The sequence below is a fragment of the Canis lupus genome, chromosome 10 (genome assembly GCF_048164855.1).
Source record: "Canis lupus baileyi chromosome 10, mCanLup2.hap1, whole genome shotgun sequence".
Classification (NCBI taxonomy): Eukaryota; Metazoa; Chordata; class Mammalia; order Carnivora; family Canidae; genus Canis; species Canis lupus.
In genome coordinates, this window is record NC_132847.1 from 62,546,492 (window position 1) to 63,699,924 (window position 1,153,433).

The following is a 1,153,433-nucleotide window of genomic DNA, read 5'->3' on the forward strand; positions in this document are numbered from 1 at the left end:
CTCGCGCCCTCGCCGTCCGCGCACGCGCTCCGAGGAGCCGCGGCAGGTGCGCGCACACGAGGCCCGACGCCACGACGCCACGACGCCACGCGCGCAGCCGCCGGCGCGGGAGCCCCCGCCGCGTTCGGACCGTCCCCTCGGCCCCGCTGACACGCGGGGACAGCGGCGGGGCCCCGGGCACGTGCCGCCCGGACGCGCCGGGCCCGCAGGACGCCAGCCTCCGGGGCGGGGCCGCCGCGCCTCCCGCCAGCGGAGCGGAGCGGAGCGGAGGCGGAGCCCGCGGCCCCGAGGCCCGCCCCTGCCGCCTTCGGCCCGCAGCGCCGTCGCCGCTCTTCTCCAGGCGGGTCCGCCGCAACCCGGGGGCTCCGGAGTCCCGGCCGGCTGCCCTTCCCGGCGCTCCAAGCCACGCCATGCTCGTCCTCCGAAGCCGCCTGGCTGCGGCTCTGGCTGCGCGGACGCTCGCGCCTCAGGTACCGGCGGCGGAGACGAGCCCAGGCCGGGCCCCGGGGGCGGGGAGGGGCGTCCGCCGGGAGCTCGCCGTCCCGCGCATGCGCCACCGGGCCTGGGCGCCTGGGCCTGCGGAGCCGCGCATGCGCGCACGGTTCTGGCTCCGAAGTCCGCGCCGGGCGAGCTGCGGGGCGCGGGTGGAACAGGGTCCCCGGCCGCTGCCGCCTCCCGGCCAATTCGCGAGCAACCGCGGGCGGGACTTTTCTGGCCTGGGTGCCAGGCGGCCCTGAGGATAGCCCTGAAGCTCCAGCTGCTGCTTTCACCACGTTGGGGCCGGAGCCTGGCGCTTGCAGGTCAAGCGGTTCCCACTGAACTGTTTGACGAGCTACCGCCCCCTCGTCCGAGGAGACTTAGGTCAGCCAGCCGGCCTCCGCCGTGTAAACGAAACGTGCACAACCTGCAAGGGTTTTGCAGAGAACCCTGGAGAGGCGGCCGGGCGGGGTGCGGGTGCGGGCGCAGGTGTGGAGCGACCTGCCCTCCCTGCCCCCTGCCCCCTGCCCCCCTGCCCTCGCCTCGCGCGGGCGTGGCCAAGCCAGGGGGCCCGGAACCTCCTGGCAAACCTGATTGCAACAGCCGCACTTAACCTTTGGTGAGAAGAGCACACAATAGATTTTTGTGATTTCAGCCTTAACTGTCGATACTTGGCCTGTTCTGTGAAACTACACATTTTTTTCCTTTTGATATTTAGACTTGTATTTCTTTCTCAAAGGGTTGGATCAGAAGGGGATTAACCGATTCTAGAGACTAACTTTCTGGTTAAGACTGAAGAAAAACCAATAACGGCCCATTCACCCAAGATTAGCAATACAGTCTGTCCTGATTCTCTACTGGGGCAGGACCAAGAATTATTATAACTTTATTGCGAACTGCAATTTTATTAGATGTTGACCGGTTGTTCTAAGTGAACTGGAAGTCAGTGCTGCCAAAAATGAGCCCTTCTTTGGAGACAAGGGAGCCTGAAGCACTCCTGTTTCCTTTCCTAGCATGCTGGTCCTGCGTTGTGGTTGCACAGTTCTACTGTCGCTCAACAAAAATCACCTCCCCTCCTTCCCACACACATACATGCCTCATTGCTTCATTGCTGTTAACTTCTCCCTGAGCTTTCTTACTGTATTCTTCTGCAAAGGATAATAAAAATGTGTGCCTGTGATCACTTATTTTGTTCTCCAAATACAAATTCCCTGAAAAACAACTTAAAAGCAATTATCACAACTACCCCGTTGGTCTATTTTTGATATGTTTTATTTACAATATTTTTAAGCTATAAATATTAGGCAGTTCTCATTTGCATAGCATTTTGTTATTAGAGTGGTAAAATGGCACACACACACACACACAAAAAAAAAATCTGCCAAATGTAGGGGCAGCTGCAATTGTTTTTGATGGCAAATGTCAACCAGCCAGTAAGAATATAACTCATCATAGACATGAATGGGATTAGCTTAAAATAGATTATTATAATTCCGCTTTATACAAGTAAAATACAGACACTATTGTGCTCTGTGAAACAACATGTATGTCAGAGCAAGAAGCCTATTGCTTTTAAAAGATTGTTGTACCAGGTAGTCAAGGATAAGCCCAAAATTCATCCATAGCTTTATAGGTATGAAAACTTTGTAACAGATTATTCTGGTGTAGTCAGCTGTAGGAAATGTGCACAGGCTAACCAAACTTACATAAGATGGATTTGTACACTAGAATACCATGTAAATATCTGTGTTTATATACATATATTTCTTTATATAAACACATAGAAGATAATTTCTGGCAAAGCATTTTCCACTGAAAGTTAAGTTCACTCAGAGAACCAAATTAGAAATTTACATGGTAAGTATATGGCTATTACAAAAGGAATTTATGGTTCTTATAAAGGTATTTCCATCAACATGGTATATCTGGGTGGATTAAATGCACTTCTTCAGACTGTATCTGTAATTAAAAACATAATGACTCAGGAGCACCTCGGTGGCTCCATCAGTTAAAGTGTCCAATTCTTGGTTTCAGCTCAGGTCATGATCTCAGGGTCCTGGAATGGAGCCCTGCCTCCAGCTCAGGCTCTGGCATTTAGCACAGAGTCTGCTTGTCCCTCTCCCTCTGTTCCTCACCACCCACCCCTCCACCACCGCTCACATATATGCTCACCCTCTCAAATAAATGGATAAATAAAATATTTTTTAAATTTTGATTTTTTTTAATTAAAAAAATGACTTAGACAATTAATTGACTTAACATTTTTTCTTTTTCTAGCTTTACCCATTCTGACTATATTACAATGCAATAGGATAGGTCATAGTTTTCTATTACATTAAATTCCTATCCTTTTTTTTTTTTTTTTTTTTTTTTTTAAGAGAGAGCATGGTGGAGAGGGGCAGGGAGAGAGAGAGAATGAGAATCAAGCAGGCTCCACCCTCAGTGCAGAGTTGGAGGCAGGAATCTCACAACCCTGAAACCATGACATCGACGGAAATCAAGAGTCCGTGGCTTAACCAACTGAGCTACCCAAGTGCCCCTCTATTCTATTTTTTGACCAGTGGTCTACTTCATTGCATTTAGGAAGTATTTTGACCAGACCAGCAATTTCCATTGTTTTAAGAACCTAAAAAATAAAAATTTAAAAATTTTTCTGCTAGTAAACATTTCCATTGTGCTAGCCAAAATACTGTATATTTTATAAAATTGTTTTAAATGCTTAACTCTAACACATACATATATTATTAAGGATGGAAAGTTTACTAAATAAGGGATAATTATTTGCAAAATTTATTAAGATCCTAACTGTAGTTTTTGGGTAAAGAAATTATCCCAGTGGCTTCTTAGGAGAAACTTCTCATGAAAAAGCAACTAGAGGTAGACCACCTACAATGACATAGTAGGTATATATTTGGGATACTTAAAAGTAGTCTTCTTTACTGTTACCTCTCTAAGCAAGTATCTGTGGAGAGAAGACCATGGAAGTACAAACAGATTGTGAGTCTACTGTGTGTCCCTTGTTTCCAGACTCAGATTTGGTTGTAACATAATATTATAAACCCTACCTTCCCAAATATTTAAATTTGCCTTATCTTTCTTCAGGTTTGCTCATCTTTTGCTACAGGCCCCAGACAATATGATGGAACATTCTATGAATTCCGTACTTACTATCTTAAGCCCTCAAAAATGAATGAGTTCCTGGAAAATACTAAGAAAAACATTCATCTTCGGACAGCTCACTCTGAATTGGTTGGATACTGGAGTGTAGAATTTGGAGGCAGAATGAATAAAGTGTTTCATATTTGGAAGTATGGTATGAGCATTCAGCTTAAGTATTCAGTACAGATTTTCATTCTGTTAGATGTTACCTGAGACTTAGCAACTTAGTTCTTGGATCTATATTATTATTATTTTTTGGATCTATATTATTATAAATACATACAGGTGACATAAAACTTTTAGTGATACCAAAAAATAAATCCAGTAATTGTGCCTACCAGTGGTATACCTATTGCAACCTATTGCTGAACCTTTTATTAGCATATTGGAATGTGATATTGAGAACATGGCATCTCAGATGTCACATCATAAAATTATGAACCACACTTTAATTCTTAGGAGAAGTTAAGGATAGCTTGTTGTAAAGATGGTTTTTGAAAAAAAAAAAAAAAAAAAACAGTGATTGCAAGAACCCAAGTGAGCTAAGATCATGAAAGGAAAGTAGAATTTTTTTTAAGTGAAGCTATAGCTGGCTATCAATGTTTTAACAGAAATCATTGAAATGTCTAGGGACTTTAGGGAAATAGAAGTTAATAAGGGATGATAGTAAACTTTGAAGCCCTCACCTTTCTGTAAGATATCATAAATCTGTTAGGTTTCGGACCACTTTTATTTTTGTACCTCACAGTTTTAAGGAAGTCACTGTCATTTACCAGTCTAGAGAGGTAAAGGAAAAGGAATTAAGAGTTCTTCCCATATTGAAGCTGATCTATCCCTGGTTTAGTAGAAAAAGGATTATGGTTACTAGAATCTTCAAAATGTTTGTTACAACTGTGTCTAATCTTTCTGAAGTCCACAGTAGTATATCATGATATCCAAAAACTTAATAATTTCATTTAGTATTTGGTCATCAGTATCCAAAGTTAATAGTCATAACATGCTTTAACATGAAAAGTGTTCATTCTATATTTAGCATGTCCATAGTTTAGAGGTTTTCCCAATTGTAGTAGAACAAACCCCATTAAAACACAATTTATGCTTTAATGTACTACCAGATGAATGTATCCCAGGAAAAACAAAAAAGTGCTAGTACCATTCTGATTAAAACTTAAGCTCTAAGATAGATGTTATTCCTTATCTGTAGCATAAACCGTAGAAAACTATGTCATCATTAGTCTTATGAGGCCCTAATAGTTAAATATGGTACTAGGACCTTATGTTAGCAAATATGTGTTCTTGTTTGGGAAACAAAGACAAGAGAAATAGTACTGAGTAAAAGAATGGATGACAGTAAAAGAATCAGCACTGTTTCTTTGAAAGCTATTGGTTCAAAGCAGCAGTTGTCAAAGTGCATCTTAATTTTGTTTATGATAAATGTAATTCAAGGTGTATCTTGACCTGATCACCTATGACCACCACCATCACCACCACTACCACCACAACCAAAAAATACTCTTTTTCTAAACTGCCAATATAATTTAAATGCCTCAATTAAATTAATAACAATAGTTCATGTATGTTGAGTTCTAACTACGTGCCAAACACTGTTGTAAGCAACTTTTGTATACTAATTTAATCTTAACAACGCTAGAGGGAGATACTCTATCATTATCCCCATTTTACAAAGTAAGAAACAGGCATAGAAAGATGAACAGTTGGCAAATTGGATGAAACCTAGAAAAAATATATGTGATTTTAAAACCATAATTTTTGGTTTTCTTACTCCTTTTCCCATAGATAATTTTGCTCATCGAACTGAAGTTCGGAAAGCATTGGCCAAAGATAAAGAATGGCAAGAACAATACCTGATTCCAAATTTGGCTCTAATTGATAAACAAGAGAGTGAGATTACTTATCTGGTGCCATGGAGCAAATTAGAAGAGCCTCCAAAAGAAGGTAAGTCCTCCCCTCTTAGTCACTTTGAATTTTGATGGAGAAAATGTTAAAGATTTTAAGCTATAAAAACTCAAGTTCTTTTGGAAAAAATCTTTGTTTAATATAGGAATATATCTTGATCAGGCAAAAATAAATGGTCTTAGCTCATCTTTTCAAAAAATGACCATTAAATAATGAAGTGTTTTTCCATATTAGTATCTCATTGATTCTGAAAGCTTATCTATATTATAGAAAAAGTTGGCATAGTCATTGAACGTTGAGAAGTTGGGCCTTGGGAACAGAGAACACATTTGTGGGTAGGTGAGGGATAATATGTGATACTTGTCATAATTTTAAAATAATATAAACTTTTAAATATAAAAGCATTTTTCCATAAATTACAACTAATCTTAAATTTTAAGTGTATATTTGCTTATAAAATTGACTAGGGGAATGAGTTAACTGGAACTGCCAAGCTGCATTACTGTAGTCTAACTTTTGTGTCTTCCTCTTTCTTATTTCTCAGTTTGAAAGTAATTCCTAAAGATTTGTCTTCTTGCTGATTTCACTTCTTGCTGACTTAAGAAATTATTACCTCAATCCAGTTTTAAACAAAGGTCAGATTAGCAAAAGCATAAACTAATCTAAATGTTACTTTATTTCCCTCCTTATTCCCAACTTTATAGTACATTTTAGATTACAAGAGATTTGGGCAGCCTGGGTGTCTCAGTTTAGCACCGCCTTCAGCCCAGGGTGTGATCCTGGAGACCCGGGATCAAGTCCCACATCAGGTTCCCTGCATGGAGCCTGCTTCTGCCTGTGTCTGTGCCTCTGTGTGTGCGTGTGTGTGTGTGTGTGTGTGTGTCTGTCTCATGAATTAATAAAATCTTAAAAAAAAAAAAAAAAAGATTACAAGAGATTTGAAAAATCTTATTTAGAAACTTACCCTCTTAGCTCTCTCTCAAATTTCAGTACTAACTAAATGAACTAGTTGCCTTTTCATAAAGTACCAAATCTTGGTTCTTTTCTTCTATGTTATTCATGATTCTTCAGTAATTTTTGCATGCTTTTCTTTTACTTTCCAAATCCACTTGGCTTCCTTGTCTTCACCCAGTCTATACTTCCATCCAGGAAGTAAAATGCTTTTCAAGTATTTACCTGGATATTTAGTAATAATGAAACCATCTCCTTTAGAATTCTTTTTTTCCTCAGAACTTGGAGACAGTCACTTCAGGTTCATTATTTGCTTGCTGTTCCTGTTAGAAATGGTATCCTATAGGGAAAATTATATAAACAGAAAAGTTAGTGGAAGTTGGAAAGAAGAATGGAGCTATAAGAGACTGGCAACTGCCTCTTACACTAAGATGAGGACTTTCTAAACATAAAAGCAAAAAAAAAAAAATATGCAAATTATTAGTAAATAGATCTACATAAATATGTACGTGGGTATATGGGTATGATCCTCAAATTCTATATATACAGTTAGCTTTCCACTGGAACCAAATTAAACATGATTAGAAATTGCTTGAATGTGTTCTATAGAATAATTATTTTTCTCCCTATTCTAGGAATCTATGAACTAGCTACTTTTCAGATGAAACCTGGTGGGCCAGCTCTGTGGGGTGACCCGTTTAAAAGAGCAGTTCATACTCATGTCAATCGAGGCTATACAAAACTAGTTGGAGTGTTCCATGCAGAATATGGAGTGCTCAACAGAGGTATAGTTGTCTATTTCTTCTAGGAAATTGCAAAATATTTTGGTGATCCACATTAATTTCCTTTGGCCAGTTTGTCTCTATTCTCATTATGGAGTATATTTTATTATTTATTGCCCAATTTTTAGCTTTGTAATTTTAAGGGTTGAGCAAACCTGTTTTACATCTTATTTAGAATGTTATTCACCTTCTAAATTTTTTTTTCAAATACTGAACTGTTCTTTTCTCTGATACATCAAAATGATAAAATTTTAAAAACTGGAAAGAAAGAACCTGGAAAAGTCACCTGTTTCTTTCATCACCCTATTTTCCTCTATATGTACATTTAATGATTTTTTCCTTTGTTCCCAGTGTTATTGATATAATTGACATATGAGTTTACAGACAACATAATGACTTGATATATATATATTGTGAAATGATCACAATAAATTTAGATAACATCCACCACCTCACACATTGTTTCTTCTTATGATAAGAACTTTTGGGATCCCTGGGTGGCGCAGCGGTTTGGCGCATGCCTTTGGCCTAGGGCGCGATCCTGGAGACCCAGGATCGATTCCCACGTCGGGCTCCCGGTGCATGGAGCCTGCTTCTCTCTGCCTGTGTCTCTGCCTCTCTTTCTCTCTCTGTGACTATCATAAATAAATAAAAAAATTAAAAAAAAAATAAAAATAAAAGAACTTTTAAGATCTACTCTTTTATCAGCTTTCAAATGTACAGTACAGAATTGTTAACTGTAGTCATCATGTTGTGTATTACATCTCCAAAGCTTATTTATCTTATAATTGGAAGTTTGTACTCTTTGTGATTTTTTTAAAAGATTTATTTTTAATGAGAGAGAGAGAGCACGGTTGTGAGAGAGTGGTGGAGAGGGCAGAGGGAGAGAGAGTCTTAGGCAGACCCATGCTGAGCTTGAAGCCTGAATACAGGGCTCAGTCTCAAGATCATGAGATCATGACCTGAACTGAAACCAAGAGTTAGACGCTTAACCAACTGTGCTACCCCAGGTGCCCCTGTAGTTTTGTTTTTTTTTTAATAACATTACTTGGGAAAGAAAGATGTTTATGGGTGAAAAAGTAATGTGTAGTTATTATAAATATTAATTAAAAACATGGACAAGCCCAAAGAAGAAAAATTATCTATTTTCTACTACTTAGATATATTATGATAGATATATAAGAGCATACGGTTTATTAATTTATTTAATAAAATACTACTTTATTTTTTAAATAAAAAATATTTAATAAAATAAAGTTAACTTCTAATATATATGTTATAGATCTATATTCAAGTTGAAAAATATATGAAGAGGGGGAAAAAATATAAGATGCCTATCTAATACTGTATGCTAAAATAAAATCAAGGTGGATTATGGATTCCAATTAACAAATTGGATTCATACAATTACTAAAACAAAGTATAGATGAACTTATTTAATAATATGTATGGAAACAATATTTCAATACAGAAACAATAAAGAAACTATGAAGGGAAAAGGGAACAAACTGAGGATTTTATTATACAAAGCTCAGACTTTATGCCTCCCAAAGTACCTTAAACGAAATCAAAAAGCAAAAAAATAAATACTTCTACAAAGGTAGACAGATTACTACTAAAAATATCTTAAAGAAGATGTAGATTAAAATAATAATGAGATGCCTGTTTTTACCTAATAAGGATACATTATATAGGTACAGTACTAGATAGGTCAGAGAAAAATGAGTTATACTTGTAGGGCTCATATCTGCTTCATCTTCCTTCAAAAAAACTGGCAATATAAATAAAAAAGATTTGTTTGTATTTGACATTTTTTAATTTTTTATTTATTCCTTTAATTTCAATGTAAGTAACATACAGTGTTATATTAGTTTCAGGTGTATATTATAGGGTTCAGCAATTATTTCTATATATTACTCAGTACTCATCATTATAAGTGTATTCTTTGTTTTTTAAGGATTTTATTTATTCATGAGAGACAGAGAGAGAGGCAGAGACACAGGCAGAGGGAGAAGCAGGCTCCATGCAGGGAGCCTGAGGTGGGGATGGGGACTCAATCCCAGGAATCCAGGATCACGCCCTGTGCTGAAGGCAGGCACTAAACCACTGAGCCACTCAGGCATCCCTATAAGTATATTCTAAATTCCCTTCACCTATTTCACCCATCCTTCCACCCACTTCCCCTCTGGCAACCAAGACTTCTCTATATTTAAGAGTTGGTTTTTTGGTCTTTCTTCATTGATCATTTGTTTTGTTTCTTAAATTCCACTATGAGTAAATCATGTGGTATTTGTCTTTCTCTGACTGACCTATTTTACTTAGCATTATATCCATCCATATGTTGCAGTGGCACAATTTCATTCTTTTTTATGGCTGAGTAATATTCCAGTGTGTGTGTGTGTGGGGGGTATATACACACTATAACTTCTTTATCCATTCATCTATCAGTGGAATTTGGGTTACTTCCATATTTTGACTACCGATTAATGCTGCAGTAAACAGAGGGCTGTACATATCTTTTCAAATTCATGTTTTCATATTTTTTGGGTAAATTCCAGTAGCAGAATTACTGGATCCTATGGTAGTTCTATTTTTTCTTGTTGAATTTTTCCATTCATGATTATGTAGTGTCCTTCTTTATGTCTCATTACAGTGTTTGTTTCAAATTCCATTTTGTCTGATATAAGTATTTCTATTCCAGCTCTCTTTTCGCTTGCATGATAATTGTTTTCCCATCCCTTTACTTTCAATCTGCCATGTGTATTTAGGTCTGAAATAACTCCCTTGTAGGCAGCATATAGATGTCTTTTATCCATTAAGTCACCTTGGTTGGCGTATTTAGTCCATTTACATTCAAAGTAATTATTGATAGGTATGTACTTATTGCCATTTTGTTACTTGTTCTGGTGTTATTGTTGTTATTCTTGCTCTCTTCACTTATGGTTGGATGGTTTTATTTAGTGATATACTTAGATTATTTTGTCTATATTTTTTGTATATCTATTACCAGTTTTGAATTTGTGGTCACCGTTAGGTTTATATACATATCTTATGAATGTAGCAGTCTTTATTAGGTTGACAGTCACTTCAGTTGGAACCCATTATAAAAGCACTAAACTCTTACTCCCCTCCTCTCTACGTGTTGGTATATGAGGTCATACTTTATACCCTTTTGTGAATCCCTGGCCTGATTTTTGTAGATATACTTGATTTTACTGCTTTGTCTGTAACGTCCCTACTAGTTTTATAAGTGATTAATCTACTACTTTTATTAAGTTTATATGTACCTGTTTCTTCAAATTTCATCAAATAAATTTGCTGCCCCTTTTCTTTCTCTTTTCTGGGATCCCTATAATATGAATGTTATTACACTTGATGGTGTCACTGAGTTCCCTTAACCTATTCTCAGTTTTTTAATTTATCTTTTCTGTTTCTCCCCTTCAGCTTCATTGCTTTTCATTACTGTCTTCCAGCTCACTGGTCCATTCTTCTGCTTCCTCTAATCTATTATATATTCCCTTTAGTGTCTTTTTTTAATTTCACTTACAAAGTTCTCCATCTCTCACTGGTTCTTTTTGTATTTTGTCTTTTTTTAGGGTCTCACTGAGGTCCTCCCTTGTTTTCTCAAGTCTAATGAGAATATTTATGATCATTACTTTAAATTCTCTATCAGGCATATTGCTTATCTCTGTTTCATTTAGGTTTTTTTGCTGGATTTTTATCCTGTTCATTCATTTGGCACATATCTTTCTGTGTCTTCATTTTGTCTAACTCTGTCTGTTTCTGTGTGTTAGGAAAGTAAGCTATATCTCCTGCTCTTGAAAGTAGTGGCATTATGAAGAAGAGGTCATGTAGTACTTTGCAGTGCAATGTCCCTGTTCACCAGAACCTGGCCCTTCCAGGGTGTCTCCTGTGTGTGTTGCATACACTTTACTCTTGTGGCTGAGCCATATTTGCCTTCATTCCAGGTGTCTGCAATGGCAATATTTTGCATGTTGTGGGCAGGATTTGGTCCTGTGTTAAGAGGCCAGTCTGGGGCTGCCTTGGGCAAAAAGCCTGAATTTTTAAATTATTTTTGCCAATATTAAGGAAGTATGCATGGATATGTAGGTGTGTTTAGGAAATGTGAAATGACATAAAATACATAGCCAAATTTAAATGATGAGATTAAAGATTTTTTAAGCTTCTAATTTATTATAATGGACATGTATAACTTTTCCAAGAAAAAAATGATTGAAAATATGGTGCACACATTCTTTTTAATCTTGAGGCACCTGGGCTCCTCAGTTGGGTAGGTATCCAATTCATGATTTCAGCTCAGGTTATAATCTCATGGGTCCTGAAATCAGCCCTGCATTGAGTTTCACACTCAGTGGGGAGTCTGCTTAAGATTCTCTCTTTTGCCCTCTGCCCCTCCCCCGACTCATGCATATATGTGCGTGCTCTCTCTCCAAAGTAAATAAATCTTAAAAAAAAAAAAAAAAGAAAATGTGTGCACACACTCTTTTTAATCTCAAATTCATTCTTAGTGTATTAGGAGAATGGTAATATACTGATTATAAGTCAGTACTTTGTTTCTGGAGGACAGTATAATATATACACTGTATATTTGTAAGTGTGTGTGTGTGTATATATATATATACACACACACACATATATATATATATATGATACACTCTTTGGTTCTCTCAATTTAAATTTTAGGAGTTTATATTAAGAAAATATTCAGATCCAGACTGCCTGGATTTGAATCCCAGCTTCACCACTTATAACTTTGTGACCCTGGGTAAGTTACTTAACCATATTATGCCTTAGTTTCCTCATCCATAAAATGATGATACTAATAATCCACCACCTAAAATTATTATGAAGGCTAAATGAGTTAATACATGCAAAATGATTAAAACCAGGTCTGGCACATAGTCAACACCCAATAAATATTAGTTAGTAATAGTTGTACTCAGCTTTGCTGGTATAGATACACATGTAGATGCTGTTCTAATGAAGTTTATGTCAGTGTTGTTTACAATATACATTTCTTATGTAATATGCGTATAATCCAGAAAATATATTGTCTACATCATTTATATAACTATAAACATATGTTTATGTGTATAAATATATATTCATAAAAATACATATATATACATAAGTATGGAAAGAGATACAGCAAATATAAAAGTGAGTTTTTTTCTAGGTGGTGTAGAAATGACTCCTCTTTTCTCTTTTTATCTGCATTTTCCTATACAGCTAATAAGTTTTATTTTGTAATTATTAAAATTTAAGAAAATATGCATAAAACGTTTATTCCATATTTCAAAAAATATTCAAATATTAATCTAATTGATCAGGGGCTTGGATAAAAAGTTGTTGTATCTATAGGGAGGAATTCACATAGGCATTAAAAATTAAGGTTGCCATGGAAAGTATGCATTGTTGATTTTTAAAAATCCATAATTAAGTGTAACATATAGTATGACCTTAATTTGATTTTAATCATTTGTTCAGAGGAACTGCACTAAATTTGAGTAGAGTTGCTCTCTAGGTGGTTAAAATTATGCTGCTGTTAATTTTCTTCTTTGTATTACCTAAATTTTCAATAGTAAAGACAATTCTTTTATAATCTTGCTTTTTAAATAAACTAAAATGTATTAGGAAGTCATGAAGCCTTGTTCCAGACTCGTGTTTGGTGTGTTATTTACTTTCCCTTTCCTTCATCTATAAAAGCAGTCTGATTAATTTATAAATTTCTATCCCAAATCTCTGACCCCCTCTGAAATCTTATTACTAACATACTTAATTTTATCTTTTTGATATTCACTATTTTGATTTAAAGAATAAAACTTCATGTTTCTGATTAATTTTTCTGTATTTCTTATTTGTAGTAATACCATAGTCTTTAGAATCTGTTTTTGGTTTATTTCTGCAGTTCATGTTCTTTGGTGGAATGAGAGTGCAGACAGTCGTGCAGCTGGGAGACATCAGTCTCATGAGGATCCCAGGGTTGTGGCAGCCGGTAAGCTATTTCACTAGGCATGAATTATTCTTACAACAAAGTTGATTCAGTTTTTAACTTTATATGCCTTCTTATGAAATGTTTTTTTCCAGTTCGAGAAAGTGTTCACTTCCTCGAGTCTCAGCAGAATATGCTTCTGATTCCTACATCATTTTCACCTTTGAAATAGTTTTCCACTGAAATACAAAGCATTACATTAACTGCTCTAAGACATGTCTGCTAAGCAGGTGCTTACATTCTCCCAAGAGATCTTCATTTTTATTTGAAGGAGGTGGTAAGTTAATTTGCTATGTCCTTTGCATTTTAAAATGCTACCTCTGTCCATTGTCACCACGACTTGTGGAAATAGTTCTGTTCATTTTCCCTTTTGCATTTCAATACCTATCGTGCATTAAAAATTGTCATTCCTACAAGATCCGATTTTTCTTTTTTCAAAAGATCTCTTATTCTCCATTTTGATAACCCTCTGCTTTTTTAGCATTTCCTTATGTTGAAATTATGTTACATTTCCATGCTTATATTTTAAAATTATTTATATATTGTCAACCTTTTCATGTCTATTTTTCTGAAATTTTAAAAGTTTTTGTCCAGTAAAGTTTATTTTGTAATACCAAATTGGATTCATAAAAATATTAAACATGTTTTTTATGGAAAAGTACAATATCATCTGTATCATCTCTATTAATTATAGTTTTTACATTAATAATTACTTATTATATGGAAAATAATGTTATTAGGTCCTCATATTAAAAACTGTTGAAGACTCATTGTTTCATATGCCAAAATGTCTTCAATTACAATTTATTTTACCGACTTTAACTTCACTTTGGATTACTATTCAACAAAGATACTTGGGATAATCTATCTGTGATAATGAGATATTTATGGTTATGGAAATGTTTGCCCTAATAAAAGCCTACAGATACATTCTGATTCTTTTTATTGTGTTTCATATCTGTATCCTCTTACCTGGAACTATTGTTTTGCTATAAGGTGATGAGATAGTAATAAATACGTTGTCTTTATTGTTAAGTTACCTCAAGTAAATAGCATGCTAATAATCCCACAAAGAATTTCTTTAGTACTGTCACAGGTATACTAGGATTTTCCTATTAAGAACTTTTTTTATTTTAGTTGAGTACCTTAGCCTTCTTAAACTAGATCTGGTATTTCCAAGCTCTCATGGTAGTCTGTATTTATAGCTATGTGATTTTATGTTTCTAATATATATTGCAAATACAGCAGAGTAAATTATTAGCTGTCTGAGGGAAAACTGAAAAACAGCAAGCATACTTACCTCTCTTACTTATCTAGTCCTCAAGAATTCAAAGGACAGATAAGTTTACTAGTAAGGCAATGAACACCCTAATTCTGGAGGTAAAAAACCTATCAGAGAAGTTAGGCATTGGTTTTGAGTTTTGACTAAGAGTCTTCTACCTCAGTGTTTCTTTGAAAAGTTGTCACTTAGCAAATTAGGTGATAGTAGTAGTATTTGCCATCAGTGTACAGATTTTCTCTCAGGCATAAGATCAGCTCTGTGTCATGAAAACATACAGCTGCTTCTGCCTTTCCCCTTTTAATTCATCTTTAGATTAGCTAGAACACTTTTAGAAGAGACAAGGGCTCTTTCATCCAGTCCATAGCCCTGATGGAGATTTAGAAAGCAGCAGCAGATGGGTGTTCGTAACATATCCCACACAAAACTGGAGAGCCAGTACATGACAGGCTACCCTCTGCTGATGAACTAACTGCAGGTGCTTTGCTTGACTGACCCACTCCTGGATCACAAACACAACAAAGCTTGCTGAGACAAAGAATGTTTTAAAAGATAACAGATGGACACAAGGATGCCCACTGTCATGCTCTTCCTGAAGGGATAAAGTCAGCGAGGATCTAAGGAATCACTGATGCTAGCTGAGAACATAATCAAGGAGGACACATACATACAAACATACACACAAATATCCGATGAATAGCCCAGGGAAAAACATCTGTTCAATAAATAAGATACATTTATTTTTAAAGATTTCATTTATTCATGAAAGGCAGAGACATAGGCAGAGGGAAAAGAAGGCTCCCTGCAGGGAGCCTGAAGTGGGACTCCATCCCAGGATCCTGGGATCACGCCCTGAGCCAAAGGCAGATACTCAACCACTCAGCCACCCAGGCATCCCAAAGTACATTTTTAGGAGTTTAAACATGATAATTTTCAAGTAAAAAATCTGAAAAACAAATGGATAGTATCTCATTGAACTAAGAGAGTCCAGTACCATAATGAAACTACCGAAAGAGGTGAAAATGTCCTAATGGCATTCACTTCGGTCCACTGTTCCTGACCTTGAAAGAGGAGCAGATTGTAATTCTCACAAGGGTATGTGGCTTGAAAACTTAGTAGGTATGGAAATATTAACGTGAAACTACTCAAGTTAAATTCTTCCAGCTGTAAATAAATTTAAAAACAATAGTATATAGCATATCAATCTAATAGATATAGAAATTCTAAAGAAAGAAAGAAAAATTCTAAGATTCTGGTTATAAAAATGGTCCTATCAGCCCATTATACAGAGTATTATATAAAATTCCTAATGACCTATATTGATACTGTGTAGGAGATAAGATTGCCACGTTCCATATACATGATAAACACTTTCAAATATTAAATATACAGAGTAGTTCAGTCTTGGCTGGTGCACAATCACTAAATACTAGTGATGGCTTTGCAAAAGTCCTAAACAATAAGCAGCTAGGTGATCTGATTGACCTACCAATGACTCCCACCAGCAACGCTGGGCCCACTTTTCTGACAGATTTTGGGATAGATAAAATAGCCTAGCTAGCTTCAAGTGTTTCTTCACTTGCTTAATGGAATCCTTTGGGTTTTTATGGTTTTGCTTTGTTTTTAAACATTTTATTTATTCATTAGAGACCCACAGAGAGAGGCAGAGACATATGCAGAAGGAGAAGCAGGATCCCCACAGGGAGCCTGGTGGACTCAATCCCAGGACCCAGGATCATGACCAGAGCCAAAGGCAGATGCCCAACCACTGAGCCACCCAGACATCCCTAATGGAATCCTTTGAGTCAGAGGAAGTGATTGAGAATCTTCCTGAAATTGTTCTCAGTAAAAAGGCTCAGAACTGTTCCCCAACACTCACAATTTCAGAATGTCAGTTTTAAGACCCACAGAAGTTTTATGGGCCAGCCTCCCTAATTCGGAGGCAAGGAAACAGGCCCGGGGAACTGAGTGGCCTGTCCCACATCACCAGCTCCTCTGTGGCAGAACCACGGATGACGCCGGGCCTGTCACAGTGTGTTCTGTTGCATCACCTCAGTGGGAGAGGCCAGACTGTGTCTTCCACTGCGTCTGGCCCACTGAGCAGAGTGTCGTGTTCTGGTTTTAACTCAAACAAGTAAGTAAGCTCAGCTCACCTCTCAAAATAGAGAAACAAGCTAAGACCTAGGAACTGTAGACCAAGTCCCTCCCCCTCAGAACTCACATGCTTTTCTCTGTGATAAGAATTAAGATCAAGACTGAAAGACAACACCCTGACATGACAGGTCAGCCATTCCTTCTTCCCAAGCAGAAGCTTCCCAGCCTGCCCTGCACCACTACCTGCTCAGTCACACAGAGAGCGACTCACCTGTGGGGGAGGCAGGCCCCCTGCCCCCAGGGGACACATGGACAGATCTTGATTTTGTCACTGCTACATGGCAGGTGGGTGAGGGATTCTCCCATCATCCAGTTCCCATTTTGGAAGAGGTCCGTGATGGTCTGGGGAACTGGGGCGGTGGTCCACTCCTCCTCCCCCACTGAGCAGGGCACGTCTCTGCAAAGGGAAGACATCAAAGTAGCATCACCCGAGAGGATCTGGCCTTTCCCGTTGGCTCAGAAGCACAGATCAATCAATAACAACCACAAACATGCACCTATCCCCTCACTGTTCGTTAATCTGTAAGCTGCAGACTTACTTTACAGTTAAGGATGAAAGAATACAAAGAGGTCCTAAATGTTCATATACCAAACTCCAGTCAACCCAACCCACTGGCATCAGGTCTCTTGCCCCTGTGTTCATTCATCGAATATTCACTGAGCATCAACTATGTGTCAGACATTGTTCTGCATATTTGAGAGTCTGGGGTAAACAAGACAAAGTCCCTGCCTTCATAGAGCTTGCATTCCTCTAGAGGAATATGGCAATAAACAAATGTCACTTAGCCAGAAAAAAAACTAAGAAGACAGTGAATCAAGGGAAGAGAGACTACTGCCTTCTTCCAAGGCATACACAATCAGAAGTCAGGAAAAGATTTGAGGAGAAATACATTATAAGCCAGGGCAATAGAAAGTATTAGTACAAAGCCCCCCAAAAGAAATGAACTTCCCATGTTTGAGGAACAGCAGGAAGGCAGTGGGCTGGGATGGGATGACATAGGAGAGAGAATACTGGGAGATGAGGGTGGAGGATGGCCAGATGACCCAGGCCTGGGAAGGAGTCTGCATGTTATGTCCAATGTGCTATAAATCTGGTGGGGAGTGGCAAGATTCACTTTATGTTTTAAAATGAGTACAGAATTGGGGTTTGGAGGAGATGTGGGGAGGGTGCTCAGTACATGAAGAGCTAGGTTGTTTGCAAGCATCACAAGGCCTTTATGCCTGACTTGAGCTCTGAATCACTGCGAACCACCAGACTCTTGCCCTTCTCCACCAGTAAAATAAAAGTACGAAATGACATGTTGAAACAGGGCATTTCTAGTATCCCTTCCTGTTGCAAAATTCTACAAAGCACGGCCACACTCTTTATGTCATTCTTGTATGTACTAAAAATATCAAAAGAACAGATTTGTGGATTGCTCTCTAGTTCTCTCTAAAGTACTACAACTTGATGGAAAAGTCAAGACACGGTGCCCTCCTGAAGTTCATACTCTAAAACCTCCAGAAGATGATGGACTAAGATAAAGTTAAATGCCACTACTAAGTGTCCCAGTCAAATTTCCCTCAGTTATACCACTTTTTAAGGAGCTTAAAACCTGAATTTCAGAAAGCGTTGTCAGTACAGAGATCTTGCCTTCAGACTGCCTCCAATACACATCAATGGTACTCTTCATCAAAGCCGAAGCATTTATGTCTCTTTTGTCTTTCTAGCCTAGAAAATTGAACCCACCTCTCCCAGCCCTGGCTCTCAAAAGCTCCTCACCTCTCTTCATTGTCTTTACTCAGTGATCCTTTGATGTACCTTTGCCCTCCCCACCCAGACACTTAGAGCCTTATGGGCATTCATGAATTTGTTTACACAGTGCCTTAAAAAGGATTTTGAAGACAAGTGTCATAAAAAATACATGTTTAAAAGAAAACTATGAATAATCATAAAAAGTAAGTATATTATGTTTTCAGGTTGTCAAAGTGAAAAAGCTGATTAGCAAAACCAAAAATTATATATAATGGAGCAGCCCATTACAAAACTTCAGTACAGGAGTGGATGGGAGAGGGAGACTTACTGATCTGACCATTAAGTATGAAGTGCTATTAAATTAAATATTAATATGCTATAGCAGTAAAAAGAAAAAAACTATAATGATTTGCTTTGCAAGATGTTAGAATGTTCTCCAAATGTTCGCTTCTAGATATTCCAATTAAGTCAGCATATTAGCTTTTTTAAGATAAAAAATGATTCAAAGTGCAAATGATGGTAGTCACAGTGTGGCATGCAGCTGATAAATGCAATGTTAAGAGAGGAGATCAGGTGACAACCACAAGAAACCAGTCAAGGAGAGTCTAAAACAGCACTCTGAGGATTGGTTTTCCTTCCATATGTTGGATCTTAAAGCTAGCATCTTCGATGAGGGCATTCAAGAGTTCCTGAGTACCCATGTTCTCAGGAGTGTCATCACTGTGGGTACATGAGATGAGAAGCAGCCAGTTCAGTAGTTCATTAAATAACAGGAATTGGGAGGTAAAAAGGTTTTTCAAAGTAAATGCTTTATTAAACACTTCCTGAGTGCTAGGTTCTTTTTTTTTTTTTTTTTTTTTTTTTGAGTGCTAGGTTCTTAACACAAAAATAAATAAAACACAGACCTTAGACACTAGCCATATATTATTTGATATGATAGATGATAAACAGGACTCCAGAATAGAAACTGTATAAATATATATAAAGTATGTGTGAGCATACATATATATAAACACACACATACATAATATATATTTGCATATGTATTTTAATGTGAAGTAAAGAAACTTATTAAGGATCTGTATTTCAAAAGTACTTTCAGGGTTGCCTAAGTGGCTCAATCAGTTAAGCACCTGACTCTTGATCTCAGCTCAGGTCTTGATCTCAGGGGTTATGAGTTCAAGGCCCACTCTGGGCATGGAGACTACTTTAAAAAAAAAAAAAAGCACTTTCACAAACTTAGTAAGGATCAGTATTTCAAAAGTACTTTTCACAATTATCCATTAGGCACTAACAACCAGGATTTTCTACAAAGGTCAGGGAGACTTTATTGGCTGAATATTTGCATGGATAACTGAAAAATATAAACAATAATGAGCACAAATTATAAATAAGCCCATGTTCTGCAGCCATGAGCAATACAAGCTAAGCCTGGAAAATAAAGAATAAAGTAAACCTGAGATATGTGTGTATATATATGGACATACATACATACACATACACATACCATATATACAATGTATATATACACACACTAGTATGTACAGTATACATACTATATGTGTATATATACCATGCATATTATAGTATATACTATATATACTATGTGTATAAAATGTGTACATATAGCATATATATATATATATATATACCATATGTGTGTGCATATATAACTTTTTTTTTAAAAAGCTTCCCTTTTTTTTTTTTTTAAAGATTTATTTATCTTAGAGAGAAATAGAGACAGAGAGAGCACAAGTGCCAGGGGGAGGAGCAAAGGGAGAGGGACAGAGAATCTCAAGCAGACCACTAAGCTCTGAGCCAATGCAGTGCTAAATATCATGACCCTGAGATCATGATCTAAGCTCAAGTCAAGAGTCAAAAGCTTAACTCACTGAGCCACCCAGGTGCTCCAACATCCCTTGTTTTTTATATCACTGATATTTCTCCCCCATCTAAAGATCTATAAATCTTACAGAATGAAGAAAATTTTTGCCTAACAAGATTAAGAAATTCCTTTAACCTTTTGTTTGAAGTACTGGATTGTTTGTTAGAAAATGAGGGGTACTTTTGTCTAAAGAATAAATACTAGCTAGTATCTACAACTTAAGAGATAAAAATTCAAGAATTGCATTGTGGTAAAAAAAAGTATTGACTTCCTAGAGGTACAGTGTATACAAACACTTTGATTCAACTATAAAATTAACATAGCTGTAAACATCCAAATATTTTTACAACTTAATCATAGAAGTTAGAAGGGCAGCTTATTTTGTTAAAATACATATTGTAGATGGCAATACTAGTATAAAGAGGAGAAAAGTTCAAATATGACAACAGAAGACTGGTCTATTATCTGAGGTTCAATTTGCTGCTGTTCTCTGCATCCAACATCAGTCTGTGGAGGAGCTTTCAAGGGCTGATCAAGGCCACTCCACTGAGTGATCCCGGGGTCCACCTCCCCTTGGCCCTCAGTAGCACAAACACCCTTGGTCAGCCTGAGCTCTCTTCTCTCCCAGGGTGCAGGAGGCAGACACATACCTGACAAATGTGTACTGTTCGTTGTACATCCAGGGCTGAAGTTCCAGGCTGGGGTACTTGCCAAAGGGGCACAATCAGGCTGAACACCAGAGCAATGCAGACAAACACAGCTGGCAGGACGATCTATGACCAGGGCACAGAGGGGAAAGGAAATTACAAACCAAGGGCAAATGTTAGGAAACAAGGCATGGGGCAAACCCCTACGTGTCCAGCTAGCCTCCCGGACCAGCCAGCACGCAAACAAGCATTACAGGGCCCCAGACAAAGCTCCACTCATGGAGCTGTGCCACAAAGGCACTCATGGCAGGTGGGAAACAGCGATGCTGAAAATGAAACCCCTTCCCTCTGGGGCATTTCTGGAGGCTGACAGCACGAGGCCCAAGGCCGTGGCCACCTAGCAGAGGCAACAAGCTAAAAACCCTACGGAGTGCACAGGGGTCACATGTCAGGGTGACATAGAACACAGGGTCCTGCCCTCTTTCCTCTGAAGACCTGAGGAAGACCCCACCAAGGGCTGTGAGCCCAGCTCAGCTCAGAGAAAGGCTAAAACAACCAGCCCTGCACCAGAAGCCTGAAGACCTGAAGCCTGGCTGTGTCTCTACTACGATCTCTACCCATGTGAAGTCACTCCCTCTGTGGCCTCAGTAGTTCACTTGGAATCTGCAGACCAAGATTAAATGACCCAGTCAGATCCCATGCTCTGAAAGGAACAGCAGCCACTGTCACCAGGTAATGGCCTCAAAAAGCATAATTACCTTAGTCCTTCTTTGGGAAAATACTAGGTGACAATTACCTCATTTCATTATCGTTACAACCCTAACTAGGAGTAACATTATCACCAATCAACAAACAAGGGAATTGAGCTCAGAGAGACTAAGGAACTTGCCCAAGGTCACACAGCCAATAAGTAGCAGCACCAGAATTCCAAACCAGGTCTGTGTGCTCCAAACTCAGACTCTCTGCATTACCCACTTGGTCTGTGGGGAAGACTCTCTGCACGTGCTTGCTCTGTACTTCTTGATTTTAGAGAGTGGGATCATTTTATCCCTTCTGATCAAGCCACTGAGCTTGCAAACACTGACAGGCGGGCAACACTGTAATGAGTCTTCTCTGTCCATTTTTTTCTGACCTCTCTGGCTACCTTTTTGTCAATTTGCAGCTAAGCATCAATTTAGAGAAAAATCACGTTTCCAATAAGTTTATATATCAAGTGCATCTGGATGTATCATTTCTCAGCTTATGATAGCTGAATTTGCCCAGCCAATTTTTCTAAACTCAGTCCTTGTTAGGCTATCCTCTGCAATAAAACTCACACATGTGTGCACACATACACACACACACACACACACACAGCAATCCTTAACGACAGGCCCCTTCTAAGCACTTATCATTTCAATCCTCATAACAACCCTATGTCATAGGTACATCATCTTCATTCTAAAGATGAGGACAGGGATCCCTGGGTGGCGCAGCGGTTTGGCGCCTGCCTTTGGCCCAGGGCGCAATCCTGGAGACCCGGGATCAAATCCCACGTCAGGCTCCCGGTGCATGGAGCCTGCTTCTCCCTCTGCCTATGTCTCTGCCTCTCTCTCTCTCTCTTTCTCTCTGTGTGACTAAATAAATAAAAATTAAAAAAAATAAAATAAAATAAAGATGAGGACATGGAGGCACAGAGAAATCACTTGCCTGCAGATGTGTGAGTGGCAGGAAGCAGGACTGGGATTGCTGTCCATCCCACTGAGCAGGTCTGTTTCTCTGGATTATGCAAGAAGCCAACACTGAAGGTCACCTACTATCTTTTTTTTTTTTTAAGGTCACCTACTATCTTAGGCAGTTTTGACATCGCCTTGATCTTCTTTTTCATGCTTTTCCAGCAAGACTTGAAATCAGTAAGATAAAAATGAACAATACAACAGAAAATTAAGCAACGGTAATAAGGTAAGACCTCGAAAAATGAAAACAATATGGCCTACAAAATTATGAAAAGATGCTGAATTCACAAGAATTCAGAAAAATGTAAATTAAATTATTTCTCACATAAAAAAATTAAACGGCAGGCCAGGTGGCTCAGCGGTTTAGCGCCGCCTTTGGCCCAGGGCATGATCCTGGAGACCCTGGATCGAGTCCCATGTCAGCCTCCCTGGCTGGAGCCTGTTTCTCCCTCTGCCTGTGTCTTTGCCTCTCTCTGTCTCTCATAAATAAATAAATAAAAATAAATAAATAAATAAATATTTTTTAAAAATGCTGCAGGAACAATGATTGGCGAGTAAAGCTAAAATACATTAAAAAGTGAAGTAATTACTCATTCAGTAGGTGTCTATGACAGGTTAAAATAATTATACTGGAGAGCACTGGATAATGGATCTTCATTTGTAAAAAGAACTTAGTGAAAAACTATATCAAAACTAAGTGAGTGTTTTAAGCTAAAAAGTATCTCAATTCATATGAGGGAGAAAGCCAACATATTTAGTAACAATCTAAAACAAGTAGCTAAAGTTCTGGAAATACTCTTCCCATAACATCTCTCCACAGCTCACTGGGAGGCACAAAAATTACTCAAAGCAATAGACTTGCCAAGCCCTTTTCGAGAAATAATTATATTTATTAATGAGAAGTTTTAAAATGCTACTAGCACTATAATTCACTTTTAAATGCAAAACATAAAGAAAGCCAATAATACCTTTAAGAAAAAAAAAACATAGTGCGTTTATTTAAACTGTTGCTTTTCATAATTCATTGAATCTTATCCCAGGTCAATATCTTCATTCTATTACCTTACTGAATACATTCATTAGTGTTACATAAAACTTCACATAAAATTACATACGAATTAAAAGCACAGCTAAGAACATAGTCATGATCTGTGTGAAAGGATTCACCTTTACGGCACCCTAGTCCCTGATGGGAGTACTTTTTCTGTTTCGTGGGCTTCACAGCCTTAGATTCTCTTCTGTTTTAAAGAAAATAAAGCAGCTCCTCTGAGCTCTGTCCCATGCAGAGGTGCCCAGCCACTGCATTATCGGTTTGTGTTCACCCAGTGGTACCTGCTAACCACCTGTACCCGGTGGTTAGCAGCAGGCCTCTGACCTTTAGGATGTTTATGCAATGCATGAGAAGTGTTCCCTAGGAGGCCCATATGGCCATGTGTCATATTCTTTTTGTGGGAGACATGGAACCAAGATTGAAAGGGCTGTTTTAAGTTTTCAACCTGATATATACTCTTCGGATTACTGACTTTAGGAATGATCTGAGGTTCTTTGTTACAACTTTCTTCAACAGAGGAAATGCCTGAGGTGTGGTCTAAAGTGGCTCTATTAACAGCAAAGCTGATCTGCTGGGTAAGCTCCCATTCCTCCCCCCTGCCTTTTAAAAGAAGCAATTGTAAATGGATGATTTTTCTCACCATACCTACACCACACTTCAAAGGGATCTACCCATACGGTCATCTCCTTTGGAAGTCCCAGGTGAGAAAAATCCATGTTACTTTCAGCACAAACCCTTTCTAGAATGGGATCTTTATTGATTATTATTTATCCTGATACACCTGAAGGCTTGCCCTTTGGAAGGGCAGAGTACCAGTGACTTCTGTAGGTTTCAAACAAGATGGCCATCAGCTTTTCTGCAAAGTCTTCTATTTGCTGTTTACTTAATTTATCATGTTTTTTCACCAATCTTGTGACAAAGAAAACTGCAGTTGCAATTTCATCCCTCATGACTCAAGGGAAAGAAGGAGGTATCAATATAGGATATCTATAAAGGGATATAATAATATACATTAAACATGTTCATGTGTTTTAGTAATAAAAACAATTTAAATAGAAACAACTTCAAAGAAATTCATACTATATTTAATACTGAGTTGCTCACAAATCTTTACTGCTAGTAATTCCAAAAGGACTAACAAGAAGGAGGCTGATACAGAAATATCAAGACATGCTGACAAGCTGAAAAAGTGTGCAGTCTATTTTCCTTCCCTCACAGCTTTTAATTCAAAGTGCAACATTCAACAGGTGCTTAACAAAAATATTCACTGATATGAGTAGAAAACTTTTTAAGAAACACTGAATGAAAAATTGGAATTATTTTTTATTTCCAATTCCTTTTATAAATAATTATAAAAATGAAGAAAAGAAACTCATAAACATTAATAGTAATTCGCCTTGTTAGGAAAGAAACAACAGACCCAGAATGGAGTCATTTGCACCCATAACAGCAAACCAAGACTTAACTGCAGCTTCCATCTTTCCCAGTAGTGCGACCTTGAACAGTCAAACTGAAATTTCCTGATCAGCACTAGTAATCTTCATAAGATCCCTGCCATTCCCTTCATTTCTTTCCCCTTAAAAGATGACCAGACATGAAATAATCCTTTCTCTTTTGCTAATAACTTCCTTTTTGCTAATAACCTCCTTCTGCCTCTAAAACTATTCCAGTTTGCACAACTCTTCCAAGTACCTGTCTATTTACTCAAAGAGATGCTGACCAATTCATGAATTTTTGAATAAAGCCAATTACATCTTCACATCTTCAAATTTCAAACTTGAACTTTTGTTCTTTAACAGTCTTTACTGAAAATCTTCTCCTCCAATACATAATCCTGTATCATGCACACAAAAAAGAGAACTGGGAGGTAACTCCACACTAACTATAGCTTCAATGACAGGAACTCAGAAATTACAACAAAAATAGCACACAGGCCACACTTTAATGAAGAAAAGGTGGTCTATACCACCATCTAGTGGCCTAAGAATACATCAGTTAAGGTACTTACCCAGAGATGTCACCAATTACAGGTAGGTACTGCCCTCCTTCGTACTCAGTTGGGACAGCACTGGATCCACCTCTCCTGCTTCCTTCTGCAGATCTGCATGAGCTGGACGTTTGGACAAAAACATGCAGAAACACCATCAGGTGGATTGTTGCCTTTGCTACCTCCTGTAATTTCCTCCACCCTTTAACTTGATACCTATTTGTTATGTAAGGTGTAAAAATGCATCAGACTACTCATCAAAACAAATGGACAGTATAAAAAATTGGTCATAAAAACCCCATACACTGTGATTAGGGTATAAATTTATAAAATAGTCTGACACTGTTTAGTGTCAGATGAATATGGTACATGTGTCACTGTTTAGTGTCAAGATGAATATGGTACATATCTTATGACTCAGCAATTCCATTCCTAGGTATATAGTCAACACAGTTGTTTCTAACCTCTGATACACAGATCCCCAATGTATCTATGGAAGAAATCGGAGGACCTGGTAAATTAGATGGGAAAAAATAATATCTTTATTATGTTAAAAAAAAAAAAAAAAAAAAAGGGATCCCTGGGTGGCGCAGCGGTTTGGCGCCTGCCTTTGGCCCAGGGCGCGATCCTGGAGACCCGGGATCGAATCCCACATCAGGCTCCCGGTGCATGGAGCCTGCTTCTCCCTCTGCCTGTGTCTCTGCCTCTCTCTCTCTCTCTGTGACTATCATAAATAAATAAAAATTTAAAAAAAAAAAAAACAAAAAAAAACAGAAACACTGGCCCAAAGTGGCATCACTTGGGTTAGGGCCCCAAATCAGTAAACCAGGGCTTAATAACCAATCTAATTGTGGTATCAACCTTTCCCAGAAATGTAATCTTAACTGCTCAGCCAGGAATCTTCTCATAGGTACCACTGAGTCAGTACATGGCCCTTTCCATCCCCCCAGCAAAAGGAAGATGAGGTAATCTGCATGATAAGAACTCCTGCTCTTGGGATGCCTAGGTGGCTCAATGGCTGAGCATCTGCCTTTGTCTCAGACCCTGATCCAAGGGTCCGGGGGTCAAGTCCTACATCCGGCTCCCCACAGGGAGTCTGCTGCTCCCTCTGCCTGTGTCTCTGTCTCTTTGTGTGTCTCTCATGAATAAATAAAGTCTTTAGAAAAAAAAAAAGAACTCCTGCTCTTCCCCTTCACCACCACCAAGGGAAAGTGACCTTGCCTAGAACAATCCTCTTTTCTTTCCTTTTGCTCGTAACTTTCTTGCATCCTCCTTCCTACAAAAACCTTCCATTTTGTACAACTCCTCAGAGTATCTCTCCACTTGCTAGATTGCAATGTTGTCCAATTCATGAATCATTTTTAAAAATTTATTTATTTGAGAGAGAGAACTCAAGAGCAGAAGGAGGGGCAGAGGGAAAGGGAGAAAGAGAATCCTCAAGCAGGCACCCCGCTGAACACAAAGCCCAACTTGGGGCTTGATCCCAGGACCCTGAGATCATGACCTGAGCCACCCAGGTGCCCTATCATGAATCATTTAATAAAAGCAATTACATCTTCAAAATTTACTCAGTTGTATTTTGCTTTTTAACAATTGTCACCAACTTCTAACTGAAAATAAGTATTATTTTTTATGAGTGCCCTCACCCCCTATAGTTCCACAGGCCTACAAGATTTCCAAAGGGTTCTAAAGGTTAAAAACTCTTGCTCTAGAGAAATTCTTCATGTGGAAACAGGAATTATCTATTTAAAAATTCAAAACATCTTTGTTCATAATATCAAATGGACAAATAATATCCATACAGTGGAAAAGCATATTGCAGAGAAATGTATCAATTACTCTGACAGCATCGAAATACATGATTTCTGAAAACCTCATTTCAAAGCTAAGAATCAACTAACAGAATGACAAAATAGTCTGATTCCATTTATAGAAAGTTCTAAAATAGGCAAACCAATGCAATATATTGTTTAGAGATATAGACAAATGTAGTTGAACTTCAACGAAAATGAATGTGATGATGAACACAAAATTCTGGGACCATGGTTGCTTGAGGCAAGGAGGTCGGGGAAGGTGTTGTAGGAAGGAGAATGTGACCTCAAAGGAACATGTAGTGGGCTTCTAAATTACTGACAATATTTGATTTCTTTCTTAGTGGCAGGGTAATAGGCTTTCAATGTATTATTTTTTAAAGTGTACTGACACATCGACTTTTGTATATATAATATGTTTCATATTACCTCTTAAGAAAGGCAACCTTAGTCCCCCTAGTCTAAAATAACCACCCAATTGCTCTATATCACATTAGCCTATTTTAATATTCCAGGTTTATTTGGTTTTGGACTGCTTGCCAGAAATTTAGTATATACAACAGTAGTTTTCAATATGCTTTATGTTCTATGCAGTTCAGGGATTATTTCAAAACAAAATGTCACATAAGAACATTTATTTCATGTTTTTTAATGATGTTTAGCGGCTATTTTCTATCACACATCTTAAAAAATATGTGGTGAAATGAACTGGTTTTCAATCTGGCTTTAAACCCTGGATGTGCCACTTAGCAGCAGTGAACCTAAGAAACTTAATTCTCTCAGAACTTCACCTTCCTCACTTGGAAGTAAAGTTGAACTCATAAAGTTTTGAGGATGACTGAAACCTGTGAGTGGGGCAGCCCAGGTGGCTCAGTGGTTTAGTGCTGCCTTTGGCCCAGGACATGATCCTGGAGACCTGGGATTGAGTCCCACATCGGGCTCCCTGCATGAAGCCTGCTTCTCCCTCTGCCTGTGTCTCTGTCTCTCTGTCTCTCTCTCTGTGTGTGTGTGTGTGTGTGTGTGTGTGTGTCTCATGGATAAATAAATAAAATCTTAAAAAAAAAAAAAAAAGAAAGAAAGAAAGAAAGAAACCTGTGAGTGAACAAGAGATTGTCTTAGGCACCTAGTAGCACTTACCAATGTTTTCCCTAAGTTATAGCCATAAATTTTATAGTGATAGTGAATTACAGAGAGTGAGTCACAGATAGTAATCTGTTAAATATTTTCATCTTGGAAATTCTCTCTACCTTTCTGCTGGCTAGATGAAGTTGGTGATGGGGTTTCTATGGATGGCAAAACCACTGGGTAGAAGTCTGGATTCACTATGTATAGAAGAGCTGCCTGCCAACTAGGAAAACCTATTTTAGATTCTTAAGGAACAAGAAATAAAATCTTGTTGTGTCTGAGACATTATCTATTTGGTGTCTATTTGTTACAGTTTAGCTTGTCCTATTTAATATATTCTTGAAAATGTGAATCACATTCAGAAGTACCAGATACAACTAAAGGGGCCAGTACCAGTCCTAAACAAAGTAAGTGAATGACTACTTACCAAATAATGAGATATCCAGCCTCCTTCCCTCCTCAGTCACAGAAAACTTGCAGTAAGGCTTATAACTCACAGGTGGGAATCTGGAAGTTTCCTCACAGGGTAACTGACTAGGCTTAAGAGAAATTACTTATGGATGATAATAAATGGGTTTTTTTTCCCCTCAGTGAAATAAAAGAAAACCCTACAGTGAAACTATGTGACAGGCCACACCCATACTCAAAGAGCTTTCAAAAAAAATTTTTTTGTTTCACTGCAAATGCAAAAATAGTTGGGGAAAAACACTAGTACCATGGCAGAAAACAAATCAAATGATAAAAACACAACAAAACTTGAAACAATTCAAGAAGAAGCCCACAACAATAACTAAAAAATAAACTACTGTGATTAATGTCCTCCGAGATAAAAATTATGAACCCAGGAAACAAAAAGAGAATATTATTTCTGATTTTTAAAAAAGGGGAGGGGAAGAGAAATAAATATTGCTTTGTTTTGTCTTACTTGGTTAAAAAGGATGTCCATCACCCAGAAAACCTTAATCACTCCCTCTGGAATTACAATTTTAAAAAAGACTCCCTCCTCTGAGCAGATAATTTGAGTCCTTGAAGAAGACACAACCAACCAACCACTGGTGGTATCCCTGTAAAAATTTCCTATTCTTGATATGCAGTACTATTTCAACGTGTGCAATAATGTAACTATTGGGGGCACTTGGGTGGCTCAGGTCATGATCTCAGGGTCCTGGGATCCAATCCCAAGGTGGGCTCCCTGTTCACTGGGGAGCCTATTTCTCCCTCTCCCTCTGCTGCTTCCCTTGCTGGTGCTGTTGATCAAATAAATAAATAAAATCTTTTAAAAAGTAATAATGTGACTATTGCGTAACTGTGACTCTGCTTATGTATTGTGTGATTATGTAATGTACTTTGTAATAGAAATGTAAACATTAATATACTATAAATTAATGTGACAATTAACTATTTTTAATATACTGTGATAAATAACTATTTTTAATACACCTATTATCAATGTGGAAGGAAAGGTTATTTTGGGGAGTAGTCTGTAAGAGACTTAAACCCTCATTTTCCAAGCAACAGATACTATCTATAACTGAGGATATCAAGACACACTAGAAAAAGCCTGTAATGTAGAAAGAGAGAAAAAAAGCATTGGAAAAAACAACTGGAAAATGTTGAAAATAGTCATTCTGGGGACTGATAACCAGGCATAGGGAGGATAAGATCTGAGGTCTGCTGGTATGCTTTTTAAGGCTTACAAAGCTATTTGACTTTTTAATACTTAGTTCTGTACCCTGATTCCAATGAGCTCCTGAAGAAACACCATTTCAATCACATCAGGAGCCTTATGAGGTCATGGGGGGTGCAATTAGGGACAGGGAGTCCCCACTGAGTTTACATAAGGAAAACCCCATTATTTAAGAGTTTGACGTTTTAAAGAATTACTGAAATGGGATGAGCTTTTTAAATCTCTTACCAACATGTTTTAAAGGTGAGTAGAACTTACGTATTGGGAGAACAGTGGCTGAACTCTAATTTTGACATCCCAGAATATTATGGAATTCTTTAAATTTCAATATACACCCTAAAGTAACAGGCTGGGTGGGCTTCACCGTTTCAGACCATACCTTCCTATAAACTGGCATTGTACTTAAGAATATGCTCTGTATTTAATGTTTGATATGAATGTAAATAGAAAACTATTAAGAAAATAGGGTTGTCATTGATGTATAAATGAAGAAAACTAAGTGATCTTGCCTTTGAAATGATTACGGTCTTATTTAAAAATGGTATTGTTGGGGATCCCTGGCTGGCTCAGCGGTTCAGCGCCTGCCCCCTTCCACCCAGGGCGTGATCCTGGGGTCCGGGGATCGAGTCCCACGTCGGGCTCCCTGCATGGGGCCTGTTTCTCCCTCTGCCTGTGTCTCTGCTTCTCTCTCTCTCTGCGTTTCTCATGAATAAATAAATAAAATCTCTAAAAAAAACACAAATGGCATTGTTGGGGCACCTTGCTGGCTCAGCCGATGGAGCATTCGAGTCTTGATCTCAAAGTTGGGAGTTCGAGCCCCGTGTTGGGTGTAGAGATTACTTAAAATAAAATATTAAAATAAAAATGGTCCTTCTAAAAAACAAACAAACAAAAAAACAAGGAATCCACTCCAGGAGGAAGAGCGAGGCCCCGGCTTTACACACTCCCCCGCCCCCCCCAAGACGACCCGGGCGCGCACTGCGAGCCTCCCCGCGCAGCAGCCTCCCCCCCCCCGCCCCCCCCCCGCGCAGCAGCCCCGCGCCCTCGCCGTCCGCGCACGCGCTCCGAGGAGCCGCGGCAGGTGCGCGCACACGAGGCCCGACGCCACGACGCCACGACGCCACGCGCGCAGCCGCCGGCGCGGGAGCCCCCGCCGCGTTCGGACCGTCCCCTCGGCCCCGCTGACACGCGGGGACAGCGGCGGGGCCCCGGGCACGTGCCGCCCGGACGCGCCGGGCCCGCAGGACGCCAGCCTCCGGGGCGGGGCCGCCGCGCCTCCCGCCAGCGGAGCGGAGCGGAGCGGAGCGGAGGCGGAGCCCGCGGCCCCGAGGCCCGCCCCTGCCGCCTTCGGCCCGCAGCGCCGTCGCCGCTCTTCTCCAGGCGGGTCCGCCGCAACCCGGGGGCTCCGGAGTCCCGGCCGGCTGCCCTTCCCGGCGCTCCAAGCCACGCCATGCTCGTCCTCCGAAGCCGCCTGGCTGCGGCTCTGGCTGCGCGGACGCTCGCGCCTCAGGTACCGGCGGCGGAGACGAGCCCAGGCCGGGCCCCGGGGGCGGGGAGGGGCGTCCGCGGGGAGCTCGCCGTCCCGCGCATGCGCCACCCGGCCTGGGCGCCCGGGCCTGCGGAGCCGCGCATGCGCGCACGGTTCTGGCTCCGAAGTCCGCTCCGGACCCCCCGCGCCGGGCGCGCTGCGGGGCGCGGGTGGAACAGGGTCGCCGGCCGCTGCCGCCTCCCGGCCAATTCGCGAGCAACCGCGGGCAGGACTTTTCTGGCCTGGGTGCCAGGCGGCCCTGAGGACACTTGCTAAGCTCTGGCGGCTGCGTATTTGCCTCGAGGCCCGCTGAGTTCCCCACGTTGTGGCCGGTGCCCGGTACTTGCTGGTCGAGCCTTTAGTATTGATTTGTCCTTAGGCCGCCGCTCCCTCCAGACCGAAGGTGGAGGAGACACAGGTCAGCCAGCCGCTGGCCGCAGAACCGGCCTCCCCCGTGTAAACGAAACGTGCACAACTTACAAGGGTTTTGCAGAGAACCCCGGAGAGGCGGCCGGGCCGGGCGGGGTGCGGGTGCGGAGCGTCCTGCCCTCCCTGCCCACCGCCTCGCGCGGGCGTGACCAAGCCAGCGGGGCCTGGAACCTCCTGGCAAACCTGATTGCAACAGCCGCACTTAACCTTTGGTGAGAAACGTGCATAAAGGATTTTTGTGATTCAACCTTAACTGCCGGAACCTGACCTATTCTGTAAATCTACAGATTTTTTTTTTTTTTTTTTTTTAATATTTAGGCTTGCACTTCTTTCTGATCACCAGGGGTTAGCCTACTCTAGAGACTAAGTTTCTGGTGAAGACTAGAGAACCGATGATGGCCCATTCACGCAGGAGGAGCAAAACATTTTGTCAGTCTACTGGGGCAGGGCCAAGAGTTATTCCTTACAAATATACTCAGCACTGACTTTATTAAATGTCAGCCAGATGTTCCGTTATAAGTGAATTGAAAGTCCGTGCTGTGGAAAATGAGCCCTTATTTGGATATCAGGGAGCCTAGAACACTCATGAAACCTTCTCCAGAATAATTGTAGTTTCTGCCCTTAACAAAAATCACCTCCCCCTAAACACACACACTTATCTCACTGCTGTTAACTTTTCCATGAACTTTTCCTCATACTGTTTTTTCTTTGAAAGATAATAAAACTACATGCCTGTGACCACAAATTTGTTTCCAAATACCAACACCCTGAAAAACGACTTAAAAGCAATTGTTAGAAATACTAGGCTGTTCCGTTTTCAGATCTATTTTGTTTATAATACTTTTTAAACTGTAATACTAGGCAGTTGTTTATTTGCATAACATTCTCTTGTTAAAATTTGGTTAAAGTGACGCAAAAAGCAGGTCCAGCAAAAATAGAAATATCCGCAATAGTTTTTGGAGGGAATACTTGCTTTCCAAATAAGCTTAGACTCTTGGGCAATAGGAATATAACTCAGTGGACATGAATGGAATGAACTCAAATATATAATTGTGAAATTATACACAAATGAAATACATAGACAAATTGTGTGTTTTGACCTAAATTATGTATAAGGAAGCCTACTGGTTTCATTTCATGTACCACGTAGTCATATAAGCCCAAAATTTGTTCATAGCTTTGTATCAAGACTTTTAATAAATAATTCTGATTAATAAATCTCATGAAACTTAAATAAATAAGCTTCATGAAACGGGCACATGGTAACCAAACCTACAGTAAGAAGAATTTGTAAGTGAAAATGCCATAGGACTGTGTGGGTGTGAATGTATACACATGCACACATACATATACATACACAGAGGATAATTTCTGGCAAGACATTTCCTACCTAAAGGTAAATTCATTCAGACTTGGGGGACTAAATTAGAAGAAAAATTTATATAGGTAGCATACAACAAAAACAAATGGTTCTTAAGGGGTATTTTCATCAATCCGGTATAATTGGATGGATTAAATGCCCTACTTCACGCTGCATCTGTAATTAAGCCTAATAATGATCTGTAATTAAGCCTAATAATGATTCAGACAATTGTAACTTGATTTTTCCTTTATAGCATTCATACAGTCCACTACTATGTTATATTGCAGTTGGATGAGATTATAGCTTTCTTTAGCGTAAGTTACACTCCATTCCTATTTTTTACCAGTGATCTACTTCATTGGATTTGGGAAATAACTTTGACCTGAACAGACATTTTTATTTTTAGGAAAAACCTAAAAAGTTTTTTGCTAGTAAACACATTTCCATTCTGCTAGCCAAAACACTTGCATATTTTATAGAGTTCCCTTAAATGCATAACTGTAACAGAGATAGTACTGACTAAAAATAGAATATTGGCTAAATAAGGGAAGACTCTGCAAGTTTACTAGAATCCTAATTATAGTTCTTGTGTAAAGAACTCTTATTAACACCCCAGTCTCTTCTTATGATTAAATTTCATGAAAAAGTGGCTAACAATGGATCCCTGCTAAGAAACAGTAACCATATATTCAGCATACTTAATATTAGTTATCTTTGTTGACATTTTCTCTAAATGAATGTCTAAGGAGAGATCACAAAAAAAGTACAAACATGGATTATGATTCTAATGTGTCCCTTATTTCTAGATTCAGATTTGGTTGTAACAGTATAATAAACCCTACCTTCCCAAAATATTTAAATTCGCCTTCTCTCTCTTCAGTTGTGCTCATCTTTTGCTACGGGCCCCAGACAATATGATGGAACATTCTATGAATTTCGTACTTATTGCCTTAAGCCCTCAAAGATGAATGAGTTTCTGGAAAACGTTAAGAAGAACATCCATCTTCGGACAGCTCAATCTGAACTGGTTGGATTCTGGAGTGTAGAATTTGGAGGCCAAATGAATAAAGTATTTCATATTTGGAAGTATGGTATGATTTTTCCAGCTTAAGGGTGATTTTCATTGTGTTAAATGTTACTTAATGCTTAGCTCCTGGATCTAGATTTGTATAAATACTCACAGGTTAAATTAAACTTTTAAAAAGGGGAATAACAACAAAAACTGAATTCACTGATTCCTCCTCCCAGTAGTACACCTTTAACAACCCTTTGCCTAAATCTTTATGTTACCATAAATGGGAAAGTGTAGCATCTCATCTCTCAAATCATAAAATTGTGAGCTAGACTTTAATTCTCAGAAAAATTATACAATGGCTTGTCATAAAGCTGATTTATGAAAAACTTAAAGCAGAGATTGCAAGAGCCCAAGTAGGTTAAGATCATAAAGGAAGGGAGAGTTATTGTTTCTTATTGTTGAAGCTATGGCTGTATATCAGGATTTTAGTAGAAAGAATTCAAATATGTAGGCGCTTTAGAATAACGGAGGTTGGTGGGGATGATAGTTAACTTCTAGGCCTCACCCAATTCTGAGTTTTAATAATTTGTAATGTTGAGAAAGCCATTTTTGTGTCATTTGTGCATTCCAGGGTTTCAGGGAATTCACTGACATTGTGCTATTCTGGGGAAGTAAAGGCAGTCAGAATGTTCCCCATATGGAAGTTGATTTACCCCTGGTTTAATAGTCAAAGAAGAACAGGCTACAGGAATCCCCAGGGTGTTTGTTACTCCAATGTCTAATCTTTGTGAGGTCCACATCAGGACTTGATGAAATCCAAAGAATTTTGATACCTTTGTTTAGTGTTTGATCATCATTGTCCAAAGTAATAGTCATAAAGTACTTTAATATGAAAAGTGTTCATTCTGTATTTAACATGGCCCTAGTTTAGGGGTTTTCCCTATTGTGATAGAATAAAACCCCGTTAAAACACAATTTATGCTTTAATGTGCTACCAGTGGACTCATTCCCATTAAAAAAAAAATTGCTGGTAAAGTCCTGATATAACTCACTTAAGCTCTAAGATCCCTAACATAAACCACAGAAAACTCCTTTACCTTTAGTCTTAATGAGACCCTAAGACTAAATACAGTACTAGGCCTAAATGTTTAGTAAATGTTTGAGTAACAAATATAAGAGAAATAAATACTGGGAAAAAGAATGGTGATAGTAAGAAAGAGAATCACTATTTCTTTGGAAGCTGTTCAAAGAAGAGGCTTAAAAAGCACATCTTCCTTTCATTTATGTTAAGTTTAATTCAGTGTGTGCCATGACCTGATCACTCACCACCACCACCACCAAAGAAAAATAGTCTTTCTCTAAATGGGCACTATAATTTAAATTCCCCAAATAATAAGAATAATTAATACATATTAAGTGCTAATCAGGTGCCAAACACTGTTCAAAGCTCCTATCATATACTAATTCATTTCATCTTCACAACAACCCTGGAGGGAGATACTATCACTATCCCCATTTCACAGAGTAAGAAACAGGCACAGAAAAATTAAATAACACACTAAGTCACACAACTACCTACTAAGTGGTAGAGCCTATAAACCCCACTACATGACGTTATCATTAGTTCTTTAAATTTCTACTCCCCTTTTAGACCATGGAAAGCTTAAGGACAAATGTCACATCTATATTGATATCTTCAGTGATATAACACCACCTTTATGTAGCCTCACTGGACATTTGCTGAATCAAATGAAATCCAAAAAAGGTATAGACGATTTTAATTAAGTTTTTATTTTTCTTACTCCTTTTCTTCCCATAGATAATTTTGCTCATCGGACTGAAGTTCGGAAAGCAGTGGCCAAAAATAAGGAATGGCAACAACAATGTGTCATTCCAAATCTGGCTCTCATAGATGAACAAGAGACTGAGATTACTTACTTGGTGCCATGGTGCAAGTTAGAAAAGCCTACAAAAGAAGGTAGTCCTTCCTTCTTTGAATTTTGTTGGAGAAAATACTAAAGATTTCAAGCTATAAAAACTTAACTTCCAGGGGTGCCTAAGTGGCTTAGTCAGCTGAGTGTCCAACTCTGGATCTCACTTCAGGTCTTGATCCCAGGTTGTGAGATTGGGCGCATGTTGGGCTCCACCCTGGGGATAGCACCTACTTAAAAAACTGAACTTCCCTAGGGAAAAATAGTCCTGTGTCTTATGTAGGAATATATTATCAATGGATTTTAGATTTTTGCTTATTAAAACAATGAGCATTGAATGATGACATTTTATTTCCAATTTGGGAAAGCTCTGAAAATTGAGGCATATATATAAAAAGTTGATATAAGGAGTAAAGATTGAAAAGTTGGGGGTTGGAACAGAGAAACAAGTATAGCTGTGTGAAAGATAATGTATGAAATTTTGTCATAGTTTGGTATTTTTCAGACACAAATTACAGTTAATTTTAACACATTACGGATATTTTTGCCTGTAAAACTGTTTAAGGGGAATGCATTAAACTGTTAAGCTGTATTACTATAGTTTAACATTTTTTTTTCCTTTTATTTCTTATTTTGAAAATGATTACTAAAGAGTTGTCTTCTTCCTGATTTTATTTTCTTGCTCATTTAAGGAAACATTTACCTTAACATAGTTTTAAACAAAAGTCAGATTTTTTTAGAAGTATTAACTAATTTAAATGTTCTTTTATTTCCCCCATTTTCCTAAGTTTGTAGTGTATCTTAGAGTACAAGGGATTTTAAAGTCTTGTTTGGGTCCTTACCCACCTAGACCTCTCCATAGTCCTGGGATAGATCCCTGCAATACCTGCATCAGGCTCTGCTCTGTGGGGAGTGTACTTCTCCCTCTCCCTCTGCTACTTCCCCTCCACCCCCACAGGGTGGTGCTGTCTCAAATAAAATCTTAAGATGATAGATTAGATATAAGATAGATAGATAGATAGATAGATAGATAGATAGATAGATAGATAGATAGATAGATAGATAGATGTGCAGATTCAGGCAGCTCAAAAACCCTAGTCCTACTATAAATCCTCTATTTGTTTTGTTGACAGATTTATAGATGAAAGATATTTCAGATAATAGCTTAATATATCTTCCCTTTTTTTTTGTTCTGTATAAGCTTAACAGCTGATCCTTAAACTTGGACTTCCTAAATGTGAAAGTGAGGAAGACTAATACTATAATCCATAAGTATGTCCACATAAACATATACATGTGTATGATCCTCCAGATTTGTGTATGTGGATTAGCCTTCTAGTGGAACCAGACTAACCTGATTAGAAATTTCTTGAATATCTTTTGTAAAATAATTATTTTTCTTCCCACTCTAGGAGTCTATGAACTGGTTATTTTTCAGTTGAAGCCAGGTGGGCCAGCTCTGTGGGGTGATGCATTTAAAAGGGCAATTAATGCCCACGTGGATCTAGGCTACTCAAAACTGGTTGGAGTGTTCCACACAGAATATGGAGCACTCAACAGAGGTATAGTTGTCCATTTCTTCTATGAAATTGCAAAGTATATTGCTGATCTCTTAAGTTTCTTGGGTCAGTTTTTCTCTTTTTTTCATTATGGCATATATTTAAAATTTTATTGCCAAATTTTTAGGGTTTCTTTTTCTTTTGTATTGTAAGGGTTGAAAAAACTTGTTTTAAATATTATTTGTTTGGAATGTTAACACCTCATGAAGTCTTTTTCAAATGTTGAAATGTCATGTCTTCTATGATACATCAAAGTGATAAAAAACTGCAAAGAGCTTCAAGAAAATATCTGTTCTTTCATCTTTTATTTCTTCTAAATATACCTTTATCAACCTTTTAAAATAAGTTCTTGGAATAGAGAGATTGTCTTGAATAAAAAAGTAGTACATGTTTTTACACATACTAAATAGATGGACATGCCCTAAGAGAGGGAAACATTTCTCTCTACTTAGAGGTAGTACTGTTAACATTTTGGTCTTCATATGTCATTCATATATACTTGTGTATGCACATACATACTCATATATGTATGAGTGACATAGGAATAAGAAGACTAAAATGTTATTTGATATATATACATGCTAGAAATAATGCATATACATGATTAATAATGACCTCCTAACACTTCAGTGTGGGCATACACAGCATACAGGTAAATATATGTACCTGAATTTATTTATTTATTTACCTTTAAAGTTTATTTATTTAAGTAATCTCTACACCCAATGTGGGGCTTAAATTCATGATCCTGAAATCAAGAGTTGCATGCTCCACCAGCTGGGCTAGGCAGGTGCCCCTTGATTTTATTTTTAAAACATCTATTTAAGGCATTTAACTTTTTTTTTTTTTTAATTTATTTATTTACCATACTCACAGAGAGAGAGAGAGAGAGGCAGAGACACAGGCAGAGGGAGAAGCAGGCTCCATGCACCGGGAGCCCGACGTGGGATTCGATCCCGGGTCTCCAGGATCGCGCCCTGGGCCAGAGGCAGGCGCCAAACCGCTGCGCCACCCAGCGATCCCGGCATTTAACTTTTTTTTTTTTTTCTTTTTTTTTTTTTAATTTTTATTTATGATAGTCACAGAGAGAGAGAGGCAGAGACACAGGCAGAGGGAGAAGCAGGCTCCATGCACTGGGAGCCTGACGTGGGATTCGATCCCGGGTCTCCAGGATCACGCCCTGGGCCAAAGGCAGGCGCTAAACCACTGCGCCACCCAGGGATCCCCCGGCATTTAACTTTTAAAGTTGAAAGTTAGTGCAGTCAGAATTTTAGGGAGTTTTTTATGGCAAACTCTTAAAAAATGTATGTAAAGTTCATCTAGAAAGATAAATGACTAAGAATAGCTAATAAAATACTTGGAAGACTCATTATATCCATTTGCCTCCTTAACTTCCTTATTCAATGTCCAAAGGACATCTCAGACTTAATACATTGAAAGCTGAGTTTCTGATCTTTACCCAGAAACTTAACTTCTAGCACTATATCCTAGGAAAATGATCAGAATATATAGAAGATGATATTTTAAAAGTTGGAAAATATATGAAGAGATTATGAAAATTATTAGATATCTATCTCCCACTATATACTAAACTAGAATTCAAATGGATTATAGATTTCAGTGTAGAAAAAAAGAAATCATAGAATTACTAAAACATAAATGTATTTAATACTATGGATGAGAACTATATTTCTAAGCCAAAAAACAAATGAAGAAATAATCAAGGGGAAAAAAAAATCAATTGATGATTTTACTTTAAAAGGCTCAATCTATTTGTATGCCCTAAAACACCATAAATGAAATTCAAAAGCAAAAAGAAAAATGAAGGCTTTTGCAAAAGTTGATATACAAGGGCAGCCTGGGTGGCTCAGCAGTTTGGCGCTGCCTTCGGCCCAGGGTGTGATCCTGGAGACCCAGGATCAAGTCCTGCATCGGGCTCCCTGCATGGAGCCTGCTTCTCCCTCTGCCTATGTCTCTGCCTCTCTCTCTCTCTCTCTCTCTCTCTCTCTCGTCTCTCATGAATAAATAAAATCTTTTTTAAAAAAGTTGATATACAAATGATTACTAAATATATATATTAAAGAAGATACACATATTTTTAAAAGATTTTATTAATTTATTCATGAGAGAGAGAGAGAGAGAGAGGCAGGGACACAGGCAGAGGGAGAGGGAGAAGCAGGCTCCATGCGGGAAGCCTGATGTGGGACTCCATCCAGGACTCCAGGATCACGCCCTGGGCCAAAAGCAGGCGCCAAACTGCTGAGCCACCCAGGGATCCCCAAGAAGATACATGTTAAGACAATAATGAGATACCATTTTTACTTAATAAAGACATACCTATATAGATATCGTATTTGATAGGTTGGAAAAAATAAGTACTCATATACTGTTGTATAGGGTTCATACTGTCTTAATCTTTTCCCTCCATAAAATTTGACAATAGAATAAAGTAACCTTTAATTTTTTAATTATTTTTGCCAATATTCTAGGAAATACGCATAGGTATGTCATGTGTTAGATTACATAGGAAAGAAGTTTGAAAGGATGTAAATGATATTATTGATATTAGTGTTTATTACGTGTATTTTTTATAATGGATGTCTATAACTTTTATAAGAAAACTGCTGAAAACGTGTGCACATTTTTTAATCTTAAATTAATTTCCAGCATAGAAGGAGAATAGTAATATGCTGAGTAATTAGGACCTAATTTCTGGAGGTCAGTGTATAATATGTACACTTATATATAGAAGTAGAATCAAATACTTTTTTCTCTCAGTATAAATTTTAGGAGTTCATATTGAGGAAATAAACATATCCAAACTGCCTGGACTTAAATCCCAACTCCACAACTATCTTTGTGATTTCACATGAGTTAGTTCACCTTATGGTGCCTTACTCATTGATAAAATAGTGATATAATACCCTAAGATTATTATAAAAATTAAAAGACTTAATATAAGCAAAACTCTTAGAACCAGGCCTAGCATATAGTAAATGCCCAAAAAAGGTTAGTAGTTGTTGTCTTGGGCACTGTTGTTATTATTATAGCTACACATGTAGCTGTGATTCTAAGGAGGTTTATGTCAGCATTGTTTACAGTAAGGGAACATTGGAAACAATGTGGTATGATCCTATGTATATATGTATTTAATATACTTATAATACACAAATATACATACATGCCATATAGGTCCTGTACCTTATATAGAATATGTAGTATGTGTATATAAATATATAAACATATAAAAATACACATGTATGTACATAAATATGGAAAGAGATACACCAAAATAGTAGAAAAGTGGTTATTTTAGAGCAGTAAGATTAGAAATGATTTCTGCTTTATTTTTGTTCATCTGCATTTTCCAAAATTTATACAGCTAACGTATATTACATTTAATTATAAAAAAATTATTTCAGTACTTTGTAGAAATACTGAAATACTTTGAATATAAGTAATCAACAATAAAGGATGAGAATAAAAAGTTGTCACAGGAGGAATTCACATAGTCATTAAAATTAAGGTTACTGCCATGGAAAATACGCATTGTTGATTTTTAAAAATACTAAGCATAATAGTAAAACCCTCATCTGATTTTAGTCATTTTTTTAAAGGAAATGCCCTAAATATGAATAGAGATTTTCTCTGGGTGGTTAAAACTATGCTACTTTTAACTTTCTTCTCCTTTTTATCACCCACATTTTCAGTAGTGAACCTTTTTTTAATAATTTTGCTTTTTTAAAAATAAAGTAAAACATAGTAGGAAGTCATAAAACTTGGATCTAGCCTCAATCTTGTCTTTAGCGGTGTTATTTACTTTTTCTTTCCAGCCTTCTGTTTCTTCATCTATAAACCAGTTTAATTTATAAATTTCTTTCTCAAATCTCTTGACCCCCTCTGAAATCTTGTTATTAATATACTTAATTTTACCTTTTTGACACTCACTATTTTGATTTAAAGAATAAGACATAATATTTCTGATTAATTTTTCTGTGTTTCTTACTTGTAGTAATGCCATAGTCTTTAGAATCTATTTTTGGTTTATTTCTGCAGTTCATGTTCTTTGGTGGAATGAGAGTGCAGATAGTCGTGCAGCTGGGAGACATCAGTCTCATGAGGATCCCAGGGTTGTGGCAGCCGGTAAGCTATTTCCCTGGGCATGAAGTATTTGTACAACAAATTTGATGCTGTCAATAACTTTATATGCCTTCTTATGAAATGTGTTTTTTCCAGTTCGAGAGAGTGTCAATTACCTCGTGTCTCAGCAGAATATGCTTCTGATTCCTACATCATTTTCACCTTTGAAATAGTTTTCCACTGAAATATGAAGCATTACATTAACTGCTTTAAGATGTGCCTGGTACTGGTGCTTAAATTCTCCTAAGAGATTCTCACTTGTATTTGAAGAAGGTGGTAAGTTAATTTGCTGTGTCTCTGCACTTCTAAAGCCACCTCTATTCTTCCTTCCTCTGCTCCTTTCCACCTCAGGAGATAGTTCTATTCATTTTCCCCTTGGCATTGCAGTGTCTGTTACACATCAGCAATAGTTGCTTCTGCTTGATGATCTTAATTTTTCATTTTTTCAGAATATTTCTTGTACTGTTTGACAACCCTCTGCTTTTTATAGCATTTTCTTATAGTCAAATGATCATTTTAGATTTTGTACCTGATGTTTTAAAAATCATTTGTATATAATGTCTATCCTGAGATGTAAATTTTTTTTTTTTTTTTTTTTTTTTTTTTTTTGCCCAGTAAAGTTAATTTTGTGATCACATGGGATTCCTAAGAATCTAAGTTCAAATATATTTCTTTGGCAAAGTACAGTGTCACCTGTGTCTGTATTAATTATGGTTTTCACATTACTTATGAGTCACGCTAACTTGGAAAATAATGTAATTAGGTCTCAGTGTTAAAAACTTCAGAAGACTTGTTTTATGTGCTGAAATGCGTTCATATATAGTTAATTTTTGTTCATTTTGGATCACTAACAAAAATACTTGAAATAGCTATTTGTTTTAAAGAGATCTTTATGGTTACCAGGATGGTTGCCTGAATAAAAGCCTACATACCTGTTCTGCAGGGGGTTTTTATTTGTACTTTATAATTGAACTATCTTCTCTAGAGCTTTTACTGTGTTGCTATTGGGGAGTAATACAGTAGCAATTTAACAGCTTTATTGTAAATGTAAGTTAGATCAAGAAGATAATGTAATAATAATCCCAGAAAGAAAGTTTTCAGTACCACCACACACAGGCTAGGGTTTCTCTTCGCCTTTAATTTCCATTTTAGTTGAGTCAGTCTGTCTTCTAAAGCTAGGTTTGGTACTTCCAAGCTCTCTTGATAGTCTATATTTAGAGCTATATTATTTTGTTTTTAAAACATATTGTGAGTATAAAATAATAAATCATGAATTAGCTGTCTTAAAGGAAACTTGGAAAACAAAGTACAGTGTAAGACTCCGGACAGAACAATCAGAGAAGGACAAACATTATATGGTCTCATTCATTTGGGGAATATAAAAAATAGTGAAAGGGAATAAAGGGGAAAGGAGAAAAAATGAGTGGGAAATATCAGAAAGGGAGACCAGAACATGAGAGGCTCCTAACTCTGGGAAATGAATTAGGGGTGGTGGAAGAGGAGGTGGGCGGGGGGTGGGGGTGACTGGGTGACGGGCACTGAGGGGGGCACTTGATGGGATGAGCACTAGGTGTTATTCTATATGTTGGCAAATTGATCACCAATAAAAAATAAATTTATAAATTTATATAAAAAAAAAAAGACTCCAGACAGAAGAAATGTCTAAAGGATTAAAAAAAAAAACCTGAAAGGTGAGGTGGTATTCAGGTGCAGCCTATGCTATTAACAAATAAGAATCCAAATTAAAACTTTGTGATTGCAGCTATTTTCATGTTTTCTGCTTCGCTTTAAAGCAGAGCTCTCAGTAGAGTTAACGTATATTCTCCATCTTGACCTGTTACTCTTCCCTCAACCTGATCCTTGTCCGTCTACTGAAATGACTCTTTTCAAGGTCACCAAGGACCTCTCTTATGAAACTCAGTCATTTTCTCTGCCTTTACCTTGCTTATCTTCTCAGCAGTGTTGGACACAACTGACCACATTTGCCTTCCTGAAACACTTGATTCTGAGCTTCAGTATGTGGCATCATATTCAGATTTTTCTTCTCACTGACCCGTTCCTCTCTTCCCTTTCCTGGCTTCTGTTCTAAATGTGGGTCAGCTCTCAGGGCTCAGGAATATTCTGTCTTCATTCTCTCTAGGTCAGGGCCATTTAGTCCCAAGGCCTAAGTTCCATATTTGTGCTGATGACTCATACGTTCTTCTTTCCTGTCATTGTTCCTGAGCACCAGACTGAGATATCAGCAGCCCTTTTAATACAATCATCTGCCTAGTTTGGGTCACAGACTAGAAGTCACCTTGATGGCTCTCTTCCCTCAACCCCTACATGGAGCAGTGCCCATTAGCTGTCTCTAACAGAGATCCTGAACGTTACTGTTTTGCTATGTCTTGCTACACCATTGCCCAATCCACTAACATCTCTTAACCTTCCTACTGTCCCTTTCCCCATACAGCCAGCATTCCCTTATTTTTTAGATTTGAGAGACCATGAGCTCTCAGAGGGAGGGGCAGAAGTAGAAGCAGACTGCCCATTGAACAGGACGCCCACACACACAACATGGGGCTCCATCCCAGGACCCTGAGATCATGACCTAAGCCGAAGGCAGACGCTTAACTGACTGCACCACCCAGGTGCCCCGCCAGCATTCTTTCTGAAACAGTGATTACATCAAACCACTACCTTGTTTAAAACTTTCCAGTGGCTCCTCATTGCACTAACAATAAAATCCAGACACCTTAACATGGTCTGTGAGACCCTACAGGTGCTGGCACCTGTCCCTTCTGCCACTCCAGACACACTAGAATTCTCTCTCCTTCCCCAACCTAAGCTTTTTCCCACTTGAAGCTTTTGCACTAGGTGTTCTTTCTTCCAGGAATGTTCTGTCCACCTTTAAATGTTGTTTCCTGCTTATTTTATCAGATCTGAGCTCAAATGTCTGTCTCTGACTCATCTCCATCATTATGTCATTTCCATGGTTCATTTTCTTCCTAGTGCTTATTGTGGTCTGTATTATATTTGTCTACACATCCATCGTGAATGCAAATGTGATTTCTCTATTGAAATTTAAGTTCATTAGAGCAGCAATTTGGTCTTCAACACTGCATCCCCAGAACCTAGAAAAGTAGGTGGCATACAATATAGTTCAATAAATATTTGTTATATTATTGTATGATGATGCCAGATGGATTTTACGAGAGCAATTGTACCTGATAATCAACTTCACCAGAAAGAACCCTCTGCCACCCTAATAGTAGCTTAACTTTAAATTTTCCTCTGTCCACTGAGCCCCAATTTACACACCAAATGCTACTGCTTACCTCATAGGGCAGATAGTTAATTGGGGATTAAATGAAGTGCCCGACAACACAGTGAAACACTTGAAACAGGTATCTAGTTTTCCCTTCTACTTTTTCATATTCAATATATGTTGTTGACATTTCAAAGGTCCCAAGGTTTTTTTTGGACCTACAAATGTTTATATAGGCTCTTCATTCTGTCTTCATTCTCTCTAGGTCAGGCCATTTAGTCCCAAGGCCTAAGTTCTAGATAGAAGAATGTTTTTCTCCAGACTCACAGGTGACTTGCATGGTTCTCTGAATTACTTGCCTTTTCATTTCTCAGTAGCTCGCTTTTTCTCGATTGTCATTTTCCACAAATAAATACGGTTTTCTATCATTTCATTGAAGTCGCTGTAATATGAACTTTAAGTGGGAAGACAGCTATGATGATGATCCAAGTGGTCAAGAAAGCTTCCTCATAAGCTGAGATCCTTCCTTCGCATGCGGGCTGGTGCGCACCTTAGCAGAGGGCCGCTCACGACCTGTCATCTGGGGTTGGGGGCTGCTGTTAGAGGACAGAGCACGACTTGGCTGCTGCGCTGCCTACCAGGGGGTGTTTGGTGGAAGTTCAAGTTCTGAGATAAGCAGACAACTTTGAGACTTTTGCTAGTGAGCTACGAAAATTACATCCACATGTGTCATCACAGCCCTACCTAAACCTGGCTTTCAATTACACAGCACTTTTTCCAGAAGGGGAAGGCAGCCCTCATGATCCTCTACTTTTTTCCACTTTTCTTGCACACTCGCCCAGGCCTCAACACCTGGCATACCTTGCCAGGATACTTGCCACACTCTGTCCTTGTGTTTTCAGTCGAATAAACAAAAGACACCTGAAGGTAGCTTCTGTAGCTTCAAATCCAAATAAAGCAGTGAGGTTTTTATCAAACAGGTTGAGCTACAGAGTATTTTCAGAGATCTCTAAAGTTTCAAAATCAGTAAGCTTGAATACATTTTACTTAAAAACTTCTTAATATTATTTACTCTCTTTAAAGGAATTATGAAAGTGTAAACACCATTTATTTCCAAGTAGCCCCTTTAGTCCTCTTGGGTAACAGGACATTTAACCTTTTCTAAAATTTCTACTCTTGAGTCAAATAGCTACACCAATAAAAAATAAATTTAAAAAAATAATAATAAAAAAAAAAAAAAAAAAAGCTTCCCCACAGTAAGTGGATATTTCTTTCTCTCCTAAAGGCTTTACAAGTTTTAACAGTAGGTGGTGCTATGAATGCACAGAAATAAATTTGCATAGACCAGCAGAACTGTCACAGCTTTATTTCGTGACTCATTACAACATAGAAATATGCCTTTTTTTAATACTTCATATAAAGTTATTGACATACAAAATTTTTTTTTCTTTTTTTCCTTTTAATGAAAATGATTTAACTTAGAAATCTATTGTGAAACTTGTCTAGTTTTGCAATTCTCAGATATTCCAGTGCAAAAATAGATCCCATTAGAGACAGCATAAAGTGCTTGGAATGAAGAGCCAATGATAAAGAAAAAGCACAAAAACATAGCTTCATCCTAGGGTATAAGAAGAGAGAATACTTAATTCTTATGGAAATAGAAACATTCTATAAAAGGGATGCAACAATTTTGAAGAGAATTAGAGCTATGTTACTCTAGTACTATATTTTACTAGTAAATAGTAACAAGGGTACAAATTAATATCCCAGTATCAAAGTGGTTCAATATTATATATGACACATGGCTCTTTGGAAAAAAATTTACCTGATATATACAACCACAAGAAGAAAACAGACAAATCCCTTTTGTCGATGATTATTATACAGTGAATGAAAGACGTGAAACATTTCATTGCCACAATGCACACGCTTTCAGTACAGATATTGAAATACAGTAGTCTGAGGTTTGGCTGTTCTTTAACAATGAGCTGTGCTGGATGTTAACGTATAAAGGGTTTTGTGATTGTTTTCTTTTGTATCTTTTATATTCACAGTTGTTAATAAAGTTTCCAAAGTATCCAAAAGAAGCAAAAGCAGCAACCTTTGGACACAATTTTTTTTTTTTTTTGAGAATTTTTGAGACTCACATATTTATATTTCCACAGGGAATATATAGAAATTTTACTTGAATAGAGAGTTGGTAAAAATTTCTACTATAATTAGGTTTACACAGGAAAATGTAAAAGATTTCTATTTGGATAGTCTAAAAGGTTAACATTGAAGTCAATGTGTAGCTATAGATTGTTTCTAGCTTCAGAGGAGAGCTTTGTAAATCTATATTGAAACTCATTTCTTTTTTTTTTTTTTTTTTTTTTCAAAACAGTTCACAGTGTCTTTTGATTTTTTAAATTATGGCCTTGAAGTCAGGCTAATTAAAGCCAGGAGCTTCTCACTGATTTAATAAAATAGAGAATTAGAACATGATTCTAGTAAAATGGGAAAACTAACAAAAGTTTGATTTTGAAAAATATTAAACAAGGAGAAACTAAATTACTCTATGATTTTTATATAATTAAAGATATAGCACAAAATATGACTTCATCATTCTACTCATTATTGGAAAGGGGCCTTCATTACTTGTTTACCATTTTAGAAAATATTGGCATTAATTTTTAAGTGATTTTCTTTTTCCAAACAATGTCTGTGATAACATTCTGTAAATTTTTAAAAATACAGATTTGAAATCTGAAATATTATACCTTTAGAGTTACTTTTTAGAAAAAGAAATTAGTAATGATATTGAAAGATGGCTTGAATATCACCCAACAGTACTTCCCTCATATTTTTGTTGTCTCAAGACAGATCACATTAAGCATAAGTGAAATAATATTTTTTAAAAGTGTTTACTGACTTAAAAAAAGACTGGATCAGAGAAGTCAGATATATATCATGTGGGGGCATTTGCTGTTATTTTTTTCATGATAAATTCAGGAATGAAAAGATGCAAAGTTTGAGATTGTCAGAATGGGGTATATCTAAGATCTTCAAAGCCAATTATTTGACAGTACTAAATGTTACTCAAGTTGTGTTACTCAACAAGTTTTGAAGCTAGTGATCGTTTTTGTGAAAGTATTCATTGTTTAGTCTCGTGACCCTTATGACAGTTAAACTTTTTTGGCTTTTGCACTGTTCTTATTTAAAAAAAAAAAAAAGAAAGAAAGGAAGAAAAAAGGCAGCCCAGTATTTCTTCACTGGGAATCCCACACCACCATACCAAAATAACCTATATTGTAAACCTGTTAGCTGAATAACATGGCACAGGGTATCTAATGAGACTTAATTTCTCCCCACCCAATCCATATGCAGATGTTTAATTCAGCTATAACATACACTCAAAAAATACTTGACTTACAAACTGAGATTAAGAGTATTTTAAATGATCTTAAAGAAACTCAAATATAATGTCATGAGATCTTGACCACCATGTTGTTTTTTAGTCATTAGGCACTAGTCAGATGATCCATCTGCAAGCTTACATGAGAAATTAAGCTAGTGCGGCCATACTCCTCTTCTATGCCACAGGATTCTACAAAGAGGCCATTCCAAGGATTCACAAGTCACTGACAGAAAATTCCAAACAACGTTAAAAGTACAAAGATTTTTTGTCAAAATACAACTACATCTCTTTTTATATTCTAGATTAATTTAAAAAGCCAGAAATAATACTATACTTGTGTCAAACAGGAAGATCTTGAGATGCAATGTACCGTGTTAGCAGACAACCAGGACAAACAGACACAGGCCTCCCTAGGTTTGAATAAGCCATCTCTTTAATCCCATGATCTGGCCTCAGCAGCTTGCAGCCTCAACAATTTGGCTGCTCTTTGCTTCTTACCAGGTTCTAAGTATATTTATAGAGTCCCAGAAGAATGACTCTGGAGACCTCCAAGCAAGGGACAACATAAGAATGGAACCAAGTCTCACCTGTCTGGAGCCACCCATAACTTGGATGTTACCGCCAACCACCAGAACAGCTCATCAAAGAGGGAAACAATGCAGGACTTTCCCATACATGGCACCATTTTGTCACCTGATAACAATGTTGATAGACTCTGAAGCAGAACAGCTTTTGTAAAAGTGTACATGACACACCATGGTCCTTCAGGCTTTCTGAGCAACTTGGCACTAGTAATTCTGGCACACTCATTGCCAGCAATGGATGTGTCACCGGGAAACCAGTCTCCTGGCATGGCACGGCTTAATGAAGGAAGATGTACATGCCTTTTGATTTTGATAAATAATCACTGGCCATGATTACTTGATTAATTATTGTTGCAACCCCAGTGAGAATACAAAGGAACAAAAAAAGTGTGATTTCAAACCCATATGTCCGCTGGGTTCCATACTAGAGTTTCACATAGGTATAAGGTAATAAACTAAATTCAAGTCTTTTTCGCTTGAGAGCCATACAAGACATAGGCTACAAAGGCACTGCCCCTGTAATGGAATTTTGTTTTCATTGCATTGAATTGCATTGCATTGAATAGTATCAGTACAGTATCCAGTTTACTTCTTCCCACTTTCCAGCTCTTTCTTTTGGAGCACTTCACATGGCGCAAAGGAAGGGCCAGTTCCTTCTTTCTTTTAGTCATTATGTATAAACAGTATTCTTCATACGTAACTTTCTTTCACTTTCTCATCCTGGAGGAAAGATGTGAGAACTGCGACATCTACTACTGTCTGGTTCTTGTGTAATGACAAGTCCTTTAAGTGGTCATCATCACTTTGGTCCTTGGCGAAGTTTACAAATACCTGTCAAAAGAAAGATGAACCTTTATAAATACCTCTCTACTTGCTCTTTCTTTATTCTGTTGCATTTTTCACCATGTGGAAATTAAGTCAGGTAGGAGAATGCAAGAGTGCATAAGTAGATTACATAGAAAACTATGTGTGAGGGAGAGGAGAAAAAAAAAGTATTAACCATTTAAAAACGAGCTTCTCTATTGCCCTTCAAATCACCAATTGCCCGATCACCTATTTTGATCCATACAGGACTGATTAAAAGGGAAGGGAGACAAAAACTAACATTTACTGAAGAGCTAAGCTACGAAGTGACAAAATCTGTTTGGTACTCAACGTTATCTCATTTAAATGGGACAAGGCCACCTGGCAAAATGTCTGGCACATGGTAGGTACTCAAAAAATGATCATTACTGTGATTATTACAACCTATTCATTCTCACAATAACCCTCTAAAGGAGATAGAATCATCTCCCTTTACACATTCAGAGTGTTTTACTAAAAAGCATAGCTAGTGGTAAATCAAATTCAAGCTCAGGCAGTCAAAACTGCCATAATGGGAGTCGGAGAAAGGGATCGGGAATCTTCACCCTGAAAAGTAGATCTGTTTTTGACATTCAAAGCTTACTTGGTCAAGTGTTGTCTGAGAAACAGAATAGTCTTCTATGTGGAGTCTCTTTTTGCTCTGGGAAAGGATGCTGAATATCCTGGCCAGAGAAGATAATGAAGATGGAAGCTGGTACTGTAGCATGTTCCGGTGCTTCTCTTTTAGAACACTTCCTGGAAAGGCAAGTCCAAAGAACTCCTGGACAGGCTTCAGATCAGGGCTGGATCCTGCTATTCGTACAACAATTGTATAACCATCTCCAAACCTAAAAGCACAACAATTGTATAACCATCTCCAAACCTGAAAGCAGGAAAACACACACACACACACACACACACACGGAATATCCTCAGGAAACTTCTCAAAATAATATTTAGCCCTACCCAAGTGGTGCGATGAAAAAGGAAGATTCCCAACAGACCCAGAAATAGGTATCTGAGAGAAGGAACTAGTTACCATTTACTGAATATCTTTTCTATGTGAGGTGCCATGCTGAGTGCCTTAGACGCAGGATTTCACTGAAGCCTCACCTGGACATATAAAGTCTGAGAGATATTACAGAGAAACTGAAGCCCAGGGAGTTAGTCACTTGGCTATGGTACAGAGCTCCCAAGTGGTAGGGCCAGGATGCAGACTCTATGCTCTATGCTCTAAGCCTATGCCCTAACCATACTGACATGTGTAAGATTTTCCATTTCATTTGTTCAGCAAGGCCAGAAAGCAGCTATTCCTAGGACACAGACTCAGAAAAGTTACGTAATTTGTCCAAGGGCACACACCAGTAAAAGGTAAAGACAGAATTCAAATGTAGCTCTGTGTGACTTCAATGCCCTCATGTTTTCTACTATACCATTTTCTTCAGTTTATTTCCCTTTACTTTTAGAGCCACCATTTACATGCTCACAAAAAGAATACACACAAGTTTTCTCAGTAGATATAATCCCAAAGAAATTATCTGTTACCTATTTTTCAGATGTTGGACGCTGCCAAGGCACCTGAACCTCCCATTGACCATAATTGCCATCCTAGTGCAAAGAGCTTCACATTCTTCCATACTGTGGGAAAACAGAGATTTTTGTTTTAGAAAGATGCTCCTCTAGCCATCCAAACATCATATGACATCTGGAATTTCAAAGAAACAGTTTCCAGCTTCTTAGGGCATAACTGCATCCTATTACAAATACATAAAGATGTAGGGATAATGCTATTTACTGCCATGCTGTTTACGCTTGTTAAAAAAAAAAAAGTTGGATATAGTCCAAATATCTACAAAAAGGAGCAGTTAAATAAATGGCTATATCCTATTGGAATACTGTCTTCTCAAAGCTATCAGAAATGACGACACATCTAAATGTACTGACTTGAAATAATGTTCACAAAATATTAAGTGAAAAGGAATGGTATATGTACAAAGCTTGCATTTTTTCTAATAAAAACACACAGACACACGTGTGTGTATAGATTTGCATAGGAAAACTGCAAAGACATATACCCCAATGACAGTGGTTGTCTCCTAGTGATGCCATTTCAGGTGTTTATCACTTTTTGCCTTTCTATAATTTTTATACAATGTTCACATTACTACTTGGAAAATCTTAAATATACATGACACACATGCCAAGCCAAGGCTTCACTACTGACCTATGAGATGTAAGCACTACTGATCTCCCTTCCTTAACAATACTTAAGGCACAATTCCACAAGAATCGTCGGGCTTTAGGATCCATGCCTGTGGTAGGTTCATCCTGTAATTAGAGTAAAATAAGTCCTATTATTTGTGGAAAACACGTCAAAGATAGATTTGTTTTTAAATGCAGAAACATCTTTGAAATAGCCTGAATTTTAACTTACCACTCTAGTTATTTCCTGATAGAACAGAGAACCAGACCTCACATACAGGAATAAACTGCATACTTGTTTGTAACCAGTTCATTCCTACCAATGTGTCATTCAAATAGGAAACTCAATTTTTTTTATAAAATTAAATTTCTCCAAATTAGTAGAAAGGGAAAGGAAAAAGCTATTTAGTTTCAATAATCTTTTCATGACTGACAAGTATACACTGAAAATTCTTTTTGTCTGAAATCTCTATTAAAGTCCATATAAGGTTTGGGTAAAATTACTTTTCTTCTTTTTTTATTCTAGCTCATTACAGCTTAGTCTGTTAGATTATACTTGCTAGTCTTAGAGAAACAAATTGCAGATCCAAATGGTCCACATAACATTAAAGCCTTAACCCAAGGCTTCTTCCGGTAATAACCTCAAAGCAGAAGAAAATGGGTTTTCTAACTACGTAAGGACTATGACCCAGGTGCCACCCTGGGGATTCTGAAGCTGTGTCTACTATCTCCATCTTTAGGGAATGAACACAGATGGTCCGAAAGAATGTTCCAGAGAAAGGTCAAATCACATATCCAAGACTCAGCCACACTTGCCAGGGTTCCTCAACACCAGAGAAATAGGACCCTGGAGCATCTCTCCTTTGGAGCATCTGAGGGGATAGCATCTGAGGGGATGGCAAAGCCACCTACATGTGTATCAAGGAGAACAACAGAGGAACTTCCCTCTGGTTTCTAAGGCTGCTCTTCTATTCCTGGTCGGAGGAAGGACGACCCGCCATTAGCCAAGTCAGCCAGGCAATACCCCTGGACATAGAAGACTTCATGAAAGTGATGTTTTCCATTCAGGCCAAAACAACAGTTGCCCCTTCATAGTCATACTCACCAGAAAGACTACGGGAGGCCCACCAATCAGAGCCATGGCTGTCGAGAGCTTGCGCTTATTGCCTCCACTATAGTTACCAGCATATTTTTCTCCATACTTTACGAGGCCCAGTTTCCGAATTGCCCATTCACCAACCTAGAGTAATAAAAAGCACCTTGACTTTTGTCTGGCTTGCTAATTGTATCATGCTTTCATACACTTACATATGATTCTCTACAGAGTAGGACTCGGAAAGTTCTTTCACTGAGTAGATTCTATCATCACAACCCAGCAAATGCAAAGGAACCAAAAAGCAGGAGGAAAGGACTCGTGGGGATGGGAACAGCACTTCCTCTCTGCTCTCGAGCATCTGTTAGTCCACGCACCCTGTCCCACCCCACCACCATGGATTCCCACCCTGTAAAGTAGGTACAAAGAGCCAGCATCTCATATTGCAGCATCCATGCGTAAGAAGAGCCTGAAGCCAGTTGTCATTTGTGAAAGTCAAGGCCATGAGGCATACTGTCAGCATGCCAAAGGGGTGCAAGCTGGCTTGCTGGTGCCCACAGTACCTTGCCAACTTCCTTCTCTGGGACTCCTCTCAAGAGGGCAAAGAACTCCACGTGCTCTCTTCCGGTCAGTAACTCCGTGATGGCATCAAACTGAGGGCAATAGCCCATGTTCTGATGCACTTCATGGATATCTGATAAGATACTGCAAAGGAAAAACTGGTCAGGTTTTAAGCATTTAGAGATACTCTGATCAATCTTGTCTAATGTTCCTATAAAGTATGCTTGTGACCCAGAGGTGGCCCAGCAAATCCAGGTGTGACTCCCTCCCTCTTTTTGCTGCCCATACATTGACTTGGACCCAACATGGTCCAGAGCCCCTGGTCCCACTACTGACCCAATCTAGGCACCCTCCTGGTTTTTAAAGGGTTTGTTTTGGGGATTTTTGTTTTGCTTTTTGTTTTTGATCACAGGCTATCTGAAAATATGGTGACAAAAAATATATATATATCTACAGACACAGCCTTAAAGATATTGGTGGAAGCAGCTCTTGGGTTCTATGATGCCAATTTCAGGTAAAGAACCCTTGATATGGGAGTAGCTCAGCATCCCATCCAGTCTTACGGCTGCACATCAGCCACCTCTGGATAGCATTTGGCCTTTGAGCAGTATTCATTCCCCACTGCCTATCTGTTTAATACTCCCAGGTCCAGCTTTTTCCAGAGTTATGATTGAGGTGCCCACAGACACTGTGCCTGGCCCTCACAGCAACACTGCCCAAGCCAGCTCTCACAACCAGTCGCTGTGAGTAACCTTAATTTTATTGGCTAGTTGCCCCCTATCATTTCTAAATTGTGAGTCATCACCCATGAATGAGTTACAAAATTAAAAAAACTGATCATGACCCACTAAATTTAAGATATGCCTGTTTATGTGATTTTTGTGTATTTACTATATTGAGAGGTAAAATGTATTTGCTACTATGGGTCATGGCCAGAAAAGTTCAAAAGCCACTGTCTTGAACCACCTCTCCATATAAAAAGCCCAGAGAAGCCCCTCATACTCGAGTACTCAAGGGTAACGTTGCCCAGTGTCTCTAAAGTGGAGATGGACACCCTCTAATGATCATACTGCTTAGTGATCTGTGTATTCTCAGGTAATGGCCTAATGTGGCCTCAAAAACTGAGAGACCCCCTTGAGGCAGGGCAATTTGGCAAGTACACAGCCTTTCACCTTGTAGGAATTTTCCCTGAGGAAAGAAAAGATGATACAAGGACATATTTACATAGTGAAAAGTGGAAACTAACAAATGTCCAGCAATGAGGAGCAGATTAAACTGCAGATAAATGTACATAGGGAGAGTAAAGTCAACATCTTAGAATATGTAACCCATTGAGAAATATGCATACTATACCCATTAACAATAAACTAATTTTAAAAATCTAGGTACAGTATCATTTCAATTTTATAATACATTTATATGTGTAAAATAGATTTGGGGGTAGTGAGAATGTTCTAAAACTGTGGTGATAAGTACACAGCCTTGTAAGTTGGTTAGAAATCACTGAATTGGAATCTTAAGACAAGTAAACTACATGCTATGTAAAATTATACCTGAATACAGCTGTTAAAAAAATAGAGACTGAAGAAAAAAATGTAAACAGCAGTTATCTCTAGGTAGTGGGATTATGGATGATTTTTATTTTTGTCCTTACATTTTGTGTCAACATTTTTATAAACTATATACTACTATTATAATCAGAAAAAAATCAGAAAAATACAAATATATTTATTTAGAGTAAAAAAAAAGTCTTTGAGGTAAATATAGTTCATGTCTTTTCTCACCTGTTTTTGTTAAGGAAAGCATCTCCTCTGGTAACAGTGGTATCTCCAGTTAACATCTTGAAAGTTGATGATTTCCCAGCCCCATTAACTCCTAGAAGTCCAAAGCACTGAAAAAGATTGCGTAAGCTGTATAAGCAAACTACTAAAAATCTGAATATAAATGACTCTTATAAAATAGTGACCTCACTTAGTTTTTAGATAACATGATTCTAAAACATTATCTTTTTTTGGTTTTAAGAAATTATATAGATATTTATTTAAACATTTTATAATGAAACATACTGAACAAATTTGTAAATATTATTGGAGTTGTCAGGCTGAAGCCAAAGTTAATGTGCAAAAAACAGTAATGAAAGCCAACTAGTCACATTTCAATCTAATTTGGCTAAAAGGCATAAAAGAACACAAACATGAACAAGAAAATTTTTAAAACCCTACTTAAAAATATTTGAATTTCATCATCATCCTGAATGGATCACAAAGACACATTTTGGATCTACATTCTTTTCTTAAGTTGCCTGAGATTATCCAAAATTGTTGCTTTTTAACATATGGAATCCCAATCTTCTCAATGACTAATCGCTCCATGTAGACATAAAGAGAGAAGGCTCTAAAAACTACTTTTAACCATTATAAACGTCATTTGATGGGGTAGATAATCTGAATGAACGGAGACAAGTAGATTATAGACAGTGCCTTTACCTCGCCAGGAGGAATGCCAACGCATATCCTGTCAACAGCAGGCTTCCTCTTTCTTCTATATATCTGCAACCAACAAAATGTAAAAATTCAAGAACTGTAGTGAATCATAGCTATCCCAAGCAACTGTGGAAGAGTTTGGAATTATAACCCAAACACACAAAGTAAGGCTCAAAACTACAACTAAGTCGTATTTGAGATGCTAAGAGTCTTGGTCTGTCTCTGTGCAACTAGCTTCTGAATGACTCTAAAGCTTAAAATTTGATTATTTTTAATCTAATATCAACCATTTTAAGGGATCCCTGGGTGGTGCAGCGGTTTGGCGCCTGCCTTTGGCCCAAGGCGCGATCCTGGAGACCCGGGATCGAATCCCACGTCGGGCTCCCAGTGTATGGAGCCTGCTTCTCCCTCTGCCTGTGTCTCTGCCTCTCTCTTTCTCTCTCTGTGTGACTATCATAAATAAATAAAAAAATTAAAAAAAAAAAAACCATTTTAACAAACATATTGGACATTAATATCTACATAATTTTTCATTTACTTAATATTGTAATTTTTTTAAATTAAATTCTAGGGACACCTGGGTGGCTCAGTCAGGTTAAGCGTCTGTCTAACTCTTGATCTCAGCTCAGGTCTTGATCTCTGGGTCATGAGTTCTGCTGGGCATGGAGCTTACATTAAAAAAAAAAATTCTACAGGGTCAAAATATATAATCAAAACATTGCAAATACTGCATGTATTATAAAAAAGTGAACTGTTGGGAATCTGGCACAGAGAGTGGGCTGAAACAAACCCTCTTCCTAAGCAACAGAGACTTTAGCTTTTTAAACTATGATATTCAAACATCAATCATTTATTCTTCCTACCTTAGCTTTGACTGGATATATAATTCTAATATGTTTTAAAAAACACATAAGTGAAAAACAAATATAGCTGAGAACCAGACTTCATGTTACAAAAGTATTCTCAGTAGGATTTCTTTAATTAAGAAGGCTCCCTGGTATATTTTAAATAAAACTAAATTGACAGAAGTTTGGTATAGATGCACATATTTCAGGAAGTATGGTCTTTTCATTAATCACATCAGTAAAAATGCTCATTTCCAATACATAAAGCTGAAAAAAACTGAAGACAAGTAGTGAGAGCCTGAACTCACTGTCCCACCTTAGTCAGCTCCTTGATTTCCAAGATGTCATTCTGTCCTCCACCATCAAGAATTCTCTGTCTTTCCCGCTTCACATCTTCATCCTCATCATTCAAAGGGGGAAACTTTGCTTTGATAGGCCTTAGGGAACAAATTTTAAGAAAATCAATCTTTCAAGATATTTTTCAAGACAAAGGTCCAATTTCTAAGGAAGCCCTTTAAATCTACTGTCTCAAAAAAAAAAAAAAAAATCTACTCTCTCCAGTTTTTTTTTAGGATCAACAGTGTCATGGGCTAGAGGATGCCCACATTAGGAAAATCAGCCGCATTGTCTGGAGCTCAATGCAATGCAATGCAACCACCACTGACCACCACTGTTTCCCTGTTTTCCTCAAACCCTGTGACCCTCAACCAGATGTTCCACCAGTACTGAGAAAAAGCTCACCTGGGCCTGATGAAGAATCTGTACTGGATTAGAACAGTGATGAGGAAGAAAACCACCCCTTCCACGGCCATGGCGAAGAGGTTTCGTCCCACTAAGTCCCAAGACAGTGGTGAAACAAAACGGTTCTCCCCTGGTAGACACAATGCAGAGATCCAGTTAGAATGGAGCCACCAAAGACCATGGCCCTTCCTCAAATTCAGGCTCGAATTCACCTATGTTCCTAGAAACACCAATGGTTATTGCCTCTGACAAGCAGAAAAATTAAAGGAGTGATGACTTTCCAAGTCTGATTTAGGGTAGGGTCTTGGGAAAATATGCTGTGACCCATTGTCAGTCAGAGTTACAAGTATTACAACAAGTATGAGATCTATAATTTCATATCTTATGTTTCCTTTTAATAAGACATGCCAAAAATCCTTTTTAAAAAGACAAACAATCCAGGGTAATTTCTAGGGTATCTTAGCAAACTCTAAGTTTCACTAAAGGAAGATTAGAGAGCACTTTAAAAAGATGCTCCTTTCAGTAGGATATAATGTAACCTAGCAAACCAATCACCTGGCTTACATTCCTTACACATCTCCTTTGTACCTGCTAGTTGAGGTGGGGGGAAAGTCCATCTTCTATGTCCATTAAATAATATGGCCCATCTAGATATATAAGCCAGTAGATAAAGAATAGTAATATGGCCATAGGAGAAATATTTTTAAAGACTCTAAAGATAGAAAAGAGCTGCAGTAAATTACCTTTTTATAGACTGTGTAAAAGGTAATAGATGGCCACCTCTGCAAGCCCTTGATTTTCTTAGTAGTCAGAGCCAAAGTTTGTACCCCTCCCTTCTGATTCTCTGGCCTGTATCCAATTCGCATACTGTGGTTTGACTTTTCCAACGACTAACAAATGCAAACCATGGGCATCATGCCTTGGATTCAGGATAAAGCCAGTATTTTCCTTACCTCTAAAACCTCAGTGCATTCAGACAGTTTTCTCAGTGCTATCAGAGACAGAAATGAATGTTGTACCAAAAGACCTGTGCCACGTCCAGGTTCATTGTATGAACCTTTCCTCAGTGGTGAGAAGTCGTCTGCTCAGTCACCAGCCTCTTTCCAAAACAAAGTCCAGAGTACCCAGGCTCATGAAAACTGCCATGAAAGCACCCATGGACCACAGCTGTCACTCACCAAACCTTTCCAAGGCATCAGCCATTGCCTGGTTTTTCACCATGTCAATGAGCCCCCGTCCCAGGCAAAAATGTGGAAAGATCAAGAAGACAGACTTCAGGATATCATTGATGTTATTCAGCTTCTAAAAAAAAAAATAAGACAGAGAGAAACTGAATGTCATTTGTGGTTTAGGCTTAAAATATATCAAGGTCTGAAATATGAGAGAGAAGAAAAATTTGATTCCCTGGGGTGAAACTGAACCTTTGAATTCAGACACCAATTAATAGCAGCAGCCACGGTTGATGACATATAACATAATAAAATTTCTTCTTTAGAAGATTTGGACTAATGCTATGAATATGGAGAAATATGAGCAAAGTTTAGAAGCACAGTTATGTTTAATCAGAAGCAAATCCATAATAAAATATTGGCTTAGCATTTCAAAATCAAATTGCTCATGTCTGGGTCAACATTTCAGCTTCAGGATTTTGTTGGAATTTTAAAAATTCTTCTTGTATACATCAAGCCAGTGGCCAAACACCCAACAATTAAGTTGCTGCGTGCTGGATGCCTTGTTCCAGAGTACTAGGGGAGGCAAAGGTTAAGAAACAGTCTGTACTCTGAGGAAATGAGCACATAATTGGATAGGTGTCACACTGGAGGCATGAACTGAGGGCTTCGGGAGCAACGGGAATAGAGTACCTCCCAAAGGGCTGGAAAGGAAACCTTCACCTCGAGCACAGTCTTGAAGGGTTAGTAAGATAAAGGACGTTAAGACCTACAGGAGGATGGAGGGTCAAGGAGCAACCACATCCGGTGAAGTTACAGCGCCCTGGGGAAGGGTGTGGTGGATCTGGCCAGGAAGGGCTGTACATCGCCCAAGGCCTTGCATGCTAAGTTAAAGTGTCTGCACAAAGACAATGACAACAGGAATGGGCAGAGACCCTTTGAGAGATCTGTAATCAGAAGAACTGACAGGGTAAACAGCTGAATGTGGGCAATAACCAAAAGCAAAGCATCTACGAGGACCATGCTATCGCCAGCTGGGGGCACTCGGTGGGTGGTAATGACATCCAGTGTGACAGGAATAGCAAGAGAAATACTAGGTTCTGAGGGAGAAGATGATCAGGACAGGTCAAGTCTGGGGTATCTGGAAATAATCTAAATGGAGCCACTGGCTAGGCAAGTGAAAAATGTGAGACTAGAGTTCAAAGGAACAATCAGGGTCAAAGGCCTAGATCCAGGAGATAACAACATAAGACACGGAGAGGGCAGCTGGTCAAAGCCTCTGGGAAGAATGGCATCCCACAGAGACAGCATCTAAAGTGGAAAGCAAAGATGCCAGAGGACCGAATACTGGGAAGAGCAACACTTGAACAGAAGGGAGTACAGAAGACCCCGTCAAAGGAAACCGAAGCGTTTGATCGCTCAGAGAGATATAAAGAAAAGGAGGAGAAAGAGGTGCTATGCAAACCCAGGGAGGAGACAATCTGAAAAAGGACAGAGCCGCACAGGTACGTAGTACGAGATCATGATTCAAGGCTGCCCTCTGGCTCGCAGAGCCACTCGTCCCAGCAGGAGGTCATCTTTCTGCAGGACTCACATTGTTGGTAAAGAGCTCCAGCACAAAAGTGGCCACACTGCCGTTGATGCCGATGAAGAGGTTCACGCTGGTGAGGACCACGTAGGCTGTGCTGGGGATCTTGAACACGAAGGAGGCTGGGTACATGAGAGGTGTGATGGACCACCTGGTGAGGCACAAAGACAAATGTCCACCGGTGTCCCCTGCCTTCCCTCTGCCTCCGGCGCCGTGTGCCCTACAGCCATCCAGAGGTTCCTTACCCGTACAGCAGCAGTAGAAGAGCTAGGACAGGCAGGTTGGTAGAGGACACGTAGGACTTCTGCTGGAAGCAGATGAAGATGATAATGACCAGCGTGGCAGGAACCACATAGTTGCACTAAAAGGGAAGCAAGGAAATAAAGTTCACCCCTAAGTCGGAGACCCAACACACCTCAAGTCTTCACCATCATAGGACAAGAAAGGGCAGATAAACATAGTGGAGAATAACTTTGAATTAATGAAGCTACATGAACTATTAATCAAAACACCGGACAATACATTTGGACAAGCATTTTCCCCTTGGCTGATTTTATAAACTGCATATGCCCTTTCTGTCTTTCTACCAGCTAAGCCAAGGTGTCACGCTCAGTAAACTTACTGAACGATGGATTCCCCATCAGAGTAATTACAATTTCACAGGCAGCAAATAAGCTTCCATTATTCTCCCTGAAGATGACTTTGTGTTTCATCATTAAAGCTATATTATATCTGCCCAAGTTCAATCTCACATGGAATCTACTTATAAGCGCTCACCTCATACATGAATGTCAGAATTGTTTCATCACCCTGAGAAGAATTTTAAAGTCTGTCCTGACAGTGTATCAAGCATTAAAATGCAGGTATAAAGACCTGACTACAGGACAATTATGAGAATTCATAGCTGGTGGAGCAAAGCACAAGCAGGGAAGGGAGAGCTTCAGACAGCAGGGCTCCGCCTCAATCCTGTCCTTCCCCACGTTTATCACAACTTAGATGAAGACCTGCTTTTAGCAAATTTCAGAGTCTCTAAAGCAGGAAGGGACAGATAATACAGAGATAGAGAAGTGACATCTCTGAGTCCACAGACTCGATCTTTCATCTCTGAATCTCCCGCGGCTGCCACAGACAGATACACAGTGAGCGCTCAGGATGTGTTTACAGAATGAAGTAATTACCAGATCATCAAGATAACAACAAAACAAATGGATACTAAACAAGATGCAGTGTAACAGGGATAAATATAAAGTTTAGGTTCAAAAAGTCAATTGCATTAGCGTAAAATGAAAGAGTCCATTCAACCAATCATTCTGTGAAATGGACATTTCAGTTCACTACCAAGTTGCTAACAAGACAGCGCTTCTTCCCCATGTGATACCCGTGGGCTGAGTAATGAAAGTATGGGATAGAGGTCAACTCTCTCTAGACTTGGAACCCTTCAGACCACAGCCTGAACACAAAGTTAGTTTTGAGCTTGGCTTTTCAAAAGGAACATTAACAATGTGCAGCATGGCCACAGAAAGGCAGCATATCAGGACGGTGACAAGTCTGAGAGGCTTGGTATAATCAGCACAGACATCATCCTCAACATCATCACTCGTGCTTCTACAGTGCTTTAGAGATTACGAAGTGTGTTCTCATATATCATCTTCTATGGGGAAGACTTAGGTTAAATGAAAGTTGTCTTCAAATACCCGAGGGGCTGTGCAGTGGGAGAAGGATTAAATCTGTTCTGTGGGGCTTAAAATGAGTAGAAGTCAAGGGAGACATATTTCAACTCCACTTTACAAAAATTAGAACTTTGGAATTCCTTGAAATCCTCCATAGTGGTCTGAACAGAAGCAATATATTAAAGCTGGCACAAAAAAACATATTTGAAATGGATGAATAAGCTTCTGGGTCAAATGGATAGAGTTTTCAAATGAAAGATGGATTTCCTAAGGCAAAGAACACCTTGATTCTGGAGGTGAAAACCTACCAGACAAGGTAGAGGAATTGGAGTTTTAACTAAGAATCTTCCAGGTCGATGCTACTTTGAAAAGTGGTCACTTAGGAAATCAGTGGTAGTGATGATAGTGGTATTAATGGCTGTATAGACAGATTTTGTGTGATATTGGCTCTGTATTTGATACCATGCTTAGTGTCATGAGAGTATACAACTGCCTCTGCCTTTTCCTTTTTCATTCATTTTGACCACCTAAAACACTTTTAGAAAAGGCAGGGGCCCTCTCATCCAATACACAGCCCTGATGATTTATAAAACAGCAGTAGATTAGGTTCTTACCATATCCCACACAAAATTGGAGAGCCAGTAGATGACAGGCTTCACGCCACTGATGAACTGCAGGTGCTTTGCTTTGCTGACCCGCTCTTGGATCAGGAACACAACGAAGCTGGCCGGGACGAAGGACATTGCAAAGATGACACAGATGGACACCAGGACATCCACGGATGTGGTCATCCTGAAAAAGAAAGGCAGTGAGGATATGAGGGGCCACTGATGCAACTGAGAACTCAATCAAGCGAGATACATGCATGTACGTGTGTGTGCGCACACACACGCACCCACACACACAGATATCTGAGATAAGGCATAGCCCATGGGGCAAAAAAAATCCATTCACCCACTGTATTTTATTCAGGGTTAAAGATGATTATTTTCAATTAAAAAAAAACCCTGATAATTAAAATGCAAAATTGATTTCAATGAAAGAATCCAGCAAAAAAGAATCCATTGTCATAATGAAATTATTAAAAAAAGTCTAAGGGGACGCCTGGGTGGCTCAGCAGTTGAGCATCTGCCTTTCGCTCAGGGCATGATCCCGGGATCCAGGATTGAGTCCCACATCGGGCTCCCTGCATGGAGCCTGCTTCTCCCTCTGCCTGGGTCTCTACCTCTCTCTGTGTGTGTCTCTCATAAATAAATAAATAAATAAATAAATAAATAATCTTTTTTTTTTTTTTTTTTTTTTTAAAGGAAGTCTTAGAATGGCCAAATGGCATTCGCTTTGGTCCTCTGTTCTTGAACTTTAAGAGCATTAACTGGTAAGTTTTCACACATATAGGTCTAATGCATCTTGAAAATAAAATAAAGAAGTGTGAGTGTGTAACTATTCAAATAATTTCTGGATATAAACAAATTTGAAAGCAATAGTGTGTAGCATATCAATCTAACACATAACAAAAATTCTATCAAATTCTATTATAAGAATAGTTACAAGCCTGTTAAACAAGGCATAGCAAACTATTTTTATATTTATTAATTTTATGTGAACTTGGTCTAAAGATCCTAGTGATATATATTGATATTCTATATGAGTCACGCAGAAATAGCTGTGCCATGCTCTGTACACAGGAAAGAATTTAACATGTGTTGAATATCAACAATGTGCTGAGTGCTGGACTCGGCAATTTACATGAATTGCCTCATTTAACATCATACATCTAGAAATTTAGAAACCATAGTCAAACATAGAGCTCTATGATTCCAAAGGTTATGCACTTTTTTTTTTTTAATTTTATTTTATTATTATTTTTTTAATTTTTATTTATTTATGATAGTCACAGAGAGAGAGAGAGAGAGAGAGGCAGAGACATAGGCAGAGGGAGAAGCAGGCTCCATGCACTGGGAGCCCGATGTGGGATTTGATCCCGGGTCTCCAGGATCGCGCCCTGGGCCAAAGGCAGGCGCCAAACCGCTGCGCCACCCAGGGATCCCCAAAGGTTACGCACTTTAAACTGTATCATACTGGCTTTAAACTTCACACACACACACACACACACACACAAGCTTGACTCAGGAATTAAAAAGACAAGCTGATAAAAGCGTGCTTCGCTAAGTTTAGAAACAGTGGTTTCAAAACTAATAAAACTGGTTTTTTATTAACCACTGTGTTAATGATGAGCTAAAAATATTTTAGGATTTTATTGACAATTTCACTAAATTGTAATGTAAATTCACTAAATGTAATGGTTTTTAATCCATCAGAATCATTGATCTTCTGCAGTTTAATCCCTGCCAGCCAATTCGTAAAGTGGTCGTGTTCTGCCCAGAACCTGAATTAGCCCAGACATTCCATGACTGTAACTATGTCCTCAGCTGGTACTCTACAACCGGCTTCATATTTCCTTCCCCTATGCCATGAGTCTGCCAACAACGCCCTGTCCTCTCCTTACCCTACCCATTCAGACACAGCCACACTTACAGAGCCACTTCCGAGAGCTGCTGCTTGGTGAGATTCAGGGGGTGATTGAAAGCAGTAATCCCATACTGGCTGGGGTTCTCTCCCTTCTGCAGGTTGGCCCGGAGAATGGCATTGTTGATGACATTCAAGAAAGAGCTGATGGCATGCCAGCCCTTGTTGTTGAACCACACCTAAAATAAAATACACCAGGTACAAAGTAATGCTTCCAAATCCTGCTCTGGGATACAATGCCGCATACAATACATAGGCACACATTTTAAGAATTCTGGTCATACACCAAGATAAAACATTATAGTCAGAGAACACGGCAAAGTAGTAACAGCCTCCAGGTATGGAAAGTGCTGACCGTACACCCATTTACACCCAACAACATCATGAGCCGAGGGATCCCTGGGTGGCTCAGTGGTTTAGCACCTGCCTTCGGCCCAGGGCCTGATCCTGGAGACCCAGGATCGAATCCCACATCGGGCTCCCTGCATGGAGCCTGCTTCTCCCTCCCTGTGTCTCTGCCTCTCTATGTGTGTCTCATGAATAAATACAATCTTTAAAAAATAAAAAAATAAAAAAATAAAAACTTCATGAGCCGAAAGTACTTAAGTATTATTCATCAAGAAGCTACTAGAACAGAGGGCCTCACCTTGACGTTATTTTTCGTGTCCAGTCCTGTCATGAACCTCCCCAAGTTACTGAGAAATCGATCTGCAGAACTGTCCTGTGAACAACAGAAACCTGCCTCAGTTGGGATGGTTCACAAGCGAAGGACAATAGGACAGCTCCCTGAAGGGCAACGCAATAACGCTCTGTTCACTGAGGTGAGATTTGAAGCCACTGCATAACTGGCACCCAAGAAACAAGTGACCAGAAATCAAAAGCATTCATAATGCCATGAACCACAAGCTTTGAAAGAATCACAGGGACATTCTGTGACTCAAAGTCCCAAGATGCGGATGTCTGCTTAACCGGGTGGTAAGCATTCTTCAAAGTGGTCCTTTGGCATCCTCCTAAGACCCGGAACTACATTCAGAATGTGCAGGTGCATTGGACACGTGGGGCCTGTGCCTCAAAAGTGGAGATACAGACTCTAGGACTATCACGGATGTCTGTGACCCTGAAACCCATGCCATCTGAGCCCTCATTTTCATTTAATAATAGGAAACCCAAAATACTGAGAAACAAAGTGAGAGCCTACGAGGTCCTACTGCCAGTGTAAAGGAAATAATTCATTTCCTGTTTAACCAGTGATTGTTTTAGATAAGTAGGTGTGAAGCCCAGTTTATTTACCTACTGGTTACATTCATGAAGTGAAATTATTCTGAGAGCTTTTAAGCCTCTGAATTTTATTTTTTGATCTATGTTTTCAGATATTAAATATATACTGAGTAGCTCGGTCTTGGCTGGCACAAGATCTCAGTAAATGCCAATTCAGCTTTGTACTAAAAACGTGTTAAAAACTGTAAGAGGCTAGGTGATTAGATTTACCTGCCAACTATTCCCACAGAGTGGCAACTTTGGGCCTATTTCTCTGACATGTTCTAGGATGGATACCATACCTTGGCCAGCTTCAAGTGCTTCTTCACTTGCTTGATGGCATTATTAACTTCTTGACTTGAAGGAAGTGAATGAGAATTACTGGCACCCAGGGAAAATCCTCCATACCTAAAAGAACAGTGTGACATTAAAATACAGTGGGGCACACAGTACCATTCAGGAGGCCTCACATGAAAGTGCGCGTGCTTCAGGTAGGTGAACTGCTTATTCGAAGCAGGACCGAAGTTAGACTCGGACGAAGCTGCATCTTGGCCTCCTCTAGTGAATCCTGGCAATCTCTTAACTCCTTATGCTTATGGCCGAAGTGGGAAGGACCAGCCTGTGACTACACAGTGTGAGATGTCTGAGACATTGAGGGAAGAACGGTCTTTTGTCTCACAGGTGCTCCTCCCACCCTGGATGCCCAGGCCTGCACCTGCGTGTGGGTCTCTGGGTGTCAGGGCAAGCAGATGAGGCGTTAAGGGTGGGACAGTGACCAGAGTAGCCTGGGGAGGGCTTAAAGACAGGACATGGCTCTTTCCTAGCGTGAAGGCCACGTAGGGGCCCCCAGCCTGCATCTGCTCTGTGCAGAGTTCTGTGGGTCCTGGTCCTTTGGAAAAAGGCAAAGAAGGAAGGTGGGAAGCGGTGGCAGAGCTAAGTTTTGATGCAGCCATATAAGGCATCTCAGTTTCTGGGAGGTATGAATGGGCTTCCAGGATGGTTCCTTCTTTTCTTCCCTAGTGTCACCTATCCCTTCAAAACCCAGAGAGACAAAGGAGTTCAAACACTGTGAAAACAGACAGCTTTGATGCCTCTTCCTTCATTTGAGACCTTCTTGGCTTCATTCTAAAGGCCTGAAAAATTGTCCTGGAGGCCCCAGGACACCCCCTCCCCTGGGAATCTGATTTCGGGGCGGGGGGTATAAACAGAATAAGGTATTTCCCTCACAACACTGTGCTTCCCTGTTAAATCCCTAGAGACCCTCCAAGAAACTGCTGAATTTCCCGAGGGGATCGGAATGCCAAAGATTTCAAAGGTGTCTGAGGCAGCAGCTGAGCACTGAGCAGGAGCACTGAGGTCTAAACAATCCCCACACCCCCACTTCCTGAGATCCCATATACCTAGATCAAAGTCATCCTTCTGAACTACAGGAGTCCAGACAAAATCTGAGCGAGCACAGAAAGAGATCGGCTTACCTAAACTCATTCACCCAGATCTTGTTCTTTAAACTGCAGAGGACAAAGAAAGAGAAAGCAAAAATCAGTTCAAAGAAACATTGATCCTATTCCTGATGATACAAAAGAAGTTACTCTCTACCCAAGGAGACAAGCCAGGACAGAAAGAATCCCATGATCAGGCTGGTGTAGGGAGGTGGTACCCATGGAAGGACACCCCAGTCACTATGTATTTTCTTCACCCCATCTTAAAACCTTGTTATCTAAAAACCTTATTTCATTTATATGTAATATATGAATAACATGTTGTTTATGTGAAAATTATGCCTTGGATGAAACCAATTAAATAACCACCTTTCAGACCTAAGATGGGACTAAACGTTTTTTTTTTTTTAATTCTTTTTAAGTAGGCTCTATGCCCATTGTGAGGCTCGAACTCATGACCCTGAGATCAAGAGTCACATGCTCTACCAACTGAGCCAGCCAGACACCCCAAAACTTTTTATATTCGAGGTAATATGTCAACTATAGAAGACATGGCAAGGTTATGCACCTTTCTTGGAAACTCACAGTAATTACCGTTCAAGCAAACCCTTGCCATTTAAAGTCACTGAGAACACCTAACAGAGAAGCCCCACAAACCAAAAAGGAAGCCAGAACAAACATTTTCTGGGCATTGAGCAAGTTTTCAATGCTGTGCCCCGATAGCCCTGGAACCTTCATGGCTCTTCCAAGGCTCCACAGCCATGTCAAGCCACTGGGCTGGCCCAGGGCTCGCTTCATAATGCCACATATCGACCATATTATCACACCTTCCATTCATGAGAGGCACTTTCATACGCCAGTGTTATTTAATCTTCACAATGAAATAATAAGAGCACAATATTATCACGTATTCTACAAATGAAGGCTTTTTAAAGGATAACTAGTTGATCCTGGTAAAGCAGATATGAAGTAGAATTCAAATTTGAATCCAGATTTATTTTTCATTGACATATAACTGATATAGAACATCTTTAAGGTGTAGAACAGTTTGATTTGATATATTTATATATTGTAATATGATTACCATGGTACCTCCATCATGTCCTATAATCAACTCTTGTTTTCTGGTAAGCATATTTGAGATCTAGTTTCTTCACAACTTTGAAGTATATAATACAGTATAATCACAATACTGTCCATTTGATCTCCAGAATTTTTCTAATGCACAGCCCTGTGTTTATGCCAGGCAGCCTTAACCTTGATGCGGACAACTAAAACTTCGTAATACTTATCTTTTCTAGATTTGGAGAATATCCTAAACTTCCAAAAGCCAACATCAGGCCAAAATCAGATATTTTTCCCCATCACTGCTATTTTTAGATCTTTAATTCTCCTAATCAGGATTGACACAAGCAAGGGCCAAGTTTAGTAAATAATGACCTTTTGGCTATGATCTGCACATAGGTCTTCACCAGATAGTCCGAAATGTTTCTTCCCGTCAGGTTCTGAAGGATGTCTGCAGTGTTCTGTTTTCTCTGTCATCATAGAAAAACCAAGCACAAGTGTCTTTATGGACCATAATTGAAACAGAAAAAAAAAAAAAAATCAAGAACTACAGTGACACACGTCCCTTAAACATGGAACACAGTGTGACCCGACTCTGCCCGCAGGGCCCAGGCACTGCCATCAGCCAAACACAGGGGCCTGGTCCCTTCTGCTCTCAGCATTGGCCACGCACTTATACCAAGCCAAGATGTCCCCTAGGAAATTATTCAGAACTACTAAACAACAGACGGTGGACTATGATTCTTTATAGTCACAAAGGTTTTTAGGGAGCAGAATCATGGACTATGCACGGTGAATTCTTTTGTTCACTGGAGTTAGACTGATGAATAGATTAGCTGTTATCTTAAGGAGAAGTAACCACACATCTTTACATTCTTACACCCATTTAAAATTGTCCTTACCCTGCAACCTACATGCTGATAAAGCAGCAGAGGTGGGTCACGAGCAAGCCTGTTCCTGAAATTTTTCTCAATCAAAAATTTCAGAACTATTCCCCAACACTCACAATCTTAGAGAATGTCAGTTTTAAGACCCACAGAAGTTTTATGGGCCAGCCTCCCTAATTCGGAGGCAAGGAAACAGGCCCGGTGAACTGAGTGGCCTGTCCCACCTCACCAGCTCCTCTGTGGCAGAACCACGGATGACGCCGGGCCTGTCACAGTGTGTTCTGTTGCATCACCTCAGTGGGAGAGGCCAGACTGTGTCTTCCACTGCGTCTGGCCCACTGAGCAGAGTGTTGTGTTCTGGTTTTGACTCAAACAAGTAAGTAAGCTCAGCTCACCTCTCAAAACAGAGAAACAAGCTAAGACCTAGGAACTGTAGACCAAGTCCCTCCCCCTCAGAACTCACATGCTTTTCTCTGTGATAAGAATTAAGATCAAGACTGAAAGACAACACCCTGACATGACAGGTCAGCCATTCCTTCTTCCCAAGCAGAAGCTCCCCAGCCTGCCCTGCACCACTACCTGCTCAGTCACACAGAGAGCGACTCACCTGTGGGGGAGGCAGGCCCCCTGCCCCCAGGGGACACACGGGCAGCATCTTCTTGATTTTGTCACTGCTACACTGGCACGTGGGTGAGGGATTCTCCATCGTCCAGTTCCCATTTTGGAAGAGGTCTGTGATGGTCTGGGGAACTGGGGCGGTGGTCCACTCCTCCTCCCCCACGGAGCAGGGCACGTCTCTGCAAAGGGAAGATGTCAAGGTAGCATCACTCAAGAGGAGGATCTGGCCTTTCCTGTTGGCTCAGGAGCACAGATCAATTGATAACAAACATGCATCTGTCCCCTCACCGTTTTGTTTGATCTCCACACAGACCCATATACCAGTAACTCATTTTACTCGTTTTACAGTTAAGAACAAAGGAACACAAAGGGATCCTAAATGCCCATATACCAAACTCTGGTCAACCCAATCCACTGGCATCAGGTCTCTTGCCCTTGTGTTCATTCAACGAATATTCACTGAGCATCTACTATGTGCCAGACATTGTTCTCCATATTTGAGAGTCCGGGGTGAACAAGATAAAGTCCCTGCTCTTCATGGAGCTTGCATTCCTCTAGAGGAATATGGCAATTAACAAATGTTAGCCAAAAACAAAGTAAGAGGACAGTGAATTGGGGGAAGAGGGACTACTGGCTTCTTCCAAGGCATAAACGATTAGAAAGAAGTCAGGAAAGGGCTTGGGGAGAAATAACACTATAAGTAAAGGAAATAGAGTTACAAAGCCCCAAAAAGAAATGAACTTTCCATGTTTGAGGAACAGCGGGAAGGCAGTGGGCTGGGACGGGATGACATAGGATGGAGAATGTTGGGAGATGAGGGTGGAGGATGGCCAGATGACCCAGGCCTGGGAAGGAGTCTGCATGTTATGTCCAATGTGCTGTAAATCAGTGGGGAATGGCAAGACTCACTTTATGTTTTAAAATGAGTACAGAATTGGGGTTTGGAGGAGATGTGGGGAGGGTGCTCAGTACACGAAGAGCTAGGTTGTTTGCAAGCATCACAAGGCCTTTATGCCTGACTTGAGCTCCAAATCACTGCGAACCACCAACAAGACCCTTGTCCTCTCAGGTCTTATCTTCTCTACCCATAAAACAAAAGTACAAAATGACATGTTGAAATAAGGCATTTCTAATATCCCATCGAGTTGCAAAATTCTACAATGCACAGCCACACTCTTTATGTTATTCTCGTATGTACTAAAAATATCAAAAGAACAGATTTGTGGTTTGTGCTCTAGTTTTCTCTAAGGCACCATGACTTGATGGAAAAGTCAACATAAGATATGGGGTTTACACTCTAAAAACTTCACAAAATGACTGGCTGTGACAAAGCTCAATGCCACAATCGATGTCCCAGTCAAACTTCCCTCAGTTCTATTCTTTTTGGTAAAAGTTAGAATGTGAATTCAGTAGAAGTCACCAGAATGGGGCCCCTCTGTCACACCACCCCTAACACACACTCAGTGGGGCTCTGTCCCAACGCTGGGGGTCCTCTGATAGTGGGGACCGGACCTCTTTTTTGTCTCTGGAGGCTTGCCCTGAGCCCATGTTGGCACTTATCTAAGTCCAGACTGCCCAGTGGGCATATAATGACTCCACATCATCTCATTCTTCTACCTCGCCTACAAAATTTACAGATTATGTCCAAAGTCAAAAGTCTTCTGACTCCAGAGAGGATGTCTCCATGTCCTTTTTCATCATGGTCATCTTATTCTTTAGGAATGGACATAGGCTGATAGAGCTTCCACCCATTAAACAGTAAGTACCGGCAAATATTTCGCAAATATCCAATAATAAGAGCTAGCAGGTACATGGTGGCTATCTACCTAAATATCTGCTCTGAAACCTTGCATGCCCGGGTACCAGGCTCACTGGTCTGTCCACTGACAAAGTGAGAACCTTCCCCTTAAAACCTGGAATTCGGGCAGCCTGGGTGGCTCAGTGGTTTAGCGCTGCCTTCAGCCCAGGGCATGACCCTGGAGACCCGGGATCGAGTCCCACGTGGGGCTCCCTGCATGGAGCCTGCTTCTCCCTCTGCCTGTGTCTCTGCCTCTCTCTCTCTCTCTCTCTCTCTCTGTCTGTCTCTCATGAATAAATAAATAAAACCTTTAAAAAATAAATAAATAAAATCTAGAATTCAAGTTATTCCTCCTCCAATCTCCCTATACTTTCCCACACTCTCTGTAATTCCTCAGAGTCTATGGTGTAGCTGAGCTAGAACCTCATCCTACCTGAGCCTGAAGTGTCAAATCTGCATAGGCCATGGTTCAGCTCCCTTGGAAACTCAGTCTTGATGCACAAAGATCTACACACACACACACACACACACACACACACACACGCCATGGCCACTTAGAGACGCATGGGTATTTTACTGCATTTATTCATACTCTGCCTACTTCCTTAAAAAGGATTTTGAAGGAAAATACAAAAATGTGCAACTCCCAAAGAAGAAAATGTCCATTTTTATATACAATAATACAACATCTTCTCAGGCTGGTAAAGTGAAGAAGCTGATAAGCAAAATTGCAAATTATCTATAATGGCAGCCTATCTCTGCTTTTAGGTACAGGAGCCAGCAGAAGGGAAGAAGGAAAAAGCATTTGATCAGTATAAAGTGCTATTTAAATTAAATACTAATCTCTAAAGCAGTAAATAAATGCCTGTAGTGGTTTACTCTGCAGGATCCTAGAAAACTTTCCTAGTCGGCTACAATTGTTCCTAGATGGTCTGGTTAGATTACTAGATCAGCTTTTTAAAAATTAAAAAAAAAAAAAAAGTTCAAAGGACAAATGATACTAGTCACAATATGGCATCTATCACAACTGATAAAGGAAATACAGCAGACATCAAACCAGGTGACCAGCATAACACAAGGCAGCTGTTGAAGTGGCACTCACGGGATTGGATTTCCTTCCATACATCGGGTCCCGAAGCCAGGGTCTCTGGTGAGGGCATTCAAGAGTTCCTGGGTGCTCATGTCCTCAGGAGCGTCGTTACTGTGGGTGCATGAGAGGTGGCCAGCTCAGCAATTCATTAAAACCAGGAATTGGGAGGTACAACTGTTTTTCTGAACTGAACACTTCATTAGGCACTTCCTGTGTGCCAAGCTTTCATAACAGAAATGAGTACAATACAAGACCTACCCAAAAGGAGCTGACACTGACTGCATATTTAGGGTCAAGGTAACAGCCCTCTCAAGTGCAGCTTGTGTAAGTAGTAATGAATGGAGTTGTGTAAACATGTGTGCACATGTATATAAACACACATGTACCTTTCTATTTCTTTTTAATTGAAGAAATTCATTAAGGATCAGTTTTCCAAAAGTGCTTTCACAGTTATCCATGAAATATGAACTAAACAGGAAAGGAACATGGGGCTAGAGAAAGAGGAATCGATTCACATATTTATGCATTTTGTTTTGTTTTCATTGTTTGTTTTAAAGCTTCCCTTTCACGTCACTGACAGGCTTCCCCATCTAAAGATCTAAAATACTACAAGACTCAAGAAAGCTTCTGCAGAAGGAAGTAGAGAAATTCCTTTGTCCTTTTGTCTGAAAAGAACTGGAGTGTTAAGAGTAGCTGGCATTTGTGTCTAAAGAGCAAATGCTAGTTAGTATCTGTAGCTGCAATGAACACATGCATTGTCCTGTGCACGCAAACAGGCTGGAGGTGGCTGTGACAGTGCCCTGAAGCCTTGGGATTAAACGACAAAATTAAAACCTAGCTACGAAAAGCCAAATACTATATAGCTTCATCACAGACGTTTTACAAGAGTAGATTATTTACATAACATGCAGATGATGGTTCCGATGGCAGCAGTACAGAAGGAAAGGAGCTCAAAGTGGGAACAGAGGACTGGTCTATTATCTGAGGTTCAATTTGCTGTTGTTCTCTGCATCCAACATCAGTCTGTGGGGGAGCTTTCAAGGGCTGATCAAGGCCACTCCACTGAGCGATCCCGGGGTCCACCTCCCCTTGGCCCTCAGTAGCACAAACACCCTTGGTCAGCCTGAGCTCTCTTCTCTCCCAGGGCGCAGGAGGCAGACACATACCTGACAAATGTGTACTGTTCGTTGTACATCCAGGGCTGAAGTTCCAGGCTGGGGTACTTGCCAAAGGGGGGCACAATCAGGCTGAACACCAGAGCAATGCAGACAAACACAGCTGGCAGGACGATCTATGACCAGGGCACAGAGGGGAAAGGAAATTACAAACCAAGGGCAAATGTTAGAAAACAAGGCATGGGGCAAGCCCCTACGTGTCCAGCCAGCTAGCCTCCCGGACCAGCCAGCACGCAAACGAGCATTACAGGGCCCCAGACAAAGCTCCACCAAGGCACTCATGGAAGCTGGGAAGCAGCAGATGCTGAAAATGAAACCCCTTCCCTCTGGGGCATTTCTGGAGGCTGACAGCACGAGGCCCGAGGCCGTGGCCACCTAGCAGAGGCACCAAGCTAAAAACCCTACGGAGTGCACAGGGGTCACATGTCAGGGTGACTCAGAACACGGGGTCCTGCCCCCTTCCCTCTGGAGACCTGAGGAAGACCCCACCAAGGGCTGTGAGCCCAGCTCAGCTCAGAGAAAGGCCGAGACAACCAGCCCTGCACCAGGAGCCAGAAGACCTGAAGCCTGGCTCCGTCTCTACTACAAGTCTCTACCCATGTGAAGTCACTCCCTCTGTGGCCTCAGCAGTCTCACTTGGAATCTGCAGACCAAGATTAAATGACCCAGTCAGATCCCATGCTCTGAAAGGAACAGCAGCCACTGTCACCAGGTAATGGCCTCAAAAAGCATAATTACCTTAGTCCTTCTTTATGGGAAAATACTAGGTGACAATTACCTCATTTCATTATCGTTACAACCCTAACTAGGAGTAACATTATCACCAATCAACAAACAAGGGAATTGAGCTCAGAGAGACTAAGGAACTTGCCCACGGTCACACAGCCAATAAGTAGCAGCACCAGAATTCCAAACCAGGTCTGTGTGCTCCAAACTCAGACTCTCTGCATTACCCACTTGGTCTGTGGGGAAGACTCTCTGCACGTGCTTGCTCTGTACTTCTTGATTTTAGAGTGGGATCATTTTATCCCTTCTGATCAAGCCACTGAGCTTGCAAACACTGACAGGCGGGCAACACTGTAATGAGTCTTCTCTGTCCATTTTTTTCTGACCTCTCTGGCTACCTTTTTGTCAATTTGCAGCTAAGCATCAATTTAGAGAAAAATCACGTTTCCAATAAGTTTATATATCAAGTGCATCTGGATGTATCATTTCTCAGCTTATGATAGCTGAATTTGCCCAGCCAATTTTTCTAAACTCAGTCCTTGTTAGGCTATCCTCTGCAATAAAACTCACACATGTGCGCACACATACACACACACACACACACAGAGCAATCCTTAACGACAGGCCCCTTCTAAGCACTTATCATTTCAATCCTCATAACAACCCTATGTCATAGGTACATCATCTTCATTCTAAAGATGAGGACATGGAGGCATAGAGAAGTCACTTGCCCACAGATGCGTGAGTGGCAAGAAGCAGGACTGGGATTGAAATACAGAGAGTCGGGCGGGCTCCAGCCTCCACCTCGTCACCATGACCCTCTCCTGCCTTTGCTGGTCAGGAGCCCGCAGCCCACCCCTGAAGCCAGAGGCACCGGCCCAGAGCAGCACTTCACCTGAGCAAAGAATCCCTTCCGACTCCGTCTGGCAATCAGCAGCCTCTTCCACAGAAGTGCCACAAACTGCTGCTGTGTGAGTTTCCAGCCCTTGACCTGGTAGGAGCCTTTGCCGTCCATCCCGCTGAGCAGGTCTGTTTCTCTGGATTCTGCAAGAAGCCAACACTGAAGGTCACCTACTATCTTAGGCAGTTTAGACATCACCACACTCCTCCTTCCAGCATCCTCAGCAACCATCTTGCACGCTTGTGTTTGAAAGTAACAGTCTCAGGCACCTGGGTGGCTTAGTCAGTTGAGCATCTGCCTTTGGCTCAGGTCATGATCCTAGGGTCCTGGGATCAAGTCCCACATTGGGCTCCCTGCTCAGTGGAGAGTCTGCTTCTCCCTCTGCCCTTCCTCACTGCTCATGATCTCTCAATTATTCTCTTTTTCTCAAATAAATAAAGTCTTAAAAAAATAAATTAAGTCTCTCAGAAGTAAAGGCTTTCAGGACAAATCAATGTCCAAGGAAATGTTAGGACTGCAGATGTCCAACAGTAGCAGTTTCTGCCTTCCAGCTCTATCTGATGAGTGTGGAAAATGAAGGTGCCTTAAGACAACTGAAGAGAAATGTTCACACATAACTGTTGTATATCAAGTCATTCAGATGAACCAAGTCATCCTCAATTTCTTATAGAATATTCTATGAAACAGGCCATGCATTTAGGCTGACATGATTGAGAAAATACAATGCTGATTTGTCTACCATCTATTATTTTGGTAAAAGGTAGACACATTGAAATGATCCAGGTACTGACAATGTCTGAAATCCGGGAAAACAGGAGGGCCACACGCTCATACGAACTGGAAGAATGGGAGAGCCAAAAAGGTTTCTGTTCCTCAAAATTGTATAAAAATCCTTGTCTTAAACTAATAATTCCTAACTGAGGTGCTTTAACATCTTACTAATATTTGCTTGACTTCCTGCCTCCCCTTCTCCATCCCAGTCAAACGTACAGGGACACACTCATCCAGAATATCTAAGTCTAAGGTACAGTTAACCCTAAAAGCTGACTTCATTCAAAATCATTCATCCATTCAAAGAATATTTACTTAACAAACACCTAATGTATGCAAGAAAGTCGGTCTCCACAGAAGAGGTAATAGATGGATTCAGAGGATTGAGGGACCATCCTTTATTATGTGTCTCAAGTGAGAGATCTCAACTCAATGAAGAAAGTGATGAGGATGGGCTCTTTCAGGTTTGATGGTCTGCCTAATGCTGGAAAAGAGAAGGCAGCTTTTCTCATCTTCCCACTTCCCTTTGGGCCCTGTAGGCATCTATCATCCTGGGCTCAAGGGCCTCCAAAGGAAACACAGGAGTACCCAAGACAGAAATTCATTTTCAAAGAACGGAACACAGATCTTGGCCGAACAGACCTGGATCTACATCAGAATCATTAGGATCAATGGCATCATCTTCAGTGAATGGGCGAAGACAGCTCTGCTTGTCCCCAAAGGCTCGTCTGTTTCGTCTTGCTGGCAAGGTGCCGTCTGAAGGCAAAAGGAAAGAATTCCACATTTTCTTTTACTTGTAACAAAACAAGCCCTTCTCATCTGTCACAAATGTATACACTAAAAATAAGAATGGGATAAAACAAGTGAAAGGGAAACGCAGAACTCTGGTGAGCTAAGGCGGCCTACAGGGGGGCACTGCCCAGAGGGTGTGCAGCTCCCCCGGAGGGTTACCTGAGGTCTCAGCATCCACCCCACTCTCTTCAGCCACTTTGAGAAATATCTGAAAAACAGGAGTGAGAATATTATAAGCACCACGTTATGAGAGCAACCATCACCGCCATGATTATTACATTACTGAGTGGCTTGTTAGCCCCTAAAGACAAAAAGTAAAAGCTTCATTTATTTGTAACACTTTGCCAGTCACTTGGGAGTGAAGGCATTTTTAACCAGAGAGCATTTCCTCGGTAGTGAGAACTATCAATCCGGACAATCATTTTCAAATTAAAGGTATGACATTCGAACACCACAGAAGTAATTTGTTCTGAACCTACAGGGAGCAGGTTACGTGGCTTCTTCTAGGTCTACGGCTGCAAATCTTTGAGAAGCCTAGCACCATGATAAGTCATCCAAGACAGAATGAATCAAAAGATGATGGGTTCCTCATTGCTAGAAATATTATGTCAGGGATTCAAACATCGTAAGAGAATGTGAACTAGCCGATGATTTCTAAACCCTGAACTATACTCCACGGCCTGGAAACTGTGTAATAAAAGCACAGGCATTAAGGCCTTACCTCCAGAAATTCTGATTCAAAGACCCTGATGCTGACTGAGGCTTGGAATTTTTATTGTCGGCAATATCCCCAGATGCTTTTTTGGCATGGTCAAGCTTGGGGACCACTGGGCCAGACAACTTTTGTATCCTTCCCAGCCCTCCAGGTCTGTGGTGTTGTGATCTCTAAAGGGAAGTGCTGCTACACAGTAAAGGAAGCGTGGGCTTTTTAGCCCAAACCCCTGATTCTGAATCCTAGCTTGGCATCCCTGAGTGCCCAGTTTTTCATCTTATTATGGGGATTAACTTACAACTTTGTTTTTTTTTAAGATTTTATTTAAAGAGACAGAGTGTGCATGAATCAGGGAAGGGGCAGAGGGAGAGAGAAAGAGAGAGAGAGAGAGAGAGAGACAGAGAATCCCAAGCAGACTTTGTGCTGAGCATGGAGCCTGACACAGGGCTCAATGTCACGACCCTGAGATCATGACCTGAGCCAATATCAAGAGTTGGATGCTTACCTGGCTGAGCCACCCAGGAGCCCCCACAATAATTAAAACAAACAAAAAAAAAAAACAGCAAAAAAAACCTCACACACCCAGTTCAGCGCTAGGCACACATAGATTTTCCATAAATGCTGGCTATTTCCTATGTATGGCCATGACACAGCCACATCAGGGAGCAATCCTTTTTTTTTTTTTTTTAAGATTTATTTATTTATGATAGACATAGAGAGAGAGAGAGGCAGAGACACAGGAGGAGGGAGAAGCAGGCTCCATGCAGGGAGCCCAACGCGGGACTCGATCCCGGGACTCCAGGATCACGCCCTGGGCCAAAGGCAGGCGCTAAACGGCTGAGCCACCCAGGGATCCCTCAGGGAGCAATCCTAATAGAGCTCTCCTGTTGTCTCCGACAACTGTAAAGGGTTAACTGTGACCAATAATACCCCAATATCAATGACCTAAGGATAAAATGACCAGCTCCATGGTAATCCTATTCCCATGAGGGAAAAGCAGGCTGCCCGTCTAGCCTTGGGACTGGGGGACCTGCTACACCCTGAAGTCACGTAACTTACTTCTTCCAGGGTCGTCTCCGAGATGCCGTAACTAGAGATGCCCAGGTCTGAGAGCCGGTCATCAATCTCATGGAAAAGTTCTACGAAGGCCCCCTCTTTGGCAGCTTCGTAGGGCAGCACGTAAGTCAGCTCATGCCCAATGTCTTCCACCAGCCGGGCCTCAGCCACATGCTTCCTGATGAGGTTGGAGATAGCAGAGACATCTGTAGGGACCAAAGCACAAAGACGGTTCAGCCAGCTCAGAGGCCCCCCACTCAGGACCAGCCATGCCTCACCTTCTCCCTTTGCCTACTCCTCAGAAGCCAGCTGCCCACACAGGATACCTGTCCCAGATACTTGTGTATCTCTGGCCTCAGAGTTCCTGGGGGCAAGGGCTAGGTCTTATTGACCTTTGTATCACCAAAGTCAGGAACACTGTAGGTTCTCAGTATATCGTGGGTGGCTGGGTGGGTGGAAAGAAGGATGGAGGGCAGATGGGGGAGTGAAAGGACGGAAGACTCTGAGGTTGAAAGTCTTGTGTCTATGGCCTAAACTCTAGGATTCTTCAACAGAGAACCTGAGTGGAAGGAATGTTAAAGGAGTCTTCACCCTTCCCTAACCTTCTAAAGGAGGCTCCTGCTATTTACGTCAATAAAAGGTTAATCAAATAGTTCATGGAAGGAGACATCTCCCTGGAAAAAGCCAGTGGTTGGAACTGGGCCTAGGTGGACACAGTAAAGGCTTCTGCTCCATACGTGTTACTGGGGACACTGGTGTCCTATATATACCTCCAAAGGAAGACCCAGGATGCTGCTCTCCATCTCCCAGGCTCTCACTCTCCCTAGCTACTGAGATCCAATCCCTCCCATGGCTGGGTCCTCAGCTCCTCATCCCTGGTCTCCAGCGTCTGGCCAGATCCACTCCCCAGGAGATCCCCCACCCCCAATCACGTCAGCCTCTCGGGGACACTGCCCTGCCAGCTCCCAGCCCAAGCCCCAGGCTCCCCAGCAAGCGGTAAGCCAATCTGCCACCAAGCGGCACCCTCTCCCAGCCCCCCCGGCCCCAGCCCAGCAGCAAACCTTGAGTCAGCGCCACCAGCCTCTGCACCTGTCCTCCTCTGCCTCCACTCTGCCCAGCTGGGGGAAGCTCAGGCACCACCTGAATAAGAAACCCCAGAGTCCTTACCGATGGTCAGCGTGTCACTTTCATGGTCGCTGCCCAGGCCAGCATCAGAACTGCTCTGAGAAACACTGTCCTCCTGATGGCAAAGAAGGAGGTGAGAATGGGTCAGGGACCGAGCAAGGTACAGCCGCCAGCACCTTCGCCAGGGAGGGCTTCCATGAGGCTCTACGGTGTGAGAACTGCAAAGGCTCCTCCTGGGAGCCAACTGTGGGCAGCCATGGCTTCTGAAGCCACTGTCTGACACGTGTGTGCCGTGTGGACGGGAGGTCAGCGAGCAGAGCTGTCAACGGGAACGGGGCCGGCCAGGAATGCTGTCACCAGGCACTGGCTGACCTTCCTAGGCATGGGATTTGCCTATTTTTTTTTAATTTTTTTATTTTCTTTTATTCATTATTTATTTATTTATTTATTTATTTATTTATTTATTTAGTCTGGCTCAGTGCTTCTCAGGCCTTGATTTATCTTGATCCACCAGGGGACCTTGTTAAAATGCAGATTCTGACTTAGTGAGTCTGAGTTGGGCCCCCATTTCTGCATTTCTAAAAAGCTCCCAAGTAATCCCAGTGCTGCTGGCCCTCAGACCACACCTTGAGTAGCCAGGCACTGGTTAAAAGGTAAACAAGCAGATGGGAATTGAAGGTTGGGATGTAAATGTTTTAGGGGCCACTGGTTTCAGCCGATGAATCTTCGGCATGTGCTGCGGGACGTAGGAAAACCTACCTGGCTATTGGGCTCTGGTCCCACCTCTGTTATTTACCTGCTGCTCAGTGACCTACAAGTCTCACTTCCCTAATCTGGGATAACAAACACAATACCAGCCTCCCACTATAGCCCTGCACTTTGAAATGATGAAAGTCAAAAAAAAAAAAGTTTATAAATGATAACAATGCTAAGAAAAATTAACTATTACTGCTTATTTTCTTTTATGCCCAGAATCTGCCTGGCATGAAATCAGTGTTCAATGAATATTTGTTGTTTTGTAGTTTAAAAGTTAAGTTCAATGAGATTTAAAGATAACGAGCAGGAGTTGGCAGGGCATTTTGCAGCTACGGCTCCTCACTGCTGGCAAGTCTTTTTTCTTCGTTATTATAAAGTCCTCTAAGGACCTTCTCTATCCACTGTGCCTCCCCAGGACGAAGGAAGCGGGATTCAACCAAACTCGCACTGCGGGAACAAAAGTGTCCTGAGCTTTCCACATAGGAAGTGTGATGGGATTCCCAAGGGACCATAGTGCAGGGAGAGTGGGGTGGAGGTGGACAAGCCACTCACAGCCACCAAGTCCTGACTCCCTGGACCCAGCACCAGCCCAGCACTGAAAGTACAGCTCACCTTTTTCAGATATGACACAGTGCTACTGCTGTTTCTGCAGGAACTGAGGGAGGATTCCACATCCTTCTTGACCAGGGTCAGGTAGTAGCCTGTTCCCAGCTGGTTCTTCAGAAACAGGGAGGAGCCCACGCAGCACAGCTTCCCATGGGAGATGATGGCAATCCTGTCCCCCAGGATGTCTGCTTCATCCATGTGGTGTGTGGAGAGAATAATGGTGCGACCTGCCAGGCACAAACGCAAGGACACGGGACAAGTGAGGCCTACTGATTCTCGTTGATTAAAGCAGCTGGAACTACCAAGCTATAGAACCAAGGCAGAAAACCCTGGAAGCCTGTGTGGGAACGCTATCCTCGCAGAAATCAGAACAGGAACATTTATTTGGGAATTTGCTACATGCCAGGCAGTGTGCTAGGTGGTCTGCAAGCATTCTCACTTGACTTAATTTTCTATGAGGCAGGCACTACTGTTATAAGGAAAGGAACTGAGATAAGTTAAATGACTTTTCCAAGGTCTCGGGGCCAGCTGGAACTGGCTCTGAAGTCCATGCCCCTCATTTGCTCATCTACTCTTTCAACAAACACATATAATGTCCCATGTTGGGAGGGAGTTGAACAAAGACACAGCCTCTGCTCTCAGCAGTTGGTCTAGAGCGGAACACAGTTACAATAGAGATGTCCAAGTTCTATGCTAGAGGCAGCTCTGGGGACCATGCCCCTTCTCCCCATTTCTCTTCTTGCCCACCCCTAGATAATGAGGCATGATGTTAATTGAGTGTCTTGTAAAGCAGGCCTTCCTTCCACATCTGCACCATGGGTGAGCACAGAGCTTTAAGAAAAGGAGTCCCACATTTTCCTTGAGAAGCAATTCTGCTGCTGTCAAGAACAGCCATGAGCCACCGCCACAGCCATACTGCTCAAGAGCCTCTCCATCCCTCCCTCCCTCGAAGTAAGCACACATCAGCCACCTTGTCGATATTTGAGCAGTAGCTCCCATATTCCCCTACGGGAGTAAGGGTCCACGCCGGCTGTGGGCTCATCCAGAATGACAACCTTGGATCCCCCAACAAAGGCCAAAGCCACAGACAGCTTTCTCTTCATTCCACCTGTGAGGGAGAGAGAGTGAGAGAGAGGTTCCAGGACCGGCCCCAGACAGCAAAGGCAGAGGCATTGAGAGACAAATAGAGGCACCCTCCTAGGGACAAGCTAGGGACACGTTTCTGACCTACCCACTCACCCCCACACTGGAACACTGGACCAGCTATTGTTTTTTGCCCTGTGTGGGGCAGGGGGGTTGAGGGGGAGTGTTGAGGGAAGAGGGGGAACACACCTGACAGCTGACTTGTTTTGCTTTTCAGTTTACTGGGTGGCAAACCAACATCCAAGGCCATTTGCTCCATCTCTGCTTTCACGTGCTTCTCTGAGAGCCCCTTTAGACGTGCATAGAACCAGATGTGTTCTTCCACAGTCAGCCTGGGGACAGAAGGGCAGGTCAACTCTGCACCCCACGGGTCGCATCAGAACACAGTGCTTCCTGACCCAGAAGAGAAGAAAATAGGCACGTGTCCACTGCCCCCCCTTCCTGACCTCTTCTAACTTTATTAACTTCTGAAAAATAAGAGGAAGAATCAAGATAGAACAACATTAAGCAACCACCTGAGCTGCTCAAGAAGTCAAAGCTGAAATGTGACAGGTCCCTTCCAGCCCCTTCCACCTGGGACCAGCTGCCATACGTCAGGCAGTTGCAACTTTGAATCTCAGGTCCTCAGAGGGCCCACCCCGCAGCCCCATTGACCAAGAAGCTGGCTCGGCATTCACCTGGAGCAGCCCCCTCCAGGACCTCAGAGGTGCCAGCAGGGAGGTCCCTGTGGAGGACAAGAGCCTGGGCTGCTCGCTTTAGGTAAGAGGAAATGGGAGCCCAGAAGGGGAGAAGTCCTTGCCCAAGGTCACAGAGCTCAGGTCTTTCTCTGCTCCACCACGAAGGCTCCCTGGGGACCTGAGCTGCTGACAGGCCAACCTGAATGGAAGCAGGAAATGCGGGGCCATGGAGACAAGGGCCCCGAGGCACCGCCAGGTCTGGGCATCAAGGAGGAGTGTGGTGGGAGAGGGGACGGGCTCACCGGCCCTCTACAATGCCAGGAATGGAGAGCACTATCTCCCAAGCCCTCATCCACCAGCTGGACTGACGTGACACCTCTCGCCCAATAATCACCTCTTACTTTCCCTAAAATGGAAAGGCAACCAGGTCTCACTGTGCAGGGAGGGGAGGCCCGCCACCCCTGAAGAAGGCAAAACGCTTGAGTCCCCCCGCCCCTACCCGTGATTCAGGACACGCACATCCAGAGAGGGTCTGCTTCTCAAAGCACTGCTCGTACTCACATGTCAAACAGCACATTATGCTGGGGGCAGACTCCCAGGTTCTGCCGGATGGTGTTCATCTCAAAGCGAATGTCTTTCCCCAGGATGTAGGCAGTGCCCGAGGTGGGAGGGAACAACCCAGTCAGGATTGACCTGAGGACAACAATTTTGAGGTACAAGAGTCAGTGTTATCCCCCCTCCCCTGGAAATGCCCCATGCTGGGCTGCAGAGCCAGGGCAGCTACATCACAGGCACCAACCACCCCCCCATCCCTATTCCTTCCTAACAGACCCAAACTGACCTCCCTACAAAGCAAAGAAGTCTTTGCTTTACTGGATAACTAGGAGTGGGCCTATGTGCTGGAAATGGCAATATCAAAACAAGCACTTTTAAATGATTCCAATTTACAACAGAAAGTACACTTTGAAATGTACATTTTCTAAGTCTAAAATCATGTCCGTGAAAAATGGACAAACCAAAAAAAGTTATTCAAAGATAAAAATAATTTTCATGTTAGGCAGTAGGATTTTTTGTGTGACTTTAAAAAATTATTTTGCAATGTTCACGTGTTGATTTTGCATTAACAAATAAAGAAAAGAGGAAAGGAAAGGAAAGAAAAAATAGGAAAAGGTCATCATCCCCAAAGATCTACCCTTAGCAATGGTTGAGACACACTGGAAGTCACGGAGGCTGACTCTGGTGCTTATGGCCCATGCTCCCTTGTGACGCTGCCCACTTTAAGGTCTTTATAGGTCCCTGTAAGTCCCAGAAAGGGCAGTCATATGGCCAGCTATTGCTCACACCTCCTTAGTGACAGAGCGCCTGGAAATCATCACTTCCCTCCAACATATCAAATCTTTCCACACTCTTGCTTCATAGTTCTAACCAAACCGGCTCAAAAGGAGATCCTTGTGGGGCACCTGAGTAGCTCAGTTGGTTAAGCATCTGCCTTCGGCTCAGGTCATGATCCCAGGGTCCTGGGATCGAGCGAGCCCCGAGTCAGGCTCCCCACTCAGTGGGGACCCATCTTTCCCTCTCCCTCTGCAGCTCCCTCTGCTTGTGTGCTCTAACAAATAAATAAAATCTTTAAAAAGAAAAAAAAAAAAAAAAAAAGGAGACCATTTCTCAGAGCTGTCACAGCCTTAGGGTTCCAGGAATAGTGCAGAATTCTGAGAAACTAAATGGGAAAGGTCATCAAGAGGGTTCTCCGTCTGCTTCAGGCCAAGGAGAGATCTAGCCAAAACCAGCAGTGGGAAAGGACTCCTGTGAGGAGATGATATCTTACATCCGTCAATTCCTCATGTGCTCTGCCCTTGCCCTGGGAGACCAGAACTGCTTTCTAACTGCACTACAGAACCTTCCTGCGGCGGATTCTGACAGCCGCACCCTCTTCTTACATGGTGGTGGTCTTTCCAGCTCCATTGTGGCCCAGGAAGGAGGTAATCTGGCCCTCATAGAAATTCAAGGCCAGGCCATCCACAGCCACCTTCATGCCATCCCGGTAAACCTTCATCAGGTTCTGAATGGACACGCCCAGCTTCAGGTGTGTGGGTTCCTCCTCCATGCAGACTAGCAGAAGACAGAAGACAGAGGATGGGAATGAACTCACGGCAAATACCGACAGGGGAGCATGAAGACGGGGGGCTGTGCCTGTCCCGTCACAACTGTCCTCTCCCCATGGATACTTCTGGTTTCTCAGGCAAACATTTATTCAGGGCCTAGTCGGGCAGTAGTGTTGGTGATGGGAATTCACTGATAAAGGAACATTCACAGTCCATTGGGGGAAAAAAGACTTGACAAGCAATTAAAATACAGGAGGCGAAAAGCTGTTTAAAAAACACATCTAAACATGCCTTGAAACTATGGAATATCCAGCCCATGGAACACGACTCAGCAATGAAAAGGAACGCACTGTTGATGGACATCACAACTCCGATGGATCTCAAGGGGAATTTTGCTGAGTGGCAAAAAGCCGACCTCAAAATGTTACATATACTATATGGTCTCATTTAGATCACATTCTGGAAATAAGATGTGGAGAGCAGAGTAGTGGTTGGTAGGTGTCGGGGACTGGGGAGGAACGGCGGTGGCTGTGGCTTTGCAGGGGCAGAAGGAAGGCATTTGTGTGGATGGAACAGTTCTTCATCTTGACAGAGCTAGTGATTATGTGACTCTCCATGTGACAAAGGGCATGGACCTAAATACACACACGAATGAGTACATGTAAAACTGGTACAATCCGAAGATCTACACGTTGTAGCAACGTCAACGTCACAGTTCTGATATCATGCTGGAGTTATGCAAAGTGTTATCTTTGGGGGAAACTGAATGACGGGCACAAGGGAAACCCCTCGATACTATTTTTTGCGACTCCCATGAGTCTGTAACAATTTTAAACAGAACGACCTTTTGTTTGTTGTTCAACACCACACAATCTTAGAGTAGGAACTGACTTGGGAATCTGGAAGGACTACGGTGGGGGGGGGGGGGGGCGCGGATAGAACTAGATCCTGAGGGAGGAGGAGGAAGGCAGGCAAGTCAGAGAAAAGGTTCTCCCGCGAGAGGACACAGTACGTACAAAGGCAGGGTTCTGGCGCCTGTGAGAATTCTAGGAGCCTGAGACACAGAACCTTGGTGGAAAGAGGAGACTGGGCAAGAAGAGCAGCAACAGCAGGAGGAGAGGCTGAGACAGGGGGAAGGGCCAGTGGTAAGTCATCCAGTATGCCAGCTCAGGAACACCAGACTTTTCCACTGGCAACTAGAGGGGAAGGCACAGAAGAGCTCAGCAGAAAGGGACTCATTACTATTCGGAAGCCACACTGAACAGAGACAGTTTGTGTCCAAGACCTTGAACAAACAGCCCAGGAGGCAGAGCCTTTGCTCAACTATGGGTACCTCCACCTCCAGTCTGGAGCCAGGAGGGGATGAGGGCTCTGAGTAATGAAGGAGGAGAATCCCCAAAGCACAGGCTGAGCCCTGGCAGCCACTTGGGATCAGTCTACATGGACTCACATAGCTATCACTCTGATGAAGCAGACAGCGACGTTATGGTGCTACAACTACAATCCCTGTTGTCCTGAACTCCTCTTCCTAGCTGTTAGCTTATCACGAAGAGTGTGTGGTGGGGGTGGGGGGTGGGGGCGGGTGTGAAAGTACAGATATCAAGGGCCTCTTTCCTAGAAGCCAAGAAAACAAAGGCAATGTCCCTAAGAGCCCCAGAGAGTGAGCCCCTGATAGGTCAACAACAGCACCGGACACGAACAGCATGGGGGAATTTGGAAAGATGCACTGTATGGGATTCCTTGGCTCCTAGAGTGGTTTTAGACTGTCTCAAGGGCAAAAGCCATCCTTTGTCCTGACAGTCAGTGGGGGCAACAGCACTGAGCCTAAGGGGAGGGCAGGTCAGCAGCACTTACTTTCCGATACTCCCTTCTGGCTGGAACCAGGGTGGCTCTTCTCATCACTTTCCTCACCAAACCAGTAGGATTTGGTGCAAGGAAAATACCAGGGTCTGGGGATTCCATACTGGCCTGCAAGCAAAAATAAAAACCAGGATGTAAGCCAAGCTCACCAACCTCCCAGCAATCCCGAGGTATCCCAGCCAGAACTACTCCCTCTTTGACACAGCCTCTGGAGACGGAGCACCCTGGAATGGAGGTGGGGGCACTGGGAGCGCCCAGCTGCCAAGACCTACTATGTATAACGTACATTCTATACCTCTCTGAACCCTTCAGACAACCCCACGAGGCAGGTTATCAGCCCCATTTTACAGATGAGGAAACTGAGGGATAAGTAGCTTACAGAGGTCACTCGGCCAGTTAAATGAAGGACTCAGAATCTGAACCCAGATCCGTAGGATACAAAATTGCATATTCAATGCAGGAAGCTCAAGGAGAGGCAATAAACATTCCGCATACACTCCCTTAGAGGAAAACCAGGGAAACCAGAAAAAGTTAAACCTCACTCTCTTAGAATTTGATCTATACTATAAAAACGTATCCAAGGCAGGTCTTGGTCAAGGAGATCTATCAAGGGAGGTATTAAAATGAATTTTTATGAATGTTAATTTGATTAAATCACAAGTAAGGGGCTTAGAGCCAACATATCTTATTAGCCACAGGCTGTACTCAGGAAACAGAACCTCTGCTGGTGGTTAATTCTGGGAATACAGAATTAAGAGAACTGGGCCAGCACTGGAAGGAAGACCCGCCTGGACTAGCAGACCCAGTGTGACCCAGCTGGGTTCACCTCCAAGCACCAACACTTAGCAGCTGTGTGTGTCCCCAGGCGAGTTACTCCTTTGAGTCCTAGTTCTCTCATTTGCAAAAGGTGCCTGTAAGAGCAAGTCCCAAAGTATACATGACACTTGGCGTAGCGCCTGGCACGCAGTGCTCAAGAAATGAGAGCTACAGCAGTGGTAAGAGTTGTACTTTTACCATGCTCCTCCTCGGATCGTTTGCTTGCCATGGGTCTAAGATCCTTACCACTTTCCAGGGAGCCCCCAGGCCCTGCAGAAATTCCAACACAGACAGGGGAGAGCTCTGCAGCTACAAATCACATTTCCATAGCCGATGGCTAAAGCAGCGTGGAAGCTCCACGTACCTGGAAAGACAGCCTCGATGTACCACGTCATCACTCCATAGAGAAAGGCATCGAACAGCATCATGGAGACTGACGTGGTGAGGTTGAAGCCATCTTCCTCCATAGGGCTCTCAAACAGGTTGTCCCACTGCACCCCAATGCCCTGCTCCTCAAAAAGGGCAAAGTACTCACAGCCAAACCCAAAGGCCACAGGAGATAGCAGGCTCTGTGAGAAAGAGGCAAGAGTCACTTATCCATCTCCTTGTCTCTCATTTTCTAGCACTTCTAATATAAATTCCACCTAGAGAAATTTGAATTTGCAGAATGGATCAATTACAAGATATGGAAGTATTCACCTACAGATCCCTTGAGGGGAGTGGGCTCACTAGCAGCATACCAAAGGATTCTATTTATAACCCTTCATTCTGCACACACATTTCAGAAATGCATGCATGACAGAGCGTAAAACTTTTAGAATTTTATGCTTCCAAAGATGCCCCAAAGGCCCAGTAATCCTGCACCCACCCACCTACACACACACACTCTCATCTTCGGTTCTCAGCTTGGACTGCAAAGGGGAGGTGAAGCCCCAGGGGCTGCTGGATGCACAGCTACTACCCAAGGGTGGTTGCTCACCACAAAGAGCTTGAGTGTGAAGCCCACATAGTCTTGCCACGCCACGCACAGCACGTAGGGCAGGTATAGGATGAAGTAGATGATGCCCCCACAGGCTGCCGCCAGGTTGGCCCTGGAGAAGAGTGTGCTGATGAGGAAGCACTGCAGGATGGTCACCACGGCGAACACAGACAGGAAGACAAACACCACGCTGGGGTCGCTGTAGGGCAGCAGGTTTCCTAACTGGGAAGGAAGAGACCTATTAAAAGTGCTGCCTCAAAATAATTAATTAATTAATTAATTAATTAAAATTAAATTAAATTAAAAAGTGCTGCCTCAACAAGCAAGCCCACCCTTGCATGATCTATGGGAAGAAGGGTTTATTCATACTCATCTGAGAGCCAATAGAGAGGAGCAGCGCTGCTCATCATTCTGATCGGGACGCCTAAGTAAGGAGAATAACTAACCCAGGACCACACGGCAAAATAAGAATGGAGGCAGGAATAGAAGAGTCCAGGGCTGAGATTCATCAAGGTTCATCTCAATGGACAATTTTGTTCTTTGGTTCTCCAAGAAATCCAATTACCTGACGTCTCCTTTTATAAGGACCGGGGCTCTGGGCACCAAGAAAGGGTTGTGGGGACAGCATTCTATGTGACTTCTCCTCTACCCCAAAAGCCATGGAAAATGGCCGGGAAATCTTACCCTCCACCTTGATAACCTGCCACGGATTCTGTATTCCCACAATCAGCCAAATGCTGTGGACCTTTCAAGTCTCTCTCTAGCTGTTCATCTGGGTGTATCTGAGCAGGACCAGCCAGCATGTGGTCCCAGATCAGCTCTCAGCCACCAGCCACAGGACCACCACCCTTGCCACGGGCCTCCACAGTTGTAATCAGATATTAGAGCATGAGCAGAGGTTGTTTTTAGCAAGAACCGCTCTGTCATAATGCTGGGTGACCTCAGTGAAGTCCTTAACCTTCCTTGGCCTCATTTCCTTATATGTTAAATGGGTTAGTGAGGCTATAATCAGAGAGCACAGGTGGATGTGCTCTAAACAGTGCCTGGCAATCAGTTGGGGCTCATTAGTATTAACAATAGCTAGCATTAACCTAAATATTAGTTCCTCACCTTTTGCACTCCTCTCTCTTTGAAAAAAAAAACATTTATTTTTACATGATACATCCTTAAAACAAATCATTATAAGGAAAGAAGAGTAGCATATAAACCTATTAATACATGGGGTGGCACAGAACAGCAGTGCCCAGAGTCCCCTTGTTGTCTGGCTGCACACAGCCTCTAGGTGTCAACTCCTCTGGTTTTGTCTCAGCCACAGAAAGCTGCCTGGCCCTGGGGTTCAGGATTATGATTGGGTGAGGGACCCCAGGGTCTCAGGTATCAGGGAGGGAGGCTTTGGGGCTGGATATCTCAGCTCAGTGAGGGAGAGCTCACTGGAAAGCTGTATATGATCCCAAGAGCCCATGGGGTTAGTCCCACACTGCCGCTCACAATACCTTCTCCTGCTCAATCCTGCAAATTGCCCGCCCCTTCCATAGATATTGATCCCTAATAAATACCCATGCGCCAAACTCTCTCAGCCTCTGCTTCCAGAAAAACCCAACTTGCAACCATATGTATCCCTCTGATTATGGTTTTTAGAAATTCTGGCAGTATCACCAGCCAGTACATCTAAGGAAATGAACAGCTCTCAGATGCTGCCACAGACCACTGCCAAGCAGATGTCATGGCATAGGTAAGTGTGCGCCTACCTGGGAAGCAAGAGCCCTGGGTTCTAGGTTCTAGTCCTGTTCAGCCGCTAACCAGCTGGGCTGACCCTGGGCAAGTCACTCTCACCTTGCCCAAATACTGAATGAGGAAACTGCAGGAGATGACGCATCTGACCTCTTGCCTCCCAATAATCTTTGCTTCTCTCCTCACAGCCTGTGGGGGCTTGTTTAGGAGTTCCCTGGCAGCCGGGAACCAGTGTGGCAGCCTTACTTTCAAGATGACCACCAGCAGGCCGGCGCTCACGAGCAGCGGGATGAGGCTACTGATGAACCAGCTGAACCAGAGGATACCGCTGTCCAGACCCATGATGCGCATGGTCTCCTTCAGCCGTGCCTCCTTCTCGTACACGATGCCCTTGATGATCACGGCCACGGAGTAGATCCAGGCCAGCGTCATGAACAGAGGCATGGACCGGCTCATCACCCGCAGGAAGCTGGAGGCCCCAGAGAAGGGTGGGGGAGAATGAGAGGGAGTGAGAATCAGGCTCAGAGGCCAGTGCCCCCCGGACCCGCATGCCAGCAGAAGCCCCAAGACTGAGACTGAGTGAACAAGGGGCAGGCTCTCCAAGCTCCAAAACATACAGGTCATCACATGCTTCATGAGGAGCACAACGTGGTGGTGACCGTTAGACCTACCAGGTGCTGCCAAGCACCATTACTCTGGGACTTGCTTAAATCACTAGGTAACTACGTAACTTTTAAAGCACTAAAACAAAGAAACAAAAAAAACAACCCCTTCTTTCTCAAGAGTTCAACACCTTCAAGGGTCATCTCACTACTGACTTGCCCAACTTTTATCACAGATAATGCAAAAAAAAGACTCCAGGCAGCTCTTGTAATAATTCAGATTCCAAACCAAAATAGGAAATGGAGCACCGTGAAGTAAAAGGGACACAGAATTTGGACCCTGGAATGCCAGGCCCAAGTCTCAGCTTTACTACTTATGCACTTCCCAGCAATGTGACAACAGGCAAAGGCCCTTAATGCCACTAAGCTCCCATCCTGTCCTGCTCTTAAGACATCCTTTCTAGAGTAAATCTGGGCTGAGTGGGTAGTGGGGGGGTGGGAGGGAGGCAGGTTTCTTTTGGAAAAGTCTGACTAATTTTTCTGAAGGTAAAAAACAAGATAATTCCAAGGGTGACTTGGAAGAGCTAGAGTGAGCCACACAAGGAAACGGTTGCTCAGTGCAAAGCAGAGGGCAAATGTTTAGAAGAGGAGCTCTGCTCCTTCTGTACTCTGATCTCTACACATATATATCACAACAGAGAATAAGAGAATTTCCAGAATTTGGAAGAGACGTTACATATCTCAGATGCTTGTAATAACTACACCTTGGCCCATGCTCTCCTACAAGAAATCTTTAGAGGGGGTGCTGAGGTGGCTCAGTGGGTTCAGCGTCCAACTCTTGGTTTTGGCTCAGGTCATGATCTCGGGGTCATGAGAAGGGGCCCCCACACCCGTGTAGAGCCTGCTTAAGATTCTCTCTCTCCCTCTGACCCTTCCTCAAACCCCTGCCCTGCTCCTCTCTCTCTTTTTTTCTCTCTCTCTAAAAAACTAAAAAGAAATCATTAGATCCAAAGGCACAGTTCCCACAAGATCTTGGCAGCTTAGTAACTAAGCACAGAAAGATTATCTAAAGTCTAAGATAAAAAGGCCTTGTTCAAAAAAAAAAAAAAAAAAGGCCTTGTTCAGTTTTATTTGGATTGCTTCAAAATGTGGTTTACCACTTATAAAGAGTAAGCGGATGAACTGACATGGAGTCAGCTTTTATAGGTCTAGATCAATGTTTCTGTGTTTGAGGGATCTATGTATGTGTGTATGTGCTTGCAGGTGTTTGTCACGCCACATGTTGAATTTGCAGATTGAGGGCACCTGGGTGGCTCAGCGGTTGAGTGTGTCTGCCTTTGGCTCAGGTCCTCATCCCAGGTCCTGGGATCGAGTCCCACATCGGGCTCCCCACAGGGAGCCTACTTCTCCCTCTGCCTGTGTCTCTGCCTCTCTCTGTGTGTCTCTCATGGACAAATAAATAAAATCTTAAAAAAAAAAAATTGCAGATTGAGCAAAACTTTGACCAAAAGGGTAGGGTATGTAAACAATATAACTGCTGGTAACCACAGATGAAAAAAGAGGGAGGATTACCAGGATGTGCACATGTGTGTCAGTGATGTGGCTGGAACTACCTACATATGGCATCTTGTTTTCTAAAGTTATTCACTGAATTTCAGAAAAGACTTTTTTTTTTTGTGACAACACATATGAAATCATTAAAATCAAAGCATCCTACCTCCTTTGGGTATATGCACATGCATATGTGTGTGTGTAGGTACTCTCTCTAAGGACAGTGTTAACCTGTTACGTGAAGATGGTGGCTTGGTGGTAACTTACATGTCATCGACGTAACAGGGGTAGGGCATCTGTTGCACATAGACGCCAGTTTTCCTCTCGGTGCCCGTCAGCACCCTGATGATCGCCTGCTCCACCACATCTTGCAAGTAGGCAAAGCCCCCCCAGACGTACCGCATATCCTCAAAGGGGTCAGCCCGAGGACCCGGGTCCCAGTACCTAAAATCACATCACAGGTGATCAAATATTCCTTAGAACCATACATTTTAAAGAGCCAATCACCCACAATCCACCATCTTTACCGAGTCACTGTTCTCATCTAACATATTTGTGTCTTACTTTCTGCTCTCAGTCCTGTGCATATATTGAAACTGATACAGTCAGAGTGAGCATACCACCACCAGAAGGTTGGTTTAGTTTTAAACTCTTCCTTGGCTACCTAACGTTGCAGCAAGTGGACATGCCAAAATCTGTTTAATCATTCCCTTTTACGTTGGTTGCTCACTCCTTTTTATAAAAAATAGGATAATGCTAGCACAGGAATCCTAAAGCCATTTCTTCTTTTTTTCCTGTTGATTTAATGCTGTGGGATTAATTCTCTTGAGCGAAAATGCTGAATCAAAAGATGATTATTTTAGGACCTTTGAAAAAACTGTCTCTGGCAACGGGATGTACCACTTTCACCAAAATCATGCCACCAATTGGAGTTATTTTTTGGTGACATTTCTACCAAATTAGTACTTAAAACAAAGTGCCTCTAGTCATATTAGCTGCTCTTGACTTCCCCCAAACTGGCTGGTGTGGTGGGCTTGAACTCACCCATCCTTGATTTTATTTGTCCTCTCCACATTGTCAATGTCCATTCGGATCTTGTACTTGACGTGACGGGGCAGCTCAATACTGCCCGGAGTGATTCCGGTGAACACGATACCAGCCCAGAACTTCCTCTCATCCAGCAACTCCATAGACTTGTTGATAAGCCGGACTTCTGTTGCTACTGGTTCCAGCTTGTTCAGGTTGACACACTGATGGAAAAACGGCCTTCATGAGAAACTCCAGCCTCCAGGAAAACAAGCAGTGCCCAAGGCAGACTCTGTCCCAAGAGGGACGTGCTAACTGCGTGACATTTTTGTCCTCACTCTCTCCTCCTCTCCAAAGTCATTTTCCAAGATTCGATTGAGAATGGACCCTTTTGTTTTTTAACAGCAATTTAAGAGAAATGCTAGAAGTATTTAGAGATAAGTTATTTATATTGATTTTTGTGGAGGGAAAGAGGTTGAAACAATTGATCAGACCTCATTTTCCTGTTTTTCTGGCAATTTTGAATCATAAAGAACCAAATAAGCATAACAAAAAATAAAGAACAAAACAAAAACAAAAACACACCCAGGCCCTTATCTGTCCCTATTAAGTCACATAATTTTTAAGAAGAGATTTTTAAAATATAATGTATCCTATTAGTTCTTAGAGAAATTTCATAAATAATGCCTTTTTAAGGGCATGCTTTCTTGCCATTAGGTATTGAGCTGTGAAACCTTGGGAAAACCTAGGAGACCGTGGACAGAAACACTTTTGAGTCAGAAAGAATAAAGCTAGAGTTAGGTCTATTTATCCATTCAGTCATTCAACTAACATTTATGAGTGCCTTCCGTACACCAAGCCCTATATTAGGTTTGGGGAATCTGGAAATAAAACTAGACACTATTTCTAAACTTTCCTCCAATCCACACCTTATTGTACCATCTCAGAGAAAGAAGCCAAAGACTTTTCAAAATGATCCACAGAACAGATCCTCACCTCCATGAATCGAGAGATGGTCTGAATTGCCTGGTCGGTCTCATTGAAGGCTTCTCTCCAGGTGTACACAGATCCATTAGCAGACTGGACATCCTCTGGGTGCTTGGCCAGAAATGCCAGGATATCTTTGGCAGTCCAGTCTAAGCCATCTAATCGCTGTTCCCAAAAGTGGTCATTGCTTCTGCTGTCCAACAGTGTCTGGCATTCCAGTGAGAAAGTATAATCAATAAACACCAACTAAGCCTAGATACTAACACTTACATGATTTACAAAACCTAACCTTTTTACAGATATCGTCTTTTTTTAATCTTCACAGAAAATTGTGAGGTAGATAACAGTGTTCCCATTTTATAGGGGAGAATACTAAGGTTGAAAAAATGTATGATTTTAACTAAGGCTGAGTCATAACGTTATCAGGCATGGAGCTAAGACTCAAAGTCAGAGTAGTCTGCATCCAGAGTTCATGTTTCCAGCCTAGCTTAATAGTATCGACCACAATAACAACAGTGATGATACTTACTCTGTACAATCTTTATATTAGATCATTGATATGTTTTATCTCACTCAGCTCCCTAAGCAAGATCTGTCTAAAAATTCCCATTTTACAGATGAGAAAACAGGTTCAGAAAGCTCAAGCCCCTAACACAAGGTCACACAGCTAATAAGTAGCAAAGCCAGAGTATGAAACACGGACTCTGATTCTAGTGTACCTTCCCCTTGCATTGTATCATCTTCCTCTATTGAGATTCAAGCTGATGACTCCTCATAAACACCTTATGTCTAGGCTGAATTAAGACAAACCCACTTGTGCTGTTTAGCTTGAGGGAATGCCACTGCTATAAAACCAACTAAAATTGTAGGATGTATGGTTTATGATGCAAAAGAGGCCTGTCTTCCAAGACTTGTTCCCTAGCTGGTTGGTTCCCCATGTGAGTCCACACAGAAGAGAAGGACAAACTAATCTGATGTTCATCGAGTAGATCCAGAGACCTGGGGCAGAAGCCTGCACAGGTACTGCCAGAAAGACGGGTTAAGCTCAGCTCACGGAATAGGAGAAGCAGGTATAGCTCCTGTCACAACTTCGAGGGGGGGGAAGATGAAATTCTGGCTCTACTGAAATGGAATCTCTAAGGAGCAAAACACTGCTACTTATTAAATCAGTCTTATTTCCACTAACAATTTAAGTTTCCCCCCCATGTGGCTTCATATTTATTATTTTAATGGGAGCATAATAGTTTTATGGAGTATATATACTATAATTTCATGAACTATTCCCATACTGCTAAGAATTTAGCCTATTTCTAATTTCTCACAATAACAATTATTACAGCAATAACATTTCCACTCATACAGTGACTTCTTTAAAATTATTTCTGTAGGATACATCCCTGAGGGTGTACAGAATAGAGATACACAGGATAGCACTTTATTTTTTTAATGGCTCTTGCAATTTTCATTCCAAATTGCTTTCCTATAGGGAGCAACAATCTATACTATCCTCAATAAGACACATTAAGTATTTTTGTTAACAGATACAAATTTTTACCTCACAAAAGTTCACAGGGGTATGGGTTAGCAATTCTGAAATGGCTTTCTCTGGAGACTTGAACAAGAAAGAGCTGAATGAAGACACACGGCATTTGGGGCGAGGCTGGTCCTGTCCAATGTGACTTCTGAGCAATATGGTTAGGGAAGGCAGCAAGACCAGAAAGATGTGACCAGTGAGACTGCTGATCACACAGCCATTCTGGAGTACTTGAGGGGGTTAAGGGACCTACAATCACCCTTAGGAGTGGTAGCCAGGGAGGAAGCAGGGCCTTGAGATGAAGGAGGCCCAGAGCAGCTCAGAAAAGAGAACAGCTGAGAGTCTGTGGGTTTCATGACTCAACAGAGAAGTGCTTCTCAACTGGGGGGCGGGGGGGGGGGGGTGATGCAGTACATGTAGACAGGGTTGGAAACAGCAGAAAGATAAGAACTACCACAAGGGAGAATGGTGGTTGCCAGGGGCTAGGAGTGAGGGAAGTGGGTAGGTCAAAGGGTACAAAGTTTCAGTTACGCAATATGAGTAAGTTCTGGAGATCTAATGCACAGCAGAATGACCATAGTTAACAATACGGGTACTGCTGGGGCACCTGGGTGGCTCAGTCAGTCAGTTGAGTGTCTGACTCTTGGTTTCGGGTCGGGTCATGGTCTCAGGGTCATGGGATTGAGCCCAATGTCAGGCTCTGCAATCAGCATGGAGTCTGCTTGTCTCTGTCCCCTCCCCCTCCCCTCCTGCTCCCCTCCCTACTCACATACTCTCTCTCTCTCTAATAAGTAAATCTTAAAACAAAAACAAAAATATGACTGTATTATATACTTGAAATGTGCAATGAGGCTACTTTGTGAGGTGATGGATATGCTATTTAGCTTCACTGTGATGATCACTTCACAATGTATACTAACTCAAAACATGGTGTACAGCTTAGACAATTTTTATTTGTTAATTACACTTCAATAAAGCTGAAAAAAGAAAGAAAACCGAGAGCTACGGCCAAAAGAAGCCACAAGCCTCAGGCATAACCTCACATAACAGACACGAGGCTGTAGGAGGTGCAGAGGACTGAGCAGCACAAGCTTGTGGAGTAAGAGAAACACTCCTTAAGAGAGAAAAGAAAGCAGGTGAATAGGCCCCTTTAACTTCCACCCACAGACTGATGCATCCGGAATCAGTGTCTCCAGGTTAACCGCCTCCCCGCACTCCAGGCCTCAGTATCCCCTGGCATATCAGAAATCTCCACCATCCACCTGCTAGAAACCTTTTCCCCTCCACAACGAAGCAGCCACCAGGCTTCACCTCCTGCTGAAGTCTTGGCCACCCACTTAGCTAGTCTCCACTCTGGCCTCTGCCTTCCATCTTTCCACACTTCAATCCACCTGACATACCAGATTAATGCATCTACCCATCTCTCCTTGCTTCAAACTTGTTAATGGTCCCCCACAGCTTAAAGTAAAAGTTCTTGGTATTACACACAAGGCCCTCCAAACTACATGCCATGCCTTCCTCCCCAGCCACAGTTTCTACATTTCCTATTGCACATCTTGGACTCTCCCAGCAGAATTACTAACGAATGCCATGGCCACGTTTACAAGGGCTTTGTCCCCTAAGCACCGCGAGCTAGTCGTTGCTGGAACATCCAAGCCAAACTCTCCACTTAAAAGTAGGGGAAGCAATTAATATTATAGGTCAACTATACTTCAATTAAAAATTTTAAAATAAGGGGTACCTGGCTGAATCAGTTGGTGGAGCATGCGACATGAGCTTGGGGTTGTGAGTTCAAGCCCCAGAGTAGGTCGAGATTAAATAAATAAAATCTTATTTTTAAATCAATCAGTAGAGGAAGGAAAGCCTCTATCTGCCTACAGATCGAAATTCATGGAATCCCGTCAATAGGGCCCCTTATAATCTCCTGAGACACATAAGGAGAGACATCCAAAAAGTAAAAATCTGGATTCCAAGGACAGAACCAGGAAGAACAGGCCCAAGACTACACCTAAGGTCAATGGAGCTCTGTGTGGCTGGATCACGTGACTTCCTTCTCAAGGAGAGACTGGAGCCCAGTGGAGACCCATACTTGAAAGGCATGAATTGTTATTATTACTAGTCAGGAATTATTCCATATATCCATGCAAATCATTGTTGATGTTTTTCTCACCAAAGTCCCTTACGAATTCCGCATATGTAACAGGACTAGAGCAACAAAGATGACTCCAGCTTTCCCATCCCGGGAAGGCCCCATCGCACCCCCTACCCAGGGCATCAAGGGGGAATCCTAAGCCTGCAAAAGTACCTTCCAGGTAGGCACTGCCGCTAAAACCTGGCTATCCCTCTGATCAATGAGGTGTCAAGACAAGAAACCTGGTAAAATCCATTCTTGCTTCTTAATGGCAGCAGAAACAAAAGAAAGAGGCCTCCCTCGCCATGGAGATAGGAAATAGTCTAATGATTCTCTGACTCAGCCCAAGGCAGGGATGATGTGATTAAATGGCACTCAAGTTCAAACAAAGGAAACATTCTGTTCTTGCTCAGACTCCTCCGCTTTTGAATCCAATTGTCTCTAAAGCACTTATCCCTTTCAAGTGGCTCTGAAGCACTCAGTGCAATTCCCCTCCACACCTTAATGGTGGCTGGGCACTCACACAGTGCCTTGGAAGAGAGCATCTCAGCTCAATCTAGAGGTCAGACCCGGCCTTTGTCCCCACCCCTGTGTAGAGACCTACCAGGACATAGGAAACCTAAATAAGATGCCGTGGTTGGCTTTTGGACCAGAAATGACAATAGGCAGGGTCTTACAGTCACTAAATTTCTTGGCAAACTGACTTCTGACCACCAGATACATGGATGCTGGTGTGCATGAAACAGTGTTACCTGTGTACTCTCACCTGCAGCTGGAGCTGAGCTTGACACACCTACCCTGGTTAAATGTAAGAATTCTCATCCCATCCCAGTCATCTCCATGAAAGTGACCAGAAACTCACCACTATAGCATCAAGCAGGCACACAGTAATCGTAGGGACACTCACCCGAACAAGGTCCATTTCTGGGTTACTCTCCATGAAGGTCCAGATCTTGGGGCTGAGCTCTTCCCACATGCCTTGCATATCATGAAACACAGCCAGCTCCTGAAAGGTCTTATTCACCTGGAGTCAGGTGGGGAGCCAGGGGCAGCAGGAAAAATGAAGGAGAGGCAGAGCCATGAGACATTCAGCTGCCCCCTGCCAAGATGCCCCATCACTGTTTCCAATCTTTCCCATCCCCAAGAAGTGTCTGCCTGCAGCTATAATTCCAATACCCAAGGCTGGAGAGCTGGCCCTACAGGGTCAGCTCTCTGGCCTGGGTCATGCTTGAGGTTCTCCCTCTTTGGAAACTCTGGAAGAGCCATGAACATAGTCGATACAATCCATTTGAAGCCACAACTTCACTTTTTTGCCCATAATTTCTAGGAGGATTCTAAAGAGGGATTTCTGGGCCTGGGCAGCTTACCTCGGCCATAACCTGCCTTGTGGCTGGCGTGTCAGGTGTATACAGGATCTTCCCAACAAGCAGAGGCTTGAGAGCTTTCCAGATGATGCGGGAAAGAGGACTAGACTCCAAATTCTTCATCAGATCATTGCAATAAGGAGCTACGAAGAAGACAAAAGGCAGATATTCATATGCATGGTCATATACTTGTAGGAGCTCACAAGGGCTTGGGAGATAACCAAACAGTCCTGGGTTCAAATCCCAGCTCCAAGGATCCCTGGGTGGCGCAGTGGTTTGGCGCCTGCCTTTGGCCCAGGGCGTGATCCTGGAGACCTGGGATCGAATCCCACATCAGGCTCCCGGTGCATGGAGCCTGCTTCTCCCTCTGCCTGTGTCTCTGCCTCTCTCTCTCTCTGTGACTATCATAAATAAATAAAATTAAAAAAAAAAAAAAAAATCCCAGCTCCACCACCTAATAGCTATGTAACAAGTAACTTGACCTCAAGAGGAGGCCAACTGAGGAGCCTCAGTTTGCTCCTCTGTATAAATAAAGTTATTAGGTACTTGACAGAGATGTGGTGAGGAAACATAGATGTTATCAGTAAAGCTCCTACAACAATTCTTGACAAATAACCAGAGCTCATTATAACACTGTTGATGGATGGCTCATAACTGAGAGAATCTAGAAAAAATGTTTTACTATGCACATGCCTGCATAACTCTCGATTCATACTCGTAAGTCAGCCCTTGCCAACTCGTTTTCATTGAAAAGCTGAATTTAGACCTCAGTCTTAAGTTTTCAAGCAAAAATAAAACATTTCCCTTTAACAGGTCTCATCCCAGGCATATCGGATAAATGTAATAAAAATTCCTAACGGAAAAATCCAAAGTTATAATAGCCAATAAGGTGTGGTTACCCAGAATTCCTGAATTCTTTAAAAAATGTCATTCTGGGTTCTTTTAGATATCAAGTATCCTCTATACGCTGCAAGGAGGATATATTAAAAAAAAAAAAAAAAAGGATTTGCTCATAGTTGTATCTGCTTTGCAAATGAAGGTTCCCTTGGGCTGACTTGCAAGTGAGGCAGTAGAGCGGATGGCATTTCAGAAAACTGCCTATAATGCCATCCCCTTCAGGCTTGCAAAGCAACCTGCTATGTCTGGAGTGCTTTACTCCAGAGAAGAATAAAAGGTTCTTGTGTTACAGTAACACACAAAAAGCTGCCTCACTGGTGTCTGAAAGAGACACCTGTGGTTGGAAATGGAGAAAGGCTCGCTTGCATCATGTTTTCAAGGAAAAGGATGGCATTGTCTAAAACTGTAACATTGGCTCCTTGCTGCCACCAGACACAGAACACACAACCCCACAAAACCACCCAAGTGCGAGAAGCAGATATGGAGTTACGAGGTTCTCTAACACCGCCTTGCAGCTAAGAACCAAAAACAAACAGCAGATCAAATGCGTGAGTCTGATGATACACACATACACCACATTAGCAGCTATTTCAGAGGCCATGTGGTTTACCAGAAATAAAGCACAGGGGGCAGGCAGGTCAGGGCTTAACCCTGGCTCTTATGGATTAGCTATGATGTGGCTCTGATCAAGTCACTTAACCTCACTGAGCCTATAAAATGTGGAACCTTCCTTGCAGGGTTCCCGTAAGGGTGAAATGCCCAGTACACAGGAAATATTCCCTAAATGTTAGCTTTTATTGCTGTCATCATTGTAACTGTTATTTTAAAGGTTTTACTATAAAGCATGCCCAGGGAGGAGAAGAAGAAGATCCTTGATTTCTCTGGGAACTCCCCTCCCACAACCCCCAGGAGACTGGGGAGGTCGGCTTTCAATCACTCATGCATTTGATAAACACACTGTGTGCCTGATATGTGCCAGGCTTCCTTCAGAGCAGTGGGGACACTTAGCTGATAAGGAAAGGACTCCTCTAGGAGCTCAGCGTGGTGGGCAAACAGACCTGAAACACCCAATGCTGCTACAGGGGAGAAGGGTAAATATGGGGCAGGAGGGACATGGACCGGACCAAGGCTAACACTAACAGGGGCTGGGGCCGCCGGGGCTTCCATCTGCGCAGACACTCACTCGTAGAATTGTCATAGAAGCTGCCAGCATCTTCGTCCGTGCCGTTGCCACCAAAGAGGGCTTTGTAGTTGTTGTCCTCGTACCAGTTGAGGGACTTGATCTTGAGGCCCCCCCCCTCGGGGTGGCCACAGACGATGCGGGACACAGCTTGGTAGATCTGGGTGGAGGAGCTGGAGCTGTTCACGTTGGTCAGGAACATGACCTCCTGGCGCATGTCGCTCCAGCTGTTCATGCTGAACAGCTGGCACCATGGATTGGGAGGAGAAAGAGGGAGGAGGGAAGGGGAGATGAGGGTAGGGCAAGGGTAGAGGAGAGAGAAAGAAACATCTTATTTTCTTGACCTCTCCAGGGCCACACCCAGAACATTCCGTGTCACGTCCTTTTAGCCTTGCCATAGGGTTGTCAGAACCTTGCTACCCCACGGGTGGCCCTGGGATGAGCAGAGGCATTATGTGAGAGGTGGTCTGGAATGCAGGTTAGGTCCACAACTAGGTCCAACCACAATTCGAATCTGCATGTTCATCAGATGCCCCAGTGATTCTTATGCAAATTGAAGACTGAGAAGCATAAACGAGAAGTCAGTGGAGCCCCAGTGATGGGCTTTATTTCATTTGGATTATCTTCTGGCTTATGGAAGAGAATGCTTTCTCCGAATAGCCATGTGTTCCCAGACACCCATCAGGAGCTGCTCCCACCCGAGAGCACGTACTCCTTTCTGAAGAGCCTTAAGCCTCCCTGTGGAAAGTGAGGAGGCCCTGGGAGGAAAGGTAGAGTGTGTGTGTGTGTGTGTGTGTGTGTGCGCGCGTGTGTGTGTGTGCAGCCCCATCCTGATCTCAGTTAAGTGCTAGGCAAAGTGTTGAGGGGGAGACCCGAGGCTGAATCCCCGCTACGTGTCTCACGGGCTTACAGCCTTACACAGGTCACTCCTCCGAGGGTCCGACTCCTCACTGAGACCCCGAAGTGTCAATCGCACAAAACAGAAGAGAAGGCCTGGCACAGAACAGCCCTGCTCCCGCCCCAGCGGCCACGGGCTGTATCCGCGACCCACACCCCACAAGCACTTTGTCTCCTATACAAATGTGCTCCTGCACCTTGTAGAGTTCTGGGCCCAACTGTCCTTGTAAGTAAGTATTTATCAAGCACTTTGCATTTCTACCCATCTCACGATAAATGAGTTATAAACCTCTACATTCCCTGAAATGTCACCGCGTGTGCTCGGCGCCCGGAAGACTGAGCCCCGGAGGGCAGAGGGAAGACACTAGGCGGTCCTGCCCACGCCCTGTGGAAGGCCTAGATCCCGACACCACGTGCCCAGTTTTCTATCTCAGAGCCTCCTGGTTCGTGAGGGTAACGTGGACCTCGACACTGTAGATCCTGTCTTTGCCTCCTGCCTCCGGAGGGACACCAGGCACTCCAGGGGAGGTCAGAGGTCATAAGCATCTCTCCCTCCAAACCGGGAGCATCTGACATATACTACAAGGACACAGCTAGTGGCCAGCCTTTCCTTACTTTATCTTTTCATAAACTAGATGAGGTATTCAGGACAGGGAGGGCAGAGGTCGCCAGGCCACCTTTCCTTTTGTTGGTGGCGGAGCAGCCCCGGAGATGTTTTAATGACAGTAAGTGAAAGCCACTCACTTCTCTCGCCACAGGCTGCCTCGCCACCACCTGCCCACCAGCCCCCAACCGCAAGCACAAACTTCTTCCCCCGTGAAACCAGGACATCCTTGGATGGAGGCACCAGAGTCATTCCAAACCGCTGGCTCTTCCTGGCACCTGTCTAGGGGCGAACTCCTACTCATCCTTCTACACCTCAGCTCATGCTCCACACTTATCTGTGAAGCGCCCCTACTCACAGCGAAGGGTGGCCACTTGTCCCCCAGCCCCCGAAAGACGGTGTTCGATAATCATCTGTGGCGTGAATGAATGAATGGCTGGCTACTTTCTCAAGACGCTGCAAAGGCCCCTTTCTTCCCTTGCCCCCACCTTAGTCTCTTCTAATTTCACAGCCAGAATGTATGATGTAAGCAGTCTCATTCTCTAGGCAACGTCATACACCCTCTGCTCCAAACCCTCCACTGGCTTCCTGTCTCGCTCAGCGTAAATCCGGCCTTACCGGGTCCGCACGGTGCTTGCCTCCTTCCTGGACCTCAGCTCCGAGCACCCTCTCACTTGCCCCCTCTGTTCTGGCCACACCACCGGTCTTCCTGGGTCTTTAAATACATTCCTTAATCATACCCTACATCAATGTCTTTGTATCTGTTCCTGCTTAGAGTGGACAATATATGGTCATTTCGTAAGGTCCAACTGTCACCTTGCCAGAGAGGACTTCTCTAATCACCCCTTTAAGAACACTTCATCACCCTCTATCCTTCTTACTCTGCTTTCTTTTTCTTCATTGAGGTATCTTGCTGTCATGTTATTTGCTGACCTCTCTATTTCTACCTCCCACCATGCGAGCCCCACGAGAACAGGAGAGCTAGCGTGCTCGCTGCCAAGACCCCACCATCTAGCAATGTCAGGCACCTGGTAGGGACTGAATGGACAAGCGGGAGGCTCCCTGTCCTGCCTTCCCCATCTCATCACGCACACCTTCCCTGTCACCTAGATGTGGAACTCATGCCAGCGCTCACTCATTGAGTTCCTAAAGTCCCCATTTCTATCCAATTTGCCAGGCTCTGTTAATCCGTATTTCCTTCTTTGAAGAATGTCCTTTCTATTCTAGTCCAGGTTCCATCGGAGTTCATCACACAAAAAGGAGGCTATGGCAGCAAGAATATGGGGTTTGTAGTCCAACAGTCCTGGGTTCAAACCCTAGCGTTTGCCAATTAACTAACTAGATGACTGTGAGCCCCAACTTTCTGAGCCTCGGTGCCATCTATAAAATGGGCACAGTGAAGACCCACTCTCATCTGTCATGTGAACGATACGGGGAAATTCGGCGATACTGCATGAATCAAGTGATGTCCTGAGAAGTTGTTGGCTCCCTTTTCCTTTCAAGGGTTCTGCTTTGATCAGAACATATACTTCCTTTCAAACACTGAACAGATACATGCGTGCATTTATTTATTTCCCTTCTCCCGTGTGTCTCAGGGAAATAACAAGGTAGACAATATGTAACCCATGGTCACCGGGACTTGAAGGTGTTCCACTGCGAGGAGTGGGTGACCCTTGCTAGCCCCGGACCAGGGAGCAAGCAGGACAGAAGGAAGCAGCTGCCAAGAAAAATGGTGTGTTATTGCTTAGTGGAGAGTTTCAGCCTCATCAGCAATGGAAACATCACAGGCTTTCCATTATTTTTCTTACCCCAGACAAAAGGCAGGTGTAAGAGAAAACCCTGAACCCAGATCCTAAATTTAGAGACACCCTCCCACGTTACGGTCTCTGTTCCGCTTGCTCTTAGGCTCGGAGGGAAGCTGGGAGCGCACAGGGTGCACCAGTGCCTGCTAACAGAGCCCCAGAGACATGGCCATGGACTTGCAGGTCAGCTTCTGCTTTTCCTCCTGCCTCCTGGAAGAACCCCAGGTGACCCAGCTTCTGTGCCTACATAAAGGCCACCAGCATTCACAAGCAGAATAACAAATGGCAGGCCAGAAAGCCCTTCTCCTGAGAGGGACCCAAAACCCAAGCCTCTTCAGTCAGACACCCATAAGCAAAATTCAAAGAAAAAAAGAAAACTGAACTAAAAGCAACACGCCAAATTGTCAACGGCGTTCGATCTCCGTGTTTTCCAAACGTTCTGCTCTTTCCATCATGAACATACCGTACTTTTATTCTCGGAAACCTCAATTTCGATATTTGAGAAACACAAAACAAATACCAAAAAAAAAAAAAAATGATTTAGAGAAGCAACTCAAAATAAGACTGGACCAAGTCTGAGAACATTATTCCTATGCACTGTCCTGGACATTGAGGCCTGATTGTTTCTGGCTGCCCCCTGGCTCGGCTCCGTACGCACTGGGCATCAGACAGCCCCTCCTGTCCATGTCTAACCTGAAACAAGGTTGGGCGTCACCAATGTGACACACCCACTGGCTGACAGGCAGACAAAAGGGTAACTGCTTTTGCAAGTACCCACAGGCCCCCCTGATCTTGCAAATATAAGATTATTCTGATATGTCTGTCATCATGCAGACTCAGCTTGATGTTTGTCAAGAAAAGACAATCCCAAAGGTGAACCTCAGAGGCCAGGGGCTTACAGGGGCAGGTGTGAATTAGGGGAACACACTATTCCCTTTAGTTAGCAAACAAATGTTTTGGTAAAAGGACTAACCTTGCTGCTGAAGAAGAAATACGGAGAAGTGGCTGTAAGGCAAATGCAGTGCATGGAGGAGGACAAGGAATCACCCTCTTTACAAATGAGTCATTAACTAGGGATACAGAGTAACACTGGGAGAAAGTTCTAGACCAGGCATCGGGCATTCAGCCACAAACTAATTAGCTCTGAGACATCTCTGCATCTTGGTTTCCATCTCTCAAGGAAGGAGCTCAAACCAAATCATTTTTAAGATCACTAATGCTTCTAAAATTTATTGTACATTTCATGTAATATTCAAATCAAAAGGACCCTCTAAGCCAAACTCAGGATAGGCAAAAGCCATAGTGAATGGTCTGCCTCCTGAAGCTAGAAAGACACAACAAGGCCCTGGATGGCTCAGTTACGTGTCTGCCTTCAGCTCAGGTCATTATCCCAGGGTCCTGGGATCGAGGCCCGCATGGGGCTCCCTGCTCGGCGGGGAGTCTGCTTCACTCTCTCCCACCTTCCCTGTTTGTGCGTGCAAGCTTGCTCTGTCAAATAAATAAAATCTTTAATTTAAAGAAAGACAGAAAGACAGACAGACAGACACAACTTACCTCTTGGGCCAGAGTCCCGAGACTATCCAACAAAGTTTTTGTGGCTTTAGCCAATTGGTTGCTCAGGAAGGGAGATGTAGAGTTTAGTTCTGTCTGGAATAAGGAAAAAAAAAAAAAAAAACTTTGTTTCTAAACTCGAATGTAAACCTGAAATCTCTACTGAAAATAAACAAGTTAATTAAAACCATCCACAATCCTGAGTTTAAAAAACAAGAAACCCACTCCTGACCAAAATAAGACACTAAAATTATTCGAACTCCACATCTGCAGGTTATTTCAGATAAGACTTACTAATCCTCTGATGAATGCTTTTAAACAGTGTAGAAATATATATTTGAAACTCTTTGATATGCAACAGATAAAATCATCTCATGTTGGGGTGTGTGTGTGTGTGTGTGTGTGTGTGTCCAATGCAACTCTGACCACAAATTCCCAACACTGTCTGCAAGATGGGCAATAGAGGAATGACCTTGAGAAACAAGTTGGTAACGGCTCACAAGAAAGGAAGAACATGTAAAGTTGAAAGCTGCCAAAAGCGCAGAAAGGAGAATTTTTCTCTCTCATGCTGGTCAAACCAGCACTGCTTCTAACACCGGAAATTTAATATAGAATGTTTATTTTTATATCTACTTTTAGTCAGATCTTTGTATTTGCTCATGGGTATACTTAATTGCTGTTATGTGCCACCTAGTGTCATAGTAAATACAAGAAAATAATTGGGCCCAAGGAAAAGACAAAGTTAGGGCAGAAAGCCTAAGCTAGAAAAGAGAAAGAACAGTGATGCACAGGCTCTCAGGTCAGAATTACAATAGCTGAGGAGCCTCAAATTTGAGTTTTCAGGCTTCCAAAAAACAAAAAGATACAGAGTCAGTTTCATCATTTTTATTTGTTAAATAGGAAAACAAAAGTTTCTGGGAAAACTCATCTTTCCTTGGCACTTCTGTGGGTTTCATTTTATTTATTATCAGATACCTCTATAATCTAGAAAGGGCTGGGCTATTTATTTTTTTAAGATTGATTTATTTACTTGAGAGAGAGAGCATGAGCAGGCGGAGGGGTAGAGGGAGAGAAACTCAAGCCGACTCCATGCTGAGCCTGGAGCCCGATGTAAGGCTTGATGCCATGACCCAGAAATTATGACATGAACTGAAATCAAGAGTCAGACACTTAAATGCCTGAGCCACCCAGGCACCCCAAGGCTGGGCTATTATGCTACTTTTCTTGTATCAGGAATTGTTGTGAAATCAATACAAATTGCATGGAAAATAGCTGGAGGTGGACAGCGATCATCATTATCTCAAAAAGAGCAGCCTGGGAGATTTTCCTTTAAAAAGAACTCCAGGTTGGTGGCAGGGAGGGGGTGTGCCCTAAGTGGCTCAGTTAGTTAAGGGACTGACCCTTAATCTCAGCTCAGGTCCTGATCTCAGGGTTGTGAGTTTAAAGCCCCTGTTGGGCTCCATGCTGGGTGTAGAACCTAATTTATAAATAAATAAATAAATAAATAAATAAATAAATAAATAAATAAATAAATAAATAAATAAATAAATAAAATGAAATAAAATAAAATAAAATAAAATAAAATAAAATAAAATAAAATAAAATAAAATAAAATAAACTCTAAATACAGACGATTAAGCTAGTATCACCATGATCATCATAATATCCAAGCCAAATTCTGAATGTAGATTTCTGATAAAATCTGTCTAAAGGTACTTATGAAAGAATCTCTCCAGCCTGACTCATGAGCTTTCCTAGAAAGGCTTAGTCACTAGGGTCCACCTTTCCCACACTCTGCATCCTCAGATGGGCCTCTTAACCACTATACTCAGGTAGTTCTCCATGATGCAACTCAAAGATTATGTTAATGGTCCTTCCTTCCACTAAGTGATCATGAGCAAAAACAAGTGGGAGGTTTTTGGCTTTTTACTTTCTTTCTCTAGGTTCACATCACAACTAAAGGTTACCCATTAAAAGCTGGCCCTATATATAGACCCTACCATGAGGAAAACTTTTCCAAACTGCGAGGTCTTAACTGGAAGGCATGGGGAAGTAAAGTGTTCCTGTGCTTACCATCAGGCCCACGAGATGACGCACACTCAGGATTGTGCAGCAAAACAAAAAAATGCCAAATTAACTCAATGCCCATTTTCACAACTTAAAATATGACAGTTATCCCTTTTTTTTTTAGAAAGTCTGAATGGAAATAAGAATCTGATGATTCTTGTCACGGTCTCCTCTTCTCTGGTTATGGGGACCTGGAGTGGCTACAGAACTCTGGGCAAATGGCTCAAACTCCCCATGGCCCGATTTCCACAACTACCCACAAAGTTCATGGTGGGCATGTAACCCAGCATTGTCAAGAACACTAAATGAGAGGACACGTGCTGAGCACCTCACACAGCGCCTGGTACATAGTGAGCCCTAACGGTTCTCAGAAAGGTGACCCCTGCCTTTCTCTTCCCTTCCTTAAAAGTTTACTACCAAAACTGAAGGGTTTTCTAGTTCTTGAAAAGACATCCATCCATGCTCCCCTCCCCCCTCTGTTTCCTGGCTAACGCTGGAAGAACTGTTTCTCCTGTCAAGGGGCCCTCCGTCCACTACGCAGAGAGCCAGAGTTGTCATCGCAAAGCACATCAGCCACACCCAATGTGCTATTTCTAACATTACAAATCCTCTTCAGCGCAAAACCGAGACCTAATTCCCGAAGGCTTGGGTTGAATGCTTCTCTCCTCCCTAAAGCCCCTTTTTCCTCAGTGTTTGCAAAACTGTGAAACGAAAAATGTTAGCAGCTAAAATATATACTTACATTATGTAATATTCAGTGTATGAAATACAAATACAAATGTATATTTAAATCACACATGCACAGATATAAATTTGCCCTAAGGTTGACATTTAAACTGAAAAACTTGGGGGCGGCCCCAGTGGCTTAGCGGTTTAGCGCCACCTTCAGCCCAGGGCGTGATCCTGGAGACCCAGAATCGAGTCCCACATCAGGCTCTCTGCATGGAGCCTCCTTCTCCCTCTGCCTGTGTCTCTGCCTCTCTCTGTGTGTCTCTCATGAATGAATAAATAAAATCTTTTAATTAATTAATTAATAAACAAACAAACAAACTGAAAAACTTGAAGGAAAAATCATAACCTACATTTAGGTATATATGTAATCTATACCTACCTACGTATATACGCATATAAGCACATACATAAATTTTATCCTGATGCATATGTACGTGTACCTTCTGTTTCTAGTAAGTGATATTGATTTTACCTTTACAGTAGAGATATAATGTCTAACTTTCTTAAGCAAGTGAATCTACAAAAAGGAAATATTAAATTTAAATGGTACCAGTGGCCCTTGAACTACAACCAAAGTCATGACAGAGAATTGTGAATGAGCAGGTTCCACGGACATAATGTAGTCTCAGAGAGCTCTGGCACCAGAACCCCCTGCAGTGCCCGGTAAGCATGCAACCTCCCAGCCCTCAAAGACCTCCTGATTCAGAAGGTAGGCATGTGAGCCAGGAAACTTCAGGATTTTTTTGCGCATAGAAGTTTGAGAACCACTAAGCCATAGCCCCTGGACAATGTTCATTCCTCTTTTTTGAGCATGTTCTCCACAAAGGTGGTTGTTTGTGCATTCCACATCTGGTTGGCATGATGCAGTCTGCTTTGATAGTGAAGCACTGAAGAGAAGCCAATCAGTTCACCCCACCCTGATTGGGATCAGAGATGATACAAAATGCATGTGAGGCCAGAACGTCATACCAATTGAGTTCACAGCCACCAAGTGCAAAAGGCCAAGTCTCTGAAACCATAGATATACCGCCCGTTGTCACTATTAGCAGTCATCTCTCCCCTGAAGGGAACAAATCAATCAGCAGTTCATGTTCTTAGACTACGTCTTCCTCATCTGAATGAATTTAAACTTTCATAGGTAATGATTTTCCCTTCAGGTTTTTCAACTTAAATGTCTTACTTAACCTTTGAGGCAGGCTTATTCTTTTTGTTTTAAAAGCTACACAATTCAGCAAAACTCCATGCACGTACTGCTTACCCCATGAACACCACCGTTGGCCACAGACATAAACATAAGGGTTTCATTATATTTACCGTGGATATCAGACCTTTATGTATTCAGACACAAATGCCATACCACATCCTAGGGCTGTTGTCAATAGTCTGAGCTCTGGTTTGCTTAGAAACTGATTAATTTAGGTTTTGGTTGATAAAAGAAACATTGGCTAAACCCATCCATAAGTAATAGGACGATCAATGTCATTATCAGGATCCCTTTTTATGCTAATTGTTGTTTGAGATTAAATGCTTGGCATTCATTAACCTAAGTATTGGCAACCTATCGTCAATACAAATTTCCATCTTCAAAGATGTGTTGGAGTTACACACGGATATGGGTTGACATGACAGGCTTTAAAAAAAAATTTCAAATTCAGCGCCATTTAAAGCTCTGGCTATCCAGATATTTTGCTCAAGACTTGATTTTACTTTTCTGTGCCTGAATGTTACGAAATACAGAGAAGAGACTGATGAGAATCTGCAAACTAAAGATTACAAAATTGTAGGGAAAAGATGGGCTATTCAATTACTGTTGCCAGGACTAGTTGTTCATGTAAGAAAAATCAGTAAGTTTTCCATCTCATACCACTACACAAAACTAAGTTCTTGGCAGATTATAGAGCTAAAAGTAAAAAATGAAAATTGCCAATATATAGGAGAAAATGTCTTTATGAACTTGGGATAGGGAAAGCCTCTTGATATATAAAAAGTCCAAACCAAGGGAAAAAAAATGACTCCAACTTTCAAAAGTAGAAACTAGGGCAGCCTGGGTGGCTCAGCAGTTTAGCATCGCCTTCAGCACAGGGCATGATCCTGGAGACCGGGGATCAAGTCCCACATTGGGCTCCCTGCATGGAGCCTGCTTCTCCCTCTGCCTGTGTCTCTGCCTCTCTGTGTGTGTCTCTCATAAATAAATAAATAAAATCTTAAAAAAAAAAAAAAAAAAACAAAGGTAGAAACTATGCAGGACACCTGCAGGGGAGAAGGGGGGGATCACTGGCTCAGTGGTTGAGTGTCTGCTTTGGCTCAGGTTGTGATCCCAGGGTCCTGGGATTGAGTCCCAAATTGGGTTCCCTACAGGGAGCCTGCTTCTCCCTCTGCCTATGTCTCTGCCTCTCTCATTAATAAATTAAATCTTGAAAGAAAGAAAGGAAGAAAAGAAACTAACTATGCACCAAAAGACACCATAAACGATGTGAAAATGTGAGCCAAAGACTAGAAGAATGAGTTCTTAAAATTTCAGAATAAAAAGGAAATACCATAGAGCAGTTAAAATGAATCAGATGCCACATGTATCAATCTGATAAATCAACAATATAATGTGGAGGTAAAAAGACAAGTTAAAGATCAATATGCACATTCATACAATGTGGACACCTACAAACCAATATGGTAAGCTACCATTAACAGAATGCAAATACATATATATGGCATAAAAGCATGCATCTCCAGGATAGTGACGGTCTTGGAGGAAAGAAGAGGGGATACACAGGTGGCACTGACTATAAGTGCAACGTTTTATTTCTTGAAAAGAATCAGAAGCAAGCAAGGTGAATGATGGGTGATAGTACAGGGGTGTTCTTTCCATTATTCTCTACGCCTGTTTGTAAGTTTTAACTATTTCATACGTTTTAATTAAAGATAAAAGAAGTGAGGAGGAAAGGAAGCAGAGCAGGCAGGAGTGGAAGAAAGGCTCAAGAATGTAAGCTGGCTTGACCATATACCCAATCTGAAAAGTGTCTACGTTCCTTGAGTACAATTAACTTTGAGAACCATGCCCTGAAACTAGGCCACAAAATAATGTCTGAGAACCATATGCCTGCACCTACTATTAACTGTGGTCTCCTGCTAATATCTCACAAAGGCAGGCAAAGCTTGCCAACTAGTATTTCCAAAGAGTTCCAGTAAACAATTTACAGTTTGGAATTCCTACTATTATTTTTCCTAAACAAAAACATTCCCTTTGCTATGAACTCATAGAGGTCCCCATTGACCACAGGAGGCAAGTGATTTTCTTGTGTGAAGAAAGAGAGGAAAAAAAGTGAAGATAAAACCTTTAGTGGGGGACTACATGACCTATTGTAAGCTAACTGGAATTCGTGTATTATTCGATATTTTTATATCATAACTAAATACTGTAATATCATTACAGGAAGAATAGACAAGTACATATTGTATTACCCAAAAGGCTCCCACCCATTTCTGCAAAGTGTGTCAATCACCACATGGCAACATTGCCGAAAAGCATGACATTCTGGAGCGCTGGCCCTAGCACAACAAAGACCATTATTATACCCCATCTTTCAGGGGGTCTAACAAACGATTTCATTATAGTCTTTCTATCCTAGTAGCTTAACTAAATTGTAAAATACTGGCAATTAAAAAGGCAGTAACCTAGCCAAGTCAATTTGACTTTAATTTCTGAGCTGGTGTTTATTTCAATTGAGCATCCAGCATAGTTCCTGGCATAGAATAATTAGGCACCCAGTAAATGTCTGTGGAAGAAAAACTAAAAGCAAGAGAGAAGCACATTAGGAGGACGAGATGGTATGTGTCCTGCTTCAAAGGTCATTCAACTTCACCTCATCAAGTCACCACCTTCTGGAGCCTTTCAGTGGCTTCCTTTGCTCTAAAGGATGAGGCCCAATGGCCTCACATGGCTCTTGAAAGTTTGCCTCAGCTGATCTGTAGTCACCTCCACAGCATTCGGTCTTACTGTTCCTTCTACCATCAAATTCCCCGTAGCTACATCTGCTCCTCTCTGAACCAATCAATCATGTACAGTTCCCCTAAATACCACCTTCATTCCTTTCCCCACTCTGGACACCATACATAAGCCAGGTCCTCTGCCTGGAACATTCTTCTCCCTGTTCTTTACCTGACTAACCTTTATTCTTTAGGTCCCAACTTAACAGATGCCTCCTTCCTGATCCTCAAAGAGAGGATTAGAAGGACTGCATCAGAGCCTGCACAACACCCAGCAGAGGATGCAACTGCTCCTCCCCTGGTCTGTCCCACTCATTGCCCACCACCAGGGAAAGACATCGGTTGCTTGCTCAATATTGTCTGCCACCCGCCCCCCCGCCCCCAAGCCCAGTGCATGACACAGATCAGGGCTCAATATTTGCTGAATGAATGAATTTAAGTATTTGTTTACAGATAATCACTCTACAAAATAAAGACTGGGAGAGATAGATTATCAACGCATTAAGAAGCCACTGCCAAGTAGAAATAGAAGATAGAACATTGTGAAATTAAATGTAATTAAGGGCATTTTAAACTTCCTTTACTCTCAGAGTAGGCTAAAAATCTCTACTTCACTTTGCCCATATTCAGAAAATCCAACTCAAGGCTAGGATTTTATGTCTTAGCTTAAATTGAAAATAAGGAAGCCAGATACTAGGTACAAAGACTACTGCCACCCAGAAGACATCCTACCTCTTTCCAGTGATTTACTTGATAATGAAGTTTTCCTTTGAGGAACAATTTAATATTTCTTATCAAAGTAGAGAACTACAAAACTCATGTCTGAGGGAGGTACTAATCTTTTAAAAAAACAACTCAACAATTTAAATATTAACTTGTAAATTTGGGGCACCTGGGTGGCTCAGTCGGTTGAGCATCTGCCTTGGGAAGAGGTCATGATCTCCCTGTCCTGGGATCAAGCCCCACATCGAGCTCCCTGCTCAGTGGGGAGCCTGCTTCTCCCTCTCTCTCTGCCCCACCCCCCCTCCCCATGCACACACTCTCTAATAAATAAAAATCTTTTTGTAAGATTTTATTTTTATTTACTCATGAGAAACACACACAGAGAGAGGCAGAGACACAGGCAGAGGGAGAAGCAGACTCCCTACAGGGAGCCTGATGTGGGACTCCAACCTGGGACTCCGGGATCATGCCCTGAGCCTAAGGCAGATGCTCAACCACTGAGCCACCAGGCGTCCCAATAAAAATCTTTTTCAAAAAACTTTTAAATTTGTTGTGTTTAATGCATTAAAATATTTTTTTTGTTTCTTTTTTTTCTTTAAAGATTTATTTATCTTATTTTAGAGAGAGAGAACAAGTAGGGGACAGGGGCAGAAGGAGAGAGATAGAGGGAGAGAGACAGAGAGAGAAAACCCTACACAATCTCTGTGCTGAGTGTGGAGCCTGATGTGGGACTCAATCTCATGACCCTGAGATCGTGGCCTGAGCTGAAAAACCAAAAGTCAGAGACTTAACCAATGAGTCACACAGGTACCCTCACTTTTTTGCTGTTTCTAAGCACATTTCAATACACCTACTACCACATAATTCAGGACAAAAATCAAACCTAAACCTTTATTCAAAATATGGCAGCATTGGATGGCTCAGTCGGATGGGTGTCTGCCTATAGTTCAGGTCATGATCTTAGGGTCCTGGGATCGAGCTGCACATCAGGCTCCCTGCTCAGCAGGAAGCCTGCTTCTCCGTCTCCCTCTGCTGCTCCCCCTGCTTGTACTCTCTCTCTCTCTCTCTCTCAAATAAATAGATAAAATCTTTAAAAAAAAAAAAAGAAATTACAGTATTTTTGGAGGAAGAAGTACTATAACTAAGGCAGAAATGTCTGTACAGATGGAGTTGAGCAAGTAATATTAACACTCTGCTTAATTCACCAATTTATTTCCAAATGTGTGCTCCCCTTTTCCTATAGGAATTAAGTGAACACAGTCTTAAGAGTAAATCCATGAGGTGTGTCATTCTACCACCTACCAAATGTTAAGGATTGCAATGGACTGCCAGATGAATGCCTGTGCTGTAAACAGGTGGACAGTACAGTCAAACAACGCCAGACAAAATCTGATACTTCACACAAATGTCTGATTTTTATATAGGAAGAGAAAAGCAACTGTTTTCTCCTGCAAAAAAAAAAAAAAAAAAAAAAAACCTCACACAAATGCTTTAAGGGCTGCCTGGGATAAGCTGAAGTATGTTGCCCTGAAAAGGAATGAGCCAAGCCACTCTGTATTCCAAGCCTTTGTCTAAGGATCAAGACAACACTAAACAAAGAGCTTGCAAGACAAGAATGACTTTGTTTCCTCCTTCTCCATCTGTTCCTTCAATCTATACACAGCCCAGCTGTGAGGTCACTGGTCTTCTAGGGACCTCAGGGCACTGCTCACTTTACCTCCTTTGTCCCATGAACGGAGTTCTCCCTTTGCAAGAATATGCTGCATGCATCAGAAGACATGTGAACGGAACTCTTTGTTCCACAGAAACCGAACTTTCCCTTTTAGGGTAAAGGTATCATCAGAGGTCGAGACAATCTAGCCACATGGTTATGCAGAACCCAAACTGTCATTAAGATGAAGATAAGTCCGTATGCCTGTCCTTCCTAACTCAAGAATCTGACAGCATTTTCCCCGCCTCAAGGATCAGACACCACTTTCACATCATTGGGACAACGGTGAGCCAAGACTAGAATCCAAACCTACCTAACAGTGTCCCGTGCTGGTAAAGACTGGGGGTCAGGGAGCTGCAGGGGAGTCATCAGTGAAACTGGGATGGGAGGACAGCCCTCACTCTACAGACCCAGAACCTGTGAAGAATTCTTCAAATTCCCAATCTCAGCCTAAGAGCTGGTTCTCGATGCCCACTAGAATGAAAGCTCTGTGTGCACTGGTCTGCCCTGATCATGACTGAAGCTCCGGCACCTTAGAACAGTTCCTGGTGCAAAGCAGACATACAGTAAACCTTTGATGGTTTGTTGATCAATGTCTCGCATCTTGTCCTGAGATGTTCTACTTCCCAAAGTCACTGCTGTCTTTGGTTAGTGCATTAAGAACCCTAACGGGTAGCGTTTATTATGCGTTGGAGTCACTCTCAGAATATGGCAAGAACATGTACAGAGTTGAAGAGGGACTAATAAACAGCCAAGAGCACTGAGGAAACACTTTAAAGACATAATGAAATTTATTTTACCTCTCAGTTAAAAGACATTTGTGGCAGGGTGAGGGCCCTCCCCAAAGCAGTCCACATTCCCAGTCCCTGGCACCTGAATATGTTATATCACATGGTAAAATGTACTTTATAGATACATTATGTACATTATAGATACTTTATACTTTACAGATATAATTAAATTTATAGACTTTCAAATAGGGCAATGATCCTAGATTATCTAGGTGAGTCCAATTTAATCACAAGTCCATAAAGGCAGAGAACTTTCTCTGGCTAGAAGCAGAGAGAGATGGCAGACAGAAAAGACAGAGAAATTTAAAGCATGAGAGGGTCTCAACCAGTGTGGCTGGAGAGGGGTCACATGAAAATCATGAGAAGAAAGGTTGGCAGCCTCTAGGAGCAAAGACTGGCCTCCAGCTGACGTTCAGATAGGAAACAGGGACCTCAGTCCTACAACTTTAAGGAATTGAATTCAGCTAACAATCTGAATCAGCTCAGAAGCAAGAGGATAGTATCCTCAGAGCCTCTAAAAAGGAATACAGTACTGCAAACCCTCTGATTTCAATCTTCTGAGACTCCAAGGAGTAGACCCAGGGGAACCACACTGTGCCCAGACTTCTGGCCTACAGGATTATGAAATAAAAACTTTATGTTGTTCTAAGCTGCCAAGTGTGTGGTTATTTGTTACAGCAGCAATAAAAAAGCTACCACAATCAGCAAGGACCTTGATAATAGAAGCAAATAAATCCCTCCAGCCAAAATTTGCTGGTCCACTGTTATGGCTCCTTCTTGCAGTACAAAACACATCAGAGGTTATTGGAGGACAGCAGAGAGAGGCCCCCATAAAGACTTCTCTATCTGAGAAAGACAGGTGCCGCTTCAGGAAGGACCCACAAGATAGGCAAAGGAAGTTCACCTGCCCAGTCAACTGCAACAGCCAAATCCACTTTGCCGAGCAGTGAGACAAAAGAAATCACTGGTAGATGGCCACAATCCCCTCCTAGAGGTTGTTAGGTCAGCAGTACAAGTACTATGAACACAAGTCTCTCTTCATAAATGCATTTAACCTAGAGATAGTATTTCATAGATCAACATATCCCTGTACTCATCAGAAGCCATCTTTGTGAGGATCTTGGGTGAATCCAGCTCCCAGAACATACCTGACACATAATGAACTTAACATAGTTGAATAAATGAATACGCTTTTAAATTAAAAGGAGAATGTCTATAGGTAACCACTATTAATCCCAGAGAACTTTATGGAAGCAACAGCATTCTGATATCCAGTATTAACTTTCATGCAAGGTATAAATAATTGAGGTATATACACGAATAGAATCTACAGGGTAAGAAGCCTTGACAACATCTAGGCAAAGAATAAAATCTTTTCACTGAACTATCATCCTCCAGGTCTACTTTGCTTGGCATGACTGATTCCTAACACAGTCGAAAATTTCCATGTTGCCAGCAATTGCTTTCAGCATGAAAATATTTCTATTGATGATTAACTTCTATTTATTGACCACCCCCTGCCATGCTCCTCATATGTATAAGCAACAGTCACAAAAGGTAAACTATATTATCTGTATGTAAAAGAAGAAGAAACCGAGGCTGACCGACACTAAACTTATCCAAGGTCACACAGCTGGTAAAACTGCTGATGAAATGTTTGAATCCAGATGCAGGTGACCCTGAGCCCATGGCCCTTCCCCTCTGCCACACTTCCCCCCCATGCTGTCAAAACACTGCTGTCCAGAGGTCATCAGAAAGAAAAGGTGGCTCAGGAGAAAGAGAATACTCTTGGCTGAAAAACAGAAAAACATCCACACTAACCAAATTAAAAAAAAAAAAAAAAAAAAAGGAGAGACACAGAGAAATGTTTCAAAATATGTCTCTCCTGAAAATCCACTTCTGGTACAGAAACACACACTGACACCCCAATTTATCTTCCCATGACGCTGGGCTTGGCACCTGGCTGCTGTTCCTGTTGTGTTTCTCGGTGTGATTAACCGCCCATTGCCAATGATGTCGCATGTCACATTCATCTACCATCGAAAATGTTGAAATGTCAACCAAGTGGCAGGAGTAAAGGGCTGCCTAATGTAAATCAAATATCAATCCCAGTGCTCCAATTAAGGCCCTGTTTAACTCGATAAATAAAAGTCACATTTCAAAATGTTTGGAAATTATTTCCTCCCAAAGGTATCCTTCAAAATCACCTTTACACAGAACAATTTTGACCACTCACTACATTCTAATTCAAGAGCCTCATTTTCTGGCTTTATGAAAAGAGAGCTCTCAGCAACAGCAGATAGGCAGGAGCAGAACCTGAGATGCTTTCTGTGCCCAAGAAGTGTGCAAAAAGCATTTGGTAGCCACCTTAATACCCAGTCATGAACCAAGTGATTTCCAAGGCACAACCACAACAGGATGGGCTGAGATGCAGCTGACAGTCTTACTGGTATATTTCCATGTATCCTATCATGCTAACCCTCCCAAGCACGGAGGGATTATTAGATTGAAACCTAAGCTGCTGATTGTCAGATCATGAAGGCTATATTGTCATTCTACTTGGAGTGCAATTCAGACATTACGGAGTGGAGGGATTTTCTGGGATGTGCACACAATACATGTTTATTAAACAGAAATGAAATAATGAATGGCCACCAATATAAATTACTGTGTCTTCTAAAAGCACCCATATTTCAAAAATAAAAAATAAAAAAGCACCCATATTTCTAAAATTTGCATCTATCCGGCTGAAAGGGTGAAAATTTCAGTCTTGTAGTGAAATACAGCAAAACAGCTAAAACTGTACCAGGAAATGGTCTACTATTTCTAATAACCTTTGGCCCTTTATGTCACACAACCCAAAAAGTGCCAATAGGCTGCATATGTCTACACAAATGAGCTTATGTAGCCACTTGGACCAGTTTTCTGGAACTATAAACATCATCCCCATTCAGAAACATATATCTTACTTGAACTTATACTATAGAAACATTAACCAATATAATCACAGGCCACTGAACAAAGCAATTCAGTATTTTTTTTTTAAACTGAAACAGAAGATACTACTTCTGGAATAACACAAAAATAGATCTTAAGCATTAGGCCTAGGCCCTTCACATTGACTGGTTCACCATCAACCCTGCCTTGGAAAATCCCATGAACTCACACAGTTTTCCTACTACCTTCATCTCAGGCAGAAGCTGCAACGTCATAAAGTCAAGTGAGATAAAAGAACTTCCTGATGGTCACTAGTGTGTAAACCTCAGAAGATGTTTCTAAGATCACTTTCTAGGCTGTGATCCAGGCCCAGGATCTAGAAACTAAACATTGTTAGTATCCCTGGGATAATCATAACTCTCTATAAAGAAATCAAGCTGCACCAAATCCCAGAGGATTCTGATTCCTTTTTATTATAATGAGGAACATCTCTTTCGAGGCACATCCTTCTTCCAAGGCTCTTTCCCTGGTTTTAAGAGAATCTACTGACAAATCAGAGTTGCTATCTGCTAAGTGGGAAACCAGAACATCAGATGCTAAGTGATGTTGTTGGAGAGGCATGTCACCAGAGCTCTCAGAAAATCCAAAGAAATACACCTATTTGGAACTATACCGAACCCTCCAATGACCACATTGCTCAGGTTCATCCATATTCTTTAAGAATGAATGTGTATAACTCTGGGACCACTTCTCTAAACTCTTGATTCCTAAGCCAATCAGACTTTGTTGCAATTTTTTTTCTGTAACTGCAATTTTGTCATTGATTAATTATCGTTGTGTGTTCCCATCCAATTCTGAGGTTTCCCCACTGTGACAGCTTAGAGTGTCTCCTCGCAGAAATGCTCTTAAGAACAGATATCTATCTTCCCATCAATGATGTTGAGACTTTTTTTTAGTCTGGGAAACTCCTCAAATGAACTCTAATAATCTCAAATGACAATATCTTTAAAAACATACAAAACAGGTCTTCTCGAAATAGGCACAAAGGACCCTAGGCTTAGACTCAGAGCCATGCCCAACTCATTCCCCGCCCCGCCCCCCCCACCCCTCGGGGGGGAAAAAGCCCTAAAGTTTGAAAGAACAGAATACCACGGAGCTAAATTACCTCTCAAACTCCCAGCCAGCCCTATGTTCCTTCAAAAACAAAGTTATGTTGTCCAGGGAAAATGTTCGCATTCCCAAAGCATTAGTGCTTACAGCTTCTCCACACGGCAAGCCTACTCACCAGGATTGGCTTCAGGATGTCCATGCTGGAACGAAGCACTTGCTCTGCTGCATCCAGCTTCTCCTTTGGCAAGCTGCAAAGTGTGGAAACTTCTTGTTCACCAAGTTGAATCACCTCTTCTAACTTCGATCCACTGCACAGATTCGTCAAATGTAACTGGTAGCCTTGCAGAAATACCTGGAAGCATTTCATGCAGAGAGACAAAGCAAAACCAGATTACAAAGATGGGAAGCTGGGCCAATATAGCTTTGAAGAATGGACACCATCGCCAATAGTTCAATCAGATCTTTTTACTGAACTTTGGGATGCATCAAGGCACAATCTGACAGGAAACTTAAAATCTGGGGCACCTGGGTAGCTCAGTGGTTGAGCATTTGCCTTTGGCTCAGGTTTGATCTGAGGATCAAGTCCTGCATCGGGCTCCCCTCAGGGAGCTTCTCTCTCTGCTGTGTAAAATGTCTTTGTGTGTCTTTCATGAATAAATAAATAAAATCTTTTTTAAAAAATAAAAATACCTAAAGGAAACTTAAAATCTGAATGTTGTGTTTGACTCATCATCTCCCACACTCCTGTCCTTGTAAAGGGAAATCCTGAGTCCAACTCTTTTTCTCAAAAGTGGGGCACATGATTCAGGAAATAGGAATTGAAAATCTAAACGCCTGAAACCATTTTTATTATTTTATTTTATGAGGCAAAAACATTTTTATTATTTTGGAACTTACAACATCTTAAGCTGGGGTTGGGCTGAATAATTTTTTTAAAAAAGGCATTCATACTATTTATTTGTAGGTATAGGTATTTCACTGATGCACAAAATTATGTTGAAGCAATTTCAGAATTTGGAACTCTTCATTTTATTTGCCCCAGAGCAGAGTACCAGAAAGGCAGGCTTCTTAGGAAAAGTCCTCATGGAAGGCCAATTCTAAGTCATTCTTTTGCATTCATTAAAGCAGACCCCCGAGAGAGCCTTTCCCTGGCTGTATTTTGTTTACCTAATTAGCTTGGCTGGGCCTCAATAAACAGCACTTCTTCATTACATGGTCCTTACTGACCTAGACAGCAAATTCAGTAAGAGGAAGGGCTGGCTTTTCTTGCTCACTTTGTGTCCAGAATGCTGAAATACTATCGACAGTAAATATTTGTGGAATGCATGGATGATGCAGATTCTGTAACAGTCCATTACTACCTCCCCTTGGTAGTTTAAATTAGCGCAGCTTGATCTGCTTGTAGGACAACCAAGTGTGAGTGACAGCCCAAAACCCTCTCCAGGTTTTCAATATAGCTTTCTATCGCTGCAGAGCACTGGGCCTGCCACAGTTTCCGTGAAGGTTTCCCCCACCACCAGGCACGGAAGCATGCTTCCGTTTTGCTCCTAATTCTAAGTAGTCTTTGTGGTCAGCCTACCTTGGGTGTCTGTGTTTGAGAGCACTGACTACAGAGAGACCCTAATACCGTGCAAGAACGACCTCGCCCTTTATTTTAAACTGATCTGATGCGACAGATACGAAATTGGCAGGGGGGAATGGAAATTGTGCTAAATGCAACTGTTTTCATAAGCTCGCTGCCTTTGGCCCATCTCCCAACCATACAACTGGTAAACACAAGGCATATTTTCCTAGTTTCATAAGGGCAAGCAGTAAGCACATTTTTCTAATTTTAAAAATTCTACATTATGTAAAGCAAAGACCTTATTTTCGGGCATAAACATTTCCACTACTTTTGCTTATTGTAAAGATAAGCTGGTGTGTAGACAGGAGACAGAGGAAAGAAGCAGTGCCCCTTTCTGCCAAAGAATACACTTGGGAAGCTTCTCTGAAAATCGATAACCATGCAACCTGGGTCTGCTACTCACTGCACAGGGGCTGTGTGATAACTAATTATACCAAAGGAAGTTTTCTAAGAATCTAAGAATAAAATTCTATGTAAACACTAATACTACTTCCTGGTTTTACAAATTAAGGAAAAATCATTTTTCCTTATACATTTTTCTTATACATCTTTAAAGGATGTATTAAGTTTTTTAAATCTTCTATCTTAAATTTTATAGACAGCTGCTCTGATCAGTAATCCTCAACTCTGGCTACAGTCTCAGAATGGTGAGAAATTTTTAAAAAACGTTTAATTCATTTTAACTTAAATTTATTCCCCCCCTTTGGGGGAAGTTATCAACAAATGCCAGCTGACAGGCAGGAAATCAGTTTTATTTCAACCAGATGGCCCATGACACCAAGTTGCACACTCCACTCCCGGGATGGTTTGGCAATGCCAGGCTGAGCAGAGAGGTAAAAACAGTGAAGTTGAGCTTGAGCTAATAATCTCCTTCAGCACCAAATCCAAGACAGCGGTTTAGGGCAGCCCTGGTGGCTCAGTGGTTTAGCGCTGCCTGCAGCCTGGGGTGTGATCCTGGGGACCCTGGATCGAGTCCCACATCGGGCTCCCTGCATAGAACCTGCTTCTCCCTCTACCTGTTCCTCTGCCCCTCTCTCTCTCTCTGTGTCTCTATGAATAAATAAAATATTTAAAAAAAAAAAAAAAGACAAGGGTTTATTCATTTCTTTCCAGGCACTCTTAAAGAATCTAACTGCCACCAGCCCCACCAAGGAAGGAACCTGAACATCGCAGCTTACCTTGTGGAGGCTGACATTAGCCTCCAGCATTTTGTCCACAGTGAGCCTTGGCAGAGAAAGGTTGTGTATCAAGAATCCAGAGAAGGTTTCATTGTCCACTAGGAAATCCTGAAGTTTCAAGCCTGCTGAGAAATAGTATTTCACTTTCATTTAATATGTTAAAAAAAAAAAAAAACATGATGGGGCAGGTGGAGAAAAACATCTTAATATTGATGACTTCATTCTAAACCAATTGATAACCACAGGTCTCTGGCTTCAGCATACAGAGAAATGACATTCAGGGAGCTTTGCCTTACAGGAGAGATGAAAAGAATACTTTCTGAAAACACGTAGAGCTAAACTACGAGTGTGCTCCTGGATTCAAACAGTGTGACAGCACCCTACATGCTCACACAGCCTTTTCTCGTTTTCGAGGAAAAAGCCAAACCTTTTAAGTGAGCTTGTCCAGCCCATCTGTGATTTGTGAACCTAACCCCATGCCACCTCAGCTAAAAATCAGAGATATTTAAAGCCTTCGTCCCACAAGCCCCCTAGAAGGCTGATCTCCTCTTGATGCAGAATAGCGGTTCTCAAACTTCAGTGCACAAAGGAATCATTTGACAGCTTGTCAAAAACAGATTACCAGTCTGCACCCCCAGAGTTTCTGATTCAGCCAGCCTGGGGTTAGGGCAGAGAATTCACATTTCCAATGAGCTCCCAGGTGATGCAGATGCTGGTGATCTGGGCCCCGCACTTTGAGAACCACTGGTGTAGAGCATTACACATATCAAAGCACTTTCATAGATGTGATCTCATTTTAATTCCAACTGTGGAACACCTGATACAGAACTCCAAAACCCAGGTCTGCTAGACTTAAAACACAAGCATAAAAAAAAAAAAAAAAAAAAAAAAAAAAAAAAACACAAGCATAAACTTAAAAGTCAACCCAACTAAATGACTGGATTACTGTTGTGTTTCACGAAGAATCCCTTTAATAATAAACCCTGCAGGTACATTCCAGTGTAGTGAAGCAGAAAAAGCACTGGCCAGAAATCCAAAATTTTAGTCTTCAGAGTTGGAGACTGTGCCTGGTGGTGTCATTTGGGCATTTCATATCATCTCTCTGAACCTCAGCTTTTTTATCTCCAAAACAAGAAGTTTCTGCCCAGATGTTGGGTGGGGGGCCCCTGACTCTGAAATGTTGCTGTTTCACCTGCCCTATTTCATCTGACCACCTGCTTCTCCTTCAGCCCCACCCTCTTAATAACCCAACTTTTTTTTTTAATTTATTTTTTATTGGTGTTCAATTTACTAACATACAGAATAACCCCCAGTGCCCGTCACCCATTCACTCCCACCCCCCGCCCTTCTCCCCTTCCACCACCCCTAGTTCGTTTCCCAGAGTTAGCAGTCTTTATGTTCTGTCTCCGTTTCTGATATTTCCCACACATTTCTTCTCCCTTCCCTTATATTCCCTTTCACTATTATTTATATTCCCCAAATGAATGAGAACATATAATGTTTGTCCTTCACCGACTGACTTACTTCACTCAGCATAATACCCTCCAGTTCCATCCACGTTGAAGCAAATGGTGGGTATTTGTCATTTCTAATAGCTGAGTAATATTCCATTGTATACATAAACCACATCTTCTTTATCCATTCATCTTTCGTTGGACACCGAGGCTCCTTCCACAGTTTGGCTATCGTGGCCATTGCTGCTATAAACATCGGGGTGCAGGTGTCCCGGCGTTTCACTGCATCTGTATCTTTGGGGTAAATCCCCAACAGTGCAATTGCTGGGTCGTAGGGCAGGTCTATTTTTAACTGTTTGAGGAACCTCCACACAGTTTTCCAGAGTGGCTGCACCAGTTCACATTCCCACCAACAGTGTAAGAGAATAACCCAACTTCTTATAATAAAGAGAAAACCAGCTCATCATGACCACGTGACTGGCAATGCTCATTCCCAGCCTGCAGCCCACAGGCCCCAGCATCTTTATTTAACCCCTTATTTTTACAAAGTAAGGCAGGGGAGCCACAGCATGGATGAAATGTCCTGGCAAATAAAGATGTCTCCAAGCCTCAGGAAGTATACACACAGGGTGACCCTCCTTGACCACAAATTCCTCCCAAGTAGTGAAAAACCCGAGTAGTACGTGGACACTGCGCAAGGGACTTCATAACAGCCTCCTTGCTCCAGAGCAGGATTGCTGAAGTGTGGGAGGCTGACCCAGGCTAAACCTGCAATGGGTCTAGGTCATAAGCAACACCCTTGAGACCAGCAAGTACTCTCAGTGTGTTTATAAGGCTCTTCTGTAATGTCAATGGGCTCCGAGGATGAGAACAGCTGGACATGATCAAATTCAAACCGCCCATCAGTGAATCCCCTGGATGAGACAGAAAAACCAAGAGGCCGATTCAACAGTCAACAACCCTTGGCAGTGCACGTGCGCTGGGTGGTGAGGTCGCTGGGTGGGGAAGCAGCAGGGCGGGCCAAAGACCCTTGGCGACAAAGAACTCCCACTCTGATCACATGCATGCCACACATGAGGACTTAGATTCATACACCACCACCAACAGCCACAGCCTGTGTGCACAAAGGAAGGCAGTGTGGTGTGGTGCGGTGCCTGGTTCCCGACCTTGGCTCTGATTACGCTCAGATAGGTAATGTTACAAGAACCCCAATGCCCAGGCTACAAGCCCCAACGTCTAATCAGAGCTTTTGGAGCTGACACCCAGGTGTCAGAATTTTATACAGCTCCCCAGGCAATTGTAGCTGAGTTTGAGAAATGGTAGAGTGGCACAAAGATCAGGAATCTGGGACCAGAAAAACCTAACTTTGGTGCTGGACTCTACTGTTCACTGAGAAATGCATTTTGCCTTCCCGAGACCAATTTTTCCCACCTAAAAGGTAAAGGATAAGAGTATCAGCACCTTTGCAAGATATGAAGATTGGAGATATTCATGGGTAAAGCATGAATGGTGAATAACTGGCTCATAGTATATGCTCAATAAATGGTAATAATTTTGTGATTGCTGGAAAGGGTTTTCTTTCATCTAACTTTACCAATGTACCTAAGTGAAGTGTAACGAGAAGGTAAGGACTCGGTTCTTGCCCTCAAAGAACTCTTAAGGCTGATAAGGGAGATGAAGAGACATGTCAATAAAGTAGAAGGAATGAGGAAGACAGTTCATGCAAGTGCTTAGGCGGAATGGGAAGAGTCAGGCCGACGCCTAATTCTGGAAAAAGGCAAGAGGGCCAAAAATCTCCTGAGGTTGTGGCTGGGGAGATCCCTCATCATGGCAGGGCCAGGACACTCTGTAGTCATAGTGCTGTGTACACAGTAGCTTCTATAAATGTTTTTCAGTGGAAAAAAATAAGTCAACAAGCAGATAAACATAGAGGAGATTCCTCAAAACTTAAGATTTGGGGAGTGGAATGGGAGGAGGAGAAAGGAGTGTAGCAGGAGACCAGAGTGGGGTGGCTTTGTACCTCTGGTCTCCATTTTCTCCATTATGTAGCTGGCAGGAGAATGAGTAAAGAAGCCAAGAATATGGAGAAAGCCAGATGTCTGAACAGTCCTTCTTCTCTTTGGCCTAGCTAACCTCTACTCTTTTTTTCTTGGCCCGTGAACCATCTCCTCCAGGAAGCCTGCCCTGACTTTCTCACACTCAAGCTGGGGTTAAGTGGCTGTCCTCTGTGCTCTAATAGCTTCCTGTGTTTCCTTCAAACAGCACATAGATGGAGCTCCCATTGTCTGGGCACACATCTTTCTCATCAGAAGAACAGAAATGCCTTGAGGGGGGCATGGGTGCCTCAGTCAGTTAAGAGTCTGACTCTTGGTTTTGGCTCAGGTCATGATCTCAGGGTCATGAGAAGGAGCCCCATATCACAGTCCATTCTCAGCGTGGAGTCTGCTTGAGATTCTCTTTATCCCTCTGCTCCCCCTACTCACTCTCTCTTGCTCTCTCTTTCTAAAATAAATAAATCTAAAAAAAAAAAAAGTGTCTTGAGGGCCAGGACTTTGTAATTTCAAAGCACAGCAGTGCCCAGCATAGAAGAGGCACCAGAAGATCTGAATCCAAGTCCTAGCTTTGCTCTTTCCTAAGTGTGGAGCCATGAACCTCGCTTCTCCCCTTTTAATCTCTCTGGGCCTCAGTTTCCTCAGCTGCACAATGGAGCTAATAACAATCACAAGATGTCATAAAAACCAAGATCAAGAATGTAAAAGCACTCTTTCAGAAGCAAAGAGTTGATGAGCCTCAACAGGTGATGCAGGGAACTGAGAGGGGGTGCATGCTTGTCACAGAACAGTCACCACGGAGCTGGGATGCTCGCTAAATTCAACATGAGGCCCTGCTGCCCACGGAGAAGACTCAGAGTCACTACCCAGCAGAAGGCGGAGAGAGCTTTCCCGCTACAATCTCTCCAATATGGACCGAAGGGTGGCCTGTCCATTTCCCAAGAGCTTTGCTTTGGATGTACAAAGGTAGGGCAAAGGAAAGGAGAAAAAGAAAACAAAAACAAAAACCCAATTCAGGATCTTAGAGTCTGAAGAACAAAACAAGTGAAATATGTGTCTGTGGGCTGAGGAAGAACAGGGCCGATGCCTCCGTTTCTTGCCAATCCTCAGGGCCCGGCCTCACTGACCAGGCCGAGGAAACACTTCCACAGCAGACAGCGGGGAGGCCCTGCACCCGGCAACATGTTTTCATGGTCACTTAGAGCTGCTTCTGCTTCTCCCCAGCCTGGCTGAGCACAGCTGAGGACCAGGAAGGGCGGGGAGGGCCTGTGGGAAAGGGGGGGCTGGTGGGGAGGAGGGGGAGGGCTGGCGGGGAGGAGGGAGGGCGGGCAGGAAGGCGGAGGAGGGAAGCCCTCGGCACAGGCAGGGGTTACTCTCGGTCAGTACCCTCCAGTCCCCAGCTCGAGTTTCAAGATCCCTGTAGTCTCTTTTGTTCAACATGAAAAGGAACCACAGCAATCAGTGGCTTGAGAAGTGGGTGGAGGAGGAAAATGAGAAAAAGCAGAGAAAGAGATCACGTCAGCATCCAAGGGCCCAGAAACTCTTCTTAAAATGACCCCAGGAGGGTCTCCCAGCCTTTGCCCTGTCAAATGGGCAATGACCTGGAGGGGACCAGGCCAGATTCTAACTTGTCTGGCCATATACACAAAACCTTAAGACACTTCTCTGCTAGATAGGGCTGGTAAGTTAGGGCTTTCCTTTTTTTCCTGATGTTAGGGCTCTACTTTCTTCTCCAGGGATAGCTACTGCCAGCTTCCTTGAGATGGCTGGACCCTCCTCTCTGGGAAGACCAGGGCCTCTCTGGGAATTTCGGGGCTCTGGGCAGCAGAGTGAGACAGGGAGAGTGGCTGCTCCCTGGGTGACCCCTTAGGGCTGGGTGAGAAGAGGTCAGGAGCTTGGGATGGGTACAGCTTCAGAATTTGTCCACTGTGCATCTGCGCTTGGGCTTCCCAACCCGAGAGATTTCTTCACCACAGTGAGGGCTTGCTGAGGGGATACCAAGACATAACGAAACAGTCTCAGGTTCTGGAGACTGGCTAACCTGGTTCAAACCTCAGTTCCAGAATTTTCCAGTCATTTTCCAGACCCCCTTGGAGGAGTCACTTGAGCTCTCTGAGCCTCCACTTTTCTAGAAATGGAGGTTTACCTTTACTAGGAGTGCGGGTTTGTTTAAACAAGTTCAAAACAAATGTTGATAAAGTCATAGATGATAATTACGTGAAAGGGTCCCAAGAGAAACCAGAATATTTAGGGTCACGCTCGCTGAACCCTTTGTAGCAAGTACCAGGGAAGCCAGAGTCTTCTCCTGAGACCAACAGAAGTATTCTAAAGCTTACAAAACACCTATTCCTTAAAGTATTTTACACACAGGTTAACTTGCATTAATTCAACAAGCTACAAAATGGCTACTAAACCCGAAGCACTAGTAGTGTGGTTCAAAGGAGCAATATTTCCCAGTGCTCTGTGAAGGCAGGAGCCTGTAACAAAAGAGATGCTATATGAAGACATGATCCTTGTCTTAGCCGTGAGGAGATGGAGAAAGGATCAGGTGGGCAGACCTGTGAGCCTCCAGCCCTATCTGCTACTCCACAGTCACCATTAAAAGCAGGAGGTCGAGAGAGACATCTTCTAAGGCAGTAGCATACCCACTGTCTTACTGAGAAGTAGGCAAGGTGCTGTCAGTACCCCCCTGGAATGAGGACTGACGTCAGCTGAGAACCCTAATGGCAACCAGGTCCCCAAGGAACCAGTGGAGACTGTGGCCCCAGGGGGAAAGGGTGATGTGCCAGCATGGGCCAAGGGCACTCCTGATGCCATGAGGGTGACCGTCTGGCTGTGGAAGCCCAGCAGGAAATGGAGGTAACAGAAGATGCAAGGTACCAGATGTCATGTTGACCCACATGAACTCTGGACCTGAAGAGAAAGAGGGAGAAGCCAGTATTGGGCAAAGCAAGAGGAGAGCTGAGAGCACTGTGCATGGAGAGTGCTTAGTGAAGGCCAGGGAGGCCTTTGTAGGAAGGTGAGAGAAGATGCTCAGAAAAGGCAAAGAACAAAGAGAAGGAAAGAGGCCAAAAGCATGAAGAAGCACAGGATCCAAGAACAGGAAAGACTGAATCTAAGAGAAAGGGCAGAGGGGAAGAGATGGGAAGAAAGAAAAGAGTTTGAGGCATTCAATCCTCACTGAGAAGCTGGTCTCCACTGAAAATGAGACCAGACGCTCCTAACACCAGGCGGCGTGGGATCAGAATTAGCCCCAGGACCCCGAGATCTCAGGAACACAGGAAAGGAAGAGGAGTTTAAGATGAGGTAGGGGCTGAGATTCTTTCCAGGGCAGAACTAAGGAATAACTGTTCATATATATAATGTATAAATAACTTAGCTTTCCCCTTCAAAAGGAATAAACTGTATCAAGATAGGGACACAGTAGTGATTTGTGAGCAGAGGAAGGTAATTAGCATTTACAGAGCATCAGATTCCTTATATGTATTGCTTTTCTAGAACGCCTAAAACAAGCTTACGAGAAATGTTGTAATCCCATTTTTCAAACATGGAAATAGACCCAGAGACGTTAACACCCCGCTCAAGGTCACAGAGCAAGCAAGTGACATATTTGAATTCAATCAGCTCTGGCTAAAAAGCTTTGGCTCTTTCTACCTGATGGGGAATTCAATGAATCACTATACTCTTTAAAATCGCTTCATCACATTTTTGGCATCGAAAGATGGATAATGCCACCCAAGATTCCTGGTATTGGAATAAGGCAACAGGGCAGCATGGTGTGGTGGAAAGATGCTATTAAGCCTAAGTCAAACAGACCCAGATTCAACTTACAGCTTTATTCTGTGACCTTAGGCAATAGACACATATCCCTTTTAAGCCTGTTTCCTCCTCAAAAAAATTGAGACAACACCAACCTGCTAATGGTGCTGTAAGCCTTCAATGTACCCATGTATCAAAATGTAAAACAGCATCAGTACTTGCTGCAACTTCATCTGTTGGACCGTGTGTCATTCCAAGATTGTCTTTTGTGACTCAAAGCAACAGTGATGAGAGGGCAAGAAATGGGAAGCTTTCAACTAGAAACACACTGGGCTCCCGAGTTCCTCTTTGCCACCCATGGGGTACATAAATCTTGCACTGGAAAAGCAAGACACATGAAACACTGTTCTTGACACAATCCAATGTTTTAAAGGCAGTCTGATGTTGTGGGGTACATGCTGTCCTGTAATTGAGTGCAATTGTGTTTTCTATTCTTGTCTGGGTAAAGCTGACCTTTGATTCAATTTAGTTCAAGTAATATTTCAACATAGCACTGCAGCACTGCATCCACCTGATTACAGCCTAGCTGGGGTTAGACCCTACCCTGGATGCAAACCAGCGGCCTGGGCTCTCTCGGACATAGCCCAGCCCTCACAGGTCTGGGAAAACTTTCTCATAGTAGGTTGGAAAGGTTTCAAATGTGAAACCCCAGGCCCTCGATCAGAACTTTCAACAAGTGCATGCAGAACGTGAATTGCAATCACGCAAAGATTTCAAAGAATTTCCAGTCTGATGACATATTGTTGACACATGTATCATCAGATCTCCCAAAAAGATGACTCATAGGGGACCCACAAGGACAGAAGACAAAGTTTGGGGCTGCAGCCTCAACTTCGGTGGCTGTGCAAATGGAATGAAGGGGTTCAGGCAGGGAAGGAGGAATGGCTATGAGTCACAGGATGTTCTCTCTAGATGGGCCTTGGGGAACGTTCCACCCATGTCTGTTCCCCCTTGAAGCCGGGAAGTGGAGGAAGTCTGCTATTTCTCTCAGAAGCCCTCTTGTCTCCTTGCTGATGCCAGCCATCCGTGTCCTGTATCCTGTGACCTTGGGGAAGTTTCTGGCTACCCCGGGCTGCTCTCTTTAGAGGACATAGTAACAGCAGAGTATGAAAGACTGAAGTTGTAGTCCTTTTTCTCCCTTTGCCAACTATGATGCTTTAGGCAAGTTACTTAGCCTCTCTGAGCTTCAGCTCTTTTCTTGAGCATAGAAAGAAACAAAATTCCCTATCTTGCATGATATGCAGTGACCTGAAGTACAAGCCTGGTGTCTCTTATGTGCCCAGCACTGCACTAGATGCTTTACCCGTATCAGCTCATTGGTGTCTCCATTTTGAGGAAACTGAGACAGAGATGTTATGGAATTATCTAAGGTCACATAGCTGATAAGCAGAAAAGCCAGAATGTGAACCAAGGCAGTCTGGCTGCCAAATGTTTTCTTGGTACTAAATTGTACTGCGTGGTGGATGTTTGCAAGATAACAGTTTTATATCCTCTTCCCTCAACTCCCTTTCAACAGCCAACTACCTTGCCATGTCACCAAAGGCTGCCTGCCCTACCCTCGGGGGGATCGTGTCTGCTGGACTCTCAAAGATCAAAGCAGAATCAAAGGTCCACAGAGTGAGTTTGCAGTATTACCAGTAAATCCAACAGTCAGAAAGTTATGACCCTCTTCCCTAAGTAAAATCCAGCGTAACCCTCAGGACTTATTTCACGAAAGTCTTACAGAGCCACATCAGAAAGGACAAACAAAGCAGATTTGTACCATGAATATATAGAAAATGGCAGCTATGCCACTGACCTAACAAAACCTAGCTGAAGGGACGGACAAGCTCAAGACCCAAGTCAGGATGTGGGGAAGCATGCAGGGTGGCCCTGGATCTCCCATCCCCCCCCTCCTTCCAATTTCCAACCCTTGATCCCAATGATGTGGCATGTCTTCCAAAGTGATATCTCCAGCCCAGTAACAAAATGCCCAAAGGATCTTCCTTGTTCTTTCCTAGAAAAGCTCTCGTAAGCTTCAGAGGACTCTCTACACCCCGGACAGAAGGCATTTCAGAAGCCCCCAGGTTGGGCACTGTAGGAGGCCAGTTGTAACCCTAGTCCTCACTGGCAGGTACTGACATAGGTACTCCAGGCCAGAGCAAAGAGCCATGCAGGCCGTGCGCTATCCAACTTCAGGGAGCATCATTCTCAGGGGGAGCGCTGTGCACGTGGACTGTGGTGTACATGGCATCCACAGAAATGTGTCCCTTGCCAGCCCTACAGAGTGCATGAAAGCCATCCCTCAACTGTCCCACCTACCTAGCCTGGCCTGATTCAGCAGATCCAGAGAATGATCTTCTGATGTCCCACAGAATACCTACTCAGCTTCTCTTAAAAAGCAGTAGGGTGGCTGTACTCTGGGGGACAGCGTCTGACACCTGGAGACCTAAGATCTTGGCAGAGGATGGAAGTTGCTGAGTCCCTTACACAGGGAGGGGGCACTGGGGATCTGGCATCCAGCCACATCACAGAACCCACACGTAATCCTATCCAGTCGGGTCAGAGCTGATAGAGAACTTCCACAGCACCTCCTCAAGCACCAGAGTTGTTCTGGAGCAACAGTGAGGCTGAGGGAGCAGCCGTGGGATACAGTGGTGGGCAAGAGCCTAACTAACCACGAAAATGAGGGACAGTGGGGGAGCTGGGAACTACTTACAGCGGATGTGAGGGTGGCCGGCCCAGGACAGCAAGAAGCCTCAGCCCCAGGATGTGCATTTCCCAACTTCCAGCCAAGGAGGAAGCGCTGACCCCTATACACGCGTAAACTCGTGAGGAGCCTGGGCCCACCATGCCAGTTAGAGAAGAAGAGGAGTCTGGGGCATCAGGGTAGAGCGGGTGTATGAGCAGAAACGTTCAGCAGGGGGCCCACCAAAGAGCCTGGTGGGTACCGCTACGCAATGCATTTAAATAGCTGAAAAGGAAATGAGTAGAAAAGACAGAGTAGAAAGCAAAAGGACATCTTCTCCAGCCGAGTCCTGATCTGAGCAACACCAGCCCCACTGGGGAGGCCTTGGCTCTGGCCAGTCTGCTAGTCACCCCATCCGAACATGCCAGATTCCCAGAGACGGGCTGGTGGACTGGTGTGGTGACAGAGCCTGAGGGGAAGGGCCGAGGAGGAGGCTAAGGAAGATGGCAGTTCTTCCTGTCTCTGCAGGGCCTCTGGCAAGAGCAGATGCAGGTTTGTGAGGCCTGAGGCGGACACAGCTTGGGAGGCTCTCTTTATGAAAGAGTATTTTTTAAAAATCCTACATTGACACTTTTTGATAGCTAAGATCTCAACCAGGGCTTTCAGAGGAGCCTGGGAAAGTGAAACTTCTTTAGCTGCTCAGTAAATCTACTTCTGGTGTTCAGGTTCGTGGCAGCACTTCCTATAAAGTTCTGGAAGGTAAACCTTGTGGAAGAAAGCAAGCCAGGGCTGTCTTAAGAACTTTTGTCATTATTTAGCCTGGTTGACTTGGGTTCACATGAGCGAATCAACTAGAAAATTATATGTGCCAGGGTTTTATAGCTTTCCAAGTACTTTGTTGTTGTTGTTGTTGCTGTTAAAGATTTTATTTATTTGAGAGAGAGGGTGAGAGAGTGCACAAGTGCATGCAAGAGAGAGAGCACAAGTGGTGGAGAGGGAGAAGCAGGGAGTCCGATGCGGGGCTCAATCCCAAGACCCTGAGCTGAAGGCAGAAGCTCAACAGACTGACCCACCCAGGTGCCCTCTTCCAGCACTTTCACCTGACCCTTAAAACACTCTGTAAAGGAGAAAGGGGTGGTATTTTCTCTCCACAAAGGTATTTTATGCCACCAAGATCCCCCAATTGCTTACCAAGTGCCTGCTACTATGCTAATGCTTGAGGTAGAACCATGAACGAGACCCCGTCCTGCCTTCAAGAACCACAGTCTAGGGCATAGCCCACATCAATGCTTAGTCCCAGATGATCCCCCCCATCCAAGTACTGACCAAGGTTCCGAGATGAAACATTTTCAGGTTGTTTTGCCAAAGTCCCAATTTCAAGACAAGGATAGTCGAGGCCCAAAGAGATCGAACAAATTGGTTAAAAACCAGTCAGCCAGGAACAGAAGGGGAGATGAGCCAACTCAGACTTATTGTGTGTCGACTATGTGCCATGCTCCCGGGATGTCATCTGATCTAATGCTCAATGACCCTTGGGGCAGCTAATCTCTAGTTTCTAGGTAAACTGAGGGTCAGAGATAATCTAAACATGCCCATGGTTCACAGATGATGAGAGGTCAAGCCTGAATTTGTTCCCAAAATAAATTTTAACACAAAGCCCCAAATTCTTTCTCTTATATCAGCATTTTCCAATTTTCTATCATTTACAAACCGCTCTCACAAGTTCCACCACATGCACATAAAACAGTATACTCTTGAACTTCTTGTTTAACATCCTCCTAAGCAACAACGCCCATGAAGGTGCAATTTGATATGAGTTAAAACTAAAAGCTGTCATCTGTATACTGCTTGAAATAACAATCTCAGATACTACATCAAACTCAGTCAGAGACTCACTCATCCTTGCCAGTCTGCATCTCAGAAACAGAATCTAAACCTGTCACTTCTTCTATGGTTCCTGAGAATTCGTCCAATTTTTACATTTCCACTGTTGCAGTCATGATAGGAACTTAGGAAGAATGAACGCTCCTCACATGGACTCCCAAACTTTAACTTAACCACTGCTCATCCTGTATAGGTAAAGGTTTAAGAAGAAAATAATTAAATGTCCCCAAAAGTTTCAGTGATGAGAAAACAGGGTAATGCTCCTCTGTAAGGCTTCCTACATGGGTTTCTCATTAGGATAGTTTCAAGAATAATTAGACTTATCTGTGATTTAGTTCTTAAAACTAGAGATCTTCTCAATTGAAAGATTACTTAGGACAGCCTAAGATAGCACTATAGAAAGAGAATTTCATGGAGCAGCAGACATTTAGCTGTATTCCATTCCTAGAACAACCTATGGTGGCTGTGCAAATTTGGAAAAGTCATTCCCCCTTCTGGATCAGATTATTTCCTAAAGTAGAAGTTACATATGAACAGGGGCCTTTTGTGGTGTACAGCTCTGTGTCCCAGCACCTAGAATAATAAGTATTGGCTAATGACTAAATTAGTCAACCCCTTCATCTATAAGTGAACAAAAAGACCTCTAAGGTCTCATCCAATAAGTAGAAATAAAACGATGCTCAGGCCCCGGAAACCATGGGATTAGAAGATAGTACCTGAGTAGAGATCCCCACATCCACAAATTATTCTGTGGACAGTCCAGTGAATCTAGCAGATTCGAGCTGAAGGAAATCACAAATCCTCCAAGTAGATCACAGGGCAGGGGCCCAGCACTGATGACATCATAGGCTGGTGAATCTGTAAGAGTCTGAGTGGTAGTGTCCAAAGGCATGATTAGTCTCCAGTGGACTGATCCAAACCTCAAGCCTTGGTTCGCAATAATTAATGACTTGGATGAGAACAAAGAGAGCTATTTATCAAATTCCTTCATGACAGGAAACAATAAACAGCAGCAAATATACACATGGCAAAATCAGAATCGAAAATGGTTTGGGTAGGACAGAAATGACACAGGGAATTTAAAAATGTAAAACAGAAAGGAAACAGATTGTTTTCCCTTTGGGTTTAAATGGCCAACAGCATGATTAAGAAATGGAGAACAAGTAACTTGCAATACTGTGCATTTAAAAGACTGTAATGTTGGTTGACTGCAGACAGAATAGGCGTCAACAGTGTGACGTGGATGCCAAAAAGTCTAATGCAATCTCATATTGCATTAACAGAAATATGGTGCTCAGAACGGGGCAAGCAAAAAAAATCCCTTTCTAATCTGTGCTGGAATACTGTTGTAATTTCTGATAAACTACAAAGAAGACATAAACACAGTAAAACACAACCAGAGGAGGGGCAGAAACCAGGGAGGAAAAAACATTCCGGAAGAGGAATGGAGGATGTTTAGCCTAGAAAAAAATCAAAGACTTCATGAAGAAAAGGGAAAAAAAACACAAGAGCTGTCTTTAAATATTTCAAGGGAAATTGAATTAGCCTTATGGTATAGCAGGGTAGTGAATATTTTGTGCTGATCAGAGCTATTAATATCCAAAATGAGCTGCCATGTGAGAGGTTAAGTCCCACTGCAGGAAGTGGGTGTGTCGTAGAGAAGGTTGATGAGGGCAAGACTCCAGGCCACAGATGCTTCCAATTCTGACAGTGACCATGTAGGAGGGCTAAGCCCATCATTATACTGTGAGTAGGGCTGTCAGTGCAGATAAACACAGGTCTCCAGGTCGAGATCTACACTGACAGAACCCAGCCTTGGATTCTCTCTGAAATCTAGAGTGCTATTCAAATTTGGCAAAAAGCTACTGATTTCACCAAAGAAGAAGCAACATTTCTGTGCATTTCCCTCCAGTCCAAGGCCTGGCTCAGTGATGCAAGCCAGGCAAAGAAAGGTAGGAGCTATTTAGGAAGTAGCTGCAGGGCAGGGAAGGGAATGGGCTGGGTGTGTTGATATGATACCATCAAATTCACAAGAGATCCTCTCTTCAGAGATTCCCAGAGAAAGTTTTTTGGACACACGTTTGTCTTCTCTTCTCCACCCTAGCTCATGTCTCCGGTTGCTCAAAGAAGAAAACTGTTTCTGTGTCCAACGAAGCCCCCACTAGGATCTGAAACTCTAACAACTTAGCCCCATCAGTTAGTCTGTGTCTCTAGCCATGAAGAGGCAGAGGAGCAAGGCCAGGCGCTCAGATACGCCTCACTGACATCTAAGAAGAAGAGTGGCTCCCATTTATTGAACATCTGTTATGTGACAGACACTGTGTCAGGTTTGACATTTTACATTGCAAGTTACCTATTATTTTATAGATGAAGAAATGAAGGCTCAGAGGAGTCAAATGGTTTGGCCAAGGGACGCCTAGGTAGCTCAGTGGTTGAGCATCTGCCTTTGGCTCAGGGCATGATCCCAGGGTCCAGAGATTGAGTCCCACATGAGGCTCCTCACAGGGAACCTGCTTCTCCTTCTGCCTATGTCTCTGCCTCATTCTCTCTCTCATGAGTAAATAAATCTCAAAAAAAAAGGTTTGGCCAAGACATCACCACTGCGATTCAAAATAATCGCAGCTCATATTCACTAAGTGCTTCCTACGTGCCCGGTGCTGTTTTTAAGCAATTATTTAATGCATTATCTCATTTATTCCTCACAACAATCCTGAGATAGGTTCTCCTACTGTCCTCTTCTACAGATGAGAAGAGTAGCCTAAAAGGGCCTAGATGACTTAGTCACAAGGTCACAAAGCTACAAAGTAATATACCCTGGCACTCTTTCCTACGGGCCACACTGTCTCTCGGTAGTAGGAGAGGTAACCCCAGTTCTGCCGCTGGTCTGCCAGGCAGGGGTCCCTCCAGGAGATCAGAAAGGACAGAGACTTTGATTGGTGTCTAACCCTGGGTCCTATGCTGGGACAGAGACATGGTGCAAGGTTAGGGGCCTACTGGACGAGCAAAGAGCACCCAGATGGCCAAGCCGCGCAGCCCAGAGTGGTCCAGCCAGGAGCTCCTCGCAGCTGACCCAGGAGGCCAAGCACAGCCACACCTTTCTCCGAGGTGAAGGACACGACTCCCTGCCACCCACACACAACCCCCCCCTGTGCTATCAGGTCCCACACTGCTCAGGGCCTCTTCTCTTGCCCAGGGAAAGCACAGTTCTGTCTTCCCAAGAAAATGCTCCAAGCCTGGTTGAAACTCTAGCACTTTACACACTTCTTTTTTTTGCCAAGTGGATCACAAACTGGGAGGTTTTTCAGCAGAGGCTGACCCTCCCTATCCCTCCTGAAACACCAAACTGAGTAAAAAGTACTTTCCTGGATGGACCAGTGGCAATGGCTGGCCCATGATGGGGAGTAATTTATGACTGACATTGCTTAGAACCATGGGCACATAGTAATGACAGAAAGACCAACTCTTCGTCGGCTTCGCTACTGCTTTTAAATTCTCTACCACGCACGCCGTGACCGCCTGCACCCAGGGGACTGCTCCCACCGCCCCCCATCCCCTGGGTAGGCCACCGCCTGGCAGGCTGCTCCACGACTCCTGCAGCCACTGCCCCGGGGCAATAAACCATCTGTTCCTCCAACCCTTCCTCAGTGGTGGGCAGGAAGCAACCTGCGCACCTATCGGATCAGAGATGAAGACTTCACTTCTAGAAGATGAGACTTCCAGTGCCCATCAGACAAAAAAATCAAATGACGAGGTGGAAGATGAGCTGCATTTCCCTTCTAGAAATAAGGGCTTCACTTTCACATATCCATATCAAGCTGCAACTTTAATTGCTCTTACGTGCACTTCACTACCCCCTGTCTATAAAACTGCCCATTCACTGCAACCAACTGGGCAACTCCAAAAAAAATGAAGTTGGCAGCAACTTTTGTCCTCATGGCAGGCCTGTGCCATTCCTGTCTGATGATTTTTCTCCTGTCTGCCCAAGGAGGCTGGCACATGCATTGTCTTCCTAGTTTCTTCTCAAATGCCTCCTGCAGGGAGGCCGTACAGCCCAGCCACCGGGGAAGAAAGCTCCCCAGGGAAGAGCTAACGGCGCAAGTGCCAGGCCACCCGGGCTGCCGTCTCACCCCCGTGTAGGTCAGCTTCCAATTATGAGCCCGTACACAGAAGGCTTGTGCTTACTTGAACTGAAACTCTCAACCTGCTGTAACGTCATCAGAACCTCGTGTATGTCCTTCATGCTGGTGTCTTTCTGGCTATATAAAAGGAGCCGCTGAGCATCTGAGAACAGGCGAGACACACTGCAGGGGGTGCAAGAAAAGAAGAAAAGCCCTGGTTAGACCAGCTGCCTCTCTAGCTTGAAGAAAGTACCTGCCAGGAAAACATGTCCCAGCCTGGCTAGCCAGGTCTTCTTCCATGGGCCAGCGCTGGGCACTCCTACTGCTCCCCACGCCCAGCTTCACTAATACCTGACGTTCCTGCCCTCCCACCCACCATCCCTGCCCCAAATGCTCTTCCCAGGTGTCCACACAACCAAATCTTATGATCCTTCAAGGCCCAGCAGCTCCCCCATCACACACACACACACACACATATCCAGAGCCAGCTTATCCATGAGACACAGTAGGCACAGTGCCCAGGGCCCAGGATGCTCTTGGGGATCCCCCCAAATTTTTAATGTCTTTTAAAATCAGAATTAAAAATGAAATTCAGAATGAATATATATGATTAAAAAAACCCAACCTGGATTATATCCATCTTGGTACCAACACAGTTATAAAATAAAATTCTTAATATTTTTGTGTTCAAGAAGGGGGTCCCTGAAAGCGACATAGCCTAAGGTCTGTGAATATTACAACGTGGCCCTGTCTGGCCTGGCTGCAGCTTCCTCGGAACTGTCCTGATACCTCCCCCACAGTCCTCTGTCCACTCTAACTCATGCCAGGGTTCTGTGTGTTCCAAGAATCTTCCATGGCTCGTGCAGCAAACACTTATTAAGTCCATCTTTACGTCCAGTGTTGAAGCCAGGAGCCACGAATACAAAAGCATAGGAAGCAAGCTCCTGGCCCTCAGGGAACTCACACCTGGGGAAGAGGAACACCTGCAGGCGTTGGGACACTGCGGCATGACAGGGCAGTGACAGAGTAAGAGCCAATCTGGAATAAAGTAACAGGCTCTCCCAGCCTTGGCCGTGGGCCCCTCCTGTGCACATCTGTGTACCACCTCCCCCAGCTGTTGACCAGCCACTTCAGATGCCCAGGAAATGTGGCTACGTGAGTAGGCTAATTACCGGACAGAGCTGCAGTGTCGTGTCTCCCCCTTCCCTCGTTACCGACCAGTTTGGGGAAGAATGCCCCCAACCACACAACTCTTATTGTCATTAAAGCTACTCATCGTTACCCCTAAAATGCGCCAAAGGAAGATCCCACAGTCTTAAATCCTGGCGGCCACTCTCCCTGCCCTCATTCTTCAAATCTTTACAAAAGCAACTTCACTCAAATTCAACCACTCAAAATCCTCCAGAGGTTGAGAAGGGAAGGAAACGTATTAACTGACAAGTTTGGAGAGAAAACCTGATACGGTACTTACATGGATTTGTTAAAGTTTCCAACCACCCCAGGGGCCTCACCAGGAGTCGGATAGCGGAAGCAGGGGTTATTGGCATTACAGATAATCCCCTGAATCCAAGGAAGCGTTCCTGCAGAGGGCATGGCTTTGTTTGGAAAGTGGCCTATGAAATTGAGAAGAAAAACACAAAAAGAAACATTAGTTCTTTGAAGCGGTCTCATGGAACCTTCATCTCTTTTGGTTCCACCCATACACTGCTCCATCCCAAATCTGTCCCCTTCCTCACATCCCAGAGAGACTGGCCACCTCTGAGCTGACCCCAGCCTGAGTTGGAAACCTGGCATCAGATAGTAGTTCTTAATCTACTTGCATCATCTGGAGAATGGGCTCCATGACCTCAGCCTTGGGGAAATGATGAGAGGGGCAGAGCTGGCCATGCACGGAAGGGCCTGGCATGCAGAAAGTTCCCAACTACCCATACTTCACCTTCCACCACCTGCCTCACCTGCCTGAGACATGGAGGAGCCCTGAGAATGACCTGATCCAATTCCTTCATGCTCTAAGGAAACCACAGCAAGATGAAGTGGCAGGTGAAGAGTGCTCAGGCAGTCAGTGGGCAGGACTGGGAGTGGACCCCACATTTCTGTGATCCCAGTCCATGCTCCTTCCCTTAGACCTTAGGCTTCCCCTGTACTCCAGCCGTCCTCAGTCCCCTCTGACGGTCCTCCATTGGCCAAACATATTAGTTTCTCCTCCTCTGCCACTCACAGGCTCTTCAAGGACACCTGATAAACATGCTAACTTGGGGTCAGATGTCATCTGTGAAGCTACATTTGTTGTCAGTGCTGTTATGTTCTTCATCAAAACAATGGGCCCCACCCAGCCCATTGGTCACCTCCTCACTCTCCTTTCCCCTCATTATGCAAGAGCACCTTACAAACAGCATGTTTGGCAGTACTTGGGTGGGTCCTAGGTGTCAAAGGTACATTTGGGTTTGTGGTAGTTGCCACAGGTGCCACTTAGGAGGATCAAGATAAATGTGCCCTGGAACCAAGCGCTCTATAACCTAAGGACCAAGCATGTGTGAATTCCTTTGGACATAAAGGCCATGGCTCCAGCTTTCATCATATTCTCAGGGTTACCTATGACCCTAAAAGAGTTAACAACCATCAAAAAAAAAAAAAAAAAAAAGGCTCTAAGTGACGAAGAGCTGTGTTGCTGTAGGGGTCTGAGGGGGGTCAGACCTATGGGATTCATATCCAGTGCCTGCAACTTGCTAAGTAGCAACTTTGGCCAAGTTACTCAGTTTCCCCATCTGTAAAGTGGTGATAAAAATACAATCTACTTCACAGAGCTGCAGTGAGTATGGCATGAGTTCTTACAGCAAAGCATGTAACAGAGTGCCAGCACAGGGCAAAGGCTCAGTGAGGGAGCCCGCCAGGATTGTTGCGGCACTCTGGTTGGGAGTACTCACTCTGCTACTGTCCCACTGGGACCACTCCTTCCACCTCACAGTGACCACCTTCCTCCAAAGCAGGAATCCTGTTTTATTTATCTTACTCTTTTCGTGCAGATGGGCTAACAGAGTCTCCCCCAGAAGATAAGCTAGAGCCAGCTACCCTTTGCATTTCCAACATTGGGGTCGTTTTTTCTTTTTCTTCTATCATAGTCCAACCGGAGAGGCCACATCCAAAGCAAGGATGTAACAGGATCTGATCCCTGTGGCCATCCTCTGCAGGGACTCTGGCCTGTTGAACATTTACTCAGTCAACCTCCTTATCTCCCTGTTAATAGTTCAAGGAAAACCAAACAAGGTCCCTTGCCTAGGTCAGCTGCTCCTCATACAGGGAAAAGTTTATGTAATCCAACCAAATACTCGAAGAATCAAGGGATTCTCTTTAACCTCCTGAAGATACTGACACCAAAGATAGGGTGGTGTTGGTCCAGGCAGCACAGGGCAATGGAGGTGAAGTTATTGTGGGCTGATCTTTGGGGAGTACAACAAAGACCCTTCCCTATAGGTTGGGTCCCACCAGATTTGCAAAAAAAACAAAAAACAAAAAACAAAAAAAAAAGCAGTATGGGACTTGGCAGGATGACAATCAGATAGCATAATGGACTCCCAGGGCCCAGGGAAGTGATTAGGAACTTCATGGCTCTTGATCAAACTAGGGAAGATTTCTGGAGAAGAAATTATACATCAATCCTTCATTCCCAAACACCAGACACCTCTGCAAGCCTCACCTTAGCTCTCTGCCCTTCTAGCTAGGTCCCTGGAAGGGGGTGAGAATAGGAGGTAAGGATGCAAGAAGTGCACAGCTGAGGGGCAAAAATCTCATCTGCCTTCTCTAAGTATAAGAATTTGATGTTTCTGAGAATCTATCATCTAGATCGCGAGGGATCTGGGTTAAAATTCAACTTGCCCAAGATCACGACCTCAGCAAGTAGTGTAGCAAGGATCCAAACAAACCCCCATTTGTCTGATGCCAATGTCTGCACTATTTCCACTACACCATCTTGCCTGCTTGCAATCATTCCTGAGAGCACGGCCTAGCGGATAAAAAGGCTGAGTCTTCCCTAACACGGGTACTTCAGTGAAGCTTAGGGTAATGCTAAAGTACAATCAAATGTGCATTTGTTCATTAATCTCTAGCGCACCCAAAGAGAAAGCAGAATTACCTCCCAGGCCTACAAATTGAGTGTGTATTTCATTTTATGCTCTTTTCCTTTCTGGGGAAATCAGAAAAATCACATCTGGCAGGATGTTCTTGAGGTTTTGTGAATTTCAGAGGCCTTTTTTTTTTAACTTGAATATGTATAATATGCACTGGCAAATTAGCGGGTAAATAACTGCCCCTATGTGTTTTGAGAGAGATGGGACCGGACTAGGAACACTATTAAAAGGTGACCCTAACCCCCCTCTTCCCTGAAAAACCATACCATGCAAAAAAGCCTGTGCCGCTGGCAGGGTGTGAGTGGAGCTGGCTACTGGTCGGAAAAGTCACTGAAGCAATGGAACAGAGATCCCAATTACACCTCTCATGTTAGGGACCCCGGGTGGCTCAGTGGTTGAGCATCTGCCTTTGGCTCAGGGCGTGATCCTAGGGTTCTGGGATTGCATCCTGTATTGGGATCCCTCTCTGTGGGGATCCTGCCTCTCCCTCTGCCTATGTCTCTGCCTCGCTCTCTGTGTCTCTCATGAGTAAATAAAATCTTAAAAATTAATCAATTAAAAAATTTTTTAAATAAAAATAAACCTCCCACATAAACGTTGACCCTTTGCACTGGGACATTTCTGCAGACAGTCCATCTAGTGAGTCTAGCCAGAAGACAAAGACGGTGATTACAGAATAATACTCGGGACAACCACAGGGGGTAGGTGCCATCATCCCCCTTTGACAGAGTTGAGGACACTCAGGTACAGAGAAGTTAGGTCACTTGCCCAACCTGATATACCTGGGAAGTGTCAAAGCCAGGATTCAAACCCAGGGAACCTGCCATCTAGGGCTCTCAGGCTCTTAGCCTCTACTGTATTTTCTACCCTCACTGTAGAGGCAACTCCTGACATCACCGAGAGTCAGATGGTCGGAGCTCGATTTCACCTGTGTCACTTATTAGCTGTGTGACCTCAGGAACGTCCCTGTGCTTTTTGGAGTCCCAATTTACTCATCAAGAAATTAGGGACAAAAAAAAAAATTAAAAAAAAAAAAAAAGAAATTAGGGACACCTGGGTGGCTCAGCGGTTGAGCACCTGCCTTCGGCCCAGGGCATGATCCTGGAGTCCCTGGATCGAGTTCCACATTGGGCTCCCTGCATTAGAGCCTGCTTCTCCCTCTGCCTGTGTCTCTGTGCCTCTCATGAATTAATAAATAAAATCTTAAAAAAAAAAAAAAAGAAATTAAAGCCTATGTTCACAACGAGGGTCTATTATATGAGGTTGTTGTGACAGTCAAGTGAAATGATAGTAGTCAATCCGAGCAGTTCTATACAAATGCTGCTTCAAATGCTTTGGTCCCTGACTTACAACTGTGCATATGAAAAAAGACAAAGCATATGAAAAAGCCCTGGCAGCGTCCAGATGACAGCTGAGGTCCGGCCGAGCCTCAGGCGGCTTGCCGAACCCCCACTCTCTGACTTGGCGGTAGGTAAAGCTTATTTTACTTTCATGATCTAAAATGTACGAAACAGATGCTGGCTATTATTATCATTACTGTTATCACCGTTCTCTAGGACCGTAAATGGTTTCCGGAGTTCACGCCTTATCAAAAACTTAGGAGCTTTTCGGTTCCAACCCAGGTGCAGTGTTTCCCGGAGACCGTGCCCTGGGGCGGGCGCGCGGATACTCACACTCATGTTGCTCATAGGGCGGGTAGCTCAGCCGCACGGAGATCAGGATCAGGAAGATAAACAGAGGCCAGGCCACTTCCAGCAACAGCTGACACTGCGGGGGAGCAAGACAGAGAGCACTGTGAATCTACGACTCGGAGGCCGGACTCCACTGGACTCCGGGAAACCTAGGGCCGCTCATCGAACAACTGACCAGCTCCCGGCCTCTCCCAGCACCCTCCGGGCTTTAGCAATGCCAAGTTGTTGGCGGCCCTCATGTTATGACATACTCCTTCCGTGCCTCTGTGTTCTCCTTAAGAAAGGGAAGACCCGGGGATCCCCGGGTGGCTCAGTGGTTAGAGGCCTGCCTTCGGCCCAGGGTGTGATCCTGGAGGCCCAGGATCGAATCCCACATCAGGCTCCCTGCATGGAGCCTGCTTGTGTCCCCGCGCCGCCGCCGCCCCCCCGCCCCGCCGTGTCTCATGAATAAATAAAAAAAATCTTAAAGAAAGAAAGAGAAAACCCTCCTACCCTGCATCCTCTGGCTCTCTACTTAATCTTCGTTCCTCAAGACCCTCTGATCTCTCAGGCTGCGGAGAAGCCCTTCCCCTGTAACAGCATCGCATGCATAGTCCTCCCAGGGCCTTCTCCGCCAGCCTGTCCTCATCTGTCACTGGCTTCCTGGTCACTGGCTTCCTGGGGCAGTTTGAGGAAGCTGAGGGCAAGCAGGGAGTCAGCTTTGCACTCCCAGCCCGAGGGCAGTGTCAGGTAGGGAAGGACCCTCTGTGGAAAGGAAAGGGTGGAGCAGCCTGCGGGGCTCAACGCGGCGCCCCCACCTTGGCTCCTTGAAACGCACACAACTTGCCTCCCCGCGGGGCTGAGGAGAAGGCTCCAGAGGACAACGGAAATGGACACAGGGCTCCACATTGACCTGTGCGTCTCCACGACTGGAAAGAGCTGGGAAAAGTGCAAAGTTCTTCTGCTGCATCTACTAAGGCCTCAGTGGGTTAGATCTTCTCAAGTGGGTTAGATCATTAAACTCCTAAGCAAGCACGATCCACTGGGTAAAACAATGCAGTGTCTCTAAAGGAAAACCTTGCCTCAGTGAGTTACCAGGGGATAAACAAGCTCAGGGACAGGATGGAAATCATTAGACATAATTTAATTGAACCAAGGGTGTTCAGACAACTAGGTACACTGCCCAAAGACTCTCACCGCTTTCATTCCCTTTGTTGCTAGACTCTGAGGTTCCAATTAGGATGAACACCAAAGAGCCCAGAAGAGTCATGGGGCCTTGTGGTTAAGAGTAATTACAACTGTGGCTGCAGAGTCAGAAAGCCAAGAACTCTGGCCCAAAATCCTCCCCTTTTATTCAAACAGAATTCTTTTTTCTTGGTCTTTAAGTCCATACATTTTTATTGTGGAAAATTCGAAATTAAAAAAAAAATCTAGAAAAGTAGAAACAAGTACAGAGGAATCACCCTTAATCCTACTTTCCAAAGATAATCCCTAGTAAACTGAGCTAACAAAAACCTCTATTAATATTTTTCTTTTTTCTATTCCTACATGAATACTTTTCTCTACAAAACTGACATTATAGAGCATATATAATTTTGTATTTTGCTTTTTTCAGTTAACATTATGATGGGAATGTTTTCCAGGACATAAAATATTCTCTTTAATAAATGGATTTTAATGGCCATTTTGATATTCCATCCCGTGAATAGATCATAATTAATTAAACTTCTCTGCTCTTGCTGGTGTTTCAAATTGTTTTTACTTTTTTATTTATCATTTGTGTTGAATTTTGTTATTTTAAATAACCCATTTTTAATTTCCAAAAACCTTTGATATGATTACCCATTAAACTCTTTCTTAAATCTTCTTTTTGGAAGGAAAAACAAAGATGATAATAGTAGATGTACTGAGGTGACAAGAACACAGGTGATTTTTTCAAAATACTTTCCTGTGTTTCCTAAATTTTCCATAATGAGCATGTATTACTTCTCGAATGGAACAAAAATCCACGTTAGCATATAACCATGAAGAAGAGTTTATATTATTTGATAGCACACGGTGGCGAAGGGGCGGGGGGGGGGGGGGACAGGTCCCTCTTTGGAAGAAAGCGTACTGCCAATGGAGTCTCCAAGACCAAAGACGTGGCTGGTCTTCCTAATATTTCTGCAAATAGTCCCAAAGAGGTAACACACACCGAAATTTCCAAGCTTTCAAATGATATTTGGTCTCCCCTACCAGCAGAGTTGGAAATCCCTCCTTGGTATCTCCCAGGTACTGGGTGCCTTCACCAGCACTTGGCACAGCAGGGCCCTATTTAGAAAGGACTTCCCCCCCACCCCAGCCTGTCACTTTCTTCTCACTAAGTCTGCCACATATAAAAGCTTAAAAACCATTCACTGAGTAAGAGAATGAACTAAAGTTTATAAAATAATAAATATAGAAATATAAATCAGTTGAGCCCTCTGGGAAAGCAACTTGGCCATACATATTCAAAAGACATGCTTATCCTCTTTGACCAAGTAATATGCACAGGAATTCATCCTACAGCACTAAATTTATAATATCAAAAAGCTATATACGTGAAGTTATTCATCCACTGAAACACTGTAATTGCAAAATATTGGAAACAACTTAGTTGCACAGCACTGGGGAAATGATTAAATTACAGTACATCTATTGGACGATATATTATGCTGCCATTACATCTATGAAACACAGACACTATTAACCATATAATATTAAGTGAAAAAAAGCAGAACACAAAAGTGAAGGCATTACAAGCTTACAGCTAAATAAAATCACTTCCAAATATTAACAAACAGGAATGAAGCTTTTTAAAAATGGCATAACTGAACGAACTCAGAAAAGAATAATGAATTCAGGAAAAAAAACAAGAACTAAACTAAACAAAGAGTATAAAGAAGATAAACAGTCATCAACCGTGGCATGATGAAGCTACCATTTGTACACTTAGGATAACAGAAGCTACCATTTATTTAGAGTCCAATATGTAGTAGGCACATTACATACGGAGTATTTCAATTAACCTTCCAAACAACCTTTGATGTAGGAACCAGTACTGTCCCCATTTTATATGTGGCAGGGCTAAAGCTCAAGAAGGGGCAAGTCATGGAGACAGAGGCAGAGTTAACATTAACAGCTAGTTGTGCCCAATTCCAGAGGCCACATGGCAGTGACACAGCAGGTGGCCAAGGTGGGAAGGTCAAAAAACACCAAATGGTCCCAAAGAGATAAAACCAACACATGGCCTATAGATTTATAACAGTTACAGCTGATACTGAGCACCTACTAATAATATACCAGAGATTTTTTATACATCTCATCTCTAATATTTAATTCTCATAAGTTGAACTGTTACCATGAAGCTAAGATTTAAAGAACCTATTACCCATAACCTGGTAAAAGAGTGCACCAGCACTTGATCCCAGCTCTACTGACCCCCATGTGCTTTTGCATCCATTTTACAGATGAGGACCCTGAGGCCCAGAGAGGTGATAAATAAACATCCAAATGTTGGCAATAGGATATAAACTTATCGAATAAAAACTGCATTGATGAATTGCTATAAAACTAGCAGGAGTGTCACTGGCATCCTGCCATGGTAGATTTGGGGCCAAAAGATCCTTCTCTTACTAACTTCCAAATTTATGACACTTTTTTTTACCTGTGAAACAGAAATTTTAACGCATACCTCTCAGAACTGCTTTGAAATTTAAGAAGATAATAGATATATTTCAAAACTACAAGAGGCAGTCTACACATCAAGAATCATTATTATTAACTATGAAGATTATTTGGAAATACAGGAACATACATACCAAATAATGTCAAATGAAAGAAGAAAACAGAACATAAAATGATACATATGTGATGATTTCAATAGTCTCCTTGTGCTATTGTCACTCAAGTCCTCTCAAGTGGCAAGAACCACACAATCTGATCATCATGACCCATCCACCTCAGAGACTTCTTTTGCATATAAAATAAAATTCAACTGCCCTTTCCCAGCTCCGAGGCCAGGCATGATCTGGCCCTGCCAATCCCCAACTCATCCCCGGCCAGTCTTCATTCACTACACCAGCGTCCACCGGCTTTTCTGTTTTTGACTCAGGAACATGCATTAGGCCCCATGGCCCTCACATCTTCTAGCTCTCTACCTGGAATACGGTGCTTCTCATCTCTGAGCTCCTGATCTTCGGCTTGAACTTCAGGGCTCTCAGCTTAAATGTCATAACTTTCCATTCTAAATTAAGACCCTATCCATAGCCTGGTGGTATCTAACACAGTGCCACAGAGTTTGTCTGATTTATTTTCTTCCTAACACCTATCACAGTTTGTTATTTTATTTTTACTCCTGTGATCACGTGTTTCATCTCTGCTTCCCCCACTGAAAGGTATGCTCTGTGAGGCAAGGATCGTGTCTACATGCCTGCTTCTCCACTGTACACCCAGCACACTGTCCCACATGCAGGAGACGCTCAATAAATATTTATCCAAATGAAACATAAGTGGCTATGTGTTCTAACTTTCTCCATGCCACAGGAGATGAAACTAAAACTCAAGAGAAATGAGTTTCCTTTAGCCATTGAGGCATATGATGGCCAAGCTGGAATCAGAACTGAATTAGAATTAAATAACAATGAGAATTACTATCTGAATTTGAACTGTCACTACCAGGCCAGGAACAAGGACAAGGGAGAAATGTGTACATTGAAACTGGAAGTGGGGAGGGAATGTGGAAATTCTTCATCTACCCTGGAAAATTCTCTAATGGCTCTTCAATGAGGAATTCTAATTTTTACTTATTTGATAGTTTATTCCTTACCATTAACCAATGTCCAAATATTGATCCCCTATGCAAAAATTAGAGTTACCTGAGAAAACCAACCACATGGTTAATCAGTTCTACTGGAGAAAATTAAAAGCAAAGGCAAAAAAGAGAGGCTATATGGCCACACTGTCCCATCTGTTCCATGGGACCTTGGCCTCTGGCTTAGCCTGAAACCAGATGAGGATCCTGAGAACTCTGAAGCCCCTCACCCTTCCTGTCCCAAGCCCTGTTTGGCTGAATGACTGCCACCCACACAAGTTAACCGTTACTTTGGACCCAAACTGACCTTTGCACCGATTTTCAACTTTCGCAACTCAGTGTATTCTTTGCCCAACAGAAACAACGGAAGCTAGCCCTGGTAGATGGTCCCCATGAGGGGACAGTGGGGGCACAAGAGAGGTTCCCCAGGATTCGTCAGCAAACAAGGACACAGAGAGAAAGGGCAAATGCTGCCTTTCAACCGGGTTATTCTGGGGTATACTGTTCAGCTCCCAGCTTTAACACATGCTTCCTGGCAGCAGCTCCCAAGGTCCCTACAACAAGGGAGCCTGCTTGAGACCTGCAAATGAATGGCCCATTTGACACATTTACCACATGTTCAGCAAATACTTTTTAAGCATATCCTGGGTGCTGGGTGCTGGGCTCTGGGCCCAAGTGCGTATACTCTAGGATCTGAGAAAATGGGAAATGAGCAATGATTTTCCACACATTGTGGGCAAGAACTATCATGGAGCTTTTTCCCCTGCCTAGTGGGCAGGGCTGGTTCTGACTGTGTGAGCTAACAAAGTGGGACCAAAACCCTTAACAGGTCCCACTGTCTCAACAATATAATCTAGAAAGCCAAGCCAGGTGGATTGGGAAGTAGCTACCAGTAAGCATTTCAGATCCATGGGCATTAAACCTTCAGTGCAGACAAAGCGAAGGAAGGAAGGAAGGAAGGAAGGAAGGAAGGAAGGAAGGAAGGAAGGGAGGGAGGGAGGGAGGGAGGGAGGGAGGGAGGGAGGGAGGGAGGGAGGGAGGGAGGGAGGGAGGGAGGGAGGGAGGGAGGGAGGGAGGAAGGGCAAGCCTGCAGGGCCACCAAGAAACTGGTTCTGGTGCCACTTCCATGACTAACCCACCCTGGACCCCCCTGCCCACCCTCCACCCCCACCTGGAATCCCAGTTCTATCAACTGTATAAGGCTCAGGCCAGGTCTTTCCAACTCTAACAATCTAAGCATCTGTAACCTGAAATAAACCACCACTTTTTTTGGTTCAGCAAAATACATTTCATATCAGGAAGTGAAGAAGCACATGCTAATAGGCTTGTGGTGTATCATCCAGAAAAGCCCTTTTGGGTCAGGATGCTGTATCTTTACTTCCGCCAACAACTTCCATAAGGCTACCAGTTGCTTTTGACTAAGCCTGCCTATCTCTCTAATCTTAACTCTTTTTAAACTCACAAGCAATACTAAACTAGAAGCAACAAGCTCAAGACCCGTGGAAGCTGGCCCAGTCTGGATGGCCCAACCCCACCTCCTATTCCAGTACCCTGAGCTCCTGATTCCTTGGTGGACTTTGGGGAAATCTCTCCTCTGCTCTGTGTCTCAGTGTTCTCATCCATGAAATGAGAGCTCTGGGCTGGACTGCCCCTGGGCCCTGCTTTCATTGTTAAGATGATACAATGCTTTCCACCACTCGGTGGCTAATAGACACACTACGGCAGAGATGGTTTCCCATCATGTGAGCTGTTGCCACCAGGATGAGACAACGCAGAGGACCTGGACCACATGAAGTTAAGAAGTGAGGGCAGGTGATGAATACATAGGATTTGGAAACACCCAGGACGTGGGAACAGCCGTGAGAAACAGGAGCAAAGGCAAGCAAAAGCTCAGAAACATCAAGATTTTGAGGCTGAAATAGAAAAAATAATGATACTACTGAAAAGCAATTTGACATAGTGATTTAGAGTACCAATGTTAGAGTCGGGTTATCTAAATGTGAATCCTGTGTGTGCTTCCTGACTAGCAGTGTGGACATCACGTGGATTACTTAAACTCTCTCTGTACTTCAAGTATCCCAGCTATAACATAAGGAAATAATAGTACTTCGTGGGGTCCTAAAGAATGAATCCAATTAATAACCCACTTAAGGGCCTAGCACATGGAAGCTCATTCTATTTGCTTTCATTATATTATATAATATTATATTTCACTATTACTGTCATCACCAAGACAGATACAATACATAGATTCTAGTCTCTGACTAGTGATTTTAAGATATAGGTCCACACTTGTAACATAAGGGGCTAAAAAAAAAAAAATCATCATCGTTTCTCAGACTGGAAAACCTATATTTCAATGAGGGGTTAAATATGAGGTCTCTGAGGATTTTAAACATTTTGTGTTTTCATTTCAATGGTCATCTAAACAAATTCAAATAAACATAACCGAATTTTCTGAATGCCTACTTTGTAACTACTTCTGGCATAAAATTTGAAAGCCTAAGTTTATATTTGTGTCTGTGATTGTGTTGGCACCAATATAATTGTAGCCAACTAATGAGAAAGGAACAGATGCAGATGCAATTTATAAATGAGGAGACTGGAGCAAATGAAAGCCAAATGACATCAAAGGAAGGTCACTGGAAAAGTGGTTGAAGAATGGAATCGTTGTTAGCACATAGTAACAGAGACTGTCCAAACTCAGAAGAATCAGCATTACAGCATTTGCTACCATATTCACATTACCACTTACACTTTGGGTTTCAGCTGAACATTGGCAGCTGTCTTACTCCATTAACAATGTTAATTTGAATTGTATTGGCTTTGCAATTTTGTTTGCATTTAATTTGTAAGTATGCAGGGGTCATTTGGTTGTATAACAGCCTATAAGAGCAGAGGCTTATATCTAGTTTCACATATGTACACATCTAAGAAACGTTACAATAAAAAAGAAATCTCGTGAACACAAGGGGACCTTGACATTTTTGTTTTCTTCTAAAGAAGGTCCAAGTGTTATTCTAGTTTAAGAAACACTTAAGTCTCTCAGAGGTCTCTTATAGCTCTTCGTGCCTAAGAAAGACGATCATTTTGGTTATAGACATGTTAAGCTTAGTTAAGATAGCCCAGTGGGGACACAGGCTTAGAACTCAGAAAAAAAAAAAAAAAGCAGGGCAGGAAACGGGTTTAACAGCCAACTACAGGGGCGCCTGGGTGGCCCGGTCAGTGGGGCGGCCGACTCTTGATTTCGGCTCAGGTCAAGATGTCAGGGTCGTGAGATCGAGCCCCACAGCAGGCTCTGTGCTGAGTGAGCGTGGGGTCTGCTTGAGACTCTCTCTCCCTCTGTCCTCCAACGCCCCCCGGCCTCCACACTCCCTCTCTCTAAAATAAACAAATAGATCTTAAAAAGAATAAAAAAATAAGAAGAAGAAGCAGGCAGCTACAGAGCCGTGCAGACCAGATGGGATGTCTACGAGTGTTCGGAGACAAGCCAAGCGCTGATGTCCGAGCTTCAGGGACGTCGGCAGGCCTCACAGCCTTGCCCCTTCCTCGGTGTACCGCCCCCATTCACCCGAGCATTAAAGGTGATCGTCTCAGGATTGCGCACAGGATTCTGCGTCCCATCCAGGAGGTGAATGACTTAGAACCCTCCAGAGAAACCAAACAAATCTCAGTTTCGTATTCCTCCTGGCTTGCCGGCAGAGCTGCCTGCGTGAGTCCACACGGACGCTCAGGAGACCCAGGCCCTCCGTCAACTCACTTCGCTCTCACCTCCCAGCAGTCCAGGGGCCCTTCGGGTGCTCTTGGAGAGCCCCCAGGTGGCCCCCAGGGCTGCAGCAAACGGACAGAGTGGGCTGCTCAGGGACAACGGTCTGCCAGACGCCGGAGGCCAGAGCTCCCGCCTGGGCACCCGCACAAGCTCCAGCTCCCTCTCGGCCTGGCTGCTCATCTGCCGCGTCCGATGAGCAACAGGGCGACTGCGTCAGGCCCACGCGGACCTGCGCCCCCGAGGGCCACGTTCACTCCATCCCTTTGAGAAAACCAAGGAGATTCCCTGTCCTCCCCCCTCCAGCCCCCAACTCAAAACCACGAGGAAAAGCAGAGGAGAACCGCCTCCCCTACACCCGAGAGACCCCCGCTTACGGTCTGCCTTCTTCTGAAGGTGAGGTTCTTCCACAGCAGCAGGCGCAGCTGAGGCCAGGAGGCCATGTCGGCTCAGCGGGCGGCGCCAGCACCGTGCGTGTGGCTCGGGGGCCCGTGGAGGCGGCCGCCGTGGCTGGTCATTAACTGAAAGATAAAGCAGGAGGGGAGCAGCCATCAGTCACCGCGGCGAAGCCAAACGCCAGCCCCCTCACCTGAGACCTCAGCCCCCGGATCGGGGGCCTAATGCTCTCCGGAGGTCCCGAGGCCCCAGCTGCTGGCCCCAGGGTTCTCCCTGCACAGGGATGCTTGCTGGAGGTTTCCTGGCGGCGGCCTGCAAGCCAGTCATTATAATCCTAATCATTTTAGCTCCGTTGGTGTGATCGTCTGGGAATGAAAAATGCACTTAAGAAAACAGACTTAAGGGCAGCCCGGGTGGCTCAGCGGTTTAGCGCCGCCTTCAGCCCAGGGCGTGATCCTGGAGACCCGGGATCGAGTCCCACGTCGGGCTCCCTGCATGGAGCCTGCTTCTCCCTCTGCCTGTGTCTCTGCCTCTCTCTCTCTCTCTCTACCTGTGTCTTTCATGAATAAATAAATAAAATTTTAAAAAAAAGAAAAGAAAACAGACTTAAGTGGCTGGTCCGAACGCTGAGGTTGGAAATGGCATCCTGGCATCCTGCAATCCCAGACACCTGCCTCACCTCTCTAAGAAAATGCCTCCCTTCACGTAAAATGTCAGCGGCATTTACAAATCTGGCCTCGAATCTGGAGTAATTTATGCTATTCCTTGAAATCTGCCGCGGACGACATTTTCATCTGGCTGCACAGTTGTTGTCCTTCAAATGATAAACAGCACCACCCATAAAGCAGTTTCCCAATCCGGAAAGCCACAGCGTGTCTTGGGAGACGGTGCGTAAACACCGAGGAAGTGGCCCCGACACCTGGCTCCCAGGTGAGGACGACAATCCCAGCGCTGTGTGTCGGTGGAAGGAAAACAATACCCCGTGGAGAAACAAGTCAGCTAAGGCAGGTGGAGAGCATCGCCTGGGAGACCAACAAGCTCCCACTGTCCAGACATCTGTACACCCTGGCTCCGCGCCACCCGCACCTGCAGCCCGCACCTGCGCAGAGGGCCCGGCTACTCCTTGTCAGGTGCCGCAGGTGCCTCCTTGGGGGCTGTTTCACCATGCTGGCGGAAGGGATGGTTCTCCTAAACAGGGGATACAACATTCTGTGTGTCCCAGCTGCCCACCCGACAACTGTGTTATTACAGGCTGGAATAACCCCAAGCATCCATACTACAATTAAAGCTGGGGAAGGGGCAGAAAGTGAGAAGTGGGAGGAGAAGGGAGGAGCACACAGGTCAGAGGTAGGCCCTGCGGGCACTTGGGAGTCACGAACTCCTGGCAGAAACCAGAAACCAGCTTTGCTTCTAAAGAGCTCAGTTCAGCACTGTGGCCTCCAGTGGAGCAGAGGTGGGAGTGGGAGACGAGGCATGAGGGATAAACAGCAAACGGAACTGATGCAGTGACCACTTGTGGACACCAAACCAGGTACTGGGCCAAAACTCTGTGAGTCCAAATGCAATGCAAAGGTCGGCCTTTAGCAGGATTTTATTCCTTTGTTGCCCACCCCTCAAGGACTTGCACTTAAAACCTCTAGAGAAGAAAAGAGATTGGGGGGAGTTTTCAGTGTCTGAGAAGGACCCTACTACTATATTATGTATTTTAATTCATTCATTGACAATCCAGCAAATCAGGAATTCCTCTGAAATATTCAAGCTTTAGGACCGATTTGTTTTATCATTTGCTCAGCAAACCTCTAGGACACAGGCCCCCAAAATTACTCACCCCCAAAAAGAAGAATTAAACCAGCAATGCATTGGTTCGCAATCTGTCGTTTAAAGATGTCAACTGACCTCCCAGGCACTGAGAGCCAGAATGCGACTGAGACATGTTTGCAATCCCAAATTGTTTTGTAAGCGGCCTAGGGTAGGGCCTGCATTCCAGAAATACTGAAATAAATAATTAGCTAGATTTTTTCTCATGCAGATCTGCTCTCCAGGAATCACTTAGTTGATTTAGAAGCTACATGCATCTTTTCAGATGCCCAAGGTAACAATGAGGAGGTTGGAAGACAGTTTATAATTTTAAAAGGAAAATTAAAGAAAGAAAAAATTAAAAAAATAAATAAAAAATGAAAGGAAAAGTAACGCAGCAGAAAAGAGCCCCAGTAGGAATTAGTCCCAATTCTGTGCCCTTGGCCAGGCCTTTATACTCTCTGGGCATCGATCTCCTCATCAAAAAATGCAGATGACAACACCTACCTTGTGCGAAGTTCGAAGAACTCAATGAGGTAATATAAGTAAGTTCCTGACACAGCACACGGCACGCCAGAAGTGCCAAAGAAACGAGTTCCCTTCTCCCCACTTCTCTTTCTCTGTCCTATCGGTATCTTCTAACAGAGAAATGGTTCTATCCTGTCCAAACATTCTTTTCTATTCTGTTATTCCTAGCGAACCCATCATGGGTTTCTGGAAAGGTAGTAGGGGCCAAATAGGAAGGATGAAATCTGAAGAGCCCAGGTGTTTGGAGACCCCCGTGGCCAAACCAGAGCACAGAATCCCCCAAGTCTGAGTGGAAAATCTCAGAGGAAAAGACAACACACACCTTAAAAGAGTGTCCGTGATGAGAAAGGCCAGGAAGAGGTTTTTTGGAGACTGTTTTCCTGAAAGTAGAGTCTCTGGGTCTCCAGACAGGGGTTCTGAGCCCAGGGACCCTCTAAGAGACATTCAGAGAAGGTTGTTAGGAATAAGGACCCCAGGGCAGCGCTGAAGACTCTGCTCCGGCTTTGCTGACTACAGGCAGGCAGGCTTCTTTCCCCAAATCCCCCACGCACCTTGGCTGGGCCTGGCCCCCTGCATTATTTCCCTCCTCCCACTTTAGAACACGGTGATCACTGCTGGAGCAATTCTGTCCACAAAGGACGGTTTGGCAATGCCCAAACCCCTCTGCTCAGGTAACTGAAGCCAAAGGGACATTTCTACATCAGTTTTCCAAGGAAGTGAACAAACAAACCAAAACCAAAAAGAATTCAGTACTATGTACTAGATTTCTCAATGTTTCAAAGTTAGTGGCACACTTGCTTCTGCCCTTATGCACATTTCCAGTTACTGGCTGGAAAGGGTCCTACTTCACAATCACCGCCAGTCAATAGGCCACTCTCATCCCACTCCTGGGTGAGCACAGCAGCCACTTCACTGGTCTCCCTGCCTCCGGTCTTGTCCCCCTCCCATCCGTGTATCACAGAGCAGCTGCAGTTTGTCCACGAAACCGGACATCCACCTATGGTATCCCCCCTCTTAGAACGCTTTGCTGGCTCCCCACTGCCCTGAGGATGAGGCCCAATCTGGGTCGTGGTTTAGCTAGTTGCCCTGATGACTCCCACCCCTCTCACACTGCTCCCCGCCTCCTAAACCACGCCCAGAAGAAACTACTTACAGGCTCCGAATGGGCCACACTCTCTCCTACCCCGGGACCCCTTGATGTCTGGGCGACCCCTCCTCCCAGCACTGTCAGCCTGGCTAACTCTTCCTCAGACTGAGATCTCAACCCAACTACCTGCCACTTGCCCAGAATCCTGTCCCGATTAGGCCCCCTACCCTGACACCTAGGTTCAAGCCCCTCCGGGGCTCCCAGGACTGCCTTTGTTTTCCCATGAAGCACCTTCTCTCACATTCTGAGTCTGCGGGGACCACTCCTGTTTTCTTTATCCCTATTTCCCTAGTACCTGGCAAGTGCTAAGCAGTCAGGGAATATTTGCTTAATTAACTAAGAGATAGACAAAAGAAATAGGGTTTCGGGATGTAGGGGTGGTGGCATTCCTGGGACTGTGGTAACTGATTTCTCAAGCTTGATTAACTGATTCCCACAAATTGTCCCCAGAGAGGGAGCTCAAGGTTCAGCAGGCTTCTATCACACACTCTGAGGCCACAAAGGGCTACTGAGCTTTCCCAGGCGACTCCTGGGGCATCCGGGAAAATGTAATTAAATCTAGGTCTACTTCCTACAAACATCAGGTTTAGCAAGGCCTGGGCAAGCCATCCTAAGGCCAGCAGAACCGTGAAATCTACTTTCTGCCAATCCCCACGCTAGAGACCTAGCTGTCCTCTCTCCCTGGGTCACGTCATCCGTCACTCAGGTGACCATCCTTTGCCCAAAGGTAGCATAGTTTCCACACCCTTTTGTAAAAAGACCTAATGGAAGTGATTTTTCAAATCTTTTTGTTTTTAAGTGAGCTCCACACTTGGGAGTGCAATGCGGGGCTCAAATTCATGACCCTGAGATCAAGACCTGAGCTGAGATCAAGAGTCAGACGCTTAACCAACTGACCCACCCAGGTGCCCCATGACTTTTCAAATCTTTAACCAACTTTTTTTAAAGAAATGTTCACTTCCAATGCCACTGATACTATAAAATTATTAGTATCTACAGAATACAACAGACTGCTAAAATATAATCTTCTGAAATAAGCAAAGGTGCTCAACATCGTTAGTTGCAGAGAACTGCAAATTAAGACCACAATAAATACCTACAACACATCTGCTGGAAGTATTAAAAGTTTTTTTAAAGTGCTAGCCAGTATGTGAAGCACCTGGAACTCTCATATACTGCCTGTAGGGATGTAAAATGGAGCAGATTACTTTGTACAACAGTTGAGCAACTTCTTGTAAAGTTATACCCTGACTGATGATACAGCCCAGCCATCTCATGCCAGGTATTTACCCAAAAGATATGAGGGCATACGTTCACAAAAGACTTGTGTGTGAATGTTTAAAGAAGTCATGTATGAAATAGCCAAAATTAAAAACAACCCAAATGTCCATCAACTAAGGGATAAATCCAAATGGAATATTACTCAGCAAAAAACAAAGAACAAACTACTGATACCTAAAACAGCACAGATGAATCTCAGAAGCCTTATGCGAAGGAAAATAAGCAAGACACAGAGAATGCCTACTATAGGACCCCAACTACAGGACATTCTGAAAAGGAAAAACAATGAGGACAGAAACTGGATTAGTGGTAACAGGTGGAGGCAAAAACAGATTGCAGAAGCAGCACTGAGCGCTGGAAATATTCTATACCATGATTGTGGCATGACCATGATTGTTTCTTTTTAATTTTATTTATTTTTTTTAATTTACTCATGATAGACATAGAGAGAGAGAGAGAGAGAGAGGCAGAGACACAGGCAGAGGGAGAAGCAGGCTCCATGCCACGAACCCGACGCAGGACTCGATCCCGGGACTCCAGGATCCAAAGGCAGGCGCTAAACCGCTGAGCCACCCAGGGATTCTCCCTGACCATGATTGTTATACAACTACATATACTTATCAGAACTCATCAAATTGTACACTTTAAAAGGGTAAATTAAACTGTATGTAAATTGTGTATCAGTAACCCGACCCTCTGCCTCCGAAACATCACTTGCGTTCTTTATTAATAGTTAATATACTCCACAAGTCCAATCATGCCTTAGAGAACCTGAGAACTATATAGTATAAAGATTGCTTATTGTGTGATTCATTAGCAAGGTGAAGAGTAGATAAAATATTCACTGAATAGTCATTCAACAAATAGGCCGCCTTAACTCTGCAAGGGTCCCATTAGCACAACAAATATTTACTGAGTGCCTGTTAGGTGCCAGGTGCTTTCTAGACACTGGAGATCCTGAGGTGAACAAAAGAGGCAAAGTTCTTGCTCTTGTAGAACTTCTCTTCGAGGTGGAAGATAGACCATTGTGGGTTGTTAAGGCAGCGAGTGGTAGTAGTAATGAAGAAAAATAAAGCAGAGTAAGGGGACAGAAAGCATGGGGGAAGGGGTGGCTCCTTTCTGAGAAGAGCCTGTAGGACAGTGAAATGACACTGGGCTGGGCTACTGGCAAAAGGCTCACCAAATGACAGCTGGGATTGCGAATTCTTTCAACTTTTCCCTAAACCCAAACCTGGAATGTCAGATAGACTCGGTGATGCTGGCCAAAGAAAAAACTGTAACTATAGGTTTGCAGGAAGCTTGGTGTGAGGAGGAAAGTCTAGGACTCCCGTCAGCACCCACCACACTGCTCCCCCATCCCCCTTCCTCACCAAAACATGCAGCTCTTTGGAATTTCACAAAGAGAGATAGGAGGGGCCCCTGGGTGGCTCAATGGATTAAGCATCTGCCTTGAGCTCAGGTCATGATCCCCTGGTCCTGGGGCTGAGCCCCATGCAGGGCTCCCTGCTCAAGGGGAGTCCGCTTCTCCCTCTGCCCCTCCCACTGCTTGTGCACACACACCCATGCCCACACTCTCTGTCAAATAAATAAATAAATAAAATATTTAAAAAAAAAAAAAACAGAGATAGAAGAAAGGAGGGGAGAGAAAGAGGGAAGTCCTGCTAAAAAGACAAGGTAAGAGGGTTTTTTTCCCACTTGGCAAAGCCAAAAGAAAAACAGGAACTACTTCCCGTGACTGCCATCTACCCTTCTAAAGCATTAAATCTGTCTGCGGAAATGTCATAGGGGGAAAAAATGCACATGTTTGCACTGCTGCCAGGAACTCTTAGTCTCCGCAGTAACCAAGGGGTTGGCTGGTCATTTTCCTGTGGGCAAGAACACTGGGAGCGCAGGAAGCCAGGCCTTCCTCGCCACCATGGGGCTGCGCTGCCATCGAAGGCCGGGGCAGTCGAGCCCTCAGCAGGGCATGTGCCAGAGGAGGGCCGCCTTCAAGCGGGGAGCACGCCGTCACCACTGCTCACTGGGGCCGACACGTTGGCCCCTCTGAGCAGAAGAGAACAAGCCCTCCCAAGGCCCTACTCCGGTCAACGGCCATAGTAGCCAATAGAACGAGCTCCAGGTGGTGCTGGAGACCCGTTCCCACCACATCCCTGCCCCAACCTTATAGAGAAGCTGAAGCCTCCAAAAAGCAAGGGACTTGCCCAGACTTAACCCCTAGAGTTTGAGCTACCCTATTTCCCAAGAAGCATTTGTTTCAACAACTGTCATATGCTCTCTCCCACTATCCTATTTCTCCTACAAGGTTCTGTTTCTTCTCCTGAACACATTTTTCTTATGAGTTCTACCCGAACGGTTCATATACCCAGAACATGCAGTCAGCAAAGAGCTTTCACTTTTCCAAAACAGGGGAATATGACAGTTCTCTAAAGTCTAACTAGTTGACAGACAGATGGATAAAGTAGATGTTCTACTTCATTGACAAATGTCTACATAGTTACCAGGAGTGAGACAGAAGTTGAAATCTGTGACAACAGCTTAGCATCCCTCCTGATGACACGCATCTAGGTGTCTTATGTCAATAAGCGGCTGGCCAGTAACCTACAGAGCGGCAGGGAGATTTTCAGGCAGGATTTAACCATATCACACATGAATGGAAAATGAGTTGGCACTAAAGCTTAGCTGATTGCCTATTCATGAGATGTTGATACAAGAGCAAGAACCACAGATGTTTACGCCACCTCATCTCCAGAGAGATGTGGAGGGTCCTGTAAACTTAGGATATGAAACCTGTAAGCCCAGCAGAGCATGCTTGCTTTGGGAAAGGTCTTTAATTGCATCTCTGAGCTTCTGTCTCTGGTCAGTAGCCACATTCAGAGAAAAGGCTAATGACATTACTGACAGTCAGAAAACCAGGCTGCCACGGGCTCACTGCACCCATGACTGAAGACAGGATGGGGCTGCTGCGAGGGAAGGAGGGGATGTGGACTGTGACTTCTCTCCCCTGCTGAGTGTTAGTAAGCCTAAAGTTCATCTGACTGCCTCAGTTTCACTTTTCTGGTCTCCAGATGCCACCAAGCTCTCTACCCTTAAGGCTATCCTTGCCAACCAGCTAACGTACACCCCCTTCCACTTCCCAACCATCCTGTAGACCCACAAACTTAGTGAGACTGCCCTTCATTGTCATTAGACCCTTAGAGGCCTGTAGAAAGGGCACGTGCGGGTACTCGGCCACCCCTGAGGGTGTGTTCCTACTTAAACCGTCATATATTAATACTCAAATATGAGGGGAAAAAAGACGTAAGAAACTCTCCAAGGTAAAAAGCCAAAGATAAACGGAAGCCATTCTATCATTCTAGATTTTGATCATTCTGGAAAAGGTCTGCTATCACAATACCTATTTTTAAAATATAGATCCAATGAATTTTATCAATTCTAACAATCTGTGATTCGGGCATGTGGGGAGGGTTTAAAGTGCCAAATGCATCATCCTCGATTATTACTAACAATTAGTTTATAGAGAAATACATATTCAATTTCCTGGACAAAAGGATCTGCTAATAGCTAATTTTCAAAATGAAGGCTATGAAATGAACACACAAAAACTGAAAGAGATCCACGAATACTGTCAAATCTGTAACTAGCCTCGGAGAAGCATTATTTCTCCTGCTGTCAACAATTCTCTTTCAAAGGAGACTCACAAGGTTTAAATCTATTTCTATCATGTCACCGATATTTGGACGACCAAAGATCCTATTTATCACTCTCGACATTGCAGTTGCTACTGGCTAAAACAATCTCAGGACATCTAAAACTGTTAAGAGCCCCGGTTCCCAAAAACAAATCCATCCTGTACCCAAGTTCTTATTTCATTGTTATAGATTTACGGAGAAATTCTAACAAAATGTTAGAGAGAGGCTTTCTCCCCCTGCTGATTTCCATTAAACAAACACAGGGCAACCTTTCAAAGGAAGACTTCAGCAAACAATACAACTATTTGCTTTCTCTCTGGTGGGGGGGTGCCCAGGACAGAGGAAAAAGAACCTTTCCTGTTGAAAAGAAATCAACTTATCAACATTATAGATCACAGAAAACCGTTTTTTTTTTTTTATCCACTATCGTGATGCCAAAATCAGAAGGACCTGCAGAGAAGGAACTATTGAAGTCATAAACACCCTGAGCTGTAGAAACACAAGCAAGCAAGTCTCCATGAGCAATCAATCCTTTATTTGCAGAAAATCTGGACTATCGTGTTCCTTCCCTATCATTGGTGCAGGAGGGTTTTCTAAGAGAATTTTAGGATAAAAGGCTTAGTGACTGTATCAGCAAAAACCGTTTTGTTTGGCTTACATCTCTGAAGGGTCAGCATCTTCAGATGTCCAAACTTCTCCTAGCCTAAAGGGTTTATTTTTACAAAAGTGCTCAAAGGACTTAGGGACAGATGAACTCAAACCCCCCTCACTGCCTTCCCCTTCCTTTAGGCCTATGCTGCTATACAGCAAACTCCCCCCCCGCCCCCCCAACATCCTTAACTCTTTCATTTTCTTGAATTGACTGGCCTAGTAGAAAGAAGGGAGGCTTTGGAGTCAGAGAAAACAAGGTTGGATTCCTGACTCTGCTACTCACCAGTGCTGGGACCCTAGGGACTCCGAGCCCCTGTGTCCTCTCCATAAAAAAGAACTAATAATGTATACAAAACATTCAGTCAGTTCCTGGAACAAAGTAAGTGTCCAGTAAATGGGAGCTATTATACTGATTAGTGCTGCTGACTTCACAGGGCGAAGCATTCATCAAGGGTGGGGCACAAGGTAGGCAGTTTATTTATTAAAGGAATCTCTCTTCTCTCTTCTTTGTCCACAGAAGGTACTACTTCCTCCCAAAGGCCCTTCCAGAAAGAACTGGAGCTCTTTCCAGTGCCCAGCTCAGTAGAAGATGTAAAAGCATGACCCTGAAATCCTGGTGTCGCTTCAGGCATTGTTTTACCACAAAACCCCCTGGTGGAGGCCCCCACCCCTTACTTACACTATATCCTCAGGGCTCTTGGCAATCGGCTCCTCTGCTCCGTGCAAGCACACTGCTGCCTTCCTCCAAGTCCTCAGCGCCTGGCTTCTGTTCCCCTCTCCACCCCACCTTCCTCCAGCGTCTACATCAGCTACCTATTTGCAACCTGGGCCTTCTGCTTCCTCCGTCTTTTCAGCTCTCCCTACAATCTTCTCCTGGGTACTGGCTTACCAGGCCGTCCTTGCCAAATTGCACACCACCTGCTGCAAGCTCCGGGTCCCAACATCTTCTTCTCTGCCACACTGAGCCCTGGGGCCCAGGATGACTCCATGCCCCTCAAATATTTGCAGAACAAAGGCTTCTGAAGTCTAGACCTCAGGAATGAGAGAGAATTAAAGCAGGTTCGCTACAGTAAGAAATCAGAAACTTCACTGAGAGTGAAGGTTCAGGTGGCCCAAAAGCAAGACAAAATTTCCAGCTGTGCTCATAGAAACTCAGGTTCAAGCTGGAGTGCATTTAATTTGGTCGTCCTCGAAGCTGCTCTAATTTGTTGGGAAGGACATTCATTTTCATTGACTTCATGTGAGCAAAGGAGAATCTAATTTGCCAGGCACAGGCTCTACAACCCCTGTAAGCACACCAGTTACAAGAACACCTCCCCTCAGGGCTCACCCTAAGCATAAGACTGTCAGCACTTGTCAGGGCTCTTGAACCCTAAACCCCAAGGCTCAAGTTGAAACCTCACTCAGTAAAGCCTAGCAACACCTGCATACGATTTTTCCACCTCAATACTTATTCCCTTTACTTTTGCCAAAACGAGTTACCTAATCTTCAGGCTCTCATCCAGTTCTAGCTGAGTATGTGACCAAACCCAGCAATCCTGTCCAGAACACCTTCTCTCAGCTCTTAAGGCAGTGCCAGCTTGTGTCACGTGCCTGCGATACTTCTGTTTCTGCAGCCCATCAGGGACCAGGTAACTAGGTAAGTGAGAATTCAGTTTGGGTTCAGAGCAGCCACAGGTGCAGGGGGTCTAAGCTCTGCCCTCCCAACGCTACCACTGAACTCCTTCTCTATAATAACCAAAACAAACCATGCTGCTGGCTGCTTTGCTAAGTGAAAAGAAGAAAGAGGAATAAGATCACAAGTTTAAATCCACATACTTGTGATTCTGAAATAACAAAAACCCAAGGATGTTAGCCTTTTTTTCTTTTTTTTCTTTTTTTTTTTAAATACTGGCAACATGAACTCCATTATTGAGGTTTGGGAGGCTCTTCTCAGAGGAAACAGATTTGTATTATTGCAATATCATTATGATTCTGAGTATACCTTCTAGAAAATGTTGTCATTAAGATTTTCACAAATCAAACATTTTATGTGCCAGATAAAAAAAGTGCTCGAGGAAAAAATGACACTAATCTATTGGGTGGAACTCCTGCTAGCCTACTTTTCTTGACAGTGGTTTTATAGTGGCATGCAAATGCACAATCCCATTAGCCAGACTGCCATGTGCTAAGTGTCTACTTCAGGTGAGCACCAGAGTCCCCAAGTGGAAGTCTGCCTAAAGGACAGAGGGCCTTGCTGGTCTGTGCAGCCCCCGGGGCACAAGCATGCGCCTTAATGAAGGCCACTGGGAACCAAGTGTCAGACAACCCTCCATTTGCTCAGCGGAGGAGAAAGCCACGCTGTGATCATGTGAAATGTGACCGGGATTGAAAACTGGGAAATGGCACTAATTCCACTAAATTTGCAAATCCTGCAACAGGACTGACAACTGAATAAACACAACTTGACCAAAGGCTTTCTTTCTCTTGAACTCAAGGTCCTTATTACAATGAACACAATCATTAAAGTTAAAAACAAACAAAAAAAAAAAAAAAAAAAAAAAAAAAACAAGAAAAACCACTCTGCTTTGAATCCCAATTAATCTTAACCGGCCAAAATTAGCACAGAGTTTTTATACTTTTGCATAATGGAAACAGACCCCGGCAAAGACTCTACCTTCAGGACAGCTGTGGGGATTTCCTTCCGATTCAAACTTACAACCAAGGAACAACTTGTATTGAAGAGAGAGAGGAAAAAAAATACAGTTGAACAACCCCTTAAGATTTAAATTGGATCAACAGACAATAAATAACTGAGGCCAGTCCAATTTTCAAGATTCGGTGTCCGTTTTAAGCTGAAAAGGGCACACTTTTATAGACACAATTTCTTTTTTCTCTCCTGAAAGGACCCTGTAAATATTACCCGAAATTAGGGGGCAGTAGCAAGAACCCTGGATTAAAGACACAAGGGGCCGAGTTTTTAATTTCCAGTTAATGACCAGCTGGGCTGGGAATCTAGGCAAGTCACTCCAGCACTCTGAGCCACAGAACAGAAGACAAGTCTTGGTGATGAAGAGGTTGGAGTAGATCTTCTGAATCTAAGAAAACTGCCTAGAGCTCAGGTATCAGACTTGAGTTTGAAACCCGGGCACTGCCATTAGCAAAACAGGTGAACTATGAACAAGTCCCTTAACTACTACTCTCTGTCTCAGGTGCACCATCTGAAAAATGAGGCAACCTCAATGTTCCCCCAAACGTGGGAAGAGTGACACCAGAAGGATTTAAGAACTGCTCAAATTCCACTCAGAGGATTTTAGAGGGACAGGCACAGTGGTAAACTCTGACTCACACCATGAGAAAAAAATCTTTCTTTTCAGCATTTTTTTGGCTTTTTTTTTTTTTTAAGATTTTATTTATTCATGAGAGACAGAGAGAGAGAGAGGCAGAGACACAGGCAGAGGGAGAAGCAGGCTCCATGCCGGGAGCCCGACGTGGGACTCGATCCCAGGTCTCCAGGATCACGCCCTGGACTGAAGGCAGTGCTAAACCGCTGAGCCAGCCAGCCTGCCCCATTTTTTTGGCCTTTAAAAAATTTTAATTACATTAAGGAAAAAGTTTTTGCTTGGCCTTCTCTTCAGCACCTCTTTAATATAGGCTAGTCCCCCCCACCGCCTTTTTTTTTTTTAACAAGGTAAGAAGTGTCAGAGTCCACTAGCATGTGTCGTCAAAAGCAAGTTTTATAGACTGTTGACCAAAATAACTTGTTTTCATTCTAGTTTGTGAGTTATCTTTTATCTGAGACAACTCTAATCAGTTTTCAATTTAGAGGGCCCACATAAGGTTAATTTTTAAAAATTCATTGATGATTACAAAAAACGGAGTCAACCGAAATAACCTGAGTGGCTGATGTGCCGCCTATCCAATAGAGGGTGACAACGACAGGAGGTGATGAGGTGGAAAGCCTAGCCCTAGCCGCGCTCTCATCTACCCACGGCCAATGGGTAAAATCTCAGCCCCTGAGGAATAGGAGCAGAGGGCACTGTGCAAATACAAGCAACCACAGAGAATATAAGACTCCAGAACAATGAGAAGCCAAAAACCAGCAGAAAGGGGTTCCTAAAGTCCAAGTCAGAGACCTGAGGAAAACCTGTGGAAGGAGATTCACCAAGCTGAGTTCAAGTATGCCTCTTAGAATCGAGGATAAAACTGTCAAAATAGGTCACAGTCTTATTTCAAAGAGCCCTGAATGCCAAGCCAAACATCATTATGATGGCAGATCCTCAGTCTTCTGACATTTGCTCAGCACCTAGTACTTCACCTGATATTTGAAAAAAATATTTGCTGAAGAAATGAATTTCAGTCTCATGGTATTTTCCGTACATTCCACTTTTTCACAGTAACACATTTTGTACATTAATACATTTTTGAATCATCTATCTTCCTCTCCCCTCCCTCTTCAAATACCGCAGACCACACCTCGCCCCAGCTAAGATAAACAGCCACCACCATCTCAAAGCCCCGCACCCGGGAGTAGAAGAGGGTCCTCAGGTCAATACAAACTCATTATTCTGGGTCTTCACTTTCTCTCTGCCTTTCCAAGGAAAGCTGTTGCCTCCATCAGCGTTGCTTTATGTCAAACTTGGATCATCTAAACACCAGATGCAGTTGATTTCAAACTGCCACCCCCTTGGGGAGTTGCTTCTTCAAGAAAACAAGCTTGGCTTGACCCTTGGCAAAACCAATGATTCCCAACCCGGCATCCTAGAGGGATTTTGCAAAGCAAATATAAATAGGGATATGAAACCCGAACAACTTCTTTGCGGCTTTCCTCCTCTCATGCCCATCCCTCCTGCTCCAATCCTGAAACCCCTTGTTCCCTTTTCTCATCTTCTTCCTTCTGGTCCCAATCTGTTGTGATCTCTGAAACAACAAACTCAGGACAATGCTTCAGAAAGCTCTGTGTCTTGCCCAGCCACCCCCAGTGAGTGTCTTCCGCTCTATCTAGGAATATCCTTATCACCTTAGCCCGATTCTCATCCTCTGAGGGGCAGTGGCACGCCTTTCCAGATAATGGCTTCACAAGACTACCAGTTGAGTATAAGAAGCAAAACCTATACCCATAATGGAGACGTCCAAGATTGGGAATCCAATTTTATTGGATTTATTTATTTTATTTCAAAGAGATTCTCCAAATGGTGAATTGGAGCCGAGAACAGTGTCTCACTAAACCATTTTTGCACTACTGAAATTTACTGAGAAGAATCCACTCCCCCTTCCTTTGGTTCTATGATTCAGGTCTTTCTCCATTAACACCGATAAGCAGGCCATTTCAACAGCTTTCTTGCCCCCTCTTTCCTCTCCTCCCATCCCCTGTCCTGTACGACCTTCACTCTCATCTGGAATACTCCTAGGAATTCCCTGGGCGTCCCCCCTCTCCCTCTGGAAACCCACATGATCTGTTATACTAAAGCTGAGAGCGCCCTGCAGGATATATCTCTAAGCAGCTCTAAATGAAGAATCATACTTTTCCTAAATACAAACCTAGAACTGGATGATGTAAACACAGAAGGGCTCTTTAAAAGTCATGTGTGTCATCCTCTTTCATTTTATAAACCAAGAACCTAAATCTTGTAAAAGTAAAATGACTTGCCAAGGTCACATGGCTCTTGAGTGGATTTCTGAAATTATATGTAAAATATATGTAATTACATGTAAAATTTGGAGTGTACATGCCTATGTATATTTTTTCTGAAGAGAATCTATTGTTTTCATCATATGCTCAAAATCATTATAAATCCTCTCCCAATAAATGATAACCACTGACTGGTGATATATGCAAAATTCTTTCTGGGAAATGTCCCACACTAAATACCAGTTATGATAAAACATCTGGACTTCAAGGCTAGCCAGATAAAATGCTTTGGCTTCCAAATGCTTCTTGGAAGTTGGATTTGGCATAGGAAACGCTATAGACTTTTAAACAAATACACACAGGATGAATAAAAGAACAGACCCTATGCATAAAAGGTTATTCTGGGTTTTAAGTATTTAAACTGTACATCACTTAGTGAATTATCTCATTCTTATTTTAAAAAATTAATTAATGTGCAAATCAAAGTACTTGAAAGTGAAATGTCACAGATAATAGCATTTTCTCAAATCACAGCTGCCTCAAAAAAGAGAAATGAAACTGAATGGAATCAGAATTGTTTGTTCTACAAAAAGTGAGCTGGTCTAAATTGACTGCATACTAAAATTCCTCAATCTCTACCATAAGCCCAACCGTAACTATGGTTATTTCTCATATAATTTTATTTCTAATGCTTGTCTGTGATTTGCCACCATTCTATCAATCTTTTAGAATACAGCAAACAAACATCAGTTTCCCATTCTCTTTGTCTGATTCGCTCAAGTCAGCGTTTATTGAACCCCTTTCGTACCAAGGGGGTTGAGTTAAGGACTGAGGAGAATGAATCAAAGACCTTCTTGAGGAGAAGCATACACTCAAGAGGAATACAAATAATGTTAACTATAACAAAAGAATGCAATTAAATACATGGCATGAACAGTGCAGGAATCCAATCTTAGAGGAGTAAAAAAGAAGGGGATAATTTTCACTCAGTGTTGGCAGGGACAAGTGAATCCAGCAGTTTAAGAGAGGGATGGCATTCAAATGAGGTCTTACAGTAAGTTCTCAAAATGGAAAAAGAGAAGATTTCAAACTTTATTTTGTTCTAGGAACCATGTGTGATGCACCTGCAATTTGTTCTTCTCATAAATGCTCTCTGCTTTAATAGAGCTTATTATCTCAACACAACGCGGGGTCACTGAAAGCTCTATCTGAAAGCAATTTTACATATGAGATTTTTATTCTCTTGCTTCAAATATTTCTAAAATGTACCTCTCGAACAACATCTAGGCTGGTTACCTGTCCAGGGAGCTATTTTTAGGTGAAAATATCCAAATGAAAAGGAGAATCACTCTTCGCCTTTTGCTAGAATTTCTTTCCTCAAAATTCTGATATTTTGACAATGTCCTTACCCCGATACTGGTAAATTCATGGAAACTAAGCTGCCCCGAGATGCAACCTCAGCTTCACTACTTAGCAAACTCCCATGATCAGGCTCATTAATCTGTCTATACCTCAGTCTCCCCACTTGTAAAATGAAGAGAACAGTACCCACATCACATGATTCTCATGAGAATGAACTGAATTATCAAGTAAAATGCTTAAAACTATATCCAGCACCCAGTAAATCAACAATAAATGAAACTTTTCCTAACCAAGCAGAAATATCTTCTAAGAGTTGATTTCTAATTTACTGTAACATTTTAATTCACTTTTATAAAGCAGACTTCGGAAATGTATTTACTTTCAAAGAACGATGCCTTAAGAAATAGCTAAATTTTCCTAGACAGTGATGGCAGTCACAGAGAAATGGCTTATTTCAAAAGGTCCGTAACATAATTAAGGATAGAACAAGCAGAAATTATATTGTATTATAACCAATAGAAAAAATAATTCACCGAAGTTAGGATTGACAGCTAAACTAATAGTTCTCTTTGTCTTTTGTCCCTTACACTTTTCCAGCCAAACACTCTCCCGTTCCATTTTATGTGCATTACACAGGAAAACATTTCGAATCATAGACCCCCTCACAAATATCTGACTGGAGCAGCAGTAAAATTTTTATTTTAAACCAAGAAAAGAATTAGAGTTGAGTAAACTTTATTGTCTGTTCTTTCCACAGTGTTGCAATCCCCTATGCAATCTATGTCCCAAGCTGAAGAGAATTTGGTTGGCCCAATGCCAGCAGTAAGGAAATACGATACAGGCTGTAGAGTCTGATAAGGTCTCTAGCAGATGAAATACCATAAACATAACAAGCATCCTCAGAAAGTCCTCTGCTTACAGCAGCTGAAATTGTACCAATGCTTAGTGTGGGTGTTAAAGTACTCTGGGGCTCATGGGCTGGGTTCAAATCTTGGTTTTGCAACTTGCAAGATGTGTGACCAGGGGCAAGTTAGTTAACCTCTCAGTTTTTAAATTTGCAAATTAGGAACAGTAAATAAGTTTGTTATAGAAATTAAATTGGTTAGGATTTGAAAAGCATTTGGAATAGTGCTTGGCACACAGTGCTGTATAGCGACTACTAAATAAACATTGCAATAACTGTGGCACTTATGATTATTTCCACATGCAGATATGAAGAGGGTTTCAGTTTTTCATGTAGGCCCTCTCCCAGAACCATTAAATAAATTTCCAGAAAGATTATTTAAAATTTGATGCTGCAATATCAGCCATAAGGAGCATTTTACTTGCATTATTTCTTTAACATCCAGACAGTGTAAAAAAAAAAAAAAATTTGGATCTGAGAGTATTTTAGAAGTACAAAACCACATGTCTACTGGTAATTTCTAGATACCCAAAATGTTCATAATTAAAGCATCTAAGGTAATGTCTACTATTACTTTAGGAGCTAGAAATTGAAATAGCAAAAATATTAACAATTCTCAATCACTATGAACATAGCCTAAGTCACTTGGTTTATGGGAGAATTGATCCCTAAAAAATTGATGGAAAAATATTTCAACTTCTCTCCATATAAGGGAAATACTACAGAGGGTAATAAAAAGCTGTGTTGCTGAGTCTCATTCATTTTTAATAATGTTAGCATTGAGACTTCCAAGAGCAGAGGTTGAAAACAACCAAGCCCTAACCACCCTTTTTGAACCCTAGACTGACCATTGTCTCATATGAACTGTAAATATGCCGTAAGTAAAAAAAAAAAAAAAAAAAAAAAAAAAAAATGTGTCCATTACAGGCCTCCATTTAGATGTAGATTGAAATATTTATGAAGGTTGAGATTTCAGATGCTCATGAGGAGGAGACACACATATCACAGGTGGCCCCTTCACAATCAGATATGTCATTGTGGAACATGAGGCTTGTCCTTGCAAGGGAATTACTCTGGCTAGAACAGCAATTCTCATCCCTTAAATCATTAAGCCTGGCCAATCTGATTCTACTACTGTTGGGGTTTTTTATTTTTTGTTTTTCAAGTAGATACCAATTTGCTCTGCGTATCCAAAATTTCTTTAAACTGTCATGAATTATTTGCTGTATAGGAGCATTTGGGGAACAGGCTGACAATGAACACTCTGCACCTGAAAATTATTTTATTATCTGAAGAGGTCCTACTCCAGAACATTCTCCGTGCTTTCACACTTTGGTTTAGGAGAAGTGTCTCAAGGGAATGATTCAAACAACAGGAAACCTCCATTATTTTTGTGGCAGGTATGAGAAAAATGGGCTGAAATAAAAGGCAAGATGAGAAAGGAAGCCCTTTTTTAAAGTTAGGATTTAAGTTCTGTCTGAAAAGAAGTTCAAAACCTAGGTTGGGTCCCAAACGATTGTTTAAAAACAACAAACAAACAAACAAACAAACAAACAAAACAGTAAAACTGCTTTTGAACTTGGAAAATTTTGTAAGGTGTTCTTGGTTGGGGGGGGAGGGGGGCTGGGGCCCTTAAAAAGTGACTTGCTGATTTTCATCACCAAGGAAATGTTTCATAATATCAAATATGTCCTCTTACATGGATGTATATATACCACCCACTCTCTGTGCGAGGTGTCACTGAATAATAGTTTGGGGTTTTAAAAGCTGACGGTATCAATGCTGCAAAAGATAGGGGCCAACTGCTTCCAGGGCCAGAGGCTTCTCTCTCTCTCTCACTCTCTCTCTCTGTCTCTCACACATGCATCTTGTTCATATCCTTCTATAAGATAAGTGCTGGTAAAGCCACTACACACAGCCTCGGCTCTGGCCCGCGCCAGGACCCTTCTCCTGTAACATGGATCTGGGAATCGAAGCATCCTGATAAGGAACCACCGGACGGCCTCCTCGCCCGGGCTTCCTCCCCGTCTCCAGCCACCCGTCTCCACCGGATCTCAGTCGGAACCCCAGAGCGACAGCCCCTCCCGGAGCCCGGGCCCCCCCTCCGGCCACAGGGTCGATTCCCAGGCCCTCCGGCCAGGAGGCGCTGCGGACCGGTTCCCCGAAGCCACCGGCAGCCCGAACCCGGCCCCCCTGCATCCCCCGCCCCCCCTGCATCCCCCTCCCTCCTTGCATCCCCCCCCGCATCCCCCGCCCCCCTGCATCCCCCACTCCCCCTAGCATCCCCCTCCCTCCTTGCATCCCCCACTCCCCCCGCATCCCCCGCACCCCCCGCCCCCCTGCATCCCCTCCCTCCTTGCATCCCCCTCCCTCCTTGCATCCCCGCCCCCCTGCATCCCCCGCCTCCTCCTCCATCCCCGCCCCCCCTCCCCCCGCCCAGCCCCGCGGCGGAGCTCCGAGTTCCGCGCCGCCCGCCGGGGTTACTCCCGGTCACTCCGCGGCACCGTCTCGCCGCGGCCTCCGCACCCGTGCCCGGCCTCAGGCTGCCCCAAGAGACCAGGCGGCAAAGGGCAGGAAGGATGGGGGGCGGGGGGCCGCGCACCTCAGCTCCAGGTTTCCGCAGCCTCTTCTTCTAAGTCTTTTGTCTTTAAAAGGAACGGACCGCGACCCCAGCGGGGCGGGCGCCCCGGGGCCCCCCAAGTGGCCCGCAGCGCCGGCAGAGCCCGCTCGGGACGGCGCCCGGTCGAGTTCTCGGGGCGCAGGAAGCGCGCTGCGGGCGGTCCGGGGGCGCACGGGGCGAGCCCCAGGTCAGAGCCCGGCCAGGCCGGCCCCGGGAAGAACGGCCCGAGGCTGCGCCCCCCGCCCCCCCCCGGCCCGAGGGGTTCGCGGCCGGCTCGGGCTCTCCGCAACGAAGGGGAGCGCGGGGTGCCGGTGCGGCTCTCGGGGAGCAGCGCCCCGGTCCCACCAGGGCCCCCGCCGCGCGGCGCCCGCGCCCGGGGATGCTTCCCGGCGGAGCCCCGAGCGCGGCAGCTCCCGCGGGTCCCGGGCGCCCTCCCCACCTACGCCGCCCCCGCCCCACCCGCTGCAGGGGGTCGGGCTGCCGCCCCCAGCCCCGCGCCTCCCCAGCCTCGGCGGCCCGGAAGCAAGATCCCTAACGCCCGGGTCGCTGGAGAGCCTCTTACCTGCTTTCCACTGTTCTGTGCGCGTCTTTGCCCCCACCCCTGGAAAACCCTTCCGGAGAAGGGGGGACACGGGGGGGGCGAGGGGCAGAGCACCCCGAGAAACGGGCTGTGGGTGCGCCGGTCCCACCTGCCCCGGGGACGGAGGTGCCGGCCGCGCCCGCTCCCGCTCCCGCTCGGAATTACCGGGGTTTCGCCGCGACTAGTTCCTTTTATAGATTCGGCTGCGCCGGGCGCCGGGGTTACTACCGGTCAAAGCCCGCTCGCTCCCTCCTCCCCGCCCCCTCCCCGGCCTCTGTTTATGTAGTTCAGTCACTCAGCAGAAAGCACGTGGAGCCGCGCCCCGCCCCTTAAACGGGCGACGTCCCGCTGCTCCGGGCAGGGCGCGGGGGGCGCGGGGCGGGGGGCAGGGGCGCGGGGGGCCCCGGGAGCCCCCTGCCCCGCCCGAGCCCGCCTGCCCGGGGAGAGCGCGCAGCCCGGGGCTTGGGGCCGAGCCAGGGACTGTCTCCTTGCACGTTCCCTTGGGCCAATAGCACGGGTGGAAGCCGCTTCCTCCAAACTCGTGCTTTCAGCAGTTTTCCCCCCTTTGTTACTTCCCCCCCGGTCGGAGGGATTGAGCGGCTGAAACCCCTCCGGACACCAACCCTTTAGCCTTTCCTTTCAAATGCCCAGGGTGTGGGGGAAGACGGACAGTCCTCCGGATAATTAGCAGTTTTTGTTTTCCACCACAAACCCTGACTTTGGTATTCAATAGGGGACTTATTTATTGCCTTTGGGATTCCCAGCCTGGGCCTCCCAGGTCCCTGCGAGGGCCAGTGAAAAGCCTCTTGCTCCTTCTTTTTGCAAAACGAGGGGGAGGTGGGAGGCCACAAAAAAAAAAAAAAAAAAAAAGGAACAATGTGAATGAGTGTCCCCCTTTTTATGCTCATTATATTGGTGGGAGTCTCAGTGATAAATACACAGAGCTCGTGTTTTGGCTTCTGTAGATTTGCAAAGTGCAGCTAGAGGATCACGGTTGTGAAATTATAGAACCATTCCAGTTCTCCAGCTTCTTCCTCTGGCTTAGCCATGACACTCAGAAGCACACAGCCCATAACATTTGAGGGACAGAAGCCCAAGTGCGAATGGAGGCCCACAAACCTTGTCTAAATATTTAAATCATACAGCCAGCCAACAAAATGTAAAATAAAGGTCTCCTGCCTTGACAAAGATGTCTTTGAAGCAACCTGGAAGGGCAGGCTCACATAAAGACTCTTCAGGGTCTGACCTGAGTTTTGACAAGAATGTGGTGGAGGGGGGGGTGTCAAACCCCTTGTCTTCCCACCCCCAGCTCCATTATACTCCAGAAGAACCTTCACTGAGTACCCGTGGGCTTCAGCTGTACAAGCCCCCACCCCTCCACACCCCACCACACCCCACCACACCCCACCACACTGTACTCACTAGTCAGGACCACGACTTGGAGAGAGAGGTACACACATCAGTGCTTCTGTCGGTGCTCAGGACAGATCCAGTGAGGAGGCCCATGCAGGCTCTGAAAGTGCACTTAGGGGCCTCAGGGCAAGGAATTCTGGGGTCCCTGGTCGGGTACTCCTAACTCCGGTGGCATGGCTCTGTGGCCCTGGGAGTGCTCACCCTTATGAGGAGGGCCAGAGCCAAGCCTTCTGAAGCCCAGGGCCCAGCAGCGTCTTGCCTTGGTTCAAAGGATAACTCTGGCCAAGACACTGGGTTCTGGGTCAAATGTGGCTGAACCACATGATGTGCAACTTTCTGCCTCCATTTCTCCATCTGTAAAATAGACTGTGTATACTCTCTCTCTCTCTCTCTCTGCCTCACAGGGATTTTCTGAAAGTGAATTTTGTTCATTTGACCTCCTTGGAAGAAGAATACTATAAACAAAGAGGGTGTTACTAGCTGACTGTTAATGTCATTTTCAGATACCAGCCATGGCCTATGAGGTTTTTCCCCTGCCGAACCATCAAACTCCAGGCCTTGCAAAGAGTTAAAAGTAATCTCTCTGACCCTCTAGATATCAAGGAAAGCTTTCCTTGTATGATCAGGGGAATGATTAGCTCTCCTGGACTCCTCACTCCCTGCCTTACCCCCCATCTTACACTCACCTATCAATGTGCTTAAAATCCCACCATCAAAATCATTAAAGGCTATGGTTCCCTCCAAAAAACCCCTATTAAAGTAATCACTTTGTGCTACTGGGGAATGAGTGACAGTAAATTCTGTACAAGAAAGACAAAGGTAGGATGGTGAATAAAAGAGGTGAGCCCAAGAAGAAAAGCCCCAGAGAGAGGATAGCCATTGATTTTAAATTAAATACATAAGTCTACGGTTCTAACACCAAACATGATCACTTTTTTTTTTTTTTTTTGAGAGGGAAGTAAGGAGGTATGGGGGGTGGGGCAGAGGGAGCAGGAGAGAGAGAGAGAGAATCTCAAGCAGGCTCCACACCCAGTGCAGAGCCTGACCTAGGCTCACAACTCTGAGATCATGACCAGAGACGAAATCAAGTCAGACGCTTAAAAACTGAGCCACTCAGGCAGCCCTGTGATCATTTTTAACAAGAACAATCTGTGGTGTCAAGAATCTGCTCACCCCTGCAAAGAATACATGAACACGCCACAATGGTGGAAACATGTTTATTAGTCTTGTTGATTTCTACCAAAAAAGAGCCCAAGTCCCCAAAGAACCCAAGTGATTTAGCCAAGTGACACAAGGACAGACATAAATGTCTGCTGATACTGAGCCCATATTTTGCAAGTGTGACAGGTTCGTATGACAAAAATACTGAATTCCAAAAGTTAGGGTGTAAGAGAATGTGTCCCTTGAGAAAGTTTGTAAACACGAATGCTCTCCCTTAAATATCATAGGCTGATTTATTCCTGAGTATGCTTCAATGAGCTTTCCTCCGACTCCTGATTCCTGCTAACACCCATATGAAAACCCCAAGTCCCCACCCTAGGTGATCTTTTCCAAATATTAAGTAGGAAGGCCCTTCTTTGTTGCTGTTACTCTAGAGAAGCTGATTCTGTAAATGTAGCCCAGGTGGCTTGAAGTTCTATTCTGAGATCACCCTGGTGTCTTCTAATTACAGACTCGCCCTTCAGCCAGCTGTGGCCTTGGAGACCCTGCTAGAGGTCATGGAACTTCAGAGAAACTCAAAAAAATCATTCCATTGAGACTTTTAAGTTAGGTGTTACCGAAAAGGCTTTGCTTGGATGTTGCTTTGATATGTAGTATCTATTAACTGGCCTACGCAAGTGTACACATGCACGTGGTTTAAAACATAAATGATTTTCACGACACGTGTTTTTGGTTGGTATGTACAGTCTTTGGCTTCCTTTGGAAACTGAAAAAGTAGAGTATCACAGGAAGTCGATGAAGAATAAAAAAAGAAAGTATTCTAAAAATAACTTTTCAAGATGCATGTGTTACAATTAAGAACTAATAGCTGGATTTTTTGAGAATTGTTGGAGAATGTGAGGTGCCTAAAAGTTAAGGAGAAAAATAGGTAATTCTTTTTTCACGTAAGGAGGACTAAAAGGACCTACAGTTCATATTTGAGTCAGTTTAATTCCAATACATGGTTAGACACAAATCATTAAGCAATCAATATTCAAATGTTTAAAATACAAGAAATACCACTATCTACGGAGTCAACCATGAATCACACAGGCCCTGAATACTTACAAATTCCATTTAATTGGACCAATGCAATCAATTGCCTTCTGTATTAATGTGACTCCTACTGAGACATAAGCAACATTCAAAATCATTACTGCTTCTGGACTCAAGTAAAATGTTTGTTCTGCTTGTCATTTGGGATCAGCAAGTTAGCCTGGATTGTAGACAAAATATTCCCCTGAATTACTAGTTGATCAGTGACTTACAATTCTTTTGAAAACCCAACCTTCAATATGCCACCCTGGGAGCTCTCCCCTTCACAGCCAAACTGCTGGAACGATTTCATCTCTACTCCTTCCCTTTTACTCAAACCCTCCAGCCCATTTCAGGCAAACTCTTGCTTCCCCTGCTGAGTGTGTTCTGTCCAAATTAATTAATGAGCTCCTTAAAAAGAAAGAGAGGCATATGTGTTTCCTTTTTGTACCATTAGAAAATACTTTTCATGTTGAAAAATAGAAAAATGTCTCCAACCCAGAAAGACTGCGTCACTGGTAATGCCGATGACCTCGTTTAAGTCTCCTTCAGCTACCTGAGCTCTGGTACTTGACACTATTAACCACACCTTCCTTCCTGAAACTAGTTCTTCTCTTGTATTTCATGAATCTGGTTCGCCTTTGACTCTCTTGCCTCTTTAACTGCTCTTTTTCTAACTTGTCTTTCCTTATATAGATGCCTCCTATTACTACTTTTCTCTTTTTATTTCTACGTGCTCCACTCCCTTGGCTTCACTTGAACCCCCCTCTCTGCAGCTCTCATCTCCTTCCTGAGCTCCTGGACTCCGCTTCCTGATGCACAACAGAGTGTCCAGCAAGACCAGCAGCGCGCTTGAGTCAGCTCCGTCCAGCTCAGAAGAGCTGACTGTGGATTTCTTCCCAGCTCCAGCTCCGCGGTGTGTGACTTCCACGGGGCTAGCTTAAAATCGGCCAACGGGGGACCAATTTTACACCATTGGAGATCCGAGATAATCGGGGCTTTTTTTTCCTTTCCCCTTCTGTTTTTGGAAAGCAAGTTGTTTTATTTTTTAAATTAAATTTTATTTACTTATTTATGAGAGATACAGAGGCAGAGACATGGGTAGAGGGAGAAGCAGAACTCCCTGGGGGGAGCCCCATGTGGGACTTGATCCCTGGCCCCCCAGATTAGACCTGAGCCGAAGGCAGACGCTCAACCACTGAGCCACCCGGGTGCCCCTGGGAAGCAAGTTCTAACACTTACCAGCACAAACACTGTACAGGACATTCTGCGAGTAAACCTCCAAAGTAGTTTTCTTATCTTCCCTTTAACTCATCCTTTCTCCACCTGCATTTTATGTTTTATGCCGCTTGATGACATCATTATCCACTCACTGACTATGGGAAATCATAGTCATACTTGCTTAACTTTTCATCATTCTGTCTCCCTCTTTCTCTTATCATTCTAAAAGGCACCAGAGTCAGGTCAGCTGAACTCCTCAAGTATCTCTTAAATCTGTCCTTTCCTCTCCATCGCCCTGCCTGAGCAAGCCAAAGCCTGGGCTTCTGTGTTGTAGTAACCTCCAAACTGCTATTCTTGCCTTGAGTTTCTTCCCCTTCCTATTTATCTTCCCTACCACAATGGAGTTATTTTTGCTTGAGGAGAAAAAAAGCATAAAAATCAGCATAAAAGCAAAAACTGTCTAATCCTATCTCCCCTCCACCCAAAGTTTCCTAGGGTTCTCCACTGCTTACAAAGACAAAAATGCCCTCCAAGTTCCTTGAGGAAGCCTCCAAAGACCTTTGCAAACCCTACATTTGAAAGCCTTTGAGGCCCAATTGCAGGTCCTGCATCCTCCTCCATCCCCCAACCCTAGCTCATCTCTACTCATCTCCCATTCCATAAACTTCCCCCGTCTCTGCTTCTGTAGCTTCCCATTGTGGGGAAACCCTTCTGGTCTGCACCCCTATCCTCCCAGGTACGCGTACCTATTGGAGGAGATGGATAGGGTTAAATAACTAACTCTGCTGTGCTATGATTCTAGAAGCAGGAGGCCAAAGGGACAGAGAAGAGAGAGGGTATAGAAACCACTTCCTTCATTAGATGGAAAGGTGTGGGACACAAGGTAGACGAAAGGGAAGGAAGGAGAATTATTAAAGACAGATATTTTTTAAGTACCCAAATTAGTAGGCAAATAATACCATCAGCTCAGATTCATTTGTAAGTGTAACAACAGAATCAGAGGGTAGACAGTGCCCTTAAGCTCGGAAAGAAAATAATTAGACTCTGGGGATTAAAAGAAATCAAGCATTTCTTACAACAGAAGTGACGTGTGTGCATTCTTCTCTCCTGATCCAGTGTGCTTTTTTGACACTTGTTAAAAATTCATATTCCTGGCCGTGATTTCTGGGATGGAGGACAGGTTCCATGTCTTTGCCAGGAAATTTCCTTCTCTCTGATATATTAGTAAGAGAATAAGTCATTAAAAACAAAGAAATCCTAGAAAATGTTCCAGATTTCCCTTCTCTCTTAATCACCTAGGGAGGCGAGCCTCTCTCTCTTTTTCCCCTTTAGCACTTTGAGGATGATTCCTTAAGGAATAGGTTTTCCCTTTGTTGACTGCTCGGTGGCCTTGTATTGGTTTGACCTGTCCTTGCACCAGTGCCCTTCAGAGCTTCTGAAATTACCTAGACGGAACAAATACTGTTGTCTCCTTAAAGACTAACTGTCCAGGACACCTGGATGGGTCAGTGGTTGAGCGTCTGCCTTTGGCTTAGAGCATGATCCCAGGATCCTGGGATCAAGTCCCACATAGGGCTCCCCAGAGGGAGCCTGCTTTTCCTTCTGCCTATGTCTCTGCCTCTCTCTCTCTTTCACTGTCTCATGAATAAATAAATTAAAAATCTTTTTAAAAAAAGAAAAGACTAACTGTCCAGATGTTGTGCTGTGACCATGCCATGGGAGCAGGGCTTTACATCTCTTCCTTGTTGCCATGCTTCTGGTAACTGATGACCAGTGAAATCCGGGCAGTTTCTTAGCTGGCTACCTGCCCCAGAAACCTACATGTGCAGAATCACCCACAAGTTGTAAAGTAGTGGGAAATGGGCTTCATTTCCAGAGGCTTCCCACAGAGCGGACCCTAAAGCTGGTTTCCTCTTGATTGACTCCATTAGCCAGCAGAGCTCAGCAGGAAGCTCCCACATCTGTCTACTTCCTGCTGGGCCTGGGCAGCCCTAGACACAGACTAGAAGGAGAAAAGAAAGCTAAACTGACGGTCTAGTCCAAAGATATCTAAAGATTCAAAATCAGAGGTTAAGGTAAGAGAGAAATGGTGTAGAAATGAAGATCCTAAAAACTGGGGGTGTTAGTGGCATGGGAATTGGCCCAACCTTCTGACAGGCAACTTAGAAACGTGTATGTACAGGCTTTGACCCACTGATTTTACTGGAAGGAATTTATTCTGAGGAAATATCAACAAATATGATCAAAGACGTACGTTCAAACCGTCCCTCCGTTATCTGCAAGAATGAACATTTTAAAAATATTTAATCATCCGACGGCATGAAAATTCTAAAATCAACTCTGGTAATTGTACCTCATATGATACAATTCTACATAGTCATTAAAAATAAAAATAATGTTTTCAAAGGGAGTGACACGGGAAACCACTCATGATGAACATTAACTGAAAAAAGGCAAAGCTATAGTTACGTGTATGTATGATTTATATTTGATAAAAAATAATTAGCATATTTATGGCCTTTTTAGTCAAATGTATGTACACAGAAGAGAATGGAAAGAATCCCACATGAAGCATTTTTCTGCAGTTGATGGTTTTAGGAGCAATTTTTTCATATATGTCTGTATTTTTTACAAAATTTCTAGGAAAAACATATGCTATTTTTTTGGCTGAGAAAAATAGCATTAAGAGGCGAGTTTGTAGATAAGTAGCAAGAGGAGAAAGTTTACGACCACAAAAAGGCAAACCATAAATTACCACATGGAAACAGTAAACCCTTACATATTTTAGAATAACGCATGCACAGTAATAAGGAACAGAAAGGAATATGGAGAGATGAAAATGGTTAGGCCAGCTAGAACTTTTTGGTGAGTACGTTTATAAACTGTTTTAAAAAAAAAAAAGTGAGAGGGTTTTAAACCAATCCCAGGGATCCTTTGCAAAGTGAACATTCTCTATTTGTATGACCTATCTGTGTATCCTTGGGCATGTCACCTCACCTCTCTGTGCCTCAGTGTCCCCAACTAGCAAATGGAGGTAATAGTAGAACCTACTGTGCGAGGTTGGTGTTGGAAGAGTTCGTGCGTGTGAAGTACTTACACTGTGCCTGGCGTAGAGTGAGTGCTGGCTACATGACAGATGCTGGATTCTTATTACCATTTGTTATTATTACTATTTTATTATCATCCCCAACAACAGTATAATTGGGCTTCATAATAACTTCATAAATAGGACCCCTTTCCAAAATTCTAATTTGTGGATTTTTTTTTTCAATTGATGTGTCCAGTTAGATTAACCAGTATAAACCACTTCACCAGGCTGAGGTTCCACTATGGTCCCATCTCCTTTTTATCTTTAATTACTCAAATCCCCGCTTGCCTATTAGCAGGATGTCTCATGTCTCCATCTTGAGATTTCCTTCCCAAGAATTACCTAAGAGCCCTGGGGGCTTCCAAAAAGATCTAGAGAGGCTAATTTTTAGCAACCAATTGCTCTGTCGCTGGCACACAGCAGCAGGACCACCGAAGACTGGTTCCTCCAAGTCCCAGGTACCCTGCCTGCTGCTGGAATTATGTCCATGCTGGTCCTGACCTTGAAAGAGCCTTCAGCAGCACCCAGCTTTCAGGACTCCCAAAGTTCACGGGTTAGTTTTTATCAGAAGGTGCACACTGGTGGCTCCTGGCCACAGATGGCCCTTTGACACACAGTTTGGACTAACGTGTGTTGGTGTTCTATTTGAAGTGGTTGACAAGACTGAAAATGTCACACAAAAATCTTTATTTCTTGCTTCTGCTGAAACAGTGGAAGATCTGACCACACGCGGCCTGTTCCCACAAAGCAACAATTGGCTGATGCCAAAAAAAGGTTCCCTCTAGAAGAAATATGCTGTTTTCACTTTGCTCAAATCTCCACTAATCCCTGTCTTCTTCAATAGCCGGACTTATTACTCTGCACCACTTGCCCAGCCCCAGGCTTCTGAGTTTGCGGCCTGTTGGTCTGAAAGTTCCCAGGGGAGTGTGGCGGCAAGGGAGACACTGGGAGGGGCTTGGGAGAGGCGGCTGAGGCTGAGCACCAAGGGCGGGGTAGGGGTGGAGGGTGGGGGTGGAGGAGGGTAGGCAGTGAATTATCTAAATCTTGGTGAAATCAAACCTAGCCGCAAGTTCTTTTACCAGGTAGCTCTCGTTTTCTGCATCAATAATCAGAAACACATCTTTCCTTCAGGATGGTAACCTTGACCTTCTACTTTTGCTAGTTCGAATTTGATGTTTTAAGGCACACTTTTACAACTATAAAGGAACACAACTCGAGACCCAAAGCAATGAAAGGCTTTACCACCCCTAACAAAAGCAACACCACCACCTCAAAAAATCTCACCCTGGACTAATATCAAAGTCCTAGTAAAATCAGCAGGGGGAAGAGTCAGAGAGGTCAGAAACAACCCTCTCCTTTGGTAACAAAAAGTGAGACCAAAGCACACGTCCACACCCCAAGGGCCCAAAGTTTGGTCCGAGCCACTCTGTTTATTGAATTAAATCCCTAGAGATAAACAGAGGAAGCAAGATGAAAAACAGTCAGCACTCCACTGGGGGTGGTCAGTAAAACAAAGTTGGAGAAGAGAGAGATGAATCAGAAAAACATGTGGGCAGCTGGAGAGACAAAAGCATTCCCAAATGAAATCTTCAGTGTGTGGGAGAGAGTCTTGAATGAGCTAAGATTCAATGAGATAATGACAATTATTTCTTTGGCAATTTGTCTGTCACCCTATATTTCTATGAGATAACCAGTGTGTCATATAAACCATGACACAATGAAAACCAAAGTCGCAGCTTCACCCTCTTCATTTTCTTAAAACCAGGCAAAGGCCAATAGAAATGTGAGACAGTGAGACTTCAAGGAAACTGTGGAGTCATAGTAATCTGATTCTGAAAACAGAGCCTTGACAAGAAGTTATATTTAAATCGACCATCAATCTATCAGGACATAAGTTCTAAATTTAGTAATAGATAACCTTTCCATTTTATCCTCCCAATCACCATATGCATCGAATCATACTCTTTACTAAACAAGGTGCGTTATTTGGTTTTTAACCATCTAAACACCTTGACGGTATGTTCCTTCAGCCCAAGAATTACAACTTCTAAAAAATGAGGAAGAGTGTTGGTAACCCATACATATTGAAGGCTGAAAAGTTAAATGGTGGGAATAACATTGTTGGTCTCAGCAGTCCTCGAAAGATGCACTAGAAGCTCTTTTTTCTAGTTTATGTGGTACGGACAGTATAAACTTTTGTGTAGCCCATGATATTTGAACACATCTGTTTGACTTGGGAAGATTTTATCATGGTCTAAAACTCACACCTTCAAATTTTGCATGGGTTGTCGTAAAAATAAAAACGAATTTTTAAAATACATAAGTTAATACATGCTTATAGGTCAAATGTTCAGACAATAGGAAAGATATAAAGATAAAAAGACTATGGAAGGTACAAAAAGGAAAATGAGGATCACTAGAAGTCCGCAACCCAGAGATGACTTCTGTCGATATGCCTGGTGTACACCCTTCCAGAATTTTTTTTTCTATGAATACATATTTGGACAAAACAAGTTCATGACATAGATGCTATTTGTAAACTATTATTTTCACTACATAATAAATTATGGACATTTCCCTATGTAAACAAACGTAGATTTACATATTTTAAATGGAGGTATGATTCCCACTGTACATAGGTATCATAACTTGAAATTAAATCCCCACAGACAGATGTATAGTTTGTATCTTCTTTTTACAATTATAAAAAAATCCAGCAATGAACATCCCTGTGCTATCTTTGCACACATGCCGAAGATTCCTTACTTTTTAGCAAAAGTGAGATTGCTAATAGAATAGACAATACTTTGCATTTTGATACAAATGGCTAAATCATCCTCCATAAAGTTGGCACCAATGTACACGCTCATGATTTTTTTTTTATTTTTTTTTTAATATCATAGAGTGAAATGTGCTTTTTTTTTCTGGGTATACAGTTTTATGAATCCTAACACACATATAGATTTGTGCTACCACTACCATAATCAGAACAATTTCATCTCCCCTAAATCTCCCCTATTCTATTTTTTTGTAAGCATACTTCCCAGCATCTAAGCCCTTGGCAACCACTAATCTATTCTCTGTCCCTATAATTTTTTGTCTTTTCAAAAATATCATAAAGTTAGAGTCTGAAAGTATGAAACCTTTTGAAATTGGCTTCTTTCACTCACCATAATGCTTTGAGATTTGTCCAAACTGGTACATGTACTGCATGTACCAATAGTTCTGGTTTTTTGTTTTTGTTTTGCTAAGTATTTCATTATATGGCTATACCACAGTTTATTGATCCATTGAAGGACAGTTCTTCCCAGTTTTTTCAGTTATGAATAAAGCTGGAATAAACATTCACATTTATGTATATGTGTGTATGAATACAAGTTTTCATTTCTCTAGAATAAATATCCAGGAGTGGAATTGCTAGGTCATGTGGTATGTTTAAGTTTAGGAAAAACTGGGACACCTGAGTGGCTCAGCGGTTGAGCTTCTGCCTTTGGCTCAGGGTGTGATCCCGAGTCAGAGGATCGAGTCCCACGTCAGGCTCCCTGCATGGAGCCTGCTTCTCCCTCTGCCTGTGTCTCTGCTTCTCTCTCTCTCTCTCTCTCTCTCTCTCTCTGTGTGTGTTTGTGTGTGTCTTTCATGAATAAATAAATAAAATCTTAAAAAAAAAAAAGTTTAGGAAAAACTGCCACACTGTTTTCCAGAGTGACTGTTCCATGTTGCATTCTCACAAATGGAATGTATGAGAGTTCCAACCACTCCACATCCTGTCAGCAGTGGGTACAGTCAGTATTTACTTTAGCCTTTCCAATAGGTGTATATTGGTATGACTACATCTAATTTTTCACCCTCTTATCAACATTCCTATCAGACTTTAAACTGTGTCCAATCTAACTTATTGTTTTGATTTATATTTTCTTTACTAATAAAATGGAACCTCTTTAGTATGTTCATTGAATTTTTTATTCCAAATGTTTATCTTTTTCTAATTTATTTGTTAGACTTTGCTAAACCAAGCATTTTAACTTGACTATTACATGTGTCATAAATATTTTTCCCAGATCGCCATCTCTTTTTTTTTTCACTGTGTTAAATCTATATATCTTTCCCTTTAGGGTTTCTGGCTTTGATGTTTACAGATTCCTTCCCCATTTCAAGACTGTTCAATCAAATTTCCTCAAGCACTTGTATAAATTGGTAAACATCCAATTTTGTTATTACCAGCCACCTGCAGCCCAGCCCAACGAGGAGAGGCTCAGAAATGAGGTAAGGGTCAGGGCGGTCAGCTTATACTCATTGTTTGAAAATTAGAACTTTTTTCGAGAAGTGTTTCTTTATCAGCAGGGATCCGTTTTATACAACCACATCAAAACATTATGTAAAATGTTCTGCTGAGCTTTAAAGTGAAAAGGCCAAGCTATTCCATGGATAGGGAGGTTGTTCTGATTCTGGAGGGAGGATAGATGTGAGGATGGAGACAGATTCTCCATGGTTGAACATTGCTAATAGTTCTCCCCTTCCCCACAAAGGGCAAGAAGATGACCTTTCTAAAAACCAAGAGCTCACTACAAGGTCCTGATTTAACCTCCATACACCCCAAAACAGTTTCAGTGAGTAAACAGGATTAACGAACGCTGAGCTAAGCAGAGGTGGCCATAAAGGTGATAACGAAGGGTAGAGGGAGAGGCTGAGGGTTCCAAGACTGGGGGTCAAGTGTTGGGGAGAACCAAAGAAACAAACCACAGAAGAGGGGGAAAAAACTCCACATGCAAGAGAATAGACTGCACGAGGGAGAAGGACGTAGTAAAGAAAAACTGGGAGAAAGGAGTCTGTAAGAGACTGTGCAGAGCAAATCCTAGGGTAGGAACGCATTGTAGAGGGAGAAGGTAAGCCCCATGACAAAGGAGCAGAAGACAAAGTTGAGGCACGCAGTCACACTGGGCCAGGTATACGGACAGGCCAGCAATCATTCTGGGAAAAGGCAGAGCTACACTTGCGCAAAGGCAGATTTTGGAATCGGTTTCAATTTTCCCTCCTTTGTAAAATCAATGAATGTTTTATCTCCATTTTGTGAGTGAACTATTCTCAAATGAATCCCATGTTTAAAGACTGTAAGAACCTCTGATGCTCATTACTCAAAAATTCTTTTTTTTAATTTATTTTTTATTGGTGTTCAATTTGCCAACATATAGAATAACACCCAGTGCTCATCCCGTCAAGTGCCCCCCCTCAGTGCCCGTCACCCAGTCACCCTCACCCCCCCTCACCTCTGTTTCTACCACCCCTTGTTCATTTCCCAGAGTTAGGAGTCTCTCATGTTCTGTCTCCCTTTCTGATATTTCCCACTCATTTTTTCTCTTTTCCCCTTTATTTCCTTTCACTATTTTTTATATTCCCCAAATGAATGTTTGTCCTATAATGTTTGTCCTTCTCCGATTGTCATTAGTCAAAAATTCTAAACTCCCATGTGTCCAGGATAGAAACAACATATCCTCCTATAGTTCATCCTGCACAGCTGCCTACCCCGTAGAATGAAAAGGGAAGGTTTCACGACTCGCCCAGAAAATAAGGATGAGACTTGTATCTACGCTGTATGGTCAACGTCATTGTTAGAGTGGTTGTTTAATTCATATGTAACATCACAGCGTCAAATTGTCAAATATTCATGAAGCGTTAACAATTTACACAAACAAGGGGCAGCCCAGGTGGCTCAGCAGTTTAGTGCTGCCTTCGGCCCAGGGCCTGATCCTGGAGACCCAGGATCAAGTCCCACATCGGGCTCCCTGCATGGAGCCTGCTTCTCCCTCTGCCTGTGTCTCTGCCTCTCTGTCTCTCTGTTTCTAGTGAATAAAAAAATAAAATCTTAAAAAAAAAAAAACAATTTACACAAACAAGTCAAAATATGTGAAAGGATAGAGAAAATTATCAGGATGATTAGAGCCCCAAATAAAGTCCTTTACATTAGCTTCAAGACAGATCCTCTGAACGCCCATAATTTATCTAATGATGATAACACTTTAGATAATAATATTAGGCTTTTTTTTTTTTTTTCAGGAAACACTTAGGGAGCACCAGCTATGTGCCACGCAGTGTGCCAGATGCTACCCCGCTTTGAAAAAGCTCGCAGCTTAGTGAGGAGAGAGAGAAAGCAATTACAAGATCACCAGAAACAAGCTATGGTGAAGGGATGAGCCAGGTGGGAAGCAAATGAGCAACAACCCAGCCAGAAATGCCTGAGAAGGTCGCAAGGGTGAGTTGACATTTGAGCTGAGTCCAAAGAACTGAGGATTTCTCCAAACTTAGATGGAAGAACTTTCCAGGAAGGGTATGTAAAGGTATATAAAAGCGCAGGGAGTTGAGCAAATCAAGTTGGGTATAGACAAAGTTGCCTATTGGATTCCAGGAAATTCGTTCCACGGGCAGAGGCAGCATTTGGGGTAGGAAGGCTCACCAAAGAGGCTCAGGAAGGCCTGAGAAGCCATGCCAGAGGGCTTGGATTCACTGTGGCCTCTCTACTTTTTTTTTCCTCTGGGTTGTATTGAGATATAGTTGACACACTTCACTATATAAATTAAGGTGTCCCCTCCACTTCTAATTTGACCCGACATATGCTTCTAGGTAATGACTTTCCTTTCTTCATTTGCCATGTGGATAGACACATCCTTGCTCTTGAAGCTGTAGACTGATTAAGTGTGGACGCTCTGAAACCAAATGGTCTGGTTTCAAATCCCAGACTTGACCCTTTGGTAGCTGAGTGACCTCGGCCAAGTTATTTGCCATCTCTGTGCTGTGGTTTTCTCGTCTATAAAGTAAGGATAACAATACCTGCCCCATAGGGTGGCGGTAAGGATCAGTGGGTTAATATATAGAGAAGTGCTCAGAACACAGCTGATAAATAATCGGTATTCAAAAAATTAGATATTCTTGTTATTAGATTATACTGGCATATTCAGATATTAATAATTTGCTTCTAAACATTTTTCATCATGTGTTTTCCCCCTGACCCTCTGATTGGATCACATGTGATTTTTGTTTTCTTTCAACAGTCTTGCCCGGTTGGGACCCTTGGGACAATACCCTTCCTTAAATATCACTTCTGAAGCAGAGTGGCATTTTCTTATTGTCAGACTTGTCTCGTGTGATCACTGACCAGCTCGGCTGCTAATCAGAAATGAAGGAACAGTTCACAGCCAGTTCTGCTGTGCCACCGAGAGCACAGTTTTGGCCAGGAGAAGCCACTAACTCAGAGAAATCTCGGCCCTCGGCTCCCAGATTATGACACCATGAAGATGGGCTTTCCACTCTTGAAAGCAGGGATACCATGATATCACACCTCCACTGGAGGCTTTCCATTTAACTTTCTGAAACAGCAATCAGCCAGCTCTGCGGGGAGTAAAAATAATAGAAAGGTGTCAGTTATAAAGCATGGGAGAGAAATCAGAGGCTCGGCAGAGAATAAGCAGACAGCTGCAAGAGGCACTTTCAGGTTCGTTCCAAACTAACCACAAATAGGTACAGTTAGTTGCCAGTTTGGCAAACTGTTTCATGCTCACATTTGTGATCTGTGATGAACTCAGCAAAGGAATGGGGGCTCAAGGACAATAAAATATCAATTTAGGAGTTATCTCTCAAACATTTAAGATAAAGCCTCGAAGTGGAAATTCAGGCAAAAGCTGTGGCTGACGGTCCTCTTCAGTGCCACAGGGTCTGTCCATAACCTGGCACTTTTTCCAAGAGGTCTGCAGGAGAAAGAGGATCCCAGGCCGCAGACCACTTCTGAACTCCAAGGCAGGAGGGGTATCCCACCATGATGGGACATTCTCTAGGTCTCTGTAGGTCCAACAACGCTTTCTGGAGAAAGAACTCTGGTTAGCTTAAAATTAAAAAGAACCTCCAGGGCGCCTGGGTGGCTCAGTCGGTTAGGCTTCTAACTCAGGTCACGATCTTGGGGTGGTCGGAGGGAAACCTGCGTCAGGCTCCGTGCTCAGCGTGGGAGTCTGCTTCAGATTCTCTCTCCCTCCCCCTCCCGCTCTCTCTCTCTCTTTCAAATAAATGAATGGATAAAATCATTAAAAAATAATAAAAATTAAAAATACTTTATATAAAGAATTTTCAGCTTTCATCTTGCCAAGGAGGTCATTATACAATGAAGGAAACTGAGGCGCAGAGAAATCAGAAACGTGACTTGCCCCATGGTGTTGTTAGTGACAGAGCTAGAATGTGGGATAATTGACTCCCAAGCTTTTTGTCCACAGGTTGTTGAAATCATGTGGCTGCCGGCGAGCTCACAGCAAAAGCACACAGCCGAGGAGCCTGTGAGTCGGAAGGAGGCCACAGGAGCAAAGTCTCCCAAACTTGGTCAGCTCTGCGCCTCTACCTGTCCATGTAGGAGTTTATCCTCCTCCTCGAAGTTGCCCTGCCCAAGGCCTTTTGCTCTGTCCTGCTCAGGGACAGCCTGCAGCCCACTAGCCCCTGACAGAGAACGCAGCCTCTGTTGGCCCAGCCTCCACGCCCTGCCTTGGGTCTTTCCTGATTCTCCACCAAGTTCTGGACATTTCTACAGACCCAGCTCTGAGGCAGAAGCAGCCCGCCCTCTGCGTGCTGGGGCTGGGGCAGAGGGCGGGAGGAGGGTGCAGGGCATGTGTTGCTCATTGTGTGCTGCCTTTGGCCACTTTGGTCCCAAAGCAGGACTGTGTGTACCCCAAGCCTTCCCAGTGTCTCACAAAATACAGACTCTGTTACTTGCCCTGGCACTGTTCCCGCAGAGGCTCCCAACCAGGCCCTCAGCCGTGAGGACACAGTAAGGGAAGAGTGTGAGGCAACTATCCAGACAATTTTTGCCTTCCTAGCCTTGTATGGTCTTTATCTCCCCTCACACCTCCAAGTGTCTCTCCACTAACACACACACACACACACACACACACACACACACAGAAAAAAAACAAAAAACAAAACAAAACAAAAGCACACACAGGAGCAACATCTGGCACCTCTTTCCTCAATCACCTAAAAAACAAAAGTGCCCACACATATGTGTTTGAACTTGTACAAAGAGGTCTTTGGAAGACAGTAATTGCCTAATCTTGAGCACCTGAAGCATCTGAGTTCCAGCTCTGTCTCAGAGAAGATAACCTTTATAATTATTGGAATCATATCATAAACTGATCATGTGCTTAAATAAATCACTGCCGGGCGGCAGTGGGGGAGAAAACATCATTCCTAAGCAATGCCTACCTTGAGTTTACCTTCCCTTGGGAGTAGAAGCCAAGAAGGAGATGGGTATTGGTACTATATCTGAAATAAGACCCCAGCACACACCAGTGAGAAAAGAGGGACAAGAAAGTGAGACAAGGGACGCCTGGGTAGCTCAATGGTTAAGCATCTGCTTTCGGCTCAGGTTGTGATCCCGGGGTCCTGGGATCAAGTCCTGCATCAGGCTCCCGGCAGGGAACCTGCTTCTCTCTCTGCCTATGTCTCTGCCTCTGTGTGTCTCTTATAAATAAATAAATAAATAAATAAATAAATAAATAAATAAATAAATAAATAAACTTAAAGAAGAAAGAAAGAAGAAAGAAAGAAAGAAAGAAAGAAAGAAAGAAAGAAAGAAAGAAAGAAAGAAAGAAAGAAAAAAGAAAGAATAACAGGAGGAGAAATATCAGTAAAGGCTTTGTGAATAAGGAAGCCATTAACTACGAGCTACTGGGGCTCAGTCCTGCTGGGAACCCTCTCAGAAACTGAGGAACTTGCTTTAGAATCAGGACAAAAGTGGGGAGAAGAGGGTGCGAACTGCAAGGAAGCATGTGCTCTCAAGGTCAGCCAAGTCCAGTCATGCAAAATAGAGTCACCCCTGCTCTGAATTATTCTACTGTGAAGACTGCAGCATTTACCCCTTGATTTCCATCTCATAGTGGTTGTGAGTGACCCCCCACCCCCATGCCAGGGGTCCTGATGTCCCTGCACTTCTGGGCTGAATCTGTCTGAGGCTCTCTCTTCAAGCTTCTCGGGATGCCAAGAAAGCCCCTAGGCAGGGCACCTGGGTGGCTCAGCGGTTGAGCGTCTGCCTTCAGCTCAGGGCGTGATCCTGGAGACCCGAGATCGAGTCCCACATTGGGCTCCCTGTGTGGAGCCTGCTTCTCCTCTGCCTATATCTCTGCCTCTCTCTCTCTCTCTCTGTGTCTCTCATGAATAAATAAATAAAATCTTAAAAAAAAAAGGAAGAAAGAAGAAAGAAAGAAAGAAAGAAAGAAAGAAAGAAAGAAAGAAAGAAAGAAAGAAAGCCCGCCCCTAGGCAGAGACAAAGCAAAGCAGGTGCTGGGGTGGGAAGCTGTCCATGCTCTGGAAACCGTCTACAGCAGCTGCCAGTGAGCATGGGTAGGCAAAGGGGACAGGAGCAGGGCATTGACTGCATCTGTGACATGCTCAGCATATACCAACAGTATCTTGAATCCACATCAAAATTACGGAACTTGTGTGCAGACCTCAGTATTGGTAAATATGTGGGCTTCCCATAACTCAACCAACATCTCAAAACTCAAGGCAAGTTGAAGGCAAAAGCATTCTGCACTTCGAGGTACAGAATTTAAATGCTAAAGTTCACATCATCATGTAGTGAAGAACTGGAAAGACTGGACAGATAGGCCACACGTAGGTGTTGTGGCCACAGCCCCAGCTATCAGCCTACAGCCAGTCGACCTCCTGATAGATTAATGAGCAAGCCTTCAGGTGATCCCAGCCTGCAGCCTTTGAACTTCTCCAGAAGACATGCAACAGAGAGGAGTTGGTGTTCTGAACCCTGCCAAAATTAGAGATTTGTGAGCAAAATCAATTATTGGTTTTGTTCTCAGTGTTATCTTTGGTTGGCTTTTTTGGTTGTGACACATACTGGAAACAGTTGTCCATTTTCCCAGGATACTCCTGAAGATAAGGACAGTGGCTAATTAACTAATGAAGGTGCAGAACCTGGCATATAGTAGGTGCTCCACAGGTACTGAATGTGGGTGAAAGAATGAAATATGGTTCCAGCTTTTTTTTTTTATGATTTATGTATTTATTTTAGAGAGAGAGTGAGAGTGTCGGGGAGGGGGGCGCAGAAGGAGAGGGAGAGAGAGAGAATCTCAAGTGCAATCCCCACCAAGCCATGTGCCCAACTAGGGGCTCGATCTTATGACCCTGAGATCATGACCTGAGCTGAAGTCAAGAGTCGGACGCTTAACCTACTGAGCCATCCAGGCGTCCCAAATATGGAATGCTTCATGAATCTGTATATCATCCTCGCGTAGAGACTATGCTAATCTTCTCTGTATCATTCCAATTTTAGTATATGTGCTGCCAAAGTAAGCACTCCAGCTTTTGAAAAGCCAGTTCACAGGAAGAATGAGCATCCCTGAAAAAAAAAAAATGGAGCCACGGTTTTTGGGGTTTTTTGTTTTTTGTGTTTTGGATTTTTTTTTAGTAAAGTTGACATACAATGTTACATTACTTTCAGGTGTACAAGTTAGTGATTTGACACATTTATATACTGCACTGTGTTCACCACAAGTATAGCTACCATCTGTCCCATTACATCCTACCAGAATATCACTGACTATTCCTTATGCTCTTCTTTTTATTCCCATGACTTACTCATTCTGTGACTGGAGGCCTGTATCTCCCTCTCTCCACTCATTTTGCCCAACTCCCACCTCCAAAATGGAGCCATCTTTGAGATTTGGGACTTGCTTTGAGGAAAAGTTACTATTGATAAGTCCCCTAGCTAAAAGCAGGTCTCTGCTTCCTGACAAAAGGTCTGTCTCTGTGTCCTTAGCTATAGAATTCAGTTGCTCAGAATGAAGAAAATTATACCCACCTATAAAGTTGTGGTCTTAGAATGTACAGATAAGAGTCTGAGGAACAATTTTTAAAATATTCCGTTTACTCTAGATAAAGGCGACAGCCCAAAAAAGCATAAAATTTAAGACTTATGAATTGCTAATCAAAAGCAGGATCCTTCCTATTCCCGTAGTTTTTCAGGGCCTTTCTTTGCTTTCTTGGTCTAACCTACAGCAATTGCCTGTCAACTCCCTTCTTTTTTATATATATAAATTTATCTATTATTGGTGTTCAATTTGCCAACATATAGAATAACACCCAGTGCTCATCCCGTCAAGTGCCCCCCTCAGTGCCCATCACCCAGTCACCCCCACCCCCCCGCCCACCTCCCCTTCCACCACCCCTAGTTCGTTTCCTAGAGTTAGGAGTCTCTCATGTTCTGTCTCCCTTTCTGATATTTCCCACTCATTTTTTCTTGTCAACTCCCTTCTAAGAACACTATCCCTGCCCTTTTTGGTCTATATATAAAATCTTGGCTTCCACTCTTTACTAAAGCCTCTTTCCATGAATACATCAGTGGCTGAGAGCGTGTGTATGTGTGTGCATGTACCAGGAGCAGCTTTATAGGTTAACCCCTTTGGTAAAACTGGGAAAAGCACCCTTTCCAGACACTATCTAGTTATGTTGTTCTAGTTATGTTATGTCTTCTCACGCCCAAAAGGCACCTTCTCAGTGGAGAACCACAATAGATAGTTTCAGTCTGGTCAAGCCCAAGTCAGACAGTCATGGGTCGGTTGGTCACTGAGCACCTCCATGGGTGTCTGAGTGCTTCCAGCCCACACTCAGAAGTGGCTAAAGGGATCCTGGAGATGTTAGATTTGCCTATAAGTCTGACCAGAAAGAACAAGAACTCCTGTTAATTGGAATCCACAAGGGTAGCTGTTCAGTGAGTCAGTGCATCACAAGGAAAGAAGCTACATAGCCCTCCTCTGAGCAATACAAATTTGGCAGGATTCTGTCAATATTTGTGACTTAGATTCCAGGATTCACTAAGAAGGGACAGGAGACGGGGTGTTCACAGATGGAAGAAATGACACCGCTTCAGAGCCAAATGTTCAGCTCTTCTCTGACACCAATCAATATCTAATTTGATTGCTATAGTTACAGCTAATACAGGATAACGAAGATATGTATATTCCGCATGTCAGGTTACTGAGAATTGAATAAGGTTCCAGCATTTTATTTTGTGTCCCATAATCAGTCAGAAGACCTGTTCTGAATCCAATGAATCCATTATTTTCCATTGTTTCTTCATATAGTCACCAAAAATTGGATTAATGCTCACAGCATTACTCACTTGAGAAACAAAAATGACAAGTGAAATTCTTGCCCTCGGGGGGTTTGAAGTCTTATGAGAGAGCTAACCTTTTGAGGGAAAAATCTTAGAATGATTTTAGAAGCACAGAAGATCTTTGCTTATTTGGTATTTCAGCAAATCCCTGAATGAAGAGATTTCATAGTCTTTATGGGCACATGACCAGAAACATTTCTTTCATCACCTCAAGCAAACCACAATACCTGTTGGCCACAAAAGGTTCGCTACATTCCTGCATGGATGTGGGGCATGGCTAAACACTTAGCAATAGCGGTACCCCTTCCTCAACTTCATTTGGATGTGGATGATGAACAGACAAAACAGAAGTGAAGCAGCTCTGCTTGAAGTGTGAGGAAGGAGGACCCCAGACATCTTGTGATTGAATCTTCCCTCTCACACACGTCAACCCCTCAGAAATATTTGCAAAGGCCCTAGGATGCCACAAGGCGCGGTCTGAACACCATGCACTGAGCAGATGTCCAAAATTCCCTGCAGCTCTGAAAGTCTGTACAGTTGACACTTCACTGATAACAGAGTGACTCTAGACTCTCCGCTGCACTTCTCAGGCTCTCAGTGAGAGTTGTTGCAGGCACAACGCCCATTGGCCCCCTCGAGACTATGCTCCCTTTATGTACAAACTGAATTTATTCAACCTTTCATCTCCAATTTCTACCACAAGGCCTGGCACTAAATAAGTGACAAGAGTGAATACGGAATGACGAACAAATGTGGCTGAGGACAAATAGGATTCCCCCGGAGAGAGCCACGGGGAAAGAAGGGGGAGCAGAAATGTATACTGCTAGGGACTAGATGTCTGTGTCCCCCCTCGGAATTCCTCTGTTGAAAACCAAACCCTTAATATGACAGCACTGGGAGGTGGGAGTTGGGGGAGGTTAATTAGGTCATGAGGGGGAAGCCCTCTTGAGTGGGATTAGTGCCCTCACCAAACAGACATCAGACGGCTCTCTCACTCCCCTTCTGCCTTGTGAGGCACAAGAAAACAGCAGTCTGCAACTCAGAAGAGGACTCTGGCAGAATCCAACCATGCTGGCACCATGATCACAGACTTCTAGCCTCCAGAACTGTGAGGTAGACATTTCTGTTGTTTATAAGCTACATAGTCCGTGGTGTTCTGTGAAAGCAGCCAAACCGATGAAGATAATAGACTCTGATTGCTTCCTAGTTACTTATTTACCTGGACGTATATACAGACACACACAACGTGCACATGCGCACACACGCAGGCACATGTGCCTTAGCCTTACTCACACAAAGAAAGCAACAGCTATAGAATGCCTTACTCAAAAAAAAAAAAAAAAAAAAAAAAAAAGCCTTACTCTCTCCCTATTCTGGATAACGTCTGCTCTGGGGCTACTTCCTACACATTTACTTATTCTTTAAAACCCTAGGAAACTAACCAATTCTTATTCCATCCTCCTCTTTGCTTCCAGCCTTTTCTCCTTCTCTCTTACGCTCAGAGTAGACAGACATTCAGTACATGTGGGTGCTTTCCCCCAAGCCCTTCCGTGAAAGGATCTTCATTTTCCAACTGACTTGGTCAGATCCTCTGGATCCGCTCCAGTTTGTTTATGTTTTTCCCAAAATCAGACACATGATCTTAGAAATGGTACTACTGGTGAGCGTGACCATTAGAAAGTAGAACGTGATGGGCATTTCCATCTGATACGGATACTACTCAATTACTCAGCAAACCATTTTATGCGGTTGACTCACATTACATTTGAAATTGACTAAAATATCCATGTCTTCTTTTCATGAACTAACAAGAAGTCAATTCTCCTCCATCATATACTTGTGCATTTTTTAAGACACAGACTTAAGACTTTACATTGCCTTTATTAAAAATCATCCATTAGTTTGGGGTGTTGTTTCGGTTGGGTTTATTTTCCTTCTTAAAAAAAAATATTGATTTTTATATTCATTGTACTATCTCTAAAATGTTGTGCTAGGGTTTATGCAAATTTCATTCAACTTACTGAAAAAATTGGGAAACAATTAAAAGTCCTATGACGTGCCTCCATATACCTTCATCAAGGCTGCCACAGGCCCATTGACCACGTGTTTCAGTAGCAACAAATCGACCACGTTACCATTCAGGTGACTTTTCTCCATCTTGTCCTCAAGAAACCACTTTAAGGGGATCCCTGGGTGGCTCAGCGGTTTAGCGCCTGCCTTTGGCCCAGGGCGCGATCCTGGAGTCCCGGGATCGAGTCCCGCGTCGGGCTCCTGGTGTGGAACCTGCTTCTCCCTCCTCCTATGTCTCTGCCTCTCTCTCTCTCTCTCTATGTCTATCATAAATAAATAAGTAAATAAATCTTAAAAAAAAAAAAAGAAACCACTTTAACCTTACTGAAACTGACATATACTGATTTTAAGGAATCTCTCTTTTTTATCCATGTCAACCCTCTCATAAAGGGGAACAAGGTTAGTTTAGCATGGCTTGCTCTTAGTAAACTCACGCTGTTTTCTTTGCTTCTGTGCTTACAAACCATCTGTTTCACCATCTGACACCAGGGATTGCACATCAAACCCATTAGTTTAATGAATTTACTTTTCCCTGTCTTAAAACTTGGGCGTATTGCATGCAGAACTGGGTTTTGTTTTATTTTTTATTAGTGAAGCATTAGCAGATTTAGGTAAGAGTTTGTATACACAAATGCATTCACAAATAAAAATATAAATTAATGCCTTGCTGGGGCCCAGATTTTACCACAACATAAGAGTTGAGAAAATACCAGGATCTGAGGCATATGTTGCCCCTGTGGGTCTCCATGCCTCCTCCCCATCACCGTGTTTGTACAGGGCTTCCCTCGGTGCCTCGCGCTGCTCTGGGGTCCAGTGTTGGTGATGAGCATGATGGTGGAGCCCAGGCCATCAGACACACACGGGGGTTTGATACAAATGATTTGATAATTGGTAGGGAAAGCAAGGTGAAGTGACATAATAGAAAGAAGGTAACTGCACTGAGATAGCACCAGCCAACCATCCTAGGCGAGTAGAGATGCACAGCAAACACCACCAGTGAAGGCGGAGAAGGCAGGAAACAACCTACACGTTACCCCACACTTATTTCCCCATAGGGAGGGTCACTGATTCCATGCTTCAGAGGATGGAAACAAACAAGACCACATCCCCAAATCCATTTTTTAAAAACCACGTGTTTTGTCAAAGGGGAATTCAGGGTAAAATTTCTACCATCCATTTCTATATTCAATGTGCCCTGGAACAAGAAGAGCCAGCGTAGAGAAGGTGATGGAGAACCAGGCTCCTAGCTCATGTTGTCTGTTAGGGCTGCTCCGTCTGCCTTGTGAAGTTTGGGTGTGCTTCCAAACAAACCCACAGGCATCGCTTTTCCTCTGCCTGCCTTGCAATTTTATGTCTCTGGAATCTTATGTTCCTTTATGTAGGATGTTGATCTTCATAAATTACGACCCTTAGAGTTTTTCTAATTTTTATGTGCCTCACCGTGCTTCCCACACCCCTTCTTGTCTGCTTTCTTTCAGGAAAATCCTAGTTGAACTCCATGGAATCAGTTCTCCACATTAGTTCAGATCTTATTTATGAAAGTTCTAGAAAAATACAATATTATCTCTCTTCCAGACAGAACAGTAAAATATTAAAATATTACCAAGCAAGCCTCGGTACAAACTCAAGTATCATCACCATGTAGGACCAACTGCAAAGCAACCCCCCAAATTCCTGAACAGTAGAAGGTGAAGACCAAGAGAAAGAGAAGCAAAAGTTGCTTCAATCAGGAAAAATATTTTCAGAAGCATCAGGAATATGTGAGGAATCTGGCACTGTAAATTTTACTTAAGTAGAACATTCAGGGAATGGCTCTGTTTTTCTGTTTCTGTTTGCTTGCTGGCTTTTGTTTTAAATACCCTAATTAAAAAGTTGCTCTGCTACTCTATGATTCCATTTGCATGTCACTCTGGAAAAGGCAAGACTAATGGGACGGAGACTTAGGTTACTAGTTGCTAGGGGTTAAATGTGGGAGGAAGGGTTGACTACAAAGGAGCAGCACAGGGCACTTTTGGGGGTAATGGAACTGTTCTGCATCTTAATTTTGATGATGGTTGCATGACTCCATGCATTTTTCAAAACCCATAGAACTATACACTTTAAAAAATGTGAATTTTGCTGTTATATAAAAAAATAAGTGAAGTAAAATGTTAAGTTGCTGTGCAATGTAGGAGGAAGATCGCTGGCCTGGGGTAAGAGACCTACCTACATTTCACTCCCTCTAGCTCCGAGCTAACCATTATGCTGGCTTTTATTCTTATAAGATTCTTTCTAAAATTATGCCAGAAGAGATGCCTGTCTTAAGCGGAACATGCAGGGGAAACGGTCAGCTTCCTATGGCATGTTTCAAGGTCTTCAGTACATGCGTGCCACATTCTGGAACACAGAAGGTAACCATCAGCAGGGCACCACAGCCCTGCCCAGCTGAAGACACACCCTTTCATGTCTTCCTCTGGTGCTCTGCATTTCCACAAGCCATCACATTTTAATAGATTTTACTAAAGTAGTAATGCATTTATTCATTCATACATTTCATGACAATGCACTTAGTGAGTTCAAAAATCAGGCTCTTGAGAGAGCAACATATGGCTGTTTGTGATTAGATTCAGCAACACAGAGATGTTCATACTGCATTGTCCTCCTGTACGGATTCTCCTCGGCTTCTGGCTCTGCCTATGTCCCTTGCACAAGCTTTTTTTTTTTTTTTTTTTTTTTTAAGATTTTATTTATTTATTCATGAGAGACACACAGAGAGAAGCAGAGACATAGGCAGAGGGAGAAGCAGGCTCTCTGTGGGGAGCCTGACGCAGGACTCAATCCCAGGACCCCAGGATCATGACCTGAGAAAGGCAGATGATCAACCACTGAGCCACCCAGGCGTCCCTGCACAAGCTGCTCTTGTGATATAGTACGTGTCTCCAGCAGAAGGTTCAGAGGAACCTTCCTATCCCAACAATCTATAGCGCATATTTTTAACTCCTGCATTGAAGTGCTCTTTCTAATAAATATTTCTTGTATGCTTTTCCAAGTTTATGATTTGCCCTCAGCATTTATACGTGATCCATCCCAGGGCATTTTTATGTGTCTCATTTCCAATACTTTCCCTCTTCCATTGGTATTCTCCATCTTTAGAGTTGGTCTCCTGGACCAACTGATTGTTCTATAGCTCATTAGTTTTTCTTATATGATTTTTGAGGATCAAAAACTTATTAGAAAATTTATACAGTGCAGTCATTTAAGCTTCTTATAACTTTAATTATGTGAACTGATATACAATCACTGGATGGCAGCAAATTAGTTGACTACAGTCTTCTTTTTTTTTAAGATTTTATTCATTTGTTTATGAGAGAGAGAGAGAGAGAGAGAGGCAGAGACACAGGCAGAGGGAGAAGCAAGCTCCATGCAAGGAGCCCGATGTGGGACTCGATCCTGGATCCCGGGATCATGCCCTGAGCCAAAGGCAGATGCTCAACCCCTGAGCCACCCAGCCATCCCAGTTGACTATAGTTTTCAAGTGGAACCTGGCCCAGCAGAACCTTGGGAGGCATAGCTAACTAAGCATTGTAAGTATGTATAGAAAGATTGCAATACTTAAAAAAGAAAGAAAGAAAAAATAAAGATCGAAGTTCTATTCATGTTTTGTTTATTTCAGGTGGCACCCAAGTTCCAGAATTTCTGGCAGAGACTGCAGATCTTCTTGAAATGGGGGGTGGAGGGGAGGGCAGGTTCCTCTGAGATCATCCCCCACCTCCTACTGGTCATGATGTCTTGTCACCTCCCTCACTCCCCACTACTCTATCCCCTACTACTCCACTGCTCTACTACTCTATCCCCACTGCCCTGCCCTTGAACAAGCCTCCACCTTCTCTATTCCTGGACCACAGCCACAGGTCTAAGGACTTTCTACACAGAAAGTAGTCAGCAAACATTGGGTGAATGGCTGGATTGCTGGCTAGCTGGCTGGATAAAGGAATGGGAAGGAAGGAGGGAGGGAAGGAAGGAGGAAAGTGGAAAGATGGAAAGAAGCAAAAGAAAGAAGGAAATAGTTCTTTTTGATATCACATGACTAGTACTTGCAAATCATAAATGACCATGCTGTGAAGCACACTTAATTTCGTAATCCTCTAAGTAGCAGAATGAACCCCAAAACATAATTTCTCTCCTTCCCAATTCACCAAGGACTCCACTATCTATGTGTATAGTTGTCAGTTGATAATTAAAAACGCTTTATATCCACCAACCAAAAGCAGAGGAACAGATTATATTCTCACATGGCCCCCTGGGCAGGTGATGAGGCATTCAGTGGCTTGTGCTGACAGCTCCCCTCTCCCCTCTTACACATAGCCACAAAAGTCACCAGGACCCTCAGTGACACTTACCTGACTGCCTGTTCTTTCAAACCAGAAAGCCCCACCACATCACTTATCCAAGAGAGCTAAGTCCTTCTCCTCACTTGTCCGGGAGTCTGAAATCCCTGCCTTGGAAAGCTGTGCTGGCCAAGAGAGAGACAGCCTAGGCTATAAATTGATAAATAACCTAAGTAACAACCTGGAAGTCAGAAACCCACTCTTAAGACCATCATTCTCCTTGTTTTGGTGGAAATTGACTCTTCACATTAAACTATTGATTGTATCTCTGTTAACTAAATTGCTATTTATTTTAGGGTTATGATATTAGGACTTTATCATGTTTATACAGGTGAATGCTTTTTGGCTTACTATGCATGGGGAAGGACTATAAAATGAATGTGCGTGGATGTTAACAGCTTTGGGTACTGCCTTGGTGACTTTGCTTGGTGGAGCCCTATACCGTGGTTTAAACTTGGGCTACTTGCCCTTCCCTGGGTGCAACTCTATTGAAATAAGCTAAACATGGTTTTTGTCCATAGAAAACCATGTGTTTAAAACCAGTTGAGAAGGTAATTGCCCATGGCAAAGCTTAGCAGACTTTCCCTAAAGACAGAGAAACTCTTTCCTACCATCTTTAAGCAAAGCATGTAGTGAATGCCCACGGTGTGACTGGAGGGTAAGTGGAGGACCCTATAAGTCTGAGTCCAAGCAGTTCTAATAACCTGGAGGTTATAAAAGGGTGAGCAATGAGGCCAAAGAGGAAAGCCGAATAGCCTGTACCATTGGTTTTACTTAATTTATAAGCTCTATGGTACAAAGATAGTGTAAAACTTATTAGGTGCTCAATAGAGTACAGAAAGGTGTTTTAAGTGCAAACGTAGGTGCCTAATTAATAAACTTTGTTTGCTGATAAATGGAAAAGTGTTCCAAGATCATGCATCATTTGAGAATCCAAGAGGATCTATGATTCAATTAAAGTAAAGGTGGTAAAGAGCCCAAAAGTCCTATGAAGCATCCTATTCTAAGTGCTCTTGTTCTGAGGGATTAAAAAAAATTAGGTTTGATACATGTTTCAATAGCTGATGATGATAGCGAATGTGCTACCAAAATGATAAGAAAAGAAGTATTGAAACGTTTCAGCCAAACTGAATTTTCACACTTACGTATCTTTAGTAAAGCAAAGTGTGATATATAATCTGCAGGTGGAATTTTTTTTTTTTTTTACTATTTTCAAACCTTTAAAAAGTAACATAAAAAGAAACTTTTCCTTTTTTAAATTAAGACATAATTGGCATATAATGTTGTATTAGTTCAGGTGTACAGTATAATGATTTGATATATGTGTATATTACAGAACGATCACCACAATCTAATTAACATCCATCACCATACGAAATTACAAAAGATTTTTTTCTTGTGACAAGAACTTAAAAAAAAAAAAAGACTTTATTTACTTATTTTAGAGAGAAAGATAGCACACAAGGAGAGGAGCAGAGGGAGTGGGTTAAGCAGACTCCGTGCTAAGCAGACCCCAACACAGGATTCAATCCCAGGACCCTGAGATCATGACCTGAGCTGAAATCAAGAGGCGGATGACGAACAGACTGAGCCACCCAGGTGCCACTTCTTGTGATAAGAACTTTTAAGATCTACTCTCAGCAACTTTAAAATATACAATACAGCACTCTTAACTAGCATCACCATGCTGTACATCACGTCCCAGGACTTGATTGCTTTATAACTGGAAGTTTGTACCTTTGGACCACCTTTATCCATATGGCCTACTCCCCGAAGCACCTTTTCTAAAACTCAGAACCAATTGTGGAGAGAGTAGAGACCCCCACTCAAGAATCTGGCTAAGCTGCCATCCCACTAGTACCTGGGATTCCAACAGATTAATTTGCCGATTTTGATTGGAAGATGCCTACGGAGAGAGAAAGGAGTTGTTTTAAGTGCTTAAAACTGTAGCTTCCATCTGCATCTATCACAGATTGGTAGTAAAGATCTAAGCTCTTAGCCCGCACCTGTTCTGTTCCTAGAGTACAGCTTCTCAGCGAGCTTCAAACTCCTCAGTGTGGCTAACCATGTTATCTTCACTAACACAACTGTGTTTTGGGATGTGCAGACAGAAAGCTGGACAGATGGCCCTCAGCAAGGCCCCTACATGCCTTAGTCCTTGGTGCCAAGGGATCCTACAGAGAGCAATGACTCACAGGATTGAATTACAAGGGAAACTCAGAAAGTTATTTGAAAATGTAACTTCAGTTCACCAGAGGTCAGTCCTTTTTCTTTTAATGGACAATTTCAAGAGATAAATGAAATTTTACAGACATATTTGAAGCTCCAATTTGATTTCTGCCCCTTAAATTTGCTGTTTATTAATCTTACATATCTCCTTTATGTTTTCTCTACATATAAAAGTATCTATAATTAGGGGCACCTGGGGGCCTCAGTTGGTTAAGTATCTGACTCTCAATCTCAGCTCAAGGTCATGATCTGAGGGGTGCTTTTTTTGTTTTGTTTTAAAGATTTTATTTATTTATTCATGAGAGACACAGATAGAGAGGCAGAGACATAGAGGGAGAAACAGGCTCGCTGCAGGGAGCCCGATGTGGGACTCAATCCCAGCACTCCAGGATCACGCCCTGGGCCAGAGGCAGTCGCTCAACTGCTGGGCCACCCGGGCGTCCTGATCTGAGGGGCGTTCGATGGAGCCCTGCATCTGGCTCTGCACTGAACTTGGAATCTGCTTAAGATTCTCCCCACTTCTCCCCCCCCCACCTTGCACATGTGCAAAAAAATTTTAAGTATCTGTAATCAATAACTAGTATGGCTTTGTATGTTCTAAAGTTTGCATAAGTGGTATTATTTTTAAGATTTATTTATTTATGATAGACACACACAGAGAGAGAGAGAGAGAGAGAGGCAGAAACACAGGCAGACAGAGAAGCAGGCTTCACACCGGGAGCCCTATGCGGCACTCGATCCTAGGTCTCCAGGATCCCGCCCTGGGCCAAAGGCAGGCGTCAAACCGCTGCGCCACCCAGGGATCCCCTGCATAAGTGGTATTATACTGGCATTGGACACATCATTCTATAACTTGTTCTTCTTGCACAAAATACATTTTTGAGATTTATATATGTTGATAATACAGTTCTAATTCATTCATTTTACTGCTTTATGGCATTCAATTGAATGAATTGATTTCCATTCTTCTCTTGAGGGACATTTTCACTGTTTTCTATTTGGAGCTGTCATCATCTATAAATATTTTCCATCATGTCACTTTATGCATATGCATACCATATGTCGAATTTCTCTAGGTTATATGCTCAAAGTGGATTTCCTTTAGTCTTGACTTTCTTGATATTGCCAAACTGAACCGACTTACACTAACATCAGTAGATGAGAGTTTCTGCTGCCCAACGTCTTTGACAACACTGGATGTTATTTGTCTTAGTAATTTTTCCAGCCAGATAAATGTGAAACGATGTCCTCTTGTTGTTTTAATTAGTATTTCCCTATTACTAGAGAGGTTGAGATCTTCTCACTATTAGCTTTTCGGTTTTCCTCTTCTGGGAATTGCTAAGTCATATCATTACATTGTATCATTTGCCTCTGCTTTATTGATTTGTAGTAGTTAAATGTCCTGAATATTAATTAATCTTTTATCTCTAAGTTGTAAAGGTTTTCCCACTGTTTGCCTTACTTTGTCACTTGTGTTTTCCAAATAAAACAGAAGTTTTGTTTCCTTTCTTGCTTGTTTTTAATGTGGTCAGATTTACCTATCTTTTGCTTCATGGTTTGGGCTTTGTGTGGCTTGGTTACGAAATGCTTTTCTAGACAAGTTTGTAAAGATAGATAGGAGAACATCTGAAAGTTTTAAAGTTTTTTAAGTCTCTAGTTAACCTAGAATTTATTCTTTTTTTTTCTTTTTGATGTTGAGATTTAGAGATCTTTGTTTTTTCATGTGGCTAACCAATCATTTCAAGCACTAAACAGTCCATCTTATCCCAGTGATCTATCACATAAGTCCCCATATATGCATAGTCTATGTTCTGTTCTCTATTTGCCTATTCCAGCAACACCACCATACTACCTTATTATCTTTAAAATTTTTTTTTAAGATTTTATTTATATATTCATGAGAGACACAGAGAGAGGCAGAGACACAGTCAGAGGGAGAAGCAGGGTTCCTGCTGGGAGCCTGATGGGGGACTTGATCCTGGAATCCCCAGATTATGCCCTGAGCCAAAGGCAGATACTCAACCACTGAGCCACCCAGGCATCCCTCCCCACCTTATTCTTTTAAAAATGTTATTCATGAACCATTGATCTTTCACACACATTTTAGAATAAGTTGTTAGGTCACACATAATGTCTAAATACACTAAATATTTATTTAGTATGTGAATATACATGTAGCATATTTGATATGTAAATGTACAAACACTAAAAACACTATTGAGAATTTTATTCAGGTTAATTAAATGTATTTAGATTTGAGGACAATTGATAGTTTTACAAAATAGAATCCTTTCATCCATGATGTATCTATTTATTTAAATGTTTTAAAGTTTTTCAATAAAGCTTTATACTTCCATTAAAATTCTGCACACCTTTTTTTAAAGATTTATTCTAGGTTTCTGATGTTTTTGTTTAAATGTAAGTAGTATCTTTTGTCAAATTGATATTTGTCCTTTGTTGGAGGTGACAGGAATAAGTTTGATTGCTGTATATTCCATTTATTTCCAGCTCCCTTTTCTTAAAAGTGTTAATAATTTGTAAGTTCTCTTGAAATTGTCTTGTATACAATAATAGTGTCTTGTATGTTATGCTTCCTTTTCTTACTCTGCTGCCTAAGACTTGACAAACTGAATGTTTAATAAAGCAGTTGATAGCCAGAAAGCTTGTTCTGTTTTAAACCATAAAGAGAACACATGAGAATTTGGGGAAATTTTAAATCTTACCAAATATCACGAGACTTACTTTCTCCCCAATTTAATGTTTCATCATGTATGGAGGGTTTGTTTAGAGCACAATAGCTGCTCTAGTCATCCCCCAAATCACTATACGTCAACTATTATTTCCATTTTCCAGTATGCCTATAGCTAAGCTCCCATACACAAAGAACAAATAAGAAATTATACGTTTTGTTAATTTTTGGCAAAGATGGCTAATTTCATATTATCCACAAATACCACACTAAACAGACTGAATGCACACACAGTCATAAAACTCAGCAAGCTGAAGCTGAGACGTCCAAAAACAAAGAAAAGCTCCAACTCTAAAACCATTACACATTCTACTTCTGAAATGATTCCCTTTGAGGCCTTTAAAATGTACTTGTTTGCAAAAAGCAAAAAGAGTTCATTGTTAGCAAGTAGAGGTGGATTATTAGCAGCTGCTACAAAATCAGGGTTAGGACTTGAGGTAGAAAGAGAGTAGGGAAGTTCTGACATTTCATGTGTTAAGCTGATAAAATCTTAAGTCAGTTCTTAACACAGTTACTACTCTTCAGGAAACCCACAATAGTCATGAGGACCTAGGACCCCAATGGCATTATTCTGATAGCTAGACCTCAAGCCAGTAAGAACCCTCGCGTTTTGCTTCCCTATAGCAAGAAGCGAAGAACAGCGGTTTTAAACCTCGCCCCTCTAAGTCCTATTCAAAGATTAAATCACAATTAAAAGTAGATTTTAAGGGGCACCAGGGTGGCTCAGTGGTTGAGCATCTGCCTTTGGCTCAGGTCGGTCCTGGGGCCCTGGGATCCAGTCCCACAATGGGATCCCTGCTGGGAGCCTGCTTCTCCCTCTACCTATGTCTCTGTCTCTCTCTGTGTCTCATGAATAAATACAATCTTGGGGGTGGGGGGGGTGGGGAGCAGATTTTTAAATCCACACCTTAAAACACGATTTCAAGTGTGCTACATTTTAAAGACGCTTTATTACAAAATATAAAGCTAGAAGAGTAAAATAGAAAAGTTATCAAATCAATAAATAAGCTTTTACTTTTTCAGGATGATTTACTGCAGGGCTTTTCCAAACAGACCGTCTTATTTACTGTGTTGAGTCATCAGAGAAAATAAGTGAGACTAAACATCGGTCACTGTCACCTGAAAACTAGAAAAGAAAATAAAGTTACGTTGACAGGGCAAGAAAAGTAATTCCTCTTACAGAAATTGAACACACGAGCTATTTTTTGTAGGTTCTCATTTGCTAAATGGACGATTCAGAATTTGTGAAGCAGAAGCAGCAAGCTCCTGAGCTTGAAAGCAGCCTCTAAACGCGCTTAACTATTGTTTGTTTATTTGTTTTGTGCTGTTTGCTAGTCGAAGTGCAAACAGGCAAAAGCAGAAAGACACCACCAAGGCCCCAGGCACGAGCTCAGCGCCGGGCCGCGCCAGCGAGGAATCCGTCTCGCCGCTTTAAGCCGCGGCAGGGCCCTCGGCCCGCCCACAAGGGGCGGGGCCAGCGCGGCGCCTCCTGGGAATTGTAGTTCCCCGCCCGAGCGCTCCTTGCCTCGTTTCTTTCCAACCCCATCGTCCTCCAGCAGCCTACAGATTCCGAAACTGCTTTGGATGCAGCACGAGGCACAACCGGAGATAAAAGGACAGGATCGGGACGCCACTGATGAGCGTCTAGAAGATGTTTGGTGGCGGCGCCAGCTCCGCGCATGCGCGGGTGGCCGGGCGGCCCTGGGCGGGCAGCTAGGTAGGGCGGGGGCAAGTTTGAGATGATCCGGTTTGCGAGTCGCGCTTGCAAGCGAGGCCTTGGAGGGAGCTGCCTGATAGCCCGGGGGAGTGCTCCTCCTTCGGCCTCATCCTTTCAGGACTCTCCCACTCCCTACCCTTTCGGATTTGCAGAATTGCGGCCTTCCCCCCGCCCCCACCTCCACCCCTCGCCCCCCGCCCCCACCCTCACCCCCACTCCCCACCTTCACCCCCCACCTCACCCCCATTCCCCACCCCCACTCCCCACCCTCACCCCCATTCCCCACCTTCACCCCCCACCTCACCCCCATTCCCCACCCCCACTCCCCACCTTCACCCCCCACCTCACCCCCATTCCCCACCCCCACTCCCCACCCTCACCCCCATTCCCCACCCCCACCTTCACCCCCACTCCCCACCTTCACCCCCCCACCTCACCCCATTCCCCACCCCCACTCCCCACCTTCACCCCCCACCTCACCCCATTCCCCACCCCCACTCCCCACCCTCACCCCCCCACCTCACCCCCATTCCCCACCCCCACTCCCCACCTTCACCCCCATTCCCCATCCCCACCGCCCCACCTCACCCCCATTACCCATCTTCACCCCCCCACTCCCCACCTTCACCCCCCACCCTCACCCCCCACTCCCATTCCCACCCCCCTCACCCCCCCTCACCACCACCCCCAGCCTCCCTCTCCGTGGGAAGCTTTTCCCTGCTGTTATGAAATCCGTGCAGGCTTCCCAGCCAAGGCCTTTTAGCCCGCCTGGAATTCAAACTGCCCCCTCCCTGCCAAATCCAGGGCATGTGAGGCAGCAAAGGAGCAGGCACAGGCCCTAAAAAGCAGTGTCCTGTCCCTTCTCTTAAATCCACCGTTACCCTGCCCTTCTCTTCCCCTGCAAAGCTGGGGACCGGTTAGGACGCGTGAGATGGACGGGATGCTTACCCCCCCCCCCCACCTTTGGCGAAGATCTACAGCCCCCTTTGCTCCGGGAGGTGGCATCAGTATACAGGAGGCCCGGAGAGAACTCTCCAGTGTAGTCCGTACAAAGCCTCAGGACAGCAGTTCTAAATTCGCGGCTTTTCCCACAACTTCACAGATGTCTCAGTAAAAGCTAGAAGATGTAACCAGCAGGGCCTGACGCTAGCTGGCTTTCCCTGGTTCACCGCAGCCCCTGGTACATTAGTGAGCAGTCACCCCCCCCCCCCCCCCCGCCACATACACACACACCCCATGAGTGAGCCGGACTTGCAGCAAGCACACAGGATGTTGCGTAGGGAAGGGCTCATGATTGGGCACAGACTTGGTGCTGGGAAACAGGTACATCACATCACAACTTGGCTTAAAAGACTACCGTCGCCGAGAGACAGGTTGGACTGTAAAGCCCCCTGCATTTCCCAGAGGGTGGCATTCAACACAGTTTGTTGTGTGACTTGTTTGTCTGCCTTTCTTGAGAATCTGCAGGACTGTTTCATTTACCATCGTGACTGCGGTGTTAACACCCTGTGGCCTTAGTAAATGTCAAATGATGAGATGCATGAATCCAGTGTCTGCCCTTCAGGTCTGTACCCAAAGTCGGCTGGGAGCAGTGGAGATGAAAATAGTGATGCAGGTTTATACAAAGGTTTGGGACAGGAAGCAAGAAGCGCAAACTGTCTGGAGAAAGAGGTCCCTGAAGCCTGCGGGGAGGACGCAGTATCCGCTAAGTCTTCTAATGGTCCCTCACTGTCCAGCAGATAGGAAATTCTCCTACCGGAACGCCCGAATGAGCTTTGCCTGAGAGGGATGGGGCTGATTAAGAGCCCACCAGGACGGGAACACAGATGCTACCCTCTTCCAGGTGGTCATCTGGAGAAGCCGCACTTGCCAGGGACCCTGGCTTTCTTCAAACATCTTTGGAATGCTCTCTGTGGAAATGCCTTTTGAGCTTACAGCACATTCTTTTGGACCTCCTCAGCACTGGAACATCTCGTTCCTTCAGAGATTTGATATTTGGGGATAGCCAGAAGTCATTTTGGATGCAGGTCTAGAGGATGAGGAGGACAGTCCTGCTGCAATTTTGGGGAAAACTGTTTGTTTCCATAGGGCAGGGTTCTCATCGTAGAGTGTGTGGAAGCGTTAAGTGTATGTATCTTTTCCTAAGGGATTGTGTCTTTAGCTTTCATCCTATTCCCCAAGGGCCCCATGATGCAAAAAAGATTAATAAACATTGCTATACAGTTATGAGGTCATTTCTTCTATGCTTGCAAGCTGGCTCTGAAGGAGAGTCATGTGGTAGGAGAGCAGAGGGCAGGTTTCAGTTCCTCCTAGAATTTGATGTGTGGTCTCTGGGTTCCAAAGCTCCTGGAGCCTCAGTGGCACACAAACTGGAAAGCAGAACTGAGAGGGGGTGAGGGACAGGGGTCCTGCCTTGCCCTGTGACTGCACGAAATTCCAACATAGGAATTCCAGAAATGTTCTTGAACAATAACAGCATCCCCAGACTGGGCATGTAATGCAACCTTCCCAAGTGACTCCTTCAAATAACAGCCCTAAATTGGGTATGTGCTAGTGCTAGTGTGCTTGTTCAAAGAAATCAGCCTCCTGATGTCAGAAACGAGTATCTAGTAATGACAGTTATGCCAAATCAAAGAGGGAAGGCAAAGACTTGAAAACCAGAGACTTGCTAAGAACAGTGCACATGGTCAGGGAAGAAGGAATCAGGAAAGAGGAAAGAGGGTATCAGAGCATCACACGCTGCTAGGGGTGGGAGTCCGCCAAGACAGGCAGCACAAGAGGCCTAAAAACAAGGATTCTCCCTTAAGTGAAGCTTCTGGTAGAAAACTTAATCTCCAGAAGGAGCAATTGGAGCAAACAGAATTTAAGCAAGACAGTTATTTGGCAGGGAGCCCCATTCCAGGAACAGGGTGACCTGAGACTAGGCCAGGAGCCATAGCTCTCAGAGTCAGTTCCAAAGCCTGCAGCGAAGGACTCTGACACCAGCTGTGGGGGCAAAGACCCTTGGGACCAACCAACTGCAACCAGGGAAAAGCTGAGGAGCTGGTCACTGAGAGTCATCACCAGCCATATGTCTGTTCTTTCCCTAATGGCATGACTCCTGGTCTTATTTTTCAATTACTGCCAAACTCAGAAGGAGAAAATGAGCATGTTCCTTTTTGGCTTCCCCAGTCCACAACACAGCCTAAAGCTTTGGTGTGGATCAGTCTGGAAGGAAGAGCTGTGTCTAGTGGTCACGTCTACATTGGAGCCTCAGGGCCCTTTTCATCACAGGGTACTCAAGCCATGAGCAGTTGTGATTGAACTGGAGGCCTTAAACACAAATTTGGTCTCCTAACTTTAAAAAAAACTCTACATACTCAAGAGCTACCCTTGAAGAGAAGGGAGTGGATGGGGGCATCCCTGCTCTGCTGATTTATGCAATGGTCACAGTCAGGGCCAGAAACAGAGTGAACAGAGTGAACTGAAATTAGAAACACAGGAAAAGCTGCTTCCACAAGCTTTCACTACTCTTCACTTACGTATGTATGCGAGCTTTCTACCTTCGGCTTAAGTTGTTTCTCTTTCTGCAATTCCTGCTTTCCATTATTTGCATCTATCAGAATCCAAGAAGAGGGAACATCTCCCCAAGGAATGCTGTTTTCTCCCAACTGAATGCTTTTATCTTTCTGGTCTAGCAAGTTCCTACACATCATTTATGACTCTTGGACACCCACTCCATTGTGAATCTTTCCCCGACATTCCCTCCATGCCCTCCTGGGCTCAATTTTACTCACCTGATCCTCTGAGCAGTCATTGCACCTTGACATTCCATTCTCCCAGCCACAGTGCTTAAAAGCCCTCCACAAACTGGCCTCTGTTCCAACACGTCTCTATTCTTGCTTCTTATTCTAGTTACGTGTACGAGCCGCCTCAGACACTCTACCTCCCTCCACTGTACAACTACCTGGCAAAGTCCTTCATCTTCTAGGTACCCCCTCCATTGTTTTTCCCTCAGAAGCCTTCCCTAACCCCAAAAAGAAGTAACTGCCCCCTCACCATCTGCCTGGGGACTTTGAGAAATTTCAATACACTGTGTTAGGTGCCATGTTAGGTATGTTAAAAGTTTCATTTATACACCTATCTCCTGAACTAGACTACGGGTTCTTTTACCAGAGGGAGCATGCTTCTTTCATCCTTGAACTTGGGACTTAACACTCAGTGAATGTTGAATAAATCAATGAATGGATGAATGATATAGTATGTCCCTCCCACTTTATTATTAAGTCTTGGAGGTTAGGAATATTGGCCCATTTATCTCTTGTTCTTCATAGCTAGTTTAGTGCCCAACATATAATAGGCATCCAATAAATATTTTTCATTGAGTGAATGCAGGGATGAATGAATAAAGTCTTTTGTAATATCTCTAACCTGATAGGTGCTTTGCCTCCTTTGAAATCTCAGGCACTATCCTTGTGTTTTTCCTATAGCATTTTCCTTAGCTTCCACATAGCTCTCTAACTCCCCCCACTTAGTGGTCACTCCTCGAGAGCAGAAGTTGGGCCTTACTTCTGTTTCTGTCCCCTGTTACAGGGCCGGGCATATGGCAGGTACTTAAAGTTGAGCTTTTCTGAGAAAGATAAAAGTCACTGTCATTCTAACTCCTGTTCCAGCAATAAGATGCCCAAATACATGAGCTACACATACGGAGTTTCCTCATCCACTCCTTTGCCTCACACAAGTTTCATGTTGCCATTTCCAGGCAAAGCTGAAAAGGCCATGTGGCTCCATATCTGTGCTAGCTGTAATTCCTGTACTAGTAGGTGCTCAGTAAACAGCGTTTTTATGTTAATAAAAGATATGACGCTCATCAAGAATGAATGAACCCAAAGATGAAAGATGAAAATCACATCAGCCCATAAGGAGGAATGGAAAGGCAGATCGTGCATTCCCCCTCAGGGTAACGGTGTTGAAAAGCCTGTTTTTCTCCATAAAAGACAATTCCAAAAAAAAAAAAAAAAGACAATGCAATGTATGCATTTCAACTTCAAAATGTTAAAGCCCCTCTAATTTGGTCATAGCTAAATAGAGAAGAGCAATCCTCAAGATTAGAATCCATTAACAGTTGTGGGGATTTTTCATCCATCACTTTGTGTAAACATTCACTTCCCTCCCTTCCTTCCTTCCTTCCTTCCTTCCTTCCTTCCTTCCTTCCTTCCTTCCTTCCTTCCTTCCTTCCTTCCCCTCTCTCTCTGTCCCTTTTTTCTTTTTTTTTTTTAACATAGGTTTATTGAGGATGCACTATGTTCTAGGTACTCCTTGTAAGTGCCTTATACTCATAATTTCTCTTAACTCTTGTGATGATTCTACAATGTAGGTATTAGAGTATTCACTTAAAATGTGGCAAAACCAGGATCAGATTCAAGAAGTTGCCTGAGGCCTCACAGCCAGTAAGTACTGGAATCATAATTTGAACCCAGGTCTCATAAACTCTGGAACTTATGTGTTACTATTTAATTTCTGTATTATAATGCCTCTCCAGACATTTCCTTTCTTTTTTTTTTTTAAGATTTTATTTATTTATTTTTTTTAAATTTTTATTTATTTATGATAGTCACAGAGAGAGAGAGAGAGAGAGAGAGAGAGGCAGAGACATAGGCAGAGGGAGAAGCAGGCTCCATGTACCGGGAGCCCAACGTGGGACTCGATCCCGGGTCTCCAGGATCACGCCCTGGGCCAAAGGCAGGCGCCAAACCGCTGCGCCACCCAGGGATCCCCTAAGATTTTATTTATTTATTCATGAGAGACACAGAGAGAGAGAGAGGCAGAGACACAGGCAGAGGGAGAAGCAGGCTCCATGCAGGGAGCCCGATGTGGGACTCGATCCGGGATTCCAGGATCACGCTCCAGGCCGAAGGCAGGTGCTAAACTACTGAGCGTCCCACTCTCCAGACATTTCAATGGGTCTGCTCTCACCAAGCTTACAATTAGGAAGACAGACAGCAAAAGTAAATCAAGTACAGAGTCAGAGGTTAGCAAAGGATAACTCTGGAACAGGAAAAGCCATCTATTTCAGGGCAAGAGTAGGACCAGCAACAGCTTCTCAAGGAATGGGTCACTTAAATTAAGATCTGAAGGATACCTGGGAGTTCACTAGATCAGCCAAGGACATCATCTGGATGGAGGGACAGCAAATGCAAAGGCCTGGAGGTTGAGCAGGAGCCCAAAACATTGAAGGAACTGATTTCTTTGGTTAAGCATCTTAGTCATTTAGTCATTCTGTTTACAAAGGTTGTTTTTTTTTTTTTTTTCTTGTATAGCTCACAGTGGCTAATTGTCTTTGCTTTTGTCTAAAAGTGCTGAAGTGTAAGAGTGAGTGATCATTGAAATGAATTAGGGTTTAGGTTGATTTCAAATGCTATTGAGGGGACCAGTACATTCTGATGTTCAAATGACACAGCCAAGTGGCCAACAGCATGTGCCCTGCTGTTCTAGTGAAATGAGATAGCTGTGAAAGTGCACTAAGATCCTTTAGGGACTGAAGAGTCCAAAATGTGAAGGCTTATATTATGCTTTCTAAAAAGGAATTATCATTTATCATTTCTACAGGACATACAAATATAAATCATTTTACACTTATGTCAGTCACGAAATCTGACGTCAATTTAAAATGAAGCTATTTCACTAGTTACCCCAAACACTCAAAGATCTAATTTTTTAAAGTAGGCTCCACACCCAGCTCACATCCCAGAGACCAAGACTCGAGCTGAGATCAAGAGTTGGACACCCAACCAATGATCCACCAAGGCACCCCCAAATGATACTAAGATCTAAGGTATAGGTCCCTGAGGATCCATGATACTATTCTCTTTAATTTGTATACATTTGGAATTTTCTATTAATAGCTTTAAATTTTTAATAGACTTTATTCTTTAGAGCAGTTTAAGATTTATAACAAAATTGAGTTGAAAGCACAGAGTTCTTACACACTCTTTGCCTTGACAGCAGCTCCCTCGACCACATCTATATCATAATAGATTTTTCATATCTAGACTTTATTTTTAGCGACCTTACATTAAAAGACTTTATTTCTTAGAGCGGTTTTAGATTTTTGGATTTTTTATATCTAGACTTTATTTTTAGACTTTACATTAATAGACTTTATTTTTTTTAGAGCAGTTTTAGATTTATAGCAAAATGGAGTTGAAAGCACAGAATTCTTACATACTCCCTGCCCCAGCAGCAGCCCCCGTATCAACATTCTGTACTATAATGGATTTTTTTACATCTATTCTCTAAGTCAGATATAAGGGCACCTGAGTGGCTCAGTCAATTAAGCATCTGCCTTTGGTTCATATCATGATTCTGGAGTCCTAGAATGGAGCCCCATGTCCTGCTCCCTGCTCAGCAAGGAGTTAGTTTCTCCCTCTCTGTCTGCTGCTTCCCTATTTGTGCTCTTCTTATGCCATTTCTGTCAAATAAATTTCTTTAAAAAAAAAAGAAATTTTTTTTAAAAAACTAGTTACAAACAGTGGTGAGGAAAAGCAGAAAATGTTACAAGTATGTGTACTAGGAGAACTCCCTAAGTATAGGTGGTCAGGGAGGGTTTCCCCAGAGAAAATCAACAGGTAAGTTGAGATCGGAAGCATAAGTAGGAATGAAAGAGGCAAAAATGACAGAGGAAAGCTTTTCAGGCAAAGTAATGTCTTCAAAGATCTTAAGGCAAGAAGGAGCCTGGTATATTTTGGAGCTGAAAGCTGATGGACAAGGACAGAGATGAAACTGGAGAGGCTGGTGGAGGCAAGAATACATGGGCACCTAAGCTGTGTTCACGTGTTGTCTTTGCCTTTATACCCTGAGTGATGGGAAACAATGGGTAGGTTTTATATAGGAGGATCACAAACAGATTTTGTTTTAAAACAAAGGCCCTGACGGCATGCTGAGGAATGGATGGAAGTGAAGTAAGAATGAAATTGGGGAAACTCATGAGGAAACTATTGGAATAGACCCAGAGATGATGGCAGTGTAATAAAGTGGAGAGACCAAGAAATGGATGGGTAGCACAGGTACCAACAAGGTTTGGCATTTGCTTTGAAAAAGTAGGAGGCTGCTGGGTTTCTAGGTTTGCAAAACTGGATAGATTATGGTGCATTTTCTGAGATGGGAGTAGAGGTGAAGAGAAGATCAGGAATATACACAGGCTCTATAGCTATTTTTCTCTATTTCAAATAATAACTCCCCTGTGTGAGGCACCCTGCTAGGTGACTCACATTCTGTATCATACAAGCCCTTTCATCTGATGAAATAGGGACTGGCATCAACCAGATTGATTCCCATACTGCCACAGTTCAATGAACTTTAAGAGATTGTTTACTGTGCTCCGTTATCATGTCAAGTGCACGTTGTTTATCACCTATGCTCAGCCCACTGGGACAGATATATGCAGCTCTAAGTATTGCTTCCAACACCCTTCCCAATTATTTTCTCATATGACTCACTGGACAACTCCTACTCCTTTTTTCTTCTCTCAAAGCTATACCTGCTCCATGGTAACCTGTAAGGCAGGTTTATCTAGGTACTTTCCCCTCCCCCTCCTCTTGATCAGACCAAGTGGCCACCAGGGCAAACATATTCTCAAACCATACCTTTTGGAGATTCATCTTTGATTCATTATCCCAAATCCTCCATCCCATTAAATATTACAGTCACATTTCTCTCTGGCCTCACTTCTCTTACTAAGTGATCTGCCCACTGTTACAGGGGACGATCCCCAAGTTCTCACCTTCCACTTCAAAGCTTTTATCAGAACAAGCCAGCATTATTTCCATCTTCTCCTTATTCTAGACTGCCTTCTCTATTTCTCTGAGGCCCTTCTGTTATTAGTTCTCTTTGGTAGCAACCAAGAGTGACCAGGATGTTTTCATATATGTTGTGCCACTTAATGCCCACACCACCGCTCCCTAGTTCCTGTTCCCATGCCTGGTGTATAGAGTCATCTAAATATTTGTTGAATTAATGAATGAGCTGTGCTGCTGGGAAATCAAAGAATGCCCTATTTGAAGGGATGTCAGGCCCTATTTTCTGTTTCTTAAGATAAATTTTAATTTTTTTAAGTGTTCATAAATAATAGTTAATCTATAGCCTATTACTGATTTTAAACTATTAATTCATTTAGAATAGTATAATTCATTTTGTATGGATTACTGTACTATAAATATGAACCTGATACTCCCAAGTGAACTATTGTTTAAATCAGAGGTAATAAAAAAAAATCAGAGGTAATATTATACCAAAACACCACTAAAAAGTAACAATTAAAAATGAAAAATGAATATTATCTATTATCTTACGGTGCTTCCACAACAATCCAGATTTTTAGCTTTGGGTATCCATTGAACATAGCTAGATGACTATTCTATAATACTTCAGTACCTCTTCTAGACTTGCATTGAACTGTAGATGTAGATGTAACTTTCAGCCTAGACGATGCCATATTATCGTTTGGTGCATTTTGGTAGCACTTTATATTTGTAAAGTGCATAACAATCATATTCAATAGTGTTTCTGCAAAGCCCTCCTATGAGGTAGTGGTAGCTCAGCATTCCTGAAGCCAAGCATAAAAATAAGTGTGCACTTATCAGGAAGATGCTGATAGGATCCAAATGAAATGTCAGTGAAAACTAATGCACAATATTCAAAACGGTACAGTTTCTCTCGATTCATCTCAGCAGAACTAGCAAAATCTCTTTCTATACTATCTGAATTTCCAACCCCAGAAATGAAGCCTAATTTTGAAAGAATTAAGTGATTATTATATTGGATATTACTTTAAATGTTAGGGTTTATATTACCACTTAAAACTTAAGTACAAAAGAAAAAACTTAAGTACAACAGAAGACTGAGTTCATAAAGGCGATGTTCACTGTATTCACATGTGTTAACTCATTTGCGTTCTTAGCCACAGCGATTTTCTAGCAGTCAGATTAAGGTAAAAATTAGATTCTCTTCTAGAAGAAAAATCTGAATTATTCAAATTAAATGGATTTGGAATGGCCTCAAATGACCTGGAATTTCCCATCTTAAAGATCAAATTTTACTTCATTAGCCAAAACCTTTCACCTATCACCACCTACATTCAGACCAGCACACTCCCAGAACCTGTTGTAATGTGGGAGAGAGCTCTAGTCCATAAAGGACTAAAAGAAAGGGCAAACACAAATAACTGAAGGGAAATTCTTAGTGTCATTTAGGGATTGTATTTGCCCAGAAACCTGACTACAAAGGCTTCATCAAATATAGGTCCTTTCTCCTGTATAACTGGAAGCCTTAGAATTGGGTACTTGGGGTTGTATGGAGGCTCCTAGATGCCATCAAGGACTAAGGTTCCCTCTGTCTTTTTGAATCACCACATTCCACATGTGGCCTGGTTCAAGGTGGGGGCTCTATCTCCAGCCTCTCACAAGTTTCATACAAAAAAGAACAAGGAGGAAGTGAAGACGGAAGAGGAAGAGGAGGAGGAAGAGGAGGAGGAGAAGAAGAAAAAGACAGCACAAGTATCAAGAGAACAAGACTTCAGGATTGCCATCAGACTCCCCATAGATTTCCATGTAGCCTCACTGGAGAGTCCCCACTGCCCTCCTACCCTGACCCCCATCAGCTGCATGGGAGAGTATAGTAATGTGTTTGTTTTTTCTAAAACTGGGTGTATCCCAAACAAAACTGACACTTTGGTAATAATAATAATAATAATAAAATGAATGAATGGATGGGAGTTATAAACTAGCAGTATCCACCAAACTCATTGTTTTCAGTGTGAATTATAGAGACACATGAATATATGGTACAGAGAAAGAACATGCTGATTAGTGACAAGAACAACTACAGGAAGATGAACTGGTGCAAGAAAGGTTTTGTGGAGGTTACCAACCCCCTCTCGCAGCCTCTGGGAGTTGTTACAAGATTTCAAGGTGGAACCACATGTACAAAGTGCCGTGTATAATTGTGATGAAAGTGTTAAACTTTATGTAGAGTGTATTTTAAATCGCCCAGGTGTGCACAGGGAGCCATATTCAAGAGTGTTCATCCCAGAATTCCCACAGCCAAAATTGGAAAAAACATAAATGTCCATAAACAAAAAGAATAGATTAATTTGGAGTTATTCATAGTGTGTGGAATACTTTACAACAGCTAAAATAAGAAAAATTTTACAAAGGTAGGTTGTGGGCACTAAGGTGTTTATTATATTACTTGTTTTGTTTTTCTGTGGGATTCAAATATTTCACAATTTTATAAATTAGCAAAATAAAACAAAACTTGGGCAGTGTTTCTCAATATTTTATCCATAAACCACCTGCATCAAAAATCACTGAAGCTAGGGATCCCCAGGTGGCGCAGCGGTTTGGCGCCCGCCTTTGGCCCGGGGCGTGATCCTGGAGACCCTGGATCGACTCCCACATCGGGCTCCAGGTGCATGGAGCCTGCTTCTCCCTCTGCCTGTGTCTCTGCCTCTCTCTCTCTCTGTGTGTGTGACTATCATAAATAAATAAATAAATAAAAATTTATAAAAAAAAAATCACTGAAGCTAAAAAATAAAAAAAATAAAAAAATCACTGAAGCTATATGTCAAAATGCAGATTCCTGGGGCCACTCCCCAGGCCAATACCAAAAACTCCAGCCTGAATCCAGCAGTCTATATTCCAAAGAAGACGACCATTTAGGAGATTCCTAAAGGAGCACTGACACAGGGTTTTAGAAAGGAAAACAGTTTAGTAGAAAACAGAAACTGAGTAGAGCTCTGGGCTGGAGAAATGAGTCATGCAGAGCTTAGAGGGGGCTGAAACTGTGGTACACCTCAGAGTCTGGGCGGGAGGCACAAGAACTGTGGCCACTTCACGCAGGAGAGAAGGGGCACTAAGTGGTGAGCAGGACCCATCAGGATTAAACTGTAAAAAACAGAGAACCCGAATATCAGTGGCCTAAACCAGCAAGCCTTGCATTTCCTGCTCCTATGGAAGAAGTCTGGAGTTAGTCAGTATGGGGGTGGGGGAACAGGTGTAGCTCTCCACAGTGTCAGGAAGCCACATCTGTCCTATGCCACCGTGGCTCTGCCCCACGCTCAGCATGCCAAGCCAACCTCATGGTCTAAGGTGACTGGTGAACTTTGGCCACCGTAACTATACTGCAATCAACAGGAAAGAAGAAAGAGGGGGGGAAAGCCTATCTCCTTTTAAAGATACTTCCCCAAAGTAGTATACACCACTTCCGCTCACATCCTGAAATCTGTCTCATGGCCATACATAGCTGACCATGAGGCCAGGGACCAGGGACATGATGCCTTTATTCCAGGTGGCCAGGTACCCAGCTAAAGATGGGGAGGAGAGGCTCTATCAGCAGCGCAGAGAAAGGGGTAGAAAAGACGTAGGAGTATCTGACCTAGAGGGCCAGGGGTTGCAAGCCTTAAAGCTCAGCTGCAAAGACCCAGGAAGCTGCTGTGAAGGCGGAGGGTCAGAGCCATCCTGGTCAGATGATTTCTGGCATGGCGAGTAAGCTGGATTTCTGCTTTTCAAAGTGTCACCCCTGGGCCAGCAGCATCAACTTCACCTAACAGAAAATGCAGACTCAATCTGCACCCAGCCCTACTGAATCAGAATCTGCATTTGAACACGATGTCCAGCACTGGGCCGTAATATCCCAGAGAAGAAAAAGGAGAGAGACTGGGGAGGCTGGCAGCACAGGACTGGGACTAGGGTGCCCTACATAAAGGGGTGGCTGGGCTCCTGTGAGTCGGAGAGCCCCCTATGGAAGAGCATGCGGAGGCAGGCCAGACTTGACTCGGGGCTATGCATGGAAGACACTGCCAACAAAGGAGAACAGGGAAGAGGAGGAGGGATGCTTGAGAAATGTGGAAAGAACGTGGCCTTGAAAACACACTTGAAAAGAGTATCAGTGAAGTGTAGACTCAACTACCCTGCATTATAGACCAGGGAACACTTCATCTTCGCAACACCCCTAAGGGGTAGGAGCCATGCTTCCCACCAGACTTGATAAACGGAGGTTCAGAAATGTTGAAGCACCAAGTCACACAGCTGGATGCTAGCACAGCTTACAAGAATACTTTGGAGAGATTTGGCCACTTTACAAAGCAGAATGTATAACCTAATTTAATCCTCACAATTACTCTGTGAAGTAAACAGGAAGTGGCTGTTATTTTAATTTTGCAACTAAGGAATTCGAGGACTTTTGATTCTTCATCCAACACTTTTTCCCCACTCTTGTTCTTGATTTCCTAACACATTATGATAATGAGGAAGGGAGACAGTGTGGGGTTTACTGGACCTGAATTCAATTGTGTGAGAGTCTAGCCCCATGACAGGCATATATGGTAGATCCTCTAATGTAATTGACACTGTTATTATTATATCTACTAACACTTGGTTTTGTTCAACTGGAAAGTAGTATCCCAAAGGTAGCTTATTGGAGCAAGGACCACAGAAGCCAGATATGGAGGGGAAAATAGAAGATGGTGTGTCAACAAGGAGGGAAGGAATTCTAAATAATGCTGCAGAGCACAGACTTTGGAGCCAGAGAAGTTGGATCCACTTGCCAGCCCTGCTACTTATTAAAATGGTGATATTGGGCAAATTACTTAATATCCCCCTGCTTCCACTCCCTCATGAAAATAAGATTGGGATACATAAGTATTTGTTAAATTAAACCCTATAAGATGGTAAGTCCAATGCTCAGAAGACAACAAATATCCAATAATTATAGCTATTATTAAATCTGGTTATGAATGGAAGACAAGAGGTGGATATTGAGGCAGTAGTAGGTGCTGGTGCTCACTAAGATAAAGAATAAAGTAACCTGTATTAAACTGTTTTGAGTGTTTATATACTTTATATCAACTTTAAATAAAAAAAAAGATAATCCTCCTCAGGCCCACAGACTTTACATACTGATGATTACAATTAGTCTTCTGATGATGCTGTATTCATGACTAATGCTTCCAAGTTGTGTATTTTTAAATTCCTGTACACCTCACAAGTGTATTCACTAACTCTGAATATAGTAAATGTGTACAAAACAAGTAGTCATAGGCTTTTGCCTTAAATGTTCATGAAGTGAAGAAGTTAAGGGAAAACGCTAATGAGCTCATTGTCTCATTTATGAGAAGCTTTGGCACAACTTATTACGGTGACAGATGTTCTGCTTCCTAGAACCTTTTTGTTCCACCCCCAAAATCTATATTTTCCTTTAGTATATTGATTTCTTGTTATAGAGCAGGAATGGCTATGAAATGTCTTTATTTGGGAGCTGAGGGATGCCAAGATGTGAGAGGGGAAATGTATCATGATTTACAGGAGACCTGAAAGGATGAGTGGAGGACTCAGGAGAAGGCAGTCTGTATCCGGGAAATTATTTACAATTTGACTGAAGGACAGAGAGACTCACCAGAGGAAGAAAAGGGGGAGCAAATGAAAAAAGCATCCAATCACAGGGAAACCCTTTGATGGATGAGGGAGATACTTTAATAGATGAGAAAGCACTTTCCCCAGTGGCCAGTTGGCTCACCTCATCCCTCTTTTGGCCTGTAGCACAGTGGAAAGATTCGGCGTAACATGTTATGGAATATATGACAGTGGTCCAGCTGAGATGTCCGAATAACAAACAGAAGTGTTCTTTTCTCTTTTGAGGAGGGGCCACCGATTTCTCTTTTGGGCTGAGGCTAGATCTTCACTACCAAAACATAGCTGGAAATTGAGTCGACTGATTATGAACAATGTCCCAAATGCCACTTTTCTTAGCAATACAAATAACATTTCTGTAGTATATTTAGAGTTTCAAAGCATGCTCACGTGCGTCATCTCCTTTTATCTTATAAATAACCCTCTGAAGTAAGTGTCATTACTTTCATTTTATACTTGAGAAAACCGAGGTTTAAAGAAGTAATTAGCAGGAGAATCCACACCAGCGTCTGTCTGACCATGCTATCTTTCTGGCCCCTCAATAAATGTCAATCTATGGCCACAGTTTCCACAAAGGGCTTTTTGGGGGCGATCTCTGCCAAGCATACCTTAGGTTTCAATGATGTTTTTCCCTCCAGGCCAATTCTATGGCCCTTGACATCTCTTAAAGGCCTTAAGAGCCCACTTGAGGTCTCTTGGGAGATCTGGAATGAGGGTGAGGGCTGGAAGTGGGCAGAGCAGTGTGGTGCCCCAGTATCTAAGCTGTAGCTTCCCTGGGCTTCCGAGGACCCTGTATCCTTTGTGTCTCATAGCTGTATCCTTCTCTGCAGCTCACACCAGCAGCACCCTCTCGTATGTCCTCTCAGAGGCCATAGATTGCCCTCCAGCCATCCTAGGTATCCCATTTCTCAAAGTCTCTTTTACTTCTATATCACTCAGGATATCTCAGCAAGCAGTTAGAAAGCAATCACTTACTGCAAAGTGCTATCTCCTTGAGAGAACTTCCCATATGGGAAACAGCCAGGGGAGATGGGGTCTTCTGTAATCACACCAAACCTGTCCTTTCATCCGTGGCAGAAAGCCTCAGACTTGAAGCAACATCCCCACTTCTTCCTCTGATAACTTCCTGGTCTGATGGAATCTTTTCTACCATCAGTGTCAACAAGCTTACAGTCCTCCCTATGCATGGAAGAGAGGGAGTGGCCTTGCCCCAGCTCCACAGTACAAAGTCATCCCCATTACAGTAACAGTTGCAGGCTCGTGTACAGATTTGCCCGCACCTGTGCCATTGCTAGTTGTGGTACCTTGGGCAAATACTTACCTTCTCTGGGACTCGGTGTACGCATCCTTAAATAGGGTAAATACTACATATGGAATGGTAATGAGAATTAAAACTCCTATATGGGGACACCTGGGTGGCTCAGTGGTTGAGCATCTGCCTTTCGCTCAGGAAATGATCCCGGGGTCCTGGGATCGAGTCTCACATCAGGCTCCCTGCAAGGAGCCTGCTTCTCCCTCTGCCTCTCTCTCTGTGTCTCTCATGAATAAATAAATAAAATCTTTAAAAAAAACCCCAACTCCTATCTATTTAAGGTACTTAGAATAGTTCCTTGCACACAAAAGCAACATAAGGATTAGAAAAACTGCATTTGTAGAAGAAATTACCTACTTTTAAAAGTAGCTGCTCTATACGAGGTTCTTTACATCTAAAATTCAGATGTCATCTGGAGATATACTGACCCTTCAGAGGCAGATAATAAGTGGCTTCAATTCATAGATTAGAGAAAAACTTAATAATCCATGGATTAGAGAAAAACTTTATAATCCCAATAATCTCCTCAAGAGTTTTTTGAATTCCCAAGGGTACCTTACACTTTTTGATTAGCTCAGGCTCTAAACAGCAGTTTCTTCAGAATTATTCTGTTTGGGATTGTTTTGTTGTTCTGCAATACATTGTGTGACTGTCCCACAAATATTTAGCTCAGATTTATATTTATAACTCAGATAAAACTTATAAAGGAATTCATGTGTGTAGCAATCTTTACTGAACCTTCAGGAAAAAAGCAGGGCTGACCTTACAACAACCCAATCAATTTTAAATTCATTATCAGTCATCGCTGTTCTTTATATGGTTTGTGACTCTGTCCACATGTTCAGATTGGGCCTCCTTAATCTTGCTGTCTCGTCCTTTTCCCTACTCCTACTGTCTCTCCTCAAGCTTTCACTCCCAGATTGCCTCAGACTCCAAATTCCTCGTTTCATTATGCAAACCCGCTGAGCTCTCTCCAGCCCATGACTTTTTTTTAAAAACCTGGCTAAACTTTTCCCACACAAAGACCTTGCTGAAGATGTGAAATTATCCTTTTTGAGAACTTCATTAAATGACTGGCCCAAGATGAAACTCCTCCTTGCTCTGCATTTGTATGGTTAGTAAACATACACTACCTCCATTAGTTCTCACAGCAATGCTGCAAGGTAGGCCTGACTCTCCCTCTTTTATAACCAGGAAAACTAGACTCAGAGCAGTTAAGGAATATACCCAGTCTTGTAGCTGGGAAGGGATGAGCAGAGTCAAGGCCATGTGGGTCTGGCTCGGAATCCCTTGCTATTTTCACAGTACACTGCCCCATATGTTGTGCTAGGCCCTGGGAATCTAAAGGTTCCGAGGTCATGGCAGAGATCAGAGGAGCCACACGGAACTTCTCTCTGGGCCCTTCATCTTGGACAACCCCCTGCTGCGCTCCTGGCTGCCATCTTATGGTAAGTGTCCATGATATGGTGCCCAGACCTGAGCCCAGACTTCCCGGTGGAATCCTACCGACACAGAGGAGAGCAGGACCCTCTACTTCATCCATTACCCTGGACTTCTAGTTATATAACTGGCGGTCCCTTTGGCTCTTTGAACCTCCATTAATCATTGCTGATTCATCCTGACTTTTCAACCAAAAGAAATGCCTGAAACAAAGTTCTTCCTTGAGCTCTGGAGTTAGTCCTAGGGTGAATCCTTGTTTTACCACTTCCTGTGAGAACCTGGACAATTCACCTCTTTTTTAGGCCCCAGTTTCCTCCATTGCTCTAAAAGAGACAATATTATTTACCTTATAAAGTTGTTAGAGGAATTAAATGAATTAATGCATGCAAACTGCTAACCCAGTACCTGGAACACTGCAAAGTTCAATAAACATTAGCTGTAATAATAACAATAATAATTATAAATGGCCATCCTCTCTTCCACCTCCAGAAAATCTGATTTTTGCATTGTTCCATCTCCCCCTTCTCCACGCAAGCCTGCATACACGAGCATGCGCACATTATTAGAAGGCGCCCTCCTAAAGTAGAAGGCCTGGCCTTAGAAACCCTGGATTCAATTTAATCACATGCTAGCTGTGTCTCCAGATGTTCAATCTCCCTTAGCTACAGCTTCTTCCTGTGCAAAATGGAAACCATAATTTTGTACTCACTTAACTCACAGATTCATCATAAAGATTACATAAGCCAGAAATGTAAAGAAGCTCAGCACTTATTGATACCTTATTTCCATTCTGCTCATAAACTATGTCAGTAGATTATTTGTAACGCAGTGCAGGATTTTATACTAATTCCCAATCATGCAGATTTATTTAGGATTTATCAGATTAACATCATTCATTCATTCTTTCATTGTGAGGGGTGGGGTGGCCATAGGCAGAGAGAGAATCTCTGTGCTGAGTACAGAACCGGACTTGGGGCACAATCCCATGACCCTGAGATCATGACCCGAGTGGAGATCAAGAGTCAGATACCAACTGACTCGGCCACCCAAGAGACCCCAGATTAACGTCATTCTAAGTGACTTCTCTATATTCAGCCTTCACATTTTTTTCTCATGTAATATATTTATTGGCTCATGAATTTAAAAAAATCTATTCATACCAAAATGAAAGCACTGGAACCCTATCCCCACTAGTCACACATTTTCTTTTATCATTAAGAGCAAATCTGCACCAATTGGCTGCCTAATATACTGTGCTGGAGGCAATGGCCAAAGAAATATAATTTGGGATGGGTGTCCTCAAGTCATCTAGTATATTGGGGAAAGACCTTCACGTGTGACCTTAAATGTTAATGTCTTGAAACAGTTACAAAACCTTTCAAAGAAACCTAGAAAATGGGACGCCTGGGTGGGCTCAGCTGTTTAGCACCTGCCTTTGGCCCAGGGCGTGATCCTGGAGGCCCCGGATCGAGTCCCACGTCGGGCTCCCTGCATGGAGCCTGCTTCTCCCTCTGCCTGTGTTCTCTGCCTCTCTGTCTCTCATGAATAAATAAATAAAATCTTAAGAGAGAGAAAAAAAAGAAACCTAGAAAACCTCAAAACGTCCCATCATGGGACAACCTCGTAACTCTGATGCTTATTCTCTTTAACAACAGTCTTCCCTCCTGGCTCTGTATGAAATGGAAGAGGCGCGACATTGCGGAACTGAAAATCTCAGGAGTCGTCACCTAACTTTCACGCTGAAGGGCCCCAGGGGGTCCCGGCCTAACCCGTACATCTAGCAGGAGAAGGTGCAGTGATCCCGGAGAGAGCGAAGCACTTGATCCCCATCCCTCCAGTCGGAGGCAGAACCTGGGCGAACGCAGGCCGGCCTGGGCTCGTTGGGTGGTTACAAAACTATCGGAATCCAAGTAGGAGGATGGGACGGGCCCCGGGAAGAAGAGGTACATTTTGCACACATGTGGTTCTGATTGCTCCCCCCACCCCCCCAGCGTTCCCTCCCCCGCAACGTCAAGAGGGGAGGACCCCTGCAGAAGAGAGAGCAAGGACCCCTGGAAAGCGGCCCTGGCGGGGGTGGGGGGTCGTGTGGCGGGGCCCCCAACACCCCGCGGGCGGGCGGGCGGGCGGGCGGCGGACCCGAGGCCTTTCCCTGCCCCCGCGCGGCGCCCGCCCCGCCCGGCGCCCGGCAGTAACCCCGGGGCGCCCCGCAGCCTGGCGCCGAGCCTCTGGCGAGGAGGGGGATACGGGCATGTGCTCCTTTTCTCTGCAAACCTGGTAGTTAGGTCGGGGCCCCTCCCGTGCAGAAATACGAGCTCGGACTCTGCCCACGTGGCTTCTCCGTGAGCGTGTGCTGCCCGCGGTACCCGCCTGGGGGTAGAGGACGCGGGGGACCGCCTCGCCGGAGAGGGGCGGGCCGCGCCGAGGGGGCGACGGCAGCCGGCGGGGGAGGGGCAGGCGAGACGTCCCGGGAGGCCCGGCCGCACGGAGGTCGCCCCGCGGGGCCCGAGGCTGCGCCCAGCCCCGCAGGCCCAGGGAGGGGGGCACCCCCGCAGGGCCCACGCCCTTTACTTCAGAGCGGAACGGAAACCACCAAAAAGGAGGCGCTCTGCACGCCCCGCCGCGGCCGGCAGCGAGCGACGCGCAGGCGCACACGGCGCCGCGTCTGCCCTCGAGTAACCCCGCGCCGCCGGCCGGGCGAACTAGGTGAAAGGTAACTAGCGGGCAGGGCCCCGGGCGACGGCCCCAGCGCGCGTGCGCGGTCCGGGTGCAGCGGAGCGGGGGGCGGGGGGGCGCCGCTCGGCTCACCTCGGCGGGCGTGGCGGGCAGGGGAGGGGCCGAGCGGGGAGCGGGGGGCGGGGGGCGGGGGGCCGGGGGGTGGCAGCGGACCCTGGAGACCCCGACCGAGCGCCACCTGTTCGCCCGCTGGGCGCGGGGCGTGTCCCTGCTAATTCCGGCCGCCCCTGGAGGACGCGGGAGGGGGGGGGGGCGCTCCCGTTTACGAAAGAGGAAACCGAGGCCTGCGATTTCGTGTCACTTGCCCAAGGTCATTCAGTCTGTAAAGGGCGGTTTCCACAAATGGCCCCTGATTGGAGATTTCTTTTTTCTTTTCTTTTCTTTTCTTTTTTTTTTTTTAAATTTGTTTTTAAGTAGTTTTTGGGGTTTGGGTTTTTTGTTTGTTTTGCCCCGGGGCTGATAGCTGACGTGGATAGCGCAGTTTAGAAGGCGCCTCTTAGACGTTACTAGTTCTATCTTGACCTGAAAGCAACGAGATAGGTAATATAGGTAATACTACTATCTCTTTTGTAGATGGACAAACCGAGACTCAATAAAGTTGTTCTAAGATCACACAGACTAGCAAAGTCGAGGTCTTAGGCCTCATTTTAGTGGGATCAAGAAGGATCAGGTTCTTCCACCCTCTATCCCACAGACCTATAGGGAATATGAGAGCTTCTAGCTCCAGGGGATGATGAGAGGCACAGGCCATGAGGAAGGCAAAGGTGTCCTCATGGCTGGAGGTTTCCTTCCACTGCGGGGTTCCACTACACAGTTATAGAGTGACGGCTCCTTCTAGGAGATATTTGGGTTGTTAGCTCATTGAGGGAGGGACAGAATGCACTGCTCATGGTTTGTGGAACTTGTTTGTTGGTGAGGATATAACTAAATGAACACATACTCAACCCCAGGGGGAAGCAGCAATAGTGTCTGGCACCGGGTGAAGTGATTACTGTCTTGTGACTTTTCTCCAGTGAGGGCTCTTGCATTCATTTAGCAAACATACTCAGCACCCACTCTGCTGTGCACAGAACTGGAAAACAAGATAGGAGCCCTGAAAGGCTGGAAGGCCGTGCCTCTCCTGCAAACTCCATTCTGAGTCCTAGACCTCTAGGAATTTGCCCACCTCCATGCATGTGGAAGCCACAGGGTCTCTGCTGTGAGGCAAGAAATGCACCGCTCAGGGAGGGGCATGGGACCAGATTACACTCCTCCCACCCTAGGTGCCCAAGCTGTCCCTCAGAATCACAAAACAAAAGCAGCTCTGCTCCTCATCCCGAGGAGGCCTTGGAAACAACTACCCAGAGGGAAATGCAAGGGAAGCAGAAAAAGCTGCAGAGCAGCCCCTGATCGGCCTCCTCCCACCCTCATCTCTTTCCAAGAATCCCTTCTTCCCTTGAGTGTCCAGTCAGGGAATTGGAATGTCACTGCCTGTGCCCCAAAACTATGCTGCTGCTCAGGCTGATAAAGACAAAGGCTGCAATTGGACTGTCTTTGCCCGAATGTAACCCTTCCTGCCTTGTAGCCTCCCTGAGGTTGACCAGGGGAGATCAGGAGCCTCGTGATTACTGTCAAGATGCCTCTGCAAGCTGCCTGCTGGTGGTATTGGCAGAAGGAAAGCTGTTTGGGACTAACACTTCTAATCTGTTGGGAGTCCCCTGTGCCGACACACTGGGCGCTTTGCTAGATACTTTTACTTGAGTTCCCATGGGCTCCTCCACGGCCCTATGCAATCTAAGTGGTGTGATCATCATTTTGTAAAGGATAAAACTGAGGTTGTGGAAGGGGTGATTTCCCCACGTCACACACCAAGTAAAAGGCATGACTGAAACTCACCTCTCACTGTTCTATCCATTTAGATCCCAGCATCCCAATGGGGCAGGTACTTGGAGACGGTTGGGAAAACTGTCCCTAGGATACTCACCTTCCCTAATTAGCCCAGAGATACTTCAGTAAAAATGTAGAACGCGTGAAATTCCATGCCTTATACAAAGTTAAATAATAAGCGACTCAATGGAGGAACAAATGAATGGATGGATGAAAGTATAGAGAATGAGATGTGATTAAAGTGCCTGGAATTGTACATGCACGTAGTAGACACTCAGTATTTCCTTAATGAATCAGTAAAAGAGAAAGAAGAAATCAAAATATAAAAAATGGAAGAATTTCAGTGTGTGGGGCAGATATTTTAGGAAAACCATTTCCCAACCTGAATCTCACAGATAATGTTTATAGTCCTGTTGGAATTTGAAATGTTCCTTTTTGAATTATTGCTGAAAAGTTTACTGGCCCCAGAAGGTTCTCAGGAGATATACAAAAAGTGGATGCAGTTAAGTCCTGGCCCACAAGCCCCTTCCTATTGAATTACCTGTCATGCTGCTTCTTGGGTGTGATTTGTGCTGCTGGTTTTTATCAGTTGGAAACGCCTCTCATTCCATTCACTAAGCGCTACGACATACTCTTTATGAAGCACTACGTATGTTACAAAGTGTGTAACATATGGTTCTTGCTCCCAGGTGAGGAAAACATGAGATGTGGAGTCAGACATCCTAGGTTTGAGTCCCTGCTCTTATCAGATTGTGTACTTCTGCACATTACTTAACGTTAGCAAGCCTCAGTTTTCCCATCTGTGAAAGGGGTACAAAATTACCTCACAGATAGCAAGAAAATTTAATAATATATTAAAAATGAGGGATTAAAAAAGGAGGGATTAATAAGAGGTGAATGCTACCAAATTAATTTTATGCAGAAAGAATATAGGGAATGTTGTACCAGGCATCAAATCTAGCTCTCTTTAGGGAAGGGGAACTGGAACCTTGAGACCTAAGAAAGATGGTGAACTGGAGGGTTTCCAGGCAGCATAGAGCAGAGTTTTACTGGCCAGGAACAGTCTAGAAGCAAGGTAAGTGCCTCCTGGGCCTTGGGCCCTCACCTTGGGCCATATGTCTACTGAGATATGACTGTGTCCCCTGAATCTGGAGCATCCCAGAGCTGAACCCCATGAGAACTCTGCTGTGTAACCATGCTCAAGGTGCCATTTCCCTGCTCAGGTCAGCCTGAATTCATGGCAACCGGCGTTGGTTGAGTCTCTGCTGCACGCTAGACCCTAAGAATTCAGAGCAGGCCTGATACAAATGTAAAGTCTGTAAACACAGAATGACCTGAAGGTTTAGGAGGGCAGAAACCCAGCCCAGTGGGAATGAGAACTCCCCAAGGAGGTAGCCTTTGGCTGAGATGGGAAGGAGGGAGCATATTTTGCCTAGGGTAGGAAAAAACAAAATGGGTTCACACCTTTTGACAAACAAGTAAACAAAAACAAGTAGAATTCCATATTGGCCATATTAAACACTTTCTTTGATTTACCCATGAACTTTAGAGGGAAAGGAAGAAAGCAGGAGGAAATGCATCTTGGTCATCTTGGAAGGAAGGTGAGTAGTTAAGGTTTTCCAGCCAGCTTCGCCTTGGTTACCAGCTCTGCAGCCCTGACTCGTCACCTCCTCTCTGTGCCTGTACCCATGTCTATAAAACAAGAACTCTTGTACCTAACTGACAGCAACATTTGGGGATTCGATGAGATGGTGACGGTAAAGTATCCACTACTGTACCAAGAACTTGATTAACTCTGGGGAAATGGCACCTTTTTCTTCCTTCCCCACCACATGGAAGGTCAGGGCTCAATATGACTGAACTCCTTTATTTGCTTTTAGCCACACAGCCTCTTTTAAAACAATAGGCCCAGAAAGACTTCCAGATATCTTCCCAGACTCAGAAATGTCTGCTTTCTCTTTATCCATAGAAAAACTTGTGCAAATGTCCACCCCTCGGGAACAGAGCAACTCTATTAATTAAGCATAACCCTATTCTGTCTGAAGACTGTAATTACCCTTCTCTGTAGATGTCCTGCCTTGAGAATTCCTCTGCTCCAGGGGCAACCTGTCAGAGCCTGACCTCCTGAGGGTGGGGATGCAGAAGGGCTGGGGTCTCACAGTCTGTCCACAAACTCTAGTTCCCCTGGAAGGTTGTTGTAAATAATTAACGTGAGTCCTGTTTCTTTCCCTAGCCTCATGGTGGTTCCAAGGACAACAGTACAGAGGAAGGCCAAGTCTCTGAGGAATTTCCTGAATAATCCAAAATGCTCAAGTGTCAAGGAATTTCCCCACACAGCATCCAAGTCTAACCCATTCTGCATTTTGTCCCACTTCGCATTTGAATACACTGTAGTGAGTACACAGAAAATTTTAATTCCCAGTTTTTTTGTTTTGTTTTTTGTTTTTTTTTTCTTTTCCAGAGTTAAGTCACTGGGAAAAACTGTCAAGGCTATTAAAAGGAGACAAGAACTTTGAATTCCACCTAAACTCATCTCAATAGCTTTATGTCCTTGGGGAAACCAGCAGCTGGTCATTTCAGGAGCTTAGAAAGAGGGCAGGTGACTGGGGTCCTAACCCTGTTTCTACCTCTAACCCAACTTACAGCCTAAGCTAAGTTATGCCCATTCTCTGAGTCTCAGTTTCCACACCTGTAAACTTAAAGGTTTGCACTAGTCAAACTTTAGGCTCCTTTCCAATTATCAGGCACCCCTGATATGTATTTGGAGTTTCGCTACTTGCCTCCAAAGCAGGGAGAGTTTTGAAACTAGAAGCCAGCATTTCAGAAACCTCAGCAAAGGAAGGCCTGTTAAACACTGGTGTTTGTTGAAATTCAAGCACAAACACCAATCACAATCCAACAACAAAGTCCAACTGAGGAACTATGTACTTGAGAACAATGGAAAGCACTATTTCGTTCTTTGCCAAAAGTTAAAACTAAATTTAACCTTTTTTTTTTTCTAAGTTTATTTATTTTGCTGTGTGTTGAGTGTATTTTTTAAAGGAAGCAGGCACTTTAATTAAAAGATAATACTGTGCCAATTTTTATTAGTTCGGGGAAATAATGTGCTTACCTTCTGCACATATATGTACTTTAGATAAGAAATGAGGACTTTTAGAATCAGTAGCTAGGAAGAACAATTAGTATATTTATAAGTTAGCTTTTTTTAAGCAAATGGTTGAGATGGTGTAGTGGACACTGTTGGTGCCTTATTGGTACCTGTCTGTTCCCAGCTGCTGTGAGTGCTCACTGCTCAAGGCTCACAGAAATTGCCCTGCACAGAATAGGTGCTGACTCTCCCAGGGGGTTATGTTCCCCTCACTTGCAGCCCAAAACTGACTGATAAGGGGTTAAACTACCTGGCATCTCACCTCAGGATGATACCAACTGCACTGTGATTCATGCTCTGCTCTGGAGCTCCCCTTGGATCAGGCCAGAACTACACTTTTCCTGAAGTAATGTCTTTATCTGACTACTTGCCCTTCCCATCCTGCTTCCACACACACAATTCCTACACCATAGGATCTCTGGAAGGATACACACAAAAAAACTGTTAACAGTATTATTTCTATGAAGAGGAACTAGAGGTCTAGATTTCTTTTCATTCCATATTTAATATTGTAAATATGTGTTTGTATTAGTCAAGAAAACCAGTTGATTTTTTAAAGTACCACTTACTGTAGAAACTATATAATATACAGAAAAATAAAAGTCACTTAAAATCCCAACTCTAAAATACACCATTGCTTATATTTTGGTGTATTTCCTTTTGGTCTTTCTTCGATTTGAAGGCTTTTTTTTTTTTTTTTTTTAATAAATGGGATTATAATGTGCATGTAGAGTTATATTCTGATTTTTGGAATCAATTTTCCACCCTAAGTATTTTCCCACATCAATAAATTTTATGCTAAAATATCATTTGTAATGGCCATTTAGTTTTCTGCTGTATAAACATATAATTTTTAAATCAGTTTCTTAATGGTGGCCATTCAGATTGTTTCCTATATTTTGCTATTGTATACAATACAGTGCTGCTAGATAGCTGGAATCTGTTGTTCCCTTAAAATAGATTTCTAGATGTAGATTTGTTGGTCAAAGAAAAGGGAAAATTTTAAACTTATAATAATGAAATATTGAATTGTCCTCAAGGTTTGTATCCATTTACAGCCACCCCAGCAGTATATATGAGTATTAATGAGCCCTCACCAGCTCTGAGTACAATGAACCCGTGGCATTCTTGGGTTTATCATTGTCAAATTTCCACTCCTCAGGAGCTTCCCAAAAGGTTCCTGATAGGTAGTAATTGGTCATTGGTTGAGATAGGATTGGGAAACTGCCAGGATTGGCTGGGAAGATCACTTAGCACTCAGTACATCTAGCTAAGGGCCCAGAGTCTGCAATCACGGTAGAAACTCTGTAGCAGGGCCATACTGACTTCATCCCACAGTGTGGCCACTTCTGATCACTGTTTCATCCATCAGCACATTTACTGGGCAGCAGAGGTCACTGGCACCCATCCTCACCCTGAATTTTTGCACATTCAGGTAAACTCATGGTTTGGTTTGCTTCAATAATGATGTCCTAATAGTTCAAGTTTATTTCTACAGTAGAATTTATTTATTTGCTTATTTATCTCCCAGCAGAGGGAGAGGGAGAGAGAATCTTAAGCAGGCTCCACACCTAGCGTGGAACCCAGCACAGGGCTCGATCTCACAACCCTGAGATCATGACCTGAGCAGAAGTTCAGGGTCAGATGCTTAACTGCCTGAGCCACCCAGGTGCCCTTATGGCAGAATTTTTTCTAAAACCACTATCGGTTACTTTAGTAAGTATAGATTTTATTAAGGATCTCACAGGGTTACTTCAATTTCTCAGTTATTCTTTAATGCAGTTTCTAGAGGAAGTTATATGCTATGCTAATATTGATAGTTTGGTATCTCCAAATTCTGGAGCTATTCCTCCCAGATGTTTTCTGTTATTCCAAATGAAATGGAATTTAAATATTCAATTGTGCTCAGTGTGCACAGAACCCAGGACAGTAAGTGTTTCAAATGTCCCCATCCTGTGTCCATTTCACACCATGTTATCTGGATGCTTTTGTGACCTTTATGAACAGGCTTCTAATAAGCCTGATAAATGCACAATCCCACAGTCTGGAAGTTCAAGGTTCCAGTGCCAGTTCTGGCCCTGAGAAGCTGGGAGTCCTCAGGCAACTTACTTCTCTTCAAGTTCCTCATCTTTAAAGGATAAGTTTATTCTCAAATAGCAATTACCAACCTGGGATCCTAGAACCTCATCGAATCTTGAAAGGTAGTAATGAGTATTCACAAGCTAAGATATTTCTAATATTTTATTAGAAATCTAATATTATATAGATTTAGATTTGACAGGATAACAAAGGGGGCCCTTTTGTTTGTTTGGGCTGTGATGATGCAGGAAACCTCACAACTCTATGAGGTATGTACTACTGTTATTATGAATTTACAGATAAGGAAGCTGAAGCACAGAGAGTCAAGCAATTTGCTCAAGGCTGCACAGCTAGGGTTAGTTGTTAGTGGTGGAAAGAAGATCAAACCCAATAATCTGATTCCAGAATCAATAACCACACTGCTTACTGCTAATTCTAATATGTCATGCTAATTAGGAGCTCTGATTGGCAGCAGTATGTCTTTAATTTTAAAAAATTAAATATTATTAATTAATAATTAAATACAGTTTGGTATGTGAAAATTTTCCAGAACCTGAAGTATTCAGAATAAAAGCACTTCAAAGTGTTTGAAAAAAATGGAAATGTTTGACCAGCAATGAATTAGATAATACCCACAACATTCCCTTCTGGTTCTAATGTCTATGAGACTAAGGAGGAAATATGGACATTAAAGAAAAACAACTCCATAAAACATCACTCAGACCGGAGCATTTATATTCCAAGAGTAATCAAAACACTATTTCTTTGTTAAATGGTGCAGACAGGTTTAATTTTAAAAACCAGTAATCAAATGAGAGTCAGTGGACTTGACTATTAAGAAATCTTAAAGGCAAAAGCAAAAGGGCCTTAGAAATGCAATTTCATGGTTGATTTTTAACACATTAGTGTTATGCTGGAGAATAATCACAGAGTTCTTATTCTTACATAGTGCCTATGAAAACATCTGAACTGCTTTATAAACATTCTCTTCATTCTCCATAGCAATTCTTCAAATTTGGTGATCAGGATAAATGCAGTCAACTTAGATTACTTAATAGCAAGAAAGGAAAAAAGAGGAGAGCCAAGGCAGGGTCTGTCTTCTACCTATTAACCATTTCTAGCATACAGCTGGCACATGACAGAGGCTCAGTAAACATTCGTTCAATGGCTGAAAAATTCACTGAAGGGCTACTAGACCCTGGCAAAATCTCTGTTCAGCTGCCCTATATCCATAAGTTTAATATAATATAATAAATATAATATAATATAATATAATTAATATAATATAATGCCAACTAATGCAATTAATCTTAAATGGCCATATGTAGTGCAGTATAATTGCTGCTAAGGTCAATAACTTTTTAAAAACTCTGTGAACTATAATCCTATCATTATATTCCAAGTTTACTTTATCTTCTCATCAGTTCTAATCCTGCCTTGCTCAGAGTTTGTGTTATATTTTGTACAGGTAAAATGATTCGGTTCTTATCCTGACATTCTTGATAAAATAGGCCTGGATTTAAAGTCAGGCTGTGAATTAATTTTTTTTTTTTTCAGAGGTAGGTGAATGACTTCTGGTAACCCTGACTGAATTTAACACTGGGAGCAACCCCACCCTCTAATTCATTGTGCAATGGGGAAGTGGTTTGCTGAGCAGGCCTACACAAAGAGGGCAAAAACTGTATTGTACATTAAATGTGTGAGTCATATCCCTTGCTCCTTGCTCAAGAAGGATTGTATCTTAAACAAATGATGGAATGCATGGGCCAGACACTGTTGTGGTTTCAGAGGTGAATAAGATGCATTTCTAGCAATCATATGACTGGGTGCTGCGTGAGGAGGCTGGAGGGTAAGCCAGAAAGAAAAAAAAAATGCTCCCAAATAATGATTCAAAGCAGAATGTGATCAGAACACTCAATTCCCACAGAGAGAGAAAAATTATTTCTAATTAGAGGATCAAAAGATAACATAAGAGATATGTCCATAGAATTGGAGTACCCCATTTTATAAGCATCTTTTGTGCTCTGCTGTCCCCCAGACTCTGGGCCTGGCATTAGGGATTCAGAGAGAAGACCAGCACATTTGTGCACATGGAAAAGCTTTCAGTCTAGCCAGGGAAGAGAAACCTATAGATAGAAAAGTCTCAACCCACCCTGGCAAAAGCTCTTTTAGGGAAAAGAAGAAAAAAACCTCTGCAGCACAGAAGACTAAGCAACTTGTTCTGCCCGGGGACTGTGTCACAAAAAAAGGGGTAAATAACAGTTTATAAGAGAACCGACATCTGACCCACACAGTGAAACAGGTGCTTTGCCTGAGGCCTTACATGCATCCATGTCCTTGATTCTCACAATAACCCCTGAGGCCCTTATTATTTCCCCCACATTATGGATGGAAAAACTACAGTTCAGAGTTTCAATAAATTTGAAGTTGCCTAAAGTCATACAACTGGTAAGCAAAGAAGCAATGAGAATTGAACTCTGTGTTCTGATGGCTATCTCCAACTGCCCAAAAGAAAAGGGAAGAAAGCCAGAATTACAAAGGAATTTAACAGCTTGATCACAGGCTAGGCAGCAGGACAGCCAAGCTCTTCTTGGGAAAGTAACAGAACAGCTCTTCCAGGGTGTAGGCTGCCTAATAATTCAGAATATAGCTGTATCAGAATATGGAAACCATTCCTTGAGTTTGGATGTTTGTTTCCAACATCGTGCCATTAAAAGGAGCTAATAGCACTAACGTAGAAAAAGGGAACAGGAAGTGATGGGGAAGATGAAGGTGGCTTTTTAGATGTAGATAAACAAGACTTCCCTCTGATGAGGTCAATGGGCATTTAAAGTATTTAAGCTTTATTATTCCCAGTGTGGTAGGAAGCCAGAACATTTTGAAGATATAAATAAGGAATTTTATTCTTTTACTTGTTACCAGTTTTCCCAACACCAGTTGTTGAAGACACTGTCTTTTTTTCCCATTGGATATACTTTCTTGCTTTATCAAAGATTAATTAACCATTTGGTTGTAAGTTCATTTCTGGGTTTTCTATTCTGTTCCATTGATCTATGTCTATTTTTGTGCCAGTACCATACGATAGCTTTGTGATATAACTTGAAGTCTGGAATTGTGATGCCTCTAGCTTTGCTTTTCTCTTTCAAGGTTGCTTTGGGTATTTGGGAACTTTTGTGGTTTCATACAAATTTTAGGTGAACAATGCTGTTGGTGTTTTGATAGGGATTGCATTAAATGTGTAGATTGCTTTAAATCTGTAGATTCTTTTTAATAATATTTGCTTTTCTGATCCATGAGCATGGAATGCCTTTCCATGTCTTGTGTTGTCTTTTTTTTTTTTTCCCATCAATGTTTTATAGTTTCCAGAGTACAGTGTTTCACCTCTTTGGTTAGGTTTATTCCTAGGTATCTTATGATTTTTGGTGCAACTGTAAATGGGATTGATTCCTTGATTTCTCTTTCTGCTGCTTCATTATTGATGTATAGAAATGCAACAGATCTCTGTATGTTGTTATTGTATCCTGCAACTTTACTGAATTCGTGTATCAGTTCTAGCAATTTTTTGGTGGAGTCTTCTATGTTTTCTATGTAGAGTATGAGATTATCTGCAAATAGTTGAAAGTTTTACTTCTTCCTTGCTGATTTGGATGCCTTTTATTTCTTTTTGTTGCCTGATTGCTGTGGCTAGGACTTCTAGTACAATGTTGAATAAAGCTGGTGAGAGTAGACATCCCTGTCTTGTGAAAAACTAATTTTTCCCCACTGAGGATATTAGCTGTGGGTCTTTCATAAATGGTCTTTATCATGTTGAGGTATAACCCTACTTTGTTGAGGGGTTTTATCCTGAATGGATCTTGTACTTTGTCAAATGCTTTTTCCGCATCTATTGAAAGGATCATATGGTTCTTATCCTATCTTTTATTAATGTGATGTATCATGTTGATTGATTTGCAGCATGCAAAAGAATGAAACTGGACCACTTTCTTCCACCATACACAAAAATAAATTCAAAATGGATTAAAGACTGGGTGGCTCAGTCAGTTAAGTACCCAACTCTTGATCTCAGCTCAAGTCTTGATCTCAGGGTCATGAGTTCAAACCCTATGTTGGGTTCCAAACTGAGTGTGGAGGCTACTTAAAAATAATGGATCAAAAACCTAAATGTGAGATGGGAAACCATTAAAATCCTAAAGGGGAACACAAGCAGTAACCTCTTTGACATCAGCCATAGGAACTTCTTACTAGATATATCTCCTGATGCAAAGGAAACAAAAGCAAAACTAAATTATTGGGATGTCATCAAAATAAAAAAACTTCTACGTAGTGAAGGAACAGCCAATAAAATTAAAAGGCAACCTATGGAATAGGAGAAGATATTTTCAAATGACATAACTGATAAAGGGTTAGTATCCCAAGTATATAAAGAACCAATACAACACCCCAAAAATGAATAATCCAATTAAAATGGATAGAAGATATGAATGGACATTTTTCCAAAGACATACAGATAGCTAACAGACACATGAAAAGATGCTCAACATTACTGATCATGAGAGAGATACAAATCAAAACTACAATGAATTATCACCTCACACATGTCAGAATGGCTAAAATCAACAACAAGACAACACAAGAAACAATAGGTGTTGTGAGGATGTGGAGAAAGGGGAGCCCTCCTGCTCTGCTGGTGGGAATGAAGCTGGTACAGCCACTTTGGAAAACCATATAGAGTTAAAAAGTTAAAGATAGAACTAACTTATGATCCAGCTCTACTAGGTATTTACCCAAAGAATACAAAAATACTAATTCAAAGGGGTACATGTACCCCGATGTTTATAGCAACATTATCCACAAGAGCCAAATTATGGAAATACCCCAATGTCCAACAACCAATGAATGGATAAAGAAGATGTGGTGTGTGGATATAGATAGATAGATATAGATATAGATATAGATATAGATACAGATATAGATATAGATATAGCTATAGATATAGTAGAATATTACTCTGCCATAAAAAAGAAAGAAATCTTGCCATTTGCAACAATATGGATAGAGCTTGAGAGTATTATGCTAAGTGAAATAAATCAGAGAAAGACAAATTCTATATAATTCCACTCATATGTGGAATTTAAGAAACAAAACAAATGAGCACAGAGGGAAAAGAGAGGCAAACCAAGAAACAGACTCTTAACTATAGAGAACAAACTGATGGTTACAGGGGGTGGAAGGGTGGATTAAATAGGTGGTGAAGATTAAAGAGTGTGCTTGTGATGAGCATCGGGTGTTGTATGTAAGTGTTGAATCACTAAATTGTACACTGCAACTAATATTATGCTGTATATGAATTAGAATTTAAATTAAAAATGTAAATAAATAAAAAAATAAAATTTAGACATGACATCCCATCACTTTGGCTGTATTCTGTTGGTCAGAAGCCAGTTACCAACCATGTAGTGGTTACAAAGGGATGTGTATACCATGGGTGGGGATTACTAAAGAAAAAAATTATAATAACCCCTAAAACTTAAATGGAGGTTTAGTTAAACCACTGATAATATTTTGTTGTATTTCCTTCCAATTTTCCCTATGTATATAAATGTATTTTAATTTTTTATTCTTTCAAACTTATGATCATACTGTACAGAGGCTGTACTCTATTTTATTTAATGTAATTTCAAATTTTTCCTACAGAAGAGTTGCAAGAATAGTCCAAAACCTTCATACACTCCTTACCCAGATTCACCAATATTTTTACCTCACCTGTTTTATCTTTCTATCTTTGTATGTGTATTTATATTTATGCATATTATTAGGTATGAACCATTTGAGAGCAAGCTGGAAACATCCCTGTGCATTTCCTAAGAATAAGGATATTGATTTTTTTTTTTTTTTTTAAGTAGGCTCCATGCCCAATGTGGGGTTTGAATTCATGACCCTGAGATTAAGAGTTGCATGCTCTACCAACTGAGCCAGCCAGGTGCACCCATTGATTTTTTTATGTAACCACAGTACAACTATCAAAATCAGGAAATTTAACATTAGTACAATTCAAAGTCCACAATCTATATTCAAATTTCATAAATATCCTTTGTAAATTGTTTTTTCTCAGTCTAAGATCAAATCTGAGGTGCATTTAATTTTCAGAACTTTTAATCTCCTTTAATTTGGAACAGTTCCTCACCTACATTGTCCTTTAAGTTAGATTTGTCTGATCTGATTTTTTGCAGTGTTGGAAAGAATACCAGCAAACTAATGCTGTATCCTTTTTAGTGCATCTCACCAGGAGACAAATGATACTAGATTAACTCTGACCACTTTGATAAAGTGGAGCCTGCCAGTTTTCTCCACTCTAACATTACTATTTTTCCTTTTTAGTTAATAGTAGTTTATGAGGACATACTTTGAATATGTAAATATCCCATTCCTCATTAAACTTTCACTCACTAGTTTTACCATTAATGATTTTCTATCTCCATCATTCCTTTTATATTTGTTAGTTGGCATCCTACTGAAAGAACACTTCTTTCTCATTTTTTATTAGTTTATTCATTTATTGATATGTGTTGGCTCATATATTTTAATTTTATAAGTAATGGGTTATAATACATTACTATCACTATTTATTTTTATACATACTTGTCCCATATTTGGAGTGGGAGCTCTTCAAGTTGGCATTTGTCCTTTTGATATGTTCCTGCTGTTCAAGAAATTCCTTACTTTCTTTTACAAACTGATCGAGGTTCATTTTGTGCTTCCCTGGAATCAGCTATTTCTCCAAGGATCCTTACCCTTTTTTTGGGGGGGGGGGGATCCTTACCTTTTATTGGAAAGTGGTATTTAGAAGTCAATGTCTAGGTGTCTACTCATTGTTACTACTTAGTCATTTCTTCTAGGTCCTCTCAGCAGACAGAGCTGTCTATCTATCTACCTATCATTATTATATGTTATTATATATGTTATTTATATACTCATATAGTTAAAATTTTTATATCTATACATAAGCTATGTTAAATATGCTTATTTAAAAACCATAAATTCAAACAATATTCCAATACCAATCCAACACTTCAGAAAATACTCTCAACTTCCACATAGTCAAATCTGTACCTCTTCTTCAACAGTGAAAAAATTGGCTTCCATTATTGTCAATATATCTACTCATTTGCTTAAGCCTAAAATACACAGAAAGTAGTTTCAGAACTGCTAACTCGGACCACTACAAAAAGTAAATTTGTTGACTAGAGTTCAACATGTGTTTATAGTTCTCTTTTTTTTTTTTTTGAGATACATTCAGTGTGTGACATAGACAGTGAAATGTGTAAATTCTGCATATACAATGTGATGAGTTCTAACAACTACTGAACCTATTTTCAACCCAATATGAGCAATTTCTCATATCATTAAAGCATTTTTCAAAAGCATGAATGTTTTTAAGCTGGTTATTATTTTATAATATAGATGTATTATAATTGATTTTGCCATTCCTTATAATTAGATCATTAGTTTTTCATTTTCTATTAAAAGCAGTGCTTCAATGAATATCCTATTAACGCTGTTAAAAGGAGAATGTGATACAACTATGTAAGCTATAGTTATTGCACCTTTACTGAAAAAGATACTTTGTTGAATGAATTAATCAAAATGTCAAGATTCTAAGATACTCCAGTTGTTATTCCTACAACTAAACTGTTTCTAGTCCAGTATATTAATTTCTTAGTACCATTATAGCAAATAACCACAAATTAGGTGGCTTGAAACGCTAGAAATTAATTCTTTCATAGTTCAAGAAGTCAAAAGTTCAAAATCAAGATGTTGGCAGAGTTGGTTCTTTCTGAAGGCTCTGAGGGACAAAACCGCCCCCATACTTTTACTCCCTAGTACCTGATTGTTGGCGGGAATCCTTGGCATTCCTTGGCTTCTACATGCATAACTCCACTTTCTGACTTCATTGTCACATGACCTTTTTTCTGTGTATGTTCACTTTTAAGGATACCAAGTCATTGGATTTAGGGCCAATCCAAATCTAGTATGACCATATCTTAATTCAACTAACACACCTGAAAAGACCCTATTTCCAAATAAAGTCACATTCAGAGGCTCCAGGTAGACATGAATTCTGGAAGGACACTATTCAATCCACATGCCCATTATGGCTAGTCCTTTTTACAACTCCATAATTCCTTATCTGAACTCTTGGGATTAAATTATTTTAGATATAGATTTTAGAAAGGTAATTTCAAAAAAAAAAAAAAAGGTAATTTCAGGTATATACTATATATTACATAACACCCCACCCAGTAAGGTCTGGAGCAGCACTCCATAGTCAAACACATTACTATTTCTGCAGTCAAGTATGTTCATATTCATACCAAGTGAGAGAAATAAAGACAATAGTTTCATATAATTACATGTTTAACCCTGCTGCCAAATAAATTTTTTTTTTTAATTTTCAGAGTTTTGGGGATTTCAGAATTGCAGATTTTGTGGTCCTAAATTTGAGCCCATTTTCAGGTGCCAATGTTAAAGTTCAAGTCAAAAAGCCATCTAAAAAAAAAAAAGCCATCTATTATAATAGTATGAAGCATAAAGCAAATAGTTCAAGTACATCAACCTGTGAGTACAAATGTAGTCACATTTATAGTTTATACCTAATATTCACCAGCCCCAAAGCCATTTCTAGTCAAGTGGGATTTCCAATACAACAGATAGCTCTTCACTCCTCAGATACTTTTGCAAACTCCCAGGGTGGGCAGAGATTACCTACAGCATCATTCCAGGTACTTGTTAGTATGACAACTGAGTCAAGAATCTTCACCTGAGAATGAGCATGCAGATGCCCTTCTCTGAGATGACCTGCTATCCTAATCTGCAACTGTTCTATGTTCCTGGAATGAGAGCCCATTCCCAACATCACTGTCTCCCCTGTTTCCTCACTGCCAGACCTGGCAATGGATTCCAACCAACAATGCTTTGTGAAATGAGAAGGAAAATGTGATCCCTTCCTGTGATAAGCTCAGTTAGCGGATGGCCCACACATGACTTCTAAAGTATTACAGTTTGCTAAAAGGACTCTTCCAGTTTGTCCTCACAATCCCTTTTCTCTGCAATTTGTACTCATGGTTCAAGATAGATTGTTTAGTGTATTCTTTTCCTGTTGTTGCTCTAACAACCAAACACAAACTTAGTAGCTTAAAACAATACAAATTTATCATCTTATAGTTCTAGAGGTCAGAGTTTGAGATGGATCTTATGAGCAAAAACCAAGGTGTCCACAGGGCTGTGCTCCTTTCTAGAGGCTCTAGAGAATATTGCTTTGCCTTTTCTACCTTCTAGAGGCTCTCTTCATTCCTCAGCTCATCGCTCCTTCTTCCATTTTCAAAGCACATCACTCCAACCTCTGCTTCCGTCATCCCATCTCCTCACTCTCACATCAGCCTTCATGCCTCCCTCTTGTAAAAAGTCTTGTGATTGCAATTCTCCCCTCCCCCATCCTATTAATCTGTTGATATCATTAACAGATCTGCAAAGTCTATTTTGCCATGTAAGGTAATTATACTTTCAGGTGCTGAGGATTAATAAGTGGACATCTTTGGAGGGCCATTATTCTGACTGCTGCATACTGTACTTAGCACCATCCTTGATGGCCCTTCCATCTTGCTAGCCCACTTTGCATCCCTAGAGTAGGCTCTCCCCCAGCAGCCACCATGCACCCTGCAATCACCCCTTCAGTTAGTCCACCTCTCTACCTGTCACCATCTCCAATTTATCAAAAATATGTAGTTGAACTTAGGAAAGAGAACTACATAATTTCCCAGTCAAATTTTTTCAAATTTTATTAAGATCCTCTTCAAGTTTCCTTTGATTCAGAACAATTTTTAGACTTGATGGAATGGCTGAGGACTCTGCTCTCTGAAATAACAACACAGAAAAACCACTTTTGTTTTGTCAAACACTTTCCAATTTTAAACTGCCCCTCACACACACACACACACAAAACCTAATTAAATATATAAGGCAAGATTTTTATTCCCATTTTACAGTTAAGGAAACTGAGGCTCTGAAACATTAAGTCCTTTTATCAAGGCTATATTGCAGGATAAATATATACATCAAAAGTTATTCTCTCCATAAAGTCATAAAGAAGCCAAAGGAAAAAAGAAAACCACCCCCCAAAAAGATCACAATAAGGAAATATATAATATGCAAATGAGTACATTTATATTACTATTGTACATGTAACACAGACAAGATGGCTTTGAGGCAATGGGAAAATTGGAGAAGTGTGACCTCTCAGGGCCCTCTTCCTTCCCTCATCTTGTCTTCCTTCCTCCTCCCAGACCCTCAACTTTTTCAAGCCCTAGTACCTCACCTTCATCTTTCCTTTGATTACTGAGAATCCTTCTAGAAAACCTCTATCCAAGAGCAATATTATGTGAGCCACCCATGTAATTTTAATTTTTTCTGTCCCACATTTCAAAAAGTGAAAATAATCATGTAAAATTAATTCTGGTAAAATATTTTTATCCAAAGCATTATCAATTCAAAACATAATCAATATTAACATTGTTAATGAAATATTTCCATTATCTTTTCATTCTAAGTCCTCATTCAAAATCCAACATATATTTCATACTTAAAGCATATAATTTGAGCTAGCTGCATTTCAAATGCTCAATAGCCACATTTAGCTAGTGGCTAACATATTAGATATTACAGTTTTGGGACCCAACATATTCCAATTGTACTTCTTTTCTCTGTTTCAATCTGACTTTTACTCTCATCTTTCCAGTTAAAACTCTAGTTGCCCTTTATTCAGTTATAGAATGAACAAATTATGGGAATGAAAGGCACAACATAGGGAATATAGTCAATGATATTGTAATAGTGTGGTATGGTGACAGATGGTAGCTACACCTCTGATGAACATAGCATAATTAATAGAGAAGTTGAATCACTATTTTGTACACCTGAAACTAATGTGACACTGTGTGCCAAATATAGTTAAATTTTTATTTTTATTTATTTTTTTAAAAAGATTTTATTTATTTATTCAGGAGAGATAGAGAGGTAGAGAAACAGGCAGAGAGAGAAGCAGGCTCCACGCAGGGAGCTTGATGTGGGACTCGATCCCGGGTCTCCAGGATCACGCCCTGGGCCAAAGGCAGGCGCTAAACCGCTGAGCCACTCTGGGATCCCTACTTAAATTTTTTTTAAAAAAAATGTTTAACTCCTGTTGCCTCTTGTCTAAGACATCTATTAGTGGCCTTAACAAAAGTAATGCAATAAGTGTGTGTTTATTGTCTTCTCTTTTGATAAAAGAACTATGTTCTTTTCCAGTTAGTTTCTCCATCTTTCTTAGCTAAGCAAGTTCCTGTGTTTGGAGCTGCAGAATCTGTAGAATGGGTAGAAATGTATGACTAAGAAGCAGAGAAAGAATTTAACAAGATATCAAGTTGAATTATTTACGAGCTAGGATATAATGTGAAGGGACATATAAGAAAATAGACTTTGAAGACATTAGGTTAAGTGAAATAAACCATTCACAGAAGGACAAATACTGCATGATTCTACTTATATGAGATATCTATCTAAGGTAGTCAGATTTCATAGAAGAAGAGAGTAGAATGTGGGTTTTTGGATTTTTCAAATCACAACTAGGAAGGAGAAGGAAGAGGGAAAATGGAGCCAGAGATAAAAGAGGAATATAAGAGGCTGGCATGTGAGAAACTCTGGAGGAGATTCAGAGTAGAACAGAATTGGGGCTGGAAGAAGTTTTTGAGAAGTGCAGTTCACAGCTAGGATCTGGATCTCCTTCAATATTCCATAATAGACTTGGTTAAAAAATAGAATTCATTTTAAATAGCTTTTAGAGGAACTCTTGTTTCTTCTCCAAGTGTGACAGAATGAGCTGCATGGACTTCAGGAATTTATAGGGTTACATATCCTATTCTAAAATGAGCATGGTGGGATCCCTGGGTGGCGCAGCGGTTTGGCGCCTGCCTTTGGCCCAGGGCGCGATCCTGGAGACCCGGGATCGAATCCCACGTCAGGCTCCCGGTGCATGGAGCCTGCTTCTCCCTCTGCCTATGTCTCTGCCCCTCTCTCTCTCTCTCTGTATGACTATCATAAATAAAAAAATAAAAAAAAAAAAAAAAAAAAAAAAAAGAAATTGTTTAAAATGAGCATGGTATAATGGGGCGGGGGAGTACAGGTTCTAAGTCAATTTGTATAGGCTGTAAGAGCCTCTGACTCTTAACTAGCTCTGTGACCTTGAGTGAGTATTTGGGTCTCTGTTTCTTCAACTGAAAGCTGGAGGAGTCATAGTATCTACCAGAGAAAGCTGTTAGGAGTGCTTAATATGAATGAGATTAGGGGCACGTGGGTGGCTCAGTTGGTTAAGTGTCTGACTTTTTATTTCAGCTCAGGTCATGACCTCAGGGTTCTGAGATCAAGCCCTGTGTTGGGCTCCACATTGGGCATAGAGCCTGCATAAGATTCTCTCTCCCCTCCTCTTCCCCTTCTCCCCTTCTCACTCTCTCCCTCTCTCTCTTAAAAAAAAAAAAAAGTATGTCAATGAGATTATATGCATGAAAGCACCTATGGTGGATCTGACACATAACTATTCATTAATTATAATTCCCTTTAGAATAAACTCACACCAAGGAACTTATTAGGGTTATAAGATTCCAAATTTCAGAGATCATATTAAAGCTTAAGGAAAAGGACTATATTAACTGCTTCCCAAAAAATGGTAGCAAGAGACAGCTCAACTGCTCTAAATTTTGCAATCTCACGCCCTGTAGTGCAATGTCCTAAGGCTTTTAAGTTTAAAAATTCCTTTGTGAAAATTAAAATTCCCAGAACTACTGATATGATCCAGCAATTGCACTACTTGGTATTTACCCAAAAGATACAAACATACAGGTTTGAAGGGATACAGGTACCCCACTGTTTAGAGCAGCATTACCAACAACAGCCAAACCATGGGAGAGAGCCCAAATGCCTATCCACTGATGAATGGATAAAGATGTGGTGTGTGGAATATTACTCAGCCATCAAAAAGAATGAAACCTTGCCATTCCCATCAATGTGGATGAAGCCAGAGTGTATTAGGCTAAGTGAAATAAGTCAGTCAGAGAAAGACAACTATCACATGATTTCACCCATATGTGGAATTTAAGAAACAAAACAGATGAATAAATATGGGAAGGGGAAAAGCTGTTATTTAGTGCCAGGATGATCTCAAACAAATGATTTTCCCTCTCTGAGTGTTTGCTTCTTTGGGGGAAATATAGAGATAATATAACATTGCTGGGAGGACACTTGAGATATTGGATATGAGAATGCTTGCCATAAAATGTTTCCATGTATCTAAGGCATGGGAAACCCCAGCTGTCTCCAGATCAGGGCACTACACAAACTTGAGTCTCACACTTTGGGTTGATGTCACAAAGGGTCTTGGAAATTTAGGATCAAAACACAGTATTCTGTAGCTGTTCCAAACCTTCTGCATATTGAAATCAAAAGGGGGGCTTTGTGAGAAGTTCTGTTTCCCACCCATTCAGATGAAGGGATCTGCAGTACAGCGGCTCTTTTAGGTGATATGAGCATGCACCAAGGTCTCAGAACCATTAGTAGAGTGGAAGAACCTTTACACAGTTATGGAATGTAGGTTCATGCCTAGTTCTTGCCTAAGCTATGTGACTTTGAGCAAGTTACCTCACTTTTCTGGACCTCAGTACCCTCATCATTGTAAGTAGCAAGTTAAATGTCTATATCTTTTTACTGGCTGTAATCTCTGAAGAACTTTATGTTTTGAATGTCCTAGGATTCTCATTCTAGTCAGTTCGTGTCACCTATGAATTAATCCCTGTCCAGGATAGTTGGGGGGACTGAAGTGAATCAGAGATTGTATATTAGTGGTATAAAAAAGAATGATCCTAAGATTCAGTCCTGACAACGAGATCAGTGCCAGATATCTGCAGATGATATTTTGACACAGTACAAGCATCTATAAGCCATTTTGACACTAGTATTTCAACTCACCTGAACCTGATTCTGTCTAGAACCCTTAACAGGTAGGCAATCTTATTAAATATCATGAACCAACAACCTCCACTGTGCATTCTTGGTTAACGATCAAATATTTAAAAGTCTGGCTTAAGGATACTATGCCATTGACCCATTCATTCATTTATTTAATACTTAATATCCAAATATTTGGTGACACAATTTTCCAGCTATGTGTGTCCATATTTACAAAGAATTATATATGTAAGTAATTTACTTCATCAAGAAGCAAAATCATATAGACATGTGGTACATGAAAAGTTGCTAAATACATCACTAATCATCAAGAAACTGCACATCAAAACCACTATGAAATATACTTCCCACCTGTTAGAAGGCAATTATCAAAAAGACAAGATATAACAAAGTGCTATTAAAGATGTAGAGAAGAGGGAACCTCTGTGCACTGTTGGTGAAAATGTAAATTGATGCAACCACTATGGAAAAGAGTATGGAGGTTCCTCAAAAAATTAAAAATAGAACTACCATATGCTCCAGCAACTCCACTTCCAGATATTTATCTGAAAAGAACAAAAAGGCTAACTCAAAAAGGTATATGCACTCTCATGTTCTTGCAGCATTATTTACAATAGCCAAGATATGGAAACAACTAAAGTGTCCATTGATAGGTGAATGGATAAAGAAAATGTGGAAGAATATATACAATAGGATACTATTCAACCCTAAAAAAAGGATAAGAGGAACGCCTGAGTGGCTCAGTGTTTGCACCTCTGCCTTTGGCTCAGGGTGTGATCCTGGAGTCCTAGGATTGAGTCCCACATTGGGCTCCCTGCATGGAGCTTGCTTCTCTCTCTGCCTATGTCTCTACCTCTCTCTTTCTCTCTGTGTCTCTCATAAATAAATAAATAAATAAATAAAATCTTAAAAAAAAAAAAGATCTTGCTGTTTTCTACAACATGGATGGATCTTGAGGGATTATGCTAAATGAAATAAACCAGAGAAAGACAAATACTGTATAATCTCACTTACAGGTGAAATCCATGCCACCACTACCCCACAAGAACAAGTTCATAGATACAGAGAACAGATTGGTGTCACCAAAGGAAAAAGGTGGGGAGTAGGCAAAAATGGGTGAAAGGGGTCAAAAAGTAAAAACTTCCAGTTAAAAATTAATAAGTCATGGGAATATAATGTATACAGCATCGTGACTATAGTTAACAATAATATATTGTGCATTTGAAAATTGAGAATAGATCTTAAAATCTCTTAACACAAGAAAATCTTTATAACTATATATGATAACATGTTAACTGGGCTTATTGGGGTGATCACTTTGCAATATATACAAATATTGAATCATTATGTTGTACATCTGAAACTGATATAATATATGTCATATCTCAACTAAAAAATTTTTTTTGAAAAGAAGTAAAATAATGCTGAGATGTTTTTGGCCATAGGTCCTCCTTGGGTAAACCGCTGCCTCTGACTCTAAAGAAACAAACAACAACAACAACAAAAACTCAACCCACAACTATAGGGGGAGGATTAAAAAGAAGCCTGCAGCTTCTATAACTAAAGCTAGGAGTTCAAACAATGTCCTTGAGCTCCCTATCTTTTCCAGCTCTTAGTTCTGCTTCTCTTTGTAGTTGGCCACGTTCTTTCCTATAGCAGAAAGCTTCACAATGGCTTCCAGCCATTGGCGCTTACATCAGCCATATAGCTCACACCTCAGAGGAAGACTCTTTTGTCTCTCCTGATAGCTCCAAGAAAAAAGTTCTAGTTTGGGTCATGTGCCTGCCTCTGAACCAATTGTTCTGGCCATCAAGATGGAATCGTCTGACTGGCCAGACTTGGGGCTTGGGTGAACTTAGCCCCACTTAAACCATGTGGAAAGAGACAATGGAAAAGCTGTGTCAGGCTTTAATAGTCAGGCTGGGTGAGGAAGAGGAGGCAGATGAGGAATAGTAGCTTTGGTATGAAAAAAGCAGGCAGGCTGAGTCCACAAGGCTAGGGGTAAAGGAATTAAAAGGGAGTAGCCCAGGGCCTAAAAATCTCAGAGCTGATTGAAAAGATTAATCTGGTTCCACAGCAACCTTAAGTATCACAAACTTAATTTTTTTTAAAGATTTTATTTATTTATTCATAAGAGACACAGAGAGAGGGACAGAAGCAGAGACACAAGCAGAGGAAGAAGCAGGCTCCATGCAAGGAGCCCGATGTGGGATTCGATTCCAGGACTCCAGGATCACGCCCTGGGCTGAAGGCAGGTGCTAAACCGCTGAGCCACCCAGGGATCCCAACTATCACAAACTTTAAATTCAGCAGAGAGTCTCCTGGAACATCTAAGGTGTTGCCCAGAACAAAGCTGTGCAGCACTATGGACAGCTGCAGGGATGCACCAAGCAGTCTTTCTTGAAGTTGACAGATGCAATCTCTTTTTTGCTTCAGACCCTGAGTCCTAATCACTATTTGCCATCACTTAAACCATTGATTGCTTCTCAAAATCTCCCCCTGTCCAACACACCTGAAGGAAATGATACACTTCTATCTGTAAAGTGGTTATTATATTAGTGATTTGAGAGGGAGAAGATGGTGAGATTTTTCAGAAGGAAAGGGCATGCCCCAAGCTGCCATGGCAGGGACATAAGGATGCTGAGGAAAGGAAAGACACAATTACATTTTTAAAAGCCCTGCAGGTGATTCTGCTATAATCTTCCTTCTCTTCTATGTTGCAGTTGAGAATCAGACTGATTCTAAATACAGACTATTAACCCTGTGGGTCATCACCTGTGGCACTACCCACCTAGTCACAGCAATTGTCTACAAGATAGCCACTCATAACATAATCCAAGTCTCAATAAATACAACATATCCAGTGGTGACATCTGTAAACATAATGTTAATTTTTTTAAGGTTATGCCCACCCTCTGACCCAGTAAGTTCAGTTTTGGAAATTAGCTCTAAAAGAAATAGAAATATCCATGCAGAAAGAGCTTTAAAGACAAAGATTTTTTTATTATAGATTTACATATAATATGAAAGAAATGAAGTAGACTAAATGCCTAGGGAGGAAATGATGATAGCTGCCACACTGATGGAACACTAGCCATGCATCAGGCTCTGCAACCATTACATCTAACCCATGGAATTCTAACAACAATCCAGTGAGCTTGGTATTGTTTTTATCTGATGCATTTATTGTTTTACAATTAGGAATTCAAGACACATGGTAGGAAATGCAGATTGCAGTTTTATGTAGTGATTAAATGTAATAATTATGAAGAGATTGTAATAACAGAAAAATTATCAGGTGGTGGTATTAAGTAGGAAAATTAATAGATGATATGGTATCAATTACATACAATGTGCACTAAAAAAGGACTTGAGGGGATCCCTAGGTGGCTCAGTGGTTTAGCGCCTGCCTTCAGCCTAGGGTGTGATCCTGAAGTCCCAGGATGGAGTCCCACACCGGGCTCCCTGCATGGAGCCTGCTTCTCCCTCTGCCTGTGTCTCTGCCTCTCTCTCTCTCTCTCTCTCTCTGTCTCTCATGAATAAAAAAATAAAATATTAAAAAAAAAGGACTTGAAAACATATTAAAATGCAACCAATGGCTGTCCTTAGATAGTAAATTACCTTCTTCATAATTTTCTATATTCTCTAAACTGTCCATAACAAGCATGATTGATTTTTTAATATTAGCAAAAATAAAACAAATTGACTATTTAAAAGGTAACTTTGGAGTACCTGGGTGGCTCAGTTGGTTAACCATCCAACTCTTGGTGTTAGCTCAGGTCATGATCCTCATGGATTGTGAGATCAGCCCTTGACTCTAGGCCCTCATAGGGCTCTGTACTAAGTGGGGAGTCTGCTTGAAGATTCTCCCCCATGTTCCTCCCCTGACTTATGCTGCTGTCTGTCTCTAGAATAAACAACTCTTAAAAAAAAAAAAAAAGGTAACTTCATGTACACTAAAACATTACTAAAGCATGTACACTAAAGTATGGTCCCTGGGTGAGTGGAATTGTGGATTTTGTTCTCTGTAGTTTTTTACTTGTAATAATCATTGTTTTTGAGATAAAGAAAAAATAATAGAAGAAACCTATTTAACATATAAAAAGATGGGAGAAAATGCCACTTTAGTCTCTATAAATCCAAATAATTCATTCAAAGCATTTCGGGTTTCCTTCCCAACCCTTTTGCCACCAATTCTTTGTAACTTAAAATAATAGACCATTATCAGTTTTTGCCTCATGGAAAGTCATCCCTTGCAGCATTGTAAGCCACAAACAGCAGGAAGTCACATTCACCAAGCTGCGCATTCACAAAATGCGGGAAGTCAGGAGTCAGTGTGAGCAACAGCCTGGTCTGCAGAATGTTTCACCAGTGTATCATAAATGTTAAGTGTGGGTGGTGTGACTGAAAACAAAGAAACTTTCAAGTCTTTTGAAAGAGAAGAGTTTTCAACTCTCAGGAGCCAACATAAAGATTTAAAAGATTAAACAATTAAATAAATAAGATTCCAGAAATAGAATCTTCCATAAGATCTCCCCATTCCCAAACAGAGAGATACAGTTTCTGTGGCACAGGAAAGGCAGATCCTAGGATCATATAGCCTTGTTATGTATACCAAGAAACAAGTAGATCTTCCTCTATCCTTCTTTCCTCAATATGACTCTCTTAGCCCGAGAGTAAAAAAAAAAATCGTCTTTTACTTGGATTATTGCTATGTCCTCTTTACTTGTCTCAATACTCCACTCATTCCTCTTATTTTCTCATCACAGAAAAGCCAAAGCGATTATTTAAAAACATAGATAAGACCATTTCACCCTCTGCTTAAACCTTTGATGACTGTCACATTCCATGGCAAATAAAATGCAAATTCCTGTCCATGGTCTAGGAACTCCTGCAACATCAGAGCTGCCCTCTCTCCACCCTCCACCGTCATCTTGGGCCACCCTGACTTCACCAGCTTCCCCGCAGCCACACTGGAGTTTGCTTTCTCAAGTATGCCAAAGTTTTCTCCACTACAAGAGCCTTTAGAGCTTCTGCTGGAAGAACTCTCTGTTCTCTTTTCATGGTTGTCAGCTCCTTTGAAAGGCCTTTCTGATCACCTGATCTAAGCAGCTCTCCTCCTGCTGCTGCCTCCAATAGTCTCTACGGTGGCAGCCAATTGTTTTCTTCCTAGTACTTGTCATAATTGGTAATTATGCATTTCCACCTTTGTTTACTTTTTATCATCTGTCATCCAGAGTATAAAACCCGTACTATACTGCATTGTAGTACTTCCCAATGTAACTCTAGGATAATGCCTGGCAATTAGTAAGTCTTCCTGGAAAAAGCAAACAATTTGTTGACTACACGAACTAGCTCAATTCTGCCTTTATTCATCATGTGCCCTTGCACAGTTCACTTAACTTCTCTACAACTCAGTTTCTCCCTCTGTACAATGAAAATGCTAGTTACCTATCTATAGATAAATGCTTGAGAAATGGCTGGCCCAGTAGCTGCACAGAGCAGGCTCTCCTATAATTACAGCTTTCACAGTGAAGGTTATGATGGGTTGGGCAGTTAATAGAGAAATCCCATTTTCATCTTGTGAACTGATAGGCAGAGTTTGTTCTTCTAACTGGTGATAAAAAAAAAAAAGAAAAGAAAAAAGCACAGCACCAGACATAGAATGGATGCTTAATAAATGTCTAATGATGAATCAATTGTAAGATAAAAGCTTTAAAATTTGAACCTTTAAAAAGTTCACCATATGCATTATTAATAGTTTTAAAAATTAAATACAACTTGAATGTCAATCAACAGGAGAGCCTGGTACATGAATACAACAAAATTGTGTGCCTAATAGATTGGAGTATAAAAACTAATAGTTTTTTCACATCCATAGATGAAATTACCTTTAGAAACATATTTAACATATAAGAAACAGTTTTTGTACTAATAGTTTTTTCACATCCATAGATGAAATTACCAAGGCATGAAGAAAAGAAGAACCTTAACAATACACAAGTGAACTTACTTAGAAAAAACAACTATACTTTTGTACTGATATGTCCAGATTGGCCATGAACTACCTCCAGATTTACAAAGGGAGCTTGGGTAAAATGAACATTATCCTAAGAATCAAAGCCTAGCACAGGACACCTGGGTGGCTCAGTGGTTGAGCATCTGCCTTTGGTTCAGGTCATAATCCCAGGGTCCTGGGATGGTGTCCTGCATCCTTCCTGTGGGGAGCCTGCTTCTCCTTCAGCCTATGTCTCTGCCTCTCTCTGTGTGTCTCTCATGAATAAATAAATAAAATCTTAAAAAAGAGAGAGAGAGAGAGAGAGAGAGAGAGAGTGTGTGTGTGTGTGTGTGTGTGTGTGTGTGTGTGTCAAGGCCTGGCTTCTCATCCTGATCCTAGCATTAAGTAGCTACTTGATCGTGGGTGGGCACCTGCTTCTCTCAGCCTCATTTTGTAAAATGAAAGCCCTGGACTAGATAATCCCTAAATTTTGCTGATTCTAGCATCCTGAGAGTTCAATACTTCATTCACCATTAACAGCTCTTATTATCAATTATAATTTCCTAACTTATAATGACTTATCTACATTGCTTAACCTCATGAAATAATCACTGATACTCTGATGGTGGAAGAACCCAACAGGGGTCCATAAATGGGCAAATGGGGCATTACTGCACCACCTTAATTCTTTATAATCCAAAATTCATATTTGCAACCTATGGCATGAGCTCAAATGACTTTGTATGTAATTTAGACAAAATCGGAAACCTTAAATTTTCCAGATTGATACTCTACAGGATAGTAACTCACTAAATAACTGCCAATTCTTACCAGTGACATTACATGATAATCTTACTACCCCTAAAATGTAGTAACAATTAACTAAGTACTCAAATCATGACTTAAAACTTGTAGCAGTAAGAACAGTGTGAATAATGTAGCATGTCAGCTAGGTTTGGGTTCATAACCCAGCTCAACCCTTATTTGCTATAAGATCATAGGAAAATCCCTTAACTCCATGAGCTACTGTTTCCTATGGAATGAGAATAAGAATGTCTCCCTCAAAGGCTTATTAGGATAGAATAGGGGCACCTGAGTGGCTCAGTCAACTAAGCATCTCTTTTTTTTTTTTTTTTAAGATTTACTTATTTATTCATGAGAGACAGAGACAGAGACAGAGAGAGGCAGAGACATAGGCAGAGGGAGAAACAGTCTCCATACAGGGAGCTTGATGCAGCACTCAATCCCAGATCTCAGGATCGTGCACTCAGCCAAAGGCAGACACTCAAATGCTGAGCCACCCAGGTGTCCCTGTATCTGACTCTTGATTTACGCCCAGGTCATGATCTCAGAGTCCTGAGATCAAGCCCCACATATGACTCTGTGCTCAGTGGGGAGTCTGCTTGAGATTCTCTCTCACCCTGTCTTTCTGTCCTTCCTCCCCAACACACAGAGTATATTCTCTCTTAAATAATAAATGAATAAATCTTTTTTTTTTTTTTTTTTTAGAAAAAGAGATGTTGGAATTACATTAAATGACACATATAAGACATCAGACTTTTTGCCTACTATGCAGGATTCTTTTTCTTATCGAAAACTGGGCCCTCTCCATTTATAGAAGGGCAGAAGGAAGCTCAGAGTAATGGTGGTTGTATCTCTGCCACAAACCAACTCCAAAGCTCAATGCCCAAGAAGTCAGCACTTCCTAGTCCTAAATCAAAGCACAGAACCATAGTTGGTTTACACCCATGCTTAATGAACAGCTATTCATCTTTCTAACATTTTTGAGCACTTACTCTATTCCAATCACTAATCTGGCTGCTGGAGATTGATATAGAAGTAAGATACATTCTTTATTTTTTTTAAGATTTTATTTATTTATTTATTTATTTATTTATTTATTTATTTATTTATTTATTCATGAGAGACACAGAGAGAGGCAGAGACATAGGCAGAGGGAGAAGCAGACTCCATGCAGGGAGATCGATGTGGGACTCAATCCTGGGATTCCAGGATCATGCTCTGGGCCAAAGGCAGGCACCAAACCGCTGAGCCACCTAGGCACCCAAGATACATTCTTTAATGAAGTTATGGGCCAGTGAGAAAACACTTTAAAAAAAAAAAAGAAAAAATGCAGCATAATGGGTAATATAAATGGAGATATGAAGAGTTCTCTGAGAGCACTAAATCCTAAGTATTTGAGAAGGCTTCAAGGAGGAAGAGACATTAAACTGCCTCTTTGAGATTAAACAGGAATTCACTATGTAGAGAACAGAATTCTAAGAAGAGAAATTATATTCTCAAGGCCATAAAAGCTCTAATAACTAAAATTGTAGAGTAGAATAGTAACATGTGGAATGCTGGGAAACTGGTACAGTGTCTGTGTTGAGACAGATCGTGTCTTTAAAATAATTACTCTAAAAGTAGGGTATTTCCAGAATAAGAGCAGAAAGAAGGAAGTACACCAGATAATTGCAGTAATTTGGCCAAAGAAAAGGTCTGACCTTAAGCACCGGCAGTAGGAATGGAGAGGGGAAGTAGGTTCAAGAATCATTTAAGAGACAGAACAAAAAGGATTTGTATCTGATTCTATTGTGATTGTTTGCTTCTTTTGCTGAACTGAGCTGCTTATATTCAGGGCAATATCTTAATCATCTTTGTCTCCTGCTATGACACAGTATCTAGCAGTGGTACATAATAAACAATAAGTAAATGTCTACTGAGTCAATGAGAAGGAACTATTGAAGATGGCTGCAGATTTTTTAGCTTGCATGTTTGAATGGCTGATTGAACTAGAAGATTAAAATATAAGAAGAAGAATAGCTTGGGATAGAGACAGGACTTAAGTCTAATTTGGGGCATTATAAGTATGAGGTAACTATGGAACAACTAGGTAGAAGGTGGATATCTAGGATTGGGACTTGAGAGATACTAGAAAATTGGCTTGGGAATTATGGGAGAGGGAGATGCTGAGGGAATAGGTTAAAAAAAAATCAGATCTCCCATGCACGGATGGAAATTTGAGCCTCTCTTAGTAGATTTTCCAAGCTCTTCTCTTTTTTCACTATCTACCTGTACTCTTTCCCCTCCCCTCAGCTGTGTACCAGCTCAACCCTCCTTGAATGCCAGCAGACTCAAATCCCCCATGTAGATCTCAGGGGAAACACTCCAGTTACTTCTGCAAGGCTTCTGTAACTCCCTCTTCTTGCTCACCATCCAGTCACTAGAAAGCCTAGATATGATAGAAGGCTAAGATCCATATCCTCTACCATCCCTCTCCATCCTTAGCACTCCCATGATTTTCCATTTGAGTAAAAGACTCACAAAGGATATAAGAAAGAGAACTGGGAACCTCAGTTTTACAAGAGTAGAAATCATACCTGTCCAGAAAAGCAATATATACACTATAAACATTCTTACACAGGAGGATTCCTACACAGAGGCAGGAAAACTGGTGTTTAATGACAACAACAATAAAGGGTAATAGATCATCAATGGCCTACTACTCCACTCTTCCTGATAAATCAAAATTTAGCCTCCCACTTCAAGTACTTTCAAAGATCTGAACTTTTGCAGAAAAAGTGAGATGATTTAACCTTGTTAATTATAGGTTCTCACATGATTCTCTAGCTCATAAAAATAATATGACCTTACATTTAGCAGAGGCCATTTTATTTCAGCAAAACTCAAATTGCTTTAATAAATTTATTTCACTGCACGTCAAACCATTCCCTACTAGTAAAGAGAAGGCATAGGTGGTTACTTTTAATTTTGTTAGATCTTCCCACAAAGTTATCAAATGGTGGTTCAAGGCTGCAGATCAAGACAGCACAAGATTAATATCTCAAAATTCAAGTCAGAGGCTGAACACTTAGTTCAGTAGTTTGCCCACTAGGCCAGGCTGCCTTTCTTCATGTTCCTATGTGACTACCATCCCATAAAAATCATCATAAATAATATTTTGATTAGAAGAAAGAAAGAGGAGCACCTGGTTGGCTCAGTCGATTAAACAACCAACTCTTGATTTTGGCTCAGGTCATGATCTCAGGGTCATGGGGTTGGTCCCATGCTGAGCTACGTGCTCAGCAAGAGAGTCCGCTTGAGACTCTTTCTCCCTCTTTCCCTGCCCCTACTCCTGCTTGTGTACTCTCTCTCTCTGTCAAATAAATAAATAAAACTTTAAAAAAGAAAAAGAAAGAAGGAAAAAGACCTTTTAAGAATCTTTTTTTGGGATGCCTGGGTGGCTCAGTCGTTGAGTGTCTGCCTTTGGCTCAGGGCATGATCCCAGGACTCCAGGATCGAGTCCCACATCGGGCTCCCTGCATGCAGCCTGCTACTCCTTCTGCCTATGTCTCTGCCTCTCTATGTGTGTGTCTTTCATGAATAAATAAATAAAATCTAAAAAAAATTTTTAGAGGGGGGAGGGGCAGGAGAGGGAGAGAGAATCTTAAGCAGGCTCCACACCTAGTGCAGAGTCCCACATGGAGCCCCACGTAGAGCCAAATCTCATAACCCTGAGATCATGATCTGAGCTGAAATCAAGAATTAGTTGCTTAACCAACTGAGCCACTCAGGTGCCCCAACCCTTTAAGAATCTTAAAGAAAGAGCATCTAAACATCTGGGATTAGGAAACAAGGCCCAGACAGGTTAAGTAATTTGCCTAACATTATACAAATATTGGGAAGCAGAACCAGATACAAGCATGGAACTTTTATTTACTTTAAATTTTTTAAAGATTTATTTATTTGACAGAGAGAGAGAGAGAACACAAGCAGGGGGAGTGGCAGAGGGAGAGGGAGAAGCAGGCTCTCCAATGAGCAGGGACCCCAATTCTGGGTTTCAACCTAGGACCCTGGGATCACAACCTGAGCCAAAGGCAGACACTTAACCGACTGAGCCACCCTAGCACCCCAAGCACAGAACTTTTCATTCATTTTGCAAAAATTATGGCTCTTACTATTTTTATAAAAATCATAATTCTTAACATTTATGAAGTATGTATTAAACTGCTAAACATTTGTTCTAAGCATTTCCAAGCATTAAGTTTTTGATCCTACAATTATATTCATTTTACTGGTGAAGACAGTATAAAATAGGTTAAATAATTTCCTTAAAGCTACATAGCTAGGTAAGTAAAGAAGGCGGAACTTGAATCCAGGTCTGTATGACTAAGTCCAAATTCCTTACTATTATGCAATGCTGCCCACAATGTCGTAGAAGTTCAGAATTTGAAGCATCTTCTTAATTATCCTTCTTAATCCCATACTGCATTCATGAACAATCCTCCATATCTCAAACATAATGATCCAACCTCTGCTTGAACACCTAGTGATAGAAAATGTACTGCGTGAGAAGGTACCTAATGTTATTTTAGGGCAACTGAAACTCACGTCCCTGAGTCTTCTAATTTTAGGGCAACTGAAACTCACGTCCCTGAGTCTTCTACTCACTAGTGTAAGATCTAGATAATAATGGAGCAGTGACTCCAAAGGATTTTAGAAGGAATAAGCAAGGAAGGAGGTGGCAACTCCAAGGACAGCAAGTTAAATTTATGTGATCACATGCAAACAGATGTAACCTTTCTGGTTTTATTTCTTTCTGATCTCATGGAAATATTAATCTAGCGACAATGCAAAGAAGGTATGCCAATGTGGATGGATAGCTGAAATCCTCAGGACCAGGAAGTATCTCTTGGCTGGTTCTTGTGCCATGAACAATTCACAAACTCTGAAGGAACGTCCAGGGACATCTCAGCAAGTGGGTGTCAGTAACAGTTTTGCAGTTACTTCCTGAAGAGAATGTATGGATATAGCCTCCAAAAGCTCCAAAATTCACCAATTGGTAGGATATTTTTTGAAAGACATCTGGTTTAATGTGAAAGTTAACTGCAACCTGCTGATGGGAAGATAAGGCTCTCTAATGGCTTATCATTACAAAATCCAAGGAAAACCCCAATTCACTCTCCCCTTTTGCTTTTTCTTTAGAGCTGTTAATGTGCCCATCATGGGGCTTAAAACAATACTCAGAGTGTGTATAAATGTGTAATAGCACATAACAGACCTATAACACTGGAATTGGGAATTAAAATTAGTCTTTTCCAGTTTGGGTATGAGGGTCTTTGAAGAGTTTTATTTAAAATGCAATAATACCAGGGTGCCTGGCTGGCTCAGTTGGTAGAGCACGCAACTCTTGATCTCAGGGTCATGAGCTTTAGCCCCACAACGGGCATAGATAGAGCTTACAAAAAGAAAAAATTACAATAATTGCTAGTATGTTAAAGCTAAAATGGATTGTTTACGGATTACAAAGTTTCTGTTGAAGATAAAATGTTTTGGAAATATTTGTGATGGTTGCACATTCTGAATGCAATTAATGCCACTGAATTATATGCTTAGATGATTAAAAGTGGTTAAAATGACTAATTTTATTTTATATATTTTACCACAATTAAAAAATTTAACAATGCAATATTCTGGGATGCCTGGGTGGCTCAGTGGTTGAGCGTCTGCCTTCCACTCAGGGTGTGATCCCGGGGTCCGGGGCTCGAGTCCCGCATCAGGCTCCTTGCATTGAACCTGCTTCTTGTCCCTCTGCTTGTGTCTGTGCCTCTCTCTCTGCATCTGTCATGAATAAATAAAATCTTAAAACAAAACAAAACAAAAAAAATAACTGCAATATTCTAAAAACCAGTGAATTGTATACTTTAAGGTGATAAATTATATAGTATGTGAATTATATTCAAGCTGCTAAAAAAAAAAAACCAATGGAACCCTCAGAAATGATTCAGTCCCAGACCTCGTTTTATAATTGAAGAAATAAAGGCCCTGAGAGGGTAAAGGGAGTCTACAAAGGTGGTACACATTTTTCCTGTTAAAAATACTTCATTGTAATTTTACATTATGTATATATTCCGCAACAAAAAGATACTTTAATTTGTGTGACAGTCCCACAGCAGAAATCCGCTGCATCTTAATAAATCCTAATGAATAATATTATAAAATGACTGACTTATTAAGATTTGCTTGATCCCCAGACTGCTAGAAGATGTCTTAAATAGGAAATACCTGAATAACTTTTCTTTAATAGTGAGCTGTAAGACCACTTGAATTCCAAGGCGAGGCGCTAATTCTCAGATTCCTGAGAGGAGAGGAAAACTTGCCCACTCACATCCTGACTGACACGCTCCTTTTGAAGCCTTCACAAAAGAACCCTGAGGTCCTGGCCTTCAAGCCTTTGTTGGCTGAGTGTCACTAGTCCCCAAATGGTGTTGAACAAAAAGAAGCTCAGTCACATCCCATGAACAACTTATACATTGATGGTTAGTCAGAAAATAAAGAGCTTCTGAACCAAGTAAAGAGCTAAGAACACATCCTCAATAATTCCAGCTTAAAAAAAAAGAAATAGTCACATAGGAAAGTAAAATGGAAAGTATAGCAGAAGTTCCTGAGCCCAATAATTCTCAATAGTGGTGTGCCAGTATACTTAGGTATAGAGGTTGGTTACTTAAAATTAACATACTAGTGTTTGGAAATCATTTCTTTCCTTAAAAAAAATAATAATTCCCATGCAATCAACATGAAGCTAAGGTCACCTCATGGCTCAGCCTTTGAAAAATGTTGCATTCAACAATCTAATATAAACGGGACAGAATGAAAGTGTATATTTACCTTTGCTCCCTCCCCAAATCCATATAAATTGATATTAAAGAATTAAAAAGTTTTTTAAAAACCCCTACAAGAATATAAATCTTTAAAAGAAGGAGGGGGCATCTGAGTGGCTCAGTCAGTTGAGCATCCAACTCTTGGTTTCAGCTCAGATCATGATCTCATGGGTCATAAGATGAAACCCCACATCGAGGCTGCATGGGCTCCACACTCAGTGGGGTGTCTGCTGGAAGATTCTCTCCCTCTGCCCCTCCCTCCACTCTCTCTCTAAAATAAATAAATATTTTCAAAAAACATGCAAGAATAAAGACAATGGGAAAAAATAAGGATGAAAGAAACCACTGAATTTGGAGAAAATAAAAAGCAAATAGAGATACTAAGTTGGTGACTTAGCAAAGGAGAGGAAGTTGCAAAATTACTGAAGAGAGAGGTATTGATAACATGTGAACTGATTTTTCTAATACCTTTTGTCACAGAAAAGTCCCAGGAATTGACAACATTACGTATAGCAATAGGGACTGGTTCTAAATCTGCATGCAACCTCTACTTCCTCTTAGGATGGAGAAAGCTATAAAAAAAAAAAAAAGACCTTCCTATCCTTTTTTAAAAGCCAGATAATCTTTTAAAAAATAACATTTTTTGAGTATATCAAAGAGCTCAGGTCAGAAGGCAACTAAGTAAGAGAAGTTCCAAATAAACTCCCCCAAGGAGAAATAAGACCCATAAACCATTTACTTTTGCAGAGAATGAAAAAAAGTAATAGTTGTCATATAAGCAGGTAAAAAAACAAAAAAAATCAACTCAGATATTAATGACTTGTTAAAGGACAATGAGGGGTAACATGTCAGCTTGGAATAGCTGGAGGTCCCAGACACAAAGGGAATTAGTACTCACTCACAATCTCTTCTTCATGGGCTTCTATCAGGTTGCATTGTTAATGGATTCTTTCAATCTGGAAACTTATTCTTCAGGTCTAGAAATTTTTCTTCTAGTATGTCTTTTATATTTTCCTTCCATCAATTTTCTTTGTTTGCTCATCCTAAGTATCAGATTTCAGGACTGATTTCCTAATTTTATCATTATTTTATTTCCATTTCTTTATCTTTTCCACCTTATTCTCAAAAGATTTTTTTCCAATGTCATCTTTAATATTTTCTATTGAATTTCAATTTCAGTCTTCAGGAAAGGCCTGCTGCTATGTTAACTGCAGCAAGCCTTATGTTACTGTCACTAGGAGGTTTTGAGGAGGCTCCTGGAAATGGCCGCTGGTATGTACTCCATGTTACTTAATGATAAGGTTGTTTTGTGTGCCTGGGGCACTGAATTCTGTTCTACCAGCCTGCCTAGATTGTTTGTACAATGTGATTTAGGGTGAACACCTGTTTTCCTTCTGAGAGTTTAGAACTTTAATAATTGTGGCTTCTTACACAAGAAAGAGTACTTAAATAACCAGCAATAAAAATCCTGGACTCTAAGTCTTTAAGAGGCCTTATACAGGCAAAAACATTGCAGGGGACATTTCACTCCTGAAGGCCAAAGCATGTCCTGTGTGAAAACTCCTCACCACGCAGACGGAAAATTCTGGAAGCCTGTATACTCTGCCTCATGTGCCTTTCCTTCACCGATCCTGCTGTGTATTCCTTTGCTGTAATAAACAATAGCTGTGATTACAACTGCCTCTGATTCTGAATCCTTCTAGGAATCACTGAATGTATGGGTATTTTGAGAACCTTCCAAACTTTCAGCTACCCTTTTCTCCTTTTTAATTTCTGTGTATTCTGCTTTGTTCTCTAATTGTACCTCCTTTTTTTTTTTTTTTTTTAAACATAGCACTCCATTCGTGTAAGGGATGTAATATCTTCTCTCCTGGAGAATTTTTTTAATAGTTTTTTTATTTAAATTTATTTTTTATTGGTGTTCGGTTTGCCAACATATAGAATAACACCCAGTGCTCATCCTGTCAAGTGTCCACCTCAGTGCCTGCCACCCAGTCACCCCCACCCCCCTTCCACCACCCCTAGTTCGTTTCCCAGAGTTAGGAGTCTCTCATGTTCTGTCTCCCTTTCTGATATTTCCCACTCATTTTTTTCTCCTTTCCCCTTTATTCCCTTTCACTGTTTTTTATATTCCTCAAATGAATGAGACCATATAATGTTTGTTCTTCTCCGATTGACTTATTTCACTCAGCATAATACCCTCCAGTTCCATCCATGTCGAAGCAAATGGTGGGTATTTGTCGTTTCTAATGGCTGAGTAATATTCCATTGCATACATAGACCACATCTTCTTTATCCATTCATCTTTCAATGGACACCGAGGCTCCTTCCACAGTTTGGCTATTGTGGACATTGCTGTTATAAACATCGGGGTGCGGGTATCACAGCATTTCATTGCATCTGTATCTTTGGTCTTGGAGAATTTTAATTCTAAATTTTGTAGGTATTGCCCCCATCTACTGTCTTTTTTCCCCTTCTACTTGGTATGGTCTCTCTTTTTATTTTTGGACACTTTCCTTAAATATTTTGTGATGCTTGATTGTTCAGTCATCGCTATTGATCGGAAGCTAAAAAGCTGATGGAAATTGTTTGCATGGCTAAGGCTTGTTCAGTGCTGGGATTGACTGTTCGACAAGCTGGCTTCCTTCATAGGGGTTATCAGGATACACAAGTCTTTTACCTGGAAACAGTTTTTCCAGAAAAGAGTATTTTAATTTCCTCCATATGAAGTATAGGCAGGGCTGCTGCATTTTTCTAAGTATTGTGGATAATGGTTTTCAAACCTTAGTATACACCTAGAAATAGGTATATGGGCCTCTTACTCTGGGGCCAACAAGTACCTGGGCTTAGCCCATAGGTGTCTGCCCCTCAACTCCCAGCTCCTGATATGTAGATCTCTCCTGCTTCTTCCTCCTTCATTTCACCCTTGTCTGGCACACACCACTATATACTTTCTGTGGCCTCAGGGATCATCTACTTTCTACTCCCTTTACAGCTATATGTCCCCTCTCTCATCACTGTCAGACAGGTTATGGAACAGGAAGCAGTCTCCTCTGCTTCCCCAAAAGAAGCCCTGTTTTTCTTAAGTACACTGCTAATCAAATCAGAGAAACAAAAGAATGGCAAATATAATAAATGTGAGACCAGGACAGAGGTTGCTGAACTCTTACAAGTTCTGGAAATTGTTACCCTTGATTATTGGTTCCAAATTCCTTAGGTCCCATCCTCACCTGCTGCTTCCCTAACCCATACATACTGTATGTAAACAAAAAATAAAAGTTAAAAAATAATAATAACCTCTTTTATTATTATACAAGAAATATAAGGTTATAGTAGAAAAAAAAATTCCCTATTCCCCACCACATACACTCAAATAGAAATTTAAGTTACCCATAATCCCTCTACCTACTATTATTAACATTTTGGTATATTTCTTTTCAAGCTTTCTTGTATTCAAGACTGTTGACTTACCCACATATATAATACATATTTTACAAAACTGAGATTTGTACTGTGCACATTTTTTTTTGTTATTGTCCTTTTCACTTGATAAATAATGGCCATCTGGGGCTCCTGTGTGGTTCAGTCAGTTGAGCATCCGCCTTCAGCTCAGGTCATGATCTCTAGGTCCTGGGATCAAGCCCTGTTTCAGGCTCCTTGCTAAGCAGGGAGTCTGCTTCTCCCTCTCCCTCTGCCCCTCCTCCCTACTCATGCTCACTCTTTCTCTCTCTCTCTCAAATAAATAAAATCTTTAAAAAAATAAATACACAAATAATGGCCATATGCCCCAGGTAAATATAATCCACAAATTCATTTTAATTATATGGATCTACCATAACTTATTTAACTAATACCATATTGATGGACATTGAGGTTGTTTTCAATTGTATGTTATTATAAATATTGCAGGGGTTAGCATACTTCCATAAATGTCTGCATATCTGTCTGATGTTAATCTCAGCCACAGAAATCTCAAAGTCTAAGACTAATTCATACCTCACCAACAGTGGCCCCTTTTGCTCCATAATTATTAACACTGCATATAGCATCCTTTCAAGTTTCTCATCAACTGTTAGACAAAAATTATATTTTATTTGTATTTCTTTTTTTTTTTAAGATTTTATTTATTTATTTATGAGAGACACAGAGAGAGAGGCAGAGAAGCAGAGACACAGGCAGAGGGAGAAGCAGGGAGTCACATGTGGGATTAGATCCCCAGACCCTGGGCGGAAGGCAGACGCTAAACTGCTGAGCCACCCAGGGATCCCCTGTATCTGCATTTCTTTGTTACTATGTTTCCACGTGTTTATCGGCCACTTGTTTTTCTTTGTGACTTGCTTGTTCTTGTCCATTTTTCTTTTAGGATGGTCAGCTTTTTTATTCCCTTGTAACAGTTCTTTGTGTACTAAATATATTAACTTTTACCCTGAAACATATATTGTGAATTTCCCCCAATTTATCATTTTCCCTTTTACATACTTAGGGTGCTTCCAGACAGAAGATAGAGACTTTTCTTAATCAAATCTGTCCATCTTCACCTTTATAGTTTCTGCCTGTGGTGTACATTCTTCACTCCCTCCCACTCCAGCCAAAATATTTACCAATATTTTTTCTAGTACTTTTATCCTTTTATTTTTTTACATTGAAATGCTTAATCTATCTGAATTTATTCTAGTATATGGTGTGTGTATTAGTCAGGGTTCTCCAGAGAAATGGAACCAACAAGATACGTTTGTGTGTGGGGTGTGTGTGTGTGTGAGTGTGTGGAGAGAGAGAGAGAGATTTATTTTAAGGAACTGGCTCATGTGATCATGTGTTGGGCAAGTCCAGAATCCACAGAACAGGCCAGTACCTGCAGACCCAGGGCAGAGCTGATGCTGCAGCTTGAGTCCCAGGCTGCCTGCTGGCTGAATTCCCTCTTCCCCAGGGAACCTCGGTCTTATTTCCTCTTAAGAGAGGTCCACCCACATCATGGAGAGTAATCTGTTTTATTCTGAGTCTAGTGGTTTAAATGTTAATCTCATCTACAAACTACCTTCCCAGAGACACCAAACTGGTAGTTGACCAGTTGCCCAGCCACATTGACAAATAAAACTGACCACCACAGTGTGAGTCAGGACTCTAACTTTATCTTTCCCCTACCTTTTCTGAAAGGGGGCTCCACCAAGCCCTGATTCCTTCAGGTTCTCTTCTGTTATTCTGAGGGGCTAAAACCATATGTTCAACAACTTTCCTTCTCTCTGAGAGCAGCCTTCCTTTCTCTAGAGCCTCCAGATGTTTCTTTCAGGTCTCTAGATCAAATGACAAATAAAGAAGAACAGCGGGTGTGAAAGAGTCCTCTAGTCTCTGAAAGTGGGGAGCTTGAGCTGCAGTAGATAAAAGGCATGCCTCATCCTGATATCTGTGGGGATCTTTGCCCATGACACTTCCTCTGCAGGAACAGCCACAAAAACATTTACTTCATGCTCTAGCAAGCCCTCTAATGCTTGTTTCTCAACTACAAAGCTGAGTCTAAGAGCTCTAAAGCTTCCTAGCCAGGACATTTTGAGGACATGGAGACCACAGTGAAAAGTTCTAAACATGGAACATCATCATTATTATTATTAAGCACTAGCCATTAAGTACATGAGAACTTCAGATGAAAGTTTCACAAACAGGCAAGAGTGTCATATATCAAGGATTATAAGTTTCTAAGTGCTTCACACTTATTTTGTGATCAAAACAGAACAGTCATTATATATACACTATTAATAAATCCAGATTCCCTTTTAAAGGTAATTAATCAAGTCTGAGTTTCCCTCAGGACTCTGTGATCACACTGAAGATTCACATCCTGGTCTGTCTGCCCCAGAACTGCAAGGTTTTACACCCCTTGGCTTGGCAGGAATCTGTATGTGAGGCCTGTCTTAACTCTAAGCGTGAAGGATCACCAGCGGAGCATCATCTCTTGCCCTGTGGAGGGTGTTAAATGCCAACTCCCATTACATGGGGACCAGAATGGACTCAGGGACATTGGTAGCATGCCAGGCTGCCAGTCTTCCAGTCAGGCAACTCAGCCAACCTGCAACAAACACTGCCTGGTCTAGCTATTTAGAACTGAATAATTGGCACAGACATAAATGCCTGCTGACTTGCATTTGGTGCCCCTATCTGAATTTTAATTCTTTCATTATACCACAGAGCATCCTTTTTAAAGGCCCAGATCTTCTCATAATAACTAGACTCTTCCTAAGATACCAGAAAAGCTGAATTATTCTTTGGGCCTTTCTGCTCTGGTTGCATTTAATATAAGTTGGTACTTACTGTCTGGGTCAATCGAAGAAGAGATTAGATGAGTAAGGCTCAACTCCCTTTTCTTTTTTTTTAAGATTTTATTTATTTATTTATGAGAGACACACAGAGAGAGGCAGAGACACAGGCAGAAGCAGAGGGAGAAGCAGGCTCCATGCAGGGAGTCTGATGTGGGACTTGATCCTGGGTCTCCGGGATCATGCCGTGGGCTGAAGGCAGGTGCTTAACCGCTGAGCCACCCAGGCTGCCCTCAACTCCCTTTTCAAAAGTGCAGGGAACGTTCTAAAATGCCTCCTTCTGGTAGCATAGATGTGCCTTCTTGGGTGCCACAGAAAGGGAATCTTGAAAATTCTGACTTTTAGTGTGGGCTTCCCAGTGAATCAAGGCACTAGCAGCCCATAGACCCTGTAAGGTTGTGGCAGTGTGGTTTGTATCTGCCATGATAAAAGAGTTTTCTTGCTGCTTCAATACTCATAAGTCCTCATTGAGACAGCAGGTGACTAGAGGGGGGAAGGAATTCTGTTCAGCGTATTTTTTTAAATCCTTTGGAAAGCTGGATCTAAAGAGCCAAGCTAAACATAAACATTTTATGTCATTGTGATTCTTAGCAGGCTGACACTGAGTAACAGAGCGTCAAAATAATGTGCTTTATATAAGCCATTTTATTCATTCATTCATTTTTTATTCATTAATTGAGCAGAGTGCCTCTGCTGTGTCCCAAGCTCTGGGTAGGATCCAGCCCCTACCCTCAAGGAGTTGAAAGTGATTGTATGGGGGAGTGGTTGGTGAGGGTAAAAAGGAGAGGTCAGAGGAGACAGACAAGTAAATACAATGTTAATATAGTGTGATAATTCCTAAAACAGTGATGGTTGGAAACACCAAAATTCAGATGGGGAAAAATTTATTAGGAAAGGTGCCCTAAAAGGGTGAGAAGGAAAGGAAAGGCTTTATAGAGGACAGGAAGGTTTAGCTAAGCCTTGGATATGAGTAAGAGCTCATGAGGCAGATGAAGAAGTAGGCAGAAGAGAAGGAAGGGAATTCAAGTCAGATACAGGAAAATGTACCAAATGAAGGAGGCATAAAACAATATGGTATATGCAGCCTATTATAGCTTGGTATGGCTAAACATTGGGAGCATGGGAAGAGAGCAGCAAAACTGGGCTAAAGAAGTAATCAGGAGCCATATCTACAAGGATTTACACTACCATGGAACATATATCCCTGAAGTAATGTGTTCAATTAGTTGTACCCTGGAACTTGGGGTCACCTGGCACATAACATGACTACCCACATGCATCCCTTTGTTAAGGCCTGTAGGCCAAGCAGATCCCCCAAAGAGCCAAGGGTATAGCACATTCATTGTTTGACCTGGTTAATATGCTAATAAAGTGTGGACTGTCACAGGCCCAGGGCCAATGCCCTGCAGCAGCCACTGGGGATCTGCTTCCTTATCACTCTCCATCCGTTAATTGGTATCCATTAGATACAGTTATGCAGCCCCCAAATGATATCTGTATCCAGCCCATCTTTCCCCATCTTGCCTTCAACAATGTCACAAGAGACATGCTTTGCTGTCATCTGGATATTCTCTGCTCACTCCACATCCCTGCTCAGCCATTCTAATGGCCTTAATCAAAAAAGGAAATTAGATTACTCTGGCATGACCTGTTTTACTGAAACACTACTGGCTTAGAGAGATTGCTGCTTAATTTGTAAGCACTCATAAGCTATTAGTAGAATAATCTTTTATGGAATTTTGCCTAGAACTGGTGCCAAACTCACAAATTCATGGTGGAAGTGAGGAGGGAAAAATTAATTGAATTTCCTAAAAATCAGGACATTTGCCCATCCTTAGTTTTCCAGTATGATTCCTATTTTCTATGAGTCCCTCAGATTCTCAACAGTGGTTCTATGGTCTTACTAGGAAATCTACCAATAGCCTGCATAGTAATTTGTTTGATCCAGGAGACATGGACTCTCTTAAGACAGCTCTTACCCCATATCTCCCTTCTCAGGGGCTTTAGTCCCTTTTATCAGGTTGCCCCAGTCTTTAGTTAGAATAGCCTTGTTCTTAGCAGAGAAGAAACAGAAAAACTGGAGTCACCCATCTATCTTTCTGGTTCTTTCTTTCGTTCTGTTTCTTAAACAGCTGTTATGTGTTCTTAGTGACTATAATTTTTTTTAAACTTTGGCTGGCTCGGAGCATTAACTCTCATATTCCATACATTTTGTTTCAATGTTTAACATTTTCCAACATTTAAAGTGCACAAGGCAAGTGCTTGCAAAGAGACAATTGATGGTCCTTGAAACCAAACATTTGAACTTAGTCTGAGTCACACGGGATTTAGTGCTTCGAAAATTCTCTCAGAGGTGATACATCATGAGGAAATCTACAGGGGCAGGAACCTCGCAAATCAGTCTTGACAGGAGAGAGTCTTTGAGCTCACCCCCTTTTGTACAATTCCACTTCGATATGTCTCTTTCGTATTGAGCATAAAGATAAATTTAGAATTAAAAGGATAGATTAGCTCTATGGACTTCAGTCTCTTAATTTGTAAAATGAAGAATTCCAGTATGGTGACTTCTAAGATCCCTTCCAATTGGAAAGCTGCACAGCCCCAGAAAACCGAAGGGAAGAAGAGAACTAAAATTCATGGAAGGACTATTATAGACTAGACATTGTGCTAGACTCAACATCTGTGACCTCATTTAATGCAGAGAATAATCTTATGAGCTGGCTCTATTTGGCAGGTAAGGAAGTTGAAGTTTATAGATATTATGTAGCTTGTCTAAGACCACAGAACTATTAATCCCAGAAGGGGGTAAGACTTCATATATTAATCCATTCACATCATTCTCAACTGGGTTTATTTTGCCCCACAGGGGATATTTTGCAATGTTGGGAGACAGACACTTAGGGGGTTGTTACTGGCATCTAATGGGTAGAGGACAGAGATCCTGCTAAACATCCTACAATACATACACAGCCCCCCAAACAAGAAATTATCTGGCCCAAACTGTCAATGTGCTGAGATTGGAAAACTTTATATAACAGACCAAGTGATAAGCAAATAACCTAATTCAATTTTGAATTCAGAAAATATTAGTCATTGCTACATACTAAGTTTTCTATCTAAAGACCCTCCAATAATTAATCAATAAATAAATAAATAAATAAATAAATAAATAAATAAATAAAATAAAATATAAAGACCCTCCAGCCACATATCCCCAAACAAACACATATCTCCAAAAGAGATGTGGCTATTGTCCAAGTTTGAGAATTTTGTACCATATTCTATATTAGGCCCACAATTATATAACAGAAAACACAATTTTTGAGGCTTTCCTCCCAAATTTTTGCATAAAATCCTGGAAGATACACCATGCTTATCCAATGGCTTCACATATCCACTGACCTACCACTCAAATGCCATGAGTGTGGGAGTCCCACCATGGCTTTGGGTGGTAAGCGAGTTGAAATGGTCATTGACAAAACTGTCCACCTCCTAAATATTTCTGACAGCAAAAATTGTATTTCAGAATGTAAAAGTGTTATAAAAGAGAAAATATGAATGGGATATGAGGAAAGGCCTCAAAATCATCTACTTTGGCCATTTCATTTTAGAGATATGGAAGCCAAAATCCAGAGAGATCAAATCACTTGCCAAAAACACACAGCAAGTAATGGGCAGACTCAAAAATCACACAGCACTTAACACTAATGAAAAAATTACTTTTTGAGCAAAGAAACAAATCAGCCCAGACCAGAAGCCTGGTGTCCATTATGGCAGATCTTGTCCATTCCTATTCAACAGCTACTTTCTCACATCTTTTCCTTGACACAGAGCTCAGATTTTTATTCAGGTATTTAGCAGAAAGCAAAGTACTCAGAAAAGGTAGGATTCACTCTCCCCCAGGTGACAAATCATTTAAGCCAGTCATGGTAATCCCATTCCTATTTTTTGGTGATTGGTTTAGGGGAGAACCCATTACTTAGCTACGGCCAGTGAGACTTTTTTTTTTTTTTTAAGATTTTATTTATTTACTCATGTGAGACAGATAGAGAGAGGCAGAGACATAGGCAGAGGGAGGAGAAGCAGGCTCCATGCAGGGAGCCTGATGGGGGTCTGGATCTCAGGACTCGAGGATCACGCCCTGAGCCCAAGGCAGACTCTCAACCAATGAGCCACCCAGGCATCCCAGCTAGTGAGACTTTTAAAAGTGAATACTTTTTATGGAAAGGAGACTCCATTTTGCTGTGACATCTAATTTCTCACTTTGAAAGTAGTCTGGAAAGGACAAGATGCCTGCAACTATCTAGCCATTTTGTCAGCCTGAGGCCAAAAATCCAATACTCTGTAGATGGCAGAATAAAAAGATACAAAATCCTGGGTCTATGATAACATGGAGATAGTCAAGCAGACTTGAAATTGTTTACTTCCTATCTTCTTGATAAATGACATAACAAATACCTGTAAGATGTAAGGCACTGCTACTTGAGGTTTTTTTGTTTTGTTTTTTGTTTTTTACTTGAGGTTTCTAATGTTTGCAGCCAAAGACATCCTAACTAGTGCAGCCTGGTACCTGGTTCCTGGTACCTGCCACCTGGTAATGCAGTGATTTCAAGGATGTCTTCTTGCTCCATTTAATCTTCAAAATTTCAGTTCCAACATTACTCCTACTTCCCCTAATGCAAGTTAATCATTTTCCACTCATTTACTCATTGAGGGCACAATAGAGAAACTCAGGCATGAGATACAATTTGGACTGGACAGACTATAAGGCTTTACAAACAAAGGATTCTCTAACAGCAAGATAGTTTAGGGTAGTTAGTAAGAGTGTCAGTTTGGAGTCAGACTATCAGGGTTCAAAGAGCTGCTCTAATCCTTATTAGCTGTGTTGCCTTGAGATACTTCAGCTTCCATTTCCTCATTGGTAAATTGATCATTTGTAAATGATGTATCTGTATAAAGCACTTAGAAGAATGCCTGGCACAAAATAAAGGCTTACTATATATTTGTAATAATAATTGTGCTACCATTGTGTAACCTTTCCTTTGAGGTAACTAGTTACTTATTTTAAATGGAAGATTTCTGGTGCATGCAGCTAATCATGGATAAGGGGTATATCATTCAGGGATTTTAGTTGCAAACAAAACTGTTTGACCTAGTTTAGCTCAAAAAGAGAATTATTAAAGGCTATTAGGAAACTCACAGAATTCCTAGGAGGGCCATCATCCAAGTGGATTTTGTGGCACCCCTTCTGTGTCACTAGGCTCCAAAAAAAATCTTATCTGATAAGTAAAGTTAGATTCCTATGTCTAGCTCCTGGCCGTAAGGGAGACTGGCAAGTTTCTGGCCTTTCCCTTCGGTTGGCATGGTGGAGAATTCTCCAAACCAGGTAAGTATTTAATTTAAGGATGGCTAAACTTTTAAAGAATAAAATTAGCTTAGACATCATCCCGATGTTATCAAGAAGTAAGGGAAAGAGAGATGTAATTGGGGAGGTCCACCGTTTACTCAGTTACCCAAGCAAGAAACCTTATTCCCACCTGGTATCCTCTTAATTCTCATGTTAAGTCCTTCCACTTTTACTCTTGAACTCTCTCTCTAAGGTCTGATTCCTCTCTCCAGCCCCTCTGCCATGATCTTGGTCCTGGACTGCTGAAATAGTCACCTGACTGGTCTCCTCTAGTCTGATTCCTGACACTGCTCCAAGAATGATGCTTGTGAAACACAAGTCTGATCATGTTACACTACTAATTTCTCGCAGGATACTATGCAGAATCCTTCATTACCACACTGTGCTCATTTTTCCAGCTTCATCTCCTGTTGTATATATCCTAGTTAGAGGGCATATAACCCAGCCACAGGGAACTTACCAGAATCCATTATGGTTTTTTGTTCAGATAGCTTTCTTTCTGTTTCCTTTGCTTGGAATTCATCTCTACCTATGAATTTCTCCTTTTCACTAATAACTAGATTAAGTGTCATTTCCTCTGTTCTCAGAATCTGGGACCCCTTTCTCCATGTATTCACATTTTGCATATGAGTCCCCTGTAACATATCTTGAGGAGTGCTTCTAGCTTGATTCTGTGGATGTTCCTTCTCTAGATCATGAGCATCTTAGGGGCATGGGTCTTATTTCAGCACTCACTGAACTCTCACTGTCTGGATGAAGGAATGATGGTTGTAGTGTAAATTCAAACAGGTAGCAACTTGGATTCAATCTGACCTCCCTTCATAGAGTATTCTAGGTTTTTGAGGGGGGAAGGGAAGGATGAGTTTAACTGTAATAAATGACTTTAATTCGTTAGGTTTGATGTTATTTGAATTAAATGGTCCATTAGAGATAGAGGATAGATTGATATATCAGTAGAGAAAAAAAGGATTCCTTTCAGAATATTCTAGTTTTAGGACAGAGGCTTTAGAAATTTGATTTTTAATTACTCTTTTTATGCAAACACAAAATAACCTTAACATTTTAGAAAAACTACTGTACTGAGTGACATTTTTAATACTTCATTGTGTCAGTGCTGGACATGTGCTCATTACCAAGAAGCAACCTACCTAAGAAGCTCTGTAAAGTGCTCTGAATTTGAGAGGAAAAACCTTTTCAGTGTGCAGAGTTCAGATGATTAGAATTAAGATTGTGTTCACCTTAATGCTCAGGACCCACATGAGTGATTTTTGCTTATTTTGTTTACAGACATAGCCCAAGTGCCTAGAAAAGTGCCTGGTGCATAGTAAGCCCTCAATAAATATTTATTGAATGAGTGAATGAATTAAGGGCTAGCCTTCAAGATCGAGACTTTCTTCAAATCCATTAAACTTCACACAACTTTACAATCCACTGAAACTCAGATGTAGAATTTCGAAGATTAGAAGGAACAGAAGAAGAATGATGGGGATTGGTTTAGTAGTTCTGCTGGTCAAAGAATGCCTCTCTGAGGAGGGTACATATGAGCATAGACCTGAAAAATGTGAGGGAGGGAGACACAAGTGTCTGGAAGAAGAGTATCCGGCTTCACCCCACAGCCCTGCCCCAACTACTGCCCCAGCAGCTAAATTAAGATACAAGTGTGCATCTTTTTCTAACTTCTATGACTCTCCCTTGGAGATTTGCTTTAGTTTTTAATATAATTCAGATACCAGGGGGTTGATGCTCCTCCATTAAGTTGGTCTCAAAGTCCCCACTCAATTCCCTGCAGCAGTTCAAAGGCCTCTCTGAAATGTCTTGGCTCCCCAGGGGCTTCCAATGTTCCAAGGGTCTCTCCTGGATCTTGTTTCCACACCTATGGTCTCCAAGTTAACCCAACTGTTCAACAAAGTCCTTTCTATAATGCTACCCTTCCCAGAGGCACACATACACACAAACCTACTCACAGTAATTGGTGAACATTAATAGACTTGACTAAAGATTGAGAAGTTGGGGGGAAAGTTGGTTGAAGAGGTTTGCCTCACTTAAAAATGAACAAAAAAACAAACTTGGCATTAAATATGTGGCCTCTCATTGCTGGAGGGAGAGGAGTTGAGGGATGGGGTAACTGGGTGATGGGCATTCAGGAGGGCATGTGATATAATGAGCCCTGGGTGTTATATAAGACTGATGAATCACTGACCTCTACCTCTGAAACTAATAATACACTATATGTTAATTGAATTTAAATAAAAAATATAATAAATATGTAGCTTCTCTATTTAAAATACCTTTTGCGCACCCACCAGAAGGGACTGTCCATGGCTATCACCTTATAGGATCCTTTACCCCATCAACTCAGTTTCTCTCAGTCCCTCCCACCCCCCAACCTACTTCTTCATCCCTCCTGCCTCTTGGCTCTTAGAAGCAAAGAACAAATTCTTCTCCTTGTCTCATGCAAAACAGTTTGGCCAGCATCTTTTGCAGCCTTGGCTCCTGCTCTCTGAACCTCACATTCCACCCCGGCATATTCTAAAGTCATATTCTAGAAAAGTGTCACCCAGAAGCAAATTAATAGTGCCAGTGGTTTGATACATGTTTTGTATTACAGCAGGGAATTTCAGTATCGGTTCTACTATGAGGATAAACAGGAGCATGGAGGAGGAGAACCTACATCAGTCTTGGAAGAGGTGTTGAGAGGAAGGCTCTGGAGAAGAGGTGAGGCCTGAGCATGAAGAGTGAAGAGGGCAGGAAGAGAAATGGCACAACTCACGGAGCTTGGCAAATTTAGCATTTGATAGAGCAGAACATGCATGTGGGGAGATAAAGCCAGAGAGGGTAGCAAGGGCCAAGCCAGGAAGTTTAATGCCTTACCTAAAAGGTTTTAATTGCATTCAGAAAGTGATGTAGAGCCAGTGAAGGGTTTTTAAGGATAACACAAATAGATGTGTACTTTTTTTCTTTCTAAATATCATTGCAAGGACCCCCTTGAGGATGGATGGATACATTGGAGGTAGGGAGAGAGCCTGGAGGCAAAGTGTCTGTGGCCTGGGGAAGGAAGATGGTGCCAGAGTGCTGGCCATGGAGACACAGAGAAGGGACTATTAGAGAGTTACCTAAGAGGCAGACTGGATGCAACCTGGTGACTGACCAGGCAGTGCGTCCAGAGGCTGCAAGGATCACAGGGAGGACCCAAGGATCAGGAACACAGCAGGTTTCCAGCTGGGCAGCTGACAGATGGTGTGGCCATCCACGGGGAGGTAGGGCACAGAAAGAACCACAAACAGGTTTGGGGCAACTGATGGACCAATTTTCTAGTCCTCCCATGCTGCCCCTCACATCAAGGGGCGACTTAATGTGCTCCCAGCCTGCAGGACATTTGCTCCTCCTTCATCCCCGCCAGCTGCAGGAGGAACTGCCATCTCCTCCCCCAACCCTCCAGCTCTATACCAGTTGCAGCTAGGCTTCTTTCGAGCACTTCCTCTCCTGGCTGGTAGCCAACCCCGTCCCCTCACAGAGAGAAGGCTGGGATAGCTAAGTTGAGGGAAGAGAACACAGAAGGCCCTGTGAGAAACTCTCAGCTGCTTAAGGGCTATATGACCTCAAGCAATTCAGTTGCCCTCTCTGACTCTTAGATTCTCTATCTACAACTTGGTGATGGGCAAGAATAGTTACTTTAGACCTGTGTTTCAAAGATTTCATATAATGTATGTGGAAGTGACTCTATTAAATGTAAAATCCTGTAAGGGGAGGGAAGGAGACTAATATTTGTGGCTATATAAACTGAGATTCTCCACCTGCTGCCAAGTCCTCTCAAGGAAGATCTGAGGATCACAGAGATGGTTTTTGTGGAAGTTTCAATCATCTTCATTGACTCACAGTCCCTCTATAGTGAAAATAGGCCCTGAGAGGAGAATGGATCATTAGCATAATAATGTCAAAGTCAATATTACACAACATGTAGTAGGGTCAAAGTCACTTTAATTGGAAGAATTTCATGTTATACTGGACTGCATGACCTTCATAAGAAAATCACTCTTGTTACAAACATTTGCCTTAAGATTAATCAGAGGGAAAGTGGACTTAGTCATCACTGACAGAGAGAAAGCAAATTGAAGTCCTTCCCACCGTCCCCTATCCACTGCCAGGACGCATAGCCTGCAGCCCACCCATGCTACTCCCTTTGGCATTAGCAGGATCCCGGGCAGAGAAAATGTGTGTTTGCATCCAGAGGCAGCTTGCAGTGCACAATCTATAAGACATGAGGGACAAGATACTGGGACTCTTGTCATGTAAGGAATAATAGAGTGTCTGGAGGGAGGAAACACAGGGGAGGTCTTAAGGGTTGTAGGGAGGGACAACTAAGGGTTGGAGGAAAGGTTGGGGAATAAAGGAGTGCCAGGAGCGATGTCCTTCAAATACCTAACAGTGAACTGTGTCCCCAATCCCGATGCAATTCAAGGGATGACTTAGCCAGAGTCCCAAATCTCTGTCATCCATCCTAATGCTCTTTGCAAGGATTTATATGTCCTTTAGTGAGGAAATAGCTCAAACCTCTAGCAGAACTCCATGAAGATTCTGTTTTAGAAAGCTGGGCCTCATCTGCACATAATCTCCTAGAAGCTTCCCTACTGCCCTTGGGGATTTCAAGGCAGGAAAGATTAAGGAGCAGCTAATGCCAGTCCCAGCCAAGAGATGATGAGCCAGTCTCCTTGTTCCCCTACCTCCTTCCCCCTTTTTGGTGAAGACATAGATAGGACGGCTGTCAACCTGTCTACCCAGGATAGTCCAACACACTGGTGAATGCTGCTCTCCCTTTAAGGATAAAGAGGCTCAGAGAAAGAGCCCGCATGAGCATCAACTATCTCATCCAGAAAGTATGAGAGGGAGCAAGAAGTCAAGGCCACATGCATCTGTGTGCAGAATCTTCCTACCACACTAGCAGTGTACACACACATTTGCTAAGCAGGAGAACCAGCCGGCATATTTGCCCCTTTCCAGACTGGTTTGACTCTGGTTCCTTTTCTCCCAAAACTCCTGCCTCACCCCACCCCCCAACACACACCATACATATAAACAAAAATGTATACGGTGCAGCTCCCACCGCCACCTCCACCCTCAACACCAAGTTCCAACCCAATAACTGGAAATGGCCTTCCCTGAGGAAACATGATTCTCCCCAACACCATCCCAGGCTCTGGCCCTGTGCTGGCTCAGGGAAGAGGAGACCCTGGGCTGCCCTGCCCAAAGGAGTTCTCAATGTGCTGAGAAAAGGGTCCTAGACGCATGTGACAGTGACCTGTTCTCAAAAAGCATCTCAGTTCTGGAGTTCTGGAACTCCTCCACAAAGACCCAACAGTCCTCTCCACTCCATCCTGGAAAGCAGGCACCTGGGAAGAGAGAATGCACCTGGGAAGAGAGAATGCACCTGGGAAGAGAGAATGTACCCAAGTAGCAAAGGGTGTACATGGGGAGCACGAGGGTGAAAGGGAACAAAGAGAATCCCCCTATCATCTGATTGTCTCCATGCCACTGGGGGCCTCAAGCTCCCCTCCCCTCCCCTGCCTGGCTGCCTGCTGTCCTCGGTGCCAGTGAGGGCTTAGGCACTGAAGACAGTCAGTGCGGCTGGAGGAAACCCACAGGGTGACCGCTAGTAACCCAGCTGCACGTGATGGTGGCCGGCTGCCAGTCGGCTTCCTCCCAGAGGCTTCCAGCTGGTAGCAGCTCTGAAGTCAGACAAGCGGTGGCTCCTACACTGTCCCAAGAGGACGGTAAGTCTAGGGCCTACACACCAAACCGGCTTTTAACACCCCACCTAGATAACAAACTAAGCCCAAGCAGTACTTCCTGAAGGCCTCGGGGTCTCAGGCCAGCTGGTGTGTCTAGACTAGAAAAAACAACATGCAAAGCTTACTCACCCCTGGCTGAAGCAGACAGAACAGTTCACAAAGGAGTTTCTATTCCATCATGTCGTTTCACCTGCCTGACAACCCAGAGAACAGTTTGCCAACCCTGACACTAGGCATGCCATTCAGCCGCTCTCTGCCTCAGTTACCATCTTTGCACCTTGAGGAGAATAGAAACAACCATGTCACTTTCTAGCTCTGTGTCTTTGGCCTATATTCAACTTGACTGTGCTTTAGTTATTCTCACTTGTCAAATGGGATTAAAAACAGAACCAATCTCATGGGATAGTCGGGGAAATTAAGTTAACTCAGCTAATAAATTAAGTAAGTTAAAACAATGGCTGACTGCATAGAAAGTCCTCAGTAAATGCTAGCAACTGTTATTATTTCTGTTATTATTAATCAGAGGATTATTGTGGGGATTCATAAATAATAGCAGTGTTTGTTACATACCGACCATGTTTCTGGCCCTGGGCTCAGTCTTTTATAGGAAGTACCTTGTGGATAATGCTGAGTGCACTAACACATGAAGAGCCCACAGTATATGGCAGTCACTATCATAATTCCCCCTCTCCCCACTCTACAGAGGAGGAAATTGCTCAGAGGTTCAATGACTTGCCCAGGGCTACACAACAAATAAGTAGGAACACTTCGACTTAAACTCAGCTCTTGTGGGAACTAGATCTCCATGAACCTATAACTCTCACCTCCTCTTCCTACCTGGCTCACAACATTTGCTCTGTAGCTAAAACTGGCTTCCCTCGAGAAAAGCTGCCGGAGAACACATCTGCAACTCAGTTGGAAGGCACCTGGGCTGCCCTGCCCTTGCTATCAGTGCCTCCACCTCCCTTCCTGGCTTTTCGCCTTCAAGAGCCATGGACTAGGCTCTAATAGGCACAGAAACATGCAAGAGAATGAGATGGGGTCATGAACACTCCCAGGAAGCAGACCTAACTCCAACCTCAGCTCTGGTGGTATACCCAAATGTCCCTTTGCTGAGATTCTATGGTAGAGCCCATCAGAGAGAAATCTGTGAGTCCTCCCTAAATTCAGCAACACCAGTCCACAACCAGCAGCAGCCAGCTGAGGGAAGACAGGAGTTCCCCTGCATGTTTCAGATCAAAGGCAATGTTTCACAGAAGACATGACTTCTGGACTTGGGCAAGTCACTTCCCTTCTCTAGGCCACAGTTTCCTGGCCTGTCATATTGAAGGACTAGGACCCACGTTATTAGGCTCCTTAAAAGAGTAAGTGTCAGGGCACGGGGCCGGCACCCAGTACCACAAGCAGGAAGGAAGTTAGCACACAATATGCATTGCACAAATGCTCACCGAAAAGCTGAGATATGATAGCCTGGCACACTGTGGTGGTACATGGGAAAGGGAATGTGAAAACCATGGAGTAGAGAATACAGAGACGTGTGACCTCAACCTCCACGGAAGAATAAAAGCATGTTGGCCAATGTAAGTGTCTCTGACCTGGAAAACAACACTTTATTGAGACTTTACAAAACCCTACTTACTACAAAAGGGAGAGAAGCTAAGTTGCAGAAGACACAAGATGGCAGCCATACGGAGATTGAGCGGTGAGGTGACAAAGAAGCAACAGAGCCGTCTTTCTATCATGACAGCCAAGTATTCACGGCATAGGCTGGCCTCTGTCCAGGAACAGGCATGCACTGAAAAGAACCCAGGAGCAGTGGTGTGCCCGGGGCTGCCGTGTATCTGCTCACAAGGGGCAACTGCTAAGGTTTCAGAACTTTTGCAAACTGGTTGTTAAAGATTATTAAAAATTGTATGAACTAAGGCACCTGGCTGGCTTAGGCAGAAGAGTGTGTGACTCTTGATCTCAGCATCATGAGTTTGAGCCCCACATTGGGTGTAGAGATGACTAAAACAAAACAATTGTATAAACTTACAGTTACATAAATCATATTAAAGACAATGATAATAAATCCTCAAAACTCATCACCTTCTAATTGTTTTACTATATTTTTCTACCATCTATGCTCTTGAGGTTATTTATATCAATGGTATCTGTATGAAGAAAATATTGTATCATAGTGTCCTACTGCATAGCTCTTCCCAAGTCCACCTTTAGTGATAGATAGTACATTGTAATTCGAAATCAGCCAGAGAGTATTTATACCACAGAAGTGGTGCAAACCTCCAAATTGTGATCCTTTCCCCTGCCCCAGAGAGCCAATTGTTAGACATTTACCAGCATACCACTGACAAACAGCCTCCCCACTGTTCCAATGCCTTCAAGGGAGTGGGATTTTGTGAGACTCCAAGTCGTGCGGTGTTTAATGCTTAGGTTGTATTTTCTCTGTTAATTAAATCTCCTTCCACAATTTTGTATTAAGAGTGCTTACAAGGCATATCATGAAGCTAATAGTCCCACAAGGAGTGAAAGGGCACATTTCTGCAATGACTTATATGATATGGGGGGTGCTCCATGAAGCGTGCTATTAAAATGAGGTTACACAGGAAGACGCAAAAGAAGAAGAAGAAGAAGAAGAAGAAGAAGAAGAAGAAGAAGAAGAAGAAGAAGAAGAAGAAGAAGAAGAAAAACTTAGAGCCTTTCTTTGTCCTTCCTTAGTACTCCTGCAAGTGTTCAGTTCAATAAGCAGTCATTCCATGATGACCATAGTCAAGGCATTAGGCCAGTGGGAGAAGGAATATATATAGTTCTATTCTCAGGAAACCTGCAGCATGGTGAGGGGAGCGTGCTCTCCTACCATCAGATTGAGGCTTACACTGATGTCCCTATTTTAAATCATAGCTCCTGTCCCCGAGTAGCACATCTAATCTCCCTCACTCCCATAACACTTGTCACTTTCTAGCATACTATATAACTTATCTTTCATGATTGAATTTATTATCTTTCTTCCTCCTCTAGAATGTAAGCCCACAAGCACAAGGATTTTGGTTTGGTTTGTTTAATGTCCCAAACATGGTAGACCATCAAGAAATATTAAATATTTTTTTATATTTATACCTAATTACTAGAAACCCAACTAAGCCAAATTCTAACTTCTTCTTCTTCTTCTTCTTCTTTTTTTTTAAAAAAAGCAGGCTTTGTGCCCAGTGGGAACATGGGGCTCTATCTCACAACTGAGATCATGACCTGAGCTGAAATCAAGAGTCAAGACACTTAACTGACTGAGCCACCAATTGCCTCAAATTCTAATTTCTGCTCTACCACTTACTATGTGACTCTAGGTAAGTCTCTACACCTCTTTAATTTGGGCAATGAAAAACCCAAAATTCAGTGAGTCTCTACTAGATGTTCCAATTAAGGCATGTCTGCTACATCCCTAGCCACTTCTACAGGAAACTGTCTTTCTGCAGCCCCCAGCTCCAGGCAGCCATGCTCTAAATTCCACCTTGAAGCCATCGGGCTTCTTTCAGACTCTCAACTCTTCCCTCCTGCCATACCAGCATGAGCACCTGACCCCAGTGCAGCCAGAAGCTTATCATATGGCCCAGAAAAAGATCTGCCCAGATAGAGAAGACTGAACCAGCCCATTCTACTCCTAAGAATTTAAATTGGTAAATATAAATAGAATCAGGCAGTATACAGAAGCTTACAGGTCACAAGTTTGAGAGAAACTGGAGAGGCCATGAAAAGCCATAAATGAACCAAAATAGAAGTCAGCAAAAACACATGAGGTAGAGAAAAGGCACAGAGGATACAGAGAAGAATTCAGTTTGTAGAAAAAAGACAAGTGGGCAAAGAGAAGCAGACCTACAGGACTGTGAGTGTGGCATTTCCTGGGGAGCACTTTAAAGCGAACTAATGTTTATTTAGCTCCCACTGCTTACCAGGCACTATCCTAAGTGTATGTCACTTTATCTTTGCTACAACCCTGTATCATGCCCATTTTGAGATAATGGAGCTTTCAAAAAAGTGATTTTTTATGTGTTTCTTCTTTCACATTGAGAAGCCTGAAATTCCACTGTAATTCTCTTGGAGTTCCAGTCTTGATCCCAAGCTCCAGTATGAAATAGAATATATGGGGAACTCCTCAGTAATATTCCTTCCCCTCTTCTAATCTCTAGGAGCCCAGGAGACACTAAAAGCTGGCAACAAATTTGGCACAAGCAGAGCTGAGAAGTTCCCCAGGCACTTTGGAGAGTACAGGGACCTATAACCTGGGGCCCACTTGAAGTCTAGGCCTCGGAGGGATGCTGTGATGCTGTGGCTGCAAGACATACAGACAAGGTAACTCAATCCAACTAGATGTAATTCTCAGTGAGCTCTCATTCTATTCTGCATCAGATGACAGATGCAGATGACTCTTTGACATTAAAATGCCTGTGACTCTTCCCTATGCCTTGTGTGCCCACAAGCCACCAACGTAGGCCAGGATGGCCATCATTTACATATTTCATGACCCTGACTATCTGCCAAAGACAAGAAAGCACACCCTTCTATATGTCCCCAAAGTGGGAAGAACTAGATATAGCTGAGTAATTCTACTGCAGCCAGTATTACAGCATGTGGCATTATCATGTCATTAATGTCTTCAAAATTCATGTAAATCCAACAGACCAAGTTTACACCTTAAAGCTAGGGGAAGGCCCTGTAGCTTATACAACCACTCATCAGAGGACTCTATCTTCACATTTCCCCAACCTTCAGTGCCATCCCCAATGAACTGACTCAGTTCACCAGCTTGGGCTTATGTTCCTGGCCCTTCGGCTTAGTCAGTAGTGCCTTACTGTCCTGCCGGATTTTCTGGGCTCCACCTGCAAGTTTGAGCCATTTTGTTAGTTCTCCTTAATACCAGTCAATCCATGTTTTTAGCAGTGAAGTTCTCTTGAATCCTCAACTTCTAAGGGACCAAGAGACTGAACAATCCATAGTCATAATACATTTTCCACTGAAGGTATAAGCTGTCCTAAAGAAGTGACTGGGTATGCAGAGAAGGATTATGCACAAAGATGCTTATTGAAGCACTGTTTATAACAGCAAAACACTGGGAATAACCTAAATGCCCAGCAAATGAGAATGTTTATAAATATGAATCATCTACTGATGGATATACTGGTTCTGCCTGCCAAGTTCATCAGAATAAAAAGAAAAGACAAGCTCAGATTATTCATTGTGGTGGATTAAAGTGGCAGCTTGACTATCACTGTGGGCCTCAGTGTGACTTGCTCTCATTTTGTTTGCCTTACAATTACACTTTCCCCACTGGATTCAGTTGGCTTATGCTGGGCACTTCTATAGCAAGCATTTCTACTGGGCAGCCTATATATGAGTGGACAACCTTTGTCAGTACATTAGTCCTCAATCCAATCAGCTGTGTTTAGGGGAGCAAGCAGTGCTCCTCCCAAGAAGGTTGCTCTGATCTCAAATGACTCTCCCTTCAGTCTGTCTAACTCAATGGAATATTTCGCAGTTTTCAAAAACGGTATTTACCAAAGGTTTTTAAATACCTGAAGAATATGTAGGAAATATTGTAAAGTTTTAAAATATTATAAAATGTAATCTATCGTCTAACACATGCTACAACATGGATGAATCTTGAAGCCAATATGCAAAGTGAAATAAGCCAGTCATTGGGATGCCTGGGTGGCTCAGTGGTTGAGCGTCTGCCTTTGGCCCAGGGCGTGATCCTGGAGTCTCAGGATTGAGTCCCACAACAGGCTCCCTACATGAAGGCTGCTTCTCCCTCTGCCTAGGTCTCTGCCTCTGTGTGTGTGTGTCTTTCATGAATAAATAAATAAAATCTTAAAACAAAAAAAAGAAAAAAAGAAGCCAGTCACAAAAGGACAAATAACATATGATTCCACTCATTTGAGATAGCTAGAGTAGTCACAATTATAAAGAGAGAAAGAAAGTAAAATGGTATTTGTGAGGGGCTGGCAGGGAGGTAGGTAATGAGAGTATTTAAGGGGTTTACAGTTTCAGTTTTGCAAAATGTAAAAAGTTCTGGAGACGAATGGTTGTGATGGTTGCACAAAAATGTGAATATACTCAATACCACTGAACATGCTTAAAAATGTTAAATGGCAAATTTATATCTACTGTACCCCAATTTTAAAAGCTGAATCTACAATATCATTTCAAGTATGTCTGTGTGTGTGTGTTTGTATGTGTAGGCCCAGGGGTCCACCTTTGGTAATGGGGAAAAGATGCTAATATCTTCCCAAATGTTCTTCCTTTAACTAGCACAAGGATTGGCAAACCGTGGTCCTGCAGCCAAATCTAGCCTCCCATCCATTTTTCTAAATAAAGTTTTACTGGAACACAGTCATGCCCATCATTTACATATTATCTATGCCTGCTTTTGTGCTACGATGGCAGAGTTGAGTAGAGAGACAGTATTGTCTAGAAAGCCTAAAATATCTACCATCTGGTCCTTTATAGAAAAAGTTTACCAACTCATCTTTTACTGTGCACTGAAAGTCCATATAGAGGCCAGAAGAATGATCAAAACTTTAGTGTGGGTTCCAAGTCTTATATTTCAAACCAGAGTCCACAAGCCTCAAGATTCCAGAGTTAGCATGTCCTTTCTATTTGACTGTTCTCTAACTTTTCAACAGGCTCAAAGCCTTCATTCTAGACTCTCAGGACCCCCAGGACTCAGGATCTGGACTCTATAGGTGAAGGAGACAAAGGGAAAAGAGGCACTTGTGCTGGATCTGATTTGTTCTCTTTCCGGAATTGCATTGCCCAACACCTTCTTCAGCACCCAAAACTTGGGATACACTAAGAAGTGGTGGAAAGGACGTCACATCAAACTTGCAAACATAGAGTTTAGAAATCTAGAAGGGTATGTACCAACAAATTCACTGTGCTGAGTTGTGGGGTTATGGATAATTTTTAAGTTCTTCTCTATAAATTTTTATATTTTAGGATTTGTTACAATGAAAAAGTATTTATGATCAGAAAAAAGTTATTTTAACATTTTAAAAATTATTAAAAAAAACAAATAGGAGCATGATAGGTTGAAACCCAGGGAGAATCATATGGGAGACATTTCAGCAGGGTCAAAATCTGGGTAACAATTAGCCAATCTCAGTTTGTTTTCTTGACCTAAGCTCTTTTCAGAGAGAGCTGAAATCTGGCAAGCCCGATATTTTCACGGTATGGTAGCCACATGGCTCAGAAATTTCATTTGTGCTGGCACTCTCTGATCCCCTGAGAATTCCTGTGCCTTGAAGGCCTTTATTTATAAGCAGCCTCCTAAGCAACCACATACCTTTTTTCTCTGTTTGGCTACAGGTTTTCTTTTCAAAGATCGCAGACCTTGGTTCTGCAGAGCTGAAAAAGTCTAGACAAACCTGGGTTGGTCATAGGCTCTGCTGCTTAGCTGAACTTAGACCAATTACTAACCCTATTATCTATAAAAGGAAGTAATCCTACCTCTGGGAAAAGAAGAAATTGTCCATTCTTCTGCCTACTTACCTCCCTCTTCTCCCAAGAGGACCAAACACTAATCTGAACTGTGGATAGCGACTAGAAGGGTTCAAAGCTCATTGAGACTGGTGGGTCTCTTTTCCTGCTTCTTCCCTGAGGTAAGAGTGATCAGAGGAGCAAGGCCTTCTCCCATATGGAAGGAGGCACAGCCATCTTGCACTCATTCTTTTGATTTCCTGTAAAGTAGCTGGTCACAGAGGGTAACATCTGACAACTTGGGTTTAAATCTAGGGAGAGGAAAAAGAAGTTCAAAAACCTTGCCTTGCCTTCAGCACAGAGGTTTGCACAAGTTTTTGACACAAGGCTAGATGTTTTGTTCATTTTATAGAATCAAGACATGCTTCTTAAAAATTTTGATACAATGTTACCTTAATCCATTAACCTCCACCACCACTCCTTCCAATATCTACCTCACAGAGGACTAAATAAGACAAAATGGGATAAAGAAGCTCATAAAAAGCCAGGTACGTAGCAAAAGCTTAAATCAAGGAAATTTTTCTTTCTCATATTCCTTCTTCTCTTTACCCCTCTGTCCCTCCTCCTCTTTCTTCATTCTGGTGTTAGAATCCTTCCTCTAATCACAAGAGCATTTATCACACTGAATTATAAACGTCAAATTTATTATCCTTTGAGTGCCTAGGAGGACAAAAGTATATTTTTCTTATTCACCATTTAATTTCTAGAGCCAAACACAATGTCCAGTATAGAGCAGCTACTCATCTAATATTTGACAATTTGAAAGAATGAATAAATGGAAAAAATAATGACTAATCACCCTAATTCTCTAAACCTGTTCCTCCCATACTATTTCCTATCCCAGGTAGTAGTAATTCAATCTTTCCAGTTGCTCAGGCCATACATACAGTTATCCTGATGTCTCTCTTTCTGTAATAATTTATATGCAATCCATCAGCAAATCCAGTTGACTTGAGATATATCCAGAATGTAACCATTTCTTACCACTTTCACTTTGACCATCACTGACAGGGCCAATATCTCCCCTAAAGTTCATTTCTAATACAACAGGTGGAGTGATCCTTTAAAAATATTGGTCAGGGGAGTGGTGTAGTCAGTTCAACGTTTGACTGTTGGTTTCGGCTCAGGTCTAATCTCAGGGTCATGAGATCAAGCCCCGTGTCTGACTCCACGCTCTGTGAGGAGTCTACTTGAGTTTCTCACTCCCTTGTCCTTTGACCCTCCCTACTATGCTCTCTCCCTCTTACTGAAATAAATAGATATATCATTTTAAAAATAAGTAAATAAAAATATTCATCAGGTCAAGTTACTACTCTGCTCAAAACATTTCAGTGGTTCCTCGGTTCACACAGAAGATAAGCCAAAGTCCAGTTCCCCTAGCCTGAAAATCAGCTTTCCAAGACCACTCTAGATACCAAATGTCTTACTCTGGTTTCCCCATCAGAAGCAAAGTCTAAGACAAGTACCTGTCAGGGAGCAAGAATGAGGAGCTAGAGGGAAAGAAACGGTGAAAGGAAAAGCCAAAGTGTTACTGAGTTGGTCAATTCAGTTGAATAACCAGAGCTGAATCCCACCAGGACCTTAATCCTACTAGGAGGCATATAGAATGTGATACGGAAGAGAAATTACCTGAGAGTAGGATGGGGGTATGGCATTTATCCATCAGCTTCCATTACCCATTGTCAAGAGTTGCCACATAGGGTATTAAGGACTTCACACCTCCAGGCTGCACCTAGGTAAGTGCCAGGCAGGTTTCCACAGGGAGTGGGAAGGGAATGGGGAGGTAGAAAGCAAGGGATACTCAGTGCAGCTGAAGCAAAATGCTGTCAGGTTACACCTGTGCTCACCGCAGTATTCCAGCATGAATACCTGATTCAAAGTAAATTCTCAAAATATTTTGTTAAATAAGTTAAAAGAGTAGCATACTTTTGTTTACCACTTTAAAAAGGACAAGTCTTTGATCTACATTTTCATATTCACTGTGTTTATTTTCACAATCACCCTTTAAGGAAAGCAAAGTAGGTACTATTACCCTCATTTTGAAAATAAAGAAAGGAAAAAAAAAAAAAAGAAAATAAAGAAAGGTTAACCAAAAAGCATTGGAATAGAAGAAAAATCAGGGATTTGGGATCACATAGACCTGGCTTTGAATTATGGCTCTAACACTGTACAATCTTGCCTAAGTTGTGTAAGCCTTCTGCAACCAGGTCCTTATCAGTGAAATGTAAGTAATACTACTTGCTTTACAAGGCTGTGTGAAGATTAAATGAATTAACATATTTGGGAAAATAATAGTACAATTTAGCACGAAGGTCACAAACTGATCACCCTTGGGCATGAGTGTGTGGAATGGCTTTATTTGCCATTCCATAGGAAAGTGACCAAAAACACCAGTCTGCAAACTCTAGCTCCATCCATATGAAGAAAAGGCACAAATACCTCTCAGCTGTCAACAGGTAATCTTTACACCACCTACACCACTGCTGTGGGGTAGAATTTGGTTTGACTGGTTAGTTTGGTTTTGTCTGCAAGTATGTTAAAAGGCAGTCTCTTTAGGTAAGTGTTCAGCTTGGTTGCAATATAAGCTGCTTCTTGATGGCTGTTTTACTGTAGCCTGATGCATTTATTGAACTTCCCTGGCCTGTGTGGACATTTCAAATTCCAGAACCTGGCTTAGTATTAGGAGCTTTTCACAGCAGCCAGACCAAGATTTGAACCTTTAAAAAAAAAAAGATTTTATTTATTTGAGAGAGAGAGAGCATGTGCACACACAAGAGAAAGAGCACAAGCATAGAGGAGGTGGGGGGTACAGGCAGAGGGAGAGGGAGAAGCAGACAGAGACTTCTGGTTAACAGGAAGCCCGATGGAGGCCTTGATCCCAGGACCCCGGGGATCATGACCTGAGCCAAAGGCAGATGCTTAACCAACAGAGCCAGCCACCTAGGCGCCCTAGATTTGATCCTGACTTCGCCATTTATTTAATCTCTCTAGCTTCAGTTTCTTCACTTATATGAAATTGGGTTATTTTTGCCTCCCTAATGCCATGTGCCCTAAAGTAGAATACTTAGGTTCTTAGTTTGCAAGACTCCCAGAGTCCAGGCCCTTTCCTGATTTTCCAAAGGGACCTCAGCCTGCAGATGTGAGGATGAAATGAAGAGCCAGTTTAGTTTGTTTTCAGCCTGTGGTCTTTATCTACAACAGAAACCTCAGCATTCCAAAGAGATGCTTCCAATCCTTGCTGCTGCCATCATCAGTGCCAGAATAACCACCCCTATATCTTATGATCATTAGTCCCTAAAGATGGTCTTCCAATGATCCACTGCTTTGGGATATTGACTGTCTTCCCTTAAATCTGGGCAGGCCTAGAACTAACTTTTGACCAACAGATGTGGCCACAGTGAAGCTGCATGCCTTCCAAAGCTAAGCTATAAGAAATGATGCAGTTTCCATCTGGCTCCCTTGGAAAATGCATCCTGGGGGCAGTAATAAGCCTTCATGTTAGAATTCTAACAACTCTGGGACAACCATACTGTGAAATATGTGAATACGCCCTATGGGAAAAAATCAAGCATGGTAGACAGCTGCAGATTTTCTCCTATTCAGTGGTCTGTACCAACTTGCGAAACAGAATGAAGAAGCCATTTGGACATCCAACTCACACTTTCAGATGACTCTAGCTACAACTGCCATCTGACTGCTACTGAATGACAGACCACAAATGAGAATCTTCCTAATGAGACCAGAACAATGGGAGATAATAAAATGGCTATTGTTTTAAGCTACTCTGTCTTAAGGAGATTTGATATGTAGCAATAAATAATGAGTTCAGGATTATACGTGCTGTTGTTGCCTGGCACATCTGAAGCCACACAGCTGTAGCCGAGCTTCTGCTTCCGGTTGCTTCTAGTATCACTCGTAGAAATTCCTGCCCAGAAGACATTGTTAAAAAAATAAGGGAGGATGACTCTTCACTTGCATTATACTTGAACAAGGTTGCCCAATGACAAAATTGCCTTGGGCTTCCTATGTTATAAATCCTTCCAACCATTCCTTTAGCCATTTCCCCAGGACATAAGTTTGCCACTAGGATGGCTCAATTGGAAAAGGTTCTGGGATCCACTTCCAAACTGACTGTATCAAGCAAGGTCACAGCAGAAAAAAACATGGTACTTTCAATTTTAAAAGAATTGGGGATTTAATAAAGGACTATTTACAAGGAGTGGTTATAGAGGACCCACGTGGAATAGTGGAGTAACCCCAGATTAGTAACCGCAGTGGAATGTTACTACCTCTACACTCATAGGATGAGAGGAAAGAGCAGTTGATGAAACCTGAATAGAGTTATACAGAGAAGGTCACCTTGAAAGGAGCTATGTCATTCAGTCTAAAAATGTAGTCAACCCAGCAGAACACACGTTATTCCTCAAGCTCACATGAAACATTCACCAAGATAAAACACATTCTAGGCCATAAAACACATCTCAACAAACCTAAAAGAACAGAAATATAATGTCTGCTCTCAGATCACAATAGAATTGAACTAGAAATTAATAACAGAAAGATAATTGGAAAATCCCAAAATATGGGGAGAGTAAACAACACATTTTGAAATAACACATGGTTCAAACAAGAAATCTCAAGAGAGGGGCGGCCCGGTGACGCAGCGGTTTAGCGCCGTCTGCAGGTATGGGTATGATCCTGGAGACCTGGGATCGAGCCCCATGTCGGGCTCCCTGCATGGAGCCTGCTTCTCCCTCTGCCTGTGTCTCTGCCTCTCTCTCTCTGTCTCTCATGAATAAATAAATAAAATCTTAAAAAAAAAAAAAATCTCAAGAGAAATTTTTAAATATTTTGAACTACATGAAAACAAAAACAACTTATCAAAAATTATGGGATGCAGTGAAATAATGCTTACAGGGAAACTTATGGCATTGAATGCATATATCAGAAAAGAGGAATCATCTAAAATCAATAAGCTAAGTTTCTACCTTAGGAGAATAGACAAAGAGGAGCAAATTAAATCCAAAGTAAGCAGAAGAAAAGAAATAATAAAAATTAGAGCAGAAATCAATGAAACTGAAAACAGGAAATCAATAGAGAAAATCAATGCAACCAAAAGCTTGTTCCCTGAAAGGATCAAAAAAATCAACAAGCCTCTAGCCAGGCTGTTACTAATATCTGAAATGAAAGAGGTGACATCACTACCAAACCTAATGGCAACAAGAGGATAATAAAGGAATACTATGAGCAACTCTATGCCCGCAACCTAGATAAAATGGACCAATTTCTTGAAAGACACAATTTACCAAAACTCACACAAGAAAAAACAGACAATATGAATAGGTCTATATTTATAAAAGAAAATGAATTAGCAACTAATAACTTTCCAAAACGAGTATCACCAGATCCATAATACTCTATAATCTATTTTAGAAGATAGCAACGGAGAATACTTCCTAACTCATTCAAGGAGGCCACCATTATCCTAATACCAAAACCAGACAAAGATATTACAAGAAAAGAAAACTATAAAACAGTATCTTTTTTATATCTCTTGAAGATGTAAAAATCTTCAACAGAATATTAGCAAATTGAGTCCAACAATTTATAAAAAGAATTATACACCATGACCAAGTGGGATTTATTCTAGATACGCAAGGATGATTTAATATTTGAAAATCAGTTAATGGACTCTATCACATCAATAGGTTAAAAAAAGAAAATCTAATGTTCATAATATGATATGAACATTAGAAGTAGAAAAAGTATTTGACAAAAATCCAATATGTGTTCATGATAAAATTTCTCAATAAATTAGAAATAAAAGGAACTTATTCAACTTGATGAGGATATGTACAAAAAAATCTATAGCTAACATCATCTTTAATAGTAAAAACTCAAAGAATTCCCAAGATCAACTACAAGTAAGAATGTCCCCCATAACCATTCCTTTTTAACACATACTTCCAGTATGTGCAATAGTTAGTGCAATAACACAAACAAAAAAAGAAATAGGAGGTTTACAAACTGAGAAGAAAACTGTCCTTGTTTGCATATGGCATAATTGTCATCTGTGTAGAAAATCTGAAAGAAGTGACAAAAGAACAAGTGAGTATAGAAAGGTTATAGGATACAAAGTTAATATACATATGTCAATCACCTTTCTATATGCCATCAATGAACAAGTGGAATTTGAAATTAAAAACACAATACCAGTTTCATTAGTGACCAAAATATTAATATACTTTGATATAAATCTAACAAAATATTCACAGTATCTACATGAGGAAAACTGCAAAACTGATGAACAAAACAAAAGAATAATGGACAGAAAGACTCAATATTGTCAAGATGTCAGTTCTTCATGACTTGATCTACAGATTCAATGCAAAATCCCAGCAAGTAATTCTGTGGATATCAACAAACTGATTCTGATATTTGTATGGAAAGGCTAGAATAGCCAAATGTTGGAGAGTATAGTTCAAAGACTGACAGTACCCAACTTCAAGACTTACCTTAAAGCTACAGTAATCAAGACAGTGTGGTACTGAGAAAAGAACAGACAAAAATAGAAATCCCAGAAATACAATCAACTGATCTATGACAAAGGAGCAAAAGCAATATAATGAAGCAAAGACAATTTTCAACAAATTGTTGGAAATGGATATCCCCATGCTAAAAATAAATCAAAAATGGCTCACAGATCTAAACGTAAAGCCATACAAAAGTATAAAACTCCTAAAAGATAACATAGGACAAAACCTAGATGATCTTGAGTGTGGATATGACTTCTTAGATAAAACACCAAAAACATGATCCATGAGAGAAATCATTGATAAGGTGGACTTCATCAAATTTAAAAACTTCTGCTCTGAGAAAGACAATGGCAAGATGATAAGAAGACAAACTACAGAATAAGAGAAAATATGTGCACAAGACACATCTGATAAGGGAATGATATTCAAAATATACAAAGAACTCTAAAAACTCAACAATAAGAAAACAGACTAAAAAGAAAATGTTTCAAAGACCTTAACAGACACCTCACCAAAGATGACCATCCTTTCATGAGGACTGTTGGCTTCAACTATTATAATCTACATCACTAGAAGTTTCACTTGGGTTTTTTTTAAAGTATCTTCAGTATTTCTAATATGATGAATTTTTACTCTGGCTTAACATATGGAATACAATGATACTAACTGTTTTAATATCCTTGTCTATTAATTCTATCACCTATGTCATTTCTGGGTCAGTTTTTATTGGTTGATTTTTCTCTTCATTATGAGTACTGTTTTCCTGCCTCATTGCATGTTTGATATATTTTGATTGGATGTAGACCTTATGAATTTCACTTTGTTGAACAATGGATATTTCTGTTTTGTTTGTTTTCCTTATATTTTTATTTAAATTCAATTAATTAACGTGTATTATTAGTTTCAGAGGTAAAATTCAGTGATTCATCAGTTGTATATACCCAGTGCTCATTATATCATATGCCCTCCTTAATGCCCATCACCTTTACCCCATTCCCCATCCCCCATCCCTTCCAGCAACTCTCAGTTTGTTTCCTAGGATTAAGAGTCTCTTGGGCACCTCAGTGGCTCAGTGGTTGAGCGTCTGCCTCTGGCTCAGGTCATGATCCCAGGGTCCTGGGACTGAGTCCCACATCAGGCTCCCTGCAGGGAGCTTGTTTCTCCCTCTGCCTGTGTCTCCGCCTCTCTCTGGGTGTCTCTCATGAATAAATAAAATATTTTTTTTAAAAAGAGTCTCTTATAGTTTGTCTCCCTCTCTGATTTCATCTTGTTTTATTTTTCCCTCCCTTCCCCTATGCTCCTCTGTTTTGCTTCTTAAATTTCACGAGTGAAATTGTATGATAATTCTCTAATTGACTTATCTCGCTTAGCACAATGCCTTCTAGTTCCATCCATGTCATTGCAAATGGCAAGACTTCATTTTTTATGGCTAATATTTATTTATATATATATGTGTGTATCACATCTTCTTTATCCATTCATCTGTTGATGGATATCTCAGCTCCTTCCACAGTTTGGCTATTATGAACATTGCCAATAAACATTGGGGTGCAGGTTTCTGTTGGGATCACATTTGTATCTTTGGGGTAAATATCTAGTAATATGCTGGGTTGTAGGGTAGTTCTATTCACAACTTTTTGAGGAACCTCCATACTGTTTTCCAGAGTGGCTGTACCAGCTTGCATTCCCACCAACAGGTAAAAGGGTTCCCCTTTCTCTGCATCCTCATCAACATCTGTCATTTCCTAACTTGTTAATTTTAGCCATTCTGACAGGTGTGAGGTAGTAACTCATTGTGGTTTTGATTTGTATTTCCCTGATGCTGAGCGATGTTGAGTATTTTTTCATGTGTCTGTTGGCCATTTGGATGTTTCTATGGAGAAATGTCAAACAATGGATTTTTTGTAGTCCTATAAATATTTTTGAGTTTGGTTCTGGGACATCATAAATTACTTGTTAACAGTTTGATCCTTTTGGGGTTTGCTTCCAATTTTTTGTTGAGCTGGATCAATGCAACATTTATCCTGAGACTAATTTTTCTCCAGTATTGAGGCAAAACCATTCTGAGTACTCTATTCAAAGTCCACAAATTATGGTGTTTTCTACTCTGGCTGATGGAAACAAAACCCAGTAAAATCAGACAGTCTACATCAAAATCTTGGCTCTACGACTGGCTAACTGTATAATTTTAAGCAAATTACTCAGTTTCTTAGTCTATAATATCAGGGATCAAAATAGGGATCCCTGGGTGGCGCAATCAAAATAAACCATGGATGAGGGTGCCTGGGTGGCTCAGTTGGTTAAGCATCAACTCTCAGTTTCAGCTTGGGTCATGATATCAAGGTCATGGGATCAAGCCTCACACTGGGCTTCACACTCAACAAAGAATCTGCTTGTCCCTTTCCTCTCCCTTCTCTCTCTCATAAATAAATAAATAAATAAATAAATAAATAAATAAATAAATAAATAAAATATTTTTAAAAATCAATCACAGGTGAAACCTCTTACTGAAGGCTATTAGTAAGATCCATTTATTCTTCCTTTTTATTATTTTCCTCCCTTCCCAATGGTAAAACCATCTATCCCAATTGTGAAGAAAGCTCTGCTTTATGAGGACTCCTCTTAAATATTTCTTCTGCACCCTTAACATACTTCTTCTAGCATTATAGCATTATGTCCTACCATTCTTTTCATTTCCTCATGCACTATGAGTATTTATAATCCTCACCTAGGTTGACAGAAGATTCAGAAAGCAATAAGAGATAGTTCTACTTTCAGAAAGCTTAAGTTCAGAAAGCATGTCCAAGTACTCTGTCCATTCTGAAGTCCTTTCTCCCTATAAAGCTCTCAGGTAAATGAGATAAAGTGCTTAAAGCATTTTGAGAAAAGGACAGCACTAGAAGGTGGACTGGAACTCAGAGCTGTCTGAATAATTAAGTGCATAGGGTCAACTGTGTGAAAAACAGGTATTGTCCAATGGTGAGGGCAATAAACATACATCATCCATGGGTGTGTTCATGGAAAAAGCAAGGCCATAGGTACTGGACTAGGAAGCAGCAGGCATCCTTATGGGCATGATCAGATAACCAAGACAGCAGAAATCCAAAATACAGGACCATGACCTGAGGAATATCACAGGATCTGGGGAACATGATGGAAGCTTTCCAATGTGAAAGGGAAAAAGCCAAGCTAACTCTTGTTCAGACTAGCCTGGATAGTTTGAGCCTTCAAAAACAGTGATGAAGGAGCCAGCTGTTAGGATTTGAGAATGAAACAGAGGCTCACAAACTAGGTCTCTACTCATGCCTCCCCTGGAATACCTGTTCATATCTTTCCCACACTTATAACCCAGCTCATATCCCTCTCTAACAGAAAGCCAAGAGGACATGATTTACTTGTCATCTGAACCTGTAATCATCCTACTCTGTACCTCTTAGAAAACATATCACATTTTGTTTTTCATTTATAGACATTATTTTGCCACATCTTTTTTTTTAATTTTTTTTTTCAAATTTATGATAGTCACAGAGAGAGAGGGGGGGGGGGGCAGAGACACAGGCAGAGGGAGAAGCAGGCTCCATGCATTGGGAGCCCGACATGGGATTCGATCCCAGGTCTCCAGGATCACGCCCTGGGCCAAAGGCAGGCGCCAAACCGCTGCACCACCCAGGGATCCCTATTTTGCCACATCTATATGGTAATAAGCATCTTAGAGTTAGTGATTACTTTTTTCACTTTTCAACAGGTTCAAATCCCATCTCTGCATAGAGGTGAGTGAAGCTGAACAATTTCTTTAGCCTGTCTAAGCCTGGTTCCTCATCTGCAAAATAAGCATAACAAAGCCCTGCCTATACCTCCTGGGGTTGTTGCGAAATGCCATCAAAGTCAAGCTTATTAAGGTACTTTATAAATGGTGATGTGTTAGGCAAATGTGACTACTATGAGTAGGGACACTGAGGTACTAAATATATGTGAGAAACTTCTTTGAGCAAACAATGACAGAATTAAAGCGGGGCTGCCCATCTCACTTCCATCTCCACTCCTCTCTAAAAGCAAAGTTAAGAGCATGGGGTCTGGAACCAGACTGCCTGGGTTCTATGCCAGGTCTATTCCTTATGAGCTTCAGGCAAGTTATTAAACTTTTTTGCAGAAACTATTTCTTACTCACTTTTATATCTCCAAGATGCATAATTGGCATTCAGTGTCAAAAGACCAGATGGAAGCAAAAGATCAACTATCAGTTGCTATCCTAAGTAGCCCCATCATTAAGTGTGTCACCTAACCTGAGTGACTAGTTTTTAATCTATACCTCAAGGCCTTGGACCAGATGAGCTCTTTTTAAATTTAAATTCTCCTATATACTTTAAAGTTCATTTAAAGTTCATTTAATAAATCATTCTTAAAGGTTTGTTTTATACTTTATAGTAAAGACTATTATTTGGACCAAAAATAAAAACTTTAGTGAGTGAAAGCATATCTGAAGAGCAAAACTCTTGCTAGGTCTCTTACTAGTTTTATGACATTGGCAAAGCATTTAAGCTCCCTGAGACTCGATTTCTTCCTCAATAGCCACATCACAGAATTGCTGTGATTTAAAGCACCTAACAGTGAAGCACAATGATAGCCAGCAATGCCAAATAATAATTACAACTTAGCTTTAAAAGTTAGTTTTTAAAAATAGATTTTAAAAGCTTGAAATGAGTTTCCATGGACCCAATGTGTTGAAATACCAGTCATTCACATTTACATTATGAGATTTTACCACCCAGTTGGAATTTATTCCTCTTTATACTTTGTTTGTGTCAGCCTTTCTTTTCCGCCTAATGAACTCCTACTCATCCTTTAATGCCCAGATCAAATGTCACTTTTGCCAGTGTCTTCTCCACCTCCTCTGGGCAAAAAGAAGTTTTCCAATGCTATACATACTTATGACAACATTCATCATGTGTCATTTCAAAAACCACATATGGATATGTCTCCTCTACTAGACCATGAATGCCTTTTCAAAAGCAAGGATGAACACAGGGCCTGGCACATGGTAAGTGCTAAATATGTTTTTTATTGTTTGAATAAATGAATGAAAACAAAAAAATAATTCTGCTGCTTTTAGCTGCTATTTAGTAAGTTCACTCATTATCCATAACAAGAAGAAAGGGCAAGTTAGAAGCTATGTGTAATTCTACAGGCTCAGGTGCAAGCTAAAAAAAACTAATCAGAGTTTTTCATAAATTCAATCTCAGATAGAAATAGAATTTAGTGATAGTTACTCATTGCCTCGTGACCAGAAAAAAAAATCCTAAAATAGAAGAGTTCTAGTTCTACATGCTGTTTTATTGAAAACATCAGTAAAGCTTCCAAACTCTTGGGAATCACATGGTTCATCTTTTTAAGTCAAGGCAAACAAGAGTAAGAACAAACCCAGGGTTAGTAGACTATAAGTGCCACCCCAAGCAGGCTTCAGGTTTCAAATAAGTTTGATGAAAACCATGATGTGGCCTATTTCTTACGAAAATTATAACTCTGCTGCTCAATTATAGATGTTTGAAAACTTAAGCTGAATCACACACATTTATATTCTGGGATCTTTTTTCCCAAAATGTGAGGAGTTCAAAAGTTCAAACACAGCAGGTTTATAGCCATCACTAATTACCATGGTGGCCCTGGGTAAGTTACTTTATCTTTCTGGGCATTCCTTTTGTTCATTGTAAAATGAGACCATTGGCATAGATGATTTTCAAAGTCCTTTATGACTCTCAACAAAGTCACAGAAGAAGAGATGCACAAGGTATCACTTGGAATAAGCAGAACTGGCATCTGCCAATATGATATATTTTGAAAGTCAAGAAGGAAGAGTCTCCCTCCAAAAATATCTCTGCCCCAATAGGACCAACTCCACAAGTTAAGTGGCAGGGAAGCAGTGAAAGACACATAGGCTTTTGAATCAGCCAGACCCGAGCTCTGATCCCAACTCTGATACAGTTTTCAGTCAGTGAGCAAGTTACTTCATCTCTTCAAGCCTCCATTTTCTCATCTGTAAGATGGTAATATTTAGTCCCTGCTCTATTATTCAGATTTGATCAATGGTAGTCAAAGTGTAGCAGTGCTCTGAGAGGGGCATGCTGCCCCAGCCTACAGGGTTAGCAATGGGCAGCAAATAAGGAGTTCAGATTACCAGCCTCTACTCCAACAAGAAGTAGGATGAGAGGAGACCACCTGTCTTCTGAGCTTTCCTAGAAAAATGGACTTAGTATGGCCCCCCCAACAGCCCACCCCACTGAGAAAGAAATGCCACCCAGGTCTAGCCAACATTATAATTACAGTTAATTATCTCCAGGTAACAGAGAGTTAATCATAATTTTGTTTTAGCTGCAATTGTAGATTTTTCTGAACCTACCATTCCATCCTTCCTGCCAATACCCCATTGAACTGAGAATTGATTACAACAGTATGTTAAGAGGTGATTTTATGGATTATTTTCCTTTTGTTCAGTGGATGCCACAGAAATTCCTTTTAATGATTTTTAGAGCCTGAGAGACAAGAGTTCAACCAGCAATTTTAGAGTTGAAAGAATCTGAGGGCCATGTAACACGAGACCCAGCCTACCCTCAAAGTATCCTGGGATGTGTTCGGTGGACATAAAAGGAGATACTGCATGTCATTCCTCCTGCATATGATTTTGGACAGAGTAAAATGAGATGATTTCTGCAACTAATCTAACACAATGCCTAGCCCTAAGAGCAACTTATTAAATGGTAGTTACTGTTAGTAACCACAGCTGATCTGTGTGGCTTCCGTTTATGAATGTTTGGCTATGCCACACTACCTCCCTACTAAATACAATACTCTTTGGACTTTTTGGATCATATATCACTATGAATTTCTTTTTTAAAAGATTTAATATATATACTCCAATACATGTATTTTTTATTTATAAAATATACACATGCTACTCTATATGATAAAATTTACATAAGATAAACATTTAAAAAATCCAGAAGAGTCACAAAACTGCAGCAAATAATACTAAAATTTGTATGGAACCATAAAGGAGTTTGAAAGAAAAGCAAAGCTGGTTGTATCACAGTTCCAGATTTCAAGATATAATACAAAGCTATAGTAATCAAAATGGTATGGTACTAGCAAAAATATAGATATACAGATGTATAGAACAGAATAAAAAGCCCAGAAATAAACTCACACTTATATAGTCAACTAATCTATGACAAAGGAGGCAACAATACACAATTGGGAAAAGACAGTCTCTTCAATAAACAGTGCTGGGAAAACTGGACAGCTACATGTAAAATAATGAAGTTTCACATTCTAACACCATACACAAAAATAAACACAAAATGGATTAAAGACCTAAATATGAGAGCTGAAGCCATAAAACTATTAGAAGAGAACGCAGGTAGTCATTTCTCTGATATCAGCTATAGCAACATGTTTCTAGACATGTATCCTAAGGAAAGGGAAACAAATGCAAAAATAAACTATTGAGACTACACCAAAATAAAAAGATTTTGCACAGAGAAGGAAACCACCAATAAAACCAAAAGGCAAGCTACTGAATGGGAGAGGTATTTACAAGTTATATATCTGATAAGGGGTTAATAACAAAATATATAAAGAACTTATACAACTCAACACCAAAAAAGCAAACAATCTGATTTAAAAATGGGCAGAGGGGATCCCTGGGTGGCGCAGCGGTTTGGCGCTTGCCTTTGGCTCGGGGCGCGATCCTGGAGACCCGGGATTGAATCCCATGTCGGGCTCCCGGTGCATGGAGCCTGCTTCTCCCTCTGCCTGTGTCTCTGCCTCTCTCTCTCTCTGTGTGTGTGTGACTATCATAAATAAATAAAAAAAATTTTTAAATATTAAAAATAAATAAATAAATAAAAATAAAAATGGGCAAAGGCCTGAATAGAAATTTTTCCAAAGAAGACATACAGATGGCCAACACACACTTGAAAGGATGCTTACCATCATTAATCATCAGGGAAATGGAAATCAAAACCACAATGAGATATCACTTTACCCCTACAGAATGGCTAAAATAAAAAAGACAAGAAATAACAAGTGTTGATGAAAATGTGTGGAAAAAAGAACCTTCACACACCATTGGTGGGAATACAAATTGTGTGCAGCCACGGTGGAAAATAGTATAGAGGTTCCTCAAAAACCTAATAGAAATACCATACAATCCAGTAGTTCCACTACTGAGTATTTACCCGAAGAAAACAAAAATGCAAATTTGAAAAGATGTTTGCAGTTCTGCTTATTGCAGTATTATTTACAATAGCCAGGATATGGAAGCAACCTAAGTGTCAATAGATGAATGGATAAGGAAGATGTGGGATGTGTTTATGTGTGTGCTTCTGTATGCATATACATAAACAATACTATTCAGCCATAAATAAGATGAGATCATGCCATTTGAGACAACATGGATGGACCTAGAGAGTATTATACTAGGTGAAATAAGTTAGGCTGAGAAAAACAAATACTACATGATTTTACTCATGTGTAATCTAAAAAAAAAAAAAAAGAATAACAAAAATAGAATGAGATCTGTAAATACAGAGAACAAACTGATGGTTGCCAGTTAGGAAGAGGGTAGGGAATAGGGCAAAATGGGTGAAGGGGAGTGGGAAACACAGACTTTCAGATATGGAAAGAATAAATCACACAACTAAAAGGCACAGCATAAGGAATATAGTCAATGTTACTATAATAGTGTTGTATAGTGACAGATGGTAGCTATGCTTGTGGTGAGCATAGCAAAATGTATAAACCTGTTGAACTGCTATACTATACACCTGAAACTAATATAACATTGTGTATCAACTATATTCAAATCTTTTTAAATCCAGAAAACTATGAAAAAAACCCACTTTAAATAGTCTTTATTTCACTAATTTCTAGAACAAAGAAAAACTGTAAGCAATGTATTTGAATATGCCTTATTATTTTTAGAGCCTTGGTTTAATGTTTTGTTTGAAGGCTTCTAAGTTCAGTTTATATCAACACTTAATTGTAATAGTTCTCATAGCTAGAAAAAGAACTTCACATGGAAGGTCCTATTGGAACCAAACATTAGTCTCTCACTAACCTCACTAAATCATAATACTCATTTTTCAATCCTAGCCACCATTTATACAGAAGTTTTTGTTGAAGTTTGGCTAATAAATTTCCATCATGCTTGATGTCAAAAAATTATTCCTGCAAACAAACTGGAAGGAATTGCATATTTACATTTTTTTAACAAATAGATTCAAAACCCACTAAAACTCTTTGGGGAAGTATTAAACATATGGGAAAATTCTGTTTCCAAGTTTATTAAGTATGCAGGTGACAGACATAGAATTCCGACAACTAAACAATATAACAATAAAAAACATTCCCCAAAAGCCATTTTCAAAAATGTCCTCTAGGTTTCTTTTAAAAAGCAGCTTGTTTTTCATTATTAAATGTCACTTCACCTGGAAGAAACAAGCTATTTAATCTGTCCCTATTTTTCTTTTAATTTATCTGGAATGTTGCATATTACCAACAACCACTTGTCATCACATAAAAGGTCAATAAATTGGAGATTTTTCTTTAACTTTAGCAACCTTTTTAAGGGCTTTGACACAAGATAAAAACAGTGAACCTCCATGTTCATGGCTATTCCTGGCTCATTATAAAGCAAGGGTCAGCAAACTACAGTCCTCAGTTCAGATCCAACTCACCACTGTATCTATAAATTTTTACCAAAACACAGTCACACTTGTTCATTTACATATTGTTTATGACTGCTTTCACCATACAAGAGTAGATCTGAAAAGTTGTGACACAGACCATATGGCCTGCAAAACCTAAAACATTGACTATTTTCCTCTTTACAGAAAAATCTGCAAACCCTAGATCATTATAAAATTTTTACTAGTAATGGTTCTGTTTCATAAGATTCACCATCATATACTCCTGGAATTTTAAACACTAAAGCTTTGAATTCCTTTCTGTAATAGCTGTCTATGAATGATGCAGTGATTAAATTTCTCTTGTGGTTCTGTCCCTCTAGCCTTACCACTTCTTTTATTAAAGAAGTCATTAATATATTTATAATTAATACATTCCTCCCAGGATATCTTTACATCAGTGGAAAGAGAGTGAGAGACAGAATAGTTTTTCATGTATTTCATTGTTGAAACAGAATGTAGCAAATATCATAAACTGAGACAAGTTAGAAACATCTGTACTTTGATCCAACCATATCAGAAACTTCCCACATTGTCAAATTTATCCTAATGCTTGTTTCTTCAGATCTTCATCAATGTTTTCTAGGCATCTTCCAAGGCTTTCTGCTGACGAAGGAACACTTTTTTTGCTTATTATTTCAGCCAATTTTTCCCATGGCCGAAGATTGTTTCCTTAATTGTATGCAGCTTTTTAACTTCTATCCTCAAGCAAAAACCATAAAGTTAGTGAAATTATGTTAAGTGAATTTGAGCATTGCCCGGCTAAAACATCATTGTAAAAAAAGCTGTAGAGATCTGCCTTTTAATGCTCTGCATGCTTCATATCCAAATAATCATGACAGTTACATAGATAAAACTCAAGCCAGTTTGGGTCAATGTGTATTATTAATGGTATTATTTTAATCTATAGTTCCAAGAGACTCCATGAAAATTTCTAAATTTTTGGATTACTATTTACCAGATCTGACTATATCATTGTTGTTTCTCTATCTCAACATGGATCACAAAGAACTCATAAAAGGGGAAGTGTTCGCCCAACCATTTTCTCATTGTTTCCATATGAGGTATTACCTTCATAATTTCTTCACAGATAGCTTTTGAAGACTTTTATTCATTTTGTGAGGGTTATTTTAGTTAAAACTAGATAATATACTACTCTCTGAATCCACTTCGACCCATATGAACTGCAATATAATTACAGCATGCTGAACACCAACACCCACAAAAAAAAATTACTTAGTCAAGCCTTCTGTGTTATGAGAACCTCTCTCTTCCCTCAGAGCACTCTGCGAACTACATTTCACATTTGACCTATGCGAAAGTACCAATGTCAATCTATTTATTAGATGTTAGTAACATTTAATTTTTCTTATTATGTAAACACATAGAGGAGTCATAATTTTTTTGCATACACAGTGGACTGTCTTGTATACTCCACTTGGTTTGGAGACCACTGTACTATACAATGATTCTGCCTCTTTAAAAAATACAAGACTCAGAACAAAGGAAGTGAGAGTTATTCTATTAATACTTTTGCAACATCTGCCATGTATAAAAAAAGTATATCAGGTGTTTTATGAGTGTTACAAAGACGAATCAAATTAATCAAACATAGATCCTGCCTTCAGCCCCAGCAAACATTTATTGGGTGTCTTCCAGTTCCGAGGATGGGGCTAGGCGCTAGGGTTTGGGTGGCATGGTGACTTTCACTTCAGACATGGCAAACAATTCAGCCAACTTGAATTCACTTGAACAGATTGGTCATTATTATGCAAATTTTTCATTTTTTATCTGCCCAGAATTCATTCTCTCTTCCTAGTAGCACTCCAGTTTCCTTTTGGGCAACTACCTCTCTCCCATTGTGAGACACTGAACCAAGCTGAAACTATAGGATCAAAGACACCATGAATAAGAAGTGCATGCTCTGCATGGAAAACCAAAACAGACAGAAGAAAGAAGAGAGATCAAATCATCCCAGGATAAGAACAGCCTTCCTTCCTTAGTTTCCATTTCCCTTTTGCTGACCCTCTAAGGTCATTTCTCCTCCATAAACACCTATAACATTGCCTCACTGTCTCGGACATGAGATGTTAGAACCATATAATAAATACACCGTTTTACTTGAGTTAATTTAAGTGTTGCTCTTCTCTGAGAATTATTTGGTCCCAGAAAAGAAAGTTATGAACAACAAACACTCAGAGGAAATTAAGAATCGTTATTGTAGGGTTGCCTGGCAGGCTCACTCAGTAGAACATGTAACTTTTGATCTCCAGGTCGTGAGTTGAAGCCCCATACTGGTTGTAGAGATTACTCAAAAATAAAGTCTTAAAAAAGAAAGAACGATTATTGTAGAAAAGTAGGAGGCTCTCTAACCTTCCCTTCACTATTCTCCACTCTAGATGAGGAGTTAATAGTCTGAGATGTACAGTGGAGAATCAAGTGGTTAAACTTTTGCCTTGAGTCTCCATGCAACCTTAGGCAAAGTATCATTAGAAAGAGGAGAAAAGGGAGCCTGGTTAACTCAGTTAGTTAAGTGTCTGTCTTTGGCTCAGGTCATGAAGCCAGAGTCCCAGATTGAGCCTCCCCTACCAATCAAGCTCCCTGCTCAGCAGGGAGTCTGCTTCTCCTTCTGCCCCTCCCCTTGCTCATACTCTCTTTCTCTTAAATACATAAATAAAATCTTTTTTTAAAAATGGGAGGGGGGGACACCAGGGTGGCTTAGTGGTTGAGCATCTGCTTTTGGCTCAGGTCATGATCCCAGGATCCTAGAATCAAGTCCCACATCAGGCTTCTGGCAGGGAGCCTTCTCCTCCCTCTGCCTATGTCTCTGACTCTCTTTTTCTCTCTGTATCTCATGAATAATTAAATAACATCTAAAAAAAAATGGTAAGAATCTTTAAAAAAAAAAAAAAGAAGAAAGAAAAAACTCAGTTCCATGTTGCCTGACTTGAAACAGATTAGGAATAAGATTCATTTATTGCTATCCCAGCTTTGGGGCTCTGGTGTGGAAATTCTTCTTCATCGTTTTCCTGAGGGTCCAGGAGTCCCCTTTAGTCTAATAATTTTAGAAGGAACACTATGAGGGTTAGCCAGTGGCAGATACTGAATTAAGGTATAAGCTGGTAAACTAGGCATTGCTTCTGTTGGAAGGAAAACTTTGGAGGACATCTGACAAAATGATCAAGGTTTCATAAAGGGTGATCTTGATCTTCAAAAGTCCTGGGAATATGGGACACCTGGGTGGCTCAGTGGTTGAGCATCTGCCTTTAGCTCAAGTCGTGACCCCAGAGTCCTGGGATTGAGTCCCACATCGGGCTCCCTGCAGGGAGCCTGCTTCTCTCTCTGCCTGTGTCTCTGCCTCTCTCTGTATGTCTCTCATGAATAAATAAAATATTTTTTTAAAAGTCCTGGGAATAGATAATGTAAGGTTTTCAATCCTATAAAAAGTGTACAGTCAGCTGGGAATGTTTCTGATCCAATGTGACTCCAGGGCACAAAGACAAGGCCCATCACACAAGTTTTCTAAATTCACTTGCCCAGATTTTTCTTGAACCATTTTCCTAACTCTGGGTTAATGGCTCTTCTTACTTTCTCACCACTTCCCTTTCATCCTTTCATACCTGAAGCTTTAGTCCCTCTTTCCCCTGCCCCCCTCACTAAAGTCCTTAAGACTGGACTCAGTATCATTAGAAAGAACTTCTATGACCAATGAAAAAAATCAAAGCCCAGTGAAAAAGGCAAGAAACCAATAACACCACGCCCCTTCCTCAAGAGCATGAAAGGTTGTTTAAAACAACAGTCTTCTGGAGAGCCTGGATGGCTCAGTCAGTTAGGTGTCTGCCTTTCACTCAGGTCATGATCCCAGGATCCTGGGATCCAGCCCCATAGAGGACTCCCTGCTCTGTGGGGAGCCTGCTTCTCTTTCTGCCTGCAGCTCCCCCCTGCTTATGAACACTCTCTAATAAATAAAAAAATAAAATCTTGAAAAAAAAGTCTTCAAAATACAATTACCTAAATTATTATTTCCTGTAAAGGGATATTTAGATAGTGATATATGGATATAGATGATATATATGCAAGATAGATAGATAAATATATATATTCTGAAGAACATGTTCACTACTCAAAAATGAGCTGAGTGATTCCTTCTAATTCAAAATAGTAAAGACAAAAAAGTCCAGATTTCCATTTTAATACAAATTAAACATTAAATAAATGTATGTAACTTTACTGCAAAGCCATTTCTGTTTACAGATAGTGCTTCAAGATTGACTAATACATAATGCTGGAGTTCTAGTTATTGGAATGGACATGTCTGAGAGGCACCAGAGGAACTGAGAAAGCTTGACCTCTAACCCTGTATAAGTACTTCAATTTGGTGAAATTCCTTCCATTTGGGAGAACCTGAAGCTGCCATAATATGTGTCGAAGAAATTCTTTCCTTTGCCAGAGGGGTGCATCTTTGCTATTCCTGTTCAGTAGGAGGTAATACTTATTATAAAAAGATTACCACCACATATTGTATTCCCCTTTTAATCCTTTTTGGAGTTTTTCATTGAGGATATTATATTCTTCAATTAGACATGGGTTGCTGAACCAGGAAAAGTCTCATTCAAAGCCTCCCAAGAAGAAGGAAGATCTTCCAAAGATTTGGACTTAGAGCTAAATCAAGATAGAGTGAATATATTTTAGGAATCTGCATGATGGCTACATTACTTTGGCCTGGGACATTCTTGGAATGCTAATTACAGGAGGAAAGTTTGTATTAGACTGGGCAGTTAAGAAGTAAACTGTAGTAGACTGGTAATCTATGTTTTCTCCCAAAAAGCTTTCACACATTTCTTCTGTTATGAGATTCCTCTACCTTGGCCATGCACTGGGCAAATTATCCAGGTCTGGCCAACTTCTTTGGCAATTTCAACAGTTCAAGGTGAAGCATGTCCATATGGAAAAGTAGGAGAGAATGACACCAACATGCAAAGAGGAGCAAATGCAAGTAAAGATGATAACAAGAGCAGGAGAAAGAATTCCTGGTAGTATGGAGGCCTTGATTCTAGCCCTAAGACCCTAATTCCTGCAGTTCTTCCTGTAGTTCTGTGAACTACCCCATCCCTGCTCTATGACCCAGTAAACCACCTCCCTTATTTGTGGAGGCCAATTTATATAGGCTTCTATCATTACAAAGAGTTCTGACTAATAAATGCCCAGAACCATGGGGTACTCAGGGAAATTAAACAAAAGTTCAGCTTGTTGTTATTGTTTTTTTTTTACTGAAACCGTAATACATTCCTTGGTAGACATTCAAACAGTATACAAAGGTATATTATGTAATTATAAAATAAGTCTTCCTCCTCCCACTCCCAGAGCCCCACTGCAGAGGCAAAAATTTAGCCATTTCTTATGTATCCTTCTAGGAATTTTCTTGGATTAACCTTGTTGTATCGTAAAGGGACAAGGAAAGAACAAAGGAAGTGAGATTTAGGGTTCCCAGATCTAGCTCAACAAAGCAGAGACGTATCATATTATCTCTATTTTTTCCTTTTCTAATGGTAATGCGTTTAAATCTGCAATTATAAGACTGTCCTACCTTGAACTTTCACATTTTATATTTTTAAGTAAAATCTCAACAAGGAAGTACAAGTTAATGAGTTTTGTTTTGTCATCATGGAGGACTTTTACAATGCACTTTAAAACATCCAACATCTTGAAACAATTAACAAAACCACTGAACTTCACAGAAAGTTGGTTTGTTTTTTTAAGACCTATAAACATAAAGGGATTTATTTTTTTAACTCTATATCCAAGCTGCCCAGTTTGAGATTTCCCTCCTGTAAAATAGTCAAGGGGTCAGACAATCTATGTTGTCAGCGTGGTTTCATTTTTTTATCTTTAAATTTGTGGCACAAAAGAAATTGCTAGAAGACCAAGTTTAAAGGTACTGCTGATTCAAATATATTTTGGAAGTAGCTACACAATACATGAAGGTCTGACCAAAAATAGATGCTACACAATATTGTGAATGTACTAAATGCCATTGATTTGTTCACTTTAAAATGTTTTATTTTTTATTATGTGAATCTCACTGCAACAATAAAAAAAAAAAAAGATGGTGTTTAAGAAAGTTCTACATTTTGTAAAGCAAACCTGCACTAAAAAAAATTTTAGAGTCATCCTGTCTGGCAAAAAAGCAAGAACTAACCCTTGTTGCCAATCTACTCTGACCAAGACTGTGCTAAAAGCTAGAGAAGTTATTATAGTATGTGAAAAGGTGATGGGCGCTTCGAGGAAAGAAGTTGAATTGGGTAGGAAAAATTAGAATAGATAGCAGGGTGGAGGCAGTATTTAAAAAGATGGTCCTGGTAGGCCTCATTGAAAGGGTAATATTTAAGTAAACATTCAAAGAATGAGAGGGAGCTGATCAAGCTAATATCAGATTTCTGAGAGAAGAACATTCCAGAAAGAGAGAACATCCAGTTCCAAGGCCTTGAGGCAGACACATGTCTGACATGTTCAAGAAACAGCAAGGGTAGTATGGCTAGAGTAAAGTTAACAAGAGAGAAAGTGATGGGAGATGAGGTCAGAGAGCTAATTGAGGGCCTGAGGACCCTGGAGGCTATGACGAAGACTTTAGCTTTTACTTTTGGTAAACTGGAAAACCATAACATACTTTAGGAGCCATGGCTGCAACAGATGCTGTGCTGAGAATAAACTAGCAGGAGGGAAGAAGAAAGGACAATGATAGAATCAGAGAGACCTATTAAGAGGCTCTTCCTGTACACCAAGAGGAAGACAATGACTGGGGAAGTTACAATGGAAATGGTGGAAAATGGTCCAATTATCAAATTATTTTTAAAGTGAAGCTCCCAGAATTACTTTTTTTTAAAAGACATTTTCTTTTTCTTTTTCTTTTTAAAGATTGTATTTATTTATTCATGAGAGACACACAGAGAAAAAGAGAGGCAGAGACACAGGCAGAGGGAGAAGCAGGCTCCATGCAGGGAGCCTGACATGGGACTCGATCCTGGGTCTCCAGGTATCAGGCCCTGGGCTGAAGGAGGTGCTAAACCGCTGAGCCACCCAGGCTGCCCAAGCTCCCAGAATTTCTGATAGGTTATATAGGAGATGTGAAAGAAAGAGATGAGTCAAGGATGAGTTCAAGATTTGGGACTCAAACAACTAAAGGGAGAAAGCCACCACACACTAAAATAAGATAGCTTAGAGTGAAGCAGATTTGAAATAGAGATACGAAGTAGGAGGAGGATGGACAGGAATGACAATCAGAAGTTCAGTTTGGGACAAGTTAGATTTGAAATGTCTATTAGAAAATCAAGTGGAGGGCACCCCAGTCTCCCTACAAGCAATAATATTTAATCATGGTGCTATCCATCAAACCCAATGCTTTCTTTCTCCCCCAAGAGTGAACACCTGACCCTGATCTGTTGTCAAACTGTAACATGGTTCTTCCATACTTCTCTTCATTCTGCATCCCATTGCCTGTTCTAGATGGAAACATTAATTTATTTGAACCAAATAACTCTTTTCGAAAGATGTTACAATTTACTGCTATTTTAAGAAAGCCATGACTGAATCTTTTACAACAATTATGATAAAAGGGCCCCCAAATGGTGATTACCAAGGTGTGTTTTCCCAGACTGGGTAGGAGATCTGGTCCAGTGAAGTGACACCTCCCAAAAGGAACCTGGACCCTTATGACTAAGATATATCTGATTTGAGTTAGATCAAGGATATTAATTTCCTAGGAGGCAATATTTAGAATCTGACTAAATATGGGCAAAAAATCAGTCATAATAGAAACAGGACAGATCAATAAAAATCACCCTAATCATTAGTCCTTAGTTTATCCAATCAGTTTCAAGCTTTCTTCCATGCCAAACCTCTTAAGGAGCACAGTAAGATTAAATCAAATGAGTTTTTAACTTGAGTATGCACACACAAGGCACTATGGGCATCTCATAGCCATGCCAAACAGGCAGAGAGGACAAAACAAAATCCTGGCCCTGCATATACACAGACAGATCGTTAGCAGAAGGAATAGGCCCAGCTGCAAAGGCAAATACCAGACTGGCAGCCAGATGGGTGAGGCACAATGGCCAGAAGACACAACAAGCCCAAGCATGACTAAAGCAACTGGTCCAATCAAATGAGTAGAGCACAATGGAGAGGAATCCAAGCATCCTGTCTGCCTTCCCCAGTCAGGCAGACAGACAGGTGGGGAGTGTTTGTAAACAAATTATCCATGGGCAGCAATAGACTGGTATACAGATCCAGGTTCCTGTCCCCGGAGAACAGCTGGCAAGTGTCACATCAGATGTCAGGGCCCAGTCTCAGGCTGAGCTCAGGGCCAATGTCCAATCCTAAAGGGGGACAGTGCCTTTGAGCAGGAGAACTAGAGATCTGCTATAAGCCAGATCTGTGGCTTGGGCCAACAATGAACAGGAAGAGGACAGATGTCACTTGGGAGAACATGTTACTAGACCATCAAACCCCAAGTTTAGGTGAATGACTGGCTGCCAAGTCCACTAGTGGCACTGAGGTGGTTGATCTACTTCCTCAATTGGTTTAGACTCAGAAATGGTGGGTGGGGATCAGGAAGGGAGGGCAACTGGAAGCAAGGTACATCAGTGGACCCAAAAGGGAGTAGCTGGGCCACATAAAAACATAGAAATGAGGCAGGAGACCAATAGGCTTGAGTTATTTGCCTCATCATGCACCATGCCTACCCTCTGACAAAAGTGCTAATGGGAAAGAAATGGCTACAGTTGAATTACTCACTTGGAAATCTAAGTGGGAAACATGAATAAATAGTCATTCATTCCTTCAACATTTATTGAGTACTTACTGTATTCCTAGCTCTTGCTGTAGAGCATGCAAAGATGTCACAGACATGGTATCTGCCCTCAAGTACCCTACAGTAGAACAAGCGTGATAAAAGACTCACAAAAATAACTATATGATAAGTCCCAGCCAAGAACTGTGGAGCACAGATGAAAAAATGAAGACCAGCCAAAAAAGAACAGAAAAGCCTCATAAGCTTCTTGGGAAAAGCAATCTAGCCAATTCTGCCTGGACTGCATAATTCTCTCCATTGCTCTATCAGAGATTTCCATCACCGCTGGGTGTTGCCAGTTGTATCCAACTCCAGGTCTCAAGACAGCCATTTTGGGTTTGGGTTTTGTTTTGTTTTGTTTTGCTTTATTCTTTCTTAACGGTCTTTTTTTTTTTTTTTTTTTAAGATTTTATTTATTTGAGAGATAGAGAGAAAGAGAGCATGAGTAGGGGCAGAGGAAGAGGGAGAAGCAGACTTCCCAGTTGAGCAGGGAGCCCAACATGGGGCTCGATCCCAAGACCCTGAGATCATGACCTGAGCTGAAGGCAGGTGCCCCTGAAGACAGCCATTTTGACTTTATCCACATCCTCCTCAACTATCTGAGTCTTGGGCATTATGGACCTATTGCAGAGGGGGCCCAGGATTCTATAAAATAGTACTGAAAATTCCTAGCACATACTAAATAAGTAGTCTGAACTTGTTATACTCCCCATAAAGTGAGGCTAAAGATAACAGGCACTTCAAAGGGCTATTTCAAAGATTAAGTGAAATAATGGTACGTAAAAGGGTTTTGTAAACTGGAAAGAACTAGAAAAACATTTATCGTTTTAATGGGGTCCCAAATTGAGCCTAATTGGTTTGAGCCATGCCTGATATGTTTGAAGAACTGGCATCTGGGGCATCTGAGAGTCACTCCACGTAAGGACGAGGACATGGTTTTGCTCACATGCCAGAAAAAGAGACAAAGTTGGGTAGGAAGCTGCAGCATGTATGCTGGCCCAGTGCCACACCCAGACGTCAGAACTTAGCAGAAAGAGGGGCTTCATGAAAAAGCTGAGGGAGCTGTTTTCACAAAGGGACACTAATGCTTTAGGGCCTAAGGACAAACTAAGATGCAAAATGGGGCAGGGGAGAGAGTGAGGGGATAGAGGTGAAGAGGAATGGATGAGACAGTGGTCTTCCTAACACAGGGAAAATTCCAAAGCATTCAATGCTGCTTAGTCACCTGAAGAGTTTCCACATAAGCAGAAAGCATTCTTGGTGCAGACATGAACACGTAGGACATCCACTGTACCTCACCCCTGAGTTTCTAGGTGATCCAGAGATGGCACCAATATGAGCATGAGAGGAAAAATGAAAGGAGTCCTTGTAAGTAGCTGTGAAATGCTTCTAGGGGACAAAGTCTCACAGGAAGGGTGAGCAAAACATAGGCCATAACTCCTAATATGACCCCAATAGTGATCTTCACAGGTTGGTAAGACCTGTAGACACCATGTGAGTTTAGGTAGCATTAGATGTTGTTTCCATCACTTTTGTTGTTTCCTGTTTTCATTCTCAGGAAGCCTGAGGATGGAGGTGTTGTTACCCAGCAAGGCTAGAAGCCCCTTCTCTTGATGAAGACCACCCAAAAGTGAGCCATGGCATTGTGAAGCACCAAACTCATGCTTTCAACAAATGCTGCTCAAATCAGCTGCAGCACCCTGTAAAATCCTGACTCTTACCTCAGTGCTTCCAAGTCTGGAAGAAGAGAGAAGGGCAGGTGGAAGGATGTGGAAGATTACGACATAGGAGCTGCATGGCGAGGTGGCAAAGAAGAGGAGACAGGTAACAACTGCACACCAGTAAGAAAACATAAAATTTCCCTTTTAAGTGGAGATGGGGGTAGAAGCTCAGTGTAGGAAGCTGGGGGCAAAGGTGAGTCAGAGAGAACAAAATGTACCCCCCTCCAAAGATATGGCAGGAAGTCTGGTCAAGGGTGAGGATGCTGGGTTTTCTCCCTCCCCCACAGCCCACCACCATTAAGCCTAGAATTCTGTCCCAAGCACCTTGAGAGGTGTCTCACACGTGCCCAGAATTGGACACACCACACAGAAGCCTGCATTCACTCAACAAGGAGAGAGTAAACAATTCATCTGAGGTCTGCCAAGAGAGCTCTCCGGCACTATAATGTTCTTTGAGGTTGAACGTTGGCCCTTGCCAGAGAGGGAGGAGCCCAGGAAACAACAGGGGTCTCCTTAGCAATTTGGGAATCTCTGTCAAATGTCAGCTCACGGACTGCTCTGACCAGTCCAGCAGTGCCTGGGCCTCTGCTATAGGCCGCGGCTCAACTTCATCCAGAAAATTGCTGCTTCTGACCGAGTTGATGCCTGTTTCCCAGCCCATCCTGGGTGCCAATCCTTGGAAAAGCTCAGTGTTAAGACAGGTTGGGGTGGGAGGTGGCAAATCCATGGATCCCAAAATGGATAGTGAGTGGCTAATTGGTGAGTGGACAAGTGTGGGTTTGGGGAGAGAGCAGGGTTTCACAGAGGTGGAGCTATTTTGGCAGAGATTTAAATAGTAAATAGGAGCTCACCAGGCAGGAAAGGAAGTGAAGAGGTGTAACTAACTTTGCTAGCGCTTACCATGTGCCAGGAAGTGTGTCAAGAGCATTTCAGGCAGAAAGAAGAGCAGGTACAAAGTTGTGTAGAAATGTGAAAGTGCCTGATACATAATGGTTAGCGTATACTGTGGGAGTTGTCAAAAGACAAGACTAGAATGGCAAATTGAAATGGCAAAGAACTTAAATTTGTTTTAAATATGTATACATATTTTTTGGTTGTTATTTGACTGGCATGGGTTTGTCCTGGATTCACTCTATAAAATACTTGTCACCATATATGTAGGTCAGAATTTAGATGACAATGACCCTTGTCGTTTTCATTTCATAGCTGAACTTATTCAAAGGTCAGTTTGTAAAAAATAAAAAATAATTAATTTTAAAAATGGATGATTCAAAAAATTATCTACATATTTTAAATACATATATATTTATGTATATTTGTACATAGGTCTGGAAAGATACATAGCAATATGTTATGGTGGTGAAGATTCTGATGAGTTTCATTTTTACTTTTTTTTAGGTATCTATATTTTTTTCTTTTCCTTTTCACCAAGAAAAAAAAGGAGGCTGAGGAAGCAGGTGGGTCTGAATACCATCTTAGAAAGTATGCACTAGATTCTGCAGGCACTGGGAAGCCACTGAAAACTCTTGAAGGAAAGAGGTGAGCCATCAAGAGTTTCTTAGGTGGGAAGCCCTTGGTGACTCATTTCATTTCTCCTTTCCTGGGCCCCTCTTCCCTGTGCCACCCACAGACCCAAAAGTCAAGCCTGTAGGATTAAACCTCTCAGTCCATGAGATGGGAAGCTGCCAGTAATAAGCAGAGGCACAGTCAATGTGAGTACATTTCTCTGTCCATGAAGAGCTCCCCAAAACTTGACAGCAAGCACAAAACAACCTGGCTCTGCCCCAAGCACAAAAAACAAGGGGGAAAAAAGGACAGGTGGTGAAGCATTCACAAAAGCTAGGGAAAAAAGGCAGATTTTTTTTTTTTTTTTTTTCCCCTACAATGTAGGAGCTTTTATTACTAGAAAATAAAATCCTGTCTGAGCAAATGCCAGGAAAACGATTAAGGGCTCAATTTAGACCGGGAGGCTTGGCTGGGCACTGCTGAGCAGAGAGCTAAACAATGTCAGCCCCACTCTCTGTGCACATCACGTTTGGGGTGAGCGGCCCAAGCCATAGCCAGGCCTCTTGCCGCCAGTTCTGCAGAATTACAGTTAAGCTTTGGCCACTTGGTTTCAGTTAAAAGGATTGTGTGGAAGGAAGGATAAAAGGCTCTTGCGTGCAGACCAGCTAGTGCATCTGAGAACTGAGAAGAAATGAAGCCAGGTCATTGCCAAGCCCTGCAGAAACATTTCTTTCCTGTGGTTCTCAGGATCCCCACCCTGACCCAGGAAGAGCATGACATGGTGGAGAAGCATGGGCTGGTTTGGGAGTCAGACAGGCCTGGGTTGGAGCCCTCATTCTACTGTCCATGGGGCCTTTGGGCAAGATTTTAATTTCCTTGAGCCCCAGTGTCTTATCAGTAAAGTGAAAATAACAATTTATAGAATTATTATGGGGATAAAAGTGACATGATACATACAAAAGCACCAATAAAGCAGATAATTTGTAGTTTCTTCCTTCCTCTTTCTTCCTCCAAAGCATCCTAAACCAAAGAATTGTGGCACAATGGAGAAGGTGTGAGATTAGAGATTGAGAAACTACTGTTCTAGTCTTTGTTCAACTACAAATGAGCTGTAGTGACCTTGGACAAGTCACTCAGTCTCTTTGGGCCTTGCTTTCTCCTGCTGAAAAATGTGGTTCTTAGATTAAATAATCTCTTTCAATGTTAATTATAATAACTACTACTATTAAGCAATTGCTATGTCCCAGGCATGTTGCTCAGCAATGCATATGTATTATCTTATCAAGAAAATCTAGCTACTCTGTAGGTTCTAGGTCAGGCTTAAGCAGCTGCCAATTCTTAAAACTATACCCGGGGTTTCAGGTCTAAAAAACACTGATCTGCTTGTAGCAGCATAAAACAGTCCCCACAGAGAAATAATCTCATATCAGGGGGTGGGAAGGAGCTATTGTAAATGAATGTCCTAGGGCTTTTGATAAGGCCAGAGAGAGGACATTGTGATGAGGACCTAAGGAACCAGGCGACAGGCAGCCATCAGCCAAGTGAGCAAGTAGTTGGCAGCCAAGGTCAGCATAGCAAGGCAAGCAGAGGCCTCTCAGGGGCCAAATGCAAGTTCAAGCAGAGATGCAGGCCATCTGGACTACATGTACACTGTGAAGTAAGTGGGCAAGAGGGAGAGCTGTGACTTGGCAGCCAGCTGCTATCCCTGGGGATACAAGACCTGACTCTGGCAACAAGGAGACTCAGTAAGAAATATAAAAGCCTAGCATTCATGGCGAGGCTATAGTATCCAGGATTAGCTAAGTGAACTATCATAAGCCTGGTATCATTTGTCTATTGTTCTGTGACAAACCTCCTCCAAAACTTAATGATTTAAAACAGCAAAGATATATTATTTCTCACAATTTTGTGGGATGGCTGGGCTCAGATGGGCAGTTCTTCAGCTCTACGTAATGTCATCTGGGTTGACTAGGGTGACTACACTCAGCTAGGAGCTTGGCTGAGGCTAGAACATAAAAGATGGCTTCACTCACGAATCTGGTAGTGGATGTTAACTACTGGCTGGGACACCTCAGTTCCTCAACACATGGCCTCTCATCTTCCAAGGTCTCCCTCTACATGGTCTCTCCATCAGAATTAACTGTACTTCTTTACAATGGCAGGTGTTTTCTAAAAGGGCAAAATAAGAAACAGGTCAATACACAAAGAATTAATTCTCTCTCTTTATACTAGCAAAGAACAATTAGAAACTGAAAATTTTAAAACAATACCACGGATAAGCCCAAAACATTAAAGACTTAGGTTTAAGCTAAAAACAAATACTGAAAAAAATTGTTAAGAGTTAAATACATGGAAAGATATACCATATTCATAGATAGGAAAACTCAATATTGTTAATGTCAATTCTCCCCAAACTGGTCTCTAGGCTTATGGAAATCCCAATATTTTCCAAAAACGGGCAAGTTTTAAAGATATTTACAAGTTGATTCTAAAAAGGACAAAAAACCTATAATAGCCAAACCAACTTTAAAAACGAATAGCAAGTGAATGGCTAAACAATCTCCATACAATGCAATACTACTGAGCAATAAAAATGAATGAAATATTAAAATACACAATAACTTGGGTGAATTTCAAAGGCATTCATTACTCTAAGTGAAACAAGCTAGTCACAAATTTTATATACTCTATGATTCCATTTATATGTCATTCTGGAAGAGGCAAAAATATAGGACCTTAATATAATCAAGACAATGTGGTATTAAAGATAGGATAAATACATAGATCAGCGGAACAGAATAGAAAGGAACTTAATATAATCCCTCATCACAGAAAAAAACACATATCACATATGGCCAACTGATTTTTGACAGAGGTGCAAATGCATTTAAATAGAAAAAGGACAGACTTTCTAACAAATGGTGCCAGAACAACTGGATATCAATATACAAAACCGTGAATCTTGACCAACATCTCACAACTTGCACAAAATTTAACAAAATGGATTATAGACATAAGTGTGAAATTATAAAATTTTTGGAAAAAAATATAGGAAAAAATATTTGTGATGTCGGGTTGGGCAAAAAGTTCTTGGTAGGACAACAAAGCATAATATATAAAAGAAAAATATTGATTAATGGGACTTAAAATTCAAAATTTTTTGTGCTATGATTTATGAATTATTGAACTCTACCTCTGAAATTAATGATGTACTATATGTTGGCTAATTGAATTTAAATTAAAAAAAAAACTTTTTTTGCTCTATTAAAGACACTGATATATCATTCTGGAAAAGGCAAAAATATAGACATAGAATAGATCAGCAGGGCAGCCCGGGTGGCTCAGTGGTTTAGCGCCTCCCTTCAGCCCAGGGCATGTCCTGGAGACCCAGGATTGAGTCCCACATCGGGCTCCCCTGCATGGAGCCTGCTTCTCCCTCTGCCTGTGTCTCTTCTTCTCTCTCTCTCTGTCTCTCATGAATAAATAAATAAAATTAAAAAAGAAAAAAGAATAGATCAGCAGTTGCCAGAGGCTAACATTTGGTAGAAGGTTTCACTATAAGAGGCAGGGAATTAGAGAATTTGGGGAAGAAAGCTTTATATTCTGATTGTTAGCAGTTATACAACTCTGCATACCTATCAAAATCAGAAAAATGTACACATAACAAAGAAAGTAGATTTTACTGTAAATATATTTTTAAAAACTAGTGCCATAAATAAAATTCAGCCAAAAAAAGATCAAATCAAAATTCCGCCAGACCTACCATGGTGAGGAGACCAAGTATTATTATCTCCATAGCAAACATTTTTAAATGTTCAATCCCTTTTTTAATAAAAAATGAAGCTTTAATCAAAGAAATACCATTTTGCCTGTCTTTTATATATATTTTTAAACTTTTAATAATACCAGTACTAGCAAAGGTATAATAAAATGAGCATTGACAAATGCAATGAGTGGGCATATGAATTGGTACATCTTTTTTGGAAGACTATATGGCAATATGCATAAAGAGGCTGAAAAGTATTCTTAACCCTTAGAAAAGTAAAGCGACTTCTAGGAATCAATGCTAAGGAAATAATCAGAGATTCTGATGAGGATCATTATCTTTTCTGCATTGAAATGCTGTCTCCCTCATCACAGGGACAGACGTGCAGCGGGTCCTAAACAAATGTTGCCAACTAACTGGATGGCAACTGACTTCCATAAAACATCTGCTTCCAGCCAGGAGTCTAGTAGGAAGAAAAGCCTTCTACCGCCAGGCCTGTTTGGTCAGAATGCTGCCTTCTGTGTAACAGCACTGAATGACTGTCTATACTCACTGGGAAGAACCACAGTGATGGTTACATTCCTAATGAGTTAGCAAGTGATGCCCCTGGCCATGCCCATAGAGACAGCAGGGGTCCTCATCCAGGCTGACTGCTTCATGAGAGAAAACTTCAGAAATCAGATTGAAGACAATCAAAGAGGCAAGAGAGTCAGTTCAGCAGACACTGGGGACTGCTGGGAAAGCCAGGGAATCTGGGCTGAGAAGACACTTTAAGATGGAGGAAGACCCTGGCAAAGGACACAGGGTCTAGGCTTTGTCTCCAGACCCTACTAGTGATGCCTATGCCCTACTAATTATTCTGTTTAATCTCAGTTAAAATTCCATCAATCCCTTTGCTCTGTGTTATTATGTGCACACCGCAACTCCACTCCCCATCTCTGGCTGAGTGTTTATCTGTTTATACAACAGCCTTTGCCCTGACCACAGTGCTCTAGGAACCCCCTCAGTCCTGCTACCCAGGCTCTTTCCTCTGCCCCTTGGCTCCTCCAGGTCCCACTCTACCCACCATCTATCCCCTTGCACACCTTTCATACCCCCTCAAAGATCACAACTGTGCAGGCTTGGTTGATGGGATCATGTTACTGAAGAAGGAAGCAAGGAATCTTTCCATGATAGTATCTCTAACGTAGAAAATTAATTCTGTATCCTGACTATAACGAACAGTAACCACTCTTAACATTTATTAACCAAGCACTAGCTGTGTGATAAGCATTGTGATAAGTGCTCTACATGCATTATAAATTCTTACAACTTAGCTCATACAGTAACACAAGATGGTTACTCTATCATGATTAACATCCTCATTTTACATATGAGGAATTGAAAGCTCAGAGAGGGATTTTCCCAGGGCAATATGGCTAATAACAAACCAAAAACCTAACTTTGAACTCATTCATTTCATAAGTATTAATAGAGTCAAATACCACTATGCTAGGCATGGAGACAACAGGGTGAACAAGACAGAACCAGCCCCTGCCCTCAAGAAACACATTGTGTCTGACAAATTAAGCAAACGTTTACAGCTGCCCTAATTGGCCACAGAGCAAGGATTCAAGGCCATGTTTTCTCTATCAACGCCCAAGCACACAATTATAACACTTTCTGCCTCTTAATATAAGTAGTCCCTCTGCAATAAACATAAAGTCCTGGAAGTTCTCAGGCTGAAGTGAGCCACCTACGTGTTGATGATGAGCAAATTTTGTGTATGAAAGTAAAGAACACATGGAATGTTTTTTTAAGGCTTTGCTCAATATCACCTTCTCAAAGAAGCCACTCTAACCACGTGCCTTCTATCAGCAGTGTCAACTCATCTTTCCCTGCTCACTGTTTCCATCATACTTATCATCGTCTTTTATAATGTATCATGTATTTATTATGCCTATTGTTTAGTATATGCCTCATCACACTTTAATATAATTTCCCCAAGGGGAGACAATCTTTAATTTATTCACTGAGGTATCTTCCATGGGGCTAAACAGGACCTGGCACACAGAAAATACCAAGTAATTATTTTTTTGTGTGAGGCGATGGTAAAAATCATGTACGGATTTAGTAGACAGATAGTGCTAATCAGACAAGAGCCAGGACAGGGAAAGAAGAACTGAACTGGGAACTAAGTTCCCAATCAGTAGGATGAGAGTTCACCTCCTGGAGTCCTGAGAGGTGTGCCGCAAGAACTGGGAGTGGTAAAGGCAGATCACAGCCTGGAAACCAGAAGCCCCTGCAGGAGGTAGCGTGGATATGCTCTCTGTGCTCAGAAGCACGTCAGGAAGCCAGGGTAGATCAGGAAGTGTGAGACCATCTGTGCTCTACAAGAACCCAGGGAGTCAGGGGGTCAGATGAGCACGCAAGGGTTGGTGATCAAAGCAGGCAAAGGCTGAAATCTAGGAAGTCTGGAAGAGCAAGATAATGATATACATCTATCAAAACACAGTAAAGAGCCTAATCTTGAGGCAGGGATTCTGGGAGCTAAGGTTTCTTTCAAGTTTTCTCCAACGAGGTGTTTGGTCCTTAGGCTCCAGGAGTGAGTAGGGAAGGGGGTATAGTTTAATGGTATGCTATAGCTACAGAGAACTGATTGTGCAGATCTCTTCTCAGCCTCAAGTTTAGTGGCCTCACATTTGTAGTATGAAATTGGCCGTGGTAGAAGTATTGACACCATGGAAATTGGCAAATGCTACAAATCAGAGATTTATAGAGAAGGGTCAAAGACCATGTGTGGTCACAAAGCTTAAAATATTTACTACCTGGCCCTTCACAAAAGAAGTTTGCCAACCTGGACAGCCCGGGTGGCTCAGTGGCTTAGCACTACCTTCGGTCCAGGGCGTGATCCTGGAGTCCTGGGATGGAGTCCCACATCGGGCTCCCTGCAGGGAGCCTGCTTCTCCCTCTGCCTATGTCTCTGCCTCTCTCTGTGCCTCTCATGAATAAATAAATAAAATCTTAAAAAAAAAAAAAGTTTGCCAACCTTTGATCTAGTAGCAGAGATAAGCCTTACTCCTTTGTAGCTCTCTCCATCAGCCATTAAAAGGATGAGGTTTGAGCCAGGCCCTGGCCTGACCTCTAGTAGAACCACTACTAGAGAAGATGATGCTAACACATAAAAGTATTGAGGCTGGATATCTCCTGGGCTACAGGTCAGTTAGCCAATTAGAAATGTGTGTTTGCAAATATTTGGCTGTGTGGGCCAGAGGCTAAAGTTGACACATAAACACTGAGCACAAAGAGAGGGAGGTTGGGGGTTAGCCCAAGAACACAAAAAGGAACAAAGTCAAATGATCCTTATTGGAGTGGGCAGCAGAGGTGGAGAGAATAACAACAACCAGCACTTCTAGAATGCCTACTGCATACCACAGGCTTGCTACTCCAAGCACATTACCCCTATTAATACATTTAGTCCTCCAACAGTCCTACGAGGTTGCACCTATTTATTACTCCCATTTGACAAAGAAACTAAAGCACAAAGAAGTGAAGCAACTTGAAAACAGTCACAAAGCTAAGAAGTAAAAAAGCCAGGATTTAAAACCAGATAATCTGATTTTAGAATCCACATTTTTAACTACTACATACACGCTCCCTCCAACAGACTGGCTGGAAAAGGAAGGAAAGCAGGTGGAAAAGGAGAACAGGAAAGAGTGTGGTGATAAGCTATATCTGAACCCAAAGAAGGAGTACAGAAAAACGAACATTTCCCCAATCCCTTGACAATCATGGCTGAGCGTTCTCTGTGCCAGGCTCTGTGCCAGATGCTGGCGGTACACAGATGAGTCCAACTTGGGCTAGACGGCAAGTAGTCACAAGTAAAGAGGCAACGCTAAAGCAGTCTGGATTAAGTCCTACAGAGCACTGTTGGGGCGCAGCAAAGAAAAAAGCTCCACCCAGCAAACTTGGGCTCTGTGCCAATAAAACTGGAGTCAGGTACCAGGGAGGCATGTGGAGCTTGGGTTGCCCAGTACCATCTGGATGAACCAGCTCCAGACTAGGTTACAAAAAGAAAGGGCTCAAAAAACAGGTCAAGAGACCACAGGAATGCCCAACAAACATCCATGTACCAGAAGACAGAAGCAGAGACATAAATCCTGAATAAATTGGTGAGTCAAAGCCTAGTAGTGATTGGAAATGGGAGAGGGGGGGCATAGGCAGCTGGGGAGCCCAGATCAAGCAGCAGAAGCCAGAATGGAGCAAGAGATTGAACAAAGGGACCTAGGCACTTCTGGGTCTTCTTGTCACACTTCCTTCCCTATCTCCCAGCTTTATTCCTCACCTAATTTTCTAATAGCAGACTCTCCACCAGCGTTATGAACCAGGAACCTACTGATTTTGGTGCCCCTAATATTGGAGGAGAAGTTCTAGAGTTAAGCATTTTATGTTAATGTTCCTCCCATTACCTCCTGCCATTCAGCTAACCCACCCAGCATGACCTGATGGCCCTCTTCTAAAAAGAAGTGTCAGGTTCCTTTGTCATTTACATTTCTCTCCAGAAACATTCCATCCAGAGCTTATGGCTGCTGATAACCTGGCAGTGTTGGTGACTTCACCATTCTCCCTCTGGAAAACGAAGTGACTCAGCAGTCATCAAAACCAAGATAACAGTGGAAGTCATTAGGAGTTCTCTGCAGGGCAAAGAAATGTCAGGGCTGTTGGGTGTCTGAATGTAGCCACAGGTCCTGGGGTTAACATAGCAGAAAAAAATGACAGTGTACCGAGTCGCAGGCTAGTCCAACAATTATCAAATCCCCAGAGAGAAACTCTTAATAAAGACTTGTTGACTTTGCTCTAACAATAGGAAGGGTGGTGTTCCAAACCTTAGTTCTTCCTTCCTGATTTCCAGCATACTGACCAACATGTCTGTACTGAACACGATCATGTACACAGTTGCTGTCGTGCTATTAGGTTAGATATCCGTGGGACTGTTTGCCAGAACCCCCTTCTCCTGGGAACTACTCACGCCACCCCTATCTGCACGGCATCTTCCTATGTGGCCTTATCTCTCCCGGCACATCTGATTAGTCAGGGGTGAACACTTGACCCAAGGCAGGCCAATTAGAGCCCCTCACGGGAGTTCTCCCAACTGGAATAAGAGAATCAGTTTCTGATAGCGGAAGTTGAAAGATAAATTTCTGATAGTGGAAGTTGAAAGATAAAAAATTTAGGAGCTTTTTATGGCTACGTTTACCACCATGTGGAGGAAAGAGAGAAGATCTTGCTGTCTCTAAGAGAGAAGATCGAAATGCAAAGAGAAACAGAGGTTAGGGAGATAGACAAGATTCTTGGCAGCATCCAAGTCTAGGCACTCAGTTCCTCAGGTCAGGTTGCAGCCATACTTCCTATATTTTGGTGATTTGATTAATTATTGGATACCCTCCGTTTTTGCTTAAGCTACTTCTAGCTTAAGTTTCTTCTAATTGGTTATAAATAGTGTCTGAATCCACCCAGACTTCAGGTGGCAATGAGTATGTGGAGGCATGGAAAAAGTAGAGAACTCCCCACTCTGCTCTCTTTTTTTTTTTTTTTAATTTTTATTTATTTATGATAGTCACACAGAGAGAGAGGCTCAGAGACAGAGGGAGAAGCAGGCTCCATGCACCGGGAGCCCGATGTGGGATTCGATCCCAGGTCTCCAGGATCGCACCCTGGGCCAAAGGCAGGCGCCAAACCGCTACGCCACCCAGGGATCCCGCTCTGCTCTCTTATAGATGGTACCAGTATACAGTGGCAGTCAGTCCCCAGCCTAGACAGATCACACAAGTGGTCTCAAGTCCAACATGAGAGGAACAAGAGGCCACCTCCTTCTCTATGCTTATTCACACCTCATGCCCCCGTTTGCTCTAGCATCTCACTAACTGCTCATTTGCTCGGCCACTCCAACTGATGTCTTCTTGGTCTATTCCTCTGGATTCCAACTCAGTGCATCATTCCAGGCTACTAAGCATGTCTTCAAGTACTCAAACCCTCCAGAAAGCAATCTAAGTTAGCCTCTGCTACACAGCACCGAGGGCTGAGCCTCAGTGGCACAATCAATCAATGAATGTTACATGGCATAATATAAACTAGACTAGAACTGTCACAGGAAGTCAGAAAAAAAGAACAAACCAGTTGAGGGTTTTTTTTTTTTTTTTTAAGATTTTATTTATTTATTCATGAGAGACACACAGAGAGAGGCAGAGACATACATAGGCAGAGGGAGAAGCAGTCTCCATGCAGGAAGACCGATGTTGGGACTTGATCCTGAGACTCCAGGACCATGCCCTGAGCCAAAGGCAGATGCTTAACCACTGAGCACCTAGGTGTCCCCAGTTGAGAGTCTTGTAGAATATATGGCCTTGAATTTGGAGAGATAGAAAGGACTCTCCAATCTAAAAAAATTAAAGACACTAGAGCAGAAAAAGCTTGGGGATAAGAGGTCTGGAAACAAGAAATGAGCTTGACTGAACTGAGTGTTACCAGAATGGGACCAGTATTAGGTAAATCCAAGAGCTAAAGTGGGGTCTGCAACACAGGGTCTTAACAATAAGGCAGAGGAGATTAGACTTGATATGCACACAGGTATCATGGTAGGATTTTGATTTGAGAAAGGAGGAAAATGATATTTTAGCTACATATTTCCCACAGAGGATAAGAGACAGAATCTCTTTAGTTTAGAGGCACCTGGGTGGCTCAGTCAGTTAAGTGTCTGCCTTCAGCTCAGGTCATGATCCCAAGGTCCTGGGATCCAGCCCCATGTCAGGCTCTCTGCTCAGCAGGTAGTCAGCTTCTCCCTTTCCCTCTGTGTGCTCTCTCTCTCAAATAAATAAACAAAATCTTTTTTAAAAATAAAAATTTTAAAAATCAATTAAAATTATTTTAAAAAAGAATCTAGTTTTAAAAAGATAAAAGGGGAGGTAATGCTTACTCTCTCCCAAAAGCATTCTTTATTTTCCTAAAGGATTCATCATTGGTTATTTCGAGAATTTTTGTTGTTGGGATGCTGTTCAATATAGAAATTTAGAAAATACAGACAAGCAAAGGAAAGTTCTCCCAAAACTTCACATACAAATTAAGCATTAAAATATTTATATAGGGGATCCCTGAGTGGCTCAGCGGTTTAGCGCCTGCCTTCCGCCCAGGGCGTGATCCTGGAGTCCTGGGATCAAATCCCACATCAGGCTCCCTATAGGGAGCCTGCTTCTCCCTCTGCCTGTGTCTCTGCCTCTCTCTCTTTCTCTCTGTGTGTCTCTCATGAATAAATAAATAAAATCTTTAAAGAAATAAAATAAAATACTTATATATATATATCTTTACAAAATGATCTATAAAACATATATACCAATAAAAACATGATTTATCAATTAGATATATCAATTAGACATAATTTACCAATTATAAGTAAGTATGGCTCTTCTCACTTAGCCATATCTTTTCCATCGACTGCTTTTGAGTGGTGAATTCCTCTATCACATTTAAAATATTACGATTTTAAAAAAATTAAATTTACATGTACCTATTTAGAATTTATTCCACAGCTCAGAGTAGCATTTTCTGAAATTTGTTCTACAAAACAGAGCTACAAGATATTCTGCCCAAAGTAAAAGGTTATGTTTAGGAGAGGCATAATCCTTTGTGGTAATTAAAAGTTCTTAGGTGCCCTACCATTAATTGCTTAAAGCTAAATAAAGTTTGCTCCAGGAAATATCTTCCCAATGGAAATTCATCAACATTGGTATAATTCTAATTGAAATTAATGTATTCAGAAAGAGAGAGTTCAAAACACAGTCCTGGTCAAGAATATCCTACATTCAATGGAATCATCAAACGAAGCCCCACTTTCTGGAATGGTGGCAGTCTCCCCAGCACCCAACAAGGCCAGCAGTAGTCAGACAGCCAGCTCTCTTGAAGGATACAGAGACCAGAAATTGAGCATCTGCTTGAAAATGACACAAAACTATTGAGGTCCCTTTCAACTCTGAGACTCCATGAATTTTAACTGAGAGCATTAAAAAAACTTGCAGATCTCATTCTTCATTCGCCAGCCTCAAGCAAGCCATTTTTCCTCTCCAAGTCTCAGGTTCTTCAGCTTTTCTGTGAAGAGAGGGCTGCCATCCAACTCTGAGCCACAAATCTCTGGAGCCCTTTGGAGTCCCTTCCAACAGTGACAACACACCATCCTGGTCTCCTGGTCTCTTAACTTCTACAGCCTCACTGAGGAACTCTATCCTTCCTCTTTGTTGGAAAAAAAAAAAAAATGATATAAGCAAACAAAATAATCAAGAGTTGCTCATATGTGCACACAGAGCATGAACCAAACAGCTGGAAAACAAAGAAAGTAGGTGAAAGGTGAAGTTGTTTTGCTGAATGAGTGTCAGAGGTTGGTGTACAAATCCACAGGGGAGGATGAGAGCTTCACTAATGCTAACACTTGCTCTGAAAAAAATCTGTTCACAGAACTTCCATCCCAGCAACCCAACCTCCACTCTCCATACTACTGTCTTCTGAAAGGCCTAGAGGCAAGGAAAATCTTATTTTTTCTTTCTTTCCTTTCTTTCTTCCACGAAAACAAATAGAGGTTTAAAAAAAAAATTTTTTTTTTAAGAGACTGAGGCTCAATTAGAAAGATCCTCCATTGGGATCCCTGGGTGGTTCAGCAGTTTAGCTCCTGCCTTCGGCCCACGGTGTGGTCCTGGAGTCCCGGAATCAGGACCTGGGGTCGGGTCCCACGTGAGGCTCCCTGCATGGAGCCTGCTTCTCCCTCTGCTTGTGTTTCTGCCTCTCTCTGTGTGTGTATGTGTGTCTCTCATGAATAAATAAATAAATCTTAAAAAAAAAAAAAAAGAGAGAGAGAGAGACCCTCCTTCCTCCTTAGGGGGGAAAAAAACCTACAGCTGTTCCAATGTAACCCCAGGGTCCCACAATATTTGGCTTTTCTGAAAGCAGGGAGGGGGTCTTACTGTTTTGTGTGCTCCCCAGAGCCCAAAGAACCCAATTCCCTGCTTCTCTTTCGTTTTAGTGTTGAAAAAAATGAGAGGAACCTCAAAGAATGTGGAGAAAAATATATTTAAGTTGGTGGTCACTTCTTGAGGTGACCTTCCATCCATCCTCTGGGCAAAATATCACAAAGACCAACAAAATCTGAATCTAATTAAGGCTAAGAAAGGCACAGAGCTGATTACCTGGCTGAACCAAACACTCCTGAGCACAGGCCTTCTCCTCTGAAACCCTCAGGTCTCCTCACTAGCTGCAGAACAAAGCCCACTGCTCTGCTTTAATGAAGTATACAAATTCAACAAGCAGTCTGATATTTTTGGTGCAGAGCCTGAGCTCTAGTGTTTCTTTGGTCCTGGTCTCTCTCCATAGAGGCTGTCACTTAAACCAACAGCAAGGCTGGTTGGTTCCCAACATCCTTCAGTACACTTTACAGAGAACCTATCATGCTAGTGCTCTTTGCAGTGCCTAATATAGAGAATGGGCCTTCCCCAAAGGCTTAAGAACCAGTTGTAGGGGGGCGCCTGGGTGGCTGGGTCAGTTAAATGTCCAACTCTTCATTTCAGCTCAGGTCATGATCTCAGATTTATGAGATCCAGACCCAGGTCAGGCTCTGCACTGGGTATGGAGCCTGCTTAAGATTCTCCATCTCCCTCTACCCCTCCCCACCACCCCCAAAAAAGAAAAGAACCAGTTATTGGACTGTTCTTGTACCTGCTAGGTAATAAACATTTGTAGCTTTAGCTAAATTTTCTCTAAGACCTCACTTGATGTAGAAGTTATAAAAAAGGAGGGGACAGGGTGCCTGGGTGGCTCAAATGGTTAAGCATCTGCCTTCAGCTCAGGTCATGATCTGTGGGTCCTATGATTGAGCCCCACTTGGGCTCCATGCTTAGTGGGGAGTCTGCTTCTCCTTATCCCTCCACCCTTTCTCTCCACTTGTGCTCTCTTTCTCCCAAGTAAATAAATCTTTAAAAATAATAATAAATTAAAAAGGGGGGGATATAGCCCCCACCCATTTATAGCCACCAGAGGTAGGGAGACCAACTCATCCTGATTTGCCAAGGACTTTCTCAGTTTCAGCACTGAAAATCCCATGTCCTAGGAAAACCCACCATGCCAGGTAAACCAGGACAATGGACCCACACACATATTGAACTCAAAGAATTTACCAATTGCTAAAGCCAAAGTAGCTTGAGTTAGTGCAAAACATCTTGTTTCCCTTGAAATCACTTCTGCAGGCTTATATTTCCAAAATGAAAAATGAGATCTAGAGTCTTGTTGATATAATCAACAGCATCTATTTCCCCCAGGAGCTTGTTAGAAATGTAGAATATCGGGCCCTATCCCACATCTACTGGATTAAAATTTGCAATTTAGCAAGGCCTCCAAGTGAGATTTTCACAAGGGCTCATGTCCCTTAAAGTCTGTGGTATGCTGGCCTAGAGGAAGAGATCTCAGAGAGTGACTTTTAGCTGGGTCTTGAAGTCAGTAGGAATGAGTTGGCAGAGGGCATCAGAAAATAGCAATGTGGTTATTTGGCAGGAGCCAGTTGTTTCTGGGTGTGAGGGATGGGAACTCACCCACTGGCAGGTTGGGGAGACTGTAAGGGAGACTGTGGAAGCCCTTGCCCATCAGACAAAAGTATTCGCCCCATATATTCCTTGCTCTCTCTCCTTCAAGGCTCAGGCAGCTATGAAACTCGATTTTATTTTCTGAAAGCCAGACTCCTCCCTCCCTCTGGCCTAGTTTGGTGGCGGCAGGACTTCCACAGTGCTAGCCCAGTGGGGGAGCAGCAGGCCCAGGGAGATCCTCTGCCAGGACGGCATTCTGGTTCCAGCTCTTCTCTCTAGGGACCTCTGAAGGGTCTGACATAGGGTTCCCCTATGTCTCTGGCTTAGGAAACACAGGCTCTGATGGGGGAAGGCAGAGGAGATAGCCAGCAGTTAAAGGGATGCAGATCAAGGATCTCTATTTCAAAAGGAGAAGCTGGCAAAATAAGAAAAATGAGAAGCCTCAAGCAATATCTTGCATTCAGAGACATACTATACATACAGTATTGGTAATTCTCAAAATAACCAATGATGAATCCTTTAGGCAAAATGAAGAATGCTTTTGGTAGAAAGAATAAGCATTACCTCCTCTTTTATCTTTTTTTATAATTTTAATTGATTTTTTAAAAATTTTTAATTGGTTTCTTAACCACTTTGTGCCCCAGTTTCCTAAACCCTACCATAGGGATTACCTCTGTACCAACCTCATAGGTTGTAAAGATTCAGTAAATTAATGCATGCAAAGCTCTTAGAGTAGCGCCCAGGAGCTCCCTCCAAGGTACTGCCTTGAATTAAACAATGGCTTCTGTCCTAATGTGGAAGTTGGAGACATGACTTGCTGAGTGGGGAGCTGGGTTGACAGCCAGTCTCGAGGTCAACCCAAGGGGCCATATCTTCATAGATGTTGGCATTTGAAAACATATTATACTATGGTACTCAAATATGGAATGTTAGGGATGCCTGAGTGGCTCAATGGTTGAGCATCTGCCTTTGGGTCAGGGCCTGATCCCAAGTCCCAAACAGGGCTCCCTATAGGGATCCTGCTTCTCCCCCTGCCTATACCTCTGCCTCTCTCTCTCATGAATAAATAAATAAAATCTTAAAAAAAAAAAACAAAACAAAAAAAAACTTTAAGTAAAAATAAATAAATAAATAAAATATAGGGCAGCCTGGGTGGCTCTGCGGTTTAGCGTTGCCTTCAGCCCAGGGCGTGATCCTGGAGACCCGGGATCAAGTCCCACATTGGGCTCCCTGCATGGAGCCTGCTTCTCCCTCTGCCTGTGTCTCTGCCTCTCTCGGTCTCTCTCTGTGTCTCTGTTGAATAAATGAATAAAATCTTTAAATAAATAAATAATATATATATATTCCATATATATATGTATTTCATATATATATGGAATGTTAATCCATCAAACATAGGGTGAACTGAGACTTCCTGTGTGCATTAGTCAGTGGACAGAGAAGCAGAGCCTAATGAGTGATACACAATAAAGGATTTATTACAGCAATTAGAACTGAAGCTAAATTGACATAGTGGAAAGCTACCAGACTATGTGTCCCTAGCATGGCTGGTTAATTTTGAGAACTTCACCGAAAAACTCTTATTCCACATACTAAAGTCCAGGAGGCTTCTACAGGAGGTCTTTCTTTTGGTACCTCCCTCTTGGGGGTGTACCACACACCACTCTTTGTACACATCTGTAATAGGGCCTGTATCACTTGTGTCTCAAGTGTGCTCCTCTAAAAGCCCTTCCAGGACAGAAGCTGTGTCTCATCCCTTTGCATCTCCAGCTCCTGGCATGGCTTCTGGCATATGTCAGGTCAGATCATGTGAAATCACTGCCATTTTATCATCTTTCATCCAAAAAAAAACAAACAAACATGCAATTCCATAAATTTCAGAGTATTAGGAGGCACTCAGCAAATGTTTACTAAATAAATGACAAGACAATCAAGTAGCCACAAATTCTAGTTAAACATCAAAGAAAGAAACTAGGGCAGCCCAGGTGGCTCAGCGGTTTAGCACCGCGTTCAGCCCAGGGCCTGATCCTGGAGACCTGGGATCGAGTTCCACGTCGGGCTTCTTGCATGGAACCTGCTTCTCCTTCTGCCTGTGTCTCTGCCTCTCTCTCTGTTTCTGTCATGAATAATAAATATAAATAAATAAAATCTTTAAAAAAAAAAAAAAAGAAAGAAACTACCTCAGGTTTTGCATGGCCTCAGATTTCTGATTACATACCTCAATTATTTTTGCAGTTTCGAATGTGGAGATGCCAATGAGTAATCCCAACAGGTCAAACAAACAAGTTCTGTACCATTTTCATGTCTCTAGAGCCTTGCAGTATCTCCACACAGAAGATGAGTGAGTCCCAAGGGGTCAAATGCAGTTTGCTGTACTGTTTTAGTATTTTTGGAGGCTGCCAGCAACTCCACACAGCTACAAAGTGGCAGACTCCAAGATGGATAAGATAAAGGTCTGCGATGGCAGGTGTCCAAGATGGCTCAGAAAGCAGGTGCTGAACTCCCCTTGACTTTCAGTCGCATCATCACAGAATGGTAAGAAGCCTCAGAGGTCATGGTTGTCAACCATACATCATTTAGAACCAAAAATTAGCACATGCAATCTAACCTCTTAAAAAATCAAGACATGTATCAGTGAAAGGGAGTTTAAGATAATAAAAGGAAAGGAATAAAGGAAGAAGACAGCTGGTACAAACCCTCTATACTAGGCAGGTACACCCGCCAAACACAACACTTGATTTCACTTCATTCAGCTATAAAGGGTCTAAAATTGTGAGGTTTGTCAGGTTCCACCATCCAAAGGGACCCCAGCAGCTACCATCTGAGGCTGCAGAGAGGCCTGAGTTGGTGGATCAAGGAGAGGTGGTTTTGAAACTTCCAAGAGGACAGGGCTCCAGAGGAATGTTATCCATGCAGATGTGCTCCTGCCTGGAACCAGCCTTGTGATTCCCTGGGTTCTGGCCCTCCTCTCCTTTCCTCTTCCTGTTTCTTGGTCCCCAGCAGCCCTTACCATCCCTGTCCTCTGCACCTACTTACCTGATGATCCAACTCTGGACCTCCACCTTGGGTCCTGCCTCTCAGGCCTATCCCAGTTACAGGGACAGGGGAAGTGAACTAAGAGGAGCTGGTTGTATTACACATGGTCTATCACTTCAAATTCACAAAATGCTGAAAAGTAAGAATAACTAGCCTCCTTTAAAAATGAAAAGTTACGGATGCCTGGGAGGTGTCTGACTATCAGTCTCACTAGGGTTGTGATATCGGGGTCATGGGGTCAATGTCTACGTTGGGCTCTACGCTCAGTGCAGAGTCTGCTTGAGATTCTCTCTCCCTATCTCTCTGTCCCTCCCATTCAGAAAAGTTAGGTAATCTGCTTCAAGTCACAGAGCTGCTACAGGATGAAAGAGAAATATTCCGGGGCCATATTCTTTACAATATGCCATACAGATTCTCTGTCCAGATTCCTTTTCACATTCCCTGGAGGCTCATTTGAATGTTTTGCACCCCTGATATTTGTTCTGAGTTCTTCTTTTTTTTTCTTTCTTTTTCTTTTTTTTTTTTTTTTTTGCTGAGTCCTTCTTCAATCTACATTTCATCGCTTCATCTCCAGCAACTTCCCCCACTCAGTCTCTGGCCAACTCACGATGTCTTCTAAGAAGACCTGCCCATAATTTGTAATCCACATATGAAGTGAGGGCACACCCAATCATACATCACCTACCTTACATGAGTCTCTACTGTTACAGGAAGTATCCAAATATCTTGTCATAGCATAAATGCCACTCATAGTGTGTGGCCCCTACCAGTCCCTCTGGCTTCACCTCTTACCTGACCCTTCTTTCTTCTTGTTCACTAGATTTCAACTATATTAAATCTCCTCCCTAAAGAAGCCACATCTAGACCAAGTAGCCAACAGGCTGGCTTATAGTATTTATTATGGAAAGGTTTTTATTATCTTGGCATCTGGTATTAGAATTTCTCTTTGAGCAGAACCACCTCTATTGGAAGAATTTCTGGATAACCCACCCCTGGTGGTGGTGCAGAAGCTGAGGTCCTAGGGTCCCAGGTGTGAATAGGTTGCAGGTTGGGCTCTCCAGAAGTAGATGTTGAGATGCAGTTTGGGGTACAAGATGTTTATGCGGACAACCCAAATGTACATCAACTGATGAATGGATAAACAAAACTGCAGTATGCAGTGAGATCCCATTTTATAACTCCTCACATCTTCACCTAAGTTACAGCACAGAGCATACACCCTCAACATTTTGCCAAATAGGTACTTCTAACACTATTGTTTCACTCTTAGACTCTCCTTTCTCTCAGAGCCTCAGCTACCTGAAGCATTTATTCAATTAAATTGTTTTTTAAGTTTTGTAGAACAGAGCATCTCTTTTTTCCTCCTCCTTAAAAAAAACATTGTTAAAAGACATTAACATTGAGGTGTAATTTATGGATTAGGGTCACATTGTGCTTAAAATCTACAGATAGGGATCCCTGGGTGGCGCAGCGGTTTGGCGCCTGCCTTTGGCCCAGGGCGCGATCCTGGAGACCCCGGATCGAATCCCACATCGGGCTCCCTGCATGGAGCCTGCTTCTCCCTCTGCCTATGTCTCTGCCTCTCTCTCTCTCTGTGACTATCATGAATAAATAAATAAAATCTTAAAAAAAAAAATAAAAAAATAAAATAAAATTAAAAAAAAATTAAAAAAAAAAAAAAAATCTACAGATAATGATGAATAAGAGCAGGAGTGAAAGAAAAAGCAAGAGGAAGTCTATCACCAAAACCAGGTTGATCTTAGTATAAGGTGTTGATTGAGCCTATAGCTTTTCATAAAAATCACATCAGGAAAAGCTGCAAGAAAGACTGTATTTCACATCTGGTTAAGTCAAGAGCAATGGAAACACCAGCAGAAAAAAATGTAAACCCAGACATCTAATACTGAAAACTTACTTTTGCATAGATGGTTTCCATATATCATCCTATTTAGTCCTCTCAATAACGCCCTAAATTGGGAAGATCAGAAATATTATAATCATTATTTTTTTAATTTATTTATTTATGATAGTCACACAGAGAGAGAGAGAGAGAGGCAGAGACACAGGCAGAGGGAGAAGCAGGCTCCATGCACCAGGAGCCCGATGTGGGATTCGATCCCGGGTCTCCAGGATCGCGCCCTGGGCCAAAGGCAGGCGCCAAACCGCTGCGCCACCCAGGGATCCCTATAATCATTATTTTATAGTTGAGTCAATTGATATTCAGTGTTTGATTGGCTCAAGTTTACATAGTAACCAAGCAATGGTTCCGGGACTCGCCCAGAGTTAGTGAATCCAAATGCAGTATTCTTTCCATGAACACCTCATGCTATAGCACAACTGCCACCACCTCCCTGCCCTCTGTGGCCAGAGAGATACCACAAGTGGACAGAGAGAAACCTGATCAGCAGTTCAAATACATTTCCCATGAGGCAACAGTCATTTGAGGATTAACTTCTTAGAGGACATTTTTCATTAATGAGCATGGATTTTAGCAAACAAATAGAATGAACAGAATTATCTTCTAACACATCCCAGTGATGCAAGAACTCCTTTGTGCATGGTCTTGAAAAAGGTAAACAGTAAAACTCCAGACAGGCAACGTGTAACCATGTTTAACTCCAGGTGTGGCTCTCAGAGGAATTTTATATGGCAAGACAGAGAAAGAAATTATTGAATAAAGGGCTTCCATACAACAGAGTAGCATTCAGCCCAGGAGTCTTCCTTCCAAACAAAAGTCACTACAACATACTAGGAAATCAAAGGCAATCAAAGGCTTCCACTGGCAGTGATGGTGGCATATTTCCAGAACTCAGACAAAGTGATACATCCAGCATTGATATAGATTGTGCAATTAGAAATGAAGGGACAGATTCCTGTACAAAAAGTATGTTTGAGAAACTGCGTCTCAACCAAGTTAAATGGCTTTCTTACTCCAGGACTCCCCAAGAGGAGAATAACTTATATAGCAATTTAAGAAATGGTGAATTCGAGCAATAGAATACAATTGGTGCCATTTATAACAACTGCAGAAAAGAAACTGATCATTCTGGACAACTAGTTCAGGTATGACAAGTACATGGCTTGTTTCCCTTCATTTCTCCCTCCTGCCCCCATGGCAGGCATAACTAATTAAGTCACTGCACTCTTTGCCAACGATTCCAGATGTAGCTTCACAATCTTTAAATACCTCAAGAAGTCACTATTAGCTAATCATATCTGCATTATCAGCTTTCAAACAAAAAGATGGTTATAAACTAGCACTGGATGAAGAATAGACTAGATATTCCTCAGGGTGCAATGGATGAAGAGGGTTGAGACCAGGAAGACCTGCTAGTTAACTCCCACAGGAAGAGTTAAGGGCCAGGGACCAGATCCCAAGTGTCATTTTATCCTCAGTACCCAGCAAAGTGCCCAGCATGGTAGACTCTGGATATATTTGGTGAATTAATGAGTTAACACCAAAATCACATGATAGTGATGATTTTACATGGTCCACAGTAACTATATGCGTATATTAGCCATTAAGAAAAAATGTGTATAACTGTTCCCTATTACGGATTCAGTTTCTTTCACACTCTTTCTGTTATCTTTACCAGAATCCTAATAAAGAGCCTCATCCAGTATGGTTTAAAGAAGCACCAGGAACCACAAAGATGATAACACCAATAGACTCTGGTTTGAATCTACATTTACTTGCTATATAACCTTGAGAAAATTACTTGACTTCTCCAGGCTTCAATGTCTTCGGTTATAAAAAAGAGGATAATAATATCTACCTTGTAGGGTTGTTATAAGGATTAGGGATTTATTATGCAAAGTAACCTAATACAGTTCCTGCTTGGTCTTTTTCTATTTATGCCTCTCCTTGCTTCCAAAAGGATTTAAAGTGGCTTAAAATGTTATCCATGATGAAGTAAATATATTTAAAATAAAGAGGCAAAATTTCAAAGCAAAGGGAAAACAGTCAAAAGTAAACAAGGAGTGACTTAGAACATCTCACACACCGTAGACATACAATAAAATGGTGGTGGTGGTGAAAACAGTTTGTACTAATAACATCTGTTGTCACTGGTGCTATCATGTCTTCCTGAGGAATTCCAATCATTCTTCAAGTCCCCATCTGGGGACTAGCCCTACCAAATAGTAAACATAATATAAAAGCTCAAAAATTGGGATCCCTGGGTGGCGCAGAGGTTTGGCGCCTGCCTTTGGCCCAGGGCGCGATCCTGGAGACCCGGGATCGAATCCCATGTCGGGCTCCTGGTGCATGGAGCCTGCTTCTCCCTCTGCCTGTGTCTCTGCGCCTCTCTCTCTCTCTCTGTGACTATCATAAATAAATAAAAATTTAAAAAAAAAGCTCAAAAATTAAAAGTGTAGTATTGGTACACAGAAAAGAATAGAGCATCCATAAAAGATTTTAGATATAAAGTTGCGAGATTCTGAAAATCTCAGATACACATGAAGAAACTAAAGGAATGAGAAGTTATGTAACTTGCCAGGTTCACACATCTAGTAAATTATACAACTGGGGTTTAAACACAAGCATTCTGATTCCAGAGTCCATTTTTTAACCATTAAATGATAATGTTAAAAAGCAAAGTACAGACCAGTAAATTTACTCTGCTATTTTGGGGGTAAAAAAGGAGAAATTTAAAAACTTACTTCTACTTGCTTGTATATTCTGAAAGGATACATAAGAAACTAGTAACAGGGGGATCCCTGGGTGGCTCAGCGGTTTGGTGCCTGCCTTCAGCCCAGGGTATGGTCCTGGAGTCCCAGGATCGAGTCCCAGGATCGAGTCCCTGTGTCAGGCTCCCCATGGGAAGCCTGCTTCTCCCTCTGCCTGTGTCTCTGCCTCTCTCTCTCTGAATCTCTCATGAATAAATTAGAAAAAAAAAAAAAACTAGTAACAGTAGTTACCTTTGGATAGCATGGGGATGGGCAGAAAAGTAACAGGGGTTAGGGGTCATATACATGTAAATTAATTTTATAATAGATGCATAAATATTTCAACTATATCAATGGATAACTCGATAAATTAAAATTAAATAAATAGAATAAACTAAATTAAATATAAAAACAGAAAGCAAATTCTCACCCGGGACAAGCCTTTTCTGGCCTCCCTGACAAGCACAGTAAGCCCACCCTTCTTCTAGGTTCTCGTATCACTTGTGCCTACAACTTTTCTGGCACATACCATGTTGCACTGCCCTAATTTATGCTCTACTCCCCTGCTCACCTCACCGCCAGTCAAGCGATGAGCTCTTCAAAGGCTCTTCTGATTCTTTCATTCTTGTATGCCCAACATCTAGTGTAGTCCCTGTCATGTGGCAAACATCCAGTACATGGGGAAGAGGAAGTGGAAAAACAGAAGTGGACAGACCAGCCAAATTTGTGGTCTGAGCGCTGTGGAAAGGGGAATCGACTGGGGCCTTCATACAACAATAAGATTTTGAAGAGGAAGCGAGGAGAGAGGAAAACATAGCAACCCTTGCAGAAAAGGTGTACTCAACCCTGCTAAGACAAAGGGGTATAAGGGGTACTGTGGGCCAGTACTAATCAGGGAGAAATGAGGAAGGAGAACCCCTAGCTGAGGAAGACGTAAGCACTGAGACTCGCCCTGAAAGGGCAGGAAATACAGCACAAGACTGACACCCTAGAAGCGAGGGCCACAGGAGATTCGACTGAAGACTTCCCACCCCTCTAAAAACAGGGTAGAGGACATGTGAAAGATCGGTATTAAAGATTTTCTAATTGCATATGCTGACCACACATTTGATCTGTTGCTTTCTGCTCATTTAAACTCTTCATATACACTCATCTAAGGGCCAAAGGGTGATCCACATTGGTCCAGGGATCTATGTTCCCCATCAGAATAAATCCCAGATTCCATAAGTTACAGGAACTGGCCCACTCCAAGTCAGACCACACCCAACCCCTGACCCTTGAAAAACTGGGCTTTTGTAAATAACTGTGCATATCCTTATACTGTGATCCACAGGCGTAGAATTCATTATTTGTGTTGATCACCAAAACTGCAGATTCAGTAGTCCTTATTTTACAGATACGCACTGGAATAGGTATAAGTGCGGTGACACAATAGCTGGGATTTGCTTCCAAAGAAAAATAAAGGAGTTCCTGGCTGGCTCAATGAGTGCAGCATGTGACTCTTGATCGGAGTCCGGAGTTCCAGCCCCACGTTGGGCATGAAGCCCACTTAAAAAAGGGAGGGAGCAAAAGAGAGAAGAAGAAGAAGAAAATAATAGGTAAAAGTAAGAAGCTTGGATTATCCAAATACCAGCCCTTAGGAAGAGAATGTGATTTATGTTAAGGATGCTTCACCCTAAGAGGTAAGTTAGTTAAATGAATAAAAAAGCAAAATCCTAGATAATATAGGAAGTGTTTGCAGAAGGAATTTTTATTTCATTGCCTCAACTCTAAGTGGCATTAGCAAATATTGCAAAGTAATGAAAGAGGCCATGAGGAAGGAGCTAGAAACACCTTCCAATATTACGGGGAAAATTCTGACATCTTAATTATACTCTGCCACCTAGTGACAAAGGAAATTTAACATACTTCCTGAGCCGGACTCCAGGGGCAGAGAGGGCTGCCCTCCGCCACCTGGACATGGGGTCAGGGCCTGAGCACTCCGAACAGGCCTCATCCCACGAGCCCTTGGGGCACCACTGCTCTGGCCACTTGTGCTCAGGACTCCAGGAGACGCTGCAAACACGGCCAAAGGCCAAAGGAGTTGTTCAGTCTACGGCTGACAGTCAGGCCGGGCCACAAGGTCCCCCCTCTATCACTTAACACAGTCCGCTGGCCCCTCTGCCACCTCCTGCCCCGTGCAACGGCTTCAATGGGAAACACACAGCGAGACTGAAAAGGCCCCCTGATGCTGGACATGGTAACCCTGAAGCTCCCAGCGCCTGGTGGCTCAGCTGGTTAAGAGCCCACCCTTGGGGACGCCCGGGTGGCTCAGCGGTTGAGCATCTGCCTTTGGCCCAGGGCGTGATCCTGGGGTACTGGGATCGAGTCCCACATGGGGCTCCCTGCATGGAGCCTGCTTCTCTCTCTGCCTGTGTCTCTGCCTGCCTCTCTCTGTGTGTCTCTCATGAATAAATAAATAAATTCTTTAAAAACAAAAAAAAGTTCTCTATTAAAAAAAAAAAAAAGAGCCCACCCTTGGCTCAGGTTGGGATCCCAGGCTCCTGGGACTGAGTCCCTCCAGGGCTCCCTGCTCAGCTCCCTTCTCCTGCTCCCCCACTTGTGTTCTCTCTCTCCATCAAATATGTAAATAAAATATTAAAAAAAAAGAAAAAAGAAAACAATCCAGATGTTCCACTGTAAGAAGTAAGAGTAATACTATTATCTTCTCCCCATGAACTGGCGTAACTTTTACTCACAAATCTTAGCACACAAAATGATGGGTAAAAATTCCTATTAATGGGCGGCCCGGGTGGCTCAGGGGTTTAGCACCTGCCTTCGGCCCAGGGCGTGACCCTGGACACCCGGGATGGAGTCCCACGTCGGGCTCCCCGCATGGAGCCTGCTTCTCCCTCTGCCTCTCTCTCTGTGTCTCTCATGAATAAATAAATAAATAAAATATTTTTTAAAAAAACTATTAATTCCCGACTGTAAATTGAAGGAGCGCATGTTTTAAAAGCGCACCTTGGTCCGAGGGGTCGCAGCCTCCCGGAGGCCTGGGGCGCCTGGAGCCCCAGGGTGCCCCATAATGCACTGCGAGGGGGGCGGGCAGGTGGGGAGGAGGAGGCCGGAAGTGAGCCGGGGGCCGCTCCGGGCGGGGAGGAGGAGGCCGGAAGTGAGCCGGGGGCCGCTCTGGCACGTGGTCCAGCCGCACCATAGAGGTTCTGCGCCAATAGCCAAGAATCACTTTGACGCCTCCGGGGTTGTTCAGGTTTTCTCATTCTGTTGGGTTGACCCGCTCAGTCTATTTGCAGACCATTGGTGGTACAGCAGTGGGGTTTAATAAGGAACTTCAGCCTCGCCCCCCTTTTTTTTGGAGATTTTATTTTTTCATGAGACACAGAGAGAGACGCAGAGACACAGGCCGGGGCTGAAGCAGGCTCCGTGCAGGGAGCCCGACCTGGGACTCGATCCCGGGACCCCGGGGTCACGACCTGGGCCGAAGGCAGATGCTCAACCGCTGAGCCGCCCGGGCGGCCCAAGGAACTTGATTGTATGGAAACTCCCCATGGATAAGATCAGAGAGTATAAAGCTAAGTGATCAGCATCTTGGGGACCTTTTTATATTGGCCCAGAGCATCAGCAAAAGCTGAAGAGGGAACTTTTTAAAGCTTAAACAGATGTAAGGTAAAACAGACATAAACACGTTCAATAACTTTGAATTTAATGATCCCAGATTCTAAAGCAACCAATCTTGAAGAGGTAGCATAAAAATTAACCTGGTTATTTGCTATGTATGGATTACGAGAAATACAACTAATTGGTATCAGACTAAACTTATATTTCACAATTGTAAAAAAAAAAAAAAAGTTATCCACCTTAGATTTATTTCTGTTGCCCATCTCACCCCATCCAAAGGATTTATTAGACTTAAAGCATACATAATGAAATTTTAAATTATAAACTAAAGCAGAAACCAAAACAAAACAGAACCTAGACATAATAGTTAAATCAAAATACAACTGAGATGCAGTTTAGTGATAAGAATCTGAGAATTTGTCACCAAAATATTGATATTTTGATAGGACTTTGCTACTCAAATTGTGGTTCCAAGACCAGCAGCATCAACATCACCTGGGAGCTTTTCAGAAATTCAGAATCCCTGACCTATTGAATCAGAATCTGCCATTTGACAAGATTCTCCAGTGACTTTTATGTACATAAAGCTTGAGAAGAACTGATCTGCCCCCCACCCCCACCCCTCCACCAGGAAAACAGATTCAGGAGATCTGGAGTGGAGCTCAGGAGCTTATATTTTTTTAAACACCCACAGCTAATTCGCATTAGTCAAGTTAGGAAATACTATAGGTGAATATCAAATATAGCTTTGATTTTCTAGTATAAAAGTAAAATTTGAAAAAAAAAAAAAAAAGTAAACATAATTAGTTCCTCAGTGGGAAGCCAAGCATTTAAAGAATTCTTTACTCTAGGACCTTAAGAATGAAGCATATAATGACCCAGTGGAAAACGTTCTCACTGACTTTTTTGTACCAATGTTTCAGCAAACATAATTTGATAATTTCTTATATCTTTGTAAAAGCTGAATGTTTGGCATCAAAAGAAAATCTTAGTGAAGGCGGTTCTGAGATGGGGCTAAGCTACTATCTAAGTCAAAGGTCAGCAAACTATGTGGCTTGCTTTGTAAATAAAGTTTTATTGGGGCAGAGCCATGTTCATTATGTTTTGTCTGTCTATAATGACAGACATAACTAGTTGCAAAAGAGACCACATAGTCTGCAAAGCCTAAAATATTTACTATCTAACCTTTATTTACAAAAAAAAAAAAAAAAAAAAAAAAAAGAGCCAACCATAGTCTCTATAAGTTATCCAGGGGACAAAACTGTTTTTAGATTTCCATGAACATGACTTCTCCCCATGGGCTTCTGATAGGAATTAGAGATTGTACAATGATGAAAACGTAAGAATTCATTTTTGGGATTAGTGATTGCTAAACTATGGCTTAAAAATAATTTTTTTTTAAAAAACGGACTTGTTATGTTTGCCAGTTTCTATGGTATAAACCAGAGTTTCTCAACGTCACCACTATTGACATTTTGGACTAGATAATTCTGTGTTGGGGGGAGCTGTCTTTTGCATGGTAGGATATTGAGCAGCATCCCTGGCTTCTACCCACTAGATGTCAGTAGCAAACCCCCAGTTGTGACAACAGATTACGTCTCTAGAGATTGCAAAATGTCCTCTAAGGGGCAAAATGACCCTCATTGGGAATCACTGGGGTATATATTCCTGCTATGACCAATTTCAAACTAGCCAACTTGACATCACTGACCACAGATGTAAGAAGAGATATGCACAGTCTCTTAGGCCAGAGAGAACCATCTCTAGCATACCACTGTGAGAGAACATAATTGCACGTAATAATGTCTTCTTTGAAAAATGGAGGAAGCTAGTGGATCTCCACCCAAATCAAAAGTTACCCCTTCTCCACAGAGATGAACATACTGACAAAATTGTTTTTTTCTTCAGGAAGCAGCCTGGATTCCTCTACACAAAGCTATGTTCCACAAAGCATGGTTAAGTTTATTTTGAATTAGAAAATATCCAAAGCAGATGTTAACAGTCACCCCAATGGTTATTACAAACTCTCAATAATATATCAGTAAATCACATGGCTTCCGAGTAGATTTGGCAGGATGAATTAGCCCCAAGCAAATGAAATGGCTAAACATGTTCTTGGATTTGGGTTGTTTTATTGTGATTGTTGTTTTTGTTTGGTTTTGTTATTTATTTAAATTAATTGAATTTTGGGAAATATCTGCTAATGATAATGACATTAGCTTTGGAATCCTTTGCATCAACAGCACTGACAATGGTTAATTACTCAGAACCAATTACTGAGGCCACTCTTAGACCATGACATTAAAACCATATCATCAGCACACAGGAGGACACTTATCTCCTGTTCTGGGAAGGCAAGCATCCATTTTTGTCTACAGCTTCAGGTCATTAGGATAGAGGACAATTTCTACCAATCCTGAATTTTTGAGGGGTATTAAAATGCATTTTTTGTAGAATTATCAATAATGTAGTGTCTATACTGAGTTTATGATTTGGAAGACCAATGGAAGGTCAAGAAAAGCTACAATTGTATTATTCTTGCCCGATTTCTGCACAAGATAATTCTAGACAAAGATCAATGCTACCACTTCTGGGATTTCCTTTCCCCTTCCTAGCTGTGGCCTCCCTGGGTTCCTTGGATGACTAAAGAGACCAAAGACAGTTTGGCTCACAGAACCATAAGAATTTTATTAGCTTTGTGACAGCCCCTGATATCATGTGGCTGATAATGTAACTCATCTCCAAATTTAAGATGCATGCAAGCATGTGCACACACATACACTAAACCATCTATAAATTTGAACTTCACTTTCAAGCTGGAGCTACTACTTTTTTTTTTTTTTAAGATTTTATTTATTTATTCATGAGAGACAGAGGGGGTGGGCAGAGACACAGGCAGAGGAAGAAACAGGCTCTATGCAGGGAGCCCGATGTGGGACTCTATCCCAGGACTCCAGGATTATGCTCTGGGCTGAAGGCAGGCACTAAACTACTGAGCCACCCAGGGATCTCCCTGAGCTACTACTTTTTGAGAGTCTCATCTGACTTTTTTTCACTTTCTTGTGGGATCTTGGCATCTTGTGACATATTGTTAACACCTGCTCACAAGAATCAAGAAAGTATTCAGGTGGATCTAGGTGCTCCCAACATCTTGGCATCAAGACATTGTTTAAATGTACATTTCCTCTCCTATAATAAACAACAAGAAATCAAATGAATAGCAAAACCTATATACCAAATTTGGGAATATTGAATAATTCCAACTTGAATTAGTACAATTGCAAGAAATAGAGAAATTTTAATTATCGGGATCCCTGGGTGGCGGTTTAGTGTCTGCCGTCAGCCCAGGGTGTGATCCTGGAGTCCCAGGATCAAGTCCCACATCAGGCTCCTGCATGGAGCCTGCTTCTCCCTCTGCCTGTGTCTCTGCCTCTCTCTGTGTGTGTCTCTCATGAATAAATAAAATCTTTAAAAAGAAATTTTAATTATCATAAAGTGATCTTACACAATGATTTTTATACATACACACATATGATGTAAGAGCTATAAATGCTCTGTAGGGGAGGATATGATTGCAAACCTCTGCCCTTTAAGCTAGGTAAGTAAAGCTCACCTCAAATTCATTGGGAATCACTGTATATCTTACCTTTGATGAATAATGTAGTAGACATGCCTAAAGCACCTTTGCTCTAGGTATAAAATTCTGTCATAGAAACCCAAACAATGGGGCAGCCCAGGTGGCTCAGCAGTTTAGCGCCTGCTTTTGGTTCAGGGCGTGATCCTAGAGTCCCAGGATCAAGTCCCACATCAGGCTCCCTACATGGAGCCTGCTTCTCCCTCTGCCTGTGTCTCTGCCTCTCTGTGTGTGTCTCTAATGAATAAAATCTAAAAAAAAGAAAGAAAGAAAGAAAAGAAACCCAAACAATGGGGCACCTGGCTGGCTCAGTTGGTAGAGCCTATGACTTCTGATCTCAGGGTTATGAGTTTAAGCCCCATGCTGGGTATAGATATTACTTAAAAATAAAATCTTAAAAAAAAAAGAAAGAAATCCAAAGAAGCGGTTCCTTAAGAATGAGCCTAACACATAAACTGAAGGAAAATATAGCAAAGCACTATAAATGCACCATAAATAAAAAAGGAATCTTGAGAGCTAGAAGATTCCCTTTATAAAAATCAAGTCAGAAAAAAAAAAAATCAAGTCAGGGGAGCCTGGGTGGTTCAGTCAGTTGAGTATCTGCCTTTGGCTTGGGTCATGATCCCAGAGTCTTGAGATGGAGCCCCATGTCTGGCTCCCTATATGGTGAGAAGCCTGCTTCTTCCCCTCTTTCCTGCTAGTGCTCTCACTATCTGTGTCTTTCTTGCTATCTCTGTCTCTCTCAGATGAATAAATAAAATCTTTAAAAAAAATCAAGTGGCTTCTGTCTTGAGTGCCAAATTGAACTGTACCTGAGGAGTTAACAATGAAAAGTGTTTCTTAAAGGTAGAGGTCACCAACAATAGTAGACTCTGAAAAAAGTACAGCAAAATAAAATCTTAATCTAGGGCTTTAAGGTGAATTTGAGAGGAGCAATTAGCAGGGCCTACCAAAAAAGTAACAGAATATGAGGTAGTTAATTGGAGGAAATGATTCTCCTAAACATCAGTTGAAATCTTTAGTTCCATTGTCTCCATAATTATGTTCATTACAGATTCTCAAGTACAAATTCAAAGTTTTCCAGAATTTATAATATTCAATTTTTTGAACAGTTGTATCAATCGGGATAGGACAGGTTCTACGGTGGTTAACAAACAACCCCAAAATTTCAGTAACTTAACAAATATTTGTTTCTCATCCACGTGACCAAAATGGGCTGGCAAAGGGTCTCAGCCCATCATAAGCACTTAGATAACAGACTTCATCTCAACATGAGCTTCCACCATCTCCAGAGTAGCAAAAAGAGAACATGCAAATCACACATAACCTCTTGAAGATTCTGTCCAGAAGTGGCACATGTCACTTCCACTTGTATTCCATTCATGAAAACAAATCACATAGAGCGGCACCTGACTGGCTCAGTCAGTAGAGCATGGCACTCTGGATCTCAAGATCACAAGCACCATGTTGAGTGTAGAGATTACTAAAAAATAAAATCTTTAAAAAATACATCACATAGCTACCTTCAATGGATTCAATTGGCTGAAAGGGGAACTGGAATGATGGTAGGCAGCCCTCGTGACTACCACAACGACCCGTTGTATCTCAAGATATAAATGCAGTGACTCCTTGAGTCACCTGCCACCACTTCACCCTTTAGCTATGTAGCATCCTTTTTTGTATAAGGGGAAACTAGAGATTTTAGATCCCATAAATCCTCATAAGCCTCACTGGAACAATTCAAATGTGCTGCTAAAGATCTAAGTTGAGCCCCAGTGAAATGTTCTAGGGAATGCATTGCTGAAGAGGAGTATATAAGTCAGGAGTGATTCTGTGGGCTCCAAGAGACAGAACTCTAACTCAAACTGGCATGGATAAAACCATCGTGAGCAAACTCAAAAAGAACTGTGGTATCCTGGGCCTCAAAGTGAGGCTGAATTTAGAAACTTGAATACTATTAGTCCTCTCTCTCTCTCTCTCTCTCTCTTTTTCATCTCTGCTGCTGTCTGCTTTGTCAGCATCTCTTCCTCGAGTTGGCTTCTCAAAGCAGAAGGAGAAATACAACTCCAGGGAGCTCTAGGCTTACAAATGGAAAGAAACTGAGGGCTCTTCCTCACCAGCTCTACTTAGAAAGATCCTAGGGAAACCACTGACGCTGCAACATAACCAGGTTTGTGCCTTTAAAAGATTGCTCTGGCTGTTGTTTGGAGAATAAATTGGATAGAGGCAAAAATGAAAGCACCACTTAACCTTGTTGGTCAGTTCCTTAATGAAATTCTCTCTTCCCTTGCTTTCTGTGACACAGAACATTATGGGTCTCTGGTGGGGGCTAAGAAGCTCCTTAGGTTCATTTCTGTTGTTACCACAGGTCATCTCTTGGGTTCTTCATGAACTACAAACACAGGTAACAGTAATCCAGAGTGTTACTCTTCTGATCCTGAGGCTGGAACTCAAGGGAAGATTTTTACAGACTAATCCTGGACTCTACTCCTCTCCATACTCAAACCCAAACCTTATAGTTCCAACTTTCTTCTCTTTCTTTTCTTCTGCTCACAAATTGGGCGTGCCTGCCTGGCTCAGTCAGAGGAGCATGGGATTCTTGGTCTTTGGGTCATGAGTTCAAGCCCCACATTGGGTGTAGACATTACTAAAAAGAAATAAGTAAACTTAAAAATATGTCAACAGCTCCTTGCATTTACTGATTTAAACACAAACTTCTCAGGTCTCCATGATACGGCCTTAGTTTATTTTTCCAAGCAGTTGTTCCACTTCTATTACCCAAGTAGAGGTGAATACCTCTTCATAAAAGACCTTATAAATTCAGAAGTGAGGTGCCTGGGTGGCTCAGTCAGTTAAGTGTTTGCCTTTGGCTCAGGTCATAATCCCAGGGTGCAATGGAGCTCCACATGGGGCTCCCTGCTCTGCAGGGAGTCTGCTTCTCCCTCTCCTTCTGCCTTTTTCTTTTAATATTCTATTTCTTTAACTGGAGAATGAGTACACGAGTATTCATTTCATTGTCACTCTAAACTGCGCATGTATTTGCCTGTGGTATTTTACATGTATGATGACTTTTAAAGTTTTAAATAAGGTAGATTTGATATAAATAATGTTGCACTATTTGAAATTATACCATTATTCAACCACACTTTAATCCAGTGTTGCTGCAAAGGTGTTTTTTAAGTGTAATTAATATATATAATCAGTTGACTTTATATAAAGGAGATTATCCTACATAATCTGGATGAGTTTTATCCAATCTGTTGAAAGGCCTTAAGAACAGGGCTGAGGGATGCCTGGCTGGCTCAGTCAGTAAATCATATGACCCTTGATCTTGGGATAATGAGTTGAAGCCCCATGTTGGGGCTTCCCCAGCAATCTTCCCCAAAAAGGTTACCTTTTTATAGGTAATCTCCCCCTGTAGAGATTACCTTTAAAGTTTTTTTAATTAAAAGAAACTTTTTAAGTTTCTTAAAAAGAAAGTTTCTGAAGAAGACCTGAGATTTCTCCAAGGAAAAAGGACATTCCATCTGTGGACTACATCAGTTTCTGCCCCAGACATTCCAGCCTGCCCTTCCTGACAGCCTATCCTGCAGATTTCAGACTTGCCTAGCCAGTCCTCACAATCATGTAAACCAATTCCTTGCATAAGTCCCTTCACACACACATATACATACATAGCCTACTGGACACATATCCTACCATATACCCTACTGGTCTGTTTCTCTGGTGGAACCTTGACTGATAACAAGCAGAAAAAATATCAGAAAATAATGGCTAAGAATTTCCCAAATTTTTGGTGAAGAACACTAGGTCGCAGATCCAAGAATTTCATCAAATCCCAAATAAGATAAACAAAGAGGAAACCATGCCTCCCAGAGCTTAAAGCCAAAGATAAAGAAGCACATTAACATCTCACATTGATGGGACACGTACAAGTGAATCAGATGTGGGGTGCATTCTGATCTGTTTCTGAAGACTTGGAGGGGCAAGCCCTCCTAGAGAGACTCGCGGAATTCCTAAGGCACTGGTCTAATTGAAATAATCTAAAGTCGGAGAAGTAGTTTGATCCCGAGTTATGTTCAAGCCCTGTGGGTAAGTTGCAGGTACTTCCAAAAAAATGGGAGGAGATTTAGATGTTGAAGGTTTTAAGGAAGGAATAATACCTTAGGATGGCATCAAGGACAGGAAACAGTGTTAAATGCCAAGATACAATGCACCTCCTAATACCCTCCCCCAGAACTTAACCTTAACCCATCTAGTCACAGAATGAGCTGGACAACCATAGCTATCCCCCACCCAGTGCCATCCAAAGGCTTACTTTGTGACAAAGAATAGAGAAAGCATGCACTCCCAATGACCTACTAATTCAGGAAGACAGAAGAAAGAACGTGCTGAGACACCATGCTCAGTCTCTTTGCCCAACTCACCAATCATGTACATCACTCCTCCTCTCTTAGGATGGTCTACCTTGGTCTACCTTGGTTGTGGAGTAGAAATTTCTTCTTCTCTATAGAAACAGGAGGAGTAGGGAATAACTTGGTCTCCTCTCGCAGCTAGACTGTAAATTTCTTAAAGTCAGGAAACTGACTTATATAAACTCCTACGTCTATCACAGTTCAGAGCAGAGAGCTGGACATTATAAAAGAGAGTAAATATGTATCATCTTGACCATTCTATACTTAATATGTGTGTATTGCAAAGACTAAACATGATTTTAATATATTCTAATTTTACCTAATATTTAAATAATGATCTACAATTCATAAAACATTTCTTACTCAGTCTTCACAGCAACCAGTATTATGAATGAGGAGAATGAGGCTCAGAGGGGTTACGTAATTTACTCAAAGTCACACAGCTAATAAGAACCAGAGTTGAGACTCGAATCCACATGATCTTTACCATCATACCACGACTGCCTCTTTCTTACTATTTATTGTTAAGCATTTTGACCTCCTTAAAGAAGAGAAGGATGTTGCACATGAAGTTTGAGGCAACAGCTGTGTCCCCGGCTGTCTGAAATGCCTCCACCAGGTTTGGCAACAGCTGTCTCAGCTTGACATCTCACTGGGTTCCTGTCAGAGCCGCACCTTGGGGAATGACAAGTTTAATGAAGAAAAATCCAACCTTCCACCTGAACTCCTAGCTTTGCAAATACAACTGACATCTGATGGGCTTGGAGGCTCTCACTGCAGGGAATGGGGTGACCCCAGCTTCTCAGCTCATAGATTCTATGTTTGGCAGTTTTCTCTGCAATTGGCTGACAACATTTGTTTCCTCTCCAGATCTTACTTCCTGGTCCCACTGCTCATTTAGATGCAATTCAAACAAATAGTTACGGAGCATTTTCTATATGTCAGGCACTGGGGATGTATAAAAAGATGAGTAACACACCATTCCTGCTCTGGGGCACACAAAGTCCTATGGAAGAGTCAGAAACTTTACACTGACGGTATTTCTATGGAGATAATACTCATTGCCATGGCAAAGGGGCCCCTTTTGAAAAGAGAAACTCTAATGAGACTGCTCAAAAAATTAAATACCATGTTGACTATTTCCTTTGGCAGGAACTACAAATTCAGAAGCCAAGAAGAATCTCAAAAGGACTGTGGAAGGGGCACTTTGAAACTAGTGTTTGAGAACCAACATCTAATTTTTTTTTTTTTTACCTTAAAACATGAAGCAGTGATCAGTATGAGCAAAGGCTACATGAAATCATGTGGTGTGTTATAGGGGAAATAAGCAGGGCCCTATATTTGGAGGACAGAGTATAGGAAGTGAGATGAGAAGACAAGGTGGTAAAGAGGCTTCAATATTACAACAAAATGTTCAGAATACATTTAGAATGGAACCGTAGAAGATTTATAAGCTGGGCTCAGGTTAGCCTGATTAGGTATATGATTTAGTGAAATGATACTAGCGCTGAGGAGAGGAATAACACTGAGAGACTCATCAGAGGGAATACTACCATATCCCAACTGAGCGATGATGAGGGTCTGAACCAAGGAGGTCAAAAAAGAAACAAGAAAAGAACTAGAAAGACCATTCAGAAGTGGGATAGTCAGATCTGGGTCAGAGAGGTAATAGGATACCTAGTCGTGTGACTGGTCACTAGGGAAATTCTGAACTGAGATGGGAAGCCCGGATTAAGAGCTAAAGAAGGAGAAGATTCAAGGAGAAATCACTGAGTTTGGTTTAGGCTGGACATGTTCAGTTTCAAGTATATACAGACATTCAAGTGAAGGTACTTCAGGGGCTGACAGAAAGTATAGCCCAGGGATGGAGCAGGCTCACAGTTTATGCCATAGGAGTACATGAGACATCTCAAGAAGAAGATGTAGAGGGAAAATGAGTGAAGGACGAGGGCCTCAGAAACACTGACATTCAGGGGGCACCTGGGTGGCACAGTCCATTAAGTGACTGACTCTTGGTTTCTGCTCAGGTCATGATCTCAGGTTGTGATCTTAGGGTGGTGGGATGGAGCCCCGAGTCAAGCTGTCTGCTCAGCTCATGGAGTCTGCTTAAGACTCTCTCTCTCTCTCTCTGCCCCTCCTCCCACATGCTCACACGTGCTCACTTTCTCTCTAAAAATAAATAGATCTTTTTTAAAAAAAAGAAGTGCTAACATTCAAAAACAGGAAACAGCAGTCACAGGTGCAAAAGGCAACTCAGAGACAGCAAGGGCAGAGAAAGAGGGGTGAGCAACAAATGCTGGGGAGAGACCACAGGAGGCTAGAGCTGAGATGGGACCTCTGGATTCCCCCCTGGAAACCAAAAAGTCATTAGATTCAGAAGGAAAAAAAAAAAAAAAAAAAACCAGGAGAGAAAATAAGATTGGCAAAATGTTGATCACTGCCAAAGCTGAGCCACAGGGACGAGGGTGTTCATTCTGATATCTCTGCTTGTATATGTTTGAAATTTTTTTCCAAATAAAAAGTCGAAAAATTGAAAACAAATTAACATATAAAAAGAATAAAATTAAATGCCATTATTGGCTTTTAAGATCAGGGTTTCAGTGGAATATTGAGTGGCAAGTGGGAAACAAAGAAGAGGGGGCAGCTGGTATCTCATGTCATATTTTGAGCTTCGCTGGCAATGTGATATAGTGACAGGGAAGGACTGGGCCCTGTGCCTGTATCATTCATTCAGTGTCACTACAGGAAACAGATGACACTCAAATTAGGATGGTTCTCCAAGGGTTTAATAAAGGGAGTATTTATAGTGTAAGAGTATGGTATTAGGGAAGCGTAAAGAATAGTACGGTATCCCTGGTGCTGGTGACAGTGGCGTGTTACCACTCGTTATCACAAGGCAGCTAAGCATGTATTTCTCAGGGGTGTGTGTTGAGGGTGGTGGTGCCGACAGTTCCTCTGGCTCAGCACGGTCTCTGCTTTATGCTGGTGTCCAGCTGGGCTTGCTTGCTCTATGCAGATCAAGATCTGGTCCGTTCCACATGGGTTCATTCTAGGGCCCGGACTGAAGAGGCAGCAGTGCCCAGAGGAAGCTCTTCTTATGGAGATGGCAGAGGCACAAAAAAGGCACAAGGAAACACATGATGCTTCTGAAGGCCTGGGCTTAGAAACGGCAAAAACTATTGGTTCCACTCATCAGCCAAAGCAAGTCATAACCAAGGCCAAAACCAAGGGCAAGGGACAATAGACCTCCATACATACCAGGAGGTACAAGGAACTGGGGCCAATAATCCTGTCTCTCACACACCCTAATGTCAAGGGAGGGAGTGCTTAGCAGAACTCCAAAAAAGTCATGAGAAAAGGGCTCCCTTGAGAAGAACTCTGATCTTCCATCTGAGAGAACCTGAGGAGCATCTACAGGGAGGGTGCCAGGGGAATAAAACATCCTGACCTCAACTAGGTGTCCTGCTCGGGCTTCTCACCCTCTGATGAGGTCCAAACAGGTCAGCTTCCCAGGGCAGGTGGCAGTGCAGGAAGAATGGAAGCATGTCTGGAGGGGCAAACAGAGGACATAGGCACTAGTCAGCTATGAGAAGAAGACAAAGGGGAGGGCAAGATGGTGAGCTGGCAGCAGAGGAGGCTTAGCACTTGAACAAAACCCTCATCTTCCTCTAGCACAGCCCAGGAAAATGGGGAACCCCAGGGCTCAGAAGTTGTAGGAAATCCTCTAGGTGGCCTGCACTGCCTCCCTGGGCATCTGATCTAAGGGGATCATGGGCAGGCACCAAGCCCTGAGAGAGAGGTTTTTCCTCCCGCAAGGAAGAGACACAGCTGGAGGTGGGAACAGGCAATTAAGACTGATTGTCTGACTCAGCAAGAAAATTAGCCCACGACAGCTAATGATAGTCAAGGGGAGGCAAGTTGCTGGTGGGAGCCAGGAGCAGGCAATCAATGTGGAGACGGACACCTTGGAGGACATGAGAAGATGCTTTATGTCTTTATGTCTTTATGCTTTATGCTTTATGTCTATGGCTCTAGGGACACACCTCCCGAAAGGGCATTTTACTGAGGTCAACAGAAACAGGCTCCTGGTAGGCTACAAGGAAGCTCTTCATGTTTGTGCTGGTAACATTTCTGGAGATAAATAAAGGTAGAATGGAGCCAGTGTACTCATGACAATTGACAGCAAGTTTCTAAATACAATAAACGTGTTATTTTATAAGTAAAAAGACTTTACTATTGGGAGGCAAAATAAAACTAAGTTCTAGATTTTATATGTCCAGAGTCCCAAATCAGGGCTCATATGCTTTATTAGGGACACACACACACACACACACAGTAGAAGTAGTGCCCCCAAGCAGGCATTAGAAAGACAGATGTTAGATTATAGACATCAATACTATGGACTCTGGAGCAAATGGCCTGGATTCAAAGTGAGCTTAGCTATTTACCTTAACCTTGAGCCCGGGCAAGAGCAAGTTACTTTACCCTGTGTCTCAGTCTCTCCCCCTGTAAAATGGAGGCAATGATCACACAGCCTAGGGTTGTGAACATGATGAGTCATTAGATGTGAGCACCTGCTGGCGTGTTGGGCAATGGTGCATACAATTTGAAAGTTAGCTCTTATGATTATTGGCAGACTCAGGGACAGTGTCCTGCCTCAGATCCAGACATCCCTACCCTCTGCCACTTCGCAGACACTTGTGTGTCACAAGTGGGAGCCTGGGGAATGGAGTGTTCCAGCCTCTACCTGAGCTTAGCTTTCACCTGGATCTCAAGCCCAGCACTGAGCATCTCTGAGTCAGGAATGCTCTCATCATCGAAGGCTGGACCCTGGAGGAAATTTCCTTCCTCAGTGAGTGCTCTGACCATCCTACCAACCGTAGACTCAAGATTGATGAGAACAATTAAGGGACTATGGAAGGGGTCCTAGCTGCTGAAGGAAATCAGCATTTTTATGAAAGGTGTAACAAACCGACAAGAATGACATTTACCCTGGGGAAAAGAACGGGTTTGACCGAGGCAGTCATCACCGAATGCGTGTTCCAAGAGTGGTTGCTTCTCTCCCTGTCCCCTGAAGCTTTCTGACCTTTGGCTTTTGAGGGTTGGGGTCTCTCCCCTCTGCATCTCCCTCTTTCTCTCACTTCTTTCTGTCTCCTTCTACACCTTTCCTTTTGTCCCTTCTCCCTCAGCTCCCTTTCTCTTTTTTAAAGACCTGCTGGCTACCTGGCTGGCTCAATCAGTAGAAATGCAACTCTTGGGATCCCTGGGTGGCGCAGCGGTTTGGCGCCTGCCTTTGGCCCAGGGCGTGATCTTGGAGACCCGGGATCGAATCCCACGTCAGGCTCCCGGTGCATGGAGCCTGCTTCTCCCTCTGCCTATGTCTCTGCCTCCCTCTCTCTCTCTGTGACTATCATAAATAAATAAAAATTAAAAAAAAAAAAAAAGAAATGCAACTCTTGATCTCAGAATTGTGAGTTCAAGCCCCATGTGACATGTAGAGATTACTTAAAAATAAAATCTTAAAAAAAAAAGAAGAAGAAGAAGAAGAAAGAAACCTGCTTGCCTAATCCAATAGGACTGGGTCCTCATAAAAGAGAGGAAGGGGTGCCAGGGGTGTGTGCAGACAGAGGAAAGGACAGTCAGGAAGAAAAATCTCAACAGAAACCAACCCTACTGACAACTTAATCTTGGGCTTCCAGTTGCCAGAACTGTGAGAAAATAAATTTCTGATGTTTAAGCCAAAAAACAAAAACAAAGCAAAGAAAAAGAAAACCTGCTTTACATTCGTTTTTACATGTGTCCGGTCCTTAGTTGTGGATCCGTGGTTCTCAGTACAACAAATTTTTTTCTTCCTTTCAATTCAACACCCAGCATCCATTTCAGCTCTGTCACTACCCCACTGTATGATGTTCAGCAATAATAATAGCAAACACATATTATGCTTAATAGGTGCCATTCCTTTTCTAAGTGCTTTAGGTATAAAGTTAACTGATTTCATTGTCAGGACAACCCACGAGGTAAGGACTTTTAGTATTGTATTTATTTAGTCACCAAGTACTTTAGTTTACCTTCCTGTAGTGCTCCCACCCATAGCAGACATCCATCCCCCCAATTCCTGTTAGACTAAGGAGTAACCACACATACCATTTTCTTTGGCCAGTGAAATAAAGGCAGAAGTGCCATGTGACATTGCTACAAAGAAACTTTAAAAGCCAGTGCGTGCTTTGCCATGTTCTCTTTTCACTGTGTCATGGTGACTGGCAGTGCCCAAACAGTGGCTGCTTGGTCAGCCTGGGTCTGAAGATAAAGATGGCATGGAGCAGAGACATAGTCAACTCATGAAGGACATATAGTGTGTATAAGAAGGAAACATTTGTTGTCTATCATTGAGATTTGGGGTGTCATCTCTTACTGCAGCATAATCTAGCCTATCCTGACGATTTCCCACTTTTCAGATAAGGAAACAGAAACATATTTAGAGTATGCCCAGTAGTCTTCCTCCAGAATCTGAGCTCCTAACCACTACTCTAATTATTTCTTTGAACTTCAGTTCCGGTTTATGAGCTGGGAATCTGTACCCTAACTGAAGGTAATGAATGCTATTTATTTTGGTCCCATCTATCTGGTTCTCACTCATTCCATTGCCTGCTTTCTTTTCAGCTGTGAGCATGCGAGGCGTATCTATTATGTGGTTGATGCTGGTCAAGTTCAAGGCAACTGAAGAGTTCAAAGCTGCCTACTTCCTGATGCTCCCATCAGGTTTACAATCAGAGATCTCTACTATCCATGTTCCCAGCTCAGGACACCATCATGGAAAGAATTTCCAAACCTCTGCTTCTCCCCACCAGGCATCTAACTATTGGTGTTTGAAGAGGGATGATAATAATTGTTATTATTTATTAAGTATCTGCTATGCTCCAACAACTATACAAATATGATTTCTAATTCTTAAAGCCATACTACAAAGCAGGTAGTATTCCCATTCTTCTTCTTCTTCTTTTTTTTTTTTTTTTGTATTCCCATTCTTCTTGATGAGGAAACAGAGACCCAGTAATACTAAAAGATGTCTAAGATCACACATCTAATATGTTTTAGGTTCCTGATTCCATTTGAGAGCCATCTGACACTAAAGCCTACGTTCTTTCCACAAGGCTGCTTGTTGTAGCAAGTGCTGCTCTAGCTGGTCTTCTGGTGTTATCATCTGTGACCATGGAGGTACCTGAGTCTTTCGATATGTTCTATGCTAAATAATATTTAAGATGTTTTTGAAGATGGAAGAAAAGGGACAGTGAGCTCAATCTAGGTAAATTCCTAGAAAAGGCTTAATGTCACAGAAAAACAGTGAAGCCTGAAAAACAAGTAAAATGGCCCACTTTGAGGTTTCTACTTAAAATAATAAGGCTAAGCACAGTGCTGAAGAATCTTTGATTCAAAGCTTTCTGAGCTCTCAACCAAACCTTAATGAAGCAACCTCCAAAGGAGGCATTCCAATTAGCCCTATATTCCAGATGATCAGACCAGGACCCCAAAGTCCAATTTCCTGTCCCTGGTGCTCGTCTTGGAAATTTTCCCTATTGCAAAGCTATGCACCAAATACCACATGTACAAATAACTGCCTGATTTCTCCAACAGGCATATGTTGAGTCATTGATCATTGCTATGTTTCAATAAATATTTTTTCCTGATAATGAGCCAATTTGTCATCTAAAGCCAGATGTTGACAGGCCTGGCCTCTTTTTTAAAAAATGTATCATCATAATTATTAGTATTTGGTATTGCCATCTGGGTCACATTATAAAAAATAAGAGGCTTTCTTGTGCTTTTGGAAACCACTTCTTCCGGAATACTGTGTCCTCAAGACATCCCCTCACAGCATGGCCTCACAAATAGCAAGTCATTGGTGTAGGCTTCTCAAAACACTTCCTCCTGCATAATCCCATTTTCACCAAAACCCCCAAGTCATAATACCCCCTTATTCACGCAGCTGCCATTTACAGAGTGCCTGCAATATGCCAGACTTAAATGCCAGATGCTGTGAAGAATACAAAGCTATACAAATATATAGTCCTATCTCACCACTCAGTTAAAAGACATTAAGTAAAAAGTAGTGCTTTTTTGTAATGTTAAAATTTGAAAGCCATGTAGAGTATTTCACTTTCCTTTCTTTTCTTTTTTTTTTTTTAAGATTTTATTTATTTGACAGAGAGAGAGCACAAACAGTGGGAGAGGCAGACGGAGAGGAAAAGGCAGGCTCCCCATCGAGCCAGGGGTCCATGTGGGGCTCCATCCCAGGACCCTGGAATCATGACCTGAGCTGAAGGCAAGACGCTTAACCAACTGAGCCACCCAAGTGCCCTGATATTTCACTTTCTAGAGAGAAATCAAGGTTCTGTCCACTGTCAAGCCTCATTATGTCCCACAATAGGAAAAAGAGGGTGTTGAAATTCTTGGGAGGAAAGATGTTTCCTCTACCCTTCTCAGTTCTTTGGCTGGTCTAATAATCAAGTTAACATAAGACATATTAACAGAAAAAAATAAAAAATAAAAAAAAAAGACATATTAACAGGAGGAAAACATACATACAAATTGGAGCTCTTAAGAATATGATACCCACAGGCACTCAGGCTGTTGAAGTCTACATGCCATTCTGAGCTAAAGAAAATCTTTAGGATTCAAAGGGGGAGGAAGACAACTCACAGGAAGATGGGAAGAGCATATGTTTGGTAAACAAATATTTGCCTTGCCCTGCAGAGACAATGGGACACAGAGAGGAATTTAACCTCTAAGCCTGCAGAGCTCTGAATCTCCCACCCCCCAGCCCCCACCCCTGTCCTCCCAGCAGCTTATCCCCCCAGTCCATATGCTTATCTCTGGTGATAGTTCTCCCTCTGGACCAGACCCTCTATCTGGATTCTTTGAGGCACTTTAGGGAGATGTAGGTTTTCCTTGAATCTGCCACTCTTGACTGTCTTCAGCTCAATATTGTCCATATGCCAAAATGGCACGTTTTGGGGAGACTTGTTCTGAATCCCTTCAATATGTATTGATCAGGCTTTATATTTCTTGGACCACAGTGCCAGGAAGTGGTGCTATCGGTGTGAATGGGAAGTTAACTAAAGTGCTAAATCCCTTTGCCATCTCCAGTCTCCATAGAGAGGCCTAAGGCTACATTCCCCCTAGAAAGGAACTTCTCTTTCTTGGAGTAAAACTAGCGTGGATCCTAGGAGAAGGCCACAAAATGCTTTCTCATAGTTCCACAGGAAATGACATCGGGCTATGAGTTAAGAAAAATTATCCAAAACACGGTAGGTTTAAGAGAGCACAACCTGTCCTTTCAATGTCATGCCAAACTGTAGTTTAACAGTTTTATTTAAGAATTATCCAATTTCGGAGTGCCTGGGTGGCTCAGTTAAGCATCTGCCTTTAGCTGAACTCATGATCTCAGGGCCCTGAGATCAGCTCCCTCCCCTCCCTGCTCAGTGGGGAGCCTACCTACTTCTCCCACTCCCTCTCCCTCTCCCCCTCCCTCTGCTTGTGCTCTCTCTCTCTCTCTCTCTTGCTCTCAAATAAATAAAATCTTAAAAAAAAAAAAAAAAAAGGACCATAGCTTTCACATTAAAAAAAAAAAATTATGTAATTTCCCAGGAGGAGATACCATCCTCTGGCTTTGCCAGTTACTATTGAGGCTGAGACAGGTGACTTTGCCTGTTAACTTGTGGATTTGTGACTACTAGAGATGCAAATGATTTCTAACTAGTAGATAAGATAACCCCCAAAAGTTGTGGTTTTATTGCCCTGGAGGGCAGTAAACCAGTTTTGTATCTCACAGTGACCTTATTCTGAAGTTCTTTTTAAAATTGCCTGCATGTATCGTTTCTCTTCTTACTGGTTCCCTCAATAATTAATGAGTTAAATAAAATCTTTGACATGTGTTTATTCTATATTTTTGAGAAAGTCGTGTTTTCAGCTTTTGAAATTTATACTTTGACAGAGGTCAGAGATCAATCCAGGGATAATAAGAATTCCTCTGCCTGGCCTTGTCCTCTGGCATGTATGTCCTTTGGGAGCCTCAAAGGGAGGAACCAGATGGGAAAGGATTCCAGGGTATGGGACCTTAGGTCCTGGCAAAATATCACCTCCATGGTATCGAATCAGGACCACAAGCAACGTCTTGTAAAAAAACAAAAACAAACAAACAAAAAACCCAGGAGATTAAAATTCAATTATCTGCAATGAAATAAAGTCCTATTGGATAATAACCCAAAATATAGAATAAACACCCATGAATTCATTCTGATATAAATACATGACTGAGTAAATGAATGAGAAGTGACAAACTTCCCATACAGAAGTGTCCCAAACAATTTATGTATATACTCTGCCCCTGAGGAGGAGAAACAGATCTCCCCTCCTCCATAAGAGTGGCCTGCACAGGACTTTCTTTTTTTTTTTTTTTTTTTAAAGCTTTATTTATTTATTTATGATAGACAGAGAGAGAGAGAGAAGCAGAGACACAGGCAGAGGGAGAAGCAGGCTCCATCCCGGGAGCCCGACGTGGGATTCGATCCCGGGTCTCCAGGATTGCGCCCTGGGCCAAAGGCAGGCGCTAAACCGCTGCGCCACCCAGGGATCCCCCCACAGGACTTTCTTCCAAAGAGTACGGTATGAAAAGAATGAAAAAAGAGTAACTTTACAAAGAAGAAATGTGGCGAGTACTAACTCAGCTTGATTTGGGTGAAGGTCAACAGTGATAATATTCACCCCAATACAATGTAATGAAAATGCCACTTAACTTCTATGGTCTTCTGAAAACACATAACCCCTGTCTAACCATGCATTCCTAATGGAGGTACATTTTGTAAAACAGCTGACCAGCATTCCTCAAAACTTTAAAGATCATCAAAAATAAGGGAAATCTGAGAAACTGCCCCGGCCAAGGCCAAGAGGCATTTAAGGAGACCTTAACTACTGAATGTAATGTGGAGTCCTGGATGGGATCTTGGAACAGGAGAGAAGGACATTAGGGAAAATTGGGGAAATTAGGAACATTAGGACATTAGGGACATTAGGGTACTTTGAGGAAATCTGAATAAAGCATGGGTTTTAGTTAACAATAATGTATCAATATTGGTTTATTGTGACAAATGTACCATATAATGGATGATGTTAATAATAAGAGAAACTGGATGTGGGGTATATGGGAACTCTGTATTATCTTCATAATGTTTCTGTAAATCTAAAACTGTTCTGAAATAAAAAGTTTATTTAAAAATAAATTATAAGGGACCACTGAGTCTCAGTGGCTCAGTGGTTGAGCATCGGCCTTCAGCTCAGGGTGTGATCCTGGAGTCCCAGGATCGAATCCCACATTGGGCCTGCATGGAGCCTGCTTCTCCCTCTGCCTGTGTCTCTGCCTCTCTCTGTGTGTCTCTCATGAATAAATAAATAAAATCTATAAAAGTAAATAAATACAAATAAAAATGAATCATAATACCACATACGGACTTCTAAAAAAGATTAAATTGAATCCCAATTCCACAGCTTATTGACTGTGACCTTGGATAAGTCATTTAACCTAAGTGTCATCCACAAAATGACGATACTATTATCTACCTCACAAGATGGTTATGAAGGCAAAATGCAAAAACACCTGCTTCCCTGCACCTTGGCTTGAGAGCTATCAAAATGCACTTGAATGAACCTGGGGAGGAAATGCACTCTTAATTTGCCTGGAAAGGATGCCCTTTGCACCTTCCTGAAGCACTCTAGCAGCACCAGGTACAGGGCCCACCCAGCACAAAAGCAAACTTAAATGCTCAGCAGTTCCCAAAGTACAGCTCTAGTGCCCTCTCAACCTCTGAGGTTCTTAGTCTTCCAGGAGGGAAGGCTGGTGTGTAAAACCACCAGCTGTTGAGTTTGCTGGGCTGACAGAGAAGAGTGAAGCTTGAGTGGGTGTGAGCGAAGGGGAAGGATGGTCCTCACTTAGAATAAACCCAAGCTGATTTGGCAGGTGATTAGCTAAGGAGATGGCCACACTTCCTTTCCCAGGGGCTTCTGTTTGGCTAGGGGAGGCACACAGCATACGTGGGGCCTGGGGCCCCTGGGAGCAGGCTCTGGGCAGAGCGCGGACACGCCCCAGCAGAACTCTCTGGCCCATGGCCTGGGCAGTGGAAAGATGACAGTCTGAAAAGCTGTCCTTTTTCTTACCCTATCACGGTTCATGATGTGTTACTGTGTGCAATAGGTTTGTCACCGCGCATTTCAGGGAACTTTGAGGATAGCAGGACTGTTAGGTCAGATCTGCTTTAAACTCTGAAGAGGAGGGACTCCTGTGCTAGGTGGGCATCGATATTTCCAGTTTCATTCATTGCAATGGAGACAACCAGATTCTTAGAAGGGGAGCGGCCCTTACCCATGCCTGTTTTATGGGAGCTCTACACCAGAGGGCAGTATGGGTGCTCAGTTCTAGAGATGCCCTTTTCTTCCTAGAGGGTATAGTTGAGTTAATGGGTCTTCTGGTAGCTTCTTCCTGAGTAAGAAAAGAGGAAGGTGGGTGAGTTTGTTTTCTGTCGCCGTGAAAGAAAGTACCACAAACGCAGCAGCTTAAAACAACACCCATTTGTGAGCTCACAGCTCCATGGGTCAGCAGTGGATTGCTTTCACAGTCACAGAGATGAGGCCATAATGGGTCTGGGTGGCTGGAGGGAGTGATCCGGGAAACCAGGCTTAGAACACTCAAGCCGTAAACACTGGCTAGTGTTATGCTAAAGCCACTTCAGCCAAGGCAAAGAAAAGGATATGATGCAGAGGCACTTTTGAGGAGCACAAGAGAGCAACTGAATAGGGATTGTTGCTGGGTTTACAAACTTCCCTTGATGTCCCTGAAATCTGACTTCAGATCAGAGTTTCATTTTCTAGGATAGGATAGTTGGGACTGTGTTCAATTCATCAGCCCACTGAAGCTTTTCTAAGTCTTAAAGCAAAACAAACCTCTCCTGACTCTAGAACTTTTTTTCTGTGGGCTAGACCTCTTGAAGGCTGTTCTTTAGTCTCTTTTCCAAGCTAGCCTGGAAAAAAATGAACCTTTTCAAAATGCAAAAATAGGTCTTCTAAATGCAAAAATAGGCTTAATCCTCCCTCCACTCTCTATTGCCTTTGCAACAGACCTACAGATTTTACTTAGGCTTAAAAAGAGGACACCCAAGCAGAATTGAGTTTAGTTGTACTGTCCGGCCTACCAGAGAGTAAACATAAACTCTGCCTTCCTTGTACTTCCCAAACATGCTGCATTTTGTTTGTTTGTTTGTTTGTTTGTTTGTTTGTTGATGAGAGAGAGAGAGCAGGGGAGGGGTAGAGCAAGAGGGAGAGAGAATATTAAGTAGGCTCCCCACTCAGCATGTAGCCTGACAGCAGGGCTCAATTTCAGGACTCTGAGATCATGACCTGAGCTGAAACCAAGAGTTGGACACTTAACCACCCAGGGCCACCCAGGCATCCCTAACATACTGCATTTTTCTTATTTTAAAGAATCGAAGCAGCTGAGGACAGGTCTGTGCTCTCTCTTGGTTGGAGACAATTTTTTGCAGCCAGTTTGTCAACCAGTTAGGAAGTTTTACTTCTTTCTCTCTTACTTAGTATTTAAAATTTATGGGATTCCGCTGTTCAAATTTGGTAGAGTCATATGCATTTAAGTGGTATCATTGGTTCCAAGATCTCAGGAGAGGCTAGATCTCACTACTGACTTCTTGGGATGCAATCACAAGAGAAAGAGCCTGTAAATGGGCTTTTCTTTCTTTCTTCTTCTTCTTCTTTTTTTTTAATGGGCTTTTCAAAGAAAAAATAGCAAATGCTCCTCTTTCTGCCTCTCTTGGTAATAGTCCCATTTACAGGATACAGTTGTTAATCCACAACAGGAAGAGGATGCTAAATTTGGTGGAGAGTGGAGAAGATGTTACAGTGAGGAGGGAGGAATTAACCTATGAAAACCCTTAAAAGGCTTATTACTTTGAGTTGACCTTGAAACATTTCATTGTCTACTTCTGTGCTGCCAGCTGGCTTCGCAATGGATAATAAAGTCTCCAAAAATACTCCTTGTAAGATGGCTGTTTGTCTTCAGTAATTTACCTTAGTGACCCTGGGTGGGACATTGCTTCATAAGGAGAGGTAAAAATCTCAGGAGAGTCATCAAGCTAGTCAACTGAATTACCAACAGCCAAATTGTCACAAAAAGCTAGTTACCCACTGCTTCCTTTTTGGCAGCCTTTCCTATGATTGAGGCTACATCCCACTTCCCTATCAAACCTGACTTTATGTTTCTGACTTTTATCAGTGCATTTCCATTCAGCAACCAAGCAGTCCTGGGCCAACGGAACTATCTAGTCGGTACTCCTAGCACATAGCAGGCACTTAAAATTCATTAACTGAATCCAACACTTCCTCCTTTATTTCCAAATTAACATTTTCTCTCAGCTGCATGGGGACTTCTTCCTTCCTGACTCTGGATGCGGTTCTCTACAACTCTGTACAGGACTTGCCATATGAGTAAAGAAAACCTATCCCCACTGTCCCAGACATTGCCTGGCCTGGATGTCACATACTTGTAAAGCTCCTAGGCATTCATTTTTTTTTAAAAACCCACCCTGAGAACAGCTACACAGAAGCTTGTTGCTCCTCAGTTCCAGTGGACATTGGTCTTATGCAGGCTTTTTCTGACAAGTAAATTGTCAACAGATAGGGCTATTTTCTTTATTGACATCATGCTCTCTCCATCAGGTTGACACCAAAGAGAATGCTTTAAACTTTTGGGAACATGAGGGCCATGAAGAGGAGAAAGAGGAGAGAAGAGCAAAAGACCAAAATGGAGGTACTGTGAGAAAAAAATAATGCTGAGAGGGCACCTGGGTGCCTCAGTGATTGAGAACCTGCCTTTGGCTCAGGTCATGATCCCTAGGTCCTGGGATCAAGTCCCATGGTCAGGTTCTCAGCAGGGAGCCTGCTTCTCCCTCTGCCCATGTCTCTGCCTCTCTCTCTCTCTATGTCTCTCATGAATAAATAAATAAAATCTTAAAAAAAGAAAAAAGAAGGCTGAGAAATAATCCCAAAGCAAAATGTCACTTATAAGAAGACATTCTTGGCATTCTCACCTTTCAAAATTAGAACAACCTAACTGTCCAATGTTAGAGGAATGATTAAGTGACTTATCTATTCATGCAATGGAATATTGTGTAGCCATTAAATGTTTCTTCTGAAGAATGTGCCACAGCAAAGAGCAAAGGTTTACATAATGATAAATTTTGAAAAGTTAAAGGTGGTACCTGGTTGGCTCAGCTGGAAGAGTGTGTGAGTCTTGATCTTAGAGTCATGGGTTTGAGCCCCATGGGGGTGTAGAGATTATTTATTAAGTAAATGAAACTTTAAAGAAGGGGGGAAAAAAGTAAAACAAGCTTTGCACAATGGCACTGGGGTAGCCAATAAGGTTTATACGAGGTACAATTATTGCTAATTGTAAGCTTTTTGTGATATCCTACCGTGACAACTTGAAGTACAGTGGGCATTGACAATTTTTTACAGTCTCGGGAATCCCTGGGTGGCTCAGTGGTTTGGCAACTGCCTTTGGCCCAGGGCATGATCCTGGAGTCCTGGGATCAAGTCCCATGTCAGGCTCCCTGCATGGAGCCTGCTTCTTCTTCTGCCTGTGTCTCTGCCTCTCTCTCTGTGTGTCTCTCATGAAAAAAATAAATAAAATCTTAAAAAAAATTTTTTTGACAGTCTCTACAGAGATCAAATTAAAAAAAAAAAGCATAACCAAATCATATTGTGCTGTCATCTGTTTATCAATTTGTGTGTCTGTACCACCATTGGCTCGAGGGAAGGGTAAGGAGTAGTAGTGGGGAGCAATGTCGGGGACAGAAACATGAGGAACACTGACATGTATGGAATGTTCCAGGAAGAAGTACCTTTAAAGAAGACAGAAAAAATGAAGCAAAGAAGCCATGGAAAGGACTGAACCAAGAGAGCATGAGGGCACAGAATATGGGAGAAGATGGAACATCTAAGGTGTCTCCCAAAGTGGGAAGTCCTAGCATGGACAATTTGCTATAAGCAAACTTGAACAAAGTTTCAAGAGGAACTTCACAAGTTGGATAACATCCCAGGGAAGGGAGAGATGGGATCTGAGCTGAAGTCTGCCTTTAGGCAAAGCCTACGTTCTCTGCTTTACTCTAGGCTGCCTCTTGGCCATGTTAAAAGTATCTCCTGAAGTGTACGAGATCATGATTGAAGAAGAATCAGTTGGTTGCATTTTCTATGTAAAGGCTGCACTTTGATACAAGGACAGTGATGGGAGCAGAAGGTGAGAGAATGGACCCCAGGGCAATAGATGAGTATAGGGAATGCAGACTCCACTGCTTGCAAAGCAGGTAAGGTAGGAGGGAAGCAACTAGAAAACTGGAGCCTACTCACTCTGCCTATGGGGGCAGGAATGCAGGAACCTCATCCACCGTTGTTGAATATTCCAATTTGTTTAGTGATGCCAGAAATCTGGATTTTATCTTTCTCTGTGACATTTCAAATAAAGAAGGGGGGAAAAAAGTAAAACAAGCTTTGCACAATGGCAAAGCTTTATTTATTTATTTATTTATTTATTTATTTATTTATAATTTTTTTTTAAAGATTTTATTTATTTATCCATGAGAGACACAGAAAGAGAGAGGCAGAGACAGAGGCAGAGGGAGAAGCAGGCTCCATGCAGGGAGCTCGATGCGGGACTTGATCCCAGGACTCCGGATCACGACCCAAGCCAAAGGCAGACGTTCAACCGCTGAGCCACCCAGGTGTCCCTACATTTCAAATTTTAAATGCTGGGGATCTAAATAAAAACATTTTTAAACACTATGCAGACTAAATAAATCCGTGAAGTAGATTGGGCCCAAGTTTAGACTGTGGCTTTGTATCAGTAAAGGCAGGCAGTTTGTCTTGAGGAACAACATCCTCAGTTGTGCTGATTCTATGCAGAGCTAATCCCCAGGCTGAGGAGAAATCTCTGAGCAGGCCTGGGGTGGGGGCACTTCCCCTACCAACATCCTTCCCCAGCTCCTCTCATTGGGCCCATCACTCAACTTTCTATGATGAATGCTTTGTTGGGTTCTGTTCCATGGAGTTAAAGGAGCATGGAGTGTCTCTCATCACAGCCCTTCTTTCCTAGGAAAATAAATGGCCAGCTCCCTGGAGTTGGGGATTTTTTATGCAATGACTTTCCTCCACGAGATTTATTGCAGCAGCTTTGTGAGAGATTTGTAGTAAGTAGTGTTCGGGCTGTAGGTCTTAAATCCTCAATGCCACAGTCATAACTCTCCAGGAAGGAAATGATAGAAGATCACAGTAGCTAATATTGCATTATGATGATACTGTCTCCACAGAAATGATTGCCGTCTTGCTGCTGCTGTCTTACTTAGGAAACGTGAGCTCTTCAGACGTGCTTGAGATATCTATCCTGGTGGTGCTTTGCGAGATCCCGAAGAACCTACAGACTAGGGGAAGAGAACAAACATTTATTAAGTGTCTACCACTTCCCTTTTCACCTACGGGGAGACTGAGGCTCAAAGAAGTTAAATAATTTTCCCAAGGTCTCCTGCTGTAAAACCTTTCTGATTACAAAGCAGATTTCATCCACCATGCCACATGGAACATATTTTTATACATAAGAGAATGTCTAATGAATCAAAGTTGATAGGAGTGAATGGTGAAATATTTTAGGTTTAACCTGAATCTACTTCACTTCTAGACTTAGTGCGGAGTGTATGGGAAGTCCAGGAGATAAACAATCTACATTACACCGTGAGGAAACACTCAGACAAACCCAGACTGTGGAATAAAGACAATCATCCCAGTCACTTCAAAAAGTCAATGCCATGGTGAAAAACGTCAAGATGCTCTTCTAGTTTAAAAGAGATTGAAAAGACAAATTAACAGGGCAGCCCTGGTGGCCCAGCGGTTTGGTGCCTTCGGCCCAGGGCATGATCCTGGAGACCTGGGATCGAGTCCCACATCTGGCTCCCTGCATGGAGCCTGCTTCTCCCTCTCCCTCTGCCTGTGTCTCTGCCTGTCTTTCTGTGTGTGTGTGTGCGTCATGAATAAATAAATAAAATCTTAAAAAAAAAAAGACAAATTAACAAATGCAAGATATAAACCTCAATTGGATCTTGGTTCCAAATGGAACTGCTAGATATTCCTCAATTGGGAACAATTGGGAAAATTTGAATATGGACTAGATGTCAGATGATATTAGAGATGATTATTGTCTAAACTATGATAATGGCATTGTGGTTATGCAGGAAAACAGTCTTATGCTTAGAAGATACCTACTGAGTACTTAGAAGGGAAGAATCATGATATCTGCCTTTCAATTTCAAATGAATGAGAAAAAATTATGCATGTATATATAAAGTATTATAGATTGCTGAATCTAGGTGGTCAGTATATAGGTGTTCAGTGCACTATTCTTTCAACTTTTCTGTGCATTTAAAATTCTTCATAGTAGGGAGCCCCGGTGGCGCAGCGGTTTACCGCCGCCTGCAGCCTGGGGTGTGATCCTGGAGACCTGGGATCGAGTCCCACATCAGGCTTCCTGTATGGAGCCTGCTTCTCCCTCTGCCTGTCTCTGCCTCTCTCTCTCTCTCTCTCTATCAATCTCTCTGTCTCTATGAATAAATAAAATCTTAAAAAAATAAAATTCTTCATAGTAAAAAAAATAACAAAAACTAAAATTCTTCATAGTATAAAGCAAAAGTATACAAATAAAAATCTTGACTGGATTAAGCTGCCTCAGAATGATGAAGAGGGGGTGTACCAAATAAGGTGAATGCATTTTGAAATTCCTTTAGAAGATTAAATATATGGGCAAGTTTATAAAGCTTAGAATATGTGTTCATTAGAGAAAATGAAAAAACATTTTAAAAGGATTGATGTACATAGCTACAGCCATATAAAAATATATTTGCTGGTGGACAAGAACTAAAACTATATCTGTTCAGTCAGTGGAACTAGAGGTGATTTTTCCCCCAAATTCCTCTTGCTATATTATCTTTTCCATCAATATAATCATCGAAAAGTGTACTCGTAGACCAAGGCAGAAAGAGATCAAAACTCTTTTGCTGTGATGAGAGGTTACAGATGACTATTTTTCTTTTAAGAGTCATCCTTAAAGTCCATTATAAAAAAATTCTGGGGGCACCTGGGTGGCTTAGTTGGTTAAGCATCTGCCTTTGGCTCAGGTCTTGATCCCGAGGTGCTGGCATGAAGCGCCCCCCCCAGCCACCCCCCCACCCCCCCACCCCCCCCACCCCCCAACCCCCCCACCCATCCCCCGGCATCCCTGCATCTGGTCTCCCTGCTCAGCAGGGAGTCTGTTTCTCTCTCTCTCTCTCCCTCTCCCTCTGCTCATGCTTTGTCTCTCATTTTCTCTCAAATAAATAAATAAAACTTAAAAAATTAAAATTAGACTAAAATAAATCATGTATTTTTATAATCAATAAGTGCACTGAATTTATCGCATTACCAAAAACATAGCAATCTGGGGACTCCTACTCCATAATGGCAAGATGGTTAAAAAAGATCTGGGAAAAGAAAGTTTGGTTCATGAATGGCCAAGCAAATAGTTTCATCTATATTATAAGAATGACTAGATAGTCATTCTACTCATGCTAAATAGGGTTCAGCAAACACAGGCTGGTCACCTATTTTTGTAAATAAAGTTTTATTGTATTAGCTATTGCTACTTTCACACTACAAGAGTTGAATGATTTCAACAGAGACTGTGTGGCATGCAAAGCCTAAAACATTATTATTTGGTCTTTTATTAAAAAGTTTGATATGTCGGCCAATTGAACTCCAATTAAAAAAAATACATAAATAAATAAATAAAATAGAAATGAAAAAAAAAAGTGTGCCAAGCTCTAGTCCAAAAGTATTAATGTATATGAAAAAGGATTAAATGAGAGTATGGAAAATTAAAGCTGATTTATTATGATGGGTGTATTGTAATTTTTTATTCATATTTTTAAAAATTACATTGTTGTTTCAATGTGGTTTGTTCATTAAATAAATATTTTTAAGAAAAATTATTGAATTACTATTCAATAATTTTTACTAGACATTACTATTTTTGCCATGCATGAAATTTTGAGGGGGAAAAGTAATAGAAAAATGTATTATCAATTATTAAAGCCTGATGTGGAAATTCTCATTTCCATGTGCCAAAGAAAATAATCAGAAATACAGGAGGGAAATTACCAAGGTAATTCTCACAGGATTGTTCATAATAACAAAATAGTGGAAATTACATGTTAACTATTAAATAAATAATGATGGCTATATGATGGAATATTATACAATCATTAAAAATAATACTTTTTAAAAAATGTATTACTTTTGTAATCAGAAAAAGATTCTATTTTTTTTAGATTCTATTTTTTAAAGATTTTATTTATTTATTTGAGACAGCACAGGAGTGGGTGGAAGGGTAGAGGGAGAGGGAGACAGACTCCCCACTGAGCAGAGCCTGATGCACAGCTTAATCTCAGGACCCTGGGATCATGACCTGAGCTGAAGGTAGCACTTAACTGTCTGAGCCACCCAGGTACCCCCAAATTCTATTTTTTAAAGGATGAAGAACAATAGAAAATGTCCATGACCGTTACATTTAAGTAAAATAAATCACAGAGCATATCAAAATATCTATTTACAAGCATATCTACATAATCTTATCAATACATAGAAAAATATCTGGAAAATACAAACTATACTCATTAACAGTAGTTTAGGAGGTGATATTTAGGAGGACTTTTTGTTTCTCAATATAATTCTAGAGTATTTAATTTTTTAAAAAGCATATATATCAAAAGAAGAAATATATACCCACCTTCATTTTTAAATTTTTTTAAGATTTTTTTTTTAAGATTTTATCTATTTATTCATGAGAGACAGAGAGAGAGAGAGGCAGAGACGGGGCAGTCATTAAGCAGGCTCCATGCAGGAAGCTCGATGTGCGACCCGATCCTAGGACCCCGAGATCACGCCCTAAGCCAAAGGCAGACGCTCAACTGCTAAGCCATCCAGGCGTCCCTAAGATTTTATTTTTAAGTAATCTTTATAACCAACATGGGACTCATACTCACAACCCTGAGATCAAGAATCGCCATGTTCTACCAACTGAGCCAGCCAGGCACCCCTACATATTCACATTTATTTTTTTTTATTTTTTATTTCTTTAAAGATTTATTTATTCATGAGACACAGACAGAGAAGCAGAGACATAGACAGAGGGAGAAGCAGGCTCCCTGCAGGGAGCCTGATGCAGGACTCAACCCCAGGACCCTGAGATCACGACCTGAGCCAAAGGCAGACACTTAACCACTGAGGCCCCCAGGTGCCCCCCATCCATCTCTAAAAATAATACTTATTAAAAGTTTTTAAGTGACCTAGTTAAATGTTTATGAAAAGCTGAATAGAAAATTACAGAGAAAGTATGATCTCAGGTTCAGGAATAAAATACACAAAAACAGAATCCAAGAAAATGTCAAATATGAAGGGTTCTTTCTTTTTTTATTTTTTTAAGATTTTATTTATTTATCTGAGAGAAAAAACAAGCAGAGGAGGAGGAGCAAAGGCAGAGGAAGAAGCAGATTCCCAGCTGAGCAGGGAGCCCACAGTGGGGCTCGATTCCATTACCCCAAGATCCATGACCCAAGCCAAAGGTAGATGCTTAACTGACAGTCACCTAAGTGCCCCTGAAGTGTTGCTTTTGAATGATGGCATTGTGGATGATTATTACCTCATCTTTTTACACTGATCTCTATCTTTCTGATCTTTCTACAATGAACATATATTACTTGAGTAATCAGGAAAAATGTATTAAGTACATTTTTACTTACATTAAGTAAGGATTTGTTAAAATAACTTTTTCAAGGAAAAGAATATTGTTGCAGCTGTTACCAATCCATATCACTAGACTTTTGGATCCCTTTATCTCTGTCTTTCTCATACACACACACACACACACACACACACACACATACACAAACACACACACACAGTGATTCCTCACAATAATAATGACTTCTATTATTAAATTCCACCAGGTCCCCCAGTTCTGTCTCACACTTCCTGGTTCCTTTTCTCACAACTTTCTGGAATCTTTTTTTTTTTTAATTTTTTAAAAAGATTTTATTTATTCATGAGAGACACACACACAGAGAGAGAGGTAGAGACATAGGCAGAGGGAGAAGCAGGCTCCCCAAGGAGAGTCCGCTGCAGAACTCGATCCCAGGACCCCAGGATCACGCCCTGAGCCAAAGGCAGACGCTCAACCACTGAGCCACCCAGGTGCCCCATTTCCCTGAATCTTGTATACCATTTGAACTCTATAGGTGAGAGAGAAAGGAAGAAGATGACAGTGCTCAGGCTGCCTTATATGTATTTCCTGCAAGGCTCCTGATATTATGGAAGGGATAAAATACCCAAGTCCTTACAATGACCAACAAGGCATACTTGATCTGTGCCCTCTCCATGCACCCCTCCCCCATGATCTCACCTTACCATCTTACATTTCTTTCAGGGCTCCATGCAAATTTCACTGCATGGGGGGACACCTAGGCTTTCACCAATATCACCAACTTGGTTTCAAGGTATAAGTAAAATATGCTTTATTAAATCTTAATGAAACCTTCATAAAAGTGAAAAATCACTCAATAGTCGGGTCCCAAGATGGCCTCGATATTTGGATAGTCTTCTTTTTCTCACACTGAATAGGGCTGACCTGCGTAACCAGTAGGATACCTCAGACGTGACAATGAGCTTCCAAGGCCAGGCCATAAGAGATATTGAGACTTCCACCAGGCTCTCTTGGAGTGCTCTTTCTGGGGGAGGCCAGTCCCCATGCCATGAGGATACTCAGAGGGTCCTACAGAGAAACCCATGTGGTAAAGAACTGAAGCCTACCAACAGCCAGCATCAACTGGCCATTAACATGTGTAAGCAGAGAAGCAAATTGCCGAGTCCTAGTCAAGCCTTCCCATGACTACATTTCTGGCCGACATCTCAGCTGTAATTTCCTAAGTGACCTTGACCTGAACAACTCAGCTGAGGCATTCCCAAATTCCTGACCCACAGATACAGTGAAGCATTAAAAAAATAAAAATTAAATTAAAAAATAAAAATAAAATCCATACTGTTGTTTCATCCACTAAGTTTTGGGGGTAATTTATAACACAGTAATAAGTAATTGGCACACTCACTAAACTAACTCTGAAAGCTTTTTAATCCATATAGCTCTAATTCTTCAAGTGACACACCCATCAACACAAATCCACACAAGCTCAGGCAAAGAGGTAGACCACTGTCCTTGGGATTGTTTGAAGTACTATTCTCCACTTCTGTTCCACTCTCCCTTGCTTTTCCTACTTCCCTAGGTCTCAAAGGCCCATCTGTCTCTACACCTTAGTGAATGATACTCACTTCTCTTACGACAAGATTGGGGCAGATTTAAGGAAGGTGCAAGCCTGCACCTTCTCCCATGTTTCTGCTACCCCATCCAGAGTCTTACCTGAAAGTCTCAAGGAGGAGATGTTTCTCATTCTTGCTCCCACACTCATCTCTCCCACCCTTACCTCAGGATCCAGGCCATCTAGGCTGATTATACCTATCCAGCCCTACCTGGAGAGGAGGATTGAACAGTTTACATGGGAAGTTTATCTGAATGGCTGGGCCAGACTTTGCAACCTAGACCATTGCAGTGGTAGACCTCAGCCCCATCTCTGCAAATAACAATTTCCACTTAGAGAGAGTCAACCTTGCTCATTTGTCCTCTTTTTTCCTTAGGTTTTTATTTATTATTTTGGTAATCTCTACACCCAATGTGGTGTCTCGAACTTACAACTTGAGATGGAGAGTTGCATGCTCTTTTGACTGAGCCAGCCAGGCATCCCTGCCCTGACTGTCTCATTGCCAGTATTCTTTAGTCTCTCAGCACTTTTCTGTCTCCATCAACTAGCTTGAGTTCCATCAAGAAACATTCTCCATGGGGCACCCAGCTGGCTCATTCGGTAGAATGGACAACTCTTTTTTTTTTTTTTTTTTTTTTTTATTTATGGCACACAGTGAGAGAGACAGGCAGAGACACAGGCAGAGGAAGAAGCAGGCTCCGTGCACCGGGAGCCTGACGTGGGATTCGATCCCGGGTCTCCAGGATCACGCCCTGGGCCAAAGGCAGGCGCTAAACCGCTGCGCCACCCAGGGATCCCAGAATGGACAACTCTTGACCTCCAGATTGTCACTTTGACTCCCACCTTAGGTATGGAGATTACTTAAACATAAAATCTTTTATGGATGCCTGGGTGGCTCAGTGGTTGAGCATCTGCCTTTGGCTCAGGGTGTGATCCCGGGGTCTGGTGATCAAGTCCCGCATCGGGCTGCCTGCAAGGAGCTGGCTTCTCTCTCTGCCTGTGTCTCTGCCTCTCTCTCTCTTTTTGTGTCTCTCATGAATAAATAAATAAAATCTTAAACAAAAATCTTTTAGGGGCACCTGGGTGGCTCAGGCAGTTAAGCATCTGCCTTTGGCTCAGGTCATGATCTCAGGGTCCGGGATTGAGTTCCGAGTCGGGCACCCTGCTCAGTGGGGAGTCGGCTTCTCCCTCTTCCTCTGTGCTCTCTCTAACTCTTGCTCTGTCTCAAATAAATAACTAAAATAAAAATAACATAAAATCTTTTTTTTAAAAAAAGAGAAAGGAAGCATTCTCCATATGTAGAAGATGAACCCCCAGTTCTGAGACAGTATGTGTGTGTGTCAGTATAAATGGTGTGCATATGTCTGCATATATGCTCGTGGAACCATATGTATGTTGTGTTTGTATATGTGTCATATGTGCATGTGTGATGTATGTATCTGTATTATACTGTGTATATCTGTGTTGTGTATGTGTCTATATGCATGATGTGTGTATACACGTGTGTGTGCTTGTGCATGCTCTCAGCTTCATCAGCCTGGGATTCATACAATCTCTCTCCACAAGGACACCCAAAATAAAACAGATTCCTAATTTGGCAAGTGTACCACAGTTATGTAAGATGTTGGCATTAAGTGAAACTAGATAAACGGTATACTCTTCTGTGAATCTAAAAGATACCCAAATAAGTTTTTTTAAAAAAACTATTAACCAGATTTGTAAGGAATTCAATCTTCCCGTCTGAGTTCTGAAACTTCCTAGAGTTACTTAACTTTTGTTCAACGGCACCACTCTGGTTGTGACTTCCTTACCAGTAGTAGAGCTGGAGTCAGGCCTGATGCATGCATAAGTACAGTCCAGACGGATACTCTCTAACTTGCCAAATTGGCTTTCCAATTTGCTAAACCTGCAGTGTGATTGCCAACGATCCAGATTCCCTTCCATACTTAGTATACTAGAACATTTTTTAAAAGATAAAAATAAAAGAGAATTCTTAGGGGGGGAAAAAAAGCAGAAGAATGGGGGTGCCTGGCTGGCTCAGTCGGTAGAGCATGAGACTCTTGATCTCAGGGTTGTGAGTCCAAGCCCCACATTAGGTGTAGAGATTACTTAAAAATAAAATCTTAAAAAAAAATTTTTTTTTTAATTAAAAAAAAACAACAACAGGGGCACCTGGGTGGCTCAGTTGATTAAGTGTCTGACTTCAGCTCACGTGATGATCTCTGAGTCCTGGGGATTGGGCCCTGCATTGGGCTCTGTGCTCAGCAGGGAGTCTGCTTCTCCTTCTCCCCCTGATCCTTCCCCCACTTACGCTCTCTCTCTTAAATAAATACATAAAATCTTAAACAAACAAACAAAAAACCACACCACAACCAGAAGAACGAAGACTGAAGGGCCAGCCGCTAATTTAGGGCATAACTGCATTTTTAAGAAAGCAGAGGAGGTGATAGGTCTTATGCCTGACTTTGAATATTCGATCTAGACCGAGAAAGGGAGGCTCCAGAAAAGGAGCCGTAAGCTTCCCGCTTAGCGGACTTGGACCTAGGTATTCAAATCCTCCTTAGGCCTGTGGGTTGTCATGGGTTTGATATTTTACAGATGGCTATTTTGGGTTTAAATATTCTTTCTTCTACCCCCACCACACAAGTCAATTAAGACTTCTTTGGAGAAGAGTGGATCTGCCCTGCCCCCTAGGCTGGAAACAAAGTGCTCAGCTCCTGGGGGGAATGTGGTCTTGTCCTCGCTCTCAGCTCACTAAGCAACCTGTTGACAAGCTTATAATTACCAGAACTGTGTGCTACACAATGAATGTTCTTGGGGATTTTAATGATCGAAGTGAATGAACATGCTTCAACATTTGGAAACGTGCTTGAGAAGAATAATTGCTTTAAAGTGTTTCATAAATTGTTGCTAGGAGACCACATCAAGATGGGCCTTTTTACTTACAACTTGAAGTTCAACTGGCAGGAAATTCTCCCATTCAAAATATAGATAAGCAAAGAGAACAATTCAGAGAAGAAGAAGAAGAAAAAAGAAAAAAGACAGAAATCCACTAGCTGCTAGAGAAAATCTGTCACCTGAAACAAAATGGAGAAAACAAGAGGCAAGATAATATTGATGACAGTCATGAACTTGCATCGCAGTTTCAACAGTTCTATGATCTTGGACAATTCTTTTAATGTCTTCTATTCTCAGTTTTATCTGAGAAATGGATTATTCAATAGCTCACTTGTAGGATTAGAGATCACAAACATGTTCATGTACTCAGCCTGTGATATTCCATATTTTATTTAATTATTTACATTCATTTGTTCTGAAAGGTTTGAAGTAACTAACAAAGTTATTGCTTATCTTAGTTTCTCTTTCCCAAAAGCAGCCCCAACATAAGGAATTGGGTAGAGGTCGCCTATTTGGGAGGTAACCTCAGGAGTTCAAGCGAGACAGTGAAGAAAGGGAAAGAAGTCAATACAAGGGGTATCAGTGACTAAGAAAGCCCACTACAGATCAGTCTTCTTTATTTATTTATGAGAGACACAGAGAGAGAGGCAGAGACAAAGGTAGAGAGATAAGCAGGCTTCATGCAGGGAGCCCAAGGTGGGACTCTATCCTGGAACCCCAGAATCATGCCCTGGGCTGAAGACAGGTGCTCAACTCGTGAGCCACCCAGGCATCCCCAAATCAGTCTTCTGAAAGGGACTCTTTAAAGAATCATGTAGAATATGTCTCAGGATTCTCCTGCTGCAGGATGGGGAAGCTGAGGCACTTATCCATTGACTCTTTTCTCTCAGTGGTTGAGGGTTGCCTCTGGGAGCCTTAAATAACCAGCACCTCCACAATGCCCTGAAGAGCCTAGTAATTTCTGGTGGAACAGGGGAAAAAAAACCCCAGGAAGAGGAGCAGGGAATCCATGGCATGTGAGGTAGGAACCTGCCAGTGTGCCCAAGAACTATTGCACTCCATTTGCATGTGAACTCAAAGGTGAACCAAAGGGACATGAGTTGGGACATTAGCAGAATCTGCTACCCTTAGGATTCAACAAAATTAGTTGAGGTCAAAATCGAGGTCAAATGAAACAAGTTATTCTATAAATGTTGCTGAATCCAACAAAATGTTATTCTGTAGCTAGGCTGGCAGTGATGGCTGATAATATTTTTTTCTTTTTTCTAGACTTCCAATCAACAAAAGAGCCTGAATCTTGGGCAAGGTTTCTTTTTTTTTGGGGGGGGGGGGGCAAGGTTTCTATACCAGTGTGGGCAAGAAATGGTTGAACAAATCCTTTATATATGGCAGGCCCTTGTTGACCAAGATCGAAGGGATCTGGAATATTCTTATGGGGCTTAACTACGGCTGGACTTCAGACTTCAATTAAATCTGAATTTGAATTTAAATTGTATTTGGAATTACATTCCTATTCTGCATGGGTCAGGAAGGAAGGGCTTCAGTTAGTTCCTGTCTAGCAGTCCCTCCTCTGCCTGACAGCTGTTTGCCATCTGGATGATTAGCAAGTGGGGCAGGTTTCGAACTTGGCACTCCCTAGAGTGGAAGGGCAAAAGCAGATAAATGTTATCCTCCAAAGTTTTGTCAGCATGTTTGTTCCCCACCCAGTTCCAAGAAGAGATTTAGCAGCATCACCATGTCCCCCAGAGGAATGGAAAGCCATGTTGGCAACACAGGAAGCAAGGGATTAGAAAGAGGAATACCCCAGGAGGGGCCCAGAAAAGCCTGGCAGTCCCTCCACACCGACTCCCAGTTTTCAGATCCTCCCCCTGGAATGACAAAGATGAGATATGGAAAGGAAAGAAGTCAAAAAGGGAGGACAAATAAGCAGGAGAGAGATAATCAGATATTATATGCCTCCTGTTGGAAGACTCCAACATGACTTATGAAGGAGTTTGGCTAAAAGATTGAACCTGAGTTTGATCAAGACTCTAGTTTTAACTGCCAACGTATAAGAAATGTAGAGGATAGAGTAACATATTAAATGCCACTGCAGGAGTGAATGCAAAATCCAGACTGTGGGTAACTCTACAGAGCAAATCACCAGATTTCAACAAATAAAGAGAAACCTGTAGATTAGAAGAGGCTTCAAAGATACATTAATTAGGGTGGCCCCGGTGGCTCAGCGGTTTAGCGCCGCCTTCAGCCCAGGGCGTGATCCTGGAGACCCAGGATCAAGTCCCATGTCAGGCTACCTGCAAGGAGCCTGCTTCTCCCTCTCCCTCTGCCTCTGTCTGTGTCTCTTATGAATAAATAAATAAATAAAAATATTTTAAAAAGATACATTAATTAATTGCAATGTGTGGATTTTACTTAAATAAGGACAAATTTAATCTTTATTCAAAGAAACTTAAAAATTAATGAGATTATGAAAAGGGAAATGAGAATACTGACCGAATACTATAATGCTATGAATAATATATTTTTAATTGCTTGGGTCAGTGATAATACTATTATTTTCAAATAAACTCCATATCTTTTAAAGATACATAATTAAATGCTAAAGGTGAAATTAGAGAATGTTTAGAATATTCTTTAGAAAAAAGATGGTGGTGGGAGTGGATGTGCAGCCTTAGTTGAGTTGATAATAGACACCTGGAGCTCTTAAACTACTTTGTCTACTTCTGCGTGTGTTTGAGATTCTCCACAATAAAAAATAAAAAATAAAAAATAAAAAAATAAATATAAAAGTGAAATAACAACAAAACCCAGTGGACTACCTTCAAGAGGCATGTAAAGGAGGCATGTAAAGTCTGTTTCGGCAGGAGGTGTATTTTGGATCTGGGTCGTGTTCTGCTTGTAAGGAAGCCTTGGTTTCCCAGCTCTAACAAGGATGAGGGGGAGGTCCAGAGTGCAGGGAACAGGATGCAACTTCTCAGATTAACTCTTTATTTATTTATTTGAGAAAGAGAGAGCATGAGTGGGGATGAGAGGGGAAAAAGGGAGAGAAAGAGAGAAGCAGACTTCCTGCTGAGCCCAAGGACATGGGGCTTGATCCCAGAACTCTGGGATCATGACCTGAAAGGAAGGCAGATGCTCAATTGACTGAGCCACCCAGGCTCCCCACTCAGATTGACTCATGACCTTAAGGATCTAGCCCCCTATTGCGTGGCCTTCACTCCACTCCCAGAGGACCAGCCTGAGGTTTTTCATGAAGAAAAGTTTTCTACCCTAGACACCTAAGCGTGTCAGAAGTTACTCCTACAGGTGTGGCTACATGTTTACTGTGTTTGAATCCTCCAAGTAACTTGGAGCCATGTAAGTTCCATTACACTAAAACTACATCCTGAAGCGAAAAATATTCCTAAGAAATAATATAATAACAATAATAATGATGACAGCTGGGCACAGAGCTAAACACTTCATGTGTATCACTCGTCACAACTTAGCTTTGATTCCTATCCCCGTTTCACAGACGCGGAAAGTGAGGCCTAGGCCATGTCACCCCGGGAGGTTGACCAGTGGTGGCTGAGCTGGAACTCCAACTGGCTCCATGAGCTTGCTCAGGCTGCAAACTAAGTATCACAGACCCCGTGACTTAAACAGCCTAAAGCCATTTTCTCACGGGGCTGGAAGCCAAAGGTCTGAGAGCAAAGTGTCCTGGGGTTGATTTCTTTGTAAGCGCCTTGAGGAAAGGGGCTGTTTCAGGCCTCAGTCTTTTTCTGGCCAGAGCCATTTTGCTCTCTGAGCCCCTCATCTTCTGCCTCAGTTTTCCTGACTCAGGCCTCTGCCCATTTGCACAGGCTAACCTCCCTTCCTCGAAGGCCTTCCTCAGATATCTGGCAACTCCTCCTCTTTGTCCTCCAAAGCTGACAGCAAGGACCCCCTCTTTTTGGAAGCCTTTCCGAACTTGCCAGACCCTTCCAAGCTTCCTGATGCCGTGGTTCTTGGATCTAGAGATCCAGTCTCTCATCTAGAGAGACAGGGGCAGTGCCCCAACCCCTCTGGAATTCCCAGCTCCTGGCCTGGTACATCCCGGTGTGGAGGAAATGTTTGGCTGTTTGATCCCCTGCCTCACTTAGAGCCAGCAGCACCACAGACTCCTTAGTGGTGATTGTTTGCTGGACCTTGAACAATCCCTGTGGCTTTGTCCTCTAGCCTTGAAAAGCTGTTGATTTCCATTGTCTAATCATCCTCTGACTCGTGGCTGCCCAAGCCCTGGGCACCATGCCCATTTCTCCCAGGCTGCTGGTACCCTCCGCCTGTCATGTCACAGCATGATAGAATAATCCTCCTTTCACCTGCCTCCGTGAGTGCTCCTTCTGGATCACAATGTGCAGGGGCAGGACAGCAGACTGTGGTATATGCAAGAGAGAGACACACACACAGAGAGAGAGAGAGAGAGAGAGAACCATACTGGCTTAAGCTAAACACACACACACACACACACACACACACACACACTAAGCATGGCATTATGAAACTGAAAAACCCAGCTGCAGTCCAGCTACCAAACTCAACCTCTTCACCAATCTCCACAAGACAATCAGGCACGCTAAACAGTTATTTCATTCACTTAGTATATTTTAGCAAAGATTCGTGCATCACCATGAAGGGTTACATCGTGCAGCAGGCATCCCTCTGCTGTTGCACTGTGGTTGCACACTCTTCCCCCCACCTCCCTGCCCACCCCCTTCACCACCCTCTTAGGAGCAATTGCCTCATGCAAAGCAGTTTAACAGACATTTTTTTCTTGATGGAGAAGGCCCTTGGGACTTCACCTTCCACCCCAAATGTCATTTCAAAGTATTTCTTCTAATCAAATAGAAAGCTCTCCCTAAGGGGGCTCTGGTGACCAACATTTTCTCCACCTCATTACTTGCCAGTCCTCACCATTCTGCCATTTGGATAAAGCTTGTACCTCAGGCTCCGAACCAGAAGAGTTGATGATTAATAGAGCAGAGGGCTTACTTACAGGAAACCATCCCTTGGGTGAGAAGCCTAATTCATCCCACCAAGTCACCACGGAGCCCGGAACAGTGGCTGGCACACGTAATGGATATTTGATACTGTTTGTGGAATACAGAGTAGTTTGAGTGATTAACCGGCATCTCTTATGAGACAGGCAAAAGATGATACACAACATTTGGAAAACAGCAGGGCTTAGGAGGGCCCAGGAGGGCCAGAGGCCAGGCAAGATGTGTGTGAAAGGAGTTGTTTACATTTCCTTCCTTGGGTAGAAGGTGATTCTTGTATCTAGAAAATGTGTCCATTTCTCTGTATTTGGTGCCTTCTGTAACTACCTATTTTTTATATCCTTGCTTTTTATTTCATGAAATATATTATAACTACATGTATCTTTGTTTTTTATTTCATTTATTTTGAAAATATAAGCCTGTGGAAGCTATGCTAAGAGAATGTACATGTTCTGTACTGATCCAAGCCAATTTGGCCCTTCAGCAACTGCCAGGCTCCTTGGATAAATATAAGTAGCCTCTGGTGCTTAGATGGGTGGTGGCGTACATCCTCTACCTTACAACATCCACACCAGGCGAGGTCTTAAGACCAAATTTGGCCAAAGCTACAAATTTTTACTACTTAGCAGATATAAAAAACAGTCTATTACTGGTCTTTCAGACTTTGGGGATCCACTCTCTGTCTTAGGCACCACAAGTAATGTAAGCATGATCAGTTCTATGGTAGACACAAGATAATGACAGAACTAGCCAGTCTTTTGTAAGGTCAAGCCACAGACTTGGTGAAGGAGAAATATATAGGACTAACGGAATACTGGACCCCAATCACTGTACAAAAAGTCTGACCAGTGAGCTTGCTGGAGCCATATTCCCATCCATATAAGAGCAGTGGGGCTTCTATCTTTCTAACCGACCATGTGCCTTGGCCCGTCATTCGTTTTACCTATTCAAAAATATTTCTAAATTCCTTATACAAATTAAAAACCTTCCAGCGAGATTTTGAGGATGTTTGAAGTGTGGTGTAGCTATATCTTCGGGTTGTTAATTCCTCATGAGAGAATTTCAAAAGCTAACTGCCTGTCCCAGGGTATATATTCGGGTTCGTTTGTACACATAAATATTACACCATGTGTAAAAAGTATTTGTAAATTAAATGACCATGCAGATAACATAGAAAAGATAGTATCTATTACTATATTTCATCTAAATTAAAGGATACTATCTATTCCACGATAGGACAGGAGCTATAGGGGCCCTTTTTGGTAGGGACAGTAAGAGGAACCCAAGTTGGAGAACCTCAGGGGAAAGAGAAGATACACAGATGGAGTCTAGTTGAAAGTCAGCTGATGATCTAGAACTTTCCTCTGCTTAAACATTAAATGACTTGTGTTTGTTTTCATGTTGGAGGCTGTTCCATCCTCCCTGGACTTGAAAGAACTAATTTCAGCCCTCTTTTTTTATAATTTCCCTCTTTAGAGGGGGTGGTTTATTCTCCTGCTGTCAGCACAAATGTAAAAATTAGGAACACATCTGATTGCACCTGTAGTTACCCACTTGCAGCCACAATTAGCCATAAGCACTCTCCAAAAATGGCAAAAACAGTTAAGCATGCCTGCAATTAAGTAATTGTGGGCATCATTAGTTGCATCGTTAGTCACATGAGTAACTTTTATGGTCGCCATGACTACCTTCTGATACCAAATTACTCCCCCAACGAGGGAGTACTTGGGCTGGAAACCGACCCCCCCCCTCTCCAATTTTGTGAAAGTTGTGTGCTTTTTTTCTAATTATTTCACACAAGTGAATGGGGGAATGTTTGCAAATACAAACTATTCATGTCAAACCAAAAACAAATGGTCACCCTGGGTCCTGTGTTATCTGTTTATCTTTTTTTTTTTTTCATTTGACATACAACAAAGCAAAGCTGGCTCTTTTTTTTTTTCCCTGAGAAAATAACTCACTTGTGGTATCTAGGTGACAATATAATCTTTCATTTGTATATGCTGCCTAATAAAGAAGGTTTATTTTATACCATAGTTATCATTTTCCAATTTGAATATCTGGTACAAATTTTCATTTGGAGAGCTTTACTTCCTGTTTGAACTGAACTGATTAGATTTTTTTCCCTCCAGGGTTTTAATCTGAAAGGAAAATGGGCCCAGACCTAGGAAGATAGTTCCTGCTTGGAGAATGATGATCTATGGAAATGTCATTGAGAAATGTATTCTTAATGAGTCACCAACCTGAGAATGAAACATCATGTTCTTCAAAATCCCAAGAAGTATATATTCACACACTAGACCAGAGTGGGGTAGAGAGATGCATTTTTTAAATTACATTTATTTCTATAGTAATTTCAGCAGGCTTGATGTAACAACAGATTAATCATCCCTGACTAAATAGCATATTTCAGATTTACCCATCCCAGAGATGGGTAGCTAGGACCTGTCAATCCCATGTAAGTGTATAGAAAATATGGGATAGATGACTGAATAGCTCATGGTCCACCATGTGTCTGTTGGCCTTTTTTTGCCATTTGAAGAGAGGGAAGATTCTATTGGGCTCTCTGAGCCTGGTTACTTTGGATAAAGAAGGAAATCTGTCTCTAGAGCAGTGCCATCCATCAGAGCTTTCTGTGATGATGCAAGTGTTCTATATCTGAACTGTCCAACATGGCAGTCACTACTCACATGTGGCTACTATGTGCTTGGAACAGGACTGAAAGGACTGAAGAACTGATTATAAATTGTATTTAATGTCAGTTAATTTAGATTTAAGTAGCTACATAAGGCTAGAAGCTACCATCTTTGTATAGGGCAGATCAAAGTACATGATTACAACCAGAAAAAGGGATCAACATATTTGGAGCTACTTCAAATATGACCAAAAGTGTGCTAAATAGATAGCAAAGTATTTGAATCCAAAAATCCCAGGCCATGTATTTGGCTTCACCACCGCTTAACTATATGATCTTAAATAAAACACTTATTTTTAAACTTGTTTCTTAGCTCAAGTTATGTTGTAAAACCATCATTCTGATGGTAGGATGGAGATTGGAGAGAAATCAGAGATCACAGTGAACCAGCTTGTCTTCCTATTGGCTGGGTGTCTATGGGCTATACTAAAGAAGACTGTTCAGGAGAGAACACTGAAGGAGAAGAAAGATGGGAAATACTCTTACATAAATTAGGACCCTCCTGACTACAAGTAGCCAAAAATCCTAACCTAAACCTGCTTTAAGCAAAAAAAAGATACCGGGGTTCATATCTTAACCTTTAGACTTAGTGCTGGCTTCAGGCAAGTGATTCAGGCTTCAATTTAAGTCATATGGATTTAGTTCCTCTCCAATCTTTCGGTTTTGCCTTCTGTTATGCTGATTTCAGCCTTGGGCTCTATGTGATAGCAATATGGCAGCAGCAGGCAAAGTCTCTATGAGCTCTCAAATCTACCTTCAGAGTAAAGAGCAAGAGTCTCTGTTATATGAGTCTTATGAAAACCCTTCATTATGGCTCATTGGTTCTGAGACAACTAACTAGCCAAGTCTGAAATCTGTAGTCCCCTCTGGAACCTGAAGTTGGCTCAGCCTTGCCCAAGCCATAGGAGCTAAGAACGGAGGAGGGGGAGTTTCCCAGAGGTAAAGCAGAGTACTTCTAGCAGGAGGGTGAATTGATGGACTGCAGCAGAAAACAACAGATGTCCTCTGGAGCCCTGCTTCTAGGACTTTGAAAGACTAAAGCTCTGACTTCTTGAATAATCAGAGCAGCAACGAATCCAAGTCAGTTAAATTCAACTAATTTCAACAAACACACCTTAATAGTACCTGGCAGCCTTCTACTTCTAACCAGATGCATGTGGTAGCCATGAACAGTTATCTTATTTTGGAAATGTATCTGGCCTTTCACCTTCATAGGCAATATTACTTATACACAGATCTGGGTTAGTATTTTCTACCAGCTGGGTTCTAGGATTTTGTATCCTTCAAGGATTGTGCTAAGAAAGGACAGTAGTTCTTCAGAGATTCAATTTGATTTTATGACTTGACTGGCAGAGATCCTAAAGGTCATTATGTTGTGGTGGTAATACTGCTTGGAAACCCAAAACATATTTTTGGCTGTTTTCTTTCTTTACTCTATATCCAGGGGGAAAAGGAAGAATCGGGCAGTAAAACAGCTATTTCTTTATTCATTCAATAGTAATCATGACACTACTGTGTGCCAGGAATGGTAGTTGGTACTAACAGAGCCTTCGAGAAAGCCATATACTATATAACAGTGCTGGGGTGGGGGGTGGAGGGTGGGGAAGCACTGGGCTTCAAATCAGAAACCTGAGTTGAAGTTCTGACTCTGCCAGTAATTATCACTGTGATTTGGAGACAATGGCCTCATTTGGAAGATTTCTAAAAATCCCTTGAGTTGAAAAACTGATTCCAAGGAAAGTTAGAGCCCATCAGCATGACTAAGGCTTACTGTCTGACCTTTGAGAACTAAAAGTAAAACACACTCCCTCACCCTCAGAATTCAGCACACATACCTCCTCTGGGATTCAAGTTGAGAGGATCAAATTAGAGTAGGAGATACAAAAAGAGCTTTTCATTAACTCTTAGAAATTGTTTTCTTTTGGACCAGCTTATTACAAAAGAATCCTCAGGAGCTGGGACACACCCTTATTGTAGGATGGGGTCCTGGGAAAGAAGGGTCTTGCAGAATGAGCAGCAATTCACCAGATGGAAAAGACTGTGGAATAACATTCCAGGCCTTTCTCTGATAGGCTTGAGGCAAAGAAGGCTGACTGCCTTAGAGCCTCAGACCAGGAAGTTGGCTGGGAGACTGACTGCCTCCTCTGGGGCCTCAGACCTGGAAGTAAAAGGAAAGCTGGTTCTGCTAAGGTAATCACAATCCCCAGGTTGGTTTTGCATTATGTGCAGTCCCAAATTCTCTGTGTTCCAGAATCCTGAATCCAATTGGTTGTTTAAAATCCCTGTGAAGGGGATCCCTGGGTGGCTCAGCAGTTTGGCCCCTGCATTCCGCCCAGGGCGTGATCCTGGAGTCCTGGGATCGAGTCCCACATCCAGCTCCCTGCATGGAGCCTGCTTGTCCCTCTGCCTGTGTCTCTGCCCCTCTCTCTCTCTCTGTGTCTCTCATGAATAAATAAATAAATAAATCTTAAAAAAAATACAAATAAAATAAAATAAAAATCCCTGTGAAGGGGTGCCTGTCTGGCTCAGTTGATAGAGCATGTGACTCTTGATCTTGGGGTTGTGAGTTCAAGCCCCAAGTTGGATGGAGAGATTACTTTAAAATAAAATCTTAAACAAATAAAATAAAATAAAAATAGAAAAAAATTAAATAAAATCCCTGTAAAACCTTTTCCTTGCAAGCTAGAGCAAGGGTTTCCAGTCCTCATGTTCTTGGCCTGCCATGCCTTGGATGATGCCTCCACCTATAGGTGAGATCTTTTGGGGGAAGGAGCCTCTTACCTCTAAGCCATACTCACCTGAGCTGAGAGATGAGAAGTGCAGGTGGCCTGCCCCTCCATTTCCCTTTACTGGGAGTTGAGAGGAAAAAGAACTCAATTTTCTTGGTGATACCTTCCCAGATTAGAGCTTCTGTCATAAAGCCAACATGGGAAGGGGAGAAGGGGGTTGTGCCATAGACTCTTGCTGTTCTTATCGAGATCTAATAGATTTTCTTTAATAAAGTTTTCCTCATTTGCTATATAACCTTAGGACAACTTCCAGAAATTTCAAAGATATCATGAGTCCTAATTATTTCTCTGAGGAGTTGGTTCTTAGAGCTCCTCCCTTCATTGTTCTAGAAGTGGAGCTCCTGAGGGTTCTAAAGAGGAGTTTTAAGCATGACCAAAAGATCCTTCTGGCTGTTGGGTGGAGAATGGATCAAAGGGAGATCAGAATGTAAGCAGATATGTCAGGAGGGAAACAGAATTGCCCAAAAGAGATACAACAGTGACTAATGTGGTGGTGTACAAATGGTGAATGGACAAGCACAATATGTGTCTTTTGTTCATCACTGCAATCTCAGCACCTAGCTAGCACATTGTAAATACTCTATAAATATTTGTTGAATGAAAGGTTGAAGAACTACTGACAACTGTCAGCTTTGGAATTACATTTACACATTTTCAAGCTTTCCATCATTGACTTCTCTTTTACTCTAATTCTGGAATATGACAAGATTCCTTCTATGGAAAGAGGTGAAAAGTTATAGTGGAATTCTTGTATATCAAGAAGTCTTTGTGTATAGTTATGTGGGTCATTTCATCTGAAGTAGGGAAGTTTCAGAGAAGAGAGGGCATTTGGTCAAAATCTTTTTTTTTTTTTAAGATTTTATTTATTTACTCATGAGAGAGAGAGAGAGGCAGGCAGAGAGAGAGGCAGAGGGAGAAGCAGGCTCCATACAGGAAACCTGATATGGGATTTGATCCTGGGACTCCAGGATCAGGCCCTGAGCCAAAGGCAGATGTTCAACTGCTGAGCCACCCAGGCATCCCTGGTCAGAATCTTAAAGGATAATTTCAGCAATGCTATCAAGGAAACCAGGGAAAATCTCAGATTCTGCTTTTTTTTTTTTTTTTTTTTTTTTAGAGGAAAGAAACATTTTAATTAGCAGAAAGACTCTGAAATACTGGCTGCATTTTCAATCCTGATAAATTTATCTTTGTCCTTTCCTCAGTGTCCTTAAATGTAAATTAAGAAGGTGAGCGATCTGATCTGTACAGATCCAGCCAATTCTAATATTCTAAGAGTCTATGTACCTAAGAATGGAAATATGCAAGGAATAAATTATGAAAGGAACAAAATGCTCTTCCTACCAGATGCTAAACTTGAACCAGGACCAATGCATTTATTTTGGTATGTTTTCTTTCTCTTACCATTGGACTTCATACATGTGGAAGGGAGTTGAGAAGAGAACAGGGAAAATGTGGTTTTACTGAGCAAAAAAATATGATTTTGGTCATTGGCAGAGATTTTTAAAATTCCACAACATCTAAATGAATAAACCAAATCTGCTGCCCTCTTCCTGTACTTGTTTGATTTCTAATAATAATTTCTATTTTCAATTGCTTTTATTTTTATTTTTTTTTTAAGATTTTATTTATTTATTCATGAGAGACACAGAGAGAGAGGGAGAGACACAGGAAGAGAGAGGAGCAGGCTCTACTTAGGGAGCCGGACGTGGGACTCGATCCCAGGACTCCAGGATCATGCCCTGGGCCAAAGGCAGGTGCTAAACCACTGTGCCATCCTGGGATCCCCTTCAATTGCTTTTAAAACATATTTTGGAAGCCAGTAGGTCCTTTGAAAATCTTATGAGGGGATCCCTGGGTGGCTCAGCGGTTTAGTGCCTGCCTGTGGCCCAGGGAGTGATCCTGGAGACCCAGGATCGAGTCCCACATTGGGCTCCCTGCATGGACCCTGCTTCTCCCCCTGCCTGTGTCTCTGCCTCTCTTTCTCTCTGTGTCTCTAATGAATAAATAAATAAAATCTTTAAAAAAAAGAAAAAATAATAAAATCTTATGAAATATATGGGCACCCTCTGACACACACAAAGCAAAGTGCACACATTCAAGAAGTAATGCATAAAACTTGCAGAGGTTCCCCAAATTTTAAGGGCCATGGTTCCAGAACAAGTTAATAATGTGAGTTACAATTTACAGAGGGCATTTTTAAATCTGAACACTTGTATCTCTGTGAGTGAAGCAATATTAGCCCCATCTTACATATGAAGAAATTGGACCTCAAAGGAGTTTACTACTCATCTTTTTCTAGGAAGGCAAGAGAAAACAATAAAACTGCTTTTCTTCCCCCAGAGTATTAGTGGTCCCCAAGGCAAGGAGGAGGGAAATCAAAGCCCAGATCCTACCCAAGATTAATTCTCTAAGGGGAGACCCCTTTGTCCCAAAGAAGATGGGACACCAAAGGGTTGTATCTTTTCCCACTTCGGAGGCTACAAGAAAATGGCTTTGTTGCTGAGCCCAAGCTTGGGTAGGAAAAGACTGAAAAGTTGTAGCAAGTCACACTCAAATTTGCACCCTTTCTTCACATCACTGAATTTGGTTGGTCCCAAAAAATTGCAACTTCTGAATTTATTTTGAAATAGTCCTAAATGGGCGATGCCATTGAGCACATGGCATAATCAAATGTATATTCTCTCTGGAGGAAAGCAGCTTCATCTTAAACCATAAAGGATTGCACATGTAATTTTTCAAATATATGAGCAGCACACAGTCAAAAATAGTCAAGCACACAAGCAAGGCACCATGCATAAGATCCTTTAAAAGCAGTAGGACACATACACAATATAATTAGATTTTCACAGAGTTCTGAGGTCATAATCGTGAGACCCAGGGTATAACACAATTATGCCTAGTATGTTGTTATTGTTAGTTGTTGTTTGAATAGCTGGGGAAGGGTATTTTTAAAAAGTTCTGGAGAGAGCCCACTTCTGATTGGAGAAAAAGGATAAGGAATAGGAAACCATTAAAAGTAATCTCAAAAAAAGATAGTCTAGCGCATTTGAAAAGGAATGTCTATGAAAATTATATAACCAAAATTAAGCACCCAGTAACTGATTAAATACAATTAAATAGAGAATAAATGAACTAAAAATAGGTCAGAAGAAATTACCCAGAATGTTACACGACAAATAAAAATATGGAAAATATGAGCATTAGGAGATTTACAGGATAGAATGAGAAGGTCTGGTGTACACACCCTTGAAGTTCCAGATGGAGAAGGAGACAGAATATTTATTATGCCTCTTTTATCTCTTTGTTTTTTAATTATAAAATTAAGCATGCATGAAAGAAAAAACTCGATAAATAATACTATAAACCCTATACACCCATCATCATTCAGACTCCACAATTATTAAGATCGGGCCACATTTGTTCATTTTCTTTCTTTTTCTTTACGTCTTTCTTTGTTGCTATGTTTTAAAGCAATTTCCAGAGTTCATATCGCTTTTGCCCCCAGAGGCAGTTTTTAAATATTGAATGACTGAGAATTTTCCAAAACTAATAAGAAGATAGCATCTACACAGACTCAAAAATTCCAACTGTTCCCAAGCAAGATAAACAAAAAGAAATCCACATATGGACACTTTGTACAGAAACCACAGAGTACCAAGACAAAGAGAAAATCTGAAAAGTGGCTTACCCAACTTGCTTAAGGCCATGTAGCCAATAAAAAAGACAGTCAAAGCCTCCTTTTGGGGTCATTTCATTCCAAATTCAGTATCTTTCCTCAATACTACATGTAGAGCAAGGCAAAATTGCCCACAAGCGAACACTGAGTTGATTGGAAGTAGGCAGTGCATACAGGCTTATTAAGTGACTCACCTTGGAATAACCATAGTCCCTAACTGACCAATTACAACCAGGCACAGTTCCAAAGATTACCAAAAAAAGGAGAAATTCCATACATCCCCATACTCACTCACTCTGCCTTATAACTGTGGCTCCTTACCACCGCCTGTCGCAGACAGTCTCTCCATTGCTGTGCAGCCCCCTGCTCCCTTTTTACGTCTTGGGTGACTTCGTTCACTGCCTGCAAGGTTGGTCTCCACCTAGTCTGGTTGTCCCACACTATATTAATCCTCTATCCTAGAAACCCTTTGCTCAGAAACCATTCAGAGAGCTAATATATGTACATTGTCTTGCGATGTATATTAGATATATTAACCCGAAGAACTAGACCCAAAGAACTAACACCCATTCCTTGACTGGTCTGTTTTTAACTAAGGATTGGGATTGGGCAGGGACTTCAGAGCTTCATGAGTTTGTGTCTTCATTTTATAGATGAGAAGAGTGAGCCTCATGTGAAAAGATGCAGCTAACATACCATTACCCAGATATTTAGAAATCTTATGTTTATGATAAAAACAGCTAACTTTGTCCAAAATTTCTGGAGTGAGCTAGCTACAAGGAAGTTTTTAACAAGATGGGGAAAAAAAATGTTCCATCTGACTGGAGAAACTTGGATTGTGTCAATATTTCTTTCCATAATCTCCTAACGAGAGAAAGAAATTGGATGTCCTTATAAAAAAGCAATCAAAGGAGTAAATGAATATCTTCTCCCGGGAAGGTTACAAACAAAGAACTGATAGAATAAAAGCCACTAACAGCTGAGGGGTAAAGACGTGAGAGAAGACAATAAAGTGACATTGAATTTCAGCCCAGTCCACACATTGTTGGAAAGTGTGAGCTGTGCACAACATTTAATCAAAACGCTATACGAAAGATCGGGATTCAATGATTGATGAGTTGAAGATTCACCAAAAATTTACCAGCAATTTTTTAAAGACATATATTTCAAATTTTTAGGGAATTTCACATTTGATGGGGCCCCTGGGTGGCTCAGTCCCTTAAGTGTCTGCCTTCAGCTCAGGTCATGATCCCAGGGTCCTGCATCAGGCTCTCTGCTCAGCAGGGAGCCTGCTTCTCCCTCTCCCTCTGCCAGCTGCCCCACTTGCTTGTGCTTGTGCTCTCTCTCTCTGTCAAATAAATAAACAAAATCTAAATATATGTTCTCATTCATTTGGGGAATATAAATAATAGTGAAAGGGAATATAAGGGAAGGGAGAAGAAATATGTGAGAAATATCAAAAAGGGAGAACATAAAGACTCCTAACTCTGGGAAACGAACTAGGGGTGGTGGAAGGGGAGGAGGGCAGGGGGTGGGGGTGAATGGGTGACGGGCACTGAGGGGGGCACTTGACGGGATGAGCACTGGGTGTTATTCTGTATGTTGGCAAATTGAACACCAATAAAAAATAAATTTATTATAAAAAACAAAAATAAAAAATAAAAGAAGGGCAGCCCCGGGGCTCAGCGGTTTAGCGCCTGCCTTAGCGCCTGCCTTCAGCCGGGGGCTGATCCTGGAGAACCTGGATCCGAGCCTGCTTCTCCCTCTGCCTGTGTCTCTGACTCTCTCTCTCTCTCAAAAATAAATAAATAACATATTTTTTAAAATAATAATAAAAGAAGATCTCACATTTGAAAACATTCACATTCTTAACATAGAAATTTTAGAAAATATTGAAAATTATATACGATAAAATAAAAAATCATCAGTAATTCAGTAACTAAGAGTTAGCCACCAGTAACGTGTTATTGCTTCCTTCTCAGCTTTCTATGTACATAAATATGTTTTTACAACTATCACTGTGATAAGTACCCTCATTTATAAATCTAAAAACAATTCTGTTTATATCCTCTGAATGTATTCCCTAAGGTTATAAAGATATACAATAGTAGAGTTATTAAGAGATTGAGCTTTCAGGTGCACCTGGTTGGCTCAGTCGGAAGAGTGTGCGACTCTTGGTCTCAGGTTGTGAGTTCAAGCCCCACATTGGGTGTATAGATTGCTTAAATAAATAAAGTTTTAAAAAAAGACAGAGATTGGGCTTCCAGTCAGAGTTGTCATTGAATACCAGCTTTGCCACTTATGAACTTATATAACTTCTCCAGGTCTCAGTTATCTCCTCTGTGAAAAAGGAAAAGGGGAATGTGAAGAAATGAAAAATGTAAAAAATGACCTACTTCATAGGTTAATAGTGAAGATGAAAATAATTGAATGTACAAATCTTGGGATACATACAGTAGATAAACAAGTTATTGTTGTCTTTAGATAACAGGGCCACAGGGACTTTTAATGCATTTTGCATGCCTTTTTTACACATCATATATTTTCTAAATTAAAAAGCATCTATTGCCATGGGGGTGCCTGGCTGACTCAGTTGGTAGGGTTTGTGACTTTTGACCTCTGGGCTCATTCAAGTCCCATGATGTAGGTAGAGATTACTTAAAATAATAAAATGAAGTGGTTAAAGTGGCAAATGTTATGTGTACTTTACCCTAATAAAATTTTTTTTTAAAAAAGCGTCTGCTGGGACACCTGGGTGGCTCAACAGTTGAGTATCTGTCTTTGGCTCAGGACGTGATCCTGGAGTTCTGGGATCGAGTCCCATATCGGGCTCCCTGCATGGAGCCTGCTTCTCCCTCTGCCTATGTCTCTGCCTCTCTCTCTCTTTCTCTCTGTGTCTTTCATGAATAAATAAAATCTTTTTCAAAAAAAGAAAGCATCTACTGCTATTATTACAGAAAAACATTATTCTTTTTAAAAGATAACACTACTTCTTTATTGGGGCATTACGTCATATTTCCATCTCTCTCTCTCTCTCTCTCTCTCTGCAACACAAAAGACCCTAGAAATCTCTTTGTTTTTAAGACTTGTAGAAAAATACTAATAGCTGACACTTGTTGATTGCATACTATAACCAGGAGCTTTATAGTATTGTGCCAAGGGTGGGGCAGTGGGAGTAGCTAATGACATATAAGGTGCATTGTCTATAGAGAATTTTCAAAAGTAATCAAGCTTTATCTGCCTGCTTTTTATTATTACCATGTGCCTGAAATTTTGAACAATGTCAGTGATGAAATTGCTCTTCTCTAAAACATCTTTGGTTGGACTACCTTCTAAACTGCTTGCTGAGTTTTAAGAATATGTATATATATTATATTAGATGTATATATATAACCTTATAGATGTTTATTATATAATATGTATATGATACTTATTATATAATATATATTTTATATATACACCTCATATTAGCAAAAGTTTATTACTTGTCTCTTAACAAACATTGTATTCCAAAATAGAAGTTAATCCAAAGAAACCGTACTTGCACAGTCAACCGTGATACATGTAGACACAGCTTCATGGGTTTGCTTCAAGAGTAAGTTCATAATGGTTAGGAATTGTTCAAGCTCATTTAGGGCAGTGTTCCTCTTTATAGCACCTTGGTAGGACACACCCCTACATTTAAACAGCAAGTACAAATAAACAATAACAGCACAGTCATTCAAAAGGTAAAGAAACAAAACTAGATTAATTTAATGCAATCATTTTATGTCACAGTTTGGGTTTTTAGTTATAGTTTAAAACTTCAAACAGGGGGGATCCCTGGGTGGCTCAGCGGTTTGGCACCTGCCTTTGGCCCACGGCATGAACTTGGAGTCCTGGGATCGAGTCCCACGTCGGGTTCCCTGCATGGAGCCTGCTTCTCCTTCTGCCTGTGTCTCTGCCTCTCTCTCTCTCTCTGTGTCTCTCATGAATAAATAAATAAAATCTTAAAACAAAACAAAACAAAACAAAAAAACTTCAAACAGGGATGCCTGGGTAGCTTAGTTGGTTAAGCGTCTGCCTTTGGCTCAGGTCATGATCTCAGGGCCCTGGGATTGAGCTCCCTGTTCATTAGGGAGTCTGCTTCTCCCTCTCCTCCTCCCCCATCTCGTGTACTCTCTCTCGCTCTCTCTCTAATAAATTAAAAAATCTTAAAACAAACCTCAAAATAGTAAAACTGTGAACTGCAAGGTACAATACCTTGGTGAATAAGTGTATATTTTTCACACAAAATACACCTTTTAGTTCTTAAAAATTGAAATTTATTTTTTAATTGTTTTGAAACAGAAAAATAAATTAGAAAATGATTATTAGTGATAATAACTTTGTCACCTAGAGAGGTGCATTAAAAATGACCTGTTCCAGGCATCAAATATGCCCAATACACCATTGTAAACCTGCCAAGTGCTCTCTGCCTTTTAATAATCACAATGCAATGTCGCAGACTAGGACAAGACCCACAGCTAGTAATATGCAAAGCTGGTGATGAAACCCACCTTTGTCTGACTCCAGAGCCCAAGATTGCAACCAGTGTGTCAGGTTGTTTGCATTGCTAACAAGAAAGGCAAAGTAAGGAATAGAAGTTGTTGTGTTTCAGGCTTCTTTTGAAAAAGAAGCCTTACTTCAGGGCAGTTCATTACTTTTGCCTTGAACCTTAGCTCCTAAGATTGTAAATTATCTCTACCAACACTCTCCTAAACAATTACCTAAGGGCCTGAAAGAGTTTATGCACCTTCCCACAGGAAACAATTTACTTTCTTTTCCCAGGAGTAAAAGCCCCATTAAGCTTCTAAATAAGATATTTTTTCCCTATTACCTGGTTGCTTTAATAGATGTTTAATTTGTTTTTCGAAATAACATTAAAATAATATAGAGGACCTCTTTTCAGAGTTCAGAAGAGGCTACACTGATGAACCAAATGGGCTTTCTCAATAGGTTGAGAAACCGGAGGCATTTACGTTCACTCTACATTAATGTGCCTTGACATTTACTTCTTAAAAAGGCTCCAGCATTTCCAGTGTTTTTAAATGCAAAACTGTTCTCAAGCCACAACTTTTAGTTCCATTGCGACATTATCCTTTCCTTTTACCTGAAGTCATGAATGAGCTGTGCTTGGCAATACGTGAAGAAAATTGCTGATGTCAGAAAAAGGACTGGTAATAGAAACAGAACTTTAGTGCTGGAAGTGTTGGGATCAGGTTACTGATGTCTCTCCTCTGGCAGAATTTCACTAGAACTTTCAGTAAGGTGTCACTATAAGGACTTACATCACATGAAGCATTTGTGTGACAGAAAGAGGGGCAGGAAAAAGAAATGCTAAGAATTCAGATTTAAACATTTGTTGAGGAAAAGTTACATTTCATGAAGGTTCTCATACATTTCATGAAGGTCACTCTCACAGTGACCTAATGAAAGAGTTTTATTGATCCCTATTTTATAGACTGGAATATTGCTGTTAGCAGAGACGCTAAGGGACTTGCCCAAGGCCTCACAATTAGTAAATGGCAAAATGGGTATAAAACCCATCTGTCTCAAGTCCAGAGATCTTTCGACTATGCTGTATAGCTGCCTCCTATGCCATGGCCACTTCTGTCCCTAAAGAAAATGCAATGGTGAAGAACATGGGCTATGGAGTCAGACAGCTTGGCTCTAGATGCCAATCCTACCACTTCACAGCTATGGGATGGTGGGCAAATTATTACCTCATAGGTCAATGACAGTGAGTGAGCAATGCCTATAGAATATTCCATTTCTCCTACATTTCTTCCCCCTTTCTGTTCTGTGAGGACACGTACTAGCTAATGAAATACAACCAAAAGAATAAGTGTCCTTTCTGGGCTAAATCAGTGAAAAGTCCATGGGTAATTATCTAATGCTTTCTTTTTTTAAAGAGAGATTTATTTATTTATTTACTTATTTGAGAGAGAGCAAGAGAGCATGTGCAAATGAGCGGAGGGAAGGACAGAGGGAGAAGGAGATATACAAACTCCCAGTGGGGCGGAGGCTGACTCAGGGCTCAGGTCCAAGCCCCTGAGATCATGAACCAAGCTGAGATCGAGAGTTGGCCGCTTAACCAACTGAGCTGCCTAGGCACCCCATTATTTCTTTACTTTGAGAGATTGAAAGACCTGAAGTTTTACAAGATGCAGTTAAAATCCATTCAAACTTCCAGAAATTTGGGTACCTGAATAATTCCATGGAGCAGTTACAACCATCCTCTCCCATCTGAGCCACACACCATGTCATAAATACTGTGAGGGCAAAGGAAACCTTTGTTCTACTAAACCACTTAGATCTGAAGGTAAATTTGTTGTAGCAGCATAGTCCAGTCTGTCTAGATCACTTTTTTTTTTTTTACATCTCATTTTCCTAGTCTCTAAAACAGCCATAATAATTTTTACTTAACTGAATTATCTTGAGGATGAAATGAGACTTTTTATAGGCCATACCTGAATGCATCGTCAAACTAGGAAGAGGTAGGAGGAAGGAGTTGAGTATATGGCAATCTGGGTGAATCACTGTCTCTCTGCTTTTTCCAAAAGTAAAGGAAATTAGACTACATATATGATATTCAAAGGTTTCTTGCCACCAACTCAATATTCTGCTACTCCTCTAAATTTCTCCTTGACTTCAGACTTCCATCATTCAGTTGTTTGACTCAAGTTAATTGGTGACTATTCCCTGCCAAATGCTGTGTTAGGAGATGACCAAGGGGACAGGTCATGAGAAAGGGCAATTTGGATTTTCTCTAAATCCAAACTGAGGATAGGGCATACATGTTCTGGGAATGGAGAGAAAATGATCTGAAGAAACTTGGCATAGTCTCTCTTTCCTACTTTTGAAGAAACCATAAATGAAGCTCTCCAGGAAGGAGTCTAGGGAAGCTGGTGATAGTCATGAGAAGGCCCTTTGGGAAGGGAACAGCATGTCATTTTTGCTTTAGTACTCTTTTAAAATGTCTTTCTATATCCCTGCAACTAGCTGAGGGGGAGTAAGAGAGCAAAGCTGTCAGACCAGCAGCATCTTAATTATGGAGATTAGAAATATTTTATGCAATTGACACAGCCTCTTCTAAATTACATAGTATTAGGGAAAATGACTCTGTCTAGTGCCAATGAAGAAGGAAGAAAGGAGCTCTGAGAAAAAGAACAGGTGGATTTTGACAGTTTGTCCAATAAAATAATAATAGTTGGGGGGAAAAAAACTTTAAAAACCAGACTAATGCTACAATTTTCATTACCTAACACAAATCTCTTAACAGGACTTGAGGGAAGCTGGGAATGACTGCAGCTAAGCTTCAAACTGCCAGTCCAGCCAGACCTCACAGTCTCTGCCTGCCTCTTTTCCTTCACTTTGTTCTGCAGCACCACACTAGGAGGCCAGCTATGGGAACACTTGGGAGGAGAGGAGTTGGCGGTCAAGAGATGGCTTCCTTCCCAGGTAGTCTATGTTCTTTGCTCAGTCAGAGAAATATCACTTAGTTTCCCTGAAGTGGTACCTTGGTATTCTCAAAAAGTTCAACTACTTCCTATGGCCTAGTAATTTCCTGCCAGGCATAGGAGCATCTGGTTCTACAAGAATTGAGGCCCGTCAAGAGCATCCTGAACACTGAATGCTTTGTTAAGAATATGGAGGACTGGGATCCCTGGGTGGCGCAGCGGTTTGGTGCCTGCCTTTGGCCCAGGGCGCGATCCTGGAGACCCGGGATCGAATCCCACATCAGGCTCCCGGTGCATGGAGCCTGCTTCTCCCTCTGCCTGTGTCTCTGCCTCTCTCTCTCTCTCTCTGACTATCATAAATAAATAAATAAATAAATAAATAAAATTAAAAAAAAAGAATATGGAGGACTCCCATCAATCATACTTGGGCATCATTTTGCTGAATTGAGCAGAGGAGTTGATGACTAGGGGCAAAAGCTTTAGCACCTACTGTTTTTATTACTTAATCTCTCCTTCTTCTAGACCTCCCCTCCCTGTAACATATCATCACAGTGAAGTTTTTAAAGGTTCTATTACCATTTTTGCTCCATTCTCTGATCCTCTTGTCTGTAGGAGGTGTGAACTCCAAGGTCTATGGAGCCAGGGGGTAATGTAGATGGGAGAAGCTGGCTCTTGTCAGAAGACACTTTAGAGACCAGTATTAGGAACCATGGCAAACTGGAGAGCTCATAGCAAGATCTCCCATCCCACATACTCTTCCTACAATGTGACATTGATAATTCTTCCGTTGGGGTCAGGTGTTGGTGGCAACCAACATCCCTTTCCTTGAGTCTGAATGGGCTTGTGACTATAACAAAAATCATGTTATGTGCTTTCTGATGCTAGGTTATAAAAGGTAATGTAATGTAGTTTAAGCCTGGTCCTCTTCGGATGCTCACTCTTGGAACCCAGCCACCATCCTGCAAGGAAGCCCAGGTCATAGGGCAAGTCTCCATGTAAGTATTCTGGCTCACAGCCAACAGCCAGCATCAACCACCAGGCAGGTGAATGAAGAAATTCTGAGATGACTCCTGCCCCATCCACTGTATGATTGCAGTGACATGAGAGCTCTCACGTGAGAAGTCCCCAGAACTGTGAGAGATGGTAATAAATAATTGTTGTCTTAAGTCTGATTTGTGATACAATATATAATTGGAACACCCAACAGATCTTATTCATTTCTAAGCCTGTGCCTTGCTTAAGTTATTTTATGCCAGAGAAATCTTTTTATTTCCTCTCTTCACTTACTGAAAATCTACCTGTTGTTCAAGGATCAGCTGAATGCCACTTGCTCCAAGAAGTCTTTATTAATCATGGCTTTTGATAGCGATCTGTTCTTTCTCTGTACTCTGGACGCTTTGCATGATTTCTCCATGATTAAAAGGTCATCTGGGAGGACTGCTTTCCCTACAATCATTTTATAAAAACATTTAACATAGTTTAAAAAACAGTGCCTGGTTTGTCAAAACCACAGCAATGCAGAAGTCCATAATTCAGAAAGTCTCTCTCTTCTGTCTTGCTCTACCTCACCTCAATTTAATCTCGCATCTTCTCCAAAGGTGAATGGTATATTTACCAGCAGAGTGGTATATATTTTTCACAGACTTTATTACAAATACACAGAGACAAACACACAGTATTTGTATAAACAGGATTCCAGGGTGGCTCAGCAGTTTAGCACTGGCTTCAGCCCAGGGCATGATCCTGGAGTCCCAGGATTGAGTCCCATATTGGGCTCCCTGCATGGAGCCTGTGTCTCCCTCTACCTGTGTCTCTGCCTCTCTCTCTCTCTCTCTCTCTCTCTGTGTCTCTCATGAATAAAGAAATAAAATCTTTAAAATAAATAAATAAAATATAAACAGGATTCTATCATAATACTGTTTGGTAAACCTTTTTTAGTAGATGATGTATTGTGGTTATCTTCCCATGTCAGTAAGTACTAACCTACCTCATATTTTTTATAGCTGTAAAATATCTCCTATTAGCTAACCAATTATTTAATATTCTACTTATAGAAATTTAGGTCTTTCCCAATTTTTCCTTACTGTAAACGAGATTGTATTGCTGTTAAATACGTTCCTGGACAAGAAAAGGTTGAACTGAAAGAAATGCATCTTTTAAATTTTGGTATAAATTCTTAAACCCTTTTCCAGAAAGAGGTAACTATATCCCCATCAATAGTATATGAGAGCACTGTGACTTTCTCTGACACTGAATATTATCGAGCTTTTAAATCTTCACCAATTTGTTAGGTGAAGAATGATAGCTTCTAATTTTTTAACTTACAGTTTTATTCCTAGTGAAGTTGAGCAGCATTTCACATTTTATGAGTCCTTGTATTTCTTTCACTGTGGGTTTTGTCTGCTATGTCCTTTGCCTGTTTCTTTCTCTATTGAGTGCTTTTAGGGATTTTTTGGCTTTTACTTTTTTAATAGGAACCGTCTGAGTATTAACAATAGTAAAAATCTTAGTCTGTTCAGGCTGCTATGACAAAATTCCATAGACTGGGTGTTTCATAAACGACAGAAATTAATTCCCCAAGTTCTAGAAGTTGCAAATCCTAAGATCAGGGTGCTAGACAGCATGATGGAATTCTGGTGAAGGCCCTTTCCTGGTTTCATACTGCCAACTTCTTTCTGTGTCCTCACATGGTGGAAGAGACTGAGGATCTCTCTGGAACCTTTTTTATAGTCACTAATCCCATTCTTGAGGGCTCTATCCTTAAAACCCACATACCTTCCAAAGGCCCACCTTCTAAAACTACCACCTTTGGGAATTAGGATTTCAACATATGAATTTTGGGGGACATGAACATTCCTGCTGTAGCAGTGAACATTTTATATATCACTTTGCAAGGATTTTTTATCTCTGTGTTGGGTGTGTTTATGGTAACTTTTGCATCTAGGGGTTTAAAGAGATTTATATAGTTAACACTGTCTTTTGCCAAGGTGTTAGGTTACAGTTTCTTAAAAAACAAAAAACAAAAACCCTTCTATACTTTAAATATTATAAAAATAAATATATTTCATTCCAGATGTTTTACAGAAAAAAAAGCCAAACATTAAAAAAAATCATATAATATTTCTGATAACTCTTCCTTAAGACATTCTAGGCATTTGTAAATGTCAATTTCTGGGAACTCATTGACAAAATGCAGTTATTTGTTGAAGAAATATTTGTGACCTATTCCTGGATACCATCCTCTTTTCTAGTCTTTTGGTACACAGTGGGAACTTGTCTAGTGGGGATAAGAAGAGTTAACAGAGGGAAAAATGTAATGCAGCATTTTTTTTAACGAACAAAATAAATCAATCTCTGTGGTCCTCCTCTGAGCTTATATAGCATGTGGACTCATTCCTCTCATTACATTTAATCTATACTCTAATTCTTAGTTTAAATGTCTTTCCACCTCACTAAAATGTAAACGACTTAAGGGCAAAAAATGTACCTCATTTATCTTTGAATCCCTGGCATCTAGCTAGGTATCTGGCTCATTATAATGGCTCAAGACCTATATTGTTAAATAAATGGATTTCCCTACTTTACAAGTTGCCTCTTTTCCTTCTCACATGAATACTCATAATCCTGTCTCCCTTCCTCTCTTTCCTCACCCAACCACCTCAAAATAAAAACCAATGCTAACTGTATGATGGAAACAGCTGAACTCCCCAAGGACTGATGTTTACATAGTGATATTTAATCAAACATGCTTAGCTCATAAGAAAGACTCAATTAAAAAATTATTGAATAAATGATAACTGCAGATTTTAAAAATGTCATTCAGGAAAGTAATAAGGGAAAAGCTAACCACCACCCCCCAACACAAATTCACAGCTAGCATTTTTAGAGAACTTACAAATTGCCTGATATTGCAGGAGAAATCCACATGAAACCACAAATAAAAGATAGAGTTATTAACACCAGGGAGACATCAACTTAAAGTACAGGCAGAAACTAAGTTGCAGAACTAAGGATTTATAATTCTTAGAGTCTTGCGGGGAACAACGCTGTCTTTTTTTTGTCACACGCCTGAGTTCAGGCAAGCTCTTTTCAGGGGTTTCTAACTTCAAGACTTAACTGGGAGCCTGCGATACATTTCCATCTTCTCAAATAGAGACTTGCTCTTGCCTTTCTGGTAATGAATGAACAGTTACAGCCCTTGGTTACAATTAGTTTTTGCTTCTGGAGCATTTCCCAGGGGTGATATGCCAATGCTTCCAGGAGGAGATTGTGAGGCAGATCTGGAGGCTGGGGCTCTGCTGAAGCAAATGTGCTCTTATGGGATGCGGCTGTGAACACAGTATGTGCTAAAATGTAAATAACACAGCCAAAAGCACCAAATGCCACTTTTTACAAAAAAAAAAAAAAAAAAAAAAGAGGATGATTCTGAGCAGTTACAGGCATACACATACATAGATGCATTTATATTTGTACCCCCAAACCAGCAATCCTGTGAACAATTAGTCAGGCATTATTAAAATCGTAGGAAAGACCAGTGATTCAGTGTTTTCCTTCTGTGAGTGACCAGCACCAAACCCTCCATCTGAAACTGGAAACCCTGGAATTCACTTGGCCAATTATGCAATACTAGACCACTGGGAAGCATTTCTGGCTGGCTCAGCTGGTGATCTGCTTTTACCCTGCAGCACCAAGATTGATAGACCTTATAATTTTATCCTGGTTAGTGCAGATGCTGTTCTTACATAAGTTGAAAAAAATAAAAAACCAAAACAAAAAACCACGCTCTTTCTCTCAAAAGAAAAACAAACTAAGCCCTTCCCAAGTGGTTTGCCTTGATGACACCTCATGGTAGTGAGATCAGTACCTTGATCACTGGCTAGAATTAAAAAAAAAAAAAAACACCTTTCGCAATTTCTGAATTTTCTGTAGCTTTCATTGAATCCTGAACGTGCTTGTTTATGAGAAAGAGTGAAGAAGAGGAACAGCAGTTTGTCCCCCTCTAAATCACTCCTTTTATGAGGCTTCTTTGGGTATGAGGGGGATGGGAAAGAGACTCCTTCTTAGAAGGTACAGAATATCAAGTCGGGAGCCCTTAGTTTCTCTTATGCTAATGACGAGGTATAATTTTAAAACATCACATTCATATGCATATATGATGCATACATACATAATTAGTATATTTACAAAGCCCCTCGCGGAATCTTAGAACTCCTAGTTCCATTAACCCTTCAAGGGAAACCGATTTCATAACAGTCAAGCACAATGGAATGTGTTTCCTTTCAAGTATATTCACCCAACCTCCGTATCTACGAAAGAGACCTCCAAGAAAGTGAAATACATTATTTTTTTCTGAAGCACTGCCACAGCCTGTTACGTATTTATCTGCTTTTGCAGCTCTAATTACAAAATAAGCACTAGCTACTACATGGAATAGCTATACTAGCCAAAAAGATTTTTATAATCTGGGAGAAATGCTCCCATATTGACTCTGCTAAGAGAAACAACTCCCCTTTCCTTGATTATAAAGAAGGAAGACAGATGGCTTCTTGTTTAAGACTGTAATTTTACTTTCAGCCTCCTCCCTCAGTTAAAAACAAGATGTACTTTGAGGCTTTGAGGGAAAATCTCAAGGGAAGGTTTTTTTTTCTTCCTGACTGCATTGAATAATTCAACAAACATTTGAGAGAGCTGAGGGAAATACAAAGAAGAAAATCCTTTCCCTTGTTCTCAGGGAGTTTACAGTCTAATTGTGAAGTTTATAATCAGAATTGGGACGAGAGCCATTCAAGTTTTATTTTTTTCACTTCTATATAGTGGCTTGATGGTTCCTGGTAACACATTGAGGATTTACTAGCCCAGAGGTACGGTGCACCCTTGGAACAGGCTGAACTAGAACGCGGATAGGATGCAGAGGAAGCATTGATGATCTCAAGCAGTACTTGTGGAGTGGAGCTCTACCTACTAGCCGCTTTCTTATCTGATCTTGAAGATAACCCTTCCTGGTCTTCCTATCATCAAGTCACAGGAGACAAGAAAGTGGTTTAGAAAGGTGATTCATCCGCTGTCACAGATCTAGGAAGTGGTATTGGAACACACCAATCAGGGATTCTTCATTGGTCTTTTGTTTGTTTGTTTGTTTTGTTTTTTAGCTGTCTCCAGGTTCCTGTTATGACTTCCCTTGGCTTTCAATGCACATAGGTCAACTGACTTCAGTGCTGTCTTTTTCCCCCTAGACTTGGAGTAATCTCTAAAATTTGCTGTCTCTCATTTGGGTAGGCCTTCTAAAGCCTCACTGCTTTGCACCTTTGTAAAGAAACTCCCCTCCCTCCCCCATTCGTCTTTGAGACATTCTTTGGCAGGATGAAATGAAACCTGTAAAAGGCTTGCAACAGTGCTTGGCAGGTGGTTCTCTTAATTTTGACCCTGATCTTTAAGTTTTATTCCCGCCACCCTTTCACTTGCTTCTTTTCGCCTTTTCTTTTTAAACACTTGCTTCTTTAGCCTTTTTGTTTTTTTTTAAAGGATATATATTTTTTAAAGATCTTGTTCATGAGAGACACACACAGAGAGAGGCAGAGGGAGAAGCAGGCTCCATGCAGGGAGCCGGACGTGGGACTCGATCCCGTGACCCCAGTATCAGGCCCTGGGTTGAAGGCAGGTGCTAAACTGCTGAGCCACCCAGGGATCCCCTTGTTTTGTTTTTTTAAGTAAACCCTACACCAACGTGGGGCTTGAACTCAAGACAAGGTGAAGAGTTACATGCTCCACTAAGGAGCCAGCCCGGGGCCCCTATTCCTTATTGGACGCTATTTCCCCAGGGCTGTACGTCTCTGGAAGGTGGCGACCACGCCTATTCTAACTTGTTGCAAGTCCACAGGGTATTAATGTAGCAATGGGGACTGGTTAAGACCACAGAAGCTGTCATTCTGGTTCACTTCTTCATTCCCAGTACCCATACGTTACTGGGACTAAGTACGTCCTCAGTTAACTCTTTTTAATAGGAACGACTTAATACTGGCTTATTGCTTTTTGCGGACAATCCTGCATACGAAAGTTTCGTTCAGACCAACATCGCTGTGCACTGGGAGACTCGGCGAACCTGCTACCTGTTTCCCCATCCATGGCTCTTTGTAAACATTTTGACCTTGGGGTTGCGTGCATCTTACTAGGCTGTCTCCTGCAAACGCTCAGTTTCATCAGCAAAACGGGGCCAGCAGCAACAGATGCAGGTCTCTCCCCGTCGTCTACCACCCACTCCGTCACCAGGCAAGGTTGAGTGTGTACACTTTCCTCTCGGGCCAAGAAGCCCCCGCGGAAGCAGGGAGGTGCCAGCGGGGTCTTCGGGCTGCGCGCCCAGCAGCAGGGCGAGCGAGGAGTGCACGAGCCTCGCCGGAGCCTGCCGGGTCCGGAAGCGCCACAGCCCCCGGCGCCCTCCCGCTCCGAGGCAGCGCCGTGCCTCGGTGCCACCGCCAAAGAGGCTCGGCGCTGCGCAGGCTCGGACGCGCGCCGAAAGGCCCGGGCTCGTTGGGGCCGCCGCCGCCCGGCTGTCGGCGCGGCGCTGCACTGGGGGCGGGGAGTCTGATGGGAGACGCGCGCGGCGCGGAGGAGGCGGCGGCCCGGGAGAGGGAGAGGGAGCGGGAGAGGGACTGGGCGCGGGAGGCGGGAGGCGGGGGACAGGGGGAGGCGCCGCCGCCGCCGCCGCCGCCGCCGCCCGCCCCTTTCCGCTGGGGAGCAGCTGCAGCAGCAGGAGCGGAGCAGGAGCCGCGCAGCCGCCGCCGCCGCCGCCGCCGCCGCCGCCGCCGGGGGATGTGGCCGGCGCCCGCCCCGAGCCGCGCCGCGTCCTGAGCGCCCCGCCGCCGCCCGAGCCGCCGCCGCCAGAGCCGCCGCCGCCCGAGCCGCCGCGCCGTGCGGGGCCAGGCCGCGCCCTCCCCGGGCGCCCGCCGGCTCGCATGCCGAGGGGCTCCGGGGCGTAGCTGCGCGCCGGGCGCCGCCTCCGGGCTCCTCCGGCCCCGCCATGGGCTGCTGCAGCTCCGCCTCCTCCGCCGCGCAGGTGAGGGGCTCCCGCCTCCCGGCCGCCCGCCCGGATGCCTCCCCCGCCCGTGCGCCCCTTCAGCCCCCCGCGCACTCCGGAGGGCGCCTCTCCCGCAGGTGCCCCCCTCCCGCAGGTGCCCCCGCAGGTGCCCCCGCGGCCGCCTCTGCGCCCCCCCCCCCCCCCCCCCCGGCTCTGCGGGCGCCTTCCCGACTTGGCCTCCTCTTCCCAGTCACACCTGAGCGGCCCGTCCCGCCGCCTGCAGGTAGAGGCGGCCCGGGCGCCTGCCCGCTGCTGTGCCCCAGGTGGCACCCGGTCCCCGTCTTCGGGCCTGGCGCCTCTCCTCCCATCCCCTGGGAGTCTCCCCTTCCCCATCCGCCGGCTGCGTGCTGTGCCCCCAGGCGGGGTGCCCCCCAGCGTGGGCTCTTCACCCCTTTGCCATCTTATTGCGGTGTCTGCTCCATCAGGCATCCGTCCTGCCCCTTGCTCGTGGCCCCCGACCCCGGGTCCAAGTGCTGGAGCGCGTTCCGAGCCCCTCCACCGCCCGCTGCCCGGACCCCAGCGGCCGGCGTGCGCCCCACCCCCCGTGCCCCGACCCGCGGCTCCGCGGCTCCGCGGCCTCCGCACCCGAGGCCCCTGCGGGAGCGCTGCCCCTAAGCCGGGCGGGAGATTGGGCACCTGGGGGGGGACGGGAGCGTTACGGAAACTCCCTCTTTGTTGCCAGTGTAACAGGAGGAAGAGGTGCCGAATTTAGTTTTTCTGTGGGCACTGGCTGAATGTTGTCGCTGAGGGCTGAGATGCAGAGATTTCTCCCAGCTTCCACCCTGCCCCCATCCAAATTTCGCTAACCTCCCTCTCCCTTGCCGATCCGAGCCTTGAACCTGGATGGAAATGTTTAGACAACTGTATAAGGATCAAATGTAATGGAACTTGACTGCTGGCCACTAATAACTGAGAGGACCTGTTTGTAAATTACCTAATTTAGTGGATTAGTGAGTGTATTTACAAATACGATAAAAAGCAATCAGGAATACTGCATCAAACTGTCTGGCGGTGGTGTATGAAAAATAGGCTCTGACAACGCCTGGGATGTAATCTCACAGTTTCATTAGCGTAGAATTTAACTGTGGTCTTTGGTTTGTTTGTTTTGGGGGAGACAAGGGCTCTTGTTTTTGGAAATAAAGGCTGGTTGGTTCTTGGTGAAGAAAAAATGCTAGTTTGGGGAAAAAAAAAAAAAAAATTCCTCCGGAGATCGAGCATCTGCGATAATGCCAGAAGTGTTTTGCTGCTGCTAAATGACTATATATAACTCAGTTTTAAATAACCTGCATACTTGTTCTGAAAATCTGAGATCTGTTAGAAAATGACTAGAATTGCAGATGAATGGAGGACATTTATGTTTTATCAAGTATCCAACCCATTTGTCCAGTTCTTTTTTTTTTGGGGGGGGGTGTTTGCTTACTGTTTTTTTTTTTTTTTTCCCCCTCCCCTACTAGGATCACAGTCAGGCTGATTGGTTTAGTTAGTTAAACCTTCCTATTTAGTTGGAATAGCAAAGAAAACTATGTGTGGTTGGTGGTATGGAGCAGAGGTCGATAGACCAGGGTTTTCATATTAACAGTTAAAGGTGTGGGATTATACAATACCTTTCCACTGGTTAGGGAGTTTTGGGGGAGGGGGAATCTAATTGAGTGCTATTCGTCTAACATTTACTTACATATTATTTTCAATAAAAAGGTGTTTTCATACTGCTTTTCTTTTAAGAGCTGGGCTACCTTACATCCTCTTTTGGTGGTGAAATGCCTTTAAGGCAGGAAATTATTGATAGTTTGTAGATGGCTTGTTCAGTGTGTGAACAGTTAAAATTGGGAGGGAGGAACGCTGGACCAAAACTCTGCTTTAATCATAGGTCTTGCATTTGACTAGCTCCACATCTTACTTTTCAGAATGCTGTCACATACGTTTTCTTTGCCTTTTCCTCCTCTTGTAGTCACTGTTTCCTTCATGCCACGTTCTACAGACAAGATGCATGTCATGCACCCTCAGGGATGCATTTTTTTTTTTTTCCTCTAGATTCCTATAACCAATTGACAGCTGTCATATGCCTTTAAGTTCAGCTTTAGGGACTTGTAGTGTTCAGTGGAGCATTGAGTAGCAGGTTTTGTGCCAAAGAGCTCCTCTTTTTTTTTTTTTTTTTTTCAATTTGAGATTTTGGCATCATTCTTCATTTGTGAAATGTTACCAGTCTACTGGCATTTAAATGCCCCTTTCAGGAGTATTTCTGGTTTTAGAATAATATATCTATATATATTATGTTGAAACAAAATAGGAATGCAACTTCGCATCACTTTGAACCTCTCTTGGAGGCCTCAGTGATAATTTCAGGCAGAATAGGTTTCTTTTCATCCCTTCTACTGGACTGTAAGCTTCTTGAGTATAGGAACTGTTTTTGTTTTCCTCATTTTTGTATCCATTGCAGTGCCTCACTCTTATATACCTTGTACAGAATAGTTGCTCAGCAATATTCAGTAAACAGAATTATGTACACACATTTGAACATCTGGCTGCAAGTAGCATTGAATATGAGTCCAGCCCTGACCCATGTGCTGTTTTCACTTCCATAGGCTGGTTGACTAATTCTACCAAGCTATCCTCTTTGAAGCTCAAATTTGAACTGTTTAAGTTAAAACTGACCTGCCTTTCCCACGTTCCTTCCTATTCTGTCAGTGGTACCATCAGTTTGCAAAATTGAGCAGGATTTTCCTTTTCTCCTGGTGCTCTGCTCAATGCCTATATTTTAGCTGGAGCAGTGGCTGTAACATCTTTAAAAAGCTTGTCTGCAAACTCTAATGATAACCTGCACAGCACATCAAAACAACGTGCTTCGGGGTACTCTGCAGTTCAGCTTAGCTTTTCTCAGTGGTATCGTCAGCAATTTTAAAGCTCTGGCAGGTTTTATCAATGTAAATATAGTACGTTTCCTTTTTGTAGTAGCGATTCACTTTTGAAATGTAATTTATTTTTCCTCCTAGTCTCTTGCTATGTTGTAGACTCTCATGAAAGAGTTTATGGTCTTCCCAACTGTTTCATCTCTTTTAGCCTGTCCTGGTATTATTTTCATTTTCTTGGCAGTGTCTGGATATCATAATTTGCCATCAAAATAATTACCCTGTTTTAGGATTTAGATCAAAGGAAAGTGTCACATTCTATACTAACTTGCATGTCATTGCGGAAGGAGCAAATTATTGGCAGAATAATTTGTGCTGTATCAGTTATGTACATCTAAGAATCTTAAGAATATCTAGTGAGTCAGGGCTCTTATAGAACTCTTAATTATGATTTTTATTAGTGACCACTATGAGTTATTTGCTAATATTAGTAGCTGCTCAAAACAAGCCAAACACATGATAGCCTTTGCCTAAAAATCTCTTTGAAGGGAACATAAAAGTGAGATAGTCTTGAGTTTCTTTTTACAGCACTAATCTTCCCTAAGACTCTTAAAATTTATTCCCAACTCTCCATAATTCGTTTGTTCTGTTATAACCTGACATAATTTCTATTCTTGCAATGTTAAACTTCAAAGTTCACTTGTAAATCTTCAGATTTATGAAATGTTCTTTTCCATTGACAAACCCGTTTGAATGAAGCAGGCTTTCCAAAGATTACTTAGCAAATTGCCGTAAGTCTTTGTCGTTAATGGCTAGATCATTATTTCTCACAGCAGTGCTTTGGAGGCCAGGAGATTTTGCAAGTGCTCTGAAGTTCTGTGTCCTTTGGTTCTAACCTTAGAAATTGTGAGAAAGATAGAGGAGTATCTTTCTGGTTGAACAAACCGCCTCTTGTCTGTCTGACTTTAGGAGAAATAGTGCTTGTCTATTGTCTTGTCCCATGGTCCTCAAACTGAGAGCTATAAATTTAACTGTCTTTTTCTAGCTCTTACATCTTGTCGAGGGAGTAATAAAAAACAGCCAAGTGGTTCACTAATACTGGTTAACTTTTGAGTATGTTAACTGTTCCTTAACAGATTTTAATAATACTGTAGTCTCCATCTATTTTGTGGAATTTGGAGTCAGATGATAAAAATGGTATTTGAAGAGTGTGATGGGATTTCCCAACAGAAACTAAATTGTTCCATTAAAATATGTCCAGGAAAGTAGACTTGGTACAACTAGGGATTAAAAAGTCATGGCATGAAGATGTGTTTTGTTTTGTTTTGTTTTTTTCCTACTTCTGAGTGCTCTGCTGTTAGTATGGAAGACCCACTCCTCAAAATATGTAAATCAAAGTTACTGTTAAAATTGGAAAATAATGTAAAAATGGTAATGCTTTTTGTACAGTTATTTTCCACAGCCATTTTCAGGTATTAATTTCTATAGTAATTCCGAAGTTGACTCTACTCTCATTTTACAGCTGAGGAAATTAGGAGTTGGAGGTTGGGAAACTTGGCTGAAGTCAACTACCGAGTGACAGATCCAAACTTTAACCCTGGTTTCTGGATCGCAGTTCTGTGTTCCTGTGTTCACATGCATGCTTCCCAAATCTTACATTGCAGCTTACTGTCTTTAGAAAAGTTCCACTGGGGCACCTGGGTGGCTCAGTCTGTGAAGCTTTTGCCTTAGGCTCAGGTCATGATCCCAGGGCGCTGGGATCCAGTCTCATTTCGGGAACTGGAAATGGGGCTGGATCCTCTCTGCTGTTCCTCATGCTTATGCTTTCTCTCTCTCTGTCGAATGGATAAATAAAATCTTAAAAAAAAAAAAAAAAAAAGGTTCCACTCAATACAATTCTGAATTAAGGAATTTCCAAGTTAAAGTCATGCCACCATTTTGAACTTCCTGCAGTTTCTAGCTGTGGAACAACATACTATAGCAAAAGTAGTCTGGCTAGAATGTTCCCAGGCTTAAAAATACTACCAAATACTATTTGATGTGTTCATCCTATCATTTAGAAATGTTATTGGCTTGGGAGGATAATTATTTATAAAAATACATTCTCTATTATGCTACTGGTAATTGGTTAATAGCTGTTTTTGCATATAACCCTCCACCCCCTCCTGCCCCCACCTCCCACCTTCCAAGAAGAAAAATATTTCCATGTTGTAACTTTGGCTCAGATTTTTGGGACTTTAGGGGATATCAGAGATAAACCAGTCCTACTGTCTCACTTTTCTGTTGAGCTAAACTAGAACTGAGAAGCTATGAAGTAGTCTGATGTCAGAGAAAGATGTTGTGATGTAGCTGGGACTAGAAGCCTACTCTTAATCTCTTGCTTTTTTTGTAGTACAGTTAATTCTTAATATTTTAAGTCTTATCTTTGCAACCTTGGCTGTATATTAGAAACACTTGGGAGAACTTAAAAAAACACTAATGCCTGGGCGGCTTGATCCATTAAGCCTCTGCCTTCAGCTCAGGTCATGATCCCAGGGTCCTGGAATCGAGCCCTGCATCTCTGCGTTGGGCTCCCTTCTCAGTGTGGGGCCTACTTTTTCCTCTCTCTGCCTCTCCCCCTGCTTGTGCTCTCTCTCTCTATGTGTCAAATAAATAAAATCCTTAAAAACAAAATAAAACAGTAATGCCTGGGTCCTACTCCCAGAGATTCTGATTTCAGTGGTTCTAGGTCACTGCGTGGGCATCACAATTTTTTGAAGCTTCCCCGGTGATTCTTCTCTGCCGCCAAGGTTGAAAACCATGGAGAACATACCTTTATTTAGGTAACTTCATCCCCTCTTATGGTTTCAATTACAGTCTGTATGCTGACAATTCCCAAAATGAATTACTGAATTGAAAGAAACTCTGTTCTGGCCTCTGATCCTAATATCCAGCTGATGACTTAGCACTTCCACTAGAATATCTTAGAGGCAGCTCAAACTCAGCTTGTCAAAAACTGAACTCAAAATTTGTACACACACACATCTTTTTCAGAATCTCTGGTTCACTGAAGGATACCAATATCCTGGTGTGAAAGCTGGAAACTGAGGCATACAGGAGCCTACTTTTCATTTCTTCTCATCTAATCACCACGTTTTGCTTCTTTTACCTCCTAAATTCAACTGCCAGCACCCCAGTCTAAGCCTCCATCATCTGGCCAGAACCTTGCTTACAGATCTCCCTGTATTATTCATGCCCCCTTCAAATTTTTCTTTGTACTGTACTCTTAGTGATCTTTAAAAAAATCCAGAGTTGGTTGTGTCCCTCTCCTGCTTAAAACCCTTTAATGGTTTCTGATGGCCTTTAGGACAAAGACCAGAATCTCTGACTTTAACCAACAAGACTCCTTGTTGGCTGGTCTCCCACTCTCCAGCGTCATTGTCCTCTTATGCCAGGCATCGTACTCTTTGTGCTCCAACCTCACAGACTCCTCAGTAGATTGTATTTCTTCTCCCTTTAGGACCTTTCCCACTTGCTAGTCATTTGTTTGGAAGATTCTTTGTTTTCTTCCTGGCCTTTGGCTGGCTACTTACTCTTAAGTTTTAGCCTTCCAGTCATTTCTTTGGAAAAGACTCCCCTGATCTTTCAAACCAGGCCACATCTCCTCAATAAATTCTCATAGCCTTAAGTATTTTCCCTTTGAATGCTTAAAATAATAAACAAATAATTATACAATTGATATTGTCTGGCCTGAGAGTTGGCAAAACTTTATAGTCCATGGGCCAAATCTGGACAGCTACCTGTTTTTTATATGGCTTGCAAGCTAAGAATGCCAAAATTGTGTGTGTGTGTGTGTGTGTGTGTATTTAAATGGTTGAAAAAATCAAAAGATTATTGTATGATAATTTATTTCATACAAGTTGTATGAAATTTGACTTTCATTGTCCACAAAGTTTTAATGGGATACGATCCTACTCATTCATTTACATATTGTCTGTGGCGGCTTTCATGCTGCAAAGCAAGGTTGTAGTCTACAAGTGTCAATATTTATTCTGTGGCCTTAAAAAAAAAAAAAAGTATGCTGACCCCTGGGCTAGACCAAGCTGACGAAGAGTAGGACCATGTCTCTTTTGTTCATTGCTGTTATTCTCTGTGCTAGATTGATCCCCGGTACATAATAGGTGCTCAGGAAATATTTGAACAAATTGGCAAAGGTTCTCTTTTTTCCATGGATGGATGTGGATGAACTCCTACCTTAGCAATTCTGCTATTTTAAGATTCAATATGATACTTTTTTAAAGGGATACTTTCAGAGAATATTCTCTATAGCATCTTCAGCAGCATTCTTCAGCAGCTTGTATGTTGCAGATATACATCTCACATGAAGCAAGGGGACTTATTAAAGAGGTGTAAGTTCCTGTGTCAAGGTGGATGGGAAAACACTGGTCCACTCTAATAATGGACCAGTTGGATTTACAGTGCTGATGTTTTTATAACAGGCACAAATGGATGGGACTTTATGTGTAGTGTTACAAAGAAAAAGTGTTTGGACTGGTAAAAACTTCAGTTGTTAAAGAGGCATTGTTATTTATATTGTGGGAATTCACTCTGGAAATGGTTAAAGTTTCTGGTACAGTAATATTTCTTCCCTTTTAGTACTTTTTGTTTTCTTATTTATTTGGAATTTAGCACAGCATGATGTTCCAATTTTAAATTTATGCATTGTGTCAAACTTGGTACTGTTTAAAAGGTGATTTTTGAGAGTTACTTGCACTTTTCAGTAGTTTTTTTTTCTTAAGATTTTATTTATTTGAGAGAGAGAAGGTGCACAAGTGTGGGGCAGGTGGGACGGAGGGGGAGAGGGAAAAGCTGACTCCCTGCTGTTCTGGGAGCTGGACTTGGGGCTCTATCCCAAGACCGTGGGATCATGACCTGAGCTGAAGGCAGATGCTTAACCGACTGAGCAACCTCAGGCATCCCTTTTCAGTATGTTTTAATATGCTCATTGGTGGTGTGGGAGGTCTTAGTTTATTTTTTCCTGAGATAGACTCTTTTTTTTTTTTTCTTTTTTAAAGATTTATTTATTTTAGAGGGGGGTGTGGACAGAGGAGAGAGGAAGAAGCAGACTCCCCTCTGAGCAGGGAGCCCAACATGGGATTTAATCCCAGGACCCTGAGATCATGATCTGACCTGAAGGGAGGTCCTTAACTGACTAAGCCACCTAGGTACCCTGGGAGAGAGTCTTAAGTTGACTCTCTGCTGAGCACAGAGCCCCATGGATGCAGGGCTCCATCTCAGAATCCTGAGATCATGACCTGAGCTGAAACCAAGAATCGGACGCTTAACAGACTGCGTCACCCAGGTTCCCTAATAGACTCCTTTTTAATTTTGTATCAGTTGTATAATAGAATTTACTTAAAAAACATTTGGTTGATAAACCACTGGAATTTATTTATCATGTGAAAATAATATTACTCTTTTTAGCTGTTCTCTGTAACATCTCACAAACAACTATTTGAACATTTATTTAGAAAGGAAACTCTTCAAAGCTATTTTTAGTCTAATTTTTGAGGTTGCTAGATACACTGAAAATTGTTAAACAGAAGTGTTTGATTTCTGGATACTTTAGTATAATGTTAAAGAAAATAGCAAGAAGAAAAACTGGAAATAGATGGTTACTTCTTGTTACTCTAGTAGCAGTGAAGATATGAAAATTTGCTTTTTTTTTTGTAGCATTGTGATAATGATGATGATCTTGTAAGATTTTTCATTATGAACCACTTAGGATGATTCAGGTGTAAGAAATAAACCTTAAATCTAAGTAGCTAAAACAGGGGTGCATGGTGGCTCAGTGGTTGAGTATCTGCCTTTGGCTCAGGTCATGAATTTGGGGTCCTGGGACCAAGCTCCACATCGGGCTCCCTGCTCAGTGGGGAGTCTGCTTCTTCGGCCTGCAGCTCTCCCTGCTTGTGCTCTGTCTCTGTCAAATAAGTAAAATCTTAAAAAAATAAATAGTTACAACATTAAAAAATTAATCTCTCATAAATTGAGAGGTAGGGTGTCTACTAAGTTGGTTAGTTTAATGGCTTGATGATGTCAACCAGGACCTAACTTCCCTCTTTGTTTTTTTTTTTTTTTAAATTGTTTAAATTAGGCAGCTTCTCCTTCCTTATCTGCCCTCATGATCCCAAGATGGATGTGGCTCTTCTGACCTTCTTTTGCTGAGCCAACAACCTCCAGTGGTTTCCCTGTAGGAGGAGATAGGGAGGGCTGCATACTCATCCCTAAACAATTTCTAGCGAGGGGGAGGCAAAGAACCCTGTAATTGGTTGGCTTAGGCTCACCAGGATTTCCTGGAGTCAAGTGGAGGGTGGAGCAACACTAGAACAAAATTAGAAATCTGCCAGCAGTGCAGAGGGTGGGGATGGTGACGGAGTATGTCAGCCAATAGTACCTGTTACATGGTTTTGCCATTTTCTTCTGCCTGTGAAGTCACACCTCTGTAGTGTTTCCTAACATTTTGCTTATAGCTCCATTATAAGACTTTTCACAGTTCATAGCTGAAAGTCACACAATTATCTTCCTGTTCTCCCAGTAATACTGCTCTAGCCACCAGTGAAGCCCCTATTTCTTTTACCCACCCCACTGCCTCTTTCCCGTTCTGAGGTCAGGATAGCTTCAGGATAAAGAAGACCATTTAAGGTTGGAATGATGGTGAAGTAGCTCATTAATATTCCCCCAAGTCCATGGATCCCCAAGAGAATCTTGGGGGTTAGTATAAACTCTTCCCTATGGCTCTCAGTTTCCTTTCTACCTCTTCCGTATGTGTTTTTGTCTATTCAGTACTCATTTATTCTCTTTTCTCTTACATTTTCTTTTTTCTTCACACCCCTCCCTGACGCATCAGGAGTCATAATACTGAGTGGAATAGACTGGGACAGAAGGAAGAGAGAGCGCCTTTTTTTTCTTTCCCTCCTGTTAATTTCTTTCTTTTTCTTTTTGTATAAAGAATAAAAAAGCTGAAGGTTCACATCATTATTTAGGAAATCTATGATGTAAAGAGCTCATAAAAATGCATCTCTGCAACAAATAGCTAATTTACAGAAGACGAAATAGTAAACTAATATGTAAATGTGTTCAGTGTTACAGATAATCAAATTAACTGAAAGTACAGAGACTCTCTTACACCTGCAACTTTGGTAAAAGTTAACAGAATATTAATTGCTCATGTGGTTTTGACTCAAGTGTACTTTATTGATTTGCTGAATAAATTGAAATGACTCTCTTGGGACATTGTTTGATGACATACATTGAAAGCCATAAAAAAGCAGTTGACATCCCTTATTTAGTACTTCAGAAGTACAATAAATACTATATGCAAGAATCTTTCCTTTTGGTGTTATTTATAATAGCAAAAGAATTTAATTTTAAATATATTTTTGGTGTAAAATTTCTTTTATGCTAAAAAAAGTGTATTATATGTGTCTCATTTCCTATCCCCAGCTTAATGATCCTCCTTTAATGCCTTCTATCTTCCTTATAAGATATCTTTTCCCTACTGTTACCCTGAAGAGCTATTAGAATCCATAGAATTGAACACCTTCTTATACTGATGGGAGTAATGGCTGTATAGCCAGACTGCATGGGTTTGAATTTCAGTTTCTCACCAGCTGGTTTATTTGGACTAACTTCTTTTAACATTTGGCTCCTCACTTTCCCCAGATGTAAAATGGGAACAATTATAAAACCTGTCTCATAGGCTTATAGCAGATTGCACAACCCATGAAAATGTCTCCACCATTATGATATTAATGGAAACTAAATCTGTCAGATGTCTTTGTATATATTAATCCTGCCCTGAAAAAAATCCTGTGTGGGTTTGGGAAAAGGGACCCTGACTTCTAAAAATTTTCAATTATGTCAGGAAGATGAGTGCTAAGGGTGAAATAGCAATAATGAGAGCTAAATTGGGTGCTTAGGGATTCAGGGAACGGGGAAAACAAGAAAAGATGGACCAGTTGGTGAGTGGGCTACCTGAAAATGGCCATTGATCTGGCCTTGAAGGATAAGGCTTAGAAAGAGTGGGGGGGATAGTCAGATTTCAGTAGAGAACAGGGAGAGAGGAGGCATTTAAATGAAAGGAATTGCTTGAATAAAGGCAAGGAAGCCTTTAACATACTGCAAAGGAGACCTGGCCCGAGTAGAGAGAAGAGGTCGTACTTGTAGGGAAGGCATTAATATTTGACGGGAAGGAAATAGGCAGCCATGGAAGGGTTTTCAGAGTGATTTAAGGAAGATTAATATGACAGCCTTGCCTGTGCTCAAAGTAGGAGAAGGGGAAACAGATGCCACCCCACGAAGCTGCTCACTATCTTGGACCAAACAGTAGTGTTTCCCAAATGGGTAACAGAGAAGAGATATTATGGAATTGAAATAGGACAGACTTTCCTGATTTATCTGGGTATGTGGGATGAAGGAGAGGGATAAAACCAGTTTAGAATGCCATATAATGGAGGAAGGGTATTATACTAGGCATCACAAGTGGAGATGGAGACCGGTATGTGGGGAAGGGAAGATGAGTTTAATTTTGTGTGGACTGAGTTTTGAGGCGATACTGATACCTACATATAGCAAGCAGTTTCCCATAGGCAATGGAAGACCCAGAACTGGATTTCAAGTAATGCTTTAAGTCATGTGCATTGAGTGGATGCTTTCAGGATGGGTGATCTCTGAGGCGAAGGAGAGGGCATGAAATACGAGAGTAGACAACTAGAGAATGAGTAATGACTGGTCGTTAACTAGGGGTTTCCCTGTGCTGAATCCCCATCTGCTCTCATACAATAAATTTCATTTTTTTCTCACAACTCTGGGAGGAGTAGCAGTGTTAGCCCCATTTTATAGATGAGGAAGCTGAGGCTGAGAAGGCTTAGGCAGTTTGGCCAACTTCCCTTATTTTTTTATTTTAAAAGATTTTTTTATTTATTCATGAGAGACCCACAGAGAGAGGCAGAGACACAGGCAGAGGGAGAAGCAGGCTCCATGCAGGAAGCCCGATGTGGGACTCGATCCTGTGACCCCAGGATCACACCCTAGACTGAAGGCAGATGTTCAACAGCTGAGCCACCCAGGCATCTCCCAACGTCCCCTAAATAGTGTCAAGCCCAGAGTAGTTGAAAGCATGTACATTTCCTCCTGCACATTCATTTTTCTCTACTACGTTTGAATAGTATATTAAATGTACCTCAGACACCACTTTTCTGTCACTTAAATTCATAGATTGTATGTACTACTTCACATTAAAGTATGTGTGTATAGAGGAGGGTGTTGGTTTTATCTTATTTTTTTTTAGGATTATTTATTTGAGAGAGAGAGAGAGAGAGAGAGATTGGGCAGGGGGGAGGGGCAGAGGGAGAGGATCTCCAGAAGACTCCCTGCTGAGCACGGAGCCCAAGGTAAGCTTGATCTCAGGACTCCCAGATCATGACCTGAGTCAAAATTGAGAGTCAGAAGCTTAGCTGACTGAGCCACCCAGGTGCCCAGAAGGTGTTGGTTTTATTTTTTTTATTTTATTTTATTTTTTTTTTTAAGGTGTTGGTTTTAAATCAGCGTACCCCAAACTAGAGGTCTGGAATGACAATTTGGAGCAGAGTATGTGGTCTGCATAAGTGGTGGTTATAAACCTCAGACTCTAGGGACCCTTGACTACCGTGTATTCATGCCTGGGCCCTTTTACAGATTCTTCTAAGACCTTGAGTCTGAACAAGTCTATCATGGCATTAAGTTTACTAAATGTGACTATAATTGTGTCCTTATCCCTATAATTCAGATTGTTGAGAATATAGTTTTATTTTTTTTTTTTTATTTTTATTTTTTTTTTTTTTAAAATTTTTTAATGTATTTATGATAGTCACAGAGAGAGAGAGAGAGAGAGAGAGAGAGAGGCAGAGACACAGGCAGAGGGAGAAGCAGGCTCCATGCACCGGGAGCCCGACGTGGGATTCGATCCCGGGTCTCCAGGATCGCGCCCTGGGCCAAAGGCAGGCGCCAAACCGCTGCACCACCCAGGGATCCCCGAGAATATAGTTTTAAATAAGGAATATATGTTTAGTCAGTCAGTCTTTGGAGGTCCATGACCTCTAAAAGGGTTAATGTAATTGATGCTGGTGTTATTTAATAGTGAGTACCAACAAGGCTCTGGAGAGCAGTAAGAAAGGAAAGGGTGAAGAAAATGGCCACAGTGAAGTTGACTTTGTAGCACAAATGATTAGCATGCACATTAGGATCAAATTACGAAGGCAGAGATTTTCACCACCAGGGCAAAAGCTGGATTAAAAAAAAACAACTAAATTATACTTTAAAAACTCAGCATATTTAAGAGAGTTTTATTCCTTCTAGGCTCTGAAGTTTTTTCAAGTCTGTTTTGCATGTGATTTTGTATTTTCATGACAAGTCTAAAAACATCAAGTGTTGGAAGACAATTCTAAGGATATCAAGTTTTAGGTCTAGCATATTAAATACATATTGAAACTAACCATTCTACATCAAGAAAAACATTTTGGAATAGACACAGGTGGTAGAAGTAGATTTCAGTTGTGAAAGTTTAGAAATAATACTTGAATACTTTCATGTTAAAATTGAATACAATTCTGTTTTTAAATAGATAGTGATAATTTTTAAAAGTTTATAGTTTAATCTGAGAAGGTAAGCCAAGAGTTAGTAGAAAGGCATGTTTCTCTCACTTTCCCATACCCTCCTACTGGCTATTTATCAGGTTCTATGCTCCAGGGGTGGTGCTCCACGTTAAGGATACAAATGTTACTTAGCTAAGAATGCCTTGAGGGTTTCTTCCAAGGATGTGCTTCCTCAACACCAGAGCTACTAGATGATCATCCAAGAAAAGGGTTCTAAGGTCAGAAAAGTTGGGAAGTTCTTGCTCTTGCTCGTTCCATACCACCTCCCCAACATCTCCCTTTCCTTACCTCTTTTGTTTGGGTCACAGTGCATATCAGTGTATTAAAGGGTCATTGCTACACACTTCCCATCCCCAACCCCAGGAAACCAATTTAACTTTGCATAACTGACCTTTTTGAAATTATTTGTCCTTAGAAATTTTTTTTATTACATCTATTTTAAGTATATTTATTTTTTTTAGTAAACTACCTCCAACGGGACTCAAACTCACAACCCCCAAGATCAAAAGTTGCAAGCATTTTCCACTGAATCAGCCAGGTGCCCCTTTCATCACATCTTGAGGAACTATTATGCAGAACACACTTTGAGAAATAGTTCTTGGAGTATTTCTTCTCAATTCTCTTAAGGGACAACAAAAGAGAGAGTGGTAGCAACACAGATAGGTAGCCCTTAGGTAGAAGTGCTCAGCAGATCTGAAACCATATTTGAGACCTCATGTTCTTTAAAATATTGACAGGACAATGTAAATAAATTTCAAGTCACTCTACTGTATTATAATCTAAAAGCCTTCATGTGAATTATTTCTCAGATTTGTAGCTTGAGATCTCCCAAGAAGTTGGGGAAGAGTTAATAGTTTAAAAAGGAGCCAACCAGTTTGTAACTTGGGAATCTGGACTGCTATGAGGCCAGCTGGGCCAAGAGCTAGAGAGGGAACTAGACATTTGTGCTTGGGGGTTTTCTTCTTTCCTCTAGGTCTGCTGCTAAACACTCCAAAGGGCCATCCAGTGAGACCTGGTGATCCGATGCTGTCTTTTGTTGGAGAAAGAATTGAGGATGGAGATGAAGCTATAGGGAGGGGCTAAGCAAATAATAGATTCTCAGTGAACACTAAATAAATGTGATGGGGGCATGGGGTATTCAGGGGCTAACAGTTTAGGATGCTAATGATACTTGTCAAAATTACTATTAAAACAAATATAACCTGTGGTGTAGAGGAAATGTGAATGAACCTGAAAATTACAATAAGCCATTATTCTAAATGTTTGTCTTAATCCTTGTGATTGTGAACCTGACCTTGTTAGCATGTGTTCCCTTCATTATAATGAAGTCTTGGTAAAGACCTTAATGCTAGCAAGTTAGGGGGAAAAAAAAAGCACATCATAAACTAGAGACCTCCGGCTGGTCCATACCTAAGTATGCTACGTAATCAGCACTGGTTGATGGATTTATGGGAATGAAGCCTTCTCTTCCCTTCTGCCTCTGCCTCCTGCCCCCCCCCCCCCCCCCCCCCCCCCGCCCTTTCTTTTTTTACTGGCTCATGTTGCAAAATGCGTGAAGGAAGCTCCTCTGGCCTGTCTTCACAATGCCTTCCTGGGAGCAGAGTGGGTACAGCCACAGATCCTATGTATTTTGTTCAAAGTGTGACTGGAAGGACAAAAAGCACAGCAGAACTGAGCCCTGCCTGTGGCTGTGGTGCACCAGTGAGGAAGCTCTGAAGCCAGTGGGAAGGCACTGAGAAGAAAAAAATAAAAGCATCAAGAATGTTAGTAAAATAGAAAATTCTAGGCTGGTCACATGCTTTGGTTTAGTTTAGTGTTTACTGGTGAGTATGCTGCTCAGGCTGCTAAGTACTGGCTTTAACCAAGAATGAGACTTTGCCTCTAGAAGTGTACAATCTACAGAGGAGTGTAGGGGCTTCCACAGTGTTGGGGTACACCTGCAACTCTTTTTTCTTTTTAAGATTTTATTTATTCATGAGCAACAGAGAGCGAGGAAGAGACACAGGCAGAGGGAGAAGCAGGCTCCCTGCAGGGAGCCTGATGTAGGACTCGATCCTGGGACTCTGGGATCACAACCTGAATCAAAGGCAGATGCTCAACCACTGAGCCACCCAGGTGCCCCTGCACCCCTGTTTCTTAAATAGCCAGAAGTTAAACTTGTTTACAGTGTGTAAAGCACTGATAATTTCTTGGTAGATTTTTTTTTTTTTTTAAGATTTTACTCATTTATTCATGAGAGAGGGGCAGAGACATAGGCAGAGGGAGAAGCGGGCTCCTCACAGGAAGCCCAATGCAGGGACTTGGTCCCAGGGCCCCAAGATCACGACCTGAGCCAAAGGCAGATGCTCAACCACTGAGCCACCCAGGCAGGTATCACTCTTGGTAGATCCTAAACTAATTTTTAAAAATATAAGCTAGCAGTCTCGGCTGACTCCTAATTAAGCTCAGATCATGATCTTGGGGTCCTGGGAGCAAGCTCCAAGTCGGACTCCTTGTTTAGCTGGGAGTCTGCCTGAGAATTCTCTCTTCTTCTTCTTTTTTTTTTTTTTTTTTTAGAATTCTCTTTTCCTTCCCCTCTACCCCTCCCCTGCCCCTGCTCTTGCTATCTCTCTAAAATAAATAAATCTTAAAAAAAAAAAAAAAAGAGCTAGAACTAGACATTATGACGTATGATCTGTGTCAATTCTTAACTACTAAGCGTGGAGTTCAGTAAACTTTGCGATAAATTTATTGTGTCTATAGGTGCGGTAGTATTTTATTACACTGAGCAAGAGGAAAAATATTGTCCTTTACCAGAAAATAAAGCTTCCCTAGAGTCCATAGACAGGTCACACTGACTCCTGAGGCAGTCCCATAGAAAAGATAGTACCTGTAATGTGTTTAATATATATATATATATATTTTTAAGTTTTTATTTATTTAAGTAATCTCTACCCCCAATGTGGGGCTCCGACTCATGATCAAGAGTCACATGCTCTTCTAGTCAGGCGCCCCATTTGTTTAATATTTTTATTATTCCTGCATTGAAATGACCAACATTTAAGCTATCTGATTTTTGTTCTTTGATAGTGCAAGGTTATCGTAACTTTATTTAAAGTAGAACAAATCAAAGGTATTCTTAGGTTGTTTTCACTAATTTCTGGTAGCTCTTGCTGCTTATCCACATCTGTAGACTGAGTCCCAGATCTCTCCCCTTTCACCCTGCCAGGAAGCCCAGGTACTGTCATACCTAACTGGATACTGTAACCTGTTAATGACCCACAGCCACCGAACCACAGGGCCCAGAGTAGATTTCAGTTGTCTCTAATCGCTGCATCAGACCAGCTTCTTGTCTTTTCCAGTTTTCTCCCACACAAATGGGCATTTTCTCTTCTATTCTCTAAGTATTTACACTGTATCTGTTTCCGAAAATATTTTACGTGATTTGTTAACAAATGTAAATATATTTAAGAGTTTCAAGATGAAAAATAAAAAGCTAAAAGGAGAGGAGGTGGAGGTGGTAAAGAAGAAAGAGGCACACATGTCCTAAGTGCCTAAACTTACCTATCAGAGTTCCTAGCCCTACTTTAGAATGGTACTAACTCAAAGGAGATTATTACATGGAATCCTTTTACCGAATCCCACAACTGTCAGAGACTTGAGGTCTATAGCCCAACCCACCAAAGTATCATATCCACTAAGTGGACTTTGTTCAGGCTCTGCTTAAATACTTCCATCAGCAGAGAACTCACTGCTTCTTGAGATACTTAATTCTGGGCAGTTAGTGGAAATGTCTTCATTTTTGCACAGCTGAGCTCTTGTGTCCATGCAACTTTATGGTTGGTTCTGATTCTGCACCCTTTGGCCAGATAAAATAACTGAACTGAAGATAGAAAACTGAAATCAACCTTTAATGTGTGCCAAGTAATGTATGTGTGTGTTTTATACTTAAAAACCCTTATACAACTATTTCTAAATGTCATGAGTCCAGATCCTGTACTATTCTGGGCTCCCCCATTTCTCTCTCTTATGCTTTGATTTTTAAATTTTTTTTATTCCTATCAAAGCTATACATGCATATATTTTTAAAGAAACATTTCTAGCAGGAGCTTTTTTTTAAGTCTCCCCCATTTTTTGTTGCCCGGAGGCCATCACTTTCAAATCTTTGAAGTAAATCTTTTGCTTTTCTCTCTGTATCTCTAGCATGCTTATATTGCTACCTCCTGGCTCTTCAGTTTTTGACATTAATTTTGGCCTCTGTTATGGATGATGAAGATTGAGCTCTCTTGCAACACCCTTTTTTGTACCATCCCATGTGCACACTTCCAGTCCCTGTTATCCATCTGCTGTAGACCTATCATAATGTTTGGGTCAGTGTTCAGGCTTTACGTTATGACTATATAAATGCTCTTCACAGCTGAATCATGTAATATTTCATTAATCTTACATAATCTTTTGTTGCTCTTGGAGATAATTGTTTTGTTTGCTTTTTACTTAGTTTTCTGTGGACTTAATGACTACCTCTAAATTCTTGCCTAGTTGTGTGAATTTCTTTGAGTTAGCTCAGGTACTTTAGATACTCTTTTCAATTTCAATTTCCTGACTAGATCTCTCCTATAACTCTAATCCGAGCTGGCCACTTTTCAGGCTTCTATTGCAAAGCTCTTAATTTGAGATTTCCCTTCATACCAGAGATTACCTTGGTCTTTCTTGTGTTGGAGTCCCAGTTATCTGGATGTTGTGTACTTTTTAAAAATTTATTTAAAAATATTTAAAGTGCCTGTGTGGCTTTATTTTATGAATTCATGTAAGGAAAATGAAGGAAAGGAGGAAGAAGGGAAAAAAGAATTGGAGGAAGAAGGCTGCTTTTTTGCCTTCAAACTGCAAGATCTGGGGAGAGTTCAGAACATCTCTGCTTGAAACAAGACCAGTGAATGTGGTCAACATGGTAGATTCAATATGCACTTGTCTCTGCTCCTTCTCCAAACTCCTTGGCATGGCATAAATATGGATCCAGATCACTTAGAATTTGAGGCCGAGGATCACTGAGGGCATAGGTGAGAAAAGAGGCTGAAAACAACAAAATTGGTTGACAGTGTATGTTAGGAATAGGTAGACCCTTGGATCACTTCCCAGCCAAGCAACTAGATAACACTCTGCCCTCAAATTTTCTGTTTTTACATGTTACATTAAGGTCTCTGATCCATTTTGAGTTCATTTTTGTAGATGGTTTGAGGTATAAGTTGGATTTTTTGTTTGCATTTTTGCATATGGGTTTCTAATTATTCCAGTACAATTTGTTGAAAATGCTATACTTTTTCCACTGGATTTCATTTGTTCCTTTTTCAGATATCAACCATATATGCGTGTGGGTCCATTTCTGAACTTTCTATTCTGTTACATTCATCTGGGTTTTTTTTGTTTTTTAAGATTTTATTTTTATTTGACAGAGCACAAGCGGAGGCAATGGCAGGGAGAGGGAGAAGCAGGCTCCCTGCCAAGCTGGGAGCCTGACATAGGGCGCAATCCCAGGACCCTGGGATCATGACCTGAGCCGAAGGCAGACGCTTAACCAACTGAGCCACCCAGGTGCCCCCTTCATCTGTTTTATGGTAGCTTTATACTGTATATTGAAGTCAGGTACTGTGATTCCTTTAACCTTTTTCTGCTTTTTAAAGAACTATTTTGGCTGTTAGAGTTCCTTTGTCTTTCCTTACACATTTTAGAATCAGCTTGTCAATATAAATCCTGCTGGGGTTTTTATTTGTCTTTTGTTAAAGCTGTAGATCAATTAAGGAAGAATTGTTAAATAATACTGAGTTTTCATATCTGTGATTGTGGTATAGTTCTCTGTATATTTAAACCTTTGATTTCTTTCCTTAGTGTTACTGTTCTGATCTTTTCTGTCTTGGTTTATTCCCCTGATTTGGTAAAATACCTCTTTCTGTAGTTTCCTGAGAAAGGATACTTGAGGTAATTTTTTTTTTTTTATATACCTCGCATGTTTTTATTCTTACTTCATAACTGTTTTACATTTGGCTGGATTTAGAATTCTGGATTGGAAATTATTGTTCCTCAGAATTTAGAATGTGTTGTTCTTTTGTTGTTTTGCTTCTAGGGTGACTGTTGACTCTTGCCATTCCGATTCTTGATTTTTCAGTATTCAACTTGTTTTATTCTCTCTGGAGCCTTTTAGGATTTTCCTTGTAACCTGTATTCTGACATTTTTCAGTGATGTGTCTTTTGAGGATCGGTTTTTATCCATTATGCTGACCACTGGAAATCTGGAAATCTGTGTTTTGCAGTTGGAAAAATTTTTCCTGAATTTTATTTGATTCTTTCCCATCTGTTTCCCCTGTTCCTTAATTTTCTTCATCATTTTTGAACTCCTTGTCTTCTCCACATTCTGGTAGATTTCCTCAGTTTATCTTTTAGTATTTCTATTGTATTTTTATTTCTGCTGTGGAACTTAATTTCCTAGGGTATTTTTTTTTCCTAGGGTATTTTATTTTTTTCTTTTCAATGTTCTTTTTTATTTTTGCATCTTCTGTTCTTATCTCTCTGGGCATATGTGTACGCATTTGTTTTAAATTCAGTTCTCTATTTGCATCATCTGTTTCTTCTAATGTACTCTGTTTGTCTCTGCATTCACCTTAAAACTTGCCTTAAATGTCTGGTAATCTTAGCTATCTGCTCATTATTTAAGTGTGGGGCTCTAAAAGGCTGTTTGAAAATACTGTATTCATTTGGAAACAGTTGACTGGGCTCCACTGTGGTGTGGCCTGGCTGGGCTGTTTCCTTGGGAAATGTCCAGCGTCAGTATCTTTGGGACTAGTCAGATTTTCCCAAAGAAGTTTCTTCCTGTCTCATGGAGGGCATTACTAGTCAGGTTGCCAGAGTTCTGGGATACAGAGGGGAAAGGAAGTTGGATGGGAGTTGGTCTCAATAGTTAATATGTAAACTTCCACCTAAGTTTTTTGTTTCCCATGTAGTACCCCTGGCCATAACCTGTCTGGACAGACAAGGGGCTGTTAGTTGCTCAGCTGCACACAGCGTATAACTGCTCTTGAGCATCCTTTCACTAAATTCTCCCATTTAAGTCTACTGTCACCTCCAGTTCTAGAGATATGATATACCACTAATTCCTGAGGTTTGGGGGATTTTTATGCCATACATTGGTATGCTTCCAGGCTTTCACTGTTGACTTGGAATTTAGGTTTTTGGATTCTTATATGTCAATTATGTCTTTCCTACCCACTTCCAAGCTCCAAATATTTTAAGTCCCTTTACTGTCATTTTAGTGGCATTTTGGAAGAGAGCAGAGTTAAATGCATGTATTCAATAAGTCAGCATTTACTGGATTTACTATCCAAGTCTCTTTTGTCTTTATGAATTCTAGTTTAACAGTTTCATTAAAGTGTGGTGCACAGAAAGGAGCTCACTAACCTAGAGGAAGTCAGTCCTTCTGGATTCTTCATGTTGCCCAAGGTGGAATTAGCTTTTCTAATAACTTCACTTACATTAGCTTGCAGTCTACCAAAAGCCCTAAGTCATCTTTTATCCTGTCCTGATGTTTTTGTAATGTTGGGTTTTTAAAACAGGACAAAGCTTGAATTTACCTAGGATTTTTAAAACTGTTGGGTTTTGCCCAGTCTCTTTAGTTGGTCATCTCTTTTCTTAAGGCCATTTGAGCAATTGTGGGACATTTGGGTGACTCAGAGAGTTAAGTGTCCAACTCTTGATCTCAATTCAGGTCTTGATCTCAGAGTTGTGAGTTTAAGCCCCATGTTGGGCTCCACTCTGGTGTGGAGCCTACTTAAAGAAAAAACAAAACACCACTTGAGCAGTTCCAACTACATCTGACACTTATTTGAGTCCATTTCCCCCATCTTCAGAGATAGGATTAGGATGGGGTCAACACATTTTAGTAAAATTTAGCTATATCATATGTTGCCCAGTCTCTATTCTGGTAATGTCGAAAGAGAACATCACATTAACTAGGGATGCCTTGCTCTGGTATAGGTGCCGGCTCTTACTATTTACCTCTTCTTAAGAGCCCACTAACCCTCCTTTGTTAATTCGCTCTAGAATTTTACTCAGAGTTGAAGTTATGCTCAATTGCAGTTTGTGGCATTCACTTTATTCCCCTTTCTGGAAATGGAGAGGCTAACGTATTTCCCCTGGTTCTCTGCCATCGTGGAGGGCATATAACTGGTCTGGATGACCAGGGTGTGAACTCTCGCCTGGGAGATAGGAAAGGAGGCAATGTCTGATCTGCCTGTGTTCTCAGCACACTGTGCTGGTCTAATGTAGGAGACATTCTGTAAATGTTTGAGTTTGTTTGTTTGAAACAGCTTCACCTTCTTTCTGGACTTCCTCACCTATTCACCTATTGACCTTAATGTTGAGTCTCATTCTACTAAATTTTTGTGATACTTTCTCACTTGTGTTTAAAGTGTCAGGATGTTCCAAGTATTATGCTGGCTTTTGGATCTATAGTAAAGCCTAAGACGGTTCCTGCTGTCATGGAGCTTACGACTCAGTGGGGAGGAAAGCACTGAAGAAGGGCCGACAGTAAAGTTGGTGCATGACCCATCCTATGCACATAGTCTTTATGTAACATGTCTGGCATGTGCTAACTTTGCTGCCACCACCCTAGTCTGAGTCAACATTGTCCTGTGTTTATGGGCTTGCACTGCTTTCTCCACACAGCAGTCTGTGTGATCAAAAAGCTAACTCAGATCCCATCTCCCCTGTGCCTGCAGCCCATCAGTAACTTCCATCCCACTTCACAGTGATATCCAGACTTCCTTTCTGCCTTGATCTGGCTCTGCCTATCTCTTCACCTCCCCTCCTACCAGTTTCCATTCGTTATGTTCTGGCCAGATTTATTGTTTTCAGACATGTCGATCCTTCCATGTCATAGCCTTGCTTTTCTTCTGTCTGCTTAACTATACCCTCAGATTTGTCAGGCTTGCTTTCTCGGTTCTGAGATGGCATTTCTACCTCAACCCTGTCGTGCTATTTCTTAAATTGGTTGTATGTTTCTTTAAGCTGATCATCACCTGGAACTATTTACATATATTTACTGGCTTTCTCCCTCCATAAGCTTCATGAGCACAGGAATTTTTCTGTTTGGTTGAATGCTGTATCCCCAATGTTTCAGAAGGCTGTGGCAATTAGGAGATGGCCAAATAATGTTTATTATTGGATGAATGATGCATTACAGTATTGGTTTACATCATTTTTTCTACCTCTCCTTTATTCGTTTAAAGTTTAAGGCCCTTTTGATGAGATAGGCCAGTTTGTGAGCAAAAGCATTCTTCCAGACTTGATAAGGTACCTGCTGGCAGAGTTGTGTCTTAAACTGTAAGAAATTAAATTCTCTTCTTTGATGCCATTTGTGTAACCAGTGGTTAATTTTCTGCATGCTTCCTAGTCCTGTTGGAATAATAGATAAAAAGACCAACTGTGGCTCTAACTCCTTGTGTTTCATAATTCTTAGATATGTTTCTACTGCTAGGCTTTTTGTATCACATGATCGTTTTTTTGTTTGTTTTTGAAGTAATCTCTCTGCCTAATGTTCTCTGCCCAGTGTGGGTCTTGAACTCATCATGACCCTGGGATCAAGACTTCTATGCTGTATTGACTGAGCCAGCTAGATGCCCTAGTATCCTGTAATCTTGACAGGCTTTCTCTTACCTTTTGGATTCCTCCTGTTGAAACTTGTTAGACTTGTTAATTTTCTGCTTAGCATGGGATGATGGTCTTCTAGAAGATTCTGCAAATCTTTAGTCCTATATTTATATCTCCTCTAGTCCAGATTTTTTATTCTCTTCTTCCTCTATGTTCCTGTTCAATGGTATTTTTTTTTAAATCACTTCCCTAATTCCAGCTGGTCATGGGAAAGGCTTTGTGAAGCAAAAGGATTGGAGTTTGGTCTTGAGGATGAGTAATAACTTTAGTGGGACTACGTAAAGGAACTCTGCTGGTCTGTAGGAATGGCATAAGCAAAAGCACAAAAGGGCACAACACACAGTGTGTTTTGCAGAAGTGGTCTGGGATGACTGGAGTATGTGTTTATCAGCAGTATGGGGGTCTGCTGAAAAGTAGATTGTGACCTTAAATGAAGGCTCAGGATTATGGAGGTTCTGTATTCTCTCCCGTACTATTTTTATTTTTTCTATTTTAAAAAAAGATTTTATTTATTCATGAGAGAGTCAGAGAGGCAGAGACATAGTCAGAGGGAGAGGCAGGCTCCCTGTAGGGGAGCCTGATGCAGGACTCGATCCCAGGACACCAGGATCACGCCCTGAGCCGAAAGCAGAAGTTCAACCACTGAGCCACCCATGTTCCCCTTCTTTTATATTGTTAGTGTGGGAATTATTTAATTCTTTTTACATATTGGTTGAAGGTGAATATCTCTTAATTTCTTTTCCTGTCTTCAACAGCACCCTACATAGTAGCTTGCATATAATAGGTGTTCACTGTTGAGTTAAATTGAATTTTGATAAGATTTAATCTCCCCAAGAATCTAGAAGGCCAGACTTTTTCTATTGAATTAATCTAAAAAAGGGGATAAATGATTTTGTATTGTATACCTCATGCATCTGCACTGTGGATGTTCATTTTTTTGGTGTCTTTATTTCTTACATGTCGCTTTTCCATTTATAATCTATGTTATCACAGCAAGCAGTACTGGAATCAAGGAGAGGCCTTAGCTTTCTCAGTATCTCCATCAGGTCCCCATTCTTGATAGGACAGTTGATATTTCCATAATCTCCAGTGCAGTACTGTACAGGGCCATCTTCATGTACTCCCTTCCAATCAGGGAATTCTCTTTCCCTCAGAGAAGAAAATCTGGAGCCACTATGGATTATCTCATGTTAGGTATAATGGTCTTGTTTATAGATAAGAAAATCAGGGAGGCCTGAGTGGCTCAGCGGTTGAGTGTCTGCCTCTAGCTCAGGGCGTGATCCCGGGATCTGGGATCAAATTCCACATTGGGCTCCTTGCAGGGAGCCTGCTTCTCCCTCTGCCTGTGTCTCCTCCCCCCTCTCTCTCTGTGTCTCTCATGAATAAATAAATAAAATCTTAAAAAAAAAAAAAGGAAAATGAGGTGATAGTGGTCAAAGGTCTAAAATTACTTAGTAAACAAATGATGTGGAATTAGAACATAAGTCTTAGGTTGTTGTTTTCCCTGTTTTGGGTATCCCAAATCCCACTTAAGGTTGATGAGTGGCCTACTGGCCAATTGAAAAAAAAAATGCAGTTTGTGCATCAGTGTCTAGGATACATGCTGAAAGTGGGCCTTCCCATCTGCTGAGAGTTACAGGCAAATTCAAAGTGTCTGGCCTTTCTTGTGACAATTGCATGAAAATGGGTAAGAAAAAGAAAAAAGGGCACCTAGGTGGTCTAGTCGGTTAGGTATCTGACTCTTGGTTTTGGCTCAGGTAACAATCTCAGGGTTGTGAGGTTGAGACCCAAGTAGGGCTCCATGCTTTGTGGGGAGTCTACTTGAGATTCTTTCCCTCTCCCTCTCCTTTTGCTCCTCCCCCTGCTTGTGTGTGTGCTCTCTCTCTCTCAATACATAAATAAATGTAATCTTTTACAAAAAAAACTTCTACCACATTAAATATTATGTTAAAATAACTATTTCACATGTTTAATTTTTAGTTTTCTTCCCTTGGATTTTCACCATGGACTTTATAATTCTCAGAAGGGCTTTCTCCATTTGTCATAAACTGGAACTGATACTGATAACTTTGATTAGTTAGAGTCAACCAAAGTTTCTTTCTTTTTTTAAAATTTTATTTATTTGAGAGGGAGAGAAAGAGAGAGAGAGAGAGAGAAGCCGACTCCCCGCTGAGTGCTTGAGGCAGGGCTTGATCCCAGGACCCTAGGATCATGACCTGAGTGGAAAGCAAACACTTAACTGACAGAGCCACCCAGGTGCACCCCAGAGTTTATTTCTAAGACATAAAATGTTGATGAATTAGAGGTGGAGGTCTTACTCCTTTATTGTCAATGTAGTCAGTATGGACTGTGGAGGTGAGTGGACTACATTTTGCTTTTATTAATACTTGTCAACTAGGTTTTTCTTTTTTTCTTCTTTTTTCCAGTTCTAATTGAATAGGTGCCCATTGATTTGAAAAATCTGTATGTAAACTCAGGATGCTGGGCTCTTATATCATTTCATGGTGGATGATTTGTGTAAAATTGCAACTGAGTGAATTTCATTCAAGCAGTGAGAGTCTTGAAGATGTGAGTCCATTGCAAAAAAAGTGTTATGTTCTGTGTATATTGTCTAATTCTTAATCTGCAGTCACAGAGCAGTGATAATTCAAACCATTGTACATATCAGTATCAGAGTTCATTAACCAGTTTGGCATTGCTCTAAAATTATGGCTTTTGTTTTTCCCTCCACAGAGTGTGCCTAACTTTTTTTTTTTGTTGTTCTTGGTAATATTAATGGTAAACTACTTTTCCTGCTTCTGATGGTCTTTTGAATCAGGTAGCATTTTTTAGTTGTAAGGAACCCTCAACCCTGTGTCTTCTACATTTTATCCACACCCACAGATACATGTGAATGAATATGGGAGTTCTCTAAATTATTATTTCTCTCTGCATACAAATATGTTTCATAGTGCTGAAAGATGGGATAGGATAGGACCACTGACCTTGAGGTTAGAGATAACAATGGTGAAGAAGACTAATCAATACAAAGGATATATCTCTCAAGATTTGTTTATGCTCATTATAGCAAACTCTTAATGCATTTATTGGATAAATCCCTAATTCTCATTTTATTGGATAATTTCCTATAAGCAATATGAAGCTTTCCCTTTCCCACTTTTATCCTGTTGAACAGTGTTATCTTTTATTTCAGCATTAGATTCAAAATTCCCTCTGGATTCTGCCCTCAGTTTCTTCATATGATCTTTGTCCACTGAGCAAGATGGCACTTGAGGCATGCTGGCCTTTTCCAGTAAACAACGTAATCCTGTCTCACTGCTTTTCCTTATGATGTTCTCCTTGTTCTTGTTTGGACTTTCTATTCTATGTAATTTTGTTCCAATGAGCCAGCTCATATTCCTTCTATTTTTTTTTAATATTCCTTCCTTTAAAGAAGTCTTTCTCATTAGTCTATACTGATTACTCCTATCTCTATGCACTTAGCACATAATCATCTCACTAGCCTGAGTATTATTACCTGAGTTTTCCAAGTCATCTACCTACAGAAATACTACTTAAAAGCATAGAAATGGGGCCCTGTCATTCTGGGCATGAAGCAAATTCTCATGCCCACAATTTAATTAACATATTGTAGAATCAAAGAACACTAACACATAAGTGTATCAAGTTACTTTGATAGCTTGCTATCAGTTTACTTTGCTACATGTAGTGCTATGTATTTTGTACATATTATCACAATGTTACGGATGAGAAATTAAGGGCACATTGGTTAAGTGAGTTGCCCCAAGGTCAGATAGTAGCTTCTTTGTAGTAGAGCCAGGGGTTTGTAAACAGGTTTGCCAAGCTTCAAAACCAGTGTTCTTTGTACTGTGTGAAAGTCTTTGTACCTCTAATTCAAATGTGTATGTGTGTATAACTGAAGGAATAAAATAGAAGTCTTTCTTTGAACGTGATTTTCTTCTTTGATAGACGCTGAGTACTACTACAACATGACATTATCATGGGTCAGGGTTGTGAAGGATAATAATTTTGCCTTCTTGTCCTCAAAGCACTTGAATCTAATTGGCTAATATAGGTCTATGTATTGTTACCTACACACAAGGAAGGATGAAATAAGATCTGTAAAAGGACATTAGGGGCACCTAAGTGGCTCAGTGGTTGAGCATCTGTCTTTGGCTCACATCGTGATCCTAGGCTCCTGGAATCGAGTTCCACATCTGGCTCCTCTCAGGGAGCCTGCTTCTCCGTCTGCCTATGTAAAATCTCTATCTCTGTCTCTCTGTGTCTCTCATGAATAAATAAAATCTAAAAAAAAAAAAAAAAAGAGGAAAGAGGAACTTAAATAGTCCTATAGGTGTGTGGAAGAGATTATCATTTCCAACTGGAAGAATTAGAGATGGACCAGAAGCTAGCATTCTGGGATTGATGGAAGGACAGAAGTTGGAAATAAGATTGTATTGAGCTTGGGGGATCCCTGGGTGGCCCAGCGGTTTAGCGCCTGCCTTTGGCCCAGGGTGGAGTCCCGGGATTGAGTCCCATGTCAGGCTCCTGGCATGGAACCTGCTTCTCCCTCCTCCTGTGTCTCTGCCTTTCTCTCTCTGTCTCTCTCTCTCTGTCTCTCTCTCTCTGTCTCTCTCTCTATCACGAATAAATAAATAAATCTTAAAAAAAAAAAGATTGTATTGAGCTTAGATTTTGGAACTTGAAGATTGGGGTTCAGTTTCTTCACCATCATTTACTAGCCAGGTAACCTTGGGAAAATTAGCCAATAGCTCTGACTTTAGGGGTTAATGAGAAGACTCTAGGAAAAAATTGTATGTGGATCTCTTGGCATTGTGCCTAGTACGTAATAAGCTCTCAGTAAATGTTAGCTAAAGTAATTTTGTTAATGAAAAGGTCATGAACAAACCCTTAGAAGAAGCTTGAAAGTGACTAGTAAGTTTTTGGAGGGGTTTTAGTCTCTTTGGGACTAAATATAATGGTACACAGTGGGATGAGCCTTGAAAGGCAAATTGGAAATTATGGTTTCAGTGAATCATTTGATCCTCAGAATGTTATTGCTTCTTCCTTAGACAACAGATAGAGCCATTCGAGTTTTGTATTTTTGTTTTGTTTTGTTTTGTTTTCACAGAAGTGGTGTCATGTAACGTGAACTTTAGGAAAATAATAGAATGGGAAAATTAGACTGCAGATGAGTGGAGGGGTATGGGAAGACTGATGATGCAGCTGACTGACTAGGGGAAAACTGATGAGAATCCAAACCAGTGTAGGTTGGTGGGGAGTAAGGGGAATAAGAGGCTGAGACGTGCAGGAGCAGAAATAACCTCCTGTTATTTCACCTCAAGATCATGTGCACTAACACTGAAATGTGTGTATTCTTATTGTTCAGCTTATAAAATCTTTATGTGCTCATTTTAGAGAAAAGTTTAGAATAAAATAATCATAATTCCAGGGACGCCTGAGTGACTCAGTGGTTGTGCATCTGTCTTTGGCTCAGAGCATGATCCTGGGGTCCCGGGATCGAGTCCTGTATTGGGCTCCTCGCAGGGAACCTGCATCTCCCTCTGCCTCTGTCTCTGTCTCTCTCTCATTAATAAATAAACAAAATCTTAAAAAAAATCATAATTCCAGCACATAGAAACAACCACTATGTGTGTGTGTGTTTTTTTTTTTTTTTTTTTTAAGATTTTATTATTAGAGAGCGCAGGGAGGTGGGGCAGAGGGAGAAGCAGACTCCTCACTAAGCAGAGAGCCCAACTCGGGGCTCGATTCCAGGACACTGAGATCAAGCTCTGAGCCCAAATCAAGAGTCAGATGCTTAACCGACTGAGCCACCCAGGCTTACATTTTTATTTGGAATAATTTTAGATTTACAGAAGAGTTGCAAATAATACAGAATATTCTTGTTCCCTTTATCCAGCGTCCTTTATGTTAACATCTTATGTAACAATGATACATTTATCAAACTAAGAAATTAACATTGGTATGACACTGTTAAATAAATTATAGTCTTTATTTGGGTTTTCCCAGTTTTTCCATTGTTGTTTCTTTTTTTTTCTATCCCAGGATTCAGTCCAGGATCCCACATTGCATTTAGCCATCATATCTTCTTAGTTAACTCCTCCAAGCTATGACAGTTTCTCAGGTGATTCTTTTATTTCATTACCTTGTATCTATTGAAAAGTAAGCACATATGCTTTGAAGTAATGAATTACAGGTTCCCTCACTATCCAAAAGTAGAGGAGTCCCATGAAAGCTGAAATGCTGAAAAGTGAAGAAACAGTTACTGTTTCATAAAGGCAGAAATCCTCTTTGGATTTCTTTCATTTGAGGAAAAAAGAACAAATGTAGTTTTTTAGTAAAATGAATTTTTGGATAGCAGGGAAAATTTATGCATTATTTGAAATCCACTTATGTGTAGGTCCACATGAAGTTTAAATTCTTTTTTTTTTTTTTAAAGATTTAAAAATTTATTTTAGAGAGCCCGAGCAGGAGGAGAGACAGAGAGTGGGGAAGCAGACTCCTCACTGAGCAGAGATCCCAGTGATCTAAGCCAAAACCAAGTGTTGGATGCTTAACTGTTGGAGCCACCCAGGCACCCCTAAATTCTTAAAAAAATTCTTGATAATGATGCAAAACATATTTATGAAATTAAGGTTTCAGAATTAATTTGAAATCATTTTGAAATATAATTTAATAAAGTTAATCCCCAAAGTGCAAAATTACAAGCCTGGAACTAATCATATAGCATTCTTGATGTATTGATAGGAAAGTGGCATTTAAGAAACAACCATACTCTGCAGCTATAGGGTATATAGTCAGGCATATTTCAGTTTGTCCTGACTCTAGGGTCACATCACAAATGTAAAGCTCCAGTGTTAATTTCAGCCCTTTCCTGAAAAAGAGTATGCTTTTACAGTAGTAGACACATTGTAGAATTCAGCACATGTCCGAAGTTTTAGGATACCTTTAAGCTTGTAAATTCATCTTCAGACTATCTTAAATATTGACTCTTTGTTGGTTAAATTTTGTCTTCAGCTCTCGCATTTTGTTCATGAAAATGTGAACCATGCCAGTGGGACAAATGCTTGATGATTCAGGCCTGTCTCTGAAGGATGCACTTTAGAGGTAATGACAGATACTCTTTTGAGATTAATTGATAAGATTCTCTAATTTTTAAATTCAGTGATTCCACAGAATGTGGGGGTTTGTCAGCTGTTAAATGAATCGCAGTTTCCATTGGCTTGGTTCACATGTCTAGTTTGAATCAGAACACTTGAATAGCCTTGGTCATATCAGTAGTGCTCTGGTTTTTTCCCTACAGTTTCAGCTTTGGTGTGTTCAAATGTCTTGTCACATCATGGAAGAACAATCTTGTGAGTCGCCAGGGGGTCTGACAAGTCGAGCCACTCAAAGCCCTTTAATTCCAAGTGTCCTTGATCTGAGGAAGCAGCTCAGTAAATCTCTTTAAGTTTTCACAGCCTAACCATATGCCTGCATTAAAATAAACTTCTCTGCACTGTTTCACCATCTTCCAAATACTCCTTGAATTTGTGATGATGAAGGCCATAACCTGGAGTTCCTTTATCATTTCATGTAGTGAACCTGATTCATTCATTCATTCAGTATTTGTTGAATTGAATAGCATTCTGTGTGCCAGCAACTCTTCTAGGTACTGGGGATACAGCAGACAGCAAGCACCAGGCTTCTTTTCTAGTGGACAAGGCAGGTGCACAAAATAAGTAAAATAGACAGTTTAGCATGCTGCTGTGGAGAATAGTAAGTTAGGGAGTGTGTGTTTGAGATATACAGGATGGTGGTCAGGAGAAGCCTCGCTAAGATGACATTTGAGCAAAAACTTAAGGGTAGCGAGGGGTCAAGCTAGCTTTATTACCCAGGAAAGGACTGTTCTAGGCAGAGGGAACCATAAGTGCAAAAGTCAGGAGATGGAAGCAAGCCTGAGAGACTAGAGGGGTAGGGTAGCAAGGCTATAGTGGTTGGAGGTGTGTATGGAGGGAACAGCTCAGAGATGGGTGGCACCGGAACACTTAGCATGTTGTAAGCCATCATAAAAACTGGCTTTTGCTCTGAGTGAGGTTAGAAAACATTGTGGGGTCTTGAGCAAAGGAATAATATGATCTGGCTTTCTGATGAAAAGGGTTTCATTTTATTGAAACTAGTGTTGAGGGGACAAGGATAAAAACAGAAGGCTGTTGCAGTAATTCAGATAAAGGTGGCTTGAGCCAGGGTGGTGGGAATGGTCAGATTCTGGACATGTTTGGAAGATAAAAGACATCAGCATTTCTTTTCTTTCTTTTTTCCTTTTTTTTTTTTTAAGATTTTATTTATTTATTCATGAGCGACACAGAGAGAGAGGCAGAGACACAGGCAGAGGGAGAAGCAGGCTCCTCATAGGGAGCCTGATGGGGGACTGCAGACCCAGATCCAGGATCACACCCTGAACAAAAGGCAGGTGCTCAACCGCTGAGCCACCCAGGCATCCTGACTTCAGCATTTCTTAATGAATGGGATTTGTGGTGTGAGAAAGAGAGTTCATAAGGTTTTTAGTCTGAACACCTGAGAAGATGGAATGACTGCAGAGATGGGGAAGGCTGTTGGAGCAGGTTGTGTGGGATAATATCTGGAGTTTTGGTGCTCTGTGTGCCTTTGAATGAGACAATGGGGCTGGGTGTGGCCACACTCTTTGCTTGCATGTTCTTCAGAAATTTGCATATGCCCTCTCCCCTGCAAGGTACTCCACTGATGACAAATGGTTTAAACTTTTCAATGTTTAAATCAAGCATCTTAAATTCTTTGGTGGCGGGTACTTCCTGTCTTTTAGCTACTAGGTTAAAAAAGAATCTCACATTTCAAGTGGTTTCCCTGTGATAAGCAAGTTGCAGTAGACCCAATAGTTCTGGAATACGGATGTTTCTGCTGCCACACCCTATAGGTGAACCTGGAAAATATAAGCAAACAAAAACAGAACGAAACTAAAGCCTCAATACTTTAAAATAAACAACTTCATGTTGTGTAAAATCAAGGTTGATGGGAGAAATGGGGTTGGGACAGAACATTTAAAACTAAGGAACTTTGTGGCCAGGTAGTCCTAATAGAAGTATTAAGAAAAAATACACATAGTTTACTGGCATTGCACCCAATATGGCAGTGAGAAAATTCTTTGTAACCTTAAACTCCAGAGTTCGTGCTTTGTTCTTTGGAGAAGTAGGTCTTAGGGGGTATTTGCTTCTAATAGAGACCTTTTCATCAAAGTTAAAAATCTGATCCAGGTTATATAGCCTTCATGGATTAATGAAGCTGTCTTTGCATCTTGCTCATCTGTATTTACAGCTTTGCCAGATAGTTAGTTTAGAAGATGGAGAGTGTAGTTGTATTTGAAGCCGATGAATCAGCCACCTCTTAAAAGTAAGTCACTTCTATAGATTTTTCAGCTTTTTTCCCTGTTAAGTTCTACTTGCGAAGGCATTCTCTTTAACAATCATGAGAAAACTTATGTCTGATTACTCGGAAACATTAACATGCTGGGAAAAAGTACATGAGAGCCAGTGTGACTTCTTCATTATGCGAATGTCATTCATCTCTTTGCCAGTTGTGTGTGAGATAATGAGAATCAAAGAAACACATTGCTGCAGAACAGGTTATATTGCTAGGCTGGGCCTCCTGACTCCTGAGAGCTGATGTACAGTCCAGGACCAAACTTGGATCTACCTCTTTATTGGATTATCTAGAATTTTTCTGTTTAAAATATGTAATCAATAAATAAAAGTTAAAAAAAAATTAAAAAAAAAAAAAAAGGGATCCCTGGGTGGCGCAGCGGTTTGGCGCCTGCCTTTGGCCCAGGGCGCGGTCCTGGATATCCGGGATCGAATCCCATGTCAGGCTCCCGGTGCATGGAGCCTGCTTCTCCCTCTGCCTGTGTCTCTGCCTCTCTCTCTCTCACTGTGTGCCTATCATAAATAAATAAAAGTTAAAAAAAATTAAAAAAAATATGTAATCAAGTGGTGCCTGGATGGCTTGGTGGGTTGAGCATCCAACTCTTGATTTTGGCTCAGGTCACCATCTCAGGGTTGTGAGATTGAGTCCCGCATTGGCTCTCTGCTCAGTGGGGAGTCTACCTGAGATTCTATCTCTCCCTCTGCCCCTCCCCCTGCTCAGGTGCTCTCTCTCTCTCTTTCTCAAATAAATCTTTAAAAAAAAGTGTGTGTTAAAAAATAAAAGAGGTGTTCAGTAAGAAAAATCCTAATGTTATTTCAGTAGTATACTCAAAAAACATTTGAAAAAGTTCAACATCTATTCATTTAAGAAGCAGGAAGTGAAAACTACATATTGAATGAGACCCACTCTCTTGAACCAACCAACAGCCAATATCACACTTGATAATGACACACTAGAGGATTTTCTGCTTACTTCTGGAGCATATTAGCAAGATTTCTATTACCATTAACAGTATTCTGGAAGTTTTGACTGGTGAAGTAAACTATAAAGAAAGAAACTATAATTATTTGAAAAGAGATAAAATACAAAAACCAAGAAAATCAATTAAAATTATTAATAAGCAGTATATATGTTAAGTATAAAAAATCAATAGCTTTCCCAAGTGTTGACAATAACCAGTTAGAAACATAAAATGTGAAGAACATCCTTCAGTATAGTAACAACAAATATAATATACATAGAAATAAGCCTAGTAAGAAGTGTGTGGTATCAAAATCATGAATACTTGGACAGCCCGGGTAGCTCAGTGGTTTAGCACTGCCTTCAGCCCAGGGCGTGATCCTGGAGACCCGGGATTGAGTCCCGCATTGGGCTCCCTGCGTGGAGCCTGCTTCTCCCTCTGCCTGTGTCTCTGCCTCTCTCTCTCTCTCTGTTTCTCTCATGGATGGATGAATAAAATCTTTAAAAAAAAATCATGAATACTGTAAAACTTGGAATTTCTTTTTTTTTTTTTTTTTTTTTTTTATGATAGTCACAGAGAGAGAGAGAGAGAGGCAGAGACATAGGCAGAGGGAGAAGCAGGCTCCACGCACTGGGAGCCCGACGTGGGATTCGATCCTGGGTCTCCAGGATCGCGCCCTGGGCCAAAGGCAGGCGCCAAACTGCTGCGCCACCCAGGGATCCCAAACTTGGAATTTCTAAAGCAAAACTTTAATGAACTGGAGGGATGCACCTTGTTCCTGGGTGTGGAAACTGGAATAGTGCTATGTCATTTTTTTCCCAATTTACAGATCTAACATAATTTGAGTAAAAATAATGTACATTTGTAAAGGGACTTGAGAAAATGATTCTAAGTAATAAAGGAGAGACTAATACAGATAACAAAACTTAATGCCATAGCAATCAATTGTGTGTTACAGTTAGCATAGTGGTCATGAGGTCACGTGTTGGAGGTAGAGTCCTTGGATTCTAGGCTTGGCATTTACCAGGCAGATGACCATGGCCCAGTTACTTAATCCCTCTACTCTTTAATTTTCTCACCTGTAAAGCATGAGATTAAATGAGATACTGTAAATAAGGAGCTGAGCAAACTGCTGGTACATGGAAAGTACCCAAAACATGTTAGTTGTTCTTATTTTGCATTGACACAAGAGTAAAACATGTCAGTGGAAGAGAATTTATAAACATAAGACCATAACATATATCAGAATTACTTATTGAAAGAGCCATTTTTTTTTTTAAGATTTTATTTATTTATTCATGAGAGACACAGAGAGAGGCAGAGACACCGGCAGAGGGAGAAACAGGCTCCATGTAGGGAGCCTGATGTGGGACCCCATCCCGGGGCTTCAGGATCGTGCCCTGGGCTGAAGGCAGCGCTAAAGCGCTGAGCCACCCGGGCTGCCCTGAAGGAGCCATTTTGAATCAGACAGTTGATTAGATATTTAGGTTAAAAATTTTGGATGACTCGTATTCCACATCAAAATAAATTCCATGGAACCATAAACAAATAGAAAAAAATGTATCAAATAATTGAATAGCTTAAAAGCCGTGAGAAAAGATCCAAAGTCAAATGGATTGACTGAGGCGCAAGGAGTGGTATATTGGTCAATATATAATAACCAGCTCTGTGAGGGAGGAAAGCAGATGCCCAGGTTGGTCACATCTGTAGATTTCCTTGGTATAATTCTCCCGCCATGCTGATTTCGGGCTACCAACATGAAATCAGTGAGCAGGAATTGGGAGGAGATGTGCATCGCTGGCTCTCATGAACTGGTACAATCTGGCTGTAGCATGCCACTTGCTCAGAAATGGCAAAGCATGCTGAGAAACCATCTAGTGATCATCCTAAGCCAGAACACATTCCTGCTGGAAACTGTCTTCCTCAGGAAGCATCAGATAGAGAGAATTGAGAATAAAAACTTTACTCTGTTGTATCATGGAGATACCTTGCACTGGACCAGCACCAGTAGAAGGAAGCTGAACCTGCAAAAGGTGTTGGGGGTGGGGAGGGCGGGGAAGAGGCCTGTGGGGTGGCTCGGGCCCACTTGGGAGCAGCCTCTTTGGAAACAAAATCATACATTGGTTGAAGACTAAAGGGGCAAGGTATTGCTAGGTAAATGCTTAGCAGTAAAAGAACAATTAGACCAGAGTAGAGGTTGTTTCCTCCTTGGTTTCTTCTTCTGAAGCCCGTGGTACTCTTGGTGGTGGATATGTGTTTTACTATCTTCTGTCTCTGCATATTTATATTCTTATCTCTCTTTTATTCTCCCTTTGTTCAGTTACTGTCTATAGTAGTTTTCATAAGTATGGTCCTCAGAAAGACCAGACATGGTGGGAATGATGATGTGTGAGAGCACAAAGGCTTTTGTTTAGAAAGTGATGAAGTGAGCCACGTGGTTTTTTGTAGTAGACCAGAAGGCCAAAGATGTGTCTCATTGTGATCAGGGAATCATGGTATTGTCAAGAAGGGAGGCTTCACGGTATGGAGACTTGAGGTCCTGTCTCATGTTTGTTGGATATTGGGATTCCAGCAGGGGCTTGTACCTTTCATTCCATAATGGATTGCTAGCTTATTATTTGGTAGCCCTGTCTTAGGTTTATCATCTTAGAATGGATTGTTTCTTTGTGATCATATCTGGGGTTCTAATAGATTGGAATTAGGATTTAATTGGATCTCAAGGAGGTGGAGACTTTTTGAATATGGGAACAAAATTGTTAGAAGTTGTATAGTTGCTGGAAGCCTGTAATTGAGAATCATTACATACTTTAGGCAGTACAGAACCAATTGGTATGGAGTGGGATAGGTATATGGAAAGAGAAAATAGTTACTTTTAAGGGGTTAATCAAAATCAATCTTATGATGTGAGAAAAGTAACTTATACATACAGAGGACTAGTTGATTGGAAAGATGGGTTGCCAGATTTGGATACAGACCAGTTGAGGTATGAATGAGGTCAGCTGGTTTGGAACTTGGCTTTGGAGATGGACAAACATTGTTTCTTATGAGTGGGATTTTTTTTTTTTTTAAAGTGGGCCCTACACCCACATGGGGGGCTTGAACTCACAACCCTGAGATCAAGACCTGAGCTGAGATCAAGAATTGGACACTCAACTGACTGAGGTACCCAGGCACTTCATTCATGGTGGGATATTTTAGTGACTTATTGGGCATGGAAGTTTACAGATACTCATGTTTTTAGAGCATTTATTTATTCAAGTTTGGTCCATTAACATTCATTTTTCTTGGTTGATTTTTTTTTTTTTTTAAGAGCAAGTTTAGTATCTGTCATTTATAGGGCTATTAATTTGCTGATTCAGTGTTCCTTCTTATTTGGGTGTTTCTAGTCTTTTTGTATGAAGTGTATTTTTAATCACTTCAGATCTTTAGCTGGTTTTCATTAATTTAGCTCCTGATGTGCCCACATATTTTCTTGAAAACTTTCCCTAATGATGGAACATTGTATCTCAGAGTTGCAAAGGACTGTAATAATTTTCTAATCCAACTTTCAATTCGATGCTTGAATCCCCTGTATTATTCTCTTCCATTTCAGCCTTACATAATATCTTGATTTTTAAGAGTTGGGTCTATCAAGAAGTGGGATTTGAGGGTTTGTGGCAGTATAGCATTCTCAGACCCAGCATTCACTTGGAGATAACTAATTAGTCATCCTTAGGGATGGCTGAAGGCTGGAACATGGATACCATTCGGTTGCCCTTACTACTGGGTACTCTGACCTTTAAACTCTAGGCAGGGGTGGCAGTGTGGTTGGATTTAGGACCCAGATTCTAGGCCTGGACTAAACCCAGGACTCTCATGTTCCTAGGGCTTCCTCCATAGTTCTTATCTATTTGTAGGGGGAGATAGGGTGTTTGAGGTTGGTGGTAGTATAGAACCAACTTCTTTTTTTCCCAGGCTTGCCTTCTAATAAGGTCAGTCTGTAGGTCCAACAGCTACCCGTTTGTAAATTATGCTGAAATGCTGGGAAAGTTCTCTAGAAGGGTTCTAAATTATAGCTCATTAATGTTTTTTTTTGCTTATAGAATTTTTTAAAAAAGATTTTATTTATTTTTAAAAGATTTTATTTATTTGTTCATGGGAGACACACACAGAGAGAGAGAGAGAGAGAGAGAGAGGCAGAGACTCAGGCAGAAGGAGAAGCAGGCTCCATGTAGGGAGCCCGACGTGGGACTAGATCCCGGGACTCCAGGATCACGCCCTGGCTGAAGGCGGCGCTAAACTGCTGGGCCACCCAGGCTTCCCTGCTTATAGAATTTGAATGCAGAATAGTTGGTGTAGTTTGGGTTTTACCAAGGAAGCCCAACTGATGGCTGCCAGGAGGCTTTACCGAGTATCCTTGATATTAGAATTCACCAAGCCCTAGAGCTTTTTAGGCTCAAAGAGTCAATTTTGCTAGTATATATAGAGTGCATCCTTCTCTTAATAGTAGAATTATGTAAATCTAAGTAACAAGACACATGTCAACTCAGGGGGCTAATTTATTAAGTGAACATACTGACCAGAAAATTTTAGTCATCTTAGTTAATATTAAGGTAAAGCTGAATTATTATTTTAAAATTATATTTATTCTTAATAGAAAGTAGTACTTTTTTTTTTAATAGTTCAATCCAAATATGGAAATGTGTTAAGTCGAAAAGTCCTTTTGTGATCCTACCTTGTGAAATAACAATGGTTAAGAGCAGAGTCTAGATGTAGTCATCCAGACTCTCTGCACATGGAGTTGCCTCTGCTACTCTCTTGGCTTTAGTTTTCTATAGCTCTCTAGAGCACATCACTTGTTAACTTGTGGGAAGAAGCTAGAGGACAGTCATAAGGTTACCTAATGACATGGAATCAGATGAGCAGAGCAGTCTGGATGACTCACCGTGTAGGAGCATGTCAGTCAGTAGCCTGAATTGTCTATTCATCAATCTAGAGTCTGCTGCCCTGGCACCTCTTCTTCAAGATAGTTTGGAAGGGCGATGTCAACATTTATCTCTCAGACTGTTATTTTTCAGTGTAACTGGTCAAGTACAGATCCTGCCACCTAATAGTTGCTAAATAAATAGTAGCCGTGGGTGTACCTGCCCTTCCCAGCCCTTTTTTCTGACAAGTACATTTTTTCTCTAGGTATGTTTATACCACAGCCTAGTTTTACTTTAGCATGTGTACCCTTTAGCCTCTTTAAGATGTCTTTTCTATTTCTACTTTGATCTGTTTTATTTCAGTTCTGTACAAACTTATTTCTCTTTTTCCTCTTGTGCTTTCCACAGAAGGGTTGAACTAGTCTATGAAAATCAGCACTATCTAGTAATTCTTGTAATTTCTGATTTCTTACAAAAATACTTCCTTTCATCAAATTTCATTATTACCCAACTCTCCACCTTGATTAAAATTACTGTTTTTATCTTATTGTCTATCTAATGTATCGTCTATCTAATGTATCTACATTAGGTGTTTATATGAAGTCTGTTATGAAATCAGAACTCCGTGTGTGAAGTAGCCAAAATGGCCTCCTTTTACGTGTTTTCTATGATTTCTTTTATACATATAACAGCTTTATTTTTTTTTTTAAAGATTTTATTTATTTACTCATGAGAGACACAGAGAGAGAGAGGCAGAGAGACACAGACAGCAGGTTCCATGCAGGAAGCCTGACGTGGGACTCGATCCCAAGTCTCCAGGATCATGCCCTGTACTGAAGGTGGCGCTAAACCACTGAGCCACCCAGGTTGCCCTAAGCCACCCGGGTTGCCCCATATAACAGCTTTAATGAGATACAATTTTTAGGGGGGGAAGGGACAGAGGGAGAGGGAAAATCTTAAGCAGTCTCTACACCCAGTGCAGAGCCCAACGTGGGGCTTGATCTCACGACCCTGAGCTCATGACCTGGATTGAAATCGGGAGTTGGACACTTAACTGACTGGGCCAGCCACCCAGGTGCCCCAAGATTAATTCTTATACCATACAATTTGTGCATTAAAAATTTATTGTTCAGTAGTTTTTAGTATATTCAGAGTGTGTAACCAACACTTCCATCAGTTTTAGAACATTTTTATCATCCCCCAAAGAAACCCCATACTCATGAGTCATCATTTCCCATTTCCCCTCAACTCCCATCCGATTGTAGGCAAGTTCTAATCTACTTTCTGTCTATAGATTTGCCTATTCTGGACATTTTTATATAAATGGAATGATGTAATATGTGGCCTTTTGTGTCAGGCTTTTTTCGCTTTAATGTTTTCAGAGTTCATGTTGTAGTATGTATCACTACTTCACTCCTTTTTATTCCAAAGTTTATATTCCATGCTGTGGATCTACCATACTGCATTTATCCATTCATCAGTTGATGGGCATTTGTATGTGATTTTTTTCTTTTTTTTTTAAGTAAGCTTTACACTCAACATGGTACTTGAACTCATGACTCTGAGATCAAGAGTCACATGCCCTACTGACTGATCCAGCCAAATGTCCCTGTATGTGATTTCTTATTAGCAAAGTAGCTCCTAAGCATTGTTTTTCATTTTGAAATCCAAGCAGTGTTTTAGAAAATATGGATGGAAGCTGTAGAAGGCTAGGAGGAAACAACAGTTGTTTCTACCTGTTAGACATCGCTGCAGGTGTTTACTTAAATATCAACAGCAATATTTGGACATTTGGAAATTATCTTTGAACTCAAAATCCAAAATATGTTAATAACATGTTATTCTTCGTTATGGCCTATAATTTTCCTGTAAGAAAAATGTTAACCATGCAAAAAAATCAATTTAGATAAAATAAGCCACAGAATGTACTATAGTAATTTTGCTGTAATTCTTATGCCTCTCATTGTTCTATTTTCCCTGTTCTCTTTCAAATATATCATCAGTTCACAGTATCCACATAGGATGTTAACCACAGTCAGCAGAGAAGAGCAATGGGGTCCTCAGCCCTGGAGCTCAACTGCTTGCTTCACATGCCAGCTGTTTTAGTACTTACTGGCTGCATGACTTGGACAAGTTACTTACTCCCTCTTTGCCTCAGTTTTGTCATCAATGAAATGGAAATAATAATAGTACCAACCTCAGGCTTGTTGTGAAAATCAAATAGGTTAATGTTGTAAAGTGTCTGGCATATGGGATATGTTCAATAATATAAGATATAGTCTTCATTTAATGTCATACAGTTACTAAGCGCTTGGGATAAAACATTTTGGTAATCCATTTTTTTTAAAGATTTTATTTATTTATTGGGAGAGGGAGGGAGAGAGAGAATGAGAGAGAGTGCTTGAGTGCATGCATGTGCCTTCAGACTGGCAGGGAGAGGGACAAACTGCGCTGAGCACAGGGCTGGGTGCCAGGCTCCATTCTACAACCCTGAGATCATGACCTGAGGCAAAGCAAGAGTCAGATGCTCAACTGACTGAACCCAGTCACCCAGGCACCCCTGATTTTGGTAATCTTAGCTGAGGTTGATGGATAACCTTTTCCCACCTTCAGTAAACATGTGCATTTTACCTATTTCACCAAGCTTCATGTGTGAACTCAAATGAATTGCATATTTATAAAAGGAAGGAAAGAAAAGGTAAAACCTAGAGATGAGGAAGGTTAGAAAGAGGAGAACAGAAAGGTGAAAGTCAAGTACCAAATTTCTTAGGCCCCAGTGCGGTTCCTTTCATGTGGTAATGACTATTTATCGAATGGATGGATTTTTGTGTAGTTTGGTTGACTCTGGGTTTTATTATTTTTTTATTTTTTAGAATTTTTTTATTTATTTATGATAGTCACACACACACAGAGAGAGAGAGGCAGAGACATAGGCAGAGGGAGAAGCAGGCTCCATGCACTGGGAGCCTGACGTGGGATTCAATCCCGGGTCTCCAGGATCGCGCCCTGGGCCAAAGACAGGCGCCAAACCGCTGCGCCACCCAGGGATCCCGACTCTGGGTTTTAGAATTGAAGTTTTCTTCATATTTCTTAACAAATTTAAGACCTAGGAAGGCATTTCAGTTGCTCTTGTTGGCCATTGCCATTTGAAGGTTACTATTTATTTCTTAACATTTACCATGATAATCTCTGCTATAACTGTGCACTCATTAATTTCTCCTGTTTTTGTTTTTGTTTTTTTTTAAGATTTTATCCATTTATTTTGAAACAGAGAGGGAGTGTGAACAGGGGGAGGGGCAAAGGGAGAGGGAAAGGGAGAAGCAGGTTCTCCACTGAATAGAGAGCTTGATCTGGGCTCGGATTTCAGGACCCCAGGATTCTGACCTGAGCTGAAGGCAGACCTACTGGCCACTCAGGTGCCCTAGTTTCTCCTGATTGTATTTTCTTATACAACTAATTTTTCATATTTTTCAGGCACACATTTTAGAACGTATGCAATATGGGAGCAATTTTTACGTGTTTGACATGAGTACTGGTCAGAAATAAATTTTTAAGATGCATCGTAGGGAAGATTCCCCCCTTTGCCAGTTGTGAAAGGGCATTGATAGTGATTTAGGGCCTGGTTCTAGCTCGGAGCTTTACTTAAATTCATTTAGTCCTTTAAACCACAGCACATGATGTGGGGATAGTCTCCTTTACCTTTCAAGTGGGGAAATCAGGTCAGCTGATTATACTTCTATTTATAAGAGAAGGTAGGATTCAAATCCAAGTTTATGTTGCTCCCTCTCACTGTACCCGTGTATTACCACCTTTATAATGTTTGCCAGTATATTTATTATCTGTGTCATGTTGCCACTTCTGCATTCTTTAGGAGAACCTTGCTCCTGCCTGGCTGATTGTCAACATATAGCTTTCAAGTGACGTTTTACATGTTCTGATCTCCTGTCAATAAGTGTCAGGATGAGTGAATGTTTTCCGGTGCTTTTGATACTGTGTCTATTTATAGTTAATACTATACTGAGGAAGTAGAAAAAGAATAACCTGGAGAAATGGGAGCCAGTATTACTTTTTGTTGTTATTTCCTCCATAATTAAATAGCATTAATGGAAATCAAAGTGAGGAAAATGCATTATAAGTCAAACTATTTAAAAATTTCACTACCTCCTTCCAATGCTTGTACATTTTCATATACTATTTTATAAGTTGTAGAGCTAGAACATAGATTTGCTTTCATACCATGTTTCTTTTTAAAGAAATTTTTAAAGATTTTATTTCTTTATTGATGAGAGACACACAGAGAGAAGTAGAGACATAGGCAGAGGGAAAAGCAGGCTCCCTGCAGGGAGCTGGATGCAGGATTCCATCCCAGGACCCCGGGATCACAACCTGAGCCAAAGGCAGACACTCAAACACTGAGCCCCCCCCAGGTGCCCGCCCCTCCTACCATGTTTCTTAATATATATAACTTTTTATCATTACCATTTTTTTGGTTACAATGCAAACTCTTCATAAGTATTTTTATGATTGCTCAGTATTCCACTCTCCTGTATAACTATTTTCCTGTTAGTTAATTCTTTTTTCATAATGGCCCTGTATTGAACATCTTATGTGTAGCTATTTTAACATTTTAGATTATTTCCTTGGGTTTTTGAAATGTAGTGCCAAATCACTTTCTAAAAGTATCTAACCAGTTTAAACTGCTTTCAGTTTCAGCATAGTCTTAACTAGTGCTGCTTGCTACCTGCCTTCACTTTTCAAAGTGTTTTTCAGTGGGAGCATGAATCCTTATGCTGTGGTTTCCAGAAATGTATTGTTAGAGAGGTTGGCACTGTCTGTATTCATGTCTCCCAATGGATATCTGACCGCATAACTTTTTAGGAGTCTCACATTAAGATGTCAAAGAAGTCTTACTTCAAAGCTAGATTTGTTAGCATTTCTGAAACTTATTTAAATCTGAAATTTATTTTTCTCATAGACTTATTAATAAGTCTATGAGAAGACCATACTATATAATATCTGTGGGAAAAGGAGCCAGCCTATAACATAGTAGAATGCTCTTTAGGAATGTGATCTTGTGCAGGGGAGGCAAGTAGGGATGTTTGCTCTAACATTACATCACTCTAATGGTAAGGGACCTAACCTTGTTCGTTCATTCATTAGACATTTAGAGAGCCTGCTGTGTGCCAGACACTGTTCATCTACTGGGGATATAGCTGTGAATAAAACAACAAGTCCTTGCCCCTAAGTAGGCAGTAAGGTGGGAAGAATGGTCCTTATATGTTCATTCCCTTGCAGAGGATTCTGTACACCTTGATTTTTTTTTTTAAGATTTTTAAATTTCTATTTGAGAGAAAGAATACGAGCTGCAGGGTGGGGCAGAGGAAGAGAGAAAAGCAGACTCTCCACTGAGCAGGGAGCCTGATGCACGGCTTGATCCCAGGACCCCGAGATCATGACTTGAGCCCAAGGCAGGTGCTTAATGACTGAGCTGCCTAGGCACCCCTCTTATTCTGACTTAAAACATAAATTTACTCAATTCCATCCACTCATTAGCTATTTTATAGTCAGTGTAATCTTCACATTTCTTCTCCTTAGTCAGTATAGACTTCAAGTCAGTTCTTACCTATTGTGTCATGGAAAGGAAGCCAGATGTGAGTTAGAATCCTAAACTGAGTACCTGTGAACTCCTGCTTTCATAAATATTTTTGGCATAGCAAGGAAACTCATAAATCCATTAGCAGTCTGGAAACTGGCTGTACTGTAGCAGGGAAGTGGTGCAAAGTAGACCTTGGTCTTGTTTGTCTGTCCTTGGTATCATCAAGTACTGAAGAAGTTCTGATACTTACAAGATGTAATGGGGGAAAGACAAAGGCCATTAAAATTTATAATTAAAAAATAGTAATTCCAAATTAAAAACATTGCTCACCACTGATTCGGAATAAAGAAATACTGTTTGAGGACACAGACAAGGCTTGTCTGTACAATTTTGTTCATGTTTCATTTGATGATGGTGGTAAAAGATGCTATTAAGCTATGTTGCAGAGCAAGATGATCTTGGCCTCTGCCCAGTAATTATCACATGCCTGTGTGCAAGAAAGACAGCCACTGAGGAGTCTGATGTAAGAACATTTTTTAGCAGGCCCCTCAGTTATTTATTTATTTATTTTTAGAGCAGTTGGAGAAAGGGTGAAGACAGAAGCAAAATATCTCCCCAAGATCTTTCTATCTCCATGTAACTAAATAACTTATAAAGCAGCTCTAGTTGCCATTTCCTTCTTTTTTCTTAAACAGATGAATGTCTGTGATTTAGTATAAAGTTCATGAACTAAGAAAAGCGGTTGGACACAGATGCCTGTATCTTTCCACTCTATGTATCTTATTACCTTTAACTGCCTGTTAAAATCATGCTTTTATTTTTACCTTTCAAATATAAATTGCCATCACCAGGCTTAGCAAATGAAACGGATTACTTATGGTAACTGTGAGTAGTTATGCACTCCAAATCCTTGAGAGAGCTTTCCCAAAGGGCAGGCAATGTCTTTCAAAATCCTATTACAGGATTTTATTTGCAGGTGCTATGAACAGAAGGCTGAAAGCCTCCATGTTTTATTGCTGCCCAACTTCATCAGGTCTGCTCACTCTATTGAAAATTGTGGCAAAAATGATACACATCAGCTCTTTTATTCTTTTGTTACTACTCTGCGCAAATAAAAGCATATTGGGGAACTTAATGAAGCAGTATGTCCTTGGAGGGAGCTTTGAAGATTTGGAGTGTATGACTATTTGTCTTTAATACTGGAGATTTTTGTGTAAAACAGACTGGCACGAACAAAATCAAGTCCTCACAGATAGCCCAATGTTTGCCACATATGTACTTAAATCACACAAATACCTAGTAGTAGTCACCTTGGAGATGCATTCAGTGACTACCTTAGAGGCTTTCTGGATGTGCCAAGGAGCAGCCAGGGCAATGAAACTGTAGCAGAGCCATTGGAACCATGGAGCCAATTTTAGAGGTGATCTATTTAGAGAGACCATGATTTCAAAACAAAAACAGAAACACCCCCCCCCCCAAAAAAAAAAAAAAAAAACCAACAACAAAACACTGGGGAGGGAGAATTGATTATTCAACAAATTAGCAAACATACCCCACAGATACACATTCTGGGAATCTGTCCTACAAGAGAGGCCACGTCTCAGTTTGCTTTGGCCTTCACATGCATAGTTGGCTTTTCACTGGAATCTGGAAAAGGCAGCATGGATGGAAAGGATGGATCTGTGCTGCAGAGATCTAGGTACACATGGTGTCTCTATGCTTCTCGTGAGCTATAGGCTCCAGGTTACTGCAATTCCTGACCTACCAGTTTAACTCTCATTGCTGGAGAGTGTGGGCATGTGTCGAATATCTTAAAAGGATAATCTTGATTCTGCTTAAATTTCTGAGCTTCGGTACTTAATTATTCATAATGAATATTTGCGGTATACCTCCCGACTGATCAAAACATACAAGGATGGGCAACTATAGTTGTGACTTTGGCCCTAACGGTGTTGGAGCTGACGCTGGCCTGCCTTTATTTGCAGGGTTAACACCGCCTGTACACCACTTCTTTTCCTTTGAACCAGCCCCCCAAGTTGACACTTAATGCTTATTTGAATGTAGTAGGCTGCAGTCCTCTGGGTTCCTCAGGGGAAATGACAAGGGACCTTGTGGCCAGTTATTGCAACAGAAATCCCAAGCTGAAGCAATTCTAGATGTATGCGACCGGATAGTATTTGGGGATCTCACCAGTGACATGAACATGAAAATATTCCAGCGGCTAAGTAAATACAGTGCTGCACTAATTGTGCCAGAAAAGAAAGGAAAAATGGTTTTCCTTTCTTTGAAGACTGAAAGGCCGCTTCCTAACTGAAGCAGCCATAGAATCTTTAGTATAAAGAAATCTTAATGGATACAAAGTAAAGAAATGGCTGATTTTTGTATTTTTAAATCAACTTAATGTTCTGTTTGTTTACTACTAAACATTTCTGAGTGGAATAATTCTTATTTGGCAGTCGGTATTTCCCCATCATAGTGAGCGAGAATTTTCACTCACATTTTGGGCACAAAACACATTCTATTTTAGACACCGAAGGATCATTTTTCAGTGTTTGCTTCAGAATTTGTGAGGTAATTTCAACAGATCTCACAAATGTTTACTCAATAGTTCTGCATCTCTATTTCTGCAGTAATTTGTACACATCTCTATTTTGGCATCCCTTGATGAGATATCATGGTACCTAATTTGTCTCTCTCTCATGAAACTGGAGCTCAGTGAGGGCAGGGCTATCTCAGTTGGCTTTGAATCACAGGTACCCTGTGTGGCGCTCAGTATTGATCTGAAGAATCAATGGAATGTTTAAAGGTATTGTCTTAAAATCGAGTAACTTCTTAATATAATTGTACTCTTTTTGTAACACATTTTTCATTATTTCAAACCATATCTACACAAGTCTGCTGTGTCAAGGAAAGATTCATAGCATAAGGTAATACTGTTAATAGATTAGTATAAGAATCTTTTGGGAAGCTTTGTACTTTTAATTAGGAGAAAGTCATACAGAGAGTAAGCATAGAGTATCGAAAGAGGGCTGGAAGCATTCAGTCATTGCTGTTAGATATCACCTGGGTAACTTGTGACTGCCTGGATTTTGGATCTTCCTCAACTCCATAATTGAGACCCGCTTGTCTCAGTTCTGGATTGTTGTTGGTATTGCGTCTCTGATCTTTTCTTTTTTTCCTGATCCTTCCTGCCCTGCCTACTTCCATGAACTAGATTCACATCTGCTAGACCTTTTGCTATACTTGGCCCACCCTGCCTGCCCTATGAGGGCTGATGGCCTCCAACGATACCTGATTTGACCTAACAGGTTATAACATATCATTTCTCCAAACCTGTGTGTGTTACTGTTATCTTTAATACATTTACTCAACAACTATATTTTCATTAGAGATAACATAGAAATTTAAGTCAAAACTTATTTCAGGTTTAGTTCCTAAAAAATAAACATTCCTACTATTGCCTATCAAATTCATCAGAAGGCCTTGGGTATTAGGGCTCATAGTGAATGTAGAGGCTAGGGCATAGTTGCTAGTGCTAAGACTTCTATGAGAGATACTATGGAAGCTTTTCTTCCTCCCTTCTCCTTCCCTTCCTCCCTTCCTTCCTCCTTCCTTCTTTTCAACTATGATATGCAAAATGTAGGAAGGAATGGGAAGATACTAAACATTGTTCTTTCCTAACTGTAAAGATATGAATATAATAAAACATAAACATGAGGTAGATGTCAAGGGAGTCGGGATGGGTCATTCGGTTAAGTGTTGGACTCCTGGTTTTGGCTCATGTCATGATGTCAGGGTTGGAAGATCAAGCCCGGGTCCATGCCCAGCATAGAGTCTACTTGAGATTCGCCTGCTCATGCATGCATGTTCTCTCTCTCTCTCTCTCAAATAAATAAATAAATAAATAAATCTTAAAATAAATCTGTGAATAATAAATAAATCTTAAAAAAAAAACAAAAACCCTCCAAAACATGAGGTAGAGGTCAGTTATGGTCTTAGAGTTGTTTTTTGTGGTCTAGTAACTAATATTAAAAATTACAATTCTACTTTCTAGATTATTAACCTTGTATAGCTAAAAAGATTATATGATGTGAATGTCATTGTACATACATATTTGCACCCTTATTTTTAAAATTAAAAACAAAACAAAACTTTGGGGCCTGGGTGGCTCAGTCAGTTAAGAGTTGGACTCTTGGTTTCAACTCAGGTCATGATCTCAGGGGCCTAGGATTGAGCCCCGCATCTGGTTCCCTACTCAGTGGGGAGTCTGCTTGTCTCCCTCTCCCTCTGCCCCTCCCCTCACTCATGTGCTCTCTCTCTCACTCTCTAAGATAAATAATTCTTTAAAAAATAAGTAACAAAAAACTTGATTATGGAAAATGTCAAACTTTAATTTTACCCATTTTATTCAAAACTTTTCTTTGTATACATTCAAATTTGGTATCTTATTCTTTCAATCTGAAGAATTTGTAAAAAAAAAACATTTTTTTTTGTAGTTGAGGTTTGCTGCTAATAAATTCTTAGATTTTATTTGTTTGAAAAGGTTTTTATTTCTGAAAAACATTTTTTGGGGGTGGTATATGATTCTGGGTTAATAGTGTTCATTGTTTTGTTTTGCTTCATTTTTTTTAAAAGATTTTATTTATTTGAGAGAGAGAGCTAGTACAAACAAGGGGAAAGGGCAGAGGGAAAGGGAGAAGCAGGCTCCTGCCCTGCCTCCCAGCCAGAAGCCCAACGTGGGGCTTGATCCCAGGTCCCCAGGATCATGACTGAGCTGAAGGCAGATGCCTAAAAGACTGAGCCACCCAGGTGCTCCTTGTTTTTGTTTGTTTATTTGAAGATTTTATGTATTTGAGAGATTGAGAGAGAGAGCTTGAGCAGGGAGTAGGAAGGGACAGAGGGAGAGGGAGAAGCAGACTCCCTGCTGAGCAGGGAGTGGAAGATCATGACCTGAGCTGAAGGCAGGTGCTTAACCAACCCACTGAGCCACCCAGGTGCCCCTAGTATTGGTTGTTTTACTTTTTTTAAGTAATTTAAAGCTGTCATTGCATGGTTTTTTGCTTTACGTAGTTTCTGACAAGAAGGTTGCTTAATCTTTGTATCCTGCCCCTGCCTCCACTGCCATTGAGATGATCTCTGTATTTTTGGTTTCCAAGGGTTTCAATATAATATGTGTAGGGTATGTATGTGTGTGTATACACACATGCATGTGTGTGTTGGATTTATCCTGCTTGGGATTCTCTGAGCTTCTTGGATCTCTGCTTTGATTTCTTTTGTTATAAATTTAGTAAATATAGCTGTGCTATTAGTTACAAATTTCGGAAAATTCTCAGTCATTAGTTTTCCTAACATTTTCTCTGTTTCATTCAATCTTCTTCTAGGATTCCAATTACACTTCTGTTAGACCATTTGATATTTCCCTGTAGTTCTTGGATGTTCTGTTGTGGGTTTTTGATTTTTCATTCTTTTTTTCTTTGTGTTTCACTGTCAGTAATTTCTATTGACTTATCCTTGAGTTTATTGATTTCTTCCTGGGCTGTGTTTAGTATATTGATGAGCATGACAAAGGCATTCTTTATCTTGTTACCATGTTTTTTATTTTTAGCATTTCCTTAACTCTTACTTATATGCCCATCTCTCTGCTTGAGTTTGAGGTCTCAGGTTTCAGAAATAGATTTTACACTTATTTTCTTTGAACCTTGTTTTTCTCTTTTATAAACTAAAAAATCATTATATATGTATATAATAATAATATATAATAATAACTAACAGAATTGTTATGAGAATCAAATATGATCCATTGGACTAGTTCCTACCTCTCCTTTCCCATGGTTCAATCTGTCACTCAAGGCTTGCATGGTATGATTACTTTGACCCTATTTAGTTCCTAAATTGTGAGATTCTGTGAAGGGGAAGGGACCTAATATTTACTGACAGCCTATATTAATCTCATGTAGAATTTGAGAAAGGGATAAAAATCACATTTAAAAAGTGCTTTTGTAAAACATTTTACTTTTACCAGGTCTATGTGGATTTTAATTGAAAGAAACAGACAGCATTAAATCCAGTTGCCACTTGGTTAAATCTGTTAAAGAGTCATTAAAATTTTTCAACTGTTGGGTTTCTTGACACACTTGAGAAATGTCATGGCTCATAAAACATCTTACTCTCTTTCTCTGCGCATATAGGATTTTAAATAATTGGATTGGCTCCCAAATTTTGCATTGTGAGGAAAAACTAATGGAGGTTTTTCTCCTTACTGACTGGTGGAAATGAATGTTATTCTCATTGGATTTGCCTTTGTAGTCACAGACTTGGATTCAGATTCTGGCTACACAGCTGTATAATCTTGGGCTGATTATTTAACTTTAGAGCTTGAGTTTTTGTTTTATCTGTGAAATAAGGATGATACCTACATCAGCTGTTTTAAAGACAATGTTTATATACATAAAGTATGTGAAGCTTTGGGTATAGTGCCTAGTTAATAGAGATCAATGAGTGATGTGGCATTAAGAATAATAGTAGCTAAAGTGGAAATATGCCATTATTAAGTCAAATTTTAGTAAATAGAAGGGGAAAGACAAGTTTAATATTCTTTTTTCTTTTAGTTGAAAAGATCCATCTCCCAAGACACACACACACACACACACATATATTTTTTAAAGATTTTTATTTATTTATTCATGAGAGACACACAGAGAGAGGCAGAGACATAGGCATTTAGTTTAGGCAAGAGACAGAGGCAGAGGGAGAATCAGGTTTCCTTCAGGGAGCCTGAGGTGGTACTTGATCCCAGGACCCTAGGATCACGACCTGAGGCGAAGGCAGACACTCAACCACTGAGTCACCCAGGTGCCCCAGAGTATTTTAACAAAAGGGAGAGGGCTAACTAAAAAATGAATGTTGATGAATAAGAATAATAACCAAGAATTTGTGTTTGCTATGTGACGAGATCCTCAGAATAGCTCCGTGAAGTAAGCTGCCACTCTTCTGAGAAGTCTTTCTTTATCTGAATGAGCGTGCCACCCCGTTTTGTGTTCTTCCATTCTAATTTATACTTTATCGCAATTTTTATGTATAACTCCTGTCCTTTTTCCACTTCTCATCCCCAGTGAAGGTTTTTTTATATATAAGGTTAGAAGTGGCCCACAGTGAGTTGAATTGTTGAGATTTTTGAATCTTTGCATGTTTCTGGTCAGGAGTGAAATCCCACTTTATGTTATAGGTGAAAATCTAAGCATTAAAAACGGAATATTTGTCTAAAGTAAAACTACTAAGAAAATAGCTGTGGATAAATAAACTGGTCAATCAGCCTGAGCCCCCCCGCCACATCCCCGACTGTTTAAGATAAACAAATACAGTATTTTAAAGTAGCTGTTGCTCTAGAGGTTACCTTAGAGTAAATATAATGAATTTCGCAGAAGTGTCCAAATTCTGTGTTTGTAAATAATATTATTGTAATGGGTATTACTCAAGATTGAAATTATTTAATACAAAGAAACATTCTTTATTCATACACTGAGCAACTGTGTTCCAAAACACAGACCACAATACCGGCCTTCTTACTTGAATAGTACAAGGAATAATGTCAAATTATTTTTGTAGCTTTTTCTTTTTTTTTTTTTTTTTTGGTCATAAAAATTTTCACAAAACTGTCTTCATGATCACAGATTTTTAGAGTTGGAAGGAACCTAAGAGATCCAATCTAACTCCTTCCTGCCACCCAGAGAGATGAAGCGATTTATCTAGTCCTGTAGCTAACTAATGACAGAACCAGGGAGAGAACAGAGCCCTTCATCTATTTTCCATAGTGTTACATTCCTCTGGAAAAAACTGCCTACTCACTCTTGGTTTTTAATGCTAGTTAGAGTCTTGGGGTAAGGTTTTTTCCCCATGACTCACTACTGCTCTTTTGTTTTCTTGTGTGGGTGTCTGGGAGCAAGCTATCAAGGGTGGCGGGGTTTTTTGTTGAACAATTGAACAGTGTAAGGCTCTGAACAAGGAAAAAGCATTTGTCTGGTTAGCACGCGAAGCGTCAGGAGGAAGTGTTGTAGCTCAGACTCTTTGCCCTCAGTATTGATAGGCAGGTATTTTAAAGTTGAGTTTCCTAACCTGGGGTCTGAATTTTCTAAAGTTTTATGAAAATTATGCAAATAGATGCATACCTCCCAAGACCAGAATGTGTACCTTTCATCAGGTTATCAAAGGGTATGTAGCTAAAACCTTTCTTTCTTTTTTTTTAAGGGAGGGAAAGCTAATAAAACCTGAGAACCAGTTCCTCACTCTTGCACTCTACATACTAATTATACTAGAGGGCTCCTTATTATCTCCAGCCACCTTCTGCTTGTGTGCCCTTTCTGGTAGATAAGACTTCCCACATGGTTTCCTGGATCTTGTCATGGAAGCCTTTGGAGGCCCTGGCCTTCTTCTTACAGGAACTTTTCCTGTAGGTTTTCCAAGGCTACTTACTGTCTCTCTCCCTTCTCTGTTTATTGTTTCCAGCAGAGGGTGCAGGATTTTTGTTCATTAGAAAGCTTAGGGGTGTTATTTCAATTACATTCTGTTTAAAAGGAATTTGTACATTGACTTGAAAACATAAGACTATTTGCTGTAAGAAAAAAAAATACAATCAGGATTCCAATCAATACTTTGCAAATTCACCTTTAGAATGCTGCTGGTTCTTAAAAAAAAAAAAAAAAATGCTGCTGGTTCTTTAGTTAGGGAATCTCTGTTAAATCTAGAAACTCTTTAAACTTTCCAGAAACAGAATGAAAATCTGTGGATGGTGGTTTAGGAGTTACCCAGATCAGTCTATAAAAATGTTTTAATTTATGGGACACCTGGGTGGCTCAGCAGTTGAGTGTCTGCCTTTAGCTCAGGGCTGATTCTGGTTCTGGAATCGGGTCCTACACCGGGCTCCCTGTGGGGGAGCCTGCTTCTCCCTCTGCCTGTGTGTCTGCCTCTCTTTGTTGTCTCTCGTGAGTAAATAATTAAATAAAATCTTAAAAAAAAAGTTTTAATTTAGTTTTTCGTTCCTGAATCTTACTAGAATTCATTTTAACGGACTTTCTTCCTAGAAGAGAACACATGTAAAACACATTCTAAATTTGTAAATCTAACATCTGGACACACAACAAGAAAGCTACCACTAGGATTGAAGTTGGAAGAATTTGTCATTTTATTTTATTTTATTTTAGTTTATTTATTTTTAAGCAGGCTCCACGCCCAGCATAGAGCCTACTTTGGGGCTTGAACTCACAACCCTGAGATCAAAACCTGAGCTGATAACAAGAATCAGGAGCTTAACCGACTGAGCCACCCAGGCACCCCTGTTTATTCTTTTTAAAGAGCTAACACTGAGTATATATCTTGAACCCTTTGGTGTCATGTTAGATGCTGGGAAATGAGAAGAGGTCTCTTTCTTTGTGAAGCTCATGATCTTCTGAGGACATAGCTCAGCACGTTCTAATTCAACATGCTAAATGTAATAGAGGTACAAAAAAAAAAAGCATTGGAATCAGTACTCTTCCTGGCCAGAAGAAAGGTGGGAGTTAGGGAAAAGTTCCCAGGAAGGTGACACATATATGAGTTGTGTATTAAAATGTTCAGTAGAAACTTGTCAGGCAAGATGGAATCTAGGAATATGTGGTATGTTTGTGCCTTCCTCATTTTAATTAAATTTAACATTCACCACTCTATTATTTTTCATTTTCCATTAGAGTTCTAAACGAGAATGGAAGCCACTGGAAGATCGTAGCTGTACAGACATACCGTGGCTGCTGCTTTTTATCCTCTTCTGCATTGGGATGGTAAGGATACTCTCACAGATGATCAGAACCTGATGAATTCACGATCCAAGGGAATGATGGGGAATTGGTTTAAAGAGGGAGCTTGTTATTTACTTATATTTAACCCCTCCTGCATTGCTTATAACTAGAGGTTCTAGGATACCATTGAAGCTGCTTAATTTTGCCCCATACAATTCGTTGGTATTTGGTACCCTTTGATTTTTTTTTTTCTTAAGCCTCCATGAGATAAATTAAGAGGATTGGAACTCTGTCTCTTTTCCTAGATCATTTGAGAAAGCCAGATCATTTGACATAAATTTCTGTGGATTGTGATCTTGGTGGAGTGTTGAGCAGAGCACTGGCCCCTGAGTCCCGAGTATTTATCCAACCCAGTCACACAAACCTAATGATTATTTTTGAACCAGTTTTCCTCTCAGGGGATTTGGTGTTCCTTTGTATAAAATTAGACTTTTTGCCAGAGGATATCTACAATGTTTCCAATTCTGACATCTTTCAGTTCTTCTTGGAGGGGAGGCTGATTGCTCCCTGCTTCTGCCCATACCAGGCCCCTGCTGCCTGCTGTGTCTGCTGGAAAGAGTGGCATCTCTCAGTTGGAGATCCAGGAACCTGGTGATTTTCCATTGGGTATAGAGGATGGAGGAACAGAGCCCCTGGTGCAGAGTGTCAGGGGTGTGCTTATTCAAATTGCATCCCCACCCTGCCCTGCAGGATTTCTGACACAGGCCTCTGGAACTCAAGAGTCACAAGGTGCTGAGCTGGAAAAAAAGGTTGAAAACAGTGGTTTTCAAGCTAGCTGATGTTTAGAGCTAGAATCAGAGCAGAGTTGGAAATCCTCATCTGGTTCATCACCCTCCTTCTACAGATTAAAAGCATCAAACCCAGAGATGGAAATGACCATGCCAAAACCACATCATGTTAATGGGAGAGCTGGTAACAGAACCCTGCTCTCCTTATTTCCAGGGCTGTGCTCTCTTCTGTCAGCTTGTTTCCTCTTCCTTAAAGGGACTGTGCAGATGGGCATTGCTTTCTCTTTCTTAGTCTTTACAACCAAAAACACAAACATGCTACCTCTCTGGCAGCCTTTTTCCACAAATGTGAGAGTATTTTTAGTCCCCAGCTCCCCATACCTTTTATAGAGCTTCTTTAAGGATAATCTTACTCTGTGTTCTCTGTGACTGCACACCTCACAAACGCCCTTTGAAAAATCACAGAACCACCCTAATCCTAATAGACATAATTGCAGGTACCAGTTATATACCCGAAGAAAGGAAAAGAAAGCAGCAGACTTTAAAAAGATATGTAATAAATTGGGCAAAATGAGGAGTGCTAGTTTTAAAGATAATAGCTCAGTTTCATGAAACCTGAGATATTTAGAAAACTTCAAAATACCCATTTCCTCACTTAGAACTTCTGAGATGTGGTTCAAGAGTCTACTTAGTTTAATGGAGTAGCACCTGAAATGCAGTGTGCATGCAGAGTGTGGGAGAGATTTTCTTTTTTTTTTTGCTAACAGAATTAGCGCAACCTCTCTCTACACCCTGAATTATCCCTGAGACAGACAGCAGCTGACCTTTCAAAATTATGTTTATAAAAACATGTACCTGCCACTCTAGGTGCTTTTGATTTTTCTATGCTAAAATAGCTCGGTAAAGTGCAGTCATTAATGTTGATAGGCTGATTTGGGAGTGACTCAGGGTAAGGAGCTATTTGTTTACTGACACATTTTAATGCATTGGTAATTAATATAATACTGATTTCGGTGCCATGGTAATTAAGACCCACTGTGTGTACTTTTAAATGCAGGCATAGTGTTGTTTGTTTTGGAATGATTTTTTTTTTTTATTGGATTACCCTCATAGAGTTGAGCTAACCTCACATCCTGCTATGTGGAAACTGGAGAAATTTCCAAATTCTGTTGCCCACCATACTGGCACAGCAGTTCGAGCCAAGTTTGTCTTCTGTGTATTTGTTTTGTATGGTTTTTAAAAGCCTTTTTTTTTTTTCTTTAGGATTTCATTCTGTAGTACTTTTCAGAGAAACATTCACCAAACATTTGTCGAGCATTATCCTGTGCTTGATGCTTCTGTATGTATTTATCTCATTCAGTTCTCCCAGTTGCCTTATGAAATAGATTCTATCCTCAGTTTACAAACAAGGTGTAACAAGGTTAAATATTAGCTTGTCTAAGAATAGAATACTGGTAACATGTGACAAAGGTAGAATAGGAACTGGAATACTCTTTAACCTAGTAGCCAGTGGTCTGCTTCTTTCTGTCATCTCGGTGGCCTAATATTTAAGCTGTATCTTTATTCACTGTCCTTACTTGAAGTTCTTTGCTCATTCCTTGATATCTACTCTTTGAAATATTTTAAGGTCTTTCTTATTTCATTCATCTTCACCATTAAGTCTTTTTTATATGTGTTCACCTCTTCATAAGTAGAGGCTTCTCTTTTATTTCTTCCCTTACATTCAGTTTTTCCATGCTTGCCTTGTCTAGAACTTAGGGTTTTTTTCAAAGCAAATTGCTACCAGCCTTTTTGAGAGCTATCATCTTCCACATTTGAACTTTTATCGATATTTTGAAATTATTGGACATACATTTACTCTGTTCTAAAAAACTGCATGTAGCATTGTACTTCTAAATTTATGTTTTCCATTAAGGTAGCAATCAAGTGGTTCTCATATTGGACAAGTTGACTACATACCAGAATCAGCTAGGATTTAAAACAAACAAACAATTCTTTCCTGGGTTCTTCCTCTGATTCTGACTTAATCTCTGTGTTTTCAATGTTTATCCAGGGTTGAGACTACTGTTTTAGGCACCAATAAACCACTGAAGAGTTTTCTGTTCTTTTTCTTTTTCTTTTTTTTAAAGATTTTATTTATTTATTCATGAGAGACACAGAGAGAGAGAGAGGCAGAGACACAGGCAGAGGGAGAAGCAGGCTCCATGCAGGGAGCCCGATGTGGGACTCAATCCCAGGTCTCCAGTATCACACCCCAGGCTGCAGGCAGCACTAAACCACTGCGCCACCAGGGCTGCCCTATTTTTTTTTTTTTTTTTTTTTTGAAGAGGGAGAGCTGGGAGGGGCAGAGGGAGAGAGAGAATCTTAAGCAGGCTCCATACCTGACACGGGGCTCAATCTCACAATCCTGAGTTCATGACCTGGGCAGAAATTAAGAGTTGGAAGCTTAACTGAACTGAGCCACCCAGATGCCCCAACCACTGAAGAGTTATGAGCAAGAAATGATGTGACCGAGTTTACAAAGATGGCCCTGGTAGCCAATGTTATAGATAGCTTATAATGCCGTTATAAAGGGGAAGCACTTTAGAGGCTGTAATAGTCCAGATAACATGTGGAAAACTTGAAATAAAGTAGCGATAAAGGAGAGGAGGAGAGAGTGTCATCAATGTTGTAGATAAGATGGAGGCAGAGTATGCATGACTAAGAGGTTCTTGTATTAGGGGTTCAGGGTAGGGTTCTTCAGGTCAAATCTGACCCCAACTTATAAGTTCCAAACCACAGTTTCTATACACATGCAGGAAGAAGAATGAGATGGATAAACAAAGTATTATATTAGTAGCGAGGCTGTACCCTGATTATACCCAAATAAAGAACTCCTTGGTAAAAATGACTTGTAGAATGAAGCGTGGGCCATGTGGCCTGAAGGTCCTTCTCATCGTGGGTTGTGTGACTTAATTTTGTCTCAGGGAGAGAGAGGTATAAGTGAGAAGAGAAAAGAGATCCGTCTGGACCCTATCTGCCCAGATCAGCTTACCACAGAAAGACAGGAAAGAGGTGGCTACTTGGCCTTAATGGGAGTGCTCCCCACAAACAGTAAAAGGCACAGAGATGCCTACAACTTACCCCTGATACTTAGTCCTATTTACTGTGGACTAGGGGGTGTTCGGCATGCGACATAGAAACATTTCAATTTCACAAATATACAATGAAGTAGATTCTGTTGTCAACATCATTCTCTTTTACAGTTAAGAAAGCAGAGGCACAGAGCTATGTTAAATAACTTGTCTAGGTTACATAGTGGCAGTAGTGGACCCAGAAGAGAAGATGAAAGATGGTGAGGCCTCAAGAGGTCCTCTGTTGCCTGAAATTGGGAACAACAGGAAAGTAATTGTTTAGAACATGGACGCGGTAACCTCACCTGCCAGCAAAACCTGGACTTGTCAGTGTTTCAGCAAACAGGTTAGCATTCTTGCTTCCTCCCATGAAGTTAGGAAGTGAGAGTGATGGCAGGAAGTGTGGAGAGGGGAGACTGAGGAGTCCCTCTGACTTTGTATCTCACATATGCAGTCTGGTGAAGAATGATACTACAAAGACAGACAGGGTAGATGTAGGAAAAGGGAAGTGGTTTGGGGAAATGTGGAATGAGAAGATGAGTTTGGGAGAGGTAGGGTGTGGGTAAAGATAAGCAATGGGTTGGAGTTTTAGAGAATGATCTGGACTAGAGCTGGGTGTAGGAGACCTCCCTGTATACCTTGTCCCTTCAGACTGCTTTCAAGGACCTTTCTTTATTTGATAGCATTCGTCTAGTTCCCAGAGCATAGTGTTTCTACCTCATTAACTATTGTCGAGCATGCAGCACAAAGTGAAAGACTCAGAGACTCACTGCAGTATTTAGTCATTTGTGTGATGGTCTGTGCTTTGGCAGGATTGGAGAAAAGGAATAACAGCATGCCAAAAATTACCTTAAGGTTACCCGATCCAAATACCTACTTACTTCTGTTAATCCTTTGGATTTTTTTTTTTCCTTTTTTAAAAAAAATTATGGCAAAATATACATAACATAAAATTCACTATTTTAACTATTTTAAAATAGTTTGAATCAATTTGCTTTTGATCCACTCTTGTTTTTGTATTCTCGGACACTATGGACCAAATGGGTTTATACTTCTTCCAGCAAGTATAGTTTGAAACATTTTACTTTTTATCTACTTTCCCTTAGGATCATAAAATTTGGGAAGAGGAAAGGGCTTTAAAGATTAATCTAGGTCAAGCCCCTTGACAGGTAAGGAAACTGAGGCTCAGAATTTACAGAGACTTCCCCACGATCATAAGGAGTATTTGTGGCAGAGCCGGGTTCATTTCCTAGTATTCCTTGTCTGTGTGTTTTATTTCTTTTTTTCATTGTTCAAGCTGCCTATGAAACTGAGCTTCTCTGATTCTGTTTCCTCACACCTCATTATTTTCTGATCTTTTGAGAACATTTCAGTTCTTTCAGGGTAAACTTTATGTATTATAACCCTTTCATACCCTGCCTGGCATCTTGTGTTTGATTATGCTCAATAAATGCTTATGAACTAGACATTTCTTAGATTTCCAGTAGTTTTTGCTTATTGCTTCTTTCTTCCTTTTAGAGTAGTACATCCTATTAAACTTTAAAGAAATCTAGAAATTTGGCAGATTGGCAAAATTTTTAAATTTTTGTTTGTTTGTATAAATATTAGTTCTGCATTAGGCATTCTTATGCTATCCTGTCTGCTGGGTCCTCATGGCCTTTCTTGTTTCAGGGCTCTCAGAAGAGGAGGAACAGAAGCCAAATGTTACTTCAAGGTTTGACAAATTAGTTATTAGGAGATTGACTCCAAGCTTTGACTGAGTTTAGGGATAGAGGAATAGGATTAGGTAGAGAGCTAAAGGAGGTTATATTTGAGGAGAAGAGTCTGGATATATTTTCATTAGTCCTTGGGAGAAAGCTATAAGTGTCAATCTTTTTTGCCCATCTTTTTATTTTGAATCATTTTGTTATATTCATATTTCATTGCCATCTGCCACACATGTTTTTGTTGATTTTTTTCCTCACCCCTCAAACCAAAACTAAGGCCTTCTGTCTTGCTCAGTTGCATGTTAAGGCTCCAGGTTTGAAATTCAAACATGCTTGTGAAATAAAATGTGTCCCTCTTTTTGACTAATAGTGAGTGAAACTAAGCAAATCCTCCTTCTTACGTTGAAGTAATGAGCACAGTTCATTAATTAGCAAATTGTCTTTCTCCCACGTAGGCAATAGATACTTCCTAGTGTGCCAGATCCAGCTTGGGATCCACCACCACTGGATGCCTTGATCTGATTTGAGTCACCTCCTGTTTGTGATTAGATTTGTCTGCTCCTTCTCTCCCTCTCTCAGAAGAGCAGTTCTGCCAGCACTTCAGTAACTCAGTCCTTTTAAGATTTTAGCCATGGTTCTCTTCCTTACTAATAGGCTTACTTTCTCTGCAGTGATTGCTCTCTACTATAGGGATATAAAAGCTTTCCTCATCCCCCTTATCATTTGCTTCATTAATATGATTTCCTTCTCTTGAATGCCTCTTCCTCTCCCCACTCACAGCCATTAAATTACTGAGTGGATTCTGTAAAGTTTCTCTCGTCCTATTTTAATTTCATGTACCACATTTTTTTCTCTTCTGAAACTGTATTGCTTTCTGCATTTGGATTTCAGAATGTTGTGTGTGTTTTTTTAAGGGCGATTGTATTTTTAATTATATTTGGCCTAGTTCCCCATCATCAGTACTTGTACCATATGGGAAGTCCCTGGGATAACAGTCATGGTTTCCTCCTATCTTATTACCTTACTTATTCTCCTTCCTTTCTCCCCTGCAGCTTCTTACCCTCCCTTCTCTAATGCCTTTGGAAGCTACTAAGAAGTTTAAATGGCCTGTGTGAAAATATGTCAGTGTCCCATTTTACCACATATATGTAACATTTATAATTTATACTCTGTCTACATCCCAGAGGGATATGAGGTGGCTTATGATTTAAAAGACAAAAAAACACTCAGCATAATACCCTCCAGTTCCATCCACGTCGGAACAAAAGGACAAACATTATATGGTCTCATTCATTTGGGGAATATAAATAATAGTGAAAGGGAATAGAGGGGAAGGGAGAAGAAATGGGTAGGAAATATCAGAAAGGGAGACAGAACATGGAAGATTCCTAACTCTGGGAAACGAACTAGGGGTGGTGGAAGGGGAGGGGGGCGGGGGGTGGGGGTGACTAGTTGGCGGGCACTGAGGGGAGCACTTGACGGGATGAGCACTGGGTGTTATTCTGTATGTTGGCAAATTGAACACCAATAAAAAATAAATTTATTATTAAAAAAATAAAAAACAAAAACCAACAAACCCTCACATATCCAACTGTACTGTTAAAAATAGTCACAAAGGGAAATCAGAAACCATTTAAAGGAATCTGTAACAAAAAGTACTTATCAAACACAAGAAGAAAATTTCTATAAAAAGTGAAAGAAGAACATAACCTTTTAATTATGCAAGGGCTTTGCTATTTTAGACTAGTAGAGAAAGAAGATTGTAATTGTGGTCTGAATGTTTCTGTATAGTGTCAGAATTACTGACATGCTTTCTCATTTTCCTCCCTAGAAATTTTTGTTCTAAAGGAGAGAACTAAAGGAGTTTTTGGTTAGTCCCCAATTACTGGTGTCAACTTCTTTAGTCTGGCTTTGTCTTTCAAATTTCCCACTAACAGCTACCCTGTCTTGATGACCAGTCATGCACCAGCCCAGCTAGGGGTTAGATATGCATTATCTCATTTAGTCCTCATCATCAGGCTGTGAAATAGATGATGGTACTTGTGTTAGGGATGAGGAAGAAACACTCTAAGTAGGTAATTGGATCAAAGTCCCATAGGTAGTAAGTGGTAGAGTGAGGGTTTAAATCCATATCTCTCTGGGTTCCCTTTCTGTTACTCTCTGATTCTTCTTGTCAAAGAACTGTATTGGAAAGGTTAGCCATTAAACCTCCTAATCACTTCCAGTTTTTGTTCGGTGTAGGATTTCCTAATTTGAAGTAATGATATGCTTAAAATGGCATGCTGGTTTGCATCTCTGTATGTGTACAGGGGCTTAAGTTTTTTTTTTTTTTTTTCTCTTTTTTTAGTATTGGCGTGAAGTCCTGTCATGGAACTATAATGCATTTTCCATGGAGGAATCAGGAGAGAGGGAGGGGGCAAAAGGCGAGGGTGAATGAGTGAATCCCCACCAGCCTCTGCCTAACTCTATTGCGAGCAGTTAGCTGCTGCTTTGAGGCAGAAGGGTACTAACATTTTTATTGAAACAGACACTTACATGCATTATTTCACGTAATTCTCACAGCAGCCTTTGTGGTAAGTGGTTTTAGCCTCAATTTATAGACAGCGAAAACTGAAGCACAGAACATTAAGCAGGTTTGTCCAGTGTCACACAAGTAGAAAATGGAGTGATCAGTATTCCATTGATCAGTGAAGGTTATCTGACCCTAGAACCCATGGTCTTTTCCTTTACGTGTTCTCATTTTTAACAACAATAATAGTTAATATTTATTGAGCTCTTACTATGTGCTGAGCAGGATTCTTGCCACTTTACTGGGTTATTTCATTTAATCCATATAGCACTCTTATGAGATATACACCCACTATCTCCATTTTACCTGAATAGAGTGAGACGCAGAGTTGAAATCACTTGGCAAGGATCCGCAGGCATGAGAGTAGCAAATCAGAGATAGTCTCCCTCTGAAATTGGACTTTCTTACAGACTGTAGTTTCAAGCAGTTTCTACTAACTAGAGCCACACTCTCTACACTTCCCCCCTCCTTCCCTTTCCTTACCTGCAAGATAAAAAATAGAGGGGTTATTTAGAAAAAAAAAAAAAAAGAGTTTTTGCCTTTTTAAGAAAGTATGTTTAGGAAAGAAATAGTCTCCTTGGAGGAACTGCATATGAGTACAGCACTGAGCACCATAGGCCTGAGATCTCACTGGGCTGCTTATACGCACACTACTCATGAGTCTTGACTATCCTACGTTAAACACTGATAATCTCTGCCTTCGTTGGCCACTTCAATAAGGACAAAAAAAACCATAACCTTTTAATGACCATGTTGCAAGATTTTCTAACCCCAGTCTTTTCTCCCAATTCATTTTGTCAGGAGTGAGTGAGTCACTTACTTCCTATTCTTATGACTGCTAGCCTGCAGTGAGTATAGGCTGTTATTGCCTTGTCTCGGTCACTGCATACTTGACTTAGCAGGCACGATACAGTTCCGAAGCGTCTACCATTTATTTGCCTTTGGCACTGTGATGAAGCCTATTCCTGTGAAATGAAGTAACCTTTGTGGCACACAGACCCAGTGCCTCACTCTCTTGAGTCTGCGACATTAAAAGCATGGTGGTGTTGCACGGTGTAATTCTTTGGCTTGTATACAGCTTTATTGCAGAAAGGAAACAGAAGTGTTGCATGTACCAAAGTGATAATAATTCAAAACCCACATACCTATGTTCTTTGATTTTTTTTTCTTTCATCTGTTGCTATTGTTCATTTAACAGAACTCCTTTACAACCAAATAAAACTAAAGAATGAAACAAGCTGGGTTTGATTTTATGGTCTGATCTTTACTAGCTTCTGTGGCATTGGGCAACTTACTGAACCTCTCTGGGTCTCATTCTCCCTCCTGAGGATTAGCGATAATGTCTGGTAAGCACCTAGTAGGAGCATGGCACGGTGCAGATGTTCAATACAGAGAAGCTATTACTATCATAAAATGCAAAGACTATCTTATGATGTAAAAGCTTGAGATTTGTTTTGTTGTGGTAGTAAATAGTGTTTCCCTGTGGGCTTCTTGTGCTGCTTATGTGAAATCCAAGGCAAACAGTTGAATAGTGTTTGCAATAAGGAAAGATGGCTCTTTGTTCCCTTCAACAGACAAAAGAAGCTCATTATCGTATCAAGTAGTGACTGTTGCTATTGAACTGGTTTATTTGTATGTTTTTTCTGTTTTTTTTTTCTAGGGATTTATTTGTGGCTTTTCAGTAGCAACAGGTGCAGCAGCGAGACTAGTGTCAGGATACGACAGCTATGGAAATATCTGTGGGCAGAAAAATGCAAAGTTGGAAGCAATACCAAACAGTGGTATGGACCACACCCATCGGAAGTGAGTAGACTGTTGGCTGAATGAACACTGTGGAAACTTTGAATGGGGGGTAGAAAATCCTGCTTTTCCAGTAATATCTTACTGAATATTATTTTTATATGACTCCTGTTGGTGTTTTTATTTTTTTAACCTCCCACTCGAATTATTCCTGTTTTTGGTCTGTCAATACATTTTCCAGGAAATAAAATTAGCTACCAAGTTAAAATGCACTATCTTGAGGTTTTAATGAGTATAGGCTTGATTTGAGAGGATTATTCCTATACTCTGTTTTCCCATTAGCCTTTAGGTTATACATGAAGTCTTAAATCAGGAAATAACTTAATACTTTTTCTTCCTACGACTGTATTGATGGGAGACAGAGGGATGATAATGGATTTTGAAACATTAAAGGTATAACGAAACATTTTGTGATGCATCATTTATAAGTACAGTACACATCAATTTCCAATTTTATAAGATACATTTTCTTTGTCAGACTTTAAAATTTGTTTTGAATTTGCAAGTTTCATCTTTCGCATTTCATGAAATTCCTGACTTAATTGCCTTTTTTCTTCAGAGGAGCTATTATTTCATTTTTAATGTCTGTGAGGAAAATGTCATCATACATATTTTAGATTTGATGTCAGTATATTTGTCCACACTGTATGTTTATGCCCCATTACAGTTGATTAGACAGGTTTAATAAATAAATCAAGTCTTCAAAATTAACCAAACATTTTAAAGTAATGGGTTACCCAATTCAGTTTATGAACTTTATAGGAAAAGGCTAAGCAGTGAAAACTATTTTTAAGGATATAGTTGTCTTAAGAAGTATTTTCCAGGATATAGTAACTATATTTATTATTAGATAAATCCGTTCATTAAATCAGTGCCTTTACTGGAAAGTATAAGATTAATTTGATAATTTCACAAACTTGAAGAAATCCAAGTAGTTATGATATGATCTCAGAAATATTCCCCCATTGAATGGAGTAATGCAGTTCAAATAAATATAATTTTAAATAATAATAATGAATATTTGTGTAGCGTATCATAGTTGGCAAGCATATAACACCATGCTGTGAGGTAGGTGTAGCAGAGGTTTAGAGAGATTGAAATGATTTTCTCAAAAGTCTGGTTGGTCAGTGGAATATCAAATGCAGATTATGAGCTTTTTCTCTTGATAAGCATCTGCATCCCTTGACAGAAGTGAAAATTGGACTCAGAGTAATTTGGAGGATTTTCATTTATCCCTTTTTTGATTGTTTTATAGAATTAACACTTTTAGGCCTTGTGTTATTTCTGATAACAAGACAGCCTATATATGTATATTGTTTATTTGTTTATATATAGACAGCCTATATATATATATATGTATGTGTGTGTGTGTATGTATATATTTCTTTATATATATATATTTCTTTTACTTTTTGTTTTGAAATAATTTTAGACTCATAGAAGTTACAAAAATAGTACAGAATTCCACATCTTTTTTTGTTGTTGTTGTAGGTAATGTCTATGTTGCAAACACTTTTTGACTCTTTAATGCTATTGACATGTACCAAACATAAAATATTACCATTTAGGTAACTGAAGAGATAGGAGGAAAAGAGATCTCTTCCTTCAGATCTACTGCTCACATGAGGTCATACTCATGTTTATGGCTCCCTTTGTAATTTGCTGATGGTTCCAAACATATTGTCACCATAAGATTTGTGTAAATGTCACTCTTCACACTTAAACTTATAGAAGTTCATTTGGTCAATTTTTAATTTCAAGTCCTTGTATTTTCTAAATACTGATACAGCTATTTCTTGTATACTATATATTCTTCATACTATATATTCAATACACTATGTATGTGTATGTACACACACTATATATATTTTTATAATTGGCCTCTTTCAAAGAGAGCCTACTTCTTATTCCAAAAAAGTGGTGACTTTTCCCTGAGTATTAGCATAGTTGGGAGCCATTCATGGATAGCTATAGAGGAAATAGTTTCCCAGGTAGCTATACCTTAAGTATACATGTTTGTTTGTTTGTTTGTTTATTGAGAGGGAGAGGGTGAGGGAGAATCTTAAGCAGGCTCCATGCCCAATGTGGAGCCTGACCCAGGGCTCGATCTCACAACCCTGAGATCATGACCTGAACCAAAATGCAGAGTCAGATGCTCAACCAACAGTGCTACCCATTTTAGTGCTGAACCATCTAAGTATTTCTCTTAAAATGCTACATATATATTTTAATGAGTAATACATTTTTTAACATAACTTTCTCAGGTAAGTCTATATTGTTTGGATTTGAAAGAAGGCACAGTGTCTCTGTGTTTGTTACCTTTACTCCGTCCTCTTATTTTTTCAGCCAAATGCATTCATTTCCTAGTTTTTCATTCATTTCCTACTATATGTTTGTCTCCATTATGATACTAGGCCCTACCATAAGCAATAAAAATTTTTTATACCTGTTTTGTCTGCTTCTACCCCAACTTGACCTTGATCACTATTTTCTCTCATTTTTTAATCCTCAGTCCCTAATACCTGATATTTACTAGGACCTACCTCCATACATACTTCTTGAATAAGTTAATAAATGAATCCTCTAAAATCTTGAATACAACTAATTCTTTCTTGCCTTCATGAGTATTATTTCCTCTGTCAGAAGGAAATATTTCTCCCATTCTTCATGTGGCTGCATTCTACTCATCCTTCAGTCCTCATTATATATGTTATTTCCCAGAAAGGTCTTTTTTGACTTCACAGTTTAAATCAGGTATTTAAAAATACTTTCTCATGGGGAAAATGACTCTTGATCTTGGGGTTGTAAGTTTGAGCTCCATGTTCAGTGTAGTTTATTTTAAAAATAAATAAATGAAAATAAATAAAAAGATTCCCATTGTGTCCTGTAATATGTGTAATAACATATTTATTTTGTGATTATTTGTTAAATGTTTGTGTCTTCTAAGTTCATGAGAGCAGAGGTGAAGTCTGTTTCATTCAGACTGTATCCGTAGTACTTGGAATGTTGCAGGCACTCAAGTAAATGTTTGTTGAATGGGTAAAAAATTTATTTTCTTAAAATATTTTTTAAGAAGTGAAATACCAAGTCTGAGGATAAGATTAAGATTACTAATAAATATTTTAAGATTATAAAAATTGCTAATGAATATGGCTTTCCATAATGTCCATTCTATTTACATTACCACCAGTGTCTGAGGCTGCTTTATCTTTGCTTGTATTACTAGTTTTTATTTTTTGCTAATTTGGTTAACCAAAAATGGCATTTTATAGTTTTAATTTGCAAGTCTTTGGTTATTCATGAGCATGAGCCTTTTTCCTTCACATGTTTGTTGACCTCAGGACAGCTGTTGTGGTAGCATATCTATTCTTGGTCTTCTAATCTCTAATCTTCTCCATCCTTTATGCTGTGATAGGATTAAGTTCTTTCAAATACTTTTTATGGTCATTTCCCTGCTCAAGAGCCTTTCCTTAGTGTTGATGCCTACATTATCAAAGGGGAGCCTATTCAACACCTGCCTTTGCAGGCTTCCCATGATCTAGACCCATTGTACCTACTCAGTCCTTTCCCACTGTTTCTCAGTGCAGTAGATAGTATTTTTATCCAAGATATTCATTCTATTTGTGTGCAGTCCCCTCTACTTCTCTGCCAGTTTGAATTCTTGAAAGACTTAATAAGATGGGTCCTGTAACTAACCTCTTCATGAAATATTTCAAAACAAACTTTATCCTATAGTGATCTTTTATTACCTGAACTTTCCTATCTCAAATCTGTTTTTCTGTTGCCCTGGAGTTCTTCTCCAATTATACTGTGTGTTTCTTCTGCCTGCATTAATTATCATTTGCTAGGTAACAATGTTACTATAAATTGGTGGCTTAAAACAAGACACAATTACTATCTCACAGTTTCTGTGGGTCAGGAATATGAGTATGGTTTAACTGAGTCTTCTGCTTCGGAGTGTCTCCCAGGACCTCGATCAAGGTGTTGGTCAGGCCTTGGGCTCTGTTGGGGAGTTCTCCTTCCAAGCTCACATAGTTGGCAACACCCCGTCTTTCAGGATTGTTGGACTCAGGGCTTTAGCTCTTCTTCATGGCTGTAAGCCTGGGCCACCCTCAGTGCATGCTGTGAGAGCCACTCCATATATATGGTGGCTTACTTCAAAAGCCAGCAAGGGAAAGCATCAATAGAGTCTGCTAGCAAGATGGAAATTAAATTTTATGTAATATAATTATAGAAGTGATATCTTGTTACCTTTGCCATTTTCTCGTGTTAGAAGCATATCACAAGTCCCACCCAAAGTCAAGGGAGGGAATTACACCAAAGTGTGAATTCCAAGAAGTGGGAATAATTGGGGCATCTTATAGTCTTCTGCCACCCTACCCAACTCTGTCTCCCTGGAGCGCCATATTTTTACAGCTGCCAGATTAAAACATCCAAGAGTTATTTCACAGGGGCTTAGTAAGGATGTGAAAGAAAATGGTAGATAATATTTTATGAAATACAGGAAGGCCCCAACTTCAAATGGATTATGTTCCCAAAGTTCACTTTTAAATTGTTTGTTTGAGATATGTATAACTCTTCTGCATAGAAACAATGCTATAAATAAGGTTCTGAGGCTGGGTTAACTCAGAAAGGTCATTTGTCTTAGAATCATGGAGTGTCAGAGATGAAAGGGATTTTTAAGATTATCTAGTGTGTAACCTCCTTAAAGCATCCCATCAAGTATTGGTAAACTTGTGTGTAACCTCGGTAAAGCAGCCCATCAAATATTGCTGCCAAGTGAGGCTCAGAGAAGAAAATGACTTATTTTGTAGTTGAAAATGACTTATTTTGTAGTTGAGCTATTATTATGTAGCAGAGATGCTAGAGAACATAGGTAAGGCTTACAGTCTTTTTTCCTTTCTTTTTTTGGTGGAGGGAGTAGTTGTAGGGAGTGGAGTAGTAATAATATATTTGAAGTCTGATAGACAATTCCAAAAAGATCTCTTCTTCCACATTCTACATTGCCTACCATTTTCAGAACTGTAAAGCTAGCCTTACAGTATATGTGTCAATTTTTAGACAGAGAATTATTATTATTATAGAAATTGTTCCCAAAGGGGAAGCCCCATATCCTCCATATCAATTTGGATAGAGCAAGGCTGCTTCTAGTTCTAAGATATCTGGATTTGTCGATATGGGGACTATACTGGGGCAAAGCATCTAGCTCTGTTAGCCCCTGGGAGACAACTGGAGGAGCAGGAAGGTATTATTATATTTCTACCATGGATGTTACCTTGTCCTGGGTGCCCGGGATGGGAGAGGCTATGGCAAGATGGTAGTGGCTCTTAGTATGCATAGGTTATTGTAAAACCAGATAAGGGTATGTTGAGAACTGCTTTTAATGTTTTAAATGTAGGTATTATATCATTATTAGAAATTTTTCTCTATTCTGCAAAAAGTCCTAACACAGAGCTTAGTGAGTTTTTGTGACTCTTAAGAAATTTTCTCAGTGAGATAAGTGAGATAGATCTCACTTATCACTATTGATTTTTTTCATAGAGGTTCCAAAGATTTATTTTTTGCACAAATCTAACTTTATTCTTTATCTTTTTACCTTTCCTCTAAGGAAGCCATTTAAAGCCCCAATCACTGATAAAGGCTCTTTGACTGTAAAATGCCTCTCAGATTTCAGATAATCAGTATGAACAGAATGTACAGGAAGTAGAGGTCTGAGGAGGTTGATGGCATACATTTATAAGTAAAATCTATAGGGGGCATTTTATTTGAGACCTTTTTCAATTACCTTCATAACCTGTGGCAGGGTATATCTACTGTGAGTTTTACTTTTTCTTTAACTGTCTCATTCCCTGGAAATCCACTGCAAAGAATGTTTGTGCTTAAAAGGGCCGTGGAGATCACTGAGCCCCTTCATTTTTCGGATAAAGAGACTGGGGTCTAGGAAATGTCAGTGGCTTGATGAAACAGTAGTATCAGAACTAGCACCCCACTCTTTACGCTCAGTCTAGTGCTCTTTGCGTTATGTACTCCACCACCCCTGGTAAGCGACACAATGATTTCAGTTTCCCATCCTTTTTACTTTTGGGGTCTCTCCCTCTGGACATTTAAAGATGAAAAACTTTTAGTAGAACATGCAGAGAAGAAAGGGCAGGTAATATAAATTAATAAAGTTATAACTAAAGAAACTTTGAAACCTACACAATCTATGAAGGCTTCGAATAATCTGAAGGCAGCCTTGTCTGTTTCTCTCTGTCAGATGAAGAACGTGCATTTTATTGATGAAATATGTTGTTCTTATTTCACACTTGGGCATTTTTAGCATTTGTGTGTTTTAAATACCTACTGAAAAACATGTAGTTTATTTTTTTATTTTTATTTTTTAAAGATTTTATTTATTTATTCATGAGAGACAGAGGGAGAGAGAGAGAGAGGCGGAGACACAGGCAGAGGGAGAAGCAGGCTCCATGCAGGGACTCCAAAGCAGGACTCCATCCTGGGCCTCCAGGATCATGCCCTGGACTGAAGGTGGCACTAAACCACTGAGCCACCTGGGCTGCCTGAAAAACATGTAGTTTAAACTAATAATGTTACTTTTTTTCTCCTGACAATGTTACTTTTTTAAGATAGTTGATTATTTAATAGACAGTAGTCTTATTTTAAAGAAACACTCTATTTTTACGATCTCTGTATGGACACAGGATAGGACTGTAGTGGCCACCGATTACCTTCCCTAAAGCTCAGGTCTCTGTAGGTTTAGTGTCTGGCTCAGTCCACCCCATGATGGCTAGTTAGCTTACTTACTCTTATAAAAAGCTTTTTGGGGAGTTGGGACTGATATGGTACCAATTTGGAGAATGTGTTTACTCTTTAAACTACTCATAAGAAGATTGGCAAGTTTCCCGTGCCTACATCATACCGAATACCCATCTATATTAGGAAGAATGTTTTTCTTTAATTAGTTAATAAGTAAAACATGCCTTTAGTGAAGAGTTTTTAAGGAGTTATCAAGTCTTCTTGACTGTGCATACCTGTCCCTGTTTGAAGAAGAAAAGGAACTAGAATAAAATTTGCTAAACTTCTTGCTTCGAGGATCCTTGTCAGCCAACTACAGTTAGTTCTTATTCAACTAGGACATCTTTCTCTTTCAGATGACTTAAATTACTGCTTACTGAATGACTATCCTTCACCATTCTTGAAAATTCTATTAATTATTTTATTTAGTCCTCAGCATTTATTAAAATGTGTGTGCAAGAGATCTCCATTAGGAAAAACAAAAGAGGAAACAACCCAAATGGCTGACAAAAGAGGTTTGGTTAAATTCATTTATTCAGGCATTCTATTTTTTGCCATCTTCTTTTGTTTAGGCATTGGCGATTATAATCTTGAGCAAAAGAGGCACACTCTTTAACTCATGGAAATTATAATCTAGTGAACAAAACAGAACTTAATAAGGTCATCTGACAGTCATAGTATTAACAGCTGTTTTAAGTGTTATGAAGGGAGAAGCATAAAGGCTTGAGACAGGTTGTAGTAGGAGGACCTGGCCCAGTCCGAGTTACTGTTGAATGGAAAATTATGGTGTAGAATCATGTCCATTGATATGGAATAGCCACATAACATTATGAAGGGAAAAATAAGTTACAGAACAACAGAAATAGTATGATTTTTATATATACATATAAAAACGTGCATAGAAAGGTATAGAATGACATGAAGATGTTAACGTGTGGTTAACTGTTACATTTTGGATGGTTTTGATTTTATACTGTTTCTCCTAAGTTCTCTTCAATCAATATATATAATTTATGTAATGAAAAAAAGTGGGGAAAAAAGACATTCATAATCCCTGTCCTTGAAAAGCTTGGATTTTAGCAAGGAAGACAGAATATGCAGATAAACCATGACCGTGCCATGTGTAAGTGTTGTGTGGTGAGTGCCTTTTCCTAGGTTCCTAACAGCAGGCTGGTGGGGACAGAAAAATAAGGCAATTTGATGGTGGCACTGGAACCACTGCTCCATTATTAGTTGCTTCTGCAACTGTAACAAATTGCCACAAACCAAGTGGCTTGAAAGGCAAAGTTCTCTGTAGATCAGAAATCTACATGGTAAGGCTCAACCGGTTCCCTGTGCAAGGTTTCACAGGGCTGAAATCAAAGTGTCAGCAGGGCTAGGTTTCTTACCGGAGGCTTTGGGGAATGAATCTTCTTCCAAGCTCATTCAAGCTCTTACCAGAATTTGGTTCCATGTGGCTGTCAGATTGAGGTCCCATTTCCTTGCTGGTTGTCAACAAGGGGTCGTTCTCAGCTTCTAGAGGCAGCCTATATATTCAAGAACCTATATTCTGTGGCTCATGGTCCATCCTTTAGCAACAATGGGCCAGATCCTTCTCATGCTTCGGTGTCTCTGACCTCCCCTTCTTCAGGGTAACATGTTGGTTCTAGTTTGTCCATTTGTGTGAAAGAATCTCTCTCAGCCAAAGACTTGGGGGGTTCAGGGACAGAGTCATTTCAAGTAGGGTTTTAGAGCCTTACGTTGGAGGTCCAGAGCAGGACTTGCATTCTAGCAAGGCGAAAATCAAATAAAGTAGGCTTTTTGGAAGAAAGGCATACGTAGTGGTGATGAGGCGGAAACTGGTGAATGGATGGTCGTGTGGGTTCTTGGGCTATGTGGCAGCTCAAGAGCCTATCTCCAGTGAGGATGGAATTCCAATTAGAATGTCAAGCTTAGTTCTTATTTGCTGAATAACATTGTGGGCTGAGTCTACAGGTTGGAGTTCTGTAGGACATGCTAAAGCTGGGTGACAACTGGCACCTATAATGAATAGCTCCTAATTCTATCTTGTGGAGTTGTAGAGGCTTAGAAGAGGAGAGGCAGTGCATTTTATCCATGGTGCTAATGCTTGAGTTTTACAGTGTTCAGGGTTTTCTCCAGAGCAGCCCAATAGAGCACTTGCTTATTCCTACAGTTTGAGAGGAGTTTGAACAAATGGAGATACTTTGGCTTTGCCTTGAGGGAAAGCCCTGTCCTCTTGGCTTCTTGTCAAATATTCTCTGATTCTAACATTAACCTACCATCTCTCCTAGTTTGGTTCAACACGAAAAAGAGCAGCCTAGATACTACACATGAACTTGTATTTGTGGACTCATTTTGTCATAAACTGATAAGCATTTGAAAAGAATAACATTTTTGAAGTTCTAAATGGAAACTTATTGTATTATTTATGCAGTTTTCCCTAAACTTTGTTTTACTCTCATGGAAAATGTGAGGTGTTGTAAAAATGATAGGTAAATATTCTGAGGGCAAATTTATGGAGGCATCTTTGGAATTTCTTTTTTTCCTTTTTCTTTCTTTTCTTTCTTTCTTTTTTTTTTTTTTTTTTTTGCTGTATTTTGTGATCACACCACTATTTTTTTTTTTTATCACACCACGATTTAGCCTGAATTTTAAAGCTTTCTACAAAGATAACATCTGTATTACTAGTCTAATTCTAGGATATTATTTGCTATGGATAATACCGCTAGCAATTTGAAAGAAGAGATTCAATTATGTACCTTAGAAAATGCAGGAGTTGAAATTTGAAATGTTTTGCAGATTCAAAATAGGGAAGTAAAAAGCCACTTAGAAGTAGATGACATGCATGCAATGAGACAAGGATGAGGTGATTGGTTTTTCTCTGTGTTACCTGCTTCGGTGTATATCCCGCCCAAGTGAGTTAAACATGCTCAGTCCAGACTTTCACTACTTGGGTTGGTTCCAGGTTAACCAGGCAACTGTAAAGAGTCTAATAAGCATTTGTCATTGTATATAAGCTCATAGATATGACCTTTGTAATATACTTTAGATAATTATTAACCACTTCAACTATGAATGTTAAAGTCCTTAGTTTGCCACTCTTTATTTATCCGGATGTGAGGGTCCACAGTCCACATATGACCACACTCAATTCCGACACTTATGCAAGATCGGATCCCTAAGATTACCTTTACTTCTGATACCACTTGCAAGTTCAGGGGGTCCACACGACCATTCTTAAGACTCACAGAACTTGCTGAAATCCATTATATTCACAGCTACAGTTTGAGGGAAGAGCTATAGATTAACACCAGCCAGTGAAAGAAGTACACAGGGCAGAGTGTTCATTGTTTTCTTTCTGTGGTGTCAGGGCATTTGCGTAACAGTATACATGACACATTGCCAAGTGATAAGCTCACCCAAGTCTCAATATTCAGAATTTTTATTGTGGCTTCATTATGCAGGCATGATTCATTGCACATGTGGCTGATCCTATCTCTAGCCCCTTGTCAAACTGACAACACATGATCCCCAAATTCCTTGTCTACATGACATTGCTGGTGTTCCTAAGGGTGGTCAACCCCTTGGGCAGCTGGCTAGTTCAGTTGGTAGAGCATTCAGTTCTTGATCTCAGTGTTGTAAATTAAAGCTCCATGTTGGGTGTAGAGATTACTTTAAAAGCTTAAAAAAAAAAAAAAAAGAAAGAACAATGATCAGTCCCTGCCCTAAATTCTATCTGGTGAGCCCTGCCCACACCCTAAATCATATTATTGGAGTATCTGCCAAGACCCAAGGTCCCTGGCAAATAAAGACACTCCTTTGCCTAGGGCAAAGTTGAAACTTTTTTCTGAGTAGATTAAATTCTTTGTTATGCACTTTAAATGTATAGGACTTAATTAGGGGATTCTTGGATTTTGTAAAGTACGTTTTTCAAGATGAAATTTGAGATATTTTATTTTTATAGTTTTATTACAGTATAATTTACATATAATAATTTATTGTAACTAGTAACTGTATATTCATACAAGCTTTATCACAATCCACACTTCTGTTGCCCCCTGAAAATTACTTTATGCCCCTTTGCAGCCAGTTCTTCCCCCATCCTTGTCCCCAAGTAACCACTGATCTGCTTTCTGATGGTATAGTTTTACCTTGTCTAGAATTTCATAGGCATGGAATCATGTAGTATATTGTGTTTTGTGTCTGGCCTTTTTAACATAGCATAATAATGTTATTGAGATTCACCCATGTTGTTAAATACAATAGTCTGTTCTGTTTTAATTACTGAGTAGTATTCCATTCTGTGGATATACCACATTTTGCTTGTCTGTTCAATAGGTTTGGGTAATTTGGTTTATTTACTTATTTAAAATAATTTTTTTCTGTTGTGAATAACACTGCTTTGGAAACCTATGCATGTGATGCTATATAGATATGTATTTCATTATTCTTGGGTAGATACCTAGGTTTGGGATTGCTGAGTCATATAGTAAAGTTATGTTTAACTTTATAAGAAATTGCGGAACTATTTTCCAAAGGAGTTGCAGCATTTTACATTCTCACCATAGCTGGAGCACAGGGGTGCAAGAGCACCTGGCCCTGGGGGTTCCAAATGGACCAGGTTCAGCTGGTCACATGTGCATGTGATGGTATTTCTGTATGGTTTTAAATCTCGTGTTTTAGTTTTAGTGACCAGTGATGGTGAGCATCTTTTTAAAGTATTGGTTAACCATCCATAAGTCTTTTTGTGTGAAGTATTTGTTCAGATCCTTTGCACATTTCGACAAATTGGTTTGTTTTAAAAAGTTTTAAGAATTCTTCATATATTCTGTTTACAAGACCCTAATTAGGTATATGTTTTGCAAATATTTCTCTAATTTGTGGTTTGCCTTTTTGTTTTCTTAGTGGTATCTTTTGACAAATTTTTAATTTTGATGAAATCTCATTTGTCCATTAGATATACTTAAAACATACACACAAATGTATCTTTTTAATGGCTCAATGTTTTTGTACTCTGACAAATCATCGATGTGACCCAGAGTCATAGAGATTTGTTTCTATGTTTTTGTAGCCGGTGCACAGGGGTACAGGAGCCCCTGGCTCCGGGGTCCCCAAACAGACCAGGTTCAGGCTGCTTGCCCTTAACAAAATCCAAAGGCAGAGAGACACGTGGTGAGGAAACAAGAAAGGAATTTATTTCAGTGAGGCCAACACCAGGAAGGCAGCGGATTAACGTCTCAAAGACCATCTTCAAAGTGCTGAAAATACTTCTAGGTTTATATAAGGAGAATGTGGGACAAAGGTGGGTGGGTACATGCAGGTGGGCTGTAAAGGTCAGGTCATCATTGTCTTGGGGTCAGTCACGTGGGGTCTTGTTGGCTCTGGGCAGTCTTCTTGCTTGAGAGGGTGGTTTTGGTTCCCAACAGGGGATGCTTTACCTGCAGGGTCTTTTGCCTGAGTTAAGAGATAAGCTGGAAAGAAGAACTTAATCAGTTGGAAAGTACAGACTGAGGTTCAAATGGAAGTACTTGACATCCTCTTTCATTTTCTTCTGTACATTTTGTATTTAGCTCTTATGTTTATGCCTATGATCCATTTTGATTTAATGTTTGCATACTGTGTAAAGAGGTCAAGATTTGTCTTCTTTTTCCCCCAATACAAAAACCCAGTTATTCTAGCTTCATTTATTGAAAAGACTGCCCTCCCTGTTGAATAACCTTGGTACCTTTGTAAAAAAATAGATTTTTAAGTCTAGGGCATTAAAGGAAGCTGATAGAGTTTCTGGTAGCGGCAGATACCGGTATTACTGAAAAAATTAAAGTAAGGCTATCACCTCTTTTTGTAGCACTGTTTTAAATAACTAGTTGCAACAAATTATATAAAAGATAAATGGAATGTGTGTAGGTCAGTAGAGATAAAGATAATACTATCTGCCAATGACGAGGGACGGTAACCTAAATGCTTAGGAGATTTAACAAAAACATATCTTGAAATGAGATGCTTAAATCATGAGTTATAAGACATACACCTAACTCAATTCAGTAATTTATTTTATCACTAGACAAAATAGAATGAAAAACGTAATACTTGTCTTATGAGAAAACAATCTAACAAGATAGAGGGCCAAATACAGAGAATTATAATACTTTAATAGAAAAGAAAACGGGATCCCTGGGTGGCTCAGTGGTTTAGCGCCTGCCTTTGGCCCAGGGCTTGATCCTGGAGTCCCTGCGTCGGGCTCCCAGCATGGATCCTGCTTCTCCCTCCTCCTGTGTCTCTGCCTCTATCTCTCTCTATGTCTATCATAAATAAATAAATAAATCTTAAAAAAAAAAAAAAAAGAAAAGAAAACGAATAATAAGAGAATATAATCTACTCCTAGTTGAGTAGCCTTAATAAGGATGACAATACTAACAAAGTTAATTTATAGATTTAATACAATACCAGTTAAGATCCTGATAGGATGGTGAATTGGGCTTGATTGAGAGTATAAATCACAGAATAAAGGAGCAGGAAAGAACTTCAGGGGAGAACATGTTAAAAATTATGCTTGTTCACAGAATAATTTGAGAGGATTAGAATTAGGAGCATATATATTTTGAGACAGTTAAATGGAGATAGAAGAGTAGGGAGCCATACAATGGAAGTAGAGAAGTAAGATTAGACCAGAAATTTAGGTTAAGTGTGGTTCCTAAATGTTAGCATCAGATTAACTGAAATTACTGGCTTTGGAGATAGAAAGGGAAATTTTTGGGTTTCACCAGAGTTTGCCTATTTAAAGACCTCTAGGCAGGTACTATAAGTCATGTAAGGGGGCTGGGATCATAGGGAATGTTGGACACTTTGAACTTGATATGTTTGTGCCCAATTAAAGAATAGTTTCTACTTGGTCCTAGATGATTTTTGGCATGTGGATGGATGGCCCAGTGGTCCTCCTTTTTCAAAAGAAGCCAGAAATCTATTTATGGAAGGAGAGTAGGCGAGCACACATAACCTATCACCTTAGTCTATTCAGGCTGTTAAAACAAAATGTCACAGACTGAGAGGGTTATAAACAACAACAGGAATTTTAATTCTCTTAGTTCTGGAGACTAGAAGTCTAAGGTCGAGACATTGGAATGATAACAGTCTCATGAAGGCCCTCTTTGTGGTTCATTGCTAATATCTCCCTGTGTGCTCATGTGGTGGAAGTGGAGAGAGATCTCTTTGGAAACTTTCGTAAGGGCACTAGCCCCACTCATGAGGGCTCCACCCTCATGACCAAATCACCTCTCAGAGGCTCCTAATACCATCGCTTTTGAAAGTTAGGATTTAACATATGAAATGTGGGGGCATACATTCTGACTATAGCACTTACTGATCTTCTGATTTTTAAATATTGGCAATTAATGTATTGGCCAAACAAAACCGGAAGGGTGGAAAGATTACTCGTTGTCTAATTAGTGATTGTGTAGGTTAGAGCAGAACAAAAAGGAATTTTGCCATTCAAAAAGTATGTTAACAAGACCACTTGAACGCAGGTTAGTAACAGTGATAGAAACACAATAGAAATATCAGAAATAAATTGATAGCAGCATATGAGAAATCAAAATCAAATAAAATAAAAACTAATAGCAATTGGTGTTTAACAAAAGACATTGTTGGATGATAGTATGAAGGAAGCTATATCTAGAGCTATTTTAATCTCACACCATGCAAAATAAATTTTAGATGAGTTAAATATTGTAAAACAAATATTATACTTACTTTTGTTATGGAGAGGAAACCATTTATATATTATTGAAGCATTAAAGGAGTAAAGTAGAACCAAGGTGGGTATGTTTGATTGTTAAAAAATTTGATTCTCTGATATAAAGAGAAAAGCAGTACCTTGAGAACAGCGTTTGTAGTTTTTCTATGATCAGTAAGATTCTTCCTGTAATTGGAGATATATCTGTAAGGGTAGATGCAGTAGATAGATTACCAACAATGGTTTACGTTTTCACCAAGGATGATTTACACTGGAGAAAATAACATTAATATGTGTGACCTAAAGATCTTCATTTGGTAAATGAAGTTAATAATAAGCACCCTATTTCCTAGGGTGTTTTGGAGGTATAAATACAATAAATGATGTATGCTTCTTAGCACACTGCCTGGAACCATAGATGTTAAACTCTTATTTATTATAATCATTTTCATTATTATTATTTTCCAAAGCAGGTTTCAAAGTTACTTATCAAAGCTTCTTCCCTTTTTAACCCAGATGGCTAAATTAGCAGTTTTCCCCAAGTTTACATTTGTGGAGTTTACAAAGTACTTTCACATATTGTCTCATTGATTCTCACTCTAGCCCTGGGAACTCTGAATTTCTTCTCAGTGGGGGCTTTCAGGATTCACTCTTCGGAGTCACAGCTTGGTTTTTGGTCATCACCCTTTATTGCTCCACCTATAACATCAATTCAAACTAATTCAAGAACTCCCCACTCTGACCATAGCCTTCTCTCCTTCCTGCTTGTCTGTTTTTCTTTGCCTACTGGAGCCATTCTCTGACCTTTAGTTCTTTGACTCCAGTACCTTCTCCTAACTGCTTTTCTTTCTTTTGTCCTTATTTTCTGTTATAATTTTTCATGCTGTTGTGATCATATCTAGTGCCTGTTTCTGCCTTATTCTGTCCTTCTCAAAGACTAAGAAGTCTATGACAGGCAGAGGATTTAAATGGACATTTCTTCAAAGAAGTGAGGTTGAGGGGTGCCTGGGTGGCTCAGATGGTTAAGCATCTGCCTTTGGTTCAGGTTACGATCTCAGGGTCCTGGGATCAAGCCCCACCTTAGGCTCCCTGCTGGACCTCTCCCTCTCCCTCTGCCTGCCACTCCCCCTGCTTGTACTTTCTGTCAAATAAATAAATAAAATCTTTAGAAATAATTTTTTTTTAAAGAAGAGAGGTTGAATGGCCAATAAGCACATAAAAAGATGTTCAACATCAAGGAAATGCAAATCAGAATCACAATGAGTTACTACTTCACATCCACTAGAATAGTTAATGGTAAAAAAAAAAAAAAAAAAAAAGACAGTTGCAAGTGTTGGCAAGGATGTGGAAAAATCAGATTCCTCATATATTGCTGGTCTTCTGAACATTAAATGAAGCACCTGCTATGGAGAAGTCTGGCAGTTCCTCAAAATAATAAATACAGAGTTACCATGTGACCCAGCAATTCTACTCATTACTTATATTCATAAAAGCATGCATCCATACAAAGGCTTGTATATAGATGTTCATAGCAGCATTATTCCAAATAGCCGAGAAAGGAAAACAACACAAATGTGTACCAACTGATGAATGAATAAACAAAATGTGTTTTCTCTGTACAACATAATATTCAGCCATAAAGAAGAAGTACCAAAAAAAAAAAAAAGTACCACCGATATATGCTATAACATGGATGCGACTTGAAGACCCCATGCTAACTAGAAGAAGACTGTTACGAAGGACCATTTATTCTATGATACTATTTATATGAACTCTCCAGAACAGATAAATCTGTAGGGATAGAGAACATATTCGTGGTTGCCTGGGGCTAGGGGTTAGAAAGTGGGGGGATGGGGAATGGCTGTTAACAGGTATGAGATTTCTTTTGAGGGTAATGAAATGTTATAGAAATAGATTGTGGTGATGGATAAACAACTCTGTAAAATATACTTAAAAATATTTAATTGAACTGAGTTGTACAAAACTTTGAACTATACAGTTTATAGGAAAATTTCATGGCATGTGAGTTATAGCTCAATAAAACTGTTAAACTAAAAAGAAAAATAAATCTCTGGTCATTGACTCTTAGCACATATTATTTCTCAGCCTGAGTGCTGGAAGAAGTTGATTTTGAGAATACCCCCCGTGACTGTGTAGTATTGCCATTGAACTTGGGGTTAGGGATGTTATTCCAGTTGACTAGATTAAATAGAGAGCTTTTCTCTCTTACAGGTCTTGTGGATTATTTTTAAGAGGTATTTTAGGGGAACCTGGCCGGCCTAGTTGGTGGAGTATGTGACTCTTGATCTCAGGGTTGTGAGTTTGGGCCCCACACTGGGCGTAGAGATTACTTAAAAATAAATCTCTTAAAAATTTAATTTGCTTTTTTTTTTTTTTTTCTGGCTTCAGCTTAGTGTGAGGAACACAATTTACTGTCTAGCTCTTGGTTATCATTCTGATGATTATCTTTTCCTTTATAGTATATGCATAAGGAGCCGACAGACGCTTAGCTAAATAATAGAATCATTTTTTTCCCCATGCCGTTTCAGGTCCATGCCTTTGTTTTGTCTCTTTGTTCATCTTACTTTACTCTTAGTTTTAATCTCTTTGGGAGGCTTTGACAATCTGATAAAAATTATAAGAAATCTCTCTTCAGAAAACTGCATGTGAATTTGTGCACCAAATTTTGCTTATAATTTCAAGGGGGCCACAAAAAAATTTTTCAAGAGGATCACAGGTTTCACCTAGGATTAGAATCTCAACTCTGGGGGCACCTGGGTGGCTCAGTCAATTAAGCATCTCCCTTTAGCTCAGGTCATTATCCCAGGATCCTGGGATTGAGCCCCACACTGGGCTCCCTGCTCAGGGGAGAGCCTGTGTTTCCCTCTCCCTCTGCTTGGTCTTGCTCACTCTACTCAAATAAATACATAAAATTAAAAAAAAAATCTCTGCACACTCACTTTGGTGATCTCATATACTCCTGGGGGTGAGGTTATCATTTATATGCTGGTAATTCCACAGTCTTTATCTTTTGTCCAGATTTTTGTGCCAAGACATTCCAACCAACTGTCCAGGTCTCTACTTGGACATTCCACAGACACTTTGGACTCACACTATCTACAGTTAGAACATGATCTTCTCCCTCCAAACTCTACCTCTCCTCCTGAGATGAGTGTCTGATTGAACAGAACAGGCGTCCAAACCACAGTGCCCTGGCTACTCTAGTCTAAACCACATCATTCTTAATTTCTTCCATTCTTAATTTTGTCCACAAATGAGCATCGTGCTTAATTTCTTCCTTTCCCTCCACATATAATCAATCATCAGGTTTCTTAATTGTGTTAATTCTGTGTTTCCAAAATTTCATTTTTGTTCCCATTCCCATCCTAGTCGAAGTCATCCTCTCGGTAGAGATTCAGTCTTTTTACTTTCTCTCTTGCCCGCCTTTAATTCATTCCCCACATGACAGCTGGTGAACCCTCAGTGGCTCTCCAGTGTCGTTAGGTTGAATTCCCAAGTTTCTGACCTCTTTGCCACCATCTACGAGGCCTGTGTGAAGCAGCTCCAGCTGACCTGTTTGGCCACTGGTTCTTCACCACAGTCCGGTTTTCATTTTCTCTGTTATGCCACGCTGTCTCTCCCTTTCATGTCTTTGCATGTTCTCTTCCTTCCCTGTTTCTGCCTCCGTTCCCCCACACCTTGCAAATTCATTACTCAGTCTTTAGGTCCTGGCTTTAGGTTTCCCTTCTTCTGGACACCTGTCCATTCATAGAGCCCTTTGGAGGCATTCACTTATCCTTCTTCCTCTGCGATAGCATTTGTACACTTTTGTAATTACCTCCCTACTCTCTCTGGACTCAATGCTGGGAAGGGAGACACTGTTTATGTTGGTCTTATTTATCATGGCATCGCTAGTGTGTATTTAGCCCTGTACCTGGCAGAGGTGTTCAATATATTTCTGTTGAATGAATAAGAGTATTTCCTTCTACCTAAACTATCTTCTTCCTTACCTTCTCTCTACCCTCTGCTCTGCTTGGCAAAATCTTACACAGTTAAGGTCCATTGATTAACTCAACAAATACGTTAGGAACTCCTTTATTCCAGGCACTGTTTTCAGCACTGGAGATAATAATGATGAATGAGACAGCGAATATTTCTGCCTTTTGGGAGCTGATAGTCTATGGATGGAGACAGATAATAAACAGATAAATAAGTAAAATAGAGAGTGTGTGAGTATAAGTGCTAAGGAGAAACAGAAGGCAGGAAAGATGCATGATGCACATTTTAGAGAGGTGGCTGCCCCACCTTCATGGAGACTTGAAGCACATGAGGCTACCAATAGCTGTGCTGCTCTCTGGAGAAAGAACACCCCAGGCAGATAGAAGGGCAGAGGTGTCTAGGCACGAGTGAGCTGGAAGAGAGGAACAGAAAGGAGACCTGTGGGAGGTGAGGTCAGAGAGGTAAACATCTCAGAGTGTTTCTGTCTTAATCTGATCCCTGGGCTTCCTCCACAGTTGGAAGCTGTTTTCAGCTCTCAATGCTGTGAATTTACCAGAAACGAGAAGAAAGTTTCCCTTCTTAGCAGTTATCTGTGAATCAAGGGCTACAGAAGTGCTTGCGTAGAGGGCTGCCAGGTTGGTGAGGTACGTGCCAAGGCACTTCTTTAACAGGTGATACCCCTGGGGACGTTTTTTTGCCTCTTCCTCAATGACATTGGGGGGCGGGCAGTGGGAAAGTAGGGCATCGCCGTCGTCAACCTCGCAGGTCGGGTCGCCCACAGTTCACCTCCGCCCTTTGTTTCTGTTCCTTTGTCTGTGTTCTTGCCATCTTGGGGGCATCGTGAACATCCTACAGTTCTCTCAGCCACTGTCTAGAGTGACAGTTTTGAAGATAAATCACTGCTTTCAACTTGTTTCTCTTTCTCCGCTTGGCTTTGTTCCAGAAAGTAGAGGGCCAACGGGGGTTTCAGTTAATTATGTGTTGGGTTAGTGTGTGTTGAGTTAGTTTGGGTTTTTTATGGACTTCCATATGCAGACTCCAGTTGCTCTGCCCTTGTGGAACACAGCACTTCAGGGTGGGTCTCCCCTGGGATGCTGGCACCCCACACAGGAAGTGAGAGGCCTCCTCTGGACACAGCCCCACTGCGGGTGGGGCAGAGATCCAGGGCTCTCTGAAGTCTATATTTAGCGATGGGAGAAGCCTCTGCTAGGCTGTTGTGTCCTTCCTTTTGGTGCGATTCACTAATGGCAGCGTGCTCTGTGGATAGGGGCTGCAAATTGTAAATTGATAGGTGGTAATAATTGGAAAAATGATCAGACTCCGTTTCTCTTCTCCTCTGGGGGGAAACATGCGTCAGGAATCACTAACGCAGAGGGCGACGGGCAGAGGGATTTTTCAGCCAGCGTTCCAGCTCTAGTGCTGCAGTGCTTCCGTCCTGATTAGAGAGGAGAGAATCCAAATTTGGCAGGAGGTGGCCAGTAGACTAGTATCTGTTTGCCACTTTTTGCTCCAAAAAGCCCTGCCGCAGAGTTGCCATGGCAGCCGGAGAGGATTTAATGGCAAAGGCTCAGCTCGGGGAGCAGCGCCGCTGGTGGCCCCAGCCTTCCCCTCCCCGGCCGTCAACCCCAGGGCCTGTGACCCCAGGGTATCCGTGTGCCGTGGCTGCTGAGAGCACACGCGTGATGCCCTGGGGCTGGAGGGGCCTTCAGATTCCAAGGGTGGCCACTTCTGTCTCCTGTTTCCCCTTGGGCGTAGCCCTCTGAAGTCCCATCCTGCAGTCCACCTTATCAAATCATTTGCAGTTCCTTAAATATGCTCTTTCATGCTCCTGTACTTTTATACATGCAGTTTCCTCTGCCTAGAATGCTCCCCTCCCCAACTGTCTGGAAAATTCCTACTCATTTTCAAAATGTGGCTTAGATACTGCCTCTTGCTCCATAGTGCTTCTTCTAACCCCTCATGCTCCGTGCAGAATTACGCAGTTTCCTCTGCCATCTCAGCCTTGCTACGTATCACCTGATTTGGAAATTACTGTATTTTTGTTTCTTCTCTAGACTGTAAGTTATTTGCATTTAAGAACTGTTATTTTTTTTAAATGAATTTCGTATCCCCAGGCCTAGCCCACAAGTAGTAAACACTTCATAGTGTTTGTTGAGGGAATGAAGTGTTTCCACATCATCCTACGTCCTTCTTATCCTGGGAGCGTTGCATGCCACGTAAAGGACCGACTGTGTCGTGTCTGGCTAGGGTTTCATCTGCTCTCAGGCTCCAGAAGGTTGAGCCGATCTAATTGGTCTGTAACTCATTCACCTTTTATTTATTTATTTATTTCCACTTTCCATTTTGAATCGGAGGGGCGCTGGTGGAAAGAGCCACCCTTGGGATCCTGTCCCCCCAGGGTTCAAGTCAGTGTGGCCTTCGGTTACTTGACCGGCTTGTAAATCTCAGTTCCCTCTTGTTGAATTAGGATGGGTGAGGATAGTGCCTATGATGCTCTATGGCCCCGAAGTAAATTCTTGGTAAATCTTAGGTTCTCTCCTTTGCCCTATCTTCCTTGAAGAACATGAAAGCAAACTAGAAGTTTAAATAGTTTGCACCATCTCTAGCATCCTTATCTGCATTGGGTTGCTCAGTGTCCACTCCCTTGCCCTGAGCACAGCTGGAGAAATCGCCTCTTTCTATGTCTCTTGTCTCTTTTCCCGAACTTCCATGCTTGCTTGTTTTTGTCTTTGGTGTATCTGTCCCCATGAGTTTACTCTGTCCTGCCATACCCTGTATTTCAAGAATTTCAATTTAAAGTGAATTTTCCATTTCTCACCTTCAGCGGTTCCCAGGACTATATCTCGACTCTAATACATGTTCCCACGCCTTACCTGCCGTTCTCTGTAATGTTTGCCTTACAGTTCAGTGTTCAGCATTTTTCACCATTCCTGTAACTAAAGTTCAAAACTCTCTTAGGTTGCTTTGTAGTGCTCTTTGCAAATGTGTCCTTCTCGATACCACATGATACTGCTGCATGCCTGTCATACTTGCCAATGCCTGTAGGTGTCTGGGCTGTCGGTTTGTGAATGTGTTTTTCTCTTGTTGCATCTCTTCCTACTTTCATTCCCACTTTTGGTATTTTATTCATTATTGCTCCTCTATAGAATATGAGCTAATATGAGCTAAAGAAATTTTTAAGTTGTTAGTAGGTCTAGCAAAGACTCCTTGAGATAGCAATGAAAATTGGCTTTTCGGGGCAGCCTGGGTGGCTCAGTGGTTTAGCGCCACCTTCAGCCCAGGGTATGATCCTGGGGGCCCAGGATCGAGTCCCACATCAGGCTCCCTGCATAGAGTCTGCTTCTCCCTCTGCCTGTGTCTGTGCTCTCTCTCAATCTGTGTCTCTCACGAATAAATAAATAAAATCTTTAAAAAAAATTGGCTTTTCACTCCAGTTTATTGGTTATCTGTGACAGTGGTTCTCCACCTTGAAAGGATGGGGCAGAGGAGCCAGGGCGTGTAATCATGAATCCATGGGCTCCAGCCCCTTCCCAACCATTTATTTACCCAGTGGCAGAGTCCAAGAAGACTGTTTAGGAAACCTTTTTAGTATGTTTTATAGCCTCCTATCTGGTGTCTTTGCTCTCTCAGTTAAAAAAACCCCAACTTATCGGTAGATTTGTTAGTTAAAATAATCGGGTTTGCCAATGTCATGCTTATTTGAGAGTTAGTTATTTGTTTCATTTCCCAAAAAATGAAATTGGCAAATACAGTTCATTTTGTTTGAAATGAAAACTGAAACTAATGTAAGGATTTATTTACCTGGCTAATGGCATTTTTAAATCAAAAGGCAAGAAGGTGCAATTTTAATGAATCATAAATTTGTCTATTTGACACATACACTTTTCCTACTCAAATATTCGGTTAAATGCCATTCAGTTAAAATTTAATTACTTACGAACATGTTGCCATGGATTGAATGAACTTCAGGATGCTGGAAACAATATTAAATGTTAATACAGAACAGTTACAATGATTTATTATTTTGTAGGAAATATTTTGGGAATAGAGCAGGTTGGACACGGCGTGAAACACCAAATCAGAAGGACTAAGTTTAAATTCATGCTCTGGCATCTACTAGCTCACTTGGGTCATGTAGTTAGTCCCTAGGGCCTCAGTTTTATCCTCTGTGGAATGGCAATAGCCTCTAGCTCTTAAAATTGTTGTGAGGATCAAATAAAGTCATGAATGTGACAGTTCCTAGGACCCAGACATCCAGTAAGTGTTAATAGAATCAGAATCTCGCCCGGCTAGCCTAGTCAGTAGAGCATGAGTCTCTTAGAATTGGACTCTAAGGCCTATAAATCATTTTAAATGTTGTGTGTATGCACATACATATGTTGTGTGTATGTGCATTTTAATATGTGGAGTGTGTAAGGAATTAAAGGCATGTATTCATAGACTGTGGAGGTGGGAGACTGTTTTGCATATAATGGTGTATATATGTGCAAGTGATTTTATTTCCTGAGGATATCGTTTAAGATCATCTTCTGTTGAAGTAAATTCTTCCATACCATACATACAGGCTGAAGAATGAGTGGTGTTAATTTTATAGTGTTATAGACATGCTAGAGTTCTTCTCTGCCTGCTGTGTTATTTTATACCTTGTGCCAGACCGCTTCTAGAGGGCTACTTAATTGTTGTTGTTTTTAAAGTTCATTTATTTATTTTTTAGTAATCTCCACACCCATTGTGGGACTTGAACTCATGGACCCTGAGATCAAAAATCACTTACTCTTCCAACTAAGTCATCCAAGCACCTCAAGGCCTCCTTAGTTCTTATCATGGCTAATGACCTAATGGTCGTGAATACTCCTACACAGATTTTTCTTCCAAATAATGGATAATGTTAGTATAAGAGTCCTGTTGTATGCCCATATCAGAAAGTGCTGAATTTAGTGCCTTACTATCATATGTAAAATTCCTGAAAAGGCAAATAGTTTTCTTAAGGATATAAATCACTGAGTATATACTGCATGTTAGCTGTTTTATGTATAGTATCAGTAACATTAAACTATAAAATAGGTATAAAAAAACTATAAAACTATGCAGTTTTATACATAAGGAAACTGAGGCTCAGAAAGAAGCATATTCCCCAAGGGCAGAGAACTGTTAAGAAAGAGAGCCAGAAAGTAGGCTCAGATTGGTCTGACCCACGCCTGATAGAAGGCTACTGTTCAGTCACTAGGATAAATCAAGAGTGTGCTTTAAGGTATATAAGAGATTGCAAATACAGTGAGAACATTTTTGGCCTTGGAGAAGGCAGATTCCTGCAGGACGGTCAGACAAGGTATCTGATCTCAGCAGGTTGTGAAAGGCGATGTCACTGATCCAACAGCAAAGGCCTAGGAGCCTCTGGCCCTCCTTTTTCCCAAGCCTGTTTTCCTATTGTCATGTGATGATTATTATTATTTCTTCTTCTTCTTCTTCTTTCTTCTTCTTCTTCTTCTTCTTCTTCTTCTTCTTCTTCTTCTTCTTCTTCCTTCTTCCTTCTTCCTTCTTCCTTCTTCCTTCTTCTTCCTTCTTCTTCCTTCTTCTTCCTTCTTCCTTCTTCTTCCTTCTTCTTCCTTCTTCTTCCTTCTCTTCTTCTTCTTCGATTCTTTATTTATTTATTCATGAGAGACACACACAGAGAGGGGCAGAGACATAGGCAGAAGGAGAAACAGGCTCTATGCAGGGACCCCGATGCGGGACTCAATCCCGGGACCCCAGGACCATGCCCTGAGCCAAAGGCAGACACCTAACCACTGAGCCACCCAGGCGTCCCTGTCATGTAATTTCTGCAGATACTTCTCCAGGCATTGCTCATCACTTAGAACTGTGCATCTAACTCCTCTTCCCACCCCAGTTCCACAGCCCACCTGCCTGCTCCCCACAAAAACAGACAGCAGGATTGTGGTGAGGACTGTGTGATGAGTGAATTAATATGTGTAAAAGGTGTAATACAGCATCTGGCACATAGTAAGTACTCAATAAACCTTGGCTGCCATTATTTTTTATTGTTCTTGTTTATCCTTGGTGGTGCTGGTAAATGATTCCAAGTTTTCATGACACTTCCCACAAGGACCTGTGTGTTCTCTGCCCTGGAGCTGGCTTCGTGCCACGTCCCTTGCCAGATTTCCCAGGCATGGCAAGCTCACTCCCATGCACAGGATCGATGGAGAGAGAGGGAGTAGGGGAGCACTTGTTTCCACACAAAGATGGTCAGAAGGTTTTCTCTGTGTGCTAGTTCCCTGTCATCAGACACAGGAACAGTCTGTGAATTCCACTTCCAAATAACATCTTTCTGCTTGGCTTCTTTCTTTCTTCTTATCTATGTAGAACATTAATGGTATTGGAGTCATGAACATTGTTACAAATTTGGGGTTTTTTTTGTTTGTTTTTAGTTTGGTGGTTTGTAGCTTATCCCTGGCCTTCGTGCTTGAACCTGGCTCCTCTGCAGTATGTGACATGACTGCACCTAAAAAGGCCTCTCAGGTCCTCCTCCCTGTGACATACGCACTTTTGTTTTCTGTTTAATTTTTTTTTTCTGGTATCGTTTTTTATTGTCCATTCCAGCATGTGTATTGACTTGCTTTTCAATTTTCTCACCTAGTTCTTATATTTGGTTATGTTTCCTGATTTGAATCCTATTTTATATAGCAAAGCAACAGAGTTTAACAACGTGGGAAGGCTGTTGGCAGATAGATGATTTCATAAAACTTTCTGCGGACCCAGTAGAATGGAAACCAGCGCACCGGAGGTTCTTTTAACTGCTCTCTTACTTAAAGGCATTCCTACTTGTACCTCCCACACCACTGATCCATGGTAGACCTTGCTTTTCTCAGTTAAGAGTATTTGGCTCTTACTTCCTTTTTGGGTAGATGAGAACATCCACAATCTTTGCCATCTCCTCTACTTTTTAAAAAAAAGATTATTTCATTCATTCATTCATTCATTCATTCATTCATGATAGACACAGAGAGAGAGAGAGGCAGAGACACAGGCAGAGGGAGAAGCAGGCTCCATGCAGGGAGCCTGATGTGGGACTCGATCCTGGGACTCCAGCGTCATATCTTGGGCCGAAGGCAGGCGCTAAACCGCTGAGCCACCCAGGGATCCCTTCTCTTCTACTTTTTAACATTTAAAAAAAAATCTGTTTCAGGGTAATTTCTGACTAATCTTTCCTTTTCCAAAATATAAATGTATAGCATATAAAAGGGATGATTTAAGATTTGGACATTATTTTGTTGATATGTAATGGACCTTTTTAATAAACAATATTTATTATAGTTACCTCTTTTCAAAAGTCATTTACATTTTCTAGAAAATGAGAATTCTGAAAAGTGAAAGAAATTAAAATCACCTTATTCTAACATCCAGAGATGACTGTAGTTAAAATGTTGATGTTTTCCCCTCTAGTCTCCATTCAACTTTATATATTCAATTTTATATAATTTTATAACTCATAACTTTATATATTCAATTTTATATAATTTTATAACTCATTTTTACAATTACATATTCATTAGCAAAAGTTTATGTTTTTATAATTTTACTTTTTATATAATTATATTTTCGTTAGCTAATGTTTATATATAAACTATAATTCATGTTATTCGGCAGTCTTAGGATACTCTAGTAATTTTTAGGCACAAGTTTGACAAAAAATAAAACAAATTAATTATTTAAAAACTAAAATAGATAATTTCTAATTATAAAGTATACATTACAGAAATTTAAATATTAAAAAAATGCATCATGATAAAAGTCCTCCAGTTCCTCCAGCCCCCATTATTTACAATTAATTAATTAAAAGAAAACTGATTAGATTGGTGAAATGTCTGTTCATCTTTGATAAAATTTGTGAATGAGTATGGAATAGATGTTCTTTGCTTTTAGGCTTAGTCAAATTAGGCAGTGGACCAGAATGTGTTCTTGTGAAATAACATCTCAATATTTTTCTCCATGCTTTAGGTATGTGTTCTTTTTGGATCCATGCAATCTGGACTTGATAAACCGAAAGATCAAGTCTGTAGCACTCTGTGTAACAGCATGTCCAAGACAAGAATTGAAAACCCTAAGTGATGTTCAGAAGTTTGCAGAGATGAATGGTGAGACATGAGGCCATCCAGGTCCTCACGCTGGTCATTTCCTCTCACTGTTGAAAATTGTATTTGCTTTCCAATATAACTAGTGTTAGATCATCAAAGAACCTTAAAAAAGAGAAAGAGAATTGAAAGTGCTTTTGGACTTTCTTGATGAAAAAGATTATAGTCACCTGGGGAGCTTGTTAAAACTCCAGATTCCTAGGCTCCCCCCAGGGAAATTCTGACTGAGTAGGTCTTTGGGTTCTGGAAATTTGTTGTTGTTGTTGTTTTTCTTTTTTATAAATGTCTCAGGTGATTTTGAGTAGCCTCTTTGAGCATTTGGGAATTACTAGAGACTATTCTTTGTGAAATGTTTTTTTTTTCTTTTTGTCTTCCTAAGTATTGATTAAAAGTATTTCAATGAGTATATTTTTTTTTTATTCCTGGATAATCATATATGTCTATTATAAGAAATTTGAAATATTCAGGAAAAGGAAAATGAAGTAAAAACCAAAATTCTACCATCTTCGAATTATGTTGGTGCATTTTGCTTTTTTAAATTTAACACTGTCTCATAAGCATTTTTCTTTTATTTTTTTATTTTTTTAAAGATTTTATTTATTCATGAGAGACACACAGAGAGAGAGGCACAGGCAGAGGGAGAAACAGGCTCCGTGCAGGGAGCCCGACGTGGGACTTGATCCCAGGTCTCCAGGATCATACCCTGGGCTGAAAGTGGCGCTAAACCGCTGAGCCACCTGGGCTGCCCACATAAGCATTTTTCTAAGAGTAAAGTTTTGCGAAACTTTGAGGTTAAACATAAACGAATTAGTTGAGAAAACATAGTCCATTTCCAGATCTCTGACTCCATTCCCTTGGGTTTCCAATTTCCAGGAGCTGTCCTCACTTCCCTCTGACTTACCTTAGTTCTCTTCAGAGAATTTTGTTTTTAACCTCTCTTCGTGGAGGGCCACAAACTGTTAGCCTGTAGTTTTAAACTTCCATGAGGTTTCATGTTTGCATTTTGTGTGCTGGGATCCTTGGAGCTACCTTCACCCTACCTGAATTGACAAGCTCATTTTGGTTCCTAGGAACAAGGGCTAACTCAGGCATGCATTTGGTACAACTTCTAGCTGGGTGAAGAGACAGCTTAGGAACGTAGCTGCACACACACCTCTACGTGGCTCCAGTTCTTCCCGAGATGTTGGTCTCTGTAGAAGGACCACACGTCCTTCCAGACTGGCAGTATTCTTATCCTAACACTCCATGCCCTCAGCATGAGGTGGTGGGAAGAGAATGAGATTAATGTGACTGGATTCTGATTCTACTGCTGTCACTAACTGGCTCTGTAATGAGGGACAGAAGGTATAGCCTCTGAACTAGATTGTTTCATCTGGGGGAAAAAATGGATTAAAAGCAATACCTCCTTTATAGGTAATTGTGAGGAATAAATGAGATGATGCATGAATTTTTGGCACTTGGTGGGCACTGAATAAAGAGGTACCCACTATCCTTCAAGATCTCATTTTTTAAAAATTTTTATTTATTTATGATAGTCACAGAGAGAGAGAGAGAGAGAGAGAGAGAGGGAGAGACACAGGCAGAGGGAGAAGCAGGCTCCATGCACCGAGAGCCCGATGTGGGATTCGATCCCGGGTCTCCAGGATCGCGCCCTGGGCCAAAGGCAGGCGCTAACCAGCTGTGCCACCCAGGGATCCCTCATTTTTTATTCCCCCAGGATATCCTTTTTTTTTTTTTTTTTTTCCCCCAGGATATCCTTACCTGTATTGATTTGCTGAGTCTAATAGTGCAACAGTTGGCCCTTTCATTATCAAGTTTCTTAGGGAGGAATGTGTTATCCCTTACAGGCTTTTCTAAAATCTTAGGCAGCGTGAGCATGCACAGTTCACTCTGTGAGGTGGTGGTATTGAGTGATTAAGATTATTGGCTCTAGAACCAGATTATCTGGGTTCAAATGTTGGTCCTACCACTTACTAGCCATGAGACCCAGGGCAAGTTACTTACTGATCTATAGATGCCTCAATTTCTTCATTTATGAAGGAGATAATATTTGTACGAAAACTATTTCATAGGTTGTTATAAGGACCTCATAAGTGAAAAATGCTTAGTAGAGTGTCTGGCAAATAGCAAATTGGTAAAAAAAAAAAAAAAAAAGTGTTGGTTACCCCTGTTACATTACTACTGTTAATGTTCTTATTCTTTCAATGGAATGTAATATTTTCCTGCCTGTAGTCTCTCTCTACTTCTAGCCCCTTACATATTGCTGCCATATTAATGTTGCCAGAGTTTCAATCCTATCAATCCCTTACTTAGAAGTCATCAGAGGAAAAAAAAAGGAAAGAAAGAAAAAAAAGAAAGCACTATATGTCTTACCTTGGCATTCAAAGCTATGACCTAGTGTCAAACTATCTTCTAACACGTTTTCTTGAACCCACTGGGTATGAGTCTTGGTCCCTTGAACTTGACATGTCATCTGGAGGGCCAGAAGAGAGTTAGTTCATTGTCAACTGTATTGCCTGCTGTGATGATCTGGGAAGAAATGCCCCATGCCGCCCTGCTGGTATGTTTATTTCCAGGCCATTATCCTTTTAAGTGATTATGATACTGAGTATGGCCTATTAAGGCAGTGTATAAGACCTTTCTGGTGAGTTTTGCAGCTTTTTTTTTTCCACAGTGTCTTACACAAAGCAGGTGTTCAAGAATATTAATGAATAAATATTATTCCAGAAAACAGACTTCTTAAATTGGTGCCTAACTATACAGGCACCCTTAGGCTTTTGAGGCAGCTGTTTGTAAAATAAGTTAACGTGTTAGGCATAAAAAAAAAGTATTAATAATGGCAGCTTCAAGAAACACAGCAGTGGAGGATAAAGAAGATAAATATTTTAAAAGGCAATAGAAAAACTATGAAATTGTAATAAAGAAGGGAGCCTTTGGTGGAGGGACCTAAATACTTTTATTTTAGTAGCAACCCAAAGTTGAAAATTCTGAATTTCTTAAAAAGAAATCTATGTTGTTCTTTGGATTGGTGACTTAATACTGGACCTGTAAGATTTAATTCCAACATTGTTCTTGTCATGGAGAGAATTCTGTGTCTATTTTGTGCATTATCCTTTTTCCCTCTTTTGTCTATCATTTGAGGTGGATATTGATTTGGAAGGAACAGATGATTTTAGTTTTAAGTGGGGGAATTTCCAAACCTGTAAGAAAGAATTGTCCAAAATCCACAACAGAGTCAGAATGTGAGAGCAAACTATAAAACTCTTAGAAGAAAACATAGGGGAAAACTTAATGACATTATATTGACAATAATTTCTTGGCTCGGAACCAAAAGCACAGTCAACAAAAGAAAAAAATAGGTAAATTGGACTACATCAAAATTTAAAACTTCTCTTCATCCAAGGACACAGCAGAGTGAAAAGGTAAATAGGAGAAAAGATTTGCAAATCATATATCTGATAAAGGATTAATATCCAGAATATATAAAGAATTTTTAGAACACAACAGGAAAAAAAAAAGTACCCAAAGTGGCCAAAAATGGCAAAGGACTTGAATAGACATTTCTTCAAAGAAGATACATGATGGGCCAATAGTAAGGACATGAAAAAATGTTCAATCTACTCATCATATGAGAAATGCAAATAAAAACCACAGTGAGATACCACCTTACACACATTAGGACAGCTTCATAGAGAAAAACCCAAAACACCACAAGACAGAAAACAACAAATGTTGGTGAAGTTCTGGGTAAATTGGAATCTTTGTGCATCATTGGTAGAAATATGGAATTGTGTGTCTGTTATGGAAAAGAGTTTGGAGTTTCCTTAAAAAATTAAAAATAGAATTACCACAGAGGATTTTAGGGCAGTAAAAATATTTCGTATGATACTTTAATGATGGATTCACATCATTATACATTTGTCCATGCCCCTAGTACTGTGGACTTTGGGTGATTACGATGTGTCAAGGGAGGCTCATCAGTTGTATCAAATGTACCACTCTGGTGGGGAAGTTATAATAGAGGAGGCTACGCATGTGTGGAGGCAGGAGGTATGTGGGAAACCTCTGTACCTTCCTTTAAATTTTGTTGTGAACCTAAAACTACTCTAAAAAATAGTCTTTTAGAAAGTAGATTACTGCAGCACGTGGGTGAGTCAGTGGTTGAGCATCTGCTTCCGGCTCAGGTTGTGATCCCAGGGTTCTGGGATCGAGTCCCATATTGGGCTCCCTGTGGGGAGCCTGCTTCTCCCTCTGCCTTTGTCTCTGCCTCTCTCTGTGTCTCTCATGAATAAATGAATAAAATCTTAAAAAAAAAAAAAAAAAAGAAAAAGAAAATTACCATATGACCTAGCAATCTCACTTTCCGGTATATATCCAAAAGAAGTGATGACAGGATTTCAGAGAGGTATTTGTATACTCATGTTCACTGTAGCATGATTCATAATAGCCAAAAGATGGGAGCAACTGATGGATGAATGGATAAAGAAAACATGGTATTAACCTTCAATGGAATATTCGCCTTAAAAAAACAAGGAAGTCCTGTCATATGCACTACAACATAGATGAACCTTGAAGTCATTATTTTAGGTGAAATAAGCCAGTAATAGGAAGATAGGGCGATGGTTTTCACTGACTATAGAATTTCAGTTTTTCAGATGAAAAGAAATTCTAGAGATCTGTTGGACAACAATATGCATATAGTTAACACTATATACACTGAAAAACTGGTTAGGATGGTCATTGTTGTATTACATGTTTTACCACAATTTTTTTTTTTTAAAAAGGAAGGAAATTCTGATACATGCTACAATATGGATGAATCTTGAAGACATTGTTATATGAAATAACCCAGTCACCTAAGGACACATACAGTATGATTCTACTTATATGAAGTACTTAGGGTAGTCAGATTCATGGAGACAGAATAGAATGGTAGTTGCCAGGGGCTGCAGGGCGAGAAGAATGGGGAGTTACTGCTTTATAAGTAAAGAGGTTGAATTTTGCAAGATGGGAAGTTCTGGAGGTAGAGGGTGGTGATGGTTGAGCAACAACGTGAATGTATTTAAAGCTACTGAAATGTGCACTTAAATGGTGGTAAAATGGTAAATGTTTTATTATGTGTATTTTACTACAGTTAAAAAGATCATGAAAGAAAAAAAAAGATCATGAAAGAGAAAGATCCTGTTTAGAGTAGTAACTTTTTAAATGATAATTTTAAACCTTAATTTAAAATATAAGGTAAAACAACATTTTTCTTACCAGACTAAAAACGACAATATAAATCATTTCAAAGAGTTTTAAGTTTCCATGACAACATTTGAAAGGGCTTTTTAGCATTTACAACTATCCATTTGTGTGGCCTTTTATTACCTTCACAAATTACTTAAAATCTTTATAAGGGAAAGCTAACTTTTAGGCTCCTGTAATAATGTTTGTAAGAAATGCATTTATGAGGCAAAAAATATTTCCTCAACTCTTTCTTTTAGATAAGAAAGAGGAGTTGTTTTCTTGGACACTGCAGTTTGTAAAACGCCTCCGTCAAATCTGTCCGGCTAAAATAGAAAATTTAGAAGAAATAGCTGGACATGAGATGGTCATGTGGAGATGCCATATTACAAAGAGCTTTAAAAGGCAAGCAGAAGAATTTAGACAAATGTAAAAGTCTAAATTCTGACACATGAGTTGAGTGGTAGCTGTACAAGCATACACTTTATTATTATGATTTGTCGTTTTTATATGATATGAATGTAAGTATGCTAGAGAATAAGTTAAAAATTGTCTTTTAAAGATTAAAGTTGTCAAGTACTATGACTCAGTACTAAACTTTTTTGGTTCTTTGTTTATTATCTTCCTGCAATAGTGCATGAGTTTCCTGTGTGGCAGGATTGCGCTCTTCACTTCTGTATATGCAAGCCCAGTACAGGACCCCACATAGTAGCTATTTATGTTTTTTGAAAGAATAATGGATTGGACTTCCCTACTTTAAAAAAAAAACAAAAACAGATTTTATTTATTTACTAGAGAGAGAGAGAGGAGAGAGAGAGCACGAGCAGGGGGAGAGGAAGAGGGAGAAGCAGACTCCCCTCTGAGCAGGGAGCTGGAGGCTGGGCTCCTATCCCAGGACCCTGCGATCATGACCTGAGCCACCCAGGTGCCCCTGGACTTCCCTCTTCATTTCTCTCAGCACTTCAGAATTTCTCATTCTCTCAACACACTTTATCCTTCGCTCAATTCTGAATCAGCATCAGTTGCCACCAGGGTAAAATGTTTAGCTTCATTCTAACCAGAATTGATGTGAATCTTTGGTCATCTTCTTCTTCATCTCTCAAAATGTTCATCTTATTCATTCATTTCTCTCTCTATCCAGCTATCCACGTGATTATTCATAACCTTTTCTTTTTTCCTAAGCCCTCTTGTTTTTCGTCTTTCCTAACCTTGTGCCCTACAGAGAAAACTGCAACCATCTGGTGAGAGCCCTCACATGAGTTATTTTCAGGAGAGCATGAATTCCATCTTACTCTAATTTTACTTCCCTCTAGTTTCTGGTGAACAAGTTTCCTTCATACTTTATTATTGTTAATTTTGAAAAATCAACTAATGTGTCCATTGTAGGGGGGAAGAGAATGCCCGTCCCTCTGAAGCTCTTGTCAGCCTGATATGAGAATTTTGCCTCAACCCAGCCTGGCCACGCCAGGTCGTAATGCCTGCTGGAACAGTCCCTTCCCTTCTTCTCTCCCTGCTCTGAGTCTGGCCCTTAGTTTGTCTTTTGCTTTACTCCGCTATCCTCATTAGTCAGGATGGGTGCCTGGGTCTATATAAATCAGACTTAAGCCCTGCATTGTTCTACTGTGCCATTTATCAGTACCTACTTTGTGCCAAGCACAGTGCCAGTTGGCTTTTGCATGTCATTTTATTCTTTCCACTTGCAATCTAAATTCTAAACAGCAGTTTAGAAATAAGAACAACCTAAAAGCTGGGAGCCCACTGCATATTCTCAGTCGTTGCTAGTATTTTACACCTTTTGCATTACTCTTACCAAACTTTTTATGTTACCTGATTTTTATTTTTCCTAACGGTAGTAAAATGGAAGAAATCTTATTTTTCTTGTTCATGTCCCATTTCCAGTATGTGAGAAATGATTCCCATCTGAGAGTGCTTCTTTGGTGCACTGTATTTTGTGAAAAGTCTGAGAGCTTTATGAACTACCATTTAGACCGTGTTCATACTTTGAGTAGGGCCATCCAGCGTGGTGCTTTCTCAGCAATCGTTGTTCTGTCTTTGAAAACCTCGAAAGATGATGTGGTACATCAGATAAAATTTGTGAATAGAAATAAGCCTTTGATTATCATTATCTAGGTGTTATGTTTAAAGTTAGTATCAATAGATGACCAGTATTACCCTCTTTCTTGCCAGTCAGTAACTATAGAACTTAAACCAGAGAGTTAGTATGTTTTCTTTTTGGCACAGTGAATCAAAAGATTGGACTTGATATCATTTATAAAGGAATGAAGTGATCAACCCTAGCAACTGTCTTAATTGCATCCAACTCAGAAGCCAGCAAGGGAAGCTTGATTGTTAAGGGAAAAAAAAAATCTTTACATTTCATAATGCAATTTTAAGTAATTCCTTCATTCAGCAATTAATTAGCACCCATTAAGTGCGTGCTAGAGAAACAAAGAAAAAGTACAGTACCCTTTAAGGGACTTGCATGATAGAAGACAAACTTTTCATTGTCCTTCACAATACCTAGGAGTCTTACACATAGATGCCCAAAATTAATTCACTCAGCAAATATTTATTAGGTACATAGTATGTGCTAATACTGGTTGACAGATAATGTCATACCACCAGCTAGTTAATGGGTGCTTCTTGGGAAATACATGCTTTTTTTTGCTGGTTACTGGTATCCTGGTTGTTGGCTTTCCTAATTAGAGAGAAAGGGGTTAAATTCATTGGACCTCACACAGCAATGTAATTTGTTTTTCATAATGAACACTGTTCTGCATTGGGAGATTTTCTTTTTTTATTAACTACAATGTTCTAAAGTATGTTTTTAAAGGAATCTTTGCTCTTAATTTAGTGTGTCCTACTAATATCATTGATAGCAAATCAAGCAAAATTTTAAAGCAAGAAGAATTAGCCTCCAACTTACCAACCCCATTTTGTATTTTTGTTTCAAATAATTTGGTGTTTTAGACCAGTAGTTATCAACTAAGGGTAATTTTGCCACTGTATGCCTCCCCCTACACCCCTCACTCCATACACATGCATAGCAGTGTTAGGAGACGTTTTTGGTTGTCAAAACTGAGTGAAGGGTTAGGGAGAGGGCACTGTAATCTAGTGGATAGAAACCAAGGAGACTGGTAAACATCCTGCAATGCACGGGACAGCTCCCTGCAAGCAAGAATTACCCAGCTCAAATTGTCATAATACCAAGGTTGAGAGATTTTGTTTTACATAGTATAATTTGTAGTGAATAGTGAAAAGCATATAAACATTTTATATAACATGTAACACCCAAATAAGAGATTAAAAATAGGTTATTTCATTTTTTTCAATCAAGATGTCTGTTGTATTCAACAGATGGCTTTTGACTACTGTCTATGTGCCAGAAGAGAGGAGTCCCACATGTTTTGAAGGCATAAGATCCCAGTTCTCAAAGAGCTTGCTTTCTACAAATAGAGATGATATGTAAGCTTTAAAAAAAAAAAAAAAAACCCACAAAATAATAGACTAAGTTGTATAATAGAATTAAACAGTAAAGAGCTTTGGGTGCATCAGAGAAGCTTGATGAAGATGGTGAGGCTTGGTAGTTTGTAGAAATTCTGCTCAAACTTGAATACTCACTCAAATGGTAATTAGGAATGGATAATCCAAGCTGAGGGAACAGCATGTGAAAAGCACGGAAGTTTGTCAAACAGCAGGAATTGTAAGTAGTATATTATGTTAAAATGAGGCTGGAGTTTTTGGTGGAGGCCTACCTTAGGAGAGCTTTGAAGCCAAGGAGTTTGGAAATTATTCTGAGGGCCAGAGGATAATACAAGTAAGGACCATTTTACAAAGACCATTCTCAAGGCTGTGTGCAGCATGCAGAGAAGAAACCCTTTGGGAGAATAGTTTGTACCAATAGGAGATCTTGAAGGTCTGATATAACAGAAAGATCTGATTGTCAGAACTTGGTAATTTGAAGTCTTGAATACTATATGGAGACGGTGGCTAAAGAAGACAATAGAAGATGACCTCCCATTTCATCTTGGGGATTTTGTGGATGGTGAAGCCATTACCAACCATAGATGATGTATGAGAGAGGCAGAGCAGATTTGAAGAGTAGGTGACGGAAATGTCTTTTTTTTTTCAAACGTTGTTTTTGAGGTATCTGTGGAATGGATGTTTTTTGCCCAGAAGCTTATTGAATATTTGTCTGATTATGATTATTAAGAATGGCACAGAAGAAGCATTGTGGCCTAGGATGAAAGAATTTTATTTCTAAATTTGTCAGTGATTGCTTATAAGGCCTTAGAAGTATTACTTATTTTATTTCATCTGTAGTGTTTGGAGCATGGTGATGGAAACATACCTCTTAGAGGAATTCTTATAAGTGATATTGAGCTAAAGAATAAATAATTGAATATTATAAGGCATTTGAAAAATTATAGTAGTTAAACATTCTGGGGACTATAGCAACTGTTTACCAAGATAAATGTTTATATACCCAAGTTGGCTTCCTAAGATCACTCATTTTGAATAACATTGGCTGAGATGCATGAATTGCCTCTGGTGTGGTTTAGATAAGCTTTTGTTTTTGGTTTTAGACTCCATTACTCAAGTACGGTTTTCCCTGCCTTTTACATTAGAAGAAAAACTTTGTCTTACTCTTTATGACCAAACCTCTTGTGCTAAGTATTGTTTATACTATCACTATAAAAAAAAATAATAAGATGGATACCACCTTAAAAGTGTTTGCTGAAAATGCATTAGCTAATAAACATGAAAAGAAAAACAATTGTAAAATGTTTGCCATTACTGGGTTGTTTTAATGTTTTGCATTGAGACTTCTGTATCCATCAGCCCTTTGAACAGGAAGCATTATAAGGTTTCTTCTGATTGTTACTACTCACACATTGTAAAGATCTTTTTCCTTTAATCTATTTAGTACAGGATCTATTTAGTACTGGCCTATGTCCCAGAATACCATCAGAGATAAGGCTATTATCCTTTCATTGAGCATTATCCTGGGAAAGTATTTATAAAATTGAACTCTGTTGCACCTGCTGACCTCCTTTTTTAAATGAAGAAAGGGTGGGGATGGAGATTATGTTCACTGAATTCAGACGGAGCAGTGTGTTTGACAGCCCTGACACAGAGTGCTTTGGTTCGGCCCTTTCATATTGTGCAAATCGATTCCATCTTGGACTCTGAAAGAAATAAGTTGACAATTCAGATCAGGAAGTTGATGATCACGTTGGGTGCTCTGCAGTTATTGGCACAGTTGCTGTTTTTTTCATGAGCAATTCTATAGTAAGACTCCCAGATATTTCAGGATTAATCTAAAATGTTTGCTTGCCACTGCTGTCATGTTTTCTCTAAAATTGCTGTAAATAGAATCTAGTGGCATTATCTTCAAATGTGAAAGGCTAATTTTAGAAGAGTTAGCTATTTAATATTCACGCTTAACTTAAAATAATAAGTCATTAAAATGGAAAAGAATGTTCAAAAACAATTTCAGAAACTTCGTTTCCTACAGAATCTATCTTAAGAAGCTGAAGAAACTTGAACAGTGCCATGTAACTTTCAAGTATCTCTCTTAAAATATTTTATGTTGTCAAGGGACACCTGGATGCCTCAGTCGGCTAAGCATCTGACTCTTGATTTCCACTTGGGTCATGATCTCAGAGTCCTGGGATAGAGCCCACGTTGGGTTCTCCGCTCTGCAGAGAGCCTGCTTGTCTCCCTCTCTCTTTGCCCCTCTCCTTGTTCTCTATCTCTCAAATAAATAAATTAATCTTTTTAAAAAAAGTATCTTACATTGTCAAATTACGTGAAATATCTTTATATAAAATAGATGCTGTATGTATTTTTTAATGATGATATTTATAGCCCACGTACTTAAATACCTAGCAAGTTGGTCGCTGGTTTTGGAGCAGCATTACTGAATAAAATGCAGGTTTGTGGCTTTTTAAAAATTCTTTGGTTGGTAGGACCAACCATGTATTCCCTTCTAGTTCTTTCTTATATCTTCACGTGACATTTCTATAATTAGCTCAATGTTAAAACCTGCTGTTTTCACTTCACCTTTTTTCTTCAACTTTTTCCGTGGTCATACAGTGTGCAAGTCCATTGTTACTGTAATATAAACACAAAGCTATTCCATTTATATTTAATAATAAGTATTTGACCAAATTTGTAATCTGGTAGGAACTATAATTAATAAAATATAAATCGGTTACCTGATAGAGTACAGTAGGTCCTCAGCAAAATTAGAACTAGAACCTAGGTCTTCTCAGTTAACGATATCTATTGTATGACAAACCTGACAACATTCTAGTTGCCATATGACAGAATTAGCAGGCCAATAAAATAAGACTTATCAAGGATTTGGTGGACTGCATCCATCTGAATTTTATATATTATTGAGATACCTATTAGCCACAGAGACCAAGAAATAGATGGCTGTTTGCATAACCCAGTTTATGATGGAATATGAGCTGTCTTAAACTATCTGAAAACAGAGTCCTTTAATCAATCTGTTAAGTTTATTTGCAACTAGTATTTCTTGCCTTTTAAATAAGGAAAAAGTGGTGTATTGTCTGAAAGGATATATGCTATGTGCAGTCACTTAAAATGCTTAGTACTGGAAAGCATAGGGAAGAGGGACAGCAAGTATAGTTGAGGGTGGATTTGTAGTCAGAGATCTAGGGGTTCAACCCCAGCTCTGCTGCATAGCAGCTGTGTCATCTTGGGCAAGTTATGTACCTTATCTCCTAGCCTCTATTTTGTCCTTTCTAAAGTAGGCTTAATAACACTTGCATAATAGAGTTGTAGTCAATACATAGTTAATAATATGTATGAGATGAGAAGAGGGCCCTCCCCCCAACCACTCCACCAATGACTTTCTAAGAGTTCCCAGTATGATGAAAGGAGAGGGCAGGCCCCTTGTCCTTCCCCAACCTTCCTGCTGGGATGAGAAACTTGCATGGGGAATAGAATCAGCCTTGGGAATGGGCTGCTCTTGGCCTGATCCTCAGAAGTGCTGAGGCTGGCCAAGATGGTTGGCTTCTTCAGTAGGAGGATTTTGTCATGTTTCTATTGTTGTGTTGTTTGGAGACATTCTTGGACACAGTTTGGTCAGTTAAAATTAAAAGTTGACTCTTAAAAAAACAAAATATATATATAGCACCTGATATGTGGCAGACACTCAATAAAGTTCTTGTTGTTATTACCTTAATATTATTAATTAAAATTTGCATATTAATTACCTGAGAGGAATTCATTTTAAATGATTGAGGATTGATATTAAAGACCAAATCAAATTCTTATTAATTCTATAGTATTTGAAAGTTCGATATGTTGAATTAATATTAGCATATAAAATAAATACAGTGGATCAATGAGACAATTTATTTAGGCTCTGTTCTCTTAGCTAACATACAGCTTTTCTTTCAACAGGCTCAGCACTATGTAGCTACAACCTAAAGCCTTCAGAATATACTACATCTTCAAAAGCTTCTGTTCTGTGCCCCAAACTACCAGTTCCAGCGAGGTAAATTTTATTGTATTTTGTTCACTTGTGACTTTTGTTTTTGTAGGTAGATTTTAAACTGGGGAAAGAGTAACCTGATATCTGTTGCTCAGGACCAATACTTTTACAACAAAATTTAAAAAGTAGTACTAAAAATGACAACATGTATTTCATATCTTAAAACACACACAGAGGAAACAACTTTTTCTCATTCTCAGATTTTAAATTGCTTTTGGGGGCTTACTTTTTTTTTTAATGCCATAATTTTTAAGTATGTAGAACTACTGAGTCATTGCAAAATCTAGAAGCCAAGTCTCACAGTCTCCAAAGATGCCTTGAAGTTGATCCTTATAATACTTCCTAGGATTATTTTTAATTTACTTTGTAAATGTAGAAAATATGCCAGTGACTGTTCTCTATACCTTGTTGCAGGCTGTATTAAGGTACATTCTCTATAATAATACACTGTTTGCCATATCTTATCCAAGGTCTTACTCAACAAACATTTATTATTTCAGTACTTACTGCATATAATGGATACAAAGAAGAGACAAGAAATACTCTTTGTATTGAAGGATCTCAGAGTAGTTATGAGTAAAGCCAACTTTAAAATTATAAATAGGTTTTTTGACAAGGAAATAAATTTGCAGGTATTATAGAATATATCCTCAGAATTAGATGCATAGGATTTGGAGCATGCCTGATCTTGAGAACCTTAAGTGTGTATCACTAAGCATGTATGACACGAGTCAGCTTCGCCAGGAATACGAAGTTGAAACCACTTTTATTATATCTTGGTATATTACAGCAAGCTACTGATTAAAATTTTGAGACTGATTTTATGTGTGCATTCCTTTGGCTTGCTTATGGTTGTAACTTGTGCTGCTTTATTAACTTGAATGAAATTTTCTGTTGGAAAGTAGACAAAGGATATATCCGTTTAATTGATGTCCAGCTCTTTTAGTCTTGTCAAGTCACCATTGAAATTAAAATGTAAAGCCTATGAAAATGAAAATTAAGGGACTGTTTTAAAAGATACTAAGTAGGACCTATAAATTATGGGCTTAGACCAATAGATAAAGAGACTCCATTCATGACCATTGAGAATAGAATAGAGTCATTGGAGAAAATTTATCAATGTAAAAACAGGAAAGGCTCTGTCCTCTTATCAACTCAACTGCTAAAAAGCCTGTTTTAAATGCATGCTATGAGTATAGAGTCATATTTTAAGGCATAAACATATTATAAAAGGATAACCAAAAGCCTAGATGTGAGGATGAGGTTGCTCTGCTCCTGTGTAATATGGGTGGGACAGGGGTTCAGGTAAATCCTCATTCACCTCTGACCTCTGGCTCTACCATGTTGATAACTGCCTGTTCCTGATTATCTATCTTAGGTGTTCCATTCTTGGCTGTACAGAACTCACACATCTCAAATACAGTGTCCTAAGGGGCATTCACTGAAAGATGAAACATAGTATTAGGGCTTGAGTTTTAAACATGGACAAAAAAAAAAACAAAACAAACAAACATGGACAGATTTGTCTTCTAGCAAGATCATACACTAATGTCTCAGTAATCTAAGAAGCAGTGATGACCCTATGCCATCTTAAAATGGACTATACCCAATGTTTATGCTGTATTTAAAGATCCTCATGCTTAACTTATTTTAGCATACCTCATAGTCTAAGTATCTTAGCACTTTTATCTGAATTCAACCTGTTGGAAAGTAAAAAAGAAGTGACAGTTGATACAAGAAAAATCAAGTTAGGACCTTGTAAATACCATTTAGCATTTGGCAAGCAAAGAGCAAAGATCAGAAAACAGTGAATGTGTTTTAATAAAAAACTTGGGGCAATCCCACATTCTTCACCTCATATTAGATATCAGATCTTCAAAGATGAGTAAGATCTAGTTTCTGTCCTTAAGAAACTCTGTCAATTAAAAAAAAAAAAAAAAAAGGAACTGGTTTTGGTGACTTTTTTATATACACTAGAAGACTGGCACCACGCAAACCTATGATGCAGGCAAATGGCCCTGAGCATTGTTTATATCTCTGTTGCTCTCCTTCTAGAAGCACCCTAGCAGGACAGAAAGAGCTGAACTTTGAGTCCAGATAGGCCTGGGGGTGAATTCTGTGTCACCACTTGTTCTTTGTCACCTTGGGCAAGTCTCTTCACCTCTCTGTGAACCAAGCATCCTCACATGTAAAATGAGAATATTAAGACCTCTATCATGGAATTGTTGTAAGAATTAAAGTAAAAAAATAAAATGAAATAAATAAAGTAATATGTTTTAAGCATTATTGTGCTTGGCATCCGGCGTAGGGAAAAGTATTTCTCTTAACCTCTAGAGCCTCCCCTTTTGCCCTTCACCTTCCTGGGTACGTGGGCACCTTCTGCTATTGAAAGCAATGCCTTGTCTTAGAGAAAAGCAATTGTAAACTAATTTACAATAAAACACTAACACTACACAATTGCCAAATGATTACTATTTCTAAGAGCTTTTGAATTTTAAAAGCAAATGCCTGGAAAGGGCAATGTTTAATCCAAATTTGTAACTGTTGGTGGCATGCTGAGTATGGTAGTGATAGGGAGACTAGCCCTTACACTTAAAACACTTAAAGGTTTAGGTGTAGCTAAAGAAAACTGCAGTAGTAGAAATATTACATAAATTCAGTTTACTCACCAGACGTTTATTTTGATACTTCTGGATGCCAGAAAGGATATTAGGTGTTGGGGAATTAATAGTATGATATGGAAAAGAGAAACTAATAGCCAAGGAAAAAAAAATGTTATATATTCATATTTTTTAAATGAAGGATTCAATGTAAATTAACATTTATAAATCATCTACTGTGTGCCAGCCACCATATGAAGCTTCTCATGTGTATTGTCTTATTTAATCTTCACAAAAGCCTATGAGGATATTGTTCCTGATTTATAGATGAGGAAATAAAAGATGAGAGAAGTTAAATGTTGTGCAAAGTCACACAATTAATTGTTGGGAATCAGAGTTTTAATCTAAGATCTTATAAAATCTATACCATAGTTTTACACTATGCGAATGTTAATCTACTTATAGCCATGGGATGAGGTGACCTTAGGGTCCTCCTACTCTGCCCTCTTCCCCACGACATAGTCCAATACCACAGTTAAAAAGGTGGAGGCGACCGGCATGCTTAGTTGGTAGAGCATGTGACTCCTGATCTCAGGGTCATTAGTTCTAGCTCCACATTGGGCATGGAACCTACTTAATAAAAAAGTAAAAAGTAAAAGTAAAAAAAAAAAAAGGAGTATAGGAAGGAAAGAAGAGAGAAAATAAAAGAAATGTATGAAAACCACTGAGTATTACAATTAGATTCTTGATTTATTTCCTTCATTTTCTGTGTTATAGAGATACTGCTAGAACTCTTTATTGTTATTCTTCATTAAATAAAACTTTTCTTTAGAAATCATGTGTAACTGCTTATTTACACATGCTTATTAATCTGAAGTTTTAAGATAATTGTGTGAGATACAAACCCCTGTCTTCTCTTATGACGGCATATGGATAAGAGATATTAGGCATCATGTGTCGTCAGGCTTTGAGGGAGGAGAGCTCATTAACTGCGATAGCCTGGACTTAAGGCCAGTGGGCAGTGTGTTTGCCAAGGTAAGATACAATTTCCCTCTGAGTGGCTAATTTTTAAAAATCTTTAGAAGACTTATTATAAATTCATTTTGTTCTTGTTGACTTATATTTCAATAATGTGAAACAGCATCAGTTCCTAATGGGACTACATTGACTTCTTAAAGATTCAATATTCTGTGGGCTTCAAAAGGTAGAAAAAGTTGCTATAAATAGAATTCTTTATGCTTGTCCTCCTAATTAAGAAGCACAGAGTGTGTCATTTAGGTTAGACATTAAAGTAGAAAAGATCTCACATACCAGGTTCTCAGAAGTGTTCTTTTCTGAGAGGTATATGAAGCCAGCAAACATTCACTATATCATGTAGGTCTTAAATGGTGAAATACCAGACAAACCATTTCAATGCCATGATTACTTAGATATGTATATTTTTTTAACAAGAATGTCATTTGAGTATTAAAAATTCATGGCTGGTTAAGTTGTTTTTGTTGTGGGAATAGTAGAAGAAAAGAATGACCAAGGAGTGTAGTGTTTTTTACTTTAAAACTAACTATTTAACTTTGTTTTTGACTACTGTGTCCAAATACCATCTTCTCTTTTATTTGCCTCCTATTTTTGATATGCCTTACCACTAAGAGCAGATTTTGACCATCAGCTAGACAATGTAATCAGTTTATGCTAATTTTATGCCTTCAAATTTAGAGCTGTCAGGTGTTGTGGTTTGTTTGTTTTTTTTTAATTGACATAGGTTAAATTATAAGGTAAGGGACTGTTGTTACTTTGCTTCAGTTCTTTGAAGGAGACTTGTAAAAGTACTCTTTCCAATTAGCCAAGTGTTTAGGTATAGTTTAAAATTGACTTCAAAGGGTAAAAGAGCAGATATTACTCAGCGTTAACTCTTAAATAGAAATGAAAGATTAGAATTTTAAGAATATAATCCTTCCCTTTCAAGCCATTTATCCTCATTATAAGTCTGAAAAGCAGAAAAACACCAACACTACTGAGCATGTTGCTCCTGTTAATTTAGAATCACTGACTTATGGCTGGGCTTTATTACTATTTATTATATTATTACTACTCCCACTCTTTCAGCTAACAGGAAGAGAAACAGGCGGCTATGTAGTGGTAGGAGGATCACCGCAGGCTTTTGAACTCATCCAGGTTTGTTCCCATTATAACAGGCCCCGCTATCTTTTGGAAGTGATGTGTATTTCTCTTTGAGTCTAAAACTATGGCAGCATCCTGGTAGGATTTGGGAGATAGAGGCAGAGCTGCCTCTGGACAGAGGATAAGTTTCACTTATGGTTATATGACAGGAAAAGGGGCCAACAAAATTGGTAGATATTGAAAATGAGAAAATGGCATCTGTATCCTCAAGGTAGATATATTTTATGTTCCAGGGTGAAGGCAAGTGAGTTAAGCAGAGGCTACACCCGAAATGATAGGGTAATAAGTAAAGCAGATGAAGATGTAGATAATCGTGGAGCAGAGAAGACTTCAGTTTTGAAGGATAGAGAACAACGCTTTAGTTAAAATATGGTTAGAACTCCTTACGTAGGGACATTAACCTGGCAGAGACATCATCTAGTTGGATAATATCAGGAAGAAAAACAGGTGTAGGTCACAAAAGGTTGTCAGTTTAAAGGTTTCTGTCCCAAGTCAGCCACCGTTGACCATGAACTTATGGTTAATTCTTTTGATTCCTTCCTATGCTATTTCGGATTAAATTCATTTCATTTATTGTAGCTATAATTTTATAGTTTTTTATACGATTAGTGAAACAAGTTTGGTCAAAAACATTGACTTGTATACCTTTATTTAAACATTACTCAGAATGCTCTTCCTGCAATTTCTGACAAAATATCAAATCTTGGGCATTCACTTTCACCAACACCAACATTTTAGAGGTACACACAAATAACCCACAAGTCACAAGAGACACTTCTTTTTTTAAGTGAACACTATGTCATAGTGTCACATCATTATTTTGGGATACATTTTACTGAAGCATAACGAAGGTAAGACTAGGTCTTTATTATTATTTTATTGTTCCATGAAGATGGAACATGAAGCATGAAGATGTTGCCTATTCTTACTCCCATTGGTGCTCATTTACCAGCATTTAAGGAAAATCAATACTTAGCACACTTATATTTTTATTTGGAAAGAAATATTTTTGTTGTTTTTTTGAGGAAGGAAACACAAAGATAGTGTTTTGCTTTAGGTCATTCAAAATTGCTTTGCTGAGATCAGAAAACTTGGAATTTGGTATTCAGACATGTACTCCTATCCACTAATTTGACCACAATACAGCGCCAACCAAGAATGAGAGCACACCTGCCTCACTGCAGTCAGCTGTGTTATATGAGAGCTTTCTCTGAGTTCTACAGATAATTCTGAAAATATGAGATTTATGGTAGCGATGGCTAACTTTTAATGCACACAGAAGTGTGTATATGTGTATGGACAGGCATATGGAATCTCGTGGAATCCATACAAATCACAACTGAGGGCATATTCACAGAGCTCTTTTAGAATCTCTCATTGGTCAGACGTATACCATATTCTCAAAGGCTAAAGTAGAATATGTTATAACAAACCAGACCTATGTCTCTGTTCACACACAGCCGTGTTCCTTAACAAGAAGAGCTGTGGTCAGTATAAACCTGATATAACTGGTTACCTCTTTTTTTGGACATAAATAATCTCACAATAATAATGACATATAAAAAGAAAACAGTGCAGAATCTCATGACCCTAACAAATCAGAGATTTTTCATTTATTCTTATTTTTTTCTGTTCTCATTCTTATGTTTATATCTTTTGTACAGAGACAGCAACCATCACATTAGATACAAATCTTTGGTTTTTTTTTTTCCCTTGTACTATTACCTCATAAAGTGTTCCCATACATTAATATCCATGGTTATTGGGTTTTTCTGTTTTTGTGTTTTTGTGTTTTTTTAGATTTCATTTATTTATATGAGAGTGAGAGAGAGCGTGGGGCTGGAGGGGCAGAGGCAGAGGGAGAAGTAAACTCCCCACTGAGCAGGGAGGCCCACGCAGGGCTCGATCCCAGGACCCCAAGATCATGACCTGAGCTGAAGGCAGATGCTTAACCTTAACCCACTGAGCCACCCAGGCACCCCATAGTTATTGTTTGAAACAGCTATGTATTATGCTGTATGTTGATGTCTCGGCATGATTAATTTCTAAGAGCGTTAATAAGCTTGTGCCCCAAACACCTTTTCTTTTCATGCCAGGTTTTGTATGCTGTTCTGATAGAGGAAACATTTTATTAACAGTGGCACGTTTTGAGCAAAAGCATGTGTGTTTTCTATGTTTAAATAGCTTATGGCAAAAATTCATTTTCAGTTCAATGAAGTGTATGTTTGTAAGTTCTGTCATCTGCCCATTGATTGATAGATGTGCAGGCTAGGCGTTTATGTGTTCGGTTTTGCTTTTGGTAGTTCTGTACGTGTGTGTGTATGTGTGTGTGTGTCTCTTTTCAGAAGGGGAGGGTACTGTCTTCCTTCGGAATATGCACTCCACCCTCTGTGATGAGGCCTGTGGTGAGATGCGCATCCCTGCCCATGACAGTCATCTTCACGGCATTGAGCTCCAGCTCGTGGCCCCCATGTGATGCGTGGAGGGTGGAGTGTATCGCAGTCACAGTCACCTTTCATTTGTGTGTTGGATGTGGCATTTATATTAAGGAGGAGTAATTTTTTTTCTGATTTTTGTTTTCTTGTATCACCAGTGCACCTATCCCATTCTTCCATCGCTGTGCTCCCGTGAACATTTCCTGCTATGCCAAGTTTGCAGAGGCCCTGATCACCTTTGTCAGTGACAATAGTGTCTTACACAGGCTGATTAGTGGAGTAATGACCAGCAAAGAAATTATATTGGGACTTTGCTTGTTATCACTAGGTAATTGTTTTTCTCATTCTTAGCTATTGCATAGTACCGCAGTAGAAGACTGTTCTGTCTTGTAACCAAAATATGAATATAGCCGGGATACCTGTAAAATGTTTAACTTCCCATAGCCAAACTAACTGTTTCAGATTATATATAGTTACAAATATATACATATTTAAATAAATATATATATATATATTTATATATCTGAAACTTTCTTTTTCTCTCATTGGAGAAAACTGGTGTTTTCCCAAACTTTGATGACTGTCTATAATAACCTTTACTATGATAGCAGGAGGCTTCTTTTAATGAATCAACACCCCTTTGTTTTTTGTTATGATTCCAAAGGCTTATACAAAGAGGCCACATATTCTTTTCTATATTTTCATCAAAGAGCATAGCTTTCTGATAGATTACTTTTGAGATATGGGTTTTTTTTTTTTCATTGCTACAGTTCATAATATCACTGTATTGCTGGGAAAGTTAGAAAATCTCCACTTGGTAGCCACTGAATTCCTGTCATTAGATAATATAATCAAATAAATGTGATTTTCAAGATGTAAACTGCCTGTATTATCCTAGAGCTCTATATGTAGCCATATCAGAATCTAGAGATCTTTCTAGTTAAGAGGAGTAAACTGTGGTAGGAACCAAGCACCTCTTTCATTATATAAGTAAAATGAGTATTTTTGTCTGTTAGCAACAATTATAGTCATTGAGAAGACTAGCTGAATTTCCATCTTGTCATTAGAGACTATTTTCTTTTTGCTTAGGTAGTACTTGACTCAATTGAAATAATGCTGTCCATATGAAAAGCTATTTCTGTGATATTTGAAACGCTCCCATCTGTTTTTGGTTCCTATACATTTATTGCAAAAGTGATAATGTTATCTAGTCACAGATCCCAACCATTTTTTGGCTTTGCAAATGGCCCCCGAAAACTTGACTATTAGTCTGGCTTTATTAAAAAAAATTATTAAAAAAAAAATTATTTACTCTCTGAAATAGTTGAATACTTTAAGGAAAAAAGAAATCGAAACCTTAAAAATGGTGATAGTAATTTTAAACCATTGGAATTCCAGTTTTTATTAGAATGGTTCTCTTTAGGCTTAAGATCTTTGTTCATTTGTTTGTGAAATGGGCCTTTAGATAATTAAAGATGAACATATTATGATTTCAGAAATGAATTTCCCTATGCAAAGGTCAAATCTTCCCAGTTTCTTTCTTTAAAATTTTTCACTCCAGATTTTAGCATGTCAGAATTTAGCTTAGGATGGGTAGAGGTGTTGGCTAAATCACTCAACTAGGCTTTGCTCTTTTTTTGAAGATCTGTCAATCAGGACCCCTGACCCCAATTGAATTGAGAAATAAGGTCAGAGGGATTAGGGCCTTCGTGGCTTCAGGATACTATTCTGTAGAGTCAGAGCATTTCTTGGGAATTTTAGAGGAGAAATGACCAGAAAAAGATTAAAATACTGTCTAGCTTGTTGACCAGCTATCAGAGAAGTTGGTCCTGAAATGCTAGGATTACTCTAGGGAAGTACAGCAGCTATTTTAACTGACCTTTGCCTACGTGTAGCAATTTTTCTGATCACCAACATGACACGTCATTCTCTACACTCTGTGTGTTGGCATGTGTGTTTGCATGTGAGTTCTGATGTCTTCCCGTGGTGAATCCACAACAGTTCTGTGCTGTTTTTGAGTCACCATATTGCATTTGCATGTGTTCTTTGTCATTTATCAACCCACAGTTAGGAACCTGAGTTTCAAGCGACGCTCTTCCAGTGGCGCAAGTACCAAAGTCAAAGTGCAAAAGTAGCCAGTTAACCTTTCTTACCAAAATTGGGGTCTTGTCAAGAGCAACAATTTATATCCCTAGGAGAAAACAATTGAAAGAGTTTCTCTTTATGTTTTCCAATGTTTTAAAATAATATTCTACATGTTCTCTATCTTCCCTGCAGTTCTGTCCATGATTCTGATGGTGATAATCAGGTATATTTCAAGAGTACTTGTGTGGATCTTAACAATTCTGGTCATACTGGGTTCACTTGGTAAGCTTCTTATTCCTTTGTTTTTTAGTAATTAGAATTGAGAGTTAAGTTTGCTTTTAGCAACCCCTCAATTCAGAACTACGTTCATTATTTTAAAGATTTTATTTATGTATTTGAGAGAGAAAGGGAGAGGGTACACACATGTGAGCTAGGGAAGGAGCAGAGGGGGAGGGAGAGAGACCAGCAGACTGCGCTGAGCGGGAGCCCAACAAGGGGCTGGATCCTAGAACCCTGGATCACGACCTGAGCCAAAGGCAGACACGCTCAACCACTGAGCCACGCAGGTGCCCCTGCTTCTTGTTCTTCAATTTTTCACTCAGTACTTTTCAGTGTTCCCTGCCTGGCAGAGGAAGCGACTCTTTCTTTTTATCCTAAACTTTTTAAAGGCCTGAACACGCCATCCGAAAGTGTTGAGATTCTTTCTGGTTGAAATATTCCTGGCGGAATAATCGAATGTGTGTAAAATATTGTTACTCATTTTTCTATCTATTGATATTCTATTTTGTGTAATGTTTTTATTTTACTATTTCTAATGAAACCTTCTGGGTTTTCTGTATTTATTGTCTTTTTTTATACCTACTCATGGTATCTAGCTACTTCCATGGTAGAAAATAGAAATATAAAAAAAGAAAGAAGTTTTATTTTTCACATAACACCTCTTTTCTTTAAAGAGAGTTTGCTTTTGCCTTTAAAATTTTCACAGTTTAACCTGGCTTCCCCTCAGTTTACCACTACTAGCATATGAAATTCAGAACTTATATTTATATATGAGTTCATTGAACTTATATACAAGTTCACTGAAAATTGTTTTTTCAATGCTTTACCCAATATGAAACTTTATTATTAGGGGAGTTTGCCCCCATTACATTTATAATCCTGCCTGCTATGTTTGGTCTTATTGATGTCATCTATTTTATATTTTCTTTAAGTCTATGCTTTCTTATTTTGTTTTCTCTATGTTTGCTATATATACTATGCTTTCATTGGTTATTTTTACCCTTGGTTTGGATGGTATACATTTTATATTTACTTCTACAGTAGATAATCTATACATTTTCAGAAAATATTCTTTAATCTAGAATCTTCTTGTTATTTAAGGGTGAAATGGAAAGGGTATATGTTGGGTTTTACCCTGCTTCCTTTAAATTCAACATGTACTTCTTCCATTCTAACCCTCCTCTCATCTGCCTGTTCCCGCTTTTTAGCCATTAACAAATAATCCGAGTTTTTGTATTCAGGTTATTAAAGTTAAAATATTATTTGATACATTGTATCTTTCTAAAGAATGTTTGCTTTGCCTTGAAATGTTTCATAATAATGTTTATAAAATTATTTACATTCTTCTGCCCCAGTTTTAGTGAGAACTACTGGTCTTATTTTTGTAAAACTTCATTCTTGAGTTCTTAATTTCAGTTCATCTTTGTTTTTAATTCTTAGTTTCAGGGGTAGAATTTAGTGAATCATCAGTTACATATCACACCCAGTGCTCATTCCATCAAGTGCTCTAATGCCCATCACCTAGTTACCCCACCCCCCTACTCACCACCCCTCCAGCAACCCTCATTTTGTTTCCTAGAGTTCAGCATCTCTTATGGTTTGCCTCCCTCTCTATTTTTATCTGATTTTATTTTTTCTTCCCTTCCCCTGTGTTCATCTGTTTTGTTTCTTAAATTCCACATGTGAGTGAAATTATATGGTATTTGTCTTTCTCTGATTGATTTATTTCGCTTAGCATCATACACTGTAGCTCCATGCACAGTGTTGCAAATGGCAAGATTTCATTATTTTTGAAGGCTGGGTAATATTCCAGTGTGTGTGTGTGTGTGTGTACACGTCTTCTTTATCCATTTATCTGTGGATGAACATCTGAGCTATTTCCATATTTTGGCTATTGTGGACATTGCTGCTATAAACTTTGGGGTGCGGGTGCTCTGGTTCATCTTTGTTTTGATGAGAATTTGAATTCATGTAGCTTATTCATGAAGTACTTGTGGGTTGTGTATTTTCTCAACTCTTTATTATCTAAGATTATCTTTGTCTTACATCTGAATATTGAATCTGCTGCATATAAAATTCTCAAGCAGCAATATGTTTCCTGTGTCGGTACTTTACTTTTTGGAGACCAGTCTAATTTTGTGCCCTTGCCCATCACCCATCTCACTTACCTTGTTGTGTATCTAATTTTTAATTTATCTTTATAACTTAAAATTTCCGTTTAGTTCTGAATCTTAACTAAATTTGCCAATGATTCTTTTCTTTGGCGGGGGGGTGTCTTTTACAACTTTGAAAAGTGGTCGTATTTCTGTATCTGATTACAATTTCTGTTCCAGTGGTTTTTCTCTTAGCATCATTGTTCATTCTTCTGCTGTCATCTTCTAAATTATCATTTTAATCCTTTGACATTTTCTTTACACTCAGGAAGCTCTCTTCAAGCATACCTTCCAGATCACTGATTTTGTTTTCCTCACTGTCATTTCTGTACTTGACTTACCTCATTTTGTGATTCCATTTCTTACTTCTTCCAGCCATCGTGTGGCCGTTGTGTCTAGTACTGTGTTTAGATGTTGTCTTAGTCACTTTGGGCTGCCATAACAAAGTACCATTGACTGGATGCCTTATCAACAAGAAATACTTACTTCTCATAGTTCTGGAGACCAGGAAGGTCAAAACCAAGGTGCCAGCAGATTCGGAATCTGATGAGTTCTGGCTTCCTTTGTCCAGCTGTCATCTTGCTATTTGCTAACATGGTGCAAGTGGAGAGGAGCTCTCTGAGAGCTATTTTATAAGGACACTAATCCTGTTCATGAGGGCTACACTCTCATGACCTCATCATCTTCCAAAGACCCACCTCCAAATACCATCTCATTAAGGATTAGGAATTCAATCTATGAGTTTTAGGGGGTCATAAACATTCAGCTTATAGCAGATGGGTAGTTTTTTATAATAAAAGTAGATTTGCATTCCAGCTCTGTCACTTACTAGATGTGTCACATTTGGCATGTTACTTCACTTTCCTGAATTTCAATTTTATCATTTATCTATAAAGTGGGACTTTTAATACCTACTTAATAGTATTGTGGTGATTCAATTTGGTCACCTCTACTGTGTACTTCCGAACACAAATTTACATAAGCAATGTCTATTGTGGCTGTTATGGACAGTGACCTCCTTGATGTCTTCATTATTATCTCATTCTGTTTTCTTTTCTGTTTGTCTTTCTCTCATAACTTTTTTTTTAAAGATTTAAAAAATTTTTAAGTAATCTCTATACCCAGTGTGGAGCTCAAACTCACAACCCCGAGGTCAAGAGTTACATGCTCTGCCAACTGAGCCACCAAGGTGCCCATTTCCCTCGTAACTTTTTATTCCCATTTGTAGATAACATGTTTTATTCTGTTGTTTGAGGCAATGACACTTTTCTTTAAGATTTCAAAATGAGGGATCCCTGGGTGGCGCAGCGGTTTGGCGCCTGCCTTTGGCCCAGGGCGCGATCCCGGAGACCCGGGATCGAATCCCACGTCAGGCTCCCGGTGCATGGAGCCTGCTTCTCCCTCTGCCTGTGTCTCTGCCTCTCTCTCTCTCTCTCTCTCTGTGTGACTATCATAAATAAATAAAATTAAAAATAAAAAATAAAAAAGATTTCAAAATGAAAATAGTTCCCTTTTTCAAATGTTTTTCATAGACTTGTGTTTAAGTTTGTTTACTCATCTTCAATAGAAAAAAAAAAATTGATTCTGGCTGTTTGGCACCAGGTAGGGTTGGCATTTCCCTTTGACCCTGCTCACTGTTTACTTGAGTGCAGTTGGAGGTCAGGTTGATTTGTATACTTCTTGGTCCAATTTCTCATCTCCCAGACATTTATCTTGTCTGCCCATTCATATACATCTTTACTCAGAATCTTCCATTTCCTTACCAGAGCCTACAAGGCCTTCTAGTATGATCTGGTCCCCAGAGCCCCTCTGCCCACAGCTCCCACCACTCTGCCCCTTGCTTGTGGCCTTCTCCTTTCTCTCCTGCCAGACATGGTCTCATCTCAGCATCTTAGAACTTGCTAGTACCTCTTGCCTGCAACACCCTTTCCTTAGATGGCTTTATAAATTGTTTTCTCTCTGTCTTTGATTCTTTTGCTCAAATACCATTTCACCACTGAAACCTTGCTTACTCATCCTTTCACAATGCTTTCCCAACCACAGCACTTTCTATCCCTATTAAAAGATGACTTTTTTTCCCTTAGGCTTCATAGACTATATTTTTACTTATTTCCTTATTTGTTTTGTTTCCTTATTACTATATAAGCTCCTTGAGGGTTGAAGATGGGGATTTAGTTTTGTTCACAGCTCTGTCCCCAGCACCTAAAATAGTTGATGCTCTGGGCACTCAGAAAGAAGGTGTTTGATGCAGCTCTCTCATGTGGAGGTGGGTTTTCCCCCATCTTTAGTCTAACTTTTGGAATCTCTGAACCAGTGATAGGGAGAAACCTGCATCCAGCACACACCACTACCAAGCTATCAAAGATCTCCTATCTTTGTTCCTACTTTTGGTGGGAATCGTTTCTTTCATCTTCATTTGCTCCTTGTACAAATACTGTCTTAACTGCATGACTGTGTCTGCACGAGGCACTGGGGTTACTGTGGTAACACAACAGAGAGGATCTGGGCCTTCCTCAGCTTCATTGCTGGTTTCTGTGACCCTTACTAACTTCGTACAAGCTCCTCAGGTCTCAGCAGGCACTGATTCTCTCTGTATGGTCAGTTCCTCTCAGGGGTACTTGTCTTTGCTTGGCTCTCTCTGAGCTTCAGCGTCAATAATAAATACCATTGAAGGACATTTATTTGGTGTACTGAAAGATATCTTAACTACCTAGTGTGAATGATGATAATGGAGTAATTGGAGCTCCCCTTATGCCTGCAAAAAGTGACAGCCACACACCTCCCAGCCAAATGGATTGTTGCTGCGTTAGTCCCATGGTGATGTATAGGAAGGATCCGGGAAAGTGAAGATTTATGTTATGAGTTTCCTTGTGCTTGTTATTTCCAAAACAATTGTTTTTTGAATGCAGGTGGCACTGGGGTACTGTGGTGGCTGTATGCAAAGCAAAGAAGGTCTCCCAAAGAAACAGTTATTCCTGAGCAGCTTCAGATAGCTGAAGACAATCTTCGGGCCCTCCTCATCTATGCCATTTCAGCCACGGTGTTCACAGTGAGTGGGCTCGGGTGGATCGTTTAGGTTTATGTTTTTATTTACAGGGATCATTAATGAAGCAGAAACTCACCTCTGGCAATTGCATGCCTAACCCTGAGCTGCATTAGATGAAATCTCTGTCCCATAGGCATGGAACATTAAAAGGTCTTCAGAAGGCTTCCCTAATTGATGAGTGTTATTTGATGCAACATTTGGTTCTGCATTGCCTGCTCGTTAAGAGGGGATTTTTACCTAGAATATTTATATTATCCTTTGTTAGTAAAAACATATTATTTTGCTGTCATAATATAATTCCCTTTTTAAAAGTGGTTTTCTTTACTAAAGTATGTTAAGAAATACACCACTTCATATCATTTCATTTCCTTGTGTACTAATTATTTTCCTCTTTTTTTCCTTTTAAACTTTTCACAACATTATTCCAAGTTAGAGATGAACTTCACTGCCTAGGCACTGTAGAGTAAATTACTGATGAACGTGTGGTTAAATAATGTGTACCCATATATTTGATTCATCTCCTTCTCCTCTCTGAGAAAAGAAAAAAAAATCTCAGACCACTTCTTGGACCAATCCCAAGCTTTTAATTGAGCTTTAGAAATAAAAAATAAAGGCAACATGAAACCATTGGTGCCAAAAGGTATTTGCTTGTTATTATTATACAAATACATATTAATCGTCTTTTAAACAGTTTTTTCCCCTCTTTTTTAAGTATAGTTCACTGACCCTCACCCAGGGCACGGTGAGGGTGTGTAAGGGGTGAATCTGACACAGACCCTGCTCTTTAGGAGCCCTTGGTCTGATAACAGAGGTGAAGTGCAAATACCTCCTTTTGTAGTCATGGCATATGATCTCCCCTGTTTTCAGAGTGACAGGCATGTATCTATTCAAATAAATGCAGAGCCTCATCCTGACTGACAAACAACATGTTTTGATTCCTAATGAGTAGAAAAGGAAAGTTAGGAGAATTCTAGGATATTAATAAACTGAGAAATCCTTTTATGTTTAGCTTTAAGGATATTTTCAGGATTCAATTGAGAATGCTAAATGCCACAACACTGATAAAGTATTTTTGGGATTCAGAGAATAACCTTTCCCCCATGTGGGATGAAGTGTAATGTTCAAAATTTCCACCATCATTTGGTTTCTGTATTCACTGCTTAGGGCAGTAACTGGAACCTTTCTCTGCATTTGCTCTTTACAGGTGATATTGTTCCTGATAATGTTGGTCATGCGCAAGCGTGTTGCTCTCACCATTGCCTTGTTCCACGTGGCTGGCAAAGTCTTCATCCACTTGCCGCTGCTAGTCTTCCAACCCTTTTGGACTTTCTTTGCTCTTGTCTTGTTTTGGGCATACTGGATCATGACACTTCTTTTTCTTGGCACTACTGGTAAGAAGACCTGCTGCTGCTTCTCCTTATTCGTGATGAATCTGATTTGTATTAAATTACTTTAAAACTTCAGATAGAATTCTTAGACCTTTATAACGAAGGTCTGATTGCCATTGGAACTAGCAATGAATTTGGTTAAGATTCTTCAACAGCCCATTCCCTATTCATGATTTTTAGATCCTCCTCCCAAAGTAGGTCCAGACAGGTCATGGCTTTGAAGTCCAGTACTGATTCAGACATTAGGATTCATTCTAAGATGGACAAATGAACTCTGTGCGGCTGTGGAGCAGCCTTAAACCCCAGTTACAGCCAAAGATCAACTTGCTTCCTCGGGATTTTCTAATTTGGAAAAGATCTGAACCTAGGTAGAGTTTCTGGTGATGATATTGTTTGTAGTTAGACTCTCAGACTTGCGTGTAGCTACACTTTATATCAGAAGTTAACCCTAAATGGAATTAATTGTGATGAGTGGCATAAGGATAGTGTGCTTGTATGTAACTTCTCTGGCAGTTCAGCACGCATTCACCAATTGAATATAATATTAATTTCTGTCCTTTGCTAATAATTGAGATATCTATAATTATTGGATGAGTAATAAAAGAGCCCTGAAAAAAGATTGAAGTGTTTGAAAATTCATGCCTAAATTAACTGACGTGGTAAGAACTATATTCAAATAGAACACTTTTTAAAAGCTTTATGATGCCTTTGGGGAAAACAAAATGCGTAAATGTAGAATGTCTGGCTTCACAGCTTTTCAAGTGATAATTATTTTTGTCTCTTAATTAAATAGCACCGTGATCATAAATTTTGTGGTTTGGGGGTAGGAGGGACTGTTGTTGGAAATTAGATTAATCTCTTATATTTAACAGCCATATTTCTTAGTTTGTACTTTATGAGCTCCTTCTTTCCTTCCTTGATTATTTTCCCAGGCAGCGCTGTTCAGAATGAGCAAGGCTTTGTGGAGTTTAAAGTTTCTGGGCCTCTGCAATACATGTGGTGGTACCATGTGGTGGGCCTGATTTGGATCAGTGAATTTATCCTAGCGTGTCAGCAGATGACTGTGGCAGGAGCTGTGGTAACATACTATTTTACTAGGTGAGAATTTATTCTTGTCAGAAAACTTAAGATCTTCTAAGTGATTGTGTCTGAAGGAGATGGAAGTAAGGCTGGTAAGGGTTTTATTTCTTTAAAAAGTAATTGGAAATAAATATGACAAAATGTTATAGCTGATAATCCTGAGAGGTAGGAACATGGGAGGTTGTTATTTAATCTTTATACTTTTCTGTAAGTTTCTCAAAAAGTTAGAACAGCAGGTCATGACATAACTTCAATTATATTAGGCAGAAAAATAAATCTTGTAGTGTCTTATGTACTTTTTGCTTTATATAAAGGTCCATCGGGGCACCTAGGTGGTGCAGCAAGTTAAGCATCGGACTCTTAGATTTGGCTCAGGTCATGATCTCAGGGTAGTGAGATCAAGCCCTGGGTGGGGTGCTCAGCATGGAATCTGCCTGAAATTCTCTCCCCTTTTCCTTCTGCCCCTCACATTTGTACTCTCTCTAAAATAAATCAATAAATCTTAAAAAATTAAATAAATAAAGGTCCATCAAAGGACAACAAGCCTTTTTTTTTTTTTAAGATTTTATTTATTCATGAGATATATACAGAGAGAGAGGCAGAGACACAGGCAGAGGGACAAGCAGGCCCAATGTGGAACTCTATCCTGGGACTCCAGGATCATGCCCTGAACCAAAGGCAGACACTCAACCACTGAGCCACCCAGGCGTCCCAACAAACCTTTTTAATTTATTTGGGTCAGAACAGTATTGTGACTCCCATTCCTAACTTCAGAGATGAATATAAGCTGTAGGCATTTTAGTTTTCTTTTTTTTTTTTTTTTTTTTTTTTTGACATTTTAGTTTTCTATTAAAATGAGGTACCTGGTCTAGATTGAACATCTTTTTTTTTTTTTTTTTTTTTTTAAGATTTATTTATTTATTTATTTATTTATTTATTTATTTATTTATTTGAGAGAGAGCAGGTGGGGAGAGACAGAGGATGAAGGATAGTCTTTTAAGCAGACTCCATGCTGAGAATGGAACTGACATAAGGCTCCATCCCACAACCTTGAGATCCTGACATGAGCTGAAACCAAGAGCTGGATGCCTAACCAACTGTACCATCTAGGCACCCCAGAACATCTTTTTTAAGTTCTGTTTTTTGATTGTATATTTAACTCTGTATTTACTAGTAAAAGCTTTCAAAGCACAGTTTAATTTTACTTAACGTCTTAGAGCCTAAGAACCCCATGAAACTACCATAGAGAAATGAAACATGAACTCTATTTGGTACATCAGCAGCATTTGTATTAGTTGTATATTACTTTCCCATTTTGTCACAAATCTAGAATTTTTTTTAGATGAACTAATTTTTCACTGCATTGGATTCTGAACCATTCCTGTACTTAGCCTTTGTTTTAAATGTCTTTGGTTATTTTTTAAACAGGGATAAAAGGAATTTGCCATTTACACCTATTTTGGCATCAGTGAATCGCCTTATTCGTTATCACCTGGGTACTGTGGCAAAAGGATCTTTCATTATCACGTTAGTCAAAATTCCACGAATGATCCTTATGTACATGCACAGTCAGCTCAAAGGAAAGGTAAGGAGAAAATACTTTTCTGGGCTTTCTGTGGTCATATCCCAGACCTCAGCTCTGTGTGTGGTAAAGCTCCCAGTGATGCTAAGTCCATAGCTGTGAACATTTTCTTCAAAATCCTTGCAAAGCAGAATCTAGTCCTTCTGCTTTGTCCCCTACTCTTGCTCTCTACATGCTGTGGCAAAATCCATCGTGTCACTGGTTTCCCAAAGTTATCCTGTGCTTCTCTTCCTCTGTGTTGACTCACACCTCCTCCTTGGATCCTCTTCCCTATCCCTGACTGTGGAGATAATACACATTTCAACACAGGTTGGCTCATATGCCACCCCTTCCTAGAAACCTTCCCTGATTCCTCCTCCTCGATGACATCATCTCCTTCTGTCCTCCACTCTTATAGCACTAGTATCTATTGCATATTCTGTTTCTAACCTTTTTTTATGTTTAGCTTTTTTTTCTTCTACAATAGTAGAAGTTCCTTTCTGGTCTTGTATACCTGACTTTATCTTATATGCAGTAGGTACTAAATACCTGTTGAATTAATTGATTACAAATAATTTAGCTATTACATTTTGAGGGAAAAGAGGGTGGGTACGGAGGCCTTTGAAACATAGGTTGTGATTTTTTTTACTTTATTTTTCTAACATTTGGAATATTCTATATGATGGTTTGATTCTATATGATGGTTTTTAATTATTTCTAATTTGTCCTTTCCAGGAAAATGCTTGTGCCCGATGTGTGCTGAAATCTTGCATTTGTTGCCTTTGGTGTCTTGAAAAGTGCCTAAACTATTTAAATCAGGTAAAATATTTTAAAAAATAAATCTAACATTCACTTTCAAGGATAGGTTCATCATTTCTTCTTCCAAGATAAAATAATTGAGCTTACTTGAAAGATGTTACATATTTCTCATGATGTTATACATTGTGGCTTATTCGCGTATATCTATTTCTATCATATTCTTTAAAAAAAAAAAAGACTTTATTTGAGAGAGAGGAAGAAAGAGCACAAGCAGGGGGAGGGGCAGAAGGAGAGGGAGAAGCAGGCTCCCCGCTGAGCAGGGAGCCTAATGCTGGGCTCTATCCCAGGACCCTGAGGATCATGACCTGAGCTGAAGGCAGATACTTAACCAACTGAGCCACCCCAGTGCCCCATCATATTCTTATTTTTAAGAGTGATGTATATTCTTGTCAAGGCTCATTATTAGTTAATTGTAACATAAGGATAAAATATCATTAGGGTTCATCTTCAGGAAAGACATTTATCCCTTAATTCACATCCTTTCATCTTTGATTTTCTCTAAGAATCTGTCTAAGCTAGCCATATTTCTTTAATTCTTCTTTTAAATGTTTGAGAGGTACCTGGCTGGTTCATCCCATAGAGCATGTGACTGTTGATCTCAGGGTCGTGTGTTCAAGCCCCATGTTGAGTATGGAGCTTACCTTTTAAAATGAATGAATGAGTGAATGAATGAATATTGTTTGAAAGCTTTAGTGAAAAGTCATTGTGACACTTAAACTCATTTTTTTGCTCTGTCTACTATTGTCTAAGACTAGTGTGCTGTCTATCCTGATACTTTTTTCAGGGAGATCCAGCTGCTTAAAGACTATGATATTAGCCTGGGAGATAGTCTCAGAGGAAGTGCTATGTCTTGCTGTATCTAGGCACACAGGACTCTCTCTGAAGCACTCTTCCCATCTTTTCTTCTTCTTCTTCTTTTTTTTTTTTTTTACAACTCCTCTGCATTACTTGAAAATCAGTTGTAATGTGCCAATGCCCTCATCTAATAGACCAAAGATAGAAATGGGCTTTCTCACCATTTACCTCTAAGTGATTCAAGAGTAGCAGTGTACTTTCATTCACTCGAGGCTAGTCAGAGGATGGTAGCCCTGTTCGCTGTGGCGTTGAGCATGCCTGGAATTTTGCTTTATTGGAGTTCTATGGTTAATATGAAAAAGTAGGCATGACATTTCATTAGCAAAATAAATTCTTGTCAATTGTAATATTGTATGGATGGAAAGTATTTGGAAGGTCATTATTAAAAAAATTAGTAATAGCAATAGCAATCTGAAAAATTACATTCTTTAAAATTTGGTTTGGGACCAAGTCATCCTTATCGAAGAGTTGATGGATGCAGTACTAAAAATAATCATCATTACATTTTGTACCCATCACTAAATTGCTCATCGGTAGAGAAGAAGCAAAACCCATCTCTTCATTCTCAGTTTCTACCATCTTCCCAACAGGAATCTTTTGCTCTTTGTAGTTTTCCAAACCTGCCTGAAATGAGTTCCTTCCAACACTTGAATAGCTCCTACTAATCCTTAAAGATTCTACCTTGAGCTTCGCTTCAAAGAAGTCTTCCCTCATTATCCTAGCCCCCCTGCTGACCCTCCACATAACAGATTCATACCTCTGTGAAAACACTAACAATGTTACGTGGAAATCATCTGTTTACCTCTTTTTTTTTTTAAAAAATATTTTATTTATTTATTCATGAGAGACACAAAGAGAGAGACGCAGAGACATAGGCAGAGGTAGAAGGAAGCTCCATGCAGGGAGCCTGATGTGAGACTAGATCCCGGGACTCCAGGATCACACCCTGAGCCAAAGGCAGGCGCTAAACCGCTGAGCCACCCAGGGATCCCATTACCTCTTTTATCTCCACCTTCAGACCTTTAGCTCCCTAAAGACAGGGATCTTAATTATTTTTGTCTCTAGAAACTATCCCAGTATCTGATATAGAATAGGTGGTCTTTAAATGTTTTCCAAATGAATTGTTAATCAGTGAATACCTGGATTTTAAAAGACTAATAGTGTGATGTAAAACCAGAAGAAAGAGTCTCAAAAAGGAGATGTACAGGTATACAGAAGGAAGAGAAGAAATCACACGGTTTGATGAGAATCCAAGGTTCTCAGCTCATCCCATGCTAAACGTTAATCATTTTAGTACTGACAGTCCTGAGACATATATCCAAACTTCAAGTTGGTCTTTATTGTACAGGTTTTGTACACTTTGGATCTTCATTGAAGATTTAAGGGAACTGTTAAAATAGTAATAAATAAGTGAGTTTAGGTTTAGAGAGAGTGATTCTGAACTAATACTTAGCTCTGTTTGGGAATGAAACGCTATCAGGCCTGATTACCAGAGTGCTTCATGTCTCCTTTTCTCACAGGAATCTCACTGGAGTTGAGGTCAACATACTGAAGACATCGGAACAGGGCACCTGGGGGTAGCTCAGTGGTTGAGCGTCTGCCTTCAGCTCGGGGCATGACCCTGGGGTCCTGGGATGAAGTCCTGCATCAGACTCCCTATCAGAGCCTGTTTCTCCCTCTGCCTATGTCTCTGCCTCTCTCCCTGTGTCTCTCATAAATAAATTAATTAAATCTTTTTTAGAAATTAAAAAAAAAAAGTGTTCTAATGAACCCTTCCTGCCAGGTTAAGCAGAAGTATCTGTTGCCAGTAGAATTTTTTTCTTAAGATTTCATTTATTTGAGAGAAAGCAGAGAGAGAGAGAGAGAGAGCATGAGCAGGGGAGAGAGGCAGAGGGAGAAGCAGAATGCCTGCTGAGCAGAGAAACCGTTGCAGGGCTTGATTCCAGGACCCTAAGGCCCTGACCCGAGCCACCCAGGTGCCCTACCAGTGGAATTTTTTTAAACCCTTGCTCCCGTGTTTCAGAGTTGGGTGGGCACCCGTCTGTTTAAAGCATTTAAGATGACAGGAATCATGGCAGTACTGAATAGATGAGCTTTAGAGACTTTTCTAAAATTTGGAAAAAAAAAAAAAAAACAGTAAGGTCTAAGAGTATGATCTGCTGGTGTTTGAAGGGACATTCTTCTCAGTGCTGTCACAAACATTTGGCAGTTACAAGATTAGTGCTGTGCTGGAGATCAAGCCTGAGCTGGCACCAAGATAACAGGCAGCTCACACCTTTCCTTTTGTCTCTAGTATTTATCACTTCCTGAAAATGAAGTTTCTTTTTCCCATATGCATTGGATTGAGTCCATATTTTTATAGCCTTGTTGGAGAAGACAAGATGGATAATTGGGGGGATATACAGTGGAGAAAGCCCAGATATTGAAGGTGTGTTTCAATCCCAACAGTTTAATTATTTGGCAAGTCCAGTGAAACTTCAGAATCTCCGTTTCCTTCTTCACTGAGTAGAGAAAAATATACCTATCCTCATAGGCTTTAGGCAAGGATGAAATATTAATGCAGATAAATCACCTCTTACAGTGCCTGGCTCTTGATCATCACCTAGTAACCGTTATCGCTCTCTCCTGCTCCCTTCATTTTATTGTTTTATAAAGAACTCCCAATGTTTTACTCTAAGATAAGAGAGCTCTGGCAAAGATAAAACGAGAAGTAGTTCTAAAGATGTATCTACTTTCTTTAAAAGTAAATATAATGTAAAAAATACTGAAGAGTTTGGAAAACCAAGAGAAAACAAAGTCACCCATGATCTCACTGTGCTAATAAAAGTGACCTTTATTGAAATATGTACTATTAGCTTTGAGAAAAAGTTTCTAATATTTTATTTCAGTGTAGTAATGTCTTATCAGACATTGCTTATAGACTGATAAGACAGTCATTTGTAAAACGAGGATAATAATAGTATCTGTAGTGCCCATTACCATGAGGATGCAGAGATGCTATCTGTAGTACTCTGAGTCTGTGCCTGGACACAGCAAATCCTCTGTAATGATGACTCTTATTGTATAGTACTGTTCACAGTTAGTTTCTTTTACATTTTTTAATGTGCAGTGGTTTTTATTTTTCTCCTGGCAGGTCTTTCAGACTTTTTTTTTTAACACTTTCTTACTTAGCTTTTTATGCTTGGAAAGATTTTTCCCACCTTAAGGTCAAATAATTATTCCAGTATTTTTTCCTCTAATATTTCAGATGTTTACCTTTTTTTTTTTTTTTTTTTAATACTTTTGAGTTGGGGATTTAATCAGTTGTCTCATGGCCAGTTAGTCATTATTCTTGCTTCTGCTATGAAATGTCACTTTAATCATGTACTAAATTCTTCTACATCATACTTGAGTATGTCTTAGGACTTTCTTTTCTGTACTATTGATCTGCCTATGCTTTTACACCAGTACTGCAATATCTAACTACTATACCTTCTTCTACTTCCTCCTCCCCCTCCTCCTCCTCTTCTTCTTTTTCTTTTTCTTCTTCTTCTTCTGGATACAATGGGTATTTTTTTTTTTAATTCTATAGCTTCATTATATATCTCTAACACATATAATACAAATTCCTCTCATTCTTATTTTTCAAAATTTCTTGTCAAGTCACCTGTTTACATTCTGAATTATTTTTGGAATGTTTAATAGAGTACAGTGAAATAATAATACTAATTTTAATGCCAGCTAATATTTATTGAACACTTACCACGTGCCAGGCACTGTGGTTCGTTCACACTTTACATATAGAGTCTCCCATCCAGAGATCTGTTTTGTCTACTCTTTGGAAATGGTTAACAATTAGTTAATGCCTGTTGCATTGTTTTCCTCCTGTCCTTTCTTTTGCTGTCACTCCTGAGATCATCATGCAACTTTTTTTTTTTAAGATTTTATTTATTTATTCATGAGAGACACAGAGAGAAAGAAAGAGAGAGATGCAGAGACACAGGCAGAGGGAAAGCAGGCCCCATGCAGGAAGCCTGACATGGCACTCGTTCCTGGGTCTCCAGGATCACACCCTGGGCTGCAGGCGGCGCTAAACCACTGTGCCACCGGGGCTGCCCATCATGCAACTTTGAAGTCAAAAGCCTTGAGTAGGGCTGGACAATGCAGACCCCTGCAGGACAGTTGAGGAGCATTAGGTTACTCATGGAAATGAGTGCAGCAGACTGGGCCCAAGGCAGTAGAGAGTGGTAGAGACTAGTAAACTGGGGAGTTCGTATTGCATCCCCAGAGGACAGTCACTTCTTAGCTCTGATATACTCTTGCCATGTGAGAATTTCTAGACAGTTGCTAGTTGCTAACTCTTCCACTTTCTCAAGTGAAGCCAGAATTCTGGATGTTTGCATTTCGTCTCCTGCTATTAAAATGTTGACAATTAAAAAAAAAAAAAAAAAAAACTGAATGAGCCAGACAAATAAGGTCTTTAGGCCACCAAAAATTCAGTTGTCCGGGATGCCTGGGTGGCTTAGTGGTTGAGCATCTGCCTTTGGCTCAGGGCATGATCCTGGAGACCTGGGATCAAGTCCCGTGTCGGGCTCCCGGCATGGAGCCTGCTTCTCCCTCTGCCTCTGTGTCTGCCTCTCTCTCATGAATAAATAAATAAAATCTTAAAAAAAAAAAAGTCAGTTGTCCATAAGCCATCAGCTTATTGCCAGTGCTTTAAGAATTTAGAGGATAATAGTAGAGAAGTATTGATAATGAAGGTAGAGGAGACCAGAATCCTTTTGCAGCATGGTATGAAATTCTAAAAGCCCAAGCCATGGTCCAGTGCCAAACTGCATGGAAAATACAGCTGGCTTCAGAAAAGACCGTTGGATTTTCAAAATAAGCCATTTATTATTTATAGCATAGGTGCTAGAGTTTTGCACATAAAGAGAGTGAACTGTGAACTGCTCTTTGTTTCTGCAAGTGCATATCTTAAGTGACCAGGAAGGTGATTGTACACCTCATCTAACAGAATTCACTTTAGGTGGAGAGACTGTTACAACTAAAATCTGTTTCTTGTGGGCATTACTCAGCCCTTGGTTTGCTTTGACACCATTTAGAAGTAGTGTGTTTAATACTAGACGGGATCTGCTCTCTGGCTGCCAAGCTTTTAAGATTATAAAGCTCTTCTCTATGCAGCTGCAAAGATATTTTTTGAGCACTTACTACCTAATACTACATTAAGCACTTAATATATATTATCACTTTCTCTCTAGAACTCTGTAAGGAAGGCTCATTTCCTCCGTCTTACAGATGAGAAAGTTGAGACTAGCATCTTGTAGCAAATCGTATGACCTAGAGATGGAGGAAGTTTTCAAAACTAAGTTTGCCCAGTTCTTGCCAGGGGATCACCATTTCCCATATAAATATATACTCATTGTATGCATCATAAAAAGGACTAGAGTACAGATTATTATAGAGATCATGCAAACATCTCAAATTTTCAAGTTTTGTGCTATAAACTAAGAGAAACAGTGGTTTTCATGACAATCAATTTAAGATTTACAACATATTTTTAATTCTTATATCCCTTAAAAAGTCCTAAGAATTTAGAACCAAACTAAATGAGGGACACTTGAGGAATGGTTGAGCATCTGCCTTCGGCTCCTGGGGTCCTGGGATCGAGTCCCACATCAGGCTCCCTGCATGGAGCCTGCTTCTCCCTCTTCCTGTGTCTCGGCCTCTCTGTGTCTCTCATGAATAAATAAAATCTTTAAAAAAAATAAAAGAACCAAACTGAATGAAATGTATGGTATAGGTTGTTGGGCTTTTTGCCCCCCGTTTCTCACTCAAAATAAGAAAGGGATAATTTCACTATATTTTCCCTTATTTACTTTATAATGATCCACACATACCTTTTCCTTTTTCCTACCATTGTTGTCTATCTTGCCCTAGTGAGTTATTATATACAGATTTTAAATTTCAAGAGAATTTCTAGTTCTGTAAGTGAAGAAAAGAAAGGTGTGAAAATGTGGAAGCAGTATTCCAGAACATGTGGCCAAGCAGGCCTGGGTTATATACATGGTGACCTTCTACCCTAACATTTTCTTCCACATGCCCAGGACTTTTTCTTTTTATTCATTCATTCATTCATGGGAAACACAGAAGGGCAGAGACATAGGCAGAAGGAGAAGCAGGCTCCCTATGGGGAACCGGATGCAGGACTCGATCCCAGGACCCTGGGATCATGACCTCAGCCAAAGGCAGATGCTTAACCACTGAGCCACCCAGGTGCCCCGACCAGGACTTTTATACCTCATCCTGTCACATACAAATGCTACCAGGGACCCCTTGGGCCTAACAGTCATCCTTTTAAAAAGCTCCCTGGATGGCAATCACCTTCTATCTTCCTTCTGGGAGTTATACAGTCTCAAGCCTATATCCTGCCTGAGCAGATGTTGGGCACTGGCTAAATGTTCATCATTTGCCTCTCTGTGGGCAGTTGAGTGCAAGATCAGGAAGGTTGTCTGTGAAGGTAGGTGGGCTGTAAAAATCTCAACCAAGTAGTTGAACAGAAAGTTCAGAGAACAGTAATAGGGAAAGCCACAGAGAACTCAGAATTTCTTGAGAGCCTTAGCGTGAATCCTTTCAGACTAGGAGGTATAGAAGTGAAAGGAAAGTTTCATTGGCCTGCTGTGATCTGTAGCACAATTTTATTCCTGAAGAGGTCATCTTGACCTTTGTGTGTCACATGCAGCTCATCTTCCTGCCTTAGGAGTGGGAGAAAGAGCTTATGAAATATCCACTTAACTTTTTTTCAGTTAGGTTGAATACAAAGGAGTTGCACAGATCTGTAGGAATTTTGCCAAGAAAGCTAAATTTCTGTGATATATCCAACCCTGAAACTGAGGAGTGGAGAAAAGAAATTATTGCTCCCTCCTTCCATGTCCACAAAGGGTAGATGGAATGGGTGGGGCAGGATGGGAAGAGAAGAAAGAAGCAGGTCAGAGGAGGAATAATAATTTCTTCTGAATTATTGAAAAACAAAACTTCTGTGGCTTAGTTTGGAGATGTTAGACCCTCTTTGAGTTTGCTGGTCTGATGATAACAGAGGAGAGAGGTTGGAGGTGTGTGGATCCTCTCTTGCTTCTATCTCTTTCAAAGAAGGTCATGGTCAAACTGGGAAGGGTAAAGAGGCACCTGGGTGGCTCAGTGGTTGAACGTCTGCCTTTGGCTCAGGTTGTGATCCTGGGGTCCTGGAATCGAGTCCTGCATCAGGCTCCCTGTGGGAGCCTGCTTCCCCCTCTGCCTGTGTCTCTGCCTCTCTCTCCCTGTGTCTCTCATTAATAAATAAATAAAATCTTTTAAAAAATAAATAAATAAACAAACTGGGGAGGGGAGAATAGCATAGTTAACAATGAGTTGTTGATACTCATTGAGGAGGTAAAGTTTAAGACAGTAACTATTTGATTTAAATGGGTTATCTGGTATCCTTGATTCTAGATATTATAGTGCCTTTTTTTTTTTTTTTTTTTAGCTTCGGAAAACATCTAATAATACATAGTTAATATGACAGGTATTTTCCCCCTGAGAACCTGTTATTAATTAAATGGTTCATTAGTCTCCTGATCATGTCTTAGAATAAGGGAAATAAGGTATTTTCCTGTATTTTCCTTATGGGATGTTCTGTTTCAAATCACCACAGACATCTGTCAGTTGTCAGAAGTCGTAGAGAAAGGTATTAAAAGACTGGAAATGAGGAAATGTGGTTTGTTTTCCAAAAGGGATGAGAAGATGGGGTTCGTGGACTATAAACAAGGTTGATGTTGATACTGGGCAATACTCTAGAACAGGAGTCAGCAGCAAAGTTTTTCTGTAAAGGACCAAATAGTAAATAGTTTTGGCTTTGTGGCCATATAGACTCTGTCACAATTGTTCATTTCTGCCATTGTAGCATGAAAACAGCCATAACACTATGTAAACAAATGAAAATTGCTGTGTTCCAATAAAACTTTATTAACAGAAGTAGACAGCAGGCCAGATTTGGCCCACAGGTTGTAGTTTGACCACCTCTGCTTTAGAATAAATTGTTAAATGGGTTTTTTGTGTGTTTGAGTATAGAGGGAACTGGTTGGTCTTGGTTCTTTGAGAAGAGATCAGGCCTAGGAAGTCCTTCTCCATCATTTTTCAGCAGAGTTACTGTTACATAAGATCAAAAGTATAGTTTATTTTGATGTCATTGAGGCATTTGGTAGAATGTTTCAAAAGAAGCTTTATAGGTAAAATGTAGACCACTGCACTGCAGTTAGGTAGTTGACTCTTTGGTGCCTGCTATCTTTTAGCTGGTAAGAAGCAATGGCAGATGACAATATATGAGAGCAAGCAGCAAACTAATGCTACCAGAACAATTTAATAGTATTATTTCTTTAAAACACTCTATATATTAGCTTTTGAGATAAAAAGAACTGTAAACATAATGAAGTAGTATATTCTGATAACAAATTAACCTAGTTTGTTTGATGGAGTGATATATAGTAAAATCATGTTATCTTTCTCAAAGAGCATCATTATATCCTACTGCCTCCTTGCTGAAAAAGTAGTGCCCTACCCGTATAGTCTTCTTTCCTTGGCCCTATAATATTCTGTGTTTTCAGTCGATGAATTTAACTGTATAATAACAAATTAATTTTTTGGTGACTCAAATTTCATGCCAAATTCCTATTAACAAGCATACAATAGGAACATTCATAAATTAAAGACTATATCTCCCAAGCTCAGTGTTTAAATGGGACTGGGAGATACTGGCTTCCAGTTATGGAATGAATAAGTCATGGGGATGAAAGGTACAGAATGGGGAAGATGGTGGTATTGTCATACTGTATGGTGACACATGGTAGCCACACTTGTGGTGAACAGAGCATAACTTACAGAGTTGTGGAGTCGCTATATTGTATAGCTGAAACTAATGTATCATTGTGTGTTAAGTATACTTCAGTTTAAGAAAAAGACTTTAGGGACACCTGGGTGTCATAGTCCCTTAAGCATCTGCCTCCAGCCTAGGTCATGATCCCAGGGTCCTGGGATCAAGCCCACATTGGGCTCCCTGCTCAGCAGGGAGTCTGCTTCTCCCTCTGCTCCATACCCCACTTGTGCTCACTCTCTCTTTCTCTCAAATAAAGAAATAAATCTCTTAAAATAAAAAACAAGTTAAAAAAAAACTTTACAGGGGCACTAGGTGGCTCAGTCAGTTGAGTGTCTAATTCTTAGCTTTGGCTTAAGGTCATGAGATTGAACGTGAGGCTCCACACTCAGTGGGGAGTCTGCTTGAGATTCTCTCTCTCCTTTTCCCTTCCTTCCACCTTGCTCCCAGGTGCATGTTCTCCCTCTCTCTCACTCTGTCTCTCTCAAATAAATAAATAAATAAATAAATAAATAAATAAATAAATCTTTTTAAAAAGTGGACAATGTAAAGTAAGCCCTTTATATGGCAGCTTTCCAACAGCTGTAACATTCTGGACTCACCAACAATTTAAGTCTGCACTAAACCAAAAATTCCCCAGGATAAGTTTTAGTCACATACTTTCCCTTCTTAAGACTTAGACGTATTTGATGTTCTAGTATTTATTCACATTTCCCAGAAAATGTCAATCCTATTCTAGAATGCTGTGTAAAAAGGGGGAAAAAAAAATCAGAGTCTGTGACAGAGGGTCAGAGAAGACATGGAGCAGCAGAAGCAGGTATAATTGAATAAAAGTGTGTCAGCTGGGACTCCGTATGACAAGGGACAGAAAGCCAGCTCAATCTGACCTAAAAAAGAGAGCATGAGGAAGGGGCAGAGAGAGATTGGGAGGAAAGATTCTTAGCAATGTATTAGCTTGTGTGTCTGGAAAGTCCAGAAATGTGGCTCCTAATCATGCAAACATTGTCACCAGGTACAAGTAACTGGTTTCTCTCTGCTCTCCCCCCTACCCCCTCCCTGCCCCCCGCCCCTGTGATGGAAGCCTTGCCCTCCCTTTCATATTGGGACCTCCAGCAGCTTCAGGCTCTTTGCATTATGTTGGCAAAACAGCCATGGCAGTTCATACCCTCACACATTGCTATCCAAGAAAATGAGAGCTGGTTTGTCAGGAGCTCCTGTGGAAGAGAAGGGAAACTTATTTTTTCCCAGAAGCCCTAGGGAACATCTTTTGCTTTCATTGGCTCTATTAGTGTATGTACCAATCCCAGAACCAGTCATTGTGGAGGTAGGTAAAACATGCTGATCAGCTGACATCAGTCTAGGCCACCCCCAGAGCCAGAGCTAGTGTCCCTCACTCAGACTCTAAGAGAATGGGGAAGGACTGTTTTCTCAAAGGGGATGTGGGGTCCTACTCCCAGGAGGGTATGTTTGCAACAAACAGCTGTCTACCACAAGTACTGTGAGAAATGATAGCATAATGGAAGGCACCAAAGAGGTAGATGGCAGGTGTTCCAGAAAACAACACAGCATCCCTGTGCCTTTTACCTATTTGTGTAGCTTTTAAAGCATCACTGGAATCGTAATAATGCATCACTGATATTCATAATGATGAACCTGAGACATCTAGGAAAGGTTAAATTATGTTTGATTTACCTAAGGCAGAGAAGAACTTAATGGATGTTGGAAAGGTTTGTGCATGCTTTAATAAATATCAGTATTTTAGAAGGACTAAAACTAAGCCAACCAAAAAGCTCTTTTTACCATATCAGGTTTTGTTTTTTTTTAAATGTCTAGCATTTCCTTGTGCTAAGTCTTAACCTATACCTCACCAAAGGCGTGAGTTTAACTGTGAACTGTTTTCACAAGCTATGCTTTATTTATTTTTATTTTTTTTTATTTTTTTATTTTTATTTATTTATTCATGAGAGACACAGAGAGAAAGAGAGGCAGAGAGACACAGGCAGAGGGAGAAGCAGGCTCCTCGCAGGAAGCCCGATGTGGGACTCGATCCCGGGTCTCCAGGATCAGGCCCTGGGCTGAAGGCGGCGCTAAACCGCTGAGCCACCTGGGCTGCCCTGTTTTCACAAGCTATGCTTTAACCATATTATTTCGTTTATATCTTAACAGAGTAAAATTACATTTATTGATGAAAATATTGTTTTTTGCTTTGGTCCAGAATGCATACACAGCCACAGCTATCAACAGCACCAACTTCTGCACCTCCGCGAAGGATGCCTTTGTCATTCTGGTGGAGAATGCTTTACGGGTGGCTGCCATCAACACAGTGGGGGATTTCATGTTATTCCTAGGCAAGGTAAGACCAAATATGTTATCTGAAACATAAAGTCAATTTTTGCATATTTATATATGAAAAATATCTTGCTCACCAAAGTACTAAATATATGTAATATAAAAGAAGCACTTACAAAGCCCTAATTTGTGTCAGATACTGTTCTAAGTATCTATGGTGCTCATTTAATCTTAACAAATTTGTAAAGGAAGTTCTAATATTATCCTCATTTTTATAATGGGGAAACGGAGACACAGCAGTTAAGTAATTTGCCCATGTTTCTCCTTACATATTTTGATCTGTAAAGAATTCAGAACCAGTCTGCTTAGTGATTAGGGGTACTGCATCAGGAGTCTGACTGCGTCAGTTTAAATCCTGGCTCTGTTACCTACTAGCTGTATGACCGAGGCAGGGTACATAACCATTCTGTGCTTCAATTTGTGCGTGTATGAAAGTGGGATAATAATAGAGTCATACCTGTAGGGCTATGAGGATTAGATGCATAATACGGGTAGTGTACCTAAGACAGTGCTCAACACATTTTACGTTCTCGATGAATGTTGGCTGTTACTGTTACTATGTATAAATGCCTTTAAAACAGAGCTGTTAGGAAGTGAGACTTACCTGTCCTTAAAGTGTCTGAAAAGAGGTAATTTTTATGTACTTTTAAAATCTGCAAAATAATAAATAACAATATAATGGATTTCTTTGTATCTGTAGTTTGAACCATTAGAATCTCAGAAAATTTGAAAAATTGAGCTGACACCATTATAGCCTAATAATATCATTTTCATATATTCCCTCCCAGTGTTTTTTTGTAGGCTTATATTTCTGTAGAATAACAATCATAGCATCATACCAGTTTGTTCTGTCCTTTGTACTTCATATTATATCATATACAATTCTCATATTGCCCTGATAATCTTCATAATTATTCATTATCATGATGGAAAGTATTTTATCAAATGCCATTCTTAAATATCCTCTTACTGCTAAACATTTAGGTTACTCCAGCCACTGTGTTTTGAAAATGTTTTTGAAAGGGAAAAAATATTTGATGTATAGAGGCATGGATAGCACAGTGTGGTTTCAAGTTCTCAGGCAACTGTCATCTGAAAAGAATTATAAAACTGTGCAGTTATTTTGAGAATCTGTAATTCAACTTACATTATGACTGTTGGATTTGTCCTTGTCATGTTCTTACAAGAGGAAATGTTTTATAGTAAGGACTGAATGAGTTAATCCATGTTAAGGACTGAGTGTAGTGTTTGACACTCTTATTAACTATTGCTATTATTTATATGCTATATGACTAATTTAAGAAGGCTTCAGATTTTTTGTCTATATGTTTTACATATTTATAATTTATCTACTGCTAAGAAGGATATGAGGCAACTTAAAGTAAGAACATGTGTACACAGAGCAATTAAAATAAAAGAGAAGCCATATTAGAAGAGTAACAGAAAATTATATTCAGGAGCAGCACTTGATCATGATGGTGATTTTAGTAAACTCTGATGGAGACACTTGCTCAGCACTAGGTACTGAGGAATGTATTTTATGTGAAGTGTTAATCATCCTCCCCTGTAAGGTGAGCCACTGTTATTACCTTCATTTTATAGCAGAGGAAACCAAAGTTAGGAGAACTAGATACGTTGCCCAAATTTAGAGAACTAGAATGTGGCAAAGCTGGAGTTCAAACTTAGGTCTGTCTGGTTTCTCAGTTTTAAGTCACTATGCGCTGACATTAAGTTTGCCCTTGGATTTTTTTTTTAAAGAAGTCTTTTGATTCAGGAATTCTCTTGATGGTAAACCACTACTAGAAATAATTCTAAATACAGAAAAATAGAGTATTATTTCTAATAGTTACCAATTGCAAACAATCTGCTGCCTAACAAATTGCACTACTAAGCATTTATCATAAAGATACAGATGTAATCTGAAGGGGCACCTGCACCCCAATGTTTATAGCAGCAATGTTCACAATACCCAAACTATGGAAAGAGCCCAGATGTCTATTGACAGATTAATGGATAAAGAAGATATGGATATACACCATGGAATACTACCCAGCCATCAAAAAAGAAAAAGAAAAAAAAAACAAAAAGAAAGAAATCTTGCCATTTGCAATGACATGGATAGAACTAGAGGGTATTATGCTAAGCAAAATAAGTCAATCAGAAAAAGACAATTATCATATGATTTCACTCATAAGTGGAATTCAAGAAACAAAATGGGATCATAGAGGAAGGGAGACAAATATAAAACAAGATGAAATCAGAGAGGGAGACAAACCATAAGAGATGCTGAACTCTAGGAAACAAATTGAGGGTCGCTGGAGGGTGGGGATCTGGGGGACAGGGTAACTGGGTGATGGACATTAAGGAGGTTCATGTGATATAATGAACCCTGGGCATTATATAAGATTGATGAACCACTGACCTCTACCTCTGAAACTAGCAATATACTACATGTTAGTTCATTGAATTTAAATTTTAAAAAAGTAAAAAAAAATTTTCTAAATCTACTGCCTAACAATAGAGAAATGGTTAGAAATAATAGCAGACTATTATTTACCTATTAGACCATATTTTTCATTAAAAGTTTATAATATGATAAGCGAAAAGGCTGAGTAAAACTACTGGACTATCACTGTTAAGTACTGTTTAAGTACTTAAACTGTTAGTACTGTTAAGTACTGTTTAAGAATGTACATATGAAAAAGAATTACTGTCTCAAAATGTTAATAATGATTATCTTTGGATATTGAAAATATGTTTGGATATTGAAAATGTCAGTGATTGGAAACCCCTTCCCCTGCGTTACCATAATAATCTCTATAAAATACGGATTTTTGGAATGCCTGGGTGGCTCAGCGGTTGAGTGTCTGCCTTTGGCTCAGGGCGTGATCCTGGAGTCCTGGGATCGAGTCCCACATCAGGCTCCCTACAGGGACCCTGCTTCTCCCTCTGCCTATGTCTCCACCTCTCTCTGAATAAATAAATGAAATCTTTAAAAATAAATAAATATGGATTTTTGTATAATGGAGAAATATAGAGATGATAAAATACAATATTTTAAAATTGACTTTGAGTTTTTCAGCAGCTTAGTGACCTGTCAAAATTTTTTCTTTAGTTTTATCATAACCTTTTTTTCATTCCACAAATATTCTAGAATGCCCACTACTAATGTGTGAGGGACTTTTCTGGGTACTGGTTATATACTAGTCAATAAAAAGAATTTAAAATCTAGTAGAAAAGGCAGCTTTATATCCCTCTTTTCACTTCATATTGTGTTATGAGCATTTCCTATTTTATTAAAAATGTTTTAAACATGGTTAAACAATTGCTGTATCATCATTTATTTAACCAAACCTCCAATTTCTTTTTACGGTTAAACTGTTCTCATTTATGAATATAAAGTATGATACTGTGAAACTTTTGTATACAAATCCTTGCCTGTGTCGATCCTTATTTCCTGAGCCCAGAATCATAGAAGTGGAATTAATGAGTCAAAGTACATAATAGGTTTCTTGATGTACATTGCTAAATTGCTTTCCAGAAACATATAAGTTGGAATAATACAAAATTTGTAACACTGTAAAAAAGCCACGGATGATAAATTATTTTTTAATCGAGATACTAAAAAAGGAGGGAAAAAATTGAGAGGGGAATAAAGTCTTCTGGGTTTTCAACATACTGAGATAAATATTCTTTAGTTATCTTTTTTAAAATGTAGTTCTGATCACAGAATGCAGGAAATCTTTTGAAAGCATTTCTTTCGTTACAATTAAAAGTGGCTACTAGTATGCAGAAATAGTTTTCTGATTAGATAGTTCAAGTGGGTAGATCTGAATAAGCATTATAAAGGACAGGGAGCATCTGGGTGGCTCAGTTGGTGAAGCACCTACTGTCTGCTCTTTGGCTCAGATCATGATTCCAGGGTCCTGGGATCAAGCCCCACGTCATGTCATCCCGGCTCCTTGCTGAGCAAGGAGTTTGCTTTTCCCTCTGCCCCTCCCCCTGCCTGTGCTCTTTCTCACTCACTCACTCTCTCTCAAATAAATAAAGTCATTTTAAAAAAATAAAAGTGTCAGGAACAAACTATTGATAATATACAACTTGGATTAATCATGAGGGAATTTTGCTGAGTGGAAAACTCCAATCCCAGAAAATTAAATACTGTATTGATTCCATTTATATAACATTCTTAGATACCTTTTTTTTTTTAAGTAGGCTGTATGCCGAATGTGGGGCTTGAAACAGTCTTAAAATGACAACATTATGGAAATTGGGAACAGATTTGTGGTCACCCAGTTAGAGATGGGGTTGGGGGAGGAATAGGAATAGTCATAAAAAAGGGTAAGGTGAAGGATCCTTGTGATGATGAAAATGCTCTGTATCTTGACTATGTTGATGTCAATACTGTGGTTATGATATTGTACAATACTATAGTGTAGTTTTACAAGATGTAATCGTTGAAGGGAACTAGGTAAAGGGTACATGGAATCATCTGTGTTATTTCTCACACCTACCCATGAATTCAAAATTGTCTTAAGATTTAATTTTAAAATCCCTAAATTTAAAAGAAAACCAAAGACAGTGCCATGGATCCCATTTCCATGGAACCCAAGTAGTTTCATGGCATGGTAAATTAGATTTGGGAGGGATCTTAGGTCCTCTAATGTAGTGGCTTGTGAACTGTGATCACTGGTCTATAGGGCCCCCACAGATAAAAATAGAGATTTACAAGCTATTTAAACATTTTCAAGTCCAGTAGATAGTGCATATTTGCCCAATAAAACTATACAAAAACACCCACAAAATCTCAAGCTCTTCACTTCTGTGTGAAATTATTTTATCTCTATTTGATAATACTTTTTCTAACATTAATCATTGGAAGTTTATTTGGTATCGATTAATTAAAAATGAGGATATGAATTATTACTTATAGGTGCTATTTTACTGGTAAACAAAATATTTCAAAACTTTGAGTTCCATGTGGAAAGGACATCATAAATGCAAGATTTATGGTGGAAATGAAAGGAAAAAACAATGATTGCCAAGCACTGTGGGGTTTCAGAATGCCTTATTTTAATACTTAGGGATGTGTGTACTATTATGTCTCTTTTAAAGGCAGAAAAACAGACTCAGGTTAAATTTGACCTTGCTTCGAGTTACAAAACTAAGAAGTATTAACTCTGTGATTCAAATCTACATCTTTCTGATTACAAAACTAGCACCCTTTCCTTCCTGCAGAAGAGTCAAAACTTTTTAAATCATATGTCTTATTAGAAAAAAGTTTTGAGCCCACTTCCTAATATATTTATATTTATTAATATATGTGCTGTGTTTAATAATTTATGAAGCATATAAAGCATAGTATTAAAAAATTTCAATAAATGAGAGAGACAATTTGAAGTCCTAGGTGATCCCCTCAAATACTCCTCGGGTATTTGTGATCAGTATGGAGATCACTGATACAGACCAGTACTTCTTACAGGCTGTGGACTTTATCACAATGACCTTAGGTACTTTTTAAATGAATATTGCTGGGCTTCCCCTTATTGGACTCTAGGGGTGGGGCCCAGGAATCTGTTATTCACAAACTCCCCAAGTGATACCTATCTCCTCTATTGTTTGAGAACCGTTAATGTATCCTCTGCTTGAATAAATGGATGATACCCTTTCATAATATTTGGGAGTAATTATTATATTTCTTTGACCTTTTTGGCTAAATATCATTAATTCTTGAAGATTTTTCTCATATGACAATATCTAGCCTCCCACCTCAACAGCTTTGGTCTCAGCATTGGTTTGTCTGAGCCATACCTTCTCCCTTTACTTGGCTTTAACATTTCAAATGTGGCTTAACTTCTGGTGGTATAATGAGAGCAAAAGACCCTCAGTCCTGCAGGATGAATATCAAAAATTTGAAGATGAGTATAAGAAATAACTGATTCTAAAAACCAAAAAGAGTGAAGGAAAACAGATATAATTAGCTATCTGTAGAAATCACCCCAGAAAATAAGTAACTATTAAAGAGGATTCCTGAGTGCCTCAAAAAATGGTGGAGGGTCTTTCAAATTTTGGATAAACCCAGATTTGCTCCCTAAATCTGAGAAGGGTCATTTATAGCCTGATCAATATTTCACCTAATGCCTTATAACTCTTGGTTAAAATGTTGAGGGAGAGGTGCTTTGGTGTGGATAAATAGTAGGGAAAAGGCAAGAGAATTCTCAAACCATTCTCAGCACTGGACAAGGAAAGGCTGCTGTGATTCTAGAGCATTCTTTCTTTTCCTTTGTTATTTAATGCTGGGTGGTAGGCCAAGTAAGGGGCTGAGCAAAACTCTGTTCAGGATTCATTAAAACCTGTTACTGCTTTATATTCAAATCCAAGCATTTCCTGAGTTTTTACCTACAAATAGTGCTGGAGTTGGCATTGTAACATTCTCAGCACTGGACAAGGAAAGGCTGCTGTGATTCTAGAGCATTCTTTCTTTTCCTTTGTTATTTAATGCTGGGTGGTAGGCCAAGTAAGGGACTGAGCAAAACTCTGTTCAGGATTCAATAAAACCTGTTACTGCTTTATATTCAAATCCAAGCATTTCCTGAGTTTTTACCTACAAATAGTGCTGGAGTTGGCATTGTAACACCGTTATTTGGGTGCTGCCTGCTCTTCTACTCTGTGACCTTGGGCAGGTTGCCTAGCATCTCTGAGCACATTTCCCAGTCTATAAAATGAGGATGATAATGTTCGCCATAAACCATTCATAGAGATTGAAAAACCGAACTAAAATGTATTAAAAGAACCACAAGAAATGTAAAGTGCTGCATGGGAAAGATCAGAGTAGGTCATTCTTGACAATAAGCAAATTGGCTATTTCTTGTATTCTTCTATGATGGATGTTTGTGGCAACCTCTTTGCTCATAAGGTAATCCAAATCTAAATTTCAAGGCAAATCATATTAAATTCACCACGTATACTGTGTGAAATAAAATGTGAAACAAAGAACCCTTAGAGATGTTTGTTGCAGCCAGAAAACAATAGAAGTCTCTAGTTGGAGAAGCCCAGTCAAATTTTAAATCACCCCTAAAATGAAATTATGTGGCTAAGTATTTATGAAACATTTAGAATGATGCTATAAATATTAATGAATAGATTTTAATGATTCATATATAATACTGTTTCATATATGTAAAAGTGCTTAGAAAAAAGTACATAGCAACACCCTGGAATGTCAGTAATTTTCTTCTAAGTGCTACTAAGGGAATTTTCTAAAATATGCATACCTTGATTTTAAAAATTGCTAAATATGGGAAGTTTTAAAGGTGCTAAATATGGGAAGTTTTAAGGAACCAGCATAACATTTGGAAAACATGACTATTTTTCATTTAAACCAGAAGTGTTTAACGGATTCTGTTTTATTTATGTGATATATATGTATACGTGTCTGTGGATATATGTGAATTATACTTCCTAACTTGAGGTGGAATGAATGTATGCGACCATCATTTATACATGTTGAAGGGAATTTGAAGTCTGCAAATGATGAAGAAATGGTGATTTTCTGTTGTAGGCTATTAAGTGTCCTCTTTGTTCTCTCTGCTTCAGGTGCTGATAGTCTGCAGCACAGGCTTGGCTGGGATTATGCTGCTCAACTACCAGCAAGATTACACAGTATGGGTGCTGCCTCTGATCATCGTCTGCCTCTTTGCTTTCCTAGTCGCTCATTGCTTCCTGTCCATTTACGAAATGGTAGTGGATGTATTATTCTTGTGTTTTGCCATTGATACAAAATACAATGATGGGAGCCCTGGCAGAGAATTCTATATGGATAAAGTGCTGATGGTAAGTACTTCAAATGCCCTCGACTGCTTTAGGGGTAAAAATACTAGTGAAAATATTCTGCAAAACGTTCTCTGTAATTCACTCCTAGTATATGTAACTGAGTAATTTGGAGTTATACCTGTAGTGTTCAGGAATGAGGTTAGTCATAGGGAAATCAGGGAAGAAAGTCCCATCCTTGGCATGGATGGGAAAATTTAAATACACCAAGCTGTAGCCATACCCACTTTAGCCCTGAGTTCACATTATGTCATACTACTGCCTCCCTCTCTGCGATTAGATGGAATAGAATTGACTTTTTAAACCGAGTTTTAGCCCTTGAATTGGAACATTGGACCACTGATGTTCTCAGTGCCCTTTCCTAAAGTGGAGCTCAAAGACTTCCTAGGTTGTAGTACCTGTCTGTATTTCTCCATCTATCATCTTTCCAAATATTATTGCTATCAACCCCACTAGAACTCATTATCCTAAGTATGCCAGGCCAAATTGAGGGTGTTGCGTAATGAATACAGATGAACAGACCCTGATTGTATTATTTTCCATTAGTCAAGATCCAAATCTTTACACAGGTATTAACATTTACATTCTTTATACTTATGTAGCCTCTGCAGCTTCCCTGTTTTCGAATCTCAATAGAATTTTTTAAAAATTTAGAAACCGTATTTAAATGGTTCAAATACTGTTACCAATGTCAAATGCTACCAAATTAAGGATACTTCTTAATAATAATACTTTGCTGTTAAGCAGTGAAATATTCCTACCTGAAGAGTAGGTAACATTGAAGAGTAAATATTAGACACTAAGATAACAAGTCCTCTGCCCAGGAGTGTGGTTTATCTAGTTAAATCTAAAATAAATGTGGTAATAAATAAGATAGATTCCTTTTTTTCCCCCCAATTGCAAAAGTTGTAAATGATTTAACGGACATATTTGGTACTGATGATCTCTTTCACTGAGAACACCATCAGCTAAATTTTGGACTTTTTCATAATGTCTAAATTATAATTCTAACTGGTTGTCTTCATGATGGTATTTGACTTGTGAGCATTCTACCTCCCTGCTGATGAAGGCATTTAGAAGAAGAATTTGGTGATATCTGGCTGGCTTAGTCGGTAGAGCATGTGACTCTTGATCTCGGGGTTATAAATTTCAGTGCCATGTGGGTGTAGATTAAAAAAAAAAAAGGAAGAAGAATTTGTTTTTGTTTTTTAAACCCCTGATCAGAAGCTGAGTAAAAAAAATATACTTTTTCTTCTTTTAGTGTTTTCTGTAAGAATGATGAGAATATTTAATGGAGAAGTACTCCATAAACTTTGACAGGATAGAAATGTCTCCTTTGGGGCACAATCCCATTTTAACTACTTTTGACCACAAGTTCTGGTTGTTACTTCCTGTCTTCCTGCTTTATGGAGTAATTTCAAAGCCAGATAGGCATTTTTTTTTAAGTAGCTCATTTATGGCTTGGTAAAAACTGTGTTCTGGACATAGTAGTATCGATGTTTTCTTTTACCTTCTAAGGTTATTTTAAAGAGAGGGCGTAAATGCTGGAGTATGGAGTAAAATGCTCTTGTTGTTCCGTTTAACCTTGATTTGGAAAAAGTAGAACAACAAAACAATAACCAAGTCTGGGAAAACAGTCCTTTTAAAAAAAAAAGTTAGGTATTTTCTCTTCCAAATAGAAGTAACATTCTTACCTTGAGCCTCAGTACGATGGTCACAACGAATGGATCAAAAAGATTTTATCTTGACAAATTGCAGCCTATCCACACAAATTTAGCAGCTCTTGTGTAGAGTTAATAAATATAATTTACTGCTATGTTTTCAGGCCATCCATTTACTAACATAGAATCAAAAATGTAAATGCTCCTTAGAAGTCATCTACCAACCATCATCTGAAAGGACCCAAGAATTCATGCAATCTGGTCCATATTTTGCAGGAGTTTGTGGAAAACAGTAGAAAAGCAATGAAAGAAGCTGGGAAGGGAGGCGTTGCTGATGCCAGAGAGCTAAAACCGATGGTAGGTGGAGATGAGGCAGTGGCCGGCCTCCAAGAGTTTCATTTTCACTTCCTCTCTCTCTCTGTCTTCACTGATTGCACTTCTTCGGGAGAAGCTTTGGTTATCTGTATCACGCAGGACGTGCTGCTCTTTCTGTTTGTGTGTTTACCCATCACCTGGATTGCAGAATTCTTGTCACAACTGAGGTCACCTTCTGTAAAAGTAAGCTGAAAGGAACAGCATCGTTTTCCTGTGCCTGTGGTGGGCAGGGGCTCTTTTGTCCCTAAAGTAAAACTGCTGGTTCAATGCAGGGTGGGGAGGTGGGGGGGGGGACACAAGAGGGGGGGTCTTTTTAACTGTCAGTGTTTGGTTTTCATCAGACTGAACATGTGGTTATACGGTTGAATGGACAGTCTGATTTTTGTCATTTTTGGAAGGTGATAATTCCTTTCAACTTGCTAAAATTCATATCCCCCACTTTTTAAATATTGTTTTGTTTCTGTTCCTGTCTTTTACCCTTTGCTGACTTTTTCTTCCGTTGCCTGGATTGTACTTTCTTTGTTTCTTAAGCTATTTTTCAGTAGCCAACAAGGTTTATTTCCATCAGCACTCACGTTCCCGCTCAGTAAGACAACCTGGTCTTCTCTAACCTCAGCTTAATTGTGAGAAGGATAAATGATCTCTGGTCAGTGATATATATGTATTATAAGTACTCTACTTTCATTTGAAGAAAAAAAAAAAGCAACTTAATCACTGTAAGAGACTCCTGAGTTGCTTTTCCCACAGATATTCCCACCTCTGCATAATGACAGATGTCTCTTGCGTATGTTTGTGTAATTACTGCTTATTTTACAAATGTATTGTTCTTAAAGAGCATGTTACTACAAGATATTATATGATTGCCTACCTCCTTAAACAGTTCATTTTAAATAATGTGCCTTCTAATTGCACATAACCTCCAAAAGTATGAGATGAAGACTCTTCTTTCTTCTTTATAGTGTAGTAAGTGGTTGATTTCATAGGTTTCCATCTTAAAAATAAATACATAATATAAAACAAGCCCATTTAAGTATACAAGAGTAAAGAAAATGGGTCTGTTTAAGATAGGGAGGGAGGAAGGCTATATGGATATGCAGAATAATTGTATATTCAACCTAAATTAAAACCTCAGCAGAATGTTTAGAATAAACTCTTTCCTCCATAACCCCTTCCAGGGCATGTTTTGGTGTTACTTTTAATAGCATTGATAATTATAAAGTCAAGACTTCAATGTTTACTTTCCAAGGTACAGATCACTCTAATCATAAGTAAAGGGATGTCGAGCTCTTAGTTTTAATTAAGCCTGCATCTACCAGAACTGCATTGAGTGAGCGAGGGGCACCATCAGCAACACCCCCAGTCTGGTTACTTGCCTTCCCTTTCTTTCTTTCTGTATCCCTCTTACTTAACACTGGCTGAGGGGGACAGCAATAAAGGTTCTTGCCAACTTTCTGGTGGCATGGGGAAATGAGGAAGGCTTTCTTCTTGCCACTGTTCGTCTTTCTTGTTCAGTAAATAAGGATCCCAGCCTATAACTTAAAAAGGTAAAACATAAAATCTGAAAATGCAAGCCATTTTTTCTCTCCCTTTTCTGCCTTTCCACTAGTTGACACTTTTCTATTAAATCATTTGTCGGTAATAATCATTTTTTAAAAGGGAGAAGTATTTGGAGGTCTAGACTAGCTTAGTTTGACCATGAATTGGCATATGTATTTCTGCATCATTCTTTAGTGAAAGATAAATTGCGGTTGACCAGAATGCAGAATTCTCTTACCTAAACCCCTAATTCATTGGCGATAATACTAGGAGAATTGCCCAAGTTATGGGGCATTCTACCAGAAGCCAAGATTTAGAAAGATTTTTTTTTCCAATATTACTTTCAGTTTTAAATTAATGTCCCTTAACTCAAACTCTGCTTTAAAATCTTCATTCATATTTTGCTTTTATTTTATGTTGTTCATCAGTTCATTGCTTGCTGATTAATGGCAAAACCCTCCACTATGTCCCCAAATCTATCTTTTATGTGCATTGTTCTTCTGGTGCTTTGGACATTATAGCATTTGATCTCTAAGAATGATGTTTTATATGATTTAAAAACTTCCCAGGAGAGAAGTTGAGATGTTGCTTACAGGGTAGTTAAAAATTTGAAGCATAACCAGTAGCTCTGATTCTTAGCTCTCTTTTTAAATTAGCATGATAAGAGTTGACCACTCTCTTGGATGTGTCCCTAAATAATTATCTGAGAAATTCCTCACTCAAATTTAGGGATTGATAGAATTTAGGATTGCTTATTTTTATTTGCTTGGTTTAATTCACATGTTGTTCCCTTAGATGAAAATTCTGTAAAAGTGTCATACCTATTTTGCTGTATCTATACAATCTGCTCTTTAAGTTCACTTGTCTATCTTCTTTCTTGATGGGATATTTTAATTTAGGGTTTACTTTTTGCCTATAGAATAACATTCAGGAAAAATGAGGTTTTAAGTTTCCCTTTTGACAGGAGACCGTTGAAGTAAATAAGTACTTCCAGTTTAACTCTTGAGCTTTTATTTTTATTTTTATTTTTTTTGAGAGAACCTCACCAGTTAAGGAAACTTTAAAGGTTTGTGAGGTCATCCTATAAATCTTTGAAAATGATTTTAGAAAAATTGATCAAATGTGATGTAGAAGTTTAAGAAAGAGACATTCCGGCCTTCCGCGTACAGGAAAGAATTTATAGAGGAAAGGGGAGAAAAGAAACCTGAACACTATAGCAACTTAGGCCATAGACGTATTCTTCTACATATCTCAAAGATTCCCCCAAAAGGAAGTGTGATTTTCAACATTCATAGGAATTATAGCCCCTGGAATAGAAGTTCAAGGAGAAAGGCTCTCAGTCCATTTTGCTTTGCTGCCGCTTATCACCATCTATGTATTTGTAACATCATTCATGATCTCCTTTTAATGGTAATTGTCTAAGATTATACTCTGTATGACTTTGTTTTCTAGGCTTCGGGAGCAAGTTCTGCTTGAACCTAGCCGACCGTTATGGAACCCATTGACATTCCAAAACAATATATACACATAACTATGTATTTGTGTGTGTGGGTGTGTGTATATATGTATATGTATGTGTGTATATATATGTATATGTATATACACACACACACATAATCAGCCAAAATCAGAGAAAAGGAACAGGGATTTAATACCTTTTTTATGCTTATTTTTGTCAAACATGTACTCCTTTCATACGGGTGGCTTTTACAAGGCAACTGCCGTCATTTAATGTTTTCAATTGTAATTGTCTTAATGGAAATGTTAAGATTCATATCTGATTAACATTTTTAATAACTTAGAGGAGATTTTAACTTTAGTTATTTAAATTAGGTAAAATGATTGTACCGAATTCTCTGTCTAAAGTTTATTCAGGGGTGATTTTCCCTGATGTATGCATAAAATCAAGGTCTTATTTTACTGATGCATAAGTCCTAGTGGGATGAGACTAGGCATATGCTTTCAGATAAATAAGGAGATACTCCAATCAGTTTTCCCCAATCAAAGAAGCCATGTCATTTTACTTTTAGAAACATACTAGTGGACTCAATATGGGAATTTTCATAATAGCTCATGCATTTGTCAGCCAACATTAAAAAGTAACCAACTCCTCAGGTATTTGTAGTTTACCCTAAGCTTCTATAAGAGAGTAGGTTAAAAAGAAAAGGGTAGATAATCTTTCTTATGCAAACTTTGTTCTTATAGTTTGTCTTTCTTTCATTTTTTACTGTAGTAGCATCCTCCACACATTTGTGTGCCTGATTTGAAGGGAAGCTGGGGTGCCCAGCAACTTTAGCCTTTAAGTTTCTGTGTATTGATTTGCTGATTAAGTAATGCTGGGAGGAATAAAAAAGGGAGAGAATTGTGGAACACAAAGCATTGCAGATTCCAGTGCTTGGGCTTCTGCTTCTAAGGAACTTCAGTGGCTTCAGGCTTAAGTGGCCATTTTATTCAAATGCTTGCTGTAAAATCTGAAAACATACTGGCAGGTGCTCCTCTCCTCGGCAATTCATTCAGTATCCAGAATCCTACAATGTTTCACTGAAGAATTGGTTATATTTTTTTGATCCTCAAGTGTTGAATATTCTTTTTCTTTGGGAATGGGTTTGGGGTTTTTTGTTTCTTGTTGTTTTTCTTTTTTATTCCTGAAGCTTACCAGATATGAATGGCTAATATTCCATTGTTCTGCTTATTGTAATGGTGAATGCTTTAAGAAAAAAAAAGTGTAATTTGCTAAGAATAATTCATGATCTGTTTATGCGATAACTCCTTTTTGTTACGATTTTTTTAAAAAAAGCTATTTTTGTTAATGTAAAGTAAATATTTCAGAGCAAATTTTTTAAACTTATTGCACTAAATACAGGCTCTGTACAAAAAAAAAAAAAAGCCTCAGCATTTTATCATTCCATGGAAGAAGAATCTTTTGAAAGAAAGCATTGCCTCCTACCAGAATTAGACAGTGAATTAGACCGGTATTATGGAAATGCATACAATTAATGTCACTAGGGCTTAATAAGCAGCGATTTGCTCACGTGCTTGCTTTCAAAGGGTTAGACCTTTAAATTGCTGCAAAAGGTAAATTGTTTCCTTGTTTTTTGTTTTTTGTTTTTAAGTATCCGTGTTCTTTACTCTAGCTAGGCTAAAATTTGCTAAATGCCTTGGTTTCTTTTCAAAGCTCATGTAATATTTCTGATTTTTCAGAATATTTGCAATAAGAGTCTGGATTAAAAAAAAAAAAAAAACCACACAGTTAAGAGCTCATATCTTGGCAAGACCTGAGAAACCAACATTGTGAGAATAGCTATTTTGAAACAGTAATTCTCCAGAAGTTAACATCTAACATCAGCCAGACAGTATCATTGTACTCTTTTGTATCATTTGAAATGGAATAAATATAATTATGTAACTAACAATTACCCAAATAGATGAGAGAGCAAATAATGTGAGAAAATTCGGAATACCTTCTGTTTCATAGCCACACAGATTTTGGACGTTAAGAAACATTGGGAACTAAATTTAGGATTGGAAAAAGTTTGGAAGACGAGTATCAGAACAGAAGACATTCTAGGAGCTAGCTATTTTAGGAGATGTCCCTCCAAAGTGACGTGATGGAAGTCTTGAATTTGGAAATTAGGTTCTACTCACTTGGACATCCCAACATCATGGACTCTTGCTGCTCCCTGTTGCATTTGCTCGCAATCTCAGCTATTTGGAAGCCACCAGGAATGCTTTCTAATTATCATTTGCAACTAGAACTGTAATCAGAAAGAAATTTTGTATTTTTGTATAACTTGATTGTGTGCCATTTTATATAACAGGTCCTGTTTTACAAATAAATTTTGTTTTACTAACATTGTGTTTAGAAATTATGATCTATGTGTAACCATGTCATTTGAGTTTCAAATTAATTGCCAGGCTGTTTTCCCTAAGTAAATTTGTGTGCCATGTAAGTAGATATATGCATCTGTGCATATATACATTACACAGGCACACACAGAGAGATATTTAATACAGAGAATATCACTCTCTTGTGAGCTTCATTCCTTGATACGTGTTATAAAGCCTCACAGAGGCTTTTTAGCAATATTTAAATGTTTTGAGGTTATGTTTGGATATTCCTGCTGCCTCTTTCATTCATTGCGAGTCATTCTCCAGCTAGCTCTGGGCTGCCTTATTGCTATTCGCTCACTGCCTCCATCTTCTGCCCAAGTGCGAAGAATAGATGAAAAACAAAAATTATCTGTGATATGTGGTGACCTGAATAATTTTATAAGCCATTGACTCTGTGTTGTGGTTTGTGTCTTTTTCTGTGGTGGATCTTCAAAACTGTGTTCAGTACTTACATCTCCAGAGTCACAGTTAGGGTCCTCTACTGTAAATACTGATCATGGTGACCAGAGTATCACTGTGGGTTCTGTTATCAGAAAAAGGCTCTGATACATGATTTAGACTTTCTAGGCTCCTGCCTCAAGAGCAAGCGCTGCTGTAATATAAAATGGAAGGGAAAAGGATATATATTTCAGTTATAAATCCACGAGACCCATCTTCTATGGGAGGCTTAACCAGCGCCTTAGGTAAACATTAGGAATTTAGCTAGGGCATTGAGATTATATAATCCTTGCATGGATGAGCAGAGCTCAAAGCAAGTTGTTCCTTTAAATCATTTAATGCAATGCTTCATGTTTAGGATTAGAGCTTTTATCCTATCCTATAGCATGATTAAACCCCACGTACTGCAATTTAAGTAGCTTAACTGTGTGTTGTTCCCCAAACTTCTTCCACAGTGGTTGGGGAGGAGGCGCTCCCTAAGTCTATTTTAAAATTATACTGGAAATAAGTTTTTTTCTCTAGAGAATATCCCCTTACTCTTATATTTTCTTTTTTCAGCAAAGAACATTAAGCTGCTGATTTCTGATACCATTGACCTTGGTATCTGCCAGGGGCCCTTGTCTTTCCAGGGCAGTTTCAGGATTTCATCCCACTAGGGGGTAGTGAAGAGCTGACCCCTGCCTTTGCCCTGGTCCTGAGCTGCAGCTTTACACCGGAGCAGTGTTCTCCCAACAGAACTGCTGGCACCAAATATCAGGCCATGTCAGTGCCCCCAACGCTTCAGCCATTTCCACCAGGCACCTGTACTAGCTAATAAAATCCATTTCAGGAGGTCCTCTCCACCCACCCCACCTACAAAACAAAACTATGGGGTCAGTTCCAAAACCAGAGTTGCCAATTATGGTGACCCAAGCATTTAATTTTATCTTTGGTCAATAACCTTCTCACTTGAATTTTTGGAGTTTCCAGTAGCCTTAACATAGCCTGTGAGAAGTTTCCTTCAGAAAAGTCTTTAAGCTTTCTTTCACCTTTCAATAAGTTCTCTACTGCTTTTTTTATTGCTACTAAAAAAAAAAAAAAAAAAATCCTGAGAGTCTGGAGGCTTATCGATGCACCTGCCACAGTTAATTTCTGTATTCTTTTCATATATTCCATCTGACAGGAGTGCACTACAAGGGCTTGCTTAGAGTTGTTAAGACGTGGTCTGTGAATATATATTGGAAAATTGCAGGTTCAAAGTAAATACATATATAAATGTGTTATATATTCACAGCATAGACTGCCTTTTGCTTTAAATGCATATTCATGTGTCTTTGTGTACTAAGTATGCACATTAGCCCTTTTGAAAAGTAGGCACTGTTCAGATACAGTGGCTGCTTTTGGAGTTAGCTCATCTTTGATTAGTGGCACATAGCCTAAATTTTGAAAGCAAGACCCTTGAATGGGTCAAGAGAAAAATCTAAAGCATGTAACAAACTTAAAAAGCAAATCAGAAAACTAAGCATGTTGCATATGCTTGTCAATTTAAAATAGCACACTCTCCCCATTCAGATTTCATAAATGTGAGCCAAATTCTTATTCTCTACATTTTAAGAGGAAAATTTTAATCCAAGATTCAAATCTTTAAAAATATCTTTCTTACAGAAAACTTCAATGCCAAGTTTTTAAATTTGAGAGTTTCTGTGGAAAACCTTTCTATAGAAATACTATAGTACCTTTTCTTCCCATCTTCGTGATTTTTATATGTGTAAAAAAAGACAAATCATGGTTCAGTTTCAGTATTGCATGAACAATGATCACTTTTGTAAATTACACGGACAGGATTTAAGTCTGATATTTTCTAAAGGAGTTCATTAGTAAATTTGTGGAAAAGACGTGAAATTATTAGGAACCAAAATATTAGACAATGTTTTCCCATTTTGATACTCAATTTTACAACTAAAATGATTTCGTGAGGAATAAATACTCCAGGCCAGAGCATTCAGAATAATAAAGCTTTTCAGTTACTAAATTGACTAAACTACAGGTTTAGTCAATATCTGGTTGAATATGAAAACATTGTAATTCCTAAATGTTTCAGAAAAATTTTCACTTTTATTTGCTAAGACCTGATTTTAATATTTGATATTCCTAAGCAGGTTCTTAATCTTTTGGGAGGACTATGGGCCCCTTTGAGAAGCTTATGAAAGCAATGGACTTTCTCTCAAATGCGCATAGCACATCTATGAACATTTAAAATGGTAATAGAATTTCAGGGCCCTCCATCTGCCAGCCTCCACCCCACCAGCCCCTTGGAGCCTAATGCACACAAATCAAAAGCTGCTCTAATGTTGATGTGATAACATGTTTTGAAATAAAGTCGTGATTAGGCCGTCCACTGAAGATACTTCTAAGATAGTACTTACCAACTTCTGTCTTGGAATCATTTGTATAACTTGAAGACTTTGATTTAGTACCAGCTTTGGAAATCGAAACCACACTAATCTGAGTGAGTAACAAAATGGTCAACACTGAATCTTCAGGACAGTAAGATTTCTTTCCTTGGAGGTATGATGGTGTGTGTTGGAGAGGGGATTTTGGCAAGCTACCAAATTCTTGGGCATGGACAAGAAAATCCAAGAAGGAATCCTTATAATTATCACATCTACCAAAACACTCAATTCTTTTTATTATTGCTCAGATATGACAAACCTTATCAGTAGATCACTGTCTAAAAATATATCCGTCATCATGACCAAGAACAGTTGAAGATGATGATCAATGAGCAAACTCAGTATAGTTCATAGTTGATAACATTTTAGTAGAAAGTTGGAGGAGCAGATGCTGGGGGTGGAGGGCAGGGAATTCCAAATTTATTTTTCTCCCTCCTTATATCAGGGAGGTATTTCTTTGTTTTGCCTTTCTAGTCACCCCCTAGAGCAGCCTTTGGCCACTCTGCTAATGAGACTGTGCCTCCACTGCCCCGCAGCCACCCGGTCTTCTTTAGGGAAGCATGTGGATTTCTTGACATCTCAACCTTACTATTAGTTAGGGTGCTGCATCTACATTGAGGGCCCTCGGGGCCCTTAAAGGAGCAGCTAGAAATCCTTAAAGGAGTTTGAAGTTCTTTTTAAGATTGGGTTCCAATGAGTCATTTATAGTCAGACATCAAACCGTTACCTACATTTTCAAGCTGAAGAAAGCAGTGGGAATCTCATAACTGGCTGGAGAAGAAAGGAGAAAATTCAGCTCCCTCCCCGACCCCATACCTCCAGAAGAGCTTTAATGAACCTTCTGCAGTAGCAAATGGAGAGACCATGGGTGGAAATTCCCATATCGGGTGCAAAAGGCCCTAAGTCCAGTGTAAGTATCTACATTTGATATTCCTTTTGTTGTAGATGTGTATGACTTAGAGAGAATGTTCTGATCTTCACATCTGAATCTGATCCACCCATCCCGTCAGATTGGAATGTAGTTGGAGTTAGTTATATTTTTTTTCAGGAATTTGTGTTAAACCATTCTGTGTGAGTAAAAGTAAGCACTGAAAAGAAGACTTGAATAAATGGGCATGGAACTGAGTGGAAGCTACAGCCAGCATCCCAGAGACCATTCTACCTGCCACTAGAAAATGTGAGCACTCTATTTGCCGTGTTGATCATCAGGCCAGGATTCATAAATTGTGTTAGATACCTCGCAGGAATGAGACAATAATAGGACAACTTTGGGGGCTGATGATTTGAGACAGGGACCATTCAGTAAATTTTCCCCATCCTCTGGGTTCCAGTAGTCTGCTCAGAGTTCTTTTTGGCTCCTCTTGTTTTTGTGCTAGTTTTGGTTTTCAGAGACTTAGCATGGGGAAAGTTACCTTTCTTCTATGTTGCCTTAGTGCTGCAAGGTTATATTGTGTTGTTGAGGTTTTCTGACTTCTTCCTTCCTATAAAAGGATACTGGGAGCTCCATAATGAAAAGAAGTTTCAATTGTACTAACTCAGTACATTCTTGACCACTGAGTGCACTTCAAACAGGTCTTGTACCCAGTGAGGTAAGTTCAGTGGGTTGTTAGCTGATCCGATTATAGGAGGAAAAACATTACAACTAATAAAAAAGTAGGGAGAAAAGCATAGAGGGCACCTAACAAAATAATAGGGGCTCTGGAAAAACAACCAAAGACAAAAGCATATCTTCTGAAGACCAAAGGTCCAACTTTAAGTACTTGCTGGCACAGCCCATCTGAACTTCTGGAGATGAGAATAGAGCTCCTAGAAGAGGCAGCCAAGCTTTAAGATGAGTCAGTGCAATAGGGACCTGCTATTGATCGCTCAGGCTCTGAGCCTTATATCCAGTGTCAGGCCCAGCCCGGTGTACGGAAGTGCAGTGTAAGGGGTGATATGAATAGAAAACACGCATCAGTGTCTCGATTGCTCACTGCTGTGTGATCCAGCATGAGAAGTATGTTGTGGTACCACATATTTCTCTATCTGATGCCTTTTTTTGTCTTCGTCATTTTCTTTTGCCATTTGCATCCTATTTCATAGTGTCAAAATGAATTTTTGTATCACGTCCTGTCTGTCCATTACGAACTATGGGATCACAGTTCAGCCTTCCATGAATTCTGTAGTTCGGGATCCTTTACTTTAGCGCTATTTTGAGCTTTTCCTTATCACAGTGTCACTACACTGTATTCAGGTGGGGAAACAAACATGTAGGTGCTTGAACATGCCCCACAGACACGGTTGTAGCCCTACTATTTGTGACTGTCATTATTGACACAGTGCAGACTTTACAGACAGAGCATTATGCTCTCAGAGGACTTTAAAAATATGTATATTAAGCAATTAACTTTCTGGAGTTATCAAATCTTGCTGGGAAATTAACTTACAAGAGCTCTGAAATGGATGGAATTCCATCTGGCTTCAGAGTACAATGAGCCTATATGAAATGGAGCTTTGAAATGTTTTTCTTGTGCAGAAATATGAACTAGAAAAAAAGTGCTGATCCAATGCTAAGTTTTCTCTGTGTACTGACTCAGTTGCCAGAATTATAATGAAAACTGTATTTTAGTCTAAAAAATGTATAGAATTTTTTATGTAATAAATAAAATTTTATAGGAAAGAATATCATTGTCTACTGTGTTGGAACCTTTCCCATGCCCAGGATGGTGATAAATAGCACTGTAAGGGAGGAAAATAATTTTCCCCCTACCCTTCTGAGTTTTTAGCTGAGACCCCTACATGACAGAAGACAGATCAATGAGAGAAAAGCAGGCAGAAATTTGTTAACATGTATACCTCATGTATACATGGGAGATACCCAGGGAAAATTGAGTCGTCCCCCGCCAAGGTGACTTAGAATTCAAGCTTAAACACCATCTTACTAGGGAAAGGGGAGGTCTCATAGAGAAGAGGAGATGATTTTTAGGGAAGATGAGTGGGCCCTTAGAAGAATACAGGAGGGGTAAGATAGTTTGTGAGAGAGTTAGCCTGGGTATGGTGTCGACTTCTTGTCTCCAGTGATAAGTCCATTCTCCCTCGTTGAGGAACCTCCCAAAAAGAGAATTGATGACACTCAAGTTCCTTTTGGAGGATCTGTCTTTAGCCAGATAAGGAGCATTCAGAGAAAGCCTCTTCCTGCATTTGCTGTTTTTCAAGTACCTACAGTTCAAAATGATCAATATACCACAATGGCATTTTTTGGGTGGCATGTTTTGAAATTGTAGACTGTAGAGTCATATTTTGGGGTGGCATATTCTACTCTTCAGTAGAAATAGTGATCCTGGGCAACATCTTGTCTTCAGATTAGGTCATTATGCTGCAAGGGTACCCTAGAATTTCCCAGCTCTTCCTTTCTAGCACCTCTCAGCATATCCTAGGGTCTTTGAGATACAAAATATAAAAGCACTACAAACCAAAGAAGTACCAAATTCATCCACTGCCCGACCAGGCTTGAATCTGACTTGCCCTGTGAATGCTAAGGTTACAACTGAATTAAGTCATTAGGTGGAGTAGAAAAAAGCCTGTTGGATAACATTTACAATGGAAAACACTTTTGGCTGGTACGCCCTGCACGTAAATGGAAGCCTGGATCTGTGCTAAGTTCATGGGTTTGTGAAACTGTGGTATGCCATCATTTATGCAGTGGTTGTGCCCCATTAAAGTTTGGAAAAAGCAAGCTTGTTTAAAACTAATTGTATTTTAAATGGTACTGGGGACTAAAGAAGAGGATGTGCATAAGTGGAAGACCTTTTGGTATACCAATAAACTTCTAATTTGTTTCATAGTTTTGGACTTTATTTAAGATGCTGCTGTACAGACTACTTTTCATTAGCAAATGTGAATGATGCCCAGATCATAGATGTTTATCTGTACCCATCTTGCCAAAAGTTGTTACAGAACATTTGTGAGGCCTCCTCAAACACTGGAGGTACTTGAGGTACTGGAGTATATTAATGATTCCGGACTGTTAATTCTTTTTTTTGGGTGGTTCTGATGTAAATATATATAATTTCTTGTTCTATAGACCACCTAGTGATTAAAGATCCTGTGAAAAGCCTCACATCTCCTAAAAGGAACCCAGAATTTTTTTCTTTGACTGTGGAAAGTATACTCTGTATTCAATTTCAAATTTCAGAGAATAAAGAAAAATCTATAGGATTTCTTCCAGGAAGCTACTATTTGCACACTCCAGGTTAATATGTAAGTTAGGATTGAAATTTGAGCTTCAACTAGCTGTATAGATCGAAGCTCTTACAGGTGTTGAAAAGTTCAGAAAGAAGCCAGTGTCCTATGAGAATCTTTGGCCTTAGATCTTTGATCAAGTGCTATGAAACTATTCAGTGCCTTTTCACATCATTTGTGTTTTCTGGTTGGTTGTGGCAAGTAGCAGTGAAAGCAAATGTGCTTTGTGCCTTTAATTTGATATTATGCGTTAACTATTCAAATCCTGAGAAAAATAACTTTAGAAGATGCACCTAGATTGCATTTGGGTTTTCAGAAAACACAAAGCTAAGGTATTAGACCATTTCATGGACTTATCAGCAATTTCAATAGAAGTCTTAAAGCTTTCTGGATAGTTAGCAGCTCCCTGGCCAGGTATGTCAGTCTAGAGAGGCGACAGTAAGGAATTGCCTTCAAGGCAAAACAAAAGGGCTTTTAGTCATTCATACTTATCATATAACTTTACACTTGGAGACAGGATATTAAGAGTTTGTGTTTGATCTACTGTCCATCTGCTAGGAAGGATTCTCACAGCTTATAATCAAATAATTTAACAACAAAGTTAAAAATAAAAGGCAAATGAAAATTGGGAAAAGAAGATTAGCTGCTTAAGAAACCCAAGGATGAGCATTAAGACTGAATTCCCAGTTGTCTGTCAGTCCTGCAAAGAGGAAATCAAGAAAGGTACATAGTTTTACATGCCTAATAAAAAGAAGTGTTGAATAGAACTTTAATAAGGAGGGACTGGGCAGGTATTAAAGATGAGTAATGTTTAATGACTTGACATAATGTCTACAGTATATAGTCAATGAAAAAAGGATAAAGCAGTATTTCCAGCCTGATCTCATTTATGTAAAATCAATATTTTTATACATTTTTAAATAACTAAGGGTACAGTAGATGTAATTCTGTAAGCGCTGGTACTTAATCGGTTAATTGAAAAATTTGGTTAATGAAGAGAATCATTATTAATGAAAAAGTTTAAATACAAGTAAGTATTCATTGGCCAATCTTTGACATAGTGTAGTTCTTTTTTATGACTGACTCCTCTGAATTTGTCTTTTGTCCTTTTTTTTTTCATTAACCACACCGATAATGTAACCACCTAAAAATGTAATAAGTGGAATTATCGATTTTTAAAAGTGGATCGGGAGTTTAGACATGCATATGAAGCCAGCTGTGTATGGACTCCCAGATTTTTATAATTTCTTTCCATTTGTTATAATCCTCACACACACAGAATTTGAGAGTAATATTTTTAGTATCTTTATAGTCTTTCCAAAGCGAAGCATTCAACTCAGTTTTCATTGCAATTACTCTCTTCATACTCATTGTTTTAATCAATATGTATAATGTAAATAACCATACCATTAGAATCAACACTGCACCTGGCATAACATGTTGGAATAAACACACCTGACTCTTGCTAAACATAGTCCACTGATGCCGAAAACAGTGTACAGTGCCCCTGGGAACGTTCAGCCTGCTATGAAATCAACCAGTACCTTCTACAAGGGAGTGGAGAATGGCAGTTAATCTGGCAAGATGATGAAGTGGAGGTCAGCTAAGAAAGCCACTCTATTTATATCAAAATGATGGTGATGGTTATCTCTGCATTATGGGATTGTGGATAATTTATTTTTTCTTTGCTTATTTGTATGTTTAAAATATTCCTCTACAGTTTCTTAATATGAAAAAACATAGTCACATTAAAAAGCAAATAGCTAGGTAAGTATCGTAAAACGGTAGTAACTAAACCCATATGATAATAGATCTAATGGAGTAGAAGAGATAGTTGCCAAAACAAATTATATTTTTATAAGAATTTAATAAAAGCTAAGGACCTCAAATGAATAAGGAAAGAAATTTCATTTAATAAACGGTGTTAAAAACAATTGACTTTCAGTCTGAAAACAAATCTAAGTTAAATCCAAATGGATTAAGAATTTTTTTTTTCTATTAGATGAAGGAAAGATCAGGGGAAGGAGTGGGAGGGACTTCATGAATTTAGAAGGATTAGGTTTAAAAAAAAAAGCATGGACTGGTGGGAGTGGTGAGATCCTGTCCCACATTTTGTGGAAAATGTAATGAGCAAGGCCCATTTCAGATGCATTTACTAAGCATATCTACAGCAGTCTGCTAAGTGTGTCCACTTTAACTCAACGAGCATTTCCTGAGACCTCCTCTGGTCAACCAGATTTATAATGTGGGAACTCAGTGGTGAATATTCACTCCCTGATCTTAGGTAGCTCACAGCTTAATGAGGGAGATAGGCAGCAGTGAGTGTTAGGATGAGAACAGGGTGCTTTGGGAGCACATAGGGAGGTATTGGGGTCATTAGGAGCTACCTGAGCTGAGACTTGAAGGATGAGCAGGAATTAGCCAGATGATGAAAGGAGAGATGGGGGGAGGGGAGAAGATTCTACTCAGGAATAGCAGCGATCCTACAGCAACACGGAACAACACCAGTTGTTCAGCATGTCCTAAGCCAAGAATATGTGGATATGTAGCTAGAGGTGCCTGTGACCCCGGAGAGGATACAGGAGTCTTGCGTGTGCATTCAGGTCTGAACCAAGAGCTGTCAGGAGCCTGGAACAGGAAGAAGGAGACCTGAGAATGGGGAGGAAGAGGAAGAGGAATATTCCAGGGGGAAATCTAACAGGCCTGATGACCAACTAGTGGGGAGAAAGAAAAGGAAATTGTGGAGGTCTATACTCAGAGTGGTGCGTGTCACCTTTGCACTTAAAGATAGGGGCTTGCACCGGGTGGTCACATTCATCCAGGCTCTGATTCTCTACTTGAGTGAATATCAGAAATATTTACCTTTACTCCTTAATGCTATCTGATACAAAAATTCTGTAGTGATAAGAAGGAGTCAAATGGAGAAGAGTGTGAGGGCCTGAAGAAAATTCTCTCTGTCAACAAAATATTTTTTTCACTCCCTGATAAATGAAATCCACCTAATTTCTGGTTTTCAGTTAAGAGATCCCAACCTAACAATGGCTGTGCAGTTCAGGTAGCTGCAGGCAAACTGTCTCCATGGCCTTAGATCTCTGATCTGCTGATTGTTAATCATCTGCACACTTCTACACTAACAAAAAATAATGCAATATATTTGGTGTATTTGTATGTTTACATATACGTGCTCCACTTTTTTCCAAAGAGGCATCTATACAACAAGATTACTAAAAATAGAAAAGCAAGGGTGTCTACCTGGCTCAATCGGTGGACCATGCAACTCCTGATCTCGGGTCGTGGGTTTGAGCCCTACGTTGGATGTAGAGATTATAAAGAAAGAAAGAAAATAGAAAAGCAAAGGATAAGCGAGAAGAAACAAATATGCTAGACCCTAGGACTAATTGTCACAGCATAATAAGGCATTAATATTTTGAGCTTCCTGGCATCCTGAAAAGAGAGGAAAACACCGAGGTTTATAGACTATGATTTTTTGATGTAAGTGTATGTATTATTCAAGTTACTGTGAGAGCAAAATTAATCTGCATATGACCATCAAATTGGGGTTTGGAAGTGCTGAGCTGATAAAGTCCCAGCATGTAACTCCGAGTCTTTAACTGAGTGTGTTACTTTATCCTTACCCAGATCTTCCTCTATTGGGACTTAAAAGACACATTCTTAAGTATTAATAAAACAGGAAAGACTTTTCGTTTATTCCAAAGACATTTACCGAGTCCTATATTTGCTAAGGATACAGAAATGAGAGACCCAGGCTTTGCCTTCAGCATTTAGGAAAGCAGAGGGATGAGCAGATGATTGTAATGGAGTGAGCCAGACCCTCCAATGGAGTTAGCTCAGCAGCGTGGAGGGACAGAGAGATGGGATGGCGTGAGGTAAAGAAACCTTAGAGAAAGGGAGGTGGGTTCTCTGTTCCAAGCAGAGGGAACAGCATGTATAAAGAAATGACATGTCTGTCAATCTGTACCAGAGAATGGGTGCAGGGACCTGAAATTGGAGATCTCAACGCAAGTCAGGTCTTGGGGGTCTTGTGGGTCATGCTAAAGGATTTGATATTATGCTGAAGAAAATGGAGACTCACTGAAGGATTTTAAGCAGAAGAGTTGCTTGATGATTTGAGCATTTTAGGGGGGGAAATCACCATGGTAGCAGTGTGGGAACTTACTCAACCTGATAAGGAGTGTTTATGAAATCCACACAGCTAATATCATACCCATTGGTAAAAGATGCAAAGTTTTCCCCCTAAGATCAGTAAAAAGACAGGCATGCCTATTCTTGCCATTTCTATTCAACATTATACTGAACGTTCCAGCCAGGGCAATTCAGTAAGAAAAACAAGAAAAAAGGTACCCAGATTAGAAAGAAGTAAAATTATCTCTCTTCCCAGATGACACAATTTTATATATAGAAAATCATGATGAATTCACACACACACACACACACACACACACAATTAAAGTAAGCATTGTTGTGGGATACAAGATCAACACATAAAAATCAATTTTATTTCTATGCAGCAGCAACGAACCATCTAAAAAGGAAATGAAGAAAACAATCCCATTCACAGCACCAAAAAGAATAAAATCCTGAGAAATAAATTTAACCAAGGAGGTACAAGATGTTTACATTAAAAACCACAAAATACCATTGAAAGAAATGAAAAGAAGACATAAATAAATGGAAAGACATCTATGTTCATGGGTTGGAAGAGTTAAATTTTATTTTGAAGTGGGCTCCAAGCCCAACATGGGGCTCAAACTTACAACCCTGAGATCAAGTCACATGCTCTACCAACTGAGCCAGAATTACTATTATTAGGATGATAATACTACCCAAAGTGGTTGACAGAGTCAATGCAATCCTTATCAAAATCCCAGTGGCCTGTTTTTGTAGAAATTGCAATTCAAAAATTCATATGGAGTTTTCCCAAGAACTCCATATTGCCAAAACAATCTTGAAAAAGAATAAAGGTGAAGAACCACCAATTCCTCAGTCTTCATCACTTACAACCTTGACATTTTTTAAGAGTCAGGACATTTATTTGATAGAATGTCCTTCAATTTGGGTGTAAGTTTCCTCATGATTAGATTAAGTTATGCATTATTGGCAGGGTTACCACAGACATCACGTTGTATTGTTCTCAGTGCTTCATATCAGGAGGCACCTAATATGTGTTTGTCCACTATTGGTGATTAGTGGTGATTGATCATCTGGTTAGGGTGGATCTCCCTGGTCTCTCCACTATAAATTTGCTATTTCTCCCTTTGTAGTTAATAAGTATCTCGTGGGATCCCCGGGTGGCTCAGCAGTTTAGCGCCTGCCTTTGGCCCAGGGCGTGATCCTGGAGACCTGGGATCGAGTCCCACATCGGGCTCCCTGCATGGAGCCTGCTTCTCACTCTGCCTGTGTCTCTGCCTCTCTCTCTCTCTGTGTCTCTCATGAATAAATAAATAAATAAATAAATAAATAAATAAATAAATAATGTTAAAAAAAAGTAAGTATCTCGTGAAGAGGTATTTTGAAACTATGTCAAGATCCTGTTTCTCATCAACCTTTCACCCACTGGCTTTAGCAACTCTTCGTGATTCTTCTCTGAAACAACCACTACTGTGACTTTTGCCTAATGATGGTTTTCTAATACCATCATTCCTTCTATGTTTATTAGTTGGTGTTCTACTGTAAGGAAGAACTTTTTCTTCTCTCCCACTTATATATTTATTCATTGAATAAATATCTAATTATGGATTTTTTTTCTATCCTCATTGTCTTTATGCCCGAATTGTCTCACATTTGCCCAACGAGAGCACATCCATACTGGCTTCTTTATACTTTGACTTGTCTCTATGAGCCTTTGAGTACTTCTTGTTTACTAACACAACACAGATATTCCAGGCTCATCTAGGGCTTGCCCTGGCTCAGCTCTGTAATCACTAATTCTTAAAGGAACCCTGGTTCCTTTTGATGGAAGTTGGTATTTAGAAACCAAAGTCTAGGCACTACAAGTACTCATTGTGGTAGCTTTTATTGAAAATACAGAAAGCTGACTTCACCTAATGGCACTATACAATGCTTTTTTGTTGTTTTATTGAAACGGCAATACAAAATACAAAAATACTGAAAATATTCCACCCCTTGCCTACGTCCTTGTGCCACTATTTTTATCTTGTACATATGATTTCTAATCCTACATAGGAATGTGCATATTGGGATGCCTGGGTGGCTCAGCGGTTGAGCGCCTGCCTTCGGCCCAGGGAGTCCCAGGATCGAGTCTCAGGATCGAGTCCCAGGATCCAGTCCCAGGATCCAGTCCCAGGGTCGAGTCCCACATCAGTCTCCCTGCATGGAGCCTGCTTCTCCCTCTGCCTGTGTCTCTGCCTCTCTCTCTCTCTCTCTCTCTCATGAATAAATAAATAAAATCTTTTTTTTAAAAAAGGAATGTGCATATATATATATGCACATTTATATATAGTTATATATGCAAAGTTGCAACCATATGTCATATTACTATGTTTTCCTTTTTTCACGTATGTTAAATCCTGTTCCTAAATATGTTGTCGTGCTGCTACAAGGGCTTAATCCCTCTCCTTTCAAATGGCTTCCCCGAGTTCCATTGAGCAGCTGTGCCCTGTGCACTAAGTTCTTCTTTCTCTAGTGTGGGCATGTAGTGGCTTTTAGGTTTTAGCTATTCAGAGATGGTTCTGAAAATCTAGCATCCATGTTTTTTCTTCAGCTGTATTTGTTCCTCTGGATAAATTCCCAGAAGTCAAAAAAAGATTTTTTTTTTAAGTGTAACACAATTTCTTTTCCTCACTATCTTTTCAACCTTTAATCTTTCACATTTCTTTCTCCTCCAAGGATGCCTGGAGCTCCAACAGTGTGTTGGAGTTTCACTGGTCTTCATCAAAGTCATAAAGCAAGGAGTGCCTACCAGGCACCAGATTCTGTGCTATAGCATAGCAGAACCATATATGGTTCAGAGATGTGTGCTTGTGCATGCATGTAGATGTGTTTGCCTCCTCAGGACAAATGTGCAAAGTGGGTATTATCTGAGGAATTGAGAGACAAAGAGGTTAAGGAGTTTTTCTGGTGGCAAATGGCAGATCCAGGATTCAACCTGAGGTCTTTCTTACTGCAAAGACCTTGAACTTTGCCATACAAAAGGCACTCCATCCTGCCATGATGTGTTGGCTGGGCTGCCACACCTGCTGCCTGCATTTAGGTCAGAGCTCGGATTTTTCTTCAGCATAAGCCTGGTTCTGGGAGCCCTTACTGTTTATCTAAATTACAAAGAACAAGGCTCTCAGGAGCTTAGCAGACCTGAGAAGAAATATGGGTGGAATAGTCATTAATTGAAGGACCAAACCTAAGACTTGCTAATTAATTTCAACCCAAGGGAGGGCTCCAATAGAGGAGGCAGACGCCAGATGTGAGTAACAAAAAAACCCAAAATAACAGTTGCTGAAAGAAGACAGAAGTTTGTATTTCTCACACATCGCCCTAAGGCAGTGCATTACAGTGATTAATTAGGAGCATGAGCTCCAATTCAAGCACACCTGTGTCCCTTAGGAGCTATATGATCTTGGGCTTCAGACTCTCTAGGCCTCTGTTTTTCCACCTAGGTAATAGAGAAATAGTGTCCAGTGTAAAAGAGTTTTGTTTTTGTTTTTTTTTAATGATTATTAACTCCATTGTTACATGCAAAATTCATAAAGCAGCTCCCGGCATACAGTGAATGTTCAGTAAATATTAACTCTTGTTGTTGGTCTTTTGCCTTAGTCTTGGACAGTTTAATATTTTTCCTGCTGATGTGGATGAAGAAATGGAGAGAGGGGCGCCTGGCTGGCTCAGTTGGTAGAGCATGTGACTCTTGATCTAGGGTTTGTAAGTTCAAGCTCCATGTTGGGCATGGAGCTTACTTAAAAAAGAAAGAAAAGAAAAAGAAAGAAAGAAAGAAAGAAAAGAAAGAAAGAAAGAGAGAGAGAGAGAGAGAGAGAGAGAGAAAGAAAGAAAGAAAGAAAGAAAGAAAGAAAGAAAGAAAGAAAGAAAAAGAAAAACAGCAAAGAGAAAAAAGAAGGAAGGGAGAAAGAAAGAAGGAAATGGAAGGAGTGGCCAAGACTACAACTTGTCTCCCCATATCCTTTTTTTTTCAGTCTTTAATGGTGACATTTACCTGATTTTTTAGATGGATATATAGCCATTCTGAACAAAGACTACATTTCCCAGCTCCACTTGCAGCTAAGTTATGACTATGTGACTCAGTTCTGGCCAGTGGGATATAAGTGGAAATGATATGTAATTACCAGGAAATGTCTAAAAGGAAAGGCTATTGTCTCCTCCTTGATTTCCTCTTCCCTGCTGGCTGGGATTCAGACATGATGGCTACAAGTCCAGCAGCAATCGTGGACAATGCAGTGACCTTGAAACTTGCAGAAGTTCATAATAGAGTAACAAGGTAGAAGGTGCCTGCGTCCTTGACACTTGGCATATCATATCAACCCTGGGCTGACAACCTCCAGACATTTTTTTTTTTTTTTTTTTTTTTGAGAGAGAGAGAAAGAGGGGATAGAGAGCAAGGAGCAGGGGTAGAGGGACAGAAGAAGAGGGAGAGAGAGAATCTTAAGCAGCCTCCTTACCCAGCGTGGAGCCTGATACTGGGCTTGATCTCATGACCCTGAGATCATGACCTGAGCCAAAATCAAGAGTTTTCAGATGCTTAACCAACTGAGCCACCCAGGTACCCCCACCCTCCACACTTCTTGAATAAACTTGTGAGTAACTGTTGTTTGGATGGGGTTTTTGTTTTGTTTTGTTTTTTGCCATTACAGCTGAGCACAATCCTAACTAATACTAAAAATAGATCATATTTTAGTGACTTAGAGCTAAAAAAGCTAGCTGTATAGTTTATTGGATAACAACCAGAGCTCCGGAGCAATGGACTAAATCTGGCAGCATGGAGTTTAGCAATGATTGTGTAAAGTGCTTCCTTGGGTCCATAAAACCAGCCTTGCAATGGCCCAAATGAGGTTGATATGGCCTTGGGGTCTCCTGAATGGAGTGTCTTATAAAGGAGACAGCAGAGTGGCTTCACAGGGTATGTATGTGTCCCCATTGCCCCACCCCTGCCCCACAAGCATCAGAGTTCAAGGCATGCTGTGTATAAATCGATAGTGGGATGTTTCAGTTCAAGGGATTTGGGCCTCTGTTAATAGCACGGTGTCCAGCAGGAAGGAAGCGATGACTCTGCATTAGTTTTTATAGGTCAATCCGCACCCGGAATATAAACAAATGAGAGTGTTTTCAAAGACAAACCTGGAAAAGACATCTACTTTGAAAAGAGGTATCTTGGGGTGAGGGACGTGAAAAGAAATGATCACTGTATTCAATTATCGGAAGGGATGTTACAGAGAAAGAAGAGTTTCTATAATCTTGCCCTAAGGCCTTGAAGGGTTCTAATGGTTAGAAAGACAGATTTTATCAGCCAACTAACATGTTAATCACCTATTACTATCAGGCTCTGGCAGTGACTGCTAATTGTCCTACCCAATATCTGTTCTGTCCTTCTTCCCCGTGAGTTTAACCCAGATGTTGTTCCAGTCACCCAAGTGCCCAACTAAAACACCCACCTTCTCAGACTGAAGTCTGAGGTGGTCATGTGACCTCATTCTTGCAAAGAGATATGAGGTGGAATATAAGAGAGAATTCCAAAGAAGGTTTGCCTTCTAATAGAAGTGCCTCCCATCCTCCAGGTTTCCCTGCCTTCTCCCTGTCTGGAATGCAGCCACGCCTGCTTCTATTTATCTTGGGTTTGCAAAGGTAACACGACAGCAGAACCTATACTCAGCAGCACTTGGATCTTCAGATACTAATGGGTTTATTATTTTTGTCTTTGTTTTAAAATAATGGCTTTATTATTGTCCATGTTTTAAGGAATGGATCTTGGTAACAGGATTCCTTTTCGACTGTATGTCCTAGGAACTAACCAGTAGGGATCAGGTTATTGGCAGCAGTCGTCTTACAAGCAGGAGGAAGAACCACAGGTGAAAGGCGGAGCAGAAAGATGGGAGGGGCCTAGCTCCTGGAGGACAGCTCCTCATTCAACTTTTCCTTTGTGCTTCCTGTTACCTAAGAAAGATTGATGCCTTCCTGGTTTAGGCCACGGTAACAGGTTTCTTGCCTGTGCAGCTGAGATGCAGTCCCAGCCCAGGCACCATGCTGACTTTGATGGGGTCAGGAAAGGCTTGCTCATGGAGTCACTGGCTTTCCCTGCCTTTCCTGGTCAGAAGGTGAGGAGGAAGTTCCCAGAAACAAATGGACTGAGTTGGGGGAAAGGAAATGATCTCCTTGACCCTAGAGGAATGCATGCAGAGGCTGGGAAGCACTTTGTTTTTTTTTTAAGATTTTATTTATTTATTCATGAGAGACAGAGAGAAAGAAAGCAGAGACACAGGCAGAGGGAGAAGCAGGCTCCCCGCAGGAGCCTGACATGGGGCTCGATCCTGGGCCTCCAGGATAACGCCCTGGGCCAAAGGCAGGCACTAAACCACTGAACCACCCAGGCGTCCCAGCACTTTTGCAGCTGCGTGTTATAAAGCAGTGTTCAGTGTTGAGTGAAGAGTTGGATTCAATGGCCTTTAAAGTCCATTCTAGAACAAAAACTTTCCAAAAGTCAGAAAGTTCGTTAAAAAAAAGTGGGCTCAGGGCATTTAAGTGTTGGTCACTGAACAGATGGTGTGTTTCAGCCGTAGACTGCACCGGAATATACGATCTTCATTAGTTTCTAAGAAAGCGCTCTCCCTGAACCCCCCTGGGTAACCATGTCATGCCAATTTTTAAGTTTCTAATGGAATTTTAGTTTATGTTTTATTCGTAGTAAAGTAATTTATCCCACTCTTCCACTACTAGGGTTTCTATTTATCTTGGGTTTGCAAAGTTAACACGACAACAGAACCTATACTCAGCAGCACTTGGATTTTCAGATACTAATGGGTTTATTTTGTCTTTGTTTTAAAATAATGGCTTTATTATTGTCCATGTTTTAAAGAATGGATCTTGGTAACAGGATTTCTTTTTTTTTTTTGGTAACAGGATTTCTTTTCGACTGTATGTCCTAGGGACTAACCATTAGGGATCAGGTTATTGGCAGAGTTTTTGTAAACGTGGTGGTCGGTGTTCTTCATGCGAAAGGAGGACTTTTTTCCTCTTGTATTGAAGTCTGGGTTCTTTGATGGGATGAATATAAGAATGGACCATTTCAGTCCTTCCTGGAGGCCGTGTCAGATCCTCCGGGGTGATCTCAAGCCTGAGGAGGGGCTGCCTCTGTGAAGGTACCCGGTGGTGCCTGGCAGGCGGGAAGGGCTCAGTAGATGTTGGGGGAATGAATGAACACATGAGGCCCTTTCCAGCCTGACTATCCCTGAGTCAAGGCTGGGAGATGCTATCATATGGGCTGCGTGGGGTGCAAATCAGTGTTTCTCAAAGTGCATCACAATGGAGGATGGAGGGAGGATAAGAAGGTGGTGCTTAAAATGGAAATTTTGATTAAAAAAAATTTTTTTTTAAAGATTTTATTTATTTATTAATGAGAGACACAGAGACATAGGCAGAGGGAGAAGCAGGCTCCTCGATGGGATCCCCAGACCCCAGGATCACGACCCGAGCCGAAGGCCACCACTCAACCACTGAGCCACCCAGGTGTCCCTAAAATGGAAAATTTTCATTCAAGGCCCTACTCCAAACCTGCTGAATCAGAATCTCCGCAGCTGGGCCTCAGGAATCTGCATTTTGACAATCCCTGCCCTCCCAGCGCCTCTCCTGTGTAATGAACTCTAGCACCACCGGTGTGTATATTGGCTGTTCTGGTTAAAGCTTCCACAGAGGGATGGGACCTTAGAAAGGAGCAGGAATTCCTGCTGGAGCTGGATTTTGGGTGGTCATCCTCGAGGAAGCAGCCGTAGCAGATGTGCTTGTGTCTGACGACACCTGCTGGTTGCTGGTGACAATTAGCAAACGCACCAGCCCCTCCAACGGCACAGGTGTTTTCTCTTATGGGGCCTACAATGCTGCATTTTAGTGTTTGAATTCTAACAGCAGTGAATAATATCCCCAAACCCCAGGTATTGGGGGGACACCTGCTTTCACATTTCTGTCCTCTTTTCAGTAGCTCTGGGTAGAATCAAGAGATTCTTGAAGAATATGGTCCTTCAATTATCTTATATGTTTCTTAGAACAAATATTCTTATTTCTTTTTTTTTTTAAAGATTTTATTTATTTATTACAGAGAGAGAGAAAGCAAGAGGAGAGGCAGAGGGAGAAGCGGACTCCCCGCTGAGCAGAAAGCCTGATGCGGGCAAATCCCAGGACCCTGAGATCATAACCTGAGCCAAAGGCAGACACTTAACTGACTGAGCTACCCAGGTCCCCAAATATTCTTATTTCATGCTCCTATGAAACACTGACAAGTTTTGGATTTCCTCTGAGAGGATTTACTGAAACTTCAACTAGAGAGCTCATTCTTTGTGGTTGTTTTAACGAAATCATGAGAAGCCAACTTTTATCTCTCATTGAAGACTCCAGGCAGGATAAAGAGGAAAATGTTTCAAGATATCTTAGCGTAATTGGTTCCTTTCCTTACTGAGCACCTACTCTATGCCGGCCCTCCTCTCAGGGAGTTCAAAGTTCAGGAATGGAGAGGGGGTGGGTGTGGTCAATGCCATGGAAGTGCGTGTGATGTGTAGAAGCAGTGAGGGGATAGAGGTGGAATCCACAAATATGATGAAGCCTGCAACAAATTCATTCTTCTGAATCCTACACAGACATTCCCAGGTCAGAAGTTCCCAGAATAGAGACAAGTATGTGCTAAAACATAGAGGTGTGAAATGGGATTTGGGGTGTCTGCACTGGGAGAGGGGTAACCTCCAATTAATTTGCTCTTATGAAGAGTGAGGCTGCAAGTGACGGGTGCTGGGGCCAAGGAGGCAGGCTGGGCCTCATCTACCTGCCAAGAAGGTTAAATTTCACCCTATAGGTGTGAATAACCACTGAAAAGTTGAAATTTAAGATTTGCTTTTTTTTTTAAGCTTTTATTTATTTATTCGTGAGAGACACAGAAAGAGAGAGAGGCAGAGACACAGGCAGAGGGAGAAGCAGGCTCCATTCAGGGAGCCTGATGCGGGACCCAATCACGCCCTGGGCCAAAGGCAGGCACTAAACCACCAAGCCACTCAGGGATCCCTAAGATTTGCTTTTTATCAGATAATTTATTGCATTGGAATATCAATGCAGTAAGTACAGGACTTCCTTTGTAACTAACGGGTCAAATCTGAGTCCAAATTCCTGAAGATTGTATATAGTAGTTGAGAATTTTGTGCAGATTCAACACAAAAGGTCCCAGTCCATTTGGAAAATCTCTTAGCATTCTAGTAATTAGATTTGGCCTGTGTATTTAAACAGGAGGTTCTTTTTATGTAGATAGATGGCAGGCTTGGATCTCTGCACCTTTTTTCTAAAGATCATACTTATTTATGTATTTGAGAGAGAGAAATAATAAAAGCAGGGGGAGGGGCAGAGGGAGAGGAAGAGGGAAAGAATCTCAAGCAGACTCCATGCTGAGCATGGAGCTGGAAGCTCCATCTCGTGACCTTGAGATCCTGACCCGAGGCCAAACCAAGAGTGGGACACTTAGCCACCCAGGCGCCCCATCATGCCTTTTATTTCAGAGCTTCTGCACTGCCTCTCTTCCTGTCCTAACAGGACCCTCCATGAAGCTTTGCCTGTCACACAAAATCTCTCAGGTATCCTTCCCAGGACCCAAAGCTAGCACTGGTTCATAGTCAGAGCCAGAGGCAGGAAAGAAACCAATTCATTGTTTTGTGCATAACTTTTCATCTTTTAAAAATAATAAATGATTGGGGGCACTTGGGTGGCTCAGTTGGTTATGTGTCTGCCTTCAGCTCAGGTCATGATCCCAGGATCTTGGGATCGTGCCCCACATTGGGCTCCCTGCTCAGAGGGGAGCCTGCTTCTCCCTCTCCTTCTGCCCACCACTCCCCCTGCTTGTGCACTTTCTCTGTCTCTCAAATAATTAAACAAATGAAATCTTTAAAAAATAATAAGTGATAATGGATATATTTCCATGTTGCTTTTCACAGCAGCATAAGGTGCTCACCTTGTGTTCATGCTACATAATCAACACTTTTCCTCGTGAAAGATGGACAAACACAATCTTTTTATTTCTTCCTCCTCCCTTCTGCTCCATCTTCAGCCACACTGTGTATATATCCTTACACACTTGACCTGATCCAGCAGAAAGAGCATGGATTTGGAAACTGATGGACTTGAATTTGAATCTTGCCTCCTCCCTGCCATTATGTTAGCAAGCCACTTAACTTTTCCTTTTTTTTTTCCACTGGGCGAAAGGAGCTAATAATACCTTCTCTTGAGGATTGAGTGAGAAAAATATGTATAAAATGACTGAGACCAGTACCCAACACCCAGCAGGCCCTTAATAAATGTTAGTCCTTTCCCTTTTTTCTTTCCTTCCCTTGATATCGATGAATCATCAAAAGACCAGGAAGCACACAGCATTCAGACTGCAACAGTGGTAAGTGGCTATTAGTTCATGCTGTTCTGTGCTGTTCTATGGGGTTTACCTCTGAAACAGGTTAATTAAATAAGAGACCTTTTCTTAGCTTACAGATTTTCTGTCCCAATCGCTCTGTAAAGAGTTTGAGCTCTTTCAAGTATGGAGTCTGACGGTCATTAACCAGCTGTTCCGAGAGGAATCCAGTCCTGTCAATATTTGCTCACCGCTGGCCATGGACCATAACTCTGATGTGATCCCCAGAACCAGGCTCTCTTGACCTGGGGGTGGGACTGCCCCATCAGCACAGATAAGTAGCTTGTGCCTGACTGGCCCAGCCCCAAATCAGGAGAGGGTCTCTTAGCCACTCATGCCGAAGTGTGACTTTCTTATTAACAGGTATTACCTAACAGATGGAGGGTTCTTGCTTATTAGCCAGGTCAACAGCCTAAAGGACATTACTCTCAAAGATTTGGTCCAAAGTTAATCTTTGACTTCAAGGGGTAACATTTGGGGGGACAGTTCCCCAAAATTGTATATATTCTGTTCTGTGGTAGTCATCTACTCTTAATATTCCAGAAATGCAGAGATATTGGCAAATTGTGCCTGAACAAAGTTTGGCCGTGGACATGACAATCAAAAAAGAGTCAAGTGACAAAAGATTGAAGAACCCAAAAGAAAAAGACTTAGAAGATGAAGAATCCTAATGATGGCATGCAGATGTGTGGTAGGAATTGTGCTGGTTTGCACACCTTCGGTACCTCCGAATAGCACTAATATAAATTATATAAACACCTGCCTGAGGGGGTGTTTATATGTTATATTAGTGCTACCTACCACAGACAAACTGGTGACTGACATGGGGAGATAACGATGATACTCAAACATTACTCTGCTTTATTGTACTTGAAGGATTTTAAAGTATGTTCAAAGCAATTTTTAAAAAAAAGATTTTATTTATTTATTTGACAGAGAGCATGAGAGAGCACAAGCAGGAGGAGAGGGAGAAGCAGACTTCCTGCTGAGCAGGGAGCCAGATGTGGGGCTCTATCCCAGGGCCCTGGGATCACAACCTGAGCCAAAGGCAGATGCTTAACCGACGGAGCCACCCAGGCTTCCCAAAGCAATTTTTTAATTTTGTGTTTAATAAGCTCAAAGGGTTGGAAAGGAGATTGTACCTTCATTGTAGTTTTACAAAGGCAGCACCTTTCAGGAAATACACGAGTCAAGAGAAAGAGCCTTTGGACAGACCGTTATCTCCCCATCTGGGATTTTAAAGGTTTGAACACACTACACTCTAGGAAGCATCTTGTTTGCTCTGGAACTTCTAATTTACAGGTACATACAATGGCGAAATTATTAATAGAAATTAATTTAGTAATCCCTACCTTCTAACCAGTTTAGGAGTCCTCGTAGAAGGCAGCATGTTTGCGTGCTGCCTGCTTTGACAGTTGGAGAGCAGAATCTGGTGCTTTGCACCTTCCATAGTATACACAGCTGTCTTTGGAACAGCTGGTGCCTGTGCTGTTTGAAACCTGTCAATCATTTGCTCAGAGGGCTCTTTTGTCTGCTATTACTCAGGACAGATGCCATGGTCTCCAGAGCCCATCCAGTCCAGGATCTCCTGGTCTGGATGGAAAGCATCCTGCTGCCTGCAGCCGCAACCACCCCCCACCCCCCATTGGGGCAGAAAGAGAGGGGAGACACCAAATGTCCTGTTTAACTTCCTGTTAGATTCCAAGGAAGAGGGAGGAAGACACAGGACTTAATTAAATAAAAATCATGGTTATCTGTAACTTCTGTTATTTACGAAGCGTTGGCCTACTATTGGGAATGGAAAATTAAAGTTATCATGAGATTCTTAAATTGTCCTGGAAACAGAAATGTGCGCATGCAGGAGTCAGAGTGGAGTTACAAAGGCTCTTTCCTTTCACTGGAAATCACATACCCCTTTTTCTATACACATCTCTTTCTTTTCTTCCAAAGTAAGGAAGTCTGCAATGTCAGAAAGTTGAGCTGATTATAGTCAATATAATATTTATTTAAATAGCATGGTCTAGATAGATCTGCTTTTGGGTTGCTTTGAAATGCTTCCAAGAAAAGAACTGCAAAAGCCCATTTGAAGACATAGGTAGATAGCATAATTTTGGGAGATAAAAAGTGTTCAGCAGAATTTGAATAAACTGACAAATACCTAGAGTTCCAGAGGTGCAACCACATTATATATTTTAAGAAGGCAGATGTTAGGCATTTAAAAAAATCATGTTATGTTAACTTATTTTTTCATTATAAAACAATACCTGGGAATGATTCTTCTGGTTTTCAAATAGATGGTCTGATAAATAAGACGCATTAGTATTTTGTGAATCAGATGTGCTAGTATGGTGTACATTGTTCCAGGAACAGCCACCATTTACTGAACACTTACTAAGTGAGAGCTACAGCACTATGGGCTTTATGTGGATTATCTCTTTACATCCTTATAAATCATGAGACACTGAATTGTTCCCATTTTATTTTATTTTTTTAAAAAGATTTTATTCATGAGAGACACAGAGAGAGAGAGAAGCAGAGACACACGCAGAGGGAGAAGCAGGCTCCATGCAGGGAGCCTGATGTGGGACTGGATCCTGGGACTCCAGGATCATGCCCTGGACCAAAGGCAGACGCCCAACTACTGAGCCACCCAGGCGTTCCCTCCATTTTATTTTATGATTTTTATTTTTTTAAAGATTTAGTGTTTAAGTAACCTCTACACCCAATGGGGGTCTTGAACACACAACCCTGAGATCAAGAGTTGCATGCTCTACCGGCAGAGCCAGCCAGGCGCCCCCAGTTCCCATTTTAAAGATAAGAACACAATGACTCAGATCAGAGGGCCTCTAGCAGGTTACTGAAGTGTTAGATCCACAGTGATTAACAGACCTCTGGATTATGGGGGTTTATATAATAGCCCACGTTCAGAGAAGAGAGCAACAATATTCATGATCCAGTCTTGCTTTAAGTTCTTTTTTTTTTTAATTTTTATTTATTTATGATAGTCACAGAGAGAGAGAGAGAGAGAGAGAGAGAGAGGCAGAGACACAGGCAGAGGGAGAAGCAGGCTCCATGCAACGGGAGCCTGATGTGGGATTCCATCCCGGGTCTCCAGGATCGTGCCCTGGGCCAAAGGCAGGCGCTAAACCACTGCGCCACCCAGGGATCCCTTGCTTTAAGTTCATAATCCTCCAGGCATCTCCTTGTAATTTCTTTGGCGCCTGGGTATGTTATTATTTTCCAACCGTGTATAGGGCCCAAGTCTTCCAATAACTAGCCATAGATTCAGTGTTATGCTTGCTGAAATCTTTTACTAGGTGCCAGCTGACAGGAGGCAAGATGGTGTTGTTGGGTTGGACTTTCCTGAGTTACAACAATAAGGATGTCCACCAGCACCTCTTTTAACTCAAGCTCAAAGTCAAATCTAGCAATTTAAGTACTCATTCCAGTACCAATTTAAGTACTCATTCTCAATTTGAAGTACATTTCCTACTTCAAATGTAAGAACTGCTCCTAGGGCCCTCATGCTCTGATGTGGGGTCTCCTGTTCCATCAGCTGCCATGAGACAGACCCCTGGCTAGGGCAATCCTGTCACAAGTCTTGGTGAGGTGATGTGGCCACTGGCTAAGAGTAAAATTTGCATTATGTTTTAAAAGCTCATTGTAAAATAATGCCCTCCAAACTATAGTTCCTTGGGGCAAAACCTGGATTTGGTGTCCTATTTGTGGTCTGCACGAAGTTAAACATTTTCTCTCAAAATTCTTCGAGTGCCATCACCAATCTAAACGAAGAAAGAATTTTAACTTATTTAGATTACTATCCAGACCTAAAGAAGAAGTTTGGGGCATGATATCCAAGTCACCCAACTAAAAACTCTAGAATCTTCCATAGCTTTTCCTTCTCCCCAGTCATCTCCCAGCCCCCAACAAGGAACAAAGCTAGATTTATCTCAGGCCCTGTGTGGGACATAGTAGGTACTCAACAAAGGCTACTTATTGAGTGGACAAAGGAAAAGTGGGAGGGAGAGAAGGAAAGCGGGAGGACAGTTTAGAACTTCAGTGTTCAAAATCTGCCCTAAGGTTAACAGTGTGCAGAAACAGCTCTTTTAAAAGTTATTTGGCGATGTGCATTAAAATCTAAAGAAGGTGCACATCCCTTAATCAAGTACTTCTGTATTTAGAAATTTAAGACGTGCAAAAAGATTTTGTCACAAACCAGAGTATTGTTCCCAGTGAGAAGATATTTCAGCCAACCTGAATGTCCAACAAGAAGGAATCAGATTGGTGAATCACAATACATCTATAGCTGTTCTTCCCCTGGTTTTTCCCATCTCAGTAAATAGCATGACTGTTAAGCCAGCCGCTCAGGCTGGGAAGCTAGAATCATTCCTAAATTTCCCTCCCTCCATTTCAACTGTTATTCCAAATCCTATCATTTTCCAAAATATACAGGGAGTCATCTTGTGTTAGCCCAAGCCGGCAATAGATGTCGTCAAGCCTAAAAGCCAGTGTATGAAACAGTTGTGAATGTTTCAGGGGTTGACTTGTCATGATACGAGGAAATACATTGTTCCAATAACGGTAAGTGGGTAATGATCACTCCATCAACATCAGGCAGGATGAAATTAACTGAGAGACATAGAGAAACATGGACAAGGAAAAATTAGAAAACAATGATACAGGATCATACGCATAAAACATACTGTACTATGCTCGATGGATGGTTTATGAGATTTTTCAAAGTTGATTTTGACTAGATGCAATCAGTACCGCCTGAAGTAGCACTGAGCATCAGGTCCTCACTCCTGCCCTCCTCCCTCTGGACCCCTTCAGAGGGCAAGAAGTCCACAGAGCCGAAGGGACATGGCCCCCCAAAGCCCACTTCCTTCCCCTGAGGCCACACTGAAGAAACCCAAGCCCCCAGAACTCTCTCCTTCAACAAGGCCTGAATGGGTTTCTTTTCCAGGTACCTCCTCCAAGGGTGGATCCTGGCTGTGGCAGGGGTGTGGATGGATCTTGGACTAGTGGGCTCAGGAGTCTGCAGGGAGCATCAGAAGGGGGCTGGAGCAAGGAATGGGAAAAGAATGGGTCCTCTTGCCTCCGACCCCACAAGTGCTAGTAGCCACCCTGGATGTGGTATTTCCTGCCACCTCCCCCCCAGCGCCACCATATCTCATCTGCACCCATTACTACCTCTACACTACTCTGGGCCCTGTCCCCTCTTAGGTGGGTTGCCGTGGTACTCCCCTAACTAGCTTCCTGTCGTATGCTCTTGTCCCCTAGTCCCTTCTCCTACACAGGATAAGCAGAACGAGCTTTCTCAAACATGCATCGGATCATGTAACTGCCATGGTGTGACAATGTGGTGTCTACTCCGTGCCATGACGTGGGTGCCTCCAGCTTCTGCTGTCTCGGCCTCAACAAATGCCAGCCACAGACACCATCTTTCAGTTTCCAGCGCTTGCTAAGAAATTTTCCACCTCAGGGCCTTCAAGTATGTTGCCATGCTGTGCCATCCTCCATAATGAATTTTTAATGGTGGCCTACCTTTTTATTCGGCCACCTGCATCTATTTCTCCTGTTTGTTTAATGCCTACTACCTCCATCAAATTGTAATCATCACATTCAATAATACACACACCAGAACTTAGTAATATGTAGTACACATGTGCCATTAATTAATCTGTAAATGGAGTACCATTTTGTCATAAAATAATATTTATTGGCATATAAAATGGCACATGATGTAAAATTAAATGAAAAAAGCAGATTATGTAGTAATATAATCCCATTTTTGTTTCTAAAAATGTGAATATGGGCAGCCTGGGTGGCTCAGCACTTTAGTGTCACCTTCAGCCCAGGGCATGATCCTGGAGACCCGGGATCGAGTCTCACATCAGGCTCCCTGCATGGAGCCTGCTTCTCCCTCTGACTGTGTCTCTGCTTCTCTCTCTCTCTGTGTCTCTCATGAATAAATAAATAAATATAATCTTAAAAAATTAAATTAAATAAAAATGTGACTATATATACTACACATACATTTGTGTGTGTTAAAAAATATGCAAGGTGCAACAGTGGTTTTCTGGGTTGCAAAATTATAATTTATGTTTGCTTATCTTTTAAATACTGAGTGTGTATTATCTTCATAATAAGAACACATTTTGGTTTTTATAACTAAATAAATACATTAATATCCACCTGTACAGAAACTATCCCAGTAAACTGACATTTTACTTGGAAATAGGTTAGATGTCCAGCGTTATGGGATTGTTGAGCTGGGTTATGGCACAACAATTCAATAAAATGGTAGGTAACCATCAAAAAACCATTATGAAGGATGCCACAGCCTTGAAAATACTAATGATATTACATTAACTTAGATATTTAAAAAGTGGGATGAAATGATAAAAAATACTTTTAAATGGCTTCTTTTGTTCACCAAACTCCCTATTATATCACTTAGTACATTTCTACGTGCTTGAACAATTTATGTCTGATATACGCTAGTTGCATGTTAATTTTTTTGGTAAGAATATTTGTAGAATTTAGGCTTTATATATAAATTACTTCTAAATAAAATCTCAAATTCCCTAGGATGTGAAATGCATCACTAATCCACAAGGGGGCGATATCATAGTCATTAAGCCACATGAGAGAATTTGCTGAGGTTACTCGGTGCATTGCATCGTTCCTAACGTTATTTCTTATTTGATCTTTGATCTACGTTGGCATTTACATTCCTTTTAGGCCCTAGAAATGTAATATATTTTGTGCTTTTATTTTTAAATTATGAAGTAAATAATTCCCCTGGCTGGGAGGAAGTGAAGGTCTCTCTCCGCCCATACGTTTTTGGTTCCTCACTACTTTGCTTCCTAAATCTTTTTCATTTTCTAAAATAACAAATAATATCAATTGATATTTCCTGAAAACATTCTATGAGTAAGTCATTGTGGTGGGTCTTTATATATATTATCTCATTTACTCTTGCACAGTGGATGGTCTTCATTTTACAGATGAGAAAATAGAGGCTAAGGAAGATTGGTAATTTGCCCAAAGTCCACAGTTATCTTTTGCCAGAGCCTGGATTCAAGCCCAGTCTCTGTAAAGAAATTGTTAAATGGATAAATTGAAAACTAAGCAAATAAAGGAGTAAACAAATGACTATACATAAATAAATGAGAGAGAGAGAGAGAGAAAGAGAGAGAGAGAGAGAGAGTGTGTGTGTGTGTGTGTGTGTATGTGTGTATCTATCTACTATCTATCTAATTCAGGTCATATTAAAAATAAAAGGCTACAGTAAGTTAGATACCTATTAAATAATTTCTATCCTCTGTTTTCCCTTAACATAAAATATGAGAATTTTATTGTGTGTTATTAAAAATTCCTTGCAAACAAGGCTATAATAGATTTACAATCTTCTTTCATTTTATGTACTATATTTTCTTCAGTCTTTCCTCTATAATTGAATTTAGTAGTTCCCCCTCGAAATTAGAGAATTATTAATAATGTTAAAACGATCACTTTTGTATAGAGATCTTTGTCTTTCCATTGTTAAGGTTACATCTCTGGAACTTGAATGACTTATTAGATAAAAATAAACCAGCTTTTTTTTCTTAAATTTTATTTATTTGAAAGAGAGGGTGAGAGAGAGAGAACATGAGCGGGGGGAGGGGCAGATCCTACCCACTGAGCAGGGAGCCCAATGTGGGGATCAATTCCGGGACCCTGAGATCATGACCCGAGCCAAAGGCAGACGCTTAACCGACTGAACCACCCAGGCACCACAAGAAATGAACTTTTAAAAGGCTCTTGTTAAGTTAAAAGTTTATTTTTATTTTTTTAAAGATTTTATTTATTAATTTGTGAAAGACATGGAGAGAGATGCAGAGGTAGAGGGAGAAGCAGGCTCCCCACAGTGAGCCCAATGCAGGACTCGATCCCAGGACCCCAGGATCATGACCTGAGCCGAAGGCAGACGCTCAACCACTGAGCCACCCAGGTGCCCCTAAGTTAAAGTTTTAACCTGATGATCAAAGTAACTCATTTTCCTTTCAATATATGTAGCAAATATTTCCAGAAAGGAAAGAAAAACTATGCTGTATCCCCCTTACCAGAATTAACTACTTTTATGATGTTTATTTCCTGCTATATATTTATGTATATGTAATATTTATCTACATGTATGTCTCATTTCCACAGAGTTGATAATAAGACATATACACATAGAAGCTTCATATCCTGTCCTCGCCATTTAAACATTATATATAACATTATATATAGGTATGTACATAAACATATTTCAGATCATTAAATATTCTTCAGAAACATGATTTATAATAGTGGATTTATATTTCCTTATGTTAATGTTTTATCATTAAACTTTTAGATTATTTTAATCTTTTGATTGTAGGATGTATTTGTCATACTGCTGATTGGTTCCTTAAGATAGACTTCTGGAAATGGTATCACTAGATCAAAAGGTAAAGGTACTTCTTTATGAATGTTGATACATATTGCCAAATTGCTTTCAAGAAAGGTACCAAATTACTAAGGTAAATATTTACTAAGGTCTATGAATGTCCCCATTTTCCCACACCTGGCAGCTACTCAGGACACCATTCTCACTCACTTCTGATAACCCTAACAGCAGAAGATGAATGACGGTCTCTTGTTTTTGCTTGCATTTCTTTATTAGTGAATTAAATATGTTGCATTAATTTATCAGCCTTTTCTATTTCCTCTTCTGTAAACTCTCTATTCATGTCCCTTGCCAATTTTGTTATTGAGATATCACTGCTTTCCTTACTGTTGGATAAATGATTTTTATATATTAGGGATATTAGCATCTTTTCAGTCATATATTCATTGCAAATATTTTTCCTTATTTATGTGTCTAATTTTGCTAGTGATATTTTATCTATCAATGGTCTAAATTTTTATGATAGACAAATTGATTTATTTTGTGTTATTTTCCCAATTTTTTCGTTCAAGTCTTTCCTTATTCCCCTAAATCAATAAAATACTTACCTATATATTCTTCTATTTTTTTCAATTTTTTTATTTTCAAAATTGAGGTATGGGGTACCTGAATGGTCAGTCAGTTAAGTGTCTGCCTTTGGCTCAGGTCATGATCTCGGGGTCCTGGGATTGAGCCCCACCTCGGGTTGCCTGCACTGGGGAGACTGCCTCCCCCTCTGCCCCCTGCTCATGTTCTCTCTCATTATCTCTCCAAATAAATAAAATCTTTTTAAAAATTAAGGTATAATTTATATTCTGTTTTTAATTTTTTTTTAAGATTTTCTTTATTGATTCATGAGAGACACAGAGAGAGGGAGAGACACAGGCAGAGGGAGAAGCAGGCTCCCTGCGGGGAGTGACATAGGACCCGATCCCAGGACCCCGGAATCACACCCTGAGCTAAAGGCAGATGCTCAACCACTGAGCCACCTAGGCATCCCTGTCTTTAATGGTTTTATTTTTCATTTTTCATATTTATTAATAGCTGGAAGTCATTTTGTTATATAACATGAAATGAGGGGATCCCTGGGTGGCGCAGCGGTTTGGCGCCTGCCTTTGGCCCAGGGCGCGATCTTGGAGACCCGGGATCGAATCCCACGTCCATGCAGGGAGCCCGTTTCTCCCTCTGCCTGTCTCTGCTTCTCTCTCTCTCTCTCTGTGACTATCATAAATTAAAATAAATAAAATAAATAAATAAAATAACATGAAATGAGGTCCATACTAAATATTTAACCAATTTCCACCAAATCATTTATTGAATAATTCATCCCTTCCTTCACTGATTTTTAAAGATGTTTTATTGTATGCAGTAGACTCCTTAATATTTCCAAGAAAGATAGTAGTAGCCAAGAGTTTGGACTTTGTGATCAACCACATTTAGGTTCAGATTCTGGCTCTGCCTCTGGCTCTGCTTTTTTTTTTTTTTGGTTTGGGGAAATTACTTAGCTCATTGAATCCTGTTTCTCCACCTATAAAAGAGGGATTGTATTGTAGAGAGGACTCTATTATATTATATGGTGCATCCAGAGCATTTAGCATGAGGTGTGTCACCTGGGAAGTAGTCTATAGAGTACATATTAGTTGCTATGATTATGACTGTGATATTGGTAAAGTTATTCCATATTTTTTTAAAAGATTTAATTTATTCATGAGAGATACAGAGAGAAAGGCAGAGACGTAGGCAGAGGGAGAAGCAGGGAGCTTCTGTGGGGAGCCCGATGTGGGACTTGATCTGGGGACCGTGGGATCACGCCCTGAGCCAAAGGCAGATGCTCAACCGCTGAGCCACCCAAGTGTCCCAACTTAGTCCATCTTTTAATAAATCTCAATGTTCTTGAATGATGTAGAAAGCTTTCATGAGTTACTGGGAATCTGAAAAATAAAGCTGCATTTGTTTTAACCTGTAATGAGTTACTGGGAATTTGATTAAAAAATAAAACAAAGCTGCATTCATATCTCCACAGTGGATTTTAGTGAGGCTCCACTCACAACTAAATGATACACTTCCACATCTACAGGGCATACAATTCAGATTATGCTTTAGAACAAAGACCTGAAGAATAAAACAAACAAACAGAACAAAACAAAAAACAGATTATCTTAAAAGCTAAAGGGATTTGGGGGTAAAGTTTTCTGTATTACTTTATTTTTTTTGACAATAATTGTGTATATTAAGGGAAGAATAATAAAGAAGTTTCCATTGGAAAAACTGCATACCTGAACAAAGTTAGAGATTAATCATCACCAACATTTAGAGCTCATTGCAAATGGTAAAACATCAATGCTTAAATCTGTAAATGCGGAGAAGCCCTGTAGGAACTGTTTCAAGGCATATTTGTTTCATCAATCTCTCTGGTTTCCTGTGCCAGGTTTTTTTATTGTAGTTTTAGATTGCACTTTCATATCTGTGAAGCCAATTCCCACCTTAATCTTTATTTTGAAATTTTATTTAATAGCAACTCTTGCCCATTATTCTTCCAGGTGAAATGTAGATTCACTTTTAAGCCTTTCCAATTGCCTACCTGCCATCTCCACTGGATTTCTTTTTTATTTTCTCAAAGATTGATTTTATTTATTTATTTATTTATTTATTTGACACAGAGAGAGCACAAGCAGGGGGAGGGGTAGAGGGAAAGGGAGAAGCAGACTCCCTGCTGAGCAGGGAGCCCCATGTGGGGTTTGATCCCAGGATTCTGGGATCATGACCTGAGCCAAATGCAGACGCTTAACTGACTGAGCCACCCAGGCACCCCCCACTTGGATTTCTAATAACCATATCAAACTTAACATTCCCACACCGAACTCTTCTCATTAAATAGCAACTCTGCCCTTGGCATTTGCTGAGAACAAAAGCTGTGAATCATCCTTGACCATGTTTTTTCTCTCACACCCCACACCCAATCCATTAACAACTCCTGTGGACTCTATTTTTCCATAGAGAGCCATAATACAGTCATTCTCACCTCTTCCATTGCTGCTACCCCTTATTTGTTACCTGGAAAATGGCAACAGATTCCTAACTCATCTTCCGGCTTCCAGCCTTGTCCCCTTACATTTTATTCTCAACACAAGAGTCAGGGTGATCTTTTTAAAATCTAAGTCAGATTTCATCAGTTCTCTGTTCAGCACTCTCCAAAGGCTTACCATCTCACTCAAAATAAATTGACTACATTTCAAAGTCCCTATATGATTCACCCCCCCTACTGCTGCTCTCAAATCATTTCCTACCATTCTCCCTTCAATCACTCTCTTCCAGCCACGAGACCTCCCCCAGGACCTTGCTGTTCTTTGTATAACCAGGTATATCTTAGGACCTTTGTACTTGCTTCCACATGTCTCATGCACTCACTTGCTTTAGGTCTCAGTACAAATGTTACCTTATCAGTAAGGCCTTCCTTGAACTACTTACAGAAAATAGTAACACCACCACCACATTCCCTGTCTGGTTCATATCTCTAATTTTTCCATATGCCACTTATTATCTTTTGATATATAGAATCACTTAATAACTGTTTACTGTCAAAAAGGTCATGAAATTTTAATTAGAAGACTACTAGATTTATAAATTAATTTGGAAAACATTATTTTTAAAATAATTATGCTTCCCATTCAGAATTGCACCTGAAAAGAGTAACTCTGACCAGTTCCAAGAGCCTCTGAGAGACAAATGGTCAAATAAGACCCAAATTCCAGTCCATATAGTATAGTTAAGAGAATTTGAAGCCTACTAAATTTTAAGCAGGTATAACTCCACGTCATCACAGTACCTTCAAATTCATCTGATAAATGTTAATTGAGTTCCTATTCTGTACTTTGCACAGTAAACAATTGAGGACTTCTTTTTCTGGTATACTTCCAGCATTTTACAAGATTACCAAAAACAGGAAGTTGGCTATATTAAATTATCATTTTTCATAGGTTAAAAACAGTTAAATGGTGGCTCTAGTTTTTGAATAATTGCTTTATAGGCCCACTCTTTTGTCAATGATTACCTTGTAGGCCAACAACTATCTGTTCAGACCACTCCTTGTTAGAAGTGATAAAACCTTACCATTGATGTAGAATAGAATGCCTGTTGTTCTATTTCACTTTGCTGAAGGTAGCTGGGAGGAAGCATCTGAAAGATTGAAGAAAACATCCAAAAACAATATCATGTCATTAATAAGCAAGGTATAAAGAAAGGGGGCAGAGACAATGATTCTCTGGGCCTGGAAGTTTTGTTCTTCTGTCTTTAGGGACCAAAGTGTTGTTGCAATATGCTCTTCCAGAAAGAACAACCAAAGGTGGATCCCTCTTTTCTTCTTTCCTGGTACCAAAAATCATAGAGTAGCATGGTATGTAGTTTGTGTCTGATAATGTTCTATTATGATCACAGCTGGAACAAGAATCGTAACCCTGAACTTTGGAACAAAGATGGATTTCTGCTCAGCACAAGTTTTATTACAGTACATTACAGCAAACCCAGAAAGACAGCCCTGATTTTTTTTTAAAGATTTTCTTTTTTCTTTCTTTCTTTTCTTTCTTTCTTTCTTTCTTTCTTTCTTTCTTTCTTTCTTTCTTTCCTTCTTTCTTTCTCTTTCTTTCAAGAGAGAGAGAAATAGAGAGTGTGAGCATGAGCCAGGGAAGATGCACAGGGAGAGAATCTCCAGCAGACTCCACACTGAGCTTGAGCTGGACACAACTCTGAGATCATGACCAAGAGTCAGATGTTTAGCTGACTGAGCCACCCAGGCACCCCAAGACAGCCCTGATTTTTAAATAAAAATTTTCCTTTTTAAGTTGCTTAAAATTGAGTCTTAAATTTGCCATATTAAAAACTAGGAACTTCTGTTCATCAAAAGACACCATGGAAAGAGAGAAAATAGAAGCCTCAGACTGGAAAAATGACATTTTCAAAACACATTTGATAAAGAGTTCCTATCCAAAATGTATAAAGAACCTCTGCAATAGAATAAAAGAGACCCCAAATGAGTAAAAGACTTGAACAGGCACTTTCCAAATGCCCAATGAGCATACAAAATGCTGCTTAACATCTTCATTTATCTAGGACATGCAAATTAGAACCACAATGATACTACTACCCAACCTAGCCAACAAGATGGCTAAAATTTAAGGTGTTGGCTAGGTTGTAGAGCTACTGGAACTCTCATTTACTGCTCATGGGAAAATAAATCAGTGTAAGCACATTGGAAACTTATTTGGCTATATTATTAAATCTAAAAATAAATATATGTCCTAAGATCCAGCAAGTTCACTCCTGTGTATGTGCCCAATGAAAGTGCATGCATACATGCACCAAAAGTTATGTTTAATAATCTTCATGGGTGGATTATTTATAAGAGCCAAAACTATAAATAAATAAATAAATAAATAAATAAATTTAAAAAAGAGCCCAAACTGGAAAAAACTCTATTGTTTTTTAAGTATTGTCAACTATACTTCCATTTTAAAAGATAGTAAAAACTGGAAATAATTCATGTTTATAATAGTCAAATGGATTAATAAATTGTGTTATAGTTAAACAATAGCATACTACATGGAAGTGAAAAAAGAATGAGCTACAGCTAACTTGAAACAACATGAAGAAATCATACAGATGAAATATTGAGCAAAATGCTAAACACAAGAGTATATACAGTGTGATTTCATTTAACTCAAGTTTAAGAACAGGCAAAAGTTATCTATGATAAAAGAGAACAGAATAATGGTTACTTTGTGGAGTGTTTTGACTGAGATGGGGCATGAGGGAGAGAATATATATACATATATATATAGGAGACAAAGATATATATATGTCTTCTTTATCCATTCATCAGTTGAAGGACATCATGGCTCTTTCCAAAGTTTGGCTATTGTGGACATTGCTGCTATGAACATTGGGGTGCATGTGTCCTGGCATTTCACTACATCAGTATCTTTGGGGTAAATACCCAGTAGTGCATAGTAGGGTCATAGGTTAGCTCTATATTTAACTTCTTGAGGAACCTCCACACTGTTTTCCAGAGTGAAGCAGCCAGTTCTTGATTTTGGCTCGGGTCATGATCTTGGGGTCCTGGGATCAAGACCCACAGTGGGCTCTGCATTCAGGGGGAATCTGCTTGAGGATTCTCTCTCTCCCTCTTCCTCTGTCCCTCCCACTGCATGCTCTCTCTCTCTCTCTCTCTCAAATAATAAATTGTTTTTAAAAAGTACTAAATTCAGATAGATCATAGAAAAGATTATGTAGTGAAAATAGCTTTATATATAAAAGAGGGAGTCTCAGAAAAACAGAGCTCTTGAAAGTTAGCAATAGAATAAAAATGTAAAATTCAGTAGAAGAGTTAGAAGATGAATTTGAGGAAACCTCTCAGAAAGTAGGGCAAAAAAAGATGGAAAAGATAAAATTAGAGATTCATTCCAGGGAATTCAACGTCCAAATTCAGGGCACTCCAGAGAGGTTGTGGGGGAGGGGCCCCTGGGAGTGAGGGAGGGAAGGAGGGAGATGGAGGGGGAGGGGCAGGGAGAAACTGTTATACATAGAAAAAGGATCAATAATCAGAATGACAATGGCTTTCTAACACAGTACTGGTAACTACAAAAAAATGGAAGAACACTTTCAAAATTTTGAAGGAAAGTGGTTTCCATTGTAGATTCTCCATCTATCCAGACTGTGAAATCTATGTGAGAGTAGAATAAAGACATTTCAGATATACAAGGGATTTACATACAGTCATACCAATTATACCAGATCATAATCAAAGACAACTGATCACTCTGTTTTCTATATAAAAAGAAATGATAATCATGATCAACTGTTTTTATTTTAAGGAGGTAGAATGAGAAAAATTAAGTCAAAAGAAAGTAGGATGATAAAAAAAAATGAGTAAAATTTGAAACCATTTAAATTCACTTTTTATTTAACAAATATGTACCTAGTGTCTATTTTTTTTGCCAGCACTGTTTGTTTGTTTTAAATTTGAGAGAAATAACACAAGCAGAGGGGAGGGGAGAAGCAGACACCCTGATGAGCAGGGACCCCCATCCGGGCTCCATCCCAGGACCCTAGGGTCATGACCTGTGTCGAAGGCAGATGATTAACCAATTGAGCCACGCCGGTGCCATTGCTAGCACTGTTTTATTTATTTATTTATTTTTTTATTTTTTTGGGCTTGAATCTAGTTTATTAAAAGCTGAAACTCTATCCTCTCACTTCTGTGCCAACGCTTCTTTTTTTTTATTTTTTAATTTTTTATTTTTTTTAATTTATTTTTTATTGGTGTTCAATTTACTAACATACAGAATAACCCCCAGTGCCCGTCACCCATTCACTCCCACCCCCGCCCTCCTCCCCTTCTACCACCTAGCACTGTTTTAAATGCTCAAGTTACAATGGTGAAAACAGAAAAAAGTCTTTGCCCTTATAAAGCACATTAGGGAAACGTTTAAATAATAATTATACATCTACTTAATGAAATATTATGTAACCTTTACAATTATACATGAATACCAGAGACATAGGAAATGTTTATAATATAATGTGAGGTGAGAAGAACACAGGTTTGGCCAAAGATAAAAGGGAAGTCATAAATCTAAAATAGGTATGCTACAATGGTGAGATTATGAATAAAGTTTTCTTTTTGTAAAAATTCACTTTAATTTTATGCTGGGTTTTTAAACAGACAAGGAAAACATTAAAAATTTTAAAAAACAGAATTGGTAAAAATCCTATGTTGGCTGTTTAAAATTCTATGCCAAGCATTTCATTTGGAAAGAGTTGCTGTCAAAGATGTTTATTATCTGAAATCTTTATAACTATTAGCTCTTTGCTAATAGGATACTATTTGCTAGTAAGATACTAGAGGGCATTGTATTTAAGTTCAGGAGCCATCCAAAAAAATTGTACAAAGGGGTTTTCTTTCTCTTCCTTAAGAGAGAGAATAGGAAATTACCTCTCCTGGTGGGAAAAATATGACCATTTGGTTGGATGTTATCATGAACGCTTTCTTTTTTACTCCAGCTATGCAGAGGAAAATGAGGGTGTCGAAAGGAATGCAGAGCCAATGTCAAATTGGAGGCTAGAAAGATCCATTAAACTTTGCCTATTAATTAGCTCTGTGAGCTAATGAGCTCTATGAACAAGGTGAATAGACTCCCTAAAATTGAATCAGAGAAGAGTTACTGGCAGCTTACTGGCAGCTGATACCACAGTTTTTCATAAAGGACACTCTAATACTCCCGGCTGGTGAGGGAATAATATCGGCAGTGATATTACTGAGGTACTTTCCACAGGTGGTAGTGAGAGCTTATTTTAGCACCATGTATTTGTACTAAACATGAGACTTCAGGAATCTCTATGTAGAAAACTGCTGTATACTGTATAGGAAGCAAAACTTTCTTGGATCAGCTAATTAGATCTAGTCTTGGACATGAAATCTGGGGATCTGACATAACAGGAAAATTCAGGGAGCCTTGAAATGAATGTTATAATCATGTCTCAGGATGAGTTAGATGCTGTGGGTTTTTTCATGTTCAAGAGCAGTAGGAAAGATAATGATTCCATTAAAGTGTTGTATAAAATCGTATTCAATCAGATTACACACATTATTTATATTTAGCTTCTTAATCAATATTTTATAATTTTAAAAAGGAGGAAGCTAACTGTAATGTAGTCTCCTGGATGGGATCCTGGAATAGGAAAGGACATTAAAGAAAATGAATGAGATATGAATAAAGTACAAAGTTTAATTAATGACTATATACCAATATGGGCTCATTAGTTTTAACAAATGTACATAGTGACATAAGATGTAAACAATATGGGCTCATTAGTTTTAACAAATGTACATAGTGACATAAGATGTAAACAATAGGGACATAAAATGTAAACAGTAGGGTGTGGGGTATATGGGAACTCTCTGTATTATTTTTGCAACTTTTCTATAAACCGAAAACTATTCTAAAATGAAAAGGTTATTTAGATTTTAAAAAAGGAGGAAAAACTTTTGTCTCAATTTCAGATAAATTACAACTTTGGCTTGAGCCTAGTTTTCAGACCGCACAACAGTAACTAACACATCAACCACTATCGGATGTCAGTCTAATCCTAGGTTCTGTTATTTTCAGTGGCAGGAAAAAAATCTTGGAAGTTGAAACTGCAAATCGAAATATGTAAAATCATAAAACATGGAACTGATGAGACAGCAATGCTTAGAAAAGGTGGGATGGTATATAGGAAAACATTGTAATTTCTTTCTTTGTTTTTTTATGAAAGATTTTATTTATTTATTCATGAGAGCCACAGGCAGAGGGAGAAGCAGGCTCCCTGCAGGGAGCCTGATGCAGGACTCAATCCCAGGACTGAGATCATGACCTGAGCCAAAGGCAGACGCTCAACCACTGAGCCACCCAGGTGCCCCAGAATTGTAATTTCTTAATTGAGGAACTGAAATAGTGAGAGCAATGACTTAGGGATTTATTCTATCAGGTGTTTGCAGAATGCGTTGAAGATGGGGAGAAATCTGTGGCAGGGGATCAGCAAAAGGCAATAACTGGCATATGGAACAAAAGCTTCAAGACTAAAAACCTAAAATGAAACTCGGGGCAAGGGTTTCAAGCAATATTATTCTTAGCACCACATACAACCTCTTTTAGGTGCCCAGAAACAAGCAGAGCCTACTGAGGAGACATGTATCCAGGTGATCTTAGCCTGTCTCCACTGCACCTTTGAATCCTAGGACTACTTTATGTCCCTTGTTCAAGTCCAAGGTCTCTTGGCATCTTGTCTGGACTGCATCTTGTCACCTCTGATTGTCCTTGCATCCGCACTGCACTTGTTTGATAGTTGAGCTGGAGTCAATGCTTCTTTTCTATTTTTAACCCATCCTAATGGGTTTAAAAAGAATTTTGTTTTGGAAAATATTTCAAACTTATAGAAAAGCTACAGGGATAAGAATGGGACACAGAACACTATATAAACTCTTGTTACACATATTGTTAAATATTTCTCTCTCTATATATATATACTTATTTATTTATTTATTTATTTATTTATTTATTTATATGTATGTGTACACACCCAATATTTTTGAACCATTTGAGAATAATTTGCATACACCATCACCCTTTAGTCCTAACGACTTTATTGCATATTTCCTAAGAATAAGGATATCCTTTTATAAAACCACAGTATATAGTTGTCAACTTTGGTACACTTTACACAGTCACTGTTTCTTGAATTGAACAGTGAGAACACCTATTATCCTGGTTTGACCTGTCCTACTGCTGAGTCACAGCGGGGAGAAATCCAAAGTCTTATTTGAATTTCAGGTTTGGGTCTTTGAGAGTGCGAAAGGTTCAGATTTTTCAGATTACTTTTGAATTCGACTCACTATGTGTTTGACTTCATTGTTCAGCTATTCTGAAAACATCTTTTTCAAAGAATAATGTTGAAAAAAAACAACAAAGAATAATGCCGATACCAATATTGGCAAACACTAACTGGACATTCATTATTATGTCAGGCACTGTTTTAAGCACTTTATATTTGTTAATGCACTTAATCCTCACAACAACTGTAAAGGACCATACCATAGCTATCTTCATTGGATACAGGGGGAAATGTAGGCATGGAAGTTAACTAAGTTGACCACAAATAGCTGATAATGGCATAAAAATCAAGATTTGAACTCAAGCTCTTTTCCTATTTGTTAATATGTGTGCATGTGTGTGCATGTGTATGTGTGTGTGTATTTCGCCTTCTTACATTTCACAGTGTCTTCTCTAAAGATGACCCCAAGCTATTTCTTGTTATTGATTGATTCTCATTGTGTTGTGTTCCCCTAGGAGAGAAGCATTCATTTTCTTGATGTGTTTATTTTTCAGCTGAAGCGAAGGTGACTGGTCCCATGAGCCCGGAAGAATGAACTCAGAAGAGGCTGTTTACATGAGGATCTCCCACTCACCAGCTGTTGAGAGTCTGTGGATGAAGAGCAGGATCTTATTACTTCAATGGAAGCGGGGGACCATGTTGCTGAACCACCAACAGCCAAGTGGATTTGGCACAGTAGGGCTGCCTAATAAATGATTCATCAGAAGAATTTGATGCAAGTCTGTCTTGCAGCAGTGTCTTCAAAGTTAGAGTTGCTTTCTTATCTAGCTTTGTGTATGTTTGCGTGATCTCTGCTGCTTCTCCCTCAAGCGCCACTACTGGCCTGAAGACTAGATCCACAATGAAATTCTCTTCATTCAGGCTATTTATAGAGCCAGTGTGGGTTCATAACTATTTATTGAGTGCCTGTTCCATGCCAGTCATTAGGCTGAATGCTTTAAAATATTTACGCTTCACAAAACACCTACTTTATCCATTTTGCCTACAAGGAAATGGAGGCTCAGAGTGATTGTGCACTATGTATAAGATCACACAGTTGGCAGAGTCAAGGCTCAAGTCTAGATCTAGGTCTAAAGCCCCTTCATTCTAACACATTGCTTTGCCTATGACTACTGCAGGGATAATTAGCCCATCATATCATCACTGGTATTCCTCTCATAACTAGAGACAGGGATGGGGGTATATGTAGGAAGTGTCTGAGAGGGAGGGTCAGGGAGGCTTTAGAGGCACTGAATAATTGCAGAATTGTTTTCTAAGAAAAATAACATAACGTGCTTTTAGATGAAAGGTTGATAAACTATGGCCTGTGAGTCAAATCCAGCCCCCAACCTATTTTTTGTAAATAAAGTTTTATGGGAACACAGCCATCTCCAATCCTGTATGTGTTGTCTATGATTGATTTCTCTCTACAGTGGCATAGTTGCATAGTTGTGGTAGAGATCATATGGCCTGCAAAGCCTAAAATATTGACTATCTGGGTGTTGCCAGAAAAAGGTAGCTGATCCCTGTTTCAGATGACTTAGGAAGAAAGCCAACAGTTTTCATTAGGCTGATTTATGTTTTTTTTTCCATTGAACTGAAAAACTACTTGAAGATTTGTAATACAGAGGTAATCACTGTATTCTAATGGTGGTGTCCAAGTCTGAATGGGGGTGGAGGGTTTGAGATCTAACCCCAGAAGGTTAAGGGATAGGGAGTAGAAGGGAGATGTTTGAGCCTCTGGGTCCCCAGTCAACTCCTCACCCCAGATGCATCCCACTCATGCCCTTCCTATTCCTCCTGCCAAATCAGGTTTCCTAAAATAACTCTTTGCTCATAAACTTGTAAGTGGTTTCCCACTTACAACATGCTCAAATCCCAATACTCCAGCCTGGAATTTAGAGACCACAACAATCTGACCCCTACTAATCTCTCTTTCCACTCCTTTCCTTTTTAAAAAAATCATGAGTAAGTCATGCCAAATTTGAATTTATATTTCAAAGCCAATTTACTACTCTTTGATTCTTTAAAGTTTTTTAGTGTTAATTCCAGTATAGTTAACATACAGTGTTAACATTAGTTTCAGGTGTACAATATAGTGATTCAACAGTTGTATGCATTACTCAGAGCTCATCATGATAAATGTGCTCTTTAATCCTCATTGTTTATTTCACCAATCCCCCCACTCTTTGATTCACCTTTTTTTTTTTTTTTGAGAGAGAGAGAGAGAGAGAGAGAGGAACCATGTGCTGAGGCAAGTGTGCCAGGGAGGGGGGAGAGAATCCTAAGCAGACGCTTAGCCCACAGGCCAACACGGGGCTCAGTCTTAAGACCCAGAGATCATGACCTGAGCTGAAATCAAGAGCTGGATGCTTAACCAACTGAGCCACCCAGGCACCCCTGATTCACTGTTATATAAGTAGAAAAGTAAGCATATAAAAGTATTTGATAACAGGAAACCAGGCTGTGCTTTATATATGATGTCACTGTACCTAAGTTAAAACTAAACAAAAGAAAAAATTTTTTAAAGGTTTTATTTATTTATTCATGAGAGACAGAGAGAGGAGAGAGAGAGAGAGGCAGAGACACAGGCAGAGGGAGAAGCAGGCTCCACGCAGGGAGCCCGACATGGGATTCGATCCTGGGTCTCGAGGATCAGGCCCTGGGCTGTAGGCGGCACTAAACCGCTGAGCCACCAGGGCTGCCCCCTTGTTTTGTTTTTAAATTGTAATACAAGCGTTCTCTCACATTACCATGTAGTTTTCATAAAGATAATTTTTCATGCTGCAGAACAGTCCATGACTTAGATGTTCCAATGTTTTCCTAATACTTCCCCGGTATCAGGACATTGAGGGCTCCTATTTCCATTCATTTCATCTCCTATCTCCATTCCCCAGAGTAGTTCTTGGTTCCCAACTTCGCTCATGCTGTTTCCTTGGCTTGGAGAGGGTTTTGTCTTCCCTTCATGTCTGCTGGTATTACGTTCCCCCGTCCAGCTTTGGTTCTGTCATCCCCCTGTCACCCCCAGCCTTTGAAAACTCCTATGGCTAAGGAAAAGTTCATATAGTGCCCTGCAGAGTGAGAGGTGGATTTCAAGAGATTTATTTCCCTTGGACATGCTGACATGGCACCATCTGAACCTGACAATAAGAGCACAGTAATACCGAAGGGCTCACAGACACCATTATTTCCTGGTGCTGTGCTCAGGAGAATGGTTTATTTTAGAAAATGATAATTGATAGGGGCACCTGGGTGTTCAGTCAGTCAAGTGATCAACTCTTGACTTCAGCTCAGGTCATGATCTCAGGGTCGTGAGATGGAGTCCCTCGTTGGGCTTCATGCTGGGAGTGGAGCCTGCTTAAGGTTATCTCTCTCCCTCCCTCTGCCACTACCCTGCTCCTGCTCTTTTTCTTGCTCTCTTCCTCAAAAAATAAAAATAATTGATAGCTACCATATACTATGTACTTTCCATAAATCGGGGATTATTCTAGGTAAGCACTTTACATAGTCATTTATCTTCATGACAACCGTTTCAGGTGGGTATTGTTAATACTCCTCATTTTACAAATAAGAACATTGACGTACAAAGAGGTTACCAAATCACCCAAGGCCACACAACTGGTAAGTGGTAGACTTGGCATTTTTTAAAAAAATATTTTATTTATTTATTTATTCATGAGAGACACACAGAGAGAGGTGGAGACATAGGCAGAGGCAGAAGCAGCCTCCCTGCGGGGAACCCGGTGTGGAACTCAATCCCAGGACCCTGGGATCACAACCTGAGCCAAAGGCAGATGCTCAACCACAGAGCCACCCAGGTGCCCCTAGGCTTGGCATTTGAATTCAGTCTGGTATCAGAATCTGGGTGCTTAGCCAGTGGTCAATTCACTATGGCCCTTTATCTTCCAAGTCTCAATTAGTCTCAATCTGGCCCATACTATTCCATACCATAGGAACAGTGAGAACAACTCTGTGTTGGAGGGACCAGGTGGTGGGGTGGGGCGGGGGGCAGCATCCTTTCACAATGAAGAAATATACAGGCCGATAAATTTGCTTTGTCCTTGGTCATTCCCTGAACAAGATGAGTCTAGAGACATTTCGAGAGCCAAGGCAGGCTCTGATGGAAACACCTGTGTCTTCCAGACTTCCCTTATCTCGGTGTCTCCAGTGCCTAGCATAAAGCAAGCCATAATACATGGAGAAGGTATTGTGACATAGCAACATCATAATGGCTACAGTTTAGTTAACTGCCCCTTTCAAGCCCTGACCCAGGAAGGAGAGGGGCCTCCTGCAATGGAGCATATGAGAATGGGGGTGGGGAGAAGAGATTCAGAGCACATTCCAGAGGTGAGTACAATTGCAAAGCTGAGTCAGAAATGGAATGAATAGTCATGGCTTCTAGTTTGCAGAATGACAGACTCTCAGGGTTTGGAAAGATGAAAAAAGTTATCTCGGCCATCTACCCTTCCACTGCCTGATTCCCCCTAGGAAAGCTCTGCAAAGCACATGCCTAGCCCCTGCTTGGAAACCTCCAGTGATAGGGACCTCACCACCAAAGCCCATTCCAGTTGTGTATGGCTATCAAGAAAGTTGGATTTATTGTTGATTGGAAATGCATCTTCTAGTAGCTTCCATAAATTGGGTCTAATTCTATGTGTGAAATGTTAGAGAACAAGTCACCTGCCTCTTCCATACAACTACCCTATAGGGATTTGAGGTAAATGATCATGTCCTCCCTGGCATGAGAGATTTTTCCTTTCCAGGCTAAATACTCACAGGCGCTTTTAATTGTGTCTCTTCTCATAAGCCTCCCAGGCCCTTCCGTCATGTTTGTGTGCACTGATTGCATCCCACTTTGCTTACAGCGCCCCCAGGTATGGAGCTGGACCACCCCATACAGCACGAGCTCACATAGGAACAAATCATCCTTTCCCTCCTATGAGAGCTTAAATGTCTAAAATGAGTTCCTAGGGCCAGAACTTCGTACTCTGAGTTCAAGGGGGTTCTAGGACTTTTGGTTGAGTCTGTTTTAGTCAGAAGGTGACAGGGGGAAAAAAAGACATAGGTTTCAATGATTAGGAAGAGAGGACAGCTAATATTTTTTGAATACTTTCTACATGACAGATGCTGTGAAACTCTTAACGTGAATTATCTCATTTAATCAATCCAAAAACTGTGCAGGTGGTACTGTTATGATGCTGCTTTCACAACTGAAGAAACTTATGCTTAGAGAAACTCAGGGTTTCCCTGGGTTGGGTGGTGAATGCTAAGACTCAGGTCAGATATTAACAGGGAGAAACAGGTGGAGATTTGGAGCTTCAACCAAGAGCAGCATCTGGCCAGTGATTATGCTTCAGAAAATCCAGGATAACAATGAAAACGGGAGTTAGAGGCGAGAATACGACTCCTAAGGCCCCAAAGACTAAGAGGGTTTCCCCATCCAAGGGTGGCACAGAAGGAGATGATGTATGTAATAATAGTAACAGCTACCATTTGTTAAATTCGTACTAAACCCGGCGCTTTGTATATGTAATCTCCTTAATCCCCACAATAAGCATAACTGGGAATGACTACTACTCTCATCACTGTTACAGATGAGGAAGTTGAGGCTTATCTGGGTGGAAAGACTCACTGAGGGCTACACAGCTGGTAGGGGACGGTGGCAGGATGTAAATTCAGACTGCTGACTCAGGGCCCATGGCCCTATACAGACTCTCAAAGGGGAACACTGTTGGCAACACTTAAGGGAAGGAACTTTCCCTCCCAGGAGATGGGAGCATCCCAAGAATTTATGAGGGGACTCTGGCTTCTGGAAGAGACAATTTTGCCAGACTCTTCACATAAGGTTATTCTAACTTGACATTTCCTCAGAAAGGTATTCCTAGAGGCCCAGGAACCTCAATAAAATAAATACATATGGCTAGATATGCTATCTTAGAATTAGAAACATAAAGGTTCAAACAGCTGTTTTTATGCCTTTGTAGTTGCTGCTTCTTTTTTTTAAACAATTTGCTTTCATTTAGTTCAATGGTTCTCAAGCTTTAGTGGGCATCAATCACCTGGAGGACTTGTTAAAATACGGATTTCTGAACCTTCATGCCAGTGTTTCTGACCTAGATGAAGGCTGGGGGGTGAAGGCTGAGAATTTGCCCTTCTAACAAGTTACCAGGTGGTGCTGATGCAGCTGGTCTGCGGATTATGCTTGAGAACAGCGGCTTTACTCTATTAGTAAAGCTACTTTTGAAAATTGCCAAATCAACTTGGCTGTGAAAAGGTAAGTACAGAAAAGGCAAAGGACTTGCCCATGGGCCCAAAGCAGCGGGAATGGGGTGGGGGTGCAGACTCAGTGCCCAGCCAGGTGCATGCTGCTGCCAGAGGGCCTGTATAGGCTGGGGACAATGGAGGTCACAGCCAGAAGAGACAGGAACCAGGGCAAGCAGAAAGCCCAGGTGAGCTGGGCAGGGAAGTCAATCTGCCTAAAGAAACAGAGACCTGGGGGTGTCTGAGTGGCTCAGTCAGTTGAGCATCTGCCTTCAGTTCAGGTCATGATCCCAGAGTCCTAGGCTTCCTGCTCAACAGGTTGCCTGTTTCTCCCCCTCCCTCTGCAGCTCCCCCTGCTTGTTCGTTCTCTCTCTCTCTCTCTCTCTCTAATAAATAAATATAAAAGAGGGATGCCTGGGTGGCTCAGCGGTTTAGCGCCTGCCTTCAGCCCAGGGAGTGATCCTGGAATCCCAGGATCAAGTCCCACATCCGGCTCCCTGCATGGAGCCTGTTCTTTCTTCTGCCTGTGTCTCTGCCTCTCTCTCTCTGTGTCTCTCATGAATAAATAAATAAAATCTTTAAAAAATATATAAAAGAAAGAAAAAGAAGAAAGAAAGGAAGGAAGGAAGGAAGGAAGGAAGGAAGGAAGGAAGGAAGGGAAAGGAAGGGAGATCTGGCAAAGTTAGAAGTCAAATGAAGCAGAGATCTTGTCAAAAGCTGCAGGCTCCTGGCTGGGCTGCCGGGAAAGAACCAGAGGAGTGAGGAGGCAAGGAGCCAGGAGTGAGCTCCCAGGATGTGACCTGTGACAGTATTCTGGTGATCACATTTCAGTTGCGACTTGCTGTCTCCAAAGCCTCTTTCTGTCTCCTCCTGTGGTTATACCTATCAGTCATAAAGTGCCCAGGAGTTGCTCTCTGAAGTCAAGTCCTTGCAGCAAGAGAACTGGGGACAGTGCAAAATGCTGTTTCTTCCCTAGTGATAAGTCCCATAGCAGAAGGCAGGGACAGGGCTAGGGAGCTCAGTCAGGCAGTTTGACCTCTAATGTTCTCCAGTCCCCAGGCTGCATTTCTCCCTTATGGGAAACTGACTCAGCAGCAGTGAGGACAGTGCAGATGCAATGCGGAGAATGGCCTTCATGCTCGCAGCCCTGCACTAGAGGCCATGTGCTGGGCTGCTCCCACTGCTCCTTGTGGAACTGGGGTGGCTTGGATAGGAGGCTCCTTTCCCGTGATACCAAGAGACGGAGCATCTCTCTGCAAGTTCGCATGCCATTACTCCATGCAGCTGCAGGATAAAATTGTGCACATAGGCTCCCCCTGGGCCCTGGCCTTTAAGCACACTGTCCTCCTAGCTTAAGCCAAGTCCCTGTTTTTCCTTTTGTGTCCTTCAGCTTGTTTCTTGTATATGTCTGTCCAGTATAAAAAGGATTTATTGAGTGCATACTGGATAGCAGGCCCTGTGCTGGCGATCCAGATTCCAGTAAAAGAAATTTCAACCTGCATAGAAGTCACAATACGGAGTATAATTGTATGGAGACAATTATAGCCTTGTAGGATAAATGCTTTTTCTTAAATAGAGTTCATGCCCTCTCGAGGCCTTTGTATTTTCTGTTCCTTCTATCTAGAATGCTCTTCCCCAGATATTTGTATGGCTCATTCTCTCATTTTGCTCAGGTCACTTCTGAGGCCTTCCCTGACCTTCTTATAGAAAATGGAGCCCTCACAAGTCTTTGAGTCCATTTACTATATATATATATATTTCCCCCCCCTGCCTCCTATACTAGATTGTAAGCTCTCCCTGCAGAGCAGGGCCCTGTCACTGCTGAATTCTCAGTTTAGAGAACTGGTACCTCATAGGTACTCAATATATATTTCCCTTCTGTTCATTCCTGAGTGATTGACTAGTTGGAACTCTTCTGAGCCTCTCCAGAGTCATTGAAATGGAGGATGAGGTTTTTCTGCTAGAGGAAGAACCTTTTCAAGCCTACCACCCCTAGCTTTCTACAGACTGCATGCATGGTCCCTTCAGGTCAGACTGAGGAGGTTCTAGCTCCCCACCAACAGTTATAATTTACTGGCCATTAACTCTGTACTGGGCACTTTTTTTTTCAAACTTCAAAAATAGTTTAAAAATTATTAAAGGATAAAACTGACCCCTCCCCACCCCCCCACTCCCCCACTCTCCAGCCCTGTTCATGCATTGTTCTCAGTACCGCTGTTGCAGAGCTAAGGTAGGCAGGTGCGGTTCTGCTCCCCCCACCCCTCACTGATGGAAATCGCTGCTGAAGATGGCTGAGGAGAGGGATCTGGCTTTGAGGGTGGCTTTTCCACGCAACTGTGTGACTTTGGACAAGGTCCTGGACCTCTCTTGTACTGGGCACTTGCAATACGTTATTTAATCCTCAGAACGCTCTGCAAAGTCATCATTATTGACTTTTTATTGCTCTTTTTTTTTAGGAAGGTGAAATAGGCCCAGGGACAGCGACCTGCTCAGAATCCAGGAGGATGCCCAGGAGGGCTCTCTGGGAAAGGTCTGCTGGGCTCCGCGGTCTACTCCGGTCTCTGCGACGTTCCTGCAGGCCTTTCCGTGCTTCCACTACACCCCTCCCACCCCCCCGCCCAGCCCTGTCCTTTTCGGTGGTCGGTGGGCCTGGTCTGGCCTGGGCAGCCGGTGTCAGGGGCGCTTTAGCGGCGAGCAGGAGGCGGAGGGGGCTGGTTTATCCCAAGGGTCAGCGCTGTCCTTGCCCGGCCCTCCCCACGGGCCCCGCTGCGGGACGTCCCGTGGTCCGCTCCGAGGCCCGCAGCGATGGCGCGGGCTGGAGGGAGAAGGATGCGCGAAGGAAGGCGAGGCTCGGCCGCGGGCCCCGAGGGACGACGCGCCCGCTCTCCGCCCCACCCCCGCCAGCCGCGGACCCCGCCCCACCCCGTCCCGCGGCAGCGCGCATGCGCCGGGCGCTCCGGCCCCTCCCCCCGCGGGCCGCCCTTTCACCCTGGCAACCGCGGCGCGACGGCGGCGGCGCGGGCTGGGCGCGGACCGGGCGGGGCGGCCGGAGGCTGAGGCGGCCGCGGGGCCGGTGTTGGCGTGTCCGACTTCCCTCCGCCTCGCCGCACGGCTCTTCGACGCGGCTTCGGGCCCAGCGGACAGAGCCCCCGGCCATGGACTCCCAGAAAGTGAGTGAGGGAGGGCGGCGCGGGGCTGCCGAGGTGGGGGGCGGGGGGCGGGGGGCGGGGCGGGGGCCCGGGCTCGGGGGCGGTGGCTCGGGCGAGGCTGCGGGCCCCGCGCCCTCACTAGCCTTCCTCCCTAGCCTCCCTAACCTCCCTAACCTCCCTCAGCCTCCCTCCTCAGCCTCCCTCCCTAACCTCCCTCCCTCCCTAACCTCCCTCCCTAACCTGCCTCCCCCCCCCAACCTCCCCCCGCCAGCCTCCCTCCCCCGTGAGAGCAAAGCAGCGCCCGCCGGGCTGCGGAGACCTTGCCGGGTGACCCAAGCTGGCCTTTGGCCCCGGGCCCCGCTCCTGAGGGGGGGAGAAGGGAGCTGTCCCGGTTTCTCTCCGTCATTTTCTGCGGCGCCCTAGGCCCCCTTTGATGCTCGAACCTCCGCGTGCGGGCGCGGGTTTATCCCTCCTCAGCGGGGTCTGCCTGCCGACGCCCAGGCCCCAGGCCGATGCTCCTTCCCCCCGCCCAGCCGTCTGTCTCTGCACCCTACGCTGTGCTGCGGGTCGGGAAGCAGCGCCCCGCGCCCCCCGCGCCCCCCGCGCCCCGCCGCCGCGTGACCAGTTCGGAAGCAGGTCTTGGTGTTTGGTGTTAGTTGAACCGGGAGAAGAGACTTCCAGTTGGCAGCGGTCCCACACCCTCTCCGACCGGCTGGTCGCTGGTCACAGTTACCTCATGGTCATGGTGGCCTGTTGTAGACTTTCCGAACAAGTTAAGGAGAGGATATGCAGAACTGGTCATTTCAATTAAGAAGAAAAAAAAAAGAAAAAGAAAAAGAAAAAGAAAAAGAAAGTTTGGAGATCACAGCCAATGTTTTGAATACAATTAGAGTTATTAATGTTGTCATAATCCCTGCATAGAAATCCTGTTCTCTTTGTTAGATAGCAATTGAAGCACAGTACGGTATAGGAGGGGAACACAAGTGTTATTAATAATGTAGCAGGGAAAAACAAGGGCATAACCAACAGGCCATTCTTTTCTATTATTAGATGGAAAGCACTGGAAAAACTTTTTGGAACAGTATTTTCTCTAATTTTGCCTGCATTCCCGGCCCCAAGGAGCCCCGGGGGCACGGGAGGGTGGGTAGTGTAGTGATGTGTTAAGCATTGACTATTACAGTATTTTACTGAAGTGCAGTATGATTTGTGTGCGTGCATCTTGAGACTCAGTTGGGTAATAATACTCAGTTTTCATTTCCATGACTGTTAGACGTATGTAAAAAATGACATTTCGTGTTTTGAATATATCTATGTTTAAAACATCTCTGCCTAAATTTGTAAAAACATTTCACACCTTATTTAACTTTTCTAAAGTAAAGTCATGTGATAGCTGAGTGGGCGTTAGTTCAGGGCAAATGGAAGGCCGGAGGCTTGGGGTCCATTCTACTATTTACTAGCTCTGTGATATGAGCAAATCACTCTAACTGTGATCAATCTATTTCCTCATTTATGCAGTGGAAGTAAGAATATTTTACAGTTACTGTAAAAATCAAGTAAGGTAATTTATTTTGAAAACATAAGGTTTTAAAGTTTACAAAGTACTAAAATTCTCCATGTGTGGTAAAGTATAATTTTAAAGAGTATTTTAATGTGGATCGTCATATTTTGCCAGGGCATGCATTATCACTTACTTTAATAACTCAAAGAGTGGGAAGTTGTGGCCCTTGCAGAGTCCTACAACTAGTCATAAGGCTAAGATTTGAACTAACTTGGTCTCATTCCAAATGGAGTTTTTGAGTAGCTACAAGTACCACATGCAGTTTCCTCAGAGGTAGTAGCAAAGAATTAGGTATTCTTTGTGATAACTTTGAAAATCAACCTCTCAACACTAGAAAATGTGTTGAATGCCATTTCACTTGTTGGTATCAAATACTATTTCTAGAAAAAACAGTATTTCCAATAAAAAACTATTTGTCTTATAGCTTAAAATCTTAATGCTTATAACCAATTTATTATGAATTTGAGCATCTTTCTCATGAATTACTGCAGAATCCATTATATACCTCAACTGATAATGAACTGTGTATTTATTTCTCTTTATGTAAATAGTACACCCCTAGCATGCTTTTTCTTCCCTGTTATAGAATGTTACAATGAAAATAGGTACTTTAGTCATTGTAAGGAAAATAGTAAGGTACTGCAAATGGCAAATGGTGAGGATGGCTTGAATATATATTTGATAGTAAGGCACTGGGATTTGGCCTTTAAATTATTAAGAGGATGACTTTGGAGACAAGTCTTCAGTCCTACTACTATCTATGAGTTGAATGAGCTTGGGTAATTTGCTGTGTGTCTCTATTTTATCATCTATAGAATAGAGATAACAATTATACTTACCTCAAAGGGTTATTGTGAGGATCATGTTAATTTTTAAAAATCCTTGGTGCCTAGTGCACTTAAGTTCTGCTGGCTGTTGTTATGAATTTCATAATCCCAACTTGAAAATAACTTTCTCCTTTTGTTGATAATTTGTATAACTATTTTTTTTCTAATCCAGCCTACCAATTTTTAACCTTTGTCCTTAAGTTTTAAAACATGTTTTCTGTTTTTATATCTGTAATAAGTGATTTCAAATGATGGTGTCAAAGAGTTGTTGAATTCTAATTGAAAGAGGATTCGGAGTTCTGACTCATGCAGTCTGACAATAGGGGTTAAGTTAACTGGACAGTCTTACAGAAGCTGGATGGTGGCTAGTCAGCAGATGGATTAGCTTGACCAGCTGCTTTTTTGTCTGTGAAAATAACTTGGACTTCAGTGTTGTGTTAGCAACAGATGCTCTATTTGAGTAGAGGAAGAAAACATAATTGCCTTGGGTATGTAAGGCATACTGTTGGATACAGAAAACCACAGTATTATCTCTTAGAAATAAACAGAAGAATTTTGTTTATATCCAGTTTATGGGACACTTTTGCCAACAGGATATGTTACAGATAGGCGGCTTTGTTCAATACCCAAACCTTTTGATTATGTCCTTAAGTGGTTTTAAGATAAAATCCCGAAGGTTTCCATACCTGATTAAATACATATGTTCAAAGAAACCAATGAAACAAAAGACATTTACACCTTTCTACAATCTTGGTCCTTAGAATTTGATAGTTTAAGGTTTTGCACAGGACATCATTTGTATTCATAGGGATTGCTGTTTCTAGGAAAGGTACATGCTGTAGGAATAATAAAGGTGGAGCCCAGAAGAAGGATGGTGCTAAGAGCATACTTTTTGGGGGAGACATGCTCCCTAGCCTCCCTCCCTAACCTCCCTAATCTCCCTTCCTAGCCTCCCTAACCTCCCTCCTAGCCTCCCTCCCTAACCTCCCTCCCTAGGCCTCCCTCCCTAACCTCCCCCAGGATGGTGCTAAGAGCATACTTTTTGGGGGAGGGTTTGGTTTTTTGGTGGATTTCCCTGCCTTTTCCTGCATATTCTTTACTTTCTACTTAGAAAGTGGTAGTGACACAAGACTGGACACATGAAGATTGGGTGAACACATGAACTGAATAGGATTGGTTTTAAAGCATGACAAGCCGTAGCAAGTAGCTGTCTGCACGTGGCTTCCTTATCCCAGTTTCCTCCTCTACCCTGGTATTCATTCTTTCCCTTCATTGTACCTTAGCAATTCAGAGACCTCCACCATATCCATATAACCAGCCATTTCATGTTCCGAAATTACTTCCTTTTCTCAGTCAAGAAAATATTATTTCCTGAAGAAAGGAAAGAAAAATAAAATTTGAGTATTCTGCATCCAGTGTTGTGTTAGATTTCTTTAAACTTTCATGATAGTTCTTATTCCTGTTGCACATCTATATGGAAAACCAAACTCAGCGGCTAACTGACTTGTTCAGAGTTGCACAGCTAGCAAGTGATAGTCTAGATTCAAACCTGGTTTTCACAGCCCAAGCTTTTTTCATTACCACCCTTCTTTACTGAATCTTTTGTCTTTAATGTGATATGATTAATTAAAATTTAAGTTGTTATTAGGAACAAATTCCTATAAATAGAGTTTTTTAAAAAGGATTTTAGAGGCACCTGGGTGGCCCTGTCATTGAGTGGCTGCAGACTCAATGGGGAGTCAGCTTCTTCCTTTGCCTGCTCATGCTCAGTCGCTCTCTCTCAAATAAATAAAATTAAAGTATTTATTTTTTATTTATTTGAGAGAGAGAGAGAGAGCACGAGCAGCAGGAGGGGCAGAGGGAAAAGGCAAAACAGAGAGCTCCCGCTGAGAAGGGAGCCTTGACCTTGGGCTGGATCCCAGGACCCTAGGATCATGACCTGAGCCGAAGGCAGGCGCTTAGCTAACTTTAGCCACCCAGGTGCCACCATAAAGTAGTTTTTTTAAAGAAGCTAATTAAATCTAGTGAAAATCGTTGATAGAAAGAGTAGAACATGATTTTTAAAATGATTTTATTTATTTATTCATGAGACACACACACACACACAGAGGCAGAGACACAGGCAGAGGGAGAAGCAGGCTCCATGCAGGGAGCCCAATGCGGGACTGGATCCTGGGACTCTAGGATCACGCCCTGCGCCAAAGGCGTGCCAAACTGCTGAGCCACCCAGGCGTCCCTAGGACATGATTTATATAAAACTCTGGAATTTGGTCTCTCTTGATGCCCTGTATACAATCTTTATTTTTCGTGTGTGTGTGTGTGTGTGTGTGTGTATGTGTGTGTAGGTGTATGTATCCTCTCTCTCTAGCTCTTCTTTTTTGAGAGAATGTCTTAGCTTTCTAAAGTAGAACTCTGAACAGGAAGTGGAGTTTTATGTATCCTACCCAAATGCAACCACAGTCATTCCCAGGGAATGGATCAAAGTAATCTGGGATGTACAGGCATGAGGTACCCTTTTCAAAGGACCATACTGACATACTCTTGATCACTATATTTAAATACAGATTTATTCATATGTTATTGAACTTGGAAGTTTTAAAAAATTGGAAATACAATTGACTCTTGAACAGCACAGGAGTTAGGGGTGCTGACATGCCCCTGATTCGGTTGGAAATATATATGCATATAACTTTTGACTCCCCCCAAACTTAACTACAGATAGCCTGCTGTTGACTGAAACAGTAAACTGGAAGCCTATGGATAACATAAACAGTCATTGAGCATATATTTTGTATGTTATATGTACCATATACTCTATTCTTACAGTATATGGTACATTAAGCTATAGCTTATGGTACAGTAAGCTAGCACAAAGAAAATGTTAAGAAAATTATAAGAAAGGGAAAATATATTTACAGTAATGAACTGTAAAAAGTCCATTTATAAGTGCACTGGGACAGTTCCAACCCAGGCAATTCAAGGGTCAATGGTGAAGCAGATTTTTTAAAAAAATTTTAATTTTAATACAGTGCTTTTTTGCAATGCCTGGCTGAATGTAAACAGGATTATTCATGCAGTAAACACATACTGAGTGTTTGCCATGATGATAGGTAATCCACTCTAAGCTACGGTGGACAATATTTTAAAGTAGGTAGATTTTGTCTCCAGCTTTCTTTTTTTGACATTCTTCTCAGCCACAGGGTTCTGGTAGAATCTGGTTTTAGTTATTGATACTTGTTGATTGATAGCTAATTATATTTTTAGCTAATTTATATAACTAGGAGTTAGCACAGCCAGTCTACGCACTTTTGTTACATTATAATTAATACAAACTTATTGTAGGAAAATAAGAAATACAGATAAATGAAAATAAAATGAAAAATCACCCAAATCCTGCCACTCAGGGATAACCTGTTTTAGCATTTGTATGTATTACATTCCAGTTTTTAAATGAATATAGAACTTAAAAAGACTATGGTATCATGTATGGTAATACTGTTTTCTAATTTGCCTTTCAATTAATACATTATAAATCTTTTACCATGTTAATATCATTCTACAGCACTTAATTCAGAATTCTTTTGTATGGCTGTATATTACTTGATTTTTAATCAGTACTCTTTATTGTATGTTTATGTTGGTCCCAACCTTCTTGTGTTATAAATAACACTGAGACAAATATAGTCAAGTCTCTGTTTATACCTTTAGTTATTTACTTAGAATAAATTTATTTACTTATTTACTTTTAAAATTTTTAAAAAAGATTTTATTTATTTATTCATGAGAGACACGGAGAGAGAGAGGCAGAGACACAGGCAGAGGAAGAAGCAGGTTCCATGCAGGAGCCCGACGTGGGACTTGATCCCGGGTCCCCAGGATCAGGCTCTGGGCTGAAGGCAGCGCTAAACCACTGAGCCACCTGGGCTGCCCTATTTATTTACTTTTAAAAATATTTTATTTATTCATGAGAGAGAGAGGCATAAACACAGGCAGAGGGAGAAGCAGGCTCCATGCAGGGAGCCCAAAGTGGGACTCAATCCTGGAACTCTAGGATCATGTCCTGGGCCATAGGCAGGTGCTAAACCGCTGAGCCACCCAGGCATCCCAACTTAGAATAAATTTAGTAGAAATGGAATTATTGAGTCAATCTGTCTAAAGTTTTAAAAATCTTTTGGTACATATTGCCAAGTTGCCCTTGAGAAGGGTTGTTCTGCTTCTCCCTCTGCCTTCGTCTGTGCCCCCCCCCCCCCCCCCCGTCTCTTGTGAATAAATAAAATCTTAAGAAAAAAAAGACACAAGGATTGTTAGTTTGTATTGCCACCAGCAGAGCCTGAGTGTACCCTGTCTTCATTCCCTTTGCACCTCCCTCAGATGGTGGGACCTCTGGTTTCTCTGGCTGAATATGAGCTTCCTAGACTTCACTGAATGGAACAGCCAATTCAGAGGTCACTGTGCAAGGGTAAAGCTTCCCTAGGTTGTCATTCATTATATTTCTTCAAATCCTAGGTGAGAGAGTACCTCTTCTGTCCTCATATCTTCCAGCTGGGTTCAAGGTTGAAAGGCAGCATTTCCCACCAGGTCTTTTATTAGATTTTTTTCTGTGGATCACCTCAGTTGCCTCTGTAAACAGGTGGTGTTCCTAACTGTTTCACTGATAAAAGAGGGCATGGCTTTCTACCAGTTATGATGATCAGATTCCTGAATTCCTCAGCAATATATAATTCTCCTTTTTCAGTTCTTCATATAACATCTGAGCATAATACTTTTGTGTTGTCAGAGCTATGGTCAGCTGGTGAGATTCTGATTGTCTAGCTTACCAGCTGGATAGAGCGTTCTGGATTTCAGTTCGTTACCTAATTCAAAGGAAAAGTCTATGGTGTGGTGTGATGCAAGTGGTATCATTTCTGGTGGCATAAGGATGTTTTCCAGAAATGCTATATCCTGGTTTCATTGATCCCTTTACTCTAATTGCAGGAACACTATGCTTGTTATGTACAGTCCATGGCAGTGTAAGCAGCCTAGGGTACCATGAAAATAGAGGGAGCTTCCTAGATTTGAATTGTGACTGCCGCTTGATAGCTATGTGATGTAAGAAAATTTCTTTTTTTTTCTATTTTTTTATTTTTTGTAAGAGAATTTCTTCTCTTACTTTCCTTTTCTTGAGCCGTTAAATGGAAAGGCTGATACCACTTTTTAAAAATCTATTATGTTTAGCATAGCATCTGGCACACTTTCTATGTGCTTAGTGAATACTACTGAAATGGCCATAAGAATAGTTTGACCTTCTTAAATTGTAGATTGACTAGTGATATTTGCAGTAATTCTAGATTTGTGTATTTTGATGGTCTGGAATACTAATGTAGAATTTGAATCAGAGATCTTGTCAGTGTGAGTAGATGCTGGTCGGAAATTCATATGTCAGGGTGTTTCTCTAATTATGACTGCTTGGTCATTGAGGTCCTCAAATTCAGACTAGCATATAAACCTGGGTATAATGAATTTCTGCCACTGGTTCTAAGAACAGGAGGTTTCTGAAACGTAATTTCAGGAACTTACTGCACTGGATAGTTTCTAAGTAAGTAACCCAACTTGGCAGAGTTTTTGTTGAATGTAGCAGAATTAACACTCAATATTTGAATTTGGCATCTTCACATATATTAAGCTAAAACGAGTAGAACCGTGCCCTTTCAAATGTTGAAAGTCATTATGTTCTCAGGCTTAATAAGATGCCTATAGTAAGAATAGCTGTTTTTGTTCCTCTTGTATCTGGCAGGGTGGTATATGTTACAATCTGCTAATCAGCTCCAGTTTTTTTTTTTTTTTTTTTTTAGCTCCAGTTTTTACAGTCTTGAAGTAAAATCTTAGTCTTTTTGGTGCCCTTAGATACTCTTCTCATTTACCTCTCATCTTTATTTTCAGGTAATACAGTGTAATAATTAAGAGCACAGACTTAGGAGTGAGACTGCCTTAATTTGAATCCAGGCTCTGCCACGTTAGCATGGAGATCTTGAGCAAACTATTATTTAACCTCTCTATATCTCAGCTTCCAAATTGGAAAATAGGGATAATATTAGTGTCCTACTTCATAGGATTCTTGAGAGGGTTAAATGAATTAATATATGTAAAGAGCTTAAAATGGTGCTATACTTAAGAGTATAAAAGTGTTATTTTGTGGAAGAGACTGTTGATTGTGCCTTTACTTCGCGATTGTGACTATCAGCATAATATTAAGCTATGCTTCTTTGAAGAGGATACCTCATGCCTTGCACATCTCAGCATCCTAGATTTTTGATCCATTCCATGGGAATGATTGCAGTTGTGCTTGGAGAGGTATATAGCCCCCCTCCCTTTTTTTGTGTTTGTTAGCATAGCACTTATCTGAGCCAGTTTCCCTTGTCAAGTAATTGAGAGGCTAAATCCTGATATAGTAGATTTTTGAGGTCCTGGTAACTGTGGTTCTTGACGGAAGGATAATGGCTGAGATTGCCTGTGCACACTTCTTTTAGAGATATATGCCCTATGTATTTTATTGTGATCCAGCAAATTTGGTATTTGGCGAAGCGCATCTTCAGACCTGTATCACCTAGAACTTTTAGTCATGGCCACCTGAAGTCTCCTAATATAATTATATTGAAAGGTAATGGGAGACTTGAGGTCTGAGATGAAATCTGAGATCCTTGTAGGCATCCTTTCACATTGGTAGAATCCGACAGAGCAGGTGTCGTCTATCATCAGGTTTTGATAATAATTGACGCAAATGTATTCTACAATAAGTCCATTCCATAAATACCTTTTTGGAACTTATCTTAATGATGGAACTTCTTTTAACAATACGTTGTGTATACATTTTAGAACAGTGTTTATAGGCAGAGGAACTGATAGGTGTGAAGGTTCCCAGGTGGGAAACAAGGCATATTAGAGAAACTCACAGCAGGCTGCTGTAGCTGGAATGTAGCAAGAAAGAGGAAGTCTGGTGTGAGCTGAAGCAGGAGAGGTTGGCACCGGGAAGATCATGGAGGGGTTTACAGATTATATAAGGTCATGTTAACATCATGTTAAAAGATTTTCAGGGTTTTTAAAAAGATTTTATTTATTTATTCATGAGAGACACACACAGAGGCAGAGACATAGGCAAAGGGAGAAGCAGACTCCATGCAGGGAGCCCAACGTGGGACTCGATCTCCGGATCATGCCCTGAGCCAAAGGCAGACACTCAAACACTGAGCCATCCAGGTGTCCCAAGGCTTTCAGTTTTATCAAAGGAAGCCATTGAAGACTAAATTAAAAGAAAGAGTGATGCTATCATATTATTCTCGCTGCAGTATTCAGAACTGATTGTTGGGGAGAAAAAAATGGATCACAAGCTAGTTAAGTTTCACAAGAGTATAAGTTGAAATATGATACTGACTTATGCTAAGGTAGTAGTATTAATTACAGAACTACTTAAGAGGTAAAATCCACAGGACTTGGTGACTACATGTAGAGCACAAATGAGAGGAGGGGGATGTAATGATGATGGCAGCCTAGGTTTCTGATTTTGCAGCTAGTACCACCATTTGCAGAAATAGAACACTAGAAAAGGGCTTAGGTTTAGTGGGGGACATTATGACATGTTGAGCTTTGAAGTGCTTATGAGACATCCAGGTGGAGATTCCAAGTAAGCAGTTGTATGAAGATGATCTGGGGCTCAGAGAAGAGGCTCTGCATCTACTGGTGCACTGATTGCTTACGTTACATTCATTGAGACTTTTGGCTTTGTGCTTCCTCTTCAACTTCTTTACCAATTACTGCGTCTCCATTTTAAAAGCTATTGATTAATTGTGGAGGCCCTAAAGGGATAAAGTGGGGTAGAAAACTCAAAAGATTATGGTATCTTTTAATTCTTTTCTCTTTCTCTAATTTTCTGAATATAGATACCCTGCCCTGGCATGTTGCCTGTCATATTTATAAAACACTTTAACAAATTTATACTGGATTTGGTACATATTTAGCTAGTCTCCTGTTGTATGCCTATTAGGCACACACTATCGCTGTATACACCTTTCTTCTGACTCTTACTACCTACAGAAAACTTTAGCCTCACCTCATATCACATACACAAGATAGAGTTGAGTTTCAGAACTCAGTTCATGTAATCCTTATCCTTTAGTTTTTATAAGTTTTGGTATTGGTGGTGGTACTTAAAATTTTTGGTTACTTGTATTTGTTTTCCAGTTCTACTCAGTCCCAAGTTCCTTAGTTCTTTCTGTCTTCATGCCATTTTCACCCTTAGTCTAGCCAGTCCCTGTTCTTGTGAGGACCAGAATGATTGAAGCCTTGGTCCCCTTGATTATTTATTTCTCATCCCTTCCTGATGAACTTTGACTATAGGAGAATACAAAATGTGAGTTCTTGATTACAGTCTTGCATTTGCTCATTCTCTCCAGATTAAAGGGAAAGTGGCTTCAGAGCTTCTGGAGCTCTTCAGCAGTCTATTCTTGGAGAACTTTCATGATACATCCCTTTTTTCTTAGAAAAGCTTAGAGTTGGGACGCTTGGGTGGCTTAGTGGTTGAGCATCTGCCCTAAGCTCAGGGCATGATCCTTGGTTAGGGGATTGAGTCCCACATTGGGCTCCCTGGAGGGAGCCTGCTTCTCCCTCTGCCTGTGTCTCTGCCTCTCTCTCTGTGTTTCTTATAAATAAATAAATAAATAAAATCTTAAAAAAAAAAGAAAAGAAAAAAGCTTAGGATAGAGGCAGCTCTTTATCTGTATTAGCTACCAAGGTCACATTGGTTGCTTTGGGTACTCTTATTCACCTGGATGATTGTTTCTTCGGTTTTTTTTCTTCTTCTTTTTAAGATTTTATTTATTTGAGAGAGTGAGAGAAAGAACGAGTGTAGGGAAGGTCAGAGGGAGAGGGAGAAGCAGATTCTCCAGTGAGCAGGGAGTCCCTATGTGGAGCTTGATCCCAGGACCTTGAGATCATGACCTGAACTGAAGGCAGAAAGCAGGCACTTAACTGACTGAGCTACCCAGGTGCCCCACTGCAGCCATGTTTTCTAATGCATTTGGTAGCTGTTAAAATACAGGTCACCTTAAATGCTGAGGCTCCAAAGCCCTCTACAGCTGGCTTGTCCATTCATATAGCATCTCAGTGGTGTACATTATAGCAAAGGCTCCGAAGCTCTCCCTACCTAGAGATTGGAGTAATACCCTCCCCCACCCCCAGAGAATTTCAGACTTCAGTCTTTTTACTTTGGCAGTAAGGTAAGCTGTCTTTCTCAGGATGTGGGCCCTTTGTTTAGGTGTTCCGTGGTAGACCCTAATTCTGTACTGGAACTCCCACTGAAGTGCAAAATGTGAGCCACAAAGCATTTTCTCTTCAAAGAATGAGATGATGTTTCCCTGAAATACTATATCACACTTTAGAGACCTTTGGTTCCCAACTACTTTCTGGGGGAGTGTGATATTTTTAAAACCTTAGGTAATTCATTTAGAATACCATTACCCCCAAAGCTTTAACACATAGATCAGAGGGTTTCTTTCCAGAAATTGCTATTAACTCTTCATGGACCAACACAAATTGAGAAAGATGACTTTTCATTTTCTGGTAATGGCAGAGTTTTGAATTAATTAAAAAGGAATAGTATTTACCATTAGATTTTTTATGGTCTTTACCATAAGATTACTGTAATCTCACAGTATTATGTCTTGGAGGTATGGAGTAGTACAATACACAAAGGACAGCATTATCCTGATGATTCTTTAAGTTCATATAACTTACATGTCAGGTGTCTTCAGGTGCAGCTTTGTTTTTGTCTCAGACAAAACTCAGACAAAAATATGAAAAACTGTTTTGTACTAGGGAAGTTTTTTGGGCTTTGTGGGCTTTTGTTATTGTTGTTCTGAATTAGATCTGCCTTTTTTATGTATCAGTGCCTCACAGGTTCTTTGGTGAAATTTCTTTGTTTTTATTGGACTCATATATATAGGTGATTGAAATTTTGTTTTTGAGTTGAATTCATTGAGTCTGACTCCTCCTTTTCATGGGATAAAATCTCTCCTAGGAAGACTCATCTTTACCTTGAAGTTCATGAGTATGCTTAGCACTGGACAGAGCTTAACCTCCACCAGTGATTCTTTACTATGTAAATTCTAAGTTTTGTATGTCATGAAGAGGCTTAGCAAACCAAAATTTAAAAAGAATATATAGTTTATTATATGAATATTTCATATGATGGGCAAATTGGCTAGACTTAGAAACAGTATTCTAAAGTGGTAAACAGCATGGACTTTGTAAACAGACTGAGCATAATTTTTACCCTACTAGCAGTTACTACCATTTTATCATCTGTACAGTTTGAATGTAGCCCTGCCATTAGGAGAGATAAAGGAGGAGGCAGCTATAGTCCATTTACCAAAAAGAGCCCAGTCTCTTTTTTATTTTTTAAATATTTATTTATTTGAGAGAGAGAGAGAGCGCACACAAGAGCAAGAAGGAGGAGCAGAGGGAGAGAGAGAATCCCAAGCAGACTACCCGCTGAGCCTGACCCAGGCTTCATCTCACAATCCCAAGATCATGACTGGACCCTCAACTGACTGAACTACCCAAAGGCCCCAGAAAGAGTCCAGTCTTCATTGAAGCTTACTCTACACAGTCCAATGATTATGCAGAACCATTACTACTCTTCCACTGTTTTTTTTTAAAAAATATTTTATTTATTTGAGAGAGAGAGTGAGAGAGAAAAGAGCACTACTGTGTGGGGAGGGAATAGAAGGAGAGGGAGAAGCAGACTCCCTGCTGAGCAGGGAGCCCAATGTGGGGCTCAATCCCAGGACCCTGAGATCACAACCTGAGCTGGAGGCAGATGCTTAACTCCCTAAGCCACCTAGGCGCCCCTTCCATTGTGTTTAAAAAAATATATATATATATATATAAATATAAATATTTACTTACGAGGCTTCCAATTATCCATCCAAGGTAGGAAATATACCTTGGATGGATAATTGGAAGCCTCTTAAGTCCTCTGCCCTCTTTTTCTATTATCTCTTTACTACCATTCTTGCCCTTACAACTGTACTCACCCCTGCCCCAAATCCTGGCTTCATACTGCCCCTCTGCTGGTTGTTTTTGTATTAAAATCTTGGTGCACCTATTTCTGGAAAGAACACCACAGGATAAACAGCTAACTCTTGGTATTGATCTTCTCTCATAGCATAATTTCATTGTATTATTATACTAAAATACTACCAACTGTGAGAATGGGAAAAATAGTATAAGTAAGTGAATATATATAACACAGAACCCTGAGCAGCCTCAAGGATGAGGATAATACCTCCTTATCTTCAGAGATTCTTGTGAAAATTGAGAACTATTATGATTATTTTTAATTTTTTCCTACTATAATGCCTTATGAGCATTTATATGAAATACTATCTCTTTATCAGTTTATTTCCTGAGCTCTTTAGATATAGCCCTTTACTGATATCTGGTTATATACTGAGGAGAACCTTTATCACAAAGTCTTATATGATATTATTAAAATATTTATATTTCTGGTACTTACAGAAGCAAGACTTGTACTTCTGGGAAAATTATAAAGTAAAAATACTTGCATTTGATTCTTACTGAGAATACAAGTACCTTGTTTGGATTTTGCTCTTACTACCCATGAAGAGTTACTGAACAGCTAGACCTATGCTGTCCAGTATGACAGCACTTGTCACATATGGCTAGAGAACGTGAAAATAATTAAAGGTAAAATCAGTAAACTCAGTTCCTCAGTTCTGTCTACATTTCAAGAGCTCATTAGCTTCATATAGCTATTGACTAGCATATTGGACAGCACATGTATAGGCTATGTGTATCATAGCAGAGAACTTAATTGTATAGCACTGAACTGGAGAGTATGAGAAGATTAAATAACTAAGTATTTTATTTAAATAGAAAGCATTATCAAAAAGTCTTTTGAGGTAGGGCACCTGGGTAGCTCATTGGTTGAGCATCTGCCTTTGGGGTCCTGGGGTCTTGGGATCAGGTCCTGCATTAGGCTCCCCTCGGGGAGCCTGCTTCTCCCTCTGCCTATGTCTCTGCCTCTCTTTCTGTCTCTCTCATGAATAAATAAATAAATCTTAAAAATCTGAGATACTTGCTATTAAAATTACTTAACTCTTTAATTATGGTTTTATAGCATCTGTAAGTACTGTGATGAATATTGTAATTTTAGCTACAAATTTATCTACTTTGGTATTTGTTTATTTTTATAAATAAAATGTCAACTTTTACTGCTCTTTAAAAAATTCTTCATATCTTAATATTGTATTAGGAAGTTCCATTTGTTTTTGCAGCATTTAAGGATTTGGTTTTATTCCTTACCTCTGGCCCTATTACCTAAAATAATAGTATTGGCATTAAATTATATTGATTATCTTCAATATGAAAGGTATGGTGGTGATTAAGTTGTACACTAGGAATAAGAAGTTTTAAAACAGTACATGCATATCCTATCTTTTGTAATTATAGGCCTTTGGAAATTTGATAATGAGAAATTTTACATTTCTCCTCTTATATGGATTGTTGAGAGAATTGTTATGCTTAATACTTTTATTAAAATATCATGATGTTAAGTTTTTGTTTGTTTCATTTGTTTTAATCCTAGGAAGCTCTACAAAGGATCATTTCAACTCTGGCAAATAAAAATGATGAAATTCAGAACTTTATTGATACACTAAATCAAACACTAAAAGGAGTACAGGTATGAATCTTTTTAAAAATGTGTAAAAAATGTGTAATATGAAAAAAATGTGTAATGTGTTGCAAGGAATGATGTTGGGTCAAATCAGAAGCATAAATATACTACATCAACTCTAGATTATAAATTAAGGTGAGAGCATGGTTTTTAAATGCAGATAAAGAAAAATGTTTTCCTTACTATTTTTGTATTCTCTATGGAAAGATCAAATAGTAGGGGAAGAAGAAAACTCTGGAGTAGTAGTTGGTAGGGAATATTACAGTGCTCGCTTTTGAACCTTTCCATTATAGATAATTGTTTTATAATTCCAATTAAGAGCAAATTACACGTTTTCAGAGTAGTGGGAAGCTAACCATTTCTTTTACAGTAAATACTGGAAGGAAAATGTGGCTGGTAAGAGGTCTGCTTGCAGAACTGGAAGAAAGTTAAACTTTTAAAAATAACGTGCCTAATGAGGAAGAGAAATGTTTAAGGAAATGGTTCCAGGTTTGGGCAGATAATCCATGTAGTATGTAATCAAATGTGGATGAATGTGCCTTAATGAATTTATTGGTTATTTTTTGGTGAAATAAACAGAGGATCTATAGGATACCAGTAGACAGTAAATCCTTTCCTGTGATTTTTGTTTGTTTGAACCTAGGTTTTTGCTTGGGTCTTGGCTTGTTAAACTTTATGGTCCTTGTTATTTCCTTTACTTCAGAATTTATTGTAATTGAGGTTAGTTGATTAAGATCTTCATCACTTTAACTGTCATTCTCAAACTTTTTTACTGGAAAATTTGGTGAATCCACAAATCCACTTTCTTTAAATAAGCAAAGCTAGTTCTAAGACTCTTGATCTGTATATAAGAGAATTATCACATTTGACATCTGGAAAAAGAGATCATAAGCCAGAGATAGCCCAAACTATTTTTCTGATGAATAATTATTAGTAGTCTACCTTAGAACCTAGAAAGAAAACTAGAGGGAGAATTGAACTACAACCTTGTCACTGAAGATGGAGGCATAAGAGGTAGAGTGTAAGAGACTATAAGTATGTGCCAATTGGTTATCAAGAAGTAGTCCATTCTCTTTTTACAGATAAGTAAACTGAGGTCCACGAATTTAAGTGGCTTGTCCAAGGTCACACTGTTACTGAGTGGTTAATGTGAGATTTGACTTAGTTCTTTTTCCTACCAGACTGCACATTTCTTTTGCCACAGCTTGTTCTTATTACTGCAAATCAATTAGTAAAATGATTAATACCATTTTTGGTAAGACTCCAAGTGAGGTAATATCTAATTTTTATAAAAATTATAAGCAAAAGTTTGGTTTATGTTACTACAATAGATTGTACATATTAGTTTTCTTAACCAGTGCCAATTCTCTTAATTGAATGATTTATCTAAGTTGAGAAATGCCTAAGATGATTTCTTCTCATAATTACTGCAAGTGTGGTTATTGCTTATCTAGAGATTTCACAGATATTTTAAGTTATTGTTGAAATAGCAGCATCTTGCTTAACGTGGCAGTGAGGAGCTCTGGGACGTCAACAGGCTTGAAATGTTTTATTGATTCTGCCATCATTAATTAGTTGTGTGGCTTTGGGCAAGTCACTTCTGTATTTTAATTCCTAAAATTTAGGAGTTTGACTACAAATTTTAGTCAGTAGATGACTTGTGAGGTTCTTTGAGCACTAAAAATCAATGTTTGATAAATCTCTTAGGTCCAGTAAGGAATTGTTTGGTCTTGTTAAGTTCTGTATATCTTATGTAAATGCACTGTTTTAGACAACCTGAACAATCGTACCATTCACGCAAAATTAGCCCCATCCCTGTGTGCACAAACTGTTCTTCAGTTATGGAAACAAAATTTCTGGAATATTTTATTAAAATGCTCATTGATTGTGATGCATGACAAAGGTTGAGAACCACTGGCTTAGGATCTGCCTTGGAACCTGAAATTCTGGACAAAGTTGGCAGTTTAAAACAATTTTTCACATTGTCCTATGGAAATGGTGTTGTAAGATAAAGAGGAGAGTATGGGCTACTCCATAAAAGATGCTTAACTCAGCATAACTGAGATAGTGCTGTCAGCATTAGCAGCCAGCTTCTAGGATTTACCTGTTTTTAAAGCATATGTCAAATATTAGAATTTTTAATTACATTTTTTATTCTACTCCACCCCCTCTGTTCTATCACTTAGGTAAGTCATATTGCAAGATGGATTAATTCTTTCCTTTATCTTGGCCAAGGCCCTCCCCTGTATAGTTTTTACACTTCTACTCTAATCTAGACTGTCATCATTTAGGTAGGGACTGTGTTCCCTAAGAAGAATTTTATCCTTTTTTGCTAATGTTCCTTAGATTTTTCCAGATCCCACTCATCTCTGAAAGACCTTCTTGAAATGCTTCTTCTTCCCTCTTAAACTTGTACTCATTTGACCTCAGTGCTTCCAGTTAGTTGGCCCTACAGTGTTCAACTATTGTTAAATTACCTTGTCAGTTATTCTGAGCTTAACGTGTCTGTGTGTATTTTCAGATCAACTTATGGTAGGCTAGTTATGATACTCCTTAGCATATAGATAATTTTCATATAGCAGTTTAATAAATTTTTAAAACACTGGGCTCCAGTTGGACCATCCTTAAATTGATATGATACCCTTCCCCCCCTCCAATCAGACCAGAGAGGCTTCTAAAGATGGAAGTGGTATCTCATTGTAGGATATCACATAGAGGGTCCTCATTGATATCTTCCATGTATTCTTGGACATCTCATCACTGTTACTTCATTGTTGATTTTTGATAAATACTGTATTGTGTTTAGGAAGTTTCCTTCTATTCCTGTTTTTATTATTGATTTATTATTTTTTAAGTAGGTTCCATGCATATGTGGGGCTTGACCTCAGGAATGAGAGCTGAATGCTCTATTGACTGAGCCAACCAGATGCCTCTCTATTCCTGCTTTTAGAAAAAGCAAGATAGTACAGTAGTTAAGAATACTGACTTTGTGCCTAGTACCCTTATTCAAATTCTGGGTCCAACCACTTTTCTAGTTGTATGACTTAGCTTCATTGTGTGTCAGTTCTTCCATCTGTAAAGTAAAGCTGTGCTTGTTAGGATAAAATTAGTTCATAAGTGTTGGGTATTTAAACAGTACTTGGCACATAGTACCCACTATAGCAATTATTATTATTATACTTAGACTTCCTAAGTTCTATCAAGGTTTAAAAAAATTTGTTGATTTAATTTTATGGGTCATGTCCTTTATTTTTGTAATTCATAATTTTTTGGGCAAGTTTCCAAATAGTTGAAATTTCCTTCAAGTCCTGGAATAAAATCCATTCGTGTGTGGTGAAAAAACAAAACAAATATTAGAATTTTTTTGCTTATATGATTTTAGCTTGAGATAGTTTATAAATGTGAATCTGTTCTGTCTTTTGTAAGCATATCTTTTAATTTTCAGATATTTGACAGCTCTTCAAGTAAAAATCATTGTTTTGTTTATTAAACAGGAAAATTCTTCTAACATACTTTCGGAGTTAGATGAAGAATTTGATAGTTTATATTCTATTTTGGATGAGGTGAAGGAAAGTATGATTAACAGTATCAAGCAGGAACAAGCTCGTAAATCACAAGAATTACAGGTGAGATCATGCAGCATATTTAAATATAGATAACTTTTGTCTGTTTAATATTTGATTTACTGACAGAAAAAAATGAGTGAATTTCTGTGAATAACTACTTTTATCTTGTAGAAAAATGATTAACTTTTGGTTTCCTCATAGATATCTTGTTTTTTCTTAATAGTGATAAAAACCTAAGATTTACCATTGTAACCTTTTTAAAATGTATAGTTCAGTAGTGTTAACTCTATTGACATTGTTGTGTAACAGATCTCTAGAACTTTTTATCTTTAAAACTGAAACTCTATACCCATCGAACAACAACTACCTATTTGCTTTTTACCCCACCACTGGCAACCACTAGTGTGTTTTCATGATTTTGATTACTCTAGATAACCTCACATAAGTGGAATAATTCAGTATCTGCCCCTTCTGTAACTGGCTTATTTCACTCAGTGTAATGTCTTTAAAGTTTGTCCATCTTGCAATATGTGCTAGAATTTCCTTTTTATGACTGAATTATATTTCACTATATATGTGTGTATGTGTATGTATGTACATTTATATATCTTTATATGAATAAAAATGTGTGTGTATATATGTACGTTTGTATAGATTTTTTTTAAACTAACAATTTTTTAAAAGATTTTATTTATTCATGAGAGAGACAGAGAGAGAGGCAGGCAAAGACACAGGCAGAAGGAGAAGCAGGCTCCATGCAGGGAGCCTGATGTGGGACTCGATCCCAGGTCTCCAGGATCATGCCCTGGGCCGAAGGTAGGCACTAAACCATTGAGCCACCCGGGCTGCCCTATATATTTCTTTATATGAATAAAGAAAATGTGTGTGTGTGTGTGTGTGTGTATGCAAATATATATTGACATGCAACACCACACATAGTTACACATTTTTTTTCTTCTAATGAGAACCCTTAAGATCTACTCTTTTTTTCCTCTGAGGCTATTCACAAATTACTGCTTTAAATCATATGTCATATTTTTTTCATCAGTTTCAGAGGTAGAATTTAGTGATTTATCAGTTGCATATAACTCCCAATGCTCTTTCCATCAAGTGCCCTCCTTAATGCCCATCACCCGATTATCTGTTCCCCCCACCCCCTCCAGCAATTCTCAGTTTGTTTCTTAAAGTTCAGTGTCTCTTATGGTTTTGCCTCCTCCTCTGATTTCATCTTATTTTATTTTTCCTTCCCTTCCCCTATGTTCATTTGTTTTGTTTCTTAAATTCAACACGTGAGTGAAATCATATGGTATTTATTTTTCTCTGACTTATTTCACTTAGCATAATACCATATAGTTCCATCCATATCATTACAAATGGCAAGATTTCATTGTTTTTGATGGCTGAGTAATAATATTCCATTGTGTATATATACTACATCTTCTTTATTCATCTGCTGATGGACATCAGGGCTCTTTCCATAGTTTGACTGTTATGGACATTGCTGCTATAAACATTGGGGTGCAGGTGCCCCTTTGAATCACTGTGTTTGTATCCTTTGGATAAATAGCTAGTAGTTCAATTGCTGGGACAAAGAGTAGCTCTATTTTTAACTTTTGGAGGAAGCTCCATACAGTTTTCCAGAGTGGCTGCACCAGTTTGCTTTCCCACCAACAATGTAAGAGGGTTTCCCTTTCTCTGCATCCTCATCAACATCTGTTGTTTCCTGAGTCATTAATTTTAGCCATTCTGACAGGTGTGAGGTGGTATCTCATTGTGGTTTTGATTTGCATTTCCCTCATGCCAAGTGTAGTTAGTTAAGCATTTTTTCATGTGTCTGTTAGCCATTTGTTTGTTGTCTTTGGAGAAATGTCTGTTCATGTCCTCTGCCAATTTCTTGACTGGATTTTTTTGTTTTTTTTTTGGGTGTGAAGTTTGATAAGTTAAGGTCTACTCTCTTAGCAATGTTTAAATGTACAATACAGTAGGGGCATCTGTCTGGCTCAGTCAGTAGAGCGTGAGACTCTTGATCTCAGGGTCATGAGTTCAAGCCCCACATCCGTCCTAGAGCTTACTTTAAAAAATATACAATATAGTATTCTTTTCACTATGCTGTATGTTACATTTCCAGGACTTATTTTATAATCGGAAGTTTGTACCTTTTGACCACCATCACCCATTCATCCATTTAAAAATTTTTTTGGTAGTAGCCATCTTAATGAGTGTGAGATGATGCTGTTTGGGTGTGGTGACTGCAAGGATGTTAGAACCATTTTTTCTTCCTGTAGCATAACTTGAGATCTTCATTTTTTCCAGTGATTCCATTTTTTAAAAATTATCACCCAGTTATCCTTTGTAACTCTTAATATTTGCCTCTTCTCAGTGCTACAAAAATTTTGGCAATGTTTTTTCATAGGAGTAGTGATCTAGGTTGGATGAAGAGGTATTAGGGAATAGCAGGCTATAAAATAAGACTGAGTTGTTGAAATACAAATTTAGTTAACTTCATTCTTATGTTATGATTCAAAGGAAAAGCTATGGTAATATCAGCATAATGGTAATTTAATATCAGCATAATCGTAATGGTAAAGCTTTATTGGGATAGTTTAAAAACCAAATATTAAAAAAAAATCACAACTTGGCTACCGATGCCATTTTATTCTTTAATTGGAGACAGTAGAACATCTCTGTTCTTCATTTGGGTTCACAAACTTGTTTTAATTGTATTCCTTTGTACCCCTTTGTTAAGCTTTCCCTTTTGTAAGCAAATTCATAGAGGTTTCTTTTTTTTTAAGATTTTATTTATTAGAGAGAGAGAGAGAGAGAAAGAGAGCATGTACAAGCAGGGGGGCAGACAGAGGGAGCAGCCGACTCCTCCCTGAGCAGGGATCCCAGGACCCTTGGATCATGACCTAAGCCGAAGGCTGATGCTTAACTGAGCCATCCAGATGCCCTCATAACATTTTCTTAGAATAAAATATTTTATCTTAAACTTTGACCTCAGATTGGATTCTTTCACTTTAATAATTTCTTGAGATATATTCCTTATTTTTTTAAAAGATTTTATTTACTTATTCATGAGAGACAGGCAGAGAGAGAGGCAGAGACAGGAGAAGCAGGCTCCATGCAAGAAGCCGGATATGGGACTTGATCCTGGGACAGCCGAAGGCAGACACTCAACTACTGAGCCACCCACGCATCCCTCCTTATTCTTTTAGTTACCTTTTACTTTTAATACTACATTAACTTAGTCTGCCCTAGTGATCCTGTGTAGACCATTAATAGCTACCATTTTTTTCTGAGTGATTTTGCTTAAATTTTTCATAAAGCTCTCATCCAAATGGGATATTTCAAATGGTGGTTTATTAATTATTCTTCAGAAGTCATGAGAGCTTTACTTATAGGAAGTATAGTATTTTTGGGAAATTATGATTAGGTTCTTAGAATAACACGTGAAAACCTATTTTAACCTCAAATTTGGCAAAACTATTCTACTTTTCGAAGTAAAAATATAACGCATGACACACCAATAAAATGAGCCATAGTTTTATCTTTAGTGCTGAACTTAAGGGATACCTAAGTAGATTTGAATGTGAAATAGATAGTAATAAATAGATACTAATATTCTAAGTAGAATCTTGGGTACATTAAAAAACTTAGAAATAGATCTGTTTCTTTGCTTAAAAGTATCACAGTATTTTTGCATGACTGGGCTTAGTTTTAGACAACAGATGATAGAGTGACAGAGAACTGAATAAGAAAGACTAGTACATGAATTTAATATATCACTATAACAGAGCATATCACTGTAACAGTTACTGTCTTTTATTTCTCTTTATTCTTTTTGAATCCTGTCACTTGGATTTGTGATTCCTATGTTACCCAATTTTGGAAATTATAAATTAGCATTTATGGTAGTAGGTATTACTTGGGTTGATGTGGTATATGGAGTACTAAAGTGGTGCTCAACTGCATGCATCTGTCACTTGATTCATAAACTTTAAATTGTTAAATATCAAAGAAACTTAGTCTTCATTTATACAGGATGTTGTCTGCAGATGGATTATTTTGATATTTTATTATTTTTTATTTTATTTTAATGTTTTGAAAGATTTTGAGACAGCGAGCATACAAATGGGGAGAAAGGTCAGGGGGAGAGGGAGAAGCAGACTCTCTGTTGAGCAGGAAGTCTGATACAGGGCTCGATCCCAGGACCCCGGGATCACAACCTAAGCTGAAGGCAGACACTCAACCTACTGAGCCATTCAGGCACCACCCATATTTTGATTTTTTAATTTAAATTATTGATAGTTTAAAAAATATTTGCTAGTTCCCTGACTGCCCTGATCGAGAAGAATTGTAAGTAAATTAAGTAAATAATTGCTTTATTTTGTTTTGTATTTTTAAATGATGAGTATATCTGTATGCAATTTAGCTATTTTGAACAAATTATGGAAGGATGTTTAGTACAATATATTAAGATAGTTAAAATTTGTTACATATATGACTAGTGATTATATTGCTTTAATAGTTCTCTAAAATATTTTTGTTCAATTTTTGCTATTAAAATTGTAAGTTCGTTATAACAATATATATTTAAGATTCTCAAGGAAATAGGAAATTTTATTTTAAAGATTTATTATTGTTTTTTAGAGTCAGCTCAGTCAATGTAATAATGCCTTGGAGAACTCAGAAGAACTACTAGAATTTGCAACACGGTCATTAGATATAAAGGAACCTGAAGAATTTTCAAAGGTAAAAATCCAGCCCAAAAAACTAGACTAACCATTTAAATAGGAGAATTTTGTTTAAAAAAAATGATGTTTTCCCTTTCAATTTTGAATTTATTAAGTCATTTCTAATACTAAAAAAGGCTTGGAATTTTTAAAAACATATTTTATTTATTTATTCATGAGAAACACAGAGAGAGAGAGAGAGGCAGAGACACACAGGCAGAGGGAGAAGCAGGCATCATGCAGGGAGCCCGATGTGGGACTCGATCCCGGGACTCTGGGATCACGTCCTGAGCCGAAGGCAGATGCTCAGCCACTGAACCACCCAGGCATCCCTGGCTTGGAATTTCTTAAGTAAAATGTTATCTATTCATTATTCCAATGTGGATACCTAGATGTATGTATCTTTGGGGCCATGGACAAATTATCTAATTTCTCTTAAATGCTCTATTAAGATGAATCAAGTTATTTTCCTTTTCAGTTACATTCTTATTGGTCACTTATTTTAAGGGTACTTTTGTATTTTATCTGAGTCATACCTTTGTTATAAATATTTCATGATTAAGGGAAGATTAATATTGCTATTAACATTCTTAAAAATCTAGTTTTGTATTCCTTCCTTCTATGAGCTGATTGGAAAAACATCACTTGATGCATATAAGCACTGTAACAGTGAAATTTGCTATTATATTTATTATTAAGTGCCCCACTGTTTAGTGTAATTGTATGTTTAATTAAAATATGAAAATGTAGGTTCTTATTTTAAGGGTATGTTTGGTATGAAATATAAACAGTAGAATAAGACTACTAGTGTTGTAACCTAGATCCTGTTATTTAAGAGATTCTGAATTCTAGATTTTTATTTTTATTTTAAATTGGGTCATTTTTAAATGATTACCAATTTATCAAATCAGATTTCTGTTTGATGTAGAATACAGCTGTAGAATATATTAAAAATGGTGTGAGGAAAGTGGCAACTTGAGCTGTATAATGAGCTCAAGTGTGTACTAATGTAAAATATGTACTGTGTAGTAATCATATCAAGATAAGGTATTCACATTTGATATTATTTCCTTGGTCTTTGTGGACTAGGTAGTGAACTGTATTAGTGTTAGAAAGGTGGCTTTATTATCCTTTTGTGTTCATCTAATATTTTAATTTCATGATTTTTCTTTGAACTTGAAGGTAGAAAAATCTTCCTTGAGAAGATAACATTTGGTGGCTTATGTGCTGCGTTTTGAAAATGAATTTTAAAAATGGATTCTTTTAAGTGAAATGAATCAAAAGTTCTTTCGCTATAAATTCATGAACTAATTAATTCTTGAATTTAGAGGTAGACTGTAAGTAGGTTCATCTTTGCACTTGGTAGGACTAGCTATGTAAAGAAATTATGAGATAAATGTATCATACTTTATGTTTTAATTTTTATTTTTAAAAAAGATTTTTATCCATCTATTCATGAGAGACACAGGAAGAGAGAGAGGCAGAGACATAGGCAGAGGGAGAAGCAGGCTCCATGCAGGGAGCCCAATGTGGGACTCGATCCCCGGACTCTAGGACCACACCCTGGGCTGAAGGCAGGCTCCAAACTGCTGAGCTACCCAGCCATCCCGAAATGTATCATACTTTAAAGTACTTTAGAAGAATAGATAGATCTCCTATTCAGAAGACATTTATGGGATAACCTCAAACATCTGGAACATAGCCAAAAAACATACAGAAAGCAAAAAATAATCTGAGTCATCAAAATCAGTATCATAGAGTTGATGGGCAGGAATACATGTTCTTTTCTCATGATAGTTTCTCAGCATCTAGTTCCTGCTATCTCCATGGTGCTACTAAATTTTTAGTTTTTTTCTTCAGTTTCCCTGTTAATAAAGTCCTCTTCTAGTGGAGTGGGATAGCTGTTAATGATAGCCATATTCATAGCCGCAAGAATTAATAGCTGAGAGCCTGAGAATGAGGAAGAAGAAGACAGGAAAACCATAAAACATGGACACAAGTACTCAAAAACAATTTGAGCCCAGTTACATTTAAGTAGGGATTGGTACTCAGAAAACCTGTGATCAAGTTTGTTTCTCCTAAGTTTCGCTTTCCACTATGTCCTCTCCCCTTCCTCTCAAAGGCTACTATTTTCTTTCTCCTTTGTCCTTTCCAGCTTTGTTAAAACTTGTTCCCAGCTGATGTAAATTGGAAAAGTTCTGATAAAATAAGTCACATTGTGGTTTAAACGTATTTTCTTTTTTAAATTATTTTTTAAAGATTTTATTTAGGGGGATCCCTGGGTGGCTCAGCGGTTTGGCGCCTGCCTTTCGGGATCAAGTCCCACGTCAGGCTCCTGGCATGGAGCCTGCTTCTCCCTCCTCCTGTGTCTCTGCCTCTCTCTCTCTCTCTCTCTCTGTCTCTCATGAGTAAATAAATAAATAAATATTTATCTATCATAAATAAATAAATCTTTTAAAAAAATAAAGATTTTATTTATTTACTCATGAGAGATACACACAGAGAGAGGGAGAGGCAGAAACACAGGCAGAGGGAGAAGCAGGCTCCATGCAGGGAGCCCGACATGGGACTCGATCCCAAGTCTCCAGGATCAAGCCCTGGACTGAAGGTGGCGCTAAACTGCTGTGCCACCTGGGCTGCCCTAAACATATTTTCTTAATGTTCCATTATGTGTCTTATTTTATTATTTTGGTTTTCCACCATTTTGTGGCACTGCTTAATAGCTTAAAGCATTTGGAAATGTGATGAAATGAATTATTTGTCAGTGTTTACTACCTAGAAATCTGAGTTTATTATTATTGAAGAAAAATGCTTAACTGAGAGTTGTTTGAAATTATTAGTACATCCAAATAGTATCCAAATAATGGTTTGATTCCAAGTCAAAAACCAAATTCACTTTCTTAGATAACTGGATGTACTAGAGGCTTGCCTCAAACACCTAATTGCTGACAAAATAGGGAAGATGACTTTGAAGATCAATTTTATTTGGCTTTGAAGAATAATTATCTAGTATATTTTTAGAAATTTGGAAAAAAATTCTTTTAAGGTGTGCTGTTTATGAATATCCCATATTAAAGTGATTAAATCAGACTAGTATGAATAGTTCATGGGCACAAAAAATCATAGGCTAGAATCCAGCCCATGAATCTTTTTAGACTTTATTATCTTCAAAAAGAGTAATTTAAATACTAATATTTAAATAATCACCTTACAGTACCTCATTATGAGAATTGAATATGAAGCTATGCTATTTATCAGCATTAGGCAATCTGAAAATGAACGGGTAAAAATGGCACAAATGGGAAAGGATTTTTGGAACATACTTACACTAATTTTTAAAAATTTGGTATTACAAATTGGTTTTATTTTTCACTAATTTTTTTAAATTGTTAGGAGTTTGGTTGATAGTAAATATATGAAGAAGGATCACCAGCAAATGAGATTTGGATCATTTGCTTTATTTCTGGATGGACAAGTAGCTGAAACTCCACCATACCTGGCTTCTCTGCTAATAGCCTGCATTGCTTGGATCCTTTGACAAAATTAATACTTCTTTCTCTCTTTTTTTAAGATTTTATTTTATTTGACAGAGAGCACAAGTAGGCAGAGTGTCAGGCAAAAGGAGAGGGAGAAGCAGGCTCTCTCCACTGAGCGGAAGGCAGACGCTTAACCAGCTGAGTCACCCAGGTGCCCCCAAAATTAATATTTCTATTTTCCTACCCCGAATATAGAACTTGAATTCTACATTTGAAAAGAGCCTAGTTTGGATACCTGGGTAGCTGAGTGGTTGAGTGTCTGCCTTTGGCTCAGGTGGTGATCCCAGGGTCCTGGGATCAAGTCCCCCATTGGGCTCCTTTGCACAGAGCCTGCTTCTCCCTCTGCCTGTGTCTTTGCCCCCCTCTCTCTCTGTCTCTCTCATGAATAAATAAATAAAATCTTAAAAAAAATGAAAATAGCTGAGTCTGTGGGGTATTTCCAAGTCATTAACCATCCACTTCCTCACTATCTTGCCACATGTAACCCAGTTGTCTGACTAGAAGGGAGGTACTGGTCACCAGTACACAAAGCCTTTCCTGGAATAAAAAATACAAAGTGGGGTGAAAGGGGAACAGTGTCTTCTGCACTTGATCACAGATGAAAAGGGAGGTTTTGTGTATTTCCCACTTTAGACTCACAGTAACTAGCCACTGGCATATTGTTCAGTCAATGTCAGCTTCTAACTACTGGGAGGAACAAACAAAAAGGATAGAAGCTCTGTATGTTTTCAAGGGAATAGAAGTATTGGCAGAAGTGTTTTCTGTGGGTTGAAATCAGGAATGCTGAGAGAAGAGGACCTTCACTGAAAGCATGCATGATTTTAGTTACTGAGGCAATTTAAAGACAAATGTAAATATTTGTTAAGAATAGTCCAGACTATAATTTTTCACCTTTATTTCATTTGTGGATGTTTAAGTCTTACAGAAATAAAGTTTCCTGTTATATAAATGTGCTTACTTATAGAACAGATGTATGCAGTACTGTATTCAAAGTTTATTTCCAGTTATTTACTATAGCTTGTGAAGACTAAGATGATCATATTTTTTGAAAAGTAGTTCTTTTTATAAACATATGTATAGAAAATATAAAACTTTTAACATATGGAATCAACTGCTTTGCAGTGTTTTTGTTTTAGTTTTTTTTTTTTTAATGCTGGTATTTTTTCCAAATGAGAAATAGCATATTGAAGCTATATTTTTTTCACTTTCTCTTGATGAATCCCTCGCATTTCCCAAGTCATTCCTTAATATGGTATTTTTAGAGTGAGGGTAGAAGTCTCAGTTATGTATTGTAAAAAGTATTGGAAAAGTATTGTATGTTTGCCTGTTAGTCATTTTCAGATTGTCTCAAGGAAATATTACAAAATTTTCTATCCCAAATCTAAGAGGAAAATCTGAAGTATAAGACCATGTAAATATACAGACAAGACTTGAAAAGTTTCTTAGTGTTGTGTGGCATTGAGAGTGTTAGTAGGAACTCTATTGGGCTTTACTGCAAATCAAAATAAAGACAAATCATGTCAGGCAAATGCCAGTTTTGAAATCTAGTTTTTGCTGGATTCATCATTTTGACAGTGTGAGTGTATTATTTTCTGTTGTTACCCAGAAACAGATATACAGTTGGCCTTTAAAAAACATGAGAATTATGAGCACTGAGCCCCATGTAGTTTAAAATCCATGTCTGACTTTTGACTCACCCAAATCTTAACTACTCATTGTTGACAAGAAGACTTACCTATAACATAGTCGATTAATGCATATTTTGTGTTATATGTATTACATGCTCAATTCTTAAAATAAGCTAGAGAAAATATTACTAAGAAAATCATAAGGAAAAGAAAATACATTTACAGCACTGTGTTATAAAATCCTGCATATAGGTGGACCCATGCAGTTCAAATTGTTAAGGGTCAATTATATTATTTTTGTTGCTTTTTATTAATGCTCTGATTTTAACTAACTTTTCCCTTGCGGCCTCTTCACTTCAGCCTATATTTCAGAGAATTAGATTGTTAAAATGCTTAATTTATTTTGGATAATTTTTAAAAGCTACTGTGTGCAAATAAGATGGCTTAGGATGGACTTTTAGGGTTTGAAGATGCTTTAGTACTCATCATTTTATAGATAAGATAATTGAATCCTAAGAGTTAAGTGATTTGCTGGTTAATGTGGTGTGAAACTCAGATCTCTTAAGCCTTTGGTCTCATGCTCCATATTTTTTGCTGAGGTGTTTTAGAACTTTTGCTAATTGGGAAGATATTTAGAAATACCAAATTTTGTTCTTTTTGGGTAAATGATTCATTGAATACAATAAGCAAGATCTAAAACATATTTTGTTTTATTATTATTCCCATTTTAATGTTTAGAAAATACTGTTAAGTTAGCTGCTTCACAGTAGAGTTATTTTCTAGGGTACTTTCTATATAACATCTTTCTATAAAAGGAGAAAAATATGATAGTAAGAAATATAGAAAAAATAAGATCTGAACTTTCAGAGTGCTTGTTAAATTAAACTCATGGAAGAAAATAGTTTCTGTATTTACTTATAGCAGATTAAAAACAAGAAAGATTGGGAAAATATCTGGTTTAACTTCTTTATATTTAATTGGTAATTATGAAGAACCATTTGTGATTACTTCTACTTGTACTCTTATTACAGGTCTTTTTAAGGGCGTTTGGTCTCAGGTGATAGATTCCTATAACTGATAAAGGATCAGAATTATAAGATTTATTTTGAAAACAATTATTGAGAGATGGAGGAAGGGAATGAGGGAGAAAGGAACCAACTCTGATTAGAATAAAGAGAAATGAAGTGTTGGCAACCAAGATTTCAGTGGAAGATTGAAATGGAAATAGTGATTGAAATTGAAATAGAAAATAGTGATATTGAGCAAGGTAATGTGGCTAATGCTTCTTGAAAACTTTCTAATAATGTACAATAAGTAGCATTACCCAAAAATCTAAAGAATTAACTGAGGCCTGTTCATTCTGGAATCGTTTTGTACTTGGTAAACAGAGACGTTTAATTGACAAAATAACATCACTCTTGAAATTGAAATTTACAGAAATCAAGCAGTACAGTAATGTGTATCTTTTGGATAGATTTCTACTTTGGGAGAAGAAATTCCAGAAAAAAAATTAAACCATTTGTTTTCCAATTTAAGATGTTTCTTAAAATTGGGCCCTTTTAGAGAAGTATCTTCAGAATTTGAGACTTTCTACTCTTTTATCATTGCACAGAATAACTTTTTCAACCCCTTCTGCATTTACACAGTGTATATACTGTTAAATTCGAACCTAAATGAAAGAGGAACCGCTGAGTCTTCAGTTTGATCACCTGGGTATGTTTATATATAAATACACAAGATGACAACTTTTCCAGCATTATTTGGCTTTTCATCTGTTTCTTTTCTGGTTTGTCACAAGCAGCCTAGTACATTAAATGATGAAAGGAAGCTTTACATGCATGTGCACACGTGCACACTTGTACACAGACACACTAAAAAAAGTCACTGAGTTAAATAATACTAGACACACAATTGAATCATTCTGGTTAGTTTAAAATACAGTATTGGGGGTGCCAGGCTGGCTGAATCAGTAGAGCATGTGACTCTTAATCTCAGGGTTGTAAGTTTGAGCACCGTATTGGGTGTAGAGATCACTTTAAAAAATGGTTGTAGGGAAATTATTATTATTACTTTAATATTTTAAGTTCAATTTGTTGTGGGGGAATTAAACATGCATACTGCATAATGTTCTTGAAAGATGAAAGAAAATCAATGTTTAGAAAAAGATAGTTATGGTCTCCATATTGTTAGGTTCTTTGGGAGTGATTGATAAGTAACATTCTTCTAACCAAATTCTAAAACAGTTGGGAAATAAAGCAATAAAGTTGATAAGAGGCCAAATACCAATAAAATGATATTAGAGAATTTTAGCTTATATCAGTGGGCAAGCTTTCTAATATTGAATCCTAGAGTTAGTCAGACTTTCCCACCCAGATATGGTCAATACAAGGGTACCTCGACTCTGTGTGTGTGTGTGTGTGTGTGTGCGCGCGCGCGCGTGAGAGAGAGAGAGAGAGCGCACGCGAGCACCTGTTTCTGTGAAACTTCCTACACAGAGGGAAAGAACAGAATATATGTTCCCTGTAGGCAAGCAAGCTTCCAGAAAGAGGGAAAATAGCTGAGCTTATTTCTAGTTTCTCCTTTCAAACTCGTAATCAGATTAAGTCCTTTCTCCTCACCTGAAGAAATGAAGGATTAGAGAGAGGCTAAGGGAGTGATTAATGCTAGTAGCACTTAGGCACTTATCTATATGTAAAGAAACATCAAGAGCAGAGGAGTCTCCTTTTTCTCTTCCCTGACACTTATATTAAAATCCTTGGTTGTAATTCTAGCTGTAATGACAATAATTTAAAAAAAATTTTTGTAATTGACTTTAACATTTCTTATTCCTAGTACCAAAGTCATGTCAGGATGTAAGACACGTATTAATGCCAATGGGTTGGGTTGTTTGCTGTAAAATGTGAAGCTTGGAAAGGATCTATAGAACGAGTGAAGACTAAAATTTCTTAATAAAGAAAAGAGAATGATTAGTATACAGGATCTCACAATTGATTATTGTAGTGCTGGAAATGTCTCATATGCTCATCTCGTAAATGTCAGTTCTGTTTTTTTGTGTAGAAAGGTACTCAAGACCACATTATTTTAGGATAGATATAAAAATGACCAATACCAAGTAAGAACAGTGTTAGAACTGAAGAAGAGATGCAACGGAAACATTGCTATATACATCAAATTAGTGTTCAGTTAAATTTAATAATTATTAGTATCACCATGTGGCAAGCTTTGTGCTCGGCCTAGGATAGAGTGTAGAGCAAAATAATCATGGTTTACATTAGATGCATTGTTAATTGTGGTCAGTTTGGGGGAGAAAAACTGTTGTTGAATATATTGTATGTAAATGTGAAGGGGACAGTGGATTTTATGTGTATTGTTTTCCTGTATACTCTACAGCACCAAGTGACAGCTGTGCCCTTTCCTAAATTCGTAAATTTGTGCTAGCATTCTCAAAAAAAAAAAAAAAAAAAAAAGATATCTCATGCCAAGTAGGCTTAAGTTAGCAGGTTCTATGAAGTCATCTCAGGGAAAGAACCTATTGCTAGAAGTATTTCTCTGATTTCTCCTCGTCTGAATTTTTGTCATTATCGCTTCACTCTTTGGGGTAAAGGATTGTAGAACGGCAGCTCAGTTTTATATGTTAGCAGGCAAGCCCTCAAAATGCAAAGTCTTTGCCCAGGGAAGGCATATAGAGAAAACTTGGAGCAACCATAATGAAGTGGTGAAAGAGATCATTGAAGAAAAATTGGAGAGCAGATTTGAAATGTATAAGAAAATCATTAGATTGCATAGAAATGTGTGCCCCATGAAGGAGATTGATTGTTCTAGTTGAAGCGTGTCAGACTGAATGGAAATGGAGGTTTATTTTGATAATCTTAAGGTAAGGAAAATCATTTATAGTCATCTGGAATTAGTTTGAAGTGTTCAGTTTTCCTCCTTTTAAGGTGATTTATATGGGGTCTGGATATTGTTTTTGCTATAGTTCTAACATCACATTATGCAGGCTGATGTGAACTGTACAAATTTCCTGTAATTCATGTTTTGGGTGACTGTGAACTAATCTATTCCAGGATTTTATCCTAACTTTTCTTGCATGTCACTGCCATTGAAACTTGCATGAAAAGCACTAACTGCCTTCTTTCTCTTCTCCCTGATTTGCTCCAAGGCTGCCAGACAGATCAAGGATAGGTATGGTATAAAACCTACATTTTTATATAAGTGTCAATATTTAAGTCAGAAATGAAATTCAAGAAAAGTTTCTTATTTCACTTTTGTTGGTTAAAATAAAAATACCTAATGCCATGTACAAAAAAAGAAAATGTCTTTTGCATATCTTATGGGATAAACAGTATATTAGCAGGGTTAAAAAAACAGTTGTGGACAATTATATACTTAAAGAATTTCATTTCTGATATTATATAGTTAGTTTTAGTACAGTTCTTAATTAGCTATGAATGGATGGGGACCCATTTTGGATAATTAAAAAATATATTCCTGCAATGTTTTTTTGTTCATAATTTTATAAGTATGTCCTATTTTCTGAGAAGTCATAGCATTGTTAATAGTCCTCAAGAGCTAAAGCTCTCCTACTTCAGTGCTCTCCTGTTTAACACCTTTGTATTCTCATTCCATCCTGTTCCTGGTGCCATCTCTTTCTATTTTTCATGCCACTACTATCTAATGTATGGGAAGAGAAAATTAAAGAAAGTGATGACCTTAATGAAAGACTTTCTCATTGGTAGAGCCAGGATTCAGAAAGGTAATTTAGTACTTGCTGTAATGAGTACACCAAAGGGCTAAAAAAGCTGCTGACAGTTTTGGATTGAGTTACCACAGAAGGGATGGTTTTGATCTTCCTGGTTAGTCACTGAGCATTGATGATAGTGAGATTATCCCTTAAAGTTTCTTCCTTTGAGGATTATGAGATTCTCTGAAAGGCATATCTCTTCAAAACACCACTCTGAATCTGAGACTAAACTATTTATTCTTCATCAGATAATTCACAAAAGTATTCATCATGGATTGTGTGAAAACCAGTGTGTCTATTGTTACAATCTTGGCTGAAGCCTTCAATTCTGTTTTTCTGATCGTCTATTATTTGACTAGAGGCAAGATTCACATGGCACTCGTAGCACTCTCAGTACAAATACTAATTTTTAGGTATTTTGGTGTATTTTATATCAGGGAATGGTTAAAAGCATGGATCATCTTATTCTGGATGTAGAAAGGTGATTATGAGAGTCTGAAGGTGAAAAGTATTGGCTATGTGAGTAGGTAGGTGCTAGGTAGGTCAGTTTTTTGAGTAAGATAGAATTAGGTTGTATCTGCTGGAATTTGCTATGTGTAACCCATCTTTCACTGTGGCTAGATTATTCTTCAGTTTAGGCACATACTTCCCTAAGTCTTGCTATGGTCTCTGATTTTCTGGATTAGAAGTCACTTCCTAATCAGGCTTCGGCTTATCCAAAGACTTTTCAAGAGCCCTTGCAAGATCTTCTCTTGTTCCTCTCCTAGGAATCTGTATGGTTCTCTACTTCCAAGAATCTGTCCTTACCCCTGACATCTTTCTTTGTTCAGCTTTGTCACAATTTAATGATGAATTTTCATGGCTGAATGCAAAGCTTTGGTAAAGCTTGACCTCTTTGCCTCTTCTATGCCCACTTCTTGACTTGATTTAATTAGTTTTCAGGTGATCTTAGGAGTTGGAATTCCTTTTCTCTGTCACGGCAAGCCCCCCCCCCCAAAAAAAAGCTTATACATTATCTATTTTGGCTACCCATGAAATTATTACTTCCTTCTCAAGAACACTTCTGGGTCTTGACTTAATTTTTTAAACTTGATTTTTAACTTCAAAATGTCCAGGTTTCTCTTATATATTTTATTAGGTGCTGCTAGAAGCAAGCTGCTAGAATTCCATCATTGCCATTTATGATATAAAAATAATTTAAATACATAATCATAGTAAGATGATTTTTACTAGTGAAGAAGGATTATTCTCTTATATGAGGGCAAAAATGATGTTTAAGAAAGAGTGTCTAACATACTTGAGCAGAGAATCAAATATGTAAAAATCATTTGTGAGAACTGAATATTTATCATTTGTTGTGGTAGAAGTTATGCAGGAGAAACAGTGGGAATGACAAGAAGAACTAAGCAACTGAAATGAAAAGATAATAGCAGATCTCTCTAACTTTACCAATCACTGATATGTATTTATGGGTGCTTTTAGTAATGTTGGAAGAGGATTAGTTGAGGTTTGCTGTGGACTTATGCTTCTTGAAAGAAAGGGGTCATGAAAAGGTGAGTCAAGTTAATTAGATAATTTGAGGAAATGGAAAGTGTTCATTTATATGTTTTGCAGTTATATTTTCTTTGTAAAAATGAAACTGAGGGGAAAGGATCTTTGTATTCAATTTGTACTATAGGCAATAAATAAAAAAAGTCAAGGTGAATTAAAACATTCCTAACCATCTGGTTCTTGTAGAGAATTATCTATGGATTTTTAGGTTGTTGATTTGGGCTTTCAGGCACAATTACCTAAATTTATTCAGTTTAGGTTTTGATGGACCTTTCTAATGCACTTTCGGAGGACATTCTTTTTCTTTGAGGCTACAGTGATTAAAACCAAGTTTTTTTTTTTTTTAAGATTGTATTTATTCATGGGAGATACAGAGAGAGAGGCAGAGACATAGGCAAAGGGAGAAAGAAACAGGTTCCCCGAGGGGACTCCGATGTGGAACTCGATCCCGGGACTCTGGGATCACGACCTGAGCCGAAGGCAGATACTCAACTGCTGAGCCACCCAGACATCCTAAAATCAAGTTTTATAGATAAAATTTTAGATTTAAATTCCCTAAAATACTTTTAGATTTTTTCAACAGCTGTCAACATTTAAGTAGATTTAGAAGCATCCAAGTAGTTTCAAATCCAAGTAGTTTCATTGATTGAGTGGTCATTTATACTAAGTACCTATCTGAATATAGCTCTTTCAGAAGTCTTCAAACGAAAAGATACTTGGGGCTTTAAAGAACAAAGTAAGACTTAGGTTTTGTTCCTAACCTCTTATTGATGTAATCTGAAATTTAATTTTTGAGAACCAACAGCTTAAAGTAATGTGTGTGAAATATTCAGCATTATGCTTGGTTTTCAGTGAGTTCACTTCCCCATAAGTTGTATTTCAGTATAGAACATTCTTCTTGATCGATAGTTCAGCTATTGTTGACTCACTGTTATTAATAAAGTGATTACTTTCCTAGTTTTAAAGTGAAATAAAATAATTGAATGCAGCAATAAATTTAATATCTTTTATACCGCATTATATCTGGGTAGATTTGCCAGATCTAAATAACTAGGCCTAGTATTCCCTTTGTTTGTCAGCTTTACTTCTTCTCCCAAATTATGCATTAACAGGACAATATTCCATGAATAGTACTTTTAATCATTCTTTGACCAAAGATAATAAGGGACGTTACTTTGTGACACTTGTGGAAATTTACTGTAATGTGAAAATAGAAATTTGAGATAAAATGACAAATTAATAGAATATGAGAATTTCTTTTAATCTCTAGTTTTAATTGACAGAAAAGTGTCCCCATACTTTGGGTAAAATGAGGTCTGATATAGCTTCTTTTGTGTATATGTCTGTTTTTTTTTTATACCACACCCATCTAATAAATATTTATTGAACTATTATTTCCATGGCATATGGGCTGTTTCTCCTTGTATCCTTCCATGTATCAGATGTTGATACATCAGGGTGATACCTACTAGCATGGTATTCAAAATTGTGATTTTACTTCTCTCCTTTCTCATCCATGCCCTATCTTTAGCAGGTACTAGGCTGTACAGTATTTGGTCAGGGTACTTTTACTCTTAATTGAGGTTACAGGGAGTAGCTATGACTACTAAGGAGAGTGTAGAGTTCATTATTTGGCATATGAAAAGGAATGAGGTTGGCATCAGGAAGTCAGTGAGATTGAGTGTACATAGGTTCAGACACCTGTTGGGTCTGTGAACGATGATTTATAAGGGATATTTTCTTTTGTGAAATTTTTGTGTGCAATTTTATAAAACTGGCTGGAAGAAAGTTACTTAAAGTTATATTAAATGTCTAAATTTAAAAATATTTTAAGTTTTTTATTTAGTTAATTTTCTAAAGACTCAGAACAAATTTCTTTTTAGCTTTGTTACCTTTGTTATAGTTTCTGAAATCACTAAAATGAAATAACTTCTATCTTCATTTATAAATTAAATATGGCATACTCTCCATTCTTTTATTTTTAAAAGTATATTTGTGTTTACCGTAGAGTAACAATGGCTTCAGCCTTTCGCCTTTCTTTGAAACCAAAGGTCAGTGACAACATGACTCATTTAATGGTGGATTTTTCTCAGGAAAGACAGATGCTGCAAACTTTGAAGTTTTTGCCTGGTAAGTATGTACATATATTACATGTGAAGTGTTTTATTGTAATGGACTTTGAAATGTAAATATTAAGTATAGTGTGGGTTTTTTCCTTCATTCAGCTAAGGAATAATTAAATTTGGTAGCCTTTATTTTTAGAGAATTATTTTACTGGTAGTAAAAATTCCATTTTGAGAATTTTTAAAAAAGATTTTAGAGACACACACAGAGACAGAGACATAGGCAGAGAAAGAAGCAGGTTCTTTGCAGGAAGCCTGTTGTGGGACTCAATCCAGGGACTCTGGGATCACGCCTGAGCCAAAGGCAGACGCTCAACTGCTGAGCCACCCAGGAGTCCCATTTTGAGATTCCTATTAAAGGGATATCTATGATTGTTAATTTGGTAAAGAGAAGCAATATACCATGATGGTTAACAGTGGGTTTGGGGGCCAGACTTAGACTTGAATCCTGGTTGCCATTTACTTACTGTGAACCTTGAACAAATTATTTAATTTTGTTTCATTTTCTTCATCTTGAAAATGTGATGTTACTCTTCTAGGGTTTGTATGAGGATTAAATGAATTCAAACCTCTGAATCGCTTGAAAATAGTGCCAGGCACTTAGTTAATACTCAGTGCATATTAGCTGCTGCCATTACCAGTATAGTTGTGGTTGTTGGCTTAGATGAACTTTTATTTCCAGTAGTAATAGGTTAAAATTGGTTTATTAGAGTATTAGTATAAGGGTTAGTATGAGGATAGCAAAAACCACTTGAAATTGAGCCCCCAATTTTTCCCACTTATGTGAGAAAGCAAACTAAGGACCGTTTGTTGGTATTCTCTTTTTAGCTAACGTCAAGAAGTGGTGTTAGGTTGATAGCTAAAACAGTTTGAACATGATGATTTGAGGGATCAGGTGTTTGTTTTACTTATTTACAGGTGCTTTTTATTACAGGTTCTAGTTAGAACTGGCTTTAATTTTTGGAGATTAGCTGTTTTTGAATAGAGAGTGTTGATCATATGAAACCATTCTCTGAGTATTTGGTCAGGCACTTTAAAATATGATTGTAAAGATAGGTTAGTAGTCATGAAACCAAAATGGAACTAATAAGGAAGGGTAGTTTAAGTGAAGCATTAACCTGTGTGGTAGTTCCAGAGGAGTTTATTCTTTTTTTAAAGATTTTATTTATTCATGAGACAGAGCGAGAGAAAGAGAGAGAGAGAGAGAGAGGCAGAGACACAGGCAGAGGGAGAAGCAGGCTCCATGCAGGGATCCCAGTGTGGGACTCTATCCCAAGACTCCAGGATCATCATGCCCTAGCCAAAGGTGGCGCTAAACTGCTGAGCCACCCAGGCGTCCCTCTAGAGGAGTTTATAGAAGGAAAAGATGACAGAAGGAACCATAGGTATAGAGGAAGGGGGTATATTTGTCAGTGGATATCTACCTGTAAATTCGCCTTTCAGAATTACTATTATAGTGTCATTCACACTATTTCTAAATTCAGAAGGAAAGTCAGGAGTTGTGGATTATGAATGTATACATGAGTATTATTATTTTGATTTTTTTTGGAAAAAAACTGTTAAAAAGCAGTCTTTTCACCATTACTTTCCTTCTCTTGGGTTTTCTGTCATGGCTTAACAGACCAAGGCCATGTCTACTAAAAAGTCAAGTAGATTGCATACACAGTAGGATTTCCTTTTTTGGCAAACTGTGTTATGACAGTCTCAAGCAATGCAGTATAATAAAAAACAAGAAAACCTTTTGTGGAGGAATTTCATCTGAAAGGAAGATTATAGTAGGTTGTTAAAATTTGTGAAAGATGAATTCATGTCACTAATTTTTTATTCTGTGATAGCATAAAAATTTCCCATAAGATGGAATCAGATTAACTTAGAAAAACAAATCCCTTTTTTTAAAAAAAAGATTTTTATTTATTTATTCATGAGAGACAGAGAGAGAGAGAGAGAGAGAGACAGAGAGAGAGAGGCAGAAGGAGAAGCAGGTTCCCTGCAGGGAGCCCAGTGTGGGACTCAATTGGGATCCCAGGATCATGCCCTGAGCTGAAGGCAGACGCTCAACCGCTGAGCCACCCAGGCATCCCGAAAAACCAATATCTTCATCCTTTAATAATCTGTTCCATAAACACCACAAAAATCAACTCTTACACTGTAGTATGTATAGTAACATGAGTTGTACACTTACTTGAGTTTGAAAAATGGAAGTGGTAGTGATAATAATTCTAGTCATTTTCTTCTACTCTTAGCTATTTTTTATACACTAAAACTTAAGAATTTATATCCTCCTCCTCTCTGAGCTCCTGCAGCTAAGAAGAGAAACATATCTGTGGCAGCGTTGATGTCACTTGCCTTTTTACATTCACATGCAGGAACATAAAATTCTTGAACCAATTTTTACACTATTGCCAGTTGAGTGTTACTTTATAGAAATTGCTGTGAATTGCTTTCCATTCTCATTTCCAAAGAAAATCCTGCATTTCCTAAGTATTTTTTTCTGTTACAAATATACCACTTTTCATCTTACCCTGAAGCTCTGTCCCCCATTTGATGAACTCTTCTCTTCTGTATAGAATCTTGGGTGAATTTTCCACACATTAGATCCAGGTCAGCCTTAATTTGACATATACCACTCTTAGATTATCAAAATTTTCTTTCTCCTTCCAGGTATCATCACTTTCTTGGATTTTTTTTTTTTTTTGTCATTTTTACCTCAGTTGCCACTTCTAGCAGTTTGTTCTCTTTTGGAGGCCATTATTCACATGAAATAAATATCTACTTGCCAATACATTCTTACTGGAACAGCAGCTGAATTAAAATGTAGATTCTGGGGAGTTAGCTGGGCCTGCTTACAAATTAAATGCTTAAAAAAACAAAACAAAACAAAACAAATTAAATGCTTTTTGCTTTTACATCAGCCTCTTGGAACTTTCAGGCTTTTGACTTTTCAGGCTTTTGTACCGGCGTTTGACTCAGCAAAATTACAAAATTATTACATGCCATAGGCTGTTACATTTCCTCACATGTAGGCAGTGCAGAGCATATTAAATTCATAAATGCCTGTGGTTTATTCTTTTGGCAGTGAATACTAGTCTATATTGCTTGTTTCAATAATTGAGATTAGCATTTGTTATGTATTATAGGGACAAGAACCCTACAAAAGCTAGATTAAGAAAATTAACCATAGTGACAAATGGTAAATATTTATTGGAGGGCACCTGGGTGGGTCAGTGGTTGAGTGTCTGCCTTTGGCTCAGGTCATGATCCTGGGGTCCTGGGATCTAGTCTTGTATCAGGCTCCCCATAGGGAACCTGCTTCTCCCTGTGCCTGTGTCTCTGCCTCTCTCATGAATAAATAAATAAAATCTTTAAAGAAATACTTACTTGGTTATCTTTTATCTTACTAATAAGGTATATCAGATTCTAAATATTTATTGTACAATTACACAGACAAGAGTTGAACTTTGGAGACTATATTTAATGGAGATCAGTTGTCCCATTTTTCTCCCTTCCTCTTTTCTTACTAGTTAGGCTTGAAGATGTCAAATTTATATCAAATTCTTTTCATATTGGTCTTTTTTTTTTAAAGTAGGCTCCAATGCTAGGCTACAGTCTTGAACTCATTGACTCTGAGATCAAGACCAGGGCTGAGATTAAGGGTCAGATACTTACTGACTGAGCCACCCAGGGACCTCTAGGACTCATCATGGTCTTGATTATTTTGTCTAAGATGTAAAATATTTGGTTTACTTTGTTATTTGTTAAGTTCTACATTGCTTTGCATTTTAACTTTTGTGTATAATTCCTTTGTTGTCATAGTTTTTAAAAATTAATACTTTGGGGTGTGCCTGAGTAGCTCAGCTACTGATTCTTGATTTTAGCTCTGGTCACGATTTCAAGATTGTAATCTATATTCCATAGCTGTTTGAAGTAGTAGATTAAAAAGTGTGTGTTGAGGAATAACAAGTTATTCTTGATTATTTATCTTTAGCATATTTGACTTGCTTTTTGCCAACTAGGATTTTATTAATAAACTTTGAGTAAGTCTATGAAAAAACTTTAAACGTGAATTTTTATATGGAACTTTGAAAAATAGTTACTTTGCCTTTATAGAGTATCCTTTCCGTTAGCCTCATTCAATTACACCATTAAAAACAACATGAAAAAAAGTTTGAATGATAAACATAAATATTAGATTAGTAGTATAATAAATGAGAAATGAGCTTTTTTTTTTTTTTTTTCCTCTCAGTCCCTAAAGCTCCAGAGATAGATCCAGTAGAGTGTTTGGTGGCAGACAATTCTGTAACAGTAGCTTGGAGAATGCCAGAAGAAGATAATAAGATTGATCACTTTATACTAGAACATCGGAAAACTAATTTTGATGGACTTCCACGTGTAAAGGATGAGCGATGCTGGGAGACAATTGATAATATTAAGGGTACTGAATATACACTGTCAGGTAAAATGATGACTGCATTTCATAAATCTCATTCTCAGAAAGTAAGTGTAATTGTGAAAAGTATTTTGAGTTACTTTAAAAGATAAAGTTAAGCTTCTTTGGCCAAGCTGACTTTTTCTATAATTTATTATAGAAGTAAATTTCTCTTAAAATATCAGGAAGACTTTCATTTTAATTAGTTCTGGATATTTGTAATCTGGTAAAACAATGTACGTAAAACAAACATGAAGGGGTGTTCTGGAAACAATATTTCAGAATAACATTGAATTTTACCCTTGATTTTTTTTAATAATAAAAAAGCTGTCAATTTTCTAGATATACATACTACTCTGCATTTCAGTGGTACTATAAAAATTGTTGCTTTTACCTTTTTATGACTACCTTCACAGTAATACTTAAAGAGCTGTGACTTGGCATTAGAAATTTGTGTTAGCCTTTGAAAAGTCTTTAAAAAGGTATCTCTACATACATAGGGCTTTGGTATTTGAAATGGCCAACTGTTTCCAGAATTGTTCAACCTTATGCATGAGCAGTTACATTACCATTATTAAACGCTTACCATTTGTCAGGAGCTGGGCTGAAGTGTATTACACAATACATTATTATTTAATCTTTATAATTATGAAGTTGAATCTATTATTCTATTTTGCAGATACAAAAACTGGCTGTCAAGTTGTTGATGATCTCATAGCTAGTAATTTTTAGACTGAGATTTTAAAGATTTTATTTATTTTTAAAGTAATCTACGTCCATTGTGGGGCTCAAACATAATTCTGAGAATCAGAGTTGCCAGTCAGAGATGTCATACATTAGGATTTTTTAATCTGGACTTGATTACTTCAGAGTTTCCTATGCTTTACTTTTTCTTTAAATTCATTTTTCACATAAAAAGACAATGTTTCATACATATAAAAATTGTTTAGGATATCTTCTTTCCAGAAATTGAATATGTTATTTATGTATTTATTTATTTATTTTTAAAGATTTTATTTATTTATTCATGAGAGACACAGAGAGAGAGGTAGAGACACAGGAAGAGGGAGGAGAAGCAGGCCTGATGCAGAACTCAGTCCTGGGACTCCAGGATCACACCTTGAGCCAAAGGCAGATGTTCAACTGCTGAACCATTTAGGCATCCTGAATATGTTATTTTAAATTAGCATTTCTCCTTGAATGAAACATCACTTTTAACAAGGTTTGAAAGTACCTTTTTATCACTAGATTTTTTAAAAATCCACATTGGTAAACTGTATATAATTTATTTCTTTTGAAGAAAGTAATAGATAAATTTTGATTACTCTTATTTGAGGCATTATCACCTTTTTAACATAAATGTGTACTCTCCTGGAGTAAAGAGGTAAGTAAGTAGTTCCAAGGAGGGAAAGTGTCTGAAGGTTCATACTCATACTTTTGGAATAGATCCCTTTATTTTTCATATCTGAAAACCATTTTCATTTTTTTCAGGCTTGAAGTTTGATTCAAAATATATGAATTTCAGAGTACGAGCTTGTAACAAAGCTGTAGCTGGAGAGTATTCTGATCCAGTGACTCTAGAGACCAGAGGTAAGATCATAGATATTTATATAGCATAAAACAAAACTTAACATCTGAAGTTATTCAAGACTGTGAGAGGAAGCATTTCATGTATGGTAGCAGTTTTTCCCCACTGCACGTGTACACACACACACACACACACACACACGCACACACATACACTTGGAATTCCCAGCAGTAGGAATTTTACGATGGGGGAATTAGGACTACAATATTGGTTTTCCTTTGTTCATCTTTTATGATGGTGTTCAGGTGGGTAAAATAAACCAAGATGATGGCATTATATTCTCTGGTGGATGTTAGTTTATAAATTGCAATCTAATATAAATACATAGGCATCAGTGAAATTTGCCCAGAGATTTCTAAGGGAATGGATTATGGCTCAATAATGAGGAAGTACCATTCAGTTTAGTTCCTGCTCTCTTTTCTTGCTTTCTCTCACTTTTTCTTTCTTTTTTTTTCTCTCTCTCTCTTTTCCAGAGAGGGAGAGAGAAGTGGGAGAGAGAAAATCTTAAGCAAGCTGCATGTCTAGGGCAGAGCCCAGTGCAGCCTTGATCTCACAACCCTGAGATCGTAACCTGTGCTGAAATCAAGAGTCAGACCCTTAACCAACTGAGCCACCCAGCTGCCCCATGTTTTCTTAAACCTTACTGTAGAAATTAACACTTGTATTTTTATTAATGATTATAGAGCACTCTGAGAGTTCTCCATTTGATTTTTAAAACCATCTTGGGGGATGCCTGGGTGGCTCAGGGGTTGAGTATCTGCCTTCAGCTCAGGGCGTGATCCTGGAGTCCCGGGATCGAGTCCCACATCGGGCTCCCTGCATGGAGCCTGCTTCTCCCTCTGCCTCTCTCTCTGTGTGTGTCTCTAATGAATAAATAAATTAATTAATTAAAAAAGATAAAACCATCTTGAGAGAACAGTAGTCTAGATATTACTTATACCCATTTTGTAGATGAAAAAAGTGAAGTTTAAATATGTTAAATGACTTGCCTATGATCTCTAGAACTAACTTGGAAAGGTGTAATTAAGAATCTATTTCCAGGCTGCCTGGGTGGCTCAGTTGGTTAAGCATCTGCCCTTGGCTCAGGTTGTGATTCCAGGGTTCAGGATCAAGCCCCACGTTGGGCTGTCTGCTGAGCAGAGAGCCTGCTTCTCCCTCTCCTACTGCCGGCTGCTCCCACTGCTTGTGCATGCTTGCTCTCTCTCTCTCTCTGTCTCTCTGTCAAATAAATAAGATCTTTAAAAAAAAATCTGTTTCCAAGTTCCTTGCCAGCCCTTACTGTGGGCCTGGAACCTGGGTGTTTATAGTCTTCTGAGAGCAATTTGGATTTAGTTAAAACTCTCTAGAATAACATATTTCAACATAGTTTTTTTTAGGTAGTTAGCACTTGGAAGGCCATAGTGCTAGAGATCTTGTCAGTTGTGAGATGATAATTGACTGGGTTTACTTCAAGAATCAGATTCAACATATTGTTGAGGTACTTGAGCTTTCAAGTGGTCCACTGACATAGTTCATAAAGCATTTGGATGGGTTTACATGCCAGAGTTTGATATGATTTGGAAGTGATATAAAAATATTATATCAGAATAAAACAAACTATGAAGTCCCTAAGTTATTGACAAGACAAACTCAAAAGAATGTGTCACAAAGTTAAAAAAAACTAAGTTGAGTAATTTGCTTAGATTAGCAAATGTTTTTATTCAAGAACTATAGATAACTTAGCCAAGAATGCAGTTACTTTGAATTACTTGTAATCAAATTAAGATGTTATTGTGGTTTCTTTAGAGATTTTAACCATTTCAAAGTATAGTCATATATATGTAGATTATTTTCTACACAACTTGAATTGTTTTTAGTCCTTGTCAGGTAAAATTGCATTATTATTCTCCCTCAGGAGTATTTTATCTTTTTATGTCTTTTGTTCCTTCTCTTTTACCCTTTATATTTAGGGACCAAACTTGGACCTATACATTTCTATGCAGATTCCACAGATTCAGGAAAATAAACAGCTGGCTTGTTTCTTTGGAGTTGGGCTGGCTGCTCCTATTGGCAGTGTGTGAATCTTAGTCAAATTCATGGTCTTAGTGTTTGTAGAGAAAGACTAAATTCGTTTTAGTCCTTCCAAGAATTCTCACTGTGAGGTAAACCCCTTGGGGTGGGGATAGACTGAAATTTAACCTTGAGGCCCACTAAACATGGTTCTGACCTTCAGGGAGACTCAGAATTTGTCCCTTAAATGGCTATAGGTCTCAACTTTTCTAAAGTTATTCCATACCACTGAGTGGTTGTGAGCTACCACCGTGGCAAGAGCTACAGAGGAAAAGGCTAGGTTTTTTAAAAGATGACGTGGTGAACAATTATTAATTTTTTTTGGCTTATTGCAGTACTTTTTGACCAAACATAGAAATAAATGTATAGAACAAAGAATTGGAGGGAAAGGGAGAAAGATGGAAGTTAAATAGTGGAAGCCTACCAAAATTTGATATCCTGCCTCTTACCAGTGTTCAATGTGGGAAATAGTGAACATCTTTCATTTCTGTCTCTCCAGTGTATGTAGTAGCACTATTTCATATTATTGGAACTGTCACATGTGATGTGTAACCTAAGGTCTTATGAATAGAATTTTTAAGTAATTTTACATTACTTCCTTGTAAAGGTAAATGATATTTTAATCACAAATTACTCTCTAGTTTCAAATGATAGTGGCTATGATGCAATTTTGGAGTGCAGAGAAAACAGGTACCAACACAAACATGAAACATAACGATAACTTTGATTTTTTTGGTCCTTTGTTTTCATAGACTTTTAAAGATACAGAAACTATTATAGAGATAATCTGATGTTTGAGACCTCACTTTTGAGACCAGTCCTGTATTTTTTGTTTTTAATACACAGTATCACTGTTAGCTGAGAGAGGTTCAGTGACTTGGTTGACGTCCCATAAAGGAGATAGTATACAAAACCAAAAAAAGAAAAAAAGAAAGAGGGAGAGAGAGAGAGATGAAAGATTATACCCCTGGGATTAAAGTTCATACCTTTCTGTCTGCATGCTGTGGTATTTAAGTCTAGTCTCAGGTGACTTGAAGGTGACACCTTTTTTTTTTTTTTTTTTTTTTTTTTTTGCCACTTATGACTCTGTCCTTCTCCATCATATTAAATATTTGGGAACAGCCTTAGGATTTTTTCTTGCCTGTTTTTTTGAACAGTCTTAGAATTTTAACAAGCACCTGAGAATTGATGGCACCTTAGACTTAAATGTACTTTTTTTTTCTCTCCAGAATATAGATACCCTAACATATTATTAGCTACTAGCTAATATAGGGGTTAATTAACTCTTGTTTTTTTTTAAGTTTATGGACTTTTTTTTAGTTTTTATTAATATCTACAACCAATGTGGGGCTCAAACTCACCACCCTGAGATCAAGAGTGCATGCTCTCCTGACTGAACCAGCCAAGTGGTTCAGTTTTCTTAAGGCAGCTCATTCTTGATAGTGCAGGGTGTCAAATTTGCTTAATCCTAATTTTTTAGTAACCTGCTTATCAAGTGCCTATTTAGTAACCTTTTAGGCACCTTATTAAGTGCCTATTTAGTAACCTTTAGTAAGGAATTTTGTTACCATTTATACTGGAAAACTATATTCTTTTTGTAATTTCATTTCTGTTTACATGCAGATTTTGAAAAGCTAATAACTTACTTGTATGATATTTCCTAGAAGCAGTATGTTCAGTAGATTTGTACTTAGGAAGTTATTTTATAAATAGACAATGAACAATGGATCAGATCCATAGCTGAAATTAAAGTGCTCTTTATAGAACAGTGAAGGAAAAATTTTTTTAATCTACTAGGTAAACATTAGGCGCTGTATATGAATATCTTGTTTGATGATGCATACTTCATAGAAACATTGAAGCTTTGGCTAAATCAAGTAATATCCTTAAGTAAAATGGAGTTATAAAGGAATATCACTTCAATGAGTAATTACCAGAAATTTGAACTTTTGCAGGAAAATACAACTAACAGAAGCAGATTCGTTAGTAAATATATAGTAGATGATGCCTTGTGTAAGGCAGAGATTCTGGGAATTGCATTGGAGTATCTGAGGAATTCTGCATTATTCAGCTTAATAAATACATTTTAATGATTTACGTTCAGTTTCCAAAGAGAGAAGGTAATACATCTATCTCTATTAGGTGGGCCAGTTTCCTTGCTTCTCCTGTCATAGGCTGTTTATCTGTGCTTTTTAATTCAAAACTACTGAGAGTTTAAATATGAAACCATTAAGTATTAGAGCCTCAGAGAAAATATGTGTGTGCCAGACTGTATAATTTTCTACATCACTTTTTTCCCACATCCTCAAGTCTACCAGCTCCTCTTCCTATTTAGTCATAACAATCAACTGATAGTCCACTGATATTCTAATAACAGAAAGTTGAGATTATTATGTGCTGATGGAAATTCCAGGAGAGGGAATAGCAGTAACACCAGAGGCCATACAAGTACATTGTGTTTGGTTGGGGTTGCAGGATATATAGAGAACAATAATGGGAAATAAAGTAGGAGTTAGTTAATTACAGCCTTATCTTTGGAAACTTTAAATGCTAGCATTAGGAATTTTTAAAAAAGATTTTATTTATTTATTCATGAGAGACCCAGAGAGAGGCAGAGACACAGGCAGAGGGAGAAGCAGTCTCCATGCAAGGGAGCCTGATGTGGAACTCGATCTTAGGACTCCAGCATCAGGCCCTGGGCCGAAGGCAGGGGCTCAACCGCTGAGCCACCCAGGCATTCCAGCATTAGAAATTTGAACTTTATTCTCTTTGTACAGTGCTGAATAAATTAAGAAGGAAAATAATGTTATGATGGTTGTGCTGTGGATATGTTCTATATATTTTTAAAAAGTGAACTATTTTTTTGGACAGCATTAAACTTCAGTTTGGATAACTCCTCATCCCATTTGAACCTGAGAGTTGAAGATACCTGTGTAGAGTGGGATCCTACTGGAGGAAAAGGTCAAGAAAACAAAATGAAAGGGAAAGAGAATAAAGGCAGGTAAGTCATTTCATTAGATCTGTTATGTGGACACATGCTTGTGTGTTGATTCTTATTTGACAGTGACTTATGAAATTCTTCCTCTATACATCAGTATGATTTGTGATAGGCTAGTAACACAGAGGAATATAATACTGTTTATCAGTACTTGAATTTGTTATAAATTTTTCATTACTTTTTCTTTCCTAATCCTCGTTTTACACATTTTTATTTCAGTATTCCATTTCTTTAAAGTTATATCTACAGCAACTTGAACTGATTAAGAAAGAAGTTCCTGAATTTTAGATCACCAATCTTACCTGAAGTCTGCATTAAATGGCAACTTTTAGCATGTACAGTCCCATTGTCTTGTCCCTGATCAGCAACCTTATGAACTAAAGAGGAAGGCTTGGGACCTTTTGTTGTTGTCAGACTTTTTTAGACAGTCTTTGAAGTATGGGGGCCTCTTTTTTAACAGAGGAAAATTTTGCTCAAACTGAAATAAAGCAATATCACTGTGAGTTACAACAGTGAATCAAAAGAATTTTTCTCAACAGGCTTTTGATCTAATTTTATTATAAGCTGTTAAATTTAAGTTGTAAAGCAGTCTCTTAACAGTTGCCTATTTTTATCTAACAGTGTCCATGTTACTTCACTGAAGAAACATACAAGGTGATGATCTATGTCTGTCTGGTTCTAGGACTTAGTATACCTAGCTTCGCTGAATAACTTTAATTTTTCTTTTAACCGATAAGCAGAAGCCATTGCAGCAGCTTTCATAAGCTAAAATACTGCTCTCTGTAGACTGTCTGTATTGGTAGCTTATGTTTTGAATTTACAGCATTATAGTATGCTGCATACTGTTTGGATTATGTTGTATATGGTAACAAAACAATAAGCTCTGCTTTAAAGTCTTTGTTGAGTTATTTTCCCTCATCTCATTTTTTTCTGCATTTACTTGTAACTGGCATCTTTCTTGTGCTGTATTCAGTATATCTAACATTACAGCTTTGTTTTTATTTGTACTTGACACGAAGCAGGTTTGAAGTGTTCTTATATTGTATGATAATAATACAGTTTCAAAAGCATTAAGGATAAAAAGTAAAGGTCATTATTGAAATTACTAGGACGGTGCTCAGAAAGATGAATCAATTCAAATTGCATGATTAATAATGTGCTAATTTGAAGATACCACATCTTTACCAGAAACCAGAATGTATCCCCTTTTCAAAATTATCTTTTTTCTAGTTTGTTTGCTCATTATTAGTGAAAGTGACTTTGAGTTAGCATATTATAAATTACAAAATGTTGCTGGACTTAATAGAATATATGAAGTTTCATTTGGTCACTTGGAGATTTTTAGACTGCTTCTATTTAAGCAGTTCAGATCATATTACTTCTCTTTCTCCTTCCCTTTTAAGGATACTTTATGTGTAGGGTACTTCTGGAATGTTATATCCATTTATTCTTTCTATAAATACTTGGTCAATGTAAGGTGTTAGCTAGATGTGGTGGGGTTTGTAGAGATTAACACTATTCCTGCCTTTAAGAAATTTGCCTTAGCTTATGTATATGGGTTATATATCTATATACAACTAATGATAATACAAGGTAAAGGGGATCCCTGGGTGGTTCAGCGGTTTGGCGCCTGCCTTCAGCCCAGGGCGCAATCCTGGAGTCCTGGCATCGAGTCCCACGTCGGGCTCCCTGCATGGAGCCTGCTTCTCCTTCTGCCTGTCTCTCTCTCTCTATCATGAATAAATAATAAATAAAATCTTTAAAAAAAAAAGAAATACAAGGTAAAGATTACATGTAATGGTAAGCATGAATAAAGAATTTTGAGGAAGAAAGATGTCCTGAGCTGCCAGGTTTTAAAGTGGTCAGTTAGGACATTGAGCCGAACTGAAAGTAACAATCAAGCCTTTATTCACTTACGTGATAGTATAAGCAAGAGGCCACAAAGGAAAGGGTGCTAGCTCTCCTCACTGTTCCATTTTCCCTAACATAATGGCATTGGGTGAGGGTCAGGTAAATCAAAGCAGATTGCAAATGATGGTTATCTGGAGGATCATCTCACTGCCAAGAGAGTCTCAAACAGAATGCTGTTCCTGTTCTTTTATGGACCTGAGGCCAAGAAGAAGAGAGAAGAGGAAGGGTTAGAAGTGGGAAAGTATTGAGATGGAGTGGAGAGAGTGTCTTCAGATTGCATACATCATCCTTGCTCCCTTTAAGGAGGTCTCCAAAGAGGGCCTAAAAAGGTCTCATAAGGGAATCTCTGAATGGAAGTGCCTAAGCTAGGAGTGCAGATATGCATATGAGCACTGGGTTGGGGTGGAGGTGGATTGCATCTCCCTTCAGAAACTGGGATAAATTAGGTAAGTATCAGGTCTGGCATAGGAAAGGCAGCCTTCCCAAGCCTGTCACTAAAAGCCTTTTACTCTTGTCTATAGTTGGGCCTGAAAAGCTACACATAGGATTTTAGCCTGGAGATGGATTTCCCAGAAGAGTTATTTAGCCTGGTAGAATCTGGAAGATCTTCATTAATGAAATAATAGGCTGGTTCTCAAGAAAGTAGAATGCATGCCATTTGGTCTTGCATTGAGAGAGGGAGAAATAAGAGAAAAGACACTGAAGCAGGTTGCCTGAGTTTAAGGAACACTTTAGCTGCTACATTTAGCTAAATAGTGCTCTCTAACGGTGAGAAGGCTAGAAAAGCAGATTGCGACCAAATATAGAAGAACCTAAAATGCCAAGCTAAGCTTTATAGGCAATAAGGAAGTACTTGAAGATTTTAAAGTAGGAATATCAGACTTAGGTTTATCTGGTAACAGTGAACAAGATGAATTAGGTGGCAAAGAGAATTTCAGAAACTAGTAAAACCATCTTGAGTGCAGGTAAACAACCTTAATTTGCACAATTAAGCTGCAAAAGTATCTGTCTTTAGAGGAACAAGGTGGGAGGGATCATGTTTGACCTAGGACAGTAATAGCTGTTGTACTGCTTGCAAAAATGTTCTTAGGGTTGGAAGTCTAGAACGCTGCTATCAAGGAGCCCTCCTTATTTAACTTTTCTCTGAAATTTAAACTGCCACTCTTAATAGTTAAATCTGTTTGTTTTTTCTCCATGCTTTTCCTTTTATTTCTTTACTACTGGTAAGTTCTAATTTTTTTGTTTTTTAAATGCAGTGATTCAGTATAATTGAAGTGTTCTCTTTGTCTTTGGGTTTTGATTTATTTTGTGTTTTTGAGATTTAGTGCAAGACATCATACTGTCCCATTTATCATATCATGTAATTTGATATAAGGAGAGGTTGACTCTTGTCCATTTTAGCAGGAGAAATGCTTATAATATTTGATATTATCCTCTGTAAGGATTTGGGCATATACTATTCTTTTTAAGAAGATCCAGAGAAAAAAAATACCTGCTGCTTATGAAAAGGTTATTTAGTTTTCATTAGAATAAGCATATTTTTGCCATTTTAAAATTTAAATTTAACTGCAAGAAATGTAAGCTCTATAATCTGTTACTTTTCTTGAGGTTTTTTCCCCTTCCATTCTTTTGTTTTCCTTTTCATCTTTCTCATTTTGGCATTGTTTCTTATTTCAACTGTGTGTTCTTTGTATCAACTTTGTTGTCTGCATGATACTAGTGTTCAGCCTGCTTTATGTTGATGACTTCTTACATTTCAGTGTTTATAGTTGAAAACTCTTTAATAATAATTCAGATAAAATAATTAAAAATCTTTTCAAAGTTTCCTTTTATGATTTGTGATTTTGGTTTGTGAAACATTTATTACATAGAATATTTGTTTTCCCTTTTTTCCTGCTTATATAGAAGTGGCACACCATCCCCTAAACGGACATCTATAGGCTCCAGGCCACCAGCAGTAAGAGGCAGCAGAGATCGTTTTACTGGGGAGTCATACACAGTGCTGGGTAGGATAAACATAGCCTTCATTTTGTCAGTTAATATTAAAAGCATCATGGTCACACTGGTGGCCACTCCTGAGCTGGAGAGGCCTATGTATTGAATGAATATTTGCTAAGTTTTCTCCCTCTTGAAGCCTGATTACTTTTGGGAGGTTTCAAATTGTCTAATTATTGGTTTGTTTAAAACTTTACTTCATTTTACTTTGTATTTTAAGTATATGCATATCTTTTTATTTTTTTATTTTTTTATTTTTTTATTTTTTTTTTGCATATCTTTTTAAAGAGATAATAAGGAATAAAAGTTTTAAAACCTTTTATAAATGAGAAAATTTAATAGGAAATATACAAGTAAAGTTATAGCAGATACTCTGCGTTTGTTGTCTGTGTTAATATGGTTATTTTTCTGAATCAGATTTTTTGTGCCATTCTGTGGGATAAGAGATAGGTAAAAATCTATGTAACTCATAAAGAAGAAGTAATAGTCAAATTTGCCTTTCTGATCTTTTGTAGGAGACACTGCTATTGAAAGTGGACAACATTACTGGGAGGTCAAGGCCCAGAAGGATTGTAAATCCTACAGCGTGGGAGTAGCATATAAGACTTTGGGGAAATTTGACCAATTAGGAAAGACAAACACTAGTTGGTGTATCCATGTCAACAACTGGCTACAAAACACATTTGCAGCAAAGCATAATAATAAAGTCAAAGCCTTGGATGTTGCTGTTCCTGAGAGAATAGGTGTATTTTGTGATTTTGATGGGGGTAAGTTTACTGATTTTCTCATAAGTCCTTTTGTCATAATTGCTTATATTTTAGTACTTTTCTTTGGTAATTGTCAATATGCAACTTCCATTAATATGGTGGTAATGGTGTCTTGACCTACCAGGATTTGATCACAAACATATGCAGCTCTAGAATTGACTGGAAGTGTGTGTGATGTTTGCCGGAAGCCTTAAACAACAGTCATCTGTAATATGCTTATAAGTCTGAAAGAATGGTTTTCTTAGTTTTAGTCTTAAGCATTAAAATTTTTTTCTATTTTAATTCTTTCCTGACCTTATTTTATTACCTATAAAGAGTTGTGGAGTCAGATTTTTCAAGTTGGAGTAGACCTTAGAAATTGCCCAAACCATGTGCCACACAGTAAAAAATACTTATTATGGTTGTCTCTGCAGGTAGTTGTCACTGCTGTGCTTGATGAGCTTTTTAATATGAAATTTAAAGCTTATTTCATTGTTGGACAGTACTTAGTAGTAGAAAGTTTTTCGATAATTGACTCACCTTGTTTTCTAATAACTTCTGAGATTACTGTCCTTAAATTTTGTCACCTGAAGAAACACCGAATTATGTTCCCTAATCCACATTCTTATGATAATACTTGTTAAAAAACTACTAACATTCTTCCCTTGCTCTTTTTCCAGACTATACATTCTCTGTATCATTAGCTATTCCTCTTACTCCTTTAATTTTTCCAAAACTTTATAAGCTGCTGTGGTTATTTTCTGTGTCAGCATATTTCTTAAGCATTGATTCTCAAAGTAGAACATGGAACTTCTTCTGATCATCATGGACATGTGATTTGGCAACACAATTTCTAGTAATGTGACTTAATAGTACTGTTGGTCTATATTGAACTTATAGCCACACAATCCACTAGGTCTTTTTCATGGAGTTGCAGTCAGATTGTCTTTTTTCCCCCATGTGTTAGGCAGTTTGTTTGTTTGTTTGTTTGTTTGTTTGTTTATTTATTTATTTATTTATTTATTTATTTATTTATTTTTATGATAGTCACAGAGAGAGAGAGAGGCAGAGACACAGGCAGAGGGAGAAGCAGGCTCCATGCACCGGGAGCCTGATGTGGGATTCGATCCTGGGTCTCCAGGATCGTGCCCTGGGCCAAAGGCAGGCGCCAAACCGCTGCGCCACCCAGGGATCCCTGTTAGGCAGTTTAGTGTGTTCAAACTCAAAAGGAAAATACTACATTTGTCCTTAAGTTTCTTCTTTTGTTTCAAATTTTTATTTTAATTCTAGGTAGTTAATATACAGTGTGATACTGATTTCAGGAGTAGAATTTAGTGATTCATCACATACATATAATGCCCCGTGCTCATCACAAGAGCCCTCCTTAATACTCATCACCCATTTTAGCCCATCCCCCATCTACCTCTCCTCTATCAACCCTCAGTTTTTTCTCTATAGTTAAGAGTCTCTTACGGTTTCACTGTCATAGAGTTGGCCAAGTTTTTTGAAAACTTTTGTTAAAGTCATCTAAAAAGTAACTTGATTTATCTTTTGTAAAATTTGCTTAAGCTTTTTGAATTAGGTACTTGATAAGTATCTTCACTACTATCATCAAAATATATATATTTTTTTTTGAGAGAGAGAGAATGAATGAGCAGGGCAGACGGAGAGAGAGGGAGAGACTCTTAAGCAGGCACCATGCCCAGCACAGAACCCAATATGGCGCTCAGTCTCATGACCCCGAGATCATGACCTGAGCCAAAATTAAGAGTCAGATGCTTAAACGACTGAGCCTCCCAGGCATTCATATAAAAATTTTGAAGATGTGACTATTAAGTTAGGGAACAAAACTAATTCCCTAGATACTTCTTTCCAAGTTGACACTTTGAGCTAATAAAACCCTATTTTGTCATTTTAAGTAACATTATGTCCAAATAATTTGCTGAGCCTTCAACCTAGTTACTCAAAAGAAAAAAGTTAACTTTGGCTTGGTTTAATTTTAGTGATATGTTAGTTTTGCTGCATTCTTTTTTACCTACTCACTTTGAATCAAATAAATAATTCTCCTCAGGACATATATACACATTTTATTCTTTTTCAACTCTCAAGATAGCTCGCTCTTACCCTTTTCTGTCTCTTTTCTCATACTTCATGGTTCTTCAAAGATAGTAGTGAGAAATGTAATTGCTAGCCAGAACATAGGGTACAGGAAAGAGTTGTTAATGTAGGATGGGATCAGATTCTGAGGGCCTTGACAAATAATGATAGGCTGTCTTTTTTAGTGAGGGAAAGGAGTTTCTGGGCATTTTAGAAAACTATAGTCATATATGATGGTAATCTAGTTTTAGAAATATTGGAGAGTATGTGGTTAAATATGAAAAAGATTGCAAATATAGGGTAAGACTTTTCAGGAGTCAGTCTTTAAACAGTGTAGGCAGGACCATATTTATTTATTAAGTATTATATTCTTATTGCCTGACAAGTGCTTTTTACATAGCAAGCTCTTAATAAGTTCTGGTTCAGTGATTAGTATTAACAAGGGCCTGAGCAGTATGGAATCAAGAGGAATGGATTTGATAGTGAGTACTAGGAGAAGTTACAGGGCTCAATAACTAAATATGGATTGGAGGGTAAACAAAGAGCAGTTGAAAATGACTGAGATTCCAGCCAGTGTGGTCAAGAGGATGGTATGTGATCAGAAGCATGGGAACATAGTCCTGGAGAAAGATGAGATGCCATCAGGACAACCATGTGGCACAGCTGGCTAATACTTAGAAATTCAATGGTAGAACTCTGAAGACTAGAGCTGAAGCTGAAAGTTAGACACGGCATCACAGAGTGGCTACTGAAGATCTCACAGATTGCTCTACTGTTTACTAACTTTGTGAGCATAGTTTGGCTAATGTTTTGAGGTAATGTATATAAAGAACCCAGTGCTTTAATGGTAGACATAAATAATAGTTTCTCTTCTTTGTTTTGTGGTAGCTGAGTCATTAAGAGAACATTGTAGAGAGACAACAGAGCCTGGACAAGTGCCTACATTCAGAGGAGGAGAAAAGGAGACAGGAGGTATCCTCAGGGTTAGAGATATGGAGAAGTCATGGGATAGAATTTCAAGAAGTGGTAATAGATGTAAGGAGGCCATCAGATTGGATAGTTAAGTGGTTAGAAAGACAGTAATTTTAGTTGCATGATCATGTTGAAAGACTGTGAGGGTATTTTAAAAATTAGAATAGCTGAAGCAGTGGGATGCCTGGGTGGCTCAGTGGTTGAGCATCTACCTTCATCTCAGGGCATGATCCTGGAGTCCCGGGATCAAGTCCCATATTGGGCTCCTTGCATGGGACCTGCTTATCCTTTCTCTCTCTCTCTCTCTCTCTCTGACTCTCTCTGTGTCTCTCATGAATAAGTAAGTAAAACCTTAAAAAAAATTTAAAAGCTGAAGCAGTGATAATTATGATTTCAGAGACTGAAATGAGTATGGCTTCAAGTGGTTAGAAGACAAGGTTTGATAGAGTAAGCCTTAAATGAAGATAGGAATTGCATAGCGAAGCTGGTTATAGCAAGAATGGGAAGAAATAGCCCGGTTTTTACTGAGTTAAGAAAACCATTTGTTAAATAATGATAAAGTAAAGAAACAGTTTATAGTTGAGTAAGTAGAATAGTGCCAGATTATGGAAGCACTATGGAGATCTTGAAAATCAGGAAAAATTAGATTTTGGCTTTTCCTTAGCATGTGTACTAATTTTCTAGTGAGAATTTCTGAGTCCAGTCTGTATAATTTGTAACCAAAAAAAAGTGCCAAAATATGTATTAAGTTACTACTTTTACCCATGATTTTGTGTTAGATTTAATAAAATGTTTTTGTATAATAAGGCTTTTTTTTCCCGTTTTAGGTCAACTTTCTTTCTATGATGCAAGCTCAAAACAGTTGTTGTATTCCTTTAAGACAAAATTTACTCAGCCGGTACTACCTGGTTTCATGGTTAGTACTTAATTTATATTTTCTTTGGCTTGGCAACTTTAAGGAGAAAAATCTGTGCTATATATTTGGGGAAGCCAAATACCTTATTTTTTTCTTTATATTCTTCCTTCTTTCCCTAATCTATCTCTCCCAAATCTGTGATTGTCTCTATATTTTTGGTATTTTTATTGAAGTAAATATTATTACATAAAAGTATTATAAGAATGCAGTTTGATGAATCTTTATAGGACTGCACACATTTTTGTAACAAGTGTCTAGATCAAGAAATGGAACATTATTAGAACCTCATTATCAGAACCACTTTGTGCCTATTTCTAGCCCCTAGGATCAACTGGCAAAGTGGCTACTATCTTGAGTTTTATTTTTTATTTATTTTTTTTTAAAGATTTATTCATTCATTAGAGAGAGAGAGGGAGAGGGAGAAGCAGGCTCCATGCCGGGAACCTGATGCGGGACTCGATCCCGGGACTCCAGGATCGCACCCTGGGCCAAAGGCAGGCGCCAAACCGCTGAGCCGTCCAGGGATCCCCCTATCTTGAGTTTTAATACCATAAATTCATTTTGTCTCCTTTCCAACTTTGTATAAATCATACAATATCTTTTTGGTTCAGCATTATGTTTGTGAGATTTATCCATGTTCTATGTGGTGATAGTTTATTCATTCTTACATAGTTTTCCATTATATTTATATGTATTGTTTTCCATTAGATGAGTATTTCATCATTTATATATCCATTGGGTTCTTGAGTGGTTTACATACTGATATATGTATTGCAAATTTCTCTTTCACTCTGGCTTTCCTTTCCCCTGTCTTATTGGTATCTTTTGATGAACAAAAGTTGTTAATTTTAATGTTGCTCAATTTATTAAGATAAAAACTTATGGTTTGCACTTTTGTGTTCTATTTAAGAAGTCATTTTCACCCCCCCAAGGTTATGAAAATACTCTTGTTTTCTTGCAAAGCTTTTTAAAAGATTTTATTTATTCATGAGAGAGATACATAGAGAAAGGCAGAGACAGAGGCAGAGGGAGAAATAGATTCCCTGAAGGGAGCCAGATGCAGGACTCAATCCCAGAATCACGACCTGGGCCAAAGGGAGACGCTTAACCCCTGAGCCATCCAGGTGCCCCAAAGATCCTTTTTCTGTTGCAGTATGGTGTCACCTTTATAAAATATTAGATGAGTCTATGTGTGGTAGGCAGACACATACATAGACACACATACATAATTTGAGGACTACTCCATTTCAGGTTGATTTATACAAGAAAAGGTCATGATTCTACACAAAATGTGGTTTGAGTTTTTTTTTAATTAAGATGTTACTGCTTCTTCTTATCCTTTATCCTTTGTATTTGTAGTTTGGGCTACTGTGGGGAGTTCTGCAGTACAGTTGAGATCCTCAGTATTCTGGCTTAAGTTGGGTGCTACTTCTACAATCAGAACGGTATATTTCCAATGCAGAGCTTGTAGAAAGTTTTGTATGTGTGATCTTCATCATTATCCTGACTGCAGCTTCTAACTATGAAGAGAACATATTTAAGGTGTATGTGGGGCTAAAACAGTATTTTTAAATCTCACAATTGATAATGATAATTTATTTACCTTGGGTACCCTAAAATCTTAAATTTAAAAGTCCTAATAACTTTGGTTTTTCATTAAAAGTAAAAGGGATCAGTGAATAAAGTTATTGTTCATAGAAAAATACTTAGGTATTTAGAAAAAAGGTTATTATTATTACTTTGCCAGAAACCTCTGCTGTATTATGTTTTTGGCTGTTTTTCCAAATAGGTCAATCAGGAACAAATTTTTTTAGCATATGAAACTCAAAGTAATTTTTTCCCTGTGTCTCAGAGGGTAGATTTCATGTTTGAGTCTATCTCACATAGATATAGAGTGAGTTTATTGCTTTCCGTTCCAAATAGTTAAACCATGATTTATTAGTAAATGTTGAAAGATGCTTTAGGAAATGTATCTTCAAACTGGTTGGAATTATTTTTTTCTTTCATTGAAGGCTGTATTACTAGGTAACTTACATTTTTTGTGTACAAGATTAATTTTCTTTTTAAAAGTAAGCTTACTGAGGTTAATGTATAGGAGTGTACAGTTCTTTGGGACTTGACAGATGCATATAGTTGTGTAACACCACCGTAATCAAGACCTCAAACATTTCTATCACCCTAGAAAAGTCATTCCTTTGTTGTGGACTTCTCTGATCATACCTATCCCTGGCAGTCACTAACCAGGTTTTACTCCACAGTTTTTGCCTTTTCTAGAATATTACAGAAAAGGGATTGTATGGTATGTAGACTTTTGATTCTGTAGCATAATACATTTGAAATTCATCGATGTTGTGTTTATCAGTAGCCTTTCTTTCTTACTGGTGAGGAGTGTGTGTTTAATTGTTGACTATGTATGTATGTACCAAACGTTATCCACTCACCAGCTGAAGGACTTTTGGATTCTTTACAGTTTTTGGCAATTTTGAATAAAGGCACTATATACATTTGCAAGTGGGTTTTGTGTGAATATTCATTGTCATTTCTCTTGGGCAAATACCTAGGAGTGAGGGTGTTAGATCACATTGAAAGTTGATGTTTATCTTTAAAAGAAGCTACTGAATTGTTTTTTCCAAAGTGGCTGTATGACTTTTGCATTCCTACTAGAAATATATGAAAGTTCACCACATCCTTGCCACTATTTGATATTGTCAGATATTTTATTGGTCAGCAATTGTAATAGGCATGTAATGGTATTTCATTGGGGTTTCAAATTTTCCTAAGGACAAATGACGTTGAGCATTTTTCATGTGCTTATTTGCCATTTGTATTTCTTTGGTGAAGTGTATACTATTTGTTCATTTTTTATTGGGTTTTCTCATTAATGAGTTTTAAGCTTTCTTTATGTATAATAGATATGAGTCCCTTAGCAAATAACTGTTTTGCAAATATTTTCTCCCAGTTTGGCTTTTCTCATTTTCTGAACATTTTGAAGAGGTTTTCATTTTAATGAAGTCCTGTTTATCCATTTTTTTTCTTTTATAGATCATGCTTTGCCTAACTCAAGGTTACAAAGATACTTTCTTTTGCATTCTTCCTAAAGTTTTACAGTTTTACGTTTTACATTTAGGCCTGCGATCCATTTTGAGTTATTTTTTTGTATATGGTACCAGGTCTGATTTTTTGCATATGGATTCCAAGTGTTCCAGTACCACTTTGAAAAAGACTAATCTTTCTTCATTGACTTGCCCTTGCACCTTTGTGCTCGATGTTCCAAGTAAATATGTTTGTTAATCACTTAAATAATTTACAAAAAAGTAATATAGTGATTTTATGATCACAGAGCTGCTTTTGTATGTTGGGAGTTATCATTACTGAACATGCTAGTTTTAAAAATTTGGATTGTTAATCATACAGTTATAAACTTCACATGTCAATAAATTCTTTGGTACAGTACTGTAGTCACTTAGTAAATATTGAACACTTTAGGATATAATTGAAGGTGGGAATACTTCAACAGTTTCTAGGTCCCTTGTCTCAAGCTATGTCTACTACAAACCAGGCACTTATGATAATTTAAATGATCCATTCTCACATATTTTAAATCTTTTGAGTCTGTTCCAAATCAGTTATTGTTCATCTTATTGAATGATACTTACTCTGTTTACAAGCAAAGCAGTTTCATCTTTCATGAACTTATTCACATTCATGATAATAGACTATGGCAATGTGGTATATGTGGATATTGCCATTTGCATTTTTCTCAGAAGTCCTTAAAGAATTGTAAAGAGTTCTTACTATTAACAAGTTAGGGAAAAAATAACGGATTTTACTGTTAACACAGGAACATTAGATTCCTATAGTCTCAGGCCACACCTCATTATCATAATCTAAAGAAATAATTGGGATAAGGAAATTGGCTCTTTTTGCACTTCTCTTATTGTGAAGTTTAGCATCATTAATAATAGCCAATATCTTTGGCTATTAATCCTAAAAAGTTAATCTCTAAATCTCTACAGCTCTTAGTTTCTTCTCTTACATGCACTTCCAGTGTGTTCTTCTACCGTAAAGACTCCCTCTCGCCTCTGTGGTTCTAAGACTCTTGAGTTAGCCTTTCCAACATCCCCTCAGTTCACATATGAAGGTTATCAGTTTGGAGCTTGTTCACTTGTTCACATAAGTGGCATTTTGCGTTTCAAATGGAACTTTAAGGATCACCTAAGTTCTAATTTGATTTGAAATCTAACTGAAGCTTTGTTTCACCTTTTCGTAGGTTTGGTGTGGTGGACTTTCTTTGAATACTGGGATGCAGGTGCCAAGTGCTGTGAGAACACTTCAGAAAAGTGAAAATGGCATGACGGGTTCAGCTAGCAGCCTCAACAATGTTACTCAGTAATGCTTACTCAGAATATGTTTACCCCCTTTTTGATTGGGTGGCCTTTTCTGTGCAGTTACTAATCCCAGAAATTTCTGAGTGGTGGAAATCAGGTTTGCTACACTCTGCTTTAAGGCCTGGAATGTATTAGCATTAAGCATCTAGTACAAAATACTCACAGGAACCTACTGTGCAGGATCATCAAGCAAGCAGATACCACACAAGAAACTGATGTTTTAAAGAGTAAATGGGAAGAAAGGCAGTGTTAAAATAGTTATATAAAACTCATTTTTTTGTGTGTTTCTTGGGTTACTTTGGCTCTTCTGATATGTTTAGTTACATATGGTAGCCCTAGGACCTGAGAGGAAAGCGTTAAATTTTGTTGTCTTTCCTCTATACTTTATCTCATCACACTGTTACTAGGTTCATACACTGAAGCTTTAAAAAAAAAAAAAAAAAAAAAAGGTCTTCTAAGGTTTTCTAAAAATTGAAATAATTGGTTCAGGATGCTAGAATGGCTTTCTTACAATGGTTTGTTTTTCTCCTTTTAAATAAGTTTGAGTTTTGCTAAATTATCCTCTTTTGTTTACTGACTAGATTGTGTGTCATTTTCTCTTTTCTGAATGTCGTGATATTTCTCTTATGGTTAAAACTCAAAATAGAGTGAATAGGAAGAGTTTCTAGACATAGTTGCTTAAAAATCACCAATACTAAAAAAATAAAAAATAAATAAAAAAAATCACCAATACTTTAGTTTTTACCAGCTGCACTAACAGTGGCAAAGGGATATGCTTTGTATGTTGCCTTGTTTAAGTAGACTTCTTTTCACTCCATCATTTTGGATGATGGATAAAATTTTTAAAAGCTTTCTATTTTCTGATTTTGTTGTCTAATTCAATACTACCTTTAATAGTTATCTTGGTAAAATTCCCACTTGAATTTGATAATAATTGATAACTATACTGATTTTTAATATTTTAAGTAGGAATGAAATTTTATTAAAGTTATACATTAGGTAGAAAAACCTACACCATTTATGTTTCATCTCAGAAGGCTAGGTTATAAAGGAAGGTGCCTGAAACTATACTGAAGTCATTAATGTCTGGTTTTTAGTAAGATTTGGAAGGGTTTAAACAAATGTTTTGAAAAAAGGTCTACATATCTCTTTCACTTACTTGCCACATGAATTTTTCAAACACAACTATTCAGATGTTATTTTTCTTTTAATCCTTTTGCAACATTCGTTTATTTCCTAAAGGGGTATAATTCTTCCAAAAATTATCATAGACAAATCTTTCCCAAACTTAGGGAAAATGTGTTAAACAATGAATAAAACACATGGTTATTGAGCAGAACGTATCTATTATTTAAAGGTTGGTTAAAATTTGTTATACAAGTTCTTTGAGCCAAACTGAAAGTTGTGATTACAGTATTTAAGGATTCTTTGAGCATTTTGAGTGGTCTCTGGATTTTTACTTTCTCATGTTGACTTTCATTCTAATTTTAAGTATATTGTGCTAGCAAACTTCTCCCAAGAAGTGATTGTTGCTGCTTACAGCTGAGTTGTCTATTATAGAAAGGCCTGTTGAATAGGTATAGTGGATTCTCTCCTATTAAAGTTTACTGCTTACTGTTAGGATGTTTTGTTCATTGGTAAAACAAACCTAAATGAGAAAATTCCTTTGAACTGGCTATTATTTTTCTAGAAGACATTTATATCTTCTCTAGTGTCTCATGACATATTGGTACTTTTAAAGACCAATGCAGTTGGGAGAATGAAGTATGTCAATAGATATCCTTTTGATTCTCCAAACAAAGTAGAATTTTGGGTTTTGTTCTTCTTAAAGATCTTCAAAAAATTGTTTGGACGTTCTTTTCCTTACAATGGGGTTATTCTAGGAACTAAGGAAACAGGCAGTTAAAATTATCTTTCATAGAGTCAAATCTGAAAGCAGTGAGTGGAATGGCTTTCTGCGAACAGTTACACGTATATATTTTAGCAAAAATGACACACAAAATGCCAGATGTTCTTGTATAAAATTTTTTACTATTACGTCTTACATAATTGTGTCTTCTCTTTAATTCAGTGCCTTCTTCCTCTAAGCATGCTCTTGCTCCATGCCCCATGCAGTGTCAACTGATATTTAAGCCAGAGACCATTATGTTATACTGGTTAGGGCCTTCTATTTGCAGGGGTGTGGAGAAGAGGAAATATTAATCAGGGGCTGGAGGAGTGCATATGATTCTTTCCTGTGCTCATGCCATCATTTGAAAACTTTCATATAAAATTTTCTAATATTCATTTGGAAAATTCATTTGAAGTAATAACAGTTATGACTTCATTATAAGAATCTGAGATTACCCTCTTACTGTGCTTCTTCTTAAAGGTCTCTATTAAGAACAAAATGTGTAGGGTTTTAAGTTTATATGTGTTAAACTGGAAAAGTTTGCCACCTTCATTTTCAAAATAGAAAATAATCAACTGTAGTGCCTATTTAAAAAGTCTCACATTAAGGTAACTAAATATATAACATTTTCATTTTCATTTGAATTAAAAAATATTGAGCCTTTTTGCTTAATTCAATGCATTATGGGAAGGCAGTATACCCTTTCAGATATTCTTTATTAGTTTATTTACTCTTTGTTGTGACAGGTCAAACATGATTGCTTTCTGTAAAAGAAATGCATGAGAGAGGTTGACGGTAATGGATGTATCATAGGTATAAAAAATTGTTTTATAAAAACATGCATTTAGTATTGCATTTCTCTTTTAGCAGTTGAATCCCAAACCAGTTTTGGTAAACTGGATAAAGGAATGAAGGAATTGCCTTAAGCACTTTAGAATAAGAATTTTTTCACAATTGATTTTGATTATTTGGGCTTACCATGTCACATACATCTTTAACTTGGTAAATATGTATATATCAAGCATTTAATAACTGAGCGCACATAGCAATTTAATATACAGTAATTCTTTGAATGTTCCAGGTGTAGGTAAACAAATTGATAGTATTAGAAGTGTGCCTGTCTGTACATGGGTTTTATTGATGGCATCTGTAACATGTTGACAAACCCAGCCCCTGTACAGCTAGACTTGGCCTACTTAGTTCTGCAAAGAGTAATTTTTTCCCATATTATCATCTAAAGAAACACATTGGCTTGGTTTTGTTTACTCATTTGTTGAATTAAAGTATAAACAGTATCATGTATAATTTGAATTTTTTGTAACTGATTCTTGGGTGGTACAAATAATAAAAGTAAATAATTTGTAATGAAAGTTTAATTAAGCTAACATACTCCATTTCATTACTTACCTAGAATGATTAGTTTTTCTCTGTACTTCTAAAATTATAGTTATTTTTTGTTTCTTTTGAAAACATGGAAAAAGTTGGAAAAGGATATACATGGAAGATGATTATTTCAGAGTATTAATTTTGGAAGAGGACACTGTAGACTTCTTAGTATAAAATATGGTGGATTCCAGGCTAAAAATACTAAGAAGTTTATTTTCAAATTATCGTAATTCTTATTTTTTTTATCGTAGTTCTTTTTTAAAAACCCCATATTTTTAAGATCAATGTCCATTCATCAGCTAATTCATGCAGCAGATATTTAAGTGTCTGTGATATGGGCAGCCATGCTTTGTATTTAGATTTCCACAATTAGTGAAGTTTGATTTATTGTGCATATAGTTTTACTACCTTTTTGAGTAGTGTGACAAAATTTGTATCTTAAAAACAATGTTTTGCTAATAAGTCAAATTTTAAAAAGTAAATTTGTTATAGTTTATAAAAAATTCAAATTAACTGCTTATAATATGGCTTACTTTTATATAGTCACATAAAATGGGTCTAGAAAACTTTCTTCCTTGATTTTATTTTAAACTGGATATATTCTCTTAGGGAAGTGTATAGTCAGCATACATTTACTCAATACCCAAGTAACCATAAAGTTATTTGCTATTTTTAACCAAAATGTACATTTCATAATGCTGGTACTGAAACGTTATACTAGATCATGAATGTTTCTTTAATCACTACAGAACGATTACCTCATGTTCAGTATAATTTTAGTTTTCTGTGTATTTTACAGTATTCACATTATCCAAATATTTGTGACCTGATATGCTTTGCTACCTGGAATATTTGATTAATGTAAATACAGCTTTTTGAGTACTTTGGAGTTTAAATGGACTGTATTTGGTATATGATGCTTTTATTGAAAAGATATTGTTGGACTTGTCATATAAAGGTTAGTACTGGCTTATAAATAAATAATAGATTGCCATAGTACTTTTCTCCTCAGAGTACCCAATTATTAAATTAAAACAGTATTTGTTATTTCTGGGTCAATATAAGGTAATCACTTTTGATTCATAATCATTTGACCTATGTTTAAACATATTTTCTTATAATGATATCCATTCACTATAAGTTGGTCTTTGGGAATGGACATGTAAGGACTTCACAGTATGTAGGGCAGAAGGTGGGTGAATGTGTTTGCTTTGGCTTGGAGTTTTCATAAGTTTGGACTAGTTTTAAAATTAAGTCAAATTATGATTGGTAAAAGGCCTTTTTATTAGTACTGGAAATTTTTGGAGAGCCTAAGGGCTATAAGAACGCATATATATTTTTTAACATTTTCAATATCTCTAAGGTACCAAAGCACAGAGTCTAATTTACCATTTAAGGGAGACTCTTTAAAATCAAATTTATAACTAATTCATACTATAAGATATGTAATAGTTAAAGTTTTAGATCAATCTACATTAAAAACCACAATCTTTAAGATTTCTGGATATGATATAAAAAGTATTTTGGTTTCATTTCTTTTGAAGTAATTAATTTAAAATTAATCACCATAGTTCTACCATATACTAACTAGGCCTATGACCTCTACATAAATCATTTCTCATCTTTGGGCCTCCACTGCCTTACATAAAATAATTGTAACTTGTTTGTCTTTTCTCACATGTGTGAGAATTTGTGAGAAATAAAATGAAATGGAGTATGTGAAATTGCTTCAACACCATAAAATGCTATATAAATGTGTAAGGTATTATTTTCAGTTAATAATGGATTTAAGTGTTGGGATAGTTCCAGATGCTCTTTCATTTAATAAAGCATGTGCTTAAAGTGGTATGACCAGGACTTCAAAAAAAAACAAAAAACAAAAAACAAACAAAAAAAAACAAACCTTCCTGATTAAAATGCCCTTTACATTCTTTATTTTCTGCATGACCTGTGGCCTTTTTGTGTTTTTCACATCAAGCTTATTACTCTATATATCAAGACTTTGTACAATTGTAAACGTCTCTCACAGCATTAGTGTGTCAGTGTAGAATAGTAGCATAAATAAATGATTTAAGCTATGTTTCCATTCAGGCATTTGCACTTTCAATTTATGACTGCTCAGTGCCACAATACAGAGTGAATTTAGCCCAAATAATTATTTCCAAACAACCAAATGATTCAGTAGTTTTTTGTCATGGGATAAATGATATTAGGTGTATGTGCCCACTTAACATTTGACAACTTTAGTTGCATTAAAAAATATGAAGCATTTCAAAACTTTGCTAACCTGAGTATCATTTAGTATCTCTCCTAACATTTTGTTTTTGCTTTAAATTGGATTTATAGGTTATCTTGATCTATAGCTTATTTGTTATGTCTGTCATCTGGACATGGTTTTGCTATGCAGTTCTGATAATAAAAATTCTGATTCCTCAGGTTTAACCTTTAAGTTATGGAGAACATTAATGAACTACTTAAAGTGTACTCAGTTCTGCAAACTAGTGTTTTAATAAGCATATTGCCTCATTATCCTTGGAAACGAGACAAAGCCTTTTAAACTTTAACTAGAAACTTTTTAACTTTAAAATAGAGTATGCAAAGTGGAGTAACTTGTATGTTGAAATGATTGTATGTTCTGTATAGAATGACCAAGTTAAGTTCTTACAAAAGCACCTGGAATATCTCATCTAAAAATTAAACATTTTTCTGCTTTCTTTTGCTTCAGTGCTTGCATTTTTACCAACTTTCATTAACTATCTACAATGTGCTGTTGGGAATGAGAAGATAAAAAAGCCCCCACAAGCTTATATTTTAGAGCAGTGCTGTTCAACAGAATTTTATGCAGTGATGGGAAGTTCAATATTCGTGCTGTCCAACATGGTAGCCAGGAGCCACAGGTAGCTCTCGAGCACTGTAAATATGACTAGTTCAGCTAAGAAACTGAATTTTTTATTGTAATTCATTTAAATGTAAAGAGCCACATCTTACTACTCCCTACAGTTTTGTACAGTGCAGCTATAAATGAAAGATGAAACATGCTATAATATAAATCCAGGACTTAGTTTCTGTCTTTGAAGCTTGTCACATCTTGGGTTACATTTTGGCAGATTGTAGCTAAAAGAGTCAGAACCAGAATCTAAGCCTTTTTAAAATGTGTTTCCTAACTTGAAATTGGTTTAGGAGAAAAAAGAAAACCAATCAATGACTAAATGAGACCAGAGCTCTGAACTATGGTTATTTTCACCAAAAGAAGAATGAAGGGAGACTGGATCCTCTTGAGTCATAGGGAGAGAAGTGTGACATAGATACTGAGAAACCAGTACCCTCCTATAGAAGATGAAGTGGAGAACAGTTTAGCAATATTAAATACACATACCTTCGAACAGCTAATTCCATTTATTGGTATTTGTCATACATACAAATAAGCCAGTACTCATTATAGCTTTACAAGAGCAAAATACAAGCAACCTGTCAATTGAAGAAAAGATAGGCTACCAGAATTCCAAAGACTCCCCTTTTCTAACTTGCTGCACTAATAAGATAACATTGTTACATACTTTTCTAGATATAATCTGCATGCCCTTTCACAATAAATTTTAAAAATACGCAGACTATCATGGGGGTTGGTTTCCTCAATTAGAGTCCTTTCCATGAATATCAGTCCTTCTGTGCCTGTCTGAATCTCTGTGGGATAAGAACTCGGAAATCGAGTGCACTCTACTTCTGTCCCAAGTGTTTCCCTTACTAAACCGTATTTTACATTTACACTGCATGGGATTAGTAGTATGTTTATGCCCCTTTTGCACAAGGTCACCACAATGATTAGAATATGGTGCTTCCAAGTAACCCTACACACCTGTTCCAGAATATGCTACTAATGGAAGGGTACTCATGATATGAAAATGGAAAGAGCAAGTCTAACAGTATGTATGGTGTGACACATGGGGGTATATGCGCACCTAGACTTGGGCAAGAGGGATCCCTGCCCTGATCCTCATACTGGCTGTGCCTCTTCACGGAATGAAGAAGAACCCAAAGGATTGCACCCACTTGGAAATTCATGCTCCCCTATCCACTATGCATCAGACAGCCAGAACCCCATAATTCCCTGCCTGACCAGCCCAAAGCTTGATTCCAGAACAGATGCAGGCCTCTTTGTGAAATCATCCTGAAGACAGACTGTGCTACAGTCACACACACCTTAACACTTAAAGGAGTGGCAGTTCGTGATGGATGGGGCTTAGATATCAGACTGGGGTGTCCACGTGCATGCATACCAGGACTCTTGTGGTAAGCTGAAACTAGAAATAAAAGGAGACAGACCAGGGCCTTGTGAGGACAGGCCGACCTAGCTGTGCTCACACTTTACAGTATATGTCTGAGAATTCCAAATTTGATCCTAAATTTCTGTTTTTGAGAAGGAATATTTGCCAAGGTAGAGGATACATACTTATTTGATGGTTCTTTACTTAGTACTTAAAATATGTCAGTTAGACTCCATTTGTACTCTTGCCCCAGGACCCAGAATGTTAGGGTGGGCCAAGATGTAATCCCATAGCAGAGTAATGTTTTTAAAAGACTTTTAAAAATATTTATTAGTGTATTTGACAGGGAGAGCAAGCACAAACAGGAGCAGCAGGCAGAGGGAGAGGGAGAAGCCGGCTTCCCACTGAGCAAAGAGCTCGATGCAGTGCTTGATCCCAGGACCCTGGGATCATGACTTGAGCTAAAAGCAGATGCTTAACCAACTGAACCACCCAAGTGCCCCTAAAATATTTTTTTTAAGATTTTTTTTTTTCATTAATTAGAGCACGAGTGAGGAGAGGTAGAGCAGACAAGCTGACTCCCAGTGAATAGGGAGGCAGATGTGGGACTTGATCCCAGGACCCCAAGATCATGATCTGAGCTAAAAGCAAATGCTCAACTGACTGAGCTCCCAGGCACTCCTACCTACATCTGTAATTTTTAAAAGATCTTTGGGGTGCCTGAGTGGCTCAGTTAAGCGTCCAACTCTTGATTTCAGCTCCAGTCATGATCTCAGGGTCATGGAATTGAGCCCCAAGTTGAGCTCTGAGTTCAGGGAGTCAGCTTGAGATTCTCTTCCCCAACCCCCCTCACGTGCACATGTGCACTCTCTTTAAATCTTTTAATAAAAAGATACATCTTTGCCTATAATAAAGACTGCTTTTACCCATTCTTGTACCCTTTGTCCAACTGGATTGGCTGACCAAGTTAAAGCATACTGACTGGGCTTCTCTGGTATGCTAGAGAAGTACTGCTTCCACCAGTTGAGTTGTGTTTACATCCTGTTAGCTGTTTGTTCCCAAACTTGTTTACGCTAGTGTCAGTCATTTTAATTATAGAATTTAAATATGACCTAAACCAATGATACACGAATATGAAAAATTCTAAGTTGAGGGAAACCTTAAAGATAGCTAAAAAATAAGTCACTGACAAGACAGTCGTGTCCAAGATAATTGTAAATGATAGGGGAGGACTGCAAAAACAAAATCTCAAAAATACAGGCTCTCTGACTTGATTGCTTCACTTGTTTAAGTTCTTGGTCCACTTAAAAAAAATAAAGTAGGAATAGTAGATGATGCATTGTGCTTTTAGTTTATGTGGGAGAAATAGTGAGAAGCTCCAATCAGTTGATGTGTATTTTAAAAGATCTTCGCTCAAAAGATTGCCAATGTAATCCTCACTTTAACTGCTGTTTTTTGTTTTTTAGGTCTATATGGAAAAAGATTTGTTATGTATTTGAAAAGTATTTACTTCTAAGAACCTGATGATAATTCTTCCCTTTTCTTGTTCATTTTTATGATAGCTTTTAAATATACAGAGGGAGAGGCTATTAATGAGCACTTTATGCTCATCACAGATTTATCAGTTACTAAAATTTTGCCATGTCTGTATCATCTTTTAAAAAGTTTTTTAAAATTTCGCCTATAAGCATTGCAGTATGTGTCGATGATGACTTAGTCTTTTAAACACAGCCACATTGTGTTAACATTCTTAGCAAAATTAACAGCACTTCCTTAATATAATCTAATGGCTCTGTTCATATAAAAATTTTGTCTCAAAATTTATTTTTTTTTAAGAGTGAGGGCATGCATTCAGAGGCAGAGGGAAAGGATCTCAAGCAGACTCTACACTAAACAGGGAGCCTGATACATGCTCAGTCCCACAATGCTAAGATCATCACCTGAGCCTAAATCAAGAGTCTCACGCTCATCCAACTGAGCCACCCAGGCGCCCCTCAAAATGTCTTTTTATGGTTGTTTTCTTCAAATCAGGATACAGGCAAGGTCTACACACTGCCTTTGGTTTTAGGTCTCTGATTTTGTGGTAGTTCTCTCCCTCCCTCCTCTTTAAATTCCATTGATATACTGGGGCCTTTACCTCTTAGAATATCATACATTCTGAATTTGGCTGATTGCTTCTGTACATACCCTTTGTTAAATCTAGAGTTTTGATTAAATAAGCGCAGGTTCAATTTTTAGGCAAGAATCCTTCGCAAGTGGTGGTGTGTACTTTCTGCTGCATCACATCATGGCATACAGAGTGTCTCACCCCAGATCAATCATAAGATTGATCAGCGGGGTGGGTTCAGGTGGTGTCAGCCTAATCCACTTATTAATAAGTTCCCCATCAAAAAAATAATATAAAGTTAAAAAGTTCCTCATCAATATTTCACCTAAATTTTAACATCTATTGATAAATGTTGTTCCATATTTCATCAGGAGTAGCAAAATGGTAATTGTTCTTTAATTCATTTATTAGCTAGAATTCTAATTAGCATGTTGGCTAACAGTTCATGCAAGAAAGGATAAATGCTTGATGTTTTTCCTTCATCAAGTTTTACAATAGAGATTTGGTGCCCTGGCAATCTTCAGTTATGACTAGTGTGCTTCTCATTTTTAAGAAATTATAAAATCAAGAATTTTTATCTGTAGTGTTTCAATCAATAAGTTACTCATTTTGATGCTCACATTTTCCCATCTTTGGTCTGCCAAGTTAGCACTCGTGTCCAGTGATCCCTTTAACCTTCCTTTGGGTGTTCTCTTTTTTATGAATCTACCAACTACTAGTTCTAAGTATACAGAACTAGTTCTTTTTTTTTTTTTTTTTTTTTTTTAACAGAACTAGTTCTTAAGTAATAAGAGGACTTGGACAAAATAAGTTTGTATGTACACGGAAAATTTTTTTTTTTTAATTTTTATTTATTCATGATAGGCACACAGTGAGAGAGAGAGAGGCAGAGACACAGGCAGAGGGAGAAGCAGGCTCCATGCACCGGGAGCCTGACGTGGGATTTGATCCCGGATCTCCAGGATCGCGCCCCTGGGCCAAAGGCAGGCGCCAAACCGCTGCGCCACCCAGGGATCCCCGTACACGGAAAATTTCTAAAAGGAAAAATAAGAAACTGGTATTATAGGAAATGCGGGGGGTAAAAAAGAAAAAAAAACCATTATATGATGTTCCAAAAAACAGAGTTTAGAAAACTCAGATATATAAAAGTATTTTCAGTTTTTACGATGGACTGATAATAGTAATCTTTGTATAAACAAAATTTACAGTATTTAGTGCTTTATACAAAATTGACGTCAAAATCGATACATATCTGATTCTTACCAATCCTTTGGATTTCACTGTGAAGTTAAGAAAACCAGGGCCGGGGGCAGCCCGGGCGGCTCAGCGGCTTAGCGCCGCCCTCAGCCCAGGGCGTGACCCCGGGGTCCCGGGATCGAGTCCCGCGTCGGGCTCCCTGCACGGAGCCTGCTTCTCCCTCTGCCTGTGTCTCCGCCTCTCTCTGCCCGCCTCCTTCTCTCTTTCTCTGTGCGTGTCTCATGAGTAAATAAATAAAATATTAAAAGAAAAAAGACCAGAGCCGGGACTGTATGCGTGTGTACTTCCCCCTGGAGCTTGGATGTCCTGCATCTCCACCTCCTGAGCAAGAACAGACTATTTCCCACTCACTACATCCCCGTCTCACCTGATGGATGGTCCCCAGACCAGAATTCAGGGAGTTACTCTGAATCCCTTTGCATAGCACACGCGCTATAAAACAAACAAAAAAAACACCACCTCCTCGTTTTATCTGAAATCCGCATCTTTAGCATCCTACACTGTACCTGGCAAGCTCACACTCTTAGCAGCACAGCTCGGCTGGGGCCTCTGCGGTCCTTGCTGCAGCTCCAGGCCTCAGGTCGCCTCAGCGTGCCGAGCGATGAGATGGCAACAGGCAGGAGAGCGTCAGGGATCGGGGAGGCCGCGGCCGGAGCTGCGGACGCGCCGACGCCCGGGGCAGTGCCGCGCGGTGGTCTCCGACGACGACCGGAGCAGCCACGGCCCTGCGCTTGACGGCACCTTTTGCAGCGGTTGCTGGGAACGCCGTAAAGCGGAGTTGCCGCCGCTGTTGGGTGAGGTAAGGTGTGGGAGACGCCGCGGGGCCGCGGGGGGCGGGGGGTGCGCCTTCAGACGTCATCGCTGGCCGGTCGGATGCGCTCCCCGTGCATCCCCAGCATTCCGGGCACCTGCTTCCCCGCAGCGGCCGGGGCGGGGCGGCCCTGAGTGAGGCAGTTCGCCGGGACAGCCCCGCCACGCCCCTGAGCGGGTCCGCGGGGAAGAGCCGCATCCGGGGACAGGCGCGGTTTGGGGGGGCGACCGAGACCCTCGTAGGACTTTGCTCGGGGTGGCGACGTTGGAGCAGGGTCGTGAGAGCCGTGTCGGGATTGGCGGGAGCACCGCGCTGGGGGTGAGTGGCGGCGAGCGCGGCGGGCCGTGGGGCGGCGGGTGCGGGGGCGCGGACGCACGGAGAGCCGCCGGCCTGGGGCAGCCCCGCGGGCGGGTAGGGCCGTGGCGGGAGGGGCGGGGGGGCGGGGGGGGCGGGGGGGCGGGGACCTCGACGCCTCCCGCAGCGCGGCCGCTTCCTCGGGCGGTGGGAGGGAGGGACGACTCCGTTAACCATCTCTCATCTGATGCTTTCCCGGTGGGCTCAACGGGGCCTAGGAGTGGGGAGCAGCCTTCTCTTCTGACATGGGAGAGGGAGAGAGCTGATGGAGAATAAAATTGTTAATCTCGAATTTGCTGGATTTGAGGCGTAGGAAGTAGACTTGGAAATAGAAGCAGATGGAGTGCGTACATTGGGAACTTAAATAGTAAGTTGTCTCTCAGAGGGTGGTAGTTAAAGATCTTGAAATAAATTTGCTTTGAGGAATAGACTTTTTTTTTTAAGATTTACTTATTTATTTATTTATTTATGAGAGACACACAGAAAGAGAGCAGAGACAGGCAGGGAGAGGAGAAGCAGGCTCCATGCACCGGGAGCCCGACGTGGGATTCGATCCCAGGTCTCCAGGATCGCGCCCTGGGCCAAGGCAGGCGCCAAACCGCTGCGCCACCCAGGATCCCCGGAAGGGTAGATTTTTAGAGTGACTAGAGGATGTGCCCATGGGTGGGGAGGCTGGAGAAATGATTGAAGGAGACGTCTAGCCCTGAGCGGTGAGCAAGGTCTCTTTAAAAGATTACATGTAGTCACTCATAGTAGATTGTTGAGGCCAACATTGTTATCATAATAATGTAATGGCATTGCAGCAGATACTAAACACCCGTTTCTAGGAACCCTGGCGGAAAATAATTCAAATAAATGTAATTTTTCTCTGCCTTTCTAATTGCTCAGAAATAATAACATTTAACATGTTTGTTCAACAGGTATAGATGTGTTTCAGGCACTGCTAGGTGCTAAGATGAACAAGGTAGATATTGTTCTGATTATTGCTGCATCTAAGGGCCTTAGCTTCTAGGTCAGTGCTTTTCAAATTTATTTTTTTTTTTTTTTTTTATTGGGAGTTCAATTTGCCAACATACAGCATAACACCCAGTGCTCATCCCCCCAAGTGCCCCCTCAGTGCCCGTCACCCAGTCACCCCAACCCCCCGCCCACCTCCCCTTGTTCGTTTCCCAGAGTTAGGGGAATTTTAACATACATAGGAAATCACCTGAGGATTTTGTTAAAGTGCGGATTCTAAATCAGTAGGTCTATAGTAGAGTCGTTGTGTTATTTTTTTGACAAACTAATGGCGATGCTGATATTGCTGGTCTCAGGACCATCCTTTTAAGTAGCAATGATCTAGATCCTGTCTAGCAAATGTGGCAGCTATTAAACCACTACTACCCATCATCTGTTTTTATTAATAATTTCAATGCCTTTATGAAAATAAGGTATGATCATTATAACAATATTGGGACAGTACAGAACAGTACAGTATAAAGAACAGTGTAAAAAATCATTCCACTTTCCCCACCTAGATATTATTGATATTTTGGTGAATATCCATCCAGGTTTTATATGTGTACATGTGTTCATACTTTATATATTGTCTTAATATTTGATACATTTTGAGCCCTGTGTTTTATTCTGTTAGCCATATAGTTTTACTAAGTACAGTACCCAAGCATCAACCAAGCAGTTAAGAACTTGCATTCTTGAGGGGAAGACTGCCTAGTTAAAAATACTGTGGTTTAATACCGTTCTGTTACTCAAAAAATAGGAAGATATTAACATAATCAAAGCTTATAACATGTGTGAGCTGTAGTAAATGAGTATTTTTAAATTGATTCAGAGGGACGCCTCAGTGGCTTAGCGGTTTGGTGTCTGCCTTCAGCCCCGGGGCGTGATCCTGGAGTCTTAGGATCCAGTCCCACATCCGGCTCCCTGCCTGGTGTCTGCCTTTCTCTCTGCCTGTGTCTCTGCCTCTCTCTCTCTCTGCGTCTCTCATGAATAAATAAATTAAAAAAATTTGATTCAGACTTTTTGAAGTTTTTTAAAAAAATTTAAAAAATATTTGAAAGTCAATTGATGTTCACATAGGATAAATAGAAAAAAATACCTTCACTCCACCCAACCCAAAGACAAACAGTGTTCTTACCGTGGAGTGTATGCTAACTAAGGTAGCTCTTAAATGACCTCAAAGAATAGCTTATATAATTAATGTTTGGGTCAAAAGAAATCCTTGGTTCATCAAGTTTCTGCTGCTTTCAAAATAACCATAATCTTCTGTGGTTATACATACCCTATAGTCTTGTGACAGGGAACTGCTAGCAGCTTGCCCAGTGTCTAGTGCAGAGGACTCAGCAATATTTGTGAAGTTAATGAAGGAATGAGTGAATGAAGTAGCAAACCCAGCCCACCTGTGTGACATAAACTCTGGCTATCACTCTTCACCTGCAGATGCTTGCATTCACAGCTCATCTCAAATTCTTTTGTACTCTTCTAGCCACACAGAGCTCTTCTATAAAAAGTTGCTTTTTAAGTCTGTGTGCTTAAATTCTGTGAAAGAATTTGGAATTCGGAATACCGTGGGATAAAGAAAGATGCATAATAGCCTCTTGTCTCAAGGAACTGTAATTTAAAACTAACTGCAAAAATAGTACAGATGTACAGTGCTGTGGGAATATAAGGGAGGGAGACTTTAATTGTGTGAGAGTGGAGGGAATTATTAGTAGACCTTTAAAATGGCTTATTAATTATTGCTAGCATTACTGTATACTCTGTTCTAGGTGCTATTCAGTGCTTTACATGCATTAATTTGTTCAGTCCTCAGAACAGCCTTGTGAGTCAAGTACAATTTATAAATCCACTTTAAAGATGGGGGCATAGAGACATTAAGTAACCTGGCCAAAGTCCTACGAGTTGCAAGTGGCAGAGCAGGATTTGAAGACAGCAGTCTGTTTTCAGTACTCTTAACTACTTGATAGGCAGCAAGAGGGGCAGGGAGGTGGGGGGAGAAAGCATTGTAGATAGAAGGAATAGCATAAGCTAAGGCACCTAGGTGAGACAGTACTGTATCAGTGGATTTACATAAAAGAATAGTACAATGGGGATCCCTGGGTCGCTCAGCGGTTTGGCGCCTGCCTCCGGCCCAGGTAGTGATCCTGGAGTCCTGGGATCCAGTTCCACGTCGGGCTCTCTGCATGGAGCCTGCTTCTCCCTCTGTCTACATCTCCGCCTCTCTCTCTATGTGTGTCTCTGATGAATAAGTAAAATCTTAAAAAAAAAAAAATAGTATGAAATAAGCCATAGAAGGTCTTAATGTAGAGAAAGTGATACAAAGAGGTACACTTGATATAAATTTGACTTTGACCCCTAAGTTGGGTATTTTGAGGAAATATTTGGAATGGAGTACCGTGGGATATTCTACTACCAGTTGGTAGTAGGATATTCATGTAGGAGGCTTTCTCTCTAGGCAGAGGTAATAAGACCTTTAAATTAGGTTAATTATACTGCAAATGGAAGAGAAATGGCAGCTTTTAGAGGCACTGAGAAGAATATACACAGTTTGACTCATTAGATATAGAGTTAGAACCACAAAACTATTTTGTTTTGAATATAAAAGATGGAGAATATAGGTATACTATTAACGGAATATAATGGTCAAGTCATGGAAGAAATCTAGGGTGAAGGCAGACCATGATTTGTTTAGATGCTAATGGAATGTTCAAGAAGACATATCTAGCAGTCAGCTGGAATATTTGTAAGTAGTACTAAGCCAATAGCTTATGGCAAGTGTATCTAATAAAATGATTAAGAGCAAGAGAATGTAAAGAGAACTTCATCTAGATTTTATAGCCAGCAGACAATTCTAGGCAATTGGACAATACAACTTCCTTTACCCTTTTACTTTGCCCTTGTAATATCAGTCCCCTCCTGTCCTCACTTCGTTTCTTAGCTAGACTTTCTTGTCTGGGTCTGTCATTTCTGACACTTTGCAGGACCTCATCATTCCATAGTTATTCAGAAAGGAGTCACTACATATTTGCAGTTTTTCTGGAGCATCAAATGGAGAGACCAGTTTTTTTTTTTTATCTTAATTTTGTCAGCATGTTGAGATAGAGGTTATATTGCAAAGGGTTAAGAAGTGAATGAGTGGTAAACAGAGAATTCTTAACCCCAGGCAATCTAACCTTAACTTCCAGGCTATTCTTAACTCTCAAGTTAATTATGAAAAGAAAGGAAATGAACAACATGAAAGACCAGTAGTATTTAGGGAAGATGGGTAGCATTTATTGCTACTGTGCCTTTTTTTTGTTCATAGCAACTGGAAATGTAGATTTTTTTCATGTCTTTTTTTTTTAAGATTTTATTTATTTATGAGAGACACAGAGAGAGACAGAGACATAGGCAGAGGGACAAGCAAGCTTGATCCTAGGACCCCAGGATCATGACCTGAGCCGAAGGCAGATGCTCAACCACTGAGCTACCCAGGTGCCCTTCATGCCTTAACCTTGAATACATGTGCAGAAGCATTTTCTCTTTGTGCTTTCTAAAATGCTACCTCACATCTCTAATTGTACCTTTGTCTAATTACACTGCCCTCTTTGTAGGTTAGCCTCCTGTTTTATTTTGCAGTGCAAACCATATTTGAATTTCAGTTCTGTCTAATTCATACCACCCATGCCTCCCTCTTCCTCTCCCTCTCTGACGTCCCTGAATAACTTGGCACCTAGCAGCATTGAAGGGAACGGGCTGGCGCACATCATCTTAGGAACCTAATTTAGGTGTCAGGCCTGGTCATTTCTTGTCAGAGTTCTGATGTCAAGAGAGGTGGTCCAGAAGGCAGGAGTATGGGAAAGTGAAATAAAAAAGGCAATTAGACATTCAGATCCTTTCTCAGATGATTCTTAAAGGAGTGATGGTGGTGGTGGTCTTGGGATATCAGGTAAGCCAGGTGCCAAAGTCTTTCACTGCCATTACCTCCAAAGAACAAATTATATAAAACAAGCAAATGGGAAGCCAGGAGAATATGAACTGCTGATCTTGGCTGTAGAGCAAGCCTGAGAACTTGCCGTGAACTTCCCATCCTGCACATTTTCCCTTCGTATTTGTGTATGACTTTGATCTACCACCAGTTTTTTCCAACCTTTTCATGTCTTGACACATAGTGAAATTGATAATAAAGGATATAAGAATGTGTTTGTTCTTGACTAGACGTGACTAGTCTTGGGCTTTGGTTATCCCAGGCCCAAAGACTGAGAGGACTGATAGCTCTGACACCCATAATCCATTAAAGGTTCAGTTGGGAGACAGATCTGCCCAATCCTTTCTTCTTCATTGCCAAATGTCAGTTTACGGTACCGGTGATGGCAGGTTTCCGTGTCATCTGAGATGAATTCTGTGCTGCAATACACCATACTTATATTTCTCACATTTACATTAGAACTTGAAGATACTTGAATTACTTAAACCTCATAACTCCCCTTATATCTGCATTATTATTTTTCTGAAAACGTTTGCTTTTTTCCTTTTATTTTCCCTTCATTTTATTATCTGCAATACTTGTACTCTTTTTCATTAGACATATTGTGTTTTTTAGGAAGCTTTACCTAAGAAAATACATAACCTTGGGACGCTTGGGTGGCTCAGCAGTTTAGCGCCTGCCCTTGGCCTAGGACGTGATCCTGGAGTCCCAGAATTGAGTCCCACATCGGGCTCCCTGCATGGAGCCTGCTTCTCTCTCTCCCTGTGTCTCTCATGAATAAATAAATAAAATCTTCCAAAAAGAAAATACATTACCTATCCTCCCCAGAACTTTTATCACGATCGCTAAAATGCCACATATAAAAAGAAACATATACGTGAAGAATATTTTTATTTTCTATGCCATATTTCTCCATACATTATTTTTAAAAGTTTCCTGTTAAGGAGTTGGAACAAAGTATGGGCTTTAAATTCTTTTTTTTTTTTTTTTTAAAGATTTTATTTACTTATTTGAGAGAGAGAGAGCGAGAGCACAGGTAAGGTAAGGAGCAGAGGGAGAAGCAGACTCCCTGCTGAGCAGGGAGCCTGATGTGGGGCTTGATCCCAGGGCTCCAGGATCATGACCTGAGAGCCAAAGGCAGAAGCTTAACTGACTGAGCCACCCAGGCACCCCTGAGCTTTAAATTCTTTTAAAAGAATCACTTTTTCATATTTTGCTTTAACATAAAAATTCCTGCAAATCTTCTTAAAATAAAAAATTTTTTAAATAATTTTGTGTGTTCTTTAGCATTATTTGAGTATACTTGTTATTTCTTGATATTAATTCAGCCAGTTTTAGGCTGGTAGGGGAATGATTCATATGTACTAATAAGTATAATTCATAGTGGAAAGTTAGAAAAGCCTCTCCTTGTGTTGCCATGATAACTTGTGCCTACTCCTACATAGCAGTTACACCATTTCCATTTCCCTCATATTTTCCTCTGATAGAGTCTATCACAAACTAGATGTGGGGATGGTAAGGAGTAGCGTTTGTTTGATTTTGGAAAAAACTTCCCATGCTATTTTTAAGGTACATCACGTTATTCATCACCATCAACATCACCATTCTTTTGAAAACTCCTACTCATCTCTAAACCCTTAGAAAATAGGAAACTGTATCTTATTTATCATTTTATGTCCAGTGCTTAGCATTTTTATGGCCTCTGCTTGTAAGGTAGACAGTAAATGTTCCCAGCAGGAAAGTAAAACTAGGAGTTTCAGTGTAGGAGAAATTAATTTTGATTTGGAAGACCATGAAAGACTTTATGCAAGGGTTACTTGAGAAGAGTTATGAAAAGAAGCGTAGAGCTAGTTTTATGGAAATGGATGAAAGCATTTCACACAAGAGAGAATGAGCAAAAGCAGAGGCAGAAAAGTGTGTATACTCCAGGATTCTTGGGCAGAAATCTCAGAGTGTGTGAAGTGGGAGAAGCCTACAGAATTTGCCTGTGTTCAGTCAGATTGTGAATACTCTTGAAGGCCATTGTATGGCATTGGAACTTTATTTGTAGGTGGAAGAGAACCATTGAAAAATTTTTTATCATGGCACAACTTGATTCATCTGTCAGCAATTTGGTATATCATTCTGTGGGTGAGATTATGGGCAGGTCGAAAGCTTTAGTTAAAATTATGACATTAGGTACAATTAGAGTCTAAATTAGAATGACTATGAAGAAAGAAGAGGGAATTGATACCAGAGATAAAATGAATAAGCCTTAGCGCCTCTTTTTTTAAGTATCACATTTTTCATTTTAAAATGGTAACTACATTCCTAATTAAGAGATTGTGCTAGCAAAAAGGAATGCTTTGACAGGCAAATACTCCTTCTTTGCAATTGAAATTGCCTTGGCATTTATAGAAAATAATGAAATAAAGTTAATTGGATATCATCTTGATAATAGTAGAGTTAAGTGATTGATGATAAGTGTTGGAGGTTTATTTTATGTAAGAATTGATTGCAGATTAGAGACCTGTCCAAAAAGAGAACAAGGTAATAATTTGGACCTTATTTTGGGTCTCTGTAGTGGTTTATATAGGCCTTTTATGCTTTCTCTCTATGTATTAATTTGAGCATAGAAGAGGCTCAGTTATGGCACACTCTGAATGCCACTTTAGAAAAGTACATAGGAATCAGTATATAATATGTTGAAACACTATTTAGTATAACTACAAGAAACTGAGCTGAAAAATTAAAAATGAAGGAAATTCTCCTTGTTCTCTTACAAGCTACCCTTATCAGAGTATTTATTTTAGCAGATTTTAGCTGATAGCAAAAACTAGTGTCATCATCAATGTTATTTTATGTATGTTGCTAGTTTTTACAGTTTAATAAGAAAACAGAACATGATCGTGATTTACTCAGTTGTTTTTACTCTACACATTATCTGTAAATCAAGTGAATTATTCCTACGTTTAGCATCATTTCTCCTAAGTAGTTTGTTGACTTTATATAATATTGTATTTGCTTCATGTAGGCTTCAGCTCTGGAAGCTCATTTGTATTGTTTTAAAACTCTAAGCCAAGACTTGATTTTCAAGATGGCAGAGTAGAGACATTTGTACCCTCTTCTATCTGAAATTACCCTGAAATTACAAGGAAAATGAGAAACAGAGATTGTATCTTTGATGAGACCAGAAATCCTAAGACCCCAAATCAAAATATTTGAGAAATGGTTGTCAAATATAAGCAGGAAGAGATTAAAAGAGGATGCTAATTGGAAGAGATCTCAGATACAGTTTGTAGAGTGATATGAGAGAGATCGTCTGTTTACAGGGGGATCCGGGTGTATAGGAAGGCAGCGGGAGTTTCCTTGGATGGTTTGGCTGCATGAACTAGCAGGAAAGGAAGAGCAAATGAGAAAACACAGACACACCCACCATCTTGCAGGAAGTACTTTCTTGGTAAGGCAAGAAGTCATGGCCAAACAACTTTCTCTCACTTGTTCTCAAGACACATTCTCTTTGCCTCTGTTTTTGTCACACACACTCATGCTCAGAACACTGTCATAAAATGCGTTCTTGTATATCAGAGACTACCTTCTAGACCAGAACACAGCCTACTTCTTCCTTCCACAGTCCCCTCCAAATAATTAGTCCGAATAGAGTTCACATCATCTACAGGTAAATAATAAAATGGAAATGGGCACAGTATCTACACAAAAGTGCTGCAAGAAAAAAGGAAAAAGTGAACAGGGAAAAACACTTGACAAAGAACCCATGAGAAAACTGTATTGGCCTAACAAATTTAATGAAATAATCACTTCTTTAAAATAATAGAGAAAGTTAATTGACTAGGGAGAAATAGTAAGACAACAGGATGTGATAAATCATATTCTGGCGGAACTCAAGAAAAGAAAAAAAGAAAATCAGAAATAAAAGACCATATTGAAAGCAAAAAAGGAGAATTAACATTGTTGAAAAGTCAGTAAAGGGCATGTTGATGGACTTTTGAAAATTGAACAAAGTAAAATGAGAATGAAAGGAGATGAAACAAATGCTCATTGTATCCTGGAAATAGAGAATTCAGCATGAAAGCAGAAAAATAGGGCAGCCCCGGTAGCGCAGTGGTTTAGCGCCGCCTGCAGCCCAGGGTGTGATCCTGGAGACTCAGGATCGAGTCCTACGTCGGGCTCCCTGCATGGAGCCTGCTTCTCCCTCTGCCTGTGTCTCTGCCTCTCTCTCTCTCTAGCTGTGTCTCTATGAATAAATAAATAAAATCTTAAAAAAAAAAACAGAAAAATACTCAAACATATAACTTAAACTGCTAAAAAGGAAATCTTAGTTCTATAGGTCGAAATGACACATAATGAAGGAAAGCTAATGTACGTTAACCCTTGAACATTGTGAGATTAAGGACACTGACCTCCCATGCAGTTAAAAATCTGTGTGTTAACTTTTGACTCCCCCAATTCTTAACTGCTAATAACCTAACCTACCATTGACCAGAAGTCTTATTGATAACAGTTGATTAACACATATTTTGTATATGTATTATATGCTGTATTTTTACTATAAAGTAAGCTGGAGAAAAAATGTTATGAGGAAAATCATAAGGAAGAGAAAGTACATTTACAACTTTAAATAATCCATGTATAAGTGGATCCATGTAATTCAAACCTGTGTTAAAGGGTCAGCTGTAGAGTCGTCAACATCAACCTACTTTTTAAAAATTGGATTTCAGAGTTAAGGAGTGCATTCTCTGCTCATTTCATTAAAAAAGTCAGTTTACCTATAGAGGAGTACTGGGGGAAGGATCAGATATTGTCAAGGAGATATTTAGCATTATAGGACAGTGGTACAAAGCCTACATACAAGTCATCAGGGGGAAGAAAGTATGACCTCAGCACAGTTATCAGTTGATAAGTGTATTTCAACAATGCAAGAACTCAAGGTAAATAATATCTATTAAGTTTTTTGATAAACTGTGAGACGATGAAAATCAGCCATCTAGAGATGAATGGAGATGATAGAGCAAAAGGCTTGGCAGGGAAGATATGAACAAGAACAAAAGAACTGTGGGATTTGTAGCAACAGAATATAATAGAACTGAAACAAGGTAGAAATAATTAATAAAAGTCAAGATTGAAGGAGGAAAAAAAGGAGGGTGAGTATAAATTTATTGATTTCCTCTTATTTTTCAGCTGGGGAACAAAGGACAGAAAGTTTAGACATCGAGTAATAGAGGTGTCGGTATATTTAAAGGAATAAAGATGAACACTTGAAGAACTAAATATATGTTTAACCAAAATCAGGGCAGACTAGGTACAAAGAGGTAGAACTATATTAAATGTTTTATCTTTAATTGTCAGATGCAACCAAAGGTGGAAGGACAAAAATTTTTATTTTTATGGTTTATTTACATTTGCAAAAGGACTGAAAACATATGTGGGATATTTATAAAAACTGACCATATCCTAGGTCACAAAAAACAACAAAAAGCTATCATACAGATGATGTTTCCTGACAAAATTTTCTCAGTTTCTTCTATGGAAGTAGTTAATATGCTCAGCAGCATCAGCATGGCCTGGCAACTTGTCAGAAATGCAAATTCAGAAGCCAGATCTACTGAATCAGGAACTATAGAAGCCCCCAAATCTCCATTGGCCAAATTTTACAGATATCTTGTTCATGTTTGGTATTTGCAATTGTTATTTGTAGAATGACATGATAAATATTTTTGTTCTTTCATGTTTGGTCTCATATCTGATTATTTATTTAGGAGGAAATAAGCAAATCAAAGAATGTTCTATAGAACTTCAGGTGACATTTTCTCTATTTTTGTGGTGTTTATTAGAGGTGAAAAATTAAAAATAGGTTTTTGTTTTTTAGAAATATCTTTTTGTTTACAGAAAACAAGATTATCTTCTTATCCAAAAAAGATGAAATCAACTGTGTTACTCTCAAAAGACAACCAAGTGAGCACCGCAGACTAATGAGTAGAATCAATAAGAACGTGATTTTGGCGCTTTTAACTTTGACAAGTTCTGCATTTCTGCTGTTTCAGCTGTACTACTACAAGCACTATTTATCAGCAAAGGTAATATTTTTTTTTCTCTCTTCTCATCATTAGGCTTAATTTTAACTGTATATTTTTCTAATTAAATTTAATTAATTAAATTTAGTTAATTAAATTTAATTAGTTGCAGTTTTTCAAATTCTTGCAGAAATAGTTCTTTTTTTTTTTTTTTTTTAAGATTTCATTTATTTGACAGAGAGAGAGAGAGACCACAAGTGGGGGAGGAGGGGCAGTAGGCAAAGGGAGAGGGAGAAGCAGGCTCCCTGCAGAGCAAGGAACCCATCAAGGGCTTTGATCCCAGGACCCTGAGATCATGACCTGAGCCAAAGGCAGACACTTAACTGACTGAGCTACCCAGGCGCTCCTAGAAATAGATCTTACTGAGATTCTCATCTTTGTAAAGTGTGGCGAGCAATTCAACATTGCAGTTAAATATTATTATAATAACACACTAGTCAAAGGTGCCAAGTTTCAGTAATGTTTATTGAATTTTTTTTTCTGTTACAGTTATATAAAAACTATTATTCTTCCAAACACATCATCCCTATTGGGAAGAATTCAGTAATAAATAATTTTGATAAAATACCAAAATTGGTTTATTTTAGTACAATGTACTTCTCCCTCCCACTCTAGGGGAGGATACTTCTCTGCCCTCGTTGAACTTGACCATGAGACTTACTTTGGCTGGTGGAATGTTACAGACACGTGCAGAAATTTCAAAGAGATTGTTATGATGTGACTTGCCCTTTGTGTAACCCTGACTAGAATGTGCCCTGAGTAGATGCTGCTCCTCCAGTCTGGGCTCTGGATGAGATGTATGAAGCAGATCAAAGCATAGCTGCCCAGCTTGACCCATGGATCTGACAGAGAAAATAAATGCATGGTAGCATTTTAAGACTGGGTCAAGTTTATTATGCAGCATTGTTATGTGGAGTTGCTAGATCTCATTTTACAGATGAGAAAACCAAAACTCTAACAGAGAAGATAACTTACCTCCCTGAATCACCCAATTTCTAACAAGCAGGGCTGACAGCTTGTCCATTCTTTGCAGGCTAACTTATTTCTGAAATAATTGGCAAGTACCCAGGCTACCAGCTATCTTGGCTGTTTATCCCAATGAATGCCTTTGTGTGCCATCTTCAACCCCCTCCTGAGTACTTGCTCCGGAGAAGGTCCTAGAGTAGAATTTCTGGGTCTAATGTGCATGTTTTAGATTTTGTCACATATCGCAAAGTTATATTCCGTAAGGATGAGTAGTGTGTCTAATTTGCTATCCCCTTTTCAAATGTGGGAATAATAGCAACAGTAACAACAGTAATGGCATCTGTATGAGTTAGAGATGTTTGGGGCTGACTACTAGTAGCTTAAACAAATAGAGGATTATTGGTCTCTTCTGCCTTTAAGTCCAAAGCTTCTCAAATTCTCTTGACGTTTTCCTTGTGCTAGACAAGGCTGGAAGAAGACATAGTGCATTCTAAAAGGCTTCTACTTTTGTGACATTTACCTACAGATTTCCAGATATAAGATAATCTGGGAAAGCAAGGTTTTATTACTAGTGTTGTTGTTGTTGTTACTTAGCTTTTCCAGCCTATATAATAGAGATTGCAGAGAAGAAGTGTGAGAGTGGGGGTCAGGTCAACTGACCTACAGTGTCTGCTACAGCAGCTACATCTTTTGGTGTGCTTCTAGGCTTGGCACTGTGCTAAGCATTGCACATACATTTAATTCTTAAAACAGCAAATTAAGTATATCTTGTACTTTCTGTTTTCCTGGAGAAAAAGCTGAGGTTTGTTGAGATTTCTTAATTTGTCAACTGTCACATAATTTATTTTATTTTGTTTTATTTTTGAGAGAGAGAGTGTGCAAGTAGGGGGAGAGGCAGAGAAAAGGGAGACAGAGAATCTTAAGCAGACTCCACACTGGGCATGGAATCTCAGTCTCACAACCCTGAGATCATGACCTAAACTGGAATCAGGAGTCAGATGCTTAAACCAGCTGAGCCACCCAGGCACCCTTATGTCACATAATTATTAAGTGAGGGAGATAGAATTTAAACCTAGGGAGTCTACCCCCAAGAACCTTGTTCCTAATATTTTTAGTGTTTTTGATGTTCAAAAACTGAAAAGATATTAAACTCCATTATAGGTCATTTATTTGTTTACTACTGGGGCTAAACTTTCCATATGCTTACTGGTTTTTTCTGTTTCTTTTTTTTTTTTTTTCTTACTTCTTTGTATTCCTACCTGCATATTTTTCTGAGGGTGTGTTCTATATAATTTTAAGGATGGTATACCTTTATCAGACATATTGAACATTTTTCCTGATTTATGAATTTGCCTTTTAACTTTATATTCATGATATAACCCCCCGTAATACATTTGTATTTAATTTCTAGGTAGACAGCTGTCTTCCTTAAGGCATCTGGTTTTTATGTCATAAGTGGTCCAAGACTGTGGAAATATTCACCTGTATTTTCATCTAATACTATTCATGTTTACATTTTTTAATTAAATAGAATTTACTTTAGAATGAGGTATGAATTCGATATCTAACTTAAATTTTTTCCCAAATGGTTGATCATTTGTACCAATATCACCTTTTTAATTCCATCATTAACTTAAAAATCCCATCTTAATTATACGTTAAATTCCTATAAATAACTATTATCTCGACCCTTTCTTTTGGAATGCATTGTAGTTTTAGTTGTTTAAAGCACAAACTCCAGCCTAGGAATAAACCGTATCTATACTGCTTATTAGCTATGGGATCTTGGGTAAATTACTTCTAAATGCTGTGCCCTCATCTATAAAATAGGGAGAATAACAGTACCATCTTGTAGACTTATGAAGCTTAAACAAATTAATGCACATAAAACCTTTGGAACAGTGCATGTCACATACAGATCAAAAAATATAGGCTTTTTATTTTTTTTGAGGAAAGATGTTACCTGACCCAAGGTTTATTTTTTTTTCAAGTAATATCATTCATTCACTCATTCATTTTGTTTCAAGTTTTTATTTAAATTCTAGTTGTCATATAGTGTAATACTGGTTTCAGGAATAGAATTTAGTGATTCATCACTTATATGTGTAGCACCCAGTGCTTAATCATAACAAGTGCCCTCCTTAATACCCACCACCCATCTAGCCCATCCCCCACCCACCTCCTCTATCTCAACCCTCAGTTTTCTATAGTTAAGAGTTTCTTACAGTCTGCCTATGAGCTATTGTTTTTAAAGATTTATTTATTTGAGAGAGAGAGAGAACACAAATGGGGGGAGAGGCAGAGAGTGAAGGAGAGAGAATCTCAAGCAGACCTGCTGAATGCAGAGCGTGATGTTGGGCTCGATCCCAGGACACTGAGATCATGACCTGAGCCAAAACCACAAGTCGGATGCCCAACCAACTGAGCCACCCAGGCACCCCATGAGCTATTTTTTTATTATTATCTTCAGTTTTATAATCAAAAGTAGTATTTGTTATATTGTGTCCATGGCATATAAACTGCCTTAGTGATAAGTGCCATTAAGCAAAATTGAACAAAATAAGGCATAAAATTTTAAAAAGTTCACTAAACTTGTATGCTCTTAGATTTGCGAAGTTTGTATTTGTACTAGTTATTTTTTATGTTCACTATTAATCATAGGTAGAGATGAACATCTAAGTTCTGAAATAACAAAGGTTACTTTTATGTTATTGAAAAATATAGAAACTATATTAAGCTATTCCTAGTCAAGTAATTTTACATTTTACAAAATGGAATTTTAAACTTTATTAATTCAAAAATTTTTATTTAAAAGTCACTTTTGCCAGGCATTCTGACAAAGTGATAGAAACAATGAGAAATGGTTTCTTTCTTCCATATATTTATGATTTGTTTGGCTTACTGCAAGTCAATTTGAGCCTCATTTTTTTTTTAAATGCACTAATAGCAACTTTGCTGGTTAAGATAATGTATGTAATTCATCTAACTTACTGTTGGGTATATGGTAGATGCTCAGTGGATGGTAGCTAGCTATTAGTAGCTCATACATTCTGGTCCTTCTAAGGTTTATATTGCTGTTTGAAAATTAAATTGTATTTAATTATTACAGGTTTCTCATGAGCCTACATTTATCAGTTTTTCATAAGTGAGTTATCTGGGGCCCAGATATGTTAAGCTTCCTGCTGAAGATTGCCAAGTTCAGATCCTAAAACTTACGTCTTTACTCATAGAGCTAATACCACATGTAAATATGAATATGTTCAAATGAAATACTATAGCATTGATAAGATGTGAAATGAGATGGCTTTAAAGTATTATGAATCACAGTAAAAAATTATAAAATATTATTGCCTAAGTGGAAGGAAGAAAAGTCAACAACCTATGTTTATATAAAGCACTGAGTGAACCAAACTGTTGGTTTGGTTAATGATTTTTTTTAAGATTTTATTTATTATAAAATAATATAATAAATTATTATATTATTATTAATAATTATTATTAATAATTATTAAATTATTATCTCTTATTCATGAGAGACACAGAGAGAGAGGCAGAGACATAGGCAGAAGGAGAAGCAGGCTCCTCGCAGGGAGCCTGATAGAGGACTCCATCCCCAGACCCCGGGATTATGACCTGAGCCAAAGGCATATGCTCAACCACTGAGCCACCCAGGCGTCTCAGTTAATGATGTTCTTGACTTAGAACTATAAGCAACATCAGTACCTGCAATATCCAGCTATTCTTATTACCTAGAAAGCCACTTACAGGGTTTTGTGCTAGGATGTCTTTCTTTGCATTATATGTAGTAACCTCTGTGTGTTTGGTTAGAAGACCAGGAAGGAAGAAAGGGGAGTTTGGGTTTCAAGTTTAACAATAGTCATTCACAGTGAACAATTTTATATGCTGTTATTAGAAATGGAAATAAATCTGGTAGCCATTTAGATCATTTGCAACAAAGATTTTTGAAATATTTTGAGTTGGTCAGTTGGCTAAAATCATGCAAGAAATGATTTTTAAAATATCTTCTTTTTTTAATAATAAATTTATTTTTTATTGGTGTTCAATTTACCAACATACAGTTAAAAATATCTTCTTTGGCTATTGGCTCTTATGTTCTGAAGGATAATATATGGGTCATTGCTGGAGGAAAAATATTTTATCTGATAATCTGATGTAGTATGATAAACTTTGATAAATGCTGTTGTCCTCTTCCTAATTTTTCCTCCACATCTCCCTGGCCCCATTATTGCCATTGTTCAGGAGAAATGTGAAAGAATTTCTTCCATTGGAATTGACAGATACTGAAAAAATATTTCCATGTGTTCCCAGACTTCAGACTTCATAGGTTTTCTGGCCAAACATTTTGGCTTACTAATAAACAAAGCTTTCCACCATCCCACATCACATTTATGAGGCCTATCCACTAAGAACTTGAGTGACTTGGGAATAAGGAAAAGAACAGTGCGTCCCCTGGAAGGAAAGGCACTGAGATCCAGAAGGGGAAAGCTGCCTGTAGGATTGATGGATTTACCATGATTCGTGTTTCTGATCCTTAGGATCGCAAATGTATAAATAATTGAAAAAGATCAGTTATTAAAGACTTAAAAAGATGTTCTTAAGTCTTACTCTTCGATTCTCTGTAGGCAGGTTAATGATCATGCTAGATTAAGAATTCTGGTTTTTGGTTTCTGTGAGTTATTGGATACTCTCTTTCAAAAAAAAGAAAGGATTTTTTCCTTAAATTTTCACCTCCTCTGTCTCAAATACTTTGTCTTTAATGGCATATCTTAATTTGACTCCTTTATCCGTGTAGTTCAGTAAGCCACCAGACTTTCTACCCTTTTTTTTGGCATCTGATTCCATCTTTATTTACTTCACTTAATTTATTTGTTCACTTAATTTTTACTCTAAATATCCTATGGGAATATATTTAGGCTTAAAATTTTTTATTTTTAAAACTCCTGGTTTTATGTAGCATTTCTTTCAGAACATTCAGCCATTTATTTCTGAAGTGTTGGTTGAGCACTTACTGTGTGCCAAGCTTAGTACTAGGTTGTGAGACAAAATGATGAGTCATGTGTAATCCTTGCTGTCTAGGAAGTCACAAATTGGGGAAATTTGGGATTGAAGAAGCAAGGAGTTAAGAAATGTATAGAGGCGCCTGGGCAGCTTAGTGGGTTAAGTGTCTTGTCTGACTCTTCATTTCAGCTCAGGTCATGATCTCAGAGTCCTGGGATCAAGCCCTATGTCCTGCTCCACACTCTGCAGAGTCTGCTTGAGATTCTCTCTCCCCCCCTCCCTCTGCCCTTCCACCTTGCTCGCTTGTTCTCTCCCTCTCAAATAATGAAATTAAAAAAAAAGAAAAAGAAAAAAAAAGAAACCTAGAAAGAGACATATAAGCAAATAACAATATAATATGTTACTTCTTTAAAGTATACTTCATAAACCCTGTTCTGCCTATTTTACTAGTTACAGTTTAAGAACTTTTAGTCTCTAGCCTTTGTAATCCTTTTCTGTACAGCTGTCACAGTTATTTTTCTTAAGATCAGATCCAGTTATTCTCTGCATAGCACACCTATGAAATAAGATCCAAATTTCTTACCATGTGGGTAGTCACTGTTAGCTCCTCCAGATTGTGTTTTCTCCATACTCTGGGCCTTGGGAGGCTGACCTCTATGGACTGCATTAGCTGAGTTCCCTTGTATTTTCTAGTTGAGGTCAGCCAATGGGAAACATCACCTGGAGATTGGAGACCAGAGGGAAAGAGAGGTCAGGTTATTTCTTCTCTTGGTTCTCTATTTGTAGGATCATTGCTTGATAGGGACTGCATTCCTCTGATACAGCTACAGTATAGCCACTGGGTGCCAGTAACTTCTTACCAGGTAGATTAACTATTAAGATAAATGAAATTTAAACTGCAGGGTCCTTCACTTCCAAAGGCCCTTGAAGGGGCCTTAGGAATATATTACCAAGCTAAATTTTTTGGTGAAGTTTGCAAAAGATATTTTTGCATTCTTTTCTTAAAAAGGACTACCATAATTGTATAATTTTCAGGCTCCTATAAAACTGGAACCTCCTATGTCCTTATCTTTGACCCTTCAAGCTTAGGTAAGTGCAAAGTTTATAGTGAATGAAAAACTGCTGAATAACCTACTTAGGAAGGTTACAATAGAATACTTAATGGATGAAATAGTATTTTGAATTGATTTTATAAGTTCTCCAGGTAAAGAAGATTGGGAAGGCCATTACAAATAGAGGAAGCGGCCTATTTGAAGAGAATGAGCTATGTGGATATTTAGAAGAGGAGCATACTACCCAGAGACCAAAGGAAGCACAGAAGTCCTAAGGCAGGAACATGCCTCCCAGTTTTAAGAACAGGAAAGATGTCAATATGGCTATAGAGGACTTTTGCTTTTATTCTAAGTGAAATTAGGAACCATACGAAAGTTTTGAGCTGATAGGTGGCATGATCTGACTCTTAAAAAAGTAGTAGAGTGAATGCTCTGTTGAGAATAGATTGTAAGGTCAAGGGCTAAAACAGACCAGTTAGAAGGCTGTCCTAGTAACTTACACAAAATGGTAATGGCTTGAACAAGGGATCTTGTCATGAAAAGTGGAAGAGTTCATGAAAAGTGGTAGAGTTCAGAAAAAGTGGAAAGTAAAGCTGTCAGAATTTGTTGATGAGTTAGTTATTGGATGTAAAAGACAGAAAGGAGTCAGGGATAATTTCAGTGTTTTGGGCCTAATTGGAAACGTTGCTAATTGGGAAGTTGCTATTTACTGAGATGGGAAAGACAGGAGAAGCAAGCTTGAGGGATGGAGATCTGAATTTGAGATGCCTATTTGACATACAGATGAAGAGGTGAATAGAGTTGAATATATAAGTTTGGAATTCAAAGGACTGGTTTGGTTGGAAATATAAATTGAAAGTTGTAAGTGTGTAGATTGTATGTAAAGCCATTAGAGTAGATGAATTACCAAGAAAGTGAACAGTGAATAAAAAGAGAAAAGTCTCATGGTCTGAGTTTTGGGATCCTCCAATACATCAGGGAGGTGGAAGAACTAGCAAATGAGAATAAGAAGGAGCAGCCAGAGAGAAATCCAGGAAAACTAGAAGTATGGGATTCTGAGAGCCAAGCAACTGAAGTTTAAGTGAGATAGAAATGATCAATAATTCTTGTTAGATCAAATAAGGAGTAATAATTGACCATTGGATTTAGCAATGTGGAAGTCATTGGTGATCTTGATGAATACCTGAAAGAGTGAAATTAATCTTGTGAGCTCATGGGAAGAAATGAATCAGAGGCAGTGAGAACAGACAACCTATTAGGGGTTTTGCTTGAAAGAAGAGAGAAAATTGTTAGTTGGCAAGAGGAGTTTTTTCTTTTGTTTGTTTGTTTGTTTGTTTGTTTGAAGATAGGAGAAATAATACCATGTTTCTATATTGATGAGAATGATCCAGCAAAGAAAACAAAGCTCAGAAATTGTGTCTCATCTACTAATGAAGGGCTAAGTAAGCAACAAGGGCTATGTCACAGAGTTTGCAATCTCTTTTCAAGGATGAAGATTACAAAGCTATCTCTTTGTGGTTTGTTCTCAAATATCCCTTGGTATGAAAATATTATTGTCAAATTGAGAGCTTATGAGGAGAGACCAGTTCACTCTATCTTACTCAGTATATCTGTTCCTCTTTTCCGCTCTCCTTCCCTGCATTTAACAAACCATCATTAAACATTTACTCATTGCCCATGCTAGGGCACTGTCAATACAAAGAAGGATTGGATTCAGTCCCTGCTCTTGAGTTTGCAGTTTAGTGGGGGAAGTAAGTCTCCTTTTTAGGAGCCTGGGGCATATTTCATTTTTAGGATAAGGCTATTCTTTCTTCTTCAGTATCCTCCCATCTACATCTTCTAGGTAAAGAACACACTCAAGGCATAAGAAACTTCTCTGGATCTTCTTTCAGTTTGAAGCATTCTTCCTGTTGTCTCTAGGCCATCAGACATTCTTTTTCCTTATACTTTCAAAGTATTTTGGGGCTTGTCAGATGAAAACTGATAAGGTTTTCTTCCTTCTGATTCTCTAGCCCTGAATATTTTTTCTTAATTTTTATTTGTTACTGGAGTATAGTTAACACACAATGTTACATTAGTTTCAACACTGATTCAACAGTACATTAGTACATTAGTAAATTAGTACAACACAGTGAATCAAGTCATGCTATGCTCACCACAGGGGTAGCTACCGTCTGTCATGCAGCACTATTACAGTACCATTGACTGCATTCCTCAAGCTGTACCTTTCATCCCTGTGGCTTATTCATTCCATAACTAGAAGCCTTTATCTCCCACTCTCCTTCACTCATTTTGCCCAGTCCCTCCCCCGCCCCAGCCACCACCAGTTTGTTCTCCGTATACCAACTCAAACAAGTCAGACAGAGAAAGATAGCTTTGAATTTACTAAAATATTTTTCTGTTATCTTCTTAGAATGGAACTGGTTTATCTAAATCTAAAGGAAGCCGAATTGGATTTGATAGCACACAGTGGGTATGTACAAGCATGAAATTCCTCATTTATAGTGTTCATTTAGTTCATTTGTTTATGTACTCAATAAGTATTTGTTGAATGATGACAATGGTGATAGCTATCTTCGTGGGCAGTGAAAGTAGGTGGTGGAGGGGAAGAGGTAGGCCCTGTGTCAAGTGCTTTATATACAGTATTTCATTTAGTTCTTATGGAAACTTTATTAAGTCAGTACATGTTTTTATCTCAGTTCACTTAGAAGGTTTAAGGTTAGTTGGCTAATAAGTGACTGAACCCAGATTCTAAATGTTTGCCTTCAGAATTCTCACTCACTAAACGATGGTGCATCTCCAAATGAAAAAATATGTGAATCAGAATGGAACTATGAATAAGGGAAAATAATGATTAAGAATAGAAATCTAGTCAACATGTTTACTTTTTAAGATCAAGAAAACTAGTGGTATGCACAAGATATCCCTGTTTTGATTTACAAATTTTAGAGTATACATTTATAAAATATGTTTCTTTACCTTTTTTCTAGCCAAATTTAGAATGAAAAACAGTGCAAGGTTATTGGTTACTAATAAAAAATTACATTTATCCTATTAGTATACATTTTGAATATGACCATTTATTTCTTGTGGATGACTCGTCTTTGGCATCTCTTTAACCAGAGACATGAAGCTTTAGATAGGAAATGGGTTTTCAAAATCATGAAGCAGCAATGAAGTAGTAATAATTTTAGGTCATTGCTGACACCAATTGGTCTTGAACTATTATTTAAAAGTAAAGTCTGGGATATCCTAAATCAGCCTCCTCAACTATGAAATATCAAAATAAATTTTTAATTTATTAAAAATATCAGATATTTTGCTCTGTGAATGTAGGAGTTGTCTGAGGGGAACGGGAAAAGCCTCATCTTTTTCTTTCAGGGAAGGATCCTGAGGTAGGAGAAAATAAGGGATTTTTTTTTTAAAGGGTTTGCTTCCAAGATAAATGAGAAAAGATTAAAGAACAGCTCACTATTCAGTGAGTTCTCTGTGTTAATTACATTGCATGGTACTAAGAATCACTGTTTATAATTGCAGAATCATGTGGAGGGGGAGAAGTACTAAAATACTTTTGTTATGGTATTTTAGAAGGAAGGAGGGATGAAATCTAATCAGTAAGTGTGATACTGCAAGCTGATAAGATTCTAGAATGAGTTATTAAATAGATGACTTGAGGAAAGAGAAGGATGATTATTAGGAACCAGCCTTTCACTAAGAACAAGTCCCGCCAAAGCCCTTGTAGATGAATAGGCTCTTACAGTCTCAGTACACTCTATCAACAAGACATTTTTCTTTCTTCTAAACAAAACGAATTACGATGATGATAGACATGTTTATTTAGAATTAATTGGATTTAGAGTCAATTGGACATCTGTTTCCAAGGAGCATTGATGATTGCATTGATAACAGCCTGGAAGGCATATTTAGAAGGTGAGTTAGGGAATCTCTCCTCCACCCTGCCCCAATCTATACTTATATTGATAATTGTAACAAAGCCATAAATGTGTTTGTCATGTTTGTATTTAACACTAAGCTGAAAGAGATTCATTCTACAAACGTTAAATACCATATATGTGCTGGTGTCTGTCACTTCATCATCTTTCTTCCAAAATCATTCTTTTATTCTCCTAGTGTGAAGCACAGAAAGCAACCACCATAAAAGAAAAAAAAAAAAAAAGATAAATGAGAAAATCAAAATTTAAGACATCAGTTTTTTGAAAAAATTTTTGTGAAATTGGTATTATTCCTTAAATTGTTGATAGACTTCACCTGTGAATCATCTGAATCTGGAGTTTTTTCTTGTTGCTATTGTTTATATATATATACATATATATATATAAAATTCATATAAAGTATATGAAACAAATATATACAAATATATAACATATATGAATATATAATGAATATATGTATATATGTACATTCAATTTAGTTAACTCATATAAAATATATTCAAATAAAATATACAAAAATATATATGAATATATAATATATAAACATGTAACATATATGTATATATAAATTCAACTTAGTTAATAGGTATAGGGCAATTCAGATTTTCTGTTTCATCTTGTGGGAGTTTGTTAATTGTGTTTTTAAAGAAATTTATCCATTTCATCTAAGTCCTTGAATCTCTTGTTTTTAAAGATTTTGTTTATTCATGAGAGACAGAGGGAGAGGCAGAGACATAGGCAGAAGGAGAAGCAGGCTCCATGCAGGGAGCCTGATATGAGACTCGATCCCAGGTCTCCAGGATCACTACCTGGACCAAAGGTGGTGCTAAAACCCCTGAGCCACCCGGGCTGCCCTAAGGTATACTTTTAAGCAATAATGTATACCAGTTCTTCTATTTATCTTTGCTGTTCTTTGGTGTTACACTTGAGTGGGATTGTGTTTCTATTCTAATTTTGAAACTTATTTTTTCAGTAGGGGTCTCTACTTACTGCTCCAAAGAATTATATTTTAAAATATTACATTACTGTTAGAAAATCAAACTATATTTGAGAATAGTCAAGCATGCAATATATTTTAGTTTGAATCTTTTGCTTAGAAAGATTATTAAGCAGTATTAACAAACATGAAAAAAAGTAGCACACAGAATTGATTTTTTATTTTGAAAAGGTTGACATTACCATTTTTAAAAACTGACAGATCCGGTATTACCTCTCCAACTTAGGCTCAAAAAGATTTAGCCAATACCAAGGGAATAATTTGTAAGCCCCAGGTTTTCATCTCAGGTACAATTTCGTCTATGTTGTTCTTTTGATGTATAATTGGTAGCTTACTTTTCTGTACTTTATAGTATGTTGCATATATTTTTACTGTAGCATATTTTATCATATATTGTAAATACTTGTTCATCTTGCTTAGTATATTGTGTATATCCTGAGAGCAGGGGCCCTATAGTATTTATCTGCTTACTCGTTCAGCATAAATAATAGACATGGTATCTTTTGAGTAAAAACTGTATTCTTATAAAATTAATGAATAAAAAAATTAATAAGGTGGATTATTGTATTGGTTTAGAAGAGTTAAGGAGATTCTTTTTCTCTCAAACAGCGTGCAGTTAAAAAATTTATTGTGCTAACATCCAGCCAAAATGTACCAGTGTTCCTTATTGATCCTTTGATCCTGGAATTGATTAATAAAGACTTTGAACAAGTCAAAAATACTTCTCATGGCTCCACTTCAGAATGCAAGTTTTTCTGTGTTCCAAGAGACTTTACCACATTTGCGCTACGGTATCACCTGTGGAAGAATGAGGTAAGATGATTTGCTTTCACATAACAGAATGTGTCCTTTACAAAATAGTGTGGGAATAAACCAGTTTTTTAAAAGTAAAACATTTCAAAAATCTTTAAAGCTTTTTATAAATTGTGTTGGGAATATTTTCAGCTATAAGTAATAGAAGACAATTAACAATGGCTTCAGCAAATAGAGGGACCTACTTTTCTTGTGTAACAAGAGGTTAAAAGATTGGTGCCGTTGGTATTAGCTGCTCACTGATGTCAGGGCTGGTATCACTGAAGTTCTTTCTTCATTTTTCTCATCATAACAAGATAGCTGTCCTGGTTAGGTTATCAGGCATCATAATCCATGTTTAAAGACAGGAAGGGCTAGTGACACTATCCTTTGAAGCAAGAATTTTCTCAGAAGCTTCTGATAAACTGCTTATAGCTCACTGTCCAGAACTAGATTCGTACGTCTTCTGGTTGTAAAGGGCTTAGGAAGACAGGTGTTTAGCATTTCCATCAGCATAGGCAGGCAAGTAGGAAGGGTTTTGGTGATGAATATTCAGTATTTGCCACATAAGGTGTGTGAGGGCAATGTCACTAGTCCATAGCACTACTCTTTCCATCTTGAAAGTGTGTAGTACTTGTTTGATACTCATGATTCTGTGATGGTGGGATTTTTGGGTAGCATTTAGCTGGGCAGTTCTGATCTCAGCTAAGCTCAGCTTCTAGTCACCTAGGCAGCTCTGCTTCTCCAGGGTGGCTTGCTGTCAAATGGAGCAGTGGAGGTATCTTGACCATGTGTCTAATCATCCAGGCTAGTCTGAGAAAGCAAAAACATGAAAAGTTTCTTGATATTGTTAAAATATTAAGGTTTCTTAACTGTGAACATAAATAAATAATCCTTTCATTCAGATGTTCTTTGATGAGATTTAATAAAATACTGTATTTTTTCTAACAGATTTTACACATTAAAAAAGATTCTATTTACTTATTTAGAGAAAAAGAGAGAGCATACAAGTTGGGGGAGGGGCAGAGGGGAAGGGAGGGAGGGAGGGAGGGCGGGAGGGCAGGCATCTCAAGGAGACTCTGCACTGAACGTGGAGCCCAACGTGTGCCTTGATCCCGCAACCCTGAGATTTTGACCTGAGCCAAACCAGGAGTCAGGCGCTCAACCAACTGAGCCACCCAGGTGCTCCATATTTTGCACATTTTTGATAAGATTTATTCCTTGCTACCTTATAGTTTGTGTGCACGTGTGCATGCACGCACAAGGGGTGGAGGTGACAAGATAACATGGATATTTTACCTCTTCCTTTACTAATTCGTTATTAGAGGTAGTTGAGAATGCTGTTGATTTTTGTATTTTGACCCTGTTTCCCAGCTACTGTTCTGAAATCTGCACTGTATAGATAAACTTCAGTTTCTTCCCTGCCTTCTCCCTTCTTCATCCCCTTTCCCACCCTCTTTCTTTTTTCTCTTTCTTTGAATGTAGCAGGTTATATTTTCTGCACAAAAAGACAATTTAGTGGGATGCCTGTGTGGCTCAGTGGTTGAGCATCTGCCTTTGGGTCAAGGCATGATCCTGGAGACCCGGGGTCGGGCCCCACATCGGGCTCCTTGCATGGAGCCTGCTTCTCCTCCTTCTGCCTATGTCTCTGCCTCTCTCTGTGTGTGTCTCTCATGAATAAATAAATAAAATCTTAAAAAAAAAAAAAGACAATTTAGTCTCTTCCTTTCCAATCTTTACACCTGATTTCTTTTTCTTGTGTTATTGATTTAGGTAGGACAAGATAATATTAAATAAAAGTATTCTTTATTTTGAAAGAAAGAACTTTGTATTGCTTGGATGTTGGACCTCCAGAATTGAGTCTCTCATTTTCTTGTCTTTGATTTCTTTCTCATCTATAGATTTTTCATCTCTTTTTCTAACTGTCCTACTTTTATTTTTTTATAAATTTATTTTTTATTGGTGTTCAATTTGCCATCATATAGAATAACACCCAGTGCTCATCCCGTCAAGTGCCCACCTCAGTGCCCGGTCGCCCAGTCACCCCCACCCCCAACCCACCTCCCCTTCCACCACCCGTAGTTCTTGTCCTACTTTTAAACAAAATCGAACACTGCCATTGATTTTCTTCATATTGTTCAAAATTTTTATATTTTTCCAAAAATTTTGTGTACTGTTTCTTATGATTCTTGTTTCATGGGTATGGTTATATCTTTTTTTGTTCTGTAGATTTTCATGTTTTGGGGGTTTTGTTTAGTTGTTTGCTCCGTATTGCATTTTGTTTTTCTAAATCCCTTCATTTTGGGCATTTATTTTTTTGTTATGGTTATTTATTTTTTTGTTGTGGTTATTTTATTTGGTTTTCATGATATAGCCATTCTTTAATGTTTGCTGATCTTTGTTCATATTTAAGAATGAGGCACTGAAAACCAGTTGGAAGCTTTCTTTTAGGGCCATGTTTCATAAACTGGTGACTTTCATGATAGAGTAATAATAAGGCTATGCCAGCTTTCTCACTGATTCCTAAATGTCAGTATTTGTAGCCCATTTCTACTGGACTGTTTGATTTCCTCATAGAAAAAGACCACAATGCTTATAAGCCTTTTCTATAAAGAGTTTTTATAATGTTCCTTTGTTTTCCCAAAATGAAGTTTGACATTATAACCTGCCTACATACAGAATCCCCTAAGTCAATATAATGTCTTAATTATAATATGAATTAGAAATAAAAGGGAATGTGTATTTCAGCTTGTAAATGTTCAGTCAAGACTACATTGGAAAGCATAATGAAGTAATTCAGATGGTTGCACTTTTCAGTGGGATCATTAAATATGATTAGCTTCAAATATAGACTCATATTATGAATGATACTGTTAGTAATGTGATTTTTTTAAATAATGAACAGGTTTCCAACAACAGAAAAGTAAAATTGTCTCCTCTTTAGCATAGCCATTGTATCCCTGAGAAATAGAGGTTCAGATCATTATGAACAAGTTTTTCTGCTGCAGGACTGATAGAACATTTGAAATTATTTAGGATATGGGACAGATATTCATATTTTGAATTATAGAATGTCTAGCATTCCTGGCCTGAGGCTCTAAATGCCACTTGTATCTTCCTCAATCATTATGATAATTAAAAATATGCCCACAAATATTTTTAAAGATTTTATTTATTTATTTGAGAGAGAATGCACAAATGAGGGGAGAGGCAAAAGAAGAGGGAGAAGCAGGTTCCTCACTGAGCAGGGAGCCTGACACAGGGTTCAGTCCCAGGACCCTGGTTTGTGACCTAAGCCAAAGGTAGACACTTAAATCAACTGAGCCACCCAGGTGCCCCTGCCCACAAATTTTTTAAATGTCTCTTGGATATGGTAGCACTTGCCTTGAGAACCAATACTTTAGAAGAAAGAGACTGTGCCACGATTGGCAAGACCAATATGCAAAAGGTCAGCAATACCCAGAATAATTACACAGGTTCATATTTATTCTTTTATACATATGACATCACATAGAGTTCTTGGATAGTCCTTCCTAAACCTTCTCCTAAGGTAGAGCTAATTAGAGTACTAGACCTAATTATTACAAACTTAATTCGTATGTGATTATTCTTTATTAATACCATTACCATAAAGTGAGCAAACTACTGCCAAAGGCAATTGGGAGTAGATTTGTGCTGTATAGCCTTGACTTAGGCCTTTGCTCTATTTCATCAGAGCAATTAGTTTGTTCTGACTTTTCTCTCATGATTATAAGAAGACAAGCCATTTCATAGTTCTACCTATTTTGTTTGTCAGTGTTTCCTCCCACATCCCAAGGTCTGATTCCCCTTCAAGGTCTTGTTAGCCTTTTAATTTTTTCCTCAATTTACCAGCTAATAATGCATTTCTTCCATCCTGTACATTTCATCTCTGAGTTGGTCACTCTCACCCTCAGTCAGTACATTCTACTTCTTAGGTATACTCAGAGAGAAAAGGAAAAAGAGGAGCCCTGCAGTTGATCAATCTAACATAAGGAGAGTCAGGTGAAATTACATTAGTTAGGGTAAGTTGCATTAGTTGCTGTTAAAAAAAAAAAAAAATCCCTAAAATCTCATTAACCTAGCACAAGAAAGGAGTGATTGTCTTTACTCAACTCCAGTATGGATATTCTTGGTCAGGGGTACTCCTGGATGACCCTCCTCGAAGCAGTGACTTAGGGATACAGGCTGTTTCATTTGTGTGGTTTTTCCATCTTGGAGTTCTTTGCTTCCCTAGATGCAGACAGAAGAGGGAAAGCATGGAAGATTTTATGAAGATTGTAAGCCAGGCCTAGAAGTATTATATGATATTTCCATCCACATTCCTTTGGTCAGGACACAGTTTAGCTCTATATCCATAAGTGACAGTTGTTATTGCCAGTTAGCGTTCTCTACCAGAATTAGCACTTTCTCTCATATAACAGCATAAATAACAATAACACCAGATATCTGTTGAGTACCTACTGTGTACTAGGAATCAACTAGTACTTGCAGTTGTTGGTGGAGTTAAACAATTAAACAATTAAAAAGCTGTATAATCAATATTATAATAGAGGTCTATGTCTGTTATGAGATCATGATGAGGATACAGCTAATCCAAATGACAACATTCAGAAGCAGTAAGTGATGTGAATAAAGTATTCTTGAAGAATGTTTATGACTACTGTGACTTAAGACAAACTTACAGACACAGCTCCATAATTTAATAATGTTAAAGCCTGATATTACCACTTAGAGCTTTGTTATCCTTAATTGTAGACTAAGTATAATAATATCTTCCTTGCTGCCCTCAAATAGTTTCTGGGGGCATCAGATGAGATAATGAATGTGAATGAGTTTCATATACACTATATGAATATAGAATAGAGAGGTAGTATTAAGAATGGAAAGAACCTTAGATTTAGTTGGAGAAGACGTAATGCTGGCAATGGCTTTGCCTCTTATTAATTCTGGTTTTTTAGACTTCTGTGGGTCTGGTTTTTAATCTAGCATACCTCGTGCTACTTATTTTAGAAGGTAGATGTCATATGTAAATGCAATAATGTTTATAAAAGTTCCTTGGAAATTATAAAGTCCTATTAAAATCTCGTGTGTTCTCAATAATTAATACTATTTAATCATCCATAGCACTTTTTGTTGGTATTAGGACTAAAAGTCTACCATATAGATTAATCTTGTTACATTAGATTTTACTGTAATGATGTTGGAAAATGTACTTGTTTGATAGTATGTCTCAGTATCTTTTCTAATTGGCATTATGATGGACTTCTATTGAAGTAGCAGTTTAACTATGAGATGAAAGTATTCTTCTTTTGAAGTACTTTGGAAGATACAGATTAATAGAAGTTAAATTGAAAATTAAATGTTTTGTTTTAAGTGCTATCCTTATATTAACAATTACTTTGTAGATACTATCCAGAAAACACTAATGTGAGCATTCTCTTTCCAAGGAAGAAATTGGTACTAATTTGCATAAAGAGAGTTTGAATGTATCCTCCAAGCTATGTAGTTCCCCTTTCTGGTATGCTTCTTAATTCTACCACCACCACCTTCCTCCTTGCCACCCTTAGTTCTAAATCTTCAGGCAAAGAGCACGTTAGCATAAAATATGTATGGCTTAATTCAGTGTAAAAGTCACTTTAGTTTTGCTACCAGCATTTGGTTTTAAATATTTAAGCTTGATGTTTCTTTGGTTTTAGGAAGGCTGGTTTCGGATAGCTGAAAATATGGGATTTCAATGCCTAAAGATCGAGAGCAAAGATCCCCGGCTAGATGGCATAGACTCACTTTCTGGAACTGAAATTCCCTTGCACTACATCTGCAGATTGGCCAATCATGCCATCCACTTGGTGGTCTTTCATGAGAGGAGTGGCAACTACCTCTGGCATGGCCATTTACGACTCAAAGGACACATGGACAGGAAATTTGTTCCTTTCCGAAAGTTACAGTTTGGTCGTTATCCTGGAGCTTTTGACAGGTAAATTCAGGATCTAAAGGGGAGTCCTGAAACTTATATTTTCCAGTCATGAATTCTTACTCTTTGTTTACATTTAATAATTAATATGTAATTTACACAAATCAGTTTTGAAATGTAAATATTCAATAGGAAGAAATTCATGTACATGACACCAAGAAATATATGTAAGAACATTCATGACAACATTGTTTGTAACGCCCCCAAACATTGTATATTCATACAGTGAAATATTGTAGAGCATGGAAATGAATGAATTAATGCTCTGTGTAACAACATAGTTGAATCCTACAATGTTGAGTGACCGAAGCAAGACTTAAAATAATACAACTCTTGATTACATTTATAAAAAGTACAAACACAGGAGAAGAAATGTTCATAATATATGCTTTCATAGTAAAAGTGGTCAGAAGGTACAAACTCCCAGTTAAAAGATAAATAATTTCTGTGGATGTAATGTACAGTGTGGTGACTGTAGCTACAGTGCTGTATTGTATATTTGAAAGTTGCTGAGAAAGTAGATCTTAAAAAGTGATCTCTGAGGTAGCTGAGGAAAATATGCTTGATGTTTAGCTCTTTTACTTATGTTGTATTTTTTGAAGAGCTGCCAGTTTTCTGGGTTAAGTCCTTGTAATAAATCTTAACTTTTGTTTTCAGGCCAGAATTACAACAAATTACTATTGATGGATTAGAAATTCTCATCCCAAAAGATCCAGTGCACTTTCTAGAAGAAATACCACGCTCTAGGTTTATTGAGTGTAGGTATAAAGAAGCTCGAGCATTCTTTCAGGTTAGAAATAATCAAATATTGTACTTTTTAAATTAAAGGAAATGTGTGTATTTTTAATAGTTCTGGGAAGGGGTAGGGAATGAAGGGACTTATGAAAAATAGGTAAGAAATATTTTTTGGTTTATCTATTTTCTTCTAGATTGATTGATTGATTGATTGATTGATTTTTAGGTAGTTTAAACATTAACCTCAAGAAACTATTTCTTCCCTAGTTGAATGGTGTGTTGTTTGTGGAGACATTGTTTTATTTAGATAGACTTTTGGTAGGTTTAGCACTGGCCTTTGCTTTAGGTTAGGACACCCCATACACTTTATCAAAGGTGGTGTGTTCTTGAAGCACCCCAGTTAGGATGAAGCCACTGAAGATGGACCATATAGATTTGGAAAAGATTTCATGGAAAATACAGTTTTTCTCAGAGGGTTGACAATGAATATGAATTTTTTTGTGTTTATGAAGGATTTTGAAGGTAAATGCTATGCAGAGACCAGTGCTTTTTGAACTTTACTTTATTCTGCAGCTGTAGCTTTCAGTTCAATAAACATTTATTGAAAGCCAGTTTCCCAGGAACTCTGCTGACCCCGGGGATATAAAGATTTTGAGAGACATGAAAGTTCAGTTCTAAGTGATGACTGGAAACAGAAATATAGTAAAAACAGATTTATGATGGATTTGGGGTACCTAATCCTTCCTCTTGCCCTTTGCTTTTTGGGATTCCCTTCCAAGAAAGCTGTAGACACATGAACAGGAAAGGAATGGAGAAATGAAGTACCAGCTGTATCATCACTAAGTGATGCCCTAAAATTGTGCCCCACACCCACAAATGCAAGGTTTTCCTGGTTAGGCTGTGTTACTCCCATGGACTAAGGCCTGACAGCCTTCCTGGTGGGTCTTCCCAGCCCAGTCCCCTTTTCTGTAGTTGTGGAGCTGTGAAACATACCCAGTCAGCCTCATGGGTGGAAAGCTGGCCAACTGCCTCTGTGGATGGGCCTACTCTCATAGGCAAGTGCTGATCATCATTTATCACGCAGTAAGTAAGAAGACGCAGAGATGTAGTCTGGTGCTTGGACTTGACCACTCACTCTTCTGGCCTTAAGGGAGTTTGTTCTGGTTGCCACTTCTGTTAGAGCACTTATGACAGTGAATTAGGAGTGTATGTCTTGTTCCCCTAGTAGACTATATGAACTTCTTGATGGCAGGCATCTTACTTTATTCACCTCTGTAGCCCCAGTATCTAAAACAGCATCTGGCACAAAGAAAAAATCCTATAATTATGAAAAAATGTTTGGAGAATAATGTGCTCATCTGAATCAAATGATTTTTTTTTAAGGACACTTAGGAGGACTCCTCTATTACCTAGCAAGCATTTGCCCAGGCCCATTTCATTGCTCTTTGTGAGAAAGCAGTGTAAAATGTAAAATGCTTCAAAATAGTGATGCATCATTAGGATAGTATCAAATTTTTTAATTCTGTATTTTCGTTCTTGCTTTTGAAATTTTTAGGGCAAGCACTCAGTCAGCATTTGAGTGAAGAATATGGATGATAGATGCTCAGAGGGCTTACCATTTATAGCCTCATAGATTTTGTTGTTTAGAGTACCATCACACAGCAAGACTATAATCCTGCCTGGAGGTTTATATTTATAGTAGGATCATATGGAACTTTGTGTTCATTCTATCAGGTTGTTTGTGTCCCTCACTTGCAGCAAGGTATACTTGTGATTTCAAATTTTCTTTTCTTTTTTGCTGTTATATTGGTATTACTAATGTAGGGTGCCTAGTTAGGTTAATAACTCTTTACTCTTAATCTCTTAAATGTTTCATTGTTTGAAAATACCAGGAGAGTCAGTTTTTAAATTGAAGTGAGCATACATAACTTTGGACACTTGATGGCGCCAAACAGTCTTATATACAATGCCTGGTGTAAAACAAGCAATGAACTAATCCAACAGAGCTCATAAAACAACCTTCTAACTTTCTATTTCTAATAATATTTTTTTTGAAAAATTCTCAAACATCCAAGAAAGTTATAAATAAAATACAAATATTTTTTTCCTGAACCATTTGGGAGTAAGTTGTTGACTGTATATCTCACAAATCAGATAATTTAGCATTTTCCCAAAACAAGAACATTCTCGTACGTTGTCTTAATAAAAAAAAATCAGGAAGTTAACATGTAGATTTATTACCACTTAATCCCCATTTGAGTTTTGCTAATTACCCCAGTAATGCCTTTATAATAAAAGGATCCAGTTCAGAGTAAAATATGATAAAAAGGATTTAGAATCACATGTCGTATTTAATTTTTTTCTTTCTCTTTTTAAAAAAGATTTTATTTATTTTAGGGGGAGAGAGAGTGTGAGCAGGAGGAGGGGTGAAGGGAGAGGGAGAGAAAGAATCCCAAGCAGACACTGCCCTGAGTGCAGAGCATGACCCAGGTGTTTGATCTCACTACCCTGAGGTCATGACCTGAGCCGAAATCAAGAGTTGATTGCTTAACCTACTGAGCCACCCAGGTGCCCCTGTATTTAATTTTTCTATTTCTTTAGTTTCATCCAGTCTGGAATGATTTCATAGTCCTGTTTTTTAACTTTTATGAATAACTTTGATGCTTTTGAAGATTACAGGCCAGATATTTTGTAAATTGTTCCTTGTTTGAGGTTCATCTGATTTTTCCTCATATAAGATTCAGGTAATACACCTATAATAGGAATAACAGAGGTGATTCTGTGCTTTTCTCATTACATCAGATGCTGCATGGTTGTGATTTGTCCCGTTACTATTGATGTTCACACTGATCACTCAATTAAAGTGGTATCTCTAGCTTCACCCTTGTCAAGGTTCTGCTTTTCCTTTGTTACCAATAGAAATTTGGCATGAAGGCACTTTTTAAAAAAAATATGTATTTATTTATTTGAGAGAAAGTTTGCGCAGGGTTCAGGAGAGACACAGGAAGAGAAGAATCCAAGCAGACTCCCTGCTGAGCATGGAGGCCACCGTGGGGCTCATCTCAAGAGCTATGAGATCATGACCTGAGCCGAAATTGCCAGTCAGAAGCTCAACTGACTGAGCTACCCAGGTGCCCAGAAGGTACTTTCAAACCAAGTAAATATTGGCAATATTGCCAAAATATTGGCGCCTGGGTGGCCCAATTGGTGAGGTGTGTTGGACTCTTGATTTCAGCCCAGGTCATGAGATTGAGCCCTGCATCAGACTCTGTGCTGGGCATGGAGCCTGCTTAAGATTCTCTTTCTCCTTCTGCCCCTCTTCCCACACCAGGTGCGCGATCTCCCTCTTAAAAAAATTGATAATATCCTTATCAGTCTTTCAATTTATTTGTTTACATCCTGGTTTCCTATTTTATTCAACAGGTTATAGTCCATTCTTTTCTTTTTAATTACTTACTTATATATATATATATATATTTTTTAGTAATCTGTACACCCACCATGGGGCTTGAACACACAACCCAGAGATCAAGAGTCACATGACCTTCTGAGTCAGCCAGGCAACCTCTTTTATTTTCATTATTTACTTTCATCCTCAAATTCTTTCTTACTTGGCCAGTGGAAACCTCTTCATGGTGGCTTCCATGGCTTTTTGACACGTCTTCTTCATTTTTTGAGTTCTATTTTACTCTTTGGCTCTTTGGCTCTAGGTTCATCCTTTAACTTCCCTGCTGCAACACCAGAATCAACTGTTTCTCTAAGTTCTGATTCCTTTTATTTTTTATTTTTTAATATCTATCTATCTATTTATTTATCCATTCATTCATTCATTCATGAGAGATAGAGGGAGGCAGAGACACAGGCAGAGGGAGAAGCAGGTTCTATGCAGGGAGTCCAATGTGGGACTTGATCCCAGGACTCCAGGTTCATGCCCTGAGCCGGAGGCAGGCGCTTAACTGCTGAGCCACTCAGGCATCCCTTGATTCCTTTTAGAAGCCATGATTTGGATGCCAGGTGTGTTCATTGCTACTTGGTTTTTGTTGCACACAAGCCCTCTCAATGACTGTGTGTGTGTGTGTGTGTGTGTGTGTGTTTCTGTATCTATCTATTTAGATCCATAAATTTACATTGATATCACCATTCCAACTAATTTATGTTTCATTTAAACAGCCTAGGGTTTATTTCCTTATTTGTGACTCCCTTCTCAAAAAGTGAGAAATTTGACTTCTGTTGTTCTTAATATATTTGCTTATATGTCCAATTGCCTGTCATTGCTTCTGTCCCTTCTCCCACATGGTTGCTGTCCTCACCCTGCTTGAATGTTGCTAATCTCCCCCTGGGCTGCCTCCATCTATGGACATACTTCTCAAAGTGCTTCCGGCTCTGACTCCTCACACTGGACGTGGAGGGGGTGTCCTCTCCATGTGGATTCCCTCCTCACTTGATTCAAGCTCTGATGCCCATACCCAGCTACCATGAGCATTTTCTTGCTTTGCCTTACCTAGTGGTTTTAGTATTGAATAGTTCAGGAAGGCAGGGGGAGGAGAAGAGGAAATACTCTCTTGACTTACTTTATTTACTTCTAATTATTTTCTTAATCTACCAAGAAGTTTAGAAGTAGGATAATATACGTTTTCCTGAACTTGATTTTGTTTCAGCAGTAACTATCAGATAATACTTAATGAGTTTCAGTCCAGTCTATTGTATTCTATTGAAAAACCAGAGGGTAATATGGAAATATCTGGACACCTGGCTTAGGAATATCTACAAAGCTATATTACCCTCCTTTTCTACCAATTTTTTTCTGAGATTTTGGACAAATTTCTAAGCCTTAATTTCCCCATGAGTGGGTACCTTCTGTCACATTATTTTCAGTCTATATTTGGGGGAAGACTGAGGGAAAGGTTGCCTGAATGCCAAGGATCAAATGGATATAATATTTAAATTAAGGGATCCCTGGGTGGCGCAGCGGTTTGGCACCTGCCTTTGGCCCAGGGCGCGATCCTGGAGACCAGGGATCGAATCCCACGTCGGGCTCCCAGTGCATGGAGCCTGCTTCTCCCTCTGCCTCTCTCTCTCTCTCTCTCTCTCTCTCTGTGACTATCATAAAAAAAAAAAATTAAATTAAGGTTTTGTCTTTTTCTAGAGGTATGGTAAGCTCAAGATTGACATTTTTATTTTTATTTTTTAACTTACTTTTTATTGGTGTTCAATTTACCAACATACAGAATAACCCCCAGTGCCCGTCACCCATTCACTCCCACCCCCTGCCCGCCTCCCCTTCTACCACCCCTAGTTCGTTTCCCAGAGTTAGCAGTCTTTACGTTCTGTCTCCCTTTCTGATATTTCCCACACATTTCTTCTCCCTTCCCTTATATTCCCTTTCACTATTATTTATATTCCCCACATGAATGAGAACATATAATGTTTGTCCTTCTCTGATTGACTTATTTCACTCAGCATAATACCCTCCAGTTCCATCCACATTGAAGCAAATGGTGGGTATTTGTCATTTCTAATGGCTGAGGAATATTCCATTGTATACATAAACCACATCTTCTTTATCCACTCATCTTTCGATGGACACCGAGGCTCCTTCCACAGCTTGGCTATCGTGGCCATTGCTGCTATAAACATTGGGGTGCAGGTGTCCCTGCGTTTCCTTGCATCTGTATCTTTGGGGTAAATCCCCAACAGTGCAATTGCTGGGTCGTAGGGCAGGTCTATTTTTAACTCTTTGAGGAACCTCCACACAGTTTTCCAGAGTGGCTGCACCAGTTCACATTCCCACCAACAGTGCAGGAGGGTTCCCTTTTCTCCGCATCCTCTCCAACATTTGTTGTTTCCTGCCTTGTTAATTTTCCCCATTCTCACTGGTGTGAGGTGGGATCTCATTGTGGTTTTGATTTGTATTTCCCTGATGGCAAGTGATGCGGAGCATTTTCTCATGTGCATGTTGGCCATGTCTATGTCTTCCTCTGTGAGATTTCTCTTTATGTCTTTTGCCCATTTCATGATTGGATTGTTTGTTTCTTTGGTGTTGTTTGATAAGTTCTTTATAGATCTTGGAAACTAGCCCTTTATCTGATATGTCATTTGCAAATATCTTCTCCCATTCTGTAGATTGTCTTTGAGTTTTGTTGACTGTATCCTTTGCTGTGCAAAAGCTTCTTATCTTGATGAAGTCCCAATAGTTCATTTTTGCTTTTGTTTCTTTTGCCTTCCTGGATGTATCTTGCAAGAAGTTACTGTGGCCGAGTTCTAAAAGGGTGTTGCCTGTGTTCTTCTCTAGGATTTTGATGGAATCTTGTCTCACATTTAGATCTTTTATCCATTTTGAGTTTATCTTTGTGTCTGGTGCAAGAGAGTGGTCTAGTTTCATTCTTCTGCATGTGGATGTCCAATTTTCCCAGCACCATTTATTGAAGAGACTGTCTTTCTTCCGATGGATAGTCTTTCCTCCTTTATCGAATATTAGTTGCCCATAAAGTTCAGGGTCCACTTCTGGGTTCTCTATTCTGTTCCATTGATCTATGTGTCTGTTTTTGTGCCAGTACCACACTGTCTTGATGACCACAGCTTTGTTGTACAACCTGAAATCTGGCATTGTGATGCCCCCAGATATGGTTTTCTTTTTTAAAATTCCCCTAGCTATTCGGGGTCTTTTCTGATTCCACACAAATCTTAAAATAATTTGTTCTAACTCTCTGAAGAAAGTCCATGGTATTTTGATAGGGATTGCATTAAACGTGTATATTGCCCTGGGTAACATTGACATTTTCACAATATTAATTCTGCCAATCCATGAGCATGGAATATTTTTCCATCTCTTTGTGTCTTCCTCAATTTCTTTCAGAAGTGTTCTATAGTTTTTAGGGTATGGATCCTTTACCTCTTTGGTTAGGTTTATTCCTAGGTATCTTATGCTTTTGGGTGCAATTGTAAATGGGATTGACTCCTTAATTTCTCTTTCTTCAGTCTCATTGTTAGTGTATAGAAATGCCACTGATTTCTGGGCATTGATTTTGTATCCTGCCACGCTACCAAATTGCTGTATGAGTTCTAGCAATCTTGGGGTAGAGACTTTTGGGTTTTCTATGTAGAGTATCATGTCATTGGTGAAGAGGGAAAGTTTGACTTCTTCTTTGCCAATTTGAATGGCTTTAATGTCTTTTTGTTGTCTGATTGCTGAGGCTAGGACTTCCAGTACTATGTTGAATAGTAGTGGTGATAGTGGACATCCCTGTCTTGTTCCTGATCTTAGGGGAAAGGCTCCCAGTGCTTCCCCATTGAGAATGATATTTGCTGTGGGCTTTTCGTAGATGGCTTTTAAGATGTTGAGGAATGTTCCCTCTATCCCTACACTCTGAAGAGTTTTGATCAGAAATGGATGCTGTATTTTGTCAAATGCTTTCTCTGCATCTAATGAGAGGATCATATGGTTCTTGGTTTTTCTCTTGCTGATATGATGAATCACATTGATTGTTTTACGGGTGTTGAACCAGCCTTGTGTCCCAGGGATAAATCCTACTTGGTCATGGTGAATAATTTTCTTAATGTATTGTTGGATCCTATTGGCCAGTATCTTGTTGAGATTTTTGCATCCATGTTCATCAGGGGTATTGGTCTGTAATTCTCCTTTTTGGTGGGGTCTTTGTCTGGTTTTGGAATTAAGGTGATGCTGGCCTCATAGAATGAATTTGTAAGTACTCCATCTCTTTCTATCTTTCCAAACAGCTTTAGTAGAATAGGTGTGGTTTCTTCTTTAAACGTTTGATAGAATTCCCCTGGGAAGCCATCTGGCCCTGGACTCTTGTGTCTTGGGAGGTTTTTGATGACTGCTTCAATTTCCTCCCTGGTTATTGGCCTGTTCAGGTTTTCTATTTCTTCCTGTTCCAGTTTTGGTAGTTTGTGGCTTTCCAGGAATGCGTCCATTTCTTCCAGATTGCCTAATTTATTGGTGTATAGCTGTTCATAATATGTTTTTAAAATCGTTTGTATTTCCTTGGTGTTGGTAGTGATCTCTCCTTTCTCATACATGATTTTATTAATTTGAGTCTTCTCTCTCTTCTTTTTAATAAGGCTGGCTAATGGTTTATCTATCTTATTAATTCTTTCAAAGAACCAACTCCTGGTTCTGTTGATCTGTTCCACAGTTTTTCTGGTCTCGATTTTGTTGAGTTCTGCTCGAATCTTTATTAACTCTCGTCTTCTCCTGGGTGTAGGATCTATCTGCTGTTTTTTCTCTAGCTCCTTTATGTGTAAGGTTAGCTTTTGTATTTGAGTTCTTTCCAGTTTTTGAATGGATGCTTGTATTGCGATGTATTTCCCCCTTAGGACTGCTTTTGCTGCATCCCAAAGATTTTGAACGGTTGTATCTTCATTCTCATTAGTTTCCATGAATCTTTTTAATTCTTCCTTAATTTCCTGGTTGACCCTTTCATCTTTTAGCAGGATGGTCCTTAACCTCCACGTGTTTGAGGTCCTTCCAAACTTCTTGTTGTGATTTAGTTCTAATTTCAAGGCATTATGGTCTGAGAATATGCAGGGGACGATCCCAATCTTTTGGTATCGGTTCAGACCCGATTTGTGACCCAGTATGTGGTCTATTCTGGAGAAAGTTCCATGTGCACTTGAGAAGAATGTGTATTCAGTTGAGTTTGGATGTAAAGTTCTGTAGATATCTGTGAAATCCATCTGGTCCAGTGTATCATTTAAAGCTCTCGTTTCTTTGGAGATGTTGTGCTTAGAAGACCTATTGAGTATAGAAAGAGCTAGATTGAAGTCACCAAGTATAAGTGTATTATTTAAGTATTTCTTCACTTTGGTTATTAATTGATTGATATATTTGGCAGCTCCCACATTCGGGGCATATATATTGAGGATTGTTAAGTCCTCTTGTTGGATAGATCCTTTAAGTATGATATAGTGTCCCTCTTCATCTCTCACTACAGTCTTTGGGGTAAATTTTAGTTTATCTGATATAAGGATGGCTACCCCTGCTTTCTTTTGAGGACCATTCGAATAGTAAATAGTTTTCCAACCTTTTATTTTCAGGCTGTAGGTGTCCTTCTGTCTAAAATGAGTCTCTTGTAGACAGCAAATAGATGGGTCCTGCTTTTTTATCCAGTCTGAAACCCTGTGCCTTTTGATGGGGTCATGAAGCCCGTTCACATTCAGAGTTACTATTGAGAGATATGAGTTTAGTGTCATCATGAGATCTATTCAGTCCTTGTTTTTGTGGATTTTTCTCCTGAACTTCTTCTTAAAGGGGAATTTTAAGAGTCCCCCTTAAAATTTCTTGCAGAGCTGGTTTGGAGGTCACATATTCTTTCAGTTGCTGCCTGTCTTGGAAGCTCTTTATCTCTCCTTCCATTTTGAATGAGAGCCTTGCTGGATAAAGTATTCTTGGTTGCATGTTCTTCTCATTTAGGACCCTGAATATATCCTGCCAGCCCTTTCTGGCCTGCCAGGTCTCTGTGGAGAGGTCTGCTGTTACCCTAATACTCCTCCCCATAAAAGTCAGGGATTTCTTGTCTCTTGCTTCTTTAAGGATCTTCTCTTTATCTTTGGAATTTGCAAGCTTCACTATTAAATGTCGAGGTGTTGAACGGTTTTTATTGATTTTAGGGGGAATCTCTCTATTTCCTGGATCTGAATGCCTGTTTCCCTTCCCAGATTAGGAAAGTTTTCAGCTAGAATTTGTTCAAATACATATTCTGGCCCTCTGGCCCTTTCGGCGCCCTCGGGAACCCCAATTAAACGTAGGTTTTTCTTCCTCAGGCTATCGTTTATTTCCCTTAATCTATCTTCATGGTCTTTTGTCTCTTTTTTCCTCAGTTTCCCTCTTTGCCATCAACTTGTCTTCTATGTCACTCACTCATTCTTCCACCTCGTTAACCCTGGTCGTTAGGACTTCTAGTTTGGATTGCATCTCATTCAATTGATTTTTAATTTCTGCCTGATTAGCTCTAAATTCTGCAGTCATGAAGTCTCTTGAGTCCTTTATGGTTTTTTCTAGAGCCTCCAGTAGCTGTATAATAGTGCTTCTGAATTGGCTTTCTGACATTGTAACTCTGTGGGAGAGAGGACTGTTTCTGATTCTTTCTTTTGAGGTGAGGTTTTCCTTCTAGTCATTTTGCTCAGTGCAGAGTGGCCAAAAAGCAAGTTGTATTGGGAAAAGGAGAAAAAGAGAGGAGAGAAAGAAGGAAAGAAAAGAGAGAGAGAAAAAGAAAAGGAAGAAAAAAAGAAAAAAAAAGAAAAAGAGAAAAAAAAAGGGGAAAAAAGGGTGGGGGAAGCAAACAAATCAAAAAGCAAAACAAAACAAAACAAAACAAAAAAAACAAAAAACCCACGGGGGAGTATCTTCTGATTCTGTGTACTTTAAGTCCCTTGACTTCCCCTGGAACTTGTCCGTCTAGCTGGTCTTCTGGGGGAGGGGCCTGTTGTGCTGATTTTCAGGTGTGAGCACTTGGGGGAGCTGCTCTGCCCCCTGCCTGGTGCAGGGCTCAGTGGGGGTTGTTTACCCCGTGAGGCCCCAGGAGCAACAACCGCAGTGGCGGGGCCAGCTCTGGAGCCCTGGATTCAGCTCCCACAGTAACTACTCCGTCTGCAGGGCCTGGATGCTCCGGGGCGGGGCCGCTGATCTGCTCAGCTCGGGGCAGGAGCGTCCTTGCTGTCCTGGGCCCTCCGGGCCTCTCTCTGCCTGTCCCGGGGGAGGCCGGATCCTGGGCTGTGTCCCGGCGCCCTGTGCTCCGGGGCCTGCCCTGTTGGATTCGCGCTCCCTGCGGCGCAGCCCCCTCCGCGGCGCCGCCGCTCGAGCCCCTCCAAGCTGCTCCGGGAGCCGCGCAGCCCCCTCCGCACGGAGCCTCTTCCTCTGCCCGAGCCCCTCCGATCTGCTCCTGGCCGCGCAGCCCCCTCTGCGGAGCCGCCGCCCGAGCCCCCCCACCAGCTGCTCCCGCCCCGCAGCCCCCTCCGCGGAGCCGCCCCCGAGCCCCTCCGAGCTGCTCCGGTCCCGCCGTGCGAGCTGCAGTCTTTTAGGGAGCTCGGCCGCAAGGTGTGGCGCACTCTCCTGGGCGCGCAGTTGCTCTGTTACTGTCCCCGGGAGCCCGAGGGCATCCCCGCCCTCCTGGGTCCTGCTCCAACTCCCCGCGAGCCCCTTTCCGCCCGGGAAGGTCGGTGCAGCTCCTGCTCCTCCGGGGCGGGGCTCTCCTGTCCTGGGGACACTCGCCCCGGCCTCAGCCCGGCTCCTCCCGTGGCCCCTCCCCCTTGGAGGCCTTTTGTTTCTTTATTTCTTTTTCCCCGTCTTCCTACCTTGATAGAAGCGCGAACTCTTCTCACTGTAGCATTCCAGGTGTTCTCTCTAAATCTCAGGCCGAATTCATAGATTTTCAGGATAATTTGAAGGTTTTCTAGATAATTTGGTTGGTACGTGATTTGGAGACCCTACTCTTCCGCCATCTTGCCCCTCCCCAAGATTGACATTTTTAAATAGAAAAAAATAAATACTATATTTTAAAAAATCCAAAACAGATATGAAAGGTTTATAGGTACATATCCTTTAATATATATGAGAATCAGTTCTAAGAAGTGAAATTTCTGGAAGTGTCATGCTAGGAAAGGTATATCAGAGGTGAGAGTATGTCCATGCAGGGGACAGCCTCGTAGGACATAACTATCAGAGTAATATTTTTATCAAGCAGAGTTTTCATGTCTGTTATTTAATCTGACCCTTTCAGTCACTCTTCTAAATAAGGCAAGTATTTATCTTTAACAAGTAAAAAACCTGAGTTTTCATTGTGCTACACAGTCATTATTGGCTGAGCATAGACTAAGTCCTGCTCTTCAGTCTTTCCCACCATACCAAGGGTAAGAACATGCGCCTCCCTTTCCAATCAAGAGAAGCTATGGCTCTGAGTATGTTTTTATCTTGAAGGGATCACATACAATTTGTACGTTCTGGAGAAGGCAACTTCTCTTCTGGGATCCCACTTTCTTCCTAGGGATAGTTTTTTCTTAAGATTCCCTAAAGTCCTTCCAGCAACTATATTTTCTCCTGCTATATTGTAGAAGAATGATGGGATATTATAGGTAATCTAGGTTATTATAGGCAGGGGCTAGTGTAGGAGGGGCCGAGTCATTTATTCATTTTCCCATTTACCACTATATGATGCTCACATATTATGTGTCAGGCGCCATTCTAAATATGTAAATCCAGTGATGGGGAGGTTTAGTACATGCCCTCAAGAAACCATCTGTATAAGCTAGTGGAGGAAATACAAATAAAATCAACAATGTGAATTTAAAATGATAATTATAGTGAAAGTATATGTAAGTGGTAACTACTATAAAGTCATTGGACAGATTCTTTCATTTGTCTTTTCTATTGACAAATATTTCTTTTGTTCTGTATGTGCTGGACAAAAGGGCAGCATTGGAGAATAAATACATACATCTTCCTAGGAAAATTAGGGAATGTTTTTCAAAGGGTAGAACTGAGACTTGGAAGATTTTGTTAGTCAAGAGCACTTCAGATAAAGGAGACATGTATAAAGAAACAGAGGCTTGAAAAGTTATGCTATATTTGGGGAGCTAGAAGGTATTGCTGTATTATACAGTGTGAGGAAGGTTGCATGAGGCTGGACCAGTAGTCAGGGACCAGAACAAACGTCCTCGTCTACTATGGCAAGAAGTTTAGATTTTGATCCATAGGTAGCGAAGCATCACTGAAGAATCTATAGTGTTTTCCTTAGTCTAGAATATCCTAATCATGAAGAAAATTAGAAAAGCATGACTAAGTAAATGATGCTGATAATATTTGTGCAGAACTTCATAATTTATGGGATATTTTCTGTCATCCATTGTCTCACTAAATCTTCAGAGCAGCCCTGCAAAGTGTAATTCTTATCCTTTAGTTACTGATGAGGAAACTGTATCTAAGAGAGGTTTGTTCTTTCATACTCTCACTCATTCAGCAGATGTTCAGGTGCTGCTCTGGGCACTGGAGGTAAAGTGGTAGAATGAAGTCACTTTACTAGTACAGCTTGTGTTCTTCTAAGGTGATAGTGCCCAGCATCAGAGCCAAAAAGAAGTGGGGCTGGACTTGAACACAGATAATCTGACTCAAAAATCACAGGCTCTTTCTATTAAACTCTGTAGTTTCTCAAGACCAATTGAATCAGTGAATCTTGAAAATGTCACTAAGTGCATTTTGTATAGATATGCTTATAGCTCTCAGAATTAGTCTTCTTTTCTCTTAACTGCCCAGTCTGCTAAATTGTGACGTGGAGGGAGTTGATAGAAGTGGAAGTCTCATCCTTTGGGAATCCTGGTTATACTCCTTTCCCTTTCACTTGTCTTTTCTAGAATCTGCCCCTGTAGTCTTATAAAAGTGCAACAAATAAGGAAGTCTGACACTTGATTTTTTTTGACACTTGATTTTTTATAATAGAAAAATTATAATATGGGATTAATTTTCAAATTTGACTTGGATGTCACAGAATTATTTCTAGAAATTTAGGAATGGTCGTAATAGCTGACTGTTTGTTATATCTGTAGCAATACCTTGATGATAACACTGTGGAAGCTATGGCCTTTCGGAAGAATGCAAAGGAATTATTGCAACTGGCAGCCAAAACATTAAAGAAATTGGGAGTACAGTTCTGGCTGAGCAGTGGAACTTGTCTAGGTAAAACTCGTGTTGCTTTACATTTGTCTTTTTGTCATTTTGTCCTCTGGCTTTAGGGATGACTGCTTGAGATGACAAAACATCTGTGATATTTGAAGTGTCATAGACAGAATAAATGTAGTGCATGTAGCAGGAATTTATTGATTTTTTAAAGAAATTAATTTCAGAAACAGAAAAGAGTTAGGAAGACCATGTTGTATGTGTTTACCAAAAACTATAAGTCATGTATAAAATTTATATCAGGATATATAGACTACATTTGATCTTCAGGTAATCCTTAGATTAGCATTTTATTATTTCTATCCCAAAGATTGTTCTGCCATTTTAGAAAAAAAATCTGTTCTATTTCTTTATTTACACACTACACAAATGAGAGGAAGACTGAGGGAGTGTCATAAGGTCTTCCCACAAGTCTTTTCCAGGTCACTGATACTATCACTGGTTGGACATCACTGCCTTACCACATTCTATTCATTCTAAGAGGGGGAAATGAATGCTTTTCTAGAGTCCTTATGCAAGTTGCTGTTAGAATCAGAGAAAGATTGATGGATCTCTTTCCACTATACATTACATCTCACACATTTATGTGATATATGCTTTAAGGTTTAACTTTTTTTTCTAAGGTTTAACTTTTTGAAGCAAGATTGTATTACAAACTATGTCATCAGAAATACTTCTTAATCACTTGTGTTGTATTATGCATTTTTAATCCATGTTTTTCTTCATTTAAGAGCAAAATGAGGGAGTTAGATTAGACACTATTTAAGGAGCCTTCCTTTTTTTTTTTTTTAAAGTAGGCTCCATACCTAGTGTGGAACCCAGTGCGGGGCCAGAACTCACAACCCTGAGATCAAAACCTGAGCTGAAATCAAGAGTCTGATGCTTTAACTAACTGATCCGCCCAGACACCCTAAGGAGCCTTCCATCTTTAATAGTTTATGAATCTTTCATGGATGTGGGGTGTGGATTTTTCTCAAGCTAGAGATAAGACCCCATCCTAGACTTCTAAAGATCTATGTTAAAATGAAGATAAAGTTTAGAATGCCAAATAGTATTGCCCAATAGCAATGCCGATAAGACAACTGTAGACATTTACGTACTTTCTGAATAATTTGGATTAAAGAATTAGAAGGATACTAGGGGAGACCCAAGAGCCTTTAGTAGTACTAAGGTATAGATTTTAGTTTTTTAGAACAGTACTATAGCACTTAATTGCCTTTTAATATTGACAATGTACTGAAAATTGGGGATGAAACTGCTCTTTTTTATATGACCCCTCAGGGGCACCAGGTAGTATAGTCAGTTAAGCGACCGACTCTTGGTTCAGCTCAGGTTGTGATCTCAGGGTCCTGAGATGGAGCCTTTGTTGGGCTCCATGGCAGTGGGGAGTCTGCTTGAGTTTCTCTCTCCCTCTCCCCCCACCACACACACTCTCTCTAAATTAATAAATCAATCTTTATGTTGATTTATATCAGACATGAGCTGTTCAGAGTTGCTCAGGAAAGGGATAATAGCTAAGCAAAAGAATTAAATTATATTGTGTAGCATGCCTTAAAGGCAGCCTTCATCATTAGAGGCTTATGATCAAACATTCTCAAAAGTAATGTAATTTTTTTTTTGTAATGTAATTTTTTTAATGGATGGCCCACCTAACATTTTTTTTTTAAGATTTTATTTATTTATTCATGAGAGACACACACACAGAGGTAGAGACACAAGCAGAGGGAGAAGCAGGCTCCGTGCAGGGAGCCCAATGTGGGACTTGATCCCAGGAATCCAGGATCATGCCCTGGGCCAAAGGCAGGCGCTCAACCACTGAGCCACCCAGGCATCCCCCACTTAACATTTTTTTAATTGAATTTATTTATTTACAGAGTGTGGAGCCTGACTCAGAACTCAATACAACCCCTAGATCATAACCTGAGCTAAAACACCCAACTGACTGAGCCACACAGGAGGCCTGGCCCAGTTAACATCATTAAAGCTGATAGTTTATCTAGAAATAAAAATAACTCATGAAAATTTTTGAGGATGCTGAGTGCTCAGAGCAGTAAAAATGAAGGAAAGAAGGAAAGAGAAAAAGAAAGAAAGGTTCTTCTACAGATGGCTCCTTATAACCATAGATTTTTAGTTTGGGATTTAATTTTTTAAAAATAATTTTGGTAAAGCACTGGAAGTCTAATCTTATGAAATAAAAACCACTCTTACAAAGATCATAGAATAGTGACTAATTTTTTCCAAACTTAAGATTTTAAAAAATTTTCTTGTTTCTTTTTTAATTTTTAGGGTGGTATCGGCAATGCAACATTATTACTTATAGTAAAGATGTTGACCTAGGAATTTTTATACAAGATTATAAATCTGATATTATTTCAGCATTTCAGGATGTAGGACTTCCACTCAAACACAAATTTGGGAAGGTCAGTAGTAACAATCTGCTTTACTTCGTAAGTAACATGTCTCAAAGTTAGAGTTTATATGAAACAGTTCAGAGATGGTTAAGAATGTTGCACATGTCATTTTATCACTCAGTATTGACCAGGATGAGATCAGCAGAAGTTTCTTATGTGACTTCTGGACTCTTTAAGGAAAACCAGAAAAATCTGACTTTCTGTTGATAATGAGAAGGAGAAAAGGATCTTTTGAACTCTTGAAGGCGAGTTTATTGCCATTATGTTAGATAACAATATAACATAATTAATATACTGTATAATGTAAAATTAATACAATTATTAAGAGTCCCACCCACACTACCTGAAGTTATATTGTTTCTTATGAGTCACTTAATTTTATGTTCACTTAGGTGTCCTGTCATTATCAACGTGAAATGGTCCTTTGGTAGCTAAGGGTTAGAAATATAGAATCATTTCAAATAGTACTTAAATTTCTTATCTATTTCACATGTTCTGGGTCACAGCAATTTTCTCAGAGTTCAACTAGGAATAGGTCATCATGACTTAAATGAAATTTCCTTTTAGAGAATTTAATTTAATTTCTATGCCCCAAGCCCATGATTCCTTGCAAACATCTTACTCTTTTTTTTTTTTTTTTTTGCAAATAACATCTTACCCTTAATTTGTTAGTTCATAGGGAAATGTTGTCCTGGAAAGCAAGTAGAAGCATATTTAGTCACTAACAAATTATTTTCTTTATCGTAATTTTAGTTTATATGAAAATTTAATAAAATGTTTTTCAGAGGTTAGAGTCCAAGCAATAGAACTCTAGGCATGCAGCAGATGTTTACTGTACACTCACTGTATGCCTGGCACTGCCTCTGCACCTGGACACAAAAATAAGTAACAGTACTTATCCTTGAGGTGTTCACTTTCTAATTGGGGAAAAAAAACACATAATAATTATGTGATTAGTGCTATAACAAGACAGATACATCAAGACTAATGGGAACATAATTATTTGTTAAGAAACTTAAATCATTAAGTTTCTTTAGGGAAATGCTCTCAAAATTCTTTGTACCTTTAACTTTTATTTCTTCTTCTTTTTTTAAGTACATAATGTAATGATTTATGCTATGTAGATGAGTTTCTATGATACCACATTTACCTAGGTACTTATTATTGATTGAGATGAGAGACTTATTTCCTAACAGTTTTACTTGATTATTAAAGGGAATCATTTTTCTTGATTCCTTTCCTTCTTTAGTCAGAAATGGGCTCAGGAACAGGATGTTCTGCAGAGTGGTAATTTAGCTACTGTAAATCATTTCCTCTGAGTTTTCATTAATTGTCAGAAGCAACATTATTTTATATGCATTTAAGAAATGAAATGATGTCATGCTACTGATAAATCCATTTTCAGAGGGTTTCAGCTTTTAAAAAATGTTAGAATCAGTATTCTCTCTACAAAACAAAATCTTTGTTTTTTTTTTTTTGTTTTTTTTTTAAATATACTTCCTTCATTTCAGTCTGTGAAAGTTTTCATCTTCCTCCTAGGTAGAGGACAGCTTGGAACTATCTTTCCAGGGAAAAGATGATATAAAACTCGACATTTTTTTCTTCTATGAAGAGACTGACCATATGTGGAATGGAGGCACTCAGGCCAAAACAGGAAAAAAATTTAAGTATGAATCAGATAAGTACTTATAAAAGGGGCCAGAGAAATAACTTCAGAAGGTAGAAATGAGGAAGCAACTGAAAAAAACAAATAAAAGACTGTCACAATTTCACTATTAACTTATTCTTCCTCATTTTACCCATAAAGCCCAATTATGTTTGGAAAGTATGGACTGCTTATAAGGACAGTTTAAGAGGAGGAAGTGCCCCTGGGACTTCAGTCTAAAGAGTCATTATGATTAGAAGCCTTTGAGGCATCAGAAAGGGAAAAGCAAAACAAGGCACACTGTGGCCAGAGCCGTAGCCACAACACTAATTGGCTTTTTCAATAGTAAGAGCTTGTTAATTTGATGGAAATGGGCAAAGGGTCAGTAAGAAGGGGATAGTCAGGGTGAAGTGAAATTTAAGTGAGGATGTTGGGACTGAACTGCTTTGAAGCCATGAATGCTCAACAGGCTGTAGAATATGACTTCAACAATAACTGCGGGCTGATCCTTAAAGTATACTCATTGAGCTTAACAGCTACCATATTTTGTCAAATTTAAGATGATATGGATTATAAGATGCACCATTATTCTTTGTGCTATGAAGAAAGGAAAAATACTGCCAATTATAATTCTAAGACACATGATTCACAGATGGAAAAATTTGGGTAGGGGGAAATGTTTCAGAATTGATGGAGTGCAGTATGTTAGATTGACATTTTTAACATTTTTTTTAATGCTGTTACAGTAAAACTTTCTGATGAGAAAAGACAAAAATGACATTAGAGCCACTATGTTCTCCTTTATGATGCAGTTGACCTATTCTCAATTCTGAGAGGGAAAGACAAAGAGAGGTGAATGAATGGGAACAGGAGCCCACAGAGCATGGGCTTTGGAGTCAGACAGACATGGGAGACTTCAGCTACTCCGTAACCAGTTCGTGGCCTTTAGCTTTTCTGAACATTAATCTCCTAGTCTGCTAACTTTGGATAGTATTACTGTGTTTGACTATATGAATATTTTGCATCTGTTAACATATAATCATCAAAAAAATCTTAGGAGGCAGGTATTCGGTGAGGTGCTGATACTGTAAGTAGTTGTTCAAGACTACACAGCACATAAGTGAAAGACTTAGACAGCAACCTGGCCTTTAGCCACCACTCCTCACTGCCTCCCTAATACACCTCACAATTTGAGGCACCTGGCAAAATGCTTAGCACTTACTCAGTTATCAGTAAAAAATGTGGTTATCATTATTATGATTACTAATGTGATTATTATCATTATTATGGTAGTTCTGTGACCCGAAGCATAAATTTGCCTCACTAACTAGCTAAGATTGGAGCTTCTATTGTTGAATACATTTGAGCCATTGGGCAGGGTGGGGAATTTCTATAACACAGAAGAGAAATGTCGTTTTCAGACTGGTTTTTCCTGGGTGCATTGACACACCCTCTTGATATTGCTGAATCTTTATTTGAAGGTAAGGAGTCTTCGTGTATGGTTGAATTCTCATTATAAGGTTAAGCTCTGATTAGAAGACAGAAATTAACATAAAATTGACATTCTCACTGTGGCTAGGTGAATGGGGGTAAGTGTTTATAACATTGGCTGTAGTTTGTTTATCCAAATATAATAAAGAAACTGAATTTGGAGGTGCGTGGGTGACTCGGTTGAGTGTCTGACTCTTGGTTTCAGTTCAGGTCATGATCTCAGGGTCATGAAGTAGAGCCCTGCATCAGGCTTCACATTCAGTATGGAGTCTGCTTGAGATTCTCTCTCCCTCTCCCTCTGCCCCTCCTGCTCGTGCTCACTCTCACTCTTTCTCTCTCTAAAATAAATAAATCTTTTAAAGAAATTGAAAAGTTAAAATTAGTGTATGATTTAGAGGCTTCTTTAAAAACTATAAGATAGTGTAGCACAGAAATTGAAGGGATAGAGCCAGTCTACTTGCTTTTGAATCCCAGCTTTATTCTTCACTAGCTCTATTACTGTGGGCAAGTTATTTAGCCTCTCTCCTGTCTCCTGTGCCTGTCTCCTCAAGTGTAAAATTGACAATAATAATAGAAATTGCTACATAGAATGGCTTTAGGGATTAAGTGAGTTAATACATAAAAAGTTTCAAAGAGAATTAAAGATGTCCTGAGTGTCAAGTAATTATTGGCTGCTATTATTACTACTACTAGTAGTAGGACAGGGGTAAAGAAAACTATTTCTCTTCTTCATCTTATGAGAAACTTACGGATTAGATACCTATATAATTAACTCAATATTAAACTCCCGAATCTATTCTTAGAGAACTCATATGAGAATCTCACCTTTTTTCTAAGAAAGGTACTTTCTTGAGCCAGTATTATCATTGTTTTTTTTTTTCCAGTATTATCATTGTTATTCTTAAATTTCCTTCCGAGGCTTGAATATCTTTCTTCTCACTAACATGATCTGAAACCCACAAACTTCAAAAGAACGATTCATTTCTAACCAGTACATTTCTGCATAGAAAGAGCTTCTTTCATTCTGCTGTTACTGCTCTTTATGGTAGCAGTGTTTGGGAAGTGTGAAGTGTTCTGATTATTTAACAAGAGAAATGAGCAGTGATGGAACTGTCTGGACAGATGGTGTGAATCCCAGATTTTCTATCCTGTTACTGTGACCTTAAAAGGCAGAGAAAAGAACAGGGGATGGCTGTGTAGAGTAGTTTCTTTGGAAGATTCCTCCAGCCATATGCCATTTTCATTCTTTTCAGCTCTATTTACTTGAAGGAACTATAGTATTTTCACCACTACTATTCCTTGAGGGGGGAAAAAAGCTTTTAAAGCTACTCTAAAGGTCTTTTTATCTGTATAGTATTTTACTTTGTATTCATGTTCATTCTGAGAAAAGCTTAATACTATCATAGAATGCATTTTTTTAAAAAAAAGGCTAACAAGGAACTCAGGAAGAAAGAAAAAATTCCTCCTTTTGAAACTTTACTCTGCATGCCTGCAAAATGATGTTTTTGGTCCTCAGATGTAATAATAATATTAATGTGAATAATAAATATATAGCTACTAGAGTATTAATACTGGTTATCTGGCACATAATAGGTACTTTATGTTTATTATCTCAGACAATCCTCACATTATCCCTGTGGGTTAGGTGTTCTCACTCCCAGTCATGAGAAAAGTAACACTTAGAGAAATGAAATAACTTGCTCATTAATGGTAGAACCGAGATTTAACTCCAGAGCTGCTGGGTTCTTAAGCCTAAGTTCTTATTTCTAAGACTTAATAGGTTGAGTGAGTTAATATATGAAATGCATTTACAACAGTACTTGGCACTTAGTAAGTACTCTATAAACATTTAACTACTGCTGCTCCTATCATTACTATATTATTATTATTACTGTTTGTGCTACTGTGTTGCTCTGACACGAACATAGTTACCTTCAACACAGTGTTAACTTGGATTAGTTACTCCAGTGGGTCTGAATTTTGTATACTTATTTTTCTTCTCCAGAGTCCCAATCACTAGTAATAAAAAGTGATGAATATAATAACTGAGTCATCAGAATGTGATGTTTTTATTCCATAACTTTACAGTTCCTACAGATGCTGCCCAGGTTTCTTGGGGTTATTTCGTTCTTTCCCATCTGAGTCAGCTGATGTAAATAGGGGCCAGAAGTTTGAGAAGTAATAATAAAAACTATTTACCATGTGCCAGGCACTATGCCAAGCTTTTATATGCATCATCTCATTTAATCTTCACAAGTTTATGAGGGAGCCATTAATCTTGTCACCTTCATTTTATAGATGTAGAAGTTAAGGCAAAGCTAATACTCAGACGTGGGGCCATATCACTTCAGAACCTATATTATATATACGTGATGTTAGCGTCACCACGATCTATCATATTGTAAAGACTCCTGCTATGAAAATAGCCCTTTCTACTCTATGATATTATCAGAGTAATATAGCTACCTCTCTAACCTCTAATAGGAAACATGGTACTCCATGAGCTAGTAGTGGGTTCCTTACACCTTCTGATATTTGTAGATATTCTGATATTTGTCTGATACTTCTGATATTTCTGCTTATTGTACAGATCTTCACAAAATTTGGATTTGTTTTCTGTGGGACTAGACTCCTATCCGAGTGTGGCTCTCATATAATGTTTCATTTATGCAGAGTTTATTTACTAACTCTATGTGCTAAGTATTCTCATGTGAACATACTTAGTTTCTGCTCTCAAGGATTTCATAGTATGGACCATGAAACAAATTATTAAAGTATTTTATCAACAGTATAGTAATTGAAGTATATATTATATATAGTTGAGATACCAAATCAAAGTCTGTCTAGAAGTGACAGCAAGGAAATGTGGCTTTAAAATAGAAAAGTTTGTTAGGTAGACTTGGTAGGAATATGGAGAAAGGCCTAATAATAGTTTTACTTAACTATTTTTCTCTTTAAACTATTTCTATTTTTCTTCTTATTAGAAAATTCTATGAGTATTTTTTACATAAAGTAAAAGCTTAATTATGGATTGTTTCCTTGACTAGATTCCCAGAAATGAAATCATTATTGTTTGTGCTGTTTGAGAAGTACAAAGGGTAAGTGGGTAATGTTCCAATACCAGTAAAGTCCAAGATTTTATTCCTCAGTCTTGTTTTTCCTTTGACTCGTTAGGACTTAGAAGTTGTATGGGCTTCCTCAGTCTTCCTTGCAGCATGTTTTATTCTGTCTTTTCACTCGTACTTTTTATTTTTATTTTTTTTTAAGATTTTATTTATTTATACATGAGAGACACAGAGAGAGACAGAGACAGAGACACAGGCAGAGAGAGTAGCAGGCTCCTCATAAGGATCCCGGGATCACACCCCGAGCCAAAGGCAGACGCTGAACCGCCGAGCCACCCAGACACCCCTCACCCCTATTTTTTAGATAAACTTTTTATTTTATGATCATTTTTGATTTACAGAAAAGTTGCAAAGATAATACAGAGTTTCTGTATGCCAGTTATTCCTAATGTGGTACCACAGTACCTTGCTCAAAGCTAAGAAACTAACATTGGTGTATTACAATGAACTGAATTCCAGACATGATTTGGGTTTCACCAGTTTTTCTCCTTAATGTCCTTTTTCTGTCTTAGGATATAACTCAAAATACCACATTGCATTTAGATACCCAGCCTTTTGCAACTTCTTTGAGACCAAGATTTTAAGCATGTCACTAAGTAGTACCGGCTTACAATATATCATGACATGTCCCAGTTGTGTCCATTCAAGAGCATTGAGTTCCCTTTTTTGATGTTGCTCCTCAGTACTCTTAACTGGAAATAATCTCTCGTTATTCTGAATTTCCATAGATTTTTTTTTCCTTTACTTTTTCATATCTTATTTGGGAACTTCTGCTGATTTGGCTTTCCTTTCTGAGTTATAGATAGAATCAGGCCAGGTAAATCTGTTGGACTGAGTGAGACCTGAGCCCTACGTGAAACCAAAATCAGTCCTTAAGTGCATTTGTTTTATTAAGATGATAAGGTAATAATACCAGACTGGTATCTTGATCCAGCTACCACCTTTTTGGCATCAGAACCACAAGGTCAAGCCACCCAGTTTTTTCAGCCATTCTGTTTTACCAGAAGTTAAAGTTAGTTGTTGAATCTCTACTCCTAGGTTCTCTCAGCTTTATAGATTGATACCAAGCTCCCATGGTTTTAGCTCTCAAAAATATATTTGCCTTTTTAGTACTTATAGCTGTGAAGCTAAAACGATGAATTTGAATTATTTCTTTAAATTAATGTATTTAGGGCGGCCCCGGGGAGGCTCAGTGGTTTGGCGCCCGCCTTCAGCCCAGGATGTGATCCTGGAGACCCAGAATTGAGTCCCGCATCGGGCTCCCTGCATGGAGCCTGCTTCTCCTTCTGCCTGTATCTCTGCCTCTCTCTCTCTCTCTCTCTCATGAATAAATAAATAAAATCTTTAAAAAAATTTACAAAAAAATAGTGTATTTAAAACATAGACTTTTCTAAAAATGATCTCACATTTCCTATTCTATTTATATCTTTATATTTTACAACAGATATATTGTCTTAGGTTTCCTTAATTGTATCTCCAAACCTCTACCTGTATACAATATACAGAAGTGGGAGTTAGTTATATAGTTAACTTTGTTTATTTGGTTTTTTAAAGAAAGGGTTATTTCAGGGGAACCTGACTGCTGCAGTTAGTAGAGCATGTGACTCTTGAGCTAGGGGTTGTAAGTTCAAGCCCTACATTGGGTATAGAGATTACTTAAGATAAAATAAAGATAAAATCTTTTTTTAAAAAAAGATTACCTCAGAATGAATAAATGGCAGACCTTTCATCTGTGTGAGGTAAATGATATTTTTTAAGACCACCATATGTTTTGTTTAAATGTAATTCTAAGGGTGCCTGAGTGGCTCAGTTGGTTAAGCATCTGTCTTCAGCTCAGGTCATGATCTCAGGGTCCTGCGATCAAGCCCCGAGTCAGGGTCCTGCTCAGTGGGGAGTCTGCTTCTCCCTCTCCTTATCCCCACTCATACTCTTTCTCTTGCTTTCTCTCTCTCTCTCAAATAAATAAATAAAATCTTTTTAAAAAAAGAATGTAATTCTATAAAGTTTTCTATAAGGTAGTAGTCCAGGAGAAATAAAAACATATTTTCACTGAAAGAGTTGACATGAATGTTCATAGCATTCTTACTTATGGTAGCCAAAAAAAAGAAAAGAAAAGAACCCAACTGTCCATTTTCTGACCAGATAAACAACTTACATGTTCATGCAGTGGCATACTACTCAGCAATAGAGAGAAATGAACTACTGATACATGCAATAACATAGATGAATGTCCAAAATATTATGCTTAGTGGAGGAAGTCAGACATACTACGTAGCTGCATGTATTTGAAATTGTAGAACACGCATAACCAATGAAAGATGTTGTTAGATCAGTGATTGAGAGCATACACTGTTTGTCCTTCTCCGATTGACTTATTTCACTCAGCATAATACCCTCCAGTTCCATCCACGTCGAAGCAAAAGTTGGGTATTTGTCGTTTCTAATGACTGAGTAATATTCCATTGTATACATAGACCATTCATCTTTCGATGAATTCATCCATTTCGATGATTCATCCATTCATCTTTCGATGGACACCGAGGCTCCTTCCATAGTTTGGCTATTGTGGACATTGCTGCTAGAAACATCGGGATGCAGGTGTCCTGGCGTTTCATTGCATCTGTATCTTTGGGGTAAATCCCCAACAGTGCAATTGCTGGGTCGTAGGGCAGGTCTATTTTTAACTCTGAGGAACCTCCACACAGTTTTCCAGAGTGGCTGCACCAGTTCACATTCCCACCAACAGTGCAGGAGGGTTCCCCTTTCTCCACATTCTCTCCAACATTGGTTGTTTACTGTCTTGTTAATTTTCCCCATTCTCACTGGTGTGAAGTGGTATCTCATTGTGGTTTTGATTTGTATTTCCCTGATGGCAAATGATGCGGAGCATTTTCTCATGTGCTTGTTGGCCATGTCTGTGTCTTCCTCTGTGCGATTTCTGTTCATGTCTTTTGCCCATTTCATGATTGGATTGTTTGTTTCTTTGGTGTTGAGTTTAATAAGTTCTTTATAGATCTTGGAAACTAGCCCTTTATCTGATATGTCATTTGCAAATATCTTCTCCCATTCTGTAGATTGTCTTTGAGTTTTGTTGACTGTATCTTTTGCTGTACAAAAGCTTCTTATCTTGATGAAGTCCCAATAGTTCATTTTTGCTTTTGTTTCTCTTGTCTTCATGGTTAAGTAATTTCTTATGCATAAACTACAGCAGTACTTTGATGGGACTTAGAATTATTTTTTCATCACTGAAAGGATTTTTCTTATCACTAAATTGTATTTGGTAATTATAAGTTCCCTGCAGAGGGGACCGTGATACTGTCTTTTGAGCCACAGAAGAGTGTATGTATGTGTGTGTATGTGTATGTGTGCACGTGTGTGTGTCTATATCTTTCTTTTGGGAAATCCTGTAATATCCCTTTTGAGGTAGCTTATTTCGTCAATTAATTAGGGTTCTGGGTCGTAGAGAATACTGTCAACTGTACACACAGTAAATACCATTTCTTAGACAAAGGTAACTTTTTTATATAGTTGTAAAATTCCATTATATTCCATTGGCAAAGAAACATTAAGAACTCTATAGCAGTGTAAAAAGAAACTAGCTTTTTAAAGAATAAACATTTTAAAATCAGCCAAAAAAAAAAAAAAAAGAAACTATGTTTTTAACTCATTATACCAACTTTCAAAAGAAAATGCTAAGGACAATGTTAAGTCATAAATTTGATAATTAGGTATAATGTGAAAATGATAAATTTTTCTGGGAAAAAATAAATGTCAAAATTAACTCAGGAAGATCTGGATAACCCATACTCATGAAAGAAATTGAATCAATGATCGGAAATTCTCCTTCCCTGTCTTTTCCCTACTGAAAGTTTACAGGAAAGTTTTACCATGCCTTACCAGAGAGATTATTCCCTATATTTCCTATGTCAGAAATTTTAAAAAGAAAAAGAATGCTTTAAGCAACTTATTGTATGAGACTGATAGCAAAATGACTTGAACAGTGCCAAAAATTTTTTAAAGGAAAATTACAGTATTGTCAAACACAGATGAGGATACCTTAAGCACAATGAATCAAATTTTGTAGTATTTATATATTAGTGTAATTCTCAACATTAAAGGATTAAAAGATTAAAGGAAAAACCCCTCCATTATTATTTCAATAAATGACATTGCAAACGTTTGATAAATTTCGTAATTAACCAAAAGGGGGGGTGGGGAGGCCTTTTAGCAAGCTTGGAATAAAAGAGTTCAGAATTTCTTTAACCGGATAAAGAGAATATACTAAAAACCTAAAAGAAGCAATCATATTTCATGATAAACCTTTTAAGCCTTTCTATCAAAAATAAAAAAAAAAAAATGTACTCTCCCTGCTTCTATTAAGTAGAATGCTAGAGGGCTTAGGCACTAGAATAACACAAGAAAAGAAATTAAGAATTAAAAGCAGAGACAAAACTGGTAATGAGAATAAACCATTTGTGTTGTTTTGTAGGAAATTCTTGTTTAAAAACATGGCTCTGCTGTTCCAACTCGGAGTTTAATGCAGCTTATGTTTAAAAAGGTCAAATTCAGTTGTAATTGATAGTTTTTTTCTCTCTCTCTCTCTTGCTCACTTAGCCTAGCTAACTAGTAATAATAAAAAGTGTTTTTCATTTAGCAATTATGTTTATAGGTTGCACAATTAAACTGATGAGATTACTTTATACAGCAACCAGTAAGTAGTTTTACAGATTGTAAGGAGGTCTGTGAGGAAGAAAATGCAATGGTCTACTCCAACTCTTTTTTTTTTTTAACTCTAAGTCTTAATTCTAATTATTCTTTTATGCAAAGATAAAATGAAGTAAACGAACTATGAAATAGAAACTGTGAATGGAAGGCTTTTTGTGTGTTTGAAAAGATCCCTTAAACTTATAAGGGTTGCCTTAGTGTGAATTTAAATCTGTTCCCATTCTGGATCCTGTCCCAGAGCTTTAAAGTGCAAACTGCTTAGCCAAACTTAATCTTTGCTTTAAAAGCTAAGGTAAGGTAATGTCACAGACCCATGGTGTGTTCTAGTCTTAGTCATTGTTTACTGGTAACCTGGGCAGAGTACATGGCATGTGATATTCTGTGTCACTGACTCCCTCTTCCTCTCCTCAGTCCCATTTTACAGTCAACTTTCACATTTTATGGTTTGTTTATCTTTCCTCTTCTCCTAGGAAGCTGGAATTTTCTTTTTGCTGATTGAACTGAAAAATTTTTTAGTGAAAAGAAAACCATAATGATTTAGGGATATTTCCATTTAGGAGCAAAAATGAACATTTGAGTTAAATTGTCTTTGTGTTATTTTTATACATTGTTTATGTGCTTTTAATGTTTTGGTTTTGTTCATTTGAACATTTCATTGTTTAAAATACTGCTTCTGTAAAATTTGTAGTATTCTCATTTACCCTGTCTATCCTGGACCTGTGATTTTTCTTTCTTTCACCTCTTTGATAGACTATAGAGGCTAATATTTAAGAGAGGAGCTTCCTGGCCTGTGTAACAAGATAGACCATAATTTCTGCTTTATTTCAACTAGAGTGTGTCCCCTTGATAGGATGGGACAGGTGGACATTCTTCTGACCAGCATCTGATAGGGGAGGGTGGAGGCCGGTGATGGATGGCTGTGTCTGATGACAAAATAAGCAATTCCATGAATATGAGTGTGCAGAATAAAATTGGGACCAGCAGATGGTGGAGCTATGCTGTATCTTATTTCTTCCTCAGCTATGAGATTTGCTGTGGCCGTCTTTTCACAGAAGCCAGCTGGGATTGTCTATTAACTGCCAGCACCCATTGGTTTGGGTAGAAGGGACTTGTTGCTTTCTTTAGAATTTGTTCAGCCTCTCATTTTCATGTATGGCTTTATGTTCATCTGGTGGTAAAACATGATATTTAAAAGCAGAATGTATGAGAACTGACCTTTCCTTGGAGAATATCCCAGCTAGATCCCATTTCCACAATATGATTATGCTTTGACATCTGGCTCTTTCCTGTTCCTTTTTTCTTTAATCCACTGATATTTTAAGTTTCTGTGATCTCTGCTATTGCCACTTGAAATCTCATTACTGAAAGTTCTTTTCATGTTGTGAAGAAAAGAAACATTTCTCAGAAAACACCAACACAGAATATAGGGTTATAATATAAACTTAAGTCTAACGAAACTGCTCATTTTAGTTTTCCTTGGTAATATATTGAATTGAATTTACTGATCTGGAGTACCTTTAAGAAACATAATTTGGCTTAATTTCTTAAACATATCTGCTAGTTAAAATAGTTCCACCATAGATAGAGTAAAATTCATTATAACTAACATTGCCTGGGCTGATGTAGAGACTTTCTTTCACATCTGAGATGAAAGAAAGAAACTACAGGAAGGTTCATGTGAGGGACAGAAGCCTGGGAATGCATCTTGGAGTCACAGTTGCTAGATATCCTTGGGAAGTCCACGTTGAAAGAAAAGAAGATTCACACATGTGGTACTTATTTCAGTGTTCTGTAGTTAGATTCTTTCAGTGGCAGTTTGAATTTGATGCGGATTTAATGATGTGTGAACTGTTAAAAATAAGAAAGTAAGTTTGTGGCTGAGAACAGAAATTTAAGGGAGGGGGCAGGTGGTAAAATAAAAGCAGAAAGAATGTGGTCCATATCACTGTCTTTAAGGGAAATATTGTTCAAGTACAGGACATCCAGGCATTAGGTCTCTTTCTGCATTTGAGGAGGGGTTTGGGGTGTGAAGATCCCCAAAAAGTGATCTTAGTGCATCCTACCACATTCATGTACTGTGGTGTGAAATTTTCACTACAGTATGAGTTAGCAAAGGAGTCTGAAAAATACCCTGGCTGATCCTGAGAGTTTCTTCTTTAGCTCTCTAAGCTGACTAGGTTTTCAGAAGCTATCTAGGACCACAGTGAAACTCAGAATGCAGGTGTGAATAAGGCCTGTCACAAAGACACAAGCATTTGTGGTACTGTTGTTGGAGAATGTCTTTATATTGTCAGAATTGATTCAGGTTCTGTGGCTGACTAGAAGGGTTTTGTTTCCTTTCTCACTGCTACATGTACCTCCCTCTGTGTATGAAGAATTTCAAATATTAGAAATGTAGTTTAAAAAAATACTTATATATTCATTGGCTTACCTGAGATATTTAAGGAATGGTTACAGCCAAATCCAAGTCCTTCTCTAGGGTTTTCTCAGCTAGTCATTTCTCTCCATGTTTTGGGAGCTTTTTTGCTTTGACCTCATCTTCAGGCTCTTCTTGCTAATAGATAACAAAGATGCTCAGCTTCCATCCCACCGGCTTAGAAACCTCAGCAGAAAGAATGCCTCTTTCTTCCAGTAGTTCCAGTGGAAATCCCAAAGCTGACTTTTATTTGCCTAATTTGTGTATATTCCCATCCCTGATCCAATCACTATAATATACTAATAATATAATATACTAGTTAGGCCTGGGTCTTTTTTTTTTTTTTTTTTTAACCCATCTCTAGAGAGGGGGTGGGGTCAGCCCTTCCTGAACCATAGGGACAGGGAAATGGGGATGCTGTTAACATTAAAAGTGGAGGGGATCCCTGGGAAGCTCAGCGGTTCAGTGCCTGCCTTTGGCCCAGGGCGTGATCCTGGGGTCCCGGGATTGAGTCCCACATCAGGCTCCCTGCATGGAGCCTGCTTCTCCCTCTGCCTGTGTCTCTGCCCTCCCCCCTCTGTCTATCATGAATAAATAAATAAAATCTTTAAAATTAAAAAAAAACATTAAAAGTGGAAGGGAAGGTTAGACAGTCAGAAACAACAAAATGTCCACTGTATTTGTCCCCAAAGCTATTTAATGGGAGAGAATTTTTCTTCAATCCTAGTGCACTAGCAGCTGGGTTCCTTAGACCGGACTTCTGTTGAGTCTCATCCCTCTGCACATTGCCTCTGTTTTGCCACAGATACCTGTTTCCCAAGTTTACACTGTGCTGGACTGAGTTTGTAGACATGAAGGTTCATGTGCCCTGTGAAACCACTGAATACATTGAAGCCAACTATGGTAAAACCTGGAAGATTCCTGTGAAGACGTGGGACTGGAAGCGCTCTCCCCCCAATGTGCAGCCCAATGGAATCTGGCCTATTTCTGAGTGGGATGAGGTTATCCAGTTATACTGAGACAATAGGTTGAAATGATAAAATTCCCCTTCTGAAACAGGTGGATTCTAACTATTAAGAAGATAAATCTCTATTTGTCAAATGTAAGTAGGGGCCAAAGATATATGTTGAGTCTGAAGATGCAGAAAGAGTCCTAACCTCTGAGCCATCTGATTGAATTCTCTCATTTTACTTTTATTCAGGAGTCCCTATGTGCTAGGTACAGTGCTAGGTTACAGTGGAGAAGCAGAGATGAGTGGCACACACGCCTGTCTCTCTTTCCCTTCCCTTTGGTAAGCACCTCAATTTTCTTTTGAGGGAAACATCCTTACCCTTTGAAGTTCCTGTAGAATATGATGTTCTTTCATACTGTTAGGTAATGTTTGGACTGGAAGATGGGTTTATTGGGCAAAGCTAAGGAGGATATACTAGTAAAAAAGAATAGCCCACTCCTGTAATCAGCAGTTAAGCTTGTATGTTAGTGCTGCTTTCAAGGTTGTAGAGTCGGAGTTAATATTTAAGTGATCAGACTTTAGGTGACATCAAGAAAAGATGCTAGAACGTTCATTTTACAAGCAACCCAGTATGGAATTGTTTTAGAGTATAGGGCATCATTCTTTCTGTGAGAATGAGAGCTTCTTTTTAGCTTTGTCAAAGATATGCAAATTCCTGTACAATTTGTATTTTTATATTTTAAGTGAAAAGAAAGCTTGTGCTTGTGTGATGCTTGAATTTCCAGTCATTGTGAGAATATTTTCACTGACCTCTGTAGCACTTGTTAACAAATCATTCGAGCGAGATCATGTTACCAGACATGATTTTGAAAGGGTTGTGATTTCACAAAAGTTATTTTCCTTATTTCATTCCCAGCCATCTGTTAGGTAAAAATATGAGCCATTCATGGACATTAATATTTTCTGAATTTATAATCCTTGTACTCCCAATTTTAATGTTAACACTAAAATATTAGTAGAAATACCTCTTATTTTTCTAAGTGTACTTATTCTTCAGTGCATTCATTCATCAATTGCAGCTCCATATCTTTCATTTATGGCCAGCAAGCCAATTTAAATAGTATATGAACCTACCTGTTCCCTCCCTTCTGTACTATCATGTCCCCAAACGAAGATGAACGGCAAACCTGACAAATGCTTTCTCCGTCCTCCCACTCCCAGATCATGGTGTTTGTAAAGTCTGTATCCATTCTCATTGTTCTATCTAGATGTTGTATCTGTTGCATATTGATGGGACAGGAACTCAGACTTCCTGCTTTGTCAAATACCACCCATTCTAAAACCCTTCAGTTTCCTTTCCCCTGCCTCAAGATACGTTTCTGAGTGGGATGGGATGGCCCTGTCTTCCACATCTCATGAGTCACTTTAATTATATATTCCAAGTGAAAAGTAGAGGTATATGTATATATACAATAAACACTGCTATCTTTTTATTCAGGAAAGGAAGCTGAGTCTTAACGTTTTATCTAAGCTGTTCAGGACAACTTTCTGGACAAAATCCCAGATTTTCCTCTAAAACCAGAGAATAACAGGAGTGTCAGAAATGGAAAGCAGAGGGTCTGAGGGAATAGGCTGAGTTTTTCTAAAACAAGGTTGGGAAAAGTGACCTGAAACCACCCCACTTGATATTTTCAAAACACCAAAAACTTTTTTTGATAAATGTTAACCACTGACCCAAATTCCTTTGTTGGGATGAGCTTTCAACATGTGACCATTGGATCTTTTCATAACATAATGAGGCTTTTAGAGACCCTTATAGATTACCATTAAACTTGTCCCCAAAGGACAGGCCATTGTAATCAGTCTCTCTTTGCTGGAAAATCAGCCCACAGAAATCATACCCAAATTCCAAAAAGCCGAACATAATTTCATTTTTCATGGTTGAAAAAAATATCAGATAATAATAGTGTTCCTGAGCAAAATCTGCCTTGCTTACTGAGGACCATTTGCTTGTGCTCAGCATCTAGAAGTGTATATAAAAGTGCAATACACATTTCTGCCCATTTCAAATTGAGGCTTCCACTGTTTGCCAGGTGGTGGAGGTCTTACCCACCACTATTTAGGTTATTTTTTTTTTTTTATCTGTCTCTGTAGTTCAAGGTCTTGAATAATCCAAAACCTGAGATGTCTTGGTCTCATTGACAGAGATTCTGTATCCTTCCCTCCACAGACCACTGGCAGCTGAAATACCTTCCTTGACTGCCTTCTGGTTTTACAAGTTCCTGCTCTTGCTTTGTTCCTACCCTGACTTGAGGGAATGAAAGCTTTTCCCCAGACTCTGAAGGCCAGGCTTGCTTCTGATACAGATTCAGCCATACTTCATCCTGTGCTTCTTGACAGTTCTTAACTGTGCCCAGTGTCCAGAGACCTTGGTTCAGGTGGATCTACCATCAAACCTCATAAGATCATTTTTCTTTCTTCACCTGAGTATCCCAATAATTCTCCTGATATGGCTACTTTCAGGTCCACTTTGTCTGGTTCATAGGCGAAAACCTCTTATATTAACTTGGAAGTTAGGTACCCCTGGATATCCTCCAGGGAGATCCTGAGAGGCAAGATTGATAACCTCTCCCTTGACAAACTGGTGGTCACTCACTCCTTCTTTAAGCAAGGAGCACTTGGCCTTCTCCCCTCTGCTGCAGCTACTGATACCTGGCTCCCGGAATAAAAGTGTAGTATGACAGCAGTTCCTAAAATCAAGCATCCCTAAGAAGCTGGGCAGTGGGATAATCAGTTTCTTTAATTCCCTAGCTACAAACCCTGTAATATGACCACTAGGTGGCGGAATGTCTACCACCATCCTCCCAAAACAAGTATACTCTCAAGTGAAAATCATCTTGCTCTTGAGTCTTAAAAGAGGTCACATTCATTTTATCCCTTTCATTTTATAGCTAAATCAATAAGCTATAGCAGTGATTTGAGAAACACTGGAATCTAAAACTTAAGAGTGCCATGACTTTTGGCCCAGTTCCTAGTTCATTGCATCACAGCACAGCATCTTTAACTCTGCTTGAGATACTTGACAGAGAAGTCAACCTCTGCCTTAGGAGTAAGTTTCAGGGTATTTCTGCCGTTCTCCACTTAATATCTTTCTGCTCAGATTGAGAGCCTGAGCTGACAAAGAGATCAAGAAGGAGTATTTCTTTCTTGTCCAAAATACTTAGGCTATCTTCACACCTTTATCTGCAAAATGCCATATCTCCAAACAGTGAAATAGTTCCTATGTGGAGACATCAGCCTTTGATTATGATATTCTTAACGTCCAGAAGTACCTGATTCTCTTAAGCTCAAGATGTGTCCCATTGCTACTTCACCCCTTCCAATTCCCCAGGAAACCATTGGCTAAGCACTCATTTCCAAAGAATCCTTCCTCCTTCCCTTGTTGATACTCTCTTATGGATACTAGAAGTTGAGGATAAGTTGTGCTCATTGCTATTCTTCTTTGTGACCCCAAACCATTGTATCTAGTCTTAATATGGTTATAGACCTTCAGATGGCAGACAGAAGAGCAAGGTGTTACATAGAAAAGCAGGGGTTATAGATTGGAGACCAGAGCTGCATCTGGGAAACACACTTGGAATGAATTCCCACATTCTAGCCTAATACCTTACCCAGTATCACAAACCTAAGTAAGGCTGCAAATGTCTCTGAGACTCTCCCAAGTTTCACCTTCTGGAAAATGAACACTTCTTTCATCCTTAATATTATAAATCTCCATGGGAAATTTACCCTCAAAGACTAGTCAGAGAAAGAGCCACATTCTCAACTTCTAATAATTACCATGGAAAAACTCCAATTCCTGACCAGATGAAAGGATATCTTTGAGGGAATTTCTCTTTCCTCCTCTTCCTCTGTCATTGAGACCTGTGGTAGGTCACCTCTAATGTTTCACTTAGGGGAGTCAGCATATTAGTATAAAAAGACCACAAACTTCTGAATTTGGCCTGAGTTTGCATCCCAGCTTCGTCATGTGGCATTTGTGGTAGAGGACCTCTCAGCCTCAATTTCCACATAAGTGAATTGGGGAAATGTGTACTTTTCTAGAATTTCGGTAGGATAAAATGGAACATAAAGTGCTTAGCATCAGGCCTAGGATTAAGTAAGTTCTCAAGAAATGTTCCATTTCCTACTTCCAAGTCCCTTTTCTAATCCTTCAAATAAGATTAAGGAAACTATGGTTCAGAATACAAGCCTTACTCAGGAGGTGGGTAGCTGAATTTGCTTAGGGAAAAAATTGTTTCATTATATCAAGGCATTAAAGGACAAATTGTATGGTTCATGAATTCAGAGACATTACCAAGTTGCCTCCTTCTCTAAATAGAACTAGTATTTTCATTTTATTGGTCAGGCTATTGTCTCCTAAGGTCTCTTTATATGATCCCTTATGTTACATAGTTCCTTAGCCCCAAGCAGTTCCCTCTCTCTCCCTTCCTAGATTTAATTCTTGTTCTGCCCTGGACTATTTCAACGTTCCAGCTTTTTCTAGAGGTAAACCCTCATCTCCTTGTTACTAAATCTCTACCCAGCCAAAATCAGGTATAAGTTACAATTTGCAGAGAGGAAGAACTTGGAATACTTAGTGTCATATAACTATCAGTACTTTTAGTAAAGGAGAATCGAAAATACTCATTTCCACCTTCTTTCATCAAATTTGTGTTTCTGTTTCAGGCAATAATGAACAGTATGTTTTAAGCTATTTTAAGCTTCTCTGCACAAACTAAAATCTAATTATAGTTTATAAGTCAAACAGAATGATTCAATAGTGATACCTTTTTACAGAACCAGTACTAAAGTAGGCAAGTGTACATTTTTCTAATGAGAAATCTGTGCTTCTGTATTTTCAGAATTTCTGGGTTAGAATGTCCCTCTTGCCATCCCCCAACATAACCCAATATAGAGATGATGCAGGAACCCATTATTCAACCAGGCTGCTATACACTTATGAGCAGCTCTCACAGTGGGGTTGAAAAGGTGTGTGAAGAGAATTAGAAGTACTGTATTTTGTTTTATAAAACAACGTACTGTCTCATGTGCCATTAAAGAAAATTACAAGATTTTGTAGTCTTTTGATGACTCATTCAGAGCATGGGTTTGTTAAATGAAGACCATATATAGCTATTTGTGTGTCCCTTCTAATTCAAAACCAGAAACACATGTATGTGAATTTTTTAAACAAAGTGATATTTTAAACGTAAATTTCAATGTATCCTTACCAGTTGACTATTTGATTTTATCTTCAGGTACAGGTAGTTTGTAGTACTACTGAAAATACCTTTAATATTATTATTTTGATCAGAATTTATAATATATAATCAGTTTGGGATGATAAATAAACATTTTAAATTACTTGAGATGTTTCGTGTTTATTCTGCAAGTTTGCAGTAGATATTACAGCCACTAACATTCTTAAGCAATCTGGTAAAATAGTAAATCTTGCCACAAGTACCATACTTCTAAAAACTAGGGTAAAATGAAGTCATATGAGTGGGTCCTAATCAAATATGACTAGGCCCTTATAAGAAGAGATTAGAATACAGACAGGCACAGAAGGAATACTGCGAAGATTAGGGAGAGGGCAGTCATCTACAAGTCAAGAAGAAAGACCCTCAACGGAAACAAACTCTACCAGCACCTTGATCTTGGACTTCTAACCTACAGAACTGTGAGAAAATAAATGTCTGTTTTAAACCACCTAGTCTGTGATACTTTTTTTTTTTTTAAGATTTATTTATTTTAGAGAGAGAGAGAGCACACACTCGTGTGCAAGCAGGGGTGGAGCAGAGGGAGAGCAAGAGGAAGAGAATCTCAAGCTGACTCCCTGCTGATCGCAGAGCCTGACACGGAGCTCCATCTCACGACCCTGAGATCATGCCCTGAGCCCAAAACCAAGAGTGAGACACTTAACTGACTGAGCCACCAGGCACCCCATTTGTGATACTTTATTAGGCAGCCCTTGATTAATGCAGTAATGAAGACAGTGTGGTATTGGTAAAAAGACACATAGATCACTGGAACAGAATAACCCAGACATTGACACACAAATACACTCAATGGATTTTTGAACAAAGTGCAAAAGCAATTCAGTAGAGGCTAAGATAGCCATTTAAACAACAACAAAAATAACCTCAACTTGAACCTCATACTTTTTACAAAAATGAGCTCAAATGTATCCTGTACTTAAATCTAAGACTATGAAACTTCTAAGGGAAAAAACAGAAAATCTTCATGATTTGGGGCTAGGCAAAGGGTTCTTTCTTAAGACTTGATACCAACCAAAAGCATAATCCATAAAAGGGAAAATTGGTAAGCTGGACTAAACCAAAATTTAAAACTACAAAAGCCTACAAGAAGAGGATGGAAATCAAGCCACAGACTAGAAGGAAGTATTTGCAAACTACATAGCTGACAAGAGAGTAGCATTTAGAATATATAAAGAAACTGACCCTCAATAGCCTGAAAAATCCATTAGAAAATGGGCAAAAGACATGAACAGACATTTCACTGAAAAATATTTACAGCTGATTAAGCACGCTAAAAAGATGTTCAGCACTGTTAACAAAATAGCCAAAAGCAATACTGAGAAGAGCAAAGCTAGAGGCATCACATTTGCTGATCTCCAACCATAATCTAGTGCTATACTAATCAGAACAGTATGGTACTAGCGTAAACATAGACACATAGACCAATGGAACAGAATTGAGAGCCTAGAAAATAAACCCATGCATATCCAATCAACTAATATTTGATGAGGGAGCCAAGAATACTCAACAGAGGATATACAGTCTCTTTAATAAATGAGGTTGGAAAATGGATGTTCACATGCGAAAGTATGAAACCACTTCTGTCTTCCACCACTCACAAAAGTTAACTCAAAATGGATTTAAAAACATAAATGTGAAACCACAAAACTCCTAGAATAAAATGGGAAAAGACTTCTTGACCTTGTTCATGTCAATGATCTTCTTTTGGGATATGACACCAGAAGCACCAAAGGCAACAAAAGTGAAAATAAACAAGTGGGACTACATCAAATTAAAAAGCTTCTGCACAACAATGCAAGGCAGCCTATAGATTAGAAATAAGTATTTGCAAACAATGTATCTGATAAGGAGCTAATATCCAAAAGATACAAGGAACTCCTACAACTCAATAGAAAAAAAACAATCCAATTAAAAGTGGGCAAAGGAACTGAATAGACATTTTTCCAAAGGAGATATTCAGGTGGCCAACAGGTACCTGGAAAGGTGTTCAACATTACTAATCCTCAGGGAAATGCAAATCAAAATCTCACACCTGTTAAAATGACTTACTAAAAAAGACAGGGGCTAATAAATGTTGATGAGAATATGCAGAAAAGGGAACTCTTATTCACTGCTGATGGGAATGTAAATTGATGCAGGCACTAGAAAAACAGCATGAAGTTTCCTCAAAATATTAAAAATAGGGCTACCATATGATGATCCAGCAATTCCACCCTGGATACTTACCTGAAGGAAACAAAATCATTATCCCAAAGAGATTTTTGCCCCCCCCCGCCCCCATACATTGCAGGTTTATTTACAATAGTCAAGATATGGAAACAACCTAAGTGTCCCATCAATGTACAAATGGATAAGAAGATGTGGCATATATAGAGAATGGAATACTGTTTAGCCACAAAAAAGCAGGAAATCTTGTCATTTGTGGCCAAATAAGTAGACCTTGAAGGCATTATTGTTAAGGGACATAACAAACAGAAAAAGATTAGATAACTATATGATCTCACTTTATATGTGGAATCTAGAAAAACCAAACTCAGAAACAACAGATTGGTGGTTGCCAGAGGCAGGGGGTAGGGAATTGGATGAAGGTGGTCAAAAGGTACGAACTTCCAGTTGAGACAAGTTCTAGGGGTATAATATACAGCATGATGAGTATAGTTAACAATACTATATTGTATATTCGAAAGCATTTTGTCACAAGAAAACAAATTTTTAGCTATGTGAGGTGATGGATGTTAACTAGTAGTGATCATTTCACAATACGTACATATATCAAATAATTGTGTTGTACACTTTATGACCTATATACAATGTTAGAAGTCAATTATATCTCTATAAAACTGGGGAAAATGTTGCCATTTTTCCTGGTCATAATTTCTTCCATGAAATCTGAAATATTACTGAAGCAAACATTAATAAATCAGCCCTTGCTCAGCTGATAATTAGAAATTTTTCTTGTTATCACTGGTATGAGAAGTAATGCTAGAGCTTCCTCAGCTCTGATTCATTGCACTTTGTGTTTTGGGATCCTATTCCTTGGACGCAAAAATGCAATCTGAATTTCAGCATAGTCCTCTTCCAAAATGTATCATTTTCCAAAAATGTTATGGAAATGTCCATTTTTACTAAAAGTTACTATTAATTTTATTTCTAATCTAACTTTATACCTTTAGTATTCGTCCCATAAATAATGTTTCCCTATGACTATTCTCTCCCCACAAAACTATATGTAAACTGCTGACCAAAGGTGCTAAATGTAACAGCATTTTCTGAAGGGAGTAAAATTTATCATTGATAATAGAGAAGTAAAGAGAGAGAGCTATAATGTTGATTATTAATATAACTTTAAGAAAATGTTCAACAGGGACACCTGGGTGGCTCAGCGATTGAGCGTCTGCCTTTGGCTCAAGGCATGATCCTGGGCTCCCAGGATGGAGTCCCACATCGGGCTCCCCACAGGGAGTCTGCTTCTCCCTCTGCCTGTGTCTCTGCCTCTCTCTCTCTCTCTTTGTGTTTCTCATGAATAAATAAAATCTTAAAAAGGAAAGAAAGAAAGAAAGAAAGAAAGAAAGAAAGAAAGAAAGAAAGAAAGAAAAAAGAAAGAAGAAAGAAAGAAAGAAAGAAAGAAAGAAAGAAAGAAAGAAAGAAGAAAGAGAAAGAAAGAAAGAAAGAAAGAAGAAAAGAAAGAAAGAAAGAAAGAAAAAATGTTCAACATTGTTAACCATCAGGGAAGTGCAATTACAAGCATAATGAGATATCACCGTACACCTACTAGAATGGCTAAAATTTTAAATAGTGATAACACCGAATACTGTAGTTGTCTCTTTTATAAAGGATTTCTTTTTTGCATGTGTACTGTGTACCATGGTTTGTACTATGATTTTACTAGAGTGCCCTTCAACATGTTACAAAAACTCTTATAACACTCTTTATAAAAAATTTATTTTTTTAATTTTTTTAAAGATTTTATTTATTCAGAGACACAGAGAGAGAGAGAGAGGCAGAGACACAGGCAGAGGGAGAAGCAGGCTCCATGCAGAGAGCCCAACGTGGGACCCCATCCAGGGTCTCCAGGATCACGCCCTGGGCTGCAGGCGGTGCTAAACCGCTGCACCAGCGGGGCTGCCCTCTTTATAAAAAAATTAAAGGAATAATCTTACCACAATTTTTGTGCTGTACTAATCAAAACAGTATGACACTAGCATAATGCACTAGAGACCGCAAGGGCTTTGGTGTTGTACAAACTTGGACTCAAATCCAGGGGTGCCACTTCCTAGTTTATGATCTTGGCTGGCTAATTATTTAACTTTTGAGTTCCAACTTTTTTTCAATTCAGGGGGCTGAAATTAATGTCTACCTTTAAGGGTTATTATAAGAAATATAGGAAATCTGTAGTATCTGGTACACTGTTCAGTGCATAGTAGATGTTTAATAAATGGTGGCTCTTGTGAATAGTATCTTGCTTTTATTTCTACTTTTGGAATAAATCCCATGAACTTATATTTTCCCAATAAACCCAAGTAATTTTTTTTCTGTAAGATTAGATATTTAAGAGTTCTCTTGGGTAGAGGACCCTGTCCTAAGGTCTGGTGATAAGAAAGGACCCTAGCCTCAAGGGCACAGGTGCATGCTCTGTCTTTTGGGGAGACAGGACATGGGATTAATTGATTCTCAAAGACCAGGCTTGGATAAGGAGACCAAAAGTCCCAGACTTTGTAGAAGGCAGCCTGAGCACCCTAGGCTAGAAAAAGCTCTAGGAAGGAGGGCAAGGAAGGGACGATGAGGTGTAACTTGATCTTAAGACATTATTAGTGAACAGTAACTTTGAATGAAGAAAGGGAAGAAAGCATTTCTGAACAAAAGAAGTCAGTGAAATCATGGAATGGGCTTTGTAGGACAGTACATAAGACCACTTGGCTATACATGGATAAATAGTGGGGGGGAAAAGACAGCTAGAAAAGCGGGCAAGGAACAGATTGGGGGCAGGGGGACCTGAATATACTGCTGTGAAGTTTGGATAAAAGAAAGTGTAGAAAGGTTATTTGAATAAGAACATGATGTTTTTAATCAACACTCCTGGCTAGATTACTACTCACGCGTACTATGTTGGGGGCTGAGGTCCATTTGTTGACTCAGGAAATATTCATGAAGCACCTCCAAGGCCAGAGTGGGGATTTAGAAGAATTTAGGTTCACTGAGACTGATCCCATGAAATCAGTCTAGGACAAGTCCATTTCCACCCAGCCAGATTCTGCTGCCTGGGTCAGAGAGCTGAAGCTGGGACTACTCCCTGGCAAGGTCTGGGCCAGCTTTAATGTCTGCTTGGATCCTAAGGGTGTCGAGTGTGGGAGGAGAGGAGCCCCAAGCACAGGTTGCGTCCTGTTAAAACAGCCCACTTCGGCTACAGTGTGAGTTTCAGAATCGTATCTGAAACCCTAGCTAGCTGGTCTTGGACTTATTTCACATAACTTGTAAGGAAACCAGATCTCCACCAGCTAGAAAAGATGGATATGCTCTTGGGTAGTACAGAAGTATCTGTATTATGCAAAAGCAAATGTGAGAGCTGTGGCAAGAAACCAAGGTTTCCCCTATAGGTTTTTTTTATTGGTTATATTTCAAATGACATCCTCTAATTGTCCCTAAGAAGCCCCGGTGGCGTCTCCTGAAAACATCTGCTGAATTTGAGGACTAAGGGGGTGCCTCCCTCATCCCCTCGGTATATGTGTTTGGTTTGGGCTTTGTCCGTCTGGAAAGCAGAGGGCTCTGGGCAGCTCAGGCCTGGCAGATTTCCCCCACCTGCCTAAAATATAGCTCAGGGGGGCAGAGGCCCCTTCCTAGTCCAATCCTGTGCCTTCACTTTCCAGCCCTGGGAGCTGTGGCCTTTATTTCAAGTCTGGTCCCCAGGGGGCGGAGTGGGGAATGAGGACAGCTGATAAGCCTGACATTATTGACTTTATGGGGAGTATTCAGTGAATTTACTTTCTGCAAGAAGGCTGCACTCTTATCTGCTGCCCACAGAGCATCCAAATCCCCATCTAGGGGACCCATTTGATGAGTTATGTCTCTTATACAAAGACCAGAGAATATAAAAAGGAGAAAGGGGAGTCACACCCCACCTCTTTCTTTTCTCCAGTACCTTGCTCTGCTCCCCGTTCCTCTCCCCCCAATTCCCCTTGCTTTCCCACTGCCCTTGGGGTTATTGGCTGGAAGTAGCACTCTCCACTCCAGGCCTACAGAGCGAAGGCCAAATCAGCCTGGTCTTGAGAGTCAGCAGCTGGGCACACCCAGGGCTGTGCATCCCTCTAGTTGTAACTATGGGAAGAAAAGCCCGCTCACTTTAGGCAGTTCTATGCCGTGCTTTCTATTGCAATGGTCAACATTTGCTCTGGACAGGCCTCAACACCAGGTGTCCTGATAGAGATATGTGTGTGCATGTGTGTCTGGGTGTTACCAAGGAGTCCTGGGTCTGGGGAGCCTTGGAGGGTGGAAATTAATGGTAAAAGAGAGACTGATGCTCAAGAGAAGCTTTTCTTTCCCCTCTTTGATATCTCCCTCACCCAGCTCTGGGTTCTGTTTGCTTCAAATACCAGAAGGAAATAAATGCTTCTTAGCAGCACAGGACCCAAAGTAACTGGGAGAAGAGAAGTGGGAGCCAGGATAGCTGGGGGGGGGGGGGGGGGGGGCGGGGGGGGGGGGGCAAATGAAAGGAAAAAAGTGCCCTTTGAACGATATTAGAAGCATGTGTTCAGACTCTCCATTTAGTTTTTGGATAGGGTTTTTCTGGCAATGAAAATGAAAACACAATGTATTGAGCGGCTATGATTTTTATTAGATGCCTATTCTCACCATTTTTAAGCATTTACTCCAAATCATTCACTGAATCTTCACAATAAGCCATGAAGCTAATGTTTCCAACTCACATGAGAATATTGGAACTGGGAGACTAGTGTAGGAATGAGGATTCAGGCAGTCAGCCTGCCTCTGCAGCCATAGCAAAGGCCTTCTTTGAGCTGTCACCCACTTGGTGTTTCTTAATACTTTATTGCACTTAATTCATAGCAAAGTGAGTATTTGTTATTCCCATGTTATAGAAAACAGCCTCAGAAAGGTAAAATATGGGGGGGGGGGTTGGCAATTCTATCAGCTTTTTGTTTCTTAAGTCAAGTAGCCAGTTTAATTGAGAAAGTTTCAAAGCAGCATGGGTCTGGAAAGCAATTTATAAATTCCTCTACTTGCAATCCGAACCAGTAGCCTTATCATTGCACTTGTCCCAGGCAAAGCACAAGATTAGACAGCAGACAGAGAAAACAGGAAATGAGAAAAGGCATCAAGAAGACAGTGTTACAACAGTGCAGGAAATCTTTGCAAATCTGATTGTAGATGGATCACCCACCCTTCCCCTCTTCTTTATTCAAACAGGGCCTTAGGTTTGGATCCAGTTGAGGACCACCACTGAGATTCAACGTTGACTGCTTCTGAAATGCAGGATGTCTGGCAGGCTATGGCAATCTTCCAAGTAAGGATAACTTTGTTTACCGAGTAATATTGTCCTCTTCTTTTGTCAACTAAAGTCACTGTAAGCTGCAGGGAAAACCTCAGTGGACAGCACATTTGTTTCCTTATATATCAATACCATTTTTTCCTTTATTGTTTCTATCTGTGAGTATGTCCAGGGCCGCAAGACTAGTGTACATCAGAGACTCTGGTCTGCAGATTCTACTATCTTTCCTTTTCTGGCCAAACTAGGAAACAACCTCAGGAAAGTCCGAAAATGATGAGAAAGCAGCCAGATCTCTCTTTCCTTATGACAGAAGACCAAAGCTCTCACTCAGCCAGCACCCTTCCCAGCGCTCTAGTAGAGATGAGGCCATGTCAGCTTATTTCTCCCTCCAGATGCCCTGGTTTCTTACATCACCTGCTTTCGTCTGCACCCGCTTGGTTTATTACTTTTTTATTTGCAGGAGGTCGAAGAAGGGGAGGCAGGAAGAGCATCTGAGGAGGTAAGCTAATCACTAAGTGGCTCTATGGGTCCTGTGAACGAAGTGACATTAATGTCCATGAGGATTTACAGCCTCTGCTGGCTCTGGGAAGATATTTGTCCAAGGACCACTAGTAAAACAGAGTCAGCTGCAAGTGAAGTCTTGCTTCTTTGGGCATACTTTTTAGTATTTCACTTGTTTGGGAGCAATATTTTGTTTTGTCAAGGATGATAACTTGTTATGTAATTTTATAATCAAGATATATAATTTCTCATATTAAATGGAAAAAGTGTGTGTAATGCTTTGCATGACACCTAGTACTTAGTGCTAAATAATGGGATAGAGAATTTGACACCTGGCCCCCAGTTGGTGCTTGATATCACCCCCTAGGTCAAGCAGCATCCGCTCTCCTGTCACAACCTGCTAGCTAGTCTCCTCACATTGTTTCTCACCCCTCTGTGTACAGCAGCCAGAATGTTCTTCTCTTCTCCTTAAAAAACAATCACCCCTCCCAAAAAAAAATAAATAATAAATAAATAAATAAATAAATAAATTAATTAATTAATTAATTAAAAAAAATCACCCAAACCTGTCCCATGGCCTTGGAAGCATTCGTTTCATAGAAACAAGCTATGTGTCTTCTGACAGAAAGCAGGGCAGGCTGGAGGCAGCTGTTTGGAGAAATGAGTCAGCGCTGTCTTGCATTCATTCAACAAATGTCTTATCAAGCAGCTTTTATGTGCAGTGAACACTGTGGGGTTTAGTGATTAACAAAGCTAAGTCCTTGCCCTCTTGACATTTACAGTGTATAACAGGCAAGCCAATAAGCAAGTAAACTAGAATGAGATTTGCTTTGAAGAATTCACCATGGTGATGGGGCACTTTTAAAAAACCAGAGTCAAAAGAATTTTAATTAACCAAATAAAGTTTCACAGAAGGATAAAACCTATGACCAAGAGTCATACCCACACAGCTTCAAATTAACTGTAAAAGAACAAGCACAGTTTTTTTTGGAAAATGCAAAGTAGGTTGTATTAATATAAAATTCATGACAAAAAGCAAAGCAAAGAGAACCATTTTTATATTGATATGGAGTATAGTTCTCTAAATCAATAAAACTTCACTGAGTCTTCATGTGTCAAATGCATTGTATCTTAAAATATAAAGATCTAAAGCAAACTCTTCTGGAAAAACTGAAAGGAAGGAACAGATATGAAATAATAGAGGGAGATTTTCATACAACTCTGTCAAATAGATTAAAATAGACCAAAAGGATGTGAAGGATTATGTTAATGGTTGTATATAAAAACATTTTATTTTTCAAACAGGATATTTACCTCCTTTTTATTGCTAATGGATCATTTATAACAGTTGATCATGTTTTACCAAAGAGAAAGCTCTCAATAAATATCCCAAACAAAAGAATATACAGTGTATCTTTGACTATACCACAGTGAAATTAGAAATTAATAGTAAATTGTTACCAAAAGATACAATGATAAAGAAATTTTAAAAGCACCTTCAAAAAGAAAAATTAAAATAAACAACAGATGTTAGAAACTAATGACAGTGATAGCATAAATGGAAACACAGAATGACACCAAAGATATATCAGAATATAATTCATAGCCAGAAAATTAATAAAATAAACATTCAATCTAAGAATGGGATGTGGAGAGAAAACAAAATAAGCATAAGCAAATGAGAAAGGGCAGATTTAAAAACATAGAGTAGACATTAATACATTAGAAAATCATAAAAGTGTTGGAACACAGAGGTAGTTTTCAAAAACAATAAAATGTATAAGCTTCTGCAAAGCTAATCAAGAAGTCATGAACAACAACATGAGGAATGAGGAAAGCAACACAGATACAGATATATTTTTAAATTTTCATCTTTTTAAGATTTTATTTATTTGATAGCACAAATGGGGGAGGTGCAGAGGGGTGGGAGAAACAGACTCCCCATTAAGCAGGGAACCTGGACTTGGGGCTCAATCGCCGGACCCTGAAATCATGACCTGAGCTGAAGTCAGACACTTAATGACTAAGCCACCCAGGTGCCATCAGATATATATATATATATTTTAAAAATCGTTGAATAGCTGTATATAACACTTTGTTAATGATTCTGAAAAGTACCAAAATTAACCTAAGAGAGAACACTTGAAGGAACAAAACCTACCTAAAAGGATTTACTAGTGGATTCTATTAACTATCAAGAACCAGCTATTTCATGCAATGAATAAATTGATGGTTGCGGACACAATGGGTGGAAGAAAGGATGGATGGATGGATGGATGGATGGATGGATGGATGGATGGAGTAGGGAGGAAGGAGTTTTAAGACTGGAGAGGTAAGGCTGATGCTTGACCTCCAGCCAAAATGACCTTGGCTCACAACCACCTGGGATGACAGAAATCCCTTCTGCAAACCTCAGGTTTGGTCTCTCCTGAAGCTGACAACCCCTGCACACAGGACTAGAGGTCCAGGATTCACAGGCTAATCCAGACAGATCAATTAAGCCAGTAGAACCCGGCTCTCCTAGCGGCCTACCCTTCCCTCGCCAGGAGTCTGCAGGTGCAGTCTCTCCAGGGGGCAGTGAGAGCCATGAATAGTAAGGGTTTTAGCTCAAGCACACAGAGGCGTTTAGCTGCCCAAACTTAATCCCTCAATAATCGGATTATGTAAATTCCTCCTTCAACCCCTTCCCCTGGGGGACGGGACCTAGCCCCTAACTCTCAGCACTGGGAGACCGGGATGGAAGAGCGCCCATCATCGGAAGAATCACTGCCAGTGGAATGGGGCACCGAAAAATGTTTCCCCATTTTAAAAATAAAGGCAACAATAACGTGTAAGACAGTTTTGAGAAGAAAGCAAATGTCGACCCTGGTCCCAGTGTGCCAGTATAGTTGGGTCTCTTTCTCTGTAATCTTTGCCCTCCTGTCAGTTCTTGTCCAGTTGTGCACAGATCCCACTCCACAGCTTATTGTTTCATTTGGCATCACACATTTCTGCCCTTGCTACCCAGTTGCGACATTTTTAAAAAAGATTTTATTTATTTATTCACGAGAGACAGAGAGAGAGAGAGGCAGAGACACAGGCAGAGGGAGAAGCAGGCTCCATGGAGCCGGACGTGGGATTAGATCCCAGGACTCCAGGATCACACCCTGGGCTGAAGGCGGCGCTTAACTGCTGAGCCACTCAGGCTGCCACCCCCCCCCCCTTTTTTTTTTAGCAATCACAGACTATGCCACTAAGCAAATACATTTGCTAAGGTTTTTGGCTAAGATGAAGGGTAATATGGGTTCTTGGTTTAAAATATAATACACGGTCTAGGGCAGCCCCGGTGGCACAACTGTTGGGCACCGCCTGCAGCCTGGGGTGTGATCCTGGGGACCCAGGATGGAGTCCCACATCGGGCTCCCTGCATGGAGCCTGCTTCTTCCTCTGCCTGTGTCTCTGCCTCTCTCTGTGTCTATGAATAAATAAATAAAATCTTTTAAAAAATATAATACGCGGTCTATCAGAATAGTGATGTCACAGGGCTTGGTAGAAAAACATGGGCACTGGGAATCTGCAGTTCCCCTTCCACAGCCCACAAAGCAGACAGAAGGGCAGAAAGAGGACAAATGGAGGATGGAAATATCATCTGGAAATATCAAAGTGTGTTTCTAAGGGCCCCCTTTGTGCACAAGTTGATCAATTTTCTCCAACTCACTCCCCACTCCCGTTCCATCCTTTGCATTGCTACCAGATGAGTGTTGGAACCTGTAAACCTAAACATATCATTCTCATCATCTTCAATCCATGCAGCTGGCTTCACATGGATTGGCTTCTCCTCCACTCCTACCTGTGTAATTCCTTCAGTCTTTCCCACCCTTCTGCCCACGTACCCAGGCAACTGTAACTCCTGCCTTTTTAGATGTGCTTTAGATGACTCCGTATTAGTTCTTCTCCAGTACCCAGCGGGTGCCCATTTCCTACATTCTAGATCCCATTCTGGGTATCCAGGACCCCTGGATTTAGACCACACTCTGTGTATCTAGGACTCCCTGAATTTCTGCTCAAATGGCCCTGAGCCTATTTTCAGAGCCTGCACAGGGTTCTTCCTTAGGTCCGTGTGGGCTGGGAGTCCACATCATATACACAAAGCCCTTCACCGAGCAGAACAGAGCTGGGCAGTGGGGAAAGAATGGGGATGGCTCAGAAGTCTCCATCTGTACCTTTGTCCTGGATCCCACAGATGTCAGAGGCAGCCCTGCCTCAGGGCCGGGTTTAAATGCCATCCCCCTCACAAGCAATCTCTGATCCTCCTGTTAGAATCTTGTTCACACTCTCTAGCACTCAGGACTCTCTTGTATTTAGTCATTATGGCCATGCCTCTCCCTCCCAAAAGCTGTGAACTCCTTGAATGCAGATGTAGTGTTTTCTTCACCTTCTTGCTTCTGGAAACTCTAACAATTCACACAAAAGCTTTTTAAAAAATTTATAATAAGAAATATAATAAAAATATAATAAATACATATATATGAAGAGGGACAAACAATCTCAGAGTCTCAATGAGGCTTGCTTAAAACAGTGAAGATTGACTCCTCGCTCATGTTACATGAGGGCTGTGGTTGGTTATGGCTTTGCTCTATGGCTGTCAGGCTGAAAGAGCAACCCCAACCGCAAACATTTCTCATGACAGCCCAACTAGGAATCACTCTTAGAGCTTCCCCTCCATCACTGCAGATGTCAGGTCTGCCCACACTCTGTTGGCTGATGCAAGTCTCATGGCCAAGCCAGGATGTGGGCAGAGAAGTCCCCTCCCACCACCTACAGGGAGGCACTGTCCAGCACATGGGTGGGGTTATATAATCTCCCAGGAAAGGGAGCCAGTTGTTGTCCTTATAGTCCTATTGTTGTTACAACAGTCCTATTTTAAATAGTCCTATTTTACAGATGAGGAGACTGAGGCAGGGAGAAGTTATATAATTTGCCTAGGGTCACATAAGGGGGTAGACCAGGGATTTCAATTTGGGCAGCAACTCCAGAGTCCTTCACTTTTATCCATGAAACTATAATGTATTGTGAATTTATGATTTTAAATCCCATGCTGGGTCCTTTAGAGAATGTGATATCTAGAAATTCTTTACTTACCCATTCATTATTCAGCCAATGTTTGATGAATGCCTATTCACTGGGGTTGGGAGGAGACAGATGAAGTAAATAAGTAAAATATTGCTAAACGGAAAGGAGCACTAAAGAGAGAATAAAGCAGGGCAGGAGGATGAAAAGTCCTTATGTATGTGAAGGTGCAATTTTAGATGTCGTTCTCAGAATCTTCATAAGAAGGTGACATTTGGGGGAATCCCTGGGTGGCTCAGTGGTTGGGTGCCTGCCTTTGGCCCAGGGTGTGATCCTGGGGACCCGGGATCCAGTCCCACGTCAGGCTCCCTGCATGGAGCCTGCTTCTGCCTCTTTCTCTCTCTCTGTGTCTCTCATGAATAAATAAATAAATAAATAAAATCTTTAAAAAAAAATAAAAGGTGACATTTGACCAAAGACAGGAAGAATGTCAGTTTCTTGAGGGCAGAGATTTGTGTGTTTTGTTTGAAGTTGTCTCCCGGCACCTGTACAGGGTGGACCATAGTAGGTGCTCAGTAATAACCGTGCAATGGATGAAAGGAGGTGAGGTGGGGGTGGGAAACTACGTGGGTAACTTGGAGGCAGAGTGTTTCAGGCAGCGAAAACAGTGCAAAGGCCCTGAGGCGGGAGTGCGTTGGGTACGTTCCTGAAACAACAAAGGTCAGAGTGGCTACAGTCGACTAAACCTGGGGGAGAGAAGGAACAGGCAGGTAAAGGGGGTCTTAGGGGCCCTCGTGAAGACTTCAGGTTAATTCTGAGTGAAATGGAGAGCCGCATAAGGGCTTTGAGCCAGAAGCCACAGGAATCCCAACTGGGTCGTTGAGTGATGCTGGAGTGTAGACCGAGAGGGCAGGTGTGGAGGCGGGAAGCCCCGTGGGCAGGGCGCTGAGTAACCTGCTCCGCGCTGGGCCGGGGTCGCCGTGCTTCCCGGCCCCTGGCGCCCCCGGCCCTCTCGGCGGGAGCCTCGTCCTGCGGGCGCGGGGCGCGGGAGGGGCGCGGGAGGGGCGCGCGGCGGCGGCGGGCAGGCCCCGAGGGGCCCGGAGACAAAGGGCCGCGTCCTATAAAGGCGGCGGCGGCGGCGGCGGCGGAGGCGGAGGCGGAGGCGGAGGCGCGCGTCCCGGCGAGGGCGCACACGGCCAGCGAGGCTGCGGCTCCCGGCTCCCGGCTCCCGGCTCCGCGAGGAGGTGCGTCGGCCCCGGGGGCGCGGGGGCTCGGAGGGCCGAGGACTCAATGGAAGCCCTGGGGGGGGCTCCGAGGTCGGGGCGGGGGGGACGCGGCTCCGGGGGAGCAAAGCGATGCCCTGCGCGGTCGGCCAGGCCGCCCCACCTGGGTGGGTGCTGCTGGAGGTCCCCCCGCGGCTCCTGCCAGGGCCGCTGCGGCGGCGTCCCGTCCCGGTGAGCGACTCGCCCGCAGCTGCAGGTCCCCAGCTCCGCAGCTGCAGGTGCCGACTCCGCAGGTGCAGGTCCCCAGCTCCGCAGCTGCAGGTGCCGACTCCGCAGGTGCAGGTCCCCAGCTCCGCAGGTGGAGGTGCCGACTCCGCAGGTGCAGGTCCCCAGCTCCGCAGGTGGAGGTGCCGACTCCGCAGGTGCAGGTCCCCAGCTCCGCAGGTGGAGGTGCCGACTCCGCAGGTGCAGGTCCCCAGCTCCGCAGCTGCAGGTGCCGACTCTGCAGGTTCAGGTGCCCAGCTCCGCAGCTGCAGGTGCCAACTCCGCAGCTGCAGGTGCCGACTCCGCAGCTGCAGGTGCCCAGCTCCAGGCCGAGCTGCCCCCCCGGCGCTGCAGGCCAAGGGAAGAGTCGGGAAGTGAAGGGGCGAGGGCCGCAGGTGGGGCGGGGCTGGCAGAGGATTCAGGTGCAGCAGGCGGGTGCCCACCCAAAGACTGCTTGCTACTCAGGGAAACGCATTTATTAGAACATCAACATGCGGAGGTGTCTAAGGAGGAAAGTAGTTTGCATAATAGTGTGTGTTCTGATATTTAAAGGACATATGTGTTATGTATAAAGTACACACACCAGACTGGCTACTGCTGGGCGATCAGATTGAAGGTATAGATAGAGAACCTTCTGTGTTTTACTTTATGCACCTACGGACAGCTCGTTTGTTGGTTGTTTTGTTTTTTCTTGGAAGAGCATGTGATTACTTCTGTACTGATTTCAAAAGGCAACGCTATGCCCAGTGTGGGAGGTTAGGCATCTTCCCTTAACCTGTCTATGTAAATCACCTTTCTCTCCTTCTGGAGACTGTTTTCACTTATTTTCGAGAAAAAGATGGACGAAGAGACAAATACATATGACCAAATGAAAGAATGAGGAATTTAAAGTCTTATGAACAAAGAGCCACATGATCTGACTGCCTGGGACAGGCCACTGCAGGAATGTTAGCTGTGAGCCTGGGCTGCACCCTTTTCTTGTTGACCTGGACTCTGTGTCCAGAGACCACTGTCACAGAAAAGCAGCAATCCCTATTGGGGGCATTGGCTACTTTCTGTGGGGGCATAATTGTCATTCTTTTCTTTGGTAACCTGTTATCTTCAGTGAGGACAATATAAGAGAGGGAAGTTTGTGTCCAACTATATATATTCCTATTATATTTACCATTACATTCCCCCTGCCCAGGTGTTCCTAATCCCAGGTCCATGACACCTATCCAACCAGACGGATGTAAATAGAAATCAGGGGCTCTGTGTATTTGGATGGGGAGAATTTACATTTTTACTTCTAGTAACCTTTCATCTAAATTTAGCCTTTCCTTTATTTACAAATGTGGGTAATAAAAAGTAGTACAGGTGACAATGTCACCAACAAAAATCATAAATACCTTCCTCTCACATATGTTGCAGATCTTTTGCTTATATATCATGGTGTAGAAATTATGGTAACAAGTCATTTAATGTGTTAAAAACAAAGCACATTACTACTATATTGCATTTTAAAATTATTTTAAGAATTATTAATGATAATGGATTATTTTTATACGTCTATGTATTTCAACTCATGCATTTAAAATAATTATTTTGAGAAGGGAACCAAAAGCTTTTCACTTTGTGAAAATGATTTAAAATCATTGTCCTGGGATAGAGTCCTCCCCTAGACTTCCCCAGTCTGCCAAAAGAATCCATGCCACAAAAAGTTTATGTATCCTGACCCAGCAGGAGTCAGTGGTGACAAAGATGCATACATAGAGAGGCATGAGACACAGGCCATGCCACCAATTCCCCGTGTGACCCAGGGACAGCATGCTTTACTTCTTTTTTGACATCTATCAGGTGTTTTCTGATTTTGCAGCATCTGGTGTATTTTTTTAAGCTCTTAAATTATTCTGAGATCAAGCTTAGCAGTAATCGGGCCTTACAACTGGTAAAACACTAAATGCAATTTACTTTGATTTAATAAGTAGTTCGGTATTTTCCAGTGACCACTACTTTGAATTTTCCCAGCTTGTTAAAGACCTGATTTCTATTTCCCCCTGTGGAGGAGAGTAACACCCTTGAGGCTAAATCAACAAGGCATTATTAAGCTTCTTCTAGGATGGCAGGCTACATTTCTGAAGCCGAAGCCCATCTTTTCCTCTCCTTATTTCCTCTGTCTGCTTCTAGCACAATAGGATTGAGCCCTCTTAGAAGAGAACACCAGTTAGTTTATCCTGCTTAATCTTTCTCTTCCCAGCTTGAAAAGGACCACTACTGCCCCACCCCCCGCCCCCGTCCCCGTCCCCCACACATAAGGAAGTAGAGTTGACTTAGTGAGTGAGCTAAACCCTCCTTTGACAAGAAAAGCTTGAAAGTAACTTTGCTCCTACAGTCCTGGCTGCAAAGCAGCCAGCCTCGTGGTGTAAACAAAACTGAATAGTTTTCTATCTAAAATCCCTTGATTTAGGTTCAAACTGTGATATTTTAGTTTTAATTGGCTATAGTTCTGACGGCACTCATATTTTTCATTGCAGATGAAGGATTAGGTTATTTGGAAATGAGTTAGATCAAAGACTATTAATAGGCTGTGCACTGTGGCATTTTAGAGCAGAAAGAGGCCTTTGGGATCACCTAGTTCACCCCCTTCAGTTTGGAAGGACACATGGTATGCCGGGAAGGCCCCTAGAACACTTGGGTAGAAGCTGCTTCTGTGCTTCTATAGCCCCTGTTTCGCTGTCCATTCACAAGACATTGGTTTCCCAGTGTCCAGCAGCCAGTAGAGTGTCAGACACATAGGGTCAGTAAGTGTTGTTACCTAAGCTCGGAGTGCATATGATTGTAATTGGATTATGGGTCCTACTAAGAATGTCTTCACAGAGAAAGGAAGTGGACCTGAGTGGCTGGTGGAGGGAGCCTGAGGCCAGCCAGTGAGCTTGGGCTGCCATGTTTTCTTACCACTGGGTTCTCAGCACAGCACCCAACCCAGATAGCAGGAAAGGCCACAAGAACAGGGATGGAGAAATGTCCTGGGACCATACAGATGATTGAAAAATGCTATTCTTTGGAGTAATGACACTTATCATATGTATAAGGAAGAGAATGCTTGTTATTTATTAAGCACCTTTATAGCAGGCACATAGTATCTCATTTATATATTATATACTTCACATAACATATTATTGAATCCTCACAAGAACCCTGATGATGGCTTCATTTCCATTTTCCAGAGAAGAAATTGAGGCTACAGTAGTTAACTGATTTTCTCAGAATCATATAACTAAGAAATTGGGAGCTGAAATTTAAAACCAGGTCTTTCTACATTAAAGCACATAAACTTTCTTAGTTTTTGTCTATTATGAAGCAAATAATATGTGAGACCTTTCTTATTATAAAAATGTAAAATATTGGGGCAGCTGAGTGGTTCAGTGATTGAGCATCTGCTTTGGGCTCAGGTTGTGATCCCAGGGTACTGGGATCAAATCCCACATTGGGCTCCCCACAGGGAGCCTGCTTCTCCCTCTGCCTGTGTCTCTGCCTCTCTCTGTGTGTCTCTCATGAATATAAATAAAATCCTTAAAAAAATGTAAAATATTACTCAACTATAACAAAACACACTCATCTTCTTTTTCTATCTTCCCCCAACCCACTGTCCTCCCTTAAGGAACCACTATCAACAGTTTGACCTGAATCCTTCCAGGTATTTTGCACACACACACACACACACACACACACACATATGCGCGTGCGCGTGTCCGTAGACATATAGAGCAGAACAGACAAATACATAAATCAAGCTCAGACATTTTCTACTGCACGTAGCTTCTGTATCAGAAAAAAAAATGCTAAGTTGCAATAAACATTTACTTTTCCCTGTTTTATTTGTAGAGATGGTGATTGTAATTATCTAATATTTATTGACCACTTACTGTGTGCCGAACACTTTGCTAAAATGGTTTACGTGGATCATTTTATGTGTCCTTACAGATGGTGCCCTGAGTCCCCCTTTACTTATGAGGCGTTTGATACATAGAGAGTTTAAGTAGATTGCTCAGGGTCCGACAGCTAAAGAGCAGAACCAAAAGCCAAAACAAGGTTCTGGCTCCGAAGCCTGTGTTCTTAACCACTGTATAGGTGCTTCCATTGGTGACTGATCCCTGTAGGGTCAGGGCTTGGTGGTAACAGTGACTTGTTCTAATTAATTGAGATCATCATTTGGTTCCTACAGAAGGGCAGAGATACCAGCACACAATGTAGTGAAATGACTTCTGGAATATGTCAGCGTCTCTTAGCCAATCCCGACAGTGTCTACAGTACTGTCACTACAGCCAACGCTGCTTGCGTATGTATAGAGCATGAGTTAATGCACAAAAAAACAGTGCCTGGCACAAAGCAAATGCTCTGTTTGCTCTTATTTTCCTTAGTTTATAGTTCACAGAATGCTTTCACGTGTAGTATTCCATTTAATCCTTACAACAAGCTGTGAGGAAAGGATGGTATAATTACACCCGTCGTATAGCTGAGGAATTGAGGCTCAGGCTGGTGAAGTGACTTAGGCAGCGCCTCACAGCTGGTTAGTGTTTGGTGCTTTGACCAGAACACACACCCTTGGAGGGACAAGGTGGCTTTTCCTCTATGTTGAACTCCTGCTGTACCTTCCTCCAGGATTACAGGGACCGGTGAGTGCACTGCTTCTTACCACACACAGTTTCGATAGGGATGACGGTGTTCCTATTTCAAGAGTAGAGCACGGGTGCTCAATGTCCACCACACGCTGAGATCATAGAGAGGTTTGTTTGCTGATGCATCATCTACATTCCCATTAACACATGTTAATCCAAGCTGCCTGGGGTTGGAAAGGCAACCCAAGTGCAGGCTTGTGGAGGCCTGAATATCTTCTACAGCATCTGTGGCAAATTGCCACCCTCACTTGCCCCTTGTCTTGTCTTCTTCTTACACCAAATATCCCCACTTCTGTTTTTCATACAATAGGGTTTCACAACTCTTCATCACTCTGTTCACCCTCCTCTAATTGTGGTCCAGTCTGGATATTTTAGATTTTGCACAGTGAGGCCCAACCCTCCAGGTGAGGTCTGCTGTCTTAAGAGGAGAGCTGTGTTAATGTCCTCATTCCTCAAATTATCTTATTAGTGAAGCCTAGGGTTAGAGCTTTTATTTTTTGAGAATTCATATTTAACTCCCTGTTGGCTGACTATATATTTTGTTTGCACAATACTAAATCCTATGCTATGCCTAATTCTGAACAGTTATGAAGAGTTAGTTCCAAAGGAAGTAGTGGGGTTACTGGGATAAAACCACCTTGTGATGGGGGCTCCAGAACAGGGAGGGAGAAAAAGGCTGAAGGGTATTGTTCTGACCCTATCCCTTCTTCTGCCACATTTTCTTCCGTTGTCAAAAGGAAGATTAAAAAAAAAAAAAAAAAAGGAAAAACAAAAGCCACCATCACCAACAACCCCCCCCCCCAAAAAAAAAACCCCACAAACCTAAAAATGAGGAAGTGGAATTTCCTAAAACCTGGTTCAAAAAGATCTAACATCTCAAATTCTTGGCAGGACAGGTGATACCCACCGTCTCTTACACAGTACTGGGCCCTTTCTCTTTCCTGTCTCAGGACTTCAAACATGACCAGGAAGATCTTCACCAACACCAGGGAGCGGTGGAGGCAGCAGAATGTCAACAGTGCCTTTGCCAAGCTGAGGAAGCTCATCCCCACTCACCCTCCAGACAAAAAGCTAAGCAAAAATGAAACACTTCGCCTGGCAATGAGATATATCAACTTCCTGGTCAAGGTTTTAGGGGAGCAAACCCTGCAGCAAACGGGAGTGGCTGCTCAGGGAAACATTCTGGGACTCTTCCCCCAAGGATCCCACCTGCCGGACAGGACTCTTCTTGGTGACTACCAGGTTCCTTCACTTGACCCAAGCCCCAAAGTTGTGTAGTGGGGCTCTGGCTGTAATCACCCAGGGCAGCACTTGCTCAGAAGCCACTGGCCGTCGACAGCCTTTTGCATGTTCTGGTATCAACTTGATGAATAATTTGTGAGGCATGAATTTAAGTTCCACAGGAGATGGCTCAGGGACAGCTGAGCCGGAAAGGGGCTATGAGGCTTTGGAGTCTGCCACCAGCCCGGGCCTTTCAGGCAGAGCAACCCACCTCTATTTTATTTATCCAGGATCTGCATAACATGTTGTTTGTGGGGGAAAAAAAAGAAAAAAGAAGAAAAAAAACATAGGTTAAACACAGGTTTGAAAACCACCGCTTTACTCAATTTGTTTTCAATACAAGGAAGGAGTTTTCTCATAACAGATCTCAGATGGATGAGTAGAAAATGCTTCCCTCAAAATGTATTTTTTTTTCGAAATGTATTTTAAAGTTTGTTTTGAAAAATGAGATATATGTGATGGAGGGTGAATGAAATAAGGTTGATGAATGTGAAGACAACCCTCATGGAAACCAACATGAACTCCCTGCGGAAGTTCAGGGAAAAGACCCTCCTGACCTGTGAGGATTACAGGAACATGGCCAATACATGTGGAAGAGCTCTGTATCCCTTATCCCTGTGGAAATACGAAGTGTTGCCTGTGTTGAGCCATTTATATATGTGTTATCTCTAAAGCCAAAAGGTGGATTATATCTGTGAGAGGAAAGGACTTGATAATTTATGAAGTAGAGTTCATAGTTTTCTTATGAAAAACAGCTGAACTAGGTTATCTAAACCCTTAGTTGCACATGTCAGACATTAAAACTTTTCATTCAGCCTGAGTTTCTGCTATTTAAGACCTGTAAAATTCAAATATAATTATGAAAATCCAAATGTTACCATTTAACGACTCATTTGACAGCTTAGTTTAAACAAAAGATCTAGAGTAGACAATAGGAATGTAATACCAGACTTTAATGAATTAATGAATTTGTAATTTGTCTTCCTTGCTATGGAGCATTAGCTCAATCCTATTCTGGGAGGGGTTGTACCCACTAGTCAATGAAACAGTGTGGATCTGGCAAAAGTACTCACAACCATGTGCCACCCTGATGATTGGATTCAAAGATGGATTCAAAGATGAATCCCATAGCTGAGCCCAGAATACAAATAATAGCATTTGATGGTCTCTGGGACATTTGATTTCCCTAAAGTTCTTGACATAGCCTTGGTTTTAAAACCTTCTGAACCACAGGTAGGAAATTGATGGATTTGCAATTATGGATTTTCAGTGTGTACACAACAGAGGAATTTAAATTTCCTGCTACTCCAGAAAGAAGATATTGACTTATGGAAGGTTGAAGTGAGCTTCTTTGGTTTGGTGATCAGAAAAAAGCTCAATGAGGCTCCCTCAAATTCTCATTCCCCCGAGATAGCAAGGTCATAATGTCATTGACATCTATACAGCATTTACACTCGTAGCCCAGTGCATTTCTCCAAACAATATTTTTCTTCTAGGTCCTTTAAACTGCATTCTGTACACTTCCTATGGGTCCAGAATAGTCCAGGGAAACACATACACACCGATTCTAGGAGCCTTCCTCTGAATGTGCATTTCTTTCTATGAGGTGATGTGGACTTAAATTTGTCCCCAAACCAACTGATAGTATAGCTCAAAGCTTTGATGACAGTTGTCAATCAAACACTACTTACTCTCTCATCTGGCATTAAATCAAAATAACACTTTTGACAGCGTTTTTTAAATTAGCTTCATATTAACATGTTGCTGAGGAAGGCACAGAGGACCTCTTTGCCTGAATGCAGGATTTTACTGCTCTCCTCAGAATGAATAACCCCCTTTTCTGCTATTGGAGCCAGGTCTGTGTATACAGGGGGCTTTTCCACTGACGTGTAAGAGGGTGCTTCTGAAAAGTCGTGAGGAGATTGAGTTATCACTAAACTATATGAGGGGGATAATGACTTAAAGAAACTGCAGGAAATTCTATTGATAAATGAATAAACAGTTAAAATACTACTTGATCTAATTCACCTCTTATTTTGTGAGCTTAGGTTTTGGTATATCAGGTTGTGTTGGGTTAAAGTGACTGTCAAAAGGAATTGTAGGTACACATAGACCAAAACCTTTGGCAAGGTATCCATGAGACTGGAAGCTAATTAAAAAATTACTCTGTAGTCTTCCTTGGTGTCTTATAGTCAAGGCTTGGTAATTGCAGTAGTAAGAATATATGGTTAAAATACATTAGAGCTCACCGATGGCATATCTCTTTATGGATCATTTGAACCAAACAGAAAAGTTTAGACAGATTATGCCATTTATGCTACTCCGTTACTTGAAAAAAATGTTCAGTCTCCTGTGGGCACTGGAAACTTCTGGAAACCAGGTCATTGATTTTTATAGATCATTAGATTGGCTAGTTTTACTCCTCAATATACAGAGGAGAAAACAGGACCAGAGTGTTCTGAAGTGGCCTTCTGAGGTCCCATGGACAGTTAGTGCTTGATTTCCTGACTCTGTGTCCAACCTTTCTACAGCCCTGTTCACCCTCTAAGTTTTTTAGGATTGAAAATGGATAAGCACCTTATTGCTATGCTCTTTTCAACAGCATTCGGTAATCTTCATATGCCTTTTAATTGAAATTGAATTAATCTGCTTTATAGAATGTGATTAGATGTATTAACCAAAGATTTTTTTTTTTGTTAATGTGTTTCGTGCGTTTTTAACATTGGGCTTGCTATTTAACTATTAATTTATTGCAAATAAATTATTTAAGAAAAGAAATTGTTCTTTAAAAAAAAAGAATTTCGTAAATTTACTAAGCACTGCTCTCTTCATTCTTATAGCTTTTGGCTCTCAGCCCCTCCCCCATCATTGTCTTTACTCTAGAAAAAAAATCTAGCATCCCCTGGTTAGTCTTTCTCTCCTCTCCCTTTGTCTCTCTCTCTACCTCTGGCTCTCTCTTCATTTTACCTTTCACACAGCTCCCTCATTATCCTTCTCAAACCATTGCTGTGGTCAGACCACTCCCTAGCTATCAAACCTTCAGTGTCTTGTCCACCAGACCGAGACAAGTGCCTTACTCCAGGCCCTCTGCAGCCTGGTCCTTCCTTGTATCTTCCACAATCCCCTAGATAGATTGTACATGCTAGGGGATTCCTGGGTGGCTCAGCGGTTTGGCGCCTGCCTTTGGCCCAGGGCGCGATCCTGGAGTCCCGGGATTGAGTCCTGCGTTGGGCTCCCAGCATGGAACCTGCTTCTCCCTCCTCCTGTGTCTCTGCCTCTCTCTTTCTCTCTCTACATCTATCATGAATAAATAAATAAATAAATAAATCTTTAAAAAAAAGATTGTACATGCTAATGAAACTGCCTCACTTGATGGCCTCTACACATGTCCTACTTCTTAATACTTCTGAGTTTTCTCTTATGATTTCACTTCCATGCATGAATGTTCTTATTCTCTCTCATTCTACTCACTCCTCCACCTGCTCCAAATTCCACCCACTAACATCTTTCATGACTGATCTTAAACACCACTCCTTCACAAACCTTGACTCCTCTTATTTTTTTTTAAGACTTTTATTTATTTATTCATGAGACAGAGAGAGAGAGAGAGGCAGAGACACAGGCAGAGACAGAAGCAGGCTCCACACAGGGAGCCCGATGTGGGACTTGATCCGGGGTCTCCAGGATCATGCCCTGGGCCGAGGGCAGGCGCTAAACCGCTGAGCCACCCAGGGATCCCCCCTTGACTCCTCTTAAACACCATCTTTTACACAAAGTCCTCCTAGATTTCCACCATTCTATTGAAACTTAACTTTCTTAGAATCCCCTTTTGTGCTTCCTGACCCTAACTTCCTCTACTCTATGGTTACAAATATTGGTGTATAGCCTGTCCCCCTTCTCCAGTAAGCGAAGATTTCCTCAAGGAGAGGGGTAGTTTCTAACATTTACTCCTCACCACAGCCCTGCAAGAGACTTCATTTTCAAAATGAGAAAACTGTATCAAGACCATCCCTGTTAAGAAGGCAGCCTCCCCTAAAAGAGGACACAAATGAAACTTGGATAGGCTGAATTTTCCTGAAAACCCCAAAGTCTAATGCTTTTCTTAAAAGCATTGTTTCTCATCATTTCTATTCTACATGCAGCACCTGCCTTAGGAAGTATCACCACCTAAGAATGGCTTGAGATGGGTGAAATATGTATAAGTTATGCACAACTGGCTTTGTCCTTAAAAAGGCAAAAGATGAAAGGAGTCTGGGAGAATGGACAGCTTAACTGCTGACCCACAGGCCAAAGGTTAGTTAAAAGTCACATCCTTAAATAAAAAGGTCAAAGATAAGGAGGGAATCTAAAAGTCCAATGGCAATGCAAAGCAAGGGATTTAAAGTGGCAGGTGTCAGAAAGGAATGCCAAGGAATGAATGCATTCAAAGGATTGCAGGAGGCTGGGGGCGGGGGTGGGGGGGGGGTGGGGGGGGGGTTGCACAGTCTCCTAAACCACTTTCACTTCTGTGATTGTTGGGTGTACCATAAATAGGGAAACTTTTCTTTTTTTTCTTTCTCTTTCTTTCTAATGACTTATCACAAAGAGACCTTAAAGAGCACTAAATTTTAACATAAATATACATAAATTTAGGTTTGTAATCTGCCAAATAAATTTAAGAATTTAATATCCAGGGTTCAAGAATTCCCTGGTAGTCAAGTGAAGCGAACTGTCGAATTGAATTTTCTTTTTCTGGATAACTCTGAAAAAGACAGGATTATCATCCAATATGTCCATACGCTTCAACCTAAGTAATTATCCTTTTAGAACCTATCATAAATAATTAATCAGAATTATGGCCAAAGAAGTATGTACATGGATCTCTATTTCAGAATTTCACAATGTACATAAAACTATAATAATAAGAGTAAGAGCTAAGAGTCATGGGTGGGGTGCTTCCTTGACTGCCAAGGCAGCTTCCAGTGTATCAGCCCACCTAATCTTCATAACAATGCTGTATCATTAACATTATATTAATTATGTGTGTTATTCTCACTTCACAGATGAGGAAACTGAAGTTTAGGAGACTATTTATCTTGCTCACGTTTCCACTGCAGAGTCAGAATTTGGCCCCAGTCATTTTTATTCAAAATTACTGCTTTTCACAGACACATTTTGTGTGTGAGTCAAAATTCTTAATTCCTTTTGTATTTTTAAATTTAAAAAATTATCCTTTAAATTGAACTATAGTTGACACACAATGTTGCATTAGTTTCAGGTGTGGGAATTCTTTTTTAAAATTTATTAAAAATTATTTTTAATTTAAATTCAATTTAGTTAACATATACTGTATTATTAGTTTCAGAGTAGAATTTAGTAATTCATCAGTTGCATATAACACCCAGTGCTCATTTCCTCAAGGGCTCTCCTTAATGCCCATCACCCAGTTACCCTCCCAACTCCACTCCAGCAACCCTGTTTATTTCCTATAGTTAAGAGTCTCTTATGGTTTATCTCCCTTTCTGTTTTTATCTTATTTTCTTTTTCCTTCCCTTCCTCTCTGTTCCTCTGTTTTGTTTCTTAAATTATACATATGAATGAAATCATTTGGTATTTCTCTGATTTATTTTGCTTAACATAATACCCTCTAGTTTCATCCACAGCATTGCAAATGGCAATGCCAAGATTTCATTCATTCTGATGGTGAGTTATATATATATAAAACACATATATGGACTTATATATACATATATTCATATGTATATGAACAAATATATAAATGGATAAAGAAGAGGTGACTATATATAGTCTCTCTCTTTATTCATATATCTGTCAATGGACATCTGGGCTCTTCCATAGTTTAGCTATTGTGGACATTGCTGCTATAAACATCGGGGTGCATGTACCCCTTTGAATCACTATTTTTGTATCCTTTGGATAAATGTCAGATGTGGGAATTCTTAATATTTTAAATCCTGACCACTTTAATGGAACATCATGGAGCAGGCATATTACCCAATAACACTATTGGGTAATCAGACACAACCTTGCAAAACAAAGTCCTCCTGTTTAAAAGCACCAAGTTGGGGGTAATCCCACAGCAAGACACTTTGAGGACGCTGTCCTGCAGAGGCAGGCTTGAAAGTGAGCCTGCAGGAGCAACTGTTAGTTGCTCTCTTTAGACTCTGCTTCCCGCTTCCACCTTGGCTTGAGCATGAACTATGGTTCAGAGCATTGGTTCTTGTGAGTGTGTGTGTCTGCATGTGCTTGCATGCACACGACAGGAAATCTACTCCTCCACATCTCCTACCTGTCCTCCTCCTGGTTTTAGCTCCTCTGCAGTTGAGGAGGAAGAAGAGTGTCTAAGGAAATGGACAGTATTTTTCTTCACTGGATATGGGATTGCATTTTCTTCCTATATTCAGTTTAGACTATTCATATCAATTCTTTCTAACTAGTGATACAAATCAGGTTTAAAAACACTGTGGAACAGCAAAGAATTAAATCTCTTGGATTCAGCAGGACTCTACTTTGCACATAGTCTTAGGGACACTGTGACCCTCTCCCCACTCTGGGAGAAGTGGAGTGCTGTGCTGAATATTTAGCATCTGCTCCAGCAGTCAGGTCACTACAGGGTATGTTTTTTTATATCTTTCACTAAATAAACTAAGACTTAATTTTACCTTATGGTGTGTGTATGTGTGCATGTGAGCACAAGTACATGTGTGCACATGTTCTCTTTCCACCAACCACTAACATACCTGAGAGCATACAGTTGTGGCAGCAATTGGGAGACATCACATCTCATATGGGCACTGCAGAAAGAATGAGTTTTGAAGTATTTAACAGTGGTGACTGGAAAATATGTGGAAAGGGATGGGCTAATCAGTTATTGAAACCATTGGGTCTCTAAGAGAAGTTTAGAGAGGTTGTCATATCAGTGACATCTTTTGGCCTTCCCTTCAGCTCCTTTCAATTTGGACTAATAAGTAACTAGATAAGGTTAAAGCTGAGGATCTGTTGGTGTAAGATCCAGTTTCTTGGTGTCTCTTTAATACTCTACCCAAGGAGGTAGATGTTGAGCACAACATCTATGTGATCACAGAGGTCACAAAATGAGCCAAATCCATAGGGAGGAAGGAACCTGGGATAGGAACTGTAGCGGGGGGTCCTCGAATGTCCCCAGTCTTATCACATGGTACGGTAACATTCTGGATGGGACAGGCCTCAGAGATGTCCCTAGACTGAGCATCATTGACTTTCTGAACAAAAACTGGGTACATATTTAGCTTTTAAGCAGTATGTCAGAGGAGAACCCCAAATGTCCTGAGTTTACTTTCTCTGCACGAGTAGATTTAAAAAGGAGAGGAGAGGGCTGCTGAGGACAAAACAATCAAATAAACAAAACAAACAAACAAGAAAATACAGTGTTTGTCAAATTGAGATCTGAATCTTCTCAAAAGCTTTAGCCTTGGAGCCCTTATTTGGACATATTGTAAAATATTTTGGAGTCAAAATTAGTTTTCAGAAGATGGTCATATACATAGTTGAAAAAGAGAACTTTCTAAGCAAAACTATAAAGTACAAAGTTTTGAGGCATAAACATCTTTTATTTTCAGTACTTCTGCTTAAAGAATAAATGTTTGTTACCCAGTGAGATAAAATGTTTAAATGGATAGGCTAGGCTGTGTAAAACATTAAAAAGCTATACATTTTATCTTTTGTGGTTATAAGTATCCTAAAATAAAATGGTCTCAAATCAACTGCTGTATTTTTGTAAATTGATAAAGTGCTTTAAAATCCATAGTTTTTGTATTTTAGAAGTAATGTTTTAAAACAGGGGATTGAGATAATAGGAGGGATACAGTAATACTCCCAGGAAACGGTTATCAAAAAGTCACTTTCTAAGGCTATTTTTTTTAAGTTTTTGTTTATTTATTCATAGAAACACACAGAGAGAGAGAAAGGCAGAGACACAGCCAAAGGGAGAAGCAGGCTCCACGCAGGGATCCTGATGTGAGACTCGATCCCAGGACTCCAGGATCATGCCCTGGGCCGAAGGCAGGCACTAAACCGCTGAGCCACCCAGGGATTCCAATTTTTTTTTTTTTTATTAAGTTGTCTCCATGCCCAATGTCGGACTTCAATTCAACATCCTGAGACTAAGAGTCACATGCTCTACCAACTGAGCAAAACAAGTGACCCTTCAAAGCTATTTTTTAAAGAAAAAAAGAAAAGGAGAGTGGGAGTGGGGTAACAACATTTTTTTTTTTAAATTATTAAGCTCTGTGAAAGACAATTTTAAGAGAATGAGAAGATAGGGATGCCTGGGTGGCTCAGTGGTTGGGCCACTGAGGAATCATGCTCAGAGCATGATCCCGGGGTCCTGGGATCGGGTCTCATACTGGGCTCCCCTCAGGGACACTGCTACTCCCTCTGCCTATGTCTCTCCCTCTCTCTGTGTGTTTCTCATGAATAAATAAATAAAATCTTAAAAAAAAAAAAAAAAAAAGAATTCCAGATTGCTCCAAAACCTCACCAACACTTATTATTATTGGTCTTTCTTTTAGTCTATCTGTAGTGGTATCTCACTGAAGTTTTAATTTGCATTTCTCTGATGGTTAATGTTATATGCTTATTGGTCATTCCTATACCATCTACTATGAAGTCTGGGTGTTTTTTTTTTTTTTTAATATTTTATTTATTTATTCATGAGAGAAGAGAGAGAGAGGGAGAGACATAGGCAGAGGGAGAAGCAGGCTCTCAGGGAACCCGATCCCAGGACCCAAGGATCACGCCCTGAGCCGAAGGTGGACGCTCAACCGCTGAGCCACCCAAGTGTCCCTAAAATCTTTTTTTAAAAAGAAGAGAGAATAAGAAGATAAGCCACAGATTGGGGAAAAAATATTGTCAAAAGACACATCTGATAAAGGATTGTTATTCAAAATATACAAAGAACTCAAGAAGAAAACAAACAAGCAAAAACAATTGAAAAATGAGCCAAAGGGATCCCTGGGTGGCGCAGCGGTTTGGCGCCTGCCTTTGGCCCGGGGCGCGATCCTGGAGACCTGGGATCGAATCCCACGTCGGGCTCCTGGTGCATGGAGCCTGCTTCTCCCTCTGCCTGTGTCTCTGCCTCTCTCTCTCTTTCTGTGTGACTATCTTAAATAAATAAAAAAAAAAGAAAAAGAAAAAGAAAAATGAGCCAAAGACCTTAAAAGACACCTCACCAAAGAACATACGGAGGGCAAATGAGCATATGGAAAATTGCTCCACATCTAATGTCATCAGGGAAATGCGAATTAAAACAATGAGATACTGTTACACACCTATCAGAACAGTTAAATTTTGGATCACTGACAACACCAAATGCTGGAGAGCATGGGGGGCAACAGGACCTTTCATACATTGCTGGTGAAACACTGCAGTATAGCCACTTTGGACAGCTGCTTGGCAGTTCCTTATAAAACTAAACATATCCTTCCATACAATCCAGCACTTGCATTCCTCAGTTTTTGCCCAAAAGAGTTGAAGACTTATGTCCACACAAACACCTTCACACAGATGTTTATAGCAGCTGTATTCGTCATTGCCAACACTTAGAAGCAACCAAGATGTCCTTCAGTAGATGAATGGATACATAAACTATAGTGCATCTAGACAGTGTACTATTACTCAGCACTAAAAGGAGATGAGTTATCAAGCCATGAAAAGACACAGAGGAACCTTAAATGCCTATCACTAAGTGAAATAAGCCAACTTGAAAAAGACTACATGCTGTATGATTCCAACTACATGACATTCTGGAAAAGACAGAACTATAGAGACAGTAAAAAGATCAGTGGTTGCTGGAAGTGGGAGGGGGTAGGACGAAAGGGAGAGGATTTTTAGGGCACTGAAATTACTCTGTCTGATATAATAATGATGGATACATGTTATTATACAATTTTCCCTCCAGTTCAAAATGTTTAAAAGATTTTATGTATGTATGTATGTATTTACAGCATGAGGGCGGCAAGGGGCAGAGGGTGAGGGAGAGAGCATCTTGAGCAGACCCCATGATGAGCGTGGAGCTCAATGAGGGGCTTGATCTCAGGAACCTGAGAGCATGACCAGAGCCGAAACCAAGAGTCAGACACTTAACAGACTGAGTCACCCAGGTGCTCCTCCAGTAGAAATTCTATTCAGGATGCCAACATATACCATCAACAAAAACTAGATTTTAAAAATCAGTGACATTTATTTCAATGAGTTTATGTAATATCTAGTTATAAAATTAATCAATGATAGCAAAGAGGCTGTTTTAGTGAATACAAAATTAGAATTAAAAATTCCAGTAGAGTTAACATATAGTATTATATTAGTTTCAGGTGTATAATATAGTGATTCAACAATTCTATACATTACTCAGTGTTCATCATAAGTGTACTGTTAATCTCCTTCACCTAAGTTTAGGATCCTCCACCATCATCCATATGACTTTATACATTTATTAAAACCCTTAGAATGTACAACACAAGGAGTGAACCATTATCTTTTAACTAATTTATCTGTATCTTTGTGCAAACATAATCATATATTCTCATTTCCTTCTTTCTTATACCACCTTGCTTTCTCTCTTAACACTATATCCTGGAGATCTTCCAATACCATAGTGAACTTTCTCATTCTTGTTAATATCTGCATGTCTTATACCATATGGATATACCTTGGTTACTGACAGACACTGGGTTTTATCCAGTCTTTTGCTGATATTAACAATGCTGCAACGAATAGCCTTCAACACACAAGATTTCTCAAGCTTGTAGATATATTTATAGGATAAGTGCATTCTTAGCAGCAACGTGTGGGAATTCTTGTTTCCACAGTCACCTAGAGAGCATGTTGACAGTTGCTGGGATACTTGCCAATCTGATAGGTGAAAATGTTATCTCAATGCAGTTTTAATTTGCATTTTTCTTTTTATGAGTGAGGCTGACATCATATGCTTATGAGTTATTTGTGTTTTTGAGGACTATTAGCTTTTTTTTTTTCTATTGGGTTGTTTGGTTTTTTCTTTCCAATTTCTAAAAGCTCTTTATATGTGAAAGAGATCAATCTTTTTTCTGTGATGTGAAAAACAAATATCCCCCCCCCAATATTTCATTTGTCTTATGACTTTGTTTATGGCATTCATTTGCCTTGTATAAGAATTTGATTTTTAAATTTATGGTTCTGGATTTTGAGTCATAGTTATAAAGACTTCCTTCACTCTGAGGTTTTTGTCCTTTTGAACCCACTTTAAAATCTTGCTGTGAGGCCCCATTTTTGAGGTTTCTGAGGCAAGAAATGGTGGAGGGGGGATGCTGAATATTTCTTCCCCTTTAATACAAACGACTTATTATGACATTGAAAATTACATAATTCAAATAAGTTCAAATAGATAAAACTGCTCCTTCACCAAATTCTAAATTTGATTCTAATAAAGAAAAGTTTCAAAAATTTGCCCCCTGGTACTCTGATACAAGAAAGTGGGAGACCAAGGGCCCACCGGGTTTGAGATAGATCAGCATCTTCTATCCTAAGTTGGCAGAGCTAAGAGTACACATATACTGGGCAGGAAGAAAAAGAAACATCCAAAAGGCAAAACAAAGAGAAAAGGAAGAAAACAAAACAAGAAGTGAAAGTTCAGAAGAACAATTTCCTCAGAAATTGAGTCTCCAGAAACGGATAGCTGGGTAAAGGTGGGATTAGAGTCTGCTACTGCCTGGTATCTCTAGCAGAGCTGTGTCCACGAAGGAGTCTGTCTAATAGTTGCTGTGGTTGCAGATGAAGTGGTGGGAGTGCCATGGGAGTGGTAAATACCTTGACCTCTTTTTCTCCTGCTACCCTCTGCTCTGCTACTGCCTTTCATTTGTTAGCCCAACTAGAGGCCCAAGAGTAGGGAGGCCAGAGTGATGGAGGCTGAGGTTTGTACGGGTCTACCTCCTGGGGCATAGAGAAAGGCAGTTTTCCTTGCCTCCCACATGAGGATCCGGTAACGCATTTTAATGAAAGGTTTTTGATACCTATTGAAATTGGATGAGATATATAATATTAATGTATTTCCTAGCAGTGTTTGGATAAACCTTTACTTGGCCATGATATAATTATCATGATAAAAAATAATTGTCATGATATAATTATAAATAATTTCATATATGTTCCTAATCGATATCTTGGCCATGTTGTAAAATATCCCTGAAAAAGTCAGACTTACAAAAGCTATCTTTACTAAAATCTACGTGGGAAGGAAGAGAATCTTCTCTAAGGATACCTTGTGCCACTTCCCTTTATGCCACCCCACCAACTCTGCCTATGTAAAAGATGTATGAAGATGCAATTGTTTCAACCCACAGCTCAAGAGATATGTGGGTTGTCAGAGTTAGTGAGCTTCTCAGGCCTTCTCCTTATCACCTTCTTACCCTTTTCTCTAGATACCAGGCCTCCACACCCCCATCTCACACTCAGCGTGTTCTGCATGCTTACTTTGGCTTCTAGAAGATAGAAATGATTTTCCTACCTGCCTCCTCAGACTAAATTTTTGCCCCTAGATTCCAGACCTTCTGAAAACAACCTTGGAGTATCTTCTTCATCTTCCCTGAGAGACTGAATGGCTCTAGGCTCCAGGAGGAAAGATGTTCCACCGCAGAGACTGAGAAGGAAAGATGTACTGGACAAAAGATGGGGAGACAAGGCAGACAAAAGTCAGCTTGTGGGACTAGTAAACTCTTCACATTGTGTTTGAATATCATGATATTGATACCATGATACACCTACGTAGATATACAACATAAACAGATGCCAGTATGGCAAGGTGGGGATGCAGAAGGGAAGTATAAACACCTCAAGGAAGGGTCACTAATATCCACTGAGAGCCTATTATATTTTATAAATGCTATCTCTGATAGTCCTAATAACCATTTAATGGTAGTATTTGTTCCACTTTACAGTTGGAGGAATTGTGGCTTAAAAGAGTCTAAGAGACAAATCTGAGATCACATCGTGATTTACTGCATACATAGAGTCCTTCCTTAGTTTTCAAAATAATGAAAATTGCAGTTCTATGCATAAATGGCCCATAGCAGAGAAAGCTGCACTCAGTCAAAAAGTTTTCTGGCTTCCCTTGTTATAATAAGTTGATTGTTGGCTTCTAAGCACACCTTACCCAAAGGCCTAAAACAGCTACCACCACCTAGCTTTCCCCCACTTCTTTTCCAGAAATAAAGGAAACATACAGAAGTCCAATTCAGAAAGTACCGAAATCAAACATCCAGTGAACTTTGTTCCCTGTAAGTAAACCCCTTATCAGTCTCTTGCAGAGATTCTAAAACGCTTATCTCGATAGACCAGATTATGGGGCTGACCCACTCTCAGTGCTGAGTAGGAATCAAACAGGCATTCTCTTCTGTCAGCAACTCCTGCCTTGCCAATCCAGATAAATCAATTAATGGGATGCAGAGCTGCTGTCTTGCCTTTCTCTTCCTGATGCTTACCTCCCCAAGCTCCCCCGGACTCCTCAGTGCCCTGTTTAATACCATCTAAGAGTCCTTATTTACAAGAGGGCTTGTGCAGGTGCAAGCTTTCAGGCCAGCAGCACAGGAGCAATTGTCGCCCCTCCCCCTTGCAAGCTCCAGCCTCCCCTCTTTGTGAGATACTTTTGTTTTCTCCGCTTTTCAGACCAAAGACGTCCCTCAGCAGCTAATCTAATCGGATTATGCTAATTTATACTTCATGAACCTAAACAGCATAACTAGATCTGCAGAGGGCTAAGGCCAGGAAGAGAGGGACAACGACTTTGTTGGTAAACCTACCCCGCAAAAAAGTGCAAAAAGAAAGCACGTCCTGTGTTTAGCCACACAAAGCTGCTACTCTGGAAAGCCTACAGAGCTCTTGACAATTTAGAGTGCCCAGAGGTCTCTGTGTTCCGAACAGAAAAGGCAGTGCAGTGAAGGCACAATTAGGACTGCACTGACAAGGCTGTTTTTTCCCTCTTAAAAAGTAAGGTTCCTCTTCGTTTTTTTACCCAACTGACTCACATTTACCCTCTTGGTTAATCAATATATAAATTCAAAAAAAAATATATAAATTCAGAAGCTGAAGCTGAATGGTACAGTTTAACATTCACTGGATCCTACTACTCATTAAGGATGATGCTTTGTGCTATGGGCTGCACAAAAGTGTTGAAGCCTTAGTACTTGCCTTTCAGAATTTATACTCTGATAGGGAAAGATATCCAGGTACAGAAATTATGAAACACCTCAGTGAGGAGATTGCATTCCTTTAATTTGTTTTCTCTGCCTCATGCTTGAGGACCCTGCTAGTCATCTTTCACAACCTTCCACGGGTTATTTTTAAAATAACTTATATTCATATGAGGCTTTGTGTTAATTCAAATTACATAAGTATATAACTTCATAACAGACTGAGACAATTCACTTACAGAGCTGACAAGCTTGACTATCCTAAAATTAGTGAATGATTCAGGCCTTCTCAGTTCACATGCTTACTTCGTCACTTCTCCCTCTCCATCACTTCCAAAATAGCCCAAATATGCATCAAATATCAGATTCCATCAGAAGAACAGAAAGGCATATTTCATCTCTGCTGTATGTCCCCTCCTCATTTTTGTCTGAAAACTAAAAAGATCACTCTTATCATCTCATAGCTTCAGACCCTGGTTAGAATGGAGAATGGAAAGGCAGAGGGTTAGAAGTGGAATCTCTTCAGACAAAAAAATGTCTTAAAACCAACAATAAGTTGAGTAAGGAAAACATTTTTCTGCTAAGAAATGGTTTATTTAAGCATATCCGAAATCTTCCACCAGTAGTTTTAATTTCCTCATATGGTCGAATGTTATAAGCCAATCTCAGACTTTTGTTATAGTTTAACATTCAGTAATCTAAACAATGATGAATATTTAAACATATTCATCTTGGTATAATTTTGCTGCAAATGGCCTTCTTTGCCACTATAATGATGCCCTTCTGGATTTTTAGTGCTCATTTAGGACACTCTTGTCAAATTCGTATAATGAACTAAGGGCTGGGGGTTAGGTGGATGTTGGCTGACACTTGGAACTTTCCTAAACTAATAACTCTATTGGCTTCACTCAAAACAAGTATAATGGACATAGCTCTGTGAAAAAAATGACTTCTTTATGAAAATGGTAATGATATAGATTTCTTTTAAGCCTAGAATTTGAAAAAACTTGGCTAACATTAGAAAAATCTGATGAGTGAGAAATGTTTGCATTGTATAAAGTTAGGTATTTCATAGAAAATACTAGTAGACATTTTGGTTATGCTAGAAAATATATGATTGAATTCACTCTGGCAGTTTTTCCCCTATGTGTTATATCGACCCCAGGATTTTCCAAAGCCAGAACCCAGTCAATACATGAACAAAACGAGAAGTTCAACAAAGAGATAGAAATCATTAAAAAGAACCAAACAGAAATTCTAGAGCTGAAGAAGAATAGGAAGACTGAACTGAAAATTTCAATAGAGAGCTTCAACAGCAGACTCAATCAAGCAGAATAAAGAATCAGCACACTCAAAGACATGTCATTTGAAATTATCCAGTTGGAGGAACAACAACAACAAAAACCCAAAAACCACAAAATAGAAAAGAAAGAGTGAAGAAAGCCTATGGGATGTATGGCATATCTTTATGAAAATGAATATATGCATTGTGGAAGTCTCAGTAGGAAAAGAAAGGGAAAGGGGCAGAAAAATTATTTAAAGAAATATGGCTCAAAACTTCCTACTCATCAATGGATGGGTAAGGAAAATGTGGTATATATGTACAATGGAGTATTATTCAGCCTTTAAAAAGAAAAAAATCCTGCCATTTGCAATAACATGGATGAATCTTGAGGACATGCTAAAAAACAAACCAGGTACAGCAAACAGATACCACATGATATTGCTAACATAAGGAATCTAAAATAGTTAGATAGAAGCAGAGAGTAAATGGTGGTTGCCAGAGGCTGGAGGGAGAGGGAAATAGAGACGTCTTAGTCAAAGAGGACAAAGTTTCACTTATACAAGATGAATAAGTCCTAGAGACCTACTGAACAGTTTAGAGCCTATAGTTAACAATATTGTATTATATACTTAAAACTGCTAAGAGTAGATCTTATTACACTTAAACACAAAATAATAACAAATAAAGAGATGGGAGGAAAATTTTGGAGGTGATGGATTTGTCTATGACATAGCTTATAGTGATCATCTCATGGGAGTATATTTATCTCCAAACTCATCAAGTTGTGTACGTTAAATATGAATAAGCTTTTTGTATGCCAATCATACCTCAGTAAAGTGTTGTTTTCTTTTTTCAAATAGGAAAGATCAAATAGTTATTAGATCTAGCGATGAGATGTATTGGGGCTTCTTATAAAGACACAGAGTCCCATCCCTGTGACTCTTTCATTATTTATAAAGACCCCATTCTCTGGAGTGGCATGTGACACTAGTTCCGCCTCCCCGCCCTGTTCTTTCCTGCTACTCTGCACCAGTTCTCCGGGCCAAGTAGTCGCTAGTCTTTGGACTTTGTGGGAATGTGGTAGTGGGAGGATGTCATATGTTTGAGGTCTTGCAGAAGTTGGCAGCAAGTTTTCAGTTTCACTCTTTGGCTATTTTCCCAGCTTCCAATCCCCATCCAGTAAATGCTGCAATTACCCTGAGACTAGTGGGAATCCTTGAGCTCTCTGTCCTTCTGAAAGATGCAAAAGATTATCTGCTTTCTGCACTTAGTTTTTGATAGATAAATATGTCATGCAACAAGGCCCCACGAGGTACCAGTAGACATAGCAATGCGGCTTAGAGAACATGATGCCGGGGTGCGGGGTGTGTGTACGTATGTGTGTGTGAGTGTGTATGTGTGTGTACAGTGCTTGGCCCATGCTTCTGTGGGTGGATATATATAAACAGGAGCAAGAGAAACAGATTGCTCTATAAAATAGTCCATCGAATAGTGGCTGATTTGCCGGCAGGACAATTATCTTTCCACTTTAAACAAATTGTTGCATCAGTTCATGGACTTGTACTTGGGCTTCAACCAGACAGCTGTTACACATTCTAGACCTGTAGACCAGAGTCCTGGTCAAATTCCAGGTCTCTTCTTTTAGTCAGAAGCAGGACACACTGTGAATTAAACTCTGGGAGAGTACTGCTACTCAGAGGCCTGATTTGCTGCTATGAGATTGGCAAAGAGCTTCCTGAAGGAAATCCCCTGCTTTGTAGCCAGGGATGGCAGGCAAACACTGTGGAGTACACATGAGGTTATGACTCGAGTTCATTTGCTAAGCAGCTATTCCCCAGACTTTCTCAACCTCTCGAGCTTGTGTTAGGAGATCATCTTCCAGGGGCTCTCATAGTACCCTGTGCTGTTATAGCAGTCATCAGGTGCCATGTGGCGCCTTGCTATGAGAGACGAAATGGTTCCTTGGAGTCCAATACCTTGGAACCTTGGAACAAAGAGAGGCCCGCAGGGGCTATACCATCAGGCAGCACCAAGAAGTGCCGGCACTGAGGTGAAGCCCTGAGTCCTGGACTGGCTTTCAGTTTTATTATTGTGGAATGTAAAGTATGCAGAAGCAAGGAAGGAAAACAACTCAAGAAACCAGTCATGTGAGGGACAGCAGGGAACTGCATATGTGACTATCTGCAGGGGTCTCAGAAAAGCATTAAGTAGGGGGCTGCTGGGGATGGGAGAACTGACCTCAGCAGGCCTGGCTATCTTATCCACCATCATTGCTGTTTTCAGGACGGATGGATGGCAGGAATAATTGGCTTTTGCCATACACATAAAGCTGCTGCCATTTATTTTTATTATTTTTTTAAAGATTTATTTATTTATTCATGATAGACACAGAGAGAGAGAGAGAGAGAGAGAGAGAGAGGCAGAGACACACAGAGAGAGAGAGAGAGAGAGAGAGAGGCAGAGACACAGGCAGAGGGAGAAGCAGGCCCCAAGCAGGGAGCTGGATGTGGGACTTGATCCCAGGTCTCCAGGATCACTCCCTGGGCTACAGGCGGCACTAAACCACTGCGCCACCGGGGCTGCCCTGTTGCCATTTATATATGGCCCTGTTCTTACTGTTTCTTTTACCGCTGAGGTCCTGCTCTCCCACAGTCATGCTACACAATCTTTGTTCATTTGTCTGTGTGCCAAGTAGAACAAAGCTCCCAAGAGCCTGGAGGTGTTCTTCATCTGCCCATAAAGTTGATCAGGTGCATGAACCAGCCTATTAGAATTTCCTCACAAATATCTCACAAGAATCCAATGTAGGCAGAGATGCTGGTGGTCATTTTTCATATAACTATTGAACCATTCACCATTCTTCTTCTGAATGGCAATCTTTAGGGGAATTGATGTATTCTCTTCCTTACCCCTACTGACTCTCATGATCTAGAAGCCTTGTGGAGAATAGAAATCTATTCTATGCTTCATGAAATCTGAGCCTGACTTCAGGTATCCTTGCCACCCAGCTCTGACTTCAAAGTGCGCACTAAAATTTGTATGTCTGGAGCCCGAAGTATTCATTTGTTTAAGCAACAACACAAGAATCTTAGCCCGATTTAGCTGAAATTACTTCCTTTCAAGGAGAAGAGAACTCTTGTAGCATCTAGAGGCTTACAACTGAAGGACTTGGCATCTGACCTCCTCTCCCTACTTTTTAAGCATCCCTGCCCCTGAATATATATTTAAAAGTAGATGATACAAAGAATCAACCATTCTTAAGGCCCAAGATTTTTAGCACCTGCAGATTAATGCCAGAGTGACTATTAACTTCATCTTCTCTTCTTCATTCTTTAGGAAACAGACTTCAGGAGAGTATGAACTAAGAAAATTGCATGCAGCTTCACTATTTTTTCTCAGGGTTCCAGAGGAAACCTCTGATTGAACAGATAACATAACATTGCCTTTGACTGAATTAGGATAGGTTTTTATACCTTGGCTTATCACGCTACTCCCACAGAGACTGAGCTCTTCCTGGAGAGACAGAAAACCCAGTCAGGGCCAGACTTCCTGCCAAGCCCCAAGCTGCCTAGTAAGTTTGTTAGAAAATGTCATTCCTCCTCTTTACTTGAAAAAACTTTTTGAGGTATAAAATACAAATCAAAATGTACACATCTTAAAAGTATAACTCCATTTTCAATAAAGTGAACACAGCAACATCATAGTAAAGAATAGAAACTCCAGAAGCTCCCTTCTCCTGCCTCCAAGAGCAACCACTCATCCCTATTTTCAACTCCATAGATTAGTTTTGCCTGTTTTTTGAATTCCATTAAATGGAATATTGTGTTTGAGAGTCATGATTCACTGATATTGATGCAAGTAGCAATATTTCATTCATTTTCATTGCTGTACAGAATATTGTGTTTGTGTCTGTGTGTGTATACCTATATAGCAACTGGACATCACAATTTATTCACCCATATTTATTTTGACAAACATTTGTGTTGTTTACAATTTTATGCTATTATAAATAATGGTGCTATTCATATTTGTGAGTGGAATTTGTAGATCTGAGGATATCTATGTTCACCTTTAGCAGTTTTCCAAAGTGGTTGCATAATGTTAGACTCTTGCCAGCAGTCTATGAGAGTTTAAGTGGCTTTATATTTTTACCAGCACTCGGTATTGTCTCTCTTTTTAATTGTAAACATTTTAATAAGCAGGTTTTTTTTAAGATTTTTATTTCTTTATTCATAGAGACACATACAGAGAGAGAGGAGCAGAGGCACAGGCAGAGGGAGAAGCAGGCTCCATGCAGGGAGCCTGATGTGGGTCCCCAGGATCAAACCCCGGGCTGCAGGTGGCGCTAAACCACTGCGCCACTGGGGCTGCCCAATAAGGAGGTTTTTAGAAAAGATTTTACTTATTCATGAGAGACACAGAGAGAGGCAGAGACACGGGCAGAGGGAGAAGCAGGCTCTATGCAAGAAGCCCAATGTGGGACTTGATCCCAGGCCAGCAGATGCTTAACCGCTGAGCCACCCAGGCATTCCTTAATAAGCAGTTTTAATTTGCATTTCCATGATGACTATTGAAGTTGGGACCTCTTCATGTATTTATTGGTTATTTGGTTATCCTCTTTTGTGAATTATCTGTTCAAGTTTTTGCTGTTTTGTACTGAACTTAAAAAAACTAATTGACTTTTATTTATTGATATATATGAATTCTTTATATTTTGGGGGTAAGACTTTTCTGTTGGGAGATAAACACATATGGCATGTATCTTCTTCCACTTTGTGTTTGCCTTTTTATTCTCTTAATGGTGACTTTTGATAATTAGAAGTTAATTTTAATGTAAGCCTATTCATCAATTTTATTCTTCGTGGTTTGAGCTTTCTTTGAGGAGATGTCTAAAGACTAGTCCTTTTTGATGCAACTTTTCACCCGTCTGGAAGAAATCTTCGTGTGGCTCCTGCCCAGTGTTAGCATCAGTAATTTTGTAATAGCTAGTCATCCATACCTTGTCATTAAAGTGTTCCTTGCTTCATTGGCTTGACTTTTTTCACCTGACATTTTTGTTCTGGTAATGTTTGACTATGGTCCTGCTAATGACAGCTGACTAAACTTTATCTGCCCCTCAGGTTGTATTTCTTAGTCTCAGCTATTATCTGACTGACCAGACTTGCCAGTTACCCACTCTAATTAGCTAGTCTCAATGTCCCTATATCTAATTTTATCCTCAGTCTCTCTCGTGGTTATGGATGTGCAACAACTGTTAGCCCAGTTGTCCTAACCTCCGTCTGGTAGAGAATGTTCCCAGCTCTTCTTTAGAGAGTATTCTGGTTAACTTTTTTTTTTCCTTTGGCACCTCAAAGTTAGGTGAGTTTACAGGATTGGAAGCCTTGTCAAAGACTTTTCTGAATTGAACTGGTAGACTTCAATATGGATGGCTTCTGGGTGAGAAAATGTAATAAGAGAACTCAAGGAAACCTCAACTATGTGACTTTAGTCAAAGCAATAGCGTTGTTTTCATGGACTAAGGGAAGCATTATTGTTATTTCTATTTGGGCACACATAATTATTAGGTACAAGGCTAAAGACAAGGAAATAAAAATAAAAAGCAAAACACAAAAGTAAAAGGAAGCAAATAAGGGAGAAATACCTACATTTTTTCTTGGAATGCTAACGACGGTTTCACTGAGCTTACTGAAGTCTGTCACCTAAGCATCCTTTTCTATTGCACACAGATGATTTTGTTCATTATTTAGTTAATATATACTAGATCACAAGTTTGAAAGTGCTTTTATGTGATAGATTTTTTTAAAAGAAATTAGGTCCCAATTGAATTATGTTCATGATAAGAGAAAATTATTAAAGTCCTTATAATGCTGGTTAAGTAAATTCTGAATAGTAACTGACATTTATTGAGGGCTTTGTATGTGCTAGGCACTGTTCTTAACACACATTAATATATTTAATCCTCACAAAACCCCATGAGGTACAGAGTATTATGTTCACCATTTTATTTATTTATTTATTTATTTAGTTAGTTAGTTAGTTAGTTATTTTTGTTGTTCACCATTTTAGAAATGAGAAAACTGAGGTACAGAGAAACTTGCCCAAGATAATTCAGCTAGCAAGGAGCAGAGCCAGAATTTGACTCAGGATCCCTTGCTTCAGCACCTGCAATCTTAATCACTATTCCTCTAAAATTAATAAAATCTATATAACTTCAGTAGTTAAGAAAGCAGTAGGAAAAAATATCTAATTCCCTTCCAAGAGGTCTGAATATCATAGGAGAAGACTGATAGCTAAGGTTTATCAAGCAAGTACTCATGTGTTAGGCACTATGCTAAACAATTTTTTTCAAAGATTTTATTTATTTATTCATGAGAGACACACAGAGAGAGGCAAATACATAGGCAGAGGGAGAAGCAGGATTCCTGTGGGGAACCTGATGCGAGACTCGATCCCAGGACATGGAGATCATGACCTGAGCCAAAGGCAGACGCTCAACCACTGAGCCACCCAGGTACCCCTATGCTAAGCAATTTATATGCATGCGCTATTAGTTTTGAAAACAACACTACTTATTAAATACTGTTAATCCTAAATTAAGATGAAGGCACAGGATTAGAGAGAGTTAGCAATTGCTTTCTACAAGGTTACACAGTAAATAGCCAGCCAGTCTCCAGAGACCGTGTGTTTTATATTACCACTATGCTACCCTGTCTCCTAAGATGAGAGTTTCCCAAGTGAACCCCTTAGTATAAAATGGAAAATGCAATTTTATATGCTGCTACTAGCTGGCTAAACTTCACAGAGAGGTAGCTAAGGAGATGGAGGGAAAGACTTTGCTGTTAGATTTGATGGGCCCCATTTGAAAGATGAGATACATATTTATTGAGTGAATGAACATTAGAAATAAGCTGATAGTCCAGCTGAGTATAGTGGTGATAGGAAGAGATTTGTACAGGGTTTTCCTTGCTGGATTTCCAGTTTCATGAACTGCTTGGAGGGAAAAAAATAGATTTCCATGTTTAAAATACTTTGGGGAATTATTCCCTTCTTAGATAATCATAATGCCTCTAAGAAGTTGTGCTGTTATTAACAATCTTCTCTTGGGGCACCCAGGTGGTTCAGTCAGTTAAGCATTGGACTCTTGATTTCAGCTCAGGTTATGATCTCAGGGTCGTGAGATTGAGTCCCTGGGAGGTGCCACATTCAGTGGGGAGCCTGCCTGAGATTCTCTCTCTCTTTGTCTCTCCTCTCTCTCTCTCCCCACCCTTCCTTTGCCCCTCCCCCTGCTTACCCATGCACACCCTCTAAAATAAATACATCTTTAAAAAAATATTCTCTTTAAGTTTTCTTTTTTTCAGACTAAGGAAACTTGTTACTAATTTTTCTATGCAAAACCACAAGAACGTGGATAATAAATACTAATAAATCTTTACATTTTACAGATTTTACATCTAATGTGATTTATACAGATTTACAGATTTTTAAGGAACTTTGAGTGATTGAAGCAGACTGTGCTGTCCACAGAAACATATGCAATTCCACTAACTGACATAGATTTAAAAAATAGATCTGGGAAGCATGTAATATAGATGAATTCTGTATGAAACCTAGACAGCTTTGGGCTCAAGCAATGGAATACATGTTTATTGTCAGTTGTCCTATAAGGGCAGCTTTAAATTGGATTAATTTGCCTCAGTGATTGTTACTGGACAGAGACCACCTGCAACTGCATTTACCTTCTCTATTTGTACTTATGGACCCTCCTCACCATTCATTCCCTGTTATTTGGACACACTTCTGAACCTCTAAGTAGGATTCCTTTGGTTTGCCCAAATGTTAGGGGCATATTATGTTCTCATTGCTCATGTTTTGGTTTAACCAACCCATCTACACAGATCACTTATGTTTTGTGAGTTCCTAGCTTTAGCTACATGCATTTTCTTTCAAACCTCACTCATCGACCTCATTTTCTAATCTCTCTCTTTTGCTTATCTTCTAGTGCAACAAGATGTTAATTGGGACTTACTATCTTGGAACGCCCCTAAGACAAAAGATGTTACCTTCATATTCTAAAAAGAGGAGGTAGGCCATCTAACTGAGACTTACAGATAACAACTGGTCCAGAGACCTTTGCTCCCAACACCCCAAGATGTCAACAATTTGAAAGGAAATTCATAGAAGGGAATTCAAAGGTTTGGTGCATTTGCTTTTCTACTCCTCTGTCTGTGAGGAAGTAAGTACACACCTCTCCACCATGCCAATTCAGACGCTATTTAAACAGGTATAGGATTACTTTTGTTCTCAAATAACAGTAAGCCTGAGAAACGAACTAGGGTGGTGGAAGGGGAGGTGGGTGGAGGGTGGGGGTGACCGGGTGGCAGGCACTGAGGTGGGCACTTGATGGGATGAGCACTGGGTGTTATTCTGTATGTTGACAAATTGAACACCAATAAAAAATAAATTTATTAAAAAAAAAAACAGTAAGCCTGAGAGAGATAGCTGATATCTTCAGTTATCTGCTATTTTCTTGACCTTCTCTCATGGTCACATGATGGCTGTTCCAGCTCAAGGCAGAAATAAGACCCATATCAAGAGCATGGGTCACCCTTGTGAGAGAAGCCACAGTGCTTTCCCCAACCTGTTTGTCTATTCTTTTACCAATATCACAGTATCTTGATTACTGAGGTTATATGTATAATACGTCTTAAGGTCAAGCAAGCAGAATCAGTCTACCAGCTGTGTTCTTCTTCACTTTGTTTTTAGAAGCATTCCAACAGACTCCCTCTTCATTTTCATTTGCCAGTATTTTAATACATGGTCACTCCTTGCTGAGAGGCTGTAAAAGCCATATTTAAAGTTTTAATTCAATGTGCAAAGTTAGATATACCTGTTGAGTTAGCCTGATGGTGTCTGCTGCAACTGTAGATGTCGGGAAACCTAGCTATGCAGAGGTCCATGGCATCATTGCCAAACCTACAAATGTACCACATGAATGGGTCAGCGCTGGGAACCTCCCATAAAAAGTATCAATAGCCACAAAAAAACCCGAGAACTATAACCAACACTTGTTAACCACAAGACCTTTGTTCCTTTTCTATAATGTCGCTACCTTTTACCTTGACTTTGGAGGGGACAGAAGATGGAAGGGGCAGATGAGGAAAGATGAAAGACCTTTCTTCTATGGCAAGTTTCTGGGCTAGGCAGACCAAGCTGATGGAATGGGAGAAGTTCTGAATTAGATGCAAGACTGACAATTTAGCTGTAGTAGACTTTAACATTTTCATTTCATTTTATTTTTTAGTATGTTTAATGACAAGAAGCAATGGGATCTGCTGAGATAATGTTAAAGGATGGGAAGGGGAGATCTGACACAGGATTATAGTTGGGCGTGGGGTTTCTGGAGGAAGATAAATTCACTTCCTGATTGTGTCCCACTGAGTTCAGTTCCTTCAACAAACTGGTTATGCTATAAACTACAAACCCTTTTTCTAATCCTGACTGCTGACCCATTGCCCTGACTCCTAATAAGTCTTTCTGGCTCTTAACTGGTATCCTTTTCATTGCTGTAGGGGTGCTGAAACTGTTATTAAAAGACAACTTTAAGAATAATATTTGGTGTCTGTGGGATAGGAGAAAGCCCAGGAGGAGTACTTAGGAGAGATTGTAACAGGATAATAACCAATCCTGGTTTGTCACTGCCTTTGTGATCTCTTTGTCACCCTGGGTTTCCTACTCTGAAATAAATGGGCTAAAGAAAATGATTGTAATAGACACCTCTTGTGATGGTTGCCTCGTTCACTTTATTCTCAGGACATTGCCTCTGATACCTAGGGATGCTATGGGTCCATGTGCCACAGCCTCCCTTTAGAGCTGATTAAGCAGGAGAGGACATCTATCCCAGGCCAGGCAGGCTCTCTTTCCTGCAGTATTGAATAGGGGAGCGCAGAGATGGAACAATGTTGACATTGACCATCATTAGTAACTGAGAGCAAGCCACCCCCACCTGCTGCTGCTGGCCTCAGAAATTCCCAGCTTCTTGCTCTTCTTAGGGCTTAATGGCTCAATTCTTCCTTTCATCTGATTCTGCAGTTTTTCAGTAAATCCTTCACTTTGTTTAAGCTGCCCCAAACTGTTTTCTATGACCTGCAATCCACGGTAATTTTTTAAAGGGTCCATTCAACTTCTAGAATGTTATTATTCTTTGATTTAACGGTACCTGTTAATCTTGAATGGAGATGAGTTGTAACCTTGGGTGTTGGTAACCACAGACACCTAGCAGCCACGCAGTGGTGAGTGACTGCAGTTTTGGCAGTCCTTACACTGATGAATACTGAGATATTCCTTTTAATAACATCAGATTTTTAATCAGGTATATTTACATTTGTTACACAGGGAGAACAGTTTTAGTTTGATAGTTTATGTTAGAGGTATATGTGATGTTTATAGAAAAGGATTTGCCTTCAGGGCAAGAAATAGGTAACCAAGTAATATTTTAAAAGTCACCATATCGAAAGGCACTATTATTAAACACTTGAGTCTAAAAAGTTGAGTGATACCCAAATTGGTTCATCACTTAAATCTCATGCACTAGCAGCCCACTTAACTGATTAAATTCAGTGGGTATTTTGAATGCAACTGATGTTCTTTAGTTAATTCTCGGAGATAATGCTGGATATTAAAAAAGTTGAATTCAAATTAAACATTTTGTTGTAAAGGTCATGTAATATTACACTATAATTTGATATGGCATGGTATCAAATACCTATCAAAATAACTTTAGAGTGAAAATGTCTAATTGGAATATCAAAGTTTAGAAGTGTAATTAGCCCCTTTAATATGAAACCTAACTATGGGCCCTTTATGATTCTTTAAAAAGTTACTGTTACTGATTTCCCAAAGTGAAAGGCATGCCACTCAGTGGATGGAAAGCAGTATTGCAGAGAAGAGATAGCGATGATTACATTTTGAGATACTAGTTTTTGGGATTTTGCCACCTTGACTTGGGGGAATGGGTAAGCAAGCTGAGACTAAGAAGAGTTATGTGAGTTGTTCTAGAATTAACTTCATGATTAATATTAGTGGCACGACTGTAATGTTTGTATACAGAGATACAGACTGCAAAAAAATTATTTATTTATAAGGGTAGTTCTGAATGAGGGGCATTTTCATCCCAGCCTTCCACTGGGACATTTGGCAATATATGGAGACATCTTTGGCATGTGTGTGTTACTGCATCTATTGGGTAGAGGCTAGGAATGCTGTTAAACATCCTACAATGCATAAGACAGTCACCACAACAAAGAGCCAATAGTATTGTTGAGAAATCTGGTTTATGAAAATTAGTTTCACATGTTTTTGAACTCAAATTCTTTTTAGTCTAAACTCTTCTAGATATTCATATAATAAGACCAGCTTTACTTTCTAATAGATAAGCAATACTTTATAATACAAATTCATTTTTCTGCAATGATTATGTAACTTTGTAAACTGCTTCCAAAAGTCAGGAAAAGTTTGAATATTCACACTTAATCTCCCCCAATCTCACCTTGCTCTGTTACCAGTTCAAAGCCTTTCCTTCTTTCATTGCTCACTTCCTTTTTTTCTGGATTATTTTATTTTACTAAATAACTGAAGCACTGACCAGAAGCAAATATAGTGAGCATATTTAACATTTGGATACAAATTGTCTTTTTATAAGATTATAATTTCATTTTTCTTAGATTTACACATTTTTTTCTTTAGACTCTAGGCAGATGGAGACCCATCTAATTCTCAGTTTTTGAAAAGAAACAAGTTTCAGATTACTAGGGAGAGCCTGAAATGATTCATTTCTTTCTGTTGGAATTAGTCTGTTTAGGGTAAGTAAAATGTTGGATTTACCTGCTTTTTAAAAAACTCTGATGCTTTTTATGTTGTCCTATTGGTCTTAATAATTGATTTAATTATACCTTAGAATAATAGTGGCATAGACTATCATTGGAGGTGTTGCAAAGAGTCCTTCATATATATTACTTTTTAAAGAACAAAATGCATCCTTTATGAAATTTAAGATTGTCAAATGTAAAACCTTTTGGGAAACACTATCCAAATTGTGCCCCTAAATTCATAACACTGCAATTCCAAAGATAAAGGAATGCATAAAAAGTATGGAAAATGAATACCCTTTGATTTTCCCAGTCTCCAGTCTCTTCTCACCAATTTACTCCTAAACTATTTGTTGATTGCACATTACCCTCCACCTCCATCAAAAAGGGAAAAACCCAGTTTAGTATAATGGTTAAGAGAATGGATTCTGGCTCTGATTTGTCTGAGCATAATGTAGTGATCAAGAGCTTAGATTCTGAAGCCAAGCCACATAGTTTGTGGTATGCCATTCAAGGATTTCTTTTCCAGCCTCATTTCTCACTTTGTAGTCTAGCCAAAATTCCTCTGTCCATCTCCTTCTAGCCTGTAAGGCCAGGTCATCTTACCACTTCCCTGAAATAGTCCTCCTCTTCTCGGAACTGCTCTAGCATGGCACCTCTGCTTCTCACTACCAGTTCTGTACAAATGACGTGTGTGCCTAAAAAACTTAATCTCTTGAGAAAACACAAGCTTACTGAGGGCACGATATTATTGTATTCTTTTTTAGATCTCCACTAAATCACGATGTGCCTTGCACACTAGCTTTGCTTGACAAATGTCAGGTGAATCAATTTAAAGAAGTTAATCCCACTCTGAACCTCTACCCCTCTGGCCTGTACAGGTTTATCCCAAATCATAGAACTTTATATTAAAAAGGATGAATGCAATGTATGTAAATCAAATCCCTAAAAAAATTTCTTGAGGACCCAAAAGAGTCCCCAAGACTCTACGAGGGCTATGCAATCAATACTTAGCATATTTCATATCTTAGAAAAATTTAAAAGTTCTTTACGTATGGCTTTAAAATAATAAATGTGCTAAATGTTTTTTTTTTTTTTGATTTTATTTATTTATTCATGAGAGACACAGCGAGAGAGAGAGGCAGAGACACAGGCAGAGGGAGAAGCAGGCTCCATGCAGGGAGCCGGACATGGGACTTGATCCCGGGAGTCCAGGATCACACCCTGGGCCAAAGTCAGGCCCTAAACCGCTGAGCCACCCGGGCTGCCCAAATGTGCTAAATGTTAATGTAAGTAGTGCATTTTAAAATTCACTACGGAGGATCCCTGGGTGGCTCAGCAGTTTAGCACCTGCCTTTGGCCCAAGATGTGATCCTGGAGTCCCGGGATCGAGTCCCGCATTGGGCTCCCTGCATGGAGCCTGCTTCTCCCTCTGCCTCTCTCTCTCTCTCTGTGTCTCTCATGAATAAATAAATAAAATATTTTAATAAAAATAAAATAAAATTCACTACGTATATATTCCTCTGCCCATTCTCCTGGAGCTGGCACCGTTTGCAGCACGAAGAACGCCGGACGGACCCTGTCTGGGAGAACCAGGCTCGGCCCTGCAGGAACAGGCGGGAAGCCGCTGGCCCCGCCCACTCCCAGGACACGCCCCCGCCCCCGCCCCGCCCCGCCCCGCCCCGCCCCTAGCGTGCCGGCGCCGGGTCCCAGGGCGCACGCGCAGGGCTCCCGCAGGCGGCGCGCCCGGGCGCGAGGCGGCGGCCCCTCCCCCACCCTGGCCGCGCACCGCAGGAACCCGTCGCCGGGGCTGCTGCGGCTGCTGCTGTCGGTCGTCGTCATGGACTCTCCGTGGGATGAGCTGACCCTTGCCTTTTCTCGCACGTCTATGTTCCCCTTTTTTGACATCGCCCACTACCTGGTGTCCGTGATGGCGCTGAAGCGTCAGCCGGGTGAGTGCGGGAGCCGCAGACCGGCCGCCTCAGGGTGCCTCTCCCGGGAGGACGGCCGGAGCCGCCCGAACGGCCCGGGGCCTGGAGACGGGCTGGAGGGGCGCCGGGGCCGACCCGCCCGCCTCGCGAGCGCGGGGGAGACTGAGGCAGGGAGCGGGCGTGTGTGTGTGTGTGTGTGTGTGTGTGTGTGTGTGTGGCCCCGGGAGGCGTCAGAGGCGCGACCGCGGGTGCGGACGCCGCGGCGGGCAGGGGCCGCTGATGGGGAAGACGCCGCTGCGGCGTGTGGGAGCCGGAGCCCCTGCACCGGCCTGGCCCTGACCCTGCGCGGTCCCCGGGCGCCGCCGCCGGCCTGGGGACCCCCGGCGTTCACGGCTCACCTGCGGGGGCCGCCCCGGGCCTCCGCGCTCCAGCGCCGCCTGCCGCCCAGGGCGTGACCCCGGGGTCCCGGGATCGAGCCCCCCGTCGGGCGCCCCGCGTGGAGCCTGCGTCTCCCTCTGCCTGCGTCTCCGCCTCTCTCTGTGTGTCTCTCTCATGAATAGATAGAGAACATCTTAAAAAAAATAGTAAGAACTGTTCATCAGAAGACACCATTCAAGGGCTGAAGACACAGAGCACAACCTGAGAACGGGTATTTGCAAAACTAGAGCCAACAAAGGATGTGTAAATAAAGTGTATACAGAACTACATGTCAATTACGAAAAGACAATTCCGTAGGAAAAAAAAAGTGTGTTTAAGGAAGAGGAAGACGAAGGAGAGAAACTTTAACGGGCAGTTACACACACACACACAGAGTATTTCTAAAGAGCCAAGAAACATATGAAAAAGTGCCTAAGATGGGCCGCCCGGGTGGCTCAGCGCTTTAGCACCTGCCTTCAGCCCAGGACGTGACCCCGGGGTCCAGGGATCGAGTCCCACGTCGGGCGCCCTGCACGGAGCCTGCTTCTCCCTCCGTCTATGTCTTTGCCTCTGTGTCTCTCATGAATAAATAGATAAATAAAATCTTTAAAAAAAAAAACCCGTAAAAGTCACCTGGGGACAGAGCCCCCCTGGGGACAGAGCCCCCCGGGGACAGCAAGTGGAGCTTGGTCGCTTGGAATAAGGAGTGGTTCTGGACTGCTCTGCAGCCCTGAAAGTTGTGTGGACGCTCAGAGAGCCCCAAGCAGGGACACTTGTCTTCTCCGTACCCAGCTCTGTCACCTTGCTCTGCAGCCGAATAAAGTGATTGTGGTTGGAAGAGAGGGGATCCCCCTTTTTCCGTCGTAAGCGTGATGTCGTCCAAGGGTCGTTTGGCACGGTTTCACTATACAGCATTTTGAGGGTTTTTTTTAATCGTATATGGTCAAGGAGCAATATTCGTCTTTTTTACTCTCAGAGTATGTTTATGCCTGTATTGCTTTACTTCTGCAGTTATTCTGCTTGCCTTTTGGATCCTTTATGACTCTCTTCTTTCTTTGAGCTCAGGCATTTTTTTTTTCCCCCTTTCCTACGTTTTATCTGTTCATGCAGCCTGGTCCTTTAGGGAGAGTTCATTAATGAGTGAATGAGGGCTTGAAGAGGTGCTGTAACTCTTGGGGACTGTTTTTTGTTTTTGTTTTTGACTCTTTGCTCTCAGAAATATTTTTCACTTACATTGATGTTTGTAGCTCAGTCTTTTAAAGCATTGTTTGGTCGAAGTTTTGCCCTGGAAAAGGTGGATATTGTATTAAATCAGGACAGATAATCTGTGTAAGTGAAAGTGTTTCCCTGATTTGAAAAGAAGTACCTTATCATGCCATATTTAGTATTTGGAGTTTTCTTGTATAGGCCAAATCAGGTTCTCAAAGTGTGGCCTGGGAACCCTTGGGGTTCCTGACACTTCCAGGTCAAAATTAGTTCATAATAATATGCAAATATTATTTGTCTTTCTTTACACTCATTTTCTCACAAGTGTGCAGTGGAATTTTCCAGAGGCTACATGACCTGTGATGCTGTAACAGATTGAATACAGAAACAGATATGAGAGTCCAGCTGTTTTCTGCTTGAAGCCAGACATAAAAAAAGGATTTGCTAACATAAAACAGTGGGACCTTCCTCACTAAATGTTTGCTTTGGAAAACACGTATTTTTCATAAAGAATACATAATTGATGTTAACATTTAGTATGTTTATTATTTTTGAAATGAAAAACATTAAGTACTCCTTTAAAATTTTCTCAACAATTTCTAATAAGCTAAATATACCTGTTAACTCCCATAAAAGCTCTTTGGGGTCTTCAAGAACTTTTTTTTTCAAGTCTGACTTTTTAACCTTTAAACTGAAGTTTGTGATTTTTTAAAAGATTTTATTTATTTATTCATGAGACACACAGAGAGAGAGAGGCAGAGACACAGGCAGAGGGAGAAGCAGGCTCCATGCAGGGAGCCCGATGTGGGACTCAATTCCAGGACCCCAGGATCACGCCCTGGGCTGAATGCAGCTCTAAACCACTGAGCCACTCGAGCTGTCCTAAAGTTTGTGATTTTGGACAAAGACATACAGACATGTGATTGCCACCACTATCAAGATATCCAGTAGTTTCATCACTCACCCCAGATTCCCTCCTGCCCTTTGTAGTTGGCCTTCCTCTAGTCTCTGGCAACCATTCATTTGCTCACTAATTTTTAGGGGCGCAAGGAGTCCTGAGACCAAAAAATTTGAGAAGCGCTGGACTAATTTAATGCTGAAACAGTATTACATCTTGTGAATATATTTTATATATGTGTGTGTGAGAGAGAGAGAAACATACTTTATATTCCAGTACCAGTGCTTGTAAACAGGTGAAAATGATAGAATTCATACAAAAGAGTGTACCAATTTAAGCTTTTACCAGAAGTATGTTAGACTGCTTGTTTCTTCCTCAATATTTGCTACCCCCCCCACTGTTATCATTCTTAACTATCTTATCATTCTAATGATCAGAAAAATAGTTTTCATTTGTACCTGTCAGGGTTACTGAGTGAATGCTTCTTAAGTTTATTGGCAATTTGTATTTTCACTTCTCATTGAGTTGATCATATTGTTTTTTCTATTTAAATTGTAATGTAATACATTTTTAAAAATGATGAATCAGGGGCTCCTGGATTGCTCAGTCAGAAGAGCATGTGACTCTTGATCTCAGGGTTGTGAGTTTAAGCCCCATGTTGGGTGTAGGAATTACTAAAAAATAAATAAAAATAAAAATTAAAAAAATATTGAATCATCCTTATATTCTTGGAATAAACTCCACCTGTTTGAGGTATCATTTTAATTCACTAAGGATTTTATTTGCCAATACTTTGTTTAAATTTTTACTTAATTGGCAACTTTTTCTTATCCCCTGTTGACTGATTTCTCTAGAACTCAGACCTATTGTGCAATAAAACTATAATTCGTCTATGTAGTACCAGGATTCTTCTTATCTTTATTCTCTGGAGCACATTACTCCTTGAGACTCCTGACTTTTGGAATGTATTTTATCACTGCCCATACCTCTCTCCTCACTTGCCTACCATTTACATCTTATATATCTCTTCCTAGAGCTTAAACAATGCTAGTGGAAACAGGTAAAGGGGATTAACTCTTTCTTTCTGTGGTGTGGATAAGGACAGCGTCCCTTTGCTATTTGGTTCAAGTCGTAGGTTTCAAATCCAAGGAAAGATGATGGTTTTCCTCTTTCCTTTTCCACATGACTTGTATTTAATAATTTGGATTGTTTTTTATTTCTTAATTTACCTCCATTTGTCAAATAGTTAACTTTAGTTCCTCCTAAACCTTCGCATCTGATTTTCTATAGTTTTTAGTTTTGGCTAGTAGTCATAGGTTTTGCTTGTTTGTTTTCCTATTTTAGTAGGAAGTTGGAAAATGCTGTGTTGAGGGTTATTAGTCAGAAACCATTTAGCAGGGGCACCTGGCTGGCTTAGTGGTTGAGCATCTGCCTTTGGCTCAGGTTGTGATCCCAGGACCCTGGGATCAAGTCCCACATCAGGCTCCCTGTGGGGACCCTGCTTCTTCTCCCTCAGCCTATGTGTCTGCCCCTCTTTCTGTGTCTCTCATGAATAAATAAAATCTTAAGAAAAACCCCACTTAACAGAAAGTTTATATCAATTTTAGTCTCTCTTATCTTACTTTTTTTTTTTTTTTTTAAGATCTTATTTATTTATTCATGAGAGACACGGAGAGAGAGAGAGGCAGAGACACAGGCAGAAGGAGAAGCAGGCTCTGTGCAGGGAGCCCGATGTGGACTCAGTCCCGGGTCTCCAGGATCATGCTCTGGGCTGAAGGCGGCGCTGAACCACTGAGCCCCCCCAGGCTGCCCCTTACCTTACATTTTATTTTTTTTTCTTATCTTACGTTTTAAATCTGCCTTCTCTCTTTTCTTATTTAAATCTTCATTAAAATTAACACATTTTTGCAATCATACATTCATATCCAGTTGCTATTTTTGGTAAAATTTCCTGAAAATTTAATCTACAGTTATTTCTACTTGATTTTTACACACACAATCTATTTTTCCTGTTAATTCTCCCCCACTATACTACAGGGGACAGTATTGGTGATCTGGCAAGACAGTGATATTAAGAAAGTTCATAGTTTAGGAATATCTAAAATATTTCAAATATTGCTAACCTCTCTCGAATCACAGGAAGTTCAGTTAAGCAAATGTTCATTGAAACTTTACTGTGTATCAGGCACTATATTAGATTTTTTTAAAAATATTTTATTTATTTATTCATGAGAGACAGAGAGAGAGAGAGAGAGAGGCAGACACACAGGCAGAGGGAGAAGCAGGCTCCATGTAGGGAGCCCGACCTGCGACTTGATCCCGGGACTCCAGGGTCACACCCTGGGCCGAAGGCAGATGCTAAACCGCTGGGCCACCCAGGGATCCAAGATGCTAAGGATACCAAGACGAAAGATGTTGTTGTAGCCTTAACAGTGTTATTTTCTTCCATGATTTCTATCGTTTCCATATCACCAATGAGTTTTGCTTTCCAGAACTAGGAATCCAGGAATAAAGCCTATTATTGTTTCTCCTTTTAATTTGTGGGAGATGAAAGGATTTATATGTCAAGAATTTGTCAGTTCTGAGGATTCTGTAAAGGTGGCAGCATAATTTTGCTGTCTTTATGAATCCACACATAAAAGCATACAGAAAGGTACAAAAATCATAAATGTACATACAGCTCAATGAATTTTCAAAATGAGCACATCTGTTTAATCAATACCCAGATAAAAAAATTCATGAAACCCCAAAGCCTCTTTTGTTATGTGATGTTTTAAAAACTGACAGTTTGTTCTCCCAGTGTAGGGTGGAAAAGGATGTCTCAGAAATGACAGTTCATAATTTACTTCTATTAGAGAGTCTTAAATGTCTCCAATTTTTAAGTGAAAGAATATTTGATTGACAAGACATAAAATATTGGTCAGGCAGTGTGATGTGGTAAAAAGAGCTAATAAAATCAGGACACCAGTATTAAAACTCTATCACTAACCGGGTAGTTTGAGATAAATTAAAACCCAGTATTTCATCTGTGCAGTGAGTGGTCTGGACTAGAACAACAGCTGACCTGTGTTTCTTCCTTAAGAATCTCAGTTTTGGCTCTAAAGAGATGTTCAAGCTTCAAAGTTTTTTTTTTTTTTTTTTTTTTTTAAGATTTTTATTTATTCATGAAAGACAGAGAGAGAGAGAGGCAGAGAGACAGGCAGAGAGAGGGAGAAGCAGGCTCCCTGTGGGGAGCCCGATGTGGGACTTGATCCCGGGGTCTCCAGGATCACGCCCTGGGCTGAAGGCGGCACTAAACTGCTGAGCCACCTAGGGATCCCCTCAAGCTTCAAAGTTTAAAGATATTTTCAACCCATCCTTTGTTTCCCCAGTAGTGGTAAACTAACTGCTTTCTGTAGTTGGTAATTCTGTGAATCTGTAGTACGTTTTACCTTTTTAACAATCTAGTTAAAAATTTTATACTTAATGTCTTTATAGCAAATTCTCTCTATTAAAATAACTATGTATTTTGTTCCCTGACTGGACTCAGACGGTACAGAGTCCTAGCAGTGGAGTTTAACTTCCTACTTTCCAGTTTGCATATGTCAAGTTAGGATATCTAAAGTTCTGGCTACTTCCTGCCTAGATCCAGTCAGTATAATGTCATTAGTTGTAGTGGGCCAGTGTGATGTTGGATGGATTTCCAATATGATCAAAATCTCTGTGACTTTGTTAGAGAACAGGAGAGTTGACATAGAACTAAGGCAAGATTGCAATATACTGTTCACCTAGTCAGGTAAAAGAGGTGTCTCTGGGGTTCCTTCAAATTAATACAGAAAAAGAGAATTTGCTTACGAGGTTTCAGGGGTTATATTGATTTGTTCCAGTAAAAATACTGCATCTTGAATACAGCTGTATTTGGAGTCACTACCTGTCTACCTTTCTGATAATCCACAGGCATTCTCCAAGATCCATCTGCTTAGTACTTATAGACCAAATAGGCAAGTTAAATGGGATGTGATAGCTGTCACCACCTTTTCATCTTTGACGTTTTTGGTTATGGCACCCATCTCTGTGGTACTGCTTTTTAAAAATACCTTGAGGGGGAGAAGAAACTCTAGGGGCTTCTACTCGAATGTTTCTACCATACTGATTCTGACTACATAAATCAGAGGATCACTATGGGCTTTGTGTCACTTGCCAGCTACGTCTGACTCCATAAATCAGAGGATCACTATGGGCTTTGTGTTACTTGCCAGCTACGTCTATTCTAGTTACACATTAAGGAACTATGGAAACAACCACAAGGTGGGTCTGTAGATTTGCTTGGCCCACTATGATCCAAACTTGATCCAAAACTGGAAGTAGAATATGACTTTATTTTCTAGCTTTCATTTCATAATGAAAATATTGTGATGTTAAAGTTCATAGGTGATTATGAGTGCTTCAGAACTCATATTTTTTTTTGTTTGTTTGTTTGTTTCTTTTCTTTTTTTCAGAACTCCTACTTTGAATTAGAGTCAGATCTCAATGTGACAAATTTTGTTAAGAGTTTTGGGGAATATCACAAACATCTTAAGATAGGACAGATAATTTTTGTCTTTTAAATATGAGCATGTTAAAAATAAAATAACATCTCCTAATGTCAGCTTGTTCCTTAGCTAAAGGAATGTTTTAAAACTGAGAAAAAAAAGCAAAGAAACCATATTAACTATATTTTTCTACTGACAATTATTTATATATGCAGGAAAGATCTACAAGCTGTTTCTGGTTAACTTTCTGTATTTTCACAGTTTAACTTCACAATAAACTAATTCTGGTACTGGTATGATATATACAAAAGAACATAACACCTAAAGAGATTTGTCATAGGATTGCCTCATACTGTAAAATGTGTTACCATAGTGTATATATTGAAAAGAGCTTCATAGAAAGGCCTATTTGAATTAAGGGAAATTTTTCTAGCGGACATAGTTTTGAAAATTAGACAAAAAAGATGGATGTGAGACCCTTCAATTGTTCTTTTCCTTTCTTTTTTTTCTCTAATAAAATCTTCGTTTCACTGATTTAAGTGATTTAGGGTTATAAGTACTTTCCTAGTGCTATGGTGTGTTGTTTTCATCTCAGCCTTGCAATAAGAATTGAAAAGAATTTTATCTGGGGCTCAGAGAATAGAAGCAGCCAGAAGTTGCATTTTGCCTGCTTTCTCTGCTGGTAATGATCAGTCCGTTCAGTAGATATATCAACAAGTGTCTGCTGTGTACTAGGTAGTAAATATGTCTTTTTGTATATTTTCTTATTTTAAATCCTTGTAAGTTGTGTATTACTCCCATTTTATGAAAGTTGAAACTTAAGCCAGCAGGGTTTAGTGATCCTACAAAGAGGTCACAAAACTGGTATATAATTCCAGCTGCTTCTTTGACTTGTGACAATACAAAGGGAAGTTAATGGTAGTTAAAATCATAATACTGAGCTCTTGAAATATTTCACATGTTTTTCTGTCATTCAGTACATTTATAGAGCACCTACTGTCTAAAGTCTCTTAGAATTTTAAGAGATAAGAACTTTATAATGGAGCTAACACATATACAAAATCTAGAATGTGATTATGTCCTAAGAGGACAGAATAAAATGTGCAAGTTGAGGAAAAAAGGAAAGTTATTTTGACCTAATCAGAAATGAGTATTACATGAGTGAATCATTTAAATGAAATCATTTAGTAAATTTGATTTGGATTAATGGTCAAAGGAAAACCCAGGTATATTAAAATTTGGCTAAGTTAGTGAGTGTTGGGTATTAGGTAGCTGAAGGTAATGGTAAATTTCCATTAGAGTAGTACCCAGGAACACAGAGGACAGACACCAGTGAGTATTCCTAATTGTATGTTTATTTGAAGTAATAAGTTATCTTAGAATGTGTTCTTCATAGTGACTGTGCTGTGATGGGCTCGTTATGGCTGTCATGCAGTCATTTCCAGAATGCATTCCCAGAGCTAACCAGAGTATGCCTGTGTGAGAGAGAGAGAGAGAGGGACACACACACGGTAGGATTGGAAGACAGTTAAGAGAAAGGGGGATAAAGGGTGTGTATGTGTAAATAAGCATAGGGAAAAAGTCTGGCAGTTGTCATTTCTCAGGATAGGAGTGTGATAGAATGGTAGAAATAGGAAAGGGTAATTTTTTGCTTATTTTGATTTACTTATATAATAATAGTGGTAAGTTAATACTTACTGCTTACTGTGTGCCAGGTCCCCATTCTGAGTGATTTCAAAGTACTCACTTGTAGTTGATTTTTACAACAACTGTGTGGTGTAAATTACTTTTTTCTTTACCACTTCCGTATGTGTATTTTTTCTTTTTTTTTTAAATTTTTATTTATTTATGATAGTCACAGAGAGAGAGAGAGAGAGAGAGAGAGAGGCAGAGACATAGGCAGAGGGAGAAGCAGGCTCCATGCACCGGGAGCCCGATGTGGGATTCGATCCCCGGTCTCCAGGATCACGCCCTGGGCCAAAGGCAGGCGCCAAACCGCTGCGCCACCCAGGGATCCCTATTTTTTCTTTTTTGAAGATGTGGGAAAGCAAACAATCAACTTGTTGAGTTCACACAAAGAGTAAGTGCTGGTGCCAGGATTTATACCTGAGTAGTTAAACCATAGAGTCAATAAGCACTCTACATTAAGCACTCTGTAATTGCTTTTTTTTTTTTTTTTAAGATTTTATTTATTTATTTGAGATAGTGTGCCTGTGTATACAAGTTGGAGGTGGGGCAGAGGGGAGGGAGAAGCTGACTCCCTGCTGAGTCTGATCCTTGAGCGGATCCTGACTTAGCTGAAGGCAGACAGGCGCTTAACCGACTGAGCCGTGCAGCACCCCTCTGTATTCCTTTTCAACATGAAGATGGTGCAGTATGGAGGAAGCTAGTGACCATTACCTAAGAAAAGATAATACTCCTTTGTCAGGCTGACTGACCAATGTTATAATCAGTCACCACTCTGTGGTGCTCTAGTGCCCATATACATATTTAGGTAGGTAATAATATCTAAGTAGAGACATAGCGGTATCATAGCTTACATGGGGGTTTGGCTCTAGAGACAGCATGTATTATCAAAATAATTCTTGAAAATTCTTAGGTTTAAGGAAGTTGCTACACTGAAGATTGATGTCCTGCCTCTTAGTACTTTTCTCATAATTGATTTTTCTTCCAGATTTGGAACAGGTCACCATTTCTTGAGTTCTCACCAGATGTATATCATTAAACCTTGGCATCACATGTTCATTGACAGGATATGTACACCACAGAAAATGCACATCTGCCAACTCATGTTCACTCCTGGGCACGTTTTGTTGTGTGGAATGGTGGGTTGCACTATTTGACTTTATCTCCTTTTTTCTCCCTGAGCACATAGAGATGAATTTCCATGTTAATACAAATATGATGATGTTACCCTAACAAATTCACACATGCATTTATGTAGTTTGTTTTGTTGTTTGTTTTTGCATAAATGGGCATTTTCCTAAGAGATAACAACAACTTGGTTATATATTCTTGCAGACCTTATTTTATGTATTATTTATATGTATATGTACTGATCGAAATACATGGTTTTCTGTACAATAATGATTTCTTATTCTACATATTGTTTATATACATATATAAATATTTTTTTTGTCTATCAGTGCATGTAAAGCTGCTACATTCTTTTAAATAGATGCATTGTATTGGGTTGGGAATCCCTGGTGGCTCAGCAGTTTGGCGCCTGCCTTTGGCCCAGGGCGTGATCCTGGAGTCCCGGGACTGAGTCCCACGTCCAGCTCCCTGCATGGAGCCTGCTTCTCCCTCTGCCTGTATCTCTGCCTCTCTCTCTCCCTGTGTCTTTCATGAGTAAATAAATAAAATCTTAAAAAAAAAATAGATGCATTGTATTCCACAGATTGGGTGTGACATAATTTGTTAAAATTTTGTTTAATTTTATAATTAGTAATAATTTAGTTAAAAGAATTCAAATATGATTAAATCATCATAATATTATATCATTATCATATCATAATCAATATAATTAAATAAATTTGACCATCCTCACAAATCCCAGGCTTTCTCAAGAGATATAATAGGAGTTAATTTTGGTGTATTGCATACCCTTTTCTGTGCATTCCATGTATATGCATCTTCCCATGTTAATATTGCTATATCACACTCTTGATTGCTCCTGTATAGTATTCCATACCACAAATGATCATGGTTCGTTTAACTCTTCTCTGATGATAGTCATTTAGATTTTTTTCATTTTTTTTCACAGCATTATAAACAACACTGCTTTAATATTCTTGTATGAAATTCCTTGGACACTTGAGTCAGTTTTAAATTAAAATTTTAATTTATACTCCCAAGTTACTCTTTAAAATGACTTTTAATACTCTTACAGCAGTATATGAACTTCTTCACATTGTTGCCAACTAATAAGTTAATATAAATACTGAGCTGTACATTTTTTTACCAGTTGAATGTGTGATATGTATTTGGTCATTTATATTTCCTGCTTTGTGACTTGTCCATTTTTCTCTCGTGTTTGTTGTCTTTTTCTGTTGATTTATTGGAATTTGCTTATGTAAGTTGAAAAACACTATTCCAGTCTTTTGTCATATAGAAGTTTTGAATTTTAGTAAGGTCAAAAAAGTCTTTTCCTTCATATCTTTATTCAGGTTAAGTACTTTTCTTTCTGTTGTCAGCGTGCTAGATTTTTTTTGAAATTGGGCGTGTTGAATTTTTAAGTCTTTAATTGTCTAAATGGGAGATGATAATACATTTGTTAGTATAGTAAATGATTTAAATGAATTTTAGGGACGCCTGGGTGGTGCCTGCCTTCCACCCAGGGTGTGATCCTGGAGTCCCGGGATTGAGTCCCTGCATGGGGCCTGTTTCTCCCTCTGCCTGTGTCTCTGCCTCTCTCTCTCTGTGTCTCTCATGAATAAATAAATCTTTTAAAACATGAATTTTAAATATTGAACTCTTTTAATTTGGATAAAATCTACTTGTCTTGATTTATTATCTTTTCAAAAAACTACTGATTTTAATTCATTACTAATATATTTGTGCATTATACTCCTAAACTAAATTATACTGTCTTCTTCCTTTCCTTTCTTTCTTCTCCTCCTTCCTCTCTCACTCTTCTTTCTTTATAATGTATGATATTGGATTAATCATGGAATGATTTAAGTTTTTCTCCTTTGCTGTATTCCATAATGGTTATATAGCATAAAAATGAGTAATCCAAGAATATTTGGTAAATGTTTTCCATTAATTTATCTGAGTTGGCACCTTTCTTAAGATAGATCTTGGCCTTGTAGGTTTTTTCCAGTTATTTATATGTTCAAGTTTTCTATCTGTTTTTAAGGGAATTTTGATAATTTATGTTGTCCATTTCTACTGCATTTTCACATTTATTATATTAAATGGATGTTGTTTTCCTGTAAAACTCTATAAAAACTATTTCTTTATTTTTCCTTCTAATGCTTTGCATTATTTTTGTTCCTACCCTGAGCCCCTTTCTCAGACTTGTTGAACAATGGTCTGTTTTATTGGTTTTTCCAAGAATAGCTTAGGGTTAGCTTTATTGATTGCCCATCTCCATCTTGCTATTTTAACTTCTATTTAATTGGTTTCTGCTTTTATTTTTTTATTTTTAAAAAGATTTTATTGATTTATTCATGAAAGATCTGTAGAGGCAGGCAGAGACACAGGCAGAGGGAGAAGCAGGATCCCTGTGGGGAGCCCAAGGTGGGACTCAAACCCAGGAGCCCAGGATCACACCCTGAGCCAAAGGCAGATGCTCAACCACTGCACCACCTAGGCATCCCTGCTTTTATTTTTATAAATTGCTTCTATTTCTCTGGTTGAGTTTATTTTTATTTTTATTTTTTTGTACTTTCCCTTTGATATTTCAAACTTACAAAAGAGTTGCCAGAATAGGTCAAGGAATTCTCATGTACTTTACCCAAATTCATCAAGCATTTATGTTTTGCCCCATTTAAAATTTTTTTCCAGCTTTACTGAGGTATAATTGACAAAATTATATATATTTAAAGTGTACAGTTTGATGGTTTGATATGCATGTGAAGTGTTACATGATTATCACAATCAAGTTAAATAGCACATCCATCATCTCACATAGTTACCCCCCCCACCCCGTGACTTAACATCTACTGTCTTAGCAAATTTCAAGTGTATGAGATAGTATTGTTAACTGTAGTCACTATGCTGTACTTTAGATCTCCAGAACTTCCTCATTTTAGAACTAGAAATTTGTACTCTAGCATCTCTGAGTGTTTTTATTTATGCATTACTATTTTTTTCAAAACCACCAGAATGTCAGTTGGAAGCATTTGCGTAGTTACTTCAAATTACTTAAGTCTGTTAATATATAAGAACTATAGAACATTTACTAAAATCAGAACATTTAACAGTAATACAACACTATTATTAAGCCATAGTCCATATTTAGATTTTGTCAGTTGTCCAAAAAGGTCATTTGTAAATATTCTTTCCCATTCTAGGATATGATCTAGAACATACATTGCATGTAGTTGTTGTCTCTTTAATGTTATTTAATCTGGAGCATTTTATCAGCCTTTTTTTTTTTTTTTTTTGGTATGTGTTTCTTGACTTTGACATTGCTAAAGTGTAGGCCAGGTTTTTTCCCAGAAGTGCCCTCAATTTGGGTGTATCTGATTAGATTAGTTCGAGTTATATATTTTTGGTGGAAATACTGTAGAAGTTAAGATGTGTTTTCAGTGCATGATAGCAGGAGTCACCTGATGTTTGTTTATGGTGAGGTCTGCAAGGTTTCTCCACTCTAAAATTATTTCCCTCTAATTAATAAGTAGTTTGTTAGGAAGCATTTTAAGATAATGTATATATATATGTTCCTCATGAGCCTTTCACCTCTGGGTTTATTTTGTTATTCTGTTTCTAGCCTGTTATGTTAAAAGCTAAGTTTATTTCAGCTTTTATTTTCTAAAGTAATTAAGATAATAAATTTTTCTTAAAATTTGCTTTGATGTATCAACTGGAAGTACTTAAAACAGGGCTGGGAATGAAAGGAGAGAGAGTAGGTAGGGAGATTGTTTATAATAATGTGCTATTAGGAAACTGGCAGTAAGAGGCTGGACAGAGTGTTTTAAAGGTGTCCCGATCACCTGTGTCTTAACAAAGTGCTTACAGTCTTGGTTTAAAGAACAAAAGATAGAGTTTATAATGATTGTGATTGTCGCACTTATGAGTAAGGTTTTGAAAGTCATGAAGTTAAGTTCATTTCTTTCTTATTTTTTTTTTTATTTAAGATTTTATTTATTCACAAGAGACACAGAGAGAGGGGCAGAAACACAGACAGAGGGAGAAGCAGGCTCCATGCAGGGAGCCCGATGTGGGACTTGGGCTCGATCCTGGGTCTCCAGGATCATGCCCTGGGCTGAAGGCAGGTGCTAACCTGCTGAGCCACCCGGGCTGCCCAAGAAGTTTTTCTTTAGTGCCACAGGCACCTTAGGGTTTATTCAGTGTACAGTTCTCTCAGAGTGCATTTCCACTTTGCTGTTCCAGGGGCTGCGGCGGTGGCACGGAAGAACCCTTTTTCAAGCTGGTTTACTGCTATGCTCCATTGCTTTGGTGGAGGAATTTTATCCTGTGTGTTGCTTGCAGAGCCTCCGTTGAGGTTTCTTGCAAACAACACTAATATATTACTGGCATCTTCAATCTGGTAAGCTGCCATTATGGTGAACTATGAGACATTTTAAAAAATTGTTTTGTAAATTACTAATAAATGAAATTTTTTTCTTTATAAAACCTATCTTATGTTCTTGAAAAGTTAATACATGTGCAAAGGAAGGAACCCAAATAAAGCTGATGGTTTTAAGTACAAAGTCTCTTTCTCACCCTTCTCATTTATCCTGTCCAGAGGCAAGTTTGTTACCTTTAGTGGAAGCTTGTCAAATGTGAAAGGAAACCAAATATTTGACCCCAAACTTACTAATTCATACCCACAGACATACAAAAGGATAAAATCAAGAATGCGACCAACTACACAAAAAGTCCAGGTGATTATTATGATCCATTTATAATTACCATTCTTATTATATTCTATGTTGGATTTTTCATCGCCTTATGGGATTTAACATTAATTTTGTTTTTATTTATTTTTTATTTTTTATTTTATTTTTTTAAAAGATTTTATTTATTCATGAGAGAGAGAGAGAGAGAGAGAGAGAGAGGCAGAGACACAGGCAGAGGGAGAAGCAGGCTCCATGCAGGGAATCTGACATGGGACTCTATCCTGGGTCTCCAGGATCAGGCCGTGGGCTAAAGGTGGCGCTAAACCACTGAACCATTCGGGCTGCCCTAATTTTGTTTTTAATCTAGTTTTGAAGTGAAGAAAAAATGTTAGTAGGAATGGCTTTGGATTCTTACAAATCCAAAGATTCAGTTATCTTTAAGAAGATTGATCCATCAAGCTAAAAAAAAAGTATAATACACATCAGAGTGGGTTTGCAACATCTGAAGCAGAAACTATACTTTTGATTAAAAACCATATCAAATATAGAATATTAGGAACACTTAAAGTTCATTTTTATTGTGATAATTTTTAAATGAGTATGCAACCAGTCTTAAAGGGGAATATTATACATAGTGGTGGCAATGAGAAAAAGTAACAGTGGAAACCTGTGTTAGTAGAAACAAGTAGGAGTAGAATAATAAATTTGATAGCTAATATTTACTGAGTTGTTAACCGTATATCAGCTAAATTCTTTATATTCATATTTAATCATACACGTCCCGTAAGGTAACCATTATTTTTGACATTTGACAAATGAGAAAACTGAGGCCTGGAGAAACTTTGCTAGAATTTACAGTTCAGTATTCATATTCAGATCAAACCCAGGAAATTTGACTTTAGAGCTTTGACATGTAACAGCCCCTGTCTCTCATAATTGTTTTTTTTGTTTGTTTGTTTTTTGTTTTAAGTGACTTTACCCCCAGTGTGGGACTCAAACTCATGACCCAGACATCAAGAGTGCATGCTTTACCAACTGAGCCAGCCAGGTGCCCCTGTCTCTCATAGATTTGTTTAATCATCTCTTAAAATACAGTCTTCTGCTTGCTATATGTTCGTTCGTTCTTTCTTTCTTTCTTTCTTTCTTTCTTTCTTTCTTTCTTTCTTTCTTTCTTTGAAGTACAGTTGACATATAGTGTTATATTAGTTTTGGTGTACAATATGTTTCGAGAGTTCTGTGCCTTACTCAGTGCTCATAATGGTAAGTGTACTCTTAAACCCTTTTACCTAGTTCACCCATTTCCACTTCTCCTGTATACTAACCACCCTTCTTTGTTGCATGGACAAAGTGATTATTTAAAAATAAGTTAGAGGGGTGTCTGGGTGGCTCAGTAGGTTAAGTGTCCAATTCTTGATCTTAGCTTAGGCCTTGATCTCAGGATGGTGAGTTCAAGCCCTTGTGTTGGGCTCCTCCATGCTGGGTGTGGAGCTATTTGAAAATAAGAAAGATAAAAATAAGTTAGAACGTTTTACTCCTATGCTCATTAGTTGCTTATCCAATAAAGAACAAAATATAAAAAAAAATAAAAAAGAACAAAATCTAAAACTTTTACTATGGCTTATAAAACCCTACAATATCTTCCCTTTTGTTCTTCCTGATGTAATGTCTCCATTGATTGTACTCCTGTTCATTCTGTTTTAGCCAACATTGGTTTTTATCATTTCTTGAGCACATACAATGTTTTTCTGCCTCAGGACCTTTGTGCTTGCAGTCTTTTCTCTGTAATGCTGTTTCCCCAAAAGGCTCATATTTTCTTTTTTCAGAGAGGTCTTCTTGACTGGAATAGCACCTCCTCTCCCATGAATATCACATAATCCTTCCTTATTTTTCTTTTTAGACTTACTACTGTCTGACGTATTATCTGTTTATTTCTTTTTATGTTGGTCTGTCTCATTCTTCTAACACAATAGCTTATCAGAACAGGGATTTTTGTTTGTTTTTGTTTTTTTTAGAACAGGGATTTTGTTTTGTGAACTGTGTGATAAGTACTTTTCTAGGTTCGCTAAATATATTAAAGAAATGCACTGCTATGTATTAGAAGGGATTTCTGTAATTGAGTAGTAAGGAATTACAGATCTTGATTATTTGATCCCTTAAATAAAATAAAATTGCTTGTCTCCAAGTGGATGCTTTCTTAGCTTAAATTAAAAAGTATGTTAGAAGTGGAAAATAAGAAATGCAATTTTACATAGTGAATTAATAGTATAATATTTAATTGTTAACCTCAGATCTTTTATTATTGCAGTTTTATGCAGGAGGAAATTGAGGCTTAGGGAATTGGTGAATGGCAGGGTCTGAATTCAACTCAGCATTTGGACCATGACTTTAACCAAGAAGAGGTTTCATTTGAACAGTTTTCTTTTTTTTAGGATCAAATCTTTTGTCTTATTTTTATTTACTTATTTATTACAATATATTTTTTCTTTAAAATTTTTCAATTAATATTAAACAGATACAGAAGAATATTTATAAAATAAATGCAAAGTATAAAGAACTGTGATATAAAAAAGGTGCATTCCCATCATTTAGAATAGGAATCTTTTTATTATAAAATGAAAATTCAGGAAAACCACAAAAAAATAAATATTTGGCCTAATGTATTATTATGAAGTATAATATACTTGAAGTTTTACTCAAGTAAGAAGTAAGTTTTTGCCATTCATTCTAGAAGCCCCTTCTGTGTATCTCATTCTAATCACAATGCTTTTCCCACCTTAACCCTTACAGTAGCATACCATTTATCCTTTTATGGTAATCACTTGTATATTTTTATGATTTTATCATCCAGATGTTCATCCCTAGACACTATAATTTTGTCATACCTATTAAAAGATTGATGTCTCTTAAGTCATTTTTATATTATAGATTTCCCCCTCCATTCCTTTTTTTCCCTTATAATTTATCTCTTGAACCAGAGCCATTTGACCTGTAAAGTTTTCCGTAGTCTGGAATGTGCTGATCGCATACACATGGTGCAGATCATTATATTTCTGAATTCTCTGTGTTTCTTGAAAATTGGTAGATTGATTCCGAATACAAATCAGATTCAGGTTAGATTCCTTTGGCAAGACCAGAAGGGGCCCCAAATATCTGATTTGCTTTCTTTTTTGTTGACGTTTGCACTCTTACACTTAATGACCGTATTAATTAACTGGGAATTACACAATGGTAATAGTCTAGTTCTGTCTTCTTATGTATTAGATGGAGTAGTATTATAAATAGATAACTTTCCACTCACCATCTATTATTTGGTTACCCAGTTGTACCATTCATGTAAGAATGGTAGGATAAATCCTTGATTCTTTCTTTTTATGTACCAGTTTTCATGATAATTAGTCCCCTGTCATCTTCCAAAGGTAACCAGTTTTGTTTTGTTTTTTTTTTTTTAGTTATTATGAACTTATGGATTTAAACATATTTCATAGGTTGCAATAAATTGCAGTTGTCATTGTTGAAGTTCAATTTGTTTCATCTTTGGCAGATGGGAGCTTCTTCAGATTGGTTCTTCAGACTGATTAGCTCCTTGATACTTAATATAAGATTTCTTTCTTTCTTTTCTTTTCTTTCTTTCTTTCTTTCTTTCTTTCTTTCTTTCTTTCTTTCTTTCTTTCTTTGAGAGAGAGAGAGAGCGCGTGCACAAGAGTAGGGAGGGTCAGAGGGAGAAACAGACTCTCTGTCAAGGGGGAATCCCACACGTGGGGCTGGATCCTGGGACTCCTGGATCATGACCTGAGTTGAAGCCAGACTTCTAACTGACTGAGCCACCAAAGCACCCTAAGATTCATCTTGTACTTTTCTTCTGGAATCACTCATTTCTCTGGTTTCTCTTACTGAGCAATGGCATTTCAGGACCAAAATTTGAACACTAGAGTTGTTCATTATTACTGGATTGATACTGTTTCTAAGCCTTTTCAGTGGACAGAGCTAGGAAAAATCAGGATGAAAATTATTTATGAGTTCATATTAATATTTTTAATTCAAATTCAAGACCATAGAGCCTTCATTAAACTTTTCTGTTACCTCTGTGTGTGTGTGTGTGTATCCTTCTTTCACACTAAGAATTTTCTTTCTTGAGGGCACAAGGCATAATAGAATGTTCCAGCATTACTCATTTCTTTTATTCTCTATTATATATATGATACACAATAGCTTTGGAGTGACAGTACTAATACTACCATTGATGTGATTACTGAGAACATTAATTTTTTTTTTTTGCATATGTGTTTCTTGTTCTCTTCCCATTGTAAAAATAAACTATTCTACATTGTCATAGTTATAGCTATTATATACTGTTATTCTTGCCTTCCTAATTGTAATTCAATCTTAGTTTTATATTTTATAGTTAACTGTATGTTTAGTGCTTATCACCAGTCTTTATGTTTGTGTCTCTCTAGTAGTTTTGGTTGTTTGAAGCTTATATTCTAGGAGATTTACCACTGAGGTCCCATATATTGATGTTTGTGTCTTTTGTACCTGAAAGTCAGCTTTGCTGGGTATAAAATAATTGGATCACATTTTGTATCTTTGAGGATTTGAAAGTGTCACTCTATTTCTTATGTCATAAAACATTACTGTGAAAAAGTCTGATGATCATTTAATTTTATTTTTCTTATAAGTCACATACCCTTCTAGATGCCCAAAATATATTTTTTCCTGTTAAAGCCTAATAATTTAAATAAAAGAAGTCTTGGTGTTGGTCATTCTGAGTCAGTATTTTTAGGTTATGTGGTATGTTCTTTTTAGTAGGTACATGCTTTTTTTTTTTCCAATTGAGAAAATTATTTTAGTATTTGTACTCTTCAGGAACTCTTATGGTTGTTATACAGCTCTTTGTCTTTCTTCAGTAGACTTTTTATTTTTTAATATTTTAAAAATATTTTTATTTAAATTCAATTTGCCAACATATAGTTTAACCCAGCTCTCATCTTATCATGTGCTCTCCTTAGTGCCTGTCACCCAGTTACCCCATCCCCTCATCTACCTCCCCTACTGCAACCCTTTGTTTCCTGGAGTTAGGCATCTTTCATGGTTTGTCTTTCTCTCTCATTTTTTCCCAGTTTCCCTATAGTCCCTTTCACTATTTATTATATTCTATATTCTACATATGAATGAAACCATATGATAATTGTTTCTCTGACTTATTTCACTCAGCATAATACCTTCCATTTACATCCACATTGAAATAAATGATAGGTATTTATCTTTTCTGATGGCTAAGTAATATTCCATTGTGTATATATATACATATATATATATACCCATACACACACATATGTATACATATACACACACATATAACCACATCTTTATTCATCTATCTGAGGACATCGTGGCTCCTTCCACAGTTTGACTGTTGTAGACATTTCTGCTATGAACATTGGGGCACAGGTGTCCTGTCTCTTCATTACACCTGTGTCTTTGGGGTAAATATCCAGATGTGCAGTTGCTGGGTCATAGTTTAGAGGACTTTTTAAATCTCCTTTTTTAAATTTAAAATGTTTTCCTCTTTCTCGTATTTCTTTGAAGGTATTATTATGCTTATTTCTCTTTGTTTTCATTGTAGTTTGGTTTTCATTACTGAAGTGATTTCTTTTCCTTTAATATTTTTTTTTCCTGAGGATTGTATCTTCAGTTCTTAGTTTTTCTAATTCTAATATGTGTTGTTCTTTTATGTGTTGTATCACTTTTCTTTTCTTTTTTTTTAAGATTTTATTTATTTATTCATGATAGACATAGAGGGAGAGAAAGAGAGAGAGAGAGAGAGAGAGAGACAGAGACACAGGCAGAGGGAGAAACAGGCTCCATGCTGAGAGCCTGATGTGGGACTCGATTCTGGGACTCCAGGATCATGCTCCGGGCCAAAGGCAGGCGCTAAACCGCTGAGCTACCCAGGGATCCCCCTGTATCACTTTTCTTAATGTCTTTAGGTTGTTTTGAAATAGTAGGTCACAGTTTTTATCTATTTGGTGGACAGATTTTCCTGAGTGCTTTCATTGTCTACAGGGATTTATTCTGCTTTTTTTTTCTTTTAATAAATTTGTGTGAGATTTGACCTTGATACTTTTCTGTTGGTCATTTTTATGTGAAATTAGGTTTCTTGAACTTTTAGTGTAAGGTGGAATTCAGAAAAGATGTTCTGGCTTCATAGAGTTCCTGCTTCTGTTGTTTTTATAGTGTTCAAAAGATTAAGACCTGCTTTCTCAGATTCCTATGTCTCTTCTCCTTTCTCAGTTTGGTCTGAACCTTCCTTCTGTTGCTCTGTACTGCTGTTTTAATTCTATACCAGTGTTTTCTTCACCTGGGGCTTGTTCTGGGAGACAGCTTGGGTGGATCCATTTTGAAAGTTTATGGGGACTAAATTGTTTCAACCTCTTAGGAACTTCTTACTATGGCGCCTGGTATTGGAGAATCTGTTTCAGTTGTTTCCAAATTGGCCCATTGTGCTTTCTAGTGAATACCCATTTGCTATTTTGGAGTTGTTTTGTTTTTAGGTCCATTAGTTGCCACCTTTTTGCTCTCTTCTTCCTTCCAAAAAATATAGGTCCTGTGGGTGTTGGTGAATTGTCTCTTTCCATTTGCATTTTGGGATTTGAAGGGATACCTTGTCACATAGTTTTAAGCGTTGTGGATGGGGTTTTGATTTTGCTTTCTAGTTGCCCTGTTTTTATTAGGGTTTGAAGAGATCAAAGTCTGTACAGCCACTGCTGCCATCATCTTCCCTAAAACCCTTGCCATTAGTTTTGATGTCCCACTGCTTGACTGATCCCATCTCCTTTCTTCCTTTCTCAGAGATAACTATTACTCTTAATTTTGTGCTTATCCATTCCTTTACTTTTCTGTGCAGTTTTAGCATATGTTTATGTCCCTGAACAATATATTTTTGAAAGTGTTATATATGGCATCATGTGTATGTATTTTTCAGTGACTTTCTGTTTTTGGTCAGCCTTTTTTCTTGAGATTCAGTCTTATTGTGTATGGTTCTAATTTATTAATTTTCACTGTATAGCATACTAGAATTGTCATAATTTATTCATTCTTCTGTTGACAATTGTTTCTAGTTTTTTTTTCTCTTACAAACAATGTTGCTAAGAACATTCTGGTATATACTTGTGTACATGAGCAAGATTTTATCTTTATATTTGATTAAGAGTAGATTTATTGAGTTACAGAGCAAGTTATTCTTAAACTCTATTAGATAAAGATAATGCCAAATCATTTCTCAAAGTGGTTAACAAATTTACATTTCCATCATATTGCACTCAACCTAAGAACTGGACTTTACCAATAACTTACATATATTTCTCTTCCCCCATCCCATTTCTTTTTTTCTTTTTTTTTAATTGGGCGGGAGGAGCCCGCTGGGGGGGGAAACGGCCTGCGCCCCGCCCCCCCATCCCATTTCTATGTACTTTTCCTACAGATAATCTCTATCCTGTTTGTGTTTATCTTAACTTTCTGAAAAAGGTATATAATACATACGACTATACAATAAGTTTTTTGTTTTACTTGTTTTGGCCCTGTTTTAAAATGAGGTATCTCTGGGATGTGTTTTTTATTTTATTTTATTTATTTGAGAGAGAGAGAACAAGTTGGGAGGGGGGGAGGCAGAGGGAGAGGGAGAAGCAGGCTCCCTGCTGGAGCAGGGACCCCCCCCCCCTCCTTCCTGTGCAGGGCTGGATCCCAGGACCCTGGGATCATGACCTGAGCTGAAGGCAGATATTTAACCAGCTGAGCTACCCAGGTGCCTCTGGGACTTGTTTTTTTTCACTTAACATTATATTACTAATGTACGTTAGTACATTCCTTCTCATGCTGTATAATTTATTAATATCTACATTTTATTCTTCTTCTGATGAACATTGTTATTGTTTACAAAATAATATTAACAACCACTGATAGAATACTCACTATGTCCTAGACTTTTTTTTAAGTGCTTTATACGTATTATCTCCTTTAAACCTCACAAGAACCCTTTGAGGTAGGTACTGTTTTATTCTCATTTAGCAGATGATGTAATTGAGGCAAGATGGGCTAAGTAACTTGCCCAAGTATCACAGATATCTAGTAGTTAGGTGCAGAATTCAGATCTAGGCTATCTTTAGTTGGCTTTTATGCAGTGTGTTGTTTTGGATCCTGAAAATGTAGACAAGACCTCTGTCCTCTCAGACCTTTAAAAATAAAAAATGGTAACTGTTTAAAGACACAGTATGTTTTACTATTTTATTTTTAAGGTTTTAATGTTGAGAAAAAATTGTAATCTTTGCTTTATTTGATTTTAATTTGAGAGCTAAAATGATTTTTGGAATGTACTTCAAACTCTAGCAAACTAAACTACGGGATTCTGTGAATGCACTTAATGAAAAGGCCATCTTTATTCAGTACAATAGCTCATAGTACTCACATGTGGATATTAGCACCATCTACTGGCAATGGGAAACAATAACTTGGTATGTCATAGTATAGTATTGTTTGGAAGATAATGTATACTTTCATAGGATTTTTCTTTTTGAAAACTGTTTCTGGGGAAATTAATATTTTGTAATTTTTCTATGTACTGGGATTTGTGCCCCATTTGGTTTCCTCAAACTTCCAAGTATTAAATTATGCGCATATGTATAACTGTGACTGTATTGTTTTGAGGAAAAATACAAGAAAAAGTGTAGTTTTATAGGTCTGTTATTCTCCAGTATTTTTCAAAGCATACATAAAATACACAAACTTATTAATTTGTTAGAGTAATAAGAACAAGAGAAAAGCTGTCATATTGGACTAACACGAACTGTATTTAATTTGTAATTCTGTTTTGGTTTAGTTAAGTAATGCTGTTTTTTTGTAGTCAGAGGAGTAGAATTAATAATAAAGTGAAAACAAGGGTTCTCTGATTAACCATGGGAAGAGTCTCTCTGCTCAGCCCTAGGTATTTACCTAAATTCTATTTTCATCTTTCCTACTTAAACTGGTTTAGCTTTCATTTGTCAATGGTCTGGCATCGTGTTGTATCCTATTTTAGACTAACTTCTATTATTTTGAACTATTCTTTGCTGTTTTTTCTTTCGTTTAACCTTTGTGACTTAAAAATGTATGAGAAATCAGTTGCCTTCTTATTCTTTCTTGTCTGGTGTTCCATTTCTTCTCCAGTGTTTTCTTTAGACACTTTATACAATGAAAGTTGCCTTGGATGTGATGATTTTAGTAAGAGGTGAAATGATGTCTTTACAAAAGGAGGGATGTGGTGATTGCTTAATGAGTATTGGTTGAGTGGTTCATTAAGGGAATTTTAAAAAGCTAACTTACGTTATAGAGCAAGAATGGCTGTTTAGGGAGCCATTAGTCTGATTTGTTTACTTGTGAATCTACTGAGAACAATAAACAATTGTTTTTTTGCCCTGTGGCTATTTAACACTTGAATGAGAACTGTGTTCTGTTTAAAATGTTAGCTTATTGTAGGTATACTTCAGCAATATCTGATTAAATAGGATAAAGCCTTGTTTATTTAAAAATAGCAATAATTACAAATTTTAGCTCTTATGCCAAAATGTCACATAGTTGAATATAAAAAGTCCAAGTTGCTAATAGTTTAGGTTTTTAAACTCATTTTAAAGATAGTCATGCGTAGAGAACAAAAATGGGGTCATTATACTGTATTCTTTTAGTTTTTGTTGTTTCTTTGAGTGTTTTACTTTTGAGCATTCATTACTGCCAAAGTCAAACCTAGTTCTTCTTTCTTAATCTGATCTATGGTGGATACCGAAGTATTTTTATTATATCTTAAAATATTTTTAAAAATTCTTATTTTGGGCATCCTGGGTGGCTCAGTGGTTTAGCACTGCCTTCAGCCCAGGGCCTGATCCTGGAGACCCAGGAGTCCTACATCAGGCTCCCTGCATGGAGCCTGCTTCTCCCTCTGCCTTTGTCTCTGCACCCCCCAATCCCTGCCCCATGTCTCTTATGAATAAATAAAATCTTTTAAAAAATTGCTTATTTTATGTGTAACCTTTTCTTCCAGTACTTAAATCGACTTCCTTATTCTGTATTTAGAGAGAGAGGTGTGTAGAGGCTCTCAAAATATTTGGACATGTAAAATTTTTAAATGAATTGTTTTTAAAATGCTTTTTATTACTCTCAGATAATTTATTCCTTTCCCTCAAACTCTTTAATTATCAACTGATTCTTTGATTTGACATATTTTGTATTTTGTCTCCTGATTAACTACTAATAAATTATTTAATTTAGAGCTACTTTTCATCACGCTGAGTTTTAGGTGAGGAGATAACAAAATGAATGACATCTAAGGACTATTCTGATTTATTATGAGATTTACACCCTTTATATGTTATAGAAAAAAATTTGTAGAGATGTTGAAGCATAAGAATTGATTATTTTAATTGTACAGAGCCATCAGAATTTAGTGAACTGAGAATATTAAAAAGAAATTCCCAAAGTCAAATGTACATTATAGTATTTGAATGGGACCTTGAAGAATAGGAAGGCATTGGTAGGTGGAGATGAAGAAGAAAGAGTACTCGAGCCTGAACAAACCCCATTGCATCTTGCACTGGATCTCTGAAGTAGTATTTTAACAAATAAATTTCATATTCCATGAATACTTTTAGGAATTCTGACTTTATGAATCATGAATTGCAGTTCTTTTGGAAGACATATAATACTATGTTCTGCTTTAAGCATGAAATTGTCTGCCAGAGTATTTTAGAAATGGGAGAAAAAAAACTAGTGTGTTTTCCAGTTAATGCTGTTAGTAGACTGTATAGGTACGTAGAACAAATTAAACTTCAAAAAATAATGTACCTGGGCAGCCCGGATAGCTCAGCGGTTTAGCGCTGCCTTCGGCTCAGGGCGTGATCCTGGAGACCCCGGATCGAGTCCCATGTCGGGCTCCCTGCATGGAGCCTACTTCTCGCCTCTGCCTGTGTCTCTGGCTCTCTCTCTCTCTCTCTCTCTCTCTCTCTCTCTCAATCTCTGTGTCTCTCATGAATAAATAATAAAGTCTTTAAAAAAATAATAATTTACCTGAGAGAGTTATTTTTAAACTAGTATCACAATTTAATTGAAGAACGAGTTTCATATTTTTTTTACCTGAATGTAAAAATATTTTTCCTCAACACAAATCTGTCTCCTGAGAGCTATGACCTTTCTCTGTATTGGTCCTAGTTTATGTTCTGCACAGAAGGATACAGGTAAAGATGTTAATAGGGTTGAAATGGAGCCCTTCTCAGCTACTAAGGACTCTTCTCTAACTCCTTTTCCCAGAGGACAAAGACACTCCATTTAGAGAAGTCCCTACCTTAAAAGTGATTGTACCTTTACTTTTTTTGTTGGTGGATTCAGCTCCTACCATCTAGGAGAGTATAGGCACAAATTAGGGATTCAGTAAATACTTTTTGCATATAAAGACTATTCAGAAGTCCAAACAAGATGAAAGTCCCCTTTGATCATTTCTTTTGGGCAGATTATTGTGTATGCCTCCAGGATTTACAAAAATTGACTGCCCAATCCGTGGTCTTCTTGAAGTCAAATTCCTTGTTAATATGGATAATTCAGTTTGTCGTGCTTTGGAAAATTATTGCTGATATGCTGGGTTTTGATTTCTCTTTATTGCTGATCTTGTGATTTGTTTAAAATCTAAGCTTACCTAACTAAATTGGGTATATGTTAAATAATTTATATTTATATATTACATTTATATATTAACATGTTATACTTAATATATTTAAAATTTTATAAAGTATTAAAATATATTATAAAAAGTTATATTTTGTTTATACATTAAAATATTTAAATTTTAATTTCAGGTATATTACATTTTTTTGCCCATGTGACCTAGTTTCCCAGGGCTATTCTTTCCTACCTGTTCAACTCTTGGCTGCGGGAATGAAAGAAGTGACCAGAACTTGGAAAATAGTAGGTGGAGTGAAACATGCTAATAGCTATTACAAAAATAGCTGGATAGTGATGATAGCTATTGGATGGGCCCGAGGTAATATTAACATAATGTGTTTGTAAATATTCTGTTATTGATATGTTATTGCTACTGAACAATTCTCTAGTTACGTTAATGAGGACCACATACTTTAGTAACAGTATTTTGGGAAGAAAGAAGTCTTCTGTTCGCTAGTAAAGTTAATTTATAACTAGCACTTTGTTAGTACTAGTCATCAACTAGTCATCAACCGTATTTTGAGCCTATCTTACAATATAAAATCTTTATCATTGGTTTGATTAGTAGCTCAGAACTAGAGGGACAAATTGACTTAAGAAGTTATGTAAAAAGGATTATATTAAAAATTGCTCTTTTTTGTTTTTTTTTATCCAGAACAACTAGAAATAGTATTTAAATATGATTGATTATGGATTCATCTTCACTCTATATCACTTACCTTTATTGTTGAGTTCTTTTATATGTAGAAGTTGAACAAATTTCTCTAATCTCTTACTATACTGCACCTAAAACTAGTACAGGGAAGGAAATGATAAAGCAGAAAATTTTATTTTTCAGCCTGAAACAAACTCTTAGAAACATCTCTGTGCTTGAGGTTCCAATTTTAACCTTAATTATGGTACAATAGACAGTTGCCAGCTCTGATGAATGGGAGGAGTTGCAATTGTCTCAGTACCATAAATGTACAAGAAAACTCTTTCCTTCCTCCTCAAAATTATATTTTGGGGATCTTCTTCGAATTTTATGTTAGTTGTTTCAAATATTTCCTCCATAAAATTTATCTAAAATTCTTGTTTTATTTTTAGGTGCAGGTGGTAGCATCATCACGAATTTTGAACAGTTGGTAAAAGGAGGTTGGAAACCAGAAGCTGATGAATGGCTGAAGATGTCCTAGTGAGTTGGTATAAACTATACCGAGACCAGCTTTTTATCCTTAAATCTTACCAAGTATCTAAATATGGATGCAATGAAGCTGAAAAAAATAGTCATGATAATGGGAAGAGAATCAAGAAACTTAATCTTTCAAGAAGTCTGCTCTCTCAAATGCAGTTTTTAAAATAAATATTGATTCTTTTCTCTGTGAGTTCCTCCCCTTAGAAACCAAAGCTCCTGGATTGTTATGGAATTGTGGGAAGAGTATGTATTTATGGAGAGAGAAGTACATAGGAACACACTTCTGTGGATCGAAATGAGTCAGTTGCAGGTTTTTGGCATTTTCATTAATGACTACAAACAACATCACTCAGATTTCAGATTTGCATGGTAGTAAAATGTTAAGTTTATGGGAACAAATCAATCCATTATTGTAAGGCCTTGTTGCTTTAAAAATGAGAGTTGAGCTTAATTACACATAAAAATAAAAGATTAAAGGAAATAAACCACTCTATATTTGTAGGGTGTACAGGTTACCTTTTGCATCCATTTAAGAGAATCTGATCATTAAATGCTATCTAAAGACACTGACTCATTCTTAAATAAGTCATGGGTGTATCCCTGATGCTCCTGCAAATGAAATAAAGAGATAGAGTTACTGTTACCACAGTTCAAGGAGGAAAAAGACTTAGGGAATAGTGGCCATAGTAATAAGCAAGGTGAGGAAAGACTTTATATTAAAATGGATTAAAAATGAAGGTTGAGAAGCAGTCTGTATGATGAAGTATATGTTTTTTGTGAACCAACAAATTCTATATTTAACTTTGAATGTACTCTTAAGTGTGAATGAAGTAGTTTAGAAATAGAACAAACAAGGCTTTGACTGATAAGTTATAAATAAGGCATTAATGATATTCAAGGGAAATTTTTCTCATTTTGTCTTAAATTGTCTTTTGTAAATGCCTTGAAAAGTCTTTCACAAAACATTTCTTGAGCTCTTATAACCAAAATCAATTTGTTTCTCCTTTGTTCAAAACCTTGGAATGACTCCCCAGATGGCCTGTAAGACCCTATAAGATCTGTCTTTCTTCCATATCCTATTTGCTTTGACTTGATTTATTACTATTTTCTCCTTTGCTTGTATCCTGGAATAAGCCAGGTAATCTGTACTGTATCCTTGAACAAATTTACCACATAGTAGATACTCAGTAAACATTAGATGAATGAATTATCAGTTGGTCAGGTGAGATTGATTACTTGTTCATTATGATATTTTGTGTATGAGTGTGTATATATAAATTTTCATTTATCTATTACCAAATACTTTTGCATAGTAGAGAAAGCCTGTATGGTCTTAGAGAATATATATATTGTCATAAACAGAATGATGGTAGAATTATGAATGTTAAAGATCCTGGTGAGGGCTCAAAAGAGAATGAGGAACATGATATTGGAAATTGGAGGAGAGGTGACATACAGTGGGAGAAAACTTAGTTGAGTTATGTACTACAGTTATGTGGAAAGTATAATTTGTGAGCAGTGAACTTGGATATTTAGTTGAGATTTTGAAGCAGTGTTAAAGGTCTGGACTGGTTTCTTGCTGCTTTTAGTAAAGTGAGAGAGAAAAAGTTCAATTGAGGGGATAACTGTTGAACAAAGAAGCTAATATGATGATTTGGAAAATTCTCGGCCTATCCAGATTGCAAAGGTGATTAAATTAGGAGATTCATATTTACGAAAGTCTGTTGTGGAGAGAAGGTAAAGAGTGTGGCTAGAAAACTTTTGCTAGTGTTAAATTAGGTGTGTGACTCATGGATCCATTCAGCCATCACAGCACAAGCTAGGAACAGACATGAGATTATTTAGGAAAGATATGTGGAGGACCATCTATTTTTTTTTTTTTAAGATTTTTAAAATTTATTCATGAGAGACACAGAGAGAGGCAGAGACATAGGCAGAGGGAGAAGCAGGCTTCATGCAGGGAGCCCGATGTGGGACTAGATCCCGGGACTCCAGGATTACACCCTGAGCCAAAGGCAGATGCTCAACCCCTGAGCCACCCAGGTATCCCCTGTGGAGGACCATTTTAACTAATGTTATAGATTCCTATGTCTTACGCTGCAGACCCACAAGGTTTTTGAAAATGTTATATCAGTAGAAGTACTGCCAGCTTGCCTGGAAAGGGACAAAGATAAGGTGAAATGAAGAGACTGTCAGACTCCCAAAATTCTTTAGGCAGGAAATAGGCTGATAAAACTGCTCAGCTGCAAACATGTGTTACCTTTCAAGAAAAAGGAAAAATGACTTTTGGCTGGGAGCCACGGGCCTAGATGTCTGAGGCCAGGCCCACAGTTGGAGTCCAGGTGCAAAGGCCAGAGCCATGGGTGCAGAATGGATGGGTGGACTCACTGGATGGAACCTTATGTCACAGAGGATTATTCCCAGGCCTTGAAACCTTGAAACCTAATGGAGTTTGCCCTGCTGGATTTTGAAGTTGCACAGGACCAGTGACTTCTTCCTTCCTTTTCTTTCATTTTCTCTCTTTTGGAATGGAAATGTGTCTGTTACCCTATACGTATTCCACTGTTGTATTTTGGATGCACATAAGCTCATTTTCCAGTTTCACAGGAAACTAATCTCAGAATATTCTAATTGTGTCCTGATCTTTCAAACCAGTTTTACTGACATTTTCCTAAATCTCAGCTCTTTTCCAATTCCCTGTCCCATTTTATTGTCTGCAAAATCCTTGCTTTTCAGATTCAGTGCTTCTGAATTTATGCTCTAAGGGAATGCAATCCAAAATGGAATGTGAATATGCTAAGAGGATACCCATGATGAGACACTATGGTACACAACCCAAACTGTTAGAAACAAAAGATAGCAAAATGACATTAAGATAAACCTCATGCCTGTGACCCCTGGGTGGCTCAGTTAGTTAAACAACTGTCTGCCGTCGGCTCAGGTCATGGTCTCAGGGTCCTGGGATTGAGTCCCGCATCACAGCCAGCTCCCTGCTCAGCGGGGAGCCTGCTTCTCCCTCTGCCTGCCACTCCCCCTGCTTGTGGTCATTTTTATTCTCTCTTTCTCTCTCCCTCTCTGACAAATAAATAAAATCTTTAAAAAAGAGATTAACGTAATTCCTTTTTTTTTTTTTATCTCATCCTTTAAAAATGTCAATTTGGAATACATTTTATAATACAGTTATATGTATATGTAATTTATAAGTTAATTGATAAACATGTATTTGTGTCTTAAAACACTTTTTTTGGTATTAATAGGGCTGCACAGTTAAAAAGCTTAGGGCAGCCCGGGTGGCTCAGCGGTTTGGTGCCGCCTTCAGCCCAGGGCGTGATCCTGGAGACCCGGGATCCAGTCCCACGTTGGGCTCCCTGCATGGAGCCTGTTTCTCCCTCTGCCTGTGTCTCTGCCTTTCTCTCTCTCCTCTCTGTGTTTCTCATGAATAAATAAATAAAATTAAAAAAAAAAAAAGTTTAGAGAGACCACTGTTCCAAAACATGAGTGTTACCCAGTCAACTGTTAAGCAAGGTCTAAACCCCTGTGGCCTACACCTAACCCTGTTTTGACTCAATCCTCAGCTTATAATAAATAAATAGTTAATTTTTCATGAAATGCAATTTGTCATATTTGCCATGTGGCATTCTAAGAGTTTATCATTTATCTTTCTCTAGTTGTAAGCATAAGCATAAAGCTAGATAATGATCTGTTACTGAGATACATACTTTAAATGTGTGGCAAATAAATAATACGAAAGTAATGCTTTTGTAGATTAACATTTTATTATGGATGTTAAAATTTCAGCATTCATTTATTAATATACTAACACTAATAGTCTATGCTGGAGTTAGCAAAGTAATGTGCTGGATCTGGCTTATAGTGTTATATGAGAGCCAATTGTGTGTATCTGTTTCTTTTCCATTCTGTACAGTAGCCTGAAATTTACTGTGATGGGAGTATTTACACCATGGAAATGGGAAAATACTAGAAATCAGGGCTTTCTTTTTTTTTTTTTTTTTTAATTTTTATTTACTTATGATAGTCACACACACAGAGAGAGAGAGGCAGAGACACAGGCAGAGGGAGAAGCAGGCTCCATGCACCGGGAGCCCGACATGGGATTCGATCCCGGGTCTCCAGGATTGCGCCCTGGGCCAAAGGCAGGCGCCAAACCGCTGCGCCACCCAGGGATCCCGAAATCAGGGCTTTCTTTTCCCACCCACCCAAAGGGTGCTTGTTTCGTGCTATAATGACTAATCTCCTTTTTCTGAGTCATACTGTGGAACATGGGACTTTCATATCTTTGTGATAAAGTATTATATGGTCAGATGTATTTCAGAAATACTGTATGTAGAAATGAACTCTATTGGAGAGTCACAATAGGTATGAACATTCTAAGATCTATGATATTTTATCAGGGAAATTATACTTTATACAACTTAGCACTTCTAAAACTTTACAAGTATATTAACAGAACTCATTTTTATCTGTTAATAACTCATTAAATTAATATTTTCCAGAGTACTCTTTGAGAAGTAAATGGAGCATATTTGTTACTTACTGACTTAAAGTATGTTTTATTTTCAGCCCTGCCAAGGTGACCCTACTGGGGTCAATTATCTTCACATTCCAGCACACGAAGTATCTGGCAGTATCAAGGCATAACCTTATGTTCCTTTATACCATGTTTCTTGTGGTCACAAAGGTAAGAATTCAGAATAGCTATAAATCAGTATTCTAAATTCTGTGTAACCAGAATTCTGCATACTAGGCAAATAACAGGAACATTTATTTTTTATTGTTATTACAGTCTAAAAAGGTAAATTTTGGGTGGTTTATTCATTGCATCCATGACTTTCTGAAACATAGCTCTTGTATGATTCTTCCTTTGACATTGGTTGAAGCTATCAGGAAAGATTTGCAGATAGTCTAACCATATATTGGAGGCCAGAGAGTAGTGGAAATTGCTATTGCTGATCAGAGACTGAAGACAGCATTGTCTCGTTTGTAAAATGAGGTACTTGGGCTAGGTGTTCTCTGAGGTTCCTTTAAGCTTTAACATTTCAGAATTTTATAGTAGGACATACTTGTGCTTAGTTTCTTATTATTGTCTCGTTGGAAGCTTTATTTTGTCTTGAAATTAGGAGGTAGTATGATATAAGATCACAGGTTTTGGAGACAGGCAGTCTTAAGTTCAAATCTTAGCTTTGCTATCTAATTCTGGAATAGACAAGTCACTTAATGTCTCTGAATCCTGACTTCCTCATCTTCATTGTTTGATTGTTGAGAGAATTGGATGGTGCATATCCTTTTATCACTGTGACAGTCTTAGGAATTTTATTTGCGTCATGAGGCTAATTCTGATTATCTACCATTATTAGATATTGTTCCCTATTCAAAAGTAGATACTTGGTTTTAAAATAAGATTATTATTTAAGTGTAGAGGAATTTTATAGCTAACTTTGTCTTAGCCTAGGTATTTTTGGCTAAAAACTTAACCTATGGAATTCTTAAAAGGAAAGCCATATATATTATATAAATTTATATCTTATAGTGACTTGGCATTATAGGGATTACTTACCTTTGTTTTAGTAGTCTCTGCAGTGAAAGTGATCTGTGGCTGTAATTTAGGAACTTCAGATATCTAAGGTAGTCTCTTCTTATGCATATTTCTCTTCCAGTCCTCACTTTGTGAACTGTATGTATTTTTTTGTAATCGCTTATTGAGATACGTTATGTACCATACAATTCATCCATTTAAGTGTACATTTCAATTTTTTTTGTCTATTCACAGAATTGTACAGATGTCACTATAATCAATATTAAAACATTTTCACCACTCCAGAAAAGAAACCTCATGCCCATTAGCAGTCACTTAACATTTTCCATCAGGCCCCCCAAATGTAGGCAACCACTGATCTATTATTCTCTGTCTATAGATTTGCCTATTCTGACATTTCATGTAATTGATATCATAAATATGTGGCCCTGTGACTTGTTTCTTTTACTTAGTGTAATGTTTTTGAGGTTAATCCATGTTATGGTATGTATCAGTATGTTATTCCTTTTTTATTGCCAAATAAGAGTCCATTGTATAGATATTGCACATTTTGTTTATCCATCATTTGATGGATATTTGGGTTGTTTTATTCTTTGGCTAGTATGATAATGAGCTGTGAGCATTATTATACTTTTTTTGTGTAGATCCATGTTTCATTTCTTCTGGGTATGTCACATAAAATGGAATAGATAATACAGTAATTTTGTGTTTAACCTTTGGAGAACTACACACTGTTTTCTATGGTGATTTGATAATTTTACATTCCCACCAGCAGTATATGAAAATTCTAGTTTCGCATACCATCATCAATGCTTGTCTTTATTAGAGCCATTCTAGTGGGTGTGAAGTGTCCTCTCATCATGATTTTGATTTACATTTCCCTGTTCAATGTTGAGCATCTTTCATGTGCTTGTTTGTACATCTTCTTTGGAAAAATGTCTCTTCAGATCATTTGCCCAATTTTAATTGTTTCATTTGTCTTTTTAATGTTGAATTGTAAGAATTCCTCATATATTCTGGATCCTAGATGCTTATTAGATTTCTGATTTGTGTTTGTTTTCTCCCATTTGGTAGATTGTCTTTTCACTTTCTTGGTAATGTTTTTAAAAATACAAATTTCTAAAATTTTAATCAAGTCAAGTTTACCTATTTTCTCTTTTGTTGTGTATGCTTTTGGTGTCATATCTAAGAAACTGTTGCCAAATCTAAGGTTAAAAAGATTATGTCTATGTTTTCTTCTACAAGTTTTATAGTTTTAGCTCTAATATTTAGCTCTGTGATCTATTTTGAGTTAATTTTTGGGTATAGTATGAGGAACTTTCAATTCAGCTTCATTCTTTTACATTCTGTGGATATCTATTTATATACTCATGTAGATTTCTGTGGATATCTAGTTGTCCTAGTATTATGTGTTGAAAAGACTATTATTTTCTTCATTGAATTTTCTTGGCACCCATGCAGAAAAATCAGTTGTAAATGTAAGAGTATTTTTCTGGATTCTTTTCCCTCACTTTTACTCCCTTCATCTATTTACTTATCCTTCTGCCAGTACCACACTGTCTTAATTATTTTAGCTGTCTGCTTAATTTTGAAATGGAGAGATATGAATTCTCTGAGCGTGTTCTTTCTAAGGATTGTTTTAATTACTCTGGGTCACTTTCATTGCCGTATAAATTTTAGGTATAACTTCACAATTTCTGCAAAGAAGTCCAGCTCATATTCTCTTAGAGATTGCATTGAATCTGCAAATAAGTTTGGGAGTATTGTCATCCTAACACTGTTAAGGCTTTCAGTCTGCCAACACAGATGTCTTTCCATTTATTCCATGTCTTTTAAAATACTTCTTCATTATGTTTCAGTGTACGAGTTGTATGTACGCTCCTTTTGTTAAATTTCTTCCTAAGTATTTTATTCTGTTTGATGCTGTAGTAAATGGAATTGGTTTTTAGCTTTATTTCCAGGTTGTACATTGTAAATATGTGGAAATAAAATTGATTTTTTAAAAAGATTTTATTCATTCATTCATTCATGAGAGAGAGAGAGAGAGAGGCAGAGACACAGGCAGAGGGAGAAGCAGGCTCCATACAGGGAGCCTGACATGGGACTCCATCCCGGGTCTCCAGGATCAGGCCCTGGGCTACAGGTGGCGCTAAACCATTGAGCCACCGGGGCTGCCCTAAAATTGTTTTTTGATCTTGTATCCTGTAACCTTGCTAATAAACTCATTTGTTAGCTCTAATAGGTTGTTGTGGGGGTTTTTTGGTGTGGATTCCTTAGGCTTTTATGTATTCAAGATGATGTCATCTGCAAATAGAGATAGTTTTACTTCTTTCTTTTCTTTTTTAAGACTTATTTATTTATTTTAGAGAGAGAGGGAGAGGGAAAGCGAATCCTCAGACTCCCTGCTGAGTGCAGAGCCTGATGCAGAGCTTGATTCCAGGACTTTGAAATCAGGACCTAAGCCAGGACCAGGCCAACAGTTGGCCACTTAACCGCCTGAGCCACTCAGGCGCCCCTACTTCTTTCTTTCCAATCTGCATGTCTTCTGTCTAATTTTCTTGTGCAATTGCCCGGTTAGACACACTCTACAGAGTTTAACAGAAATAGAATGAACATCCTTGTCTTTTTCCTGGATCTTAGGGAGAGGCTATCTAGTCTTCCTCTATTAAATATGATACTAACTTTGAGTCTTTCATTGATGCCTTTTATCAGATTGAGGAAGTTTGTTCCCTCTATTCCTAGTTTTTTGAGTGTTTTCATCATGCAGGGTGTTGGGAGCTATATCATTTCTGAGATTTCTAACTTTAATCTTTAAAGAAAACAAATGCGTATTGTGGATGTATTGGTAAGAATAAGTAGTACCTGTATTTGTTGAATTTTTTTAATTATAAGGATCAGTTTTTGTTGAAGGCTTGGTTTGTGGAATAAAAATGAATTTTTCTTACAATTATTGCTGGACATATAGTTCTTTATTATAATACTTAAACACCATATTGAAATGTGGTAATAACACACAGTATTGAACTTGTCTCATAATATTTCACAACATTTTTCTAATTATCCACCAACTTTTAAATAAAATATGCATTTTAACCCATAAATTTGCCTAAATTCCATTTAGATTTATATTGATTTTTTAAGTGACTTCTCATTTGTTTCTGAGTAGCTACTATAGCCTTTCATTTCTTAGATATAAAAAAATGAATATACAGGGAAAAATTTGCCAGTAATTATTTTTCTTTACTCTTTTGCTGTATTCTTTATATAGTCAGTGTGTATAGAAAATGTGTATTGTCTGCTTGTTTTGGATAATAATCTAGTGTTTTGGTGTATACAGATATACTGATAAGGATGATTTCTCTTTTCAAAGAGACCAGCTCCCCAAAAGTAAAACAAACACATTTAGAAAGCTAGAAGTATAAAAATAATGAGTTCTGTCAGAGAAACAGAAAGTAAATGTCCCCACCATTGTTCAACCTCTAGTATCTCTTTTGATGTCTTGACCCATTAGCATCCACTCCGTGGTAAGCCAGAGGAAGTCTCTCTCTTGACATGTGCAGCCTAGCCCTAAGCCAAGGACTTGTGGCACCATCCCATATAGACATCTGGTGTCTCTTCCCCTGCCTCCTGTGCCTACCCAGTGTCCTCCTATTTGATACCCTGCCCTGCAGATTCAAGTCCATTTAGCTTCACTGACATCAATTTCTACCACCTCAGTTTTAGTTCTAGCTTTCTGATTGAGAAATTGTCCTGAGGCAGAAGTGAGGGTAAATGTGTGGATCAGTTTATCAGTTTCTCTCTTCTCCTCATTAGTCTTACACTCTCTGTTGTCCAGTGCCCAAAAGTAGTTACCTCATTTTTTGGTCAGGTTTAAGGTTTTTATGCCTAGAGTCTAGAACTAGTTATTCTATAGTCAAGGAGGAAGTTCCTTTCTACTTACTTCATCAGTCTGTCAGAGACTTTTGTATATTGTTAATCTTTTCAGAGGACCAACTTTTTGGTTTTGTTGTTCCTCAATCATATTATTTTACATTGCTGTGTCCCACATCACAAGTCTTCATGTATATGCATTTATTGTTATTCAGTTTAAATTTCTTTTTTTAAAGATTTATCCATTTATTTTAGAGAGCGAGTGAGTGCACGCAAGTGAGTGCGGGGAAGGGCAAAAGGAGAGGGAGAAAGAAACTTAGGAGACTTCTCACTGAGTGCTGGCAGGTAGCCCAATGCTAAGAGGATAGCCCAGTCCTGAGCTGGTAGCCAGATATGGCGCTCAGTTCGAAGATCTTGAGATCATGACCTGAGCTGAAACCAAGAGTTGAATGCTTAACCAACTGCACCACTCAGGCTCCCCAGTTTAAATTCCTCTTAACTTACATTACAATTTCTTCTTTGACAAAAAATGTTTGAGTGTATTTTAAAATTTCAGACATTAAAAAAAATCTTTTAAACTTTTAAAAACTTTTCTTTAACTGCATTATAGACAGTATATGTGGTTTGTTATTCTCTGGTGTTTGTTGAGACTTCATTTCTGTACTACATTGATGAAATTTTATAATTTGTATGTATGAAAAGTAAGTATATTTTTTATTTTGGAGGTATAAGGACTCTGCATTGCATATATGTACACATCCTTGTTAATTATGTTTCAAATATGTAGTTACTAATTTTTTCCATGTCTGATATATTAATTTTCTTTTTCCGAGAGAAGTGTGTTAAATTTCTCCTCCTCTTCTTGTCTCTTTTCCTCCCTCTTATCTTCCTTTCCTTCCCTTCCTTTCCTTTCCGTTCCCCCTCCTCCTCCTTGCCTTCCCAAACCCAAGCAAGCTGGACATTTAGTGATGTTTCGCTCTTATAGGATCCTGGTTTCATTCAAGGAGGACTTACTTCTACTCTTCAGCTTTCACAAGTCATTTATAATTGTTAAAATTTAAGTCTCAGAGGAAAGAAACTTAGTATAGGGAAAAGCACATGGGGTTTGGAGTCAGAATGTGAAATCCAGGCTTCACAGTTTTGAGCAAGTCATTTCTTTTCTTTCTTTTTTTTTGTCATTTATTTTCTTAAATTGGAGTTACACAAAAAAAATTGGAGTTATATATACACTGAGGGATATATGGCTTTTTGGGGCACTAGCTGTACTAAGTCACATTATAAATGTGATGCATTATATACCATTGGTTGATCTCAGTGTTATTATTATAAACATCTTAAAGTTAAACAGGAATATATAATGGGATAGAGTTCAAAATTCACATTTTTAAAGATAAAATATGACATTTTATATTTGGCATGCCTTTGTTTCGGGCTCTGTGAAGTTCACTTTCTCCTATCAGAGATGATTTGAAAAAAGTTTGAGAAGCGTGGATTATCTTTTGGCTCCTTGGCATAAGGAGTTATGGTGAAATAGTGTTATTGTGAAATAAAACACAGGGAGACTTGAGTGGTTAAGAGTGATTTTTTTTTTTTTTAAGAGTGATTAAAACTGAAAAGCTGTTGGATTTTGAAATGAAGAGGTATTTAGTGACCTTGGTAAAGCAGTTTCAGTGGACTGATAGAGAATAGAAAAATGATTGTAAATAAAGTGAGGTGAATAAGAGGAATTGAAGACAAAGCATATCAACTATTTTAAAGAGATTTGGAGAGAGTATAAGTAGAAGCAGCTTGAGAGAGCAGTTTGGCAAATATCTGACAAAGTTAAAGAATTACATGTCTTGTGACCTGTTAATTCCTTTTCTAGGTATAACCTATAGCCGTCTCCCAACTTGTGGTACAGAGCCCAACCTCATCCGTGTCTCTTTTAAAAAATGCTTAGCAGAATAGCATTTTTTTTTAGATGGATCCCACTAATACCTAAGCCACCAACTAATTCTTTTGTGTACTCTATTTCTCATCCTTATTATACATGGTCTTTTATTCAAGGTGTCAAATCTGAGAAAGTTGGGCTAAATGACCTCATACAGAAAATTAATCTGATTGACAGTACATTTTCCAGAAATACAAAGGATAACTTCAAAGGGCTATTACATTTACAAAAATCTTAGGAACAGGCTCTTTAAAATTTTTTTAAAAACCAACTCACTGAAATACTATTTTTGTACAATAAAATATACTCATTCTATGATTAAATTTAATGAGTTTGACAAATTTATGTACCTGCATAATCATTACAGTCAAGATACAGAATATTTCCATTACTTCAGAAAGGCCCTTGTGTACTACAATAAATACCAACTATTGCTTATATCTCCAGGGTACCACTTACCCACTTTCTGTCACTGTAGATTAATCTTTTTTTCAAGTTTTATATATATGGAATTATATCATATATATCTTTGTGTCTAGCTTCTCTTTTTCAGCATAATGTGTTTTTAAAGATTTTATTTGAGAGGGAGAGCATGAGCACAAGTAGGGGGAGGGACAGAGAGACCAGCAGACGGAGACCATTGCAAGGGACTGTATTCTAGGACCCTGGGATCATAACCTAGCCAAAATCAAGAGTTGGCTGCTTAACTGACTGAGCCCCCCAGGTACCCCTTTTTGGTGTAATGTTTTTGAGATTTACCTATGCTGTTGCATATTCCTTTTTATTGCTAAGTAGCATTATATACCCCAATTTGTTTATCCAGTTATCTGTTGACAGATTTTGGATTGTTTCTAGTTTTTGATTTTTCCAGTAAGGTTATTATGAATAAAGTTGCTGTGAACACATGTACTTCGTGTGGACATGTATTTTCATTTCTCTTGGATAAATAACTAGGAGTGGAATTGCTAGGTCATATGGAAAGCATATGTTTAATGTTTAAAGAAACTGGCACACTCTTTTCCAAAATGGTTATACTCCTCAACATTATTACCAGCAACGTATGAAAGTTCCAGTTTTTTATATATGCAGTGGTATCTCACTGTAAGGTTTTTTTCTTTGCATTTCTCTTATAAACTAGAGATCTGAGCACTTTTTCATGTGCTTATCAGCCATTTATATCATCTTTAAGCAGGGTTTGTTTAGATCTTTGCTCATTTTTTAAAATTGGATGGTTTGTCTTCTAATGAGTTGTAACATAACAGTTCTCTGTATATTCAAGATAGCAATCCTTTGTGAGATATATGAATTGCAAATATTTTTCTCCACAAATTAGGCTTTCTTTTTTATTTCATTAATATTGTCTTTAGAAGAGCTGAAGTTTTTTTAGTTTTGATGAAGTTCAATTTATCAGATTTTCCTTTTATGGTCCTGCTTTTTGTGTCCTATGTAAATAATCCTTCCATACCCCAGGATTGTGAAGATTTTTCACCTGTATCTTCTTCTTATAGTTTTTACCTTTATATTTAGTTACGTGATCCATTTCAAATTTTTATTTTTGGTAAAAGATAAGGATCAGATTTATTTTTCCATATGAACATGACTTTGTTCCAGCATTATTTGTTGAAAAGACGGTCTTTTCCCTCATTGAATTATATTGGCACCTTTGTTGAATATCAGTTGCCCTTATATATGTGGGTCCATTTCTGGGCAGTATTCTGTTCCATTGATTTATATGTCTATCTTTAGCCAATACCAACTTGTTTTACATAACTATAATTTCATAGTAAGTCTTGAAATCAAATAGTGTAAATACTTCAACTTTATTCTTTCTCAAGATTTCTTTGGATATTTTAAGTGTTTTACATTTTCATATGATGTTAAGATTAGGATATCATTTCTATAAAAAAACCAACAATTGAAATCCAATAAAAAATATACAAAAAAATTTTAAAAACCAGCAAGACTTCTAGGATTGTGATTGAGATTGTGTTGTTTAATAGATCTATTTGGGAGAAATAATATCTTAAGAATATTGAATCTGCCATTCTGTCGATATGATATACTTCTCTGTTTATTTAGTTCTTCTTAAATTTATGTGTTTTCATTGTTTTACACATATTTTGTTACATTTAAATTTATCCTGAAGTAGTTCATAGTTTTGGATGCCTTTATAAATAATAATTTAAAAATTTTCAGTTTTGCGGTTTACATTGCTTGTGTGTAGATGTATAATTGATTCTTGTATGTATTTCTTAAATCCTGTGACCTTGCTAAATTTTACCAGTTGGTTCTGGTATAGTTTGTATAGATTTCTTAACATTGTCTACATATATAATCTTGTTATCTGTAATACAATTTTACTTTTTCCTTTTTGATATGGATGCTGTTTAGTTCTTTTTATTGCCTTATTGTCCTGGCTAGAACCTCCTGTACAACAGTGAATAGAAATGGTGAGTGAAAGTAGACATTTTTGTCTTGTTCTTAACCTTAGTAGGAAAACATTCATCATACATTAAATATGATGTGAGCTATATAAGTTCTTATTGTTGTACTTATCAGGTTGAGGAAATTCCCTTATATTCCTAATTTGGTGATAATTTCTATCATGAAGTGGTTTGGAATTTTGTTAAATACTTTGTTCAGCATTGGTTGAGATGATCATATGGATTTTTTCTCCTATATTCTGTTGATGTGTAGTAGGTTACATTGATTTTAAGAAATGTTACATCAACCTTTCATTTCTGTGATAAACCCCATTTGGCTATGATATTGCTAGATTCAATTTGCTGATATTTTGGAAGGATTTTTTTCCAGTATGTTCATGAAGGATATTGGTTTGCAGTTTTCTTCTTTGTAGTTTCTTTGTCTGCTTTTTTTTTTTTTTTTAAAGATTTTATTTATTTATGCATGAGAGATGCAGGAGAGAGAGGCAGAGACACAGGCAGAAGGAGAAGCAGGCTTCATGCAGGGAGCCTGACGTGGGACGTGGGACTCGATCCCGGATCTCCAGGATCCTGCCCTGGGCCAAAGGCAGGTTCTAAACCACTAAGCCACCGGGGCTGCCCCTTTGTTTGGTTTTTGTATCAGCATAACACTTGGCTCATTAACTAAGTTGAAAAGTGTTCAATTCTCTATTCTCTGAAAGCATTTATGTAGGTTTGATATTATTTCCTGGTTAAGTGTTTAATCTAGGACTATTTAGATTTTTTATTTTACTTGTGTTCATTTGGTAAGTTGTATTTTTCAAGGAATTTGGTGTTTTGCTTACATTTTTTATTGGCATGAAATTTTTCATGGCAGTTCTTTGATACCCTTTTTAATGTCTGTAGAATTTGTAGTAACGTCTCTACTTTAGTTCCTGGTTTGGTCATTTGTGTTTTCTCTCTTTTTAAATCAGCCCTACTGGATGTTTATCAGTTTCATTAATTTGTTGGAAAGACCTAGCCTTTAGTGTCATTGTTTCCTATTTGATATTTCACTTAATTTCATCTCTTTATTATGTTCTTCCTTGTATGTACTTTGGGCTTACTTTATTTCTTTTTCTATAAAGAAAAGGTTGATAAATTTGACTCTATAACATTTTTTTTTAAAAAGTTGCATAGAAGAAAGCACCATGGACAAAGTAAAAATATACCTGTCAAACTGATAGAAGTATTTACAACATACATCACAAACGGCTTATATTTGTAAATCATAACAACCTTAAAAATTAAGGGATATAGAGCAACAAAACCTGAAAGGAAAATTAAAAGGAGCTGTCAGCAGACAATTCACACAGAGAAGATAGGAAGATATCTTTCAAACGTGAAAAAATGTGCAACACTCATAATTTGAGAAATATTAAAATAACACTTGGATATCCTTTTTCATTTATCTAGCTGGCAGAATTTTAAAAATCTGGTTCTGTGTTCTATCTACAAGGTTATGGAGAATCAGACACTCTTGGAATTTTTCATTTTCTGTGTTTTTTGAATATTCTTGCATGTTTGTTTTTCTCTTTAATTTTTTCTGGCTATTTTTGCATATTGATGTGAACTTTAATAGCAAGTTGTCTAACTCCATAGAAAAACTTGTTGGTATTTTTTATTGAGATTGTATTAAATTTATAAATTAGGCAGTTATATTACATAGAGAGAAACAGAGCTGTTGAAACAGGAGTGAGGACAGAGCTATAAGATTCTTTAATATTTATTTAGAGAAGGAAGATTCAGAATGGGAAACTGGAAGGAAGTTGTTGGGCAAGCAAGGGGAAAACCAAGATAAGGCTTTAGGAAGGATGGATGGGGGGCGTTGTACTAAATGCTGTTGAAGGGTATATTGAGATAGTATGTTACTGAAAACATGAATGAGGGACAGTGTTGTTAGGCCCTTTGGGGGATACAAATGGGCATATAAACTTTGAATAAGACCCAAAGTCTGTCCTTATGATGTTAGGAAAAGAAATATGAGAAACGTACACTATCCTTTTAAGCTTTATAAGGATAGAGACTAGTTTTGTTTTATTTATCACTGCATCCCTAGCAGTGTGTCTAGTGTTTGTAGCAGATATTAAATACATATTTGTTGACTGATAAATGACCAAAGTCCTCTTTAAGAGGTCTCTCTGTATTTAATTCTTCCATACTTATCTAAGATTGTACTACCAGAAGCGAACAATTCATTTGCCCAGTTTATTGAAAAGGACATTTATAAAAATGGAAATCTTAAAATTTTAATTTATTTGACAGTCTTCAGGTTAATAATTACTGATGCCTGAACGAATGAGATCACCAATGAAGAAAGCATAGGTGACCAAAAAACATGGTTGAATATGCCACTTGTCTTTGGGAGTTCATTCAGATTTCACCGGACACTATTTTAATGGAGTAGACACATGAGTTGCCTTGCAAAGGATTTTTTGGATCTAGGGATGCAGAGACAGAAGTATGTTCTGGATGGAGAGAGTAATCATGTAAATTTTCCTTATATATAGATTCATTGTGATAGTCTTTCAGTTGATCATATGAGGTAGAAATTATGTTTATTCATTGTGCTTTCTATGCTAGACTCAGTAGAGGATCTAAAAGTACATTAAATGCTATTTGTGCCCTTAAAAACTTAGATTGTATGTCACATTTTTCTGGGCATCTTTTAAATGACATAATATGAGATATTACATAAAGAATGTGGTAGAGTTTTAAACAGTTTCTTTACCTGAATTATTTATATTTTAGGATATATTGTAAATATCCAATAGTCTTTAGAGTTTCTACTTTCTTTTTTTTCCTTTTTAAGCAAGAGACCAGGAAGTCAAATGCTATTTAATTTAGATGTTATGCTTGTTCTGTTAATGGTTTGCTAAATAAGGAATCAGTTTTATATTTTATTTGTAAAAGAATAAAGGTTCATTCCATTTGTCACCATTATATTGGTGTCACCTTGCTGAATCAAGATCTGATAAGAGGCTGAATTCACAGAAGTTTGTCCTTGAACCTCATAAGTCTATCTCAGCAGTAATTTCTGATGCCAGCAATACTTCTCAGCTGAGTGATGAGTCTACTGGGAGTGGAGATTCTATTAAAACACTCGACTTTGAAAAATACTATAGTTCATGTTCTTAGGAAATACTTTAGATCCTGACAGTCTTCTCTATTAGTGTTTGTAAAAGACATTGCTGTTTTCCTGACAGTGGACCATTGTTTTTAACTGAATTATTTTATTTGTTATTGGCAGTCCATGAAGTCAAGCTGTGACCAAGGTAGTTATGCTAATACACATTATTTTAACTATTTATTCTAAGGAATAATTTCATATAAAGAAGTTCTTCTTAGATCTTACCCAATAATGATTTAAACTTGTAGATTAACATTATATTTAGACTCATACTCTATATTCTCTCTTCAGGTGACCATGTTCATATTTACCCCTTTACCTTTTAGTTGTATGTATAGTAATGACTTCCAAATCTGTATCTCTTACTTAACTATTTGTGGCCAGGTCTTATCACTGCATTTACTGTTTACTGCTCTGTAATTACTGGTTTATTCTGTCTCTGACCAGCCTGTCCCTGACTGATCTGTAAGGACTTTAAGGGTGGGGACTGTGTTCAACTTTTTTCTGACAGCAAGATGTAATGCATAAGCAGATTATTTTAATCCTGTTGATAGTTGATTTTAGGTTTTGTTCATGCTGTTGTGTTTTGAGTTTGCCTTCTAGAATGTGACCCTTTTGGAGTCTCGGTTTAAACCTGAGGTATATCCCTAGGCAGTTCCACATTGGCTGGTCTTGAACTCCAGCCTTCAGCTGGTTGCTGAAGTGTCTGTCTGACCAGCTTTTAGCTTTCCCAACTGTTGCTCTTTGTTAGATTTTTGAAATCTCTTTCTATGTTTGTACAGTTTAGAGTTGGTAAACTTCTCCAGGGCAAGTTATGTGTGGGTCTTTGGGCTCACTTTTTTGTGCTTCTCTTTGCCTTGAGCTGTATTGCCCTCAAGTCCTGGATGCTTTGGCCTTCTCCACTGCAGCCTCTGTGTCCTTAGTCCATTTGGGACTTGTGTTTGCTCTTGTCCTATGCTGTGAATTGACACATATCATTAAAAGAAAAAAACAGGTCGAATGTGGAGCTCACCTTGCTCAAGTAACTTTCTCTTAGGGTTCAAAGCGTTATTAGGTTCCACCTGATTTGTTATTCTCCAGGGCCTTTTAATGGTTGTTTTATGTATTTGTTTTTTATATTGATTCTGGTAAGAGACTGAGTCTGATACACGGCATTTATATAGTTATGACTGGCATGAGGTCATGTGTGTGCATGCAGTTTTTAAAAGGTTCGTTATTTTATTTGTTTACTTTTATTGAGGTCAAAATAACAAGACAAACTATTTCATAGTTATACGATTCTGTGACTTTTTGTATATTCACAATGTTGTGTGTCCTTGCATTTTTAATTTATCTAAATGATAGTATTCCGTAGCTCTTGTTCTTTGTCTCATTTTCACCTAACAGTATTTTTAGGAATTTTTCCATATTGCTTTTCTCTTAGGTTTAACAGGTGCACAGTATGCATTTCATTTAATGCATTCTTCTTGATGGACCCCTATTCTGTCTCCCAACTGCTCACTACCTACACAGTATTGCACTTCATAAGAATTTTATTCTTGATTCCATTTTCCTTAAACAAATGGATCAGGTAGGGGCCTCTTGTGGAGATTTGATTCCAAAAATTTCTAATGTGATTCATTATCTTAGATCTGCTGGAGGAATTGTCTTTTGGAAATTCTTGGGCTTTTTTCAAACCATACTAGTCCTTAGTTCTCCCCTCAGATCCATATTGGTACCAATCTGATTTTTTGAGTATCTGAACATCTCTGAACACTGTGCATTTTGCCAGATAAAGAATTGGTAGCACTTTATATTCTACCTCTTAATGTCTCGGTGCTTTGGATATAAATACACCTGTGGGAAAAATTGGATGATTAGAGACTTTATACTGTCCCTCCTAAGGGTAGTATCCTGCAATTTACTGAAAGTCTGTGACCTTAGATAATGATGGAATTCAGTGTATTTAGTGATTGAACTCAAAATCTGGGTGTTCCAAACTGCTTTACTGCTTATTAGTTCTGTGACTTTGGGCAAATTACTGAACCTGTCGGCCTTGGTTCACATCTCTGTGCTCAGAGTAATAGTGGAGTAATTGTTGGCGTAAATTTAAAGAGGATAAGATCATATAGAACACTTATCAAAGTTCTGGCACATGTTAAGAGCATACTAATGGTATCTGTTCTTGGTTGTTTGTTATAGACTGTAGATATTTTACCTTCCTGTTTCCTTTGAATACTATTTTTGTGGTTATACTGCTCATTTGGTACCCACAAACATGGTGCCTTGTATTATTGTTAATGAGTTATGTTCTACTTTGGTAAAGTATAAACTTATAGAGAACAGAGATTTCCTAGAACCTAGCTTAGTTTGTTTCTCCTAAAGATTAAAGAATACATTTTTAGCTCAGCAATAAACCCATGCATATCCAGTCAATTAATTTACTACAAAGCGGCCAAGAATATACCATGGAGGAAGGATGGTTTCTTCAGTAAATGGTGCTGGGAAAAGTGGAGAGCCACATGCAAAAGGATAAATTGGACCACTATCTCACACAAAAATTAACTCAAAATGGATTCCAGAACCAAAACCATAAAACTCCTGGAAGAAGATATAGGCAGTAAACTTCTTGACATCAGTCTTGGCATTTTTTTTTGATCTGACACCAAAAGCAAAGGCATTAAAAGCAAAGATAAACAAGTGGAACTACATAAAACCAAAAAACTGTGCAGCAAAGGAAACTGTCAGCAATATGAAAGGGACAAAATATTAGCATATCATATATCTGATAAGTGGTTAATATCCAAAATACACAAAGAACTCATATAAATGAATAGCAAAAAACCTAAATAATCCAGTTAAAAAAATGGACGGCTTTGAATAGACATTTTTCCAAAGACATACAGATGGCCAATGGGTACATGAAAAGATGCTCAGCATCACTGATCATCAAGAAATGTAGTCGGAACCATAAAGAGATATCACCTTACACCTGCCAGAATGGCTATTTCAAAAAGACAAGAAATAACAAGTGTTGATGAGGTTGTGGAGAAAAGGAACCTTTGTACACCATTGGTGGGAATGTAAGTTGGTGCAGCCACTATGCAAAACAATACATAAGCTCCTCAGAAAATTAAATATAGAACTCTGTATGATCTCGTGGTTCCACTCTGGATATTTATCTGAAGAAAATGACACTAATTCAAAAAGATAGATGCACCCCTATGTTCATTGCAGCATTATTTACAATAGCCAGGATAATAGAAACAACATGTCTGTTGATGGATGAATGGATGAAGAAGATGTAATGTGTGTGTGTGTGTGTATGTGGGTATGTGTTTATTTATCCAATGGAAATTACTCAGCCATAAAAAGAATGAAATCTTGCCATTTGCAACAACTTGGATGGATCTTGAAGACATTATGCTAAGTGAAATAAGTCAGATAGAGAAAGACAAATACTACATGATTTCACTTGTATATGAAATCTAAAAACTGGAACAAACAAGCAAATAAAACAAAACTCCTAAATATAAGGAATAGATTGGTGGCTGCCAGAGGCAAGGAGTCAGGGGAATGAAATGGGTAAAGGGATCCAAAAGGTATGAACCTCTGGTTATAAGTCATGGGGATGCAATGTGCAGCATGATGACTATAGTTAATAATAGTGTATTGCATATTTAAAAGCTGCTAAGAATAAATCTTAAAAGTTCTCATCACAGCACAGAAAATATGTAACTATGTATAGTGACCTATTGTGGTGATCATTTGTAATATATACAAATATTGAATCATGTTTTACACCTGAAACTATATGTCAATAATACCTCAATAAAAAACATTTTTTTAAAGAGTAAAAACTAAGAATGTGTTTTTAATCTTTCTCTTTTTAAATTTACTTTCTCCTCTCAGTTTTGAGAAGCAGAAAACATTTGTATTTAAATTCAAAATTGAACTTTTTTTTTTTCCAGATAACCATGATGATTACAGAGACTGCTACTGTGCTTTTTGCTCCTCTTGAGGATACATTGGGTCGGATGCTATTTGGCTGGCAGCAGCAGTTTTCATCATGTGAAAAGAAAAGTGAAACAAAATCATCTTTTAATGGTACTGGTTCATCGACCTCAAAACCTATAGCTGTTGCTTCAGATACTGTTAAAAAGAAACATACTAAGAAGACTGAGTAAATTTACTTTATGAGTTCTAAAGGCAGAAATTTTTTTCTTATCTACCTGTCAGATTGTGATAAATACTTCTATGTAAATGATGTGAAATAAAGATTATATATAAGGAATGGAGGTGACAAAAAGAAAGAACTTCTTTCTGTTTCAGGGAGATTGTCTCTTTCTGGATTGTAATTGAGTGTTATGAGTGTATCATGTGAAACTGTTTTCCTAAGTTATATATAAAAAATTCTGTTGTGATTATTTAATAGTTTTATGTTGATAAAGGAGGCTAGATTTTTTTTCCTAATGTTAGAAAAAGTAAACTTACTATCATTGCAAAATAATAAAAATTAAAGCCTTTGTTTTATTTAGGTATTTTCATACACATTTTAAATGGAATCTCTGAGCTTTAGTTCAAAATTAAACTTATACTTCATATTACCATTATAATTCCTAGATATAGAAAACAATTCCTATTTAACTTTGAGCACTGGGAAAAGTAAACCTTACCTAAACCACTTTATATTATGAATGAAAATAAATGACTAGTTTATATTTCAGATATAAACATTGTATTTTTTAACCCACATTAAGTGGAAAATATTTGAAATTTAATTTTTTAAATCGTATTTTTAAGCAAGAACAGAGTATTGATATAAGTCTTGATTTGAAGTCTGTTTCATGCCCTTGTTTATAATGTTCCTTTTTCTCCAGAGAAAATTAGGGGTATAATTTTTAATAAATTATTAAGCCCATGTTTTGCTTTGTAAATTTCATTTTAAGAGCTTATTTTTTTCCTCTCTTAAAACACATTCATTTTAATTTTAGAAGAAATATTCTCCTCAACATTTCACATATTCTTAATTTCTTTCTGATCTTGGTTGGGGTACATTGGTGGTAGTATCTTTAATGATTCATCATTTTAATTTAAAGATTTTCCCTTATGTCTCTTTCTGATGGCTACTTTTCACTTTTCTAGGAGAAAAAAAGGTACTAAATAATGTTAAACTTTCTTGCTTCATTTTATAATTTAAAAGTCTAGTTACAATTTTTAAACACTGTGACTAACGTCTTTTTTTTCCACCAAGACCATGAACCACGGTTAGTATGTACATAAGGCATTTGGGGATGGCATAGAAGTACTCAAATCACACTAACATTAGAAATTTTTAAAAAATGTTTTAATATAAACAGCAGGGTACTGTACTTGTTAAATAAAAAAATTTTTTTCAGGGGAGGACCTTTGATAGCCTTGGGATATTAAAAAGTTTATTTTCAATATTGTGTCTGAAAGCATTAAATATTTGGGTTTTGTATTATATTTGATAACTCTTGTAGTTAAAAACTTTTCAGAATTAACATGTTACTAATTATTGACTTAGCTTTGAAGTGTGGGTTTAACTATAGTTGAAATATTAGGAGTGTTGTTTTACACTTGTATTAAAGTCAAATTTATTAAAATAAGCTCTTTAGCACTAATGGAGTATTATATTATTTTTATGTTTTTGTTTTATATTTTTCTTTGAGTTAGGAGTTCAGAACTTCTCTGGTATTTTGGCTGATATTACAGTATTATATATCCAGTGATTGCTGTCCGAATGGAATATTGGTACAAACTTTATTAATCTAGTTGTGCATCCTATAACCTTCAATTCAGGGTTCTTGGGAAAAAAGCTACTGGAGAACATGGCTTAGGCTTGAAACCTCCCACTCCAGATATACTCGTGTTGCCTAGACTGGAAACTTCACTAGATTTGCAAAGAAGATTGTTTAGACTTTCCCAACATGTAAAATGAATGAACCCTATGGGCCTGTTTCACACAGCAGTTTCACACACTGCTACATAGGTAGCAGTGAGAAAGTCAGGACCTCCTGGTCTCCTTAAGTTAGAGGAGACAGGACGCTGGCCAGAACATGGGCCAGCTTAGCTCAGTGGTTTCACTCTCTAGTAAAATGTGGCCAAATTAATAACAAATTCTGATTTATCAGATTAGTTTCTCTTCTTTGCTGAGGGAGTAAGGGCTGGAGAGGACCCAGATATGTGGAGTAGGAGGATTTCAGTGGAAAGTCCAGCTTCCCTCTAAGCAGAGACCAAAAGGTGGAAATGAGAGAAGAGAGGAGAGATTCCCCCTTTACTGTATTTCTCTGTCCATTCCTTGGAGGCCAGACACTTCCATTAAAATCTACCTCAAAGCTCAAGTGGATTGCAGTTGAATGATTTGTTGGAATAATGTGTTAAAGAATACTTTCCTTCTCCCCACTGCTCTCTTGGAGTTTACATTCCCCTGGTAGAGAGTCTTAGAATAAACAATGTGTTCTTGTGATACTAAAGGTTATGAATAAGTATTAAGCAGGACACAAAGATAGAAAGTGAGGGACTTGGGGATGTTGAAATAGTGTTGCTAGAGAAGGCCTTTCTGTTAAAGTTGGATTTTAGCAGAGACCTAAAGAACATGTGAGGGAGTAGGCCAGGTAGACATCCAAATAAGTGCAAAGGTCATTCAGCTTTTTTTACATACTTAAGTTAGATAATGTATAATGTATTTTTCTTCTAAAAAAATAATAAGTATGATTCCACTCTTGGTTTTTAACAGAGAAGTTTCTTTGTTTTTTATTTTTACATTTTTTTTTTCTCCAAGTAAAGTTTGCATGCATGAAATGCACAAATTGTAAGTGTACATTTAGTTTTGACAGGGGCACCTGGGTGGCTCAGTTGGTTAAGTATCTGCCTTCAGCTCAGGTCGTGATCTCAGGCTCCTGGGATCAAGCCCCTTGTCAGGCTCCCTCCTGGATGGGGAGCCTCCTCTCCCTCTCCTCTCTGCTTCCCCTGCTTGTACTCATTCTCTCTCTCTGTCAAATAAATAAAATCTTAAAAAAAATGGTTTTGACAAATGAATACAACTAGATACGCTAAATTTCTATGAAGATATAGAATGTTATCAGCATGTTGGGAAGTTCTTTCAAGTTAAATCTGCGCCCCCCCCCCCCGCCCAATTATCCTGAATAGAATAAATAGAATCAGGCAATATATTCTCTTTTCATAAGACTGCTCTCATACTCAGCATAATGTTTTTCAGATTCATTCATCTTGTTGCATTTATCAGTAGTTCATCCTGTTTTAAGTTGCTTAGTAGCAAGTATTCTATGTGAATATGCCACATTTTGTTTGTCCTTTTGATGCACATCAGGGCTGTTTCTAGTTTTGGGATGTTCTGAATAAGCTACTATGACCATTTTTGTGTAAGTCTTGATGAGCATATGTTTTTAATTTCTTTTGGGCAAATATTTAGGAGTAGAATTACTGCTAAACCTTTTTTTACAAAGTGTACCACTTTATACTCCATAACATAGTTTGAAAGTCCCAGGGCTCTGCATCCTTACCAAGGATTAGAGTTGTTAAACATTTTAATTTCGTCCATTTCCAATGGGTGGTTTGTGGTTTCTATGTTTTTAATTTGTATTTCCCTGATGATTGATAATACTAGAGCACTTTTTATGTGTGCTTATTGGCCATTTGTTTATTTCCTTCTGTGAAGCATCTGTTCACGTCTTCTGTTCATACTTTATTGGATTTACTTTTTTATTATTAAGTTGTAGGGGTTTTTATGTATTGTGGATATTGATCCTTTGTCAAATATGTATTTTGCACATATTTTTTTTTTCTGGTCTGTGGCTTACCTACTCATTTTTATAAGGTCTTTTAACAAGCAGAGGTTTTTTTTTTTTTTTTTAAGATTTTATTTATTTATTCATGAGAGACACAGAGAGGGGCAGAGACATAGGCAGAAGCAGAGGGAGAAGCAGGCTCCATGCAAGAAGTCCAATGTGGGACTTGATCCCAGGACTCCAAAATCACGCCCTGGGCTGAAGGCAGGTGCTAAACCGCTGAGCCACCCAGGGATCCCCCAAGCAGAGGCTTTTAAATATTGAAAAGGTCTAATTTCTCAATATTTTAATTTATAGTTAACTGTTTTCTGTGTCTTAAGAAACTTCTGCGTACATCCAGGTTATGAAGATATTTGCCTGAGGAACTCCAAATCAGTGGCTAGCTTTTATTCTGAGAAACACTTAGAAATATTTTATGCTATTATGTAAAGTAATAATTTTGTTAGTCAGCGAGTCACTTAGGCCTCATTTTTAGTTCTGCTTCTTGAAAATCATTGTACACCTTCTATGTGTGGTCGCTTTTTCTGTGCTTGTGTTACAGTTTGTATATTACAGGAATTTAGTGCTTTTCTCTAGGTGTCTGTTTAGGGACTAAGGGGTAGGCTTGACCTTGTTTCATCACAATGCTGAAAATATAGAGATGGCGAATAAGAATGTGATACTAGAAAATACTTTAAAAATGAAATAAATCTCTAAGCTCAGTGTAGGTGTGGGATTGGTTGGAAAGGTAGTGGTCCATATTGGAATATATAATCTTAGTGTATATTTGTGGAGATGGAATTTGGACCAGTGATCTGGTGTGAAAATAGTAGACCTTAGATTATGTTACATGGCAGACTGTCAGGTGACCCATGATAGTACGTTTATGTGGCATGCTTAACTGAAGGTAGTATTACTTTCTTCTATGTTTAATAAGGATATTTAAGATTTAATTGGGACCAAGAAAAAGTCGATTCATATGGTGGGATTATTACCAGCAAGCAATAGTTTGGTTAGTGAGGCAGAGGACTGGAGAGACTCCTGCCTGACAAATTTAGTGACTTCATGTGTATTTTTACCCCTGTAGAATTATAGTATTAGTAAAGAAAATAAAGTTGATAAAGGACATTTGTATTTTTAATAAACATTTGTGTAATCATGCAAAGTTTGACTTAATTGATTTTTAAAAAACAGACTGTAGACTGAAACTTTCTTTGAAAATAATACAAAAGAAGGGATTCTGTTTGTGGTTTATAAATAGCATTTTAATATTTTGACATCTTACCTCTGAGAGGAAGTATGTAGTACTTAAAGTATGTAGTATGTACTTAAATTTGCAAAAGACATTAGATGTTATGAAAGCCCATAATGACCAGAAAAACTCAAAAGGACTAATAGTTACGTTTGGGAAATGATGTGGCTTGAAAAATACAAGTATGCAGCAGTTAAAATTATAGAAGACCTGAACCTAAGGAAATATGCATATATTTTGTAATAAACTGATTGACAGGAATTAATGAAACATTAACATGTTATAGTCTTTGAGAAGCCTGCCATTGTGAGTGTTTCCTTACTATGGAAGAGAGAGAAATTCATGTTAGAGGACAAACAGCAGTCTTTGCTGTGACTGCTTACCTGAAGAGAGTGTTTTGAAAATAATGTATGTGAAAATGTTTTTAAAACATTTCACAGAGAAGAGTAAATTTATAGGTGAAGCCAGAGTTCTACACGGTTTGCAGGGCAAGAAATGTGCCGCATTCATTTTCCCATGTGTAATATTTGAATCCCACAGTCAGTAAGACTCAAAGTCCAGAAGTCCATTCTCATTACACTGTTACTGTTTTATTGTTATGATGCTGTGGTGATGTAATAGTATTATTATGAAGGAGGTGAGTCACTCTGTATGGCATTCTGACTCATACATTTAGATCTATCATACTGTCACTGCACTCCTATGTCAGTTATCACATGCACATTCTATGTCTGATGTTTCAGTATTCTCAGTTGGATACGTGTCCTCAAAAGCTTACATTAGATTACAGATTATGTATTATGATAATTTTTGTGCTAATTAAATATTTGAATACAGTCTTTTTAAAAAAATAAAATCCCATCTCTCTCTTATGTGGTTATGTGTTCAAGTGGCTTAAGGTCTGGTCCTGACTCCTTGTCTTGAGCAATATCATTAATGTTACTCTTTCTAAAGGAGACTTCAAGCCAAACTGTCCAGAATCTTTAAAGTTCTTTCCAGTCCCTCTCTGAACCAAATCCATGGGGTTCTAGGCTACCCCAGGACAGTGGGAATGGCACAGATTGAGTTGATGGTCACTCCACAGGTAGTAGTGATGTGAGTCAGTAGGTGGTGGATGAAGCAGTTGATAAATGTGTAAGAGCTGTGGGCAGCAGGAACAAGGTTGAGAATTTTCTAGGAAGATAGGAGACTAATTAGGCTCCACAGAAGGCACAGTTAACTGTGCTGGCACAGTTATCCCTAAATATTAGGTCGGAAATAAGGTGGCAGAAAGGCTAAATTCTGCTCTAGCCGTTATTAAAGCTGTCAAGGTAAAGTTCTTTCACAGCAGTTGTTTAAAGGACAACCATCCAGGGTCTTAATATCCTATTAGACCTCTTAGAAACACTACATTCCAGTACACAAACCTAGAACCCTTATTCCTACTTCCTCTTTGGTGACTACCTCTATAAGATATCATACTTAAAACCATTCAAATACTGTTAGTTTTGTTAATACTGAGTTTTACTAAGCCTTTCTCTGAGGGGAGGAACCCATGCAAGAGATTCTTTGCAGAAAAGGGAAGATCTGCTTCAAGGTGACTTTTAGTCTTGAACTGTATCAAAATGCAGTTGACATCTCACTGTGGAAGAGAAATTAAAACACATACTTCAATTCTGACAGGGCACTCCCCTCAGCATACATGAGACAAATGAGTTCAATTCAGGCAAGGATGAGAAGAAACTGGCAAGGCAAGTAATCTCTATTAGAAACAGGAACGTTTCTTCAAAAGGACATTTATCAGATTTGCATTTAAAAATTTTAATTGACATATAACATTCAGAAAAGCGTACAAATTGTGTTTGTCTTGTTATCACAAAGAGAACATACCCGTGTAAAGTCCAGATCAAAAATGAAGCATTATTAATACCTCTTTTCTAATCACCACTCTTCCCTTGAAGAGGGTATCTTGACTTCTAATATAAGATATTTGTTTTGATTGTTTTTGAGTTTTACATGCATAGAATTATACCATATTTGTCCAAGTGTGTCTAACTTCTGCATACATTTGTGAAATTCATCTCTCTGTTATTTGTGTAGCTTGTAATTGCATTGTATTGCAATTGTATGACTTCAATTTGTGTATCTAGTCTATTGTGTTGATGGGATTTTAGATTGCTTTTAGTTTGGTGCTATTGCTAATATTGCCGCTATAAAAATACTCCTTTGCATATCTTTTGATTTACATATATATACATTTTTGTTCTGTATGTTCTTACTGAAGCGATGGGTCATGGAATGTGAACATATTCAGCCTCTGTAGATCTCAAAAGTTTTCCAAAATAGTTAGCTTAATTTGAACTCCTATGAGCAGTGTTTGAGAGTCCCAGTACCCCCACTTCCTTACCAATCCATCTTTTACATTTAATAATTCTGGTGGAGTTAGAGTAGTATCTCATGTTTTTAAATTTGTATTTCCCTGATGAATAGTGAAGTTGAACATGTTTCAGGTAAGTTTATTGGCCATTTGGATATCCTCTTTTGTGAAATGTCTGTTCTAGTTTCTTGCCCATTTTTTTCTCTTAGGTTGTATGTCCTTTCATTTATGCATAGGGCAGTGTGGTGTGTGTGTGTGTGTGTGTGTGTGTGTACACATACACTTTGGATATGAGAGGTTTGGGAGTTTCATGCATTGCAAATATATTCATCCACTCTGTCAGCTTTCATTTTCACTCTTAATAGTTAAGTACCATGAACAGAAGTTACTAATTATAATGTCCAGTTTAACAATATTCTCATTATAATTGATTAATGACTTTTTTTTGTCTTATTTAAGAAATCTTTCCCTATTCCACAGTCATAGAGATATTCTATATTATCTTCTGGAAGCTATATTATTGTATCTTTTATCCTAAAAGATTCTAAAATTCCACCTGGAATTTATTATTTTTGTATGGTGTGAGCATGGAGCATTTTCCTTTTTTTCTTTTTCTATATCTAGTTCTTTCACCATCATTTATTGAAAAGTGCCACTTTGTCATAAATTGGACATGTATGCATTAAAATTAAAATGCATTAAAACCCTATTTGTTCCATTGTTCTCTGTCCATCCTTATGCTGTATTGCATATATACTATATTATGTAAACTATGGTAGCGGATATGTCTTCATATCTAGCAGAATAAATCCTCTCACTTTGATCTTTTCCTTCAAATTTTTCTTGTCTATCCTTGGCTCCCTTTGCTTCTATATCAATTTTGAAATTGTCAGCTTCCACAAAAATAACTTGATTGAGTCTTTTGAAATTTTTTAAATTGGAATTAAAAAAAATGTTGGGGTTTTTATTTTACTTTCAATTAACTCCTTTATTTTTCTTCTTTTTTTTTTTAATTTTAGAGAGGGAGATAATCTTAAGCAGGCATCACCCCTAGCATCAAGCCCGATGTGGGACTCAAACTCACAGCCCTGAGATCAGGACCCTGAGACCATGACCTGACTGGAAACCAAGAGTTGGTTGCTTAACCAACTGAGCCACCCAGGCTCCCCTCTCACTTATTTCTTTTTCCCTTCTTCTTTTAAATTTTATTTATTTATTTAACAGAGCACAAGCAGGGGGAACAGCAGGCAAAGGGAGAGGGAGAAGCAGGCTCACCACTGAGCAGGGAACATGATGCACGGCTCAATCCCAGGACCTTGGGATCATGATCTGATCTCAAGGCAGATGCTTAACTGACTGAGTCACTCATGTGCCCCTCACATTCCTTCTTGAATGCTATCCCTTTCCTTATGTAAATCTGAATTCTGACCTATTTTTCTTTTTTTTTCTAAAGAAATTTTCTTGACTTTTCTTGCAAGGCCAATCTACTGGCAACAAATTTCCTCAATATTTATTACCTGAGAAATTATTTCTCTTTCACTTTTGAAGAATAATTTTGCAGGGTACAGAAGTCCAGGTTGGTGGTTTTTTCTCACAGCATTTAAATATTTCATTCCATTCTCTCCTTGCTTGCATACTTTATTGCATCTTTGTTTCTCTATAGTTAAGGTGTTTTTCCCCCCACTCTGGTTTCTTTCATGGTTCTTTGTCTTTGATTTTCTGTAATTTGAAAATGATATGCTTACTTGTAGGGTTTTTTGGTTTTGTTTTGTTGATATTTATCTGGCTTGGTGTTTTCTGACCTTCCTGGATCTCTTGTTTGGTGTGTGACATTGATTTGGGGGAAAATTCTCAGTCATTATCATTTCAAATATTCTGTTTCTTTCCTCTCTTCTTCTGGTATTTGCATATGTGTCCTGTTATACTTCTTGTGGTATCTCCACAGTATTTGAATATTCCATTCCTTTTTTTAGTCTTTATTCTCTTTGTTTTTTTGGTTTTCAGGGATTTATCCTCTAGCTCAGAGATTGTTTCCTCAGTCATGTTCAGTCTACTAAAAAACTGATCAAAGACTTTCTTCATTTCTGTTTCGGTGTTTTTGATATCTAGCATTTCTTTTGGTTCTCTTTATGATTTCCGTCTTTCTGCTTGCATTGCTTGCTCATCTATTATTTCATGCTCTCTATCCGTTATAATAGCCCTTAGCATATTAATCACAGTTATTTTAAATTCCTCGCCTAGAATTCCAGCATCCCTGCAATGTCTGGTTCAGATGCTTGCTCTGTCTCTTCAAACTGTGATTTGACTTTTGGTATGCCTTCTAATATTTTCTTGATAGCCAGACATGATGTATCAGAAAGAAGAAACTGCTGGAAGTAGGCCTTTAGTACACCTTTAGGTGTACAGATATCTCTTTGAGACCATACTCATACAGTAGTGAGGTGTGGTGAGAGGGTCTTGTCATTAGGTCTCAGTCTTTCATCAAACCCTTTGCCTCTGGACTGTGAACATCACAAGTGTTTCAGGTTTTTTTCTGCCCCTGTACATGGGACAGATTGGCTAGCAGGCACCAATGTTAGGTCTTTCCGTTTCCCAGGTCAGTTAGGCTCTTATAATACCCTAGCAGTTGAGGCTCTGCTTAACTAGGTACTCCTTAGAGTAGGCCTTGTTAAGAACAAAGTTCTCTGACTTATTTCAAAGTGGTTCCTTTCCCCTGCTGGAAGCTTAAGGAGATTTTTCTCCTGTATTTACCATGAGAGTCTAGTTGAGCTTCTGCAGGTAAATCTCACAATGTTGTTGGGGCCCACTTATGACTGGGTCCCCCTAAAGTTTTTAACTTCCAGAGTTGTCTACACTGAGCCTCCAGCAAGTACAGTTTAGGTTTTCCCACCTAGCACTGACTTTGTTGGCAGTTTATGCTTGAGTCTCCACTCTGGTAAACTACGACTCCCTCTATTTGCCTGTTTCTGCAATTGTGTTTATTCCGTCTCCTTTCTTATGAATCCAAGAAGCATTAATTTTTCAGTGTGTTCAGCTCTTTACTTGCTGTTAGGACAGTTTGGCGACTTCCAAGCTCTACATGGGGAACTGGAAATTGGAACTCTCTCATATTTTTACTGTATAAAATAAGTGAAACGTTTACCATTTTTATTTACTGTTTTTATTATTTGTAAAGATTTTGAGAGTGAAAGAGAGCTCATAAGCAGGGGGAGCATCAGAGGGAGAGGGAGAAGCAGACTCCCTACTGAGCAAGGAGCATGATGTGGGGCTCGATCCCAGGACCCTGAGATCATGACCCGAGCTGAAAGCAGATGTTTGAGCCACCCAGGTGCCCCTATTTTTTAATTGTACAGTTCAATGATATTAAATCTATCTAAAATGTTGTGCACATCACTATCCATCTCCGTAACTATTTTAATCTTATATAAACAAACTCTATATCCTTTAGGCAGTAACTCTGTTTCCCCCTTCCCCAGCCTCTGGCAACTACTGGTCAACTTTATATCTCTATGATTTTGACTACCTTATATAGGTAGAATCATACAGTATGTGTCTTGTGACTAGTACATTTTACTTAGCATAATGTCCTCTAGATTCATCCATGTTGAAACATAAGTTAGAATTTCTGTCCTTTTAAAGACTGAATTATATTCCATTGTGTGCATATACCACATTTCGTTTATCCATTTATCTGTGAGTGGCCACTTTGGTCTTTTTCACATTTTAGCTCTTGTAAATAATGCTACTATGAACATGGGTGTACAGATATCTCTTTGAAACCATACTCTTAATTCTTTTAGGTTTACCTAGAAATGCAATTGCTGAATTATATGGTGATTCTATTTTTAATTTTTTGAGGATCTGCCATACTATTTTCCACATGGGAAATGGAATTGGTGGATTATAGGATAATTCTATTTTTAACTTTTTGAGGACCTGCCATACTGTTTTCCACAGTGGCTATGCCATTTTACATTCCTGATAGTGGCGCATAAGGGTTCCAATTTCTCCACATCCTCTCCAACGCTTACTATTTTCTGTTTTTAATTTTTTTATAATAGCCATCCTAACCAGTGTGAACTGATATCTCATTGTACTTTTGATTTATAATAGCCATCCTAACCAGTGTGAACTGATATCTCATTGTACTTTTGATTTGCATTTGCCAAACGACTAAGGATGTTGAGACTCTTTCATGAGCTTATTGACCATTTGAATGTCTTCTTTGGAGAAATGTCTATTCAAATACTTTGTTAAATTTGGGCTTTTTTCTTCATTGAGTTTTAGGGATTCTCAATTTAATATTAAATCTTTTATTTGATATATGACTTGCAAATATTTTATCCATTATTCTGTTGCTATTGTCTTTTGATGCACACAGTTTTTAAATAATCACAAAGCCCAATTTGTTTCTTTTGTTGCCTTTGCCTTTGGTATCATATCTAAGAAATCATTGCCAAACCTAATGTCATGAAGTATTTGCCCTCTGTTTTTGTCTAAGAATGCTATAGTTTTAGGTGTTATTACATTTAGGTCTTTGATCTATTTTGAGTATACAGTGTTAGGAAAGGGTCCAGCTTTTTTCTTTTGCGTGTGGCCAGCTCTGCTCAGCACAGAGTCTGCTTAATACTCTCCCACTTCTTCCCATGCTGTCTCTCCTCCTCATCTCTAAAATACTTAATGGTATTTATATATTTTTTAAAGTTTTATTTTCCTATGTTTTTATTTAAATTCAAGTTAGTTAACATATAGTATCGATTTCAGGAGAGTTTAGTGACTCATCACATATAATACCCAGTGCTCATCACAAGTACCCTCCTTAATACCCATCATCCATTTAGCCCATGCCCCACTCACCTCCTCTCCAGCAACCTTCAGTTTGTTCTCTATAGTTAAGAGTCTCTTATGGTTGACCTCTCTCTCTGTTTTTATTTTATTTTTCCTTCCTTTCCCCATATTCATCTGTTTTGTTTCTTAAATTCCATATATGAACGAAATAATAAGGTATTTGTCTTTCTCTGACTGACTTATTTTACTTAGCATAATACAATCCAGTTTCATCCACATCATTGCAAGTGGCAAGATTTTGTTCTTTCTGACAGCTGAATAATATTCCATTGTGTATGTGTATGTATATATACACGCATATATACACCACATCTTCTTTAACCATTCATCAGTTGATGAACACTTGGGCTCTTTCCATAGTTTGGCTATTGTTGATAATGCTGCTATAAATAGAGTGCATGTACCCCTTCAAATCTGTATTTTTGTATCCTTTGGGTAAATACCTACTAGTGCAATTGCTGGGTTGTAGGGTAGCTCTATTTTTAACCTTTTGAGGAACCTCTATACTGTTTTCCAGAGCGGCTACCAGCTGCATTCTCACCAGCAGTGTAAGAGGGTTCCCCTTTCTCTACATCTTCACCAACATTTGTTTCCTGATTTGTTAATTTTAGCCATTCTGACTGATGTGAGGTGGTATATCATTGTGGATTTTTATTGTCCAGATGAGTGATGTTGAGCATCTTTCATGTGTCTGTTGGCCATCTGGATGTCTTTGGAAAAATGTCTGTTCATGTCTTCTGCCCATTTCTTAACTAGATTATTTATTTTTTGGCTTGAGTTTGATAAGTTCTTTATAGATTTTGGATACTAACCCTTTATCAGATATGTCATTTGCAAATATCTTCTTCCATTCTGTAGACTACCTTTTTAGTTTTGTTGATTGTTTCCTTTGCTGTGCAGAAGCTTTTTATCTTGATGGAAGTCCCAATAGTTTATTTTTGCCTTTATTTCCCTTGCCTCCAGAGATGTGTCTAGTAAGAAGTTGCTACAGCCAAGGTCAAAGAGGTTTCTGCCTGTGTTCTCCTCTAGGATTTTGATGGATTCCTGTCTTACATTTAGGTCTTTCATCCATTTTGAATTTATTTTTGTGTATGGCATAAGAAAGTGATCAAGTTTCATTCTTCTGCATGTCACTGTCCAGTTTTCCTAGCATCATTTATTTTGTTTTTTTTTTTAAAGATTTTATTTATTTATTTATAAGAGACACACAGAGAGAGGCAGAGACATAGGCAGAGGGAGAAGCAGGCTCCCTGCGAGGAGCCCAATGTGGGGCTTGATCTCAGGATCCTGGGATCAGGATTTGAGCTAAAGGCAGACACTCAACTACTGAGCCACCCAGTTGCCCCTCTAGCACCATTTATTGGAGAGACTGTCTCTTTTCTGTTAGATATTCTTTCCAGCTTTGTTGAATATTAGTTGACCCTATAGTTGTGGGTCCATTTCTGGGTTCTCTAGTCTGTTCCATTGATCTATGTGTCTGTTTTTGTGCTAGTACCAATACTATCTTGTGATTACAGCTTTATAAAACAGCTTAAAGTCTGGAATTATGATCCTACCCACTTTTTTTTTTTTTTTTTTTTTTTTTTTTTTGCTATTTGGGGTCTTTTCTGCTCTCATTCAAATTTTAGAATTGTTCTAGCTCTGTGAAAAACACTGGTGGTATTTTGATAGAGATTGCATTAAATATGTAGATTGCTTTGAATTGTAGAGATAATTTAACAATATTTATTCTTATCCATGAGCATGGAATGCTTTTCCATTTCTTTGTGTCTTCTTCAATTTCTTTCATAAGTGATCATTAGTTTTCAGATCTTTTACATCTTTGGGTAGGTTTTTATTCCTAGGTATCTTAATGGCTTTTGGTGCAATTATAAATGGGATTGATTCCTAGATTTCTTTTTCTGCTGCTGCTTTATTGGTGTATAGAAATGCAACTGATTGGGATGCCTGGGTGTCTCAGTAGTTGAGTGTCTGCCTTTGGCTCAGGGTGTGATCCTGTGGTCCCGGGATCGAGTGCCACATTGGGCTCCCTGCATGGAGCCTGCTTCTCCCTCTGCCTCTGTCTCTGTTCTCTGCTTCTGTCTCTCGTGAATAAATAAAATCTTAAAAAAAAAAAAAAGAAATGCAACTGATTTCTGTATGTTGATTTTATATCTTGTGACTTTGCTGAATTCATGTATTAGTTTTAGCAATTTTTTGGTTGAATCTTTTTGAGTTTCTACATAGAGTATAATGGCATCTGTGAAGAGTGATAGTTTGACTTCTTCCTTGCTGATTTGGAGGCCTTTTATTTCTTTTCATTGTCTGATTCCTGAGGCTAGGACTTCCAGTAGTATGTCAAACAATAGTGGTGAGAATGGACATCCCTGTCCTATTCCTGACCTTAGGGGAAAAGCTCTCAGTTTTTCTCCATTGAGGATGATATTAGCTGTGGGACTTTCATGTATGGCCTTTATGATGTTAAGGTATAGTCCTTCTGTCCCTACTCTCTTGAGAGTTTTTTTATCAAGAAAGAATGCTGTGTGTTGTGAAATACTTTTTTTGCATCTATTGAGAGGATCATGTAGTTCTTTTTTTTTTTTTTTTTTTACTGGAAAGAGAGCGAGCAAGTGAAGAGGGGTAGAGGGAAAAGCAGACTTTCTACTAAGCAGGGAGCCCGACACAGGGCTTGATCCCAGGACCCTGAGATCATGACATGAGCTGAAGGCAGATGCCAGCTGACTAAGCCAGCCAGGCACGCTGAGGATCATATGGTTCTTATCCTTTCTTTTATTAATGATCACCACTATATTTTGATTACTGTAGCTTTGTAACAAGTTTTGAAGTTATGAAATGTGAGTGTCCTGGCTTTGTTCTTTTTCAAGATTGTTTTGGCTGTTGGGGGTTGCTTGAGCTTCCATATAAATTTCAGGATGGGTTATTCTGCAAAAAAAATCATGGGGATTTTGATAGGGATTATATTGAGTCTTTAGATCATTTTGGGTAGCGTTAACATCTAAACAACATTAAGACTTCCAATCCATGAACACATGAGATGCGTTTCTATTTATTTTTGTCTTCTTTCACTTTTTCCAGCAATATATTGTAGTTTTTATTGTGAAATCTTTCAACTTCATGGTTAGTTCCTAAGTATTTTACTCTTTTTTCATGTTATTGTAAATGGAATTGTTTTCACAATTTCCTTTTCAGATTGTTCATTGTTAATGTATAGAAATGCTATTTGATTTTTGTATGTTTACTTTGTATTCTGCTATTTAGATGGATTCACTTAGTATTTTTAACTTTTTTTGTGTTCAGTATTAAGGGTTTTCTATTATGAGATCACCTGAGAACAGAGATAATTTTACTTTCTTCTTTCCAATTTGAATATCTTTTATTTCTTTTTCCTTCCTAATTGGTTTTGTTAGAACTTCCAGTACTATGCTGAATAGAAGTAGACATCTTTGTCTCATTCCTCATCTTTGAGAAAAAGCTTTTAGTCTTTAATCATGGAGCATGATCTCTGTGGATTTTATATATAGCTTTTGTTTTGTGAGATAGTTTCCTTCTAATTCTAGTTTATTGATTTTTTTTATCATTAAAGGGTATTAAGGGTGCCTAAGTGGCTCAGTTGGTTAAATGTCCAGCTCTTAATTTCAGCTCAGGTCATGATCTCAGGGTCCTAGGATGGAGCCCCACATCAGAGTCTATTTGTCCCTCTCCCTCCCCCTCTGATCCTCCTCCTGCTCATGCATGTGTGAGTGCTCTCTCTCTCTCTCTCTAAATTAAATAAATAAAATCTTTTTTAAAAAGAAAAAAAAGGTGTTGAATTTTGTCAAATGCTTTTTCTGTGTCTGTTGAGATAATTATTTATTTTCCCTTCCTTCTGTTAATGTGGTGTAGTAAATTGATCAGTTTTCATATGTTGGGCCAACCTTGCATTCTGAGAATAAATCTCAGTTGGTCATGCTATGTAATAATTTTCATATGCTGTTGAATTTGATTTGGGAGTGTTGTGTTAGGGATTTTTGTATCAAAGTTCCTAAGGGATATTGGTCTATAGTTTTTGTTTTGGTTTTTTCCCCTTGTAGTGTTGTGGTCTAGCATTGGCATTAGGGTAATCCTGGCCTCATAGAATGAGTTAGGAAGTGTTTCCCCCTCTTCAGTTTTTTGGCAAAGTGTGAGAAGGACTTGTAAGTGTAAGTATGTAGTCAAAATCAGAGTACTCTAATACTGTAATATTGTGGTATGTTAACTACTTAACTCTAGTATAGGTGTTAAAGAATAATTGTATTAAAAATAACTATAGTTATAATAATTTGTTATGAGTACACAATATAAAAAGAGGTAAATTATGACATCAGTAACAAAAGGTGAGGAGTAAAAGGGTAGCATTTTTGTATGTGATCAAGGGTAACTGATTATCAATATTATCAACATAAAATAGGCTGTTATATCTATAAAATGTTTTATGTAAACTTCCTGATAACCACAAAAGCGAAAACCTACAGTAGATATGCAGAAGATAAAGAGAAGAGAATCAAAGCATAGCAATGAGAACAATCATCAGTTCACAAAGGAAGGCAGCAAGAGAAGAAGAAAGGAATAAGAGAACTTCAAAACAGCCAGAAAACAATAGGATATCATTAAGAAGTCCTTACCTATAAACTGTTATTCTGAGTATAAATGGATTAAATTCTCCGGTGAAAAGTCCTAGAGTGGCTAGATGGAATAAAAAACAAGACCCAACTATATGCGTTCTAAAGGAGACTCACTTAAGCTTTAAGGATACACATAGGCTAAAAGAGAAAAAGATATTCCATATAAGTAGAAACCAAGAGACAGCAAGGCTAGCAATATACCAGACAAAATAGACTATAAGCCAAAACAGTAACAAGAGACAAAGAAGGTGATCATATGATAAAGAGGTCAATTATTGAAAAAATATAACAATTGTAAGTACATATGCACTTAACGGTGGAGCACCAAAATATATTAAGCAAACACTAACAGAACTGAAGGGAGAAATAGACAACAGTACAATACTAGTAGGGGACTTCGGTCCCCCAGTTTTCAACAATGCATAGATCATCCAGAGAGAAAATAAGTAAGGAAATAGTGGATTTGAACAATACTGTAGACCAAATGGATTTAACAGACATATATAGAATATTCCATCTAGCAGCAGAATACACATTCTTCCCAAGTGCACATGTAATATTCTCCAGGATAGATCATAGGTTAGGCCACAGAACAAGTTTCAGCAAATTCAAGAAAGTACAAACATTGCTGAAAGAAATGAAGGAACTAAATAAATTGAAAGATATCCCATATTAATGCATTAGAAGACAATATTGTTCAAATGGCAGTATGTCCCAAAGCAATCTACAGATTCAGTGCAATCCCCATCAAAATTCCAATAATTTTTTTTTTTTGCAAAAATGGAACGACTGAACTTCTATGGAAATTATGAATCTACTGGCAACAAATAGACATCTACTCACCAAGGCCAGTTTGGCTATACTTGATGCTGATGCCCAATCTACCAGTAATAGAGACCAACGCTGAGCCCTCAATATGGTAGCCCTCTCAGTATGATTACATTGAACTGCTTCTAAAATGGAAAGGGAAGTACTTTGTTCTTACTCAAATAGACACTTTGGACACAGATTTGACTTCCCTGTACACAATGCTTCTGCCAAAGCTATCATTTTTAGGCTTATAGAATCTCTCTCTCTCTCTCTCTCTCTCTCTCTCTCATCATTTTTGGGCTTATAGAATCTTCTGTCTCTACCTACCTACCTACCTACCTATCTACCTATCATTATAATTCTATATAGCATTGCTTCTGATCAAGGAATTCCCCCTCACAGCAAATGAAGTGTAGCACGGGCCGTTGTTCATGATAATTCACTGGTTTTACCATGTCTCCCATGTTTTTTTAATGTCTCATCTCTTCCCTGTGCTGGTTCAGGGGCTCAAGTTCCAAGCCTCTCTTAAGCATTGTAAGAAGAGAATGTATTAGATAGGAACTCAGAACACCCCTAACAATGTTTTTAAACAGGTTTAACTGAAAATTTTTCTGGTTTCAGGAGTTCCCAATTACCCTAAAGGAAGCACTTTTCACATCTACTATCACAAGAACAAATTAAAAGAATCTACTCCAGAAAAGTAAGAGATGTCAGTGATATATTGACATTCTTTTGGATCCTCTCATATTTTACAGAGGGACACTGAAGTTACAGACTTAGATTCTTCCTGCTGGGGGTGCCAGTCAGCCATCTCTGAATTAGTAAACCAGGAGAAATAGGCCCAGGGCTGTGTATGTATGTATGTATGTATGTGTACATTCCCCTATTTCCTTGCTGTAAATCTAGCTTTTTCCATCCTTGAATCCATAGGGTACTGTGCTTCCTTAGATGGGATTTGCAGATAAGGTGCTGGGATCTTAGCCATACATGGTCAGGAAAATCAGCAGATTGGGACTGAGCACATGGTCAGGGAGGTTCACTCATCAGTGAGGAAGGTCCCTGTGGAGGATTCTCTAAAGGTTATAGTGCTCTGGTATTGATCCATTTGTATTAGTCAGATAGGCCAACTGCAGTAACCAAAGTCCCCAGAATATATAATGGCTCAAATGCACTCAAGTTTATTTTCATTCACATGAACAGTCTAAGACCTCTAGGTGGTGTGAAACTATGTTCTGCACAGGCATTCAGTGATCCAGTTTGATAGGCTCTGCCATCTTTAATACATGGCTTTCAAGGTTGCCCTAGAAATTAATACCCAGCTATTGGAAGGGGAAAGAGGCACATTCAAGGTTTTATGGACCAGACCTGGAATACCATTTCTTTCCTTTGGTAGAACTGAATAGTATGGCCACATCTCACTGTAAGAGAAACTGGGCTATGAGCCAAAGGAGAGGAAATCAATTTGTGAGGACTAGCAATGTTGGATATATAGCTTCTGTATCCAAGGGATAGGGATGTAGTGTCTGGAACAGGGCAGCAGCAGAAGCTAAAACCAAGAGTTTGCAGGAAGTCAGGCAGGAGGCAGTATTTGAACTGTTATGGCCAACTTAAAGTAAGATGTTATTCAGCTGTAGCTGTGGAGATGGTTTTGGTGGTGGAAGTGTATTGATGCTAGTCCCTGGGAAAAGGGATTCAAAAGGGTGAGATTCTAGGACCTGAGCCAAGAACTAATATTTAAGTCCAAGCTCTGGTGGTGATATTGAAAGCCAATAGTATGGACAGAGATTTGGGAAAAGGCTTACATGTAAGGGCTTGCCTTGAAGATTCTTTGCCCTTGACTGCAACACTTAATCCCAGGTTACCCCTGCTACTGGGCCTGGGAGTGTTTGGGCTAGGCACAGCTCTGGGACAGTTTAAGACTGGTCTTCTTCCTGAAATTTTCTTTTAACCTTGTCTTTTCCAGAAGGGCACTCATCTATGCTCTTCAAAGAGCTTAATCTCCTTAAAAGAGAGTTGCCCTGCTACCTATGGCTTCTTTAAGCAGCCATATTTATATTCCCTAGCTCTTAGGAATTTACATCAAAATAATGCTGTGACACAGGTCAGAATTTCTAATGTCCTGTGGTCTCATAGGATATATTCGGTCTCACGGTTTAGGCATGTATATTAGAGGCTAAGTAACTACTAGATTTTAAATAGCCAATAGATTCTTTATGGAAAACTTGCATGAATTCCTTGCTTTGTTTGCTTTCTTCTTCGGAGGTGGCCAAAAAAATCTTAACAATTGTTTAGGGCTTTCTGAAAATTGTCTTTTAAGGATGATACTGCATGTACTGTCTAGAGATATTGTTGGAACAGATGTTGCGAGGCTTTTACACTGTAATATGCTAAGAATGCCCATGTATCCCCCAGACATTTTCTTAGGAAGTCCTCAAACACATTCATAGCACTACAGGGCGTTGCCTTCCACTTGACCCTTCCACTCTCTAGATTGTTCAATGCACAAGGGTTATTAAGAAGCCAAAAGATGATTATTACACTACATTGTGGTTGTCAGCTCTATGCTGGCAGATTTTTGAAAACAGATTCAGGAAATCACTGTAGGTTAATGACAAGATATGGAAAGTTCTGGTCTTGGAGTAAGCCTATTTCATAGAACAAAATATGGGATAGTAAAGGAGGCAATATATGATAGTATTTGAGCATAGACTGAAGTAAATCTACCATTTAATGGCAACTTGATCTTGGGCTCATTTTAACCATTTAGCACCTCAATTTCCTCAATTGAGAAATGGAATTATAATAGTACTCACCTCCATAGGGTTATCGATAGAGCTAAGTGAGACAATGCATAGAAAGTGCTTATCATGATGCTTGGCATATAGTAGACCCTCAAAAAATAGGTTACCTATTATTATAGGCTAAAAATTTTTTTAAAAGATTTTATTTGCTCATGAGAGACACACAGAGAGACGCAGAGATATAGGTAGAGGGAGAAGCAGGCTCCCTGTGGGGAGCCTGATGCAGGACTCAATTCCAGGACACTGGGATCACAACGTAAGCCAAAGGCAGATGCTCAACAACTGAGCCACCCAGGTGTCCCTATGGCTAAGGTTTTTTTTTTTTTTAAACCTATCATTTGAGTAAGAAAAAATGGGAGATTAAGTAGCCACCAAATCCAAACACTTGTTCTTAATGGTTAGAACTGAATCCTTGAAATTCTGCTGGTAAAAGAGAACATCTTTGATCGTATCCAGCCCTTTTAGTTACCCACTTAGGGAAAGTATTAGACCAAGTAGGAGAAGAGTCTCAAAAAAGTCTAGAGAAGAGATTCTCCTAGTGGGCCCCAGGTCAATCATGTCAGCATCACAGGGAACTTGCTAGAAATAAAAATTCTTGGGTTAGGTACCCCAGACCTACTAAATCTGAAAATCTGGAAGTGGGACCCAGCATCCAGTGTTTTAACAAGCCCTCCAGGTGATTCTTAAGCTCAGATTTGGGAACCACTGGCATAAGCCACCAGAGATAAATTTGTTGATAAAACTCAGCCTGTAGTCATTGCAGAGAAGTTGTAGAAGTTAATAAGCCCAGGCCTGCACTTGCAGTTGTCTTCCGTAATCTCCACCTGAGCCCCTCCTGCCCCAACTCTGCCTCTTGTGGCATCTTGCACTATAGTCCTGCCATCCATGAGCCTAGTCTTCTGGATCCTTCTATTCTCTCACTTGCCATCCAGCCTGGCTTTAAGAACCTATTGATTTCCCTTCTGAGAGTTTGTATCTGTCTGAGTATCTCTGCCACCATCTCTGCTTTTATTCAATTCCCACTACCTCTCATTGGGTTTAGGATGACAGTGCCACATTTTTGTTCCTTCTGACCTCTTTGTCTTTAGTTTCCTCATTCTTCTTTCCACACTGCCATGGAGGGATTGTACTAAAGCATGATCTTATTCCACGTCCTGAAAAATCTTCAAATGCTTTAGATAAATTCCTTACCATGATATCCCAGGTTCTTCACAGCCTAACCAAAGATTACATTTCCAGCCTCTCCTTTCTGCCTGTTTCTCTCATACCATAGACTCCAGCCACTTTATCTTTTATTCTGTCAATTGCAAGCTCTTTCATGCCTCCTCGCTTCTGCATATGCATTTGTTCCCTGCCTAGCATGTTCTTCTTCTTCATTATCTGCTTATTGAGTTTCTATTTAAAAGTTTAGATTTAGGGCAGTCCTGGTGGCTTAGCAGTTTGGCGCCGCCTTCAGCCCAGGGCGGGATCCTGGAGACTCAGGATCGAGTCCCACATTGGGCTCCCTGCATGGAGCCTGCTTCTCCCTCTGCTTGTGTCTCTGCCTTTCTCTCTCTGTGTCTCTCATGAATAAATAAATAAAATCTTAAAAAAAAAGTTTAGATTTAACATCACCGGTCTCAGGACCTTCCTTGACTCTTCTAAGGAGATTCAGAATTTCTGTCATTTCACCAGTCATACTCCATTTTTAAAAGCATTTACTGCTCCTGCTGATGGTTTTCCTACTAGACTGTGAGCTTCTTAAGGGCCAAAGAAACATATCATCTTATTCCTCTTTGCACATCCGGCACTCAGCACAGCACTTAGGAATTATTAAGTAGTTGCTTACTAAATGTTTGCTGATGAAATGAAGGAATGAAAATAAGTGCATTTTTAAAGAGAATTTTTCCTTTTAAGGAACAAAACCTCAACTGCCCAGGCATAGAATACTGCCTTTGAGAGAGTATTTATGTTCTGGATCACCGCAGCCATGGAAGAGGAATACATCTCTCAGGGGAAACCATGGAAGAGTTTGGGCAGGTGAAATGTAATTATCCAAGCTGGCCCTGGGCCAAGGATTCTCAGAGCCACTGCGAGGCCAGGGCTAAACACAAATGGGTACGACCTTCGTCTCGCATCCCTTCTGAAGAGCTGCTCCTCCGGCAGCGTGGAGACCCCTAACAGCTTGCTGGGGCCTGGGGTCAGTCTCACTCACAGGGAAGGGGCAGCAGAGCCCCGTGACCCAGCTGAGCTGGCTGCTTGGCTCTCGGCTGCCTTTGGTCTAAACACAGCCTGGTGTGGGAACGGAAGCTGGCCTGTGATCTTTCTTTCATTCTTTTGGGCTGCACTGCTGCATTCCTCCCAGCTGAAGTTAGCAACATGCACTTGCCTTTGAGGACACAAGACCTCAGCATGTAACAATAGCTTGACCTCAAGTTACTGGCATCCAATTCCCTCATCTAGCGTGTGTATGTGTGTGTGTGTGTGTGTGTGTGTTTATGTTTATTTCTAGAAACAATAAATCCCTCTATTCAAATTATCAGGTAACACGTGCACAAATGTATACAGTTGAGAAGCCTTTTTGCAGATGACTTTAAATCCTTTCTGGAAGGAGTTGCGGGTTACACAGAAGTGGCTGACTGGTATTTAAACACAAACTGACTCTAGCATCTGAGCTATGAGACACCCCCCTGACTGGCAGGTTGGGCTTTCAGAGGATCCACCTGGGAGGGGTGGCAGGTAGCAGAGGCCAACAAACATAGCCAGGACTCCTGGGCTCTTGGTTTTAATATAACTAAAATCATAGAATCTTGGAGTTTCCGCAAGGAAATGACCTTGGAGGTGGCCACAGGAGACAGGCAGAAGAATGCAGAGTAAAGAACAAGTCACGTCCTTTATACAAAGCAATCTCACATTTAGTCAGTATTGTGCCTCTCAACCATTCTCCAGACAAGATTTTATGCCCAGAGCAGAGACTTTCCCCTAAACAGCAATATTCCTGTATGTTCTACTTTTCATTTCCTTGATTCTCCCTCCAAAGGTCTCCAAGCAATTTACAAACTGTAGGTTGTGTTTGCAATTCGGACCCTTAAAGTTTATCTATCTTCTCTCCCCTCTCACTTTTCCTTTGTCTTTTATGATTGTGATTGAAAAAGAGGCAGAGTTGGGAGACCAAAGCTCATGAATGTATATGAAGCCATTACATCTGCTGGGTGAGATGCATGCCCAGGCACTCTCTTTTAAATGGCTGTCTCTGCATCACCAGAACTGCTGGAGCTTTTCCCTCCAATCGCACAAATTCATTATTTACTCTTTTACTACATCTATTTACAAGTCCACATGGACCCTCTGGGAGCCCACTTCGGGCCTCAGAGCTCCAGTAATGAAGCCTGGCTCACTCTGCTTTGATATATCTCACCACTACTGCTGCTTGGGGGATAGAGAGTGTGCCCACCTCTTTTTTGGAAGGTCAGCCTGACTGAGGACAAAGACTTTAAATTGTGCTCTGTGGAATCCTGGAATCCTGAGTAGGCTGCCAAGAGTTCTAGGAAACACCAGTAATAAAATCAGCATGGACATTTGTTTTTGTTTTTGTTTTTTAAATTATTTTTCAAGGCACTATTATTTTGGTGTGGTTGTTAAACTTTTTCTGGGGTTAAAATGTATACCTAGTGCAAACAGACTGTACTCCCTGAAGTTTGTAAGAGTTAGCCACAGGTATGGATCAAGTGTGTATGGGGAAGCCATACAAGAGTGGCTACTGGGGATGTTCTCTGGTAGTGACTTGTCCCAAATAGAGGTTTGCCGATTTGACTGGGAGGTCAGCTCCAAGGGAAGAATACCTGGCAGTAGTAGACTCAGTAAACATTTGTTGAGTGAATGGATTTTCTGGTTGCTCTCTCCTCTGACAGCCCTACTTGCAGGTTTCCTTCTGCCCCTAGATCTTGTGCCCATTCTGACCAACGGAGGAATTTTATCAGCATTCTTGCTGTAGGTGCCTCACATGCTCAAAGTCAGGGTCCTCAGGCCCGACTAGGACTAGAGGACCCCATTATGATCTACTGGCTGATCCCATCATTGCTCCTCACATCTCCTTTGCTGCACAACACTTTACCCCTAGGGGCAATCCTGGTTGTGTGTCTCACCTTCAGTCCTGGTGGTAATGCTGGTCTCTGTTCTCTAGTCCCCTTGATTCAAGGGCAGAAACTCTGGGTCCTGTCGTCCTTGAATTTTTCTCCAGGTAAATGCCTCCAGAGTCTTGGCCACCAACTGAGATGATCAGTCCCTGGAACTGACAGCTTTGTAGCCTGACTGCTCCCTGGAATATGCTTCTCCAGCTGGTAAGACCTTCCTCTCTGAGCTGAGCATATGAGTATGGGGCAAGGCTGTCAGGGTGGGATTCAGTTTCTCTTCTAGAGTCACCCATATGCTCCAGTCTCCCAACTCTACTCTGCAGAAAAGTCAAGGTTCTCAAACTAAGGGGAAGGGAAGTCTTTAACCTCTCTCCAAGTGATAATAGGTAAGTTAATAAAAACACACGTGCCTCTACTAACACATAAATTGACTATTTGGGAAAATACTGGGGCCCTTGGCCTATTTGCTCTCTGAAGTTGCATTTGTAACAAATGAACAAAACTACTACCAAAGACTTCTTTCTTATAATTACCTTAGGAAGAGCACTCAGAGTGAGGGAACCTTGCTTCTTAGAGGATTTGGCTCATTTCCTTCCATAGTGAGTGAGGGGGAGTCTCATCCTACTGTGGATCAGTGATACTGGAAGAAGTACTGGCAGTGACTTTTGGGATGGTCAGGGAGTGGCCCATGAGGAAGGAAAAGTGGAGAACCTGCTTGGACAAGGCACGTGGGAAAAGTTCAGGAAGAGACGTGTAAGTGAAGTTTTTAGAGGAAACAACTGCCAGAGTCTAAGAAATACAAAAGGATGGGAAGAAAATTTGAAGAAGGCTCACTTGGGTTATGATTATAATCTCCTTTAGCATTTTTAAAGAGTATAATAAAAGTTTTGAATTATTTTTGCCTATTGAATTAGTTTACTTGAGTGAGACACCATGCTGGAATCCAACTGCTTGAGAACCAGGAATTTCATTCAACAAATGTTCACTGCCAACTATTGGGCATATAGCAGTGAATAAAACAGACCCAAACCTTTTTCTCATGGAACTTATTGGAAGAGATAGAACGTAAATAAAATAAGTAAATTATATCATATATTGTTAAGTAGTAAATACCACGGAAAAAATAAAGCAGGAGAGAGATATGGAGTTTCAGGGGGCAGATACGTCGAAAATTTTAAATATGGTGGTCTGGGAAAGCCTCCATGAGAGAGTGACATGCGATCAAAGCTTTGAGGTGTGCAAAGGGTGAGCCAGGCCACATATCTGAGGCAGAGTCTCAGAAGAGTTGGTGCCAGGGCATGTTTGTGGATAACAAGGGGGCTATATGGCTATAGTGTAGTTAGTAAGGCAAAGTGCCATGGATGAGCGCAGAGCCCTGCTCACCAGGAGTTTGTAAGTCATTACAAACCCCTGGCTTGTACTCTGGAGAGCTCTGAGCAGAGGAGCAATGAATATGACTTAAAAATGACTTAAGTTTTAAAAGGAGGAATTTTTTTATTTTATTTTATTTTTTAAAGGAGGAATTTAAAAGATGAAAGGGGAGGCAGACATAAGAACAGGTAAGAATTATTACAAAACTTCAGAAGATAAAGATAGTAGCTGAGAATACAGTGAGAAATATGGGGGTTTGTTAGCATTATGCGTCCACTTATTCATTAATTATTTAATAAGTCATTTCATAAATGGTTTAATGAACATTTACTGAGTCCTCACAGAGATGACAATCTGAAATGAAAGATGAATAGTTAATTATCAGAAGCCCATCCAACTTCAGAATTCTGAGAGTCTAAGGAACCAGAGAAGGGAGGAACTCACACTTGCCATCATAGAATCTACTGAGAAACATAAATTTCCATCATAGAATCTATTGGTAAACATAAACAAGAGGTGTTTGGCAGATGCCACTCACATTCTGTATAGAGACAGGACAGAGCAGGAGCAGAGGCCCAGGGCCGAGCAAGGGGAATGCTGAAGAACACAATGCAGTTGGCACCTAGAGAATAGAATGAGAGAGGGTGGCTGGAGGTTATGTCCCAAAGGCAGTGGGAAGCAGCTGTGAAGAGCACAGTGGTGAGAAAGCTGCAGGCTACATTGGGGTTGGGGATAAGAACTCCTTTTGGCAACAGCCACAGCAGGTCAAGATCTGCTTCCCTCAGGCCCACTGTTCTGTTTCTGGGGAGACAGGTTCGGTGTCTGTAACCACATGGAATGCCGAGGCACTGAGGCAGACCGCCAGAGCCAGAAGAGCACCCAGAGATTACCTCCTCACTTAGACATCAACATCCACTTAATATCTAGAGGATGACGTGCAAGCTCAGAGATGGGAGGAATTCTCCAAAGTCACCGGTTAGAAAATGTCAGAGTGGGCTCTTAAGCCGGGGCAGAGTTCTCTCTTCTTGTCCCTGAGTTGCCAGATGGTGTTTTTCAGTCTTTTCTTTCTCTTCTTTATTCACTGGCATGTGGTCCTCTCTCTCTTGCATTAATTGGTCTGGACCCATCCATGCTGAAGATCTGGTTTCTATCTTGGTAGTCCAGTCATGGGTGGTACAGACGTTGCCTTGGAGTCATGCTGGTCTTGGCCTCTTTCTCAGGAGTTTTGACCTCTTGACCTCTTGCCGTCTGTTGGGACTTGTGACTTGCTCTGTACTCTAATCTCTTTCTTCTGTGACAGCTCATGAGCCATCTGAGGGTGTGCCCAGTTCTGTCCATGCTCTCTCTCTACTAATCTTCCACACAAGGCAACTGTAACAGATTCTCATATCTCTTTCATCCCAAAGTCTAAAGTATTCTCTTCTAAATCCAGCCTGTAAGGTCTCTTTTCATCTTTGCATTAATTCTTTTTCCCTTGTCCTTAGTTCTCTCCCTTTCTGTTTTAAATCTTGATATCGTCTTCCTCTTCTTTTATTATCTTTCTTCTTGATTACCTCACTATTCACAAAAACATTTAGAGACTGATTGGATAATTGGGCAAGGAAGAATTCTTTTGAGAGTGAGTAGTAAGGAGGGAAAAGAGACTAGAAATAGTCATACTTTCTTATTTTTTGTGTTGCATCTGTGTTTCTCATAACAAATAGGGACCTGAATTTTAGGTTTGATCTGGACTGTGTACAGTAGAACTGTTATGTCCCTCTCCTTCCTCCTCCTTCTCATGCTCATCCTTCACATTGTGATTTTAGACTGCCAACAGCATGAGTGTCCTTATCTTTCTTTTACCTGCCATTACTAAGCCATACCATCTTAGTTTGTGTATTGGAATCCCTTTGTGTCATTCTCATGGCTCCACGTCATATCAACATAAAACTTCAAGTACTACCTACCTTTATTCTGATGGCTGTCAATTTTGTCCTTCCAGACCATCTCTCTCTAGATTTAAGACCCTTTAGATAGTTACATCATTCTCCTATAACTGTTATAAGTTTGGGGTTACACCCCACTCCCATAATTTTTTGACTGTCATCTAAGGTAAGTTTTTTTTAGCTTTTAAGCTGCTTTTTCTTCTGTGGAAAATGGAGAGATTATGAATATCCACCTGTCAAAGATGGTGGGAGGATAAAATGAGATAATGGATGTAGAACTGTCTTGTAACTTATAACAGATGTTAAAAATAAGCTCTCTGCATAGATGTCCAGACACATGAAAAGATGTTCAACATCACTAATCATCAGGGAAATGCAAATCCAAACCACAGTGAGATACCACCTCACAACTGTCAGAATGACTAGAATAAAAAAGACAAGAAATAACAAGCGTTGGTAAGGGATGTGGAGAAAAAAGAACCTTCAAGTACTGTTGGTGGGAATGTGAGTTGGTACAAAACAGTATGGAGGTTCCCCCCCAAAATTAAAAATAAAAATACCATATGATCCAATAATCCTACTATTAGAAATTTGCCAAAAGAAAACAAAAACACTATTTTTATTTTTTTTTATTTATTTTTTTTTTAAAACACTATTTTTAAAGATATATTCACCCCTCTGTTTGTTGCAGCATTATTTACAATAACGAAGATATAAAAGCAACCGAAGTGTCTATTGATAGATGAACAGATAAAGAAGATGTGATACACACACACACACACACACACACACACACACAGTGGAATATTATACAGTCACAAATTGGATGAGATCTTGCCATTTGCAAGGTGGATGGACCTAGAGGGCATTATGCTAAGTGAAATAAGCCAGATTGAAAAAGACATACCATATGATTTTACTCATATGTGGAATCTGAGAAGCAAAACAAATGAATACACAAAATCCAAGAGCAGAATCAGACCTATAATATAGAGAACAAACCGATGGTTGCCAGAGGAAAGCAGGGGCTGGAGGATGAGCAAAGTGTGTGAAGGGGAACAGGGAGATACAGGCTTTCAGTTATGGAATGAATAAGTTAGGGAAATAAGAAAAGTTGAATCACTATGTTGTAAACCTGAAACTATTTATCGCTGTGTGAACTATACTCTAATTTTTTAAAAAAGAAGCCCACTACAAATCATTGTTTTGTGAGTTGTGTTTGCAACTTCAGCGGATACCAGCTAAATTTAGAAATTGCCCCTGCAATAGACATATGTTGCCACCAGGTGGCAGGAGAAACCCGTGATGCAATCAAGGGAGGCCGTGTTCTTAGAGATAAAATAAATTCTGATTGTTAAAGGCAGACAACTCTTCAATGATTGTTAAATAAAAAACAAAGCTTACTTATAAATCACAGCATACCTGAATAAACCAAATATAAAGGCTGTAACACAATGTGTTTCATTTTTTTGAGGAAATGGTGATCATTTTCCAGATGAAATCTTGTACAAAATCCCAAATATGTAAAACAGATAAAAATGGCAAGGACACTGGGAATTTGTCCCCTCATCCTCCTCTTTTATTCTTGAGCCACCTTTGCCAAACCTCAGGTCTTCATGGGAAATAGTTTTATTTTATTATTATACTTTTGAATTCATTTATTTTTATGGAGATATGATTGACATACATCATTATATTAGTTTCAGTGAACAACATAATGATTCAGTTTTTGTATATATTGCAAAATGATCGCCACAATAAGTCTAGTGAACATGTGTCACCCTACATAGTTACAGAATTTTGGGGATAGAATTGTTTTGTTTGTTTTGTTCTTTTTAAGAGAGAGTGAGTTGGGAGGGGGTGGGGGGAGAAGGCAGAGGAAGTGGGAGAGAATCTTAAGCAGGCTCCACACCCAGCATGCAGCCCAACAGGGGGAGAGGGTGGCTTGATTTCATAGCCCTGGGATCATGACCTGGGCCAAAATCAAGAGTCAGGAGCTTAAACTACTGAGCCACCCAGGCACCCTAGGGAGACTTTTAAACCACTGTTCTTGAGTGGGAAATATCAGAGAGGGAGACAGAACATGAGAGACTCCTAACTCTGGGAAACGAACAAGGGGTAGTGGAAGGGGAGGTGGGTGGGGGGTGGAGGTGACTGGGTGACGGGCTCTGAGGGAGGCACTTGACGGGATGAGCACTGGGTGTTATGCTATATGTTGGCAAATAAAAAAATATACCAAAAAATAGATAAACCACTGCTCTTATAATCATATTTTCCCAACACCCTCTTAAAACATCTTTTTATCATTATGAAAAAATACATAGTAGTCTTTAAAGAATAAAGTTTTAAAATTTATATAAAATATAAATCATAAATAGATAAAATGTATGTAAATATAAAATTATAGAATTTGGGGCACCTGGCTGGCTCAGTCAATGGAGCATACAATTCTTGGTCTCAGGTTTGTGGGTTTGAGCCTCACGTTGGATGTAAAAATTACTTAAAAATAAAGAGTTTTTATTTTTTATTTATTTATTTTTTTGAAAAAGATTTTATTTATTTATTCATGACAGAGAGAGAGAGAGAGAGAGACAGGCAGAGGAAGAAGCAGGCTCCATGCAGGGAGCCTGATGTGGGAGTAGATCCCCAGTCTCCAGGATCACACCCTGGGCTGAAGGTGGCGCTAAACCGCTGGGCCACCGGGGCTGCCCAATAAAGAGTCTTTAAAAATTTATAAAAAATTATAAAACTTATAGAATATACATAGAATTTTTATAAACTCTACCCAGAATTAGAATATATAAATATAAAATTTTAAATTTTAAATAAAAACATTTTAGGACAGTTCAGGAAAGTTTCTTAAAACCACTGCTCAGCTGCTTTCAAACTTTATTTTAATATTTAGAAAATTTCTACCTAGCTTTCAGTCCAAGAGCAGACTGAGCACAAACATTCAACCCCTTTCATCCTTAGAAGTATCAAGAATGATTTCACAGAACTAGAACAAAAAATCCTAAAATTTGTGTGGAACCACAAGAGACCCCAAATAGCCAAAGCAATCTTGAGAAAGAAGAACAAAGCTGGAGGTGTCACAATTACAGATTTTAAGATATGTTATAAAGCTGTAATAATCAAAACAGTATAGTACTGGGATAGAAATAGATACTTAGGTCAATGGAATAGAATAGAGAGCCCAGAAACAAACCTGCACTTATATGGTCAATTAATCTATGATAAAAGAGGTAATATACAATGGGGAAAAGACAGTCTCTTCAATAAATGCTACTGGGAAAACTGGTCAGCTGCACGCCAAAAAAAAAAAAAACAAAAAACAAAAACTGGACTACTCGTTTACATCATACACAAAGATAAACTCAAGATGGATTAAAGACCTAAATGTGAGACCTGAAATGATAAAAATCCTAGAAAATACGTAAGCAGTACTTTGACATCGGCCATAGCAACATTTTTAAAGGTATATCTCCTCAGGCAAAGGAAATAAAAACAAAAACTATTGAGACTACAACAAAATAAAAAGCTTTTGCACAGTGAGGGAAATAATCAACAAAATGAAAAGGCAGCCTACTGAATGGGAGAAGGTATTTGCAAATGATACATTGATGGGGGTTGGATAACCCATGATCACCAAACTCATGAAGAAAATAAGAAAGAGAAAATGAAAATGAACCAATACAACTGACTTTAAAGTAAATATGGGGGGCAGCCCGGGTGGCCTCACCGGTTTAGCGCTGCCTTCAGCCCAGGGGTGGCCCTGGAGACCTGGGATAGAGTCCCATGTCAGGCTCCCTGCATGGAGCCTGCTTCTCCCTCTGCTTGTGTCTCTGCTTCTCTCTCTCTGTGTGTGTCTTTCATGAATAAAAAAATAAAATCTTAAAAAAAAAGTAAATATGGATAATTCAGAGAAAAGAAGAAAACTTTAGAAGGATTTTTTTTTATAAATTTTTATTTATTATTTATGATCGTCACAGAGAGAGAGAGAGAGGCAGAGACATAGGCAGAGGGAGAAGCAGGCTCCATGCACCGGGAGCCCGACGTGGGATTCGATCCCGGGTCTCCAGGATCATGCCCTGGGCCAAAGGCAGGCGCCAAACCGCTGCGCCACCCAGGGATCCCTAGAAGGATTATTAAAGATGTGAATTAGTCAAGATGATATTCTCATAAAATGAAAAGAGTATATCATGATAAAGAGGCACTTGCTTTGGATTAGTGACCAAAGAAAATTCCCCGGGTTTAAAAAATGTAATTCTTAAATCAGGGCTGCCACAGTGCGCAATGCTAGGGGTGTAGCTTTATGAACGCAGTTCTCTAGATGGTGCAGTGTACAGCCTGTGTGGCCATGTGCAATGGCTTGAGTTTGGAGGTTAGGCACCTGGATTCAAGTGTAAACTATGTCGCAGCTGGGGAGAGAGCTTGACTTCTCTGGGCCTTAGTTTCCTTCTGGCCCTGGAATATTGTGGGACTAAGAATGTATTCAAGGAAGGCACAGCAGGAGGCTTTTTCCTGTCTTTGGTTCTTACAGATGTTAACAAATTCCCACAGGTGGTCCTGCCCCTCTCAGGGTCATTTAATCTCTGCATTCATAACCTGTTGCAACTTTTCTCTCTCCTCTGGATCAGAATCTGGGAATGTGAAGGAGTTGGGAGGGCACCCTCTTCTACTACCTCCTCGTCCAAAGTCAGGATTAGTCCTGAAGCAATTCTTTCTTGGTAATCCTTCAGTCTTGGATGAGTGTGTATCTCCTTCAAAACGGGACAGAATCAGTGTAAAGTTTATGGAAAAATTCTGTTGCACAAGAGAAGCATGGTAATGTAATGTGACTGGGCAAATTCACTTTCCTCCAAGATATATTTCTTATAAGAAACTGAAAACATATTTAAAAATATTAATTCCTAACAAGACATGCAAAGATACTTGTTTCTTTTAAATTGACCCGGCTGTTCTTGGGAGGAAAGGGAGTAAGAAAATAAAAGAATGCACGAATGATCAGATGTTATAGCTGGAGTAGAATCTACATAGGAATCAAGAGAGCAGAGACAGGATACTATTAAAAAAAGCAATTAAGTGAGGTAGAAGATGAACTTTAGGTGTTCTTAGAATGCAGAGGAAATGGGCAAAGTTATTAAAGCAATATCAAAGAAGATGGCAACTGTAAGCAACAGAAAGCAAAAATTAGCTTCATGATTGATAAGCATTCTAGAAAAGAATCCAGAACAAATGAGTGGAGGCGATAACTGTGGGAAAAAATAAAACAGGATTTCCGATTTTAAAAAATCCTTAAATTTTTTTAAAAAATTGGATTTCAAAGAAAAAGAACCTTGCAAGCATCCTGAAAAGAAAGTAAAAAACCTGTTTCTAACAAAAGAGCAAAAAAGCAGATTGATGTTAGAATTCTTGGCAACACTGAATGCCAGGAAACAATGTAGAACTTAGTGGAGAAGGTTATGGTTCCTATGTGAAGGGAATAGGAAGAAACTATCAAATATGTATGGTATCTGGAGAAATATCCCACCCGCACGATATTGCTTAACAAATTGTTCATAAGGTGTCCCAGATCCTTGAGATGTGATACACTGCCGTGAGCCTTGCCTATATTAAATACACAGATATAATTTAAGTAATGGTGACAGAAAGCAAAAGACTATATGTAAAGAAATTTAACATGTTATACATATTTAAGAGAGAAAATAGGGGCACCTGGGTGGCTCAGTCAATTGAGCGTCTGCCTTTTGCTCAGGTCATGAACTCAGGTTCCTGGGGTTGAGCCCCGCGATGGGCTCCCTGTTCCACGGGGAGCCTGCTTTTCCCTCTTCTCCCCACTCGTGTTCTATCTCTTGCTATCTTTGTATCTCTCAAATAAACAAATAAATCCTTAAAAAATAAAAGGGAAAATAATAACTGAATTCGAAATAAAAGAAAGCAAAATGGAAGGAATAGAGGCAAGAGAAAATGTAAGTGCTAATTTTCGTATTTTCAATAGACTATAGTAAAAATTACAGTCTCTGTATTTGATAAATATAGATTTGAGAGCGCTTTTGAAAGTTTTCCATGGAATTTATTACTAGAATTCCAAATTTTTTTAGAAGAGTGAAACAAAGATTAATCTATAAAGAGAACTGGAACAGAAAGGAAATATCAAAGAAATGAAAAACAGAAAGCGTAAAATCGCATTAGAAAGGCTAGCATAACAAGTCTGAGAATAAATATAGTTTAAAATTTCCTGTTTAAAAAAAAGTTAAATTTTTTTCAATTTGATCATAAAATTCAGTGGTTTGCTAAAAAATAAAAGACAAAGATATATTGGGAAAATGGAAACAAAAAGAGAGAATCGTTATAGGAATCACTAGTAACTCGTTTTAGAATCATTTTATACTACTAGAAGTGCTGATAGAGATCAGTGATCCTCTAACAGTAAGGTACATCAAAATCACCTGGAGGGTCTGTCAATAAACAGGTCCCTGGGCCCCACCCACAGAGTTTCTGATTCATTAAGTCTGGGGTGGGGCATGAGGATTTGCATAGCTAACAAATTCCCAGATGAGACTTGATGCTGCTAGTCACTGAGAAACACTAATTGAGAGTGGAAATTGAATAGCAATGCAAATGTATGTGCTACAGAATAGCATCAAAATATGCAGAGCAAAAATCATTGGATATATAAGAAGAATAACAAATTTCAACATATTTTTAAAAAATAAAATTATTAAATCTCAAAAAAAAAAAAAAAGGAAAACACATTCCAGGGTAGAGGTAATTATTGATAATTCTTCCCCAATTGACAAGAATTGGAAAATTCCCCTATCATTTGTACTGTTCTAGAATAGGGAACCTAATCAATTTAAAGCCAATTAAAAAGTAGCATAATCTAAATATTCTCAATAGAGATGGATGAAAAGGAAACCAATAGACCATTCTTAAGAATCTTAAGTCTTAAAAAAAGGAGTGGAAAATGATGCAATAGAACCAAGGAAGGTTTATTCCATAAAGAAAGGATTAATTTTAGGAATTTATTACAATAAAACATTATATTTGTAGAGGTCCCTTTAAAAAGAGAAAATATTACACCCATTTACCATAAAACTTAGCATTATTAAGAGTTTCTGTGTGAACCCAAATCATCCTTGGTGGTGATCAGTTATAGTGATCTAGAGTTCCCATGAATCTCACAACGTGAGTGGGAGCATTTATAATTCTCTAAATAGAGGACTTGATTGGGTCAGCCCCCCCCCCCCATTTATATGGAGTACACTTTGTAAGTAGTGTCTTTATCAAGCAATCTTATAAGTTCCTGGCCTTCTTCATACCTTTGCAACTGCTCCCTGGTGCCATCAGCTATGACTCAAGCTGCAAGATTGTGTACGTGACACATATGACTCCAGCATGCTTGTGGGTAAGATCTGCTCGGGATCCCTCTTCTCAGGAGGAAAGTCCCCTGGAAGGCATTCTTAGGACTTCTTTTGCAACGTGGACAGTTCTGAGCATCTGCTTTCTGAGCCATACCGCATCTGTGATAGGAAAGACTTCAGAAGAAAGGATGATGGAACGTGGCACATTTCTCTATAAAGGAATCTTTAAAAATATTGATGATAGCACTGAACTTTCTGCAGCTATGTGGGTTGAGATTTGAATTATTTCTCTTGGATATTAAAGAACACAGTGACTCAAAGGGCCAGAAGTAGGGCTGGGACAACTTGATATTCAAATGCAAAAGAATGAACTTGAACCTCTATTGCACACAATATAGAAAATCAGGTGGATTAATGACCTTAAAGTAAGAGGTATTCCTAAAGGATTCTTAAAGTAAACACAGGCATAAATCTTCATGATCTCAGATTTGGCAATGGTTTCTTAAATATGACAATAAAACACAAGTATCCAAAGAAAATATAGATAAACTGGACTTCATCAAAGTTAAAAACTTTGGTGCTTCAGAAGGTTTCGAAGGGCATCATCAATAAAATGAAAAGATAATTCACAGACTGGAAGAAAATATTTGCAAATCATATATCTGATAAAGGATTTATATCTGGAATATCTAAAGAACTCTTACAATTCAATAATGAAAAGACAACAAAATTAAAAATGGGCACAGGATCTGAATAGATATTTTTCCATAGAAGATCTACAAATGGCCAATAAGCACATGAAAAGATGCTCAACATCGTTAGTCATCAGAGAAATGCAAATTGAGACCACAATGAGCCACTGGTTTATACCCACTAGGGTGGCTCTAATTAAAAGGACAGATAGCAAGTATTGGTGAGGATGTGGAGAAATTACAACACTCGTATACAGCTGGTGGGAATGTAAAATGGTGCAGTTGCTTTGGAAAATGGTCTGTCAATTCCTCAAAAATTTAAACATAGAATTACCATATGACCCAGTGACAATTCCATTCCTAGGTATATACCCAAGAGAAATGAAAACATATGTCTGCTAAACAAACAAACTTGTACGTAAATGTTCACAGCAGCATTATTCATGATAGTCAAAAGGTGAAAACAACCCAAATATCCATTATTTGGTTATAAAAAGGAATATTGATACGTTAAATGAATAAATCTTAAAAATATGCTATATGGATGGAGCCAATCACAGAAGATCACAGATTGTAGTATTCCATTTATATGAAATGTCCTGAATAGACAAACTCCTAGAGATAGGAAGTATTCTAGTTGTTGCCTATACTAGAGTCTGGAAGGGGATAAGGAGTTTAGGAGCTAGCGAGTATGGAGTTCTCTTTGGGGTGATGAAAACATTCTAAAATTGATGGTGATAATATTGCACATTTCTGTGCATGTACTAAAATCCACTGAATTGTGCATTTTAATGGATGAATTATACGGTATGTAAATTATATCTCAATAAAGCTGTTATAAAGACTAGAATATTGTGGACATTGGGGTCATACATAGACTGAATCTCCTCAATGTATCCTGCATATCCTCTTACATTTAAAAAATGTTTATTTTTCCTGCTTAGGGTTTTAAATTTCTCGTGTCTCTTCCACTGTGGTAATCCAATTTTCTGCAGTATCTGTCTGCTTCCATTACAGCTTTAATTCCAGTTTTATTTTCATGTTCATCCAATCTTTCTTGATGTCAAATTGTTACTTCTTCATGACTCTGTTTTAGTTTCATAGATTCAATATATTCTTGAATCTTGCTGAGCATATGACTCATAAATGCTTCAAAATTTCTCCTGCTTCTTGGAGTAAATCTATTTCATAAAAGAAATTTTTTTAAAAAAGATATCCTCTCCTTCTTCTGACCTGCAATATTCTTATTTCGTAGATGTGGTGATTTTACTGTTTCTTCACTTGGGGCATCTTACCTCCAAGGCTCAGTCAGCACTTTGCTTGTCCTCCAGAAAATAAACTCAACTGTTTGCTTAATGTAGTACTTGCCCCGGGGGTGATGCCAACCTTAGTAGTCTGCACTTGGGTCAGTCTACAAATTGCTGATGGAGTGTTGACTGAATTTGTTTGCCTTTTTCATGGAAATTTGGGAATGGAGATAACAAATGTCTTCTCTAAGTTACCATCTTAGCCAGTCCTCTTTAGGGTCAAAAAGAAAAAAAAGATTTTTTAAGCATAAACTTGGTTTATTTGGAAATTTCAAATAGAGGTGATTTTTTTTTTTTACATCAATAAATCCTTCAGAAGTCTTCCTTTCCGCTGTGGGTCAGCTTGGGACCCCAGTGGCTTGGGCAGTATGTTTTCTTTTCTCCCTTCTGATCAAATATATTTGCTAAAAAGTTTAATGTTGAATTATCTATGCATAGTTAAGGAAGATGGAGACTCATATTGGTGGGAATTCAAATAATTGGAAAATCATTTGGAAACGTAAACTGTGAGAAAAGAACAACTTATCTTGTGATAGTAATTGCAGGAAGAGGCAATAAGGAGGCTTTTGTCAGAAATAGTGTTAGCTAGACCAGTGGATATAAAATCTGATTACTACCATACATCAAAATGAATTCCAGATGGATTCAAGAGTTAAAAGAATGTACAGTCAGAAAACAGACTAATGTAAAATAGAGTTGTTATCATTTTTTTCCCCAAAGAAGAATACCTTACTAAGCACTGAAGTCACAGAGAAATAAAAGTTTCCAAGATTGGACTCCAAAAATGAAAAACTTCTGTTCAACAACAAAAAGAACCAACATTTAGAAGGCAAACATATTATGGATGTATTTGTAACAATAATGACAAAGTCAGGTCATAGAATTTCATATCTACATGGAACTTTAGGAATTACTTTGGTCAAATTTTTCCCAAGGTGAGGTGGGGTATTAGGTCCATACTGGGACTGTGACTAATGGGTCAAGTGAAGACCACCAGGTGTACTGGTGAAGAGCATGGCCTTGAGAATCTGTAGGGGTGACTTGGTTTCAAGTAGGGCTTCGGCTACTAACTGTTACCTTGGGGAACTCATTTCTCTCTGAGCCTCAACTTCTTTATCTGTAACGTGGAGGATAATGGTAATCTCTATCTCACAAGGTTATAGTAAGGATAAAATGAGGTAAAAGATTGAGAAAACCTAATAATGTCTAGCACATTGAAAGAGCTCCATAGGTGGGACTGTTTTATTTATCATCACTGCCATCATGTTACTCATCATCTTCATCATTCGTGATTACCATTCTCATCATCCTCATCCCCATCCCTACCTATCTTTGGATCCTGAATCAGCTTTTCTGAGCATCAGAAGCTTTTTGGAGTCTTCAAGTTACTTTGGAGGAAGTCAGTGCAACAGGTGGATGGAATGAAAATGAGGCCAGATGGCACAAAACATCACGTGTCCCTGATGTCCCACCTGATCTGCTCTGGTTTTTCTCTTCCCTCTGCTGGTTTCCTGGTTTGGCATTATTCTCCCTAACTCAAACACTCCATCCCCTGGCCAATTTTGATGGTCCAGGATGCTGCGTAACATTGGAAAGGTTATGAAACTTTTCTTTCTTCCAGTTTCCTCACTTGGAAGTTGGGAATAACAATTCCTAAATCCTCATGGTTGTGAGGATTGTGAAACTTAGCATAGCAGCAGACATCATAGGTCCTCCAAAACTCTTAATTAATTTTGAGAGAGGGTGACTTGCTTAGTGTCACATCTCTTATTGAACCAAGGAATGCCCTTGGGCACAGTGTCTAACTATTGTTAGATTTATGGCCTAGTCTCATGTTAAATATGGAAGGACAGGCTGTTGCTCGGATATGCCCTGCTTGATCCATTTTTCTCTAAGCTCCATATCCACCCACTTTTGAAATTCCTGGAGTGGCTTTTCCTCACCCGGTAGAAATAGCCTTTTGGCTTTCTGTGATAGCTTTCTTTTCCTTTTTTCTTTTCAAATTACTTATGACCACTTGTTTTTTATACATAATTTAAAGAACCAAAGCTGACACCCCTCCCCCATGTAACAGTTGGCAAAAACACTAAAAATATGCCAAAACTTAATTTTATGTGTGTACTTTTTTTTTACCCCCTAAGAAATAATAAAAAAAATTATACTTGCAAAACATGTAGAGTGGGTCTTGAATCAAGTAATCAAGTTACTTCTGCCAGATGCCTTTGACAGCACCCCAAAAGGTCTAGATTCCTGGGAATTACATTTCCTGTGTGCACCCATCCACATGTCTGCACTTTGTGTGTGTGCGCGAGGTGGAGGCTGGATGTGGCCTGCCCCCCAGGGACACAATTCCTGGTATTAAAAGGCAATAGTTAGGACATTTTTTTCGTGTGTTTCGAACAGCATATTTTTGTCTCAACAGTCTGATGCTGAAGCAGACCTCTGGAAAAGCAAGTCTGTTTCTTGTGCAATTCCTCCTCAACCCCCTCCCACCCTAGCCATATGCTTTTTCTATCTAACTCCCATCTCTTGGATGCCATAAGGTTTGGCAGATTCTTGGCATGGGGCTCAGAGATCTGAAATTATGTTGGGTGTGATGTCTGACCATTCTCCCCTTGTCTGTCCAGCTTTACTTTTCTGTGGGAATATGGATGCACATGGTAATACGGGCTTTGATGTATCCCTCTGGTAGTTGGAATCAATTGCATCTCCTTGATGTTGATATGCTCACTATGATTTAAACACTGCCTTTTAATTTAAAGAATTTTATTGGGAAGGTGTTCTTAGCATATGTTCCCAAATGACATTATTCTTCTGTAGCTGTAGTTCAGTGGGAACTGGATTCAGTAGGAGCTGTATCATTGCTCCTTGGATAGGATTCCTCAGCCTACAAGTTGTAGTACCACAGTACCAGGCACCAGTGATAAATGGTTGCCCTTGAGATATTTAATACAGAAGATGTACTCACACTGATATGGTCCTTATGCTGCAAACGCTCCAGGGTCAGTTGTGATACACTCTAGAAGGACCGCCGCATTGGCTGCCATCTTGATATCAGCTGCCATCCTGTTTCCCTGAGCTCAGCAACTTCCCACTGGATTTCCTGATATCTTCCACTGATAAGACCCCCCCCCCCCCATCACTCAAATCCTAGGACATCATGATTGAGAAAGCTCTTGTACTCCTTTCCCTTAACACTAGGGTCCTTAAAAGGAATTCGACATCTACCCTAGATCCAGATTCCCACCAGTTAGTCATTTTAGTCTCTTCTTTACCCACACCCTAACCTACCTGCTAATGCCTGTTTGATGCTAACCAACTTTTAGACCTATATACACCAGTACCTAGTCCAAGGCACTCATGTAGCTTTTCATTCATATATCCATTCACTCATGCATTCATTCACTTAGGCATATACTTAGGAATCATTTACTGAATCCTTGTGCCTAGAAAACCTCTCCTCAAGCCCTGTGGTGGGGATAGAAAGGGGACAATTATAGTATCGTATCGTATTGTATCATATAGTATAATATAGGAACTAAAACGAGAGGGAAGCACAGAATGCTATGAAAACAAAAAGGAAATTTTAATCCAGTCAGGGGCTGAGCAGAGAGGAGAGGGGGCGAGGCTGTAGGGGAACATTTCCTAGGAAGCAAACTCATGGAACTGAGTCCCTGCACATAACGAGCACTTCTGTCTCCATCTAGGGGACTTGTCTCCATCTTAGTTCTCTGCCTTGTGCTTTATCAGTTGTACTTTCTAATTCTCCTGTTTCACCTTTGTGTAGAAGTCTTTTCCTGAAACTCAGTGAATTTGGTTGGAATCCAGGTACCCTGCTTAACTCCTTTTGGCATTTTCCTCCCCTCTGGGTGATGGAATATGCCTGGTCCCTGATCCACTTTCTGAAATCTTCCAGAGCCAGGTCCACTGTTACTTGACTTCTGAGTGTTTGACCTCTGAGCCTTGGACCCCCATTTCTGCAGCATCTTCCAGAGTGGATCGCCCAACACAGGTACATGGAAAAAAATCAGACTTTGGGAGCTAGGCTGGGACCTACATACTGGTCCACAGCAGCCTGGTCCTGAGCCAGGTTAGCTTCCCTAGATCCCTTCTGTTTGGCCCCACCTTCTGGTTTCTCCTCTCATCTCAGAGTCCACTTTTAATACCTGCCTCCTCTAAGAGTCTAGTATGCCTTATATCTGAGCATATCTCAATTACGTATAACTGACCAATAAGTTGAATGGGTCGAACTTGGTAGAGTGAAATCCAAAAATAGCTTTAGTTTTTAAATCAACCACTGCTCTTTAAGCCAGCTCAGTTGGGATTCTCTTTCCTATTCCAAGCCAATAACTCAGAAATAGTAGCTTTTCTGGTGATTTCAGGTATCAGAACAGACTCCTTTTTGGAGTATTAAAAAGCTCAATTTGATTTAAATTAGGTTGGACTCAGCTTCCTGCCTTGGAGAAGAGAGATGTGGTCTGTTCTTTTACCCTGCCTCCCAGCTAGCTCCCTTTCTACTGCTTCTGGATGAGTGGGAAGGAGGGAAATCTTAATTCTTATTTGACAGCTGCTGGCATAATTGGCCTTGATGCTGTCTGTGTGGCAGATGCCCAAATGCTCAAGGAGAGACTCTGTGAGTCCTTGAAGTCCCAGCCCTGGCCCTCCCAGGGATCTCTGGCGTGGGCGATGCATCCCCTGGCTGGCAGCCAATAACCCCTCCTCAGCTCTTGCTCAGAAGGAATACCTCCAGACTCTTCCTGCTGGCATCTCTTCAGCCTGCACCATCCTCCTGTGAGGGGCTCCTTTTAAGATGGCTCCAGCTTAGCTACACTGGGTGAAGTGCACTTAACCCGTGGGAAAACCTATGTCACCCTTGCTGCACCTTCTGAGGAGGTGGAGCTCACCCCTGCTGTGTCATTCCCTCTCCACTCTGCAGTCACAGGCAGCTCTCTGTGGGTTGAGGTGGGCTGAGTACCCTCTCTCCTGCCCACTTCCTTCCTTTATAAAGAGGAGCCAGGGGTGTCAGACACTTCCTGCCAGATGGGCAACTCTCTTCAAAGAAACCCTTATTCTAACTTTATAAGCTAGTCTGGGCTGAAGGTGTGTGATGAGTTAGGAGATCCAGGAGCTGTCAGCTTTGGGCTTCCATGAAAATTCAGAGATACCGGGATGCCTGGGTGGCTCAGTGGTTTAGTGTCTGCCTTTGGTTCAGGTCGTGATCCCGAGGTCCTGGGATCGAGTCCTGCATCAGGCTCCCCTGGAGAGCCTATTTCTCCCTCTGCCTGTGTCTCTGCCTCTCTCTGTGTGTCTCTCATGAGTAAACAAATAAAATCTTAAAAAAAAAAAAGAAAATTCGGAGATACCAGGGAAAGGGAGACACACGGTGGGGTGTTTTACTGAGAAAATGTACCAGCAGGAATCATCCAGACTTGGGGGGACTTGAACTTCAAGTTGAACTTTCTGGATTTGTTAACTGAGACTCCTGACTCCCCAGAGAAGCTCCTGTAGCTGCAGCTGATGTCATGGTGGGCACTGTTCACCCGAGCCCCTATGAGTCTCTACCAGCACATTTTGAACCCATAGGCTCTGGAGGGAAACCAATGGAGAGCAGGAACTGAATAGAAAGGAATGTGGATCAAAACAACACCTGCTGTCCACTGTGGGCCACAAACATGTAATAAAGAGGAAACAAGCCCATGGACAAAAGCTAGGCCGGTGATTGGCAACGTGTGTGTCACCAGGAAACAGCATGTCTTTCAGTGTGGTGAAATGGCAGGTGTGACTCATCTCTCACCTGAACCTCAACCTGTGATGATGATGATGAGTGTGTGTGTGTGTGATTGAGAGAGACAGAGAGAGAGAGCATTCAAGAGAAACAGAAAGACAAATCCCACTGGAAGAAAATTTGAGTCTGTGATGGGAAGAGAGGGATAGGGAGAGAGGAAAAGGAAGAGAAAGAGAGCAAAAGAGAAAGCAAGAGAGAAGGAGAAAGAGAATGCAAACCAGAGCAAGAGAGCCAGAAGGAGGTGAAGAGGTGTGAGCTCTGGCCAGGCCTCAGGGGCGGGGTGGAAGGCAGCCTCACGGAGCTCAGGAGCCTGGCAGGGGGTATTGAGAGAGAACACATTTGTGCCACTTCAGTAGGCCATTCGGTTCTGAGTTGCAGGGCTGTGTCTGGCCTCCTGCTCAACCTCATGAGACCCAGCCTATGTCCCAAAAAACACTAATCTGAGTGATTTAGTGCCCAATTACTTCCAAGGAAGTGCAGATGCGGGGCGGGGGGCGGCCTGGGAAGTACAGATGAGGGCTCCCTAAAGGAGCGGGTATTTGTCCTGGGGCTCCAAGGAAGGGAATTAGAAAATGCCTGGAGAAAGCATGTTTCAGGAGGAGGCGGGCAATGGCAGCCACAGAGGGTCTTGAACTGGAAATAGAACCCCTGACGTCCAGCGAGAGAGAAGGCTGGATTAAGGCCAAGAATGGTAAAGACGTCAGGGCTGACCCATACTTTGGCTGACCATTGGGGACTTGGTTCTGTGACTTCTCAGACCTTTAATGATTTCCAAGCCACCCTGTTCAGTGCAAGTCTGGGTCCTGGCACCTCCTGAGGAGCCCCCAGGGCTACTGTTTGCTCCGCTGAAAGGAATCCTATCATCAGCACTGCCTGCTTCCTGCTTCTGCCTGGCTCCTCAGCCAACTTCCCAGCCGAATCTTTGCCTCCCCATCCCATCTGCCACAGGTGGATCGGATGTCAGAGAAGCTTCCTGGCTTTTTTAGTTAGTGTGGATTGCCCTCCCACCTGGGTCATAGCCACAGGCAGATAGGAGGCGCAGGATGAAGATTCATCAAATGATAGAATGAAGGATAATGAAGGCACAGGATGTAACCTTGATGTTGGGAAGCCTGGGTTTGATCTGAACTTTATAATTTCCTTGTGGACAAGTTTGGGCACATCACTCACCTTTTCTGTTTCCAGTTTCCATTTAGCCCCCCTTGGTGACTGTGAGACCTGTATGAGATCATTGTTACGTAATGCGTAAATATCAGTTGTTAACAAGACTCTAAGACAAGGTGTTAAAAGCTATATAAAATTGTGTTTTCCAGCTAAAAACTTTCAGAAATCATTTATGATGGCATATGCATTATAACAGTGTTTTCCAGCCTTTTCTGAAGGTAAGAATTACCTGAAACTCTTCTTAGAAAATACAGATTGCTGGGCTCCTTCCCAGAATTCGCATTTTTGGGGGAGAGGCCTCATGATCTGTATATTTAGCAAGTATTCTAGATCATTCATATCAGCAGTCAAGTCTGAGAAATCGGCTCTATGATATTACATAATACTCAGGTGGTGGGAATCCAGTAGAAGCAGTAAGAATGAGAAATGGAGGTTGAAGGTGAGGAAAGAGAAGCATTCAATAATTTATTAGGGGTGAGTGCCAAAGCCTTATTTTTTTAAGTGTTGGGCATTATAGTTATCATCTTTAGTTCTGGTTGTGAATCAGAGTCAGGAAGCTTTGCACCAAGGAGGCTGACCTTCTTCCTTTCGCTCTCAGCCTGAAGATGAACAGCTCCATTTTGCAGCATCTGCACCCAAGGTCCAGGGCACTGAAGGCATGAAGACAGGGAAGGACAGGAAAAATATTCACTTTTGTTGCTAAAAGCAGGGGCTCCTGCCTGTGGGAGAAGGAGTCTGGTGAAGAACAGAATCTTTTGGGCAAGATGGGCTTCAGGTTGATACAGAAGGAGAGCTTGTCTTGCCCTTCCTCTCCCTAGCAGGTAGTGACCTCACTTCACTGCTATGGAAGGTATAGCCTGGCCATTGAGACAGAAATAATACTTCTCCTGGACAAGCTGGGCTGGAGGAAACTGGCCCTCCTCTTAACTTGTATCACACTCCACTCACATCTCAGAGAATAGGACACCTGCTACTTTGTTTTCCAGTCACTTCTCTAGCAAAGCCTGGCTGGCTGGTTACAACTGTCTATGCTATTCCTAGGTATGTTGTGGTTGGAAATGATATTTTCCACGTCTAGACCTGGGCATTACAAGTTCTCTGCAATATTCTTGGCTCCTTTTCTCCTGGCCAATCAACTGGAGTTGAAGGAGTCTGACTTGGTAGAATGACACACGGAAGGATCCAAACCCCTGATCCTGGCATGAACAGAAACCTCACAGACCTGCGTGGGACTGTGAGAACAGTGAGAAATACACCACTGAGATTTCAGGGTTGTTGTCATGGTTAGTACATCCCTATGGACTAGCAATTTTGTGATGGGGATTGATGTCCAGTTCATCTCTATGGACTCCATAGCTAGAGACAGTGCCTGGAGTGGAATACATACAGGTGAACATACTCTAGGATGTGGAAGGGGAGGAGTCATGAATACTTGGCCATTAAAGCAGAACTGATGAAACTCTTTTCTTTGGATAAAATGATATACTATCAAAAGCACAGGTTTGGAGTCAGATTTAGTTGAGTTCAGAGTTCCATTCTACCACTGGTAGGCCAGGCAATTTTATCACCTCTGTGAACCTGTTTTACCATCTATAAAATGGGTCTGGAAACTTCTACTTGATATGACTGTTTTGAGAATTAAATGAAGTGACATTTTTGATACAGCCACAGAGCCATCAGAATGTTCATTAATGTAATACATGTAGACTGGTCCCTACTTGTGACAACCCCTGCATCCATGCATAGACTTTTCTTCTGGTTGGATTAATGTAAATGTAAGTGTATCGGACCTGTCTTATGCCCAGGGAGGAACCTGGACAGAACCTATTATAAAAGTGCAAAAGTGTCTCATGAGCATGGAGGCTAGAGTGCAATTAGACCTCAGGAGCCTCTCTCTGTCCTTTAGGATGGCTCCTCTGGGGCCACTGCTTTATTCTTCTCTCATCCTTCAGACCAGCCTACTCTGGTTCCTGGCCCTGGTTCCTTCTGCTCCTAGAGGTCTCCAAGAGATCACTCAGAACAGGCCAAAGTCTAAAGTCTTAGTCCACTTTACTAGAACGTAAGCTCTGAGAGGACAGAGATGGCATTTTAATTATTTAGCACTTGTTTCTCAGATGTACAAAATTGGTGCTATGAATTGGAAGTTGTTAAAATGTTCATACTACTCAAACAGATCTACATATTCAGTGCAATACCTGTCAAAATCCCAATACTTGTCACAGAAATGGAAAAATCAATTCTAAAATGACTCGGAACTACAAATGACCCTGGGTAGCTGAAGGAATTTTGAAAGAGAAGAACAAAATTGGAAGCATCATACTTTCTGATTTCAAATTATATTATAAACCCATAGTAATAAAAAAAGTATGGTGCTAGCATAAAAGCAGACACACAGATCAGTAGAACGGAATCAAGAGCCCAGATTGAAACTCAGTCATACATATAGTCAATCTTCAACAAAGGCACCAAGAGTACTCAAAGAGGAAAGGATGGTTTCTTCAATAAATGATACTAGGAAAACTAGATATCCACATGAAAAAGAATGAAATTCGACCCTTACCTTACACTAAAAACAAAAATTAACTCAAAATAGATTAAAGACAAACATAAGACCTGAAACCATAAAACTCCTAGAAGAAAACGAAGGAGAAGTATCCTTGACATTGGTTTTATCAATGAATTTTTGGATGCGACACCAGAAGTGCAGGCAACAAAATAAAAAATAAACAATAAATTTCCTTGCACAGCAAAGGAAATGATTAACACAATGAAAAAGGCAACCTATGGATTGGGAATAACTATTTGCAAACTATACAGATGTAAGGGGTTAGTATCCAAAATATATAAGGAACTCATAACAACTCAATAGCGCAAAACAAATAACCAAAATGAAAAATAGGCAAACAACTCGAATGGACGTTTGTATGTAGAAGACATACAAATGGCAAAAAGGTATATGAGAAGGTGCTTAATATCATTCATCATCAGGGCAATGCAAATCAAAACTACAATGAGATATCCTCTCATATCTGTTGAGGTGGTATTACCAAAGAAATAAAGATAACAATTGTTGGTGAGAATATGAAGAAAGGGGTACCCTTGTGCACTGTTGGGAATGTAAATTGGCACAGCCATTATGGAATACAGTATAGAGCTTCCTAAAAAAAAAACCCTATCATATGACCCAACAGTCCCATGTACTTCTGAGTATATATCCAAAGGAAATAAAATCAATATCCTGAAGAGAGAGCCACACTTCATATTCATTGCAGCATTATTCACAATATATATGATAGTATATAATATTATATATAATATCTCTTACTTTATATTATTATATAAATAATATAAATGTTATATTATTATGTGTATAGTATATATATTATTCAGCCTTAAGGAAGAAGGAAATCTTGCCGTTTTTGACAACATGGATGAACCTAGAAGACGTTATGCTAAGCAAAATAAGCACAGGAAGGAAAATATTGCATGATCTCACTTATATATGGAGTATGAAAAAAATCATATTCATAGAAGCATAGAGTGAAATGGTGGTTACTGGAGTGGGGAAGTGTGAGAGAAATAGGGAGATATGGGTCAAAAAGTACAAAGCTTCAGTTTCTGCATGATAAATAAGTCCTAGAGATCTAAGGTACAGCATGGTGTCTATAGTTAATAATACTTGAAACTCGTTAAACTCGTCAACCATAAGTGTTCTCATTATGGGTGCACGCACACACACATACATACCACAAAAGGGATAACTGTGTGAGGTGATGTTAATGAACCTGGCTATAGTCATAATCATTTCACAATGTATATGTGTATCAAAGCATCATATCGTACACCAATGAGACAAAAGAAAATATATGTTGGTCTCTGTCCTTGGTTTCTGGCAGAGTTCCTGAACACCTTATAATTTCCTGGGTGATAGGAGTGTCAGATTGTTCTAGCGAGACAGTTTGGGTGGGCTCCTGGGCTCCTGAATGAGGGCTGGTCCCTGGGACACCAAGCCATGTTTGGATACTTGGAATTTTCAGCCCCACCCACCATTCTCTTGAGAGGGGAGAAGAGCTGGAAATGGAGTCAATATTCTCTCATGCCTGCATGAGGAAGTCTCCATAAAATCCTAAATGCGTGGGATTCGGAGAGTTTCCGGGTTGGTGAATATACATTGAAATTTGAGGAGAGTGATGTGCTCCAAGAGAGCATGGAAGCTCTGTGCCCTTTCTTCACGCTTTGCCCTGTGTATCTTGTCCATCTGTCTGCGGAGTTACATCCTTTTATAATTAACTGATAATCTAGCAAGTAAAATGTTTCTCTGAGTTCTGTGAGCCGCTCTAGCAAATTAATCAAATCCAAGGAGGGGTTTTGTTTGAAGTCCCAGTCCATAGTCTGTCAGAAGCTCAGGTAACAATGCAGGTTTGTGACTGACATCTGAAGTGTGTGTGTGTGTGTGGAGAGGGCCAGTCTTTAGGACTGAGCCCTTAACCTGTGGGATCTGATGGTGTCTCCAGGTGGATAGTGTCAGAACTGAGTTGGATCATAGGATACTCAGCTGGTGTCAGAATGATGCTTATTGGTCCCCAGACCCCACAACCACATGGAATTTGGTTGAAACTTTTAACCCCTTAAAACTTTTAACACCTTAAAAATACATAATTTTTATAGAAAAAGGAAGTTCCCCAGCACTGATAACAGTTTCTGGCCCAGAATAGGCCCTTAGCAACTGTCGAACAAATGGAAAACTAGTACATGGAGACACAGAGTTATTTTGTGATGACAGGGGTCCATCCTATACTGGGACAATTCCTAGCAGAGGATGAACTAGTCCAACACGCCAGTGATATCTCCTTGGGGTTGGTGTTTTAGAGAGCAATAATGACAGCCACCATTTGCTGATCACATACCATGTGGCAGGCACCGTGCTAAGTGCTTCACTACAGTCTGTGCAGTAGATACTACTGGTGTCATCATTTTCCACTTTTTAGAGAGGAAGCTCCTAGAAGATAGGTAACTTTAAAAAAAAAGATTTTATTTATTTATTCATGAGAGATACAGAGAGAAAGAGAGGCAGAGACACAGGCAGAGAGAGAAGCAGGCTCCGTGAGGGAGCCCGATGCTGGACTCGATCCTGGGACACCGGGATGATGCCCTGAGGCAAATGCTCAAACGCTCAATCCAGGCATCCCTAGAAAGGTAACTTCTTAAGGAACCATAAGTGGTGGGAGGGGAGCTGGGATTTGAACCTAGACAATATGACTCTAGTGCTGAAGTTCTTAACTGTAACACTTAGCATCTCAGGCATCCCGTAAGTTGCTGAATGTCTTTCCCTAGAGGAATGAGGCTGGATCCTCATTTGCAATTTGAAATAGTACTTTGCAGGTAGTGAAGGAGGCTGAAAGCAAGGAGACCAATCAAGAGACCAGGAGAGATGAAGTGGTCTGGATTGGGCCAGTGGCCCTGGGGTTGGAGCAGAGACCCTGGGGGAGACATCCGATCTCAGACCCAACAGCTTCTAGCTCCACAGGCTGGGATGTCTGTCTCTGATGTATGGTCTTAAAGCCTAGGGCATCCCACTCAGCATGATGACCTGGTGACCCTATAGGTTTGCCGTACTCCTTCTGCTCTTGGGGATGGCACCTGATGACGAATGATGGAAATATTTTCCCTCTTGCAAAGGACCTTTCAGTGTGGGGTCTGCCCTGACAAGCTTTGACTCAAGCACAGCTTTGGAAATTTATGAGGTTGATTTGCTGTCATTGGTCACCATTCCTTTCTGAACTCTTGAATGCCCTCTTGACTTCTGTTAGAGTCCTCATCCTTTTCTTCCACTTATATTTTATTCTGCTTGATTTATAACAATTGCCTTCTTCATTCCACTCCATCCCAGAAACCCCTTCCCTCTAGTTCAACATTGTCTGTTAAAGCAGCTCCAAGTGTTGAAAGAGCCAGGAACTTAGAATCTCGAATACCCAACGTTCCAGGGACAGTTTGATCATTAGCTTGAGCCTTGTTTTCCTTGACTGTAAAGTGAGGACAACTTACCTCACAGAGTTGTTCTGAAGGGTAAATGGGAAGACGTTTATAAAACGTCTCTGTAAATCCTATGGCATTGTGTAAATGTTCGTTTGCTTCATGAAATTCAGTTGTTCATAATTTCTTTGTCCTTAGTCACCTTCTGCCTGGCGGTGTAGTGATGCTCGAGACAGGAGTTTCTCGAGTGCACAAACACCTGCCTGGATGTCAAGTAGCACCTGATATAAATCACTTGGTCAAAGAGATCCTTTGGATCACTTTCTCTTCCCCACTCAAAGTGGGCTTCTCTATTCTAATGCAGTCTGAGTACTTTCTTCATTGCTCAGATGGGCAGACAGGTTTCCTTTGTAGGAATGCTTTCTTTTCTGAAATTAATTATAGCAGTACTTTATTAAAAGTTAATTGTCAGTCACATTAGGGAATTGTTTAATGATTTGGTAGTTGCGTTGGCCAAAAATACTTGAGGCCAAAATTAGTAGCCTCCTGGGGAGGTGAAACATCTTGAAATTTGCAAGGTGGGTTTGAATAGTATTTTCCAGATTTGCCTGGTTTTAAGAATAACCTGGAGTGCTCTGGGAAAGCAGTTTTCTTGTCCTCACCCTAGAGCCGATGGATCAGCAGACAACTTTGGAGTGGATGATTTTGTACATCTGGGAGATGTTTTTGATACCTGTATTAGAATTCCTATCTTGATACCAAATAATAAGTCAATTTTAAAAGCTAACAAGCTCAACCTATAGATAATTTTAACAAATCTAGTATGTGCTTTTTTTTTTGCACACCCCCTCATGTAGCAAAAATGAAACATATTCTCTGGTAGGTAAAAATAAGAAATAATATTGAGTTATGATGTTCATTCAGTGTCTACTTTCTTCCTGTTTATTCTTAACCTAGAAAAAGATGAACTCCCTTGGTTTTTTTAATTCCACAAAAGAGTTTCCCCAAAGAAATGTTTCCTTACATCTACAAAAGTAACCATGGATATTAGAAGTTAGATTATCACTTCAATGGTTTCTGACAGTAAGGGATTTCCAAACTATCTCTGTAGGGCTGATTTGAAGATTTATATTAAAAAGCGAGCACTTTGCTGGGCGATTTCCCATATATAATCTCATTTAATCCACATGGTGATTTTGCAAGGCATTGTTATCTCCATTTTGCAGGTGAGCAAATCAAGGCTGAGGGTTTAGGGAATTCACCCCTGGTTATAACGCTAGTAAGTGCTGTGACTCTCTTGAGAACCTCACTAATAAGAACTGCCTTTATCTCTAAAATGAATTGGTATTGAGTCTGGAGAGTTGACTTCAGATGTGCTTCTTTGGGAGATTAATGATTAGCGTTAGTATTGAGAATAATAGCAAGGATATTGGTAACATGCAGAAACATTTTTTTGCTGTAATGGAAAGAGAAGAGGTTTTTGCAGCCATAAAAAAAATACCACTTAGGAACTAAGTGACCTTGAGCAAGATACTAAACTTGTCTGAAACTCAGTCTCTGAAAAATGAAGACCATTGTCTTGCCCAATTCACTCTTCAGAGATGGTCGTGAGAAATGAATGAGACAAAGGATTTAGGGTCTAACAGTGTCTGTCACATGGTTAATGCTTAATAAAGTTGAATTCTTTTTTCCTTTCTCCTTCTGTTCACAACGTGAATTTAACCCTGTCATTATACATTTTCCTCTCAGGCTTTCCACCAACGCTTCTCTAACGATAGTAGGATTCCTAATATTTAAATGTATAGACAAGAACTAACAATTATTGTGTGCTTTACATGCATTCTCTCCTTGAACTATCACTACAACTTTTTGAGGAAGATAGTATTATTATTATTTTTAATTTACAGTTGAGGAAGAAGGCAGAGAGAGGCATGTGATTGTCCAAGGACACACGTATACTGTATATACTTACTATGTATAGACAGAGATGAGATGAGAGCCAAATGTTTCATGTATTCTTACCAATCATGTTCCATTGCTTCCATAAAAATTACTACTTGCCATTTTTTTCCATATGTGGGGAGATGGGTTCCTGGAGGGGCAGCATTTTTCTCTGGTTTTCCTGAGACCAGGACTGCTGACTTTGGTTCTGAAGGATGGGTCGACGTGGTTATGCTTTCTTTGGGAACTGACATCTTGTGAGGGTTAATTTAATACGTCAATTCGGCTGGACCATGGGGTGCCTAGATTAAATGATAATTTCTGTGAGGGTGTCTTGGGTGCAATCAGCATTTGAAACAGTAGACTTGGTAAAGCAGATTGCCTTCCCTAATTTGGGTGGGCATCGTCCAATCCATTGAGGGCCTGAAAAGAACAAAAAGGCAGAGGAAAGGGGGAAATCCTTTCTGTGCCTGAGCTAGGACATCAGTATTTTACTCTCAGGCTAGAATTTGTACTATCAAGTGATCCTGGTTCTCACACCTTCGGATCCAATGGGAATTTACACCACCAGCTTTCCCAGGCTCCAGCTTACAGATGGCAGATCGTGGGACTTCTTGGCTTCCATAATCACATGAGCCAATCTTTATTATCTATCTCTCTATCTCCTCCGGGAAGTTCTATGTCTTTGAAAGACCCTGACTAGTCCATATCTAACCAGGATAATTTCTAGTATGACGCTTAATCTCCTACCATGATTTTTCTTGTGATTTCTAAGTGGCAGACATAGCAATGGCAGCAGAACCAGCCACAAAATGGTTTTGATTAAGTATTTGCAGATCCCACGACTTCATCCAGTGTTTCCAGAACACCAAAAGGGCTCGTCAGAAAAAGGCTGCACTTGCATTGTTAATGCCAATATGTTATCACTGATTTTTCATCTTTCCTAAGGGTTCTTTTTCCGACATAGCTACCTCCGAGAATCTTCAACTTTCTCCACCATTTGCTCTAATAATTTCACTACCTCTTCCCTACATATGGTGGGCAATAACCACAAGTAGTATGAATGGAGCCCTTTATAAAGTACTTTCACCCACATCATCTTATTTTGTCCACGTTACATCATTGCCCCGACTGTGCCTTCTATCTGGAACACCTCTTTTAGGTCTGGCAAGCTCCTATTCCTCCTCTCTAGCCTAAATCAAATATCTTTTGTTTGAGGTCTGTGGACTACCCAGCATTCTGCTGCTCTGACAGCTTTGCTGTTCTTGAACATGCCAAGCACATCCAGCTTCAGGACTTTTGCATTAGCTCTTGTCTCAGGTTGGAACACTTTTTCCCCAGATGTATGCATGACATTGTTTCATTTCAGACTTCGCTCAAAAATCACCTCCTCCAAGAAGCCTTCATGGCCACGTGTTTAAAAATAAGTATTTGGGGGCTCCTGGGTGGCTCAGTCTGCTAAGCCTCTGGCTCTTGCTTTCAGCTCAGGTTGTGATCTCATGGTCACGACCTGCATTTGTTGCTGTGCTCAGCGAGGAGTCTGCTTGTAGATTCTTTTCCTCCCCCTACTCACACTTTCTCGCTCTCTATAAAATAAATAAATACATCTTAAAAAAAAAAAGGAAAAACATATTGGGGGACATTATTAGCCCTTTACTAATGTTCATGAATATTGGTTTCAGTTATACCTCAATGAAGCTGAAAAAAAGAGAAAAAGAACAAAAGAATATGGATTTCTTCTCAAGTTCTTTGGTGTAGAAGACACGTTTCCCTGAGTTCTGGGATCGAGGGAGAGCTGCTGACTAGTCCTGGCCCATGTGCTGGGAGCAGAAGTGCCGTGCATCACGTGGGATTGCAGATGCTTGCCTCTTGCTTCTCTCCTCACCTGCCGTGGTGGGCCGCGAAGCCTCCTGTTGAGGTGGCATCTCGGTAAATCGGTGGACCCTAAGCAGCGCTGTGGGGAGGGGCACAGCAGGGGCTTCTAAACCAGATGGACGAATGGGGAAGATTGGAGGAAAGGATTTCTCAGCTGAGTTTGGAAGGTGGAGCGGGAACCAAACATTCAAGGCTCCCGGTCCACACCCACGATGGAGAGCAAACTATAAACCTATGTTGTGCTAAGCCCCTGAGGCGTTGCATTGCTTATTTCTGCCGTGCAAGCTCAGTGCATCCTGACGGGTCCAGTAGCCCCCACCCCCACTTTTTCTGATTCCTTATTCATTTATTTTTTTTTAAAGATTTTATTTATTCATTCATGAGAGACAGCAGGAGGGGGAGTTGGCAGAGACACAGGCAGAGGGAGAAGCAGGCTCCTTGCAAGGAGCCCGATGTGGGACTTGATCCCCGACCCTAGGATCACGCCCTGAGCCAAAGGCAAACACTCAACCGCTGAGCCACCCAGGCATCGCTCTGATTCCTTATTCTGCTCTGTTTTTCCTCATATCCCCTGGGATGAATGTATGCATTCATTTACTTATTTGTTTATCATCTTCTTTCGCTAGCACAGTGAAAACTGCACTGGGGCAAAGTTCCATGGAGTCTTTGTTTTGTCTACTGCCACATTCCTGTGCTCCAGTATAGTGACTGGCACATAGTAGATGCTCAGGAAATAACTTTGAATGAATAATTGAATACATGAATGGCTATCCAGGCCTGCCATACACTTACCCCGTAGCCTTATGGATTTTTAGTTTACATTTATCCGTTTAGTTCCTATTTCTGGTGCATGCCTGTCATGTGTCAAATGGGGCCTAGTGATAGAGCAGGGAGTTTCTCAGTGCATTATATGTCTGTCCCCTTTGTAATGAGCACTGGAAGGTCAGAGACTAGATCCTTTCTATTCCTGTCCCCAGTTCCTGCCCTTAGCAGATATCCAGTAATGTTTGTTGAATCAAAGAATGGCTCACTGCCCGTGAGAGAGGAATTATTAGCATCTGCAAAAGAGGACACAGGCTGAAATGACTTTCGTGGGCTCACATGGCCCGTAAAAGACCAGGCTTGGATCTTGCCCTGTATCATCCTGAAATGTGTGTTCTTATAAGGAGACCTTATTCTCTTCAGCTATGACTCAGATACAGCCTTTAGGTTATTATGGACATCGATAGGGGCTATAAGTCCCTTGATGGCACGGTGGTGTCTTTTCCTTTCATTGGCGTTTCACCATCTGTACATGCACAATGCCTGGCTAATAGCGAGAGGAACTCAGCACACGTATGGAATGAATAAGTGAGTTCAGTTTAGCAACTTTTGTAAATGTGTCCATTTCTCTGTGATAAACTTCCTTGAGCATTTTACCTTTTGAGATCGTTAGAAGCCTGTGCCACAGTAGGACAGTACTTTTCTTTTCACTTAAAAGCTCATTTGAACTTCCTTATTCCTTTCTTCTCCTCTTTGGGGTTTGCAAGTTCAGCCCTCACAAGTGGCTGCCCATCTGGCAGGTAGCCTGACAATAATAATGGCACATTGCCCTGGTGGTGATGGGGCTTTAAGTTCTGTGCCTAGGAGGGTCAGTCTGCTAGAACTTACCCATCCACAGAGGACTCTGAGAGAAGAGCTAGCTTGCTTTCCCCCCAGGATACTTCTGTATCAAGAAACACAGTCTATGAAACTTGCAGACTGCCTGGATTCAAATCCTAGTCCCAGCAATTGCTAACTGGGTAATCCTGGTTCAGAAACCAAACATCTCTATGCCTCAATGTTCTCATCTGCAAAATGGACATAATAATTATATCTGCATAATTAGTATGGGTGTGCGTATATCTCACATGGAACAGTGCCAGGCACACAGTAAACATGAAATAAATGTTAATTATTGCTGTAATCAAGCATATATCTATTATTTAATTAAACAAATTTTACTAGTGCCCATTAGGGCTCAGGTACTTTGTTCTGGGAATGAATGAGTGAAGACAGTCACTGCCCTTAAATTCCTTGCAGTATTCAGTGGAGGGAAAGATAGGAAAATGGGCATTTACCATACAGTGGACATGAGCTGAAAGAAGGGAAGTTGAGGGTGCCTTTGAAGCACATGACAGGGGCTTCTAACCTAGTTGATGGGATCAGGAAAGACTGGAGGAAATGATTCTAAGCTGAGTCCAGAAGGTTGAAGAGGCAGCAAGTATTCAAAGTGCTGTGGTGTGGGATGGATCAGGGCATCTGAGGCAAAGGACTAGCTGGTAAAAAGGCTATTTGGAGGCTAGAGAGAATAGGAGGCATTTACAGAGGAGGGCACATGGATCAGTATGATTGGAGTCTGACTCTTCTGGAGAGTCAGGGGCTAGATCAAGAGGGGTCCTAAAGGTCAGTGTTTTCCAAAATGTAATATGGTAACAAACCATGTGGAGATTTTGCTAAGATGCAGATTCTGACTCAGTGAGTCAACGATGAGGTCTGAGATTCCACATTTCTTACCCAAGTGCAGCAGGTGCTGCTGGATCACTTTGACCAGTAAGGTGGTATGATAGTAAAAAGGATTTGATTCTACTCTGTAAAAAATGAAGGGTTTTAGGCAGCAGCATGAAGCTGTTGGAAAGAAAATAAGGAAAATAAGCTAAGGGAATCGAAAGAAGACCTATTCCTTCCAAGTCCCAATCCTTGCCTTTTCTCAAACGAGCTAGACCCTTCCAAACACCTGGCTGTTGCAAGTGCTGCTCCTTCTCCCCAAGAAGGATTTCTTCTACAGATGAATGTCTCCTCATCCACAAAGTGGAGACTTATTCTATTCCAGTTTTCATTTCTGAATTAGATTAGCTTGTCAGTGTGTTTCTTGGAGAATGTTAAGGAAACTTCCTGCATCAGAATCACTTGGGGATGCTTATTAAAACTGCTAGTCCTCCTTGCGTATGGTAGCTGACACGTGCTGACTGGAAAAGTTGGAGGGGGTGGGTACTAGAGATTTAACAGCAACATTCTGCAACTGTCACAGTAAAGATTGGTTCAGGCAAGACACATCAATGGATGCTAAATCCAGGGGAATTTTGATTAGGTGCAGGATATTTGCTTGATCTTAAATTGTATCCCCCCTTTTCATAGATGGTTATTAGAAGCAAAAGGAAATATAATTCCTGTACAGTGGAGGAAGACAGTACCTTGACTGGATGTTTATAGTTAACATCACCAAGGTGAGGCAGATGGACAGTGTGGCAGTGTGTACCTTTAGATATGATGCTTTGAGAAGGCCGCAACATTGCTTAGATGCTATCACTGCTGGGAATGCATAATCTGGGTCTATTTAGGAAAAGACATCAGTGTGCAGTAAAGAATTTGGCCTTGCCCAAAGAAATGTGGCTATTGCCCTCAGCTCTGGGAAGTAATCTGTTATAACTGACAGGAGTAGAGGCTGGCCACACCAGAAAGACCAACCTTGTGAATAGAATGGGAAACATGGGTCATGTGACACAGGTTGGCCTGGGGACTGAGCTCAACCATATGGTCAATCAGGCAATCAATCCATCATGCCTGCATGAGGGAACTCCAGTACAAGCTCTACAGGTTGAGTCTTGAGTCGGCTTCCCTTACCTATCCCTTGTGTGTGTTGTCATGTATCAATTCTGGGAGGCCAATATGTGCTAGCCCTATGGAGAAGAAAACAGAAAATTCCTGTTTGGAACCCTCCAAGACTCTGCCCTATGCATCTATTCCTTTGGCTGATTTTAATCTGTCTCCTTTCTCTGTAATAAACCATAACTGTGAGTAAAACAGCCATCCATAAATTCTATGAGCCCTTCTAGCAAATTACCGAATTTAAGGGTACTTTTGGTAATCCCCTGGATTTGCAATTGGCATCAGATGTGAGGATAGACTTGGGGACTATGCCTTTGAACTTCATAATCTGGCCAACTCTGGGCAATTGGACAAATCCCCAGTGAGGAACTTTCTATTTTAAAAAAGCAGATGGTATTCTCAAAATTTCAGTGTCATAAAAGACAAAGCAAGGCTGGGGAACTGTTTCAGATTACAGGGGGGTTAAAGGACATGACGGCTAAATGAAATACCTAATTTTAGACTGAGTTCTGTCTAGAGTTTTTCTAGAAGAAAAAAAAAATCCATAAAGGATAATGTTGGGTTCATTGACAAAATTGGAAAATGGATGGTAGTTTAGAAAAAAAGAATCATACATTTATGTTGAATTTATGGAAATCAGTAACCCTTTGTGGTTACGTAAGAGAACATCCTTGTTCTTTTTAGCAAATACACACTGAAGTATGTAGAGGTAGAGAGCCATGGTGTCCCAAATGGTTTCGTAAAATTATGTACAGAGAGAAAGAAAGAGATCAAATGGCACAGTAAATGGCACAAAATGCAATGCTTTATTGTAACTTTCCTCTAAGTTTGAAATTATGTGCAAATAAGGAGCTATGTAAAATGCAGGCAGTCTACCTAACACCCAAGTCTTGGTTTCTAAAACCATTCTTTAATAAAAGGTGCTGAGGCTCCTTGAAGAAATGGATGATTTTAGGACTGGAACATGAAAAATGTAAGATAGGCCCGAAGCATCTCATAGTGCTAGATAGTGAGGATGTGCTTAAAAACAAACCAAAAAACCTAAATTGAGTCAGAGGGATCCAGAGGCCAACTGGAAGAGCTTCCAATGGCCAACACTGGAGCAACTTGCACAACCAAATACAACAGTACTGGAGTGAAACCTGAAGTTTGAAATAAATAGCCATTAGATCATACTGACCTAATACTCTGCCCTCAAGGACGGGAAGGACAACTTCCCATTTCTTTTTTTTTTTTTTTTTCTTCTTTTTTGCAACTTCCCATTTCTTAAGTGTGGTAGAGTATGGAAGTGATTAAAAAAAAAAAAGAGTAGCCTCACAGTGGAGAAAACTGAGAAACACAACTTCAGTCAGCGATCAAAGTCCATATCAACAGCAGTAAGTTCTGCCAATTATATGGACCCTTGATATGATGTGATGAGAATGGCACTGTCCCTCTGTGGCTGCCCTCCCCAAAGCCACAGGCCCAGTCTAATCATGAGAAAAACACGACACGAATTCCAGTAGAGAGGCACCCTGCAACCTGACCACAACTGTGAAGGTCATGAAAAACGAGGGAAATCTGAAGGATTGTCCCAGCCAGGGGGAGCCCCGAAGGAGACAAACTAAATGTAATGTGGTGTCCTGAATGGGATGCTGGAACAGAAAGGGGCATTAGGTAAAAACGAAGGAAATTTGAATGAACTCTGGACTTTAGTAAATAAAAACGTATCGATATTGGTTCATAAATTTTGATAAATGAGCCATCCAAATCTAGGATGCCAAAAATAGAGGAAACTGGGAGAGAGGGGGCGTATGGGAGCTCACAGTACTGGCTTCTCTGTTCTTCTGTAAATTTAAAACTGTTCTAACAAATAAAGTCTATTTGAGAAAATGCAAGTCCCGGGTTAAGTCCCTGGGAGTGGGGCCCCAGCAAATTTTGAGTCAGATTAATTCCTATCAGTTAACATTTAAAGATCACTGGCTGATCACACTCATAAAGTTACTTGGTTGCTCAGTTGTTTCCCCAGCTAGACAGGATTTAATCAAAGTCATGGAGACTGTCTCCTAGTTTCTGAGACCCTGGCTCAGGGAAGTACTCCATAGAAGCCAACTGAATAATTAATATTAATGACCAGTTCTGCATGTGTGATAGCACCCGGGGAGAGTAACAGTTAAAACAATAACCCCCTAGGTTCAATTTCAACTAATCTTAATGACGGAGCACTTGCTATCCATCAGGAGTCCACAAATATTTACCTTGGGCAGCCGTGCAATTGTTAATGATTCCAGGTTCCCATAGACTGGTCTTTGAAAGGGAGGAGTTGCTGCTTTCTGGCTCTGGAGTGAGCTCTCTGCTCCCGCTGGTGGGAGGACGGGGAGGGATGGAGGGGGGCGGGAGGGTGAGCAGTCTGCAGACATCCAGGGTGCCTTCTGGGGGAGCTGCTTTCCTCAGTGTTGCTAACTGAGCAGAGCTGGGAACAGAGCCAGGCCACCGCCTGGGTGACCTGTCCCTGCTCATTCACAGACACTTATGGGGCATTGGCTCCCTGCTGCCTGGCTGGATGCTGGGGCCAGAGAAGCTCAGTGACTAGGGAACTTGTGCTGAAAGCCGCAGGAGTGCTGGTATCTCCTCCCTCCTCTCCTGGCTTCCTTGTGGGTCTCATTTCCGGTCATTTTCTTCCCAGATCGGCTGTCTCTTCTTGGCTTTGATCTTGGGCTCTGGCTTCAGGTCCCAATATCATTTTTACTCTGGGGCAGTAGCATCTCTGCAGATTGAGCCTTTGCTGATAACATTCTCCAGCACTGCTCTGGGCCAGCGCATCATGTTCTGCCTTTTTGTAGGGACCGGTCCTGGAGACTATGTGGACTGTGAAGGCAAATTCAAGAGTAGCCTTTGAAAAGTTCTTAGAAGTGAAACAGGTATCTCGACCGGTTCACTCAGTGGCAGGCAGCGTGCTGGGTGCTTTGCAAGTATGATCTCAGGCACCCTTAAAAACCAGCCCTCTTAGGAAGTCTGAGTAGACCCACTTTCCAGAAGGAGAAACTGAGGGCAGAGAGGCTCAGTCCCCTTGCATCTCACAAGGGACAGAGAAGGACTCTGCACACAGGCAATGTCACACTATGTTGCTTAACAGAAATCTAAGCATTAAGAGACTAAATAATGATCACTTGAGAAAATGGAAGGTTTACTTTTCTCTTTCATAAAAGTCTAAGCAGAATGAAGGAATGGAGAGGTGGGTGAGTGGCAAATACATGTCTATACCAAGGTAGGGTGGCCAAATCCCCTGCACAGTCACCATTTCTGTATACTCGGACCATCCGTCATCTAGCATCCATGCCTCCCTGAGGGGCCTCTCTGCACCCATGTCACCCTCTGCCTGGAGTGAGGTGGGCTCAAAGTGGCAGCAAAGGAATGCCCCCCCCCCCCTTCCTCCAAAACTCTTATCAGTTTCTGCAGGTGTTGCCATATAAATCCCTCAGCATCCTTGCCCCTGGGGCAGGATAACCCTGGGTGATATTGTACATTTTCCTAGTATTCCCACTGTGATCGAGGGCCAGCTGCCCATGGTGGTAATGGCTTAGTAATGTACATTTTATTGTTTCTTTCCCGACACCCTCCTGGTGTCTTCTGCATCATCTCTGAAATAAATGCACTCAAATCCTTATCTTCAAGGAAGCAAAAACTAAGCACAACAGTGGCATACTCTAAACCCTCAGAGACCCAAGTTCCTTTTTCTTTTTTTTTTTTTCTTTTAAAGATTTATTTATCTACTCTAGAGAGAGAAAGAGCACAGGGAGAGAGAGAGGGAGAGGGAGAGAGAGAATTTTAAGCAGACTCCCTGCTGAGCATGGAGCCCGACTGACCAACCATGGGGTTGGATTTCATGACTTTGGGATCATGACCTGAGCTGAAAGCAAGAGTTGAACACTTAACCAACTGAGCCACCCAGGTGCCCCACAAGAAGCTTCCTTCCTATTCTACATCCCATAAGTAGCCAACGTTGCATTCTCTTACATCCCATGGGCCAGAACCTAGTCATATGGTCACACCTAGCTGCAAGGGAGTCTGTACGCTCGGTGAGAGCTCCAGGGTTCCACTGCCAAAAAAAGAATTGGGGAGTGAATTAACATTAATCATAGACCCAACACTACATTGCCTCGTTAAGCAATTGGGTAGGGGAAGGCATGGTCTTGGGGTGGAATTGATGAGATTGGAGAGGTGGCCTGCATCAGAGCATAGAGGAAGCTGTTTTGCAGGTTAAAGGATTCTGGCTTTCTTTGGGAGATGACAGGAGTGTCACTGTAACATTTTCATCAGCTATGTGAGTCCATGGAATTAATTTTTTGAAAAGAGCTCTCTGTTGACAGCAAGGCCCTGGGTTGATGAGGCAGGAGATTTGGAGATTTGGACAGCAGGTGGCTGACTTTTGCAAGGATCCTGTTGAGAGCCAATGGGGGCCTGACCCGGGGCACTGGCAGTGAAGGCAGAGATAAGGTGACTAATTTAAGATATGTTTAATCAGTATTGAGATGAGAGTTCAGGAAAGGATAATGCTCCTGAGTTGTGTATTCAGAGAGCCAGAGCACTGTGGCACTCTTCCAGCTCAGTCTAGCGGCAGGGTCTGCATGAGAGAAGGTTGTTTTTCTGTACCTGGAAGCCTTGCTTGCCAACTGGGTGACCTTAGTTAAGTCACTCCTAGCCTCAGTTTCCCTTCATGTGAAACAGGCTTTTCTTGCCTTTTCTGGGGGCATCGTTATAGTGAATAAAGAGGGTAAGGTCATTTGAGGGTGGATTAAATGCAAACAGTTTTCTAACAGGGAAAACTGCAGAAAGACTTAGAAGTTGAGATGGCTGAGATCTAAAAAGGGAACACATCACATAGGAACACTTTAAAGAGGGAGATTTCAGACAGACTTTTATCGTATTTGGTGTGCACCTGTTGGAAAAGCTTAGACTCTGGTGTCTCACACATAAGAGCTCCAGACCTGGCTCTCCCACACACTTAGCTGTGTGACCTCCAGCAAGTTACTCAACCTCTCTGAGCCTCAGGCACCTCATCAGTAAAGCAGAGATAAGTACCTCTCCATTATAGGGTTGTGAGCATTACATGGGAGTATTAGTAAAGTGCCCAACCCAGAGCCTGGCACAGGACAGGTGCTTGACAAATGCGAATTCCCTCTTCCCTTTGCGTAAGAGACATCAAAAGATCCTGTTGACTCTGTTGGTTTAGTAAAAAAAGAGTTAATTCAGAGAGGAAAAAAACACCCCATCTGATATTTGGAACTCGGTCAAGGGAACCTGGTTGTTTGACTCAAATCTTCTTTTTCCACCAGTTGTGTTGGCAAGGTTTCGGCACAGCCTTTGTCAGAGCCACTTGCTATAATACCAAGAGAAGGCTCTGTGGAAATACAAGGCAGGATTAATATGGTGATTTCAGAAATATAAGGTAGGGTGACACGAAATCGATTAAATAAAATTCCCCCCCCCCCACCTCAGGGTAATGACTTTGGAATTGAAGGGAATGGCTCCAACAGAAGGAGAGGGAGCCATAGTTTGCGGTCCATATGCCTGCTTCATTTTGCAGCTACTCCTAGCTGCCCATCTGTTTGTGACTGCCTAGTCTAACCATGGGGCTTATAAAACAGCATCTACATATATGGATGCCTTCACTCAACAGATGTGAGGATGAGGGATGTCCACATCTGACACCAAGAGCAGTCACCATCCCTTCACGCCTCTCTCCACTCTGTTGTCTCTTGTTGGCCTTTCAATTTCATTCACAGATTTCTCAATTGTTGTTATTTGTAGCCAAATGTGAAAAGGAGAGCATTCTAGAAGTATGGAGTTCCTGTTCTGTGCTAGGGACTTGCTGGCCACTCTGTGATCGAATATCTCACCTAATAATCGCCATTGGACAGGAATGATGCAGAAACAGGTTCGGAGAAATGAAGTGGTGGGTCCAAATTTGTATACCAGGAAATGGTCGCCCTGGATTGAACTCTAGCCTAATGGCAGAGATCTGGACTAATGACAATGATGATTAAAGTACTGCCCCCACCCCCAACCAAGCAACCAAGCGACCAAGCAACCCTCCCCAGCTTTCGGTGCATTCCAGTAGATGACCTCTTGAGAATTTGAGTTTAAATGACTTTGATGCTAAAGGATGAGCTCCCTCTAGCGGCAGAGTATGGTTTGGTGCAACCTCAATTTCTTGGGGACAGGGGAATGTAAAGAAAGATGGGCCCTTTCTTTTATGTAGTACAATTTTGTCTAAAGATACAGTATTGAGACTCTCTCAGTACAGTGAAAACCTGGAATCCAAATCTGGGTGGACCCCCCCCCATTGCAAAGTTAATGCTGGGGGGAAATGAGAACCCCTGTATTTCCATCCTACTATTGTAGGAAGACAATGGAATTTGTATTTTCACAGAGCTCTGTGATTGACCAAGACCTTTCGCATCCCTGCCTCAGGGCCTTCAGGACACCTCTGGGAGGCAGGTGCTCCTGCTCCATAGTGAGAGAGCTAGGAATCAGAGAGGCGAAGTGGCTTTTTCAAGGTTACACAGCTGGTCAGTAAAGAAATCATAATTCTAACCTGGGGTTTCCAATTTCTAGGCCTTGTGCTCTTTCAACCACACCACCAAATCTTTCCATGACAGAAGCAGATCGACATCACAGTAGATCATGCATCAGGTGAGGGATGGGGAATCACGGTAGTGATGTCAGAATTAAATGAGACAGATTAAGTTATAACAGATAGTAAAATTTCCCGCTTGTCCCTTCGTCCTCAGGTCCATCCTCTCATTGTTCCAGAAAGATCAAAATGAAAATCACAAATTCCACTGGCTCCTTGCCTGAAAACCCCCACTGCTCTCTATGACTCTTAGGATAAAACCCAAACTCTTAGGCTTGGCCTGAAAAATCTTTCATGATTAGAAGTCTCTTTACCTATATAGGTTCACCATTCTCTCTGCCCCTTAACCTACTGCCATTTGGGAAACTCAGCTTTTTCATTTTTCCCTACAGAGATCAGTTTCTGCTGTATCTTGTGCCACTTTCTCCACCTGGAGCAATTCTACTAATCTTTTCTTTCCAGGTGTGATACCACCTGTCTCTGAAGGTCACAGAATCCCATGGATTATGCCCTGTGCTTCCATCTCCGCTCTTCTCACATTTGATATGTAATTTTACTTTCTTTCAACTGTTGCTCCTGGCTTAGTTCATCTTTGGGTCCTCAATGCCTAACGCAATTCCTTGGCACACAGTGAGTTCACTAAACGTTGGCTAAATGGCTTCAGGAAAGGTACAAAAAATGTCTTTGGGAATTGTAGGCAGAATCAAAGCCCAGTTGATGTGTGCAATGGAGTTTAGGGCTACTTGATAATTTGTAATTAAAATTCCTGGGCAGGGGGGGACCTCCTTGAAAGCCTGCATTCAAAAACCATTGACCATTGTGTGTGTGTGTGTGTGTGTGTGTGTGTGTGTATGTTTAAAGTATTTTTAGGGGAAGATGGTTGAAATAAGGGCCACTTGGTTAGCCTTGGGGTTTTTCTTTACCACACTTGTAGAAACTCTTTTGAGCCCGAGGAAGAGATAGAAGTTTGTGGCTTCTTGAATGACTCAGCCTTGAAAGGTCTGAGTTGTTTTGTAGCCCAAATGCAGATTAGTGGATCACCACAAAAGGGTGCTGGAGGAGAGCTCTCTCAATGCGCTTCTCCATAGGCTACCCTGGATCATCTCACTTGGCCCTCTAGGAATCCATGAGGCTCTGACCCAGCTGGTCTCTACCCAACCTTCTTGAGTTAAATTTTTAATTACCACCTCAAAAATCTTCTGATCAAACAAATCAAGGCAGGGTCTTTGACTGCCTGAAACTCTTCTACAGCATTCTTGACCACTGATCTGGTTGACCTTAAAAAACAAGAGCCCCTTATTTTATCAGCAAAATGACTTTATTTGGGAATAGTAGAGGAACTGCAATTTGAGACCAGCAGACTATGGTGAATCATAGGCAAGTCCAGAGAACAGAGGAGATGAGCTTGCTTTTGCAGGGGAAAGGAGGAAGCTGGGAGCAGCTGTTTTGCTGAGTTCCCATTGGCTGGGCTGTTGCTGGGTGGGGAGAAAATCTTCCTTCCCCCTGCTGGACCACATAAAGTAAGCTTCTGTGGGTTGGAAAAGGGGAGGTACTCTTCTTACTGTGAGTTGTAGTGTATGAAAGCTCCCCCTGCAAGGCTTCACGACTCCGTTTTGCATGAGGTTCCCTTTATTGATTTTTTATAGTCTTTTTAGCATCTGCTTGAATCTAGCCGGACCCTGGAAACAGCCTATCAGTTGTTATTACAAACACTTTACTTAAATATCGAGCTATACTCTGCCTCTTTTAATGTTCCAATTACTAGTTGTTGGGACTGGGAGGCCTAAGACCCTCTTTTATCTCCCCTCCTAGAAATATTTTCCTCATTGCCAACTTTTGAACCCCTTTTGCTCAGAGACATAGCTAATGGCTGCCTCTGAAAAATCTCTTAGCAGGCTTGAGGTCTGCCTGCCATGTGGGCTGCACACAGATGTCACTGTAAGTATGAAATGGGAGATAATGTCAGCCAGCCATACACCAATATTAATGCATCTGTAGCCTCCTCTGGTGGGAGGTGGTCAAGGCTGGAAAAAAGTATTTATTGCAAGCTCTGGTAATAGGAATTAAAAACCATCCATACTCCCTGAATCATAAAAATCAATGGTTTTATTTTCTGTGTTTGCTGCCAGTGTCTGCCCATATGCAGAGCTCATTTTTATAGTTACACCGATGAGGGGGATATTTCATGTGTTTTTCTTTGCTGAATGAATTCTGTTTTTCAAGTGACTCAAAAGTTGCCTGAATTATTTTAAAGAATATAGAAACACGATGATTTACTCATTTGCCCTCCAGTGTTGAATAGGCAGGTTGTTTTCAGATTCTGGCGGTTGTGGTCAGAGTACAACTGAGTGCCGACCCTTCCCATTCCCATGGGCCAGCAGCAGCTGCCAGAGACCCTGGCCTGGACAGAGTCTGTCATGTTTGAGGCAATAGTTTACGGGGCTTTGAACACTCCGATGATTCTGAAAAGAGTCCTGCTGCCCTTGTACTGGTAGCCACAGAGCTAGAGGAAGGCTTGGCTCCTTCATACTCCCCAATCCCCCTCTGAGTGGCTCTTTTTTTTTTTTTTTTAAAGATTTATTTATTTATTTATTTATTTATTTATTTATTTATTTATTTATTTATAAGAAACAGAGAGAGAGAGAGAGAGAGAGAGAGGCAAAGACACAGGCAGAGGGAGAAGCAGGCTCCATGCAAGGAGCCTGATGTGGGACTCGATTCCGGGTCTCTAGGATCACACCCTGGGCTGCAGGTAGCCCTAAACCACTGCGCCACCGGGGCTACCCGAGTGGCTCTGTCTTACACTTTGACTTTGGTGCGGTTTCCAATCGCCTCACCAGGAGACTGACCCCAGCCCTTATGCTTAACTCTGACATCCTCACTAGTGATGCTGCAGCAGACCCTACGTTTGCCACCCAGATCCCTCCTCAAAGTGTAGGATGTTATCCCCAGCTTCCGGGAGTATAACTTGCACACAGTTGTACAAGATTGCTTCCATTGAAGACAGCTGCCTTGCCAAAGCCACGGCCCCTTCCCTGAGCCACCTCTATGATGGATGCAGGGATGTAAAGGCCTGGCCCTCTCTCTGCAAACTGGGACAACTCTGAAGAGCCATCCCAGCCTCCCTGAGACCTCCATCAGGGCTCCATCACAGCCCAACTTCTCCCTCTGCTCATTCTGCTTCCTTCTCCCCACCCCCTTCCTTCCACAGGCAATGATCTAATAAACCTTCTGCATGCTAATCTCCATCTCAGAGTTGGCTTCCTGGGAAAAGCTGTGACACCTCCTAGTCCCTACTGCCTGGACTCTGCCCTCCCCACAGCAGCTAGCCACAACCTGGGATGCTAATGCAGGTGGACGTCTGAACTCCCCTGAACCACAGCATTGCCTTCAGTTGCACCTGGGGCATCATGGGCCCCTTCCAGTTCTTCCTCTGAGATGGTTTCAATTCTTCTTTCCCCTTCAAATCTCAATAAAAAATGACCACATTCTGGGGAGTAGGTGATTAGAATATGCAGAAAGTCTCCTGCCCTTCCTTCTCCCCATCCATCTCTTCCTCTCCTCCTACTGTCTCTACTCTGTGGGAGCCTCCATTGTCTGTTCCCTGTTCGGACCGTGGCCACATCCTCCTAGCTGGGCTCCCTGTCTGCTCTTGTCTGTCTGCTGTCCTCCACACTGCAGCCTGAAGGACCATTTCAAAGCTCCCCTACGTGTGTGTCATTCCCTTGTCTAAAGTTTTCAATGCCTCCTTATAACCTATAGGGCAAAGCTTAGACTCTTAGCAGAACCCTGAAGGCTCTGTGGCATGGACACACCTACCTCTAAGTAACTGTAGCTGGCTTCCCAATTGCAAGCTTTCATGCTTTTGCTCAAGCATTTTTTTTTATATCTTATTTATTTGATTGATTGAGAGAGAGAGAGAGAGAGAGAGAGAGAAATCAAGCACGACTCAGGAGGAGGGGCAGAAAAAGAGGGACAAGCAGACTCCCTGAGGAGCACAGAGCCTGATGCAGGCTGACCCCAGAACCCTGAGATCATGACCTGAATCAAAGTCAGACGCTTAACCAACTGAGTCACCTAGGTGCACTTGCTCAAGTATTTTTAGGAATCCTTTTCCTGAACCTCCAGGTAGGGCCAATGGGCCCTCCTTGGAAGGTGTCACGACCCCCTAGTGCTTACCACTCACCTTTAATGTTGAAACAAGCATTCACTTCTCTGATTTGTCCAGTGCACGGCAAGCTCTTTGAAGGCTGTGAGCAATTCTTACTTGTCCCTCTATTTCCAGCACGCGCACAGAGTAGGCACTCAGTAAGGACTCAGCCTGATGCTCTTCATTTATCATGCTTCAGTGGTTTGCAAAGTATTATATCAATTTAAATTTTTACATGCAATGTGCAAACAAATCAGGTTCAGTATGACCACTCAAATTGGGTATTGTTCACCTTAAATTTGATGGCTTTAAAATGTCCCACATTGTTTTACTTGGGTTTTAAAAAATAGGCATTGAGATTAGGTTGCTGATTAACAGCGCCTCTTCTTGTATGGATCACATATTTCTGTCCTTTACCCTTTACCTTATAACCTACAGTCTCACATCAGTTTCTCAACTTAGAATCACTGATATGGAAGTGGGCTTGTCCAGAGGTGAGCTGGTTTGAATATGGCTGTGTGATTTTGAGATAGTTACATCCCTCTATGAACTTTAGTTTCTTTCTTTATTTAAAGATTTATTTATTTGAGAGAGAGAGAGAAAGCACACACACGAGCATATGGAGGGGGACAGAAGGAGAGGGATGGAGAGTCCCAAGCAGACTATGTGCTGAGTGCAGAGCCCAAGATGGGGCTGGATCTCACAACCCTGAGATCATGACCTGAGCCAAAACCAAGATTCAGATACTTAACTGACTGTGCCACCTAGGCACCCCCAGTTTCTTTCTTTAAAATGATAGCCTTTTTTTAAACCTTGATTCTGACAGAAGTCACCTGGTAGCTTCTAAAAAATATGGACTCCTGGGATTATACCCACTGATTTGGACTCTCCTAATGGAACTGGGGATTTTTAGAGCCTCTGGTGACAGTGGTGCAGCCAGGGTCCACAGGATGATTTTTGGGAATCACTGGTCTCCCAGCTTCAGTTGGGCCCATGTATCTTTCAGGCCCAGAAGGAGGAAAGAAGAAAGAGGAATCTACTGGTGTGTTCTGATGCTTGGAAGGCATCTCCTGGAGCGCAGAGCATCCCCACTCCATGCGGTTGCAGAGGGAGGACCAGCATGAGGGCGTGGAAATTCCAGAGGCAGGTTTGGCTCAGCAGATGTGGAAACTCTCTGAGGACCCACATTATCCAACACAGGGGCAGGCTGCCTCCTGGGCTGTGGGGAGAATCAGAGCCACCTGCTTGGCCCAGGCCCTCCCTGAGAGCAAGCCCTCTGTAAGCCGAAGCTACCCTCACAGAGACAGGGAAGCAGCCTGGGGGGCAGATGTCTTGGCTCTGCTCCCTGCTAGCTGTGTGACTTCAGGCTGTTCTCGTGCCTGTCTGAGCCTCCGTTACTTCACCTTTAAAATGAGGAGAAGAATAGCTCCTTTTCTGCTGTGGGTTTGTATTTGCTTTTAGGGCAGCTGTATTGAGATATAATTCATATACTGCACAATTTATCCATTTAAGTCATACGATTCAGTGGTTTTTGGTATGTTCACAAAATTGTACCCCCTCACTGTATCACCCCCTCACTGACTGATTTTGAAGGTGGAGTGAGTCTTGCAGGGGAAACCTTCAGCCCAGTGCCAGATGCAGAGGGTGTGCTCCGTGAATGGCAGATATTATTGTCCCCGATGGATTCCTCATCTGTGGGGCAGGTACTCGGGGTGACCGCCTCATGGGGCCAGTGCAGGGGACAGACACCCAGGCATCAGGGAGGGAGCTCCCTGATGTTTAATCAGTTAAACATAAAACTGATTTACTTAGGTGGCTTTCTGTGGCTTCACAGAAGCTTCATGGGGCCCTTCTGTGGCGTGGTGTGTCTGTACCAACAATTACTAATGCACACACATGTGCAAATCGTGAACATTCACTCCTCCCCATATTAGCTCTGTGAGCTGGGCTTTTATCCTTGTTCATTCCTGTTCTTCAAAGATGAAGAATGAGGTTGAGGGAGGCCATGGCTTTTCCAAGCTCACCACTCCAGGATCTCTTTAATACAAGGGCAGATAAAGAAGTCTATTTGCCTCCTACTGTTTTGTTTTTTTGTTTTTTGTTTTCCTGGATACCGTTTTAGTTTGGAAACCACTGCCAGTTTCCAGAAGAGATAAGGTCAGGTAGGAAAAAAGAATGCAAGTAGAGGAGTTGGCTTAAAGTTTATGTGATGATTCCGGGTGGGGGGCTCCTCTCTCCCTGCACTTCGTCTTTTCTCACCTCCTCTGCTAGAGCTGCAGGTCAGGGAGACACGCTAGACAAGGCTCCAAGAAGACCAGAGGCTGCTCTTCCGTGAGAGAATGACAGGGCAGGAGGGTCTGGAGGTGCCATTCCAAACTCACAGGGAGCTTGGGCCCTTTGTGTGCATTTAGGGCTTAAAAATCCCAATGCATGAGGGAGTCCCTGACCACCCAGTCTTCACCAGGTGGATTTGCATCTGTTCCAGCCTCACTTTCTGGGTGATTTTTCTCTTTTTGTTGTCGACTTCCAGCTGGATGAACTGGTGCTTCTTTGCTCCTGTCCCATCTCCATCCCGGCAGAAGCAGGGAGTGGGTATCTGTTGCAGGTGCTCTCCTCTTCCCAGGTGGCTGTGCTCAGCGTTGTATCAGCCCCCTTGGTAGATCAAGAAGGAGCACCTGGCTTGGGCTACTGGGACCCCCAACTGTGGCCTGAGATGTTCCTGGCCACATGCCTCCCCATCCCTAAATCAGGGTAACCACTTCAGGCAGTGGCTATTACTATTTCTGAGTTTGCATAAACCTTGATGGGTCCCCTATTATTGGCCTGCCTCCCCTTCCAAGCTCCTATGCTGGGGCCTCCGTGTTCGTAAGGCTGTCTTCTTCCTTGATCCCCGGCTCCTGAACCCCGGGGCCAACTGTGGACCTACCTTGGGGCCGTGCATTGTCTACTTTTGTTTGCGGTTGAATCCAGGCTGATGCCTGGCACATAGTAGGAACCGAATAAATACTTACTGACCAAATAAATTGTAAACATTCAAGAGAAATGGATATGCAGGAATGGATGGTGATCAGCTGTTTGTTTTCAAAGCCAGGATGATTTGAAAAGTTTGAATTGTTTATTTCACCAAAACCTAACCTGTTCGAGAAACATAAAACTGATTTACTTAGGTTTTAAAAGATGTCAAAGGACTTATTTTAACACACGGACTTATTTTAACACACTCTTCAAATTGCAGAGCAGTTCCCCCAGATGCTTTTGCTATATAATCCCAAATCCTGTTCACGATTCTCCCATTTGGAGTTGATGTGTATTCCCATCCACTTGGGGATAAACTGCTTTTTAATAATTCTGTAATAAAATGACTCCAGCCATCTTTGCTGTTCAAACCCAAATCTGTCCAGATATTTATTTATAAACACAACCCTCCATACAATTTGAAGGGATTCTTATACTCTTTGGAGGTATTTAAAATAAAAAAATTGGGCAGTCCAGGTGGCTCAGTGGTTTAGCACTGACTTCAGCCCTTGGTGTGATCCTGGAGACCTGGGATCGAGTCCCACGTCGGGCTCCCTGCATGGAACCTGCTTCTCCCTCTGCCTGTGTCTCTGCCTCTCTCTCTCTCTCTCTCTCTGTGTCTCTCATGAATAAATAAATAAAATCTTAAAAAAAATAAAATTGAAGAATTAACTTTCCAAAAATGAAAACTTGTGGGTTGTTTCCTGAGGGGGAGACCAACCACTCTACTAATAAAAGAAAGGGGAATAATAGTGACCTGGCATAAATTGTAGGTGAGTTAGACTTGAGAAGGTGGCTAATGGTGTAGGAAGGCTTCCTCTTTTGCTGCTACCTGTTCTTGGGGTTCCCCTCCAGGACAGGCTTGCACTCCAGAATACTTCCACGTGCCATAGTGGAGCTGTATCTATTTACTCTGAATTTTAACACATTCTTCACATGGCCTCTGTTATAGACTGAATTGTGTTCCCCTCAAAATTCGTCTGTTGAAGCCCCAGCTCCCAACATGACTGTATTTGGAGATAAGGCTTTTATGGAGGTAATTTTTTTTTTTAAGATTTTATTTGTTTATTCATGAGAGACTCATACACACAGAGGCAGAGACACAGACAGAGGGAGAAGCAGGCTCCATGCAAGGGAGCCTGATGCAGGACTTGATCCCAGGACTCCAGGATCACGCCCTGGGCCGCAGGCAGGTGCCAAACCACTGAGCCACCCAGGGATCCCCCTTTTTGGAGGTAATTAGGGTTAAATGTAAAGGCAGAACTCTAATCAAAGAGAACTGGTGTCCTTATGGGAAGAGGCAGAGACACCAGAGTTCTCTCTCTGAGCATGCACAGAGCGAGGGCCATGGGAGGACATGGTGAAGGCGCATGTGTCTCCAAGCCACAAGGAGCGTCCTCGCTAGAAGTTGCAATCTGCTCGCACTTTGATTATGGACTTCTAGCCTCCAGAACTGTGAGAGAGAAACCGCTGAAGCCACCCAGTCTGTGGCATTTTGTTATGGCAGCTCAAACAAACCAATACAGCCTACTCGTGGTTTTTTGTTTTTCCTCTTCTTCCGCCAGGGACGGTGCATTAGTTTCCTGGGGCTGTAACAAAGGACTATTAACTTGGTGGCTTTATTAAAGCAGCAGAAGTTTATTCTGTCAAAGTTTCAGAGGTCAGAAGTCTGACATCCAGGTGTTGGCAGAGTTACACACCCTCCGAAGTTTCTAGTGAAGGGCCCTCGTTTGTCTCTTCCTCTTCTGGTGGCTCCAAGTGTTCCCTGGCCTGACTGCACTCCTCACATCTCTCCTATATGGCTTCTCCGGCTTCTATGTTGGCCTTCTCCAACCACTTATAGGAACATGAGTTTAGGGTCCACCCAGATAATCCAGGATGATTTCTTCTTGAGATCCATAATTTAATTACATTGGCAAAGAATGTAATTCTTTTTTCCAAAAAAAAAAAAAAAGGGCCAATTCCCAGATTTTGGGGGTTAGGATGTGGACATAAGTTTTTTTTTTGGGTCACCACTCAATCCACCATAGATAGGCTATTTTATGTCTCACGAATGATGAGCACTATGTGTATGTTTCTTGATAGATAACCATGCCCTTGTGATACATACGAGCCTGTGTGTTCTTGACAAATGCTGGACAGGTAGCTCTATTACAGTCTCCATTTATGGGGGAGGAAGAGGAGCTAGAAGTGACTCACGCAAGGCCATGCTGGGAATGAATTATGTGGCTGCATTTCCATTCAGGATTTCCTGTCTCCAAATTCCATCTTCTTCTCACTGAGCCCAACCATCTTTCAATCGTTATTGATGAAATGAAGATGATAGTGTTAAGAAAAGTAACTACTAACCTGTATTGGGTCTTACCCTGGCCCTGGTCCCATGCAAAGAGTTTTATTTGCATTAACCCATTTTATCCTCACTGCAGCTCTGAAGGTGGGTCCCATTACTATGACCATTCTACAGTCAAAGAAATTGAGGCACAGATAGCTGCAGTTAGTTGTCCAAGCTTCCCAGCTTGGCAAATGGCAGACCTAACATTTGAATCCAGGTCTGTCTTAATCCAAAACTCAATATATATATATTTTTAAATATTTTATTTATTTATTTGGGAGAGGGAGAGAGAGAGCACAAGTGGGCAGAGAGGCCAAGGGAGAGGGAGAAGCAGGCTCACCGCTGAGCAGGGAGCCTGATGTGGGGCTTGATCCTAGGATCCCGGGATCAGGACCTGAGCCAAAGGCAGATGCTTAACCGACTGAGCCACCCAGGCACCCCAAAACTCAAAATCTTAGTCCGTGTTAGCTGATTTCTTGAAAGAATGATGTAGTAACTTGGCATTTGCAAATATCTACAGAATTAGAACCCACATGGCATACACGTTCACAGTCAGATTATGGAGGTAAGCTTGCACTCTACTCTGTCTACCTTTTGAGCCTAGAGAGGTAATACAACATTACCTGTTGTGTACCTTAACTATCTGTTAAGGACACAGATTCTGGAGTCAGGTTTGAATCCTTGTTCTACCAATTACAGTCTACACAGCATTGAAGTAACTTCGCTCTGTGGTTGTCTCAGTTTCCCCATCAGTAAAATGGGAGTGCTATTCATAGTACCGACTTTATGGGGTGGCTGCATGGATTAATGAGTTTATACTTGTCAAGTTCTTAGAATGGTGCCTGGTCTGTGGCTATTACTACACGAGTGTTAAACTAAAACCCACACAGAGACATCGGCCTTCCTAGAGTCACCAGACTCTAGGGATGACACATACCCTAGGACACTCAGGTGAAGGTTCAATGTAAAAGCTCACGACACAGCCTTGCTTTAGTGTGCTGGACAGCAAATGGTGGCTTTTATTTTTATTGCATGTGGGGAGTTGAAGTTTGCCTTGATCTCTTCCCTGGCTCTTCTTTGGCAAAAGCGCTGCAGCCAGGGTTCCGGGAGAGGAAGCCTTCAAACTTCCCACTCCGGTTGGCACACGGAGGGAGAATCGTCTTGGATGATTTTCAGGGAGTTTTGCATCCATCACAATTCCTGTTAAAGGAGTGGCACTTGGCCGTCATGAAGCTGCAGAGGGCCTCCAGGGGACGTCTGGCTTTCTAAAGACCCTCACTTCCATGTAGCACTGGGGCTAGCTGTCTTTGGCCAGATTTTCTCCAACTCCTGCCACCAAAATGCAGCCGGGCTTTTGCAGAGTGAGTAAAGTAATTTACAGGGCACGGTGCATGAGCCAATCCCCAGGGCATGTTTGCACTTTAACGGGTCATCGTTCACCCCCGAGATCCTGGGAGCTGGAATGGAGCCCATCCTCCTCGCCTGCCTCCAGGGGAGTAAAGATACACTGAGTTATCTTTTCGGCTGTGCACTGACTGCTTTTCTACTCTCAGGCTCTGAGCTTCGTGAAGGCAAGAACAGGGTGCAGGTGATGTGCTTAGTGAATGAATGTTTCCAGAATTGAATTGTGCGTGGGTAGTTTGGGGCTACCCAGTTTTCCAGAAGGAAGGTGCAGGACCAGCTCCATGGATGTGCCACGTGTGTAGTTAGACAGAAAGGCCCTGAACTTGGCTAATGTTCTGCTATCACTGTCTTGAAATTCTTAGTAGTTTTTGAAGAGGCTCCATGGGTTGTATAGCTGCTCTTATGAAGGAGGCTTGTCTACCCAGAGTTCTCTGACCATATGCCCTCAGGAGCTCCGAGGGCCTAATTTGTCCTTTGGGTGGTGAATATCTAAAAAGACGTACAGAAAGAAGTTTAACATTTTTCCTTGGTCAATATTTTATTTAATGGGAGCCTTTGGCACTACGAATTAAAACGCTTCCCCTGCCTTCCCAAGATGACATTCCTATCTGCTGGTCTTTTTTCTTCTCTTTATGGGTTTATTTTCATTTATCCAACAACCAGAGACTGCAGGCAAGGACTGCCTTTTGCCAATCAGATAGCTATTATTTTGCTCAAGAAAGATCATGGTACAGGCCTGCCAAGGTAGAAACAAATGCACAGTGTGTTCTGCTGAGTGCCAGGGCTGGTGGAAGGATGGGCTGGCTTGGATCATTCGAACCAGGGACTAACCTGTAAGGTCAGGGGTCTTGGAATCCAGAAAGGTCTAGTCCTTCTTCTTGGCATCACTGTGCCAACCTTGTCCCCCCTGAGACATAGAGACTCTTGTTGAATTAGGGGACGCCGTTTGGAGGCAGAGGGACCCGGCTGGACTATCATCTTCTCTAGCGTGTGCAGTTCCTGGGAACCTGGGTGTACAAGAATGAGCAAGAGACAAGGTCTGTGCCCCCGTAGAGCTCAGAGCCTAGGCAGGGGGGGACAGAGGGAGACCACGTAGCAGCACGAAGAGGTCATTGCCGTTGCCGCTGTGAGTTAGAACAGAACTCCAGGGAGTTAGGAGTGTTTCACAGGGAGAGAAGATCAGGGGGCAAGGGGGCCTCAGGAGGAATTGGCGTTGGAGGAGAGAGAGGAAGGAGGATTTTCTCAGGCGTGGGCATGAGGATGGGGAGCCAGGGGAGGGAAGAGCCTGTGCCAAGCCCCCGGTGTGGGAGGAAGCAGGGGGCACTGGGGTGGCTGAAAGTGGCCAGTGTGGAAGGGCAGGCGGGACAGGCAAGACGCAGGGGGGTGACGCCGAGATTGGGATCGGGGTGCTGGTCCTGAGAGCAGGAAGTCCTTGGAGCAAGTTAGAGACTCTTGGCTTCCAGCTGTTAAAACTGAGCTCTCTGGGGATCTCTGGGAGGCTCCGCGGTTTAGCGCCTGCCTTTGGCCCAGGGCGTGACCCTGGAGACCCGGGATCGAGTCCGGCGTCGGGCTCCCTGCATGGAGCCTGCTTCTCCCTCCTCCTGTGTCTCTGCCTCTCTCTCTCTCTGTCTCTCCATGTCTATCATGAATAAATAAATAAGAAGGATCTGTCTGGGTTACGGAGGGCGCCCTGGACGCCCAGGGGTCGCGGGGGGCCCGGGGCGGAGGCTGGGCCGGGGGCCGGGACGAAAGCCCACGGAGGCCCGGGCCCGCCGGTGCCTCGCCGGGATAACCCGACCGGCAGCAGAAAGGGAACCCGCGGGACTTGGCGACGTCTGGTTGCGGGAGGACCGGCGGGGTCTTGGCCGCTTGGCCACGCGGAGTGCAAGGCGGGCGGCGCCTGCGGGGGGCGGGGGCTGCTCAGGACGATCGCGCCCTTGAACTCGGCTCCTCGGGCAGCTCGGGGCAGCTCGGGGCAGCTCGGGGCCCGTCCCACCCCGTGGGTCCCGCACTCCGCGGGGACTCGCTGGCAGCCCGCGCCCCTGAGCCCCTGTCCTCGCGCGGTCGAGGCGGGCCGGTGCCCCCACGTGCCCGGGCTGCAGGGGGGGGCGCCGCGGGCCCCCGGGAGGACGTGGGGCTCAGGGCCCCTGGAAGCTGCGCCCTGCGGTGAGCGCTGCCCAGCGCCCAAGGGTGGGAGAGCGGTGCGGGAAGCCGCGTGCGTTTCCGTGTGTCTCCGGGTGGCGGCGCGGGGAAGGGCCTGGGAGCGGGGCCCCGGGGCCGGGCCTCAAGGTCCGCGCGAACCCGCGGGCCCCGGGCGTGCAGCGGCGCGCTAATGGGCAGCCCGCACTGCACGTGTCGCTTGCACGCTTGCACGCTTGCACGCCTGCATCCGCGTCTGCAGGCGCGTGCATGCGTGCGCGTGGCTCCCCGTGTGAGCGCGCACGTGCTGCGGCAGGTGGGCCGTAGGCTTCCCGGGCGGGCGCCTGTGAGCGCGCCACGGCCCAGGGCCTCGCGTGTGTGTCCCTGGAGGAGCCCTGGGTCCGGGCCGCCCTCGCCCCGGAGCCACACATGCCCCCGGCTGCCAGCAGGTGGCCCCTGAGCACCGCGGCCCGGGCTCTGGGGAAGGGGCCCGCAGCCTCCCTGCGCTCGCTCTCCCTCCTGAGAGTCGCCGCGCTGCTGCGGACGGCAGGGATCCTCCCCGCGGCGCCCAGGCCTCTCCGGCTTCACCTGAGGCTCCGGCGGCCCCACGTCCCACCCTCAGCCCACCCAGAGGCGGAGGCGCGTCCCGTAGCCAAGGGACACGGTGGGCAGAAGGAGGATGCTTCTGACCTGTGGGCGAGGTCCCGGGAGTGGCGGGGGCGTAGCCTCCCGTCGAGTCGCCGAGCGCGGCTCTCGGCTCTCGGTTCTGCGCTGGCCTCTGGCTGGGAGCTGCTGGCCCGCGGCCAAGGCCGACAGCAGGTGCGTGCGCCAGGCCCGGGCCTTGGCCGAGGCTGGGGAGCAGCGCAACCCGAGGGTGAGAACTGCGCCCTCCGGGCCACAGAAGGGAAGGAAGACGATGCCTCGGGAGGCTTGCTGGCCTCTGCTTGAAGTGGCGTCGAGGCCAAGCGGCGCGGGCAGGTGGCATTGCCCTTCCTCGGAGGCCGGCCGTTCCGTCACCCGCATCTCACGAAGGCAGCGACCGGGCGCACGCACACACACAGCCGGTCTTAAAGTGTGACTGTGTGGCCTCAGGACAATCGGGAAGGCTTGAGAGCTAGGGACCCAGTTGGACATTCCCGTGAGAGCCACTGGCACGGCCGGGAATTGGCCACGGCCTGGGTCATCTCCCACGTGCAGCTCCCGCAGCACAGGCCCCTGGTCTGCTGGTCTCTGGGTCCACTTGGCCAGTGCAGAGCTGAGCCAGGGCTGAGCCCCGCCACTCGCCGGGGACTCCGTGGGCAGGGGCCGTGGAGGGGCAGTGGGCACCGCCTGGAGCACCTGGCAGAGGGGCGGCCTGTGGGGGCCGTTGGGACAGTGGAGGGGAGGTGGAGAGGGTGCAGCTTCCAGCTGAGTCTGGACCAGACCCGCTCTGGCGGGCCTGGGTGCAACCGGAGGACATAGAGTTCCTGAGAAGGAGGCCTCAGAGCAGACCCTTGTGGATGGTCTGAACTGGAAGAGATCTGAGCCATCGGAAGTCCTGTGGGTTTTCCAGTTTCCTGCAGGGCCCAGGGGGTTCCCGGGTCGTACCTTAGGGCAGCCAGTGCTGGTGGGAAGGGAGTAGAGGGAGGGGGAGAGAGAGAAGGAGAGAGAGAGAGAGAGAGAGAGAGACAAGACTCTGGACTCCTAGCATTGGTTCAGTTGAAGCCACTCAGCTTTTTATCCTGAGGACAAATTGGAGTTTATTTTTAAGCCTTTATTTTAATAAAGGAGTATTTCTTGAGTGCCTACTGTGTGCAACGCACTGTTCCAGATTCTAGAGGTATTTGGAGAACAGGACATATAACATTCCTACTCTGGACCATTATATTCTAGTAGACAAGTAAACAAATAGGTCAATTTTGGGTTGCAAGTGTATGAACACAATGAAACATGGTCTGCAATTGTATGCAACAGAATAACTTGGGGGAAGGAAGCAACCCAGCTCCTTTAGATCCTGTGTTAAGGATGGCCTCTGTGAGGTGATGTTTGAGCCGAGGCCTGAATGATGACAGTGGGAAGAGCATTCTGGATAAGATTTTGTTTGAAGCAAAAGCTCTGTGGAAAAAAAAATTGAAAATCACTCAGTCTTCTTTTATTTATATTCATTTATTTAAATTTCAAAGGTAATACATATTCATTGTAACGATTTCAAACCTTATTAATGTATATAAAGTCAAATGTAGAAGTAGCTTCTTTCCTCTTCATCTCCCTTCCCCCCACCCCCAATTGCACTTCCTGGAGAGAATCCCTTTATCAGTTAGGTGGATAACCTCCCAGATTTTATTCCGTGCATTTGCAAATATATATGTTAATTTCCCACTTTATCTCTACTTGTCTGTCTCATAGGACATTCAAGCTTAACATGTCCAAAATGACTCCGGACTTTCTCCACTAAACTTCTTTCTCCCCCTGGGCTTTCTCATCTTCGTAAATAACTCCACCCAGTTGTTCAGGCCCCAAGACTTGGCGACATCCTCAATTCTCAATTCCTTCTTTACTTACTCTCGGACCCCAAGGCCAATCCACTGGCACATCCTGTTGGCTCTACCTCCAAAGTATGCCCTTATCTGGACACTTCTCACACTCTCCGCTGCCAGAAACCTGTTCTAAGCCACCACTTCACCTTGCCAGGATCCTAACGGCTCTCCATCCCCTCATTGGTATTTCCTACAATGCATTCTCCATTCAGCAGCCAGTCCATTCAGCAGCCAGAATGATCTTTTGAAAATGGTAAACTTGATTTTGTCCCTCCTTGCTTAATACCCCAGTGGCTTCTCTAGTTTCATCTGGACCATTTCTCTTTCTTATTGATTATCCTTTGTCTCCCTCCTACCATGTCTCAGGGCCTTATATTTGCTGGGCTAGTTCTTTGTCATCATTCTGATCTTAACTCACTGTTGCCCTCCACGGAGACATGCCCTGATGGCTCCATACAGTAGTCTCACTTTTGCCCTGACCACCTCTGTACCCCCAAACATGCTCTATCATATCACCCAGTTTTATTTCCTTTATATAGTACTTATGTAATTAGAACATATCTTGCTTATTTCCTTGTTTATCATCTGTCCCTACCTCTGACTGAACAGAGGCTCTGTCGCGGCAGAGATCTTGACTCGTGTTCTTGTTCACAGCTCTACTGATGGATAGATAAAAGTGTTTCCAGATTGTTGCTAATGAATGAGCCTCTAGTGAACATTCTTGCACATAGATCTTTGGGTAATTGTGTAAGGGATTCTGTGGGACAGACTGCTTGAAGTGGAATTTCTAGGTTGAAGATAGCGTATTTTAAATTTGATAGATGTATCAAGCTACTGCCCAAATTATTGTACCAATTTGTACTTCCATTGACTTTGAGAAGGCCTTTCTCCAAGTCCTTGACAGCACTGGATAATAAAAATGTTTTTCTTGTTTTTGGCCTATGTTATGGGCAAAACCAAGTATTTTACTTTGTTTTATTTTATTTTTTTCAAAGTTTTTTTTTTTTTTTATTTACTCATGAGGGACGAAGAGAGAGAGAGAGAGAGAAGCAGAGACACAGGCAGAGGGAGAAGCAGGCTCCATGCAGGGAGCCCGATGCGGGACTCAATCCTGGGACTCCAGGATCACGCCCTGGGTGGAAGGCAGGCGCTAAACTGCTGATCCACCGGGGCTGCCCTTTATTTTGTTTTAATTTGTATTTCTCTGATTATATGAGATTGAATATCTTTTAACATGATTTTTGGTCATTTGCACTTTTTCTTTTGGATAATAAACATTGCTGGCCCTGCCCTCTGATACATTTCTATTTGTAAGAAAGAATGGATTATAGGTAGACAATTACCAGTTTTGCCTACCATAGCATTTGGCTATTCATTATTTTTTTCTTCTGTTTTATCTCTATCTTATTAATTGCTAAGAACCCTTTGTGTTCTGTGGAGTTAATTTTGTTATATGTGTTGCAAATGTTTTCCTTATGTCTTTCCTTTATCTTTCAGTACTGTTTAAGATATTAATATGTTTAATCAAAAACAGAGATGGATCTTTAACTTTTCTATTTCTGTTAATGTGAAAATAGCAACTAAAAATTTAAAAATGATCTATAAAAAGGTATATGAAAAGTGAATCTCCCTTCCCATTACACCGAGCTAACCTTGGTTATCTTTGCAAATTTCTTATGTTTACGTGTACATTCATCATTTATTTATTCATCAGCCATTCATTCCTCTACCAAATAATTATAAGCCATTTATACTTCCAATATGTATTGGGTATTTACTATATTCCTGGCATCATACGAAGTATATTAAAAAGAGGATATATGCACATTTATCTTTTAAAATTTTTCTTGGAACATGTGCTTTTCTTTATTCATTTTTTTTTTTTTTTTACATTTCAGATGCTTCTATAATAACACACCCATATCCACCTCATTGTTTTTAATGTTTGCTCACTGTTTTATTTTATGCATATACCAGAATATATTTAATCTGGTCCTTACTGATGGACATTCACATTGTTTCCTGTGTGTTTGCAATTGCAAACAATGTTGCAGTGAGTATCCTTGTAGCTATATCTTTACAGCCATGTGCAAATATATCTGTAGGGCAGACTCCTAAAATGGAATTGCATTTTAAGTTTGATAGACATTGCCAAATTGTCCTCCAAAACTGTGTTTCAATTCACACTTCCATCAGATGTGTGAGAGTGCCCATTTCTCTACTTTATTTGCAACCCTGGATATTATGTCTTTTAAATTTTTGCAAACATAAGGCTGTGAGAGTGGTGTTGCATTGTTGCATTTTGCATTTCTCTAATTAGCAGTGAAACTGAGAATCCATTCATGAATTTATTGGTCACCTGTATTTTTTTTCTATAAATTGTTCAGATTCTTTCCTCACTTTTTATATTGAGTTGTCTTTTAAAAAATTTACATTGACTTGTAGATTCCATATAGTATGAATATTTAAGCTTTGTCTGTTACATGTGCTAGAACTATTTTCTCTCAAGCTGTCTTTAGTCTTTTAACATTGTTTATGGCCTAACCCCACCTTTTTGACCTGGAGACACAATACAATTCCTGTGTAGACCAAAGCTCCCTAATGTCTTCCTGCAGATGTCTTGAACTATGTTTCGTTAGCTCTTCTTTTTCTTTCCAGCCAAGAGTAGAAAGAGATTCTTCAATAGATCCTACTCTGGGGGGCTGCAGGTGAATCCTGAAGGAGAGGTGAGGAGTCATTCTTCACCAGCCTTGCTGTGGTCATTTCTCCTCTGGTAATAGAGCACTTTATCATTGCTTTGCACGTTTTCCTACAGACAAAAGCATTTTTGTTTCAACTTTTAGGACTTCATGTCTTTTTCTTGCTTAAAATATTCTATTACTCAAAACATGGATGGCCCCTCATCCTTGGTTTAGATCATTCCTGAAATAACTCCAGGGAGTCCTTGCGATTCAGTGGAAATGACTCAGGGATTGTCATGGGGTGCGGACTGAGAGGGTGGAGTAGAGGCCTCAGCCTCTCTTTAACCTGTAGGACTCTTGCATGACATTCTCTGTGAAGAAAGCAGTGGTTTCTGGGCCTAAGCCATCCTGGAAAATGGCTACCTACAGCCATACTGTAGAGTGAGGGCTTTATTTTCTAAAAAGCTGTGAAGCTCCAGGGCCTTCAAAAAATGCATCTTTTTTATATCGTAATCACTCTCTCACCTCTGGATAATGAGGCCATCTTGGAGCTCTGCAGCAATGCACAGCTGGATGCTCTTGGGTGTGTACAGGGCAGATTTTGGTTAACAGGCCAGGATGAAATTTTTCCTTCTTTGGTGAAGGTACTTGATGGTAAGTTTCATTAGTATCTATTCTTGTTTTTAAGGCAACATTAACCGTGTCTTCTCAAATATATAAATGTTCCCATTTCAACCAAGAAGTTCATCTGGGGCAAGGGTGCAGCAAGAGAGGAAGTGAGTGGAGAGTCGTTTCTCAACATACCAATCGATAAGGACTGATAATTACTTGTAGCAGAAGCGCTGCTTTTGATGATAGTAATGGAAACCCTAACCACCAGGAAAATAATTACACGAGTGCTCCCCCCCCCAACCCCCAACAGTTTTGCTTTCCTCATTTTCAGTTACCTACTGTCAACCACAGTCTGGAAACGGACAATACTCCTTCTGACTTATCCTCAGAAGGCCAAATAGTAGCCAAACATCTGCTACGTTACTCACCCCACGTCATCTCATCATACAGGCATTGTCATCTCACATCATCACAGGAAGTAGGGTGAGTGCAGAGAGAGAGAGAGAGAGAGACCACATTCACATAACTTTTATTACAGTATCTTGCTATGATTATTCTATTATTGGTTATTGTTGCTAATCTCTCACTGTGTCTAATTATAAATTAAACTTTATCATAGATATGCATGTAAAGGAAAAATTGTAGTATGTACTGGGTTTGGTATATCTAGCCACAGTTTCAGGTATCCTCTGGGGGTCTTGAAATCGCCTTCTGATAAGGGTTGGGGGGGATGACTATATCGTTTTTAAACTGGAAGTCCAAGGTCAGGCTTCTTTAGGGTTGCTTAATTCAGCAGCTCAACAAGAATCATGACTTTTTGCCTCTTGCATAATATGACTGTTGGGGTCCAGGGGTCATGTGCAGATCCAGCCTGGCACAGTGTTTTGACTGCTGGTGGACTCTCCACCAAATCTCTTTTTAAGAGTGAAGAAACCTTGTCTTGAAGGCCCCAGCCTGGATCCTTCATGTCTTATTTGTCAGAGTTGAGGCATATGTCTGCTCCTGGACCAGTCACTGCCAAGAGAATGGGATAAGTTCAATCAGTTACTGCCTGTTCACGGTTTTACCCTGAGATAGGGAGAGGGTCACCTTCCCTTGAGTGGTGGCTTACCTGGTCAAAATCAGACAGGGTGTTGTTAACAACGGGGGGGGGGGGGTGGGTGGGGGGGTGGAGAAGCAACCAGCAGTGGTTGCTATGATACTGCTTTTATTTTAATCAATCGGTTAATGAATTAATTTTATGTTCTCCAAACATTAACATGGTTATTGTTGGAGCAACCTGATTCACTCCTTTGAGGTTCCGCAGTTCACTTCCAGTGATCACACGTAAGAAGGAGAGTGCACATGTGCATATCTTACATCTGGTCCCACTTCTGGAAGGGGTACTCTGTAGGGTGGCAAATAAAGCTTTGTTGCTCTGAACACAGTTGAGCATTCAAGAGACTGAATAGTTGGTGTCAAGAAATAAAGATGGAGATTTATGAGAGGCAGAAGTAGGTGCACAGTTCCTTTATAATATCCTCACACTCTCTTTGAATATTTAACACACACTATCCAATCTCACAATTTCATCTGTTTGAGTTTACATCAGTCAAGTTTGGCAACAAAGCTGCCATTTGTTAAGAAGAATTTCAATTAATTAGTTAATCATTATTATTTTTTCAGAGTGGTTGAAAGGAGTTTGGACATGAGGCCGGTGGCTGAATAGTGCTCAGCTGGTTCCGGATATTTTCTCTCCATTAAACGAAGCCACAGCTTTGTTTTTTTCAGATGAAAATGTGCAGGTTTCACATGTTGGTAAAAGAGAACCACAGTGTTGTACAACTTGGATTGTGCTAAAGGGGTATTACAAGCGGTCATGCAAGTTGGCTGTGTGGCAGGTGATGGTTGCAATGTATAGATTCCCAGTGACAGAAGTGAAATTGTATGTGTTCTGACTAGGGCTGCTGCTGGGCTCTGAAGACACTGGAAATCTAGTTAAGTCACACGCAGTGCGTATCATTCACATCATGGCCAAGGTAACAAGAAGCATCGTGCACTGGTCAGGATGCTCATGGTACCCAGGGAATGCCACAGGCACCAGAGAACATGAATTATGCCATATGTAGCTCCAAGCTATTTGAGCGAAAATTGACCCTCCAGGGTCCAGAGCCCAGTCCAAATTTCCTCATGCTGTTATGCTGTGGCATACAGGAAAGAGAAAAGAGAAGGCTCATCCCTTGCTATGTTTTTATATGCTTTCAAACACCAGAACTGATTCTCCAAAGTAATTTTTCTTCATGCATCCAGACACTTGAACGATGCAACCCAGAGTCAAATCTTGAGCTTCCATAGCAAGTCATCCTAAAGTCGAATACCATTCTCAGCCTTGGCAAATATTTTCCTACTACCTCAGAACTCCAGAGACCTGGTGGTCCTGTCCTCTTGGGGGGTGGGGATGGGGCTGGAGGTACATATTGATGATGGTGATCTCAGCATGGGGATGAGTAGCAAACAAAAGATGATGATGATGATGATGTGTGTGTGTGTGTGTGTGTGTGTGAGAGAGAGAGAGAGAGAGAGAGAGAGACAGAGGAGAGAGGGAGAAAGGGAGAGAGGAAAATGTTCTTGTTTCTAAGAGAAGCTCTGGTAACAGGTTTCCTGGGTAAATGAAAGTTGTATTGTCTTCCATCAGAGATGACTTGAAAATAAAGTGCTTTAATGCTAATACTGCAGATGTCTGCAGGAAACTCAGCACCACACTGAACACTGTAGTTAGATAGCTGTGCAAAAAAGTACATGAAGGAAAGGGCTAATGTGCAATACTTCTATTTAAGATAGAAGGAGGAAATAGAAATTGTGATAGCATGCTATTTCAAGTAATAATAGAAAGTACTTGATGTTTACATGGCGAATGGATCAATACTAATTCTGTAGTCAGTGCACATACAGTAGTTTGGATTATACAAGTGATAGATGCACTCAGTATAGCTGAAATTTCTACCCTGCAACACTTATTTCTCACTGCGTGTTAGATGGAAATTTCCACCCAACTATCTGGGAGGATTTGCATAAGAATGGTGATAGAGCAGTATTCTTTAATGATGTGCTTTTCTTTGTTAAACTTCAAAAATGTCTATGGTGCATGATGAGGTTTGGGTGAATTGCCAAGCTAATGCTTTTATATTTTCTTTAAAGAGCTTATCTTCACTGTGTTGTGGGAGTTACTTTATATTGTGGTTATAAAGGCAGTGGCAGTAAGCTGAATTTGTAGCAATCCCCCCAATATATGCCTCCTCCTCCTCCTCCTCCTCCTCCTCCTCCTCCTCCTCAAGGGCTTGGTCCTGCTAAAAGGAGAATTGGAGAAGGCAGTTGACTGTCACTGGTTCAGTTGTGATGAGTCAGTTGGACTTGTTCTACGGTCCCATACCTGGTTCTGCTCACCAAGAAGCGAGGATGCTATTCTTCTGCTCAAACAATGACCTCCCATTTAGCCTATATCAGCACCGCGCCTGTCAGATGGCTTGAGATCATCCCCAAGCCTGGTGCTCTCACCAAGGACGAGTTGAATTATTCAGATCAGAGCCTGGGAGCAAATGCTGTTTGGAAAGTGACCTTTTTGTCCTCCCCACAAGAACCTAATGTTTACAGTGTGAGGAGGAAAAGGGGCTGGAATCTTGGGAATTCCAAGAATGCAGCCAACAAGCAAAAGAAGCTTTCCTTCCTGGGTTGTGCACTTCAAGACTCACTCTCCAGATTCTGGTCCACAGCAACGATTTGCAAGTAGAAAGGTGGAAAAACAAAGCCCCGAAGCTGGAGCCTGCGAGGGTAGTCCAATAGACGACTTCACATTAACCTCAGTTTCAATGAAGCAAAGAATTTGAAAGCCAAGCATGGAAGGAAATTTAAGGTCACCTAATCCGATCCTTTGTCTAAAGCATGAATCTCTTTCCCAGCACAGCTTCATGGCTTGTGGATCATCAGTTGCTATTTGAATACCTCCAAGGACAAAGAACTCACTTCCTCTAAACAGCAAGGACAACAGAGGACATTAGATGGAAGACTTACTGTGTGTCAGGCTTTGTGATAAGCCCCTAAGATTCATGATCTTATTTAATGCTCACAACAACTTTATGAGATAGGTACTATTCTTGCCACCACCATTTTACAGGTGGAGAAACTGAGGCTGTATATGTTGCAGAGACACCTGCCCAGCCTATCCCATCATTGGCAGCAACGTAGCAATCCCATTGATTGTTACTTTTCTGTCCCTTGGAAACATTTGGAATATACCTTGCCCCTGTTTTACATGATCCCCCTTTGAATGGTCCAGGCAGCCTTTCTTTCCATCTAGTTTTCCTTTTTTTCTATTTCATGCCAGACATTCCTTAGTCTTAGTTTGGTGAGTTCCTCTAGACCCGTTCCGGCGTACCAACGCTCTTCTCAAAACATGTGTCATTTACTTCTTGAACATTTTGAAGAGACCTTATGATTGTTTTCTTTTATTAGGAGACAGTGGGCTTTGTTGGTGACATCTAACCATGAAGGCATCTATTCTGGGTGCAGAGGCTTTCCAAAAAGCACATGATGAACTTTTTCCACAGCTCTTTTCAGGGAGAAGGCATTTTAAAAATCCAGAGCATTAAAATAAGCCAGGGCTGAGCTTCGATGTCATTGCTGGTGGTAGAGGCAATGTCAGAATAAAAGACAGAAGCCTTCCTGCAAAGTGTTTGTGGGGGTCCCAGGGGGCCCTATGGGAGGCAGCTGCTCTTGGATCTAATTCAGTCTCTGACCTGGATTCTCTGTAGCTCACTAGCATGTTAGCGTGTCCTTCTGCATTAGCCTCCTGGCTTGTGAAAAGTGATCATGTTGTTGACACTCTGGCGCATTTCTCATGGAGTTCTAAGTCGGATTCAGGCAACCCAGGGCTTGCTCTGCTACCTCGGGCAAATCACTCTACCTCTTTGGGCTCTTAGTATCCTCATCTGTGAAAGTGGGTAATGACATCATTCTAACAGTAGTCAATTAATTAAGCAAGTCAGTCACCAGACTGATGTGTCTCCCATGCTGTGGGCAGCCTACCCAAGCCAACCAAAATCTAAGCCCCTGAGTGCCTCAAGGTTAGGAAACAGAAACGCTATGCCAATTGGGCTTTAACCTATAGCCAATCAATAATTTCCTTACTTTGCTTCTACTTTTTCTAAGAATCTCTTCCCAAGCTCCTATTGGTGGAGTGCTGCTACCCACTTTCGGCTTGGTGCTGCCTACCTGGAGTCGGTTTTGCTCAGATAAACTCTTAGCATTGTTAATATGCCTCAATTTATCTTTTAACACTCTTGGTGTCAGAAGAAGAAAGCAGAGACCCCCCCCCCCCGCCCAGGAGCGACGGGCCACCAGGCAGGGGTGCCCGTTGAGGTTTCTGGAGGCCATGGGGAAGTCCCTGCTTTAAGTCCTGCAGCTTTTGCTACATGTCCGGCTTAAAGCATTCATTTTTTCTGCTCTGTGGCACTGGGTTGGACTCAAAAACCAGACTGGGCCTCCCAGGCCCACGGAGCCCCAGGAGCCCAGCAGCTGGGCCTTGGCCCTGGGGCAGCCACACAGGTTTAACCATCCTTGCTCTCCACCGCTCCTGCCCCTTCCTTTGTCTCCTTTTGTTTCCTGAGGACCTGGTTTGTCAACCGTGGGGTGGGGTGGGGCCTAAAAAATAGGGCTGGAGGGAACTGTGAATGGCACTCCCTTGGCTCTTGGGTTCCCACAACTGTGGCCTGCTCTTGGGGTGACTGTCTTTCTCTGTGTGATCTTGGAAAGTAGCTCTGGATCTTGGTGGGGGGGGGGGGCAGTGTCTTCTGTACCCTTCCTGAGGAGCCCTCTTGCGACCGTGGGATTGTTCAGTATAACCAGGAAATGGTCACTGCTCCTCCAGCTGAAACCTGGCAAGGTAGTGGAGAGGAATTTTTTTTTTTTTTTTTTTTTTTAAGGTATGTCTGTGGTTAGAAGTTAGCCAAATTGGAAGCTGCTATTTCAGAACCTGATAGGAACTTTTAAAAAAGCCTTCTCCCCTAAGCTAAAATAAAACTATGTACCCACCAGGAAAGAAAACATTCTGAAGCCACTGTGGAAGGATTTATTAAAACATTCCAAAGAAACACAGCTCTAATTCTAGAACGTAAGTTTTTTTTTATCTTATTTTATTTTTTTAAGTAAACTCAATGCCCAGTGTGGGGCGTGAACTCATGACTGTGAGATCAAGAGCATGCTCAACTGAATTAGCTAGCCAGGCACCCCTAGAAAATAGGAATTAAAAAAATTTTTTTTAACTTGAATTCAATTTAGTTAACATATAGTGTATTATTAGTTTCAGGGGTAGAATTTAGTGACTCATCAGTTGCATATCACACCCAGTGTTCATTCCATCAAGTGCCCTCCTTAATGCCATCACCCTGTTACCCCCCCCACCTCCCCTCCAGCAACCCTGTTTGTTTCCTATAGTTGAGAGTCTCTTATGGTTTGCGTCTCTCTGTTTTTACCTTATTCTTCGTTCCCTTCCTCTATGTTCATCTGTTTTGTTTCTTAAATTCCACATGTGAATGAAATCATATGGTATTTGTCTTCTCTGACTTATTTCATTCAGCATAATGCCCTCTAGTTCCGTCCAAGTCCTTGCAAATGGTGAGATTTCATTCTTTTTGATGGCTGAGTAATATTCCATTGCGCGTGTGTGTATAGCATATCTTCTTTATCCATTCACCTGTTTTTGGGCACCTGGGCTCTTTCCATAGTTTGGCTCTTGTGGACATTGGTGTACAGGTGCCCCTTGGAATCACTGAAAATAGTAATCGTTTGACTTGCATCTTAGTTGAAGATCTCCCTGATGTAAAGAAACAAGTTGAGGATAATGTAGTCTAACGGCTGGGTCAGTGTCTTGATATTCTTCTGGTTGCAACCCAATTCTTTGAGGAATTAAAGAAAGCTATACTTGTTTTACACATTGAGTCTTTACAAGAATAAATGAGGCTCTACAAACAATATAAAACTCACCTAATCCTTTTCACCAATCTCAGAACCTTTCCTATTCCAGCTAATGTGACATCCAAAGAGCCTCCCCAGCCACGATGAGGCTTTTTCTGATGGCCAAGGCTGCATCGCTGTAGACCTAGAGATACCCGTTACGGTGCACCTCTTCATAAACCAAGATCGGCACAAGTTAGATTGCCATTGAGCTAACAAAAGTAATTGACAACAGATGATCACATTGAAATAATTGTAAGTTTAAGACGCAGACTTGCTAAATCAAGGTTATTTTGAGTTAAAAAATGCTCAACACTAGTAAATTGAGGGGAGAAAAAAAAGAAAATCATTTTTAGGGAACAATTTACATGAACAGCAATTTTCTATAATCCGTGTACTTTTCTCCAAATACAAATTACTACAGAAATTGTTTTCTTTACTTACCCACCCATCTCTCTTCCCTCCTGATTCTTCAGTAAAGTTGGGACAGGGAAAGGGAATGTAATACTTCTTTATTGGTTTAAAAGTATTTATTAGGTATTTTATACCTGATATTTTTAAGTTTCCAATTAATGAGGTAGAAAAAGCACTGGGCTGTGTTGGGAGATCTGGCTTCCTGTCCTGGTTCTGTATGGCCTTAAGACAACCACATTCCCTTTAAGTAAACTCAATGCCCATTGTGGGGTGTGAGTCTCCTGCTCCTCTTCTGTTGGAGTTTGTGAAGGTGATTTGTAAGGTTGTCCCCAGTTCTGAGTTCCTTCAGTGCAGTTCAGTCTAGGCGAGACCAGCCAGTTTAGTCACCACTACTGGAGTTCCTGTTAGGCACTAGACCTTGTGCTGGGCATGGGGATACAATCAGTGAAAAGACATGAACTCCAGGCCAGTGCAGTTCCAGCTGCAGGTTGCCTGCGATTGATTATATCCCACCACTGCTTTTTCCTTGCTGGGGAGTTGCAGTCTTCTAGCCCTCATTTTTTCTTGTGAGATTGTTATGCTAGTAAAATAAACAAATATATATCAAGGGATTCCTATATAGGGCCTGGTACATAGTGAACATTCAGATGATGTTGGCTTTTATTATAATCATTATTGGTGAAGGAGGCAGGCATTAATTCAGTAATCACAAAAAGAAATACATTTTATCTGTGCTAAGTGCTCTGCAAGGATATATCAGGAGAATTTGCTTGGCCTGGGAAATACTGATTAAGGTTAAGATATGAAGGATAAATTCACTAGTTGAAGGGGAGTGGAATAAAGCCAGGGGAACAGCATATGCAAAGCTCCTATGGTAGGAGGAAGCACAGATTTAGAAAAATTGGTTTTGCATCCATGTGTCTCCAGGAGGCCAGAGTTCCCAGGTAGACCCATGGCTCTGACACCCTGAAGTGATGTTCCACAGGATTTAGCTTTCTCCAGAGTGGATTTAGCTTCTAAGGGACAGTAGGAAAGTGCATGTGATGAGTTGTGACACAGAAGGTTGACATTGCCTGGGTCCATCATGCGCTTAGGTAGGTCATGCTTTGGGGACCAAAGTCCCCGACTGTGGCCTGATCATTTCAATGTTCTTGTTCGGCTTGTCTTACGACTGGTCAGATTTGAGTAGGAATTAAGACCAAACTAAATTCTTCCCTGCCTACAGAGAGGCAAGGCTTAATGGGTCTTCAGCTTTTGGGATCATATTTACCATTTGAGAATCTGATGAAATCTATGGATTTTCTGTCTTGAGAGGTGTGTTTACATACTTAAATCCAAAACTGAGTACATTTTAAGGTTGGGTTCCTGGATCCCCCGAAACCCATCCATGGTCCAGGTTAAATGTCCTTCTCTATTGTTGTTGCCTGGATTTTCGACCTTGGTAACTTTTCCCTTAGGCTATTTTAACTTCCTCTGAATTTGTCTCTCTGTCTATAGTTTCTCATCCCTCCAGTTGTTTCTCCATGTCTTCTATGAAAAGAAGAAAAAATTTGTTGGAGCATGTGAGATAAAATGAATAAAATTGTAACTATTTATTTTTAGATTAAAGTAAATCAAGCTTATTATAGATACTTTGGAAAATACGTACAAACTTAAAAAAAAAATTGGTAGTCTGAGCATCCAGAGCAAACCAATGATATATTTTTTCCTAGTACTTTACTATGGAAAATTTCTTTTGTATCATTATGATCTAATTGTATACATGTATATATTTGCATTCAAATGTTTTACTTAACATTTACTTTTCCTTGAGCTTAAATGTGTATATGTATCGAATTTTTTTTTTTTAAATCATGGAAGGTATAAAACATACACAAAAGCATAGAGAATATTGTAATGAACCCTGGCCCCTATGTACTCCATCTCTAGCTTTGAAAATGATCAGTACTCTATTGGTGAACTTTTGATATGTAACAAATGGTCTCAAAATTTAGCAGTTTAAAGTAACCACCATTGATTTAGTTGATAATTCCCTGGGGGAGCGATTTGGGCCGGGCTCAGCTGTGTGGTTCTTTTGCTAGTCTTGGCTGGCCTTAGCTGTGCATCTGTGTTTTGCTGCCACTTAGTTAGATGACTCTGCTTCTGGGTTTGGCTGGCTGCCATGTGGGGCCGCAGAAGGGAGTGGGTCAATGTATCTCTTCTTATCCAGCAGGTTATCCCTAGGCTTCCTCATATGGTGATGGAAGACTTCCAAGCCAGTGAGAAGCAAGTGCCAATGCATAAGTGCTTTTCAAGCTTCTGGTTGTATCTCATTTACTAATATGTCATTGGCCAAAGCAAGTGACAGGGTCAGTTCACACTCAAGGGATGGAGAAATCCATTCTACCTCTTGACAAGAGATTCTATAGCATCCTGTTTTAAGGACATGGGTATAGGCAGAAGGATTTGTGGCTATTTTTATAATCTACCACAAGATGTGTTGCTAATATTAATATTAGTAAAATTATCATTTTTTTAAAATTTTTTTTTAAATTTTTTATTTATGATAGTCACACACACACAGAGAGAGAGAGAGAGGTAGAGACACAGGCAGAGGGAGAAGCAGGCTCCATGCACCGGGAGCCTGACGTGGGATTCGATCCCGGGTCTCCAGGATCGCACCCTGGGCCAAAGGCAGGCACTAAACCGCTGCGCCACCCAGGGATCCCTAAAATTATCATTTTTTTGATGTTCCTGGTAACTTGTCATGAATCTAATTTAGGTGGCTGAGTAATGTGCCACCAAGTGGATGTACTGAACCTTGTGTGACCATTTCCCTATTGTTGGGTAGTGAGGTCATTGCCATTTTTCTGCCATTATGAATAATGCTACAATGGATGCTTTGTGCATAAAGCTTTTTCTGGTTTTAGGATTATTTCCTCGGAGTAGTCACAAAAGTGATATTACCGTGTCAAACATTTTAGAGCTCTTAGTACACTTTGCCAAATTGCTTTCCAAAAGGATTGTATCAATTTACACTCCCACCAGTGTGTGTGAGATTACCCCACAGGGATCCTTCTAAAATGCAAATCTGATTATCTCACGCCCAGTTTAAAAGTGATCTCTGCTGCCTTCACAATAAAGACTAAACTATGTAAGAGAAACCATGTCTGCTACATGACTTTTGAATAACTAAAAGACTATTTTAGCTTGATAAGACCCTGTATATGCAAGGGCCATAGAATCTAGTATAGGCACAGAACCAAGACGTGAATCCATCACTCTCATGTTGTCCTCAAATGCAGGTTTTTGTAGGAGAGGAAACTGAGGGTCAGGGTGTTCAATGTGAAACGTAGAAACCGAGTCAGAGCTTTCTATCTGTGGCATTATCTATTTTAGCATCATAAAATCTTTGCAAAGGAGTACACATACAAGTTTAAGTACATATTTAATCAATGCAAATAAATTATAGCACATTTGTTTTGTTGGTTGGAATTCTGTGGCTCCTGAAAACTACAGACTGTGAGATTTGGAATGAGACCTCTTCCTTTGAATCTACATTCTGTCATTTACTAGAATTTGAACAAGATTTAACAGCTCCACGTCTCAGTTTTGTTATCTATAAGATTTAGGTAATAATGCCTATGTCTTAGGGGTTTAGAGGTGATTCAACATATGTATCAAATGTCTAACAGCACCATTCAAGGGTAACTATTATTATTATGAGGAATGAATATGTAAGTAGAAGGGAACCATAAATGTAACCGAAATGAGGAGGCTTTGATAATCCAGGACTATAAATAAAGCTATGTGACTTTTAACACCAAGTTACCATGGTTTGGGATTCAGTTCAGTCTCCTAGCTGGAATTCTTGCCTTTTCTGAGATTTTTTTAACCCCCACTATTCTTGAGAATTCCCAGGTTCATGAGTCCTTGTTTCTCCTTGATGCCCATCTCTATGTCCTTCCTGGAAAGGGAGAGCAGGGACCAAGATGCGTTCCTGGAGGTGAAGTTCTTCAACCAGTGATCTCCAGGCTGCCCTGTCTGTGCCGTGGGTGTGTCTAGCACCACATGGCTAGTGGAGGAGGGGAGCTGTTGATGAGAGCTGGGCTAAGCCTTGGGGTTTCTCCACAGGAATGTCTGATAAAGCTCTTCCTGGACCCCAAGAATTCTAGGACTTGTTTGTTATTGCATTGTGAATATATATTTACACATTTGCTCAAGTCAGCTTGGTTTTCCAATGCCCTGTATCATAGGCAAGGATGTTGTGGATACAAGGATAGTGCGGTACTATCCAGCGGAAATGTAGTGTGGGCCACATATATATTTTCTAGCAGATGCATTAAAGAATATATAAATAAATAGATGAAATGTCAATGTTATTTAACTCAATAGACCTAAATATTATTTCAGTGTATAATGTATATGAAATTATTAATGAAATAATTGATTTTTTTCATAACAAGTCCTTGAAATCTGGTGTATATTTTATGCTTACATCTCAAGTTGGTCTACCCGCATTTTAAGTGCTCAGTAGCCACATATGGCTAGTGGCTACTGTATGAGACAGCACAGTTCTAGAAGAAAATACTGATGCTCCAAGTGGTACAACCCTATAGGAGGATAGGTGGTGATATTTACATGCAACTTCTTTTCTCAAAAACTACTTCTGGCTCCAGTTCAATGGGTCTCTGAGGGGTTCAACTTGTTACATGTAGTGCCTAAAATTATTTTCTTTAATCTAGTATTTTGTCTTATTTACCTATTCTAACTCCATTTCCCTTACAATGAATTCCCTGTTAGGGGTCTCTTGTATTTTCCTGCTCTGCTGCTACTCTGTCAAGAACTAGGTTTTAAATCCTTGAACATTAATAGGTTAGGGGCAAGAGAGTCAGAGTTTTATTTCTCCTCCTCTCATGAGGTTCCTCTGCTCTGATGTAGATTTGTAGATACAAAGTTCGTGTGGGAATCTATAACCCAAATGCACAAAGATATGGTGAGGAATGGATTTCTCTTAACAATGGCCAACAGTGTCTGAGCCAGCTAAAATGTTCTGTTGACTCGTGGAAGTTATGCTAGATGGAGTCTAAAGGAGTGATGTGGAGGGGCAGACAGCAAGTTCTGTACTAGTACAGACTTCCTGAAGGAAGGAAGCATGTACTGGGAAGCATTCTCAATTATGGAGGCCCTACTGTGCATGAGAGCTTCACATGCCTTGTTTCCAAGGGTAGACATTATTGTTATTTATTTATTTTTTCTGAGGTAGACATGATCACCCTGTTAGGATGAAATAGTAAAGCTCAGGTTAAGTAACTTAGCTGAGGCTACAAGAAAGGACTCATGTCTGGGATCTCCAGAGACCTTGCCCCTTTCAGTGTTTCACTGGTGCCCTTGAATGGCTAGGGCATTCAATGTCTGAGGGACCACTGGAGTGTGCCTGAGGAGCCTTTACTGGAGAGCAAGAGATCTCTGCAGCAAATACTTTTAATTTCTTACAGAGGATATAGTTTTAATGCATTGATGCAACGCTAACTATTGCTATGAAAGAAATTACCCCAAAATGGCATGAAACAACTCTTATGATGCTCATAGTTCCATGGGTCAGAAATTTGGGCAGGGCACAATGTTGATTTATCTCTGCTCTGTGACAGGTGAGGCCCCATTTGGAGGACTCGAAGGCCAAGGGCTGGAATGATCTGAAGACCTGTTTACTCCCAGCTCTGCTGGTTGAGGTTGGCTGTCAACCAGTTACATCAAAGCTCTCCATGTCATTTGTCTATATAGACTGGTTTTGGCTTTCTCACAGCATTCTAAAGAACAGCCAAGAGTTTTATTGCTTATAATTGCCTTGCCCCAGAAGTCCTGTGCTTCATGCATCTTATTCAACAAGGTGGTCACAAAGTCTAGTATAAAGGAAAGGCAAAACAGACTCTACCTCTTGATGGGAATTGACAAGGTACCAGGAGGGCAGGTAGGACCAGAAATATTGCTGTGGTCATTCTTAGAAAATACAGTCTATTATGGTCATTATCAGTGTTGTCATCCTAAGTTATGGATGAGGAAGGAAAGGTAGAGAAGTAACCGAGAAGGAAATGTTTTACTGAAATGCCAGGGTCTCTAATAAATGTTAAAATAATGAAGGGTATTAGGAAAATGATAAAAAGGCAGATAAAGGGATCCCTGAGTGGCGCAGCGGTTTGGCGCCTGCCTTTGGCCCAGGGCGCGATCCTGGAGACCCGGGATCGAATCCCACGTCGGGCTCCCGGTGCATGGAGCCTGCTTCTCCCTCGGCCTATGTCTCTGCCTCTCTCTCTCTCTCTCTCTCTATGACTATCATAAATAAATAAAAATTGAAAAAAAATATTTTTAAAAAAAAAAAGGCAAATAAGTTCAAAGGCAAACGGGGGGGTATTTGAAAAATCCTCCTCCAGCTAAAGATCCCTTCAAAGACAACAGTGATACTGTCCTTGACTTAGTCCACTGGCCTGACTAATGCTCTTTCTTGCAGCCTCGGGCAGCCTCCACTGGCCAGAGCTCTGTCCTGAGTAACCTTCGATAACTCTGACCTTTGCAGGGCTGTAACAGCTTGCCTTTGGCCTGCCCTTTTTTTCTTCATGGCTTAACCCCAAGCCTCCTTTTACTAAATATTTGGAATTTCATTAAATCAGGGCTGAACTGAGAAATAACGACTGCCTTTATATGCACTGGCTCTTTACTGGCAAGCTATTAGAGGGAAGATAAGGTTCTATAACACTGCCAGGAATAAAGCCTAGAAAATTATGCGAAAAGCTCCACCATCCAGGATAAATGTTATAGGAGGCATTAACCTTCCATAAAAATCCCTTTGCTAGGCAGGAATTTAAATGACAGTCTCTGTGAGAGGAGATATTTAGCCTTAGAAACATATTATATTACCACCCTCACTTAGAATAGCAAGCTCTTTGGTTATCAGCAGTTGGGTATTGTTCATCTTTTTCATAGGAATGCATGCTTAGTAGTATAGCAAATATGTGGTTGTGGTTTTCTGGGTACACCCCTACATTGCACTACGTAGCTCCCAAGAAGTTGTACCTACGTTCTACTTTTATTTTGGAATATTGAATAAGAAATTAAAACAAACCTTTATGATAGTCTCCGAATTACTTGTCTTGAGGGGAAAAATAATTTTTCTCCCTAAGGCATAAGTGTGATTCTCCAATGAATGAGTTAGGCTAGAAATCACAGTGATTTCTCTCTCTTCTTACGGAATTTGAATCTTCTAGCAAACAAACCAACAAAATCACAGGGCAAAGCCTTTAGATACAAGTTTATGTGTGTTGTACATACATGTCAAATGTGTTGGGGGAAGATCTTAGGTGATAGCAGAATAGTCTTATTTAGGCTTTAAACACTCAATTTCCATGTCTCAGCATTGAAAGCCTTTGTTAATAGGATGAGAGACCAGATGATTCCTTACTGTCTTAGAGTCTCAGCTGGAGCCCCAGAGCTGCTTCCTGCTCTTCTACAGCTTCGTGTGGAAAAGATGCTGACTTTAGATTCCAGTGGCTAAGTGGATGCAAGTCGTGCTACCTACTTCTTGACTTCCACTATGCCTCCTGAGTGGTTCCTCCCCAAGAATCAACCAACAGGGCATTATTTTTCTTTCTGTTGACTGTGTCACTTTGGAAATATTGTTTGGACCTAGAATTGAAACTTAACATAATGTGTGGTTGAGAAATCCAAAGTTGTACCCTAGTTCATGTAATCAGGTTGACCTACTTACAAGGCAATAACTTGAAGAATTTTAAGATTTTTCTCTAGATTACATCACAATAAAACCAAACAGATTAACATTGAGAGTCAGAAACAACAAATGAAAGAAAGATAGATCTTCTAAAAGGCTTTATAGGTTTTCCTAATGATATAGTAATGATGCATGCTACTAATTTGTTTTAGAAAATATTAATTTAGAATATTTAAAAGCTTTTTGCCTTATAGTGGACTAAATTAAAAAAAATCTTCAGAGGGCCATATCTGTTCCCAAATGAGATTTTTTATTTTTAGGAAGAGTGAACTAACATGGGGGACCAATACGTGCCAGGCACTGTACTCCCTAAATCCCTTTGATCATTGGATAGTGTGGGTGTCATTACTGCATTTTTGTACATTAAGAAACCAAGGCCTAGGGATGTCTACCAACTTGCTCAGACTTCAGATTACCTAGATTAAGCCAGAGTTTGTTACTTATCATCTCACATTCATTTTAGGTCTTTAGAAATTTCTCTAAATTGTAGGGTGGCCAGCCAGTGTCTTAAGTGACATACCTAAGTAAAATGCCTTCTTTTTCCTTGCAGTTAAATCTAATCCACTGACAAAATTTTTCAGTTCCACTGATCACAAATCCATGTGCTTTTTTTTTTTTTTTTTTTTTCTATTATCACCAGCGTCCTCACTAGAGCCCAGGGCACTACCACTTCTAGCATATCCCCTTCTCTGGTTTCCAGGTGTGCTCCTTGCTTCTATGCTTGCTTACCTGGCATCATGCAGACTGGCATCTTCCAAGAAATGAAGATGAAACGTGTCTCTCCTCTCCTCTGCTTGGATTCTCTGTAGATTTGCTATTGTGACTAGAGTAAAATTTGAATTTCCTGCCTTGGCCTATGAGACCTGGCATGCTGTGGTTCCAGCCTTCCCTGCTCATCCCACCTCCTACACTCTGTGCTTTGCTCTCCATGCTCCACTCCCCCACATACTATTTCTAGAAAAGAGCAAAGCTCTTTCCTGCTTCTTACTCTTTTTCTCTCCTTAGAATATTCTTCTACTGGCTCTTCCTATGGCTGGAGTTTTGCCCTTCAGGTCTTGGTTTAAAGGACGATTCTTCTATGAGATCTTTTTTGGCCACCTTATTTTAAAAAGCTCCCTCTCCTGTGTTATTTGCCATCACAGTGCTGTCTTTGCTTCCTTCATGGCTCTTGTCACAAATGGTAATTACTTGGTGCCTTTGCTTGTTATCTTGCCCCTCACCCTACTCAGACTGTAAGCCACCCTATGAGCACCCTGTCTATCACATTCTTTGCTGTTACCTCACTGCCTGACACAGGTTGCCACTCAACAAATCTTTGATGCAAAAATCAATGTGTATACTTCAGTAGTCCTTCTGCTCTTAAAATGCCTCCCCTCACTGAATACCAAAGTGTATTCAATCATCATCATCTTCTCCATGCCTTATTGGGCAAAAATAGTGGAGTTGGCTTCAAGAGCACTGGTCTCTACTCCCATTTCAGTCATTAACTTGCTGTATGACCTTGAGCAAGTCATTACTTCTTTCCAGATGATCTTTAAGCTCCCTCTGATTCCTGACCTCTGATTGTTTCCAATTTCCCTACTGCTGTTCCCCTGAAGCAACCTTAATAGAAGCAACTTGGTTTTAAACTAACTATTCTGAGATGCAGTCTGCAAATAATTTAGGTGGACCCAGTGTTTCCCCTATGTTTGGAGATTCTTGGGTGGTGTTAAAGGAGTGTGTCAGGTGATGATGTCTGGAGAAAGGGGTGCCTCCAGATGCACTGCACAAGAAAGACAGTTGGATTTCATTGCTGGCACCTATTGTGTTACTGGGGAGAACCTGTTTGCCTTTTGTGACACTACAGCCTGGGGGAACAGCCATGGAGAAACCAGTACTTAATAGTATATAGTGTCTATGACTTCTCCTCTTCATCACTGTGGGAGTGGGAGTTCCTCCCTAGGAATCTCGGTCTGCAAAGGCAACTGCGGGCCAGAGAAAACAAGTTCCTGCATATGGGCTGGGTCTGGCCTGGGTGTCAGGGCCTAGTTGGCTGTCTATCCTGTGTCTCCTGCTTATGGGAACCTGCTTTCTTTAATGTTTACCAGGGGATGGAGGAGGAGAGCAAGAGGTGTGTGTGGGGTGCTATTTGCTGTGCTGAATACTCTACATTTATTACCTCACTAAATTCTGTGAGGCAGTGATTATCTTCCTGTAGTCCCCATTTTCTAGATGGGGCAGCTGAGCTGTATGGAGAAATTAACTTGCTTTAGGTCCCAGTGTTAGGCAATGACAATGTACTAGAGAGCTCACTGTGCGATCTTTACTCCTCTCTCTCATTTCTTTCATCAGTTTCTGGTATCCCAGGGAATGCTGAACTCTGCAGAAGGAGCATTTTCAGGGACTGTTTGAAAAGCCAGTGTGGTGGATCAGTGTACTGGGATTAGATTTGGCCAACAAATTCCCAGAAATTTGGTTTTGGAACTTAGAAATAGGAGATTACATCAGATGTCAACGTAGAGTCAAATAAATGACCATGGAGAAGAATCTTCTGCTTACTAGGAAAACAATTTAAAAGTTGAACTTAAATATTTTTTTTCCTCTATATCCCAAGTGGCACCACAGCTTTTGGATGTTTCAAGAAAGCTGAGATTTTCTCAAGGCAGACAAGCAACCTTCTAGAAGGTTATCTGGGGTCTAGAGGGGGAGATATTCCACAATGTTTATTGAATGGTGACGTCGGGCCAAGGCCCTGCTGGTCACTGGAAATAAAAAGGTGAAGAAGATACAGCCCCAGGCTGAGGCTGGAGGTCAGGGACAGACAAAGTGGACAGTTTAATATGCTGTCATTAGGCTGTGACAGAGCTGAGAGCAGGAGCCTGGGGAAAATTCTCTAGAGGAGGGGAGTTTCAAGATGAGGCTTGAAGGATAAGCTGGCAAAAATAAAGGAGGCAAGTGTGGGCAAAACTACAGAACCATAGGACATGTGAGTATCTGGGGCGGTCAGAGATGAGGCTGGAGAGAGTGATGACAACCTGCCTGTGGAGGGCCTTGCCCATTAGACTTTGGAGCTTGGATGTTATCCTGTGGTGATGGTTTCAGAAAGATCCCTCTGGGGGGCCATTTAAGAATGTACTGGAGAGAAAAGACTGGAGAAAGTTTGCTCTAATAGTCTAGGCAAGACTGAAGCAGTCTTGAATTAGGGCAGCGGCAGTGTAGGAGGGAGGAGGGGAGGACAGACTCAATCAAATAAGGGATTCTACTGTTCTCAGAATTCGTATATGAAGGTGGTATATAATGAAAGGACCTGGCACAAAGTAGATGCTTACTTTGTGAATGCAAGCTGAGTATACAGAGGGATTGTATTTACACATGCACAGATACCAGCTATGTAATTTTTATGATAAACATAAATACCTGGAAATTTTAAGTTAAAATATTTACTTTCATTATAAAAAGTGAATGTGAATTATAGCCATTCTGTAGCATCTAACATTCTGTACATTAAGATGACAAATTATAGTTTCTAGATATTCATATTTAGTAACACATTTTTCTCCTCGATTGCTTATTATTTTATTGTACTATTATAGATGTTGTATGTGATTTCAGAGTGAAGTTTGATATTGCATATCATTAACTAAATTCTCAGGGATATAATTTTTTTCAGTCTTCAGAGAATAGAATTCAGTAGTTTTGAAGCCTGTACATGTCTTCCAGGGAGTTAGAAAAGCACAAAACACCTTCCTGAATTTTTTTCCCCACGAATAATGGCAGGTTTCTTTTTTTGGGGGAAAGATAATGTTGAAGATGGGATATCATTGTGTGATGAAGATGGGCTGCACTTTATAGCTTATGACTACTTATGCTCCAGAGCTAGAGAGCCCATGGTTGCCTGTTCACTCACTCTAAATTAGATTTCCTCTCTCAATCCCCCTTATGGCACTGTGTTCTTCATAGTACTTTTCAGAAGTGTGAATTAAATATTTGTGGTAGACTAATGCCTGCAAATTCTTTCTTCTTCCATAAGGAAGAGTGGGATCCCTGTGACCTGCCCTTGAATCTGGGTAGGCTCCATGACTGTTAGGCCAGTAGAACATGGCAAAAGATGATATGAGACTTTCCAGGCTCAGATCTTAATAAACTGGTGGCTTCTGCTTCCTGTATCCTGGAACACTTACTGGGAGCCCTGAGCTACTGAACAGGAATCCTGATTACCCTGATACTGCCATGCCAGAGCATCCTTACAGAGGCACTTGTTCAACTGTCCCTACTGAGCCCAACCTTCCAGTTGTCCTTGCGAAGGCATAGGACATGTCAGTGAGCAGCTTTGGACCCTCCAGACTTCATCATGTATGCCAGTGGAATACTGTCATGTGGCCTCCATTGACACCAAGTGGGATAGAACCGCTTAGCTGAACCCTGCCTGAATTCCTGACCCTCAGTGTTGCAAGATATAATACAGTGTTTGACACTTCAAGCCATTATGCTTTGGAGTAGCTTGTTTTGCCGTAATAGACAACTGGAACAATACTCATTGATATTTATTTATTAATATGTATTTTTCCCCTTTAGACAGTACATGATGAGGAGAATAGGGACCCTGTCTGGTTTGTTCACACTGTGTACTCAAACGCTTAGCCCAGTATTAGGGCACCACAGGAACGTTCCATGACAAGTTGAACAGAGTGGAGTTAGCCTAAAACGTAGGTATGGATTCTCTACTTGGACTCCTAAATTATTCATGTATTCTCTTCCTCATTCCTTGGTTTTCCTTCAACATGTGTCTGGGTCCTGATACTAACTTCTGCTTGTTTGCATGCAAAATATTTTGAGGCTAAGCATGCTGTTTGTCTTAAGTCAGGGTCATGTATTTTTCCTAGAACCCATCACATGACAAATTTTCTCAGGTAATTGTAAAAGGATGGGCATGATCCGGATCTAAAATGAATTAAGAAGCAATATCTATATCCCTTTATATCCTTTATATCCTTTCTTTTCCCCTTCCCTCCTTCCTATCCATCAAGCATAATATTGGCTCTGATGCAATACTTGAAAAATAACTCTTGGGCTTCTTAGCATTTGATACCACAGTGTACACAGAGAAACAGGCATATTTATAGTAGGATGGAAGACTTCTTTTCCTGACTTGCTTTGATAGCCAAACTTCTGCTTTCTTAGTGTCCACAAATCACAACTATTAGTAAAGCTTTCATTCAAGTAGAATGATGGCACTGGATGCTTTGTCTTTTCAATACACAATCTTGTTCCTCTTCCTCTTCTTTTGTTTGGTTGCAATTTCACTTCCTGTACCACAGCATATGCTGAACATTTGGTGACACTTGAAGCATCTTTATTAATTTCTCTACAAATCTTTTCCATCACCTAGAAGATGGGTCTTTTGAAAAGTGCCAAGCTGATGTGACAGCTGAGGTGATTTTAGTAGTAGTATTTTGTTTTCTCAGGGCAGCTCTTCATAGTAAGTAAAAAATGCTGTCATGACTTTTTAGCAGGCATTGTTTTAAATGGGTTGTCCTGTCTGAGCATATATCATTAATACTGCCCTTTGGCTGGGAAGTGGGTGTGCACCAAGGCAATGGGATGATGGACTGGATGCTTGCTTTCTCACAATTTGGGCCATTTTACATTAGGTAAACCAGAGTCCTAAAAGCCCTCTTGTTTCATTTATATATATTTTTTCCTGATGGGGATTTTACAGAATTTAATGGCAGTATAGTCAGAGATAATGCAAAAAGTAGTGCTTGGTAATAATTTATTAATGTGATTAGTACTATGGAAGACTCAGGGAGCAGTTCCATTTAGGGGGTCCATTGGGTATAGGTGTGTAAGTGGATAGGGGAAGGGGTGCTTGTGTTGCCGTGATTATGTTAAAAGCTGTGTTGCATCAAGGGAGTCTTAAAATTTCATTCATGATTGAAAGTAATTGGGAACTTTTGTTCGTGTATTAGTCAGGATTCATTCGGTCACAAATGACAACACAACTCAGACTATCTTAAAGGTAAAATTTATCAACACTTGTAATTGAAAAGGTCTAGGTCTTCAGACATGGTTGAATCCAGGTGCTCAAATTATGTCACTATGTTGGATTCTTTCTAAGGAAGGCTTTTTTTGAACTAGTGGGAAAGATATCCTTTAGCCACTCAAGGCTTTTATATAATCCTTACAGTTCACAATCCTAGAGAATACCGAGGAGATTTTTTTCTAAAGTTCTAGCAAAAACTCTGGGGTGATTCTCCTTGGCCTAATTTAGATTGTATAATTATCCTCAAACCAATAACTGTGGCCGGCAGGAGGGTGTGTTCTAATTATTCAAGTTTGGGCCATGTGCTTATCCCTGAAACCAGAAACAAACATGGTCAAACCCAAGTGTCTCATGTTGACTAGAAATGGTGGTGAGGTGGTTTCTCAGAGGACAGCGTCAATACATATTCCATTATAGTCGCTTATTAGTCTTCTGGGATCCTAAGAGCAGAGAGTGAGATGCTTCCTGAAATGACCTTCGGAGAGGAGAACTGAGTCTAGGTGCATTCTTCCATTTGCTCTCTAAATGACTTTGGGCTAGTTACTTTCCCTCCTGGGGGTCTCAGAATCCTCATTTGTAAGATGAGGAATTTGGACCAGGTGATTCTGATGATGCTATCCACCTTAAAGATGCTACAGTTTTCTTTATCCTAGCTAGAGGGATTATTGTAAACATCCAGAGAGATGAAGTATGGTACTGTGCTATATAAACACAAGGTGTTCCTGATTCTGATCCTGGTGGTACTAATGTGACAGCAATCTTGCATTCTATTAGAAACAGCCCTCAGTCCTCTGCTCAGCATCTGAAGAAATACTGCTTCAGAGTTCCCTCCTTCCCTTCCTCAGCTCAGCAGCAACGCTGGTGAGAGACTTTCTGGCTGCCGTAAGGTCACTGGGATAAATGGGAAGGTTGGCCCATTGCCTGAAAATGAGTTTGGCTTAAAAGTTCCTTGCCCAAGAAATGGAAAGAAAAAACCTGCTGGGATAGCCAAGGGGAAAGAGAAGTGAGTGACCTCTTTAGAAAGAACTGCAGCCCTGAAAATCTGACTAATGGCTGGAGAGGGTATGTGATGATAACTCACAGTGGCCACTTGGATTTAATTATAGCAACATTTGCAGACAATAAGTGGGTCTTGAGTGAAGCTGGCCTGATGATATGGCAGTGACAAAAGCTAATCTGTATTTCTGGCCCAAAGGATGGATGAGAAATGACTTGGGAACATTTCCTTTAGGAGATACATGTATGTGTTTTTGTTGTTGTTACCACTGTGATCAAATACTTATTAAATTCTTGGGGTGAATGTGATTCAATTCACAATTTTCTGAATTGTGGAAGGAGAATGGATTTGGGGTTTGGAAACCCTGGGCTCACTTCGAGAGTTTCCACTTATTCACTGAGCCTCATTTTCATCATTTGCAAAATGAGGAACTTTGTTGTGTTCTTAAAAATCAGTAATTTTGAGATTACAGGTTTGTTAAGGTACATTCATTTTTTTTTCTTTTAACATTCTATGCTTTTTAATTCTGTGGCTTACCAATAATAATCATAATAATTAATAATATTCCTGACTTCTAGGTACTCTCAATAAAAAGGACTTATTAGAGTAGTAGAAAACCCTGGAATTCAATACTGAACTATCAATAAGATTCTAGCAGAAAATACATGGTCTGAACAGAAAAGCTAAACATTTTTCCCACTGGCTTCTGTTTATTGAGTGTCTACTATTTGCCTGCTGTTGAATGTCAGCACTGTGCTTTACATATAGATCAATGCTGTAGGGGAGGTTTTACTAAACCCATTTTTAAACATTAGGAAAGTGAAGGTCAGAGAGGTTAAGTAACTTGCTCAAAAAAGTAGACTGTGCCTTAATAAACTTCTTGTCCTCTAGTCTCAAAATTACTAACTTTTTTTTTTTAAATTTTTATTTATTTATGATAGTCACACACAGAGAGAGAGAGAGAGAGGCAGAGACACAGGCAGAGGGAGAAGCAGGCTCCATGCACCGGGAGCCCGACGTGGGATTCGATCCTGGGTCTCCAGGATCGCGCCCTGGGCCAAAGGAGGCGCCAAACCGCTGCGCCACCCAGGGATCCCAAAATTACTAACTTTTAAGACTGAAAAGAACTCCTCATTTTGCAGAGGGTAGGTGGAAACATCAGAAGTGATTATTAGGTTTCCTAAGTCCAAGCCCAGTAAGTAGCCTTGGAAGGAATGGCATTAGATTCAGGGGTCAGTACAAGGACAGGTCTCTTAATGCTCTGTGATACCTCCGTTCTGTATCTCCTCTCTGGGTCTTGTTAAATGCAGGAGCTTTGGAATTTCTGGTCCTAGGAATCATTCCATAGCAGTAGGTTTCTGTCTGATATCTTCGGTCTGAAATCCAAGCTTTGTAAGTTGTAAAGGCAGTAACGAAGAAGTATGGAAGGGTGTGGGGAATGGGAACCCTAGATGATGCTGAGGGTTGTGCGCTCAGTGTCTTGCACTCAGCTAGCTTTGGATGCATGTTGATTGGTAATGATGATTGTTTTTATCCTCCTTCAAGTGAACTGCATTTTTCATGAGGATAAGTTGCTTTGATTTGCTCCCTTATGTGATGGAGTCATCTTGGATTCCAAGATGGTGTCCTCAATAGATTCTGATTGTATTTCCTATCTATATAGTATTCACAACATGCAAATGATTATTTTCCTTTGACTGAATTATTATTTTCCAGCCCTCTGAATGTTCTCAGCTACTGTATGAGCTGCTTTTACTGCTTATAAAATTTCCCCAAATTTACTGGTTTAAATACTGGTTTAAAACAACAAACATATATTTAGATTATGATTCTGTGCATTAATAACTAGGGCTAGGCTCAGCCAAGGGTTCTTCTGGTCTTGGATAGCCTTAGTCTTGCATCAACTTCCAGTTAGGTAGGTGGCTCTTCTTTTGGGACTTGGCTGGAGAAACGGGAACAACTAGGTTACATGTCTTTCATTATCCTGTAGAGTAACCTGGGCTTGTTCATTTGATGGCTAGATGGGATTCTAAGAGAGAGAAGGGAACTTCTCAAGTTCTCTTGAGTCTCAGAACCATCATGCCGTTTCTTCTGCTGTGTTCTATTTCCTCAAACGAGTTACAAAACCTACCTAGATTCAAGGAGTAGGGAAATAACTTCTACTTTTTTGGTGAAAGTTGCTATAAAATAACATTGCAAAGTTGCATTCACACCAGCAAGGAAACCACTGTGAATTTCTGTGAAAAGTCTGCCATAGCCATTCCTATTGCCACTGAGCTCATGAATGACCAAATAGACTGTCATAGTTGCTATGGAATCCTAACACTTGGCAATAAGAAAGCAGAGCATTGTTTTTACAAATAAATGGAGTGGGGCACCTGGGTGGCTCAGTGGTTGAGTGTCTGTCTTGGGCTCAGGTTGTGATCCCCCAGGGTCCTGGGATCAAGTCCTGTATTGGGCTCCCTGCAGGAGCCTATGTCACCGCCTCTCTCTCTGTCTTTCATGAATGGATAAATAAAATAAAAAAAAAATGGAGCTTTGTTTGAAGATTTTGTTTCTTTTTCATTTCAGAAGGAATTTGGGTGGCTTTTAGAGTTACATGGAACAAGGTAAAAGAGCAAATGGAAAAGTATAGGGGAAAGTAAAGCAGTAGAAAAGGATGAAGCTGGGAGCATAGTATAACAATGCATGCTCAGAGGTCCTGTATAGTTGCTAGAAGTGGGCATGTTTGGATCTGGTCTCCTAGTAGCCCAAGTACAGAGGAGAACAAGATTAGTTGTGTGAACCATAATGCCTATTAGACAGAAGGAAGCTAGTGTCTGATGTTGGGTATGGTAAGTCAGAGTTGGTATGAGTATAGCTCAGGGAGGGAGTTTTCTTTTGTGTTTCATGGAAAGACTAGAGGGGTAAAATGTACTAAGTAGAATTTGAAAAGAGGCCAAGTGTAATTGAAGTCAATAAGTATATACTGAGTATGTTTGATAATTAAATCTAACAGTCACATTTTGCAGATTAAGTGTGCTTTAAAAAGTACTTGTGCATTGTCGTTTCTTTGTTGGCTCCAATAACAATGTGAGATAGGTAGGGGAAATATGGTAATATGATTCCTAACAGGGAAACTCAGGTCAAGTGACTTGTTTAAGGTCATGTAATAATAAGGCATGTCTTCTGACTTCGAAGTCCCTGTGATGTGTGGGAAATACTGCACTTGGTTTTAACCAAAAGGCCAAGAAGCGATGATATGTGGGAAATGTTGGATGAGATGCTCTGGAAGATAGAGGAATGCTGTGGTATCAGGAAACTGCAAACTCTTTGGGAGAGAGAGGATTTAGTGATGATAACAATAATAGGGATTACTTTTCTTCTGCCTTCTTTTTTTATATGTATTATTTGTGTTGATCTTTGTATAGTCTCCATTTTACAGATGGTAAAAACAGGCTTAAAGAGCATAAATCACGTGGCTACATATGCCCCCAGATGGTCTCCAATGTTGGTTTATGACTCCTTATATCAAATTTTAGGACTTTCCACTAATTGATGCTGGCTCAAACTCAGGTAGACTTGATATTAGCAGGGGACACTGTAAGGTGGTGTATAACAATATACAAATGGAGCTTTAGGAGATCAGAAGAAGTAGAGACCAGAGGAGGCCAAATGAGTAGGGGAGAATTAATGGAGGGACATGGAATTAACTGGAATCTACAGGGCTGGCAAAGTGGTTAATGCAAAGGGAAGGCCAAAGAGCTAGGCCAGGCAGGGTGGATGGTACAAGGATAGGTGCAGAAGCAGAAACCAATGAGGTATGTTCAGGGCAATGATGGAAAAAAGTAGTCAGATTATATCAGACAATTACTTTAAAAATTTAGTTTATTATGGATTTAATGAAGACTTGTTAAGTGCAGAAGGTGAAAACAACATAGATATGGCTTAGTCCTCAAAAAACTTAGCAGACAAAAACCTGTAAGGAAAGTAGTGGAATCTAAGGTTGGGGAAATACTAGTTGACCAAATATTGGGACAATTGTCAAGATAAGGATCTTGGGCTTGATTCTATGGAGGCTAGAGAAAAAGCCCTAGACATAACAATACAAGGATTCCATGAGCCAGGTCACAGGTGTCAAGGACATAGTCCTAATGTCAGCTTTTAAATAGAAACTGTGGTAGGAAGACCCCTGGCTTGCGTGTCCTGGAGAGCGTTCAGGTCCAGGTCCCTGGGCCAATCTGTGGCAGAGTTCAAGCATCATGGATGCAGGAAATGGCAGCCTATTGCCTCAACACTGTCATGAGCCCTGGCCTGCAGAGGGTAGTCAGAGCTAAAATGTGTATTTACATGACTGTCTTCAAAAAAAAAGTTACATTGTTCTCTCTGGTGATAAATGTGTGTTCATTGTAGGAAAAATTTAAAATGTAGAAAATTTAAAACAGATAATATACCACCAAGAGAGAAACACTGTGAACCTTTTGAAGGACTTCCTCTAGGTTTTTTTTTTTTTTTTCTTGTTATGGGTCTTACATAGATGTATTTATCTAATTTTTCTTAGTGTGTGGATCAGTGAGCTCAGTACTTGACCTCATCACTGGTAGTGTTTTTAGGAGTCCTAGAAATGAAATCATTTGGTTGTATTAAGGATCAGGATATTACTAAAATTATTTCTAGGGAAGATGTAGCAACTTTTACTTTCACACTATAAGAGAACGATCATCTTAATGCATCTTTGTTAGTCTTGAGTACAATCATCAAAAATAAATCTGTTATTCTAAACCTATAAACCCAGTATTGTATAATTGTTCATCAGGCAAATCCCAACAGAAGGACATTTTACAAAATACTTGACCTGTACTTCTTAATACTGTGAAAGTCATCAAAAACAAGAAAAGCCTAAGAAATTGTCATAGTTGAGAAGAACCTAAGGATACACAAGGACTAAATATAATGTATCTGGGGTAGGGTTCTAGAACAGAAAAGGCTGTTAGGTAAAAGTAAGGAAATCTGAACAAAATATGACCTTTAGTTAATAACGATGTATCGGTATTTAATCAGTTGTACAAATTTGCCCTGTCAATAGCGTGTGGTATAGCTTCACCATTTTTCTCTCAATCTAAAGCTGTTCTAACCTAAATTGATTAAAAACTAAAAAAAGAGGGCACACAGATACTAGTGCGACAAATGAGGTAATGAAATGAAGAGATAGCTAATGGATACATTTTAAAAGTTTGCTAAAATTGTTGGTCTATACCTAACAACTTGAGTCATTTAGGGTCTCTAGGGTTTTCTTGAAATAACCAGAGATCACAGATGAAGTCGCTGAAAAGGATCATATGGTAATCCATATGATATATTATGTTATATTGGATTGAAAGTATAGTGCTTAAGAGCATGGAGACTGGAATCAGAATGCCTTGGCTTAAGCCCTCATTCTATTATTTACCAGCTGAATGACTTTGGATTAGTTATCTCACGAATCTGCTCCTTTAGTCTTTCAGTCTGTAAACTGGTGATAAAAATAGACTTTAGTAAGTTGCTCTGAGAATGATGTGTTGATATTTGTATAGCACAGAACTATGCCAGGCATTTAGTGCTATGAAAGTGTTTGTTAATAAATAAGTAACGAGAAAAAAATAAATCTGTTAAATGTGGAGTAAACATTTACTGATCAATCCTGTGCCAGGCATTGGGTTCAGTGCTAAAAACAGTTGTAGAAAGACCATGTCCTCAAAGAGATTAATGTTTAGTAGGCAGACATATGATAAACAGGTAATTATAGATTGTAGGAAGTGCTAGGAAGGAAATAATAAGGCCAGATGATTAAAAAATATTTGTTTTTAAATTTATAGTTCTTTGATTCCTTGTGATAGGGAATGTTTTATTCTATTTCTTAATGACTTAGTTTACTTTTAATTATGTGTGCCTTTTGTGTATGTTTCTATTGGGTGAGAGCTCTTATATGGATTTATGAGAGCTCTTATTTATGAAGGGCATTAAATCTTTTCCTAGTTTTCTATTTCTTTTAATCTTATTTCTGCTTTAGATATATACACTGTGAGATTTTAATTATTATATGGGCATTCAAGTCTACTTTCCCTGGAGATTGCTGCCATTGTTTTTATGAGAAAAACATGAAAGATTTCTCTAGCCCCCAAAAGAATACATATTTAAATTTATTTTTCTTAATATTTTCTGGGTTCATTTTTTACCTTCTTTTATTCATCTGAATTTTATATATTTTTTTAAAAATAAGGAATGATACAAAGATCTAATTGAGTTTTTTTCTTAAACCTGGTCAATTTCTTGACTAATCCTTTGTTTTTCTACTTGTTTGTGATGCTGTTATCATTATTCCCAATTTTTTTTTTTTTACAACTGGAGTTTTATTTCTGGAATTTCTATTAAATTTCTCTGATTTTTAAAAACAATATCATACTGTTTTGATTATTGTAGCTCTATGGTATGTTTTACTACAGTAGATTTATTACTGGTAGATGCTACTTTATTATTTTTCCTTCCATAAATTTTTTAGTTATTTCTATCAGGTTATATTTGAACGAACTTTAGAGGCATTTTTGACAAATTTAATAGAAGTCCACTTAAGCTATTGGCTTGGGATTTTATTAACATTTTACACTGTATTATGTGTTTGATAGTTTTTTTTATTTCTCCTGGCTGTTGGTCTCTTTTTATCAGTTTTGACTAATACTTTTTTTTTCTTATTTTTTTAGTTTTGACTAATACTTAATAAATCCTTTTGTTCAGTAGATACACATTTTTCTTCAGTGCTGCAAAGTACCCCCCCCCCCATATCTTTGATTTTTGTTTCTTTCCATGTATCATGGTCTTATTTTTAAAAATATTCATTGTTTGCACATTTCATTTCTGGTCCCTACCCTCTGTACCTATCATCCACCTCTCTGTTTCCTTTTCTGTCTTTTGCATTCTTTTTTTTTTTTTTTTAAGATTTTATTTATTTATTCATGAGAGATACAGAGAGAGAGAGAGAGAGAGGCAGAGGGAGAAGCAGGCTCCATGCAGGGAGCCCGACGTGGGACTCAATCCCGGGACTCCAGGATCACACCCTGGGCTGAAGGCAGCGCTAAACCACTGAGCCACCTGGGCTGCCCATGTCTTTTGCATCCTTGAATGACTTTTGAAATTTGTTTTTATGCCATGAATTTCATTTTCTACGGTGTCAACCATTATATTTTCTGCTTCTAATGTAGATTTTGTTTCTGTTATTTCATTTTTAGTTTCCTTCTCATCTCAACTAGCTTATCTTTATATCTCTGACTATATTTTACCCACTTCTTTTTTTATTGCATCTGACACTGGATACTGTCAACTTTTACTTAATTCCCTGAACCTAATTAAAAATTAAAATCAATGCTGTCTACATTTAGTTGTCTAAGTAAATAGTTTTCATAAAGCAGCTGTTTGAGTCAGATACGGTTCTTAATCTAGTGTAAAAGAAATGGACTTTGGAAAATTTCAGTAGAAAAAGCTCATGGAGGGGCACCTGGGTGGCTGAGTGGTTGAGCATCTGCCTTTGGATCAAGTTATGATCTTGGAGTCCTGCGATGGAGTCCTGCATCAAGTTCCCCGCAGACAGCCTGCTTCTCCCTCGGCCTTTGTCTCTGCCTCTCTGTCTGTCTGTCTGTCTGTCTTTCATGAATAAATAAATAATAAAATAAAATAAAATAAAATAAAATAAAATAAAATAAATAAATAAAATAAATCACACCACAGAACTGGGCAGTGAGCATTCACCATGGTTTTTGACAAGCACTGGTACCATAGCTTCCACTTCTGTCATTACCCAGAAACTGGATATTCTAGGTTTTAATTTGGATTCCCTAATTACTTGTGATTTGAGCTTTTTTTTTTTTTCTATGTGTGGACTCTCCATTTGTTTATCTTCTTTTGTGAAGTGTCTATTCAAAACTTTTTTGTTCACAACTTAATTCTTATTCCTATTTTTCTTGTTATTACATTGTTAGAGTTCTTTATGTATTTCAAATACTAGTCCTTCATATTGCAAATATTTTCTACCAGTATGTGGCTTATCCATATCTTAAGACTATCTTTTGGTGAGCAAAAGTTTAAATTTTGATGAGATCCAATTTTTTTTTTTTAATAATTTGTGGAGTTTTTTTGTAAGTAATTATTCCCTACTCCAGGGCTGAAATTATTTTCTTCTTTGTTTCTTTTTGGTTTGTGTCACATTTATGTTTATGGACAACTTCTATTTTTTATTTATGGTGTTAGGTAAGGGTTAGCGTTTATTTTCCTACTTATGCGTATCTAGTTGTTTCAGCAGTTTGATAAATAAATTTTTCTTTGTTAAATGGTCACAGAATTTTTTTTGTCACACCATTTTGTTGAAAATTGACCATACTGTATGAGACTTGTTCTTGATTTCATATTCTGTACAAATTGATCTACATGTCTATTCTTTTGCCATTACTGTTTTGATGACTAGGTCTTTAGATAAATCCTAAAATCAGATAATGTAAGAATGCCAATTTTGTTCTTTTTCAAAAATGCTTTTTATATCCTAAGTCATTTATGTGTATATATATATATGTATATGTATGTATATATATATATATATACACACACACACAAATATACACATACACAACCCCCCCACATATATACATATATATATGAATTTTATAATCACCTTTTAAGTCTTTCTGGAATTTAAATTGGCATTATGTTGAAACCATAGATAAATTTGGAGAGAGACATTTTAATTGAGTTATCTAATCCATTAACATTGTATATCTCCTTTTATTGTGATCTTTAGTTAGTTTGTTTCAATAATATTCTATACTTTTTGGTGTGGGTGTCTTGTATGGCTTTTGTTGGATACTATCATTTTTAGGGGGCTATTATAAATGAAATAAAAAAAAACTGTGTTCCAATTGTTTGCTGCTAGTATAAAATTCCTTAATTTTGATTTTTGAGATTTTCAATTTTTTGATTTTTAATTTTGATTTTAAAGTTTTAATTTCATATCCTGAGATCTCACTATATACACTCGTTAGTTCATCCAGTATTTGTTTTTTATCTTCCGGAAGGTTTTCTACATAATCATATCATCTGCAAATAGAGATAGTTTTACTTCTTCCTTTCTGATCTTTATTATTGTTTATTTTTCTCAATTATTGCAATCGCTAGCACCAACAGTGTTTCATAGAAAGTAAGGCCACCTTACTTTCTTTGTGATCTTAAGTAAGGAAATAACATTCATTATTTCTTAATAAATATGATTTGGGCTTTAAATACTTTCCTAGCTGTTCTTTACCACATAGAGGAAGTTTCTTTCTATTCATAGTTTGCTTCTGAGAATTTTTATGAATGGTTATAGAAATCTGTCAAGTGATTTTTTTTTCTGTATGTGATTTTCTCCTTTGTTTTGTCAATATGGTGAATTACATTGGTTTCTTTTTAAATGTTAGAACAACCTTGCATTACTAGCATAAACCACTTGGTCACGATGTGTTATTCTTTTAATATTTTGCTGAAAGTTTAAGAGTTTCTGATCTATGTTAATGAATGATATGGATCCGTAGTTTTCTTTTGTTGTAATATCTCTGTATAGATTATCATCAGGGTAATGTCACTCTTCTCCCCGATTTTCTGGAAGAGTTGTGTATAATTAGTATGATTTTCTTCCTTATATGTCTGGTAGAAGTCACTAGAGTGACTAGAGATTTTCTTTATAGGAGGGATTTTTAGCAAGACTCATTTCCTTAATAGCTGTCAAGTTATCTGTTTCTTCTTGATTGTACTTTGCTAGCTTTCAAGGAATACATTTATTTTATTAAGTTGTCAATTTTTTTGACATAAAACTTTTGTAATTCTTATCATTTTAATATCTGTAGTATCTATATAGATATAACCTCTTTTTTTACTCCCAATATTGGTCACTTGTATCATCTTCCCCACTCCACTTCCAACTCAGTTCAGCTACAGCTTTAGGAACTTTGTTTATTCTTATCAAAGAATAAGCTTTTGACTTTATTAATTCTATTTATTGTTTTCTATTTTATTGTTTTTTGCTCTTAATTATATATTCCTTTTACTTGCTTTGGCTTACTTTATTTTCTCCTTTTTCTAGATTCTTGAGGTTATTAAATGTAGACGTTTCTTGTTGTTCTCTGATATAAATATTTAAAACTATAATTTTCCCTCTAAGCACTGCTTTAGTTGCAACTCACAAATATTTATATGTTGTATTTTCATTATCATTCAGTTTCGAATATTTTCTAATTCTTCTGTGAGCTCTTCTTTGTTATTGGGTTATTGAGAAAACTGTTGTCTAATTTCCAAACATTTATGATCATCCTAACTATATTATTGTTGATTTCTAATTTAATCTTTTGTATGACTTCAGTGTCTTGGAATTATTGAAACTTGCATTATGGCTTAACAAATGGTTTTATCTTGGTGAATTTACCATATGCACATGAAAATAATGTGTATCATACAGTAATGAAGAGTATTATAATGTGTAGGTCCATTTACGGTCCATCTGCCATACTCTGAGTTATACTTGTTGTATATATCACACCTACATGCATTATAAATCCCACAAGACGATGCTATATACTCTTTGCTGTGAATAGTCATATGTATTCAACAGAAATTAAAAGTATTTTTTATATACCTATATATTTATTACTTGTATATGGTGCTTTTCATTCATTCCTGAAAGTCCAAGATTCCCTGTGCTATCATTTTCCTCAGTATTTTTCTACCTTACATTTTTTTCTTTAAAAATTTTTTTTTTATTTATTCATGAGAGACACAGAGAGAGGCAAAGACACAGAGGAAGAAGCAGGCTGGCTCCCTGTGGGGAGCCCATTGCGGGACCACTGAGGAACACTCCTTGAGCCAAAGGCAGACTCTCAATCTGAGGCATCCAGGGGCCCCTTAATTTTTTTTTCCTAATGTATATTTACTGCAGGTCTGGTGGTGACAGATTTCCTGATGAATGTTCTTGTTGTTTTCTGAAAATTTCTTTACTTCCCTGATATATATATATATATATATATTTTTTTTTTTTTTTTAGATTTTATTTATCTATTCACGAGAGACACACAGAGAGAAAGGCAGAGACACAGGCAGAGGGAGAAGCTGGCTCCATGCAAGGAGCCTGACGTGGGACTCGATCCCAGGACTCCAGGATCATGCCCTGGGCGGAAGGCAGGCGCTAAACCACTGAGCCACCCAGGGATCTCCCCCGCTTTTTAAAAAATATTTTATTTATTTATTCATGAGAGACACAGAGAGGGAGAGACATAGGCAGAGGGAGAAGCAGGCTCCATGCAGAAAGCCTGATGTGGGACTCAATCCTGGGACTCTGGGATCACGCCCTGAGCCAAAGACAGAGGCTCAACTGCTAAGCCACCCAGGCGATCCTACTTCCTTGATATTCTTAATATTTTGCTTAATTTGAAATTCCATATTAGCAGTTACTTTCTTTCAACACTGAAAGATGTTCCAGTGTCTCCTAGCATCCAGTTTCTAGTGAAAAGTTTATAGTAATTTCTTTTATTTTCCTATATATAATGTGATGTTTTTCTCTGACTACTGTAAAATTTTCCTCTTTATGTTTGCTCTTCAGCAGTTTGACTATAATGTGTAAAGGCATGGATTTCTTCAAATTAATCCTACTTGAGATCTTTTGAACTTCCTGGATCTACAACCTTATGTTTTTCAAATATTTGGGATGGTTTCTGATTTTTTTTTTTGTTTAAAATTTTCTCCTGCCCCATTCTCTCTCTCAGTAATACATTTGAAGTTATTTCACAGGTCCCTGGGATTCTGTTAAATTTTTTCAACTCCCTTATTCAAACTGAGTGATTTCTATCGATTCATCTTCAAATTCACTGACTGTTCCCCTTCATCTCAATTTTGCCATTAGGCCCATCTATTGAATTTTTAATTTCAGATTTTCTGTGTTTCAATTCTAAAATTTCCATTTAAAAAATATTTTCTATTTCTCTACTAAAGTTTCTGTTGTTCATTAAAGTATATTTTCCTTGACCTCACTGAGTATCCTTACAATAGCTATTTAAAAATTCTTCCCTCATAAGCCAATATATGGACCGTGTTGGAGCTGGCATCTATTGTTTACATTTTCCCTTGAGACTGAATCACATTTTCATATGTTGAGCATTTTTACATTATATCCTGGAGGACACTGTGAATAATTACATTGTAGAGACTCTGGATTTTGCTATATTGCTCCAGAGAGCATTGATGTCTTATTTTAGCAGGCAACAAACCTGGTTTGACTTAAATTGAAAATTGTAATGTCGATAATGAGTGGAATTTAAGACCTGAGATCAGTTCTGTAAGCTTTAACTACTAGCTGCTTTCCATTAGGCCAACTCATATACGGTTCAGGGATCCAGCAGAAACTTAGGCTGAGTTTAAGCACAGAATTTGGTATTTTTTCCTGGCTCTCTTCTCCTCTAACTCTCTAGTTGTGTAGTTTCCCTGGGCTTTTTCAGCTGGTTCCCCCAGCCAGAATAGTAGCAGACTTTTTCTTGGAATTTCAGCCATGCCATCTTGGCCATGATTTTGGCTGCCCTCAGGGCATTACCTGAAAAAACTGGAATTCACTCGGTGCTGGTTTCTTGCTACAATTTGACTGCCTTCCAAAATATGTCTCCTTTTTCTGAGTTCCTAGAGCCCCCAAGGTTTTTTTTTTTTTTTTTATTCTAGTATTTATAGATGTTATTTATGGGTGGATAAATTGTTGGACACTCACTTCTTATTAAAAGCAAAACTCTACTTTGTTTCTATCCTTGGAGGTCTGTGATTTGCTTCATGCTTTCTTCCTTCATCCTCACTTTACTTGAGCTAGCTTGTCTTTCAAAACCAGAACAAAAGCCATTAGTTATGGAGTGCAGAACTACTATAGACTGGCAGAAAGGCACAATGGTAAGGGCATAGGTTTGGGAAACAGACACATTACTAAGTTCCGCTATATGATGTAAGTATTTGTGTTAGTTATTGTATAAAAGAATTACCTGAACAGTTAGTAACCGAAAACCAGAAACATTTATTATTTCACATGGATTCTGAGGGTTAGGAATTTGGGAGCTACTTAGATGGATGTTTCTGACTCAGAGTCTCTCACGAGGTTGCAATCAAGCTGTCAGACAAGGCTGCGGTGCTAAAGACTTGACTGGGGCTGGAAAATCTATTTCTAAGTTCAACTCACTGTTGGCAGGAGGCTTTTGGCAAGAGGCTTCCATTCCTTGCCACATGGGCCTCTCTGCAGGGCTGCTGACAACATGGCTTCCCCGAGAGCAAGTGGGTGGGGTGAGAGAGAGGGGGGAGAGATAGACTGAGGGAGAGAGGAAAGGGGGTGGGAGGGGAGAGGGAAGAACGAAGAAGAAGAAGAAAGTGGGTAGCATTTAATTCACATAATGAAGCTTCCTTTCTTGTACTGTCCTTGGCATTGGGCTTTGAATCCTGGAATCTACACTGCTAGATGGCTAGTTTGCTTACTGTGGCTTTCATAGCCCTTGGTCACATTGAAGCTATTGAGATGCTTTAGCAACATAACCCAAAATTTTAACCCAGGGCAGTCTTATAGTTCTCTGATAAATTTGGAGCTACGCAAGAATCTCAAGTATCAGGCTTCAACTCACAGATGACCTGAGAGTCCCTTTTGAATTTTTGAAGACACCAGAGGGCACAGCAGCATGGAAGGTCAAGAAGAGTATAATTGGGCTGATTTTGATCCTTCTTTCATTTAACAGAATCCCCTCTGCTCCTTCTATTTCCCTCTGAATAATTCCTGCCAGTGCTGCAGCAGGAACACCCGTATCTTGTCCTTTTCCCACCTTGTAACCAAAAATTTCCATTCATTCTGTCCTTATTACTGAGGAGGAAGAGTTGGGCTCTAATGGTCAACTCCTGTAAGATTTCCTTGGCTGTCCGCAGAAGTGGGAAGTTCTTTTTGAATCCGCATTTTAGTACCATAGAATCGGTACAGAAACTAGCATTTTGGTCATAGCTTGTTAACCCGAGAGTGTATTTAAATTCTGTGGGCCTTTTCCAATTGAGGGATTGTTGAACACCTGGAAGTATGCTTGCTTTTAACCCATACACTTGTAATAACAAATCTCTGTGAAGGAACATGGAGAACCTGACGTTTGAACCACATATCCCTCTGTCTTTGGTCAAGATGCTTGACTGTATTTCTTCCCTTAAGGATTAGAAAATGAAGATGCCTTGACTTGCCCCTTTTACACATCTACTTCAATACTCATAGGTGACACTCAAACAATAAGAATACTGAACCATACATCTCACTGTCGTTAAAGACTACAGAGGATGTGGGAAGGAAGGCAGGAACCAACATGCTGCTAAGCTTCCTCAGTTTCCACAACGATTTGGAATCAGTTGGTCTGAAGAGACACAGATGGCAGTGGGTGCAAGTTTTCCCGGGCACCTTTCTGACTAGTGAACGTACTAGCATAGCTGTCTCCGCATTCATGTCAGGCAGTATCCTTAAGCCTATGAGTTACCTGTTTTATGTTCAAAACTATATCCTTGTGCCACTAGAAAAAGAGGAGTACCTACCCTTTAAAGCTCTCTGATGTTTTTAATTGAGTTGATTGCATTTGCTTCTTTGGGTCCTATAAGCAGTTATCACTAATGCACTTTCTGGGACCATTCTGCTTGGGTTTGCATCCTGGCTCTGGAACTTACTGTGTAGCTTTGGCAAATCCCATACTCCCCACTCTGTGCCTCAGTTTAATCTGTACAATGGGGATAATTATGGTACCACCCTATGAATACTAAATGAGTTAATAAATATGAACAGCTTAGAACAATGCCTGGCACTTCATAAGAGCTGTAGGTGTTACCTATTGTTGTTGGTCCTTACTCTCTCCTTCTCCCTTTATTTGTCCTCTACTTTCTTCTTTTGGTGTCTTCTGGGTCCTTGTCTTTCCTGTGGTTCCTGAGATGAACATAAGTTGTACCAACACAGGGAGGAGCAGAGAGCAAGGCAGAGAGAGGGAGATAGAAATTATACCTCAAGCCTATATAATTTGTATTCCCCCTCCCCCCCAATAAAACTTATCTGTTGAGTCCTTAACATATATTAAAAACTTAACACACATTTCTCTAGTTCATGCAGCAATACTGGGAGATAGATATCACTATTACTATTTTATAGCTGAAGAAACAGTGATAACTTGCCCAGAGTCCTATGGTTAGTAAGGGCAGCATTGGAAGTTACACCTGACCCTATCTTGCTTTAAATCCTATGCAATTTTCTCTAGGCTATTGGGACTTTTGTGATTTCTTAGCTCCTTCCACCAAAATTCTCAATTCTAGTCCTGGGGAAATGGATGGATGGCAGAGGCCGTATGTATTCGGATGATGCCAGGAGCTCTCTTTGTAGAGAAAGTGTAGAAAGGGGCTTAGGTTGTTTGGTTAATTGAGTGTGCATCTCCCAGGTTAGCAGGCTGCAGGTGGCACCAGCAGCATGGCTAACAAATCTGTGGCATTTCACCCTTTACAAACTTAATCTCGGCCTTGGTGTATTTGAGCCTAACTAAACTGAGTACCTTCGGGTATATGTCTAGGTCTGTTCAGGGCAGTACAATGGATGGGAACATCTTTATTCTTAGTGATGTGGGTGCATTTTGGCCTCAGTACACAGACTATTCTCATCTCCACTGATTTCTTTCCTAGTAAAAAAATCAGGGGTCAAGAGGCTCAACCATGTACCTCTTAACTGAAACACATAGTGTGGCAGTATGTTTTTGTAATAACATAATAACACATAACACAATAAACAGAGAAGTTGTCAACTTTTCTTTTCCTTCTTGTTTTTCCCTGGGTTATCACTTGGCATTCTGGATAAAGTGCCTATTGATTGGTGCATATTGATTGGGGGTTGCAGCTATTCTCACAAAATGAATGAATGAGATGTAGAGTTTCTCTTTTATCATACACATTTGGGAGAAGATACTGAATTTAGAAGATGCCTTGGTATAAAATAGTTAGTGAGCTGCCAGTAGAAGTGCTAAGGGGGAGACATTTTATAGTTTATCAAGTTTTAAGTGGCCTCTGTTTCACCAATAAACAGTAGTGTTATTCATTTGGATTTGCTAAAAAGCCTTCTGATAAACAGAAATCTGATTCTGAGTTTGAGGAGTCCTTGCTGATTGTAAGTCAAAGCTCCTAAATAGGTTTTCTCGTCGCCTCCCCTTTCTGCCTAGCAGAAAGAGAGTTCTTGGCAGTTGTATTCCTACTCCGTAATTCCTTATTTTGCCTCCTTCCTCACTAATTCATTCTGAACTCCAGACACACTGATTTCCCCTTGCTTCAAACTGGTTTTACCTAATTATTAACCCAGCAGGAAGGATTAACTTTTAACTCCAGTGTTGTTTTTGTGTCTCTTGAGACATCTCAGCATGACTGAGCACCATGGAATCTGAGCCGTGATTTCTAGACCTGGAGCATGGTGTAGAGGAGAAAACTTGAGGGGTGGCTTGTAACATAAGGAAATCATTTTGATGGGAGTAAGTGTCTGTAAGTGAACATTCACTAATGAGGCTGAGAGCTTATTTATAGCAAATAACAGTTATTATTCTTTACTTGCTATGAATCACCCCAGCACTAGGTCATGTACAACATGCCAAGGTTTTTGCTGAGTGTTTCTACTTTAAGTCCTATGGACAAGACAATTTAAACATGTGAAGGGTAATCCAATTAAAGGAGTGGAGAGTTTTCTTGATCTTCTATGTCACTAAGTCAATAAATAAAGACAAACAGCTAGTGTTTATATATTTGAAATTATAAATCTATAATAAGCATTGTCAAGGAAAGGTGGGTAGAGTCCATGGAGAGGGAGGGACAGTATGCGAAAGAGAATAATAAAGTTAAAAGCTATTCACTATGAATTTATAACAGTAGCTACCATATTGGCTCTTAGTGCCAGGCAAATCTAGGTGCCACCTGTCTTTTTTTTTTAAAACAAAGCTTTACTGGAACATGGTTGTGCCCATTTGTTCATGTATCATACATTGCTGCTTTCACATGGTCACAGCAGAATAGAGGAGTTGCCACAGGACTGTATGGCCACAATGCCTAAAATATTTACGATTTGGTTTTTCATAGAAAAAGTTAACTGACTCCTGTATTAACTCAGTTGGATCTCAAAATACCCTTAGGTGACTATTACTGTTGTGTAGGTAAAGAACCTGAAGCACAGAAAGGTCCTATAACTTGCCCAGGGTCACACACCTAGGAAGTAGTTGACTCAAGATTCAGATTCAGGAAGTATGACTCCAGAGCCTTGTGAGTTTTTTTTTAATGATTTTATTTATTTATTCATGAGAGACACGGAGGCAGAGACATAGGCAGAGGGAGAAGCAGACTCCCTGTGGGGAGTGTGATACAGGACTTGATCCTGGAACCCTGGAATCATGCCCTGAGCGGAAGGCAGATGCTCAACCACTGAGCCACTCAGGAGTTCCTCAGAGCCTTGCTTTTAATTGCTGTACGACCCTGCCTTTTCTCTTGTGTAAGACGCAATTCTGATTCTAGTTGTAAATGGAAAACAATTTGAATTCGCCACTGTATTGTGTCTTTCACCAGCCTACTTTAGACTCTTGGAAAAAAGAGCAGTTTGAGTGTATTAGGGGCTAAGAGTGGGAAGGGGTTGAAGATACTGTCAGCAGCGAAGGCACCTACTCTCCACCATTGACTGGGCTCAGATACCTTAGACAGAGCTCTGCCTAGGCAAACACTGGCCTTTCCTTTGTTAAAATTTACCTCCTGTACAAGATAGGAATTCAAAGAATACTTGTAGGATAAAAGATTGGATGTCATTAAGGGGTTCCTGCTCAGTTTCCATGACTCCTCTTCCTGATAAGAGCACCTTGAATTTTCTTTGAGAAAGTACCTCTCCGCCATAGTCCTTTATGTAAACTGGGTGGGATTGACCTCACCCCTGACTCTAGTGGCAGGCTTTGAGTAGCCTAAACTAACCTAAGTACCCCTTCCTTCTGCCTGTTATGATTGGTTTGGGGATGGACACATGATTTAAGCTAGTCCCATCATAGTGAAGCACATTACCTTTAGTGGAATTGCAGAGGCTCTTCCAATGCAAGCTGGTAATGTCAGGGTATGAGTCTTCTACCACAAGAGAAGAACTTGATATTGCTAAAGGGCTGCCATGTGGGGAGACCTAACTCTAGCTTTATCCTGGAATATGAAACCAGTCTTCTCTCTGAACTATTTTTTTTAGGTAAACAGACAAAGTCAAAAAGAGAGAAGAGGAAAAAAAGTCACTTTATTGTTTAAAAAGATTTGAATTGGATTTTGTTTGTTACCAAAAGATTTCTAATTGATATAGATGGTAGTCCAATAGTTCAAAGAGGATGGAACTGGAGTAAAGAAATCTGTGTTTAAGACCTAGATTTCCAACTAAGTTGTGTGTTTCTGCATATGGGGCCTTATTTGTAATTCTCCAATTTCCCCAACTGAAGAAAGGATGCTGCCCCATGGTCCTCATTGGACAGCTGTGTGAAGGAGGATACATCATGTATATGCTCAGAGTTATATTTGAAGGTTGAGAAAGAGAGTACCCCAGCAGGGTTGACATCTTGTGGACGAGAGTCAACTGTCTTTTGTTCACTGGGGTACAGCAAAACTTTCTGGAGCTTTCTTAGTCCTGTTACCCTGGCAGTCACATAATGGTCAGATGATGCCATTTGTGTATTGGTTTGATAGACATCTCACAGAATCTGTTCTGAAGGGGAAGGTTTTTTTCATAAGTCTTTCCTGGATTTTCTACTTTGGGTCAGGAGTGGAGGATACAGAGGTAAATAGATGACTAAAGGGAACGCCATGCTGACTCAGAGGGAAGGAATCAGGTGGCAGATAGGTGACTACACATTAGGATGCAGAGAAAGCACAAATGCACTTGACTTGCATAAGTTCCTCATTTGTTTCCAGGTGGACATTTTTAAATAGTCAGCTCAGCGTACCATTGGGATAGGAGGCAGACAACCAGGCTTTTTGGTCTGGATACCAGATCTCTGTGCAACATTGGGCTGGTGACCAAATGACTAAAGCCTCCTGAAACGCCCAGTTTTCTTATCTGTTAAATGGACATTTAGTACCTTCCCTGGCAACTTCATATTGCTGGTGTGGGGATAAAATGAAAGAATGTTGGTAAAAAATGCTTTGTATTTGCAGAAAGCCCAAGTAACAGAACATATTTGCAAAATTCAGAAGCTGCTCTTGTTTTTAAGACTTAGTTCTTGCTCACTGAAATACTTTGCAGAGAGAATTCTTGCTTTATGAGTTATACTTTCCAATGGCATATGTCACAGAGCATGGTAACTTCTACTTGTGATATTCAGGATTCAGTGTATACATGTTACTACTTTCTAGAAAAAGCCTGTGGCTCATCCTCATCGTCATCACTGTTGTCATCATCCACCACTGTCATCATCTTGAGCATCTGCATCCTTATCACTACTATCATTTAGTCAGTGCCAAAGGTATATCAGATGTTGTGTTTGGTTCTTTACGTACATCTTCTGATGTAAACTTAGGATATCCCTGTGAGATATTATCCCCTTTTCACATATGAGAAAATCAAGATTCAGAGAGATTGAGTTTCCCAAGGTCACGCAGTGAGTGGAGAGCTGTGCTGTAACCCAAGCCCCTACTCTTCACTGCAGCATATTGCCTTTACCAAAGGGAGCTTTGGAATTAGACCTGGAAGTTCTGATCTCATTCCATTGCTTCAGCAATTCAACACAAAGGCTCTGGTCCAACTCTTTTCCTTTTGTGTCTCAGTAAGTAAGTAATATTTCATCCCTCTCCCCTCTGATCCCACCCTCATTGCCAGATTCTGGAACCGTCTGTGTGTTTCTGGTCTATAGTTCAGCTTCTCTCCCCAGGCATTCGAGAAAGGCATTCTTCACAAAAAGGGAAAACACATTTTATTAAAGCAAACATGCAGTCCTCAGCACTTTTACTTATCTTATTTATACACTGCAGTGCAGCTTTCTATGACCTAGTGATTATCATTTCCCAGAGCTATCATCATTTTAAAGCTACCTGTTCATCCCGCTTCAGCAGATGGTACTACGCTAGGAGTATTGTAAGAGCTTTAAAGAAAGAAAACAAACAAACAAAGGAAAGATGTGCGGTTGGGTCAGCTTGAGGAAGAACTCACTTGCAGTGTGTGCCAATGCTGTTCCGCTTTCAGCTGGGGCTGTGAGGTGGGAGGTGGCTCCCAGTGGTATCCAGTCCCCAGTGATATTTAGGTGATGGGCTTCACTTTTTTTTTCTATCAATTGGTAACCTGGAATGAGCAGTCTGCATATAGTTGGTTTAAAAAAATTCATATATCTGATCTTGCCTATGAAATCCGTTAAATTAAAGTCATCCATCACTTCATTCATTCCCAAACACTTTGGGTGCCTACCCTGTGCAAGGTGCCATTCCAGGTTTGAGTTCCAATTGCTGCAAATAGTTCTGTGTCCTTGGAAAAACCCTGGGTTTCTCCAGATCTCAGTTTTACCTTCTGTGAAATGAGGGGGCTGGCTCAGGCTACCAGGTCTTCTCTCAGAAACAAAGGTATTGGAGCTCCTAAAAGTCTTGTATGGATAGAAAATCCTAAAGTTGTGAACAAGCCAGGATTATCCTCCAAGGATAACTCCTCACAGTTACGATTCAAGCTCGATGAGCTGCTCAGGCTGAAGAAGGACCAAGCTATCCTTCGTCTCTGTTTCAGATTCTCTGAAATTCTTAATACCTTAGAGCAGTGTTTCTCAACTTTTTTTTTTTTAATTATCTGTCCTACAAAGAATCATTTGAGACATTCCCCCCCCCTAATTCCCATGCTGCCATGAGATTTTCAATAGCGATAATCTAGAAATACTAGATACTTGTTTATGTATCCAATGGAAAAACCACTGTAGTACATAAGATTTTTTGGCCCTCAAGAACTAAATTTCACTCCTTGGGAATTATATTGCCATCCCCTCTTGAGAATGTATAAACTAGAGCAGTAATTTTCAAACTTATTTTTTTACCCTATGCAAATTCTGTGCAATATTCAATATATGAAATTGATAAAAGCAGTATTTTATTAGTATGAATATATTTTAAATATTATATAAACACATTCTATCCTAAAGTTAATCAATGAGAAAACTAGTTAATATCCTGGTAGTCTCCAAAGGGTTATCGCTGAGTATATAACACTTAAGTATACTTCTTGTTTTTTATTATAGTTTTAAAATTGCTTTAAGGATTTATTTATTTCAGAGAGAGAATGAATGAGGAGAGAGAGAGGCATAGGAAGAGGAATAAGCAGACTCCTTGTGGAGCAACCTTGGGGCTTGATCCCAGGACACTGAGATCATGACCTAAGCCAAAGTCAGATGCTTAACTGGCTGATGCACCCTGGTGCCCCTTGTTGTTGTTGTTTTTAAGAATTAATTAATTAATTTGGAGAGAATGAGTGGTGGGGAAGGGCGGGGGGGGGGGCGAGAGAGAGAAAGAGAAAGAGAAAGAGAAAGAGAAAGAGAAAGAGAAAGAGAGAGAGAATAAAAAGCAGACTCCCTGCCAAGCAGGAAGCCTGACTTAGGGCTCAGTCTCAGAACCTGAAGATCATGACCTAAGCTGAAGTCAGAAGTTTAACCAACTGAGCCACTCAGGTGCCCCTAGTTTTAAAATATTTCAAAATATATGTAAAAATTCAAATCAAACATTTGAGGAACTTAAAACATCGAAACACAGTTTGAAAACCATTGCTAGAAAATCTTTTGGAATATGGGCTTTGGAGTCAGACAGATGGATCTGAGTTTATTCTCCATCCTACCACCTACCAGTCAGTTATCAGATCATGGGCAAATCTTAGAGCTTTAGTTTCATCATCTGTAAAATGGGTATTAGAATCTCTACCTCATAGGGTATCTGTGAGGATTAAAAGAGATCGTCAGATGCACCTGGCCTGGATAGTAGGCGCTCAGTGAACATTACTTTATCTTTTGCTTCACTCTGTATCTTTGTATTTCCTTCCATTGACCATGGCAACTTGTGCCTGAACACACGGCAAACAATAGCTACAGAAGAACTTGTGGCCAAATCAAACAAGGAGGGATTCCAGTATCACTGTCAGTGACTCTGCTTTCCTTTTCCTGGACCTGGAATAGGGAAAGGTATTATTACTCTGCCTGAGATCATGTTTAACTGGCATGGAACATGCCTTTTTTTTTAATGAAACCAGTGGGACCAGCTATTAACTCTTCACATTCTGAGTAATGTAAATCTTGTCTTGTAAAAAACAAAAATTACATATCATTAAGTGGAGACCACCCAGTTTTGTGGGTGGAAACACCAAATGTTTCATAACAAAACCTCTAATAAAGTTTGCTTCCATTTTGATAGAATATAGCAGTGCATACCATTTTTTTTCTTTGGACATAAGAACAGTCTATGTTCATTTATGGATTGGGTACATCTTGAATGTAATGATAACTATTAAATATCATTGACCATATCCTTTCCAAAGCTTTAGTTGGGGTTGCTCTCCATAAAGATGAGATGACCTCATGGGGTTTGGGACCAAAATAATTAAGATATTACCAGAGATAGATGTTTTAAAGGCAATTCAAAGAAGTGGGCTTTATAGTCTATTCCCATTTGAATTGCTTCTGGGATTTTGCTGTGGTCATCTCTAGAAGAGGCAATGTGAGTTCACATAAAGTGCACTCTTTCAGATCCATCAATGTGAAAACCAGAAATAATGATCCCAATTATTCCCTCCCCCATTCTAAAATGTTTTGAAGAAGAGTAAATGATGGGGGTGGAGATGAGAAAAGAATGCACAACTGGTTCACTGGGATAACTTTGAAATTTCTGCTAGGGGGGAAAATACCCATGTATTCTTTTGTATGTGTGTTGAAGCCTATGGTTGATAAAACTGAAGTTCTACATCATAAATTCCCATTTGGACATTCAGTTCTGAGAACCTGCATCCAGCAGCCTTATCACTTTGAAGTGAAGTCACAATCACTAATGGAATCTGCTAGCTTTTCACATCCTGAAATTAGCTTTGATTCTTTCTCCCAAACATATTTTGAAAGGCAACATGCACATACTGTATACTGGCCCATCAAAGCAATCGATGCCATGGAGGAGGCTTGTGGACTTACCTATTGGGGTTGAGAGAAATAAATGCGTTTCTTTCAGGAGTAGAAACGGGATTTCTGAACCCTCTTCTGGCCCCAAAGAAGGGAGAGCCTCCTCCTTCCATCTCTATGAAGAAAGAAAAAGTAAATGCCATTTTCCTTTGCGACTGTGAATAATAACATTTATGCTCTGAGATAGGTTTGCTTCTTTAATATGAAAAACGATATCCTGTTTGGATGAGACATTTCCTTGAATGCTTAGCATAAATTGAGCCCTTAAGCTTTTAACAAGAAATTCTGGGCTATCTTGCCTGAAAACTCAGAGTGGATCTTGGAAACATTGTGGGTTTCTTGATTTGCAAAAACTAGCCTTTTCCATGACATTACTAATGGTGCTCTTTGTTTGATATTCAGGAAGAGCCATCTGAAATAATCCTTGTTTGTCTATCATTTTTTCCTCTCTCCGTCTTTGTCTCATTGTTTTCCTGATTCCATCACTCCTCTCTTTCTGTCACTGCCTCTTTCTCGCCCCTTTGCTCTTCCTCTCTCCTGCTCCCTCTTTCTTTCACACAGTCACACACACACTTCTTTTCCTTTTGATTTTTTTTTTTTTTTTTAGTCACACTCTCAAGTGACATGGGCCCAGTTAAGGTATTACAAAGCTGAGAGAGAAGTATGTTGGAGAAGGAAATGCATTTTTCGTCACTCACGGTGACAATTAAAATGACAACAACAAGGCCAGAGTCTTCCATCATTGTTTCTTAATGCTGTCAGCACCAACTTTGCCAGAATTATCCTGTCTGATGCATGAGTGGACTTAGTCATTTTTCACATTTTGCCATTCAGTACCTCAAAATCACTTAAGAGAGTAAATTAGCTTGCATCTCATTTAAATGAGCATTAAAAAAAACCCTTCTCAGCAACATGCTTCCCCCAGCCAGAGATAGTTAATTTGGTGGGCTGGGATGTGTCTATAGATATAAAATCTCTTTGTAACACAGATGATGGTTTGAATTCTGGCGTTAAGAGAGCAAAGGCATTTTGGTGGACCACATTTTGATTCACTGAGGGGACTCATTGGGTACATTATAGTCACTAAAACTGGGAGATACACACACACACACACACACATATATAGTAAGGAAATAAATAAGTGAGATGTCTAATAGATACTTTGATTTTCTTTTTCAGTTATGGAGAACACACATAGGATGATAGAAACACTTGAAGTCCATCCAAGGGAAAATAAATGGCTACTTGTTTCACCATATGGTTTGCATGCTTGGACCAGGCAGGATGTATCCCCACGCTAGTCAGAGACTGGTTGAGCCTCTTGGAGAGAGGGCTTTTTTTGTGGCCTGAGTTCTCTGCCCTGCCTCCCACTTCTCACTTAGACACCTAAAATTCATAGTTCACTGATGGGTACTAAATGGGGTCCAAGGAGGACCTGTATTCATGTTTGCAGCTGCCAGAGACCTCCGAGAATTTTATTCTTTGAGTGGTTTTCTGGAGAGGGAATGAATTGGTGAGCTGACTGCCGGGCAAGAGCTGTGCCCACTAAAATCTCACTTGGAGAGACTGAAGTCTGACCTTTCTCATAACATGTAACCTTCTGAAGTAGGCCCTTGGGTGACATAAATCAATTCTTGATCAATAGAAAGCATGGATAATAGAAACCCAACAAATCTGACTTGGCAAAGTCAACATACTTCTGTGTTCCTGGACATAGTTGTATTTCAGGCTATATTTATTTGCTTGTCTGGAGATTGTGACCTCACCCTAGGCCTCTTTTTCTTTTGTCCACTTCTCCAATGGGTAACAATATCTTTAAGCCTTAACTCAAGTACCTTTTTTTTTTTTTTTAATCTTCAAAAAAATATTGATACCTGCCTTCTGGATAGTCCTTTCTCTTTACTTATCTTTGCTCTAGCACTTGTTGTATTGCATTCCAGGTACTGACGTCTGTCTCTGTACTGGACATGAGCTCTCTGGAGCAAGGGCCATGCCTTCCTCATCTCTCTGCCCAAGTACCTAGCATAGCACCTGATACAGATGCTCAGTGAACGTCGAACTGAACTCCATAGACCAATTTATGAGACATTTTGAGAAAAAGAGTATGATTTTGTGCACTTGCGCCAACCTTTCTAACCTTGGTTCAGTTGCATGCTTGGAGAAATTTTAGAAACCATGACACAGACAAGGGTTATAAATCATTTAAGTAAAGTCAAAAGAAGTTGAATATCCCTGGGAACTCATCAATCCTAATTTAATAGGAGTGGGAAATGTTTCACATTTCAAATTCTGGCTTTCTGGTTTTTGAGGGTAATGCCGTATTGACCAATTGTTCATGCCCAACATTTCCCCCGCCTTTTTCATTCGTGAATAGCAATCTCATTGATGTTGGGAGATGTTCATGGACGTTGAAAGCATTTCACTTTGTTGTTTAAAGAAGCCTTTGTCCTGAAGGCATGAGATTATTCTTTCACATGAGGTGGAAAGGAAAATAAGAAAGCCTCCCTCTGTCCTTGGGTTCACATGGGTAGGAACTCTTTCTTGCAGCAATAAAAGCCTTTGGAGGAGACCTTTCATTATAAGGGTTTCGTGTTAAGTACTGCACATGGGGACAGAAGCTAAATCCCAATTTACTCAGCTGCATTTCCCAAGATTTGTTCCCTTGCGGCACAGGAGCTCTGTGCAAGCTCCATCAGGCCACTGCAGACCAAGCCAGAGGATTTGAATATTAATGCCATTCAGGTTTCCTTTCAGAGGAAGCTCTCTTAGTAGCAATAGTGAGACACTGCCTGCAAGTCTATGACTGAACATGAAAATAAAGAGTTCAGAGTGTATCAGAAAAAGAGGGATCAGGGAAATGCACACAAATCATGCCCAGCCACCCAACCTGCCCCAACTTCTCTCTATCGGTGTGTAGAGAATGCTTTCTCCAGGGACGTGCTCATTGCATAATGAAGGCTTGTCATTTAGGAGCCAAAAGAAAATCAGTTTTCCGTGTAGTCAGATACATTCTTGATGAGATTCCGAGTCTCACAAAAGAATGTTGCAGATTCCTTCCACTCATATCAAGCATCTAAATGTTGATCTGGAGAAACAAAGAAATGGAAAAAGAAAAATGAGTTTGTTGTCAAATTGAAATACCACATTTTTGTATTGCTGGCTGATATATCTGTAATTCTCATCTGCCATTCCTTCATCGTACGTGTGTGTGTGTGTGTGTGTGTGTGTGTGTGTGTAATTTTCCTCTCCAAACCTGCAAAACATTGCAAAACTAGATTTAAATATTTCAGGCGGACTGCGCCCAGCATTTGCATTCCTCTGACTCATTCAGAGAAAAGACATCTGAGCAGAAATACAGAAGATAAAAGAGAAACCATTAATCCAAGGAAGATTACTGGCACAGAATCTTTATCCTGTATCCTTCCTGAAATGAGACAAAGATCTCACTATGTACATCCCTCTGGCTTAGCTTCAGATAGTAAGCAATATAGAAGTAGAGACATGGTCCTTTTTAAAGGCACACTGCGTTTGCCTGAATTCTAAAGCAAAATCATCCTTTGGTTAGATTCTTGCTTTCTTGAGTGTCTTGCTTTCTTCACAGTGTCTTTTGCCCTTGCTCCCTTCAACTGTGCCTTTCTAACTGGGGTCCCAGCCTTTAACTAGGACGTTAGGCTTGACTTTTAAAAGACCATTAGATAAAGTCCAGGGTAGTACTAAGTGCTCTGGGCCATGAGGCAGGAGAGACAGGGTCTCAACTTATTAACTATAGGAGTTTACGTATAACTGCTTTCTTCATCTGTAAAATGGGTGAATACCTGACCCTGATACCATACATACACAGAGATATTGAGTTCACTTGAAAAAGCTTGGGGAGCAGAAGCCATGTGAAAATACAAAGTGTAATATTTTAAAGCATAATGTGAAAGGCAAGTTGAATACAGAATTAAATACAGAATTAAATCATTTTGGGAGTATTAGCTCTATTTGCTTAGGATATTTAAATCAGCCTTCAGAAGGAACTCTTCTGCTTTCTTAGTTGAAGCCAAACACAGTAATAATCATTACCTTTGCCATTCTTGAGCATTTACTGCACTGTGCCAGGCATGTTTCAGGAATTATCTCATTCAGTTCTTACCGCACTCCTGAAAAGTGTTATCTGTTAGCACTTCCATTTTGTAGATGAAGAAATTGAAGCTTAGAGAGAGTAAGAAATTTCCCCTGAAATAGATAGCTAATGGGTGTCGGAATTTGAACTCAGGTTTCAATTTGAGCTATAAATTATTTTTAATATATTATTCTGCCACTGCAGTTTCAAAGAGTCCAATCAGGTTAACGTTCTCAACTTTTATGTTTCTTCATTTACATATTTCCACTCCAGATGGATGAGAATATTACATTACATATGTATATGTAATATAAATGTATTAACATACGGTGGTTTAATAAGCAATTTCCAAGTCTAACAACCTCACCACCGTTTCCTGATGGATCACCTCAATTTATGGGTCAAGCCTATTGCCTCTTAATCTTGATGAAAACCAGGAGCACTGGGGTCTAAGACCCTCCCCACACACAAAACAACATCCTTACCCCAAGTGTCCCATGATAGGGCAGTGCCAAGTCTGAATCTCCCGTGGAGAAGTGACACTGGTCTAAGGCATCTCTGGGCACTGCATTTGTCTCCATCTGTGTATCAGAAAGGTGTTATTAAGCAAAGTGTGTTAAAAACCCTCTGACACCATGACCTCTGCAAATGGATGGGATCATGATGATAATAATGTTGGTGATTTAAAGCAGGGATTTGTAAAGTGAGGGGTCAACTAGCAAATATTTTAAACTCTGCAGGCCACATGGGTCTCTATCATTAACTACTGAACTGTCATTATAGTGCAAAAGCAGCCACAGACAGTACATAAGTGAATGAGTGTGGCTGTCTCCCAATAAAGCTTTATTAACAAATATAGGCAGTAAACTAGATTTGGGCCATGGGTGTCCTTTGCCATCCCCTGACTTAAAGGAAGGTAAGCCAAGTATTTTGAGCAGCAGTGATAGTCAGGAGCTGCTCATCCCATTTTTATCTCAGTGGACTTCCTTGACTGGAGGTAAGAAGAGTATGGACAGTGGTTTTCCTCTCTGGTCATTGTCCTTTCCTAAGATTACTAGACAAGTCTAAGGCAGGACGATTAGGAATATGAAATATTCACAACCATCTGAATTCAGTGCAAGCACAACTTGTCTCCATCTCGTCTCAAGCAATCATTGGAAGTCAATTTTTTTTCCTGACCATTGTGGCTGCTGATCTGGCTGCGGCCATTGGCTGTTTAAATAAAATAATTTATTTCCATGTTGCAACAATAGCAAAACCTACTGTGTCCAATTAAATCTCCACTTACAGCAGCCCCGGGAGTGTGATCGCTTTCTGGAGATAGATCCGTGTTCCTGTGACCTTATCTTCTTATACTTTGCATTCAGCTATGAAATTAAATTGCAGGAAATGATTCAATTTTGAATCATTCCATTCAAAAACGCAGAAGCCGAAAGTTCTCCGATGAACGACAAACATGTGGACTGCTTTTTAGATGGGAAACATCTTTAAGCTCTGTAAGCTGGGCCAGAGGTTCAGACATCTCCAGGCCTGATGGGGCTTGAGCTTTCAGATTTACTCCAGCTAGTTTTTATTTGTGACAAAGGGCCTTATTCAGATAAAGGGAGTTTGCCTTGCTTGTTTCCTAGGAAACTTTTTTTTTTTTTTTTTTTTTTTTTAATTTCCTTGGAAAAGACTCTTCTTGAGGCATTCTCAATCTAACCTCCTCTCCTGGCTAAGAAACTGAAGGATGACATTAAAACTTGAGGTTATGGAGAGTTATGCCAACTGGGACTAAACTGTGATTATTTTGTTGATTTAAACTGACAGAAAGGTGAGGTCAGAATAAAATCTTGTTTCTCCTGTAATTTAGAGACTAGGAACCAACATGGCTCCCACCCCCCCTCCAATAATGCTCAAATTATCCATTCAGAGTGATTTGATTTCAGGTTTGAAGCTGGAGATCTCAGTAATAATCTTTCTCAGTATGAAGCACTTATTTATGGAGTAGTCTTTGCCATTTTTAATTGCACTTTCCCCTCATGCCCTTATTAATTATCTCTCTAGTTCCTCTTAGGTCTTGTCACGATGCCAAACATTGAAATAGAAAGGTTTATTTATTTCCAAAGACAGACGGAAGAGGACAGGCTTTCCAACTTTCTATTTTGACTCTTAAAGGTTCATACTCTCAGAAAGTATGCTTCCTGCAAAGTGGGTGCCCCCTGGATTTCCTGTTGGTAAAGGCCCCTGGGGACCCTTAATTGCTTGGAGTGTCCTCGGAATTTTCACAAAGCAAGGCGCTTTGAGAGGCTGGTGAAGCTGGGGTTTCCAGTTAGGATGCTCCTTTGCTCAAAAAGGTCAGCAGCTCCTCTGTGCTCCTGGGATCAGATACCACCTCCTCTTATATGGCCCCATCCTAAATTTCCCTCTACTTTCCTCTTTGCAGCTGAACCAGTCTCTCTAGTGTGACCAAATTAGTACCCACACTTTTCTGCACCAGTGTTCATGTCATTTCCTGCATTTGGAACATCCTTATCCATGCCCCTGTCTGTTGAAATCTTAAATATAACCCTTTAAGGCTCATCAAATTTTCCATTTTTCTTAGAGCTTTTATAAACCCTTCTTTAACTTTGTAGAGTGCTTGGGTTATGCTTCCTTTGTGACGGTATGTGGAACTGCCTTATATGGTAACCATTGGTAATCTTGTCTTAACTGTCCCAGCCCAGTAGTAAACTCCTTGAGGACAAGAAGCTGCTGGCTCATTTTTGTAGTTCTCCAGGGGCTTGCAAAATGTGTTGTAGCTAGCCTCAAGCTCATTTGCAACTACATATTACAGTTCAGTTAGTGAGGATCTATTCTGGACAAAATTGGCTCCTTTGAAAGAAAAGGTTAGACTGTTCTACATGAGCTTTGAAACATCAGGGAACTGGGCAAGGTCTGAAACAAACTTGATTCTCAAACTTATTGGGAATAGCAACACCAGAAAATTCCATTCCTCAGCTCCAGGTGACAGGGACATGAGAAAATGAGACAATCATTGGCAGCAAACCAAAAAAAAAAAAAAAAAAATCCGTGTCTGAAAGGCAATATGGACTGAATATATATATGTAAACGGCTTATTTTTTATTTGAAATATCTCTAAATTATATCCGAAACATTTTGGAGTTATAGCTGTGTCTTTTTTGAGATAGATCACAACCTTCTTGCATAAAAATACTCTTTGTGATGAATGTTAGAGATGAGTGTTGCTCAGAGAGACAACTTTAATGTTTTACTCTTTAACATTAATTTTGAATCTCAAACTTACTCTCCCTAAGTTGTAGGACAGTTGAATGTCTTCTAACTGAATGATCTCCACAGGACATCCTGAGCTGCTTAGGAGGTTAGCATTCCAGCAAACATTTGGCTTACCGAATTCCTAAAACAGCAACTTGTACTCTGAAGGACAGTTAAAATTTAAGAAGCCAGTAGAAGCTTAGAGTGTGTGTGTGTGTGTGTGTGTGTGTGTGTGTGTGTGTGACTCTCTGGAATGTGGGAGAGAGTGTTCTCCCTCACAATTTGTTTTTCTCTCTCAGGCTGATTGCACACTCAGATCCAATATGTAATAGAGTGTGCATACTAGGTTATTCTCTGACTATTTTAAAGGAAACTCAGCATTCCTTCCTTCATGAGTCAGTTTCCTAGTTGTGGTATAGAAGAAAGCGATCTGTCAGAGAAGCTGATGAAATGACAGATTATTTTTTTTTTAATGGGCTTGAATCTTCTGTGATATTCTGAGTCTGAATCATCAACTGAGTAGCTTTTCTTGGTATGTGTGTATTTTAAAGTGCCAGTCATGGTTGAATGTTAATAATCAATGTAGTTCATTGATCTCTGAAGACCTGGGGTATCTTTCCAAATGTGCTATTATGTTTAATACAATTTTATGTTCTTGGTGTGGAGAGCAAAGAGGGAACGATTCCACATTGGTGGGATTTGTTTGTTTTTGGCATTTTGACGTTTTTGAATCTTTCCTTGTACATCTGTTTCTCCATGCGTTTGTCCCTCCATCCATCCAACAATTTAATGTGCCTCTCTGCTACGTCCTAGGCCGTGTACCAGGAGCCGGGAGGTGTCTGTGAAAGAGCAAAAACCTCATGGGACACAACTAAAGGACAATTTCTAAGGAAAAAAAAAAAAAGGCTTCAGACAGTTCCTTGAGAACTGCCCTTCCAGAGCCACTGTTGTCTGCTACTGGCCTGATACAAACCCTCTTCCCTCCTTTAATAACCCCCAAGGCCCGAAGACCTTTGTGTGCCTTAGAGGTCAGTTCACAGATGTGGCCCTGGGACACCCTCCTCTTTATCTGTATTGTACTTAACAAGAGGTGGAGGCGCATGGGTCTTTTATGATTTTTTTTCCCCTTTTTCTTTTTTTTGATTAGCATCTGCACAAATGGCCTCAGTTCATTGCTTTAAACTAACTAATCCGGCTTGTTAAGACGGAGATTGTCATCCACAAGTTGTTATTAGCGGGGTTCTAAGGGAAGAGGGTCTCTGTTCAGAGCAGGGCGAGCTTGGAGAAAGGTTATATAATATAATATGTTCTTCAGGCGCCATACGAGAGGGAGACAATGCTGCCTTACAGGACCTGCTCTCAAGTGCTACTTAGAGGCTTACATAGTCCTGCCCATTCTACCTCATGAAAAGGGAGATCCAATCATTGCTTTCTGGAAACTATTCTCCTCCTCTCTTTGGCTGTCATATGTATTTAACAGTAGTGCCCTCAAGGACAATGGGGTGGGTAAGCGTGCTAGGGGGCTCCAGCCTACAGCCTGTATTTTTTTTTTTTTTCAGTTCACATTGCCGGGTTTGCTAAGAATGGTCTTCTTTGTTTCCATTTTGAGTCATGGCTGAATTCTTATATGTTGTCTGATCTTCAAGCTCAAATACCCAAGGGACCAGGCAGCTGTGAATCAACCCTGTGTGCGCGTGTGTGCGTGTGCGTGTGTGTGTGTGTTTGCTAGCAGGTACTATAGCAAAGAAGACAGTATACTTTTCCTTATTTCTTTAAATCGATAGGGATTTGGAGGAAAAGACTTTAATAAAATAGAATTGTGACTGATTATTTTTCCCCTTTCTGAGCACTGCTGTAAAATAAGGTTATGAATAGCACGAGGAAAAAAATAATAAAAAAAAACCCTTTGGTAATGTAGTCCTGTGGGTTTAAACCCAAACCTTCAATTTATAATGAAAGCTCAGTGTCTATATACTAACCTCCACCTGATGAGATGGCTCTGCTTTTTCTGATTGCAGAGTATAAGGAAAATTTCCACATGCTTTCACTTATTGGGAAGGTACACAGTTGCTTATCTGTTGTTTTTCTTCCACAGAGTCCACGTTATGATTTGGAAATTCGACATCATGTATTTTTTCCCCCCAGGCCAGATGTTTTATCCTTCTCTGTTAAGTCATCTTGACATGTTGCCATGAAATGGATACAACTGCTAGTTTTAATATCGCTCCATATCTTTATTACAAGATACGTCTCATGCATCTTAATTCTTCATATTCTCCGTCTCTGTTGTTCTCTGATCTTCTCCATCCCAACCCCCCCTTTACTCCTGGAGAAGGCATATTGTAATTGTATGACAGTCGTGTCCCAGTAGCTAAAGAGGTTCTAGATAGCATAATGAATATGCAGCGCATTATCTCCCAGGATGTGTGCCTGTGTCTTTAATCACAGCTGGAATGCAAAATCGGGCTCCACCTTTCAACTCTATCTCCATCATGCTGAGAGAGTGAGAGAGAGCGAGACGGAGACTGCTAGACAGCTCGAAAGAGATTGCAGCTCAGATGTCCTGAAAAACAGCAAATCCCTCAGACCTGGCAGATTCCGTTACCATGAGAACTGCAGATATTTCCATTGTGATGGTTTGCTCCAGCAGCCATCTGTTACACCCATTTGATTAGGAAGTACAGTTCAGCTTGTATGGGATTTTCATCACACCTTATCCCAGGGCAGTATACAGAGGCTCTTGCTTTTTTATATGCTAAACTCCAAGGCTTCAAAGTACTGTAATTTACCGAGGCGGAGGGCATTTAATGAAACGGTAAGAGAAGGTCACTAAAGACCGAAGCTCCAAGAAGAAAAACACACAGGAGAAGTAAGAGAGGATTAGACTCCACAGCAGAAACGCATCCAACTCAGAAAATTAACCATATTTAGCAATGCCTTCTTCTCTTTCTTGGTGGAGGGGAGTGAAATGAAGACTTAAGTTTCCAGACCTGGACTCCCCCGGAGGGAGGAAGATTTTTGTGTAGTCATGGCATGGATGCTCCCGGGGCAGTTAATTCCCTCCCGGGACTCAAGGGCAGTCAGAAGCAAGGGAGGGAAGGGTAGGGCCTCAAACACATCTCATCAGTTGAGATGAGGCCACTGTATAAAGATTACATTAGCTCTAAAAATTTTATGATGCCATCTAACTTTTCCATAGACACGAAACGACCTTAAAAGTTCCTTGAAGGAGGGCTGTAATTTACAGATTTAAACCAGTTATTTGGACTAGTTGCCCCTCTGTGTATTTTCGTAGGGGAGGAAATGCTGATGGTACATCCTATAGACATAAAAATAGGAATTCCCTTCAATTAAGACTCTCCAAATATCCTTCCTGGGCAGTAGGCATTCTAGGTCCAAGCTTACAAGGGGGTTGACGTGGTCTGGGAGGAGCTGCCTAGAGTGCCTTAAATTGACTGGGGTTTCTGTAAACCGGGGAAGCTAATTAAATGCTTACACAGCGACAGGAATTTGTGATTGCTGCACAGGGGCCTCCCTTTGTTTCCCAGCCTACATTTTCTAGAATGGATTCTGATAATATATCACTCTGGTTGGGAAGAGCTGCCAGATTTTCCCAAACTTGCTAAGTTTGCAGGACCCATTATGTCCTGTTTTGCCTGTGGGTTTGGTTTTTGGGCAACTCTTTGGAACAGGAGATGCGCTTCCTTATCTGATTGCACTGCTGGCTGGAGAACTTTCCCCCCCAGTTTATTTCCTGGCCTGGTGTTAGGTTGCCATCCAGGGAGGCTGGGATGTCAGGAGGAACCAGAGAACTCATTCCCTGCTTTGATGCCAAAGGTATATTCCCGGTGAGATAAAAATCAGTCACCAGGATCGCAGAGGTTAAAGATCGGGACAACATGTTGGCCTTTCTTGCTGAAGTGGGGTGGATTTTTTAACCTTTACAGTGGAAAAGCTCACACCTCCTAGATGAGGACCTGTGTTTTCCTTGAACGAAGAACCACCTTGCCTGGCCAGCAACTGAAGGTACAAATGAATCACGGTCCCTCCCTTGAGAAGGCTTAGTTAGAAGGCTCTCCTCCTCTATCCCAGCAGCAAACGTCTCACACTGCACATCTTCCAGTGGTGTTGACTTTCCCATTAAACCCTCAATCCTACACCCTGGAGATTGCCTTTTCTCCAAGGCTTTTGAGACAGGGCCCTGGTTTTATGAACGCAGCGTCTGTCTCTGAAAGGCAGCAGATGCAATGAAGGCCCGAATGGAAACAATAAATACCATTCAGGTTTCCTGCACAGAACCTCTTATAGTGGTGCCTTTGTTAAAGGAGACGTGGACTAAAAATGCCTTCTCCCTCCTTCTCCTCTCCCCCCCAGCTCCCCAGCACTGCTAGGATCCCAACCACCTTTGGAAAGTAAAGGTTAAGTATTTGCGGCAAAAATCAGTTGACACACAAAAGAGACGAAAGCAAATGGTATCACTCACTCGCCAGCAAGAGGGTGGGGCTGAGAGCTTTTGGGGAGGGGAATGAATTTTATTTGAAGCCAGAAGAAAAACAGCCCTCGGAGGGGAGTGCTAGCTAGAAATATTCTCCTCTGAGCTGGGATGTTAACAGTGGCACCTTCTGACTTAATGTGGCATCTTTCTTCATCGTTATCAATCTCATGAGAGCTTTCCTGCCATCTGTACCATCCGTGCTTCAGGCTCCCATATGAAAGTCCAATCTGGCAGCATAAATACTGGCTAATGAAGAGTAGGTGTCTGACTGACTGGGAGAGAAGCGATCCTGTGTCAATGATGGAGCAGAATTCATTCACTTAAAAAAAAAAAAAAAAAAGATCTGTGTTTATACCGCCATTCAAGACGAAACCCTCTCCCCTTCTCTCTCTCTCCCCCCTCCCTACTCTCTCCCATCCTCCTTTCTCATTTTCTTCCTGTGTCATTCTACGTTAATGGAGTTCATGCAAAAGTCAGCATAAAAATGGTCTTTGCCTAGAATGTTATACCTCGGAGATTAAAAATAGGAACATGATGTGGACTTGCCGACATGTGGTGGGTTATTTTTTCCCCTTCAGTGGGAAAGCTATAACTACATAGATTAGCAAAACTTGTGTAAGAATGGATGTAAAACAGATTTATCTCTGTGTCAGCTTTATCTGATCCATTTGGTCTTGCAGAGTTTGGAAGGCTTCCTTTGTTACAATAACCAGCTTTCAAACATCTATATCCTTAGGGTATTAAATGTCAGCCTCCTGATGTACCAGTCAAGGATAGAGGGTTGACAGTCCGTGGGCTGGAGAAATGCTCTTTGTGTGCAGTGGAGAGGGGTGCTCGTGCACCAAGGCCAGCGCCTGGCGTGACCTACAGGACTCCCCGCCACCTCTCTGCGTCACCCTGGAGGGGTGCTGAAGCTTACCATTGCCATTAATATCCTTTTACAACAAATTCAAAAAGATTTCCTGTCGCTGACAAGGACAGATTTGTTAGAGATCTCTCAAGGAAATGGACAATAACTAATTAATTGAGCTCTCCATGACTTTCCGTGCTGTCGTTTCTCATTTATCTGTTCTCGTTTCTCATCACGCAGGTCTAACCCTTGTTCTTCCTTTCCTTCCTTTGTCCACCTCTTTCGGTTTTAATGTCATTCTCCTCTTCCCCCTTGTCTCCTTTTCCCCAGCTTTCTTCTTTTTCTCTACTTGATACACTCTGCTTAAAAATAGGACATGTCTATGCAAAGATTTTTCTAGGAATGTGGGTACATTTCTTCTGGGTCTGAAAGTTGTCATCTTCCAGGGCTGGCAGGGGCTCAGAGGTCCCTCCTTGGCCCTGGATATATAAATAATCTTTAACATCCTTGATAAAGGGTTGCAAACTTTGGTAAAAAACCTACAGTGGCCTACTCTAGGAGTGCATTATTTTTTATTATTATTAGTATTATTATCATCCAGGAACGACATACTGTGTATGCTATTGAAAATAGGAGCCATGCTAATGGTCTCAAGTTAGGGAGGAACAGTTGAGGATCCGTCTTATTAAATAGAAACGTTGTATGAGATTTGAATACCCCATGTAGACATTGCTGCATCTTCCTCCTTGTAACTGGGCTGCCTGGCTCATTGGATTGGAACAGAGCACCAGTGAACTCGGGGTCTGTTGTTCCCTTTTCAGTCACTCTGAACACATAGAGACTCTGAATTATTCAGCGTGCCTGTCCCAGTCTTTCTGTTCTCATGGCCATCTATGCACAGAAACGCAAGGCATGGAGTGGGCTTGTTGGAGGTGGCCCTCAATGAAAGCAAATAGATCTGGGGTTGAATCCTGGCTCGGCTACTTCCTTTGTTATGTGACCATTAGCAATCATTGGACCTCTTGCTGCCTCAGTTTCTTCATCTGGGAAAAGGGGATACCAATATCTTGAATCTTAGCAAAATTTATTGTAATAAATCAAATGATGTAAGTTTGTGAAAGTTCTCGGAACTTAGTGCTCACTCAAGGGTAACTACTGTCCCAGTTTGCCTAGGAGTGAACACCGGCTTTGGGGCATAGGACACTCAGTTAAAACCAGGACAGTTCTGGGAAAACGGGGATGGATGGTCATCACACTCAAGAGCAGTTCATCCCCCACAGGAGGGCGCTGACCCAGCTTTTGCAAGTACTCCAGTAGGTAATAGAACTTTCTTCATGGTTGAAAGAAGCCTTGTTTTCCTCCGTGAACTAATTGCCTGCTCTATTTTAGATCTATGGATTCTTAACTCTGGTTTGAAGAAGGTTTACTCACTATCCCTCTTCTCAGTATCTCAAGAGGTGGCATGAAACTTTAAAAATATGAAACATAAAATGGCATGAGCACAAATTGCTCCCTTTAAGTTGGAGCTCATTCATTCTTCAAGACCCAGTACATTTGTTACTCCATTCATGAGCCATTAGCCCATGCTGATCTCTTTCCTCAGAATGATTCTGGGCTTTCAGAAGGTAATGTAATAGGTTATTGCTTTACTTGCAGGTAGATTTTTAAAACTCTTCGAAGGTAGAAAGCCTGTCTTATATTTTCTGAGTAACGATTGAATGAGTGAAGGAGAGAAGGAATGATATATAGGTGGGGAAATGAATCTGAGCAAGTAGGGAATAAGGGAGTGAATAAATGAATGAGTGAATTATTGATTTGTGTGTGTGTGTGTGTGTGTGTGTGTGTGTGTTTACTTCTACCCATTCCTTTTTAGTCTTGGTCTGTCTATTGGGCATCTTATGTCTAACACCTTGGAACTCAAATTTGGGATCTCTAGCCCTACTTCTCAGCCTTAGCTGCCTTATTAAATTCCTAATACCCAAATGACCCAGCTTACCTTGGGAGCACTTTTGATAAATGGGGAGAATATAACTTTTGATAAATGGGGAGAATATAACTTTTTTTCCTCTAAAATTATAAAGATTAATTTTAAAATCAAAACCTACATATGGCAAACAGAAAGAAATCAAACTAAAATGAAAAGCAAAAATCTGTCTTGTCTGTCTTCCCTCCCCATACCTTTTTGTATGTATTCCTCTCAAAATTTTTGCTTTTAGTTTTTCTTGGTGGCTACAATGGAAATTCTAAATGGCAGGACTTTGTTTTGGATATATCAATATTTGAAAGTATATCTTGACATCCTGTTATGGAAATTTGAGGTGTTTGGTCATTTTTAGGGCTATCTACCTTTCTCTCTTTTTTACCTCCTCAGATATATAATTCTAATAGTTAGCTCTATGGGTTTAAATATTCTCCCTTTTTTATTTGTTGGTTTACATTTATTTCTTTTTTGTAAGGTTTTATTGTTTTTCTAGCTGTCATACAGTTTAATATTAGTTTCATATGCACAATATAATGATTCAATACTTGCATACACCACTTGGTGCTCATATAAGTGCACTCCTTAATCCCATCACCCATTTCACCCATCCCTTCCACCCACTTCCCCTTTGGTAACCATCACTTTGCTTTATTGTCTATACTTAAGTCTTTTTTTTTTTACTCTTATTTATTTTCTTCAAATTTTTATTTAAATTCTAGCTAGTTAAAAACAGTACAATATCGGTTTCAGGAGTAGAATTCAGGGATGCATTGCTTACATACAACACCCACCCAGTGCTAATAGCCATCTAGCCCGTCTGCCCCCCAACCCCCATCTCCCTCCATCAGGCCTCAGTTTGTTCTCTATTGTTGAGATGTTCTTCTGGCTTGTTTCCCTCTCTGTTTCGACCCCTTATATGTTCATCTGTTTTGTTTCTTAAATTCCACATATGAGTGGAATCACATGGTATTTGTCTTTCTCTGACTTATTTCACTTAGCATAGTATATTATTTTTGTTGGCTGAGTAATATTTATATATATATATATATATCTATCACATCTTCTTTATCCATTCATCAGTCAGTTGGCATTGGGGCTCTTTCAATAGTTTGGCTACTGTTTGATAATGCTCTATAAGCATTGGGGTGCATGTACTCCTTCAAAATTGTATTTTTTTATTCTTTGGGTGGATACCAAGTAGTGCAATTGCTAGGTTGTAGGGTAGTTCTATTTTTAACTTTTTGAGGACTGTCCATACTGATTTCCAGAGTGGCTGCACCAGTTTGCATTCCCACCACAGTGCAAGAGGGTTTCCCTTTCTCTGCATCCTTGTCAACATCTGTTGTTTCCTGTGTTAATTTTAGTCATTCTGACAGGTGTGAGGTGATACCTCATTGTGGTTTTGATTTGTATTGTCCTGATGATGAGTGATATTTGAACATCTTTTTATGTATCTGTGGGCCATCTGGATGTCTTCTTTGGAAAAGTATCTGTTCATGTCTTCTGCCCATTCATTAACTTGATTATTGTTTGAGTGTTGAGTTTGATAAGTTCTTCATATTTTGGGTACTGACCCTCTATCCAATATGTCTTTTCCAAATATCTCCTTCCATTACATAGGCTGCCTTTTAGTCTTGTTGATTGTTTCCACTGTGCAGAAGCTTTTTATCTTGATACATCCCAGTAGTTCATTATTGGTTTGTCTCTGGTGACATGTCTAGCCAGAAGTTGCTACATGTTGGCTTATATTTAGACGTACTCTATGGAATTTCCACTATTCAATACACTTATTTTACTTCTACATTACCTTCTGCTCCTGATTTTTGTTGTTTTTGTTTTTATGTTGTCAAGTTTTACAATATTTACTCTCTATTCCATCACTATAATTGTCTTCAGTAGTGCTTTATCTACAGGTTAATTCTAAATATTAACTAAAGAGTAATAATATTTACAGAACTCAACCATTAGGTAACTGGATCCAAAGAGAAGGAAATGTAATCCTAAATCACTCACAAGTCACAGGGGCCAGAGGCTTCTTTCTTGATTTCATTGAAGCTATCTCTGTTTCTGGGCCTTGCTCAGCTGTTTTTTCTTCATATATTTATCTTGTTTTCTTATATTACATTTTTAAAAAAGATTTTATTTATTCTTAGAGATACAGAGAGAGAGAGAGAGGGGCAGAGACACAGGCAGAGGGAGAAGCAGGCTCCATGCAGGGACCCTGACGTGGGACTTGATCCCAGGTCTCTGGGATCACACCCTGGACTGAGGGCAGTGCCAAACTGCTGAGTCACTCGGGCTGCCCTATATTACATTTTTATTTTATTGGAGCCTCTCACCAGACTTTTTTTCATATGGAGTATCAGAGCATAACATTTAAAAATATTTTTATGCCTGAAAATGTATTGAATTTGAGTACACAGTTTACTGATAGTTTGGCTGGGTATAGATTTCCAGTTTCAGACGTTTCCCTCAGAACTTCAAAGGAATGGCTGTTGAGCAGTATGCTGTCATTGCGATCTTGTTACTTTGTAGATAGCTTTTCTTTTCTTTTCTTTTTTTTTTTAATTTATTTATTAATGAGAGACAGAGAGAGAGAGAGAGAGGCAGAGATACAGGCAGAGGGAGAAACAGGCTCCATGCAGGAAGCCTGACATGGGACTTGATCCCAGGACTCCAGGATCACACCCTGGACTAAAGGCGGTGCTAAACTGCTGAGCCACCTGGGCTGCCTGATAACTTTTCTTCTTTAGGATAATTTTTAGGACTTTGTCTTTACCCTTGGAATTCTGCAATTTCACCAAAATTTGTTTAGATGTATGTTGTTCCTATTCTTTTTACTTTTAATTTGGTAGCTCTTTTCATTATAAATATTTGTTTCTTTATTTGCCTCTGGGATTTCTACGCTCACCCCCATTATTTATTTGATTATTTATTCCTTCTGATTTTTTACTTTTAGGATTCAGTAGATATATATAGACTTTTTGGCTCCCTTCCACAATCTCATGTTTTCTCTCTCTCTCTCTCTCTCTCTCTCTCCAATTTTGCTCTCTTTGATGGGAACTTTCCCCATCTATCCAGTCTCCAATCTTATCCATTGTTAATTTCTATTCCATACATTGATTTTTTTTTTTTAAAGTAAACTCTAGGCCCTGCATGGGGCTTGAACTCCTGACTCTCCACTATTGGGAGTTGCATGCTCCACAGACTGAGCCAGCCAAGTGACTCCATACATTGATTTTTTAAAATTTTAATTTGGTAGGCAGGTAGGCATATTTTTAATTTCAGGAATTTTTCTTACACAAGGATTATTCTTATTTCATAGCAACAATTACAGTTTGTTCATTAATTTATTTTGATTTATCTTCAACTCAAATATATCCACTCAGATAACTCTGAAGGCACATCCTAGGACATTTAAAAAAATTGCTTTCATTTTCCTTAATCATCTCTATTTCTTTTGATGTCATATTCATTCATCCTTTTAATGAAAATCAATTTTCTCAAATGTCTTATGATCCTGATTGTAACTGAAAGAGTGGTTTGCTTCATATGGATAGCTTACAGGGGGTTTTCTCTGTAGTTTAAAAATGTCTGTTTCCTCAATGGGCTTCTACCCTGAAGGTCTTACTTAGGGCCCCAGTAAAGGTGGATCTTTCCATAGAGTTCTTGAATAAGGAGAAGTCATATAGATTGGGGACCCTCACCCCCACAATCTCCAAGGTAATAGGACTTTACTCTGGGGTTAGCCCTTTGTATTTTATGCTTAGATGGAGCCAGTAACATCTATACTTTCCCTCCACCTGGTCTAACATAGAAGTCTTTAGTCATTTATTCAAACTCTTTCAGTCTCTACCTACTTCCTGCACTAACTTCCTTTCCCAGTCACATTCCCATTATTTCCATAGAGAGGTTGTTATGCTTTATCCTGGGGGCAGAAAATGCTGCTGCCAGTCTATAAACTCTAAGTCTGGGGACAGAGCAAAGGTTTGATTAACATTATGATTCTTATTATAGTTTTGTAGTTTATTATCATGATGATGAACATTCTGCCCACTCAAGCTCCATTGTACTCTAGGGAAGGACCACTCTGTTTGTCTTTTGGGCTGTAATTTTCCTTACTCTTTTTTTTTTTTTTTTTTTTTATTTTTTTTTTATTTTTTTTTTATTTTCCTTACTCTTATTCTTTATTGATCTTATCCTAGTAGCTCTATATTTTTCAGGATTTCCTTAATATTTCAGATGACAGCTGGTGCCCTTTCTTATATTTGGCTAGGTCAGGAAAACATTTTTTTCTGCCCTATCAGTATAGCAATAAGACTTCAGTAGATGGGGTGTTGATGCACATGCTAAGCCTATTAGCTAGGAATAGAAGGTAGAATAGAATTTCTGAGAGAGTGTGTATAGGAACGGTGGGTTACCCGATGAGCTTAAATGTGTTTAATTTAAATTTACCTTTTTCCTTTGGCCAAACTTATAACAACTTCATTGCTCCATAAACTGTCCTCCTTTACCATCTACTTCAAAAGCCTAGTTGCCTTAGCTTTTTTCTTTCTGAAATTTCCTTTGACTTCTCCAGCTCACCTATAATCTATTTCTGGAACTCCAGAAACACTTCAAAGTCAGGGCTAGAGTGGGGAATACATGGCATTTGTATAGCTTTTATCTGTTTCCACCCCTAAACTGATGGTAAAATCTCTTCAAGTGTTCTTGTGTATTTATATAAGAGTATGTGCACTGGTGGGTTTTGGTGCATAAAAGAGTATGGTCTGCTGATCCTATGGAACATGGTTATGGAATACTTATAAATTAAAAAAAAGAAAATCTATTCTTGTAAGAAGCTTAACTATGCATTGTTTCTCTTCTATAGTTTAGGAATATGCTAGAATTGTACTACTGGAACTTTGATTAAAAGCAAAGTTTTTTAGTGGCTCTGACTTTTTTTAAAAAATTTGCATTAAAAAATAACCCATTAGGGGCACCTGGGTGGCTCAGCGGTTGAGCGTCTGCCTTCCAGCTCAGGGCCTGATCCTGGTGTATCGGGATTGAGTCTTGCATTGGGCTCCCTTCATAGAGCCTGCTTCTCCTTCTACCTGCGTCTCTGCCTCTCTCTCTCTCTCCTTGTGTCTCTCATGAATAAATAAATAAAATCTTTTAAAAAACCCATTAGTTCTCAAGGGGTTTAGGTTTGTAATACATAACGAGGCATTCCCTCCTTTTACCCCATTTTCCCACATATTCATGGGAATAAAACACCTCAGTAATCTTACTCTTTCTTATAATCTCTTTCTTGTACAAGGGAGGATGAAATATTAATTGCTGTATCAGCCACTTTAAGATTTAATATCTTTTCCCCTTCTATTAGCAATATACCTCTTGCGTGGCTTCTGTCTATTCTTACAGCTGTCTGAGAGATAAGCAACTGTAAAGTCTCTGGAAGTAATCTATAAATTATATTCAAATTCACATGGCCAAGTGAGCCTGTCTTTAATTTCCCAAAATGACTCTACTAGAGATTTGCTGGTGAACTTCAATTGGAAACATTATGTTTTCCACCTACTCATACTCCTGTCAAATATGTTCATGTTAGAAAAGAAAAAACTGGTGAAATAGGCCTTCAAGTTCTCTGCCAGCTAGAGAGGCTGCATGGGTACAATAGGGCGGCACCCTGGTTCAAGCCAGTAAACCATGCTATTGAAAGAAAAGCAGGAAAATAAGAATGAAATTATTTGGTTGGTGCCAGAAGAGGCATCTCTTGTGAACTTAGTGTGGCACATCCGTGCTCTCAGACAGTGAGAGAAATTCTTGATTCTAACCAATGTATAGTGTTCTTAAATTACACCCAAGAAAGAGTGTAAGGGATGGGTTATAAGGCATCTGTTTTTTATGATTTGACTGAATAGTATTTCGAGTTTCATACTATTGGACCTATCCTACCAATCTAACGTCGTCTCCAGTCTCCAATCCTGGTGAGTCAGAGTCCTTGTCACTCTGAGCATGTGCCATGTTCTCATTATCACCTCCCTGCCTTTCCTCCTGCTTTTCCTCTTTCTGACATGACTTTATCTGTTCTTTCCCATCTCAAACCTTTTCCAGTAGACAACCTCTCCAGGCTGTCCCTCAAGTCAAAGAACTAAATGATTTCTTCCAGAGATCCTGTTATGTTCCTAGTACTCTGTCAACTGTGTAGGATGTAGAGAAAGATTTATATTTAACATTTATTTAGAACTATGTGCGAGGCACTTGATGGGGTCATTTGCATGGAGCAGTATCTGACTCAACTCTTATAACTTACGCAATTTTTAGTTTGTAGATGAAGAAACAGACGGAAGTTACTGTGTAGTAAGTGGAGAACTTATTTTGAGCCCATGCCTACCTTATTCCAAATTACTTGTTCTTTTCATTATACCATGATGTCCATGCCAATGGATTTATAATTTCTTTGAGGTGCAAAGTGGAGATATGGAATCATAAAATATTATAGTCTCAGAATTGAGAGGGTTTTTGGCATCTTATAGTTCAACCATTTCCTAGAGACTGAATGTTCTACATCATATCTTTGAGAATTAAAAAAAAAAAAAGCAGCTTCTCTCTGAAAACCTTCAGTGACACGTACCTGTCATGTTGGATGAATGAACCTGGGTGAGACACCTTAAATTTGTCCCTACTGAATATTATTGCCAATGTCGGCTCTCTTTCCAATTATCTCAGAAAAACTTTTAACTTTATTTGGCCATTCAGTATTCTTTTTCTTTCATCCAAGTTATATATATTTTTCTCAGAGTGCTGTAATTACTACCAGCCTGTCATTGACAAAAATGTTCTTAGGGTAGATGTGTGAGGGCACCACTGTTGCTCTCCTTGCCAGTTGAGAACTCTGCAATGATTGGCAGGCATCCTTGGGATGTGGTCACTTCATCATCTAGAAAGTTCATTATACTTATTGCTCTTAAAGTATGGTAGGTTGAATTTTTGCTAAATACTTTGATGAAATGCAAGAGCGTTAGCATTTATTCCATTTATTCCATTTTCCATTTTGCCTTTGTAAAATCCCTAAACAAAAGGGAATTAAGCTAGTCTGGTGTGACTTGTATTTGCTGGACTAAGGTTGACATCATAGCATCTTTTCATTTCTTTCCAAGCTTGCATAAGCTGCCTATTTGCTAATCTGTTGTAGAATTCATCCCCAAATGATACATATGACTTGTGATGTCCAAATTCTTGCAATTTTGAAAAATTGGGACATTGTTTGTAAAAGAGCATAAACATGACTTAGTTGCAGTTTATAATGAAGCACCTTACTTGACATAGACCATATGTACTTGTGGGAGAACAGAAGAACATGGCGTAATCATGAAAGTTTTTGGAGGATGGTTAGAATTGAGCCACAAAGTGTGAATATGAAAGAGAATTCCAAATTATGGGAATGGGATAAACAAAGGTGTGAAGGTCTAAGATATGAATGAGTTTGGTGTATTTGTGGGCTCAAGAGGCATGGGTTTGGTAGGAATGGTGAGTTAATGCTGGAAAGTTTTGGGAATGCAGTGGGACAGGCAAGTGGGACATGTTTGTGAGATAATCTTGAAGGTGATATAGAAATGTTGGCTGTGAATGTTGTAAGACAAAAGGCATTGAAAATTTTTGAGCAGTGACCTGGCAAAAGAAGCAGTGGAAGAGAATGACCCTGGCTGCTGTGTATAAGAAAGCATAATATGGAAGAGCTGCTGGAATCAAGGAGTACTAACTAGAAATGACACAGAGATCCCAGAATGAGAATGGAAGAGTCTTGCTTTAATGTAGGGACATTGAAACTGAATAACAATGGGGACGCAGATCCATTTTAGTGGGAAATGGGCCAGATTGAATATAAAGGTTACTTTTATGTATCAATTTTATTTATTTTTAAGATTTGATTTATTTGATTTTATTTATTTATTTTTATTTATTTATTTGACAGAGTCACAAGCCAGGGAGTGGCAGGCAGAGGGAGAAGGAGAAGCTGACTCCCTGCAGAGCAGGGAGCCCAATGGGGCACTCGATCCCAGAACCCTGGGATCATGACCTGAGCTGAAGGCAGATGCTTAACTGACTGAGCCACCCAGGCAGCCTGTCAACTTATTTTAGTGTTAGTTTATTTGGGCCATAGGATGCCCAAATATCTAGTTAAAGATTATTTCTAGGTGCGTCTCTAAGAGTATTTACAGAAAAGATTAGCACTTGAATCTGTGGACTTGGTTCATATCATCTGCCCCATTGTGGGTGGGCGTCATCCAAATCACTGAGGCCCTAAATAGTACAAACATGCAGAGAAAGGGAGAATTCTCTCTCTGATTGGTTGAGCTGGGACATTAGTCTTCTGCCTTCAGACTGGGACTTATACGATTGGCACTCCTGGTTCTTGGACCTTCAGACTTGGACTGGACTTATACCATTGGCTTTCCTGGGTTGATCTCCAGCTCTGATGGCAGACTGTGGGATTTCTCAGCATCCATAATCATGAGCCAATTCCTCATAATAAATATCTTTATATTTCTGACGTATCCTATTGTTTCTGTTTTTCCCGAGAAGCCTGACTAATATGGGATGCTTGACTAGCTTAGTGGTGGAATGATTGAATGAGAGAATCTGAGGAATGAAAGGGTGGTGGTTAATATAACTTTTCCAGTCTTGCTGCCTGCAAGGAGTCTGTTGCCATGAAAAGAAATAGTATAGGGAAATTAGGGCAGGGCATATATACTTTGATTGTGTAACTGGATTAATTGGAAATGAGGTCCTGTATAGAAATGTTACTTTCAGAGGTATCCTAAACACTTCTACCAAAACTTTCATGTGGAGGTTAATTCATTGTAGGTATCTCTTTAAATATATATGTAGAGGCAGCAAAATAACCTCCCACCTCACATCTTTAGAGAAAATATGGGGCCCTGTAACTATTGAGGAAAAATACATTCACCTTCAAATTATATTGTTTTAGAGGTTAAAAGTATATAATTTCCCAAGGAACACATCGAGATTCAGCCTGCTGGGAGGCTATTGCTCAATTACTCCCAGCAGTGGCGAAGGTGCCTTCAACTCCTCCATCTCTGGTTAAGTTGGTGGGAGCAGAGGCCTTGCCCAGGCTGCGGGCTGGCAGGACAAATTTGGGCCTGCCAGGGCTCATGGCCCTGCCCCTTGGGCCATGGTTCCTCTGCTCCGATGTGTCAGGAGGCTGCCTAATGGCAGGTTGCCTGCACGGGTGGCCCTGGCCTCTGCTTCCCATGCCTGTTAGTTAATTTGTCTGGCTGGCATATCTGAGCATGTTTGTATCCCAGGCTCTGTCCCTTGGGTGTGACCAAGTTGAAAGATTTGTGAAGTTTCTTGTCTCTACAGAAAGAGGCCAAGTCTGAGCTTAGCCATTTGGAGAGGCTAGGGTGACTGCCAGAGGTAACCCTGCCCTTGCGGGTATAGACTATGTCACCTTCAAGCTGCAAAGGCCCTGCTGGGCAGGAATAGCTGCTAAGAGCTCATCACAGTCAAACCCTGATGCCAGAGGATGCATCTTATTAGAGATACCGTTATTTGTTATAGGGCATCGTGAGTGCTGTGACCACCTTGAATTTCTGTTACTTTAAAACTTAACATCTGATATTTTTGGTGGTTTCCAATGTGACACAAGAGATCATCACATTTATATGTACCAAATGCATAGATCATCTAGAAATAATTTGCTTTTCTGTACTTTTCCCCCAAAATACACAGAATCTTGATGTTCTGGTGGCTTTGAAAAACATAATTTTTTTAAGATTTTATTTATTTATTCATGAGACACACACACACACACACACACACACACAGAGGCAGAGACACAGGCAGAGGGAGAAGCAGGCTCCATGCAGGGAGCTCAATGTGGGACTCGATCCTGGGCCCCCAGGATCACGCCCTGGGCTGAAGGCAGCGCTAAACCACTGAGCCACCCAGGCTGTCCTGAAAAACATAATTGTTGAAACTCACTTAAGGATTTTAGGTCTGTCTTTCTTCCCAGTGCTCTTCCTTAATTTTGCCAATTCGAATGTCAGTTGGCATAAGCAGAAGCAGTACTTGAGAGGAACCTGGGCGGCTCAGTTGGTTAAGCCTCCCTACTCTTGATTTCATCTCAGGTCTTGATCTCAGGGTTGTGAGTTCAAGTCCTGTGTTGGGATCCATGCTGGGTATGGAGCCTACTTAAAAAACATGAAATAAAAAAATAAAAGAGGCAGTACTTGACCTGGGAAAAGGGTGGAGAAGGGTGAACTGGTGGCTCCAAAAAGTAGCAAAGAGAAGAAAATAATCCAGGCAGGAAAGTAGGACTGGATGTGAGTGCCTAGGAAGCGCTCATTGCCTCACATCCTTCCTCCCACTGGCAATCTTTGAATGATTGCTCATTAAAACTCCTGAAAATGTGCAACCAAAACAAATCCACTGTAATCAATTCAAAGGTTGATTCTGGTCTGCAGTTTGAGGTTTTGGAAAAGGATCAGTGGCTCATGTTAAAGATTTATAAACAGGCCCCAATGTCAGTGAAAGGCAGAGCATCAAGAAAGGGAAATGCTGGAAGCTTTGACTCATCAAAGAGAGTCTGTAGCTTTTCTAGCTCTTCTTTCTTTCTCAGGATCTCTCCTGGTAACAAGGAGGGTTTGGAAATTGTGTTTTAGCAAATGCATGAGAGGGGAAGGTTGAAGGGATATGACACATTGACAAGTGACTGGGGGAGCCAGCCTCGGGGAGGATGGTAAATCTGATGCCTGCTGAAAATGAGGGCTGCCCCAAATCCCTTCCAGGTTTAATTTCAGGTGTGCAGCTGATCCATATAAATTGGGGACTGGACAAGATGGGGCAGTGTATCTTCTTTCCTTTGGAAGCCCAACAGATCTTAAAAAGTAGCCCCGGAGCAGAAACAGTAGTCCTTGCCCGAACTGTTCAGGGCCGGTGTTGACATTTTACTCCATCTGCAACTATATTTATGTATTTCTATTCCCCACCTTTGTGCAGGATTCCTATAGTGTATCATTACCACCATCATCATCTTCCTCAGAATAGCTGCTAACATGTGTTGATGTTTACTCTGTGCCAGGCACTATACTCAGGAGTTGTTTTTTGCCCTACAAAGCCAATGAGATAACTAGTATTCTTATTCCTGTTTTTACAGAAGGGAACAATTGAGACTTAAGGAATAGAGTGCTTTGTTCAAGTCACACATCCAAAAAGTCATGGGGTCAGAGTCCAACTCAGGAAGCTTGTCTCCAGAGCCTCTATGCTCTAAATGCATAGAAGGATAGACAAATGAACAAGTTGATAAATGACTTTCCAGGAGGCTCTCCAGCAGTGCTCTCTTTGCCCTGACTTCAAAATTCATAGAACCCAGGGACATGGCCTGTGGCATCTCTCTCGTATCCATCAGTGATGCAACCATTCCCCTTTTGGGGTATGTGTCCCCTGCTCAGACACACAGCCCTTCTGTGGCAGGCTGCTGATAGCTCTGTGTACCTAAGTGAACACTACAACTGTCCTCTATGGCAGTACTGGGCAGGGCACCTCTGAGAGTCCCCAGGAATCCAGGGAGAAGCATATCCTCACTTCATGTACAAGAGATACCCTCAAGCCTCTTGGCAACAACCATATTTAGAGGAACCAGGTCAAGTACCTTCTCCATGGATGGAGATGGGAAGGGAAGGAGTAGGTAGGAACAAGTGCCAAAGTGTGATTCCCCTAAACTACCAAACTCTGCTTTTGCTTTGAAGATACCCTCTGTAATGGGTTGAATCATGCTCCCCAAAGGTATGTTCAAGTCTTAGCTTGTGTTTGTAATTGTGATCTTATTTGGAAATAGGCTCTTTGTCCATGTCATTAGTTAAGATGAGGTTATATTGGATTGGGATGGGCTCTAAATACAGTGACTGATGTCCTTAGGAAAAGGAAAGGACACACACAGGAAAGAAGTCTACCTGAAGACACAAAGGAACATTGGAGTGATGCATGTGCAAGCCAAGGAATGACAAGGATTGCCAGGAGGTTCCAGAAGCTAGGATGAGACAAGGAGGGAAAGAAGGAAGGAAATATTTTCTCCTAGTGCCTTAGGGGGATCATGGCCCTTCTGATTTTGGACTTTTATTTTCTAGAACTAGGAGAGGATACATTCTGTTGTTTTAAGTCATCTAGTTTGTGGTAATTTGTTATGGAAGCACTAGGAAACTAACTCCCCTTGTATTTTCTCCTTTCCCACTTGCTTTTTATCTTAGGATGTCACTTCTTCTGGCACTCTTACCCATGTCTATCCCACCCTGCAATGTCTTCACTAGATCTGCCTTCAGTAATTTGGGTGAGAAATAATTTAGACAGAAAAAAAGGAAGTTTGATATTTCAAGTTGTTACCACAAAGAAATCTATTACATCACTAAGTTACACCTTGGTGGTTAGTAGGTACTCAGTAATGTCTAGTGAATCAAAGAATGAAAGACTGAATAAAGATCGAATTTATGGGGCATAGATTTCCATTTTGCTTTCTGCCCCTCCCTCCCTACTCTGTGGAGTGAATTTTCGTCAAAATAGAAGACTGATTTGCTTCAGATCTTCAAGGGATGGACTCTGACCCTTGGGGGTTCAAGTCAAGGAGCAATTACTCAGTGCATTAGTATTAATTGCCTCCATTTATAGAAGAGCCTAGTGTGTGCCAGGCACCATAGTGGGTTCTTACATGCATTATCTCATTTACTTACTAGAACCCAATGAAGTACCCACCTTACTACTTAATTGATGAACTATGAGGTAATTAATTACAATACTAATTTTAATACTAATAAAGAAAACATGTTTTGAGTACTTATGTACCATGCTGGGGATTTTCCATACACTATATTATACAACGCTGCCAGTGACCATTCAAGATTGGTTCTATATCCTCTAATTTTACAGAGAGGCTAAGTGACTTGCCCCATGTTGCATAGCATCATGTCTATTCTTAATACGCACATAAAATCTGAAGATATGGCTTTTGTCCTCTTGGAGCTTACAATCCAGATGGAGAGAGGAGACTGATTCATGGAATGACTCAGTTTGTGTTTACTGATACAATTACCTGAGGCCCAGGCTGGCTTTGAGAAACAACTTCAATCTAGGGGAAAATGAGAAGGAATGAGGAGGGGCCTCCAGGGATTGTTACTGAAATGCCTCATCTTAATTGAATTGGAAGTGTTAGAGCAAGATGTAGGGCATGATGGTAGGAGGTCCTCAAAATTTGTAAGAAGGTCCCCTTCTGAGAGGGGCAGTTATACACATCACTGCAGAATGGCTGAACTTGACTGTCTTCATAGGAAAAGAGCTTCGAGGATGGTTCTTTGATCTGTTCACTTAATGAACATTAGAAATGTTCAAATCAAATTAAGATCGGTATGTATCCTTAGGTGTGTTGAGAATCCACTCTCCTGTTCCTTCCTATTTGGCATAATGTACTTCATGGGGGTTTGGCTACAACCCAGAGGACTCATTCTTAGGATCTTAAATACTCTGGGATTGGAGCTGGTGTCCTTAGGCATCTGATTATACCAGGTTTGGGGATGTGCCGTGGGACAGATGACTCTTGATAGAGGCCATTTTGTCATTGCAGTCTGTCTATGATGATCCTAACTCCCCCTTCTCTACCAAGGCTGTGAGGATCATGGAGCCTAGGGTTTGGGCATAATGCCCTGGGAAAAGACACACTTGAATGTTCTAGAGGGTAGGGCAGAGAAGGGTGACAAGAGAGATAGCACTTGGGGTGGAAACTAAAGTTTGGAAACCATTCACCTGAAAGGGCTAAAAAGAGGTTGAATTTATAGTGAAAACAGGAGAAATAGGAAGAAAGTGAAAAATTAGGGGAAAACTTTAGAGATGGACAGCAGAGAACTCTTCTGGATTCAGAGAAGATAACTGCAGAGACTCATTGTTCAGAATCCTCTGGCTCTGGGCTTGGGCAAGGAGAATTCATAAGGATGTCAATTTTTCCTGTACTGGAGTGTCCTAAAGGCTCATCACTCACTTGGAAAACCCCTGTGCATTCTTCAAAACCCAACATTGGCATTTACATCTCCCAGATGATTTCCTTGATCCTTCATTATGCATTAGGACCCTCTCTTCTGTGTCACTATAACATTCTCTTCTTACCTTTGTCCTAATGTTTACTAGCCTATCCTGTAACATTCTGTTTTCCCCTTTTCCCCACTGTGTGCAGCTTGGTTAGGAGAGTGTAGTGTTATTTGCCGTGTTTTCATCCAGCACATGGCCAATAGCAGAAGCTCAAAGCCCGCTTATTGATCCCAATTATAAATTTAAAAATGGTCATTTTGTTCCACTTGATTTTACTGTGAACCTAAAATTGCTCTAAAACAATAGTCTACTAAAAAAAAAGTTATTTGGTTTTATACACCAGTATCCTGTGAGATTAATTGGAACGTGAATTCTTAAGACCCAATTCGATTTGGATACATGGGCAAAATCATAATTTTGGATCTAAAGAGCTAAGTAGATACACACTGAGCACTCTCAGACCCTGGCCCCAGGGAGGTCCAGCCAATGTGTCTGTCTCTCTCTGACATCCCCATGCTTTAGATTCAGTGGGGTTTGAGGCCGCCTCTGTCCTTAGTCTGTGGAATTTGCAGATGGTGTTGGCAGATGCCCAGCTTGGTCCTCCTCAATGCTCCTTGTTCTCCGCTGGCGGTCATTGCTTGGTAGGTCTGGTGCTGGCAGAGAGGCGGTGGGAGTCTAGGGGCAGAGTAACTGGGAAATCTGACTTTCATGCCTGGAATGAAGACTCACCCATGCAACCTGGGCAAAGTGTTTGACCCTTTTTGGATGGCCTGTGCTGAAATGGCTGTGGACCCCTGCGGACCCCATGGCGAAGTTTGCAGGCCAGGCAATACTGCCGTACTCGGTTTCCATCCCCAGGGTGGAAACATCTCCTGCTTCCGTCTTCAGAGAGGCTTTCTCTGTGCTGCTTTGTGAGACATTTCTGAGAACTGCCTGCATTCTGTTTCTGGTGGCGAATTGATTTAGAAGATCTTTTGTTGATAGCTCAGCTTCAAAAGCATCAGAGTCTGCTGTTTATCCTCTTTCTCCCTTACAGGCAAGGAGATGTTCTTGCAAAGGAGATGGGGAAAAATAAAAATGCCCTTGTTATTGACTTATAAACTCATTAGGCCCTTTTTTGGACCTGTAGTGTAACTATTTTGTAGGTAAATAATGTGATTTCTACATGTATTACACTCAGCTAAATGGGGATGGGTGGGTAAGGGTAAATCAAACCATGCTGTGTCTGAAGAGTATGTGAGTTTTATATTAAGGGTTTCATAGCTTTCTTTTGTTTCAGATGTCTATTTAAATTATTTTAGCAAATATTCATTGAGCCCTTAATGTATGGTAAATGTAGATAAAATAGGATTTTGGGAAGTTCATGGGCTCCTGGAAGAGAGACAAGTAAACACAGAAATTTTTAGGGCAATTAGAGCACCAGACACTTTCAGATACTCACTGTAGAGGTCCTTTATCCCCAAGGGCACTGTGTGGGTCTGAATTATGTTTATGCAAACTTGGGTACGGGCAGGTCCTAGGCCATATCTTCTTAGCTTTGACTCTGGGGCAGAAAAGACTCATAGTTCCAGTTTGGAAAACTTTGGGGCTGGACTAAGATTAGTCTGGCTGGATCACACAGTCCCTTCTGTGGCCTGAGGTGGGGTTTAGGGGTAAGGGTGGCCAACCCTAAGAGATGGAGTAGATGGTTGGAGAAAGAGTAGGCGCCATCCTCCTTGGAAAGGAGAGTGCTGTTCTTAGGAGGAGGAATGCTTGGGCAGAGGAACAGCTGCCCACCACAGCTGAGGAGCATTGATCAACATTGATTCCTGTCTGGAGAGAGAGCCAAGTTTTACATTCATCCACCTCAAATGTCTTCATCTACAGCCAATTCTCCTGGTGAGGGACATCATAAGCTATCCTCCTATCCTTATCATTACCGTTATCGTACTTATTTAGTGAGCATCTGCTATATGCTAGGCACTGGACCAGGTGGTTTATATAAATTCTTTATTTTTACAACAATCTTATAGGGCAGAAATTATGAGCTACTTTATTGCTACTCGAACACAACACATAACTTACCTAAAGTGTGGGAGATGGGATCTGAATCTTGTCTCTCTGGCTTCAATGCCTGTCTTCTTTCTGCTACCTTGTTGCTGTTTGGGATTTGTGCATCTCTAGGATGAAAGATAGTCTGTAATGATAATATGTAACTGAACTCAAAGACTTGACTGCCAGCTATGACCTACAAAATCTCCACTGAGAATTCTGTTTGTGATGATTTATTGTCATGTTTTATGAGGGTTCTAGGCACCAGGAAGGGTGTTCAGAATAATCTTGGAGTAAACAACTCTTCTAACATGTTCCCTAGTGCAAATCTGCAGGTGGTCATGGTCAGCCTACTGGCAAAACAAAAATGGGTGATGGAACACATTAATTATTGGCTGTTGATGGAAACCATTATGGTGTTCATGATTATTACTCTTTTTTGGAGTATTTAGAAAAACACGCTGAAGGAATGCCATAAAAATGTGTTATATTCCAAGGAGAATGTTCTGTGTTTAGCCACTGCAGAGTATCAATTTTGGTTGACTAATACAATAGTAAAAACAATAATGATAATACTAGATACCCATAACCTGTCATTGTTTTTTTTTTTGAAAATGTGTATATACTATGCTAATTTTTAAAAAATTTATTGAGATATAACTGACATACAATATTAGTTTTAAGTGTACAACATAATGATTTGGCATTTTTTATATTGTAAAACTGTCTCCATAACAAGTCCAGTTACCATTTGTGACTATATAAAATTAATGCAATGTTATTGACTATATTCCCCATGCTGTACATTATTACATCCCCATTACTTATTTTTATTTTAAAACTGGAAGTATGTACTTCTTTTTTTTTAATTTATTTTTTATTGGTGTTCAATTTACTAACATACAGAATAACACCCAGTGCCCGTCACCCATTCACTCCCACCCCCCGCCCTCCTCCCCTTCTACCACCCCTAGTTCGTTTCCCAGAGTTAGCAGTCTTTACGTTCTGTCTCCCTTTCTGATATTTCCCACACATTTCTTCTCCCTTCCCTTATATTCCCTTTCACTATTATTTATATTCCCCAAATGAATGAGAACATATAATGTTTGTCCTTCTCCGACTGACTTACTTCACTCAGCATAATACCCTCCAGTTCCATCCACGTTGAAGCAAATGGTGGGTATTTGTCATTTCTAATAGCTGAGTAATATTCCATTGTATACATAAACCACATCTTCTTTATCCATTCATCTTTCGTTGGACACCGAGGCTCCTTCCACAGTTTGGCTATCGTGGCCATTGCTGCTAGAAACATCGGGGTGCAGGTGTCCTGGCGTTTCATTGCATTTGTATCTGGGGGCATCACAATGCCAGATTTCAGGTTGTACTACAAAGCTGTGGTCATCAAGACAGTGTGGTACTGGCACAAAAACAGACACATAGATCAGTGGAACAGAATAGAGAATCCAGAAGTGGACCCTGAACTTTATGGGCAACTAATATTCGATAAAGGAGGAAAGACTATCCATTGGAAGAAAGACAGTCTCTTCAATAAATGGTGCTGGGAAAATTGGACATCCACATGCAGAAGAATGAAACTAGACCACTCTCTTTCACCATACACAAAGATAAACTCAAAATGGATGAAAGATCTAAATGTGAGACAAGATTCCATCAAAATCCTAGAGAAGAACACAGGCAACACCCTTTTTGAACTCGGCCATAGTAACTTCTTGCAAGATACATCCACGAAGGCAAAAGAAACAAAAGCAAAAATGAACTATTGGGACTTCATCAAGATAAGAAGCTTTTGCACAGCAAAGGATACAGTCAACAAAACTCAAAGACAACCTACAGAATGGGAGAAGATATTTGCAAATGACCTATCAGATAAAGGGCTAGTTTCCAAGATCTATAAAGAACTTATTAAACTCAACACCAAAGAAACAAACAATCCAATCATGAAATGGGCAAAAGACATGAAGAGAAATGTCACAGAGGAAGACACAGACATGGCCAACATGCACATGAGAAAATGCTCTGCATCACTTGCCATCAGGGAAATACAAATCAAAACCACAATGAGATACCACCTCACACCAGTGAGAATGGGGAACATTAACAAGGCAGGAAACCACAAATGTTGGAGAGGATGCGGAGAAAAGGGAACCCTCTTACACTGTTGGTGGGAATGTGAACTGGTGCAGCCACTCTGGAAAACTGTGTGGAGGTTCCTCAAACAGTTAAAAATAGACCTGCCCTACGACCCAGCAATTGCACTGTTGGGGATTTACCCCAAAGATACAAATGCAAGGAAGTATGTACTTCTTAATCCCATTTACCCATTTTGTATGCCTGTCCCAGCCCCCTCCCTTCTGGCAACCACCAGTCTCTTCTCTGTATCTATGAGTCTGGGTTTTGTTTTGCTTGTTTTGTTTTTTAGATTCTACATATGAATGGAATTATATGGTGTTTGTCTGATTTATTTCACTTAGCATAATATTTCAAGGTCCACCTATGTTGTCAAAAATGGTAAGATTTCTTTTTTTTTTTTTTTTATGGCTGAGTAGCATTCCAGTGTGTGTGTGTGTATCACATCTTCCATTGATGGACACTTAGATTGTTTGCTATCTTGGCTTGTAAATAATGCTGCAATTAGTATAGGGATTGCATGTATCTTTTCAAATTCATGTTTTTGTTTTCTTTCAGTAGATACCCAATAGTGGAATCACTGCATCACCTGGTAGTTCTGTTTTTAATGATTTGAGGAGCCTCCATACTGTTTTCTACAGTGGCGGCACCAATTTACATTCCCACCAATGGTACATAAGGGTTTCCTTTTCTGTACATTTTCACTAATACTTATTATTTATTGTTTTGTTGATAATAGCTATTTTGACAGATATAAGGTGATATCTCATGATGGTTTTGATTTGTATTTCACTGATGATTTATATTTCAGATGACTTATGTGTATATTGACCATCTGTATGTCTTCTTTGGAAAAATGTCTATTCAGATTCTGTGCCCATTTTTTTAATAGAATTGTTTTTGTGTTATTGAGTTATAAGAGTTCTTTATATATTTTGATATTAACTCCTTATCAGATATTTGATTTGCAGTTATCTTCTCTGATTTAGTGGGTTGCCGTTTTGTTGATGGTTTCCTTTGTTGTGCAGAAGTTTTTTAGTTTCATGTATCTGCATTTGTTTATTTTTGCTTTTGTTTCCTTGCTTTTGGAGTCAGATCCAGAAAAACATTGCTAAGATTGATGTTAAGGAAATTACTGTTCCTGTTTTCTTTCTGGTGTTATGGCTTCAGGTCTTATATTCAAGTTTTAAAACCATTTTGAGTTGATTTTTGTGTATGGTGTAAGATAGTGAGTCCAGTTTCATTCTTTTGAATGGAGCTATTTAGTTTTCCCAGCACCATTTATTGAGGATACTGTCCTTTTTCCATTGTATATCCTTAACCTCCTTTGTTGTAAATAGTTGACAGTATATGTGTGGGTTTATTTCTAGGCTGTTTATTCTGTTCCATAGATCAATGTATCTATTTTTATGCAGTGCCATAGTGTTTTGATTCTTATAGCTTTGTAGTATAGTTTAAAATCAGGGATTGTGACACATGCAACTTTGTTCTTTCTCAAGATTGTTTTGTCTGTTCAGGATCTCTTGTGATTCCATACAAATTTTAGAATTATTTGTTTTAGTTCTGTGAAAAATGTCATTGCAATTTTGATAGAGATTGCATCAAATCTATACATTACTGGGCAACCCTGGTGGCTCAGCAGTTTAGTGCGCCTGCCTTCGGCCCAGGGCCTGATCCTGGAGACCCAGGATCAAGTCCCACATCGGGCTCCCTGCATGGAGCCTGCTTCTCCCTCTGTCTGTGTCTCTGCCTCTCTCTCTCTCTCTGTGTCTCTCATGAATAAATAAATAAAATCTTTAAAAACATAAATCTAAAAAAAAAATAAATCTATAGATTACTTTGGAGAGTATGGACATTTAACAATATTGATTCTTCCAGTCCATGACATGAAATATCTTTCCATTTATTTGTCTTCAATTTCTTTAATTAGTTTTATAGTTTTTGGTGTATAGGACTTTAATCTCCTTGGTTATTCTATTTTTGATGTGATTTTAACTCGGATTATTTTCTTGATTTTCTTTTTCCTTTCTGATAGTTCATTGTTAGTGTATAGAAATGCAACAGATATTTTTCATATTAATTTTATATTCTGCAACTTTCCTGAATTGTTTATTAGTTCTAACAGTTTTTTGGTGGAGTCTTTAGGGTTTTCTATATATAGCATGTCATCTGGAATAGTGACAGTTTTACTTCTTCCTTTACAATTTGTATGCTTTTTAATTTATTTTCTTGCCTAATTGCTATGAGTAGGACTTCCAATACTATGTTGAATAAAAGTGGGATTAGTGGGCATTCTTGTCTTATTCCTGTTCTTAGAGTAAAGCTTTCAGCTTTTCACCATTGAGTATATTAGCTGTGGTTTGTCCTATATCACCTTTTTATGTTGCGTTATGTCCCTCTGTACCCACTTTGTTGAGAGTTTTTATCATAAATCTATGTTGAATTTTGTCAAATGATTTTTCTGCATTTATTGAGAGAATCCAATGATTTTTAGTTTTCATTTTGATTGACTCACCAATGTTGAACCATCCTTGCATCCCTGGAATAAATGCCATTTAATTATGATGTATTATCCTCTTAATGTGTTGTTGAATTTGGTTTGAGGATGTATCTTCCTCTTAATATATTATTGAATTTGGTTTACTAATATTTTGCTGAGGATTTTTTGCATCTATGTTTATCAGGAATGTTAGCCTATACTTTTTTTTTTTTTTTTTTGTGACAGCCTTGTCTGGTTTTGGTATTGGGGCAATGCTGGACTTGTAAAATGAGATTTGAAGCTTCACCTCCTCTTCAGTTTTTTGGAAGTGTTTGAGAGGAATAAACATCAAATCTTCTTTGAATATTTGGTAAAATTCACTAGTGAAGCCATCAAGTCTTAGACTTTTGTTTGTTGGAAAGTTTTTGATTACTGATTCAATCTCCTTACTAGTAATTGGCCTATTCAGATTTTCTATTTCTTTATGATTCAGTCTTGGAAGATTGTAAATTTCTAGGAATTTATACATTTATTCTAGGTTGTCCAGTTTGTTGGCATATAATTGTTCATGTGGTCTCTTGTGATCCTTTTTAGTTTTGTAGTTTCAGTTGTAACTTCTTCATTTATGATTTTATTGAAACTTCTCTTTCGTTTAGTCTAGCCAAGGGTTTGTCAGATTTATTTCTTCATAGAACCAGCTTTTCATTTCATTGATTTTTTTATATTGTCTTTTTAATTTCTATTATATTTATTTTTGCTCTTATTTTTATTATTTCCTTCTTTTTACTAACTTTGGCTGTTCTTCCTTTTCCAGTTTCTTTAGGTGTAAATTTAAATTATTTATGACATTTCTTTTTTTTTTTTTTGATTTTTTTTTTTGACATTTCTCCTATTTTTGTTCCCTCCTGTTTCTTGAGGTAGACCTGTAGTGCTATGAACTTCACTCTTCGGACTGCTTTTGCTGCATCCCATGTTTTTTTGGGTATATTTTCATTTCATTTGTCTCTGGGTATATTTTGTTTTCTCCTTTATTTTTTTCTATGACCTAGTAGTTGTTCAGTAACATGTTGTTTAATGTCCATGTATTTGTAGTTTTTCCAGTTTTCTTTTTTGTAATTGATTTCTAGTTTTATACCATTGTGGTCAGATTAGATGCTTGATACAATTTCAATCTACTTGAATTTTTTGAGATTTGTATTGTGGCCTAACATGTAATCTTTTCTGGAGAATTTTCCATATGCATTTGAGAAGAATGTATATTCTACTTTTTTTTGGATGGAATGTTCTATATATATCTGTTAAGTCCAATAGTCCATTTAAGGTAGTTATTGATTTTCTGTTTGGATGATCTCTCCATTAATGTAAGTGCAAATTTAAAGTCCTGTACTTTTATTATGTTGAGGTCAATTTTTCCCTGTTAATATTTGCTTTATATATTTTGGTGCTCTGATGTTAGGTGCATATATATTTATAAGTGTTATATCTTCTTGATGGATTGACCCCTTTATTCAAAGTGGTGCCCCTCTTTTGTCTTTTATTATTGTCTTAAAGTCCATTTTGTCTGATATGAGTATAGCAACACAACATTCTTTTTGTTTCCATTATGGACTATCTTTTCCCATCTCGTCACTTTCAGTCTTACATCTCTATACTTCTGAAGTGAACATATGGCAATATATGACTGTCTTTTTAAAAAATCCTTTAGTCAGTCTTCTGATTGGAAAATTTAACTACATTTTAAGTAATTATTGATAGATATGTACTTATTGCAATCTTGCCAGTTGTTTTTGTTTTCTGTTTTTTTTACTTTTCCTTTCTTCTTTCTCTCATGAGCTGATGACTTTCTTTGTTGTTATTTTAGATTCCTTTCTCATTTTCTTTTGTGTATTTACTGTAAGTTTTTGTTTTATGGTTTCTGTGAGGTTCACATATATTATCCTATGTATATCACAGTTTAAGTTGATAGCAACTTAAATTTGAGCACCAGAACTCTGCATTTTTACCCACACTACTCATGTTTTATGTCTTTGATAATACTTTCTATATGTTTTTTTATTTATACCTTAACTAATTATGGTAGCTTTAATTTTACTATTTTGTCTTTTAATGCCTTAATGATACGGCATTAAGTGATACCTGATAGCTTTATAAGTAATTAATCCTCTATCAGGTATCACTTAATGCCGTATCATTAAGGCCTTTTTTTTGAAGTTTTTGTCTTGTTCTTTCATTTCGAACATATTTTTCTATTTTCTCATTTTACCTGAGTCTGTGTTTATTTCCATGTATTAAGCAAAACAGCTATGTCTCTTAAAAGAGTGGGCTTGTGTAGGTGATGATTCTTCTTGTTCAAACTTGCCCTAGTTCTTTGTGATTGTGTAAATCACCTGATTTATTCTTGATAAGTTCCAGTTGTTGAGGGTGTGCCAAGACTTGTCAATGATCCAAAGGGAGGAATCTTATTTAGCACCTAGTTTCAGGCTGATTAGAAACCAGACCCTTAGGCAGGAACTTTTAAAGTATGCAAATATATACCATCCTGTGGGGCCACAGTTGTAATCCCTGTTGGATTTCAGACCAGGAGATTGGAGGTTATAGTCACAAGAATTGGAGCTCCAAATGAGTGCATAAGCTCCTTTCTAGGAAGTCTTAAGCTGTAGCGAGACCAAGAGGGTGTGTGGGAATGCTTTCTTCCTGCTTATGTTCCCTGGGTATGCCTCTTCAGCCTCTAGATCTGTGGGAAACCAGAATTCTGTCCCTCAGACTGAAGCTCCAGGCTGAGCACATAAGTCTTTTTCATAGGAATATTGGGGTTGTGTTTCAGTCTGCTGCCCTGGGAGTGGTGGCCTGCCGAGAGTTGTCTTTCCAATTGTTAGAGTTCCATGCAGCTCTGGAATGCCAACCCTCTTGGTCACCAAGGCCAGGTGATCAAGGGGGTCCCCTGTGTGATTTGCACAAGCCTGCTGGCTTTGGCAGGGCAGCTGGAGAGTGTAGTGGGTAGGGCATGCTTGCTGGTTTCACAAAAGCATTGGGAAGCTGTTTTGTCGAAGTGCACTAATGGATTTCAGCAAGGCAGGAGAGTGAGCCTTGTTTGTGCACGTGTGGTGGCTTTAGGCTGGGTGTAGATTCACACTTGTCAGGGGGCATGGATGCCACTGGTTCTTACTTTTCCTAAGTAATCAAATAAATGAAAATATGGTATATTTCAGACTTATTTTTCTTATTTTTGTTTTTCTAATACGTTTTTATTTTTGTATTGTGGTAAAATACACAAAACTTAAAACTTCCTGTCTTGATCATTTTTAATTACACAATTCAGTGATATTAGGTACTGCCATATGCAAACATCACTACCATCCATCCCTAGAACTCTTTTCATCTTGCAAACTGAAACTTTCTACCTATTATACAGTAAATCTCCATGACCCCCTTCCTTTAGCCTCTATCAACCACCAGTGTACTCTTTATTACTATGAGTTTAGTTTTTTTTTTTTTTTTTTAAGCACAAATCATGCAGTATTTGGCTTTCTGTGTGTGGCTTATTTTAGTTAGTATAATATTCTTCAGGCTTATCTACATGGTCACAAATGGCAGTATCTTTTTCTTTTTAAAGGTTGCATAATATTCTATTATATATATACTTATATACCATATTTTCTTTATCCATTCATCCACCAATCTTATTTTGAATAAAAGTATTAAGATATACTAAAATCTCTTAGCATGGTATATAAAGGTTACCATTTTTGTTTCAGAATAAATGAAGTTGCACCCTGTTATAACACTGATGATAAAGATGAGGGTAACATTCATTCTTCAAGTATTTTCTGCCCTTGTGAGGAAAAGATATGCCCCTACCATCACATCACGCTATGTTGAATGTGGAGTCTGCTTAAGATTCTCTCTTTCCCTCTCCCCCTGTCTGTCTCTCAAAACAAAAACAAAAATGAAAAAACAAAAAACAAAAAACAAAAACAGAGCCTGGCACACAGTGAGGATTACATAAGTGTCACTTAAATTAAATTGTGCAGCCCTTTGCAGCCTATACGCCCTTTCATACATGTTGCCTCTTTCGCCCTTGCAACAACCCTAGAGGTTTGGTAGGATAGGGATTATTTCCACTTTACAGATGAAGAAACCGGAGTTCAAAGAGGTTAAACATTTGCTTAAGGTCACCCAGGTAATGACTAGAAGGGATTAATCTAGAATTCAGGATTCTATTTTCCTTTTGGTTGCTCAGAAGTAGTGATGTCCATTTAAAACTATGGCTTCTTCTGGGTGGCCTTTTCACCATGGTTCTAGCTCCTCCCCAGACTCCAGTGACACAATTTCTTCCCCTTAACCCTTCTGGGCATTTTACCACCCTTGTATAGCTTCCTACTCTTTCAACTCTGTGAGTAGTCCCTTTATTAAAGTCTTTTTATTTGAACCATCTGGGGTGAATTCTGTTTCCTGCTGAGACCCTGACTGTTATAAAGACCAATATTGACTTGCTTATTTTTAGATTGCCAAGTGAGGGCATACACAAATAAGCAAAACCCAAACAAAACTGCTGTTTACTACTGCTCCATTTATATGATTAAAACAAAACAAAGCTCTAACACCAGAGAGAGAGAGAGAGAGGAGAGAGGAGAGAATATAATTGTAGCAAATCTCACTATATTACTTTGTGCTCATTTTATTATGACCTGGTAAAAACTGTCAGAGATTGGATGGTGTCCATAGGCTAATATTTGGAAGCAAATAGGTGAGATCACTTTACCACTCTAGCGATTTGTTCCCCTGGTATTTAACATAGAGAGCAAAATATATCATACATGCATTTACCAATACACGATATAATGTACTTTTGAAGTTTCATAAATGCTCCAATGCTCTTTTCAACAAACCTGCACTGAAAATCTATTTGTGTACCCCTCAACCCCCAAGCTGGGGATATCCAGGTGTACAAGACACAATCCCTACCATCACAGTCTAGTTGGGGTGACAGACAAGAGGCAATTGTGATATATTGAGAACAATGCCAGGAGAAAGGTCAGCATGAAGCTGTAGGAGCACATTGCAAACATAGCAACTTAAATTCTTGGGGATGGGGGTGGAGTGGTGACGTCTAGGCCAGGTGACATTTGAGCTGAAGCTTTGAAGTATTGTAAGAGTTTGCCTAATGGGCAAAGGAAAAGGGCATTTCAAGCAAAAAGTCCAGCTTGAATAAAGGGATGAGGGCATGAGAGAATATGGTACCCATGGGAGTATGTCCTGAAATTAACCTGGTGTAGCTGAATTGCAGGGTTGAGGGTGAGACACAGAATGGAGCCAAAGGATGAAGTTTAGATTCAACACTAAGGGATTTAGCCTTTATCCTGCAAGCTGCTTTGATTTATTAGAGGTTTTTTTTTTTTTTTTTTTTTTTTCCTTTTTATTAAGGGACATGACATGGTCAGATTGGCATTTAAACATCACTCTGGTTACCATTAAAGAGATGGATTGGAGAGGACTGAGATTAGGGGCCTAGACTCCAGTTAGGATATCATGGTGATGGTTTAGGAAATAAAAAACGAGAGGTTCTTGGTTAAAGTGACAGAGTAGATGTGATATCCCCAGTGCAGATCCCCTCAAATCCACATGCTGATGAAGTGGCCCGTCAGGGAGAAGAGAAACTTCCTTTGAATTTTCCTGTTAGCTTTAGCCGGCAACCTGCCACCTCCAACCCTAGACTCCTTCAGTCTATGAAAGGTAGCAACTAAGAAATTCCCACCCTCAGGGTGCTGGGGGGGATTTCAACTATTGATTTCGGCTCAGGGTTGTGGGGTTGAGCCCCATACTGGGCTCTGCACTCAGCTCGGAGTCTGCTTGAGATTCTCTCCTCCTTCCTCTGCCCCTCCCTCTGCTCATGCATGCTCCCCCAGATGAATAAATGAAATCTTACACTCTCACCCTCTCATGGGTTTTTGACTCACATAGAGCTAGGAATCTCATGAATGCTATAATTTTACAAAGTGGTGTATTGGTGAAATAAGAGGCAGACTGCGTATCCCAGGAAATATCTCTAGGCAATTGCTACTTCCTTTGATTTGTGAATATTTTGCTTGTGTGTTTGTACATTTAGGGCCTAAGGGTTTGGGGTATCGTGTGTGTGTGTGTGTGTGTGTCCCCTACTCTCCCTATGGCTACTTGCCTGCTATCATCTTGCAAAACGAAGCCTTGTTTGCCATCTGCCTAGGAGCAAACCTCCTGATTGCAAAGTTGGACATTGTGAGTTCTCAGATACTGCTATGTGATTGGGGCTACATTTCTCTGGCCTTTTTGTCAGGTTTTTCATTCTAAAACAATGAAAATTTTATATACCCACACTAATCATTTTCATGAGCTGTGCAGCATGGGGAATTTCACTTTTATTTATCACATGCATCACTTTGTCTATGTATTTATATATGTGTCTGGGAAATTTTCTTACTAGTTCCATGGGAAACTAGGAAATCTGCTTTACCTAAATCTAACCTAAGCATCCCTGTCTTATTGGTCTATGGAGCATTAAGCAAATTACTTAACTTTTCTGAGACTCAGTGTCATCATGAATAAAATGAAAGGATTTTATAAAGTCTAAAATGCATCATGAATACTATTGTTGTTATTATTAACACAATTTGGGTATATTTCAAATGTCAGTGTAACCTTTATAGAGCTATTCTTCTGACAATGGTTATGGTGAGTCTAGATGGCTTTTACAAATTTCAGATCTGGTATCTTTTGTAGCTGAATACAAAGAATCTATTCTTGACTGAAGAGGATTGATTATATGTTTATTTATATATTTTAGTTCTGGAGAAATTTTTACTATAGTTCCTCTCTCATAGCTGGCTACTATTATTAATTTATTATAAAAAGTAAATTTTAAAAGTACTTGATAGCTGATACTGCATTTTCACTTGATCCTCACAACAACCATGTGAATTAATTTAGATGATCATCATTATCCCCATTTTACAGATGTAGAGATTCTGAGATTCAGAGAGGTAAAATTGTATTTAAGTTTACACAGTAAATAATTAGAACAGCAACCCGAGTTGCAGTGTTTTCACTCCAAATCCCCGTTCTTTCCTATTATACCACCTGTGTTAGGTTGTAATATTTATTGACACAATTTGTTTTCCATTTCCTGCCCCTGTTCCTCTACCATATTTTCATGTTGTCAGAATATACTTTTGTACTTTATTGGCTTTGAACTTGGCCATGTGACTTGCTTTGGACAATGTGAGTGGATTTGACATAAACCACGTCTAAGTAGAACTTGTTCATGAACTTGCTTTGCTTGGTCCTACAACTTGAGTCTCAGCCACAAGAATAGCATGCTCCAAATAGGATTGCTCCTTGTGCGTGGGTCTCACAAGGAGAGAACTTTTGGAGCTCAGTGGAGCCCAGTAGAACACACTGGAATCCAGGCAAGCCCAGTAGAACCAACCATTGGTCCTCAGATAATGAGGGCAAAAATTAAATGTTTGTTCTTATAAACAACTAGGATTTGGGGAGTCTTTTGTTGTAGTAGCAAAAAGCTGACTAATAAACCACCCTGTTTTTCTTAAGAGCTAATTCTTTTCTGAGACTTTGATGGGTTCCATTCCATTCTTCTTGAGTCTCTTGATACTCTAGTCAAAATCCTGTGTAACCCAAGGACTAAGCCAATTATCTGCCCTAAGCACAAATTTTAGAATATGCAGGTCTTCAATAAATGTGTGTGTTGCTAAGAATGATGAAAACCTGAAGCTATAGTTCAGTGGCCCTGATTGACTCAGAATAGAGAACAAAATGCTGCACACTGAAGGACTTTTTGGTAGGCAAGGAAGTCCCTGAGTGAAATGAGGTGAGCGAGGGAAGGGACTAGGACATGGAACCAAATCTACTCAAACATGAGAAGAGCCTTAGGGGTGAAAGCTCAGTTGTAAAAGGATGTTCAGCTAAGCTGTCATGGTATGGAAGCAAGTTTGTAAAATCACTAAAAAGAAGCAAATTTCTTGGAACTTTGCAGCCGACTCATGCTCCTTTTGGTCTTACTAACCTCAGGCACAGTCAAACCTCTTATGCTTCTGAAATATAGAAAACTGTCACCCAAGGAGTAAGCCTTGACTGCCTTACTGTCCTGAAGTTATGCCCCAGCTATACTGAAGGCACATTTGGCATCATTATAAGTATAGTTTGTTTTCTTACAGAAAATACCTCAAATGACTGGAACCACATCTTTCATATTAATGGTAGGAACTCCATGAATATTTATGCATATGTAATAAATCAGAAACCTCCTTACCTTACCCCCAAACTGGATGTTCTTGGACAATAAGTCTTTTTTTGCAGTTCTTGCCAGGAAAGATTACTTTGCCTTTGTCCTGGTGGCTCCATGGAATGGAGAGATTTCTGTTTAGTCCTTGGCCTCTTCTGTTGCTTTGTTGTCACCCTTCACAGTTTCTTACCAGGCTCTTGGCTTTTGTAATCTGTGATTCCGTTCACACACTGCCCACCACTAGATTCAGTCTAAAAATCTGCTGACTTCCAAATTTTTCTCCTCTTCATTGATCATTTTAACCTGAATCATAGCCTATCCTTGTATCTATCCAAAGTTGCCTTTCTTGGGAACTTTAGTACCCTTACTACAGATTAGTTTTATAGTTTTTCAGGCTCTTGAAATCTGTGATCTTCATTTATACTCCATATATCAAATCTTTTTAAACCTCAGAAAAATTAGTATTTTAGCCATTCAATGCAGAAAATGCCCTTGGAGATCATCTGATTCAACGCCATTATTGTTTAAACGAGGTGATGTGAACAAGACTTGGTCAAGTGTGTTAGTACCTGATCAGAGAATAGAAACCAGATGTCTTTCTTCCTGGTCTAGGATTCTTTCAGCTGCACCATCTTACCTTTCCAGGCAGACTTCACTTGTCTCACCATCAATATTAGTGTGTAACCACAGTGCATGTGACACACCTGGAAGTGTTTCTACTATGAACATGAATCAAAACATGCAAGGTTCAGTTTGAATTTAGAGAATATGTTCATACTTGAATTTTCTTGTTTAGTATCTATAGGAAAAACAGACTTGATTCCAGTTTAAATTATTCCACAAGATTTTCTTAAATTTATTTCTATTTGCTCCTTAGTAATAGATTAGGATGAATTCTGTTAAATTCAAAACACATTTGTTGGAGGTCTACATACCAGGTACTGAACACACAGTGCCTAAACTTACAGATTGGAGGCGGGGAGAGATGTAGAGTTAAATGCAACATAATATAAGAAGAGATGTAATAGAGGTATTCATAAAGTGCTGAATGAATTCCCAGAGGGAGGAAACACCCTTGGCAATAAAGGCTTGGAAAGTCGTAGAGGATGTGACTCTTAAACCATACCTTAAGGATAAATAAAAAATAATAAATGTCCTTAAGATAAATAAGGATACATTTTCTAGATAATTGAGCTTGTGGCAGTGCTGGGGGCAAGAGGTGAGGAGGGGGCACAAAGTTGAATATTAAAAAGTATTCATTGGGTTGAGTTCACAAGTGTTCTTGGTGAGAGCATTTAGGGGGTTGAATTGAGAAGTGAACGATAGTTTAAGTACATCGAGAGTAGGCAACTCTTTCTAGATTCTTGGCTTTGGAAAAAAAAAAGGCGGCAGTAGCTATTAGATAGGGTTATGGGTAGAGGCGAGTAGGAGAGAGCATTAAAGATAGAGGTGACAGCTTATGCTTCTCGATAGCGGTGGAAGGGTCCAGTAGAGAGAAAGGATTTAAACCACCAAAAGTTAAAGGGCAATGAGAAAGGATAAGACCAAGAATGAAAAGGAAGTTAGAAGGAGGAATGTCTCTTCCTTGGATATTAAAGGAAAAGGTTCAGGAGAATGTGGATGTAGGATGGTTGTTAGTATAGAGGAAGGACAGAGGATGAGAGAATCCAGACTAGATCACATGTTTTGTCTATGCAATAATTTTTTGTGAAATTGTCTGAGGGGGACAGATTTAGGGATGACATAGGCTTAAGGAGGGATTTGGCGTAGTCACTGATGGGAATAGGGAGGGAACTGGCCATAGGTAAGAACAATGCTAGTAAAAGCACTTTGAAGGCTCAGGTGACATTGAAAAACTCTAACCTGTCCTGACACCAATCTGCAACATGGTGTCATGTTCTTGGACTTCATCTCAGATGATGTTGGAAGATAACCACGATAAAATGGCATTTTGTTCTGTCGGGGTCTCTATAAATTTGTGTTTGTCTTAGAGTTTTGTCAATGTTAGGTTCTAAGCACTAGATTCTTCCTTTGTCTCTTAGTTCAGCTATTCCATATGCTTTTCTGGTTCTGTAAATCAGGGTTGCCCAGGAGAAGGATAACAGCAAGAAGTTCCCTGGATCCCCTCTGAAGCCACAGGATTTGATACTTATATATGGAAATGCCACATTCCTAATAAAAATAAAACCCAGAAATCTCCAAGTTGGCACTGTGATTATAATTTCTTGAAAGAAGAAGGCAAATGAATCAAATCTTTTTACCCAAGATTCACTTTCCTGCTAGAGCTTCTCGACTATTATTGCTGCCACTATGATGCTTTCCTCCAAAGAACACCTTCTGCCTATAACATTTGGGGTAATTACATAGGTAAAAGACTTACCCACGTGTCCACCTGAGTAGTTCAATAAAACTTGGTTGGAGGTGGCAATGGGAAAATAAAGATACGATGAGAATCTAGATCTTCATTTAAATTACAAATTTCTGGCTTAAGGTCCTAACAGGGCTCCCTGCCTTCCTAGTTGTCTCTTCTCTTTCACAGAGGGGGGCACACTTCGATTATCCACATTTTAGAAGAATAGCTACAGACATTTTTACTTCTTGATGTTAGAACTGGGAAGAGAAGCAGAACTCTGTCACTCACCTATCTAGAACTCACCTCATTATTTTTCTTTCTTTTCTTTCTTTCTTTCCTTTCTTTCTTTCTTTCTTTCTTTCTTTCTTTCTTTCTTTCTTTCTTTCTTTCTTTCTTCACAAGAGACACAGAGGCAGAGACATAGGCAGAGGGAGAATCAGGATCCTTGTGGGGAACCTGATGTGGGACTCAATCCTAGGACCCCAGGATCATGACCTGAGCCAAAGGCAGATGCTCAACCACTGAGCCACCTAGGCATCCCTGATTTTTCTTTTCTGAGACCACTTTCTTCTATAGCTGGCCTCAGCTTCAGGGATATCCCTACTTGAGCCACAGTAGAGTAGCCTTCTTTGTAGGTCTTGATCAGATAATGGTAACAACTGACAGCACAGTGACCTCAGTGGTCAAAGAACAAAATTAATATCCAAGAAACTTGTTTCCTTAGAGCAAACATGATAGATATGTGGTAGCAGGAGCAGCAAGAGCATCAAAATTCTTCCAGTTTCATTTATTAGGTGCCTATTATGTGTTCTATGATTTACATATATTATCCTTGATCCTTAAGTAAACCTTTTTGAGAGGCATATTATCTCACAGCTGTGGAAAAAATGAGGCTCTGAGACAAGGTAAGGTCACAGAGCAAGTGGTAGAATTGGGAATTTAAGTAGATCTGTCTGACCCCAAACTAATGTCCTGTTTCTTCTCACATTTGGGCCTCGTGCTTAAGATCTACATACTTAAGACATTAGGAGGCATGGGAAGTTTTGGGTGCATCTGCAAAAGGAGGGAAGAGAGAAGCCAGACACGCTGGGCACTGCTCAGGGGAAAGTTCAGGGAGAGGTAACTATAGGGGTGACCTGGCCCAGAAAAGACAGTAGAGTAGAGAAGTGTTGAGTCTGGATTCTTAAGTGGTTTGCTCTGGGGAAGAACTGGCCAGTATCTTCTTCCAGAGTCTACACAGCTCTTTAGTAAAGTTGATCTTGCTCATTGGTCATCTTTGGAAGGACTCTGAGAAGGTTACAGTTCTGCATTTGAGTAGATGTGAGGTGAAAAGAGTGCTCATTCAGGGGACTGAGGAGCTGGAGATGAAGGAGACAGAGGATTTTGGGGGCAGATAGGTGCTAGGAGAAAATTTATGCCTTAGTGTGAGACCTGGATGGGTGAGTAGTGGGCAGGCTGGAGGGAGGGAAGGAGAAAGAGGAGGAGGAGTCCAGGAGTATAGAGTATAAGAGTCAATCAAAGAGATGATAAGCTCCAAACCAAAACAAGGCAGTGGGAATAGTGAAGAGGAGCTAGGTTTGAGGAATGATTCTGAAGTAGAACACCAAGAATTCTTGGGAATTTAGGATGAGAAAAACAGTGGGGTCAGGGCTAACTCCAAAATTTAGGGGCTACATGTGTCTTGAGAGTACTGAAAGAAAGAAGATTGAGAACCAAAAAAGAAAAAGTAGACAAGTATTGTGTAATTAAAAAAAAATAGTAAAAGCTATTTCCAGTGGGTGGAACTGTGATTTTCATACTTATCAAAGCTTCAGACTCAGAATCCTTTCTTTGTATGGAGTTTAGCTGAAACCCAGGAAGTACCAGATACAGTTTTTTGGTTGGAGGTTGGGGCAGGGGGATCCTCACTTGCTGCGTCTTCCATGGCACATACTGGAGTTCTCAGGAGTTCCCATTGATCCTCTGAGCACAGTTTGAAAAATCAATGAATAGAAGCTAAGCTGGCTAATGTGGGAGAGGGTACAGAAAAGAACAGAAGAGCAACAAGAGATAGTTACTGGAATATTATGCATAGCAGACTGCTGGTAAAAGACAGAAAGTTCCAGGCAGCCCTGGTAGCCCAGCAGTTTAGTGCTGCCTTCAGCCCAGGCTGGAGTCCTGGGATCGAGTACCATGTTGGGCTCCCTGCATGGAGCCTGCTTCTCCTCCTGCCTGTGTCTCTGCCTCTCTCTCTCTCTCTCTCTGTCTCTCATGAATAAATAAATGAAATATTTTTTTAAAAAAGACAGAAAGTTCCTGTCATCTTCATATCCCAATAGCAAAAGGCTGGAGGGCTAATTATGGGGCAAAAAGAAAAAAAAGAGTGGATAGCTATTATTACAAAGGGAGAACTTGTGAAATTTTATTAGAAAGGGGAAGAAGAACAAAGGTCCATAAGTGGACAATATGGACTTTCCAGAACATCAGAGAAGCCTGTAAGTGTGTGAAAATGTGGCCCAGATGTAGCTTATTCTTGGTATGAGGAAGAAAGAAGAGACGGGGAAAACATGGAGATCTCATAACAAGGAATTCATACACATTGACACAAATTTTGTAGAAATTTTGTTGGTTTTGTGTGGCAAAATAATTTACAGAAATGTTTTCACGACAAAACATTTGACTTTTATACAATTCTGAAGATGAAACGAGAAAACCTATAAAAGTCTTTTTAAAATGCTAAAGCTGTGCATGATTATGGGATATTAGTACCATTATTACAATTATTGTTTTTCTGTACTTTTCTGTTTCTGGTCATTCATCTGGTCAGCAACAATTACTGGCAGCTACTACCTTGCTGACGTTGTACTTCATACCATACATGAGGAGAAGAGGATGCTGGAGTCTAGTAGTATACATAGCAGGAATTTTGTCCCGTGTTTGATTTGTTATCAGTGAAAATGCATTAGGCAGACTGAAAGGCAGGAAGAGTGGAGAGGGTGGTTCTGGTGGGTTTCAGGGTTGGAAGTGACACTTGAGTGGGGATGCCCAGGTGAGTAGGATGTGGGCAAATGGGGTGGAGTTGGAAGGCAGGTGTGCTTACCACTGTACCAACGATGCGTACTGCAGTGGAGTTGTGACGCTCCTGTATGGGTTAGGGAAGAGTGAGGCATGACACCTCTAGGAACTGCAGAGATGTGACTATGGCTGGGGTGTGTGAGGATTTGGCAGGTCATCTGAGGCCAGACCACCAGGGGCTTTGTGGGTAATGGTAAAGGGTTTGAACTTTATCCCAAAGGTGAGTGGAACCACTGAAATGTCAGGCACCTGCATCACCAGCCTTGTATCACCATTGATTCTAGATTGCATTCTGGAATTAACCAGAATCCAGCCACACTGATACTTACTGGATATGAGACAGTGGGCATATGTCACTCACATGCCTTCTGCCTCAACTGGCTCATCTGCACAGTGGGATACTATGTAGTACATATTTCATGAGGCTAAAGTGCGGGTTACGTGACTTACTTCCTAATGTGGAGAAGGCTCGCTAAGTTTGCTTTTGTTCTTATTCTTATTAGAGTGAATTAATTTGTTTCTGTCTTGCTTTCTGTTCTGCTTTTTAAACCACTATGTTCCCATTTTAGAGTCATGCAGAAAATACTGCAAATTGTGTTTTAGATATGAGCATTTTGGTCTAGAGACATATTTTAATCACACAGGAAAGAGTCCTGTAACTTTAACTTTGCCTTTTTAAAAATGGCTCGAACACACTCAGAGGGCAAAAGAATGCTCTGAGCCAAAGTTTTTGGAAGCAAATGCCACCTATGATGAGGATGATATTAGGGCTGATCCACCTCTTGAGCCAGGACACTTGGTGGCCATAGCCAACATGCTGAGAGCTTTTCAGTTTGTCTGGTGCTTTTTCCATCCATGTCATTAAGTGCTCATAGATTCCTACTTATTGTTCAGATGTTAAGACAGAGATTTAACTCATATCCGTGGAGAGGCAAGATGCACTCCAGGTCCTCTGATACCACATCCTGTACTCTTTCCGCTCTCCCACATCGGGTAGGAATTAAGTGGAAAAGCTCATTTTTCCTTTGAGGTCATGGAGGTCCAAGCTGGCTACTTACTGCATTCCTCGTTTGAGAGTTCAGGGAAACGTTGGCCAGCGTGAAGCTCCTTCCTATACGTTTTCCTAAACCCAAGTGGGAAGATGAGTGGAACATGGCCTCACTTATTGTCTAGAATCCAACAAGCTTCCAGGAAACGTCGTAAGTTCCCTCAAATTTTCCAAATGTGTGCGCTCCTGGTGGGCTGAAGAAAGTAGACTTCCGAGTTCTTAAAAATATTTCTGCCTCTCCTTCTACCTCTCATCCCATACTTTCAGTTTTACAAAAGTATCCTTTTCATTTGTAAACCTTTTGATTTTGTAGCATCAGTAATTTGTTTTGAATATAACCACATCTAGTAATGTTAAATACTTGAGATATAAACTCCTAGGATGCTGACCTAATAAAGGGGGTGAAGCAATGGGGAGAGATGAGACTGACTAAAGGGAAGCTTAAAAATTCTGCAGCCTCTCTAACATCCTTTCCATCCAGAAAAATAGTTGGAAAGGAACAACTGCAATGTCCTGCTAAGCTGATTGTTCCAGGACAGAACAGCTTTCTTTCACTTCTCACTTTCCCTCCATTTCCTCTCTCCCTTCTTGGCAACCCCCTTTCTTGTTCTTCCATTCTTTTACTCCTGCTCTTTAGTTGTCCACCACCTTGGATATTGTGTTTCTTTTCCATGAGTACCCACAGGAACAAAGGAAACCAAGACCAAACAAACAGTGGTGAAAGAAAGAATGCTCCTTAAGGAGACAAAGCAATCTTAGGAGAAATAGTGATGTTTCACCAGGGCATTAAAAGAAAAAAAAAAAAAAGAAGCAGCTCATGTCCACTTCTTTGCAAAGTTGCGAATCAAGGTTGTGTTACTGCTTATAGATAATGTGGAAGCAACACGTAGGCTTGAAAAATGAACCGTTCCTTCCTGGGTGAAGCTTAGCCTATCCCCCTCTATCATAATCATCAGCAGATTTAGATGGAAGTGATTGTGGAATGCATTGTCCTTAAAGATATTCAGGGACGTGACCACGAGCAACTCTGATGGAAAAGACTGGAAGCAGTGCAGTTCATCATCGCAGCCCCTGAAATGGCTGAGATATGCAAAAGTGCTGGTTTGATCCAAAAGGTATAAATAGCACACGAGGGGGGAGGGTGAGCAGGGCTTGCAGGCTGCTGTGTTTGAGGAACAATTTGACAGAGACAGAGCAAGATGATGATAACTTGGAAAAAGGATAATTTGTCATGATTACCTCTTCCCCCCTCCTCTCTGAAAAGAATAGCTTGCACCCATTGGAATTCATGTGTGGGTTAAAAAAAAAAAGAAATGCAAATTGGCATCGCAACAAAACATATCATTTTATCTTTTCCTTTTTTTTTTTCTGGGTCGACACTTTGGGGGCACAGGGCATCAGATTGTGAAGGTTCTGCTGAAAAGGAGAGGCCTGTTGATAGGGTTCCCCCAAGGTGTTAGACATTTTAGAACAAGTAGCTTCTTCATTACTAAGAGCCACTCCTTAAGTGCAAATGCCTGGGGGTTATGACTGCTTATAGAGTCACCATGTCTCCTTCACCAGTTTTGCTACAAATGCATCTGCCCCATTAACTCAAATGGTGCCAACCACTATCAAAGATCTGAAGATAAATCCTAAAATTTTCTTAGCAAAAATTTCAAACAACCTGGCTATTTTTTCTTCCAAAATAATGTTCACTGGTTTTTAAAAAATTTGATGATAAAAGTAGCACATAGTTAACATGGCACTTTTGAAAATAGGTTGAAGTATGAAGATTAAGGAATAAAATAGTATCTATAATGACATCCCTCACAGGGGTGTTCATGTAAAGACTCCCAGAGGACCTCGGAGTCCTCTGGCCCACCTGTAGTCGAGGTAGTATTCTTTGTTCCAGCCCTCCTCTTTTTCATTTCCCCTTTCTCTGATCTTCTCTTGTCCCACTCTGTGTCTGTGAATTTGGTTCATTACCTCTGCCTTCTGGCTAATCCTCGGGTTCTTTTAGGAACCTCCCTGGTGGAATATGATGACCGTTTCTTTACACCAAAATTTGATGAGCCACAAGAATATGTTACAGAAAAATGGTTCCATTTATTTGCCAGTAGAGGCACACTCTAGAATAACACGTGCACATTCCTGCCCTGTGGTAATAAAATGCCTCCACAAATCCCCACTTCTGGTGCATGCCATGGATAGCAGTGGGGAGTCCTGGATGGAGGAGTGGGCTGACATTAGGGTTGCCAGATTTAGCAGATAAAAATACAGATGTTTCGCGGGACATGCTTAGATTTTAAAAACTCTTGTTGTTTATCTGAAATTCAAGTTTAACTGGCATCCTGTGTTGTATCTGGCAAATCCTAGCTGAAGTATTAGCTGAACTTCCAGAAAGGCAAGGGATTAAAAGACAAAGAGACCAGGGAAAGTGGACTGACTCATCAAGGTTCAGCAGGTTTGTGGGAGACCTGTTGGTTTATAGCAGTGGGTGATTCCACCCCCAGGACCTCAGTCTGACCCTCTTCCTCCTCTCTGTACCCTCTAAGTATCACCTAATCCTTGTGATTCTGTAACTTAAAAACTATTCACTATCCTACAGTCATTGTCCCTTCAGGATTTCATTGTTGATCACCTTGACCATTGTGATGCCTCTCTAGACAAGACTCTATTGTTCTCATTTTTTTCATAGTGCTGCTGAAAGATCTTTCTAAACCTAAATCTAGGCGAGTCCATTCCCAGGCTTAAAATGCTTCAAAAAGTTCCCATTGCCTTTAGGATAAAGCCTAAACTCCGGAAAATCTGGCTAGACGTTCCTGAGATGGCCTCCGCCCATCTCTCTAACCTCATGTCAGGCTCCTCCTTGCTCCTTTATGTTCATCCTAATTTTTCCCCCAATTCCCTGAATAGGATGTGTTCTTTCTTGCAGTGTAACCATGGTACACCTTTTCTATGCATTCAGAAAAACATTTATTTCTCCTCTACTAAGCACCAGCCATTGTGCCTGGTGAAGAAGACATGGTTCCTACCCTTGCGTAGGTTTAGACCAGGGCCTCAACACTCAAATGGGACGAAGGCTGGTTTGGCCATACTATTGAGGGCAAAGAGTGGATGAAACAGTTTCCTTGTTCTATCCTACCTTTTCAGCTTTGGTAGAAACATGGATGTAAGAAGTATATTTTTTCTTGAACTGTCCTATCGGAAAGACAACTTCTCAAGGTCGATGATAAATGGCAGCTGACTTGGGCCTCAAAGTTAGGGGCACAAGAGGGGTTGGTGAGGACTGGAGCAAACCAGGCCCTGTTTAAAGGGAAAGTCACTACTTAGTTCCAGCCAGTGGTCACCATGAGGGAATTTCAAGAGAGATTGGAAATCTGAACTTTAATGTGAAATCTTCATTGTTGGCCAGTAGTTAAGAACAATAACAACAATACACCCACAAAACTCTGTGGGCCAAACAAAATATATCTGTGCTTGTGCTTTTTCTCTTGGTTCTCTAGGGTGAGAGCTCTGTTCCAACTGCCCGATTCATATATTACGTCCGGCTTACCTAGCAAACTTTCTCATCCTTTAGGCCTCAGCTTAAAAGTGATTTCCAACAGTCTCCTTCCTTAACCGTCGTCAACCCTTGACTCTAGCAGTTTCTTCTCCTGGGTGTTTCCATAACAGGGACACCACAGGGAAGCTTCCTTTCCAGATCATAGCACATACTCCACTGTATTAGAATTGCCTAGGTAATTATTTCTCTTGGAGTTTGATAGGAACCTCCAAGAGGGCAGCAGGTCTGTTAGTAGCGTTAGCTTCCATTCCTACAGAGCACTATGCCTGGAGCATGAGGGTGTGAGGAAATGAATGCTGAATCAGATGGGTGACATTTGTATTCTCTAACATGCATGCCTGTGCGCCTGCTGCATTCTCTACTCTCTTAAGATTTAGGCGGTTTACTTATTTGCAGAATTCTGGCCCCCTTTGCCTTTTCCTCATCTTCATGCTCAATCCAGGCTTTGGTCAGCTGTCATTGTGCTCAATTCTCACTGCAGAGATGTGAGGGGGGGTATAATCCTGCTCGCTTCTTGCCAGAAAGATCAGAGTACGAATAAAAAGCAGATCCCTGTTGGGCAGAAAAACGGATGCTCAGACACTGTCTGTGTAACACCATCCGACATCCCTCTCTTTCCTTCTCGGAGAGAAGGTGGTGGTGGTGGTGGGGGGGGGGTCAGTGTTTAACCATTCCAAACCCAGGATCATCTGGCTCAATGAGTGCTCCTTGATATCAGCAAAATGTATTAAACACTTTTGATAAATAAAGACAATGCACTCAGAGAATATTTATTACAGTAACTACTTTAGTTAAGACCTGGACATTATTCTAAGTCAGATCTTCAGAGTAAATATTCTATTGTATTTAAGAGGCCATTTTAATCTCTAAAAATTTGCCTCGATTTATCAGCTTAGTTTCTGATGATCTATGTGTGATGGGTAGCAATGTGTGTGCGTGTGTGTGTGTGTGTGTGTGTGTGTGTAGAACCCTACAGGTGACCATTTTTGACATGGACTGGATTGGATGAAGAGCTGGGCAAACTCTTGGGGCAAAGATGAGCTGAACCTCTCTTCTCCGGGGCAACTCCTGGGTCATGTGCTTGCTGCTATTGATTGGTAGCTGTCAGCAGACAACAGTGAGCAAGCCAGGTTTCCACTCGGCTCCCAGGCTGATGATGATGTGGGATGGCACCTGCTCAGGTGGCCACCTGCTGTCTCTCCATCTCACTGGTTCTGTCCATGTGATCCCTCCTCTTCTTTTTCTCAATCCATTGAGTCTTTGGTCTAGTGGGAGAACAACTCATTCTGAAAGTATGCTTTCAATGTGTCTTACACCTGGACCAGTGGCTTTGAACTGAACACTTAAGAATATCCTCTTGTGGTTTTCTGGTCTCTCAGTGTCCCCTTCATTTATATCCAAGTATTAGGTGACTCACATCTAGGTGTCTGGACACATGGGGAGGCATTTGTTTCTGGAGGAACAGTGAAGAAATTCTATGACAGCAGCTGTGAAGGAAAAATATGCTGATTACTACTCCAAAATACGATTCTGTACCCATAGGGTGTATCTTCTATCCTATTTGCTTGTAAGTACATGTTCAAGATTTTAATGGGAGAACATCTCTAGGGGGCAGACTTTTAAAAAAAATTCAGGCGTATTCGCCAGGCTGACCAGAGGATAAACCTTTGGAAAAGTGAAATAAGGATGTGTAGTGTGTACCACCCTTGTTTTGCAAAGTACTTTTACTCATGCCCAGAATGTGAAACAGACAGGATGGGTAGTATTTCCCTGTTTAACAGATGAAGGCTCAGAGAGGTTGTGTGACTTCCACAAAGAAGCAAAGCAAGTAAATGGCAGAGGATCCAAGCTCTTGGACTGCATTCTGAGTCTCATTCTGTCATCTGCAGGCTGCCTCTCCATGGTATAGAAGGGTTAACCCTGTCACTGAGGAGTCTCTGCTCCAGGGGTGCCTATAGGGAAGAATCAGACTGTATCCCCACCCACAGCACTTTACACACCAACCCATGTCCTGTGGACAGCCAGCCCTACACAGACAAACTGCCCTAAGTAAGCTTTCATGGAAAGGACCTCTTGGTCCCTTTTCACACCATGGCTGAAAGGACTGCAGCCTCTGAGTTGTTTTTAAATGAATGTTCACTTAGTTAATATGCCTATCCATTTTTATTTATTGATGCCTAGTCCTGGGCTAGAATGAGGGAGAGAGATACATAAGTTGTTTCCTATCTGGCCAGAATACAGAAGCATGAGGAATGAGGCTTATGCCCGTAAGTGGCTGAGAGCCCCATGCGATGATGGGGGTGTCTGTGCAGAGCTGTGGGACAACAGGGGTGGGACCACTGACCACAAGCAGAGTCAGGGAATGTTCTCATGGAGTGAACAGAGATACTGACCAGGCTGCAATGGGGGAAGGACATCCCAGCAGCAGGGTCTGCTTGAAGAAATCAAGGAAGCCTGAGGATGACTAGGTTAGTAGGTCACCTAGGGGGCGAGTGATGGCAGAAGCAGCTTTGGAGATGCACAGAGGAGCCTTAAAACCTAGATTGGGTCTTGACTTGTAGTGGAGGCAGGAGAGAATCATTGGGGAATGGTGAAGAGGATACTCCTAATAGTAATTTCAAAATAACCCTTCCTGTCGCAGCAAGGGAAATGAGACTTCAGGCTGTCACATTTGTTAGAGATGGGCACTGGCAGATAGTGGATTTGATCAAGGATACATCTGAGAGGTGGGCAGCAGAGAACAGTGATAGCAGGAGGGATGGATTTGCCGTGGTGTGGTGGGTGAGAGAGAAAACTCTGGGCCAAACACCTGCTCCTGGACTAGTGGACTCTGCTACTCATGAGAAAGGGGTAGAGGATGACTCTGGTTTTGCCCAGTCAATCAGCAGACTCTGTGGTGGTGTTTAATGGGCAGGAGAGATAAATAGTGCAGGGCTTCGGAGTCAGGTGCTAGCAGAGGTGCACACTTCCAGCCCTGAAAGAAATCTGGCAGCAAAGCTCTTGCTGCCTCTGTGCTCCTGCTGCACCATCAGCCGCCCAGCTGAGAGGGGGCCTGCAATAGTGCTGAGGAGCTGGCTTATCTGCTCCAAACTTCATCTTCAAGGCAGGACCTTCATGTCATGAGCTTAAGATCTGCTGAGGCAATGAAGAGAGAGAAGAGGGGAGCAACTTGCAACGAAGCTGCTATTAAAGTAATGCCCTTCCAGGCCTGTCAGGGGAGAAGAGGAATAAATTAAAACTCAGTTGATCTGGATCTGAAATGGATTTAGACTAGCTCCATGAAGCCAGGGCAGGTTTTAAAATCAAAACCCATGCTTTGAGTTCCTTTTGTTAAAGAAATGCCCTTACTGGATGGAACACCAAAACCTCATTAAATTGCAAACACTGGACTTTATAAAAAATGGAGAATGAGCAGTTCCACTTAGAGACGCCGCAGCTCTCCACATGTTGCCCCAGAAGGACAATGAGTTCTAAAGGTCAGGGTTACACATGGCATGGTAAGTGTTTTTTTCCCCTTCTAACACTAAACAGGCCTGGAAGATGGCCAGTGAAAGACCAAGAGAGTGAGAGGAGGAGGGGGAGAGGGAGAGAGAGAGGGAGAGAGAGAGAGAAAACAAGCGTGAGCAGGAGGGACAGCCTCCTTCAAGGCAGTAGTCAGCCTCCTTCAAGAATGTAAAATAAACTTTCCCCCCACCCTGCAGAAAAAAAGAAAGAAAGAAAAAAAAAAAAAAACCCTGAAGAAAAGCAGACAGCTGCTAACTAGTTGTCTAGCTGTCTATTTGTGGACACTTCCTTTCATCTTGTCATATCTTTTGTGCTGTTTGAAATGTTTGGAGCTTAAGAGTAGAAGAACACTCAGTGGAATCCAAACTTTTATTAAAAGAAAGGGAAAAGGAGGCAGCAAAGTTCTGACAACAAGTGTGTGTTTAGATGTCGGGGCCATATTTTGCCCAAATCCCAAGCAGCGGAGCAATTTATTTCTAGCTGAATGAAGCCAAAAAGCACACTTATATTTAAAAATACGCAGGAAGATAATGTGTAAGAAACCAACCTATTTTGTTGGGAAGCTGCAGAGAGCTACAAATGGACCTTAAAGGGGGCAGGAGGAAAGGGGCCTCCTTCCCTGGCTTGGTGTGGGTCTCTTTGTGCTGGTTCATTGGAATGCTAATGTCTGCTCCATTGTCCTAGAGAAGCCACTCTGCTTTCTCTCCCTGGAAGCCATTCTCACTCTCTTGTCTTTGGTGGTCTTCACCAGCTGCTCCTATTAGCTTAGAGCCTCGGGAGATTTTATTTCCATGAATGTTGTTTTGCCCAGACCTTTTTTTTTTTTTTTTTTTTTTTGGTTGATTCTCCAATTTGATTTTTCATTCCTCCTTGCCTTCGTCAGGGGTTAGACCACCAGATGATGGCTTCCTTGTCAAAATTAGAAACCCAAAGTGGACTGTCACAAGGATCCTGGGGCTTTTGCCTTTGACATCCATTTCGGGGGAAATGGAAATTGAAATCATAGCAGGAGAATCTCTTCAGGGACTCTTTGATTTTTTTTTTTTTTTTCCCTTTAAAGGGAACGAAGTCCTGAATGAAAATAAATACCTAGACCTCAGATGAAGGGACGGAGAATCAACAGAGGGCCCACGTCTTTGTTTCTCTGACTGGCTGTGTGCACCACAATTAGGGGAAAGAGCTAAGAGAATGATCTACAGCTCAGCTTTCACAGCCAGCTTTCTTTTCGATCTGGATCCTTACCAGGACACTCAGAAAATGTGTTTGAAGGACTTCTCTGGGTGTCCATGGTATGCTGCGGCAATGACAGATGGGCAGAAGCAGGAAAGATGGGCTCTGCTTGTCTGAGTCCTGAAATACCAACAGCTTTCGGGCTGCACATTTCTGTGGTACTTGTGGCTTTTCACCTGGCATCAGAATGAGTCAAGCTCTTCTCTCATTTCTTCTACTGCTCGGAAGGCAGCTTGTGTCCTGGGACAGGGTGGTGTGATGGGAAGAGCCAAGGCAAGGTTCAGACAGATCTGGCTTGTGCCTCGCTTCTCCCCAAGCCTCAGTTTCCTTATCAGTAGAGTGGGGATAATCTGTGGTTGTGAGGATTATAGGAGATCACTTACGTAAAGTTCCTAGGATCTGGAAGGCATTCAAGACCTATTAGTCATTCTCTCCTCTGTTCTTCCACTTCTGCCTCCATGGAAGATTGAGGTATGGTTCTAAACTTCAGAAAGGTTGATTCTGTACCTTCAACAATGCCCTTTTTTTTTTTTTTTTTTTTTATGACTCAGTAATTTCTTTGGCGCTGCTGCTCTTCTGACTGGAATGGCCTTTCGCCACATTTTCCCTTGGCTTGCTCCTACGCCTCATTCAAGCCTTAGCTCAAATGTTACCTCTTTCAGAAACCTTTCTTGAGCTGACTAAGGTGACTCTTGGCTGGTCCCTTTCTAATAACCCTGTTTGTTTGTTTATTTATTTATAGCACTGATGGCTCTCTGAAATGTTATTCTTTTGTTTTGCTTTGATGTATATTATCTACTCCCCTCTAATAGAATGTAAGAACTGCAAGGATAGGAACGTTGTCTTGCTCACTGGAATACTGTCTGGCATAGACATGTATATACTTTGGTTTAGTGCTGGCTGGGGATATAGGCATGAGTGAGACCCAGGTCCTGCTCTCCAGGATCTTGTAGAGATATAAGCAAATGATTATAATGTATAAAGGATTCTTGTGACAATACTTTTGGCTTCCACAGAGGCCTATATGCACATAAGTATATGGTACTTCAAGGTCAGTGCATCAATGAATGTATGTTCTAGGTACAGCTGTGACACAAAAGAAAGATTTGACTATTATGTCTGGGTGTCCCCAGAAGCTTCAAAGAGAAGATAATTCAGTTAGGATTTGCAGGATGGATAGTAGATCCTGGCTAGGTAGGAGTGGCATTGTAGACAGGGGATCAGCATTAAACATGGAGATACAAGGCAGTACATAGCATACCTTGGACATATTTTGTTCAGGTTTTTATATTAAATCTATAAAACTTCATCATATTGGCTTCTGCTCTGCATTCCAACCTGTTATGTTGCTCTCAATTCTTCCTCCTGACATCTGTGATATTCATAGTCTCTCCTGACTTAGTCATCTGAAATGTGTACATAACGCCCTATAAAATTGGCCAGCATCTGGAATTGAAGAGGAAGAATGAAAATGGGTAGAGCAAGTGAGAGATTTACCCAGGAAAGAGGGTAAAATTGAGCCAGTCACAGTAGGGTGGAATGTGACATGGAAAGAACCGTGGATCTGAAGTTGAAACAGGTGGACCCTCTTTTGTGTAGTCTTCTTGTGTCGCTCCTTGTGTAGTCTTAGGTGGGTCATTTAATCTCTCTAAACCTCAGTTTCTACATCTGTTTTTTTTTAAAGTGTTGCTAATAATACCTGGTAAGAAATGGGAATCATAGGAAGAAAGTTTCATCTTCCAAGGAAATGACCACAATTGAAATAGTGTTGATGGCTGAGAACATCAGGAGTGCTAGGATTCCATGGGCTTTAAATGCTTATTTTTCATTTGCTTTTTTTTTTTTTTTGACCATTTCTATGGGTTTAAAAAAATATTTTCTCTTCCCTTTTTTTTCAATTGCCCCTACATTCATTTGTAACCCTGAGTATTGGTGTTTCTGTCACTTTATCAGTCAACAAACAGTTCAGCACTAGGGAGATTTCCATTCCAGATGCTTCTCCAAGAAGTGAATCAAGTAATACCCTTTTTCCATATGTCCTCACAGAGCTGTTAGTGAGGAATAGTCACTAGGCATATCTCCGTATGTCAGCATGTTATATCCATTCTTTGCATTACTTAGGGTACAGGTGTGTGTCTCTCTCTTTCTTTCTCTCTCTCTCTCTCACTACCCTTCCCCTCTTTTGTTATGATATGAACTGGGGTTCTGCCCCCTACTGACTGTGCCATTGACATGTATCCAGTGAGAGCTTTAAGGAACTCCAGGTATCAACTATCTGATTTGGCTCTCCCATCTTATAGAAGAAGAAACTTGAGGCCCTGAGAGAGGAAGGGATTTGTTCAAGCCTGCCAGTCAGTCCATGAGCCAAGGCAAGGTAAAACAGATAATAGAAGAAATTGAAAAATCGCCTATGATACAACATTCATCATTCTATTCATATTTAAAAGCTGTGTAAAAACTATCAATATACTGATTTGTCCCCCCAAAAGATCAAGGTGACTTTTAAAAATATGCACTACAAAAATATTTCTATAAAGACAAGCTACAGATTGGTAGAAAATATATGCAAAAGACATTATCTGATAAAGGACTGTTATCCAAAAATATACAAAGAACTCTTAAAACTCAACAATAAGAAAACAAACGACCCAATTAAAAAGTGGCTAAAAGATCTGAACAGACATCTCCTCAAAGAAGATATACAGATGGCAAATAAGTGTATGCAAAGATGTTCAACATCATATGGCAGTCAGGAGTTGCAAATTAAAACAATGAGGTACTACTGCATACTTACTAGAATGGCTAAAACCCAAAACACTGGCAACACCAAATGCTGGATAAGATGTAGAGCAACAGGAACTCTCATTCATTGTTGATGGGAATGCAAAATGTAGTCGGAAGACAATTTGGAGATTTCTTACAAAACCAAATATACTCTTGCCATATAGTCTAGCTCAACTCCTTGGTGTTTATTTAGAGGAGCTTGGTATTTAATCAAACCTATGTCCACACAAACACCTGCACACAGATGTTTGTAGCAGCTTTATTCATCTTTACCAAAACTTGGAAGCAACCAAGATGTCCTTCAGTGGATGAATGGATAAATGAACATGATACATGCAGACAATGGAATAGTATTCAGTGCTAAAAAGAAATGAACTATGAAGCCATGAAAAGGCTTCAAATACATATTACTAAGTGAAAGAAGCCGATCTGAAGGGCTACGTACTATATGACTCTAACCATGTGACATTTTGGAAGAGGTAAAACTATGGAGACCGTGGAAGTTTGCCAGGAGTTTGAGGGGTAGAGGGATGAATAGGTGGAGCATAGGTGATATGTAGGTCAGTGAAACTATTATGTATGATACTATATTGATGAGTATATGTCATTATACATTTATCCAATAATTTATCTAGATTTCTAGAACCCATGGAACATACCACACCAAGAGTGAACCCTAATGTAAATTACGGATTTTGAGTAATGTCGATGTTGATAATGGGGGATATTGTGCATGTGTGGGGGAAGGGGGCATATGGGAATTCTCTACTTTCTACTCAGTTTTGCTGTGAACCTAAAACTGCTCTAAAAATAAAGTCTATGCATTTAAAAAGTAATTTAGAAAGCTAGTGAAAAGAAAATGGTGACAAGGAAATAAGTTTGAAAGCTGGGTGAGGTTAATGGATAAAATGTGTGCCTTAAACTTTGGCTAGAGATGGGGCACATGTTTAATTTATAAGCAGCTAATTAAAAAAAGAGGAATCATAGTTAGTATCCATAAGTGAGAAATAATTTAGTACAGATAATCCTGGGACTAAGACCAGAGAAGAATTTCTCTTGTGTGTGTTTGTACCGGGGACAGGATGAAGTAGTGAATGTCCTCAACAAAATTTGCTATGTAAGCAAAACAACAGGTTTCATGGGGGAAGAGGCCTTGGCCTTATAAAGCAGTTTCCCCAAAGGGGTCCTAGTCTCAGGGACAACCTGGGGCATTCTGGGGCCTGGCAATGTGGGTCTCTATAAGCTTGGCGAGCCTCCTGAAAAAAATGCCAGCGTGGATGCTGGGGCTACCTGCTACCTGTCAGGTTAAGGATTGGCATTCACTGGCCATTAATTAAATGCTAGGATGGTGAAGTAATTTCAGACATAGCACTGTGATTGTGTTGACCTCCTTTCCCCTAAGGAACTTGTTTCAGTTTCTAGAACATTGTACAAAATTGAAAGAGTGAGGAAACTTAAAAAAAAAAAAAATCAACTTCACTGAGGTATAATTTGCATACGATGAAATTTCTGCATGCTAGTGTATAGATTACTAATTACCACCCCAATACAGATTCAGAACATCTGTCTTCTCAGACAGTTCTCCTAATGTCTCTTTCTTTTCTGTTAATCTCTTCCTCCTGCCTCTCCCCTCCCTGCCCCTTACCCCAGGCAAATGTTGATTTGGTTTTTATCACTACTGCTTAGTTTTGTCTATCCTCTATTTCATGCTTGATCTTAGCCAAAAGGCTGAGATTGTCCACTATTTCATATAAATGGAATCCTACAATACGTGTTCTTTTCTTGTATCTTGGTTCTTTCGCTTTGCATAATGTCTGTGAGATTCATCAGTATCATTGTGTATATCAGTAGTACATCTCTTTTTATTGCTGACTATTCCCTTTCACAAATATACCACAGTTTATCTGTTTGCCTGTTGATGAACATTTTGGTTGTTTCCAGTGCTTAGGATATTATGAACAAAGCTTCTATGAACATCCACGTACAAGTGTTTGTGTGGACACACTTTGCCTATGACTGGTGGACAGTATTAAAGATTAAAGTCATGTATTAAATATTACTAGTATCTCGTCCTGCCTGCTTCCTGCTTCCTTTTGTCTTTCTTGAGCTCCGGTAAGAGGATTCCTCTAATATTTCTTATTCCCAGGTTGTAACACAAGCTCAGGTAGTGCCTCTCCTGTATGGAGATGTTCATCATTGTGTCTGTTCCACTTGTGATGGACTTCATTGAAGCTCCAGAGTGTTCTCTGGAGGCATGCCTGAGCATGCAATCTTCTATCATGGCTTTAGGGCAAACCTTGTTGTAAAACATAGCTTTTCCCAGAGAGAACAACATTATGTAGGGCTTGCACTGTTTAATAAACCCCACCCTTCTGTTTATTTTCTCTTATAAGATCCAGTTACTTGCCTTCATCATGTTTATCACAGTTGGTAATTATATGTAACTTGTTAGTGTTTTATTGATTAGTGCTTGTCTCTTCTGCCAGATTGCTATTTTATTAACCACTGTGTACCCAACACTCAGCATGGAGCTTGGCTTGAGTAGGTGCTCAGAAATATTTGTTGAATGAATACAGGGGTTCCAGCCATCACCATGATCAGAGTTTGATAAACGTGATTATGATGCAGCCTCCATTACTGCACATCTCAGGATAGGATGGCTAAAGGTATGTTGCTCCATGTAGGTGTGAGCTCCCTGACTCTGGAGAAGGTTTTTCTGAGTTGTTAAGGGTATTCAGATCTCCTTTCCTTCATTTAACGTGTGTGTAATGCTGAAATCTTCAAAGCACCATTGGCAGAAGTGATGTAGCCTCATCCTTGTGTTGATGCGTACTTGAGATCCAGAGGGATTTTTCTAAGACCTAAAGACCTGTCTATTTCCAGCATCATGGTTTTGGGGTTTAGAATAATAAGACTTGAATTTGAATTCAGCTCTACTGTCAAGTCATTGTATGATCTTGATTAAGTAACTTAACCTTCTTGTGCCTAGTTTCTATTTCATTAGGACTTTTGATATGTCACTTCAAGCCATTCCCAGGACCAAATGGTTTCTTTGACAGTTTAAGTCTGCTTGTCTTACAATTTGAGTACTTTTAACTGAACACATCTGGGCATTCTATTCTCTTCTATAGAATGTGGGGTTCACTCAAGGTATGGCCTGACTAGTGCAGAGGTGGGCAGGGATATTTTTCCTTGTTCTGGGCACATGTCTTACCTTTGTAGCTGACAGTAAACACATTTTTTCTACTGATTGACAGACATATCATTCTGCTGATTCAGGTCTGGCTCCTTATCAATTAATACCCCTACCTCCTCTCTTCATATCAGTCATCATCATTATTATTATTGTTATTATTTTAAAATTTTAAATTCACTTTTAAGTTCCCTTTGCCATCCTGGTAGGTTTAGAAATAGACAATAAAATCCTTTTGGTTATTTTCCTGTTGGTTCTCAATTCATCCTATTGCCTTTGGGTGAAAGCAGAAGCCCACATTATTGCCCTGATTTCCAGGAAAAACAAGGCCCAAACCACCAAACTATTATTCTCTTTGCCCATTCATCTCTGTGGGAGAGTCTTCAGGGTAGGGTCACTTAACAACATTCCCGAGTTCTTATTATGTGCCGATGTCACATTCAGTAGGAAAGGTAGAAAAGTGGAAGATTACACTGCAGTGCAACAAGTGTGTTGATAGAGGTAAGGACACCAGAGGAAGGACCCCAAACCATGGAGTTCACTCTCTCAGCTGGAGGGCTATTTGGGGTTGATCCCTGGGAGATTAGTGCCTAGTTCTTCAAATCCTTTGCGTTTTGAGACCTGTGTTTCTTTCCAGTCTTCCCATGCCATAAGCCAGCACCATATAAAGGAAGTATTCCACACCCTGATGATTCACCCATTTATTCACTCAATGAGTACGGGAGGAACTTCCAGGTGCAGGGTGTTATATAAGGGAACAAAAGAAACGAAGTCTCTGTCCTCATGGAGATGGCATTTCATAGTCTTTGGGCTGAATTGCTTGCTTAAGGCCATTGTGTACCTTACTTCCTGACCTGTTCCTAATATTCTTGGTTTCTCACCTCTTGGCTTTTTGCCTGTTTATTGCTTCAGTGTAACCTTATAGCAGAAGCCTAAACTGTTTCTCTGGAGTTTCCTGATGTAATCCAGGCTCTTTCCCTGTCTGTGTATATGAGCTTTGAAAAAATACTCGTCTCTACTTGATCAGAGCCCTAAGACCTTTTGCCTTCACACACACATGTCTGGGTGCCAGAGGGTAGCATACTGCACTGGGTTCATTTTAGCTACCCAAGTCAAACTTTAGAGACCTAGGAAGCTGGATAGGTGCAATCCAGGGTAATTCTTGATATCAGAGTCTGTTCTCTGTGGGTCATAACAGAATTGGGAGTGTATGTTCCAGGGCTGGAAATAAAGAGAACAAGTTGATCCTTAGCAAGAGCTTTGTCATGTCTGGGACCTAGTCAGATGGGCTGAGATTTTGAGCAAGGATCTGGGATCAGGAGGGAAGCCAAGCCAGAAGTCCCTCAAATAGCTTGTAACTAGTGATGATGATGGGAAGGAAATAATAATCATAATGACAAACACTGACATGGTTTTCATAATGGGCTGGACTTTAGTATATATTTACTGTACTAGTTTAATCTGGAACTAATTTAGTGTGGGACTTTGGGGTGGGGGTGGGGGCTCTTGTATAGACCATTCAAAAGAAGCTAGATATTACCACGGAGGACAGACACCTCTGCAGAGGGCTCTTATTGTTCCTTCTCTTTCTCCTGAAGAACATATCCTATGCTTCTCATGCTTGACTTTTATGATGCTGAGTTAAGGATATGGAAAAAATATTGTCGTTATCGTATAGTATGGTGGGGAGGGGGTTTTAACTTCCGGAAACCTTCGTTACAGCTACTCCTTGTAACCCAGTGGGAGGCCTGACATGACCTGCTGCTCTCATGCTGAAGAGGATAATGAAGCCAAGAAGAATTCTGAAAAGTCCATGAACCAGACTACTCTTTGCTCTTCTCTTTGTTGTCTGGAACCCCAGGGAGGCCTAGCATCAGGCGGAGGTGCACGTAGTGGAAATACTAGGGAAGGCAGAAACTGAGTTGATAAGGCTTCTTTTACGAATGTGCAAGGGGCCCTCCATTTACATGCTGTGTCATCTTAAGCCTCCTGGAGAATAGGGGTCATGCTTGTGCTTCTTGGTATCCTCCACAGTATCTTGACTGCAGGAAATATTTGCTGACTTAGGTTGAAGAACAGGCTTTCCCTCTGCATGGGAGATGGGTAAGATGACCTGAGGGATTCTGTGGATTTCTCTGGGATTGAGTTCAAGAGGATGAGTGAAATGAAACCTAATAGTACATAGTAGGGGCTCATTAAATACACATTGAATAACAGACTCTTTCCTCACCGGTTGTTGAATTATAAAATCAGAGTTTAAACGAACTCTAAGAGTTCTCTTGTTCAAGTAGTATTACTTACTTTCAGCCTTTTCTAGGCAATGGGGATAGTCCTAAATCCCTCCAGCAGGCAATTCATACAGTCTGAGTAACTGGGTTCCTGGCCTAGATGAACACTTGCAGTGTTCTTCTTCCTTTTCTTTTCTTTCTTTTCTTTTCCTTTCTCTTCTTTCTTTTTATTTTTATTTATTTTATTTTATATTTTTAAAGATTTATTTATTTATTTTTTTCATGAGAGACAGAGAGAGGCAGAGACACAGGCAGAGGGAGAAGCAGGCTCCATGCAGGGAGCCTGATGTGGGACTCGATCCTGGGTCTCCAGGATCAGGCCCTGGACTAAAGGCGTCGCTTAAACCGCTGAGCCACCCGGGCTGCCCTCTCTTCTTTCTTTTTAAAGATTTTATCTCTTTATTCATGAGACCCACAAAGAGAGGCAGAGACACAGGCAGAGGGAGAAGCAGGCTCCGCACAGGGAACCGGATGCAGGACTCGATCCCAGGACTCCGGGATCATGACCAGAGCCAAAGACAGACATTCAACCCCTGAGCCACCCAGGTGGTCCCGCGACATTCTTCTTTTAAGCAGGGACATATGATAAGCATTGGGAAGATGCACCCCAAATATCTGGACCAGTGTATTAGCAAGATTCCTATTGCAGAGAAAGGAAGACACACAAATATGCTGCCCAGAGAAGCTTACTTTTTCTCCCTTCATTCCTGGTTGAATTCTAGACCTTCCAGGCTTCCTGACTTGTGAGAAGCATAAATTGACTCCACAATCTACAATTATTTTCTTTACTGATCTCCAAAAAACTTTCTCAAACTTTCACTAATAGACAGGAGCCTTAATGTTTTATACTTTGTGAAAAACAAGGTTGCTATGTTCAAGAGGTTTGGGTATGGAGTTGGACATATCTGCCTTCAAATCTAATGTGATGTGACTTAGAGCAAATTATCTTCTGTGAGCCTTAGTTTTATTATCTCTAAAAGTAGAACAATTCTATCTTACCGGGTTGTTATGAAGGAAAAAGAGAGGATATGCAATACTGGACACCTAGTAGGCATTCAATAAACATTTTTAACAGTATTCAATGTTGGTTATATATATTCAGTATTTCCTTCCTTGTGACTGCCTTAGTGTTTATTTCTCTGGCATTTTCTGTCTTTGCCGTTTTTAGGCAGAACCTATCCTAATGAGCCTGTATAAAAGCCTGGTAGCCTGTTTTTGGTTCTAGATTGTTTTTGCCTTTTCCCTTAGAAAAGAGGCATCACTTCCTGGTTCCTTGTTGATTTTCAGAGGCATGACTGTTTGACAAACCATTTCAGGGGCTGTCTGCAGGCTGCCTAACGAGTCTTCATCTTTCACACCACTGACTGTTCAACTGATTTAGGAAAAGTGCCCCCCGCTGATGCGTAAGAAACAGATGCAGCATAATTGTTCCATATCTTTGCTCCTCTTCTTTCCTTCCATCCTCACTTCCCTGCAAGTTCTCCCGGGAGATCTGATGGCTCCCCTTACGATTTCCCTATGGGGAATATTTCCTAACACTGTAATTTATTGCTAATTAAGGTATTACATTAGTGTCTATGAGAGCTTTTTCTTAATATATTTGTTGCTATTTCATCTAATGTTTATTATTTAATAGCCTGGTATCCCATTTCTAGATTCCTTTGAACCTTAAAAATGTTTTATTTGTCTTTGAACATCACCTCTAAGTCTGACTGGTTTGGTGGCTCTTCCCTTCTTGTCCTTCTTTCTTAAGGAGGTAAATAGAAGTACTGTGTGCCTGTAGTTAAACTGGTACATAAACGCCTTTAGCAAGCTTCTCCAGCTGTGTGATTCAAAGTGGCAGCACTCGAATAGAACTTTTGTTATCAATCCAGTTTCCTCCATAGGCTCAGGTGGTTTGTATCTTAGAATAGTGAAATGCACATTTGAATCCTGGGCTCCTAGGGCCGAATGGGACCTGAAAGAAGGTCTAGTCCAAATCCCTATCTGATGCTTTGCTTGACTTCCTTAGGCAACATAGAGATATCAGAAACTCTCACCTGCTTATGTGCTTGGACAGGCTGGAAAAAGAAATGCATTGCTGAATTCAAGAGACAAATCTCATTTTTGGCAAATAAGTCTGTGGTTGTGTTAATTTGAGAACAGCAGATTTTTGTGGTTGTTTTCATTATTGTTAAATTAGAATGCATTGACTATTACCAGTCTGAAAATTGGTGGTCCCTTGGTGATTTGTGGATAAAGACTTCTTGCTGTTAGAGCTGTGTTTCATGTCTGTGGTAGCAGTCTTCCCAGAGTAGCAAGAGGAAGTTGGTTATAGTGATTCAATTAATCCTGTTTTGTAACTAGGATGGAAAAATTCAAGAGAAACTCAACTGTCTCTGCCAAAACTCAGAAACTTGGTGCTGAGGAGCTGCTTAATTGTGGTGGTTATTTCAGGTGTAATTATTTAAACCAAGGATTCCCCTCTTCTCTGGAAATGCATGTCTATCCTGGCCTGTTCCACAAAGAACTTGAGGTAGCTCAAACATTCTATTTCATTATATGGCAACCTTTCTCAAAGAGCTGAATGAAATATATATTTATTTTCCAAATTAACATAAACTAAATTATATTTTGGACATTTTTTTTTTAAAATTAGAGGGGAACTATAGTAAGAAAAGCTCTGGAATTGGAACCAGATGACCTGTTTTTCTCCCAGTTTCACTGATAGCAGTATGGCATTGGGTATGTCCTTCTGATTTTACGTTTATAAAATGGGAAAGATCATATAGATGATATAATAATAACAGCTTTCATTATTAACATGTGTCATGTATGTGTTATAACTTTATACCTCACTATGTCCCTGCATAGTATGTTATGTCCCCTGGTTTAAAGATGAGAAAGGTGGAGGCAGGGGAGGTAATGTGACTTGTGCACCTAAGTCCTACTTTTTACTACTTATTCACTTAAGCCTTTTCTGTGATGCCAGGGTGTCTCTAGGTAGAGAGAGGAGCCAGATGAACGATTTTCTGTTCATCCTATGTTTTTAGTGCTCCTGGAGAGATGGCCGATGAGTGTAGCTGCCTTAGTGCAGGGACCATCTTCTTATTGGGGTTGCTGAACTCTTTGGCTCAGATAGGTTCACATTTCATAAGCTTGTTCTAGCTAAATAACTTTTTACTTATGTGTAACTGACAACATAAAGTTTATGATAGGATAACCTGGGTTCAAGTCTAGCTTTTCCTGCATTAGTAGTCTAGACTTAGTTGCTTTAAACAACACACCTTTTATTATCTCACATTTCTGTAGGTCAGAAGTTCAGGCACGACTGAATTGCCTCCTCTGCTCAGAGTTTCAGAGGTTGTAGTCAAGATAACTGCCAAGCTGTGTTCTTATCTGGAGGCTTGCCTGGAGAAGAATATACTTCCTTTGGAATTGGTCACATTGTTGGAAGAATTCATTTCTTTGTGGGTTATAGGGACTGAGAGCCTTGATTTCTCACTGGTTATTGGCTGGAGGCCACCCAATGTTCCTAGAGGTCACCTGTAGTTCCCTGCCAAGTGTCCATTTCTGTAGGCAGTTCACAACATAGCAGCTTCCTTCTTTAAGGCCAGCAGGAGAGCCAGAGTGAGTAGGCTAGCAGAATGGAGTCTTACATAAAGTAATATAATTGTGAGATTGACACCTCATCTCCTTTGAAGTATTCTATGAGTTAGAAGTAAGTCACAGTTTGCCCCCACATTCAGGGGACTCCCAAATCTATTTTGGAGTTTTCTGTGGGAACCGTTGATTTTTTTTTCTTTTACTGAAGGGTGGTCTTTTAGCTGGGGAAGGTGTGATCATTTGTTGAGCTTCAAAAGAGAGGAGTGATGGGGAAGGTGACACCTGCCTGGGTTATCACATTAGCCAAATCAACAATATTGAAGCCAAATCTTGTTACAGTGAACTGATGTTTGGGAAGTCACTTAGTCTTTTTTGAATTTTCTTAGTTGTTAGGTTGTAATCTTAATTACTTATAGGGTTATGGTAGGATGACGGATGTCAAAAAAGCTATTTACAAAGAGTAACATAATATACTTATTAGTCACCTTTCTGCCCAGATTCTGGATCCCTACACACATGAGCTTCTGAAAGATGGCATGGTGCCAGCTTCTTTTCTAGGAATTCATCTGCCCCTGCCCCACAAAAATAAAAATGCAAATACTTTCTGGTATGATGAAAAATAATGCAACGATTTGCACATTTTGGATGCTTAAAAATCAACAGGGGCCATTGTAAAGAGTCTTCCAAGCGTCTTTTAAAAGGACTGACATGTCATCATTTTGCTGGGAGTTTTCATCTCTTTTTCATTCTACCTTGTAATTTTCCTTCTGGACCAGTTAGGAAAAAAAAAAAGTTTAAAAAGCAGCAGTAAAAGAAAGCCTTAAGAAAACACTCCCATGCCCCATAGTTAGCCAGAGCTTTCTGAAATGGCCACTTCCTGCCTAATTCTGGCTTTGAATCCTTATTCAGGTGCCTGGGTTAGGAATCCCTGGTTAAGAAAACAGGGCCATAATGATATCTTGTGTAAACATATGCTCACTTCTAAAGGGATTCTTATGATTACCAGAATACAATTTTCATCTGAAGGATTGGCTGAATTGGATGGTTTAGTTTTGATGGTTCCAAAACTCAACATGTTTGGTCTGACAAATGGCGGATGGACTTGCCTTTAGCAGTCACTCCTTATGCTTATGAAATTAGATGGTTCAGCTCAGATTGGACTATTCTAGTTTTCTATATTTCTTCTGGGGTTCTCATGAACAATGCTTAGCAATTTTTAAAACAATTTTTATTGTACTTTTGTGTAGATTTACTGGTCTCATTTATCTTGCATGGATCACCCTTAATGCCCAGTCTAGTTATCTAATTGTCGGGTCTGATTTCTCTAGGAGAATCTTATGCAGTCACTATATCAGGAAAATCCCTAAGCTCAACAGTAATTTAAAAGAACTTCTTTAAAAACTTGCATTTTGGAAACCATTCTTTCAGAAAGCTTTTTCTAAGAGCCACCTGTGTGCTAGGCATTCTGCTTGATGCTAGGGTACAAACAGAAAGAGAATTGCAGTAGTATCAGTTGTAAGTTCCTTGAGGGCAATGGCCATATTTTACTCATCTCTGAATATAGCAAATATAAGCACTTAAAACATATCAACAATCATGAAAAAATAGTTGATATTATTACAGAATTATTAATAAAATGCTCTGGAATCAAATGGGTTTAGTGGTAAGTTATTTCAGAGTTTAAAATGACAGATACATAAATTATTTTCTATTGCATAGAAAATAAGGGAATTCTTTACATAACTTTTTTTTTTTTTTTTTTTTTTTTTTTTGCTGTTGTAAGGGAGGTGACATATCTTCCAAACTCTCTCCATATGTTTGAGTGCATTCTCTGTGCAAGCAGGTATCCCAGAGTTTTGAATCTCAATGTATGGACAAAGAGCCAGGGAAGTTTAGAATATTCTGGAATGGTAGGAGTGGCATCTGGGGTCCGGTAATAGCAGTATCACTGCTCATGACACGATACTGGCTGTAGTCCAGTATGCCTAGTTTCCCTTAGTTTCTGGGCTTGGTCTTCTAGCTTTGTTATTAATCCTATGAGCTATCCACTCTCTTTCTTACAAGGGCTTACAAATTCTCCCATTCTGCTAAGAAAATGAATTCGAAGTAATACTCCCATCTTTGGGGGAATTTGCAGTGATTAGTTTCCCCATCAAAGAAGTGAAAATATGGATATGGAGATTTCTGTAATATCACATTTAAATCTTCACTATGGGCAATTCACAATATAATTAGATCTTGTGAAATTTTTGGAGCAGCATGATACTGATAATATACAAAAGAAAACTGTAGACCATACTCTAATGAATTGATACAAAACTCCTAAATAAAATGGTAGCAAGCTGAATACAATAATACACCAAAAGAATCATCCATCACAACTAAGCATGGTTTATTCTGGGAAAATGAAGGTAGTTCTTTTATTAATTCCAGGATGGGAGGAAATTGATTAATATAATACATCATAACTCTAGGTAAAAGAACAAAGAGCTATATGATAATCTTAGTAGATAGTGAAAAGGCATTTCATAACATGCTATTCCAGATTTAAAAATATAAATCATAAGAAACTTAAATCTTAAGAGTAGTTTCTTTTCCATTGTGCCAAAAATGAACTATTTAAAAATAAACACTGATACTTAATAATGAAACATTAGGCTCATTGCCACCAAAGTCAGGAAAAATATATTTTTATAACTTTGTTCTGGAAGTTCTGAGCCACACAATAGGACATCAAAAAGACCTAAAAGACTATTGTAAGGGAAGACACAAAGATCTCACTATTTGTATATGTTTATATTCTAGAAAAGCCTGAGAACATCAGCTGTGAAACTCTTGGAAGTAATGAGTTCAGTAATTGAAAAATACATAAAAATTACAGTTTTTTCTATAACAAAATGGTTGGCAATATGATAGAGAAAAAAATCTAACTTAAAACTAATACAACAACAATAAAAGTAGTAACACTTTTAAAGCGTGAAGGAACTATTTAACAAACTGTATGGAACAATATAAAGAATATGTGGATAAGTGGAAAGATACAGCATGTTCTGTATTCTTCAGTGTGAAGACTGGTGTGAAAATATCTTGTTTTCTCATGGACACTGTGCTCATTTCTTCCTATGTCTTGTCAAATAGGAGATAGATAGTAGGGTCTGATCATAGACTAATCATCATTAACTCCTTGCAGTACAAGTGCCATAATATAGCTTATGGGCAATATAACACCGTGGCTCTGCTGGAAGAATAGGAAACTCTCAGGACTTAGACATGAGATTCATATGTGGCTTGCTAAAGATAGTTTTGAAACTATATACAGTCTAAGGGTGACAAGGTAGGGAGATATAAGAAACTTAGCAAGCTCCCACTTGGGTGTTTCCATCCTTGTTTGTATGTCACCATGGACAGGCAGACAATTACTGCTGACACTCAAGGAAACTGAGTCTCTACAATTCAGGAAGCCCCAGTCAGATTGACACCCTTGGTTAACCAAAGCTTGGGGAATAGCCTGTGGTTATGCCCCTTGTATAGTTTCGCAGAGCCCCACACGCAAAAGGAGTCTGCATTTGGTTTGATGCTATTCTGTCATGATCTTGAAATTCTTAATAGTTTTTGAACAAGGGGACCTGCATTTTATTTTATTTTATTATTTTATTTTATTATTATTTTTTTAAATTTTTATTTATTTTATGATAGTCACACACACACAGAGAGAGAGAGAGAGAGAGAGAGAGAGAGAGAGGCAGAGACATAGGCAGAGGGAGAAGCAGGCTCCATGGGATTCGATCCGGAATCTCCAGGATCGCGCCCTGGGCCAAAGGCAGGCACTAAACCGCTGCGCCACCCAGGGATCCCGGGACCTGCATTTTAATTTTGTACTACATTTCACCATAAAACCTAACTAGGAGATGTCAAAATATTCACCATAAAACCTAACCTAGGAGATGTCAGAATATTCATCTTTGTTCCAAATCCAGCTGCTGCACGACAAATTCACATTAATGCTATCTCAATCAAAACTAATCTTTTGGACCCCTGCCCTCCTCATGTACCCTGGGCCCTTTGTGGACACCTCTTCAGTCTAAGATGCTGGGCCCATACTACAGACGAGATGAAAGGCATCACTCCCATCCCCAAAATGCTCACTCATGTTGGAATGGAGTGATAGAACCATAAACAGACACAGTACAAGATGATGTGTGCCCTAAGAGAAGAGTAAACCAAGAATCCCAGGAGGACTGATTTTCATGGAGATGTAATGTTTGCCCTGGTCTTTGAAGATAAATAGCAGTAAACTGGCAGAAAAGCTGGGGGAGGGCAACCTCAGCTGGGGAGGCAAGGGAAAATGTCTGGGTAGAAAGGTCAGGAATGAATAGAGAGTGCATTTCAGGAACAGCTGGGAGTTCATAGTGACTGGAAGAGAAAAATGGATGAGTATAGCTGGTAGAGGATGCTACTGGAGAGGTAGGTTGAAGTTTGAAGAAGTTTGTATGCCGGTAGTTTAGATTCTATCTGGTAGACAATTACAATGTTTTGAAAGATTTCCTTTTCTTTTTTTAACTATATAAAAAAATTCAAACATAGAGTTGAAAGAATTTGACAGCAAGCACCTCTATACTGATCACTTAGATTCCATTATTCCACCACATTAAAACAAACAAACAAACAAACAAACAAACATCCCAATAGCTCTGGAAATGTGTTTAGCAAAGAAGCAGAATCAATGCAAAGAGTATGGAAGATAGACTGGAAGTAGAGAGATGTGTGGGAAGGTGATCAATTGGGAGGCTCTTCTCATATACAACACAGGATGAGAATCTCAAATGAAGAATGATTTCTTTGGGTTCATAATATTCATATTACAATATTTTCCCCTCAAATCTTTAGATATGGCTGTATTATCTTTTGTCATTTTGGTGTTCCAGAGTAAGAATCTGAGGCCAACTTGAAATTTGTTCCTTTCAAGATAATTACTTTTTCCCCCCTTGGATGTTTTTAGGATTTTCTCTTTAATAATATAATTGACAAAAATTATAGATATCTGAATTTAGACTTGTTTTTCTTAATTTTAGTGGATCAGGTATTCAAACAATAGTCCAAGTTGTTTTTTTTTTTTTTTTTTTTTTTAAAGATCTTATTTATCTATTCATGAGAGAGGCAGAGGCAGATATGTAGGCAGAGGGAGAATCAGGCCCCCTGTAAGGAGCCAGATACAGGACTTGGTCCCAGGACCCTGGGGTCACAACCTGAGCTGAAGGCAAATGCTCAACTACTGAGCCACCCAGGTGCCCCTCCAATTTTTTTTAAAGCTCTGGGGAGTTTTCTTCAGTTATGTCTTTGATTATTTTTTCTTAAGATTCCTGGAAGCATCTATTATTAGTTTCCTTTTTTTATTAATTACCAAATAAGTTAATGTTTTTCCTCTTTGTGTTCTTAGGGACCTCATTTTCCCTCCATATGTGTCTTGATTTTTCACAATGTCAATTCTATTTCTAATGGAGATATCATTTCTGTTACTACTTTTCTAATTTTGCATGCTTTAATCTCAGCCAATTGTTTTGTATCTCATCCTATTATCCTTTTACTTCTTTCCCTTTAGTCTTTTATTTCTCTATTATGATTATTTTTGTTTTGTTGAAGTCATGCCATCTTGAATTACATTGGAAATTTATTGTAATATAAAATTCCCATTTAATTAATATAATGTTTAAGGATATTGCATCTTCTATGAGTATCAGGATAACTCTATTCATCCCTCTGACTGCAATTTTATTTTACATGCTCTGTATTAGACTTATCTTTTGTTCATCTGCAGATAAGGGAATGCCTCTTATGTCTTTGCATGAGCACAGTGCATGGATTGGCTTTGACCTTATTCTTGGGTGTAGATAAATCCTTTCTCACATTAAAACTGGGGGCACGTTGTTGTTAACATATTCTGGTCCAAATACCAGTAGACATTGGTCTTTTATCAACTGCCAGTAATATGAGGCTGAGTTTAGTTCATTTTTTGCAAAAGTGCCTGATTTTTTTTATACTTTGAACTAATGGTATATATTAAAAATGACTATTCCCAGCATGTGCTGTCTATTCATTGCATAGTACTTTATGTCCCAAGATGCAATGGGTCACAAATATGCTCCATAAGTGGGAGTTTATTAAGCTGAGTCAGTGATCAAATGCAGCACTGTGTTGCCCAGCTTATTATCATGATGAAAATAGGCTTAGAAAATACTGATGATGTTAATGTTGACTGTATAACAGATATCTTCCACTACATGTGACTTTAATAAGGCCCTTGCACTTATGATTTGTGGATTTCACATTCTTTAGTGTGTGCTAAGTCTCCTTAGTCTAACATCATAGGTGACTCAAAAGTTAGGAAACCCATGCCCAGTGGGAGGGATTCCTACTCCTATGCCTTTTTACTTATGGATATTTCCCCCCCAGTGTCTTGCAGGTGGGGGTTGCCTCATCCACCTTTAAGGTTTCTCAATCTTAGCTGTTCTGGAAGGTCCCCAGATGTGTGCAGTATGGCTGCACACATGGGCAAAGTCATGTTTCTCATTGATTTCAACAGTCTTTTTTTGTATAGTCATTAGATATGTCTTGAGGTTGGGGCCTATATCCTAGGTGTTAGTGTGGGGGTGTAGAAAACTCAGGGTGTAGGTGTCAGTGGACAGAAAGGAAGGAGACTTAAGGGAACATGTGTAAATTGGATCTCAGAGCTCTTAGTGTGCATTTGTATATTGGGGCAAAGGAATACTTAAGGTTAATAATGGGAGGCAAATTTCTTTAGAAGATGTAGTAAATCTAATTGTTCTTCCATAAGGCTAGCTAAAAAGTTTTGTGAAAGAATGAAAGGATCATGTTAGTGTTATGATTAAAATCTTCTTAGAGGACAAAGTGCATGTTATTTATGATTCTTCAGAGCTGGGCCGCACTCATTGTTCCCCTATACACACCTCCTATGCTTCAGCCACTCTGGGTGTTCTTTTATATCTCTATACCTTTGTTTATGCTGTCTCTTTTTATTGAAAAGCCTCTTCTCATCTCCATCCGGAAAATCTCTATTCATTTTGAGTCAACAAATAGTGACTCCAAGGTCATTATTTCAATAAAGTCTTCTATTATTTCTCCACTTAGAGTTAAGTATGTATTCTTGTATGCTTCCATAATATAATGATGAGGATTCAGTTACAGTTGTGTATATGAATTCGTCTACTCCAATAAATAGAGTATAACTAGAATGCCATTTGAATATATGTGATATATAGTACAAGTATAAATTTTGTAACCGTTATCTTTGGCTTCAGAGCATTCAATAACCACAAAAATCTCAGCATTAGACAATAAGAATGTTTTTAGCCTTTTTGTCTCAGGGTCAACTCAGCTGTTTTAAGCTGGACTCAGCTGGGTGATTGATCTGGGTTTACTCACTGGCTGGGGTTAGCCACTTTAGGTTGGGCTTATTTATTTATTTTTATTTATTTATTTATTTATTTATTTATTTATTTATTTATTTATTATGACTTGTAGGATAACTCTAGTATAAAGTGTAGGAGTACAAACCCTAGTAAGCAACCATATTCCAGATCTTTGCTTGTGTCCTATTACCACTCCACTGACCAAAGCAAGTCACGTGGGCAAGTCAAGGCAAAGGATGAGGAGGTAAATCTGACCCAAAGCAGGAGACACTTCAAAGTTACATGCAGGAGGGTATAGATTTATATCCGAATGAAAAGTTGGAATGATCTAGTCTGCCTCAGGTCTCTTAATGTGTATGAAATCATGTGATCAGAAGGATTACAGTCTGTTAATTTGTCGAGCCATTACTTTGGTAAATTTCTCAACCTTTCCTTACCCTCTATCTTAACTTTATTTGATCACCCCCGATACCTTATCACTACCCCTCACCATCATCATATGCTTGTTCATTCACTCAGTTTTGCTTCATATATTTACTCAGTGATGTTTTGATTTCTAGCATAGCATCTTTTGCTTGGGAGGTGTGTGTGTGTATGTGTGTGTCTTGGACTGCTCTGCTGCATCGCAGGGCAGGAGTCCCAAAACATTAATGCTAGACAAAAGTGTGAATTTTCTAGTTCCCTCACTCAAAGAAGATGGATGTTGGACATGTATCTTCTATAGCATCCTCAGAGTTCCCCAGTAGAATTGAATTCCTTGTGTAACAGTAAACCCTTTAGTAATTCTCTCATGTCTGTCCTCCCCTACTGGTGTTTCCTGGGATTACTCTCAGACTACTTGCACTCATATCCTTGCCTCGAAGTCTGTTTCTTCAGGAAGCCAAGGAAGAAAACGTATTGAAAGTCTGTCTACTGTGAACACAAAGCACCCTAGAAGTTCACCCTTATGCTAGTAAGTAAATCCTGAGAAGTTGTATTACTGCTGATATTAGTTTATAGGAAGAAATTGGAAAGAGCATGAGCTTGGTAATCACATAAACCTGGGATACAGCACTTTTTCTACCACTTACTTTCTAACTTTCCTGAATCTTCTCATCTGTAAAACGGGGATCATGCCCATCTCAGTGTGAGGACTAGATGTAATAACACATGTAGAGTGCTATCTATAGTACCTGGCACATAGCAGGTATTCCCTAAGTAATAGCTATTTTTATTGTCTAAGTATCCTTTCCTTTTAGATAATGACTACACTTATACAACACTGCAAGTAGACATTATCTCATTAAATCCTCACTGCAAGTCATGGGGCAGACTTAGGGTAGCCAAGAGGCTCAGGGTTACTCAGCCTGCACTGGGCATCAGAAACAAATCTTGCAATCTCAAGATCCATATTCTTTCCATTTTACTTCATCTTCCTTCAGCTATCTTGGTTTTTTATTCTGTGCCTTGCCTAGTATAAGTTTCTCAAAGATAGGAATAGATATATTTTTCCCCATGGATCCTGGGGATCCACTCAGGGAACTTGGTTATTAGGGAGGGAATTAAATAATTGTCAAGGGGAAAGACAGCTTGTAGCAGAGTGTGATAAATTCAACAGAGAAAGCGCCAAGGGCAAAGACACATGCAAAGCTGGCACCAGAGCTCAGGCCTTTAGGCTGTTCCTTAATGATATTAACAACTAATATTTGTCTAGCATTTTACAGTTGTCAAAGTACTTCCGGATGTTTAGTGTCACTCGATTCTCACAGCAGCATTGTGCTCTGAGGTGACTTCCCTTTGTCAATATTTTCATTGCAGGAAACTGAGGCTCAGATAGGGTGAGGGACCGGCTTAAAACAACCCAGCCTGTAAACATTAGCTCCAGAGGATCTGGGCTGGGGGTTGTCTGGAAACCAGATCTTCTGTTGTCAACTGCTGGGGTTTATGTGACAAAATTTTTCCTACGCTAATAACAACTAGAATTTGCATAGTGCTGAGCAGTTAAAGCATGTTCACAAATATCCTCTCAATTTCTACAGTTACCAAGGCATTATCCACATTTTATGGAGGAGAGATCTGGGGTTCAAAGACATAAAAATACTTGCCCAAGGACATTATAGGCAGGTGCCCGAGTCAGGTTTCAAACAGTGCTTTAACTACAAAATGCCTCCATCACTGTACTCTGCTGGACCCTAATCAAGATAAAGAAATCATTCTCTTAATCTATTTCCTTTTTATCCTTTCCCAATTTTTAGTAGCAGTAGCGAGGCCAGGAGGAAGGTTCTGGTAGGAAGGTTTGGCCCAATCGCTAATGATGATCAGCTGGGCCTCTTGCACTCCTCTCCATCTCACATGAGACAGGAGGCGTCTCACTGAGTTAAAAGCGAGCCTCAGAAGCAAACATTTCTCACAAACCAGGACCTGATGTTGCTTGCTGGGCATGGTATTCTATTCATGTATTGTCCATCCACTTCTTGTCCATCCACAGGGAAACATGATAATGAAGACAGGGAGGAGGAGAGTGGGGAAGGAGTCTATGCCATACCCTTTCAGAATGAGAACTCCCTGCTTATATAGTCTTCCTGGGGGAAGACCAAGCTTTGGTACTATATCATGCCAGGGAACTTCTGTATCAGTTGCAGAATCTGGGTGTTTATTTTTCTTTGCTTGTATTGCAAATTTATAACAAGCTGAGAAAAAAGCAGACCTCTCTCTGTTGTTTTTTTTTTGTTGTTGTTGTTTTTGTTGGCCTCTCACTCTCTTCTCAACAATGTCAGGGTTTCCCTCAAAGCTCCAAAGTGCTAATTTGAAAAATATGTTGCCGACAAGTGGGAGAAAAGCAGCCATCCAATGTGAAATACCCTCTGAGGCAAGGAAGAGCTCCCAGAGAGAGAGGGAGAGCGCCAGGGCAGCATGCTCAGAGAAACAGGAAGAAATGTGTCCTGATGGGGGAGGCTAAGACTTCTGAGCTGCCCGCTGAAACTCTCCATTGCATTTATGATGCTAAGCAAATCTCATTGTTGTTATTCACTGCATTTCTCAGAGCCACTTGTAGCACACTTCATAAGAAAATTATTATTTTTTGAGAGCGAGAGAGTGCATGTGCCCCTGCATGAAGTAGGTGGGGAGGGGCAGAGGGACAGGAAGAGAGGGAATCTCAAGCAGGCTCCATGCCCAGTATGGAGCCCCAAGCGGGATCTCAATCCTATGACCCTGAGATCATGACCTGGGCCAAAATCAAGAGTTGGATGCTTAACTGACTGAGCCACTCAGGCACCCCTCAAAAAATTCATTTTAGAGTTAATTACTAGGAAATACTGGCTTCTACTGAGGAGCTTATATGTTTTCTTCTAGTGGATAAAAGGATATGTCACACATTAGGTTTCTAATTTCTCTTTGTCTACCAGGAAGCTTGGAGCAAAATTTACAGCTTAAACAGAGCTGTGTAGAGATCCCATTGCCCACTTAATCCTATCCTATTTTTCTCTTGCCTTGTCTTATATATTCTAATGCAGTTTTTCTCTTTCTCTTTTTTTTTTTGTTATGATGATTTTAAATGAGTATTTCACCACACATAGAATGGTTTCAAATTCTGTGGGATGAGGTAATACATAAGTGAATAAATAAATATACACATAAATATACCTTGCTGAAACTAACTTTGGATGAGCAAATTATTTCTTTTCTTTCTTTTCTTTTCTTTTCTTTTCTTTTCCTTTTTTCTTTTCTTTCTTTTTTTCTTTCTTTTCTTTTCTTTTCTTCTTCTTCTTCTTCTTCTTCTTCTTCTTCTTCTTCTTCTTCTTCTTCTTCTTCTTCTTCTTCTTCTTCTTCTTCTTCTTCTTCTTCTTCTTCTTCTTCTTTCTTCTTCTTCTTCTTCTTTTTTTTTTATGAGCAAATTGAAAGAATGAAGGAGCCAAGGAGGGAAATCCTGAAATTGAATTCAGCCTTTTTTTCCCCCCATCTCCACCAAATTCCATCATTTCATTTCTGGCTGTACCACTCTTGAGAGAGGCACGATGGATTCGGAGAGAACTTTCCAGGGAGGGTTAGGAGGAGTGGCCTATGGTGAGTGGCTCTTTGCTCCTGTCTGCAGAGCACCAACAACTAAGGGCATAGAATTCAATTCAGTTTGAACATTTCAGAGAGATCTTCCCCTTGGTTATTCCATATGCTTTTCAACCTCCCCATGGCAGTCTGATTTTTTTTTTTTTTTTTAAGTATTAGAGTATGGGACTTAAGAGACCTAAGACTATAAAGTTTCTAGTTTTGTCTGTGAGGACTTGGGTCTAACCCCTCTTACCTTCTGAAAAGAGTAGAAAATAGTAAAACTCTACAGGGTTAATTTAAGTATCGAGTGAGAATGAAGGTGAAAGTACCAGATAGGTTATGAGACCCTATACAAATCTCATTATCATCATGAATTTGGTGTTCTTCAGTCTTTCCCCCACAACTGTTTGCTCTCTTATTTCATGACATGCCCTCCACCATATTCAGCATCCCTTATGATATAGTCATTCCTTGACTGTGCCTCTGCCTAAGATGCCCTTCTCCTCCCCTTGAGTTCATGGTAGACTCCTGTACTGTAAAGCCTAGCTCAATTACCTGTAAAGCTTAGCTCAAATACTACCACCCTGATGAAGTCACCCTGCCATTACTTTTTCCTTATTCTTTGTCACCAAAGCACTTGGTTTATACCATTAATGTTACCTACTGTATTATAGTTGGTTGCTTCCTGCTTGTCACTTCTCAGTTCAGGTGCCTAACGACAGGAATTGTTTCATTCAGTTTTAAGTCTTTAGCACATTGTAGGCACATCAAGTTTCAGGATATAAAATTACAAATTAAACATTAGGTGAATTTTAAGACCTGTGAGCAGAAAAGAAAATTTTCTCAAATCCATCTGTCCTCAGAAATACTTCATGGTACAAAAAGCCAACTTGATTAAAATGAAATACCAAGCATTACAATGGACTGTTGATTTTGTGACTATCGAATGGTGATAGACAGATGCTCCCAATTTCCTCTGAGAACTCCTGGTTTCCAAGTATAAGGACACATCAACTTCAGGCTGGGGTATCAGAGGACTGTCAAGAGCCATTTGCAGACATTGTGTTTTTAAAAAGGAAATGAGGCAGATTGGGCAGTGGTGGGAACAGTAAAGCAGAGATATTTGGAGCCCTGGTGTGGCTGAGTAAGCAGTTTAATCTCTGTTTCCTTGTGATGTTTAATTGTGTATGTCAACTACAAGATGCCCAGACAGCTGGTAAGCCATTATTTCAGGGTGTGTCTATGAGAGTGTTTCTGGAAGAGATGAGCATTTGAATCTGTAGACTGAAGAAGATTGTCTTCCCAATGCAGGTGGGCATCATTCAGTCCATTGAGGGCCTGAGTAAAATCAAAAGGCAGAGGAAAGGCAAATTTGCTCTCTTGCTTGAGCTGGGACATCCATCTTCTTCACTCATATATCAGTGCTCCTGGTTCTTAGGCTTTCAGATATGGATCAGAGCTCACACCATTGGCTCACTGGTTCTCAGGCTTTCCAGCATGGACTGACACTACACCACTGGCTTTCCTGGAGTCTCAGCTTGCAGATGGCAGATCACAGACTTCTCAGTTTCCACAATAATGTGAGCCAACCCCTCATGGTAAGTCCAATATCATGATAACCAGTATCCTATTGGTTCTGTTTCTCTGGAGAACCCTAACTAATACATTCCTCATTAGAAAATAGGGATAATAATAGCAAATACCACATTGTGGTTTTTCTTGAGAATTACATGAGATAATACATGGAGAGTAATATAGTACCTGACACATGGTAAGTGCTCAACAAAGGTCATTTCTTGTCATAATTAAGGTGTAACCCATTTCACACAGAAGGCCTATGTATCTCCTGAGCTTTCAAAGTTTTGACAGCCCTGTGCTGCTGCTTGTTGCCTGCTTTCCTGATGGCAGACATGTATGCCTGTGTTATGTGGGATAGATCAGAACGAACGTTCACTGGGCTTCAGTGGATGATATAGGTGTGACTGGGAGCTTGATGGACCTTGACAGAAGGTACATGATTTTGCTCTACTCTACTCACATCTCAAACAAATTGATTGATCTGGATGCAGTATTTGGGGAGGACCATCAACAAAAAGACCATGTTCAAAAATCTATTTCCCTATCTGTACTATGAAGGTGACAATATAATTTCTGGAAAGAACCAATGATATAACGTATATCAAAGTGCCTTATAAACCAAAAAGGGTTGTCTTTATCTTTGTTGTTATTATGATGGGCTAACATAAGTTTGAATTCAGTCTGATGGAAGATAACGTCAAAACCAATTTGAACGTACTCAATGACTTACCATATTGTATAATGAGCCATCAAGCCCATGTGTGGGGACATAGTCATAGGCATGAGAGAGACATGAGGGAAAATAGGTGGCAGTGATGCCTCTCAGTGCTTTGTGCTAGATGTGGATTTTATCTAAACAAAAAAGGGAACAATTCTTCCCAGTTACAAATGAAAACTTGGAGTGATCTCTCCTGGTTGACAGGGAACCACTATCATCACCTCTGCTGACCTAAGAGAGCTGCTCCTTGGATTATGGAAGGTTGTCACAGAAATATTGTGTTCACTTAGCCAAGGGAGCTGCATCAGCATTTTGGAAGATTGCTGAAGTCAACTATTTAGAGAGTCCTATATCTTCTCCCTGACAGGACACCACAGCAGTGATGAGGACAAGAGGGAACGAGACTGTTCTGGCAGGGACATGGTGATTTAAACTCAGCCCCAACTCACTTTGATAATGGGCATCAAAGCAGGGGAAATCTGGTTCTGTGAGTGTTACTCATTTGGGCAATAGTTGTGTTTCTGAAGATTTATGTGCAAGGCAGATTTCTGTAAATCAGATCAGTGTTTGATGGAATTCATTGAGAAGTCTGAGAATCCTTTTGTGGTGGGAGTTTTAGATGTTTTGTAAATTTGAAACTTACAATTTTATAAGTTGAATTGTTTTTGAAACATAGGCAATACTGTAACAAAAATATGCCTGTTTAAAGCTTTACCATAGTTTTCTTAAATATTATAGCTTATTCCTATTACTTTGCATTTGGATAGGACTGTTATATACTTCAGAGTTTTGGATTTCATTAGAAATTAATTTAATTAAAATAACCTGGACAATTTGTTCTGGTTAGAGCACTGTGCTGTGTAAATCTAATTCTTTGGCATTTTTTGAAGCAAAGGCATTGGATATTCATGGATGTCTCCTATATCTACAGCTCCTGTCTCTCAAGTATCCTCTTGAAGAGTGGAGCTGGCTCTTAATTATTCACAAAATGTTTTTGTGAAGTAGCTAAAGAATATGGAATGCTTTGTTTATATAATATTAACTTAGTTTTATAGGTTGGGAAATGGACTTGCCTGTCAGCTTGCCATGTGCCATAATAAACTGAGCATCTGCACTCTGCTAGCTGTTGCATCAGGTACTTCCATGTTCATTATTTCACCTAATCACAACAGTAGATATTATTTAAACTACTTTACAGATGAGGAACCTGGGGCTGAGAAAATTTCAGTGACTTGGCAGAGGTCAAGTAGGTTGTAGATGTAGGACTTAAAGCCAGAGATTTTGTTCTACATCATCATGTAACCAGAGAGCAAAATAGACTAATGATTTAAATCAAGATGGAAGGATAAGGCAGTAGAAGGGACTAGTGATTGAAGATATAGTTGCAAACGATGGAAGGCCTTCTTAATATGGATATCGTAACCATATGGCTACCATTTATCAAGTGCTTATCATGAGCCTGGCATCGTGCTAAGTGTTTCTTATTAAAATTCCCATGAAGTGCTGTCTTATTATCCAATTGTACAGATGAAGAAATTGAGGTGCTGAGGTTTACATTGACTTGCCTCAGGCCATATGACTTAATAAGCAGGGGCATTTGGATTTAGGCCCCTTTCGATCTCTCTCTCGAGTTTGTATTTCCATAATGCTCTGCCGCTTACCATCCAGACTCTTGAAATGTAAATGCTTTTGCCCACTAATAACAACTGGGATTTAGGCCCCAGTCCAAGATTAGTTCAATATTATACAAGACCATGAAGCCTTACAACAATGTACTTTGAAACAAAGACCAGCATTTTCTTCGTAGAACAAAAAGTCTTCTTTGATGCTGTGAAGGTAGTATAAGTATAGAAACTTATCTTCCTTAAAACATGGCAAGATAGCTTTTTAAAGATATATTTTATAAAAGTTGTAAGTACACATAGTTCAAGTCAGGTAGTTTTATATGACTTAAAATGGAAAACAGCAATCTCCTCTTTCCTCCATCCCCCATTCCTAATCCCGTTCCCACGTCCCAGAGGCAATCAGTTACATTTATGGCTGCCTCTATGTTTAGAACATCATGTATATATCGCTCTTTCTTTACCTAGCTAGCTAGTTAGCTATTTGCAAAGTCGGCTGCTATAACAAAGTGCCACAATTTGATGACTTAAACATCAGAAATTTATTGTTCTGGAGGCTGGAAGTGTGAGATCATGATGTTATCAAGGCTGGTTTCTTCTGAGGGCTATGAAGGAGAATCTGTTTCATATGTCTTAGTTTATGGTGGTTTTCTGATAATCTTATGAGTTCCTTGACTTGTAGATGCAGCACCTTGACCTCTGTCTTTATCTTCATATGACATTTTCCCTGTATCTTCTGCACACAGTCTTCTCTCTGTGCACGTTTGTCTCTGTCCAAATTCCTCCTTTTTTATAAGAACACTAGTCATATTGGCTTAAAGCCCAACTTAATGACCTCACTTTTTACTTGATTACATTTATAAAGACTCTATTTTCAAATAAGGTCACATTCTGAGGTACTTGGAGTTAGAACTTCAACATAGCTTTTTGGCCTGGGGTGGGTGGATTGTGGAGAGGGGTGGGTAATTCAACTGACAAGAGTTTTCTATTGTCTTCCTAACACAAAGGATGAAATTTAGCTCTTATCCTTACATCTTCCCTTTGCTCAGTTTTCCTCTTTTCATTTTCTGGTAGTAGTAATTTTTGTTAGATTAAGATTCAGTGTTTATATTATTATGACTGTGCAAATATTATTTACATCTGAGTCATGTAATGAGTTTGATTAAATTTCCATTTCTGTGCAACTTTTAGTTTTCATGGAAATATTAATGGTCTTGTGTTCCTGTTTGCTTAGTTTTCTAAGTTAAAAGAGACAAGTTCTAGACTATAAAAGGAATTTCTGCAAATGAAAAAAAGAGACAGGGAAGTAGTAGAAGCAAGGGCAAAGGTATAAATAGGCAATTCAAAAAAAGAAAATACCCTCATAGTTAACAAGCAGATCAAGAGATGCTTAAACTCATTGGTGATTAGAAAAATGAAGACATTAGAATACTACGTTATGCCTTTAAAATTGGCCATAATTGGAAAGCTAGATAGTACTAATGGTTGGCAGGTATGTGGAAATACAAGACCTGCAAGGTACCACTGGTGGGCATGTAGACCAGTTTAGCAATTCTGGACGGCTCTCTATCACTACTTAGTCAGCTCTGTCACACTCCAGGATATACATCTTATGGAAATTCCCTGTTTTGTTTGTGGTAGCAGGAAGTTGTAAACGATATAGATGTAGATCAATAACAGACTAGATAAATAAATATGGTGGCTACACATGAAGGAATATTTGTGAATTAGGAGCAATGAATTAGATAGATGTATACCAGCAATATACATCGATCTAAAAAATAGTGCTTAGTGAAAAAGGTGAGAAAAGGAATAGGATATTTAGCAAAATACAACTTGTGTAAACTAAAAATATATGCAGATAATTAAACCACATAAATGAAATGATACACTTCAAACATTAAGAGTGTTTGCATATTGGGAAAATGGAAATAACAGGAATTGATGGAGCTGCACCAAGCCCAATACTAGTGAGCCAGGTATTGAAGAGTATGGTTAACTCAGCCATCTGCCCTTCAGATCTAAAAACAAATTCAGTATGTATGCAATTAAGACTAAATGAACATTATTTATACCTGAGTCATGTGGTATATTATGATTACGTTTCCCTTTTGGGGGAAGTATAGTTTTTTCCCCCCATTTCCCTGAATTTAGTAATGGTCCAAATTTTTTGTTTAGTTTTCTGTGCACATTTCACTAATTCATCCATAAACTCTTTGCCAAATGAATGCATCTCTTCCTTTTATTTTTTTATTTTTTATTTTTTATTTTTTAAAAGATTTTATTTTATTCATGAGAGACACACACACAGAGAGAGAGAGGCAGAGACACAGGCAGAAGGAGAAGCAGGCTCCATGCAGGGAGCCCGATGTGGGACTCGATACCGGGACCCCAGGATCATACCCTAAGCCTAAGGCAGGCACTAAACTGCTGAGCCACCCAGGGATCCCCGCATCTCTTCCTTTTATATTCAAATTCCTCAGATAATCTATCATATAGATAATAGATAGATAGATAGATGATAGATTTGTGTGTGTGCGTGTATACACACACATATCCATGCATCCCTTTTGGAGAATCCTGTCTTCTACCATTTAAAGCTCTAATCCTCCATGTGACTGTAATTTGGAGATTTTTTTTTAGGAGTAATTAAGGTTAAATGAGCTCCTAAGATTGCAACACTAATCCAACAGGACTGGTGGAGAAGAAGAGGAGATTTCTCTCTTTCTTTCTGCCAAGTGAGGACATAGTGAGAAGGTGGCCATCTGTAAACCAGGAAGAGAGGTTTCACCAGAAACTAACTGTGCCAGATCTGGAACTTGTAGCCTGCAGAACTGTGAGAAAATAAATTTATGTTGTATAAGCTATCCAGTCTGTGGTATTTTGTTTTGTTAACCTAAGATGAGTAGACAGATTTTGGAAACAGGAAATGAGGTACCACTGTAACAAATACTTAAAAATGTGGAAGTGGCTTTGGAATTGGGTGATGGGTAGAAGCAGAAGGGTTCAATTAGAAAAAGTTAGATTGCCATGAAGGGACTGTTGGTAGAAATATGGACGTTAAAGGTGATTCTGGTGAGGACTCAGAAGGAAAAGAGGGAAGCTGGAGAGAAAGCCTTCATTTTCTTAGAGAACATGTAAAAATTATGATCAGAATGTTGGTAGAAATATGGATATTAAAGGTCATTTTGGTGAGGTATCAGGTGGAAAAGAACATGTTATTGGGAACGGGAGGAAATGTAAAACTTGTGTTCCAGTGTTTTTTGGAGAGTAGAACTTGTGAGTGATGAAATGAGATATTTAACTGAGAACATTTCTAAGCAAAATGTTGAAGATCCATCCTGGATCCTCCTGACTGCTGTAATAAAATGTGAGAGGAGAAAAATGAATTAAAGAAGAATTCGTTAAGTGAAAGGAATCAGCGCTTGAAGATTTAGTTAATTGTTAGCCTATTCATATTGCAAAAAAATTCCAGAAAAACCAAAAGCCATAAACTAGAGAGAAAACTTCTTCTGAAGGGTGTGTTTGGACAACCACATCATTAGGAAATTAATATGGATGTGAACCATGAATTTAATTAGCCGCTTCAGAAGCCAGACCTAGAGACAGGATTTTACCAGCAGAAACACTACCAGCTTTAACTAAAGGGGATGGAGATAGGACAAAAGGAAGGAAGGCTGTTTAATCTCTTAGATTCTACAGGGCAGGACAATGGAGTTATTTGGCTGTAATTTTGTGCTATTCTTCAAGGAAAGGGAAGAATGACCCTGAATTTTCTCTCCTCTGGTTTCTCTGTTCTCTTCCATAGAACTTCCAAACTGGCTCTACTTTGCTTCTCTTTTTCCTCTGGTTTCCATCTCTTTTTATTTTATACTTTATGAGAAGTATTTTGAGTGTTAACCTTCCAACTCTTTTATTGATTTATTTTTGCTCACTTATTTTTAATTTCAAAAGTTTTCATTTTCTGCAGATTGAATCTTTCATTAATGGATTCATACTCTTTTTCTTATTTCTTTATAGAGGTGAGTGTTTTGGAGAGGTTTTCTTCTGTCGCCTGCATTGTTTTTCTTTCCTCTGAGATCCTTTTACTTTTTGTTGGTTTGGTTTTTAATCAAACCAGAAGTTTTCCCTCAAGTATCTGGTGATGTGGGGCTGTTTGCTCAAAGACACTAGTTACCCCCACCCTTCAGTTCTGCTCAGGGATCCTAAGACCAGAGTTTGTCTCTTCGTAGGGCATATATCTAATTGTCTGCTAGGATGGGAAGAAAGATTACTACCCAACTGCAGATTCTAATCCAGACTTCCAGCTAAACCTCTGTTTCAGTCCCATCCACATCCCAACTTTCAAAAATACATTGAACCACAAATTCCTGAGTTTCCTTGAATTATTCCACATGCATAGGCTTGATTCTGGGCCACCCTCATAATCAGTTTAGGATTCAACCTTCATGAGTCTGGTAAGTCACCTACCACCTTTCCATCTGCTTTCTACTTTCCAAAATTTTATTGCTGTCCTCTTCTTAGCCATTCCATTGGCATTTAGTGTTATGTCTTCTTGTACTTTTATAGCATTATGATGTTTGGGAGGGAGAAATGACAAAATATGTCTGAGGAAACTTCAATTTAAGCAGAAGTCCTATTTCTCTATAGTCCTAGAGAAATAGAGCTATTTGGGAGACATTATGTATTGAAACTAAGGATTTCAGAACTACAAAATTGAATTTTAAGTCCTTGTTCAGATTCTGCATAGCCATATGACTTTAGGCATGTTTCTTAACCTTTTTTGACCTCATGACAAAAAAAAAAAGGAAAATAACATCTACCTTATAGAGTTGTTAGAATTAGAAACATGTGTGTAAAGCATGTGATATGTAAAAATATGTAATATGTGCTCAATAAGTAGAAACTTCTATATTTCATTGTTGAAGGATAGAGATATCATTTACTTACTATTTCTGTCCTCTGGGGAAAAATGAGAAATAAAAAGCAATTCAAGTGTCAGTTTTATTAGAGGTGTCAGGGATATGTCAAGTAAACATCCTTCCTTACTTCTCAAATGCAGGATTCTCTAACAATAACTTGATTAGAGAATGGGATAAGATTTCTTGTTTTCTAGCTAGAACGGGGAGCAGTAGAAGCAACTTAGTTTACCTTAATTAATTATTACATGGAGAAGCTGGGAAGTGGTCAGCTTCCTCCATGCTCCTTAGAGTTGCTGCCCAAGAACTTTTAACCCTCTGGAGTTTGAAAGTACAACCAGAGCATGGTCCATCTAAATATAGACACGTCGAAGAAGAAGCAGAAGAGAAAAGCCATCCCAGACAATAGTAGCATTTTTAATGTATTGACCCTACATTCTGATAAAACTATAAGCCATAGGATGATAGATTCTCACCAACCAACTTGGTTCCACAAATGGTCAACAATTGGCCAAATGATTCTAAGAGAAGAGTTTATTCCAAATCCACCTTCCAGGCTTGTTTCATGAGGAAGGGATTGAAAATCCATCCACAATTGTAGGGACAGAGGAGAGAAGGGATTGAACTCAGTTCAATTCTTTCTCTTGAAAGGATTATTGTTACTCCAAAGTCCAAACCCCCTGCTCTACCATACTTCACTACATGTTCTTTTCACTTTTAGAACGTTGTTTATTTTTTTTTTACATGCACTTTTGTTTGGTTCTTATTTCTCTGTAAGTAATTTATATTGTCTATAGTCTGAAATATATCTATTTGTCTTTAAGTTCTTGAGGTAGATAATACAGGTACTATTTTTCTCCAAAGTAATTCATTCATAGCAAATTGCCAAACCACCACAACTTTGTGCAACTTTCAACCTCATACAAATCTGAACTGATGACCTGAGGGTGAGGGGCTCTGTATAACTTGATTACAGTTTTTAAAAAATTCCATTTTTCTCATGAAAAGACACCTTCAGAACACAATGTCAGTTTATCTTTGCAATTTTAGACATCAAATAGCTTATTTTTTAGTTCTCTCTGGGTCAAAGAATGTTATTAAGAAGAAAGATGTAAAAAAAAAAAAAGAAGAAAGATGTAAAGAAGATTTTAGACAAATCAAGAGCCAATCTTTAAATTACTGTGTCCTTGATGGGAATGTGGTCCATATATGTCCAACAGTAATAGGAAACACACATCCAGTCTTCTCTCTATCCCTGTTATTAATGTGAGCCTTCTTTCTTGGGGCTAGAGCACACAATTGTGCTATCTTACTCTGGGTTCTTGTAACTTCTCTTTGAATGAACGGAGGCTTTCCCTGTGGGATTGGAATGCAAAGTAATCTTCCCCAGTGGCCTCCTTTTCTTTGGATGGTGATTATGAAGTCTGGATTTTGGCCAAAATTAGCATTTGTGAAAGTGAAATTTCTATACCAAAAAAATCCCTGTTATGAAAATAAGCTAAAACTAATAGCATTCCTATCAGAATGGAGAGGTTTTTACTCACTACCATGACAGAAATCCGCTCTCTTGCTCCTTCATTTCTTTCTTCATTTCTCCCATCACTTATTTTCTCTTTCTGTTTTGTTTTTGTTTTTTCTTTATTTTCTCTGCCTCTTTTCATCTTTATCCCCTTCCTCTTTTAGTTTATTTTCATTCTCTTGTTTTTCTTTGTCCTTTTCTTCCTCTCTGGGCTTCTTCCTTCTCAGATTGTCACCACCTCAGCTGCATCAATTTAGCTGGATATTGAGCAAAGGTCTTCCAGATTTACTTCAAAAAAACAAGCAACTTCGATTTCTCATGAAGCTTATGTTTAAGAACATACATTTGTGTACATAAGGGTGCATAGAACCAACTTAGAAAGGAGTCTTAGGCCAAATCTATGGGCTGCTGTTGGAATTGTTATTCCCCAGTGAACCTGTGGGTATCAATCATGGGGTGGTGACTACAAAGCAGTGACCTCCTCTGGGACCTCCAACTCATTTCTCTGAGGGCACTGGGAGTCTACAACCACCACAACTTTGTGCAACTTTCAACCTCACACAAATCTGAACTGATGACCTGAGGGTGAGGGGCTCTGTATAACTTGATTACATTTTTTAAAAATTCCATTTTTCTCATGAAAAGACACCTTCAGAACACAATGTCAGTTTATCTCTGCAATTTTAGACATCAAATAGCTTATTTTTTAGTTCTCTCTGGGTCAAAGAATGTTATTAAGAAGAAAAATGTAAAAAATATTGGTTTTGTAACAATTCAGTATCCAAACTGAAGGCTCTAATAAACTCACAGAAATGTTCTTGCTTTGAAATTCTTTATAGTATAAAGGGAAGATAAAAATATTACGCAAGGCAAGAGTGTCTTAAAATTTACATTAAAAAAATAAAACCAAGCAAATAAAACAGCCAACAGATCTTGAATGTTAATGTATCAGAATACCTTTTTTGGTGGAAATTATCATGTAGGTTCTAGATGTTATGAATATGCGATTTTACAACTTGACTTCTATGGGAGATCACTTTAGAATCCAGAGGGTAGATTTTTGCACAGGTAAAAAGGAAGGAAAGGAGAATTACTCCTAACTTCTCTATTCATGCAAGAATATGTCAACTGAGATATTTGCCCCATTTCTCAGGGCAAGGAAAAGGTTTTGGATCTTATTTTAGCACCCCGGGATTAGAACTTCATTTTTAGAGACTGTGAAGTTGCTTCATCAAAATAGACACTAAGAAATTAAAATAACTGGCACAATATAATGAAAATGAATAAGCTGGTTTTTTTAAGTGCATGGAAAAAATCAATATTTTGTCTTCAAGTGCTTACACCTATGGAGGAAAGAGAGGTAGAAAAACGAATTGTTCCATCTATAATTTCAAGCAGGGAAAATGAGTTACAAGCATATCAGCAAAATACAGACAGAGGTAGACCCAGCGAAGCAGAAGGAAAATGACTAACCACCATTTCCCCTTATTCCCATAACTGATTGGATGTAAACAAAACATTCTTCCCTAAATGAGAGGCAGAAGTCTGATACTGAGCAGTGGCTACTTCTCAAGATATCTTTGTCAGCAAGATGGGTTCAAGTTATGATTTCACCGTTTCTATGATTGACATTGTTACGGTTCTTAGAGCAGTTACCATGGAAACAGAAGGGCCTTGCATGTATTTGAAGTAATTCACCTGACCTAGTGCTCAAAATGAGGGAGGGCTGAGCACTAGTATTTCTCCCAAGTATTCCCCATGATCTGGCCAATGCTGGCTGCAGTCTTGGCTCTGATCTGAAGAGGCTGTCAAGCAGTGCACGTGAGGAAGGATGAGAAAAATGGCAAATTCCTGCATCTGCTTAGACAAATTTTAGCCTCCGATTTCCCCTAGGGAGTTATGATGCTGTCAGTAGCTTCTGGTGCTTTCTCCTTCCTAAATATGGACTTGATTTCTGCCCTTTCACTTCTGATATCTGCTGGGGAGGCCTATAGGAAGGATACTTCAATCAAATTGTAGCAGGATATTTGTGTCACCTCTGGGCCAGAGGAAAATAGGAAGAGAGACTTGAGATTGAGAGAGGCATTGAGCAAGCTTAAGGTGGTTCTCTGCCTTGGGGCAGATGCATCACATTCTACCAGAAATAGTATCTGGATTATGTTAAAAAGCCTGTGGCTCCTCATCCTTCTTAGAGCAGAGGGCAAAACTCAAGGAGTATGATTATTACACCATCTTAGAATCTCTTCAACTCTGACATCGGTCAGACCCATCCAAGACCCAAACACCCTCCACATTTTGCCTGTCTCTTTCACTAATACATTGCTCTGGATTGTCTCATTTGTCATCTCTACTTCACGGTGTTCCCATTTCTTTGAACTCACTGGGCTGAGAAGGAGTGTTGGCAATTTTTTCACTCTTTGTTGCTGCTTTGGATGATTTTTCTACCAACACTCCTCAAACTCAAGTTTCTACTTTTGTGGAAAGTCAAAGGTGCCACCTGGATCATTTCTTTCCTATCCTCACTGCTGTTACTGACTAACCTGTCACTTCTACTCTTAGCACCTTGCTTGGTATTTTACTTCCTGATTTCCTTCCATTGATACACAAGGAATTTAACTCCATACCAGGAATTCTTCCACTGTATTGGTCTTCTCCCTTTCTTGGTTTTCTCAACTCTGATCACTCTCATCTTCTAACCATGGTCATTAGGATAGAAATAACTACATTTTGATTTTATCTTCAGCCCAAGACTGAGACGCTTCATTTCCTACCACAACTTCCCATTCTTTCACCTGATACCCTCTCACCCTCATTGAGCCTTATATGGATCCTTATGATGATGGCTTCATTCTTCGGAACTACTATGTTCTCTATCTCTCAGACCCTTCTTGGCCTCTCAGGCATTCTTACCGAGGTGGATCATTATAGTTAATTAGTCAGATTTTTTTTCTCTACAACAGCATGGGCTCTCAGACCCTACACACTGAATTGGGTATAATAGTAACTCATTTATTCATTTCTCCATTCCTTAAATATTAACTGAGCAACCAGGATTGTATAGAGATATGGACTACTTTTTTGCCCTCCTGGAAATAGTGGATGAACTAATTTTTTGCCTTATGAAACAGTAGGTGAAGAGTAAATATGATATACAGTAAACATGAAACACAATGTTTGATACATGAACAGAAATTAGTAAGTATGAAACACCAAAGTACAGACTAAAGTGTTAGAGGGAAGTAAGTCATTACTGAGAACTGAAAGGACCAGGTACTCTTAGTTTCTTATGCTTATTAACTCTTTTAATTGTCACAACCAGAAATAACTATTTCATATTATTCCCATAGAGTGGAGAATGATTAAGTTACTTGCTTGGGGTTATATAAGTGATGAAGCTGAGATTGGAAGTCAGGCAGCTTCCTCAGTCTACCATCTGCTAAATCCCTGCTTTAGAGCAATGGTGGGAATTTCCTTGGACAAGCTGGTCATTGAAGACTTTTTTGGAGAAGAAGGCATTTAGCTTGAGGTTTCAGGAAAGAGAAGGAACCCTCCACACAGACAAATGAAAGAGCCGGGAAACAGCATTTAGGTGAGAGCAAGTAGCATTCAGAATGTCCTGAGTAATAAGGAGCCTGGTATATTTGAAAAATGGAAAAGAAATCAACATGATTGGAACACAGATGGGGGAGAGAGTGACATAAAATTGGGCTGGAGAGGTGAATTGTGACAGGTGATCTGAGTTTGGCAGAGTAAGGGATTTTTATTGTATTCAAGGAGCTATGGGAGAACTGGCATCAATTTTCACTTGTGAATCTTTCTCTAGCAGTTACAGGGAGAATGGATTGGAAGTTAATAGAGGAAGTAGGTAAACAGCTGGAAAACTCTTGCAGGGATCCAGGCTAGGGACCTCTGTGGCTTGAATTGCAGTGGTGACAGAGGAAATAGAGAAATGTGGCTTTATTGTAGATACACTTTGGAGGCAGGATCAACAGAACTAGGTGGTGAGTGGACATTGGGAGTAAGAGAAGGACAAAAACAAGGATGTAGTGAGCAGATGAGGCCGTCAGGAAACCGCTCTAGCAGTCTTTCCTTCACTTTCTGAATCTTTTTCTCTTTTTTCCCTTATCAGGGGAAGTTGTCTTCTTATTCCATTCCTATAAAACATCTTCAGTCACCAATTTTGAGCCATTTGTCTTATGTGTTGCTCAATCTCTTAGCCTCATTCTGTTGTGTATCTTCAAGTCCTCCCCCCGCCCGCCCCCAGCATCCTCTTAAGCTTATAAAACTAATTCAAGTTTTATCTACCCTGAATTAAAAACCCTTCTCTCAATGTCAATGATTTTTTGAGTTCCTCCTTCAGTTCCCTGCCTTCCTTTGAGAGCAAGTTGTTTTAGTTAAGTTGTCTATATTTTTCATGGTTGTTTCCCAGAATAGATGTTCTCACCTTGATGTCACATGAGTAAAGAGTGATGTTCCACCACCTTGGATGCTATCCAGGCATGTGATTTAGCCAACAGTCCTGAACATTTTGCCTCACATAATTCTTTGTTGCATTCTCATAATCTGTGTTGGAAGATATTTAGCAAAGGGCAAAAATTGCCTGATGCAGACACATTAGAAGGAGCTAATGCCTGTTTCCTTGAAGTTTCCTCTCTAGGAATCCCCTAGAACTAGGGCTTCCAAAGTTCATAAAGTGAGCATCTCCCTTATTTGTTTCTCACTTTTACCCTTCAGAAAGTGCACGGAAAAATTGGGTAATAGCTTTCCATTGAGATAGTAAATAAATTACACTGTAGCCTCTTCTGCTATGGCAAAAATGTGGCCATCATAAACATATGGCCAAATACTTGGGAAATTTTTGTTTTAAAAAAATTTACCTATTTCTTTTAGAGAAAGAGCATGAATCGGAGAGGGTAGAGAGAGGGGGGAGGGGATCTCAAGCAGACTTTGTGCTGAGCACAGAGCCCAACTCCAGGCTCAATCTCACAGCCCTGAGATCACGACCTGAGCTTAAACCAAGATTTGTATACTTAACTCACTGAGCCAGCCAGTCGCCCCTATTTGGTATCATTTTTAAATACCCAGGGTTGGGTGGTCATCCAAATAGCTCAAACAGTTGGTGTTTTAAAGCATATTATTTATCCAAGATGGATAGTCTCATTATTATCCCTTAATAGGATATTTGTTCTGGTGAGCAATAAGGCTACCTATGGAATTAAATAAAGGGCATCACAGAGGAAGACAGAAGATCAACTTTGGAGATATAGGAAGGGCCACTGAAAGGAGCCCCAGTATTAGAATAGCTGGGAGTGAATAATTAGGGAGAGTAACTTAACATGCAAGTTTATTAGCCTTGGCTCTTGCCAGTTTTTGGTCTGTTTTCACCATTTGGCTATATACACTGGTTAGTTATCATCAAACACTTAGCTTCCATACCCTCATTCTACTACACTGATCCCCACTTCTGTGGTTTACAGATTGCTTTTTCTACAAGGTCTGTTTCCAGTGTCACCTTCTCTATAAGGTATTCATCAATGTCTTCAGGACACTGCAGGCTTTGAAGTATGGATCCTGGAGCCAGAATATAGGATTCAAATCGTGGCCCTGATCTTGTTAGATGTGACCTTCAACAAGACACTTGAACTCCGTATGCCTTAGTTTCCTGATATGCAAAATGGAAATAATCATAGTAACTATTTCACTGTCTTATTGTGATGTTTACTGAGTCGGCTCATGTAAAATATTTAAAATATTGTTTGGTGCATAGTAAGTACTCAATAAATGTAGGCAGTCATTGTTTCCCTGGGAAGAATTACTTGTTCCTTCTTCTGAACTCTCTGGTGCATTCTTCTATGGTCATGATTATCAGTGTGGTGATTATTTGTTCATATGCCTGTAGGCTGTGTGTTTATAAAAGAAACCAGAAACAACAACATTGTTCTCTTTATCTCATACAGCATTTCATGTGATACATGGCCTGTAGTGTAAGTTCAATAAATTTTTATTGAATTAATGAATGGGTTGTGAGAAGTTTTGTGGTTCACTTAAAGATGAATTAATAGTGGACTCAAGATAATAAAAATAACTGTGGTCATTAACCCAGTTACACAGTCATTTGAAATTTTGTAATTTTAATCATTGACTATATATATGTGATCAGGTATTACTTGTACTAAAGTGAAAGAAGGAATTGAAGATGTACTGAGTACAATCAATGTGCTTTATGTATCATAATTATCATCCACCCCTAAGTTGTTATTATCATTCTACAGTTGAACAAGTTGATTCAGAGTAGTTTAGTAATTTATCTAAGGTCATAAAACTAATGAGTGGCAGAGGGTTTTCTAATCCGTAGAGCCAAACTGTAGACTCTAAGGTATAGCTGATCCTTGAACAATGCAGAGTTTAAGGGTGCCAATGCCCCCATCCCCCTGCTGTGGAAAATCTGCATATAACTTTGACTCCCTTAAAACTTAACTACTAATAGCTTACTGTTGATTTGAAGCCTTATCAATCACATGATCATTTGATTAAAACATATTTTTTGTGTTATATGTTATGTACTATATTCTTACAATAAAGTAAGCTGCAGAAAGAGAAATAGTATTAAGAAAATCATAAGGAAAACACATTTTTAGTACCATAATATAAATGTATTTATAACTGCATTTATTGAAAATAAATATTGAAAATACTGTATTGATAAAAAAAAAATTGGTAAGTGGATCTGCGCATTTCAAAAGCTGTTGTTCAAGGGCCAATGCATCTACTCTTTACTTTTCTATGTTGTACTTACTCCTTTCCATTATTGGTAACTTCCATCATCATCTCTACCTCCAACCCCATCAAAGATTTTTTTAATTTAGCTATGAGTGCCCTGAGGTTGTTGAGGCTTATGCATTACTCATTACTGGTATCTTTCTTCCACAGAAAGAAAACCATTGTACCTGTTTTGTCAGTCCTTAGTGGTCTAAAAATAGTTTTGTGACCAGATAAAGGAATTCTGGGTATGAGCGGGGAGTTGAGGTATCCAATTCAGCTTGATAAAAATATCAGGCTTTAACTGTCGGCTCTATTTAGCTTCACAGTTCTCCACTGGCATGGTGTAACCTCAGCCACAAAAGAGAGCTCTCCCCGAAGGCATTCCTAGTCATGAAGAAACAAGAGGCTTTTTCCTTCTAGTTTCTCCAGCCCTACCATCAGATTCAGATTGGACTCTCCTGAAAGCAGCCCCCATTCTCCTGAGTGGTGAAACTCTCTTGGTTTTCCATACAGAGAAATCTTCATTATTGATCCTTTCTCTTTCCTGGATGCTTCTTGCCTGAACAATTTCATAACAGTGACTATCTTTGCTCCCAAGTTCTTTCTAATTCTTAAGTGAGTTACTTAATACATCTGCATTTTGATTATTCCTGGGGTCTTTCAAATTGGAAAATGTCATTCTGTCTCTGAGACTTATTTCCTCTAAACTTGGATTCTGTGCACACTGTATTCCTCCTATCCTGCAGAATAGTTCAACTATTCTGCCCAACCTTTGTTTCTAACCAGTGTTGAATTTGGCTCCTTCATTCTCTGTTTTTACATTTGAGAACTTAGTCAGTTGGATATAGATCAGATCACCCCCCCATTGGAGGGTATTTGTTTTTTCTTCTCTTTTTAGTAACAATACTTGGATGTATAAGAAACATTATACAGTGCTTAATAACAAAAACTTGAGAGTAAATTTCCACTCTTACAAAGGTGTATCTATTTCAAAAGACCTGGTAGGCTAAATAGATTACCTATACATAGAAAAGAAATTTATGCTATCTCAGGAGCAAGCAGTAACCTAATAATTAAATGATGGACTTTTGTGCAGAGTTTCCTCCCTCTCCCTACTATTTTTTGAATGATGATGGATTTTTAGATGATGAAATCAATTTAGAGAATTCTACCAAAGGCATGTTTTCTTCACTAATTCGTCCAGATTCTGTTGTAATGTAAGGAAAATAAATCATTCCTTTATGCTCCAGTTTTTCTATCAGTGGCAAATGGTAATGGACTCCCATTTTATGTTCTTTTTAAAATTAATTATTTTAATTTACTTTTTATTCAAGTATAATTAACATAGTGTTATATGTTAATATAACAGGTGTATAATGATCTAACAATTCTATATCTCTCTCAGTACTCATTAAGATAAGTGTACTCTTAACCCCCTTTATGTATTTAACCCATCCTCCACTCCCCTCCCCTCTGGCAACCACCAGTTCTCTGTATTTAAGAATCTGTTTGTTTGTTTGTCTCTTTTTTGTTTATTTGTTTTTTTTTTCTTAAAGTCCACACATAAGTGAAATCATATGGTATTTCTTTCCCTGACTGACTTATTTCACTTAGCTTTATACCCTGTTGGTCCATACATATTGTTGCAAATACCAAGATTTCATTCTTCTTTTTTTTTTATGGTTGAGTAACATTCCATTTTATATATATATTCCATATCTTTATCCATTCACCTGTTGATGGACAGTTGGGTTTTGTGCAGTAAAAGAAACCATCAACAAGACAAAAAGGCAAACCTATTGAATGAAAGAAGATATTTGCAAATAACATATCCAGTAAGGGGTTAATATCCAAAATATATTAAAAAACTTAGACAACTCAACACAAAAAAACCCCTGAATAATTCAATTAAAAAATGGGCAGAGGACCCGATAAGTTTTTTCCAAAGAAATACACCTTCTTTGTGAAGGAAGTAGGGGCAAAGCATGTGCAGGGCTAGACCTGCCAGTAAAGATTGTATGCCACACATTTTGTGCACCATTGGTGCTGGCAGGGGACTAAAAGAAAGGGGTGAAACCACCACCAAGGAAGAGAAGGATGTGAGACAGAGTAGCAATGAGCATTGATTGGGCCCCTACCAAAACTATGTGAGATGACAAGGGAGCAGCCAAATGTGTGCAGAGCAAAAACAAAAATAAAAACAAAAACAAAAACAAAAAAACCCCACAAAAAACCAGACACATGAAAAGATGTTCAACGTCACTAATCATCAGGGGTATCACTTTACACCTGTCAGAATAGTTAAGAAACACAAGAAATAACAAGTATTGGTGAGGATGTGGAGAGAAAGGAACCCTCGTGCACTGTTGGTGGGAATGTAAACTGGTACAGCCACTGTGGAAAACAGTATGAAGTTTTCCCAATTTATCTTCTTGTTTTCACGCTTATCTTCCTCTTAAAAACAACAACAGAGTTATTCTGCTAAAGAGGAGGTCAGAAAATCTCACTCCTCTGCTCAGAACCCTCCAGTGACTTCCCACTCCTTGTCAAGAGAAAGCCAAACTCCTTATGAGGTCTCCAAGATCATCCATGATAATCTGGCCCCGTCTCTAATCTTACTTCCTTTTACTTTTTTCTTTGATCCCTCTACTCTAGCCACATTTGGTGCCTTGCTGTTCCTTGGACTTAATAGGAAGTCTCTTTCCTCAGGGACTTTGCAGGCTTCTCCTGGATCTCTCTCCAATATCCTTTTGGCTCATTTTCTTTCAGATCTTTACATCTTCTATGAGAGCTTCCCTGATTCACTCTATTGAAAAATCACAAAGCCCAACTGTTCTAATCCTTTTCTACTTTGTTTTCCTCCATCATAGTATTTTTTTGTGCTCATTTAAATATTTTGTCTTCCTTCATTGAAAAGTAAGCTTGAAGAGAAGCTTTATCATTGGTTCACTGCTTTATTCACAGCTTCTAGGACAATGTTTGATATATGGTATTCAACAAATATTTGTCAAGTGAGTGGGTGGCAAAACCTATGATTTTGGAATTCTTTTCATTGATTTCCCTCGGGTTCTCTGATAAGGCTATATATAAGGGCATGGGCCTGGCTTCTTTCCTTGAGGAGACTGCCAGCGATTTGAGTCTGTCACAGAGATCTGGGAAATGCTCAGATCTGGACCCTGGAGGGTTCTCTGGGGGTGGGCTCTTGTTCTTTAAATTCCTTTTTTTCTTATATCTCACATGTAAATAAAACTCCAACCCAATGATCTCATTCAATCTTCACATTAACCCTGTGAGGCAGATAAAAAAAAAAAAAAGGAAAGAATGGAACCAGCAATAATTGAGCATCACTTTGTGCCTGGAATAAAGCCAGGAACTTTCATAATAGTCATTTAATTTATGTATCAATCCTAGGATGAAGGTATCTTTATATCTCTATTTTATAGATGTGTATCAGCGATGTGGTAACCTGCTTCACTCATACCTAAGTGTTTACTCCCAAAGCCTCTTTTGGGTGGTCTTGATATCATGTAAGCCATAGTATAGATTTGCTTATTCTGTAAAGTCTTTTTTGGCTTTGGTAAAAACAAATTGTACGTTCTTCATTGTGGTTACTCTTTGTCCTTGAGCATGAACCCAGGGACCACAGCAGACAGACACAATTTAATGAACTGCAAACAATAAGTGAACTGCTTAAGGTTTTAATTCATTGGAAGAAAGTTATCCCATTAATTCAAGACACTATAGGCTGCAGAAATGAGATTGTCTTCAACATTTGGCTTGGCATCCTGACAATGAGCACTGGGGGTTTTATTTGGGAAGAACACTGAAGGTCCTTCATCCTGTGAAGGGAAGATTTAAACTCTTTCAAAGCAGCATCTGAGTTTGTTTTCTGAAAAGAGAAGGTTGATTGGAAGGAAGTAGATCTGTCCCTAGCAAAAGTGCATACAGCTTAAAAAATATAACATCTAGTTCAGCCAAGTTTTCTCTGTTGGCAGAATTCAAGACATATCCTCATAATCAGTCCAGTCCTGGGAGAATTTCTCAAAGTAAAAAAAAAAAAAAGTCCCCGAATTATCTGAATAGTGAAGCTTGAAAAGCAGCCAAGGAGAATTGCATCTTTTCTATTACTACCACATGTGCTTCCTTGCATACCCCATTTCACAAGAGCTGAATAATGGTATATGGTGTTCCTAGCAGGAACACACAGTCCCACATCATCCCATTAGCATGATGGTGTTCTAGAGCAGAAAGCCACAAGCTTGTGGTTTTCCTTGCACAGGGTTCCCATCCTCACTTCCTGCTTCATTCTCAGTTCATGTGCTTTGAGTTAGTTTCTTCCTACATAGGCTGCATGTGGTGCACTTACACATAATGAAGGGATTTTATTTTATTTTTTATCTGAGTCATCTTGCTTTAGTGCTTTCAGGATACTGCAAAACAAATAAAATGATTTACCACCCCAAATAAAATTTTTTAGAAAGTGTTCAAGTACAAGCATATCTGAAAGAAACTTTTATGGGGGTGGGAGGGCAAAGCTAGCTACTGGATATGCAAAAATATTTGAATTGATCTTGCAAAGTGTGGAAGGCATGGAACTTAATGCAACATATTTAGTGACTTATTGGTCATCTTATTTTGGTCATAACTGCTATGATTGTGGATTACCTGTTTAGTCAAAAAGAAGGAGGAAGAAGAGTAAAAACAAAAGAAGAAAATGCTATCTGGTTTAGATCCAGAAATGTCTGGGTTAAAAAAGTTAGGCCTTGTTTTCTATTTTCTATGTGGTCTTTGGTTTCCTATTTAACTTCTCTGAATCTTATTTGCCTTATCTGTAAAACAGCAATGACAATCTCTTTCTTATAGAGGTTTTATAGGGAATAAGTGATATCTATATAACCATGATATACACAATATATTCCTTCCCTTCCAGCACACTGCTGTCCTACATTGATGTCTTAATGGTCCTCTGAGTATAACTGGGTGGGTTTTCCCCTCCATTGCATTTTATAATTAAGTTAGCTCATTCCCTCCTTATTCTTTCTCCTTAAAGACACTTTCAATGATTTCTGGAGTGGATATGCTGCAGGTTAAATCCTGAGGGGATCCCTGCGCTGAATGTTATGTAGTAGTCCACTCTTACATATTAAAACTAATATATACATAGCACTTTAGCACTTAAGAAACACCTTCAAATATGTTGTCCTGTTTAATTCCTAAAATTATTTTGTGAGCTAGTTATTAGTATCTGTTATTACTCCATTTCCCAGGGAGGAAATTAGGGCTCTGAAATGTTCAGGGGTTCAGCCATGGTCACACAGCTAGAGACATTGGAGTAAGCATGGCTTCCCCCAGTGCCACCTAACATTAACAAATTGTGCTTTTCCAGTAGTGACCCTACCTCTCTTTGCTGTATTCCCCTTCCCACTTGCTGCCACTGTCTCCTGGTCCCTTTGTATTCCTGGGATCCTTTGGGAGCTCCTTCACAGGTCCTCATAAAGATATCCTCTTAGTTACTGTTGGCATTGGCCATTTTATTCCTTTCCAGATTTGGTTTGTTTTGGTAAGGTTTGTGGTTTGTTACCTGAAAAGAAGCATTAGGAAGGCGCCTCTCTGTTGCCATGGCTACTGATGCCTGCCACCAAAGGAGCTTATATTTGAAAGCCCAGTCTCATTGTGCTCCCAGAGTCATCAGTGTTTCTGCTCACAACTGACACTGCCTAAGCATATAGTGACCTTGCTGTCTAGTACTTCTGTAATAAGGCCACCCAAGTAGGGAGAAATTCTCTCCCTATTTTGTGTCAAAGTCCATTCATCAAGCCTTAAAGCAGTAATACCTTTCTGTTACTCCAGTGGCTGACAGAGTTTAGGGAAAATTGTTTTTCGTTTTATTAGAACCCTCTTGAAAGTCCTAATGAGGCCTTATATTAGTTGGGGCTCTCCAGAGAAACAGAACTAATAGGGTGGATGGATGGATAGATAGATTGACTGACTGACTGAGTGGCTGACTTATTATGAAAGATTGGCTCTAAGGATTATGGAGGCTGAGAAATCCCACCCTTTGCCATTTGCAAGAGGGAGCCCTGGGAAAACTGATGGTCTAGTTCCAAGAGGACTGAGGACTGAGAACTGGGAGAACCCAATAGTGTAAGTCCCAGTCCAAGTCAAAATGCCCAAGAGCCAGGAGCTCTGATGTCTGAGGGCAGGAGAAGAGAAATGTCCTAACTCTAGCAAAGAGAGCAAATTTATCCTTCCTCCATCTTTTTGTTCTATTTGGGCTCTCAACATGTTGAATGTTGCCTACCTGCATTGGTTACGGTGATCTTTAGTCAGTAGTGGATTCAAACCTCTTCTGGAGACACCCTTGCAGACACATCTAGAAATGATGTTTTACTAGCTATCTGGGCATGTCTTAGCCCAGTGAAATTGACACATACAATTAGCCATCACAGGCATTATTCAGGAAAAAGATAAATTTAAGAGGCAGATAACATGGCTGACCTTGGACTCTCTCTCAGACTCAAACTACTAATCATTAACTAATGTGCCTGAGGGACTATTTTTTATCTCGCAATAAGTTTTTTCCTTGAATTTCCTAGTTCTTCAGACAAATAAGCTACCTTCTAGTGGTCCCTACTAGTCTTCAAACACAGCTGATTCTTTCTGTGAACATAGCTTATGTCCATGGAAAGACCTCTGTCATCCATGTGTTATGTTAGTGGTACTCTGACTTTTGGGTTTCAAAGATCAGCAACAGTTCAGAAACCATTTGCAGAAATAACATTGAATTGCCTGCTGTTTATTTTGTCAACTGAAGAAAATAACAAAGCAGTAAAACCAAAACAATAGCCATTCACTAAAACCATACAGAGAAAGAGCCAGATCTTTGCCAGCTTTTTAGTTTAGTTTAATAACATAAAGATGATTTTTAACACCAGAAAAGTAGGAAAAGTATGCTATCCAAATAAAGGATAGACATGCTATTGAATAAATAGCTTTATCAAAAATCTATACATCATTCTCCCATTTTACTGCAGACTGAAATATTTTTCACACTCTGGCATCTTGGAACTATTATATTGCTTCATTTGCTATACACAACAACAGTGTGAGGTAAGTGTTATTAACATCCCCATTTTACAACTGTAGAAATTCAGGACCAGAGAAGTTGGGCATCATGCCAAAAGTCAGAGAGATAACAAGGAGAGTAGCTAGGACCTAAATACAAGTCCTTTGCTGCCTAACGTGTCTTTGCTGAAGATGATGGGGATACTCAACTGGAATTAAATATGCTCATATATTTAGAATATTTTGAGTGTTGAAAATAGATCACTGTTTATAATTTTCCCCAGCTTGTTATTTGGCCATGTAATATTTATTAATAAACATGAATATATGTCTATAAAATTTATCACTCTGAATAACTGGCATTATAATTTGTGTACAAATTATTTTGTCTCTATAGTTCCTGAAGAATCTACTGTAGAAAAAAATTATGGGATTGTTGCTGCAAGCCTGTCTTTCAAAGGTTCCAGCTCTTTCTTTCTGTATGCTCACAAAAAAATGGACACTCATGAAGTATTTCTAGATTTCTTTTTTTTTACCTTTCCCTTTTCCTCTCTACCTAATTCTTCCTGCATCTTTCTCTTCCCTTGAGTTTTCCTGTACTTTTCTTCTTTGAGATTGTTACTGTTTGGGCATCGGAAACCTCTCCAAGTATAAGTTCTTGATGAATTAGTATTTAGATTTCCTCATGTTGAGATGTCTCCTTTTGTCCAGATTAATCTTCAGTTTTTTATTAACTATAAACATGCACAAATTGTTTTATTTTCAGTGGGAGTGGGTTAGGGGGATGGTTTCCGGTGAACTGAGTAAAGTTAAGAGTAATTAAGCAAAGATGTGAAGAACATTGGAAAGAGTGGCACTTACAAAGTAATCTGAGGCTTTGAAGGTCATGTTAATTAGTTTGCATTTACTCTGCATCTGGTATCTAGACATCTTCTCTTGATTTGACCCTCATGTCCTTCCTATTTTATTTTTTTTCTAGGAGTGCTGCTGCCTTGATTATACTTCAGTCACTGGAACTCAACTTTATTATCTGTCCACTTTCCTGGTATTCTTGAATCAGTCTGCCCTGGGAAAAGGGTTTGGATAATAGGGGCTTGGACTAATGGAAACTTTTAAAATACCCATGGACTTATAATGTGGTCTTGAATGTTTTCATGAGATAAATGTACTGAACATCAAAAAAGATGAAGAGTTGGTCTTGTCTGCACTAGAGTAACAGGGTATTGGAGTATAGTCCTGGTTATGACAGAACTTCCAAAGGCAGGTGGCCAAGAAGCTTGTGTTCACTGCAATTTCTTATATTTTAGCTTTTGGCTTTCTGAAGATCAGGCACCTGGGGAACACTGAAGCAGCTCAAAGATAAATGTTGGTAAATTTGCTTCCTTATTCTTTCTAAATCCCCCATCTTTTCGGAGTAACCAAAGTTACAAGGGATTTCATTTTGGTCCATAGCCTTCTATCTGAAATGCTTGGAACAAAATATATTTCATAGGTCAAATGTTTATGGTTTGGGGAAAGTAAAATGGAGCATGCATTTTATATTTTGTAATGCCCCTAGAGGGTCTAGAGTAGCACTTTGTAGTCATCACATTAATGTTTCTGTAGCAAAATATATGCCTGTCTACACAAAACTAGATAAATCAAGATTTAAAAAAGTTTCTAGTGAGTTCAGGTCAGGTTTTGCCCCAAATGAGTTAAGTTCACAACAGGTTTTGCCACTAGTTGAATTATGTGAAGGTGTTTAGACTTCAGAGCTTTTGGAGTTCAGAATTGTAGATTATAGTGTGTGGATCTGAGCATATCAATTTGTTAGGCATGACGGAAAATTTTATTCACTATAGGAATTGAGAAACTCTAGAAGATTCTTAACCAGGGGTGTGTAATTCTGGTTGGAGACCTACTAAATCAGACCATGTGGGAGTGGACTGGGAAAAGATACTTTTAACAAGCTCCCAGGTTACTCTGATTCACATCAAAATTTAAGAATCTCTGCTCTAGAAGAAATTTCCAAGGGAGATTGAAAAATCTTTTCCCCTATACATTTAAGAAAGTGTTGATTTTCTTTAGATCTCTGTGAACTGATAAATGTATTGACTTTGCATCAAATAGGCTCCTACTAGAGCTAAGATGAGGATTCAGGTAGTTTAGCTTTTTGGTTTCCCGGTCCCTCCAGAGATAAAGATTGTCCTTCCAGAAGACCAGTGGGTAATACACATGTCATGTTGAGTATGCTTAGATTATGACTCTGCAGTTCCAACCTCAGGCTTCCTAGTCAATCAAGTGCTTTGATACAGATTCACCAGTATGAGCAGCCTCTGCTAGACACCATAGAAAGAATGCTGGATTCCTATTCTTAAAAAGCTCACTGTTGCCATAAAGAGAAAAGGCACCTGCACATATTAATGTTAATTAATGCCAGTGCTTTTAATGTGGTCACAGTTCAACTCACTACTGTTGTTACCATTTCAGAGCTGCATTGACACATGTTCTTTTAAAACTTTTAATTAACATTTACTTTTTGACTTTTGGTACAATAATAAACTCATATAGCAGAGATACTAGAGATAGGGGGAGCCTATTAAGCAAGAACATGGGAGACATATTTTGCAGTGAATTAAGGCAGGAATAAGATTACACTATTTTTATAAACAAGGGATTAATTGGGAGTGGAGTGAAAGAACAAAGATCTTGGTGTCAAACCAGTCCTGACTTTGAATTTTAGTTCTGCCCTTATCATCTTTTTGACCTTGGCATATTAACTAAATCTCTGAATCTCAGTTGCCCATATGTAATCTAGAGACAAATTAATACGTACTTCATGGGGTTGCTATGTGGATTAAGTCAGCTTCTCTCTAGGGAATCACCTGGAACAGTGAACATTGGTTTCTTCATTCTCTTTGCCCTAGAACACTTGAGTCCTTTGTTTTGTGCACTTGTTTCTTTGTCCTGTGCCTTTTATCTGTTGTTTCTTGGCCTTTCACACTGGATTGTGAGCTCTTGAAGAACATGAACCTCATCTTTCTAATTCTTCCATTCCTGTGTCTAGCATGTGGTAAGCACTTAAAAAAGGCTTATAGAGAAAGGAGAGAGCACGATGGATTACAGACTTTGTGAGGATGTAGGCAGTGAGCAATGGTATAGTGATAATTGTTTAACAACCAGCTTGCCAATAAAAATGTATATGTCTGGCCTTTTTATTATAAATTTTACTAACATAGAGGTTGTATAACACAAACTTACAAATCATAAAATACACAAATACCCATTGTTATCAATTTATATAGCCAATTGATTCTTCAAGAATGCTTTCCTAAGTGGGGATCAGGGGTTGGCCTGTGAATCAAATCTGACCCACCACCTACTTTTGTAAACAGCATTTTACTGAAGCTTAGCCACACCCACTGACTACCATTGTGCTAACATGGCAGGATTGAGTAGTTCTGACAGACCATATTGTTCACAGATACTAATATATTTGCTCTCTGGGCCTTTTAAGGAAAGGAAGTCTCAGTATCTTCCCTTCTCCTGTCTTCCACTTCTTTTTTTTTTCTCCTCCTCCTCTTCCTTCTTGTTCTTTTATAACAAAAACTTTATAACCTTTTCAAATGTAAAAATCACTTTTAGCTTGTGGGTAATACAAAAATAAGATAAGGACTTGGATTTGTCTATTGTGCCATAGATCACTGAACCCTAGTCTAAACAATCAGTAGGACAATAAATAAAGCTTTGATTTATAGCATTGCCAGTTTCTTCGGTGTAAATATTCCCACCATGGCTGATTTCAAGCTGAACATGGAATAGTAGATGCACAATATTATTTTAACTGTGCAGAATCAATAGCTGTAGATGATGACAATAGCGTAGATAATAGTAAATTTATCAACACAAGTGAGAAACACAAAATGTAGTAAAATAATTAGAAAGTGATGAGTTTTGAATATTGTTCTTGTTTCTAATATAACTTATCTAATGATAATTTTATGTAAGTTAATTTTTAATAGCTGTGATTAACAACTGGCTTGCAAAATTCCTGAAAATTGTCAGCTTTTGTGAGCTGATAAAACTGGCTGCATCATATTCCTGGGCCTTTGGATTGGTCCCTGTTGGAGGTTTGAGTCTTGATAAGTGTAGGAAGAGAGAGACAAGCATCCAGCTTTGCACCTCATTTCTTTGTTCCATAGCTTTTGTCTAGTTAAATTGTAGTGACACTAACTCAGAATTTGATCCAGATTAGACTTTCTCTCTGTAAAAGTTTAAACTGAACTAACAGAGGTAAGAATAGGGATAAAACCTGGTAAAGGAGCCACAGAGGAGTTCAAGTTACTAAAACAGTGCCCTATACCATTGGTCACTCTACTCAGTCCTGCTAACTCTAGTGATCATCCTTATGACCCTGTTATTATGAAAAGGCTCCACTTGATTGTGTAAGTAGAGCTTTTTGGGGAAGGAGATGAATTTTTGTAGTTGTTTGACCTCATTTATTGTTGGGTACGTATTAGTAACTGGACATTTGGCTTCTATACTTGGGAGGCTTATCCTCTTCTCTAATGGCAATGTGATGCCCTATTACTTGCAATATTACACTTTTAGGGAAGAGCCGAGAAGAGTCAAAGCCAGCTGATGTAGTCATTATCATGAACCGACAACAGGGCAAAGCCACCATCATACCATGCCTCTCATGCCGAGCTCGCTAATGGGTGTAATTTTGTTAGTCTTGCAGGAAGGATTCTTTAGGTCATTCACACTGTGAGAGGCAAGAAGGAAAAGCTAATTTAACAAGGTTGTCACCTTCTTGAAAGCATATTCAAAGGCTTGCTAGCTGAAGAAATTCAAATAAAAGGGAGGGGTCAGTGCTGAAAGCTTTCTCTTCTCCCCATTTTACTTTTTCTCATTCAACAGGGACTTCTGGAAATAAAATATGTGTAAGGAATGGAGAAAGAAAGGAAAAAAGAGAAAAGCTACATTTCTTTTTTTTTTCCTTTGAAAGCTGTACATGAAGGATCTGTGGCTTGTGTGGAGTGGGTGAGGTGCTCTGTAGCTCTCAGTGACATTACCAAGGGGAATCTGGGGCCAGAGGTGTGCAGGTGGGGCTGTCAATCAGCGACAACATCAAGGGCTCTTACAAAAACAAAAGGAAAGAAAATGGATGTTTAATCAATACAGTTGCTCTCTGCTTAACCTTTTGTGTTTTAAGCAACATTCACTGGAGCCCAGCAACAGAGTCCAATATTTAACACATAAAAGGCACTCAAAAAGGTGAAGCCTTGGAGAGCAGCTAGAAAGCTAAGATGGAACTGAGGGTTAAGAAATGGAAAGAAAAAGACTTGGAGGAGAGAGAGGTCAAATGAATGTTTAAAGGCTGGGATCCATTAAGAACAGACCCGGGACCACAGAGGGACAGATAGGAGAACCCAGTGTTAAGAGTACATGGATGTTGGGCACCTGGTGATCCTGGGCTGTATTCAATTACCTTTCCGTACTCCTGGAAGGTAATCAGCAACAACTCAAGGATTGGCTGAAAAAGAACAAGAAACAGCTATGGTAGGTTCACCTTATCGTTTAGCGTACTATTACTTCTGATGGCATCTGGTCAGCTCGCTCTATCCATACGGCCTTAGGGTACATAATTCATAGTAGTGAAAAAGGCAAAATCAAGTGAGTGTCTAAGAGTCTGGCAAGAAGAGCCTTTGGCCAAGTTAGGCCACTTTATATCTCCTATTTGAACTATTAAAATAGCCTCTTAACTATTAGTCTGCTTCCATATTCAGGTCTATGTTCCACACTGTCACCAGTCATGTTTTCTTAATTAAAAATATTAATTTTGAAAATGTGAAAATTATAGAAATGTGTCAAGAACTAATAACCATGTATATCTACCCATCACCTTTTTATTTCCTTCCTTTTATCTTTCCCTTTGTTCTTTCAGCATTTGTAGTGGACCTATTATGTGGCAGAAACTGTTTAGGAGATATAAAGATGAACATAACTGATCCCTTATCTTAGTCTGGAATGAAAGACATGTAGACCAATGATTGTAGTATTTTGTCTCAGCATATGCACATATTTTAGTTTTATTTTTGTAATTATTTTGATGCTTCATTTTGAGAAATGCAAACAGTATAAAATTATAAAGTTACAAAAAGGTATAGAGTAAAAGTAAAGTCTATCTCCTATCCCTGCCCTTGAGCCTCACAATTTCCCATCCCAGAGGCAAGCACAGCTACTAGTTTCTTTTTCTTTTTTCTGTGTGTGTATATACAAAAGAATATACATATACTATATATACTATATATATTTATATGTATATAAGTACATATGCTTAGAAGAATATACACATGTACATATGTATCATATATAAATATATACATATGTATAATATACAAGTAGCATGCTATATACTTAATTTTATATCTTAAATATTTGTTTTAAAAGATTTTATTTATTTATTAGAGAGACAGCACAAACAAGTGGGAGTGGCAAAAGGAGAAGCAGACGCCCTGCCACTGAATAGGGAGCTCGATGTGGGACTTGATCCCAGGACTCTGGGATCATGACCTGAGCTGAAGGCAGGTGCTTAACCAGCTGAACCACCCAAGCACGCATATCTTACATTATTCTACTTAATGTATTTTGGAGATCATTCATCAACACATAAGGAATAGCTTTTTAAATTGACTTCATAATATTCAATTATATATTAAAAATACATATAGAAATATAACTATTTCATACATAAAAACTATGTCAACCATATATAAATAGCAAAAACATATATTTAAAAGTCTACACTTGACTGTTTATGCCTGTTGGCAAAGTGTTGAATTAATTGTACTCCTCAACTCATGGAACATCATCAGTGATGGTCCTTGCAAGGTTTCTCTTATTTTTCACTGAGTGTGTTTTTAGATCTATCCAGGTTGTTTTGTGTATATATAGTTTGTAGCTTCTAAACCATGGTTAGTATTCCAAAATATACAACCAGTACATTTTACTCATCTCTTCTTGAGGTGAGGGACAGCTAGCTAGATTGCTTCCAATTCACCACTGCTAAGAATAACTCTTACACTGTTGGTGGGAATGCACAGTGGTACAGCCACTCTGGAAAACAGTATGGAGGTTCCTCAACAAGTTAAACATAGAGCTATCCTATGACCCAGCAATTGCACTGCTGGGTATTTATCCAAAGGATACGAAAATAGTGATTTGAAGGTCTACATGTACTCCAATGTTTATATTAGCAATGCCCATGATAGCCAAACTATGGAAAGAGCCCAAATGTCCTTTGACAGATAAATGGATAAATGTGTGTGTGTGTGTGTGTGTGTGTGTGTTTAATGGAATATTGCTCAACCATCAAAAAAGATGGAATCCTGTCATTTGCCATCATGTAGATGGAACTAGAGTGTACTATAATAAGTGAAACAAGTCAGAGAAAGACAAATACCCTATGATTTCACTCCTATGTGGAATTTAAGAAACAAAAACAGATGAGTATAGGGGAAGGGAAGGAAAAATAAGATATAAAGAGAGAGGCAAACCTAAGGAGACTCTTAATTATAAGGAACAGACTGAGGATTGCTAGAGGGAAGGTGAGTGGGGGGATGGGGTAATTGGGTGATAGACATTAAGAAGGGTGCTTGATGTAATGAGCACTGGGTGTTATATGTAATTGATGAACCACTAAATTCTACCCTTGAAACTAATAATACACTACATTTTAACTAACTTGAATTTAAATAGAATCTAAAAAAAAAAAAACCAGAAAATCATGAAATAACTTGAATGTGTTCTCTTATTCACCTGTGTGATTCTTTTTATGAGATATAAACTCAGGGCTGCTGGGCCAAAGGCTATATGTGCATTTAATTGAAGGACTGCTAGATTGCACATAAGAATGGTTTACTTAGCAGCATTCCTTATACCATTGTAGGAGGTGCCCTGTATTGCTGCATACATTTTAATACTAACAAGCTTTCTAGTTTTTTATTTTGGGGGTTCAATTTATTGAATAACTTTTATTTTTATTTTTTTAAAATATTTTATTTATTTATTCATGAGAGACACACACAGAGAGAGAGAGAGGCAGAGACATAGGCAGGGGGAGAAGCAGGCTCCATGCAGGGAGCCCAATGTGGGACTCGATCCCAGGACTCCAGGATCACGCCCTCGGCTGAAGGTAGTGCTAAACCGTTGAGCCACCCAGGCTGCCCTATTGAATAACTTTTAAAAAAATAATTAAAAAATAATAATAAAAAATTATTAAAAATAAAAATAATTATTTAAAAAAATAATTAATAATTAGATTTTGTTTTAAAACAGGTTACGGTTCATAGCACTAATGAAGTGAAGATACAGAGAGTTTCCATATTCTCCTTACCCCTCACATGCATGGCCTCCCCAATAACAATATCTCCCATTGCTATAATCACCCAAAGTTTATAGTTTACCCTGAGGTTAACTATTGGTATTGTACATTCTATGGGTTTGGACAAATACATAATGATCTTCTTGTGTGAGTTTTGGCAAATTGTATCTTTCAAGCAATTGGTCCATTTCATCTAGGTTGTCAAATGTGTGGGTCTAGACTTCTTTATAGCATTTCTTTATTATCCTTCTAGCCTATGTGATCTGTAGTGGCTACCTCTTTTGTATCCCTCATTTTTAAAATATGCATTTCCATAAATACAAATGAATTTGAGTGTATTTTCATATGCTCGCTAGCCTGTTGGAATTCCTCTTCTGCATATTGCCACTTAACATCTCTGTCCTATTTTCTGGCTAGGTTTCCTGTTCTTTCATTATTGATTTTAGAAATTCCTTGCATATCCTATGAATTCTAGATACTAGCATCCTGTTTTGAGCCAATAAAAGTATTTTCTTCCGTCTGTGACATGTCTGTTAACATTGTGAAGCATGTTCTTCATTGAATGGTTGTCCATGATTTTTATGTAATGAAATCTATCATTTTTTTTCTGCCTTATGGGGTTTTGTTTTAAATGTTCTTTGCTCTCTTGGGTATACAACTATTCTCCTACATTATTTGTATCAATCTCATTGTTCTATCTTTTTCATCTCCATCTTTAATCCATCTGCAATCAGTGTTTTATATGGTGTAAAGTTAGTGGTCTAGTTTTTAGGTTTTCTTCATATACTAGGCTAGTTATTTCTAATACCATCTATAATTAGGCTTTTATGACTACTTTGTAGTGCTACCTTCATTATATACCAGGTTGCCATAAATTCATAGATCTGTTTCTGAACTGTCTACTATCCTCTAATGGCTTATTGGTTCTTGTTATGTATTTTATTACAACGGCTATGTATAGATTTTAATCTCTGAAAAGCAAATCTCCATTGTTTATTCAGCTTTTTCAAACTTAGGTTAATCATTGGCATAATTTCTTTCCTATAAATTTTAGAATAAGTAAACTGATTTTCTTACAGCCCTAACTGAAATATAGTTTGGGATTTAATTTTTAGGTTATTTTAGAATAAATTGGTATTTTAATGATATAGAGTATTACTGTCCAAGATCATGAGTTTTCTCTCCATTTATAGCAGACCTGCTTCATGCCCCTCAAAATGCAAATTAAAAATACCATGGAGGCCTTTGTATACTTAAGTAAATTTCTAGTAATTATAAATTTTCTTGTGTTTTCAGTGGTATCTTATATTTGATAACATTTTCTTTTAGCGTTTCCTGGAGGAGAAAAATGCTATCCATATTTAATACATTTACCTCATGTTTAGTAACCTCATTGAACTCATAATTATTCTAATAGCTTGATGATTTCATTTTATTTTTCTCCTATATGGATGATTACATTGTTTTCAAGTATTGATGACTTCATTTCTTTCCTTGCAGTCCTCATACATTATTTTTTTCTTATTGCTTTGGCTATGACCAGTATTATGGTAAATGATAAAAACCATATTTGTCTTGTTCGTGTTCTTACGTTTTCTCTAATAAGAAGAATATACATGGTGAGTTTGCAGATATATTTTTCCATGTTAATAAAGTTCCCTACAATTCTAGTTTTCTGAGAGTTTTTGCCATAAATAAATGATAAACTTTGTTTTTTGCTGTATCTAGAATTTTTTTCATCTGGCCTACTGATATATTACCTTGAAATATTTTTTGATATTGGACCATTTTTGCATTCTTGGGATAAACCTTACCTGATCCTGATGTACTTTGTTTTGCATACACTATTAGATAGCTAATATTTTTGCTTCTATGGAGTTATTTTGGCCACTAATTTCTTTCTTAAGGAGAAATATGACATAGTGCTTAAGAGTACTCTGGAACCAAACAAACTACCTAGGTTTCAATCCCACTTTGGCCACTTACTAGCTGTGTGATCTGAGGAAGCAGTAAACCTTTCTGGCATTATTTTTCCCATATATAAAATGAGGTTAACGTTTATGATACCTAACTTATAACTGGTATTTAAAAATAAATGAGTTAAAATATGTAAAAACACTTAGAAGAATACCTAGCACATAGTTAACTTCTAGTTAAGTGCTAACAATGATTATGGCACCAAATTAATTTTGTTGGGGGAATCAACATGATACTAGTCCTATAAAAATAATCTAGACATTTTTGTCACTGGAACAAAACTACAAAAATTTGTATAAGACTAGAATTATTTGTTCCTTGAAAATTTGGTAAGATCACCAATAAAGTTTTGTGAGACCAGAGTTTCTCAGGAGAGAGGTCTGTTTAACTTCCTTGTTATTTTAACTTCTTTATGCTAATTAGTCTAGCCAAGTATTCTTTTTTTTCTTGTATCAATTTTGGCATTTTGTGATTTTATATTTGTAGGAATGTATTCATTTGTTTAGATTTCAAAGTACTTAATGTATAGTTTGTAATATTATTTACAGTTTTATTAGTTTTTTATTGAATCTGTAGTTATTCTTTTTACTTTTATATTTGGTTATTTATATCCTCCTCTTCTTGCCTTGCTCAGTCTTGCTAAAGGACTGTCTTATTAAAATTTTTCAAAAAAGCAGCTATTTATCTCATCTTTCCCCTTTCATTTCTTATCTATTTTATTGATTTATGCACTCTTCTTATTTACTACATTTGTGTTTCTTGGAATACACTTTCTGTTGGGGCTTTTTTCCCTAACTTAAGTTAAAATTTTAGCTTTTTTTTCCCCTTAAATCATTCTGTTTTTACTAATAAGATGTATCTCAACCTATATATTTCCGGATACTTCTTCAGTTGTGTACCACAAATATTGACATATTGGCATATTATATTTCATTGTCATCAAGTTCTAAGTACTTCCTAACTTCTAATATCCTTTAAACTCAAGGGCTATTTAATACCATTTATTTAATTTTCAGATATGGAATTTTTATTTATTTATTTTTGAGAGAGAGTGTGCATGTGCAGATTGGGAGGGGAAGAGAGAGGGAGAGGGAGAGAATCTTGGTAATTTGGTGGGGACAGGTGACTTGGGGACCCTACTCTTCCACCATCTTGCCCCGCCTCCTATAGAGAGAGAATCTTAAGCAGGCTCCATGCTCAGCACAGAGCCTGATGCAGGGCTTGATCTCACAACCCCAAGATTGTGACCCAAGCCAAAATCAACAGTTGGAACCTTAATGGACTGAGCCACCCAGGTTCCCCAGATTTATGGGATTTCTTTTTTAAAGAAGGCTTTATTTTATAATTGATAAAGTTTTCATACTTAGAACATTTGGTATATACACTGGATACATGAAATGTAAATAATTCCAAGTAAACCTTAAACCAATAAATAAATAAATAAATAAATAAATAAATAAATAAATAAAAATAAGGGGGGGGGGAATGTTACTATTGCCTAGACTATCACACACACAAAAAAAAATCTAGAAAATTGATTCACAATTATCCAATTGTTAAATTCCAGGTTTTTAAAATAGTTGACTTCTTGATCTTATTAAAGAAATATTTATTAAACTTGTGGTTTTGGTATTTATAACCAAAGTGAGGAAATTTTCAAACAATGAGCTAATAATCCATGAATGAATCTATGAATCTGTTTTTTTTTCTGGTCTAACAGGTAGTGGCAAAAATCACCACCTTTTTGAAAACTTCCTTCTTGGAGATATGAAATTGTAGCTCTTGCCCTAATCCCACCCACTTTGGAGGTAGAGACTCCAGTCTGGGTGGTGGCTCAGAGTTGTCAATCACCAGCTACATTCTTGTGAATTTCTAAGCCATGTTTAAGGGTAACATTTAGATAAGTGAGAGAAACAATTTCTCATTTCTTACAGCTCTTGTAGAGACAATGTCCTTACCACTGAGGCTGTCAGGGGCTTCTGTCCCTGAACATGAACTTCAGGTGGAGGTAGCCAAAGATGCTTTATGGTGGGATATGGGCTGCCCACTTTGAAGGCATCTTTGTATGAGACAACAGTTTCAGATGCAAAAGAGACTATGGAGGAATGAGCTGCAAAGCACAGCATAGGGTGAGAACCTTGATACTCTGCAGGAATGTAGAGAGGCCCAGAGACTGTAACATTACCAGTTGGATCCAGAGACAAAGCTTGGGCATCACTGAGACTAGTATATCGCATTAGCATTTTCTAGAAGACTTGAAGTCTACTAGGTTTTACCATTAGAATTGAGGTTTCACATGAACTAGTTGATTATGGAGGTCTTCCGTGAGCCTGTAGAACTGCTTTGGAAGGCAGCTGTCTCATTCCTGCCATTCCTGGATGTACTGGTTAAGAGGCAGTCCTTTCTTTTTTCCTCTGGGCTAAAGAAATGTTTTTGAGCCCACAGTGTACCAGTTCATTTCAGTCATGGTTTGAGGGCCTCTTTGGGAAAGGAGATAAATTCTTTGTTTCTGTCATCCTTCTGTATCATCTTGGACTAGTTATTGATCCAAATAAAAAAATCTTTCCTTAAATTTTCCTCATAAATAACATCATCCTATTTTTAGCAGATGTCTAAAGGCTGTGAAAATCAAATTCAGAGAGCTCATATATTCATTTATTTAATTGAAGTCTTCTGACAAAATCTCATCTAGTCTGGCTGGGGGATTTATAGTTTTATTCCATTCTTGCTTAAATTGTTAAATTATGAAAGAAAAACCAAACAGGTAATTTCCTTTAAGTTTGCAAAAAAATCTTTGAGGAACAATTAAATGCTGCCCATAGAGGCTTTCCAGCTACCATTTCTCTCTAACTAGAGTGATTAAGAAGGTTTCCAGTTTCCTAGAAACATTCGGGATTATTTCTGTAATTCTGGCTTCTCATCTGGAAGTGTCTTGGTTTGGCTGTTAAATTATATGGTCTACATATCTACAACTATAGGTTTCAGGTCCTTGGCAGTTTGAATATTCATTGGCTATCACTCTGCAGGCCCACAGGTGGTCCCTGAGCTAGGACCTCAAATGCCAGGCTCCAAAGGTGTACTGGAGAAAACAGGCACATAGTAGGAGAATGGAAAGCTCAGACACATTAGAACATGTGAGCTTCTAGACGCAGGCATCTACAAAAGGGGTGAGGTTAGAGGGAGTCTGCAGCATATGAAGTCAAAGGAGAAGGTGCATGTGATTCCAATAGAAATATATTGAATCATGATAGACGTTCTCTGGACAAAAAACATTATGTTTAGCAGGCAGAAATCAAGTGAGCATGGACAGCTTACCCTGAGACAAACTGCAGTGGGAACTCAAGAGGGAAGCATGTGAATTCCCTGACTATTCTCAAAGAGGAATTATAATATTTTTTTTTCTCAAGTTTTGAAAATCCTTTCTCCCTTTAGTCTATGGATCCTAAAAGTGGTAGAGGTAATGGTGACTAGAGTGACCAGGAGTTTTGTATATTACATCTTTGTTATTGATCTCAAATTTTATTTTATTTTTTGCTGTTGGCATGTATGATACTAATTACATGGGGCTTATTGAACTTTTTTTGTAGCTCAGCACATGGTTCATCTATGTGATACTTGAATTTGTGCTTGGAAAGACTACCAAAAAGTTGAGTCTTTATAATGTGAAAAGATATGTATATATCTAATAATATAAGCTTTCAAATTATATCATTTGTATATTCTGTATATCTGAATTTTTTTTTGGCTTTTTGATGCAGTTGCTTTTGAGGGAAGTATGTCAAAATCTCCTAAATCTTCTACCACAATTGTCAATTTACTTACTTTTCTTGGTAGATCTAAAAGTTGTTGCATTATATCATTTGAGACTATGCTATTAGGTTCATATAGGTTCATGATTTTCATATCTTATTGCTCTACTTTTTGTTTTACAGGAATATAGTATCTCTTTCTGTTATAGTGTTGTCCTTAATTATATTTTGAGAGATTTTCTGCGTTCTTGATTTTCCTATCCCCAAACTTTGGAAAAATCATCTGAAAGGATTTGAATAGGATTTCTCAATTGGTACTATTAAAGTTTTAGTCTAGATCATTTATTGTGTGTGTGTGTGTGTATGTGTGTGTGTGTGTCTGTTTGTCCTGTGTATTGTAGGATGTTTAGCAGCATCCCTGGTTTCTAAACACTAGATTCCAGTAACACCTTCCCCCAATTATGAAAACCAAAACTTTTCATAGTTATTGCTAGATGTTCCCTGTGATGGGATTACCTCTGGTTGAGAATGACTAGATTAGGGGGAACTATCTTTAGAGCTCAGCCTAGACCAGGAATATTTTTGTGTTTCCATCAGCCCAATGGAAGGGAACTTCATAATTCTTGGAATAGGAAGAAGAGAACTCAGAAGGGTACTGCCTCAAAAATGGGATATGATTAGCCCTCAACTAAAGGTTACTCTACTCTTGCTTGTCAAAGCTTAAAATAAAACCTCAAAAATATCGCACTGTTTCCAAAGAACTTAATTGCATCTCAGGGAAAATTTCAGAAGTATTTATAAGAATTCAAAAATATCCAGGGCTTAATAAGATAAAATAAAAAATGTGTGATACTCAAAAAATTACCAGGTATGCAAAAAGGCAGAAAATACTGTTCATAAAGAGGAGAGAAATCAATCCATGGGAAAACAACCCAGAAATGACACATATGATAGAATTAGTACATAAGAACACGAAAATAGTTATTATAATTTTGTTTCATATGTTCAAGAAAGTAGAGGTAAGATTGAGCATAGTATGTGGAGACATCAGAGATTTTAAAAGATTCAGATTGCCATGTTTGTCCAAGGTAAAGGGAACAGAGATAGAACATGCTTTCCACCTAGAACAAATAAAAAATGAAGAAAATGTATGAACCAACAGTTTTTAAGGCATTGAATAATGAGACAACAAAGGACAGTGATTGTGAGATGGAAAAAAAAAAACCAAGATGAGACTTTGTTTTCCTAAGCTTACTAGAGTGAGAGGATTTCCAGGATCTGTCAAGAGAGGAAGAATCCAGATAGTCTGACTAATTCCCTGGGTTGAGAGATCAAGGCAGCTAGAATTTGTAGGAGAGAGTACCAGAGAGGAGAAAGCTGCACACACAACTCTGGAGGTCTACAGAGGGTCTCTTTTGAGTAGTCTGCAGAAAACTGAGAAGCATGTCCTGTGAGGAAACTGTGAGTCAAGATAAAGAACTATATAAAGGACTGGAAATACTTGTGCGCAGTACTCACCCAGGGACAGGAATGCTGCCATTCCAACCAGCCAGATGGGAAAGCCTCAAGATTCATGAGGTATTGATTAGATTACACAGAAGGTACTTGGCTCAGGGGTGGGGAATAAGTATCTTTAGACTACGCATTGGTTCTGGCCTGCTGAACAAACTGCAAGCGCAAGACCGGATTTTGTCTTGATCTAAGACAAAGAAGTTCATATTCAAAACATCCAATAAACTCAAAGCACAAGAAATTATTTTTTTTTTTTTTAGAAATGAATTTTCTTCATTGAAAATGACACCGGTGACATCATAACCAAATAGCCCAATATCAGTGATAAAAAGAAAATCTTAAAAGCAGCAAGAGAAAAAAAACACATTATATAAGGAGAACAAAAAAAAAAACAATGAGAATGGTAGCAGGTTTCTCTTTGGAATGAATGAAATGAATGAAACAAGAAGACACTAGAACAACATCTTAATATATTAGTATTAATTTCCTAGGGCTCATGTAATAAAGTTCCACAAACTAGGTGGTTTAAATAATAGAAGTTAACTGTCTCACAGGTTTGTAGGCTCAAATTCCAAAATCAAGGTATTGGCAGGCAATGCTTCCTCTGAAACTTTTAGGGGTGAATCCTTCCTTGCCTCTTTCCAGCTTCTGGTGGTTTGCTGGCAATCTTTGCCTTGAAGCTGCAGCACTTCAGTTTCTGCCTACCTCATCACATGGCATTTCCCCCTCTGTGTTTTGTCTTTATGTGGCATATTTGACTTCTTAGGAGGACACTTGTCACAATGGATTAGGCCCCACGGTAGTGGCTTGATTGCATTTACAAAGGCCTTATTTCCAAGTGAGGTCACATTTGCAGGTGCTAAAGAATAGGACTTCAACATATTTTTTTGGGAGGATTCAACATGTAGTAGAGATAAAAGAAAAATTGTCAACTTTGATTTCTAAACCCAATAAAAATATTGTTCAAAAGCATAAAACTTTTTATTATTTTTTTTTAGAGAGAGTAAGTTCTGGTAGTTGATGTCTTTTATTATTTATCTGACTTTTATCTAAGATGTTATATTTGTTGACATTTGTTCACAGTAATTGCTTATTACCTTTTAATATCTGTAGGATTTGCAGTGAGTGATGTGCTCTCATCATTCCTGATACTGAAATTTCTCTCTTACTGGTCTTGCTGGAAGTGTATACATTTTATTATTGTCTGAAAACTCATGTTTCATATGTTTTCTAGTAGTTTGAGCTAGGAAGGTAAATCTGGTTCCAGTTACTCTGTTGTAGCCAGAAACTAACTGTTGTACACTCACCTTTAAATGATACTTTTTCTGGGCAAAACCTGGTCAAAGATTTCTTTCCTCCCATAATAAGAAAATAATGAACCACTATCTTCTTGCATCCAGTGTTTGCTCTTGAGAAGTATGATGTCATTATGTTTCTTTCTCTCCAGCTCCTTTTTGGAATCTTAAAAAAAAAACAAAAAACAAAAAACAAAAAAACTAATGTTTTCTTCCTCTTTGATCTAAAGTTCATTTTAACATTTATTATTGTGTATTTTTCTATATTCTTTTTGGCTCTCTGTTGAGTCTTAAAGTCAAACAGATTTCATCCTTTCCATCTTTTTTTTAATCTGGAACTTTTATTTTTCTTTATTTCTTTCCATATTTATTCCCTTGTTTTTTTTCCATACCTTTCTGGGTGTTTTCTGAATTATAGTGTTTCCAGTTCTCATCTCTATGTTGCTTAGCTTTTCTTTCATATTTTTTAATGCCATTATTATTTTTGCTTCCTTCTGGAAGAGCTCCTCAATTATATCTTACAGCTTACTGATTTATTCATTGGCAGTATCTACTCCATAATTTATTATATTTATTTACATCCCTTAACTTTTAGATTTTTTCATAGTTAATGTTTCATTTATTTTTAATGAATTCTTATGTTTCATTTAACCAATATCTTTCCTTATTTTTGAGAATATTTATTATGCTTAATTGAAAATATGTGTACATTCCTATATTTACACTATGTGGTATAGGGTGTCAGTTTGCTTATTTTTAAAAAATAATCATTGTCAGGCACCTGGGTAGCTCAGTGGTTGAGTGTCTACTTTGGCTCAGGTTGTGATCCTGAGGTCCTGGGATTGAGTCCTGCATTGGGCTCCTTGCAGGGAGCCTGCTTCTCCCTCTGTGTATGTCTCTGCCTCTCTCTCTGTGTCTCTCATGAATAAATAAATAAAATCTTTAAAGAAAAAATAATCATTGTCTATCTTAAATGACATTTTCCTAAATGACTTATTCTGGCTTATGAGCTCATGCTTTCCTGGGATATTAGCTACTCAGTCTGCTAATGTACATTGGAAAAGAGGCCAGTGCTTAAACTCTATGTTATATTCCTTTGGGTGAATACAGGAAAGAGGAGAGAGAAATGGTCAACTGTCCTTTTGTTTTTTTTTTTTTTTTTTTGCCAGTACTCTACCAGGTAGCCCTTATGATTAGGGATTCTTCCTTAAACTATTTGGTGGTAATAGCACTGAGTAGAGATAATCTCATTAGATCGGTGGTTTTCAAGCTGAATGTTTAATAGAGTGCAGCCATTGTTCTAAAAATGAGGTAGAATTGAATATAGAGGAAAATACCAGAATACACCACAATTGATAAATATAAGTACTATTTAGTCAAATTTTTGTTTTAGCTCTGTATCTATATTTATACACACAAGAAGATATATACTGGGAAAAAATGTATTCCTTAACTATGGATCAAGATCAAATTTTTGAAAGCCATTGTATTGGATTATAACCCACCCATCCCTAGGTTGGAGTGGGGAATCCTACTGATCCACCTCTGTCTTTTTTTCCTAGCCCTTTACTCCATCAGGGCTTTGGCTCTTCCCTGTTATTGTCCTGTTGGCACCATGATTTTTTACCTCACAGAGTACTAGGACAACCATAATCCTTTCAGGACAATTTAGGGAGAGTCAGAAGCAGACTGTAAAGCTACTTTCCTATTTATTCTCTACTATACCTGGAGTATGTGATCTAGTATTTCTCCATGACCCCAGCCCCCTCCTTCCTAAGATTGATACATCCTTCAGGCTCCTGGGTGGGTGGGGGAGGGGAAGTCTCACAGTATTTAGATAGTTCCCCGGTATGTTTGCTCTCCTCTGTCTTATTTAGTGTCTGTGTCATTGGTCTTTGGGGCTAGAAGAGAGAGCTAGTCATACAAGTCACCTTTCCATTTTTTTTTAGAGACATACATTTTGAATATTTGTTATTAAGTCCTATATTAAATTCAGGATCCTGCATTTTTTAACTTAATATTATAATGCACATTTTCCTTTATTGCCAAAAGTCTAAATGAACAGAATTTGGATGGCTACATAATATTCCATCAAATGATTTTGCCATAATTTATTTAAGCATTTCTTTATTATTGGGCATTTAGATTACTTTCACTTTTCCACAATGAAATATAACTCTGGGGAGAAAATTTTTATGGCTAAATCTTTGCCCAGGGTTCAGATCAGAATGACCTTTTAAAAATTACAAGCCTGACCACACCACTCTCCAGTTTACAAAGAGCTCATTTTTCCCCACTGATGAATTGTTGTAGCTAAAAGAAAAATTGCTGTTAAGCAACAATAAAGCAACTAAAACCACTTCTGCATTCTATGCTGAGGAATTATTCTCAAGAAGAAACCCAGTATTTTGTTAAAGACAGCAATGGAACTTTTGCGAGGAAAGTCAAGACCATGTGAAATGATGTGACGAAGAGGTGTAGATTAAGAAAAGTAAGCTTTTCTGTATGATTATAAAATAAGTGTTAGAAGATCTTTTTGATGTATAATCATTGATGTATAATCATTTTTGGCTTTGTCAGAGTGTATCCCTGATCAGTACTCTGTAAGGAGCCTTGACATTAGGGAAGAGGAAAGGAAACAGAAGGACCTGGTTCTGAGCAAACACAGGTCCTAGGAAGATGGGAAAAGGTAAAAGACTAATGAGAAGGGAGGGTTCAAATAAGAGATTCCCCGTGACAATGTGTGTGGGTGTATAGTGGATGCAAAGATGTCTGATATCCAGTACTTTTTGTTTTAATTTTCTTCTTCCTTCCTTCACTCATTAAAATTTTAATAGAGCTATATTAGTGACACACTTAGAATTAGCCTTGTATTATAAGTGCTGCTTTGAAGAATGAAAGGCCCATCTTATGGTTATGGTGAGATCAATCACAGGGAGCTGGAGCACATGAGAAGCACTGAAGAGGCCCATCGGGATTGAGAGGGAAGTTGGACTGATAGGAGACAACCGTGACTTGTAATCACCTGTCCCAGGACTTCTCAGGCTTTGCAATTAAGTGCAGAAATGACCTTGAGTAGTTTTATTCAGGTGGAAAAGGACAGAAGTCCTCAAAATGTGGAAGAACTTAGGGAGGTTTTGCTAACAGTGCTTTCTCAACACCCTATATACTGTCATCCATCTCAGTTGTGGTGTGATAAGTATGTTTAGTTGTCCAGTGTCTACTTTCCCTTTAGAATATGAAATACGTAAAGCCAGGAGCAGGTTTGCTTTGTTTCCCAGCACCTAACACAGTCTTTGGCACAAAATAAATGCTTGGTGAACATTTGTGAAATAAAGGAATAACAACCATTGTTATTTCTATTGTTACTAAAAAGGAAGCACCCAGAAATAACAATATACTGGGGTCATGAGCAGTATTCCCCTCTATTTTTATAGTTTCTGTATACTTTTTGTATTATTTTTACTTAGGTAGAAAAAAAGAAGAGGGCAGCCTGATTAGCTCAGCAGTTTAGCGCTGCCTTCAGCGCAGGGCCTGATCCTGGAGACCTGGGATCGAGTCCCACGTCGGGCTCCCTGCATGGAGCCTGCTTCTCCCTCTGCCTGTGTCTCTGCCTCTCTCTGTGTGTCTCTAATGAATGAATGAATGAATGAATGAATAAATAAATAAATAAATAAATAAATAAATAAATAAATAAAATCTTAAAAAAAATGGACTCGTGGTAAGACCTCTCAACTTGGGTCTTATAATCTTTAGAATTTGCCTCTGTTCCTGTGTTCTTTCTGATAACAAATTGATGAAAGTCTGCTAAAATGCCCAGATTTACCTACCAGAGAGCTAATTTAAGTCATTCAATAGAGCTCCTTTGCCATTTGGACTTCCAGGTTTTGTCCTTTCATCTACCTGTGTGGAAATTTATGTTCAATTCTAATTATTCTTATGTATGTCTTGATAAATGATGAAAATATTACACTGATGAAAAATATTATGAATCAAGATTTTTATATTCATAGGCTTATGCTGTGTCCCTAGAGTAAAGGGAAGGTTTCCATAAATCAAATAAATACATACTTCCCTCTTTTTAGGTTGCCTTCATTAATAATTAGTTGACCTTCTCTTACCTTGAAAATGTTATAAATTATTGACCAGCTAATCCCTTTGAGAATTGAGAGGGGATTTGGTCTATTGAATGTAATGAGCAAGCTGGTAAGTTCAGATTCTTTTGAGTTACTGGCTTTCTATCTTGAAGTTGATATCCTGTGTTTGTTCTAGGTCTTCTCCTTGGCCCTTAAAGCACCTTCCCTTTTATGAAATGCTCTCAGAGAAACACTTGCAAGAACCAAAGGGAGAATGAATATTCTTTCTTGAGACTAGGTTGAGAATAATACAGACTCCTTAAAAAACACAGTCTAATGGAGTGGAATTTTATAGATCACTTTCCCACCTCATAGTAATAGAACTCAATCTTTTTGCTGTTCTTCACTTTCAAACTTTTGGTCAGTGTAGTCTACTCTTGTGTTCACTCCCTCACCTCTTTCATCCCTCAACATACTGCAGCTGGATTCCATCCCACATCACCTTACTAAAACACTTAAGTGATTAATAATCTCCTAATTGATAAACAAGTGTAACTTTCAGTTTGCCTCTAATTTGATGTCTTTGTGTTTTTTCCCTTTCTCTTTTCCTTTCTCCTTCCTTCCCTCCTTCCTTCCTTTCCTTCCCTCTCTCCCTCTCTTTCTTGCATCTGTTGATCCTCTCTCTTTGAAATTCTTTTCTGTGGGTTTCATGACCCTGAAATCTCTTGAATGTCTTCTTCCTCTTTCGGATTCTCCTTTTCCACCATTTTTTATGCCTTCTCTTTCTTTACCACCCTTTATGTGTTGGTATCCCCCTAGGTCCCATTCTTGGCTGCCTTTTCTACTTTACAAGCTTTTTTGATGATCTCCTTCAATGCTATGTGTTTAACTAGCACAGGAATGCTAGTATTTCTAAAATTTATATTTCCAGCTGGGAATTTTCTCTTGGAACTTCAGTTGCATATTTCTTACCACCAATGTGACACATCCTTCAATAATGTAACTAAAGGTAATGCAAACTCAGTATATTTAAAACTGAACTTATTTCATTTTCTTCCCTACAAAACACCTGGACCCTCTTCCTGTATTTCCTATCTTAGTTAATGAGACCATCATATGCCCTCTAGGAATCTCGAAGTTATTCTTAACCTTTCTCTGCCTATGTAATTAATCACCTGGACTTGTCAATTCTACTTAATAAATATCTCTCAAGTATATTTCATCCTCTCCATTTCACATGCCATTGCTCACATATTCTCTTCCAATTCCATCCTCTGTATTGCCATCAAAATCGTCTTTCTAAAATACAGGTCTGAATCTTAGCACACACCTGCTTAAAAATATTTGTTGCATAGAAGATGGCATCCAAAATCTTTAACAGGGTAATGAGGTTCTTCTCATGAGAAAAATTGGTCTCCTCTGTATTACCATGCATTATTTGTATATAATTCTGTTATGGCCTTTGACATACTGTATGTGGTTATTTTTTTTTTGTATGTGGTTGTTATATGGGTTTATCAAATGATGACAAACTTGAAGGGAAGGGTCATGTCTTTTTTCTTTTTACATTTCCAGTTCTAAATCCATGGAACATAGTGATATTTAAATGAAATGGAGGAATGGATTAACTGAATAAGAAATATTGAAAGATTCTTCAAAATGACAAAGACTAAAGGATCAAAATATAATAGATGGATTGACATGAAAATTGCAAAAATAAAAGAGGTCACCAGGTTATAGAAGTCTATTAACTAGAACATTGGATAACATGTCATTCCAGAACCTGCCCTAATCTTTCCTATGGGCTGCCTCTGTGGTGGTTTTAAAATACGTCAGCAAAGTCTTGACACTCATCTCTTCAAAAGATGGAGCTTAATTCCCCTCCATTGAATGTGAGTCAGGCTTAGTGACTTGCCTCTAACAGAATGTGGCAGAAGAGGTGCTATATGATTTCCGAGTCAAGGTCATTAAAAAGATAGCTTCTGCTTGGCTCTTTGTCTTTCTCTCTTGGGCCACTGACTCTGGGTGAAGCCAGTTGCTGTGATGTTGATGCCACTTACATCACCTGTGGAGAGGCCTTTGTGGGGAAAAGACTGAGGCTTCCACCAATGACCAAACTCAACTTTCCAGCCATGTGAGTGAGTCACCTTGGATGGGGATCTTCTTCCCAGTGTAGTCTTCAAATGGCTGCAGCCCTGTCCAGCACCATAATAGCAACCTCATGAGAAATCCCAAGTTGAAATCACCTAGCAAGGTTGCTCCTGAGTACCAAAACCAGTGAAACCATAAGGATAATAAATGTTTATTTTTGTTTTAATCTGGTGAAATAATTATGCAGCAATAGATAACCAATTTGGAGTATTTTTTTTATGCAACAATAGATAACCAATATACTCTCTATTAGGAATGACTTTCTTCTAGATTCGTTAGAATCTTACATATTTTTTTTTCAGGCCTGACTTAAATACTTCTATTGCCTTGGATTGTTCACATTTCTTCCAATTAGAATCAATGTTTCTGTCTTGTAGTTTTGCCTCTTTTTATTTCTTAGTATCATTTATTCTTTTAGCCAAAATGTATTCATTACTCACTGTGTACTATATTCTAAGGGAGGTATTGGGACCAAAAATGAGGGATTTAGAACTTTTGAAGATGCTTCCATCCTACCTCAATATATACAGCTTCTTTGAGAAAATAAATTTATTATGAACTCTAGGCTAAAGGCCATTTGAGTGAGGATCTGGGCTTTGCCTCCTCACTGTCTTGGCTAACTGTGTGCCTGACTTTGGACAAGTTACCTCTTAAGGTTTAAGTTTCTCTGCCTGTAAGTAAAATGGGCATAACAGTATTCCCTGCCTCATACAGTTATTAAGAACGTTAAATGACTTCATGCATGTGACATGCTTAGCATGGTATCTCATATGAAATGAGTATTCAATAAACACTTTTTAGTATTGTTGTTGACTATCCCATTCAGTATCTAGCACAGCAACTAGAATACTGTAGGTATTCAGGAAATGTTAGTTGAATTGATCTATAAATGGGGTAGGTTAGAAAAAATGATGTTGAAGGAAATAAGCAGTCAGAAAATAATGACATGGAGTGTCAGTCATTGGAGCATTGAGTGCAATTTATTTATTGTTTAATTTGTCAAACATTTGTTTCTTATCATATGCTATTAATTAAGGACATAGGAAGATGAGTGAAAGGCATTTAGAAGGGCATGTGCTAGGACCTTGGAGAAATTATTTATAAACTCGGGGCTTCCATGAAAGCAACAGATTCAACAAACAGTTATTGAGCAACATTTCCATGCCAGGTGCTGTTAGGGAGTTAAAGATAAAGTGAATGATTTCTTTTTATTTATTCAATAAATATTAAACACCTACTATGTTCCAATCATTCTTCCAGGTTCTTGGGGTTCATCTGTGAACAAAGCACAAGGATTCCAGCCTCTGTAGGCCTTTCATTCTCATAGGGGGAGGCAAGCAATAAATGATACTCATCTTAGCTAATTATGTAATATGTTAGATGATAGAAGCTGTTAAAAAAAAAAAAGAAACAGAAAACAGTAAGCAAGGTAAAGGGAGGTCAGGAATGCCCAAGGCAATAAGTGTATGCAGAGGACTATTCAATTTGTTATATTGGTTTGAGAAAGTGAGATGTCGGAAGAAACTAGGAGGTGAGGGAGTTAATTTTAATGATGAGCAAAGCCCTTTTTTTTTACCATCTACTGGGAGCATTGGATGTAAGTAAATAAATAAGTAATTTAAATTCAAATAGTGATAAATGCCTTAAAGAAAAAAGGATAGCATGGGAAATTCATGGTCCTAGCACTGGATGTCTGTGCTCTTCCATGAGAGAAGCTCAGGCTGCTGCTAGGCTTGACCACCCAGCTGATAAGTCTCCATCATGAGCACACACCTGTGTAGAGGTGGTCACATCCTGTGTGTCTGTTAACAGGACAGCAGGACTGTTATGTGTCATGGCAGGTATCACACTCCAGCCGATTAGTCGACAGAAGAAGAAACATTTAGAATCTATTAGTCATACTTCTGGTAGCACAAATGAGTGATGATTATCTGACTGACACACAACTCTAGCCTCTCTGCAAGGGACAGCAGAAGAAACTATGCAAAACTTGCCACCACCAAGCTGGGTGTTGTCATGGGGAGAATCCCATTATCACATTTGTTCTTCATGGGAACAGAATTTCTTATAGGTCTGAATTTGATCTTTAACTGAGGACTATTAAAAGGAGATGGCTTCCAGTTTTCTAACATGGGTTTTAATGTCATTGCTGATAGATGAGATATGTTTTTTTCTCATTGTAAGAAAGCTAAGCTTCTTCACTGTCCTCTAGAGGTTGGAGAATCTTCTATAAGGTCTCCAGGGAAGATACACATTGGTCTGGTCTACTTTGTCTTGACTTTAGTAAATATTTTGCCCAACATATATAGCTCTGTCCATCCCATTCAGTGCTTCCAGCTGGTGAACTGAGAATATGTATGCTGTCTGAAAACCACATTATACTGAAGAAATCTGATCTTAGAGTTGGGTATAGAGTTACCAATTAGAACATTCATTTGTCCTTTGTGCCACATACTTTGGATCCTGGGCTAATTTAAGTGGAATATTTTCAGTGAAGTCCTTCCTAGAGACAGGAAAATGGTCTAAGGGGCATCTCCTGCCTTTCTTTATTCCCCACATTCTATGGGAAACATTTTTATTTTTCCATTTAAGATTATTTATTAAAGCTCCAATTAAATTAATATTTTTTACTTGTTTACTAAAGTTGCTTGACACTTTTGCATATGATATTTAATATTCTCCACTTAAAACACAGTGTGTATGAAATAACTCTATTTCTATAAAACCCTAATTACACAAACTGTAAAATCATATATATATATACATATACACACACAGAGTCATAAACAGATATCTGAAAAATAGCCAAGAACATGTTAATGGTGCTTACATAAACAAAGTGGAATTCATGTAACCTTTCCATCCTATTTTTATTGTACCATGTAGTTTTTGAATTCTTTATAATGAGAATGTGACATCTATATAATCAGAAGAAAAACAATTAAGTATAATAAAGCTGTTGAGGACCAACACTCCCAGCAGCATTCTGAGGTGGTTATGCTGTCTCAAGAGGAAAAATAATTTGCTCAGGATTCAAACCCAGCCTCATTCCAAGCCATGTGACTGGCTTGACTGGCATATTAGGTAATCTGGAGGACACAAAAGAGCCACTAGGGAATTAACAATCTGATTGGGGGGAAAAAGTCACATGGCCTTGAGACATAAAATAATAAAGACAAGGAATGCTTTAGAAATTGTGTGAAGAGGTCAAGGAGGGCTCCTTGGACAAAGCCCCAGGGACAGGAGTCTACAAGGCAAGTGTAATATCTCAATTTGTTGAGATATTAATTTGTGTATTGTGATTTCTTTTCTCCAGAATTTTAGCAGTAGGGCTAAAAGCAGAAGTTGCTTGAAGACAACAGACTTTGATGGCTTTTGGTTCAGGAACCTCAGTGTATGGTGGGAATTACAGGAAGGGGGGAGGGAGTGGCTAGTTTGTTCACGTGGGATGCAGAATAATGAGAACAGAGGAGAAGCCATTTTCCTCAAATTGCCTGTGGGCTGCAGTTTAGGTTGGTGAGGGCATCTGCACCTGTCCCCCTGCCTCTTCTCAGAGCCCCGGGGAGGTGGGAAAACTGTGGCAAGAAAGGGCTGCATGGTCCTTCCAGTGCTCAATCTTGGCAAGGACCCCATGCTAAGTGTGAGATTCCCAACACACAGTCAGAAAACAGAATTCCAAAGTGCTACAGAAAACACATACATATATATGTATATATACAGCCACTTGTGAGAATATATTGTTTTGACTTGGTCAGGTACCTTCTGAGATCTCAGTTTGTCCCGCTACTAAAAAAAAAAATGGGTATATCAATCCCTCCTAGTTACACAATTCATTGAATCTATGAAAATGGAATGTCTGTCTCTGAAATCAGTTCATTTCTATCTGAAATGCAGGGAAGGTAGTGTGCAAACTTCATTTTCAAAGAGCAACCACCACAATCTGCAATATGCATACTGTTTTTCAGCAGGAAGTAGGAGTACACTGCGTGGTAATTGAAACTGCCTTTTGAATCTTCTAAGCCAGCAGGATCTGATACCTGATCGGATGAGCATTGTTTCTTCCTTCCTGTAAAATCAGCTAAAACGGGAAGACTCAAGTGCAAATTTCCATCACAACTGGAGAAACCTTCCCTCTGCTCATCCACCCACTCTCTCTCTTCACCTGTGCCCTTTATTTGTATAGATTCTTGTTTTCAACCAAAGGGGCTCAGCTCCAGAGAAAGACAAATCATGCACAAAGAGAAAAGAAAATCGCTTCCTAGACCTGAATATTTAGTGATGAACTAAACCTTCTGAGAGGGGGAAAATATATGATTCTGTTGCGAAGGGAAAATAAATGTCCTCCAAATCAACGTGAAAATGGAGACCCAGGGAAGTGAGGTTCACATCTGTCCTTAATGCAGCTTTGGAAGGATAGAGGCAGGGACAATAATGATATATCAGACATGGCGCTCTGCTTAGAAATTGCAATTCTAAATGTCATACACAGTGAGCCTCTCTCGCTCCCCCCCATAATTCAAGACAATTCACAAGAGATAACTTCTTTTCTCTGCCATAATAATATTCTCTAGCTCGTATCCCAAATAAACAACATTGGTTACTGCTTTAAGCAATACCTTCTCCATTTTCCCACACCACTTAAATCAACAACCCTTTTCTCTGTGTGATCTGAATCCCAAGCCCCCAACCTTGTACTTTGCTGCAATACACTCCCCATTCTGAATTGCTGTTGCTTATCGCCAGTGTTATGAAAGAGCAGGTCAGCGTTGCCCTGCTCCTATGCTAGTTTTTCACCACTCTAGATAAGAGGGGAATATTTTACATCTTCCTCTATTTCTTTTTTTTTTTTTTTGAATCATCTTCATCTTTATCATGATCTACTTCTTTTTTTTTTTCTTCAAACCAGTGGTTTTTCTAAGTGTGGATTTTTTTTCTTTTGATTAATCTTCACAGTCTCCAATCCAGTCATCTCCTTACTGAAATGAGAAGCCTGGTATTCACATCACTCAACGCGGTTGGTTTTGGAGTTCGGTGAAGATTAAAAACACGGGAAGGCTTGCAAGGAACCTAGAGGGAATAGAGAGGTTGCTGTTAATGTGTTTCTTCATTGAAGGGAGCTCGTGCACGCGCTTGGAAATAAAGAGAGAGTAACTGTTCAGAGACACTGGGAAAAGCTCTATCTGGGGTATTTTATCCAAAGTAATATGTGACATCACTGTAGATGATCCTACTAATGCTCCTGTTAGAGCTAGCTACTTGGCTAAGAGTAGCAGGGGGAAAGCAATCATTCCTTCCAAGTGGGGCTGGTCTCAGGGAAAAATAATGCTCTGGGAAGAAAAATAGAAATGGCTATAGACTACAAGGCCAGAACTGTTTGATGGTGGCGGAAGAGTCATACCTTTGCATTCCTCTGGGCCTTCAGAATTCCTCTTCTTTTCCCTGTGTACATCAGTTATAGATGTCCCCAGAATTAGGTAATGAGGTCACCCTCTGAAGGCAAAGTCTCTCAAAATCTGCAAAGAATCAATGACTGGACTATCTTCAGACATAGGCAGCCCTGGAGATGTGCTATACTTGTGGGATTGAATGGACATGGGAATGGATGCAGAACCATTGTAGATCACTGTGTTTAGGATTTGTCTTTAGAACTAGAATCACAGAAAGTGAAGAAAGAGTGGGTTTAATGGAATTACATAGCAGTTACTATAACAAAATAATCACACAGGCACTGCGTTAAGTCTATATATACATTCTTGATAAGCATCACAATAGCCTATGAGGTAGGCTATTATCACGGTTTTATAGATCAGCAAACTGAAGTTCAGAGAAGTTGAATAATGCGTCCAAGGTCACATAGCTTGGCAGTGATGGAGCAGGGAATCAAGTCCAGGTTTAGTTGACTTCAAAACCTTTGCTTTAGGGAAGGCAGTGTTCTATGTGGATTTTGGGAAAGGGGGAGTAAAGCTTCAGCTCTGGACACTGGAAGGAGACCTATTTGGTAGCATCACATCATAATGGCCAAGAGCACACAGATCTGAACAGAAATCCAGCTGCCCTGCTTAGACTTGTGTGGCAACCTCTCCAAACCTCTGTTTTCTGTAACACAGAAGTATCTGAATATCATGTATTTGACGTGAGTGTCAGGTATTCAGATCAATGAGGAGGTGGGGTCTATTGTGGGGGAGAATCTATTTAGCCTTGACATACCTGGATAAATATCCCACTGGACCCTCCAATTTTCTATGATCTCATGCTCACCAAGTCATCTTTTAATAGCTAATTTGGTTTCTTGTGTACTTGATACAGCTTGGTTACTGGAAATGGACATCTGAATCTATAAATGAATATATTTGTGTCTGGTTTCTGTATCAGTGTCTCCTGAGTTGGGCAAGTTTGTCCAGCCTGATATAATTCCTTTAAGGACACTGTTGACCTTCCCATACTCAGCATACTTATGACCAACTCATAGAATATATGGGAGAAACTTCATCTGATTAGCCAACTGACCTGTTCTGTTTTTCTCATGCTAGCCTGGGTTTGCTACACATTCTTCTTCTTCTTTTTTTAATAATCAAAATAAAAATACTAGCAGCACAGTAACTAACATGATGATTGCTATCATTATCCAAGGGCCTTTGTGTCAGTTGCTGTGCTAGATACATCATGGATTCTATCTTCCTTAATCCTTATGGGTCCCTTCTGAGAGACTTCTGTTTTACTGGAAACAAGGCCATGGAGAGGTTGCCACATGAGTCTAAGCAGGGCAGGTAGATTCCTGTCCAGATCTGGATATTCTTGACCTTTATGATGTGATACTAGTTTTGTCTTCATCTCTCCAATTTGGGCCAGTCTTTTGCTTTTGGGGCTAAAACTGTGGCTTGCTGAGTAAAGAGTTTTGAATCAGGCTGCCATAAGTAAACCCCCTGCTCAGCTTGTCTGGTTCTCTGAGACTTCCCTGTAGGAGAGTGCCTTCAAGACTCTCATAGGGTCAGATGTATGGACCTGTTTGAGTTCTTGGGCCTGTGAAATTGAAGATGAGAACCTAAGGTCTGGTGTGGAGGGTGAGGAAGCAGGAGGACATGAGAGAGAACAAGGCCTTCTTTAAATAGCGAGCTCAAATTCCTTTCTGATTTTTCTCTGTAACATCACTATCTTCCCTCTCCTATTTCCATAGATTCAAAGCCTCAGGCACCAGCTGCCACTGTGTCATTGAAGGAGGCCTTGATAGGCTTCCCTTGAGGAGTCATGCATGATGAGTTATGACTTCTCCAATACCAAATTTATTATGATGATGATGATCATTAATAGCAACCTCTTAGATTTATAAAGCACCTTTCTCCTAACAATCTCTGTCCTAGAGATTGTCTCATTTATCCTCACACATCCCCAGGGATGAGGAGGAGGCAATATTATCATTTTTACATTATGGATTGCTATGATCAAGAAGTTTTTATTGCAGTTCCTATTTCCATGTAGAACTGTGTTAGGTACTACATGAAGAGGTTCCACTAATTCATCAGATATTTTCTGAGTGTCTTTTATGTGCCATGACAACTCTGTGATGTTGATATTTGTATTATCCCATTTTACAGATGAAGAAATGAAGTCTTTGAAAGGTTAAGTGACTTGCTGGGCCACATAAATGAATAAATGAGTAAATGAATAAAATGTTCCTGCCTTCACCCAGAAGACAGTATTATAAATAATAAATAGCCTTTGTTGAACATTTATTAGGTGCTAGGGGCTGTGCTGAGATAAAGACAGAGGTATCTTTGTTAATCCATTTAATAACCCTACAAGTCTGTTACACTTCCAGTGATCTATAATTCTCTCCATTTACCAGATGAGGCATAGAGCATTTGAGTACCATGGCCACATGAAGCCACCCATCTGGTAAGCAGCTAACCTTGAGAGGGAGGAGAGTAGCAGGGAGCCAGGTTGTCAGAGTTAGATCCTAGTTCTATTAGTTGCCATGTGATCTTGGGCAAGTCTCTTAACTTTTCTATGCTTTTTTTTTTTTTTTTTACTTGTAAAATGGGAATAATACAAGCATCTACTTTATAGCATTGTTATGTGGATCAGATACAATTTTATATGTACATATATATGTGTCTGCATGTATCTATCTATCTTAGGATTCTGCTTTGCATATGTTAGCTGCGAGTATCTGAGATCCAAATCCAGATACTCTGATACTAGAATTTTATTTTGCTTTTAAAAATAATTCTTTCAGGGGCAGAAGCAGTAACATTTGAGCTGAATTTCCAAAGGACACATAGTCAAAGGCCTTGTTCTAGTGATATAGTTCTAGCTCAGTAGATGGAAAGCTACATGTAATAATTGAGTTATTAGCAGGTGGAGTAGGCTTTTGTTATACCTTTGTAATTCCCCTAAGAATTGGAGCCTTGGGGCCTGAGCATATTTGGATGTTCTTTGTCTAGAGGTCATTCAACATATTCCTTAGAAGGTACATGGAAATTCTGCAAGCCGTGAAGGTTGTTGTCTATCCTCTGGTTATTGAAAGATCTTTTTTTTTTTTTTTTTGAGAAGATTCCAAAATGTATTTGACTATATGTTGACAAACTGATTTTTCTTTGAACACTCAGCATTATGAATGTGGGCCAGTCTCTTCATTACAAACAAAAAAATCCCAGAAAATGCTGCATTACCTTCAGAGAATATAGAACTACTTACATATGGAAAGCTTAAGCTTTGCCTTAAACTAAAACTTCCAATGAAATTCTTAACAATAATGCCTTTTAAAAGAGAATTATTGAATATTTTTTCTTCTGAATCCTTGGAACCTGTTTTAATAGACAAAGTCCTATTGTTTTCCAACATAATGCAATAGAAGTTTACTAGTGTCATGTGTGTAGTGAACTCTATCTACTTGAAGAAGAAATATAATCTATGTTTATCATATAGGGTAGGTAAATTTAGAAGCACTTACCAAATTGGTGCTAATACAAAAAATATAAAGAATAAGGCATGAAGTCCAATCAATATTTTTATTGGAAAAACCTTATATGATATTATATATAATATATATATTATTATATACGATATAGATGAGCTATTTAAGTCCCAAGGCTTGCCACTTAAGCAAAGAATATTACGAAATGTATTCCACTGAGAACAGATATGCCTTAATAATAAAGTTACCATTTGTTAAGCATAATCCAGTAAGACCAGCGTGATTATCCACACTATACTATGGTGGGGTTAAAAGTTTTGAGAGGTCCAAATAATATTCCTAAGATAATAGGACCAGGATTTGGATATGGATCAGTTTGAACCCCAAATCTACACTTTCTAATACTGTCTTATCCATGGTATACTGTCCACTAATTTGCAGAGACTGAATTTGAATCCAGGTTCCCTGATTTGACAGCCCTTATCATTGTACAGCACCTCATTATCTTTCTAGAAGTGTATCTCTTTTGGCTCTCTGAAGAGCTTTATTCTTTGGAGACAGTCAATCACTAGATTTCTTTTATGTGGAAGGCAAACATCCAAGAGATGTAATTTGAAGCCAAGACTTTCATGCTTGATTTAGATCAACTTTCTCTAATACATACCATTACGGCACAGATCTCTGTAAACTAAAGAAAAATAATTCTAAGTTCCCACTCCTAACCCACACTAGCTTAATCAATAAGGCAATTCGTTCATATTCCAATGGAGATCAAAGAAGAAGGACAATCCATTGAATTTTTTGCTATTGATAATAAAACATTCATACCCAAACTCCTATTGCTCTGTGGAAATAAAAAATCCTCATTTAGCATATTTCTGTGATTTGAGAGGCAGCATGATATATTCAAAAGAATACTGGAGCTCTACCTTCTGCCCCTGAGTAGCTCCAGGGGATTTAGACTGTGACCTACTGTTTACAGAGTAGGAGTCAAAAACCGCAGGCCTTACTGGCCCTGGGTCTGCTAGTTGGATGAGCCTCTCAATTTCTCAGAACTTCATCCCTTCCCTGCTGAAGTGGAATTGGTCCTCTCTGCCTTGCCTGACTCCCAGGAAGGTAATGAGGATCAGATGAGAGAACACACACAATTGTTTGGAAAACTACAAAGAGCTACATAAACTTAAAATGCAATCATGATTATGCCAGGAAGGAGAGTACCCCTAATGTAAGGAGGTGTGCTTGTCCTTCATATACCCTCTCACCTTCCTCCCTCTTGCTCTCTCTTCATACAATTGTCTCCCTTTCCCTCCCTCGCTTTTATCTGCTGCCTCCTTTTCTCCCTCCTGCTGGAGTTTATGACCTAGGCTAATGAGACAAATATGGCTCCTCACATCAAGGGTGGGGAATTAAGGCCTGGTTATAGCCCAATTTAATTTTCATGATCTCTTGAACAAGTGAAGGAATGCTTGGGAAGCAGGCTGCTCTTGGCCTGATGCCGGCCCAGCCCGAGTCGGGGCAGCCGTTACCCACACTAGCTCATCACACTCTTGGTAGACATTTCAATTACAAGTCATTACCCTTCCTTCCATGCCTTCCTCGGCAGAGGCAGTGCCAGCCCTGGGTTTTGGTCCCAGTTCTGTCACTTAGTGGGTAACCTAGAGTCAGTCATTAACTTGTCTGAACCTTAATACCCTCACTTATAAAATGGGTATATTAATGATATCTGCCCTACTCTTCCCACAGAATTGTTTTAAGGATTGCTTTATTTTTATTTTTCTAAGACTATAAAGTCTTTTTTCTTTTAGGCTAAGACTTATTTATCTACTTAATATTAACATTTTAAAAGACGTCATTTACCTCAGCAACATGGAAAACAATTGAGGGCACTATTAAAACACTTAAAATTCAGAGATGGTCAGGGCAGGAAATATCCCAGTATCACCACCATTCCTGATGTGGAATGAAAGATTGGTGCCAGGCCACCAGCTTTGGCCAACTTCTGCCGTTAAGCTGAGACAACGTAGAGATAAGACAGCCCCAGCCTCATCCCCATTGAGGAGGAGGTGGGCAGCCTTACCTGCTCACAACTAAGAAAGAGCTAGATTGTACTGAGGACTAGTTCTTGATGAGTCATCAAGAAGGTCAGTTGGTTCTTTCTTCAGCAGATGGCTTAGCAACTTTCTGGAGAAGAGATAGCAATAGTCTGCGGCTAGGAGGCTGGAGAGTAGGGGCCAACATGCAACAAAGATTTCCTCCCTTTTGGTAACATGCTGTCCCTTTTTTTCAATAGCAAGAACCCTGAAATCCAGAGGAGTCATTAAAAACAAACTCCTTCTGGCTGCAACCTGAAAGCATCTCCCAAGCCAGACTGGGGCAGAGATGACAAGTTCAACTTCAGTTATTTATTCATGAGAGACACAGAGAGGGGCAGAGACAGAGGCAGAGGGAGAAGCAGGCTCCATGCAGGGAGCACGATATGGGACTCGATCCCGGGACTCCAGGGTCACGCCCTGAACCAAAGGCAGACACTCAACTGCTCGGCCACCCAGCGGTCCCTTACGGATTGCTTTAAATCAGGTAAGCAAAGGTGATTTTAAAATGTCAAGTTCTCTCTATATATTTTTTAAATTATTTAATCATTCCTGATCATTCACATTTTTTATGAATTCATCCAAGTAAATATTTTCATGGAATACTTTTGGATAACGTCTTTGTCTTTCCTAGTTCTCCTGTGATTATCTGAGATACAAAGAAAGTACTCTTACCAGACTCTTCAGAGTTTAATAAATATAAAAAAAATCCCATGTCCCATAATATGCAGTGTTAAGTGTAGAAGCTGGAATTCCATATAAACTCACTGTTTTCCTACTCTTCAAACAGGGTCTCTGTCCTTTTTCCTGATACTCATGAGGCCTTGGCGATGAGTAAAAACTCCCAATTTTATGGGGGTTTCCCTATATTCACTGAGTCTTGCAAATGACTGGATTCCTTCTCCAGGACCTGCCCCATCTCTTGTCTGTGTGGACACAGGCCCTCTCCCCCAAGTTGCTTGGCTGATGTGCTCTTCACTCATTAAATGCATGAGCTATTTCCTTTGCAGCTTGCTTGTTCTGCCAAGGGAAGGTAGCTGAATTAATTTCACTGATGGTTGCAGTTTTGTTTCTCCTCTTTTCTCTCTTGTACTGTCTAAGGTTGAAGAGTCACTTACTGTATTAATTGAGTCCTCTAAGGACCTCTTTGCTGACACAGTTCTCAACACTACCCCTCTCTATTTTTTAAGATTTTATTTTTCAGAGCAGTTTGAGGTTCATGGCAAAATTGGGAGGGAAGTGCAGAGATTTCCCACATAGCCTCTTCCCCTACACATGTGCACACATTTGTGTAGCCCCATTATCAACGTTCCCCACTACAGTGGCACATTTGCTATAATTGATGAACTACCTTGACACATCACAATCCCCGTAAATCTGTAGTTTACTTTAAGGTTAACTGTTGGTATTATACATTCTGTGGGTTTGGACAAATGTGTAATGACGTGTATCATCTTCATAGTGTCATATAGAGTATTTTTACTACCCTAAAATCCTCTGTGTTCCATCTATTCATCCTTTCTCCATCCCCAACCCCTGGCAACTACTGATTTTTTTCATTGTTTCCATAGTTTTACCTTTTCCAGAACTTCATATAGTTGGGAGTCATACAGTTTGTAGCCTTTTCAGATTGGTTTCTTTTATTTAGTAATATACATTTAAGGTTCCTCTACATCTTTGCACAGTTGGATAGCTCTATTTTTTTAAGCACTGAGTAATAGTCCGTCGTCTGGATGTAGTACAGTTTATCTATTCACCTATTGAAGAATATTTTGGTTGCTTCTGAGTTTTGGGCAGTTAGGAATAAAGTTGCTATAAACATCCATGTTTAGATTTTTACATAAGGACATAAGGTTTCATCTCTTCTAGGTAAATACCAAGGAACACATTTGCGGGATTGTATGGTAAGAATATGTTTGGTTTTATAAGAAACTGCCAAACTGTCTTCTAAAGTGGCTGGACCATTTCACATTCCCACCAGCAACAAATGAGAGTTCTTGTTGCTCCACATCTTCACCAGCATTTGGTGTTGTCAATATTTTGGATTTTGTACATTCTGATAGGTACATAGTGATATCTCATTGTTATTTTAATTTTCATTTCCTTGATGAGACATGATATGGAGCATCTTTTCATATGTTTATTTGCCATCTGTATATCTACTTTGGTGAGGTTTCTGTTAAAGCCTTTGACACATTTTTAAATTGGATTATTTGTTTCTTATTGTTGAACTTTAAGAGTTCTTTGCATATTTTGGATAACAGTCCTTTATCAGGTGTGTCTTTTGCAAATATTTTCTCCTAGTCTGTGGCCTGTATTCTCATTATGTAGACATTGTCCTTTTAAGAACATTTATTATTTTAATGAAGTCCAGCTTATCAATTATTTCTTTTATGCATCATGACTTTCATGGTGTATCTAAAAAGTCATCATAATATCCAGTGGTAATCAAGGTTTTTACCTATGTTGTTATCTTCTAGGAATTTTATAGATTTGCATTTTACATTTAAGTCTGTGATTCATCGAGTTAATTTTTGTGTAGGTTATAGAGTCTGTGTCCAGATTCACTTTTTTTGCATGTGGATACCTAGCTGTTTCAACACCATACATTAAAAAAGACTACATTTGCTCCATTGTATTGCCTTTGCTCCTTTGTCAAAGATTGATTAGCTATATTTGTGTAAGTTTATTTCTGGGTTCTCTATTCGATTTCATTGATCTATTTGCCTATTCTTTTTTTCAATACTACGCTGTCCTGAGTACTGTAGCTTTATCATAAGTTTTACAATCATCCAACTTTGTTGTCCTTTGATATTGTGTCAGCTATTCTGCGTCTTTTGCCTCTCCCTATAAACTTTAGAATTAGTTTGTCAATATCCAAAAAATAAAATAAAATAACTCATTTTGACAGAGATTGCATTGAATCCATAAAGTTGAGAAGAACTGGCTTCTTGACAATGTTGAGTTTTCCTATCATAAACATGGAATATCTCTCCATTTATTTAATCCTTCTTTGATTTCATTCATGAGTTTTGTAGTTTTCTTCATATATATCTCATACATATTTTGTTAGATTTGTACCTTAGTAACTCATTTTTGGGGATTACCAACATAAATGGTTTTGTGTGTTTTTTATTTTAAACTTTATTGTTCATTACTGGTATATAAGAAAGGAATTGGTTTTTGCATATTAACGATCTATGCTACATTAATTAGTTCCAAGAGAGTGTTTTTATTTTATAGATTCTTCCATATTTTCTACACAGATGATGTTATCTGCAAACAGTTTTATATTTTCCTTTCCAATCTGTGTACCTTTTATTTTCTTGCCTTATTACACTAACAAGAATTTCTAGTACAATATGGAAAAGGAATGGTAGGAAAGTTCCTTGCCTGTACTTGATCTTAGTGGGAAAGCTTAGAGTTTCTCTCCATTAAGTGTGATATTAGCTGTGGGTTTTTGTAAATATTCTTTATCAAGCTGTAGAAGTTCTCTATTATTTCTAGTTTATTGAAAAAGTTTTAAATCATGAATGAGTGTAGATTTTGTCAAATATTATCTTTCTATATATTAATAGGATCATATGATTTATCTTTTTTTAGCTTTTTGATATTTTTATTAATGTATTTTTAAATAAAATATAGTTTTGTTAGAAATATTTTATTTAAATTATAATATTGATAAGCTTTCCTCCTCTCTCTGTCCTCCAAATGTTTTCATGTTCCAGGACCCTGCCCCCAGCCTCCTTATATGTGTATTCACTCTGTAGATGATTTCATCTAGTCCAAAGGCTTACTTATCATCCATAACTGAGAAAAGGGGATTTTGGAAACATATCTTTAGTTCTTTTCACTCCAACTATAACTACAAGTACAATTATTTCTTCTGAGCCAACTAGGTGCCAGGATCTTTCAGTGACTGGCCACGGATAAGGCCTTATGCTTTGCTGAGGACCCTGAGAAAGAACTGAATGGGACATTCCCTAATTGTTGGACAGTCACCCAGAGAGAGCATCATAGATCAAGTATGAAAGGGTTTAGGTAGAACTTAGATAGAGAGACCTCTCTTAGCAGCCTCCCTGGAGGCTGACACCCTGTCCTTAAACCACATGTCTACAGGATACGACATACTTTGAGCTTTTACCTCCTTTCAGATTCCCATGATTGAGAATATCCTAGCATTTAGGGTTGATGGGATCCAATAATCAAGAAAAAAGGAGAAGAAATCAGATTGAACAATTAGGAGAGAAAAATAGTGAAATAAATCTACTGGAGGAGATGGATGACCATTGAATGAGAGAAAGAGAGAGAATGAATGATAGTGGGGAAAATATAACCTTGTTGTAGCTTAAAAAGTTAATTTTTGAGGTAAAAATTAGACTATTTGAGTTAAGGTAGAGGATGATTGATCTTGAAGTCCAGATTAATGATCTGGAGGGATAAATATAAGAATATCTTAAAGCATTCTTTGGTTTAGCTCTTCCTCCCCCCCCCTCCAACTCAGTCTTTCTAAATCAGAAACTGAGACAAGGACTTAGGTGTAGGCAGTATGTTTTAAAGATGATTCCTGACAGAAAGAGTGAGAGAGGTTGGAGAATAAGACAGGGAATGAGTAAAATCCAATATAAGAATGCACTGTTCAATGTCTACTGTGGGCAAAAAGACTCAGTTCCATTGCGACCTCTTGAGAACTGCACAGAATTCTTCCTGGGATTGAGCCCCTGAAGGGCAGGAGTCTGGAGTATTTATCTACTGTCTCCCATTCCCCATTGATTGAGGGATGCTCCTGGGAACATTAATTCCTCTGTATTTGAAGATGTGGGCAGTAGTTGAAGTGGACAGCTTGTCAGCACAAGGCAAATTTGAGCACACATGGCACTCTCCATTGCAGCTGCAGTTAACATCAGAGACTGGCCAAGTGGATGTGAAGCAGGGCACCAGTCATTCCTGTTACAAATACTTAGCCAGAAAGATAAAAATAGGGAAAGCTTGAAAGAAAAAGTGATAGGTGCAAAGACTCAAGAGACCCAACATACAAATATGATATTGCAAAAAGAAAAATATTGAAAAAAATATTGGAGAAGAAGCAATAGGTAAAAACAACCCTTGGTACTATTTTTCTATTTTCTATTTTTGAGAATTTAACTGTCTTAGATTTTTTCATGTGACTGGAATCATACAAATGTGTCTTTCAATGACTTGCTTATTCTACTTAGCATAATGCCCTTGATATTCATCCATATTATAGCATGTGGCATAATTTCCTTCTTTTTAAAGGCTGCATAATATTTCATTATATGTATATGCCAAATCTCTTTATACATTCACCCATTGATGGACATTTGGATTGTTTTCTGGTCTTGGCTATTGTGAATAGTGCTGCCATGAATGTGAATTTGCAAATATCTCTGAGATCTTGCTTTGAATGTATATATATATATAAATTCACTTGTGGAATTGCTGGATCATATGCTAATTGTGTTTTTAATCTTTTAAGGAACTTCTGTACTATTTTCCACATGGTTGGACCATTTTATGTTCTTCTTATCCTTGCCAACACATATTTTCTGTTCTTTTGATTGTGGCCATTATGATGTGTGTGAGGTGATTGTGTGAAGTGATATCTCATCATGGTTTTGACTTCTATTTCCTTAATGACAAATAATTTCAGAGAAATAAATTTTTATTGAACACACGAATAAATACCCTAAATAAAACCTTTCCATAATGCCACCACCACTCCTTCTTGCCTCATCTTGGATGAACTTGGCATGCTAGGAGTTGGTATCAGGCCAATCAGAGAGGTAAAAGAATATCTAGGTTGAACCTCAGTATCCAAGTGCTCTAATCTGGGGTGAGTGAGGCAGCAGGAGTCTCTAGGCACAATATGTCAGATTATGTATAATCATTGTGTTTTTGTATGTTCTTTTCAGCCTGAAATGAGAAGCCAGATAGTGGTTGATACGCTAGAGGGCATGGTTCAACTGCCTCCACCAGAAGAGTTTACCTATTCAGAGCCAAGCACATTATCAAGCCCCACCCATTCTGGTTGAAGGTCAGGGATGGCTTCCAGGCCCAGCATAGAGGATGTGGATTGCAAGCCAGAAAATCTCTGGTAAGGCAGGGTTTGCTAGGTTAGTGTGATCCTAAAGATGATTGATTTCCAAGCTAGGATGTATTCTTTTTTACTTTCTGACATTTCTCTCTTCTTCCTTGTGCTCAAACTAGGATTTATGGAAAATTATTTCTATGACTGGTAAAGCTAAAGCTGGGGGAAGGTCATGTCACCAGAGTTGAATAAAGCGGTCAAACTAAAAAATAGCTTCAGCCTAGAAACTGTGAAATGGAAAAAATTCTTAGTGGCCTGAACATCAGAAGGTTTATGTTCCACACCTGTTCTGACACTAAATTCTGGGTCATTGCAGGGTTTTACTTTTTTTCATCTGTAAAATGAGGGGGACGGAAAGGTTAGTGTTAAAAGATCCTATCAATTCTGGGGAGAAAAATCAACAATTTAGCATATGATGATTCTTTTTAATTCAGTAAATATTTATCAAGAGTCCTTCATGGGGACTGCATAAAGTGCAAGCTAAAGCAGAAGTAAAAGAATTATAGTCTCCACCCTTAAGAAGCTTTTGGTCTAGAGAGGGAGGTAGGCAGGTCAACTGTCAGGGCAGATGAGCAACTAAGCACATGTTAGAGGTTTTTACAAGGCTCTAGGAAATACAGTTAAGGAAGCAAGTTAATTCTACTTGCTGGGGTCAGGTGAGAATACAGGAAAAGGTGCCATTTGACTTGAGGTCTTTTAGGAAGACTTTGATGGAGAGAGATGGAAGGACAAACCTGGGAGAGGGATGGACATGGGTAATCTCAAGAAAGCATCATGGTGCATGGTAAAGCAGGGAACAGATTTTAGTTCATTATGGGGTATGGGTTCATAAGATGAAGACAGTGGCTGAGGGTGAGGCTGAAGAGGAAGATTGAGGCCAGACTGATAAAGAACTTGAAGACCAAGTTTTTTCCTTTAGGTACTTGTAGTACCTAAAGAAATGGGATGTAGTACCTAAAACACTGGGAATATTTTAGGCCACAAATAACAGACTATCCATCTGGCAGTGGCTTAAGGAATAAATACATTTAATTTTCTCATAGAGCAAGAAGTCTAGAGATTAATTCCAGTTAGGTACAGCCTCTGAACAATATCTTCAATGGCTCAGGATCTTCCTATTCTTTTTCTTGTATTACCTCTTATGAAATTATTTTCAAGACAGGAAGAAAGGGGAAGAAATAGTGCCAGAAACCTCTCTTTGTAAGTTTGTATCAATTTTCCTGGAAATTTTCCGGATGACTTCCTCTTACATCTCCCTGACAAAAGCTACATCACATGCTTGCCCCCAGCTGGCTGCAGTAAGGTTGGAAAAGTAAGCATTTCAATGGGGAGTGATTGACATAAGGTATTTTTAATCATATCTTGGAATTTGGGAGGGTTGTGCTCTTCCTGAACACGTTATCTATCTGGTGCTTCAATATAACCTGGGTTTGGTTAGCTAGGAAGAAGAGGAAAGAATGGAGATTGAGTAGTCACCTAAAAGTGTCTAGCAAGGAAGCCAAGGAGATTTTTTAAGCAGACCAAGTGACATGATCTGATTTGTGGTTTAGGATGTTTTTTTCTGGAAATTAGATTGAGTGAGCCTTCCAATTCTGTAGCTTGGGCATCAATTTATCTCACAGAGTGTTAAATTCTAATAAGGTCAGAGTAAATCTTACAGAGCACTCAACGGAGTGAATATCTCAAAACTTTTACCTTGTGAAGAAAGATCCAAATCTTTGATTCCAGAAATAAAATTTCTTTTTAAATAATTAAGGCCTATGTCATTGTGATTGATGGGTCAGGAAAGTGTTTTAACATTTTTTTTCATGAAAAAAAATGTTTCTTTCCCTTTGAAACTTTGGATATTTTTATTTCTTACACAGACAGGGGTCTTGAGCTACAAATGCCCCTTTACTATCCAGAAGTGGATGGCACCATATTTAGACAATAATATAACACCCTTTGGACTCACAAGAATGGTTTCTAACAACTGCATTTGTGACCTTAGGGAAGCTTGACATTACCTGTGACGTTGACCAGCATTTTGGTTTGGTGAAGGGTCTACCCTTAGTAAGATTAGATCAGTAAAACAGAAAGAAGTTAATCTGAGCCAAAGATATTTTGAGATATAAATAAGTACAGAACATAGGAAAATAATTAGGGATATAATCACTCGTTAATATATGATCTTGGATATGTTGTCTGAACTCTCAAAGCCACACAGATACCAAGCGATCATATAAGATGATGGGCTAGTGCCCACCAAAAACTCATGTTCTCATCTACAATCATCTTTTTTGCAGATAGGCTCTGACCATGAGACTAATTCTAGCCAATGAAATATGAGCAAAACTAATGTTAATTCTTTTAAGTCATGGCCATTAAGAACAAGTATAGCTCCTGTACCTCTCTTTTCTCCTGTGCTAACCTTGGATGCCAGGTGTTTCAGATGGCATAACTACAGGATAGAGGAGAGCCACTGATGAACATTGCATGAGCAAGAAATAATCCTACCTAGATAATATAGATAAGAAAATGCTTTGAAAATGATAGTTACTATTACTGGTCTTGTTCTAGTAACAAATAGTGCTTTCACTGCCACCTCAACTAATAGGGATTAATCCTCAACTGGTTTGGTAGAGTTCCATTTTGTTCAAGGAGTAAGGCTTTTCTCTCAAGCCCTACTCCTGCACAAGGTGTCTAAGGTAGAAGAGAGGCTACTCTCTACTCAGGGACCTTACACATACCTTGGACAATGGACACTGGAATGTTCATACTGGAGAAGAAGTCAATGCTGAGTCTCACTTGGGTTTTGGGTTGACAGGTCCTCTTCCTTTCTCATATTTAACTGCATCTACTCTTGCCTTTCCAGTCAGTCTCTCCTCTGCCTTCTCATCCATCTTTCTCTATTTCTCAGGAGAATACAGTTTTTAGGAGTAGAACTACATGCATGCAAAAATGTTTGTCTTATATTTAGATCGGAAGTTTCTTCAGACTTTTATTTGTGCTTTGGTGAAGACAGAATAGGGGGAAAAATGCCCTCAGCTGAGAGTAAGGGAACAGAAGAAGAGAGAAATATACTTAAACACATAGATTATGATTTTGAGTTATAACCTGTTATGTTATTATCTTTGCTGACATGATTATTAATCATGAATAGTTGAAACATGGGCTGCTGAGAGACAAAGTCCTATAACAAGGGAATTCATGGAAACGATTTTTCAGAAATGTATTATATGGTTTGCAATCATCCTAAACTATCAAAACACTTTTCATAGGCTTCTAAGAGACGTAAACAATAAGCTGTATTTGGGTGCACAGAGGTGCCGGTACAAATGAAGAAGCAGAGCAACCAACATTTTCTAGAAAAGCTTCCTAAAGCTACCTATACTTTATCACCTTCTTTTAATCTCATTTGTGGTAGGCATCTTCTGACATGGTCCCAATGAGCCTTGCTTCCTAGTACTCATGCTCCTGTGTAATTAGTCCCTCCTTCTTGAATATGAGCTGGTTCTAGTGACTTCTAATCAATAGAGTATGACAAAAATGACAGCTTGTCACTTTTAATATTAGGTTATAAAAGATTGTGACTTTTGTTTTGTTAATACTCTCTCCCTGGTCCTCTTCTTTGACCACTCTGATGAAGTCAGGTGCTATACAGGGAAGTCTTCATATGGTTCTGGAGCACAGGTATGGAGGAGACTAGTGCCTTTCTTTTGAGGAGCTCATAATCTACAGAAACAATATAATGCATGTTTTAATAGAGCTATATACAAAGAAAGGGCTGTGGCAACAGGGATAAAGGAGCAACTAATTAAAATTTTCAATAAATAACATCTATAACTAGAGCAGTCAATGCGAATTTTCTGAAAATGATGTATTACAAAACAGACTGTATCGCCTACAGATGGAGCATCAGGGAATTGTAGACAGAGACTGAGACCTGATAATATTTTGGCTCTGGTCTAAGGAAGTGACCAGCTGGATAGAATTAAAATGGATCACCTTGGAAAATGCAAATGACTCAGAAGATGGCAGAGAACACAGTAACAGCAAAAGAGGTCTGAGGAAGACCCGGATGAAAACCTTGATCTTAGCTGCTCCTGACTGAGGATTTCCCTAATGGTTATTAAAGATGGTTTGAAACTTGACAAGATTACTTCTGTAGGAATCCCTGCATGGTATTTTCTGTTACCATATCTTTTACAGCTAAATTATCCTCAAACAATATTTTTAAAGCTCTTTTATCTCCTTTTAAAGACTCTTTGCTAAAGCAAAACAAAGACACAGAAAAATATGCAAATCATAAATGTACAGCTTGATGAATTTTCACTAACTGAATACACCCATGTGGCCAACACCCAGATAAAAATAGAACGTTTCCAGTGCTCCAGAAGCTGTCCTCATGCTCCCTTCAAGTCCCTCTTAACTTTTAAAAAACTTGCTATTTTAAATACTTTTAGATTTATAGAAAGGTTGTAAAAATAGTATGGAGTTCCTATATACCCCTCACTATTTTCCCTGATGTTAACATTTGACCTAATTATAATAAAATTATCAAAGGGACATAGGAACCAACTGGAACTAACTCCAAATGCCCAAAAAACATGGATGATTTAAGCAATGCCAATAACCAAACAAAGCAATGGATTTTTAACCTATAAAATAAATATCCATGAGTCACATGTATATAAACAATTGTATACTTAGGAGGGAAAGGACAGCTCTTTTTAAAGTAGAATTCCAATTAATAAATGTAACAAATGATAGAAATAGAAGATCACCACCAGGGAAACACCACTTTGATAACTGTAGAAGGAAAGGATCTTTGATAGATGTTAATAGTAGTGGGCAAAAGTATGCTGAGAAGCAGGGCATTCGCATAGTCTCAAAGTACTCCCCTATAAGAAACTCGTCACTTTCCAAGTAGAAAAACTTGGCAGACACTGTGTTAACCTCACAATAAGCTAGTATCACCCCCAGGGGTAAGACGTATTGACATCCTCTATCTCCTGATATGAGGCACCGAGAAGGGCACAGCATCACTTCTGCAATATTCTTGCCCAAATAACATAACCTCAATTTAATCATCAAAAACATAGAACAAACCAAAACCAAGGGACCTTCTGCAGAGTAACTGTCCAGTTCTCTTTTAAAGGGCCAAGGTTATGAAAGACAAAGACTGAGGAACTGTCCCCCAGCCTGGGGGAGTCTAAGGAAGCATGAGGACTTACTGCACTGTGGAATCCTGGATTGGATCCTGGACCAGAAAAAAAGAACAGTAGTGGAAAAACCAGGGAAAGTCAGATAAGGTCCATACATTAGCTGATAGTAGGTCAACATGAATGTTCCTTTTAATTCTTGAAAGTTGAAAGAATAGTGACAGCTAATACATGGGTACTGCTTACTTCATGCCAGAGCCCATTTCCATCTTGCAGATGAGGAGACCGAGGCCCAGACAGACTGACTGGTGTTCCAGTATAGTCCCGCAGCTCGTGAGCAGCGGACAGGGATCACACCCAGGCCTGTCTGGCTGCCAGAGTCCGCCAACCTCCCTGCCTTCTGCCTGTCTGGTGTGCTTCCTTCAGAGGTGGGTGAGGGCACACTCTGGGCCCTGGGCTCTTGAACCCGCAGACCAAATGCAGCATTTCCCCACTGTCTTCGGAGGGGGTGTGGAGGCAAGGCCTGCCTTCCTGGCTGGGATGCCCCTTTACAAAGGCATTTTTTCCAAGGTTCTAAAATAGAAGCTCGGGGCCTGTCTTTCCACAGAAAGTATCGACATCTATATTTATCCCTTTTACAGAAGCTGAGGAGACCCAGTTCATGCTAATTGCAGTTTACCAAACAAGCTGATTCTTAACCCCACGAATATTTTTGCCATTGAAAGCGCCTACAACTTGCGAAAACGAACAAATGGCACACTGCTCTGCTCTTTTCGCCTCCCACATATGATTATATTTTGTTGCCTGTTAACTCTGCAGTTGTACCACAGGCGTCACAGAGACGTGACCAAGGGTCCCAGCCACCCCCAGTCAGAGCACAGCATGGACTCGGGATTGGTTTACACACAAAATTCAGGGATTGGTTCAATCTGGCAGCACACTGCTGGAAATGAGGTCCTCTGATGGTTCTTAGGCCAGTAAATACTGGGGATTTAATTACTTGCTTTTTTAAACCTTTTATAAACTTCGTTTTTAAAGCCATTTCATAATTAGCAAAGAGCAGGGAGATGAGAAAAATGAACACACATATATCCATCACCTAGGTCCAGCAATTGCCTACATTTTGCCAAATATGCTTTACGCGTACATACTCCTGTCACACACATACACACATTGCTGAACGATTTCAGAGGATACTACAGATTGCGTATCAGAGGGTTAAATGGGGCAGCGTGTTGCACGATCTGCAGTCTAGAGCTGACCTGAGGTATATCCTGCCTTTCTATTTTTTTATTTTTTTATTTTTTGACAGGGTTGGAGGGTGAATGGATGGTACTGACGAGCCAACAGGGTGGAATATTATAGGGTTTAACACTCAGGTGTGGAATCATAAAAAGTAAATGCTGGAAGTCCTGTTCCATTCTCTGACTCCAAGATCCCCTTCCTCTCTTTTTGTTCTTCTGATCTTTGCTTTAGTTAAATTGGTCCACTTCACCATCAGAGCACATGTTCCGAGCTTCCCTGTCCTTGTTTTCATTCATGATTTTTCCTTCATTTGGTTCTTTCCTTTCTCACTCTTTACCACCACCGTCCTCTTCTCTTCAACTGTCCAAATCCTACTCATTTTCCAAGCCCTGACCCAATGGGACCTTCTTCCAGAATGCACCTACTCCTGTCTCCCACAATCCAGAAGTATTATTTCCTCCATCTGAGCTCCTGTTCATTTTATCGGTTGTGCTTCTGTGTCCCTTACCACTTTTGATTTTGCCATTTTTAAGTGGTGTGTATAATATATCTTTTCCCATAGATCATAAGCTTCTTGAGAGTGCCTACCACACCTATTGATCCTTATAGTTCTCAGACTGCCTTGTACCTAACAGTGCTTACTTAATTACTGCTTCTGTGTGAAGCCCTGAAGACCCCATAATGATGGCCTTGTTCATTAAAGTTCAAAAATTAGTGTGATCTCTTGGGGGACCACCTTTCCAATGTATCATTATTTGGTTGGAATGGCTGGGGAAACCTAGGGAGGATCAAGACCCTTTTCAGGGCTGTGGTCTTTTGGGATGGCTTAAATGGGTACCACTGTCCCTTAGTGTAGTGTAGGTTCTTTCGATGCTGCTCTCTGGCCCACTGGAGCAAGGGTAAGAATACCAGTATGCTACTTCAAGGGCCAGAGCACTGGCAGATGGCAAGGATTTTTGGTCTCCTCTGACAGGCTGGATTCTCAATGCAATTGGAAATAAAAAAGAGCAAAGAGACCAATTCAGAAAATACATCCTTCTTTATTCAGATAAGATACATTTTATGTGCTTTATGAGGTTAATGTCCCCTGCTCCTGATTACAAAAATCTGATTGGCATATTAATCAGGTTATAAAAGTGAGAGAGGGAAGAACCACAAACGAGGCAGCAGCTGCTCTTTTGCTGCCAAATCCATTCAGGATATAAAATTTTTGCTGAGATATTTATTGTAAAATAGTTTTTTTCTCCCCTTGCTTTTATTTTTAGACGGCATTACCCCAGCATCTGTTCCACCTCATGTGAGAAATGTATTGGAATAGGGGGTGAGAGGAATGTACTTACAAAATTGAGAAGGCTTCTGCAGAGTGTGAGAAGTGAGGCAACACATCTTGCTCTAATCAAAGACTGAGAATCTTGGGAGGAGCTTACTTCCCTCCACTTGACGCTCGTATCTTTAGATCCCAGAGCTTTGAGAGATACCTGAGAAAGATTTAACTTTTATCAGCAACATCACTCCCAAATGCTTGTCCAACTTTTGCTTGATTACTTTCAGTGATGAGGAACTCATTACTTCTCAACACAGCATTACAGAGGAAAGTAAAAGAGTGGTTTCCTGGATCTTATTGCAAGAAACAAAAAGCCAGCATAGGAGCGAGTCTGAGTCACAGGGAGCAGGATTCACAGGCTTCTGTGGTTCCAGGACACTTATCTGTTAGTTCTTCCTTGTTTCGTAGTTGAATACTATTCCACTCATGATTCCACCTTTGCTCCATGGAACCATGTATAACAAATCCACAGCCTTTTCAGATACTTAAAGACTGGACTTCTCTGCTGAATGTTTGCTTCTCCACATTAAATTTCCCCTGTCATTTCTTCACTTCCTTCCCAGGCATTGTTTTGAGGGTTTTTACCATTCTAGGTACTCTTTATCTGATCACCTGTGTCTACTCAAGGTATTGGTTCCGGACTTGAATTAATTGCTCTCCCTGAAGGGGTACTTACTTGCAGGATTAGGGAAGGAAAGAAATGCTACCATTTAATCTGCATACCATTCTCTCTCCCTTCAAGTCAGCACTGATAACCTGGACTCTGGTTTGCAGGTTATCAGAACTTATTATTAAACTGAATTGATTTGTTTTATAAGGAAAATACCATATAACATAGAGGCTGAATATTCAGGGCTGAAGTTATAGTACCAACTTATTAAGATATGTATTCTGACTGTGGCAGAAATAATTTATGATGGACTATAAGATCAAATCATACAAAACAGACTAGCCCAGAAAAACATCAGAAACAACTTGGAAAAAATGAAGAAGTAGTTCATTGATGATGAATTATAGGATCTAAGCACTAAACACTGTTCAAGTGCCCTAATAATAAAGACAAAAACAAAAACATAATCAGTCTTTTGTTTTTCTCTAATAAAAGGAAAAATGTCCATTTGGTGGACAAATTTTGTTCTACCAAAAATTTACCGCATAATCTATTTATATTCCACCTCATTCCTTCTGAAAGTAAGCTCTGTGGTGCTGAGGAGCATGCCTGTCTTGGTCACTGTTCTATTCCCCTTATTGAATATAGTTTTGACATTTATAGATACTCAGTATGATTTTCAGCTGAATTCCACAAAAGATCTGAGGCAGTTGATTATAGGGTCACTTGCAATAAACCATTATAAAAATAGAAATAAAACATTATAAAATAGAAATAACCAGGATGAGGAGAACAGAAGAATGAAAAGTAAAATATGAGGCTCAATAGCAGAACACAAATTCACTTACTGTGAGAGTCAAAGGAATTTGACTGTAGGTGAACTTCATATTTGATGCCACGCTTGTGTTGGCAAAAATGAAAAGACATGATCAGCATCATGGATCACAGATGATAGATGATAGAATAGTATTTCAGTCATTCAAAACAAGCAAAACTTTTCCAAATACTATTTTGGAGCAACAATTCACAGCAACATTCCCTATGACAATTCCTTTTTTTTAAAAAAAATATTCATGAGAGACAAAGAGAGGGAGAGGCAGAGACATAGGCAGAGGGAGAAGCAGGCTTCCTACAGTGAGCCCCATGTGAGACTTGATCCCCAGACCCAGGATCACACCCTGAGCTGAAATGTTCAAATGCCGAGCCACCCAGTCATCCCTCCATATAACAATTCCTAGTGGCTGTCTCTGGAACACCCTGGAATGATAATAGAGGGACCACAGTGACCTGTAACTCGGTGAAGGTGAAGGCCTGCCTCCCATGGCTCCACACGGAGAGTTGCTCAGGAATGTAGGAGATGTGCTCTTGAGCTTTTGCTTGGTTACTAAGAATTAAAACTGAAGTGAAATTTAGCTCTTAGAAAAAGGAGGGAATTGATCAGGGACCAGTATTAGGCCACTCACTTTGCTGTGGTTTTTTACCCTGAATCCTGTAATGTGGATGAACTTGTTTTAATGAATCCTGAAGGGCCCATCAACTTGAGTTAACTGTAAATTATGTACCCAGGAAACTGAATGAATCAACCTGACTGATGTCATTTTAGTTTGGGTTCCCCTAGAGAAGCAGACTCAGAGACAAGCCCTTGTGTGCACCTTGGGAGGTGATCCCAGGAAGCTCAAATGAGGAATGGGGGATAGGGAAAGAGGAAAAAACAAGAAGGTGTTTGTTAGTGATTGACTTGGCTTTCATCTGGAGAATAGACAGTCAGTTTTTATCTCCTTGGGAAGATTTCTTTGATTCTCCAGCCAATTAATGTTTTTACCTTTGTTTGCTCTCATTGCATTTTGTACTTGCCTCTCCTATAGCACTAATAAGGTCATGTGATAGCTTGGCACTTGTAATACATTTGTCTTTTCTACTGGACTGTGAGTTCCTTGAGAAAAGAAACAGCAATATTTTAACGTCTTTGGTCCAGCACATAATAAGCATTCAAAACTATTTATTGATTGTATTAATGTACAACTCTCACAGTCAAGTGGAGCAGTCACATCTTTGCGAATCCATCGCACAATTCTCTTCCGTGTGGCTAGACCTGTCCTGAAGAAACAAATTCTTTGATAAAGGGTCAGCAGGAACCTCTCTCTTCTTTTGTAAGTAATACCACCAGAGGTGATTTTAGATTTTTGTTGCTATAGAAACCTCAGAAAGTACATTAACTTCAATGCAAAGGCATCTTATTCCTTAAAAATTTCATGTTTGAATGATTTAAATGCAGGTCCCAGCTGGGTTATTAAATGCACTTCATGTGAGGGAAGGAGTATAATGTTGTGGCTAAACGTGTAGGCTTTAGATTCAGGCTGCCTGGGTTCAACTGCTGGCTGCATCCCATAATACCTGTGTGACCTTGAACAAGTCAGGTGAAGAAATTGAGGCTTAGAGATATTATGTATCTTTTCTGAGGATTCACAGCTCTTCCACTTGAAATTATTCATGATAGTTAATATTAGCTTCAGAAACTTTTCCAAGGGTACACTCTTAGTAGGTGATGGAGTTGGACTTTGAACAAGGTGAAAGAAAATATTTTTTCTTTTCTTTTTTCCCCTTCCCTCCCTTTCCCTCCCCTTCCTCTCCTCCTCTTCCCTTTTCTTATCCTTTTTGCAAGAAAAGCTCACTTTAACTCTTGTTGGAAAGAGGTTTAGTTACAGTCATATATAAACAAAGAGTATATTTCTAGTAGCAGCCAATAGCTTGTTGTATCATTGCTCTTCACAAATATTATAATGCCTCTTGAATGGAAATGCCCTAGTTTATTTTAATAGTCTCCATTTACTGGACACCTACTACATACCAAGTTCTTTACCTGTATGATTTCTTATCCTCATAATTAATCTGCAAGGCAAAATACATTGTCTTGGTTTGATTTTCCTAGAAGTAGGCCCTAAGATATTGTTCAAATGCAAGTAGTTTATTTGGGAAACAGTCCCAGGAAATACTGAGAAGGAGTCAGGAAGTGGGCAGGGAAGGGAAGGCAGCCAATTAAGGATGTGTTGTAACGCAAGTTAACACTGTGGGCAACTGGGACTAATCCTGCTGGGCACCTCTAGAAGCCAGTGAGGGACAAGTGCCTCAGGCTTATCCCAATCAAGGTGTGAGGGAGTTGGAGTATTGTATGCACTGGTTCCCATTGCTCATTGGATGAGGGCTGCACTCTGTCCATGTTAATTATTCAGTACTTGTGACCTACCTTGGGTGAGCAGAGTGGGCTCTTGTGGACAGAGAAATCCTTTGGCAGATGAATGAAGATGCTGGCAGGTGGGAGGTTCAAGAGAAAATGGGTGGGGCCTTTACAATGTCTGCTACAGTCGAGGAAACTGAGGCTCAGAGGAATCAACTAGCTTGCCCCTACTCCCTAGTATGTAAAATGTCATATCCAGCTGGCACTAGAATGCAAGTGGTTCTGACTCCCACTCCCTGACTTTTCCTACTCCTTGCATTATCCTGCCTTCCATCACCAGGCTGGGGAGTAGTCTGTGCGAAAACAAACTAGTCTGAGGACTATGACTCTCTCTGAAACGGAAATGTACTTTGGGGCTGTTAAGGAGTTTAGAGTCATCAACTGTTGTGTTGCCTAGTATTTGGAATCCATCCTGTCATGAGTTGAATTGTGTCCTCCAAAAAAGATACATTGAAGTCCTAACTGCCAATACGTCAGAATGTGACCTTATTTGGAAATAAGATCATTGCAGATTAAGTAGTTATGAGGAGGTCATACAAGGATAGGGTGAGTCCCTAGTCCAATATGAGTGGCAGCCTTATGAGAAGAGGGCCATGTGAAGATACAGACCCACAGGGAGAACCTCATGTGATAACGGAGGCAGAGCTTGGAGTGATGCAGCTGCAAGCCAGTGACCCCAAAAACTCCCGGCAGACCACCGGCTGTGACAGAGGAGTCCCCTGCTGACACCTTGATTTTAAACTTCTCACCTCCAGACTGGTGAGACAAGAAATTGCTGTAGTTTAAAGTTACCCCGATTGCAGTATTTTGTTACAGCAGCCCTAGGAAACTAATACATACACCTATTTTTTTCTTTAATAAAGCTTTTACTGACACTAGTCCTTGTGCAAGAGGGAGATTTGGTGCCAGCTTGCAGAATCGTCTGAGTTGGGAGCTCCAGCTGCAGTTTGCATGACTCCCTTTCAGAGTGATGTGGGTATCTTGAGCAATCAGTTCCTCTGACACAAAGAATATAAAACAACCAAGTTTGGATAAAAAGAATTTCTTCCTTTAGTACTTACTAGACTCTACTCTGATTGATGTACTTAGCACTGCTTCCAGCTAAGGTAAAATAGATCCTATTTCATAGACAGGGAAACAGGAAAATAGGGCAGTTAAGGAATTTGGAATGAAGCCATCTGATGTAGCCTCTTACAAGCCTTTTTCCTTCTGATCCCTCAGGATCCCATCAGCAGCTTTGCTTCTCTGCTTCACTACCAGGATCTGAGCAAGTTGCCTGAGACAAAGTAAAGACACTAAAGGAAAACTTATCTTTAAAAATCATAGTCCTCGGAGTTAGAGGAGAACTGAGCACACTCTCTGGGGAAGAAGAGTAAGGAACTGGTACCCAAATGTGTCAAGAGCACCCAGAGATTGTGGGTGAGATGTCCTGTGTTTTGGTGGAGCATCATGGTCTACACCTGGAGGAGTACACACAGTCCACTTTCTGCTGCTGTCATCTTAAGACAAAATCATTTCTGTGTGTTTTCCATTCCCATCATTTTGTTCACTGGTATGGAAAACAACTTCAGGCTCAGATGAATCTGGCTTCAGAGTATCTGGGGTTGGTGCTGTGGGCATAGCCCACTCTTCAGCAAAAGGCCCCTAGGAACTGTTATCCAAGAAGACACTCACCCTTGCATCCACTTTGGCTGTCGCTGGACCACACAATATAAAGGGAAGAATGCAGGCACTGGAATCGAGGAGGTCTAGGTTTGAATGCAAGAACTTGTTATGATTTAACTGCTGTTTTCATATATGTGTGTGTGTGTGTGTATGTGTGTGTGTAATTTCTTTTCCATAATATATCTGTAACTGCATTAAAATACCCACGTCACAGTGTCAAAGGATTAAATGAGGGTAAGAAAAGAACCTCTGAAAAAAAAAAAAAAAAAAGAAAAGAACCTCTGTTACTGGGTTCTTAAGAGGATCAAATGTGGAAACCATGAAGCCTGTACATACGCACTGTGTGCCTATCCTCACTGTATGGCTGTTAGCTCTTATTGTTGTTACGGTTACCACTATGAACAGTGATAATGTAAGCAATGTATCTGGCAGTACATATTTTTTCCCCTAGGCTGCTGATTTGACCACTGCAAATGTACACGAAGTCCAGCAGAATGGGGGAAAACTCTCTGTCTCTAATAATAGTATCCAAATAAGTTCTTCCCTTGGGCATTTCTGAAGAGAAAAGGAGAGTTGTGGCAGATGGAATTCACTCTTCAGAGTGACAGACAAATAACATACAGGCATCACCACAGCGTGGTCTTGGGGTAACCACCAGTTCCTCTGCACTATGGCGGTGATGATCCTCTTAGTCATGTGTGGCTTTAGTAGTGCCTGTCCTGCTTACGATCTAGATCAGTGCTCCTTCATCTTAAATGGGCCTACCAATCACTTGGGGACTTTGTTAAAAATGCAAAATCAGGGATGCCAGGGTGGCTCAGTGGTTGAGCACCTGCCTTAAGCTCAGGGCATGGTCTTGGGGTCCCAGGATCAAGTCCCCGGTCGGGTTCCCCTTGAGGAGCCTACTTTTCCCTCTGCCTATGTCTCTGCCTCTCTCTCTCTCTCTCCCTGTGTCTCTCATGAATAAATAAAATCTGTTTAAAAAATGTAAAATAAGATTCAAAGGTCTGGAGTAGAGCATGAGGTTCTTCATTTCTAACAAGCTCCCAGGTGATGCCAGTGCGGCCCATAAACCACATTTTGAGTAACAAGGTTACACATGTTCTTTTTTATTTTTCTTACCTCATTCTATTGCACCTGTAAATGTAACTTTTTGTGGATTCCATTACCCCTTTTCACACAGGCGGGTTATATTCTTGGCTCATTCATTCTTTCAACATTCAATAAGTCATTGCTGTGTGTTAGGAACTGTGCTAAGCACTAAATATCACAGTTGATAGACATGGGTTTCAGTGTCATTGATATGAGTTCCAGCATTCTCCAAGGAAGCAGGGCCCCTGGTCATGAGGTCTATGTTGGATATTCCCTTGTACCTTTCCACCTATCAGAGCAGTGGCCTGGGTTAGGAACACGTGGTAGGGAAAGAAGTTATTCTGTCCAGATACAAGCCAGATAGCTCTAGTCCCTGGCATTTGCTTGACCTTTGATTTAGTTCCCTACCCATTTTGACACAACATTCTTCTTCTTTGTCAGATGCTACTTGAAATAGAATCATAGGGCCATGCTGAATTGTGCACAGCAGGTGACTGAGGTAAAGTCTTGAAGATATGTCTATCCTCTCAAGTCTTTCCATGTTTATTATCAAAGAGGCTTCTCCCAGCCCAGACTTTGCCCCATCTCACTGGCTCCTTTCTTCCCTTTCCCGGATCTTCTCTTATCCTCGGATTCTTATCACTTACGCTGAGTGGTTTGGCTCTGGCCTAGCTAATATTTGGGTCCTAGTTTTGACAACTAACGGGTTCTTCATTTGTTAAGCCTCATCCTCCATAGACGGTAGTGGGATATTAAAAATAATAAACATTTCTTCCTCATAATACCTAAAGTCTCAGAATTGACCAGTGAAAGAGCTTAGTACTTTGGTGTCCTGTAGAAAGACAGAATTGTTCTAAAGGAAATGACATATATTATAAATGCACAGCAATCTATCACCAGCGCCTTTTGTCACACTCATTCTGTAGATGGCTGAGCCAATCTTGCAATTGCATCAGTTTGTTTCTGTTTTCAGTTTCAATGGAGAAACAGAAGCTGCTTGGCAGATTCTCAATACTGATCTCACAGTTTTTAATCCTTATGAATGAAATTGCTTAAGTTCAATCTATACAGTAAAGATTTCTTTGTGTATTTCTATTTTATTCCAATGATTTCTGTTTTTATTTGCCATTGCACAAATCTTTGAAAATGCTAGAGGCAGAATATTCTTTCAGGAAAACTTGTTTTGTAGAATTCTTGTTGCAAAATGCCACCTTCTCTGCAGTGTCGTGATGGGACGGTCTTTATAGCGCTCTCTGGCTTTCAGTAGATGAAACAATTTCTGGGCTGAGTGTTGGCTAAAATAATTTTCTTCCTCACATTCTGTGATTACTTCATGAGTCCCACTATCAAGTATGTTTTCTCTGGCCACTCTCCACACTCTTGTCTCTGCCCATAGCAGCTGGTCTTAAGCACTATGCACTTGCTTTATTGTCTGGTTTTGTGCTTAGCTGATTCATGCCCCCCTTACATGTGGACCACATACGTCAAGGAAGGAAATTATTTTTATGTTCTACATGTTTACTGAGGGTTTTGTCTTTTTTGCCTTGACCCAAACTCTGGGTTGCTGGTGTGTGAGCTTGTTTACTCTGAGTAAAACACAACTTCCAATTTAGAAGTGATATGGCTTAACAAGTCTCGTAAAAAGAACTGGAAAGATCTCTGGACATCAAAGAGCTTTTATGTGCTGACATTTTGTAGAATGTAAAAGAATCTGGAACATATGGATTAAATTCCTCTTAAAGCACATTCCTCCTTAAAAACTGCTTGAGACAAGTCACATTTCGGATTTCCTCAGCCTGTATATTTTCTCCCCTTCTGGCTAGTGTCCTATCCCATTTTGAAGACTTTACTTGAGTAGAGACAATGCCTTGATGAATTATAATTATCCTAAAGAGGCTTCTAAGACCTGCTTTTTATTTTCAACCACTTTCAGTCTTTTTGGTGGATGGTTCTGATAGTCCAAATAGGGAGTCTAGAGAAGAGCTTTTGGGCAATGTTTACCTTAAACATGCATTCTTTCATTTTTCTGAGTTCCTGGTGAGAGCAATAGACTATAAGTTGATGTGGTTGACCACCAATTCCTTTTTGAAGCTTATTGAACTGATTATCACAGCATCCTGGTTTTCTCTCTACCTCTGTAGCTATTCCTTCTCAGACTCTACTATACGGTGAACTGCAGGAGGCCTAGGGCTTTGCTCACTGCTATGTCTCCAGGACTGTGAACACTGCCTGGCATATAGCTCATGTTCAACAGACATTTATTGACTAGATCACTGAGTCTTCTGAATAGAGTTATACTTCAAGGGTTTATCCTTAAATTCTTTTTCTACCCTGACTTCCTTAGAAGTCTTAGCCACCCATCTGATACCCATGACCCATTTATCTACCTGCTTCCTGTGCCACAATCCAATGATTTGCAGGCAGAGTAATTAGCTATCTTCTTGTTACCTTAGGAGAAATACTCTAAATGCAATTCAAAATCCTTATCCCAGCCTCCGAGTTGATCTTCGTCTCTACTTCTGCATTTCTCCCCCATCATCTAGACATTTATAACATCCTTTACCATTTCTCCATTTATTCCATTTCTACTATCAATTCTCTAGGTTTGGTTTTATTTTTATTTTGCGTGTGTGTGTGTATGTATGTGTGTATGTGAGAGAGAGAGAGAGAGACAACACGCTATTTCCTTTGAGCCAGTCTCCTTGCTTTCTTATCTATCACTATACTGCTGGTAGATTTATATTCTACAACCTTGCTGTGCATATATCACTTCTGCACTCAGAAACTTTCAATGTAATACGACCCTCCAGAATAGAAAGATAATTTTTAGCTAAATTCTCAAGGCCCTTCACCGCTCTACCCCAGTCTATCTCCCTGTCCTTATCAGCAGTTGAAATGGTATGCTAAGGTGATTTGTTTAAAAATAATGTATAGGATGACTTGATGAGGAGAGGTCTTGTGTAACTTGGATCTAGAGCAACTATCAGTGTTGCTAGCCTTAGAAAGAAAGCCACTATTTCACAGAAAGAAAGAGACTGGAGGTTAAGAGACAATTCAGAAGGTCCTTAAAAGACAACTCAGAAGTCTTGCTCATGTTTTAGTACTTCTCATATATGTCAAGGTAGAAATTATTCCTGAAATTGATAGTATAATAGTTTCTGAAAACACATTCAAATTCTGATTTCCCTTTTCCAAGTTGTGACTTTGGGCAAGTTATTTGACTTCTTAAGACTCAGTTTTTTGTTTTTTTTTTTTTTAATCTATCAAATGGAGGTAAAAATATTTAACATACAGAATTTTTGTAAGATCACAGATAATCCATGTACTGTACCAGATGTCTTGAGACATCATAACTACTCAGTAAATGGTAGATATTTTTATCATTATTGTTCTTAAATGCGTGACGTATTTTTGGTTCAGAAAATCTGGCTACTTGAACATCTCAATATATAACACCCATTATAGAGATGAGTTTACAGCCCTCAATGTGTTTGTTGAATGGTGAAAACAATGTTACTGACATTTATTATAGTGGCTATTTTGGGTTTTAGAGAGTTTCTTTCTTTTTTTTTTAAAGATTTATTTTTTTTTAAATTTATTCATGATAGACACAGAGAGAGAGAGAGAGAGAGAGGCAGAGACATAGGCAGAGGGAGAAGCAGGCTCCATGCCGGAAGCCCGTCGTGGGACTTGATCCCGGGACTCCAGGATCGTGCCCTGGGCCAAAGGCAGGCGCGAAACCGCTGAGCCACCCAGGGATCCCCCAAGAGTTTCATTATTATTATGAAGATACTGAACCAAAAAAGTCTAGCATTGACCAGCAATCTAACATCATTGTTGATATCATTGGTGCTCTGTAGTAAAGAATGTACTCAATTATTTTTTAGGATCCTTTTATTCAAAGCTTTTATGTGGATAACATGATCTCCCAAATATTAACTTAGACTAATATTTATTGAGTATTTACTAGGTGTGTAGTTGTGCTAGGTGCCAAAACCCTTGAGCCAAATTCTCCTTTGGGAAGCACATATTGTAGGGACATTCCGGCAAGTATGGTGTAAGAATGACTGAATCTGCCTGAAGAGTCCGAAGAGTCTTTGAGGAGAAGATAATTGAGTTGAGTCTCTAAATGGGCATTATTGTTGATGGTGGAGTGGAATCCTAGGGAAAGAAAGTCACTTGGACAAATAATAGGGAGGTCTGGGAGGAAATGGCTTGTTTTGGAAAGTGGGCAGGCAATTAAACATGATGACCTCAATTTCTACATAGAAGAGGTTTGGGGGAGGTGATCTGGTTGGAAGAAAACCAGAGAACTTACATTGAAGCTGAATTTGCATAGCATCTTGACATGAAATTGATAAGCTATCTATTACCCAAATAAAAAATGAGGATATATGGCTTCTGGACGTTATTGGAGGGGATGGGTTAATCTCTCCCAAATCATCTCCATGACTCTGCAACCACAACAGTCTAGAGAATTGGCTGAGATAAGTTGCAGAAGAGAAGCTGCAAGGGAAGGTGAAGCCAGGTAATGGAAAGCTGTAAAGCAAGTTAAGGATACATTGCAGGTTCTGACATGATTGGCTTGATGCCTTAGAAAGTTGACTAGTTTGAACGTGAGAGTGCATGAGGAGAGAAGACAAGTATAGAGGCAGAGAGGTGAAGTAGGAGCAGTGGGATGGATTGAAAGAATGAATAATTGAGTATATTCTTTACTACAACATTTTTCTTCCTGACTCACACACACAAAAAAACTATTTTTGAGGTAGTTACTCTGAAAGAGTACAATAATATCTAACACTTTTTGAATAATTTCTATGTGATCAACACCATTTGGGGCTCTTTCCATGGATTAATTTGCTTAAACTTTATAATAAGCCTCTACTTAAGGATATACCATTTTTATCATTTTATCGATAAGAAAACAGTCATAGAATAAGTAACTTGCCCAAGGTCATGCAGTTCTAAAGAATTAGAATGAAGTTTAGAGCCTAGATCATCTGATTCCAGAGCTACTATTTCTTTTCTTTTCTTTTTTTTTAAAGATTTTATTTATTCATGAGAGACACAGAGAGGCAGAGATATAGGCAGAGGGAGAAGCAGGATCCCCATGGGGATCCTGATGCGGAACTCGATCCCAGGACTCCAGGATGATGACCTGAACCAAAGTCAGAAGCTGAACCACTGAGCCACCCAGGCATCCCCAGAGCCACTATTTCTAATCATTGTGTTGTCCTATTTATTCACAACAATGTTTTTTATATTTCCACAGTGCATTATGTATAAGATGAGTGAGGTGCTATATCCATTATAGGATTAGGCACATATTATGTGCCTAATTCAGATCTGCTAACTCAACAAGTAAACCTCAACAATAATTCTCACTCTCGTTAATTGAGCATTTATGTGCCAGGCACTGGGTTGAGTGTTTACATCAGTTACTTAGTTCTCATAGTAACCCTCTGAGATAAATATAGTAGGATACTAATACTTAATATTTATATAATCAGTTAGGATTACAAAGCAGGTTTATATATAACATCTCTTTGGATCTACATAAAAAATCATATAGAGTAGATAACAGTTTGACTCCTGTTTTGTGGTTTAAAGATGGGCTCAGGTCATATAGCTAATAAATTGTAAAACTAGTACTTGAATATAAGTCTTCTGGTGCTGAATGTTGCTGACTTTCCACATTACACTGCCTGTCAGAGACCTTTATACATTATAAAATATTATTCACTTGTAAGGGTTAAAATAACCATAGAGTGTGCTACAGGGAGGGAAATTCTAAGCTTAACCTTGAAATGCGGGAGCACAGATGTTTCGGGAGAACATTCCAGGTAATAGGAATGGTTGTCAGAGAAGTAAAGAAGGTTGGAAAGTGTAAGGTATTTTTGATGATTAGCAGCTCAGGTGTGTGACAAGTACTTAGCAAACTGTAAAGGCATTATATAAACATTAGTAGTTATGATTATGGAGTTCATGAATATTTTCTATTGGAGTGTGCCAATTTGGATTCTTGACACATGTTGTGTTTTGTTTGGATGAAAGGAGAAATCATAAACCGCTCAAGCAACTGGAACACACATTATACACACATATACGTCGGAGGACTGGACCCCTGCCATTCCTATTTTTATATGTTGAAATCTCTAACTGTCTAATCGTGGTGGTACAAAGTTCACTCCCTCGGCAGCCAAGATTGATTTTTCCTTTGAGTAGACATGCTTCACAGAAGTACCCTTTCCCGTTACGTTTTGAAAGTCATCAGACATGCTGTTATAAATGATCATGGAAGATTACTAGAGATGCTGCAAAATAATAGTGAACCAAGTAGCATCTGTAATTTCCAAGGATGGCTCGCAATCATCACTCAAAATGAACCCTATCTGAGTGCGGGGCTGAACTTTTTCTTTTCCTCCCTCTTTCTTCCTTTTACTACTTTATAACATAGCTGAAATGGATACTGCACCTCATGAATTTTTATGCAAAATATTAAGTTGCCAGCCACTGCTATGCAGACAAACCCTCCTTGTGATGAGGAGAGTTAGCCTGCACAGTGCAATGGCTGACATCCTTGGATAAAAAGACTCCATGTCAAACTGACCAACTGAGAGTAAAAGTCCATGCTGGCCCAAAAAGTGTTTTGGATGCTTCTCAGTTCAGACTCTCATACAGACTGAAAGCAAAATGATTCCATATTTGTTGATGGAATTGCCACTTGCTCAGGGTATCTGTTCTTGTAACATATTTTATGTATCTCAAACTCTCCTATGGATAAACCATGAGAAAATGAAGTTCTCTGAGCTGGCAACTGCTGAGCCACCCTTTCCAGTACCTTCTGGGCTAGATGAAATTGGTTCAGGTACAATTGATCCCCAGGTCCTATTGATTCTATTTCATTAACATCTCCTGAATCGACATTGTGTCTTTCCATCCAATCTGGGGAAGCCTAGTTCAGCCCCTCTTCTTTTCTCAACAATGTCATTATAGCTGCTTTTGTCTTGATTCCCCTTCTATAGCCTCTTCCCCTTTCTGTGATCTCTTTCTCAGCTGCCAGGGTGATTTTTCCACCTTCCAGACCTTGTTGTGTGGCTCTTTTGTGGTAAAATCTCTGATGGCTCCTACACTGCCTGCAGGAGAAAGTCCAAGCATAGCAATCATGTCTTTTCACAACCTTGCCACACTAGCTTCTACCAATGAACCTTCTAGTTACTTCCCCCGCCATGCTTTGCCTGAACTACAGTTGTTTCCCAAATATGGCATATACTTTCCTGTTTCTGTGCATTTTCTTACCTTGCTTTTGAAGCTTTTCCTGCCTTCAACTCCTCTTTCCTTCTCATGAAAAAAAATTTTTTTTCCTGCTTCGGTATTGTCCAAATAGAGGAAGTACTTCCTTAAAAAATGTTAATCCAGCAAAAATTCTTGAAGGTCTAACAAGTACCAGACACTATGTTTTGTGCTTAAGACTGTGATATGCTATATTTCAGTTGGAGCAGTCGGGAGATAAATGTAGGAGAGATCATCATAACCCAATGATGTAAAGATAATAGTAAAGAAGTACTCAAATAGAGACCAAAAGGAGACTTTTTTAGACATTCTATCTAAAACTACCCACCTTTACATATCCAGTTATTCTCTATTGTGTTATCTGGCTTCATTTTCTCATAGGATTTATTATCTAAGCTTATCTTATTTATTCTGCTGTTTCCTTGTTTATTTTGTCTCCACTGGGATGTAAGCTCTGTAAGAACAGATCCTTTGACTCATTCACTCTTGTAATGCTGTGTTTAAAACAATGCTTGGCATATTGAAGGTGCTTAAGAAATATTTATTGACTAAATAAATGTGGTTGGAGACGGCTTCCTGCTCCCTTTTCCCTATTATCCTCCTTTTTATCTTTCTCTTAGATTAACTAAGAATGGCTTGAATTCATTCTAACTGCTGCCATTGAGTCTTTATAATGTGCTGTGCTTGATGTGAAGTGTAAGTTTTATTTTGTTCTGGGGACTTTACTGACCATCCATTACTCATAGTCATTTAAAAAATTTCATATGTGTATCCATTACTTTTACCACAAATGTGCTAACCACCAGGCTAGATCTGAGGAAAGAAAGATGAATAAACTGAAGATCCTTAAGTAACTCATTACTCAAACTCATTACTATACAGTAAAAACATGTTTTTAATTGCAGTAAACAGAAAGGTTTTGAGGAAGGCATAAATTGCTATCATTGTACCTTGGACAGTATTAATGCTAATTAAAGCTCTATCTTTTGAGTGTCTTGTTTTCTTAAATTTTCTCAAACATGCAAATCAATAGATATTTATGAACACCTACTTTGTGCTCTATGCTTAGATAAGGTGTATACAAATGGGAATGGCAGGCACCTTGCTACTAAGAAACAGACTGTCAAGTAAACTCTTCCCCAAATGACCTTGGAACATTCTGCAGCAGGATATCAAAATACTAGTATTAGGGAGGTTAAATAAATACATGAGCTACAGTCAATCAAATACAAGCTTTCATCATGTTTAGATTTGAGATTCCTTTTTACAAGGCAAAGTGAGAACCAGGTTAGATTACAGAGCTCGTCAGGGTGACAAAGCTATGACTCTTGTAGGTACTCTGTTTTCTCTATGTTACATTTTTAAGAAAAAAATTCACGGAAAGCCTAATATCAGAGACATCAAATGATTTAATATATGATGTCCTACATAAGAGTTCTTTATAAGAACAATTAAATGTCATAACTTGCATTTATTGAACTAAGAGCATATATTCATCTCATTTAATTTTTACCTTATGTGGTAAATGCTCTTAATTAACCCTAGTTTGCGGATGGAGAAACTGAAACCTAACAGGGCATATAACTTATCAAGGGCCTAAAACTCGTAGGTGGTAGAGCCAATACTGACACCCAGGCAGCCTGACTTTGGAGCCTGTGCCCGTAACTCTTCCTCTGACAAATACAGCAAGAAGTGGAATGGGTATTCCTTCTGCGATGCCTCCATGTCATTGGAGGGCAACTCAGGACAAATTGGTGATGTTTGATTATGGAGCCTCTGGTTGTTTCTTGATCCTATGGAATAGTATAAATTGTCTAAAGGAGTGTTTTTTTTTTTTGTATGAATATCTTCTCTACATACTTAGAGGCTTCTATTAGGATGCAAACTGTGACCAGTAAGACTGATACTATCTGATTAAAGCTTAGATGGCTGAAGATAGAGCTTTATGTTTGAGAAGCCATAAGAGCAGATAGTAGAGTTGATATTCCACGTGTAGGTTGAGAAACCTAAGAAGCCACCCTCAAGGACAAACTGTTTCATTTCCACACAGAAGGGGACCTGCAGAAACAAAACCCCACACTTTTCCATAGATTCAACTTTTGATCAGTTATAGCACTTGGTTTCAAGTTTTGACTGGCTAAAACCCCTGGTTTTCTGTTGCTGCTGTTGGAAAAAATTTATGGAGGTGTGCCTTCTGGTTTTGCCTACCAAGCTGGAGAAAACATAGCTGAAAGAATATGCTGAAAAAATTCGATTGATAGAAATAAAAACACAGGCCAGGTTCAATTTTATACATTTTTTGGCTTTTTTTTTAATACTGCAGGTGAACTTTACGATGAATGCTCTGAACTAACAAGTCCTTTAAATGACTCTATAATGAGAAAACTCTTTTGTATGAATTTGTGCAGTTCACTGTCAATTCAGATCAATAAATCCTGCACCAGTTGATTTTTTTTAAATGCAATTTATTGGAGGGGGGAAAAGGCTGTATGGATTGGATTGCTTGTTCCAGCTTTGAAAGATAAAGAACAGATTCAATAGCAATGAAACTAAGTGTCTCTCCATGCTGCCTCAACCCCCTCCCTCTCACTCCTGCTTTTCTTTCTGTAATACCCCTTCTGCAATCACCCTGGCTGGGGCTGCTGCAGATTCATTAAGAAGTGGTGCTTTGAAAAATTCAGAGAAGAGATATGATACTGCCTGGACAATGGATGTAGAATTCAAGCAGCTCCACTCATGAAATTTCTTTCATACCTTCTACCAAGTCTGTAACCTGAGAGAACACCATTCTCAGGTGCTGTGGGCTCCATCCTCAGCTCTAAGATCCCTCACTGCCCAAGTGAAATGGACCTATCATCCCCTTGAAATATTTTGAGGGAACTTCTTTGTTTAGGAGTTTTTATCTTCCACTAGAATAGAGCATGGATTTCAGAATTTGATCGCCTTAAAGTCCTACCTGTATTACTTAGACCTTGAGAATATTTCTTAGGCTCTTTGAGCCCCAGTTTCTTCACATATAAAATAGGAATAGTAACTGTGCCTACCCTTACAGGGTTAATTAAGATGTAAAGTATTTATAGGGAAATTATAGTGCTTTGCTGATGTCAGTTAATTAATAGTTTTTATAAATATGATGAGTGTGTGTGTGTATTAGAGAGAGAAACTATACTTGATTGCTCTCAAAATTAGAATGATCTTTTCCTTTTCTGATTTCAGAATTGACTTTAGCACATGGTAGGTGTTCAACGAATGTTAGTTGAATTAATGATGGTAATGAAACCTAACAGTGATGAGTTCATACATTTTTTTTTTCAAATAACCCAAATTAATTTTCTCCTTTGTATTTTGGTCTTGGTTTGCCATGAATTCAGTGTGTCCTCAGAGGAGGAATGGTTTTCTTATTTAGAATGAGGAGTTGGCATGCTGAAGTCTTTGGAGTTCTGAAATTCCTGTTCCCTTCCCTTTCTCTTCTCTTTGGTCTGGTTTGTCAGTGTAACCAGAGGTCAAGCACTGTTAGCATACAGGCTGTTGGCCTGTATACTTTCTATGAGATCATCTGACCCAGAAGCCCTGGGCCAAACAGTTGGCCAATTCCAAGTAGAGAAGTTCAAACTTAGTAGTTAAGAGGTATTACTAGAAGTCCTAAGACCTTCATTCTAATTCTGGTTCTGCCTTTTTCTGGCTGTGTGATCTTGAACAAGTTACCTGAACTCTCTTGGCCTGCTTTCAAAGTAAGCATGGTGACCCTTGCTCTGTTTGTTACTCAGAGTGGTGGTAAGGCTCTAAGAAGATTCAGTACTTTGTCAGCTGTAACATGCATACAGTCATCATCATGCTTCCATGGTTTTTGGTTTAGTATGCGAAGATATCTTTGCTTTGAGATTTTACAGAGATGGAGGTGCAGAGAACTTTCAGAGAAAGTCAATAGATATTTCCTTGGAGAGGTCAGATGATGTTTAACTTATGGGGATAAAAAAAGAGTTGTGAATTATAGGCCATGAAGAGGACTGGACACTAACCACCTGTCCAATGACTTTAGGAGTAATAATCATTATCATAGAACAATAGAAGGAGCTTCCTTTAGTTAAGTGCATATTATGTGAGAGGTCTACTAAGTCCATTAAATGTCTTACCTTATTCATCTGACAATGAGCCCATGAAGTAATAAGTACTCTTGTTACTCGTTTTTCAAATGAACAAACAGGTTCAGGGAGTTCTCAGAGTTTATTTAATAAGTGGAATTAAACACATCTGCATAATTTCCATGTATGTCACCTCCAAGAGAGTAGAATTAGAATAAAGTTAGACTAATTTCTAACCCAGTGTTACTTTACTGAAGCTTTTTGCTCTCTGGTCCTTTACATCTTATCTGGATGCTAACCATACAGCCAGTTTCTTCTTCCAAGAAGAGGCTATGATACTAGAGCTTTAGGAGATGAATTAGATGATGGGTCTCTAAGGAAATGAGAGGTGGGGGATTTTTGAGAGGGAGCAGAAGGATGGTATAACTGGTCAGGGGAACTAGGAGTCCCAAAACAGTTGATGAATATGATAGCCAAGGTACTAATAGGAATCAGTCCAATTAGAGAGGCAGGGAGAAGCCCAGGCCATGGTGGTACAATCTGAACCTGAGAATCTGAATCAATCTGAATCTGAGACAATCTGGAACATATCTGAGGGGACAAAGCCTGAGCTGAGACTCAGTTCTCCTCAAGACCACCTATACCTGTGAAAATGCTAGGCCACTTTCAGAGAGAGAGAGAAGAAAACAGCTTCTCAGTCCACCTAGAGTTGACCACAGGAAAATTTAAGAAGGCCTTGGCTTGACAATGTTATTCTCTTGGTAGTGAGTATAATGGATTTTTGAAAATGACTTAACCTTGCAATTATCACCGACAGTAACCATCATTCCCACTGTTTACCGAGGACTGTTGGGTAGCAGGCCCTATGCTAAGCATCTTACCTTCATCAGCTATCTCAGTTATAACGAGCTGGGTTATTACCTTGTGTTTCACATGAGAAAACGGAGGGCCAAAGAAGTTACATGACTTGTCCAAGGTCACACTGCTTTTTAGAGAATAGAGTTGAGTTTCAAATCCAAGTCCGTGTCACCTGTCTTCCTCCTGCCTCCTGGAACTGAGATGAAGGGAGCCTAAAAATGGTTAAAATTACATAGACATAACATGGGGTGGTGGAAGGGGAGAAGGGCGGGGGTTGGGGGTGACTGGGTGGCAGGCACTGAGGGGGGCACTTGACAGGATGAGCACTGGGTGTTATTCTGTATGTTGGCAAATTGAACACCAATAAAAATAAATTTATTATTAAAAAAACAAAAAAACGACATAACATCTGGTAATCTTTTATCTATATGCTGAAGCATTGTTTGAAATATAAAAGAAAACAAATACTTTTGTGCTTTTGTGTTCTATCATTTTTTTGTTGACAACCATCACCCTCCTACACAGTCTTTATTCTGGCTGGTTGTCAATTATGCAAATACACTGATAGGGACATATTACCCTAACAGAGCAGAGTGCAAAGTCTTTACTTCCTGAGTTTGTTTTCCTTTGCCAAGTAGAATGCATCTGGACTGATTTGGACAGAATGAGCCAACAGTAGTCAGGGGAACTGAAGCCCAAGAGAGGTGGGGGAAATAGTATAGAAACACTAGCCTTGAAGAGTGATGCCAGGCTTTTGATCCAACAGAATATATACCAAGGCTCTGAGAGAATTTCATTCTCAGAGCATAAAAGTTCTGTCAATTCTAGCTCCTAAGTATCATGATTTCTATCAACTTCTATCTCTCTCATTGCTATTTTCCTTGTCCGGACTACCATCATCTCGAACCCTAATTACTACAAGAGCTTCCTAAAAGGTCTCCCCTAATTGTTTTATATCATACCCTCGTCTAATCCATTCTCCGCACTACAGGAATTGGTCTTCCATTCCAAAAGGTGGTCTTCCTAAAATTTATGTCAAGTTACTCTTCTGCTTGAAACAGATCTATATTCCTTGGTGTTCATAGAGTAAAATTCAAACTTCTTAAAATTAATTATAAGCACCTGTATAATTTTACCTCTTTAGGCTTATTCCTTGCACTCTCCTTTCTTCCCTAAATTCTCAGAAACAGTAGTCTTGCAACATTTTACATATCTTTCAGTCCTTGGAACTTGTCACACTCTTACTTGTTTCTGGACAGAAGTGTGTTCTGTTCCTTTCGCTTCTTACAAGGTCTCTTTCTTCTTCACATGACTTACTACCACTTATTTTATAAAGTATCTGCTTAGAGGTGCCTTTCTCTAGGAAAGTGAAGTTGATTCCTCCAGTCCGCCAAATAGTTGGCCCACAGGGAGGGATCAGACTGATTGCTGTGTCAGGGATTAGAGCTAGGGATAATGTATGAAAAGCTCTGGAGCACAGATTGTAGCTAAATTCAAGGAAGACAATTCCAGCAGTCACAACTGTCCAAAGATGGGGTGGGAGAGTGGGTTCCCTGTCACTGGGAGTGAGCAGTAGAGGATGTCAGTCCCTGGGAAGGGAGGGTGTAGGATATTTTGAACAGTAGTATGGGAGTTTATGGGAAAGGAGGAGAAAGGTAGATGATTTTTCAGTCTCTCCTGAGGCTTTGTAAATTTAGTCTCTATAATCAAATTAAGTAAACAAGCAATTTTATCTTTGGTCGAGGTGTGGATTAAGTAAAATTGATGTGTTCTTTTCTCCTCTCTCTCTCATTATCTTTCCCTCTTTCTTTCCTTCTTCTCTTTCTCTCTCTCCTCCTTTCTTCTCCCTCTCTCCCCCGACTCCCCACCACCCCTCTCCTCTCCTCTCTTACTTGAATCCAAACAACTTCCTTGAGAACTAGTAACCTTGTTGCAGATGAGGAACAGAGAGTTTGATATTCACCCTTCATAAAAAACAGGCCTGAAGCAAAGATAGCATGCCCTATGCCCCATGTGGTATTTGTATGTCCTTTATAAAAGAAAAAGGTCCTCCTCGAGCTTGGCTCATGTAAAACTGAGGATCTTAGGTAGGAGGACACTCCCAGGCACAAGAACTATACCTCTTCCTGTTGGTATGGATCAGAATGGGACGGACACCTCTTGGCTGTCCCTTGTCAGGGATGAATTAATCCAGATACACTACTCCATCAATACCAGGATGGGGCAGGAAGTTTGGGATGGAAGGATGCTGATTCTTAGAGAAACAGGTGTTGGGTTAGCATTCTCTGCATGCCCTTTACCTTGAGGGAGAGAGACCTAGCAATTCCACTATATCTATATACACTGTACAGATGCATGTTGGAGCCACCAGCACTTGCTGTCCTAAAGCACAAAGCTTCATTAATAAAGTCTATAAATATTTATGGAGTCCCCTACAGGTACTGTTCTGATGGCAATATAGTAAAAAAAAGGCAAAGTCCCTGTCCTCATGAGTTTACATTCCAGTGGGAGATATTGAACAACTAATCAAACAAAAGCATATTATAATTTCAGGTGGTGATAAGTGGCATGGAAGGTAAAGCGTTAAGTTATGATGCAGTAACAAGCTTCAAATATCAGTAGCTTATAATAAGAAGCTTATTTCTCACTCCTGCAACATGTCTACTATGGATTTGCTGCACCTCTGGTCCACATTTTTACTGTAGGATCCAGACCAACAGAGCAGTCTCAGTCTGGAACACTTCTGGTCATGGTGGCAGAGAGAAAAGAAATGTAATAAGCCACTGGCTGGTTCTTAAAGCTGCTTCTTGGAAGTGGCACACATCACTTCTGTTCACATTTCATTGATGAAAGCAAATTAAATGGCTGCTCTTGACTTTTATTATTGCCCCACTGGGTGGAGAACCATAGGGAAGGAAATGGGTATTTGGTGAATAGTGTTACCATCTAACAGAAAGCACACACTTACCAGAGGGGTCTAGAAAGTGTTCCATAAATGCAATAAAGAAATAAGCTGTGTGAAGATATGGGCAAAGCCTGTTATAGGTAAAGGGAAAGCAAGCACAAAAGGACTGAGGGAGGAATGAGAGTGGTGTGTTTGAGGAACAGCAAGAGGGCAAGTATGGTTGGAGCACAGAGAAAAAGAGCAGAATGGTAGGAAATGAGGCCAGGGAATTAGGCAGGAGCGTAGTCACAAGGGCAAGATGGAGTCGTTGTCATCATTTAGTGAGTGTCTGTTGAGTGTTTATCGTATGCCAGGCACTTGTTTAGGCTCTCAGGGCATGTCTGTGAGTAAGATAGACCAAAACATTATAGAAATTCATATTTAAATGCAAAGCAAGAGAGTATAAATAATAAATATAATACATAAATTATGTAACATCTGAGATGGTTATAAATACTGTAAAAATAATAAATCAGAGCTAAGTTGGACCGAAAGTAGAGGGTTAGGGGTTAGAATTTTAAAGGGGGTGGTCACTATGAACATTTTAAATGTGACATTTGAGCAAAGATTTAAAGGAGATGAGAGCATCAGTAATACAGGAGTTATAGTTAAGATGACCAGAAATTTGGAGTTTAATATAAGTGAGATGGGAAGCCTTTAAGTGTTTTGGTCAAGGGAATGTCATTGTCTGACTTATGTTTGAAAATGATCACTCTGGGGGCATCTGGGTGGCTCAGTGGTTAAGTGTCTGCCTTTGGCTCAGGTTGCGATCCCCGGGTCCTGGGATCGAGTCCCACATTAGGCTCCCTGTGGGGAGCCTGCTTCTCCCTTTGCCTCTCCCTCTGTGTCTCTCATGAATAAATAAATAACATCAAAAAAAATGATCACTCTGGTTGCCATACAAGGAATAATTGTACAGTAAAGCAAAGGTAAGTGTAGGCTAGAGGAATAGGTAAGGGGCAGGTTGCAAGGTACTAGAGCAAATAGAATTAAGGCTCTCTTTTGAGAAAGCCTATTAGATGGTCAAGAATTTGAGAACGCTATTAGTCAGTAAGGTAGAGTTTGGAGCTTGAAAGTCATATGTAGGCATCATAGACATGATAGATATTTAATCTTGAAGCCTGATGAGCATACCTTTTACATGCATATCAAAAGAGAAGAAATGAGAATGGAGGACCCAGCCCTTGGACATTCCAACATTTAGGCAGTAAAATGAGGAGGAGTCAGCAAAAAAGCCTGAGAAGGAAAGCCAGCAAAATAGGAGAAAAATCTAATAAAACAATGAACAAGCAAACAACTAAAAACGAAATAAAACAGACGTGTGCTATTCCAGAAACAAGAGAGACAAGTATTTCAAGAGGGAGAAGGAAATTAACTCTGCCAAATGTTACGGAGAAGTCAAGTATGCTAGAGACTAAAAGTTATCCATTGTCTTCATTAGAGTAGAAGGCACTGGTGGTCCTTTATAGGACAGTTTGGTTGGAGTGGTGGGGATGAGAGCTTGACTGGAGTATTTTCATTAAAGAACAGAAGGTAGGGAAATAGAAGAGTCAATCCTTCTTAGAGTAATATGGTAGTGACTAGAAGGAGCTGTGGGACCAACAGAAGTTCTTTTTTTTCTTTTTGTCTGTTTTTACTTAGTTTTATCTTTGTTAGTTTAAATGGTAGATATCATTGTTGTGTTCTAATGGGAATGGCACTTTCAAGTCATTGGTTTGTCATACAGCTCAGAGCTGTGTAGCCCTTCGTAGCCTATAAGCCCATATAAATTAACTCTGCCATTTTGACTTAGTTTGATTCTTCCTCAAAGCCACTAAATCATGCAATAGTAGAGGCAAAAGTTACATTTGGAGTCTATTTGTCTCAGATCATTCAAAGCCACTAAATCATGTAATAGTAGAAGCAAAAGTTACATTTGGAGTCTGTCTCAGATCATTCTGACTCATCTGATCTTACCTGATACCAGCAGTATGAGAGCCTTCCTTTTGAGTAACATTAATTGGGACTTCTCAGTCTTCTTGGTGTTTGGTGGCACTGACTTCTGAATTTTAATTCCTGTCTGGTTTATATTATTTTACTTAATCCTGCATCCCCTTATATAAGGAGTCAACATTAAGACACAGGGGTCAGTGGTCAGCATCAAAGACTATGTCTTCTTTGCCTCAGACCTGCCTTAAGACTATTTTCCAGGGCTGTAAAGCTATTGATTCCTTTAAGAAGTGCCACCAATTCTCAAGGAAGTTTTTGGAAGCAGAACTGAAGGGTCATTTATTTTAGGTTCATGATTTTGCTTTGCCCTCACTTCTCCCAATTTGGTGCCATCTGGAGATATGAAATACATCCCTACATCTGTGAAATTAGTATCCAAGCTCTCTTCACAACTAATTAGCCAGCATGGTTCTCATTTTGCTGGTTACCTGTTAGATTTGTCTTCTCATCTTAACAATGGAATTGGTGGATTCCTGGTAATCTATACCTATAAATGGATTTTCACTCAGCAACTTTGTATTTTAATTTTGGTCTTTTTGAGCCAAGGCTAGGATCTTTGTCAGCTCTTTAGAAAATAATGCATTGTATGCCTTCTCTATACCTATTCTGAGGACTTTGGTGACTATTCAGGACATTTCGCTTCCTGTAATAGGAGAGCCACTTTTCCTGAAAGCCTCCTTGAGTCCCTGGCTTATCTCCAGAATCTTCACAGCTCCCAGAGTTCATCTGGTCTTTTTTCTTGGGAAAATGCTTAAGGCTTCCTTTTATTCAAGTAAAATGTTAAATGCCAAGATTACTTAGATTATACTCTAGTTGAGAAGTTTTTTATTTGTCTACCTAGCAGAGGTTCTTGGCGTCTAGGTAGACCATGTGATTTTATTGGAACATTAAGGAAGAAAGAACAAGAGGGTTCTGGAATCTTCTTTTGCTGACTGTTCCAAAAATGCTCTACTTTTCCTTTGTCTCTCTGAGAACATATTGGGATGAAGTGAAAGCTTAAGATTTGTATTTAGTTAAATAGTCTTGAATTAAGATAAAAGTTTACACCACTATTAACTCTGACTTTGGACACAATTTCAGTCTCAGTATTTCCCTCTGGAAAATAAGGATAATAATAGACCTATGCCATTGAATTTTAGTGTGTATTAATAATAATGTATTAAGTGTTCAGTATAAATACTAGCTATAAAATTGACATCACTCATATAGACAGTAACAATAATACAGCAAAGTACATGCCATATGCTATGCTTGGCAGCAGGTAAACCATAGTGAATAAGAAGTAATCTTTTACTCTCAGAAGGTTCCCTGGTCTAGTAGGATACATAAAGGAATAATTGTAACACAACATGGCAAATGGAATGATGGTTTAAATGCAAAATCTTAAGCAATCTTCAAAGGAAAAATGATTCTGTCCAGGATGTATGGAAGAGATACCATCTGAGGTAGGGTTTTATAAAGGATAAAGGACATTTTGATCAGTAAGTATATTATGAATAAAGGAGTGGAGATCTGAAACAATATTCTGGCCTTTGAAATGATAAGTGGATGAAATCTATTTTCTACTGGGGCAGTAGTAATTGCATAAAGCCAAATCTTTTCAAATCCCCCCGCCCAAACCATCAGTATCAATAAGGAGAACAAATAAAACTACCCACAATCCATATGTACAGCACACTAGAAGGCATAGAATATTATAAATTCCATTTCTGTTCAAGTAGAGTATGGTAGGCAGAATAATGCTCCACTCCCCCAAGATATCCACATCCTAATTCCTGAAAACTGTTGATATGTTACCTTAAGTGACAAAGGGAAGTAAAATTGTAGAGAAAATTAAGGTAACTAATGAGATGATTTTGAGATGAGGAGACTATCCTGGATTATCCAGATGGGGCTCAATGTAATCACAAGGGTATTTTAAG

At 39.9% G+C, this 1,153,433-nt stretch overlaps 9 protein-coding genes, 7 long non-coding RNA genes, 2 other non-coding genes and 1 pseudogene across 55 annotated transcripts; 10 read left to right on the forward strand and 9 right to left on the reverse strand.

Moving 5' to 3' along the window:
* The first annotated feature begins 274 nt into the window (after nt 1-274).
* On the forward strand, nt 275-14,229 carry LOC140641794 (protein NipSnap homolog 3A). 3 transcript variants are annotated; one of them, XR_012038380.1, is made up of 7 exons: nt 276-470; nt 3,580-3,790; nt 5,434-5,592; nt 7,140-7,289; nt 11,991-12,072; nt 13,216-13,302; nt 13,395-14,229. XR_012038380.1 is itself a non-coding variant. In XM_072842207.1 (6 exons), exons 1-6 carry the CDS (start codon nt 411-413, stop codon nt 13,469-13,471), a joined length of 744 nt encoding a protein of 247 aa, XP_072698308.1. In that variant the 5' UTR covers nt 275-410; the 3' UTR covers nt 13,472-14,229. The 3 variants fall into 3 exon arrangements, 2 of the variants coding, with proteins under 2 accessions (XP_072698308.1, XP_072698309.1); XM_072842207.1 differs by lacking the exon at nt 11,991-12,072 and having other exon boundaries at nt 275-470; XM_072842208.1 differs by lacking the exons at nt 7,140-7,289; nt 11,991-12,072 and having other exon boundaries at nt 275-470.
* On the reverse strand, nt 1,732-31,311 carry LOC140641795 (protein BTG4 pseudogene; annotated as a pseudogene).
* Nucleotides 16,220-29,294, forward strand: LOC140641796 (uncharacterized). The gene is made up of 5 exons (XR_012038381.1): nt 16,220-16,712; nt 22,816-22,940; nt 24,282-24,466; nt 25,796-25,913; nt 28,826-29,294. It is a non-coding gene; the product is annotated as an uncharacterized lncRNA (long non-coding RNA).
* A 381-nt stretch (nt 31,312-31,692) lies between the features above and the next one.
* LOC140641799 (protein NipSnap homolog 3A-like) lies at nt 31,693-43,278 on the forward strand. The gene is made up of 6 exons (XM_072842214.1): nt 31,693-31,885; nt 34,576-34,786; nt 36,530-36,688; nt 38,054-38,203; nt 42,257-42,343; nt 42,437-43,278. The coding sequence occupies exons 1-6, from the start codon at nt 31,826-31,828 to the stop codon at nt 42,511-42,513; spliced, it is 744 nt and encodes a 247-aa protein (XP_072698315.1). The 5' UTR covers nt 31,693-31,825; the 3' UTR covers nt 42,514-43,278.
* Nucleotides 43,279-46,937: 3,659 nt separating this feature from the next.
* Nucleotides 46,938-175,470, reverse strand: ABCA1 (ATP binding cassette subfamily A member 1). Of its 5 annotated transcripts, none has more exons than XM_072842211.1 (50): nt 175,288-175,470; nt 155,117-155,260; nt 146,146-146,239; nt 141,820-141,961; nt 140,413-140,531; nt 124,355-124,476; nt 121,728-121,904; nt 107,501-107,593; nt 102,647-102,887; nt 100,570-100,709; nt 100,110-100,226; nt 95,547-95,744; nt 94,569-94,774; nt 93,792-93,968; nt 91,618-91,840; nt 89,641-89,862; nt 89,026-89,230; nt 87,840-87,953; nt 85,821-85,992; nt 84,445-84,576; nt 83,396-83,538; nt 83,034-83,171; nt 82,070-82,290; nt 80,638-80,716; nt 79,580-79,782; nt 77,968-78,016; nt 77,659-77,772; nt 76,240-76,388; nt 74,610-74,734; nt 73,456-73,554; nt 70,545-70,734; nt 69,426-69,520; nt 68,022-68,054; nt 66,849-66,954; nt 65,936-66,010; nt 65,299-65,468; nt 63,378-63,555; nt 61,339-61,454; nt 61,100-61,244; nt 59,515-59,638; nt 58,337-58,466; nt 57,912-58,032; nt 56,754-56,816; nt 56,052-56,158; nt 54,270-54,411; nt 53,719-53,853; nt 52,636-52,739; nt 51,957-52,049; nt 51,016-51,259; nt 46,938-50,399 (listed from the first exon to the last, which is right to left on the reverse strand). In XM_072842211.1, exons 2-50 carry the CDS (start codon nt 155,180-155,182, stop codon nt 50,259-50,261), a joined length of 6,792 nt encoding a protein of 2,263 aa, XP_072698312.1. In that variant the 5' UTR covers nt 155,183-155,260; nt 175,288-175,470; the 3' UTR covers nt 46,938-50,258. The 5 variants fall into 5 exon arrangements, 4 of the variants coding, with proteins under 4 accessions (XP_072698312.1, XP_072698314.1, XP_072698311.1 ...); XM_072842213.1 differs by lacking the exon at nt 80,638-80,716 and adding an exon at nt 80,744-80,816; XM_072842210.1 differs by having other exon boundaries at nt 124,355-124,479; nt 175,288-175,428.
* Nucleotides 175,471-194,493: 19,023 nt separating this feature from the next.
* On the reverse strand, nt 194,494-194,600 carry LOC140642091 (U6 spliceosomal RNA). The gene has a single exon (XR_012038658.1). It is a non-coding gene; the product is annotated as a U6 spliceosomal RNA (small nuclear RNA).
* A 14,200-nt stretch (nt 194,601-208,800) lies between these two features.
* Nucleotides 208,801-388,607, reverse strand: LOC140641801 (uncharacterized). Of its 14 annotated transcripts, XR_012038390.1 has the most exons (11): nt 388,293-388,607; nt 368,507-368,916; nt 363,801-363,917; nt 354,837-354,935; nt 336,969-337,021; nt 334,236-334,527; nt 319,693-319,828; nt 318,617-318,679; nt 269,423-269,571; nt 265,179-266,960; nt 263,027-263,240 (listed from the first exon to the last, which is right to left on the reverse strand). It is a non-coding gene; the product is annotated as an uncharacterized lncRNA (long non-coding RNA). The 14 variants fall into 14 exon arrangements; XR_012038386.1 differs by lacking the exon at nt 334,236-334,527 and having other exon boundaries at nt 265,183-266,960; XR_012038385.1 differs by lacking the exon at nt 334,236-334,527.
* LOC140641800 (uncharacterized) lies at nt 229,910-244,000 on the forward strand. Its single transcript, XR_012038384.1, has 2 exons — nt 229,910-232,946; nt 233,579-244,000. It is a non-coding gene; the product is annotated as an uncharacterized lncRNA (long non-coding RNA).
* LOC140642074 (U4 spliceosomal RNA) lies at nt 366,830-366,966 on the forward strand. Its single transcript, XR_012038642.1, has one exon. It is a non-coding gene; the product is annotated as a U4 spliceosomal RNA (small nuclear RNA).
* An 18,730-nt stretch (nt 388,608-407,337) lies between the features above and the next one.
* SLC44A1 (solute carrier family 44 member 1) lies at nt 407,338-599,747 on the forward strand. 5 transcript variants are annotated; one of them, XM_072842218.1, is made up of 16 exons: nt 459,684-459,830; nt 461,342-461,431; nt 471,226-471,368; nt 497,881-498,017; nt 510,681-510,774; nt 518,143-518,312; nt 520,262-520,351; nt 525,411-525,550; nt 526,752-526,938; nt 527,868-528,033; nt 529,444-529,600; nt 530,312-530,395; nt 542,347-542,484; nt 550,077-550,313; nt 552,248-552,328; nt 598,868-599,747. In XM_072842218.1, the coding sequence occupies exons 1-16, from the start codon at nt 459,780-459,782 to the stop codon at nt 598,880-598,882; spliced, it is 1,980 nt and encodes a 659-aa protein (XP_072698319.1). In that variant the 5' UTR covers nt 459,684-459,779; the 3' UTR covers nt 598,883-599,747. The 5 variants fall into 5 exon arrangements, with proteins under 5 accessions (XP_072698317.1, XP_072698316.1, XP_072698319.1 ...); XM_072842217.1 differs by lacking the exon at nt 598,868-599,747 and adding an exon at nt 555,335-557,733 and having other exon boundaries at nt 459,685-459,830; XM_072842216.1 differs by lacking the exons at nt 459,684-459,830; nt 598,868-599,747 and adding an exon at nt 407,338-407,493 and having other exon boundaries at nt 552,248-552,538.
* Nucleotides 598,060-668,927, reverse strand: LOC140641809 (uncharacterized). Its single transcript, XR_012038402.1, has 3 exons — nt 668,490-668,927; nt 611,426-611,518; nt 598,060-598,961 (listed from the first exon to the last, which is right to left on the reverse strand). It is a non-coding gene; the product is annotated as an uncharacterized lncRNA (long non-coding RNA).
* On the forward strand, nt 602,618-675,180 carry FSD1L (fibronectin type III and SPRY domain containing 1 like). 9 transcript variants are annotated; one of them, XR_012038399.1, is made up of 16 exons: nt 607,153-607,783; nt 622,788-622,883; nt 626,372-626,503; nt 631,094-631,195; nt 640,500-640,522; nt 644,641-644,762; nt 648,999-649,208; nt 650,673-650,771; nt 655,690-655,819; nt 656,438-656,470; nt 659,633-659,733; nt 660,238-660,489; nt 664,365-664,453; nt 668,724-668,842; nt 672,918-673,076; nt 674,844-675,180. XR_012038399.1 is itself a non-coding variant. In XM_072842227.1 (15 exons), the coding sequence occupies exons 1-15, from the start codon at nt 602,646-602,648 to the stop codon at nt 672,946-672,948; spliced, it is 1,593 nt and encodes a 530-aa protein (XP_072698328.1). In that variant the 5' UTR covers nt 602,618-602,645; the 3' UTR covers nt 672,949-674,832. The 9 variants fall into 9 exon arrangements, 8 of the variants coding, with proteins under 8 accessions (XP_072698328.1, XP_072698322.1, XP_072698321.1 ...); XM_072842227.1 differs by lacking the exons at nt 607,153-607,783; nt 674,844-675,180 and adding an exon at nt 602,618-602,699 and having other exon boundaries at nt 672,918-674,832; XM_072842221.1 differs by lacking the exon at nt 672,918-673,076.
* Nucleotides 673,637-681,089, reverse strand: LOC140641057 (uncharacterized). Its single transcript, XM_072840344.1, has 2 exons — nt 679,754-681,089; nt 673,637-679,524 (listed from the first exon to the last, which is right to left on the reverse strand). Exon 1 carries the CDS (start codon nt 681,087-681,089, stop codon nt 680,334-680,336), a length of 756 nt encoding a protein of 251 aa, XP_072696445.1. The 3' UTR covers nt 673,637-679,524; nt 679,754-680,333.
* Nucleotides 678,078-747,318, forward strand: FKTN (fukutin). Of its 2 annotated transcripts, XM_072842229.1 has the most exons (11): nt 678,078-679,304; nt 679,502-680,546; nt 691,765-691,952; nt 701,400-701,459; nt 704,546-704,749; nt 710,446-710,723; nt 711,378-711,510; nt 725,013-725,142; nt 727,429-727,562; nt 729,093-729,220; nt 741,761-747,318. In XM_072842229.1, exons 3-11 carry the CDS (start codon nt 691,848-691,850, stop codon nt 741,972-741,974), a joined length of 1,386 nt encoding a protein of 461 aa, XP_072698330.1. In that variant the 5' UTR covers nt 678,078-679,304; nt 679,502-680,546; nt 691,765-691,847; the 3' UTR covers nt 741,975-747,318. The 2 variants fall into 2 exon arrangements, with proteins under 2 accessions (XP_072698330.1, XP_072698329.1); XM_072842228.1 differs by lacking the exon at nt 678,078-679,304 and having other exon boundaries at nt 680,544-680,876.
* Nucleotides 704,618-768,525, forward strand: TAL2 (TAL bHLH transcription factor 2). 5 transcript variants are annotated; one of them, XM_072842233.1, is made up of 4 exons: nt 704,618-704,749; nt 754,648-754,744; nt 755,190-755,228; nt 767,375-768,525. In XM_072842233.1, exons 2-4 carry the CDS (start codon nt 754,716-754,718, stop codon nt 767,700-767,702), a joined length of 396 nt encoding a protein of 131 aa, XP_072698334.1. In that variant the 5' UTR covers nt 704,618-704,749; nt 754,648-754,715; the 3' UTR covers nt 767,703-768,525. The 5 variants fall into 5 exon arrangements, with proteins under 5 accessions (XP_072698334.1, XP_072698336.1, XP_072698333.1 ...); XM_072842235.1 differs by lacking the exon at nt 704,618-704,749 and adding an exon at nt 711,383-711,510; XM_072842232.1 differs by lacking the exon at nt 704,618-704,749 and adding an exon at nt 729,093-729,220.
* Nucleotides 768,526-796,771: 28,246 nt separating this feature from the next.
* On the forward strand, nt 796,772-847,009 carry TMEM38B (transmembrane protein 38B). Of its 2 annotated transcripts, XM_072842231.1 has the most exons (7): nt 796,772-797,007; nt 806,693-806,843; nt 811,081-811,237; nt 823,400-823,584; nt 824,352-824,439; nt 829,021-829,138; nt 845,336-847,009. In XM_072842231.1, the coding sequence occupies exons 2-7, from the start codon at nt 806,774-806,776 to the stop codon at nt 845,549-845,551; spliced, it is 834 nt and encodes a 277-aa protein (XP_072698332.1). In that variant the 5' UTR covers nt 796,772-797,007; nt 806,693-806,773; the 3' UTR covers nt 845,552-847,009. The 2 variants fall into 2 exon arrangements, with proteins under 2 accessions (XP_072698332.1, XP_072698331.1); XM_072842230.1 differs by lacking the exon at nt 806,693-806,843 and having other exon boundaries at nt 796,777-797,007.
* Nucleotides 805,826-829,137, reverse strand: LOC140641810 (uncharacterized). The gene is made up of 3 exons (XR_012038403.1): nt 828,995-829,137; nt 823,985-824,057; nt 805,826-806,418 (listed from the first exon to the last, which is right to left on the reverse strand). It is a non-coding gene; the product is annotated as an uncharacterized lncRNA (long non-coding RNA).
* A 125,238-nt stretch (nt 847,010-972,247) lies between the features above and the next one.
* LOC140641812 (uncharacterized) lies at nt 972,248-983,830 on the reverse strand. Its single transcript, XR_012038407.1, has 5 exons — nt 983,215-983,830; nt 978,466-978,561; nt 976,763-976,960; nt 973,888-973,990; nt 972,248-972,876 (listed from the first exon to the last, which is right to left on the reverse strand). It is a non-coding gene; the product is annotated as an uncharacterized lncRNA (long non-coding RNA).
* Nucleotides 983,831-1,003,023: 19,193 nt separating this feature from the next.
* On the reverse strand, nt 1,003,024-1,019,584 carry LOC140640991 (uncharacterized). Its single transcript, XR_012037564.1, has 3 exons — nt 1,019,434-1,019,584; nt 1,004,702-1,004,796; nt 1,003,024-1,003,686 (listed from the first exon to the last, which is right to left on the reverse strand). It is a non-coding gene; the product is annotated as an uncharacterized lncRNA (long non-coding RNA).
* Between the last annotated feature and the right edge of the window lie 133,849 nt (nt 1,019,585-1,153,433).

Excerpts from the sequence above, each read along its gene's own strand:
- LOC140641794 (XM_072842207.1), top strand. The coding sequence starts at position 411 with ATGCTCGTCCTCCGAAGCCGCCTGGCTGCGGCTCTGGCTGCGCGGACG. Across the intron at positions 3,791-5,433 it reads GTTTCATATTTGGAAGTATG|ATAATTTTGCTCATCGAACT; the intron begins GTATGAGCATTC and ends CTTTTCCCATAG. Across the intron at positions 5,593-7,139 it reads AGAAGAGCCTCCAAAAGAAG|GAATCTATGAACTAGCTACT; the intron begins GTAAGTCCTCCC and ends TCCCTATTCTAG.
- LOC140641799 (XM_072842214.1), top strand. The coding sequence starts at position 31,826 with ATGCTCGTCCTCCGAAGCCGCCTGGCTGCGGCTCTGGCTGCGCGGACG. Across the intron at positions 34,787-36,529 it reads ATTTCATATTTGGAAGTATG|ATAATTTTGCTCATCGGACT; the intron begins GTATGATTTTTC and ends TTCTTCCCATAG. Across the intron at positions 42,344-42,436 it reads TCCCAGGGTTGTGGCAGCCG|TTCGAGAGAGTGTCAATTAC; the intron begins GTAAGCTATTTC and ends TGTTTTTTCCAG.
- ABCA1 (XM_072842210.1), bottom strand. The coding sequence starts at position 155,182 with ATGGCCTCCTGGCCTCAGCTGCGCCTGCTGCTGTGGAAGAACCTCACC. Across the intron at positions 124,480-140,412 it reads GGTTGAGAGTTTCAGTTCAA|CAGGCTTGAAACTTCAGGAT; the intron begins GTAAGCACAAGC and ends ACTATTTCTCAG. Across the intron at positions 76,389-77,658 it reads TGATTCTGATGTAGATCCAG|AATCCAGAGAAACAGACCTG; the intron begins GTCTGTTCGGCC and ends GGCTTCTTGCAG.
- SLC44A1 (XM_072842215.1), top strand. The coding sequence starts at position 459,780 with ATGCATACCTCCCAAGACCAGAATGTGTACCTTTCATCAGGTTATCAA. Across the intron at positions 530,396-542,346 it reads GCCTAAACTATTTAAATCAG|AATGCATACACAGCCACAGC; the intron begins GTAAAATATTTT and ends GCTTTGGTCCAG. Across the intron at positions 542,485-550,076 it reads TCATGTTATTCCTAGGCAAG|GTGCTGATAGTCTGCAGCAC; the intron begins GTAAGACCAAAT and ends TCTCTGCTTCAG.
- FSD1L (XM_072842220.1), top strand. The coding sequence starts at position 607,556 with ATGCGCCGGGCGCTCCGGCCCCTCCCCCCGCGGGCCGCCCTTTCACCC. Across the intron at positions 622,884-626,371 it reads AAACACTAAAAGGAGTACAG|GAAAATTCTTCTAACATACT; the intron begins GTATGAATCTTT and ends TTTATTAAACAG. Across the intron at positions 659,734-660,237 it reads GGAGTCATACACAGTGCTGG|GAGACACTGCTATTGAAAGT; the intron begins GTAGGATAAACA and ends GATCTTTTGTAG.
- LOC140641057 (XM_072840344.1), bottom strand. The coding sequence starts at position 681,089 with ATGGTTAACGGAGTCGTCCCTCCCTCCCACCGCCCGAGGAAGCGGCCG.
- FKTN (XM_072842229.1), top strand. The coding sequence starts at position 691,848 with ATGAGTAGAATCAATAAGAACGTGATTTTGGCGCTTTTAACTTTGACA. Across the intron at positions 711,511-725,012 it reads AAGCTCGAGCATTCTTTCAG|CAATACCTTGATGATAACAC; the intron begins GTTAGAAATAAT and ends TTATATCTGTAG. Across the intron at positions 727,563-729,092 it reads TCAAACACAAATTTGGGAAG|GTAGAGGACAGCTTGGAACT; the intron begins GTCAGTAGTAAC and ends TCTTCCTCCTAG.
- TAL2 (XM_072842233.1), top strand. The coding sequence starts at position 754,716 with ATGTCTGGCAGGCTATGGCAATCTTCCAA. Across the intron at positions 754,745-755,189 it reads AGGCTATGGCAATCTTCCAA|GAGGTCGAAGAAGGGGAGGC; the intron begins GTAAGGATAACT and ends TTTTATTTGCAG. Across the intron at positions 755,229-767,374 it reads CAGGAAGAGCATCTGAGGAG|GACTTCAAACATGACCAGGA; the intron begins GTAAGCTAATCA and ends TTCCTGTCTCAG.
- TMEM38B (XM_072842230.1), top strand. The coding sequence starts at position 796,896 with ATGGACTCTCCGTGGGATGAGCTGACCCTTGCCTTTTCTCGCACGTCT. Across the intron at positions 823,585-824,351 it reads AGCTATTGGATGGGCCCGAG|GTGCAGGTGGTAGCATCATC; the intron begins GTAATATTAACA and ends TTTTATTTTTAG. Across the intron at positions 824,440-829,020 it reads GAATGGCTGAAGATGTCCTA|CCCTGCCAAGGTGACCCTAC; the intron begins GTGAGTTGGTAT and ends TTTTATTTTCAG.